Here is a 1,130,551-nt window from a genome sequence, read left to right as displayed (position 1 = left end):
CCAACACCATCTCTCTCACACTCACATTAGGCCCAGGCTGTGGCATGAAACTCCCTCTTTGTACTGACACTCTGGCGGTTTTGTGGTTATATTAAATGTTTTTCCGATTTCTTTTCTGTTCATCCTTGTTGTTACCAAACGGGTCATACTAAATTTGGTGTTCACTATGAGATGAAGCTGATTTACAGGTTTGGTGAGCAGACTGCTGCAATGCATGTGAGATTATTGAGCCCAGTGTTACATACTGAAAGAGATACTGTTCCCATCACAGAGAATATTGGATATGAGGAATCTAACAGATAATTCCTGTTTTTCTTTTCAAAGGCTACATGTTCACAACAGTAATTCAGCGCTGTTTGTTTAGCATCTTATACACTAAATGGAATTTTTGCATTCCTCTGATTCTAATTTTTTTTTTTTTGCATTCTTGCTTCACTCTTAGATCCAGTTACACAAACCAGTCTAGTATGTTAATCAAAGAGACCACGTGTGACACATATAGGCCTCCTGCTCATTTCCTATTGTTCTGTGACCACAAAGGGTCCATGAAAGGCTATCAATCTGGAGCAGCAGCAGTATGACGCCTCTGGATGATGACTTTGCCAAAAGTTGTTGAGCCGATCATAAAAATCCCCCCAGCGTGGTGGTTGTTCCAGTTTGTGTTAAAATATCTGAGCATTTATTTCGCTTAATGATTATATAATAGACACTGTCGCCGTCATTGGATTAGCATGCGCCATAATAACAGCAACAAGTGGCCAAAGATTTTCCCTGTAACTGATCAAATTAACTTTGTGCTGTGGTTTGACTTTATGCAAATGCGACTTCTCTGCCAAACTCATTGTCTCATTGTTTCTCCACAAAGCAAAACATATATGTATGCATTCAGCACCAAAGCCAAAGCACTGCATTCTAATTAAAGATAGAGAGGGGGAAAAAAAATACTTGAATGAATAATTATGTATTCAGCAGACAGACACTCGGATAGGAACTGGATCAACGGATGGAGAAAGGTTGTGGTGGCTTGTTTTTGTCTTGACGTGTCAGGAGCAGCTGACTGCATTGTTCTCCTCCAGATTCACAGCCTGGCTTCTTTCACAATCCTGGTGTCGCTCCTGAAAGATAATCTCCTCTCTCACCCAGAGCCGATAATGTTTATTCAAGGCAACCAGCTGTTGTGTTGTTGATCAGCAGATACCTTTTATGCTCATTTTGACAAAATTGAGAAAATGGAAGATGTACTTATTATTATGTATTATTATAAGTATTATTCTCTCCGTGTGACCTTTTACTTGACTTTTACACTTTGTCTTGCCTTTTCTTTATCCCAATTTGACTCCAGTGATGTGCACAGACATAGGTTACACACAGAAAAGAAAGTCTATTAGTATCAAAATATATTAAGTAAGTGGGCAACAATGTATGTAAAAGGCCAATATAAAACTAATGCCTTTCCTATCATGTTCCTGGTGTTGAATAATTTCCATTTTAATGTGTCTAGTTTAAGTCTGTACTAATGTTAACTCGTATATTATTTCATTGTGAAAACCAGAACAATGAAATACAAACTGAAATACAAATATGTTTTGTAATAAGTTTTCTGTCACAAAAACGAGATCCAAAGTCTTCAAAAGTCCTAGTGTCATCAGCAACACTATAATGCCAGTCCTGTGTTAGTGTTTTCTACTAAACTAAGGACTGTGTTGCAGTCCTGAAGTCTGTAATCAACCTAAAACCTTATGCCTAACATTGATATCTGCACCTTTCACATTTTTAACCTTATAAATATATATGATTTACTGTATTTTCTGGCATTTTCATACTATCCTTAGAGACAGAACACGTACAATTATGACTCTTTCGTGTCCCGTACAAATCTTTGTGTTACTATTTAATTGCACCAGGAACCAAACAAAGTCCAAACAACATTTGCCATAAAAATACAATGGAATTTTAGAGGTCAAGGGTTTATTATCTTTTGGATGATGAAAAAAACCATGATGAAATGCATTAATGCAAGTGTTTTTTCTATACTTGCAACTGATTTATTCATGAATAGCTCTATAGATGGTGTTTGTCCTTCCAGTAGAAAGTAAAAATCCCATAACAAACCACACCTAAAGGTCATCTGCATCAGAATACCTAACATGTGTAGGACCTGATGTTTCAAACCTTGATTTGAGCTGAAAAAAACCCCCCTGTCCTTTCCAGGCTTTAGACGACTGCTATTAATTTGCTCTGTGGTCAGAATGGAGCAGAACAGACTTGTTCCTACTGAGCAGTGCCGTGATGCACATTAGTTCTGACAGCAGGCCTCCTGTCAGGCCTCTCTGCCCATCGTTCCACCCCCTCCCAAGCCCAGGGCGTTCACACAGTTACATGCATTGTCCTGGGATGAACTGCAGCAGCGTGGTGCTCAAGCAGGTCTTGCAGTGTTTCCAGTCGTTGCATTCATTTCTACAGGTCGTTTAATAAGAATCCACCGAATTGCCTATAATTATACGTAGAAACATTTCACCAGTCCTTGTGAGATTTAATGTCAATGGCTTTATTTCACATAACAAGTCTTTGTTGTCATAGTCTCATAATTACAACTGTTACCTTTGAATGGAGAATGGGTGTCTTTTCATTACGAGTTCTATGAAAACATTAATTTCAAGACGATGTAGATAAGCATTTTGTCCCATTAGAACTTTGTGATCAACGGTATATGTTATGTTTAGGAATGAACACAAGCTCGTCATACCAGCAATACTTGTGGGGAAAATGTCCCACTGCAGCTTAATTTAAAACAATCCTCAGGAGGAAAAACACTGACAATGGACCACATGCTTTAACTGCACAGGCAACGCCTCCCCTTTTCACCTTTATTGTCACAGCAATATCTGTGATCACACTTATTAAAGAGGGTGAAACAAAAAGAGTGTGTCTCATTGATTACAAAGGAGCAGTGTGAGTTATGCCTCGGGGGGGCTGTGCCTCGTCACTTCACGGTGGGTGAATGGTGGGTCTGAGACTTTTAGCGAGTTGAGACACATCCTTCCAAAGACTGCACACAGTGCCATCGATCAAAGAAATGACACCATAAAAAATTTAAAGAAGGTTTGATGTCTAGCTTTTCCTGAAATGTACAATTCCTTAGATCACATTACACATCTTGAATCCCTAAACTCTTGTGGTCTCTAAAAATATAAATTAGGATTTCATTTTTGATGTCTGACAGAGTTACAAATGATGCCCAACACTATAAGGTCACTTTTCTTTGAACACGTAGATGAGTAAGGTTTACAGTATTTGCTTGCGCATGACCACACCCAACACAGTGAAGTGACATGTGTTAACACCTTCCCAGCTCACAAGTATAGCGCATGAAAACAAATTGGATGTCATTGTAAAAGAATGTCATATTCAGCTAACTCGACGGGCGACATACTTTTACAGTTGTTGCAGATGTGAAGCTCGATTGGGTCTTTATTTGTTTTTTCACGAGTCGACTGATGAGGGGGCAGACAAACATATTTATTGTCTTCAAGATAACTGAGGTTACACAGACAGGCACACATGTAGGCAAACAAAAGCATGATATCAATTGCACACATGCCAAACACGGATGACAAACGCCACACAACTTCATTTAAGTCACTTGACACAAAGTGCTGCTATCAAATTAAAAGCTATTTGGCTGCAAGTTATGAAGACAGTGACGTACGACCTGGACATATTTCCATAACAACGCCTCAGCTGCATTTGTTTGCGTGCTTACAACAAGTCATTCAGAGCACTATAAAGATTGTGATTTTCTGTATGGGCCCAAATGTGACTGATATGATACCAGAGGTGTGTTAGCGCTTTAATCCACACATGGGTTATGTAGATTTAATCTATTTCTAGTACAATTTGTTAAATTAACCCACTCCTGTCATTTGAAATGTATCCCTTTGGTCACTTTATTCCAGTATGATTTGATATCAACACAATCCTAATCATAGCACAATCAAAGAACCTATATGAGAATATGGTTTTAAATGTTTCAGACAAGTTAATAACTAAAAGCAAAGCGTGGGTCCGTGTATTGCATAAGCCCATTGTGTTAGATTGCGAGATCAGAAAAAAAAGGCATATCAAATGTCTATAGAAAAGGTCTCACACTCATATTGCAATACTTTCCAAGACATTTATATGACCAAAAAAATAAAATATATATACATGTATCTGAACAACCTCATTCCAAACTAGTTCTTCCACCTGCTCTGACAACAGTTTTCACCTGCTTTCACCCACTAAGGTTTCCATTCACATTTAAACATCTATGCTGTAACAAAAAAAAACAATAACGCAGTTAAAGTAATTCAAGGGAATGAAGGGGGTGATGAGAGAACGAGTGAGATAAAGTAAGAGTATCTCTCTGTACAGGGAAACTTCAGTGTTGTTTTATTTGGCCTTCTCTGCTGTAACAGTGATAGACTCTGTCTGGACTCCGGCATCTGTAGAATGGCGTTTTTGACCCTGAAATTGAAATGGAGAAAGTAGAAAAAAATGTCACGTGGGAAGCAGCTCCTAACTTGGAGTTTCCCATTTTCTCATTTATCATATCACTAAACTTCATTGCTTGCGATCCTGCATGAAATGTGTGTGTTTAGTGTGTTACTATTATCTTTACCCTCAGGGCAAAGTCAACTTTATTGACTGTAAAGCATTCAAATCAAACTGTGCTGGTTTTCAGGAAGTGTAACATGATAAACACTGCACTGTGAGATGGGGGACCTACGCCTTTAATCGATTGGTGAGTTGCTGCTGCCATCTTGTGGGGGATGATGCAACAACATCTAATTTCATTATTCAGTATTTTAAAAAAAATAAACCCCCAATAATGACTGTATTAATATACATAGAGCTGTGACCATTGATATCTGTGAAGAAAGTCATGCTAATCCTTACCAGGAATTTAAACAACTGATGGACTGAGTTCCTCTTCTCCTTTTTGGGAATGTTGGCTACATCCTCTCCAGCCTGGGATCCCACTGAGGCCTGTTTGTTTTCTACCTCTGATGACTTGGCCACTGGTTTGGGTTCCTCCTTGATTTTAACCGCCTGTGCAGCCTCTGTTGCCACAGGCGGGGCAGCTGCGGCCTCCTTCTTAGGCTCAGCGGCCTAGAAATATTGAGGTACAAAAGAGAGCATGCTGTATTACAATTCAGGAACAACAGAGAATCATAAAAATATCCTGCACGAGTCACTTCTGTCATCTCAGAGTCACATGACGTGAGTCTGAGGTGATATTTGATGAGACATTAAGGTGTTCATGGATCCTGAATCCGAAGGGTCCAGTGACTACAACATTATTAGTGATGATCACAGAGGCACTGATGTGTTTAAAGGTAAAAAACGAGCAGGTATTAATAATTAAGGGTTAGTAACATGTCTCTTCTTAAGTTTATTTATTACTCCAGTAGTTTTTCTGAGGCGCTTCACCGCCAGGATATTTGTGGTCATGAGGCATAACAGTACTTCAAATTCACCCCGCGTTACTTTTGTTTAGTAATCCGTCCTCATTCCATCCATGCTCGGAGATTTTCAAAGTCTTATAAAAAATTAATTGAGCAGGTTCTTACTTTTGGCTTGAAGAGAGAAAAGAAGGATACTGTTGGAGCTGTATTCTTTTCTTCCTGAACAGGTGGTGGTGGTTCGGGCTTTGCAGCAGCCTCCAGAGTGCCAGTTTTTGAGGGATCCACTTTCTTTTATCAAAAAAAAAAGTGAAAATAAAGATCATAAGTTATTGATAAATTAAAGGCGTGACCCTTCCTGAAGCTGACAGAGTGAGAGCAGGATCTGCCACCTGCAAGTGAAAGAAGAGGTAGAACGGGAGGAAATGTCTGAGATCAGAGCAGAGAGGAGACAGCAAAATCAGATAGCATCAGATCCAGTCCCTGTAAGAATAAAGAACCCCACAACATCATGCACACAAAAAAGAAAATATATAAAAAATGGTGGTTTCTATCTCTAGGTTTCAGAGATTGTCTTACTTCAAAGGAATAGTTTGACATTTGGGAAATACTTGCACAGTAAGAGAAGAGCTATGGTGCCACTCTCATTATCTATCTGAGGCTATATCCAGCTGCAGGTTAAATTATCTTAGCATAAAGACAGAAAGAAGGAAGGAATGGGATCTGAGCTCTGTCCATAGAGAGGAAACCCTACAAGCAAAAAATGGAAGGAAAACCAATAAGTATAATTCCCAACAAGTTGTTAATTTACCTCTGCAGACTGTGGTTCTCCATCTACCATCTGCAGGGAAGGAAAAGTTATTTGTTTCCCCCATCGATTCAAATGCTGTATGAAATTAATGTGATCTTACAAATGGAAAAATAATCATACTAATAATCAAGTCATCAAAAATAGTGCAAATGCCACATTTTTACTAAAATGAAAGGGAAGATCATTCTTGGTACAATTTATTCTGTGTCACATCTGTAACAACATCATGTCAGAGGTGCCTGCTGAGTGAAGACAATGAAATGTTAATATTCACGAGCACTTCTCACTGATTTACCTGTGCCTCATTCTCTGCTGTCTCTGGAGGTACAACCTTGTTTTCACCCCGAGCAAATGAAAATGAATTAAAATATGCAATGAAAAAAAAAATAATAAACATGGTGAGGTGATATATTCAGATGAACAGAAGATTATGCCTCCTAAAGAACTCTTCTCTGATTTACCTGGACGTCTACTGCCTCTGGTTCCACCACAGGCTCCTCCTGCAGAGTAAAACTGCCTGATTAATCTGAACCAGTGCAAATTTAAATAAATTCAAATGCTGTAATTTACCAGGCAGTACGTCTGTTGTGTAACACGCACATTATGTGTTGTTAATACCTATAATAATTCAGTTCATAGCACAGACCTGCAGGTGAGAGATTAATAATCCTACAGGTACATTCACACACACACACACACACACACACACAAACCAGAATTCATTACGTTCCCTGAATACAGATGAGAAGAGCAAGCAGACTCTCCAGTTTACCTCTCCTGGCTCTACCTCTGCTTCTTCTGCAGCCTGTGGTGTCTCCTTGGCTGACTGCAGGACAGCAGAGGAGTTGGTTTTGTTAGTAACAGTCAACAAGACAAAAAGATATTAATGCCCATGAAAATTCCACTGTCAAATTAATATTGATAAAAATAAATGGTATAGACTGTTGTGTTAATTATAGAGGTGATGGTTGGGGAAGGGGGCAAAGTGGTTGGTGTAGCGGTTAGCACTCTTGCCTTTGAAACAAGGGCATTGCATGTTCTCCTCATGTGTGGCTTTCTCCCACAGTCAATATGGGGATTAGGTAAATTGGAAGTTCTAAGTTGACCGTGAGAGTGGATGTTTGTTTGTCTCTATATGTGGCCCTGTAATGGACTGGCGATCTGTCCAGGTTGTACCCCGTCTATCGCCCTATGCCAGCTGAGATTGGTACAGCACCCTTGTGACCCCATGTGGAGGATAAAGCAGTAGAAAATGGATGGATGGATGGATGGAAGGATGGATGGATGGCTGGGGAAGTAGCTGTTTAAAATAAACGAGTCACCATGTGCCCCTTTGGTGATGGGAATATGATTTTCCCATGCAGAAAAGTGGACTGTGATAGAAACAGCAGTGTTAATTTGGGACAATTTCCTGGGGGAAACATTTTGTGAGTATATGAAACCTCATTCTCAAAGATTAAATTCAAAACAAGCCTGGTACGCTTTACACAATTGCTGTTCCAATTTATAAAGCACACATTGTTCAGTTTCTGCCACCTCCAGGGAAAAAAAACATGTTTAGTACCAGTATGAGCCACTGCTGCAGATTTGTCCAAGGCTTTGGCATCCCTTACTGAAGCAACCTAGCCATTAGATGCCTTGACACATATACAGTATGTCAAGCACCTCAAAATCACATACAGCATGGTTCACACTGTGTTATAATCTGTGGACACCACACTCTCTCAAAGCCTATATCAAACCCTTATTCAAAATAACAACATTATCTCCATGGTTTATTTACCTTCGAGCGAAAGAATCTGCTCAGAGAATCTTTGGCTGATTTTCCTTGCTTTGCAGCGGCTTTTGGTTCTTCTTTTGGAGAGGGTTTTACGGGTTTTACAGCTGGGTCTCCTTTGATTTCCATTTTTGGTGGCTCTGGAGGAGGTGGTGGTGGGATAGACATTCCTTTGGGCGCTGCAGGAGGTTCAGATATTTGTGCAACCTATTCAAGAGGTAGAGAGGATGGTGAAGTATGGGTTCGCTGAAGAAACTGCTCACACCATAATTTAAGTGCAAATGCATTTCATGCAGATTAGTGGTGGATTAAAATGTATGACTTTGAATCAAATCAGGATCTGTTATATGAATGAAAACAAATACTAGGCTTTATGCTCACAGTAGTGTCTGCTGCTGGTTGGGGCTCCTGGGATTATGTGGCAACAGAAAAAGCAAGCAGTTAGAGAGATGAAGTCAAACTGAAGAAAACAAAAACCTGCTCTGCCTCTTGTCGATAATAAACCCTAACATTATTGAAAAATGATTGGATTTGGAAAGAGAGATAAATCCCTTGAAGCATGATATTAATAAGCAACCAAATGTAATGTGTGGCATTGCTTCAGGAACATCTGTTTACCTGATCCTTTTTGGCATCTGGAGTTGCTGTTTCCTTTTTGGATGTTTTAGTAGGAGTCACCTGTGCAGAAAAGGGAAGCACATGTCACTGCCCGGGGTCATTTAATTTTGCTACACAAAAAAGAGGAAACATTTTATGTAAGTTAATGCTACTGGCAGTAAAATGTTGATGTTGATATAGTTGATGCGACTGAAACACAAAAAGAATTATTTAGATAAAACACAAGTCTTTTATGAATGCAGACACAGGCCTTAATGATCAGTTTTACTGCAGCACACTGAACGCACTCTGAGGTTTCTGACAGAGCACGTACAGTACATGCACTGTCATCGTGACTGCCATTGTGCTGCGGAGATGGCGTAGGCCTGCCCTCGCTCTTTCTTCACAAGTCTCGACTTCCATCCGCACAAGCTTCCCTTGTGAGCTCACAGTATGGGCTGAACAATAGGCCACATTCCCGCATGTTCAAAGACTTGATTAGCATGGGGCTAGGGCAATGGTAAACTCTTTAAAACGGCATGAATCCCAAAGCATGATGAAGACGATTACAATAGTTGCTTGTTGTAGGGTTTCTATAAGGCAGTGTCATCATGGCCGAGCGAGTTATGGATGCCTTCAAACATCCCTTTTCCATGCATCTCAACTCCCAATCGAGGGAATCACAAATAAACAAATAAACATGAAACACATCTTCACTGTTTAACTTATTTTCCAATTCATCAGGCTAATTACTAAATGTCTTGTCTTCAGTGGCTTTAAACCTTTAGAAGATAATTAGAGCAAGAGATTAATTTCATTTTTGTTGTATGAGCAGCTGTTTGCCTTCAGTGATAGCGGAGGATAACAAGTTTGGATTTTTTTTTTCTCCCTTTTTCTTTGAATACAGCTATTTAACAGTTTATTTTCCCAAGCTGTCTAAATTCACAAGATAATTAATTTAAAACATCAACAGCACAAAAACACACTCTTAATTTCTAGAACTGTGTCACTTACTAGTGTTTTGAAGAAGTTCATAACTGAATTATTTTCCTCCTCTGGGTTCTCCTCAGGTTGACTGTTCCCGTTGTCAGTTTCAAGGTTTTCCTCCGCTTGACCTGGTTCTGGAGTCACACTTTCTGGTTCCGTTAATGATTCTGAGTCTTGCTTTAGGTTAGCTGTTTCCTATACACCATCACAAAGAATCAGCCTTTGAGAAGTATGTTAGTGCAGCAGAGCTGATATGCAAGCAGTGAGTGTCTTAATCGCAGCATTGAGATGGGAGCACAATTCCAACCATGCCTCTGCCTACTCGGTGCATTGTCAACAATCACCCTTTTATTAATGTGTGTATCCAACCCCTCACTCATTGATATTCAACAATGTGTGAGAGTTATGCCCTGAGAAATATCAGCTATGTCCTTACGGTGAATATATTTGAACTATAGAACAGGCTTGGTTGTCTTTTATTTATTTATTTTTTTTTTTACTTAATAATTGAAATGTTATATTCAAAATCCATTTATTCAAAAACATTTTAAAATGTTTCAATAAAAGAAAGGATTATATACGACAATACAAATACAGAGAAAGTAAATTATTTTATTGAAAAAAATTGTCACTTTTTTTACAGTATGAACTGTGTGTTAATGACATACATACAGACAAAGGTACTTTGTATATTACAGGACACTTATTGTAAGTTTTTCTACAATCCAGTTTGTAATTGCTACCACAAACCAAAACAGCTCATGCGCTCACTAATGATGAAGACCAATATTTTTCAAAACAAAACAACATTTGGAAATTGGCCTTCAACATTTATTCACTGCTCTGTCTTTGGAGCCACATGGACAGTAACGGTAACACTGTATCCCAGTGGAAACATATCTAAATTATCAAGCCTAAATAAGGAGTTCTCAACAACTGATGTACAGGCTGACTGCAGCCTATCACATAAAGCTTCCACGGGCAGGTTTGTAACAGTAACACTATCTATGGTCTCATTCTCTACAGTCTCTTCTTTTTCACCGATCTGTGGTCCGACCTTCTCTGAAGTCACAAGGTGGCATTCAGCTTCTTCTGCAATGGGGTCTTCTACAATGGTCTCAAGAATAGCCTCAACAGACTCTCCCTCAGGCTCATCTAAGGTTACAGAGTTATCTTCAAGCAAAGCATCATCAGAATTGCCCGTTTGACACATGTTCTGTTCTGTAACTGCATCATCATTTGTCTCAAGGATTATCACTAGATTATAACTGTCCATTGTTGATTCGTCCTCTACAATCTGTTCATTTGCAGCGATCTCTGGTCCAACTTTGTCTGAGGTTGGAAGGTCACATTCAGCCTCTTCTTCAGTGAGTTCTTCAACAACAGCCTCGAGGATGACCTCAAGAGAATCTGACACCGGTCCATCGAAAGTTGAAGCAGGCTCATCTAAGGTTACAGAGTTCTCTTCAAGCGAAGCATCGTCATTATTGCCTGATTGACACATGTTCTGTTCTGTAACTGCATCATCCTTTGTCTCAAGGATTATCACTAGATTACAACTGTCCATTGTTGATTCGTCCTCTACAATCTGTTCATTTGCAGCGATCTCTGGTACAACTTTGTCTGAGGTTGCAAGGTCACATTCAGCCTCTTCTTCAGTGAGTTCTTCATCAACAGCCTCGAGGATGACCTCAAGAGAATCTGACACCGGTCTATCGAAAGTTGAAGCATCACTATCTTCTGATTCTTCATCAATTTCCGCTGTCAGTTCTTCAGTGGATTCTTCAGAAATGGCAACTCCTGTGACTTCTTCTGTGCATGTCTCTTTGGCAGCAGTATCTTCTTCAAGATTTTCTGGCACTGCTTCAAATTCATTTGATAAAACCTCTACCGCTTCTTCGACCATCTCTTCAGTGACTTCATCCACAGGATCTTCTGGAAGTGTAAGGGTTACTATTTGTCCCACACAGAGTGGCACAAAAAACGTTGAAGTGAAAACCTCTTCTTCCAGAGAGCTGTCATCATCTCCCACAGGCTCCTGTGAAGTGGCACCACAGCATTCAAGTTCTTGAGAAAGGACATCAATTGTTGCCTCGAATTTCACCTCATCACTTTCACTGACAACAGCAGGACTTAGATCTGATTCTTCGACTGTTTCTTGTCCTACATCAGAAATAGCTTCATCTTCAATCTCATTCTCGTTTGATGTGATAATATGATGAGTGGACCCAAGAGAATCATTTAAGCTCGTTGGAAGTTCATTAGAAGATACTTCTACAATCAAAATGTTCTCTTCTTCAGAGCAGACACCATACTTCTCTGAAGTCTCATCGTCATTCACAGTGCTGAGCGAGTCCTGTTCATCTATTTCTGGTGCATCATCAATTGGTACTGTGTCATCAGTGTTGAGCTCTTCATTGGCTGAATCCTCCGTAATTAAAATCTCTGTCTCAGTAAGGGTGGGATGTTCTTCTGCAGGAGTGTCCTGGTTTGTGGGTGTAGGACTTGGCTCCTTGCCTGCAAGCTCAGAGATTGTTTCTGTCACCAAAGTCATCAACTCTTCGTCGAGGGAAGAAACACCATTTTCTTCCTCAGACTCGTGGGAGACGACATCAGGCTCAGGTTCAGTGCTTTCAATCAATGCCACATCAGCTGACATGTCTCCAGCTTCCTCACAGTTGTCCTCCATAATTACTTCATCTATCCTTGGCTCTGACGTGTCTATAACAATGTAGTCATTGGATTCAGAAAAAGCAGCAAAAACAAGCTCAACACAATCTGTGACCACTTTAGGAAGGCTTGACACAATGTCCTTGGTGTTATTTTCTTCTGCGTCCATTTCCTCTGTAATGGATTTGATTTGGTTGGATTCTGGTCCCGTTGCTATTCCTGGCTCAGCCTCCACTGGACCCTCTTCCGTGGGATTGCAGTGGCTGATTTCAAAATGATCAGAAACCTCCGCCCACTTCTCTGGGATGACCACTTTGTACATAATCCCAGCTGTTTGGTTCTCTGAGGGTTCCACATTTGCAATCTCTTCTACAGCCTCCTCTGCAATTATGACAGCAGGTGTTTCCAGTGAATCCTCCTTTCCCACTGGGTCTTCAGAATTAACATTTGCATCCTCACAGTCACTTGTTTGCGTTGAAATATCGACCTCATTTTGTCTGTCTGTTTGAGTGGATGTTTCGGCTCTGTAATGTGGACATTCTATCTCCTCTTGCTGCTCAATGATGATCCCGGCGGCAGCTTCCTCTCCACTTGCGGTCAACTCCTTTATCATGAAAATCAACATTCACATTCATGTTTAGATAAAGGACATTTGGTTTGTTGTTTCCCGGATACATAGGACAACCATGCTCTTAATCACAACGAGTGCAATGCTGAAAAGTGACCCGAAAAAATACAAACATGTCTACACTGCAATACAACATGACCCCTTCTTTAAAAAACTGTGTCAGTGAGTTGTTGATTGAAATATATGGATTTTGATGGTTGTTGTGGGATGTGCTAAACTGCAATATATTATTATAAGTATTGGCCATTTTGTACTACTGCATCATAATCTAGTGTGTACAATATATTTTAATTGGACATGCTTTGTTGGATAAAATAAAAATAATCCCCACTAGTATCTGTTTCAGTCAAAATGTCTTGCATTGCATAGATGTTTGTATTTTGTGGTCTCTCAGTCATGAAAGTGTTTTGTGGTCTCATGTTAGATTGGTTAATGAAGCAGTTAAAAGAAAATTTGATTAAAAGAGAAATTAAAAGGAGATTATTGAGAAAATATAAATCTGAGTGAGTTCAAGATATTTGGGGAGATGATAACATAATGAGTGTTTTTTATGTTTTTGTCAACAAATCCCATGAAAAGTCTCTGGCACAATTTGAGTACATTGATAATATCAATGTGTTCTTATCAAAAAGGGAATGTTTAAATGTGTAAACTTTTAATTTTTAAATAATTTGCTAAAACCGCTGGGCTCTTTGACTCAGAGCAAAGGTATTTCACAGAGAAAGAGCTGTGTATTGGTTGGGGATTGACTGCAAATAAACGACAATATCACCAAGTGTCTTTGATGTTTTCATGGGATTAATGAAAAAATTGAGAATACCATCTTTGAACATTGACACAGAAAGTCTACTCACCGGCTGTGCTTCAACGGCAGGACTTACATCCGTTTCATCTTCATTCGTCGTCTCTTTTTGTTGTGGTGGAGTCACGTCTTTCTTTTTAAACATTTTGCCAAAAAGGGATTTACTTTTCTTGACCTCTTCCTTTGGGATGGTGAGTTCTGGTATTTCAGAAATAGGTTGGGCCTCAGTGGGTTCACTGTCTGATTCCACTACCACAAAATCAGGCTCAGGTGCCTCAACCTCTCCGTGGACTGTCTTCCCACCATTCACTGTAAAAAAGAAGAATTGGCGTTTAAAAAAATGTGTATGCCATATTTTAAAATACTGTATAGAAAACCATTAATTCTATTAATACACAAACTAAACTCTAGGAACCATTTCTAGTATTATAATTTTCCTTAAATGATTTTATCTTGTCAAAATGTGACTGCTCTGTAATTTAAAAGTGATGAAATAATTAATTGTTCACCAGTTCATTTGTAAGAAACCTCAAATAAGTTCAGCACAACATTAAGGTCAAGTATTATCTATTCGTGCAATGCCCTGTCTCCTCGGAGTAAACATGGGCTTGTCAAATCGGGGTAGTAACATCTTTAACTCCGGCACCAACATGAGCCCTTAGACAAACTCAAACACCAGTGGGAATGTTACAGTATTATTGTCACTAACACTAGCCACACTATGAGCGTTCAAATAGTTGTTCCTTGTTAATGTCTTGAGACTACGCCTATATTGGAAAACTGCAGACACAAATCCAGAAGGGAGTTACTGTGTTTGCAGAGTATTAGGAGTCCAAAGGACTAACTCAACATGAACATGCACGAATCGTCTGATTTCATCTGTCACAAACTGATTAAAGATATATATATATATATATATATATATATATATATATATATATAATATTTTTTTTTCCCATTAAGCAAGACACACTTAAACAGGATATTCTTTCCTGAAATACTGTACCATTTATAGAAAATATTTTTATTAAGACTCTACATTTCTGTTTTTATTTTTTTAAGAGATATGAAACTCTAATTTATAGATTTTGTTTGTTTGTTGTTGTTGTTGTTGTTGTTTTTACTATAAACTATAAAGACAAAGACAGAGAATATCCCTTACCATCAACCTCCAGTCCATTAAATGTCATGTTTGCTGAGACACCATTCACTGATCCATTTTCATGCTTCTCGGGAAGTTTTCCATTCTAAGAAGAAGAAGATGATGATGATACAGAAACTTAAGAAAGCAATAGTTGGGAATCACTGACTCAGCATTTCCCACAAATAGATGAAAAATAAATAAACACTAAACAACAAATGGTCTGCAGTTCACCAATGTATACAAACAAAGCACAGACTGACAACTGAACAATACACATGTCCGCAATTATTCAACCAGACAAGCCACAAATCTTTATCCTCATTACGTAAAACACCTAAAAGTCAGTTTTCAATAAAAATCATGGCGTGAGCTCGTAGAATCAAAACTAGTAGATTATTTCCTGCGTATAAAGGAAACTAAGAAAATGCTCTGGTCTAAAAATTAAAAATGTCTGTACAATATTGATCACTACCTCAGGAAACAATGGTGTATCTTTTGATCATAGTTTGTATTCCTGTTTTTTTTTTGTATTGCACAATCCCATCGTTGTGAATAAATACATTTAAAACTCAGTGGTTAAACATTTCCATTTTCCCCCATGTTTTCTTACCACAGCAAATGTATAGATATTACAGATGTAGCACCACTTTACCTGGGTTGGCTCTTTGTTATTTGATTGCTCGTTTCCCATTTCTTTTCCAGTTCAGTCCAAAAGCGTTCAGCTCAAATTCAGCTGAAACATATTATATATAACAAAGAGGAAAAATCAGAAACATAGCTTTGTTACAGTGACAAGCAAATAAATACAACATATCTTGACTATCCGCTTTTCTGTAACTGAATCAGATGTTAAGGTCTTAAACTCAGTATTATCAAAATGTCTTACCGTCTCTGCAAGTCAAGCAAGTGATATCCTCCTGAAGAAAAACTGGTGTGTCTCTTTTAGAGAGTTGCTCCTTCCCAACTGTGTATGTAGGCTTTTGTTAACAGGCTATTTTATGTGTGCTTTAAATGGGTGGGACGTTTTTAAGTAATCAATTGGATTTGGTTCAGTGGAAAGCCCATCATTTCACACCTGATGTGCTTTGATAAAATAACCTGATTAGTTCATAATATTCTTTTCTAGAATCACCTGACATTCCCCTGACAAGATCAGAGTGATGTATACTCAATAAAGCACAGCATATAATAAGTTGTTACTTCTATGCTTTGTTGACACATGTAGCTGGAAGTAGCAGGATGTGTAATAAGGATATTAGTCTGGCATACTTTCACACTGCCAAAACAAAAACAAATGTGTGAAATTACAACCCTATTTCCTTAACCTAATTATTATATAATATTGTTATTTAACTTTATTAATACTTTGGTTTGTTTTGAAATTCACATGTAGATGTATTTTTACTTAACCAAAAGGAAAACAAGTTACTTAAACTATTGGATTACTTTAGTATTATTGGATAAAAAAAAACATAAAAGAGGCCTTCTGAGTGGCAAAGACCAAGAATGTGCTCTATAATCATTAATCAAGACAGACAAAGATCTCTGTGATTAAATCATTCATTCTTAAAATGCTTCTACAGTCACATTTACATGTCTTTGAGGGCCTCTCAGTGCATCAGTCCACACTATTATCAAAGATTAACTGATCATTTGACTTGTTCCTCCTTTCATCTTCATGATTTATTACGTTAGTGAGTAAATATGCAGATTTCTAGGCTCACTGGAGCTCCACACTATTTTGCTGTTATAACCTCATGGTATAACTCCAAAAGAGTACAAGCCTGCTTATTTGCTTTACTGAATTGAACATGGCAAGGCTTGGAATCCTTGAGCACAATGTCCCAATTGTGCAGCCTATAGCTTGCATACTGAGGTGGGAGTTGGATTCCCCCTGTCTGGGTTGTGCCTGCAGCTGAGGGACCTCAAGCAACCTCTTCATGGTGCACCAACGCACAACAGCCCACTAGTTTTATTTGCAGCACGACAGTTTACAAAAAGACCATTCTTTTTAAGACGAGTTGGAAGAAACAACATATTAACCATATTAACCTTAATCCTCTACATGGGATTATTTTTTTCATGACAGTCCATGCTACAGATTAGGTGTAATAGCACTTACTTTAACATTGATGTGGTACACTTCACTATATTTATTGACATCTCCTGTAGTGAGTCTGAATTGGTCCAGCTTTGCAGATGTATTCTGTAAATATTTGAATTTGGGTGCAGTACAGTTTGCTGAAGAAATATTTACAGAGCAGCAGCTCCGGTTGATATAATAACATGTTTGTTCTATTCTAAGCAAGTATGCATATTTCTTTACATGGTAAATGGAAATGATTCATCAATGCGAAACCAATATTGTCCCTGATGGTGGGATTGATCAAATGTCTTTGAACTGTGAGTGCTCACCTGTGAATTACTGGCCATGTTTTCATGCCATGGCAAAGCTAAATTATATAAACAGTAGCTGTTCATATAATTCCCCTACACCGTGTTACAAAATGCAAATGCACAAAACTAACACAATTAATTTGTTGATGTTTGTTGGATTTGTTTTTTTTAAATGTAACCCTCCCGATTGTCTGTCCCGCTAGATGGCGGTGTATACATATGGTCGCGTTAAGTCCTGCTCCCTTGTTGCAGTCGAAGAAACGAAGATGGCAGCCACCGTGAAGGGACCTGTTGTAAGTTAAAATACATATATGTATCTATATCAAACCATCTTTTCATTACATACATTATGAACGTTATGTCAAAATAAATACGCGTATAACTGCATGTTGAAAAACAGCCGCGGATACTTGTGTCAGTGATGATTAACGCACCAGTCACGCCCTCGTGTAGCTTAGCACAATGATAGCAAGTAGCTAAATGTTAGCATGTGCGGTAGCTAAGTATCCCAATGTTAATGGTCAGTGCTGTCTGCCATTTCACCACGTTTTAGTAATAATGGCATCAAAATATGAAATATGATGGAAGCGGTGGTGGTCAGTGGTGCAAAACAACGGTCGGTGTCAGGACAGCACTTACTTTATCGACGACTAGACTCAGTCATGTTCATCAATGTCGGTCTACAACTAACTAGTCGTTATTAAGATATCTTTAACTATCTACATTGTGCTTATTAGATAGCTTGACAGTCAGAACGAGTTGTAGATATATTTAACTTGAATTGTGTCTATAATAACAAACCCCATCCACAAACTGAATTACGGATAACAGTGACATCACCTATATCTGTAATGGTAATTCCAGGAAGTCAAACTTGGCGATTTAATGAGTATAAATTACACCAGCACATTGCAGGACGAAGTCGATCGAGATTTCCATGATTATTTCCAAGCATGACTCCTTTTCCCTCCGTTCCACTTCATTTCAGAAAGTGATTTTCCCATTTATCACTGCACTACATTGTTTGATAAATCACTATTTAGTTTACAACTCAGTTTTCTACAAATGGGTTTTATTAAAAATCTGAACAACCCAACAGGACAGAGTGGTACTAAGTTATATTGTGTAATTTCACTTCCATTATAAATGTTTTGTCAGTAAGATGTGTTGTGCATATTGAAATAATACAATTAGTTGTAGCAAGGGTTCAGGCTGGTGTTATGTCCATTAATGAAACAGAACCAGACATGTTTCCTGCACTTTATATTTATAGTTTAGTATCTTTGAGGGAAGACCAAAGAAAATGAACAATGTTTTATTATCCTTTCTATATTTTTCATTTACCTGCTGCTTAAAATCCCCAATAACAGACTGCAGTGTAGATAGCCTTCACTCAAAAACACAAAGCTCTCTTGTGCAGCTTTATCCAGAGGAAGTAATTTAAAAAGCATATAAGATTATTAATAATCCCACTCAAATTCTCTATTTTAGCTGCTACATAAGCAATGGGCTTTATACTGTTCGTATATTTAAAAGCAACAGGAAGATGTTTGGGTTTATTGCAGAAGCCATCAGACTGGTGAACAGTAACAAGTCATGTTGTTCAATGTACTTTAACCTTATATATCATGAATAGATATCTTCCAAACTTTTAACCCAACATTTAGGTAATTGTAGGACCATATATCATCTTAGATTTTGGATATCATCATGTTGTGATTAGGTGTCTGTAATTACTTTTCCTGGTTGTAAGCGTTAGTGTTAGCATTGATAATTTCTGTTGATAATTATGATATTTATTGTATTTGTGAAATACACTAACTATTGTAAATGTATAGATCAAAAATACACTTCTCAAATTTTAAGGCCAACTATATGTGTTATGTTTTAATCTTAATTTAACATTAAAAAGCCAAAGAAATAAACCAGGTAATATATGAATTGAAAGGTAATAAATGTAATGCATGTCATGAACAGTAAATATTTTGTTTGAGTGTATTTACATTGTGTTGACCTGACAAGTGCAAACATCTCTAAAGAAAAGTTTCCATGAGTCCAGCAAAACAACCGCTTGTGCCGCTTTATATCCAGATATATCTTGCATCCTGGAATATAACATATCAATATATTATTTTTAAGGCATATTGCCCAGCCTTATCTTTAATCTTGGCAGAAATATTGATTTGATTAATCTGTGATGTATATATGTATATATATATATATGTACAGTATGTGTATATATGTATATATATATATGTGTGTGTATGTGTGTGTATATATATATATATATATATATATATATATATATATATATATCCCTTTTACTTAATCATATCCGTTTACGTAATTACGTGTGTAATTAACAACCAAACTTGATGAAAAACTATGATGCATGTAAATGATTAGGTTAATAAGCTAATAATGTGATGCTTTGTTGAGGCCTGCATCCAGTGACAAATGTTATGTTAATTCTTTACTCTAAATAGATTTTTATAGTTTTACTGAAGATATTTGAAACTGGACTTTTAGTTTCATTTTGTACTTTTATCTGAGCACATATTTCATCGCTGCTAATTTCCGGTTTTTTGCAGGCAGTCGAAGATGTGAATGTCACATTTGAAGACCAGCAGAAGATCAATAAATTTGCCAGGAGCACAAATCGGATGACAGAATTCAGAACTGAAATAGAGGCAAAGAAAGTAAGTCCTGTTTGTTTGTTTTTTGTTTGTTTGTTTTTCACCTTGTATGGCATACAGTAAGTGTTTTACATCACGGTCCTTTTTTTCTTGAGGGTTATAATGCTCATTGTTTGTTGAAGCTGTTAAATAGCGGCATTGATTCACCTTAATGTGGATTCAGGGTTCTCCTAAACTTGACTGCAATAATGTCTATTTAATATTTAATCAGCTCTCACTGATTTAAAATTAAAATACTGAAAACACCTTTCAGTGTAAAACAACATTTAATCAGTGCTGCAAATTACACCTTACCATAGAGGTGAGTTAACACTTACTGATTCTGTGAAACAATGTGTTCAGAAGTCACGTTTAACTTTGGTCTGAATTACTAAAATTTATTTGTTAATAGCCTTTAAATTGTCCCCTTTTGTCTCTTTTCAGAAATCGCTGCAGAACTTACAGGATGCCGCTGATGACTTAATGATGTTAGAAGACGACTCCCTGTTGATCCCTTATCAAATTGGTGACGTCTTTATCAGTCACACCCAGGAAGAAACGCAGGAGATGCTGGAGACCGCAAAGGTGAGTTTCAGGGTCTTTTCGTCCATTCAAAGTATTCATCATCTGTTAAAGACCTTAGACGCCTTAGGCCAAAGTCATCAATATAAAGGCCGGTGGGAGAGGATTTATTTAACATATAATGGTAGCTACGTTTACTAATTTAGGCAGACGTAAATGACTAAACTTTATGTTGCAGTGAATTAATTAAAAAAGACAGGAGAAGTTTTTAGCAAAATTAAAATAAATATTTGTTGACTTGTTTTTTACTATTAATATAAATATGTTTTCTCTCATCATATGTAATAGAAGAAAACTTAATTTCCTGCCAACTTAAGTCGGTTCCCCGGGTTGTGTATTTGCTAGCAATTTTTTTGATCTTGATCCTTTTAATCTGATGACTTTGAAGCATCATCACATCATCCATCCATCTGGTCATGATGCATTTAAATTGTATATAGTGGCAAAAAAATCCCTCTTACTCTGAGATTATTATCAGTGAAGTACAAACATTACAATAAGAATGATTGGTTGTGGATGAATATTCATGCAGTGTCTTTTCAACCAAATCGTTTTGAAATCAGTCCACTGAAGCTGAAGGACTGGATTCTACTTAAAAATCACCTTGTTCACACAAGTCTCGGCAGCCACAGAAGTTTTAGGAAAAACAGATGGGGTTTTCTTGCTTTACTTTTTGTTCACACAATATATTAATAATAAATATTTCCTCTATTCCCCCTCTTGTGCGCTTGTGTAGAGAGCTGTCATATTTGCCTAAAAGAAATTGTGATATATTTTTAAATAGGAAAAAAGCTCATTCTTCTCAAAGTCTTATGTTTAACAAATAATAATTATGTAAATCAGAAGAACACATTCTACTCAGTGCTAATTTATTTAGATTTTATCACATGACTATTTCCCTTGGGGAAATCGTGTTATCTGTGGAATTGAAAATAGGTAATACAAAACTAGAAATTTCCCTGAGCCCATATAATCTATCAATAGTCAGAACCATGTTATTATCCAGATCTGCACCAAATTGACCTCTTCAAATATACAGATATATGCCTCATTTTAGTTTCATCCTGATATTTCATTACTTTGTGGTGACAAAAACCATATAATATACAATATAATGCCAAAGGAAACCTGTATCCACCACGTTAAAATCACTGCAAAAGTCCTGAACCCCACACTTAATGTTTATAGAAAATCATTTTTTGCTCAAACATATGTACATGCTTTTATGAAGCAATTTTCCATTGTTAAACTATGTCAATAGAACTCTTTCTTCTCTTACCATACAGGTATACTAAGGTTTACATGTTTTCATTATATGACATTGGATGAAGCTCAGTCTTGAGAAATTCTAAATTTCTATTTATTTATTTATAAGTTCTATTGCTTATTTGTAACAAGAAGACAGGAGGCGTGTTGAAATAACTGTATTTTCATCTAAAACTCAAGCAAATAACCGTGTTTTCCAAAATTCCGTCATGCAGTTCAGATTGAAAATAAAAGAACAACATGACTCCCTCAGGCTGACTCAGGTGTCAACTGTTAGAAGATGATGTTTAGCCAGATGGCAGTTCACACAAAGGAGCACTTAAGAACATCCTCAGTGCACCTGTGGTAGTAGGTTTGGCCATTGTCAGTCGCCAGAGCTCTATGGCTGCTGAAGCACAGAGAAGGCAGGCTTTATACCAGAGGGGTTTGTAGACTGGCCTTGTCCTCCCTTCTGTCACTTCAACATCCTCGTGTGTACACCTTCATCATTCTGCAACAAAAGCACACTGCACAGGCCTGTGCTGCATGATGTGGGGCAGTCTTTGACACACTGTGAATAAAATATTTGATGACAAAAGTGTCACTCATTATGCCTGCACCTTTTGTGTATATACATAAAATGTTGAGCTAGATTGTAGCTCGACTATGCCGTTTAAATTGCCTGCTGTCGGTGTCCTAGTATATAAACACTTGAGGGAATCGCTTTATTGAATGAAGTGTGTCCACCTCTGCTATAGTAGGTGGTGATATACCTCCTTTCAGCTTGTTAGTATTAGGCATTTGTCTTTGTCATGGTCTTTTTACCATCCATTAACTCAAAAATATTTCATTCTTTCAGTCTCCTTATCAGTCCAGAAATTCCCCCCTCTGATTTTTGCCATGTTTTTTCTTGTTGTTTTCTTTGTGTAATGGCTACTTCTATTATTTTTGGGTCAAAGCCTGCGGGTGGGAACTGTGGAGCATTTGCGGAGTGGCCCAGCCAGATTGAGTCCAGTTGAACATATACAGTGCATGAAATTTGACTCCCAGTCAGACTTTGATGTAGTACAATTTCAATCGGATTAACATGTTGTATTATGACTAAAACAATTGGTTTTTTTCCCCAAGGTCATGTAAACATACTGATCTGTCAAATGTCTGTGACCCTGTTGTTGCTCACCTCCTTGGACGGGGGGGGGCGGATAAAGTTGCAATGGCCTTCATTTAATTGGAGTTTCCATGTTCTGTAACCAGGAGGCACTGGAGCAGGAGGTCAGGGGCCTTGAGGACCAAGTGTCAGCGATACAACAAGTGTTGGGTGATCTGAAGGTCCAGCTCTATGCCAAGTTTGGTAACAATATTAACCTGGAGGCAGATGAAAGCTGAGCAGTGAAACAGACATTGACAGCTGTGACAACATGGACTTTTTCATGCAGCTCTCGTATCACATCCGCAGCAGGACATTTGTCAAACAAAGCATGAGCATGAACTGCTTAGTTTTTTTTTTTTAGCTTTTGTCTGCACAGGTGAGGCATGTGTTTAGATTTGTGGCAAATTTAAATAATTTAAATAAATGTGCACAATTTGGAACATATTTTCTTTGTACCCTCATTCAATGTTCATTTTTCTTTTACTCAATTGATCAAGCTGAAGTAAAAAAAAAAAAAAAAAAAGTGGCTGTGTAGCAATTCAACTTGTAGTAAATTTAACATTCTGCACATGAGCCCATTTCATTTGTGACCCAGCTGCATATTTGATTACCCTGAAGGTTTGGATTAAATTAACAGAAGTTCTCTGTTTGACACAACAGTGCTCTGCATGGTGAATGGGTTATTTTAAAATGAAAGCGCTTAAGTTTCCAACCTGCTCGACCTTATTAAGGATTTTGTGGTGTTAAGACTTGAAATCAAGTCAGTGCTTATTAAATTAGCATACTCTCACACTGAAGGCTAGAGTGGGGTCCACAAGTCTGAGACCTGAGACTTGCTCTGTGTTTTTTTATGCCTGTAAAGACATGTAAATGTTAAAGCTAATCAATATTGAGTTGAAAACTGAGAGATATGTGTGATATAGCTACATTTCTTTGATAAATTATTCCATCGTAATCTGTGACCACAGTCTTTAATAAGACATGACAATCATGCTAATGAGGGAGCAGAATCTAAGCCGCCCTGAAAATCCTCTGAACCTTTTCATCAACGGGAAAGGTTAAATAAATCTCATACCGCACAGGAGCTTTGTAAAGTCGGATCGTGTCTCTTAATAAGTAGCTACACATCGTTTGAAGTCTGTGCAGCTGTGTGGTCACGAGTATATATCATGAAACAAAAAGTTAATTGATGAGTTGGACAGTGACATGCAAAAACAAGACATCAACACTGCTTTTGGTTGCATAGACACCAGACACTTGTTTGAGTCATGTAAAACTATTACTAATTGTAATTACAAATTTCATAACCAAAATGCTAAGATTACAGGTGTTACTTGTAACATAGTTTGTATTCAAAACAATTGATCAACAGGTTTTCCACCACATTTTCTGCTATCACTCAATCACAGGGGATCACACGACTCTCACACGAAAATCATGATAAATGTGTGATACAAAGAAAATAGTGGCCGCCTCATGACACATAAGATTTATCAAGGCTTTTGATTCTTATTAAAAATAGCACTGATTATTACTTGATAATTTGATGAAGAGAATATCTAATACTATTTTGATAAATAGCTAATATTTCTTGAGTCATTTATTAAGGAAAATAATGCCAGGTTTTGAATGACCGGATCAATAAATTGTACTAAATAAATAGCGCAAGACCTTTTGTTTTTGCTTTTCAAAGTTAAACTAATACATCCTGCATTACACATATCTCAAGTCATACAATAGTCCATGAATAAATCCATGAATCAAAAAACAATTCTTTGTTTTCCTCTCTCAGATACAACCATAATTAATTTTCTTTCCTGAATATCTGTCCTTTATTTTGCCACACAATTCTCCTGTATATTCTGTATGGCTGGTGGCTCTCACAAATATCAACAGTGCGCAATCCTCATTAAATTGTGCCCTCAAGGGTGGCCTGCATGAGCTAATAAAACATCTGAAAGAAAAGAAATGGAGACCTTGAAGTTGTGGAAAACACCTCTGGAGGATCAAGATCTCAATTAACAAGTTTCTCCTCCTGGTGAGTTTCCTGCTGAACATTCATAGCTAGGATTAAGAGGAACTCCACCCACACAGACTTGTCTTTATGCGTAGCTTGTTAAACCCCAGCTCAGAGGAACACACATGGAAATGACTGGACTTATTTCCCTGATGGCCTTGTTTTCTCTCTCTCTCTCTCTGTGATCATTACTTTCTGTCCTCTCACTCCCTCTGCTGCTGCGTGACACAGATGTTGATATATATTAACCTGCTGTGCTGTTTGGTTGAATATCCAGAGCACTGCAACAATGTTAAAATTGGTTTCATCCCCACTGAAGCAGCCAGTGTCACCCAATCATCAGAGGGGATGCTGTCTGGAATCGATTAGTTTTTTTTTTTTTTTACAGGTGACAATAATGTTTTCACTTGTTTAGAAGGAACCCTAATCACAATTTAAGTGAAAACAAAGTATATTTGATGTTTATGTCTACTCCCCCCCCCCTCCCCCCAACTCAAGCTGACTGCAGTAACCACAAGAAACCAGAGGGTGTCTCTGTCTCCAAAAATTTTACACTGACCTCAAATTGCTTTTGTGGCACGGAGGCAAGCTCGTCTGGTTATTTAGATATGTAGTAGCTGCACATTGTGTCTGTGTGTGTGTGTGTGTGTGTAAACTCTGTCATTTTCTTTACCGCTGACTCAAAGAAACATTGTGTTTGTTTGCTGTCTATGTCAGTTAACCTAAATGTCAGGAGAGTCAAACCAGATGCTTTAAGAAAAAAAAGTATCACAGCTACAGCCATTCTCAGACTGGGCTAGCTTTTATTCATTATAGTACAGGAGCAACCATAGCGCTCCATGGATGCACAGTGAAACACATGCATTCACTTACTTGTACTACTAGAACACAGCATAACGTACAGGTTTGGCAAGGCAAGTTGATTTGTATAGCATGTGCTTTAGAAAGGCACAAAAATACATTATAAGAAAAATCATTAACATTAAAACAGACGTTGGCATGCAGGTTTAGTTTGTCCTTATGTTTTGGCATGTTTATTAAATTACAGTATACTGTATTATATAGGACTTAGAACTGAAGTGATCTATTAATAAGGCTTGGCAATAATTAAATTACTATTTAAATTACTGAATGTATATATGTGTATCATGATATAATGATCTTCAGCAGCAATATAACAAAAACATTTTTTATACAGTATATCAGTATTTTGAAACGTTTGTGCCGTTTGCAAATATTGAGCTTCAACACATCCAATCATTTTGAATGCTTTACCTCAGACGTGGAAACTGTTCAATACTGTCTTTTTCTGTTCTTAAAGACGTTGAAACCACAATACACTCGCTTCTTCAATTTTCACTCGGGAGAAAAATCTGACTTTAATTATCTGGCATTCGTCTAGATCAGTCATTCCCAAGATTAAGAACACCGCAGCCCAATTTAAATTCTGCAAATCCTCCGTGGTCCACCAAAACATTAAATCACAACTTTAATCACCGCACACGTTTCCCTTTTCTCACCTGAAAGCCGGCACGCCCAACCCAGCCGCTCTTATCGTACATCCATCTTCCCAGCACGTTGCCTCACCAGTTATGAAAGACGTGTCAGTGGGAATTTGAGGCGTCAACAAATCCAGTTGTTCTACTAGGTCCACAGACTGTTTATAACCACTTGCAGATAAAAGAAGAATTATTAAAACCTTATGGTAATTTGTGTGATGATCAATTACAAATCAACTGAAATTTTGACTTAGACAACCTCTTTGGATACAATGTCCAGCCCTTCAAACTAAACAGCTTCGGAGAACTTTGCCTTCACAGTGGTTTATGTAACTGTCAATTGTTTAAAGATGTAACTTTTGGCTTTAGGAAACTGTGATGGACACTTTTTACTCTATTCAGATCGAATCATCAATTCATTGCAGCGTTCAAAATCACTCGTCAACAAAAATCATTGGTTTGCAGCCACAGTGTCACCTGAATGCCCCAGTCAACTACTGCAGATTTGAAAACCCAGTGGAGTCCTTTGCTTTGACTACTGCAGCACGGCACGTTATAACAAAATGTCAAGTAAGCTACAGTACATCACAGGGATTAAGAAAAGGAAACGAATGAGCACAAGTCAAGATTGAGTGTACTGAGAAGAACATGTGTCAGGGACTGTGAAAGGCGCAATGCATGCAGCAAAAGCACCTGTGTGAACAAGGAGGCGCGAAAAGGGAACAGAGCTTGAACTGAGGCTGGTCCAGAGGAGGATTAGTGGAAGTTTAGAGTAAGACTTTTAAGACTAATTAGTTTGTTGGTAATAAACCCCCTTTCCTTTACTTCCTGTGGACATGCACACTGCGTTGCTTTATGAGCAGAGGCTGAAAGTGAACACTATAATCCTCTGTCATTCATTTCATTACTGTCTGTCAAGTTGATCAGCCAAGACGATAAAAGCTCAATTCCACTGCGGCAGCACATGAATCATTTGAGTGATGAGGACAAGTCTTTGTGTGGACTGATTCCTCTTTGCAAGCGTGTTTGTGTGTGTGTGAGTGTGTGTGTGTGTGTGTGTGTCTGTGGCATCAATGTAGCAATCAAGACTTTTAAGTCTTTTGGAAACAAACTTGTGTTCCAGAACATCCAGTGTTTATTTAAAGATTTGTTTATCTTCCATTTGTGAATCACTGAATTGAGAGTGAAAAACTTTTAACTTGCGGTTCATCAAATCAGGCTAGAACACCTGAAATGTGTGGGAGTTTACCCTTGAAAATTTCCATCAGTTGCCTACTTCAGGCCTCTAACATGCTGAGAATATTACCTCAGACACACATTTCCATATCCTCCACGGAACAGAGGAACATATAAATTAAATGTATGAAAAACAACAGAACGCCCCTTAGTGTTTCAATGAATATAATTACCAAAGAAGACATCATTTATGTTGGTTACATACAAAGACCGTGAAAGAATGGACACATCCAAGCTGTAGGGAGACAGTTTGGGTTGCTCGAAAATCTTTTTGTGACACATGCCTTAAATCGGGGATGTCAAACTCAAATGACCTGGGGGCCAATGAGTGTCTAGTCTGGTCAAGAGGGGGACGGTCTAGAGGAAAAAAAAAGTGGGGAACTGTTCAGTAGTGGGTGGGCAATATAAACTTAAAGTTATAACACAATATTTCATCATGATATTTCACAGAATTTCAAAGTAAAAGTGTTTGTTTTGATATGGAATGTTGTATACTTTAAAAACATATTTATGATGCAAATATACATCCGTTATCATAAACAGAGAAATAAACAAAAAAAGAAGTAAATAATAACATGAACTACTATAATTAAAACACCAAAGAAGCTTTTATTTGAAGATGCTTTTACACTTGGTTTGTAATACTTGATGATGTCAAGACAGCTCCCTAAAAGTGAAGTCAGACCATCTAAATTGACCCCCCTGGTGACGGGCTGCATGAACTCCACCTATGTTGGCAAATGAGGCATTTGGACCAAACTATTAAAACTGTACTGTGTACATTTAAATATAAACAAATGTCTGTCAATGGGTTAGGTCTATGCTAATTGAGCCTATCAGTGTTTTTGTTTTCATACTTTGTGACTGAGCAGGCAAGGCAGAAGTAACACACAGGGTCAGGATCATTGGATGGATTTCCATGACATTTAGTTGCAAGTGTTTCCCCCCCATGATGACTTTTAAATATGCTCATGCTCTCCCTCTGTTTCTTTGGCAGTTTTCATTTTACTTGAATTTTATTTAGCCTATGGTCAAATACCTGTAAATAACTGGAGCCAGTTGCTCGCATTTAACTTAAGTAAGGGTAAACATTTTAGCTGCTAAAAACCAGCGTGTGAGCATTGCCAGTGTGAGTGTAGCCAGTATCATAGCTCAAAGTACTGCTGTGCCTGCGTACAGCCTCACACTACTGCTAGTGTTGTTACTAATAAGGTGTCTGGTTCATAGTTAAGTTCCACAACAAACACACATATCACAGAGCACCACAGTCATGGTGGTCCAAGTCCCCTCTTTTAATGCTGAGCCGATGACCCAGCATCTTCAGCAGGCAAATTAAAGGTTTCTATGTATCGAAACAACCTCCTTCTAATTGCATTTGCAGAAGGATGAATGCTTTTCAATCACTTCAGCAGGATTTTTCCCCAAGTAGAAATTCAAGCCAATGATCCTTCAGTCACATTAGTGTTGCACCGACTCAGCTCTGCTGTCCCCCAATTAGCTTCAATTTATGATGCAACTACAGCAAAGAATAGCGTGCACATTTTCATTTAGTTGTCCTGTAGGGTGACATTTTTCTGCTGTTTGTGTAATCACTCTAGTAGCCATACCCCCACACTTTGAAGCATGAACATAGTTTAACTAATGGTGTAAAAAAGAAGAAAATAAAAGAAAGTAAGGGAAAACCATGGGTAAGTTACAGCCTTTGCTGGTTTTCACCCAATTAAATTGGTGAACATGCAGCGCAAATTTAAGCGCAGACACAACCAGCGTCTGTGTTGTGGCGGAGCTGTAAAAGAGTTAATCAAATTATAGCATGACGCTGTATTCTCAGTGACACCAGGGACCGTAGTCAAAGCGTATTGCTGGGGCTGGTGTGTACATATGCAGGGATCAGTTTAACTATATGTCATCATTCCGCTGCAGGTTGTTGAGGTGGTGTCCAGCAAACAATGCAGCCTGTTTTAGATAATTTAGATCATTTTAGATAACTATGTTGGGGGAAACCTGATCTGATTCGAGGGAGAGGGCATTTCTTCCCATTTAGATAGAGTAGTGGGGGAGTCACACACCCAGAAACTGCGTCTGCCACTAGACCACTGACATTAATGAAAACCAAAGTAGAACAGCACAAAAGCCTAACAAAAATGAAGACAAGCATGGACATGGACAAGTATCTCATTACTGTTAGTGGATAATATGATTATTGATTTACTCCCCGATTGATATTAACTTTCTTATTCCTCGTACTGCAGGCAATGATTTTCCTCTCCTGCTTATTCATCAAACCTTGTCCCAATGAATACATAAATAAATAAATAAATAAAGAGTCAAGTTGTTTATAACGAGGTCATTGATCTCTAGCACTTAATAAATAATTAATATCAATTCTCATTCATTTCACTCCTGACATGTAAATGAACTCACTCACTGTTTCACTCACTTCCACAATCGTACACGTGGCAGAAAAGACAATAACAATTAAATATATACTCCCCCCGCCCCCCCACAACCCTTTCACTCTCTCACCATTTCAAAGGAGTTCAAATTGGATCACACAGAATTTTACAACCTGACCATGATGACACCAAAGGAATGAAATGGCATATATTAATACAGTGGACAGCTGTTTTACAGCTATCCTTACTCTCATGCATTGTAAGGTCTCAGCCTTAACTCTATGAAGTAATTTCATTTCATGTATATGTATATCATGTATATATGTGGTGGCATACAAATAAAACCGAGCTGAATCCGTGCTTGTGAATTCCATTATAATCACTCATCTGTGAGGTTTATGAATTCCATTATAGCAGCTGACACTGTGGTGTCTGTGGGTGTTGTTCACCTTCATCCTGCTCTTTTCTATTAACACCTCTGTAGGAGCTGTGCTCTGTTTTCACTGCAGAATTGGTTTCAATGCTTCATCTCCAACTTGCGACTTTGGTGTGTGCCAGTAAGCTAATGTCATCCTGCCAATAAATCGTCTGATCAACTCTTTCAATTAGGCCACTCACTCAGTTCAGAGGAGACAACCATTAAAAATTAAGATTGCAATGGGATACATAATATTGCAGCATTATTGCTGGTTTAATTGGACGGCGCTCAGAGGCTTAAAAACAGAAATCTGGATTGTATTGAGTCACCACTCACGTGTCCTGCATGTGTGATATTCCATGTAGTTAATATTATCAGCAAAACAAGATCAGGCACCAAATAAACTCCTTACTTAAAGGACCAATGTGTACAATTGAAGTTAATTTATTGTCATTTGGCAGAATAATAAGATATAACTAGTACAAATTGTAACGTTTTTTATGTTGGTACCATAAATACGCACAGATAAGTTCATTCATTTACGAAGCATGCAAATCACCAAGATGGACGCCAAATTCAAAATGGCCGACTTCCTGTTGCGTTGAGGTCAAGGGGCTAATTAACTTTTTTGTTCGTCTCGGGCCGTTACAAGTTCCCACCAAGTTTCGTGAAATCTGGTGCAACTTAATCTTGGCTTGCTCGATCCACTTTTCGCACAACTTCTGGAAAATGAATGGCACCCGTGCAGATATTCAAACTTTAAGATTTCCAACTTGACTGTGCACTAAATCCATGGAGATCAAGCAATATATCACAGAACCTGACAGACTGAATATACTGTATCTGATCCTTACGATACCCCCGCATGCTTTTCAGGAGAAACAGCCTGAGTGAACGTTATTCCAAACGTGGATTCCCCACAATCCACTCCAGAGAATGCTTACGCACCACATTAAAAGCATATAAAATAATCACTGCATTTAAGTTATTTAGCGTTGGAGTCTGTAACGATGCTGAAGTTAGCAACCAGATTCACAGCTTCCTGATCGGCAGTTAATTTACATCAATCTTGAGAGAATAAAGGATTTATAGTCATAGTGTTTCTTTACATTTTATTCCAACACACATTCACACCAGAAACACATACTTTCGTTGTGAGTTACATTTCCCATAAGTTTCCTCTTAATTCCTTCTCCACTTTCTCATTTTTGATTTGAATTGTGATCATATGTGGCAGTTTGGTGGTGCAAGGATTAATACTGTTGTTTCACATAAGAAATCAAATCCTGCTTTGGTCCAATACTTTACCTTCTTCCTCCTACAATCCAGAAACAAGCAGCCTGGGTGGAGGTTAATCATAGACTTGAATGTGAGTGGAAATGATTGTATCTGCATCCCACTCGTTGGCTCCATTCCTTTCTGGGTTAGAGATCTGTTACGATATCGCAATGGCAAGTCGCTTTGATTGTAAATGTTGAGGCCTTACTTGCATTATTTAAATAAAGTAACAGCTTCAAGGGAAAAACTGTGCTACTTTTGAAAAAAGCAAAAAAAAAAAAAAAAAAAAAAGCACAGACTTTCTTGCAGATGCAAACCACAGTAGAGATATAAAAACACATAACAATCACTGACACTTTTGTGAATTAATTAGTTGGAGAAGTTGCTTACCGAGGAAAATTAAAGCATGTGTAACTGATGCTGCCTTACAATGAACAACATGAGAGGCCTTATTGCGTGGGCTGAAGGGCTCTCAGGTGGGGTCATAAAGTAAGGAAGTACATTATTAAATATGATCTTAAATTCATTAAATGAAATGAGAGCACTGTGTGACGACCGACTTGCTTGGTAGAAATTCATCACAAAGACAGACCTCCAAAGAATTTTGAGAAGAGGTCAGTACTGATGAGAAAAGACTTTGTAGTTTATGATCTACCTGACTCGTTTTTCCTGTATCAGTTTTGGTCATTAATAAAGATGATTGCATCTTCCTTCTAGTTTGCGTAAACTACAAAGCAAATGCAGTTGGATTCTTCCATGGCAGTTTGTGTACAAATAATTTACAGTAACAAGAAAAAAAGTGCCAAATATTACAAAAAATAGAAGTAATTATATATATAACACATTAAATGTAAGTAACAGGGCAATATGTGCCAATTATCAATATGATAAATAACAACATGGGTAGCAGTTAATGTGCTGATAGGAGAGTGTGAGAGTGTTGAAGCAAACAGAAGCATATGAGTTTTTTTCTCATGGGTATTTTGTGCCATACTGTTTAAGTCATCAATAATGAGCCATATGTGTTATACTATGTGTGTATGTGTAGATTGAATAAGCATAATTAATGCACCGGCTTAATTAACATCTTCTAAAATATGACACTCCTGGTGCAGGAGTGTTTAGGGATTTAGTGATAGGTTTTAATTGTTGTTTAACCACAAGTTAGGTTTTTGATGTGAGGTTCATATTGTGCTTTGTATTATATGTATTTAGACATTTCTAAAACGCTGCAATCAGGTTAACGTTACGTATCTATTGTGACTGGTGCTTTACAACATTCATACAACAGCTGGGTCTCATTCAGAGATCTGGGTTAGAGCACTTGCTCTCTACAGAAGCGCTAAAAAGGGTTAGAAATGATGCAGGGAATCCCACTCTCCTTTTATGTTACAAATATATTTGTCTTGCTGTTGTGTGTTTTGAAACTGGACCGTATATGATGCTTTTTTTTTGGACGCCTATGAAGCAATGTGCGTTGGTGTAAACATGTTTGAAGGGCAGTTTGGACCGTGCATGAAAAGCATGTTTAAATCGTATTTGAATATGCGCTTAGATGTTGGGTGAAAAAGGTAATTGAAATAAAAAATAAATAATTATTTGCAAATGGAGACCAAACAAGTCTCCACCCTCTGAACCTGCTCCCTGACAGCAGAGGAGTGACACATATTTGTATCTCAAAACCATTTTTTCTTAATCAGTTCTCATTGCTGTAGTGAGGCTAAACTGCCGTTTTATCAGTCTGAGTATTTTTAAGTGTGATGGTTTCTCTTTGAGGTCTTTGAAGGATTTATTTTTTTTACTCTCTAAAATTTGAGGAAAAGAAGATGGGTGATAATGATGATTAGTGTGAGGTACTACTTCATGTTTTAGAGGCCTTTTTTTTTTCTTTTTCTTTTTTAATCCACCCCGTGTTTACCCTGCAAATGTGCAAAGAAGGAATAGTTGACATATTAACTTACATTATTGCTCGTCCAGCTGCTGATCACCATGTGGCCTTTTGTTTATATTGTGCCCAATTGGTATAAGTTCCGAAATAAATGGAATTAAACGATTTTGTATTCACACTTTAATACCTCAAATGCCTCAAAATGTCCGTCTGTATTTTTTCTTGTTTATTTTAACCATAAAAGGGCCAGAAAATGTACTGTGTGTAAGTTATTTACAATGTACCACATGTTAAATGAAATTGTGCTCTTGCACAAATGTGTCGTTTATGATACGCTTGGTGCTAAAGGTTTAATAAGAGTCTTAATCAAAACAAGGGCCTTTCTGCATGGAGTTTGCATGTTCTCCCCGTGTGTGCGTGGGTTCTCTCCGGGTACTCCGGCTTCCTCCCACAGTCCAAAAACATGCAATGTGGGGATAGGTAAATTGGACACTCCAAATTGACCATAGGAGTGAGTGTGAGAGTGAATGGTTGTTTGTCTCTATCTTTGTGTGGCCCTGCGATGGACTGGCGAACTGTCCAGGGTGTACCCCGCCTATCGCCCGATGTAGCTGAGATTGGCACAGCACCCCCCGCGACCCTCTGGTTGAGGATGAAGCGGTAGATGATGACTGACTGACTGACTTGAATTCTTTACACATCAAATGCAGATTCCATTAAAATAAAATCCTCTCAGACGAACAGCAGGCTGCTAATATTTAAATGAACACCACCAGGTAATGGGAAAATAAATAACAAGAAAAGCCAATAATAGATTCCACTCCTCTGTTGGAATGGCATTTCAAATTAATACCAACATTAGACAGGGCCTTCATTTAGTTGTACATTAACATAAATTGCGGAATAAATGAACAACCATTGTGTACATATATACATACATATATATTTGGAAAAAGGGTGTATTTTAACTTAGATGAAAAAAATGTGTTTGGAAAATCTCAGTCAAAAGTGGAGAGTAGAGCTTTGGAGGAAGGTTGCATTAAAGTGGTGAATCAACTGCAATGCATTTAAAATATGTAAAAATTATGAATCTTTCTTACTTTACCTTGACAGTTTTTTCCACACACACTCCAATAGGATTCAAGTTATTCTTGTATTTATTATTTTAGTGTTAACAAGGACCTCATTCGACCACACAGTGACTGAATTAAGTGAGTACAATATCAGGGCCGTTTTTCTTAAAATTGGCATCAGTACTGCATGCATTGTTCTTTACTGTTGTTGTTTTTTTTTGTTGTTGTTGTTTATTTGTTTTTAAAAAGATGCTGCTGTTCAGATGTGCCTTGTCTGAGACTAATCAGTTGTTTAATTTTGCCAACATCTTTGGAGCCATGTCCCCAAGTCAGTAATTAACCTTAAACAGTAGCAGCTTCCCCTGATAGAAAAAGCCTGTGGTTATTCACAGCATTATCTTGCTTCAAAATCCCTATATAATCCCCACAACACCTCCTGGCATATTGGTGGGCGGGTTTTTAAGTGTGATAGATGGAGTTTTCTTCCTGGCTGTTGCTGTTTGCTGCTGCTGCTGCTGCTGCTGCTGTGCAAACACACGCTCTATACTCATTGTTTGATTGATTGTTATTATATTTAGTATTTGGCACGTTTATTCATATGTGTTTTGATTCCGTTAGAAGTAGGAACTCCGCCATAGACACCGAATCACTTCTACAGTCGTATGTCACATTATTAGATCATTAAAGCGATCAATTCTGTGATTTGTGGCAGTTATGAAAGACTGATAAACAATCGGTCCATCAATCTATCTGTGCATCACATACATACTTATCTTTTGAGGGTCACAGCATGATATCTTTACACCAAAGAAAATGACCCTGATAAGATAAGATAAGATAAGATAGTCCTTCATTTGTCCCGCAGTGGGGAAATTTGCATTGCTACAGCAGCAAGACAGTAAAGATAAAGATAATAAGTAATAAACATGCATTACCAAAAAGAAAATTACAATATACTAAGATATTAACGCTTAGGCTATAAAAAATTTGTTAAAAATAGAATGTTGAATGTACATTATAGACAGCAGAATATACACAGTATGTACTTGAAATTTACAGTATAAATATGTATAGGTATACTGCACTTGTGAAAAATCTGATGGGCATCGACTTAATTAATCCAGCGCCAGAGGTGGAAAGTAATGAATTACATTAACACGCGTTACTGTAATTGAGTAGGTGTTTTGTGTACTAGTAAGTCATTTTTAAAATTTAATAAATAAAAAAATTAACGATGAGGACAGGTGAAATGGCGCTAATTAAGGAGAAAGTTGAAGCATTTGTGATCTTTGACCCATTTTGACTGATACATTATGTGTTTACATGATTTATTTTGTCAGCACTTTAATTTGTAAATGTTTTGCCTTTAATTAAAAACAATTCATGTTGAGGTGGGGTGGGGTGGGGTGTGGGGATACACACAAGGGTGTGTATCCCCAAGTAACTTTTAATCTGAGTAAAATTTAAACATGCTACTTTTTCACTTACTTTAACGTTACTTTACTTAAAATGTGATCAAAATAGTGGTACTTTTACTTGAGTAGAATATTTCAGTACTCTTTCCACCTCTGTCTAGCGCCTTTCTTGTCTTAATGACCACTCAGAGGGCCTTACAGTTGTGCCATTCACCCATTCACACCCACTGTATGTACATTCATTGCTGTTCCTATCATACATTCACACTCTGCCAGCACAGCCTTTAGGGACACATCAGCATGAAGACGATCCGAACCAAGGGTCCGACTCATGACTTTCCGGGTGGAAGATAACCCGCTCTGCCACTGATCCACCGCTGCCCTGACTATCTACAGTAACTCAATCTCCTAGTTAGTGACTACAACTATTGAGAGAGTGACCAACCTGACTGACCAGTCGTTTTGGAGCTGAGAGAATCACAGTTCAAATCCATTCACTAGGTCTTGTGCCTTGTTTTACCTGAGCCAAATGTGAAAGGTGCTGGCCAAAATCCTCTTTAAAAAAAGAAGAACACCCCCTAAAATGTTCCATAAAACCCCTGCTTAACACTTTCATGTCACCCCAGAGGGTAAAAACCATATGATTTACTCTAGGTAACAATGTGGCCTTTTCAAAGCCACAACCCTGAGGCCAAACATTAATCTACCTGTCTGCTATCTATACAGAAAATGACCTTACAGGGCTAACGTGGTAATTACAATCACATCGAATACCTTATAGGAGAGCCTCAGTAATGTCGTCTATTTAAATACGACAGTTGCATCTTACGGGTGTTTCCGCTCTGAAAGAAATGTTGTTCTTTTTCAGAGAGAAAATTACATTGGCTTCTCGCTTTGAAGTGAGACAATCACTTCCGTCTGGATACACAGGCTGATATGTCTCAGCAGTATCAGTGAACGAGACGTGACTTGGGTGGTTAAAAAAGTTAGTCATAAAACAAGACTCTGCTGTTGGATCTGTCCGTGAGTTGTGGTTATGGCGTTATACCAACCTACTTCCTTGCAAACTCTTTTACTAAATAATTACCTCTGAACATAATTAAAAAGATATGCCAAATTTGGTATATAAAAGCTAGAAGATAGGGTTGGTTTATTTGGACATTATGTGCAGAAACCTCCAGGTTTTTGCACATAATGAGAAGAAAGGAGTTCACTGTTTAATTTTTTTTACAGATCACAAAATAATGGTACAGAGAATTCAGATAGAGAGCATCATGGAGTCATTTAGACAAATAATATAATGCAAAAAAAATATTATTTATTATAAATAAATATTATTTTATTTATGACATTGAATTCATTTCTCTTAATAGACCTACATTTTTAAGTCAAACTATTTATACATTCTTCGTTAATTTATTTTCAAATTTTCACCGTTTTTTTCTGGGTCAGACTGGCAGTGGGAAACAATTTCTCATTTTACAGGATGGTTTATGTGTGTGCCAAAACAATGTCTTGGCAAGAACCCTACGGTCAGGCAAACCAACGGAGGTGCCAGGAAGATAGTGTCCTCTATAAAATGGCACACTGTCATTTTTACACTTATGTTTTTGAACAGTTTGTCCTGTTAATCCGTGTGCTTCAGATTAAGGCTTTTGTTACCTTTTCAGGCAGGTTGTCTCACACCCTAATATTAAACGAAATGGTGATAGCATCACTTTGTGCACAGACATGAGAATGAATCCTCCTGTCAGATTATTGGCAAAAAAAGTGAATAAGCATATAGATGCCAAAAATGTTGACCTTTTCCTTCATCAAAGAGTATTTTAAGTAAAAATTAAAGCACTAAAATGACTAAAATACTTTGGAGTGGAGGCATATTCGAAAATAATGTGTCCCCTATTTTGAAGTTAGAGTACAGTGTACAGTGGGGGGTGAGACATAAAAGCATACTATGTTCTCCCAAGATAAATGAAGCCAAAATAGCACAGATACTGGTGCAGTCATCTTACATTGGTGATGGCACTGGAAACTTGCACAGCATTAAGGTCCTGCCAATACACGCTGTTGACTAAGGACTGAAACCAGTCTGTCGATCATAATCAAATGAGCCAAACTTAGAAGTGGACACTCAAAACCACTGTATATTTTCAAATTTTAGGTCAAAACTTGTTTTGGGAGATTTTTGATTATCAGGTGAGACGACCAATGATGGAACCTCTGGAGTCAGTGATGAGTTAAGTTGAAAGATTTTCGCAGATTCTGGCGAGCAGCGTGCAAGGTCTGATACATTTAGTTAGTAAGACTTGAGATAGTGTATCCGGTCCAGATGATCTAGTGAGGGAACCTTGAAAGGCTCATAGTTAGTGTCTTATCCTAAGTTATGGCTGTTAATATTGTACATTAAGGTTAAAATTATATGTCAGTAATTCAACTTAAAGTTGGCTGAAGATTAGAATTTACACAATAAAACTCAAAAAACAGATTAAAACAATATATCTCCAATCTAAGATGCCCAGAAGAATTGTAAATCTTAACTTTTTTGTTTTTATTTGGTTATTAGTTATTTGGTTTAACCCACATGGCATCCACAAACATGAAGGTTAATGACTATGCTGCAACCAACCACCAGATGGCTATGCAGATCTTAAAGATTCATGTTTGGGGAGCTGGCATTTAACCCTTATTTTACAGTACAGCCTATTTGTTCACCCATCGACTCCTGCAGACTTTTATTGTGAACCATAAATAAAAGAACATCAACAGACTTTAAAGAAGCATATGTTTACAGAACCTCAGAGGAGAGTGTATGTACTTGCCGGGGATGCTCTCGACCTTATTTTCAGCCTTCCACATGGGGAACTGACCTGCTGTTTCCATTTGTTACTGATCATTACGAGTGTTTGTACGCCGTTGTCAAGAAAGCAGACTCTCTCCATTCACAAATTGAAAGATGACTTGAACTCTCTGAATAGAAATCTCTGTTTTAGTTTTTTTGTATGTGAGGTCTTGAGGCTCTGGAAGCCACAATGTACGACAGATTCAGTTCAGAGTTTCCTGAGGGTTGGAAATAAATTTGTCTGTTGTTTCTTTAAATGATCATTACCCACTAGATATGAGGAGGGGAGCTTAATATTGTAATGGTTTAATCCCTTAATGTCTTAATTCTGTGATGAGCATACTGAACACAACAGCATCTTTCCCTCAAAGTCAGTGTGCTAATGCATGTCTTTGTATAAAAATGCTGTTCAAAGGGACTTCATGGGCTTCGTGGTGCATGTTTGTGTGTAGTTAGCAACAATGGTTAGTTTCCAGGGCAACTTTAAGATGTTTCTTTCCGGCTTTTTATTTCAGGACAATATGTAATCAACCATGAAGCAGACAAAGCACATTTTATCGAGTGAAGTGAAATTAATATTGCCTGTGGTGATGAAGTGTTGTGTACTATGACTCAATCATGGTGTTCAGATGTGACTTGATTAACACTTTGGCCTTGAGAGTTTTGATTTTCAGTTTAGTTGTTAGAAAACGGCGGGTTTCTATAACAGGTGTGTTTCAACACATTGTTCAACGTGATATTGATGTGACGGAAGTCTTTTGACTCAATCAAGTCTAATCAGTTGTACCAAGCATTTTAATTTCCATATTTCCAGATGAATCAGTTCCTCCTTCCCTTTAATGTATCTGACTGTCAGATTATTTACCGTCCAGCAGAAAACCGCTGACCTGTTTAGAAGTGAGCAATAATCAGATGCCATCAACGAACGATACCAAACACGGGGAACTTTTGATGTGTGATTGTGCATTTAGGAGTCGATTAACTTCAAATCTAATACATTTCCTCCTGAGTCTCATTAGTTATTGAATACAAAGTGTGGAAATGCAGGCAGAGGATTTTAAGGATTTTCTTAATTGTTTTGTACCCCTTTTGTTATTCTCTATCGCTGGTGAAATCATCTAATTGTTTCTTGAACCAATTTAACTTCCTTTTACATGTTTGTGTATTCAACATTCCTCATTCGATTCACTGGCCTTTCTGCATGGCCTTCCGTGTGTGCGCGGGTTTTCTCTGGGTTCTCCAGCTTCCTCCCACAGTCCAAAAACATGCAAAATGGATGATTAGGTAAATTGGACACTCTAAATTGACCATAGGTGTGAATGTGAGAGTGGATGGCAGAGATAGTTACCCTCATGGGGAGGATAGAGCTGTAGAAGATGGATGGATTTTCTACCACTTCATCCTCCACATGTCGCTGGTGCCAATTCCAGTTTACATAGGGCAAAAGGCTGGGTACACCCTGGACAGGTCGCCAGTCCATCACAGGGCCACATAGAGACAAACAACCATCTAACTCTGATACCTACGGTCAATTTTGAGTGTCCAATTTGCCTTATCCCCAAATCTGTGTTTTTATCACACACACACACACACATACACACACCGGGAGAACATGCATGCAGAAAGGCATGCATGTTGATCCAACTGGGTCGAGAACCTGGGTCTTCTTGCTGCAAAGGCAAGAGTGCTTCATTCGATTCAGATGTCTGAAATTATACATGGAATACATACAATCCATTGCAACAACTTTTGAACAAAACTCCAACCTTAAAGTGCAGAACTTCTATCTGAGGAATTCTGGGTACTTACCAAAACACCTACCACTTCTCTTACGATTACTCTCTTTGTATTTCATTTAAATAATGAAATGTTTCATTGAATTGTGATAAACTAAAACAGATGGTGCAGCTTTTTTTTTGTAGCCGCAGAATCCACACCAAAACTTTCCGTGGGCACTCCTTGGTGTTTTCAGCCATAGTCCAACTGTTAAATGAGTCACTCTGTGTGCAGTGTGGGAATAGAAGATCTAAACGCTGTTATACTGAGAAGCACAGAGAGAAGTGTGTGTGACAATGTTTGACAATGTTGTTTATATTTAAAAGTTACCCCCTACAGTTTGAACCAAAACCAAGTCCTTTTCTATTTTTGTCCAAAGTGCCTCTGCTGTCCAAATCTAACCACAGTGACTCTGAATACATTATAGTGTAATACAGTTGTATTTGTGGTGCTTTGTTCATTCAAAAAAGAAAGAAAAAGATGTTTTTTTAAACAAAACTGACAATGAAATATACTCCAGCCAGTCGATGCAGTCACCACAACAATATGAATAGAAATGAACTTAATAGTGTTAAGAGTGTTGCATGCAGCCTTCAAAATCTCACCATATGTGATTGCAGAGCTCCTGGGAGCTTTCACTACCTGGCTGCAGAATTCTAAATTCACATGGTGTTTGTGAAATGGTTTGAGAAAGTTCCTGAGTTGCTTGACCCTCCTGCACTCACAGATTCATGAGGCAGCGCTATTGATTTAAACAGGTGTAAAGGCTTCTTCACCTGCAGAGGAGATTTAATCATGTCAGAGGGCGACCAGGTTATTGCACAGGACACCTTCAGTGACACCACAGGACCACAGGTTTTATTTTTGTCAGGGGGATGAGACAATATTAATTTCACTTTCACCTCATATTGTGGAGAAGGAGTGGAATACAGCATGTTTGTGGGAGAATGCTGAAAACTGAAGCTCCCAGAAAGAGGTTAATAACATTTTATTCTTGAATGGGCGCTGAATTTGTATTCTGCTCAGTTTTTGGACTTAATGTATTCAGAATCTGTGCTCATCCTCTTTGAGAAATCCAATGATATAGTTCTTTACTCTGGTGAGTAAGCAAATTAAGTTTTATTTTATTATTATTTAAATAATTACCAGCAAAAACAAAAGTTGAACCCTTTACAGGGCACTTTTTTCTTTTCACATTTTTCAAATCTTTTTATTTACATGTAGAAAATCAAGGTCCATGAAGGTAACTTGCTCATAGAGCTGAAACAATTAAACGATGAATCGATTATTAATCGATTACTAAATTAATCGACAACTATTTTGATAATCGATAATTGGCTTGAAGTTTTTTTCATGATTAAAACAAGAATTCTGATTGTTTAAGCTTCTTAAATGTGAATATTATCTTCATTTCTTTGCTCTGGATAACAAAGAAATCATTAAAAGTTAATAATTTTTGGCTCGTGGACAAAACAAGACATTTGAGAGCATCATCATTTCCAGGTGTGACGAAACGCCGATCAACATGTTTTAAGGTTATGAAAATAATCGTTAGTTGCAGCTCTACTTGCTCGTCTGTGGTCAGAGTGCATATAAGAATATACAATAAAAACAAACAAAGTGAAAGGAACATTTTCAAACATTTAAGAACCCCTGTCCTCCATGTTTTAGATGTTTCCCTGCTCCAACACACCTGAATGAACTTTCCATCATTATTTTTTGAGATATTACCATAGATGCAGGAGAAGACCGAGTCGTATGACAGTACTTTTTGCCTTCCGGAATGGCACTGAAGTTTCGAGTGTTGCAGGCCTCCGCTAATTGGTCATATTTCACACGATGCTTTCTTGTGACATGGCTGGATCTCCGCTGATTTGCTGGGTGAAATCCAAGTGTTTCTAAAATCTTGCGGTAACACGGTTTCAGATGTCTGCAGAAGTTACCAAGTAAAGTGCTTTGCCCGGTAAAGGGTTAACAATCACAGCGGCACTGTCCCTAATTTCAGTCAAACTTGAAGCATGCAACTGTATCTTAATCTAAATGTAGAAGTTCAAATATAAACCATTAGTCTTTTGAGTTGCAGTTGCTTCAATGTGGTTCCAGGTCTATAAGATCTTGCACTGTGTGTGTGTCAGTGGGAGGGTGTATTAATGGGTGAGCGTGTTCCAACTTATTTCAATCCCTATGTGAATGGCTGATTATCTCACTCGGTAGCTTAAGTTTGAGGGGAGCAGCACCATAAAGCCCTGCAGAGAGAGTGAAAGACGAGTGGAGTCAGCATGGCACAGAAAAGTAACTGTAAGTTTCTGTTCTAATTATGTTAATCTTTTCTGTAATTTTTTTTGTTAGGTACACTTGATTACAGACAATAGCACTAAGAAAACAGTTTGGGTGTAAATGACTTGCAGTATTAACGTGCTTTGGTTACACATAACTCAAAAAACACAAAAGAGCTTGTGATTTCTGCATTACAATTCTCACCTCCCTTTGATTTTTCTTCTTAGCACCTTTGTTTCATAATTATTTTACTTGTCACATTGAGACTCAGACTCTGGATATTGTTTGGAGAAACAATGCTTTCATCATTTTAAGTGCAATTTTCACCATAGGTTGTCATATGTAAATACTAGGTTTCATATTCTCGATGAATAGAGTTAAATTAAAAAAGGAAAAGGGGTGGCACTCTGTAAGACGTGTATTGATTAACTGGGTTTTTGAGCCACACTGAGCCTATTGTGAAATCCTGCAGGAATTTTTCAGTGCAACAAGCAGATTAGTCTCACTGAGCTCCCATTTTCTCCCTCTGTCTACCAAACCCCCCCCCCCCCCCATCTTGCAGTTCATTTCTCCATCCGGGAATACACACCGTCCGATCGACTTGTGCTCATGTCATTCTTTCGTGATGGGATCATGGAGCATGTATACCCGGCCTTCTTCAAAACCATGAGCCACCCCGACCACATAGGCATTGCTCTGAGTATTTCCATGGCTGGCTATGTGTTGGGTGGCAGCTCCTACTTCCAGGCTTTGCTCTTTGGCAGCGCATGGGCTGGCCTCCTTTACTACTGCTGCCACGAGATCTATGAAGGCTACATGATGCGGTGGCTGTGCACAGATATGGCTGACATTCAAACCAGCTATCTGGAAAACCCAGATAATGGTTTCTGGGTGGCAGAGGCAGATGTTAAAGGCCGGACCAAGGTAGTGGGGATGTTGGCAGTGATGGGGAGGAGGGGAATGGAAGAAGCTGAGAGGTTTGATGACTTGAATGGAGGATTGGCTGCAGGTGACTCAGAATTTTTCCAAGATGCTGGAGATGGGAGTCATGGCGAGATGTTCCACATGGTTGTGGCTTTCCCATGGCGCCGCAAAAACGTTGGCTCTCTGCTGATGCAGAAAGCCCTGGACTTCTGCAAAGAGCAAGGCTACACCCGGCTTGTCTTGGATGTCAGCTCACCACAGACAGCAGCCATTTCTCTGTGCCAGAAATTTGGCTTTGTCAAAACTGCGACCCACAGTAACACACATGCCAATCGCTGGTTCTCCAAACTGGCCAGAATAAATGTGATGCGAATGGAGAAGTGTGTTTCACCCTAAATGGACGTTATACCTCAACTGTACAGCACATTAACAATATTGCAGTTAATTTATGCTTCTTGTCTCATGTAATGTGCTCTGCTGAGTGACCTCTGGTCATATAGGGCTCCAGCTTGCTATCATGGCTGTGTGAAGAAAAAGAAGTCAAAATACATTAAATTTCATGTTTTTTCCACATAGCAGCAATAATGGTGTCGGCTTCCTTGTATTTCTTCATGCCTTGATGTATTATGCATTCACCTGCACCCTTGACAAGTCCATTGCCAACAACCACAGAGAACAATGCGATTAGTCTACTTCTTAGTAGTAAGGTCACACTTATTTATAAATTACGCATGGAAAGAAAATAATCCTGCTTCATTGAATTCAATATTTTATATTATACAGAACAAATTGTTTTCAAGTTAAATTACCTATTGTTCTCCTGTCTACTGAGGACTATAAACATATATGTGAGAATGGAAATATTTGGTCATTTGGAAGCGGGGGAACTTTCTTTTTAAGCCTCTTTCCAGCGAGAAGATGAATCCCTCTGCCTCAGAGGAATTAATGCCAGCTGACTTCTAAGACCTCACAACTTTTCGCTTAAAATGCCATAGTATGAGGACATTGGAGGGTTTTAAAATTCTTTTGAGATAAAGGGGTCGTGTGTGTGTGTGTGCGGGTGTGTGTGTGTGTGCTCGCGGTGTAAAAAGAGGATAGAGTTCAGTTTTCTGCCATGCCTTGAGGTCATTCTATGCCAGGCTAATACGGAGATTATCAGCTCCAAACAATAGAGGGGCAGCTAAAGAACTTCCATGTCACTGGTCGTATGATTTAAGTGTGAGGAGGGACATGGGAACAGACTCCGTTATTGTTGAGTACTGAAAAAAAGGAGCGTATATCTATTGTCAGCCACAAGTTTTGTGCAGCATCACTTAAAGCCCACATAGACCGGAAGCTCCAATTAACGCTGCGTTTGTGTGTGTATCTGCGTCATTACCTCGTTTATGAAACCCCAAAGTTTCAGAACAAACAGTTCAGCCACTGCTGAGAAAATAGGGTTGTATTGTTTTCCTGGGCTCTGCGAAGCGGATCGGCACTTCCTTAATGTGATGTCGTCATCAGAAATCCTCACCACTCCTCTCACCACCGTAGCGCCTCCCGGTGCGGGCACTAGTCCGGGCACATCCAGTTGCGTACATTCAACCGCAGAAGAAGAAAAACTACTCTCGTTTTAGCTGCTGAGATGCAGAGCATCCACCGTGCCAGAGGGGGAGCTGTGTATCTGAGAGCTGGCCTCTCTATTACGTCACTTCCAGGTACCTGGCCAATCACAGGACAGTGGGAAAGCTCTCGTTGGCTGGCCAATCACAACACAGTCCACGTTCTGGGGGTGTGGTTTTGGTCTGAAACAGCGCGGCTGACGAGAGCGTCAGTGAGGAGATATTTTGATCGGCTCGTTTGCAGCGATTGGGACGTTTTTAACCGTGAAAACAAGTTAATATATGTAAGCAGACCTCCATAACTAACATATATGTGTGATACAAGCATTCGATGTCACCTTTAAACAATATAAATATTCCCTTTTTCGTTACCTATATTACCCTAGAAGTCTAAATCTAAATAAGATTACAATTATCAAATTTTTATAAGCGCCACACAGCTTTGATTCATTTTTGATGAGTCTGTGCCCAGACAGTGAGCCTGCGAGGGGGAACATCAAGTAGCCAGTGTGTGCAGTGACAGGTGTGGCCTAAAATGAGTTTCAAGAGGGAGTAGACAGTACTGTAGCACTGCCTGGCAATGAAACACACACACACACACACAAACCATCAGAGGCCTTCAGGCATCAATCATTCCTGCTGAGGCTGTCGGCAAAAAATTAGGCTGGTGGCCAGCAGGCAGGTGCTGAACTAGCCAGAGGAATATGAGCATTAATGCCGGCCAACCTGTTGTCATCCTCGCACAATTACCACTACAATTGGCCTCAAGGTAATGACAGCTCAATTGTAATTCATCGCATACACATGCTGCATAAATGAGTCCATTGCTGATTTGAGGGTATATCAGACAAAGTACCTTCTCAAGCACTCACAAAAGTTGGATTTGCTGCAGCCACGGTTGCCAGAAGACATTCTGCAGATTACATTTTTTACAAAACTGAAACAAAAACTTGTAAAAATGGAATATTAACAGTTATCAGAGAAAACATATTTGCAGTACATTTGTTTGTCTCTGTATGTTGGCCACGTGATGGACTGGTGAAATCCAGGTTCCAGGTTCAGTTTGACTGGGGCATTTTTTTTTATGTTTGAATGTTCTTTCTATGTTTGTGTTAGTTTTGTGTGGCTTCCTTTCAAGGACACACAGAGTGAGTGATATCTGTATCTCACCAGACATCAGCTGGGATTGTGATTGTGTTCACTTTCCCCACACTGCCCTCAAAGGATAAGGTGGACCTTGGCCTGTGAATTGTCTGTGGTACTGTGATATATTTAGTGTTTTGATTTTCGGTTGTTTTTATGGACTTGGGGTTTGTAGTTGTTCTTTGTTCCTTGTTTTCTCTGTCTCAGTTTCTCGGTTTCCTTTTATTATTTTTGCAGTTTCCCATTATTTTATACATTGTCTTGTTCTACTTCCTGTTATTGACTAATTTCTGTTGAACTAGATTCTTGTTGATTTTCAGATCTGCTCTGATGAGTTTCACCTGTGTTCAATTACCCTAGTGTGTTACGTTTTTTTGTACTCCCCACTCTTCTGCTTCAGGGTTTGTCTCCCTGCTCTTTCAACTTGTGCTCCTGCTCCTAGTACGCATGGAGTATCATATTTTCTTGTTTTTACCGTGTATCCTTTGCTCTTTTTGTTTGGTTCTTTTCATTAAAGACTATAGCTCATATCAAACTCCAAATATTCAGTCCACGGATTAACCTCTGATGACTTGCTGTGAATTTTCAGTCAATTAAAACTCAGACTGAAAACACAAGTACAAAAATAACTAGTACCGCGCGCGGTTCTGAACGGGTTCGAGCCGACCCACGCGGGTCGCCGTGTGCCACGGCTCCCCGCGTGCCTCGCGCTCTCACCCGTTCATTCACCGCGCGCGGTACTAGTTATTTTCAGTACTAGTTATTTTCAGCGGCGTCCCTGCGCATTTCGTTCCAAATTTCGAGGGGGATCGGGCAACGTATGACAAAGTTATAGGGCACTTCCTGTTTAAAATGGCAGACTTCCTGTTCGGTCAAGTGCGTGTACGTAAACGTGTTCAGGGAACTTCCCTTGTCTTACATATCAAGTTTTGTGCAGATCGGATAATCTTAGAGTTTACTTCCTGTTTCGGGCATTCCACTTCCTGTTGGGAGGTCATCTCTTGCAGACATGCTCAGGACAGGTCCCAGGTGTCACATAAAAGGTTTCGTGCAAATCGGACAACGTACGGCAAAGTTAGAGGGCACTTCCTGTTTAAAATGGCCAACTTCCTGTTCGTCTCCGTAAACGTGTTCAGGGAAGTTCCCTTGTCTTACATATCAAGTTTTGTTCAGATCGGACAATGTTAGACTTTACTTCCTGTTTCGGGCGTTCCACTTCCTGTAGGGAGGTGACCTTTTACGGACATGCTCAGGACAGGTCCCTGGTGTCACATATAAGGTTTTGTGCAGATCGGACAACGTACGGCAAAGTTAGAGGGCACTTCCTGTTTAAAATGGCCGACTTCCTGTTCGGTCAACGGCGTCTCCGTAAACATGTTCAGGGAAGGTCCAGTAACTCACATATCTAGTTTCGTGTCAATCGGACAATGTAAGACTTTACTTCCTGTTTCGGGCGTTCCACTTCCTGTAGGGAGGTGACCTTTTACGGACATGTTGAGGAAGGGTCTGGGGTCCCACATACTAAGTTTCAAGTGGATACAACAATCCCTGTTGGAGCAGCATCAAAAACTATAAATGTAATTCTGTCTGCTGTCACCAGGGGGCGCTGTATTTGAAAATGAATATTTTCATATAGACGTGTTCAGGGCCGGACTGTCATCAATCCTTGCAAGTTTGGTTCAGATCGGACCAGGATTGGCAAAGTTGTAACAGTTTGTTTTTTTAGAATTTTCTACCACCACCAGGAGGCGCTGTTTTCAAAATGTACCGTTTCAGCAACATAGTCGTCTTCAGCAACTAACCATCATCAACTATAGCAAGTTTGGTTGGGATCAGACCTTCCATCGCGAAGTTATAAGAGTTTCATTGTCTGTTATGAAAAATTATTATTATCTCCAATTTTGGCGCCCCCTATCTCGTACGCCATACAATATTTTAAAAAGCTTTTGATAACTTTTGATGCTCAACTCGTCCACATTGATCTCACCAAGTTTGAAGGTGATCGCACAAAAGCTCTAGGAGGAGATAATTGAAATACAAGCTGTCATATTGTCTACTGTCACCAGGGGGCGCTGTTTTCGAAATTTAATATTTTCATATAGACGTCTTTAGGGCCGGACTATCATCAATCCTAGCAAGTTTGGTTCAGATCGGACCAGGATTCACGAAGTTGTAGCAGTTTGATTTTTTGTCCCAAAAATCCGACTTTGCGTCGTTGCCATGGCAACACCGTTAAACGATTTGTCGTCATATTGATCACGCATCATCTACCATGTGTTTTGACTGTTGTCACCAATTTTGAGTGCGGTACGATTACCTGTGTAAAAGTTATTCCCGAAATCGTAAAAAAACTCTTTTTTTGTGTATTTTCTTTCACCACAAGGAGGCGCTGTTTTCAAACTTCACTGTTTTTTCATAGACGTCTTCAGCCATGGCCCAGCATCAATCATAGCAAGTTTGGTTCGGATCGGACCTTCCATCGCAAAGTTATAAGAGTTTTTTTTTTCTGATGCGAAACATCAGAATCATCACGAACTTTGCCGCCCCCTATCTCGTGCGCCATGTGACATTTGAAAAAACTTTTGATACCGTGAGCTCCTCAACTGGTCCACAGGGACCTCACCAAGTTTGAAGGTGATCGCACGAAAACTCTAGGAGGAGTTAGTTCAAATACCATTGCTGCGAATTCGCCAAAATCGCCAAAAAATCGCCAATCAACGCAAGATGGCGGATTTCCTGTTGGGTTTGGATCATGGTCATAATGTAATTTTTTCTTCATCCTGACCCACTACACATGTGTACCGAATTTCGGGCATGTGCGATAATTGTGTTGGTCATGGTGAATTTTGACAGGTCGCTTCGCACGTTTTGGCCCCTCCCACATTCAATTTTTGACGCACATTCCCCGAACCTTTTTCAGACGTAAATTTACACCAGGATTGATGCGGTCACAAAAATTGGTGAGTTTTGGGGTATGGGAAAGGCCTCAAAAAGGCAATTCATTTGGGGGAATAATAAGAATAATAATAATAATCCTTCCAGTTTCAAGAGGGTTCTTGCAACCTTGTTGCTCGAACCCTAATTAAACATGACTTATTGAGTAATGCATCTGCAACTGCTCAGCTCAATTCCCTCTAACCGGAAACATTTGCCTTCTTGACGTATTCAGATGATGTCTTTGCTGGCTGACAGCTGCCATCCTGAGTCGTCCAATGATGTGAAAAAATCCCCATCATTTTCTTCCCTCCCACGTGTTTTGCATGCAACATCAGCCCATGGGTTTTTTCCAGATGCGGCGGTTTCCTCCCACAGTCCAAAAACATGTAGATTTGGGGATTAGGCAAATTGGACACTCTAAATTGATCATAGGAGTGAGTGTGAGTAGATGGTTGATTGTCTCTATAGATGACCCTGTGATGGACTGGCGACCTGTCCAGGGTGTACCCAGCCTTTTGCACTATGTCAGCTGGGATTTGCACCAGCGACCCCTGTGTCCCTCATGTGGAGGATAAAGTGATAGAAGACAAATGGAAGGATCAGCCCCTGTGCAGGGTGGATGACACTGCTGACCAGTTAAAAATATCACTGTAAAATCAGCTCCAGGCATCTTTCCTCCAGGGTTCCCCTTAAAATCCTTCAAAGTCTGTTAATTTGAAAAAGAATTTTCAAGGCCCTTTCAAGTTTTGTAAATTGCCTTAAATAGATATGGGTCATTGAAAGTGCTTGAATTTTGTGCAAGAAAGAATTTAAGTTGATATTTAGGTAAATGTCTCCCACCATTGATGTGCCCTTGTTTGTTAGGACACCACCCACTGTTTCATGCGCCGTGTATTGCTTGATGCACGTAGACTAGGCCTACACAAAACAAACGAGCCATAATTAGAGCTGCAACTAACAATTATTTTCTCGACTAATCAAGTAATCGTTTGGTCCATAAAATGTCAGAAAATGTTAAAAAAAATGTTGATCAGTGTTTGTCAAACCTGGAAATGATGATGTTCTCAAATGTCTTGTTTTGTCCACAAACCAAAATAATTCACTTTTAATGATTTCTTTGTTATATGGAGCAAAGAAACAAAGAAAATATTCACATTTAAGAAGCTAAAGCGATCAGAAATCTTGTTTTAGTTATGAAAAAAGCTTCAAACTGATTAATGGATTATCAAAATAGTTGACGATTAATTCAGTAATCGATTAATAATTGATTACTCGAGTAATTCATTCAGCTCTTGCCATTATTACTAGCGGTGTTGTGGACACTGTACACTGTCTCTCTCCGCTGTTGACGTGAAAGACAATGCAAAACAATGAGCGAGTAACGTTAAATGAGAGAGAGCAAATTACTTGATGCCTGGGAAATGCAAATTCCAAGAACTCTGGCTCACCTAAGAGAATTTCAAAAACTGTCTTGACCAAGATCCCAGGGACAATCACTTGTCCAAATGCAGAGTTTGCTGCAAATCAATAAAAGTGGACGCCATGGGTGAAGCGGTTCTTACAAGTTGCCCTCCCATCTCAAGCTGTTTCAGTACACACAGTCCTTGAATTTGAGAGACCTGGTCCTGGAATGTCCTTAAATTTGGTGTCTACCAAGGTGTGGGTTCCTCAGTTGCATTAAGATCTGGACTCATGCGCATAGACATTGTTGTTATCATATTATTACTGTGTGGCTTTGTTTTGAAAAGGTCGACTTTTCTAACTCTTCATACGGTAAAGCAGGCAAATACTTGTTCACATTACAAAGCAGTTGTTTTTTATTTGCTGTTTGAAATCTATTCAGCTCACTTACATGACATGTCATTTACAACACTTAACAAAGACTTTTTCACAAGAGTGTTTTAAATGTTTAACATTGCATTAACGCTGCATTCAATCTCCTTTTATTCAATATTATAACACATTGAGCAATAAAACATGGACACTTTAAAGTGATGTGAACTATAGTGTGAAATTATTAATTGCTGCTGCATGGAACAGCTGAGGGATCATAGAATTTATTAGAATTAATGAGAGTGCTGACTTCACAGAGGAACGTCCCACCATTTTATTTTTAATCTGTTTTTTTTTTTTAACCTTTAGTTTTGACGGTCTTACTTTGCCAAACCTGAAGGGGCTTTTCATGTGTCTGTAATTATCGGACCGTAGGCCTTCCCATTTTGAGATAGCATATGGAATCAATAAGAAAAAGGCAGACTCTCATCAAAGGATGAGCCCAAGTAATCCAATTTGAAAACATTTCTTTGTCCACTATATCGAGGGTGTGTGTGTGTGTTTATGTGTGTGTATGTGTGTGTGTGCACGCCCTCAGGGATTATCTTGAGCAATCCTACATGCATGCATTCCCACATTCTCTTCCCCCATAAATCAGCCTCACATCAGGATTGAAGCCATGTGACTTATCATGGGAAAAGCTACTAAGTTAATATAACTTCAGGCAAACTTTGGTGACACTTTTTAAAGCAATAACAAAGCAAGTAATCAACATTACTGGCAGCGCCTGTCTTTAAACCGGCTTGTCTCTTTTCCTATTGTTAGCACTCTTACTGAACGGGCAACATAGTGGAGATTAATGCGTCTGGATACGAGTTGCCTATGTGTTGTTGTCAGAGAACCAGAGGTCGATTTGTTTGGATCATATATCATCATACACTATTCACCACTGCCGTGCATAACCACTTTTCATATTCTGTGTTGCACCACAGGAAGTTACTTTTTGGCCGCACCAGTGAACCTCATTGCAGCAGACAACACCTGGCCAATTACTTAAGGTGTTAAATCACAAGTAACAAAGGCATGCCAGGCACTTCTGCACACACAGATCGCTTACCATGCTCGGCCAATATCCTCTATGTTAGGAGCCTGTCAACTTTATGCAGAAACTGCACTTCCTTTTGCTGAATAATTGGTCGTTTATTCGCTTGCCTGGTTCAAGAATGATAAATCTGTTTTTCTATAAGAGGAGAGCATTAGACCACAGCGCAGACTTGGAGACAATAACAGGTGAAGTATGTGAAACACGGGGGGGTGTGGGGGGGGGCGAACTGCATCTCTTAAATTGTAGCCTACAGTACAGCCATTGAGCATGTATGAAAACATGATTATTGTCTCATTATCGTTTGAGATTGGATGAAATTAAATTATGGGCATAAATGTGGGACACACTTTAGCCAGTGAGGTGGAATTAAATATGTTTGCGACGCATTTAACGTCTGTATTGTGTATAAATGTTCCAGACGATATTAGGCCGTGGCTTGTTTGCTCAGCTCCAGTTCCAGCTCCAAGTAGACTGTTGGGATTTGGGCAAAGACGTAATTGGACATAACAACAACCTAAAAAAACCTGATCTCAGCTGTTGTAATTAGAAGAAATATGGGACAATCAATTTCTCCATATTCCAGACTCAATGTTTCTCACAATAAATGCATTCAGCTTCTGTGTTCAACTTACAAAACTTATTATACAATAATTCTCCTATGCAATACTGTGCTTAAACCGCAATATTTTAGGATAATGAACCAAGAAACTCAAATATCTACTATAGTAAGAGTTGTGTACGTTGTTAAAGTATAACACATTTTATAGTCCACTTAAGCGGGCTGTAGTGTTGAGGCACAGTGGGATGTTAAATTAAAATAAAAAAATAAAAAAGACAACAATCAAGATTGTTTCACAACGTCAACTGTAAAATGTCCTGACTCCTTTGTCCCATAACAACCATCAGACAGTTAATGAGTGAAGCAGCAAAGGCATTGTCTCTGTGGCTGAGTCTTTTTTTATAACACTATATATCGTATATATTGAATAAGTCGTTTGATGATGGTCTGAAATTAAATTTAATCTGCCCCCTACCCACCTCCACCCCTGATACTTCTTAAAATAAAAAATCATTTGATAAGCCAACATCATTATCCAATATATTTTAGAAATTATAATGATATACAACACAATTTCATCATATCTTTGGGTTTCCACACATATTGAGGGAAGTGAATAAAAGAATAGCCATCACACATGTCCAGCAGAAACCATTAAAATCCAACTTGGATTGATCTCCATATTAACTGAAGACCTCTGAATTTATTTGGCAAGGCAGTCGGGAGACAGTACTTTGTCACACACATTCAATGAGTCATGCATGGATTAAACTGTGGTGCAGTGAGAGTATCTGGCACGTCACGCTACTGAAAGGATAATTTCCAAGTCTATGGCGGTGAGATTTGTAGGGAAATAGAACCGTTGTGTATGAATTCCTCTTAGAGGAAATGTCTGTGAGCACTGATGCCAGCGGCTGATTACAGGGCCCTTGTTGTCGTCTGTTATGTTACGTCACATGACAGCTGTCATATCAGGACACATTACATGATTTGTAAGTTGCTTTGATGACTCATATCTCTGTACAACTTCTGACTCTTCTGGAGTCAGTTTATATGAACACAACTCACACCTGAGTTATATTTTGAAAACAGTGTCAAAACAACCCACTTACCAGGATCTTACACTCCACAGCCACTTTATTAGGTACAGAGGACACCTGATTGGTGGCAGAGTAGAACCTGGTGTGTTCCAATTGCTTTAAGCTTTGACACATGTTGAGCATCCAGAGATTGTCTTTTACATACTTTGTTTGTAATAAGTGGTTATTTGAGTTACTCGTGCCTTTCTGTCATTCCAAGTCTGGCAGTTCTCCTCTGACCTCCAGCATCAACAAGGCATTTTCTCTCGGTCACTCGCTGGATATGTTCCCCTGTTTTGGACCATCTTTGTAAAACCATGAAATGGTTGTATGTCCAAATCCCAGTAGATCAGTAGTTTCTGAAATACAGAAACACATAGTGTTACAAACAATCATTCTGATGATCAGATCAAATTTCAGCAGGTCGTCTTGCCCATGTCTTTATGCCTAAATGCATAAGTTGCAATCATGTGATTGGCTGATTATTTGATATTTTTGTCAACAAATAGTTGAGCAGGTACGTCTACTAAATGAAGTACCTAAGGAGTATATGATACTTCAACTCACGCTCATATTTGTTAACCAGAATTAACCAGAGCTATTGACATGTTTACAAATGTGAATATCATGTCTTAACCACTTTTGTGATGATAACCATTTCCTGGTTATGTTGATTGGTTAGGTTTTGACAAAAAAAAAATACCTGTTTAGGGTTAGGAAAAGCTCACAGTTTCCACCCTTTAGCCACACATTGCATGGAGAAGAGTCTCAAACTATGGTCTGCTCCTTGGTGGATGTTTTCCTCTCCCGCACTTTATTGTATGTCATCATGTCCCCTCCTGCAGGCTAAAATACTGGATAACTACTTCACTTTAGAAAAAACTGATATGACACGTAAACTATTTGACACAATGTCACATTTTAACATTTATTCTGTGCAGAATAAACATAAGCAATGTTTCCATGGTTTGCAAAAAGTGAAGAGCAACTTTATGCAGAGAGACCTGGATGTAATATAGAGTCTGGCATGTTGACAGTTTGCAAATGATTGGCTGGATTAGAGCAGAGTGGGGATTTTAGTTTATACATTTTAAAATGTGTCTGTTGTGTTCTGCACCCAGGTATTACTGTCTGAGCTGAGCAACAAGACAAAACACGGTGCCACCTGAGATCGCACAAGTTGAGGTGCGATCTCTAAAGTGAATGGAATTGTTAAGATCCTGGTTATTGACTGCCTGTAGAAGGTTAATAGAGGATTTAATAGGCCAAAAGAGAGAAACATCGTACATTTTTCGTGATACTATTTCTCGGGTGTATTAATATTTTTACAAGCCTGTATGGCTTTTATAAACAATCTTTTGTGAACGCTGCAAGTCAAATGCCTCTGAGGATCATTTTGGGTTTGTTTCTTGAGCAAAGGGCCGACATGGATTGCTCTCTAAACGAAAACACAAATGTACCTGCTCAGAGAAGATGGGCTCGATGAAACAGTGGCTTCAACTCTGCGGAGAAACACCACTCTGAACATTTAATCATGTGGATCCTTCAAAGGTAAACTCAGACAAATAAGAAAAGATGAGATGTACTTAAGAGTGCATCATATATGAAGGCTGTTAAAGTAGCAAACTCCTCCAAAGAAATAGGCAAAAGAGATATACAAACGTCACAAACAAAGGTCTTACACTAGAAGGCTACGTACAAAAAAAGCTGGTGCTCGATGCAAGAAAACACTTCATGAACTGGCCCAGAATACTAGAGGAGAGAAACACAGGGCTGGTAATCATCGGGTAATCAAGGCAAGAGAGACCACATGGAGGGAAAACAAATCTACAAACTAAAAGTGGAATTTAACACATCCAATGCCTTCCAAGCATTAGCATGAGATAGATGAATGTAGCATGTGTCCACAGAATACAGTATAGTATAGAACAGCAATTGCTTTTTTTTCATTTCACTTTCGGATAAAAGAAGAAAAGAGCACAGGGAAGTGAATAAATGGCATAAAATTGCAAATAATTATGATGATGCTTAATTTCAAGCCTGGTGTGATTAAGTGAATAAATTATAAGGTCCAGAGGAAGAAAAAAAAACAGTTAAAACATCTATTCAGTATTAAGGATGTCTGTTTAAAAACCTGAGGAATAGTCCCAACTGTGTGTGTTTGCTTTTTGAATTGTTTTAATGTAACATCATTTACGGCACACATTGTAATTGGTTAGTTGTGTAGAAATAGAACAATAAAAGCCACAGTTAAAATTGTGTTGCCCATGTGAAAGTTAAAAATACTGTTATGTGCTAATAATTGCAAAGGGCTGTAGCGTTAAAAGATGTCAGGAAACCTTGTATTTATTTATAATAACGAGTACTGATGTCTTCAGCAGTGAAGGGTGTTCCATTCATCCAGAGTAAAAGAAGCCAGGGCTGGACCACAAACTCTTTTGAAGGCCATCTTTGTTTAATTTCAGACAGAAAACAACAACAAAAAACAGCAGTCAGACACACATGGAGCCCCTAAACAAATGAAATAATACTTTTTTTCTTTCTTTTTTTCCATATGTCAAGCAAACATAAGCACAAAACATAGGGAATGAGAAAGTCACTACCTCTTCACTGGTGTATCACAGCAGAAATGATATAGAAGCAGACAATTTGGAAACATACAATTAAAACCCGAAAGTTCCACAAGTCTGCTGGGTAAAACAGTGGGCCGTAAATATGAATTTTGTTGAATTAAACATGTCAAAATAATTGTCATTGTTACACGAGTAATCTGATGCATACATAATGTTTTTGTGTCCAAAATGCTGGCACTTATCTTTGCAATTTGCATGAATTACACAACTGAGGTTGCACTATAGCAGATGCATGACATTGTATTCCATGTATCCAATGGTGTATGTATGTGTATTAACCAATGGTCATCCCTTTTCTCTACTCCATCCTTGACAACCAACTTTCATTGAGCGTGTGTTTCATGTGGCGGCTGTGAGGCACAAAGCTCACTAGCATAACGCTTTCATGGATCACTTTCTGCTTTTAACAAACACAAGCTACTTAGCAGCATCAGTGTGTGAAAGGGAATATGTGCAAGGAAATATCAGGGACTGCAATGAATGACCTCCTTTACAAGGCCCGGTGCCTGAAGAAAGCTAAGGGTATTCTACCTAGTCTACGTGATCCGCCAGTATATGGTGTATTGCCACTACAAAAGGATTTCTGTCAAACCACTTAAACATGCGCATTGATTCTTATCTACTTTTTTTTATATTAATAAACACAAATTAAATATAATAAAGGCCATCATGTGCATACTTTTTTTGTAGGTTATTGCACGGCTGGTCTGGCAACCCATGCTGCTTTGAGTGTGTGTATTTATTTTTTTATGTGACCAGGGAAAAGTGGTTTTGACTCGACATGCCCGACCGTGGCACTTTACTGTCCCTGTATGCACTGATGCATCACAGTTTTAAACATAGAAGCAGAGGGAAATGAAAAGGAAGCAAGCAACACTATGTTGTGAGTGTTTTCAACAGCCTGTTCCCGAATCTACAGACACTTTAGAGCAAAATATGTCTGCAGGAAATATCACTGCTGCAGCTGCAGCTGCAAGTGCGAGACATGACCCTGGTCCTAACAATACTCCCACTGCTAAGCCTATATGTGATGATTATGTATGTGCCACAGTGGCAGTAGACCCACTACAGTAGACCACACTACACTGATTTTTTGATGGAGTCTCAACCATCTGATGCTTTTCTCCTGCAGGACTAGATTTACTTAGAATTGTACTTATCTGACTCTTACTCCTAAATTAGTTGGGGGTTTTTTTATGCTAAAATTAATAATAACAATAGAGAGTCATGGATCTTGGGAGATGAATCTACTCATTAAGAGACAGATTGTTCTTTATTGAAGCCAACACAGATTATCATCCCCCATTTAGAGGGCTATAGTCAAATCAAAGCACTAGTAAGGCAATTAAATGACACAATCCCACCAAGGTCTTCATTATCATTCATGATTGCATCACCGTAAGAGTCACTTTCATTCATGTCTCATGTCCTGATGACCTCTTGACGCACTAACCTTGATGTTTCCTGCTGCAATCTCACTCACAAATAAAAATGTGCTTTAGTAGTAACGAGAGTGTGCACTTACACAACAAGCAAACACTATATGCTGAGGTGATACAAAAAAGTAAATGTGATGATTTTTTAGAAATGTGACACTGCAGTCTGCAAGTAAAGCAATACTGGCCTGAAGAGAGGGAGTCGTCAAAACTACAGCAATAAGTCTTCCTCTCCAACCAAAGCCCACCCATCCATTCACTCACACACACACACACTCTCTCTCTCTCTCAGACACACACATACAGACCTTCATCCCTCATTTACTGAGGCTGATTTCATCTGTGTCTCACTACAGCTGAACCACCTCACCAATACACTAAATTTGCAACACATCAAGGCTGCCACCACCATCACTGCAAGGTGAAAACTCATGCTTATCACCCAGAGACAGCAGACTGTATATCCCGGCAGCTTGTGGACATCAGCTACAGGGGTCTAGACACAGATTCACTAAATCTGTGTGCTGCATAGAGCTTTGGATCTTTTGGTTAGTGCCATCTCTGGGTTTGGCAGCAGAGCTTGAGTCGAGACCCTTTGAATAAGCACATCCTCTCGCTCACTTCTCAGGAGACTTAATTGTTGCTGGACATTGTTTGTGATTCCTGCCAAGTTGCCAGAAACTTACCCTCCCTTGCAGCTTTTCTGCAGCCCCGACACAGCAGGGTCCCCGTGCACTTCTTCTCATCTCTTTGTCTGATTCATGACTATGGAAAAAAGCTGATGAGACCAAAATTGCTACCATCTGAGGGCCGTCATCGCTCACATCATCTCCTCTGGGTCAAACACACAAACCAAAATGGTCTCTTGCATCTTAAATTTGCTCCAATCTGCATGTCTGACTGATGTCTTGCACAGTTCACAAAGTGCCAGAAGTGGTGATATGCATTATATTTACAAATACCGTTTCCACAAAAGCGGGGGCACTTTCTCCATATGCAATGAAAACTAAAATCTGTCATTTGTTAAATCACTTGCACTTTTGCTGTTTCCCCTTTCAAATCTATTTGTATTTTGTTCCAGGGAACAACGATGACCTTCGCAGACCAGAGTGGGTGTAAACACTTTCACAACTCTTGCCAGTTTTCACTACCACACTTCCTCTTTCTGCTTTGTTGTTTGTTTAAGCATCAGGTTTAATCTGTCATTAGTCTTATAAGCTTCCACTTAAAACACAGTGTGCACATCCATTCAGGCTGCCATGGAAACATGACAGCAGATTCCGGTGAAGCAAAGCCCCTGCCTAATGTACATGGATAATGCATATTATAAGGCCACACAACAAACAATTACACACTTATAAAAACATACTTATTGGTAGAATATCCAATTACTGCCAATCAACCCTCGTAAATGTTATACACTGGACCTTTAACACTGTCCCTATCTGAGCTAAATGCTTATGTACTAACATGCCAAAAACATGCAAAGACAGTGTTTTGCAGCGATAATATCAACCATATTTGCTCATTTATTAGTGCCAAATAGGAAGAGGAGTAAAGCCCAAGAGCTGTTATGACTTATTTTCCACTGTTAAAATCTGAAAGTCTCACCTGATGATGCCGGATGTTTGTCTTTTTAAATTGCCCCAGCAGTAAATCCAGGAGCGCACGTCTCATATTGTGTTGTGCTGCAGAAAAAACAAGTTTACTTCTATTTTGGGATAAACAGATGTTCCATTTAATAAATTAACTTCAGCAAAGCACTTGAATGCATTTCAACTATTGGAATTTATCTTGATCTTTGTTTCACTGACAGTAGGGGGCTATGGTGGGTGTGGGAGTCGTCTTGATGGTTGTGGGTTCAATTCCCTGCCCCATTAGTCCGCTAGGCAAGATTCTTGGCCCCACATTGCTCCTGACCGCCGTGCTGATACAGGATTGTATGAATGTGTGAGTGTATGGAGGTGAATGGCAAAACTGTAGTGTAAAGCAGCTTGGAGTGGTCATTAAGACTTGAAAAGTGCCACATAAAAACAGACTATTAACAATGAAGAGTCATAGTACAATGTGACAACACTCACCTTTATGTCATGATAATCTTTAGGGCAGAAGCTCTGCAAAAAACAAAACTTACTCTTATCTCTGATCACCACCTTAAGGTGTTTCACCTGCTTCACATGCTTATTTATGTGCTGTGATTCTTCCTAACTCTCCTTTATTGAACATTTAAAATATCCCACCAAGAACACGATAACTCAATATGAGCTACACCCACTATCTTGTATTCAGTCGGAGGTAATAACAGTCCCAGGCACACAGCAAAAGCCGTAAAAGCTTTTCTTGTTATCTACTCTGTACCCAAGTCAAAATGTAGACTTATATACTGCCTCTCTATCAGTGACAGCCGAGCCTTCGCGGTAAAGCTATCCAACTGTTATTGACCTTATCATTTGCAGTGTATCAAAACAAACTACACTTGATTTTCTAATTATTATAATAATGACACAATAACGAGTTATTGATCTCTGCAGTAAGGCTCGCTCTGTGGTTGCAACTTTAGGATGCAGTGCGTTGCAGAAGGACACTTCAGCAAAACAAATCTATGTATGTAATAATGGAATCAGTCATTTTGTGAGATTACTGATTACTGAGCTCCCTACTTGCTTTTTGTGCTGTTTCCTTCATTTCCTTCATTGTATTCGTTTTTCCGGTTTAACATGGATTTTGTTTACTTGCCCTCGCACAAATTACGACAGATATCAACCAGTTGATGTCTCTGATAATCTTCCCAAGGGTGATTGGAAGTGAGATGCTGTCATGACTTTAGGGAGGAATTCATGGAGGAAAACTGCCATTGTGACGAATGAATCTGCAGTTGTACTATCCCCATCTCTGCAAAAATGTGCAGAAATAACACAGTTAAAGATGCAGTTCCTGATAATTAATTCCATTCCCATTTAACATTTATCCCGTGTCACACAATGAGCAAGAGGACCCACAGTATAATTGGATATGATGAAAGTTAAATGGAGATCCCCTTAAGTTTTAAGTCAACAGGAGGTGCTGTATAATTAGGCTGAATGTTACTATAGGCCTGGTTTTTAGCCTCCATTAGAAATCATGAGAGGTGAACACCACAGGAGGCAGTAAAAGCCTTTGGAAGCAGATGTTAGGGAATAAATGAGAATAAAAATGAATGGGGAAACTGTGTGCCATAAACGGTCACCTGTGGTGAAAGTGTTTCCTTACTTACCATTGAGAATAATGGCCCTGAGCATAAAGGTGATCGAAAGTTATGAATTCTAATTCGGTCTATAGTGGCAACCATTATATCTGTGTTAAAATGCAATGCAACTTCTAAGCAGCATTTATGTTAAAAATCTAACATTTAGATATCACAATTTGTTTAATGAAGAGCCAGTTTTTAAAAAAGTCCCTTTTTCATGAGGAAATTTTGACTTGGTAGCTGGAGTTGAAAGAAGTGCGTATATGCACACACATATGGGAAGCACAATTTTTCAAAAATACTACCCCTATTCTAGTAATACAAATCTAAATGCAAATCGGTGAAGTATTCCTTTAATCATACATGTCTTCACCTTAAAATGCATTCATTTAAATTATGGGGACTTGCTCATAAGGAAGACTAGTTCCCCATAATGTGACTGTGTAGACAGATTTAGGTTACACACACAAATAGGAAAAAGTGAAGGAAATCCCGACTCAAATCACCTATGTTGACATTTTTATGGTTGAAACATATAAGGATAAAGTATATAAAGGTGAACCAATGTTCTACACAGGATTATGACATTTTCAGTATTTAATTCCTGGTGTAAAACTATGGAAAAGTGTGGTAGCATTTTTTTTCTATTTTTTTTTTTAAATATTCTTTCTAATGCTATTATATCTTTGAATATAGTATTAGTGAGGTGTAAATGGTGCAGCCTCTGCATTGACATTGAAAAGTTCAATTAAAATATTATAAAGCCTGGCTGTTTTGGTAGGACACAACTTATGTGTCTCTCACACAGAACACAATTCTGCCTAATGAAGCGCTGAGATTTCCCCTGATAAATCAAAATCGTTTTTTTTTTTGTCTGTCCTTTTCAAAGAGGAAACACACGATGAAACAAAACAGGACTGAGGTGACTCCATGGAATTGCACAGTTCTTTTTCTTAACTCTAAATTAATTCTTAACCCCAGAATCACCCTGCAGAAGGCTGGTGACCTGTACCCAGCCGCTCACACAAAGTCGCCTGGAATTGGTCCCAGCTCTCCTGGTAGTGACCCTCAAAGGAAGTGTGGAATAGATAAAGGATGGATAACCCTCGATATCTGTTTGATTCTGAAGGACACAGAAGACAAACAATGATCTCACGGTGTCGGATTCGGGAGTTGTCAGCCTTGCCTTGCTAAAACCAATCAGAGTACAAATGTGAATCTGAAGTCTTACAAGTTGTGATCACTGCAATCAGCTGCAGCTGAACAAGTGTCATCAGTCTACACTCCAGGCATGTCAAGGACCTGCTGCAAACACAAGGCAGCACACTGCAATTAGATCTGTGACACCATGTCAGAATCCACTTAAAAAGAGAGCAATGAGATGGCACTTCCTCTGTAAGAGCTTCACATTGAAAAACAAGTACTCCTTAAATGGGAGATTTCATTTAATATATGTACTCGTTTGTTCTTGTCAGCTTGAATATTTATCAGCAATGTACTGCCTTGTATTCAGAAGAACTGCAAGAATATTGATAAACCACCACCTGGGTGACTGGCTTTATAAGGACACAATGTAGGATTTCAACCTAAAGGGCACTTTCACACCGGGGGGGGCCTTTCAACGTCACGCAGTTACAACAGCTCTGCGTCCGATTCAGCATGTTGAATCGGCATTGCCATCCATTGGTGAGAAACAGCACTTATTGGATGTTTAGTTCCAGCCAATCAGAAGACAAGGAGACACAGAGATGAAGAAGAAAGCCAAAGACTACTACAAAAACGACTTTCTTCCATAGTCGAGTGATTCCTTGCTGTCGGCTGATCATTGTAATGGTGTTTCCCAGGCTTAAGAAAAGCACATCAGACTCTGTTTCTCTGCATCCAAGATTAAGGAGCGTCGTAAAGGTCATTGCCTGATTGTTGTTACTATTGCTACTTGCTCCTGCATTCATCACTGTCAGCGGAACACTCTGTCTTCTCTCTTATCCACCTTCATAACTTCCATGCTTATAGTGCATGAAAGCCACTAATGCACTTTTGATTCAAGTCATTCTTGAGCTCCCGCGCCAGAAAGTGCCCCCCCCCCCCCCACCCCTCTCTCTTTTGCCTTGTTTCTGGGTTTCACATCAGACAATGTTGATAATGAGGCAAAGGCCATTTGTCTTCATCATGCCATCCGGATCACCATTAACATGATGCTGGGGTTTTTTTTGTACATAATGCAACTTGTCTCACTCTCACTCTACTCTCACTCTCGCATCTCGAGGGAGAGTACGGCATCCTGGGAGGTGGGCATGTCATCTGTGGTTAATGTCATCGAGACGCTGAAGAAGTGCTGAGAGGAAGGCAACCGGGATGGTTTTCCATGAATCCTTTGCGTCTGTTTTTATTGTGAGAACATCCCTAATATCTACTGGATCATGTTACAAAAACAGATTTAGAAATATGATTTCAAACTAGCATATTCAGTAAAGACTATAGTTTATTGCTCTGATATACAACTTCGAATAATGATTATTTCTGCAGAAAAGCCGTCTGTGACTGATACAAACCCACACATCTCCCATAAATATATATTTTTGCGGGATTTTCGACTTGTTTTTGTTGCCATTTGTTCACCTTTGTGAAACACAATAAAGCTGTACTATGAAAAATGGCAAAGGATAATATGATATAGTTCCAGTGTTCTCCCCGTGTGTGGGGGGGTTTTCTCTGGGTTTTCTCTGGGTTTTCTCTGGGTTTTCCGGTTTCCTCTTACAGTCCTATTTGGGGATTAGGCTAATTGGACACTCAATTGACCGTAGGTGTGGGTGTGAGAGTGAATGGTTGTTTGTCTCTATAGCCCTGTGATGGGCTGGCGAACTGTCCAGGGTGTACCTCCCCTTTTGCCCTATGTCAGCTGAGATTGACACAGCGCCCCCCCTGCGACTCTCATGTGGAGGATAAAGTGGTAGAAGATGGATGGATGGATTTTCACGTGGTCCACTTATGCCATGGTCCCAGACCAGGCACATCCACACACATTAGCATTGAACTGAAGAATCCTTTTGGATGAGGGGCGAAATGTCTTTGAGAACATAAGAAGTCCAGTTGCCTTCGTTTTTAGCTCCTAAAGGCCTAAGAAAATCCTTTCTATAAGCCCAACATGGACTGATGGACATATTGTGATTTAGCCTGTCTATCCTTTGCCAAAAATATCTACCATTCTCTCCACAGCGCTCAGTCCCTCCGGATACAGACAGCTGCCTGAATTACAAAGGTAGCACTGTGAGTAATGAACCAACTGAAATCCCATCATATAGACTGACTGCTAGTTACCCAGAGCAGACCTTCTGACCCTAACCCAGCCTCTGAGCCTCGCCAAATGAGCTTACTATTCAGAATGAGTCATGTTGCAGGCACTGAGATGCTCCAAAGAACCACATTGCATGCAAACCGGCAGTGTTTAGTAATCCTAAAGCCCAGCAAATCAGCAATTCTACTCCAAACCTATTTGCATACAACAGTGGCATATTCTGCTCATATCCATGGCGTGAAAAAGTACACATTTCAGAACAGCTAATAAAACTGTTCGGAACTTAGTTGTAAGTGATGCACGGTTTTATAAATATCTCTTCTGGAGGTCTGTGAAGCAAAACATGTTATTATTTAATGACCAATGACTTGATCTCTCTGATGTATAATGTAGCAGCATTAAAGACCAAGTTTACCAGAGCTGACTAAAGTGTGTCCATAATGAAACAGCAGTAAATGCAGGCTCTAACGGAGAAAAATCTCATGTCTTAATGTAGCAGGGACCTGAAAAGATTTCACATGATGAAATTCAGTTTGTAAGTACTTCAAATTAAAGCATTCCCTCCAGTTCTGAAAAGAACGTAATTACTGTAACCTATTCAGCTACTGTGGAAATGCAAGCAAACTATTATTTAAACCTGATACGGGTGATATACAGTACGTCATATGGACAAGGACATTGTTGGATTAACATATAAATTCTTTATTTATTTATTTTCAAAAAAACAGCTAACAAATGTGCAGTAATAATATATATACAAGAAAGAGCAGATCAATAATTGTAGGCCTGCATGTGATGTTTCTTTGGGATTTAGGTTTTTAAAACTGCAGTAATTGAATATTTGGCCACTTGGGTGTGGCATAAATAAGCTGTAAACAAATCATGGACATCATTTTGTCCACGATTATAGTAATTACTGTTGCCTATTTACAAATCCAGCAGATAGAGCACAGATGTGTTTCCAGCCACCTGGAAGTTTAATCTCAGCCGCTGCTTTAAATGCTAAGGTTTACCACATCCTCCACATGGGGGTCGCAGGGCTGCTGGTGCCAATCCCAGCTGACATAGGGCAAAAAGGCGGGCCGTCCATCGCAGGGCAAACATATGGAAACGAAACAACCATGAATGAAACTGCTATAATTCTGTCCTATGCTTTGTCTTTATGTTGCGTTGCGTACTGCGTAATGAGGCAACCGATAACGTAATAACGGCCAATAATAATAATAATGTAATGTGAAGTTATTACGTTATTGGCAAAAAGTTAGTACGTTATTGGCTCAACAACTTTATTACATTATTGGCAATTTATTATGTTATTGGTTTTATTACATTTAAATTATTACGTTATTGGCCGTTATTACGTTATCGGTTGCTACAAGGCGTCTTCTCGTGAGCCAGGTGTCTTACAGGTTGATGCCATAACACCAGCTGCTACTTTGTCAATGCGGAGTGCGTCATTTAAAGACACACACACCTCTTATCAGAAAAAGCACAGAGGCAGAGGCAGCGCACAGAAAGCAATCAACAGTGTACTGATACTGTAGAAGTGCTTTATACAACACCCTCCCTTTAATTTGTCCAAATGTACTCAGAATGTCTTTCTTGCTTAAAAGGGGATCAAATTCATTCTCACACCATGTCGTAGTGAAGCTTTCGTATTGGGTTTGCAGTATTGTTGCTGTTGCCTGATACTGTTGTGTAGCGATGAGTCAGAGTCACATTACTCACATCTGTATCTTACCTGAAGCACGTAGCAGCCTAATCTGAAAGTTGTTTACTTATTCAAGTCCAGAGTGCTGCTCCAAATCATACAAAGGAGTGAGATTATGAGGAATTAAAACTACCCTCTATGAGCAATAAGATAAGTCACTTAAAGACAGAGAACATAAGAATAAATAAATGTATTATAAAGCCAAACGACATGCTATACAACATTAAAAAAAAAGTACTGAACTAATCTTTTTAATGAACTGATTCTAATGATTCAGTTCACAGTAACAACTGCTTTCCTCGTCACGTGTCACGCATAAAACAGCGTTACGGCAGTTTCGTGCAGCCCTGCTATGATGACCCCGCCCACATACGTACTATGAAGTAATGTAAAAGACATACCGCACAGAGTCGAGCCGTGCCGAACCAAGTCGTGCTAGAACTGAACAGTGGGAATGCGCAATTAGGAAGTTAAATGGAATAATAATTTGATGACGTAACTGTGAATTTCACACAATAGTAAATAAGAGTAGGGTGGCAGTATTGGCAAAATTCTCCATCTTGATCTTTAATATTTGATGAAGACAAACCTTACATATGTCGGTCTTTTTATTACTTTCTTTGTCTTTTTTGCTCTATCCGCTTGACAAGATATCTTTTGAAAGAAAGGTGTAATTCAAAATGCAGTACAACATATGAAAAGCAATGTTTTTTGAGTGGGTACCACACCTGGGACATTTTTGTCTGTTTAGAAAAGCTTCATGGTTGTGTTTTTTTTCCTTGGATTGCAGAGTTATAATTCAATTCAGGGGTTATGTGTCCCACTGGATGCAATCAAAGTGAACAGTGCTCTGCACATCTCAAACCAAGTGCAGCAAGCAATCTATGTAAAGTGCTATGTTTAGAGACAACGTATTCAGTCACATCTTGCAATTGTCATCTAAAATGCCAGTAGAAAGGTCAGTATTAGTTTTGAAATTCTATACAGCACACCAACCACCATGTGGCTTTGAGGGCTGCAGGACCTCATGAAATCCTCCTCCGTTTTTGCTGCAGAGTTTTGTCCCACAGCTACACAACCATAAAACCACAGAGTGTAAACTTCTCCAGATAACCTTCTGTTTGCTGCCTAATGAAATTCATGTAAAGTCGAAAGATATGCAGTTTGCTTAAAATGACTTTCTGCCAGGATTTTTTCTTATCTTGTAAACCTTCGGTCTGACAGCCTAAACACATCCGGAAACAAATCAAACCACAGCGGCAGATAATCTCCCTGCAAATGATTTTGGGATCAGTCATTAAGAGAGGGTTATTGCTTTCCCCCAAAACATAACATGGCATCACAAAACACGGTTCAAAACATTTACTGCCTCTTTATTTCCCAAGGAATACGATATCTTCGAGAGTGAGGGCATTCAGACTGGTGTTATTTGGTAATGCAGTGGACAAAGTTGGCACGTTTGACATGGTGGTTATTCATGGGAATGTAGCACCATATTATATCCTGCACACATTCACATGCCATGATCTCTCTGAACTGTGGGGGCTCAATGTCATTGATAACATGCACATTTCTACAGAAAGAAGATGGAGGTGTTTATCACACTAGCAGTGCCTTAAGTCAGTGGTCACATCGTTTGGGAATAACAACATACATTTCATGTTCAGAGTATATTTACACCATTATTTATTTCGAACTTATGCAATAAAAGTTTAAGCAAAACATGCACAAGGGGAAAAAAACATTTTAGGTTTGTTCATAAGGCCTCACAATAAAATCAATTATCTCTGAAATGTAGTATAGTATACAGTTATCTCTGTGTACTTGCCTGTTCGCTGATTGATTATTATTCATGAAATAAACAATTTAATTAGCCTTTCCATTCTACAATTATCCAAAATATTTCTAACATCCGTGCATCTTAATTTCCTTCATTTGTTTAATTTAGCAGTTTTAATTGGTTTTGCCAATTTAAAAGGATAATTTCATTTGTGCTTTTCTAAAGATTAAATGACGCCCCTGTTACTAGTATAAAAAGCTTTGATTGGACGACTGAACGTTTAAATAGAGACTGAATAGAAAACCGTGATTTTAGTCATTGTCAATAGCTATAATTCTGTGATATGTTGATTCATTGGAGCTCTCAGTGTTCCACTTCAAACACTGAATCCATATATTTAAGATAAATTTACTAACAAAATGAAAACTGCACTGTTCGTCTGAGTCAATCTGAGAGAAGGTATTTCTTTGTTGTGATATTAATAGCAGTGTGCCAGTGTTGATCACTGTTTTCTTGTTGTTGGTGTGACGCGCGACGTAAGTGTAGCTGTAAATCAGATGAGTGAGAGTAGAAACCAGGAAGCTGATAAGGGTGGGGATGATTATTTCATGGGGGAACTGGTGTAAAAGAAGCTATGAAAAAAAGCCTCTGCAACAATGCAGCTGTGCACTGCACCAGCAGAACACACCGCTCGAAAACTAAGGCCGACAGACATGAGTGGGACAGCCATCACACGCTGTGAGCTCAGGAGCAACTGTTCAGGAACTTAATAATTCATTAGTTGCAGACTGTCCAGTGAAAGCCTGCTATGGACATCAACAGTGACAGGAATCTGTTTATTATCAGCACGTTATCCAATTAAGGCTCTCAGGTGCCTATTAAACTTTATTAAGATCCATAAACCATGAGGTGTCTTGGCAAGATTTATTATAAAATACACAGGTTGAAATGACATCTATATATAACACACATTTTCAACAGCAGATGTACATTTCAAGAGAAATGCAAAGTCATTCAAATGAACTACGTGATCCAGTGACAACATATTTTATTTGTTTTACCCATAATATCTGCTCTTTCATTAAAACAGCCAGTGTATGGCATTATAAACATTTGTATCGTTATTTCTAGGCACACGGTCAGGAAAGGATCATAATCTGTTAAATATTGACAAAGGCAACAGTGACTTCAAACATGATTTATTTTATTAACATTTGACCAAAACAGTTTTTTTTTCTCTAATCTTACACCTAAAATCACTGATTTTTTTTGGCCACTTGGGAGCAGCAATGAAATGTTGTTAAAGTAACACTGAAACATATTGTATTTAAGATTTTTTTTTATAATTTTTTGAAGTTAAAGGGGCTATATGTAAGACATGTAACTACAGTTTAAAACAGGTACTGCAATCCAAATGCAAACATATTGGAAAGCATTGTCCACCGCCCAAGAGACACAAGGTTGCCAAGTAGTTTGAGGAAATAGTCCGGCAAAAAGACAGATCTGCTCTTTTTCCACAACATAAATATTAAGTATTAAGTATAGTAGGCTATAAATGAAACGGTGAATCATCTGGCTCTGCCGTTGTTATCAGTGAAGCCGGTATTTAAATTTAGCATGATCGCTGCCATTTTATGACTTACATACAGCTCCTTTAATGTGGCAAATGTGTTAGCTATTATTTATCTGTATTTACACATCCAGCCGAAACATAACAATATTATAATACAATATAATATATATTTCGGAATTATATATTGATAATATATAATTCATTTGTACTCGTGTTTCCAGGCAACCGATAAATGTAAATCGAACAATCACATGACCTTTCACCTCTGTTTTTGGTCTCCACCCGCACATTACTCTTTAGCGACAAACACATTTGCTGTATTTGCCAGCAAATTAATAACACAACTAAAACACTGACAGCATGGACGCAGACCAACAAAACAAAACTAGTAGTTGAAAGATGCTAAACAATTGAGCTTAGTGGGAAAAATAAAATGGTGGAATATTAATGTAACTTTAAAGAGACAAAGAAGCATGTAAATATGATCAATGATAAACCAGGGGTGTTAAATGTGAATTTGAATTTGTGAAAATGTCCTAAATGCTATATTTTTCAGTTTCAGATACATGTGGCTAAATGTTTTGTGCCTTTGTAGATCCACTGTGATCTGTAAGTTTTAATGCAAATGTGTCCATAGTAAACTTAGGCATAATTGTTGAAAATAGCATTTATTTTTTCTCGTAAACCTTCATAATATGTTTTGTAAAAAGATGCAAAACTAAGGGAAAAATGTGTAGTCCTTGTTGTTTATAGGTTATTATGTCATTATTTTACTGGTCCGACCCACTTGAGATCAAATTGTGCCAAAATGTGGCCCCTGAATTAAAATGAGTTTGACACTCCTGCACTCAACACAGACATGTACAAGGCTTCCCAACCTTCCACTGTTGAAGCAAACGTTGCAGACTGAAAAAAAAGGTAATAATAAAAACTGATTTTGTTTCTTGTTTGGCATCTTGGTACAAATAATTAGGTTGCTTGCGTGTCTCTCAGGTCATTTGGCATCTCTTTGTAGTCATAGAGTCTGTCTTTGCATCACTTTGTGGTAGGTTTCTGTCTCTTTGCAGTCATTTGGTGTCTCTTTGTAGCCATTGTGTTCCCTTTGTAGTTCTCTTGCATTTCTTTGTGTCTATTTGATGTCTCACTGCAGCTGTTTGATGTACTGTGTGTATGTATGTAGGCCCATTCACCATTAGCTACACCCAGCAACTCCCACAAACATGGATCTCAGTATTATGTGACCTACACCACTCCAGTATCAGCTCTCTTTTATGGCTTCCATTTTTTCCTTATTTTCCATCCCCCAACATCCTGATCACTGGCAAAACTTTGGTGATGACAAGTAGCACATTTAATGCAGGTATATACAATTTACACTGACGAGGGCAGATATATAGCGAGAAACTGTTGTCGTGAAGGAAATCAGTATGCTAAACATATTCCAACAAGTTTGAAAAGTACATTAGGCATGTTATGAGATGTTGGTCTCAGAGGCTCTGTGAGTGACAGGAGTGTAGAGCAGGGATAGGGAACATTCCAAGTCTCTTTCATCTGGACCAGGACTCAGCACGTCAGAGACTGTCAGTGATTTTCCAACGTCTTATTTCCTCTCTCTGATGTTATCCATTTCCATCTCTCGTTTTTCACCCATTTGACGAGAGCCAATCGATGCAGCGGATGATGTTTTGATTATACAGTGACAACACATTATGAACAAGTCAGTCAGCTTACAATCGTCTGTCCTTTACAGGGGGAACACAAGAAAGCCAGAAAACGTCGAGTACTGCCATCCACCGACGAGGTTGCCCTTCTCCAGCTTTAAGTAAACTTTATCCTCCTTCTCCAGATAAAGCAGAACTCCGTTGGTGGCTGCCTCTCGAGTTACGTCTTTGTCACCTGCAAAGGCAGAGATGACTGGTTTCCCGTTCAACATTAGATTCACCTGAAACAAGCAATTAAAAAATGATAATTACACCAACAGTAGAAAAGGAATACTTAAGAAGATGTGTTTTCACAGTTTACTTTTAAATGCAGCTGCTGATGAGTGCTGATTGAAAACCGGGTTTCACACATCAGCGAGAAAAACGCCTCATAAAACATGTTCACAGAGTTTTTTTAAAGGATCAGTGTGTAACAATAAGTGACATTAACTATGTGCAGGACTAACAGACTGATGTTTTTTTTACCTCTAAGGTAAACCGTATTTAAAACGAGGCAGAAGCCCTGCAGCAGTCGCGCACAGAGCTGCGCCACATGCACCAGATCAGCATTTCAGCCATTATGCATTACACACGTGATGAATTTAGTATGAACCCAGCCTAAGGCTATGAAAACCAAACATTTCTTTTATTTTTAAAGCAATTATACACTTCTTCCAGAGTGGATTATTTACCTCCATTATACCCTATCCCTCGTGTCGTCTTCTGTTGTACCAACTGTCCTCATGTCCTCCTTAACAACATCCATGAACCTTCTCTGTGGTCTTCCTCTTTTCCTTCTGCCCGGCAGCTCTATCTTTCAACATCTTTTGTCCAATATAATCCCTATCCCTCCTCCGCATGTGACCAAGCCATGTCAGCCATGACTCCCTCACTTTAATTCCAAACCGTTCAACCTGAGCTGTCACTCTAATATGCTCACTTCTAATCCTGGTCACAAAATCTCAGCATCTAAAGCTCTGTCAGCTCTGGCTCTGCCTCTTGTCTTTAAGACACTGTCTCCAAGCCACACATCTGTCACACATCGCCCCTGACACTTGTCTTCACCCGCTCCGCCCTGCCTGCACTCTCTTCTTCACCTCTCCTATGCACTGTCCATTGCTTCGGAAAGGTTGACCCCAGGTATTTAAACTCCTCCACCACCTCCTCCTCTTGTCTCATTGTCCTCATACGTGTCCTACACCACCCTCTCATACTTCTCTGCCACTCCAGACTTCCTCATACAATACCACAGTTCCTCTCTTGGCACCAGAGCATACGCTTTCTCTAGATCCATAAAGAAACCGTCCTTCTGACCTTTTTTATACTTCTGCATCAACACTCGGAAAGCAAACACTGCATCTGTGGTACTCTCTCTTGGCATGAACCCAGACTGCTTTGAGCTGATCTTCACTTCTTTTTCTTAGTTGAGCTTCAACAGCTCTTTCCCACATCGTCATGGTGTGGCTGATCACGTGTAGTATATTCAGTGTCTGCCAATAAATTCCCCTAAATGTTACACACTGGACGTTTAAAAGAAGGGGGAAAGTATTACTGTCGGACTAGTTGAGGTATATCGAGGGACTTTGGGGCCCCAAGCAATCTTCTTGCAAATGTGTCATTGTTGTGGACTAAAGTATTCAGCCACCCTCGGGGGGGGGGCCTCTCAATTGAAGGCCCCAGGCAAATGCTTGATTTGCCTGCCCCTGTTGCAGCACCTGCCCAAATATAGACAGAAATAAATAACACACTTTTCTTGCAGTAATGTTTTTTTTTGTTATTATTATTACAATTAGTTTTGAGATCATTTTGTGATTATTTAAGCAATGCATGTGAATCACTTATACAGCCGAGGAAAATAAACAAAAACAGTACCTGTATGGTTTGACTCTGGTACACTTTTATGACATGGAAGTTAAAACTGTAGATTCCTTTTCTTGGGGACAAAAATACTGATTCAAATGTGAAGTAGTTTCCTATATTCACAAGAATCTATGAGAGAGAGAGAAGGAGAAAAAGGTGTGTAAATAATCTGCACTATAACAACAAATCTTTAGGATTATATACAGTATATATGTAAACAAATATGTCTCTCTGGACAGGAGGGAAAAGAGTGCGACACTGTTTCATTCTCAGTGAGCAAAAGGGCTGCAGCATTTCACAACTTTTCCATTCCACAAGGAAACAAAATTAGATAATACCAAACACTTGAAATGGAGTGTTTTTGTGCACAGACAAGACAGAACGAATCAGTCGGTTTCTTCATAGTGACACATGCAGAATAATCAAAAGCAAATCAAAAATATTCCCTCCATTTTATTTGCTATTAATGATGGATCCCTGAATGTCAGTCAGATTACACAGCACAGCACTTGATGCTGTCTCACAAGTGCCAGAGATGTTCTTCGATTCTCTTAAGTCAGATTGACTACATACGGTGCACAGCGGCTGCTGGAGCCAGCAGCTCTGTGGAGTCTCAAACACTTGATTCCCACCTGTTTGAGACAGCAGTGCCGCAGGCTCAGCCTGTGCACTAACCTTTGACAAATGTTGCTTACATAGCAACAGAATGCTCACGGGCCACACCAATCAGATTACCTGCAGTGTGCACTCACAGTCTGAGATCATGTTATGTAATTCACATGAGAGGGCAGAGGATCCGCTGAGTGATACTGTTGCAAACACCTAACACTGCCCACCTCTGTGTGACTAATCAGGTCCGCCTTGTTGTTTGCTTGATTTGTTTGGGTCTGCTATGTAGGTGATGGTGCGCGTGCGTGTGCGATGTTGGAGGTGTAGCAAGAGCCAGAGTGATGTGTGTGTGTGTGTGTGTGTGTGTGTGTGCAGCCTCCGCAGGATGCTCGCCCTCTCAGACATAATCCACTCTCAAGCATCTCCAACTAAACTCAGCAGCAACACTTTAAACTCTGCATTACAACTCAACATTGAGATAAAACACACAAAGGACTGAAACGAGACGAGTAGAGACAAAGTGTTTTTGCAAATTAATTGCAAAGTGATAATAACATTTTACCACTCTTCCCCCCCTCATTTGTATGGTTTGACAAAATAGTTTTAACCTGGTCGAAGTAGATTATTCTTGTTTTGTTGCTCATCTCCGAGGGCTCGTGGTTGTTGCTCCGGACTGCAGAGAAAGCCACCTTGGAGTTGGCTGCGCGCACCGAGATGCCAAGCGGAGAGGACGAAGCCTTCCAGTCCGTGGCCGGGTTTGAGTCGCAGACCACGAGGCATTTGCCCTCCAGGACGATCGGCTCCGTGTCATTCTGAGCTCTCGCCACCTCAAAAATCACAGTCAAGCTGAACGCCAGCACGAGGGAGTTCACCATGGCTCCCTCCCTCTTTCTCTGTGTGTGACAGCGCCGATGAGAAAAGAGACACAGTCCCCTGCGCCACGCAAGTTTCCAAACCTCCACTGGTCTCCCGCTGCAGACGCACCTGACGCTGAGGAATTATCTTCACTGAATCCAAAGATGAGCCATATATCCGACTGAGAAATGAACAGATAAAAAAATTCCTATCAAACCTTAAATCTGATCTTGGGGTCAGTCGGACATCTGAGAAAATCACCGTTTGTTGTCCGTGCGTGTCATTTTCAGATGAGACAAATATAGTCAATATGAAGTGTTATTTCAGAAGACTGCTCCAATCCGAGAGGCGGATCGGTCGATGAATCGTCCATAGCCCTCACTCCTACTCCGAATAATGCGTCTGACAGCAGTTGTTGCCCGCAGTGATGTGCTGCACGTGTGCGCGCCTTGCCATCCACTTTACGCACGCACGTGGCAAAAGTTAGAAGTACCCCCGCTTAATTTGCCAGAAGCCCAGATTGCACTAATCCACTATAAGATACCCTCCAACCTTGGTGTGTGTTCATTAATTGGCAGTAATGAAGATACATTGACACTGTACATGTGCTGCATCATTCTGACTCTGAGGCCCTGGAACGAATCCATGAAATAATGACCCCCCCCAAAAAACACTTTTGCGGTTTTTCTGCTTGCAATATCCTCTGTAGTCCACTAGTCAAAACCCTCAAGCAAGAGTTTTACTATTTTTTTTTTATACACTTCACCATTTGCTCCTTTTCCTCTATATGGCTGCAGGTTTCACTGTAATACAGTGACTCATGAAAAGAGGAGGGATGAAAATCTGTCAGCTTGGACTTACACTTTCACAACATGGTGGTGGTGGTGGTGGAGTAAGTGATGAGGACCTGCTTGTCTCTGTGACATCATGTCTTAAATCTAACTGAAGCCAAAGTCACTGTGGACAGTGTGCCACGGCTTCTCACTGACACCAAGAGGTATCCAGTATAAAGACACGAGAGACTCTCATGTCAGGTCCTTAAGTCTCACCATTCATTCCCCTGATGATTTCAACAAGAAAAAAAAGGATCCAATGTGCCAAAGTGATGTTACTGCTATGGTGGGGACGTTAAGGGTTCATGAGTTTCTCAACTGCTACAACGCAATTGTCTCTGTCCTTTTACGCTGCATTAAATCACATCATCCAAAGTGTCCTACGAGAATATTGACTGGAGATTAGAAATGTTAGCGCATCACCTTTATCCTTTTTTGTCACTGCAGGCTTCCCATAAAACAGTAGATCAATTTTAATGTCCTCCTTCCTCTGACACACACACCGATATGCTGTCTGGGTCCGGATGGATGGATGGATAGAGCTCAAGGGATAGATAGATAGATAGATAGATAGATAGATAGATAGATAGATAGATAGATAGATAGATCCACTTTGCCACTTTCATTCCTGTCCATACCATGTTCTCACTTGTAGCTTTCGACTGGACTGTTATGAAGCTGCACTGATGCTTTCCAGCACAGCAGAGTAAAACATCATGGCGACAGTGCTCGCGGCGCTCACTTAGGGAATACAGCTTTTCATCGACATATTTTAGGTTGTGTTATGTGCCTGAAAACAAACAGTATATCAGTGGAATTAGTGCCATTTGTATAGTCAGTGTGACTGTCAGCACCTGTGCAACGGAGGAAAAAGCAGCGCTGATTAAATTTTTCACAGTTCAGCTGGATTTTAAAACACAATACAAATCTTTCAAATTGTCCCACTGGATGTTTTAGCTCACCTTCGATGCACCTGCACACATCTGACTCGTTGTTTTTGAGAACCGATCCATCTAAATGGAAAACAGTCTGAGGATATTGCCACCCCATCCTCAACAGCTGCCATTTTGTGAGATGTGTGTAATCACCCGGCTCTGACAAACATACCTAATAATGTACACAATATTGCGCATGTCAATATATTTCCAGAGCGATAGAGATTGTTTGCCAAGAAACACTTTGGAAATGTTTAACAGCTCCCCTGTGACCCTCAGTGATACGCAGCACAGATCAGGGATGGATTGACGGATTGTTGATTTGTTAATTCATACAAAAACTGAAGTGCATTGCTCACAGGGGGAGAAAGAAACTGCTAACTGGTGGCAAACTCTCACACCCATAGTTTCTGTTTATTTTGTATTTCTTTCCCCATATACTTATTAAATCAAGAGTTTTATATAAAAATGCATTCAATTCAAATGAATGAATACTTGGTCATTTTCAAGCCTGTCATTATTTGAAACAATAATGTAACAATGACTTCACACAGTTGTTTCGACATCATCATCATCATCATCATCTCAATCTCAAAACCGGCTGCAGACGTTACCTACTTAATGCGGCTTCAACGAAGGAAACAGGGGTGCAATAAAAGCCGACAGTGACACACACACACTTACACATTTACACATTTAATAAGCTTACAGCAGCCTCGTCCACTTTGGACTCTGCAGATCTCTATTCCCACAAAGGTCAGCACTGTCACGATGGCTTGCAATTAGTCAAGAGTGCACATTTGTGAGTCACACATTCGCTAAAAGCTGACGTAAGACACAGAAATGTTGCCACTGTAAATATTGGTGCAACCAGGCGAGTGCTGCCGGCAGGTGTACGGTGCTGTACTGATCTTTGCCGAGCATTCAGAATTACTATATATACACAAGACATGTTTATCAAGCTGATATTGACTTTTTTTTTATCCAACACATGCTCTTCCAAAGTGTGTGTGTTTCAGGCAGTGTTGTAATGTAACTAAGTACAAATACTTACATTTCTTAAATAAACGGTGTCCTTTTACTCCTCTATATTTCCTCTAACTATCTTTGTTAGGCGATACTACCAAATAAAATCAGAAGAAGAAGAGCTGGTAATGGTCTGTATTTGTATAGAGCTTTTTTTCTTTACACTACAGTTATGCCATTCACACATCTTTCATACCCATTCACACGCTGCAACAAGGGGTTAAGTGTCTCACTCAAAGGCACATATAGAGTAGCAGAGCCAGGAATTGAACCCACAACCTTCCAGTTGAAAGACAACTGAGCTACCATGGCTCAATCCTAACTCCTCACTTTTTTAATACTTTTACTTCTCAAACTTAACATTTTATATCAGAGACTTTTACTTAGGTAATATTATTAAAAAGTGACTTCTACCAAAGTCATTAAGATACCCTTTTAGGTACTGGTTTCATGTGTTGCTCATGTTGCTCATGTATTGGTTAACCTACATTTTAAGGTTAAGGTGAGGCCAGTAGTAGTTAAGATTAGAGTAAGTCTCCAGGTAATACGTCAATGTAATGTCATATATTAGCCTCCCTGTGTGATGCTACTTCAGGGACTTGGATCATTCTACTGTCTCTCTAAAGGACAAATAAGAAGAATGGAAAAAAAGGGGGGAAAAAATCGTACAAATCTCTAAGGATTATTATTTAAACTCAGTGACTGTACACTACTTGTATTGCACTGGACAGCTCAGTTGCACATAATGAGGAGCTTTGGTAGGACTTGTATGTATTTTTAGACTAATTATACATACAGTTGTGTATGTGCCACAAATGTTGCTATAAACTGAAGACAGTCAGAGGAGCAGAGCCACCGGCTGTCCTTTAGAGATATTTTAACATCAACACGAGTCTCAAGTCTGGTAGATCTTAAAGGTAATGCTTCTCAGGCTCGTCTTTTGACGACATCCGTGTGGTTACAGCAACAGGACTTGTTTTCTAGAGCAAAGATAAAAATTATCAAAGCCTATACCCACATATCTGTATGCTGTTCAGTCACTTGTTTTTCACCAAAATATGAATAAATAAATGTACCGCCTCTGTCTCAGTCATCAAACACAACCTTGATGAACTCTCAAGCAGACGTTTGCTTAAATCTCTGCACATCAGAGAACCCGTCTCCTGCTCTAGCATGCTGCACTGGTGTGGTCCAAGAATTCTGGAAAGAAAACAGAACTGAAGCTTTTAGTATCACCTGAGTTTTAATCAGGGTCTGAAAATAATTTATTTAAAAATAAGAAAACAATGACACAAGACAAACAGACGTGATATTTTAGATCAGGTACAAATACTGCAGCCTTCAGGGGCAGTTATATGAGAAATCACAGGTTTATTTTTGCTCTCGCAGTAGGAATAACACAAATATGAACTCAAACACCTTCATACTAACAGCTTCCTGTTCCAGTTGCCTGCTAATGAACTTTCTCCACTGGAGCAGAGAAGTGATAAGTGGCTCAAGTACTCTAAATTCTGATTCCGTATATGGATTTTGGATCTGTAGGTAAAGCAGGAGTTAAAGAAGGGGAAGACAGTGGAAAACTCATAAAAAATCTCACATGTTATGTCTTTAATGTCGTCCATAAAGCCCACATTATGCTCATCTTCACATAAATAACGGTGGAGTAACATGATGTACAACAGAGGGAAAGAAAAGCTAAATCCTATGAATGAATGTGTTATTCTCTTTGAAGCAAAACAAATTTCAAAATAAGAAAAATGATACAACCGTATCTTGAATGTGACCTTTTATGTTGTTGCTGACGTGTCAACATTAGTCACTTTTCTGTTTTTAATTTTAAAAAAATGGTCCAAGAATAATTATGATAACCACAACAACAATAATAATGCAAGTAAACATCATATATAATTGACATTTTTGCATGATTAGAACCAGTGGCTTCTTCTGTCTTTTCTTTTTAAGTAGAACATATGCAGCTTCTGCTGCTCAGTCAGGGGTCTGGTTCATTATAACACCCTGGTTCAGTTACACTACAAATAGTGTTTTTTGCTGTGAGCCAATTAACATGTCAGCCATGTACAAAAGCTGTGTAACACATCAATCAGTTCTAACTGGCACCGCGATACCTTTTCTGCCTTTTGAAGGGGATTTTTTTTTTATGTTGCTCATCAAGTTAGTGCAGTTGTGGTCCTGAATCAGAAGCGGCCTTGGAGCGCCGCCGACAGCGCTGGCCGGGTGTGGAAACGTCCCTGACCGTCGCCTTATTACAAATTCAGAATAATCTCACACTCAAAAGTACACCAGCCTCATTTGGCCTCTGAAGTGTTGTGTGTTTTGTTCCTCTGCCAGCAGAGCATCCATGTACAAAGGAGGGGTCTCAAATCCTTCAAACGTCAAAATCCAAAAGCAAATGTAATGCAGTATTATATTTACAAAATTGCAGGTGCATGAGCATCACTGAACACTTTATATGTCTATACAACCAATCACATCCAGGAAAGAATATATTAATACAACACGACTAAGGATTAAATACAGAATATATCAATCCAAGCAACAGATGCCTTTAATATTACAGTTAATACAAAATAATTCACATTTCTTTTAAATGTTTGTCGGTTTAATGAGCACTGCAGTGTCAGTGGTCATACAGCATCACTCAAACAACTTCAGCATACGTCCTCTTGAAGTCATAGATGAACTGACAGATCAGCCCAAAGAGCTCCTGAGAGTCTTGATCTGCTGGTTCTCCAAACTTAACCTGGATGAGAGGAAAACAAGGGAAAAGTCTGAGAACAAACGCAAACGCTCTGTGTCTGACACATTTGAGCTCTTATAATTTATTTTTTCAATCACACTTCAAAAAGTGGGCCTAATGTATGAATACATATGCACTTCAATCAATCCATCAGTGAATTGGTGTCTGGGTTGTGCGTTTTCTACTCAACAACAGTCTTTTGTTATAATTACCTCATACACTGCCTCAGCATGGAATCCATTCTTCGAGACCACTCATTGAATGAGGTAGACCTGTGCTGCTGAATTAGCAATTAACTACTGGGTGGCGAAGGGTCACGGGCGTTAAAAATTACATTCATAGTTCTCAAGTCAGACTTTTTTCAGAAAGGGTCACAACGGCAAAGTGACACTAATTGGCTTCGTGCATGCTGCCGATTGTGCCACCTTAGATTTAAGGTTAAGCTGCCACAGTCACTTTTTCCTCATTTTCTTAACTCATTAATAACATCCTTGCACAAACACTCATTGAAATACAGTATTGATATTTTAAAGCCTTAAAGTTATAGTATGAGTTTTTGGTGATACACTTGAGTGTGAGCGTGAGAGTGAATGGTTCGTTTGTCTCTATGTGGCCCTGTGATGTCCAGGGTGTACCGTATGGTTTGTTTGCAGTATGTCAAAAGTTGTTAGAGCAGTAAAACATGCTCACGAGCAAATAATATTACTGCGTGCACGCAGATATTAACATTGCACGCAATATACAGTAGGTCCCTCGGGTGTGTATCAAACAACTGTGAGCAGTTCAGACAGCTGCTGCCCCTGTTTTACGCAAGTGAAGTGTGCTCTCGGGGCCACAGTTGGTGTAGTGGTTAGCGCTCTTGCCTTTGCAGCAAGAAGGCTTGGGTTCGTGACCCAGTCAGACTAAGGGCCTCTATGCAGTTGAGCCCCGGTTGGAACTAGGGCCTTTCTGCGTGGAGCTTGCATGTTCTCCCCATGTGTGCATGGGTTTTCCCTGGATTCCTCCCACAGTCCAAAAACATGCAAAATGAGGCAAGTTGGACACTCTAAATTGACTATGAGAGTGAATTGTTGCTTGTCTCTATCAACAGTTAAACCTGAAATTAAACTGTTTTGATCATATCGACCCAATAATTGTGATTACTATTTTAACTGACAGTCATTATTAATATGATTTTTACAGCCCAGGCTTCGGCCCAAGTGCAATACACCCAAGGTCCACCAGTGGGCTGCAGCCTACACTGTGTGAAGCATTACTAATAATACACTAATACATTATATATAATTGAATAATTATAAATTGAATCAGTCTATGATTATACTATGTGACACATTTACTGTACAACAGAGTTGGCTGTGAACCCCCACTTCAGATATCGGAGTAATTGCGTGCATACATGTTATGCTAACAGAAAAGTAATAGAAATAGTTTCCACTGTAATGAGCGGGGAGACGTGAGGAGAATAATGAGATAATGAGATTGCCGTTTGCAAGACGGGATAAAAAAATAAAGGCTTGTGATTATTCTATGCCCCTTTTTCTTTTCATGTTGACATCAGACGTGCATAATTGATACGCTGAATTGACTAAATGTCGGCAACGGGGGGTGTTAAAAAAATTTAAGCGTGTCATTACGTTCACTATAATCGTCCAATATTTAGTAAAAGCACTTTACAGTGTAAACATCCACTTGTTTATAGTACGCTTTAAAGGGGGGCACGAGCAAAATAGGCCTCATCAATGTTTTATAAAATAATTGTTAAACTACAATTCAACTTGACAAACTAAAGCGCAGCCGCAGTATATACATTAAGAAACAGAATATCATAATGTGCATTAAAACTACATCACCTTGTGCTATGAAGCCGTTTCTAAATAGAGGCATTCACAGTGATGCACATCTGCGGTTACTAATACCGACACAAAACAAAAGTTGCAAGACCATTTTGTATCACAGTTTCCAATTAGATTCCCATGTGTCAAAGTTGAATAAGTCTTCGCTGAGGTGTTTTCACGCTGTTATACAGTATGTTATTGATTAAATATATAACTGCTACGAACAGAAACTGACAGCTTTTGATGAAGAGCTAAACGACTTTTCTGACATGGATTGAAAAACTGTCATGTTAGGACAAATTAGGCGAGTTACTGCAAAAGAACATTATCTTCTTGAATGCAGTGCTTTGGATGATATTCAGAATCCTGCCTCGAGAGGAATAACTCGGGGAAAAAAAAAACATATCCTCTCTGTTCCCAACCTTCACAAATTTCATAAGCCTCATCTATGTTTTATACATTTGCATGTTGGCTATTCAAAGGCTTCATTAGGAATTCGTCCCTTGACAAGATGTGACAAAATATGATGCCTTTTCCCCAACCTGCTGCTCTCTTGAAGAACACCCCAACCCATTCCGCCTTAATCATTTTCTACATTGTTCCTAAAAGGCATATTGTGCATTCACTCACAATATTACAGGGCAGGGACAAGGTGGGTGGACATTAAACCAAAGATGAACTTTTGTTTGTCTTCTTTGTGTAATGCCTATATTTAAAGACAACTATCATTTCAAACAGTTCAAATCTTTTTCAAAAGACTACGAAAAATCACACAAACTAGTCAGGTTTCTTTTGGTTCAGCGTTGATTTAAATATGCAGGGATGATGGTGCATTTTGTCACCACTGCCTGGTGATTAAAAACATAAACCCTTGCCCTGAAGGGGACACTACAGTTAAAGGTCAAATAGTTAAACTTTAAAAGGCCACGGGCACTACACCACTTTTAATACCTAATAATTGGAGGAGTGATTTGTTTATGGCATTGATGCATTCAACTTATGAGGATATTCTACCTGGAAGGTTTGTTTGAAATTTGGTGGGTTACCAGGAGATATACGAGAGGATCAATATTATTTTTCATAGTATGTGTTGAAAATACATGACATGTTATTTTAATGGCCTGTGAAATTGTGGGGGAAATACATGTGAAGTAGTTTTCATTTGCATATTTATTCATACATTAGGCCCAATTTTGTTTGCCCTATTTCTTGCTCTACTCTACACCACTGAAAAGCACATCTACCACGGAGATGTTGCGACTAAGCCTCGCCCTCGAGTGACCCAGATTCCGTGCCTGAACACTGGGAGAAGCTTTAAAACAATGCTATGCTGTTATAACAACATTAATGCATTCCCCGATCAGATCAGACAACTGCACACATGAAACTGTCATCTTGCTAAAGTGTTAGTGACTTTAAAGCAACCTTGTGGCGCACTAGTAAATGTCTGAATTGACTTTGAGATCAAATGAAATGTCCCCATCCAAACGACGTTGTTACACATTAGTAAGCTGGGTGAAATACTTCATTTAAGTCCACCACAGAGAGAGCAAAGTACCTTGTCTTTTTAAATATGAAGCTGTACTGTGCAGCCAATTGGCACTTAACCACACCCACAGCTCAATAATGAATATGTTACATCGTATGTGTGTAATCACAAAAAGTATGGTTTACTCAGGGGCTGATTTCAGACTCGCCGTTCCTTTCCAGACTATCATCTGCACACTGCAACTCGATCATCTCATTTAGATCTTGGCAAGAAAGCTTTTGGCAGCAGAGAAATATAATAATCATACTGTAATAACGTTTTCAATATTATCCAAAAAAGGAAGAAACATGTTTTCATATGGCTAGGCGCACAGGGACTAGTAACGGTCAAATACTGTATCGTCGCTCTAAGTTTGCACCATCAGCTTTTTCTGTAAGAGGCTGTAAACTATACTAAATCAATTTTAGATATAAAATCCTCAATTCATGAAGGTTAAATGTTGGCTTAAGTCAGGCCAGAGTCATCCATTTTAGCTAAATCTGTATGTATTTTATTGTAGTATTATGTATTTGTAGTTTATTCTACATAATATGTAGAATATTTGAATTCTGGCACTGGAGTTGCAAATTAGCAATATCTACACACTCTTTGTGCTGCACATCAGTTTCATGCTATGTCTTAGAACTACTGAGTTGTCACTGTTGAATTTATTAATTCATTCTTTCATTCATTCATACATTTATTCATTCATCCATGTCATATACCTGGAGCAGGTCCTCTTCTACAGAGCCTACTGCACTACAATGTCATTTTTTCACACTTGGGTGAAGGATACTGAAATCTGAACCGTCACCACTGAGTGCCCCTTATACACAATTTTTGGCAATAAGATCTTAAAATATTGAGACTAATATTTAAGTATTGTACTACCATTTAAATGAATGACATCACTTGCAGAGCTGGCTTTATTCTTCACATAGGGCTTGCCTTTAAATGTCATCATAAATAACAAACCTGTAAATGCTTCTCAATAGAATGTCAAGACTCTTCAAACTGGTCTTGCAAATATTTGACATTAAAAGATTAAAAATGAATGGAATCGGGAAGCAGAAACCTTGGAGTACAACACGTCTGAACTGACAAGCTGTTCAGCAGAGCTAAGCTTCACCGGCTGTAGTGAGGTGTCTAAATCAAGCTCTTTAGGAGTGACCGGAGAGGGTGAGCCAGTCGGCCAGTGTCACACTTTTTCAACCACGCTGATTGTTATATAGTGTGTGCAACTTTAAAAACAAAAGCCGCAATACAAAGCAACTTTGGAAAAAATGACTGAGAGGATCATTCACTTAATCAGGAAGTGTCTTGAAGCTCCCACACTGTTTCTCAATGTCACCAAACTAGGTATTTGGGTATTGTTTTGACAGAGAGCAACTTCCCAAAATGGTACAATGTTCCTGTAGCTTGTTGGGTTAGCGTTAGTGTTAAGGTGAGTAGGTGAATGCAGCCCTTCTTACACTACCTCCTCATTATTACGCTGTCTATTGCAGTCAAAACGGATAAGATAAAGACGGTTATTTGTGACAAGCATGTGGACAAAATGCAATTCCTGGAATTGTGAAATCTTATTTTACACATTATATCCCTTTGCTCATGTGAAAGAACCCAGTTGTTGGCACAGAGTGCAACACAGTTCCATTCCGGGCCTCAAGCTCTCAGCTCACGCTATCGTATCAAATACAGCGAGAAGGATGAATTGACTCTCCATGATGATGGATTGCCCATAGAGATACAGGAAAGGTGAGAAAATGGGCACTACTTTTGTATTGATTGTTTTTGGTGTGGACTTCATAAAAAGTGACATAGCACCTGTTAAGATGTCAAATACAGGCTTGAGCTCAATAAAACTAATCTAACCAGGTTAGTGAGCAAGGAAAATGTTCTCCTGTACGCCCCCTGTGTTAAAGGTGCACACAGTAGGGACCAGTGCCTTCAGTAAATCTGATGATGTGTGAGAAGGAGGAGTTTTCTGTTTGACAGATCTGATCGCTCCCAAATGACTGGAAGCAAGTGCAAGATTGCAAATTGTGCCCCAAGTGAATTACAACTATTTCAGAGTAAGAGATTGTTGAGAGCATTATTACTTATTACATTATTGGGCTTTTTATTTATTGTTTATTTAACAAAGTCACCACTTTTGTGATTAAAAACGTGTTCTATTTGATTTGATTCGATTTTTCCTGTGTTCTATACCCTTTAAATTCATACAGAGAGGAAGCAACATATATCTTCAAGTCCTCAGCCTTGCATGAGAGATATTTTTCTTGTGTGTTTTAAGTCTTTTAACACAGTGAATTTAAAACAGGAGCATGACTTTTACATCCCCAATGAAATGGAAAGTAAGTAAGAATGAATGCAGTATAATAATGTCTTAATGTTTCCTGTCTTTACTCCACACTTGCAATTATTTCCACATGTTCGCGGCGTCTCTTTTGTTACAAAGATAATGTGCTTTAAAACTACTCCATCTTTTTCAATATTTGGTGAACCATTCATGGATGTAACGTCACACATTTAGAGGCAGGATGGATTTGTCTCTCACACCTCTTGGCTGCAGCAGAGAGTGGAAATTGTTCACTAATCCCAACAGATTTATCCAAAGTATCATAACATGTTTCAAAACTGCAAATGAGCTGTGCTTGCTGGTAAATGAGGCAGAGGACATGGCTATAAAAGCTGTATAAGATTCATTTTAACCTCATGTAAGTCCTCTAGGACACTTGGCACAAAGGAAAAGCCTTGGCAACTTCCCTTTAAAATAAATGTTCAGTAGTATCACTTCAGGTGGGAAAATGACAAGTAATTAAAGGGTGGCTTCTCAACACGACTGGAACTGAGGGCTATTCATTTGCAAGGCTGTTCAGAAGAGAAAATGCAATAGTAACTCAAGGATTACCAGAATGAGAGAGTAGAGTTTCTTCATCTCCTCACACGACTTTGTCAGAGCAGCGAGATCTGTGTTGTGTTTATCAATCAGGATCTGTGGTAAAAGAGAAAAGCAGTTTGATCATCTATTCATATATATTAATTCATGTAATCAGTCACAGCCCAGACTGAGCATGAGAAACACTGTAACAAGGGTTGTTTTTTTTTCTTATAGGATTAAAGACTTATTTGATTTAAGTAGTTGAAAATCACATATACTGTATATACAGTGCTGTCATTATGCTGTAGGTTCAGAAAGCATAGGTATAGAGCTGATATAAAGCTGCATACTAGGAAATACTGTTCATTACTATACATTGTGATATATTTGATAGGCCACTTTTCTCTACTGCTGAAGGGGTGAGGTAAAAGACAAGGAGTAATGGATACTAATGACACCCGGTGCATTTACATGCACAGTTTAATTGAGCTAAGGCCATAGTCCGACTAAGACAGGCAATCGGACAACTTGCCAAGTCTGAGAATACAAGCGGAGGACAAAATCCATTTATTTGATTTTGCGTCAAGTCCGACACAAGTCAGACTAAGCGTATATATGCAGGATTAATTGGACTATGAATCACACTATCCAGGTATGTTAGTCTGACTAAGACTAGCTAGATTTCATTCAGACTAACGTTATTGCTTTTGTCCGACGAAAATCAGACTTTTAACTTGCATGTAAACACACTGTTAGAAGCCCCTCTCATGTCTGTCCACTATTTGAAGCTATACAAACTGGAGGCAGGAGAAAACAGCCAATGTGAGAGTGGTATCAGACATTAAAACTGACCCAATAATACACCTCTCGTAGTATTACTTTTCATCAACAGAGTTGTACGTCAGAGTGTGATAATACAATCTAAGATGTAGCTGTAGAGTGACAAAATCATGCTCACGTTGTCAGAAGGGTCTTTTGTATTTACTTTTAAGTGTAGCAATAACTTCAGTACAATTTTGAGGTACTTGATACTTTATACTCTCACTTCTCTTTAAGAGAAACAGGGAGTAGATTGAATTTTTTTTTACTTGTAATATACTGTTTACATCGTGTGGTACTGCTAATTTTACTTATACCACTGCACGTCAAGCAGTGGGTAAAGTTAATGAAGGTCCTCAAACTAATATCACTGATCAGCAGCTGCTGGTGGTAAAAGGCACTGATGTGGAGCAAAAGGAGATCAGTAGCTTATAAATGGTTGATTTGAGTGAGAGAAACATAGTAGAAGAAATACAGGGTGATACAGTGAACCTTTAAATGGATGCAAAAATAAATGATAATTGCCGCACCTTTAGGTCTTTGGAGAAGTTGAGGTGATGAGTTCCACCATGTCTCTTCTTGAAAGTTTTTCTGTACTGAATAACTTTCTGCAGTTCATTCTTCAGGACTGAAATCACACACACACACACCTTTGTCATCTTCCATCATATCTGACCACTGAAGCAAATAGCTGCTTAAAACCAGATGCTGTCTCCTGTTTGATCCAGTCAAGTGTTACATTTATGCTTGTGGCAACTGTGTCATACAGACAATATTATCAGATTGGCCGCATTTCGCCCCTGGACAGTGAGATCAAGGTGTTAAAAAGAATATACTGAAAAGAGAAATATCTATCAACTAGTATCCCATTTCCACCCAAAGATCTTGCATTGGCACAAAAAAAGGAGGGTCGGTATAACACTGACCTCAGCAAATTCATAAACAACAGTCTTTGGAGACAGTAGTAAAATTTGATCTACTCACCATCTACTTCTGCGGTCAGGCCCTTGATGGAAGCTGTACACACACACACACACAGAAAGTACACATTTTACTCAGTGGTGAAGAACCCCACAGATTTTTTTTCTGCAGCTTTGATCAAATCTCAATTAGCAAATACCTCCAGGGACAGTTTCGAATTCTGCCAACTCTTGGGTAAAAGTGGCCACGCATGGTTCATGCAACATGATCTGTTCCACAAGGGCATGGAGCAAGGTGAATTTCCTGTCTCTCCCACGGAGCTGAGAGACCTGGGGATAGTAATAAGTGCATAACCTTCTGTCACACAGCTCAAGGACTTAAAACATAAAGGAGAGAAAACATACAGTATGTGTTATATGTGTTAGTGCAGGTAGAAGAAAAGCTTCCTGACTGAAGGTCAGTAAGAGTTTGTACAGACTTGTAATGATGGCACGACATCATTGACATGCAAAAGGGGCTCTCTGATCCTGTGATAGGCACTTGTGGTCTTTTTCTATTGTTTACCCTTTTAAAGCTCAGTAAAGCCTCTAAAGCCAACACATACAGGACACGCACCGGGTACTACAGCTCAAAATTAAAGCAAAAATATCTGAGATAACCTTAAAGCATTTCTCTTGGAAGCGGACACCCTTCAATCTGACGAAGGTCAGACTCGAGCAGCAACAGTTTACACTTCTCAATTAGACCTGCAAACATCTCTGAGGAAACATGAGGCCTCAGCTTCATTAAATAGAGCAGAGGACATGTTACCCCTGTGCCAGGAGCACTGCCCCTCAAACCCTCTCAGTGAATGGACTTGCACACAAAACAGTAGTTCAAACTAAAAATCAGAGGAAGGAAGAAAATGCGTTCACAAACCTCTGAAGACAGATTTAAAAAACATATGCATTCATCATACACTGAAACTTAAAGGGATCATTCTGGGAATGTTGCCACAGATTGTTTTTCAGCTTGTAACAAGCTGTATAGTTACATTTTTTATTGTAAGGGGATCCCTAGTGGCCGTAGTAATTATGGGAGGCACAAAGGAGGAAGTCAAGTGACTAAAGAGAGAAAACAAGTCACACAAGTTACGGAAAGGTCACAGGAGGACACAAACACAAGTCCTTAACATGGAAAACGGCTGTGTTTCCTGTTTGAATGTGTCTCCTGTTTGTTTTTCTTTTTGAATTATGAAGTACTCTAGGCTACATATTGGCCAGGCGGAGGCTGGCAGATCAATTTTGTGCACACCTTCATTTCACAATTTGTTTTGATACTAGATAATGTAAAAATGGCAAGTTGTGGTTTTACTTCTATGTGTAGGACCTGTTTCCTGACCACAGCAGTGACCATTTCCAGTCTTACCGTTACAGTGAGTGCATGGTGCTACGCCCACACTGAACAATTTGGTACTGTAATTGTAATTGGTACGAATGGCACAACCCCGTCTCTCAAAATTGTTTCCACACAGCTTAACTGCATTCTCCAATTATGTTTAATGAGGGAAAAAAATCTTGTATTATTCTTCTAGTATTTGACATATTACCAATAGTGACATAGTTAATAAGAGAACATTTTCTTGAGTGGTTGGTGTTTTGGTGTGTAACAAGCGGAGACATCCACCAAGTGACAAAAAAACAAAAAAAGTACAACTCAAAATATTGGACGATTTTCTGGTGACATTCCACTGGAAAATACACTCCTTATTAGATGTAATTGAGAATGCAGTTAAGTTGTGTTGGAACTAATATATTTAAAATATTTAAAAAAGGCAAGGTAGTATGGCAAGACAATAAGCATATTGTCCATGATGGTTTCCTTTTAAGAGCTTTAACCACTTGTAGCCACAATCACACAACTTTCACAATGACTATGCTAAAGACTCTGAGTGAATCTGGGACATCCAAAGAGGACGGGTGTGACGGAAAACTGAGAGAAGATGCACAGAAGCTCCGCTGTGTATATCAATGAGTAGTCTTATTAGCCCTGGGCTGCAATTCAATCAGAGGTCAGGCAACAGCAGTGGAGTCGTACTTTAGCTAAGGAGGAGAGGCGGAATCCCTTGGCCTTTCCCTTTCCAGCATTCTCATTGAGGTAATTGCCCATGGCGAGGAGGTACTCCAGCACGGACACAAATGACCTGCAGTTGTACAGCTGCATGCACATTCTGATCTTCTGGTTAATCAGCTGGAAGACAAACACAAAGGTCATTTTCATCTGTTACCCAACCACATTATTAATTTGTCCACACAACAACTTAAAAGACCTGTTCCAACCGGGAAGTAACATCCATCTAGCGACATTCCATCACTCACATTATACTGCTAATATTTCAAAATAAATTGTACACTTGTAAGTTTTTCTTGCACAGCATTAATCACCACCATAGTCCATGAAAAGAAAAGTGGATGTAGTCTTCTGGAATATAGTTCAAATGAGCCAGTCAGTAAACAGTTAACAGTCTCAATCACTAGTTTCAGGTCTTCTTCAACAAAACCTGATGAGAAATGAGCAAAATAATAAAGCATGACACATGTGAGTGGAAACCAGTGACTTCGACGGCTGGTATCATCCAACAGGACCCTGGTTGCAGGTGACATCCATGAATATCTGTAGACTCTGTTCTTGTCCACCTACATCCTCACATTCTAATACATTGCCAGGCCCATACACACCTAATAATGCATAGTTGTTGATATTAGGGGTTTGAAAACTCTGGAGTGGCTGCAGGGAGTAAATAAAACTAAAATGTGGATATAGTTTTATGTTCTGTATCTGCCAACACAAAGGACAGGCTGAAAACAAAATCACATTTAGCCTTTTCCAAACAGCATTCTACTGATGCAACAAGATCCGATCTGTGACACACATTAAAGCCTGGTGGGAAAGCTGCCTTGGTGAAATGTAAGTGGAATGAGGCTGAAGTTTGTTTGGTGGTTCTCTGTCTCTGTGCTGACAAGGTTTAGACAAAAATAACTCGGCGCTTTAGTGTTTTACATAAGAAAGGTAAACAGCCGTCTCACAGCACCTCATTTAACCTCATAAAATGAATAATTAGATTCTTGTTGTTTGGCAGGATTATTATTTCGTATGCAATTGTGTCATGAACAAAACCCCCTCCAGAATAACGCACAATTTCCCTCCTTAGCCAGCGCTGAAGAGATCCTGTTGAATATGGATAGGAAATCATACTGGGGGAAAAAAAGAAGAGAAAAGAAAGTGGATTGCTACTGTGGGAATCGTAGTCTTTGACAAAAAGTTAGTAAATCCAAATTAGCTCCACACCAGACGGCAGCAACACTCCCACCATATGCTCCTGTTTTAAGAGTATCTTCCCCAAACCAGCCTCATTTACACAGCGAAGAATCTGATATCCAGCTACTTTATATCTACTGGCTCAGCACAGGACCATCTGCACCGTCATGGCAAACTAATACAGTTTGTACAAAAGATAATTGAAACAGTCCAGTCAGGGATGTCATATCACCTGCTTTTAGATTTTGGGAAGTTACTTGTCCAAAAGGACTAAGTGAATTATTATGGGAAAAGCATGCGTAAGTATGGTGTTGTATGTTGTATGCCCTGCCCTTTATTGTTCAGTTATATCTTGGTATTCAACAAATAGTTATGTCTATGAATCCTCTTTGTTGTATCTTGGTGTATTTATTTTTTTTATCTTCCAGCTGATTCATGAATCATGATTTCTTTCTGAATCATCTTCATTTCCAGATGCAATATTTTATATACATTATTATATATATGCAGTATTTGTAGTTTAACTTAAAGGAATACTTCACCGATTTGAATTTAGCTTTGTATTACTAGAATAGGGGTAGCATTTTTGAAAAATGGTGACACTTGGTCCTGTTAGCGTAACTGTTAGCAAAGATGGAGGACACTGTTTACATTCTGGGAATGAGGTCCCGTCCCCCTACGAGTGGGTCTAAAAAGTGCGGAATTAGTGTTATAGTTTCAAGCCTACTCATGACCCATCCGTAGCGAAGCAGCATCACATTGATATCAGACGAGTGTGTGTTAACACTTCAGCTGTAGGAACCTGAACTGTACTTCCAAAAGAGCCTTTGCTGTTTGCTCTAATTAATTATTTTCTCACTTGTCCTCCATATCCTGATTATAGCAATGATTTATTTTTTTATTTTTTTAAATGCCAGATGCATTTCCATAGGCAAGAACTAAAGCTGCTCTTTATAAGTGGTGGAGAAGTTGCACTTCCAAAAAAAAGTTAGATTTTCCTCCTACATATATATATATATATATATATACATACATATATATACACGCACATATATATGTATACATATACATATTTATTTTTTTATTTTAATTTTTTTAAAGGCGAGAGCATCCATGGTTGCTACTATATTTTTTCTGTCCATTATCTCGGGCTCACAGAATGAACAATCTTGTTATAATGAAAATCATAGAGCAGCTATAGTCCAAACAATAACAGACTCTCAGGTCCCCTAATGACACTAGTTCACACATTAACTCAGGTGAAACTAACAACCTGAACAAACTTCATAGTTTAACTTTAACAACTCTCTAGAGTAAGTATCCAGCCTACAGAGGCTAAATACCTGAAGAAGGTATGAGAGGTGAAATGTCTTCAAAACCTATAACTCCATTTGCCTACAGCTAGATTAAAATCCCTTGTGTGACTCTAGCCTGACCATAAATTGTGCCACATTGCAGAGGCTTAACTTCGGTTTCAAAGTAACTATATTGGAAAATTCAAGTGAGATTAACAGAACTGCTTTTTTTTGTTGTGCCATCCAGTACATGAGCCTGAGGGGGTGCCTCACTGTCAAATGCTCTCCCTGTCTCCTGCATCACTGGCTGTGGTTCTGTGTCTTTGACTCTCTTATTCATAAATGGAAGCAGACAGAGCACAGCACAGGAAAAAGAAAAAAAAAAAACAGCTGAGAGAAAGAGCCAGCCACCTTCATAGTACAGATGGAAATCTGTCACCCTGGCAATGAAACGTTGCGCCAACAAGGACGCTGCAGGTGACAAACAATCCCCAGGTGGTGACTTCTCAGATTCTCTCCCTTCTTGCCCTGTCAGAATCAAAGCGTTGAAGTCTCCTGCGACAGATAGGACCATAACCTCTCAAACGTCTGAACATGCACAGTGATACAGTGGCACTCCAAGCTCTGGATTCTAGATCAGAGAGCAGCAGATTTATTGTCGCAGAGTACCTGCACAAAATCTGATTTAAAAAAAAACAAAAACATTTTTAATCAATCTAAAGCAGTAGACAGAAAACACCAGGAAAAAAAAAACCCAGCCAGGAGTAAATTGAAACTTAATGAAATTGCTAATCTTTCTTGTCGTGTCGTCTTTCCGACACACAATATGTTTGCCTCTGTGTTTTAGACAAAGAAAAATTACAGTCAGAGTCAATGGATTACAGTGCCATCATTCTTATCCTTTGTTTCTCTTCATTCGCAGACTGTCAGCAAACGAGAGATTAGGACTGAAGCACTGATGCCGAAAAAAGCCGGAGAGTATCAAATATAAAAAAAATGGCAGAGGAGCTGGGGGGTATTCATGCTTGACTGCAATATCTTCACACCCTGCAGTCCCCAATGCCAATAAATAACAATCTATACCATGAGAGTGTTAACAAATAGTCCAACAAATGGCCTTTTCTAAATGCACCAGTTGCAAATGTTGGCTGAGTGTGTGTGTGTGTGTGTGTTAAGAAACACAATGATACGCTCTACAAAATGTAGATTGGAATGTTTTGCTTCACCTGTACTTTGCAGGGTGCAAGAGGGAATTTAGTTCATGATTTTCTTTCCACGGTTCTTTTTCTTTGTGAAAAGCCCAAAGAGTTTTTCGAGGATAAGAACTTTGTATGTTTTAAATCATCTGCTGGAAAAATTGAGCTTGATTTGATTAAGATCCACCTTTTTCCTTTCCCCCGTCATTTAAGGAGAGGTGCCTTTAAGTGCCTCTAAAACCCTTCTCCTTTCACAACACTTAACCACCCAGCAGACAGAATAACAACGACTCCACTCACCACTTCAGATATGTAGAATTTAAACAGGGGAGGAAAAAGTCTTTGAGTGTAAATGTTTTCATTTACTGTATGTCTGCGTGGACACGACGTATCTGAACGCTGTGTTTCATTATGTGTCTTTGCTTCTCTTCTTTTTTGAGCTAGCGGGGATGGACTTGATTTTAAAGCAGCTCAACGTGCAATTCAACCCTTGAGTGAGGCGGTCGCGGAAACTCACGGGCTGCATGTCGTTCATGCTGTTCGGCAGCTCTCTCAGAACCAGCAGCAGGTCCAGTTGTGTGCTCAGGTAGGGGATGTTGCACATCTGCATCAGAAGGGAAAAGATTGTGAGTGAATACAAAGGAGATCGTCATTCCAAGGGCTCAATCAGAATCATCTAAAAAGCAGCGACGCAGGGAGACACGGTTGTTGGATGGCTGCAGCTTGTTCTCACAGACTCAAGCTCTTTGGCAGAATTACCTGAGGTGCTGTGGGCCTGTCAACAGGCTGATTTAACAGAGAAACCTAAGGCCTGACACTTTGAAACGATTGGCTGAGCTGCCTACTCAACCTTTGTGTCGGCGCTAACCTCTAATAAATCACTCCATGTTTGCAGACCGTCTCGCTCATGCACAGCTACCATCTCCGAAAAGCCAAAGAGCACATTGTGTGCTGGATAGTTAAAGAAAGGTGTTAAGGATGAGTGTCGTACCGTGTAATGATTTGGCTTTAAATAAAATAAGCACCACGCTCCTCCTCGCATTGTCACATTTTCTGATACCTTTTAAATTTCCGAAAGTATAATCGGTTTATTAACTCATAACAAATGTGTTCTGTAGTTTTCCTCTCACAATTAAGTGCATTTCAGCGTGAGAATTGGTGAAGTGACTGAAAAATGCAGAATTCTACCAGGGAAGAAAGAGTAAGTGTTCACCTCTTATCTTTGAAGTTTCAACTGATGGTCTTTCAGTATCTATTCACTGCAGTGTTTGAATACCTGCTGCTGTAGTTGACAGCATTAAAAAAAGAACTGTTAAAGTTGCCACAGGAGGCATATGCTTCCAGAATTAGGCCGATTTTTTGAGTTTTGAAGGCACCCTGACTCTTTAGGAAACATGTTGTTGTCAAATATTCCCGAGATGTAATGTGCTGTTACGTCTCTTGCAGTCTGGAGCCAAGCGGCACACAGGTCAGACGACTGCTGGGTATGCTGGAGGGTGATAACCAGATGAATGGTAAGAGCTTGTCATGACACCACTAGGGTGTAAATTAGAAGACGGGCGAATGGAAACTCAGCAAGCCCTCTAAAAAGAAAGTGCTGTATGAGCACGGGCTAAATTTGATTCTGCTGCGGCCGTGAGTCATCTCAAAAATAGAGTTACAAGGTTAACTCGGCAATCCCAGTCCTATTCTGATATGAGGAACTATACCTCCATCATGTACTGGTCCACAATATGCAGGTCTGCCACGGGGCCTTTGTGGGATTTGTACATTTCCACATCATCCAAGGTAGGGACATACCTAAAACATGAAAACACACAGTATCAGTGTATTTGTTAGTCATTCAAACAATAATGTGTTTGCTTTTCGAAAAATGCTTCACATGAACACCACTTTTTACTCAGAGTCACCACTTCACACTCTGGTGCCCTCAGTAGGTCACCTGCCAAGTTTGAAGCCTGGCAAGTGACGCTTTCCACGATGATGCCAGGAGAAGACAGACGAACAAACAGAATATCCTTTGGTGTGTGTGTGTGTGTGTGTAAACATTTTTTATTTTTCAGGGTTAAGAACTGGTTTTAGGGTTAAGGTTAGAATTAGGTTTAGGTTAGGCTTAGGCACTTGGGCTAGGGATTGCATTATGTCAATGAATGTCCTCACTGTGAATGCTATACAAACACGTGTGTGTGTGTGTGTGTGTGTGTGTGTGTTCTTGTATGGGTACCTTTGTGAGGAACAAAATAAGTATGAACCACTGAGAATGAGAACATTTTAGGAAAGGAAAATAGGGACATTTGGCTGGTCCTCACATTCTGTCACATCCTTAAAATTGCTTTTTGAGAGTTTTGGACTGGGTTTTAGGGTTAGAATTGGGTTAGGGTTAGGCATTTAGCTGTGATGGTTAAGCGGCTTAACTTAAGGTGAATTTGACAGTATCTCTTGCATTCCTCATCCTCAACACCACCAAAGTCAGCACTGCACACACTGGTGTCCCCTGTCAGTCACTTACAAAGTTGAAACCCGCCAAGTGACCCGTTGGACAGTTATGCACTTTAACAGAAGACAGATAGACAGACGTTCTTTGAATTTATAGATGGATAAATAAAGTAATAAATATCAAAGTGATGTGAAGTAAATATTAAGTCGATTTGTTCAGTATTTGCTCATAAAACTAGCACTTCAGTGAATGTGAGTTACACTTCACAGCTCCATTTCAGGTTCTTGTAAGTTGCTGGTGGTTGTTCATTGTATTTACACATCCAGCCTCTACAGTGCCTACAGAGGTGCGCTCTCATTCATTCAGACATTCATTCAATGTCGACCTTGTGAGTAAATACAATGGACCTTTTTTTTGGTTCACTGTGTTTTTTTGTCCCTCCACCAACTCCTGAGGGCTCTTTAGCTGCTAAATGTTTCACTACGTTCACCAGCTGCTTGATAATTGTGTCTGTGTGTTGTTCAGTGCTGGGCAGGTGGTGCATAGTTGGCGTTAAGAGCTTTTCGACTGTAAACAGCTGTGGTCGAAAACAGTGCTGATGACAGCAGCGAGTGAAGCAAAACTGTGAAGTTCAGGGCAATGAAATCAAAACTACAGTAGTGACGGAGATGAGGGGAGAATCACAGTCTGATGATGTATCATCCATTTACCCAGTCTTGTTTAAAGTACCTTAAAGGGATAATTGAGTAAAAGTATCTTACCAGGAAATGACTTTGGTAGAAGTTGAAGTCACTTTTTAATCATTATTACTTAAGTATATGACATTTATTGGACTTTAGTATCAAATGTAATTTTCTGATATAAAATGTACTTAAGTTTTAGAAGTAAAAGTATAAAAAAAAAGTGAGGAGTTAGGATTGTGCCATGGTGGCTCAGTGGTGGGGTGAGTTGTCTTTCAACTGGAAGGTTGTTGGAAAACTGGCAAAACTATAGTGAAAAGCAGCTCATCAAGACCATTACCAACTCTTCTTCTTCTGATTTTATTTGGTAGTAACGATGATAGTTAGAGGAAATGTAGTGGAGTAAAAGTCAAAGCTGCTAGAAATATAAATAACAAAAGTACAGATACTTGAATTTTGTACTTATGTAAAGTAATTTGTACTTTGTTACTTTACAACACTGCCTTTCACATTATCATAATTTCAGTCATATTTAATAAAAAAATATTTAAAGAAACACATACATCCAATAAAAAATAAATCACCAGAAAGGATTAATAAAATATGGCAGCAATCATAACAGTAAAGAAAAATTCCTTCCACAGCCTCTAAACATTTTATTGCTATAGGAAAAAGGATCATGCTGAAAGTGAGAATTTATGGCCTATGGAAAATCTTTAGGTGTATATTTTTGGTATTTGGTAAATAAGAACACCTTTATTTATTATTATCTCATTTATTATTTATGCAACAAATCATAAAAAAATATATAGACATGTCGTCCTGTTATTCCCTTTTATGTCATCACATGTTGACATAAGGCTCTCTGCCTAGGACTGAAGCCATGGCAGTGAATTCCAGTGACCTGAAGAAAGGCTAGTGATTAAAAGCCAAGTAGCGCTGATGGCCCTCGTCAGCTTCTATAAAACAGCGAGACACTGATGGGAACAGCCATTTACTCACTTGCACTGAATTTGAACCCCGTCATCTTAAACCCGACCTCCTCCCCCTCCTCCTCCCCCTCCTGTCATCTCCATGCATTTCTGACCTCAAACCAAAGACATTCACTTTTTCATGAACCAGGCAATGTGCCACTGGAGAACCACCGGTCATTAATATTGCAGCCGGGAGTAGTCCTTTCAAGATTGTATTCCTCAGGCTTATGCCACGGCACATTAAAATATATATTACGTTTTCATAAAATAAATAAAAACCCTCCACACAGTACATTAGATCACTCTCTCCTTCCAGGAGGTCAGCGTCCAGGGCCACTGAGTAAACTGCAGGTAAGAATCGGAAAGCATTTCACCTGCTTTGAGTGTTATATTCCTGAGGGCATGTCAATAGTTTCCATCTCCACAAATAACCCCAGATTAAAGTTTTATTCGTAAGCTGCTCTAGTAAAAGGTTCTGGCATCTGCTCTTTAGTATTAGAGCGCTGTGAGAACTTCTTTGCAAGCCTTACGTCTTCCCCACGAGAGCTGAAAGTGGTTCCCCCATTTAACATGGTCCTGACTGTCCCATGCATTCACGTCCCTCACTAATGATTTGTCTAAGCTGCCAGAATCCAAAGGTTCCGTCTCCGCCAATTTGTAAACAGACATGAAAAGACCGCACGACTCGGGCACACAAAAAGTTTTTCCACCTCAGCTGTGACACAGTGAGGGATTAATCAAATCAGTGTTTTTCTGGCACAAAGACTTACCTCCTCAGAGACGTGATGTGCTCATCAGACAGGCCTCCGTCTTTCTTGTGAACAATGAACAGTTTGTCCTTCAGCTCTCCCGGCTGCACGGAGAAACTTTTGAGAAAAATGTCTGGAAGAACAACAGATTAGAGGAGGAAAAGTCAGAACACTCAGTGGTACATGAAAGACAGATGCTCTTCTTATCCTGTGATGAAATTACTTTAAAAAATAATAATAATAAAAAAACGTTGTGACGACAAAGGGCCCTTTGCTTAATTACTTTTCCCTAAAATGTGTGTGGGAAATGTATTAATTTGCCTATCAAGTCCAAGCTTATGTGATGTTTGTTTGTTTTTAAAATGCGTCTGCATAATTCAGGAGCGGAAGGGAGTGTTCATTAAGAGCCTGCTTCAGGAAACTGATATGATGGATATTTAAAATACAATGTGAATTTTACAAAATATGGTTACTCTTTTTTATTTGCGTGGTTAACCCTTAGAACACAGAGCATTTAGGCTGGTTTTTTTTTAGGTTGAAACATATACAGAGGCTATAAGAATGTGCAACATAGAGTGTCCTACATCCTCTTTTTCAGCACAACCTATAGGCAATCTGATGACATGTGTTCACCAACTATAATAAACACATCTGAGCAAAAAGTACTAAAATCTTTTAAAATCAGATTGAATTTGTGAAATAAGGAAATACATCACATTTCAATGTTCGCTTGACTAATTTTTATGAACAAAAGTAAAAGAAAAACAGTCACTGTTTTTGTCATTTCTGCACAAGTATTGCTACACTTGTTTTTTTTGTTTTTTTCAAAGTAACCAAAACTTAATCATAACATTGACTCAGCAATACATAAGAACACGGGAAAACGCATTTTGTAAAGCCTGAATATGTGACCTATAAACACACACCACAGGATGTCCATATAAGGACTTGTGTATTATTCCCACCGCAATTTACCGAGGGTGCACCAGTGGCACAGCTCTGTGCCGCGAGTCTAACCCAATTGGGCAAATGCAAAATACAACGTTGTATTTGTGTCAGTATGTAAAACCAGGTGAAGCATTTTATAGGTATGAAGCTTTATCTAACACGTCTCTAAATCCTTGACATTAATGCCCTGCAAAACAAATAATTTATAATAGATTTGCAAATGAGGACAAATCACCTCAAGAGTTGTGTTGTGTTTCGTCTGGTCGACAGGAATAAGAAAGAAAAAACAAAAGTGCAAATCAAGCCCTTTGTTGACTGGCTCTCAGACAAACTGAGTGTTGCCCTGGCAAATTAGAGTATGGAGATGAAGAGTGAGTCCCATTGTGTGCAGGAAGCCACAAGTGTACTTTTAACATTTACAGTCATTAAATTAGCAGCATGCGCTGCCGCTCTCAAGGTAAATAACTGTATTAGAGAGAATAGGTATTCAGAACAGAAAATGCACAACAATCACAAGACTGTGACGGGAAGTTTTACACAACTTCTGTTTGTTTATCTCCTCTATTTTTGTACTTTTAAGAGGAAAAAAAAACTTTTAAATCCGCTCTCGGCCGTTGTGTGCCAAAAGAAATATTGAATTCATCTCAGTCTTAATGTATTTATCTACTGGCCTGTAATAGCTGCAGCCTCTCACCTTAACACCAAAATTATTCAGTGCTTTCCAAAAAATAAATATACTATTCAAACTGGAGTCTAAAATAGGACTAGATTAATCATTTCACAGCACCTCAGGCTTTTTCACCAGTTGGAGGCCAAAACTATCGAGTAAGGAACCTGCTGCACCTTGAACAGCCACTGCAGGAATGATAATGTATGACTCCTAGTGGCAGCTATTGCTTAAAATATGCTTTAAGTATATTATTGGTCAGTTAAAACTTCCATTCATATGTAGGAGTTTGGATACGGGACTTTTCCAACTTCCAATAGTGATATCATCAAATGAGTCTATTAAAAAAATAGAGTCAGTGTCACACAAGCCCATCTTTGTATCGCTCTTAAATGAAAGCATCAATGTGAGCTACAATCTTGTTGTTAAAGGTCTGTCGGTGATGGGGTCGAGCACTTACACAGCTGATGTTCGTGCTTATTACCAGAGGAAACCACTGCAACCATCTGTCTCAGCTTGTTCTGGATGAAGTGAGAGCGGCAGCGTTCTTCCTAATGCTTCTTAACAGGCCTGAGTTTGTTTGTTAGTTATTGATCATATACTTGATACGTACCCTATATATATGATTTTTATCTGACGAGAGTCTGACTAACTGCTGGGCTGGTGCTGAGCTGAAGAAGTGCCGTGCTTTAAAGGAGGTTTGAGGTGATAAACGTGCAAAAAAAGAAACGAAAAAAGAATTAGAAAGAGCACAGCAGGGGTGTGAGTGTGGATGTGGTTTCTTTGTGAGATGCCAAGAGAAGTGGCTTTTTTTAACCTGGCTGTAATGAGAGGTGCATCCTTGGGAAGTCCCTGTGTTGTTGTTTTTTTTGTGTGTAAACAAACAGAAGTCACATTATCTATTATGATTATTTCTCATGTATTTTACTCCAAAATAACCTTCCTATGGTTTGCATATTGGTACTCCACCACACTTTAGTGGTATTTCTTTTTTATTGCAGTGCAATTACTCTGAGCCATAGTTGTTATATTGCAGATCAAGATAACTTCAACATTCATTCAATTATTTGTATTTTAAACAAAAATTGCATCGGTGAGAAAACAAAAATATTACAATCTAGGATTTCTTGATTATTCATTTTCTGTACTTCCACTTTCTGATAATACTTAACTACTTTTACTTGAATGATACACTTTTCTTTTGTTTCTTTCAGTATTGCTTCTTTTACTTTGGTACATAATCCATTCTCCACTAGACCTGAAATGTCACTTTGGACAGACTTCAAACATCAATATTCTTCTAAAGTTTGCAGAAGGATGCATGAGTTGCCGCAGGCTATTGACACTCGGCATTTCTGATACAACCAACATTTCCTGGTCAGGGAGGAGCACACACTTTAAATGCTGGTTGTTGCTTAGATCTCAGTCCATATTTAATAAATGTGTAAAGTCTAATTATGCTGCCTGTCTGCACATTTATCTGATTATATATAGCAGACGGTCACCACCACTGGATCACCCCTGTGTCTGTGTCTCCCGTATAGGAGCCGTGACAGGGAGACTCTGAAATCCTCTCCCATGGCGTAAGTCTTGAAATATAAAAGCCATGTTTAGTTAATCAAAAGTGAAAAGTCATTAGATGAGAAATAGAACATGTTCCACTTCACAACAGCTCAGCATGCACAAATGTGACACTGCATTGGGGGCACACTGCCCCCTGCAGACACATGAGGAACATCCATCCCATCTACCAGTGTCATTAGATTTTCAAGCATTACTTTAAAGAGAGCTAAATATACAAGAATATTTCAACCACATTCATTAAAATGGACAATCTGATATCAATCATTTTTCTGGGAGGATCCTGCCTTCTCTTTCTATGTGGTGCTTCCCTCTAGTGGTTGAGCTTATTTCACACCACAACCTCTATTTCAGTGAAGTCTGTATTTAACTTAAACAAAAGGAATGGCTTTTCATTACAGCGTGGCAATACACACTAATTTTTAAGTGAAAGTTATTGTTCAGTCCTATCTTCTTTCTTTTCTAACTGCTAAAAAAAAAAAAAAGATTACAAGTTTGCTGCAGACAATATTTATAAGCATTTTTGTCGCATCACTTGTTTAACTACTTACTGAAATTGTGTGCGATCTTCTCGTTGAGCATGATATGCTGGGTATTACTCTGCTCTGACACAACAAATGTCCCGGGATCCTTAACAGCAAACTGCTCGTACAGGCGTGATGTGTTGAGTTCAATGTTCCGGGCTCTTTCTTGCATCCAGAATGATTTTGCAAACAACTAAGAAAATGAACGAATGCCCGTCGGCGTTGTTAACATTATAAAAGAACAATGCGGAAAAGACAAATACACAGTTAAGAATAATGAAAGCTGAAATTCACCTTTCTGTCTGTGATAAAAATAATGAAAAAAAAACAAAAACACACTAATGAGACCCTGTGATGTCTGAGGAAGTTTAGAAAGAAAAGTGGTTGTGTTACCTTGTTGTTGGTGGTAACTGGGTCCCAGTGAAAAGCCCTGGTGCGTGTTTTGCTTGAAATTGTGGTTTTGAGGAGTAAAGGTGGCGGGGCAGGAATGTATGGAGGTGCAGGCACTTTGACAGGTGACGAGCCTGATTTATTTTTTGGAGGCTCTGGGACTGTGGTGGAGGATGTGATGGGAGTGTGGGAGGGCGAGGGGTCAGGAGAGGCCACTGGCAATAAAGGAGCAGCACAGGGTGAGGATGGTGACTGGGCACGAGGTGAAGGTTCAGGAGGAGGTTTGGTATTATCACCTAATAACTGACCTCCACTGCTGGATGTGGGATCTGCATTTGCATAATCAACTGGAGGATAAATAGGAATTGTATTCACACTGGTTGAGCCACCACTTGACTCTTGATCCGAATTAGAATCCTCGATGTCTTCGCTTATGCTGATACTTCGTAGAAACGTTGTTTCCACAAACGCTTGTTCACCCCTGGACTTCCTCTTCCAGTCTGAACACAGCTTGTCAATGGCACTAAGCCAAGCGTCTCGCTCCTGCTGGATGGCCCTCTGGGTGGTGGTATGGTCTGATACAGGAACTTTGAATCTGGAATAAATCAAAAATATTAACTCAGCATCCCTTATTTTCTCAGCCTGGTAACTTTAAGTGAGAATTAGTGACATCTAATGGTGAGACAAATGGAAGCCTCCTCTTTCCTTGTCTCTTTCCTTTCCCTAAGGATGTCATTCTTTTTCATTTTTGTAATAATCTTCTGTTTTAAAATACAAAACAAATGCACTGGCAGGTTTATCCCTTTGGGCTGCTGTGGAATCATGGCACCGCAACATGGAAGCCTCCACTTACACTTAACATATTAATGAGTAGTATATTCAAAATCTCCCAGAAAGCGGACTTAATGTTGGAGGACCACAGGACCTTTAAACCTATATCCATCAACTGCATCAAGACGTAACTGCATTGAAGAGACTGAAGTTAAGGCAGTAAATAAACAGAAACATCTGATGTGACATCGTCTATGTGCTTAATCCTTATTCCTTAATCTTACTCACTGGTACTGATTTTTATGTGTGACCAGGGTGAATGCGTCTGGGCTGTGAGGTTTCTGTACGCTGGTATCTCCGTCTGACAGATGAATCACAGTCGACATGGGCACAGCAGACGTCAGCTCGCCATCCGCGGGGCCTCGACTCCTGAAGGGCACCAGTGTTAGTTGGCCCGGGTGAAGCTGGACCTCATACCTGGAACAAAAGTATGGAGAACTCTATCATGTAGCCTGCAACATCGGCACCTATACGCCTTGTTTCAATCCCACAAAGGTGCTTGATAGATATAGAATATGCAGTAGTTTACTTTAAAACATGCACTAGGTTTTATAGAAAAAACACCTATTTGCAACAAGAACACCAACGGGAATCAATCAAAATGTTAATGTCGCTGCAAAATCCCCATAATTAAGAAATAACAAGAGTAAAATAATGATTGTTATTGAGAAAGAAAGTCAATAACATTCTGCAAATGTATTTGGCCGTATTTAGCACAGTCCTGATTTATAAGAAGCTAAATGAGAGTTTGAACACTTAGCCACCAATCATCACAGCCGCACTGCTATAAGGAAACATCTGTACTTCACCCATCTGAAAGACGCCAGGCCTCCTCTGTGTAGTAACAAGATGCCTTCACGTAGGCTCTGTGATGCCTGAGGCTGCTGACGAGTGTCTGCATCTCCCTCTTCATTATCACAGTATATGTTCCCATAAATGATCTGATTAACAAGCTGCATCATCTGTACAAAACAAAAGAGATATATCATATAACATTTCATATATATATATATCATAAATATAAAATATTTATATAGAGAGAGAGTTGGGCAGGGTTAAAAGGTGTAGAATTCACCTTGTGTTTGTCCTCCAGTGACCTTGCCTCCAACTCATAATCGTGATGTCCTTTAAAGGAAATGGTGAACTTGGAGCCGACTCCATCATCACAACTCTTCACGATGGAGAAGGGAAGCTGTCGCTTGATGATTCCTTTCTCGATGCTGCACAGCATTTTAGTCTTCAAGTCGATCTGGGTGGTCACAGTGATGAAGTGTTGAAGTCAGTCACTTAGTTGCCAGTTTACTATAAATCAAAGTGGGCTATATATAACAGTAACAGCTCACCTAGGCAGCACCTCTCTTTACAGCGGCCAAATTAATCATAAAGGGAGGATTCGCTGAATGACTGCTATATTAGACTTTGGCCAGGTTATTATATTTAACTGAAACTAAAATAAAGAAAACATTTCTGTTAACTGAAATAAAAATAAAACACATTTGTGATGTAGATAGTAGATGTGTTTCATTATTATTATTACTATTATTACATTATAATAATTATTATACATTATTATACATTATTTATGTTGTTATGTTCATGTGTGTTTTTAGTCTATGCACATTTTGCACTTCAGGCTCATTTCTTTTAGACTGTAATATTTGATTCAGGGATGGTTGTTCACTTGTCCTAATACATTTTAACCCTAACCCTATGCCCACAATACTTATTATGAACACTAAAACAAACTTTATAAAAAAAAACACTAGCAAACCCGCTCTATTTAAACTATTTAAAACGTACCCATTCTAAAAACAAAAATTCAAAACCAAATAAAAACTAACTATAACCTTGGCTGCCCATAGTGCAAACCCTAAGGTCACATTTATTTTATCAATTATATTTTACCAGCCTCAGTTGTATTGTCACAAAGGCAAATGCTCAGGAAATGGTAAATATTATATCTGTAAAATGTTTGTATTGTCTTTGTGAGCGTGATCCACATAGCACCGTCCTCATGCCCAACCTTTGCAAACTTCCTTCTAACACTATTTATTTTGTTTTCTTTTGTTTGTGACTTACCTGAAAAACCCGCTTCTGCCACCTGTATCGACCATGCTTAAGAACACTGAAGTTGTACTGTGAGGATTGTTGTTCCTGCAGACAAAAAAAACAATCAGATATAAACACTCAACGGAAAAACACCTCAGCTAATTAAAGCTACCGTCTCCACAATTGCTTTATCTCATGGGCAAATCATGAAAGAGAATCATTTTAAAAACCCATCTAGCAGGCTGAGCAGCTCATTAAAGGGACAGAAGAGAACATGTGTAGGGAACAATCATTTAAAAGACGGGTTTTCTCAAGCTTCATTCCCAGGCAGGTAATTCACACAGCAATTAATGATCAAATTAAAGTCTTTAAATGGACTTCAGGGCAAAGATGCTTGAGTTGGAGTCATGAAAAGAGTTGATGGCAGGGAGAAACGTGCACCTACTGTGGCACTTTACAAAGTTAAATAAAAATCACACAACTCTATATGTTTATGACAAAAAAGCGTAATTTACAAAAAACTAGCATCATCATCCATTAAAGTGATAAGCAGATGCAGATGTCTGTTGGTGTTTGTCTGTCTGTGTTTTCTCCACTGGCAGCCATGTTTTCACTGAGAGCAAGCATGTCTGACTTTAGTTCCAGGTTCACGAGGCCAGCAGGGGGCACACAAGGTGGCAATGTGGGGATCAGCTGTAAAGACACTGAGGAATTATATGACTGGTTTAAAATGGATTGGTTTACCTCTTCAGACGGACACTGCTGCTTGAGCAGCTGACGCCGGTCCCTCCTTGCCAGGTTCAGAGCATCTTCAATGGACAACTCTCCGTTCTTCACCTTGTTCATGATGCTTAGCTGCATCTCATTGCTCAGCTGAAATGACAACATCCCAGTAAATAATATACAATAAAATGTCCGAGAATATACAGTACAACATCCTTGTGTTTTGGTAAAAAGATAGCACTACTACAAAAACCAAAAGTCTTTCATCTGGCTGTCGTGCTGTGTTCTGCTTCACACTGAGCGACTGCGGAGATGTCCTAACATATTTAATAATAAACCTGAAATCAAAATTCCCTCAGCTTCACAGAGTGAAAATCAGATCCTGGAATTGCATGAGTCAGTCTCAGGGAAATTGTCTCGCGAAACCACTGTGCGTAAAGTACAATCTACATGTCACACATGCTGCAACAGGAACACATTTCATTTCTGTGTAGATACAGTAAGTGATCCTGCTGTTGGAAATTACCAATAACTAGGAAGTCAAGAATTGAGGAAGTAAAAATGCTTGAGAGACTCCCACTGACTTTACCAAAACTGACTGAAAGTGAAAGGGCTGTTTTCTGTAGAACCGAGAAAGCTGTTGTTATCTAATGACGCATAAGCTCAGGCATAGATTTCATGTTTTCATAAACAGGTCAAATGAAGTGAAATGAATTATTTTTTGTGTAAGCATTTCAACACAAGTCCTACCTTTGGCAAGTCCTCTGCGAATCTGTCCATTCTGTAAACACTGTCTTTCTTCTTTGAGCCTAAATTTGACGTCATTGTGTTGTAGATTTTACACAAAAACCCATGCAACTGTTCAGCTAATTCAATCTCTTCATCGACTGCCTTAATGATTTAAGGATGGTGATGTTTCCTCCTTAGCTCAAGAAGAAACAGGAAAATCACTGTGGTTTATGTGAATTCCCAGTGCTACCGCCCTCTTTTAGTTCAGATTACATTCTTCCAGGTAAAGCAGTCAATGGCTCTTTGGCCACACCCATGAAAACACAGCTTTCTGCAGAGCAGCTAGCATTTCCAGTCTGTTTACAAGTCTCCACATGCAAGGCAATGTATGTTGTCCAGCCCCCTTTTATCCAGTAGAGAGAAAAAAGCCTGTGGCCTGTTCACAATATCTACAATACTTGATATAATTTATATATCTAAGGAAAAGGAAAACAACTTCATGGAAAGTGTTCATTTCACTTCAATTAGAGCGTGAGCACACATGAGTTGGTATTTACTCAAACATGCTGGGAAAATTACAAAAAGATGCACACATGGCACACATACTCTTATTTATTCATGTATTTAAAGCAACACAATCTTATAAATTCTGTTTTCCAAGGTATTTCTATTCAGTGTTTAACCCTTAGTGATCACACTGCACGGATCTGTGCCGCAGGTGCACCCATGGTAAATTGCAGTGGGAATAATACACAACTCCTTATATGGACATCCTGGGGGGGTGTTTACAGGTCACTTATTTTTTTATTTTCTTATGTGTTGTTGAGGCAAAGTTATGGCATTTTATATGGCATTTTTAGTATAGTGATATAAAGTAGTACTAATTGTGCCAAAGTCACAAAATAGACAAAATAGTAGTTGGTGAATTTTATATTTTTTTTTACATCAGATTGCCTAGGTTGTGCTGAAAAAACATAAGACACTCTGTATTGCACATTCTTATAGCATTACTGAATGTTTTAACAAAGCATACAAAATATAATCATTTTCTGAAAAACTGCAATGGTTCTATTCGTCATTTACAGATATTGTAACAGGTGAGAGACAATGGATTGTTTATGATCTCGAGTATGAAGTAAAATAACAGTATAATGAGTCATGCGAACACCAACGAATAAAAAAGTGGACATTTGTAGAAAAGTAAAAAGTGCACATTTTTAAAACCACAAATTGTGTGTTCTTATTCCATTTAACATTTATTTAAAATCATCACACAAAAGGCAGCAGCATTTTTATTGTGTATCATCAGTGTTTACAGTGTTGTAAACCACCATGATTGCCATAATAAATCACATAGTAATCAAAAGCAGATGAGACCATTTACAATCGGGTTGGAACTGCAGAAAAATGCACACAGGATCACAAAGAAAAAGGAAATTAAAAGGATTAACTGAACAAGAAAGAGGCAGTAAAGCAGCATTGTGAATGAACTGAGCTAACCTAAACTTTCTTCTTCTAATGATTATTTTCAGCAGGTTGTACACTGTGAGGTGTAATGCTGCCCCCCGCAGGAACAAACATCTTCTGTCACTTTATATTATACATATAGACCAGTTGACCAGTTGCTTGATGAAATGCTAAAACTCCATGAATGGCAAGGTAATGAGTCTTCTCAATATTGAAAATTGCTTTAAAGGAAAAAATATGAAAGGTTATTACTGGCTGAAAGATCTGCCAGAAATAAACAACTGATGCCATTCTCTGTTGAGTTGATAACATGGTCACTTTGGTCCCTTTTGGTCCCTTAATTGAAAGCCACTTATTTCTGACAGAGGGCCGCAGAGAGTAATAATCGTGACCATTCTGTCCCTTACTCCTCTTTCAACTCTATAACCACGTTTTCTTTAAAGATACTCTCACAGGCTTCCTTACCATGACAAACCTTTAGATCTAGATCTTTTTCCTGGCCAGTTTATCAAACGTCAACTCCTGACTGTCCAGGGACCCACATAAATATTATTTTACAGCCAATTTTCTCAGCCCTGAAAAGGCAACTTAAGATTCCAACAACCAGGTCTGTACCTCAATGCCATGAGACACAATTACACTGTTTCGGACTTGTACAAGTTGCCTTATGTGAGGTGAAGTAAATTGGATTTATTCCTATTATCCTCCAATTCAGCAACCTTCCAATAGGCATTTTACAGCAGGTTTCACAGATGTTATTCATCTTATGATATTTAATAATTACATTATCTGCATGGGTCTTCCATGTCAATGTTTCTTCCTTCCATCCATCCACAGAATCCTCATTCTAGACGACAACCACAAATTGATAAACTCCGTGCAGAGAATTCCCTTTTTAGATAAAAAAAAAATCACAAACTTCATGAAATCGTAAATCCACGCAGCACGTCTGCATTACCACTTCTTCTTCCTCCCCTGCCTTTGATCTAAACAGATCACAGGCAGTGGCAGAAACATTCAGCATTCACAGTGTTTTTATTTCATTCAGACGGACATTCTTTCACTAATCAAGAATAATCATAACTCTTGAGTCATGGGAGAATTTGAATGCTACTTTTTGATGTAAAAATCTGTCTGTGTAGGGTTAGAAACTGTGGAAACAAATAAAGGTTGTTTGGAGAATCTTTTGTGAAAATGTGGAAAAAAAGGTGGTTGTAGTATTTGCCATCAAACACCAAAAGAAGATCAAGGAAGACGAGTAGAAAAGAAAGAGAGAAAGAAACAAAACAGCTTTAAACAGAAATAAGGGGAGACCACTACAAAGTAACCAACCTATGATGTAATGTATAAGAGTTCAGCTGTAGAATCCTTTGATATGTGGTTAGGCAGTAATGCAGCATCGCAAATGTCAACTGTAAAACACAACCAACATTCATCCATGGGTGCTCTAAAATACCGAAGAAGATAAGAAACAAACACGCAGAGATGAAATCCCAAAAAAGTGTTTCACTTTTACATGAGGTCCTTATGGAGGGTTTGTATCACAATGCAGTCCTCAGAGTTAAGGAAGTGGAATTTAAAACCCACACGATCATCCTCCGTCGCTGCAGTCCTTACTTCCGGTGAGTTGCTTACTAATATGTGTTGTACACATGTGTGTTGATTTGGTGGTGAAATATAGTCCCCAACAAATGTACTATAATTTTTCCTCAAAACTACAGTGCCCAGCTGCTTTAGGAAATAGTATCGGGTTAATTTACTAGTGACAACAGTCAGATTAACAACAGAGCATTTCTAACAGAACTGCTCAAAGATAGAAAGACAAAATGGAAAAATCGAGGGTAGTTTAATGAATGACTATTTTTTTTATGCACAAATTATAGATAATGGTGACACAAACATGTTGTGAAAGGTCTATAAAATGGCAACAATAGATAGCACTAAATTTCATGTGCACTCCAACAGGTTGCATGTTTTGTGTGTCTTAATGGTTTCCTCTGTGGAAAATGCAAAATAGAGACCAACAAACATACTGTTGAGTTACAGCAAATGATGTGTGAACTGTATCCATCACACACAAGGTTTGTGGGGAACATTGCTTTTCATCAGCGTTTGTACACAGTATAGACAGTATAAGTGAATTTAACCTTTATTAAACCAGGAAAATCCCATTTAGATCCTAGATTAGAACCTCTTTTTCAAAGGGGTCCTGGCCACGACAGGCAGCAGCAAATGAGAAACTCAGTTAAAACACAAGTAGAAAACAAAGAAAACAAATTATTGGTGGTTTAGCTTCAGACCTGCACCCTCTCTTCCTCTTTCTCTATCAGCGGTACATTTAGACTCACAGCAGGAGTTCTGCTTATTTTTCTGACCTTCTTTTATTTCTGTACAACAGAGCTTTTGTGTGTGTGTGTGTGTGTGTGTGTTTTCATCGAGAGATGAAAAGGCACATTTGCGGAACACAGACATCTCAGTTAGCCATCAAACCGAAGGCAGTAATGTAGGAGGAAGTGCAGTTACTCATGAGTGAACAGGTAAATCGCTGTTATAGCGCTTTGAGAGTTTTTATATCGTTTCAGTCTTTAGGGTGGAATTATGGCTCCAGTGCATCATTGAGCCATATTTTTAGACACACAGACCCCCCAAAAAAATCCTGAACAGACTGAAGAGAAAATGTTTTCAGTCTTATTCCTTACTTCACTGTATTTTTTTTTTTTTCACATACAAGAGGACAAAGCTTTACTTTCCACACAGATTAATTGTTATGCACTACAGATTTAGGGTTTAGTAAATTGCAGTGCTTAAGTTAAATTAGCATATTTGGGTTTTCTTAAAAAAAAAAAAGGGCCCATATTTTATATTATTATTTATATTATTTATATTATTTTATATATTCAATATATTAAATGAACATAACTTATTATCTTGCACATTTCAAACATAATCCTCAGTACACCCTGTTAGATGACCAATTTTCAACATCTTTAAATGTATTTTTTACACAGCAAACCTTGAATCTGGCTCTTTGTACTGTATACGCTGTCACATCACTGTTCATGTCTTAAAGAAAAGCTTGAACTCTAATCTTGTTTTCCCCCCTGCTGTGCTTCTATCCTGACTGACAGCGCTCTCTTCAAGTACCAGTCGACTGCAGACAACATGGTTTTTGACATCTCCGACCTGTCTCCCAACTCAATGCAGCTCATCCTTGAGTTTGCATACACCGGCTCTGTAAACGTGAGGAAGGACAACGTGGAGGAGTTAATAATAGCTGCTGATATGCTTAACGTGATGGCTGTCGTTCAAGCCTGTGCAGATTTCATCAGTGAGCAGCTCTGCCCAGAAAACTGCATTGGCATCTGGAGGCTCACGAACGTCGTCAACTGTGACCTGCAGCAAAAGGCCCACCGCTACATCACGTGTCACTTTGAGCAGGTTTATCTCTGCGAAGAGTTCCTGCAGCTCTCTGTGCAGGAGCTTGTCGGGATCCTTGATAGAGACGAGCTCAACGTGAAGATGGAGTTCATTGTGTTTAAGGCCGTCAGTCACTGGATTTCCCACAGACCTGAAGAGCGAGAGAAGCACATTGCTTTGCTTTTGTCTAAGGTAATCTGCCCCAGTGTGTCGTCCATTCTGACCGTGCATCTCTATCATGCAGCAGCTGCTGTTATCCAGACTGTCTAGACCAAAACTATGTACACTGTCAACTTAAATTCAGGTTCACTTTGAGTGTAGACTAATAATAACTAATTTAACTTTGACATTCTAAACCTCTGAAAATATTCAATATACATAATCTAAAATGTTGTATATGTATATATGTATATGTATACAATAACAGTTAAAGTACTGAACGACTGGATTATCATGCAGCTTTTTCTGTGTGGGAAGCAAAGTCTCACAGCTGTTCAGCCTGTGTGGTGTTTGCATGTTCTCTCAGTAGTTGTTTGTCTCTGTATGTGATACAAAGTGACGACCTGTTCTGAATTTATTCCTCCTATCAACCAGTGTTATCTCTGACCCCACCACCTCCCTTCGTGTATATATGTTATAGCTTAAAGATGGATGGAAATTGTGGCAAATACCATTAAAAGATACATTTTGAGTAAAAATGATATTGTTGTCGGTATGGAAACTTGACGGCATAGTGATAACCATATTCTGTCCTCTTGTCTTTGTGTAGGTCAGGCTGGCCTTGACAAGCATGCGATGCATTTACGTTGACGTGATGTCCAATGAGCTGGTGATGAACAACACTGCGTGCCAGAAAATGGCCAGTGATGCCATCAAAACCATTCAGTACAAAATCAGACAAAAACCCTCTGTGTTTGGTTTCCGCAATGTTTTTGCTCGCCCTCGTCTGCCCAATGCCATCCTGTTGGCCATTGGAGGCTGGAGGGGCAGCAGTCCGGTGTCAGACATCGAAGCATTTGATGTCTGTGCCGGCCGCTGGTTCAAGGTGGTACACAACCTGGACCGTCCTCGGGCCTATCACGGCACTGCCTTTCTCGACGGCTACCTCTACTGTATTGGCGGCATTGACCAAATGGAACGTTTCAACACGGTGTGCAGGATGCACTTGAGGACACAGACCTGGCAGGAGGTGTCATCGATGTATTATGGCCGCTGCTACGTGTGCACAACAGTGTTGAACGGGTGCATCTATGCTCTGGGAGGCTTTGATGGCTACTTTCGACTCCACAGTGCCGAGTGCTACGCACCCAAAACCAACCAGTGGAAATGTATCGCAGAGATGCACTTTTCGAGGAGCGACGCCAGCTGCACAACACTTCATAATAAGGTATGTGAACTGAGGATGCCAAAGCCTGTGCTACGTTTGGTCACTCATCATTTCAGTTTTCTGATGCATATGACTGGAATCAACTGCAACCGATACTAAATCTAAGAAATCACTTGTATTTAACATTTATCCTTTTTCACTTCATACATGTAATTGCTATGAATGGTTTTGTATTGTTTTGTTGTTGATGAATCCCTTTTTGTTGTTTGTCTGCCCTGTTTCTATGCAGGTATGCATTGTAAATGAGAATTGGTTTTTATTTATTTTACCTGGTTAAATAAAGGTCAAATAAAAAAATTTAAAAATAAGAAATAGTAATGAAAGGGCCCTCGCGTCCCCACGCAAGTCGAGGAGTGTAGCAGTTCCTTGACCGCACTGTCTCGCTCACTCAACAGTCTTCACACTTTTTTGTATTATTTGTATTTTTATTTGTCAATCCCTAAAGAAAGAATAACGTTAAGTGTTGAGGGTCCGAATAGCACATATTTGCCAGACCTGACCTCCATGCAAAGTGTCAAGAGTTTTTATGCATGTTAACCCCTCAAAAATGACCACAGTGACATGTATCATGTGTATTATTACACTGTTTTATCACCTTTGTTGTAATATTAATACCTGCATATTGTCAGCTGATTTTATTTAAGACAGAAAACCCCAGTTCAAACCATGGGAAGTTGTAGCTTACCTACACTGCCTGCTCCTTCTCTCTGCAGATTTATGTCTGTGGTGGATATGATGGTCATGGCAGCCTGGAAACAGCTGAATGTTACAACTCAGAGACAAACCAGTGGACAATGATTGCCCCCATGAACAGCAAGCGCACTGGACTTGGAGTCATCGCACATGCAGACCTGGTCTATGCAGTACGTACATGAAATGCTACTGACAAGAAGGTGGTTAGACTTATTTGGTGCCTCGTATGTATAATTTAGATTACTGTCCCAAAAAATCTACGCAAACATTATGCAATATCAGTGATATTGACACAGGGGTGCTGAGAAATCTGTTCCATCATCCTTTTTCTACCACAGATTGGTGGCTGTCAATCCTCCATCCGTCACAGCAGCGCAGAGGCCTACAACCCCCAGACCAACACTTGGAATGTAATGTCCTCCATGTCGACACCACGGAGCAGCTTTGGCCTTGGGGTGATCAATGAACAGATCTATGTCGTTGGTGGTTTCACCGGCCCCAGAGTTAGCAACAAAGTTGAATGTTATGACAAAGACCTCGATCGATGGTCACTGGCGTGTGGTATAAAGAGATTCCGCACAGCGCTGAGTTGCTGTGTGGTTTACGGAATCCCAAACATAGCCGACTTTATAGTCCCTCGTGACTCCCTGCCACTTATACATTTGGACGACAGAGCAGTGGTGTCATGAGTCATTGTTTAGCGCTATAGTGCCCTGTGCCAAAGTTCACGCTGGCAAAACTTGTTGGCAAGTGCAAAAGAGCATTTTATGGGTTTTATTGGCAGAAATCAATTTTTGGCAGCCAGTCTGGGCAGAACACCTGTTTCAAGCCTGGATAAATGTGAGGGTTTAGGGAAGGTAATCCATTGTGGTGACGCCTAGAGAGGGAGAAGCCAAAAGCAAAAAAGTGGCTTAGCGATAACAACTTTGAAATGTGATTCTTTGGTCGTACGCAGCCAAAGTAGTGTTACACTGGACAGGAACTTGTCAAGAACAAAAGTGATATGAATGTGTTATTGAAATCACCTCATTTTGCACGGAATCACCTTCCTATCTCATCTCAACAAGTCCAGTCAAAGTGAAGTAGGCACCGAGCAGTCCAATCTGCAGCAGCACCGAGCGTTTCGAGTTCTTGTGATGACATCACGTTGTTTCAACGAGTGTATTTTACAGTATTTTAAAAACACATAAAATACAGAATTCTTTTTGATACAAAATATGAAGGCATTTTCATCATCTCAATAAAATACAAATGACAAAATATTATTTTTATTGTATTTAAAATGTGTATTTGAAATACATGTATCAGAAATACTGCCATCCTTTGGTTGTCATGGAAAGTTTTCCTAACGTTACGTTTGTCACAACCTTTAGGGAAGCATTTGTAGAACCTTCTTTTAGTTGCATCAGCATAACATATGACATCATTTGGTACATATGATACTCGTTTTATTATTTTTACACAGTGTGCACATTAGCACTCATACTTGCAGTCATTAATGAATGAACAGGCAAAGGTTTTATTTCAAACTAAATAAGATATATACAAAATGAAAATACAATCAAGTAGAATCAGAAAAGTTTACTTATGAAACACATTTGGAGAAAAAAAAATGCAACAAAAATAGAAAACATAAAAGGCTCTCTAGGTGTGTGGGGGGAAAAGTTGAACAAGAAACACAAGTTTGGGATGTTAACACATAAGTTGACAAAAGCAAGACCACAACCCCAGTTTTTGTAATCACAAAAAGTGCTAGATTTCTCTTAGATTTGATTATTAAAAACATGCATTCACCAACACAGACAAATAGAAGCTCAGTTTGTTACATATACATTATTTACACTAACAAGAAGTTGAACAGGTGTTCCTAATAAAGTGACGAGGGTATATTGTTATCAACATTTTTGTCTGAATCACTGCTTGTTTTTTTCTCTGGAGTGCGATGAAAGCACTGTTGTGTTTCACCTTCATCTCAAACTGGGTATTTTTGAGGTATGAATTTACAGGAAATGGTCAAGTAAGAAACAAAATCACGTGGGAAAACCCCGCCCGCGCGCGCAACTCCTCCCTGCAGATAAAAACAAGAGGAGAGCGTGGAACTGAAGAAGAAGAACTGCAGAAGCTGCGGATACGTAGTGTGACTGTCTGATCAACAAGCTGCTGAGATCGAGCTTCAAGATGCATCTGTTGATAATGACGGTGGTGATTATGATAATGGTGAGCAGCTGATTTATTTATGATGTTTTTACTGGTGTACAAAGAGTTGTTACTGACCTGACTGATCACATTGTAACAGCAGCTGTTATGGTGTTGTTATTATGTAGATGTTGTTGTACAGTGTCATTGATTCTTTTAGGTTATTGCTATGTCGTTGTCTTCGTGTAGTTTGTATAAGACACATTATTTGCTCGGTCATGGTTGGAAACACGTCTGTTCGATCTATTTCACACTTTCAGTTTCGTTCTCGTTGTGTGTGTGTGTGTGTGTGTGTTAGGTTTGGAATTGTGTCTTTGTCTCCTCATTGATAACAAATACTGCACATTAATTCCATTTTAGAATGAAAGACGTATTTGTACAGATATAGATAATGGATTAGACCCCCCATGGTTCTCAAACTGTGGTGCGTGTACCATCAGTGGTACGCGAGTGTCCTCTGGTGGTACCTGGAGGAAAATCAGAAATACTATTCTACATATACCAGGGTATGTGATCGGAGTGGAGCTGAGGAAAGTGAGCATTGAACTTTAGATCAGTTAAAAGTCTTAAAAAATCCTGAAAACATGCAATAATCTCCAACATCTAGCAAGGAAATTTCTAAATTCTCAATATTTAACAGAGGAGTCTGGCGTATTTAGCGACATCATTGAGCCAAATCTTTGACACGCTTTAACAGACCTGAACAGATGAGAAATGTAGAGAGAACTGTGTTCAGTCTTTACTCCATTATTCTTTTCTCCATTTTTGGATTGAATAAGTTCACAGCCACTATATTCAAACATAATGAGAACTGTTAAGAGGAGAAACTCTCATTTGCTTGACATGCACTTTAACCTTTTCAGCTGGGATCCTTAGCACACACACATACTCCCTATGTGACTTACTTCTTGTGCAATATTATCATTCTCATGCAATATCATTTGACTACACCAATCATGTAATAACAAAATTTAATTTTTTCTGATGCTATACAGTTTGCACTGCGCTGTGTTCCTATGCTGCTATGTAAATACTTTTAGTTATATTTTTATGACCTATTTTATTTCTATTTTTTTTTTATTTTTATTGTACTCTTTTCTCCATCTATATTGCACTTTCTGGAGCCACTAAAACAGAATGTTGTTCTGTTGTGCGCTGTTTAGTGAACAATACCAAATGACATCAAGATCAATCTAAGTCTAAGAAGGAATAATGAAGACAGCTGCACCTGCTGTCACTGAGTTTCAGAGTGAAGATCTGTTATGTTTGGTACTTTCCGCCACACCCCTCATTGTCAGGACTGAGGAAGTAAACTGTCGCAAAGAAACCCCCACCACTATACAGAAGACGTGAGACCAAAATACTTTGTAGTTACCAGAAGTTTCATGTTTCTTGTTTTGCAGGGGAAGACCGCTGCTCAGTCCCATTGTGACCCAATAACTCAGTATGAGAAAGCTGGCCAATGCTGCCGAATGTGTAGTCCAGGTATGCAAAATGATTCCCATTATAATGAAAATGTGTTTGAATTAACTCTGATGTATTGTCATCCCTTGATTGCTGGATTGTACTCACTTTTGAACACTTGTATGTTGAGAGGCTGGGTCTCATTCACGGTCAGACCCAGGCTCAGTTCTGTGGGAGCAGGGGCATTAAGAGATGCTGATGTGTCACTAATTGCCAGTAAGAGTTGGAAACAATGACTTTATTTAGACCTGGTATTAACATTTGTCCAGGTCAGTATGCGTAACTGTGTTTTGTAGTTTATATTTGATAAACACAGTGGGAGATTATCCAGGTCAGACATGTTGACAACAGCAAGAGAAAGTCTTGGACATCCAGGTGAGTGGTAGCTGGGTGACACCTGTAGGAGGCCGCTGTGTTCCCAGTCCCACATGGGCTCACATTGACATTATCTACATCCAATCAGGGAGCTAAAAGAAGATGTTCTGGGGTGACATTAGTGGATATTTACATTCTTACAGCCCTTCTAGAGAATTTCACTCTATGTCTGGAAGCAGGGTATGAGTGTTCTTTAGGACTGTGAGCTATAACATGCACCGTTGTATCCAAATAACTGTCAAATCTGGATTATATGGACTTAGATGGATGATGACATTTCTCAAATAGCATCTCCACTTGTACCAAAATCACACTTCCTTTTGCTTTCAGTTTGCTTTCCATCCTGTTGCTCACAGCACATCAGAGGACATTTATTTAAAGAGTTGCAAGTGTTTTCTCTTTTACTAACAAATGACAAGGTGCAGCTATAGCCAGAAGTAGAGCCAGAACAATTAGAAGATCCATTGACTTTTTTTTCCTCATCTAAGTTCAATTGTTTCACTTGATTTCCAAACAAATTTTGAGGAAATAAAATCAGACATTCTCTGAACACAGCTTCTTAAAAGACATCATTTGCTCCGTCTCACTCTTTGGTGTCAAATCGACGATTTGATGGCCACTGCTTTTTTGTCTTCTGACAAATCACTTCATCAAAACAATGTAGATTATGGAATAATGTAATACCAACCATTAACCAGGAGAAACAGACAATACAACAAGAAAATCAGGACGTTTGAAACAATCTGGCTCTTTATAGATGATGTTACGAGATGCTTTTAATAAAGCCGGACAACACGTCTTCACTCCCTCCTATAGTATAGGAATGAAACCAAGTTTACCAGGTGCTGTCATCTTGTGCTTGTGAGGTCATTTAGACTCTGCATCGTAATGATTATTTGGAGTGGTGATGGGATCACGTAGATATTCCTGCTCGAACAAACTGCAAATACATCCCAGCTGTCAATCATAACATCCAAAATGCCTGGACTCATGAACACAAAAACCTTTTAGCAAAGAAATGTAGGTTCGTCGTTGTCTCATTTACTAATATGACAGGCGGAGACCTGTACAGTAAAGGTCATCATCATGTCTGTGTTTTACAAACAATATACGGAGCCTTTTTAACTGCACAGAAAAGGCGTAATAGATTAACTGCACTATATGTTATAGGCCTGCAACTATTATACTATTATTATTTTCTTAATCGATTCATCTGTCCATTATTGTCTCATCAGTGTTTCTCAAACCTGGAAAAAGATGATATTCTCAAATTTCTTGTCTTGTTGTCTTGTCCAAAAACCAAAACATATTCAGTTTTAATGAATTTGTTGTTATGTGGAGCAAAGAAACCAGAAAATATTCACATTTAAGAAGCTGAAAAATCAGAAAACTTGCTTTTAATTCATAAAACACTCAGACCAATTCATTGATTTTTTTAAATAGTTGATGATTAATTTAGTAATTGATTAATAATCGAGTAATTGTTTCAGCCCGAATACATTGTGTATTAATATCAAGCATCACTGTGTATTTCAGGCACTAGCATGTCCATGCAGAGCACTTGTTTGGAGCCTCAGTGCATAGAATGCGGGGAGAAAGAATATCAGGATAAATACAACTCTGAACGCCAGTGTCACCGTCAGCCGTACTGTGACCCCAGTAAGTCACATAAATCACACAGAATCATTTTTTTCCACTTTGAGTCATGAATTTAAATCTTTTGTTAGTGTTGCAACTGGTTTCAAACTTTTTTTTTTTTTAGATAAAAACTTCCAGTCCTCTACTCAAGAGAGTAAGAAGAAACGAACCACCTGCCTGTGTGAGCTGGGGTTCCACTGCTCCAGTGAAGCTTGTTTAACCTGTGTGCCACACACAGCCTGCACACCAGGACAACAGGCTCAGTCCACGGGTACGACACACGTCTGTTCAGCGCCATGAAAACGCGTCTTGTGTTTTGTTGCCACATTATTATTTTTTTCATTATCATGGTTGAATTTCAGGCAACCAGACCCATGACACAGTGTGTCAGAAATGCCCGGAAGGCTCATTTTCTACTAGCAACTCATGGAACAGTGTCTGTACCAAATGGACAGAGTAAGTAATATAAACTACAACATTCAGAAAAAAAACATATATAGAAAATCTATTATTTTGGACTTGGTTAACAAGTCTTATTTATTTACCGTAAATTTCGGCCTATTCAGCGCACCTGACTATTGAGCGTCTAGTCTGGTATCATGATATCAAAATTAAGACAATGATCAGGATATTTCAAATAACTTAAAAGTGCTTGTTTTGATATGGAATGAAGTATACTTCACTATAAAGAGATATTTATGATGCAAAAAATCAAAAATTCATCAAAAATTAACTAAATACATTAAATGGACAACTGTAACTAGAACACCAAAGAAGCTTTTATTTAATGTAGAACGTGATACATTCAGTACGGCGATAATTACAATCGAATGTCTTATTATGACTATAATAACTAGAAAATTCCACGGCGAAATTTCGAGCATGCCTGCTTATTGCTGCTGATTTTGGGTGGATTGAACCTTTAAAACATGAAGCTTTTACACTTGGGGTATCCAAACAAGGGCCAGAATTGATTATGTGAAGATGTTCAGGGGCCAATGGTCTCTTCACACCTTTTTTTAACAGTAACTTTTACATACAAATACACTGTTTATTTAAAATTAGTCATCTAACCATGACATTTTTGTCAAATTTTGGAAGACATACTAAACTATGACATTTGTGTCAAATTTTGGTGACATACTAAACTGTGACATTTTTGTCAAATTTTGAACACTTTACTAAACTATGACATTTGTGTCTCACTTTGGACGACAAACTATACTAAGACTTTTTTGGGTGATTTTGGACAACATACTATACTATGACCTTTTTGAGTGATTTTGGATGATAAACTATACTATGACTTCTTTGAGTGATTTTGGACGACATACTCAAAAAAGTCATAGTATAGTATGACGTCCAAAATCCGTCAAAAAAGTCATAGTATAGTATGAGGTGCAAAATCGGTCAAAAAAGTCATAGAATAGTATGACGTTCAAAATCGGTCAAAAAAGTCATAGTATAGTATGTCGTCCAAAATCGGCCAAAAAAGTCATAGTATAGTATGACGTTCAAAATCGGTCAAAAAAGTCATAGTATAGCATGTCGTCCAAAATCGGCCAAAAAAGTCATAGTGTAGTATGATGTCCAAAATGTGACAAAAAAGTCATAGTATAGTATGAGGTGCAAAATCGGTCAAAAAAGTCATAGTATAGTATGAGGTGCAAATTCGGTCAAAAAAGTCATAGTATAGTATGACGTTCAAAATCGGTCAAAAAAGTCATAGTATAGTATGTCGTCCAAAATCAAAAAAAAAGTCATAGTATAGTATGACGTTCAAAATCAAAAAAAAAGTCATAGTATAGTATGTCGTCCAAAATCTGCCAAAAAAGTCATAGTATAGTATGACGTTCAAAATCGGTCAAAAAAGTCATAGTATAGTATGAGGTGCAAAATCGGTCAAAAAAGTCATAGTATAGTATGTCGTCCAAAATCGGCCAAAAAAGTCATAGTATAGTATGTCATCCAAAATGTGACAAAAAAGTCATAGTATAGTCAGTCAGTCAGTCATCATCTATGTCGTCCAAAATCAGTCAAAAAAGTCATAGTATAGTATGTCGTCCAAAATCAATCAAAAATGTCATAGTATAGTATGTCGTCCAAAATAAGTCAAAAAAGTCATTGTATAGTATGTCGTCCAAAATCAATCAAAAATGTCATAGTATAGTATGTCGTCCAAAATCTGTCAAAAAAGTCATAGTATAGTATGTCGTCCAAAATCTGTCAAAAAAGTCATAGTATAGTATGTCGTCCAAAATCAAAAAAAAAGTCATAGTATAGTGTGACGTTCAAAATCGGTCAAAAAAGTCATAGTATAGTATGTCGTCCAAAATCAAAAAAAAGGTCATAGTATAGTGTGACGTTCAAAATTGGTCAAAAAAGTCATAGTATAGTATGTCGTCCAAAATCGGCCAAAAAAGTCATAGTATAGTATGACGTTCAAAATCGGTCAAAAAAGTCATAGTATAGTATGAGGTGCAAAATCGGTCAAAAAAGTCATAGTATAGTATGTCGTCCAAAATCGGCCAAAAAAGTCATAGTATAGTATGTCATCCAAAATGTGACAAAAAAGTCATAGTATAGTATGTCGTCCAAAATCAGTCAAAAAAGTCATAGTATAGTATGTCGTCCAAACTCAGTCAAAAAAGTCATAGTATAGTATGTCGTCCAAAATCTGTGAAAAAAGTCATAGTATAGTATGTCGTCCAAAATCAGTTAAAAATGTCATAGTATAGTATGACGTTCAAAATCGGTCAAAAAAGTCATAGTATAGTATGAGGTGCAAAATCGGTCCAAAAAGTCATAGTATAGTATGTCGTCCAAAATCGGCCAAAAAAGTCATAGTATAGTATGTCATCCAAAATGTGACAAAAAAGTAATAGTATAGTATGTCGTCCAAAATCAGTCAAAAAAGTCATAGTATAGTATGTCGTCCAAAATCAATCAAAAATGTCATAGTATAGTATGTCGTCCAAAATAAGTCAAAAAAGTCATTGTATAGTATGTCGTCCAAAATCAATCAAAAATGTCATAGTATATAGTATGTCGTCCAAAATCTGTCAAATAAGTTATAGTACAGTATGTCGTGCAAAATCTGTCAAAAAAGTCATAGTATAGTATGTCGTCCAAAATCAGTTAAAAATGTCATAGTATAGTATGTCGTCCAAAATCGGCCAAAAAAGTCATAGTATAGTATGACGTTCAAAATCGGTCAAAAAAGTCATAGTATAGTATGCCGTCCAAAATCTGCCAAAAACGTCATAGGATAGTATGAGGTGCAAAATCGGTCAAAAAAGTCATAGTATAGTATGTCGTCCAAAATTGGCCAAAAAAGTCATAGTATAGTATGAGGTGCAAAATCGGTCAAAAAAGTCATAGTATAGTATGTCGTCCAAAATTGGCCAAAAAAGTCATAGTATAGTATGTCGTCCAAAATCGGCCAAAAAAGTCATAGTATAGTATGTCGTCCAAAATCGGCCAAAAAAGTCATAGTATAGTATGTCATCCAAAATGTGACGAAAAAGTCATAGTATAGTATGTCGTCCAAAATCAGTCAAAAAAGTCATAGTATAGTATGTCGTCCAAAATCAATCAAAAATGTCATAGTATAGTATGTCGTCCAAAATAAGTCAAAAAAGTCATAGTATAGTATGAGGTGCAAAATCGGTCAAAAAAAGTCATAGTATAGTATGTCGTCCGAAAAATATCCAGAAAACCACATGTTTCAACCGGGGATTGAACTTTAAACCTCTTGATTAGAAGGCAGGAGTGCTAACCACTACACTAACCACATAGATCCATTCCATCAGATGTCCTCCTAAATGACACCAAAACGTCATAGTATAGTATGTCATCCGAAATTGGTCAAAAAAGTCATAGTATAGTATGACGTTCAAAATTGGCCAAAAAAGTCATAGTATAGTATGTCGTCCAAAATCACGCAAAAACGTCATAGTATAGTATGTCGTCCAAAATCGGCCAAAAAAGTCATAGTATAGTATGTCGTCCAAAATCTGCCAAAAAAGTCATAGTATAGTATGTCGTCCAAAATCAAACAAAAAAGTCATAGTATAGTATGACGTTCAAAATCGGTCAAAAAAGTCATAGTATAGTATGTCGTCCAAAATCGGCCAAAAAAGTCATAGTATAGTATGTCGTCCAAAATCAAACAAAAAAGTCATAGTATAGTATGACGTTCAAAATCGGTCAAAAAAGTCATAGTATAGTATGAGGTGCAAAATCAGTCAAAAAAAGTCATAGTGTAGTATGTCGTCCGAGAAATATCTAGAAAACCACATGTTTCAACCGGGGATTGAACTTTAAACCTCTTGATTAGAAGGCAGGAGTGCTAACCACTACACTAACCACATAGATCCATTCCATCAGATGTCCTCCTAAATGACACCAAAACGTCATAGTATAGTATGTCATCCGAAATTGGTCAAAAAAGTCATAGTATAGTATGACGTTCAAAATTGGCCAAAAAAGTCATAGTATAGTATGTCGTCCAAAATCATGCAAAAACGTCATAGTATAGTATGTCGTCCAAAATCACGCAAAAACGTCATAGTATAGTATGTCGTCCAAAATCTGCCAAAAAAGTCATAGTATAGTATGTCGTCCAAAATCACGCAAAAACGTCATAGTATAGTATGTCGTCCAAAATCTGCCAAAAAAGTCATAGTATAGTATGACGTTCAAAATCGGTCAAAAAAGTCATAGTATAGTATGTCGTCCAAAATCGGCCAAAAAAGTCATAGTATAGTATGACATTCAAAATCGGTCAAAAAAGTCATAGTATAGTATGTCATCCAAAATCTGCCAAAAAAGTCATAGTATAGTATGACGTTCAAAATCGGCCAAAAAAGTCATAGTATAGTATGACGTTCAAAATCGGTCAAAAAAGTCATAGTATAGTATGTCCTCCAAAATCGGCCAAAAAAGTCATAGTATAGTATGACGTTCAAAATCGGTCTAAAAAGTCATAGTATAGTATGTCGTCCAAAATTGGTCAAAAAAGCCATAGTATAGTATCACGTTCAAAATTGGTCAAAAAAGTCATAGTATAGTATGACGTTCAAAATCGGTCAAAAAAGTCATAGTATAGTATGTCGTCCAAAATTGGCCAAAAAAGTCATAGTATAGTATGTCGTCCAAAATCATGCAAAAACGTCATAGTATAGTATGTCGTCCAAAATCGGCCAAAAAAGTCATAGTATAGTATGTCGTCCAAAATCAGTCAAAAATGTCATAGTATAGTATGTCCTCCAAAATCGGCCAAAAAAGTCATAGTATAGTATGACGTTCAAAATCGGTCAAAAAAGTCATAGTATAGTATGACGTTCAAAATCGGTCAAAAAAGTCATAGTATAGTATGTCGTCCAAAATCTGCCAAAAAAGTCATAGTATAGTATGACGTTCAAAATCGGTCAAAAAAGTCATAGTATAGTATGAGGTGCAAAATTGGTCAAAAAAGTCATAGTAAAGTATGAGGTACAAAATCGGTCAAAAAAGTCATAGTATAGTATGTCGTCCAAAATTGACCAAAAAAGTCATAGTATAGTATGACGTTCAAAATCGGTCAAAAAAGTCATAGTATAGTATGAGGTGCAAAATCGGTCAAAAAAGTCATAGTATAGTATGACGTCCAAAATAGGTCAAAAAAGTCATAGTATAGTATGACGTCCAAAATCGGTCAAAAAAGTCATAGTATAGTATGACGTCCAAAATCGGTCAAAAAAAGTCATAATATAGTATGTCGTCCGAAAGTTATCCAGAAAACCACATGTTTCAACCGAGGATTGAACTTTAAACCTCTTGATTAGAAGGCAGGAGTGCTAACCACTACACTAACCACATAGATCCATTTCATCAGATGTCCTCCTAAATGACACCAAAACGTCATAGTATAGTATGTCATCCGAAATTGGTCAAAAAAGTCATCGTATAGTATGACGTTCAAAATCAGTCATAAAAGTCATAGTATAGTATGTCGTCCAAAATCACGCAAAAACGTCATAGTATAGAATGACGTTCAAAATCGGTCAAAAAAGTCATAGTATAGTATGTCGTCCCAAATCAGTCAAAAAAGTCATAGTATAGTATGTCGTCCAAAATCGGCCAAAAAGTCATAGTATAGTATGACGTTCAAAATAGGTCAGAAAAGTCATAGTATAGTATGTCGTCCAAAATCGGCCAAAAAAGTCATAGTATAGTATGACGTTCAAAATCGGTCAAAAAAGTCATAGTATAGTATGTCGTCCAAAATCAAACAAAAAAGTCATAGTATAGTATGACGTTCAAAACCGGTCAAAAAAGTCATAGTATAGTATGTCGTCCAAAATAGGCCAAAAAAGTCATAGTATAGTATGACGTTCAAAATCGGTCAAAAAAGTCATAGTATAGTATGACGTTCAAAATCGGCCAAAAAAGTCATAGTATAGTATGACGTTCAAAATCGGCCAAAAAAGTCATAGTATAGTATGACGTTCAAAATCGGTCAAAAAAGTCATAGTATAGTATGTCGTCCAAAATCAAACAAAAAAGTCATAGTATAGTATGTCGTCCAAAATCGGCCAAAAAAGTCATAGTATAGTAGTATGTCGTCCAAAATCACGCAAAAACGTCATAATATAGTATGTCGTCCAAAATCTGCCAAAAAAGTCATAGTATAGTATGACGTTCAAAATCAGTTTAAAAAGTCATAGTATAGTATGTCGTCCAAAATCTGCCAAAGAAGTCATAGTATAGTATGTCGTCCAAAATCTGTCAAAAAAGTCATAGTATAGTATGACGTTCAAAATTGCCCAAAAAAGTCATAGTATAGTATGTCGTCCAAAACCGGCCAAAAAAGTCATAGTATAGTATGACGTTCAAAATCCGTCAAAAAAGTCATAGTATAGTATGTCGTCCAAAATCTGCCAAAAAAGTCATAGTATAGTATGACGTTCAAAATTGGCCAAAAAAGTCAAAGTATAGTATGTCATCCAAAATCTGCCAAAAAAGTCATAGTATAGTATGAGGTGCAAAATCGGTCAAAAAAGTCATAGTATAGTATGAGGTGCAAAATCGGTCAAAAAAGTCATAGTATATAGTATGTCAACCAAAATTGGCCAAAAAAGTCATAGTATAGTATGTCGTCCAAAATCAGTCAAAAATGTCATAGTATAGTATGTCGTCCAAAATTGGCCAAAAAAGTCATAGTATAGTATGACGTTCAAAATCGGTCAAAAAAGTCATAGTATAGTATGACGTTCAAAATCGGTCAAAAAAGTCATAGTATAGTATGAGGTGCAAAATCGGTCAAAAAAGTCATAGTATAGTATGTCGTCCAAAATTGGCCAAAAAAGTCATAGTATAGTATGATGTTCAAAATCGGTCAAAAAAGTCATAGTATAGTACAAGGTGCAAAATCGGTCAAAAAAGTCATAGTATAGTATGACGTCCAAAATCGGTCAAAAAAGTCATAGTATAGTATGAGGTGCAAAATCGGTCAAAAAAAGTCATAGTATAGTATGTCGTCCGAAAGTTATCCAGAAAACCACATGTTTCAACCGAGAATTGAACTTTAAACCTCTTGATTAGAAGGCAGGAGTGCTAACCACTACACTAACCACATAGATCCATTTCATCAGATGTCCTCCTAAATGACACCAAAACGTCATAGTATAGTATGTCATCCGAAATTGGTCAAAAAAGTCATCGTATAGTATGACGTTCAAAATCGGTCATAAAAGTCATAGTATAGTATGTCGTCCAAAATCACGCAAAAACGTCATAGTATAGAATGACGTTCAAAATCCGTCAAAAAAGTCATAGTATAGTATGTCGTCCAAAATCGGCCAAAAAAGTCATAGTATAGTATGACGTTCAAAATCGGTCAAAAAAGTCATATTATAGTATGTCGTCCAAAATCAAACAAAAAAGTCATAGTATAGTATGACGTTCAAAATCGGTCAAAAAAGTCATAGTATAGTATGTCGTCCAAAATCGGCCAAAAAAGTCATAGTATATTATGACGCTCAAAATCGGTCAAAAAAGTCATAGTATAGTATGTCATCCAAAATCTGCCAAAAAAGTCATAGTATAGTATGACGTTCAAAATCGGCCAAAAAAGTCATAGTATAGTATGACGTTCAAAATCGGTCAAAAAAGTCATAGTATAGTATGTCGTCCAAAATCAAACAAAAAAGTCATAGTATATAGTAGACGTTCAAAATCGGTCAAAAAAGTCATAGTATAGTATGTCGTCCAAAATCGGCCAAAAAAGTCATAGTATAGTTTGACGTTCAAAATCGGTCAAAAAAGTCATAGTATAGTATGAGGTTCAAAATCGGTCAAAAAAGTCATAGTATAGTATGAGGTGCAAAATCGGTCAAAAAAGTCATAGTATAGTATGTCGTCCAAAATTGACCAAAAAAGTCATAGTATAGTATGACGTTCAAAATCGGTCAAAAAAGTCATAGTATAGTATGAGGTGCAAAATCGGTCAAAAAAGTCATAGTATAGTATGACGTCCAAAATAGGTCAAAAAAGTCATAGTATAGTATGACGTCCAAAATCGGTCAAAAAAGTCATAGTATAGTATGACGTCCAAAATCGGTCAAAAAAAGTCATAATATAGTATGTCGTCTGAAAGTTATCCAGAAAACCACATGTTTCAACCGAGGATTGAACTTTAAACCTCTTGATTAGAAGGCAGGAGTGCTAACCACTACACTAACCACATAGATCCATTTCATCAGATGTCCTCCTAAATGACACCAAAACGTCATAGTATAGTATGTCATCCGAAATTGGTCAAAAAAGTCATCGTATAGTATGACGTTCAAAATCAGTCATAAAAGTCATAGTATAGTATGTCGTCCAAAATCACGCAAAAACGTCATAGTATAGAATGACGTTCAAAATCGGTCAAAAAAGTCATAGTATAGTATGTCGTCCCAAATCAGTCAAAAAAGTCATAGTATAGTATGTCGTCCAAAATCGGCCAAAAAGTCATAGTATAGTATGACGTTCAAAATAGGTCAGAAAAGTCATAGTATAGTATGTGGTCCAAAATCGGCCAAAAAAGTCATAGTATAGTATGACGTTCAAAATCGGTCAAAAAAGTCATAGTATAGTATGTCGTCCAAAATCAAACAAAAAAGTCATAGTATAGTATGACGTTCAAAACCGGTCAAAAAAGTCATAGTATAGTATGTCGTCCAAAATAGGCCAAAAAAGTCATAGTATAGTATGACGTTCAAAATCGGTCAAAAAAGTCATAGTATAGTATGACGTTCAAAATCGGCCAAAAAAGTCATAGTATAGTATGACGTTCAAAATCGGCCAAAAAAGTCATAGTATAGTATGACGTTCAAAATCGGTCAAAAAAGTCATAGTATAGTATGTCGTCCAAAATCAAACAAAAAAGTCATAGTATAGTATGTCGTCCAAAATCGGCCAAAAAAGTCATAGTATAGTAGTATGTCGTCCAAAATCACGCAAAAACGTCATAATATAGTATGTCGTCCAAAATCTGCCAAAAAAGTCATAGTATAGTATGACGTTCAAAATCAGTTTAAAAAGTCATAGTATAGTATGTCGTCCAAAATCTGCCAAAGAAGTCATAGTATAGTATGTCGTCCAAAATCTGTCAAAAAAGTCATAGTATAGTATGACGTTCAAAATTGCCCAAAAAAGTCATAGTATAGTATGTCGTCCAAAACCGGCCAAAAAAGTCATAGTATAGTATGACGTTCAAAATCCGTCAAAAAAGTCATAGTATAGTATGTCGTCCAAAATCTGCCAAAAAAGTCATAGTATAGTATGACGTTCAAAATCTGCCAAAAAAGTCATAGTATAGTATGAGGTGCAAAATCGGTCAAAAAAGTCATAGTATAGTATGAGGTGCAAAATCGGTCAAAAAAGTCATAGTATATAGTATGTCAACCAAAATTGGCCAAAAAAGTCATAGTATAGTATGTCGTCCAAAATCAGTCAAAAATGTCATAGTATAGTATGTCGTCCAAAATTGGCCAAAAAAGTCATAGTATAGTATGACGTTCAAAATCGGTCAAAAAAGTCATAGTATAGTATGACGTTCAAAATCGGTCAAAAAAGTCATAGTATAGTATGAGGTGCAAAATCGGTCAAAAAAGTCATAGTATAGTATGTCGTCCAAAATTGGCCAAAAAAGTCATAGTATAGTATGATGTTCAAAATCGGTCAAAAAAGTCATAGTATAGTACAAGGTGCAAAATCGGTCAAAAAAGTCATAGTATAGTATGACGTCCAAAATCGGTCAAAAAAGTCATAGTATAGTATGAGGTGCAAAATCGGTCAAAAAAAGTCATAGTATAGTATGTCGTCCGAAAGTTATCCAGAAAACCACATGTTTCAACCGAGAATTGAACTTTAAACCTCTTGATTAGAAGGCAGGAGTGCTAACCACTACACTAACCACATAGATCCATTTCATCAGATGTCCTCCTAAATGACACCAAAACGTCATAGTATAGTATGTCATCCGAAATTGGTCAAAAAAGTCATCGTATAGTATGACGTTCAAAATCGGTCATAAAAGTCATAGTATAGTATGTCGTCCAAAATCACGCAAAAACGTCATAGTATAGAATGACGTTCAAAATCCGTCAAAAAAGTCATAGTATAGTATGTCGTCCAAAATCGGCCAAAAAAGTCATAGTATAGTATGACGTTCAAAATCGGTCAAAAAAGTCATATTATAGTATGTCGTCCAAAATCAAACAAAAAAGTCATAGTATAGTATGACGTTCAAAATCGGTCAAAAAAGTCATAGTATAGTATGTCGTCCAAAATCGGCCAAAAAAGTCATAGTATATTATGACGCTCAAAATCGGTCAAAAAAGTCATAGTATAGTATGTCATCCAAAATCTGCCAAAAAAGTCATAGTATAGTATGACGTTCAAAATCGGCCAAAAAAGTCATAGTATAGTATGACGTTCAAAATCGGTCAAAAAAGTCATAGTATAGTATGTCGTCCAAAATCAAACAAAAAAGTCATAGTATATAGTAGACGTTCAAAATCGGTCAAAAAAGTCATAGTATAGTATGTCGTCCAAAATCGGCCAAAAAAGTCATAGTATAGTTTGACGTTCAAAATCGGTCAAAAAAGTCATAGTATAGTATGAGGTGCAAAATCGGTCAAAAAAGTCATAGTATAGTATGAGGTGCAAAATCGGTCAAAAAAGTCATAGTATAGTATGTCGTCCAAAATTGGCCAAAAAAGTCATAGTATAGTATGACGTTCAAAATCGGTCAAAAAAGTCATAGTATAGTACAAGGTGCAAAATCGGTCAAAAAAGTCATAGTATAGTATGAGGTGCAAAATCGGTCAAAAAAGTCATAGTATAGTATGTCGTCCAAAATTGGCCAAAAAAGTCATAGTATAGTATGACGTTCAAAATCGGTCAAAAAAGTCATAGTATAGTACAAGGTGCAAAATCGGTCAATAAAGTCATAGTATAGTATGACGTCCAAAATCGGTCAAAAAAGTCATAGTATAGTATGAGGTGCAAAATCGGTCAAAAAAAGTCATAGTATAGTATGTCGTCCGAAAGTTATCCAGAAAACCACATGTTTCAACCGAGGATTGAACTTTAAACCTCTTGATTAGAAGGCAGGAGTGCTAACCACTACACTAACCACATAGATCCATTTCATCAGATGTCCTCCTAAATGACACCAAAACGTCATAGTATAGTATGTCATCCGAAATTGGTCAAAAAAGTCATCGTATAGTATGATTTTCAAAATCGGTCATAAAAGTCATAGTATAGTATGTCGTCCAAAATCACGCAAAAACGTCATAGTATAGAATGACGTTCAAAATCGGTCAAAAAAGTCATAGTATAGTATGTCGTCCAAAATCGGCCAAAAAAGTCATAGTATAGTATGACGTTCAAAATCGGTCAAAAAAGTCATAGTATAGTATGTCGTCCAAAATCAAACAAAAAAGTCATAGTATAGTATGACGTTCAAAATCGGTCAAAAAAGTCATAGTATAGTATGTCGTCCAAAATCAAACAAAAAAGTCATAGTATAGTATGACGTTCAAAATCGGTCAAAAAAGTCATAGTATAGTATGTCGTCCAAAATCAGCCAAAAAAGTCATAGTATAGTTTGACGTTCAAAATCGATCAAAAAAGTCATAGTATAGTATGAGGTGCAAAATCGGTCAAAAAAGTCATAGTATAGTATGAGGTGCAAAATCGGTCAAAAAAGTCATAGTATAGTATGTCGTCCAAAATTGGCCAAAAAAGTCAAAGTATAGTATGACGTTCAAAATCGGTCAAAAAAGTCATAGTATACTACAAGGTGCAAAATCGGTCAAAAAAGTCATAGTATGACAGTTATCCAGAAAACGACATGTTTCAACCGAGGATTGAACTTCATACCTCTTGCTTAGAAGGCAGGAGTGCGAACCACTACACTAACCACATAGATCCATTTCATCAGATGTCCTCCTAAATGACACCAAAACGTCATAGTATAGTATGTCATCCGAAATCGGTCAAAAAAGTCATCGTAAAGTATGACGTCCAAAATCAAACAAAAAAGTCATAGTATAGTATGTCGTCCAAAATCACGCAAAAAAGTCATAGTATAGTATGACGTCCGAAATCGGTCAAAAAAGTCATAGTATAGTATGTCGTCCAAAATCGTCCAAAAAGTCATAGTATAGTATGACGTTCAAAATCGGTCAAAAAAGTCATAGTATAGTATGTCGTCCAAAATCAAACAAAAAAGTCATAGTATAGTATGACGTTCAAAATCGGTCAAAAAAGTCATAGTATAGTATGTCGTCCAAAATCAAACAAAAAAGTCATAGTATAGTATGACGTTCAAAATCAGTCAAAAAAGTCATAGTGTAGTATGTCGTCCAAAATCAATCAATAATGTCATACTGTAGTGTGTCGTCCAAAATCACCTAAAAAAGTCATAGTATAGAATGTTGTCCAAAATCACCCAAAAAAGTCATAGTATAGTTTGTTGTCCAAAATCACCCAAAAAAGTCATAGTATAGTATGTCGTCCAAAATCGGTCAAAAAAAGTCATAGTATAGTACGTCTTCCAGAATCGGTCAAAAAAGTCGTAGTATAGTATGTCGTTCAAAATCGGTCAAAAAAGTCGTAGTATAGTATGTTGTCCAAAATTGGTCAAAAAAGTCGTAGTATAGTATGTCATCCAAAATCAGTAAAAAAAAGTCATAGCATACTATACTAAGACATTTTTGTCAAATTTTGGACAACATACTAAACTATGACTTTTTGGTGACTTTTTGGACGACATACTAAACTTTGACATTTTTGCCACATTTTGGACAACATACTAAACTATGACTTTTTGGACGACATACTAAACTATGCCATTTTTGCCACATTTTGGACAACATACTAAACTATGACATTTTCATCACATTTTCTCACAAGCCCCTCCGGCATGTGGCCTGTGAGCCACCTGTTTGTCACCTCTGATTTACAGTATCTTTCTACTTTTTCCCTCCCAAGCTTTCAGAGAGCTAAACATGTACATGAAATATTATTTTCACAGTTTTTACTCCAATTCTGTTAACTGACATTGTATGCCTAAAAAGAACAGGATTGCAAGTCATTGCTAAAGGAAGTATTTCAAGATCTTATGAAGACATTTTTACTTCTTTTAGATAAGTGGATGGATGTACTCAAGAGTGTGACATTCTAGATTTCAGTTTTGCCTTATTTATGTTTAAGAGTATAAGGTTCACACAGGTGCCAACTGTCCTTACTAACATTATTAATATGTGCTCATTTATGTTATATTCTTACTAATTTATGTCTGAGTTGGGTTTTTTTTTTTCTTTCATTCAGAAACCAGGAATTCTTCTTTAACACTTGTGTGTTTCTGTATTGCAGGTGTGAGAGTGGCTACCATATTCAACTAAGTGGAACAGATGTCTCTGACAGTGTCTGTGGTGAGTGTTGTGTTGAACGTTACTGTATATTGTGAATGTTTCTCCCTTGTTGCTGTAAAGCCCTGTGCAGCTGTGTGGTTAGAGGTGGTGACTTTCTCAAAACGAAACTATCACGTCGACAGCTCAGTGCAGATCAAAAAGGTATTTTTGGTCTGTGGTTTTCGAGCGCGGTATTGTTACACCTACACAGAACTTAGATTTACATCTTGAGGATTAAAGAGTGTAGACAGTAAAACATCTTCCTCTTTTCTTTTTCTTTCCACCTTCTTGTGCTTCTTTTCGCTAAAATGCAAATATATAGTCGTTTAACCTATTTCCTGTGTGAAGCAAAACATTATACAAACTAACTGTATATTAGATATGACTGGATATTTGGTTCATTTCTTTTTCTCTCTCTTTTTTTGCAGATAAAACGTCCCGTCTGCATGTGGTTACAATCATATGTGTTTCTGTCATCGTGTGTTTAGTGATAATACTTGGCGTCGCATATTGTTTATGCAGAGGTATGCTGTGCTGAATTTTATTGTATCTTTTAGTGAATTCAAGTTTCATTCTCATCTACTCAGTGTACTCATCCTGTACCTTTACTTTTTGTGCTGTTTACACCAGGAGATGCAAAGTGGAGGAAAAAGGTAAATATATATTTATATAATCCTAGTTGACTCATGCACACATATTATGGTTATATTTTCATAAAAAGCCAATTTACTGACTGGGATTCATGTTGTTTTGCAAACCTTTAGAGGTTATTCAGCATTTTGAGGAAAAAACAACTTTTTACCACTTTAGCTAAACTGAATATGATCATTTTGTGGATGATCAGATTGGCATAATGGCTGGAAGCAGTTGGCCTGTGTGACTGTTTTCACCTATTTCTAATCTAGTGGCCGTTCATATTTGGCATTAAACTTCTTATGTTCTTTAAATATTGAACTATATATGAGGTTCAATGTTGTAATGTAACCAAGTACAAATACTTTGTAATTGAGTATAAAATTCATGTATCAATACTTACTGCAACATTGGATTAAGTGTCTTGCTCAAGGACACATATAGACCAGCAGAGACAGGAATTGAACCCACAACCAGAGCTTTACTCCTCACCTTTTTAATGCTTTTACTTCTAAAACTTAAGTATATCTTATATCAGAAAATTACTTACTTGATACTTAAATGTCATACACTTTAATTGAATTCAACTTCTACCAAAGTCATTTTCTGGTAAGATACTTGTACTTTTACTCAAGTATCCCTTTTAGGTACTTTATACAAGACTAATGACATTAAACTAAGAATAATTTAGAATTTTCATGCACAGATGAAAAACAAAAGCAGGTTTTGTGTGTCAGTTAAATATAAATGTACTTATTTAACCATAACAACCCTCATTTATTCAGTATTTCTTTGCACCTGTAGGCCTGTCCTAACTCATGCAATGGAGACCAACAGGAGCTACAGAGAGACAATCACCTACTGATTTTCACCCCGGTCGATGATTCTGAAAAAGGCCCACTGGATATTGAACATCCATTCTCACACGAGGAGTGTAGCCCGAGGGCACCGGAGGAAAACATCGAAGAGGAGTCAAAGGAGGACACGTTGTCAGGTGTTGTTACCACTGAAAATGGAAATTGTGTGACTCAGGAATCGGGAAAAGAAGAAATCCAGTCCCAAGAAGAGACACTGACACTGACGATACAACCTGAAAGTTGTCTTTAGTTATGAATTTATATAAAAATAAAAAATGATTTACAAGTTCTCCTGACCTAAACCTGTGCATGTTTCCTTTAATGTAATGTTATTTTAAATTGTGCTGTGTGTGCAGTGTTAAAATACGACATATTAAAGTACTCATTTTAAATTTAGTATTACAAACTGTGGGCCGTTTTCAGCATTTGTGTGTGTGTGTGTGTGTTCTCTACACTATATTTGCATGTTCATACATGGTACTAAACTGTTTGTGTTGCACTAATTTAAAATATTGTCCATAGAATTGTATTGCACTCCTGTTGGTCACTATGTAGACTGCAGGAAGTAATAAAGCCAATGCTGCCCAGCTGCAACGTGACTCCTTTAATTGAATCGTTTTATATAAGCTTCATTGGCTGCTGGTTCATTTTAGAATTGATTTTAAGATTTTACTCTTTGCTTTTAACAGAGATTGTAACGATGTGTGCAAATGACAGGGTTCTACACTCATCAGGTCAAAGGTTAATGGCTGTCCTCGGGTCAAGACACAGACTGTGAGGTGACCGATGTTGCTGCTCCTAACCTCTGGAACAGGTTACGCCCTGATTTGTATTCTATCACTGAAAAGGAAACGCAAAACATATTTATTTAGAATGGCTTTTAAAATTCAGTAGCACAGTGACACTTTGCTTCTGTTCTTAATTTTAACTTTACGTGTATTTTTTTTATTCTTTCTTTTTATGTCAAGCACTTTGAGTACATTGCAGATATTGTAAAGTGCTATATCAATAAACATTGATTAATTGACTGATTAATCCCACATTTCTGACGCTGCACCTCTTTATTCTGGAACCTGTGTGTATCTATGTGTACCTGTGCTTCTCTCTTCTTCATTTTTCATAGAAAACCCTCTTGACTGATAGGAGTTGTGCTATTCATCCTCAAGAGGGCGCTGCAGGTTCACTGTAAATTTGGGCTGGACTTGGAACTGTAAAGTTAAGTCCACATCAGAAGGAGACACAGATTTTTCAGCAACATAAATATTTTTTTTTTTTAATCTAGACTTTCTTTCGTAGCCTTTTCCTGTATCTGCTTAAATGGAATCTGTGCATTTCTGTCCAGCTGATTTGTAAGGAAATACAGCTACAAGTTTCAGAGACCTTCTAACTGGAGTTTGAGCTAAGGAATGAAGAGATAAACAGACTTGCAAAGTGCACCGTTTTTTGAGAAAATTCAAATTCAAAGTCTAACATTGACATATTTTATCTAGGAAATGTTCAACTTTGACCTGAAATAAAGCCATTTTTTTCCATAAATTCTGGACTAGATTGCCTGGGTTGTGTTCAGGACATCTATGACTACTAGAATACTGGAAATCAGACATTTTTTGTAGAAAAAAAAAACTACTACTAAAAAATGACTACTATGCATTGTTTTCTTTTTATTTATTTGTTAATGAAATCCAGGAAGACATTGAATTTTAATCTAAGTTAAGTAAAATGTGAATACTAATTGTTACACTGCCGAAGTCTTACACTAATTATTTTTTGGTCTGATTTTAAGTTAGTACTAGTTGTAGGTCAATGTTAGACTTTTAATTTGAAATTTCTCACTAACTTTTTTTGTGTGCTGCTACAGTGGTAGCTTGTACTCCCATGTGAATTTGCCTTTTTCTTGCAAAGTCTGCAAAGGACAAGAGGGTAGTCGCTAAAACTAATTGAAACTAAAGGAAAGTTGACCTATGCAAAGCAAAACAGATTCAAAAACAGATTCAGATTATCAGCAGAAGCTTGACTTTATTTAAGCAAAAATATTTCTTCATGATTCAACAAAAAAATGGGTAGAAACATAATTTACAGGTCGTTCTAGTGGAAAAAACAACAACATTTACATTTATTTACAGTACTCAACGTCTTTGGTCTCAGAAAGAACATTATTTTACTTTCATTGATAACTTCAGGAAAATCCCTGAGGTCTGAAAGATTAAAGTGCAACTGATGTGGGAAAATGTCTCTAGTTTCTGTCTAAATTCACAACTTAGACAATCTCATGCGTGTTGTAACACGAGGGAACAAACAGTCCGTTTCTCGAAGCCCAGTCTGCCCACAGTTTCCCTGCTGAGTGATAAATACTGTCCACAGGTTTCTTCACAGTGTCTGAGGTTGCGGTCTCCGCCAACGACCAAATTTTGGGTTTTTGACTGGAAATGTTCTCTTTACTCCCCAACCCGGATGGGTTCGGATCCGAACCGCTCTTGTCGACCTTTTTGACGAGTGTAAGATCTGCGTCTTCGAGCTTGCGTTTCGGCTGCTCCGGCATCTCCAGACGCGCGTCCACAGGTGCTGGACTCGAGGACACGTGCTCATCGGTATCTGGACGCTCCATTTGAGGCTCTGCATCATCATCGTCATCCTCCCGCTCATCCAAATGACATTTCTGCAGAGGACTGTCTTCATCCTCGCTCTCACACTCATGCTCTTCATCCTCCTCATCTGATTTCCCCTTGGACGCCCAGCTGACCCTGTTCTCCTTCTTCAGTCGCCGCCGTGCGTTGGCGAACCACGTGGAAACTTGCGTGAGACTCATTTTGGTGATGATTGCGAGCATGATTTTCTCTCCCTTGGTCGGATACGGGTTCTTCAGGTGCTCGTTCAGCCAGGCCTTCAGCGCCCCGGTGCTCTCTCGTGTGGCGACTTTGGAGACCCTGCCGGCATCCTCTGCTACTCCTGAACGATATGGCGGGTAGAAAGTTGTCCCACGAGCCAGGAGCGCGTGATGATAGTGTGAGGCGGCCTTCAGGTCGAAACCATTGGTCTGGAAAATTAAAAAAAGACAAATGTAAGAACATGCGAAGGAAGTTGGTTTGTGCGTAATTACGCACGGAGTTGACGTCTCTTGAGTGTGGATTGTTCACTGATATTTCATGACTTTAAATAAAGTTTGTTTGTGCTATGGCATGTCAACATAACATCGGTTTAACGCAGGGAGTGAAATCTTAATTAAAAGATGCTTTTCCCAGTTACTCACCATGTGTGCGAGGTGCCTGTGCTGCGGGTACGGGATGAAGTTATATGCCTGTAGTCCTGAGTATGTTATGGGAATCCCAGCTGCCATCGCCGCTAAATGCTGAGCTTGCTGCTGCTGTTGTCCACCATGTGCGCTCCCCAGCATCGGGATCTGATATCCAGTGGGCATGTTGATGTTCCGCTCCAAGAAGAAGTTGCCAAATCCAGTTTGCGATGCGGGCATCTTTCCTTGCGTCCCAACGTTTGATTTGAGTGGCAGACCAACCTCCTGGATCTATTTATATACAAGCAGCTGCCAGCGTGTGCGGGGGGAGGAGGATGGGGGGAGAGTGGGGGAGAGGCTGGTATTGACTGACAGCTACGTTCAAAAGACCCACAGCTTTCACTGGCAACAAATCCCATCAAAGGAGCCCTCTGCTGTTCCTTTTAGCGCTTTTCGTGGAACCTTAACATGCGCTGCTTATCCCAGTGATTTCTGATGAGAGCCGAATTTTCAGTTCAAATGTAACAATTAGGAAAATACTCGCAGAAGTTTCATTAGCGTTCACATTTTTACATGTTTGTCCATGTTTGATTGTTTCATTAAAGTAAATGTTGTTCATTTAAAAAGCAGCGCTGAATAGAACGCACTGCATCTCAAATGCCATGAGTGAAACTCATAATGCCAACTATCGTTTCTGTCATATGACTTTTAAATTGTTTATTTGGTGTCACTGCAACGACTCTTAAAACATCTTCATTTGAGATTTTCTTTCTTTCCTTTTCTCTGTTCTCTCTCGTACAATCCTCGCGTCTTGCACTAATGAGACGAAAATATTTCCGAACGAGACAAATTCAGTTAACGCGATCCTGTCAGACTCATCGGATCATTCGTCACCTACAGATCTCACTTTTGTGAATCGAATTAACAGTTTTAGTGGCATTACCCTAACAAAAACATGTATCTACGCTGCGCGCGTAAAAGTTATACGACCAGCTCCATTCTCATTAGTTCTTTCATGAAATAATTGCCTCATAAAAATGAATAAAGTATGAGTTGTCATTGGGCCCAAAGGCCTCAAAAACCAAACCTTTTTATTTGCTAATTTATTGACCGAACCATAACAAACTGTTCTTTTACGCGTCGGATGGCATTGTTTTGAGTGAAGGGCAGCGTTTCAATGGCTCTAATTAAATGAGGTTAAGTGAAACAGGTGTTGACTAATGTATATGATAATTGTCAGATAACAGATGCTAATGTATGTGTGTGTGAGAGAGTGTGCCGGGGGGTGTACGAGATAAGAGAGGAAGATTACACTTCTTATTCCAGTGTCCCGTCCCCCCCTTCATATCCTTCAAAAGAGCCACTGTTAAGCGCAGTGTTTGTGTTCAAAGGAGCACAACATTCTTATCTCACAACATTTTTCATGATTATATCCACAGCATGAAGTGGTGCAATTAGAAGTGGCATACAAGCATACAATCTTAATTTAAAATGATACAGTAGAGCACCTTTCTGCTTCAGTGTGTTCAGCCCTGATGACTGTTTTACTTTTTGTACGTATACTGTATTTTCCATTTTTTTGAATTTGCAGATATGAACGTGCAGATATAATAGGAAGAACAACATATGTTTGAATTGTGTTGAATCAACCTCATGCATGTGTGACACCCAGATACTGTATATAAACAGCTTAACAGATTCAAATGGAAATAGTTGAAGAAGTAATAATTGAATAAAATGAATTTGGTCAATTTATACAAAAAGTGTACAGATTTTAAAAATCAAGCTACATTACAAAGTACATTTGCTTCACTGAAGTGATGTACAGTTAAAGGGCAGTTTCACCCATTTTTTCCCCACTTGATCAAATGAAGAATACACTTAAACTCATTATGGTGCTGCTGTGTTTGTTTAATTTACAGATCAGTCTGATTACATTTTATCAGTTTTTTGTTTACTTTACTCAGATCTTTTACTAAAAAAACTTAGAAACACAGTTAAGAGCAGAGGGCTTTTATTTTCTTTGAGCAAAGTGACTTTGATATTGATTTTTGTCAATTTTAAATTTTATTTTTTTCATTCCTCTGTTGTTGTTGTGGGAATGAGACATGCATCTCAGATCCACTGTCTGATCAAATCACTGAGAAATGATTGTAAAAAAATAGTGGCCTTTTAACTGCATTTTAAAGGGTTTTTACAATCCCAGTATGACTTAGATCTTTATTTATATAGTTAATTTATAATTCTGGAACAACTTCATGAAACTCTAGTGATGAAAAGTAAAATGTTTAGTAATAATTTAGTTTGCTATGATACACTATTTACAATGTTGTATTGATACTGGAAGTAAAGAATATAAGTATTCCTGATATGATTTAAAGTGTTTTTTTCCCCTCAAATATCTTAATTGCACCAAAACCATTTTTCCTTTTTTGTGGATTCAGTGAGCAGAAACTTTAGGAGCTGATCTCCTTTGTTTGATGATTGTCATTTATATAACGGATTACCATCAGTTACAGCCATAAGTGGTTTTTGTTGGTGTGAATTCTGTCATGTATTTTAAATGCAGCAGCGTCATTAGTGTCTCTGGAGGAAATGGCTGCAGATGAAAGGATTTGTCATTTTTGTTGATTGTTTGAGAGTAATAAACTCCAGACGATGTTTTCAGCCGTTTTACAGGGAAATACGTGATGAAAATGATGCTTTTAGATTCTGTGGCATGCTTCTTTATAATATTCTAATAACGTCTACATCTCACAACACAACATTCTAATCTAATATTTGTGTTTTCCTCTTTTTGATCTAATAACCAACATTTGAAGATGACATTGTGAAGTTGTGGCTGAGATTAAGATATCGATTCATTAAATTGTTATGTTCCTCTTCATGTTGCCTGATGATTTATCCCTGTGATTTCACTGCAGATGGTGAATTATTATCAGATCAGATGCAAAGAGAGGGACATGCTGGGGGAGGCCACAGAAAAAAAAAACATGGTAAGGTAGGGGGAGAGGAGGAATTTATGTGGGTGGGGTCCACAGAGCCTCAAGCAAATTTGTACAAGAGCAACAATGGGCAAAGGAGAGTGCAAAGAGCTTATGGCATCAGTCGTCTACATCTCACAACACAAACAGCTCAGGGCAGCAGCTTTTGTCCACCTTGTAGAACTTCATTTTATTCCCTTCCTCTTTCGGCAGCTCCGACACAATGCAGGTGTTGGTCTTGCTACAACAGGTCGAGTTTGCGCTGTTTGCTATTAGGATGTCAGTCGTTTACAGGGGAGAGGAAAAAAGTGACCAAATGGAAGAAGATTGTCCCGAGCAGAGATAACCACACCAAGATAGCAAAGGAGGATGACACTATCTTTATCTCTCTGATAACACCTGAAACCACTGCACTTCATATCTCCTGCTACAAATCCTCTGAATGTCCCACATTATATAAACTCACCAAACAGTAGGTTAAAGCAAAGCCCTGGTTTGGTTTTAGGATAAAATGAAGAATGACAGAGTATGGGAGGGGGGGAATGAACAAGTCGGGACAATAGGTTTAGGTGTGACCTCAACTGCAGGCCGTCCCCTACCTGCAAGTTGACAAAGGGACTTAATATGCAATTAGAAAAGTTCATACACAGGTGTGAACAAGACAACAAAAGCCTGAAGAGAATCCACAAAAGCTTTAACACCTTTTACTTGTTAGTTTATTTTTTACAGCAATCAACACCGAAAGAGGAGAAAGCTGACAGAAACTCACGAGCAGGAGAGGGAGATAATTATATTCAGGTAGATCAACTTTTTAAAGGATTTGTTTCCCAGCATTTGAAATACTATAAAATGTTTTATAAAGATAACACAAAGCAGAAATATGTTAAAAAAAATAAATAAATAAATAAGTTGAGAATCACTGTTGATATCCAATATATAATGGTTTCCAAGCAGAACTTTGATTTTCCTCTCTAATGGGATTTTCCTTGGGCACTGGCACAAATGGAGAGATGCAAGCAAAATGTGAATGTTATCAAGCTCTCCCACCTCTCTACTATCAGACCCCCCTCTTGCCAGACCCCCTTCCACTCTTTGTCCTTTGTCATTACTCTTATCAGGACCACTCTATCATTCTTTCAAAATAGCAGTGGCAGTGGAACTGCTTGCAAATGAAAGTATGTCTTTGTTTAGGGCCGGGGCGACGGCCCGCCTCCCTGCTCCCCCCCTGGGTGCAGCCTGATTGACAGCCCTCCGCTGGATGAGTGACAGGTGGCGTTGGTTAGGCCATGATGGCCGGTGTGACAGCTGCTGCTGGTGCTGCTGGTGTGTTCCTGTGTCAGGACCCAGTGGGTGGGTGCTGGAACCCCAGGATCCCTCAGCTAGAGGCCACCAGCCCAGTTTGCTGAGCCCGGTCTGCTGCAGCTCCCCCGGTGTGCTCGTTTTTGCAGATGAGCTTGTTAGGTCGTCACTCAGCTGCAGGTTTCTCCTTCACTTGTGCAGGACCTTGCACCATAAAAGGCAGATATGCCACTGTTCCCTTGCGCCACACAGTGCCAGATACATCATTTCTACGGCTACAGTGTGTTTGTTTTCTTTTTGAATCAAGAACTGAGTCAAAACTGTAGTGCATAACTGTGGAGAATCGGGGAGATTCCACAAAAGTGTGCCCGAAAATGTTATTTTTGTCAAAAAAATTTCTCAAAATGCCACCCTCCCTCAGCATCACCACTCCCCTGTATTTGCACTCTTGTATTGTTGTCATCATCTGCTCATTTATGTGTTTGGAGATTGTTTGGTCAATGCTAGCTTTATTTTTCTCAAAATGCCACACTTATGATTTCATGTCTTTAAAACACGATGTAAGGAAAACAATGATGTCAGCGCCACCTCTCTCTTGCGTTTGCAATCTTTTATCGTTGTCATCATCTTCTTTTATACACAGCACACATGCTTTATGCACATGCTCCACATCTTCTTCTCCATTTTTTTGGGTGTATTTCTGTAGCAGTGGTACGGTGCCACATACAGGTCTGGCATATGTACTACAACATTCAGAGTTGTTTTGGGGGGTTTGGTGTGGTTGAAACAACTACTGTGTTTACTGAAAACTTTTAAAGAACAAAAAAGAACAAGGACCTGTTTCCATGTGTTTAGATCTTGTGTCATATTGCAACATTCCCCGCCCGCGGCAAACAGATTGGAGTATGACTGAAAACACAAAGAAGTGAAATGTATTGCTAAAAAAAATAATCAAGCAACAACCCCAGGTAAGTTTTTGTTCACACCAAACAAATGCAGAGTAATAACACCAGCTACAACAAAAGTTACATACTGCTGCTTTAACCATTTTCGACGTTTAACTTATTCAGGTTTATTCTCCAGACACATGGCATTTATTGCATGTCCATGACCCCTGGAAAAGGGATTAAGACAAAACTGCAGAGATACTTAATCCCTATGGGGCAAATGTGTGAGTTGTGAGATACTCGGGCCATTTGAGAAACACAGGCTTTGCTTAACATGTATCTTCCTAATGATATTCAAGCTCTTTTTTTATCTGATTGCAGGAACCTGTTTAGCATTGTTATCTCACTGCTCGCTTATCTCTTTCCTCATCTCGGTTACATGTTTTTTTCTGCTGAGGATTCTGGTGCATAGGTTTATTTCTAAGGCTCTTCATCTCGGGAAAGACACTTTTTTTTCTGACCAAGATTTTGCAACATGGATTAAAGAGTGACATATAATGTAATGAATTTATTAAATGCAATTCAGCTTCTTATTAGTAACTTTTTAAGTCACTCTATTTAGGTTTTAAAACTGACTTATTATAGCTATAAGGAGCAATAAGGACATTTTCAAGTATGACGTTATAACGTCTCCCGTGGATTCATTTTTGACTTTATTACAACAACATTTTTCTATTTTGTTGTTGTTGATGACAAGTATATTAATCAGGTTATATTTCTGTTTGCAAGCACATTATAGCGACATAAAGCATTTACTTTCCCCCCCCGATGCGTCAGAAGTGTACTGAATATGTTGAGTCAAAATAAGTGTAGCAGTCGCCTCTGTTGGCTCAGTCACCCATTTCTCCACTTAACAAGTTTATCCTAGACATTTTCATTTTGAAGTGTAAAAGTATAAAAAGGCAAGGAGGCTGGGAGGCTGGGATTTATTAAGCATGTTTATATTAGATGTAGAATCTGTGTTTATATTTTGTGCAAAAAAAAGTTTGCTTGTAGTCTGAGAACGTGTACTGTTTTTTGAAAGGAAGGTAGCGCTATCTTAATTAAATGCATTAAACTGGACAAACTGAAGTTCATGCATGTATTATTTTCCCTTTATAACCTCACAGAGAGCAGCTAATGAGGTTATTGGGCATCTGTGACGTGACATCTACATTTTGGCCTATTTGTGAAACAATGGTAACAAGGAAGCCGGGGACATTGGGCTCTGTGTTTTCCAACTCAAAATAACAAAGCCAAGCAGCCGCTGGTGGGAGGCTGTGCTCTCATGGAAATGAGCAACCAAACCAACAATGTAGCGCCTAATCTCTTCAGAGAGAGGAATCAGTTACACAGCAGTATGCACCCCTCAATGCTTTTCATTAGAGTCAGCGTGCTATTGAAACACTCGCTCCACCCACTATGACTCACACACAAACACACACACATACATGAGTGGGCACACACACACAAAACCCTCATGTGTAGCCACAGGCCTTACTCATACATGCACTAGATACAAGGTAGCCCCCCAACAACAGAGGGGTTGAAATAAGTGGGGCAGAGGGTGGTATGGGGGTGCAAGGCCTCAAAGCATTGGATTAGAGCTAATGTGCCCTCCCTGGGTTATAATCTCTTCAGAGGGGGACTTTGTTTGAGGGGCTTGAGGGCAGTAAGATAAGTATCTATTACAGAAACTCCCTCTTATCCCCCACCCAAACATCCCCGCTTCAAAAACGAAGCACAAAAACACTTGCCCCTGTTCCCCTCTGTGTTGTGTGATATCCAGGACCCAAAAGCAAGTGCTGCCCTTTTCTGCTAATCAGGAATTAAGGTTTAAAGCCGCATTGAGAGCTAGCAGGGCCCATATTTACTCCATCTGGAGCCCACAAAGTCAGGTAGTTAAAGAAAGATCAAAGGCGGCTTAAGAAACTCTGGTTATTCCAGAGAAAGAATGAAAAAGAAAAAGCGCTGTTTGGAGGACGGAGAAACTGGGGTCTGATTCCGTGGACGTGCAAAAGCTCATGACTGTAAAGAAAATGATCATCAAGTGCAGAAATTACAAGTGAACTTCATATAAAATACAATTTAATACTGAAAATACCTTTGCTGTGTAAATATTGTGCAAATAATGTAACGAAGGCTGGTTTCTTTAGATTTACAATTACACAGTTATCTTCCTTCACATCAAATGAAAAATGCTGAGCTATACAAAAAAAAAGCCCTTTCATCTAACTGGCAGAATCCACCAGAAAGTAGTTATTCACACTGTAGCAGCATCAACACTGACTGCAGGGGTGAAAATAACACTCAAATGTGTCGGGTTGTAACAGAGAATAAAGATAAAGATAAACAAAGATATTCTACTTAAACCTCAGCTTACTCTGTATAACTAGTCATAAATCATGACAGCTAATGGTACAAATCACTGCAGCTGTCACAACTTCACAACAACCATGTGCTAAATCTATACAGGGTTGACAAATAAGACAAATTGGCCTAAAGCACAACACAAACACGTGCGTGTAGTAACATTTGCAACAGTCATAAAAACAAAAAGATGAAAAATGTTCATGCAGCATTGCTTTGAATTTTCCTGAATCTAAAATATCTTTTTGGCTCAGATATAAAGAAATACCCGTCATTTAATTGTTCACTACAAATCACTAACACTGCACAAAGAGTCATGTGACTTAAAACTTAAATATTTACTCGTGGAAGACTTGCACAAGCGCAAAATCTACACTACACTACAAAGAGTTAATATTTGTTGTTGATTTATTTGTCTGTCAACGTTAACGTCTTGTATTTAAATTTGGTGTCATTCGCACTCAGACAAATAGACGAACTGACAATTGGGAAAAAAAAGAACAAATGCTTTCTGTGAAATGATAATGAATCCAAAGCTGAATGTCTTAACAAGTCCTTACTTAGCACTGCATAAGACTGTGTGTCTCTGGAGATGAATGTAAATCTGTCTTTTAGTGGCATCATTTTCATAAAATGGTTGTTTAAACCGGCCATTCCATACTAGTATGTATATTATACATGTAAATAAAAAAAGAAAAAAAAAAGCATTTAATTAATTCTTCTAACGCATGTCGCCAGAAACGTTAGGTTTATTTTGTTCCTTAGTTGAACTGAGGTTTTTTTTAGAGCAACACTGTACCAGGATTACACCTTAGGCTGAAACAGGCTTAAGCAAATAAACTTTTAACTCCTGCTTCAGTAATGTTTGCTAAAAAAAGAAAAAAAAATACAGTTCCCTGCAGTGATTTTACTGGATCTATAGATCATAACAAAATCTACAGTAACACCAGATTTACTGTCAGTTACTTTAAAAGGTGAGTTTAAAGACTTCCTGTGACCTGCGCTCACTAGAAACTGTGAAGGCAAACATGCGGATTTGAATTTAACTTTAAAGGCTTCAAGAAATACTTATATATTAATACCATTAATACATTTAAGAACATAGCACTTTCTACTCAGTTAAAGCTCCTGTGGTCATTTTTTGGATGAACTTTAGGGTAGGCTTTTTTTAAGGTATGGGCTTAGTTATGAAAGGTGCAGGTGAACCTCTTTGCGTAAAATACCATGAATAAAAATTGAACAGTATGACTGATTTACTTGTGAAACATCCATCCATCCATCATCTACCGCTCTATCCTTCACCGGAGGGTCGCGGGGGGAGCTGTGCCAATCTCAGCTGACATAGGGAGCGATAGGCGGGGTCACACCCTGGACAGCTCGCCAGGGTCACATAGAGACAAACAACCATTGACCCTCACTCTCACACCTACGGCCAATTTAGAGTGTCCAATTTACCTAATCCACACATTGCATGTTTTTGGACTGTGGGAGGAAGCCGGAGAGCCCGGGGGAAACCCACTTACATACAGGGAGAACAAGACTTCTTGCTTCTTGGTCTTCTTGCTGCAAAGGCAAGAGCGCTAACCACTACACCAGCCGTGTGGCCTACTGTGAAACAAATAAGAGAAATTCTTATTAACAGTATAAGTAGTAGTGTTTGTATGGGTGGCAGCCATCATGGCATCCTCTGTCAGGGTTGGTGAGTTTTCTCCAACTTTCTGTGTTGGAAATCCGACTCAGGAGGTCGTTCTTGTTGAAGGAACGCCTCGACAAGTCAACTGGAACAATGTTATACTTTCATGGTGGTGATGTTGAGGGTTTATATGATGTGTGTTAATGTGAAATTAAACCTTTAGAGAGTCAGAAATTGTCCATTTTCCCTCAGCGGGAGAATTTCCGGGGTCTGAACGGAGGAAGGACGAGCTGATGAGACGTCGTCCTCTCCTCCTCAATGGGAGCCAGATCCTCTGCCGAGCCCCACTTCTTCTTTGGCTGGAACAGGGACGCCAACTTCCTGTTCCTGTTCCGCTCCCTGGCCTGAGTGACTTGAAGCTCCGCTGCCACAACAAACGGGTATGAATTAATTAGGGAAATCTCATGATTACCACCTTAATCTATTGGATTAGGAAGATTTTGCCTGTGAACATGAACTCTTTTAGGGAAGCTGTTTTTTTATTGTTTTCAGTTTAGATAGAAAGGGTGAGAGACAAACTTTCAGACATGGCAGAAAATCTTTTGGAATAGTCTGACATTCTATGAAGAGCGATGATACACTTTCTTGTTTTCTCACCTAATTTAACTCTCTCTTATAATATTACTTATTTCTAAGGAATAATGCTTCTAGCCCCTGCACTGCCAGTGTTTACACATAAACGCTCCTTCCGCCAGGTTTTATAGCATTGCTTAAAAGAGCCCACGTTTAAATATATAAGTTAAAATATTATATTATATTATATTATAATGTTACGTTGTTTCTGTTCACGAAGGCCAAAAACCATAAAAGAAATCCCCAAACGTTATGCACTACAGCTTTTAAGGTGTGCAGAAAACACAACCATTGCAGAGGATGTCTTAACACTGAGGAATAAAATGAAAGAATAATGCAAAAGTAAAGAAATAAAATAAAAATAAAAAATTCAAATGAGGCACTCACGCAGCTCACACTCTTCCTCTGGAGCCTCTGGTTCTTTGATATTGAGATAATGGTTGGCAAGGTGGCCGCTGTAATCCCTCAAATTCTCTTTAGCACCTGATAGGAAAAAAGTAAAAGTAAAATAATTTTACATCAACAACCATGAAATCAGCATGAGACTTGTTTTGATTACTTATTAGGTCTTTCATGGGATTTGCTGCTGGTAATTACCCTGTAACCAACAGTCAGATTAAAAAAAACAAAGCACTTTGTACCGTATGACCCTATGAGCAGGTCAAGAATATGGCGGTGACCATGTAACGCTGCGATGTGAAGAGGCGTATAACCCTGAGGAGCAAAAACAACAGTAAGACAAAAAGAAATGTCTGTAATGACAATAAAATACAGTTACTCCTTATTGTTTGAAGTATTTAGTAAAAAACCTTCAATGTTTACTTTACTGACACATAAAGAACCGCAGAGTTTAAAGCTGACAGTTTTATTTTATGTTGCGTTCAGGGGCGTTACTGTGGCTGAAGTTCTGAAAGGCTTTAGTACCTACCCCCTTGAGTTTCCCACGACCAAAAGCAGCCAATGAAAACAGCATCGGGGGAAAAAAATAGACAAATTAGCAGAGGTTATGGAAACACCAGATAATGATAAAAACATAATTGCTTGGTAATTCACTGAAAATTGCATAGTTTTGGAGTTGTGCATGCTGACACATAGACACACTGTTTTGGGGAAACAATTAACGTGACATGACATGATTTATTAGCGGAGCCCCCGTCGTCCCACAACACGTGCTGCTGTGATACATTTGCACAGCTGGATCTTCACAGAGATCGTTTAAGGAGCATTACATCACCTACAGGGGGACACGACTGTAGAGAGCCGCGCTCTGTTGCACACCCATCACCACCACTCCATAAAAGCCTGGATACTCACATGCTGCAAGAGAGCAGAACAACATAATGTTAATTAGTGGACACTGTCCTTCAAGATTTGTCATAATCATATAGATCAAACCCTGAGTATGTCATCGGGATTATTTTAATTTCGGTTTCAGAATTCAGAAAACTATATTAGTTTCTATCTTGGCCTTATTATTATTATTATTATTATTATCTAATGGCTCTTTACATTATGATGTGAAGATAATTAATATAGTGATTTAGCTCTGGTTTACAAGACGAGCCGAGTTGAGGATAAAGATATTTACCAGGCAGACAAGATCCCACTTTTGCTGTAGGAAAACCAAACTAAAAATTAACTTCTAAGAGACCCAGTTATAACAAATAATAATAAATCTTAATCATAATGGTTTGTTTCCCTTATATCAAGTGATTTGTTTAATATTAAGTTGTCCCTGATCTCCTCTGCATCTGACAGGTTTCAGTTAACACAGGAAATATAAAGCAGCTACAAAAAAAATTAAAATGCAGAATATAATTAAAAAATGGCAATACATGTTTTCTTGCTCCACTTGAATGTGACCATTTATTTTAGAATCTGTAGGCTCTCAATGAAAGTTGGACTCTGGCACTTAACAATATGACTTTTTATCTGCATTGCACAAGTTTAATTTATTGCCATAAAACCGCATAAGTCAGTGACATGTGTTAAGTATCCTCACATCTAACCAATCAGATTATTTTTTACATAGGTTGTGTGCCCCTTTGAAACGTCTGTGTTATGATGAAAAACTCACTGATTTGGTGTTGACATCAGCACCGGCCTTAACCACCAGAGTGGCCATGTCCTCACTGCCATGTTTGGCAGCCCAGTGCAGAGCGGTCTGTGTGAAACAAAGAAAGAGTTATTCATAAAAAAAAAAGAGTCCGCTACAGACTTCTGTACTATTATCAGACAAGTTAATTTCTGGAGCATCATTACAAGTCGTCTAAGCCGCGCTGAGGGCAACTTCTCATTGGCTGCGCAAAGTCAGAGATCCAGCTGCGCACGGAGGGGAGTGAATGGATGGAGGGATGTGAGAAGGAGGGATGGAGAGATGGTTTCCTGCCATCTAACGGAGCCTAATTACAAAACAACACAGCACTGTGCCCACAGTTGGGGGCCCTGGCCGCCTGTCACCGCAGGGAAGATTGATGATGTTAGTGTGACCCGCAGAGGGGAGACCCACCCAGACATCACCGCACAACTGTCAGCACACGTCAAGGAGGGAAACAACCCCCCCCCCCCAACACACACACACACACCACTTTAGAGATACACGCACACGTGCTATTATACTCAAAGTGTACGCTGACGTTATAATAATAGACACATGTATGAAGCGGAGTCACATGCAAACCACATCCACCTGTCGGACTACAGCTGTGATCTTTTTTTCCCTTCACACTCTAAGCTGCATAATTATGTGTGTTATCTACAGGTGGAAGCGGAGCGTAAGTGCAGATGTTGTCTAAGTAACTACATACATCCACTCAGAGGCTCATGCTTCACACACAGCAGTACTTTTTTCACACATGTACAGTAAGTTTGGGGAATTTCATCAGGTTGTTTTGTTTTTTTTTTACATAATTTTTCGGTACTTTTTTGTTTTGAAGCTATGACGCTAATCGAAAAGAACAACAAGCTTGTCTAACAGCTGGTTGGAAAAAAAGATCTCTTGTATTCATGTAGGGCAGGACTATTCAATTACAAACTCAGTTGGGCCACATTTTGTTCCTGCAGCCAGTAAGCAGCAGGTGAGGACACATTTTAAAAGTACATTAAAAATTTGTTTAGTTTGGTCATACCTGTCCTTCCCACACTCAAAGTGTGTAAAAAAAAAAGTGCACAGTATTAGCTGTGACTATTTCAAATAAAAAATAAACGTGTTTTTGTCATCTCAGGTGCAGCTCAAAGTGCATGAAATCATACAGGAGCAATATTAGCATTGGTTTCTCTTTGAAATGAGACAAAAACATATGTCATATACGAACCGCGGACATCTCAAAGTGCCTTTAACGGAATACAAAAGAACTGTCAATGCTATCAGATCTATCAGACTACTGTAGGAATGTACGTAGGAATGTTTGAGGTGACAGTGAAAAGTGTCTCTCTGTTTTTTTTTTTCTCAGTGTTTCTGGTGGAATCACAGGCTGGGCCACTATGAAGTTGAAGTTTTTTTTTAACCATTTGTAAAGGCTGGACGCAGGGGAATAAGGATGCGATACAGTGCTGCATCTCCATGTCAGGCATCTGGAGGACTGATTGTGATCGATGCTGTCTGGCTGGAGTATCTCCATCTCCTTTGTCTGTCCCATGTCACACCTCAAGACAGATTGGCCAAAAAGGTCTTTGACAGACGGGCTGGCGGGTCTCCCTGTGGGCAGGAGTGATGGACGAGGCTGAACAGGATGCACCGTCTTCCCCTCTCTGCGCCTCTCGTTTCTGTTCCTACCTACCGGGGGTGACCCCCCACCTGTCTGATCACTCAGGGGTGACTGTGTCCCCGCCATGCTTCTCCCCAGTGAGGGAAGTGGTGGTTAAAGAGGGCTCCCTTCGACAGGAGACACAATGACCCGTGAGCCCGACACTGTCCTGGATATGGAGGAAGACAGAGAGGAGTGATGGGGTAATGATGTACTTACAAACTGTGTGGCAGAGGAAGTCCGTCACAGCAGGGATAGAGGTAGACGTCACGAGCAGGATGAGAAAGAAAAAAAAAAAAAGAGACTGAAACTGACACATCTTCTGGCGTACATGTGTCACTTTTAGGCAACTTCACATTTAAACCAGTGTTTGAAGTATAAAAAAAAACACCTGATCCCAACAAACATTTGGCGAGAACAGGAAACACTTAAGTCCTTCCCAGAATGAAGAGTAATCCCTTCAGTCCTGGCCAAACACCAAAAGACCTGAGAGCCAGGTACAGTATGTGGTTCACTTTGCTTCCTTCTTCTGTGCATGAAAATGCAGATCAGATATAAAAGCACTTGACTGCCTGTGTTTCCCAGGAGTCTCGTAACTTTCTTGATTGTAAGTTATCAGTGTACATGATCTGTGCAGTGGCATCCACCTCTGCTGCACAGGGAAAGGTTGAGGGCCGAAGGGAACATCAAAGAGGCCTGAAGGGGACTTAGCACCTTCCCATGGACACAACCAGCATTGTTCTACAATTAATCCCAGCCTGCTCTATTACTTTCAGATTATCTTTAAGTGGGTGAAGTCTTTGTGGAGCATTAAGACTCTTCTTAATCCCCACCACCACCCTCCATCTCCCTAAACTTCAATGGGGGCCGTGCTATCTTGTCCGGGTGGGGATGGCAGAGGCTTAGGGCTACTCTTAGAAGGTGGTCCACCACGGCCACAGGACAGTGTGAGAACTGTGACACAGGGGAGGGACAACAAACATGAGCTCAAATCTCTTAAGCGCACAGGGAGACAAATAAAAGGATTTGGGTTGTCAGGGGGGGCACAGGAGCTAAAAAGCTATCTTTCATAATCCTTTTGATAGTGGACCTTTTGAAATGCATGATCTGGATGTTTTAACACTGGGTTCTCAGAATACTATTAAAGGGGAAAAAAAAATCTCAGAGTGAGCTTGTGAAAGTTACACAAGCAAGCGGAGAGTCTGAGAGCGGAGGCATCAGCTGATGAATCGGGAATCAAAGAGCTGCACGTCGCTTTTTGTCGCGACAGAGGTGACCTCTACTTCAACAGTAAATGAACGGAACTCTTATGAATCTGTAAAGTGTCTTCACACACAAGTGACGGAACTTACCCCCTGAAAGAATGGACGTTCACGATCACAGCCAGAGAGGTCGGCATGAAAGACAGAGGAAATAATGGTATGAACGTCATCCTTCCAAATAAGATATGTACAAATACTGTAAATTTTTTCACTACTTACTGAGGTGAAGTCCTGGTTTGACAAACACCGCCGCAGAAAAGACAAGAACAAGAGCGATAAATTAACAGGACAACTATTTCATAATGAATTCAATCACTTATTTTGCATATGTGTGGGGAGATGTAAGTGTAACTTGAGTCATGACTGAAAGGACCTAGTCAGGAAGTGAGTGTCCATGTGCGTCATCATTTCTTAGTAAGTCATTAAAAAAAAAAAACACACACAACCTGAGATTTCGTTTGAAAAAGATTTTAGATTTGAAAAAAAAAAAAAAATGTGTCCGAAAGAGCAGAATGAGTCAGAAGTAATCTGATTAACACACCTGAAAACATAGATCACATGAACATTCCAGTACACTGACCATGCCATTCAAGGCACAACTGTTGCATTTTCAAATTTTAAAAGAAAACACAGCAGCGTGGACGAAGCCTCAGAATCTTGACGAGTCTAACGTAGTGCGGACGTGACTACAGGCATAAAAAATAAAACATATCAGTGTTGAAATAACCCACAGCAATGGTTGCATAAGCTCTGACATGTGGCTGTGGCTCACAGACAGAGAGCGGGGCGTCTTCTAACCAGAGCATGGGCAGTTTGATTCCCAGCTCCTTTAGCCTGCATGCTAAGGTGTTTTTGGACCAATGATGTCACTGTGCCAGCGTGCTTTGAAGTAGCACTGTAAAAATGTGCCTGGCCGTGAGTAGGTAGCGTACAGCTTGGACTGGTCATCTAGACCAGAAAAATATAGCTAATGACCTTTTACAATGTCAGGTCACATTCTGCTAATCAAAGTAGTTATAGCTGAAGTCTGTAACCATGCACAACATTGCGACAACAGAGACTGACGAGGATGGAAACTGCGCAGTGAGATGACAGTTTAGTTGACTGAATTGTTCCCAAGAACTTTACTAGAAGAGGAATTCAACTTAAAAGTCTGTTTGGTTTCAACCACAGCTGAGGAACAGCGGTGGTCAGGAAAACGACACATGGCACAGTTTTCCAACATTAAGTAACATCACCACAAAGTCCTGGTGTTCTTCATACTTACTGTGGCTGAAATGAACGAATAATGATGATTGGTGTTTTAAATAAAACAAAAAATGTGGATTTAACTGTGTGTTATTAAAATGTTGATCCTTACTACTTTGATTAAAAGGTCACGCTACCAAGAATAAGCCTCAGTACAAGCGTGACCTTTGTTTTGCAGGTCACAGCTGTCCCTCACACAGTTTCTAGAATAACTTAACCATTCAGCATCTTTAGTAAAGCCAAGCTGTGGTTTTCTGCTGCCGTTTTTCCACATTCTCACATGTTTTCAGAAGGGCAGATCAAAGGGCAACGTTACCTTCTTGTTCGCCAGCGATGGGTCCTGTCTGAGCAGCTGAGAGAGGTCAGGGACTCGAGCGCCCGCAGCAGAGTAGATCCACTCTTTTTCTATAGGATCCAGCTATACACAGAGAGGAGAGGGGCTCAGACTACACACACACACACAGAGAGGTTCACACATCTATTATTTTAAGGACACTGAACTGACTACCATTCATCTGGACAGCCTAAAGAAAGCATTATCCTTAAACTTAACCATTACCAGTTAATGCCTAAGCATAACCTGAACCTAATGCCAGTTAAAATCTTACCCAGCCTCATTAGGACCAGGTTGTGATCTCCAATTGGGGACACTCTTTTGTGTCCGATACGGTACCAAAAACTTGAGTATCGACCAATACCGTTACCGATATTAGTTATATATTATATATTAGTCCGATACAGTCATTTTAGACCATCTATGAACTATTTGTGCTGAGTCATTTCATAATAATTATTCTCAGCTAATTCTAAACAGCCCAAACATGACTCAGCTAAAATGCTTTTGCTGATTTTTATTTACATTTTTACAGTCTTTGCATAGTAAAGTATGCGATATATAGGACTTTTGGATTGTATTTTTATCTGTCCAATATACGATCCAGTTATTTTGACCAGTGTAGGTCCGATACCGATACCCATGCCTAGTCTCCATGAGGACTAATGGTCCTGACAGGGTCAGTGTTTATGCCAGAAAAGTTGATAGTGCTGATTCTGCAAATCTCTACTCTATTTTCTAAGGACAACAGTTGACACACTGTGGGAGATTGCACTGCTTTTGGTATTTCTTCATGTATTTTTACATATTTCTTTAAATATTTGTCTTCTGGAAAAGACACGAAAACACGACTCACAGCGACTACAGCGGAGCCCATGCTGCCCGTGCCCTCCTCGTCCTGCTCCGACTCGAACTGGAGGACAGAAGACAGACGATTACTCAGCGGGGACAAAAACACACAGCGTTAACTGTATCCGTCATAACGCTCACACAGCAGGATACGACATCACACACACTCACTCTCACACAATGGCCACACTGCTGTGATGTTTTCCAGCTGACGGGACACGACCAAAGGGTGTCAGACAGATAGGGAGGTAATGAGACAGCAAGGCTGAGGTGACAATTTCACACATAAGAGGTAATGAATAACAATCCAATTAACAATTAACCAAAAAACAACATGCCTACAGTCGGGCTTGGTGCTCTCCTAAGCATTTTAGTCTGACAGGGTCAAGAGGGAAACTCCAAAAATAATGAGCACAGCCGTCCAGCAGTGTCACTTAGGCTGATTTATGTTAGAGGGAAGGTGTTAGTTCTTCTCTCGCCTCTTGTGAGGAGAACAGAAAAGTGTTCTCAGATCACACATGAGACATGATGTGAAAACACTCCAGCCTTTTCATGTCTCTCTCACAAACTGTCACACATCAGCGGGCGGAACATGAAAACTACAGGGATATTATAATCCAGACTATTGCACGCTGACACATGTCCATTTTTTTTTTACCTCTGGTGGAGACCAAGTAAAACAAAGTCGGGCAAAAAGACTGAGAAGGAAAAATAACTCCTGCAACTAGCATCACAGTCATTGTGACTGCGTTGAGGGCTGTAGCTGTTATTTCTATATTTGAGTGATCCCTTCTCATATTACAGTTTTCCACAGCTAAAAGTCAAGCAATCTCCAAATACCCAGATGTACAAAAAAAGTAGAGCTGCAACTAACGATAATTTTCATAATCGATTAATCGGTCGATTATTTTCTCATTTAATCGATGAATTAATTGATGAATAAAATATCAGAAAACCATAAAAAATGTTGAGCGGTGTTTCGTCAAACCTGGAAATGATGATGTTCTCTAATGTCTTGTTTTGTCCACAAACCAAAATTATTCACTTTTAATGATTAATTTGTTATCCAGAGCAAAGAAATGAAGAAAATATTCATATTTAAGAAGCTTAAACAATCAGAAATCTTTTTTTAATCATGAAAAAAGCTTCAAACCAATTAATCGATTACAAAATAGTTGTCGAGTAATTTAGTAATCGATTAATTATCGATTCATCGATTAATCGATTCAGCTCTAAAAAAAAGACAAAGACTTTCTATTAACAAATGCCAGGCTTGAAAATGATAAATTAATTATTAAAATAAGTACTTTCCACTCGGTCTACACCTTCATTGGGTACTGTAAGTGGTAGAGTTAAATCAAGTTTACATTTAATAGTTAAATGTATCTTCCCCAAAATAATTATCCTTTATTTAACAGGGAAATATTCTACAGCCTGGTGATTAATAGTGTAACACTGATATAAATCAGCTAAGTAGCTTCTGTGATTTGAAACTAAATGTCAACACCGACTACAAAGTTTGATGGTGAAACTAATTCTCTAAACAAACACACTTGATGTCATTGTTGCGCTATAGTCTCACATTTCATCTGCCTGTTGTGAAGATTCACATATCTTCCTCTACAGTGATTATTATCTTTATAATGTGTTCCAACATGTTACTGCTTAACATAATAACACAGACCCCAATTTAAATACCTCCCCTTCTCCCCCAACTGGTCCTTCCCCCTCCCACTCAAATCCAAAGAACTGTAACAAATCCAGGTAATTTGCTTAGCACCACCTGGTGGCTAACAGAGGGAGCCACTGGAGCCTATGTACTGAACTGATCATCAGTTGCATTAATGTGAGAAGAGATTATTCAATTAGATTAATCTGGATGATATTTGACATTTGTTAATATATTTAATAATTGGACACTTATTACAAATAATGCATTTTTTGTTATCAGAAACTTCATACATGTTGCTAAGTCACTAAAACAATTTTTTTTGATTACCTGTTTCATGCATTTAATATTTACTTCATGCTTTATTTTGATTGAAAATATGAATGAATACATATTATTTCGGGTGGTTTTTTTCATGAAAAAAAGTTTCTCTAAATTATTAACCAAAAAGCAACAAACAAAACAAGAACAGTACACAATGACACTTAATTCCTCAAGAATTTTCCTGTGGCTGAAAATTTCCATAAACTCCCAACACACATAATTATGTTCTCTTACGTTTTCCTCTCTCTTTAGAAGAGAGGACCTTATTTGTAATTTCAAGGTACCAAGTCTTAATGATGATTCTAACAGCTATTCTCTGAAGTTTACTTGTAGGGTCTATTTCAATGTACAATGTTTTATTTCCCAATTTGGTCCAATACTACTTTTATTTTACTTATTTATGTCAAACCATTTTTTTTACTTTATCAACTCACTTTCTATGGTTTGTAATAATGAATGTATGTCCTCCCCAGAACAGTATACATTGTGTGGTCTGCAAATATGACCAAATTCAAAATATCAGAGAGTGAATAAATTTAATTTATATACATAAAAAAATGATTGTGGTCCCAAAACAAAACATACTGTACATAAGTAAACAACAGTCAGACCATTTATGTTGTTCAGTAACTATTTTAAGCATTTTTTTTAATTATTTGTTATCATTAAAGAGTGGATTTTATCAGATGAAGGGGGGAAAAGAAAATCATCTAAATATATCACAAAAAACTCACTTCCCTGATTCCTAAAAGTGATTGGTACTGCTATCAGCCATAGAAAATCTATTTTGGTCAACCGCTAATTAATAAACTGATTAATGAATTACTACTTTGTCTTTTTTACTTATTTTGCTTGAACAATTACTGATGGGATCAAATCATGATCAAATAAATTGGTAATTAAAGACACTCCAGTCTCCCTATTATAAAGTAAATCAGTGGACCAAGCTTTTATTTTAATATTAAATAGACATGTACTGAATAACACTTATGGTCTCTCCCCAATCTGCACTGCAGTGAACTAATGCATTTAAAATAATAATAAAAAAATAATAAATTCAAAATACCGAATATTTAACACATATTACAGGCTGTCTTTTGGATGAGAGAGTCCAGTTTTTGTGACAGGAATTAAATATAATTGGTCGACGCCAATCATAAAAAAATGGTCAAATCGGTCTACCTCTATTTTAAGATTTAAAAAAGTTCCATTGAGTCAAATGTGCATATATTATATGAACACACATTTGGTTGTAAGTGGTTGTAAGCAGCATTAACTGTATAAACAGAAACAGTGTTGTCACTATCTGCACAAAACCAGTATTTAAACACTTCCAAATCCTTGTCTAACTCATCGTTCCAGAAGTTGGTGCTGAAGAAACCTAGATGTACAGACACAACGTGCTTAAAAACCTTATCTCATCTGAATGTTTGCATCCTGAACATTTGTCTGTGGGTCAACAACCAGCGGCGGCGCCTTATCTGCTCTTTTCTTCCGACCACCAACTGAGTGTGGACACAGCATCATGTCCAGCAGAATCAAACATATTAATCTTTTAAAAAGTACTTCCAGCAGATTACTGTGCATTAAGCATATAGTCGTGTAGATAGTGTTGATTTTCACAGCAGTTGAGTGCTCCTGCAGTGTGCATTAGTTCCCGTTATACAAATTCTTAAGCCCTTTGACCTTCCCTTTCTTCTCAGAGCAGCAAACTTGAAATAAAAAAGCTTTTTTTTTCCCTCAGTGTAAATGTCTGTGCCACAGTGCCATCATTGATCGCTGAGTCATGCTATGAGAGAAGAGGCACCACAGTACGCCAACAAAGACCGACTTGTTCAGAGATAAATGTGTGTCAACATGGTGTGCTGTGGGTTTATGTATTCTAGAAAAAAAACACGAATAAACTGGTTTTATATATTCACCTCGGCATTGCTCTCAGTGTCTCCACACAACATGAGCTCGTCCTGTTGTTCCTTCTGAGGGGAAGAAGAGGCCGTGACGTTCGTTGCTTCCCACTGTGCAGTGGCTGCCGCTCTGGCCGAATTCGCGTGTTTCTGTCCATTCTCATCTGTGCCGTGATTTTTGGTGTCGCGTTCATGGAGCAGCTGCCGGTACTTCTTCTTCAGAACGAGGTACTTCTCACCCTGAGTCACAAGCAGGAAACAAGTCATGTCACAGTTAGGACTGAATGTGTTGGTTCATACTTTTGAGAGCAGTCCTGTGTGTCCTGTGAGTGCATGTATGAGACAGGCAACCCATGTGTTTCTTGTTGTACGGATAATAAAGTATCCTTGTGTCACATCAGGAGACAATGAGCTTGGTTTAGTATGAAGAGTAATATCAGATTGGAAGTCTGACTTTTCCAGGGCCCACGTCTGCTTACATTTATACAAAGAGAAATGGAAAAATAACAAATTGTACTTAAGGCCCCATTAAACCTCGGTTTGTTGTACTACATTTTAGTGCCTGTTTAAACACATCAAATGTGAGGAGCTGTTTGGTAGAAGCTTTATACGTGCAGAATTTCTCGAAATGCCAAAAGCATTACAATCACATGTTGTGTTCGTGTCAAAAGAGGGAGAATCTTTTTATCTGAAGTTCAAGAGCAGAACCACACCTCAATCATCTCCCTTCTGTCTACATATATATAGACTATAAATTCATTCAACGTGCAGGTTGCTAGAAAAGCCTCACATTTATCTCTGCTTCCCAGCATCCTCTCTTCGCTGACACCGAGTTGCCAGTTTCCCTTTTGCTTATCCCCCCTTCCCAGCATCCTTTCTCCATTGGCACAAGGATCCCGGTCTCTCTCCTCTCTATCCCTCCTCCTCAACAACCCTTCGTCTCCTCTAATGGCACCGGGTTGCCAGTTGTTCTCCCCAGCATCCTTCTCTTGCTCTCTCTCCCCACTTGTGCATTGGAGTTCTGCATAACCCAAGTAAACAACAACTGCACTAAGGTACATCGATCAATATCCCAGCCCTGAAATATGAACTCTGAAATCACCCGAACCCAGACTTTGTGGAACTTGTTGTGGGGTCATGAACGGTCAAGAAAATCCACCCTGATAATCTTCCCATCGTCACATTATCAACAAAGGTTGACACAATTCCCCCGACACTTATGCCCTTCATGCTTCCTCTCACGTGGCTGTCAGTCACCCATCTGTGCCCAACACGTCCCAGGTGGTCGTCAGAAACTTGGCTCCTCATGCAGAACTGAACCAGAGCACAATTCCACTATTTTCTGCCACAGTATTATAAACTTTCGCCCAATTCACAAGATCTGCTATGCGCAGGATTCTCTTCATCCTTAGGGTAACCTTTGGGGTTACCCACACCACAACTGATCAAGACCAGTTCGTTATTATCTTTTCTCAAATTAATATAAATAAAACATTTTACGTGCCGTCATTTCATGGTTGTGGTCCCTGCTCGTGAAAATGAGAAATTTATAATATAAAGTACAGTTGCCGTTCTTCCAGAGAAAACCAGTGCAAAAAAAGAAGTAAGACATTGTTGAACTCAGGTCATGATAGTCTAACGGTTTACTGTTGTGTTTCCTTTAGGGTATAAATAAATATCAATTCACATGGGAGCAAAGCTTCTTCCTCAAAAGGTAAAACTATTCCGATACTTACATTCTCTGACTTCACCACAGCGATCCGGTCAATGACGAGCTTGAATTCCTCTCTGTATTTAGCTGCAAGTGGAAAAAACATTTGATAAGTAAAATGTTTAATAACTCCCAGAATACAAGAATAGAAAGAAGTCATCCTAACCTTGAATGAATATAGATTTGACAGTATTGTATTACTGGCTGTATTGTAAATGCAGTGTGGTTTGTGAATGACTCAGCATGTATAATCTGTTTCCCAGTGTTTATTCTTCCTGTAAACGTTTTCTGATGTGCTGTACATATATGGACAAATATTAAAATTGATACTAATACTTCTAAGAAAGGATCATATCTGACATGTTTATTAACTCAGTTGTGGATTACAATGCGGCAGTAGGTTGGTAACAGTATCTTATATCACAAACTTGGCAGCCTGAGCTAAACGCAGCTCACATCTAAATAAAATAGTTGATCCTCAGTTATGAGCTAAAGTGAGAGGAATGAGGTTCTCCTCCATTATTGGCCCAGCAGATACAAACAGATCACAGCAAATCCCTGAAATCAAAAACCTCAGTCACGATTCACACAGTAACTCTTTCCTGTGGGAATCAAACAGACGTCAGCTGACGAGCTCAGTCGTCAGATAAAGTTATCTGTGTTTGTTTACACCAGGGAGCAGATATTCAGACGTTTTAGTTTCCGCGGGGGGGGGGGGGGGGGGGGGGGGGGCTCGAGCAGCCGGGTCATCTACACAAGCACAAATATTTTCCAGGTGATGGCATTCCATTCATGCCAACGTGCAGCTACGGACAATTGGAAGTGTTTCCCTTTCCTGATGTGGACGGAAAGCACATCTGTAGTCAAACAGTTAAACTGCTCGCGTTGACAACAACAGGAAACCCAAAGGAAGCCGCCACTTACATCTGTCTCAACAAAAGAATTCCTTGCTTAGCGCAGCAAGGAACATTCAATATGTGCTTGTTATTTATTAGCCAGCGATCTGCAAAAACAAGCAGCTTGCACAAAAACATGTGTAACAACTGTCAACCCCCCCCCCCACACACACACACACACACACACACACACACACACTCACACACACACACATCATGTATACTCATCATGCCCCAGTTCTCCTGCCTGTCCGATGAAAAAGTGAGCCCATTAGGAGGTCTACGTCCAGTCATGTGGACTTAATTATGATTAAAACTCGATCATCACAATTATGACACAAAAAGCTGCGGCGCAATGACAGACTTGAAGCACTTTTCTAATTGTGCGGGCTGTTGCTCTCTAAACCTCTGTTGTCACACGCCGGACACTGTATGCACTGTGTCCAAGGTCACTTTGGAACATCGAATCAAGAGGTCGAAATATGTTTGAGTGTCAAAGGTTAAGGTGCAGACTGCTGAGTGCAGTTCATTATTTCTTTTCTGGGCCACAAAAACAAATTTCATATCATAATTAGGGAATGAGACTTTACCGATTTTTGTGTCCGATACTGATATCACTACTGATACCGATATTAGTCCGATACAGTCATTTTAGACCATTTATGAACTACACATTTGTGCCGAGTCATTTCAAAGACTGAATTCTCCAACTGTGTAACAAATATTGCTCAACCAAAAAGAAGAAGAAACAAATTGCGCAAACATGACTCTAAAAATGCGAAATCTGTGCATAGTGAAGCATGAGACACACAGCATAGGATGTTTGGATTGTATCGGATTTTAAATTTTTCTCTGTCCGATATTATCATTATTAGTAATAGTAGTAGTATTTGTTGTTATTAGCTTTAGCATAAATACATGTGAATCCATCATTATTGGCCTCTAGAATAATAAAAAAGCCAGATTAATCAGAGAGCCAGATACACCAAAGTTTGATGTGTACTATAATCTGTGAAAACTGTAAGTAAAGGATTAGTCTTCACCTGAAAATGCTTCTTGCTAACACAGTCAAAGTCAGATTTTGTCACAACGAAATGCAAAACAACCCAAGTCTTGTTGCTGTGTGGCTTTAAAGGGCACACTCATGACCTCACTCTTATAACCACCTGTCATAGGAAATATGAGAAGATTCGGGCAGGATTACATAATCATCCGTGCAGATAGTGGGTGGAGAAGAAGAGCAGAGAGAGTCACACAGTAAACACAGATCCTGAGCGACCACAGTGAGAGTTACAGAACAACTCAGTGTGTAACATTTGTAACAGACATTTTACTGGCAAAAATGTAATAAACTACCTAAGAGTATCTTTGTATTGGTGTATATTCACTTAAAAAAAACAGTTTGGTTTTCCTAGCCTTATAAGGAATAAGGAATAAGACTTTGAAATGTACTGTACCTGAAAGGGCCTTTCTTTACAGAGGCCATCTTGTGCCATGTTGCTACAGCAGCCTGAATGGACAAACCAGCCAGAGCTTACTACACAAATGTACAATAATGACTTTCTTCCTGGAACCCAAAGGCCACTGTATTTCAAGGTCACACCTTGGAAAGGTGTAATAATCTATGGTCTCACTGCTAGATTAAACTAGACTTAAACTGGACCTTCAAAGTAGAAAACTGTATATTTTTCAGGGAGCTTGCACTCAAACTGCAGGGAGATGCCACTGCAGTAATGGCACCATGCCTACTTCCAAGGCCAGATTTGATTACTGCTGGTGGATTGTAATCAGATAGCGCCTGACCACTTGTCAGTTCAGGTGTAAATACACCTGAGGACGGATCATTATCTGATCTGCGAGACCACGTCAGGAGGTCATAGGAGAAGCATAGTGACCACATTAACCGAAGTGTAAATGCAACGAGTCTCTGATGCGTTTCTGCTCCACCCGCAACAACTAAGTGAGCGGAAATACATTGGAGGCTCCAAAAACGGCAACAAAACTATAAAGTCTCCCCCGCTTTTGGCAATTTTCCGCTTAGTGCGACTTCACTTACGACGAACACTGGTGTTGTTGATATGGCCGCGCACAGATGGGGAGGTGACGTAAGGGGAGGGATGACGTTGCTCGGATAGCAATCGGATCTAGACGTCGACACCGGAGACTCATGTTAATACCGGGTGTAAAAGGGGGGGGCCCTTGTGCTCGGGGCCCCACAAAGGCTTGGAGCAGCTCTGGTGTGAATGTGATTCATATGATGTGACAGATTGTGTGACTGGGCTGCTTCAGCTACAACAGGCCTGAGGCAGGAAATGACACAATTCCCTGCTGAAACTAAACTGTTGTTCACAGGAAAGAGGGGAGCATTTAATACAAACCAGATGTCTGCGGCACGACTGAGCGCAGACACACACACACACACACGAAGAGCGTTGTTGTGAAGCAACACTGTCAAACGGTTTGTGTAAATATTATAATCCAGTTATGAGTAAAACTGTGAGGACAGTCTTGTAAACACGAGGTCACTTGATATTTTAGCGCCATCCCACTGCACAACCCCAACACACTCACACACACACTCACTCTGATACACTCCCGTCCCGCGGAATCTATGACAATGACTCGCTACTTACCACGTAACTGCAGGTCAGTGTGGCCAATAAAAGGCTTAAATGTCTTCAGTATGTCTGCGTTTCTCACTCTGCCTGAATCCCCACCGGCGGAATAGAAATAATCCAGCAGCGCGTGCTCGCTCACATCACTCATCATCTCAGCTCAGTCAGTTTCTACCGTCTTTCTCCTCAACTGTGTGTATGTGTGTGTGTGTGTGTGTGTTTGTTTGAACGGATTCTTGGTGTAATCATTCTTGGCTAATTTGTTATAGAGGAGTCTGAACTTCACTCCACCCAGACTGAGCTGCGCCTCCGCCTCCTCCGCCTCCTCCGCCTGCGGTTGTTAACCCTTTAAGTGACAACGCTCAGCTCCAGCATCCGTCACTAAAGGACGAGAAGGATGTTTTCTTCAACACTTCACAGAGGCGTGCACAGACATTTGGAAGGCCAGGGGTGAAAATTAAAAGGGCACCTACTGCACACGAGTGGGACAGGCACCACAGTGACAGCTGCTGGGCTGTGAAACAGGGGAAGTTTATGGAATTAGATTTTACACTTTTCAGGAATCAAACAACACGTTTTTAAGAAGCAAAAAAATATATCGATTTAATCATTCAAAGATATTGTATTTTATTGTTTGAAATTACACTTTTTCTTCTTTGCACTCCCTCACTTGTTCATTGTGCGCCTTGGTTTGTTCTTTGTGCTGAGTTTTTTGTTGTGGGCGGGGCTTATGAAGCTGCCTGCTGATTGGCTGGAGTTTTGGAGCGACAGCTCAATAGAGTGGAAGTTGTCATGGGCTTGGAGTCGCTATCCGTCTGGAACTCGTTTTAGTTTTCCCCGTCAACATCTGACAAAATAATTGTAAATATCTAATGTTTGTCAGATTATAAACATTGGATACTTACAATCGGACGGGGAACGACTTCCAGACGGACAGCAACTCCAAGCCTGTGGCGACTTCTGTCGCTCAAACTCCAGCGGATAGTGAGGGAGCGCAAAGAACAAGTGTATTTTCAAACAATAAAATACATCATTTTTGAATGATTAAATCCATTGTTTTTGCTTCTAAAGTGTTGAAAATATTGACACATATCTAATTCCATAAAAGCTCATTTCAGTTTATTTTTACATTAATTGTGCAAACGTACATCTAGAACAAGGAAATGCAATAATTATAAAAAACTGAAAGGCTATAGTGTTTTTATTTACATATCACAATAACACACAACAACCAGCTATTATAGTCCTAGTTATAGCCTGATCATAGCGGGGTTAGGGTTAGACTTCTCTTGCAAAATCAGAAAAAAAGGCTCCGCTGTTGTGTATGTTTCTGCAATTGTAGCTCTAATCACAGTAGTGCAACCTCTTATCAAGAAACCTGGTCTAGACCCTGCAGTTCCTGCAAATTTCAGGCCCATCTCCAAACTGCCTTTTATCTCAAAAATCCTTGAGAAGCTAGTCCATGGTCAAGTAATGGCCTTTTTAGAGGAAAATAATATCCTTGAGGTTTTCCAGTCCGGTTTTAAATCACTGCACAGCACCGAATCAGCACTTTTAAGAGTTTTTAATGATATCTTTTTAGCTACTGACTCTGGTGACTGTGTAGTTCTTGTGCTTTTAGACTTAACTGCTGCATTTGATACAGTGGATCACGAGATCCTGATCTCACGTCTGGAGGAGCAGGTGGGCATCAGGGGCACAGCTTTGGAGTGGTTCAGGTCATACTTGGCTGATCGAACTTTCTGTGTCAGCCTCGGTGACTCGACATCCTCCTCGGCTCCTCTCACCTGCGGGGTCCCACAGGGCTCAGTTCTGGGCCCCCTTCTTTTCTCTCTATATCTGCTCCCACTTGGCTCCATTCTTAGAAAGTATGGCATCTCGTTCCATTGCTATGCAGATGACAGTCAAATCTACATGCCTATTAAAAAGAACGAAGTTAACTCCTTTAAAATTTTACTTCAGTGTCTTGATGACATAAAGGCCTGGATGACTCTGAACTTTTTAAGTTTTAATGACAAAAAGACTGAAGTGATGGTGTTTGGTGGCACCACTGGGACCCCCCAAGTAGATCTGGGCTGCCTGGCACTGCTTTTAAAACACACTACCACAAATCTGGGGGTTAAAATCGACTCTGATCTGAAGTTTGACAACCAGATCAGGTCTGTTGTTAAATCCAGCTTTTTTCAATTGAGGCAGCTGGCCAAAATAAAGCCAATTCTCTCGAGGCAACATTTTGAAATGGTAATTCACGCCTTTGTCACCACTCGGCTGGATTACTGCAATTCGCTTTATGTGGGGGTTAGTGCGTCCTCCGTTGCCCGTCTTCAGATGGTACAGAACGCTGCCGCACGTCTTTTAACTGGCACACGTAAATTTGAGCACATTTCCCCCATTTTAGCTTCACTCCACTGGCTGCCCATACATTTCAGGATCGATTTTAAAATGATTTTATTTGTTTTTAAATCCCTGAATGGTCTTGCCCCGCCCTACCTCTCTGAGCTTCTACATCCATACTCACCCGCTCGCTCTCTCAGGTCAGCTGATCAGCTGCTCCTGACTGTGCCTAAAACTAAGCGGAAGCTCAGAGGGGATCGTGCCTTCACTGTCGCAGCTCCAAAACTTTGGAACGATCTGCCACTGCGTATAAGACAGGCCTCGTCCTTGTCTGTTTTTAAATCCCTCCTTAAAACCCACCTTTTCTCTTTGGCCTTTGAAACCTCATGAGACGTTTGGTTTTTTATTTATTTTACATATTTTAATTTGAATAGAATTTATTGTTTTTTTCTTTTTTGTTTGTTTTTTATTGTATGGCTGCTAATTCTTATTGTGTTTTATGATTCTAATTTATTTTAAGATGTTTTATCTCATTTTGAACCTTTAATGTATAATGCCTTTTATTTATTCTGTACAGCACTTTGGTCCATTGTGGTTTGTTTAAAGTGCTTAACAAATAAAGTTGGATTGGATTGGATTGTATCAATTTGTGAACAAATATGGCCCTAAAGAGGTTACATATATACTTACAGATACATACTTTGTACATTGTCACTTGTGATATAAAATCACCGCGTCCACTTCTACGTTGACTCCCAGAGAAGCTGAGCTTCTATGGAAGTGACATTTTTGCTGCATTTGTCCAATCATCGTCATCAAATACAGTATGTCCTGAGTTGTACATACATTTCTTAGAGATTACCGACCCAACTGCAAACACACGTTGCCAACAGCCAATGAAAAAGAGTAGGTGGGACACAGGTAAATAGCACCAGAAGACGAAAGTAACTGTTGCTCCTGTAGAAACGGTCGCTCTTGCGAGAGTTTGATGATCTGCGTCTGTCATAAAAAAAATATTTTCCACTATACAGTTCCAGCACGACTTGGCGTGGCGCGGCTCAGCTCTACTCGGTTTGGTATCGTTTTCCTCAACGTACTAAAGAAGTACTATTGCTTATGGAAAAGAGAAAAACACAGAGTATGGTCGAGTCGTAGTGGAAAAACACCATTAGTGTGAACTCAAGTCTTTTCAAAATCTGTAACGGCTGTGAAAGTAGTGTGTCTCCAGATTTAAGTTTTCTCAGATGATTGGGCACCGTTGATCCGAGTTGCTGAAAGTAGGACTCCTGGATATGAACAAAGGGGCCAAAATATTATATTTTCCTCTTTTTGTATGCAGTTAGTTGAGTATATTTGGAACATTTGGGGCAGGTTGTGAACTATATAAAAATCTGATCTGGTTGAAAAGCATGTATTTCATGTCGTCCTCACACACACGCACGCACACACACACACACAGTCACACACACACTCACTCCTGTGTGCACCTCACTGATAACAATGAGGGCCCGTCAGTTCAGGTATTAAAACACATTGTCAGATTAATTGTGTGATTGTGTCGTAAATATTAAATGTGCTGGACTTACATGTTAATCCCTCTGTCCTCCTCCAGTGTTGCTTCTCTTTGAATGGGGTTTTGCATTTAATTTAGAAATGAGTGATTTGTATTTGGTGTTTCAGGCTGCAGCCCTCAGAAGACAATATTGGAATTACAGTAAGCTTCTTATAAGCTGATACAATTATTGAGGTGAGGAATTTATATTGTTGAGTGAAAGTGGGACCTTATGCTCTTTCAATTTAGAAAACAATACAAGTTTTACGAGGATGGAGACATTTGATCCCCCAGCATATGCCAGGTCTTTGTGGAATGAATTTATGCCAGAGAGCAGCTGGCAATACATTTATCACCTTATTGGGGGATTGTATGGCAGAAAAGGAGTAGGAGTTGTGATTCTTTTTTACATATACATATATAATATATATATATATATTTATATATAATATATATATAAAAAGCATGGATGATTTGTCAAAGTAAAAATATAAAAACATAAGTATAATTTATTAAGTATTTAAAAGTGGAAGCTTGTTTTTCGGGAAACAAATGCCACTGTAATCTAAATTTGATCAAAAAATCATATTTATATATGAATTAAATACTTAAAGCCTGTTGTGGTTTTCTGAGTTTTCTGTCTGTCCCATTCTTGTGAATATGATATGATACGGCACAGATATTCCCTCTGAAATGAATTATTCAAAGGTCATATAGTGACCTCATCAATCACAATCTGGGCCAAACAAATGCTAAATATGTCTCATGGGACACAAGGATGACAAGATGACATTCTATGTCCACAATGGCAACCTTACTGTGACTGTGAGTGTAGTCATTTCTTCCTTTAACCACCAACTCAACAGCAGATAGAAAGAATGCGACCATATTCCCTTAAAGGTCCGGTGTGTAAGAATTAGTGACACCTATTGGTGAGACTGCACATTGTAACAAGGGAAGGTCAGGAAACTACACTGGTGCACTCACACCAGCCCTTCTTAATCGAACCGTTTGCTCAGAAAGTCCGGTTGGTTTGGGGAGGTGTGAACATGCAACCAAACTCTGATGTGCACCAAAAAAGCCAACTCTGGTCCACCTAAAAATATAGGTCACAGTTCCCTTCAAATTAACCAAATGCGGGAACTGGGCACTGTGGGTACAATGCAGGGCATTGTGGGTAAACACAATCAAAACCCAAGACCGATAGGATTTGGTGCAGCTCCATGTTTTGCGATTATGTGGCGGAAACAGAAGTTGCCCTGCATTAACCAACAGATGTTCATTGTGTATCTTGTCTCCTCCTTCAGTAATTCTTGATGCAGCGCCGCCTCACTTAAGTGCAGCAGCGTGAAAGCAAACTCCGACCGGCTGAATGTTGCAACCCCCAATCGTACCGAGTCTGGCAAACTATTAGGTGTGAAAACGACCTGCGGTGTCCTTTACGTACCAGAAAGGATGTACCGTAAAAATGCTTTCACTCTCTCACTCTGTCTGCTGTGTCTTCTCTCTTCTGTGTTCATTTATAGATCGGGTTTATGTGGGCAGAGCCGTTCTTCACAGACCAGAAAGGATGTGGCTCTTGTTTGCATTAGTAAACGTCAACATCAAAACTTGAAACGCAGGCTTTGGCTGTTTCGAGCTGCTGTGGACACATGGCGCTGCAAGATGGAGGGCATCTGTAGAGCCCTGAAAGAAAAGCAAACCATTTTTATACACTTATCCAAACATACTTATAGATGTATTCGATTTCTGCCAATAAAACCTTACAGTTGGCAACCCGTGGGCAAGAGGGAAGGAATTGGGCTTGTAACTGAAGACAAACAAACAGTGTTGTATTTATCTTGAATTTCAAATGTAGCTGAATCATCAGAGGTGCTTTCAATCCCAAATTCACTTTTCACATGGTGGTAATTCTGCTCCGATCAGTCGGAGTGTTCTGTCCTTTAACACTTGCTGCAGGATTATCATGAACATGAAAACTGTCACATAAATGCATATGGACACGTCTGCAGCTGCACGTCGGCGTAGAGTAGAAATGGGGCCAGATGTTGCAGTGCACCATGTGAAGGTCACAGGCACCAGCCTAATGGCAGTCCACTGTCCTGATGGAGGGCAGATGTTCACATGGTTATCCAGTCCATATGGCGGCCACTCGTCCACAGGCCTTTTCACAGCACAGCGCTTGTAAACATGCTTCAGTTTGCTGTTCTCTGTTTTTTTCTGCGCCTGTAAAACATGTCCTAAATCCAATCACCTCGTCCCTCTAAGGGGGATGATGTTGATGAATGGAAATCTGTAGTGGTAGTGGTGACCTACTGAGATTACAGGCAGGCAAACAGCCAGCCAGGCAGGTCTGGCGAGGGCAACCAGGAAATGGCCAGAGCTTAGTGAGGGATTGTTTAGAAAAGATAGACAATGGTGTCTACCTGGTTTTAATCCCTGCTCAGAAAGAGTACAGGGGGGATTGGCAGGGTTTAATAAATGAAAGTGCTCCTATAATCAGGATTTGCCAAAGTGCCCCTTTGTGTTAATCTGACATTTTTTACAGCATGGTTTTTGACATCTGCCACAGCAAGTGGTGTTTACCCCTCCACTGCTCCAGTTGCATGCAGCGGTGCAGTTGAGAGCAGTGCAGAGGACACATGACAGGGTTCATGATGTAGCACACAATGATTAATCAGCATTGTTCCAACTCATTTGACAATAGTTTGAATGTATGTTAACATTTTATTATTAATTTAAACCATTATTGGTGCCAGGTGACAGCCCTTTTTTTGTCTGATCATACTAATTCCTCTTTGTTAAATAATCTGTATGGTGCAGCTCACCTGCAGCCATCATGTGGCTACAACTCACCGAGGACACAGACTTAACAGAGGCTAATAGAACGGGGATGTGTAATTACTTCGTTGCTAAAATAGAGAGCTGCATTTTAATAATTAATGTCCAGGGTATCAGCGGTAAAGCATGATAAAGTAGTTTTTAAAATCAGGGATTACAACAGTCAATCCCAGCAGGCCAGATGTGAGGATGGAAGGGCTGCTGCATCGTGGGACCAGATTAAACAGAAAATCCCACAGGGCCACACTACCATCTTTTCTCTGTATTCCGTGGGCTCGTGTGGATGCAACATGCTGTAATCCATCGATTAGCTGATGTAATCACCTGTAAACACACCTTCATCAGGTCCCGCCTCTTTCTGCTTTTCACGTCCCACATGTGATCCTGACCTACATTTGTTGCCGAGACTCATATGAACTTCCTGAGAATCAGAAACAGACAGTCGGACCAGGAGGACAGCTGCGCTCGACACGAGCATCTGACTCAGACAGAAAGTGAACTCAACTGAGTCCAAATTATGTTGAAGGCCAGGTTTAGCTTTTTTATAAGTGGTGCATCAATATTTAATACATGGTTTATAACACAACACACATGTAAAATTAGCATTTTATCAATTGTTTAAGAAATATGAAGAGGTTCCCTATATATTTTGTACATTCTCAGTGTCAAGTTTGTTTCTCAAATGTACACATGCTTATGAGGGTATTTTAAGTTAAGTATTTATTTACTCAAGTACGACATATGTTCGTTTTTGAGATACTTTTACTTTGAATATTATTTGTTATTTTGCAGATCCAGATTCACTCACTCACTCACTCACCTTCTACCACTTTATCCTCCACATGAGGGTCACGGTGGATGCCGATGCCAATCCCAGCTGACATGGGGCGAAAGGCAAGATCCAGATTATACAAACAAAACAAAACATATGGTCAGCCACTAAAATAATGATGCATTTACAACTATAACTAACATTTCATCCACGCACCGATCAGCCAATCTATAAAATTACAATCTTACAATCTTACAAACTGTAAACTTAGCTCTTGCAAAGCCAAATCATTTAAATGATGTGCAGCCCCTTGAATAAAAACTGTAAAATAGAACTTCTTACTACTTCTTAAAAATTATGAATGCAACACTTGTGTCTCTACATGTACAGACGTGTCCAACTCCTCCTGATTTACACTTAGCTGCTTTGTCCAAATGACTTTAAAAACAGGTTTGTGCTTTGTGATATATATTATAAAAGATGCTGTAATGATTTACCCCAGTTCACAGACAGTCGTGGCCTCTTGGGTGTAATTCTTTGTCTCCTCCATAACTCATTATATCGCCACCTGCTGCTGTCTGGAAAAAAATCAGGAGACAAGAGCTTCACGACCAGTTTATGTCGGTTTAATGCGATGGATACCTTTCAGATTCTCTCCCCACATCACTCTACTACAATGGAATAAACCATTAAAACGGGAATTGTAAAGTTGTTGTTTTTTTTTTTTTATTATTATTTTGTAAGACACCTTAAAGTCATTCCTAAAAAAAGGAAACACATGATTTTGGTTCATAGCACATTCATGCCTGGCAAAGAAAAACAAAGATTAAGACTATATCCAAAAGAAAAAAACACATGGAAGCAAACAATATAAACAATATCTTATATAAAACATAGCAGAGATAATAAATATTACACATAAACATGAACTAAAGTAAACAGTAACCTATTTGGTACGGGCAAAGTTTGGAATTAAGTTATAGTCACTGATCTGAAAATCTGAACGTCTGTGTTGAAGTGTGTGTGTGTGTGTGTGTTTCTAAATCTCCTGGAAAAAGCTTCTCAACATAAACCAGCTCTGCAGATTCACTCATTCTGTCAAATATTCAACCCAAAAGTTTTCAATCTCTCTAAGTGTAGATGACGACTTTTTATGTTTATCCATGTGCGTGTGTGTGTGGTACATATAGGCATCAGGGTGAGAGTTAACACTCAAAACATATTCAGTCATTGCTATTGAAGAAATGAACTCATCCTTATTAGTTCAACCAAAATGACATTAGTTCAACCGAAAGATTAAAAAAAAAAGTCAGTATCCATGGTAACGTAGCTTTTTTTGTGTGTGATTGGCTGTACTGCGTCTTTCGGTGAATCTGTGAGCTATTCAAGTTTTCCATCTTTGGGCGTGTTAGCGTTTAGTTTTTTTTAACAGCAGATGGAAATCCATTTTGGTTCAGTCAGGAAATGGAGGACAGTGCATCATTCAAACGCAGACACTCACTCGCTCACACACACACACACATTCAAACCCACACATGCACATTAGAATACAGGCAGACACAAACATCGATACAAACAATAAATTCAAAATCATCGTGACTGTAAATGTAATTTCACTCCTTTGTGATACTTCTACTCAACAAAGATAACTGTGCAAGTTTCATTTTTTTTTCTCTTTTCAAACCAGGAGTAGTACAAATATTAGGAGGACATCCTAGGTGCTGTGGTTTGTTTCATCCACAAGCAGAGAGTGTTTTTTTTTTTAAAGAGGATTCAGCCTCAACTCTTCTCCGTTGCCGATACATTTTGAAGGCTTACGTCCAGATGGCTCCTCACCCTGCAGGGGGCAGCACACCCAAAGGCCCTGCGCACTCTCCCAGTCCACCCTAAGGTCCCAGCCCCTATAACACTACTTCCGTTGCAAAGTGCAAGCAATTTAACGTCTCTCTGCCTCTCCTTCCCATTTCAGGAACGTTTGTGAACCAGTGCGTCAGCAAAGGAAAAACACAAGGATCTTAAAGTGGTCGAGTCACAGTCCAAAAAGCAACAGGAAAGGAGAGCACAGTATGAGAGAGAGAGAGAGAGAGAGAGTGCATCTGTGTCTCAAGAAATTCAGTCCATCCACGCAAAACACGTCCTTGTTCCTTATGACGTCCGCATTCCACTGGTCAGCTGTTTAGAACAGTGGTTATACCTCCCTGGAGAAGAAGAATAAATAGAGATATTAATACCAAAAGTATGACTCAAAGTTAAGGCAGTTTGCCTAAAATTAAATAAATACTTTTACACTGAGGGAGACTGATGATTCACTCTCTTGCTCAGCGTTCAAAGATCGCCACCATTTTTTATACCAAAATCTGTTTAACAGCAATGCTAATAATAACCTATCAACACATTTGATCTCATTTGTTTTATTAAGACAAAAACTTCCAAGAAGCTGTGACAAATGTAATCTTGTCTCATGTTTTTATATCACCGTTTAAAATTGTAATTTGTATATTGTATTGTCTCCTTTCTCTTTTTTATCATCCTTTCACTTTTTTTAACGTAAACTGCGTTAACATCTATTGATCCTGAGAATTCTTTCATCGTTTGTTAAAGACCAAAGCAAATTCCCTCGAATATCAACTAATAAAGTGTCTTTGGATCAATATACTTACGATGCAGTGAGTGTGGAATTGAGGACAAGAGTGGTGCGTATCCTGTACAGCTGCGCTAATGTCAGCTTCTTGTGCTGCTGGGCTGGAGATTTCCTCTTCTTGGGCGACGTTTCCCCTGATTCACTGTCGGCAGTTGTCTGGTTTTTCCTGTCTACGCAGGCAGACGGAGCGCTTTCCCCATCCGAAGTATTGCTTTGCGATACATTGTCTTGACATTGTCCGGCTGGCGCCCTGTGACTGTGCCTGGCCTCCGCCCTCCTCAGGCTGGCACAGATTTTGTCAGACGGCACGGTCATGCCCAAGCAGTCTTCAGACTGCTGGAGGTCACTGGGGAGCAGCTTGACGCAGTTCTGGCCCAGTTCTGACAGACTCTTACTGTGTGCCAGCGTCGACGTGTTCTTGTCCCTGCATTTTGACTGGCCCTGTTCTTCGGTGTCAAGTGAGAGTTTGTGTGTCAAGGGCGTTTTACAGTGGACGCGCTGGAGGAGATTGTCCTCAGAGCGGGATAAGGACAGAGTGGACAACCTCTGGAGGCAGTCCAGTCGTGACTGAACATGAGGCCACCGGCGAGGTTTAGAGGACTGGATTACTGACAGCTGAGACCCCAATGAGGCAGTGTCTTCCTCCTCCTCTGCTGCTTCTTCCTCTTCTTCTTCCTCCTCCTGCTCACCTTCTACCTCATCAACATCTCCTCCTCCCTGCTCTTCCTCCTCTCCTTCCTCCTCCTCAGTCTCCTCTCCTTCACTTTGGCCAGGCTGAGGGTGTAATTCTCTCAGCAGGGATTCAGGAGAGAGCGTGCCATAAGCGCTGTCCATGGAGAGAGAGCGACACTGAGGGTCCAGCTCCTCGCCGTCAGCCTGTGCTTCCTGATCGTGCTCAGAGTAAATAGTGGAGTGGGCACTGTGGACGCTCATGGACTGAGACTGCTGGACCTCAGGACCCTCAGACTGTAGAGACGCATCAGAGTCTGAGTCTGTTTTAGTGGTCCTCTCCAGGTTCATGTTGGAGGCAGGAGCCTCATTGTTTTCTCCTGGCTCGTCAATGTCCATCACTGACAGCGTCTCAGTGGAACCATCCGATTGACTGAAAGCATATTTGTGAGTTTTATTAACAACAATACAAACATAACATAACAAGTGGGGTTGCATTCATTAGCCATTTATAAGAAAAAATACAGCATTTTAGAGTAATGCATTTATCCATTTTATTTATATAAGACTACCAATCCGCCCATTCAACAAGACATTAAAGCCAGCAGACATTTATGTGCAATTTGTAAAGGAGTTGGACAGAATAATACCTTAAGCTTTGCTGTTTATTGTGCCGCAAGCACGGGGAACTTGCGGTAGAGTTGCTGCTCTCGTCTTCCTCCTCCTCCTCCTCCCCTTCACCTGTGCATGTCTTCAGCCTGTTCTGCTGTCGGACAACCTCCTCAGAGCGAAGCCTGTGGAGCTGGTTCTGTCACATAATTCAACCACATTTAATTAGTTTATAATAAACTATAGCAGCTGGTTTTTATTTTGAAATAGAAAACACTGTGGATCAAGAGTTATGCTTCGATCATATAGACCAACTCTCTCACCTGGACGTTGCAGATTGCATCGATCCAGCTGCGCCCCTGGATGGCGCTGTTGGCTTGTAAAGTGTAGGCTGCCACTGCACTCTTGAACTCATTGAGGTAGATGAGGATGAAGGATCCTGCAGATGCAAAAAAAAAAAATACACACAAATCAGCATTAACTTGAAAATACGGCACAAGAAATCAGTAATTAACATCATCACACCCCACGGTACATTAGCTGACAATGGTTACCTAATTCAATAGAACATCAGCAGTCGATTTCATTTCATTCACATTAACTTTCAATTGTTTTGTAGACTAGATGATTTAAAATGTGCTCAATAAATGTGCAACATCTGTGTTAATGACTCACCAGGGTCTTTGAGCTCCTTGCAGACAACATTGTGCATGAGGAGTGGCTGTCGGATGACTTTGACTTTTTCCACTCTTTTTACTGGCTTGGTAATTAACAGCAGGTCAGTGAACAGGAAACAGTAGACGTCCATCTACAGGAAAGTTAAGTTTTATTTTAGGCGTTGTTTTGTGAAACTACTGACAGTAACACATGACGTGTTTTCTCGTGTTGATCATTTTATGAGACATGTGAGGTTGACTGCAAAGTGATGAAAAAGCAGGCGTATAAAGATAAGAGCCCATCATGTGAGTCGCTCTTACCCGACTGTCTTTGCCCTCTTTCATCCTTAGCGCTCCCTCAAGATGCAGCTGCCGGGTTTCCTCTGGTGAGACCCCCCTCATGGGAGCCATGAGGTCAAAGTGGCTGTACTCCTTGAGGATCTGAAAAGACAAAAAAGACAAAAAGCATGAAGCGAAATCTTGCGCGATGTTTCACATCAGACTGAAGGAGCTTTGTGAAGAATTGCAAAGCCTTTCTGACCTTCTCCACCTCCTCACTGCTGCCCTCTACAGCCTCATAGGAGTCAATGCGGGCAGAGATGGTGGCAAGCTTCTGTTGCTCTTGACGCTGTCGCATCTGGGAGTCCACGCTGTTGATGAAGCCCTCGACTGTGGCCACCTTGAGGAGGAGGAGGAACACAATAATACATTAACGTTCGCACTAAACACAACAGGTGACTCAACATTACGTTTCTGCGTGCTATTAAAATCGTCACCATGTTACTGATGAGGTCACGGGCCGAGGGCTCGTCGGTCTTCTTGAGAATACTCTTCAGCAGGAGTTGATACTTGGTAAGTCTCTGGTGAGGCTTTGCCAACATGTCAGCCAGCTTCAGACGGTTACACTGCTTGTCAGTCTCTGCCCACTGAATTGAACCAAAACAAAGACAGGATATTAAACATTAATGTGCCAGAAAACTCAAGAAAAATACAGAACATGGTGTTCTCATAGATACTGGTTTTTAAGGTGAGAGAGCAGATGGAACTGACCGTGACGTAGGTCCTGAAGAGCTCGTTGTCCCTGAGAAGTGTGCGCATGTTCTCCATACAGCCTTCTTCCTCCATGCAGTACCTGATATAGGGCTGGAACCTGGAGCCAAACTGAAGACACACAAACAATCACGCATCACAGATATTACTACAGCAACAAAAGCATTGTATTTCTTAGTTAGTTTTTTAGAGAAATAGAGATTATCTAATGGTTAACCAAGAGAACGTCTGTCTTGCACATTTTCCTCATGCTCATACAGAGCAGTCGTGCAGACAAATCTGCAGACATCACTTACTGTCATGAAGCCATGGTGGAGGTCAGTGGGGTCGAGCAAAGTCCGCTCCTGCCTGGCCTTGTCCAGCACAGGCAGCATGACCTGGTTCCACAGGGACGTGTGGAGGCGGACAATCTCCTGGATGTTGCTGAACAGCTTGGCGGGCTCCACCTCCGTCAGCAGACCGCTCTCCTGCAGGTTCAGCAGGACGCACAGGAACAGCTGCAAACAGAGACCCGTAAGAAAATGCTCAGGCGACGCTCAGCTGATATGGAGCCCTCTGTAAGGTGAAGGTTATCAGCCTCATGGGTAAATCACAACAGCTGAGTGTGTTATCATAAAGATTATATGTTCTCTACTTGTCAGACTTTAACAACAGGTTCAGTGCGTGACAGTCACAGAACAGAAGCCAGTTCGTCTTATGCAACGGCGACCGCTGTACACTTACATCAGTGATGACACGAAGTTTCTTTATGTAGGTGGCCTCCGTGTGCAGCAGCTCCCATATTGCCTCCTGCTGGTGAAACTGGCGCCGTGTCAGTGTCTGTACACACAAATACACACACACACGTCATATTAATAAATATAACAACATATGCTGATGATGAGTTACAGAAACCCTGAAAGGTAATACTTGTTCACAGGAAACTAGACGCCAGAGCTGGATGAAAGTTCAAGAGAATTATTATTGTTTTAATAAATGAGGTGGGCTGTGTTATTTAATGACTTATTCCCGTCAGACCACGGCCTTGTCATATATAGCCATACTCATATAAACATAACCTTAAATAACTTGCTGCTGGCAGTGCTCTGGTATGTTCCAGTAGTTCACATCAACAATCTGATTAGAGGGAAAATGTTGGGAAATCATACGTGCTGCTGTCTGTAAAGGACTTGTGTAACAAACCTCCAGATATGAACGTGCAGTCTGAGGTGCTGCGTCGCAGCTGAGCAGTGGTATTGTTTCTCAAATCTAACTAGACTGATTGGTCGTTTACACATTAACAGCTGCATGACACTGGAACTGTGCAATAATTCAGTGATTTGTTCGCCACAGTCATCAGGGAGAGGGGAAGATAAACAAGAAGGAAGTAGAGTCCGATGTCAGGAAGCAAGATGTAAGTGTGTGTGTGTGCCGGTAATGAAGGACTAAAGTAAGTAGAGTAAAGGGGACCAGTTTCTTTTTACTTTACTACAAAACATTTTTACTTCTTAAACTTTTCTTTTACTTTCGTAACTTCTTTGTTTCTTACAATTCTGTTTGTGTTGTTTTTTTTAAATGTTTGTGTACAGCCCTGAGCATGACTCAAGTTGATGCTTTTTATTTACTGTTTTACAGGTGCTCAGTGAAGTATTTATATGAGGATTTTTTTTTTGTCCTTTTTTGGTCCTTCTGATATCAAGTAAAGTGACTCTGACCAGAATTGGACTGATACCTGAGAATCATCACTAATATACAGAATTCCTGTTAAATGTTAAGGATACATCATCTTTACTGTAACTTGTTTTGGTTATGAATGCTATATTGAGTTGTGTTAATTGCTGATTTGTTATTTTAGACAATAAATGGAATAAAACACCATACTTCTAAGATCTAAGCAGTGGTGGTCATTGCTATTTATCTCCACTTTTTAATTTATTTATCATTCAATGCTACACATTAGAGCTGCAACTAGCGATTATTTCCATAATCGTTTAATCTGTCAATTATTTTTTATAATTAATTGTTTCAGCACTACTACACATTTTAACAAAATGTTTCTACTAACTTACTAATGTAACTTCATTACATTTTTTTTTTTTTTTTATCTAATTTACTAACAGCAGGCATGTGTGTCTTTGTGTCATGATGTGCACCTCTGAGTTGTCCAGTAGTAACTGCCAGCTGTCCTCCAGGGCCAGGTTGGTCTCCTCCTCCCCCCCCTCCCAGGAGTCCTGGTGGAAGGAGAGCTGCCGCGGCGCCGTGGGCAGCCCGAACAACATGTACGAGTGGAGCTTGCTCTGGAGCTGATCCAGACGGTCCACCTCCTGTGATGAGACAAGAACAATTACAGACACAAGCCTAATTAGTGTCAACAAACCCGATAGGATGACAGTGAGAGGAGATGTGTAAGTAAATGTCACTTCTGTGTCTTGTTACATTAAAACTGTAAGGAAGCAAGAGTCCCCGCATTAGCATATAAACCCAGCACTTTCCAGCGCCTTAACTCTTGCATCCAACTGTGGCTCCTATTCAGGTCTTTGTTCCAGCTGACAGCTCTTATGTAATTATGAAAATGAGCTCTGCGGATTGAGACCTTTTTAACAAAAGAAGACAGAGTAGGGAATGGGGGTGAGGAGAGCTAAAACTTGGAGGAGATGGAGATTTGCAGCAATGGATCAGAATCACAGACATTTCTGTGTATTAAAAAAATCCACAGTAAAAAAAAAACCCACTAATATAAGCATTAGAAATATAAAAATAGAGGTAAAATCTATGAAATGCAAGCCTAAAGAATGTTGAAATCTTTTGCTTTTCAAAGATTTGTGACAGGAGGGTCTGGTAGTCGTTTAACCCTGACATACAGAGACGGGCAGAGGTCCAGGTCCCGGTGGAGGATCTCAGGACTTGAAGGGGTTAAAGGGAACATACAGGGTGAATAGAGATGAGCTCAGTACTGACAGGTGACTGACAGATACTGTCTCCATCTGACATCTGCTATTGTGCAGGATGTGACCTCAGGAGGACGAGCAGGATGGGAGTGTGTGTGTGTAGGTGTGACTCCATACAATAAAAAAAAACTGGGAAGAAAAACGCTGATAGAGAAGCAAAAGGTTTGACGTTTGGGGATATAAGCTTATTTGCGTTTGCATTCAACTGTGACCTTTACGGTGCTAGTGGGTGGATACATCTCAGAGTCTCCCTCTGTCTCCAGTTTTTGTGTTCAGCATAGCTGGGCAACTGCTGGAAGATGCAAGAGTGGTCTTGATTCTCTCATCTAACTCCAACTGTCAGGATCTATTCCTTTGAACCAAGTGTTGTTTTTCATCCAGAAAAATGATGGATGGAACTAAGTAAGCATAAAGCTTTTCCTCTACCTCGTCATTTCCAGAGCTGCTGGCAGGAAAGTATGTCAGCCAACCAGTCAGGGGACTTTGAGGGGAAATGACCTCAGTTGGACTCGGGGGATTTGGTCCTCTGACCTCCTCCCACTGCTGTGTGCTACTGTTTTGTTTATACTTTAAACGTTTTCTTAATGTGAGACATGTCTGGACAAATTGTAGTCAGTCTACCCAAAAGGAAGAGTACCACTTCACTTGAAATCACAGCCTGTCTGATTAGTGTTACCTTGCCAAAGGGCCCCGCTCCAGCACCGGAGCTAAAGAAGCCACTGAAGCGACTGGCAGCACGATTCTTCCAGCTGTCGGGCCCAGCACCGACACCAGGCAGCGAGCCACCGATCTGTCCCAGAGTATCTGGGGTCGGGATATTCGTCTCGCCCAGGTACTCTGTCATGTTCTTCCTTCGACGTGCTTGACCCTGACAGGACAGACACAGTGACATTATAATATTTATCCCTTGTGAAAAGGAACAATGAAAGGGCACAAAACAGAAAATGAAAGAACACAATGCATGAGTGGCAGTGGATCATTTTATCGTCTCAGTGGGAAATACTAAAGTTTCCAGTTAGACAGATGTAAAGAGACAATGAAGGCGAGAGAAATATGCAAGGATGGAACAAACAGGAAATCAGAGGGGAATTCTTTGTGAAGGATGACATCAGTGGGACTATTAAAGCTATCCTAATGGTCAGACACAAACAGGAGAGGGAAGGACTCCACTTCCTCGCGGTGAAGGCTCATTACATCACAAGAAGCAGGCAGGAGGTTGTTCCATAAGAACAGATGACCTGGGTCTGGCCACTGCTCCCCACCCCCTACCCCCCCCATCTATTGTTACCCTGTCAGCAGACCCTGCTGTGCGCCCTTACTCAGGCAATCTCTGCCCACTTTACGAGCGCCAGAAAAGCAAACAAACAAGAGTCACCTCAGTATCTGAGGAAGCAGTTGTTTTCGTCGTTAGTGTCATTTGTGAGGAGCCGCTCACATTCCAGGACACTGACACCGTTTCTGAAACTGACCGGCCATTCCAGCCAAATTCTTTTACTGACCCCCCCCCCCCCCCCGAAACACAAACATATGCACAATCTAATAACAACACTTTGCTAGACATCATGACATCACTTCGGCACATTTATCAGATTTTCTCGCAGCTTCCTCTGGAGGCCACAAAAGGCTTTGAACAGACTTTTATTTTCTCTCCTCCTCACTCCACATACATGGTAATATCACCTTTACTCAGGCTGCAAGTACGGGCCCCCACCAACCAGAAACTGAGCTCAAACGACTCTACATACATAGGCAGACTGTTTACACATCTTTGTGGGAGTAAATCAAACTCTGTGACGGAGCCTGGATATTGTTTGCCTTCCACATCCTTCAATAAAACGGCCTTTTCAAACACCAGAAACAAACAGCATGAACACGCAGACAGTGAAAAACAGAACCTTTGCGAACGTGTCTCACAGCTTTCAGATGTAAACTACCTTGATTGAAACTACTGATAAAGGCTTATCAAAATAAACAGTGTGTGACACTGAAAACGTAGGCAAAAAAAAAAAATGTAAATATTATGATGAGCACTAGTCAAACTGTTCTGCATTACACAGGCTCCCATTTTAGGACAAATGTCCCCAGAGCTTTCTGCAAATCCACTTAACTATAGTAAAAGCCCCTCAAGTGGCCTTTACTGAGCTGCATGACATGATAGTAAATCTGAATGGGGGGTCCTTTAAGGTTTGAAACGGCTTTTAGCTCTTTTTCCTTTGTGAATAATTACCAAAGGAGAGAGTAACGTAACTGCAAAACAAACATGTTGGATTTAAAACAAAAACTGTGGAGAAAGGAGATTTAGAGGAAGTTAAGAGAAAGGAGGTTGGACAGATTTAGAGATGTGTTAGTGGGGATATCCCAGAATTAAGAAAGAAAACACACAGGTGTCAGGAAGTCTTCAGTCCCCACTGACAAACAGGGAACACTTGGACCCTGTGCTTCTGCCAGCGCACTAATGAGTGAACCACTTTGTACGTGGCAGCACTCAACAAAGAGCTGCAGTTTGCTGGGAGAAACATCAGAGGACTGATAAAGAAAAGATGTTTTTTTTCTAATAAGGATGCTTTTGTTGTAAAAAAAAAAAAAAGCTCATACACATGTAGAAAAGTTGGAAAAATCCTAAAAAAAATGCATCTTTGAAGTCACACAGTGCTACACAAGTTGAGGTCAGGAGGTTGTAATTGTTATCACACAGAGGCTACCAACAGTTTCCCACCACATTAACAGTGCTCACCATTGAAACCAGAGGCATGTCAAAAGTAACAAAAACCATCGTAATCCTTCAATTGGATTCATGGATCACAGCCCATTCTGGAGCCAGCTGTTGCTCTCCCTCTCTCTTTCTGTCAACTTCACGTCTCCACTTTTTCGCCTTCGCCACAGTAAAACATACACATCCACGTCGTCTTCACCATCCACACTTACGATGGCTAGAGAGTCCAAGAAGCCGAGTGACGACTGTGACACTTATCCCGAGATCAAGAGACTGGTGTTGAACAAGACTGTATCTTGAGAAGTCCCGTTCCAGCTGACGGGGTCCTGGTTGCCCAAAGAGACCAGTGTCCGACTGCTGTGTCCTGTAGAGTCTGACTGCAGCTTCTTTTTGAACCGGGATGTATCTGTGTCCTGTCCTGCTGTGGTGAAACCTTCTCACTGAGGCACCCAGTCTGCTTGCATTTCATACAGGCACTGGCCTGAAGTCATAGCAACCAGGAAGATCCTGCCTCATTGTGTCGAGCAGGAAAGGAGAGGCAGGGCCAGGGCATAAAGAGGAGGTTGATGGGAATATTTGGAGGTGGAGTCAGAGTGACAGCTTGTAAGGAGCTCCCTGGTTCAAACATATACATCCTGGTGTTTGTAGAAATGCAAAATCCTCTGAGCTGGCTGCACAGAGTTAGAAATAAACTAACCACTCATGCCCATGCACACATACCACATACGTTTTTTCCACTGCAATATTCTGCTTCTTTACCGCCACCACCAGATTAGCCTTCATTTCAAGCAATTACCCGAATAAAAGCAAGAAAATTACAGAATGACTGGAAACGGATGGGGTGCTTAAATAGCTTAATTCTTTACTATTACTTTAAAGTTGGTCCATTATTCTTATCTCAAATCGCTCTCTTGCGTGGAGACCTTTGAACAATGGATTGTGAGTTGGTCAAAACAAGGAGCGAAATGGCCAGACAATGGCCGAACGGGAAATTCCCTTTGTTTACTTGCTTGTTTCAACACATGTAATAGGCTGCTTATGTGGAGTAGATAAGCTCCACCGCCTTCTCCTCCAGGAGCAGCAGAGAAGTCTGACAACACGGCAGACAAAACTCCTAATGTTGTGACAATACAGTAGAAACATTTGTTTTGGTTGTTTAATCTGTAGGTTTTTGTTTAACATCTGAATATTTTGGGGTTACAGCCTGTTGATCAATTTTTTAATACCGAATAGAACAAAAACCAGCAATTTAATAAAACAAATGTAGTCATAAATCTCCAGTAATTAGAGTTAGTTGTAATAAGGAGAATACTACAGCCCAAGCAAATATACCCTCAGAGTAAACACTAACCTGCTCTTGTGTTGTCGTCCAAACTAATTATGTTTACAAGGTTTTCCCTTGTGCCTCCTGTGTAAACCTGTCTGTCAGAACAGAGGTCAGCGAGATTCTGAGCTCGCTTTAGTTGCAAAGCCTCCAAATCTGGGAAAAACTGCGACTTGTGCACTGGGCCAGGAGGGGAGCAGTCAGGTTAATGATATCAAGCCCAGTGTGCACTCACAGCCTTATCTTATCACTGTGGTTTGTGGCGTTAACCTTGGACTGGACGGGAGAAAAACTTTTAACAGGTAGGGATTGTATTAAAATAAGCAGTGACAAAGGAAGCAGCATTGCACTCACCCGACCCGCTTCTCCCTATGCCCCAATGCTACTGCTTTTATGTTAACATACTGATAACAGCACCCCTTGATCAGGTAGGTTGATTAACGATTGGAAAACAGCGTGACACTGACCTTTCTGAAAGCCTGAACACACGCACAAAACACAGGACAAACACACACATCATGTGTGCTAATCCAGGAAAAAGAAACTAAAAGAAACCCCCCGGTGGTCAACACATGAGTTATGTTTCAAGGTCACTTTAGTTCCAATAATCGAGGTCCTGACAACCAGCACCACAAGCACAAACCTTTGGCCTGAGGTGAGAGAGGAGAGTTTTTACAAAACATGCTCCTTTTACTTGACCTACATCAATGTCTCAGCCAGCGTAATGGAATCTCAGTGATCATCACAAGTCACCCCAAACACAAACAAACAAACATTTTAGTCAAAGCTGAAAGGTCTCTGTAAAAGGACATTAAATGAATCAAGCAAAAAATAAAAATAAAATAAGAATTAATCCAACAGATTATTTAAAAAAAATATATTCCATTTGTATATATTCCAAGCAACTTATACTGATGATTACCTCCATCTAAAAATAATTAGTAGTGTTGATTCCAGTTTATAATCATTTTGGAGCAGTGTTTCAATAATTTAGCTTCCCCATATCAATGTTAATAGAGTGAGAAACTCGAAACTGCTCTGTTTCGCAAAAGCTATGATTTATCTCAGGACGCAATAAATTGCACTATTTCTTTAGTGTAATCAAGTGTAGCTAATACACTGGAAACTGAGTGTATTCTGCACATTATCCTTACGACAAAAAAAGCATACATGTTTGTTTGAAGATGCTGATTGCCACAGCCATCACTACATCATCATGTCAGTGAACCTCTCACCTGACAGTCACTTGGTCTTGTTTCAGTAGGAAGTGACTCAGGAATCGCAGAGTCCACATGCAGCAGGTCCCAACTGTGCCAGGACGACAGGCGACTAAAACGAACCATTTCCCCCACAAATGAAAATGAAAATGGGGGGAAAAAAAGGAAAAAAATTCCACTAATCAAAAAAGACAAAAGAAATAAAAACTCAGCTAGAATCCATTTCTAGGAAATCACCATCCAGAGCAGAAGTAAAACACTGCAGCTTCTTCTCTTATGAGTGCGAGTGCAGACCTGATCCTGCAGATAAACCTCGCGGCAGGCCAACGGTCACACAGCTAACAATCATAAAGGTGTGTGTTTAGACCGTAAGTAATCTCTACTTTAATGCAATAGAGGAAGTACTTTGTGTTTCCAACACACATTCACACAGCAACACACCTCCTCAGGCTGCTCAACTGGTAGCCCCTCCCACTCTTTATGGGAATACACATCAGTCTAAATTACATTACCTGAAACAACTACATAATTACTTTCTTCAACACACCCTCACACACACAAAAACATGCTAGTTTGGCATTCTTTGTTTAGATACTCATAATCATAATGCATTCCCATCACCACAACTAAATGCCTAACACTAAAACCAGGTCTTGATCCTAAAAAAACTTGTTAAAGTTGTGTGGACCAGCCAACATGTCCTCACAAGGTCAAAATGTCCTCACAAAGTTGGGTTTGCTTGACAATTGGTCCACACAGTCTCCTAAAGACATGTACACACAGGACGAACACGACTGAGTATTTAGAAGGTGAACGGATTCAGAAAAAAATCATATTATGTATTTTTAGTGATGAGACAGGAGAGAAAAATGTGACTTTAACTGTATCAATAATGTTATTTGACATTATATGTAAACGGAGTGGATAGGTAAGAATTGGTCAGAGAAAAACTGAAAAACTCAAAATCAAAAAAAATGTTTATGTTACAATAACACACAATTAATACAATTTCATCGATGACATCTGGATGACTGCATCATGTGTAGCCATAATGTATGTTGTGTCACTCCCGTCTAAACCTTTCATGTCAGTAGTGGAATGGGTGCAATTATTTTTGCCAAAGATCTTATCAAATCAGTCACTGACCCTTCTCACTCCATTGACCCACTGCACTGATGGTTGTATGTTTATAACACCTTTTTTTCAGTTCACCTTTCAAGATCAAACGTGGTGATGACGCCCCGTGTGACTGCCACTGATTCAACCATTGTCATTCAAAGTGGCTCTGTCTTAATTTGACAATTGTCTCCATTGTGACACTGCGAGATGCGTCAGATAGTGAGTGAAGACTTGGCTGTTGGAGGTGGCAACATACCACAGAACACCTACCTCAGTTTTATAATGAGGTAGAAACCAAATGTATGACCTACTTTGGAAAGGAAGTAAATAAATAAATAAAGACAATAGATTTTGCTAAAGTCTTCCGCCTTTCTATATAAAACAGTGTGACCTGAATACAGACCATAGTTGTGTTATGTGTTATTGTATTTTGGGTACAGTATGTAGACAGTGTGAAAACAAGACACTGTCACCACTCCTGTCTATGACTCATTCACTGAAATGCAGGCTCTCTGTGTAACCGTGTGTCTTTAGCCACAGGGCCTTGTCTATCATGAAACATCATTATCTACTGATTTAGTCTATTGATGAACACACTATTCCATCCCTGTGGCAGTGCCAGGAGCCTATGCTTTCTTTCTGGGTTTGTAAATAAGGGCCGACACTGACAACTCTTTTCATTCAGTTGATCTGCAGTGCGGTGTTTTTTTGGATTAATCTGTTTCATGTTTGTCATTGTTGTCAAATAGTGGTAGATAGTTAACTAGTTTGATGTGACCAAATATCTAAAACTCAGAGATTTGCAGAGATATACAACAGGGAAAAACACACAATCCTCATATTTGAAAAGCTGCGAATAGATATTTTTAAACTGTACATGCTGTATCTGTCTGGTCAGAGAATACATAAATAATTAAAAAACTTTTTCTGTATTGTTCAGTATTAAGTGTATATATATATATATATATATATATATATATATATATATATATCTATATATATATATATAGAGAGAGAGAGAGAGAGAGAGAGAGAGAGAGAGTTTAAAATGGGAGCAAGCAATGACACACATATGAGGGATCCATTACTAGACATGAACTCAGTGGGAAAACCAAACTCATCCAACTGAAAACTGAAATGCAGCTGTAATTTTTCCTTCCATGTTGTATTCACTCTGCTCTGGCAACTGATGGATGAGTGTGTGATAAAAAAAAAAAAAAGGTCAGACTGAGGCAAAGAAAAGATTGAGGCGCTGTTTTTGTGTAAATCACATGATGCCACACAGTCAGACATTATCTTTATGAGTGTACAGACTGTAAACGTCCATCTGTTGTACTTTCTCTTCTCAGAAATATGAATAAGAGGAAAAGCTAATGTTTTTTCCCCACTTCAGCCACACACATGTCAATATGTTATGTGTGTGTATCCCCTATGTGTGAAGTTTTGCTTTTGCTTCAATGCGACGTCATTTCTCAATGGAAAAAAATAAAACAGTGGAGCAAAAACATCCTGGAGCCATGGCTCAGGGGATGAATGACAACTCACCAAGCAGGTTAAATGTGTCACTTCCATGGCAGCTCATACAGAAGGGGAGTCCCAGCTGTAGCCATGACATACTTTCAGGTTTGTCGTGATAGTTTAGTCAAGTTATGCAACTGTAAAACACGTTGCAGCCATACATGAGTCCTGTATGATGTATTGGAACTCAATATAGACTTTTTCTTCAGTGTCATATTTTTTCAGTCACATGCTGAGTCGGGTTAAAAGCTGAACAGGTCATCAAAGGTCATTTGATACACTGCTGATACTGAACGGGTATAAAAGGATGCATTATTTGCTGATGGGGCAAAAGTGCGTGGCACAGGCGGGTAGCAATGCTTTATGGGAACTATCAGCAGGATCGGAATGTGCTTCAGACCAATCAGAGGCTTTAGCTGAGACTCCCCATTGTAAAATGATCAATCTGGATCATCAAAGCTTCTCTGCAGCCTATCACAATGCTGCCAGAGGCTATAAATTGTAACATGCATGCAATAATAAACTTGAAATACCCTGATTCAAACAAGAGAGTCACCAGATACAGAAAAAGAGTTTGCTGCGTTCCCTCTGAAGCCTGGCACAAACCACTGGCATGCCAAGCCTTGAATCCAGTCACCAGGCAAACATCAAAAATCCTTGATTCCATAAAAAGAAGACACGCATGCATTTAATGCTGAGTGCCAAAGCTGCTGCCATAGAGACTCAAACACCACACTCTGTGGCCTCATGTGCATGCAGCTCTTATAAAACAAAGACTGAAAGCCAGAAATGGAATTCTTGTTTTTCAAACTACTCAATTAACTTTCAGAGGAAAACACTGCTTTTCACTACACAACAGCCACAGAATCAGAGTTTCCCCAGCATTGAGCACTGCCTCCAAAATCTCACATAATCATTAAAATCAATGTGTCAGTCGTAACTTGCACAAATGAGCACCAATACATGCAAATTAAGATACAAAAGACAAAAAAATTATTGAATTTAAAAATGTTTTGACTTGGACAAATATGGGTACATTGTGGTGTCCTTATGGACACTGGTACAACAGCACCAGATTTTTGAAAAATCCAGAGGAAACACTATAATTAATACTGAATAAACATGTTAGCACTCCTATAACACTGCCAGAATAATAAACATCTAAAAGAATTATTGAAAACCAATGTGTGTGTCATTCAACAGATGGTGGTTCCTATATTACCCACAGTGCATCTTGACTAGCCATAGGTCAGTTAGAGGTTTGGGTTTAGCCCCAGGCCCAGATGGGGGTAGAGGTTACTGCCTCCGTCTCCTCCCTTTAAACAACAACAGACATTATTTTTCCATTTCCAACTTTGTAACCTTCAGACTCTATTGATGGTGGTTAGGGCTGAGCAATTAAACAAAATTGTATTGAATTTGCAATACGGCCTAGTGCAATTTTCAAATCGCAGGAGGCACGATATTTGCCAAAATGTGTGTCAAAATATCATTTTAGCTCTATACACATCTTATGTGTATCACCATGATGTTACATGTTTTGTCCAATAAAGTATCTTCCACCTTCAAGTAATGTCATCCTACAAAAGTCAAGAGGTTAGTGCTGGGCACTCTGCCTGAACTCACCAGCTCTGTGTCACAAACGGCTCATTACTGCCCTCTTGAGGATGAAACTATTGTCATAATTTGCATTGATGGCATTATTAAAACACACAGTAAAAACCTTTGGCCAAACGACTTGATGTCATGAACAAAACAAAACAAAACACAATGTGTCACTATAACTCAGTGGATGACTAAGCTTAAGGACTTTCAGTGGTGAAATACTTTCTGTGACTGTTTCCTTGCCCAGGGCAACAACGACGACGACACGTCTGTTTACAGTGTACGTAATACAAATCAGTGGCTCTAATTACATCATGTGTATTCAGTGACATGTCTGACACTTGTCCAAAAGGGTAGTGCACCACAGAGAAGTGTCTCGACTGAGCGAACGCCAAACCCAGAAATGAGAACACACTTTTCAGAGTCTACAGAAACAAAATGATGACGCAGTTTTTCACTTGGCTATAGAACAACACGGATGCTTTTTTCAAAGTGGTTTGATGTGGTTTGTCAAACTGTGGATGTAAGCGCTTCATTCTATTCAAAGAAATCATTATGAGGATTTCGAGTTGGACCAAACATCTGGTATCACTATGTAACAGCAAACAATACAGCTGTTCATGTGAATATTAGTGCCCCATCATCACTGGTCACACAGGAGGGAACTTTCGCAACTCGCCTTTATGACAACACTGTTACGAAGAGGAAAAGGTACTTTTTAAATCACATTTTTTTAGAACAAGCCAAAAAAAACTAAAAATTACTGCACAAGAGCAACAATTCAAACATATAATACGATTTTTATATCATTTATCAACTGAAATTACATAGCCAATTGCAAAGGGAACTTGGCTTGAGACCAAAGGGTTGCCAGTAGAGCTGAAACTATTACTCGAATAACCGATTATTAATCGATTACTAAATTAATCGTCAACTATTTTGATAATCGTTTTATGGGTTCTTTTCATTATTAAAACAAGATTTCTGATCGTTTTCGCTTGTTAAATATACTATAACAAAGAAATCATTAAAACTGAATGATTTTCGTTTGTGGACAAAACACAATATTTAAGAACATCATCATTCCAGGTTTGACAAACACTGATCAATATTTTTCTACATTTTATGGACCAAACGATTGCTCGGTGAATCCAGAAATAGTCGACAGATTAATGGATTATGAATATAATCGTTAGCTGCAGCTCCAGTTGCCAGTTTGAGTCCCCCCCAATCCACGCAAGTGTATAAACGTTGTGTCAGGAACGTCATCTGTAGTAATAATCTCTGCCAAATCACATATGGTGAATATCTGCTGTGGTGGGGGGGGGAAATAAAATCAGCCTGACTACAAACTGACCTAGAAGATGATTTTATCAGGTGGGTTCAGATATGATCAATCGGCATCAGACACAACAAATGATCATTTTATTTCAAGAACTGCGTAACAACGGATAATAAAAAAAAAGCCTCACTACATCCTAACAGAAATGTGAAATGCCTTTTTTTTTTTTTTTTAAACTTGCGTGACATTGACCAATTTGATTTCATATTTCTAATGATTCTGTGTGTCATAGGAACACAGCTGACAGCATTCTGCCGAAAGACATGATGCTGTTCACAAAGGTTTGCTGTTGTAAGGTGGAACAGGACAAAAACCATGTTCTAGCTTTCTGAACCCGAGGCTGCCAATGTCAAACACAACACTCTAAACGCCAGGTTTGTTCAAGACAAGTGGTGATTGACTGCGGAGCCATGAGTGTGGACTGACATGTCTGTTGACCATAAGATTGCAGGAGTTTACGACTCTATAATCACCCTAATTTGACACAGTGACACACTTAACAGCCATCTTGTAATCTGACCCCAGCTTTAGTTGCAGCCCTGATGCTGAAGCACAAGTCTTTACAGTTTGCCAGTACATGAACCTGATGACTGTCTGCCCTATTTCCAAGCTCTATGTTTGGCAGCCAAGTGGATCAGTATCCTGCAGGCCTCTGTCAGCCTCTCATAAGCCACTTCCTGTAGCGGCAGGAAGCTATGAAGTGGCACACCGTGTTCCTGAGTGAGCTCATCATCATCATGTGAAATTCAAGGGTTCAGTTGGCAGCACTGAGCATGCTGGCATGTATGAGCGTGCACACAAAGAGACACGACACAGCTTGGCAGAAGTGGAAATAAAAAAAAAAAAACCACCATTCTCTAGTTCGTGTTGGACAGATAAAGATAATTGCAGACAATGAGGTCATGATAGGCTTACCATGAGATAGTACACTAACCCAAGGCATCATGGGAATGAAGGAAGATAGAGTGAGGTTATGGAAAATGGAATTGGTGTGGCAAAAACAGTGAGAGTCACACACAGGGCGTGTCTTTGTGCAGAGAGTTTGTGGTTTATACTGGGAGCGTCACGTGAACTATGACAAAAAGCCAAGCATCAACTTACCAGCAGATCTATACTTTCTCTGCGTCCCAGAGATCCATGTTCCATCTTCTCACTGCCTGGGGTGAGGATGTAGGGGCTCTGACCTGGCTTCATGTTGGGCAGGCTGAGTGACCTCATGTCCTTCACGCCCTGCTCCACCTTCAGCTCATCACCTGGTCGTGCTAAAAGAAAGGAAAAAAAGTGTTTGAGAAACTGTCTGGGACAAGGAATCCTTTAAGTCCTAGTATTTTCTTTTTCCTACAGGAAAGAAATTATGGTCAAACTTTCCAGAAAAGTTCTGTCTTTTCAATGTTTGTTTGAGTCATCAGTACCAAAACCAAACTTTTACAGTCATGGTTGCTTTCTTCTTGAACTTTTTATATTTGTCTTGAAACCTGCAGTGAACAAACAGGGAAAAAAAGAACACCTTGAAAGGCTGCATATTTATTTACACATCCAACAGACCTGTAGCAACACTATTACTAATTTAAAGTTGTAAACTATCTGTGGTTTCAACAAGTCAGGTCACTTCTTTCACCTCAATGTGATTGGAACCACTGATACAGAGAAATATCAAATATCTATTCATTTTGACATGTGTCAAAGCTTGAATGAGTCAAAGTGTTTCGACATAAAAACAGATTCTCAGACGTCACACGACTCAACAGCTGTGGACTGTTTGCCCTTGACCTCAAAGTGTAATCAGATCGAGTGCAAATCCTGACTGGTCGAGAGGTGCCAGTCGGGTGGGTGACAATTTCAAAAGAATAGCAGTTAGTCATGGAATCAGATCTCTCTTAATGCTTGAATGGGCCTTTGATGCATCGACTGCGTAAAGGCAAATAAAAAACGCCCTTCCAAGTTATAAGTTTTATAAAAAGATTGAGCAAATCAGTGACAGAGTCCACTCCCTTTCGTCAGAAACTCGAGTCATAGAGGAAACACCATCTGCTCTGCTCAGTCATTGTTAAAAGCGGCAGGAAATAGTGGTGTAATGTCCAAAACACATCACCACTGCTTAGAACACGACTAAAAGCCTCACTCATGTTGTAGGCGGGAGGATCAGCACTTTCTGTAACTGATTTTTTTTAATATAATTTATTTGACATGTTTATGGTGCGGTAATATGCCCACAGCCTTGCATAAAAAGATCATGAGAACAGGGTTAGAAATAACAAATAAAGATCATCTGACACCTGAGATCTTCTTCACTCAATACATTTGACTTACGTAAAACTGAATGAGAGTTTCAGCAGAGAAAGACAGTGAGGGTTATTCAGACTTTGCATCGAATTTGCATACACTGCCTTTTAACAGTACCCAGAAAACAGGTTGTATGTATGTTGGATGTCTGGAAATCTCTCTGTTTTATAGAGTTTATTTTACAGGAGCTGACCTGGAACTGGAAAGCCATTAATCTGTATAAATCTGTAAAAATACATATTCATGCAGGAGACAACTGGGGAAAACAGAAAGCTGCTGCACATTGATGATCTCTGGGAGGAAATCCGTGCCACTAGGAACTGAAACTGAATTATTTATATCTGAACATGAATTACTCCATTTGAATAATTGCTTTCAAAATTTGAATCTGAAAAAATGTTATTTGAAATTTAATGTAATGATTTGAAAGTGCATTGCAATAAATTTGAAACGTAAGCATTATCCATGATATACATACTTTAATTTTGTGTGCCTCTTCTCAGGAAACCATTAAGTGTTAAGTTGAAACATTAACTTTTATTTTACCTGCATAAAACTTTTTTTGGTGAATAAGACTGAACACATATAAAGAGCAGGAAAACCTTTGCTGAATGCACCCTGATCCCTGAAAGAGGAGCTTTTAGTGCCAGGTGTTCTTACCTTTGACTTTGAGGTAGTGTCCTCCAAAGCGGTAAGCCTCGAAGTTGAGAGACAGAGGCGTGTTGGACTGATCCAGGAACAGGTCGACCCGGGACAGTTCAATTCCTTTCCTCTCAAACACTGGCCCTAGCACCTCTCTAGAGCAACACAACAGAGAAAACACAATACAGTCAAAAAGAAGAAGCCAATAGATATGTTTCTCATCGAACTCTTGTGATACATCTCCCGTCTTCTCTCACCTCAGCGTTTTCTTTTTCATCGCAGGTACAATTTCTGTGTTTATGTCCACGTTGAGATCAAACTTGAGGCTGAAGCACTCCTTACTGGGGTCCTGCAGGGGAACAGAGGCACAGTTAGTTTACACAGGTCGGGTTGCACCTCTGCTGGCTGACCCCAGACTTGTGCGGTATGTGTGAGCTCCCAGTAGAGCCACAGGGGGGCTCCTTCTCACTGCACAGCCCGGCTCAGACACGAAGCAGCCTGGGAGATAATATCACTGCTGCAGAGGATCACGGTGGCTGCTTTCATATTACACAACCCTCTGTTTGCATCACTCACTGTTTATGAAAAGATTTTACAAATAAATGTGAGTGACACAACATAGAAATCTTGTTAAATCTTTCAACCAGCAGAAATGAAGTGCGGTTTCATATGATGGGACTTTTTTTAATTTGTTTCCTTACATCAGTGTGTCGTCTCCGTGGCTTCTTTTTCACCAACTTCAATCCCCCTGTTTTGCGTTCCCTGCAGGACAGTTACATACATATTATTATATTTCAAAAGACATAAAAGAACCCAAGACACGCAAATCGGTCTGTTATGTAGAAAGAATTGATTAAAATCTCTACCAGGACGAAAACAATTCATGGCAGTGGGGAGACATGAGTATTACAGACGGGAATCAGAAACACATGAACACAAGCATGATATAATCTGAGGGTTACTGACCCACGGTCGTTGCTCCCCTCGTCTTCTTCCTCCAGGTCGGGGGGAGGGCTGGTGCGTGGGGGACAAGAGCGTGTGGACACGTTCCGAGCCAGGATGGAGGCTAAAGGTTAAGAAAACACAACAGTCATTCCTTCTGTTAGATAATACCTACAACAATTTTTAATATCAAGCTTAAAAAGGGTAAAGGGTTGGTTCACACAGATTTCCTCTCTTAACTCTGGTTATAGTTAGACCTTCTCCTGTTTTCGGCCTCCACACGGATACAACAGTGGTATATACATTTTATTCAAAGCGTGTTTTAGGAGTCAGAAATAATGAAGAGACGGATATCTCAAAACTTGAGCAAAATTGTTTTTACAAAACACTCTGCCAACCAATCGGAGAGGGACTGGATTGAGAATGATGTCAACATTTCCCAGCTACAGTTCTGGATAATAATGACAGAGAACGCGCTACGTACAAGGTGATAAGACATGAAAATAATGTCAAGCTGACAGAATAGAATTAAACGAAATGAATTTACTCGGACTAAAATAAACACCAACGGTAATTGAGAAGACATAATGTTAGATTAACAATCATTTAAAAAATAGCATCAGTGACAGTGTAACTATTTTATTATGAACTGGATGTCCACACAAATCACAAACTTTTAATGTCCATCAAACATATGGGAGATGAAAGTGTTTCGCCTTATTTAGACACCAATAAAAACTAAACTGTTCCTGATATTTACACAGCGAAAGTCTGTAATGAGGCTGTGGGTATGACATCACTGTCAGAGGAGGGAATACCAAATAGAGACAAAAGGAAAAAGTCTACCTTGAGGTTGTAAGTCAAATCGGGGGTGCCGGTCAAAGTGCATGTTGTCTGTGTTCTCCGAATGGCAGCGCGAGTCACATGACTCACACAGATGTAGGGGGCCTTTGCTATTCAGGTCTTGGCAGTCTGGGTGGTGGCAAACCTAGACACAGAAACAAACACAGAGAATGGAAGGAGGGGGGCAAGAGAAAGTCGGATCAACAAAAATATCAAATACACAAGGTCCCCTATTTGAATACAAAAACATGCTTAAAGACAGGGGCCACAGTGAAAAGGGCAAAACAGTCCCACACTTGAAATAAACAGCTCCCTGCCTCACTATTGTTTCTGCCACAATTAAATGGCCACAGAGGCTGCCGTGGGCATTCCGGTGGTTTGGTGACTCCCACCGTTCCACCATCTGTCCCCCTTTGTGGAGAGACAACCAATTGACTAGTAAGTAAGTTTTTCACCCAGCGTGCTGATCTGGGAACGGCTTATCCTTACATAATCCAAATTTTGTATTCCGAGGTGACAATGAAACTGACCACAGCTCAGCAACTGGGAGACTTCCAGACCAAATGCTTTGGAGATAAGGCGCCAAGTGGCAGAGGGATGCAGGATTAAGGATCTCTCACTGTCTCAGACAGAGATGCACGTGTGCACACGCACGAACACAAACACAAACAAACACACGCATTACATTTCCATGCACAGTTAAACTGAACTACAGTTGTAGCTCTATTGCGCCATTAAATTGGACTACTGCCCTCGTCTCACTGTACAACAACTAGCGAGGAATCCATATATTGAATGAAGTGGCGACACACTCCGCTTTAGACCAAAACAACTTTAGCTGGCAGCTAGTTGGTACCACGTCAAGCACCACTCAGAGTCTGAACTTTAATATGTTCAATTATTTGTGCTGGGAAAGAATAAACTCAGTCTCCTACTCAGCCTAAAAAAAATCTGGATTTCACCATGTTTTTTTCTTACTGCTATCTTCTTCATCGATGTATGTGCTTGTTCTTTATTTCTGGGTCAAAGCCCAGACTGGGAACCGTGGAACATGTGCAGTGCTTAGGCCAAGTTTGGGTCTGATTGAACATATACATGCACTAGTTTTTATCTGCATTATCTGGGTGTGTTAGTCTGATTTTGTGTAAAACAATTTAGTGCAGGCTCAGCCAGATCAACATGTTTACATGTATTCTATTCTTCATGTTTACACTAACTCTCCCCCTCACCTCACCAATGGGGCAGGATCTTTGATATCTCTTTACTCCACCCCGTGTCTCCCCTCGCCATCTCCCACACCCGGTTCAGGAAGTGGGGACGTATGGTGAGATACAATGGAAGTCCCTCTAATGTACTTCCTGTCATTGTTTCCATGTACTCAGGATGACATAACAGGGGAGTGCAAGCTAAGGAGTCTAGCTTTCATGTAAACACTATAGATAGTTGACATCTGAAAAAATGACATTATACAGGCCTTCCAAAAGCAACTATTGTTGTAGGACACAAATCTTGACGGCTCCGCCCACACAAAACACATGCAGTCAAGTGACTCAGATTTATGCAAATGGACCATCTCTGCCCACCACTTACATACTCTAACGTTGTCCTCTGCAGATCGGAGCAGGAGTCTCCACATCCATGCCAGAAGGCACCCAGGACCCCAGTAAATATCCAACTTGTTGCCCCACTATCTTGCTCTACAAGGTGCCCCTGTCAAGCCACAGTGCCTCATTAATCCAGTCCTTCCAATGTCTAGCCAGGTATAATCACAGATTTTAAGGAGCAGGTCGCAAGGCCTGACAGATGGGGGGAGGAGAGGAGGGAGGGATAAGGTTAAGGGAGGGTGAGGAGTCCCAGTAAAGATATAAACCCAAGGCAGGAAGGAAAAAAAGGTCCATCCAAAAGCTTTTCAGAAGAACAAAGCCCCCCTAATCTTGCAGCCTAATTGGTGCCTGTGCTCTGTCAAAGCCATCTGACGATCCTGCAGAGATTTAACAGCCTACACTGAGCTCCACCAGCCAGGGTCTTCTCCTATTTCTCCCTCTCGCTCTGTCCTCTCTGCCGCCACCACCACCTACTCCTCCCTTCCTGTCATACACCCAGGGTCACAATACCCAAGGCAAGCGGACACCCAACCACAGCGAGAGAAAGAAATGTTTTAAATAGAAAGAGACTGAAGCGAGAAGAGTTACAAATGAGCTCGAAGGCTGAACAGAATAAGATGGCCTTATTTACAGCGGTGGACATGACATAATCTCCACCAAAAAAAAACACAGTGGGGTTAAAGGATCATTCAAGTTTATTACAGCTTGGGCCTTATTTTCATTTTGTCGATTATTCCGTCATCTTATGATAACACTGCACTTACTAAAATAATTGCTGGGATCTGGGAACATGATGACACCACTACAACAAAATGAACAAGGTAAGAAGTATGAGCATTCGCACAAGCCTGATAATACCAAAACTATGGCAGTAAGACACAACTATCCTTTAATTCCACTATAAATCGATTTGTGTAAGTTGTCAGTGGACCACATGAACACAGGCTGCAGATCCATGTTCTGTGGAGCATTTTAGCATGTTTCAGGTCTTTGTTTTGGTTTTTACTGGCTACAACGGGCAGCTCTTACTGGCAAAAACACACTTGATAAATCAATATGTGTGTAATCTAATCATCAGCGGGGAATAAACACTTTCTGTGGAGTGGAGCTTTTAGCAGCTACAGATCAAGAAAGTTGACATTGTCTCAGTCATATAGAGCAACCGCTTAATAAAGTAATAAATATTTTTTACTCTACATGTATCTGGCAACCGGCAGAAATTATCTTGCGACCCCCATGTGGGTGAGACCCCAAGGTTGAGAAACACTGCAGGAAGATTGAGGAAAGTTATAGCAATTCCTCCTGATGAGGATGTGAATTTCATGTAAATCTATGCAGCAGCTGGGATATTTCATTCTGGGCCACAGTGGCCGAAAAATGGACGGACAGACCAGCTAAAGAACTGACTTAATCTCATCAGCCAAAAAAAAACCCTGAAATAAGTTTACAGGCAGGTCTTCCTCATTCTTTCAGCCAGAGTCAGAGTCAGATCCAGTTTATTCTTGTGCTAAATGTGTGGTAACTATCATTAATAAGCACAGTGGGAAGAGAAAACATTTCTCAATCAATGATGTTCAACACAGGATTTAGGTGTCTGCCCTGTGACTGACTCACTGACCTCAGCTTGCACAGGCAGCTTCCTGGGAGAACCACACAAGTCGGAGAATTCTGCAATAACATCACCCACTGAAGTCAACGACAATGCATGCACACACATTTTCGCGTAGCAGAGTTAAAAGTCCCATCACACACAGGTGGCATGTTCTCTATGAGGTGCGGAGACAGTCTGACAGGCCAGAGAATTATGAGTAAACCAGCTGCCATATTAAGACAATAGTCCAGATGGGCGGGCCTCCTTACTACCAAGTCGGGGTGTTCACAGTCCTGCTGTAAGTTAAGAAAATATCGGACACTTAACAAGAGCAACAAGTGCAGTGTAGGATGACGGAAAAGTTCTGTGCAAAACGGAAAAATAAAAGTTAGAAAAGCCTAATAGCCACACATGGCAGCTACCTTAAGAAAAATCTGTGTTTGTTTTTGCAAAACACAACATTCCTATCAAGATGACATCATGGATTTCATTATCCTGTATTTTGTGATATCTTGATCTGGATCAGTTTACCCCAACCAGAGGAGGCCGTATGTAAATGTAGCTGGCTGCAGAAGAGGCGACATTGTGGGACAGCTGATGGGAAGACATGTATGTCTCACACTATGAATTTATGAATTTGCAAGACAACATGTGTCATGTGAGTGTGTGCCGCATTTGTCCTCCCCGCATGCCTCCTTGCAGATTTGCCTGGATTAGTGGTGAGGTTGTGGGGAGCATGAGTCAGTGTAGATGAAACACTGCATGCATGCATGCATGCATGCCTGCTTTCGCGTGCACATATTCATTCACACACACACACACACACACACACCAACAGCTGAGAACACACACTGGCCCCACAGTGGCCCTCGTCTCAGCTTAGCACATCCAAAGCCACGTGGTACCTGCTTATAACTCCTTGCTTCCACACACACACTGCTAACACGCAAATACTAAACACACCACACTCACATACACATGGACTTGCAAACAAAGACATGCCCAGTCCAAGGCTGTATCATCAAACATTACACCAGTCTTTCAGCTGTAATAAAGCCGTTCTTGTTTGAAATAAGATGACTGAAGTCCTCCAAGGTAAAGCAGGATTATTATCTTAACACTTAATTCCTCAAACACTAGCACGCAACACATGAAGGCTATACCCATGCAATTTACAGCACATACTGTACCCATCATCATACACTGAGAGTCTGATCACATCTATCCTGTAAATAGCACAAGAAAGACTCCAGAAACCTGATGCTGAAGATATTGAACCATGGCAATTATATAAAGTTAAGATCTGATTGTTTTAAATCTGATTTTTAGGATGGAACCCGTGGGAGTCATTTTCTCACCATGATCACAATTTTAGCTGCAAAAGCAGATTTTAAATGAGGTTTGTCATCTTGCCACATCCTCACAAGCTGGGAAATCTGTGGCTGATCACTCATTGTGTAAGAAATTTCAAAATTTACAGAGCCGACTCAATGTGATACAAGACACATCCATCACCAGTGTGCTATCAGATTTGAGCAGTGAGAAGAACTGCTGACTAATGTTCTTCCTGGTTTTGCACAAGCCAGAAATACACAGGTTAAAAACTTCCTGACAGTTTACAACCTGACAGATTTCCCCTCTCTGACCTCACTTAGCCTGCCCCTCCTGAACAGTGTGTCCTGCCAAAGCACACCTAGGATTTACGTAATAGCATGCATCACCATGCACACATGTGTACTTGCATCAGGTCGGGGAGTGAAAAAGTGGGTATGTTAGCCTCAGGCTATGGTTTCTCTCACAATGCATCTTCTTACACTTCTTGTGTAAAAGGTGACTGGGTCAAAGTAAGACACAGCAGTATTTTAATCACACTCTTTATCGCATTAGGTTCAAGTGTATACAGCTAAAACTGTAAATAACAAATGCTTTAAAATAAGAAACACAAATTAAAAAGGTATGTTAATGGTGTTTGCCTATTTTTCACCACAGCTATAAATGCAAATCTACTTGGTTATATGTTATATTAATTACTACAAAAGTGTCCAAATGAACATGGCACAGTCTGTGGAAGAAAGTTTGTCAGAATTTTGCAAGGCACCACACTTAAAAACAGACCAGCTGTGCAAAGGGGATATTTACTTTTTAAAGGAAGTGATTTCAAACATCTTATGTTAGTTCCACAAGAGAAAAGTCTAAAATGATAAGGAGTAAGTGGTCGGTTTGGCAGATACACGACTGCACAACCTCCATAAACAGCAGTGGACATTTCCTTGTACTTGCTGATGCGAACCATCCAGGACTGTCTTTACTCCGCAGCACATTATCCAACAAATGCAAACAGCATCATTTTACTCAAGTGTTACTCAATATTAATTAGTTGTAGTTGATCTAATCTGCTACAAGGCACTGCCAGCAGCCAGCAAGGGCTAAACAATAGAACCTGCACCTAATTTGAGAATACAGATCAAATCAATTTATTTTGCCAACTGATGTCAACAGATTCAAAATGAACCCAGTAAACACAATCTAAACCTAAAGGTGAATAAATCAGAGACAAGATGGGACAAGAAGGTGTGACTAATTACAGATGACAAATAACATGTAGGGCCAATCAGACTGTAAATTTGTCTGTGTCAAGAGGTGGGGTGTTTGGGTTCAGGAGGTGAAGGTTAAGTTACAACACTTTGAGAGGTTTTACTGCATCAAATAGAAAAACATGCTAGAAAATAATACATTTCCTTGTTTTATTGAAACACTGAGGCTGGAGTTCTCCCATATATTTACCTACTACAACACATGTTAATGGTCATGGTAGAGCACAAAACCATGGAGTAAACTTAATGCCCTGTCATTGTTCCAAGAGGAACACACACAAACAAACCCAATAGAAACGTCCATTGACTTGAACATGAAATCGAAGCAAACCTGAATGTGCACAATACAGAGCGGCTCATCTAATGCAAATGTTTGGCTATGTTAATGACAAAACTTATTGTCTAGGCCAACCATCTGTCTGGACAATGAGAGGTTCCACTGTTCTTCAGCCTTTGTTGAGACTGTGGGCGACATCCAGATACAGTATGTTTAATCACGCGGACAAACGTTAATGCTTACTATCACTCCACTCCCACAGAAAAGACTGCTTTGAGGTCCTGTTCCAACATGCAAGTCCTCACTGACTTGGCAAATGGACGAGATTCTCTTCAGCAGTGAGTTATGTTAGCATTAACACAACTCCTCATCACTCATAAGGGGCCGGAAAAGTCAGCTCGGGGGAGCAGCAACAATCACTTCAACAACCGCTGGATTTACCTTGTATTTCTTTCAAACCACTACCACCCACACCCACCCGTCCCTGGCCTACACACACACACAAAATACTCAAATGCATCCCAATAAACACACCTATTCATGCAAATGACTGGTTAGCACTAGACGAGGCAGAATCATGCACAGTCTTGTTCAAATAGTATGACTGCAGTGAAGTCAGTCAAACACTCAGACAGGCTTTGGCCAGAGCAACTCGTACTGTCTGCAACACAAATCAAGGAGAAAACCCAAATGTCAGACGCAAATACGTGTCATCATTGGGTCATAGTCTATGACTGAAGGAGAGAAAACCACTGTCTGGTTTTCACAGTCAAATAATCCAACGCACTGACTTTTGATGTATTGCTTGACTGTAGACACTGACTCAGGATTAAGCTGTTCACCTTTAAATCAAAAGCTAATGATTTTCCTCATAGAGTTGATCCTACCATGTTAAAAAAAAAAACAGAATTTCATTTAATTATTATACAAGGACAAAGCTATTTTTTTTAACAATTTTTCCAAAATAACATTTCACAATTCCTTAAATCCAAAATATGGCAGTCTTAAGGATTACTATGATTAGCTGACAGACACCGATATAGGTCAAGGTCTGCTTCATATTACTTTTCACTACCTATTTCTTGCAAGACTGTTTGAGTGTCCTTGTGGGAAAAAGAGCACATGACCCCCACAGGGCCTCCCCATGTTTGCTGAAGAGGAGCCTGCTTTCTTAAACATTATGCAGAGTTGCAATTAGCTGTGGCCCAGGAGGGGAAATCTAAAAAAAAAATCAGTGCCCAGTAAGGCTGTAGGAGATCAAAGCGGGAGCCTGGGCAGGCCTCACCCAGGTCTGATTTATTTTTCAATAAATAAACGATACATCCATCTGTTGAGGAGTGGCATGGGAGAGTGCTGCTACCGCTCATTTGCTTTCTTCTGCCGCCATCTGTCCTCTGGCCGGGCAAGAGGTGGAGGAGGAGGAGAGCCAGGGCCTGGCTCTTTTTCTGCAGTCCTTATGCAACAAGACTGCCTGCCTGTCTGCATGTCTGTTCCCTATTAACAGACGCTCCCTCATTCTGGTACAGTGCAGCACTGATGCCTTGCACACATATGGATCCACTCAAACAGAGGCACTTGCCTTTTCATCCTCTTTCGAGAAAAGTGTGTGTGTGCGCATTTCCCAAACATGTTTATAACTATGTTAATACAAAGGACTAACAGAATATTAACTGTATGATGAGGAAAATTGTTTTTACAAGGAATGAAGTGTTTCAATATACAGTTAAGTAGCTCTAGCACACAAGCACTAACAGGACATCGATTTATTTAGTGAAGTGTGTCAGCCTCCGCTACACTAGGTGGCGATATGTCTGCTTTCAGCTTGTCAGTATTAAGCGTTTCACTTAGTACATCAGAGACAACAACTTTAGTTCACAGCTAGTTGTTAGCATGTCAAAAGCCATTCTGTTTCCTTCTACCATTCATTAAACTTAAAAATATTTAATTCTTTAAGCTGACAGAGCAACCAAAATCTGTTCTGCTATGGAAAGTGCCATTGTTTTCCTATTTGTTCTGGGTCAAATGGAGCATGTGAAGAGCGCCCAGGCCAGATCGAGTCTGAATGAATGTAAACAAGCAGTAATTTGACTCTCAACTGCATTACCTGGATGGGTTAGTCTGAGTTTCAGAAATTTGATTCAGTACAATTTCAGTTGCATTAACTTTTAAGTTTTAGGTTCATGTACATTGACTATCTACAAATGAAAATGAAATAATGTAAAAAAAAAAAAAAAAGAGCTAAATATTGATTATTCTGTCCTGGCATCACATTGTTTTCATACTAACAATAGAAAACTATACCTATAAACTGGTTGGATATATACTGCAGAACTTTCCCTATACAATATTTTTCTTTCTTGTTGTTTTTAAAAAGTTTTCCGTAAACACAGCATTGTTTCAAGAAATGTCTTCATCCACCCCAAAATGAATCTAAAATAGATTACCAAAATAGATAAAGCTTTATACGTATACATTACAATGTATACAATCACAGAAATGGAGACAGAATTGGGGGGGGGGTGTCATGACAGAAAATAATTGAGAACCACTGCTGTAAAGCAAATAGACCAAACAAACTCCAAACACAAGCTGAGGATGATAACATCGACAGCAAATGCAAACGCAAGAAAGAGGTGGGAATACGACAGAGTTTTTTCCAACGTAGTGTACTGGTGGTAGGCACGAAAATGCAAAGGCTGTTTTTTGAAATTTTCCCATGATAAAAACAACTTTAGTGGATTCTCCTGAACTCATTTTCATGCGGGGGCTGTACACATGAAAATGAGTTCTGGATTCTCCTGAACTCATTTTCATGTGTACGGCCCCCACTAAGTGTGCTGCTGGAATTAGTCTGTGAATTATGAGGGATGGTAAATAATAACACTACTTTAATTTTCAAATAAGTCTACACGATCAACCAGATGTTTCTACTACTGAGAGGAATTGTGGTCAAAAATCTGAGTTGTGATAAACAAGAAATACTCCAATAAAATATAGGCTATGAAGATGTAGTTGTTTACACTCCATCGAGAAGCAATATAAAATATAACACCCACTATCTGTGTCAGTTTGTGTGACTCATTTACTTGTTTAATAGTATTTGTGTACAAACAGACGTCAAGCTGTGAAATTGTCACTGCATTTCATGAAGTCACCCTCCTCCGCAAACTGACACATGAGAGAAGAGGAGTGGTTTTTCCCAGATTTCACATGAATGTCATTTATGAGAATAAGTCATTTTGCATTTACTAGAAAACACTAGTTGTTTAGATGGATCACAGGGAAAGGTGACAGGTCCACCCCTCCCACTGGACCTCCCAGGGTGAATGTGATATTAATGATTGCTTTGTGTTGTGATGTGTTGTTTTTAGTGGATTAAAATTTCATCATGTATGTTTTCTGGTCTGCCTTTCTGCCTCACTTTTTTAATCATTACTGAGCCCTTCCACTTTCAAACAAGAAAACTGAACATTTAATTTCAAACTGAGGTTCTGGCCCTGCCCCCCTTGATCCAACCCAGTGTGTATTCCACACATGTAGACAGCAACATTTTCATTTCCTCTGCTTATGATAAATGTACCATTTATCTGTGTGTTAATATAACTGTCCAGTGAATGTATGTCCTGAGGGGGCATCTCCGTTATCCCTTTCCCCTGCCGCTATCCCATCCGACACGGTCCCATACAAACAACGCAAAGGTGAAATCAGACACTGCCCAAAGGTCGATCTGACAGCGCACAGAAACTACAGGTTTGAGTATTTGCCACAAAGTAACAGACTCCGGAACAACCAAGTTCACAGGAAATACTCCTTTTTTGTGAAATAGACTATGCATTCCATTGAAAGGTTTCAACATGCAGCAAAGTTTGCCCAATAAAATATTACCTCCTCATTTTTCACAACTAATTTTACCATTGGAAAAGTACTGAATCAATCCCTAAATTGAACAGCAAATTATTTTGTAGAAAAGTGTTAATTTTCTAGCAGATTTAAATTTGTCTTTATTTAGTATTGTTTTGGTCTCTACTGCAGGTGACCTTAACCCCTGCAGCACAGTCCAATATTTATATGGCATACGACACAGGCCACTGTCACAGTACTGTCACAGAGGGAAAACAACAAACTCAAGTTGCCTCTGAAGGAGAAAAAACACCACTCAATCCTCTTAGACATAAAGAACTAAACACATCCAGGCAGGGTGATCAGCGCGACTGCACGGGAAAAGCAACACTCACCAGCAGCTGGTCTCTCCCACTCTGCTCTGTCAAGTGTACTGACTGCTGTCTCAGGCAACATTGGCTGTACTATGACGCAACCAGCCTTCCTAACCATAGCTCTGGGGCAGGAGAAGGAGAGATAGACAGGAAGGCAGTGAACAACACCAAAAAAGGAGGAAGAGAGAGGAAAAAAAAGAACTGGGTTCCCAAAGTTAAAATTGGACTTCCAGCGAATGTTGAATTACATAGCTCAAAATACAACAAATAAATTGAATATTTGTGAACCGCTTACAAATACGTGTAAGTTAAACTGAAGGGAACGAGCCCTAGTAGGTGCCAGGGGCACACTGCTCTGTTAATATGAGAAACAGATGTGAAATATGCAAACACAGGAGGAAAATCAGACTTGAAGTGTTGGTCCACACAGATGTCGATGTAAAAAATATCTTTCTTAGAAAACAAAACTAATCAATGATGATTTGTCCCTAATCTACCTCTGAATGTGTTGTTTGAGCTGTACTGATACATCAGAAACAATCTGCAAGTATTTTGATTTTTAATCATTTGTCAAGAAAATTTACCAAATATTTGACAGTTTATTGATTTTTTTTATTCTATAATTTAACTTAATTCAATATCTTTTGGGTTTTGGACTGTAACTATACATAATGACAAGACACTACATTATTATTATTAGTCATTGTCATGTTTCACTGTCCTGGTTCAGATAGTTAGTTCCATTGTACTTCCATAGCTTTTAGAGAATGAATAAATCTATCCATACATGCAAACACAGATTTTTTTTTCAACACACTCGCAGCACATCACATATTCATACATCAAAGTGACTCCATGTCAGTTCGATCCGCACATTGTTTACCTACCATAGAAACTCCACTTCCAAAAAAAGGCAACCGCTGTGAATTTCGGTAGCAGAACCAATCAATAGTTCCAAGGTCCAGTAGACGGCAGGTGGTTAGAGTTTGAGTCCTGGTCTGTGTGTGTACTGTTGTTTCTAAAACAGTCCCAAAGCTTCACGTTGAAAATACCGGACAGAGTTAATCTGACAGACGATGAGATGGAATGAACACTACAGGGGCTGAGAGCGGCTCACTCTGTTTACTACAAGAAAGGCACACGCATAGAAAAAAAAAAAGATCAACCCCGCCTATCTTCTCATTCACCCCCACGAACTCACACACATCCTGGCTGACTCATGTAAACTCCCACTGAAACTGATCTGCTCTCTAGTGGGAATTACCAAAGTTTTCCATGTGACAAACATTGATCCCGCTCTAAATCAAATTCAGGAGGCAATTGTTGGATTTTCTTGATCTCAGGTAAACTGTCCAGCTTCACTACGTTCTTCATGGCATCTGACCGTGTAGCTACAAGGGTCAAACAATAGAGCAAATATGCACAAATGCACCAAGTTATAGTAAGACCCTGCACAGACAAACACAGAAACTCAAAATGTATGTGTGCACTGACTGCCAGTTGGTGAAAAGTCAACGAAGAAACCTCTGATCATACTTGTTATAATCGCTCGCTGCAGTGCCCACATTTTTATGGATTTGACATTTCTTAAGTCCTGCTCCTGTATCCCTTGAAGCCAGCTATTCTGAAATCAGAGATAAATCAATGATTGATATAGTCGTTGGTCAGTTGATTGTGATGTCATGTAAGGGAAAGTATACTGTTGAGTAGGGCGTGCGTGTGCGTGCGTGTGTGTGTGTGCGTGTATGTGCGTGTATGTGCGTGTGTGTAGTGTAAGAGCTTGTATGATTCATTACAGTCTGCTGTGCTGACCACAAACAGTCAGTTCTCTGTTCTTTTGTCATTCGGGTTAATCCAAGATGAACTGTGTTTAAATCCCACTCAATTAACCAGTTCACAAAAGCTGTTGAGACTCCTGAGGCTGGGGGCCACATGTTGGGAATAAGGGAAAGGGGGAGATGAGTGAACCTGGTAAAGTAGTGGATGGGTCTTGGGGCAGGTTCACATGTCCTTTGTGTCAGTGGAGAGTCACTTCTGTGTACAAGCCTGGGGTTCCTCAATTCACTATAATCAAACATTCTGAGTTGTGCATATCTGGGTACTAGCAGACTTTCTCATATAACCTCAAGCAAGATTCAATGGTTACCATCTTTCTTCGAAAAAATAGCGTGCCACCAACTGGACTGGAAAGTGCTAAAGAGCAGTCGCCGTATGTGTTTACAGCCAATGTGGAAACAAACTAGACGGTGTTCCTCTACATTCTACAGTCTGTGCCGTCCAACACAAAAATGGGCGGATGGGGAAATTTAGATCATCTGCGCAAACACGGACACGGAAAGTATGAGCTGCCCCTTAATGCTTAAACTTGATCTCTCCTTGTCCTGTGACGTAAAAACAAGATCAACTCTTTAATTCATGTCTGTCTCACCAGGACCCCACTCTCACTCAAACTAAGAGAAGGTATATTTGAAAAGAAAAAGGACAGCAGTGAAGCAGTTACCCGCAAAGGTTAAGACTCCATGGCGGGACATCTGTTGGGGTCTGTACATGAGTGCGCTCGCTTGATTCATGATATCTTGGCGTTAAACCCCTACCATAACCATAAGTGCTAACCTCTTTCAAGTCTTCATCATAATGGTTTAATAAAGGGGAAAAACAAAGGGCAATGTGAGAAGGAAGATACAGATGAGCAAGTTGGGGTGAGAAAAAGATGTAAAATGAGAGAAAGGGCTAAATATTTCACCCATGATGCTGCTCAAAGTTCCAGTTTTGTGGCTGGCTTTACTTAGGAGTTATAAAGCAAACATTACACACTCCCTCGGTCATAAAGCATAGTCTGAAAAGGAGAATTTCCAAAGCTAAATATGTTTAACTAAGCACTACAGTCTGTGATTCTCAAAACACTACGTTTAGTGAGATTTGCCATGAGAACACTCTCTGAAATGGATTTTAAAGGGGGGGGGGGGGGCTTGTTTTCTCAGCCCATCTTCTCACTGGGGGCCTTCTCTTAAGTCTTTGAACCCTGGGTACACTGGTCAACCCATGCAAGGCCACTTCGACTGGAGCATCAGTCAGGTAGCCTCTTCCTGTTATTCCTCTGCTGCGATACTGTTTCCTGACAAAGATGCTCCTCGGGGGTTAAACTGGCGTCACTAGTGTTTGCTAGTGTTTCCTTGACAAGACATTCTATAGATGGACACTCGTAAGTCTGTCTCTGGCTTGTTTGTTATTGCTGGATGTCTGGCTGACAGACTGATTTTCTTTTCCCACCAACCCTGATGGACAGACATCAACTTTTTCCACATTCATACATTGTGATCAGTTGGCTATCACTGACTTTTGGATGATTAACCCACAGCAAATGACATATGGTCTCATATGGTGACCACAAACATGACTGATTTAAATTTTTCCAAATAAAAATATCTGTGTCCAGATGAGCCTTTTTTGCTCTGTTTCAGAAGTAACATGCGTCCATACTAAAAAACTAAGAAAATTAAGTGTCTTTACTCTTTTACTTGTGTGATAAAACGAGTGAAATATTCATCAGTGCTACATTGGTAAAATGTAGTATTTGAAGTGAGCAGCCAAGTTGCATAACTACAATCTATGTTTTTCATGCATTCAGATTCAGCCTAGACACTAAAACTGCAGTGAGAGGTGTGCGTTTTATGTCATCATACTGGTAGAGTGTCGATATCATTATCAACAGGTTTTCTTTTTCCTGGGAACCACGTGTGTCACCTGTGAAAAATAGGCAAGATGCCCGAGTTCAAAAGCAGACTACGTGTTTGAATACTCTCATTTGTTAACATGGGTGCTGAAATTACAATACTACCACGACACACATGTGACACATCCATTCTGAATCAGGCCTAAGGATGCATCACCCGACAAAGCTTTTTTTTTTTAAATCAAGTTTGAACAAATTTATAATGATATAATATTTATCAGCCAGCTTACATAAGAGTTACAGTTACTCTGTGCACCCCATGCCTGTTCACCAAAGTGGCGGCTTGCTATGGCCAAAGAGAAGAGTCTACCTCATGTAGGCTTGCATCTCTAAGATGCTGCCTTTGCCATAGTCACTCTTAAGCACAGTTACTGTCATATAGTATGTCAGACATAATTACAAACACCTTTTGCGGGATGATAAGGTAATACTTTAAATGCAATTTTGAACAGTTAATAACTGTTTGAACATCAAATTTGCATCCCACATTTGAAATAAGATAAAATTTTGAAGTTTGCCCTAGTTTGTCTTTTCTGTAAATTTTATTACAATTATGAGTATAGGTGAGTGTGTTCTGACTTAAAATGACAGGACTGGAAAAGTACAGCAAGACAGTCTGCACAAAAGGGAGCTCAGAGCCTGGAGCGGCCTGCTGAGGTGGCTAGGATCCATACACCATGATGACCTCCACACAATGGAGGAAAAAAGTCCACATAAACATGTGAATATCTCGTCAGTGAAGATGTTCCATCTCTTACAGGAAAAGAATGACACCATGCTGTGTCATGCAAGATGCACTCAAGAAAAATCCATGGTTATCATCAGTCGACAGTTAAAAGCAAGACTGACGATGAATTCTTTTGAAGTCTTTTTCATTAGTAGTAGTTATATTATTTACAAGATATCTCATTAATAACTCTTAACTCACATTGTTCATCATAAGAAATTGACTGGTACATTAAAAATAAGAGGTAAACACACAATTAACACCATGAATCCAAGACAATGCCCAGTATTTTTCCACCACATGAAAAACTCGATCTTTCACACACACTACCTTCTCCTAGGTCCACAAAGGCAGTAACAGGTTTTAATGATTATGTAAATGAATTCCATCTTGACTGGATGTTTCCTCTTCTTAAGCCTGATTCATGGTGTGATCCCTCACAACACAGAGATTGAACCTCTGGTATGTTTCCAAATGTTTAAATAATTGCACATTAAGATGAAAATCTCATATGTATAAAACGTCACAATATGTTGAGTGCAGTGTTTAAGTAACATTTCTCTCCTCAATGGTGACTGACTGTGTTCACGCATGTGCAGTTGGTTCAGCGTTAAATACACAGCTCACGTTTCAGCAAACACTTCACATACACATACATGTTCGTCTGTGAATGTGAAGCGGGGAATTATATGCTGCAAAACAGTATACAATCTCACCCTTCCTTTAATAACAAATTAACACCAGAGTTTCTCGACAGCCGGCTTCATGTTGAAAAGCGATTAGGTAACGTTTCCTCCGTTCCCCTCTTGTCCAAACGACTCTGCAGTCATCTGAGCTCTGCAGCCCACCATTTCCATTAGTGGGCTTGCATTACTTCATAAAGTAAACTTTCCAAGAAGTTCCCAGTTATAGCTGAGGTCACATCCTTGTACATTTTTTCCCCCAGTCATCCAATTTAAGGACTATAGTCTGCAGTTAGTCGAGTCACCTAAGAGCTATGGCTGTGTGAAATAGTCTCTATGTGGGTGGCAATCAAGCAGAACTGAAGAACATTATATATTATCCTGTTCTGCATTAAATCAACTGCTATGCCTTGACATGTTCAAACAAGAGAAAATGAGGAAAGAGGGACAATTCAAGAAGAACAAACTGTCTATAGACTGAGTCGCATGTTATGTGATTTTCTAACATGAGTCCGATTCCAGGTTTCTTCTATCGAAAAGGAACGTTTTACTCTCTCTCTACCATCACAAAAGCTTTGTTCATTCTACAAACTGTCTGGTTTCTCACTGTAATATTTTCAGGTCATGACCTTACTCTGTAAAGTGCCTTCATCTCCCCGTATGTTGTGATTTGGCTCTATATAAATAAAAGTAAATTGAGGAGGGGAGGGGGGGGCGGATAAGTAAAGAGGAAGCACACAGCTGTTTTAAATACATCTTCAGTCCACGCACGCAGAGTGAGTAAGTGCTCCCACCTTGCAGGAGAAGTGACTGCCTGCGAGCTGAAGGATGAACGACAATCAGCGTGTTAGTGTAACTGCATAACATCCAGGGCTTAACGCCATTCTCTGTCAGGAAATGGCACCTAAAAGCACCTTCTACTCTTCAGACCCTTGCAGAAAAAAATAGGCATCCAGCCCAATAAGTGTTTACTTAAGCAAGGTTGAATGAGTAGATGCAATGAAAGAAAAACAAAGCACACATGACGACTACAGAGAGTGAGTGCAGCTTAAAGTTGGATGATTCAAATGCTAGTAATAAGGTGAATCGGTGAGGTTCTGTATCACATGAGCATCTGCTTTTGTCTGACTAATAGACTAATATAATAATTTCCATAATACATAACATTAGCAAGGGATTAGTCATACTATGTGACTGAATAGGAGAAAGAGAGGGGGAAACACGGAGATTATAAAGCCAAAACCAAAACATAATTGAAGGATCAAGGAGAGAGTGACTGCATCATACACACAATCCGGTTTCGTCTTTTTTGATGGCAGAGAGTGACAATAAGTCACGCACTTCACGTCTGCCGTGATTTATTGACCGAGTAAGTTTCCATCACATTTTGTCACGTTTTATTTTTGGGAACACAACAACTTATTCAACAAAGCCACGAATATTTTACCATGTTAAGGCAAGTTCAGAGTTTATAGCACTTCTTTGGTTTTCGATGCACAATTTGAAAATGTGTATAAAAGTTAGTGGATGGACATGCATAGCTGAAGGTCAAAACCATTTCACTAGGACCATGGTTCTCAAACTGTGGTACGTGTACCACCATTGGTACACAAGCTTCCTCTGGAGGAAAATCCAGAAAAACTCTTCTACAGTATATACCAGGGTGTAGATAATAAAACAATTAACAATACTATTATAATAAATTAAATAATAATAATTTGAGTCAACTTATCTCTCACTTTCTCTCTCTCTTGGACCTGTATTGTAATGTTGGCAATAATACTTTCTCAGGTGGTATACAAAGTTTGAGAACCACTGCATTAGAACTTTCATCCCGTCTATTTCTGTTTAACACAACTGTCTTCAAGTTATCCCTGTGCCTCCAGCTGTTTGGGGCTGGGAGAGGCCCGTTGCCAAGGCGACCCACACCTTACAAGTCCTCTTGTCTGGTCCTGTCTTGTCAAAGCTGGGAGAGGGAGGGGAGAGCGTCACAGAGACAATGATATATGCAAAGGGAGGGTGGGTGTGGTGGCGGGAGGAGGGGGTTAGTTATCAGAATAATAAGCTGTTCTATGAGGGAGTCAAGATCCAGGGGGCAAGCCCAGACTAGCATTGAGTGTTAACCAGCGAAATCTGAATTGAATCCCTGGCAACTCAGCCAAGCTCTAACTCTGGATTGAACATCCTCTTCCAGTTGCACACATGCAGGCTTATTTTTAAATCCCACTGACTTCAGGAAAACCACAGCAAAGTATACAAAATACACTAGAAAGCCCTGTTGGATGCTTAAGTGTCGGGGTCAGCCGACGGCTTCAAGAAAACAATGGGTGCTGCTGTGTGATGTGGTGACAGCAAAGAGTCAGAGGGTGACAGCCTTGGTGTGTTTTCGGTGAATTTTAGTGCAGGTGAATTCATTCAGTTCAAGACCAGTCATGCTGCGAATTGAAGAGTAGCAGCCCGTGTCGGGAGCTGATGCTTTACTTGGCAGAAGAAGAACTAAGGCAGACCTGCCTGGGAAGAACTATAATGGTTTGCAGGACCCGGCCTAAGATTCTCTGTCTGTCTGTGCTCATGTCTGCTCTGTGTCCTGTTGCCAAGCCGCAGGGATATCAAAGAGATTATTTTGGCGGGGGGGGGGGGGGGGCTTTTAAAAATGAAATAAAAGTTTAATGTTTTTTCTTTTTGTATATAAAAATTCCTTCTTTGATGCGCCTAAATCTGGTAAGTGGGAGTGGGTGGAAGTAAAGGGCTGTATTTATATTCTTATTCCCCCTAGAAATGTGTGATTCACTCGTCCTACAAATGCAGAGTGAGTGAGCAGCAGAGTGAGCTGTGTACAGTGGGTTAGGAATGCCTCTGACATTGCCCCCTGCTGTTTGAAGCATGTCACAGTCAACCCATTGAAATCTTCTGAGCAACAGTCGACTGAGCTGGGTGAGAAATAAACAATGATTACAGTGAGTGCACAATAAATTAGATTTGTTTTTAAGCCTAGGAGAGCCAAAACTAGCATGAGACAGCATCTTCCGTTCTTACTTCACAACCCTAAATTGCTAAAATTACCACACATTTAAAGAATTGGGACATATGAGAATATCCCATGATGAAAAAGGATCATTGGCAGGTCAAGAGAAAAAAAAGCACTTGTTGGCTACATAGGCAAAAGCATTACATATGTTTGTTGCACAGCATGTCAAATTAATTTCAAAGACAGACAAATCACTACAAAGTGAAATTAATTAATTACAAACCCGTATTGTCCTTGAGATGAGCTGTTGACATCTGAATTTAATGCTTGAAAATATGTTAAAAAAAAGCTTAGCTGTGGAACAAAGATGTTCATGTTACAGATGAGTTGGGGGGGTCGATTATTAAGGCATCATTCAAGACAATGGTTAGATTTCTCGGTTGATCTTGAATGTTTTGGTTCAATCCCAGCACCCTCGTCAGTATGACAGGATGCACACGTTTTCAACTCTAAAAATCTAAGAGCCAAAGAAGACGGATGAGTTTACATTTCTGTCCCATTTGGCAGCTACAAGAGGGATTTTGGTAAAATGGCATGTTTGTAAATGACACAACTGTTATATATCAGCTGTTGGTCTCTTCCTTCTGTCTTTACCTTATATCCCCATTTCACTTTCTCTCCCCCACATCTTTTCTTTCACCCCAACCGGTCGAGGCAGATGGCCACGCATTTTTGAGTCTGGTTCTGTCAGAGAGTTTTCTCTCTCCACTGATGCCTTGTGCTTGCTCATTGTGTGAACCGTTGGGTTTTTCTATTCTTTCTATAATATATTACTATGTATACTGCCTTGAGATAATGTAAGTTGTGAGTTGGTGCTATACAAAATTTAAGTGGCACAGACATATCTAGCGACGAGCAAGTGAACATTTCCCTCAGAGGAAGTGCAACTGCAGACCAAGCAAAAACTTAATTGCGACTTGAGTTCACACACTGAAATATGGGTGCTGCAATATTGCACTAGTCATGTGATTTGGACGCTCGACCAACTGCAAGTCAGTCTGAGCTTTTAGTCATGACTTTATACCTAGTTTTAATTGCATGAAACTAAAGCAGATTTGGTTTGGTCCTCGGTTTATTTCGTGTCCTATTGGCTAACAAGGAAGAAGGAGAGTTTATGACCTATTCTAGGGGGTGGGGTGAAAAATCTAATCGATATTGTGTGTGGCGATATATATATTTTTGCACCTAATTTTTTAACTGACGTTACAAATCAACATTAAACTTTTTGTGGATTACCATAAAAAAATCAATTGATGTTTCAGTCCACTAGATGGTGCCAAGTGCTCACTCTTACGAGAGCTGTTGTGTTAGTATATCGCAATATACTATATGATTTCGCAACTACTTATCGTGATAATATCCTATGGTGGCTTAAATATCTTCTTCGGGTTCCTCCCACAGTCCAAAAACATGCAGATTTGGGGATTAGGCAAATTGAACACTCTAAATTGACTCTCATGTGAAGGACAAAGTGTTAGAAGACGGATGGAATTAAATATCAACGTAAGTATCTTTGGCAAATCCAACCCCTAGCCTATACTAAAGCCAGCCACCAGGTGGCATTGAAGATGTTTTAGATTCACTTTTGGGAGCTACCATGTTATCCATCTTTAAGTTCTGCCTGAGGTTTAGTCAGGACAATCTTGTTAGTGTGATAATAGTTGCTAAAGTAATGAAAACCAAACCATTTACCGATAATAGGCAAGAAGCCTCATGCATCTAGGGAGTGATGTGTGTGCTGCTAGTCTGTCCATCTATCCCAATCCACACTGGGATACACATATTCCCCTAATCCCCTTGCATAACATTATCTACGCTGACCCTGATCAAGGAGACAGGTGGCTTTAGATCCGCTTTGTCCCACACCACCTATCACTTGAGCCACAGCATATTTTAATATACTCCTATGAATACTTCTAAACATGACAAAACTTTTTTCTCTGGTTAAAACTAAAATTAAAACATGCATAGGCCATATAATCCAGAGTGTTTGTATATTTCAGGAAAACTTGGAATGGGAGACTCAATAAAGTGCAGACCAGAGAAAAAGGCAGAAAGGATAGTTCAGGTTAAGCTCTTTGGCTCTCTTTCCTTCCTTCACTTTATTATTCTTAGTTGCCATGGAGAAAAAACTATATATAACAGCTCCCTGTCTGTCTCTCTCTCCTTGCGTGCCGTCTGAATTCACTATCCTGTCTCTGTCTTCTTTATATTATTTCCACTAAGAAGACAGCAGGGGACAATCCGTCTACTGCCCAGCTCTACAGGCAGGACTGAGCCTACAAACCAAAACAATCTAGAAGCCAACCGACAGACCAGACACAATGTCATTTCCCCTGTGTCTTTTATTTTATTTTATTTTTTTTTTTTTTTTAGAAACAAGTAGCTTTAAAGTAATAATTAACTTTCACACTCTAGTGTCCAGACACTCGTGGCCCCTTTTAACAGCCCAAAGAAGAAAAGTAGAGTCACCACTATGCTTCACCTTCACTGTTAAGTAATGCAACACAAGAGAGTTGCAATGACCTGTGGGTCAAAAGCTTAAAGGGAACGATTGGGAGTTTCAGGGACATTTTAAAGGGGTGACTGCATCTTCATTTTAAAGCCACTTGAACTTAAGTTCTTAAGATTTTTATATTGAGAACTGGTGTGTTATCACAATATCACAATACCAAAAGCATCAAACTTTAGGATTTAGGATTAGGAACAAAAACAACTTGAGTAGAGTTCGGCAAACAGCATAGTCTGGTTTGAAATAAGTACTTATTAAAGTTAGAGAAACCTCATGGTGGTTAAAATAACTGCTTTGGTAATGCTAGGGGAGCTTTGTCATCATGGTCATCATGGTTAAAAGAAACCAACTCTGACTGTCAGTAGGAAGTGGGACATGAAGACGTCACAATGACCTACACTTAACAACCAGCGGGTAGGTGAGCTTACTGCAAACCAACCAATAAATGGTTTACGGTACGAATCATTACAGGCAATCATGTTACAGTCCTTCGTGTATGTTAATGTGTGGATTTTACTGCAAACAGGATACTTTTGTTCGCACACTTTTAAGGGCAGTTCCTTCCCAAGGGCAACGTAAGTACAGTGCCTAATTGTAAACAAACTAAACATCAGAATCCGTAGCTCCAAAAAATGCCAATTCATTGTAACCAAATGAGAACATTTCCAACAACAATTCCTCCAATGGCATCATCGGACCGGGAAGTAGAAAATATTAAAATGCTGAAAGATATGTTGTATAATTATTTATTATATTGCTCATTGTGTACTGCATTATGTCATTGTCTATGCTTACCTACTAAATCTTTAATCCTCATAATTTACTGGAAATGGACCCATGCAGCAATGGTCACTACTGTTGTAAGTAGATGTATTCTATCTGTTGGCAGATCAAAACTACAGAATTATTTAATTTCTTGTTGAAAGCAAGTCGAGAAAACTTATAAGAATGTCATACCCAGCTGTTACATTTGAAACTACATCTTAAAAAAAGACATTCACCAGAAACCTGCTCACTGAGAAATCGGTCCCTGCACAGAACTTTCTCCAGGTATTAGTAGATTTACCTTGGAGGCCCTCCGGCGCTCGGGACACTCAGGGTGCTGGCACACCACCCAGTCCTCCTCCTGGACAGGCTTGTCATCTGAAAACAGAACATACAGGTCAATTTGACATCTCTCTTTATCACTGACACATCAAACCAGCCGTTCAGCCAGACGCACATCCATTAACACACCTTTCTAGATAAAGCAGTAAAAACATAATGTAGGCACCAAGACTACAGTCACTGCCTGTGTTTACATAAGGATGAGCAAATGAAAGGGAGGACTGTGAGCACAAAAAAACACTCTCATACGAGTAATAGAGACCAAGCAGCCATGTCATAAAATGAAAAAAAAAAAAGTTGCTTTAAGAGATTTCTCGTTGGAAAGGTAAACAGAGGGAAGAGGGTGGAGTGTGTTGTTGGGGGGAGATCAGAGAGAAGTGAGTAATGACCAAAGAGACAGGAAGAAAATTGAGCAAACGAGAGGAAGCCCCCCCATTCTGTGTTTTTAAGGAAAGTGCTCTCACAGTGAGCAAGCCCACTGTACTCCACTCCGCAATAACAAATCACTGTTGTCAAATAAAAGTCTGAAATCTACTTGACTCGTCGGCCAAAGCTACTTTGAGGGTATGATAAAAGGCAGTGTTTACATTTACATCTTACACATGTACACACATGATAAAAGATATCATAACATAAAGCCAGAGCACACCAATATTGTCTGTCTAATGGGAAAAACAGAGAACACACGTGTAGGAAGGACAGAAAGTAAGAGTAGGAGAGGGAGGGCAGAACGAGCCAGAGGTGGGCTGGGGGTGGGGAACTTGTTGCAAAACGTCTCCAGTTTCCAGGCACGATGGGACTTTGTCGTAAACCCTCCCAGAAAGCTCGGATAACCTGTGCGGTGTAATGTCACCTCTCCCCATTTGGCCAAGCCATTATTGAAATATTATTATTAAATCATTAGTAATGGAGGCTGGCTGCTGCAGGAAAATGAGGTCATTCTGAGGCTGATATTTAAAGTATTTTTTAAACTCAGACAAAACTGAGGTAAACTGAGGTGGACTAAGGTTTTAAGTCTCTGTATTCAAAGTCAGACTTAAAACCTTCCTTTTTGATAAAACTTGTAGGTATGCTGCTATGGGCCTAGACCGCTGGTGGAACTTCTGTGGTGCGATCACACTCACCCCCTCACAATCAGGGTATGAATATGGCATTATTGTTCATTTTCTCCCCTAGTTTATGCCTTTCCTCCCTGCCCTCTCTCTCACTGTCCTCATCTTGCAGGCGACCCCTGGGGTGCAGGATCCAGATCTAGTTGCAAGGCTATTATTATTAGTAGTAGTAGTCGTAGTAGTTTGCGGTAAATTTCAAGAAACTTTCCACCGTAACTTTAGTTTTAGATATTTTTGGGTCATATACAAATACTAAATATTTTGTTTTATCATAAGCATACATGCATGCATGCAAAATTAAACAATTAATAAAATAATGATCGGAATAACAGATGAGGAATAGCATTGATATTTAACTGTATTTGCATCAAATCTGGTTGTTTTTGCATAAACATGAATAGTCACCTTAACTGATTGACTTATAATCAAGAGATTAGTTATGCACATCACTGGTTAAACAAATCAGGGAAAAAAACGTCTCGGGGAAAGGGCAACACACACAAACTCATTTAACATAAATTAACACCTTCTGGTTCAGTTGCTTTTGTATACAAAAGCAGAAATCAAGCCAAGCACTGTGTGGTTAGCACTATCTCTAGCTCAGATGTCATTAGTTTTCGAACTTGAATTCCTTGAAAATCAAGTGAAAATGATCGTCTAGACATTTCCCTGAAACCATAAATTCCAGGATGCTGGAGGAAAACTTAAGAGATCAACAAAGTTGAGCGGATTCATCTTGGAACCATGAATGTTTGCTCAAAAGTTTGTGTCATCTATCCAGAGGATGTTGGGATATTTCCCAGAATAAATGAAAACTTATAGTGGAATTGAAAACAGGCAAATGAAAGCCAATAACATAACCTTAAAGCAACACTACAGGCACAGTCAGAAAATCAGTGGGAGTCAGTGGGATTCATCCTTTGGCAACCATGAATGTCTATGAAAATTCTTGTTGATCCATCTGTTTGTTGAGATATTTCTGTCTGGACCAAAGCAGTGGATTGACCAATCAGCACTGCCAACCTCAGAACCATGGCCCTAATGAGGATAAAAAGCTCATTTGAATATCTTTCTACAATCCCACCATGGCAGAGTCATGTGTCTCTCCTGTGTCTTAGCTGTGCTTGGAGCAGGCTGAGACACGCTCTCAGGTCTGGATGTGGCCTCTGCCAGCAGGCCTCAGGCTAATGGCTCCCTTAGGGTTTACAAGCAGCAAGCTGCAGTGGTAGCCTCTAGCTTTTATGGAGCTTTTCCCAAACAGGCAGAACCTTCTTTACCACACCAAAACCTTTCAAAAGACAAATGTTACACTCTGCCTCATCGATGTGATCTCAGGTCCCTTCACAATAAAGTGTCCTAAATACCAAGACCAAGTCCAACCCTGGTTGTTTTGACTTAAGTGCTGTCCAACTACATGATGCAAATTAAGTTATTATCTTGTTAATGAGATAGCTCCCAGTGAACTCACAAATACTGTAATTATCACTCGGCTGATGTTCCTCTTAGGTCTTCAAAGCAATTTAACATCTTCCAGCTCATTGTAGAAATTTTCCAGCTCATAACTACTGATGTGCTCAGTCTTGCCACTGTAATCAACACACTTTCAGTAAAAATCTCAATATACCAAATACACTCGTAACTTCCCGGCACCAAACTTCAAATAAAGCAAAGTTAACACCTACGTGGTGAGCATCATGAAGAATTTCACATTTACCAGTTAAAGAGTCAGTTATTTTCCTCAGGATGGAAAGCAAAACAAAAAGTAACAAAATGGAGACTGAAAACTCAATGTTCATTCACTAAGTGGACAGAACATTATAACAATAAAGGGCAACATGAAAACATATTTAATCCCTAGTTAAGGGTCCAAATTCAAAATCAAGTGTACATGCACAAGTCTCAAAAATAATTGTGGTTATGTTACTTTCATTTTAACTTACTGAGCCAAAACCTAAAATACATTCCATCCCTGTCTGGCCTAAACTTAAGCCTATTCTGAGCTGCTTTACTTTGCTTTTACTTCTCAAGCATTGAACATTTTTCTGTAAAATGTATTCTCTCATCTGCTGAACCCTCATCTTCTCTCCTACTTGATCATATCTTGCTGACTCTCCCGGTTTCTCTCTCTCTGATGAACTGGAATTCCTCAACTCAGCACTGCTGATTAAGCCAAAAGCAAACACAAGCACGCACTATACACAAACACACGTGATAGCAGACAATGAGCTTGCACACTAAAGAGACACTGGAGCATCCCATCTAGTGCTGGCTCGCTCGCCACAGAGAGACATTGCCCGGGGCAAAGACCTGCTATGCTCCCATAAATAAGCCACAGCAATGGGGGCAAGTTGGAAATGATGCAGACCTGCACGTGCAAGATGAACAAAGTATTTCCACTCATCAGCCTTTACATCCTCATTTTTGTAACCACAGTGCAAGTACATGAACATGTCTCTGCCTGACGCGTTTCCACAGAGTAGAACAGTTCAGTATGGTATATATTATTTTGTGTTTCCATTTCCAAAATAACTGGCCCCATCCGTTCCATTTTTCAGTACCCTTTCCTTGGGGTACAAGAGTCAGCTGATTGGGCGACAGAAAGGCACCACTCCCTTGCTGGTGTTTCTTCCACGCCCGCAGTCTGTTCTCATCCAAAGCTTGATGTCTTGTTGAGACAAACAGCCGTAAGCCGAGCAGAAACAACGAGCTGCTCCGTTGTTGTCTGTTTTGTTGCGTTCAATGTCGTTGTTTGTTGTAAGTGCACCGGTACAACGTCATGCTAGGTATCTTGCTGAAACGGCCATCGGGCAGAGCCCACACCCTGCCTAGTGAGTAAAGGTATCATTCTAGGTCAAAACGCAAGCCTGTACTAAACTGTACCATGATGGAAACATGGCTTATGTGACCATGGTTTTCAAACGCCAAACCCTAATGTGCCTGCTGAAGACAGGCAACCTGTGGCCAAGAGGAAAGGAATTGGTCTTGTATCCGAAGGGTTGCTGCTTCAAATCCTGGGACTTTGGTGCCCCATCTGCGCCCAGCTTGTGTGTTCACTACTGGTGTGTAATAAGGATGATTGTTAATATGGAGGAAGTATATACAAGTGTTTGATTGTTTAAAAATAAAATGTGAACATAAGTTTTTGTTAATATTATTCTGGAAAGGTTGTTTAATGCCTTACACACACACAAAGTACAACACGGCATTTCAAACCCTTGCTTAAACTTCAAAAGTTGAGTTCACTGAATAACAAAGCATTCATCCATCCATCCATTTTCTACCGCTTTAGGGTCGTGGGGGGTGCTGTGCCAATCTCAGCTGACATGGGGCGATAGGCAGGGTCACAACCTGAACAGATCACCAGTCCATCTCAGGGCCACATATAGAGACAAACAATCATTCACTCTCTGAGTGACATCTAAAACTACAACTCAACCGTTTTCATCTACAGGTGAATAACAAGAGGGAGCTAGAGAGCAGACAAAAAAACACATACAGGTGTTTTTAATGCTGTGGCTTTAGGGGCAGCAGCCAGGACACAGCCCTCCTGCTTATAAAGTTGTTTTACTCCCACAGTGATTAAATCACATTCATGTGCGTCTCTCATATATACACATACACACACACACACCACTACCCCCTCTTCTCCTTTGTTCCCATTCCACCACATCTGAGTGAACCCAAAGCCTCCATGTATAGCACCGAAAACTACAGAACGACAAGTGTAAACTGTTCCAGAGGTGGGTAAAGGAGTAGTCAACTACTTACAATTTACATAAATTAAATCTGATTTAATTATGACTAATTATGTGATTGTATTAAAATTAGCTTTACAAAATACAGTTGTCTTTCTCTCTTCAGCCATATCGGAGATCTACATGACTGTTCAGACATTAGACTACAAGAATAGCTGAAAACTCAATACCTGGTCACCATATTTAACAGGGGTCATGAGGGGATTACTGCATAACTTGGATTTTTTGAGGCATTTATGTCAGAAATTACAGTAATTGGTTAAGTTATTATATTATAATATGTCCTTTTGTTTCAGGCTATTCTTTTTATGGGCTTTATTTAAGCTAAATTCTGAGTAAAATGTTTTGTTGTTGCTAGAAATAATGGATGAGTATAACCCAAGGAATGGCAGTGTACTTGTACAATACACTGGGGATAATTTAGACTGGCAAAGAGAAGGAAATGTACAGCAGGAATGTAGTTAATGATGCTGAGACTCAAATTAGAGCTGAAAAACAAACAGTTTATGTCATATGACAGTAGGGCCGGGCAATGTGGAAAAAAAATCTTATCACGATATCCTTTTTTCATATTGTATACCACACTTTAACTCGCGTCACTATTTATGCCAAGCTCAAAGTTTCCATTTTACTCTGAAGTGAACTGTAAAGATAGGCACAGGTTATTTTGGTTTAAATATTGTTTATATTTGTAAAGGCTGAACATGACAACTGCGCTGCAAATGGATATAAATTAATAAAACAGGCATATATTTACTAAAATAATAATTAATACTTACAGGTTCAGAGCTTCAAGCTGTACAGGAGAACAAAAATTGTTTGGTCAGTTCTAAAAAACGACCTTTTCAAATCAGATGAATTTGTCCATTATTATATACATTCTGTGTGGCCCTTTTTTTTATCTAGAGCAAGGATTATACCCACCAACCCTTCATTTTATACATTTAAGGAAAGATACCAGGATAGGAGCGCAAATAGGGCGTGTTGTGACTGGCAAAAGAAAGGGGTTCTGGGGACCAGTGCTGTATATAATTTAAAAAAAATCAAAGTGACGTCTTCGTCTTCTGTCCTATACAAAAAAAGACACTGTTCTTAAAGCTGGCAAGCACAAAGGTTAAGTGCTCCAACAGAGTTAGAAAATGTTTTTGTAACCTGGAGCTTAATCATAAAAATAGTGAAAAGTTAAGGACTAAAAGCCCCACTCTTCCTTCTGTGGCATTCCTCTTTCTGGATTGTGCCAAACAGGTCTGCATCTGCATGTACTGTCCTTAAGCTAACCAGAGAGTAGCCAGATTAGCTGGAAGAGAACAGAGGATGAAGAACATTCCTCCACAGCACCATGTTATCACCCCCCCTTCGGTAATGGCATAAATCGGGCATGCACAGCGGAAAGCAAGTGCCCCCCGTGCCACGTCAAAGCAAAAAGCACTGAGGACAGACAGGGAAGCATTTCAGTTCAACTATGCACTTCTTCAGTGGTAAATATTTCATCTGTGGAGCTGGTCTCATCCACTCTTTCCCTCTCTTCTCACTCATGTGAGGCTGCCTTCATGCCAGGTCACTGAGTGCTTTCCACGGAAGAACAGAGCAATGGAAACAAAAAACCTTTTCCATGATGAGGCTGAAATCCTCAACTCAAAATGCAAGTGAACCAGATCATAACAGCGAGAAATAACAATGTGAAGTAATGTCTGATCCATGTTGAATGTTTTTCACAGTATTACACAACATGCTTGACAAGGGAAGGCAGCTCTAGGTTTGAGGAGAAGATAGTGTCCGTAATGTTTCATGTCTCAAATCACACAAGCTATTTACATAATAAGAAGCAACATGAGCTAAAAGTAAAAATGTCCTCAAACAAAAAAGACTGAAGACAAAGTTTTGCGTGAATACATAAAAAATAGATGATAGCAGCTCACAGATACCACTGACAATCCGGCAGCCATTAGTAGTTCACACACCACATGAGTGAACAGTGACAGGGAATCACAGACTACATAATCTTTCACAGGGAGAAGCCGTTGACATGAGTTATAACATGTGAAAATAAAGTATGGTGTTAACTTTTAGTTCTTCCTCAGTGGTGAGTGAGGTTTATGTGGAGGCTATCTGCTAGCACAGTGTTTCACTTCAGCTCCATATTGTCCCACTAAACTATACCCACTATCAAGAGAACAAATGTTTACAGGCTGTCGAGAGTTCTAATTACTATATCACAGGTATAATAAATATATTGTAAAAATACATTTTACTGTACATTTAATGAGCATATTGGAAATGTCCATTTGTGGGTCTCTCCTACTTGCTTCTAGATAGCTAGCTGCTACTAGCCTGACACATTTAGAGATAGCTCTGATACAAAATATTAGGCGTGGGTATAAATATCGATTCGGTGATATATTGTCATCCTTCCTAAAATGAAGATGCTCTAAAGTAAACAGTTCCTGGTAGTTTAACTCGCCAGTGTTGCTAATTCATGTCTGCTCATTGTGGCACTACTCAAATGGTAACTTGGGCTGAAGTTACCTGGCCGAGAGCGGGATAAGAGATTAGAGATGCCCCATCCACATTCAATATATAGACTTTATGCACTCCTCTATGTTGTGAAGAAAGAAATCCTACACTTTTCACTTTTCAAAGACATTTTTTACTTAAATATTTACAAAATCTAGTTTTTCTATTTTTGTTTGGTTTTTAAATTAACCTTCAATCAACCTTCTGTGGCAGTGCAATTATACAAAATACAAACAACATCAGTGTGTGAGAAACCACACACAGAATCACAAATCCACTTAGTTAGGTGACTTGTTGACCAGCTTACCACACAGATCATGGATGACGTCCAAGGATGACGACCAGGAGTAGCGCTCTATTCCAGCTTGAGTAAGAGAGGACGGCGTTGCCTCCAGCTCATATGCTCCACGCTTCTTCCAGTACATGAACATTGTGGCTTCTTTATCCAGTCAATTAATAATCCATAAAGCTCGACTCATGTTCTGATCTGATATTACATGACATCTATTGAACCGACACACCCAACCAGTCCCTGACTTTCCAAACACTTCTGCAGACAATCAGTACACCTCCATCATCAACCATCACTGTAATGTAAACTTTGCCAGCTCAGCTCAAGATTAAACTCTGCCAACTGCCAATATGTTTATTCAAAATCTCCACTTGAAAAATTACCTCATCCAGCAAAACCCCGAAAGACTTTGAACCTTGTCCAAGTCTGATTCTACTTTAACTTTGGTTGAGTGGGGCAGAAATCTTTCCCTCAAGTACAATCCATTTCATCTCCAGAGGACCATGTTATTGACTCCAAACCTGGAACAAGAGTCACTGCTGCCAGCCAAGTTTTAACAGGCAAATCAGTGGCCATCAAGAAATGTTATTGACCACAAATCTGTCCAAAAAAGGAAAAGGCTAATGTCAACATGTCCCTTTCGATGCGTTTCCCTGTTGATTCTGAACGTTCAGTCCACCGTTAATCATCAACCAAAAGCCCACCAAGAGCTGTCAAGCACCAAATGTTCTTCTAACACATTACCAGAGCTACCCTGACTAAACTACAGATGTGCAATAGCTAAAACCTATCTCCAGCAACAAATGAAGTAAACTTTGCCCTCGCTTTAGTTCCTGAGCTTTGGCTTTATCCATCAGAAAGTTTCTCAAACTGTACAAAACTTTTGTGTGTGTGTGTGAGTCAAGCAGCTCATGTTAAAGCTGTGTGTAGGCTCTCTTGGCGATAGGGGGGCTTTCTGCCCACTCCATCAGACAAGTGTTGTATTCATGCAGAGGTGAGTTGCATGCTGGGATGGGCAATCTGGGCCAATGGCTTTTGGACTGGGTGACACAAAGATCTCTTTTAAGCCTCTACCCACATCCAGAATGAACTTTCTTTATGTTTTGCGCAAACTGTAAAAGGCTGACATTTTTCTGCATTGATTAGTGCCCGCGCCTTTTATGTCTCCTGAAAGATTTATTCCATTTTTATGAATGCACCGACTCTGTGTTGAATGAGCTGTTATTTTCTGCGGAGGTACAATGCACACATTGGCCCCTTGGCAATTAGAAATCCCAAAAGATCAAAATAAATATCCTTAAATGAGATAATGCCTTGCACTTCTCTACATTTGAAAAACAGCTGAAGGGTTAACACAACATGCAGTTAGATACCTCAACTCATGGCATAATATTTTCCCCAGTGTTGCCTAAATGCCGATGTACTACTATTATACATCTAAAATGGGAGAAGAAATACTGTGAGAATGTACTGTGCTTGCGAAGAGAAGGGAGGGACGTTGTCACACACAAAGACCCACATGTCCAATTTTGGGATAAGAAATTAGAGGGTAGGATAGGAGCCGGTTTGCTGCACAGCTCTGGGCTTTGCAGACATATGGTAATAATCTGAAGCAGCTTTGAATACGCGGCTTCCCTTTTAATGAAGAGAGCAGTCGTGCAGCATGAGAACTGGGCAGCAAATACAAGGGCCAATTTCCACCTACTGCAGACACAAAGAGGGCAGCAGAGGAGGTATAATGCAGCCAGGCTTTCATCATCATCCATCAGATCACCCTTTAATAAAAAAAAAAATGCTTCTTCTGCCAGATGTGGCAAGACCATAAACTACCTGCACTATTATGGTACTACAGTACTTGTATTCAAAAATACTTTGATGTGATGGCATATAAAAATACTGAAGCTATAAATGCAATCAGCTTTTTCTGGCATGGTTAGATCCAGTTCACTCTCAGAGAGCCAGTGTGATGTAGGCAGATGTAGGTTAAATTCATTTTTCCACCACTAATAGAATGATTTTTTTTCCGTTTAATAAAAAGAGGTCTCCCCCAATTCTGTGGTTGACTATCATAAAGTTGGGGCACTTGTGACAGAGATAATTTTTTTTTTTGAATGATGGTCAAAATGGAAGCAGTAGAGCCTGGCATTGGTGGACTAATTAACATTTGTGAATGAATGGATGCATGATACTGGAGTGGCTAGACCCATATGTGGGAGTGAATAAACATGAGCTTGGTGACTGATCTGGTTTCCAGGCCAGCAGTTGCCACCATATTCAGAATTGTATGGTCCAGGCACCAAATACACTGGATCCTACCAGGATTCTGCCCACAATGCAACTGGATGGCAACTGTGATCATTAAATTGAACATTTACTGTGACCCAACACCCTTAGCACTCCTTTTAACTCTATTCCTCCACAGTTTGAAATGCAAGTTACCTCTTAAAAGCCTCACATACATATAACACAGACAACAAGCTACGGAGAACAAAGCATGCTGAATGGGATAAAAGGAACGAAACACGTCTTTTTTTCATGAAGTATGATGTTATAGAAATGTTTAACTGAAATGTAAAACCACAATAAAATTTATGGAGTCTGGAAAGCTCGCAGTGATGACCAAAGCGGGTCGCCAAGAAAAAGTTAGTGCAGGACTTCTATAGCAATATTTTCCTGACATTTAACATGTGAATTGTCCAAAGGGGCTGTATGTGAGAACTCAAATGTCTGTAAAAGTCACTACAGACATTTTCCAGAACTTTTCCTGCCAGCTCCCTCGTCAAATTTGCAGATAATGTCTGAGTGAGCTCATACAAGAACACACAAGGAAAAACACCAGATAATTCACAAGCAAGTGGGTGAGCGTCCTGCCACCCCTCGCCTGGATGTTTTAGACATACTCCTCCTATTGTGTGAATATGTCTGACCCAGATAATCTCCCACTGCATTCATCACATCTAAACGGCAATCCTTGGAAAATCCAATCCGTACCAATTCTCTAGATATATTTTCAGAACCAATGTCTGAAAATGGCTTACTGAGCTTTAAAAGTGCTAGTGGGTGGAATTTCTTTTAACCATTAGTCTCAAAACCATTGTAGGGATTTTGCCAGGTCTACTGTTTAATGGCAACAAATATCTATTACGCCAGGTTTATCCGACATGCTTGAGCATTACATACACATGTTGTATGAGTTAAACTAAGCTAATAAAAAGACCAACTTTCAGTCGCACCATTCCAGTCCAAATGGCAATGATTACAGAATTAGACAGACATAAAAGCAAAAAGGCTGGTGGTACAATGAGACTTTTTCATAGTACTGCACCTCTAGTTAATTTTAGTTTTGACGGAAGCTGGAGGTAAAACCTCCAAGTGAGCCAAGCCAGAATAACAGCCTTCTCAATATAACCACAATCACTAAAGTATTAATGTTGTGTTGAGAAATGACTGTGTGAGAGGCTGCAGCTCGACAAGACTGTAAATGAGCCTGCCTGAGTGTGAGTGCGTTGGGGGAAAAAAAGTGTGTGAGCTTGAGTGTTGATGGAGGGAGAGCAGTTGAAGGCTTGTGCGTGCCCATGTGGAGGAGGTTTGGGTTATATTTAGTAAGGTGGCCCATCAAACGGGCCGAGGTTAACCCTTCACTGCTAAACAAGTCTACATTTAGAGCTTCTCTGTGTGGATGCAAATGAGTTACCCCATTTAAATTTTAGAGTCACTATATAAAACGTATCCACTAAGGCTGCCTGCCAGTGTGTTTACATGCATGTTAAAAGTCTGATTTTAGCCGGACTAAGACAATAATTTGGTTTTCTTATTGTCATGTAAACATGTTAGTCCGACTTAAATCGAGCTAGTCTTAGTTGGACTAACATACCTTGATAATGCAATTCATTCAATTACTCCTGCATGTATATGCTTAGTCCGACTGGAGTCCGACTTAGCATTCTGCACATGCACAAAAATCCCTCCCTGGTCTTTGACCCGGATGTAGGAGACAACGCATAAACGCAGTACTGTTGCCGGAAATGAAAAAACACAATGGGGTCAGTGAGAGCGAAAGCTACCACTTTTGAACCGACAAATACATAAGATTTATGCTTAAGCACCACAGAACGATCCACCTCGCCGTTCACTTTTTTGTGACATAAAGGTCAACAGGAAACTAATTCAATACACACTATCTTATAGAGAGATACAGCACCACTTACGGAGGCTTATATATGCAGACTCTGAAAGCTGTGCGATTGCCTGACCAAGTCGGACTACTACTACTACTACTACTACTACTATGGCCATAGTGCGATGGCAAAGCAGAGCTTACCATACATAAAGTGTTTCGACAAAAATAAACTAATATACTAAGAAAAAAACAAGTGGCAACTTTACACTGAGTGAAAACATTTAAACATGTCAGAGTTGGCTTTAGTGTAAAAAGGTGTGGTTTTACCCTATTCTTATATTTTATAGACCAACAACTGACTGAATATTCAACATGATTGGCAGTTTAATCAATATTAACACTTGCAACTCCACAACAATGTTTATCACCTGTTACATAGCGTGTCACTTTGGAAAATATTAAGTGAGAGGCTGATGAGAATACCATTACTCTTAAAACTGGGAAAAATTAAGTGTTGACATACTGATAAGGCCAGACAAATATTCCAATCATTTCTATGTTCTGCACTATAGTGGTAGGATCATCACATCAGGATGGTAAATCATCTTGAACCCTAGACAGATTTTATAGCATTCCATCAAACAGTTATGCAAGTATGCAAGTCTGGACCAACATATGTTATACAGTCAAATGTGTGAACTGAAAAAAAAACAACGTTTTTTTTCACTATTTTCTTTACAGCAGTATCTTATGATAACCTGAGCACTGATGTGAGGGTGTGAGATTATTACTATGAGACATTGTGTAATTTAAACAGCCAATCATTAAACCAGCAACAGCTCAGAGAGACACACAACCACTCTTCAAGTTGTTGATATGAATAATCCCATAATTGAAACAATCTGGTTAAAATTGCAATGGGGGCTGCATTTGAGAAGCCAATGACAGAGTCAGCTGGAAATTCAAAAACACTTATTCCATAAAAGTACAGTTATTGCAAAGTGGAAGGCTGCAAGATCCATAAACAGTAATTTAGCCAGGGTGGAGGTTATAAGTGTGGAAGGGCACTTTCAGAGATAAACGCTGAAATGAAGTTTAAGAAGGTCTGTGTGTGTGTTCTTGTATTTGTGGCTTTGTGAGGACCAACAATTGTATAAACTATGGTGAGTGAGGACATTTTGGCCAAATGGGGGTCCTTGTGTCTTTAAAGGGCTTTTGTGGGTTAAGACCTGGTTTTGGGGTCAGGGTTAGAATTGATTTTAGGTTAGAGTAGGGTAAAGGTTAGGGTTAGGCATTTAGTTGTGATGGTTAAGGTTGGGTTAAGGGGCTAGGGAATGCATTATGTCTATGAGGGTTGTCACTATGAATGAAGCACAAACATGTGTGGTGTGTGTTTCATCATATTAGCTGTTCAATTTTGTCTGAAAGTAGCTGAGTGACATGACTCACAAAAAAAAACATTGTGATTTTAAAGCCTATGCAGATTACCTAAATACATAAAACAGAAGGATACAGTTTTCCGTCTCAGTAACAGCAGCGCTGGATGAGGACAGAGGACAAGAATACCCCCCTTAGGGTGAAGAAAAGAACCAAAACACTACACACAGTGAAATATGAATACACTGTGAAGTAATGTCCCACAAAATGAGAACGACTGCTACACAAACGTGCTGAGAATGAGGGTCAGAACAGGCTGAGTATTAAGATTAATAGAACAGTATCCGCTTCTGTTCACTCTTAGCCATTTCCACGTGTCCTTGCGGTCTTTTGTCAGGGATGAGTGTGAAGGGGAAAAGATGCGTGAGAGAGGAGGAGAAGGAAAGTAAGCCTCCAGCTGTGAGCACGCCTATGACAATGACCTCATCCTTGACAGTAAATAGTGAAGTGCAGAGAGCCACAACACCTGTCATGTAATGTGATATTAACCTGTGCTTAGTGAGTCTTCAATTTGGGAAATTTGCTTATTTGGTTTTGCTTGCAGCTGTAATCAATACTTTGCAAAAAATATATATCACATGACTAAACAATCACCGGAGTCTGCAGCTTCCCTTCAGCTCTGTGGAGCATTTCTGAGTGGTTTGGGGGTTTATATATCATAAGTTAAGTGCTGTATTCTCTCCATTCTAATAGCATTGTGTTTTCAGTCTGAACTGAGGGATACGTTTTTACATTAAGTTTTTACATCCAGATTTTGATGAGCGCAACAAAATCTGTCATTCGAAACACTTTGCTCTTGCTACTGAATTTAAAAAGAAATTAGTCTGACAGCACATCTAATGCGCCGGTTAATAACGCAATTGTTTATTTTGGTTAAAATGATGAAGCAGTAAGTCTTTATTGTGCATGAGTTGGACTGTGTATCGAACTGCAATACTTTTGTGGTATTGAATATTTAAAAAAAAAGGAAAGGAAGTTATAACCAAAGACGCAGTTTATTCTTCAAAGGAGAGGAGGCACTAAACATGTCTGTGTTGTGTTTTAAGAGGCTGATGCTTGTTTAGATAATAAAGCTATTTTGAGACGACATAAAGTGACACGGCAAATTTAATGACACACTTGACTGTTGGTGGAATAAATAGCAGAAACGTTGCTCCATGTTAAACTGCAAGATGGCAATCGGGCCATTTAGAATTTACTGTAATGTGTCAATGTGTAAATGTGTAAATGTAATTTTTATTGTTAAAATAGATTTCATTAAATAAGAATATTATCGGAAAAAAGTATCAAAGTCCAAATCAATATTTTGAAGATTTTCAATCAATACCCAGCCTGATCCATGATTTAAATGTAGATGTTATCAACCAAAACCCATTAATATAGCGGGAACAGAGGGTTAACTTGTAGGTTGACTTATTATTACTGGGGAGGCAATCATTGTTATTGATGACAGATAATTCCCAAAATGAAAACATTTCATCAAGAATAAAAAGCATGTTCCTCAAACATGTCGATTGCTGCTCACGAGTAACAAAAAAAAACTTTAAATACAGCAACTGGCCATAGTCAAATGGGATAAGGATGCCCGATGGGACATGGCCAATGACAAGTTTATACCCACAGTCTTGATCTGGTGACTCAGAGTTGTCATCTATTAACGACAACAAAGCCCGTTTTTTCAAAGGGGAATCCCCCTGCAAGTGAAAGGGGAGACATCGGTGCTCAAATAAAAACGGCTCTAGGTTTCCGATCAAAGTAAAAATCCACATACAGGATAAAGAAATGACAGGATACAAGGAAGGAAATTATTTTCTATCAATAGTCATTGTCTGGGGGCTTAAAACTGAACTATGCAGGATGTTTTACTGTAATTTATCAGCTTCTGAGTCATTGTGATGGTTAAATGACTTGTTGCGGGGAGATTGGGGGGTTGTCTACACTCCCCATACTGTCTTTTAGCAGAAAACCAGACTTGCAAGACCAAGGCCACCAGCCTGAAATCAGGTCTCGTGAAGTCTCAAGAAACATGAATTGCATTACGGCACTACACACGCACACACACACCCGCCTCCTAGCCAGGTACCAGATTGAGGCAGCAATAGCATTATTTTAGATGTTCATCATGGCAGAGCCTGTGAAACAGAAAACTATTGTCTGAGGAAGCAAGTAAGAGGAAACGACCGTCTGACCGAGTAAGGGGCCACTAACATCGGACAAGCTTTTTCTGAAAAGCATGCAAAACAGATGCTGACCTGCCGTTTTAGCAGTTGCAATTATCTGTGGTATAATTCTCTCTCTGTTCTCTATGTATTTATGTGTATTTGCACATGGCTCCACGGCTTCTGTTGGCCAGCTCCAAGGGGGAGCTTGGTAGAGAGAACGGTATCCGTAACACCTATCGCATTTAACCAGAGAGCAAAACAGAATGCATTACAATGCTGAATGCAATGCAAACTACTGAGCTACACAACCATCTTAAGGGTTGACAGCACATGGTCTGAAAGAAAGAAAATATCCAGTTAGCAGCAGTTCTCTGTGCAAAAAGGCCTTGTTGATGCTAGGTGAAATGAAAAGGCAATAGTTAATGTTACAACTAAGGTATGCAGACGACCATATCGGAACCTTGAAGCAAATGGGCTACAATAGCAGAAGACCACACTGTGTGCTACTTGTGACACTTTATTAGGTGTCCTGTGTACCTAATAATGTGGCCAGTGCTGAGTGCTTTGACTTACTATGCACTTTTTTCAGACCAAAAGCAAAATTGCGACCAGATTCTGGCAGGTCTGGTGACCAGAACCATGAAAAAGTAACGACTGAGCCTGGCAAAGTCAGATGCAAAGCAGACTTTCATAAAAGAAACAGAGGTTGTCGTGCAAAAATATTAATGCAGAAGTAATTATTCCTGAAGCGGTTGAATACAAGAGACAAAAACAAAAAAAAGGAGCACACTGTGACCCGGCGCGCCATCAGGAAGAGGCAGAAATGCAAAGAGGGGAAAAGAGAAAGGAAATTACTGTCGGGGAAAAAATGGTAACAATGGAAAGACAGTATGAAGACGGAAGTTTGAACTGTAACAAGCCACAAGCCAGACCAAAATCCCTCACACACACAAACACATTACATGACATATGAACTGGGATTATATCTGCTGGCTGCACCAGAAAGACTAAACATTCAAATATTCCCTCAGAGATGTGCAGATGTTTTTGACTTTCAAACACACATTTCTGCTGACAAAAGCCATCTCAACAAAGTCCATCGACAGACATCATGTGACCTTCCCCGGCATACAATTTGTCATGTGAAGTGCTATTGAGCTTGTGATATGATCAAAAGCTCAATAACAGTTACTAAATGGGCACTTTTCTAAGCTATTGTTTCGACAGTCAGTAATAAATTCCCTATCTCCAGATTTTTATGCCAGTAAGCATTAATAGTCCTAAAATAGAAATTCAAGTGTCCACAATTTGGTGTGGATTGGGAAAATTCCCGTCTCATGATGAAGAGCATGTGCCCTGATCAAAAGCCTCAGAACAGCTGATCTGCGTGAGCTGAACAAACTCTTGAGCTTAACATTGAGGTCAACATGAATGAGAAATAACTGAAAATTTGATCACCTACAATTAAGTGACCGTGTTCTGTTTCCAGGCTCAAAACGGCGTGAACTTAAAACCTCTGGTCTGCAAAATAAAAAGTGGAAATTTGAACATCCATCAGTTTGCAACAAACTCCATCTGTCGATGAGGTGGATGACTTGACTGAAAGCTCCAGAAGAGCTAATAATAGGTTTTGTGGTAAGACTGTTTTCACTTGATGTCTCCATGGTCTGTAACTTTGAACCTCAGACTTAAAGCCAGTCAAAGTCAAGTAAAACCCTCCAAGTGCAAAGAAAATGTATCAAATGTGAGCAGTGAACAGTGAGCATCGACAACAACACTGCCTTCCAACAGTGGACCTTCATGCTATAAGGTCGTAAAATGTAAGGAATTTCAGGTTCTGCAGAAAATGTAAATTAAAAACTTTGTTCTGGGTATATTCATATCATAATTTATCATAATTCACACAGTCCTGTCGCTTTTTGCATTGCAGTTAATCGATTAAATGCCTGCAGACACTTGCAGTGTTGGGCTGTAAACCAGACAAATAAAAACATGCTCATGACAATATTAATTTAATCCACAGCATCGTATGTTCTTCAGACAAATGTCCCTTATTTATGACTGCCACTCTTAACATCAGTGTGTCTCTGTTTTTGTTTTTCGGTGGTGGACAGAGACCAGACGAGACATCTGGTCCCAGATTAGACCCGTGTGTTTAAGACAGGCTTAAAGACTCTGGTGGCCTGGAACAGTGAGGGGTTCCAGACTCAATCAATTAACCAATTAAGGTTGCTAGACTTTAAACTCCATTTTCACATCACTGTACTAAACTCATGAAATGCCAACGCATTTACAGCCAGCCTGTGAGAAATTATGAACTCAAAACATTTACTGTCAAAATGTATTTGATCTATCTATTCAAGGTGCATGAAACTGCAGATTCATCAATTTCTTGCAACCACAGACAAGACTAGATATTCCAGTTTTTACTTTGATCTTTGATTTTGAATTATGAGCTGGGAGGACACATATCAGGTCATGGGGAAAATACAAGAAATAGTGTTAGTTATTTACAGGAGGATATGTCTCTGATGTGAGTGTGCAGCTGCAGAGTTGTCCCTTCAACTTTCAGATCAGGGTGTACTTTCCTCCCCAGACTAAAATACCTCTGCTTCCAGCTGGGATAATTGCTTAGGTCACTTGCCAAATCCAGCCATTAACTGTGATGACTGGAGGAAAAGCATGAAACAATGATGTGGTGCCTGAGGATCAAAGAGAGTTGCTGTGTTCTTCTCTATATCTGCATGGAGCACAATCTCTTTTTGAGTTTGTCCCAGAACAAAAGCACTGAGGTGACTCATTATTGAGATGCTGCCTGATACAAACTAAAGATGGTGGGTTATTGAAAGGTTGATCATGAATTTTTTACTTACTCAGTCGTAATCTGAGACCAAGCCAGCTTCTTGGTGGCGACTTGTGCATAACTGAATTCATGCTCCACTTGTTTGGCACCATGTAGGCATGCGATGCTTGTTGGTACGGAAGAAAAAAAACCAGCACCGGCTCCTCGAAGGTCTGTGTCCGTGTGTCTCAGTCTCAATCACGTTTAATGAGCTCTTTCCAATAAGTCATTTTCAAATGTTTCTGCCGCTGTCGCCCTCCTCAGTGCGCACAGACTGCACAGTCTGGTCGGTGGCGAGCACAAAGCTGCACGGTGAACGCACGGGAAAGAGTGGCAAAAACGCATCCCTCGCTTCATGTGACGAGGAGTTAACGCCGTTCCAACAACCACAGGCGGTGAAGCTGCAAGTTTGGACGCAGCACAAACAAAGGCGCTAAATGACCTGTTGCTGAAAACAAGAAATTTCGACGACGTCCAGTGAACAACGTTAGTCAGCTCGGCTCGGCGCAAGAATGGGATTAAAACGAGGAGGAGAGTGTGTCCATTGACTTTAGACCAGCGAATCCACGTCTGGACGTGTCTCCGTCTCTTAGCTCCACACGACAAGCAGCCCAAGTTGTAAACACACCGTCCGCTGTTGATGCTTCTCCTCGCCGCCTTCAGTGATCAACCTTCGGCTTCCTCCATTCATTCACTCAACCTGGGGCCACAAAGACTCACTGCAGTTAGTTTCAGAGTGACGCAGTGTCGCAGCTAGAGGCGCCAGAGACACCAACATCACGTCCACACAACACACACACACACACACACACTCACCAGAGACGTACACGACTTCTTCATGACTTTCCACAGCGCATTCAAGCCTCTGGACTCTGTTCAGACCCGTGGACCCGAGGAGTCAAAACTGTGTCAGAGCCTCAGTTACTGTTCATGGATCCTGTGTGAAAGTTGTGTAACCAAGAAGACACAAAAACACCACAAACAACCAACAAAATGACCGTAAACAGGCGGAAAAAAAGAACAAATTGAACAGAACAAAATGACCGAAAGACAAAGATTCAAAACCGCCCACACACATTAATAATTATCACAAAAAATGAACACAAACGTCCATTAACAACAGTAAAGAGACACACAACAACCACAGACACGCTAACAGCAAATTAAAGGCACACAAATACCATAAACAGACGAAAAAATGAACAAAACGACCGAAGAGTGACAGAGACACAACCGCCCACACTCGTGAAAAAATATCACATACGTCCATTAACAAAAGAAAAGAGACACACAACACCACAAAACAGATGCAAACAACAAATTGAAGACACAAAATGGAACCATAAACAAACGAAAAAAATTAACAATGAACAAAATGACCAAAGAGTGACACAAGGATCAACACAAACGTCAATTAACAAAAGCAGAGCGACACAACAACCACAGAGACACATTTAACAACTATAAAATGTGAAAGAAAATACTATAAAAACACAAAATGAGACAAAACAACCATAAACCACAGACACATCAAACTACCATAAAGAGACACATAACTGGCACACGACGACAAAGAGACTCAGAACAACCACACAACCACATGTGCCTTCTACAAAGAATATTAAACATTTTCATAAAGAGACAAAATACAACAAAGACACAAAATTAAAAAGTTGCAACAAGTATAAAAAACATGAAAAAATTATTTAGATAGACAGAACAAGACATGACTTGGAATTCATTCTGCCTTTTTTGTCTTAATTAACTACCATGTTTAATCAGATTACCACACGCTGAACCCGGGGGTCAAACATTTACAAGTCCCAGGGGCAAAAGGCAGTTAAAAGGTGCCCTGCTGTTGCGTTTGGTCACAAGGGACTCCAGCAGTATTGATCCAAGCATGGCAACATTGTGTCATTTTGATTCAACACCAATATTCAAACTAAACCATTAAACATTCTAATAAATTCATGATTCACATTATTTTTAAGTCTTTAAAATGTTTAAAAAGTAATGAAATACAGTGACTGAAAGGTTAACAAAACTTGTTTAGTGCAATTTTCAGAAAAAAAATACTAAAACATCATTGAAATTTGTTACGAAATACTATTAGCGGTCAGTTTTGTTATTTATCATTAATCATTTAAAGATCAAATCATTATTTTAAATCAAATCATGGTTTTGAACAGTAATACAGCTACCACCTTCACTTTATTTGATTTCTCTTTCAACTGTAGAGCCAGAAACATAACATATTTTTGGAAGATTTTAAGTTGGCACATTCATGGCAGATAAATCTAAAGGGTGGACATGCAATCATATGTTTTTTTTTATTTTGTATGGTTATGAATCCACTAAATGTTGAATGTTGCATATTAGGAATACATTGGATAGATGTGTGTTGTTATTTCTGACCACTCAGGGACAGGCAGGCTTTTGTCTGGCGGCACCACTACAGAGGGATTTGTCTTTGGTTTGCATGAGGTCGTTGGTAAAACATCTGATGTGACAAAGCCAAAACAATGACTCTGCCAAAATGTTGCTGTGCTGTGTGTGTATGCACTCACCCTCAATAAAGAGGCGGGGAACGGTGAACAAAGAACAGCAAGGGGGAAGAGTGGGGACATTAAAACAGCCCACTTAACAAATTAGCAATTCTCCACAGCTTAAGTGTGTGTTTACGACCAAGTGCCATGCTTTTAATCCCTTCAGTCAGATAATGCAAATGTCAGTTTACAGCCTGATCTCGAATTACCATCATTTGATATTAAAACCACAATGATCTATTAAAATTCACCTAAAACAGAATTGTGTTTTTACACTTTTTATTGAATTTTCTTTCACCCTTTTGTGACCATCTGCTGTTGTTCAGAGCAAAATTTCAACACACATTTGCTGCCCCCCTGTGGCACAATCTGTAGCACCAGATTTGTACTTGATGTAATCCCACACAAGCCTACACATTAAACTGTAAACATTTACAAAAATTCTCCTTGAATGACCCATAAATGCAGTTACACTTAAGTGTTAAGTATTAAACAGCATAACAAAAGCACAACATTTAAAGCAGTGCTGGTCTGCAATAAAAATAGATCAATTTCAGGTGAACATCCGACTGACGTGAAAATGTAATACTGACAAAACAGGATTCTTTCATTTGATTTTATCCCACAAAACAAACTACTGTCTGAATCAGGGATTATAATGCATCCTGCATATACTAGTTAAATGGCCTAGTTGAAATCTACCTGGATGTGTACAACTGTGAAACAAAAAGCTGAGGTGATAGCTTTTTTCTTAAAATGTGTTTATATGAGATACAGACACTATCAGTGCTGACTGCAATGGAACCAGCTTAAACAGACTCTCACTGAAAAGGCTTTCACGACCAAAAGGCATTGGCTTGACTTTCGACAGCATGTATAACTGGCAACTAAGTTTTGAGACATTTTGTAAACCACACACTCCTCACAAATCTATGAAAAAAATCCCTTTTTGTATTGTGGCACACAGGAGTTGGTGTTGCACTGCTGCCTCCGACAACAACTATGCCTTTCATTTTAAAAGCCACTAGTAGCGACACTGGTTGATAAAAGCATTTGAAAGCAAAAAAAGAGAGCAGTCTGAACACATGTTGCTTTTCATTTAATTTCTGGCAGCTCTATGTGTTCATGTTTGGAATGTTACCTACAAACAAGAGCTTTAACTACAAGGTGTGATGTTATTGTCCATGTGATATGACATCTAACAACAGGGAAGTCTGTCTCCCTGGCGTCACCGTCACAATGAATCTTGAAATGAGAGCGAGAGAGAGAGAAAACAAATTCCTGTCTCAGTGTCAGGTCTGTACAATCTACAGCCAGTGCTGACAGGTTGACGTAAGACAACAGTCAAGAAGGTAATGAGAAATAAATCAGGTGGTGCTCTGTGGAGAAAGTCATTACATCCCTATTTGACTTGGTCTCATCAGTCCCTTAAAGACTCGCAGCTTTCCTGCACCGGTGACATCAAAACTGTAGTCTGTGGTCACATAGGGCATCTCCCCCTTATAGCCAGCCTGAAACACAGACAGAGGTTTTGTTAAGTTATGGTAAAACCAAGCCTTTTTGACATTGATTGACAGCATTGACGGGTGTTTTAGAGATAACAACTGTCATCTGACCTGTGCTGTGAGGATGCAGGAAGGCAGCGTTATGGCTCCAAGTAGGAGACAGTTGACCTTGCGTAGAATGGAGGGATCTACAGGAGTCAGCAGGAAATACAGACCTCGAGCCATGTCAACACCTCGGAGCACACCTGGAATTCACAACACAGAAAACATTTATAGAGGTTTTGACCTAAGGTCACTTAAACCTGGGATTTTATTTTATCCATTTTCAGTTCTCGGTTTACAAAATATACTGAAGGAAGAATTAGGTGTCTGCATGACCTTGCACATGGGCATTAAATGAGGTACATACCAAAGCCCACACATGGACAGATGGGTGCCTGGGACAAGAGGACTGGACCTCCTCTGCTTACGATTTTTTCTCCCAGGCAGCAGAGCCCCACCAGTGTGGCGTTGGCAGCATAAAGCATGTGATTTGGCACCACCTCGCAATGGATCACACCTAAAGCTACAGCTGTGTGTGGCACCTGTGGGATCAGAGTGAGATATTTTATGTTCTCAGTCAAGTATATTACTCAGTCTAACAAGAAATGCTACATTATCAGGAGTAGACAACTGGAAATATGATATATCTTGGTAACAAGCTTTGGCTGGTAAAATTGACAGGAACTGGTAAGTGAATCCTTGAAGCCAAACATGTTTCCCCTGCTTCCATTCTTTAATCTGAGTTTATCACCTCCTGAATGCAGCTTTGTGCTTTCCGTACACTACAGTCATCTTCCATCTTGTTGTATTGCACTCAGCAAGAGAGGTTTTAAGTATATTTCCCAAAATGATTAAGTGTTAATATGATGCCAACCCTTGTGGATTCTGAAGAGAAGAAAATCTAAACAAGATAACACAATTGCATTATCTTTTTCATCTACCTGGTATGGGGTGAGGCTGTGTAGCGGTCTAACTGGTCCAGGTTCAGGAGATTGTAGCTGACTCAGGTAAGCCAGCAACGACAGCTCTCTGTGCTCGTTACTGCGCTGGTGTTTCCTGTCATACACAACACAAACAGACAATAAAGCCAATGGATTTAATAATGAAAACGTTCATTATTATTATTTGAATCCAAACACAGGCTGATAGTGGTGCCACTTACGCAGCTCCTTGACGTGCCACTCCTTGAAACTCTGACTGTATAATAAGGTGAGTGTAGCTTCTTGGGGGACTGTGGTTCTCTGTAAACTCATCCATTGCTGTCTGAGCTGGCGGGTGGGTCTGACACCCATGTGCCGTCCTAAGAAAGTCTGGAGTAAGGGCGGGACACTGTGTGACACCACCATGGCCGAGCTGGACGACATGCGAGACTGGGAAGATGCGAATCATGTCCACTAGTAGCTGGAACCCAAATCCTGTGGAAGACGAGCACATATTCAGACACGGCTTACAACCATCGTAATTCTAGTTGTTTATATTATGTTATTACTGACCCTTGACCCAGCCCATGGTGTTGATGATGATGGGAGTCTCCCTGCTCTGCGAGCGTCTACGCCACAAGAACTTCAGTGATTCTAGGTATCTGTCCAAGTCCGACTCACTTGTTGTCTGACCATAGTAGATCATGTGGTCTGGTGTGCGCTGATGTGAGAATGGTGGTCCTGGAAAACAAACTCGGTGTAAGTGTACTAATTTTACGACACAGTTCAGGAATATCATATGAAACCGACGTATTAAAGGAAGAGCTCATCTTTTTGGGAAATACATCATCATGCCAACTTTCGCATTTTGTATATACATGCCAGTTCATGTGGTTCCTCTCATAATAAAATGAGGGGTACACGCCAGTCTCATTTGTATTTTCTTGTATTCTTTGCACACTGAGTTGTATATGTACGATTATCAGTATATGTTTATGTGATCCCACGTCCCCAAATGGACTGTAAAGCGCTGTGGGAGCTGAAGGGAGCATGTGCAGTTTGCGCATAGGTTCTGTGTGGACTCAAATCGGCGACATCCTCGCTTTCGTCCAAGTAGGGTCCGAGCAGACTACCGCGGAAATGGGAGTATGATGAAATTTATGTGACAGGGACTCTAGTGGATCTCTGGAGACACAAGGACAGACAGTATGTCCCGGCCCCAGAGCTCCCATGTTATATCTCATTTGGCTTGGACCACTTGGACTATATATATAAACTTGGATGACATGATAAGCTCCCACAAGTGAGGCCAAACCATCTAAATCACCTACTGGTGGCTGCATAGGTTTATTAGGTTATAAATCCATCCTCCTCCTTGTTAACAGATGGGACATGAGCCAAAGTAAATCATGCATGCCAGATTACCAAAGATGTTTTTTGTCATATAAAGGTAGTTCCTACACTGATGCATGTTCATGTGATTACTTTGCCTAAGTTGCTTTTTAATTAGTTATTTGATGCTATGAAAGTAGCATCAAGATCAAGATTTAAAGTACAGACTGACTGTTGATTCATTTATGTTTTTACGCTTATATTTACGGTACAGACATATAATTAGTATACCTAGTAAAGTCACTACTCCCTGGATTAATTAAACTAATAGTTTATCACAGACTACAACGACACAGTGCGTGTTCCTTGTACAACATAAAAGAGATTTTTAAGTCCGGAATACACAACAACAAAAAGGTAATGTGAAACAGCAAGATAATAAATACATACCCAGAAGTGGTTCTCTGACAACTGACAAGGACAGACAACCAGCAGGGGTGAATTCTGTTTGACCAAGGTCTGCTTCCAAGTAATCTACATAAGCAGTGCTGCGGACACAAAAACAAACAAACAATTATAATAATACCATTACTATTTCAACTATTTCATCTCTGTATGAATGTTAAGTCCTCAGCAAACTGAAACTGAGGTATAAATAATGATAGTTTAGTGCACAGGGATCATCATATCAACCCTAACCAAATCATGTTAAGGACACAATATGGATAATAATCTTAACACACAAACATAGTAGTATAAATAAATATCAGTTTACTGGGTAGAGAAATGAAGGAGGCATGTTATGTAAACTTACTGATTTAGTAAAGTGTTGATGAGGTGGCGAATAAATGTTGACTTGCCCACATTCTTGGTACCACACACAAGAATAACTGCACAACCATCCATGTCTCCTGTGAATGACAGACAAGACAAATGTCAGGTTATGTGTCACAGCACAAATGTGTTTGACATGTTTATTACACCAACAACAGTTAATGCTGCATCAGTGATGATTTCTTTAAATGTATTTTATTGCAAATGAAACCTTACATGATGAGGGATCTCATGGTGAATGTCCTTAATTTTTTCATAGTCATGTTTTCATATAGTGTAATGTGAAGTGGAAATAAACTCATTTGCAACTTAGAATTGGCTCATCCAGACTTATTCAACACAATTATTGTGTTTTTATGCTTAACAGACAATAACAGGGTGATCGACCATGTTCAAATCGACAGCTTCAATGTCAGATTGCAGTGTTGACAGTATTACAAAAATGTAACTAGGAAACAAAAGTAACAAAAACGGTTCATTATAAGTCATGAAAGTAACTAAAATACTTATTCAGATGTGATGCATAGAATGTAATTTCCATCGAGAAGTTCATGTCCTTACCTCTGCAGGCACCAACCACTGTGCTAAGAGCATCTCTGTAGCTCTTTGACATGTTCAGGCCTTCAATGCTGCTACTCAGAGGAATCACACCCAAACCATTGAGAGGAGTGTCAAGCACAGCTGACATTAGTTCACTCTACAAACAAGTAGTGGGGGAAAAGTGTCAGTTAGACAAGTCTGTCAACTCCAGTTCTAAACTTAAAGTAAATTAATTTAAACAGCATGTGATTTGGTGGATATCGTGAAGAAGGAAAATATACAAAATATCGTTAGATTACCATCATGGGGCTGAACAATTCACTGAGCTCCGAGAAGCTTGACAGAAACCGTGTCAGGGGTGTTTCCATTGGCTCCAGGAGGATGATGGAGGAATGTGATGTTACCTTTTTTAGCAACTTTTTGTGCGACGCTGCAAAAATACAAAGAAAAAAAGTGTAATCCTGTTCCGAAAACGTTCAAATGTATAAAACAGAGTGGGACTTTGATAGGTTATTTCTATCATTTACCTGACGATAATAAATACTTTTGGAGAATGGGTGAAGCTGCCGCTTTGTCGTCTCTGGCGCTGGCAGAGCTTTCTAGTGCTGTAATCACCAAAGGACAATGTGAAGCCGGGGAGAACAGTGGATATGACTGCTGGCCCTCTTCAATAGTGAACCCCATCACTTCTACCCGACCATACAGGCAGGTCAAAAGGCATTTCCCACGGAAACACAGGGTCTGCCAGGGAAAAATGTTAGACTCAGTTGAAGAAATTGATAACAGATCAAAAATATTTCATACAAATCTCACAGATTGACTTAAAATAAAATGACCAGAAATGTACCTGATTCTTCTGCATGACAACTACTGCATGGTTTCCCTGATGAACTCTCTCTGCACAGTGATGGAGATTATTCCCATCCATTCTACCTGGCAGTACATCCTCCGTGTCAGCAGAGGTCTCTACACCATTCCTCTGAATGGACTTGGAATACTCCTTCCACTCCTGGGAGTCATTAGACTCATTGTCCATAGTGAACCCTGAACTCCCATTAGCCTGACTGTGTGATTTCTTCAATTCAGACTGGGAAGTGTTTTTCTTGGTAGCAGAGACAGACTTTGCCTTATTTTGCAGCCTCTTGATAGTAGTTTTTTTCTTAACAGTTGCTTGGTGCTCTTTTATCATGCCGGCCATGACCAGAGGGGTGTTGAGCTCAGATGAACTGATGGGAGGTCTGCATCGTTTTCCCCTCACATCCTTCCACTTCTGAGATTTAGCATGACCTTTGACCTGTGTGGTTTTCTTCACCTTCATATTGTCAAATCAGTAACCATTCATGTGGGTGTTGGTGGAAAATAAAAGGGGGGTGTCTGCAAAGAGAGAAGCAGAATTAGCAGGAAAAAAAGACTCACATTTAGTGATGGGACAATATAGGATATTATTCCTCATCGTGATAAAAAGCACTAACAGTAAATTAATCATGGTGAATTTCTACTATTATCTTATTAAATTAATAATATTTAATATATTAATAATAACAGAATATGTATCCTATCTGTGATCCCACTTGTTTCTGACCACCATGGGTGAGTGAACCTACAGAACTGTACTCTAAGTTATAATTAACATCATCTTTATTTTATGATAGAGCCTTATATTGTTGTGCAAGGGCGTGGGAAATAATTGATTACAATTATTATTTAACAGATCAAGGCTAAACTAGCCATGCTACAATGGAATTCAAAAAGCAGCTCAGAGTTTATTCGACTTTTTCCTCAACACGTGGGGCAGAGAAACAGCATATTAACAGAAACCAGACACCAACCCAGAACGAAAAGTGTATTTTAAAGTTGTGCGAAGTTTCATAGAAGCACGTCACAGTCTCGCCAGGTAACTAGCGTTAGCTGCTATGCTAAGTATTGTTGTGGCACTTAATGTGGCGAGTACTTACCCCCTGCTTGTGTACAAAACAGCGTAAAGCTGGAGAAATTCAAAAGAGTGTGCAGCGTTTATGTTTGGCCAAATCGAATGCTTAGAGCAGTCCAGCTGTTAAAACATCATTGCTAAAAGGCTAATTCCATGTGTGAGCCACAAACAGACACCACGTTCGAGATGGTCAACTATGATTTTACCCGGCGTGGTATTATCTGCGATTTTGCCAATTGCGATGCAATTTTTAACATTATTTTAACTTTTAGTGAATAAATAGTGAGGAAAGAAATATCACACACCAGTACAACCATAAACATACATTTTCGGTGAAATAGTTTAATTAGGTTTTAATGTTAATGTTGGCGTTTTTAATGGACAACAAACAACTTTCCCGGAGTTCAAATGCGTCACTTCCTCTTCCTTGTGCAGTTTTTAGGGGCCTACAAGAAAACAAAACAAGGTGCATGTAGCTGCTGGGTTTCGCTCTTTTTTTATTTATTCTTTCTTTGTTCCATTAAAAGAGGATCCAGCTTATACACAGCGAAAAATTTATGATCGATTTTGACCAATAATGGGATTGTGAATGTCGAAATGTAGCCGTCGGGTGAGTATCAGCTAAGGGAGCGTCTTTAAAGACTTGTGCTAAGAAATAAACGTCGAGGTGCGGAGGTAGCCAGGGGTAGCGATACAATACTCATTAGAAAATAAACTATAATAAATATAATTGATATGCCAACTGCAATAAATGGAAATGCTATTTATTTAGTCGCTAAATAATAGTGGATAACTTAATTTGACGACGTGATATACACAGGTTATATGTTATGGGTATAGTAAAGGAGGGAGGGACTATTTTAATGTTTTTTTTCAACAAAAAAACACTTCATGAACTCAAGTTAAGCGCATATAATATATTTAACTACTGCAGGGCTGCAACTAATGGTCCATTAAATATTGTTGCAACATTTTGATTGTTAATTGTTGTTTCCCAAACCTCAAAATGAAGATGTTGATGTTGTTTTGTCCACAAACCATTTACAACATATTCATTTTTATAAATGTTTTGCTTTGTGGAGCTAAGAATCCTGAAAATACTCTGATTTAAAAAGAAAAATCCAAATGATTTTAATTATAAAAACACTAAAATTATCAAAATAGTTGACGATTAATTTTTGCAATTGATTAGAAGTTGCTTAATCCAATCCATTTAAAGCACTTAAAAACAACAATAGCTGAAACAAAGTGCTGTACATCAGAGATAAATAAAATACCTAAGACCTAAAGGACCTAAAATCAACAATGAAACAGACAATAAAATGACAAAATACTGTAGAAAATATAAAAATAACACAAATCATACAATAAAAACAGGTCAAATCAATGTCTCATACTGGGTGAAAGCCAAAGAGTAAAACTGAACTGTTTAGTTGGACATTCATTTTTTGACACTGATGAAATGTTCCTTAATCAATTAATTATTTGTAACTAACAATTAATTATTTTTGGCATATCATTTTAGTTCCAGAATGACATAGGGATCATCCTGTCCGATTTCTTTTGACAAACTATTTGATATTTATGTGTGTCATGCAGCAGCAGTGAACAGTGAAGATACAATGACGCATTTGAAGAGGAACCATGCACAGAGTGTTCTCTCCTCCCTAAACCAGCAGAGGGCAGCAGGGAAATTTTGTGATGCAACACTGAATGTGGGAGATGGGGTGGTACACTTGGCCCATCGCAACATCCTGGCCTGTTTCAGTGAACTGTTCCAGCAGCTCAACTCGCCTGCTGCAACATGCACAGAGATCTGCCTGCAGGAGTGTCCCAGCGATGGCCTGGAGCTGCTCCTAAACTTCCTCTACACTGGAGAGCTGAAGCTGGATCTAGATAACCTGGACAAGGTGCAGCATGCTGCAGCCAGCCTGTGTGTGCCAGAGGCACTTGTACTTTGTCAGCAGTTCCAGAAAACGCCTGCGGATCCTGTGCCCGTGAAGCGTAAAAGAGGCAGACCAAGAAAGACCCAATCGGATACAACCTCTCATTGTTCAGTCAAAGAAGAAGAGAAGGTGCATACAGACACAAAAAAGGAGTTTGGTATTAACACTGACTCAGCCACCATTAATGTAGCTGCCACTACTGCAACAACCACCACCCGCTCTGGCCGTGTAGTGAAGGGCCCCAGGAGACTTGTGACTGATGAGAGACCATCCACTGATTTAATAGCCTGTGAAAACACCAGCAAACAGGACGAGAACATTCCTGCGGAGACAGAAAGTTGTCATGTTGTGGATAGTCAGAGTCCACATCAGCCAGCGGGTAAAACTGAGGTATAAAACATGACTGGGTGCAAACACTTAAGTCAGTTATTTCAAAGATGATCACAATGGTTACCTTTACACTTCTCTTATGTCATGTTGCAGGTAGCTGATCTTCAGATTGCCATAAATGACAGTAGTGTTCGTCAGGAAAATGAGGCGGCAGAGGAAGATGATGATATTGGGGAGTTTGAGCCAATCACTGAAGGCTCAGATGAGGAATATGTGCCCATCGCCGAGCCTGCGTCTTCATCAACAGCTTCATCAACAGCACGAAGACGCAATGTTCAAAGTAAGACGATGAAAAATGAGAAGGAAGAAACCGTGGAAGAAGATTCCAAGAAGGATTCTGTGCAGTGTCCCGTCTGTGAAAAATCCTTCAAGAGCAAATACTACCTGAAAGTCCACAACAGGTAAAATCTGTCCCCTGCATTTCTCATTTGAGTCACTGTTGAGATAGCAACTAATGTTTTTCCTTTACAGACGACATACAGGGGAGAAGCCCTTTGGTTGCCTTAAATGTGGGAAGAAGTACTTCCGGAAGGAGAATCTTTTAATACACGAGATCAGAAATTGTGATAAAGTCGTGGTAAGTTATTGAAGAAGTGTTTCATTGCCACAGATGAGAAAGCAATATGTACAAAAAAAAAGAAAAGATGATAAGTGTTTGTGCTGTGTTTTAACTACAGACGTACAAATGCTCGATGTGCTCCTCCACCTTTAATACGAAAGAACAGCTACGTCTGCACATTGTGTCCCACACTGGATACATGCCTCACAAGGTACAGTCGTTATGTCTCTATAGCAATCATTGATGACTAGAAATGGTATCACAACCAAAAGAAAACATTGATGTATTGTTTTTTTTTTTTTATAGTGTTCATTGTGTCCTGAACAATTTATGTACAAGAAAAACTTGACGCTTCACATGATGAAGATCCACAGTTACCCAAAACCACACGCAGTAAGTTTTCTGGTAATGTGCGACAGTAAATAACTGAAACTGAAAGTTTTACACAGTTGTCTTTTGTGTTTTTCACCAGTCACTACTGATTCAATGTTGTAAATTAATGCTTTCATTAGGTTAAAATATATATATATATTTTTTTTTGCCTGAAGTGTCCCCAGTGCCCCAAAACCTTCTTAACTCGGACGGAGCTGCGTGTGCACGAAGCAGCCAAACATCGAGGTGAAAAGCCGTTTGTGTGCGAGGAGTGCGGCCATCGAGCGTCGAGTCGAAACGGCCTGCAGATGCATATCAAAGCCATTCACAGGTAGCAGCACATGTTTGTCTATGTGTCCGTGCACGGGAGTGAAAATGAATAACTGTAACTCCAATTGTGCAGATGAACAATTTTTTGGACATTTTCTCTCCAGAAACGAACGACCATTTGTTTGCACCTTATGTGGCCACGCGTTCTCCCAGAAGAACAACCTCAACATGCATATGCGTATACACAGTGGTGAGAAGCCGTATCAGTGTCATCTCTGTGGGAAAACCTTCAGGACACAAGGTAATGGCGCAAAACCTTCCTGGTGTGCTACTTCACTTCTTCTCCTGCTTTTTTCCCCCTCTGCCAGTGATGTTAACGAACTGATCACTGTGTTTTGAAAACCAGCCAGTCTAGATAAACACCACCGGACACACACCGGTGAGCGTCCCTTCAGCTGTGACGTCTGTGAGCAGCGGTTCACAGAGAAAGGCGCCCTCGTCCGCCACAAGGCCAGCAAGCACGAGGAAGGTCGTCCCCACTGCTGTCACATATGTGGCAAAACCTTCAAAGGTGAGATCTCTGATGGGCTTTGTTTGCCTCCATTAAAACATAATGTTTGATGAGCTTTGCATTCATGACTCAGTCATGTGATTCACTTTGTGGCTTTTCATCGTCACCAGCCAAGGAGCAGCTCAATGTTCACCTGCGACGCCACAAAGGCATGAGGAAGTTTGAATGCAGTGACTGCGGCTACAGGTTCACTCGACAGGTACGGTCACTCGTCGGACTGCGGCCTAAGGATAAATGTATCCAATGAAATTCAGTTTAATCTCTCAGTGGTTGATGGAAAAACAGCAAATATTTGTGTTGTAGCAGAAAGAACCAACAATTTCTGAAATTATTGCAGTTTAATGTGTAGATAATTTCAACCGATCATCACCATACAGTCATGATGACAAAAAGCATTTCACTTTATTGAATACAAAGAAGTGGCAGTTTGTGCTTTTTCGTGATTTTAGTTCACAGAGGTGCACACACACATATCCTTGTGTTTATATTAAAAGTGAACATGAGAATCGATAGAATTATTCATTTATATTGTAACATTATTATTACCAGAAGACCATTTATTCTTTGTGTTATATATTATTACCAGAGAAATAAATTGATTCAATCAGTGTATTTTTTCCACTCACTAGGCCTGATCAGAATCAGAAATACTTACTATTACTAATAATACTATTAATCCCGGGGGGAAATTGCATATCCTGACAGAACAAAGGTGTAAATAGACTAAATAGTATAAAAATAACTTTAAAAAAGTGTAGAAAAATATAAATATAACAGGCAGGAATGATTTCCTGGGAGAATGAGTCTTGGGCTGAAGGTGCTCCTGTGTCTGAGTCATGGAGTGGGTGAGAGTCGTTATCTAGGATGCCGCTTAACTTTGTTTGTGCAGTAATAAATGGATACTGCATTCGTGACCCTCTGTTAATTCCACCCAACCGTCACATTTCTGGTTGTTTTTCTCCCGAAGGCTCACCTCAGACGGCACGTTCAAATCCACAAGCGCACCGAGAACTACAATCCCCGGCAGAGGAAACTGAGGAACATGGTCGTGCGGGATATTAATGAAAGTTTAGGGGACAGTGACTCATCTGAAACGACAGGAGCCCCTCTGACCACTGAAGAGAAGGAGTATGTTCAAGACACCAGTGACAACAAGGAACCCGCAAACCAAGGGACTGACGACTCACCAGGCCTCAGTTCCAGCTGCATCGTGAGGGTGGAGATTGGCTCGAGTGATGAGGTGATGGAGGTGGTGGTGCCCGACCAGAACCTGGTATGTGCCGAGGCAGCAGAAAATTTCTCCGTGCCAGATGTCTTGCAGCAAACGCAGCTGGTCACCGAGGAATTTGAATCTACAGTGGACATGGAGGGAATCGAGAATATATCAGAGAGGAACGAGGACTAAGAGTGGAGACTGTGGAGGGTTTTTTTGTAAACAAGAAGCACTTACATGATGAAACATTTGGCCTTGAATGTCCAAAGATGAAAGTTACTAAAATGGCTACTGTTAAGTTTCCATACATGAGAATAATGACAAATTGAATCAAAAGGTGAAGTGCATGCTTTAAAAATGATTTATGAAATTATATTTTGCTCTGTTTAATTCAGACTAATGTTAAGGGTGTGTCAAACAGCGGAGCTTAAACCAGAAATAAAAAAAAGTTAATAATAAACATGATATGTTGTTCATTTGTGGGCAATTAATTACATTAATTTTCCAAAATGTCATAACAAGGGCCTACTGGTAACACTGCCGAGCACCTAAGGACGCAAGTGAATAATTTCTCCCTAGTTGGACGTAATGATGCTACGACACATGCAGTAATGCTAATGCAGAGATGGTGAAGAACGACCGCTTACATGCAAACACAGTGATAATAAATGGATTCCTTAGGTTAGGTTAAGCACAAGATGTTTTAGAGGCTAAACAAATCAAGATGATGTTTGTACACAATTCCACAGGACATCTGAAATATAAAAATGACAGTGTCTGCACATAGATATCAGGACATTCTCACCCTGAATTAAAATGGAAATCAGGTGTTTTGTTTTGTTTTAAAAGGTATATCTTTATGAGCAAACACAATTACTTACAATTCTTGTTTATAAAAAACCTTAATGCATTTGCTGTTGTCTCACACTCACCCACAGCTACCGTCTTGTCGATAGTGAACATTTGTCTCCTGCTAACAGTTCGTCACATGACTCTCAGACCTGCCTGCAGTTTCATTTATGCCAACTACTTTGTAAACATTAACACAAACACAGTATATATATAAGATTTAAAATATTCTCTTTTTACAAGACAAACAAAAACTTGTATGAACCCTATGAAAACAACAATGCATGACATTAAATCAAAATTCCCAACAAAGCAGTTACTTAACACATAAGAGGAAATTGAGATTGTATAGCGTTTCCAGTTGAGACCGCTGACCCTCCACTATTTGCCAATGTTGATGGGCAGGGAGATCTTTAGCAACCACAGCACAAATACGCCCATAAATAAACAAACAAACAAAGTAGTCACACATTCATAAATAATAATAAAAACAGCATGCACATTAGACTGGTGGTTATAAGGGCGTTTCAAGGACAGGGCTGACACAGGGGGGCGCTGTTCAGCCTAGATTACAAGCAATGTTACAAAAAAAAGTATCAACCAAAGATGGTAAAATGTGAAACCATCCTGATATTCTACCATGAAGAAAAGGCTTCTCAACACACGTTTAAGTCGAGGGTGTTTTTTTCTCTCAACACATCCGAAGTCATCTGTCCGTTTAGTGCTACACTGATTGTTGCCATTTTTGGAATGTAGACAGATTTACTGCCATTTCTGACCAAATATTTAGCTTTTGCTCAAGCCTAGAAATCGTCAGAGTGTGACGCTAATTTTAGTCTGACTCTGAACTTTTTTTAGTAGATAAAAATCTACACAGCAGAACCAGAGTTCACTTCTTCCTTTGACAATTTGTTCATTTTTTGGAGCATACATTACCAACAACGCCACTTTTCAGTTTGTGTTATTCCTGTGGCTGCTTATCGAGACTCATCTTCAGACCATCAGATCATCTGCTAACTCACAGATGTCTAAACACTAAAACACTCGTCTCTACCACTGCATGGTACAATGGCCTCAAGAGAAGCAGTCGTTTTTCTTTTTCTGAAAACAACCTAAATCTCACATTTAGCTTAATCCTGATTGTTTGATGGGGTGCAATTAGGTTTTATGCCCCCTATATAAGACATGTGTATTTTCAATCGATAATTCTGTTCTGTTTGGTCATAAATATTGACCATTTATTAATTATTACTTGCTATTACTGTTCAAATAAAAAGTTTGCCCATTTACAGAAACTATTCACTGTTTCAGGTCTAATCCATCAAAGGCAGCATACACCTACCTCCTAAGACTTTTCTATGGAGACATCTAGAACATTTCATAAATGAACAAAGTTAAGAAACATAACCTTCATTTATATTTCTCCAGTCACCAGACTTAAGTGATAGTCACTATGACACTTCAAGTGTCATAGTGAACTAAAAAAGTGAACTAAAAAAGAGCTCAGACAACGCAATGCTTCTCTCTCTTCCGCTTTAAAATTGTGACAGGGGTATTTCAAAGTAAACTGATGATGGGACAATGATGGGAGGACAGACTAAACACCTCCGAGAGGGACTTTGAAGTCTAAACTCAGTGAGCTGGGTTCACGTCCTGGTTCTGGTTGAGATTGTTGTTGAGATTGTGGAGCGCTTGGTGGCGCTGATGGCGGTGCAGGTGAATGGCGTTGGACTCCGGTATGAGAGTGGGTTCAAACGCACTGGACACCTGCGGCATGAACTGGCGGAATATGCTGACACTGCCGTGCCAGAAGGTCGGCTGTGGTAGTCGTCCAGCGAGAGTCCACTTGTGGGTGGTGGGGTCGTAGGCCTCCACCACATCCGACAGCTCAAATGTGCTGTCGTAACCACCGGACACAAATAATTTACCACCCAAGACTGCCACACTCCCTCCAACATGGACCTGGATAAAAGAAAAAAGGAAAAAATATACTTGGTATGTTTTAAAGGTGATACAATATAATATTATAATATTAATGGATGGATAGATGGGTAGATACAGTAGGGCTGAACAATTCATCGAAATCTTAAAGAGGCGCAATATTTTTTAAAGCCAAAATGTGTGTCAAAATATAATTTTAGATGAATTATTGTCTTAATCTATACACATCTTATTCTACAGACTGAAGAGAACATCTTTGTTTCTCAAACAGCTGCACAAATATCACACAATAATCATTTTAAATATGTTTTTCAAATGAAAATTATAATAATGATGTAAAAATGACTATTCCCTCCGATATCGCAATCGCAATTCCTGTCAAAATAATCACAATTAGACATTTATTCAAAATTGTTCAGCCCTAAGATACAGTAACATTGTTTTAATTTTTCGTAGTCCAATATCGTCACTTTCTGCTCTCATTATGTGATAATTCTCTCCTGCTGCCCTAAAGCAAACACACTTTAACTTTCAATTTCCATATGTTGCTGGCATCTACCAAAAATGTTCAATGTTGATCAAAATAAAACAGTTGGTGTGAAAGTGTTTGTGTATGAACACAGTGTACCTGCTGGGTTTAAGTGCAGCATCTTGCTTCCGTATTTGGGAAAATCTGCCGCCCTATGTGAACTACGCTCCTGCATTGTTTTGAAATGGACGGCAGCCGCCGTATTTACTCCATTCAGGGGTTATTTATGATTGTGTTCATCATCAACTTTGGATGAACAGCAGTGGGGCTCACACCTCTATTTATAGAGATCACAAAGGATTGCTAACAAAGCATGGCAAGAGAGGTACATACAATATGAAATACAAACCTGGTTCATTGGGGTAATTTTGTCCCACTTGTTCTTCTGGGGATTATAAACATCCACCTCTGCTGAGTCATCGCTAGGAATAGAGAAACATCCAAGTCAAGTCACTGCCAAAACAATACATGCTTCAAATGCATTCATGCATTAGTTACATAAAGTTGCCTCTGACCTTTTAAATAAGGTCAAAACATTTAATATTCTGTAAGGATTATATTAAAATAAGTGACTCATATAGTGGTTACAGGTGGGAATCGCCAGAAACACCACTATACCATATTATCAGGTATTATTGACATTAATAGAAATGTCAATTGATTTATTTTATGCTAATCCCTAAAAAGTAAATGTTTATTTGTAACATCAGTTCAAAAAAATCGATACTTGGTGTCTCAAAAACGATATAATATCGCCATGCAAAACGTTGCAATATTCCACTGAATCAAAGATTATTTAGTAAAAAAAAAATTATCAAAACAATAATTCAAAAAAACTGCATTACAAGTGTTATCATATAATTATTAACTACTCTGTAGAATATATACACAACAGCTATGTTGTTGCCATTGTGTACAGGTTACCATTTTCACAAATCTGTTGTCTCCTGACCTGACAAAGTAGATGAGGCCGTTGAGGGTCACAGTCTTCGGTGTGAAGGACCATGAAGGCAGCTGTCCACAGTTGACCATGGTCCAGCGGTTGGTGTCTGCATCGTAGCTCTGGACGGCCATCGTGTCTTCCCCGGCCAGGCAGCCTATTGCATACAAGCGTCCGCTGCATGTGGTGGTGCAGCAGTTGTCCATGGGGTGAAGCATGGCCGGTAAGGCTTCCCAGCAGTCCAGTGTGTGATCGTAGCGCTCAGTGCTGTCTGACGCCACCACGTAGAGCTGACCTTTCATAACACTTGAGCTGTGGTACTCGCGGGGCTTCAGCATGGGCGACACCTCTGTCCACTCATTGACACTGGACCTGTAGCGCCACACACCATCATAGAGGCGAGAGCCGTCAGAACCCCCTAAAGGATGCAAACACGAAGTCAGTTAGCATGGAAAATATCTAATGGTGTCTACTTTCACTGGTGTTCATGTGCAGGTATGTTTGTGGATGTATATATTGGCTTTAAAATAAGACTTTTCTTTGTACTAATAGACTTGTTTTATGAACACCAAAATCTTGGGCCCCCCATGTTTCTACAGCAACCCAAACAAACCAGACAGAGCATACTTTTCCACCTTTTGAAGAGGAACCACCATTTCTGGTGGGCCACTGTAGTTCTCAAATGCCCTTGGAAAGGGAGGGGTTAGTGGTGGATGAAATGAAATTAAAAAACCCTTTTTAATGGGAGAATAAATTAACATAAAGAATAAATTAACATCAAATGGACACTGAATAATAAATAATAAAAAAAATAAATGAGGACACTAACAGACAGAAGCCGAGGATTTTTAACCAACCAACAACACATTTATAATTTAAAGCCAATATATTATATGTCAAAACAAAACATTTTAGTAAAATAAAATGACACCAAATCCATCAAAGGTCATTTAAATTTAATCTACAAGTCAACACTATGCAATCAAATACTGCTGTTATTTCTGTCACCGTGTCAGTAAGTAATACTTCTAAATTTATGATTCATCATCAGTGTCTAGAAATGTCTGCATGAAGGGCTCAAAACATTTATCATAGAAGGCACTGGCATTCTTACAGGTTAGGTTAGAATGTCCTCGCTAACAATGACAGTGAAGATGATGGTGACCTGGCAGCACACCATGTCCCTTCTCACTCAGCCTTGAACACAGAGCTACTGGCCAAAGAGGCTGCAGTTTGTTTATAAGCCCTGACGGATGGCCACTCCTGCTGTTAATAAGATGAAACAGCAGGAGTGGAAATCTACTGACTGGAGCATTCACAGAGCATTGAATCTAATATACACAACAACTGTCACCACAGAACCATGAACACTGTGACTCAACTGTAGGGCTTGAACATCCACTGTAGGTCTGGGTTCAATAAATGTCTTGGTTTAGAAACAGAATCTCTAAATGAATCAATAAAACCGAATGTTTTTATCAAATCCCAAACCTAGTCCAGTGCAAAGGAACAATTAAAAATGAAGAAAGATGTTTTGAGTGTTGTTAATTGACTTACCTGTCACATACATATCGTTTCCAAGGGCAGCTATGCTGTATCCTCCTCCAAGGTGGTCAGGGAATTCAGCCAAGTAGCGCCACTGTCCGGTCTGGGGGTTGTAACAGTCCACGGTGACCAGCTCATCACAGTCCTGGTCGCAGCCTCCCACCACCACCAGGATTTCTGCCAGTCCTGTGGACGGCCGTGGCCGCATTCGATGGCAGGGCCTGTCATGGCGGTCGTACTCGCATGACTGAAAGCTACGGGCTTCGTTTACCATGCGGAGGCAGGTTGGCGAAAGATACACAAGTGGGTCACTCTCGACATGGGCCAACAGAAAGAACCTCCTGACAAAAGGGAGCCGGATCTGCTGCAGGAGCTCCGGCCAGTAGTGCAGTCTCCGCTTGAGATCAGTCTTCACCCAACGCACTGCAATTTGATAAACTGTCTCCTCCTTGTCCACACAGAGCTCGTTGTCCGATATAAACTCAAGCAGACGCTTCCAAGGCAGCCTCTCAAAGTCTGTCCCTTTAGCCAGCTCCATTATATTTTTTAGGACAAAGCGGCGAGCACTGGTTGCCAGCTCTCTGCACGCATAAGCCTCTGCAAAGTCCTGGATCTCTAAGCAGTTGGAAACATCCAGACGCTGTTCCAGAAATGCACAGCAAGCCTCTTTGACTGAGGGAAACTGAAACAGATCAGCCGTCTTCAGAAGGAGGTCCACGTTATCCTGAGTGACGGTCACACGTCCTGTGTAGCAGAAGTCCACCAGCAGACCTAGTAGCTCTGCTGACACCTCATGTAGAACTACCCGGTCCATAACACTCTCCCTCAGTGTTCCTGTAAACATAGCCCGGAAGTAGGTGCTGGCAGCGGCCAACACTGTGCGGTGACAGTGGAACTCGCGACCCTCAGCACACAGAGTCACATCAAAAAATTTACGCTCCGCTCTGAGTTCATGGATTCCCCGCAGCAGGTTAAAGGCATGGGCCGTGTCAAAAAACGGCAGAGTGGACGGTTGTGTTTGCAAAACTGGCCTTTCCATCTCTTCTCTCTCTGGGTGATCCATTTCCTGCATCGAATTATGTTTTCATCTGAAACAGAGAAAGACCAGAAACATATTTATATCTCGTCTGTTGATGATTTTCTTAAATAATAACTTTGGTTGGTCGATAAAATGTCAAACAATACACAAAAAGCATAGTTTCCTAAAGCACTAACAAACTTTTACAAATAGCTCGTTTTACTTATCAACAATAATCCCAAAGGGGTCAATATCTACAAAGAAAAGCAGCAAATTCTCACAGGAAACTTTTTTTCACACTGTCTAATATTATCTTAATCATTTAATGATTATCATAACAGATGTTGCTTGACTTTGTAGATGTGTGGAAACACGCGTATCAAATATACTACTGATCTATAAAGGTGAAGAAAGACTTCAATGCCAAATTAAGCCCTGAAAAGCAAATAAGCAAAATCAGCAGCTACACAGGCAAAGATTTAAGCAATGTTACAGATTAAAGGCTTTGAAATCCCAAACTGTTCTTTCTCCTACCTGACAAGTCCCTCTAGACACAAGCAGCGACAGCGTACCAGAGAATATGTAACAGCAAAACTCGGCACAACTCTTGTTGGAAGGACCAGATCCTTAGCCGTGTTTAAAAAAGAGAGCTCGCTTGTGCTCAGCAGCTATAAATACACCAGCAGTGTCCATTTCCAGGGAAGGGGGAGCTTTGGGAAGAACACCTAACATGTTGTGAACCGACACTGTGGGTAGAGTTTAAACTCCACCCCACCCCACTGGTATGTCTCTGTGGTCAGTCACTGTGAGTAAGTGGCCTTTCAGAGAGGAGCTCAGTGAGTCAGGGCCTCCTCACCATCATCAGCACAAAAGCAAAGTGAATACACAGTCATACCATTCTGCAATCAGCTTACCACAACAAATATGCACCAGTGCTGAGCCTCCCTGATCACAGCAGATGAACAGGAATAACGCCAATGTCATTCCTGGTTATGATGCTCTTGAACTGATGAGACAACCATCACAAAATTAACTGACAACTATTTTAATAACTGCTCTCGGGATATCAGCATTATCATTCTGTCGGTCAGTCGGTCCCTACTACTATTTGATCAATTTCTTCCAGATTACATGATTATATAAATCGTCCCAATCTTTCAGTTGATAGTTAATAATCAGTAAACCAAAGACAAAGTTTACACTACAAAATGATTCACAATTCTAAAGGTTGTGTTGATCCACGAGGTGTATTTGTGCAATTCATAAACATAATATCTAATGTATGTATTCTATTACTTTTGTTGTGCTCCTGAAGTAAAATCACACTGTAATAATTACCGTTATTGTTTATTTTCCAGGTCAAGTTCAAGAAACAACACATAATAATCCTGGATATTTACTCTACAACTCCCAATTCTAAAATACAATATTCAGTATATGATACTGAATTCCTGAAAGTAATTAATTGCAGCTAAATTGTTTGGGGGATTGAATGTCAGGTATGTACTCAGTATAATCAGCAGAAAAAAAGCACATACAAGGCAATAAATAACATCAGTTGACCTGAACTAATGTCAACATTTGTTCCCTCTCCCTGATAATTCACAGGTATCTCCTTACAGAGATTTGTATCAAGGTTGTCGTAAAGCCCGTGGTGCTCTGGCCAAAAGCCTTGGTACACATTCCACACCAGGATTCAACAATGCAGTGGTCCACACGGCTTTACAAGGGATCAAACTGACCTGTGAAGGATGGACCCAGACCTGCACTCAAAGCCCCCCCCACATCTTTCTCCCTTACTTGTGTGTAAATGATCATGTAAATGTAAAGTAATAGCATTTCCTTACACAGAACTCATACATAATGCACTGCACAAGCAGTAGAAATGCTTGAATCTTTCTTTTTTTCATGTCACACACCTTGTTGCAGACACCATCATATTTTGACACTGTTGTGACGGGACCAAAACAGGACTGCATCAAATCCTAACAATGTCCATGCACAAAGAAAGAGTCCATAAATCAGTTCTTCACCGCCAAGTTATAACTGTTTTCTGTTACACAAATTTATCACAAACATCAAAATAATTTGGGGTGCGAGCATAATCTAAACATAATCCAAAAGTATCATGATACAAAGATGAAGTAAAAGCTCTGTACCATACTGTGCCATGAGAGAAAGTTCACAGTTGAATCACAATGAGAAAAGAGTCTAGCATACTGAACAGAACAGCATGAATAAGTTAAAGCGTCACACCCCTAATAAGGACAGCTTGAAAGGGGTATTAAGCAGCTCACAATGAGTATGTTTACCAACCAGCTCCAGGAATAGCTGACAGAAAGTTATACTCTCAGAAGGGAGAGAGGGAGAAAAACAGCAGAGGTGTGCAAACAATCCGACCGCTGTGAGTGTGGAAGTGTAACATGTCCTCTAAACACCTGCACAGATCAGCTTTATAGGTGAAAGTGCCCCCTTTCATGAAGTACTACAACTGTAGACGTCTGTCTTCCCCTGGACCTGAACTCATGACCTGCAAATATACTAGGGGTAAAACAAATTAAGATGTTGTGCAGTTAGTCACAAAACTTTGTCACATTCTGGCTGAAAGATGGTTACGTGTATTTTTTTATTCCTTAAAAGGTTCATGAGAGGTTCAACGGTCTGCGTTTGGGAACCATGTTGCTACTGGAAACAGACAACTAATGAACATGGAAACTCTGAGAGTACAGTGGTTTGTTTGCCGAGTGGATTAAACAAATAAAGAAGAAACTTGAAGCCAAGTACGCCCTCACACAGGTGCTGCCACCTTGTGATAGTGACATAATTTGCATAATTTGTTTGATATATAGCAGGTATGAAGTTCAACACCATTTTAGTGTTTATGGTTAGCATGCTTTTCACAAACGATCCTACATTTACTGAACCATCCAACTTAAGCAACATTCTTAAATGCACAACACTCAATGGACGCAGAAGCAAAACTTGACAAAAACAAAGCACTATTTATGTCCATCTTTTATCATTCAATCAAAAAAAAAAGGGTGATTTATTCAGTGTTTCGTAACACTGCGGCTTCATGAGTCCCAAGCATTCAGTGATTTATGTTGTACATTGTGTTTATCTGGGAGCTGCTATGTGCATGTGAACAGGGTAAATAAAAAAACTGTTTACATGAAGAAGCTGCTTACAACTCTCTTTCTCTAAGGTTTAATGCAACTGCTGCCCCTTGCAAACTTGCAATTTACAAACACCCTTTTGAATTTTTGTCACCTCATTGTCAACAGCAAAACAGAGCCCAGACTTTCAAATGCTAGCAACTAAACAGACAGTTCTGCTGTCAATGCAGGCAGCTGAGGACAATGCAACCACCACAGTGGGGGTGACATAAACTCCTGCTTCTCCACCGCTGAGTGAGGCCTGGCAATAAAAAGACTCCCTAAACTGTGCACTCATCTCAGAGAGCAGATATAACCCTATAATATCTGTGTGAATTTGGTTGACGAGCTTCTTATGCAAACTTGTGGTAAGACTTTATTAATAATGTAATGTTTTCAATGACAGTCTTTAAAAGTCTGCCCACAAAATGCTTGAGGGTAACTACAAGAGTATTTAAATATTATATTAGTCAAAACTAGGACTGCACCTAATGGTTACTATATGTGAATCTGTTATCAATTAACGTGTTTACAAAATGTCATCATTGACTTCACTTGGTAGTTCTTGTCCTAAACATTTCATATGGAAATATTGTTTGAAATGTGATGCGTTACTCATTTCAACAAATATTTTACCACCAATGCTATTTTTTAAGCCTTTTTTCTTTCTTTCTTTAACTTACTACTTTTACTTAAATAATCACAACCATGCCCTTGTCAATTATCTTTAAGAAAATCCAGGAAAGGTAAAAGTACCTTTCCTGGATGTTCTTAAGTCTTTGTTTTTGAATTAAGCCTCTGGCTTTACAACCACGGATGATTTCAAATACCCAGTTTTTCTTGTATCAACTACCAATGCATTCCTGTAATTCCTGCTCATCAGTTGGAACTTTCCATAAACATCAGTGGAGAAACTATTCAGATGCTTCACCCAAATAAGAGTGTTAACACTCAACTAAATACAAGTACAACTCTTGTGATTTTTCCCAGTTATTCAAATGATTGTTTGGTTTAAAAAGAAATACAAGATAAATACATTAAAGGGGACATATTATGCAAAATCAACTTTTTAACCATTTTAATACTGATATTTGGGACTCTGGGGGCCCTACCAGTCGCCAAAGTGTGGAAAAACAATACTCAGTCATGTTTTCGTGGTTCCGCTTAGTGTAAGTATAGGCGATAAAACGCTCGATGTTGAATTCCCTGCGCTTATGACGTCAGCATGCGCATTTCACCGCGAATGTTACCGCCCCACCAGTACGTTTACTTCGCAAGCTCCACCTTAGCTCCACCTTGTCCCTGCCAGAGTGCAGGCGAGGGAGGAAGAGCGGTATTATGTCAACGTGGCGGGACAAGTGTGCTGTTGGTGGCTGCACAGTGGAGCACAGTGTTTTACAGAGGATTTTATATATGAAGCTAATGTGCCGGATAAAGTCAGCAATCGTGTGTTCGCACCACTTCACATCAGACTGCGGCCAGCGGTTGCCGTATTTAGTCAGGGGACGTATTTCACCGACGTACAAACACACAAATTGTTAAGAAAAGATCACATAGAGCTCATAACTGACCATTCTGACACGTCCTAATTAAACATATTTGTTCAGTACGTCCTCCATGACCGGAGCACAGACTCAGTCTGATACAATCACATAAAGCAGCTGTTTATGCAGCTCGCCGCTGACGATCAGCGGTGCTGCACTCTCTGTGCAGCGGTGCTACACTCTCTGTGTCACCGATAGCCTAAACTGCCGCTGGCGATCGCTGATCGGCAGCGGCGCGCTGAATAAACTGTATGTTGCTGTATCAGACCGGAGACTGTCTGATACAGCGGTGGCGCGTTACACGGTGATCGCCAGCTCGCCGGAGCACCGGAGGTGGTCAGCGGTGGTGAGGTCTCCGGAGCACAGTCTCCGGTCTGATACAGCAACATACAGTTTATTCAGCGCGCCGCTGGCGATCAGCGGTGGCGCGTTACACGGTGATCGCCACCGCTGATCGCCAGCTCGCCGGAGCACCGGAGCTGGTCAGCGGTGGTGAGGTCTCCGGTCTGATACAGCAACATACAGTTTATTCAGCGCGCCGCTGGCGATCAGCGGTGGCGATCAGCGATCGGTGACACAGAGAGTGCAGCACCGCTGATCGTCAGCGGCGAGCTGCATAAACAGCTGCTTTATGTGATTGTATCAGACTGAGTCTGTGCTCCGGTCATGGAGGACGTACTGAACAAATATGTTTAATTAGGACGTGTCAGAATGGTCAGTTATGAGCTCTATGTGATCTTTTCTTAACAATGTGTGTGTTTGTACGTCGGTGAAATACGTCCCCTGACTAAATGCGGCGACCGCTGTTTGCAGTCTGATGTGAAGTGGTGCGAACACACGATCTGATACAGCAACATACAGTTTATTCAGCGCGCCGCTGGCGATCAGCGGTAGCGCGTTACACGGTGATCGCCACCGCTGATCGCCAGCTTGCCGGAGCACCGGAGCTGGTCAGCGGTGGTGAGGTCTCCGGAGCACAGTCTCCGGTCTGATACAGCAACATACAGTTTATTCAGCGCGCCGCTGGCGATCAGCAGTGGCGATCAGCGGTGCTGCACTCTCTGTGCAGCGGTGCTGCACTCTCTGTGTCACCGCTGATCTTCTGTTCCTAAGTGTTTTTAACTGATTTACAGTTGGACAGTGTTCGGCTCGATCCTTATGTAGGACGTCTCTTCCTGTGACGGCACTCTCGCTGACATGTTGATATTGTCAGAGAGCTAGTGGAGGGAGGGGGAGACGAATAGAGCTGTAAAGAGGACAAATCAGAAACCCCCTGGAAGAAGTGGGTGTGTGTTTGCCTGTGTCTCATTTGCATATAAAGGGACCTTGCACGAAAACCGAGCGTTCTGAAAGGGGCGGGTTTAGCAGGGTTATTGAACTACTATGATTCTTCATCCTTATGGTATTTTGACCAAAGCATGTCACTGACATGTTCATTAGGACACCAGGGAACTATTTTAATGGGGGAAATAGGGTATAATATGTCCCCTTTAATGCCACGGTTACTAAGAGTCTAAAGAATTCTTTCAAAGGGTAGTTTCTCACTAATACAGATTGTGCAATTTCAGCAGTCTCATAAGACCATTACAAAGCACACTGTGTGACATGGATCTAATTAACAAGAGGAAAAGAAGATGAATAGCGCTCTGGTTATTTATCTTTTTATTAAGTCTGTGGTGAAAAATCCAAAGACAGGGCTGCATAAGGAGGAGAATGTGGTCCTGGGCATGGCTAGAGAGAGGGTGAGGCCAAGTTGAGATGCCAATTTGGAAAAGGAGCTTGAGGTAATTACTTTTACACATATATGGGTTTAATACAATACAAGTTAACATTGAAGATAAAATGTCATCAACATTCAACAAAAGCAGATAAATCATGCCCTGGCAACTGTTTTTCAAATGAAAGACTGCGGAAGAGGAGAATGTTGCATGTTGCAATTGTTTAGGTCACAGCAAGATGGTAGTCCTAAATTTCACACACAGTCAGAAACATTTTAGCAGGCGGTTGTTGAATTCTCCCTCATGACTAAAGAAATAACCACCACTGTTTCACAATGGTCGTTTTTTATGTGGGAAAGCCCAAAATTATTACAATGGAACAGTCAAAATATTACAATTATTGTAAATAACAAAAATATTGACTTGTGCACAACAAAAAGATCATTGTCACATTTGAGAAGCTGGTTATTTCAGGATATTTCATCAACTTTTCATACGTTTATTTATAAATTAACTACTACCAGATGATGTCTGACAACGTGGTGAATTAACTAAAGTGTGATGAAGAAGCAGGGAAAGAAAAATACTTTCGCAGAAGTATCTCAAAAATAGTGCAGACATTTTAGTGTGGGTACTTTAATTCCACCAGCGACAAACACTTTGTCATTGATGTCTTGCAGCCATACCATACATGTCCACAACAGTGAGCACAGAGAGGCCTCAGTCTTCAACTGGTCCCATGCAAAACCATAATATTCAAATGTCTTATGCAACGCTAAACACGAAGCCACAATATCCACAGCTAAATCCTTCAAAGCATATGCTATTATTACCACAACACGACAGGATGGAAACTGTTGAGCAACTTTCATCTCGCTAATTAACTCCCGCCACGCTTTACACGATGTGATACAACATGTCTGTCTGTGTCGTTTCATTAATCTACATGTTTCATACCAAACAAACAACAATACACACGTTTAAACGCTGTATCTTCAGGACACGATTTCAACACCGCATCGTCTGTAAACATCTAATTAGCGTCACGTTCACGCGAGGCTCCTTTCCTACGGGACATAGCGTCACTGCTTCTTCTGTCATTCTAACCCCACGAAAAATAACGCCACTAAAACCCCAGGACAACTCGAGACGACTTACCAGCGTTCGCCTTCACCTGGTGTTAACGCTTTAAACGAGCGTAAAGCGGCCACAACGTGCAAATGGAGGCGATATGAAAGTTTGACGCCGCGGGCTCCGAGATCCTCTGCGCCACGATACCGTAAACAGAAATACATGATGCGTTCAAGGACGGTCGGAAATATGACAATCCAGAGACACTCAGATCACGCCGCATTTGATGACCCTGTGCCCTGGAGGCAGTTTATATATCTGTGATTATAACACTGACAGAAGACAGTTTGATATTTTCTTTACTGTAGTTCTTTTCAAGCATATGTAGCTTCAAACAAAGCCCTGTTTAGTTGCATCAGTAGGGAAGCCTGTTTCCGCCACATGCAAAAGAAGAATGCATACCTAAGTCATTGATATGACATACTAAATCATTGTTATTATGTGATGCTAAGTCATCATCATTATTATTATTATGAGATACTTACTTATTTACTTACTTTTGAGATAATATCCCATACCTCTATGATGTCATAATTATGAGATAATATCAAATTTTTATGACTTAGTATCTCATTATGACTTAAAATTTCATAAATATGAAATAGCATCTAGACTTAGTATCTTATTATTATGACTTAGTATCTCATTATTATGACTTAGTATCTCATGATGATTAAATACCTTCTCATAATTATGATTTACTAATATTTTTTGTGGCAGAAAGGGCTTCCATACTTCTATAGATAAGCCCGTGTGTAAATATAAATTAGCCAAATATAATTAAAAAAAACTTCTCGTCATGTAACACGTAGAAACACATATTTATAAGATAATAAGAAGTATTCAGGTGGAATAAACCATAACAACTATGAGACAAGGATTCAGGTGGACTAAGCCAATAGAACTATACGGAGACAGTGAAATAGTGAATAGAAAACATCTTAGAAGAAGTAGCATGAGCCTGGAAAAAAATATTTTAAATTGTGTTCCGTTCATCCACTTCGTTAGACGGCGCTGTCGCAAAAAAGAAGCGTTGTTTAAAAAAGGGCGGGGCCATTGTGCTTGTTCTTTTTTTTCTCTCAAATCGCCGGGAGGAGCTACGCACTGCAGTAAAGGAGCCGCAGATACAGCACATCCACCTGCACCCTTATTTAGACTTGTCACATTACATTACATAATACCGACAAGCAAAAATGGTGAGTATAAAATCATATTAAATGTCTAATATGTTCTTCATCTGTTGTGTTAATGTTAAATTCGTATTAAACGTGAATGGTGGAGAAAAAAGCTCTTTCTATTATAAATTGATGTATATTGGAGTGCACCACTACTTGAAATTCATAACCAAGGCACAATTACAGACTACTACAAATATAATGGAGGTTGCAGAGCGTTTCCTTTTTAAATTCAGTCGAATATATTTATACATTACCAACAGTTAATCCTTTCCTCTCACACGACTCTCCTAAATCAGATTAAATCAAACGTTTTACCATTGGTTTCTAGCCATCTTTGCCGCCATTTTCTGAGCCTTTATACATATTAAAAAAAGATATAAGAAAAAGATGCAGCAGTGTTGTGTTAAAGATCACATTGAAGTTATACATTTCATTTTTTCTTTTTGTGTCCCATTAATCTAAGCCAAGCATAATATTTATGTCTGCCATTTATAAGGAAAAAGAAAGAAAACAAAGGAAAATGTGATGGGACATAAACTCAGTGAAGAATCTTAATGCGTCTTTTTTCAAGAGACAGCACAAAGCAACATGTCTGACCTAGATAATCCTCTCTCTGCAGTAATTCTATGTACTGAAGGAGACAATTCATGGTTGTTGTCTTGTGTTTGCATTTGTATTCATCATTTAAATTAGGAATGGTGTGGAAATCTTGTTTCTAATGCCAGAAATGCATCTTAATCCAAATTATATTTCTCTTCACCCCAGCGTGAGTGCATCTCCATCCACGTTGGTCAGGCTGGTGTCCAGATCGGCAATGCCTGCTGGGAGCTTTACTGTCTGGAGCATGGAATCCAGCCTGATGGACAGATGCCCAGTGACAAAACCATTGGGGGAGGAGACGACTCCTTCAACACCTTCTTCAGTGAGACTGGAGCTGGAAAGCACGTCCCCAGAGCCGTTTTTGTCGACCTGGAGCCCACTGTCATCGGTGAGTGTGATAGCTTTTCTCTAAACATTAATTAAGGCACAATTATGAATGTATATTATGTACAATGGTAATTATAATATAATAAGTAATATTTTTCTTTAGATGAGGTGCGCACTGGGACCTACCGTCAGCTGTTCCACCCTGAGCAGCTGATCACTGGGAAGGAAGATGCGGCCAACAACTACGCCCGTGGACACTACACTATTGGCAAGGAGATCATTGACCTGGTGCTGGACAGGATCCGCAAACTGGTGGGTAATTTAGTGGTGGACCGAGTTTCTTAATTTTTTATAACAAAAAGTCAAAGTATTTTACATCGTACTATTGTTTCACATGTTTTAATCACTGTCTCCCTCTCTGTCCTCAGGCTGACCAGTGCACTGGTCTGCAGGGCTTCCTGGTTTTCCACAGCTTTGGAGGTGGCACCGGCTCTGGCTTCACCTCCCTGCTGATGGAGCGTCTGTCTGTCGATTATGGCAAGAAGTCCAAGCTGGAGTTCTCCATCTACCCAGCTCCCCAGGTGTCCACTGCAGTGGTGGAACCCTACAATGCTATCCTGACCACCCACACCACCCTGGAGCACTCTGACTGTGCTTTCATGGTAGATAATGAGGCCATCTATGATATCTGCCGCAGGAACCTTGACATTGAGCGTCCTACCTACACAAACCTGAACAGGCTGATCAGTCAGATTGTGTCCTCCATCACCGCCTCCCTCCGTTTTGATGGTGCCCTCAATGTTGATCTGACCGAGTTCCAGACCAATCTGGTGCCATATCCCCGTATCCACTTCCCTCTGGCCACCTACGCCCCTGTCATCTCTGCTGAGAAGGCGTACCATGAGCAGCTCTCAGTGTCTGAGATCACAAACGCCTGCTTCGAACCAGCCAATCAGATGGTGAAATGTGACCCTCGTCATGGCAAGTACATGGCCTGCTGTCTCTTGTATCGTGGTGACGTGGTGCCCAAAGATGTCAACGCTGCCATCGCCACCATCAAGACCAAGCGCTCCATCCAGTTTGTGGACTGGTGTCCCACTGGTTTCAAGGTCGGCATCAACTACCAGCCACCCACTGTGGTTCCTGGTGGAGACCTGGCCAAGGTCCAGAGAGCTGTGTGCATGCTGAGCAACACCACTGCCATCGCTGAGGCCTGGGCTCGGCTCGACCACAAGTTTGACCTGATGTATGCCAAGCGCGCCTTTGTTCACTGGTATGTAGGTGAGGGTATGGAGGAAGGAGAGTTCTCTGAGGCCAGAGAGGACATGGCAGCGCTCGAGAAAGATTATGAGGAGGTGGGAGTCGACTCCATTGAGGGTGAGGGAGAGGAGGAAGGAGAGGAGTTTTAAAGGAAGCACAAGGGAGAGAGTTAAATTCCATAAATGAAAAATTGTAACTGGTATTCGACTTTTGCCAGTTTGTTCATGTTTAGAGCAAAGTCTTTTAAATGCCTGTTTGGCTCTGATCTGAATAAAGTTCACTGCAAAATGGATCTGTGTGTTATTTATTATTTTTTTGGTGGACACTGACATGAACCATTAGTTGCAGGTGGTAATGTCATGATCTTGAAACAATGAAATCCATCGGCTGTAGACAGGTTTTGAGAAACACTTTTACATTATTAAAACTGCACAACATTTACACTTAAATTTGGGTTATCACGAGGTTAACAAGCTGTGGACAGCACGTTTTCATGTGAATTCAAAAATGAATGAAACATCAGAGTAAGTTCTTTAGAAGATCATGTGTCTGCACCTAATTAGGCAGCTTTGCGGACGTCAGTGTGAACCCTGTACGGAAGATGACATCAACTCTGCGTGTGGCCAGTGAAGTGAAGGCAGAGAAAGTTCAGCAGCAGGTACTAATGTACATTCAAGACCCTTACCCTTATCTGCTCATTATTCCTCTGTGAGGTATGAGCTACAAATGTGCATACGCCAACATTTCATCTCCATAGACTGAATTTTAAGCAGTTTATTGAACTGAACATTGTGATCGGTTTGGTGGATTATTGTCTGTCAGTATTCTGCTGGTTAAAAGGGAGTGAGAATGATGGATGCACACAAGATTTTTAAACCAAGGTGGGCTTTCCCTACCAAAATAATATACATTTTTATGAAAAGTCAGTACTGAAAACTATAAACATATTTTACATTTTGTTATTCAAAACATACGTTATTAATTACACAGGACACCTAATGAAGTGGCAGGAGTAGTGCAATATGCCTCTGCCTGTTCAGTGGTTGTCTTCTACATACCTTACACCTATAAAGGTGGAGTTACTGTTGCTTTTCTATTATCTTGAACCAGTCTGGCCAATCTCCTCTGACATAAGACCTCAACGAGACATTTTCGTCCTGCCACTCACTGTGTAGCAGTGCCAAAAGGTATTACAACCCGAGACAAAGAGGATTGGATTTACTGTTTAATACTGAACAAACTAATTAGATCACCAAATCAATAGCAAATCCTATTACCACCCCAGACGCCCAGGACACCCCTTCTAGTATCGGATCACAGTGTATCTTACATTTTATATAAACACGTTTGCTTTGAGTGCCTTTTCAAAGTTTATGTGAATATAAATTCAAAAAGATCCCCATTTTTATCAATAGCTCCCATGTTATATGATCCACTGACCACTATTTTATGGGTTTTAGAGCTTTATGTGACTCTAATGACAAACCGTGTTTAACACATCTTTGCATTAGATCTTTGTACTTTCTTTAATGAATATTAATGCAAAACAGTTTTTTAAGTCCTAACTCTAGGGACTGTTTACACCTATTCAGTCACTAGAGGGAGACATGTTCTAGTTTTTATGTTATGTACGCACAGGGTTTGACCAGCAGTTTCATATCATTTATATTAATATATAATATCTCACTCAGTACACCCAGTTGTGGTCAGAAATAGTGTTCCTACTTCCTCCAGAGGAAAAATCTCAACCTCTGTAAAATAATATGTTTAATTTGTCTTAATTGTTTTGGAGTTATATCTGCAGCAGCCAATAATAACCTTTTGCATGTACAATCTCATAATGTACATTTTCCATAAGTGTGTTGGACCTGTTATCCTTAAATCCATTACCGTGTTTGTTTATCAAGATTCAAGTGTTGAATTTATTCTCAAATATTATTCAGTAATCTGTTAATTTAGTCTGTTTGCATTGATTTACATCAGCCTCACAACTGTCACATCTGGAATTGAGAAGATATATTTATCAACTACTGTTTTGATTATTACTTTGTTACACACAAGTTCTAATAAGTTCTGTGGAGGTTATGCAGTGAGTAGCTGAGGACGTCTGTTTTGTAAATACTTTTACTTTTCAATAATGTAATGTAATGTAATGTAAAAATAATGTACTTTGAGTTCTTTTACGTTTGTTTTTAATTTGATAAACACCAATGACATTCAATCAATTAAATACTCTGTGACCTTTTCTATATTATTTATATATTATTATTTTTTAAATTTCACTTCAACTCTTTTACTTGCCTTATTGTGTGATCTCATCGAAAAGCCAATTTGGCTAATATTTTGTTATTTTCCGTATCTGTAGTAGTAGCAGTAGAAGTACATCTAGGCTTTAGCTTATTGTGTGTTTCCATCCGCTCGATTCGCCTCGCCTTGGCACGGCACCGTTGCGTTGCCACTAGCATAGTACCTGGTACCAGGTACATTTTTAGTACCTGCTCTGGTGAGGTTCCAAGCGAGCTGAGTGCGTGACGTCGCCAGACCGCCGGCCACTGATTGGTCAGACTACTGTCACAGGAAGAGACGTCCGACACAAGAATCAAGCCGAACAATGCAGAAATGTAGATCAGTTAAAAAGACTTAACAATCCTAAAAATGTGGGTTAATCTCCAACAAATACCAGGGAAATATCTAACATCTCAATATTTAACAGAGGAGTCTGGTGTATTTAGTGACAGCACTGCTGATCGTGACCAGCGAGCAGCATCACAAACCCTGCCACTGTATTTCAGCCCAGTGACATGTGCCAGACGGAGTCTGTGCTCTGGTCATGGAGGAAATACTGATTCTAATGATTCAGTTACACTGAAAACAACTGCTTTACAAGTCACGAGTCACTCGTTTGTGCGTGTAAAACAAAGTCACGGCAGTTTCATGCAGCCGTGCAGTGACGACTCTGCCCGTGTCGTGCTGTGGCAAGGCCAGTCGAGGCGAGCTGGGACCATAGGTGGAAAAGGGCCATTTGCTTCATTACAATTAAGAATAGACAATAGCATTTGTCTGTAGCTGTGATGTTTTCGGGCACTTTAAATAGTCGTATTATTGAAGCCTGGACATCAACCAGTCAAATGATTTCCATTATTAATTTTTATTATGTTGTAAGACAAAGCAGAAATGCTGTTCAGCAAATAACTGACTGGCCAGTAGTTGCATCTGCAGTATAACAATGATGATACTGACACTTTTTATATGTCGTTGTAATGCTCTGCTGCATATTTAAGACCACAGCCCAGTCAATGAGTAAATTATTAATATGGGAAGCTGCAGTTTTGAATGTCAATATGTCTCCCCAGAGAGAGAAAGTGAAAGAAATGCCGATCTCAAGGTTTAATCAATAGAAACAGAGTGGTCATTCAGAGGCGGTGGAGCGGAATGACAGTGGTTGAAAAGTCATGAGATATTTAACTCAAAGTGTTTCTGATGGAGAAAGCTGTGAAATTGAGTTTGAGAAAACAAATCTGTAACTAATACGCAATGTGTCGCATGTTGTACCTGGAAACCGTTATATTATACATAATAATTATGTATTTTTCTGTGTTAAAGGTCATGGCATGTTTTGGTTAATTGAATTGGCTATTGTTGCACAGCAGTGCCACTCCATGATGCAACAGCTTTGAAGAGCGAGATAATAACACATTCTGGGCTTGTCGAATATTGTACTCTTTGTGGCACTGGGTGTCCGCGGGGAAAGAAAAACATTGGGTAGCTGCATAGCATATCGAAAAAACTCATCTTTATTGTTCTCCCTGAGAGGCAATATGCAGCATGTTCAGCAAACCATTTCCTAGATAAATTAATAAAATATGCATTATTTTAAAGTTATTCATATTCATGCATTCAAATGTGTGTTATTTTGCTCTAAATGTTTTTTTAAATGATGTTTGAACTAAATCTGTGTGTAGATTTCCGTACTCAGAATATTGGGAACACACCACCCATTTATTTACCCTCAATAATTAGTTAATTATTCACTTGAAGCAATAAGTGTTTACTTGCAACATTTAATTATTTGGATATAAATGATTCATTTTCTAAATTACCTTCCATGAGCTCTATTAAGGGACGTTCACAACATAAATTCTTTGTTTCATGGTGAAACACTTCCCGGTGTGTTCCACATCACACATGCACCACAGGGTCTGTGTTTTTATGATTTCATGTCTTATTGCTTCCACTCTGTTCAGCGTGTAATGAAGGAGACCTGGAAGAGAGAGTACCGGGCTCCCCTGTGTTCTGTGGCGATCCGCAAGAGCCACATTGTATTTGCAGTTTCATGTTGCATGAGCCCAGTTTACACAGCGTTACTGTGCTGTCAGCCGTGTCAGTTAGGCATCGCTGTGTCTGTGCGTGCCAAGGAGTCTCAGCCAGCACGGACTGAAAATCCCCCCCCCCGTCAAACCATTTGGATGTCACATGACTCGCATGTTATACAGGGGTTAATGCCAAATTACACATTGAGGCCACGCTGTGTTCTTGAAGCGTGCTCTCCTCTCACCAAGTCAGTGTTCACATGCAATGAGATTATCACACAATTGTAAAATCACACCATCACATTCACGGTCATTCATTCATGCATTTGCTGAGCTAGTGGATGGCAAAAAAAAATAATTGGTAAAGCATAATCATAAAAACTCTGTGACTTGATGACAGATGATTGAAAAGCCGATGAATGAAATGTGTTCTCTTGCCACAATTTTCACGTTATTGCTGAGGAACTTGGAAGCGTGCACATTTTCTGCACCCAGTCGTCATTCTCCGTTGTGCTGTGCTTGCACTTGCATACTATACTTTATTCTACAGTCAATGTCGTTTTTTTTTCTTTCTGTTGCTGATGTATTTAAGGGGGAAAAAGTGCTGTGTGAATAATAATTTGTGAGGGCGTGGAAATCTTTTCGCTCGCCACTCACACCTCACATGACAGTCTAAAGTCTAACACAATTATATGCTGCTGATGATTGGATATTACCTCTGTGGGCACATCTGCATTTGCTGAGTGCACACTAAGAGAAAATATGTCAGAATTTGCAAAATATTCTCTGCATATACAGTCAAATTCCCTTTCCAGTCTAGTAAACTGAATGTGACTGTGATACAGTAGCTTATGCTGCCATTACAGAGGCCATCAGAGCACCTAAGTGGAAGATTAGAACCCATTTATCCTTCGGAGAAATATATTGTTTAGTTTCCTGGACAGTGGTTTTCTGACATATCAGCAAAAATGTGGGTGCGGTTACATTTGTCATTATACCAGTTCCCCCTCCTTCAATATATACGGTTACTTCTCTCCCACTGCTGAAGATTCCTCACATATCCATCTGCTTGTTTAGTTTGCCTCCTGAACACAACACAATTAATCATGCTGTCATACAATCTATGCATGAGCGCTAGACGGCCCAGGGTGAGCAGCCACAGAGGAGCACGTTTAGACAAAATAGCAGAGGATGTCATCCACTGATATTCATTATTACTGCAGTCACACATGATTAAGTAAGGAAGCGTTGCAGTGAACATGTAGTCAGATCGCCCTTCCATAATTGCAAGGTTTTGTACGCTCACCGTCCATTTTAATAAGCCAATCAGCTGCCTTCAAAGATGGCAACAAAGAAAAGAGAGAAGGAATAAATTCTTCATCTAAACAACTCATTTTCACCGTGTTCATCGTGTGCGGTTAACATGGTCTCCAGGCTGCATGAAGAAAGTGTTGTATTTAATTGATAATAAAAGAAAAATGAAGCTGAGATAGAATAGGTCACCGGGACAGGGACAGAGGTGCAGATGTATGTGGTGACACTCCGGGACTGAGACGGCTGAAAGAAATAATTGGATAATTCTATATTTGGCTCCATGTTTATGTATTCCACTCCTCAGCCTTAATCAATTCATCCTGAGTACATGACTGGTCCCTCACCAGCACACTCCAAAATAGTCTTCAAATATGAAATGCCAGCTAAATGAACAGCTAATAACAAGTTTCATTCTGAGTTTCCCCCCTGAATTGTAAGCCTGTTCGCTCCATCACTGTGGATACAGGAGAAGTGACACCAGCACAACAGTGTTGCTATTGACAAAACTGTTCATTTTGGTGCCGTCTGTGGGAAATAATAAGACATTAAACCCTGGGAGGGCTGGAGAGCCTTATGTTCCCTACAGCCTGTCTTCAAAGAGCGGCTTTTCTCCTTCTCACCAAAGACATTTGGGGCTCCTGCCTCCTGCCACATCTCGGAAGCAGCTGTGTTATTATGGATGGAGATTACGGAGAGTTGGTGGGCAGAGGATAACCTCCACTGATTATTAGGGAAACAAAGAGCGCTGCTTTTCTGCCAGATTCCTGCTTGAACACATTTATACGACTCTGAATACTTCTATTACAAAAAAAAAACATTTCCCGCCAGTCTACCTCCTACATAAAATAAACTTTTGCCACAAGATCTGTACTGAAAATAAAGCACTTCATGGCACAGGTTGTTTTTAAATGCTGCCACGAGAGAGAGGGGAGCTGTGTCACTGTGCTCAGACGGTCTGTGGTAAGATATCCAGTTCAGTCTTGCGCTCTCAGGTGTTCAAACTGTGAATAATTAAACCTGGATGTTCAAACTCTTAAGGACACTTTGATATGGAGCAGCTGCATTCTTGTTCTATAAACTGTCCTGAAACAAGAATTATTTCAAGACAAATGAGCGTCGCTTACTGCAGGCACATAATAATAATGATAATAAAGATCAGACATGGTGATGATAACAGTGTGCTGACATTAACAAGAATCATAAGGAGATGACAAACACAACTGGAAAGAAGATAATTTAATAAAACTGTGAAATTTTCCTTTAGAATGGCGCCTTGGCGACAAAAACATGATTCAGACAAGAATATTCATATTTAGGTTAAATAAAATGTGGCATTCTCACAGTGAAACAAATTGATAATCTTCTTAACCCACAACACGAGAGCTGCCCACGGGATTACAACGTTTATTTAGTGCAAAGAAATTCAGTGCCAGTGATAACAAATTAATCCTTTCATATTGGTGGAGTGGCTCAGTGGTTAAGACCCTACCTTGTGTACCAAAGACATCATGGTCATCATGGTCGCAAGTTCGATTCCACCCCTGGCTAATTGTACTTGATTCCATTGTAAGTCGCTTTGGATAAAAGCGTCTGCTAAATGACATGTAATATTCATACTCTGTAAACTTAATGTTGTGTGTCATGTTTTCTACATCTGAGTTGAAAACCGACCCTCAGTTTTTTTTGCCCGGTCAAACGCTGTCACAGAAATAGAGAGATAATCAAGTTGTCACAAAGCAAAAAGAAAATCCCTGCACTTTGTAGTTTTATATATTTTACTTTGCACACACTGTAGTTTTATATTTTGTTGGGTTTTACATTTTACATTTGTTGTTTCTTATTAAGTGTTAAGTCTTTTGTTGTGTCTTATTTAAGTGTCAAGTCTGTTGTTGTGTCTTATTTAAGTGTCAAGTCTGTTGTTGTGTCTTATTTAAGGGTTAAGCCTTTCGTTATGTCTTATTTAAGTGTTAAGTCTTTCGTTATTTTTGCCATTTTATTGTGTACCTCAAGCCGGGAGTCTCTGCAAAAATGTCATCATGTCCTCATAATGACAATAAAAATTCTTGAATCTTGAATCTTGAATCTTGAATTGAATCTTGAAAAAAAACACTGCTTTTCTCATAAATTTTGATCTTCTGCATTACATTCTTTTAATCATTTTAGAGTAAATAAGTGTTGGGGATGAAAGGCTTTGTCATCATTTTGATTTAGAACATGTCACTGATTCAGTTTAAGACTCAGATCCTCAGGTTACAGCCATAGATACAAGAGGTTAACAAACTTACTTATAAGCAGTGTTGTACAAAGTACAAATGCTTAGTACTAAGTACATGTGTCTGTACTTTACTTTGTTATTTACATTTCTAGCAACTTTTACTTTTACTCACTACATTTCCTCTAACGATCTTTGTTACTACCACCAAATAAAATCAGAAGAAGAAGAGTTGCTGTATTTATATGAGCTTTACATTATAGTTTTGCCAGTCACCCGTTCACACATCTTTCACACGCTGCAACATGGGGTTAAATTTCTTGCTCAAGGACACATATAGACTTAAACTTAAGTACATTGTATATCAGAAAATTACTTTTTGATACTTTTACTTAAGTATTATTATAAAAAAGTGACTTCAACTTCTACCAAAGTAATTTTCTGGTAAGATACTTGATACAAGACTGCTTGTAAGTAACTAACAGTGAGCCCTGATAAGTATAGTATAGCGTTTTTACCCTTTCCTTTTCTGCAGTGTTCTGTCAAATTTATAACAATCATTTCCACCTCAAACAAAAACAATATTGCTCATAAGAAAACAGAAATCAGACAAAATGACTGAACCTGTCTGCTCCTTGTGTGATTATGCTGTGCCTTGCACAGATTGAAATTGAAATACAGCGTTCTCAATAGCAGACACAAGCTTCAAGGCTGTTGTTTATCCACACAGAAACAAATCTCACACTGCTGCCGCTCCGTCGCCAAACATCCCATCATTGTGACTAAAATGATTTCATGCATGGGGAAGCAGAGGTTTAGCAATATCAGGTGGGAAGGGGACGATGAGACCTCTGGTGTCTGGAGCACCAAACACTGACCAACTGATGTGCCCACATTTTTAGTGCAACTCTATTGTCCTTTTATTCATCCATTAGATCTCCAAATTGACTTTATGGCACTTTAGAATATGCTCTAAAGGATCCATTAGCTATTTGATTCGCTCACTTACACACAATTTTATTAGCAGAAAATAATGTTGGGTAAATCAGACAGGGGATGGAACCTCACTTAATATCTCCAGTCTCTGTGTGTGACATTTACTCTTCATAAGTGTGGTGGTGTGTGATAGAAAATACAGTAACACTTCATGTGACCGATTGCTCATCAAATGTTGACGCTTCATTAATTCTAGGAAACCTCTTAAGTCTGTGTGCACACCTTAATGCACCGGATCACTCTTCCTTCTGCTTGACTCCAAACAAGTTCATTAAAGGGATAGTTTGGATATTTGAACATGAAGTTGTATGACACGGACCCCAGGAGTAGAGTGGATGCAACGCTGTTAAATCATTTTACCAGTTGGAGCGGAGAAAAGTAGTTCCGGGAGAGAGCTGGGGGTCACAGAACAGTCACTCTCTCCTCTCTCTGGTAAAGTTCCTCGTCTGTGTACTCATAAAGTTGGATTTTCTCTACACAGTTCATCTTCCTCAGTTTCATAGTCAGACGTGTTTGTTTGTTTAATTTCCACTCCCTCCGACTAAAACAGCTGAAACACTGCGTCTTGTGACTTGCGCGGCTGCCCGGCGTAGTGATATGGGACCAGAAAGCAGTGCCAAATTGATGGCACGATCTGACATACTGAATTTAACATATATATGCATGTATGTGGTTTACAACCTGTTAGTTCTGTGACCCAAGCTCTCTCCCAGACCTATATTTCTCTCCACTCGGAACCAGAGACTCGTTAAAAGATTTAATAACATTGCACCCACACTACTCCTGAGGTCCGTGTCATACAATTTAATGTTCAAAAATCCTTTCACCTCTGTACTCCATGTTTCTACACCTGCTCAGTACAAGGTGTGGCTTGTCTTAACCATTTATCACCGAGCATATCGCAGACAGGGGGAAAAGTGGGGAAAACGCCTGGACGTAGTCTCCATTTTTTGGACATTGAGACGAAAACATATTTAAATCGTTATTCAAAATATGTTTATACGGTTCAAATTTCAAATTTAACGTTAAAAGTTATTCTGGAAAAATGAGCAAAAGCATTACACTGGCAAACACTACGTTTTCTGTCCATTTTATGATTAAAATAAGCAAAAAAATGTCCAGACAGACATTTTGAGGCTTAGGTATTAAAGGGTTGAATGACAAATAAACCTTCGTAAGACAATATAAGAAGCCCCGGGTAGCATATCGTCCTGTGGTGATGGGCAGAAGTTACCTTCATAATCACCAACATATTAATCCTTTCCCCAAGATGGAAGAAGTGGAGTTCATGTGCTAAAACCAGGCTAACACCCTGACAAAGACACTGAAACTGAAAATATGGGATAATAACATTGAATTTAGTTTCTGGAACAGTCAGTTGCTTAAAGGCAGATATTTCTTTGTGCCCCATGGAGTAACTGAACACATCAATGACTAACTAACAATATTATTGACAGAAATAAAGCCTGTGTCCAAAGTGACAAGGCTGTGACTATAAAAAGTATATACTATAAAACACTCTAGCGTTTTCCTTTCCCCCCAATTATAGCAGCTACAGTTCAGTTTTGAAAGTGATTAAAATTCATGGACAGGGAAGTCTTTAACAAACGTTGTGGCACAAAAATGTGACTCAAAATAGTGGCAGTTTAAATGTCAGCAGATCAAAATGATCGCGAAGGTGCCATGAATGCAAATATTTGTGCCAGGTCCCTGTTGTGATATTTCACTGGGTAATTAAAATGTGTGACCTACTGGTGAAGCTTAATGAAAAGTCAGAGAATCTGCAAAAGTAAAAAAAAAAAACAGTTCATCCTCCGAGCGCACAATAATGTTTTTAAAAAAGTTTGTTTCTTAAAATAAATGAACAATAAATAAATCTCACAGTCTTTCTAAAACAGCAGATAATCACAAACATCACAATGACTCATTATCTGTAGACTATGAACGTCACGTGGATTATTGTAATTTTGGCACCAAAATGGGCCCACGGGGCCGCCACAACTGTTTGTTAAACCATGCCACTTAAAGAACAGCTGCAGTCTTTTACCCGTCCACTAATTAATTCATCTATTCCTCCACTAAATCATTATTGCCTTCATTTGAGGAGTTGAAATAATTCCAGCTTCCTCCACCTGACTGTCACCAGCTGCATTTTGCTCCAAAATCAGTCTGGCAGCCTCCCCATCTTCTCCACTCACCAGCCGATAGTAAACAACGAGCCCAGTCCATCATCTGCACGCAGGAATGATTCACATGGGCGCTTCAGTCTTTCCTCCATTAATGAGTAGCTCTTATCTGACTGTGACTTGTAAACACACTGGGGTTATCAAGAGAGCAGCGAGCAGAAACTGCTGCCGCAGCTTGTAATCCTCAGACAGGAAGAATGAACACAAACAAGGTGAAATCTTTAAATGTCATAAAATATCATGGAAATGAAGGGCTGATTTGTTAAGAAACTTGATTTTTACTAAATCTGTCTATCAGGTTTACTTAATACAATGTTCTGTGCAATAACTGCACATTGTTAAGTGTTTTTATCCTTTATAGTGTTCTATTTTGCACATATTATGCTGCTGTTTTGCATTAAAAGTTTTTTTTAAAGTTCGGTTTTATTTAGATTTTTATAGATTTATACTGCTCTTTTGTACTATAATTGTGTTTCACACATCAGGGAGTGCCAAATAAATGTCGTTGTTTTGCTGTTCTGCATATACAATGACAATAAAGCCTTAAATCTTATCCTAAATGGTTTTTCTTACACATACTACAGACATAGAGAAAGCAGAGAGGGAAACCATGCACTAAGGTTGCTCAGTTTCCCAAAGTGTCAATACACCTCATTATCTGGCAAGGTTAACAATTATTTACATTTAAAGGTATGCTGCTCAACAAAAAAGAAAAGAATATAGAGATAGAGAGACTCCTGCATAATATGCACCAATACGGTTGGTGTAGTGGTTAGCACTCTTGGCCCGGGTTTGAGCCCCGGCTTTCTGCATGGAGTTGGCATGTTCTCCCTGTGTGTGCATGGGTTTTCTCCAGGTTCTCCGGCTTCTTCCCACAGTCCAGAAACATGCAATATCGGGATAAGGTGAATTGTTCACTCTAAATTGACCGTAGGTGTGAGTGTGAGTGTGGTTGAATGGTTGATCTCTATATGTGGCCCTGCAATGGACTGATGAACTGTCCAGGGTGTACCCCCTATGTCAGCTGAAATTGGCTCCTGTGGAGGATAAAGTGGTAGAAAATGGATGGATACTCTATGATTTGAGTTCTTCTTTCACCACTACTACAAACACGATAATATAACCACCATGCACACATCTTTCACACATCATTCAGAGCCCAAAATGTCAACCTGGTTATCACAAGAGTCGTGAGGTGTGATCCAACGACCAAAGACCATACGTTTTTCATGGTAATTCATCTTTAAGTTCTGGAGATGCTATAAATATATATATGTATATCTACATATATATACATATATATATGTAGATATAGATATAGATATATCTATATATATATATATATGCATATGGACCAAAGTAGTGGACCAACATTGCGTTCCTGTACATCCACACAGCCACCTCAGACACTTAAGCCAAAAAGTTTTCCGATTTGCAGCCTGCAGTTGTCTCCAGGCAACTGCACAGCAACGTCTTTCAGAGCCAAATGGTTGCACAGTGAGTTCAGTTTTATTGCATCCATTTGTATTCTGCCGAGTAAGAAAATAACCACAAAACTGTCAGTGAGAAATACAAGCAATTGAGTAACACTAGGACAAGATAAGGTGGACTCAGGGGGTTGAAAAACCCTAATGATGGGCCCTTCCTGAAATCCTTTTTAATGTGAGAAAACGTTTTGTAAGCAATGTCTTTTCAGTATCCAGTAAAATGTCGCTCCTTTATTTCATTACGGTTCATTCTTTTTAGCAGTGTTTTGGTTTCCCTGTCAATGCCTAAGAACAAAGCACCCTAAAACCGCAAAGAAATGATTTTGTACGTTATTGGTGGGAATGTGAAATGTGGATGCCTGAAACATCAGACACGGTGAGGAGTTCTGTGTTTATTGACACAGCTTCGCTTTTTTTTGCAGTCAAGACATCTTAATATAGAACATATAAATAGTTAATATGGTCTAAAACGATGCTTTCAGAGCAGACATGCACTGAAATTGGGATGTTTTCCTGTAATTGCACAGAGGCAGTTTTCCCCAAAGGATGCTGGACATTTCTAAAAACCTTTCTTGCCATCGCCATTCAAATAACCAGAAGTGTCTCAGTAAAGTCTCATGAGGTTACGCTGGGAAAGTAATGGGCGTGTAGCCAGTGGTCCTGTGTCCTCCTGCATGCTCAAGCCAGACGCTGTGCATGCCTAACTTACATATTTATGTTTCTGAACACAAGTGACTGAACTAACACACACAAGAGCTTTTTATTCCTGCCATCCTTACTGTTAAAAGATAAAAAAAAAAAAAAAGATGCTAATAAAACAGTAAAATACAACACAGGGTGGAATAAAATAGGAAAAGGCTATAGAGTCAAGAGGTTAAATCCCTGTTTTAACTTTCAAATAAACTATGAATGCAAATTAAAAAAAAGGAGCTGGTTGAAGGCCATAGAGTAAAAAGATATGTTTTAAGTCTTCTTTTAAAAGTATCTAGTGAGCAGGTTTCCCTGATATCTAAGGATAGTGTGTTCCATGAAAATAAAAACAACACCACACCAGAATCAGAATTGGCACTAGCTGAACTTTATTTATCCTGGGAAATTCTTGTAGCAGCACTTGCTCCGAGCACTGAATAAAAGAACGTAGACACAAGCGAGTAAAAGACAATAGAATATAAATATAAATATACCACTGAGTATAAGTGATATTGCATATGCAGCAATAACAAAAGGAAGTAAGGTATTATATGATATAATGAATACAATATGGTGCGTGATAATGAAAGTGTAATATTGCAAGAGGGGAAAAAGCTGATAACACCTCACACGCCTGCAACATTGAGATGCGTGACAGCGAGTGAGCGAGAACCGAGTCCCCTGGACTCTATCGCTCTTCTGGGGGCCACGTGTTGTCAACAGCTCAATTAAACATCTCGTCTCAAAGACATTCAGGACATGTTTGGACGAGATACTTCTCCGTGCACATTTCACCTGGACGCAGCATCATTACACCGATCCATATCTGTTCTGGGGCTAATAATGTCACTGTCGTTCGTCAGTGGGTTGTGTACGATGCGGCTTAACGTCTACACTTAAGCCCCTTTGAGCGTGTCACAGAAATAGCGTGTGCATGGCACCCTGCAGATCTTATAGACCGTTGTGTAACACTCATTGGCAGCTCTGTTTGTTCTCAGATCATCACTTCATCTGTTGTAATATAAATGCAGAGCGTCATCCGTCACATCCAGCTTACACCATGGAAGACTCTTACTAATGAGCTTAACTAGGAGTCAAAATAGATCATTTTTTTCTTATTTCCCCACAAGTGAGGCGGGAATCTTTGATGAACAAAACGCGACAATGACACACACACACACACACACACACAAGGCCCTGACACACACAAACTGTGGAAATGTGAGGGCCCCGTGGCCCTCGGGAAAGTGCTGATTTTGATTAGCATAGCTTTGAGTGAGCCGTCCTATTGTCATGTGTTTGCCACAATGAATCAAGTTCAACATCGGCCGCCACTGGGCTGTCACCATCAGAAAGATTTGCCAGAGATGAGCCTGATTTGCATATCAAACCAAGGGACATCAGCTTCCGCAAACCGCTGTGAGAAATCTGCACACACCTGCAACAAAATGATCGATATGACCGTCACAGCTCCCCCTCATTTATTCATAGCTGATGGGCAGAATTCCGAATAGCAACGGGAGGAGATGTTTTAAAGCTGTCGGATTATTAGTTTGTTTTACTTCTTGGAAACCTGCTCCCTCAGCAGTCGTCTTGATTATCACATTAATTCTCTGTTGGCGTATAGAGGGCTTAGGTCTGTTTTCTTTAAAGCACTTTTGTAGTTGTGGGTCTTTTAATTATTTACACCTGGAAATGCATTTATATCAGAGATACTGTTTGTGTTTTTCTTACCGTGTGTCCCGAATAATTAACCGAGGGGATCAAATGCACTGCGTTCTTAAATCTGAGCCGTTTGATCAGTGTTTTCGTCTGCTTAATTCATCGCGCGCAGCCATTTCCACATATTAACGATCAGCTGTGACCCGAATGAAGAGTGATGTCTTCTTTGATTCGGTTCTGCAGGGCTGTTTTTCAGCTGCACGCACCCGATTTGAAACTATCCTGTTGAGTTTAATTCATCTTTCTTCAAGATGTATAATTCACCTTGCACATGTGCTCCTCGGGATTTGATGTTTATCTCTAATGTTAGGGAATAGGAAATGGAAGGGGGAAAAAAGGGAAGAACTTGGATGCTCTTTGTGGTAATGGTGCATTTACCTTTTATGGCAGGTCATCTTCTCGCTGTCTCACAATGATGGAATGCAAGTTAACAAGGAACCATTTCATGCAGCTTTACTTGTTTGCTGCGGTGGACACCCTTGGACAACACCCTCTAAATAACATAATTGCACAAGGAAGAGCGGCAACACCCGAGGCCTATTCTCCTCCATCATTAATGCTATTGCACAGATCCGTGTTCGCAGCACTGGCAGATTATTGAGTTGTAACTGTTGTAACATCCAAGCTGGCAGCAGTGAACCAGTTTGCATTAACAAGGCTGCCGGACAAATGATGGGGGAGAGCCGGTATCAGCTGCAGCAGATGCACAGGAGTAATTGACTCTTTTGAAAACCCTCAGCCAAGAAAACAATTTGTTATTTGCCTGTTAATCAGGACTTCCCAAGAAGTGTAGATCCAATCTTGAGTAACCGTAGATCCAACCTTAGAGGGGAGAGAGGTTTGGGCTTTAATAAGCTCTCATATCAGAGCAGTCGCCCACCAGCGAAAACAGTGTAGTATTTATGTCTTAGTTTTATTAAATTAAATTGTGGAGTCAACCAAGATCTGGTTCAGCTCAACATCACTTTGTAATTAGATATGGATGAAATCTTTTTCCTGGTGCCTTATTCGTCATGGAGATTATTAAAAAAACATAATTTGATTAATGCTTCTGTTGGCAATTAAGAGATAAGGTCAAACATGTAAGTTAATATAATATAAAAACAAAGTCAATTAGTCCTTATTTCTGGGACTACTCCTCCCCCAGCTTCACAGATGTGTTGTTTTAAAATGAATTAATTAGTTTTTATTGATATAATATGGGAAATTAATTTAATTTGAATCCAGATAAAGTAATACAGACGTGTTTTTGGGGTTTTTTAAGCTTAATTTACTTTAATTTCCCAACATTTATATCAAGAGATACCAAGTCACTCTTATTTACATGTACACAGGTAGAACTTGTTAAATGATCAGTCTATTATCAATAAATCACTATTGTCTTTCATTAAGTGCAATTGTTCCACCTGTGACAAAAATATTACAAATGCTGACCATGAAATTCCAAAGAATTTCCAAATTAACGCAACAATTAAAAATGATATAAGTCTAAATAAAGATCATTTCAGTAAAAAGACAAATACAATAAAATATGTATATAAAAATGCAGTACAAATATAAAATCACGCAGCTCATTTTGTCCCCATAAGGAGGACCATTCCCCATAATGTGACTGTGTAAACAGTCTTAGGTCCCCACAACATCAGTAATACCCGGAACACACGAACAAACATGTTTTTATATCATAGACATAATACATTCCTTACCCTAAACTTAACCATCCCAACTAAGTGCCTAACCATAACCCTTACCTTAACCTAAACCCAATTTAACCCTGAAACCAGGTCCTAACCCTGAAAAAGCCTTTTAAAGTTGTGGGGCCCAGACAAAATGTCTCCACACAGATAGGTTTGTACATTTTGTGGACCTCACAAAAATACACACATACACTATCCTTACACTAACCTAAACCCAAAAACAATGTCTTGACCTCCAAAAAGCCCTCTAAAGTTGTGAGGACCAGCCAAAATGTCAAAGACAAAGATTGGTATGAAGCACAATGTGTCCTCAGAGCCCACTAGAGACATGTACACACACGCATGTGCCCGTGTTTCTGTCCCCACACCTGAATCTATATGACTATAATGGTGCTGCCACCATCACAACTCCCCCTCTGAATGTGCACACACTAAAAAAAAACCTATAATGACCACTGGGTTTGTTTTTCTCCTGTCAACTGAAATGGTCGGTCCCTGCAGTGCAGAGAGTCTCCAGTGAAAAGTTACTCCCCAGCTGAACCACCTGTGTGTGCCACGTCTCAGCGCTCCCTCTGACAATCCCCCTTTGTGCCAATTGTAATCCCTGTTTACAACCTGTAATGATGAGAGTTTAACGATCTGTGCGTGTGTGTGTGTGTGTGTGTGTGTGAAGTGGGACATGGTGGTCATCAGACCATATAGCACTTGTTGTGTCACCCATTATTGTTTTGTTTATGATGCAACAATTCTGTCCTTTTTATCACCTGGGGACAAATGTGTGTGAACAAATGTTATTACACACACACACAGTACATGGCATAGCATGCATGAAATAAGGTCATCCAGTTTGTGGGGGAAAAAAAACAAACTGTTTTTTTTTTTTACACACAAACAGCATGGAGCACACAAACACGCACAAACGTGCATCCAAGTGCGTAAAATGCACATCAGAGACTCTGGAAGGAGAAGAATCAGACGAAGGAAGAAGAATGAAGACAAGTTGCATTTATCTTCTTGATGCTAGGCTGCTGCTGCTGCTGCTGCTGCTTCTGCGTGTGTGTGTGTGTGCATGTGGGTGTGTTAGTCCCCTTGGATGAGCACATGCGGCTGAGGATGCAGCTGGGAGCATGAGTTCTGACCGAGAGGAGTATGACATGGTCTGTCAGAGAGCTGTGACCCTAATTGTTGACCTCTGCCTGCACAACAGCACACTGTTGGATCAGGACACCTGTGAGGATTTCCTCTTCCTGTTGTCCAGCCAAGGCTTTGTCCATAAGGAAAAGAGTAAGTACAATATGTAACTCCTGATCTATAAGATAGTAGATTCTGTGTTGTTGCTCTGTGAGTCTCAATGCTCTTGGTTTTTTTTTTTCTTTCTTTTAAATGATAGGAATTTAAATGTTCACATTTCCATGTTTTGTTCACCATCCCCTCTTTTGTTTACCATATCTAAGGTCATGTTTGGGCGCACATACACGGCTTTGAGAGCCAGCCTTAAGCTATTACTATATCTTTAATGAGTTCTTGTGACCCCGGGGCAGCAAGGAGCAAGAGGTGTGTATAAAAGAAATTCACACCGACTCCAGAGAGCAGAGTGTTAATAGTTAAGAGTTACGCCTGACTAATGCCAGCTCATGCTGTCCTGATCACTCAGGCTTACGAAGAGAAGATTTCTACATCTACATCTCACTGTGAACACTGTTTGTTTATAATGTACAACATGTTTTTTTTTTTAATTATTCATAAGGGGCGATGTACACATTTGTTGCAGCTTGTGCATCTGTTGCTTTGGCACTTGTAGAGGGAATAATCCAGCCTCTATTGAAATGCAATGTTTACAGAGCAGCTCTTCCACAGCCTCTGGCAGACTGTGTGTTTGTAAGTTTCTTTCTATACATTTTGCCTGATGCGGAGGAAACTTGTGAAATTAGTGCTGCGATGCAGATAACACTCGACAAGATTGGAATGCATGGCGTGTGGATAATTGTAGGTTTGTAGATGTTACAAACAACTCTATCTGGAAAATGCTGGATTTTGCATGCAGCCTTGATTTTTAATCCGTTGCAAATAACTGTAATCTATATTCATTAGCTTATCTATCCTAATTACATTTTATCTTGCAAAAAAAGATTTTTTATTGTGAGTTTATGTAAAATGTTTTGACATCTTTTGCTTGACAAACTTCAGCTGTGTCAGCTATCCATTTTGGCTTCTTTTTCAAGGGTGTGCCGCTGTTCACAGAGCACTTGTCAACCAATCCTGACCAAATCCACTGTCACCTCACATCAGCCTCAGTGGAGGAATTGAACGTACATCCCCCGGTGCCACTGGCATCTAAGACTGAGCTGTGGGGACATGAAATGCCATTGCACGTTATGTTGCCACTGATGTAAATTATTTCTGCCACATGGAAGCTAAAGACAAGCTGCTTCACATAATGGTGGAGGGTGTGTAGGTTGGGGGTTGTATGAAATGTCTCCTTGTATGCATCAACAAATCTTGCATATAGATGCGGTTATGTTCGCCAAACAGGACCCACAATGCAACGTGGTGATTACTAAGCTTACAACAAACAGCACTAACATAATAGAAGAACATATAGTTTTAGGTTTATTTTTACTTTAAAGTGATATTTATGATTGTTTTTTTTACAAACACAGCGAAGCTGAATGGAAAGTATAGACAAATGTATACTTTTTGCATGCAAATTTCCGATGCATTGCAGATGCACTGTATACACAGTAAAATGGAAAAAGAAATATGTTCGATGCAAATTTTTCCCAGGAGGCCAAGAATGAATTCAGGCAAAGAAGCATCCACAGGAGTAGAAAATGTGCTCAAAAAAATCCCCAAGGCTTCTGCTGTAGATGTAATGAGATGAGGGGGAGGGAGAGGACCAACTTGAGGGACATGACACAAAGAAAAGTTACTGGTGAGTTCAGTGATGAGTGAGAGGCTGACTGAGAACAAAGGCAAACACACAACGCTGACGCGTGTTGCAAGCTAATGCACAGCTTTTGCATTGGTTGTTCCAGGTGAATCGAGCTGGAAAAGTTACTGAAATGCAAATAATCATTACTCAGTTATAAAGTAATGTCATTACTTTACTAATCCCAAACGAATTTACTGTTCTGTCAGTCTGTGCAGTTCAGCTCACCACTGTGTGGTCTGTAATGGTTTTCGCCATAATCTGACTTTACACCACAGGGTGTGTGGACTAGATATGTAAATGACATATTTATGCAGCTGCGTCACCTGACAAACTTACACAAAGAAGGAAAAACGCGACACAGTAAACACAGCGCAACAATGCATCAGCATTGTATGTTCTCTCTTCTTGGCATGTGGTTGTTCGTCACAAGAAGAAGACAAGCTTTGTGAGAGACGAGGCTGCAGGCGGCCATTTCTCCCCTGTCGTTCATAACAGACCACTGTGCTTTGTACCTCAGCGGAAGGGTGCCAAAAAGTGGGATGGTACACATCAGTTATTTTGGTTCCATTCTCAATGTTTGGCAACAGAAAAGCAAACAATTGTGTGATGTACCAAGCGTGGTGGAAATGAGGATAAAGGTGTCTGTAAGCATCTTTTAACCTACACAACGTGTTCCATGCTGGAGCTCCAAATGCATCGTAACAGTGAAGCGTTCCCACTGATCTTTGGACTGCTGTTGCTATAACAAACACACCAAACTCATTTGGAGTTCTGGTTGGTGTCATTTTTTTCCCGGCTGAATATCAGAAAACATGTATAATACTACAGCTGGAGTAATGCATCACTACAAATGTTCTTACAAAGAAGTGATAAGTCACATTTTAGTTTGTAAACTGAAACCCAAATGCTTTTCCCCACATTTGTCAAGTGTTTGTTTCCAACGCCATCTGCTTCCGCATCTTTTTCAACTTTGCTGCAACAGAGGAGAATTGCAAATATATATATACATATATATATATATATATATACATATATATGTATGTATATATATATATATACATATATATGTATGTATATATATATATGTATAAAAAAAACGTTGTTGCTTCCATTTGCCTCCAGTATGAAGTGTGAGTGTCCCTACATTAGTTACAAATCGATTGTGATTAGCCCTGATGTTATTGTAAGATAATAACCCATTATCTCCGATGACTAATTTGTTAAATCTTGAGCTGGCTGTTTGTATTCCAATCAAGGCTAAAATGTCACCGCGCTGATCCCACCTGCATTCATGTGAAAGGCAACACGAGACTTTCCCAGTGCGATAAATGAGAGCTCAGATCAGCAGCTCACACTCTGCTGAGCACACACTTCCTGCTGATCAACTGCCTGCTTTAGATCTTGATATTCACTCCAGAGCATTGGCACAGGTTACAAAACATATCCCCTAAGCCTGTGTAGTTCCTGGATGCTCTTTTAAGCCACCTCTCCTTCAAACACACACACACACTCGCCCTCATTACACATTCCACTTTCATTGTCAGCTGCAGCTTCCGGTGTGTGGGCTTGAATTGACGAGGCTTATTTTTGATCACATCATTTCTCGCACGCCCATCTCATCTTGGGGTTTATTAAACAAGACCTTGGCCGGCGGAGGACATTATAGAACCCGTGGATCACTCATTCCGTCCCCACTGGTCTGCTCCGCTTCGTCCGCGGCGTTTGCAGGGGACAGATGGTGCATTGCAGGTTGAATCCAAAATAGAAAAACAAGAACATCAAATTAACTGCACTGTGGAGATTAGAACCCCATCTGAACCACTGTGCCTTTCAATAATTCATACCAACAGTCTACTGTCGCTGTGTTTTATTGATACAACATTTCACTGTAGACCACAAAGGAACACCGGAGACACATCTGTTTCTGTTGTGAGAGATAATATGCCAAAAAAGTGTCTGTCTCAGCTGCCACGAAAAGAGCAACCACCAGTCCTCAAAGGCTTCTGCCATTATTGCTGTAATTATTAGAATAATAAAACACATTTTTTTGCACCTTTTCCCTTCCAGGAAACAGCATTAGGGGGTGTTTATGTATTCACAGGTATCCACAAAAGCATTTAATCCTTGCTCTGCACCTTAACACAAGTGGGAAGGTGTAAGATTAGATAAAACAAAGGTATTTTGATGACACTTGAGCTTAAAACCAAATAGATATAGCCGAGTCAGGTCAGAAAACCAAGTTTGGAGGAGGAGGAGGAGGAGGACATAATGACTGGATGAAGTGGAGCACATTTTTCATGATAATTATTTCACTAAAGGCAAAAGTCACACCCAGAGGCTTGAATACCAATCATCTCCACTGTAGGAAGCCTGGGAAGAAAATTAGAAGAGACACTGCTTTCATCATCAGTGTTTCTCTGAACCCTGCTCTGGTGTAGCTTCCTCCACATTTAAACTTTGAAGTCCAATGGCAACCGGGACGTCCCAGAGGGCGCTGGTTTCTAGACATAACTGTAACTATAATCTCCTCAGTGGGACAGCTGTGGAGTTACTGTGAATGTGAATGAATCCATTGTTGTTTTTTTTGTCTTTCTCCCTCTCTTGAAGGTCACCACAGCGGATGATCTGCATATTTGGTTTGGCAGTGTTTTTTTTTTACACCGGATGCCCTTTTCTGGCACAACCCTCTCATTTGTCTGGGTTTGGGACCATGTAGTCTACTACGTGTGCCCCCTGTGGCTCAGGTCATTTGAGAGTGTCCAATTAACAATGAGCAATGGGGATTGGGATTGCTTAGCGGACCCCAGCCCTTGCCCTGGTGGGGACCAGAACCTGGCAATGCTTGGGTCACAAGCAAAGTTCTCTTTCCGCTTGGCTATGGGCAGCCCCGATGAATCTCCATAAATAAATAATAATCCTCCATTGCAGAGACCAAACCACAGTGTCTTGTACCACGTTTAAGTGCTTAACAGGACAGTGCTGCCGTCTTGGTTTTCTCCCACAAAATGCATCAGAGTCATTACTGGTGAAAGTGTTAGGGGGGATGAGTAATGCAGAAACCTGCCGTGTGTTACCCAGACCAGCGCACTGGGCAAAGGCCTGTGCTGTGCCATCAAGCAGAAACATTGGTTTATTGATTAAAGAATCAGGCCTCGAGTGAGCAGAGCCTCACAAGGCAAGGAGAAATGCAGTAGAGCGAGAGAAATGTCCCATTTTTTGCCATGTGCATTACATTATTCTGCAACGTAACATGTATATATGCAATAGTTGAGTTTTAGTTGACCCTTTAAACCCCCACGACTATTGCTGCGTGCCTACCTTTCCATTCTTGTACAGAGAATGACTTTCAATTTTAAGAATTCATCATTGACATTTGCAGTTATTTTAGGTTTCAGACAGTTGAATCCACAGTATGTCATTTTTTGGCTGCCAGGGGTTGCTCAGTCAAAACAATAAGCAGCAGTGATGACATCGGGAAGCAGCGTGGGGTCATGGGAGTTGCCGTCGTTTGTGGCAGTAAAAGGCAGCGGGTTAGTCGGGATTCATTAGTGACAGATGCACACGATAAAATGAAAAAAGAAGACAACACATTGGCTGACTAGTAGTAATGAATATTTCCTTCCTCACTCTGATGTTTCATTTCATTTAAAGCACATGAGGCCATGAGGAAGGACAATCGTTATCATCATTAACTCCTGCCATGAAGCTGTTTAAATCCAGCTCAGAAACTCACTGGATGTCACTAGATTATGTGACGAGTGAACATTTGCAGCTTCAAGCCACTTGTTTGACACCATTCCCCAAACCCTGGATGATATATATATATATATATATGTATATATACATATACACTGTATAGTATATGTGCGGTATGGTTGTCAAGCTTTGCTTTAAAGGAATACTTCACTGATTTGCGTTTAGCTTTGTATTACTAGAATAGGGGTAGTAGTTTTAAAAAATTGTGCTTCCCAACCTCAGTTTCCTCTGAGTCGAGAAATATCTTCTTTTTTTTTTTTTTTACGTGCCCACCAGTGACACGTGGTCCGAGGCTTGAAACTGCAACGCTTTTTAGACCCACTCGTAGGGGGACGGGACCTCATTCCCAGAAAGTAAACAGTGTCCGCCATCTTTGCTAACAGGACCAAGTGTCCAACAAAGAAAAGAATGAAGATATTTCTCAACTCTGAGGTTAGGAAGCACAATCTTTCAAAAATACTAGCGCTACTCTAGTAATACAAATGAAAATGGGTGAAGTATTCCTTTAATCACACAAATTGCTGGCAAAGTTTTATGTTATTGTTATTTTTCTTTCATATTTATGGAGATAAATCATTTCCTTCAGCTGTGATAAGTTAAACTGCATGTTAGGGTGGTTTAAAGTTTGATGAGAAACTTTCAGGAGGGGGTGAAAAAGCAATGACATATTCCTCATCCTTTTTTTTCCCCCTTTTCCTCATGAAGTGTTGTGCGCCTCCTCTGCCTCAGAGGTTCACTGCCTGCTTGTGTTCATGTAACAGTTTTGTCATAATGACTGTTGAGCTGTCTGTCACGGTGAAAGCTTCAGGTCTCTGGGGCTGACACTGCTGTCACGCTTGCAGGGTTGATGGGGTAGAATTAGATGTGGGGTCTGTGCACTTCATCACATGAATTACAGTAATGTGCAGTTTTAGAGGGCAATAGTGCAGTTCCCCTGCAAAAAAAAAGACACTACTGATTTGGTTCACTGCACTCTTTCTCTGATGATAATTTTAAAATAATATATAAAATAGCATTTCTTAACTTCACTTATCAGTTAGTTTATTGAAATAGTTTTGAGATTTTTGCAAATTGCCATCAACGTCCAAATGCCCATGAACTGAGGTATATAGTTTGCTTTATATCAACAGCTGGGTTTACAAATACTTCTAACTGATGTCTTGACTCATAAGAGTTTTCTGTTTTGACGTTAACAGTCACAGACACAGTATTTGATTCAACTTGGATGGATTGTGTATTTTGAATTGGTTCTACTTGACATACTATTACACCATATGACCACCAGGGGGCATGGTGCTGAAGCAACCTTATGCCACTAATTCACGATGAGGTGGAAGCTTCAGTTTTGAGGCTGCACTGACTTGAAGTTCACTCTCAACACAATAAGAATCCAAACTCCTATTTTGAAGCCTCCAGGTTAGTGATTTGGTCGATACCATGTCCAGGTTTTTTGCAACCAGACATCACCTGCTGCTATTGGATGATAACAGCAGTCTATTTTTCTCTAAATAGGAACATCATTTACATAAGTATGATCTATTGAAAAAGAGTGAGACGATGACCTCCTCAGGTAAATGTTTACTGCTGTTAAAAATCAAGAGAGAAGTCGGCTCATTTTCTCCCACCCCGCCCTGCAAACCAGAAGACTGTGTGACGGTCTGAGGCTTAAATTACTATAATCACATCTCTAGTAAAGCCGTGGATCAGCGGGGAAAACAAACTGGAAGCTCTGTTGAAACCGACATTCGACTCTTAATTTCAGTGAGGAAACAAAAAAAATGTAAATGCTTTTAAATGGAGTTTGGTGTTTTTGTTACAGCAACAGCACTTACAGTTCCTGTAGCCGAGCACCATTAGGATTACAACCTCTTGGGGTGTGTTTCAGTTCAGTGAGTGGGACTATACAGTTTGAGCTCCAGTCCAGATATTGATTTTGTACATAAACCCTGCAAAAATGAATTACCACTAGTGCCCACACAGGACTGGGTGACACTCAGAACATGCTTCGCTCGCCCAACTATTCGATAAATTAACAGTAATTAAAGGCCCTGATTAGAGCACAGGGGCAATATAGAACATACTGTAACTAAAACCCTGACTTCAGGCTTGATGACGCACGTGTCAGCAAACAAGTGCCTGATTACATATTCAATAGACGCGGAGGAAAACCAGCTGGCGTCGCCTCATGAATCTTACATTCTCTCCATCCTCTTCTGTGGGTCCATCACTACAACATTTACACCTCACGCGTTGTTAAATGATGTTTGCGCCTGAATAAGACATCAATTAGAGATTTAAATCAAGTATCTTGTAGCTATAAAATAAGTAAATGGGGCCTTGTTCGTCTGCTTTGGAAGCTTGTGCATTTTTAGATCTATTCCCTTAATGAATAGGTCAGTCAGTGCTGTAGGTCAATGCTGAGGTGCCACCTTTATTTAATTTGTGCCAGAGAGAAATGTGCACACCCTGCACTGCCTCCCTAACCACTGACCTTTTCATATGGATCTCGTCAGTAACAAGAAGGAAAAAAAAACAAACCCCAGAAGATCCCATACAATTTTGCTGCTGCATATACAGTTTATTCTGTATAACACATAACACGAAACCATCTCCAGTGGCTGATACCTGATAATAGGGTGCAGGAATCTGAAATACAGTCAAGTATTTCTCATAGAGATCTCGCAGTGCAAATTTCAATGATATCAAATTCCTGTGACACTATCAACGACACCTTTGTGCCATTTTAGAGCCCCTAGAGCATGGGTGGGGTATATAATAAACGTTTAATGGGCCGATTTTGGCAGCTTTGGGCAGTCCTGGTCTAAAGCTATAGGCACAAGAGCCTGAAGCACCATCCTAAAACACTTTCTTAAAAGTGTTTAACAAATAGTCATATTCAGATTTTTGTAATTGTCTGTCTGGGCTTTCACATATACACATGTAAAGCCATCCAATATCAAAATAAATCTAATCAAATGTGACCTTTACGGTCTAATAGTCCCAAAAATGCATTTTTGTTGCCAAAGAAAATCATATACGCCGCTGTAACTCACTTAGCATTCTGTGACTGCCTGGTAAAAATGAAATCTGCCCTTTAATTCGATCCTAAAACAATCAGCTGCATCAATAATTTTACTTTTAAATATTTTTTTTTTTTTAAAGGTATAAGAAATGTGAAAAATGACAAACATGTCTCTGTGTCTGAAAGATGTGAACAAGAACTTTTTGTCATTCTTGCCGTTTGTGGCATTTTAGTCTCTGAATGGATGGATGAGTGCATTTGTAAAAATGTCACAGTTGATAGAGCGAGACTCATGATAATACAAAATCAATGGAATGAAAAAAACTAATCAAATGTGTTTCTTCCTCATCCACAATTTTTTAAAAAACACACTTTTTGGTTTCATCACATAATTTTCTTACATTACATTACATCATACGTCCTCTTGAACGTCTATATCCTGTATGTGCATGTCCTACTGTGTCTTATAGGGACTTATTTTCACACGTATCTCAGGAGGTTCAGTCCGCAGCGGGGTGTCAGTTGTTTCATCTGTTCGCCGGTGGCTAGCAGACGTGAGATGTTTTCCTTCTAAAACTGGAACCCCTCCACAGGCTATGACAAGATAATGAGGAGGAGGAGGTCTATTACGTTTAAAAAAAGCATATCCACTAATTAGATGGAGAAGTCGCATGCATGGAAGGTTAAATTAAATACAAATGCCAAAAGCTCAAGGGACAAACCAAGGGTGTAATGTGTATGCAACACCACAGTGTTTTATACTCGCCTGCCAACAGAGTGAGAGAACTCTGCTGCCATGTTTAACAGAGTTTTCTTTCCTTTACTATTAAATGTAGCTCGGAATAATGAATCAATAATTCCATAAAATCAAGTGATGTGAAGAACAATTCTCCACCACCTCTTTGTTTACAGCCTCGCAACCACATTTGTCCCCGACCCAACCGACGATTCTGATTTTCCTCCCAGATCCGTGTCATGGAGCTTGTATTTGAAAGCATATCCGCTCAGAATCTGATCTTCCTGACATTCCTCACATTATATATATCAGTGATCAGATCCGATCTGCGCGTGTCCATGTTGACATTGTCTGGATTTCTATAGTTACAGGCTGCAAAACAAGTAGTCTAAACAAACTGAACGACAGAAACCTGCACCTGTTTCGGTCCCAAATGGTGCAAACTTTCTTTTGATTGCAAGGAAGCGTCAGAAAAGGAGGAGACGGCCGAGTTGTGTCGCCTTTGCCATCACCGCTGGAGTGACAGTGGAGCGAGGTGATGTCTGGTGACGTGGTCTGTCGTTGTCTTCCATGCTTTTATCCCATTTTTTAAACTATTGTCTTCCACTGTGTCGATCGTTTAACGTGCCTTTAATTAACTCCCGTCTCTCCGGACCTACGTTATTGTTGTCGAGTGACCGAGACATTTAGAATGGCATTGGAAATCACCTCCGATGTGGTTTGAATCAGCTTTAGAAAAATTGGATCTCATGTATATTTTAACTGTGCAGCCTGTCAGAAAAAATAAAATCAATCTGGATATGCTTAAAAATCCAATTTCAGCTGCAGTCCAAACAAGACCTATGTGGTCCTGGATAAGACATAATATCTGATACTTGGCCATGCAACATGATTGAGAAAACAAAGCTTTTTGCCAGCATGTACTCTACGGCTAAATCCCGCTCACACAAGCACACAGAGACAGAGATTGATGGCTTATATTGTCGATTTATTACAAGCAAATGTTTCACATTAAAAAAGTTGTGCAAGGGCAAACGGGTAAAGGTCTCTAATGGCTGGCAAAAAAGCAAACTAATTTGTTAATACTGATGGCCAACAGTCACTGGGTTAAAAGAGACAAATGGAGTTTCTCTTTAAAAACAAGGGCTTAGAAGTTTGGCATGACCCTGCGGTGGAAGTGCATAATCCTCAGCGGCTGCACGTTGTTTCCTCAAGAGGAGAGGAGTGTAAGGCCAGGCGCTTTCCACAGTGTCGAGATGAAGCGGCACCTCTGTGCCAAGTCCACAGTCCTGCAGATGCACCGACAAAAACCTAACAAACAGAAAGTGTCTAGAAAGGCAGACGCAATTAAACATGTGTCCATATCAGGACAGAGTTTCACAGATGGAGAGATAGTCTGGGATTATCCGTCACATGTGAAACAAGCGTGCTTGTCTGTGTTTATCTGATAGAAGAAGCTCAGGACAGAAAGCAGTGACTCCAAAAACATGAATATTTTGAGTTCTTCCAGCGATGCCGCCTACTGCAGCTTTAGGTTCAGACGACAGAACCGTTTCAATGAATAAGTCAATAAGATAGTTCATTATACACAATGAAGAATTAGGTATAGACAGTACTTTTGTGTGCCTGCCTATAAATCTTGCAATGAACTGCAAGAAAATGTGTTCATCAAAGTGCACCGAGGACATGCGGCGCCTTAGGCTCAACATTAATTCCGAGCGTTTCATTCCCATTTCCTGGAATCTCTGCCACTTCCTATATTTTGTGTTTTCACTTATACTGCCATTAACAATCCCCCGAGGAAACATGACACACAAGAAGTAGACATTGGGAGAGGACAAATTCAATAACAACCCCATGACAAAGGACTAAAGGGCATAGAAATGTTTGTGCATGCTCATGTAGTTTTGTGACCATGCCAAAAAAAATGTTTTTGCTGTGAAAGTATGAGCAGTAATCAACAGGAGATGTTTGAACACAGGGGGGGATCATATTTCATTAAAACCGAAGGCGGAATTAGATTTTTATTCTCCGTCTTTGCACAGAACGGGTGGAAATTGGAGGTTTGTTGTGACATTTCATCCTGTGATTATATTAGCGTCCCCTGTGCAAAGCAGACACTTCCCAGTCGGAAATAATGCTACCTGCGCTGACAAGAATTGATGGAATGACCTTACAGCTCGTCATTGGTGGGAAAATTGGTCCACGGGTTGACTGTGGGAACACGGAAGATGTGAAAATAGCCTGCTGAATTTGGATCGCTCACGTTTATGTCTGTGAAACAAATACGAGACTGAAAGACGGGGCATGAGAGGAGTAAAGGCTTCATGCTTTCCATGAAAGCAACTCTTGAAACCCAGCCAGAGAACGGCAAGTTATAATCCCACACTCTGGAAGCCAAGTTCCATTATTTAACTGTAGATGCATAGATTAAATGTGCATATTGCATTTTTCTGTAGAGGCGGTGGGCTAATATATCAAGATAAAGACTGCATTCTCCAAAAAGAAAAGAAAGAACCTACTTGAGAAATGATTGTGAAGCAGATAGTCAGGATTTGCCCAGAAAGTGAAACACTGAATGCAGTAGCTTCAGCTCATGTGTTACAACACACTGTTTGGCAGTTATCCAGCCCATTCTCACTGATATTAAAATGATAGACAACATAATGACAACAATGTTTTCCAAACTGTCGTAAAAGATTGCGTTATATTTAGCAGGGCTGACCTTGTTAAGTGCATTTTAATTCAACTTTATGTGGATTTTCAGTGTGAGAGCTTGCCCTGCACCGGTGCCACTCACACGCCACAACAACTTCACAGGCTTTATTTATGTCCATCGATCGTCCCGTTCCTCAACAGTTTAATGGCACATGACTGGAGAATTAGCCGTTTGTCTTAACCTGCTCAAGAGTGGTGGATGGAAATGCATTCGCCTGACTTTACTGTTACAGCGAGTAACATTCATCATTATCTGCTAATCATCACATGAGGCACAACAGTCAATGCCGCAAAAGGTCTCACTAATGATTCTCGAAAGGGCTCCAAATTACAAATAATGATCTGGACGGTTTGTTGAAAAACATTCTGAAATTTGGTACAAATTATATGGAAGACAGAAAAGACACTTTGAGCTAAAAATAGAAAAATACAGAATAAACGTGGCTAAACCTGGGGAAATGCAAATGTACATCTATGTGAGAGTTTTTTACTGAGGACTTTTTCCCGCCCGCTGTGCTCATCAAATATAAACAGCCCTAATCCATGTCTCTGAAAACAGCTCTACAGACTATTTCTAATCTCACGTTCAGTTCTAAAGCTGCATGTCTTTGCCAGCACAGGTACAAGCAAACCATGAAAACTGTGAACACAGTTGGCCAACAGGTTGGAATCCAGGGGCTCACTGCTGTGAAGCAACGGTCAAAACCACTGTCCACCGTGTGCACCTAAAACAGGGGTGTCACATTATGAGCAGACTGTAATCATAACGTGAAATTTGAACAAATTAATCCTGCGGGCCAGATTTGACCCTTGGGTGGGCCGGTTCTGCCCATGGGCCGTATGTTTGTAACCCCTGACGTAAAACAACTCAATGTACATCTGTCCATCTTCTATCACTTTATCCTCCATGTGAGAGTCACGGGGGGCACTGTGCCAATCTCAGTCACGGTCAATTTAGAGTGTCCAAATCCCCAAATCTGCATGTCTTTGGACTGTGGGAGGAAACCAGAGAAACTCAAGGTATAGTTTATTAAAAAATAAATATTAATACATGCAAAACTCATTTTATCTGGATTAAGTCAAGCTATTTTTTTTCCAGGAAAGAAAAGAGTTAAAACGTTAATTTTTACTGTACAAGTGGTAATTTTTTCAAACTTTAATGAAACAATATAGAATTAATTGACAACAACTGTGGTAAATTAAATAATGCTTTAGTGTCGGCTCTAAAGGTTTAACGGTAGAAGGCAGGTGATTTGCATACCTTAATATAATATGAATCATTTTCCCTTTTGTGACAATTGTAGCTATAACTGCTGCGATAAATCACACATGCAATGAGTTGTGTGAATTTTTTAGTGGGACATCATCATTACCACAGGTGAAAACGTGTCGAAGGAAGTAATGAGTTACTTGAGCTCTCATAATGACCTGCAGGTCACCTTTACCACTGGCTATATATCCCGTGATAGAACACTGCCCTCCCACTGTCTTTGACAAGCTAATCCCCAGCCATGCATGTAATTAAAAACAGGTATGCTGGTATTAACGTGCGTGACATGACAGTGAAGCAGCAGGCTTTCCAACCAGTGTGGTAACTAATCGCCTGTCGCTGGATGCTACCGACCAAAGCTGTGCACTTGACCAATTACAAAATGATAACTAGGGCATCTGCAACACATTTTAACATCAGACAGAAACACTCTGTCACACGCTCAGGATTTTCATGTGTGGAAAACAAACACAATGATCAGACACGGGTGGGTGTGACAGTGGATGAGCCTCAGATCAGCCTTTACAGTGCTGGATCCATATCATAGCTCCATGTATTACCATGCTGTAATCACCTCAGTGCAGTCACACCTCAGGAGACAGCAGTCCTCCCACTTTCCTGGGTAATAATGAGAATAATAATAATAATAATAATAATAATTTTACATACATGACGACTGTCTCATCTGCCTTTCTTTCATTTGCAAATGAACCAGATGCAGCAACAGGCGAGTAAAGCCGCTCAAGGGGTTTAATGAAATGTGACTGAGAGTGGTGATAAGTCTGGGGACAGAGGTGGGGGCTGGGCAGCACTGGCATGTTTGTAAAAGCTGGTGTGGCAGTGGGTCCAGTGGTCCAGTAGCAGTGGCATGGATGCACAATTCACCAGAGGGAGAAACAGGGCAAGAATACTCAGACTTAAGTCCTGTACATACTCCGCAAGAACAGAGAAATTAGTTCTCTCTTTGAGGGCTGCGGGAAAAGAGTGACACGTCATCTGGGCAGAACTTTGTTCTTGTGTGATTGGCCAGAAATTTGAAGTGGGCGTGGTTAACGCAGAAATGTTGTCATTCCTTATTTCTTTTTTTATTATTTGATTGTGTATTCTCTTTTATCAAGTCTATTTCGGATAGGGTTGATGGGTATAACTAGTTTATTGATTGTTGGAATCACTAAAGGGGAGGATTTTGAGAGAAAATTGTAATCTTCAACCAACTTTAAGTTTAATTATGCACATATTTCTTATAACCAGACCTGGTGTACAATATTAACAGCCATAACTTAGGATAAGACACAAACTATGTGCCTTTCAAGGTTCCCTCACTATATACCAAGGCGCCAGGCATCTGGACCGGATACACTATCTCAAGTCTTACTAACTATATGTGTAGAATCTGCGACGATGCCTCATTGTTCAGATGTCAGACATTGTCTCAGTTCTCCTCTGATCTGAGCCGTCTACAATAAAATCTTTCAACTTTACTCATCACCGACTCCATAGGTTCCATCATTGGTCGTCTCACCTGATAATCAAAAATCTCTGTAACAATATGAGGATTTCCCAGGAGTTCTGCACTTTTCAGTTTCTCGTCAAGTATGAAATGTCCTGGCCAGAGCTAACTCAGTTCTTGTTTCTGCCACCTCAAGAAAAAGAACAAACGTCTCCGTTCATGCAGAGTATGTAAAGACAATTAGCACTAGAACAAATAAACTGTTCAAAGAACTAAATGGTCTGATCATCAGTGCACCACAGTTGCAGGCAAATGAATGCAGGAAGATGCAAGGCTTAAATGCAGGAGTAGATGAGTTGATGAGCAGCAGGTGTGTTGTAATCATCCAATCATCATCCAAGGACCAGAGAGGGAGAGAAGCCAGAAGACACACCCGCACACATAGAGCGAGAGAGGGACAAATAAAACCCTCATCATAGTGTGATCATCACAGAGATGTGACAAAATCCTCTACAAGACACACAAGATATCTTTAAGAATGAGTCAAACGTCTAATCTGACCACATCAGTGCCATTTCTGCACCCATTTATTACAATAAATGCACTGTATTACTGATAATTGTTGTGTGTTGGTTAACATGGACTTGGAGTATTTAAGATGCCATATCTGCATTAATCAGAATAACAATAAAATCCTTTATGCAGACCTTCTCCACTTTTCAAACTTTTGATGACATTTTGTTTATCTATTTTTTTTTTTACCGGAAGTGTGTTTTCCTCTCCTTCTGTATTTATTGGCTCTTTTTTTTTTTTTTTGCCTCAATGTTGACAATGATGGACTGCCCTGTTAAGGATTCTCGTCACAGATTTTCTCTGTGGATCCTCTGCACTAAAACCCCCATCATGATGTGTAGGCTCTGCAACACACACAGTTTTGTATCCACCACTGTTGGATACCAACCAAGGTAAAAAAAATGTGCAGTAATTTAAATACAAAAAGAAGATAAAGGGGCTCAGCAGATTTTATATATAGTAATATGTTTTGATGAGGACGTGATTTCATGGCCACTGCTGCTGTGGCGTTTGGCCAAGAGTGAGGAGAATATGTCAGTGTTTGAGAGATGCCCTGCATTCAGAGAGGAAATGGAAACAGCTCACACCAGTGGAAAGACAAGTCCTGAAATATCCGGCCTCGGTCTTACTTAATCAGGAAATGATATCTCCCTCTGTGGCTCAGGAAAACACCTCAGTGCTCAACGTTCATCAGGACTCGGACAGTGAAAATGGAACCACATACTCATGAAGCAATGAAGCTGTATAAGGTTTATACAGTGTTATTAACGGTCAATTGTGCATGTTTAATGTTGCCTCTATATATAATCCGGCCCCAGATTATGCTTGCCACTACAATAAATGTGCAGCTACAGTAATACATAAATGTTACGGTCTCTGAGACAGAGGTTACATTTCCAGCAGAAAGTCTGTGTCCTCAGCGGCTGCTGTTTTACGAACAAGACATTAACAACAAAACAACAAAAACACTATTTGATTGAAGTGTGAATTTCACATTAAAACAAACTATAAATAGGAAATTCATTACATGTAACATAACATGTTTTTGCAGTTTAGTTCACACGGCGATTTGAGCTTGAGGTTTCATTGAATTGTAAAACATTTACAATTGTATAAGAGGCAGTGAGGACTAATTGATGTGTTTGGGAAACGTAATGCTATTTCCTGTAATGTAATTGGACTGGAGCTGCTGGAGTGAAAACTTCACTAAATCCAATGAGGCTGAATGAAGACACACACAGTTAAACCCCTTTCCTGACACTTTTGCTCATGTGTGTTTGATTTTAGAAAGGCTAAAAAAAGACAGAACCCTTAGTCTCATGTGCAGTGAAAGCTTGACAGGCCTGGTGTGGCTGCTATCGCCGGACAATTGGTGCTCAGTGAGAATAAGGTCAGCAGCGGCAACGCCATCACAGCCACTTAACGCATCACAGATAATGACAGAAATGTACCCCGAACAGGTGAAAAGTAACCACCTTAGGAATTAAATCACATCGCTGCATGTCCTCTAGACCTTTATTCTTAGCACAGTGTCATGACAAAGCGCTAGACAGCAGATCCTGGCTATGGCAAACGTGTGTGTTTTCATGTTGACCTTTTCAAATCCAGTTTCTAGCAGTAGAATCGCCAGATTTATGTTCACACACTCGAACACTGCATGGCCGCAGAAACAAAACCATATCTGTATCCGATTATCCGATGAAAGAAATGTTAATTTTGCAATTATGAGGGCAGGTGAATGTGGCTTTGGACGATAGGAATATTCGGGTTTGAGTTGAGTGTATTGACGTGTCATTTACACTACTATTGGGACTGCATCATGCTCAGAACAGGTTTGGTTACTGCTCTCTCGGACTTGGTCGTGTTAGGGAAAGAAAAATTGGACCCAAGCCACAATCTATTCCAGGGGTCTCAAACTCAAATGACCTGGGGGGCCACTGAGCATCTAGTCTGGACAGTACGGGGTGGTCAAGTGAAAGAAAAAGTCAAAATCTTTGGGAATTGTACCACGATACTCCATCATGATATTGCAATCTCAATATCTGTGTTCACAGAATGTCCCACTGTCCCGTAAATGCTTTCATCCCTGCACCTCTTGAGTCCAGTCATACTTAATTCTCTCCTTTCACCGTCTTCACATCTTTTCCAGGGTAATTCACAGTTTCAGTCCAGTCTCACAGATGGATGGAACGATTCCAGACAGTTGCATTAAAGCTCCTGAGGTGAATACCTGAGCACATACTGATTTCGATTTTTATTCTCAAGGCGCCGGTCCCTCAGGAACACAAAGCTCGAGCCTTAGCTCAGTTCTCTTTGAACTCTACTTAGTTTCTGAAGCTGGGCCAACAGACACAAGCAGATCCAATGTGTTTTTGAGGTTTTTGCAAGGACGGGAGGCTCTTGATGTATGGTTCATTTGAAAGATGAATTGTGGTGAGTGCATCCCTGGTGAGGACTGACCCGGTTGGACACACCACAGCACTTTTGAAGTCATGCATCTGCAGGATCAACACTTTGTCTACACGCACACAAGAAAATAAGGACCCCCCCAACTTTCCTAAACAGATATGTGTCAACATATATCATTAAAGGTAGGGTATCTCCATTTCCTGGAGCATTTTTGACTGTTTTGCCTAAAATCCTCTTCACATCCTGAATGTAACCAATTAATGAATGCATAGTCACAAAAACCTGTGGCAAGGACAGGCCTGTAAAAAAAACATTCATCCATTCATAATGAATAACCCAAACTAATTAATTGGATCGTGATGCATCACTCAAACCCCCTCCCTCTATGCGTGTGCCCCTCGTTGTGCACTAATCGTGCATGTTCAGAAGACAACGCCAGAGCTTATGGCTTAAGACAGTTGCAGCAACGTTATGGCAGCAAAGTTGCAAAAGAAAGACGTTTTTTGGGAAAGCTACTGCCAAGAAAAAAGGCTGATGCAGAGCGATCCAAGACCAGAGTGAACATCGGTGCTGCGTTTGAACGGTGGAACGACAACTGAAGCAAAGCAAAGAAGCAAAGAAGTGAGCAGTGCTCGTAAATCCATGCGAAACCAGCGCTCTTCGTGAACAAGCATTGCACGTTCCTGTGCTGTTCGAATTCAAAGTGTAGCCTGATCGAACTGTTTTTTTTTTTCTTTCAACCCTGCCTTTAACAAATACATCTATGACTTCAAGTGAAGTCCTGAGTGAACTACAATAAGTCAAAGTCACATGGTACAAAGCACAGACAGGGCTTCATAAGCACATTCAAGGCGCTGATTAATTTTCAAGTGGGATAAGGAATAGATTTTTGAAGGAGGTGACCAATCAGATCACCCTCTTTGTCCTTCTCTTTAAACAGCAGAGGACACTATGCCATGCCACAGCCACTCCCCAAGAGAATATTTTAGTTTATGCACATCCTTGTCCGTGTTGCAAAAATTGCAAAAAGTGACAATCTGAAATAAAATCTAGACTGGGAGTAGAGATAAGTGTCTCTCTTGAACATTATGAGCTGTAAATATTTAGCTGAAGGATAAACAGACTGAAACACCTGTTCTGGAAGTCGGGGTACAGGGTTCTGTCCTTCACTAAAATACACAGCACAATAATAAGACATGCAGTAATACTTGATATATTACTCACTTGAACCAAAGAAATGTCTTAAAAACAGCAGAACTAACAGGTTATCACACACCATTTGATAAGAAAGTGCCAAAAGAACATGTTGGTTTTGATTTAATAAAAACACACACACATAAACATGCTTTTATATCTTAGCGATAGACATAATGCATCCCCTAGTCCCTTAGCCTAACCTTAATCTAAACCCAAATCTAACCCTAGCCCTAAAAGCAGGTCTTAATCCTAAAAAAAACCCTTTAAAGTGGCCCAGACAAAATGTCCACACAGAGACAGGAGTGTGTGTTTTTGGACCTCACAAAGTCATAAACACAAATTACACTCTTCGATGTTTCTTGTCCCCATCCAAGAAAGTGACAAATATTCTAATTACTCTCACCTTTGCCCTTTGGTGGCATTCAGGTTGTTATGTGCCAGATTACTGAGAAATAAGAGCGACTCTTTCCTACACCATAGGCTCATGCAATTGACTTTGCTGATATAATATTGCAAACACTATATGGAGTCTGTGAAATGTGAGTTTGCTTACTCAAAATAAAAGTTGCCCTGTGTATAAGATAGATGCCAAATTAAAATATCACATTTTAAAAATACCTGACATTTCTTTGGGGCGGGGAAATGCTCTTTGCAGATAAAGGTTAGAACATGCACGTTGTTGTATGTTTGGAGGCCATCGCTGACCTAGAAAGCATGTCAAAGGAAACACCGACTGGAATCACCATGGGAGTAATTGTCCTAAACAGGCCATTGAGTTGCTTGTGGAGTGATTTTTTTCTGCTTACTTATTTGCAATCAGAGCAATTGTGGAAGAGGTCACTGGTAGATAAATGATGTTAACCTTCCTTATAGAAGACAGCATTTACTGTAAGATTGACTTCCTGTTCTGTGTTAAAAGCTCTTACACACAAGCCAACATTCACACAAAAAAACAAACTAATTGCCTTGACTTCTGTTGTTTAATGAACAGTCTGAGACATCTCACCCACATGAAATGGAAATCTGAGACGTAACTCATAAATGGTGAATGCAGTTTCAGAAACATGTAATGGACTCTTCAATAAAGTAAGATTAGTAAGTATACTTTCCAGTACTCTTGCTGGGCCTGTGCTTGTTGTGGCCTTGCAGAGTAGGTGGCGAAAACAGCTTCTCATGCTTCTTTTGTGGAGTTCTTGGCGTTCTTTTAAGACCGTAATTATGTGGCTTATCTTACACTGTGTACGGCAATGATTTTCCTTTTTGTTCCCCTGGGTAGAGGCTGAACCTGAATGATCTATAATCAGTGTTAATCCTCTTGTGTTAGTCAGCTACATGCTCAGGTTGCTGCTCCAGAAGGAATTGATTTATCCTTCTGTCCAAAGGCAAATTATATCCGCTGGCTTCTCGTGTATTTAGAGGCGAATTTTGGCTCCTCAACACCTGTGTGTGTTTTTATTGCCTACTTGACCCCGGGCTTGCAAAAGAGCCAGGTTATTATGGCTGACTTTACATTGTGTGTTTTTCCTTTTTACCCAACTGTGGCACTGGTTTTAATTATTAATCATGCTCGGATCCATTTTGTCACATGTATAATTCTGTGGTGGTGCTTTCAGCTGCTCTCCTGACAGTCTTCAGTACCACGTCCACCACCTCCATCGACCCAGAGGATAATTCACTGCATGCCGTGATGCAATCAATTGTATGAGCTTATTGGTTCACCTCAGCCCCCCTGCTCTTTTTTTAGGTGAAGCCCTAAACAAATCTCTGGTGCTGCTCTGTGCTTTGACTTGTGCACACGTGTACTCCTATTGCAAAACTGTTTCCACACACCTACTGTAACTGAGTCATGGCCCGGCCCTCATTAGTCTGGACCACATGGGGAGCGTCTTCTCTCATCTTATGTTCACCTCAAGAAGATTTCTTCCCGTCTGCTGAGGCAGACACCGTCGTAGTCTTTTGCATTCACAATGAGGAAGGTTTGGGGGGTTATCGTAATAGTCTGTGTGTCTTGATGTTTGAAAGTTATCTTACTCCTTAACATTGTCAGTGAACAAAGCTACTTCACCAGCGGCCGGGCACAACATGGCTACCATGGCTTCTACTAGGGCAGTATGACAGCAGATTGCTCTTCAAACCAACCCGGTCTAATTTCATCCCACAGCTAAACAGTTTGTTGCTTCAGAATTATTGAAAGTCTCTGCTGATGAGTAGTGTCATTCATCTTTTTTCTTCCTGTGTTGTACTTTGCTAATAACAAACCCCGTCTATGCTTACCTGACCCATTCCACACCACATACTGACATTAGGGACTAGGTGGTGAACACAGAACAGTGTTTAGCAGCTGAACAGTCAGATATTTCCCTCAGGAGTTGGTGAGGAGAGAACCAGAGTGAAGAGAAGACTTCACATTTGAGTTTGATGTATCAGGTTGTCAGAAATATGACTCTAAAAGAATGCAAATGTTGCCTCATGTCTTGTAGATGTGTAATTACAACTATGTTTGCTATATCAAGGTGGTCATGTGTAAATCTATTGCTCACAGTCAGCAACAAAGACAAACATTTAATTTCGTAATCCAGGAGAACAATGATTTATACACCTCTCCTGGGCTCTGTTTCCAGCCTCACACCTAAATCTGTTGCTAAGGGAACAAACTTTTTATGCTGCAAATAAAACTAAGAAAGCAAAACTTCTAATAGAGTCTGGCATTAACTGAAATAAAACATTTCAGCAGTAACAGTCGAGAGTTTCCGAGATTACTAGAGAGCCTCAGGTCGTCTGTCACATATGAAACTAACGTGTCTGTTTGAGCTCATCTGACGAGAGGAGCTCAGGACAGAGAGCAACAAAGCCAAAATGTGATTTTCGTTTTTAAATAACCTGTTCATAAAACTAATCTAATTTATAACACACTCCCAAATACACCATTTATCCAAGTTTAATCAAACTTAGGCCACACATGTCTCAGTCTCTGAGAAATGATGTTTCTCATTGTAACATTACGGGTAGTAAAGTTACACAAATGAGGGATTTTGTTTTCTTTAGCCCTATTCCGACAGGATTAGTTTTACATGAAGTGGTGGGGCAAATTAATTATTACCAGAGCTTCTCAGTGATTTTAGTCCCGTCCGAATTTGCCATGTCAGTAATCATTACCGGATGATTTCATTAAAGATTACAGTGACTTAACATGGGGTAAAAAACGGAACAATTACCCCAGGTAATACAAATCTAATGCAAATAGACCAGCAATAAATATGTGCATAAATAATCTTTCATCTCCTGTTTACAAGTCATTGTCCGTGTATTTTCAAGCATGGATGGAGGCATCATGTTGGTGTGTGTGTGTTTGCACTTGTGATATCAAGAAGCAGCGCAGTACGCACATGGCGACAGGAGGTGACTGCAGTGCATGCAGCCAGCGCCACTCGGTGTCCGGGAAGTTGGTGTGAAGTTGTTTGTGCTTAGCCGGGTTGGGGATCACCGGGTTCGCTACCCCCCTTGCCCTCCTGTGAGTTACTGGGTAGGGTGAGAGAACATGTGCCTTGAGTGCATGGAACTAGTTGTAGTGGCAGCTGTGCGACTGGGCTCAGTAAAGGGCTCCTGGGACAGATGGAGCAATTTACAATTCCTCCCAATTGTGGTTGTTTTACTGAGATTTCTTATCCCGTGCAAATTGGTCCTTAATTTTACAGATGTCCTGTGATAAGATTACATGACTCCACCTCCCCATGCAAATCTATTCCCGTCCTAACAGGGCTTTTGAGTGTGGCTGGCAGCGATGGAGTTGGTTGAACAGGTGTTTTGCTTCCCAGGAAACAGAAGTTCATGCTCAAACAAAAAAAGCTGTGGTTTTATTAACCAAAAATGGAACAGAAGAAAAAGCCCCAGTACCAGGCAAATAACAAACATTTTTACATAACACAGCCTCTCAGCAAACTGCCAGGTGGCTTCTTATTCCCCTCTTTGCTCCACCCTAATTGGACTGGACCATTGTGAAGGTAAAAGTAGATAAACTAAAACAGACATAACATATCAATAACCTTAATCCTGTAACAAAAACATGTAAAACATACGTAACTGTTAAAGAAAACCATTAATTGAATGTCACACTCTGAGGTTTTTTACACACTCAAATTTAGGTTCAAACTAAGTGACCATTAGTTACCATATCCATTTTAACACTAAAATGCGAGCATTTTTTACCACTGAAGGTTTCCACAACACGGTGGCTCAAATAGCCCGGTGTCACTCACAAATATACTAAAATACTCTCAATTTTCATATGGTGAGAGCAAATGATATATCCGCTAAATATTCACAGACATGTAAGAGACAGAGCGCTGAAGCTCAGCCACTTACCTGTCCCTCATAAAATGATCTGCCCCTGCATCATCAAATTCCAGAGTTTACAGAATAAACAACGTGTAATTGTGACTAAACTGGACGTGCTGTTGTTGTCAGTGAAGCCAGTATTTCAGTTTAACATGTTTCTTTAATTTCTAATGACATCATATGGTCCTTTTCCACTATGGTCCCAGGACTGGAGCACAGACTGCATCTGACACAGTCTTGTACCAAGCGGAAACGCAACCGTGCCGTGCCGAGGTGAGGTGAGCTGCACCGGTGGAAACACGCCAATAGTCATTTTATGACTCAGCTTCAATGTGTAACTTCTGTTGCCAAAACACTGCCAATGAAATTACCTCCTACATTAAACCACCATTCCTTATTCCAAATTCTCTCATATTTCAGAGAATCAGTGTAATTTCTTAATTCAGAAAATTCTCTTTGCACATTTATTTCACCTCAATCATGTTTCAGAGAACTGGGGCTAATTCCTTCGACCGAAGTTCACTGCTGTCCTGCGTACTAGCGTAGCTGTTGCGGCTCAGCCTTCCCTCCGTCAGTGGCACTGTAAAGTGCATCACTCTGTTGTAACCACAGCAACCACACGTAAACAAAACACTGCTACATTCAGGAACATGGAGAGAGTCGATGTTGTTGTCAAAGGTTTGAACGCAACGACCACTCGTTTATTCTGAGAAGTTACAAACTACAGCTTTAATACAATTAATATCTAATGTACCGCCCCTCACCCTGTCTGTGTGACCCCCTGGAAACAGAATACTAGGTAAATGAATATTTCAGACCGCAGTTTGTTTGTTTGTTCCCTCTGTATTATTACTGGTTAAATAGTGATTTAGCAAACACTCATCAGCACTCTACCTTCAGCTGAGGCATAACTGCCCCTGTGCTTACAGCCATCAGTACCTCATCAAGTGCTTGTCCATCCACTGTCGGCCGATTGTCACGCTGTTCGCTTCTTATGAACCAATCTGTCATGCATTGTTAATGTTCAAAGGATATTGTTGCCCGTGCCGTTTGCAGCGGCTGCGTTACAAGAACACCTAAAAGCTGTGATTCAGCCACAGGACCAGTGGATTATGGGTGAATATGATTTTTATCTTTGCTCAGCTCACACGTGACTCATTTGGTTTTAATTGTTAATGAAATTAAAAGGTTATAATTCTGCATATGCTTGGTTAGGTTTTTGGAAACATTGTGATTTGGGGTGAAATTACCGTTTTGGTAAAGGTTTGTTCAGCTTTTCCATCATCAAAAACTGCATCCTAATTATTATTATTACCTGAACTTTGCAGCTCTACCCAGATTTATGAAGCTTTAAAGCAAGTTTCATCTCTTTAAGCTGCAGTCGGGGTTTTTACATTTAGTTTGCCCTCATCTCCCTTGTGGTGTCATTTGTTTTCCTTTTTTCTTGCCGCAGCAGGCAGCTGTTGTTGGTCCAAAATGCTCACTACACTTACACCTCACCAAACAGGAGACAGACACAGTTGGAGACAAACCAGTGGAGCATTTAGCGGATAAATGGATTGATATCTCCCCCGGGATTTGTTGGAGGCAAATGGAATATTGGACTTATTGTCGCCAGGTGGACACAAACATGACCCGAATGAACAATGTTGTTCTGCAGCAACAGTTTGCCAAGTATCAGTTATCACATTTCACTGTGTGTTCACAACTGTTGAAAATATGTTGCCACTAAAACAAAGAATGACTTGCTCCTGTACAATTTACCATCCATCATCCATGACCTCTGTGTGGAATTAGCTTTTCTTCAAGTCTCAGCATCCCCTGATTTCCTCTGTTGCTCCCGTCATAATTACAAAATCTGCTTGAGGACACGCACGTCATTTTGAGGCATTGACGCTGTCATTCAGCCTGATAGAATTGGTCTCTAAACCTTGAAGCTGTCCTAATTTCTAACTCATTAAAAAATATAAATCAAAGACCGGCCATCGTATTGCACTATCATGCTAGAGTTCTTGCAGGAGCAGTTAGAAAAAAAAACACAAAAACAAGAAGAAGAAGAAGAAAGATCTGTGCTGTGCTTCTCCTCATCCAGGACACGCTCTCCATGATCATAATAGCGAACACTTGCCCACTGCGCCATTTCGTATATGTGCGTGTAAGCGCTTCAATACAATTAATTTGTATTTACTGTGCACATCCAATTGATTTCAAGGTGCTCCTGCAGTGGGAGCCTCTGGTCAGAGAAGCATCCTCTGCAGACCACAGGCTGCTGAAGAACTGATGATAATCTAGATAGAGGGAGGACAGGGGGGGTTGCACTTTCTTCCCCCACCCCCTTCTCTCCTTCCTCTCCTCCTCTCTCTCTCTCTCTCTGTGTGTTGAAGATTGTACTGATTGTGGTGCAATATGTCGCATGACCACGGTCAGAAGTGCAGACTGAGGTGCAGACTGAGGTGCAACCCCCCCGTGCTTATTAAATAAGTGGCGTGCGCCCCTTGAAGCATGTGTGGACGTACATGTGCTCATCACAGCAGCTTACCGCAAGCTCTCTTGACAGAGAACAAAGCAAATGCTTGCATGTGTTGCTCATCAAAAACAGCGTCCCTTTTCATCCCTCGTGGTGCATTTGCCTAATCTCATTCTATGTAGAAATAAAACAACTCTTTGTGTGTGTGTGTGTGTGTGTTATCTGGACATCTATTCAAAGAAAAGCTTTGATATTCATGAGGATCCCCTCATCCATATTCATGCGAGTAAACTTATGCATGTTGCCTTTCTTTTTTGCTGCATTGCCTGTGTTTGTAAGGGGCAAACAAACATTGCCTTACTTTGCTTTTCTCCCGTGGAACATGTTGTGGTCTCAACCACGCAACAGAAGTCGACGTGGCGAGTGGCTGTCTTAGCACAAGACTAAAGTGAGAGGCTGTTGAGTATGTTGTGACTGTACGCTGGGCTGAGTGAGGGATCTGCCCCTAGACATTTGCTATACAGTATCCTGCTGACTTGCTTGCTTGCTCACACTGCCATAGAAACAGGGTTCCTGAGTGCAGTGGAGGCTCATTCTGTTCAGGAGCAAGCAAGGGAGAGGATCGTACGAGAGAGTGAGGAGGGGGGGGAGCAGAGAAAAAGGATACACAGAGAGGAAAAGAGAAACAGAGAGAGGAGGAAGAGTGTGTGTGTGTGTGTAAGAGAGAGAGAGAGAGAGAGCGTGGTGAAGAGAGAGAGAGGGAGGAGAGATCAAGAGAGGAAAAAGTGAGAGACTCTGACACTGGTGAGTACATAGCTGTCACAGCACATTGAATCAGATGTTCAAAACTGCCTCTTTTTGCCTTCTTTGTTTGCTTTTGACGATTGATTTCTCTGGCTGGGTTCCAGTGGTGCCGAGGTGCTGTGAAACAGGTTGCAGGTTGTCAGTTTATTGGGGGGGGGGGGAGAGCTTTGTGAGAGGGTGAGAGACTCCCAGCGCTCAGCTCTCGGATGCGGAGACAGATGCAGAGCAGCACTAGTGGCTTATGACTTGTTTACCAGTCGTAACTGTTGTAACCTATCCATTTATAATCTTTATCTAACAGTAGTGTGTGTTCTGTGTAATCCATGCTGCTACAACTACTTCTCTTTTTTTTGGGCAGCCTCTTCATGCCATATCATAGTCCTCTCATTTATAGAGCAGTGTGTTAATATTTGATTAGAGTGGATGTCTGCAGCTGCACTTTCCGCCTCTTTCTTACACACCTCTGTCCACAACAGTGCTGGTGAATTCAGCTCTATATATACATATATATCGACTTGTCTTCTCCAGTTTTTAGAGAATATGGGAGAACCAAACTCGTGCACCTGTATGACAGAGGTGAAGAAACTTACTCGACTGCATGGCATAGAATGTTAAGTCAGGTCACTGCTTTGTGCGAATGTATGTTTTCTATTTATGTGTCCGTCTCCTCCTGTTTGCACATGCTTATGTGACTTCCCTTCCCACCTCCTCTTTGCTCGCGCTGGCTTTGATCAACGTCCATCATGACACTTTGATGTAGCGTCAGGGCCGTGGGGGTAATGGGGAGGATGCATCAGGAAAACCTGTGCCTCATGTCAGGCCGAGTGTGTGGAAATTGTGTTACTCCGATCATCGTCTGCCACACACACACTGTCCTTTAGGTTTTTTAAAGTACATGGGATGCGAGGACAGGGAACGACTCCTCACTCGAAATTTTGCAGAAACTATCCCTGTAAAATATCTTCCACAGGGATTAAGTGTTAATCCTTTTTATGTTTATCGCTACGGTTCATTTGGATCCCCTGGCTTCCTTCACCTGTTCCTACAGTGCAGTTTCTTTGACTAGCCCTCCAGCAGCAGCAGCAGCAGCAGCAGCAGCAGCAGCAGCAGCAGCAGCAGCAGCAGGAGCTTTGGGAGCAGGCTGGATTTGTAAAATTCAGCCTGCCTTATCAGCTTTGTACTTCCTTGTGCCATGACTGGACCATGGTGGCCCTTCCTGGCAGGCTGTGTGTGTGTGTGTGTGTGTGTGTGTGCGTGTGTGCGCGTGTGTGTATGTGAGAAGAGAAGGGCGGGTGGGGGGTGGGGGGGTGTAGTGGGTGGCGTTGACATGATTGTCTGTGATCGGGATCGCCAGAGGGTTGGTTTGCTTTTCTTTGTGAGTGGATTCAGGGGATTGTGGCATTTTGTCTTCTTTCTGCTCTCGTGTGACATGTTTTATGACTTCTTGTTAAAATGTCACTCACCAAAGCTGGTCTGTAAAATGTCCCCTGTGCAGGAGCTTAGTGTGTGAGCGATAATACACAGCGGTGTGATAAACCAGGTAGAGCGCACACACACTGCTCCGAATGCATGGCTGGAGGATGGGTAAAATAATGCTGAGCACTCTGGCGGGCGGCCCCTTGCAGGTATAATTTGTTTCAATATCAAATTGGGCTGTATTTTGACAGCTCTGTGGCCTGGATCAATACACCTGACTGTCCATTAAGGGAAACAATCTTGTTCTTGTAAACAAGGAGGATACTGCAAGGCTGACACTGATTGCACTCATTAACAAAAAAGGTACAGAACGATAGAGTGTGGAATAAAATACATGCCCGGAAGATGATCCTGTGTTTATGAGGAGGACAAATGTTGCATCATGAGGAAATTCTACTGCGTCTAGAGTGGTCCTGATATCCATTATGGAAAAAAACAAGATTTGTTTAGCTCTGCAGCAAACAAATCCCCTGTCAAATTCATAATTCACAATCTCTGTTAGAGTCTCTTTTGTCTCTTTCTTACACGCAATGCATCCATGAACTTAAAAAAACAGAAACAGAGTGACTGAACACTTTAACTTAAGTTCACTAAAGATGCATTTCACCAAATTTAATTGCAATATTTGTAAGATAAAGTGTAACACACCCCTTTCTTAAATAGTTATCTGTTCATGTTTAATCTGACACACTGAAAGAACAGCTGTAGCTACTAATTGGACACTCGTGACTCTTCACAAGCTACTTGGAAACAAACGCTGAAGGTTAAGAAACTATTGATAGAATATGAACGAGGACCTTTAACAGGGAGAATGTGGACGTCTGTGATGCGATCATCTCGCAGCTACCGTAGAGAGACGACACATGACTCTGTTGTAGTTGCTGGGACAACAGAAACAGGGCCAGAGGTTCTTCGAACACAAATGACCTTTGGCTGCAGACACTGACTCTTCAAGAGCCAACAGACGTTTCATTTTGGCTGGTTTCTTGTGGGTTTAACCTTATTTAAGGACAGCTGATTTGATCGACTGCTGCAGCTGGCATTTTAGCCAGTCAGAGTGCCGTGTACAGTGCTGCTTGAAAAGGTAAAAAGGTACCAGCAGAACATATAATGTGATGGACAGGGTGGGCTGATGCAAAGCAACGGCAGAAACGTGGTAGTTTGTGATGAACAAACATCACAAAAGTGATTATTCGTTCAGCGCTAATTATTAAGTCGATACAGTTTCAGTGCTTGCAAGTGAAGGTTTTCATATTTACGTCAAATTTTGAATTTAAAACAAGGCTGCGTCAATTTAAGGCTCCTCTTTTTGTTGACTGCTCAACATGTTGTCAGTTTTGGGGACAACGAGGTTTGAATAAAGCAAAGATTTGCAACCAAATTCACAGTTATGAGACAAATAGAAGCAGCAAAGTGTAACAATTGAAAAAAATCTTTAGTATATTTGGCATAGCTTTGCTGATTGAAGTTCTTAACACACGATCACAGTTTATGTTCCAAACTCAAAAGAAAATAAATATAATTATAAATATCAGGAAATCCAAGACCGTCTGTAATGGCCCCGAGTTTAAAAGCCTTTATTTCATTATGTGCGTTTTACTGTAAAGCACGTTGCAGCTACAGTGTGAAAGAGCTTTCTAACAGCCCAATGTTGTTGTTTTTGTTGTCGTCGTTGTTGTTGTTGATGAACTTGGTGATCTCTTCCCAAACACCACCAGCACAGCTAACACGAGAAACACCCCAGAGGCACTCCTTTACTTTAACTCTTTTTGTCAGGTAAACGGGAGAATATAAATTTAGGCCAACGTTTGAGGAAAAGTCGATAAGGACGGTTTCTGCTCGCGGAGGTTGAAAAACCAGGAGGTTTCAGAGGAGAGGAGAAGAGCGTTCGTGGTGCAGCTGAACTAAAAACATACAGAAAACATGACAAACACAGTAACCTGTTTTAATGTATGACTGGTTGCAAGTAGATTCTGATGCATCTGCATTACACTAATCAATAATCATTCTTCAGGCCCCGGTGGTTAGTTGCAGGTATTGTGGGTAACCAAGTCCCCTCTCCTCATGAGAGAACACTTTGTGTTTGTCATTTTTCTTGTTATCAGCTGAGCTATAATACATCATAATTATAGTGACGGGCCTCTGGGTTCAAACCTGTCAGGCCTTGGTTTATTCAGCAGAGTCAGTAATGAATGCGTCATTTCCTCATGCTGACTTCACGTTCTTTGCTGCCATCAGTCAGGGGCCCCAAGGCCAAAGGTCAGGCCAAACCAAGGTCCTGCCCCTTTAAGAAATCTGATGTGATGGCGTTTTTCAATGTGTATCATTTGATGTGGCCTTGAAAGTAATGAAAGAAGTGACTGAACATTGAGAAAGAGTTGACTGAGCCCATTTCACACAAATATCATGACAATTTTAAAGCATTTATTTGCCTTCGTTCACTTTTGCTCAGATGAGAACCTGATTATGTTTGTATGCACAGTTAAGGATGAAATATGTAAGATTTCTGCATTAAAATATCAAAAAATGAGGGTATAGTAAGTAGGGTATTTACATGAGCAAAAACCTTTCCAACACCGTTTAAGTCCGTAGAAATCTGTGTTTATGTTCAATGTAAGGGGCCATTTCACTTTGGTCGCCTTTTAATTATGTCATCCACTTTAAGATAAGATAAAAGTGTCCTTAATTAGTTCCACAGTGGGGAAATATAAAGCTTTTCAGGATTTTGAATTTGATGAGCATCAGAGCAGGCATGAACAGCTTACAGTACATACACTAGACTCTTCTCTATATCTCCTACAACTCTGTGTATTACTGTATGTGTCTACCGTAAAGCACATAACAAATGCACAACTAGATTTGTATACCACCGTATATGACAGCTATGACTTCCGCAGCAGACTCCCCATGAAGCATCAGACTCAGGAAGGAAATATTCAGCACCAGCACAGTGTGTTGTCTTCCTTTTTCATGTCATTTGTCACTGGTGCTCCACGATGTCAACAATCAATGTCTCCGGGTATCGCTTTGATGGAGAGAGAGCTCTATGTGCAGAAATTACATATTGTGCATTTTGAGACGAGCGAGCTATGGGTGAGGCTCGCTGATCTTGTTCCTGTATACAAGCATTAGTGTGGCGATCTATTTATTGAACAGTGTGTTGCTGCCTCACCTACACTAAGTGACAATTTGCCCCCCATTTCAGCTTGTTAGTATTAGGCGTTTTCCATGTGACCTAACGCGCCACAGACCAAAACAGCGTTGGCGGGCGGCCAGTTGTTAACATGAGGAGCATCATTGTGAGTCTTCCTACCATTCATGAGCCGACAGTCCATATAAAAAAATGGCCCGGACTGGACTTTGCCATGTTATTTTCTTCTGTGTATCAGCTTCCTCTTTTATTTTCAGGTCAAAGCTCCGGGGACAGTGGAGTAGCAGTTACTGATGTCCCGGCCGCATTATATGGGTGTGTTAGTACCACTTTGAGAAATTTAATTTAGAACAATTTCAGTCAAACTAACATGTCTTCTAAAAGTCTGGTTTGTCCATTGGTGAACAGCTTTGTTGATAATGACTACATCAACATATGTATCTCTCGTAAGAAGACATTAACTGTTACCCTAATGGACCGTGACCAGGAAGGCAGGTTGGTGAGTGACGGGTCGGTCCAAATCAGTCCATTTTGGTCACACTGAAATGATTTATCAGGTTACTAGTGAGGAGGACAAACATTGCATCATGAAGATCATAAGTGATTGTTGCTGATTTTTCTTTCCCCCAAACAACTTTATTAATAGATAATAGTGTGAAGAGGATTTCAACACATAACGCTTATTTAAAAAAAAACAGATGACAGACTATAGCTGTAATGTACACAGTAATAGTGATTTCTATCTTGCCGTAAGACTGCATCAAATGTTGAACTTTCTATTATTTATGCACCGTTTGTACAATCAATAGACAAACAAACAATTATTATTATGTAATGAGCACATATTTATCACCTCACTCTGTTTTAAACAAACTATTAAATATTCATTGGCCTCACAGCCTCTGCTAAACTATCGTCGTAATAGGCTCTTAAGAATGTGCCAAAACATATTAATGCCTCTATTATGTTTCCCCCAGATGTTATTTTTCCTAAACCGAGACAGAGACATTAAGAAGCTATAGCGTCTTCCCACTGCCACTCATCACTCACACCCTCTCTGTGCTCGTGTCAGGGCAGCTGCGACTCGTACTTATTCATCATGATTAACAATGCGGTATTTCAGCGCGATGAAACATTTATTTTTTTATTTGTTTTAATTGGAGGAAAGGCTTTTCGTCGCGCAATACCAGACACTCATAACATCCGCCCGTAGTGGATGTAACACAACCATTTTAAATCCCTGGTGGTGAGAATTAGTGAGACTGAAAATGAGCTTCAGCTATTTTTACTGGTGCAAGATTGCAGCTAGTTTTTTATTGTGATACCCCTGGAAATGAAAGCATCCTCACAGTGACCTGCAGGAAGCAGGAGGCGGATCAATGAAGGTCCTCCACCTTTGCGATGCTGTAAATTGTTGCGGTTTATCATATGATATCACCATATAGTCTATCTCCTTTAACTCCAGCTGGTTTTCAACACCAGAGCTCCTATAAAACAAATGAATCCACTTAATATTGGATATAATAATAAAAGTTCTCTGTACAGTAGAAAAATCACAAGTGGTGAAGAGACGAGGCTGGTGAGGATGATGGATCAGGCAGGATGCAGATGTACCACACAGGTCTAGTTACCTTAATCACTTGAGCTGCTGGAGGAGATTGAGGGCAACGACAAGGTGGTGCAAGATCAGAGGCTCGTAAACACCTGAACTATGGAGTAGAACCGCTATATGTCACTGCTCTCTCTGTTTAATATACACTTGAATGGACGTCTGAAGGCAGAATTGTGAGGACGCTTATGCCATTATGTGAAAGTATTCCACAAGACAAGCAAGCATTAAATGAATAACATGCTGTTTTAAATATAAAAATGTGTCTCACAGCCAAGGAAAATAAGTCTACTGGTGCCAGCTCAGAGTGCCAAAGCGGAGAGCGTTGGCAAAACACCGTTTTTCTCACTAAAACAAAAACTCAGGGCTCAGCTTTTGCTTCAATACAAACATGAACATCATCTGTCACTGCACAGGACAATCACATACATGCAGGAGAACGTTCCTGGTGCATGACTGTGTGATGTGGACACTGTGTTGCAGGTTCAATAGTTGCTTCTGTGACGGCTCTGTGTCCTTTAGAGACAAAATCTGTCACTCTGACTAGATTTGATAGATGGTATTTTATAAAGTCACACAGTCACCTCGATGCTCATCACGGCAACATAGCTCTGTGTTAGAGTAGTGCAAGTAAAAGGACAAACTTAGAGAAATAACATAAGCCAGGGCAGATTGTGCTTGGCACAAAAACACATTTTCTTTCTAATGTCAGATATGTGGAATATCACCAGACGTTCCCAGTGTCCACTCCTGCTGATATTGTGATGCTTTTATATCACGTCTACACTTGATGACTAAGCCTAAACATATATATGGACTGATGTTTACTTAGTGCTGCTACAGAGACAGCTCATAAATATGTAAGCTTCTTTTCCTTTTTATCTCCCCACAGTCACAAAGCTGACACGTTTTATCTCAATAAACGAGACAAATCTCCCGCATCTCGCGTGACAGCACTGCGGGCCGACATCTTGCTCGACTTAAAAGTCACTATTTTGTACCATATACACTTTGTTCTCTTCTGCTCTCTACAAGCTGGCCTGAAAAGTTTAATTTTTATCCTGAAAATCTGAAATAAGCCCTGAAATACAGACCGGAAATTAAAGTAGTATATTGATCGATCTGCTGATTATTTGCCTGATGAATGACTTCTTCTTCCTTTGTTTGTGCTTAAACACATTTGCCATTTAAATGTTATCAGTCTGTTCCCTTTGTTAAATACACCCACATTTATCAGATCTGGGTGGAAATGATTCTTTTGAGGTAAAATCAATGTTATTTCATGGTTTGCCTCAGAGAAGACACCGGGCAGTTTAACAGTAAAAGAGTAATTAGTGGATTTTTTTTTGCAGCACAAATGTATCACAAGTCCTGCTAATTGCAACAAAAGTGTGAATATGCAAACATCTTGTGGGCCAATTCAATTCTTCCTTTTCTCTTTGAATGCTTGTTTGTTTTTTATCTTGCACAGGCCTGCGGAGGTCTGCAATTTATTTCAATATTTGCTCTCTGCAAAAAGCCCCAGAGTATAAAGGCAACCTGGCATGCTGAAAGCTGTGTGACAGAGATAGGGCGCTTGGTCAACAAGCAGGTTAATTGTGTGATACGACCAGATGCTAATAGTGGACTGAACTCAACACCGCCCCGTGGGAGCATCCCCCCATGGCTCCTGAGTGGCTGCAGCACACAGCGCATTTCTTGACAAATTATATTGGACAGGAAGGGGAGTGTGCTTCCAGCCAAATGCACTGACTGTTGTAATGCGTTTAATATTTCGTTTTACTTTAGATGACAACATTTGGACCTTTTTGAGGATTTGAGGACGAAGTGGAGGGGGAAAGGAGAATCCACTCTGATTAAGTTCACACTTGTGGAGGAGATAACAGCTTTCTGAGAGTCTCTCCTAGGTGGATTATAGAGTGTGAGTGCTGGCACATTGTGTGAACCCTCTGAACCCATTAGCAAACTCAAGTCATTAAGTTGTGAGACGCAGACTGTATGAGGATTTAGGCCGAAAATGTATTTAAGTGAAGTTGGTGTTAAAACTTTGATATAAATCAATCTAAATGCTAATCATCAACATCAGCGCGGTGGAGAATCTGATTGAAGCTTAAAGATGTTCTTATCAAAAGAAAAGTCTTCCCAAAGTCCATGTTTAAACTTTGATATAAATCAATGGTCAGTGCTGTGGAAACTCTAAAAATGTTCTTACCTTCTGTCAGTGTGTTTTGATACTCTTCTCTCATCAAGCTTTGTGTATTTTTGTATACTCTGTATGCTCAATTATGGAAACAAATGTCACATTTAATCACTCATCTCCCACCGATTTATCCTCCACATGAGGGCCATGTGTAAGTAAGTAAGTAAGTAAATTTGATTTATATAGCACCTGTAGAGGTTGAGCCCACGCTTTAAACCACTGAGGTATGTCTCGACAGGAAACCGCTTACTTTTCTGTTACCCAGTGCCTGAAGAATGAATGTCCACTTCTATTTCCTTTGCGCCGCACAATATGAATTTATTTTACACTCACACTTGTGTATTGACATATATTCTCACAAACTCACATCAGCATGTTAGAACAGGGCATATCATACAGTGAGGCGTGGCGGTCAGAAACCTGGTGTACCAACAAAGGTTCCAAGACTAAATAGGGAAGCAGTCAACATCAATTATCTTGTATCGGCTGTATATATATGTATATATGTATATGTATGTATATATATATATATATATATATATATACATATATACACATATGTATGTATGTATATATATACATACATATATATGTGTATATATATATATATATACATATATATATATGTAGATACACATACATCTATATATATATTAATTTTGTCCACTGTAAATAAGCCACTGAAATATACAACAAAATTGTCTTGTTTTTAGCTCTTGTAAAGTAGAAAAGTTGTATATTATATCTTTAAAACTCGGGTAAGGTAACCCGTTTTCTACTAAGGACCCTGAAATAGAAACCTGTTTTGAAAACTGGTAGGTGTAAGGTATAAAAAAACGATGCTATAACAGAATCCAAGTCAAGGTTTGTTATTTTCTAAAACTTTGCAGATGGGAAACGTTCAGCAGACTTCAAAACGTATCCTCAAATTGTCAGCAGCCTTCAGCTGCCACAGAGTCTGAACATTTTCACCGTGACACTGTGCTGGACAAGACGCCCGTGTCACAAAAACAACCCCGCCCTGCTCAAACACGCTGCTCTAAAATATTCAAACATATTTCCCCCTTGACAGCATATCTTAGCCTTGCAGGTTGGAACTGTCAGCGAGACTGAGTGACTGAGCTGACAAACCAGGGCAAAATGGTTTTCAGGGGATATCGCAGAAAACGTGCATCCCCCAAATCTTTTGTCTGCACTGCTGCATTTGAAGTAGTATCCAATATTTAGCCTTTTTTTGCTTAAGGCTCATGACATCACATAATGGAAAAAAAGAGTATTTGTTGTGGGTCTTTTAAAGGTTCTGTCCCCTTTTATCTTTATTACTAAGACTGCTGGGTGCACTAAGTGGAGGCCGACTCTAATGTGCACTATTTCTGGTAATAGTTTAATACAAATTGAAACAACGGGTAATAGCTTCAAAGTATGTTGTCTAATTACTGAGGCACTTCATTAATGCTCATTTGGATAATTTAGCCATAAACACATGTTCTCATCGTGGTGAAGAGTAAAAGCAGAATTTTACACAGCTTCAAATTCCTCTTGATACCTCTGGCTGGTTTGCTGGGGGGGTTTAAACTCCTCTTCACATGCGGTGGGGATTACGGATGTGGGGATCTGGGGGGGATTTAAATGCTTTTCTGATTGTGCTGCAAAAGACACCATGCGATACAGAGATCCAAAAATGGCTGAGGTGCCCACATCAAGATTAGAGCGTATTATTTCCACCCTTGGGGCAAAAAAAGTCCTGAAACGACCACAGACAGATTTGTGCCAAGTGCATTCAGAAGACATTCACTATTTATGGAGATTTAAAAACTGTGAAGCGTATTTTGTGCTGAAATTGGCGGTGTAAAGTTGATGCACTTCTCCAATTTCCCCGAGACACTGTTCCCTGCTGATTAAAGTATACCGAACCCTTCTTGAACTAGTTCAATTTCATTTGAATATCATTACCACAAAAAACACTTAAACTGTATGCAATCCACTTACACACTTTTCCCACTGAAAGTACTTTTAAATTGGCTGCACTTCGTTCAATAGCAACATTGCAGTGATTTGCAAGAACTGGAAAATAAAGGGGGAGAGGGTAGTGAAATTTGAGAAAATTAGTTTTATGGAATATAAATATTAAGATGGAAGTTTTTCCTTCTAATGAGCTGTTATGCGACAACATATTTACCAAAAGCATGAAGAATTACAGGCACAGACAGGATCAGGGGCAACTTACTGTTATTAATCACAGAGTTGTAGAGACTATAAAAGTAAAACCTAATCACCCAGGTCTATTTTCTTCTCTTCAAGTGAGGAAATAAGATATCCACGTTAAAAGCACAAATCTGGTCTTCACTGAAATGTATGTCATGAAAAAGAGCAAGTAAAAATGACTGGAATCCTCAAATACTAAATCCTAAATGATTGACGTTAGCTCTGTGATAGAGCGAGTCATCTTTCAACTCGAAGGTTGTGGATTAATTTCCCGACTGGGTCCGTGGGTAAGACCCCACGTTGCTCCTTACAGCCGTCATGTTCTGTGACAGAAAACGCTCTGCACATAGATGCAGCTGTGTGAATGGCAAAACTCCAGTCATCAAGACCGGTTTAAGATGCAGTGAAAACAGCTTCAGCTCATGCATTTTGTATGATAAAGCAAACATTCCAGATTGAAATGAGTCAATGAGTAGAACAGTAAACTAAAGAAATTGTCTCTCTAATGTCAACTAGTAAAAATTCTAAATAGTCCTTTCTTTTTAGACCTTTCTCACAGCAGACATCTTGACATGTCGCTGCAGGAAAACCACACGGGTAGATAAAGAAACCGATGATGAATTTGATTTAACTGCGTGAGTTTCAGGGCGCCGGTATTGTTCGCGCTGGCTTGCCGTCACACAGGTGTCCCTCGCTGGGGATGCTAGAACTGAAAAGAGCCATTGTTAAAGTTATCAGTAATACCTGTTGTGCTTCTATGACATGTCAAAATGTCTGCTGTGAAAAAGGCCAATTTGTGATGCATTTGCAAAGAAAGATCACAAAGGCAGCGCATATAACTGCGCAGCATTCACTGTGAATACCTGCTGGGAATAAAAGCTGGTTTAGATTTGTTTTCTTTGTCCAACATGTTACATGAACTGTAATGTAACTTTTCAGCATGGATTATGCGGCGTGATTTGTTACCACTTGTGAAGTTGAACTGGCAGAGAAAAAGCCCCCAAAGCACGACGGAGGCAGAAATCAGTTCAAATGGAGATTGAGTTCAAGCAAGGCAAACAAATCCAATAAGAGGCAAACAGAAATCGTCAAAGGTCAAAACGTGAAACAGGTCAGGTAGAAAAATTAAACTAAGAACGCAGGAGAGCTTGGCCAAAAACACCAGACAATCTGGCAGATAGTGAGCTGGTAAATGAAATAAAGCAATGTTCAAATAATGAAGCAATATTCAATTGAAATAATGAAACCAACCACAGCTAATCCAAATAATTAAAATAACAGTCAGCGAACACTCGGCAATTAACAGAAACTAAGCAAACCAATGGCGTGCACAGACATTTGGAAGAGCAGGGGCGAAAATTAAAAGCGCACCGACTGTGCAACAGTGGGGCAGGCACTACGAGTACGCTTAACTCTACCGTTACGATCCTGTCATCGTCGACAGGATTTGGCATGCGTACTTTTCATTACCATTACTCCTACACCGTTTGCGATATCTAGAAAATTCAAAAACTATGGACTGGCACAGCCTCCCCCGTGACCCTCATGTGGACGATAAAGCGGTAGAAGGTGGATATCGAAAGTGAAATCATCTTGGAAAAAGGGGAAATGAGTGAGTGCTTCACTCATTGAACATTTTTTGACAAGTCTACAGCCTTATAATCCAAATAAATCCAGGCGGCCTGCATATCAGGATGGACATATTAGGGCAGGTATGTCCAAGGTGCGACCTGGGACCTCTATATGGACACTAAACAGACGCTAAGAGGGAATTAAATTGGTTTTAAATCAAAAAGGCACGTGCACAGAACCAGGAGTTTATCCCATTAGGGCACCTGCTGAACATCACACTTCCCACATTCACACACTGGTATACAGGGACATCCTTTACAGCACAGAATCACTTTCTATCACAGATATGGCCACTTTCTATACAGCACTAAATATCATTTCCTCTAAGGACACCCTTTGGGACACTGTCATGTAGGGGCATTAGAGAACTTCATAACGGCAGCATTTTTGATTGGAAGGGCACCCACAGGAGAAGAAGTTGCAAGGGCATCTTATAGGGCACTGCATCACTTTTCTCCACTAGAAAGACACTCCATTACAAATGATATTTTTTACTCTAGAGGGCACTTTAGTGGTCTTGTGACTCAAGAGGGCATATTAAAGCACAGCCTTCTTATCCATTAGGGCACCAGTGGGGCAATTGTGAAGCAAACTAATTTAAATTGACAACAAAAGAATATATAAAAGCCAAATTAATGGAAAACTGTAAAACAAGTCCCTTTAATATGATTTGCATACATGTATGAGGCCCACACTCCAACCGACACGAGGAGGAAAACTAAAGGCAGAAACCAGGAAAAAAAAACAAAGCAACCATCTCCAGGGTCACCACGGACAACCGGAGGATGCAGCGCAACCACACTGCAGCAGAGCTCCCACGGCAACAATTAACAAGGAGCTCAGTAACTGACAGACAGAAGGGCAGGAAAATGCAGACCTACCTTGCGGGCACCCAGGGGAACCTCCCACGGAGCCACCCAGCCACTGATCAGCCACGCTGCAACAAGTGGAGACCACGTTACCGATGCGCATTTTGCTCATGCAAAGGAGGTGATGAACGGGCGAGGTGCATTACCTGTGCGACGTAAAGTTCACGATGGACACCGCAAACACACGGCCACACCACACAAGAGTATCACCACACCTGTATATGTATAAGTGAGAGCAGGTTTCTCTTTAGCTACATGTTTTCTCTCATGTAATATTTGCAAAACAATGCAACTATACTCAAAATGTCAGTCTAACACTTGAAGTAACCTCGAAGAATAGTTTCCTAACCTTCCAAGCCACAGATTGCATGTAAAGATGAATCAATTGATGGCTCCCAAAACTAGCACTAAACCATCTCAATCGCCCCCTGATGGCTGACTGTGACTGTGGTGAATGTCATATCCTGAGCTTCTTCAATGTCAGAGAAAGGGACATCGGCCAAACCCCTTTTTTTTGTCTTTTTTTCAAAAACGCTGATGCACTGTATGTCCAAGTGTTAACCAGATTAGCCAGATGTTGATACTGCAGCTTCAATCCATGAACACTGTCCAGCCTCTGGTCAGCGAAAAAAGATGTCAGCATCAGCTTTATTTTCATGCAGTTTGGTGACTTATTATCATACTGTGTGTCATGTTTTCTCTGGTATTATTATCATTATTATTATTATTATTATTATTATTATTATTATTATTATTACAACAATTAATACATTAAACACATAGCGCTCTGGATACTTCAAGGTAGTAATGTTTCACTGTAGCGTCTTCAGTGTGAGTGGACTTTTTGTGCTCAGAACGAGTCCCTTCGTTACTTCATATAGATTGCATAGTTGCTCTCTAATGGCCTGGTTACTATGGAAACCAGGTTAGATTTGAAAGCACTTGATGGTGACACAAAAAAGGGCCCTTGGGTTTCACTTTGCACTCTAATTAAATGTATGCACCCTCAGAAACACCTGATGAAATCTAGACTTTGACTTCACGTCAGAATCAAACCAACTCGGCACAAAATCTGCAAATCCTGCAAGACACACGGGTCAGTGTGGTTCAGCTTGTGACTAACTTTCTTTCCGTGCGCTGACTGTGGAGCTGCTGTTGCACTCATAGAAGTTACCCACCTTAGAGTGCATTAGCTGGTAACTCAATTTTTTTTTCTTTCACACAGCGGTTCCTCTGCCCTGCCCTTTGGCCCTTCCCCTGAAAGACTCCTGAAAGAGCTCTACATCGAGATTGATTCAGCCTCTCAAGTATTGGCTGTGATTTTTTTTTTCTCAGCTTGGAAGAACCTGGGAAGAGGGTTTTGATTCACTGCAGGATAGTGATAGTCCACTCTTCCGCGGCATGGGTGTAATCATTGATGGGGCACTAAACCCTGAGGTCATTCAAGTCCCATGCTGTCAGGGGAGGTGGTGTCCGGAGGGCGTAATATGTTCACAAAGCTCTGCCCCATTACCCGTCTGTCTGGAGAGGAAGAGCGATGGTTTTTATATCACTCTCTCTTTCTTTAACGTTCACTCCCGGCCTTCTGTCAATGTCTCACTATCACTGCATCATTAGCTCTCTGCATACGCTGGAAGGCACTGAGAAATTAGAGGCATTGCAGCTTCAGCCCGTCTGCTTTTTCAGTCATTGTGATAGAAATAACTTCTTTTTTTCTGTAGGCAACATAGTGGCGGAGCTCTCTCATTAACCTTATCACATCGCAGCGAGGTGGATGACAGATGCGTGATTCACATCCAGCTGCTTTGACTATAATAGAAACACCACCAGTGAAAATAAAGAAACGACAAAAACATACCTCACAGCGTTTGTAATGTTCAAAAAGAGACGGAAAGAGTACTGAAATATTTAAGTAAAATTACCACTATTTTGATGATAAGAGTAAAGGTACTGGTCTAAAAAGGACTCAAGTTAAAGTAAAATAAGTAGCTTGTTTAAAATTTAATGAGTTACTTTTTTTTCTTTCTTGTGCCGTGCAAAGAGGACAAGGGGACACAAATCTCACATGAATTGTTTTTGATTAAAGGCAAAGCTTTACAAATTAAAGTGCTGATAAAATAAAATATGTAAACATATAATGTATCAGTCAAAATGGGTCAAAGGTCATATATGCTGCAACTTTCTCACTCACTCAGGGACCTTAATTAACACCAATTCACTTGTCCTCATCATTTATTCATCTGTCCTCGTCATACACCTCTTTCCACCTCTGCTAAAATACACCGGTTACCTTCCTGGTCTCTATCTCTGCTCTGTGCTCTCCTCTCCTCTCCATTCTTTTGTACACACTCCTCTCTCCTACCCCAACCAGTCGAAGCAGATGTTCGTACACTCTGACTCTGGTTCTCTCAGAACTCTCTTCCTCTTCCTCTTCAAATTTAGCTGTTTCCTCTCCACAATAATTGTAAGGTCTTCACCTGCCCATGTAAAGTGCTTTGAGATAATGTATATTATGAATCGGTGCTATACAAATAAAACTGAATTGAAGTGGAGCAGTGATGTGCTCCACCTTTGCAGCTGTGCTGTGAACAACATCATTTCAGTCCAACTCTCATTTCTAAGTGTAGGTTGTTTTACCTGTAAAGTACACTTAAATGGTTGTATCAAAAATACATAAAGCCTCACTCAGACCTGGTATTAACATCCACCCAGAGTGATCCAATCATATGCAGGCACAGTGAAGTACAACTGCTCACACCTGGCATTAAAATGTGACCTGGATGCGTCTCCTGTGACCACAGATGACCCCCACCCTGCATTCAAATACACAATGATGCATGATTGTAAAGATGTGTCTACTGTCGACGGAGAGCTCCAGTCAATCAAAGCTCTACTCGTGCTGATGTAACATGAAATATGATTTGGGGGTAGATACAAATACATTTACTTCTTAGCTCTGATTAGTGAAAAAGCAATGCAACAACAATGCATTGTGAGGACAAACTGCGGCCATGCAGGGTCAGGAAAGTGGCTGCATGTGTCCTAGGACCACCTTTGAATGTAGTTTGTGTGATCAGTTCAAATTCAAACTTCATTCTTAATATCCCAGATGGTCAGTTTGTTATACAGCAGCAGTAGAGACACCACAAACACAGTGGTATGTACTCATGTCTACTGAAAAGAGCTTGTGATCAGATCACTCAGGACTAATGTTAATACCAGGTGTGAACAGGGTCATAGTGTATGTAGTTTGGTTTTGATTTACTCTGTTAATCAGCAGGCTTCATGGTCAGCACGATAGAGGCTGTGAGATGTAGCTCACGGGGGCCATTAAAGCGTTTAAAAACATGTTTCACCTGATTAGCACAATTTACTTCAGCACCCTGTCAAATCTGAACACACAGACGGGATTCATGTGTTCTCTTACACTCTTCCTTTGCATGTTTTTCGGACCGTGGGAGGAAATCGGAGAAAACCACAAACAGATACTCGTAAATTCCAATTCAGCTTTGTTAAAACGGTCCTAATTTGACCAAATATACTGAAAATAGAGGCTAAACTGACCAGACTTAACTTCCTCTAACTTCATAAAATAGCAATATTATCCCTCCTGTGTTAATGCAATCATAGCTTCATAAATGTAAGGCACAATATTAGTGTCCATCAAATATAATTAAGTCCAATAATAATTAGCTTGGCATCACCCCATGAATATCTGTGGGGAGTCCATTCTGTCAGAGAGTGAAAACTCCTTTTTGAAGAGCGCTGCCTCTGCGGGAAAAGGGAATCCAGCCAGACAATGTGCCCAAATACAAACTTCTTACCTGTCAACTCACTTTGTTGTGACAGACTTTCACCACAGGGTGTTTGCTGGAGTATTTCAGTGCACAGAGCAGGGTTGGCGTCGGCTCGCCGTGACTGCCAGCAACAGTCCAGTCGAGATGAGGCTTTGTGGAGAGCTGTGTGAAATCTGAGATGACATGGAGAGGCTATAGGGCCGAGGACAGCTGAGAAATCCTCCTAAGGCATAAATCCTCGATACTGGAAATCCTGTCGAACCGCTTGGCTGAGCTATAAATTTCCCTTTTGTGGACGCTCCATTTACTTTTTTGATCATGAAATCCCATTTATTTGTGCAATTTCATGAGAAAATGTCTTGAATGGCAAAATCTGAATAATCACATGTGTACTCTACAAACCTAACCCTGAATAAATACATGCACTCTTGTAGGATTCAGTTTGTTGATGCTTGTGTTTTACACCAGAGACAAAAAAAAGGGAAATATTAGAAAAGTGCTAATTCAATGTGTATTGAAGCAGCTTCCTGTTATCTCTGGAGTGTTTTGTGGAGACCTGGGGTGGGGAGGGGTGCATGGATCCTCCGAGAGGCCACCCAGACGTTCCTCAGCACTGAGTTATTATAGATAAATCAAAGCAATCACAGTGGAAAAATAACTCTCTAGCGAAATTTACCGAATTGAATTCAATCCCTGTGTGAGAGAAACACTACCAAGTAGCCAACTGATGAAATATACTCAAGAATGGAGTGAGTCTGGCAAGCATCCCAAAGGCCAAAGAGATACAATGCTGTATGTTTCCTGTGTTTGTTCTTCTTCTTTTTTACCGCTGGTCCACATGAATCTTTGGAGAGTGCTCGTCAGCATTCCTGGTGCGTCTCCAGGTCTTTGTGTACCTCTTTTTTATCCCCAGTTTTCAAAACACAGGGAAATAAATGAGGTTGACTGTGCTGTGCTCTGTTTTTTATCTGTTCCATGTTAGAGAAATAACAGAGGAAACCTGCAGACACCTTTTTTTAAATTTAGATAGACAGAATTGATTTTCAAACATTTGTCAGACTATGATTACTTTTACCTCTACAGTGAGCAAATTATCTGTGTGTAAGTGTGTGCGTGTGTTTGAGACTGCACTTGAATTATGTTTGCATTACTATGCTCCTATGCTTTTCTTATCCCTTGGCTGAACTGAAAAGACTAATGGAGGTTACTTTAATATTTATGAAGCACATCTCCCCATGTTCTTGGCTAGCTGTCCCAGTCTTATATAAAAAGCACAAGACAATTTGAAAAATCATGCACTAATCGACTCTCTCTCTCTGTCTCTCTCTGTCCTCTCTCTGTCCTCTCTCTCACTCTTGTCATCACCATCTGTTTGTCCATATTGTGTGAACCTTTGTTTTCGGTCCCGTGGCTCACCAGACGCTACTTTTGGCCTCCTGCTTGGTGTGTTTGTGGTCTGTGGCCTGGCTCTGGTGGGCCTCCTTGCATTCATCTCCTGGAAGCTGTGCTGGGTGCCTTGGCGGACTAAGGCCCATTTCCCCAGTCCATCCCTCACCCCAGCCTGTGGCCCAGAGCACTGCCCGCTCCCGTCGCCCCTCCCACTGCCCAGTCCCCAGCATACGCCAGTCACCATGGCGACAGAGAAGGTGAAGGACCCCATGGGCTCGATGGGCTTCCTGGAGGCAGCAGTGAAGATAAGCCATACATCTCCTGACATCCCCACTGATGTGCAGCTCTCCATGAGGGAGCACTTCCTGCGCCGCACACAACGCATGCAGAGACAAACCACTGAGCCAGCTTCCTCCACTCGGTTAGTCACGTATACTCTCTGTGTATGTGTGATGTGGGCATCCATGTGGAAATAAATGCTCTGGGCGTGCAGGCACAGTAAAGCAGAATCCGAGACACAACATCATGTGGCATATTTGCTTGAAATCCTCTAAATGTATCACTAATGAGGGTAGATATTTTCTATCTCGGCAATTTGGCGTCTACAAAGTTAATTATAATAAACACTGTTGCTCTCTGCCTCAGAGGCGTCTCTTTGCAGCTCATTATGGCAAAGCTCATTATATGTGGCTTCTTCATGAGTATTAATGAAATATAAAGGAGAGAGTGCCTTTGCGTGAAAAAGTAGGATTGTATGTTTTGTTGTGCTAAAAGGGAAACAAGGGTAGTATGTATATATAGACTACAAGCAGAAAAAATGTAGGGTTCTGAAAAAGTATGGACACATGTCATAGTTTGTTTTTCCTTGGCTCTTCTCCCTTAGATTTCTCATGCATTGTTAGTCACAGGTACATGCATTGTCTTAATTCATATTCTGAGCACATGAGAACAGGTAGACTTCCCTGACTGATGGTTTTCATCAAAAACAATCTAAACAACTAAAAATCTCAAAAAAGGCATCAGGCCAAATGCTTGTTCGGTCTCTGATAAACTGCATCTTCAACAGATGTGAGAATGTGCGAGATGACACAACCGCCTCAGTCAGTGTTCATTAAATATAGAGTTTCCCTGGTCATTTGTACTTCAGAGCCTGAACACTAACCATCTGTTTTCTATGCCTCTTCTCCGTCTCTGTAGGCACAATTCATTTAAAAGGCACCTGCCCAGGCAGATGCAGGTAAGCAGTCTTGACCTGGGAAATGACTACATGGTAGACAAAGACGAAAAGCCCACCAGCATTGGTCGCATCCAGCCAGAGCTCTACCAACAGAAGACCCTGGAATCGGACGATTCATCCAAGAACGACAGCAAAAACTGTGGCAGGATTAACTTCTCTCTCAAGTACGACTACGAAAACGAGGCCCTCTTGGTCAACATCCTCAAGGCTCTAGATCTGCCCGCCAAAGACTTATGCGGCACGTCTGACCCATACGTGAAGGTCTACCTGCTGCCCGACCGCAAGAAGTTCCAGACTCGCGTCCACCGGAAGACTCTCAACCCTACATTCAGCGAGAGCTTCCAGTTCCCCGTGCCTTATGACGAGCTGCCCGCCAGGAAGCTCCACATGAGCGTCTTTGACTTTGACCGGTTTTCCCGGCACGATATGATCGGAGAGGTGGTGCTCGACAACTTGTTTGAGACGTCAGACCTCTCCAGGGAGACGGACATATGGAGGGACATCCAATATGCCACCAGTGTAAGTATCCATTTCCAAGATTCAGTATCACAGAACAAAGAGAGAGGCTAATGTCCTGTGTATTATCTGTATTTCTCACATAGACAGGATCTCAACTGTGTTACTTCATTTAGTTGGTACAGTAACTACCAATGAGCATACAGCTGAAGTGTCCTACATAATAATTTAGACTTTATTGTTGAATCAACACATTTTTTTTACGGTGATTTAAATCAAGTTGCACGGTTTGCTGACTTCCCTTCATTAGTGACTTAAGTCATGAAATAAGGACTTTCTCAAATTGACATCAGCTGTCCCCAAAGTGTCCAGGACAATTGTCCAAGTCATGTTGCTTGAGGTTGATCCCAATAGGAAACAATGTCCAGATCCAGTCACTTTGTATTCTTGTAGTCTCCCCAGTGTTTTAGATGTCAATCGATTTAAAAAAAAATTAATCTGGCGTAATGTTGCCACAACAACATTACCACAACTATTTATTTCTCGTATCGAATTACAATTTGAATAAAATAAAACTAGAAAGCACAACATGAGCAGTGATTAAATGTTAAAATCCACAAAATGCACAGATAGTATAATTTATTATTGGACAGAGAAATTAAAAACCAATCGACAAGACAAGGTCATTTATTTTGGGAAAGTTAATGTGAGAATTAAATGTTGAGGGAATTAAAATCCTTCCTTCCTTCATTAGGAAAGCATCACTCAGCAATGGCATTTAGATCCTTACTTTTTTTTTTTTATTGAAAAAAACACGACATAACTAGATGCAAATAAACAAAGATATTTCTGTCGCACAGCTCACTCATGTAATTGTTTTTTTGTTTTTTTCTTTTGGCGTTGTTACTTGTTGGAGCCCAGAGACCCGTTTTGGAACCTCAGCTTGCGGGTGTATTTGGCACCATGTTTGGCACCTCGCAGCGCTCATCACTTTATCGCCTCCTCAGTGCCCTCACATCAGACGGTTTTACCCCCTCCGGTTGTTGAACTTGAGCTCCTTCAAGGATTGTTCAATAATCTCAGCCTTATTGCTTAGGAGGCAGAAACGCCGGGTCGCTCTCTTTGGCACGCAAACTTTATTGAACCTCCAAATGATTTTATGACAAAATCCCTTGCTCACATTAAATTCAAGATTGGCAACATAAAGAAGGCACAGATGGTGGGATTTTAGTAACAAAAAGCAAACATGAATTAGTGCATAATGAAAGTCTCGGGTAATATACAGGCTCATCTTAAGAACACTGCAGCTTAATGAGCAGACAGGGGAGAGAAAACAGCCAGCAGTTTTCTTCAGCTCGTAGATCAAACAGAGATATTTGTCGATAACATTGACCTGAGATAATGATCCTGTAGGAGAGCGGCTAGTTCTCATGAGTGTGTTCAAGCTCAGCAAAACTATTTTGTCTTGACTGTGATATAGTGAGAGTGATCACTAAATAAGAGGAAATTATCTTATAAATACAAGAGAGTGGAATTTTGAAGTTGACTGCTCTTGTATATAATGATAATTAAAAGTCGCAGAGAGAAAAAAAAGGTGTTTCACGGAGCATTTAGGCTGTTTTTTTCCCATTACTATGTTAAAACGTAGATACAGAGGCTGTAAGAATGTGCAATATAGAGTGTCTTATATCCTTTTTTTTAGCACAACCTAGGCAATCTGAAACCAGCTATATAACACACCTGAGCAAAAGGTTGCAGTTCAAAGTTCACTTGTCTCGTTTTTATGAAAAAAAAATAAAATAAAAACTGTCTATTTCGTGACTTCTGCACAATTATTGTTACTACCGTTTTCTATGTTCTTTTTAAATGCGATATGAAATTAATCATAACTTCGACTCAACAACACATAAGAAGACAAAATAAAATGCATTCTGTAAAGCCTGAATATTTCACCTATAAACACACACCCCCATGATGTCCATACAAGGCGTTGTGTATTATTCCCATGGCAATTTCAATCCATCCATCGATCTTCTACCACTTTATCCTCCATATGAGGGTCGTGGGGGGTGCTGTGCCAAATCCAGCTCACATTGGGCGATAGACAGGGTCACACTCTGGACAGTTCACCAGTCCATCACAGGGTCACATATGGAGATAAACAACCCTCCACTCTCACGCTCACATCTACAGTCAATTTCGAGTGTCTAATTTACCTAATCCCCATTAATGCATGTTTTTGAACTGTGGGAGAACCTGGAGAAAACCCACGCACACACAGTGAGAACTCCATGCAGAAAGGCCCTTGTTCCGACCAGGTCACTGAAACAGCTGAAATTTATCTCTGTACATCAGAGATAAATAAAACAAAACATAAGACATAATAGACCTAAAAACAAACAATAAAACAATAAAATACTGTAGAAAAATATAAAACACATACAATACAAAAAGATAAAACAAAACATCTCATGCTGGGTCAAAATGGGTTTTAAGAGTTAATTATAGAATTGTGAAAATGTGACCTAAAGATTGTCACATGAGTGAATGTTTGTTCTAAATGTAATCAAAAAGTGTGTTACAAACGGTATTATTGACCTGATGATGATCAAAGTTGTCAGAATCCATTCTCCTGAATATATGAGCCTAATTTAATGCCAGAAAATTTAATATTTCACTGGAAGACAAAAATGATTATGTAATGGGTGTGCTATAAGTCAGAGGGACCATCGAGTCAGGAAAGATCCATACTGTGGGACAATGAATGTCTTCTAAATTTCCTGGTGATTAATTGTCATACCATATATTCAGGTCAACTCCCAAAAAAAACCCCGAAAAAACCACTGTTACAGCTGCAGCGCTGATGGCAACAAGCCAACTTGTGTTTCTACAAGGTTAATTAAAGTGTCACTTCATGCTTTAACAACAGCGGGCATTTCTGCTGTGCGCTCACATTATGGCTGTACCACAACACCCTTCAAGTGAAATCCCAGCCTTCCGAAAAGAAAAAGATGACAAATCGCAGCATTACATACAAGGAGACGTTAAGACCGCTGCACTCATGCGGGCAGTGTTGGGATTTGTGTATCAGCAAGACTCTCACCAAGCTCATTCAGAGTGATTAGAGGTTGCAGCAAACTTAATACTGTTTTGAGGTTGGGCCTCAGAATTCACATGGGACAGAAAAGAGGACTTTCATTCCACTGGAGAGTACTATCTCAGTGGAGACTCCTACACGACTGTCCCTATAGTACATATGGTCTCTCCTTTAAAGTCTTTTAGAATAATATACATTCTCTACACAAGGGATCGGAATAATGCAAGCCTCCGCACAAAACTGACTGAGGCTAATTCTCTTGTTGATTTTGTTAGTAAGTGGTTTACACTGAGCTTTTATCTGTTTTCTTAAGCGATAGTGATTATTTGGAAGAAACAAAACGCGCATTTTGATGATGTAATGAAAACGGCATTGAGAATAAGGACGTGTGGCAAATACATACAGTAGATTAGCCTTGACTTTAGAATAAACCCAATTCCTGCAGTAAAATGACTGATGTCTGGATAACATGAAGGGTTTTTCCTCACTTGAGAGGTTCTCTACAGAGATTTGTTTTTGCTGGGAGCAGCTGGGAAACAGCCACTTTAATAGATTCACATAAGAAACCTCAAACATACGGTGCTTAACAAATTTATTAGACGACCACCCAAAGCCACAACTGCCCTATATTAACAGCACTGGTAAACATTTTTTATGTTTCTGTAATGGTTAATACACCAGTATGTAGAAGCTCTTTCACCAAAAAAAGTATGATTGTTACCTATAAATGTCCAAATGTACTATACTGTACTGTACAGAAAAATCATAAAGCACATACACTACACAAACATAAACTTTTAGAGAGCAAAAGCTTCAGTGTTAAAGAGACAACAGACACATTTAGTTTCACTCGTGTTTCCTCTACAGACACCGTTTCTAAAGGCGTAGCAGTAGCATGGACACGGGTACTTTTCCTTGGAGCCAGTGTTGTATTGTGTAATAATATAAGTATTTTTAATGAAAAAAGTAACATTCAGACCAATATCAATAGAGATAGTACTGCACTTTAAGTTTAAGAAAAGGTGTACATTTCAGTTTGAAAATTGAACTGAACCCAATACAAAAAAGCATACACATCTCGGTAAACATATAATTCATCTCTTAAATATAGCAAATGAAAACTACTAAGGTTAAGACACGAGCATCAATGTTTGCCCTGTTTGTTCTCTTTATGTTAAACAAAGCTAATTCTCAGGAGGCTCTAACTCCCTGGTTTAAGCACAGACATCCATATAGTATGTGCAGGAAATAATAGTTTGCATAATGTCTAAACTTAACAGAACATTCTTTTCTATACAGCCCCTATAGTTCACAATAGAGACATACTGTATATGAATTGTAATATTATCTGGTGTAAATGGTTAGTTTGGAGTCTAAACTAACCCTTTCCACCAAACATTATCATTAAAATTCATTGCTGTACCTGAGGAGACTCATGATGCTATAATCGGATCATAAAAATGTAAATGTTTTGGCTTATTACTTATTGGCTCATTAATGCACGTTTCCAAATAAGCTACAATCAGCTAGCATATTAATCTCAATAGTGATTATTTGACATCACAAGAGGACACTGATGTTTTGACTGTTAATCATTCAAATCACACATCAATAATGTCACTCACTGAGCAGTACCGCCATCTTGGTTCACACTGTGGTCACATCACGCCCCGGACTATAGTAGCTCACTTCTGCTCGGTCCACCTGACAATTCCATCCATAAACTACAACTGGTACCAAAACTCCACAGCACTCATCATCACTAGAAACCCGTCCACAAACCGTATAACACCTGTTCACCAGCAATTCCACTGGCTCCCTGTTAAACATCGCATCACATACGTAAGATTCTGCTCCTCAATTTCAAGGCCATTGACAACCTCGCTGACCTCGTCCACATTAACACACCTACACTTCCATCCAACTATAACCTCCCACCTGCCCGTTTCACTCCTCGCCTCTGAAACAAATTTACCACATGATATCAGAAACTCTGATTCTCTCTCCATCTTCAAATCCCGGCTCAAAACTCTTCCTCCTCTTCAGACACTTGTTTGTTGTTTCTTGTTTTTTATTTGACATTTATACTTTGTACGGTGACCTTGAATGTCCTGTAAGGTGCCTATAAATGTATTGTTATTATTATTTTATGATTGAGAAAGTGGAACACATTTCAATAGTCCGTTCAGAGACAAACAAGACAAGATTTCCTCCCAGAAAGACCTTGAGCAAGCCACTGTACACCGATTGCACATCTTGACTGCTGTGCTGTGCTGAATATCAACGTGAAACTAAAACATAATTTTGTGTGTTTGTGTGTATGTGTGTGTACATATATATTCCTACAGGAAAGTGTTGACCTTGGAGAGATCATGTTTTCACTTTGCTACCTGCCAACTGCAGGTAGACTCACACTTACTGTCATCAAGTGCAGGAACCTCAAAGCCATGGACATCACCGGATACTCAGGTAAAATGTGTGTGTGTGTGTGTGTGTGCACACTTGTAGCCGTGTGTGTGTCTGTGTGATTCACTCCAATTTGCAGATGAGTCAAAAGAGATGACGCACAGCCTCCTCCCATGAAGATCCAATTGTAAATGTGACAGATAAAATGAACAAACAGTGGAGAGGCAGGCACCCCCCCCCCCCACTTCTCCTGCGTCCTGTTTATTTCAGCTGTTATTAACATTCAGCACTTGCAATATCACGAGACAGTAGCAAATAGTCGCCAGCGGTTTTGTTTAATTTTATACACTGCTGTTCCTCTCCTTTCCCCAAAAAAATACTGATATCACTTGTAAAATGTGACATTTATTGTTCATTAAATGCCAGGGTTCAGACGATGCTTTTCCTTCCCTGTTTAATGACATTTCATGTTTTTTTTTTTCTTTTAACGTGAGTCACAATATTAATCCACCGAGTTCTTAGGGGATTTAGCTGTATGCCATCAGTGTGTGCATCATAAAAATCGTACAGCTACCAAAATTGTGCCTTCAGGCACACTGGATTGTAAAAGCGACTTGCTCTTGTTTGCTGTTATAGATTCAGGGCAGCTTACATCCGACTGAAATGCGGCATAATGGATCATACCACGCGATTTGTCACTGACTGATGAAGATTGAAATCGGCATTCATCAGGAAGCTTTCACAGTCATGCTATTTATGCTATCTAAGGCCTCGGTTTTTTTCCACACTTGGTGTCGACTCATCCACATTTACTGCACATTACCAACACCAGGCTTCCTCTCATGCTTAAGTAAAAACAAAACACTTAGAGTAATACATCTGGCTGCTCCCTCTTGACAGACATCTTGGAACCGTGTTGGTAATAAATTTTCATATATTATACCAGAGGCGTTATTTTTACGCTAACTGTTGCCCAGGAAGATTTCTAAGGCACGAAGCGTAAACAATCTTCTTCTTTGCCGTATTCAAACAGTTCCTCCGTAAAGACGGCATCGCTTCAGGAAATAGCTCGAACCGCTGTAGTACATATGCCAGGACTGTAAGTGGCGCCGTAACGTTACACCAACAAGAGAGAAGAAGACGTTTTACACATTACAGAAAATGAAACTGAATTAACCGAGTCAGAGGAAAGAAAGGGAAACAATGCCGTTTACATGCATATTTAGCGATTTTATAGACCCCCGGCAACTTTTTTTTCTTTGAAAAAAAAAACGACTACCAACTTTCTGTCATAAACCTTAATACTTAAGGACAAGCACAATGCTGCCACATGAGTGAGATCCATCTAACTGTATTTACTGCACACATAAACAGACAAGTTGACAAGTTGTGGATGTACAGTGCAGCTGAATGTGTGTGGAACAATCACTGATCCGTTTTGTTTATTCAATTTTTTGTTTGTTTTGGTTTTGTTTTCTCCTCTCTTTTGTCATCTCTAAAGATATGATGTGTTCTAGTGATATCTAGTGTCTTTTCAGACTGACTTTAGTTATTTTTCATTGACAGTAGTTGGTAAAACTGTCAAACAATCTCCAAAGACAATGAATGACAGCGCAAGAGAGCTGGGGAATATGAAGTCATTGTGTTTTCCTAAAGTAGCATATTCACTGTCTACATGGAAACGCAAGGCCGGCGCTTTAAGATTTTCCCACCCTAGGGCGTTTTCATAAAATTGCATTTCAGGTCCCTTAGAACGCTGTCTCTTTGTTTTGCCTCGCAGACAAAAATAGTATGCATGTCCACCTAAACCCGTTTCCATATGGACAGGCCCTAAATAAGAAACCTGGGGAATGTCCAAACATGACAAGCGAGTGACCTTTTCTTCCTCTGTTCATCAGATCCTTATGTCAAAGTGTCCCTCATATGTGACGGGAGGCGTTTGAAAAAGAAGAAGACAAGTATAAAAAAGAACACGCTGAATCCAACCTACAATGAGGCCATCATCTTTGACATCCCACCAGATAGTATGGATCATGTCAGCCTGCACATCTCTGTCATGGATTACGATCTGTACGTACAAACTACAAATGAAATGATATGTCATAGAAAGTGGCAGCTCTGAGTGTTGGGCTTTCAGTTTGACAGCCAGTGTTTTTATTACACGGTTAAGTACGGTGGCGTATTAGGGCCACATGTAAACACGTTTTTTTTTTTTTAAAGAAATAAAAATTCTTTCAGAATTGTGAGATTAAAGCAGGATTTCTGAGAAAAAAAAGGAAGAATTTTGAGATTTGAATCTAGAAAAAGTCAGAATTCTGAGACGAAATTCTAGAAAATGTTATAATTCTGAGATTAAAGTAGGAATTCTGAGAATAAAGTCAGAATTCTGAGATTTTATATTAGAAAATGTCAGAATTCTGAGATTAAAGTAGGAATTCAGAGAAAAAAGTCACAATTCTGAGATTTGATTTAAAAAAATGTCAGAATTCTGAGATTAAATTCCAGAAAAACTAAATCTCAGAATTCTGTAGTTGTAGTAGTTGAAATCTAATGAAGTTAACAGATCACAATAAATAAAATATTAAAGCTTCTCTCTCTTTTATTCAAAAATATGTTAAACTTCGTAAGACTTGGATGTTAAAGCTTCTCTGCAGAATGAGTATCCGTGTAACACATGATTTTGATACATTGTAACCAATTTAGGGGCCAGGCATAGATCAATAAAAGAATCAATAACAGCTTAAGGTGAAGAGAAACATATTTGATCCATTTTTCACTGAGGGCACATTCTTTAACAAGGTATTTTAAGCAAAGTCTTGAGGAACATGTAAAAGTTGTAAGTTCATCTTAAATTTTACTGGATTTAAATGACTCCTAGTAGTCAAATTAGAGTCACTTTAAATGTCTACCTTTTTTATTGTGAGATATAAAACAGTAACAGGAGAGAGATAAAGTGGCTGTAGTGTAGAGAGCGAACAGAATTGAACATGCACGTTAAAGGTCAGACTTGAAAGGTCAGACTAAACTGTGTTCTATTAAAAAGAAAAGAAAAGTAGACACTCCCAAGAATAGAAACCTAGTTGATCTGCTCTTATCGTGAGAATAAATCAGTTTAAACTAATAATTTTGAGGTTTTCTTCAAGAGAAATTAAGTCTGCTTTCATTTCCACTTCAGACATTGTTAATAGCACACAGATCTGCTTTGTTGTCCTTCCAGAGATGAGTCAATTTGAGTGTCACAGGGAAAATCAGCCGTAGATTCAGCGTATCAATCAAGAGGACATCCAGACTCAGATCTGTGTCCCCTCCCATTACAAAATGTTCTTCATGCCATTACACAACAACAATGTGATGTATGGGATGTCACGTCAGGTTAAATCAGATGTATTTATATGCATATTTTTTTGTTGCATTTGTCCCCACAGGGTAGGTCATAATGAGATCATTGGTGTGATGAGGGTTGGATGCCATGCTGACGGACTTGGCAGGGATCACTGGAACGAAATGCTGGCGTATCCACGCAAGCCCATTGCACACTGGCACCCCCTGCTGGAGTCTAAGAAATCTGAGAAGGAGGTAGGTTTGAGGGATTTTTTTAATACACGTTTGCATGATTTTGTGACAAGGAAGTGAGGGCTTTTACGTATTACATAAGTAATGATGTAGGGCTTGACAAAATGGCCGAAAACATGATTAAAATAATGTATTGTCAAAGCAGTCAGTATCGATAATAATCACGATAAATATCAGAAAACCAAAAATCTGACAAAGACAAAACTGTGTGGTTTTTTTTAACATCTTAAACATCTGAGGCATAACATTCATAGAAATGATGTATGAATTATTGCCCAGCCTCACACTTGGCCAGAAATTTTTTATATTGGTTTATCCATCGCCTAAAATCAGTGAGCGAAAAAAAAAAAGGTATTTGCTGAAGCTCAAGGCTTATTTTGTGGGGCTTGCATGAACTGACGCAACAATCGTTTTTTCTGTTTACACTCTTCAAAGCATGTTGAAATTGTGGTTTCAAAGCATCGGGGTGAAACGATGATGACAAAACTAGCATTTTATATTGTTTATTGTATCAACGTGTCTAATAAACATGCTTCTTGTATGATTTAAAGTATACTACAATTGTGATTATTTTGCCACAATAGCGTAATAATACAAACAGAACTGTTGTGATATCAATTAGTTTGGGTTTTTATAGGTCGACACCACCTGTATCATTGCCCTTGTGTTTTAATCATTAAAAATCTATTTTAGTCTTGACATGTTTGTTTTTTGTAAGCATCCATTTGCATCTCAATTTCAATCATTTCTTGAGAGCAATTAAATAAATTGTTTGCCACTAAAATACCATATTGCTCTCATAACGTTGGAACACCAACGCTCTCCTACGTTCAGCTATTTCCTCTGTGTTGTGACCTGATGGTGACAGTGCTGTAAAAATAAGCAGCGTGTGCCCTATGAATCATTGCCGTGTGTCTCTGTGTCCTGCAGTGGAAGGCGAGGACAGCCAGCTTTGACAGCCAAGGCTCCTGCCCCTCACCCCGGCCCCCTGCCAGTCCCTGAGCAGAGCCACCTGCGACCCAGAAGCCCAGAAGGGGGTTTCCTCCCTCCTGCTGATCCACTTCCTGTCTGTCTGATTGAAGAGAAACCCAACCCTACTGTCTCTCTATCTTTCTATATCCTCCCCGTCCTCAAGTCTAGTCCTGAGAGAACCAAGAACCAATCTAGGACCACCACCAGTCCGCTAGTTGTGTGAAGCGCATCGTCTTTTCAGGTTAAAGTTTTAGACTCTCCGATTTGAAATGTGGACAGTGTGATGATCCAGAGCCGCCCCTTGTTGTCCTCAGAGGAGACCGGCTGGACAAATATTTAATGTTGGGTTGTCCAGGCCGAGGCAAACAGATATCTTTTTCCTGACAGGAGACTGCAGCTGTGTGCTACAGAGACTCTTTGATGTGGTGGGGGGAAAAAATAACTGAAAGCAGCAGAAGTTTCACATGGGGAAGTGGAGGACATGTTGGAAGTTGAAAAAGAGAAGAGAATCTGAAGAAATCTGCAGCTCTCGTTGAATTTTACAGCGGTGTGTTTGTATAAAACAACACTGAACAATACTTTGGCATTTTGAAAACTATTAGATGTAAAAAAAAAACAAAAAAAAAAACACTCCATCAGTCTTTGGTTGAGAATAACAAAGCTGAAATGAATTTCAAGGCTCCAGCTGAGCTCGATATACTTCCAGGTTTTTCAATGACTTGAGGAAACTAACTGAGTTCCGCGTTATTGAGGATCAGGCTGAAAATAAAATATTGTCATCTTGACAATTTTGAAACTTAAGAGGTTTCAGAAGCACCCGTGGCAAAGAGTTTAACGTAACGATGGAGCGGAAAGGAACGGCAGGATCATTGCGTCTGCAGCGGTGTTAACAATTTCAATCTTAACTCTCAATTCTCAGCACAAGGAGTAGATGGATAAACTGTCCGTTAAAGGCACAAATATGTGATGAAAAAAAAGATAACATACATTTTAATGTAAACAATAAAAAAAAAAGATAATTTTGTGAGCACACGTTACACACCCTTACCTTACTTTGAAAATGCAAATTCATACACACTCATGTTTTCCTTCTAAAGCAATTTGACTTTTTCTGAACAGGTTTTTGGTGAATGTGTATAGATAGTTTCATGTAGTTGTTTGCCTTATACTGTATGTGTGTTTCATTTGGTCCAAACAGAAAATATATGATGAAAGGTATAGATATAATATTTTAAAAAATGGGAAAAAAAAAAAAAAAAAAAAAGAAGATCTAGCCTTGTTGGTGGTAATAACTGAGAAAATCATTAACTCCTAAACTTAGACACATGGAACTTTCTTGATATTCATCCTGCCAATAGTCATACGGGGATCATGTGTACGTAAATATGCCATTCATACTTATGGTGAGAAAAAGACTGCAGCACTGCTGTTATTTGACTTTTCTTTGCATTAGCAGAATTACTATCTATTATGATAAAGTCAAACAAGACCTGGATTACTGTTGTATCACCGATTCCGACTTAATAATTTGATTTCTACTAATATATATATATATATATATATATATATATATATATATATATATATATATATATATATATATATATATATGAAATATTCAATATCCCACAGATGAAAATGTCAGATCATGAGAAAATATTTTAATATATATAAGTTTTATGAATTCTGTTATTTGTCAGGCAACATGATCAACACTGTAGCTGATGACTTTAAAGTGCATTAAGAGTTACTTTGTGGGACTTGGTGAGGGCTAATGCAGGAGAAATAACAGACTAATGTCTTTTGGATGGAAAATACATCATTATGTCACACTTATGATTCACCACAGAAAAGAAAAACAATCACAAGGCTGATATGTGGCTGATGAATCTTGTATCTTTTTCATTCATTTTTTATTACGAATGAAGCTTTGCCTGTACACCGCAGCTCATACGCAGACTTGCACTCGTGTAACACATCTGGCACATACTATATCCATGTATGGTATATTTTATTGTTAAAAAGGACAAGATTTCAATCTCTGTTGTTATTTTGTAATGGTTTTGTTGTTATTTTGTTACCAGTGATATTCCAAATACCATCTATCATAAGTTTATTTCTCTTTGTCTAGCAAGAGCCCATTGCTGTTGTATGAACTCTGAGTGATAAAAGACCACAAGTAAAACAATGAAAACCGTTTGTATCGAACGTATCACATTTATGTTATGATGTTTTGACGGCTGCATTTGTGATCTCCATGTTGTTTTGGGGTATATTCCAAAAAGTAAAATGGTACAGTGAGCCAATAAATAGACATAGTAAAATGATTTGGATGCAATACCATTCACATTTTTTGGAATATACTGCATTTGCAGATTGGTTTGGTTTGGCACTCCACTGAGAAGCCCACTGTGCAGCTTTGCATGTTTACTGTAAATCATGTACGTTATGTCAGGTTCCACTGCACTTTATGTTTTGATTTTTGTTAATACAACCTCCTCACTGAAAAATGAAATTGTTCCACAATGTTAAGATTTTCAATTCTACAGTGTTTCCACTTTGTTTCTTATTACAAATTGAAAATGCATGGTTGGAAACTCACTAATTTACAGTGCCCCTTAACACTTAACGCAATGCAAGCAAGTAGAAAACAAGTAGGAAATAAATAAGAGTAGGTACAACCAAACGGATAAATGCACCAGAAATACACACAGCACAAGATAAATTTCCCTCAGGATGATAAAAAAAAAAATACAGAAACAAAGCACAGCACAGATGGGAAAAAAAAGCAAGTGGGGAATGAAATGAGAGCCATTTCTGAAATAGAATTCAGTTTAGTTTTATCTCAGCAGCTGCCAACAACCATTTAAATCAGATATGTAACCACGTTCGTTGGCATTGACTCGTCCTGATTGCTGGTGCCTCATTCAGAAACCAAGGACAAGTAATACTACAATTCCTGAGTGTCTGCAGTTGGAGAACAGTGCAGTACAGTGAACACACTATATCATCGGGTTTTGTGAAAATGTCTTTGGCCAGACACCAAGACGAGAGCAGATGCACACAGCAGACCCAGCAGGGTCTGTTTTAGTCATTTCCTCTATTGGTAAGTTCACTCAGAGCGAGCTGTTTATTGCCGCCGTGTGGGTGCAAAGCTGAGACGACGAGGCGGGGGCAGCGGATGGGTGGACAGGTCAGCATCTACAGAGCAGTGGCATTTCTCTAATTGGCGCTTATTATAGGGAGAATGAGTCAGTTCATTATTGTTTGTGCTCGGCGTAATCCATCACGACATCAACACCCCCCCCCCCCCCCACCGTCATTGTCACGGTATATTTCCTCTCTAGACTAGTGGCATTATCCATAAATTCATAATACCTTATTTAAGTGTGAAATTTGAAACGTGGTTGAATACTAAATTACTTTCTGTTCCTTTTTGTTGGGGGAAAAAACTATGTGCTTTATGATGGTCATATATTTCTCTGATAATATGGTGTGTTTCCATAGTAGATGAAACCTGTTAAATCAATTGCCTCAGTTTATGGACTGTCTCAAATCCTCTAGCTTTGCCTACTATTGTACCGTTTCTTGTTATGATCTTGTATCCCTTCTAACTGTTATGATAGCACTGACTTTCCAATTTTTTAATCGAGCATTTTGTATTTGTAAGTACAGAAATGTTTGAGAAAATGTGCTGGTGACTGACACCAACAGTTGTTAGCTCAGACGAAAGTCTATCATGAGTCTATCCATTCATTCATTATCAGGACTCACGAGTGACCCAGTGTGTAATAAAGTAAACCTAAATTTCACACAGCCACAAATTGTCCTTCTTCTGTTTCAACATGTCTGATAATAAACATCAGAAAATAATTTGTTCTATCTTCTCCAATGGGGTGTGATGTGTTACCAGTTCTGTGACATGACTTTTTCTTTCCTTTGATTAAAAGACTTATGCAAAATGGCTTCAGTGTTGTTATTTTTGCAATAAACACACCACATAATAACAACAACACAGCCAGTGGCTTAACAAGCAGCGAGAGGGGGCAACACAACTGAAACAAGATTACTATTGAGTCAATACATGGATTAAATGAGAGTACACATAACACTCTAATAAAGTGAATGGCATTTGTCTGGTATTTTACACAAACAAAAGGAATAAAATGTACCAAGTATTTCAAAAGATAAATGTATACATACAGTTTTTTTAAGTATGCATGTTATCTGTGATCCATATAAAAAGTACTAGGTAAATACAGTGTAAAAGTGGTGACATAGATTGTTGTATCCACCTAATTACTGCTGCCTGACTATATAGTACCTTGCATCAATAATTAGTGGGACTTACTTTCACTGAGCCAGTGTCTACATGAGTTCTGTAGAGTTCAAGAGTTGCACTGTGGCTAATAAAAGAGAGGCATTCGAGCTGATTACATTTGTCTACAGCACTGACAATTTTGTAGGAATCATTTTGAAAGATTTTATGATCAGAGATGTATATGAGATTGCACTGACACCATGGTTGGAAACCACTTCAGTGGTTCAATGTAGGCATCCCAAAGGCCCGACATCTATTAAAATACAAAAGGCTGATAAAAATACAAATACAATTTAAGCTGTGTACGGGCCACCGAAGGTGCCACACTGCCAGCAGGTGGCACTTTGCTCTTGACTCAGTTTATGTGCTGATGTTTCAAGCAGATCGGTCAATGTACAGCAAAGTTAAAGGGCACTTCCTGTTACGGGTGGCTAACTTCCTGTTGGGAGGTCACAGCTTGCACACCTTGCACCTGTTGGCTCAAGGTCAAGTTTGTAGACGCGTTCAGGATCTCTTGTCCCATGTATGAAGTTTCAAGCAGATCGTTCAGTATGTCAAATTTAAAGGGCACTTCCTGTTTCGTGGCCACACGCTGGTTGAATTCAAAATGGCTGACTTCCGGTTGGGTTAAATTCATGTTCGTAAACATGTTCGATGTCAAATATAGAGTTTCAATCGGTCAATGTACAGCGAAGTTACAAGTCTCTTCTTGGGCTGTGAGATGATCCCATCAAATTTCGTGAAATTTGGTGCAACTTAGTTTTGGCTTAGTACTGAGCCATTTTGCATCACTTTTACGTATTTTATAAAATGTTGTGTGCCAATTTTTATTCATTTTCACCAATGTTTTTGTAGCTCAAAAATATGATCCTTTGGGGAATTTCAATAGTTCCTCCCACCACTGAGTGCTCAGGGCCTAAATACAAAAGTTCAGAACATGTGTAAGTAATTAAACAGTAGCATTTTAGATACTTTACTGACCTCATCCCTGATGATCACTTGCATTGGAATAAATTCAAGCATGCTTAAAAAAAAGTAGAGCAGGACTTTGTTTATCTCAAAGGATAAATAGACACAAAACACCATTGTTAAAACCACTGATCCAACAGTAAAATAAGACATGATCACATCATGCTGTTTTAAGTAAAAGCTTGACTTATTTCTGCCCCACGTTTGATTGACAACAATATCCTGTTCACGACCTGCAGCCAGCTAAGTTAGACATGCTTTGTATTGATGTCCGCAGATGCTTCTTCAGTGAAAGTGGAAGTCCCACAATTCAATGCAAGGGACTAAATCATGGGAGGGAGGATCACATGTACAAGTTTACCTTTGATTTGAAAACCCGACACCACTTCCCTGCTGTCAAACCAGGAGTTTCCTCTTCATGGTCAATCTGTAAATGATTTGGTAGCCATCGTCCCAGCCATATAGCTGTTTTTCCTCGGGATTGTATTTCAGACTGGCATGGGCTCCGTACCTTCTAGGGAAGTAGAGCAGTGGAGCCTCCTCGCTGATCACCATGTCGTTGACATCAAACACACACTGAACCCGTGACCGGCTGGGCAGGCGCGTGTTATAAACAACATAGACAGTGCCACAGACCACAAAAGCTGCCTCTGCATGTTCCCTTGGGCACCTGGTGTCCCATATTTCTTCTATATCAAGTGTGGCAGGGTCCATTTTTGCAAGGTTGATGTTCGGCTCGCTGTCACTATTGGCATACAGCAGCCAGAGGCCCTCATCATCTACTGCAAGGTCTGCAACAATCTCAGGGTTGAGGTTGTAAACGGTAGCATGGCTGTCCACGGGGAACATGGCAGTATCTGTCACTGAGCCGCTAAGCAGGTCGTATTTGACCACCTGTATGTCTGCACCAGCCTCCTGTTTTAAGTAGTACAAACAGCCGTTATAAACAGCACTGCCAGGACCAATCCATGAAAAGGGCAGCTGGATCTGTTTGCTGCCCTCTTCAACTCCTGAAGAGCGTGAAAAGTCCTGCACAGAGTCAAATTGATAGATAACATCTCCCGATGTCCCATTAAAGACATAAACTCTGGATGACCTGGGGTCTCTGGTCCACATCCCCTTGGGACTGCCCAGTCTTTTTAGAATCTTCACTGATCTGATGCCAGAAATGATTTCAACACAGTCTGCAGGGAAAAAAAAAGGGGGGGGGGGGTGTACACAAACTTTAAGCAGCAAACTTTAAGCAGCCTGCAGCAGTCAATATATGGCTTTTCAAATTAAAGCAAATTCAAACCCGTGGGGGAGAAGTTGAACACACAACTCATAAATAGAGGAAACATGAGTGCAGAACACGGACAGAATAAAGATGCTTTCTGTAAGAGAGGTAAGACTAATACCGTGCTGTCACTAAAATACACAAACAAAGGACCACGTCCCTGAAGTGTCCCAGAGCAAAATTATTATGATGCTCACGTGCCTGTGCAATGTGGTGCAGTACAGTGTCTTTTGGGTCACAAATTGGGCTTTCACAATGATTCACTGTGTTCAAATCTTACTCGTGCGAACACGAGCTTGGGAGTATAACGCAGATGACCTCAGGGCAGTTTCATTTCCTCTGCTCTCTGCAGATTTCACAGGAGGTCTGACCCAGAAAAAAGTAAATGAAACTTTTTATCCTGCATCATCATTATCTACTATCATCCAAGTATGAGTGACAGAAATGGAAATGCCCCTTAATTTTTATAATTCTGAACAAAGGTTTTTCTTTTACTGCATTATTGAATGTGTATGTCCTATATAAATGGTACCAGAAGAATTTGATGAAACATGGATTTAAAATCACAACATTTTACATCATGCTGAAATGTTTTTTTCTATTTCCGGAGTAACTGACTCACTGTGCTAGTTTTAAGTCTGTGTTGTTTGTAGCACCATGTATTTGGATGTGAGCTCATGAAGACAAACGCTGTGCTCAAACATCAAAACCTGCGGTGTAGCTCTGCTCAAATAAATGAGTCGTCTCCTGGAAAACATGACCGATTCCCTGAGATGACTTGCAACAACGCTGTGATTGTTTCATATTTTCCAGTGGCATGGCTTTTCCAAGACAGCAACTCGGTGTAAGCGTTGGTGCAGATGTGTAATGATAAATGTAACTCCACTCCTGTGTCATCCCAATAATAAAAATAAAGATCAAAAGCAGCTACTCTGCAGGGGAAATTTGGCAAAAGTGTGGTTTTATTTTACTACAACTCACCAGACACTTTGGAGTGCAGCTCCTCCCAGTCTTCTTCCTCTTCTTCCTCCTCTCCTCTGCTCTCCTCCAGCCCCCAGATTCCCTGCTCCACCACCTTGTCTGCCTTATTCGCACAGGCCCGAGGTGAAGTCTGGGTCTCCACATTGTCCATCGCTCGCTCCACCCGGTCCATCTGAACTGCAGCTCCTTCCAGATCCTTGAACAGCACGCTGTGCTCAGTCCTCAGCCCATCCATGGTCTCAGTAGTTAACTTTTTGAAATCTTTGAGCTCTGTGTGGTAGCGACGAGATTCTTCATGCCAAAACTGCATGCGGTCCTACAAGGCAAAAGGAGAACAAATAAAATAAATAAAATAATGTAATGCACTGTGTGTTTTGTTTTTCCATGTCATATCACCAGAAAAACTGTTTACTTTGGGAAAAAAAAACTATGTAATTTCCCTGATGAGCAACATTCTCTTAAAGATAGGGTTGGAGATCCTGGAAAAACTGTCCAAACCCCTTTCTTCATCCAAAGCCACACCTCCAGAGCACAGGAGTGTGCAACAAACAGATTCACAAGCACTAGTGCACAACATTGGGTACATTGGGTACAAAATCACAAAAACCTAAAGTCAATCTATCTGTCCAGTAGAAACCATCACTTTGCAGCCCTTTCTGGGCTTTCACCATTCAAATGCAGCACCGTCTTTTTCATGACAGTGGCATTCCCAAAAAACGTCTTTCGTTTTGGTTCTCAACAATGCATTAATTAATTGTTACAATCGGAGTGTGAAGAGGATTTTAAGCAATACAGTAAAACATGCTCCAGAGAATGATCTCACACCCTACCTCTAACAAGCAACTTCAAGGTGTCAACAGTGAGTTTGGGGGAACTGACCAACCAACAAGAGAATGAATGCACAAAACGGGCATCATTACATTATAATGTGATGTATATGACAACCACTAAGGTAGTTCAAAATGGGAAATACATGTTGCTCTCCATAAATGGCTTTTATTGACAAACAATACCTTACACATGTTCTACAATTTGCTGTTGTACTGCATCATATCGTGTATGATATAATGAAAAATTAAGAACAAAAACATAATGTATCCTCCAACTAGAATTCAAGAAGTTCAAAGAACACACACATCAACACTGCTTGCACTACTGTGGGGTGGAAGATGGGACTGATATTAATGTTTGGAAGATGTTTTCCCCCCGGTGTTTTATACTCCATTTATGTAATTCATTTATCATTGCAACTACATATACATGGAGGTGGAAAATAGCATGGTCTCCTTGTGCCTTAATGGGTTACATAAAGTATCTTGTTATATTTGGTAAATAAATGCTATATACGCAATCTCGCCTGTTTATCTAATGTAACAACTGTAGGATAACTTTAACGAACTTGGAGTAAATGAGTGCTTCTTTTTTTTCTTCCCATTATGCCAAAGTCGGCATCACTGCATCATTACGTGCACTAAATATCAACCTGCTAGCACTGTCATTAAGAGGATGTCAGCATGCAAACGTTTGCATTTTCTTTAAAGCACCTTTGTGCCTTGGCACAGCCTCAGATGTAAAAAGCTGCTGGTTTTGTTGCCTACCACAATTTTTCACATGGAAAAAAAACCACCTATTTCAATCAAAGCATCTTCACCAAATAGCAAACAGTGGTGTGTTTCCCAGTGCTGTGACTGACACAGTCAGAGTGAAGGGTGAATCATTCAGAGCCAGATGTAATAACTGACGGCTGCTTCACTGTCTCATCTGCCTCCATTTCATTTTCTTCCCTTTGCTTGGTTAAGGCCTCTGGTCAAATGGAAATAAAAGTTCAATAAGAACTCACTGATGAATTGCTGTGTTCATATCAGAGCTGAAGTTGAGCCAGCATGTTGAAATGGAGACTGGAGGGGAGCCACAGGGGGGCAAAGTGAGCAAGACTTAGCTGTAAAAAGATACTTCATTTCATTCAAATTACAGTTTTATGATTGTCATTTTTGCATCAGAGCCACACACTGTTGATGGAAAAGAAAATTAAGACTGAAACTGGAGTGTACTTAAAATAGAGTTCACTTAAATGACTCCCTGAGGCAACCAAACATGTAATCTCCTTGCTTTTCATAACAAATTCACCTTAAGCCAACATTAAAAAATGAGCGTGCTGTCTTGTCGTGAAACACACACGGCTTTGTACTGCTTTGCTTTTTCTTTTTCTTTTTTTCTTCAAAACACACAATACTGAACTCTTTCCCTGGGGCATTTAGCAGTGATACAGATTCACTCTACCTTTGCAAAAAAAACACCTTCCTATTAGTCTTGCAGGATGTTTGATGCCAAGGCAGCAAAGGTTAAGCTTGTACTCATTACTGGTGTGTCATTGTCTTACACGCTGAAGAAATAATATGTTGTTGAACACAAGTTGCATGTTGCATGAGGAGCAGAGCTCTGCATGCACCAGCTGATATTCTGCCACAGGCCTCTGCAGAGTTGATGAGCTGGACACATATTGCATTAATTTGACTGGATTATTTAAGAAATTAAATTAAAATCAAAAAGGAGGAGGCGGCAGACGTGAACTCAAAGGCATCAACTTGCATTTCTAATTAGTTACATCAGAGAGATGTGTGCTGCATGGGAAAGGTAGTATTTTGATCAGATAGTCATTTAAAGGAAGGTTTCTTCTTACCTCAATAGCTAATAACCTGTTCTCCAGATAATCCATCAGGCCCTGGTAGTAATACTGGGCTTCCGTGCAGGTCAAGGCTGTGGAAACAAGGAGGACTAACACCAGCTTCATTGTGAGCTGCTTAATGCAACAGCGGAGTTTCTTTGTGTATCCAGAATTTAAAGAACTCTCTAGAGAACCCTCCAGCAGTATTGTACCCAAAGCTTTACACAACCTACAAACACTGGTATACAGTGCAACTACATGTGCAAAGAGGTGAGAGGGATCGAGGAGTAAGTGGCCGCCCAGAGTTTCCAATTCTTTGACTGCTCTCAGTTTGCTGGAATGTTTTCACAAACTCTCAGGGAGGAGCCTCAAACCTCTTGCCACTTGCTTTCTAGAAAAAAAATGAATGAATGCACTCCCCAAAGTCTCCATGTAGGTTTGGTGAATGTTTGGTACACACTGCTTCAGTCACTTTAGCAGAGATTATGGCATAAACTAAATATAAGATAGAAGATATTATACTGAAGACTTTTATGAGAGGACACATTTGCTCAGCAATTCTGCCCCCAAGATTCAAACAAGGGTGCATGTTTGTATACATTTTATACAAACATGCACTACCCTTGTTTCTGTGTACACTGACATAGAATGACCAGCAGTAATCGTATACAGTAAGTCTTCATTACTCTATGTTACTTCAATTATTTTTATTTATTGAATGAACTGGGGCAGTGCACATTGACAACTACGACAACGTTTTCTCAGTTTCTATACAACTATGATTACAATGTCCTAATGAAAGTAGAATATAAGACTTAGATTTACATTAAAGTCATTGGCCATTTACATTATAAGCATGGAGATCAATAATGAAAAGAACAATACGTTATTCAAGATACTATAAAACTGCTACTCCCAGATAGTGGGTCTGGACCCAGAAACCTCACCAAGATTCATGTGAATATGTTTCAAATAACATGACACTTAAAATGAAGTTGTGATACATTTATTATGCGTTTCTTGAAAATATCTGATATACGCATTCAAAATAACATTAGGTGTTGTCGTAATGGCAGTAAAGCAATAGTTTAAATGTTGTGCAAACATGTTGGAGTTTGACTTGGTCGCTGCACAGTTTGACAGGACAAATATTTCTTGCCAAACCCTACCACCGTATACACACAAATGCTCCCTGAGACAGGTATTTTCCGCATACAAATTATGTTACAAATAATGTTACATCATTTTATGCTCCCATTGGTATACAACATCAACAATGATCAACAACATAAATTTGCAACTTTGAGGTGGGTCCAAATAAAAAAACATGTAGAACATACTGCGGTAAAACATGCAATACAGACCAACATATTACACAATAGACACACATGAATAATAATATACGTAATGTATTCCTCTACACGAACACACAGAGGAACATCCAAGTGAGAACAGGTCTGTTGATCTGAAGTATCTCAACAATAGTTGAACAGGTTCCCATGATTTGGCTCAGACACTCATGCCCCACTATGGATGAGTGATGGGTAAACGAAGCAATGCTTGCAATCTAGTTCCGAGAGTTAACTCTAAGCAGCTCTGCTGTACTCGTGTGACACACCTCGCACCATCCATGAGTCACCATCTGCTCAAGCTGTACAGATTTCCCTTCTTTCCCTGTGCTGTCATTGCCTCTGCTGCACTACACTGGCATCCACTTGTGGGCTTCGACAGGGATTTTAGATAGTACTCGTTTACTTCTATAAAGGGGGAGTGATGGCATCAGAGCCTCACAACCAAACGTACTATACTGTGCTGCTGCAATAAACTGCAAACTGGAAACAACTAGCGACTAGTCAGCTGTTCATCTTTCTTGAGCCAACGTCAAGATTTGAATTTTGCTTTATGATGAACACCTGCAGCCCTAATGACATGCACATTAGTCTCAGCTGTACATTGTCGTAATAGAGCTAATTAGTATTTTACAATTAACAAATATTCCAAAAAAGACACACAAAACTATTAAAAGCGAGAAAAAGCAAAAGCACACAAGAAGCACTGTCAAAAAAACAAATATAGGGGTACAAAAACAGGAGACCACAAAGAGATTAGGGTAGCAAAGGCAGTGTGACCTAGTGTAAGCAGATATCTCATGGAGCTAATGAGCTAATGAAGAACAGGTGAGCAGGTGGGAATGTGCGAATCCAGGTGACAAAGTCTTATGTTGATGGTTGAAGTTAAATAAAACACTGGGGGGAAAAAAACTATTTTGGGGCCAGTAAGCTCCATCTGACAATTTTGACATTAGCAGGGCAAATAGATGTAAGATAAAATAGATGTTGCAGTGTGAAACAAGAAATTGAATGTTTCTTTCTGTTTTGAAATGTGATTTAAAAACTAATGTTTACCAAGCTTTTAAAACAAAAAGCATGTGAGATTTGTTTACTGTTACTCAGGACGCAATTACAGCAGTAAGGTTGTGACATAAATGGACTTTAAAACCGCAAGGACAATAATAAAAGGGATCTGTAGAGTTCAAACAACACAGTAGGGGGAAAACAAGCTGCTCCATTTTACCAGAACAACATTACACAAGGTATGCAAGAGGCCAACAAATAAAACGAGTAAATGAAGATGCCAGAAGGTCTGGGCTAGTTTAGTTTTGTGTTTAAACAGAGACTGTTTCAGCAGAACTAATACGACACTATAAAGAAAAAGAAAAACTGCAGTTGTTTAGAAGTTAAGATGCAGTGTTTCATCTGCTTTATTTGCCACATCAAACAAGAGTCAGACAATTATGGCTTCACTAGTCCCCAACTCGTCACTTTACCACACTGACAACTAGAATTAGTCAATAACACTTTGTTGCTACTTGGACTGAGATCGCATTTCTCTAATAATGTTAGCAATCTGAGTGGAAGGGGAAGCGCGACACATGAGGGTTTTATTAAACTGGAAATAAATCACACTGACTGACAACTCATGACCTTTCATCTCAGAAAGCGATTTAGAAACCTTTGGTTCCTGACTGAGGTACAATCTAAAAGGTGAAGGGGGAACATTTCTAAATGTATCCAGTGTAATGACGGAACACCAAATAATAGCACATCTTAAAATACAAACTTCATATCTGCCGTTGCAGCAAACATAACATTGAAAAAACTATATAAACTCCTCTTAAAATGATTCTTCAGCTTCCAAACTTTACACACAAACAAAATGTATAGACCATAACTGCACACAACTGGGCTAAGTATAAACACAATATCTTTAACCTGGCCTACATGTTTTCTTTTATTCTCAATACAAGATTGCAGTTAAAATGAACATCCAAAATTGTCCTCCACCAAAAACTCCCGAAAATTAAACTCCTATTTATAGGTTAGCATTATTCATGGTGACCGAGCTCTGTGTAATCTGATTAGTCTTCACATGTGCATTCAATTCAGGTAATTGTGTAATCTGTGAATGATTTGTTTTTTGTTTTTTTAATGTGAAAGCAAGTCTTAAAAATTGCACTAACCTTTAAACTTTTAATTCTGATGGTTGTATTGTGTATATTTTTGTGCTTGTTTTGTGTAGTTGTATTTTTTGTGTGACTTTAGTTGCTGATTTGCATCACTTTTTACTCATTTGCATTGCTCTGGTCATATTGCATCTATTTATAGTGATTTTGCATTTTCTTTGTGGTTGTTTTATGTCCGTTTGTGGTTTATTGAATTACATGTTTACCTTTTTAGCACTGCTGTGGCCATATTGTGTTTCTTTATAGTAATTTTGTGTTTATTTTGTGGTTGTTCTGCCGCTGTTTGATTGTTTTGAATGTTTGTGTCTCTTTGACTCATTTGTGTCTGCTTTGCTTTTCAGAGGACACCTCTGTCCACTCTGTGGCAGCTGAAGACATGTGAAGCACCAACCATGAAGTTGGAAACACTCAAGTTGGAGCTGTGCAGCTTGCTGCTGTATCATCAGACTGATGCCAAATCCTCAAACAGGCTAATAGCCATGTAATCATGCTCTTTTTCTGATTGTCTCTTGCCCACTATCATCTCAGTGAGTCCTGAACTGACTCACAACCATTGTCTATTTTTATATCTGTAAACATTGAACCAGACTGTGAGTGTTGTCATGGTAACCAAGTGCCGTATGGCTGCTGTTGGAATTGAAATGGGCATCCTAGAGTTTGATCTAATCTGGAACACATTGCCTGTCTGGAACCAGAAGGCGAGGGCACCGACAGGCCAATGGCTGTAAATTCGCCCGTGTTCTTGTGAGTGTGTATTTTTATGCTCCAGAGGCAATCATATTCTGACTGCAGTGTGCAATTACCACTTCACCCCCATTTTATTCGTCAATTTTGCTAAATCAATTGTAAGCTTACGCTGCCTGCCACTCAATGTAGATTTTTAATCTATTATTAATCATTGGCTTGATTAGCACCATTGAGTGGTGCAATGTGATCACAAGACAAAGCAATATCCAGGATTCATCCATCTTCCTAGTGTTTAGCTGCAAGGCTGAAAGGGTATAACTGACGCTCTGATGTGTTTTTTGGAGGTGGGAATGAGTAATTCAACTTATTCAGGGGATAAAAGACTTCTGTGGCAAGCATGAGCCCAATTTTGTGCAGTTTCTCTATAGAGTTGTCCACAAGATGGCAGCATCTGTCTTCATGTAACTCTACCATGTTAGTAGCAGTACAACTGCACTCAATTTCAAGTTCTGCTGTACAGCATCTTCAAGTAAAATGTACTGGCCAAATGTACTTTCATACATTATATTACTAAATCGTTTTGTTTTTGTGCTGTTGCAGGGGCTACTTTTGACTATTTTATTTTCAGACCAGTATTTCTAAACCTCAAGGTGAAGCCAATTATATAGTCATAAGATGAAGATGAAGGGTGAGGCAAGTGATGAAAAGGAAAAAAATGAAGAAACATCAAAGTTCTGGTACACACTTTTGTAGTATGTTATGAGGAGTGCCTCTGATCTTTGATTCTTTGGTGAAATATTTCATATTTTTACCTCTTTGGACCACAAACAATCACTTAAATGAAAACAGCTGAGGTTTAGAAGGGAAATTTCTCTTTGTTGAAACTGCCAACAACATGAAAACTATACCCAAGATGTTGCGTTTTTGTCAAAAGGGTTGGGAGGCACTCTGGTTATTCTAAAAAGCAACAGCCGTAAAATCAGTGCAGTGGAGGAAAAGAGCAGAACTACATAGTATTTGTAAAGTGCAGTCTGGTGCACTTTTGGTTCTTGAGTCAATACCATTATTTTCCTTGATTGTGTGATCTTCATTGTGGTTTAAATCAGAAATGCTTCCCCTATATTACAGATTCTGCTTTGTTGAAAATGGTTTTACTTGATTGTGGTCAAACAACCCCACTGATATTAAAGTGAATTTATAGTGAAATTATATTTTGAATTTTTTTACTTCTTTTCCCCCCCATGTTCTCTTTTTGTTGACACAAACTGGGCTTAAACTTTATGTTACTTATGTTTAGGGTCAGTTAGACTATCTTGGAGTATTTATATAAAAATAGAATCAGAAAAAGAGACTTGCATCCCCCAGTGATGTATCAAACTACAGGTAGTTTTCTGTACATTGTGATAATTCAAGGAAGTGGCAAAAGATATAACAGGTCAAGACACTAGGTAACTACTGGTAGTGTTATTAATATTCATTAATGTCAAACACTACATATGTGATCTTGTCAGGACCAGTAGTCCTAATAAAGACCAAAATCTGGTCCTAATGAAGCAGAACCTAATTTCTAAGGACCTGCTTAAGTTAAGGATTAAGATTTGAGTTGAGGTTAGGTTACCGTTGGGGTTAGGCATTAACTGCTTATAGTTAAGTTTAGGAATAATCTTTTCTTTAGGCTGTCCAATTCATTAGGAATTTGTGTCCCAAGAAAAATGAAAGCTGTGTAAACCTGTGTGTGTAACCTTTTTGTGAGGACATTTTGCATTTTGATCTTGTGAGGGCTTTTTGAGGTGACCTGGTTTTTTAGTGTGAGGTTAGAGTTAGAATTGGGTTAAGGTTAGAGTTAGGGTAAGAATTATGATTAGGCATTTAGTTTTATCGGTTAACATTCAGGTACGGAGCCGGGGAATGCATTATATCTATGGGTGTCCTCACAAAGAGTGCTGCACAAACATGTGTTTGTGTGTGTGAATGAGAGAGTGCAGAGGATCTCATGTAATCTCAACTGTTTGCCTTCACACCAGGCATCGGGAGCCACCTATAAAAACTTCATTACCCTGCAACTAAACACAAAAGCCAAACACCCATAAAGGCAACATTGTTTATTACATCTTTGTATTGATTGAGAGGGTCAGAAAAATGCAGCAGCCCAGTGCCAGGTCACATAAAATTGCAGACCCAATGGGTGAAACAACGTAAATCCTTTAGTCCCTTGTAAATAGCTTTAATACACTTGAGGCGCCAAATCACTTGACCTGCGTTAGCCCTGCCATCTGGGGGGGTTTCTGGCTGAGTGAGCTGACTGAAGCCAGCCCCTCTCCATGACAGTGCAGGTAAAAGTCAAGGCCTTATTAGTGACGCACATGATCTAACTGACTCCAAAACTTTGCCGCATCTCTTGTATTCAATCAGACACCGAAGGCCATACTTGTGTATATATATATAACTTATTACTCCTGATGTAACAGTGTCAATCTACAAATCAGTGGATCAGCATATGTACAGCCAGTTATGAGCAGACCGAAAAAAAGAAAAAGTCCTCCAGTCTGTAAAATGGAGCTCAGGAAGTAGGACAGAAGCAGCAGTTAGCCACAAGACAGGGCTGACTTTGCTAGTTCCATAAAAAGGTTTGTTTGAATGTAAATCTATTGGCTAATATATAAACATAAGTAAATATGAGTTAATGGTCTCAATCACTAGTTTCAGGTCTTGATATAAATATGATACACATTTTGTCAATTATTTTCTCCATTTAAAAAGGAAAAGAGAAAATAGCACAGATGCATAGTGGACACCAGTGTGATTGACAGCTAGTATTGTTCAATAGGAGCCTGTTGCAGGCAACAGTTAGTTTCAAGTTTGTTTTGTAACTGCATTTTTTAACGTTAAGTGTATAGTTTAAACTGCTCATAATAATATATATAATCATAATACATAGTATTTTTCTACATTTTAAAGTGAGCCATTCAGAGTTAATCATCCCTAGTAGTGTTTGGTCTATCCAGTCTTCTGCCATCCAAGGAAATAAACACAAGTCTATTTGGAAGATCACTGTCAGAGTGTGAGGCATAAGAGATTGTGAGTCTATGACTGACATGCAGAGTAATTGTAGTTTATTATAATAGTTTACATTTTTACCATATTTAGGGTTAGGGTAAAAGAAGGGGCTTAAATGAAGACGACTCATCTTCTTGGAATACTGCAATTTCAGAAAATCTCTTTCATGTGTTCAAAAATTAAATGATCATCCTAATTCTGTAGTCAGATGACCGCAGCATCTCACTTCTTGTACTGTGCTTCACAGAGGCTGGTGTACAGGGTTTTAATGCCACTTCACACACAGCTCACACACCATACCATCGCAGTGGCCTAGAAGGAACACCAAAACAGCAGCCATGGAACCTAATACACAAAACCAACAATTTCTTTTAAGTTTCTGCACTGGAATTTGCAGTGAAATTTTATTTAATTTTACACTATTTTAGTTCAAACTAATGCTGGATCTCAGTTTGTGTTGTTGGCAACATAATGTCGGAAAGATAGCAGCTTAGTGTGACTACAAACCATCTTTGGAAACATCCACACAGCGTCAGTGAGTCATGCATCTACCAGGAATTGTGAAATTGTTTGAGGTGTGAATTCAATGATTTACACACATCAGAAAACCATGGTACATTTTAGAGTTAGAGCAAGCTGTTGCATATAGAATATCTTTTTGAGAAGAATATTTTTTCCAAAATAATGAGCTCCGTGATGAAAACTGTCCTGTTAAAATGGATGTGAGTTTCATGCTGCCCTGAGAGAGACTCGCTTGGATTGCTGTGCAGAAAGCTGCCCGAGGGGCTGCAGACAGCTGCTCAGAGGGGAAAAAAAACTCCTGACAAAGCTGCATTTATCCATGGTGGGTATACTGCAAGCAAGCTTGACCACTGGAAATAAAGACACAGTATGTGAGAGAATAACCAAGGAAATGCTGTCACAGCAAGTTGTCCCTGGACAGGACAGCCCAGCTGTTAGCCATACTCCAGCTCAGTCTAGACGCCACTCTCTGTCGGCCTGTTGCTGCTTGATATTAACACACAAATACATGACTTAGCATCCACAAAGAATCCCTGTCAGGTCTGCCTTAAAACCCAAGTCTGCCAAGTCTGTCTCCAAACAATACTCACATGCCCAGAGGTGCTTTAAAAAGGTTTGTTGAAATTATTCCTCCTGTTTGTACTGGGCATTAAAATAATGTTTTCAGAGACAAAATCCACACAAAATGTTTCAATGTTAATCTCAAAGTGGGTGCAATTAATATTTCTATAGTGACAGTGTAAATAAAATGTCAGTTTGAGAGTGGGGGTGAGATCACTTAATTTCCAGCCCTCACTACTTTCATAGCCCAATTTTCTTAAGTCAAAACAGGCAGTGGTTTCCAGCAAATAAGGCCTAAAACTAACTGTATACGAGACAGCAGAGGAGCATTTAGCTGCCATAAAATACCCTCAACTGAGGCTGAAGACTTAAAAACAAGCTATAAGAGTTCATTTTTACTTGATGGCACAAACACATGTTCAGTATAATGATCATGTTCTTCTGAAGTGCTGGATCTGCTAATTAGCAACCTACAAGGTGATGATTTGCATGCAAGGGTTTCATTTGCTAGTTACTTGTTTCCAATTTGTCAGGAAAATACTGCAACTTTGATTTGATACAAGTTTGTAAAAGTCAATGTGATTACAACTTCTATACTAAAAGGGAAATAATGAGTTTTCCCAGGTGACACTAACAAATTAGTTCTTAAGTGAAATAATAGACAAGGTTTGTGGCATTCGCTAATTTACCTCTAGGTACAAATTTAATTCAGTACTGATTATTGAATTGTTTATAGGTTATGGGCTCTCTAATTCTGACAACTTTTACACAAAAAGGTCAACAAATAGTTCTGTATTGCATTTTCGGCACCACAATTAAGTCCATGATGAAATCACACAGCACAACAAGTGATGCTATTCAGAAGTCAGAAACAAACATTCTAAGACAGAAGTGTGGTGAGTTAGACAGGAAACAAGAAGAGATAACACTTTGGGCCAGAAGATTTCTAGCTCAGTTACAGCAGACTATGTTCAATTGGACAATATTCACTTGATCCGTCTTACATAGACTGCTGAAGCACTAAAGTGTAGCCCAGCCACTCAATTCAGTGTTACCACAGCACAGTTGGGGCACATACCATTACTCTGCTAAACAACTTTTAACATGAGAGTTGAATTGGTTTGAACAAGGCCAAGTTAGCTGAATATAGCTCCCAATGCTTTAGATTCATTATCACATCCAATGTATTTATAAAGCACATGCTGTACATAACAGGTGAGAGGCAATAACATACAGACAGCACAAGCTCACACCAAGTCAAAAGGCAAAGCAAAGAGATAAGTACCATCAATAAATTCAAACTCTAATAAATGCCCGGCCTAATAATAATAAATATTGACATTTTCACAGTTTGCAGTGTCCATACTCACTCATAGACTTGGTAGAAAACGTGCTTCCCACATGCATGTACTCCAGTTAGTTCCTTTAGCAGGCTCCGCTAACAGGCTAACAATAAGCTAACATGTACTTCAAGTTCCTCAGAACGGAAAACAAGGCTCATTTAGACATCTTCGCGGTACACAAACTCATAAGACTCGCCGGTTAATAACTTTTAACGAATACAGCAACGGAAGAAACTATTTTAAACATAAGTAACCATTTCTCATTCTAACTCCTCTCCTGTCAAACTTTGCTGTGTTTTCGTCCCACTCCCCTAGAATCCGATTGGCTAAAAGATTGACTGCACCTGTGTTCTGATTGACTGCTAATGACAAGATTGATAACCTGGTTAGCCAATACACACGCACTTCAGACTGGGAAGTTCAAGGCCACTTTAAAACATAGGAAATGTCATCTACAGTTTGTGAATAAAGAACATAATGTGTAATATAAATTAGTAGGGTACTACAGTAGTATCTCAGGGTAATTTACGAGACTATATTTTTCATTCCGAATAATACATTCCTAAAAAAAAATGTGTAAATGCCATAAACCAGTGGTTCTCAAATTTTTTTTGACCAAGCACCACCTGAGAAAATATTGAGCTCTGAAGTAACACCATATATCCAAAGTTAAAATACAGTGGTGTAAACAAACAGGCCGAGCAGTCATTTACAGACTTTTCACAGGAGGCAGATTTATTCCCAATAACATTTTTTTTATTTTTTTCTGATTTGTTATGTTGTATATATATATATCTTACATTATGCATCACCTGCAACCAGGCACCTATTGCATGCCCATTCATATGTGCCATGTATTATTGTTTGTTTTCCTCTACATGGGAAACATAATTTACAAAAATGTTTACCAACGTTATAAGGTAGGTTTGTTTCCCAGACTTCCTTCAAACTGAGTTTTTTTTGCAACCAAACCACAAGTCCTGTTTGTCCCCTGGTGGTTAACTGCTACTTCCATCCTTCTTTGGTTTTAAAACTGTGAGACTATGTCAATTTCTTATGTACACTTTATGGCAAATACTGATACAAAATAGTTGTTAAAACCTTTAAACTACACATGTGACATAATATTTTTGTATAGGAGATTCAGAGCTGTCTTTAGTATTATTCATTGCCCCGTCGTCATCATGTAGAAATCAGATTATTTGGCCAGCACCTCCTGCCAACCACTCCTAAAGCTCAGCCTGCATATGCGTCCCGAGCTCGTCGACATGACATGTTTCAGCATTGTTCTTGTTGTTTCTGCTTGTGAAGCCAAGTGAGAAAACATAGCAGAGGGCGGGCTTGTGCATACCATTATCTCACAAAGCACTCATTACAGGAGTATCTCCCATATCCTCTATACCAGCGAAACATGTCACCTCATGCTCTCTGCCTCATTCTGAACACCGCAGCACTCAAACCCAACACCTCTCTGGCACACGGCTCCACTCTTAACCATGACTCACTTGAGTGAAATGCCTCAAAGATTTCAGTTGCCAAATTGAAGTTGCCATGAAGTGAACAGAAATGTATACATGGGGCTCTGCCTTCTCTTCCTGTAAGCAGAGGTGGGGAATCGGGGGGTGGGGTCAACCACTTGCAGCCCACCTGCAAACTGCCTTTTTCATCAAAACACTACCTCATATTTTTCCATCATATATCACAGAGGGCACATATCTCATTTACTGTAAACACCAGCGCAATAAAAGTGAGGTAACAGTCTGCGGTGAAGAAGATTAAATTACTGCTTCTGTAATTGCTCAAGTTCATTATGTAGGCACTGGCACAATATGCTTCACACTGATAAGTGCATAAACACCAGATCTGAGTAGTTATCCGTGTGAAAATAACCACATCATCTGCTCCGACATTTTGAAATGATCTGAGTGCATGTAAATGGCGCATGCTTCTTTTATAAGGTAATTACATGTTTAGAGGCTCCATGTCTGGATCAGTGAAAGTATGAATGCATCCTACCCTGCGATTTATTCATAGTTGCTCTGTAATTACAGTGTGTCTCGTTCAAAATCCCTCCAGTACATTACAGTGCATCATGTTAAGGTTAAAACCTGTGATCACACTGATAAGCAACTAGTCTACAATTAGCCACGGTATGGTAATGCAAGATGGAAACAATTTAACAGAGTTCCTGGACATGAATTAAAATGTGTTCCCTTTTTTATGTAACAAGTGTAACAAGTAATAAGTGTCCTTCCTGTTACTCCAATGTATGTTTTATTGCATGATGGGCAGGGTATTTTAGCTCTGATGCTTAGAGTAAGGGACTAGGAAATCCATTGTGTCTTGAAATGTGTTGTGTCATTTCTTCCAGGGTTACTTTGCTTAGAAAAAAATAGATATTTCTGAGACACGCTGTTGATACTTTAGGGGATGCACGTCAGTAAATCATTTAGAAGGAGGCAAAATAAAGGACTGAATGAAAATTATTAGGGAGGTTGAGGTCAGCGATTGAGGTCTGCATTTTTTGGGGTGAAGCCAGGGAGGTGTTTTTTTCTTTTCTTTGTTTTTTCATCTCAGATTTTCCATTGGCTTTTGTTACATACGTAAGCCATTCCACAGACATAATAATGCCAATAATAAATAACTAAACTTAATCTTTTTCAGCCTACTGTGGATTATATTATATATAATTTTTTTGTGATTTGTGGTAAAAGAGAGAAAGACCTAAGATGAGTAAATTCTGATTGTTTTATGCTAATTAATTGTTCTTTTTGATTGTTAGGCTCACAGCAAGACAGGATTTTGGCTCAGACGACAGTCTCTTTTTGACCTGTGGAGTCAGTTGGTAGCTACATCCATCATTTGGGGGGAGGACAAACAACAAGATTATGGATTTTATGAGCGTAAGTGAAGTGTTCACAGGTCAAGATCTGTGTGACTTTTATAAAGATATGAGACATGCACTTTGACAAGTTGGCAGCATTTAAAGAAATATAATTATAACCCTGTAAACAGCACTGTTCTCTTTAAAAAAAAAAAAAAAATCCAAAATCAACAAGTTCAGCTCCCTTCTTTCACACCCCTGTCTTGCAGTCATGAAGGCAAGAGGAAAAGTGGAAGATAGGGAGAAAGAAAGGGAGGAAAAGTGTCAGGAAGAGAGAGAGAGAGAGAGAGAGAGAGAGAGAGAGAGAGAGAGAGAGAGAGAGAGAGAGAGATGGCATCTCAGACAGACTGTCTGGCTGCAGCGGGATCTCCAGCACTCAGCGTCATATGATTCTGGGGTCAGAGGTTATCCCCACTGATGAATATCGGGCCAAGCCTCGTCTCCCTCACAAAAGAAAGGGAGTTGTTTTCACTACCCAGGTCTGGAAAGTTTATTTCAGGAATCCATCCTGCCAGCACGAGACTGTAAACCTGTCTCACGGCACAAGAGTTACGTCCACGAATATTACTCTCTTTTTTTGAAGGTTTTATCAGTGGGCCCGAAACATCCACTGATACTCATTCTCATTCAAATGCATTCATGGGTGTAATTACACAGCGGTGGGAGAACGAAGGAACATGCAGCAAGAGTGTACATTCAGGGAAACATACATCCCTAAGATTGAACAGGATTTGGAAGATTATAGTTTGCAGACTGTGTGAATGAACACCATTGTTTTGTGTTTGTTCTTTCACACTGAACATCTCATCCTATAGTCCATCTCATTATACCCCAGCATATTAAATAGTGCTTATACACATCTTTTTTTTAAAGAAATATAGAGGAGAAAACTATTCATCAATTTCTTATGAAGAAGAAAAAGTTCTATGTTCTACGTTTGTTCTGTGTATCTTCATCTACTGAGATCTTCCCACACATGTGTATGAGCTTTATAAAGAATAATAATGAGGCATTTCAAATAACACTGTTGACAGGAGTTCTACTAAAAGCTTCTGGGAGATTTTAGTTCCCCGGGAGTGACAAGTGCGATATATGAGATCACACATGTGAACAAATGGATGGCAGGAGCCTGAACATTTATGAGCCTCTAGGATCAGTCTCCACTGGGATATACACAATCGTTTGACAGTCGTGATTTGAGTAATGAAAAACCACACCGTCTCTCCCTGTGAGAGAGAGAGAGAGAGAGGGGCTGGTCTGACACTCACAAGGGTCAAGCTTCAGCAGAGACAGAGACAGCGGGTTGCAGAGAGAAAGCAGGGAAGGAAAGGAAAGGAAAGGAAAGGAAAGGAAAGGAAAGGAAAGGAGGCAGTAATGTCGACTGATGTCAAAACCAGCAAAGAAGAAAAAGATTATTTTTAATATTATCTGTTCAAGCTGGGCATGGTACCAGTGCAGCCAGACAACAATGGGGGACCCCAGTGCTTGAACTGTCCCAGGATTTGAACCAGAAACCCTCTAGTTACAAGCCCAATTCCTTTCCTCTTGGTACAGCACTGCAGAGAAATCTCGGGGATTCCTACAAGCACTGTTTAATCCTTTTAAATTGATTAAAATTAAAAAATAAATAAATAAATAAATACTTCCATGCACTGCTTTGTCTACAATCACTCTGAGGCCCTTCCGTCATCCATACATCAATCTTAGGACTCACTGTCATCGCTGCAAAGTCTTATCTTATCTACACTACCAACCTCAGACTCACCACACCATCAGATATCACCATACGACTATAGCCCTGGCCCAGAGCAGCTGATCTGCAGTTTTATTCCCAGGCACCTGAGACCAAGTCACCTCACCTACGCAGCCCCCCTCCCATCTGCTATCACTGCTATCACTGGAGGAAAAGATAATAAGGGATATTTACCCTTATTAGCATCAATAGGGCTATTTAAGGTCTAATCATCTGTGCTGTGGATGTCTGACATGTTTTTCATAGCGACTGAGCTTAGAGCGGCTGCTGAGGACTGGAGACAATGTTTAATGTAATTAAAATGTAATTTTGACATTTTTGGAAATAAGCTTATTAATTTTTTTACCAACAATATTGCTACTACTTTGTACTCTGCTGCCTAATACAACAGATATAAAGCATGAAGACATGAGAAACATTAAGCATGTCAAAAACAAAACAGAATCTGCATTATTCACTTCCTTACTGTGTTGCAGAGACATCGAGGTAACGTTTGCTGTTCTGGGCAAAAGTGGTAAATAGTTGAACAGGCTGCCATGTGAAACATTGGAAACAAACACATGAAAGAACACAGCAGGAAACAGGTTGAAATGTGGGAATCAGACATTGCTGGAACGTTAAGCTTCAATAAATGTAGTGGGATGATGGGGCAGGCAAAACTGTCAGACTTTTCCTTTAGCACACTCACAAACACAGGCACACAAGCAGTGTTGTAAGAAATGATTAAAGAAAAAACATACACACACACGCACACACACACAGAGAGACAGGTTCCAAATGAGCACAACAGACCTTGGATCTGTGTGTACAAATGTCCCTAATTATGACAATGATTCAATGGAGTCCACATTCCAGTGCCTCTTATGGTTTTGCTGCTATGTATCTTGGAGCCTGTGGAGCCATTAACACGATACCAATCTTTCCAATGGCTCCAGTTCGGGCCTCCCATGGGCTGCTGAATACAACTGTCCAACTCAAGGGGAGCTACTGCAGTCTCCTCTGACACACACACACACACACACACACACACACACCCTCGAGGAGGTGGGCATCAGGACAAACAATCAGTGCCAATGACAGATCCACGTCAGACTGAGGATAATTATGGGAATGTTGTTCTGAAAGATACTGTGTCATTAAAACCCACCGTCTCCACTCCAACTATGACAGACTTCTTTCCTGCTACCTGTGTGTGTGTGTGTGTGTGTGTGTGTGTGTGTGCGTGCATGCGTGCACTCGTTTTTATTACCTCTTTAGGACTGACTTTTTAGGACCAGTTGTTTCTCATGGAGACCAAAGTCTGGTCCCAATGAGGCAGAACCTCTCTTCTGAGGCTCTGGTTAAAGCAACACAATGAAGGATTTCAACCTTCAAATAACGTCTCCAAGATTATTTTGATGGTACATCAACTCACAACAGGGTGAATGGCTCCCTTGTCACAGCCTGAGTGGGTCCGCATCACCTGCATTGGCACGATATAACTTCTGGTTTCTGGTCCATGTCACATAAAGAGAACAAAAAACAAAGACGTTTGAGGAAAAGCGATAGAATAAGAGGCTGGATATGAGAGAATATTGGTCCGGTTTTAACTCGTAGTCCGGTTACTGTTGGACTAGTAAGAGTAAATAGTTTGCATGTCATCTATATGTAGAGTGTTTGAGCTTACTGTGTGTCAGGCTGTGTTATTAAAGTCATATCCTCCTCTTGTTCATAAATCAAGTGATTCAAACAATGAGCAATAGGTTATACGCAAAATACAGCACTATCATTTCTTCAGGGTTCATTTTCATTTCTAATACCTTAAAAGATGAAACTGTACCTCATTTGAAAACATGGTTGTTTGCACATTAGTCCTACTGGTGCCTTTGGCTTGGCAACAAGTGCACACGTTACATATTTTACCCTTTAACAACAAGCGTATCACTGAGCGGTTTCTGGAAGCTGAACGGTCAAAGCCAACATGTGTTTATTACGGTAATTTCAAGAAGCCGGAGAATCAGCGTCTTTGTCACCAGAGAGGAGAGAGTGGGAAGAACGCCTGCCTACATAGTGTCCATTTTTTGGCCTGCTTTTCCACATTGAGAGACAAAGAAACATTGAGAGACTCAAAAAAATTCTTATTGTAAATATGTTTCATACTGTTCAAATTTCAAATTTAACAAGCAAAATCTGTTGTCCGCAGTGTTTTTCTGAATAAACCTTCTTGTAACATGCAGTAAACTATAAATAAATAAAACATTGTAGTTGCAGGACATTTTCTGGTCCTTTTGTGGTTAAAATAAGCAATAAGCGGACATTTTGGGGGTTAAATTAGTTGTGACATCAATACTACATTGTGTTCTTTAAAGTTACAGGTAAGATGAGAATTGTGGTTACAGGGTCAGGGTCAGTGTTTTAGGCTTAGGTTAGAATGTCCAAATGAATGGAAGTCAATGCCGAGTCCTAAAAAGAATAGCTGCACCAACCTCTCCCTCGCTCTGTGTGTGTGTGTGTGCACGCGCGTGCATGTGCGTGTGTGTGTGTGTGTGTGCCTCCCTTGTCCTTATACAACTTTTTGTGTAATTGCACTATGGGCTGCTGAGTGAACCTGTAAAGGTGCAGACATGTAGACATGACAGATACATGAGACACAATCTGAGGGGCCATGCATGACTGAGGGAAGTCTAAACTGCACTTGACAGCCACAATTTGAGAACTAAATGGCTAAGAATACTTACACAGCGGCTGTCTGATTCTCGAACCATTCGCTGTGAATACAAGATTATTCAGATGCGTGACACCTTCCATTCGCCCGCGTTGCAGAAAAAGTGGTCATGGCATTTCATTTGCACAGGTATATTATGATATCCTGCAGGCACTGTATAAGGACACGATGTGTGCTTGTGCTTCTCTTCTCCTTCTAGCCAATAATTAAGTTGCTGAGAGACCATAAATCACACAGAGCTACAACAACATCCCAAAAGAAAAAGTACATGTGAATAAAATATGTCCTTTTCAGTTTGAAGCCCAGTAACAAGGAGTGAGACTTTCAGAGATCCGAACAATAACAAGTCATCTCTCTCACTGGCCACTTTATTATGTACAGAGGACGTCTAATAAAGTGTCAGGAGTTCTTCTGCTGCTGCAGCTGATCTGCTTCCAAGTTTCAATGTGATGTGCTTTTTCAAAGATGGATACCTTGTAACCAAATGAATGCCTTCTGTGTCTGTGTCTGGCCATTTCCCTCCTCAATCAAACTTACAAGGGAAACAAAAACATTGTATGTCTGTCATGCAGCATGAATAATGTATAAATCCAATTATCAATGTGTTAATATGTGTATAGCATGTGCTGATACCATGCTGTTTTCTGCTTTATCGAGTCTTCATGCCCTCTCTACGATCTATAATTATGACCAAAGCTTTTAATAAGTCAAACAAAAGTTGTTCTCATCATTATTTATGTCTCTTAGTGTATGATTATTAAAGCATATATGCTTTTTTGTCATAGGAATGTGACTTAAAAAAACAGGACAGTCCACAGCGTCTTCAGTGGCTTTATATTCACAGAAGATGGGTTGGATTTTCTGACATTTTGCATGCTCCCGTCAGCCTCGGGTAAACATCTGTGGCTGACTTTACACCCACTCTTACTAAAACAGTGAGAAGCGAGTGAGCTGTGGACGTTTGCGTAGTAATGGCGTGTGTTAACGTCAACAAACCAGCTCTCAGCAGCACAACACAGACTCTGACAGAAAGCCAACAAAGTACAGTCTGTTTGGCCAAAACAACGTGACTGATGGCGAAGACTAATAGAGTGCTGCATCAGTGACCTCATCAGTGTGCATCTTGTCCGTGAGGCAAAACACAGCAGTCACGATCACAGCGATGAGGCTGCAGTTCAGTTACAGCTACATGTGTCACCATAGTGAGCTTAAGTTTCTTTAAATGCAATAAAGCCTTTAGTTTCGCTTATTAAAACTTGATTTAAAAAGTGCCTTATTAGAAAGTGGTAGCCCACCAGGAGAGTGCTGCAATATTATCCGCATTTATCTTTCATCTGCTCAGAGGAGCGGGGGACAGGAGCAGTATCACAGCAACAGGTTTGTTTGGGGGCCGCCTTGGTATCAGCAGGACTTGGACGGCTCAACTCTGTTTGGAGTAACATGGGCTGCTGTGAAAACATCCAAGGCATGCTAAAAACATAATATACAGGAGCCTGGCATCCCTAAGAGCGAGTCTCGCTGTCTGTTCCTCTCCGCAGGTAGCCATGTTTGGAAGTGCTGACAAACAGAGAAGAAAGACAGAATGCATGGGGTCCAGGCTGGTGGCTGGCTCTTTGCCAAAATGTCATGTCCTCCTCATATTTGGGCTCCAACTATGGTCACCTTTCATAACCACGCCGGTTTGTATACATCTGGGGTAAATGTCAAATTTTTAACAAGCAATCTGGATTGATCTCCCCGTTTACATGAACTCTGCAGAGCATCTGGTATGAAAAAATGTGCGGTGGACACGTTATTTTTTTGTGTTGTTTTAAAAATGCCTGAACAAACGGGGGATTTGCTTAAAGCCATCACCCGGTGAGTCAGCCGATGAGGTGGAGGAGTCTCATAATCAAGGCCTCATTAAAGCCACACAGCTCAACTATGTTGGTTTACAGGCAGAGTGAAACCTCGCAAGATTCACAATGGGGCCATTCATAATACCTCATGTCTCTGAGGGAACAGAGGGAAAGCAGTTGCTCTTAGCATTTGGGCAGATGTAATTGCAATCACTCAGCTTGTCTGATGCTGATAATGGGGTGATGGGAAATTCCTGTCAGAGTCGCAGCGCAGGGTGGTTTCACAACAACTCTGGCAGACTCCGTGTTCCACTGCAGGGCAGTGAATGCGTTATGGCATGCTCACATAGCTGTCATTAGACACATTTTGAAAAAAAAAAAAACACAAGACAATCAAAACTCACAAGTATGTGCCATTCTCTTGCTTCTTGGGCAATGAAAAGGCAAATATTATTTGAAATGTGTCGTCTTTCATCCCTGCTGCGTTAAACATGTTGAAAGACACTTTAAAAAAACAAAAAAAAGAAACTTTAAACAACATAAAAGCTGGGCTTTTTTCATGATCCTTTTTTTCATGTCATTTTCTAAACACACAGGCGTGGGGTGAATACAAGATGTTACCTAAAATGTCGTTTAAAAATAAGTGTTTGTTGTGCTTTTCAGTAAGCAAGTCCTGTCTGTCTGAGAGAGTGGCGCTACAGTATACGCTGGGCAGCTGAAATAGCACATGGGTGCAACGTTCTTGTGGTTGTTCCTTGGGTACAGTATGTGACACTTGGCATCTCAGCAATGCTTCAGTGAGAAGCCTCTATTATATTATATCCATGCAATGATGTTGGCTGACAAGTTCATTTTACAGCCATTAGTGCCATAAAGTCTAAGACCTTATTAGAGCCTTGTTATTAAAGCCTTAGATACCACAAAACTAATATTGAAGAACAGCAAATAAGTTCTGCTTTCTCTGCTGCAGCTGATGGACCGCAGCTATCTAGCTTTAAAACAAAAATGTAACAGTGAATGATGTTTTCTGTTTTCAAACATTCAGTAATATTTTACAGGTAAATGAAGTCATGTTTTGACAAATCCAACGTAGGAATCACATGAATCTCAGTGCAGTTTTCATGAATAAGCATTGCTATTAGGTGCAGAGACCAAAATGGTGATGTTATTTAATAGTTTAATTTTTAAAGTACAGAATATTATGGGTAATAATAAGTAAAAACATATAATTTCATTCTTGCAATAATCTGTGGTTTCAGCAGTCCACAAGAGTGTTACACATAAATACCACATGGAATTTCAGTCCTTTTCCGAAGTTATTGGTAAATCAGCTACGATAAATTACAAACATTTAAATGTCAGGAAGAGAAGGACACACAGAAAAATAAACAAGATAATAAGTGAGAGCACAAAGGGACTGTAGAAATAAACTGGAGCCTCCCGCGAAAATCATTCTTTTAAAGCCACCGTACAGTGAAAAGGTGTATGCAGATGTGTTTAAGACATTTCAACGAGGCATATTCACATAAACATGGAATAACAGCTTTTGCACAAATGTCCACAGTGCAGTCTGTAGAGAGTGGGTTTACCAAAAGTCCAAACACGTCATGAGCTGCGTCATCTTTCTTTATATATATATGTATATATATGTATATATATATATATATATATATATATATATATATATATATATATATATGTATATATATATATATATATATATATATATATACGTATGTCGGTGGAGATGCAGCTATAGATTACAGTTACAAAAATAGGTTGAGTCTCTTCTACAAGCAACATTACCACTGTAACCATTGCACGACACACAATACTATACTGTAGACACGTTTATTCACTGTAGTGTGAGTACGCCATACACGTTCAACTCTGCTAGCAGCTCTGTGTGGCTGTACTTTGACCGTAATGTTGGTGGAGCATATTTCCATCGTCCAGTGTACTCACAGAGTCTATGTACCATATAATTTAAATGTAAGATTTAATAAAAACAATAACTACAAACCATGAGTGTGTATACAAGAGATCATGGAGACAGAAAACCGTGTCACTGAACACTCTTTCATGTTCCCCAGGTCTTACAACAGCTATACAGAGAACATAAAAAAATAATTGATATTTAGTCACGGCTACAGCCACAGCGCTCAGTGACCAAGAATCATGAGAAATATACAGTCAAACACATATTCAACTGTGTTTCATACAGGTTATTTTATTGGTGAAGCCACAGACGACCAGGTTCCTCAGGGGAAGTCGTGGTGCACTGTAGAAAACGTTAGTTTTTCACATTGTCCTTCACCATCTGACAAGCTGTCAAGTCAATGTCAGCCTTCCTTCCTTCAAATCCCCCCTGGGGTTTGGTTCTGTGTGATGGTGCTTACAAGCAGTCCGTGTGAAATGGAAAAGCAAAACGGCAGCAGTGAACTGTTTGAAGCCTCGCTCTCGTGAGGGGCTATACGCCAAGCAGCATGCCCATGAAATCTGAACCGTTCTGTATTGTTACGGAAGCACCGGCGGCGTTATCCACAAATATGGAGGTGTACTGCCCAGCCTGCGGAGAGAAATATGCAGAACTGAAGCACAGATTTTTACTCAGATCCAAGTATTTTTGGTTTGTGAGTCCCTCAGTGTGTTGCTCACCTGCAGCTCCAGCAGCCCGTGCACGCTGACCGTGAATATCTTACTGTTACTCTCTAATCCGACAATCATCTCCAGTGACCTGAAATCATAATAAAAGAAAGATATTTCTCCATAAATATAGTAGTTTTTTTCACCATTTGTGTGAATTTGTTTTGGGGGAAATCTCTCCAAATGAGCCAAAAACAGATACTTCATCATTATTGGAAAAAATCAATTTGCTCAGGTGAGAAAATTCATGATTCTATGCAGATAGTCTTTGACTGTGCTATTTAATTACATTCACTTATATGTGTTGGATGTCTAGGATGAAATAAAAGTACAACCAAACAGCACCATAAATACTGTATATCTCTGTGCAGCACTACACAGAAGATGAAGATCGAAAAAAAAAAAACAATATTTAACATCACCATAACAGAACCTTGGATACACAGAGGAAAATGGATGAATGGTCAGCAAAGCCAGCAAAGATTACAGCTGTAAAAATTACTTAAAAATGTAAGTTGGTCATTTTTATTTATTAAGTCCTCACACTTCTGCTCTTGTATGGAATTGTAAATTATTTTCTGTGATCACAATGCAAAGTTTGCTGAAACAAAGTTTCTGATACACCCATGTTCCCTTGTTCTGCTACACAGAATACAGAGATGAATGGTTTCTTATTTCATTAAATGTAAAACAACCAGGTATTTAAATTGTTTAACATTACAGTCTGACGGCAGACAGTGGGCAGTTAAGGTGAAACTTAAGGGTCCCTTACTTTACCAAATAAAAATAAAGTTCTACTAATGCCACAGTGTATCTCGAAATACAGTAAGGCTTTACATTTTAGTCCACTGCGCATTCACATCAGTTACACATACTTTTCTTGTAAGTTTCCCTTAAGTTTAACCTTAAACGCAGAACATGAAGCTGCAAATTGAAAACTTCAGTGCTGTACCTTAGTACCATCTTCTGATAAAACTGTTTGGGCATTCTGGCACACAACAGCTATCCATCATCTATCCACTGACACATTGCCTGGTATTATATGCTGTCGGACATATACTGTATACTGTATGTCTATGGATGTAAACAGCGGGTGCTGCTTCCTGCCAAAATGGCATTGTTTTTTGTTCTGATGAAGGGATTCTGTGACATCAGCTATAGAGATTTATTAGTGGGTGGATTTTGATGTATTGTTTTTCAAACTATGGACAGAACCAGTTTTCAGTATATGATTTATGCTAAATTACTGGCAGCAGCTCCATACTAAGTGTACATATTATGTGTAAATGGTATCAATCAAGTATGAATCTTTCCTCTACCAAGTCTGTGCCCTCAGAGGCTCAGTAAATGGTTGTAACATCACCGCAGCCTTTAACCGCACAGGGAGACCACTGGCTCCTGTTAAGTGGAAAAGCTAAATTTTTACGGCAAATCAGTCATGTTTGTCTTTGGTGGAACTGCCATCACAAAGGGCCTCGTTTCACATTCTCCGAATTTTCATGTGTCAGAGAGGGAGACTGGCTGAGGCTATGAAAAAAAGAAAAAAGAAAAGGCATTCTTGGTTAGGTAACCTATCAAAATAATATTATTTATATGTTCTCCTTATTGTACCATACTAGAAGGGAGGCTGTGAAGCACTGCACATTCTGGGGGAGACATTAGGGAGCAATTCATTTCAGCAATTTTCACTGACTTTATGAAAACAGAAATTTTGAAATGTTGGAAAGAATGCAGAACTGTTCCCAAATGGATCTTTTTTTTTTGTTGTTTGGTTTTTTTTTCACCATGTTGACCCATTTTATCTGTAGCCTAAATAAATGCCTTTCACCTCTGTGCTACTGAATATTACAAGCCAAGTAAAATGTCAAAGGTGATTCTATAAAGATTAGGTTGGCGACAGGGATGAGGACTCTAAATGAGAGGACAGTTCCTGCTTTCCTTTTATACAGGAAATGCCAAACTGGCTCCATACAAACTGTAACAGACAGCACCTTTGACAGCTCATAAATTCTGGTGAAAATTAAGGCAGAATTAGACACTGTTACATAGGAAAGGTCAACAACTGTCTAAACAAGAATGCAATAAAAGTGCGGTTGCTGTAATCACATTAGTTACTTTACTGGTGATAGGTGACCAACATGCATTATAGGCATAACAGAATTAAAGATGGCAACCAAGGTGTCAGGTGTATAGTTAATGTGGATTCAGGGAAATATGATACTGAATACCTACGTGTATCTGTGGCAGAGAGATTCGATGCAGATCAACACCCGCACATTGTCTCTGGCTTTCAGCTGACTCTTGTTCTTCTTCACTTCATTGTGGTCTGATGACAATCACAAAAACAAAAACAATGCAACATTATTACCATCCTACACTCCCAATTCTTAACACTATTATGTCATTTTGATCGGGATTGTTTTGTTTTAACCTATACAGCTAAAATAAGTTAAGTTAAGTTAAGGTAAATCAATCAGTTACCACTCACTCTGAAAACATTTAGTTGAAAGAAGCCAAGCAACCCAGTCACCAGGATCATAATGCCACTGCACGTTCCAGCAAACCACAGACACATGTGAGCTCACGTTTCTGAACCAAAATTGTGTTACTTATTTACACGTCTACAGACGTGCAAATCAGTGTGATGGTGTTTTAATTGCTTGTGGCGCTTTTGAAGAAACGAGTATGATGACAACAATTTCCTGAGTAAGTAACCTGTGAGTAACCTGTGGTTTAGGGGTAGGGTTAGGGATTTGTTGTTGATAACTGGCACTTAACTGGTTCCTCTCTGGTCGGGACAGAAGTACCAGTAAACATCACTTCCGCTATCTAATGATGACAAAGTTATCAACCATAACATTATCACTGAAGGCTACTGCAGTGGTTGGGTTTTGTTCCTCCCTGACTAAAAATCTCTGGTGTGCCCAATAATGTAGTGTGAAAAAGGCTTAACAAATACCACACAAATACAATGTGAGACAGCAGTGTTTGGTGTTTTTGCTGCTGCTAACAGAACTCCATCAGCTCCAATTCTGATAGCAACACCTCTTCTTTTGGTTTGTTGTGTAGCTACAGTCTTGGGATGCGGTTGGCATCACATTTAAGAACTTCTAATTCATGCAATAAGTAATACCAGGGACAATGTTATCAAGCAGCAGCCACAGAGGTCAGTCCAAATAAAGGGTACGTGACAAAGTTTAATATAAATGATCCCTGGTGAGGGAACAGCTCTCCACCACACACCTCTGTGCTCAGGCATCCTCAACAACAAATTATAGAGAGTACCAGTAAGAATAGTGTATTGGAATCAATAAACAGCACCGGTGTCAGTCAAATCCTAACGATTCTCATTCAAAGTTAGTTTTAGGTTCACAAATACCTCTCCATAGAAAACATCCCATGTTGCAAGTTTGCAGTAAAAACACAAAGGAATTTCCTTATTACACCACAACAATCTGCAACAAATCCTCTGACATTTGGCTCTACAACTGGCCTCGGGTTGTGGTCTGGTGCTTGGCGGACATCTCTCGGACATTATTGCAATGTTACAAGCTAACCCCTCCCCCATTTGCATTTGCCAAAACGTCACACTCAAACATTTCATTAACATTTCCCATGGTTTGCAGAAAAGTAAAACAGCAAAGAGTACTGCGACTACAGTTGTGTCGCAGCTCTATTGGCCTCATTACACTTTAATGGAACATTAATGCGATTTACCAATGTGGACATTAGCAGAGAACTGGTAGATTCCTGTGACAGGAGCTGTGAATCTCCCAGTAGACTGGTCCATTCCTGACCCTCTGAGGAAGGCTCCTTTAGCAGGCGGCTGAAAAGAAAAATGAAAGAAATCTGAATAAATGTTTAGAATTCCGTGCAACAATGCATTCATTTTCCATTAAAGAACACCTTTGGGAACTTAAAGTCATCAGGATCTGGCTCTATGCTTTCCGCATGATGACTGACGTTTGGAGTAACCAATAGCGCCACTGCGGATACAACACAGCATGACAACATTGTCAAACGTGAACAACCGACTCTGTTACGTTGAACTACCAAAAAGCAATCTGAGAGTGATGTTTCTCAGGAAAAAGGTGATGAGGAGGAACTTTTAAGAAACACAGGCTCATCCCCACAACGGAGTGGATGCATATGAATGTTGGGTTGAGGTGGCACAGTGACTCATTGGATAGAAATCAAGAACAAGATGAGTTATCATCATTATCATCATACATAAATATGCGGAAGCCGCGAGCGTTCAGACATCCATGCCATAAAGATCTTAATCAACCGCGGGACACTATGAGGTAATCAATGCAGGGGCACTGATAACCTCATAGTGTTCTCAAGAGTATTTCAGTAGAACACCTTCTCTCAAGACACCTTATGTTTTTGATGTTAACTTTAAAGAGTAAATTAAAATCCTGACAAATGTTTCATTTAAAGACACAAACTGAGATTTCTAAGGTGGTCCATAGTGGAGGGGGTTAATATAGGAGGGGAGAATAAGGTGTAATGCAATTTAGAAGTAGAAGCAGTTCACCAACTCCCCCATAGAACACACACAGACACACACACACACACACACATATACATATATATATATATATATATATATATATATATATATACATATATATATATATATATATATACACATATATACACACATATATATATATATACATACATACATACATACATACACACACATATACATACATACATACATACATACATATACATATACATATATATATATATATATATATATATATATATATATATATATATATATATATATATATACATATTATGCAGATGTGTGGATTCACTTTGCCGGCCCCACTTTCTGATACGTGCCAAGGCCATGGCTGCCGAGGGCCTAATTTTTAAGTGTCTGCCTCCTTGTTTCCTCCTTCTTATTACCCCTGACTCTGCTGAAATATATTCAAATTTAACTTCATAGTAACACGTCTTTACAACATAGTGCTTAGTCAACATGTTTAATAGTCCAGCAAAAAGCCTAATACTCCCCCTCCAGCCCTGTCAGCCCATCCCAACAGGGCATAGTTCTTCCACTACAGCATGCCGTTTCAAACAGTGTCTATTTCTGTCCTCTCCACACTTTATTCCAAGTCTGAGACAGAGTGCCTTTTGTATGCCGCCCAGAGAGTGATGTGTAGAAGTGAAGAAAAAGAAAAAAAAATAAGATATTTTTTGACCAAAGAGCTAGTCTGAGTCTCGGAGTGGCACTGCACACGTTGCCAGTGCCAGTTAACAGTGACGGGATGATCGTCCCATAATCTGCCCACATGCAAACTGAGCGATGGTTACCAAACATTTGCTCTTTCACACACAGTTAGTACAGAGAAGCAAATGGGTCAGAAACAAACAGACGAAGATGAGCCAAAACTTTACTTTTTCAGCTACGAGCAGGGAGCATAGCAGAACCAGTTCATAAACATTTACTTGGATTCAAACAAACATACTGTCTGAAAGTTCTGGAGCTCCACCAGAGTCTTCTTATCCACCACCACAGGCCCCTTGAGCTTGCAGTGGAAAGCCTCCTCTATTCGCCTGTAGGAGGTCATCCCCTCCAGGGTGAGCAGAGCTGTTGGTAGCTGGCTGGGACTGGCTTGTCTCTCCAGTGCTGCTGTTCTCCGCTCTGTAGCTTCTGAAAGAAACAAACCCAGGTTGTTACTGTGCAGATGGACTTTTTGGTCTCAAAATAAGCTCCAATAATGTGATAAAATACCCCCAAAAAAATAACATTACAATGTGGGTGTAAAGGTGTGCATAGTCTTTTTTTAAATTTTTTTTTAACCTTTGATCATCTCTTTGAACTCCTGTAGAAGAACGTCCTGAGTCACTTCAGCCCCAGGAGAGCCAGGAGGTCCCTGTGGGCCAGGAGGACCTGGAGGACCAGGTGGGCCCGGCTAGTGGACAAGAGACACACAGGACATCGTCATGCATCAATTTGGATAGAAAGGTAATTTAATTTCAAAGGTACCAATCATAGTATATATATATGTACTGTATATATAATAGATATACCAGGGGACGCTTGCGTTTGCGACACTTTCCAGGGAAATTGCCAACAGGTCTTTTGACAAAGTCCATCCATGATCCCAGCGGGTCGACTCGCTGGTTGTCAGAAACCTGCATCACAAAAACACAGTTTAATTAATTACCAAGCCAGCATCAATACCAAATACTATCAACACTCATCAGTGTTGATAAATAAATATGAACTAAATGTAATATTTCTCTCAGTCACATGATCATATTCTCAATCAGTAGTTACATCAAACCCATTAAAAGTGTTTTTTACTTGTTTAATCATACATTTTTAAACCTAACCACTGACCACTGATTGGTCAGAGAGTGTCGTCACTGGAAGAGTCATGAGCGCGACGTCCTACACAGGAATCAAACCAAACAATGCCAAACTGAAGATCAGTTAAAAAGACTTAAAAATCGCCAACATTTAGCAAGGAAATGTCTAAAATCTCAATATTTAAGAGGAGACTGGTGTATTTAGCGACAGCGCTGCTGAAAGCCGATGATCGCAACCAGTTCAGCCGTATTTTAGATGGTCAGATGGTCACGCAGGAAGTACTGAACTAACTTTTAATGAACTGATTCTCATGATTGTCGCACTAAAAACATCGGCTTTGCTCGTCATCAATTTAACATTGAGCCGATACTATAATAATGTAAAATGACCCAACTGTGCAGAGTCGAGCCGTGCCGTGCTACAACTGTATAGTGGAAAAGCGTCAACAGAGAGCTCACCTGTACAGAGGGAGATAAATACCAATGAGGAACTGAGCAACCTTTTAGCCCCCTCTCGTTCCAGCTCTGTCCTCATATAAATAAACTCATTAGTTTATTTATATATAAGTAAGTGTGACGATAGAGTAGCAGGAAAGACACTACATATTATCTGGCGGGCCAAAGTGCATGGCAGGCCGGATGCAGCCCGTAGGCCTTGAGTTGGACACATAAGACACATGAGTTAAATAGTGCCAGAGCCCAAGGAAGGACAAACAGGGAAACCTCTTTATTTTTAACTTTACTTCTCTACTTTTACTGCAGCGCAAATTGCTTCCCCCCCCCCCCAATTTTTCAACTTGCCATCATTTGGATACAGTAACCATTCAGCTTGAAAGGCTTTACTTCATACTTCTTTTCTTTTATCCACAATAATCCACTCAGGTGCCATGTCACTTCTCATTTGCCCGGTACACTTAAAAATCAATGTAAACAAACCATGTCATGGGATTTTTTTTTTCTTTTTTCTTCAGCACATGAAAATTTCCATGAGCATGCCGATGAAAAATGAGTGGTGTGATGTCGATTCTGTGGACTGCAGACCTCAATTACTGTAGTTTGTAACAACATGTCAAACTGGCCCAGAACTTTCCCCTCCATCCAAAAACACTCTGGTATTTTCTTTTATTAATAATATTAGTCTGAGCAATGTTATGATGGGAATTTTAATAAACAAGATAGCAGAAGTATACACAGTATGTACACAAGAGCGGGTTACGATTTAAGATTGTTTTGTCAAACTGTACTGTACGTACGTTCAATTTCCTTATCTGAGATAACTCATTTATAATAAATGACTGTATAAGAGACTGGGGTCTGTCAGAGAGATAAGAAACAAAACTCCGAGATAGACCCGCAGAAGCAACGTTCCAATGCATCCTGCCACAACTGACATGTACTCATTTTAGTAAAATGTGTGACTGAATGGATTCCGATTACAGTGAGCTCGAATTTTACTTCCCCTCAACGTCAAGTGCCTTCGGTTGAGATAGAAGAGAAGATAAAGATGGGCTATGGAGGTGAGCTGTCTGAAATGGAATTTGTTTACGTTTGGCAGTGGGACATGGATCACTTATCTTGCAAAACCAACATGGCCCTTTGTTCACTGTTAAAGACTTTTCCCCTCTTGTTCCACCATAGCAGAGTCACTCCTTGTTTGTCTTTTCAATATACTGGAATAAAAGACCGTGTTTTTCTTCTCCTGTGTGGAATTTGCAGAAATCTCACTCCGTCTGTGACTTTCTCATCTGTCTGACAGCAGGAAAAATAAACACGTTAACAAGCGTTGCGCCTACTGCATGTTGGATCACTCCTTTGTTTTTGTTGTGATTTTGAGGCTTGGAAACAGATAAAAGGAAGACAAGAAAACTGGTGCACTACTCTGTGCTGTTTCCACAAGACCGAGAGTCTGTTGGATAAACTGCTTTTTTTCCCCCATGTCCCATTTAAATGTTTCATCTTCATTAACACCGTTCAGCTCAACAACTTTGGCAACGTGGGGGCAGCGGAGAGAAGCTGTTAATACGATTTCAACACATTTAAGTTGACATGGTGTCACTGGCTATTTACACATCCAGTTCAATTAGCACTATTTTCATAACATTATTATTTGCTCATGGTTGTCTCCAATAATCCTAATGGAAATCTGTGAATCTTAAAAGCTACATTATGTGCATTTAAATGTGATCAATATCTTTATAATCTGACAGCTGTCACTGATGAACAGTGTTTGGTCACTGACTCTCAGTTTCATTGGTGTGCAAGTAAATCTGGGAGAAATGTGTTGAGTATCTCACAGCACTTTATCTCGTCAGGAGACACAACTCTTGTCAGTGAATACATATTCCTGCTTATCAAACACATTCATGGGGTGATGTAGGAAATGCCAGGTTCACACTGGATGCATGTGGCATTCTTTGCTGCATCATTGTTACTAATAATGATCAGGATTTATGTGTATATGGTGATATTGAAAGTGTTAATATGTTTAATTAATTATAAAATATATATATGAAATAGCCATATACATTATTGGTGCAGCGAGAAGAGGCGGGACCTGATGAGTTTCGATTTCTTCCCACTCCTTTTTGAACATGTATAATTTAGATTAATGATTAAGCGAATCCTTTTTTTGTCATTTATATTTTATATACATTCATCATCATCTCATGTGGCCCTGTTGTTCACACAGAAGTGTCTGTGCAGCGTCTGCTGTGTTTTACATATTCAAACATTCAAATCACATTCAAATATTCTTAATACTCCTCTGTTCTCCACTAAATGCTGATGCTGTAATCCTGCAAATATTCTACATTAAAGCTTTGTTGGAAAAAAAAAAAGAAACCGACAGCTGAAGAAAGCTCACGCTTGATGCAGATGCAACGCGCACATGCCTTAAAGGGAAGGTCGATTTGCTGCAGCAACAGGCAGGACAGGAATAACACAATTTGTGTGACAGTGACGTAAACAGATATGTCGTGTGAAAATGACATGTGATTTTATGTGGGCTTTGTGCCACCTGAGTTCTTATCATTCTTGTAGACTGCATTCCTGTCAACATGCAAAGTCAAAACTACAACACGGAAAAAAGAGTCTAGTGTGAGCCAAATATACATCGTTCAATGCAATTTAACCCTAAAACACACCTAGACACACTTATGTATTTTTGAGTATTTCAATTTTCTTCATGTTATTGTTTTTAGTCTGTTGTAAACAATGTGAACTTAAATACTCACACTAACACACCTACGCACAAAAATGTGCCCATTGAAAGTCGTTCAAATCACTATTTTGATGCATCATGACAAAAATTTGGCAATTTAAGGGTTGAAAACTTTAAAAATGCATTAATGTTTGAGGTTTTTGATTTTTTTATGAGCATATTTCGGTGATCTAGGTGTGTTAACGTGAGCATTTTATAATAAATAAATAAAAAATAAATAATGCATATAAACCAATGTTTGTGCTGATCTTTCACATATACCAGGCTGCAAATCAAAATTAATCCAGTTTGTATTAAGTATATTGAAAATAACTAATGTATTGTGTATTTTTAGACCATAAAATGAAGGTGCATCATGACAAAAACCTGGCAATTTAAGGGTTAATTGCATTAATATTTGATATGTATGTGAAGGACTGATGTTGTTTTTTTTATGAACACATTTTGGTGCTCTAGGTGTGTTAACGTAACTTTTTTGAAGGCGCATCTAAGGGTTAACTCAAAATTGATGCATACAGTGTTATACATAGGATGATCCATCTATCCTATTTGATGTGAAGGTGACAGAATCTAAACATGTTGTTTCTACATGCCAGTTTTTTGTATGGATTAAACAAACCAGATATGACATGTTAACTACTGAGTTTTTTCAGGTGTTGGCAGGTACATGGTGTACATTTTTTGACTAGATGAAATGTATTCTACAAACACACGTGTTGTGTCAATCTTCTCGATTAACTCTAAAAAAAAAAAAGCATATCTTTAGTGTCAGTTTTGAGCTATAAGTTCATAAGCTTGAAAAAAAGAAAAACCTCTGAAGTAGATGAAAGAGGTTTGTGTTTTGGGTTTTACTAGAGCTCCAAGCCTGTGGCATTTTGAATTTGAATTATTTCCACTGGGAATAAAAGCAACTGAAACAGCCGCTCTGACAGCTTACGATGATTTAGAAGAGATTGATTTTGACAGCCAGTGGCAAAAAGTTTAAAAAAAGAACTTAACATTTATCTCTTTGTTTATGTTGAAGATCATTGTACTAATGTTCCATGATATAAAGTGAGCAGTTCAGCCCACACATATGGCTTATAATTATACAGCACTGAGCTCTGCATAATAATAAAAAAAATATGGAATTTTCTTGCCAGTATATTCATTGACACTGTGAGCTCGTTATCCTCTATAACTCACAGCATTGTAATTAAAACCTTGCCCTCAAGGATCTTCTGTGCTCAAGAGAGAAAGGTTATAACCGAGGTAATTATTAACTTCATTTCAGAGCTAAGTAAAATAACAATAACAGCAATTGACGGCGTAAATAATTTTGTCATCAGCTTATAAAATGTTCAGCTCTTACACAGTGTGCTCTTTGTGCTGTCTGAGCAGAACATACTACACATAGCGACAGCAGGGATGGTTCACACAACATGCCAAAAAGAGATTCATTGTATGCAGGTGAGTCTCCGTCTCCACAGAGAACTTCAAAAGACTCATGCACATGCGCTCATGAAAACCATATTGCCTGATGACACAGATAACCTGTCAGGAGCGTTCAATCCCTCACTCGTTGCTGTCGACTGTGGCGTAAAGTAAACTTTGGATTCCCTTCGCGTAGCTGTGTATCAGCATGTACAAGCCATGGACAAAGTGGGGAGGGAGTGGATCCAGGTATCAGTCTGAGAGAGTTGATGAAGAACACCGGGTCTCTGGCTTTGATCGCTGCTGATGTACGAGTTCCTCACAAGTGGCCTCATCTGTCAGCGGGTGAGCACGTGTTGTTTCAGCGCGCTCTGTGTCGGAGTGTCTGTCAAAGGGCGAGAGACTTGGAAATCTTCGAGCCAGTGTTTATCTTTAGTGACAGCGCTCTAATCATGACACATCTGAAGCTTAGACCATACCACTGGTGGACAAGTGGAATCCTTTTCTTCAGTTAAAAGTACCGTATATAACATGATTTGTGGACACGAAAACATCCCGTGCTCAGAAAATTACTCAAGGGGGAAAAGTATGAAAAAGGGAAATAAACAGCATTGGTTTTTGGCAGAGAGATAATAAATATGAAGTTAAATTGAATCTAATAATTCCTTAATCAATAGTCTATACTGTTGCTAACTGTAGACATACTTTGCTTCCAGGCTGAAAGTGATAGATGGAAGTGTGGATGTTCGAGGTTTTGACTCATAGTCAATGCTGACCATGTGTGCACCCCGGAAACTGGCTGGTTTCTGGGGGGGGGGGGGGGGGGGGGGGGCACAAGTAAACACTCCGTCTGACACCCCGACACCCCTGCCCGACGGGCCTTTCAGCTGATGACCCACTCGAACCAGACATGTCTAAAGGAGCTGAAGCATCGTTCTCTTCTACTTTGGTAGGAATGCGTCGTATTCCCTGCGTCCGGAATTGTACCGCACCCGATGGTGAAGTCAGATACTACAGGACCCTGACGTGCGAGTATACCAGGGTCCGCACAATACGACGTGCGCGGAAGATTTCAAAAAAATGAACAAAAGGCAAAAACGTAAAGAGTAAAACATAAACCAAAAGAACACGGAGCAGAAGCACAAGGAGCTTACCAGGAACACATGAAACCAGCAACCAGAGCAGAGAAATGTGACATAAACTACCAACAACAACACTAAATCCACTAGGGAGGAAGGGTCAATCAAATAAAAACTAGACATGGTTCACAGGACGGAAAAACAGGAAACAATGAGCTGAAAACCAGACTAAGACCTAAAGACCTAGTGTAAAGGAAACAGACCAACAACTGTCCAAACAGAACAATAGTTCATCAAAAAGCGTCTGAAAGATCCAGGGTTTGTGACAACACTTAAGAATGTGTTCATCACCTTTTGTTGTGCTTTTTCCCCAACTGAAAAATTTGGGTTGTGTTGCTTTGTAAACCACACACTCCCTGCAGCATAAGTTCATGGAGATTGTCAGTCGATTTTACATCACAGGACACCGGAGTTGTTGATTCATTCTGGCCTCCATCAGTAAATTTAAATGTGTTAGTTACCACAGAAGTTACATGCAAAATATAGCAAAACTGTCTATATAGCCTAGGTATAAATGCTCAATTTGCCATTCGCCTTTAGAAGGCCTATATTACTTTATACTAGATTGTTGCACTGATGCATGAACAGACTTTTTTAGTTGCTTTTAATGCAATTTGGAGTGCAGGACTTAATTAGTGTTGGTTAAACTCATCATTGCCATGGTAAATCACTCTGTATCGGTAGTGACAAAGTAGGCTGCAGCAGCTATTAGGGTTACGGTGAAACCTACAGTACAGTGTAAAAGCCTGGGAAGACTCCAAGAAAGGGTTGTGACGTTCCAGAAAGAAACTCGGTATTCCCAGGAAGAATTACAGTTTAAAAATGAAAGCAAACACTGGCAAGGGCAAATGGGGATTACAATTGGTTTGGCTTTTCCCCACTGAAGAGCGGTGAAAGAAGAGAAGAGGCTGAAGACAGACATGGTATTTGCATGATATCTAAATAAAGAATTACTATATTGTACTGACTTTATTTGTGTAATTAAGAGGGAGACAAAAGTTCTGCACTGTAGCAAGATACAAGCTGTCAATCACAATGATGTCCACTCATATGTGCCACCCTAGATGTGTTAAGTAACTATAGTTATTATAATTGATCATCATGTCTTTTAAGCAGCATCTCATGTTGCTTAGCAGTCCTGAACCCTCTGCTTTGTGTAAAGAAAAGCAGAACTATAAAGTCATAGAATCGCTCAAAGTTGTACTAAGCACACTATTTGAGTAAATAGACTTCATTACATAGCACCATATGTGTATTATACCCATGGCACACACTGAAAGTGAATTGGGAATGTTTTATTAACCTACAGCACAGTATGTGTTTGGAGTGGTTGGATCAATTACTGGATCAGTCGTGATCCATTCCCCAGGAGTGCAGGAGATTTTATTACCCTCCAAAGATTGCTTTGGGTCTGGATAGCTGTTCCTTTTTTTTACTTTAACCGTGTTTGTCATGTAGTTTGGTGAAAATTAGGTTGAATTTATTTGAGGCAATAAAATGGGAAAATATTTCCCTGGGGCACCATGCCACCAAAAACACAAACACAACTGTTAAAACATGTCTCTGGGGCTGCAACCAGACACTGAAACTCTACTCCACTGCTGCCGGCTCCTGAATTCTTCCATACATACAGTTGAACTTATTTTCTTTTGCATGTCATCCGTTTTTCAAACATTGCACGCATAAAACGATAACATGAAACATTTTGCTCTAGATCAAACTGTTGCACAGACAGGTTTAAGGTTGGCCGGGATGACAGAAAGCCTCCTATAATCCCTTGTTTTTATATCCCCATGTACTGCTCCCTGTGCAGTCATCCATGCATGGGTGGACTGGCCCAATGTTGGGCCCATCCCACCCCTGCAGGGAGGCAGGATTCCCCAGGTTGTGTGGGCCAAGGGGATCCTGGTAATCTGCGTGCATCACATCTTCATGCAACCATAACTGTTTTTTCTGCACGTTTCTGCAGAAACTAAGTGCACCGAGGTAAAAACACAGTAAGGCGTGCAATGTTGACTCTGTTCTCAGTGTCATTCCTCAATTGGCAAGCAAAGTGTGCAAATCATAATTGCGCTGTCTTGCTATTAGTTCAGCACTTCGGTGGAAAGTGCAGAAGAAAATAACTTTGATATAATGATATAGTTGTTTTTTAGCGTTAAAGTGTTGCCCAAAGTTATCACATGTGAGAGAAATATAAGTTTGTTTTTCTGCCTGACAGAAATTGCACAAGACGATCTTGAGCCTCAGACAATAAAGCTGATTGCTTTGATGGCTGTGTCACATCTGTTTTGTGAACAAATTATAGCTTTAAAATTGGAGCGAGTGCTCATTTTCACCGTGGTAGGTAAAATGAGCTGTTGAAAAGCACCAGTTCCATCTCAGGTACAGGTTTGCCCCAGGACTTCAGGCACAATAACATTTGAGGAGGGAAAATAATTAGATCATTCACTTCTAATTCCATTAAAAGGGAGTGGTTCACCGTTTTGATTTCATTAAATATGAAGATGATCTGCTTAGCTTAGCATAGAGACCGGAAAATGGGGGGACTGCCTGAGCTTAATGTGTTTTGTTTGCCACAAAAAGAGCGAAGAAACAACACGTGCAGATAGACTGTTAAAACTGTAGTATGTTACTTTTACATATAGTCAAAGGTTCGTTAGAGTCATATACCAATGTCAAAATGGGTCAACGCCACATGATTGACGTGACGTTGCTGTGCTGCACACAGGAAGTGATGTGTGTGATGTCAAGAGAGACAGAGGCTGCAAACAGGTTGGAATCGGACTGGAAACACAAAAAAAGTGCCCACAAAAATGATAAATGTGATAAATATGTCAGCCAGGTCTGATAGCATTGCTGTTTTCAGACGGAGGACGTAGCTTACAAACAATGACATCATTTCAGATCATGAAGGCTAAACAACAGCAAAAAAGAATCACCCAAGCTTACATCCTGTAGCTTTAATTAGTGGCAGATATTGTTGCCAAGCTTTGTTCTTGGATAATCTAATCTGCTGCTGCAAGCCTCTTTCTACTGGTTAGAACTGAAACATTTTTTCCAGAAATATACTAATGCTACTGCTTTAATCGGACTGCTGCACTTGGAAGTTGTTTATACTGACCCCTTATTAAGCCTTGTTCTCACCATTATTGAATAGCACCAGGATGCAATTTTCACAGAAAAAGCAACGACTTCATTTACAGGGCAAAGAAACTGCATTATTCTTATGTCCAAAAGTACTGAAGAGAACGGAGTTCACTCGAAATCCATTGTGTTTTTCATCAGGGATGATTATTATGACAACACTCTGGTTCGGAGGAAAGCGTATTTTGTCTTGCTACTGCTGCCTCTTTTACAACAGACCAAATAATACTACACCTGGAGCCAGTAGGGATCAAAGTTGTCTGTTGGCGCTTTAACAATTTCAAGACTCGCACAAACATTACAACAATGATTACAACATTATTATTGTGACTTTACTACCGCTAAGCAAAAGGCCGATCACTTTTATTAGCAGGAGAGATCTGCAAATTGTAAATTTAAAATACATGAAACCACAATTCTGCGTTGACTGATTGTCCCTGTACAGTTGTTTTTACTTGAGGACCGGTTTATTGTAGCAATCATTCTGAAATTCTAGTTTCAGCAGCACATGAAGGGATTTCTGTAAATCTGGCATCAACGTAAGGCTATTATAAATTAAACATAATCCAAATGAAACGGTCTGTGAAGTGAAACTCACACACAGTGCCGTTTATTTTACTTGCAAATTCATGTTGTAATGACATAAGACCGCTGATTATTTAGTCTCTTCTTTGCTCTCTCTCCCTCAGATGACTTCATTAGGCCACGTTTGCGACGTTAAATAAGCGTAACCTTTTTAGGGGCGCAACATGCTGAAAGCCGAGTTCGTTATCATGCAGCACAAAGTGATGGTGGTTCACAGTAGTGCGTGGAAGGTGTGTGCTCTCACAGTGGCCCTCTTTCCTATGGGACTTGCTCTTGTCTCGTGTGTGTGGGTTGATCCAAAAGGTCCCACACACTGCTGCATTAATCATCACTGGGAATGAGAGAGAGGAAACAAAAACCCTCGCCTCGGGCTAAACCCAAGCATTACTCAACACGCCAGGCGTGATGTTTGACTTGACTCCCCCAATTACAGCCATCACAGATCCCTCGCTGCTCTCAACTATGACAGATTCCTCTCATCCTAAGAGTGGCGAGCAATAAGTCTTAGAAGCTTGTACCTCTGACATGTTGCTCCAGAATGTACAACATGACGGTTCAGTGAGATTGTTTCAAATGTCTCTCAGTTATCATCTCATTAAAAGAATTCCACTCGCAACACAACTCCATACCTCGCCATTGTGATCACTTTCAAATGGAAAATCTCCCAAGGAATGCAGTGTACGACTGCGAGCTGCCAGCAGCCCACACACAGGATTGGTCAGATAGAATGCCATCATAAGAACTGTTTCAACTGTTTCCACTGGGCACAAGGGGGGAAAAAAATGTAAATGTGGAGTGTAAATGTTTGGCTTGTTTGAGAACACAAATTTCATTGCCAGGACAGCTCCAACGGACGCGTTGTTTTCTCTGGGAGCTAACAGAGGTGTAATAGGATAAACTCAGACAACTATACGACTCACGTTTGCTAATTTCCAACAGTTTGTGTTTCATGTTCAAGCGGCACCAACAAAAGGATATAGTGAATACAACCACTTGCACGCATGTCAAGCTTAAATCTCAGGTTCTCGTCAGAGGTGACAATGTTTGGCAAAGACACTATCTGGCATAACACTGTGTCTTAAGAGTGATTATGTCATTACTCTCTGATTGTGGGAGATGAGATGAAAAGAATGTCAGAGAGGGAGGCGCTGGGGGCTAATCCTCACCGAGGTGTTCTCTTTCAGGACCCTTTCTATGGGGCTTTGTGAGGGGTTTATACGGCACGCTGCCCCAGTTTTTGGGGCCGCACCGCCCCTATCGGATGTCCCAGACACAGCGGAGTCAGACTAGGCCTGTGAATGACAGAATCAATAGGCTGGGAACAACATCACCGTAAGTCTTTAAATATCTGTCTACCTAACTTTCCCAGGAGTTACATCACAGCTCTTGGTCTATAAGGGTCTTTAAAGGGGGGGTGGGGGGGGGGCTGTGTTTGTGAAGACACAACGGGATGAGACAGAGAAGTGAAGTCCCAACGGGGTGCAATCCTCAGCAGGCTTCATAGTTGACACAAGGTCATTCTTCATAGCTTGTGCTTTTACAGGGCAAGGCAAGTCAAATAAACACAACCAGGTCACAACCACCTACAACGTGTTCTTTAAAAGATACAAAGGAGACCTCACTGCTTGGTTTCGGAGGGTGTGTGTGTGTGGGGGGGGGGGCGGTGGAAGTTACGGTTCGCAATCCAGAGACTCGCTACTGGTAGAGGCTGAGGTGAGGGCTGATGTAAAAAGGGCAGCGAGAGAGTTACATGAGAATGCCAACATAATGGGTGGGCCGAAAAGCAAAAAAACAAATAGCCTGTTGGAAAACCCTTGCAAATATACAAGACCCGCAATAAACCAATAAATAACAGAGTCCAGGGCCAAGTCCAGCTCCTGAAAATGATGCATCACTGAAATGTTTTGTTGCCTGTGGAATACTATTCTAATACAAAATAATGTTCATCTGTAAATAAAACGGAGACTTTCATCATTGATTATTCGGTTTCTACCTATATGGTGTACTATGGTGTACTCTACTATTGATAGATGAAACTTATTTGCATCTTGATTTGCTGTCACAGGCTGGAAAATTGGCAGCAGACACCCACAGTGCTCACGACTTGATGCACTGATCAGCCTTCAGATGTCCACATTCCTGACATACTTATGGAAGTCATCCATTCAGTGTTTCACACATTTTGGTCCATCTCACCGTCTCAGGCTTGACCCTAAAAGGGCACATCTGCCCTGTCCCGACCTTTACCTTCGCCACACTTAATTTCCTGCATATTGCGCTGGACACATCTCACACATCTGCGGGTTGACTTCAAACTTAAATTGACACTCTTGTAGAACAGTTAGAGAATAAATGCAGACATACCACAAGTCTAAATTATCAACAATATGTTACTTAAACAAACAAGTTAGAGCATTTTAAGTCACTACCTTGATGCCTTCACCAACTTCTTCGCTGTTGGAGAGAGTTGAATTGTACGTCTCCGTGTGTTGTGGGGTGGTCTCCTTTAGCCTCTTCCTCTCTTTCTTGGCATCCACCCCATCCAGTAGGACACACTGAGTCCAAAACACTGCAGCCACCACAGCCAGAGGCCCAGCCCCGCACCACATCTTCACACTCCTTTGATCCGCAACTGAATCCCCGGAATAAACTGGACCTTATGTGATGGACTAGCTGTGTGATTGGACAGGAGCTGAGGATGCTTACAAGGCTCTCTCACACACACACACACACACTGGAGTCCCAACAGGGGTGAAGGAGACCAGAGCAATGCAGCTTCAGGGACTCCCTGTCCAAGAGACTGTCAGACTGAGTGGTACCACCGTTGCTCCCCTCTTGATGAGCTCTCAGTCAGCACAACGTTGCAGGGGCACTGGTAAAACTCTAGACACAGTGCCAGGAGGCTTACTCAACTATGAAATTTGTCAAGCAGAACGGTCCAAGAGAATGACAGATCGGCACAGATCTGACAGCAAATAAACCCATTAGTGAGATTTTTCACGCTTTCTGCTCTGTTGGGGTGTGAGGTGTAGAGGAGAGGAGGGGGGAGACAAGTGGGCAAAAGAAGAGGCGCAGAGGAGGGGCGTCCAAAGCTGAGGGTGGGCTGTGGGAGTTTGAGAGATGGATGGCAATATTCTCCTTCTTCACCCCACCGTTCTCTCCCTGCTGTCTCTTACAGTGAGCTCTGGATCCAGTCTCCTGCAAAGTGCCGAAAAAGCTGAAACTTTCACAAAAGTTGGACACTCATCAGTAGATCAATCTGTCAATTGGAACGCCAACCCCCTGCAGGGATGCAGAGTGAACAAAGGCCTGGAGGAGATGGATGAGGTCCAGTTCAGATCCGTTTTCTTCTTCTTCTTCTTGAAGAACTGACACTTGTTACACAAAACACAGGCACACTTTTACAGCAGTGTGCTCTCCTGCTTCTGGAGGACTCGATTCAGGTGCTGCTTACTGATGGTCCCAACAAATCAACAAGTCCAAGGCCACGTGCTGAGATTTGATGTGTGGCAGGTCTCTTCTCGCCTGCTCCGTTGCTCCCAGTCTCTCTGGTCTCAGTTGCTCCCTTGCTGTCTGACTGAGCTTACAGGAGGGATCACAGTGGAGTTTTATCATCACCCTTTCTCCCTCCCGCTACTCTTTCTCCCCGTCTCCCACTCCCTCTCCCTGTTTCTGTTTCTTCTCTCTAGCTCTCTCTAGCTCTCACTCCCTTCCCTCTTACTATTGGCAGCCTCACAAGCTCTGGCAGACAATTTGAATGTGTGTGTGATATGTATAAAGTTGTGAATCTGTTTGAGAGAGTTTGTCAAGATAGCTCAATATTAACCTACTCTACCAAATCCCAGTGTTTAAATCAAAGCTAAGAAATGGAAACAAATCCCTGCAGTTTTTTTTCAGATAATCTTAAAGCATTATCTTGTGTTATCTACCCCTTGGAAACCAGCCACTCAAATTTCACATTGCTTACATTGCAAATAATTGTTATTTCTGTCTGTGTATCTCTGCAGTCAGCTCATTTGTCTGAAAACGAATCACTCTAGTAAGGATAACTAGCCATGTTCACTCATGAGGGCAAACCTCTAGACCTCTTAAATTTTGAGAGGACTGCTTCAAATGTGGAATTACATTTTATTATAGCGCCACCCAGAGGCAGCAGCCTGAAGTACACACAACTAACCAGCACCTTCCAAACTATTAAAATAATTTGGATTCCAGAAAATCTGTTATATTTGAATGTTCATCACATAACAATTTAAATTTGTACTACTTTACTTTTAGCTATCAATTTAACAAATGTAACAATAAGGTATAGTTACCTTGTAGCTACTGATTAGTATTTTACCCATTTAATAGTTGATCTATTAATCTACATAATCTCTTTGTCTGTTACCATTGTTTTTTATTTATATTTTGATTTTGATATTTAATTTGTCCGATTTGTGTGAACCGGAAGTTATTGTCTTCCTCGTGTGTTGCACTTGGACGTTTAACGTTAGCCTTCAAAACCATACTGAGGATCAATCATGGAGCGTTTCATCTTGATAAAAATAAGTCTCATGTATTCTGTAAAATTGCACTGACGTAACGTTAACTGTTTCCTATGTTATTTTATAGCAAACGTTAATTTTACTAACGTTGAACTGAACCCCTTCCTTCACTGTTTACATTTGAAAAGGTACATGGCCCCAGGCTCTACAACACACGAAGAAGACAATAACTTCCGGTTCACACAAATCGGACAAATTAAATATCAAAATCCTTTTTTTTTATCTGAGCAATAAATCGAAAGTACAAAACGTTTTGGGTTTTTTTTGGTATCAGATTCATAAACGAATAAGGAATTTGGAATCTCAACTGAATGAATGATACACGGATTCCTTACATTTGCTTATCCATTTCATACTTTTGTGGCAAGTGTGTACCAACAAGACATGCATGGTGATAGTAGTATATAAAACAGTACAAAATTAAACAAGAAACAAAAACAACAACAAAAAGGATTGTGATTAAAAAATAGTAGTGATGCGGACAAGAAAGATGGCAGAATGGTTTGGTTTAGTATTTTTTAATTATTATTTTCTATTAACAACTTCATGTTGTGTTGCCGTTTTTGTGGCATTTTGTGTTTAGATATTTGATGACGGACTTTTAGGACATATCTCCCAAAGTTGCTCACGTCAAATTCAAAATTATTCAGGTTTAACCTCAGCAGATCGTCTTGACCATGTGCCTGAATGCATTGAGTTGCTACCATGTGACTGACTGATTAGTTATCCATGTTAGCAAGCAGTTGAGCAGGTGTACCTAATGAAACGGCCGCTAATTGTATATTAGTGGGGAAAATATTTTATTCTGAAAGTGCTCAACGGAAGTGACGTGTATCATTGCGCTTACCTTCATGTAACTGATCGGTCGGTAGCTAAAGACTTGCAAGAAGCCTCCCTCCTCTGACAGCTTGAGTAAATAAGCGGTAACTGGACCGTTGGCACGGGGCTTCCAAATCTCTAAAGAGTCGTTTTAGCCCGAGTCGTCCCACATTTGAGGCGAAGGTGTTATTGGGGAGCCACGCATACAGGTACCGGACCCTGACAGCTCTGACTGACTGGATCCACCAGCGCAGGTCCGTCTAACATGCTACCTGGTCTTCACTCCGCAGCTAGCCAGCCGGTCCTCCCACCAACTTTAACTTTACCGCAGTGTCGCATTCAGTTTCCGAGTTTAACACTTCGTTTTTTTCTTTGACTGCTTCTGTTTGACGGTGGACTATTTATGATCAGACGTAAACGTTTAGAGTTCCCTGCCCGTGTTAGCCGTCTAGCTTAAATACGTTGTTAAATGATTGAAATGACGTGGCGAGGCTAATTCGTTAATGACGGATATCCGCCTTCAGTAAACCAGGTTTAATCAAGATAACCTAGTTAGATACCATGAGTTAAATATTATAGTGCCAGTGACTACGTCACTTTTTACAAACTGTTTTATTATTATTTACTATTTGTGGAGATGATACACATAATCCGTTTGAATGCAATTTAATGTTGTGAACATTAATGTTAATAGTAAGATCAAAGTAGACATATTTTACTTGTATGACTTGGAAAAAGTACACACACACAAACAAATATATATATATATATATATATATATATATATATATATATATATATATATATATATATATATATATATATATATATATATATATATATATATATTGACCAAAAAGATGTGCTTTTTTTTAAGATCTTGCATATCTATGTATTATTCTATGAGCTGGATGGAGATAATTTACACAGACATCATTATTAGTATTATTATTGATGATGATGATAATAATAACAATAATAATAATGAGAAGAAGAATAACCAAATGTTTGTTTTCAAACTACAAGAATCAGAAACATGTTCATTGCAGGGAATTTGCTGTGGTGAATTTGGTGCCCAAATACAATAAAAAGAAAAAAATACAAATTACACACAATATTAAACTAAGTTCAACAATAAACTATAAAACAATATTGCAATGCAATATTAAATACTGTTGTTGGGTAAAGTATAATATATCCTTTAGTAGATGAAGAACAGTTTAATCCGCAAAGTCCAGAGAAGCAGTCTGTTTTTCAACTAACGGCCAGCTAGTGTCTCTGGGAAAACTAAAATACGACAACTTTTCAAAATTAAAAGGAAAATGGTTTGGTCATGCATTGGATTTAAAGAAAGTCTCATGGAACAGGAATGCAGCAGGCTCTACCAGTCTGCACACCTCCCTAACTCCTTGCTTTTAAATGTGTCCTTCCACAGACAATCATGGCTGTCTGGAGGAACCTGTGGTGCATAAATGTCGTCACTGCAGCGCTGCTTTTCTGCATTCTGCTCCTTATCGTTGATGTGCGGGCACGGCCAGCCAACATGTCAGCCATCAAAGAAAAGCCACCAGTCAGTAAGGATGAGAATGAGATTCTTCCCCCAGACCACCTGAATGGAGTGAAGCTGGAAATGGATGGACACCTCAATAAGGACTTCCATCAGGAAGTTTTCCTGGGAAAAGATATGGAGGAGTTTGATGAGGACTCTGAGCCGAGGAGGAACAGAAAGAAACTTATTGACATTTTCAACAAGTAAGACATGCTTTTCATTGTTTGACTCTCACTCAGTGATTACACTTTTCTGGATGCACAGATGATGTTGCTCATTACATTCTTCAGGACTCGCCAGCATGAAGTCAGGAAACATTTGCAGAATGTGCAAACGCAGGCCAAGTCAGCACTGCACACACCAGTGTCCTTACTAAGTCACCTGCTAAGTTTGAAGCCTGTCAAGAGACCCATTAGACGGTTATGAGTTTAAAAGACAGATGATGATATCCTCATCTACATGATTTTATTTCAGCTTCAAGTTTTAAAGCTCAGAGTCTGATGAACAAATAAATCCAAATTCTCATCAATCTCTGTCCAGACGGGACAAAAGTCAGACAGATGATGAATCATAACGGTAATTACAGGTAACTAATGGTCAGTAACTGGATATTTCACCCTTCAAATTCACCCTTTTTTAACTGTACAGAGTTGATTTCAACCAAGATAGGAGTGTCAGCGCCAAAGAGATGCAGCGATGGATCATGGAGAAGACGGAGGAACACTTTCAAGAAGCCATGAACGAGAACAAGAACAGTTTCCATGCTGTTGACCCAGATAAAGATGGTAAAATAATCCACTTCTATCTCACCACACAGGTCAACCTTTCATGGTCTGTGAAGGTCATGTTGCATGTAACACTGTGTCCTAAAATAAGACACAAAATTAAGTATTTTCTGCTTACCCAAAACATGAATTCATGCTTCGTCCACAGGTACCGTGACATGGGATGAATACCGGATCAAATTCCTGGCCAGTAAAGGTTTTAATGAAAAAGAAGTTGCGGAGAAAATAAAAAATAATGAAGATTTGAAACTGGATGAGGAAAGTAAGTATTGGCATTGATTTTCCAGACTTACTAAATTTTTATTTCCTGATATAATGCTCTGGAAGAAACTCTCTACCCTGGTGCTTTATTTAAAAATTTAAGACACTTTATTTAATATGTCCAGATGGAGTAAAATAAAAAAATGCCACTCGTAAACATAGGCAATTATAGTCTCTAAATCTGTGAAGAGTTATTTGTTTATCTGACTGAATTTTAAATGTATATATTGTGTATATATTAACATATTTTTTTTTCATCATTATAGCTCAGGAGGTTCTGGAAAGCCTAAAGGACCGCTGGTTTCAGGCAGACAGCCCTCCAGCAGACCAGGTTCTGAATGAACAGGAGTTCCTGTCTTTCCTCCACCCAGAGCACAGCAGAGGAATGCTCCAATACATGGTCAAGGAGATTGTCAGGGACCTAGGTACGATGTACTCTAAATACCTGAATCCCGAGCTTTGGTGTCCAAAATATTTCCTTTGATGCAATGCAGATAGTGTTTTCTTTATTGATAGATTTATAGATTGAGTTGAACACTGCTGCCTGTTTTGTCTAAATGACATCGATTGAAAACAAAAATACTGAGCTGAGAAAAGCTACAACATGCCACAGAGCTCGTTTTTCTTTTCGACAGAACACGCAAATATAAAGAAATTAACAAGGTAAAGAAAAACGATTAAATCTTTTTTCTTTACCTGTCACTTTATATAAATATTATACATAGTTACCTTGTGTTTTTTTTTTTTTTATGGTGCGCTCCTTGCAGATCAAGATGGTGATAAGAAACTGACCCTGTCAGAGTTCATCTCTTTACCCGTGGGCACCGTGGAGAACCAGCATGCTCAGGAAATCGATGATGACTGGGTTAGAGAGAGGAAGAAGGAGTTTCAGGAAGTCATAGATTCAGACCGTAATGGCATCATTACCATGGAGGAACTTGAGGTTAGTAATATACATTCTGTATAAAGGAAATGGTTTTGATTTAAAATTATTACCTCCTGAAGGAGATGGATGTCTTCACTCGTGTATCTATTTGGGTTTAATTCTTTCTTCTCCCTGTGTCTTCCAGGAGTACATGGACCCCATGAATGAGCACAACGCCTTGAACGAGGCCAAGCAGATGATTGCCGTTGCAGACGAGAATCAGAATCATCATTTGGAGCTGGACGAGATCCTCAAGTACAGCGAGTACTTCACCGGGAGCAAGCTCATGGATTATGCCAGAAATGTTCACGAGGAGTTCTAAAGACACGTTCACTTTTTCCTTCCGTTTGCTCAGCAAGGCAGGGCGGCATCCTTCATCTGCTTCAGGGACAACCTAATGATAGGATGTTGTAGTGTGCAATTCTTGTGTTTTCACAGCCTTGGTTCAGCTGCCTCGTTCACTGCTGGCTCCTGTTATTACTCTCCTCCTCTCTCAGCTCTGCTCCGTCATCCATCAGAGTTAACATCGTCAGCCTTCTGTGTGCCACTGTGTGGACTCTTTGACCTTCAAATGTTGAGGCACAGCATCAACTCGAAATTGGTTTTGTGTTAATATTGTGAAATGTGTGTGTATATGAGAAAATTTAGCCCCCCCCCCTCCAGTAGCTTTTCAGGTTGGTGTAGTGGTGAGGGAGACTGTGCAGCCAAGTGAACTCTTTGTGCTGCAGTGTAAATATTCATTGTCATACTTAGGAACCAATGCAAAAGATATTTATATATAAAATGATGCTGAAAGTAACCACACATCTAGAGATTCCATTTTTGCTATAGGACACTTACACAAACTATATGCTGTCATTTAAAACCCAAAATTAAAAAATGGGGTAGCATGGGTTGTGCACTTTTCACTGGTTTCCATCATCTGTCCATCAGGACGTATTTACAGGGTATTGGTCATGTAAAAGAAATGTTAAAAAAAAATTGCTTTAATATATAGTGATTCTTTACAGCACAGGCTTTAGTCAATATTTAACTGTCTTTAGATAATGGAAAATAGATTAATATATTATACAGATGTGACTTTCACAGCAGACATTTTGGACTAATTGAGGGGAAAAGCATGTGTCGCCGATAACATGTGTCCTCAATGAGAGCTTTTGTTAGGTTCACGTTAGTTCAGTGTGAGTGGGTGTGTGTTCCTTACTACAAAGTTAAACTGTTAAAATCCTGCCTTGTTTAAATGTGGATGAAGACCAATCTGTTTATTTGGCTCGTGTCATTTAAATCACCCGCATCTTTGTTCTTTGATGCTAGTCTTCATGTTTGTCGTGGCACACACAGGATTAAGGGTTGACTCCTCAGTATACTTAACCATTATAATTCCACATGTCCCATGTTTATACATGCATGCATAAATAATGGAATTGTATTCCTCCGTTTTTGTTGATTTTTCAATAACCTGTGGATCCTACTACAGTCCCACTGTCGTCTGTCCTGTTTGGATTGTAAAGTAAGATTTAACAGAATATTCGCAGATTTATAAAAAATGTACCACAAACATACTGTTAAACAATAAACATTTCTTATGAAAAGTGCCTCATTGGTCTTTATGGAAAGTTAAACTCCTGGTTACAGGGGGTTTTCGCGGGTCTTGAAAGTCTTAAAGTAAGGAATTTTAAACTCTTCCTTGAAAGTCTGGAAATTTGTGTGAAGTTTTGGGAAAAAAATCTGGAATTTCTTTTTGTTCGAAACAGAATTTTAGAGTGCACAAATGTACAAAAGCATTTTAAAATTTGTAATATGAAGAAAAATAAATAAAACTTGCATAAATGCTATGGTGTGATATCCAATCAAAGGGGAGACCAGTCACGTGAAGCTAGGAAGTAAACATCTCCTTTGTTCAAAGGTTTTTATGAATTAAAATGATACAGATACAGAGAAGTTTTGTTCAGGCTGGGAAGAAAAACATTTTGGAATTCTATATACCCTGCTCTTGGTCATGACTTGTGAAAATGACTGTTGTGCTCTATTAAGCAGCTTCTTGGTATACGTAAGACGACATAAAAACATACAGCGAGGCCCAAAAAAGTAATTGTATAGTAAAACATAAAAACACCAAGGTATGTTAAGATTAAGTCACTGGTTAAATCAGACCATTTATTAGCTAAATCACATCCTATATTCCTTTAGTATATTTGAATCACCACTGAGTCTTATTGTTTGGACAAGATTTTATTGCGTATATACGGGTTAAGGTTCGTTGTGTGTTCTTTGTCATGTAGCACTTCACAACACAGCAGGATTTCACCAAATCAATGAAGCTGAACTATACTGAACACCAACTCATGTTTTCATAAATCTTCTTAGTACGATTTTGTTTGTTCGCAGTTCAAATGTAATCACGGAATTTTACAAGTTTAATCTAAATGGCCGTCCTGATTTTAGGTGCACGCTTCACTTCACAGACATCACTTCACAAGACAAAGAGCTTTTACTTTTTTTTTTTTTTTTTAACCATACATAACGTGACTAATCGTTCTGTGAGCAGCTCTCCCGAGCTACTTCATGTCAGACACATGCAACCTCATCAATAACTTAAAAAAAAACAAACACATTAGATAAATAAATATGATCAAGTCCATGGTCAGTATTAAAAGAGAACTCACATGGAAAACACTTAACGTTGACACATTATACATAACACAGGTACAATACATAACTTACCTTCTCCAATTCTTGATGTAGCACAGATTACAGTCACACACACAAACACACACACGCACACACAGGACATTCATAAAGAAGTTTCAGTTCCTTCCCAACACAGATTTCTCAAATAAAATGAATATTTTGGGTTTTACATAGGGTGACCAGTTGTCCCTCTTTGTGGGGGACTGCACAGCATTTGCACCCCGTGTCCTACACACCGAGACAATGTCCCACATCTATACCGATGCTTTTCTAAAAGTATTCATCTGATTCAATGGCTGTGTAACAAGTCCTCAATTTGAGTCAATCCCAACTTAGTTGACATAGTTTTGAAAAACTTTTGAGGAAAAATAAATACGTAAAGAAAAGAAGATGCAGCTACAACAAAACATGGAAACTACTTGCAACTGTGCTCAAGCCAGCAGAAGGAGTTTCTCCTCGTTTCATGTGGTCGTACAAAAGCTGCCGTCACAATTACAAATACTTATTTTAGTTATTTATCTCTTAAATGTTGTTATACTAGACTGGCAAACTGTCCGGGGTGTGACCCTGCCTATCACCCTAAGTCAGCTGAGATTGGCACAGCACCCCCCACGACCCTCCTGTGCAGGATAAAGGAGTAAAAAAATGGATGGATGGATGTTGTTATACTTGTAAATAATGCAAAGTGTGGGTAACATTTTAGTTTTCCTCCGTTTTTTGAAAAATTGCCTTTAACTGTTGGTATATCTTATAATCCATAGCTTTTATAAAGCACACGATACATACAGTCTATCCTGTGTTCATTTTTTTTTTTAAGGTAAATAGACAATCTATCAACATTTTACACTACTTTTACACTACGGGCGTCCCACGTTGTCTTTGTCCCTCATTTACTGTGTTGGTCACCCTAGTTTTAGAATAAAAATACAGTGCAACAATTCCTGTCTGGTTTATCTGATGTGGATTCATATGCTGTCCTGATCCACATTGTGTCATGACTAACTCCAAAGGAAGGAGTAGCTTAAAATTAAAACTGAACATGATTAAAATACAAATGCATTCCACGGTTATTTTATCCAAACTAACCAGCAAAAGCTCCTTAAAACGAAAGCTTGACAGTAAAGGAAATTAAAAACTGAAGCAGAGAACAAGTCAAATCCCACCTGCCTGTAACGAGGCTTGTGCTCCTCTCTAGTCTTGGTCTTCATTTGGTCTTCGCGCAGAGCATCCGTCAGTGTTTACAGGAAGGGATACTGGTTGAGTTTTCGTTGATAAGCCGCACTGGAGCGATGGAACGGCTGCTCCCCCAGATGCTGATGCTGCGGCTGCTGCTGATGATGATGGTGATGTTGGGGGTGGTTGGTGAACTGCCCCGGAGTAGAACCTCCCAGGGCCAAGTTGCTGTTCTTCTGCAGCAGCGCGAGTGAGGGGTACGCTCCACCCGCTCTGCTGTGGCGGGACGAACCGCCGTGCATTTGGTCCACAGCCTGAGACACGGACGCCAACGCGGCTGATGCCGGGTAGGCATACAGGTTGGGGGTCGAGGTGAAAAGGGTGCTCTCGTGGGGGCGGTAGGACGAGTGGGACGAGACCGGAGGGGGATACGTGGGCTGACGCCTCAGGGAGATACTGGTTACTGTTTGTTCATGGGATGATGACATTACCGACTGCTGTACCTGTAACAGCAGAGAGTCCACTTTAGCAGACAGATATAACAAATGTCTACTAACTTTCACTTTAAGTTACTGTCCTACATCGAACCCGACTGTTGATCTGGGCTTTTTATGTGAAACATACAGATTGTTTTTTGTGTGATCGTGGATGGGGTGATCAATAAAGTTGTCTAAATCTGAATGTGAAAAATATCTGCTGTTTTACCACATGAGGCACGAGTGTAGATGTTTATATGCTTTGCTGTGCTGCGTTTTCCAGAGAAACTTTAGGATTAGCATGGCAATACTGGAGGTGATTACCATTCCAGAATGTATTTCTGAATACATTTATTTGGGGAAAATAAGTTAATCAGCATGCATGTTAAAAGTCAGATTTTAATCTAAAATCGAACATACCTGGATAATGAGATTCATAGTCTGATTACTCCTGTATGTATACGCTTAAATAGACTGGAGTCGGCTTTCTGAACATTAACCAAAATTTTCTCCCTGGTAGAAGTAGAAGGATGGATTCGGCGTCTTTCTTCAGACAACACAGCAACCGCAAGAGCCACTGAACTCACTGTTCACACTGACCTCTACATTCTTGCAGTCTTAATGAGTGCTGTAGCAATTTACAGGAAACAGACCATAGTTGCAGCGGAGTAAAACTTGTTAGACATCGGCTACATTTGAAAAAAATGTTACCTGACTCAGGTTAAGAGGCTGAGATCTGCTGGAAGCCGCCCGCTGATGCCGATCCGTGTTGGAATCTCCGGGCCGACTGGACTGAACTGTCGATCCCTTCTTTGACTTTCCAAAGCCACTTACAGCTTGAACTACCAGATAAAACAAAAAAAAAAAAAATACAATGAGCACAAATAACAGTATCAATTCCAGCAGAGTCGATCATTATTGTTTTCTGGTACGTGAAGTGACAGTAGAGACGACACAAAATGAATAACGCTGATGACTGAGCAGGATGCAAATACATGTGTGACTGGATGGACCTGGAGCTGCTGGAGCTTTGTGGGTTGTGCTCTCTCCTGGCTGGCTCTTCACAGAGGGCAGGATGATAGCCAGAGACTTGCTGGGCTGTGAGCTGCTCTTGGGGCTGAGGGGGCTGCTGGTGGAGGAGTCAGAGTCATGAGAGTCATGTACTGTCACACAACTGATCACGTTGGTCCTCTGGCTCGTTCCAGAGCTGAGAACGAGAAGAGGAGGAGGAGGAGGAGAAGAAGAAGAGGAGTGCATTACCGTATCTGTTGATTTTACGCAAATATTTTCAACTAACTAGGAAAAGAGCTTACCATGCAGCAGGGAACTTCCTGTCGTCGTCATCCTCTGAGTCACTGTGAATGGTGATGATGCTGACGGCAGGACTGGGCGTGTCAGAGATGACAATGGGCTGAGTCTGGTCGCCAGCACATGTTGAGGTGTTGTTCACCACAGTGGTGGCTGAATGCACCGATGACACAGATCTGAAGGAAAACACAAGATCCATCACTGCCTTATTACAGACTCTGGTCAAATATGTTAGGTGAAAAGTTATAATGCATTGAAAGAGGGGAGGCACAATATTAGTAGTGGCAGATATCGCCTTTAAAATATCAGCAGACACACAGATCTACAACTATTGTTTTTCTCACATTTATCTATTTTACTCAATGAAGAAAATGTATATCTGCATCTGCTGTGGCATGAGGAGGCAAAAGGAAAAAATGTATGAGTCGTTGGTTATCGGCCCAAGCACTCTGCATGACAGGTTGACTGGATACCTGGCTCTGCGCTCAGCATGTCGAGCCTTTGACCTCTTGCCCTGTTGGGCTCTTGAGTGAGTGGCCCCTGAGTTGTGGTTTTGGAGACGGCCAGCACCAGAGTCCTGCTGGTTGACACCGTCATACTGGCTGCCACGACGACCCCTTTGACAAAGTAGAGAAAGGTTAACTTTAGCTTTATCTTCACTGTGTCACTTCTGATCCACACAGAGATTTTAAATTACACCATCCATCCATTTTCTATTGCTTTTTTCTCCACATAAGGGTTGCAGGGGGGTGCTGTGCCAATCTCAGCTGACATAGGGCGATAGGCGGGTTCACACTCTGGACAGTTCGACAGTCCATTGCAGGGACACATGGAGACACACAACCATTCACTCTTACACTCACACCTACGGTCAATTTAGAGTGACCAATTTACCTAATCCCCATATTGCATGTTTTTGGACTGTGGGAGGAAGCTGGAAAACCCGGAGAAAACCCACACACAAACATGCAAACTCCATGCTAAATTATACCGATAATAATAATAAGAATAATACATTTAATTTAAAAGCGCCTTTCAGGTCACTCAAGGACACTTTACAAGCAAGATGAATTTAAATTAAAATCACACAATTACGTAAAAAAACAAAACAAAAAAGGAGCACATAAAATATATTTTCAAACACGGTGTAGGATTTCCCAGTACTGTTGCTTATAATGCTGTGCTCATGTTTGTGTCTCCTTTCGACCTCAGGATATACGACTGTAAGACTAAACAGCACCCATCATTCTTTATTTTATTTGTCTCCACTGATAAACATGTGATTTATGTAGAGCTTTGATTCACTCAGCTCCTCATACACACAACAACAATGACATCTACAGTCAGACTCGGTAAAACTGGCGTTAGCTGGTGATGAAAGACGCAATGAACAATCACATCAACATTCACTGCATGTTATTGAAAGGCATACACATCTGCTAAAAAGGTGTTTTGATACCACTACATTTTGAAGCTATTTAACGTAGCATGAAAAACAAACTTACCTCCAGCCGGAAGCTTGTTGACTGTCAGAGACAGATGCTCCCATGGGTGAGTCGGGCACTACGGTCTGCCCAGTGTTGTGGATGGCCATGCCTGGCATCTGCTGCCAGGTTGAAGGGATGAGTATCTGCTGAGTGCCTGCTGGCCAGCCCTGCTGTATGCACACACACACACACACACATATGCATAAATAAGCAAGAGTTTGAAAGACTGCACTGATGTAGAACATCTGTAAAGACCCCAAACAGTGTGATGACTATAGAGGAGAAGAAGTCAGAAATATTTTATCTAGTCAAACTGAACAGACATGCAGCCTGCAGAGAGACACAGAGGATGCCACTGCTGTCCCACACCGAGCCACAGAGCAAACGTCTCAATAAAAGAAAACAGAAGGGAAGAGGGGGGTCGCCATCAGCAGACCTATTCCTGTGCAGAGAGAGAGCTACAGTACAGTACATCTGTTATTGTTGAGAAGAACATCAGGAGCAATAAATACCTAATACCTCACTTAAAGAGCAAAGACCAAAGAAAGACAGGGTCTAATGTGAAGCATGCACAAAGAGTCAAAGAGTGGAACGCAGCAAACATGGAACTGAAAGAAACGTGTTAGTGTGATAGGAGATAGAGAAGGTGTATGGTCTTGTTGCCATAGAGACAAATCCTGGCATTTTCAACAAAATTGTCCTCACTAACTTAACTAAACTAAAATCTGTGTTTGCCATTTGTCACCTGTTGCTATTTTTTTTTTTTTTTTTTTAAATCCTCACATATTGATGTTGAATATTGCACATTTCTACATTTGTATCAGCACGTCAGTAATATATCAAAAACAGCACTGACTGACTTTGCTCTTGCTCCACCGTATCATTACTCACAAGTTGACATGGAACACATGGAAATGTGATGGGGGGATTTCAGCGACAAAGAAATTCATATGCACTTTAAACACTGAGAACTAAGAGGAAAACCAGAAGCTGCAAGCTACAGCACAAGCTACAGCACTGGTGAGTTGCAAACGCGTCCCGTGCTTGGCCACACACCACCAACAAACATGTGCTGCGATGGAAAGACAGATTGAAAAAAGTTGAAGTTGGCAGATGTGATTATGGTGTTTTACCAGCATGGAGGCATTCTGATCCAGACAGCTGCAGAGGTTTCCACCTCTGCAGCCAACTGGCGGCTGGACCGAGCCTAAATGTGGCATTGCTGCCACTGAGGCGTACAGGCTGCCAAACAGCAGGGGGTCGAGGACGGAGGCCTGGACGGAGGTGTGAGGCGAGGGTGGAAGGAAGGGACGTATTTGAGACACCAAAACAAAAAAGACAGACAGAGAAGACACGTTTGGAACAGACGATGGAGATTTGCTTGCGTTATCTGTCACGACTGATGAGTTACAGTTCTGTGCATAAGTCCCAGGACGACCACCAGCATTGTTGTTCTTATTGTAATGATATGATTGAAAGTTGGTCTAAAGTATTAACAAGCTGTCAATGAGTTTAACTCGTGTGTATGCAACTCCTCCTCTAACAGACCTTTTTCACAGCAGATATTTTTCATCCTGAAAGTAGTAACAAACACAGGTTTTACCAAGATCAGTAGGGTTCCACTCCAAATCCTGCATCTGTGGTGTCTTTTTCTGGGTTTAAAGAGTGCTGCAGTACTAATATTTAGACATTAAGCCAAATTCTATATTAAATGTAATACCGATTAAAAAGAAAATATATATATATGGAATAAGCACAACATTGCAGATGTCTTTTATAAGTAACATTGTACTGATGAATCCGTCTGAGGTGTCACTACTTCACAAGTCTGTTAAGTTTCAGTGGCTTTAACCTAAGTGACATGCACTCGAGTGCAGCATTTATATTCCACGACTGCTGATGCTCGTTTGTTTGGTTCATTGGATTCGGAATCACTAAACTGTCGGGGTTTGTACCTGTGTCAGCATGCCAGGCTGGATGTGAAGAGACTGGGATGACTGGTTCTGAGGAACTAAGGGCAACGAGTTGTCCATCCTCACAGGATAACCAGAGGGCTTATTGGATGTTTGAAGACCTAGAACATGGCGGCAGGTTAGGTTTTTAATCATATAAAATGTAGACATGGAGATGAAAAGACGTTAGCAGCACTAAATAAACAAATGCTCTTCTTTATCTTTCCTTGATTGTGGTAAAATTGTAAAATAAATGAAGACAAATATTGTACTAGGCTATTACTGTTATTTTGTCAGTGGCTGCTTGGTCACATTATTGTAGTCTCTATATTTTGAGCACAAAGTGTCGACTAAGATGTCTTTTCTTCTTGTCTGTCATGGATATCTGTTACTCTCACCCTGGATGGTGGGGGGACACACTATGAGTGTCTGCTGGAAGGGTTCGGTCTGGGCACAGAGCTGGGTGGGTCTGGTCTGCAGGGGAACGCCCTGCTGGGTCAGGCCAGGGATGTTGATGGTGGCCTGCTGGTAGAGGCCAGGCTGGTAGTTCAGCAGTGGGACGTTACTGCTGAGAGACAGAGACTGGCCTCCTGTGGAGGACATCTGGAAGACACAGCACACAGAAAAAATCTGAGAAGAAGTTCTTTAAAAGAAACCCAAGGGCCTCGTTTGTCAGGACACGTGTAGAGCGATGAATAACGATACATCTCATCTGCTCCACATCTGTCTGCTCATACAAACTCACTTACATAGAGAAACGGCTCCAGAATGACAGACAAGCATCATTTTTTTGTTTTTGTAACAAAGATGTTACCACACTGTCCAGACAAAAGTGTGATTTCAAGCTTTTATTTGTGACGTGTGAGAGAAGGTGTGAAAAGGAGGGTCGACAAGACGGTAGTGAGACCTGCTATGACGCATGCCTTAGAGACAGCTGGAGGTGGCAGAGCTGAAGATGCTGAGATTTTAGTTTGGAGTGACCAGGACGGACAGGAAATAAAGCAAGAGAGGCAAGGTTGTGATTTTTTTGGTGACAAAGGATGTTCAAGATGGAGCTGCTAGGCAGGAGAAGAGAGGAAGACCACAGAGAAGACTCATGGATGTTAAAAAGGAGGACATGAGGACAGTTGGTGTAACAGAGGAAGAAACAAAGGATAGGGCAAGGTGGAGGCAGATGATGCGCTGTGGTGAACCCTAAAGGGAGAACCCGAAAGAAAAAGTAAAATGAACATATTCAGACAGGCCCTGTGTTGGGCACAATTCGGTCAATTCTGCCTAGTGTGCAAAAAGCCTTGTTTTATTGGAGCCATCTGTGCTTCAAACATCAGCGAATCTCCCCCGGCCATTAGAGCCGGGTCATATTTTCCACATCAGACGTCCTGAGGGTCTGCGTGACTTATATTTCATCATCCACCAATTTTCACGGTGGTCCACAAAGAACCTACGCAGACGACCGCATCTCCGGTTTAATTCCACAGAAACCATGCGCGCTGCAGTTCGCGTGCTCCTTGTAGCACAATATTTTCCAGTCCAGTTGATGGCATGCTCTTGTTTTGGTCAAAAGAGACAATAAAGAAAATGGGACCCATGGAAACTTGAGGTTGTATGAGATTTTCTGCCAGTACTCCCGGGTGTACAACTCATACAAGGACATACAAAAGTAGGTGCACTTCTGTTGCATGTAACACTAGACTGACATGGACTGTTGTAACTGTCTTTCATGCTTATTAATTTGAAATAGTATTATTTAAGTAATGGTTAAAAGGGGTGTCCCCTTTTTTTTTTTACCTCCGAGGAAGAACGGCCCCGGAAATTGTCGTTGCCTTGTGTTTTTAGCTTTTTCGTGTTAGCCAGCGAAACCCACACGCCAGAAGAAGTTGTTACATGTTTTAAAGTGAATCCTGCACCTTGTTCAATAAAAGCGAAGGACTTAACGATCGTCTCCGTACGCCTTATTTTCATAGACGCAGTTAAATCATATCATGGACACTCATGGACAGATTAATGATCATGTTCTCACCTGGTTGTGCTGGTTTAGTTGGCTACTAAAGGTGACAGTGAGGTTGGTGGCTGCACTTGGGGTGTTGTTGTTGGCAAACATATTTTTTCCATTCTCAAAGGCGCTGCATCGGCGTTTGCATATGTCCATGTTTTGGAAGCAGGACTTCACACTGTAATAAATAAATAAATACATAAAGACCAGGAACTAAAAGTGCAACGATACACAATAGACTCAGCAGTCTTACTGTGAGCTGTGAGGGAAGTGCAGCAGGTGTGTCATGGTAACAAACGGGTGGTTCAGGGTTTTCACGGGCGTGATGCGCTTGTCTGCGTCCAGCGTCAGCATCTTCTTCAACAGGTCTATGAACTCCCGTCTGTCGGCCTTCTCTGCCAAAATGTCTGTCCCCTCCAGGTTTGTCATGTTCACCTGCCAGAGGAGAAGAGGTAAGATGTTGCTTCCATTCATTTGCCAAAGCAACATTATATCCATTATATCAGGAGGAATAAATAAAACATTTATGTTCACTAGAAAAGCACATTTTTCTACATTTCACTTGAAAAGCTGCAGTTCGTAATACTTTAATACAAAACAAAATGTTTGTTCCATTCAAACCATTGTGAAATAAAACCACACGATGCTGATTAAACTTGTCAGCTCCACACAACTCATGTTTTTCAGTATACTGTGTTCAGATCTCGTGTCACCCGCTCCTGTACTGCCACTGTATACACACAAACTCCTCCTCAGTTATGTCTGATAGCATTACTTGACAGAGCCTATTTCCAGATGAAGGACGCAGTACACAAATAATGTTACTGTTGTCATGTTGTTAATATTTGTTTAGAATGTTTTAAAGGATCTGTGTCTTGTCTTGGTTTTCTGCTGACAGCTCTGTTTGCGCACTGATTGAATATTTACTGTAGCATCTTTATCCCCCAGACAACAAAATCTAATCCCTTCATTAATCTTCCTCACCTGCATCATGTCATCAAGGCAGTTGAAGATGTATTTACGCGCCTCCTTTGATTTGATCCCCATCTCTGCCTCGTGTTCCGCGGGCGTCTGCAGACAAATAATCAGAGTGAGAGATGAGTGCGTGCTCTGTCCGCACACTCACGCAGGGATAGGTTTGCCAGAAACGCCTACTTTCAGTCTCCAGAGTGGGTAGCTTGAGTCGGGCCCTCTGTTGAAAAAGCGGCAGGTCTTGGTTCCTGCACTCAGCAGGTACTCTGCTGGGAGACCCTGGGTCTGGGAAATGTAACGTATCTGGAAGAGAATTTCAGAAAACAACGTTAATACCACCTGAGGCCTGGGAAGGTTGTCTTTCTGAAACATGTTATCTCACATACAGAACAAACAGATTTTCCTCTCATGTCTAAAACACTGACAATGCTGCTGTGACTCCTTTTCTGGAAGCAATATCATAGTTTTAAATCAAAATGTTGTTGTAATAAACTGGATCATATCATCTAACCTCTACTTTGTACTCGTGTTTTGACATTTTTGGCCGGATTTGTGCTTTGTTTGTTTTATTACAATAATGATATTATCCCTTACCTTGAAACTACAGAGGATACACACGTGAATTAGAAGAGCAGACACCATACCACAAAATGGACAACCAGAGACAAAACAATCAGCAAATAGTAGAGTAGCTTTTTCTTGCATTTTGTGGCTGCAAATGTTAAAAAATTATGAATAAAAAAAAAAAATCTACCAATTTAGACAATTTTGTTTCAAAAGTGTTGCTTATTAACGGATTAAAATGTCTACTAACTAAATGTAATGTACAGTATGTTGTAGGGCTGAACAATTTTGAATGAATGTCTAATTATGTTTATTTTGACTGAAATTGATAATCAATTATTCTCATTTTCATTTGTATAACATATATTAAATGATTACTGTGTGATATTTGTGCAGATCTGTGAGGAGCAAACATGTTTTCTTCGGTCTGTAGAATACGATGTGGACAACATTTCATATAAAATTGGACAGACATTTTGGCCTTATTGTGATTTTCAATAATTCTCATTAATTGTTCAGCCCTAGTATGATACAGCACATCATAAAAATACATACACACCATGGCACAAAACCATACAAAAAACTGAGGTGAACTTTAAACAGAACAATGCTCGCTCCCTGTGTTTTCACTCTTTCTTTTTAACCGTAGCTAACAGGCCATCAGAAAGAAAGCTAGTAAGCGAGAATAAGAATCTTTTAAAACAACGTGCAGGCAAATGTGTTGGCTCACAACAGCTAAAGCATTGACATGAGAGAGCTGCAGCTGACCTGATCATACTCTGATGCACCAGGATAAAGGGGCCATCCCAAAAACAGCTCCGCAATGACGCATCCTAAAGACCACATGTCGATGGCTTCACAGAAAGGAAGTCCCAGGATTATCTCTGGAGCTCTGCAAGAGAGTCAAATATGACAAATGACAAAACCACAACTGGCCGTTGACATATGAATATGACACAATGAATGATACACTCACCTGTAGTACCGCGACTGCAGGTAGGTGGAGCAAACCGCTTTAGACACGTGGCTGGCGGAGCCAAAGTCGATCACTTTCACTCGGTACGGCTGCCGCAAAGGATCGACCAGCATGATGTTTTCGGGTTTCAGGTCGGCGTGGATCAGCCCCAGGCTCTTCAGCTTCATCAGCGCCGTGGCCACCTGCTGCAGAATGGGCCGAATGCATTTGAGCAGCAGCGGGCTGAACTTGCTGTGCTTCAGGAAGTCGTACAGGTTCTGCTCCAGCATCTCGAACACAAGGCACGTGTGGTTCTTGTGCTGGAAACACTCGTATGAGCGGACAAAGTTGAACTCGTCTGCGTTCTCTGTGCTCAGTCTGCTGAGGATGCTCACCTAAACAGAGGTGAGAGAGGGAGGGGGATTGATTTGTATTTGGACAAATTAAAAGGAAAAGCATGAGAGAATAATTATAAAAGGCAGGAAAAATCCATAATATACAAAACTCAAGCATTTGCAACATTGCAATTTTAAAGCTTTCCAACTTCTGTCACCACTCATATAAACTAATCGACAAACAAATACAAGAAAAGATTACCATCTGTTCCATCATTTATCCATTCAGTCTGTTGTTTCTGAAAATCGATTTGAATCTATTTAAAGGTGTACATGTTTTAGTGGATTATTGAGAGATTGTTCCATATTTTGACTCCTATAAAAAAGGACAAAAATCAAAAGAACTAGCCTTACAAATTAACAATGGAGTTGAATTCAAAATAACTACAGAAAGAAAATATAAGTAAAGTTGGAAAATATTGTTTTTCTTTTAGTGTCTCTATTCTTCATTTGTTTAAAATAATTTGCTTCACAGTTCCTGGCATAAAAACCTCTGTCGTGAACCGTTTTCTTTATCAAATTAGACGTTGACTTGGGAAACACCAGCTGACCATTTATGTCTTGACGTGTCACATGTACACGGCAAAAGTCAGTTTTCCACAGAATAAATGTGGCATGTTGCTCCATATAAATCTTGTCATGAATAGGAGAAGACTTTACTTTTAAGTTATTGTCCACTATTGTCCAGGATAGTTGTTTATGAATCTAATGAACTGAATGTCTTTTAAAACTAGTCTGCCTGCCCTATTCTGTACAGCTTAAAGGTTGTTATTTTTTTTTTTTAGATGTTTGTGTGTACTCGTATTGTATTGCAGGTGTGACAAAACAAGTCAAGAGAACACATCACCACGCTGTTTTCTCTTTGGCTTGTCTCACATTCACTCCCTTTTATTATGTCTCAGAAATTCCATTAATTAAATGTCATTAGTGCTATTCTGTAAATGTTACATTAGATTTAATGCTAATTGGAGTTATTTGCCTGGATGTCCACAGGATATCAACACAAATTAACTCATTTACTTAAAAAGAGGAGAAAGTCAGTGGCCCAGGAATGTTAATTAACAACCTTATTAGTGTGAAAACATGGATCCAACCTGGTGCTTCAGTCCTTCACAGCATCATACTCACTTCTATTTGTCCCTGCCGAGCGTAAGAGGGGTGATTCTTCAAGATTTTGATGGCCATGATCTCATTTGTGCCGCGCTTCCAGCATTTCGCCACCTGACCAAAAGTGCCGCGCCCTAGGAACTCGAGCACCTCGTAACTGTTTGACATCGAGCACAGGATCTCATGCTGGACCAGCTGGTAGTCGCCCTCGCTGTGGGAGTTGCTGCTCTTTGTCGTAGAAGTGGAATGTGCTATGGATTGAGCAGTGGTGGTCCCTCCTCCACCACCACCAGCGCGGTTTGAGACGACAGGTGCCGAGAGCTCCTCCAGTATCTGGACGCTGTCACTGCTGTCCACCTCCTCGCTTTTCCGCTTCAAGCTATACTGCTTGTGGTAGAGGTCGCACGGCTGCGAGGACGACGTGGCGTCCTTGATGCGGCGGCTGGAGGAGGTGGACGAGGTGGAGGAGGGAGGTCCACGAAGGCTGCCTGTGCTGTCCGCTGCCCGCACCACTGTCTGCTCCCGGGAACCTGCAGCAGGCAGATGAACCTGGTTGAGGTTGTACACTGGGTTGAAGTTAGAGCCAGAAGTGGAGGGTGCAACTCCCTGGCTGGGACTCTGCTGGTAGTAACCATTGTCTCCAAGCTGGCTGGACACATCCCAGGCAGGGTTCTCTACTTTGAGCCTCTTTGAGCGAGAATAGGCACTGGAGGACACAGAAGGTGAGGAGAACACCTGAAGCTGTGACGCCATGTCTGTGGATGAGAGTAACAATTGGATGTAATCAGCAACTGGACACGTCAACACCAGTGTAGTTTACACTCTTAAATAAAAGTAAAGCCAAACACAATTACAAATAGTCCACATGAAGTATAAACAAATTTGTGACAACTTGACTCCACACCACCAAACATAAGTTCTAACACATTGTGACAATCATATAGAGATACATCATGATATCTGTCTAACTGAAGAAAACTAAATATTTATTTATTTATAGTCTATGTATTGAACGTGGATTATCCGATACCCTTCCACCATAAACTTCCTCTTTTTCGGCCAGGTGACTTCCACCCAAGTTTCCCTCATTCATTTGAGCAGCGCAGCCACAAGGAGACACAACGCCAGGCAAGTGAAACTGACAAGGAACTGTTTACTTTAGAGCGCCTTCATTTATTAATTAAACTAGTGATATTTTCCCTGGCATTACTGGTGTATTAATTCTCATATTTTGCACGAGGAAGAACGACAATACTTCACCCAATAGATATTTTGAACCCACCCTTAACAGCAATAGCATAAAATCCAGACTTCAGTCAAACACTATTAACAGCTCATTACAAAGAGAATCACACAGAGTGAATCTCACTCACCACACGAGTGGACTTCACAAGCTACTCAGAGCTAAATCAGGACCACAATATCATAATAAAGAGACTTGTTACCATAGTATTACAGTATGGTGAGATGCTGATATTGTAACAAAATCTATATTTTTTTTTATTTAACCAGGTAAAATCCCATTGAGATCAAAATCTATTTTACAAAGCCGACCTGGCCAAGATGCAGCAACACACATGATCCAATCTATCCAATTTTATTTCTGAAGCACATTTTTATTTTAGAAATTCCAGTTTGGCAATCACAATTAAAAACACAGGCACAACGGATTCTCATTGTCTTAACGTTTAAGACGGAACTAAAAGCTTTGAGTGAAATGAGTTTGTTGCCACAAGAACGTAATGTTTGCATCAGATCAAGATCAAATCAAGAGAATATACTTTCATGTAGTCAAAGAAGACATTTCGACATTCTCATCACTCATTCATAAATATCACAGTATCACACATTCATGTGTCTATCATGGCGTTCCTCCTCATCCCACCTGGATGTTGTTGTTGTTTTTTTGTTTTACGCCCCTGTCGTAAAATCGCTAACCACCCTTACAGAAACAGCCATAAATCACATGCACCTGTATTTGATGACCGGACACTCCGTCGCTGATCAGACATTAAGGTCTCTTCCTCCTCTTCATCATCATCATCATCGTCGTCATCATCATCATCATCATGAGCAGCTCTGTGACTGAGCTAACAGTTAGCTTCACGAGTTGCGAGCATCCGATTCACATCGTATGTGTGTGGATTGTGTCGCTACATGACGAGTTCGTGATGACGCAGCAGGAGGCAATCGTCGCTGCGAGCGTCCGCAATCATCATAACGAGCGCAGTTTCTCAGGTGGACGCAGCTCCATCATCGCTCCTCGTCTCGACTCCGGTCGTAGCCGTACACGCACTTCCTGACGTAGCGATGTCACGTGGCTGACGTCAGAACTCGAGGATGTCGGCACGTGTAAGAAATGACTCCACCTGTGTCACCTAGACACAAAAGTGCTATAAAGACTGCCATAGAAGCATCTTTAGAAATGCCATAATTAACTACAGTCCATACATAACAAATATTAATAGCTTGTTATTAATAGCACTGACTTCTATCCATTAAAAAAAGAGACACAAAAATGCCACATTAAAGACTGCCATAGAAACATTATGTATCAATGGATTTTTCAGGAAAAAAAATATGAATGTTATCAATAACTTCAGTCCTTACCATATATAACAAGTTATGTATTTCATGATTTTCAACCCCTTAAATACTCCACCCGTGTTCCTAAGACACAAACAAAAATGCTCCATTAAAGACTGCCATATAAAAAAAAGGTCTTCATGAATGTAATAATTTTATCTTCAGTCCTCAATATTTATATTTCAAATATTCCTGTCAGTGGTAGATTTACATAAAACAATACATAAAAAAAATAACTTCACCTAGTGGAAAACAATAAAACACGACATTTTGAAGGGGTTTCAACACTAAATGTAAAAATAGAAATCAAATTGAAATGGCAGTGTGTTCAAAATGCAGTCATATAGCCTATAGTCGTAAAGATATCTACAACGTCATTATGACTAGTCATAATTCAATCAACAATGTCCTTTTTTTTAATTTATATCTTGAACTTTTATGGGAGGGTTTCAATCACCAGTCTCACATTTCCAACACAAGAGGGCGCTGATGTCTCAGCTACCAGAAAACATTTCATAGTAATATAGACTGAGTGCATGTAAGGTTTAGACACAAATCTTTCACTGCACATATAGTATGAAAACACAGATTTTTTTTTATTTCAATCCAACTTAAGATCAGGTTTCCTGTCCATTCAGATATATTATCATTTTTCACTTCAACAGCATTTACACTGTAACACAATCACTGCCTTTCATAGTGGTGCTGCCACATACACCTGAATACAATGTTACAAAGACTACACCAGCATAGTCCATGCAGAAATACAACATTACATTACAAAATGATTTGCTCAGAAACAGAGAAAGTAAGATGGTGGATTGGTTGCTGATAACCAATAATGGTCCGACAATCTATACCCTTCCAATGGCAGAATTCAAGTTTAGGTAATGATGAGATATATATAATTGGAGTAAATTGCATGCATTACATATAAAGAGAAAGTAGTGATGGATTTCCTTCAGTAAACGCAGAGGAAAACAAACAAAAAAAACAAGTGCTTGACATTTTATCAAAAAACAAATCTAACATTGTGTAAACCAAAAAATGCTTTATTTACTTATATAAAAGAGGAAAGGACCAGCAAATCCTCATGAAGCGACAACCTATCCACATAAAAGCCTGATCTCAGAACAGCAAAGGACACGTCTAATGCCGATCTAATGCAGCTTATTAAACACAAACAGCATCGTAACATCATTCTTATTTTTCACTTAAAATGTGACTGTGTACATTTTTCTGGGTGGTATATGATGATTTAATGAGATGCCTCATTCCGTGTTTCTCATGATGTTTAACATACAGTACATCCATAGTTGTATAATTAGAGTCGAGTCTGGAAAGTGGCTGTTGCACTTTTCAAGTATGTGACCTTGTTCCTGTCCCGGGTGGCGACATGGACTCGGCAGCAGACGGCCTACTACCTGAAGGAGTGTCGGAAGTGCACGCTCCTCCGTTTCAGCTTCTCCGGGTTGTGCGATGCCATGTGGGAAAATTCTCGGAAGATGTCGAGGTACGTGGCGTCGCCTGGTGAGGAAAACAATGGGGAAAATAATGATGAAAATGATGGTTTATCAAATAATGTATTTTACATTACAGTACAGTAACATAGTATGGTAATAATTATGTAGAATATGAGAGTAATATTATGGTAATTCTACCAATAACAACAGACAATGTGTGTGGGACTTAAGAGAGCATGACATTAGTTCAGTTTTAGTGTAGTTTAGTTTTAGTTCAGTTTAAGTTTAGTTTTAGTTCAGTTTTGGTTTAGTTTAGTATTAGCTCAGTTTAGTTTTAGTATAGTTTTAGTTTAGTTTATTATAGTTTAATAAGCAGACATACAAAAATGATTAATTCATTAATGCACTGAAGCAAATTTCTGAAGTTTAAAATATGATCATTTTAATTTCCATTTACATTTGAAGGTCTTGCACTGACAGTAAACAAAAGTAATTCTAATCAACTATTACCTGACTGTTACTTTTAAAGTAATATTATCTCATAACATTTTGTTTGTACTGTAACATAAAATATTAGTTTAGTATGTAAATGTACTGATACACATACTGTATGTGAGTCACTGGATACATGCAGATTATTATGGTTTTTACTTCTTTCTCAGTCAGTCCTGGAATGTTATTTTTGTAAATGTGTTTTTTGACAGAGACAAATCTCTAGACGTAGGCTGTGAATAGTCAAAACATCTATTACATCAAAGTTACAAATAAACGCCATGAGCAAAACAGAAAGCAAGAGGAGCCATGGGGAAGAAAAAAGCCTGAATGGAGAGGCACAAACAGACGGAGGCACCATGACGCTCCCCTCTTTCAACTTTCCAGATACTGAGCCTTTACTTTTCCTGTGGCCATGGCAACAGCTGAGTCTACAGGCATAACAAAAGCAGTTGAACTCTTTTGTGTCCCATGAGAGCTCCCAGACTCGGCTAATTAAAAAGAGGAATGAACATTCCTGGTTTCTCTCTCTTAGTGTGTGTGTGTTTGTGGGAAAAGGACCAGTGAGTTCAAACTAAATATGTGGTGTTTGTCCCACAAGTTATTTTAAACTCCAGTGTTTAGTTTTTACAAGAAGTATGGAGAAAAAAAGATCAATGATCCACTATTTGATTAGTTGAATTAAGTTAAGATTTGAAGCTAAAATGTTTTATCATCAATTTTCCATGTGTGTTATAATTTGTACGCCAATTTATGAGCTGGAATCAGTTCCTAAAATGTAAGAATTTGGTGTTTTTTCCAGTTTTACATTAACGTAACCTAGAAATCATTTAATATGAACTGCTAATAGGAAAAAAACACCTTATATTTCAATGTCACAGATTTCAAATTTCTAAGTATTTTATGACAGTTGGCTTTAGAAATAGGTCAAAATAGGTTATTGTAATTATAATATGGTGTTTATTAATAGTATTCAGTGAGGAGTGGAAACGTTTTATAAATCTATTTCCAGCTCAGCTCCTACAGTTTTTTTTTATCTCACTTCTATTAAAGCATAATGCATGCATTTTATTATACTGTATATGGTTTTTTTTGCCTTGGACTTGATCATTTTTACTACTCTCCACTAGATCAAGTCATTTTGGCTATCTTTGGCGTATGGAGAAAAAAAACATGCTATTTTCACTAGAGGGCACTGTCACAGCTAATCATTGACACATCACACACTGTAATAATTGCATGTAGTATATTGAAAATAAATATCTGGGGTTTTTCCATACGAAAACATGGCAGCATCATGAGAAAAACCTGGAATTTAAAGGGTTAAAATCTTTAAAAATGAATTGGTATTTGATCTCAATAATTAGGTCAGATGTAGATTAAAAAAAAAATCAGCTCAATGAAAGTAGAATATAATGATGTATAATACTTTTTTTATAGCTTTAGTCACACTCATACCACTACCACTACCAACATGTTAGTCATTCCACTTCACACAGTAAATACACTATAGTATTGTTAATACTAGTATTGTAAATACTTCCACCAGCAGTGCATGATGTTAGAAGTTTTTGTTTTTTTTCCGTTAGATGTAGTAAAAAGCCAGGAAAAATGGAAATAGAGCAAAGAAGCAAAGGTAGAGGTTAGTTTTTAGTCACGTTGTCCATTTATTTTCAGTATCATTTGAGAAAGACGCTGGTAGGACTGGTTAAACAAAGAAAAACAAACACAGGTAGCAGTTAAGTGTTAATATACACACACATACTGTTCACTTACAGACACACGTTCAGAGAAATTCTACAGAAAACAGTCAGAGACAGAAAAAACACAACAATGTTAAAAATTGCATTTTAAGAAGCAGGCAGTTAAAGTGTTAATAGTTTTTTGTTTGTTTTTTTTAGTTTATATACACAACAGTCAACTTGTTGAAGTACTATACGCTGCAGACGGTAACAGTAACCATTCAGTGGCACGATGTCAATGACTGGTTAAGTAAAAACTGCTCCCTGTGAACTTTAGTAAAAAATACTGCACAAAATAAGATAACGCTGGATGAAGAGAGAGTGTGTGAGTGTTTCAAGATGCATTGAATATATCACCGACAACCAAACCAACAAGGGAAAGGAGGAAATGAGATGAAATTAACTTTGCTGAACGTTTCAGTGCTAAATCACGTTAATGCACGTTAAGATGGTGTTTTCTAGAAAGAGTAATGACTAATCAACACAAACAGCCTAGTTCAGATAGCAGGAATCTTTTCTTTGACCACTGTGGTCATCTTTTTGCCTACTATATAAAAATTGGGGATCAATATGTTATGTGTCCGTTTTCAATATCAGTCCAAATTATCCTTTTAATGACTTTCAAGCAAAAATGACTTAACTGTGTGACATTTGTGCTGATAATCAAGTCCTGTGTGACTCTCTGTGCTTAATGATGCATTAATGTGTTATGTAAGATTTACAGATCGGATTTCACTTTTTCTTTTTTTTATTATACTACGGCCAAACTAAAAAAAAAAATGTAATCGTATGACAATTAACTCGTAATATTCCGCGAATAAAGTTGCAACATTATGAGAATAAAGTCGTAACATCGTGAGAATAAAGTCGTAAACTTACGAGAATAAATTCATAATATTATGAGAATAAAGTTGTAACATCACGAGAATAAAGTCATATTATGACGACTTTATTCTCCTATGATTCAGCCATTTTGACCTATCCCTAATAAAAATGTAGTGAATGTTAACGTTTCTCTTACTGAACACAGAACAGCTGCCTGAAGCTGTTTGCTTATTCAGAGACTGTGGTACAAACTAATTGTTAAAAGCACCATGCATGTAAATTTGGCAATAACTGATCACATTCCTCATCGCCAAAGAGGGGTATTTATTTAGAATTAACTGGTCAACTTAGTTAATAAGTGTGGAAGATTTAGAAGCTCCTAAAAACCTGTCTCTGGTCTTTGGTTTGAACTAAAAACTTAACAGTCCATATTTGTGACTAAACATCTTTGGAAAAATCTTTTATCATAGTTTTCCTTAGACAAACATTGCCTAAAAAACACGACAACATTGGTTGGTCAGTCCCAAACAAGGCTTTAACGAACAGTCATCTCCAGCACATTCTGGATTACTGTCCTTTATAGTGTCATACCAAAAGGGGGGGGGGGGGTCAAATAAATCATTGTAGACCATATAAACGGTCATTAAATACTTCATTGTCATCGAGCTTTTTGCACATACGTGAAACCGGCCGATGGAAGACAGTGGGACATTAGTGTTGAGTTCTAATGATTTCTGTATTGAATGTCATTTCATGCACTGTTGTCATGATTGAGCAGTAAATATCATGCCAATATTAACATTAATCAACAATACTAAATATCAAATAGTCACATACACTGGGTACAGAAGTAAACAAAAGCAACAAGGCTTAGGGAAACCTGAGCAACAGCCATCTACTGTATGCACTATAAAAACAAATGTAATATTGGCCAAATCATGAAACATTAGATTAGCATAACATTTTTACAAATACTGTATATACAGTAATACACATTTGTGCAATTTTACACTGCAATTACTCATGATTCTGTATAAAGAAAGTATACTGGCTCACTTTCTCATCATGAGAATATAATACTGGTGCAACAGTAAGAGAGAGTGCTCAGCAAAGTAAAATCTAACAAAATATATCCAGCCTAAAAAAATACCATCTGCATTGTTGTCAAACAGAATATAAAAAAAAAGAAAAAAATACAGAAAAAAAATATATCATTGCACTATTGCTCTGTGAATGTTACTGTCATACACTTAAAGAAAAAGGAAGCATTCAAACCTCTTCTGAGAGGGAAAAATCAAAACGTTAAAAAGGTTATTTATCCAAAAAGGAAACAAAACCCTGGTTAAGAAAAAAGTGCATATGTTCGCTTTTACTCAAACATAAAAGCTTCACTCGATGAATCGCTCAAAACGTTTGCTCTTCGTCACAGTTATCACAGCCTTGCAGTGTAAAATAAAGAGCTCTACAAGTTCCTTAAAATACCTTCATTTTCAGTCATACTACTGCCCATCTCACACCGGAGGATTTTCAAATCTGACTTGATTTTAAAAACCAGACCACAGATTCAACAAACTTTGTAACCGGTTATTTAGACAAGACGATCCAGTCAAGATGCAGGACCACACACTTGGTGTTTAATCAAACTATTTCAGGGAGGAGATTCCAGGGATTTGGGATCTCACAGAAACTCATGTGATTTAACGTGACTTGGAGAATATAAACAGACATGGAGGCAGACTGTTGGTGTCGTCAGTCAATAGCTGTTGTGTGTGCGATATTTTGTGCTGAGAAATGCAAACAATCATAACAAAATCAAAAAAGTCATGACTGGGAAGATGGAATCAACTTGGCTTTTACGTTTAATGATGGTAAAATTGCGTCTGTTAATCCCTCACACTACAGGATAATCTGTTGAAATCAGCCTAAAATTAGAAGGCCAATGGTTTTTGAATAAAATAAAGGTGTGTTTGTTAATATTTTCTATGTTACACACCACAGTTTTAGCTCATTTTATGTTCTGTGACTGAATTTGTTTTGTGTCAAAATGCACTTTGACAGTCCGGGTTAAAAAATATCCCAACATTTCTCCATGCGAAGACTTTTTCTCATGATTATAAAACTAACTTTTCCTTGTCATCCAAGCTCCAACTGTGAGTCACATAACACTGTCTGTGAGAAAATTGGTGCTTCCGCAACTAGGACGTCCAAAATATCTCAGCAAACGAGCTGCTGCAGGTCTTTGGTTCAGAGCTCACTGTACCCGCTAAAGCCTGAAATAAAAGGCTAAGTTGGTCCCGAGTATACAGCTGCTGACTTTACTGGCGGTCATCTGATTGCTAGACACTATAATCTCTCTTTTCCTTTAAAAAAAAACATAACAAAACATGGCTCACTCTCTCCTGGCAGTGAAAAGACTGACTGGACATCACCCACACTGATGTTTGTTTTGGCAAAGTCAGTCACTCACATCTGACATCATTTTAAGGAGGTTAACACTGATTTCTCGTGATCCTGAGAGGAGAGCTGACTGCTGGTGGACTCTGGCTTCTGGTCTTAAGAGGACAAGACAAGTGCTGGAGAGAAGAAGTGGTCTAGATATGTCTGATGTAGAGATGTTTGGAGTTAATCTTGTGGTGAAAAGTCCCACGTAACACTGCGTTTTAACCTGACTGTGGTTGGTTCTAACACTCTGCTATAGTGAGACAGATAAACTCCTGAATGCATTTCTTATACTGCTGCTCAGTGGGACTGCTGATTGGGTATTGACCTGGTTGTCCAAAGGGTCCCTCCGACTCCCGCATCTCCTCGTTCATCCTGGCCAAACGCAAACTAAAGAGAAGGAGGAAAAAATAGAGCAGCAGAGTGTTAAAAAACATCAAAGCTGGAGGAAGAAAAACTAAAAAATCTTTCAAAGAAAATACAACCACAGGATGTGGTTATGTTAACATACAGTGTGACTATATCTGCATTGGCTTGCTGCACTGCTATACTCAGAGGATCCTGACCATCCTCGTCCCCGTCGTTCTGTGTCGCTCCTCTTTTCAGGAATAAACACACTTGCCTGGGAATACAAAGCAAAATGAGGTCAGTCATAGCAAATATTTTTTTTCACTTTACTTACAAGTAAAGTCAAGTCAATTTTATTTAAATAGCCCAACATCACAAACACAATTAGCCTCGAGGGGTTTTACAGTCTGTACAGTCTTATCCTTAAGTGGTTCTTGTATGAGGCCCGTCGCGCTCTGCATACTGAGCATCCCATCAACAAAAAGGTGTTACTGAGAAAACAACTGTGAGTGTTTGAGTGAGTGTGAAGTGGTTACAAATTATACTAATGATGCAGCCTGGAGTAAACAGTTATTTTTTCCTCCTGTGACTCACCCCGTGTGCCCCAGATACGTGGCGTGATGCAGGGGGCACCTCCCTCTCGCGTCTCTTTGGTTGACGTCAGCAGCGTTCTGGAGCAGGAACTCGCATGCAATCAGTGAGCCCTGAAATAAAGGAGCAACAGGGATTTTTTAATGAATTTTAGATATTCACTCATTCCCAGATGATGCCTTGTGATAGTTTTTGTCAGCATGACTATGTCTGGTAATAATTAAAACAAGAGCAACTTTCATATATGCAGTCTGTCACTTAACAGTTATTCTAATGCTGTGTACTTAACTAACTTTACAAATAGGTATATTTTGAGTTTGTCCTGTCCTGATCCTGATACTAAAATGCTCCTTTAAGTCCTTAACCAAGAGCTGTTTCCCTGGGTCTGATGATGCCACTCACCCCGATCACTGCCTGTATGAGGGGCGTCTTCCCTTCATCCTCGTCATTCACCAAATTGACATCAGCACCATGAGCTAGAGCTTCAGCCATGACGGGCAGGTTGCGAGCCTTGGAGGCTTTGTACAGCAGTGCTCCTGGACGAAGGTTACATATGTCCTCCGGGTCTGACGTCTCCGGCTCCGCCTCCAGCTCGGCGTCACCGCTCGAGTCGTCAGACACTTCACACTCTGTGGACGAGGAAACGAGACAGATTATTTATATCACAGCAGCATAAGAAGATGCTATAAGAATGTGCAATATAGAGTGTCTTATATCCTTTTCTTTTCAGCATAACCTAATAACCAAGTATTATTTCCACGGCAGTTTACCAAGTGTGCTTACGCGGGAGCACTAAAGGTTAAGAGGGAAGTTATTGGATAAAATTGCTAACAAAAGTGTACTAGAATTGAAATGTTTTCTGGTCTTACCACCAAGTGTGTACTATCACTGAATATTTTAGTGGTTTGCAGAACCGGACTGACTGCCTTTCACCCCTACACCTCCTACCTACAGCGCATATGTGTGTCAAACAGGACCATCTGTTTAACATTCCCCATATGGACTCACCCTCCTCTGTGACGCTGTCCACCACCGAGCCAAACACCAGGATGTCCGTGCTGCCGTCTGTGCTTCCTCCCAACCCACTGTCACTGCTCAGACCTGCCGGACCAGGAGATGCCACAACATGGACACATTAGATACTTCTGCTCTCTGTCGGGCTGATTGGAATTATCTGCATTAGCTGCCTCCTCTACTTAAGATTCAAGCCTCTTATCCACATCCTGACTTTAATCTACACGAGACGGCTGTAAAATGTGCAGCAGTATGTGAAGGGTGAAGAGAATGAGCTGCTTACTTCGAGGCCCAGATCCTGTATCAAAGTAGGAGAAGAGCGTGTCCAGCTCATCGGGACAAAACAGGGATTCTCGTCTGAACTTAGCAGCAGCTGTGAGACAATCACAAGTGAAAGTGAGAGGTTAAGTATACGGTGGAAAGAAAATTTACATTAACATAAAAGAGGGAAAGCTTTGTTATTTGAGGACACAAAAAGACAGTTAAACAGTTAAAGTACCTGCGGAGAGTGTGGAAGGGGACATGCTTCCGGGCTCTTGTCGGTATCTTCGCCGGGTTTTGGGTACGGTGGTGGCACTGTTGTGTCTCCGACACTTCTTCACACTCCACCGCCGCTCCGGCTTCCTCTCCCCGTTGATGAGAATCTCTGTGCAGCCCAGCTTCTTCAGGAATTTCTTCTCCACATACTTTGCCTTAATCCAAGCCTCTTTTTCCTGCCTGCAAGAGACCGAACCACGTATGACATCGATTTTAGTGTTCCAAGAGTAACAAGTGTAAAATAATGAATGAGATGGTGTTCATGCAGTTTAGCTGTATTTACCTTGAACTGGAGGGTAAAGGTTTCTTCACCCCTTGTCCTTGGTACGAGCCTTCATAGATGTGGTTGATGACGCTGTTTCCAAGCTCACACATCAACTACAGGTAAAGACAAGAGACGCGACATTAATGTTGTCCTAACCCATAACAGCAACATTTGTTTTCTTGCTGAGAGTTTGCCAAGAAGATCAATACGAAATCTGTTCACAGAATCCAAAAAGCTGAGATGAGTGTGGTTCTCATATATTATTAATTAAGTTAATTAAATAAGGACCAAAGTGAGCCAAACTTTACCTTCAGTAATTCCGGTTCCCATGAGTCCAGTGTGAGTGAGCGAACCTTTGAACAGTGAACCCCAAGACTCCTGCAACAGAAATGTCTCAGGTTAAAATAACATGTTGTTTCTGTGAGGTGATGACATGATTTAAAGGCAGAGGTGGAAATATTTGACTTTGTTATGACTATGGGTCAGCAGATGGTGGCAAAACAAAAGCACTTTATATTTCACACTATAGAAACAAGATGTTTTTATAAATGAGTCATAAACTGTGGCGATAGATAGATTGCTGAATAGGCCAACGGGACCCGAATCAGTATTAAGTGAGTTCAATTACGAGACAATATGGACACAAAGAGATTCAAAAGATTTTGTTTTTTTCTGCCAATAAAGTAGTTTAAAACCACAATTGATTGGTTTCTTTAACTTTTTGCTGAAGGGTAATCATGAATATTATCCATATCAACTGATTTTATCATGTTGTCCATATTGCACAGCCCACAAAAAATAATAGAGATAGAGACACAAAACAAAGAACTAGCACATCATTTGGAACCATTTTCTGTTCCATTCAGTTTGGGTATAGTAGTTCAGTGGTCTATATTCAGAAGCCCATTTTCTCATAACCCACCCATGACTGTGGTGTTTGACGCTGACTGGTTTGTAAAGCTGCAAGAACCTAAAATTATCCTTGGGGAAATTAGAGAAGCCGCACCTAATGTCATGCAAATCACTGAGTTCCTGCAATGATGCTGTCTGGTATCCTGGCAACAGAGGCACAGTAGAAGTTAAAAAAAAAAAAGAAAAAAAAAAGCTGATAGTGTTTCTCCCCTTCGTTTACCCTGCTACACTAAGGCCAAGTCTGCTCTCACTATGTGAAACCAAAGCCAAAGAGGGAACATGAATATTCAACAGGCAGCAGGGTTTGTGATTACATAAACACTGATAATGCAATTTAAAATAATACACACACACAACTCAGGAGGGGATTGTTTCCTACAGAGAGCTTCAGTGAAGCAGCACTGTGATGTAACCTAAGTATGAGAGCAGTGCATTGATCTGGATGAGGAGGAAATGTTATTACCTGCAGCAGGAAACTTCATTCAACACCATTACGTCATGTTCAATGAGATCCCGCTGTGAAGTGAACTAAGGACTTTTATTTTCCGTCTTCCTTCCTTCCCTTCCCTTCTAAAAACTCTAAATCAAAGCCAAACTGATCCAATAGACGACTTTAGTCCCTTCAGAACTGTGTGCTGGAACACACTGAGCCCCCTTAGCAGCACAAGGAAAATCCCGGAAGGCTGGCACCGCTTCCTGTTATCAGAGCCATTAACCTCCCAGCACATGGCACATGTTCTCATCTAACAACGTTAGATGTTTGACCTTCAGTCCTGTATGCTCCAGGAAACTAGGATAACATCCAACTCACCCTGAGTGATACAAGTCTACAAAACAACTGACAGTGAGTCAAGTCAGGACATCTTAAAGAAGTCTTGTAATACTCTTGTGAATAATGTGAATACCTTTAAAGTACGCATATGACTACAAAGTTTAGACTTAAATCTACACACATATGCATTGTTCTTATGTTTGTGATGTTCACCTGGATTTTAAAGCAGCATGATGGGCGTTATGTGCACTTTTAAATTGTTTTCTTGAAAGTGTAACGTTTCTCCGTAAGGATGAGTTGTAGTAGAATCACAACCACGTTGGAAGCTAACGCTGAGCCACTAGTGTGATGCGGGGACTTTAAATGAAGGGTCAAAAAAGTGTCTAGTAGATTTTCCTTTCAGGACTCTACCTGTGGATGCCTGAGCACTCGATACACAGCAGGATGCCCAGGTTGATGGAGGCCCAGCGTGGGTCGGCCTGGCTGCAGTCACAGCATTGCTCGTTGCCTGGCAGACTCTGAATCCGCTGCAGGATGGTCTCGCTGCGGGCGCTGCGGTCCCGTGGCTCACTGGCTGAATCGATACTGCTGGTCGACGGGGACGCAGTCCTGTCCAGGTGCTGAATATCAACAGATCAGAGTGTGAAATGCCACATTGGTGCAGTCATTCTGACAAATGCACTGGCTTTGTCTGCTTTGTTGTACCAGGTTAGTCACATCTGCTGAGATGGGGATAATAAACCTATGATGCAGCCAGCCACAAGAGAGCGATCGAGACATTTGGGAGCTGTATCAACCTTTGAAGATGTCAGGTTGGGTCAATTTGTTTTTCCACTTGTTCTTTATTCGACACATTGTATTTGCCAAATAAATATAAAAGTAAATAAAGTTGAAAGAAGCCCATTCGTGACAAGATGTCGAAATTCGCCAAAATTCCAATGGTTGCCATGGCCACGCCCTTGAGAGATCTTTTGATAACTGTTCACCTTTGATGTGTTTGGTAAAAATTGACGGAACGACTAATTGCAAAGACTAACATGCTCAGTTTGTTGTTCATATTAAGAAACATGCAAATCGCCAAGGTGGACGTCAAATTCCAAATGGCCAGCTTCGTGTTAGACTAGACTTAGAATAGATTTTTTTTTGTTCGTCTTGGGCTGTGACTTGTTTCCACCAAGTTTCGCGAAATTTGGTGCAAATTAGTTTTAGCTCGGTCCTACCAGGTTTCACCTTTGGGTGGCGCCACTGAGTCATTTCCCGCCAGTTCTTATTTGTATGCCAATCGCCTGTTTTCAACAAGGGGCCCTAATTATTTCCCTTTGAAACAGTGGGGTGGATGTATAAAATAGCATAAATTGGAAAAACTCAATAAACCTCAGAAACAAGACATACCTCTATATAATAAGAATCTTACCTCTATATAATAAGAATCCGGGCTCTCTCTGTAGGCTGAAGCAATGCTCGCTTGAACTGCCTGAATCCATGCTTGTCTTAGCTTCTCAGATTCAGCCTGAAGCATACAACTCCTGCAAAACAAACCATCACAGTGGTTCAAATCACACGGTACTGCCTATATACTGTATACCATGGTATGTGATATACACAAAATGGAGATTGTACATGTTAGCATTAGAGCTCTTTAGAGAATTTGATTAGCAGTTTTTTTGGACATGAGACTAATGTCTAATGAGACAAATCATAATTTTGACCTTAGTTATTCGTAAGGGACACATGAATATGTCGACCACATTTCACAGAAATCCACTTTAATGTTGAGCTGTTTTAACTGTTTTGAGACACTGAGATATTCCATGTGGTAAAAGAAAACGTTGACATGCTGGTGAAAGCTTGATGAGAACAGTCATGAGGATACATCCACTGGAGAACATGAACGTTTTCATTAAATTCGATGATCGTCCATCGTATAGTAGTAACGTTTCAGTATAATGTGACTATTTTTATGGCAGTGAGATTGTCTCTTACTTGGACGGGGATACGACCTCGAAGCAGAACCTCCTCTCAATGTCCTCACATGGTTTAACGGAGCACAGCCGGAGGTCTTCCACCACCACTGTCAGAGAGTCCTGCTGACACAAAATCAACTTATCATTATGTAAAATCTACAAAAATAATTAGAACACGTATTGAGCCTCTGACTGAATCCACGGATAAAAGCAGAGAGCACTCGACTCACAAACACAGAGTCCGTGAGCACCTGAGTGAAAAACATGCCACATTCCCGCACTAACGCTGCACTTAACCTCTTTAGCCCTGGGGAAAACTGATCGGTGGAAGATATATGGACTTGCCTTGAGCTTCTTCTGATAGACCAGCTGACTGTTCTGTATGGAGAACCAGCGTCTGAAGAGAGGGAGGTAAATAAAACATGTATTAGATGGATATCCTTTGGATGTTTCCTCTGAGCATTTAAAGGCCCTGATAGACATCACTGTGGTCTGCAGAAAAATCACTTCTTGTGGTACCTAGATCAAGATCATTAAAACACCAGGGAGACTTGCTCTCACACTGCCAGTTTTGTGTTTTATATTTGCATTTCTCGATTGAATTGCTTGTATTGCCTGTCTGATTTATGTATTTATGTGATGTACAGCACTTTGGTCAACTCTGTCGTTTTTAAATGTGCTATAGAAATGAAGTTGGATTGGATTGGAAACGAAAGGACGTATGTCTGTTTAGCTGTCCAACCGGCTGCTTGACAGGCTTCAAACTTGGCAGTTGACCTACAAAGGGCACCAGTGTGTGCAGTGCTGACCTTGGAGGTTTTTGGATGAAAAAAGCAAGAGATATCAGTAGAAATGTGACAGATGTATCACTAAAAGAGCCGCTTTCACCCGTTCAAGTAACAGACTGAATGGATACTTTAATAGTAGGTAGAAATGATCACTCTGTAAACTATATATAAATCATATTTTTCTGTCCAGTAAGAACACACAGACATATACATCTACACGTCTGTGAGAAAGAAAATCGGTAGACCCAACTTTCTTCCTGACATCTTCCTATTTTAAGAACTCCAGCCAGCAACAAGCCCTCTTATTAAATTAAATATACAGTATGAGTAATATGTCACATGCATCACCCAAGATAATAACACGTTTTTAATATGTATTTATACATAATGCCTTTGTTATGTTTTGAGACTGCTGTAACAAAAACATACAGATTAAATCCAACATGAACCACGAACATGCAGAAATACCAAAAAAAATAAAGACACAAATGAATTATTATGAACAACGTATAAAACAAAACAATGCTTCACGTCATTCATGCCTTGAAACACATAACCATTGTTCTCACTGTTGGCGTTATACAAATGTACCTGTTCCAGGTCTTAAAGGCATTGCTGGCCCTCTTGAACAGGTAGCCCTCCATCACCACACCATTAGGAGCATCCACGTTGAACTCCACCTTAGAGTCGTCATATGCAAAGTCCTGAGAGACAGGAAAAAAGAGAGACACAGGAACCGAAAATGAATCCCAGCCATCAAAAAAAAAAGACAGGTCACCACGACAGCTGATCCTCGTCAGGATGCTGCTATGTCCTTCAACGGTATCAAACGGGAAACACACACTTTGTTCCTTTTCCGCAGTGAAGAGGCTTGCATGTGTGCTTTTTCCTGGAATCGCAGTAACGTTGGACGTGCATTTCACCGTACACAGAGTCCATAAACCAGACACATCAGCAGAAATCGTGCGATCATGCAGAAACACACCACGTGTGAGCGTATGTACGCACGGGAGTGGAGTCATGCCATCTTCCCGTGTGGCACACAGAGGGCATTTCATAACCCAACAGATGTGAGTGTGACGCAAGTTATTACATAAACAGGGGGTGATTCATGTGAAATTACCATGCGACCTTTTTTATGACTTACAGCTTCTTCATGACACCTAGCATTTTAATGAAACCCAACAGAGGTTCCTTAGGGCTGAGTCATTGCTAAATGAATGGAATTAAAGGAATCACAAAAATCACCAAGTAAACATCAGTGAATTTGATGTTTGTTGTAAATTAAGAGGAACACAGGATGTCCTCAGACTACTAAAAACCAGCAAAGATAGAATATTAATTATCCTATTCACTTTCAACTTTGCACACACAACAGTCAGTTTAGACTTTTTAACAGCACAGAAATATCAGTCATAGAAATGCCAAAATACAAAAAAAAACATTCCTGTTGCTTCATAAGAATGTGTGTACTCGAGGCAGCACTGAGCACATTCACTACTCACTACATGTCTGAATAACAGCAAGACTTACTGCTGTTTAAATGTGCAATCAAAGGGAAGAAAGGCCAAGTTCCCACAGAGAGCGAGAGAGCACATTTCTGTCAAACCCAATTCTTAACACTGAAACTGCAGGTTTTCATATACAGCCAAAAACTAGATAAACTAATCTAATCTAAAAAGTAATATCCCAAAGACAGTTACAAACATCTGAGACAGTTGAATACAAGTTAAGATAGAACATAATCATATTTTAGCCACAGTTTTGTGGCTAACAAAATAAGATAGCAGAGGCTATAACCTGTCAAAATTCCAACTTAAACATTCATTATACATTTCTATAGGTTTGAAATTGACTCAACTTAAAATTCATCACTAATAATTGCTGAGAAAAAGTCTGAGATAGCAATCTAATTACAATAAATAGAGCGATCAAGTCACAGCATCAAACTGCCTGTGTAATGCAAATTAACCCACCAAACCGCTGTTCCACCGGCAAAAGATCTTCATTTTCAGACGCTTAGTGTGCTCCAACAACATTGAAAAGCACAAAAAAAATAGAAAATAAAAACTATTAGATCCGAAAGGGTAACTCTCTCAGAGTAGAAACATGTCGTTCTTCACTCTCTGCAGGCTGTGGCTCTCACAGCGCACTGTGCTGCTGCTGCTGCATCGCGGTGAGTTATTCCAACACTGAGATGTGTGCCCTCGACTTCAGCCACCTGCCTGCTGCCCTGTGAGCCTCTGGATTAGCACTAATTACCATACAGCTGCCAATCTCTTCATAACAGGACACTGTGAGGAAGAATTGTGGGCAACGTCGCACTGTGCAGTACTTTAATGTAGCTGCTTTGGACCCAAAGACAAGCAGGCTGCTCTAACACTTCAGAGTCTGTGCTACTAAACACTGTGCCCTAAACACACCTCCCTCCCTGGAGAAGGTGGGAGTTACATTCCCCATGTTGATCTATCTGGCAGGCAGCTATGGTCACCAAACCAGGGAGCTACTACTGAGACTTTACACTGAATGTCTACACTGACAAAAAGCTCCATTCACAACTGAACCCTGCAATGCAACTGCAAAAAGAAGATGAAGGGAATCCATCTTACCTTCAGTTGTCACAACAAGCCTTTGTTTTCTTTGAATGAAGCACATGACAAACACTGAAAAGGATGTGCACTGGATGTTTCTCTGCAATCTCTCAAACTCACAACAAAGGTCATCTTTTTTTAATGACGCTACGTCACACGGACAAAATCCGTGAATTATTGATCAGGCGTGGAAACTGTGGCTTGGAAAGCAAAATAAGTTAAGTGTTGTGAAGCAGCAGGCAGATGAACAGAAGAACGGAGGATGCAGACAACATGTCCTGATGCTCCGTCCACCTGCTGCTGCTGCTGCTGCTGCTGCTGCTGCTGTATGTAGAGCAGCCTGCGGGCAAGACTGCAGACTTCTGACAGCGAATGGTGAGGTCAGTTGGTAGCAGTGATTACTCATTCTGATGTGTTTATTTACCGTCTCTGACATACTTCTGTGTCTCATTATCATATTATAATATGAGCTTTCATCTATTTGGACAAAGACACCTTTTGTCATTTTGCCTCTGTACACAACCACGATGAATTTGAAATGATTCTTTTGTTCAAACCCCTCAAATTAAAGCTGAGAGTCCCCATTTAAACACAGCTAATGAACCACAGCTCCCTGACAATCTGTTTGGTAATTTTGTTACTATCAAACAGAAAGACAGGTTTATGTATTGGTAAAAATGTGTTTAAATACGTGAGAAAATACAAATGGCATAGGTGGTGCCAAAATGTGCAGACGGAAACTAACAAAATATTGAAAACTAAAATTTAAAAAACAATTTCTTAACTGAAATAAAACAAAAATGAATACCAACTAAAATTGTAGCAGAAATGTGCTTAGTTTTCGTCCTTGTACATTTATTTCATACATAAGCCTTTCAAGTTCCTATGAAGTATGTTTATTTTTTACAATATAATATCTGTGCTGTGTGAGCACTGAGGATTAAAATGGCATCTTTTGTTGGGTTTTTATGACACAATACTTTATGATGACCTTTTTGCATCTTGTAAAAAGTCCATATTACAAAAAATTAACACTAAAACACAAATAAAAACAAAACTAAAACTAAGCATTTACAAAAACAAAAACTAATAAAACACTAGCTCTATACCCGCGAAACCAAGAAAATGTGAAAACAGATCAGTGGCTAATCAGGTTCCTTGCAGCACTATCCTGAAAGAAACTTCATCTCAAACTTCAAAAAACGCTGCTCTGAATCTGTAGAAAGTTCACCGACTCCTCTAATGAGCGTGGAATACAAAAGCGATGTTCGGGTTGAGAAAAATCAAAAAGCCAAAACACGAGATAAGAAAACCGCACGTCACTTGATGTTTCAGTCTTTGGGCCTTCGTCTGATGAATTCATCTAATGAAGATCCCCCTGGGCTGAAGCATCACGTGTTAATGAATGAACAGAGCTATATTTGTCCACATAGCAGCAGTAGCTGTTGTTCCTCTTATTCCCCGATGAATGACATTATTTACACTGAGAGGACAAACAACATTTGTAAAAACTTGTATTAAGTATTATTATTCTTTTTATCAGCCTCCAAAGGAAGTTTATAGGAGTAATTCAAATAAGCAACACCAGCAAACTCACTGAGAATCAGCAAAGTTTTGTTGAAAATTTGATAAAGACTAAATAACTAATAAAAATATAATACAAACGAGAACTGGCAAAGTCAGTGATGGTAAAAATAGCCATAGCTGTATTATTACAGCATATATATATATATTGTGACTTGACGTGTCACTCCCTGATGTGGGCAAACTAAATATCATTATTTCATTACGACATCTCTCTGCAGTATTAGGTAGTAAAAATAGATGCAGGAGACGCGGCATGTAGAGCCGTGCCACTGATGTAAACATAGAAATATGGAGCAGCGGCAGCAGCAGCAGCACATCCGCTGCATTTGACAGGACTTCTCCATTAAATCTGTGGTTAAAAATGAATGGCTCTGCATTCAGATGCGTTCGCTGATTCGTGTGCTCGCTGCCGGCAGTAGTGAGAGTCCACAGGTGGACCACTTAAACTCCCTTTCTGCTCCCCGTGGTTTTTTTTTTTTCTTGTACTGACCAACGGCCACCCCTTTGTCCTCGTGTTAGTTTACACAAGGCTTATTGCACACGCTTGACGTGGTGAGGAGGGAGAGAAGGAGCACAGAAGTAAAGGGAAAAGAAAAGAGAATCTCTTAAGTCTCCTTAAGGAGGAAGAAAAGAATTAAATGTATGTCACACTGCTGTGTTTGAATTCTACTTTTAGCATGAACACTGATTCTGATTCGGGAATGACACTTATGAGAGTAAAATAGCACATTTTAAGACAATTGCAGAGGGGAACGTAAAAGACGAAGAAGAAGTTTTCTGTACATTTCTTGGCAACAAAGTTCAACTCATTTCTCTTTGTAAATTATTCAGGATGTACATCAGCCTGACAGAGTCGAGACTAAAGCCCAAGGAAAACTTCAAAGAGGTTTTCTGATGTTCAGCACTAACGTTGCACTCTGCCAACACACTGAACCAAAGCTGTGTTTCATGGAAAATAAAACGGAGGATTCCTCACCTGCATCAGGGTCTGAGCGGCGACGGCAGCAGAGGAAACATGAAGACAGAGGAACAGAGAATACAGCATTAGAAACACACACAGAGGCAGAGGAGATAATACAATAATCTTTCTTAAAACTTCATCACCTACTTATTACAACACCTCAACATTTTTATGCAAATTTCAAAAGAGGCTCTTTTGATTTGTGACCTTTTTTCGGTTTTCTACTGCATGTCCCTTGGTGAAGAATAGTTCACGCGGCTTTAGAGTCTAACAGCTCTAACAGCAATAACAGATCAATAACTGGCTCCCCACATGACCCAGCCCTTCCCTGTGGCTCTGCTCACTACACAGAGTGCAGCGCCTGCAGGAAGAGCACCGACTGACTGACTGACTGAAGCTGTCTGACAGAAGGCCACTGATCCTGGGGGCACAGAGGAGCCAGACACTGGGCCCCCTGAAAATAAAGAGGTTTGTTTGAATTATTAACAGAGAGTGTACTCTACATGTGAGGAAGTGATTGTATAAAAAATAATAGATATGATTCTTTGAAAAAAAAAAAAATTACATAATGAATCAATGAAGAAGTAAAGGCATTACAGATCAAACAGAAATCTGACAGTGTTGTCAATTATATTACGATTACATACTCAAAAGAACCTGATAAGTTCTGAAAAAGTGAAACCTTTAAATTCTGTGTGCTGGTAGGATATGCAGTTATCCTACCTAAAGGCACCTGACACCCCATGTGTGCCTCAGGGATAGGGCTACACTCACACATGAGGAGCCACAGAAAGGAAATGACTGCCTGTCTCCTAATCCGTCAATGGACGGGACACTTCATCATCTCCAGGTGAATTTACATCCCTAAGATCAAAGTAAAATTACGATTTCACAGCCATGTCAGTGAGACTGCTGTTAAAGTCACAATAATGGTTTAAGTTACATCAGCTAACTCAGCCTCGTTCAAACTAATCCAATCCATTGCAATTGTAATTTTACTGATGTTTATATCTTCACAGTCATTGGATTTTCTGGAAATACACAGCAGATATTCAAGGTCCCAAGAGGATATATTCTACTGAATTTTTCTCCAGTAATTTGATTCATGAGCAAATAAATGCAGAGTTGAAGACTTCCCCATCAGCTTCAGCATTAGCACTGTGATGCTCCTTCTCTGTTTGACATTTCTCTGACTAATTTTCAAGGAACCTTAAATGCAATCACTCAAGTTTATTACAAATCATCTTAAGGTTAAATATGTCTTGTAGCAAACGTGAAGACAGTGCAAATAATATACAACAAATGCAAACCTCATGCGAGTGAACACAATGCGCTCCTGCTTAGAAATCAACCACCATGTACAGCAGGCAACAGTGGGAATAAAACACTTCATTTAAACTGCTTTGAAGCTTAAATCAATCCTCGACCTTGTTAGGGAGATTAATCAAACACTTCCCAGCTGCCCAGGTCTAATCCCTCCCCGGTCACAACAGGCACACTGGGGTCAAGTGGCAGCCTGGATCTTAAAAGGTGTGATGTGAACACATTGACATCCTGTTAGCGTTTGAGTACAGTTATCTGTCAACCTGCCAACCTTACACACGACAAAAGATGCTTCAAGGTCGATTTCAGCCCATCCCCAAAAAATGCCTCAATCATTTGTCTGTGTAGAAATATCAAAGCTGAGCAAACAGGACTGCTGAGTTCTTGGTGTGTGTTGCCAAGATTAAGTGTTTTGTTCATTACAGTTTATGTATTTTTTGTCATACATTTCGACCTTGACATCTAAAAACATGAATTAATGTGATGTAAACAAAGATAAGTTTGACTGTTTTGCACTGTATATCATATCATTTGCACTAATTTATAAGATACCTCAATAAAGTCACCACGGTTTAGTTCTTGCTTTGTTAGACTTTTTTTTTATATTCTGTTATTTGAATTTAGTTATTTAAATTTAGTTAGCTAATTCTTTTATCTTCACACACACTTTACCTTCAGAGTTTAATAAAATAAAATAAAATAAAATAAAATAAAATAAAATAAAATAAAATAAAATAAAATAAAATAAAATAAAATAAAATAAAATAAAATAAAATAAAATTAAATTAAATTAAATTAAATTAAATTTCATTTCATTTCATTTAGTATTACTGTTTTAATGTGTGTTGTAATGACAATAAGAATCTTGAATAAATTAACTAGAAATGTCAGGACTGTCCATGTGTGAATTTAATATACAGTACATACGATATTTGGTATGTTTACTATTTTTTGTTTGTTTGCTTCAAAAATAAACAATAATAATAGGAACTCACCCTCTGCTGAATGGTGGCATGTTTATGCTCCATTTCCCTCTTCTCCATGGCTGAATCAATCACCAGCTGATCCAGCTGAAGGTCAGTTCAACAGGAGCAAAAAAATAATAAAAAACAACAAACAAAAAAAAGTTCAGTCAAATTCATTCATTTAGCAGTAAAACAATTACAAAAGGACTAGATTAAGTCAGAGCTGCTGCGATTCAGAGTAGTTGACTATAACATTTTCCACTGGCAAACACAAATGACACGTTAGGTCAGTGGTTGTGGAAGGATGAAGCATCGATTCAGTTCTCCTGCAGCAATAAACCTGCTGTGACAAACAAGCTGGCTCATGAATAACGGCCTTTTTTCCACACATGTGCACTACAGAGGATTAAGATGCTCCGCTCACCTCAGCGGCCAGTTTCTTCATGTACGGGTCGATCTCGTCCAGCAGGTTGTAGCCCTGCTGAAACAGCGAGTACTGGGCGTGCATGAACGACAGCATCTGAGCAGGGGCAGAAGCAAGTGTTCAGTATTTGCCGCCGCTCGCACGACTCTCTGTGCATTCGTGGAACGTGTTATCAAGTTGGGCACTGACTTACCGCATCCAGAATCTCAAACTTCTTCTTCGCCTGCAGAACGTTAATCTACAGTGAGAAGAAAAGATAGATTTTAATCGTCTGGACTCCTGATCATTTTGTTGACAATGCCCACAATATTTGACTCAATTTCCTCTCGTTGACATCTATCGCGACAACATTAACTCTTATGCATGGGTGAGAAAAACTCCTTTTGTGCTGCATTTAAGAGGTCACATATACATATAACATATCTCCCTGCAGCTTTGACATTTTCTGCCGTGAGACATTTTCAGTGAAGACCCTCAAAAGGGTCAGATGTCTGAGAGACAACTGCTGAGAGACAAATTACAGAATGGAAAGAGGGCACAGCCGTCACAGCAGTGAAACTGAATCAGTCACTTTGTTCCCACGGGCACTCTCGAGAAGGAGGTTACAACTTGTGGGCAACATAACGCAGCTTATTAACAGAATGTGTCACAAAGGCACAAAGGAATGGACACAGATGTTGCTGCAGGATAGCACTCATACGTCTAGTGAAATGACCCTGTGGAGTATAAATAAACAAATAAACTGTAACACAGGGATGTTATGAAGTCTCCTATTAATCAGTGTTTACTACATGAAATATAAACTTCCCGTAGTGGCACGAAGACCTTGGAAACCAACGGGGATAAACATTTATGAATAAAAGATGACAGTCAACGTTGGGAAAATCATGTAACACTGGGAAACTTTTAAAATCACCTTTTACATTTTGAGGCCTATATACATGTATATATACACAATACTCTAATGTATATATACAACCTCTAACCCTAAATTGGTAATTATCATTTCTAATGTTTCTGTAATGGTTAATACACCAGTATGTAGAAAATTATATTTTTAACGCTTAAATATAATTAGAATTGTTGTCCATACATTTTTTAATTGTACTGTTTTACAAAATAAACTGGAACAATGATTATTATTTCTTGATTAAGATGTCAAATTATAGTTATTCACTTGCATTCTTGAACTGCAAATTTTGTTTTAGTGGTTGAATGTTATGCTCGATTCATTTCTGACTTCATTTTCACATTAATTTTTACTTTTAAACAAGCTTTTGAAAGATTTCTAAAATATTTATGTTCTCTCTGTGACAAGAGGTCTAATAAATGTGTTAAGCATTGTCATTTTTCAGACCCGTTGTGTTTAGAGCTCAAAGAATAGGACACAATAAGGATGTCAGATGTAGTTAAGGTGACATTTTTATGCTTTCAACCCATTGTGTTTTCCTCCTGGATTACTAAAGCTGCTTCTTTTGTTAAAATATGGGTTAAATAGCCCTATAATGCAAAGGTTAAAAGTTGCCATAAAGATGGCATCTATGCTGCCAGCAGCTGTAAACTCAGACATGGATAAAATACCACGTTCATGTACACAAATATGAAGAAAACATGCATATCACACAAACTAAACATCATCTATAACCACGTCAAAGTAAACTGCTACAGACAGAAGAGCTGACCTGTAGCACATAGTCCAGAGCGAGGTGTCGGAAGCACTTGCGGGTGATGCTGAGCGTGCTGGTGGCTTCTTCCACCTCGTGAGGCTTGTTCCTCGGTGCCTGAGCGTTCTTCACCTGCGCTATCTCCATATCCTCTCGCACCCTGTCAAAGTGCTTCTTGGTCTCCTTGAACTTGCGAACATCCCTGACAGACACAGACACCGAGTTCAACAAGCTCAAATAACGACATTGACAGGGAGATATGACGGTACATGGATATTTACCAGGACAAGGGGTCACCACAAAGTCAATGCGAGGTTTAAAGTTTGTTAAATTGTTCACATGCCTTTGACAAAATATCTAGGCTGCACTCTGTTTAATATTTAAAGAGACAAAAAGGGTTTTCAGGGGCAACAAGGGGACGTCTGCGCTATTAAAGTTGTGGTGTTTTTCTCTACCTGCGTTGAATTTTTCATGCGAATAAAGTTGCTTGGTAGGTTTACTCACTCTTTCACAAAGTTGTGCAACTGCTGCTTCACAGACCTCTGAGCTTGATCGAACAGAATCTGAAACACACAGAAAGAATAAACACATTATACAGCAGCAGCTGAAAGACACTGGCCAAACATTTTTGCATATTTCATATTTCGGGAGTGCAGAATTGTTATGTTGGTAACTCAACCCCAATACATCAATAATTTATCATTAAAACATGTATCTCTTTTATTTTGATAAGCGTCTTTAAATTTTTTAAGACTGAATTAATCATGTAAAACATTCTTTACAAGTTCCACCTACTCCGTTTGCATCTAGAATTGTGATTGAAACACTATTAAAGTCACAATTATACTGCTTTAACTCTTTTTAACCTTAATTAATAACACTATGTGTCATCTCTGCTATTTCAATTTGCTGTTTTCATGTTTTTTTGTGCAAAATAACCCACAAAGTGTATATTTATAACAGATTTAAGGAAAAAACTTGAAGCTTGTTGTGTTTAACAGTAACCCATAGCAACCGACATTATTGTACAGTAAAATATTGAAACCCATTGATATCATTATCTCAGTAGTAATCCTATAAGGAGCCAAACTGCATGAATTTCAACCCATTCATTTTATTATGAGAACATAAAGGCTGCTTATCTATTGATATACTGCTTCCGTCAAACCACCTGCATGTTTTTCCAACCAACAGAGGGCGACACAACACAACTTTTTGATGCATTCAAATGGTGCAAATCAGCTCTTCCCGCCTGTTGGAATGAATGGCAGAGGAACGCCACACTGACTCAAACACACCTGCTCTAATGTGATAACATGCTGCCTTCAATTAGGTGCTTTACATTCAAGGTCCCTCCCTCCTCTCTGATGACACTTGGAACACATTGTCTTTGATTTCCCCTGCTATCCCACTGCTGCTGCTGCTGCTGCTGCTGCTAAATAGGTCACTCAGGCAGAGACGAAGAGAGGGAGAAAGAGAGAGGATGGGATTTTGCTTCCATGTGACGTTACAGAATCTGCATCCAGTGCAGGGTGCAAACCAATTTAGACAAATTGTCGCACGGTAGCCTATACTCTTATAAACTAAGTGACCAGCTGGACTCATCAAAGTGTTCCTCATCCTGTCTGAATAATTGGATAAAGAACTCTGTGTGTGGATTAGGCCCTATACGACATCATATGGGTGCTTTAACACAGGGATTACAGAAGCCGATGATGAAAAAGGGAACTTCTCTATTGTCGTAACTGTAGATAAAGGCAGTGAACAGCGGGAGCCAGTAACCAGCAGAAAAAAAATAAATATAGATGGCTTTAATTTTACCCAGACTTGAAAACAAAAATGTGGCTCAGATGGAAGCGGTCAGCTTTATAGTGTTCTTGCCAGCGCCTCCAAAAGAGCAGTGTTTGTTTTGATCATGGGTTCAGGCCTCATTTTTACTGCTCCATAAACTCACCATGTCGAAATATGTGTGAAAGTGGATGAGCAAAGATGCTCAAGCATCCACTTCACTGTTTGTGATTAATGCACGACGGAACCACTCCAAAAACCAGAAACATGTCTCGTCGGATAAATGAACTCCCTGTAATTGCTTCATGCAAAGTGTCGCGTTAAAGACGGCATGTGTGGTCAGTCTGTCTCCCCTGGACACAGTTAAAAAAGTGCAAGTGAGAACTGGAAGGTTGTGTTATTGATCCACATCAGTGTGCCGCGCCACAAACACCTGAGTGTGGGCTTAGTTCGGGCATCATCCCTGAGATGGATGCTCATGTTTGCTCGATGTTAACCACCAGTCTCTATCTAGAGTCAACAAGTGCACCTCCACATGATGTTTGTGAGTGAGTGGTGGCAGGAAAGCTGTGACGGGACTTCCTGACTCTGAGGTTAGTGCAGCCTGTGGCATTCCTGAGCTGCTTTGTGGGAAGCTGACACCCTACTTTCATTGGACCCAGGTTTCACAAGTTGTCTCTGCGCGATGTGTACGAGTCTGACTGCAAGAGAGGAAAGATGAATAACCAGTGCACTGCCTAAAGATGCCTTGAAGGATTTTGTATTTTAATTAGCTCCTTTAAAAATGCAGCGTTTGATGATAAAAGTTGCCGTACGATGTCGTTTTTGGAACATCTGAAAAGCAGTGTAAAGACGCTGCTTCTGCTACAACCCAAATTTAGCAGAAAGGGGGAGAACAACATCAAGTGCCCGACCTCGTCTGACTGCTCACTCTCGCCACAGTCATCGGCTTGTAAAGAAGCCAACTCCGATAAGACAGGAAAAAAAAGTACAACCCACTGGCATGAAACTGGAGCCACACAGTAAAAAAAATTGCATATCACCACAATCCCAAATCACAACACGCAGACTATATACACACAACAGTGGTGTGCTGAAAGTAACGCGCCAGCAAACCATGAAGTTTTCTAAATATATGATGACCCTCCAAACACATGAGAAAGTCAAAACATTCAATTATTGCACCTCGGATACACAGAGTTTTTTTTTTTCTTTTTAATGGGAGCTATAATTTTGTTCCTGAGAAAAGTGCTCTGAGCGCCTTCAATGCAGCACAGAACATGGAAGTGGGACCTCTAGCTTGCACTTCTTCATAGTCTCAGAGAGCTATGACCCACAGGCTCACAGTCAGGTTTAAATGATTAACATGGTTGTTTCTAGATTACATTTGTATCAATAAATATTACAAACTTTTTATCCCAACAAGTACCACCTGAGAAAAAATTCCACTGATACATCAGAGCTGGAATGAGGCAAAAACAAGGAAAATGCTGCGTTGTAAGAAAGAAAGGGAAATCTGGCACATCTTCACCAACATGACATCACGGCTCGAGAATGAGACGGCTACAAACACACATCACAATGGAGCACTGTCCTGACTATTGCCTTGCTTTAATTCCCCCCTCATTTCACCGGCATGTCGGGACAGAGACGCTTCTAATGACATGGACGAGGCGGTTAACTTTAATCTGAAAAAGAGTAAACATGAAACTTACTATAAGCATCTCTGTTGAGTGTCAAGAAATACCGGCAGGGTTGACTGATCATAAATTCTGCTTCATGTTCCCAGGTCCTCAAGTAAAAATATCCCATACACAGCCAGTCTTCTGCTGGAACCTTGGTTAATGTTGCTCAATTTCAACGTACTGTAACATCCAACAGTATCCCTCCAACAAAAATGCTGCTCGACTTTTAAGATATAAGCTTATTCGATGTCATAAACTACAACATTTATTTTAATTGTTGCATTACTTTTTGGCCAAGACCTTCTCCAGCACATACTGAAGGTTTTCAGAAAATTCCAGCTAACGAATCTCTTACAAAAAAAAAGGACATGGAGACAATAAGTATATTAAGTCACGTTACATAAAGTAGATCATGAGTTTAGATCTGTGGCTCCCTTGACGCTGGTATGTTCTGTAAAAAAACACGACTGCAGTTGCAAACAAACAAAAGTATTTTCATTGTGTCCTTTGTTTTCCAGTTTGGCTTCTAAATATAAGAGACAATGAGAGACACATTGGCATCTCACAGGGGAACTCACTCAATCACTCGCTCACTCGTTCACTATGTAGAGCTGAGAAAGCACGAGGAGACTCATTCTAATCAAAGGCATTACAATAACCCAAATTCATCCACTCATAACATGTTGTCTCCCCGCACCGACTGTAAATCCCATCGGCCCCAATGTAATCATTTACTGTTTTCAGTGCATTGAGAGTTGGCAGCTCGTATGTTAGTCTCCCCTTTGCTTCTCTGTTTCAGCTTCCCCTCGTGTCTAATGGATGCTCAGAGAGTCAAACACAGGTCAATAATTTATTGAGTATTCATATGGAGTTTCACGCTTGAATTAAACACAGAACTGTTAAAGTGTTGGCCTGATTCTGCTGATGTTTCTGCCCGTCGGAAAAATAAACAACCTCTTTAACTGTGAAACCTGAGTGCAACGAGAGCGGGCTACGCTAGACTTAAATTGTGGCGTTCATTACATTAAAAACAACCAGACGCCGTTTGTTCCTTTGTTCTGATAACAGACAATAACAATCAAAGGGCCAAGGCACTCACACTTGGCGTGTTTGCTCGTCTCTGCTCACATCAACGTGCAGTAAATGCTTAAACACGTGTTTTTTCCTGGGTTTTAAACGCACTCTGACTAAGTCGCTGGGTGCGGAGAGAGGGCGCAGCGCCATCCCATTTCATATTCTTAAGAGTCTGACACATAGAGTGAGCACACATGTCAGCGGCACAGCAGAGCATGCACACAGAGGGGACATCTGTCAAAAGTGACAGATATGACCGTGGTCATTTCTTATTCATCATTCAGAGCGCTGCTTGAGTCACTCAGATACATGGAAGCCGCACAGCTAATCGCTTGTCTCTCCTCATTAAAAGACAAGCACGACGTCAACAGGAACACAAGATCATGAGGATCACGAGGCTCTGCTCGCCGTGTTAAGGTCACAACATCGCGAAGAACATTTCCATTTAATCCTTAACCTCAGGGGAATCTCTCTTATTGCCTCGGTCTTGCGCTGTTCTTACGCCGCCTTGCCTCCTCCTCCCCCTCCATACTGATTTTACATCAAAGCCACAAAGAAAACCTTTGAGGGCTGATCATATTGATGTCCAGTCAGAGTCTTGGCTCTAATGGACTGGAGGGAAGGAGAGAGAGGGGAAGCAGGAGGCTGAAACCCCAGCTGAGCTTACAGTGGAAGAGGCCAGCTGGTCACAGCCCAAAGCATGCTGTGTTGTGGTCTCTATAAAGACTGAAAAGGGAATCTGTCAATGTAGCTCTGATGAAGCTCAGAGACGCACCATGTAACCCCAAAACTACCAAAAAGTGCCCCACTTGCTATTTGCTAGAATGTCATTAAAACAAAAATCGATCAAGATTGTGACTGTGTTAGGACTGTGGCGTCTGCAACACGTTAGTCACAAAAATATAAAGGTAAGGTGATAAATAAAGGCTTGAGTTAATAAACAAATTAGAGATGCAAGTATTTAATTTTTAGTATTTGTATTTTTAGTAAGGAAAACTCATATAGATTTTAGTAAAAATGACTCACACCATCTGACACGTCTACATAGTCAAACAACGGGTCACAAACATCATTGGGTCACTGCCAACAGAAAGAATACATGTTTATTTGCATCCAGCAGCATTGCAGCTCAATATAATCAATGCAGACCACATGACAGTCAGTCAGTCAGTCCGACAATGAGCTAACTCCAACGAGACAGAGGTACAAGTTAACTGCAACATTTATCTGCCACTGCTAATAATAAAATAAAGAAAATGAAGTGTTTTTTTAACTGTGCTTAGTGTTCATTGAGCTTGTGCTGTAAGAAAATAAAATAAAACTGAATAGAGCCTCTCAAAACAGGACATGGCACGCATAACAGAAAAATGTCTTTTCTAAACCAGATAATTAACAGAACTCCCAATAAATATATCGACAACTGCTTCTGTTCATCGGGCAAGTAGAAATAACATGCATCTGTAAAATCATCTACAAAAATCACGATTTGTCGATTTCTTCCATTTCTTTTCCTCAACCCTAGTGTCAAAGGTTAATAGCTGTTATCCTGCCTGTCTGTGATCGTGTCTATAATGTCAGCTGTTACTCATCACGCCATGGCTCTCACAAGATATCCACTCAAGCTATCAACACATACATACTGTACATGTCAAGGGATACGGGCCACGACTGTCCAACAACTAAAGCTAATTCACACTTGCCCGATTGACCCGAGCCACGAACCTCCCACTTGTGGTGCTAAACTCCTTGTGCCAATAGACTGGAGAGTGAATGGGATGGAGGCAGAGGCTGATTTGTAAAGACACATCTTTGTTGCAGCTTCAGAAAGGAATGTGACCCCCACAACACACACACACACACACACACACACACTGCACTTAACTGCATCATCAGCATGCAAGGCGTTCAAGCTAATGGGCTTCAAAGGGTCTTGGAGGAGCACAATGGGGGCAGGGGGTGAGGAGCCTCGAAGGCGGGAAAGGAAATGGCACAGATGTGAAACACAAGCTCAGCTGAGTGTCTGGGATGAGAATTAGGACACTTTATAATATATTAACACCCAAACACGTGATCATTAAAATCCTAACAGTTGCCTCATTAGTGTGGTATCATCTTTACTGAAGTTGAGTTGACCTTTTTGTCCTTCTGTCTCAGGTGTGATCCAGCTCAGGCTTTGACAGCGATGAGGATTCAAGCAATTACTCGATTGACTATTTTTATAATCAATTCATCGGTTTTAGTGTGTTTTTTAAGAAATAAAACATGCTTACAGATTTTTCAGTTTCTTGAATGTGAATATTTTCGGGTTTCTTTGCTCCGTATAACAAAGAAATCCTTACAACTGAATCATTTTTGGTTTGTGGACAAAACAAGACATTTAAGAACATCATAATTTTCCGGTTTGAGAATCACTGATATTTTCTGACATTTTATTGACCAAAGGATTACCTGACAGATTAATTATTATTATTGAAATAATTGTCAGTTGCAGCTCTAACGGCTACAGTACCAGTGCCTTGTATCCATGTTGAATCAGTTCACCTGCAGCCCAATCTGACCCTCTGTATCACACTGTAAGGACCCTAGAGAGACTTTACATCCCATTTGCTGTTAGTGTTTCAGCAGTGGATGAGTCTAGTCATGTATGTGGAGCATATGAGGACAATGTGCAACGCAGGCTCACGTACCATGTGGTAGTTGATGATCTCCTGGAGGCTTTCACTGCACTTTTCCAGGAACACCTGCACAGAAAATAGCATAAAATGTTCTTTAACTACATAATAAAGTATTCTTATTATTACAGCTGCATTAACATTTGACAATAAAAAATGCAAAAACCAGTCACAAAGTAAAACCAAAATCGTAAAAACGGTAAAATGAAGTCAAAGCTGGTTAATGTCACTGAAGTGTACTGACGAGCCTTGGAGGGTTTCTTTTTTTTCCCCCTTCAAACTTGTACAGGAAAAGGAACTATAATTGCAGGGTTGACCTTTTTTCTTTTTTTTCCCCCAATGGAAACTACAAATATGAACAAGACTTTAATAAGAAACTCACAATTAGTCATGCCGCTCAAGCCAAGAAGGCTTTTAATAGTGTCAGCAGCAATGAAAATAGTCTGAGACACTGGTGCTGCGAAGCTGAGCCAGAAGCAAGTTTCCAGACTGCTGCTTCTCACTAACTAATGTGTTAGTAATCAGGTTTACTCACATCGTATACACTACACTACACTACACGGCTCCAAGTGCTAACACCCTGTAAAAAAAACACCCCCTCCAATAAATGCAATAAAGCCCACAGTAAAGACGACAATGGATCAAACAGAGACCGGGACCCGTTCCAGGCTCATCACAAACTCACCGAGATCACCTCGTCCTTCTTGCACTGCTGAGACAGATCCCGGATGCCATTGACAAAGAGTTTGTTGGCGCTCACATACGCCTTCCCCGCTTCAATCATCCCACTGCATAGCTTCACCAGCTGTGGAGAGAGAAAAAGAAGACATTTGCGGGTGATAAATGAAGGTAATGCAGTATACTGTGGATTTCCCCGCACATGTACTGATGAAAGCACAGAGTCATAGTTACCATTAAGGACTATGTCAATCATGACTGATCTATAGTTGTGGGAAGTTAAGTGTGAATTTTGCTCCTCTGATGAACTGAAACTAAAATATTTTGACACCTACTGTGTGTACAATGTTCAATATTTTAAAACTGGAGAGAAATACTTCAGTAAAAGTGCATCAGATGGTGCTGAAACATCACTTCCACCTATATTTGTTTACTGTTTATGCTGAATCAGATGTAAGCAGTTGGTGTTTATAATATCGCCACAGATGTGGGTTATTTTGGTTCTCGAGGAAACTTATGAACATGTTTTTCTCAAGCACATTCTGAAGAGCTTTTAATGATGTTTTTAGATGCAGTATTATTATTATTATTTTTTTTGTGGAGATGACAGTGATAATGATATTGTACCATTTCCTGTTGCGGCAACACTATTTTCTATCATTTCAGAATTCAAATTCACTTCCTGGTGTTTTCCCACCATTGAGATTACTTTCAGGTGGGTCCAATTGACTCATATCAGTATTAAACTACAGTCCTTCCATGTGTATGACTCTCTCTTCTATTGTTTCTAGGAATTCATTTTTTATTTTTTATTTTTTACCACAGTTTTAATTGCCTGCCTATTTGCACCCACTTATTTTCTTGTTTTTCCTTCTAAATTGCTTGTGTGGTGTTCCACATCTGAACCCTTGACAGCATTTATAATCTCCATATCTGTTTCATATTTGTGTGATAAGACTGACTCAGAGAGGGAGCTCAGATTCTCCTGTGGAAATGTGTGTTTTTTTTCTCTCTTTTGGCTTTGACCTGTGAAATGTCCAAGTCTATTACACACCACATCCTGCAATAACTCATAAGTGAAATGAGTTAAAGTGAAAGTGAATATCTAAATCTAGAATATACTGGAAATACTGCACACGTGGGCCTTTAGACAGAAAAGCACAGTAAAGTTATCTCTACAAAAGAGAAACAAAATAAAACATACTCAATAGACTCCTGGCTTCTGCCCTGAATGTTGATTCTGATCATATGTTTTTTTTTATTATTTCTCTTTCATCAAGCTTTGGTGATTAAAAAAATCTGCTCTCACTTAGCTTTTGTTTTCACATTTCTCATAACACATGGACAAGGATGCATGTTTGTTGTCTCGTTACCACCTTTGGGTGACATACAGTATTCTATGCTACAGTGTGCAGTTGTCAGCTGGAGTCCATATGTTGACAACGGCATGACAACCCGGCAAATGTTATTAATGTCACCCTGGACTGGACTGATAACACGTTGCTGCCGCGTTGACCACAAACACATTGAAGCAAGCACGCCACACTGCTCTACTGCCATTGTCAGCAAAATTTGCAATATCTGCCATGAAATCTTCTTTGTGTAGCTGCTTCTTTTCTCAGAGGAAAGAATGGATCTCTGGTTACTTTGCATCCTGTGTTCTGCTGCCAGGCTTTCTGTTTTTTAGTCCCACTTCCACCCATCTGCTAACCAGACATACTAGTAACAATAGACTCACAAGTACGTACGTAAAAGCTTCTCATTCACTTTGCATGGTGGATTGTTGCTTTGCGTTGTGTGCGGCAGGCGTCGAGAAATGGTCAGCTTTTCAAGCATCAGTGCATGAGTGTCAGCCAATCAAAGCACATTATGCAAATATACCAACAAATATACCAATCCAATCACATTTATGCCTTTAGCTCAAATACTATAGAGCTCTGAGCGATGATATCACATAACCCTGGCAGGAAACAAGCGCGGTTCATCGCATTGACAGTAAACGGCACATAAATCAGGCAGTGTGTCAGAAAACTGGTCTCTTCGCCAGCTGTTTTCATCATAAAAGTGAAGATGGTGGATAGATGTCGTGTCCCGGGATGCCGAAACAGTTGCAGACAGGGTAACGGGAGAGTATTTTAGAGAAGGTGGCGATGAATCACTGCTGTGAAACGCGCTCAGTAAGACATTTCTGTGTTAACATTGTTGTGCAGACTTGTATGTCAGTTAGACTGAGTCCAATATTTACCAAGCGTTAACCACAAAATAAGTTGCTTGTGTTTGTTGCCATCGCTCCGTCTTCTTCTGCTCGCTGTGAGAGCATTTCATAGCGGTGATTCACCTACGCCTTCTCTCTGTGGAGATCCGGTAAAATACTCTGATGAAAATAATCGGCGGCGAGATGAGTTGTCTGACATATTGCCTGATTTATGAGCCGTCTACTGTATAAACGTCTATGAGATGAACGCCGTTGTTTCCTGCCAAGGAGGGCGTGTCAGTCACATGACATCCAGAGCTCTATACTGCTCAAACAGAGCTCTCAGACAAGGTTACCAATGATGCCATCTCTAGCACCATCAGACCCACGCACCATCAACCTTTTATGTGTCGTGTCCCTGTAAATCGACATTAGACTGGGCTTCTCCATCCTTTAATCTAAAGGAACATTATAGGATAATAGGCTTATTAGCTTTACTCTGTAATGAGAACAGTGTGACATCTATATCATACGCTCCATTGAAATGTGTTTCTAACTACTTTCTTTTCTCCTTTTCCCATTTTCATGATCTAATGTTAACATGTGAAGCTGGATTTCATTATAATCATTCATGCAAAGTGATGCAAACCTTTGTTGAGTTGGCCTCGCTTCTGTGGTCCATGATGCTGCCTGAGAACTATTTGAATATGAATTTTGAATATTCCAATTAAAACTGACCAGGATCCTTATTTTAGAGCAGCATAATGATAGTGCAGGTTTCCAATGTTTCTGGTAGGAAAAGACGAAGAAGAAGTAACAGCCCGATTTATCCTGTCCCGCGCTGACACGTCAACACTTTTAAGTCGGAAGATGGACAGATGGAGATGTGTCATGAACATTAGAGGCAAAGCATCTGGCTGCTTCATTACACAGCGACTGGATGCTGTGGAGACCAGTGAATCCCATCTACTGCCACGTCACCTTTTAACAAACCAGAGCTGAACTGTTCAAACTGAGTGCCCATTAAATGGAGAGTAGACTAATACCATGCTGAGAGCTGCACTGAAGAAGGATGAGCATGGATGAAAAGGAGAAAATCATCGACTTACAGGAAAAACAAAAACAAAGGAGTTTTCTGGTATAATGAGGGTGTGGTTCATGTGTAGTTCATGTGCTAACGTCTGTTCTGAAACTATAATACAAAACGGCCAAAAACTGATAAATAAATCTTTAGGGCCAAAAATAAATAACCAATAATGAATGCAGACAAGTTCAAAACAAATGAGGTTGTGTCATTGCCAGAGCAGGGTCTATCTCTGTGTTAAAGACACATCTGTACCTTATACAGTAGGTCACACTGTGCAATTATGTTACATTACCATACAAACAAATCATTCCTGTGCTGCTGTCAGGTGTGTCAGACTTCTGGCCACAACTCTATCAATCAGTGATGTCACCAGATGCCTTCAGGCTGATGAAGCGATTGCAGATTGGACAGGATTTCCTGTCCATGTCAATCAAATGAGCACATTACACTTCAAGACTTGTAGAAGAAGAGATCAAGCATGCACCAACAGCTTGGGCTGGCAGAAAGCTGGCAGCACTTTTCACTTTTTGTTTTCTTCAGTGAGACAGAAATCACGATGCATCGTTTCTTTATATGATTGTCTTGCAATATATTGATAATATTGAATCATTGTATTGTGGACCATGTATCGCATATCGTATTGTGAGGTACTCTGTGATTCCCACCCTTACTAGAGTTGCTTAACTGCCCTTAGTTGTGTGAATATGACACAGACACAGAATAGAGACACTCTGGCTCTGCAAAGAGCCGTCTTACCTTATCTAGCTTTGCCTCGATCTCCACAACCTCGGTTTCCACCTCATCAATATTTGCCCTGGAAAAACAGAAACAAGAGGAAACGTTTAGTGTGGAACTGTGTGGTTTTGAGTTACTTAATGTCTGTAAAGACATTCCATTAAGGTTATCCATTTAACTGTAAAGCAGCCACTCTACAATCTGCTTGTGATTCCCCATGTTTTTGTTTGAGAAAGCATGACACGCGTGGTTTTCACAAAGCCAAAGGCAGATGAGTTAGTGCAGCGACAGACAGGAGTTTGTGTGTGTTCTGTAAGTGGTTGAGACGCCGTCACGGGAGCAGTTCAGCTCTGTCAAAACAATGCGACAGACGGAGTCTGCACACGCAGTGCAGACAACATCCAGCAAGCCCCAGTCCACCTACCCACTGACAACACCACCGCCGACATCACCACACCCAGCTGCATGTGGAGCCACTAACAAGGGCAGAGGTGTGATTTACACCCAGAGGCTTACAGCTGGATGATGTCACTGCTAAATAAACGCCCAGCAGCTTCGCGACAGTTGACTTTAGGAGGCAGTGTTTGGATCATGAACGCTCCCTTTATTTATTCCCAACAAGTATCACACATGTGTCTGCAGCTAAATATGCTACATGTTTGACAAACACATAAATAGATGACACACCCACTCACATTACAATCTCATTCTCAATGAAACTTATTTGTTTTTTGCAGTTTAGATTTATGTTAAGATAAAAACGTGACAAAAAAAAATGAAAAAAAGTAGATATAGAAGACACTATTTCCTTGGTAGCTCTCTTTAGGTAGGTGCCCTTTATAAACGTACAAATGTCGAATTTTATACAATTGGGTTAGGAAAGAGAATGTGTATTTATAACATTTAATAATAATTACAGCGTTGATTGCATTGGCTGAATAGTTGATCCACATAATATGATGTTGTTGATAAACATTAGCTGTAGAAATAGTGTTTTATTTATGATAATATAATTACTCTTGTACAAATTCTACTTTGTTGTTCCATATCATAAATCTGCACACAGATAAGTTATGCTTGTAAATTATATTGCAGGTTAGTAACATTTGTTTATAATGAAGAGATTTCAGGGGAAACATTTTTCTTGTCCATGGTTGGTGCATCTCCATTTCCTCCAGTATTAAATAATATATTTAAAAAATAATAAGACCTGGAGGGTCCATCAAATCTAATACAACTGGTATAACACAAAACTGGAACTGACTGAAAAGAATCAATAACTAGAAATCACTACTGTTAGTTATACAATTACATTGAAAATGAAATATATTTATTTTATATAAAATATACTCAAAAAATTTGAATTTTATCTCCTCCAATTTTGCAGCTTACCTATACACTTGGAGGTTACCTAAGGCAAAGTGCAATAGATACAAGTTTTCTTTTGTTCCAAGTGCCAAATTCTGAAATGTAGCACTTTCAGCAGCACTGTATAATTTTGCTTATTTGTTGATTTATAGTTGCTGACCTTTTTTGTTAGTTTTTTTTAACAAACATGTGGCTGAATTTTTGTCTTTTTAACCACTGCTGCAAACCAAATTTCCCCCTTGAGGGACAATAAAGGTCTGAAATGGTCTGATGCACACAGAGCTAGTTTTCCAATTGATATCAAATCACAGCTTTGCACACACAGGAGCTCTGTGATGAGAGTATCTGTGGCATATATCGGCCATGCCTGGCAGGATATAAAACTTGTAACTCATCTCTTCTCTTCCTCCCTGGCCTTGGGTGGATTAGCCGCCTGCCTGCCTGCTTGCCAGGCTGCAGAGAGCTCATGCTCCTCTCCACCACACCCCCACACTTTTTAACCCCACACCATCTGCTCTAACATGAGCGGGGAAAATACTCCAGAGAGGAAATGTCTGTCAAAAGCTCCAACTCATGCAGAATGGAAACATACATTACCTAAATAATCAATACCATATTATTCCACCTGTGTACTTGTGTTATTTTAACCTCAGCTGATCTCTGACCAAACAGCCTTCAGTTGACCACACCCACGGATAATCCTGCAGTGAGCAAAGCTGTTTTCATTGCTGAGGTCATTTTTTCAAACTGCCTTTTTAACGTGATAATGCAGAGCTTAGTGTGCGCTCGATTTCTTTTCTTCTGGAGGATGGATCCCCAAGCACCAATGATCATATTTCATGTCTTGAGAAAAAAATTACCTTTACATTTACCTAACAAGATAAGCAGAGGCTTTTTAGACTGTAGATATCTGCTTTATAAGACGATAACAAAGCTCAATGCAAGTTTGCCAATCATGTTAAACAAAACAAAACTTGTCCGAGTGTTTGCATGGTGGATGTTCTCGACTGTGTATTTACAAAGACAACGCAGCTCATGAATACATCAGCTCTGGCCAGCTGACTTTAAAAATAAAAAAAACGTTCAGTTACATGGTTTCCAAACTAGAGGTCAAGGTCACAGCAGAGGGGTCAGATAATTCATCCGAGGGGACATCGTTGACAATACAGGAATAAAGAAAACAAAACAAAAACAAAACTTGCAAATGATTTGGTTTTGTTTTATGGCATTTTCTCCAATTATTTCTCTGATAAAAGAGAAATTTGGGGTTTTCAGTTACTGTGTTCATAGACAAACTGTTAGAAGGGGTCACTAGTTATCACCTGGGTAAAGGATCATATGACCTCAAAGGAGCCAGCACTTTGCTGCATTACAGTATGCATTAAAACCATGTAAAGCACCTTTCTTTTCTGTCTGTCCCAAATTACTTCCAAAAAGCAGTTGTGATGTTTTGTCATGCCACAGTAAAACAATTACAGATATTAAGTTGCAATGACATCAAACACAGGAAATCATATACCTTTCAAATATTTAAATGAAGAAGACATTATTAAACAATAAAAACAGTAAGTGTGTTGCAGTGAAGCCTGGGGATGGCAGTGGGATTCTGTCATCCTTCTCCTGAACCAATGACGCTCAACATGGTGCCAGCCGAGCCAGATGATCCACATGTGCAAACTGTGGCTCATGTTACAGCTGCTCACGTTGAGCCCCACGCCCTAAAGCTTAACCCCCACTGCCCAGTTTCACTGCACATGCCTCCCATAATGGATGCACACAGTGCCCCAGGCCTGTAGTCACGGCAACCATCTCCTAAGTGGGCCACAGAGGTCCCCAGTGTGTTTGTGAGTTGACCCTCATTCACACCACAGGGAGCATAGAAGCTAAGTAGATAATGACACGATTCACAACAAGGCTACCAGGACAGCAGATGACCATTGCTGTCTCATTAAAACCTCATCAGGAGACTATTGAACAGCACTGAGTCTACATGAGCTTCACATGCAAGTCTATCACTGACTGAGTGAAACACACATGAAGTCACTGGTTGTTGTTGGAGTTTGAATAAAACTTATTTGAGCAGGTTGAGGTTATTCTGTGTGTGCCTGTTAGTGTGCAGGTTTAGTCTGGAAACATTTATCTGACATGGAACAGTGCAGTAAAACGCTGGTGTAAAAACATAATAAATACAGAGATTGTGCTGAGTAAGCTGCAGCTCCTGTGGTTTCTGGCTGCTGACGGTGCTACCAGAGCAACGGCTGAGGCGCAAGGAGAAGCCACTCGTTTTAAAAAACACATTTAAATGTATTTTTGTTACAGCACTGGCTGAAGCAGTGTTGTTTATTATTATTTCTTTATGCACCAAGTATGGATTAGTGGTGTGTTTTGGTTTTTTCAGTCTCCCTGCATGTATTCTCTCCTTCCTTTCACCTTCACCCTGCTCACCTGTTCGAGCCATCACCACTGCAGAAAAGGAAGCAACAGCTAGTTCAATGCCGAATTGCTGAACTCATGGAACTCATGAACTGGAGGATGACTCACACTGGAGTTTGTTTGGCAGTGTTTGCCAACTACTTTCAATAAAAAGTCAAATAAGTTGGCCTGAAAAGACGCTAGACAGTAAGTGAGTAGGTACAGTAAGTCTTGGCTCCTGAGTGTGGATCAGATGTCAGAAAGCGATGCAGCTGCACTCATGATAACCTGGAGGGAGAATGAGCAGGTGGAATGCTGAGGACAGAGCCAACACTAGGTCCAGGTACTGACCCCTAATGCACATCCACCAGCTGGGGTATGGAGACTAAACCATCAGACAGCAGACAGCTGGGTATAGGCGAATTAGCTGCTGAGTGATGCAGTGGTGTAAGTACGCTCTGGTCTTGGTGCCAGCATACGAATGAGCTCAGCTGTAGAGCAGACTGGATGCTAGCTTCAAGTGATCCTCAGTAATCAGCAAGCTGTTTGATATCAATCGGCCATTTTTCTACCACTCTCCCACACTCCTCAATATCTTTAATGTCATCTTAATTCAAAACCTTCCAAAGAATGTTTTACTTGTGTGGAGGCCTTGGGGAGGGGGGCAGGAGGCGGTTAGAGGAGGGGGAGGCGAAGTGTTGGAGAAAGGGTGGCCCAGTCTGTCTGAGGGCTCCATTGTGACAAAGCAGCTTCCTGTCTGAAGAAAAGGCTGCATTTTTGTCATATTATTGATTGCTTTAGTGTCCCAAATGAGGCTGCATTGCATGCTTGAACGGCTAATTTGAGGTGGGGGGTTGGGTGGGATCCCAAAGCATTTTCCTTTCAGCTATGTTGAGCTGAGCAGCAGCAGCTCGGGTTATTCTTAGCTGCATGGCACCTAGTGCATTCTGCCCTGCCCAGCTCTCCACATCACCCCCACCCCCCCACCCCTCTAGACCACTATGTGAACTGATGCAGGGTCAGGGAGGAAACCCCAGCTATACCATGCCAAATATACCCAGTCCATTTTAAGAGCACTAACGAAGTCAGACGACAAGAATCTACAACCAGAATTAAAAGCCAAGCATCTAAACAGGCAATGAAAAACATGGTGTAAAAACTTTGTGATATATACATTTTAAATTCAGCACATTCTTAACTTTATGACCTCCCACAAAAAGCCCCTATACTCTTCCAGTTGGCGTCACATTTACATTGTCATCCTAATAATTTTGGATTTACAACGCCCCACAATATGGAGTAACCCGATCCTAATGCATCTGAGGTGCAGCGTGAGTTCAAATGTCTGCAATAATACCCTCCCTAACATGTGTTCAGAGCTCTGCCTATTGTTCATAAGCCGAGGCTTTTATTTCCACTTGAGAGCTTAGATGTGTCCCTCTTACTTAAAGCAGAAATGCTTTCTGTTCTGACAGAGGAAAGAGACAGAGAGAGACGCACAGAGCTGCTCTATAAATATTTCTGCACCAGACTCCACTGATCTCTCCTCCTCGAAAACACACATCTGCACTAATGGCTTCACAGAAGTGACATGATGGCTGCAGCAGCAATAATTACTAATTTATGCTTCAGTTATAACATCCTGAAGGCCTGCACATTAAGCCAGAGGTGAATGCATAGATTTAGCAGCCTGGATAGCATCAATGACAAATGAGTCCTGGTACTTCTCTCATATATGAGGAAAGGATTATGAAGTGTTTCAGTAAATAAAAGATACCAGAAGATGTTACTGATGTTCACATCTATTTATTTGATTTTAATGTCCTGTCATGATGCTGTCCTCCTGACTGAAAGGTCAGTGAATAAGACTTAACATTCATGACAACACTTCTGCTCTTGTTTAACATTAAAAATAAAAACTCTAAACACTAGAAACAAACACTTGACTCTTGCAAGGACGGGTGAACGTCACGTAGCGCACTCTCGGAAATGATTATTCTAGGCCTTAATAATGCATTGGACAAATATATTGAGTATCTATTCATTTTGACCAGTTCAAAGGTCTGTGGAACTGGAAAAGAGAATTCCTCCACCATTTAATAGAAACAAAAATACAATCTGTTGCTATTATTCTTTGAATACCTCAGTGTGTGTCTGACGTTGTGACACCGACATCTGTCAGGATGAAAGGCAAACCCAGAGCTGTCCGGCAATGAGGCGGTGTCTAAATCAGCAGTGACCAGCCATTTGACTGAGCTTGCCCTTGTGGAAAAGACCAAAAAAATGGGTGTATTTTGGCAGAAGGGCATGTGTGAACCCTCACCACTCACAATGAGAGGCCGACAAAAGAAGGACAGAAGCTGGTACGAGCCAAAAGCAGGAGAGCTCTGGACAGTTATGTAGAAAAACAACCAAAAAAAACCAAGAATTATATGAGACTGCGACACGATTAATCAAACCCAAGACATAAATAGAATAATATAACACAGTGAAAAGAACACAATAGGTTTTGTTGTTGTTGTTCAGACTGGGAGAAGTCTCTGAAATGCAAATTGATTCTGGTGTCTCTAAAATAGATGAGAGTGCATGCTTTACTTCAGTCAACATTTTAGTCACTTAGGGGAGGCACTGAAAGTATTTGGATCCTGGATGTATTATTATGAGAGGTGACCATGGTGTTGACACGCAGCCCTGTTGCTAATTTCATCTAGTGGTTCCTTGCAGTTTTGCAACCAAAATCCACAGCACATAAAAACACGTATTTTCCTCAAATTATACTGAGTGAATGTTGACAAACACCTGAAACTGCAAGACCTTTTTACACCGTGTTGTCTCAGGGTCTATGGAGCTGAGCAGGATCAGAAGGATGGAGCCAGCAGGCTTATAACACTTATTCAAGTGAGCAAGTTCCATTTTTCCAGCTTCCAGTTATGTGACAGAATAAAGTCAGCAGCATCAGTTTCCCAAACCAACAAGCTTGAGTGAAAAACATACACCATGTGCTCCTGTGGCTTTACAGTAAGGAATCCCCCAAAGCCAGAGCTGGAAAAAGGATCTCAGAAAATGTCAGTATGTGCATGTGGAGCCAGCTGAGCCTTACTGTAACAGACCTGAATCAGAAGGCTGTCTGGAAACAATAGGATGGAAAATTATAAAAAAGTAGAGGAAAAAAAGACGGGGAAGGTAAAGGAGTCTGGCTGTGGAGAGAATTGGAACTTCTAATATATTCCTATCTCCTGAATGGAGTGCACACAACCGTTCCAAAAACAACACTCCTGATGTTTTCTTTAACTGACAGAGATATCTTGTCTGGCGACGGGTTGAGCTCCCTACCTCAGATGACCAGCTTGCCTGCTGTGGGTGAACTTTTGCCTGTCTGCTCCCTACACCTCCTCCTTCTCCTCCTCCTACACCTCCTCCTCTAACTCCCTTGCCACACCCCTGCAAACTCCCTCTCCTGCACTCTCATGGGTTGGCAGTGTGGTGCGTCTCTCCACACCACAGACCACAGCAAATAAATCCTGAGGGAATAAAAAACCTGATGTGTCTGCTCAGAAATCAGCCAGGAAACCAGAAAGTCAGAAGCCAATTTTTGGTGTTCATCATATACACTGAGGCCACATACAGAGGCAACAGTTAAAATAAAGGCTTAACTAAGGACTTTTTCAAGGCCCAACACCAGTAGGACTGGCTGATGTATGCCAGTGTCACATATCTGACTATTACTTTGCCAGTGATTATAAATGTTCAGTCTTTCAAATAACCTTTAATACTGAAATACTTTTCATGGGAAAACTAAGAGAGAAAAAAGTTCACAACAAGAAATCAAAAGATTAAATTGTATTGCTGATTTAACAATCCGTTTTATATAGCAGTGTTTAAAGAAATCATATACAGATGTGTTTATAATCACACATTCTAACTTAAAAAAAAACCTACTCTAGTGAAGCTCTGAGACCAATAACAATGAGACACCAACCCTTTGGTATGAGGACAAGTGGAGCTGGGGATCAAACCACCAACCCTGTGTTTAGTTGATCACCCACTCTACCTCCATAGATGGGGCTGCACAACATTTTCTTTTGGAATTCAGGATCCTGCAAAACATCTTTATATCATTTTATGATAGAAGTTTTCTGTTAAAACGTGAAACAATTTTGTTTAAATTTAACAAAGTTATACAAGTTTAGATACATATTCGTTTCAAAGCCAAGTAATACTAATCCTCATGAGTAAATTGATTTTCATGTGTAAAACTGGTGGAAGATTGCATGACAGTAAAGGAAGACATTATACTTTCAGTGTTCCTCACACATTTTAAATGAGGAAGTTTTGTAGAGAGGAAAAAAAAACATTCAAGTTTAAGCAAATAATCTCTGTGCTGAAACAAAATACTTATCCTGTATCAGCCCATTAGTGTCTTGTTGGACCTTGAACAACACGTGTGCATATTTTCTGACCCTCCCTTGGAGCGAGAAATTAGTTCTGGCAGAGTCAAACGACCAACGGTTCCCAGGCACGTCCCTGAGCACGTCACAGGAATAACATTCCCACTTAAGTTGATGAATACCATCTTCTCAATGTAAAAGACAGCAGGGAGACATTTTTCTGCAAAAACACTCAAATGAAACAAAACTACTGCAGCCAAGCTTGTTCCTGCACTAATTCCTGCCAGGGTTGTTCAACGAATCGTCCAAGGAAAAACACTCACACTTCACAAAATGAAGGTAACATTTGACATGCTGGGAAATTCCTGTGTGCCTTCTGGCTGATAGAGGATGAATGATTCTCTTCTCATGTCTACATTCACCATAAATACTCGGACACACGAATAGAGCCTTTCCTCCATACTTTGCGTTCATTCCGAGCTTACAATGAAATTGTGGGACAGCGGACATAAATAAATATTGGAAATGCCTCTTATCATGGATCTCTTCATTCATACTCGGCACTCCCCTCTAGAGGAAGTATTGTGTAAATGTCCATACCAACGCAAAAGACGCACAGAGGTATGTAGGGTAGTGAGGGAGATAACTTTTGGGGTGGACGGACATAAAAAACTGACAAAAACGGTATAACGATACTTTAAGCTAAAGGCTTACCCAAGCATGGTAACAATGACAATGCTAACATGCAGATGTTTGGTCTTTACTATCGTTCACCCAATGTTTTGAATTTTAACACTGAAATATTTATATATGATTTAGTTTTCTTAGAACAGATATGCTCTGGATTTTAAACTAAGCTAATTAAATGCTCGCTGTGTCCTTATATTCATTGAGAGATCTTTGCAGCCAACCTTCGGCAATCAAATTGAACAACTATATTTTACTAAAACATTAAAGAAAACCTTAATGCAACAAACTAAACCAAGACAGAAAGTGCAGCCATGCTGGCAACACTGAAGCTTAACTACAGCATAGCGTTACGCTTAGATGTTTAATTACAGTGATTAAACAAATGTTTAGCAGGTGTTAAACATCTTTTTTTTAGTATTAAAATACTGTGAAATTTGCGAAAACTGCAAATGGCTTCATGATGAGAACATTTTATCAAGAGAGGGCAATCATTTTTAGTCTCACCAATTTTAAAACAAATCACACAAAACCACCAGAGTTAACTTCAGGGTGGGCCTAAAGGGAATTACAGGGGGTCAAGTTAGATTTAGTGGAAGATAAAGTGGTAGAAGATGGATGGATGGAAGTTAGATTTATCCTCTGAGAACCATGCAAAAACACCTCATGATGATGCAACAGTGGACCAAACACAGCATTTTTTTTAAGCCAAAACTGTATGTTCTCACAGCTCTTTCACTCCTTGCTGTGTACACATACAAAAGACAGTAGCTGCAAAACCATGACTTCTGACCCTGCAGCGACCTTTCAAAAGTGTCCAAATCCTTTACGGAGTGAACAGCTGCACTGAGTGCCCCCCCCCACACACAGTCTGATCACACTCCAGGATCAGGCAGTACAGGGCTACATAAAGAGGTGGCTTCGCCTGCCAAAAGAAAAACACAACATATTTCTCCTCTTTGCCTCACACAGACTGCTGCTGTCCAACAACAACAGCTGAGGAGGCATCTCGTCTTTTCAAATTCAAAGCAGTCAGCCACAAAGAGACCCACAAGGCCTATGTGAAGACACCCTTGTTTACCGTATGAACAAATGCAGCCAGAAAGTAAAGCAAATAATATTTGCATTAATTTAAAAAAAGGGGAGGGGGGGGAACTGCAAATGATAAAAAGGCCCTTTCAACTACAAAGTATGCAAATATGACAAGCACTGCTGTTTCCTTCTCATTGAAGTCATGCACTGAGATTGTTCTAAAACCCCAAATAACACCGTTTCCATTTATAACTCGTCTGGCTTGGGGATTCATGAAGCAGACGAATAGCAAAACATCTGCATTATCCAATTTTAGCTTCTGCTCAGACTGTTTCAGGAGAACATGAATTATTAGCTAAATATTAAGGCAGAATTGTTCTGCTGACGTCAAAATATAAGGACAGACCAGTCAAAGCACATGCCTGAACTCCACAGTTGTAAGCCCTACTTCCTGTCATGTGGCAGTAACTACTAATCACGAGCTGGATTTGAGAGGGTTTTATTTCCTGTGTCAGCTTTTCCACTAATATTTCAAACCAGTCAGCTTTGAACAGACGTTTTCTGCACAATATCGTCTTTCATTATATAGTCAGGCAGCTGGATAGATGTCAAGGGCGAGGACACGTCAGAATAAAGTTTATTTAAAAATAATAACTTCTCAGAGCAGTACTGAACGCAGTAGGACCAAGACAACTGAGGTTTATCTGGGAATCTGTGGATGATATGTAATAGTTTGGCGAGAGGACGGGTATCCATGCTAAAATCCTGAGGAGGACAGGAGGGCGGGAGGGACTTAATATTGATTTATAACAATCGAGATTTTAGTTTATGAAGATAATCGTAATCAACCACAATAATCCTTTAATCATGACATTTGTGAATCACAAATAACATTGTTACTTTTCAGATTTGAGGATTTTACCTCCATGTCTTTAAGTTAAGACAATTGGTCAGACAAAAAAAGACTGATAAAGAGTTGGGCTGTTGAACTTTTCATCATACAGGATATTTTATACACTAAATGAACAGTAGTAATTAAGTTAAAATAACATTAAGCTTATCGGTATTGGAAACAGCTGATGCAGCTGTAGCAGCCCTGCTCTTAAAAAGACTAGAAGAAGAATCTAAGTTAATTAGGAGCAGATTTCAGAATTCCATTATATCCACTGTTTAAATACAATCAGATATTCAAGTACCTCTTATTTAGAATAGAATAGAATAGAATAGAATAGAAATACTTTATTCATCCCCAAGGGGAAATTGTTAGTTTGACGGACACTGTTAAGATATTTTGCATGCCAGTGCTCACTATGGACACTGAGTGACAGCTTGAGGAAAACTTTAGAGATGTGGCGTCCGACATTAGGCTGTAAAGACGAGGATGCACTTTCCTTAAACTGTGTTTTCCATTTAGTTTCAAAATATTAGACTTAATGTGGTTTGTTCCTTTAGCAGTTTTCCACACACCAGCCATGTTCTTAAGCCTCTGAAGCTTTGTGGCTTGAGCAGCATTAGCTACTAATAAATCCCCAGTCTGCACTGAATGCTACAACCATCAGCGCTGGAGATTAAAGAGATCTATTAGCATCAACTGATGACACTTAGTCCAGGCAAAGAGCTAAAATCGACTGCGTATAATGAGATGAAATAGTCAAATAGAGTGTAAGGGGATAAGACAGGTTTTTAAAAATGCAACCGTCAACTGCTGCATTCAGAATTTACAGTGAATTTTGAGTGCAGCTGCGTGCTGCTCACCTCCTGAACTTCCTGCTGACACCACTTTTCTTGGAAGCTGAGGTGGAATGTGGCTGCAAAAAAAGGAAGCGAGGCGACAATGAACGGGAAAGTGGCCCACGATTCCCGAGTGGCTTTAAGTTGTTGTGGGTTATCAAATGAAGTCATCAACCACGAATCCCACTTTAATACCGACACTGGAAGAAACAATGATGCTGCTTTCAAACTTTAAGCGATAAAACATCAGGGTGAGGGGAAAACCACCGCTGCACATAAACTGAAGGGGAGAGCAAAGCGGCCGGGGGTGATGCAACAGTCTGTAACGGGACTTAACATATTATTACATTTAAACAAACGACAGGATCTTTCTGGTCTTCTTGAGCAATGGTAGGGCAACGCCAGAGTGGAAAGCCTTAAACAAAACATGAACTGAAAAGCCGCTTGAGGAAACAGAAAGATTTAACATTTTATTAAACGACCACATAAAAAATATAAATTCATTAAGTTCATTCATCACAACTCTCCATGTGAGGGTAGCAGGGCTGCTGGTGTAGGGCAAATGGCGGGGCACAACCTGGACAGGTTGCCAGACCTTCGCAGGGCAAACATACGGAGACACACAACAATTCACTCACACACTTACACCTATGGGCAACTTGTGTGTGTCCAATTAACCTGAGCATGTTTTTGGACATGTGGGAGGAAACTGGAGAGCGTGGAGAAAACCCCACATGCAAACTAAAAACAAAAGGCGCAGACCAGCAACCAAAAAATTTACATTTATCTTGTTTTGTCTCTTAAAGAAACAATTGTCATCTTCAAATATTAAACTTCACTACAATTCAATGTACAATGTTACAGTTCTGTTAAAGATTTGTTCTATACTTTAATTTAGTAGTGCACTGAGACATTGACCTACATATAGTTCAGAAACAGTTGAGGAAAAATGTTGCTTTTGATCTGCAGTGCATTGGATCAAATCAGGTAATCTGAGGACTATGAACGTCAGAAATAAATTACGTAGTGAAGCATACATTTTGCAGGCAAATCTCACATAAAAGCCACAAATATCAACTTGTGATGATCTAGAAAAAGATCATCTGGTGACCTTTTCTTGGCTGCAAGTGAAGCTGATAACTCAGTGCTGACTTAAACTAACCTAAACCCCATGTGGAAATTTTTCTGACGTGCATAAGCTCTTTGACTAAGGGTCTGATCATGTATCATGCTTACTTTAAACTTCGAAGCAACAAGGACCGAGAAGATAATGTGCGCTGACAATGTGCCTCTGACCTTATGCCAGATTTTGAAATGTGGAACACTACAAGAGCAAGGCTTTAATATTAGCTCTATACTATACATATTTTGACAGACCAGCGGGAGTGCAGTGGCCCTGCATAATGCAATGACAGCCCCATCCATCCCTCATCAGCTATGGTGGTGGCTGGCTCACGTACTGTAATTAGTCCATCACAGCCTATGGGTAAATGACACTTCATACAGGGAGCCAACAACGACATGTCATGCAAAAGGGGAAATGTTACACAAACGAACCCTTTAAGCACAACAATGCTCTGGAGCGTTCACGCCACAGTCCTGGGGCAGCCTGTGTTTCCTTTGTATCATCACAAGGGAAACAGATCTGAATGGACAGTCTCAAATTCTGTGTTTATTATGTCTTTGGAACATAAACTGTACATAAAAACGTGGACAGTGTCTTCCCGTTTGCCAGTTAATGATAGACAGGAGGCAATAATATATTGAATAGCCACCAGGGGGCAATTCCGCTGGTTGCAAAAAAGACCTAAATTTGAATGGAAGACTATGGGAAAATGAGTCCATCTTTCATTTGATTTACAACGTTTACGAACTCAATCGCTCGTTTGAGGTCTTCTTAAATGTCAATATGATATGAAATTTGTAAATAATGCTCACGATAGTAGACACCAGTGTGACAGCTGGTGTTGTCTGATAGGCACCTGGGTAACGTTTACGTCTGTGAAATTCAGTTTGCAAAACATCAACAAGGCACTGGCCAAGTCACTAATCTCGAGGCCTCAGAATGGGAGTTCGGTTGGATGAGATCACTACCACTTTCATTTGCATAGGATGCAAGAGAACGTGCACAATGTAACTGTATTGTATGAGTGGGAGTGGGGGGTGGGCTGCTGTTGGTCATTGTGGGGGTGGGGAGGCTGACAGGGTAAAGAAAGGTCAGGATATGAGAGGTCTCATCTGGTGGCGCGCGTTTATATTAACTCAGGGTGGTCCGAGATTACTCTAGCACACAAATATGTCAATGAAGATATTCGGGATGAAGGAGATGAAAAAAAAGAAGAAAGAACACACACACACCAGAGCGAGAGAGAGGCCTGGAGTGTGAGAACTGGCCTGGACAATATTCCATTGAAGGGAGGAAGACAATAAAGCCTACAGACGCTGTGCTACCCAAAAACAAAAAAAAATCCCCAGCACAGAATACAGCAGTGCTCACAGTGAGCCAGTCCTACAGTGTAACACCCTGACATTTTGGTGCAATAACTCAGTGAAATCCCCACACAGGCGTGATGTGTCCAGCCGTGGCGGAGCTGAGCTGAGAGTCTTCCCGGCATTTTTGTGGGCTAAACATGCAGCTTGGCTTGCACAAGAAAGACATACCAGACCTGTGAGGCATGCAGCTCTTTCCTGTCTAGAAGCTTGAGAGATGAAGCTCGTAGGAACAACCATTCAACCGCTTGTTTCAAGTAAACTGACTTAAAACAAATGGGAAAAGTCTGCTCTTTTACATTCAAAGCACATACCAAACAAAACAATTTAATCTGCCTTGGAGACACACTCAACAGCAACAGATCCATGGTGTGTGTGTGTGTGTGTGTGTGTGGACCTGGTGGTCACCCGTCGATCATGTGACAGTGCCAGGTCAGCCTGAAAGACAATCAAAGGCAAGTGAAGAGGTGTTGGGTCCTGTCACTTCCGCCTGGGTTTCCCCCAGGTGTTTCCTCTGGTTTGAAGATCGCAGCATGTCCCTGACGTCAGTCTCTGGCTCACCATCATGATGCCCGACCTCTTCCCATTAGTCCATTGACCTTTGGGTACTGATGTCACTCCTGTGTCACCTAACTAGACCCTGACACCAACAACAAGGAAGTTTGAACTTGCTCCGCGATCTGAGATGGAACATTTAGATGTTGATAAGGGAAAAGCCAATAACAGCCATTCATTAGTGAACCTGTAAGCTGTGTGAGAAAACCTCAACAACACTCAGTGTGAGCATGTGCTGAGGTGAAGCTTGGGACAGCTGCATGTCCTTGATTGACTAAGCTGAAAGAAATGGCCCTCAAAATCACTCTCCAGAGTATTTAATCTACAGTGAGGAGAGCAAAAAAGGAAGGAAGGAAGAAAAGAGCAGAATTACTCAGTTCTGTGAGAAAACGTTCAGGCGAGTCATGGCTCATTGGCCCTTTCACAAAATACCACAGAAAACCACAACAAACATCAAAAGCAGTGAGACAACAACGAAAAACTCAGACTAGTATGATCCAAGCTCTTGTTTAGAGATGGAACCGAAGGTAAGGAAATGTTACAGGGGTAGATGTGACGTAGATGGTTTCCCAGGGAACCATTGGATGTTTCTGATTAATCTTTTTTTCCAAATGTTTTACATTAGGAAACACTGAAAACTATATATTTATACAACTGCATGTGAAATGATATCTTTCTCTTCAGGACAAACAATCCAAAACCCAAGTACAGTATGCAAGTAAAGACAAAAGTTAAGGAACTCATTCCCATATTTCAGGTCCAGAATCAAATATATCGAATCGTCGCTCATATAAAACAACGAGAGTCTTAAAATGTATTCTTCTTCTTTCAGCTTCCCCTTTGGGGATCACTACAGCACATCAATGTTGCCCTATCCCTTGTGTCTTCTTCTGTTACACCAACTGTCCTCTTCTCTCCTCTTCTCTCCTCTCCTCTTCACAACATCCATGAACCTTGTTTGTGGTCATCCTCCAGCCATCTTCATAAAAATGTCCAATAAAATAACCATCGCTCCTCTGCACATGACCAAACCATCTGAACCTAGACTCTCTTGCTTTCATTCCTGAAAAGACCTAATTCAACTGACTTAAACACATGTTTTCACTCTCTGTAGACATGTGAAATAAACAAAAGTTACAAGTAAATAATCAGTCATCTCCTTGTCAGCAGTGGAACAGTGTCTTTTAAGGGTCTTTAAGAGCTCTCTGGTGTGACTCAGGGCCTGGTGTCAGCAAGCTCGTCACACACACACACACACTCACGCCCTATCTCCTTGGGACTTTACCCTTTACTACAAGCCTGCTTTTAATCCCGGTAGACTGACGCATTTCCTGACCCATCCCTGGACCCAGTTCTGGCCCAGCCACGACTAAAAGTCTGCCCCCGCAAACAGAGGAAGGCAGGGAGGACGGAAAAGGGGAGCGAAAGGGGAGAGTATGAGGCAGAGAGTGAGAGGGATGAAAAAAAAATCAAAAACAGATGCTTGTCCATATGTGATTCAGCATTTCGAAACTGGGAAGAGAAGTCGGGCCCCGTCACTCCGTCTCCTTTTCACACTTTGAGGATAACGGCTTTGTATTTGTATTGGATGTGGGGTTACTTCATATTCCCCAGTTGACCACAAACAGCCACAGCTGTGCAGCTGGAATCCCCCAACTTCTCTCTATAACTTCATCCCATTTCCTGACCCATAGGGTGATAAACATTTAGCATAGGCTGATGTTGATACACCTGGATTCTATCCAGCCACTTTTCCCTTGAGACAGCGGATTTTCAAGCATTTTGGTCATCAGGCAAGAAGTTTCAGAGACGCAACATTAAACAGTGAAATGGTTAGTCATAACTCTCTTGTCAGCCTTACTACATTAAAGATTCAAACGTATAGTAATGGGGTGCAGCAATAAATGTATAACAAAATTAGCTGCTGACTAATTTAATTGTTGGTCATTGGGTGTCCTTTTCACACTTTTACAGAGTAAGTCATCTCACTCTCCACCGAGCTCTGCTGAGAGCGAGTACAGATGCTGGTGTATGATGCCGACTCCGTAAACTCCACTGGTCACTGTACTACTTAGCTGTTAGCTCAGCTAAGCCAAAAGCTGAGTCAGCAGATTTCTTTATTCAGCCGTGTTTCCATCATGGTAGAGTTCGGTTTGGTACAGTATGGTACGGCTCGGACCAGAAAAGCCCTGGGTCAGGCATGGGTTTCGACTGAGAACAGTACATTTACTTGGTAGGCGAGATACATAGCGTGATGCCGTACCGGTGCGGAAACGACATTGAATGCGACACAACAGAGGAGACAGAGCTCATTTTTTTCCTGCTTGGTGTGTTGCAGTTTGTCATCACAAGACATCAAACTTTGTATAAGAAAAGACTGCGGGCATTGAAGAAACTTTTCTGTCGCCCAATCAGCTCAGTTTCGTACGTGGAGCCGGTCTTGTTCCACCCGTAATTTACCCATAACCCATTACTCTGGTAGGGCGCTGGAGTAACAAAGTCAGAAGATAAATTTTTATCACTTTACAGGGAGTTTAAGATTATCAATGAATCGTTTCAATAATCCATGAATCACTGACTGTCGAAATAGCAGCTCTGTTTGTGAAGTGTATTTTCTTCATCAAAAGTGTAATGGCACAAAAAGGCCTAACACAAGTCATCATGTCTCACAGTCTGATGACAAATAAAGCACAGTCACTGTCTCATGCTGTTGTTGACTGGTGTGTTTTTTGTTTTTTCTTGAATGTAAAACCTGGGCCGGTGAAAAACACACCACCACACCACTAATGAGAAAACCTTATACAGATTAATGTGATTTTTTTTTTAAGACCTGGAGCTTGAACCTCTGTGTTGAGTTTCTAGGTCATGCACTCCAGAGAGTGGAGGTATTTTAAACAAACCAAGCTCACACAGTGGTTAAAGAAAAGATTTCGGGAAACAGCTTTATTCGCTTCCTGATAAAGTTGTGATCTTAGCTTAACATAAAGGCTGGAAACTCCTGTCTCCCAAGCACTGGTCAGGAGAGAGGACATTTGCGCTCCGCTAAGTGGCTGTAGTTTTATTTTCATTGGAACAGTAGCGATGTTCTCATATAATTCTCTACAACAAAAGGAAAGAAATGTAGTTCCCCAAAATGTCAAGCCGTTCCGACATGGAAGAAACTAAAAAAAAAACTAAAAGAGGAACAGTATAGAGGAGAAGTGCCTGTGCCTCTCCTGTGACAATGTGACATCTTTACAGTTACAGGAACATTAGTTAGACTTATTATATGAACTCAGAATTATCATCCTTCTCACAAGGCATGACCAGCTGCAATGCATGGAGTCACATTACAATCCAAGCTTAACTTGCTCCATGATACGAGAGATTCCAGTTGTTGACTTTGGGACATACATTTTCTACATTCCTCTCATGTCTGAGATGTTCACAGGTGAGACATGTGACCGGGTCTGTCCCAGGACAAATTGGAGCCCCTCTCTGACATATTAACGGGGGAAAGTGGATTTCCAAACAACATGAGTCATCCGATATGCACGGCCATACGGAATTGAGATCAGATGTTTGGTCAATTACCATAATCCAATCTGCAAGGGAAAACAAATGCTGAGTTGTGAGCGTGTTTTTTGTTCCTCCACTCTGTGAAGCAAGACCAAAGACTTGGATTATCAGTATTAAAAGTCTGCTCAGTGTGTTTCCGTGTGTGATGTTGCACTCACTGTCTGGAACAGCACTTGCTTTCTAACTCCCCTGCCTTGCATTAGCGATCACTGGTTTTATTCACCCGAGGCTGTGATAGGAATACTAATGCCAATTTACTACAACTCATCCATCATTTAGGGCTCAAGATGTTGCCATAGTGCTGATTCAATGTCTGAGGCTCAGCCAGGGCAACCTGTGGCAACAGCGGACGGTCGATTTGAAAGAGAGTGGAGGAACTGAGCCTCATCTATTAGATTTCATCGCACACTCTTGCCAGTTGTGCACCGACGGGTCCAGCTCTTTGTCACTTCTCAGGATGTCCGACAGAAGAAGATTAGCGCAGTGTTCAGCGTGCAGCCCCCCCTGCCTTCCACAGCTCTTTGTGAGTGAAACGTCTTGCTATTCATCAAAATGAAACAAGAAGGACAGCGGGGGCTCTCACGCGGTGAGTCTCCCCCCCTCCTTTCACAAAAGACTCAGGGATGACATCATCTCCGCACCCCAAAGCATTTCACCAGGGATTCATCTCCATTTATACAAAGCATTAATTCGCTTCCGGGATATAGAACAGATGGACATAGAAATGTATAAAAAAATATATATATAGGAAACTGATTCACCAAACAGTCTAAAGGACAAGTGTGAGCACTCTTACGTTAGCACCAAGAACACGAATATAAGTTCCAGAAGTATGCAAATTTCTGTCCATGCAGCCTTTAAGGCCCAATCACACTTCACCACTTGCCTCACAACTTAGCCTTACTTAGCCCTTTGTTATTTTACACATTCACATTATAGCATGTCGCAATACTTTTGGAGGTAGAGGGGCAGGGATGAAATGTAAGGACTAAGTATCACCTTCAGACCGAGGATTTTTAGAGGCACACTTCAAACGGAGGGTTATAAGATTTTTCCCAGCTAAACCACATCAAAGGAAACTTATGTTACCATCATTAAAGTTAACATGGTTGGCATGTTGCGTAACAAGGGTAACCACAACTAAATTTGATTGCAGTCTCTAGTACATACCAAACTGATCCACTAGTATTCCCAGGCATGGGGAATGTTTATAATATACTGTAGTTACATATCTTTACTATTGAATCTCCTAAAACAACATGTCTGCTTCAACATGACATATCACAATCTTGATGGGCTGCCCCATTCCATATGGGTCATTTTAACCAGGGAAGGGGTGGGGTAAAAATAATTTGCCACTGGGATGGGTTTTCACTTAAAAAAAAATATATTGATTTATGGAACAAAGGATCTGTGCTATTGCATGTCCAAAACAAACAAACAAAAAGGATTCAATTTTTAACATGTGCTGAATATTCACCAGAACATTCACCTTCACCAGAATATTTGCATGCCCACAACAAAGCCTTTTACTGACTCAATGAGCATGCTGATTTATAACCATGGCTGAAAGTTTGAAGAGGCACAAACAACTTCCCTCACACATCAACACCAGGACAAAAATGCAGACGTGCCTGCAAGCTGTTTCTGGAGGAGTTAAGGCTCTGACAAACAAACAGAAAATCTGAAGAGGAAAAACAATGGTTTGCATAATGCTCTTGTCATACAAACAACTTCCAATCCTATCGTATTTTGCTCCATGCAGAAGACGCTCTGCAGCAAATAGGTCATTTCAAAGCTCCGCAAATAGGATATTTCGTTTCCTCAAAACGGAAATACTCGATCTGCTACACATTGCCTTTTAGTTTGTGTTTGAAGAGAACACGTCTACGCCTTTGAACACTATAAAGTGGCACTCCGATCGTCTTTGTGAGGCGACCTTCCAATAGCTGCCCTACATGCTTTGAAACCTGGTGAGTTCTAAGGCTCCAACTGGCATAAGTCCTTCAGCTGGTCTCTTTTAAAAAAGATGAAAGCCTTTTCCCCCCCAACTAGTGGTGCACAGCTTTTTTAGTAGGAGGGCAACAACACTGTGATTAAGAAATTACACAGCAGCACTGTGTGTATCATTAGATCTATTTGCATTTCCTCACATCAGCATGTCACCAATTGGATGTTAAGCCTCCAGGTGTGACAATTTAACATCCAGGGATTGAGCTGAAGCGAATGTGGGCCAATCCCTGATTAAGACAAACTGCACACTGCTGACTTAATCCCTGTCACTTTCATTACCTGGAATTGTTAGCTGCGACACATAGAGCTCACAGATGCCCTAAACAAAATGGTGATAAGCCCACAGGCCAGCACCACTGAGCTAACCCGGTCATAAAATCGAGCACATGGATGAAAATTAAAATAGCAGATGAACTCACATAGCTGCGGGGGAGTAATAATAGAGCTGGAGTTTAATGTGTGTAAAGCTGACATCACAAGCAGAGGTCACAAACCAGAACACAGGCTTTGTTTCAGTATAAACATTAAACAGAAACAATGCTGTTTGTCAAGAAGTATTCAGACACAAACACCATCTTGGAAGTGCGATCCATATTCACCTAACACTTTTTCTCGCCACGTTAAAGTGAGAAAATATCCCATGCATCTTAAATCTGATTTTCTCCAAAATCTGCTGCGTTTTTCCTTGGCTTCCCCCCAACTAAACAACAACCAAAACATAACTTCATGATGGAGGTAAAAAGTAAAATTTAGAACTCATAACACTATAACTGCATTTAGGATATTGTATCAATCATCAATCAAGTATTTTATGTAGTGGAGTAAAAAAGCACAAAATCCACAAAATAGAGAATAGGCAGGAAGAACAAATACATCCAGACTACGGATTGGATGCTATGAAAATGAATGTCACCAAAATGATTGTAATTCATTGTGTTAATTGTAGAGGTATGCCTTACAATCTTAATTGACTCCTGAGCACATTGACATTTGTGAAATTTGTGAAACAGGAAAATAAATCACTAAGAATGCATGTTGGCGAGCTAGACAGCATTTTCAAGTCACTAAAGTGTAATTTTAATGAATTTCCCAATTCACAAATATCATAATTATGGAAATTCACCACAATCAACTCATCCTTTCCTTTCTCTAGATTGTACTCTAGTACAGGATTTGAAAAACAGGAGGCACTTAGTCAAAGATAGTCAAAAACTAACATAAGCTGCAGTTGGTGCTCAAGGCGATGGATGTGACAGAGGCCAATGCAAAGTGTTTATTCAATCATGATCATGGATCATGCCCTCCACCCTGAACCAGCCAAAGTCTTGGGTGGAGCATTTTTTGCTCAGATGGAAGAAGGTCAGTCTGAACTAGAGCAGAAGCAACAGGACCACACAGCAACATCCCAACCAGCTGCAGCTGGAGCTGGAGATGTAGATCCTCCAGAAACACAAGCACCGTCCCCCAAACTGTGATGTATCTCTCTCTCTCTCTCATACACACACACACATACGCCCATGGACTGAGATGAACTTGACGCTTGGCTGTTTAATAATTTAAAATCTATAGTAGCAATAATAAGGAACAGATGCCACTCTGAAATCCCAGCGATCTGCTTGGCAGTGAGTCCCTTTCTATAAATATGTATTTGATATGAACTCCGACCATACATGAAACAGATGGGTAGAGTATAGTACATCTTGAAAAGTTAAAACAAATAAATCAAGAATGTTCCAGTTCACTAAACACAGCACAGTTACATGGACGACTCTAAAGATGGACATGGTCGAAGTATAAGCACTGATGCATAACTGTTAGATGAAGTAAATTAAAAGGACATTTCACAGTTTAGTGAAGATATTCTGTTAGTCTTTTTGTGTTGTTTGTTTGCATTTTGGTGCTATTGATGGACCAAAGTAAACATTGGAGCGATGTTATCTTTGGACAATGTGGTGAGAATTTTTGCACAATTTTCTAAAGTTTTATGTTTTATGAGTCAAAATAATAAGTTTTCATCCCTCTTTTTTTCCCCTGGCAGCCCAAAGCCAAGAGTAAAGGGATTGGGTTCGTAACAAGGGGGTCGCTGGTTCAAATCCTGGGCCGCGCCAAGGTCTGAGGGTGTCCCTTAACAAGGCATCCAATCCCCCAGGTGCAGATCAGTGCTGCCCACTGCTCCTATGCTTGGCTTGTGTGTGTGTTCACTACTGGTGTGTAAAAAGGATGGGTTAAATGCAGAGGACAAATTCAATTTCACTCATTGGAATGTGTGGAAAACTAACTAATTCACTAACAAAATATATAATTATATACTATATATACGGCCACGGTCAGTTGTCAAAACAAGAGTATTGTTGCTGGTTCATTTTCAGTTGCTCAAGTAATTGTTTTACAACACCTTTTAAGAACTTCTATGCACTAAACATCCATTTGTTAATTTTTTTACCACTTAGCATCATGCAGTCTTCCTCTTTATTCCATTACATATGATGTCTACTTACTACATCTCTTACTTAACAGGCAGAGTAAATTTACCCCTACAAAGCAAGACATTACACCACATGTTCAGCATTCCTTCATACCAGACAATTGTACATGGACCCCACTCCAGCCCTGTCAACCAACTTTGTGTCACAAATCCATCCATCCACTCATTTTCTCACAGACACTGGATACACACAAGCTGCAAGCACCACAGGTCATTGGCCTTGAATTCCCCGCCTGTCGGCGCTCTCTGGTCTGCTCTGTGACTCAGTGACAAGCCCATTGCCATGACGGCGGCCTCGCCTCAGCTCTCCTCCCCCAACTGTTCACAGCGGAGGGAAGGATCATGGAGGTCTCTGCCCCAGGCCACTAAGAATCCGGCAAAAAGACTCTTGTCTCTCAGCCACAGCAGTAATCATACTGTGGACAAAAGTTCCATTCTGCTGCAGGACTGTTGGGACGCAAGAAAGAACCATCAATGCAGCCGGCTCAAGGAAACACTTTACATTACAGTACAGTAACAAAATGTAAACAGTATAGGATTAGTATGGTAATCATTTGTAATAGAATAACAATTATCATGGTCATAACATCTTATTTCTGTGTTAATCATCAGATAATAGTTGGTTATAACAATGGAAAGTGTATGTTGGACATAACGGAGGATGATGTTCAACTTTTTAATCACAAATATGTTCATGTGAAAGATTTATTGATGGTAAATCTCATTACAAAGCCACATTACTTATGAGATAACATGGTATTGTTGTCATTTTAACTCCTATTATCATACTATTACCATTGTTATTAAGTGAGGCTGACAAAAACAATTGTATTTAAATCACAAATTTCAAACAACCCACTTGCAATTGAATTCTTCCATTTGACTGCTCTATTTCCAATGCAAATTGGAATACGTGCAAGTTGGAGACAGTTTGTATCAATACCTAGATTTTGACAAATTATTCAGCCCGAGTTAAAATGGAAATTGCATTTCATATAAGATTGTATTGCTAGAATATCACCTGACCATTAAGGGGTTATTACCATACTATTACTATACTGTTAACATGTTGTTACTGTACTGTAGTGTAAAGTGTTTCCAAATGGACAATGAATTCTGGAGCCATGCATGAAGGTTCTGCAAGGAAGCCCAGCAGTCCTCTCTCCAGCCAGGGGGATCCCAAGGTGTTCCCAGGCCCCCGAGGTCTCCCCTCGGAAGGACATGTCTAAAACACCTCCACAGGAGGCATCCGAACCAGATGCCCAAACCACCTCGACTGGCTCCTCTCAACGTGGAGGAGCAGTGTTTCGCTCTGAGCTCCTCCCAGATGTCCAAGCTCCTCAGCCCATCTCTAAGGCTGAGCCTGGCCACCCTGCGGAGGAAACTCATTTCGTCCGCCTGTATTCACAATGTCGTTCTTTCGGTCATTACCCAAAACTCTTGACTATAGGTAAGGGTTGTAACGTAGATCGACCAATAAATCAAGAGCTTTGCCTTCCAGCTTAGCTCCCTCTTTAAAGATCAATGATCACGGTGGACTCTGGGAAAAGATGATGAACATTGTTTTCAAATTTTCTGGTACTTAAGTGCTCATGTAATCAATATCATTATTCATTATTTGCAAATGAGAATGATCATTAGTCGCAGCAATGATACATCTACATATAAACTACAACATAAGTGAATGGCTGCCATGTGTGCAAAGTCATTCGTATATTGTGCTCCAACAGTACGTAAGTGTGACCTCAAATTAACATGTCAGTGGGGAGAAAACAGCTCAAACGTTGCGTGTTGCCAATGTTGTGCCGGAGCAAACACAAACACATGAGTTCCTGTGGCCTTGTATTTGTTACAGACCACTTTCTCAAAGCAGATGTGCAGAGCATCGCTGGTTGCAGCCTCACATCGGTCTGAGTCAGAGTATCCATGGAGACTAACAGAAAAACACAAATAGTTTGTTCGAGCTCTGAACTGGACGGGTTATTTGTAATGTTGTTAGGAAAAGCTTACACAGCAGCTTTACAGGAGAGAAGTGCCCGTCTCCTGGTCTGTTCACCGTCTTTGTTCAAATACAGAGTAAATGATTGTTAAAAGCACAGAGCTCGAGCTAATAGAGAATATTTGAGAGGTAATAGCGCAGAACTGATTCCCTGCCTGATTTTACATGTGTGGGAAGCAGTGTGTCATGCCAATGCTCATTGTGAAAACCCTTGATTTTCCTGTATTCTGGGCCCGCTGCTTCCCTCCAGTCATCCACCTCCAGGCTTGTTACATAACGCTTCATACTGTAGCGTTGCTTTTAGCTTCACAAAAGAGCCATTTGGATGTTCTCTGAAAACTCTGTTACAGGCCTCACTGGCTGCAAGAACTCTTTCTGGTCACTTAAACATCCCGGGCAGCACATAAAAGACTCATAATATAAACGCAGCTGACAATATCTGGAGCAAATGGGAACATATTTCTCCACTCGTATACGAGGTTTGCATTCATTGATACAGCTGCAATGGAAAATTTTATATATTATTTATATATATTTATGTACAGTGACCTTTAGTCATCCTTTCAGTTGACCTAAAATGCCTCAAACCAAAAACAATCTAGCTGGTGGCTTGTTGGTAGCATGTCAAGCGCCATTCCACGTCTTTCTACCATCCATTAACTTCAATATAAAGCCGACAGAGCACTCTCCGTGTAAGACCAAAAATGCACATCATGTATTTTAAAAGTCTGGTTTTAGTCGGACTAACACAACAATTGATTTTCTTCTAACGTGTAACCGTGTAAATAATGAGGTAGGCGACTCTAAGCCTGTCTCGCTGCAGCTTCACTGTGCTGTTAAACACAGGAGGAGAAGGTTTGTGCAAACGCCCGTCACTCACTGAGCAAACCCTCCGTGCCTTTCTCCAGCTCCAGATGACAGTCATTTACGTGCTGCTGTCAAGTCTGGAAGCACAGATTCTATCTATGTGGGAGCGCACAATGAACAATCACAATGATGAACGTTTTTGCCTGATGCTTTGCCAAAAAACAAAGCTGTTTGTTACTTGGGTTAGGGTTAGCAAACTGTGATGCTGATGTAAACTGCTCACAAAGTTTTCCAACAGGTCAAATTATTATCCAATCATTCACAAATGTTAGTGAATTTGAAACATGTGATAATGCTTATGCATCAATCCCCTGCTCTGTGAACTACTTTGCAATAATACCAAACAGTTTGAAAGTATCAAACTAATCCAGCTACAGACCACCTAGATGAATCACTTCAGGTCAAGGGGTTCAGGTTTAATTCTTCATTTTCACTCTTTTAATTGAACCCCAACTCTAAAGGCCCATTTATACTATATTTTCGCCCATTTCTGTCTGTCCACCCATCTCTTAAATTCCTGCAGCACTGCAGTATTTCATCACAATACTGTCCTGTCACACATTTTATCTTTATCAGATGATTGCAGTATTTGGCCATTGGGAATTTTGGATTTAATTAGCAACTGACTGTTTTGGGATTAAAAGTGTAGCCCTAAAATGAGTCAAGAAGTCATTGCACCGACAAAAATCAAGCAGTGAAAATCAATCTTTGGTGACCATCACTGAAGACACGCACAGCTCACGTGTGCTTTTTATTGCCTGCCATTAGAAATCCATCAATCCATTGTCTACCGCTTCATCCTCCATATGAGGGTTGCAGGGGGAGCTGGAGCAAATCCCAGCTGACATAGAGTGAGAGGTGACCAGTCCATCACAGCAGACAAACAACATTTACTCTAACGCTGACACCTATAGTCCAATTAACTTAAGCCCCAATTTTGGGAGGAACCGGAAAAACTGGACAACATCCACACGTGATCATCTTGCTGTGAGACAAAGAATAATAAATCGAATATTTAGGAACAGCCTCAAATCAGCTAAATGTAAGTTATGTTATTATAAATAAGACCTATGCTGGTCTTTAAGACTTTTACTTATCACGGAGTATCTTCTCATATAATTTTATTGGTATTTCCGCTGCAGTGAAGGATCTTTCCTCCTCTGTAAGTGTGAAAGGATTCTGGCTCAGACTCGCGCTTAACAGTTTGGGAGCAGAGGACCAGGTTTAGATGTGGGTGTAGAAAATTCCTGTCTTATTTATGTAACCTCTGGTGCACAGCGGTCACAGGCTCCAGCACAGAGTCTGAGTGGAAACCTTCTCTGATCCAGTGATTAGTGACACTGTTTGAAGTGACACTGATTGAGCTGCTGCTGAAACAATACTTGAAGCATTAGTCAACAGGCAGTCACAAAGAACTTAGTAGAATTGACAGTACATGTTGAATTAGCCTTTTTTTCTGTTGCAGGTGAACAGATGTTTGACGGCATTAGGCTTTAAGAAAATGCACAGATGACCTTTTCACGCTTCTCTGACGAGATGATGGATTGACCATGAGAATAATCATTGGTTCCAACCTGACTTGGAGCCGGACCCTTGGACAGGAGCTTATTAATGATGGAAATCTAAACGTTATGACGGATTACCGCTGTAGCACATTGCAGTAAATCACTTCCCTTTCTTTCCTATATTTCTCCTGGATTGGAAATATGATATATTATTCCAGGCAAGTGGTGGTGGAAGTATTCACATCCTAAACTGAAGGAGAAGTACTAATATCGCAGTGTAAATGTCCTGCATTGAGCAAATGAAGCAAGAAGAGCTTATCCTGTCATACTGACAGTAAAATTCACTTCTTTTTGTGGGCGTATCTTTGTGTTTTCAGAAAAACTCTAACCTGTTTGCAGCTGTCTCACTTTACTAGCACAATTATGTTGCATTGGAACTTTGCAAACCTTTTTCTCCACGGAGCTGCCCCTTGTGTCTACTGAACAGAAGCTGTGCAGCCATGTGCAAATGCACATGAATACATAGAGAACAAAGAGTTTATTCCAAAGATTCTTACAAGTGCAACTGCGAAAAAAACGCCAGGTTCGGCGTCCATTTTGCATGCTTCTGTGTTTCTCAGTTCACACCATTCAGAAAAATAAGTTTTTCATTTGATTACTCGTGTGTGGCCCCTCTTTTCTCTGCTTCTTGTTTGCCGCATCTGCCATGATGAACGTCTAAAATAACGCTAACGCTGCCTCAATCTTACAACCGCTACCTGGCTGGGAGGCGCGTAGGTGTTGGTAGTGCCAAAAGCAATTTGTGTTTCTCACGAGACTTCATGAAACCTCTGATTTCGGGGCTGGTTTTCCGCTAAAAGACTGTAGGGGGAATGGAGACAGCCCCCAATCTCCTCACGAACAAGCCATTTAACCATCCCAATGACCCCGAAGCTGTTGAATCAGGGTAAAAATCCTGCATAGTTTGCACTTTAAACAAGACAAGTCAGCAAAGTCAACTTGATCTACTGTAAGAAGAAAGCAGACCCATATGAGTGTGAAAGTATTATATTGAAAAGGAAATCAGTTGTCGGACTTAATCAGTTCAGATGGAGCCAATTTGACACTGAGCTGATAAATCTCAAGACCATTATCTCCTATGGCTTTTTTCTCTTTTTTAAGTCTTCACAACATTTTATCTTCCCAATCTAAGAGTTTATAAAACTAGGTTGACATTTTACATTTCAAACATGGGGACAGTGATGTGTTTGGTCTTTTGCATTGAGTCATGAGTTTCCAATTCATTTCAGCTCATCTTGTAGCCTTAACTCTTTACTTTTCTCTTAACTTTTTTGAGAAAATGTGAATTTTAGTATGATATATGAACTATATTAAGTCAATGTGTTGCTTTCCACCAATTAACTGATCTCTTGACTGAATGGCTCAAGACTGTGAGAAGTCAAGAATGGAATGACTAACTGTTTATGAGTTTGTGCACATGTACGTGAATTTAACTGTATATACATGTGATGTATGATTTTATTTCAGCAGCTCCTAGTGAGGCCATGTGACACCACATCATTATCATGAAATTAAGTGAAATGAATGACAGAGGGATGGGCCTGAGGAAACCTCAACACTGTAATTGTAGTCCATCATTTCTCAGAGACTTTTCAGTGCAACATGTCGCAGTTCACACATGTAACCGACTCACGCTGCTCAAACCATTTCTTAATTTAAAAAAATAACCCGCAAACACAAGTTTACATGTTGAAATTCAACACTTGTAACGTTAAATTAACCAGAGAGTTTCGTGTTCTTACCTAAACCGGGGTGAATCTTTGATGCAGTCTTCAAAATCCACCGTCATTTTCTTGGTTAAAAAAAGACTTCAACGTGTTTAAAATGCGGAGTTCATCTCCCAGGTAGTTCTTTTTTTTAAAAAAGAGGGTATTTAGTTAGTATCCAGTTACAGTTTGTCTTGTCCCTCGCTGTCCTGCTGCTGCTGCCCACTCTTCCCTGACTCTGCTCGGTCTGATCTGGTCTGAGAAGCCGCTGCCGCTTTCAGCAGCTCTGCACATTGTGCTGCCTTCACGTGCTCCTTAGAAATGTCGGACATATAAACCTCCCACGTTCGACTTACAGTATGACCTGTTAAAGAACTTCTAGAATCAAAGTGTAAGTATTTTAAAGTAATCATATTGTGGAGTTAATGTTATATTTTCAGTTGTAAATGGAGAAACTGCAAAACTCGAATCAACAAAGACATTTTAAGTCAAGCAAATTGGATTTGGTTATTTGTTTTGTTTGTATTGCATTGTATTGCATTTTTTTTTTTACAAAATCTAATAAATATATAGAGAATATGCCTATTGCAGTGTATTTATAATGCATACACAGAAAACTATACCTTGTCAGGACCAGAGTCAGGACCAGAGTCCAAAACATGGTCCTAATGAGGCAGAACATACTTTCTGAGGAACTTAGGGGTAAACTGGTGATGGTTTAGTATGGTAAGGTTGGTGTGTGTGTGTGTGTGTGTGTAGTTTCAATTGTTTATGCCTATGAGTAAATATGATGAACCCACCACCAGCATTCATCATCCATACATTATCTACCTCGTCACAAATGGAATTTTCTGTTTGCACCTGAATGCAACACATGCTCATCCCTCATCATCATGAGTGCAAGAGTGCTGACGTCATGTTTAAATTCATTTGAACAAATGGAATAAATGTGAGTTACCTCTTCTTTTTGTTTTTGTACTTAATTATAAAAATTGAGGACTTACATTTCAGTCAACGCAGATGAAACATCAAAACACCCAACAAGATTATATGTGACTTGGACTATAATCCAGTTTTAATTATGAGGCCTCTCAATCTGTTGTGTTCATAATCAAGTTCTTTCATTTTTAAATTCCCCACAGTTTGTACAACAGAAAAATGTATCTTCAGATCATTAGCACTTATCCATTTTACTCCTTTGCGTATGGCATGTTTTCAGTCTTATCACTGACCATCGCACAAGCTGTGAAATCTATTTAATGTAAAAGCTATTTAATTCAGTCACTTACAGTAATTCCCAAACACTTAAATAAAACCTTTGAAAGGTTTAACACGTTCTATGGTTACCTACAGTGCACCACTTCCCCATGCAGCTGTTAAATAAGAGTAGCTTAAGTGCATCCACTGACCCAGAAAGGCTATTATTAATTCACAGGAAATAGGAAAGGCTGGAGAAGGAGCGCCTGCTTGGGATTTCACTGCAGGATTTCATAGAGCGCCATTGTTCCTTCCCATCCCGGCTTAAAAAAGCCTGCGGCTCAGGACATGAATGAAGATGATCTCATCGACTCTCAGCGGAGGTGACTTGACTAAATGCCACATTCAAGGAAATCTCAAAGGGAAGACAGTATTCTGTTTGTTTATCCACATTGTACGACTATGATGGTTGGATTCATGGACTGCAATGACATTTTTTACGTTATTTTCCTGCAACCTATTTTTTATCTTTGCATGAATGAGAACTGCAAAAAAAAACGTGAACTATGCAGGATCATCATAAGCCTGTGGTGCAATAAGGCCATAAAGAGTCCTCCTCTTCGTTTTGGACAAAAACAGCAGTTTGGTCAGTCATGTGACTCTGTCCACTAAGTGACCTTCCCGTCTCCTCCTCTGCCTCATCCCAGGTTTTTTTTACTAATATGGGATACAAGCTCCAAAAGCTTCTTGGTCAGTGAAACTGCTGAGTCAGTGGCTGGCTTCACTTAAAATGCTGGAGAAACTATTGTTAATTTGTATTGCAGCGACACATGATCGTGTTGTCTGGCATGATGGTGCAGTACGGTGGCCTGGTAGCTCCAAATCTGCTGTACTTGGATTTTCAGCAGATGCACACAAATGTTAAATACTCTAAATAATAGCAGATGCAAAATAACAATATATGCAACAAAAACAATCCACCTCTATAGAACCGACCTATTCTATAAAAGTGATGCATCACTGCACTTTATATTTATTGTTACTATATCTTTGAGTATGTCCTAATAATGTGTTGTGTACAGGGAACTGGCTGTTTGTGGTACTTTTTTCTTTGCTTTTCCTTTTGTCTGTTTTATAATTGTTTAATCTTGTGGAAAAACCTGAAATAAAATATTGAAAAAAAATAAGCTATAAGCTTATTGTGTCTTCAGGTAGCTTACATTTGTCCATTCTGGGCTACTGTACAAACATATTGGTATGACATGGCAGACTCTGAAGAGGACTCACTCCTGGTGTAAAATAAAGGTGATGGAAACACAACACCTCTTCTATTCCACAGAAAGACGCTCCTCCTATAGTACATCCAACACACTGGACCTTTAACAGACTTCGTTGTCCTCAGAGGACAAACGCCGATGTCTTTGCTGACCACCAACCACATCGTTCATTTCAGTTCATATTACAAGGGCAGTCAGTAAGCGCATGGGTATCATATCGTCTTGTGACTGTAAGTCAATTTGCCACACTGACAATCTTACCATCATATCAATAAGGTGATGCATTGACCTGACTCCTGTGGCATCAAAGGCGGTCAGAGATGACGACCTTCTGCCAAATCACACACTGGGGGAAGCTGTCGACTCCCATTTTGTTGTTCCCATCAGCAGCCACTCTCATGGCAGACACACGCACTGCGACTGCAGCGTTTAATCACAGGCAGAGATGTGTGGGTCTCAGGGAGGGTGACCTACTTTTGCTCCCCTCTTTGGTCTGTTGGAGAGAGAGAGAGAGAGAGTAGTGAGAAGCCATGCTGCTGAGCACACAATATGTAATGGTATCTCTTTTGACTGCAGGTATGAGGTGCAGATGCTCAATAATGTTGTGTATTATGTGTGCATATGTCTTCTCACTGACGCACAGACTTCACTACAGACTATTAATGGCACTGACTCGTAGAAACATATTATAAAAGAAAAATCCATTAAAACTGGAATTCTCAGGAGTTATAAGACGTTTTATTTTGTGCAGATTAAACAAATAAGACGTGGGACTTCTTAATCGGTGAGCTTTATGCACCAGGTGTTGGTTTGAACTGTTTTTCATTTTGGAGAGAGCCAGACCGTTTCCTCTTTTCATTCTTCTTCTTCTTCTGGGCTCAAGCTTTGTTTCCAGCATGCAGACATACACATGGTACTGATATTCTAATCCAGCTCTTGGCAAGATGGTTGAATAAAAGTATTTTCCAAAAAACCTGAACTATGTTTTTAAAAGCTTTAAAGGGTTTAAAGTTATATAACTTAAATATGTTACTGTATGTGCCTGTCCGCCTTATTGTCAATGAGCACATCAGTTGTCAAGAACATACTGTACTCATCATGAAGAGGCTCCTCCTGGAGCAGCGGGTCATTAGATGTTTTGACCCTGGCTCCAGTGTGTCAGAAGTGTTGTGGAGTCACAGGCTTTTACAGCCCAGAGCCCCCTCAGCACCACAGGCCCAGATCCTTATCCGCTGGAGAGTTCTTCAAAAGACTACAGAATCCTGCCAGGGAGACAAGTGACGGGATCTCATAAAGTGTGGACAGGGTCAGTGCTGGGTCAGAGCTGGAGGAGAAACAGAGGAAAGTCCTTCTCGATCAGCTCAAATCAGAGATGCGCTTTATGTTGTATTCACAAAAGAATTGCAGTTTGAGTGTTCGAGTACACAACCAGGACATTCTGCTCTGTTTAAACACATCAGGACAGAAAAAAATTGTTTTTCCCTGCACTTCATTTTAGGGAGGAAAGTATGAGATGAGCTGCAGGCATGTTATTTCTAATACAAGATTCTAATACAAACTGATAACTGACAACAAATACTTCAGAATAAATACATTTACTTGACCTTGTCAGGACCAGTAGTCCACATGGAGAAGAAAACCTGGTCCTAATGAGGCAGAACCCCATTTCTGAGGAACTGGTTAGGTTTAGGGATAAGATTTGGACTGCAGTTAGGTGAACGTTAGGGTTAAGGGTTAACTGGTTATGCTGAAGTTTCGGTATATTGCTTTGTTTAGGCTGTCCAGATGAATGGAAGTCAATGCCAGTCCTTAAAAGGATAGCTGCATAAACCTGTGTGTGTGTGTGTGTGAAACTCCCCCATCATGTGCTTCAGCTGCATCACATCCTGAGGAATCATTGAGGCTGGCGTTGCTAAGCGATGGCTCGGTGCTGCTGATAAAGGCTGGATTAGGGAATCCTGCAGATGATCACAGGAGCTGACTCCTATTTGAAGTGTGAGTCTTTGATAGTCCTGACACCCCATGACACCTCCTGTAATGTCCATCCACACCATGGTACCTGCACCAAAATAACAAAACTATGACACTGATTTTATGACACTGCATTATTTGTCTCCACATATGCTGTTGACTGTTCTCAAAATGGTGACTTTTTTCATTTCTGTGTCTGTACATCTACAACGTAACACTGTACATGGTTTTCTTTTAATTTACATTTAGATAATCTTCTAAAGTTCTAAAATAACTGTTGCTGTTCTTTCTGCCGCTGTCCAGTAACAGAGAGAATGAGGACATCATTAAGTATTGAGACACAAACCCATACACTGTTTTAAGGTTTTATTGTCAATAAAAAAAACATAAAAAATGTGAACACCTTTTTTTTTTTTTTTTTTACAGAGAAACAACAAAGAAGCACCTGCAGGAATGTTCTAACATGTAGTTTATCGTTGTTGGTCTGCCAAATACAAGGCTGCCACCTAGTGGTGATTACTAAAACATTTACCACACCGTGAAGAACGTCCTCTCACATGGACTGTGTGAAAGGCCTTTGTCTTTTCTGAGTATTTAACTCTGTGAAAAACACAAGAAAAAATGTTGTCAGGTTGAATATCAGAGACTGTATAGAGACGTTTGACACTGAAGTAACGTGACAGTTGAAAAAAAAACTCACGGAAGAACTGCTGGTATTGCTCTGATTATATGTGGTCACGTCATCTGCTCTGACTGCAGGCCTTGATGCTCGTAGCAGGTATTTAGGTACATGCTGGAAAAAAAATGATTTCATAAACTAAATCAATACAATGGAAGGTTATGATTCAGAGATCACAAACAACCCTTAACACATGCAGCTGATGACTATACAAGGTTGGTTTGAAGAAAGCTTTAATCTGGATTGTGCAGGCCAAGCTCTTGGGTAATACATTATTCCAACTACACACGGAGGATCCCAAACTGGTTAAAGGAGCGTAGGGTAAGCATAAACTGAAAGATGCATATAACCAAAAAAATGCCTTGTTTTATCACATTATTTTGTATTGTTATTAGTGTGTCTCCTTTAATTGGAGCCAATGCTGATTTTCCTTGACTGTTGATATTGTCATGTTTATATTATAAATATATTTTGTCACCTTTTAGTATTTTGCCTTATGCCACTGACCGGCCCCATGATTCAAGGGTCACTTGATTGTTGTTCATCATGTTAAGACATGGCAAATGAAAATTGTCACTCGGGACCAGCAGAGATAAATGCCTATAGGAGGCTGCTACAATATGGCATGTATGTTGATATTCATTACTGTAATAAAATAAATAAATAAACAAACATCTGTGTCTTCAAATGCTCAACGTGCTACCAAGAAAGTAGTTCAGAGTAAAAAGCTGTTTAGTACAGTATAGAATTAATACTCCACAATGTATCAAAAACTGCAACTGCAACTGCACATAAAATAAACCTACTTCTACTCCTCTTACTAATAATCATAACACTACACTATCCCGCCTACATGCTGCCAAAGAAAATGAGTGTGCAGATGGTTGCATGACTTGTAGTGCATCGCATGCACCCGTATATAGGTTGAGCCGCAAACGTGGTTATGCGCCACAGCAGTGTATTTACAGTGACTGGTTTGCCTCGCACACGATCCTCAGACGAGACTCCCTCTGCTCTGTTTACCCTGAGCAAGCAAACTTCAAACTACTTAATGAGAACAGAGGAAGTTCACAGCAAAGCTGATCTACAGCCTATTTTGTTTTATCCATTTATCCATCAGAGAACACAAACGATTGCACTCCACTAACAGAGCTGAGCATCCGTTTGTCCTGAAAAATAAACAATGGGTGATCTTTGATGAGTCCTAAACGTAATTTAATAGCTCTCTAATCATCTGAATGATTATGAAAAAAGAGGTAGGAAATTCTCACAACAAGAAAAACTGTGGAGAGAAAAGAAATCTGCATTAAATATTGACTAGTAATCAACGGGAATCTAATTATTGTTTAAAAGAACTATTAGGCTGTCATTAAAGGGGTCAGTATCAGATTAATGTACAGCAATGTAAACTCATATTAAAGTTAAACTGAACCTTTATATCAGTGACTTTGCGGACTCTGGTCCTCATTTATCATGTTCCGCTTCTTCAGTGACACAGCCTCCATCTCAGAGCAGTGAAAGTTGCTGAATTTTACACAATTTGAAAACTAATTTTCAAACACCGGGACTGGAAAAATATGGGAAACAGATTTGTTTTGTTTTTTTGTTTTTTTCACAGTCACATCATAAAAAACAGAGGCGTCTGTGAGGACACTGGAAATATCTCGAGTGGATCAACTGGTGTTTGCTGTTTGGATAAAGAAAGCTAAACTAGGCGTGATATTAACACATGACAAGAATGATATGGGCAAGAAGTAAAAATATGTGAAATTAAATAAACCTCTCAGAAATCACAGAAAGATGGTGCTTTTATTTGATCATAATGTTGAGCTGTAGTTGAAAGGTTTAACTTAAATGTACCACCATCTCCAATAAAGTGTTCACCTCACGCTGTCAGGGAAATAAAAATTGTTTGTGTAACGTTAAACTGACCAAGGATGTTTGTGGGCGAGGATTTGGTTCGTCTCTGGCTCTGTTCCTCAGCCTCGTGCTGCGTCGTCGTACTGTGAAGCCGCTTGTGTGATTCAAGGTCGAGGGCCGAAGGCGACTGCTGGTAGTTGCAGTGTCATCAACTTCAGCTAGAAGGTCTGTAAGTTCTCCATCACTGATCTCTTCCACCATGGAGGCGCCTGAACGGAGACAATTTCACAAAAAAAAGGAGACCTAAAGAAATAGTGTAATTGTGTCAATTTTGAAAACTCAGCTTATTAAAAACATCTGGATCATGTTTACACATAAATAGATTGGCCCTCTACATATGCCTGATAATCCCTTCATAACAATGTCTGCATTACTTATGGAGAATATCACAAAAATTCCATTTTAGCTGCAATCTTAAATAAAAAAACCAGTTTGTATTGAGTCTGAAAACAACATATGTCTGCTGCCTGTATGAGTTGTCCCTGACCTGTGGAAAAGTTTGTCCACTTGAACAGATCATACTAAGTTTATTTTTAATTTTTCAGAAGTCCAAGACATTACAAGTTAGAGTGTGCATTTAGATTTGTGGAGGGGGAGATTTGATGTGTGTTTAAGGCTGCCACTTGCTGCTTTTCACTTTTAAGTATTTAAACATGTACAATAACTTCAGTTTCACCTGTATGAGGAAGAATGGCTGCACAGTCTGGACAAACCCAGTCACCTTCAGGGGCTGCACTTAATGCTGGAGTCAAGCAGTCCATATGATACCTGTAAACATAAAGTACAACCACTGTTTTATGATTAAATAACTCAGGCAAACACATCATGAAAATGAAGTTATTTCATATTCTGTGGTTTTCGAAAGGCTTTGTAATCGGGAGCAAGTAGATTCTTGAGGAGCCTCCTCACAAGTTAAAAAATACATGAACAAGTGTGTGGTGAAATAAATCCATACCCTGAATCACAGTGTATGCACACTAGCAGCCGCTGCCTGCGGTCACTACGTCCACATTCCTCACAGATAACAGCATCACTTGCCTGCTCTTCATCATCACTGTCCCTTTTCACTGGTTTTACTTTGATCTGCAGAAGCAGCACAAACAGTTGAGCTACCAGCACTGTTCACACATTACCTAAAGACTCTGCAGATAAAGCTCCCCTCCCACACAGCGAGTGATTACCTCTGCTTGAATGTCCCCTCCACGACACCGCCTTTGGTGGATGACGGCAAAACTGATCCGGTCCACTGGGCATGTGTTGGCAGTCTGAGGACAGAGAGACAAAATGTAAAGGAAAAACTAAATAATTTCCATTACAGTTAATGAAGTTCAGCTCTGATAAAGTACTGCTGGAAGTAAGTATCCTTTCTTACATATTATGTAAGAAAAGGGGTATGGTACCAGTGCATCTAAACTAGGGCTGACAACAATGTTCTGATATCAACCCAATTAAAACAACAGACACTGCCATGTAAACAGCACATTTTAATTACCACAACCTGAATAAGGTTCTACACAGAATAAGCAATAATCAGATTAACGCATATGTCTTCACATTCGATTTTTCATAATTAAGTCATAATCAGATTATGTTTTGTAACATGTAAACAGATATATCAAATATTCTATTTGCAATTCATGTGATCATAATCAAACATCACAGTAACTTAAAGGGCTGCAGCTGAGGAAAACAGTGGGGCAGTAAAATCATTTAAAATTAGAATTTTCCATTGGTGATTATTGATTATATTCTCGATTAATCAATTCTTCCATAATATGGAAAAGACTGGTGTTAAGTGCTGATCAGTGTTACCTTAAACTCTAAACTACTTCATCTTGAAATGTTTTTATTTAGTTCAGAGACCAAAAATATTCAGTTTACTGTTATAGCAAAGCAAAGAAATCAGAAGATCAAAAGTTAAAGGCTTTCTTTATCAATTTATCACTGTAGCCCTTAACAATAGTGCGCCATGTTTACAGCGTGAGTGATTAATCTCCTGCACAACTGAAATGATTGAGTGATAAGTCACTAGGGACACAATTAAATCAAGTAATATACAATATTAATTGACATCGCGCAAAAACAACAAGTCTTATTTAATGCATGTTTATATAATTGTAAGATGAACCGTGTTTCCTGATATTTATGGACAACATTTTTCAGTTCAAACAGTCACACAGATTAAATGATTATGGAAAATAATCTTTTGTTGCAGTTATTGTCTGAAGAGGTTTTTTTTTAATTGTGATAAACATTACCTGGGACCATTGAAGAATACAGTCAAGACAGAAGACATGCTGGCACTTCTCCAGAGAGCCCACAGTCTGCTGCTCAAAGTCACTCAGACAGATGTGACATTTATCCGCTGTGTCCATGTTTCACTTCGTACTCAACAAACCAACTGTCAGTTTGGATTCAATGTTTTAAATGGTTTGGCCGTAATTAAATGTGGCACATTTGATATTGCATAACCGGGGCAAACGGCGAAGGCTCCGAAATAAGGACTGATTACTTACTTCTAAAAAAAAATACATTTAAATTAAGTCAGGTTTTTAGTTTGGAGACACCCGGTTAGCTAGCTTAGCTTAGCCGGTAGCTAACAACGTGAAGGTTGTTTTATGTGCTCCCTTAGATAAAGTCACTAGACTAGAGTGACACTGTTTACTGTTATTGGTTTACAACCCTCCAACTGTTTGTTTTTACATTGCATTAGTAATCATTCACGTTAAGTTGGCGAAAAGAACAAATATCGAGCACTTTTTTAATCCCACAGTTCTCTGTGATCCGCAGCTAACGTTGTACATACGTGTTACATACCGCCACCTACTGTTTCGGGGTGGGATCAATCGTTGCCTCAACCAACTATTTTTTATCACTGTAGGTCAAAAAAGATTGCTGCTATGGTTTGTATTTACCTAAATTACATACAATAAGAACAACTTAGACATATAACATGTGTCCTCTGTATAAAAAACAACTATGGTTTATTGTACTGTAGTTAAAAGACCAAAAGTTAAAAGACAGCATGTGAATGTGTGTATTTACCGCTATCTAAATGCCCAAGACATCAAAACCTGAATAATATTGTGAAGCATTTAGTTTGTATGACCTGTTCTCAGAAAATGCATGTATTATTTTCAGATTATAACATGTTGTAGGATAATGTGCATGCACAGTGAACATGCCTTGAAAATCCATAAATTCTGTTTAAACATGTATAGATTATATTATTAAGCAAACTTGTTTTTTTTTTTTTTTTAATAAAGAAAACAATACAGCTATTTTGAATACACTGGATTGGCTGTGCCTTTATTGCTATCAAAATTTTAATAGTAATTATATTATATTTTTTGAAGCACTGCTGTGCTTCAAAAAAGTAAAACTCACAAATTATATAGAACATAAAATGAAAGGAATACACGGCGACATGTCAAAGCATATCAATCCCTCCCCAAGCTTTTACCCTGTCATTTGATTATAGAGCAAATGCAATGCAGGCTTTGTGGTTGAGTCATCGTGTGGACGTGGTGGTGACTGGTGTGACGTCAAACCTCCATTGAGACGACCAAATGAAGGAATGCATGGACATCTCTGAGAGTCAGAGCTCCTCGCTGTACTTTGTGTTGGACATTTGGCACTTAGTTTGTATTGTGTGAGGTTTTCTGCTAAATAAAAAGGGTTATTTTAGACAGGGTTGTTTGTTTGTTTGAGTCATTGATTGTTAAGGTAGCTCTATCTTATTTTAGATTCCACTTTTAGAGGCATCTTGTTTTTGTTCAACAGGGTCCACTGCCCATTTTCTTTTGTTTACGCCACAATTTATTTTGTATACAAAGGACTCTTATGTATTTCACATTCGAGCTGATTTATTTTTATTTTTTTCTTGTGTGCATAAGATAAATTGTGTGCAATGCTTGAATGGGTGTGAAACTGAAATGGCATCATTCAATTTAGAAAACCTTTTGACAAATCCCACCTTAGAACAATTGGACAATTGTAGAAAAGCGGAATTGGCCGAAATAGCAAACCACTTCTAGATTCCATTTTTAAAGCCCATTCTTAATTAAAGCTCTCATCGTTGGTAAGTTGGTGAAATTCAAGTTGCTCATTTTGCCTCCAGAATTGTTTCTCTTGACCTTGGCACCCAGAGTGAAGTGCAGGGCAGCCCACGTGCAGATGGAGAGTCCTCAGAAACAGTGAGGTAGTGAGGTAGATGAACATATTAAAACCCTGTTGACATTTTCCCACACTCAGTTTCTCTATCTTCTTCTTGCTAGATTGCTAAAAAAAAATTGCTAAAAAAAAAAGTCAGACAGACTATATGCATAACCTTGCCTCATGGTGTGGTTTCCTGCCCAAGAACACAGACAGGAAATTAGAGTGAAGCACAGCATTGTTTCCAAAAGCAGCTGCTCAGTGACAGCAGAGCCACAACACTGTGTGCGCTCGTCTTGTTTACCTGTCTGCGTTTGGACATCAACCGGAGACCACAAATAAGTAGGTGAGTTATTTTATTTTTTTCAGTTCAGTCCAAATAGTCATTTGTAGAACCCTACATAGATGGATTTAGTTTGTGTTAAGCTTTACAAGACAAATATAAAGAATCTTCATCCATTTTCTACCGCTTTATCAATTTAGAGAAAGTTTTCCTCCACAAAAATTTGGTGAAAACCTTCCAACACTGAACATCTCCTTCATTACTCAGGAATCAAATATTTTGTTCAGCATGGTGGAAAAGAGCCAACAGTAAGATAAAATGCTGCCTTTACCTACACATGTTGCCCTTATTTCTGATCATTGTTGACTTAATTTGTGTAGATAATCTCCCAAATATGAACAGAGCATCAGGTTTTTTTTTTTATTATTGTTAGCAAAAGTGTAAGAAATCAATTGAAAAAATTACATTAGGGAAATGTTTTTTGTTTGTTTTAATCAGATGAGTAAAATATTACTTTCCATGGTTGAGTGAAAGTGGAAAAAGTCTGACTGGAAACATTTGTCTGTTGCTTCAGTTAGAGGATGTGATGCAGCAGCCTGTGTGAAGATCAACCTACGCTCTCTGGCTTTCATTTGACTTCATTCACAAAACACAAAAATTGGAATCTGCCATGATGAACGTCACTGACTCAGGCTGCAACATCCCTACAGCCGAGTTCCAGTACTACCTCTTTCCAGTGGTCTACATCCTGGCTTTAGTTGTAGGTCTGCCTGGAAATCTGGCTGCTTTCTTTGTCTTCACCTTCAAGATCACCCCTCGCACAGCCTTCAGTGTTTACATCAGTAACCTGGCTCTGGCAGACATCATCATCCTCTGCACTCTACCCTTTCGAATCCACTACCACCTCAACAGGAACAACTGGGTGTTTGGGGACGTTGCCTGTCGCATCACAGGGATTCTCTTCTTCGCCAACATCTACTTGAGCATCTGTTTCATGACTTGTATCTGTGTGGACCGCTACATGGCCACAGTCCATCCGCACACCTATCTGAGGATACGGTGGCCCTGGGTCTCTCTGGCTGTGAGCGCGGTGCTCTGGTGCGCCACCACAGTGGCAATGCTCATCTTTGTCCTCATGGGACCTCTGGAAACGAATGCAGACAAATCTGGAAGCCACAGCTGCTTTGAGAACTTCGCCAAGCATGAGTGGAACACACGTTTGGGGACGTACAGCCTGTTCAGCCTGATCTTCTGCTCCCTGCTGCCGTCCCTGATCATCCTGGTGTGTTACCCACTGGCTGTGAGGCGCATCTCCATGATCCGAACAACAACAGCCCAAAGGGCTGTGAGGGTCATTTACACCATCCTGGCGATCACGCTGCTCTGCTTCCTGCCCAACCATGTGGTCTACCTGCTGCACCTTCTGCATCGCATGGAAGTCATCAAGAGCTGCACCTCCGCCAGCCACATCTATGTTGCCAGGCGGGTCACCATGGCCCTCGTCACCCTCAACACATGCCTGGACCCCGTGCTTTACTATGTCACCACCCGCCACTGCGAGTGGAAGCATTTAAACATGAGGTGGCTGCGTAAACGGGTTCAGAAGAGAAGCGGTGTTTATACCATTGCATTGAGTTGAGGAGAAATAAAAGAACCTCATGTAAATATAAATGATTCTTTGTTCGCGATATGACGGGAGTGGTGCAAAAAACTGACTTTCATACAAAAGTGTTTATTAAATGTGTGTCAAAATAAAGGGACAAATGAAAACATGAGTATCTTCATTTTCTTCATCTTGAGCGGTTGTGAATGTGTCTAGGAAAGAGTCAAATGACCGCACCAGTCAGAGCATCTGTAGGTTTAACTATCTCAGCAAGAGAGGGGAGAAAACTGATACCTCGAAATGATAGAACAGATTGTCTTGTCTGGCAGCACTCATGTGTTCACGGTTTTGGGACAAAGAAAAAAAAAATGTTTTAGCACAGTCCAGATGGAAGCCCCTTTTTCAGCAGAGTTGAAAGGAAACTGCCCAAGTCTTCATCCTGACAGAAAACAACAGAATATCAAAGTCAAAAAGACAAACACAACAGGCAGACATGAAAGAAAAGCTATGATGTGTGACAAGAATCCATGAATAATTTATTTATTTTTTCCTCACACTATAAATCCTATTTTGGCCCCTAATGTTGATCTAACTGACTGATCACTCACTGATATATTACAGTTTACAGTGAACTAAAGCACAAACATTTGGTTATTTTCATCTTTTCAATGTAAAAGACTGAAAATAATTTATTTGAAGATTAAACACATTTATTAGACCACCTGTCATAAAAACAAGAAAACATCAAAAACTTGTTTAAAGATAAAAATGTCATTGTTATTTACTTGGCAAATAACAAACTGAATAAGCCTTTTTATACCCAAATTTGAGCCAGCTCTCTGCAAATTTTTCTAATTTGCCATCTTAATGGCAAATTAGAGTATTAGAGTATATATATATATACACACATACACACACATACATATATATACACATATATACACACTTATATACATATATACATACATACATACATATATATATACACACATATATAGCACTTTACATTTAACTTCATGTGCACTACATGCTGAACATGATTATTTATTTAAATGTAAAAGGTGTTTACTCTTGAAGATCACAAAGATCACAAACGAAAATAAATCCTCTTAAAACTGACACCACATTACTGAAGCTCTCACAAGACAGATCACCCAATTTGTGTCACTAAATGTACGTGTGGTTTGGGTTTAATTTTAGGGGTTATTCAATCTTCTGAGGAAACATTAGTTGAAGATGACAGATATAACGGAGAGGCAGAAATACAGATCGTATCTTGTTTGTCTTGCTCTTCATGCTTTGCATGGAACAGACAAAGCCACCGAAACTCCCACCTCGCATTGCTACACGGGCAGGTTTCCCCACCTTCTGCTTTCAATTTATTCTCCCTTTCATTGCCCCGACTCTCATACTGTCCACCCACACAAGTGTTTTCACTTCTCGAGCTGATTAGACCTTTACTAGGACTGTGTGGGCATCAAACAGCAAGCAGTTTAACTCATGGTGCAGTCGGGCCAGATTCCCCCACGTAAAAAGCACATTCGTGCTATGGCTACAAACGATCTTGAACAAAAAAAAAAATAGCTGTTCTGAACAGAGCAGATTTCTGCCTGAATAGAACGAATGAGCTCATGTGAAAAAGCAGCAGGAGAAAGTCTGAATATACCACAGCGTGAAAATGGGCTCAAAAAGTTCATATCTGAAAATGGCTTTAGTTGTGTTGCATGTGTTCCTGTTGATTGTTGCAAGCAGTGTTAAAGAATTCATCTATTTAACTTTTCCCTTGGAACAGTGTTGGGTTGCCAGAATAACAAAGAAGTAAAAAATTGAACCAACAGCAAAGAAAATATTGTCAAATGTGTGACTTCAGTCTTCAAGCTTAGATATAAGTAATTGATTTTAAAATGTCTCCTATTGTTATAAAGATATGTTTTATTTACTGGAAGTGGACACATTATTATTTGTTCCCTTTTTTACATCATTTATCTTCACACACACACAAACAGAGGATTGTGCAGCTATTTTTCTTAGGACACTGCATTGACTATTATTCATTTAGACTAAACTAAGTATTATCCCTGACCATAATAATGACCAGTTAATTCCTAACCCTAACCTAACCACAAATCAAATCTTAGCCCTGAACTTGACCAATCAGTTTCTGCCTCATTAGGAACAGGTTTTAGTCTCCATGAGGACTACTGGTCCACACACACAAAGCCCATTTCATTCTGAAACATTATTGTCATTGTTAGCTTATTGTCAGAAATGTAAGAGTTTTTGATAAACCTTAATAATTAAAACAAAAACAACAAGACTAAGTGCTCGCAAAATGAAACAGCAGATCAGCTGTCGAACACAGTTATCATGTCAAACAGTACAGCATTAGCGGGAATTCATCAAACATTATACTTTAAAACAATCATCAATACAATTTTTCAAATGGATTACATCGGGAAGTATTATAACTATAATCATAAAAACGGTTCATTTCATCCCATACTCCAAATAGTATACAATCTAATACTGTCATTATAACTGCTAAAACGCTCAAAGACTTTGATTTTCAAATCATTTCCACGACCACTCGGAAGCTACAGTGGCATTAATTCAGAGGCACACAGTGAAAATGTCATACCTGATAGCTCCAAGAAAGCAGCAGGACCTTGGTGTTGGGGTCCTCAGTGGAGGACGACACTTTGATGACGATAGACTCCACCATGACGGTGCCGTCGGGGAGGTGCTGGATAGTGTAACCTTTTAATACGCTGAAATACAGGGGGGGAAAAAAACAACAGAACTCTTGTTTATTGTGTGCGACAAGGTTATCCCTTAGTGCTCAGGTGCAGGTGCACTCTTGGTAAATTACCGCAGGAATAATAGACAACTCCTTATATGAAGATCCTGGGGGTGTGTGTTTATATCTTCAGGCTTTACAAAATGCTTCTTCTTAAACGTTGTTGAGTCAAAGTTGTGATTCATTTTATATTGCATGCATTTCCTTAAAAACTGAGAGTAGCGATAATTGTGTAGTCAGAAAATAGACTAATAATAATAATAAATAATTAATTTTTGTTCATAAAAACGAGCCAAGCGAATTTTGAACTATGACGTATTTCCAAATTTCACAAATTCAATCTGATTTTAAAATTTTTTAGTACTTTTTGCTCAGATGTGTTTATATAGTGAAAATTAAAAAAATAATTGCCTAAGTTGTGCTGAAAAAAGGGAATATAACACTACATAGTAATGGAAAAAAACAGCCTAAATGCTCTGTGTTCTAAAGGTTAAACAACATCCAATAATGAAAGAGTATAAACTCTTAAAAACCTTCAGAATATCACACATACATTATACTAAATGTCGACCAGAAAAGAAATGGCGGGTGATGTTGTTGGTTTGCAGACAGAAAGTACATAGTGTCCGCGATGCAGATGACGTGCCCTCTGACCTTTTCAGGTGTACATAGATCCTTTGGAGTGTGTCGGTATCAGTGTGCGGGTCTTGGAGCTGCACGCGGCAGGTGAAGCGCAGCTGGTGTTCGTTGAGGCCCAGGTCCTTCAGAGCCTGCTCCGAGGACACCAGCTTCAGGCTCTGTGCTCAGGAGGACAGATAACAAGAGTGTTATCAAGCATGTGTCCGTCACATGAGAACTCAAGCATGAAGTCACTGGACTGTGAGACGTTAACAAAATAAAAGCAGTGACACACTGACATTTAGTTAAATAAAAGTTAATGAGAACTCACGTTTTCTTTCATGATCAGTGTTCCATGCATGGTGCGAGGTTTTTTGGGATCAGGCAGAGGACCTGAATGAATTAGTTGGGAACATAAAAATAAAATTAACAAGCAAATAATTACAAAAATACATTCAAATATAATTATGACAGTAAACAGCTTTATGTAAAAGGAAAACAGAACAATAACTTTTTAACACCAACAACTCAAGAACTAGTAAATATTTATACAGTTTTCTTATAGCCAGCAGCCATTGTATTATGTACACATGTAAAATCTTTTGCAGTTCAATATCACAAGAATTCTATTCTCTCATGCTTGTATAATTCTGGAGCTTGGATGAAGGACCAATATGGATTATTTTGGGCTGATGGCAATACAGACATCAAGAAGTAAAAAAAAAAGAGATAACATTTGATATTACATATACATGAACTCTAATGGTAAAATATCATATCATAAAATATATCAAAAGAAGCTATAAATGAAAAGGAACATAAAAATAATCCAAACATATTTTAAATTTAAAGAAAACTAATAAATATGTATTATTAATTCTGTCAAATAAAAGTTTTCATATTGACAGACATAAATGGCTTAAACAACATGTCTGTGAAAGGCTCACACTGGCTGATTTATACAAACAGATCGTCTTCCAGGTTCATTAATTAACCAAGATGTTATTGCTGGTGGTTTTGTAATAGACAGCATTATCATGAAAAGTATTCCCGCAGTGAGAAAAACAATGCACGTGCCTCGTTATAATGTTGAGTCGTAGGACAGAACTACAGCTTCAATTACAAAAGGTTAAATTACTGACTAAACACTGACAGTAACCATTACATAAATGGCATTTATCATTTTGAAAACCAATCTGGGTTTCACTGTACAAAATTTCCAGCTGTATTTGGCACACTGAACAAACACCTCCGCCAAACTGTGTGGGCTACCTTTACACTATCTTTGCCACCAAGCCCAGTGTCCTTTTATGACCCAGTTTGCTGTAAAAACTCCTGAACTATAGTCACAACATACCCCCGAGAGCCATCTCCCTCTTGAGCAGGTTGAGCGAGATATCCACCGGAACACTGGGGTTTGTCGTCACAGTTGCCGTCTCGCCATTCGCTGGCATGTAACAGTCTATACCTGCCATTTAAAAACAGAATTTTTAAGAAAAGACTGGAAACCCCCTCACATGCTACTGTTTGTCTTTAATGAGACAAACATTATTAACAACACAATGAAAGCACACTTACTGAACTCCTGTTCGATCTTTCCCTTGAGGAACTCCATTTTGACAGCCTCCCCGTGTACCAGCAGCATGTTGCGAGGCTCTGCCATACGAATGAGCTGCATAATGCCTTTAGCATCTGCATGGGCACTGAAGGACATGTACTCCACCTGCAGCTTCACGTCCAACTGCAACAACCACAGAACAGGTTGATATTCTTTGATATTCGTTGAAATTCACAAACTACTCTTGATCGTATTAATCTGTTCCCCATACTGTACATCATTAAGGTTGATCTATCATCTAGATAGATAGATAGATAGATACTTTATTCATCTCAGAGAAATTCACAGTTCAGTAGCTCCAAGAATATGTTACAAAAAAGAAACATAAGAGGCTTATCTATTATCTATCATCACCTTTTAAACTATGAGGTTGTTAACAACACATTTGTGCTGTAGCCATTTCAAAAACCTGTGTAACAAATATTATTCTCTCATAAAGAGAGAATGAAAAGCCCTCAACTGCTAAAATGCTGTTGAGGATTTTTATTTATATTTTTACAGCCTGTGCATAGTAAAGTATGCAATATATAGGATTATAGGACTGGAATATATGAGAATTATCATTTTTATCTGTCTCAAGATTTCACACAGCTATCCTTTTAAGTACTCGCATTGATTTCCACTACTATCGACAGCACAATCAAAGTGTTATCCCTGACTTTAACCATCACCTCTCTCTCACACTCACTCATTTTCTCCTGCTTTATCCTCCACATTAGAGACGGTCAATTTAAAGTGTCCAAATAACCTCAGCATGTTGTTGGACTGTGGGAGGAAAGCAGAGTATCTGGAGAAAACCCTCACCCACAGGAGAACATGCAAACGGCACACAGAAAAGCCCTAGGTCGAACCAGGATTCGAACCGGTGATCTTCATGTGGCCCTAACCATAACCAGTTAATGTCTAACCGTGATCTTAACCTAACCACAATTCTAATTTTAGCCCTAAACTTAACCAGTTCCTCACAAACTGGGTTCAGAGTATATATACTGTACATGCATAAGCCTTTGTTTTAATAAAAGGCTTGAATGTTGAACAAATTAATTTTGTCTATGTGTGTCCTCACTAAGAACGCTGTATGAAAATGACATAGACATAATGGAGAGACTTCTCTCTTACCGTCGATCTCCCTTCCATCTCCAGTTTCCTCTGCCCATTTAAGATCTTATGACCAATTGTTCCTTGTACACAGTAACCAGGCATAATCACCTAAGAAAAGAGGAATTAGTAGTATATCAAGTATTGTTGTTGTTATTTAAAAAAGAAAAAAAACATTTAACATTCCCGTATAAGACTCACCATGTTCTTCTCATTGCCAGCCCATTTCTTAAAGATTTGCAGAGACTGACCAGCATGCAGCATACCTGGTGTGGCAAACACCACCTGTAAGTGCACACATTACTTTATCTCACCGCTATTTGAATTTTCAATCAAAAGCATTTTGCACTTGCACGCACACACAACAAAACTCACCATAGGTCCAGGATTATCGGCATAGGATCGATCGAAAGGTTTGATGTGCTTAAATTCAAACATGTTTCTCTGTACAAAGGTTTTCCGAATCTTTTGGTTGGTCCATGTTATGAAAAGCTTGTAGTAATGATTAGCTTTCTCTGTCAGCCCAGTGGAGAAGTAGATTGGGGCCTTTAAGTTCATTCTCTCCCTGTGCAGAAAATAAATATCCACCGTTATTCACAGAGAAGCTATTCATCTAATTTAGGTAACAGCTATTTATCATCTAGACTTATGACCTTCATTTTTTAAAAACCAGTTGCAGTTCATCCTGATTTTATTAAGTTACAAGCACAAAAATTGTCAGATATCCTCTGATATGACTGTGCCAGGGAACGGATCACATCACTGTCTTTGCTCTTTATTTCTAGCTCTGATGTAGACCTGATCACATTAACAAGCTTACACTAGAAATTTAAATATTAAAAGCTCCTATAAATTCACTTTGTGAGTACAACCCCTACCAAAATGTTTCCAGCAGGATACAGAGTTCTTGTGCTCGTCCAAGTGCAAAAACAGGAATGAGAACCTGAAAAGAGAATAAGAAAACTCTTTAATGAGTAAAACATTAGTTTTTTCCCCTCATAATATATAATAATGAAATAATTGATGATTTTCAACGATTTTCTTACTTTTCCTCCTCTTTCTATGCTTTCATGCACTTTCTTCAAAAAGTCTCTCTCTCGGCATCTCTTTGAGTCACGGATGGTGGTGGCGTACGTCGACTCTGAGATGAGGATGTCTGGACGGCACTTATCAATCCATGCAGCACTACAGATGTATTGACACAAGGATGAAAAGACTGTAGCATGTCACAGATAACTGATCATTTGTGTAGGAATGGGGCAACTGTAAAAATTGACATCACGATTATCCTGACCAAAATAATTGCAATTAACAATATTATTGTGATGAAAAAAATTTGTTTTAATATAACTTTTTTTTAGATTTTTAAACAGCCTTCCATTTGCACTTCTGGTGGTCAGAGACATTGCAGATAGTAATAAGATCATAGATGATAAATGAATGAATGAATGAATAATGAGAAATAGATCACAAGCACTGCATGCTTTAATTCACCACGATTAACTATGTTTATTTTCATATATTGTCCCATCACTAAATTTTTGTAAATGCTACTTACCCTAAATGCCTGTCAGGTGTCATGTTGTAATCTCCCTGTAAAAGAAAAGACGTAATTTGGTTTATCCACAAATAAATTATAAAACTATTTTCAGTTCATTGTGAAATTACAGGTCTTTAATGCACACTGTGGATGGATTTTCATTGATACATGCAGTTAGGGCTGAACAGGGCCACTGAGTTACATAGTGCAGATTTGTTAACACTCACAGTGTAGACCACAGACTCTGACCCCACTTTGATGAGCACCATGGCAGCTCCGAGGACATGGCCTGCATAGTACGCCTTGATCTCCAGCTCATCATCGACCTGCCAGCAGCAAAACAAAAACAGCTTGGTTTGCCACCAGACCAGTCGAGCAGCTTGTGCAGACACGATTAACAGATAAGACACACATTGACATTTAAGTCAGCAATGTACCTGGACCGTTTGGTGAAGATTCAAAGGAACCACTTTCTTCATGCAGTCCTTGATCATCTGTGAGGTGAAAAAGTTGGTCTCTCCCTTTTTGTCAACAGTAATCTTGCGGAAGTCTTCCAGTAAAATGGGACAGATGGCCTTGGTGGGATGGGTCATGTAGATGGGGCCGTCATAGCCAACCATCTCACTCATGTAGGGCAGCGCACCACAGTGATCCAGGTGGAAATGGCTGAAAAAAGGAACAAATGCAGCCATGTAAAAAGACACACGCTTATTCTTTTTAATATTATTATTATTTTGCAGATATGACTGGAATATAAGTGACACATCATTCAGACAACAAACCTGATGATCACACAGTCCAAAAACTCTGTCAGGCGTCCATTCTGGGTTATGTAGGAAAAATCTGGGAAACGTCTCTGGAATGACAATATAGACCGTACATTTATTTGGGTAACACTGGACGGTAGATCTTTTTCTTCACTATAGAGCTGGGCAAGATAATAGTGAGTGTTGTTTTAATGATTTAAATAAATTGTCATTATCGGATATTTACATGACTTCACAAAAACTAATGAAACATGCACTGAATGTCAGTTCATACACAGAACGTAACACCCAGAGATAATAAACTGCTTCACTTACATCATCATTATATCCCATGTGCATCCCACAGTCCAACATGATGTTTTTTCCTCCAATTGAGACGAGAATGCAGCTGCGGCCGACATCCTGTCCAGCACCTGGAGAGAAAGAGGAGTTCATAACTCAAATCTCAAGGTTGGAGACCTGGATCACACAAAAACATTAGATAGATAGATAGATAGATAGATAGATACTTTATTCATCTCACAGAGAAACATTATGTAAAATTCTTACATTTTTAGACCTGGTGGACTTCCAAAGTGCACAGATAATGTTTAGAGCAAAAACAACAACCTATAAACTATAACCTACAACAATACTTCAAAATATTCACTTTAAGGGAAGGGACTTTTTTAGGAAGTTTAAGGGGTTAATTTAATTATAAACACAGAAGAGTGCACACTACATTGATTGTATAGAGACATGATTTTCACAACTGGGTGTTTAATGTGTATTTATGTAGTCTGTTATTCGGTTTTGTCTTCTTTGGTTTAAAACATATGCAGTTAAAAGTAAAGATGGATGGTTAATTCGTTTAGGTTGAGTTTTGGAGAAGAGGTGGGAGGATTTAGGTTTTTACTTGAGCCTACTCCTTTTCGGAGAGGTGATCCATGGTTTGCAAAGCTTTCTTTGTTTTCTTTTCTTTTGTTTACTACTGTTTACATGTTCAAAATAAAGATATAATTCATCCATTCCTTCATTCAAATCTCTCTCTCTCTTTCACACACACACACACACACACTTGCAGAGCTTCTATTTTTACCTTAATCTTAGCCAACCTAAACCTGACCTGATCGAATTACTAACAGTGAGACTAACATTAAGTTGTGTGGGACCATGTTTTGTTCCACAAGAAGACGAATGGTCTTTATAACGTCATTGTTTATAGCAGGAACTGTTTAAAATGGGGCGGCATCTTCACAGATAGACTTTATCAAGCTACATCCAAGTGTGTTGACGGAACTAGCTTAGCGGGATGTTAGCTAGCCAGCAAGTACCTGTAACTTTACTCACCAAGTGGCGTTATGCTTATTTCAGGCATGTTTTCTCGTCAGTGCCGAGCACAGGTGAGGCGACACCTCCACGACCAGACTGTTTCCAACGATTTACCTTTGTCTATAAAGTAAAAGATACTAATTTGTTGAAAACGTGCATGTGATGTGAAGCGTATGTGGTGTCAAGCCACCTGCCATCAAATATGAGACTTCCATTTAACGGTTTCAAAATAAAAGGTTTTCTGTCACAGTTATCTTGGGTAGCTAGATGTAGGCGACTGAACTTGCTTGACTCCTACAGCGCTTTTATTTTGAAGGCATAGCATAGTGATTTCCGGTGTTTCCCGGCCCGAGTCTGCGCAGTACAGATAACAGCCCCAGATAAATGTTGTATTTTGTTTCACTTTGAGGTTGTTTAGCAGGTGGTGTGTGTTGTCTTTAATCTTACGCATAAGGACTATATTCTGCACTGACGTGAGGTTTGTCGGTGACGGTCATACAAACATATATACTTGTATCCCTAAGCCTGTTTGACGGTATTTCCTTGTTGAAAACCATGGCTGATTCGGCGGCATCACAGGACCAGAAATTCTGTTTACAGGAGGTGCTCGACACGTTCAAGCTCTGTCTGTCGGAAAAGAAGGAAGTTAACCTGCAACACTATGTCGATGGCTGGCGTGGGCTTGTCAAGTAAGAGATTTTGACAAAATTTGACTCATTAGGAATCACGTTAGGAACTCACGTTATTGCCTCTGAAGAACACACTACACGGAAATGATACAAGATATGTCATGTGGTCAGCAAATATTTAAAAGTGTATATAAACAAATGCACATAACAATGTTGTCTGCAAAACACAACAACATTATTTTATCTAACTTAAACTACAGTGAGAATAATTGTAGTATGTAGGAGTATTTAACGCATTTTTTTATATATATAAACAAATGTTCTGTGGAAGAGCACATTTAAAAGCGTAACAACAGGATAACTATGAAAAATAGGTTTGTAAAAGGTAATGTTACATCCAAATTGAGTAAAATAAGTTAACAGTATTGCATGTGAACTCAATTCTCAAGTAGACTGAGAGCACAAACCACCATCAAGGTCACTAATTATCCCGACAAGAATCTGGTTCACACCTAAAATCAGTTAATCAGTAGTTTTTGCTGCTCACAGACAAATAAACTAAAAACCTGACTGCATAATGTCATGGTAGTAACATGTTGTTTTTGTGCTTGATTTTATAGGCTTCTGAACAGCTTAGGCAACGTCTTTGGCTTCATTTCCAAGGATGCTGTCGGCAAGATCCAGATTCTGGTCAACCACCTGAGTGGGGAGAACGGGTCTCAGTACGTCACTGTCCAGTCGATGGTAAAATATGAGATGGACAATGGACTAGTGGACCTGACCAAGAGAGGCAGCCACCCCGAGTCGGGCTGCCGTACTCTGCTGAGGCTCCACCGTGCGCTGAGGTGGCTGGATCTTTTCCTGGAGAGACTCCGCACCAGCACTGAGGACGACAAGACGTCCGTCATGTGCGCAGAGGCGTACAATGAGTCTCTTGCCCGGCACCACCCATGGGTGGTCCGGACAGCAGCGGGCGTGGCATTCTGCGTGCTCCCTGGCCGTCCTGCTTTCTTTGAGGTGATGAATGTCGGCCCCCCAGAAAACGTTGTGGCCATACTGGGAGAAGCACTACCTCTAATCTCTGAGGTGTACCAAGTTACGGAGGAACTTTATGCTCAAAATAATCTGCTGGATATACCATAGAGAGCAAAAAAAGCTTTTATTTGCCTCTTTCTAAATTACATGGTTGAATATCAACATGTACCTGCTGACAGGCTGTTGAGCAAGCTGCTACTTCTGTAAAGAGAATTTGATAAAGGTTGTGTATTATCTATACGGTGTTGGGCAGAAATAATGAATCTTAATGTCGCTGACATTAGTATATACCTACTACATTATCAGGTTTTTAATATAAACCTGTTGTAATATTCCATGTTTGTCTTTTCTCTGTGAATCATCTGTTTCATTCAGTGTTTTATTTGTAGGTTGATTTGGTTTCATTTAAACAGATGAAGGGAATATAGGGGGAATCACATTGCTCTTTTTTTTTGCTGCCAACAGCCATTTGTTTTTATTGTTTATTCAAACAAAAACAAAAAAACAAAACTGATGTGTCTTTTTTGGGGGGAGGTCATTTCAAATACCAAGTTATTTCTTTTCATGTTCATCAAATTAAGACATTTGCTACTTTTCTTGTACTGACAATGTAATCTGTGATTCGATTTGCACTGATTTAATACTGAACCAATTAGGTGACAAAGAAAATAATTGTTGTTTGGTGCCCTGTTTGGATCTGATGCCGACCACGATTTGTACAAATCAGGGAAATGTAATAATAGGGTAACTGATTATATTTCATGTAATAATATTAACTCATTTATGCTCCCACTACAGAACGGAAATCTCTCAAATGTGATAACACAGATAATGTACAATGGTCATGAATTTAAAATACAGGGAAACTGCATTTTAATAGGCAACCACAGTTTTACTTATCCAGAGACTAAAAGAAAAACTACACAAATTTACTCACTAAATAAATTATAATATCACTAAAAGATTTGCTTAGAGCAAAAAATCAGTAAAATATCTGATGAATCACAGCCAGAACTTTATTTTCACTGTAAATTATATTATTGAAGCTATGAAGGACAAACATGCCGGTTTTATAGCTACTGTAAGGGTCAAATTGGATGGTGTATTGGTTTACAGGAATGTACTGTATGTTTTATATATATATATATGTATATATATATATATATACACACACATATATATATATATATATATATATAGCATGTAACTATTTAAAATTGTTGAAATAATAAAAAGAAGAATAAAACCTAACTAGTGCAGCTACTGGTTTATTTCTGTGGCATACTACACTGTAAAGTTGCACAAGCCGTGCAGCAAAGACATGCCTTTGTTTTGTATAATGGACTTGATTTATTTCAAATGATTGAACTAGAGAAAGCACTCACGGGAGCACAAACAAACCTGTTCCAAGGCTTCCCAGGTTCCCACAGTGTCAATACAAATCAAGATTGGATTGAGGTACTTATTATATGACAGTTCTTCAAAGCAATATTAACATTTTTAGTTAAATTATTAACGTAAGGGTTAAAAACTACCCTGTCCAGCAAGATTTTGACAAATTTTGGCCCATAACCTACGTCCCTAGAACATGTAATCCCAAATCCATCCTTATTTTTGAATTATGCTTCTCACAGTCAAACATGTCAAAAACATAATGTCCTTGGTAATTAAGGTCAATCAAAAACTGAAATCATATGGAATTTGATGCGATTGATCCGAGGAAAGCGCTGACTTCAGAAGTGTTTAGTTTAGAATTATCATGGGACATTTTATTTTACGTTTCTTCAGTTTAGTTTAAATAGCAGAAAGTAAACGTATAATTTAAGGCAGTGAGTGATTGCCAAAGTGTGGGTCGCGGTGGTACAGCAGGTGTACAATGAAAGGTCATTAAATATATATATATATATATAAACATATATATACTGTATATATATGTAAGTTTTAAATTGGTAGGTATCAGAGATTTTAAGAAATACTTTTAACGAATAATACAAAGACATGGTGTTTAAATCATATGCTATTTTATCTGACCTAGAATAGCAGGTAGTATGATATATATATATATATATATATATATATATATATATATACATATATATGTATATATACATATATATACTGTATATAGATTTTATTTGCAAGTATCCAGTTAGCCTGGCTGGTGAATGTAGCTGCAGTTGCGCACTTCCAACACCAGGGAGCTCTATGCCTCCAAGTACAGGACGTCGTCGTCATGGCAACCAGGCTTTCATGGTAACCAGTGACGCTGAAGGAGGAACTGATTACTGGGGAAACCGGGTGGAAAGCGACTGAAAAAGTAATGCGCACAATGTTGACATTTTAACGCGTCCTACACAGAACTTCAAAAACTGACATTAGCGGCAGACAGACATGCTTGTCTTCGAGGACTGGGGGCGATTTTTGACTGGGCGATGACTTTTCTTGACTTTTTTAAGCCGAGGACTGAATCTTCACTGAGCTGCAGACGCCAAACAGCTGGTTACCGATGCATTTAACGAGACCCACGTCCTCTAAGGGAAGGAGCAGGCCTGCTGCTGCTGCTGCTGCCAATAACGACTCCCCGCATGCAGGTGACCATATCCCCGGAAGTCCAGAGTCCGCTGTCCAACACAGCAGAAGGGACAGAAACCTCCGCTCACAGTCTCAGCCCAGTATGTACATGAGGGAGGACCACGTACTGCACCTGCTGCGGCAGCGCGCTCCCGCTGCTCCGCCACAGTCCTTAAACAAGTACAAGGTCCTGCCGTCCATCGAGAGGAGGCGGTCAGAGGTGAGTGCTGATGCTGCTGCTGATGCTGATGCTGCTGCTGCTGGTTCTGCAGGAGGAGGAAGTCTGGACCAACACATGTCTGCGCTCACGCTGTCCGGTCATGCTGTCCTGCAGCAGACTGACGGGTCTCACAGGATCCGGTCCAAGCCTCTAGAACCGGAGCCAGGAGGACCAACAACAAGCAGAGAAGCTGGTGCCAACGGCAGTTTGCTCTTAGCCATAAGAGCCCCGTGTGGCAGGAGGTTTGAGCAGCACTTTGAGTCCACGGACACTCTGCTGACGGTGAGAGCCAGTGCAGAGGTCAGGTTTGGACACAGGTATGGAGAGGCCTTCATTGAAACTATGGATGTGCCACGCAGGAGCTTCACAGACATGGATATGACTTTGGATCAGTGTGACATCGTGAACAGATCAGTGCTGTGCATCACACTCAACAGCAATGACAGTGTGGTGCAACATGAGTGAGTGAATTCATGCTTTATGTTTTGCTTTGCAGCTGGAATCTCACCCTTGACCTTTCACCTTGGAAACATGGTGGCCTTTTGGCCTAGTAAGCTTCCACCTCTGCAAATATGTTCACCTTCACAAAATGTTAAACACTGATCCTTTATAGTTCAACGTGTCCAGTAAACCTATGAATGTATGATTAGATAGTTAGATAATTACAATGAGGTACAAATATGAATTATGCAATATGGGTATACATATCAATAGTGCACAAGCTTTTGGTAAATTATTAAATCAACCTCAACTGTGGATTTTGAATAATTGTAGTCACTTGTATTATTGAACAGATAACTACACATGGAGCAGATGGAATATGACTATGTTTAAAATGCTAATTAAATCCACTTTTTTTTTTTAAATATATCACACTAGCAGAAAAATCCAAAACGAAGGACTTGGATCTGATCTCAGGTATTTATGTAGAAATGAGATGATGGAGCAGGGCTTTAATTTTGTCAATATTATCATTAGACCTGCTGACATTAAGAAGTTGCCATGTTCACACCTTTGCCTTGTGGTTGATATTTGCCAAGTTAAGTCTTTTATTAGGAGATCAAATGATAACTATTTACTTAGATGTAGCAACTACTGTACCGTTTTCTACATCTACTGTATTTCAAGGTCTTAAGTCTTGGTAAGAGACATCAAAGTGGGCATTCAGAGAGGAAAATGTTTCATAAAAAGAGGAATTTTGAAAAACATTTTCTACGTAGAACTGAATTCCAACATCACTGATCAAACGGACAGTTTAAACGAAGCTCCCTCTGAGCAAAGTAAAACAAACTTTGATGCTGGATGAAACTGTTCATCATGAATAGTGTACATTTATAGCTTTTCCAAAACACAGCTACTTACTTTAAACAGGAACACATTAGCCACATCCTGGCCTCCTTCCACTGACTTCCTGTCCATTTCAGAATTCATTTTAAGATTTTATTAGTTTTTTTAAATCAATAATTGGCTTTGTCCCTCAGTACATCTTGAACCCCTTAAAGATCATAGACAGCACTTCCGTATCACTAAGGAGATTGGAATGACAAACCAGTCTAATGTCTTTTGGACAAAAAACACAAGACTCAAAGACAAGATGCCAGAGAATTTATTGAAACAATCCCCAAGTGCAGAGAATTAGAGTTACAGGCTTACTTTCTTTTGACCTCATTGTAACCTCAGAAACGGATCAACTGTTATCAGACACAGTGCATGTTGTTTAGTATCAAACCAAAGCTGTCAAGACAGAAACCGCATTTCAATGTTGTTCACATGTGACGGTACATTTATTTATTCTTTTAAATCCACACAAACAAGATATAACAACCAAATAAGTCACTTAAGGATATTAAATCAGAACTCAGTCAGAGGCAAATCATGCAAAGATGCGTAGATGAAACATTATGTCCCATTGATCTACAGAAATATACACTTCTAATAAAAAGAAAACGAATCAAAACACAGCAAACAAGTACATTATTATCGTCACCTTTTTTAAATGCTGCTTTAACAGCTAGTGGTTGGTTTAGTCTCGAGGAGACTCAACTTAATGGCTTACTGAGACTTCAGGGGTAAATCAACTTCAGACATACCTGAAATCCAGGTGAAAACTTTTGCCCAAGAATTTTGTATGAACAACATTTGCATGCATCTTTTCTGTAAAACAATAAAATGTGAGCACAAATGTCTTGAAAGAACTTACAATTGAGGTAACGTGTTTGAACTGCTTCGGTGTTGTGTGCGTAGAAGAGGTTTTCAACTGAACAGCTTTTCCATTTCTTCAAGATTGCTGGTGTCAATTTCTATGATTTTCCTGTCTGTGGGGGGGGGGAAAAAATAAGTTATTAACAGTTTGACATAAACCTGGATGACAAGACCATTATGATTGTTTATATCAATAAACAGTATATAAAACAATTATGCTAAGATGCACCTGAGATACCGTAACTGTTTTGAAGTTTAGATTAACACAGAGTTGTGAAATATTCTGTTAAATAATTCTGTCATTTCCTGCTCATGAAGAAGTTTATAACATCGGGTTAAACTTTCACTCAGCACCCCATAGGAATTATTAACCACATTGTCAATTTGAACGATTCAAAAAGTCACCCAGTCTTTAAAAATCATGTAAAAGGGGACAAAAACACAGTTTTACAATTTGACGGCACATTGACCATAAACTCAGAGGTGGTTTAGCTTAAGTCCTCCCCTCTCTCTTTCCATCAGTGGTACCTGCAGCCACATCCATCTGTTCTTCTGTACTTCCCTTCCTCATTTTAAGTTATTTTAAAAGGAGTGGCAAAGCCTTTCTGTGTCTGTGCATCAAGGAAAGACAAGTTTTGGGGACAAAGCAAACCAAACCCACTTGTGTAAGAGCTGGGGATAACTGATGATTACCGCACTTTTATATTGATACAGCATTTCAGAAGGAGAATACCAATTATGGTTCCAGCACAAAAAAAAAATCCTTATTCTATAATTCTGTACACCACAGTTGTAATTTTTTCACATTCTCAACCAACATTTGTGTGAAAAGTGAAGAAACCCTGCATTTGCTTTAGCTATCTGACATCAGTCGCAATATCAGTATCTTATGATTTAAAAAGGTTTTGTTTCGATAAATACTGAAAGGAGGAGGAACATACTGAAATGCATCTCAATCTGGTGGATGATGTCCATGCTGTGTTCACTGTCAACCATGTTGACAGCAAATCCTTTTCTGCCAAAGCGTCCAGTCCGGCCAATCCGGTGAAGGTATGTCTCATTGTGGGCATTTCCATTAATGTCCACCGGCAGGTCAAAGTTGACCACAAGTGACACCTGCTCAACATCAATACCTATAACACGACCACGGGCAAGTTACTTACCATCATCTCTCATCTTAATTACATTTAAAATAATCTCCTTCACCTCTAGAGCACACATTCGTGGTAACGAGCACCTTCTCCTTGCCATCACGGAAGCGTTCAATGACAGCAGCTCTTTGCTCCACGGTCATTTCTCCACTCAGCAATGCCACCTGGTGGCCCTCTTGAGTCAGGTTTGCAGCTAGCCAAGCAGCCATCCTGCGAGTCTGAGGAAAAAAAGAAAAGGAAAAACAGCTACACAGAACAGCTCGTACTATACCCAGCGTGTACCAAGAATACAGATCGACATGCAGACTTTGTGGTCCAACAAAAGGTGAAAGACTTTATCACCTGCGGAGTTTTACAATAGCAAAGACTATTATCATGTCCTTACAGTTCATGCTGTAAAAAGCAGTAGCAAATTGTGAGTCAGGTAATTTTCTTCAAAGCTGTTGTCGTATATTATGCACTCAGGTGAAACATAAACCCTAGGTACTGAGTGAACGGTCTCAGGGAAGCAAGACTAATAGGAGATAAATATAAACTGATGCTGTTTTGTTTTTTTTAAACACAGTGCACTAAGTTTTACCATCACAATCACAAGTTTAAGCAAAAATGTTGTCAGCTTTAACTACTGAGGGGGTCACAGTGTGGACAAAATGGAGATAACATTAACAATTGTATTAGTTGTAAACTCAGATACTGTATCTATATACGGAAAAAAAACATCAGTAACAGTGAAAGAACACATTTTCTCTTTGGAAAAAGAACAGCTGACGTACGTGGCAGAAGATCATTGCCTGTGCAATGGTAAGACATCCGTAGAGATTGCAAAGAGCAATGAACTTGTCCTCCTCCTGCTTGCAGACCACGTAGAACTGTTTGATTGTGTCCAGCGTCTCCTCTTCACGTTTCAGCTTGATGATATTTGGGTCTGGAACCACTTTCTCTGCAAACTTCCACACAGAGTCCTCAAATGTTGCAGAGAACAAGAGCATTTGGCAGTCCTTTGGTAGCTGTCTGTATTGGTAAAGAGAAAGCAGGGAAAACAGACGCATTAAAGGACATGATAGGAAATATTTTATTGATTTGGTCCTAATGTCCAGAAGGAGCCCACCTATGGATTCGAAAGCTCTGGTCACGATGACCCTGCGTGGCAATCATCACATCCGCTTCGTCCAGCACAAACATGGTGATCTTCTTGGGGTCGATGTGCTTGAACTTGGTGCACCAGTCGAGGACTGTGCCTGGTGTTCCAATGACAATCTGCTGTTGTAGCTTGATGCCTCGCTCCACTGAATGCAACACAAATTCACAGCCAGTGACGTAACCAACTCTGGCTTTAAAATCATTTGTCACCATTGCCATCAGAGGTTATTACAATCGGCCATGTCCTTACTTCTGTTGCCACGAATGGCATATGCAAGTTGCACGTCTGGATAAAATTTTCCCATTTGCTCGATGACATGACCGATCTGCAGCGCGAGCTCATATGTTGGTGCAATGCACAGGCACTGAAAAACCCCAAAAGCTTTAAATGTTGAGTACATGTCAGGGACTGAATGAGGTGAATGATATATGATATATGATATATGATATGATAAGCTTACCTGAGTCCACTTATTGGCTGGGTCTACATGACTGAGCATGGCCAGAGAAAACGCAGCAGTTTTACCTGTGCCGGACTGAGCCTGTGCAATCAGATTCTGAGGTCTGCAACCACAGAAAACACATCGTACAATATTTAAATACATCACAGGCAAAACAGATGTTAGGAATGAGTACAATCACTTTTTAATTACAACAGCTGTGTCGCAGCCATCAAATCTAAGGGCAATAGTTAAATTGCTAATGTAGCTGACAAAACCTTAACCAGGAACCATTTTGATAATCAAATAATGTACTTTTTAAGCAAGAAACTTGACAGTTGCAGTTTTTTAATATATTAATGTACTGCTTTAAATGATTGCACGTAGTAGTTGATTAATAATTTGAGGGTTTTGAATTGTAGGCTGGCCAAACAAGTGTCCTCAGATGAACACAAGTAGTAGTTGTTGGCAGTTTGTCCTTTATTTTACATCAATTATAAAAAATAAAAAAAAGAGCATTTCAAGGACACAAGAAAAATGTAAAATGAATCAGTATGAGCAATTTCCCTCACACTCTAAAGTATATTTGCATAATACAACATGACCAAATATTTTCAATTGGCTTATACTAATCGAATACCTGTCTCAGGACAACTTTAAAAGAATGAAAATGAACTCACGGCTGTGCCAGCATCATGGGCAATGCATTCTCCTGGATTCTGGACGGTCTGTTAAAGCCCATGTTGTACACACCCTTCAACAGCTCAGGTTTCCTGTTGAATATTCAGTCAAAATATTAAGAAGGGGAAAAACAGCCTGTGCAGTTAGAATGAGAATTTCTTTACATATTAATGCACTGTATTATCATTAAAATGATCATGATACATCAGAGATTAAATTGAAATCTGACTTCACCGACAATAGTATAGTATATTCTCAATTTAAAACCAAATTTACAGCTGGCAAATTTGGTCTACGTTTATGTTGTGGACAAAGGATTTAAGTGTAGATCTGTCTTTTGCAGTCTGTGCAGGATTGTATCATCCAACTACCTGGCAACTGCATGTCTCTGGTGGAGGATGAGGGGGAGGAGGGCACAACACTCTCCAATTTTAAACCATGGTTGCATTACTTACAGATATTGCATTTCTAATCTTGATTTGGCAAGTACAACCCATTGTTGCTACATAGCACTGCAAATTCATCCATCCAGAGAGCTTCAGCTTATGTTTAGTGGTTCATGATGGATTTCAAGACACGCTCCGGATCACTGACCAGCTTGAGAAACCTGTCCCTTCTTAATTTCACATTTATGACCGACAGGATGCGTGCAACCACAATTTTCTAATATTTAGAAGAATCCAGTTCTCCCTCTACCCATGCAATGCTTCCAGTGTCATTCACTGGTCCACGCCCCATGACTAACAGAATGCATAATGGGAATTATGAGGGACTTCCTCAGGAGGACGAGGGATTATTTGATTTAAACATGAACAACAGCAGTGATCTTATTACACACATGGGACTCAGCCAAATGTGTTTTTAAATCTCTGCTACAGCAATAAGTAATTAGAAAAAAACCAAACAAACAAAAACACCCTATATTTTGGATGAACCATCTGTAATTTTAATTTTGTTCGGACAATACTTTGGTCAATATTTTGGTCAATATTTTGGTCCAAATTTAAGTCAAAAAGTAAGGATGGATTTAGATTAATGTAGTAATGTAATGATGTAGGTTATGGCACTTTTGCCTTTGCCGCAAGAAGACTGGGTCACAACAAGAGCCTTTCTGCATGGAGTTTGTCAGCTGGGATTGGCAGCACCCCATGCAACTCTCATGTGGAGGATAAAGCAGTAGCAGATGAGTGAGTGAGTGAGTAGGTTATGGTCCATGGAAGATGTGATGAGATTTTGCTGGTGATCCAGATACAAATACTTAATTTCTATTTGAAACAATTGTTAACTTTCTACCCTACTAACATTCAAAGATTAGCCCATGGTTCTTCTAAGGACAATTAGAGCCAAACTAAAAACTAACATTTAGAGAGGGTTAGGGTTATGGGTCACGGAAGCCCACGGTTCCCTAAACATTGAGGGAACCAAAAACTGTAATGTTGTCCAATTGGTCTCCACACAACGTTGTCCAGATGTTTGAATGTTTGTATTAGGTGGATGTATAGGCACCTTAGAATATTTAGTGGCCTTGGCGGAGGTTTACACTTGTGTGTTTTCTCAAGTATTGATGGGATCCTAGTGCATGACAGCTACAGATGTAGACTCACAGTCTCAGCTCCTCAAACGTCTTGACCGAGTAGAGAGGGGAGGTTGGGTCCCTCTGAAGGACCTCCACCTGGTTTCTGTTCCGCACCAGAGAGCGGCGGATCAGTTTGTATAGCAGGGATTGTTCAGCCGGGTCCACCGAATCGCTGTCTTTGGTCCTGCCTCCATTTTCTTTTTTCTCCAGGACAATGTTCGCTGCACAGATGAAGCCAACACACACACACACACACACACACACCATTAGTCAACGGTAAAAAATGATTAATTGAAATTCAATAAGAGAAAATGAAATTACCGTTTACGTCTCCTCTCTTGTAACGTCCTCCATACAAACCCTGTACTTTTTTGGAAGAGTCCAACTATTATCAAAGAAAGCATATTTCACCACATTATTAGCTAAATTATAATATGACAGTTAACTGCGCGTGTAAGCTAAGCAGCGGCGTAAGCTAACCCGCTAACGAGCTAGGGCGTGGTGGTTGCGTTACACCTGTAAAACTCACCTGCACTGATAGAGCTGTGGTCTCCTGGACATCGACAGCCTGCGCCCACGAGTTCTGGGACATTTTCAGACGTTAATTGTATATTTCGTTCGCGATGAACCACAAACTTTTGGTGAAAAGTTTGCTGACACACGTGACGGGAAAGTGACAACGACCCGCTGAACTGAGCTGAACCAACCGCTGGGTCACTGGGCAGCAGCACCAATGATGCCTTCGTGTGCGTCGGAAACGTCGACACTTTATGAGCTAATTCACCAGAGGCAGCAAAACAAGGTAACCGACTATAAATGTAAACCTCCAGGTTGTTTAACAATACTGGATAATTATAATTATAAATATATGTATAATGAATAGAATGTTGTGAAAACTAAATGATTTTGTCTTTGTTTGACGGTAAATTTCAGTTTTTTTTTTTTTTTTTAAATAATACGTTAATTGCCAAACGTGGCGCAATTTGCAATTGAATAAAACAAGAAACACTATTTTAATTTAGCGATATCCACGTTTACTTGGGCGCAACCTGAAGGCACCGTCGGACGTTGTCTGAACCATAGGTCTGAACACCTGCCTCGACCCCACCACTTTTATTTTACTAAAAAAAAAAATCAAGGAAAGAGACATTTCTCTGCCTATTCTGCATCTAGAGCAAAAACCTCTTCAAACCTGGATTTGATAATCCCAGAGAGGCTGCAGACTCTTTCAAACACAGATTATAATCGATCTGCACTGAACTGCAACTGGATGATGTATTTTTACCCAAAAATTACAAATAAGTGGTCTGTTTTTATGCTAACTCATTGTCAGTTGTATTGTAGCCTACATCCATCTTCTACCGCTTATTTAATACAAATGTCTTTTTTTTTTCCTTTCATTTTATCATTATACTGTATTTCTTTGTGAAGTTGTTATCAGAAGTCTGATGGTTCAGCTGCTTCACAATATGTATTGTCAGTGTTAATGTGTACAGATATTAAAGCGTTTACATAACATGCAGAATTAAGTTTTTGTATATGTTATTAGGCCCAAGTCTATATATTTGGTTTATGGTGTATCCACTGGCACCTAGTGAATATTATTAGCTCTGCAACTAGCATTTATTCTTATTATTTAAAAAATAGTATTAGTATTTTTGCATGAATAACAACTGATTTAATTACTTTTGGGGAAACATAGATTCATTTCCTCTTTATTGACTAATCAGAATTGATCAGAACTCTCATATAGCAGGTGAGAGTGGGCACATGGCTCCTTGTTCAAAGTAGAGCTGAGGAAATAAGGGGACTAATTGATGAGTGTTCTTTTTTTTCTACTTCAACTGCCTACTTCATTCAGTGTCTTTTCTTTTATGTTTTTGTGTGAGTTCTGACTGCTTGGTGATACAGCCTATTAACGACAATGAAATAATAGCAGGAACATTTTGTGAAAATGAAATGTGAAAATGAACTTCTCTCTAAATCACTCCATTTACTTTTTTTTTTGCCAATACAAACCCTTTAAAATTCAGTGGCGTCTGCCTTTATATCCTCCTGCTGTGTGGATGCTGTGAGAAAGAGACCCAGTGTGTGTGTGTGGTGGAGGGGTTGAGTAACAGTGGGGAGGTTGGAGGTGGTGGTGGGGTGTACAGGCCAAGTTTTATTGGCTGCAGGTAAATTCAATTTGGAAGCGGATGCTGCGTTTCAGCCAACACACACACACACACACACACACACACATCTACATGTCTGCGACTACGCCAAAAAGACTTCATAAACACATATTGTCATGGTAACACAGCATGAAAACAGATGGATCAAACCGAGTGTTCTCAAAACACGGAGACAGCCAAACACCCACGTTAGATTTAAAACATTAAGGGCTTTCCAGTCACACCAGAGCGAGTGGAAGAGGGAGACATAATGGGTATTAGTCGGGCGGGATGCAGTGCTCCCTCACCCACTCGTCTGTTTTATTTATTTATTTTTGCCTGGTGTTACAATACGCAAATCCCTTGATATTAGAACGTCCACCTGAATGGTTCCTGTTGTCATCAGTGTTAGAGGGGTCTGGGGTGAGTGGGTGGTGCTTTGAATGCATAGGGGAGGGGGAGGGGGATATTTATTGGAACGACTGGACCCTCTGTCTTAACCCCCCCCCCCCCCGTTCTCTCTCGCTCTCTCTATCTCTCTGTGCCCAAGCCCTCCAACTCCAGGATCAACAGGGAGGAGGAGGAGGAGGTATAGGTGGAAGAGGAGAGAATAAACTCCGTTCTGCTGCCACATGTTGCTGTGTCTCATTGAAGTGCTGCAGTAGCTGCTTCCTTCCCCTTGTTTTGCATTGGACGTCTTAACCAGCGAGATGTGGCCACTGCATCTGTAGTTCCACCTGTGGCAGCACTCCTATTCCCTCTACGCCACAGTGAGAGACAGAGAGAGAGAGAGAGAGTGAGTGAGAGAGAGCAAGTCTGGGAGGAAGAACAAAACAGGAGGACAGGGGAGAGCTGAAAGAGGTCTGGGTGGAGGAGGATATCTTTCATGATAAGTGGACTTCTGATTGAGAGGCATCCTCGTTGCACGTCCAGCTGACACAAATGAAAGGTAAGATGATGAGGCTGATACTGCAGTCATACCAGAAGCACTTTGATGTTGCAGTGTGTGTCTCTCTCACGGTACATTCATTAAACATCCTTGGTTATTGTTTGTTTGTTTTCAATCAGAAAAAAAAGGTCAATCAGTTGAATGATGATTTTTAACTGCCAGAAAATGCATCTTGATTTGCGTCCGTCTCTGCGTGCATGCAGCTGGTGTGTTTCAACAGGTGGTTTCCACAGCGTCTGCTCTCTGCTCTGACACTAATGAGTGCAGAAGAGTGTGACACGGCTGATAGAAAATGTTGAGAGTTGATGGTTTGCTGGTCTTTTAGTGAATCCCGGGAGGAATGATTCATGTGACTGAGACAACCAGAAGAAAAGCATCCTGGGGCTGCCACTTTTAACACTAATTACTATAACCCAAGAGAGCGTGAAGAAAAAGGATGCAGAAGAAAAAGACAAATCTGCCAAGCTCACTGAAATGCAGCTTTTTAAAGCATTATTCGAATTTCTGAATGTATAATCCCCTTTCATACGGTGTTTTTTTACATTATTAGTAATTAAGTGAAACAGTTATTCATTGTCACATGACTCATGTTGTCATATTTTCCCTGGGATATCAGGAAGATGTTTTCTAGTCCATGTGCAATTTTTCCCCTCATCTTGTTAAATCTTCATTTAAATTGATTGAAGATTGTTTCTCAACAAAGGGATGAATCTCTGTTTGTTTCTCAATCTGTGGCTGACTGGACACATGATGGCACTGTTGAGACACGCAACTAAATAATCCATAATTGCTTCTGTATGACCTTTTTCTCACCATTAGTAACCATGTGGTGCCAGAAATAATCCCAGTTTGGGTGCTGAAAAGACTAATCGTATGTGAAAAATGCCTCGGAAAGACTTAACGCATCCAGACTATCAGTGTGAAAAGTGTGTCTATGGAGGCCGGTTTGAATTTAAACATAGAATAATTAGATTGTGATCTGAGATCATCTGGTGTTTTTAGCTTGGGTCATTTACGGTACAGCAAATAAAGGTGTACTTTAACAGATGTTGCTGGTCAGTCTACAGGCGAGCAAGCAGAGCTGTCTCTATGGAAATTGCTTTCGTCATAACACTTGCTATCAAGCCTGCGCTGGGGCTCTGGTCGTGCAGCAGACGCAGACCTTTGACAGCACATAACCAGGATTGCTTGGTGAAGGAGATGACACTTGCAGTGAAGCACGGCACTCAGGCAACAGATCATTTTATTGTCGAATTTTTACTCGGTTAGAAATGTTATATTTCTCACCTAGGATTTTAAAGCCATTTTAAGTGTCCTGTTCCCTCTCACATGGCACAGCAGTGTGACTCATACACGCTGTGCTGTAATGATTTAATCCTCACTGTGTTTTATTGTCGTGACCTTTAGCTCAAATGTGCAAAGGACCCTGTTACCCTCCCGAGGACTCCGTCACGTCATAAACGATTACTGAGGTTGGAATTCCGATAAAACCCGCTACACTGAACTGAAAGATGGATTGAAGCTTTGATGAGACACTACCATATGTCTGATGTGATTAATTTATGGAAATGAGAAAAGCTTTGTTTGTTCTTAAGAATTTACTAAAGTAATTGTAAAATGAAGTGAATGAAAAATATGTCAAATTAGGGGGCATTTAATCTTGTTCTTCTTCAACATTCAACTTAATTTGATGCAAGATGTTGAGTTTATGAGAGAAGCAGGATGAGTACTGGCTGATATGTGTCCTTATAGACAACTCCTGCCACTCAGCTGCCATCTTGGTAATGCCCCCTGGCAGTTATAATGGCCTAATAAGCCTAAGCTCCTGTATAAATGAATTGCAAGCGATCCACCTGGTCAAATAAAGGCTGCATTAATTTTTCACTCAAATTTTTCCAAAAAAAAAGAAGAAAAAAAAGCTTATGCCAGTGATACCTTTACTGCCCATTTGAAGGGTTTCACTTGTGCCATACAATATGACTGACTGGACATGTTTCACATTTGACTCACACAAAGTCATTATTTCATCTTTGGTGTTACACAATTTTCGATTCAGCTTACAGCAAAAATCGGTACTTTGAAGACCCCCTTCTGTGGCACACATTTCTGCTAATTGGATAAAACTTCTGACACTCAACACATGTGAGAAGATGTACCTCAAAAGCAAACTTACTGTTTAACCTTTCAAACTCTTTCACACCATTTCCAAGCAACGTTTTTTTTAACATTGGTGGCAGCTTTTGTTCACAGTGCAACTTGTCCTGCCTGATGAAGACATTTGTGTTCTTTTTTTCCCCACATATGACAACAAACCAGAGTAAAACCAGCACCATGCCTGGACTCATTAACAAGGAGAATCAGAGTGCCCTGCCCCTCAGTGTCTCTGATATCACTTCCTGCGTCAGGGGTTATTCTCTGGCTCTGACAGCCTCTATGACCTATGAAAATATTGAGGACCATGCAATTGAGGGTGAGTGTGCACTTACTGCCGTAGTAGCTGCTTCCAACAGGAATATCTTTAAACCCACTTGAAGCACTCTTGTAAAACTGATTATTGACTGAAAGGATCATTGATTGTTTGTTGTTTCTGGTTCATTCACTTATTTGTTCCCCCCCCCCTCTTATCCGTTTAGGGATCTTCATTTATCCTCTGGAGGAAAACTCCATTGTTGTAGGGTTTGAGGCTATGATATCCCATCAGATCATAACATTGCAGATCAAAGACAAGGCAAAAATTGAGGACTGTTATTTGGATTGCTGCAACTCCGCTAATGGAGTCCTTCAGAGTGGCAGCGGTAAGATGAATCAATACTTTTCTTTTCTGCTTCAAATGTCTGTGTGGAATCTGAAAGGAGTCACACAAAGAGATGAAACCACACCGATAATAACCGGTGTGGTTTTCTTGTTGCTATCAGGAAAAACTAAATTAGACGCTAGTTAATGAACACATTTACAACATACAAAGGCAGGTATTTTCTAGTACACAGGCAAGGCACTGTATGTATTTGGCATATCAATTTCTTTTTGTTTACAGCCTGTTGCACTTTTCCCAACTTGTTTAAAGAATTTAATGCAAGTTTAAAGGAGTGTTCCAGCAATGTTTACACATGAAGATCAGGTTGTTTGTCAAGAGGAGTGAGACTTAACCTGAGCAATTTGCTTAACTTTGAGGTTTGCAAAGTATTTAACCAATGATTCGACCACGAGTATCTAAGGAAATATATTTCTTCTAGACCTTAAACTAGCAAAAAGTAATTTCAGTATTGTGGACTATAAGCGATATCTGCTGGAGAAGATAAAATGAAAAAAAATCCAGGAATCAGGCACCGTAGACAGCTTTTATGACCTGAAATGTGACATTCACTAATGTTGTCTGGTGTTACAGGACACATCGTGCTGGATGAGGATTTGGAGAGGACAGTGTTGGTAGTTAACCTCGGGATCATCCCTCCTATGGAGACTGTCCACATTCTGGTGAGCACCTCCTCAGAGCTTACCACCCTGCCCAGTGGGGGCATCATGGTCTCATCTCCACCGGTGTGTACGCCTCGAGTACAAAGGACCATCAATGAGGAGCAGGGACTGTCTCCAAACTTCTCCCGAGTGTAAGAAAAAAAAAACAACAACCACCATAAACGTATGCAAACAATAATGCAAATGGCTGAGCTTAATCTAAAGCATGTTGTGTTCCTATACTGTATATACAAAAATAAATAAATATTCTTGGATGAGAACTTGCTGTCACAAGTTGTTGTTCAAGTTAGCCCTCAAAGCAGTTACGCTTTTCCACTTTTAGGCGGGACAGGCAACCCTTAAGTCCTCACGATCAAACGCCCAGCTCTCCTCAGCTGTGGTTGACCTCGCTGCTGGAGGAGGAGGCCATCAACTCCATGGACTACAAGTTTAACTTCCAGCTGGAGATACACGCTCCCTACCTCCTGGCAGGTAAGACAAGTAACCCTTTTTCACCAAGGACAAAGATGTGGTTTTGCTACTGCGTATAATGTGTGTAACTATAGACTGTGTCGGGTCTGTTTACTTTAGCTGCTGTGTGTTCAGGCAGTGCAGTTCAGTAGTCTGACTGATCTCGTGTTTGTTATACGGAGCTCTAACTGTGATGAATCCCACAGTGAAGTCTCGAAAAGAAACTGAAGTGTCTTTTGGAAACAGAAGTCAGTAAAGGCCTTGAATCAAAGAATTGGTTGAGAAGGCATAACTGTCAAGTAAGCCAAGTCCACTATGACACAAGCTGTTTTTGCCAAATTAGAGGAACAAAACAACACCTGCCTCTACCTCTAATGCTCTCACATGATGAATACAAATTAAACTGCTGTGAAAACACAACCACTGAGTTAGAAGTGGAGACATCCCGCTCTCATTACCCAGCAACCTGTGTGAAGTGAACACTAGACACTCTCCTTGAAGTCTCCTTGCTTGTGTATGTTTTCATTCTTTTGCAAACGATGCAGGTTCTTCCCAACCTCATAGACATTGCTCTTAAAAGGTAAGGCTAAATTGTGCTAAACACAAAAACAGAAAACTGTTGAATACAAACTGTGTTACGATGCCACCACAGCAATGGCGTCTTTGCTGGACAACTCCCTTGTTTTTTCTCTGTCTTCTCAAACCGCTCCAGCATTTGAAAGCATCATTATGACAACGGTTATTTGTAATTAAGGGTTATTCCAGTGGCTGCCACTGGTTTAATGTTGGTCATTATTATAACTGGAGGTAAAGTCTGTGGTCACTTGACTGGCTTCAGTCCCTGCTCTGTGTAGGTGTGGAGAGCCCATCTCATGCCATCCGAGCTGATGCGGACCCTCTGGCCCGCTCCGCCACCAATGTCGTCATCACTTTGGCGGACAAATACACTTACGACTGTCCTGTCAGCATCCTCATTTATCCCAGCGGTGGGTATACGGCTTCAAAACTCACTCACAGCATGGCTTCTATGCTAAGCATCTCTCATGGCATTTTATTTCTCTGGCAAGGCGATTGACTGACTCACATTGTCTGTGTGAGCGTTCTTCTGTTTTCAATGCATGCCATGCCATTAGAGGCTGACTGTGGGTGTGCATTGTGGGGTTGTTTCTCTGTCCTCTCGTCTGTCCCTCACTGCTACCTTGACCTACGGTACAGTATGTGTGGGCCAGTTGTCTCCCAGAGGCAGGAATCAGCTCCGGCTTCACTGATCCAATAGGTCTCTTATGAAAGCACTGTTCACAAACAGACCTGCAGCAATTTCATTCAGCTCTGACTGGTGCTACAGTTTCAATCACAACACAGATGCTCAAGAGACATGTTGCTATATTGCAGCCATGACTGTGTGTGTGTGTAGATGTGAACAAAACCCCCAAGGTTTCTTTGTTTATTTTCATCATCGGCGTGCTTGTTTACCACAGACTGTGTGTTTTTATAAAGTCACCAATGTGATTTCTTAAGACATTTTAATACCACATACACCAAGATAATGTCATCATTGTCTAATGATAATTACTCAGAATATAATTTGCCAGATTCTCCAGCAGTTTATCTCAACAATCCAATTGATAATTCTTAAGCGCATCATTAAGTGTAGCTTAAAAAAAATTCAACTAAAAGATAATGAATAAAGATACACATTCATTTCTACACAAGGTCAAAGGTTGAGAACACTGGTTATCTTTATTTCATTATTTTCTTTTTAAGCTAAATCGACAGGCTAAAAACCATATTAAGAAATCCACGCTATATATTATTTTAAACTGTGACATGTTGAGATGATAAGGCTTCGTGTGCACATTTATTGACATTGGCACAAAAATCAACTGAAGAATAGAATGGTGCATTATTCAATTTCAAAAAACTGATTTAAGGCCCACATGCAGTTTTATACGAGGACAATGGATAATTTACTCATGTCGTTCATCACAGGACCTGCAACATTCTTTATTCTAAAAGAAATAGCAGTCTAAAACCCCTGGGCTTCACTCCATCCCTCTGAGCTTGTTTTGTTTTCTTCAGACCAAGCTCAAAACCTCTTAATTTTCACATCAATATGGACAACATTCTCTCACACCACAGATCCCCCCCCCCCCGGTCCACCACCCTCTGCTGCTGCAATTTGGTGTCATTTTCAGACATTTGTCCATCTGCTTTACAATCTGCCTGCTATATATATTCATCAATGCTGACTTTTTGTCTCATCGCTGTAGAGCCTCATCTGCCTCATGTGCTCATCGAGAATGGAGACATGACACTGGAAGAGTATGATGAGTATCTTCATGGCCGCAGTGATTTCATCAAGGCCACTAAAAAGGACCCCAGCAACGAGAGGAAAGTGAGTGTGTCATCATCATCTAGTACCACGCACCTGAATTGATAACAGTAGTATCGCACATTATTTTCAGAAGGTGGGAAAAGAATGCACTCATAGCAAACTAATGCCTCGCAAAAAAATACTACTATTGTGGAGCTGCAGTGATTTTCTCACATACTTTTTGCTGGTCTCGCTTTGCAGTACAAACTGAATCTAAATTAACTTTTGGAAAGATAAAGAGAACACTTTTATCTTTTAATCTTCACAGAACCAGTAACATCAGTGTTGCCAGATTGGATGGTTTTCTGACCACCTTGGCAACGTAGTGTTATTTATTGTTGGTCTTCTTATTTACAGTGCTCAGCGTAAATGAGTACACCCCCTTCAAAAGGTACCATTTTAAACAATATCTCAATGAAAACAAAAACAATTTCCAAAATGTTGACAAGACTAAGTTTTATTTAACATCTGTTTAACTTATAACATGAAAGTAAGGTTAATAATATAACTTAGAGAACAAAATTTATAGTTTTACTCAAATTGGGGTGATGCAAAAATGAGTACACCCCACTGAAAGTCTCTGGAGCAAGGCTAAATTTTAGACTACAAATGTCCAATTTCACAATAATCAACCACAGGTGAGTCTAATTATTCATCACACAGGTGTCCAGCAGACAGTTGACTATAAACCCCTTCCCATATCATGTTGTTAGCAATGGCACCACATGGAAGAGAAATGTCTCAAGACCTGAGAAAGAAAATAATTTCTTTACACCGCAAAGGTGAAGGCTACAAGAAGATCAGCAAAGCTTTACTTATCAGTCAGAATACTGTTGCAAAAGTGCTACAAAAATTTAAAAAAGATGGAACTGCAACCATCTCACAGAGACGTCCAGGTCGTCCACGGAAGTTAACACCTCGACAGGAGCGTCTCCTGATGAGAAGGGTCAAAGAAAATCATCATGCAAGTTCACTGCAGTTATCCAAGGAAGTAGAAAGCCAAACTGGGGTGACTATTTCCTGTGACACAATATGGCATACACTGCAGAGGAATGGCATGCATGGGTACCGTCCCAACGGAAGCCTCTCCTAAAGCCCAGGCACATAAAAGCCTGCCTAGAGTTTGCCAGGGCCCATGCTGACAAAGATGAACACTACTGGGACTCTGTACTTTGGAGTGATGAGACCAAGATAAATGTTTTTGGAACTGATGGCTTCAAAACTGTATGGCGTCGCAAAGGTGAGGAATTCAAAGAAAAATGCATGGTGCCTACAGTGAAACATGGTGGTGGCAGTGTCCTTATGTGGGGCTGCATGAGTGCTGCTGGTATCTGGGAGCTGATGGCATCATGAATTCACAGATGTTTTGCTCTATACTGAAAGAAAAGATGCTATCATCACTCAGTGCCTTTGGCATCGTCCACTTTTCCAACATGACAATGATCCTAAACGCACATCTAAGGCCACTGTTGGATTTCTGAAGAAGAACAGGGTAAAAGTGATTCAGTGGCCAAGTATGTCTCCTGATCTGAACCCAATTGAACACCTATGGGGAATTCTGAAGAGTTGAGGATCACTCTCCATCCAGCATCCAGTCTCTAAAAGAGATAATTCTTGAATGGAAAAAGATTGATGGAGCAAAATGTTTCCAACTTGTTAATTCCATGCCTAGAAGACTTGGTGCTGTTATTAAAAATCATGGAGGCCATACAAAGTACTAGATTTAGTAGTTTTTGTTGTGGGGTGTACTGATTTTTGCATCGCCCTTATTTCAGTAAAACTGAAAAATGTGTAATCTAAGTTATGTTATTGACCTTACTTTCATGTTATAAGTTTAACAGATGTTATATAAACTTATATATATTCAACATTTTGAAAATAGTTTTTGTGTTCATTGAGATATTGTTTAAAATGGTACTTTTCAAAGGGGGTGTACTCATTTACGCTGAGCACTGTATATCCATATATGTAACAGTAAATAATAATCTATTTTCATCAGATTGATTGATTAAGAAAATAAACTCTAATTTGATCAATTACAGCACACATTTTCATTTGTTATGTTGTTTTTTATGGGCAACAGCTTGGGACCTGGTTTTATGCACTATCTTTGGAAAATTAAGTTTGCTTAACTAGCCTGATTGCAATTCTACTGTATTGTGTTTCTGTTTTACTAGAGAAAACTTGAAACATGATGATGCTCAAGCAGGTTCTGCAGCTAAATAGTATTTATTTGCAATAGACAGTGGTAATCAAAGCATAAATCTAAGGTGCAAGTCAAACTGAATCTGGATTATGACAGACTTTGACACAAAGTGCTGCCATCAGGCCCTAACATCTACATGACAGATCTCCACGCCCTTTTATGTAGGACCTTGATATAAGTCTTCACAGAACTAGAAACCCCAGCTACAATCTGTCCAAATCTGTCTTCACCAAAGCAAGCGCAGCCAAACTGACATAATGTTATCATTTTGTGATTATTTGGCTTTTGTTCCTTCACTAATGACACTTGTGTGGCTCCATTCATATCTCAGCTGTGTTGAGGTCGTTGAGTGACCGGCAGACCTAAACAGGAGAATCTGGACAGCCATAAAAACTGGTTTCTATGGAAACACTCCAAAGGCTGACCACACTGCCTGGAATTTCATGCACATCTACAACAATAATTGATATGCAGTCTGTCTGTTGCCCTTGTTGCCCTGTCTCTATTTTTGTCGCCTTTATCTTTTTTAACTACCAGCTCTTTGTTAAATTAAAGCTTGCACAAATTGTAAAGGAGATTCTGTCACCTTGAGGATGTCACATTATGTACAAATCAGGCATTTTCTTTCGCTTCCTGTGTCTTTACAGGTAGATATTATTCACAGGCGACTCCATAAAGACATCCTTCACAACCCTGTGGTGATGCTGAACTTCTGTCCTGACCTCAAGTCAATCAGCTCAGACCTGAGGAAGGTTCACGGAGAATTCATCTTCCTCATCGACCGCAGCGGCAGCATGAGCGGCGTTAACATCAACCGTGTCAAGGTATTTTTATTCTCCGCAGTGAGTAAAAGTAAAAGTATATATGTATAGCAGATGCAAATAATGACATACATGGCATCACCAAATACTTGAAATATACAGGTTTCAAAAGAGATTACACAGAAAGCTAATGCTGATCTGATGCAGCAAGGCATGAGGGATGTGATATGCCATTAGAGGCTGCACAATTGCTTTCTTGGCTCATCGCCATACTGAATCCTCAGTATCGGGGGAAGATTATAGATGTGGTGTGAAGGGCATGTACTCTAGGATATTGTTCAGACAAATCATTCCCTGTTCACCAAACCAGTTGCTATGCTTCTCGTTTGTGCACACTGTGAAGTGATATTGAGAGGTTGATTTGTGAATAAGACTCTTTTATTATATGTTGTTAATCCTAACCCTAACCGATCTGAGCTTGAAGCCAAGATGAGTCAATTTACAACTCTATATTGTTTTTTTTTGTATTTGTTTTTTTTCCAATAATAACAATGTCACTTTGGATTGGCTGTCTGTGTCATCTTTATCCTTTTCTTACGAGTATGAGAAAGGTTGAGAGAAGTGTTATTCTTTCAGAAAGACAGTGATGAATGTATAATGATACCATGTAATCTCACTTTCCACACTCTGCTCTGCACTAATGGCAGCTGTAGAGAACCATGCTCCCATTCGGCCATGACATCAGCTCACGTAGTTGTACCGCAGTGGAAATGATCAAATATGGCAACAGGTCATTAAGCACCTAATCAGTGGTAGGGTTTTGCCTTTTTTCCCTCCTATCAGATTTCAGAGCTTCTTTTCTGGACATGATCTTAACCTGCACTTGATCTCTATATACTGTGTATATTCTGCAAACTGTTTCTATTTTTAACTTTTTTTTTATATAGTCTGTTAATATTTTCATATATTGTACTTTTTTTTGGTATTTATTATTTATTATCTTTATCTTTACTGTCTTGCTGCTGTAATAATGTAAATTTCCCCACTGCAGGACAAATAAAGGACTATCTTATCTTATCTTATCTCTTTCTAAGGATGCCATGGTGGTGATCCTGAAGAGCCTTGTGCCTGGCTGCCTATTTAACATCATAGGCTTCGGCTCCACGTTCAAATCACTGTTTACAACCAGTCAGAACTATGAGGAGGTAAAGGCTCATCAATTTGATTCCTATTGTGTTAGTTCAGTCACCACAAGTTATACAACTCTTTGAAAACAATTGTCTAAAATCCTAAGTATTTGAAAAAATAATCGTCAGTGATGAATACATTAATAATTCATTACTTTTATTCCTCATTTTATAGACGGTTTCACTTAATGTTGCTCTGTGACTGTTGCGTTTTCTATTATAGTTTCTCTTTTATGTTAAGTACTCTTACTGTTGTGATAATCCAGGAGGCCCTGGCTCTGGCCTGTGAGTATATCAGGAAGATCAGAGCCGACATGGGAGGAACCAACATCCTGGCGCCGCTCAACTGGATCCTGAGGCAGCCAATGTTCAGCGGACACCCTCGCCTGCTGTTCCTGCTCACAGATGGAGCCATCAGCAACACAGGCAGAGTTATTGAGCTGGTCCGCAGACATGCACGCTACATCAGGCAAGTATGACCATCACACTCAGGCACTGTACTGAATGTGAGCACAAGGGAAACAAATGTGCACACAAACACATTTAGAAAATAGCACATCTTCTAATTAATTAGTGTCATTTATTGGCGTGTACGCATACTGCATATCACACATATGAATGAAGAGTAAGCTTATTAGAAACAACTATACACTCGCAGAGAGTCTCCTGCATGTTCTGCCAAAGCGAGTGATAATAAATCCATCTTTGTTTATACTCATTATGCAAATAGCAAAAGCGGAGCTCTCGGATGACATGCATATTACATTGAGGGATTGTCAGGGATTTAAACGCAACACCTGGTTATGGAACCATCATTCTTTCTAAATAAAATCAAGCAGCCTCTGCTGTACCAAAATCAAATACATACCACCACACAGTGCTACTGCGATGCCAGCATTTGTGCAACAGAAAGGACATAACAACATTCCCTGTGGACAGCATCTGCCAGCTGAGAGCAAGTGCTGGTGGTGCAGCAGATCTGCAGTGCACAGACACGTCAATCCAATTTTTTGCCAATTGCATCTAAGTCTCACACTGTGAATCCTTCTCCTGAGTCCATCTGGAAATAATTGACTTGTGTCTTCCCCCATTTAATGGATTCATGTCCCCAGATGGTTGCATTAGGTACACATGGCTTAGCCAGTTCGTCAACACTTCCTAGGTCATTATCACGCCATGTTTACAAATCAGTGCAGCCAGTCAGAGACAATATCGAACAATCGCCTATCTCTGTTTTGCAGGAAAAATCACGTCTGGTGTTTAACTGTGTAGAAAGTGACGTCCTTTGTAATTTGCACTCATTAAAAATTCAGAGATGAAGCTGCTGCAATGAAATTAGCCAGCTCATCTCTCTGTGAAAGTGAAAAACTGTGAAGCATATCCCATACCTACCGAGAGACCTGTAACAAAGCAGCAGGCAGGATTCAACTTTTTGCCATGAAAGAAAATATGCTGTTTCCCCCCCCCCCCCCCCCCCCCCAAGCTACATCTGACGAATCAAATTGTGATTATCTTTTAATTTGAATGTGTGCACATCTTGTTATATTGCTCATATATGCCTTCATCCGTCCATGAGGCTGCCCTTTTTAATGTGTTTTCGCAGATGTTTTACATTCGGAATCGGACAAAACGCCTGCCGGAGGCTGGTGCAGGGATTGGCGTCAGTCTCTAAAGGAAGAGCAGAGTTCCTAGCTGAAGGGGAGAGGCTGCAACCCAAGGTACATATTTCCATCTCTGTGGACCACTCTAATGATGGAGAGCTATTCATGAGGCCACTGAAGAGCCATTATATAGTGGCTGCTGCCCATACCAATTAGGAGATGCTATCTCAAACAGCACTCGCTTTATTTACCGGTCAGACGGAAGCAGTGTTTTATATCGGAAAGTCTGTTTTCTTCAACAGATGATAAAGTCCCTGAAGAAAACCCTGTCTCCAGTGCTCAGTGACATTTCCATTGAATGGCTCTTTCCTGAGACTAAAGAAGTGCTACTCTCTCCAGTGGGCAACACCTTCTTGTTTCCAGGGGACCGTCTGATTGGCTACAGCGTGGTTTGTGACACCACCCGTTACCATGCCAACCCCAAATCTGTAAGTCGAAGACAAATGCTGGAAAGACCGATGAGTGTCCGTGAATGTGTTTGAAGTAAAATCCCAAGGGAGATCATAAGGCAAAGAGCAACTACAGAAGCTTATTAATTAAACCTTGTTTCATGGCTCTTAACTGAGGCAATTGTGTTGGATCTGAATCTTAAAAGGACAAGAGGAGGCGATACAGCATGATGCGCTCGACTGAATCAGCCAGTTCAGTGTTTTACCACTCTCAAGAGGAGGACCTGGTGAGGACGGGTGCCGAGTGTCCCTACAGAGAGCCGCTCTCTGGCCCTCTGTATGACTCCTACCAGGACTCCACGACAGACGGCAGCCCTGTCACCACAGAACAAGACACCACTGGTGAGAGGAACTTACACAGATACAGCAATATTGATAATCATTTGCTGTCTAGAGATGGATCATGTGCAAAATATTACACATGATCTGTTGATCCTCCAATCCCGGACATACAACTGTAGCACGTGACTTTTGAATAAAAACAAGTGTCTACAAGTTACATGCAAGTCATTGTCAAATGAACAGCTCCACACGACGACTCTCTGTGTTTCTCTGTAGAACAGAGCTGCAACTAACGATTAATCTGTCGATTATTTTCGACAGATTAATCGACACATCTTTTAAAGTCACTATAGTGCCAACCATCCGTTGTTGCTATGACAACGTCGATAAGTTGTTGCACCTCATTTATGCAGGGCTGGATAAGACATCGCCAAGAAGGCGGGCGTACAGCACCAACCAGATCACGGACTACAACCCAGTTAAGAAGGTCTACACTCCCAGTGACCCCAGCTCTGTGGTGGGCAAGAATCCTCTGAGGAGAGCCAAGGTCCAAGAGCTGATTGGTCAGATGAGTCCCGAGCATGAGGCGCAGTGGAAGATTGACTACCAGGTGTGAGCCCTCACTCTCGAGACTAACATCCACATTATGGTTTTTAAAATGAGCTGCTCTGGGCCAGTTTCTGAAGTAGGTCAGTGATCATTGTAATTTAGCACATAGATCTAAAAGGGGTGCTTCATTTGTTGAAATAACACTAATGCACATGGTGTAGAAGACTGGAGAATGTTAATTGGTATCAAGAAAAATGTAATTTGTTTTTAGTCTGTCCTTTGTCTGTACTGATGAGTAATCAAGAACAGACTCATGTGTACTTCCTCAGTAATGAAGGGGAAAAATCTACGAATTGTAATTTAGTTCGAACATTTGTTGCATCCTAATACAATTAAAATGAATTCAGCAGGGTGTGAACGAATCATATTTTCCCTTTTTTAAAACGCAGCTGAGCATGATTTGCCCCAATGTCATTTTAATCAGTGTAAATCTAATCACAATCATTTGTACTGGTAATAATTTTTATGTTAAATTTATACAAATGAAAGACATAAATTGTTGAATTAGACAGTTATTTTAGAAATGAAAGTTAATTTATTTCTTGTGACGCTGTGACATTTTCTTTAATACAAAAAATAGGCCCCTATTTATACAGTCTGTCATGGAAACTCTTGGCAGTGTGCTCCTTGTGATTGTTTGCCTCTACTAACCAAACAATTTGGGATTATGATGTCACAGTGACATTGACTTTTGAGCTTTTCAATAAATACTGTATATTGTAGCTTTTTATATAATTTTTTTTGTGTATTTAGGCAGAACAGTGTCTACTATTTAAGTAAATAATGCATTCCAGAAACAATAGAAATCAAATATCACAAATATCACACGTGTACAGTCCGAACTTTGAATGATGACATATTTAAAATGCAGCCATTTCTTTTGAAAGAATGCACCAGTTGAGGAGGGACGGAGCTTCCATCACTTAATAGTTTTATCCTATATAAAGACATCGTTTGAAATTCCCTCAGGTGTTCCAGTACATCACATTCACAAGAAATTGATGAGTCATGTTGACCTTTGCTCAAATCATCACTCACTCCAAATGTGAGGAAACAGAAAGGCCCTCAAGGTTTTTCAACATTACAATAAATAAATGAGGTCTCTCACGTTTTGTGCGCTTGTTTTTTGTCATCAGCCACAGCTGGCGAGCCTGTGTGCCACATCATCTCGGGGGCATCCTGCCAGCTGCCACAGGCTGCTTCCGCAGCAGGAGCCGCTGCAGCAGCAGGAGGCTGCCTCAGAGCCTCATCCCCAGGTCCAGGACAACCCTGTGCTGAGCAGCAGCAGCAGCAGTGGCACCAGCGGAGGCGGCGGTGGTGGTGTTGTGCTGCCTGCAGCTCGAAACACTGCTGTGGAACATGCATCCAGATCCTCCAGTGACAGTCCATCTGTCGGTAGCATCGGAGATACTGGTGAGACCATGCAGCATAAACGAACACAGAAATGATTGAATACATACTAATGTTAAAGAAATACAACATTTTGTAGATGGTGTGTGTATAGTCTTTTCAAAATTAATATAAGCTTTTTGCAAAATATGAAGACAAAATAACCAGTACATGTTATTTTAGTATTTTAGAACGGTCCAGATTAAGTATTTTCATACACAGTATTTCTAACATATTTTAATGATACTAACCACTCACCTTTAACCTTTAGCATTTAACAGAGCAAGCCTGTGAAAAGTAAAAGGTTGGAAGTTTTCTAAAATGTCTTTGTCCAAAATATATTGTCATATACTAACTACCAAAATATGACATGGTAGTGTTCTGTAAGTTAGTAAATGGGTCGTTTTCCAGGCTTTTGCAGAGCTTGCTGATGAGCTGACTATTTGAATCTAAAACATGTGGGGCAGTGGGTCCCGAGGACCAGGATTGAGTTATGTCAACAGTCATTATTTACTGGCTCAGGTTCTGTTACACATTATCATTTTATACGCACCTGATACGGAACATTCACTTACATAAAATATTATCAACCTGTGGAGTTAAAAAAAAAAAAGAAGGAAGAAATTAGTTAAAAAAAGTTGTAAAAATGGGTCAAACATGCTTCAAACTGTCAGATTTGAAACGGTCATTTCCCACCTCGTCAAAGTCACGTCAGAAGATGCAGAAAGAATTTAGGATGTAGTTTCTCAAGACAGAATGGTTCCTCATAAGCATCTGGAAAAGTTGTTCTATCCGTGTTGGTGGTGGTGATAATATTTGCCTGAAACTATTTGGTTCACTGAATCCCTAGTTTTTAAGAGAACTTAAATAAAACCATTAACTGTATTTGTGTGTAACATTGACACACACACCTCCACAAAAAATAAAAAAAAAATATTTGTTGTTGCCAGCTGAAGCCCTCTCTTTACTACTCACTCACAAAGACAGGCAATACTTATTTTTTAATCAGAATCTACTATGGGTATAATAATAATGTAACTGAGTCAACAGAATGACTAGACCTCTGCAATGTTTTAATATTTAGGGACACAGTACAAATGTTATTGGAGGCCTGTTTAAGCAAAATGAACAATTTTAACAATCCAGCAAGTGAGCAGTATAAGAAGCGACAGCAAGCTCCCATAACAGTGTTATGGATACATGCTAATCTAGGAATATAAATTGTTGTGCTTTTGTGACTTCTCAGATGGTTATGGACACCAGTTATGTCAAGCCGAAACGCCACAGGAGACCCATATTATTTCAGACCTGGAAACAAAACACAAAGCCGACTGCAAAGCTGTGGTGTCTGGACTACTGTGCGGAAAGCCGATGAAGTGGGAGGTGGTCTTTGATATCAAGCCGCACCTGATCGGACGAGAACGAGAGGAAAAGGTTCACGAGGAGCTTTGGAACGAGACCTTCCACCATCTGGCCGGTCACTCCATCATATACGATTTTGAGCACATGGCGGAGAAAGAGTGTGAGATTGAGCATGGTGAGCGCTGTGTCCATTCAAGTGTTTATAGAATGACAATTTTGAGATGATGTAGGTCAGATCAGCATTGGGTTATTTTTTTTTTTGCGTTACAAGAGCAAATCAATACCACTCTTATATGTGTATACTCTTATAAAGCACACTATGTATCCTGCTTATTTGGTACAAAAAGTATTAATGTTGTTTCATGGGGAATTCTGTGCAGCACAAGTATCATAAATTACATGTTACATTGTTGTTTTAAGCAATTAAGATAGGACATGTTAATAAGTGGGACGTAGAGATGCTCATAGGTCATTTTGTTACCACTTAACAGAGACAGACAAGCTGTTTCCGGCGTCTTTCCGCTCTTAATGCTAATAATACCAGCTGCTGGCCTGAGCTTCATAATAAATAGAAAAATAATGCTGTGGTAGAAATGCATTTCTCCAAATGTCAGACTATTCCTGTGGGATGCATTTGTTTATGCATGCATATGTTCTCTATAATTTGAATAATGTTATTAAATATGATGTAATGCGGCATGCCCTTGTCATTCACAGGCTGTGGCAGGAAGTACCAGATATATGCCATTCAGACCAGCAAAGCCTGCAATATACTGAGCAAATACACCGCGTTTGTGCCCATCGACCTGGACACTAATGAGTATTTGCAGACGTGCATTGAATACATGAACCCGGGTAAGTCGTCATGACTTGACGTGATGAAGTTCCATTTATCTGTCAGTCCTCTTCTTATTTGAACATATAAGATAAGTGAAGTTTAACAGTTATAAACCAGTGTGGTCTATGAATTATATTCTAGTTCTTCTAGTAAGGACTAGTTTATTTTTCTTAAGTCATAATATTGACTTGTTTCTCTTATTTAGAGCTTTATTCCCATCTTAAACTTAACTTTGTTGCCTCAGGACTTTTTTTTTCCAGCAGACAAAGCAGAAGAAAGAGAAGGAGCTGTGGAATATTGTGAAAGTAAAATTTGATTTAAACCATAACTGGTTTTGCTCCGGGCAGAATCTTTTTCATTTCGAGCATCAGGGAGACATCTGACATCACAAAAATAGATCTTACCTTGACCTTGCTGCCGCCTTGCTGAATAAGATTTCAACTTTTTCCTGCATGGTTGGCATCACAGTGGAGGGTTAACTAAACACACCCTCAATTTGAGAAAAACACTTTGAAAAATGGATTATTGTTTTCAGGCGAAGGCGTGAAGAAGGGCTCACACTCCAGCTCTCGTTCAGGAAGCAGGAAGAACAGAGGTTACTCTATTGGACTGGGTCGCTCACAATCTGGCGGCATGTCGGAGGAAGCTGAAGACAGCCACCCGCCCAACAGTAGGCTGCATTTTGTTTCCCAGTGTTAGTTTACATTATCAGTCTTTCCAAAAAAAATGCAAATCCTTCTCCACAATATTTCTGTACAATGTCTGTATCTTAAATAATGAGGTCGCGCTGCCAGAGACTTCGAGCAGTGTCAACAAGCTATAAAAATACTCCACCTTCAGCGAAAGGGCACTGCATTTGGAACTGGTTTTCAGCAGTGGCATAGCAACAGCATGCTTAAAGACTAGCATTGCTGCTTAAAAAAGGTGAACACATCACTATGTTTTTATAGTCTTTTTTCGTCTGTCTTTTTGGCTCCGAGGAGAAAGAGAAAATGTTTTTTCTTCTATAAAAAACACACATATAGGACAACTGACATCTGTATTGCTGTCTTAGGTGGAGAGGATGGTGTCTCTCCATGCAGCACTCCTTCCTCCTCTGGCTGGGAGAGATGTAACTTCACAGAGGGTAGGTGCAGCACATCAGCCACCGTAAACTGTCTGCAGTATTGTATTGTAGAAATGAATTGAAACGTGAGATTATTGACATTTTCATCACCCCTCTTGTAAGTGATGAGGGGAAATGGAGTATTTTGTGGCTCGTATTGACAAACACTGCCTGGACCTTTTCAACAAAGGACAAAAAAAATGAAAAGCAGTTAACACGTTGTGAAGTCACACATATGCAGAGATACAGCTGATGAAATAGGCCCCATGTCCTCCACTGACACTGTTACAGCTTTTTTATTTTTTGGAGAAAATGTGACAAATGTGATAAAAAGCCAAATGCTTCTTTGTCTGTCTTGTCTAACTCTGTCTCTCTTTCTCTAAGTCTCCCAAAGGAGTCCGTCTGTAACCTCTGACCAATCTCAAAAATCGGTGGAGAGCCTTTTTTCTGCCAGGTAGGTGATTGGAAACTGAATGGCACCATGTACTACAATCAAATCTTTCAAAGTGAATGTCAGATATTTTCAGAAAGTTACAACACTGGCGCATAACGAATGGTAAAACTAAGGGGGAAGATGGGCAAGAATTCAATTAAAGGTTCAATGTGTAAAATGTATCAACATTTGTTAGTGACATTGCACGTTGCAGAGAACCTATCAACAGCAATATTAGCATCAGTTGCCCACAACTAACTACTGAAGATGACTGAGAACCTCCACAGACATTTATGGCTTCTCTTCCCATTTGTGTAGATACAGACATGACCTTATTAAATAAAGATAACTAAAGATAAAGATACTTTTGCAGGTGTTTAGTCACTTCACTGATGGGTTGTTAGTAATGTTAGCAGGTCATATTCTACACAGTGTGTTTACATGTGTGTCTTCTGCTCCTCTGCAAGGTTGGCCCTCAGCAGAACTCGGCTCCTGACTCGAGCTGCCAAAGGCTTCATGAGCCGATCTCACAGCAAGTCCGGTGATTCCATCGGAGAGAGCGACAACGAGAACAAAGACTACATTCCTCTGGTGGGTAGCAGAAAACCTACATGTTTTTGATGGATGTATATCATTTAAACTGACTGTAGATCTGTCTGGAGAGACACATCTACAGTCAAAGCTCCATATCCAATTTACGTCTAACCCAGGACTTTTCTTTATTGATTGACTTACAAGTCTTCTCTCATTTTTTCAAATTGCCAGTAACAAAAGAGAAATCTGTTGATTCTGCTCGCTGTTATATTAAAAGACCAAAAGCTCTCTAGCCTGGGTGAACCCAGGGGGACTTCAGAATCACATATAAATGGGAACCATTCATTCATTCATCTTCTACCGCTTTATCCTCTAAATGAGGGTTGCGGCGGGCGCACTGGTGCCAATCTCGGCTCACATTGGGTGAAAGGCGGGGTACACCCTGGACAGGAAGTCAGTCCATCACAGGGACACATAGAGACAAACGACCACACCACTTTCACACCAGAGTTTCCAATTTGCCTAATCCCCAAAAAGAACCCGGAGAACCCGGAGAAAACCCACACACACACAGGAAGAACATGCAAACTACATGCAGAAAACCCTTATTCTAACCAGGTCGCTGGAACCTGGTCCCAAATTGGAACCAATCACAAATAATCTTTTCCCCTGGCGTGCTAGAGGCGGGCTTAACGACAGGGAAGCGACATCTAGCAGCCTTTGTGTACATCCAACATGGAGGCCAATGGAGAGCAGCTGTCCTTTGATTCAGCTGTTGCTTCCATTTTAAACAACTTGCTTTACGGAGCTCCCCTGGGCAAAAGTTGTTAAAGGGCCATTATTAGATAGTCATCACTCATAGAAAACTGCAAGCAAACTACAGGGTTGTATTGCGTTCTGATTCTTGGAAGCGGGAGGTGACTCTTGAGACTCGTACTCAGGATGTGTTAGCCAGGCTACCACATCTCCCCGACACTACCGAGAATTTGACACAGCTTTACCACTTTGTTCATAGATTGTCTGAGAGTAAAAAAAAACAGTTCAAAATGATCAGAATTATTACTATCTAATTTTATTAACCTACTTATAACCCTTTATCAAGAGACCCGATTTAGAGCTGCTGAGAAAACTGTAAGGGCCCCTGCATACTTAATGCATTCTGTGCTCTTGGAAAGTCGCTTGCATGTACATGGTAACGACGACATCCATATTGAAACGAGTCTAATGTTTTATGCATGCACGAGTACGCATCTCAAATTCCATTCCAGCAGCAGTGATTCTCATCTGGAGTTTGAGCCCCATTTGTATGTCCTATGTATTCTTTGAGATATGGGTTGTACAATATCTAGGGTTATCGTCTTCGTCATTGTCTACCTCGAGCAAGGTAGACAATAGCACTTGGATGCACTTAAATCATTTGATCAGGTGCTTTAGAAGGACTGAAGTTTGTATAGTTAAAACAAATAAGCTACATCTCATGTCAAACTGTAAAATATTTCCCCCTCTGCACAGCTGTTGTTGCAGTTGGCTTGTGGTGCATTCCCCCTGGACACAGCTCTGTGTGAAGCCATCAATGTGCCCATGGACAAGCTGAAATGGACATCCCCCTTTACCAGCCACCGCACCAGTCTGGGCCACTTGTCTCACTCTAGCGGCCGCCGTGCTGAGAGAGCCGATGATGGGCAGAGATTACCGTGTGGAGCAGAAACATATCAGCATCCAGCAGACCAGACTGTAAGCACCCGCAGTCCCTCTCACTCTCCCAGGAGCGCCTGCACAGAGTTTGCTCATTCCTCATTAGGAAGTCCGTCCCCGGCTGCCGAGCCCCCGCTCTCTCCAGTCTCCCTGGTGGACAGTGGACAGAGCTCCGGGTCAGGGGTGATGGAAACAGCATCACCTGGTGGTGTCATTAAGAGGATGCTGAATCTCGAGAGCATGGTGTGGGCCACAGCTGTGGCTCTGGCCTGGTTGGAGCACAGCACCGCCAGTTATTTCATAGAGTGGGAACTGGTAGCCGCCAAGGCCAGCATGTGGCTGAGCGCGCAGGACATCCCAGAAGGCCGAGATTTAGCGTCCGTCAAGGCCGCGGCTAACCAGCTGTTCATCATCCTCAGGCACTGGGATGAAAACCTGCAACTTAACATGCTCTGTTACAACCCTAATAGTGTTTGAGTCGTGATTAAGTCCAACGCTAAGAGTACTTAATCCAAAATGATACTATGCTAATAAGGCTGTGCTATTTTTCTTTTTTTCATTCAGCATTATGTTCTCTGGAGTCTGATTTTGCCATTGCAGTTGTGAACAATGTGTATCCTCTGTTCGTATGCTGTTTCTTCAAACATATCACAGGCTCCTCAGAGGCAAGTGCAAGCTGTTACCCTGCTGGTGCCATATACTGTAGCTGCATCCCTGTTCGCAAGGGATCTAACCAGAGTTATGCCGCAATTTAATTGAGTTTAATGGGGTGTAAAGAATGTGAATTAGTAGCATGCTGGACCACTGACCACCAACATTTGAGAAAAGCTCTTATTGTCATCATATTGATGTTATCGGAAGAATGGAGATGGGAGAAACCTGTTGTACTGATTGACATACACTGTTTTATATCTTTACAGCGTTTCTGTATTGATTGTATTGTGTGGAGAAAAAAAAAAAAGTTAGTTGCTAGCAGTACTGCCAGTCTTTTTTGATAGCTGTTATGATTACAGTGTTATTAATATTTGCCATTTTGCAGTTGATTATAGCAGACAGAAAAATATGCAAAATTGCTAAAGAAAATATTAAGTATGTGTCAAAGACTTGTTTTTTATTTTATTTTATTTTTTTTAAATGTGGCTTTGGTGGGAATTTATGAATGTGTTTCCCACTGGCATGTTATTTATTATTAATGATACATTAATGTATGTTTGTTTTTCATCTGTGTATCTAGAGGTTCTGGTGATGCATCATTTTTTTTATTTTTATTTTTTATTTAGAAAGAGTTCACAGACCTGGAGCTGGTTGCAACATTTGTTTGAAATTCAAAATTAGCCTAGTTATAAGACTTTTAAAATAAACAAAAACAAAACTAGTTTCTAGTTATGTAACATGTTTTTAAATAGTGAGCTATTTGATCCATGAGTATGTTATTGGACGTAGGCCTTACTAATTTCAAATATGTTACGTCAACAAGTATTTACACCCTGTAACTGCCGGATGTGTGGCAAACTGAACCATCTAACAAAGCCAAAGAGTGCAATATGGTCAACACTTGAATAAAAATGCTGCTCAAGAATGTAATTTGAGGTTATCATTTAAATTCCACTACTTGTCAGTAAGTGACAAACTGGATTTACAAACAGCTGTAGTAACCTCGTCCTAATCTGGGCAGCGTCAACAGCCCTTTTCCAGGAATGGGAGAGGAAAGGTCCCTGCTAGGTCAGTCCTTGTCACAGCTCATTTACCGCAAGTGCCTAACCAAGGTTTAAAGTCAGCAGAAAATGTAGTTGTGTTTGCTCCTGTTAAGTCAGTGTGGATAATGACTGTTTTTCCTAGATAGTACAGTTGGTAAAGTTTTTGTTCAAATATTTTGGTGGCCTACGTGGGCATTTTTCTGATTGATTTTTCTATTTGTTATTCCATCACAGTGTTGCTTTACTCAGGTATTTGGTTTTTTTCACCTCTCAGGCTGATTGTACAAGTACTTCTGCATGGACACGTGTTTGTTATGATGTGTAACGACTGAATTCATACTTTGGGGCCTGAAGTGCAGTATTTTCCCCCCTCTGAAATAAGAAATACAGTAGATGTCATATTATTCCTGTGCTGTAATTGCAGTAGTAAGTGCAACTGTGGTTGTAATAATCTGTATTTTTTTAATGTACTGGGTCAATTGTATAGTGCAGTATCTTTCGATTTGCTGTGTGTGCCTTTACAAATGATTGTTGACCGTTTGAGGCTGTTGAAAATCTTCTGTAGTGTCTTTTTAACTGTCGATGCTATGGCCAGCTCTGCAGGTGCATGTAATAAAATGATTCTACAATCAACAGATGCCGTTTCTGTAGCTGTTATTGTCAAGCCGGGGTACCTCATGGATTCATGTTTGGACCCCTCATCTTTGCAACATACACTCTCTCTCCCCTGGTGTGATCTGCTCACATCCACTGCTGTTGTTATGACACCGAGCTCTAACAGATTACACACTGACAACACCAAGGTGAAAAAAAAAAATATGACAGCTCCTTTAATTACTGTGGCACTAATAACCACCCCCACCTGTGCATCTGACATCAAACAAGACTCAAATAACAAGCAGATTCATTTCACCAGTTCTCTCAAGACAGACAAAGGAAAATTACCTCACAACTTTGAAAAATATTGTGTTGCTGTGGTACCCACAAGGCATAAATAATATGCGTATTCTCTTGATTACAGTATATTCTTTACTTGTGCTAAGTATACTAAAATTATAATGAGATTAAAGCAGCTGGAAGGCTGCAGCACAGCGGTTACTTTTACAAAATCAAGTGTTGTAATGAGGTTCCACTAATTCAAGCACTATCTTAATTTAGATTTCATTTGAAAAACAAAGCTATTATTTAGCTCCACGCACATAACCATTATATATTTTTTTTCCACTCAGGTTTATTGACTGAACACCTTGAGTGCTAATTATTCAGCCAAAAATTATTAGTTCATAATCTCCCCTGGCTGCCAAATGGAGGCGGATGTCTGATGTAATCCAGGCCTGTATATCACAACATTTTAATGTGCATATAAAGTGCTCACAGGGACAAACAAAATAAGTAATTGCACTGCGTGGCTGAAAGCAAGTCCAGTGGTAATTCACAGGGCACAACAAATGAATATTGTATCAACTTTGGGGGGTAGGAGTTAAGAAAATGAAAAGCAGTTCCTATGGAAACCCTTAGTGGTTTTTTTTCATGTGCTTCATGAGAACGTAACAGAACTTTCTTTTCTTTGTTGCCTTTTGTGAGCTCTATCATAACTATTTGGTACATTCATCCACCACAATACTCCATACTCAAAAGCACAACAAAGACACGTAAAATGACCACAAAAATACTCTAAACCACAACAAAGAGACATTCATCTACCACAAAAATACTTTAAACCACAACAAAGAGACATTCATCTACCACAAAAATACTCAAAACCACAACAAAGAGACACAAAACTACCACAAAAAGACCAATTGCCGCAACAAAGACACACCAAATCACAGAGAGACTTCAAACAACCATGAAAGACTAACAAATAGAATCTCAACACAGCAGGAAATCAAACCACCAGATTTAAAATACAACAGAGAAAACATAGAAACTTGAAACTACAACAGACATTTTAAATCAAAGAGCCTTAAAAAAAAACACACCCAACAATTCAAAATCACCACATAGTGTGGTAGATGCTTAGTGAGAGTGGAGCTCTTGTAGTTTAAGTGACCATTCAAAGCACTTAGTGCACACACACACACACACACACACACACACACACACACAAACATCAAGGAAACAACACAATGGAGCCTGGAGGAGCTGATAACCGAGTAAATTATGCTTTTTAAGACTTTCCGAATGCTAGATTACCCCGTAGATAGGCAGGTAGAGACAAGAGGAAAGTGATTGATAAATCACTTTCACTTGCCATTATCTTTACATCCTGACATTTTCTTATGGACATGAACGTCCTCTAACTGACACTATAGACTAAACACTCTCCGGAACCAGCACCAGCTGCACAGTGCAGATGATTTGATTGTGTAAAATGGAAGAAAAATAAGATCATGTACATCTAACAACTCACACACAATTTCACCCAGGGACACTTGATCAGCGCTGAAGACTCTTGCTGACACTGAACATCTGGTCTTTGTATGTATCGCATCCCTTCAGCTGTAAAGCAGCACTCAACAGCTGTGTGGAACAAGGGATCAGAACAAGAAGGGTTGGTGGCGTCATGTTAATGTCAAGATTCAGGTTCCACCTCCGCTGGTTGTCAGAGCAGATTAGACCGTAAATCTGTTGCGCTTTTCAGATGGGCATCTTGCATTTGCCTGGATGTGTGAGATTATCATAGTTTGAGGAAGAAGATTCTGGGAGATTTTAATCTGGGGAGGGGGGAAGGCTGTGCGTGTTTGGTGCATGTGAAGGAAATGTGATTAAATTGCAAATGGCCTTCATCCTGGAATAAACGGTGTACAGTATGCGTCTCACCTCCATCATTAAGCGTGTGCATGGCTCCAATCACGCAGTTCTTGTGCAAGGCCTCTTAAAAGGAGAATAATGGAGAGAATGTCTTTGATGGTTCACTCACAGTATGAGTACAGTGACAGCTCCTGCTACTAAATACAAGGGTTTCCATGGTGTCAGTGCAGAGCTGCTGCTTTTATGTTTAGTAGCCCTAATGACAAAGACTGATTTGCTCAAATGTGGCTGGACAAGTGATGTGTGATCCCAATAATGTTGCTCTTTTCCAGACGCATTTGAGAAATGAAAAGATAACACTCTGAATGGACGGCACAGATTCAGCAATCGAGATTTTAAAAGATGATGTGATGTCACCTCATAAGTCAGTGACATTAGGTGATATAAGATAACCTAACATTCAATATTTAGATCAGAAATAAGCCATTTACCTTGGGTTTTGTACAACCTGGACGTTTACTGACGTTATAACAGTAACATGGTAATAGTACAATAACAACTTTGTAATCGGGAGCTAATGCTTTTTTATTTTTAATTTTCATGTGAATCAAAACTCATAATTGCCATATGATTAAGTTACAATTGAAACCCCAAAAACACATTGTTTATTTATATTTCTAAGCTATTACTTGATGGTTACTTCAGAGATACTATAATAGCACTCCTAATATTACTAATAACTAATATTATTACTCAATATTAACTCAATTTAATGACTACTTTACCCTCTCTCCAACTATTTACACATTACACAGTTTAAACACTGTTCCTAATATTTCTGGCTTTAAACACTGCCATTACCGTTCTGGATTATCTTTTTTTTTTAAAGTTGCATTTTGTATATACTTTTAATACTAATTTATGTTTTTACTTTGCTTTAATTCATGTATTAGACATGTTCTGTAATTTAACCCCCCTGAGATTGACACACACACACACATACTTTTTAAAGTTGTTCTGACACTCTTGAATATGAAGATTATTTGTGCCGTTTTAAACTGAATCAAATTCGTAAATTGCTGATATTCCCAACAGGTCCCTCTTTTCAGAGAGATAATTATCACATCAATAAATGACGACGCCACAAAGTTATTCCAATGTGGGTCTATGTGCAAATCTGTTTATGTTACACACATACTGAGTGTTAATATTTACATTTTGCTGCTGTAACATGACTCATTTCCCCATTGTGGGAGGATCTTATCTATTTATAATAAATACATGCATAAATAAAAGAAACATGGTACCAAATCTTGCAACACGACAACAAAAGAAAATGGCCAGAGTAAATGCATATGCTGCTGAGGGTTAAGTGTCTTTTATCAGTGTCAGTACATCCTGCATGGTGGCAGGCATATTACTATTCCTGCTTGATTAACTGTATATCTGACATTTGGTTTGAGCAGCATCAGCTTACTCCTGGAAACTAGATATCGGTAGGTTAGTTGAATATTAATGTAATGTATTGCTGTGCCAAGGTCCCAGTGTAGTGTTTGATTATGCAGCCGAGGCTTTGGCGATTACGGTTTCCTTTCTTTCAATATAAATATCAAAGAATTACTTGGCAGCACAAAGAAGGGTCTGTGCTCAAACTGCGTATGTCGATCCCCTCTGGAGAGACTGGAGAGAGAATTGCCTCCCTGCTGGACTCAAACAGAGTCGTGGTGAAGAATTTCCCGGTGACCCTGCTGCTTCCACACTTTGCTTTGTAACTGCGGGACTAAAAATGAGGTTGAATGATGAAATAAGAGTCTATTAAAAAAGAAAATGAAAATGGTGAATGGTGGTATTAGATTCATATTATCTGGAAGTATACACTGTCCTAAATATTTCAATACACAGACGGTTTCAAACAACTGCTTGCACAGTGGACGTGTGGCAACGCAATCTTTGTTTCTACTCATGCTCTTGTGACTCCAGACTCATGGATCTTTGTTCTGTTCTTCAAAGGCACACACTCCCCTCTCCTGGCAGAAACAACCACCACCACTTTTGTCTTTCAGGTTTCAGTTACAAAGTAAAGTTAACTGTAGGAAAAGCAGGTTAACTCTTTCACTCATTCATCTTTTAATCCCAGCTGACATACAGTACAGTAGGGCGAAAGGCGGGGGTTCACCCTGGACAGGTCGCCAGTCCATCACAGGGACACATAGAGATAAACAACCATCCACTCTCACACCTACGGTCAATTGAGTGTGTCCAATTTGCCTTATCCCTAAATCTGCATGTTTTTGGACTGAGGAAGGAAACCGGAGAACCTGGAGAAAACCCACACACACACACACACAGGGTTTTTCTCCATGCAGAAAGGCTCTTGTTCCATCAGGTCATGACTACTAATTGTGTGGCCTGAAAAGCAGGTTAAGAGTCTGATAATGAATGTGATACTGTTTTTATTATCAGACAAAAGCAATAACACCACAGGAGTGGGTCAGCTTTCCCCATAATCCACAAACAAGGCTCATACAATTAGACCGGCCTCACCTCACCTCACCTGAAAGTCATGCTCAGAAATGTTCAAATGTGAAAAGAGAAAATCATTAACTCCAGTTCTTTTGTTCTCACTGCCACAAACATCTTTAACAAACAAGCTATTAAAATGAAGCACCATTGCCGCTTAATAGTGAGGGACTTTTGTGTTCATTTGTTTTTATTATGCTGTATATTTGATTATTTTCAGAAATAGATATATTGGAGTTTGCACCGTTTGACGCTGCCACAACAAAGACGTTTTTCTGTCACGACTCGTGACAGACAATTAAGCACAAGCAATTAAAGACAGAAACCTGTACCTAAAACAGACCTGCATGAAACAGTAAAAGCAGTAAAAGAAGAATAAAACATAAACACATAATAAAAGAATTATAAGGTTTTGAGGTAAAATTCATACACCATATCCTGTGAAAGTGATAAATGATGGAAAAGTGCTTGCCAAACAGATTTCCTGTGTCTGACTGAGGCCATGTGTCAGCACTTTCACCAAAGTATAACTTTCCCTGTGTGAGGAGGAGAGAAAAAATGTCTCTCCTATTTCCCCATTTATCAAAAACAGAAACAGAGAATATCACAAGAGATTTATTTAAATCACAACATTTTTTTCCATCTTCATCTTTTCCTCTCCAATCAATCCTGTAATAACTTTTCAAATTAATCTTGTGAAAGTGCACCTAAGTACTTCTGCCTCTCATGCACTGCCTGTCTCATAAAAAGCCTTAGAACTTCAACCAAGTTCTGTTAATGCTCCCACATGTATGAACTACAGCTGAACCACTTCTCTGTGAAGTTAAATTCAAGGTATTATTGATTTCATTACTGTTATTGAGCAACACCTTTGTGTAATAATATCTTCTATAGAAGCAAAAGAAGTGAGAAATTTCAAGTTGAAGGAAGTTTAATTTAATTTGACATTTATGCCTTGTAAATAATTAATTTACTATTTAATTTCTATTAAAATGAGAGAAAGGGATTCCGTATTTACTATCAAGGTGAATAACAGTCTCCAAATCTGATTTGAATGTTGGACCATGGGCTAAATACAAACACAAAAGAAACAAACCGCACCATGATTAAGCTCAACAAGCCTGATGTTTCAGCTTTTTAATGAAATATTTCCACTGTTACCACGGCGATGAAACACTGGACTGGATTCCGATGTCATGTGAGTCCATGTTAACTATTGTAAAGAGGCACCGCTCTGTCTATAGTTGCCCTGCAGATGGGGCATTTCTTTGGCTGTGGCAGGGCATCGTAGCACGGAGCACAGGCACACACGTGGCCACACTCCAGGAACACACAGGAGCGCTCGCGGCTCAGACAAACAGCACAGCTGGTGGGTGACACGCTGCTCTCCTCTATGTTAAGTTCACGCTTCCGTTTCTTCTGCTGCTCCTTGAACTCCTCGAGGATTCTTCGCTCCTTCTTACTCTGTCTGTGGTGCACAAGTTTCTTCCACAGGATGAAAATGAGCGTGGAACAGGCAGCGAAGCCTGAGAGAAGAGCCAAAATCCTCCACAGTCTGACACTTTGTCCCTGCTTCTTCAGCAGAGACTCATAGTCCAGGCGGGTAAGGAAGTAACACAGACCCTGCTTGGGAGGTTGGAGCTTGATGAGGTTGTTATCTAGGACCAGCTCTCCCACTCCCGTGACACTGTCTCCCAGCCGCAGCATCTCCTCAGTTTCATGGATGCCCTTGGGTCGTTCTCCACTGATGAAGTGGCCAATAACAGAGGACAGGGACTGGACCGTGGGGTGGAAGTTCTCGTACGTGGTCTCCAAGTCCAAGTCTGCAGCATCCAGAGGGCGTATAACCCGGACTGTGGTAGCAACATCATCGTCATGAGACCCGAGGGCAAATGGAACGGTGTTGGTGCGCTGGTGAATGACTTTCTCTGTGCTGTTCCTGTTCAAACACAAGTCAGTTGGTTTTGTTGGAGGCTGCAACTAATTATTATTCTCGTTATCAGTTAATCAGTCGGTTGGCTTTTTGGATTAATCAGTGGGTTTCTTGGTTGCAGTTTTGTAAGAGAAACTGCTTATCAGATAGTAAAACTGAATTAAAGGAACATGAAGGTCATTTGTGTTGTTTAAAATGAAAGCACGTCTATTATGTGTTAAAGATGTGTATTGTTCATAGTTTTCAATTACGGGAAGGAGAGTGTTTTATTCAGTATGTTCAGTTGGAGGGAAGTGTCACTGGGGATCACACCAGCATGGCAATGCACAGAGGTGATATTTGTACTTGCGTTTATGGAATGTTTAATGCAGCTAAGCTGCCACAGCACATTTATTTACAATCATAAACATCCATACATTTGGTAAAAGCTCTTGTCCAAAGAAATGAAGAAGCAATGTTCAATGTGAGCCACACAGTAGACCAAGAATAAATAAATATTTCTGCATATTATTTTTTAGATAGTTTCTTTCTCATTTCTTATTGTCATCTCTGACTGATATAAATGCTGCAAGGGACAAATTTGCTATTTCAGTTGTGCTTCAACATGACACCACTAAATTGTTCACATTGCCTTGTGAATGTTTTTACTATATTCAGAATTTAAACATTATTTTTTAAAAATCTGTCATAGACTTACCAGAGATGAGTGGTGCGGTTCCACACCATCTTTTCCTCCTTCAGTGTCAGTCTTTCGATGACACCTTTGCAGTTATCAACAAACTGACTGCTGAGAGTTTCCTTTACATTTCTCACCACGCCTACAGTGTGCAATTCAATGTTATAATTAGAGGAGGAAATGACCACTTTAACTGTATGTAACAGTATTCTATCATCTACATTCTATTGTTTACCTTTTTATTGTCTTGGTGTCGATATTTTTTTTCTATATTGTACATTCACAGATGCGAAAAGGTATGTTTATTATTTACTATCTTTATCTTAACTGTCTTTAATGCTGTGACACTGTAAATGTAATAAATGGACTATCTTATTCAACCAAACCTATACAACAGACACTAAAGGCAATCTCTAAATAAAATACAATAACAATTTAATCAATAACTTCATTCGGGCCTTCAACACACCTTCTATGACAGCATATGGGACACATCGTCCAGGGGTTTCAGACAGGAAATTTTTCAAATTGTGGTCAATGGCCACTTTCTTGGCTTCCTGTCAAGACAAACACAATTGGTCAATTATGTCACGCGCCCGCACCACTTGCCACTCACATGACAACGTTAAAAGAAGCAGAAATGTGTCTGACCTTTAATCTAGCAACTGTCGTGGCTCTGCTTTTGTACATGGAGTAGAAAAGGGCAGTCAGAGCTGAGCTGGTGGCTAACACCACAATCTGTGCAGTTGAGGGTTTTCCACTGGAGTCCATCCTGACATCCACAGCAGAGCTGTTTTTAAACAGAGTGAGAAAAGCAGATACAAGCTTTGTATTTTTGTATTCAACAGCTAAATTGATGGCTGCGGCTATACAATCAAAGTGCAATTTAGAAGTACTAGACATTTTCTTCTATTTTCTTCTGCACCACAACATTGAAGAAAAGGCTCTACCATCTGAATGTTTTTTATTTGACTCTTGGAACATTGAACTGCTTTTAATTGAAATTGTCTGCAGATGCAGACAATTTACAATATTCTGGGCTATTAATTTCATCTAAGCACCTTATAGCCACAGTGAGAAACAGGGGTCCAACACAAACAAAGACAATACATAAGCAGTGAACTGAACTGTTTTAATTTTTCTCCCCATCTGATAAAATCGACGGTTTAACAATAATAGCACAATACACAAAATGACTCAACTTGAATAAACGTTTGTTAAACAACACTAGGGTGGTGTGTCTCCACTTATACGTTTGAAAAATGTTGTCAAAAACTTAAATCAACTTACATCAAGTTCCTGATTACAGATGTGCTTACGCATTAATGTGTAATAATAGGCCAATAATTTAACATTATATGGTGTGCCTCTACAATGTCACAGTGATGGAAGGTAAATGACAAAAGAGGCTGATATTTACTGATATGTACATTTTCTGTATAAAGAATTACCTTACATATTAAGTTTTTCCCTTGAAACAGAGGGTTTTAAACTGCTGCACAAAACATTTCACACATGGTAGACGAGTTGTTAGCTGAACATAAACAGGACACTGTGATAACAGCATTGACAACATTTGCTGGCTTGATATTAGGCTTTCTCCATCGTAAGAACAGAATATTATGCCTCCAAAAGCGTAAGAAGTCGCTCGTTGTTCTTTAAATGTTGTACCGACATATTAGTCTGACTGGCTACGTAGCAACATTAGCAGCATGCTAGCGGCTGGCGCGGCTACAGCCCGATCTGACAAGACACCGTTTAAAAGACACTGCGGCTGTCAGCGTAAACCGAATAAGGTTTGTTTAAAACGTATGTCCAACCTGTGCTTACACACACAAACACACCAGTGTGTGTCCGTCGGTCTGTCAACAACAGCGGACGAGGATCACAACAGACACAAATACAACACCAGTGACAGACTGACACTGTTCAAGCGCAATACTCCTCCGCGCCAGATGATGTCGCTGTAGAATTAGTAATGATAGCGTGTGAGCCCTACACATCTATGCTACACATCGCCCTACATTGCCAATGCTGATAACTTCAGTCTGGTTTTGATAGCACACGAATGTCGTAAGAAGGACAGAAAAAAAACGAAGAAACTATGTTTGACTAGATTATAAAGTACTTGTTGGTCTTACTTTGTACACTTAATTATTTTATTTTTGAATGTAAGCACTGTATTGTTCAAGTAATGGAGTGGAGTACACTTGGGCTGCAATGATAATACAAAGCAGAATTAAACCAAAGTAAGCGTAACACCTGCTAAGGTATCAGCCAGGTCCTCAACGTCTGGTCAGTTGTGACTAATGTGAAACTTTGTAAGGTAAGTTTGGCAGTCTTGTATAAAGTACCTAAAAGGGATTGTACTTTTATTAGTAAAAGTCTTAAAAGTATATGACATTTACTGTTCGTAAGTATTGTTTGTGGATGTCACAATTCAAGTATGATATATGTACAACTTCATTCTGACTGAAACTCAATTCACAATATCTGAGTGAGGATAATTAAAAATAAATTGAATTGAATTATGACTAGTCATAATTATGTTGTTTTGACCAGTAAGAATGATGTTGCAGATATCAGATGTGAATATAATTTACTCTTTCTTCTTGTGTCACAGAGAAGGACATAAGCCAGCGCTCACGTCCAGCACCCACAGGACCGATGGAGGTCAGGAAGACTTGCTCACCCAGCGTTTGACCCTCTGAGGTAGGTGTTCTTCCCCAGCTGCATACAAATAAGGCTTTCAATGCTAGAATTATTGGTGGCCTCTGATATTGAGCATGGTTTTGGGTTCACGACGTACACTTCCCACCAGTGCATGCACAGAGTTATATTAAAGTAAATAAATAAAAGATGACACGCCAGACTCCCTACACAGTGTATGAACATGTTTCTTGAAGCATTCTCATTGCATCATATGTTCTCAACATTACAAACATTGGAAAAACTGTGAAACTGTGTTGTAAATCACACCTTTGGTACACAGATAAACACATAATATTTACTAAACTAAAATACCTCAGAGCTGATTTTTTCTTTAGTTAATTTGCTCTTGGGTTTGCCACCTGTTGTTGCTGCTGTTTCACCCTATATTAGCTGGGATTGGCACCTGTGCCTCCAATGACACTCAAGTGGAGAATAAATAATGCAGTAGAAGATGGGTGGATGGATGGATGGATGGATGGGTTTACCCCCATGGCAGCCCATTAAAATACAGGTGGTACACAGTGAGTGAAATGTGGTGCAAATGATCAGCAGCCAGTTCAATCATAACCGACTCATCCAGGCACGGATGCTGTGGGTTTAAAACAAGAACTCATACATTTCACTATTATTCTGCAGGTGCACCATATGTCTAAGCTGTTGAGTGAATTTGAAAGCATCATTTAAAAACTACCGTGTTCATTTCATGAGTGAATGCTCATTTCAAAACTGTTTCACGCCAACAGAGCCCATTTAAACACTTCAACTAACTCACATCATCATTTAGCTTACAGTATGTGTTGAGTTAATTTAGTTTAGGGTTAGTAAAATGATTAGTGCAGGATTACTTGTTGTAATTTGTGAACAATTAAAGTAGTTAACTGTTGGCCTTAAGCCTTTGATTAAATTCTTGCCATGAAAGGAATGTGGCTTTGTGGGCCTTTGATGTTTTGTTAGATAAAAGTTACCATGGACACTTTGGATATCTTTGACGGCCATAATAGATAGAGGGAGATATGTACTGAAACTATTTAGCAGTTTTGTAGGTTGATGTGTCTGTTAGAAGCTCTACAAGGTTTGGTGTAAAACGTTTTTTTTTACCTTTGCGTTATATTACTGTGAAATCAAGATCGTCATTCACGACCTGGAACATCAAGGGAATATTTCTGTGTGGTTGATCCTAAAGAAGCTTGGATATATGTGGATGGAAATGTAACTTGGATGTACAGCAAGTGGAAATAAATGTGCAAACCCTTCACATAACTCTTTCTTGCCTTGGTGTTTGACGAATTGAAATGGTACCTACGAGTCAAGCCTGTAGGAGCCTGCCTACAGCTAACGACTTTCAGTGGAATTAAGTGAACGTTCACCACTTCAGCCATCAATAAGTTAAGTTTTCTGGGGGGAAATACATCTAGTGTAGACCAAACATTTTCTTCAGCCCAAACAGATTGCTTCTCTAAACTAAGGCCGTAGTCCGACTAAGACAGGCAGTCGGACAACTTGCCGAGTCTGAGCAGTGTACATCTGACTCCACCTCCGTAGATGGCGTTGTATCTCTCTATAAGCCAGTGCGTATTGAATCAGATTCCTGTCGACTTTTACGTCACAGAAAAACAAACAGCGAACGGCGAGATAGACGGTGAGATGGTTCGTGCTGTGGTTCTGTATGTTTTTGTGAAAAGTCCAAAAGTGGGTCTTCTCTTTAGCTTTCGCTCTCTCGTCGACACCATCGGGATGTTTGTTCTTTTCCAGCAACAGTATTGCAGTTTATACGTTGTCTCCTTCTATTTCCGTGTGAATTTTGGTGCATGTACACACAGAACGCCAAGTCCGCCCCCAGTCCGACTAAGCGTACATATGCACTAGTAATCGGACCATGAATCGCATTATCCAGGTATGTTAGTCCGACTAAGCTTGATTTTAGTTGGACTAACGTGTTTACATGACATTAAGAAAACCATGCATGTAAACACAGTGACTGACCTGTGTGTCATTCCAGTGCAGACGACGGGAGTGGAATGTATTGTTGCAGTGCAGCCTGCCATTACTGTACCGCCTTTTCTAACAAAGTGTTTCAAAAACAAATTACAGACTCAAGTTTAATTTGCATAATAAGTACCTTGCATTTTCAATTAAAATACTTTATTTAGACAAAAAAATTAAAGGATGCAACAGTAAGAGCTGGAACAGTGAAAACAAAGGGAGGAGAAAAGCGTTTAATTTCAGACACCTCCACCGACATGTGAGTGATAAGCCTACAAGAATTCCCAGCTTGCTTCTGCTGGAATAAAAGGTGTTACCTAGTTTTCAACCCCAGCAAAAGAACAAAAATGTCCTCCAGGCATTAGTTCAATATTAGTCACCTTGTTTTTTGGACTGAGCCTACCTAGCAGACGCCACCCTCCCCTCTACTTCCGCTTTGTGTCTTTCACATAATGACTTTTGTTCAAATGCCTTACTGGCACACTTTCAAGTGGATTTCAAAGAGGCAAGAAAAGAAACAACAGAGGGAGGACACAGCTTTATGAAGGGCACAAGAGGGGAAAAGCACATATAGTGTGTGTATGGAGTATAGTGTTGAGAGGATGACAGCTGGAATTTACTGTGCTTAGATAAGGTTGGCACTGTGTCTGCTTGTCAACATCAGGACAAACTCCCTTGCTTGGTTCTACCCAATTACACACACAGCACCAGCACTTTTTGTAACTGTACGATTGACCTCAGAGACACCGAAGTTGAGAAAAACATGACAAGCTGCCTGACTGCTAGTTTAGTTTAAAAAAAACAAACGAATAAACCCCATTTAGTTTAAAATTTTAGCATTATTCAGAAAAGAATAACTGATACTGACGCGTTGTTTCAACACAATAAGCTGCTGCTTAATGTCTTGAACTTTCAGCACAATATTTACTTTTTATGTAATTCCCGATGTGACAAATACCATTGTTCGGAATATTATACAATCTTTCATACGCATGCCTCTAATGGAATTAAAAATCTTGGCTTTGGAAATGTAATTAAAAGTTCAAAAGAATATTATCTAATGGCAATAGCCTATTTTTCATAATTAGCAGATTATTTTTTTTGCTCTTTCACCGTGTTACAAGGCCTTCGGCTCCGCTCTGACTTGACAATCGGCTTATTCTTATTCTCCCGCTGAAAAACCACATTATTAGTCTCAGCTCCTCAGGATACTGAGATCAGTTGGCACTGTGGCGAAATAAAATGACCTCTGAGGAATATTTAAGAGGAGCTCTGGGCATATAATTAAGCAATTTGCTACAGACTCTATTGTGGTGCCTCTCATATTCAGAACAGATCCACCTGCACGGAACACTAATGGTGCTAATGATACAGAATATGAGGGACATGACAAGTGTGCAATTATTACAGTATGAATAAGAGATGACAGAAAATCATGATCATATGTGTGAAAAGAGTAAATGTCATGGAGCAACGAATCTGAGCATGGATCCAAAATATGCCTTTAAACAGCAGATGCAAAGAAATATATCACTATAGAGCACTTTTAATGTATTAACCATATTATTAAGTCACTGGCCTGAAGTGTATAGATGAAATAAATGTGGTACTTATGTGCTTTAAAAGGTTTAAAAGGAGCATTTCAGCTGCTTTTTTCCGTTACTATGTTAAAACGTGCAGTATATACAGAGGCTATAAGAATGTGCAATATAGAGTGTCTCAGACCCTTTTTATAACCTAACCTATAGCCAATCTGCTGAAACATGTTTCTCATTTTCACCAAATTTCACTGAGCAAAAAGTACTCATAATGTTTCAATTCGGATTGAAACTGGACATTTGGAAATGCGTCACAGTTCAAAGTTCACTTGGCTCGTTTTTCTGAACAAAAAGAAAAGAAAAACGATCTATTTTGTGACTTTTGCACAATTGTTGCTACTTTATATCACTACTAAAAATGCGATATAAAATTAATCCTAACTTTGACTCAACAACACGCAAGAAGACGAAACCTCCCCCCCACACATTTTTTAAAGGCTTAATATGTGACCTATAAACACACACATCCCCAGGAAGTCCATATAAGGAGTTGTGTATTATTCCCACGGCAATTTACCATGGGTGCACCTGCTGCACAGATCCATGCCTCATGAGCACAAAGGGTTAAGTTCAGCATAGCCACAGTAAGTGGCTCCTGGCTGTAGTTCCATATTTAACGTGCTGACATGTGAGTTGAGTGGATTTCCTCACCTTGGCAAGAAAGGAAAGGAAAAAAAACAAAACTCTTAAGTGTTTCTTCCTTTCACCGTTTCACATCTGAATCCTGAATAAAGACCCCATCTATGTCAAAGTCACATTAACATGCTGTCACCAGCTCTTATTTCTAATTTAATTTGTGTAATTAACTTTTTTTTTTCTTTAAATTTGACCTTACATGCTGACTAATAAATCACTTACTGTCACACAGCATTTTCACTTCGAGGGTAAATGAGAGCAGAACACTGCATGAGTTACTTGAACTTTATTTTGGAATCATTCATGCCTTTGATAATCTATAGCATTGGAATGAGATAATACTGATTTACATCCCTTGAGGGCTTGCACGTCTACTTTTTATACACAAATAAATTTACTTCGTCTTAACAAAAGGTTCCCCTTATCATTTTTGTGACACTTGCCTCTTTCATGTTTTCTTGGGTACAGGAGTGTTATCTGTAGCACTCTGATGAATTAAGATCGCAGCAGCCCTTTCTGTCATTATCCCCTCTCCCTTGTTCCTAAATGTGTGCACGACTGACTCGCCGCTGCCCTCACGTATACAGCCATAAATCAGCCATGTAAGAGCTGGGACCTGATTACACTGCACTTGGTAAGTGTGGCATGATGAATAGAGGGCCTAATTCAATTAGGCTGCCTTGCCGGACAGAAATACGTGGCGTACGCTGAGGAGTAAGAGGCTGTCTTCAAGAGCAAGACGAAACTAAGGGCAAGGATGAAGAGTTTTGAGAGAGGGATGTCACATAGATAAAAGTAATTCGATTGCTGCTGTTTTAACATTTACTTCCCCGGGATGAAGTCAGAGTTACGGGAAATGAGGATGACTCACAGGACTGAGCTGCAGATGGATTTGTAAGGTGAACAGTTTCTCTATAATTGTCTGGCTCAAGAGATGGTAGCGTTGATCAGTTTGATCCACACAAGTTTTCAGAGAATGAATCCATGACTTTGGTGATCCAGTGACTCTCTCGTTAGTGACAAAGGCAGGTCATAGTCGAAATGTTTGGTCATTTTGTTTAATGGATTGCCATGACATTTAGCACAGGCCATTCAAGTCATCCAAACGATGCATTCATAGGATTAAAATGAATAATTCCATAAAATTTTATTCATTATCACAAGCTGGCAAAATGTGTTACAGATGCAGTGAAATTTCTTTACATCGACCAGTTGAACAGGCTCCAACCCCCGCAGAGGGTGATTCATACCGACTTTGTGACTTGCCGGCTTTCCTTTAGAGCACTTGATTCACGGCGAAACTGTAGGATGCATTCATCCATTACACTGATTCAGACTTTCATTTCCCCACAGGATTAATTGCTTTAATATTGGCGTTAGCTTAAACATCCAATGTGTAAGAATCTCCTCTGCTCAAACCTCCCTTTGTCAAGTGCAACGGGGAAATAAAGTGGCCTTTGCATACTAGAAAATATGTTGCTGTTCTTTGTTTGAGTATAATAAACTTTCACTTACAGAGTTGCAATTATGAATTATTTTATTAATTGAGTATTTTGCCAATTATAGAATTAGTAATTGGATATATATATATATATATATATATATTATATATATATGTATTTTAAATTGAAGCACAGTTGTTCAACGTTTACAGTTGAACAAGTATACCTAATAAAGTGGTGTGTATATTGTGCCAAACTTGACTCCAGTAAGGAAACATACTGGAGTTAGAAAAACAGTTCCTAAGTGTTAAAGTATTCCAGGGTAGTCTTGTTGGAAGACTCCTGTTGACCCTGTAAAAGTGAGGGCGTGGCTTGATATGTTTATCAACGTAATGGGGAAAAGCATTTGGATTCCTGAGTCATGTTTTTCCAGGAATAAGGAGAAACTCCAAATAGCACACACACACACACACACACACACACGCAGACGCACACGCACAAGTAGTGTAATAGAATCACTTGGAGTGGCGTTGAGCACGCACGTGCCAGCAAGTATACAAAAGATGGTTCGATCAGAGGCCGCGAGAGGCTGAATTCGATCTGCATCCATGCTCCATTTCTGTTGACTTTGTAACTCCGTAAACTGAAAACGTCTTGTGTAGTAGCCAGTCTTAAAACATCTGTTGTTTTTGACCCTGGACGTTTTGTCTGGTACTTATCTGTCTGTTGCACTGACCCTGTTTGAACACGGAGTAAATCCATTTGTTTGTCTTGCTTTTGTGCTCTATACTCTGCCAGTGAAAGCAACACTGAGCTGGCAGATCACACTGCATACAGTATATCGAGGATATAAGGTGCTGTATAATTTTTTTTTAAATACTCTCACTCACCTTGAATGTAGACAGCTTTATTAGAATGCACCACACTCTTTCCCTGAGAACTAATTTACACTAAGCCATCTTTCCCCTGTCCTCACTGCAGTATGTACTCCATTTGAGTGCATGCTCACATCATTATTGCTTTAATCCTCAGCTACAACGCTCTCATACTTCCTCAGAGCAAAGAGAGCCCAGACTGGCAACCTGAATGGAAATTTAGACATGAGACTTGAGACATTTCCTAATTTCATCAAACATGCACTTGCAGGCTGATTTATCAGATGGCAGATAAGTCAATACTGAATTCTTTTCAGTAAAGGCCAATCCATGATGGATTTTTCAATTAAGCATATCTGGGCCTGCATTAATCTTCTGTGGTTAGAGATGAGTTATCTCGCATCACAGGTGATTTATGAGGCCACAGCTGTATGATTATGTTCGTTTGATCAGTCCTTGGTAAGTCATGAAGACTCCGGCCCGTCCCGATCATTGTTTACACTCACGTTTCCTTCCCTTTGATGGAATCAGAATAAATCACATCTATACACGGTGCTCAGAGCAATAACATTTTTCTATTAGGTGCTTATTTTTCAGTGTTGCCACAGTGACCTCAGCAGAAAGCTTTATCTACCACCTCCACATGACAATTCAGTCCTTGTTGCCTGGCACAGCTCAGTGGCAGAAACAGATGATTCATTTTCACAGAATGTTCCACTGAAAGTGCAGCTGCCTTATATCTGGTCTCGTTGTTGAGCGTTGATGAGTCTAGGACAGATATTTAACAATGTCTTTTTTTAATTTTTCACAGCACACAGCATTACTGAAGCCCAGTCACATTTTGTTTGCGCAGTAGACACATGAACAACATATCTTTTTTGGTTATCTTGAGTTAAATGAGCCATGATTGAAAAGATGTCGTCACTTACCTAAATGCTAACATTGGTATACTGATTGTTGGTTTCTGTGATTCTATTCTAGGTGTCTATAGGTTTGTATCACAATGGTGGATGTTCAAGTGTGTATTGTACTGATGCGCAAGATTTTGCTGAGCCATTAATGCTAAATGTGGGGTTAAACATCATGAATGACAGTTGAGCATCACTTTATCATGCGTTTTGTGGGACCTTGATACGATAGCTCTACTCTATATCCTTATTAAACACCACTTTTTAAAGTCCTTTTAGAGACCTGATGTTTATGACAACGATGAGATTACTATAACATTCTAACAAGAAAACAGACACATAGTTAATCATAATTAAAGGGATTTTGAATGCAGCAGTTCAGAGGGTTAAGAAATGTTACATTATTTTTGCTGCACTGTTTAATTTTGAGAAAGTGGATTGTGCAGAATATAAATTACATTTCCTATAACAAATAGACTGGGGACTACTTACAAATGCACAAATAAAGTTTCATCATTTGGCCCTCCAAATGTAGCAGCTGAAAACTATCTTTACTGTTTAGTAATATACAGTATATCACATAAATATTGGGCATCTTGAAGTCATTTAAGTTTAACATTTGAAGTTTGTGTTTTTCTTTTCTGCTGATGAAGAAAAACACTCACACTTCACAGGATTAAATGGCAGAACAGACTTCATACTTAGTTGCCAGTATCCACTAATAGTCCACGTATGAAATTACCCCAAGAATTATTTCCCAGTTGTACAAGGTTGCCGTCTAATCGTCCTTCTAACCACGACAAACTCATGAAACATGACACTAAACAAGAACACATTTCATAGTATTAAGTTGACAGACTTTTATATCAGAAGTACAGTCACATACTTTATGTCTCCGGAGAGAGAATGACTAGGCGATGTACTCTCTTCCTCGGGCTTTACAAGAAACATAAATACAGTGATACCTCAGTGCAAAGCTGGACCGATAAATAATGCTTTGGTACAGAGCCATTTGGAAGAAAAACAACAAAGCAGGGAGGGGGACGAGGGTGCCTTAGTGCTGGCCTGAGGCTCCAGCACAGATCAGCGCAGCATGATGCAAACAACAGAGGAAAAAGAAGAGGAGGAGGAGGAGGAGAGGAGGGAGGAGCGAGTGAGGGGAACAGATTGGCTGAGGCTCTGAGCTCTCAGTCTCTCCTCAGTGCTTCATGAAGCAGCTTCTCTTTGTTTTTTCTCCTTCTCTCGCGCACACACACCAGCTTTCTCGCTCTTTTTGTCTGAGCTGACAAGAGCAAACATTGAGGGAGCTCGATCGCTCCAACTCCTCCCACGCCATGCTGCCCTGGAAGAGGAATAAGTTTGTTCTGGTGGAGGAGGAAGCCAAGAATAAAACCAAGAGCCTAGGGACGGGGTTTACCTACCACTCCATCCTCTCCTCTCTGCTACGCTCCTGTCCTGACTTGCTGCCCGACTGCCCCTTCAACTGGGTGGGCAGTATCTTCCACACCAAACGGCAAAAGGTGGAACTGAACAAAGAGGAGCCTGTTTACAATGTGCGCTATCTGGGGAGTGTGGTTACCATTATGGCAAAGGGAGACGGCTGCACCCAGGACGCAGTTGCCAAAATCTGGGCTCGGAGCAACTATGGGGAGCAGAGTGTCAAGATGAGGTTAACAGTGGGGCCCCAAGGCATCAGAATGAGTCTGGACAAATCTGGGAAAAAGAAACCCCTTCATCTTTACTCTTTGAACAGAATCACTTATTGCACCGCTGACCCATGCCGGCCCAAGATCCTGGCCTGGATCTACAGGCACCAAGTCAAGAACATGGCAGTGGTGCTTCGGTGCCACGCCGTCCTGCTCAGCAAACCAGAGAAGGCACAAGCCATCTCCCACAGTCTCTACCAAATCGCCACCTCCGCCTTCAGTGAGTTCAAGCGGCTGAAGCGTCAAAGCGATTTCCGGCACTGCCAGCAGCAGCTGCTGGGCGAGGAGGCGGTGCCCCTGATGCCACTGAGGAGGCTGCTGAACGGGCAGTGCCACTACAGACCACCTGCTGACAACCCCGGCAGTGCCACCCGACTCTGTTCCATCACAGAGGAAGACGAGGAGGAGGAGCATTACAAGGACAGCAGAGATAAGAAGGTGGAGGTAGAGGAGCAGCAAGAGAAACAGCGGATTTTGACTACAAACACAGAACCAACTCAGTTATTATCAGAGTTGGACATTGGGGATATTGCCAGATTGGAGCAGTGCCAAATCAACTTTATCAGCGACAGCAACAACAACACGTTTACGTTTATAACCTCTCTGGTGTGACTATAACATCGTTTAAAGAGGGCAATTCTGTATCACAAAAGTAATGTATTCCTGTCTTTGCCCTGCACTGGTGCCCCCACTCAGGCCGTCCCCTGCTCAGTCCGTGTTCTGTGAAGTGTTTACCAGAAACCTCTTCTACCAGGAGGCAGGGAAAAGGAAGATCATCCACTCTGTAGGACTCATTTCTTTTTCTGGCCTGACGGCTCAGATGCTGGTTTGACTGTGGCAGTTTGTGGGAAACTGTTTACAAAGAGGGCTGATGATGCACAGACTGACAATAGCACAATGATGTACGAGGACGGTGGATTCAGCAAATATAAGAGCATAGCTGGGCTCACTGACATGCAGGTCCCAGAATTGATCACAGCACCATGTGTTTATTAGTCCTCAATATCTTATTTTTGTGAGTATTATTAATACCGTGTTTGCCAGCAGGGACGTTTTTTGGATTGACTTGTGATATTTTTCAGGGAGGCTCTTTGTAAATTTGTGTAATTTTTCTAAGATGACAATCATCGATGGTGTTGTTTGTAGACTGACCTTTTCGAGCGCCAAACCGCGAGATGAATTTATTACGGTTTTACTAATGATCATAGCTGACTAATGAACAAGGCTATAATTTAGGAAGCAAGCCATTGAAGTGTCGTATTTATTGCTGCCATTCGCTACAGTTATTATTATTATTAATGCATGACATGTCAGCGTTGACCTTTTCCTGCCAAGCTTTTGTCTTTTGTTCGTCATGTGACATATTTGATCCTTCCGCTTTTCCATAATGAACACTGTGATAAATGTGTCTCCAGGGACAAAGCTAACCATTACACATCAAAGTTTTCTTAGTAAAATTCATATTAATTACAGTGTCAAACTGGTTCGTCAAAACAAAGTCAGTTTTTCAAATACAAGTTTTTTTTCCCCCACATGAGCCCTTGCAAAAATGCACAAGGACCCATACAAGTTATAACAATGTGTCTTAAATAAGCTGATTTCCTGTTATTAATATCTGTGCTATACTATCTGGAGTTGCATTATTATTACTATGAAATGAAGCTATTTATTTTCCAAATATGGTGAATAAAAATTACTCTCACTTGGGGTTTTTTGTGCTTGGATCTTGGCGGAAGGGTGTTTAAAAAAAAAAAAGATTATTCAAATGAATCTAACTCCACCGTGTGCATTTGCATGTTTGTGATGTGAAGGTGTGTGTAACCGTCCCTTCAAAGACCAAAAAACATCCCATTTGCATGAGTATCGACTGCTTCTTGAGTTGCAGAGCAGTATAAAAAAATATTTTTGCCATAAGTAAAATGTCTTTAAAATGTCTGTCAGTCCCGTTAGACATTAATATGGTTTGACATATGCAAACCTTTTACTGGCTTCATAGACCTTTACCCTGAAGGTGTGTATGTGGGGGTGTGTGCGTGTGTGTGTGTGTGTGTTTGGGGGCTGTGCAATTAATCAGCAAATGGAATTGTTCGGGAAATGAACATAAAGCATCTGCCTCAGCAGTCGCTGACGGAACCAAGTGATCCAAAACGGAGACTGGGGACGTTGACCCACCCATCAACCATTTTACTGCTCACATCAGCTGTTTTGGTGATGAATCTTTTTAGCGCTGTGCCGAAACACAACATCAGCAAGTGAGAACAATGAGACAATTAAAGCCGCAGCAAGTTTGAGTCATGTTGTTTTGTAGTCAGGCAGTTTGGATAACCATGCATTCATTTTTCTTAAATGATCACAATATATCATTACAGCGCAATAAATAAATTAGCACTAAGTGACATTATTGATATCGTCTCATATAATGGCATAACAAGAAAAGTTGTCAGAGCGGTTAGGACTGACATTCCACATTAGGAATCCAAGCTTTTGAGAAGAATAGATAGAGAATGGGTGTTGCTCTGTTGACGTATCAGGAAATCATTTTGAGTCCCTTTGAATTACTGAGATGGATTGTACTGAAAGGACACTTTCAGCTGGAACCATGGAGATCAATATTTCTGTTTTTTCTGGAGTAAGCTACCTTTCAACAAAAACAGGAGCCGATGCCAAAAGGTAGATAATAAAGGATCCGCGTGTCCTTGCCCCAGCTCCTCTCATTTCATCGTACAGCTGCAGAATCAGAATACTAAGAGACCAATTTTGTTTCTGTTGCTGTGCATTTTTTTTTTCCTCCTGCATTTTAATCCTCGGCCCATTTGCCAGAACCCTGTTCTTCATAGATGAGTAGTCATATACACACACAGTGCATGACGTTATGAAGTCACATTTCTTTGCTCATTGACTTTAATGCAGAAATGCATCGTGTCTGACACAATGGCAGCATTTGAGTTAGCAGAGGAACCAGTGTGTTTTTAACTAAACATAACTTGTACCAGGAGGAGAGGGAGCAGATGGAAGCAGTGAGGCACACGCTGTGCTTTATCGCACTTATCTTCCACAATAACAAGGGCTCAAGCCCGGATCCAAAGACAGAAGCACACTGACAGGACAGGAATACCAGGCAAATGCTGTGGGGGCCCCGAAGAAGTTAACCAGCATCACACCATCAAAGTCAACCAGCACCGTTCATGCATATTTTAGTGTCTTTTGAGAGAAAGAGTTGCACACCTGGCGAATTGTAAATGAAGTGCGGTATTTTTGCTGTGCTGCAAGACTCATTGTAAAATCCCAGCATATGCATTCTACTGTTGGAACAAACAAAACTGCAGACCGACTCCGGGACTTATTTTGGTTTGACTAAAATACTTTGCGTTTGACATAAAAAAAAAATATGAAAAACTTTTGTGCCACTGAACATAATTATGCAGCTGATTTATGAGAATAAAGGATTAGTGACTGCAGTAAAACATTAATGCTTTTATCCTATTAAAACATAATGAGTAATGCCAAAAGTGTCTTAAAATATCCTGGATATAAGAGCGTGTGGCTTATGTCCCATGGAGGAGGTGCCATGTTGTCTATCTTTAAAGTTGTAGTGCATATTTTTTGTTGTCGTTGAGGTCATTATTCTGCTTTTGTTTGGTCTTCACGAGCAGAAAATGTCACATTATCTGAACACTGCCTCTGTCAAACAATAGACCTGACAGGAAGTGTTTGTGTGTATACAGCAGCAGTGCAGGGGCGGGTGACGGCAAGAAGGGTTTGTTCCGCAGTGTTGCAAGTATTGTACCAGCGGCTTAAAATGATCCTATTTTGAGGAAAGTGATCATAGGTACCTTATTTGCATCCTGACGTGGCTCAGGACCATCTGCATCAATAACACAGTAATTACAGTAACGATATGCAAAAAATAACGTCAAATACATGCTTCAATACGAATTCTCAACTGTGTAATTGTTTATTTGGAGTCGGAGTCATTTTTATGAACATTACAAATTCTTTGCTTCAGACTAACATTCCTCTCCTGGCTATAAAGAGGCATGTGAGACTTATGGGTATAAACAAGCGCAATATTTATATGGATCTGTATCCTGTTTGTGTTTGCTTGTGAATTAAAAATTAAATTATCATACATTGTGGGATTTTTGGAATGATTATCCTACGTCTGACAACACTGTTGTCCTGTCAAACTGCTGAATGATTTGGTTTTTTTCAGCAGGAGAATTTTTTTTGTGGGCACCGCTTTGTGTTTTCAATGTTTTCACTCGAACTCCTGTTTGCAACCGTCTCATTTTACGAGCACAGTGTTGCTGTTGCCTCCGTCTGTCTTGACATGAAACAAGCTACTCCTCCAGAGAGAGTCATGTGGACCTGATTGACTTAATCAGCATTGTGTGAACAATGTTGACGTAATGGACATTTAAACTTCACGCACTATAGTTTTAAATACTATAATAATCCAAATATAAAGTGATAAATATGACCAAATGCATAATAATAAACACCATTTCTATATGGCTCTAACATCCACTTTGCGAAATTGGATGAAATTGCATCCAGGATAAGCTTATTTTAGCTCAAAGCTGGTTCTAGCTCATTTGTGTTCCATGAACCTTTGTCTCCCATGCCTTTGTTTTAAACATCTGATGTTTGCAAGAGATGGAGAGAGTCGTGTCACTCGCCTCCTCGCTCAGAGCTGCACATATTTGGCTCTTGCAAAACACCGGGGGGCAGCAGGAGAGTAATTGGCTGCAATTATCATCACATTTGCCATAATAGTGGAGGTCTACTCATCATTAATACCTGTGCAGAAGTTTAGGCTCTTTGATGTCTTATCGCGTCATGGCCAAACAGAAACGCTTATTTGGAGAAAGTTTTTGTGTGGTGGAAAAAAACAAGTCTCTCGTCTCAAAAAGAAATGGAAAAACAATTTACCCCTGGAGCATTTTGTTGGACAGCAAAGAGGCAATCGGGCCACTATCCATTTGTTACTAAGGTTCCATTTACTCTGGGAACAAGGTACAGACAGCAATCACTTAGGCACATGCACACACACGCACACACACACACAGACACACACACAGAGGCCAAAACATGCGTGAGGGCTCAGGACATTTCACTTAAGCAGACTGAGTTGGAGGATAAGACAGTATTTTTCTCTCTTTGATGAGGTACAGAAAGTGGCAGGTGGATAAAGGGAGCAGTGAAATAAATGGGTAGTGGGTGGACTTGGCTGACACGTGAGTGGGTTGGCACATGCCACAGAGGACAGCATGTGCGATAAGAGCCATGGCTACTGCTCCTTAATAAATACAGGATACGCAGAAACAAAAACAGCCTGGCCCTCGCAGACCCTGAAGAGGGAACATTTCCTTGTTATGACAACCAAACTTTACACATCATTTCATGCACGAGCAGCATCAGATACAGAGGGATGAACTAATCATGGGATTATTGGCATATTGGAAACAAAATGACTTTATGTGTGAGTGGATTGTTGTCTTATGTGGCCCTGTGATGGACTGGTGATCTGTCCAGGGTGTACCACACCTTTCACCCCATGTCAGCTGAGATTGGCACCAGCAACCTCCACAACCCTCATGTGGAGGATAAAGCAGTTCTTTTTTTGGTCATTTGCTTTAGTCAGTTAATGATTTATTATTTACAGTCTTTATATAAAAATGTGGCAGAACAGTTGGAAAGTATATGTCGTGAAGCGTCATGAACTCTTCTTTTGGTGCCTGATGTTCATACAAGGCATTTCATACAAGTATGTCCTTAATGCTCATATATCTTAAGTACCCGTCCTCTCAGGTCTTACATAAAAATGTAATAGATCAACAAAGCTCTTACATTTAGTTTCAATATTCAATCACTCGGTCAACCGCATGATATGGTGCTGTAGAGAAAAGGTTCAGGGATCACTGAAGACCAACTTCTAAAAAAGATATTTCACTCAGGATTAAAGAGGGGAGACATAAAGGCGCTGCCATCCCAGGAGACATGGCTGCCTACATGGATATCGCAGCAGAGTTACATAAAGCTACTGAGGATTTTAAACTCACACCACCCACTTTGTATATCCACAAAATCTTAAATAATTAAAAAGGGTTGGAAGAAATGTATAATAAAATAAATGTATAAAACACTCTTAATTACAATGTATATTTAACAGCTCTTACTCGTGAAAGAGGTCTATTAAAGACTGAGGATGAGGTTGCGTGCTCAGACAAAGGACACGATCAATAAAAGATGCGGGACATTATTTTCATCACGTGATACTGGTCTTTTTTTTAACATGTGTGCATAACACAGAACTGCTTAAACATGTATGTGTACATAACAGTACCGTGTGTGCATTTAACCACTCTACAAGCTTAGGCACTTATTTATTCAGTTGAGGTGAATGTCATAGAGCAGGGTGTCAAACTGGCGGCCCGTGGGCCACATGCGACCACCACTTAATATCATGTTCTGATGAAAACATGGTCCATCGCCTCCTCTTCTTTACAAACTCAATGTGTGTGGCTGAGGCACAGCTGCCAGCTAAGCAGACAGAATATAATACTAAATATTTTTATACCAGTAATAATAAAGACATTTGGTTGTAATTATCACACTAGATGTATTACATTCAACATTAAATTGCTTATAAGCTCGTTGTCCACATAATTGTTTGCTTAATTTAAGATTTAATTCTCCATTTTTGATATTAATCGATCTATGTTGCATTTTAAATGTTATTGTTAAGTATATACATAATTCCATATCAAAACAAGCACTTATAAATTCTGTGAAATATCATCATGAATATCTGAATTAAGATATCATGAGGGAATATTGTGCCATCATTTTAATTTAAACTGCTACTGAACAGTTGATTCCCCCCCTCCCCCAATTTTCCTCTTGACTAGACACTCATTGGTCATTTGTGTATGACACTCCTCTCCTCAAGTATCAATTTGGTCTGTTATTATTTTAAAACATGACAAGCCAACTTTGAAAATGACACATGGACTGAGACGACAAGACGCACAACATGAAGAGAAAGTGGCTGAAATGGAAAACATACCAACATACATACCATTAACAGTGACGTGAAATGATAAATAATTATAAACATTGCACTGCTTGATGCAGAAGAGCTCCCTTTCTGTTTTTGCTATGTGTATGGCTTAGTTGTGCACGATTAAAAACGATAATAAAAATTTTAGTTAAAAAAAAAAAGAAAGAAAGACGACTCGCCCCCGAAAACTCATAACTGTCTGACTTATTTAAACAGACGGGCCTCATCGTACATCACCCTCAAGCTGCACCGTGAATATATGGCAGCCTCCTGCACACGCTGTGTCTAATTTCTGTCATCAAGAGCTGTCATTACTTTTCACAGTCAGCGACTGAATGTGTGAGGTTGTCTCCAGCTGAGGCACCAAGTAAAACTTTTAACAGAAATTCAAATCAGGTAAACATTAAATATGAGGACTGTCACAGTCTCGTCATGGGTTTTCTGTGTTCTTGTGAAAACTGCTTTCCCCCTGTCCGTTTAGATTCAGAGGGAAATGGGTGATTAGATGAATTTAGTAGGGGTGTGCAATACTGCAAAATTTGAAATCTATCCCATGCTGGAGCTGTCCGGATGCTCCCCATCAACATCCGGACAGCAGAAAGCCTCCACATCTTCCAACTTAAAACACTGTACCTCGACTAAGACGACGAGGCAAAAAAAAAAAGCACTTGTACATCGCACTTATGAATAGCACTTTATAGTTTGGCGTAGTTGAAGCACTTACTTCTGGCTTTTGTTTGTACCCAAATGTTGAAATGCACTTATTTCAAGTCGCTTTGGATAAAAGCGTCTGCTAAATGACATGTAATGATAATGTAATAATAATGATACTGGCCAGTATTGTTGATATAAACACTCATCAAAAAGTGGGCCCTGTCCGCGGGTCATTCTATAGTGTAGGCTTATATTGGAGAGGAGGAATATCAGTGTTTTCTTTGATATAACCCATTTCAAAACAATAAACAAAGCTATAACTTATGCTACCCACCCTATGGCACCTCACACTAATCCACTCTTCTAAAAGCATAGATATGAAATCTGCACACAACTGTTACCAGATAAGTTTCTTTCAAAACTTGCACTCAGAAAAACCCTGAAAAATACAAGTCAATTCTATGAAACATACGGATTCAGCACATAAATTTAAATGTGTTTAACTTTCCTTCCAGATTAATTTAACAAGCAGTTGCAGGTTTAGTTATCTGTACTATTAATTGCAAGTTTGTGAGATGACTTAACATCACACTGAATACAACTAAATAATTAAAAAAATATATATACACATTTATTTGGACAGCGATGTTACACTATGTGTTAAATGAATGTTGACCACTTATGAAACGGGTGTAGTATGGACCTAAATGCAGCACAGGACAGTTAGTAACAGTCTTAATTAGAACCACAGCAGAGGAAATGGCAAAGAGACAGGAGATGGGGAATCAGCACGTATGTGAAAGCACACGTTGACAGAGAAGCGGAGATGCACGTAGTTTCTTTGAGGGGGAAACGGCAAGCAGGTGTACGTAGATGCAGAGAGTTGAACCAAACGAAAAGCTCACATGACAGTCCAGGGAACAGGCAGACAGAAACCAGAGACACTGAGGCAGGAACGTGGTCAGGGACAGAAGGCTGAGGTGAGATCCAGGGTTAAGGCAGAGGCAGGGTTGGCAATCAGAAGTCCGTCTGGAAATAAACGCTGCATTAGGGCTGAGAACAATCTGGCAAAAGAGTGAGTGAATGAGGAGCTGGAGTATATAGGGAGGGCTGATTGCAGGAGATGAGGAGCAGATGTGATCACAGGTGAGAAGTGTTGGCTTGATGAGGAGGTGTGTCTTGACAGGTAGAGTGGGGGTGGAGTCAGGTGAGTGGAAAACTGCTGAATGAACTGTGACAACTGGGATCTTCTCTTTCCAGCTTCTCCACGGCGGATCTACTCCCTCCATCTTGTCCTCTTTCATCTGTCCTCTTCTGTTACGCTAACTGTCCTCATGTCCTCCTTTACAACATCCATGAACCTTCTTCCTTCCTTCATCATTGTCCAGTATAATCACTCTCCCTCCTCTGTACATGACCAAACTCTATTTCCAAACCGTTCAACCTGAGCTGTCCCTGGATTGTGCTCATTTCTGATCCCATCCATCCTGGTCACTCCCAATGAAAATCTCAGCATCTCCAGCTCTGCCTCAATAACTTATGTTTAATATCCAGAAATAAGTCACGATAAGTGGTAAGAAATGGGGCCTAATTCATTCCTAAGCATAGAAAAAACTGCAGAATGTTAACATCAAACACACACACACACACACACACCATCAAATATATATATATACATATAGATATGTATAAATGCAGCTGCCATTTTTGTGAGAAGTCTGCTTGTGAAGCCTCAAAATGACCTCAGTAGGGAAGTTTCATTTCACAAGTAAATGCCGACCGCATCAAAATAACATCTCAGAACCGCCGGCTTGATGTTTTAGTTTGAATATGATGAACGAGTGGAATGAATATGTCTTCTTGACATATTCAGAGCCGCTTCTCACATTTCAAAAGCAAGGGCTAGAATTAATATCTTTGCTTCTTCACTTTCAAGAGTGGAGAGCAGACTTATCATTTTTATCGACTTTGGAGACGTGAGAGGAATGTGTTGTGGATGTCATGCGAGGTAGTCAGTCAGTCTGGGGGGGGGGGCTCACAGAAGAACTTTGTTTTTAATCTAACTTCATAAAAATAGCAGAGAACAAAAAAGAGTAAATAATAAAAATGGAAGAAAGTTGCAGCTTATTTGTTTTTAATGAAAAGTGATTTATGTGACATCTGCCCCACACAGAACCCCCACTGATCTGCTGTGAAGGCAGTGCCTTATCTGAGGTCTGCAAGTGCTGAGTTACTGTGGCTCAAACAGTTTGATGAAGGCGACTGCATGGCAATTCAATGATTATGGCTAGAAAGAAAGAAAGTTCTGACACACGTACACGTATGCATTTATAACTCCACGCCTGTGTTCTGCAAACAGAGTCCAACATTTACTCGGCTTCGCACACGATCTGCGTCCAAAGAAACAAGATTTTTTACAAATAATTTCCTTCTACGGCAGAATTATATGAGACAAAATATATTGACATAATTGAAATTAAATTTCCCCTGGGGACTGTTAGCAGGATTATCAGTCAGCACACAAGCAGAGGCTTGTTTGGTTTGGTGAATAATTCATCACGTGTGTTTTAGTGGTTCGCATTTCAGACTTAAACAGCTCTCATGACTCATTTATAAATATTCCTCAGAGATATTCCTGACATGTTACCACTTTTGAACTTAATACGACAAATCCAACACAGTCATTTACTCATAGATAGATAGATAGATAGATAGATACCCCATTCCTATTTTCACAGTATTTAATACAAAGTTACTATGTATGTATGTATGTATTACGTATGATTTATGTTTTTACATATTAACATATTGATATTGATCACAGAATCGTTGTATGGTGATATTATTGGTATTGTGGGCCATGTATAGCATAGCGCATCGCATTGTATCGTATGATATGGTATCGTATCGTGAGTTACCCTGTGATTCCCACCCAACATTGCTCATATATCTTATAAACATCCTATTTCTATGTTATGTAATGATTTGATGATGAGTTTGGTTTTCCATTTCCTTTTGTGTCTCTTCCTCTGCTGATTCTGCTTCCAACAATCTGGCACAGTCCTTTTTTTATCAGCTTCCTGGCAGATACATGCCATCTGTGGGTATGAGGCATGTGGTGAACCCCGCAGGCTCCACAGTGTTGCCAGGGAGTTTAGCATGTCCAACGACACTCTTCACTTAGGCGTGAACCAGTGTGTCCTTTTTAACTCTTCGGGCTCACTGTCGCACAGCCGTGTGCCAGAGAACAATATAATTACCCAAAATGACAGCAGGACACATTCAACGTTTCATTTAAAGGCGACACAGTTTTGTAGGGAACAACAGTCGGGGCAACAGCTCTCTGAGGCTTAGACATAAAGGTACATTTACCAAAAAGCTGATGTCAGCATCGACTTAATTGTCTCATGGGAAATTTATGCTGGACACTACAACGTCTGCAGTTTAAAAACATGACACCCATTCCAACATATTAAATACACATGAATGATGTTTTGCAGCTCGACCAAAGAAGAGCTGTAGACTGTAGCACAAGGCTAAACCTCGGTCAGGAATAACCTCTGTCGAACATCATGCAGTTAGTTCCATGCTGTGTTGTAATGTAACAAAGTACAAATACTTTTGTACAAATGTGTACTTTACTTTATTTATATTTATAGCAACTTTTACTTTTACTCCACTACATTTCCTATTATCTATCTTTGTTACTCGTTACTATCTAATAAAATCAGAAGAAGAAAAGTTGGTTATGGTCTGTATTTATATAGCACTTTTCTAGTCTTGAGCTGCTTTACACTACAGTTTTGCCATTCACCCATTCACACGCTGCAACATGGGATTCAGGGCCAAGGACACATAAACACTAGCAGAGCCAGAAATTGAACCTACAACCTTCCAGTTGAAAGACAACTCGCTTTACCACCAAGCTGCCATTGCTCAATCCTTTATTACTCCTACTTTTATTTTTACTTTTTCAAAACTAGCCCTTAAGTACATTTTATGTCAGAAAATTACACAGTAAATACAGTCCAGTAAGTACAGTAAATGTCATAAACTTTAAGACTTTTCGACCAAAGTAATTTTCTGGTAAGTGTCCCTTTTAGATAAATTATACAAGACTGGTTCCATGATGTGTTTGAGAAAGGCGAGGTTAAGAAGAGGTTTCATCCCTTACACTTTGCAGTCTCACTCATTCTTTCATACTGGAACACTGATATTTAGTGAGATGCTTGGTTATGACACGATAATGTCAACCTTGTGATGGCACAAGAGGAGAAATCCGAGTGTGAGATGACTGTCAAACCTGTTTCCGATATTTGGATGCCACTTTATCAGCATGGTATGCTCTCCCTGTCTGCAGGACAAATGATCCCCTCCCGTATGCTGCCAGCATGCATGGCTATGAATTATATTAGATAGTTTTTCAGCTTTTCTTATTCTCTTGGTAGAAGTTCAGCATCTGAATCAAGAAAACTTTATTGTCTGCCATGACAGAAAACCTTAGGCGTGGCTTAACATACAACGACAAAACATGACGTCCTGCTTAGCTCCTTGAAATTAAGATCATCTGACTGAATGTGTTAAAAAGTCAAATATGTTAATTCTGAATGATGGGTAAATTCTGGCAGGAAAAACACACATAAATCACAAAGCTGCTTTGCAGAATTAATATTATTTTTTTTATTAGGGAATGAATGTGGAAATTTAATGAAAAAATACACCTCAGGGTCCTCAGTCTGCAGCTGAAAACAGTTCTCAGTTGAAAAATAAATAACTAAATAAATGTTCATGGTAACATCTGTTTGTGTGGTGTTGAGCAGCCTCTCTGCCTGGAGGAAAATCAAAATGCAACCACAGCTCCTTCCAGCCATAACAAAGATGGAAATCAGTCGTACGTGTTGCACAGTTCCATACAGTGTGTGTGTGTGTGTGTGTGTGTGTGTGAAAACACTCCATTAAAATGTAATCACAATGTACAATATACGGAAACAGGAAAAAACACCAACTGTGACATCAACCGCACTAATTGTTCAGAACAACAAATGTGACACAGAGAGAGATGCTACTGCCACCGTGTCTGGTTTTTTTCTGGTACTTTATTGCTTTCCAGGAGGATTTCAGTGAGGCATATCGAACACAATTACCTCCAATCATGCCAGAGAGGGAGAGAGTAGTAGGATGTGCTGCTAACAAGGCATTTAACAGCAGAAAATGGATGCTGCAGTGCACACAGCGGGCCACCTCAAGTCTTCATTACTCATTCATGTACACTGTTTGCTGAAAAATGATGGTAATATAGTGCCATGGTGCGGCCTTCGTATAATGAGCAAAATGAATTAGAGCACGAGGGTGAGGAACGCTGGTGTGAACTACATCCATGATCCTGAAACCCATAAATGAGTATGTACACACGTCTGAACGTGAAAAACCTGGACCTGCTCCACAAATAATTAATGACGATAGGTTTTTTTGTAGACTCAGACTTTAGCTGAATGTTAGTTATTATGTAATCCATTTCCTGCAACATCAGAAGCTTTGAGTTGAGCAAAGACAAAAATAGTTTTCACCCCAGGTTTTGATTCACAAAGATGGGGGAAAAAATCATGTTAAGTAAAGCCTCTTGCAAAGTTTTGATGAAGTTTGAATCAAAAACAAGAATCCCAAATAACATAAACAAGATTGTCTCCTAAAAAGGATTAAATTAAACTACATTCTAAACATGTTTCTCTCTCTTTATAGCTAGTATAAAATGTTACATTTCTGCATTCAAATATCTAAAAATGAAACTGAAAAATCAGAAAGCTTGTTTCATTATTAAAACACCGAATAATCGATTATCAACATAGTTGACGATTATTCAGTAATTGATTAATAATGGAATAATTGTTGCAGCCCCAACTGTGAGTTTAACAGAACACCTCAAATATCAGCAACAGATTTTCAGATGTTTGGCCTTGGAACTGGTCTCAAACTGAGGTGTATAATTTTTGTGAGACAGAATTAATACGCAACATAAAATTTTTGATTTAGTTTGTTACTATTAACGGACGAATTACAGCTTTCTCATTAGATGTGGCTCCAAGCTTCCGCCCCGTATGCTCAAGGCAGTGAGTTCTCTGAGCGTATGTTGTGAAATTTTATGGCTATAGCTGGTGAGTCTCTAATACGAGTTAGAGGTTTGGCCTTTACTGCAAGGAAGCGACAACAAAGGCAGTCCTTGAACTCGACTGGCAATAAATTACGTGAGGGGAAGGATCAGCCCATACCAGATCATGCAGTGACACAGCTTTTCCATCAGTCCTGAGAGACGAGTCCAGCAAAGAACCGGAACTCAGCAAGTTGCTGTAACTCTGGTGGTATCTCCCTGCACTTTCTCTGTCACATTAATGTGACTTTTTACTTCAGTGTCTATAAGAAGTGGGAACGGAGCAGTTCCTTTTTTCCACTGCTCCAACAATAGTGATAAGATTTAAGAGGCTGTCATCCAATGTACAGTACACAGGTTCAACAACATGTCCACCCTTTTTAAATTCACGTATCAGCTCTGTAATTTCTATCTTTATACGTGATGTTAGCAAGTTTATAAAGTCGTTTTCACACCTAATAGTCCGCCTGACTCTGTACGATTGGAGACTCAGTTCAATTGGGGGGTTGCAACATTCAGCCGGTCCGAGTTGGCTTTCACATGCTGCACTTTAGTGAAACTAACCGAACCTTTTGAATACCGTATTTCCCCTGCATCAAGAATTACTGGAGAAGTTTAAAACCTTCGGTGCTTGCTAGCAGTTGCGATACATTTTCGTCTGACAATATTTCAGAGCTTTTACCTCGTTCTCTCTCCACGTCTGACCAAGAGTAATTACTCCCGGCTTTCGTTCTACACGTGTGTATGTTTTGGTTGTGTTTACCCACAATGCTCTGCGTCGGCTTCCTGCATTTGGTTCGCTTGAAGTGAACCCGAGACCTATGTTTTTAGGTGGACTAGAGTCTGACTGGTCAATGGTGGGACACAAAAATGTGAAATAAAATAAGTTGCACAGCATTAAAAATAATGGAATATATTTATAGCCATACTTTTGATAATGGAAAAGGGATACACATTATATAAAAAAGAGATTTGTAATTTCATTTTAATTTTACAACCAGTGACATTTTTATAGATATTGGAAGTTGAAATATAACATAATATATAATTACACCCAGAGATACGATATGATGCTTTAGTGATGATGAGAGACTTTAATTAACAGTCCAGATATTGAACATAACACCAGGATAACGATAATCCATTTGATCAGCAGTTGCCTTGTCAGCTGCTGTAATCAGTGGATTAACCCAGAATGTGCAGTCCTGGAAAGCGATTAGTGGGTTTGGAGGCTTCGTGTCACCTACTCCAAAATAAATTGGATCCAGAGGATTTACGGCATACCTGATTGCAGTGGCTTGGTGGTAATGAGGACATTTTAAAATGAGATTGCCTGTGGGTGAGTGCATTGCTGGAGGGTCCTAACCTCTGCCCTCTGCTCCAACAGCACTGCAGATATATTTTTGTCAGTCACTGCTTCCTTTTCCCACCTGCCTGTCATTGTGTTCCCGAGAGACAGACCCAGCTTCCACTCAGCGGGTCTGATATACGCTCGGCTGCAGTCGTATCAGTGCCTGGCAGAGGCTGCGGCTCAACTCGTCTCCTAAAGCTTTGAACAATGTGGCTGTCAGAGGCAGGGCATGCCAAGCTATCAGCTAAGCTAAAGCTGGAAGAGGCAGATGATCCCCCAGCAACACTCGTCGATCTGCTCTGCTGCTCTGGAGCCACGCGGATGGATGCAGAGCAGAAACAGAGGCATCTCAAGAGCTTGGTGCAATTAATCTGTTACAAAACAACCTGAGTCCTTCACCGTTGAGTGGCAACAATTACGACTACATGTTGGTTTTTCCTTTTTATATTTAGACACTCATGGTCTCCAGAGGACGACTCATAATGACTGAGTTGATTGCTTGTCTTTCCTCTATTGCCACCATGAAATGAATGAATGTCCATAACTATTGAACGGATTGCCAGCACATTTGGTTTGGAGTTATTCATGTTCCTCAGGGGATAACGTGTACCGACTATGATAATCTCCTAATTTGCTTTTCAACCCCGATTAGACTTAGTGTAATTATCTGTTTTTAAATATTGGCAACTCTGATTATGTCTGCTTACACCTAGAATTAAAATGCATCCTGAACATGCCTCTTGTGATTAGATCTCATCTTCCACGTCTGTATGCAAATAAACACATATAACTATAGTCTGACTATAGTAATATGTAGGTAGTTAGGTCGATAGATGGATAGGTAGGTAGATCGGTCGGTCAGTAGGTTGCTAGGTCGGTAGATGGATAGGTAGGTCGGTTGGTAGATGGACACATACAGCAGTTTTACGCTATCAATAGAAAAATAGAAAACACTGCGTTCATATTAAAAATAATGTGTCCAGTCAGAAGTCAACAACAGAAGATAGGGCATCAGCTGAGGAGGTGGTCCATCACTGTAGTCATCATTTGCCCACTCACACAGTTAAGTATGTGGCCACATGTGTTCCAGTATACATTAATACATTTGGCCATTAGGTTAACAAAAGTAGGTGTTAATGGGGTCTTAGTGCCACAGAAACAAATAATTATCAAGTTGGTGATCAGATCCACTGCAAAATCACTGTGCCAAATACATTCAGAGGACCAGATTGGCTCTTGACTCACTTTCATTGTGATCCTTTTTTTTTTTTTTTTGCATATCATTAACCCACATTGTAACTCATATATTTCCGCCCCTCCTTCAATTTGAACTATATGTTTTTTTCCCCTCCCTCATTCTACATGTTACAACAGTGCAGTGAAGGACACCAGGGAGAACATGCTGCAGATGAGAGACCAAAGCCTTTATTAAATCAGATGAACTAAATCAGCGGAGAGGAAAGGTTCCGTGTACATTTTCCAATGTGTGAAAGCACTGCCTCCCACACTTGACACAGTTAATCATGAAGCTCTCACTGACGTCCATAAATAGCCAACACACTAGTCAGTTCACACTGCCTCAGTGCTCTGCTTGAGATGTGTGGATGACATTGCTGTGACTTCAGAACGAAAAATTAGGAGTGGTTATGTCAACACAGTGGGGGCCATACGCCGGCATAGCCTGTTTCTTTGAAGCAATTAGGTTTGTGCAATTTATGAACGCTGTTGTTGAGGACTACCTGCTCCACATCCTGAACCTCTGTGAAGGAGATGAAAACAGGGAAACTCTGTGTTCTGATACTTTATAAAGCACCTTTCTTGTCTTGATAACCACGCAAAGCATCTCAGCACTACCTTTTTGCATTTCTCACACACTCTCATACAGCACGTCTACATATAAAGAGCATTTTTTGTCACCCTGCATGCTGCTGTCAGGAGGGATAAGTGTCTTGCACAGGGGGACATGTGGATTCAAGCACATGGTAACTGGACCGACCCTACAGTTGGAAGATGGCCCACTCTACCACTTCTTCTTCACTCACTACACTACATTCATTTTACAACTATCTCCGGCTGATTAGACCTGCTGTCTGTTGGATAAAGCTGCTACATATAAACATAAATAATAAGCAAAGCAGAAGAGAAGCAGGTCACCTGGAGAGCAAAATCTGAAGGTCGTGGTCTTGCTCGATTGCCAAATAGATAAACTGAAAGACCTGAAATTGTCAGAGCTGATTCTTTGGCTAGATTTAAGTCACTTTTAAATGATTAATACATGATTTTTGGTCCTCTGTATGCATCATAAATGGATTTATGTCCTCAACCTAGAATTGCATTAAGTGGATAATGTGTTGATTAATTTATTGAGGTTTTAATCTAAATGACACGTCTAACTAGTTAAATAAATAGTGTTTTAATTAAAAACACGTTACTCCTCAAGCTGATCAGTTATGTATGACGTGTGATCACATCTGTTATCGAAAACATAGGTTTTACTGAAACAATGCAAACGTTTTGAAAGATACAATTAGCAGAGCTTTCATAATTGTGACAAGTTGAATAATGTTGGTGTGGTTAGGAGTAATTGCCAGGATTAGGACAGACAGGAGCTGTGTAAATGTCAGTTAGACATTTCCTTTCAGAGCTGAGTGAGTCCTCCTCCCCACAGAGGGGTTTTCACAGGTCTGGACTCAACCGGAAAAATAATAAGTAAGCAACGCTATTATTGCTGTTTGCACGGTTAGATTTTATGAACCCTTCGCACCTCTGAGTTGCTCAGAACCCAAAGTGAGCTGCTCATTAAAAGATCTGCCTCCACAAAATGATTCAGAAACCTTTCTCTGAGTCAAGATGCCAAGACACAGTACTTCAGACTCGGCAAGCACACACAGTGCACCAAAGCTTTGAATAATATTATCTCTGAACCTCATATATTACAATGAAGCGTTGTTTATATAACTGTGTTAAATTTAAGACTCTAACTCCTACGTTCTCCCTTGATTAATGATAGCACGATCTACAGGATGCTACATGAACACCAAACCTGTCAGAAGGTCTACCATTTTTGATGGTGCAATTGGCCTTGTTTTGGGGCAATTAGTGCATTTACATGCACGTTGAAAGTCCGATTTTAGTCGGACTAAGACAACAATTCGGTTTTCTTGATGTCATGTACACACGTTAGTCTGACTAAAATCAAGTTAATCTTAATCGGACTAACAAACCTGAATAATGCGATTCATAGTCTGATTACTCCTGCATGTACAGTATACGCTTATAGACTTCTGCATATGCACCAAATTTTCCTTAGAAGGAGACGGCGTATGAGGTGCAGTACTGTTGCTGGTGATCATGCGTCTTTCTTCAGACAACACAGCAACGACAACAATCAGAATCAGAATACTTTATTAATCCCCGGGGGGAAATTCTTGTGTTACAGCTGCACCCATTCAAAGAGCATAAAAAAGGATAAAACTATATAAGAATAATAAAAAAAAAACTAACTAAACTCTACAAGAAATAAGCATATATATATATATATATATATATATATATATAAAAATATATATAAATGTATAGAGCAAACTGAGTAGTGCGAGTGAGCCGTGCTCGATATAATTTGTATCACGAGTAACACACAAGCGTATAGAGAGATACAGCGCCACCTACCAATAAATCGATTTTCTTCACCACATTGCACATATTTGTTCTATGGATTAAAGAGATGGGGTTCACCAAAGTTCAAAAAACATCTTCACAAAAGTTAAACACAGTCTCCTGAAATGGTTTGAAGATGTAAAGTATGTTATTGGAATTGAAAGACAGACCAGTGTGTCACAGAAATTGCAGAAATATAAATATTTGGAAACCACAAAACTTAACTGTAAGCCTTTAAACTATGAGGTATACCCTATGCTTTTCTATATTAATCTACCTGCATTAACAGTGGCCAGCGCAAACAAGAGTAACCTAATAAATTCAAACCAATTCATTCATTTATATTAGCTACACAGCAAGTTTTATCTTCGCTTTAAACTTTGCAAACATTAGAGCAACTAGTCATAAAAAAATAATGCTATAGAAGCAAAACCCAGTGTGTGCATTTCACTTTAGGCTTTGGTGTTTTGTATTTGTAAGTCATAAAACTTTTGATTTGGAAGATTGTAAAATTGTGAGATAAACATCATAAACAAATAGGTCTACATTTACTCGGATAGGCTTCATCTCTCTCAATAGCCCTAGTTCACAAATTAGAGTGCTCTTATGGTTTTGGTAATATCTGACATTTATAATGTAAATTACAATTCACAGTTCAATATTCTATACATTTCCCTCACATTATGATGTGATCACGACTATTAAAAAGCCTGAGCCTTCATGATTGCTCTACAGGAACTATTAGTTCAGCTCTGTGAGAACGACTCAGCAGCAACTTGTCGTCTTTCTTAAAATTTTCACCACCAAATATTTATACAACTGCCAAGGTGCATGAGTCACAGATCTCTGCGGAATGGCTTCCCTGTTGGAAGAGAAAAGAATGAGAGAGCTGTAAAGGGGGGGAAGGCCTTCCTCATTTCCTCTGCATTTTGATTTAAAGGGATCTAAATGAAGGTCAGATGGTTGGTGTAGTGCAGCCTTTAGAATGAAAAGAGCCATTTTTGTCCCTTCTCCACCCAAATAAAATTAATCTGGAGCCGCAAAAAAAACTATTTGACCCTTAAAATGTATAAAGTTTTTTTTTTATACATATTCTGTCACAACTTCAGCTAAATCTTAATATTTTCATTATCTGTTTCCTGATTTGGTCACTAACTCTCATTTCAGACTCCATTCACCTGACCGGCCCCACCCCCATACTCACCTGCTCCTCATCAGCTAATCAGCTCTGCAGTCTGCATATATACCCGCCCATTCCCCCATTTCTCTGCCAGACTGTCTGGTGTGTTTCCTGTAGCTATCCAGTGTTCCATATCCTGATCCTGATCCTGATCCTGATCCTGATCCTGATCCTGATCCTGATCCTGATCCTGATCCTGATCCTGATCCTGCCTCTGCATCTTCTTTGTGTCGTGCTATTGGGTTCCTGCCTGCCATTTCCTGACGTACACTATATTTAAAGAAATTTGTGAAATTTAAGAAAACTGTTGCCATTTCACTGCTGTTTATACCCAATCTCTTATAAAGTGTAGAAAGAATAACTACTTTGAAATGTAGTAAAACAATATTTGGATTTTATTTAGTTCATGCTTGAGAAATGTGGATCCAAAGATGGACAGGACTCCAAATGTGTACTTCTTCACGTACACATTACTTCATTTAAGTGTTGCGAATGGCTTTCGGGAGAGGTTCTTTTAATATCGCATTTGTCGTAGACATTGGACATGACGCACAAATATCAAAACACTTTAATTTACGCCTTCATCTCTACAGAAAAGGTGACAAACGTGGGAATAAAATAAAAATAAATATGTTGTTTTTTTCTTCAAAGCTACAAGGAGCCAATGCAGAGGGGCATAAGAGCCACATGAAGCTCTAGAGCCGCAGGTTGCCCCCTGGTGTAGACCCCTGGTGTAGTGGTTAGCAGTCTAAAAACATGCAGATTTGAGTATTCGGCAAGCTGGACACTCTAAATTGTCTCTGTGTGGCCCTGTCATGGTACAGGGTGTACACCGCCTTTTTGGCACCAGTGACCCTCCTGTGGAGGATAAAGCAGTAGAAGATGGATGGATGGATGGTCTAAATTACACTGAAGGAATGTATAATAGCTCATTTTTGGAGTAATGATGGTGAGAGGGGAAAAGGACGTGGCGAACGAAATATGAGCTGATTTGGAACAGGACTCTTACAGCCACAATGTTACATAAAAAGGAAATAGGTCAGGAAAATGGGAATTGGTGTAGAGGGAGTCTCTCCTCAGAGCATGCAAACAGAAATATCAAAAAGAAAGAATCCCCGAGCAGAATTATGAATTTATGAATCTCTTACAGTTGTTTTTGACGAAGCAGAACAGAGCGGCTGACTGAAATGTTCCGCTGCTCAGTGGCACCACATGCACAGCTAATAACTGTGAGCCAGAGGCACAGAGCAGAGCTTTAATTGCATTAAAAATTCAAATGTACTTGCATCAGCTTTCCTCAACCAAGCCACAAAATAGTTCAAACAGTATATTGAGAAACCTGATCGCCAGATTGCATGCAAATAAATCCTATGCAGCCTTTTGTGTGTATCTCCCAGTCTTGCAGGTGATGAATGTAGAAAGTGATCCTTGTTGCCTTGTGTCTGGAGTATAAACTGTGCTCTGCTGAAAAAACCGAGGGAGTACATTTACATTTCAGTTTAGCAGCTGATAATTTAGTTCCTTTGTTAAGTCTGTCTGACTGAAGTTAATGGTGGTGGTGAGACAACACTCGCAATAAAAGAGCCCCACAGCTCCCATCATTCCATAGTTCACTAGTGTGCCAATAGCTGAGAAAACATCATTCTACTTTTGTTTCGTTACGTAAAGAAACTACAGTATATGAGCTACAAGCAGCTGAATAACTCTGCACCTCCACGCCTCGTGCTGGTTGATGATAAATGTATTCATTTATTTCTATGGCCCATGAAGGTGAAAGTAAACTACTCTTCAGCTAGAAACAGTGCGACATGTCACTGAAACGTGTCTGATCTCTGTCACTTGCTTTCCAAACTATGTTCAATTGCATTGGGAAAGATTTATAAAAGAATAAAGAAAAATATCGTGTATAAGCATACATTTACTATATGGCTGTAAGAAAATATTGACAGTTTATCACAGTATTTTGGGGATGGTTCTGTATTAAGTCTTGGTCTTGTGTCGTACTTAAGCCTCCGACCTCTACCTGGGAGCACGCATTTGACTCTTCTCCTCCTCCTTTTACCTATTTTCCACCCCTCTTACTAGACAAAGAAAACTATATATTGTTTATGGATATTACATTTTTAATAGACTACACTATGCTTGTGCAGTAGTATAGTACCCCTACTGTCTTAGGTCAAATCATGAAAAAAAGCATGTGTTTTTTTAGATGCTTCTAAGGCTTTTGATCATTTTAAAAATGATCTCAAAAACTGTCAAGCAGGTGTGACTATATAAATGCTTAGATAATTGTTGTATTGGTGTGCTCACCAGACTGTGAATGTCAAATGGCATAACTGTGTGTCTGCTCCTTTTTAGGTTTGCAATGGAGTCAGACAAGGGAGCATTTTCTGCCCCGTTTTGTTAGATTTTTGCATTAATGACGTCTCAAAACAACGCAGAACTGGCTGTAAGGTTGGAACTACAGCGGGGAACCATCTTGTGTACGTTGATGACTTGGTGATTTTTAAGTTCAGCTCCTTCATGTGTGTTCTGTGTACGGTGAACAACGTGACATTAAAGATAGTGCCACAACAAGCGTTATTATGGTCCGCCGAACAAAGGAAGATAAATGTCTTGTGTGTCTGCAGTGTAGTAGACATCTTATACCAGATTGACTGGCGGATGATGATGATGTTGCTCTCTGTGTTGTACGCTCAAGCAAATGTACTGTCATGGAAATGTGGTGCCTGCACTGATGCAGTGAAGCTCTCTTTGTTTTAAGTATATTATACCCCACTATACACTGCACATCGATGGTGTAATTATAAAAAAGGAGGCCTTTTGGCGTATGGTGATGCTCTAAGACTCCTGCTAAAAAGGCCCAGATGGACTCGTGCCAGTGAATTGTTTGTGTCTGCTCGAGTGTCTGCACCTTACAGATGGTTTTAAGAAACCTAATGTACAAATGTATTTGTCGACTCAATGAGTCTGAAAACAGAGTTATTTTAAAAGTGACAAGCATTACGTATAGTGACACCCGCTGCACGACTAAGCTTTGGAAACCCAGGTATAACTGCCTTCTGAAAACACATAGTTAGTTTTTGTTATTGTGTGTTTGCTTTTATCAGGGCCTGAGTGCGAATGGCAGCGTTAGGGTCATTGCGAACATTGGAATAGTGCCCCAACCTGTGTGTTGCACCAGGGCTCTATAACGCCCCCTAAGGGGAAACATGGATGGAGCAAGCAAACTTGTAACAGCCAAAGACGAACAACAAAAGTAAACTGGGACCACGGCCTCAACTCAACAGAATTTGGCGCCCATCTTTTGCAACTTGCACAAACCCGTCTGAGCGCGTTCATCGTACCGACATAAAAAACTCGACAATTTGTACTAGTTTCTTTTTGTGTCGTCTTGTCTGTTTGTAAATTATGGACCTAAGTCTGCAATAAAGTCTATCTACATATCAAGATATGTATCACAGATTTTTGCCACTACACAGCTCTAATTAAATGTAACTCACAGAGGACACAGTTCTTATAAGGTTTTGTGCACATAATAAGCTCATTCCCGTTTTAATCAAACTGGGCCAAACCAAAAAAATGCTCTTAATGTATGGTGCCACGTCTATGATGTACGAGCCCAAATGGAGTCATTTAACATCCTGTTGTTAAATGGCTCTATGTGGGTTTTCACCAGTTGTCCAGTTTCACAGGACAAACTTCCCATTAAAATGCAGCCACTGGAAAATGAGCAATTTGAGTGAGGGAGCCCAAGTGAGACATTAGTGTATGGAAAAGAGGAATGGTTTGCAATTTTCTCCTTCCTCCTAAGACGCGCACACACACACACACACACACACATGTACCAACACCTGCAAACACACAACAGCCCATCACTTCGATTTCAATCTGTGTTAGCTGAACCATGGAGATACCAACAACAGCAGGACTTATTAAAAAGGTACTAAGCATCCGGTGGGAGCCGAAAAAAAAAAGAAGCTTCCAGACAAATTGTCTGACGTGTTTGTTTTGTATTATCTGTTCCACTGAACATTGTTTAGAGACGTCAACAACACGAGAACATTAACGCAGCTTTATCATCGACATGGACGAGGATCAATTTCTGTGTTGGGATCACTGCAGAACGGAGACATATCCTTAGTTATTATAAGTGACGAGGGAGTATTTCTCCAGGGAGCTCATCATTTTTATCACTACAACTCTGCAGCAGCTCCCACCGTCATTACCTCTACCAAGTAAGGTAGTGTTTACAGTCTTTCTTTTAGCGGCATTGCCTAAAAACTGCTGAACTGATTTTCATAGAATTTAGGGAAAAGTTAGTGCGTGATCCACAAAAGATCCGACACAATTTTGGAACTGGATTAAGGTTTTATTTCTAACTTTAACATGAATATATCGGGCTTCTTTGCTTACTTTGCGTTTTTTTTATTTGCAGATATTAGAATTAAAAGAAGATTAAAAGATTAAAAGAACACACCAGAAACTGAAACTATTGAATTATGCTGATTTTGAGATCTTGTTTACTAACTTCAAAACTCTCTCTCTCCATCACTGTTTTAATCCATATTGTATGTACAATGTCTTTTATTGTCCCTGTTATATGTTTGGTATAGTTGTTATTGTTGGTGATTTTGAATCTGTTTAATCAGTAAAGTGGATTTTAGGTTCTGTGATATATTTAATGATAGAAAAAAAAAAAAAAATATATATATATATATATATATATGTTATATTATATATTATATTGGAGAATGAGTCCATAGCCAGACTCTTGGTTTTATCTTTTGCAGAGTAAATATTTCTGTAGATGTAAGGAAAGATCATGCACGGAGAAAGAAAAACTTGCTGAAGAGGAAAAGAAAAGGAACCTTTTTTTTTGGAATACAAACCTCCACTTTATTTCAGTGCTGAGGACATGAACTATTGTTACTAACCCCCGTCAATTTAATGAAATGAATCATCTTTGGGGCTTTCGGGCAACAGATCACATTTCTTGTACGACAGATTAAGGGGTTTTGAGGCCTATTGCACATATTCTCTGTGACAGCAAAAACGACATCACACCGACTTCATATACCAGCACAGTGTGCAGCATCCAATCCTACAGGTCCTATCACACATATGTTCAAATTAAAAAGACAGAGACCAGCATTAGTTGGTTGCTCGGGGGCTGTGATAAATTAAATTGTGCAGTTTGTAGGATTTACAAGACGTTTGCTTGCTGTAACAGATGCTGCTTCTCTCTCTCTCTCAGAAGACACATGATGATGTGAAGAAGAAGCATCTGAACTGGATTTGTGGATGTTCCCACAGGGGGGGCCCACAGTTTTCCACTTAATGATGATTTCATAGGAGCTGCCTTGGCATGACCTAAATTCCAATCAACACTGTACAATATACTGAGCTTTGTCAGGCAATAAAAACCTGTTAAGGAGGAAGCCCATACAGCGGCTTAAATATCAATTATGAGGCCTCCTTTTTGGTGTCCAAAGCTGAATTATTGGAATGTGATTGTAAAAATATGAACGCATTTATCTTCCTTCCTGCCTCCCTCTCCCTTCTGTCGATCTCAAAACATTGTCAGAGCTCCTCCTCACACCAGACTGCACCACAGAGCAGGCTACATTCCACACATGAGATTGTAACCACAGCAACAGAAGAGTTAGAGCAGCGTGTGTGCACAAGCAGTGACTCGGTCAGACGCTCCTCCAGGACCTGGATTCCAAATTTTAAATGACTTTACTAATTGTATGTGGAGCCAAAGGAGCTGGAGGTTTGTGATAGTTTTAATAAATAAACAAAAAGTATATTTAAAAAAAAAAAAACAATGTTTGTCAACGACTGCAGCATTTAAAGCAGCTTTAATTAGTCATTTTAAAATGAGAGAAACCTTCACCAAGATTTATTTTAGTTTTTTGTAATATGGAGTTTTTGCCAGGTGCAAGATTCAAAAAGGTCAATGTTGAATGTGAATCAACTTTGTATCACTGGGGAGATCTCCCTAGTTACATACCATAGCTGACATTGCTATCACCTGCACAACCAGCAGTGGAAATGCAAGCAGGGTCAAAGTTCACTATTCTTAACTATATACTTTGTTGAGCTAAACTGAAAGGGGTGATAGTATCATTATGAAGTCGATGATGTAGATTCCAGGGGTTCATAATCCTGATCCTGGGGACCTACACTGCCCTGCATGTTTTAGATGTTTCCCTGCTCCAACACACCTGATTCAAATATCAGCTCATCAGCAAACACTGCAGAAGCCTGATAACGATCCATTTATTTGAATCAGGTGTGTTGGAGCAGGGACACATCTAAAACATGGATCGAGAAACACTGATGTAGATGGTTGTGTACTTCCTGAAACATCCGATCCTCATCAACTCATCAGAATAGACGACATGTGAAGAACAGCAAAGCCGTCTCTAATATTACAAGCTTTGAGATTTGTAATTTGACCAGTTTTTGAAACCAGACATTCACATACATCACCACAACTGTGAATCACTCACTGCCCACATTGTATTATGTCCTCCTTGATTGTCTATTTTCCACTAAATAGAATCACAATTTAAAAAAAGTGACATCACATTCAACTGAGAGAGACCTGAAACTATAGTGATTGAGACCGTTCTCTCCTCAGGAAAATTGTTCACTGATGTTATTTTTCACGGGAGAATTCATTCATTTCCCCACTGACTTTCATTCAAACAGAGTTTGCAACCAGCAGTCGCCCCCTGGTGGTTAAGTGCTACTTGTGTCCTACTTTGGTTTCTCTTTTGTAACTGGAAAACTATATATGTATATATATGTACGTGTATATATATGTATACATGTATGTATGTATATATACATATATACATACATGTATGTATGTATATATACATATACATATATGTGTGTGTTTATACATTTATATATATATATATATATATATATATATACATATATATACATACTATTATGTCCTTTTACATTCTTAACATTGGGTTTTGTGTAATCCTCTGAAACACTTAACCCTCCTAGTCCTTATTAAGGGCACCAGGTGAAGTCTGGACATCATGGAACTTAGTGAATCCTGCGACAAATGGAGGTTTAAGTGCAAGGATGCCTGCTTGTTGTGCTGGAGACTCATTAATCCTAATTACTGACCTTTACTAAAGAAGACATTAGCCCTGTTTTGTACCTGGAGACACACTGAGCCACACCACACAGATGCTCCGTTTATATTTTCTTTTCTTTGCTTAGTGTTACCTTCCCACATGACCTCAGATTGACAGCAAAGCTCAGGATCGTGCACTGTGTGCAGTAATTAGGCAATAAGGTTGTTATTTTATGATATGTATCTTTAATCTTCCTGTAGCCACAAGGTTTGAGTTTCATTACAGATTGAACTCGTGCAGTGAGTGAATCATTTTCACAAAGTTTTATGCAAATGACAGAAGGTGATACATCAGAGTAGACGGTGCTTTATCTGTGGTTTGGAAGGACTTTAGCTTGTACAGGTGGCGAAAGCTGACAGTTGGCCTGAAGGCTGAATACTAATCTACGGATAAGACTAAATGCAAATCTTTGCAAATTTCAAGACTATGTTGGCAGTGAATGTGCTCTTGCTCTGCTGGAGAGTCGGTGGATGAAATATTTGTTAATCCAGCATTGTTGTAAAAATGAGCGACAGTGCTGGTAAATCAAAGTGACAACAGAGCACAAATTATTAATTTATCTGATGTAACCATATCGTTCATGAGGTCCCCACTGCTCGTCATTTAAACTTCTTCCAAAACCCCAATTTCCTCGCAAAGGTTACCAATGTTCTGTTTGGCCACAATGAGTAAGAAAGAGGAATGGATTAAAGAAAAATAATAAAAATGTATAGTGTTTTAAAAAGGGCCTTAAGATTTTAGAATAGAGAATAGAGAATAGACTTTAAAATAGAGATATTTTAAAGATTTATAGATTCAAAAGAGAGCAGCCTTTGTTAGTCTTTATTATATATTATGCTTTGTTTTTATTTTATGTGTTCTATAAATTGTTTCTTATTCTGTTTTTGTTCATATAATATGCACTCTACATATACAGTAAATGTGTGTATGATTTGATACATAAATAAAAGAAGGTGGAAAAAATGCAGTGGGGCAACAATAAACAATGTATATATTTATTTAGAGCTGCAACAATTAATCGATTAATCAGTTATTAATCAATTACTAAATTAATTATCATTACAATATTACATGTCATTTTCAACTCTCTTGATTATTGATTATTGAGTTTTTCAGTAATTAAAACAAGCTTAATGATGTTTTGGTTTCGTAAATGTGAATATTTGCTGGTTTCTTTGCTCCATTTGACAAAGAAATGTTGGTTTGTGGACAAAAACATTTGAGAACATCATCATTTTGAGGTTTGGGAAAAACATTTCTCAGCATTTTTTTTCACATTTTATGGACCAAACAAATACTCCTGCAACTCTATATTGATTTATTTTGCCGGGAAACACGGGATCAGATTACAGCCAGTATATTTCAGGATTTAGTGTCATGTTGTTCTATGCATTTGGTATTTCTAATGTTTTTGTTGTTGATTTTGTTCACATGTGTTTTCTGCCTGTCCCAGAACGCTGCATATACACAGTATCACTCATTTGTATTCTCTGTCAGACCCAATCACAGTTCGACAACTCCTCTTGACTTTATTTATGTCCTCCTCTCACAAGAAGTTTCATGACTTCCCACAAAGATTGCTGTCTTCCTGCCGTGGTTCTGACACCAGCTTCATTATATGGGAGCGTGTGCTTTGCCCCGAGGCTCGAGGCTCTGCAGCCTTCTAACACCTGTCTCTGTTTGGGATTGGCCGGGCAGTCATGTGGATCTATTAAGACCAGGCCTGTTTATTCCAATATCCCATCCGTCTTTCTCTCCTAATCGATTGCCACCCCTTCTTCTCCTCCACAAATTATCACTGCCTGGCAGCAAAGGGGAACTGGCAGTGGTTTTGCATTCTGCATATGGATGAGATGGAATCTGTCTGCCCTCTCCAGCTGGAAGTGCTACCCAGCAGCCAAGGTGCACAGCACTGAACTGGGCTTTTTTGGATAGAACTAAGGGCTAAAAGAATTTGCTTTCACATAAACACAAATAGGACAGTGGGGGTGGAGGTGGCGGCTGTCTCTCACGATGATCAGTATCCACTGTCCGCGCCCCTGCAACCACTGTGTCCAACTCTGGCAGTTTCAATTGTTTTAAGTTGCTGGATGACACTGTGGCTCCACAGAGACCAAACTCAACACCCTCACTCAGAGTGGTGACCTGGAGAGGTGCGTGATGAAAGCAGCTCAGGCTCAGTTGTGACACCGTGTGCTCTTTGACACGGGATCGAATGTTCTTCCCAGCGAGACTATAAAGAGAACGCTTGTTAAAGTGGCTTTTCTGTGGGGAGATCCATTGAAGATTCAGACTGTTTGCCAAGTACATTTACAATTCTATGCGGGTCAGCTTCAAAAAGGGAACTTGGAAGCCACTGCACACATAACACCAATCAGAGTGCCACAGCCTCCCTCATTGCTCTTTGCACGGCAGCTCTTCTCTTCTCTGTCTCTCTCCTAGATTCGGGTGGAAGTGTGATTATGGTCTCTTGTGAGTGGCAGCATCAGTTCACACAGCGGAGCGCATGAAGATTAATTGCTCCACTTTGTCCTCTCATTACCTTTACCTTAGACAATTTCAACGTTGTCTAGTTTCTTAAACGTCAAAGCAAAATGTCTCTTGGCACTGTTACACAGGGTCTGACGTTTCACTTTACGCCGGAGGCATGCAAGGCGCACGCCTAGAGCAAGAAGCCCAGCTCAGCAATGGGGTTGTCGCTGTGATTTGTTGTTACATAAACCTGCATCTCGCTGCTGGATTGGATTGGAGACTGTGGATGTGTGTTGTTAAAACTGGGAGTGTTACAGTGACAACAAGCCTCATGCTGATTCCCTTACTTTGTGCCCTCTGTCTCCAACACCTCTTTCATTCATCACACGGCTGTAATTGTCTTCCATCAGAAAGTGTCACTTTGGGTCTGTCAAGTTTTTAAGTAACGCAGTTGCTTAGAAATCTTCATTTACTCTCACGACCAGTGAAACATATAGTAGTTACAAAAATGGCTCTGGGCCTAAATAAGAAACTTACTTCATTGCACCAACTATGTGCTCATATAGAGTAAAAATGCACGTTACTTAGCAGTGTAAGTGTAAACACTACATGTTTTTAACCACTGTGTACTGTATGTGTTACAGAAGGATACCACTAGAGGGCATACCAGAGATCTCAGAGCATACCAGATTTACACGACACACATCTCAAAACTCTCAGTGGGCTGGTGACGAAGATCAGGTGACTCATGTCTGCTGAACAAAACAAAGTACACCATGTTTATTTTGCAATTTGTATAAGCACTGCAATCTCTTAAAGCTCTAGGGTGTAACTTCTATTACCAAAACACTGTCTCACATAGTCAAGATTCAAAGTGTTTATTGTCATATGCACAGTAAAGAAACACGGTTCCCTGTACAATGAAATATTCACACACACACACACATGCAGAGACAGCTGTTATCTTTCTACAGTGCTTCAGCGTGTTATGTGTGTTGTACAGTACATCTGTCATTTAACGTAGTGTCCATCCGGGGAAATTGGAGCTGCGTTATGCAGTGAACAGCACACATGAAAATAAAGCACCACTGTTCTGAGAAACTGATCTGATCGGCTTAATCAACATTGTGCATCTATCTATCCATCCATCCATCCACCCACTTTTCCGTTGTGAAAGTGTTTCATACACCAGTAAAGCACAGATACCTGTGCCTGATTTCACTGCTTGAGTGAATCCACCACTGGAGGCGATACCTAAGAAACCATGACCATAAACTTGTTATGATGTTTCCACAAGTGAGTTGATAAAACGGTGGGGGAATAGTGTCAGCAAACTCTGATCTCAGGCTCCAGGGGGTTATCAGCACTATCTTCACATAAGAACAAAGCACTGCCTGCTTGCCTTTGATGGCAGTCCTAAGTCAGGAAACATGATTAACGTGCTCCACTTCCTGCTAATACTCTGCGGGGGAAACTTGATAAATCCACAGAGAAAGAAATAAAAAGGACATTGAAGGCAGCAGCCTCAAAATAATCGTTAAAAAAAAAGGTTTGGAAGCAGCTTCTTCAAACTATGTCTCACCATTCATTCTCTACTTATTGAAGAGCAAAACCAAAGACAATCCACGCATTTGATGATTAATGAACAACTTCAGTGACATTTTTTGATTGTGAACGTAGAGACGTTCGTCTCACTCGACTGTGGAGGTGGATGAAAAGACGGATGATCTCACTCAGCCTCTGTGGTAAACGTCTTTCATGGAAACTGGAGTGCTGCTGTTTCCAATCATCATCTCCATCTTGCTTCTCAGTACTGATCATTTTCTGTTTTCCTGTTTCAGACTGTCACAACAAACATTTTTTATTTATTTTTGGTCTTGTAGCTGAGCAGATGTCTCTTGTATGAGAGTTATCAGTTATGTAAAGGTGCAACGCTGCCCCCAAACTGCAGGGGCTCTGCACTGTACATTAATTATTCAGAGGGAAAAAGTGCACTGGGAAGCCCATTTAAACAATATATAGTGTCTTTTTGCCAATCAAAAAAGGCCACACCAGTTGCTGCTGACAGGTTCTGACGTGTGTAAAAAAAAAAAGAAATCATTCTCCAAAGTGCCAAAATCAAAGTTTTTATTAATTCCATTGAATCAAACCCAAAACAATTATTCATTCAAAATATAATAAAACAAACCATTATACACAGTCAAACAACTGTATGCTTCTCCTCCTGTTTGAGCAACAACCAACACTCCCATTAACCTGAGGTATATCACCTTTGTCTCATGGAGAGCACATCCCCCTACGAAGTGGTGCGAGGTTCCAAAAACAAAAACACCAAAAATGGGCTCTTACATTATAGCTGTGATGTATCGCAGTATTTGTAAATGTGGCCCCTGTTCCAGCAGATGCTTCAAACATCAACTTCATGCAGCTCTGCCACTCAATATCAAGTTTTAATGAAGTACTTTTGTATGTGTGTTTTTTTTTAATTTGGTTATATAAGGAGTTGAAAACTTATCTTTTTAGACAGGCTTTGGCTTTGATTTGAATTTGTGTTTGACAACTTATTTTCTTATTTTATTTATAATTGAGTAGTGCAATATAAATAAACTTTACTTACTTACCTACTACCTACTTATATTAGTGTTTTGAGTGTACGTACACTTATTCATAAGTATTCATAATTATTTATCTTAGGAATGATCACCAATCTTTTTCAAAGACGGACAAGACACATGACACGATCTCTTCTAAATGGACAGGTGAAACAAACTCTGCAGAATTTGACATAATGGATGTTAGTGCAGAGAGAATCAGAAATCAGAAATCTTTATTGCCATTGTATGAGCTCATGCAACATAACCGAAGACAGCCACTCTAGACGTGTTCATTAAAAACGAGCCACAACATGATATAAAAGATGTTTCAAAAGATAAAATATTCCAATAACTATGCTTACAGCTTCATTATTTTGCAAATAGTTGTAAGAGTGTAAGTAAAAATGATGCGGTTGCTGTTAAATTGAAGGTCCTGTCTTCTACCACTAAAATCCATGACATGTTTTCTTTGTTAGTTAATGTTTTATTTAGTCTTAGGTTTGAAACTTGATGTGACAATGGACTCTGAGTTCTGAATTTAGCAGAGGGTCTGTGGCCACATCCATTTCTGGTGAGTAGTTCAGCCCTTAAGAATCCTTTCACTAGGCAAAGAATGCACAATAATAATACAACATAAGGTAAAGAATCATATAATGGAACTCTTCATCACCGCCTCTGTCCATTCCTCTTAAAAACTACGGCTACTAAAAATAATACTTCACAAAATTGGAAGAAAAAGAGAAAATACAAAATTGAGTCTTTGCCTCTGAGCCAAATTTTTGCACTCTCTGCATATTTAACACATGCTTGTCCCAGATTCATGAAAATCCCTTCAGGCTGAAGACATGTCACTTAAGTACGGACAGAAACAGTAAAAAATAAATAAATAAAGTGCATGAATCTCTGCAGGGTCGTATAAGAAAAAGGAGAAGAAGATTGCTGTTGAAATTGAATGGCTCTTTGGTTTTGAGGAGAATAATCCAGTCACATTTTCCTCTCAACCTCTGTCATGCCTCGGAGCTTCCTGACATCCAACTAAAGTTGGACAGTCGCCTGCTCTCCAGACCTCAGCTCTCAAATGTCTCTCCTCTCTTTGTCCCTTTGTCCTCCCTACCTTCTCAGTCTTCCTCAAATGAAGCATAAGCAGCAGGATTAAAACGCAACCGTCATGATTGTGTTTTAATTTTCATAGATTCATAATCATTTCTTTCCCAGTTTGATGTAATAATTTCATGCAGAGACACAGAACTTCAGAGGAAGGGCTTATTATAATCAAGGAGGAGGAGAGAAGAGAAGAGGAGGAAGTGCCCACAGGCCTGCACCTCTCTGTTGTTTTTCCATACCTCATGCTTTAATGATCACATGCCCCCTGGTGGTCTAAAGAAGTCACATGCATTTGAATCTGCTTTTATCAGCCACTACCTTTTGTTCAGACTTTCTTTTCAAAAGCAGTCAAAACATTGCCTGAATACTTCAAACATCAGCAACAGGTGAGATGTCAGCACATACATCTGAAGTAACGGCCGACGTTTTCTTGAAATATAATTTCTCTACTTTTGCTCTGCTGTATTTCAGAGGGAAATGTGGTCATTTATGCTGCCGTACATTTATCTCACAGCAACTGTGACAATTCGCCCCTCCTTTAAACTACTGACAACCGTTCACTCGGTCACTCAACATCCAACTTTGACAGGAGAAATGAAGAAATGACACAATAACCAAAGGTTACAGGAAGATTTGAGATTTTAATTCATTCTATTTGTAAAGTGTCCTTGAGTGACCTGACAGGCGCTTTTAAATTAAATTTATTATTATTATTATTATTATTAAGAGTGAACAGTGGTGTCAAACTGGCGGCCCATGGGCCACATGTGCCCACCATCCCACCCAATCGACTACATGCGGCCCACCATTTCATATCATGTTATATTGAAAACATGACCTGATTCCTTTAAACACAGCTGCTAGTGTGGTGATAGACTATAGACAGAATATAATACCAAATGTTTGCTAGCAGGTCATATATATCGAATCCGATATATATACAATCGATAATACCAGTTATCACCATGACAACAGCAATTGCATATTTCTTTCTCTATGTATTTTCTGTCTTTGATACTCCAATCAAGTGTGTAACATTTTGGGGATTTTGGGAGCAGAAATGATTACCCATAATTATGTTTGTGTACAATAAAAAGGGGTTAGAACAAAAATATCCATCCATCCACCTTCTACCGCTTTATCCTCCCCATGAGGGTCGTGGGGGGTGCTGATGCCAATCCCAGCTGACATAGGGTGAACAGAAGGGTACACCCTGGACAGTTCGCCAGTCCATCACAAGGCCACATAGAGCCAAACAACCATTCACTCCCCCACCTATGATCATTTTAGAGTGGCCAATTTGCCTAACACCCAAATCTGCATGTCTTTGGAAACCACAAATTCTTACCCACTGAATGCTTAAGCATCTGTACAATATCCTTTTAAACTTTAATAAACAAACTTTTATTAGTCGCCGAGTGCGTCATTAGAAGGTTCCCTGGGATTGGTGATTACAATCTGTACTCCCCAATCTATATGGACAATCCCCGCTAACACTCCTCAGAGAGGTCTTCTCTTGACAAAACAAAAAGTCACAGACCTTTCTGTAACTAAGAGGCTGAAATTCATCAATCACATCGGGCAGGGACACACCCATCACCACAGAGAAACAGGCCTGAGCAGGGAAACCGGAGACACCTTTAAGTAGGCCATCAACTATTGTTTTGTCATGATCGGCTACACATTTCAGGTGCGATGCGATCTTTACTGATTTCACCTGACCAGGCTTTTGTTCGTCCTTACAGGAATCACTGCTGGCTGAGGCAGTGGTTTCATGAAGGTGGCAGGAGTCCAGTCATCAGATCAGAGGGAAGATTGGTGCCATGCATTTTTCATGAGGGCATTACAGGGTTACAACGCAAACCGAGAAGCCAACAAGCAAACTGAGACTTACACTCTTCATCACATGAGATTGTGGTAGTTTTTAAAAATTCATTAGTGCACTGACTTAAGTGTTCCCCTGAAAGTGCTTTACTGACGTGTGACTGTGCGAGTTATCTATCCTACCTCCACTCCCACTTAGTCAGCGTTCACTCCCCAGCAATGCATGTGGGTTTGTTTTTTTTATCAGTTTTGTCTCGTTAGTGGGAACATAAGACGTGGGTGAACACTTTAATTTCTCCTCCGTCTATTCGTCAATCCTTACTTCTCAAAGCGTGAGACAGTGGTCATTCATTGCATAAAGCAGATCATCTAAACAATCGATTCAAAGATTGCAAAATAATACCATGAGCACTGATGACTATGGAGGTTGTTCAGTTTTATCTTCCCCCCAACTTGCTTTGTTTCTGGCACATCCACAACATCGCAGGTGTTGCAGTTTTAAACATAGCCACAATATTTGGATTTATGATTTCAAGTAAAAGAAGTCAACCAGGGAAAAAAATGTTAATAATCGGTCATTTATTAATTGTGTAAAACAAGAAATCAATCGTTACTGAAATTGTTTTACAACACACTTTAGTCCTCTGTTTTAGCCTAATCCAATGCATTTAGTCAACACTTGCACTTAAATGTGCTTTATTACGGCACGTGGGTAGGGTCAGGGAGAGCCAGGGAGCTCTGGGTAATACCGGGGAGGGAAAACTATTGCGAGGGAACGCAAACGTTCGGTCTAAAAATATTTCCCACCATGACCCTACCCAGGGTCCATACTTTATGCATTTTATAAGAGGGCAAGTCCATAAATAACCTTGGAATTGGCAGAAAGAAATATACCTGCTTCTTTAACTTAATGTCAACACAGTGGTCTTTAACTGATTAAGTTAGTCTGTCAGTCTAAATCCATGTGTGCATTGTTGATGCCTGTGTTCACTAGTATTGGAATTGACTGAAAGTCTGAAAGCAAAATTTGCTTTTGCAATCAGAACAAACCCATAAACAATGAGGGAGAAATTACCCTTTTTTCTCTTTTCATTCAAATTAGATTTTCTTTGATTTTTTGTTCAAATAACACCACAACAATCCAAAAGTAATAAAATCTGGTTAGAAAATGATAGTTAACGTTTTGGTAATTTATTTGTTTTGAAAACAGGTGACAATAATTTCAGCTCCAGCTCTATCCTGTACTTTTTACAACTGATTTTAAAGGTATTTTCCAATATTGTTCCAATATGTTGCTGATGATTTGCATTTCATTTTGCTAGTGCATTTTGGAAGCCCTGGTTTCAAGCACTTTATGCAGCAATATGGCACTGCATTCATTATGTTGTGGTAATGTGGTCAGAATGCCCGGTTTGTCAATTACCTGAGAAAAAATGTGTTTATTTACTGTCTTGCTAAGAATGAGATAAAATACAACTTTAATGTCTTTGGTTTCTTTACTTATGAAACTAATTTGATATGTTTTGTTAATTACATGTTAGAGGTGCAAGGACATTGTTAGTGGTGTCCTGATGCCTCCAGTCTTTATGCTAGCTGTAGGCTAGCTTCAGTTAGCATACTCAATAAGATTCTACTACTTTTGGCAAGAAAGTGAATAAAGCTGTAATTGCACATATGCACTGCTTTAATGGTTGGTGCTGGAGGTTGCTATCAGAATTTAGAATCATAGCAAGGCTTGCTAAAGCAGTAGCATAATTGGGTGGACTCTCAATGACACAGCACTGCTAACAGGGAAAATATTAGCGCTTCAGTTGCAGTGTACAGTTAAATTGGAATCATTGCTCAAGCTGCCACTTTGTAAAGTTAACCATTTCAAGCAATGGATCCATAATGAAGCGTGAATGAGCAGCCATGTATGTGTGGGTTCACTGTAGCTATTGGCTGTCCTTAAAGACGCTAAATGACACCATCCCCTAATTTGCGTAATTGGCCACGTGTATGTAATTGTAATGGACACTGTAGGAGAGTAAAATAACATTGTGGGGGAGACAAAAATTTAGTAAAAAACACCATAAATATGTTTAGAACATTCTTCTGGCTGTTCTTGTATTTTAAATCCACCCCTCCTCCTTTATCCGGGCTTGGGACTGGCAAAAGTGACCCAAAAGAGACACTCTGGTGGAGTTACTTAGTCTTTTTTTGTTTGTTTTTGAATGCAGTGATTTATTTAGTGAAAGAAGATTTTACATTTACAGATCAGCGCGTGGCGGCTTCGGTTTGTTGCTAGTCGCAGTCAAAGGTATACAGTATAAGTAGGCAACACTGTGTGTTTCCCAGAATGTTTGAAATCGTCCCTTAACACATGAACACATAATCAAATATGCACAAATGATAAAGAGAGCATACAGTCTACCATTACATCAAAGCAGGTGTTTTGTCTTTATTACAGAAACAAATTTTTGTCACACCTGTTATAGTGATTGAATACGGTGTTGTCTATCCACTTGCGGTATTTCGACACAGCAGTGTAGACACCAGGTAACTTGGCTTCAGCACATCCTTTCCCCCAGGACACCACACCGTAGAGCCGGCCTTCACATATCAGCGGACCCCCAGAGTCCCCCTGAGAGAGCAGGGAAGAAACATCACAGAGTGAGAAGAGTCACCGCCTCCGTAAAGTAAGCACCTTTTTTTGTACCTATAAAAGGCTGAATTACAGCAATCATCCAAAAAATATGGATGCATGCCATATTACATTTCAACAAATAACCTCTCAATGTTACATTCGGTTTGTGTGGCATATGCGTGGATGTATACCAGGGCCTTCAGGGCCACTCTGCGTTAAAATAATCATAATACTTATTATCGTACCATGCAAGCATCTTTTCCACCGGTGCTATAACCAGCACACAGCATGTTTTCTGTGATTTTGCCGTCAAAAGACTCGCTGCTGTTGCACTTTTTAGTGGAGAAGATGGGGAGCTTGACTGTGAGGAGGGTTGAGGGAATCTCTCCTCCACTGGGGTTGGTGAGTCCCCAGCCTGACACCCGGCACATTTGCCCCTCTGGTATGGAGGCATCTTGCCGGGGCATCAGGATGGTGGAAACATAGCTGGTTAAGTTGAAAGGGGTCCTGAACTGAAGAGACAGTGAACAGTGTAATAAGTAACGTAACAAACATTCCCAAAAAAAGGATTCAGACATATCGAGAAATATATTTGGAAGGAGATACTGTGCCTTTATGAGCATGATGTCGTTGTCTTTGGTGCTGCTGTCATGCTCAGGGTGGGGTATCAAGAGGTAGGGCATCATTGCTTGCTCTGTGCCCTCATAGATGGACAGAGAGTAGTCTCCTGCCACTACCACCATTCTTTCTGGGCTGTACAGATGAAGATTAAATTATTAAATTATTCATTTTAAAATGGTATGGTCTCAATGGCCTTTGTTTCACTTTGTGGCTATTACTGGAATCTCGTTATTGTTGTGTCTTTACGACAGCGATCAAACAAGAAGTGCTAGGGACACTAAAGTCGTCCGTTGCCTGTTTAACGGAGCTGTTGAGAACAGACAATAGGAAATACTGGAAGTGACAATTGCTGATGTACAGATGTAACATTACATTGTAAATTAAAGTGTGACACGCCATCAGTGAACTCCCAATAATGTGATAAAAAAATCTTCTTATAAGTCCATAAAACATGATCAAGGAATTTTTACATTAATGGGAGGCATTATTAGGTTAGCCTTATTTTTGCAGAGTGTGTTGAAATGAAATAAATTCAAAATTGTTGTATTTGGAGTCCACTGAGCTCGGAGCGCTGTTTGAGCAGCACCGTGTAATCCAGTTGATTATGTGTAAGCCACTAGACCCATGGGTATTATTCCACATAACTTGAAATACAAAAACAATCCATTCCCAAAACCTAGAGACAGCTGCAAGCAATGATGAGGGGTGGCCAGGTCGGCCAAAGTTAACGGCACCAGGGTTAGACATAAATCTTAGTAAAAAATAATCATACTCTCACCAGGTAAATGTCCCTACATTAATGCCAGTTAGTGTTAGTGTTTCTGTCACAAAGCTGCTACAACCAGTGTACCTGGGAGAGGGGAAAAAATATTCAACTTACTCCATATAACAGTGTGCTGCTGTGATGGCCCAGTAATTGTTTATCAGGGAGCCTGCACAGATGTGCTGGTGGTTTAGGGTCTGTATCGACAAAATATACTTGATTGAATTTGGAACCGGTGTGGTTCCTCCCACTATACGGTCGCCTGGGTCACTTTGACCTGTGACACACACATACATAGAAACAAAGACAAGTTTGAGGTACTCTGATTCACAGTGGCCGTCTTTATCTCATGTTGACACGAAATACATTTACTCAAGTGACATTTGGAACATCTCCCTTTCTTGCCACATTTCAGTGAGAATTACAAATTGACTAATATAGAAACACAAACTAGAGCTAAACAATTCATCAAAAATTTAAAAAAGAAAATGCAATTTTAAGCCAAAACGCCTATCAGATCCCATTAAATACCATTAATTACATTTTGCCCTGACAGAAGAAAACGTCATTGTTTCGCACAGATTTGCTCAGTATAAGAACAATTATGTAAAAATCACCAGTCCCTCTAATATCGCAAATCATACCGCAATCGCAATATCAGTCAAAATAATATTTATTCTCAATCGTTCAGCCCTAAACACAGCAAACGTTATCCCAAGGCACTTTTACGTAGTTACTGACAATATTATACCCTTATAAATGATAAGAAATTATATATTTGTGTCGCTGTGTACCTGTTCTTAGTGTCATTTGTTTGCTACAGATTTTCACCCAGTGAAACCACGCGCAAACCATTGAGTTGTTAAGAAATACGATGCACGTAAACGTAAGGGTGTGTTTTTACAACTCCACTGACTCAATTTTATGGCACCGTTGACGTATTGAATAAACTGTACAAATACATTTTAAAGGGATATCAACATAGTACGTTGCAGTCACAAGCTCATTTCCAAAATCTACGTCAGGACTGAAACAATACCTCTGCGCTGTTGTCGATACGGATCTCACGCTATAATTAGCAGCAATGTTGCGTGTCAACAGATAGAAATCGTAACGGTAACTCTATACGCTGCGATAAACTCACATACAGGTGCTTATGTGCGACCTTGGAAATGAACCTTTAACAGTGATGTTGTGTCACGTGTACTGGACTACACAGAATAAACATTTCCATTCTTTTTGGTTCTTGTGAACACTGCAAATCTTTATATGGAGTATTGTATATTTAGTACATGTAATTATCTCTTTACAGGTGGTATCGTAATCCACAATGAATTCAATGTTGTTTTGAATTTTCTCCTATAATTTCGTAAAAACAAGCTACAGGAAAGTAACGTTCATCAGTCTTCACCACTGTTGCGTGCGTAAATGAGCAGTCCCCACATCCGAAACCGGTTCAAGATGTTTATCAGAATCCCCTTTCATGTTGTATCCTTGTGACATAATTGCCAGGGACAAAACAGGGTGTGGACTATTGTTATTTTTGTTGTTCGCGTTCGTCTGTTTTCATTTGTCTTTCCTGACTAAACACACTTTTATTGACCCTTTCGTGTCAAAATATCGTGATCCACAAACTATATTCGGTGTACTGAACAACAACAAGGAAATGTAACAAAAACTATTATATGTACGTCCAGTAACTATCATGTGTGCTTACTGGACGTAGCCTGACTTAACAATGGTCTCGCCACACTGGAGCCAAACCCTTTCAGTTCTAATGAATATCATCTTGCATCATAGAAATATCACAAACAAAATAATGTGCCTAATCTATATTTATATTATCCTCATCTTGTCATTTCATTTCAAGTCACATGTTCCCCCATATTCCCCTTTCCACTTTACTCTGTCAGGCTGATGTACGATATTAAGCAAAGACACTCAGTCATGACCAGATAAAAATGGATCTGAGTAACACTTCCCTGCCAAAATGCCATCTCAAGGGAGAATCAGAAGTGGAAGTAGCTCTGCTAAAAGGGATATTTTAAAATTTTGATGGAAAGAATACTAATAGCATATTACACATAGTAAGTCTCACGCAACAAAGTAAGTTCTACATTCCCCTTGTCACTGTAACCCAGGGGTTCAACTTCACTTCACTTATAGCCCCTTCATAAATAACCTGCAAATTCAAGAAAAATAAGCTTACTCACAATTTACAGTCAGAATTTCCAGCAGTATACCAATCAACAAAGATGACAAATCCATCATGAGACAAATGGAACAGCAGTCTGCACACAATGAGGGGCTGTGTGCTGCCTTATCTTGTCATAGAGGCATTGCTTCTGCACTCTCGGGTTTCTTGTAGTTCTTATTTCCGTTTCCATGGTCACCTCCTTGTCCTGGATGGATATATAATTAAAGCTTCCATAGTGACACAGCCCCTTGTCTCACCTCTTCCATGGCCCATTCAGACTGTCCTATATTGTCCTACATTGTACCCAGTTTAATGTCACATAAAAAGTAAAGGATATACTTTGTTTATTGTGGTGTCATCAACCTGCACATCAGGTTCTCATTTAGGGTTTTAACATGTTATTGAACAGCTGCTCTGATGTCATTGGTGTGTCACCAATGGTCAATATAAGATACTTTCAGCTTCTGATTGAAGCTCCTAATATGGATCAAAAGGGCTGCCGTTATCCTCAATAAAAGCACGAGGGTCTCTGCCGTTCTTCATCTCCTTATTGATTGCCCCCCCGGAAGGATTAATGAGGAATTTGACTGATGACAACCAGCAAAGGCTTTCATATCAGTCCAGGTCAAGGCAGGACTGCCACCGCACATCTTTCCGAGAGACGTGTGTCATTAAAAATGGAGCACAGCCCTGCAGGTAGGTCTCACCACTGGTGCCAACTCTCTAGGGACTTCCCTGACCTCAGCTGGATTTACTGATACTGATCGCTAGAGCTGGGCTGTTACGATGTCTCTCATCCCTGCGAGTACTGACCATGACTTTTTTACATGACCCCACTGTTCAGTCACTGTCACTGGTCGCTTTTTTGGAAAAAAAAGAAGAAAAGAAAGAGGTCTGAAAAGTCGCTAAACATTGCGACACTAGGTCACTAAGTCTGCAACACTGCTTGCTTTATGATAATTGTCACTGTTTCTGTGATTGTAATGTGTACAACATCTTCTTAGCAGCGTTATAGCGCCACTTGCAGACCTGGCATATGTACTACAGCGCTTTAAGTCGCTTTGGGTGGTTTGGTGTGAATGGAGACATTTCCTGAGGCGATGCCGTGTTTACGGCAATTTTATTGTTTACGCTTTGTTCTGTTTCCGTGTGGATAGAGCCTTAGAGTAAGCCTTTTATATGTTCCTACGGCGACATTAACACACGCACATTTTGCCTTGTGAAGTGAAAACCTATGAAGATGCGTAAACCAAGAAAAAGAGAATGGGAGAATGGAACAAACAGTGGAAGAGTGGTGAGATCTGTGAAAGAGTGTACACTATGGGGAGAATTCTGTTCCGTTAGGAATTAAAATTGAAGTCCTTATGTCTGACTATGGGCCACACGGTTGTTGTAGTGGTTAGCGCGCTTGCCTTGCAGCGAGAAGACCAGGGTTCGAGACCCGGTTGGAACAAGGGCCTTTCTGCATGGAGTTTGCATGTTCTCCCCGTGTGTGCGTGGGTTTTCTCCGGCTTCCTCCCACAGTCCAAAAACATGCAATGTGGGGATTAGGTAAATTGGACACCCTAAATTGACTGTAGTTGAGAGTGTAAGAGGGAATGGTTGGTGATACCCCCCCGTGACCCTCATGTGGAGGATAAAGCGGTAGAAAATGGATGATGTCTGAATGTGAATCACTCAATTTGAACCCCAATTGAACAATGTTGATTCTGTGTGCAACTGCAAACATATGAAGACAAATCTCAGGTCTCTTGCGCTCGAGTCGGAAGTCTCTGTTTGTGCGACTTACAGTGAGTGTTGTGAATTTATTACACCTGAGAGTTAACTTGCTGGTCAGTGGACATCATGCTGACTTCTCTCGGCTCCAGTTGTTAATGCGCCGAGTCAAGAGACGGAAAACGGAGTTCTTTCTGTCTGTGCTCGATTGGTTTTGTCTTACCATCAGGAATTTGAATGGAGTTTCAAATTAGGTTTTTCAAATTCAGATTTTAAAAGCAATTATTCAAATTGTTCACATTCAGCTATAAAGAATTCAATTTCGGTTCCTGGTGGCTGTAATTCTCCCTCTGTCATTTCTGGTGTGGCTGTAGTTCCCTGATCCTTTTGGGAAAGGATTCTCAGTTTGTGATACTTCTCAGTGTCACCACGAGATATCACTAATCCTGTCAAACTCGTACACACTGTTACACACTTTAACAAATCGTTATTATCTTTAAATATCATTTCCACTGTGTTAATACAGGTTTGCACATGCCCTGAATATTATTAAGGGTATTTTTAAAAGTATACTACCCCCTTGAGGGAAAAAACAAAATGTTTCACTGGAAAGGCACCATGTGGATTCTGACATAATCTTGCTTCAGTGTTTAGAGTGGAATGACACCGCGGTTGTAATTGTATCACTGCTGTAGAAGGAGATCCAAAGCATTTATTATTTAGCATTTACTCTAAAAGCCTGATTGTTTTCTTAAAGTTGTTGACCTGGAAAAAACAATAGCAATTGTATACATTATGTGGCCTGTGATTTAATTATATCACATTTTATTTTTAGCTCATTTCCTAGAAATTGTCCTCGGTGTCTAATTACGATGTACTCATGCCTAAATGATGAAAAAAAGGAGCATGAAAGTATTTTTTGAGATTACTGTGGTTTCTTTTTTTAAACCCTTAGAACACAGAGCATTTAGGCGGTTTTTTTTATGAACGAAAAATAAAATAAAAACGGTCTATTTTGTCACTTCTGCACAAGTATCACTACTCTCGGTTTAAAAAAAAAAAGCAATATAGATTGAATCATAACTTTGACTCAACAACACATAAGAACACAGAAATACACATTTTGTAAAGCCTGAAGATGTGACCTATATGTGACCTATGTATCAGGACTTATTAATCCCACTGCAGTTTACCCAGGGTGCACCAGTGAGCACTAAGGGTTACGACAAAGAAACAACCCACTCTCCAAACTTAGTCACGCATTTTATGAGCCTTTTTTCTTCTTTCGTTTTTGTAAATGTTCTTGTAATTGTGATGGCTTTGACTTATCCCCTTTCAAATACCTCACATTTTTACACACCTCACACATTTGTAATAATATGACATTTTTAATATCAAAACTTTATTCTTGTAATTTTGTGACTTTTTAAATCTTGCGACTTTATTCTTGTGATATAATGACTTTTTTCTTGTAATGTGATTACTTTTTTCTTGTAATATGATTACCTTTTTTTATCTTCTGACTTTATTCTCGTAACATTATGGCTTTTTTAATATTATGACTTAATATGACTTATATTATGATTATTTTTTTTTTTTTCAATTTGGTCCTAATAAAAAAAATAATAATGTAATTTTGAATATCCATAAATGGAGATGTCACAAGCCTGACACTGAGCAAAAGAAGAAGAAGAAAACAGTTAGTAAAGTTACTAAAGAGTTATTAAAGCATTGATCGTATTGGTTGTGTTAGTGGCTAACTACTGCATAAATACTGCAAGTGTGTATGACAAAACAAGGGTGTGTTTGGTGTAGTACTTCATAGCCTATTGTCGTGTAGAGGACAAAGGATACTTTAAGAGTAACCTGAGAGCATTTAGGTCCAGTGGGTTATCTTTATGTGGAGACAATATAAAGATAGACTGTCTGTGATTCATAAATGAAGCTTTCAAACTCATAACTCTTTTAATGTGGTGTGTACTGTAAAAGAGTTTGTTTCCAATATCAAGTTAACCCTTAGTGCTCACACGGCACCGATCTGTGCTACTGGCACACCCTCGGTAAATTGCAGTGGGAATAATACACAAGTCCTGATATGGACATCCTGGGGTGTGTGTGTTTATAGGTCACATCTCTCAGGCTTTACAAAATGTGTTTTTCCGTGTTGTTGTGTGTTGTTGAGTCAAAGTTCTGATTCATTTTATACTGCCAAGCGAACTTTGAAATGTGACGTATTTCCAAATTTCACAAATTCAATCTGATTTTAAAAGATTTGGGTACTTTTTGCTCAGGTGTGTTTATCACAGTTGGTGAACATGTCAAACAAAAGAGCATGTAAGACACACTATATTGCACATTCTATATAGTCGTATTCTTATCTGTATATATTTTTAAACATAGTAATGGAAAAAGCTAAACCTAAATGCTCTGTGTTCTAAGGGTTAAATAAATCTCATCACTTCTGTATGAAGTAATTGTTTCAAATGAAGGTGTGTGCAAATGAAACATTTAATATTACTCCAGATCATGAAATTTATAGAAATGAACGTCGAACCGTGAAAGCTGTTTTCCATTTCAAACTGCCGAGGCAAAATTTAGGCAAAACTAAAATGCGCGCAAAATCTTCCCACTCAAGAGCAAGCAAACAAGGTTTCATACACAAGGCCAAATGGCATAATATCCCAAGATCCGAGCACAAAACCAAAAAAAACCAGAGAATACCTTTGCTTTGTCATCTAGTGGGTCAGTTTCACTGTTGCAGTGTGAGATGATCTCAACACACAACAAGACGAAAAGATAATTTAAACAAAAGATTTGGACACGGATACAGTTACCCATATAAAAGGCAACAGCATAATGCGGTCCTCGCCAGTTGAAGATCATCTAAAGATTGCTGTGTTTGGACTTCACAGGTAAGAGGATAATGATTCTGACCATTTCAAAATTCCATATACAATAGTCTGTACAGATTTCAGGGTATGATAATGCATTACATAAAAAAAAAAGCAATCAGAAACTTATAATAATATAATATTTTTACCCTGTCTTTAAATAAAATAACAGTGATATGAAAATCTATTTGTGATTGGTGATATTCTCGATGGGAGCTTAGCTGTTGTAACAAGCTCATTTGATAACATTTTTTTGCCATTAAATAGTTCCATATGTGCAATATAAATAAGTAAAAGTGAGGGACTAGGCCACAAACAACATGTGTTTACTTAGTGCGTGCAGTAACCCTCCTGCTGTTTATTTAAATCAAATTCAAACATCAAACGCTCTGCTGCTAAAAGCCATATCTCTCCTTTACAGGTGAAAAAATATGGGTTCCTTGTCAACATGTGTGTTGCTGTTGCTTTTGGCTGTCTCAACACCGGGTAAGTTCCTCAGTCTTTTACAAAAAGACTTTAATGCAGCACAGAACTGTGCTATGCAGTAAAATGATGGTTTAGTCCGTAATGTGTGACTTGCTTTCTCCTCTTAGTGTTCTCACGGACAGACAGGATCATCGGTGGTGAAATTGTTGAGCCGAACACCATCAAATATCAGGTTTCTTTGAGGACTGAGAATGGGGTACACTTCTGTGGAGGAGCCCTGATACGAGCTCAGTGGGTACTTTCTGTTGCCCACTGTGAAAGACGGTGAGTGCTGACACTAGCCTATAGGAAGAAATAGCAGAGATGTTAGTGTAATTGGCTGTGTTAAAGGGGAATTCCAGTATTTTTTTGACCTGGACGGGCCCTGTGTTTATACATGGTTGTGTACGTGAATAAAATTTACTGAAAGGTTGTACAATTGCTGTATTTTGCCATCCGAAAGTATAATCTATGGCATCTTTTTCTGCTAGGAACATGCAAGTGGTGTTAGGCGAACACGACCTGTACAGTGTGGGACCTGCAGAACAGACCTTCACCATCACAGAGATTTTTCTAAATAATTTTAACCCTTCTACATTTCAAAACGATATCATGCTCTTAAAGGTAAGCAGAGGAATAGCTGACAGTACTGACGGCACATTGACTGTGATTGCTGGCTTAGCAACTTACAGATGGTGATCGTCTTCCTAACTGCTTTTTGTTACAGTTAAACAGGAAGGCGGTGTTGAATGCCTATGTACAGCCAGTTGCACTACCTAATGGCAACCCTATGCCACTTTATAATACTGAGTGCACAGTCAGTGGCTGGGGTGTCACTCACTTATACTCTTACACACTCTCTCAATTTCTACGTGCTGCTAAAGTGGAAGTGGTTCAGTGCCCTTTCGTCTACGTCTACTACGGCTGGACCAACTCAAAAAATCTGTGTGCAGGATTCACAGATTCTCCCAAAGATTCCTGCCGGGTAAATTATTTCATTTTATTTTATACTAGTTTCATTAAATTAGTTACATTTTATGCATGTTATAGTATATGATCTGGCATCATATTATCTTATATAGTATGTACTACTTTTAAATTGATTCTGTATCATCATTCCCCAACCCCCCCTCCTAATTGAACATATTAAATAATTTATAAGCAAAGATTTTGACACCAAAATGTATCATCGTATGTCTTGGTGATCCACAGGGTGATTCCGGTGGCCCCCTTGTCTGCGACGGCTATTTGGAGGGCATTGTCTCCTGGGGTATCGGCTGTGGAATCAGAAGATTCCCTGGTGTTTACACCAACATAGAGAGCTTTATGAAATGGATAAGTGCTATCATTGATGATTAGCCGTTTGCTTTGCATAGACCTTGAATAAGAAAAATGCCAACTTTACAGTTTATTTGCAATATAATTTTGCGGTAAGCTATGTTTCTTGGAAATGTTTTTGTTCATTCATTGCTCTCAGCTGAGATACAGAAATAAACCTTGGCCTTTGATTCTAGTTATAATAGTAGCAGAACGAGCAAATACCGTATGTCACAGCTATGTTATTTAGCAGAATCATCCCCAATTATTTGGCCATGTGAATTATTTTCCTTGTAAGTTGGATGTCTGTTTCTGCTTTGGACACTGTTCTGTCTTTACAGCAGAAAAGAAAAAAGTTGTATCAGAAAAAAATATATATTTAACACCTGATGTGTCTGTGGACAGTATATCGTCAAGAATGTCAATCTGGACAAGCTCTAGTTCAGTTGCAGACATTGACCTCTCATACAAAGAGGCTCCTTCAGTTCTGAATATCATCCACCCAACATCCACATCCCTTTGCCTCCACACAGTCCGGGGTGTACCAAGGTTTGGTGCTTGAGTCACTTTGGGCTATACCACATGAAAATAAAGTCAGGCCCTTTCGTACACCATCTAAATTTTGGTAACCTTTCTAACCCTTAGAACACAGGGCGTTTAGGCTGCTTTTCCCCATGACTATGTTAAAACATATACAGATATAAGAATAAGATAGAACGTGCAACATAGAGTGTCTTACATCCTCTTTTTCAGCACAACCCATAGGCGATCTGATGATCTTTTTTTTAACATGTTCACCAATAAACACCCCTGAGCAAAAAGTACTAAAATCTGTTCAAATCTTATTGCATTTGTGAAATTTGTAAATATGTCACATTTCAAAGTTTGCTTGGCTCGTTTTTATGAACAAAAATAAAATAAAAACTGTCTATTTTGTCACTTTTTCACAATTATCATTACTCCATAAAAAAATGCAATACAAGATTACTCATAACTTTGACTCAACAACACATAAGAAGACGGAAAAACACATTTTGTAAAGCCTGAAGATGTGACCTATAAACACACACCCCAGCATAAGGACTTGTGTATCATTCCCACTGCAATTTACCAAGGGTGCGCCAGTGGCACAGATCTGTTCCACATGAGAACTAAGGGTAAATGTACAGTGAAGCCATTTCACAGATGGTCCAGAAAGTGGCTAATTAAACCAGATCAGATTAAAATTATTCAGAGCCACACAGTGTATTGTTTTTGTATCTGCAGTGACACAAGTGAAGCGCGTTACAGCACAACTGAAGCGGAGGCATAACAGCTACTTGAGTGACAGATGGCACTTTATCATCAGTTCTCTGAAACTCTGAATGTTGAACAATACATTTAGGTTATAGAATGAACCCCAATTCTCTGAAACATGAGTGAGATAGTGAATTATCGAAGGTTGTCCTTTCAGAAAGCTCTGAAAAGTCATTGGGTAAGTCCCTGTCCTCACGTTACACACTGCTCAAATGGATGCTGAATTATTATTATTTTTTTATCAGTGCCCCTTTACTGTCAGTCAGAAAAGGACTTGAACACATGGCACTTAACACATTGCTTTCTTCCTCATGTGATGTCTACTCAGCACACTTTATTGACTATTTAATTTGCTTTTTGTGACCACAGGCATATTTTTAGGGGGACAGACTTTTACTTAATAGGTCACAAGAAAATCTGTTTGTTTCCTAACCTGTTTCTCTCTCTGCGTCACCCATCGGATCCCTTCACTTTGAGTAATTTGAGATAAAAACACAAATTGAAGGACAGCCCGCCCAGAAAAATAGTGTTTAATTTCTATGTCAAATATAATATCCAATTCCATGTCAGCGACAGTCAGCACACTGCCCTTGACATATCAAATTTAGAATTATTACATGTCAGGCTTTCAGCAGGAAAATCATTTTTAACCATGATTTAGGTCAAAATAATAGTAGGCAGTTCTCATAGAATTAATACCTCCCAACTTCTGTTTGATGAGTGAACCTAGAATGCACAGGAAGAGGTGGAGTCACCATTTTGTTCATGAAAAGTAAAAGTAAAATTCATACAGAACTTTTAGCTCTTTTAAAAATGTTGCTGCTCAGATGAGATCATGTGTAGCCACATTATTAACTATGGACATAAATACATTGCACAGTGTTTTAATAACTTACTGTCTCACTCACTCACTCATTCATCTAATGCTTAAAATGTGAGGAAGGCAGTTTACATCTAATTTTAATATGGAAAATTATATATATGTTTTTTAGTTTGTAAGGTCTAATTTGTAAAGTGGCTCATGCTGAAAAAATAACATCAACATTTTGCTACATTTAGCTTTAAACAGTGTTTACAGCTATATTTGTTCATATTATTTAAAATATATATTAGATAGTTCAGTCTAAGTATTAAACTTTACACTGAAATGCTAAATGTTAAATCTAAATGCATAATCTAAATCTTAAATGTAAAAACTAAATATTTAGCTAGTGCCAGTGAGAGGAAGTACCAAAATGAAAGCCCCAGATGGTTAGACTGCTTTTATAGAATCAAATAAAGAATTAAACCCAATTTATTGGAGGAAATTAACACTTGGACATATATTAGCTTAATAATAATAATAATAATGCAATAAAAACAAAAAACAAATATGTACTTGAGTTTTTAGTGTCCCCTCTGTGGAGGGTAGGCCACTTATAACCTGTACTATGTATTTATATTTCTACTATAACTACTTCCTAAAACACGTTTGAATGTAAAAGAAAAAAAATATTTTTTTCATTCTGAGAGGTTAATCAAATAAACTACACGTTTTTATCTTTCGTTTTAGCAGTCATTCTACAACCGTCGTGAAAGAAATCGCACTCTCGCGCATGCGCAGCCTTTGAAGTCGGTCGGCTGTCATTTGTGCGCATGCTTAGTGGCAGTTGTTTACAAGTCGGCGTCCTTGTCTTCGGGGACACCCAGGCGGCACTGGCGTAGTTTGGCCCCGAGAGTAAATAATGTCTGTGAAACACGCCATTAGTCGCGGGCTCGAGCTGGGCCGCTCGGTCTTTCAGCTGGGTCTTCTCAAATCCGGTGTCCGAGTCGCAGCAAAGCTCCGAGTTGACCGTTTTCGTGTCGGCCCGTCGGTCCGCACCGCTCAGCCTCAGGCTTTCCTGCCGTCTCGGTACCGCTTCTACCGCTCTTCTCTGCGGGGCTTGGCTGCTCAGCTACAGTCCGCCGGCTTCAGGAGGCGGTTCACTTGCGGGTCACCGCGGAACAGGGCCCTGTGTTTGGCCTTTGGTCTCGGTATCGGACTCATTGAAGAACAGTTCGAGGATGACAGAAAGAGTGCGGCGACATGTCAGGAGATCCAGGTAAGGTATACCGTGTGTTGTGGTATCAACGGCGAATGATTGAATGTGATCCTTCAGTTGTAATTTAAGTTATATAATGACGTGTCTTTGTCCAGTTAAATGTATGAACTATGAAGCTAAAAAAACAAAACAAAACTATGAAGCTGTTAACAACACATTTGTGCCCACTGAGTCATTTCATATACACAATTCTCCAAATGTGTAACAAATGTTGTTCTCCCAAAAAGAATATACAACAATTTGCATTGTCACAGTCTGTGATTAGTACTGACCAAAAGCAATTCCCATTCCTAATGAAATATAAGAAAAACACAACAATATTTTAAAAGCAGAAATAAGTTATTAATGCTACTACTAGTAATGATAATAATAACATACAGCATCTAAAAATGTACCTGAATAATAAATAATGAGATTCTTTACCAATGTCTATACAGCTTAGTCTGATACAAACACCATCTAAGTCTCTTGTGTAAGACTCTCAGAGAATCATTGGCCACCTGTATTTTCATTAACAATTATACATATTAAACTTTTGCAACATCACAGGAAATAAACAGATCCAAACTAAAACAAAACTCAATAAATAAAACAATAACTCAATAAATAATTGATCTGTGTCTAAGATTGTTTTTTAAGCTCTCTGCTTTCATTACCATATTCACATCCAGTATATTATTCAACCAAATCAGCAAGAGAAGAATATTCAGAGTGAACTGACCCTCGTGTCACATTTCGTCATGTACTACTTATTAAATTCTATTGAAATAAAGTTCTGCCCAATAAGTTTGATATTGAAATGTTTCTGTTAATTGTTTTGTGTTGTTGATGTACAACTTTAAAAAACATATCATGTATAATAATATAATATAATGAAATCAATTTGAATTAAAAGCTCCCAAAACTGTATAGGTCTCAAAAAACAAGGAACTTTGTGTTATACTATCCTTTTCCCAGTGTGTCAATATTTTGTATTTTCCCTCCAGGCTGTATTTAGGAGGAAAAGGTTCCAAAGCCCTCTTAAGATGTTCACCTCTGGATATAAACTGGAGGATTACATCATTGGGAACCAGATTGGGAAAGGCTCCAATGCAGCAGTGTACGAGGCTGCAGCTCAATCTGCCTCTCCAAAGGAAAGTGACAGCAAGTGCTCCCTGGTGCAGCTGAGAGATGACGAGGAGGAGGAAGGAGTGAAGACTCGGTCTGTGATGTGCTGCTCGCTACGAAACTTCCCTCTGGCTATCAAGATGATGTGGAACTTGGGAGTAGGTTTTTACAGTTTGTATTGTAGGAAAAGAAAACAACCCTCTGTGGGAAAATAAATCACAGGTACACATCACAGAACTGACTGGTCTTTTTTGATGTTGCAGGCAGGTTCATCAAGCGAGGCAATATTGAAATCCATGTCACAGGAGTTGGTGCCTGCAGCAGCCCAGGCTGTAAAGCAGGGGAAAGAGCATATTATCCTAGATGGGTGAGTATTTTCACTGTACTTTACAAGATCTCCAACATAGTGTTGGCAAGACATTAACAAATGACTCTTTTGTCGTTGCTTTCCACATTCAGACAATTTGGAGTCCTGCCCAGAAGAGTGTCAGCACATCCAAATGTGATCAGAGTGTACCGGGCTTTCACAGCAGACGTTCCTTTGCTTCCAGGTGCACAGGAAGAGTATCCAGATGTGCTGCCAACCAGGCTTAACCCAGCTGGTCTGGGCAACAACCGCACTCTTTTCCTGGTCATGAAACAGTAAGACCTGACATTTTTCATCAAAACTCAATAAAGAGTTGTTTAATACTACAAGTGCCAGAATTCTAAAGGAGGAATATATTCCCAGTATGTTTGCAAATTGTATCCAATGGAGCTTTTCTATTATAGAGTTCTCGCATGATAATAATAAACTTTATTTGTATAGCACCTTTCAATCCTTCACAAGGATTGCAGCTAAACAAACACAACACAGGGTGGAATGAAAAGGAAGTCTAAAGACAAAAAGTAAAAACCCTGTTTTAACTTTGAGATAAAACAAAGGATGCAAATAAAACAGTAAAACACAACACAGGGTGGAATAAAAAGGAGCTAGTTGAAGGCTAGTGTAAAAAGATAATTTTTATTATCTTTAATTTAAAATTATCAGTACAGGGAAAGCACCTCTTTTGCGAGCTGAGCCAATAATAAAATGTGATGTTGACACATTGACCTCCACCCACTTGTTGTCGTCGAGCGTGTCGTCACTGGAAGAGTCATGAGTGCGACGTCCGACACAGGGATCAAACTGAACAATGCCGTACTGTAGATCAGTTAAAAAGACTTAAAAATCCCGAAACACGCCTTAATCTCCAACATTTAGCAAGGACATTTCTAAAATCTCAACACAGAGAGAGATTTGTGTGGAGCTGAAAGGCTTAATCGGCATTGTGTGAACTAATTTGACAATGGTTTAATTGTAAAGGATATTTTTTTATTTTTAGTTTAATAGTCACACACCTCAGCTTTGATACAGTAACACAAACACTGGTCTACACACTGTGTTATTACTACTTTTACACGACAGTAATGACTGAAGGCACATTCACTGACCTTTGCTGAAAAAGTTGATTGTTAATTGTATAAATGGCTGGATCTGAATTTATGATAATAGACACACATCGGTTCAGGTGCATTAGCAGCGTGTCTTCTTCTTTGCCTTAGCTATCCATACACACTGCGACAGTATCTGGAAGTGTCCACACCAGACTGCAGACAGGGCTCGCTGATGGTGCTGCAGCTGCTCGAGGGGGTCGACCATCTGTGCAGACAGGGTGTGGCTCACAGAGACCTCAAGTCAGACAATGTGCTGTTGGAGTTTGACTCAGGTGAAATAAACCTTAGAGGCAAAATCCCACAGCGATGCAGGTAACAATCCGTTTGGTGTTTGACTGGTTTTGCCGCTGTGCAGGTGGATGCCCTCGTCTAGTGATTTCTGACTTTGGCTGCTGCCTGGCCCAGCGTGACTCGAGTCTACAGCTGCCCTTCAACAGTATGTGGGTCAGCAAAGGAGGGAATGCCTCACTCATGGCACCAGAGGTAGGCTTAAAGGGATACGTCCAAAACAAAAATGTAGTCGTATGAGGTATTGACACATAGGGTATAATTAGCAATAATTACATAACGATATATAATTGCAATAGTATTTTCTAAAACACCACAAAAACAAAAGGCACATTATATATTGATGTAATGGTTATGCACTGTGTAAAGACACTTAGAGGCAGAACACATAATTACTATTAAGTGTTTCTCCAAATTTCCGGCGGGCATCTCTTAACTATTTGACAAAACTCACACATATTTGTGTGTTTATAAAGGATACTTGCCAGTAAAACTGTTCTTAAATCTATTGTGGTTGTCTGCCGTAGTGCTCAGTGAGTAGTTGTGATAGAAAAACAAGTTTAACAGTTGACTATAACGAGCCACATATTTATTCATCCCTCAGGTTGTGACTGCTGTCCCAGGATGTGGTGTGGTGATTGACTTCAGCAAATCGGATGCCTGGGCTGTGGGTGCCGTCTCCTATGAGATTTTCGGCAAACAGAACCCATTCTATAGAGCTGTGGGACTGGAGAGCAGCAAATACGAGGAGAAGCAGCTTCCTTTGCTGCCCTCTACTGTTCCTGCTGAAGTGCAGTCACTGATCAGATTACTCCTCAGGAGGAACCCGAGCAAGGTAATGTAGAGCAGGGGTGTGAAGGGTTTCAAATCAGTGATGATTTGAAATAATGATACACTGTCCTATATCTTCGTGTTTTAAACAAATGATTGCTTTGTAGGTTTTCTCTGGCCGTGACTGATAGAAGTGTGCAAACAGTCATTCTTCAATTCCACAATCCTCACTGATGATTTTCCTTTACTCCACAGCGCCCCAGTGCTCGTGTCGCTGCTAATATGCTACATCTCAGCATTTGGGGACGGAATGCCCTCGCCAGTCAGAACCCCATTGACATGAAGAAGCTGGCCGACTGGCTGCTGTGTCAGTGTGCTGTGGTTCTCCTGAGGGGCTGTTGTGGACCCAGTGGGAACAGTGTGGAGGCGGAGCTTCAGAGGAGCTTTTTGTCTAACCTGGAACTGGAGGACCTGCGCACTGCTGTGTGCTTCCTGCTGTATGGACGACAGCTGCAGCCGGCGGCCTCCATACTGTCTGCATAGATGCACTTAAACACATGAAATAAGAGTCAATTGTATGAATAGGCTGGGAAGCTAGAGTCAAAAGTTGCTTTCATATTTACAAAACATCTATATTTATACTATTTTACAATCTTTGCTGCATCTGATGGCTAAATAGATGAGAAAAGCATCAACTACTGTCAGTAACAAAGTACTTAAAGTTCCCATATTAATAATGTATTCAACGCAAAGTACTCAAAGTTATTATTTTTACAATTACAAGATGATCACAAGCTTTAGTGCAGTTTTAGGCATCAACTAGAGAAGATGGTGAAAGCAAATGCAGATCATTTAGATTAAAATAACTATGCTGCAAGTGTCAGATCTCACTGTTTTAGGGACAAGATGAATGAATGTGTTGTGGGTTTGCAGCATGTGTTTTGCACTTTATGTCCCTGATTGCACTCACTCAGAGCCATATGTGTATGGTTTACTGGTGTTGGTTTTGTTGCTAGATTATGTAGAGTACCAATTATATTCTGCTAAATGTATTTGAATGGTTTGAATAGAGTACATTTTTCACACTATCATTGGCCATCAACGGTGGGCTGTTTGGGTCTGAAGATGAGTGTATTGTATATTTTGGATATAATAAAGGTGTCTTTAAAATGGTCTCCTTGATTGTTCATCTTTGGGAAGAACAGAGGAGATGTTGATGGTTTGTCACTGGGCATCTGTCCATCAGGATGGTTCCCATGTTCCAGACAGTAAATATAAAGACGTGTAACTGTTTTACCACCAGATGGCGCTGCTCACATCCAAGCCTCCACTTGGTGGCGTCAATCATTCTGTAATGTGCAATCGAAACTTTTCAACCAGCATTCTGGTTCTTTTTTTAGTGAGCCAGATCATTTGGCTCAGCTCACCAAGATCTTTTCACTGGTTCCCAAACGGCTCTTCTTTTCACTTATACCTTTTATAATTCAGCCAAATATTGCGCTCTTTTCACTTATTTTGTACACATGATTCACAGCATTCAGTCGCTGCATGCATGGAGCACAGGCAGCTCAGAGATCATCATCATATCGTAGTGACTTTATATTACTTCACTTGAATTAAAAGAGCCGACTCTTTGTACCGGCTCGTTCGCGACCGACACATCACTATTATGAACTTTACCCAACCTTATCACTGCGGTCAAGCCAGCCGTGGTTCGCGTTTGCCTGATCAAATCAGCCGCACGTTTCTTTCTAGTGCGCGAATCTACTAACGTTTAAGGTAATCGTAATGAAACGGCACTGAAGAGCTGGGAGTGACTGTGAGGAATTCAAGATTCATACTGCTGGACTGAGTAGTATCCAGCGGCAGCCCCGGAGAGCAACAACCGGGAACAACACCCCGGCGTTATTTATTTATTTATTTATTTGTTTATTTACTTACTTATTTATTTATTTATTTTAAAAAAAATGTACACACCGAAACAGAGGATTCCGCCAGAAAACTCAACGACGAAGAAGAAACGAAGAGAAAACTAGAAAGTAGTGAACTTAGTACCTTAGTTCCCAGACTACCTGCATGAATAATATGAAGTACTTTTACTGTGTACTTTTTGAGTAATCCTCTGCCAAAATCCTTGACAGAGGACAAGGCAATCAGAAGGAAGGCAAAACAGTGTCGCTAGCAAGACTAGTAAAGAGCAGGCTGGTGCCTGTGGAGTTAATCTAGAATGCTCTATTGCACATACAAAATACTATTAACATTTTTGCACATTGTTAAATAAAAAATAAAAAATGTAAGTATACTTAAAAATTGCCTTTTTCAATGAAACAATATGAACACGTTCAATCATATACATGTAGTTATTTAAATTTTAAATCACACAAAAATAAAGTAAAACCAATAACTCAAAAATCAAACCAATAAAGTATTTCATATTATTCATGCTGGGAAGTACTAAGTGCAATAGTGTGTGAATCATGGACTTTTTATTCGAGGTCAAAGTTGGACAAAATAGACTTAATCATGTACTCTGTTAAGGATTTTGGCAGAGAATTACTCAAAAAGCACACAGTAAAAGTATTTCATATTATTCATGCAGGTAGTCTGGGAAGTACTAAGTTCAATAGTGTGTGAATCATGGACTACTTATGTAAAATAAGCTTTTTATTCCATGTCAAAGTTGGTCGAAATCTACTTAATCTTGTCCTCTGTCAAGGATTTTGGCAGAGGATTACTCAAAAAGCACACAGTAAAAGTACTTCATATTATTCATGCAGGTAGTCTGGGAAGTATTTAGTTCACTACTTTCTAGTTTTTTCTTCGTTTATTCTTCTTCTTTGAGTTTTCTGGCGGAGCCCTCTGTTTCGGTGTGTAAACAAAGTTAAAATAAATAAGTAAGTAAGTAAATAAATAAATAAATAAATAAATAAACAAACAAACAAACAAACAAATAAATAAATAAATAAATAACGCCGGGGTGTTGTTCCCGGTTGTTGCTCTCCGGGGCTGCCGCTGGATACTACTCAGTCCAGCAGTATGAATCTTGAATTCCTCACAGTCACTCCCAGCTCTTCAGTGCCGTTTCATTACGATTACCGTAAACGTTAGTAGATTCGCGCACTAGAAAGAAACGTGCGGCTGATTTGACCAGGCAAACGTGAACCACGGCTGGCTTGACCGCAGTACCTTATCGGGATATCGCGTCATACAAGCGACCATGTTCTCGCTGTGGAGAAACCTGAACAGAACCCGCGCTGTGTCAGCGGACTTTTCCTCACTGCGGACTTCTCGCAGCGACGCTTTATGCGTAAAAAACACCAGGACGTACTCAGGGAAACGCTACAATGTTCCACCCAGCGCCGAGTTTGTTGCACGCGTGTCGGGGATCCCCACCATGGCCAAACTGCCTTTCCAGGAGACGGCGGAGGGGCTTGACGCTGCGTTTGTCGGCGTACCCATCGACACCGGGACTTCGAACCGACCCGGAGCGAGGTGACGTAAAAGCAGTGCCGTGCACAGACATTTCAGGGCTCAAGGGCTCTAGTGAAATAGTGGCACCCCCTAACAGTGTACAGTCAATACGACCGAGTATTAGGGCCAAACTGAAGACTAAAGTCATAGTATTATGAAAATAAAGTTGTAGTTGTTATTCGAGCAAATTCTCAGATGTTCAGCTGCAACCAAGTGTCAAGATAAGGAAATAAAGGAGATAAAGATATACTTAATATTTTTGTCAAATCAGCACCATGTTATCTTTAGCATCAGGACTTTGAAAGGATTGTGCAAGAAACTGAGTCTGTTTGGAAGAAAGACTCACACAAACACATTTTGTGGAGGAGGAAATGGCTGGTAGTGTTCGACTGCAGGCTATCGCTGGTTACATCTGTGTTCTGTTGCTATTTAATAATAATACATTAGACTTAATTCACATAATATTACGACTTTATTCTCATAAAATTAGAATTTTTTTACCACTGTTTTTATTTAAATTTTATCACCATAAAATACAGCTTTTTTCAGTCATAGTTTGCATAAATTTCCACTTCCACAAGAAAAAAAAAAAAAAAAATATATATATATATATGTATACATTAACAAAAATACTCATACTAACACACCTACACACAAAGATGCTCATTGAAACTCATTCAAATCGCTATTTTTTATGCATCATGACAAAAACTTGGCAATTTATCAACAGGATGTATGGAAGGGACTGATACATAAACAAAGATATAAAAAAAAACAAAAAAAAACAATTTGTATAGTGTTTATGAACACATTTTGGTGCTCTAGGTGTGTTAACGTAACGTTTTTGAAGGCGCGTCTAAGGGTTAATAATAACAGCAGCCCAAATTGTCACAGTTTTAGATTCAAACATGACACAACATGCCTCCCGTACAGGTTTGGTCCCCGTCAAATCAGAGTTGAGTCTGCCATGCTGAGGTCGTACAACAGTGGCACCAGGGCGGCGCCGTACGAGTCCCTCATGGTAGCTGATATCGGGGACGTCAATGTGAATGTGTATGACCTGAAGGACACCTGCAAACGCATCAGGGAGGCCTACAGGAAGATCCTCGCGACGGGCTGTATCCCTCTGACTATGGGTGAGATGAGTCATTAAAAGAGCCATAGGAAATGAAATGCAAGCAGTTAGAGCGTCAAATGTTGAGGGAGTTGTGATGTCTGCAGGTGGTGACCACACAATTGCATATCCAATCCTGCAAGCCATTGCTGAAAAGTAAGTAGTAAGTAAGTAGTAGGAATAGTTTAGTATGTTTTTGCTGGCCAAAACCCATCAGATAAGCAATTTATCATAAAAATGTATTATTACAGTAATAAATCTGATGAAATAGGTCAACAGTGTAACATCTGCAGGAGTAGACGGTGTAATGTTTGTAGATAAATACCTTGAAAACACATTTGTGCCTCACACTGTCTTCTGTGTGACATCTAACCAGGCATGGACCAGTGGGCCTGGTCCACGTCGATGCTCATGCTGATACCAGTGATGTGGTCTTGGGGGAGAAGATTGGACATGGGACTCCTTTCAGACGCTGTGTGGAGGAAGGGCTTTTGGACTGCAAGAGAGTGGTCCAGATCGGCCTGCGGGGTACAGGCTACTCTGCAGATTCATACGAATGGAGCCGAGCCCAGGTATTCTGCTTAGAAACCGTAGATCTTCTTCATACACTTGCAGAGTAATGATGTCGTTCCAGTTTTCTTGCATAGCCAACATAAAAATTAGAAGTAAAAAGTGTAACTAAAAACATAAACTACGTTTTTTTTAAAGTGTATGTGGGTGTCGAGTATGTGGTGTGTTGAGCTCGATGGTGATTAGACAAATGCTGCAAAAAATTTCACTTCCGCAGAAGCTCAGCTTCTCTGGGAGTCAATGGAGCAGTGGGCGGGCGCAGACGCTGGGCTTCTGCATGATGATTGGAGGAAATGTCTGAAAGGCGGGAACCAGTTTTTGACTGAAAGCAGGGGCGCCTTTTCTTCTGTAGATTTTGCGACAGACGTCCGTCGACAAATAGCTGCTTGTTATTTGCTCAGCGATATGTAAATATTGCGTTTCCTTGTTCTAGTTGATTCTTTATGTAAGAATTTATATATAAATAACTGGGCCTGAAATGAGCTTCCCCTGTTTCAAAGACCTTCAACCGTTCTCTCACAGAACTTGCGCTCCACAACGAAAGTATACACACTATAGTAGTAAGTGTTTCTTGGACTTATGCCACAATGTAAAATGACATAGGCGTGTTCCCAGTCTTTATGTTTGTAATGATAACAGAATTGATTTTTCACCTTCATTATTGCTGCACAATGCAAAAGAGAAACAAAAGAGAACAGATATTCCTCATTTGTATACTGCAGGGTTTCCGTGTGGTCCAAGCAGAAGAGTGTTGGTTCAAATCTCTGGCGCCTCTGATGGCTGAGGTCAGAGGTCAGATGGGCAGTGGTCCAGTGTACCTCAGCTTCGACATTGACGCTCTTGACCCGGGGTTTGCTCCGGGAACAGGCACACCAGAGATAGCAGGGCTTACTCCCATCCAGGTAAATGTGAAGCAACAAGAGACTTCAAGTCTACCACTGTCATTAGTGATTACTTCATTGTAACATCTTACAACAGAATCACGCCCTGTATAGGTATGTTAAGAATTGACTTCACCACTTCCCCCGTGTGTTTTAATTACATTGGGGAAATCTAAATAGAGGAATAAGAGTGGTTTTTCGGGATGTTTTAACAATGTTGTCAAAATAGCACTCATCTTATGATAACAGTGAACAATTGAGAAAGTGAAAACCTCTGCCATGAGCACTCCATTATCTCACAATAATAAAACTTTATATCCAGATTTTTATCTGAATAACCATAGCTATGGACAATATCGGCAATACAAAACATGCATAACACAATACAGATAGCACAATGTCACTTTGAGTACCACAGCTGCTAAAACTACATCATTTCTCACTTGAATATCACTGCCACTGGTCATTTTAACTCAATACTATATATATACAGTATATATATATATATATATATACTGTATATACATATAGATAGATAGAAAGATAGATAGATAGATGGATAGATACTTACATATGTATAGTCTATATATATTAGTATACACAGTATTTTCTTAATATCTCCTTATTTTCTTTTTCCTTTATATTTCTTTATATTCTTTTTCTAAAAGAGTTAATGACTAAATTTGCTCTACTCATTTATCAAAGTTTACAGTATGAATATTAACATATTTTTGTCATCTTGCTGTGATTCAGGGAGTTGAGATTATCCGAGGCTGTCGTGGTCTGAGTCTTGTTGGGTGTGACCTGGTGGAGGTGTCTCCACCGTATGACACCACAGGTATTTGACACATTTCATTTTTCATCTGAACATATACACAGTATATACACTAAATCTATGTTACCAACCACCATTTATACTTGTTTTTTTCTTTAACAGGGAACACTGCATTGACCGGTGCCAACCTCCTCTTTGAAATGTTATGTGTGCTCCCAAATGTTAAATATCACTGATCTGAATAGACCACACATCACAGAACGATAATAATCACCGAAACCTTATTTCCAAATGCTGTACTGCTGAATAAAGGCCTGTACATACTATTTTCTCTCACAGGGCTGCGAGAAAAGAATGACGTCATTATTTTTTGCACAACTTGTTTGGGAGTTCTTGCAGCTTGTTCATCATCTGGGCAGAAGTTCTTGTCTGGTATTGTGTGATTGGCCAGAAATCTGAAGTGGTGAAGGCAGAAATGTTGTCATTCCCCATGAGAACTTCCCAGTTCAAATTCTGTATTCATAAAATAAATATTGCACAAATATACAGTGATTATAGTCTTTTGGTTTTCAACTAAAGATATTGTCTTTAGGTAACATTCAAACTCTTTCAGACAAACACAGAGTTTGTTTCTTTCTTCAATTTTTTAAAACTTTGCTTAACATATAATAAGGTTGCTTACAAAATGCTTATTTGTGTTTTGCATTGGTCTTTAGGAAACAAAAAAACTACATTTTCAAACAAGAGTTTAAAGTCACAGATGATATTATCCATAATAAATCAGAATAAAAGCAGTTTACGGTAGTGTGTACACTTCCAAAACAGATGAGTGTCAGTTTCAGCATGGGGAACACAGTAAAGCATTAATATCACTTTTAAATTTAACCAGTGAATTATTGTTAAGGAAACTTCCTTAACCGTATTGACTAAAATACATTTTGCGACAGAGTCGAAAATTATTATTATTATTATTTACAGCACAGGTTTTATATTTATGTGGTTGATACGGAATGTTACCACCACCACACGAATAGGAGTGACAGACGTGCCTGATGACGTGCCACGGTGAGCGTGTGATGTCATTTCCGGCTGTTCTGTGTACGTCCCATTGCTGTACCGTACTTCAACTCGGACAATTTACAGTTACTTTACTGAGTAAAGTTTACTCATAAGTGTGTCTCATCGCCAGCTGTGTATTTAAATACGCTACAGTTCCAACAGCTCTCTTTTTCTTCATCCGCAATTAATCTACGTGTCTCGGCTTCACATCAAATTAGCAGTTAGCTTTAGCGTAGCCGTTAGCGTTCGCACTATCGTGTGCTTAATTATTTCCGTGCCTCGTTTAGTTGTTGTATTTTGGTCGCCGAAAGCGTGGCTCGGTTTTATTGTTCTATTGTTTATTGTTCTAGTTGTTACTAACGTTCTGGAGTTGGTGCCGTTTAGCTGCTTAAGGTTCTCCAGCAAGAACACCTGTTGACCAGGGCGCTCACTGAGAGTGCCATGGGATAATGAATATTTGGTGAAATTCAATTTTTAAAGTGAAAGCAAATGTCGTCGGTTAAGATAATATCCTTATACCTCGTGAGGTAGTTTGAGTAACTTAATCTTATAATATGTACATGTAATTAATGGCACAGAAGGAGCTTTTTCAGTGTCAAATATTGTGATTAATGTATTACATGCTAAAGATTTTATGATCTAGAACCAAAAAATGTGTGTGAAATCATGTCATCCATATTTATTAGTATTTCGAAAGAAGAAACGTTTTGAATTACAATTTTATTTTTGGTCAATTCTTTGGTCAAAATGGAGATGAAGATATGAATACAGTAACTCAGGATTTATATCTGTAGTAGTCTATGCTAGGCATTAGTCTAAATATCGATTTGGTGATATAATGGTCCTTCCTCATGCAATGCGATAATCGATACTCCAGGGCAAATATGGATATTTCAATTAATACATTAAGGCGCTCTTGAGTAAACTGTCCCTGCCAGTTTCACTCAACGAACATCGCTACTTGATGTCTCCTCATGGTGGCGCTGTTAAAATGAATGATGGGAAACTTGGGCTGAAGTTAACTGGCCGAATGAGAGAAATCCTGCACTTTCCTGCAAATCCTGCACTTTGTCAGACAGATGTCGTGATTTATCACTATATGATTGTCTTGCAATATATCACAGATTCTGTGAAATGATTGATATCGTGGGCCATGTATCGTATCGTGAGTTACCCCGTCATTCCCACCCCTAGGCTACGCCTCTGAAAGAATGGCTGATATACCTATTCAGAATAATATTAAGTGTACAGAAATGTTAGTAAAACAGACATGTTTTGTCATGATTTAAATCGTGTTGGGTTGCAATGGTTTGCTGTCTTTAAAAAGTGGATGATCTTGTCGATTGATCTTAAACTGCAGCCTATTGAGATTAGTCTGCCAGTAGAGGGTATTAAAGGGTATTAAAAATGCCCGTAGAAACTGTAATTAAATTAAAGTTTATTATGATGTTTGAGGTATTACATACAGTATTTGGGTATTAAACACTGTAAACTGTATACTTTGCGAGACTCTTGACTCCAAACACTAGCGTGAGTGAGTCAAGTCACAGCAGATTTAGTTTATGTGAGCAATGCAAAGTATCCTGAACTGTTTGTTGAAGGATGCTTTGGTTTCTGGACCTATAATAATGGTTTGAGACAGTCTCCTACAGAACATGCTGGACACAATTTTTCCAGTCATTTTGCTGATGGTAGACAAGGGAGGAGTCCTTTAATCACACCACTGTGGTCAGTGAGATGCTTCCCATATTTATATACACTGGCAAAAAATGAAATGATCCTTGTCTTGTATTCTAGATGAGCCTGAACAGCGCTGGAGCAAATTTCTGCTCAGGAGCTGGTTTATTTTGTGACTGAGATTTAACATTCAGTAGATGATTGTTTTTTATTTCTATAGCAATGACCTTTTTCTGTGTGCTGTCTTTTAAATGATTATTATGTGCCATACACGTTATTCAGAATGATGTAGTAGCAGATTTGGACAGAGTGTGTTTTCACCTTCATCTGTTTGTATGGTCTCAGTTCAAAGTACAAATGTGAGGTCAGAAAAACTTTTAACTACAATTTTTTTAATGCACAAATCATGATCTAACTTGAGGGTGTTTCATAACACCACAGCATACCAACCAGTTTAATAAGCCTGTTCCGTTCATCTCCCTTTTAGCCTATTATGGTGAGAGCAGCTCCTCTCCATTTCTATTCAGGGTTCAGCTTTTAATTGGCAGCAGCTGTGTGATCGCTTTACATTATGGGCACACAAGCTACTGACTCCAGTTCTGACAAGTACAACCATGTATTTCTATCTTGTATTCAGGACATGGCTCTCATTTAATTTAATTTAATTTAATTTAATTTAATTTAATTTAGTCTCTCTCTCTTTTTTACTTGATGCTTGATTTGGTCATTTTGTATCCACTGCATAGAGAAGCCATTTCAGTCTCTGGTGTAATGCGTCCTCTCATGCCAGTAGAGGGCACTTAATGCTCATGTATACTGTGTTCTGATATTAATATCAGGTCAATGGTCAAGGTGCAATTGTATTTAAAATTTTCTTCCTGCCTTTTTCCTTCATTAAAAAAACCTGTAATTCATTAAAAAAAAAAAACCTTAAAGGAGGGGTGTGAATGTTTCTTCCATCACTTGAGAACATTTGAATGTGTAAACAATAGTTGAGGAAGAATTTAGAGCCTTTCCTTGATAACTAGTGGGGTACTGTAAAAATATAATTCTATACCACTGGAGTAGACTGTTACTTAGTACTTTTACTTGACTGCTGTACGATACTATATGTTTGACTGAATGTACAGTAGTTTACTTTTAGCCTTAACCTTTAATCCTCAGTGGTATGGAAACACATTATTTTAACAGGTTTAGATATTGCATTATTAGACGAAGCTTCCCAAACGTATTCATATTCAACAACAAGAATGTAGCATAAAATTAAAGAGATTTAAAATACAAATTAAATGAGACATCAGAACAAAGACTGTGCAATATTATGCACAAGTCTTAAACCACTTAAACCAAAGTGTCTGGTTGCATTCTAATACAGGGACAATATTTGCATTATTATCATTAACAGAAAAGCTTCGACAAGCTGAAGTGTATTTGTGAGCAGGACACAGTCCCTCTTAAACCCGGAATGGAAACCTTATTCATGTCATTAGTAACACATGTGTTTCTTCTACTATTTTATGTCGGAAGTTCCTGCTGTAAAAAAAAAAAAGGTCTCTTTCACCAGGTTAATTTGAGACATGCTTGCGCATTAAATACATTTTGGAAGGTGGCTAACATATTAAATTAAATCACATCATGTCATTAAAAATGTCAAAGATCACAGAATTCGTCCAAAATAGCATCATTATTTTTGCACCAGCAAGGCAAGCAACAAAGCCAGTGTTCACTTAAGACTATTGCACAGTACTCTATATATATTGCCTATTAACTCTGCACTTTTACTTTTACATTTTAAAGGTCTAATGTGTAATGTTTTAGAGGGTTTATTTGGAGGAATTGAATATACTACCCCCTGATTGGTTTCTGATTGGCAATATTTAACAAAGGATGCTGGCGTATTGATATTATATTATTATTAGTGTTCTATTTTGACTTGATTATATTTTTATTTCATATACACTTTTGTATATATTTTGGTTTGTTGAAAATAAAACCTTTAATTCTATCAAATGTGCCTATTCATTTATCCAAGACTGCAAGTGTGTCTACTAATGTGCACAGTTTAAAATAATATTAGTTATATGTAATGAATGTCGTCATGTTAGGTTGAACCAAAAGAATGTTTTATAAAAGTTGTATAAAAGTGCTGGGGGAACATTCTGGGAACCAAAAGACCGTTCTATAAAGGTCTAAAGTAACCAAATGTGCAACCGAAAACTAATGTTAGGGGAACGTTAGTAAAACTTTTCATGTCAACCACAGGAGAACCTAGGGGGGAACCTTCAGGGAACGTTCCCAGAATGTTCTGGGAACCAAAAATTGTTGGCTGGGTTGGGAATGAGATGAATGAGGGAGGAGTATGTGGAACTGATGTCTCACCATATCTTACACCCTGCGCCTTTGGATGTAGAGCATCAATTTTCTAATTGTATTTATTTTTGTTGTCACCATACCTACTTTTATTTTGAAAGACTTAATATCATCACCACTTGTGTCTCTGTTGCAGTACCCTCAGCACTATCCAGTGCTACAGGCAGACTTTGTTGTTGCATTACTCAGGAATCAACGACACATGTGAGAAGAGTGTGGTCATGTAAAAACTAACATGGGTCTGCAGGGTGGCGTATTGTACCCACACTGGGATTAGCCGTCTTCGCTTTCAGCACTCCCTGAATTCCACTCCGCCTTTTACATTTTTTCCCTTGTAGCTCTCTCTCTCTCTCTCTTTCTCCCCCTCACTCCCTCTCTCTCTCTCACACACACACACACACTCTGCACAGGACTTCCCTGTGACTTGGCAAAGCTGCATTTAGCCCAAGTACCTACAAGTTTCTGCGCGCACGGTGGAGGGAGAAGCGGAGTCGGGAGTCGCCACAAACAAAAACGCATAGAAGGATCTTCTTCTTCTTCTTCTTTTTCTTTTTTTTTAAATTTTTAAATAATTGAACCTGTTGATTAAGTGTGAGCGGCTGCGGGACGCAGAGGAGCAAGCCGCGTTTGTTCGCAGAGCAGAAAGCCTGAATAGGTGCAGGCAACACACCGCTGCTTCAGTGGGCAGGAGGAGTGAACGAGGCACGTCGGCTTTCTTCTTCGCCCAGCATTCGCAGCCTGTGCTGGGTTGGTGGAAACATGGGCACTTCGACCTGCAGTGGACTTATCCTGTCCTTGATGCTCACATGCCAGCTGGTTACTGTAAGTGACCTCAGACTTGCACTTCTTTTTCTTATCACCACTTTTCTGTCCTTCTCTTCTCCTGCACACGGTTTGTGTTAAACTTGCCCACAAAAGTGACTCATTCCTCCCCATAGGTCCAGTCAAACTCACGATCCACTCACTCCCCCTTTTTTTATCCCCAGAAATGCACATGTATACATGATCTGTGTTGATGTTGCTATTTGTGGTGAGTAAATAAATAGTATGGTGTGTGCTGGTGCAGGGGCTGCTCACTTGAGGAACAGATTCCAGTGCACACAGTCATGTACCTCAGCAGCATGTACTGTTACGATGCTTTTAAAAGTAATATGACAAACTAGAACCTCCTGTTGAGTGAAGGCGGGCTAAGTTTGACCACAGAAACAAGCTATTCATAGTCTCCCTGCAGTCCTCATCTCTTTAAACCTGGTCAAACTCGGGCTCCACGTCGGCATCAACACATGAGTTTTAACATAACGTTTGTGTGTTTGAACTTTGAACTTTATTCCATAGCAAATGTGCATTTGTATCTAGTTGTTGTTCCTCATTTGTGAATTATAATCCTGGAGAACTTGGAGCCAGCCAGAATAAAAGTTGCTGGTTAAAACATTGAATCCACTTGACCAGCGCCAGTCTCCTCCATCCAGTCTCTACTGAAAGTAGATCCATTTTGATGATGTCCCAATATGTTCCTATTTATTTATGCAGGTTCTAATTGTTTAGTATACCATAGAGCTGTAAATAACTCATATCCTTTTATTTATTTATTGTTTTTTTTTATTTGTAAATTAGAAGTTAAGGAAAAGAAAGGAAACGGTAACATGAGAGAAGCTTGAACCACAAGTGTTTACCGCTTATGCTTCATAAATGACTGCAATGATCATTGAAACGTTAGTTTGGGCTTCAGTACACAGCCTCGTGCACTGGAACTAAAGTGTAATTCACGATTAAAAGAGTCTGACACAAGTTTACTTTGCTACATCTGTGGGCTGAATGTGACGTAGCTTATGGGATTCAAGCCCCCCGTCCTCTCTCATCCGCTGTAGTAATTCCGTCTGGTCTCTCACCTTAATGCCCCCCAATAAAGAGAGCTGTCACGGTTCAGACGGCCTATTTTGTGACTGATCTGTGTTGATTTGATCTAAAGCCAAGTCTCTCTGAATGATGGGACACATCTCAGATGACAACATATCAATCTTTCACCTGCTGTATATAGATCAAGTTACACTGTCAGAGTTTTTATGACCTCAACAGTTTATTGTGTAAAATCCAGCAGTGGCATACTAGTGAGTACTGCGTTTTCTGTGGATTTCATCATGTGTCACTTAGTGCACCGAACTCCCACTATGTGCATCCTGAAAGGCGTCACAGTACCATTCATCTGTGAAAACTCTCCATTCCCTAAAGGTCTAGTATCATCTTTAGTTTGCTGACACTGGAAGGTAACAGGAGATGACCCCCCCCCCCCCCCCCCCTTGATCCACTACCTTAGTGCAGGCCAACAATACCAGTGTAATTGAATTATGTGGAACACAAGCATCTGTTTCTTGCATTATGACTTTTAACCACAACAGGCACACTGTATCTTGATTCAATTAAGTACACATAGTGGTTGTTACTACAGGCCCCCCTGTTATCGCTGCTGGAATGTCGAGGTCATGAGCATCAACTCAAACAATCAAGGACAATAATAAACTCTCGATGGGTCAGACGTCTCATCTCAAATGCACAAATGAGTACCCAGGCCCCGCTGTGAGCCACCAAGAGTATCTGCAGAGTGTGAGAAACGATCCATGGCCATGTTAGAGTGTAATATTGAAATAATGAATACTGCTGCTCTACTAGTGTTTTTTTTTGTTAAGATAAGTTGATGGTGTTTACGTCTAGTCATACCATTGCTTGTGTGACACCAGACCCACCAGTACTGACAGTTATTGGCATGGAGATCTCTCCCAGTATAGACTCTTACGAGTGTCCCTTGATTGCACTGGGGGTTGGATTGGGTTTTTTTTGGGGGGGGGGGGAAGGGCGGCCTGGATTCCTATGACTATATAGTCTGTAGACTGGTCCCATTTGCATAAACTCTTCTTGGTCTTCTTGTGTGTATTCCAGCGTCATCGTCCTTCATTAAATGGAGTGATAGTTGTGGGTGGTGTCGGTACGGAGCGTTGTTGCAGACCCCTCTACTTCGTGTTTAACATCCATTCAAAGTCAATGAAGACTCAATGGAGTTGCAAAGCACAGCCGTGCAAACATCAACTTCACTCCCCAGTTTGAACAGTGAGGAAAGTCTGCTCCCTCCATACCCATTCACATAATTGGTTGAAGACTGGGTTCAGTAAACATTGCTTTGTTGAATTATAGCCCCAGGGGAGAGGCTGTCTTGGCTTATAGGACAATGCTGAGCTGAGGCGGCTTGCCTCCTCCTCGAGCACATTGGTTCGGCATTTGTTGACTCTGCAGTGAGGTGTGACTTGGGCCGGTACAGTGGTCAGAGAGATGAGGACTATGGACTTTGGTTTAGTCACAGCCAAGATGAAGTCCCGCAGTACAGCTCCCTGGGTTTTTCCCCACTTTTACTTTTTTACTTTGTGTAATGCAACTCTTTATTTGGAGTCCTTTCACATGTAACATCTGTTTGTCCCCCTCAGAATGGAAGGGAGCCTCAGGCTGGGCCAAGTTTTGTCTGTGGCCTGTGAGAGGCACATCCTCCTGTGCCTGACTTAAAGGACAATTGCAGAATTTTGCACTCGGAATGATGTTGCAGTGTTTGATATCATCAAGTGATATCTAGTGGCTGTATTCGTTGCTGCGTTAGTTACCTAGTGTACAGTAATGCAGTTGAAACTTCATTATAACGTGTGGGTAATTCTGTTAACTTGGTTTTGGAAAATGAAATGTATTAAATATGCATGAGCTAAAATATTTGTTTTATCTTCCTCTTTGATGTTTGTGTCCAATATATGAGAATACAATCAAATCAGGGACTTTCTAGAAAACACGATTTTCTCTTATTAAAATGTACAGAGATGAAGCAAATCCCTGCAGATCAATAAAATATATTAATTTCCTTTACAAACCCTCATCTGCAACCACACACACACACACACACACACACACACACACACACACACACTTCTTCTCTAAATCTTCTCTAAATACACTATGGCTTTGTAGCCGGGATAGCATCGCTCTTTCATGCCCAACACCACATCTGCGTCGGACACAAGAGCCAACTCCAAACACAGCTGCACCTCAGCTGGTACAGCAGCAACGCGTTGCGTGTGCTGACATGAGCACACATTCTCTCTGAGTACTACCTATTGTAACAAGAGTCCAACTCTTTCCGTTAGCACCTCTTCACACATTTCCCTGCTCTCGTTAAGTGCTCATCTGTGCGTGTCATTCGTTTGAACCACCGTTTTGTCATACGTACAGTTACTGAATGTATCATCCTCTGGACAGTCATATTCTCTTGTGTTTTCTGGCTTCTTGTGTTATATTCAGGTTTAAGCTGAGGGTGGGAACAGTGTTGCATGCAAGTATTAGCTGAACTCCCAGTTGAATTATCTGGATGTGGTAGTCCGACAATTTTAGGTGGAGTAACATGTTTACATGTATATTTACGGTTTTAGTAGGAATAACATTAGGGGTGGGTGGTAAAACCGATTCAGTGAAATATCATGATATTTTGCGTGACAATGCTATATTGCTTTTGGGTCGCAAAGTATCGATATTTAGTTTTTAGCAGATTACTTTTTTTTTTAAGTCATGTTTGAAATTTTTGTGGATACTCAGTATTTTTACAATATTGTGATAATATCGCATCGTGGTGTCTCTGGTGATTCCCCCCGCTAGTAAACATACTGACTAATTTAAGTGGATATACTGTTACTAAACAGACTGTTTCAAGGACCAACATTGGCAAATAAAAATGACCCATTTGCTCTTTTATGAACCTACTAATTTACCTTTTTTTGCTTTAAAGAGACACTACTTATGTTGTATATCACTCTTAGTTTCTGCTTTATGGAGCTACAGGTGTTATCAACCCAGCAGAGTTCGTGGCGAGGTCAAACGAAGTCTCGAGGAAACAACTGTTTCCACCATAAACAATAAAAACAGTTCACGGTCAGAGGCTAATTGCAAAGAGAGTTGCAAATCACACATTTCTGGTCAGGACAGAGCAAACCTTCTTGCTCTTTGTAGTCTCTGTAGTATTTCCGTTAAAAAATGTGACAAGCAGGTTGCAGACGACTTTATATGGTCACTCTGCTCCTCTGGAAGCAGTGCGCTTTAAATCTAACACACGTCACCCAGCTTGACAAAAAGAATAAAAGACTGTAATGGACTGTTACAGTATCTGAATCACTGCCCTGATCTTAAGCACTTTTCAATCTTTTCACATTGTATTGATGCGCTTTTTGCCAGGTTGTGTCCAAGCTTATTAAAGATTCATTGAAACGCTAAGTTAACTGTAGTGGACTTTCCCCTTGAAGGTGCTCTATAGTTTGTGTCCTATTCAGTCTGCCTTTGTCTTTGCTAGCAGCGCTGATGTGAAGTCACACAGGCATTCTACGTTCTGCTTAAGGGAGCTGTTGTATTGTCTTGTAAGGATCCTCCCAAGTTATACAGCTCGTCTAACGGGGGTTACTGGCCTTTTCACAAAAGATGTTTCTGTGTATTGTGCGTCAAATCGCCTTTTTTTGTCTGAGTACTTAAGTTTGCTGAAGGAATGTGATCAGTCTTCCGTCTCCATTGTCTTTTAAAATCAAGTGTTTACAAAAAAAAAGTCCCACTCTGGTGCTGCTTTTATCAGAGCTGAACACAGACTCTCCCCACGTCTTATTAACCATCGTTACTGTAACCTCAAGACTATGCAAAATCAGCTAAGCGGTCTGTTAAATCCTTTAATGTTCACAGGTGGGGCATGTCAAGTGGGATTTTTGCAGGCGTGAGGGTGTTAAAGGTCAGTGAAAGGTAAACACAGGGCAAACGGTGGCTTCCACTTTTTGCTCACGTTTCTTGAATTCAAGAGGTTGTTTGCAGACGGCTTCGCTTCAGGAGCCTAATTAGCCAGTGGTTTCACAAATGAACAGTTTTGCTTGTTTATACAACAGTGCTGATATGACTAGAGCCGACTGAAAGCTGAAAAGGGGCCTCATTAAAAATCAAATGATCGCTTTGCTTAATGTAATAACATTACCATATTCAGTTGTGGAAGTCTGCTCTCACCAGTTAGGACTCATCGTCACAGGCTTGCATCTGCTTGCATTTAAATATCGCAAACGTATACAAATATGTCAATTAACCAAATCTCGGGAATGTTTCCGAGTGACGGTGAAAACTGTTGCACAACTTGTAACTATAAACAAATGTCCGTTACATTCGAACCGTTCTGAAGCCATTGACACAATGCTGAGGAAGCGCAACGTTACTCTTGTTGTTTCGTGTCAAGACCGACGGAGGCAACAGCACTGATAAAACAAAACGGCTGCAAACAGGTTGGAGTTAGACTGAAAGCACACAGAAGCACACATGGAAAGTTTCATAAGTGAATTCTACTGCACGAATAAAAAAAGGGATGAACGCCTCTGGACCCCGCCCGCCTCTGTTGTGCCGTGTTGAGTGACAGCGCTGGTTGAAAGAGCCTGTTTTCAGATGAAGGACATGGCATAGAAATAATGTTACACTATTTTTGTTCAGAAAACACAAAGAGAGGCAAAAAAAAATTCTCAAAAAAACTTTTGACTTTTGCACATGGTGAAGCAGCAGAACAGGTAAACTGGTGGTAGTGTTGAAATATGTGTCTTATCATGGTTTATGGAAGAATTCCGCGCTCATGTATTAAGGCTGCAGATCCAGGTCCTCAGGAGAGTCAGAGGGGCGCTGCACTGCTCTGGTCTGTGTTATCATGTCAGCTGCCGTCCCATGAGACATAACAACTCTTTTCTCTTGTGATTCACACATCTGCACACCTGTGTGAACACTTTTTTTATTTACTGCGCTTTACTACTTACTACTGTCGTCTTTCAAATCTCTCAAATCCACTATTTAAATCATAGTTGCCGCGGAAAGCGAATTTCTACCCACTTGCAAAGCTCTTTGTGTTGCAATGTTGTAAAGTGATTTGCTCCGTGATGAGAGACAGTATCTCCTGAGCCCTCTGAAAGCACATGCATTTGTGGTTTAGAAGGTTGCCAGCAGTCTATTGTTTTCGGTGCGGTGGCTTGCGATGGTCTGAAGCGTTGAGTCGCCATCCTGTTGGGGAAATGAAATAGTTGACTGGACAAGTGGATAGTGCCACAGTTTATTCAGGCCTTCCTATGCACAGTTCAAATGTCCTGCTCTACGTTTCCTCACCACCGTAACATAACCCAGTGTGTTTGCTGTTTTCACAAACCACATGTCCATTTAGAACTAAACATCTGTTTCTCTGATAGATTCTACAGTGAATTTGAAAATGTCCATAACCTCCGATGACAGAGCAACAAGCTCATATCGCTCTTTTATCCCAGTGAAGACAAACAGGCATCTTTCACAGCGTTTTATTTCTTGCCCAGTGAGATCAAGTGCAGTAACAAGTTTTTATAACTTGGCAAGCAACGCGCTATAACTAAAAGATTAATGAATTCGCTTGGACCTAATTATGCCAAAGTATAAGCCCTTGTTTTTTATTTTTCTCTCACAGCGTGAATGTGATATTTGGATTTCCATCACCATGTGTTTTGATTGAGTCAAACTGCTCAGTGTGAAATATTTTCCATCCAGGTTTGCTCCCTTTTGAAGATGCATGTTCTGTCGCCGTGACCCAAACCGTGTTGCAATGGAAAAAAGACTCACACCTTCACTCTCATGCAAGGTAAAATAAATAGTACTTGCAGCATAATCTCAGAAGACTTCAGCCTGGTCTCAGACTGTAAGAATTACAACAGAAGCGACACAATAAAACATCTGAACTGTTTATATATGACAGTGTTTTATTATTTTTTCTTTGCCATACGATTGGATCTGGCTAAGCCTTGCCTTCTTTGGTTACTGCACAGCACAGATGCGTTTTACATTAATACTGGAAAAAGATTTACCGTTCTGAAATCCTTAGTCCTTTTGTGAAACAGTGAGTACATCATTTCACATGAAGGCCATTTAAAATATTGCCTGCTTTCTTACATACTCAACTATTGTTCGTATTTGATCATTTAAAATAACAACACAGACTAATTTACCCAGATATAACACTGTACCGTACCATTTTACTCTGGTACCCCAAGGAAAGTGTGCCAAAAATGGAAAGGTTAGGGCTGATTATTTCAGTGACCTTTAACCCCGTCTTCTAATGTGGTTAACAAATGATGTGCTGCATGGGCTTTGAAGGTTATTTACTCCTGATATAAAACCAGTGAGCCAGAATAAAAGGCAATGGCGGCTTCTGTTTGGGCAGACTGTGGTTAGTCCTTTCTTTACTTGTTTGTGCTTGTGTTTTTGGTTTCAGAAAGGCCTAGGAAATGCATGCTTCCTTGGTGAGCAGAGTAATCCCAAGCGTGTCAGGCCTTCCACAGTTGCTGTGGCTGTGATTAAACTGTTCCTACCCAGGGATGTGCGTTCCGAGACCACCACACAACCTTTGCATTTATTTTTTCCCCCTCCAAACACTGGATGAGGAGTATTTCAGTGCCTAACATACGTGTGTTGGTTGTCTTAGACGGTGGTTGGTTTGAGAGAGTTGGAATGTGGACTCTGATTGTGGTTGAATGCTTCCCTAGATTAAAATCAAAGCTTTCAGCAATCATTACCATTCAGCCCCCAGATCATTTTCAAATGTACTTCTCTTGCAGCAGATCCAGATTGTCTTTAGAAAGAAGCCAGGTGAAGTATTTCAGATTATATCTGCAGTCATGCAGAGTGCCACCAAGTAAATACAAAGAAACCTTGAGCACCATGCTGACTGAAGTAGCTTAGCATCCACATTATGCCTGGAGGCTTGACAGTATGGGCGAACTACCCAGCACCTGGCAGGCCTGTTGATGCTGAAGGTTGGCCATGCAACAGTTGGTGAGGCAAAGGGAATTTCTGTGGTTTTTTGGACTAAAGTGGCTGTGTATAATTTCCTCTCCACCCAAACCATCTGTTGATTCCGTGGAATGAGGAGTCATCCTAATACTCCGCTTGAAGCCGTGTTTGCACCCGTGGATGGTGCAGCTTATGGTTTGATTAGAGATTGATGGACGCTCTTACGGTAAAAATAGTTTTTTTGCGGTCAGCCTGTTCCTGCCGCAGTTTTGCAGTTTATGTTCAAGCGTTCTCAGTTATACAGTTAACAATGAGTAGCTGGTGACCACCAACAGTGCTGCTACCCACCACATCACTCAGAGCCAAGTTATGGGAACAGCAGCTGTTAAGTGCCACAGATATTTTTTTCTTCTTAAATGAACGTGCAGCTGTTGTGAAAGCTGATTAAATGTGACTACTTGAATCTCACCGTTTAAGAGACATGTGTCGGATTTGCAGATCATAGTTACCCTTGATGTCGGGAGATCTCACTTTTCTGTTCATTTTCATGCCGGCAGCACTCCCAGCCGAGTCGGGCAATTATTACTTTAAAGGGAGTAATTAAATGGTTCTTTTACTGAACCGAGGGCCTGTGTGATTTATGTAGACTGTAAGCACATAGAGGATACTTTCGTTTGTGCCAGGATGAAGAGGCCCCGTCTTCCCAACCAGGCTCCACCTGCTGAGGCTGTATTATGACCCCATCATGGGTACAAGGGGTGGAGATAAAGAGGTACACCGAGGCTAGAAAAATCTGGCATGAACACCAGACTGCAGTCTACAGTAAGATTCTTTGGCACAGACAAACTGTCTTGCCCGTGGGCACATGGTTTACTTCTCTCTACTCTGTTGTTTCATCAGGGCTTTCTCCATGCAGGAATAACAAAAAACAAGATTTGAGCGGGACAACAAGGAGCACAATTTGGTTTTTTAGAACAACACAGCCAGAGACAAAGATCTGTTCATCCCCGGGGGCTGCATCTCTGTGGGCTGGTCAGCAATATTGCTGCAGTCCATCGGTGGAGCTTCTTCTTGTGATGTCATACGTCTACATATTACATAAGCCAAGTCTAAACAAAGAAAACCTCACTCAGCGTGTTTATATGCATGTTAAAAATGTTTTGCTGGACTAAGACAAAAATTCAGTCTCCGTGATGTCATGTCAACAAGTTAGTCTGAAATCGAGCTAGTCTTAATCTGACTAACATACCTGGATAATGCGGTTCATAGTCCGATTACTCCTGCATGTATACGCTTAGCCGGACTAGAGTTGGACTTGGTGTTCTACATATGCATCAAAATTTCCTCCCTGGTCTTTGACCTGGAAGTAGAAGGAGACGATGTATAAACTGCAGTACTGTTGCCGGAAATCATACGACGGCGGCGTCTTTCTTCGGCAAGTTGTCCAATTGCCTGTCTTAGTCAGACTATGGCCTTAACCTGATTAAAGTGAGGTTGAACATATAGCAATCAACCTTTGCAATAACTATTAAGATTTATTCAGAATCCTTTTTCCAAGAAGAATGTTTTCCAACATAACTCTTTTTATACTCTAATGGGATGCATTTCCAGTCAGGGCTCATCCTGCACACATTCTTGGAACTGAGTTGAGGAATGAGTGTTTGATAATTAGCATAACTTAAGAGCTATTTTGGAAATAAAAAGTGAATGATTTAATTTGATCATTTTTAAGTATGTAAACATTTTGATAATGGTAATTGTAATTGGCTGAGACAGCATTTTTTTTTTTACTGTAAATAGCAGTCAGGAAGGTCAGAAGGAGTGATGTAACCTCACTGGTGAAAGCTGAGTCTTACATTATCCACTTTCTGGTCTTATTCTTTGAAAGGTCATGAACTGGCTTGTGCTGGCTTGTCCATTAGCACGGTGATAAATCACATACAGAGCAGACTGCTGTTAGTTTCACTGCCCTCTGTAGTATACCTAACGGGTTCACTTTGTTGATTAACCACCGGAGCTCGGTGTATTTTCACACGGACACACAGGGCCCCTTTGCCTATAATTACCTCTTATTATAGTAGGAAATGGATCCCTCACATCTGCTTCCAATGAATGGGCAGGTTAGGCCTCCTGCTTTCTCAAATTATTGCATAAACTCCTGGCAAACAGATGTCGCTGTAGGTGTGCGCACACCTTCAAATTACAGCCTGTTGCTGAATTATGAGGACTGGTGAAATTTGTCTGTCAACTGTTGGGAGGAAGATACTGCCAGACTTAGTTTTTGATTATCAGATGTTTCAAATTGCCAGTTCTTGGGTTCATTGCTTGGCACAAAGCCATCCCGCTAAATGTTCTACAACTTATACAGGGAGTCATATATGGTAACCTCTGCTACGTGTTAACAGTTGCTCAGTGAAATAATTGGCTCAATGGTAGAGTCTACATGCTCCTTATTGCTATTGTAACAGTTTTGGGATTTCCATGTTTGTGTTTTACAAATTTGGGGTGCTACTTCCAGTTACAGTAAAATAAACAATTCAAGGGAATTCTATACAGCCTCTCATATCATATGTATATACCAAACAAAATGGGATAAAAGCTTCTATTTAATTGACCCACCTTTTTGGGTTAACTGTTGGCTTTTATATCCTGCTTCTGGCAAACAGTAATGAGGGTTTTTTTTTTTAGTTTTTTTTAACAAAACATCAGTAGCGGAATCATTAAAAAGCCTCTGCTTCCAGGGTTGTCTGCAATGAATGGCCTCAATAAGAGTTTGTGGTTCCAATTAACTACACAATGCTGGGATTATTGCTCATTAGCTCAGACACAAACATAAATTGTATTATGACGGGATGTCACATTGAGAGTTTTTACAGTTTTTTTACAAACATTGTCACAGGATTCTCTGTCCCGAGCCTTTTCCACTCGATGAACACAGACGCATGAGGTTTGCACGCGACCAACGCGTCAAGGCTATCTGTCCATTTCTGAAACTCTCCAGCAACACTGACATGTTTTGTTCTGGGTATTGTCTCGACTCTTTTTCCAGTTGTTACTCATGCAGAACAGCTAGTGATTCGGGGGGAACTCACTCTTTTAACTGTCCTGTGATTGGTCGAAGTCTCAAAGCTGGAAACGGAGGCTAGATGAGATGCAGAAGTCTGGATCTCTCTCACATCACGTCATTTCAATTATGCCAGAAGTTTATTATGGAATAACTGTTCACTGATGCCAAAAGTCATTTAATTCTACCTCAGCTTTAAGGCCTTGTCACCATTTAAATGTCATCAACAAAATCACAGTTTGTGAAGTTGCAATTAAGGTGGTATAGAGATTCACTGCAGTATAGAAACGCTTGAAGGACTAGCTGCTGAGATAATATCAATGTCTGCACAGTTACCTTTTCTCCTGTTGTTTAACTGTCCTCACATAATTCTTGCTGCAGTAAAATCACAGTGACACCACCACTGGGACTCGTTTTGTCTGTTTACACTGTTGTTAATGCTGTTAAAACATTTAGGTATTGTCTGCTCTGTGCAGACAGTATATTTTTGGGACTATCTTGTGGCGGAAGGGTAAGTGAAGTAAAGGAAGTGTTTAATTTAGCTTAGGGATTTTATCTGGCACACAAAGCGCAAGATCCAGCAGGCGTGGTCTTGTCTGGGGGAATTCCTTCCCCTATATTCATCAAGGAAAATGGGACAGCTGTCAGCCACACTGAAAAACTCTTTTGTCTTTTTCTTAACATTCCAGATTGACTTTACTGTTTCTAACACACAGATCTGAGTTTATACGTTGCTCTGTATCATGAATTCAAACCAGATGTGCTTTAAATTGCGATATTTATTGACTTATTGTTTGTTTCAGAGGGGGATCATTTGTTTCCTTCTCTCAAACTGTGACTCACTACAATATCACTACAATATCACAACCTGTTATTCATTTAACCTGATAGACAGGTGAATAATCCCTTCAGGCAATCAGTCTAGACAGGGAGATGCTTTGTCTTAGTGACTTAACGTACAGTAATGTAGGTAATAAAGCTGCTACACTGAATCACTAATTGCCAGCTTTCAACTATGAATCATACTGAAATATTGCATCTAATATTAAACAGGACAAGTAGTCCTGAGTAGTTCCAAGAAAAAAACATTTAAAGTAGAACCATATTTATTCTGTACAATACAAATACAAAGCATTGATGATTTTCTTTAAAACATTTGAATATTTGAACATATTCAACAATGTTCGGTAAGACACTGGGAACAAAATCAGTCATTTAACAATGTAAATGATGCAAGAAAAGTTAATTACGTCTCAAGAGGCTCACGTAAAGCCTCTTGTTGACCTTGAAAGTACGTCATGACGGTACTAATGTTTATCTTCCATGCAGCAGCTCTTCCCCCGACCCTCATTCATAACCATATCTTCATCCTGCACTCTCTGTTTGCTTATCCAAAGTCTGCTCTGAGACTAACTTAGTTTTGGCACACTTCGATTTCCACACTTGCTTCAAAAAGTAGGAGACAAAAACTTCTTATGTAAGCCTTCATCTGTTTTTGGCTGACCAAGTTAGGAGGAAATTTAGAAGCTTATAATGTGTATAAAAATACAGATGAAAGATGGGGAAGGTGGGTTAAATAAATCTATTTATAGGGATGGGGGTTTGTCTGACCAAATCTTTCTCCTTGAACTTGCCTTCAGAAGATAATCTGTGTCCTGCCCCTTGATCCTTTGTCATGGGGGTGACGGAGGGAGTCTGAATTAAGAATGAAGGGACAAGATGAGAGACAATCATTTCATGCTGACAAAGTGGGTACCTGATCCCCTCTCACATGTCACAAACCCAATAAGCGGCTTCAGGAATGTGCACATTTCTGTGCTTTAGGTCATCGTTTAAGAAAGAAAGCTTGCTGGCTTTTTGGCGGGTGGTTAACAGCAGAAATAAATGACTTCCCTCACCAAACATAGAAGACAAACTACAGGAAAGTCCCTTGTTAGGCCCGAAGTTTAGGGTCACGTCTCTGCTAACCAGAGTGTGGGTAGATGTGTTTCAAAACATTCTTGTCTATTTTTGGTCATTAAGAATCTCTCTGTTCAATCAATGAAGTGTGTGGTTCCTATGTTCCAACTAAATACCATTCTCATAAGCTCAGAGCGACATGCTCTTACTGTATTGTCTGGAGCTTACAAATTTGGGTCACTTTTCATGTGCTGTAAAGAAGTGGGTGTGCCAGTAGACCCAGCAACATTTGGCCGTGCCTGCTACCGCTCTGAAACACGGCTTTCTTCAGTGTTTATTGGTTCTTGTCCAAGACTAACCTCAAACGGGGAGGTGAGGGTTTTACCAGCAGCAGCCGCAGCAGCAGCAGCAGCAGCAGCAGCAGCAGACTGCCCACTGTACTGAAACCCCAGAGAAAAAGATCTGGAAAATGCATGTATAGAGTTTTACATTGCTGATAGTCGTATACAAAAGCATGCTGTGCAAGAATAAATCAGATTAATGCACAACTACTCGTGTGAGTTTATAACATAACTGTCAGACCACAATAGCTCCAGATTCTAGCCATCTTTAAAACATTGTTCAGGTGTTAGGTAACTCCAATCTTTAGTTTTCCAAGTATCTGTTTTGATGCTGGAGATGTCTCCTCTCTAGACCTTGCCCCTAATTCCGTACAGCACCCTCTCTGGCTGCAGGGCCTCTGGAGAAGTGTGTAATAACACCTGCAGCTACTCAGCTCCTGCGGTATTTTTATCTGCACAAGGAATTCCACCTCTGTTCTCCCTGTTCAGCTCCTGTCTGAATGAATGTTAGTGAGTTTGACATTGTTTGCACGAGTCTCTTTACATTTCATTCATTCTTGCTGGCGTTGCTGCATTAAATCACTATTGGTTACTTGTGTCAACAAGCACACACACACACACAAACGCACACAATGTTCCTCAATAGAAATTCAAATTAGCCTTGCGTATACCCGCAGCAGCAACCTGCCCCACAGAAGTGAATTTCCAGCCTTTTACTAGTACTCCCAACAGTCAGTGTCACTGTGCTCTTCCCAGCCACAGATATGGCAAATTGGAAAATGACTGTGTTTTTGTTGCTGTGGAATTGGTTTATGCCATTTCTTCTGCTAAGACATAGCGTATAATGCGAAAACAGCCGAGGGCATTCATAATGGTGTTATCTAGCATAACCATAACTGTGACGACTTTAAATGAGGGCCTTCCTTTTTTTTTTGCAGAAAAAGAAGCCAGTGTGCAGGTGGTACATACTCTATATGGCACGTTTCCACTAGGCTGCACGGTTATTTTGTGTTTACACATTTTTAATTAACTGATTCTAATGATTCAGTTACACTGAAAACAACTGCTTTACAACTTGTTTGTGTGTGTGTGTGTGTTGCATGCAAAACGAATTCACGGCAGTTTCATGCAGCCGTGCATGGAGGGATGACTCCTAAACCACGCCTTGCCGAGGTGAGTCGAGGCCAGCTGGGATCATAGGTGGTAAAGAGGCTTTAGTCAAGATGCTCCATTTATAAGACGTTGTTGTACATAAGTACATAAGCTTTTGTAGAACTTTCATACTTATTGTGTGTCTCTGTAAACTGTCTATTGTGTGGCTCACTGATGCATTATCAGGATCATCCTCACAAATATTAGGGTACAGCAACAGTGAATCACGTTAATGCCCGACAACAACGTCAGACGATCCTCCAGTGCAAAGTGCTCATTGTCGGCGGTTTTGTGTCGTGTAAATGTGTTTCAGATTTCATTTCTTCCGTGTTGAATGAGGGGACCTAGCCCACGATACCCAAGTGGATTTTTTTTAAACTGGTTATTTGAGCTCGTCCCTGCATTCATCCCTTTCTCATTGGTTCAGGTTGTGACGAAAGTTGACCTTTTCTCATTGCCTATGGATATGTTGTGCTCTTCAGAGGCTGGGTCGGATTTCGTTTAGCCTGTTCTGTTGTCTACTCCCACTTTTGACTTTTTTGGTTTTTTTGCACAGATTAGCAAGAACAGCTGGCAGGTAATTTCCTTTGCAGAGGGTAGAGGCGGGTTCATGAAAGACGAGGATAACCTCTGAATACCCCCCTCTCTATCTTCCCCTTTGATGATTTTGTCAACATCAAACTACAGTGTCTTGTTTGCTGTTCAGTGCCAAACATCTGGAGAAGGGTACAGCCACTTCTTTTTTTTGTTGTTGCTGCTGCTCTCTTATGTTTATATTAATGCATGAACAGCTGAGAGAGAATATTTTTCCTCACTAAGTCCATCACTTCTGTGGACTTTTTCTTTTTTTTTTGTTTTGTTTTGGCAGCACTAGCAGAGATTATTATTGGAAAAGGTTGTGGGAAAACACAAGAAAGTCTTTGATGTGCAGATGGCGCCCAGCAAAGTGTTCTCTTCAGTTAACAGCAGGTTTTGTTGTGCTCCAAGTGCATCTTGGGTTACCAACAAGACTGCTTGGAACTCAGGGTTTGAGACCCTCTAGATGTTCCCCCCAAATCTCCATGACGGTACCATGCCAAACTCCAGTTCACCATCCTAGATAGTATGACCATGGGAACTGGTGTTAAGTGGCTACACCAACATGAAGTTATTATGTCCAGCCAGAATGTCTGGCTGAGTCTCATTTTGGCCAAAGGGCCAAGTTGCTATTAGGTTCTCACTAACTCAGACCTCCTCTGTTTTTGTAAAGATCTTCTTCTTCCTTCAGCTTCTCACTGTAGGGGTGGCCACAGCTGCTCATCTGCCTCCACCTTGCCCTATGCTATTGTATCCTCTGTTACACCAACTGTCCTCATGTCCTCCTTCACAACATCCGTGTACCTTCCCTGTGGTCTTCCTCTTTCCTCTGCCCGGCAGCTCCATTTTCCATCATCCTTTGCCCAAAATAATCACTATCCCTCCTCTGTTCACGACCAAACCTTCTCAACCTTGACTCGTTTACTCCATTTCCAAACCGTTCAACCCGAACTGTCCCTTGAATATGCTCATTTCTAACCCTGTCCATCCTGGTCACTCCCGACGGAGATCTCATCATCTTCATCTCTGCCACCTTCAGCTCTGCATCCTTTCTTTTAGACTGTGCCACTGTCTCCAAGCCATACATCATAGCTGGCCTCACTACCGTCGTGTAGACCTTCCCTTTTCCTTTTTGCTGCTATCCTTCTTTCACACGTCGTCCTTGACATACAAACTTTAAAATCGTGCACCTCTTTGGAAAGCTTTCCATACTGTGTGTTGCTACTAATGTCCAGTTTGTTCCACAAATGGTTACATAAGCCGCATACTTGGAAATATTTCGACCACTCCGAACTACTTTTTTTCGTTAATTGACTGGTCTAGTTCTGGCCTGTGATTATGTGAGACAATGCAAGTGTGGCCAAGTGAACAGATGGTGTCTGATGAGCTGGTCCTGAGGCAAAAGGAACAAGAGAATAAATCAAACACTTATGTCAGAGACATTTAGTGAGCCACCACACAGCGTCTACTGTTGCCTTTCCAAAATTGAATTATGTTTTAATAAATACAAAAACTTGCATTCCATTGGCATGTCATTTATTAACATGCTTGAAGCATGCCTCTGGGGATTTTTCAAGGTAATTTTCAAATGAAAACAGAGTCAGCAGCATTTTTAAATTTCTCCTCCTTTGGGCAATGAACTGCCAATCTAGTGTGGACGGCATGCGTGTCCGGAGCAGAATTTATGTATAATTTTTTTATAAACTAAACTACAGTAATGTGGAAGTAGCCGTAGGGCTTGTTTACACTGGACGGGCCTACATTTTCATTTTGGCGCCCATGTAAACAAATGAGCGTGTTCACGCTGCGTAAGTGTGATGCAGAGAAATATGAATATGATATTTTTTAAATTCAGCTGTACATATTCTTTCCCTCTCCCTCCCTGTTTGGCCCTATCCACATGGAAACGTAACTCAATGTAAAGAAAAAGGGTTTTCTGTAAACACTCTAAACACTGCAGGACATATGCCAGGCCTGTACGTGAACACTTTGAGCCTGCACATATGGCACGTGCACTGTGTACAGCTTTATTTGGAGTACACATTACAATGTATACGATCACAGAAACAGACAGAATGAAGAAAGCCAGGGAGGATGACGACAACAACACAGACAAGCGACAGCTCTCTCTCTCTCTCTCACACACTCTCTCTCTCTGACTGAACAAAATACACATGACGTTTTCTGTCAGAGATGAAGTCATAATCATACATGCACATGCGACTCAGACATGCACACCCACTCAGTCAAGCCAAGACGCAGCTCGGCCCACGTCACCAGGCCTTAGCGTCGTGTCCGTAGCAATGCTGACACGACTCTGCTGAAGCTAAAGACGGTCCTTGTCCTGAGGCGCGTCTTCAATCAAACTTAATGTTCGGATATCGCAGAGCCCCGATCCCTTTCGGTCCCCTATTGGGAAGGAAAGCAGACATCTTAAATGACACAGCAGCGCACTTTCACAGGGACCATGTCTGTTATAAATAACCCGGCCAGGCCAGGGCTGGTCAAGCTGGAGCTGCTCGTCCCCTCTGGACTGCAACCAGCCTCGACACCTCGCCCATCAGCTGTCGTCTGGGGGAACTGGAGCTGGCCCCTATGTCCCCTCCATCCCGGCAGGCCACTCTCTCAAAAATGTTACCGGAAACACACACTATTTATAGACCCTATGAGTTACTCTCTTAAGTGTTTATGTTTGATACAACATGCAGTGCAAGACATGATATGTGTTGTTTTTTTCCCTTCCACTCGCACTTGCACCATTTCTTATCCCCCTGGTTAAATTTGAAGTTAAACAATTTAGCTTTGCCTTGACTTTTCGTCAGTTGCGTCTAAACATTTATTTACGGATATTTTTCTCACTAAAAGAGCACCAGTAGTTTTAAGAGCTAAACATCCAGTAAATCACCTTTCCCACAAACCGCACAGCCCCATTAAAACCAAACAGTCCCAACTCAAGCATTTGGGCTGATAATCATGTGCCTGTTAACAAAGTGTGTCTCCAGTGTTTGTGTGCATGTATGCATCTGTCCATATGCGCTTATGGAAACTATTTTAATACCTGCTTACGTAAATAAAGGAGGTGTTAGTTAATTCATGTTGGGGGGGAGGGGCTCAAGGTGCAACCGCTAGATGAAGTGACCACGATTCTAGGTGGTCTGTTGATGCGTGGCCCTGCTGGGGCCCCTGTTGGGATGATAATTGAAAAGACTGGGCTTCTGAGGGTGTCAGCTGGATCTTCACACCAAACGATGTTTGGGTGGAATGTGTTCACGCTCACTTATCCCACCCACAGTGGAAAGGCAGTGCAGTCCATCCTTTTTAAGAAACACTCTCTGCTACTGTTAAAGTCACTTGAAGAATGTTTAGTTTAGGAGTATCACCAGGAGGAAAACATGCCTTTGGCACTGTAACAGAGACTCCTCTGCCGCCTTTTCCCTTTACACACATAAAATCACCAAAGAAACAGAATTGGACCCGTTGGCCTTGCTCTGTTTATACACATTTAAAGCCATGTGATTCTGTCATCACGAAGCTGAAAAAAGCCTGTCAGAGATAGCGTTTTGGTCAGTGTAAAGCCAGGGTGTCTGGTTTCACACCGCGTTCACGATCTCTGCTCCCTGTCTGGTCATGGTGCCGCCAGGCTGTGACCTTTGGCCTAAAATATATCACGATGACTCACCCACAGTGTGTAAATGCTTCTATTTGGAGATGATTCAGACGGATGTAGACTTCAGAGCCAGGGTTAATGGGTGTTTTTAACCAGTGTGGAGTATTTAAACAAGGTTTAATCTGGTGTAGCAGTATAATCAGTATAGTTGGAGTCAGCCTGATAAATGTGTAATGAAAATTGAACTACATCTCTCTTTTTTTTAAGTTGCAAACATCTACCATTTCATGCAGTAAGTGTTGCTAGTGAAGTAAAGTAAAGCTAAGGCTTGTCTGAAAGGTGTGGTAGGTTGCAAGCATGTACAAGTGTACATGTAGGGATGTGTTTGTTCACCCCCCCATTCCTTTGATCTCAGCAAATTGAGGAGGAAAAAAAAGGCTGACTTATTACCTTTTTTTTTGCAGTTCATTTATATAGCTCTTTAGGCAGCTTTTTTCACCCTGTGTTGCTACAACAACACATACACAAGTCCATACAGGCTGTAATGTAATGCCTCAGTGAAATGTTGGTGTAAAAGGAGATGGAAATGTGTTTGACACCGACTTGCTGGAGACGGAGAACTTTTGAATCGAGTCACACAAAGGGATTCACTAGACTATGCCATCTTTTCTTTAATGAGTTTGATCATATCAGTACGGAGACGCCATGGTTCTTACATACGAGTCCTAAACGGTGACAGAAGTGAGTTACGTTGCCATTTTCCAACCTTTACTGCTGTATGTAAAGAAAGAGGAAGCTCAGTGATTTTTCAATCAAAGTCTGTTCACAGGTCTCGGGGAGTATGGCTGCAAATGTGGAAAAAAAGAAAGAAAGATGAATGAAGCCTTGTGTGGCTCCAGAAGGAGCATTCTGATGATGTCATATGAGGTAGTGTTGGTTGGTTTGAGGGTTACAAGTTATCCAATCAAATCCCCTTTTTTTATATAGCACATTTAAAAAAACACATGGGTGCCAAAGTGCTGTACACCGCTTGAAGACGAAGAATATGCTTAAAATCCCTATATACGCAAAAGACTCAAATACAGTGAAACACTAAAACACATGAAAAGACTAAAATACAAACAGAGAGCACACAATTTTCATGTTGGGTTAAAAGCCAAAGAGTCAAAGTGAGTTTTAAGACAAGATTTTAAGGTTTCCAAGGTTAGAAAAGTTAAAAAAATTAATTTTATCAGACCTTTTTAACCTGCATATGCACATCAGCCACTACCAGCATCGCACAAGCAAAACTCTGACCAAACGGTTGGTGGTGTGTAACTCAGTCATTCATAGAGTCTGGTGAGCGACCCATAAATGGGTTGCAGGAGATTATTTAATGTTGCCAAATACATTTGCAATCGTTGATCTAGCTATTTGATGTATGTGAATATGTTATAGCGTGCATATAGTCCGATTGTGATGAATTTATCATACTCATGTGTCTTATCTCCTGGAAATGTTGGATTTTCTTACTTTAGAAAAAGTCGCAACATTGCTCTCTTCTTGATTTGTTCTGTGAATTGGGTTATGATAGTTTATCAGCTTTAAAAACTGGGTCCCCATATAAAAAGTTTCAGAAACGGGTGTAACGCCTTTGTTCAGTTTAGAGTCTTTGTCTTTTTATGTGGAGTCACATTCCATGTATGTGAACACATTTTTGACCAATAGAGCAAATACTGAATCTGGAGAAAGCGCCGTACGTAGTATAGGTATCGGGTTCTGGCAAAAGAAAAAAAGAAAAATCAGGATCGGCTACAGTGATTTTGGTTAATTTTGTAAAACTCTGTCATGAATCTGACTATGATTTACTGCTATGCTAAATTGGCGTTGTACTCCTTTCACACTTTGTCCTCAGTCCATTGCACTCTGCTGAATCACCTTGCAGAGCCTGAATACATCAGAAAAGTCATCACAAATGTTGAAAAAGTGTGAGCTCCACTGCCCATTTCCAGAGGGGGACTAAGCTTATTGTAAAATGTATGGCATGACTGTTGTGTGGGAGAGAGAATAAATGACTTGGGGGAAGATGGCTAGGCAGGCACTCCAAGCATTTGTTCAAAAATGTGGACTTATCCTTCCCCTTTTTACTCCCTGGCCCCCCTCCCTCCTCTCCACAAGTCCATTTTTCAGAGAAAATCCAGTGTGATTGTTGCACCCATGTATTAGTCATGGAACACTTTGAGGAGACAATCTTTGCGCGCTGTCAAAGAGTGTTTGTCTTTTGAATGAGAGCCTCCTCGCACTTCCTCCTGGTCCAGTCACTTCGGATTAAACCCTGTGGAAATGTCAAAGAGCTACAGAGAGCAGGAGGGCCTCACTCATCGGGCCCTTTATGCAGCAGGGGCCCAGGTGGAGGTTTAGTGTCAGAAGTGGCAGGTTGTCAGTCTAATCCAAGGCAAGGCACATGCAAAAAACCCCATCATTTTGTCATTGTTGTTAGAAATCTTAAAAAAATGTAGTTTATTGTCCCTGCAAAATGTGTGGAAACGGATCCTTTTCTACTAGCTCGCCTTCTTTCTATTTCTGAACACCGGTCATGTCAGAATACACGTCACCAGTTTTCATTTGGAGTAAGCTTTTACCCTTGACACATAGACCACAGATAGCACTGGGTCGTGTTAAAGGCAGGTAATGCTTCACTGGTGCCTGGTAGTGCTTGGTGAGCTCCTTCTTCTCAGCCCCGCTCTTCCTAAAGGGAAGAGTATGTGTCAAGCTTCCATCCACTTAAAGCTCTCTGCAGTTTACATTCCATTCCTGTTTAGAACATGCTGCTACTTCAAGTCCAAGCAGATACTGTTAGTCTGAAAGAGGCTGAGAAAAAGGGAGATGAGGGAGGTTAGGGAGGGATGTAAGGTCAAGGAGGTTGGGAATTTGTCTTGTGAAGATTTTTTCTCTCGAGGTGCCTGTCCACGGCTTTCATGAAAGGTCACGACTTGTCGTTGGAATCAATTGATTGGTATGAGCGATGCGGTGTGCCGTCATATCGGGTTTCGTCTTCCTATGTTTGCCTATCACGCAAATGCAGAAAGGTTGTGTGAGCTCAAGAGATGCTTTAAATCTTCAATCTGAGCGCCAGTCCTGTGAGATTCGTGTTTAATATGAACTTGGTCCAGTTTTTAGTTTCTGTAACAAACTGGTCATGCCTTTTAGGATGTTTCTCACAGATTGTCCTGCAGCTGCATCTGTGGGCTTATTAGCAGAGTGGAGGAAATCAAGGCTCCCTGCTGAATTCTTCCCATGCTGCCTCTGACAGGCCTTGGCTGTCGTAGTGTGGGAGTAGGTTTACATGTGCTGCCACATGTCAGCGCATCTGTGTGCACTCAGAGTCTATATGTGTACGTCTGGAAGAAATTTGTTTCATAAATGTCTTAATACACGTTGGCAATTTTGAAGGCAAAATTGTCCTTACTTCAACGTCTTTGGGTTAAACAACTTAAAGAGACGTCACACATACATGGTCATGTTATGTTTTGTCAATGAAAGAAAGAGCCATTTTACAGAAAACACCAACCGGTGAGAAACTGATCTCTGGAGATTCTCTAACAATCCACACTGCACCTCTCAAAAAAACTTGTGTGTTTATTTCTTCACTTTTGGGTATGATTCCTTGATGGTGTGAAGCTAAATGTTTTGATGCCAGAAATATGTCAGTGGACGTTCTCAGTCATCCAGGTCATAGTCATGGTCAGTAGTTAGCTGTATTAACGTTGTAAGTCTGGCAATATTCTATCATTTCAGTTGAAAAAAAAATCAAAGCCACTAATGAGATATACAGATTCTAAAATGCACTGCCAGGTATGACCTGTGTCTGTGTACTAAAAGATTCTGGAGTCCTCCAGTCGTCATTAAAGCACATAAGACTTCTCTGACAGGCATATTCCTTCATTCCAATAAAAATGACCAGAATACTAAACCTTCTCTAGCTAGTCTATAAAGAAGAAAAAAGAGCTGCCCTGACTCTGGCTCCATAACACTACAAAACAGCTTATGTTTGTTGGATGTTAGTTCAGATTTAAGCTCAATGAAGATGCACAATGTTTTAAAATGTCTGATTGATTTCCAGATTATTTGTGAGTCAATCCTGTCCATCCTTTTTTTGTCTGCTACGCACAGAGGGAAAATGTCTTCCCTTCCTCCCCTATTTTCTAATATTTTTAACATTTGCATTACTAGAATAGGGGTAGTTGTGCTTCCCAACCTCAGTTTCACCTGATTTGAGAAATAACTTCATTCTTTTCTTTGTTACGTGCCCACCAGTGACACTTGGTCCTGTTAGCGCAACTGTTAGCAAAGATGGCGGACACTGTTTACATTCTGGGAATGAGGTGCATAAACTGGTGGGCACGTAACAAAAAAAAAAAGAATGAAGATATTTCTCCACTGAGGTTGGGAGGCACAATTTTAAAAAAAATACTCCCCTTATTCTAGTGATACAAAGCTAAATGCAAATCAGTGACGTATTCCTATCAGTTCTCCATCGATGCAGAACGTAGTTACCAAAAGTAAATGCCACATTAGCCACCACACCATTAGGGAAAAAAATTGACATTGTTTATTATGGTCTTACAAATACAAGCTGTGGAGAATCTGGAAAGTTTGAGTGTCGTATCCACTGTGGTAAACAAAGAAGCTTGAGCCTGGTTGAACCAGTAAGAATAAAATGTGTTGAGAAGCCAGCATTTGTTTGGAGTCCACAGTCGGTCTCCAGTTGCAAAACGCAACAATAGCTGACAATGGTGCCATATCGAAAGGGTATTGGCTCAGTTATTTAAACCCTGTCAGTCTTTTTTTCCACCAAAATATTCTGCTTCCATCATGGACAAAAATACAGTCATTTTTCTTGGTTGCAGCTGCAGCTGAGCAAACATAAGGCGCGTCCTCTTCTGTAAAGTGTTGCCTGTCTCTCATTGTAGATGGATTCTCTTGTTTTCTATTTGTAGAGCCACCAAATACTTCATCTTACAGGATAAGCATTGCACAATGTGGACAGAATAATTCTGAAGTAAGGATTGGAATTCCCTTTGACATGTGTGTACAATACTTATATATACTACGACTTCTTCAATATACCAGGCTACCACTTGTCCCACTGGATATTGCAACAAGTTACTAGAGAGAAAGAGAATGTTAGAGGCTGGTGTCCATTGGGCGCGGTGAAGTACAAAGAATTGCAGAGTCGGTCAAGACCTTTATCTCATAGCATTGTACAGTGAGAAAGCAAATCCAGATTAAACTTGTTAGCATCAAGATCAGGTGCAAATATGAACTTGTTGTCCAAAGGCTAGTTTCAATTGTAGGAGGCTTTTGCTCAGATTGCATCCAGTAGTGAGATGATACTTCATCCTAAAGGAGTGGGAGGCAGGAGATGATCACAGCAATGGTTGGCTGGTCTGTACCACTGAAAAGAATCTGGTCAGTCAGCAGTTCCCTTTTGAAAATGGCCCGGGATTGTTTTTGTAGGGGGTGTTCAGTGAGGGTAGAGAGGATTTGGAGGGATAGATTGTTTTTTTGTTTTTTTATTAGCTGAAGCCATTTAAATGGCAAAACTACCACAACATGGTTTGGAAGAAAAAAGGATTTGGCAGGCCATGCCAACTGGAAATGCCAGGAGTGGCATCATGCCATAATCATAACTAAATTTCTAGCTTCTGGACAACGTGGGTGTGGAGATGGTGAGAGCAGAGCAGTGATGGTAAACCCATAAAATTCCACTTGGTCTGGCAGCGTGGACTTCATCAAGATGATCAGATACGAGAGTGGCTAGCTTCTCTTTTTATTTATGTGACTGAGAATGCTGTAAGAGATTTATTCTTTCCAGTTGTGTACCACAGTTTTGGTGTTTGAATCAAAACACTTGACTGGAGACTGGAGCACTACACTTAAATTATTGATGTAGTAAAGGCATTGTTGCGTGGGTGTCTAAAAACAGGCAACACGACAAGATCCCCTTTCTAACTGAAACTGTTAAAAATGTATTATTAAATTAACTTTAACCCATCTGTAGTGTTCAGTCTAATAACAATTAACAATGTCAAGTAGTACAAATACATTTTGTTATCAAGGTGTGGCCCATTATTCAGATTTTCTCTCTATATACATCCCTTTTAATTCCCTTTCATATAACCTGCTGAATGAAGATCATAGTTGCCTTTCTAGTTGCAGTGATTTCATGATGTTTTCATGATTTAATCCTTCCCGAACTACGAGTCGGTCGTAAATAACTGGTCATAATTTGCTGGAGTATTCAAAGTCTACTTAAAGAGATTTGTGTTGTTCTGATCTGAATGCAGCTGCTCTCCTTGGATTGCAGAGATTTCTTGTTGTTGCGTGCACTTGTGTGTGTTGTCATATGTGGGTCATTTCAGTCAGCTGGGAATATCTGTTGCCAAATTCCAGTGTTCATTTATATTACAAATACAAACAGAAGCGAATGGCAGTGATTTCTTTTGATTTTTCTCTGTTTGAAAAAACACTTGAAGCCCGAAATGGGGAAGTCTTTAGAAGCCGTCTCAGAGATAATAAATGGTAAATGTAAACACTTCACAATGCCCCGTTTCCTGTCTCAGCTTTTGTTTTCTCTCCACCCTTCCACGATCCATGTATAGCACTTGGGTGTAACCTTTCTCTGGAGAGTCTTCAACCCCTATAAATCTGTCTGTGTTTGTTGCAGGTGACTCAGGCCTCCAAGGTGTGGGGTGGGGTCTCTGTGCCAGAAGATTTGGAGGCGGCTAAAGAAGTCCGGGCGTCTCACAGCTTACTTGACGACGACGAGGACTTTGCTGCCGATGAAGCCTCAGGAGGTGGGGTTGGCAGAGGACGTGCAACCACATACTACAGCAACAGCTGTCCTAAATTTGTGGGAACTCTGTCTTTTTTTTCCCTCATAGTGCATTCCTTAGATCGTTAACCCATCCCCAACACTGACAACAGGGGAATTGTTCCTTTTTTCGATGATTTCATTCACACGAACACTAAACTGCATTATTCACACTTTTCAAGGGGGGGTTTTCTCCCTTGCGGGTTTGTGTCTTAAACACTGAATGTAAAGAGTGAAAAAGCAGATGGACCCCTGAACCCCACACATCAACTGAACCATTATGCCTCTGCCTCTTTCTCCCAAGATCTGCCCAGTGGCGAGGATGATGGAAGCACACCATGGCCGCCAGTCGCAGAGAGCACAAGTAAGGGACCGGCAAATCTATTTCATCCAACAGTTCTATAGGACAGATTTCATTTATGTGTGGATGAAGGCCGCACAATGCGTGTGTGTGTGTGTGTGTGTCTGTGTGCATGATATCCATCTGAACGATGATGCCTCCACATCCTGCTTCTGCTGCATTGTCCCAGTTTGCCCAAGTCTGGTCATAACACAGGGCCTCAGCTTTGTCTTTGAGACATAAACAGCTTCTCCCATCTTTTATCCTTTTTTTCTAGCAGTGGCAGAGATGGCAGCACTATAAGACACAGTAAAGGACAACGAACAATAAAACAGCTGCAACAGCTGCTATATCACATCACACCATGGCAGCAGAGAGTAGATAATGTATTAAACTTTGCATGATGGATCTAAATATGCGTGACCTCAGCCACCAACGATGCCTTAAAGGTGTCAACTGGAAATAGTTCATTTGGAAAGACCAATGCTGACAGTCTGGGTGTGTGCTCGACACGAGAGGTCAAAGTTTACATATTTCGTTGATGGACCAATATGCACGTGGCACGAGGGAGCTCTTCCCCTCGTGTAATTTATGGTATTACTTCCCACCATGTTCAACGGAGTCACACATGCAAAGAGTCCGAATTTCACCATCCCCCCTGCAGATTAGCTTGAACCGTTGGCGTCCTTATTAAACACACATGCCTTCTGCTTCTCTTCTTAGCCCGTCCTTGGTTTGTCACACGCTGGCACTCGACAGTTTAGTGGAGATGATTACATCACGACAGAGTAATTGTTTTGGTTGCGCCGTTGCGAGCTGACATCAGAGCCGAGGCATATAGCATGTGCCTTGCTCACAGAAATAGCTCCGCTGCGGGGCCTTGCTGGATTTGGGTAGTGGAAGGATCAGAGGAGACCTGAGCGCAGTTGACATGAATGTGCTCTAATGTGTCTGGGTGATGTGTTTGACTTGAACGTGATTGTGATGAATTTGGTCAGGAAGATTTAATCAAAGACTTGCACCAGTGAAGATTATATTAAATTGGATCAATATCAGATTAGAAAAAAGGAAAAATAGTATTGGTATGATTTGAACCTACAAAAATCCCCAATTATTTTAGTTGTATTGCTTAAATTCAATGTTGTGGAGAGGATACTGAGAATATTATGTTCTGTGGCTACACCTTTGCAGTCGTCCCTGTATGATCATGGTGCTATGACTGGAGACAAGGGACTATTCCCGTATATAGATCTGAACAGTCAAGGGATGGGAAGGAAATTTGGTTTCCTGCGCTAAATGCTGAATACTGATAATGCTGAGTGTCTCTGTCCGGTTAGTTGTCCAGACCATTCACCCAAATGTCTGGTTTCCTTCCCTCCTCTACCACTATAAAGTGGGAGATGAAGGTGCCAGCGTTGTCTCTGTTAAGTCTTGCATCCTGTTGTGTAACTATTTGCCAAAGGTGAAGGAACTTCCACTTCTTTCTGTCTCGGTCTCGAACACCAATGATGTGAGAAAAAAAAACATCTGGAGTCAAAACTGTTTTTCAGATTAGGCTATTTTCAACCTCTTTAGTCTATTGTTGCAGTTAACCCCGCCCTTATCATAGTCTGGAATCTTCTCTGGAGATATGAAGGTTGCGTCCCATGTTCTTTTAACCTCTGGTCTTGACCTCCACACTGAGAGCTCCAAAGAGATTGCTGGGGGACTAAATCTAGTTTATCTGCACTGTGAGAGACTTTCCTTGTTCCACAGTCTCAGTGATACACATTCCCAATGCACTAAGGATATTAGCCACTTTTATTTGGAAGCAGAGGAAACAAAGACCAGCTTTTCCATGTGATAATAATAATAATAATTTTTCTTTTTTTTGAGGGGCTACTGGGGTTACATTTCTCCCAGCGCTAATTTTGGATTAGAAGCTTGAGAATTCAAATCTCAAGATGCAACACATATCCCAACAAAAAAATATGGTTCAAATGGTTTTAAAGCCACATTAAGTATGCATTGGTTAGAAGAAATCGGCTAAATGTTTCAATTGTGATGCTATGTAGTAGGAAAAAGGCTCGTACCTGTACTTCTTGAAGTCACATAGAGTAAATTCAATTTAAAAAAACCAATGCTGTAAACCATGACTGATTCACTCAGTTCTGTGTATCTGAGATCAAACAAGTAGCGCTGTCATTTGATTAAAGTAAAGGATGAGAAGTCAAATGCGGTTTGTGTTTAGTCTTCACTTAAACATAAGTGTCACATTGCCCTCGACCCTTGCGGACTCGCATACAGTAGAAGTTGACTCACAGGCAGGTCATGTAGTCTCAGCTGCTTTTTTTTATGTAATAAATACATCACTTCTGAGTGTATTCTTGCTGAAAAAACACAGATTCTCCAGTGTTGCAGCACATCAGAGTAATGTATCCTGTCCATCACTTTAGCCTCAGGGCAGTGGACAGGATGTGGCAAGGCCACCCACTCAGGGTTTCTGCCTTTTGTGTCAGGATTTGGTGACGTGTGTGTCTCGGTAGCACTGTCCTGGTGTGTGTGTGTGTGTGTGTGTCTCCCTGTGTGTCGCACAGAGGGACGAATGCTGGCAGCTGCAGTTATTTTGGTGAGGTCTTTGTTGTTGCACTCCTGGGGGCCTTTAAGGTGCTCACACACTCGTACGTTTCCATGCACGGCGAAGCTGTTCAACTGGACTACTGCCCTTGTCCCAGTATACAAGCAGTAAACAAGTAGGGAAGTGATTTATTGAATGAAGTGTGTCCGCCCCCACTCTGCTAGGGCGGTGAAATACCCCCTTTCAGCTTGTTAGACAGTGCGTGTACATGCATGTTTGAAGTCCGATTTTAGTCGGACTATGACAATAATTTGGTTTTCTCAATGCCATGCAAGCATGTTAGTCGGACTTAAATCGAGCTAGTGTTAGACTGACTAATATACCTGGATAATGCGTTTCATCGTCCGATTACGCGAGAGCGAAAGCTATGGAGAAGTTATTTTTTTTTTATCATATTTATATTTACATTACATATCATTTAGCAGACGCTTTTATCCAAAGCGGAATTGAGTAGAACCTGCCAGGGGTGGAGTTGAACTTGCGACCATGAAGTCTTTTGCACACAGGCTACCGGTCTTAACCACTGAGCCACTCCACCCCATATTTATTTTCTTATCAGGAATGTGGCAATCCTAGAGTACACGGGGAATTAGCCTCACATGCTTTAACTGTTTTCTCAATTGTTGGTGTCAGTCAGAGATATAAAAAAAAAAAAAGCCTTTACCCCACACTGAAACAGTTAATCTGTAGTAAGACTGTGCTCATTTCACTCAGGGTGGGTGTTCCTCTAAAGGACTACAGCGGAATGGCCTTAGTTACTGATCTTGAGCCTTATTACTAAACCTTACCCCGTGATGCTGCACTCTGTTGTGCCAATAACAAATGTGTTGCCCTGGAGAAACTGGCTTCTACTGCTGCTCTTTAGGAAAGAGCGCTTGTGGGTGTTGTATGAAGAGGCCTTGTACATCTGTTTGAATGAACTCTGCTTCATCTTCACAGCAGTGTCAAGGACAGGACTTGTAACTGATATGTCAATTCATTTTGATGACCTTTAAGAGAATACATTAACAGTAGAAACAGTATCTGTTGTTTTTCAAAACAAATATTGAGTTTGAACTTGTGGTTATTGGCTGGGTATTCGGTAGTTCCTCTAGATATAAGCGTATCAGTGGTTTCCTGTTTGAACACTAGTGAGTATCCATATCACACAATACCGTTCTTCTAATGCCTAATGTAGTATGTGTATGCATGCTGTCTGTTAATGTTTTTTCCTCTCTCCTCCCTGATCGTGATTGCTTCATCACAGGCTGTGATCATGGTCCACTGCATGGCTCTCTCATTGTGACTCCTACGTGGACCACAACATATCTGCAGCCTTTGAAGTAGTGAACGCTTCATTAGCTTTAATTAGTTTGGGTCACTATTCCTGAGCGAGCCCTCAAGTTGTTAGGTTAGGGGAAGTTTCCTGTCGGCCGTTTCCTGGCTGGACTTTGCCGACTTTAACTTGTTTTACAGAAGCTCTTGCCTCGTCTGCAGTTCTCTGTTCTCTAACCTAATGTACCTGCTCTTCACTTGACTGGAACACCAGACAGCGGCTGCCACAGTCACTCTGAAGGCGAATGCACCGACTTTTTTTTTTTGTCTACACCTACTCACTACAGTAAATGGGAGTATCAGAAAACCATATGCTTTTTGTATGTGCAGCTGTGAAACAGCTGGTTTCAGCTCCTTGATTATGAAAGAGCTCTTGTTTGCCACTGGCTGTTGAATTTCACGGAGTACAGGAACTGCCTTACCAGCACCAATCCAGCATAAATGATGTATTTATAATCTGCTGTGAAATAAGACAAGTGTCGATAGACGATGAACAAATAAATATATTGTTAATGCCTATTGCACAAGGGCGCCCCACATCTCTCTTAAAACCCACTCGAGTTTCCGAATGACCAAGGGGCCTCCGTTGACATTTCAGAATATGTCCCATGGTGTAACTGCATCCAAGGCAGGTCAAGAATGAATGAGTCACCACAAAACAGAATATGGTCATTGTTGTCAGTGCCAGTGCAGAGGGCTCAACTTTTGGAAAAAAAAAAAAAAAAAGTGGGGGGAAAAACCTGACAAAGATGGTGCTCAGTTTTTTCCATTTAGGAGGGAAAACAGGAAGCAGCTCCTCCCCTTGTCACTGCAAAGTCCCAGGGTGAATGTGTGTGTCGGACAGCAGGGATGTGAAGAGGAGTGCATGGAAGTGTGCGTTTGGTTCAAGGGAAATCCTCTTTGCTCTGTAGAGCTGGAGAAGAGTACATTCTAAAGAGATGCCCTCTGACCTCTTCTCCTGGACTCTTTCATGCAAGCAGACGTCCTTGTGTGTTTGCAGACAGATGCCGGACGTAAACGGTTGAAAAGCGCAGCCAGTGTCTCATTAAACATGACTACAGATAATGCTGAATGGGACTGTTGATACAGTGGAAAAGACGCTGACATATCGAGCTCCTTAATAAAATCATCATGGCAACGCTCCTTTCGTTTCTTGGCTGTTTGATGGTGTTTATTATTGATTCCAGTGACATGTCCTGATTTCTTGCTTCTCTTTTGGTACTTCACTTTCTGGTTTCTCACTTTCCAGTTTCTCTCCCTGTTTGCAGTCATAGCCTTCCTAAAACGTGAACCTCTCTGTACCTGCCTGCTTAACTCAATTGTGTCAGTGTTCTTGATTGATACTTGACCCCTGGCTCCTGGTTGTGCCCTCTGCGACCTCTGCTTCCTTTCTCCTCCCCTTTTGTCTCCTGCTTTCGCTCCTTGCCCACGTTGCTCTCTGCACTCAGACAGCCAGGATGACGGGACTGGACTGATCTTCCTGTTGTTGAGATCTCGTCTTGTCAGGGTTTGGACTGAGAAGTCGAATCGTCAATTCCACTGTCCAGATAAGATCTCCACATGTGGTCCTAGAACAGATGTGGCCATAAGTGACTACAGTCATATGACAACATGCACCAGCAGGATAAGCCAAACAGTGATGGAGGAGTTCACGGCACAGTTATGGTTGTGAAGTGTCAAATGTGATTTTTGAGTTCATTGGATTGGAGGAGTGCTATCTGGTAATGTGCATGTGTACATGGGACACATTTAGAGCCCAGTTGTATCCGATGACAGGAAGTCACCGCCGGAAGACCTCAGTCACGCCTGTTTTATTTATTTATTTATTTTTAATGCTGCGGGCTCGTTCCTCTCTTGTCTTTGGCACACTCTCCTGTCACCTGCTCCACTCAGTTATGCGCTCCCATTTCCAAACACGCTCTCAGATAACATTCCAAGGAAGACGCAGCTTGGGCATGTAGTGTTCGAGTCCAACAAGTCTGTTTTTCCAAGCCTCTTGCAGGCTTCTCCCAGGGTTTTTTTCCCCCCTCTCTCTCTCTCGATGCTATTGGAAAATGACAGGGTTGTTCCATCACTCTTGAGTGGCAGCGCGTGTGTTTCCAGCCGAAAACATCTCTGTCAAGATGTCTTGATGTTACGTCATAACGTAATCTCCATGGACGAGTGAATTTGTTCTGCTATTTATAATTGCAGAAGGACTTTATTCGTGAGTTTCTACCTCATGCAGATTCCAGTGATCATCCCAGTGATATGAAGCAGCTGTGTCACAGAATCACTACAATATGGGAAACACGCCTGACACACAATGCTGGATTTCTGTTGCTTGTGCTGCACACTGTGGGAGAGCAAAATGGGGTTAGCAAAATAGTGAAACCAGAACTTATTCCCAAGAGTTCAACAGAGGGCAGTGAATGGACCCGGAGTTGCTGGCTGGTCACCAGCAGAGGGGTTAAGTGGCAGGGGGCCTGTCCATATGAGTTAAGCTGAGAACGAGGCTGCTGGCGAATGAATAGATTAAAGTGAGAGAGACATGAAGATTAAGAAAATGACGAAGAAGAGAAAAAAAAAAAGAAGGTCCATGGACCTGAAAAACACGTATGATTAATGGAGTTTGGTTTGTTTCTCACGGATTCCGGCTCGGCCTCGCTCCTTCTGACAATAGCTCAGATGGTGCTGGGACGGTGCAGTGGGCGCTGCCTTGGGGCCTGAAGGTCATACCCAATGCGGCTCGGCTTTAAAGGCCAGGCAGGGCTCACTTCTCAATCAAGTCTTTGTCTTCTGCAGAGGCCTTCATGTGTTCAGAGGGGGCCCATTTCACAAAGCCACCACAGTTCTACTGAACAGCTTTAATGGCTAAATAAGTTTGTGAATTAAAAGTGAGGAATGCAATTTCTTCACAACTTCTATATATTTTTTTCCTGCACTCGTCGGCTTTGCGCTCTGACAGTTTCATCACCCTTGATGGTAGTGATGCTTGACAAGCCCCCCCCCCCCCCCCCCACACACACACACACACTGGATGATGTATAGCAGTGTGGGTAAAGGAGCAGCTCATTAGGAGCAGGGCACAACCCGACCCTCTAATCAAAGGATCTCAAGCGGCGGCAGCCCCACACTCGCCACGTTTTAACGTCAAAGCGGCAAGCTCAGAGAGAGAGAGAGAGTTGGGTCTAACAGTCTGCTTCTGACCTGGCGGCGAGTACCCACTTAAAAGATGAGATTATATGCGGGTCAAATGAAGTGCTTTGATGAGTAACTTTGATGTTGTCTGTCTTTTCATTCAACTCTCAGACCTAACAATTATTCCTAAGAGTCTGACAGTAACAATCTGTGCTGCGAGCCCTCAGAAACCCTTCCAGGCTGCGCGAGCGCCTGCAGTTCGCCTGCTCGTTACATTTTCACGGACAGTGTTTGGGTTTACTTTGTCATAAATGAAGCTTTTCCCTCACCAGAGATGTCTTGTATTGCCAAAGTAAGTTGTGTGCAGGCAAAGTGGGGATTTAAGAGAGGACAGCTGTTAACCAGGCAGCAGAGCATAAGGCAGCAACGCTTCCCACAGGCATGTAACACAATGAACACACAGCCCTGAGTGTGAGACACACAATCTTTATCTTTTAATTAAATAGCCCCCGGTAAGCATGATAAATGTATGTTGTCGGTGACAACGTGTCTGGTGCTGTATAATTATCCAAGCAGCACCAAATAGAAACCTGATGCGCGCACACACACACAAGTTTCTCCGTGTTACACGTGTATGTGTGTTTGCAGGTGTGGATTTGTTGTTGAGCACAAACAGATGAATGATACACATTAGTGAGCAGAGGCTCAGCAGATCCTTACTTAAAACACAACTCAAGTAGCGCCTCGGTGCAAGAAACGGGACAAATATTGACTTCCTCCCTAAACCCACACTGGCCAGTCTGGAATCAGAGGCTAGCAGGCTCCTTCTAACAAAGTGTTGGCACTGCACAGCGGTGTGAGAACTGGGCACCCTGCAGGCCTGGGCTATTTTAAGTTTCATGGGCTATAAGCCTGTGACATTGGACTTAAAATAATACAGCTGGCATTTTTGTCGATAATGAGTTCCTCATATAGCTCTCAGAGGTTAGAGATGAGTGACATTGCCACACAATGCACTCAAAAAAACAACAAACCCCAAAACATATTTGTTGAAATCACTATTTCAGTTTTGTTTTCCCAGACCCTACATTTCAAGACAGATGTTGTTCTTCTGACTCTGCATACTGTATACACACTTATAGCTTTATAATTTGAATACATTTACATTTATATTGCAGTAATCAGTATCATCTTATCCCCCAGTCTCAAATGAAATGTTTCTCAAAGCGGGCTGAAAAATTGAGAAATAAGTCTCACCCAGCAACACATCCACACATGGAGATCACTGCAAAAGCACACACTGGGTGTATAAAAAGCAAGTTGTAAGTAGATATTGTCTTCATTGTTGAGGTTTTTATGTTGCTTAGAGGAATAAAAGAAATCCAACATGAGCTGTATATACGCACTAAACACGTAGAACAGTACAAAGGCACCTAAACAGGGAAAATACTTCCAAATATAAAGTTACAAATTTCAATCGATTTGTACTTTAAATGTGAGATGTATGTCATGGGACAGCACAATAAAAAGAACAAATCCGGAAATAAGCGTATCTCACCCTAATACGCACAAACCACAAACACATCCACTCATGGAAATCACTGCAAAATCACACACCGAGTGTATAAAAGCAAATTTTATTAACTTGACAATATTGATATGGTTCCAAAACTGGAATGAAAATTTTTTATTTTTTCTCGATTTCCATGGAATGTAAAAATTGTCTGACTTCACTATTTTGTGACGTGACAGAGGAACGATATTTTCTTACTCCGTGAAAAGAAAGTGAATCATTTCCCTCCTTGCTACATTTCTTCACATCCTCCTCTTTCTTCTTTCTTCATTTTTCTGGGTTCAGTGCTTCAGTCAAGGACACTTCAATGGACTTCAATTCCGGATTATACTGACAGGATTACTCAGTTTTATCTGGAGCTCCAGGCAAATATAAAAAAAATGCAAACAAACTGCAGTATTTGTATGATTCACGTCTGAATACGCAGACGAGGGCCCTGTGTCCAACTGATTGATGTTCAATGACCATTCAGGTAACATAGCCTCTCTGTAGGCCATTGATATAATCCCTGGTGCTGCCCCCTCAGCTGCTCTCCTGCCTGCCTGATGTATTTGACTAAGCACTTGTGGAGGGAATGTGGAGGCCCCTCTCCAGAGTCATTCACAGAGGATTTTCTTCTTCTTCCTCTGCAGCCACTCAGCACAGCAGTGATCCTGACTAAAATCTGCACTTGGAGTGCCCTCAGACTCTAATATTATCAGCCTTCAGTCAGGAGACCACATGCAAACTTGTGGTATCCATGTAGTTATATCATTTCTGCTGCTAGGCATCTCCCAATCAAACAATAACAAAAAAAAGTTCTAAGACGTGGGGCAGCAGCGTGGAGTCATGGGAAAAGTTGTCTCGTTTTGGTTTCCCTGTGCCTTACTGGCAAAATAACACACTAGTAGCATTGCACATTTCCCTCCTCACTCTGTTGTTTCATGGGGGTTTACCCTGGAAGTTATAACAGAGATATGTAATAGAAACGTCTATGGATTTAGAGGGACTGGAGAATGCTTTGGCCACCATGCGTCTCAATGTATATCATCAACAGGAAGTTGATGTGCAGAGGAAGGCGGGGCCTTGATGCTGTCATGTCATGGTCATATCTGAGTGCCTGTGTCAGCGTGTTGTGCCAGTGGTTGGCGTTTGGTGCCGATCCAACCACAATTGAGATATGGAAATAGACGCCATAATTTGTACGTGGCCCTCAAGCCACAGTCATGCTGCTCGGTTCTCAGTGACTTAAATATTTAACCAAAGGTTTTTGTAAGAGAAGAATCTCCCTTAACTTTCCCATATCACATTTTCTTAAATAGACTTAGCTGCTTGAATCCTGCTTATAATATCTGTACAACACATGGACATGAATGCTGAGCCCGCGGTCATCCTCTGTTATTGTGTGGTTTAGCTGACGGATCCTCTCCCTCCCTGTGTTTCTAGTTTATTACAGAGCGCTTGTCAACTTCACCGACTCCCTGGTCTACAGCCTTGAGCTGGAGGACATCTTCTCTTCAGCTTTTAATGAGATCTCTGAAGCAGTGGTGGACACGGTATGTACTTCCCTTTTAGGAGACACTTGACCAATGTGTGGCCGTGTAATCTAGTCCAAGGCTACCTTATAAGGTCCAGAAATATAATTTAGGACTTTGCTGATTTAGCTCTCAGCTTGTTTATTTCTAGTTAACCGAGTCTGGTTTTCCCTCCGCAGCTAGAGTCGGAGTACAACAGGATTCCAGGTACTCAGGCAGTCAACGTGGTCCTCATCAAGTAAGTGCACAAGTCCTTAAATCACACAATTTGACACCAAAAGCAGATACCCTGCAGCTGTGTGCTGTCTGCCTCTTACTCTGGCCAGGTGACATTACTCTCTGTGTATCCAAGTGACATCCAAAGAGAAACCTCACCTCTTAAGGGCTCCTCTGTTTAAACCTCTGCAGTGAATGTGATACAGTGAGTAGCTTAACTGGGCCTGTCTTGCTTCTTCTTTTTTTTGCTTTTTTTTTTTTTTACAGGAAAGTGGTGAGAGACGACGGAGTGGATGTATTTGTGGAGTTGGACGTGGGTTCAGACAACAACAGCAATGAGGAACAGATCCGCAGGGTGCTGTACAACGTGGTGAAGGAGGGGGCCATCGCTTCCTATGTCACATCCGTCCAGGGCTTTCAGTTCAAACGGCTTGGACAAGGTAAGACTTCAGCCAAACAAGAAACAAGAAACGAGTGAACACAGTGAAGTGACTCACTGTGATACACAGCGGTTTGGACACATATGAATCGCCGCGGCAGTAGGCGGCGCCCCTAACTTTTTCCTCTGGTTCCTAGCTTGGCCTCACGTGGAGACTTTAGCAGCGCCAGGTTTGTACTGCATGGCAACTGAGCCGGCTGTACTGTACAAACTGTAGGATGACTGCAGTGGAGAAACAGCCGAGCATCTTCCCCTGTCCTGACGTTGAACATTTGCTCTTATTATTTACATGCAACGGTCATGTGCAGTGGTTTTGCATGGAAGCACCAAATTTGACTTTGACTTTGTCCGTAAAAGACTTGCCGTGCACAGAAGACCTTTGCATGGCGTGAGTCTGATCGGGAATGCTGCCATTTAAACAAATCTCACCATCATTTTTATTTACATGGTAGATACAGTATGTCCCATATGTCTGTCTTGTGTATCGAGTGTTGTTTATGCAGTCTTGTCTTGTGTGTCTTGATGTCCATCCATCCATCTACACAGTCTGTTTACGTTCTATGCGTCTATGATGTTCATCAAGTGTGTCCGTCTCTCTAGTCTTGTGTGTCTAGTCAGTGGGTTTAGGCCGTTTTTGTCCATTCTAGTCTGAATTTGCAATGCAAATCAAACATTTATCTCATCTAGTGTCTGGAGGCACTGCTGCAGTGATGGTGGTTTTCACAACATGCCTGAGCTGCACTTACTGTCGTGATCTGCTGGTTGATTTTTGCCGTGATGTGACATCCGTGTGATTTTTGTTGACCGTGCTGTAGCCTTGGCTCGCATGTATTTGACAACCCCGCCCCTCCCCCCTCTCCTTGCGTCTCCCATAGTAACCCCCAGCATCAGGCCCTGCATGCCAGATGAGCACAGGTGTGGTGATGGGACATGCATCCTAATGGAATACCTGTGTGACAATAGACCCGACTGCAGAGACATGAGTGATGAGATCAACTGTGGTGAGTTGCTTTACTTCTAACACGGCCGGCGATAGCGTGGAGCATCGACTAAACCAATGATGGAGTCATTTACTTATATCTGTACTGTTTGCTGAGCGTTAATCAGAGATTTGTTTTAGAACTGCCAGCCCCTCCAGTCTTCACCACCCCTCCCACCACAACCACCATCGCCAAGAAGCCCGTGCGGCCCCCAAGCCCGCCTGGACCCTGCAGAGCCGATCAGGCCACATGCCAGAGTGGAGAGTGTATCCCGCGTGACTACGTCTGTGACGGAGAGAGGGACTGCTCGGACGGAAGCGACGAGAACAGATGTGGTTAGTGCTACGGCCTTTCTCGCGTGCAAGCACGAGGTGCCGTTCACATGCAGTGTCTGAAAATGCTTGAATTGAAGTAGCCAGAAGTGCTTCTAACCAAGGTAATTGTGGGGTTGTGCTTCTGCCGCGTCCCTTGTTACTAAGCAACCAAAACTGTGAGCTACAGAGATGACTTAAGTTGAATTCAATGGATTAAGTTACACCTTAAACTAAGGGCTACTAAGAAAGCAGCAGGAGAAACTCCACAGCGAGCGAGTGTCCTGCCTCAAGTCAGGCACCACCCCCTGACATGGATCCTCCTGAGATTCTGCAGCTGCTGTGAACGTCTCCTCCTCAAAAACCCAAATCTCATATTACCTAGTTTAAGTCGGAAAATGACTCAATAATCCTTTGTCTGCCCTCAGGCACTCCATCTCCCTGTGAACCCAACGAGTTCAAGTGTAAAAATGGCCGTTGTGCTCTTAAGCTTTGGCGATGTGATGGAGACAATGACTGTGAGGATAACTCGGATGAAACAGACTGCCGTAAGTCCTCATTTCTTTGAAACAGCATTTTAATGATTTATTGGGCCCCCTTTTGTTTACTAGTGACTAAAACATGCTGGAAATCCTTCCATTTTCTTCTCATTATAGCCACCAGGGGTCCTGGTGACAGGTGTGCTCCTGAGCAGTTTGAATGCCTGAGCGATCGCACCTGCATCCCAGCGAGTTACCAGTGTGATGAGGAGCCAGACTGTCCTGACCGCTCTGATGAGTATGGCTGCAGTAAGTCACACTAACGTCACAACTTTTCATTTTCATTTTCATCGCCCCATGTTTGCCCATGGCGGCAAATTCCGTTTCCTCTCACTGTCGGGGATTGCCAAATTCCAGTCACGCGCCATCTTCTGTGCACATTAATTATGTGGCTTGTCATCTTCTTGACAATTTACAGCCCCTCCTTCTGTGACAAGCCCACCAGAAGAGTCCATTCAGGCAGCACGGGGGGCGACAGTGATGTTCACCTGTCAAGCTGTTGGAGTGCCAATGCCCATCATCACCTGGAGACTCAACTGGGGACACATTCCTGTCAGTGGCAGGTTGGTTTGATGACACATTTTTAATCATCAGCACTTTATGTGAAGCCACAAATCTTGTCGGCACTAGAGTCCATAGAATTGACTGTCCACCGATTTAAGGAAAGAAGTTGTTGTGTTTGAGCAGAAAAAGATGAGAATCATCAACAATCTGCAAGATGATCATAGATAATCTGCATCAAACCGGGAACATTTGAAAATGTATCACTGATTTAGAGCTGAAACGATTAATCGATTACTAAATTAACCAACAACTATTTTGATAATCGATTCATCGGTTTTGAAGCTTTTTTCACGATTACAACAACATTTCCGATTGTTTAAGCTTCTTAAATGTGAGTATTTTCTTCATTTCTTTGCTCTGGATAACAAATAAATCATTAAAAGTGAATCATTTTGTTTTGTGGACAAAACAAGACATTTGAGAACATCATCATTTCCACGTTTGACGAACACCGATCAACATTTTTTAAGGTTTTCTGATATTTTATGGACCAAACGATTAATCGATTATGAAAATAATCGTTAGTCGCAGCTCTACACTGATTAATGCGTTTTTGTCTTTTCACCTGACAGATTCTGTGCTTTTGTAAACCGACAGTGTAAACCTCATCGTTTACTTGAGTTAATTTTAGGATTTGTACGGTGCTAAATCACAGCACACATTATCTCAAGACTTGGCTCAGGTTACACATCGAGCAGCCGGGCAGATAAAAACGAGCGCCAGGAAAAGTCGTCTAACTGTTGTACTTAAGCACAAACAGTAACATTTGTCTGGTGTCTGACTTACATTACCAAGATATTTGTGGTGTACCTCAACTCCACAACTTTCAGATTGTTCATTCTGGGTGTGGCCTGCTGTGTATGCTGGATTAGGCAATTGCAGCTGAAGTTTATAGATTTGTGTGTGTGTGTGTGTGTGTTTTCCAGTATTTCCACAAAACAATACAGCAAGAAACTTTCCAAATGGGTCATTAATGTCGTATGTGTGTGTGTGTGTGTGTGTTTGCAGGATCTCCATGATCAGTGAGAACGGCCGTGGCACCCTCACCATCCGTGATGTAAAGGAGGCGGATCAGGGCGCCTACACCTGCGAGGCCATAAATGCTAAAGGCCTGGTGTTTGGTATTCCCGATGGCGTGTTAACTCTGACATCAAATTCCAACCCAGGTACTGTAGTGCGTAACTTTTGAATGTAAACAAACTTCCACTACGTTCAAACCATTGTCAGGTGCGTTCACACACAACGGTGATTAAGTCTCTCAGCTTCAAACAACTCTCTCTGTGTGGTCTCTCTCTCTATCTCTCTGTATAGCAGTGTTTTTATTGTTGTGTCTGTGGAGACATCCTGCACCGCACACAGAGTGAAGCCTTTTAGGTCACGACTGAGCAGGCGAGGTGGAAGAAGGGTAGTCCCCTGTCTGCCTAATGGAAGCAGCACCTAGTAAATTTACAGACTTTCAACAGATCATTTATTCAAAACACTGTGGAAAACGTCGAACGACAGCGCAGCTTCTTTCTCTTCTTTCTTTCTTAGCACTGTTGAAATGTCTACTGTTGGTTTTACATCCGAAACGCGCACACATATGAATGGATTTCAACTTTTCCGAATTTCCAAGTGAATATGTGAAACGAACTATCCTTCTCTCCAGGCAACTGTCCTGGCGGTCACTTCAGTGTGGACGGTCGCTGCATGCCCTGCTTCTGCGCTGGAATGACCAAGAACTGCAAGAGCACCGGCCGCTACCGCAACCGGATCACCCTGCGCTTCACTGAGGAGGAAGACTTTAAAGGCACGGAGACACCGTTGCCTATAACGGACCAAAATTGACTTGTTTGCTCCACATTTTGACTGCGTGTACAATAAGAAAACCCTCCCTGATCGTACGTGTTGTTATTGCTTCCAGGAGTGAACGTCACGTATCCAACCAGGCCGGGCACTCCTCCTCTCTCCTCCACTCAGCTCATGGTTAACCCTGACATGGAGGAGTTCCAGCTTGTCGACCTGTCTCGCCGTTTCCTCAACATTGACTCCTTCTGGGTTTTGCCTCGACAGTTTCTGGGCAACAAGGTAGTGATAATAACTAACTAACTAACCAACCAACCAACCCTTTTTTTCTTTTTTTTATGATCACACATACTAATGAAAATCATCATGTTTACAGATTGACTCTTATGGGGGGTCACTGAAGTACAAGGTGCGGTACACTTTGGCCCGAGGTCTGTCTGAGCCTGTGGAGAAACCAGATGTGATCTTGGTTGGAAACGGACGCAGGCTTGTGTACCGCAGAGGCAGCGCCACCCCTGCTCGTGTGGTCAACCAGAAAGAGATCAAATTCACAGAAGTAGGTCTTTGAATAAGAAGAAAAAAATGTTCCAACAATAAACAGTAGCAAATTTGGGTTGGTGACACAGAAGTGTCAAAGCTCAAGTTAATTCAACACCACATTTAGTTACAAAAATGGACCAAACCATATCCGTACATGCTCTATCCAAAATGAATGCCTGAGGTATAAATATCTAAGTGTGAGTAAACTGTCGTAAACTGTCGTTGTTTTAGGATCACTGGCAGCACTCCAATGGTCGCCCTGTGACCCGGGAGGAGCTGCTGATGACGCTGGCCAACGTGGACAGCATCAGCATTCGCACCATCTATGACGACCACATGGTCAGTGTGGCGCTCAGTGACCTCATCATGGACACTACCGCGGTGGAGTTCAGCATTTTAGGTCACGCGAAGGATGTTGAAGAGTGCAGGTAAGAACAAAAACCTAAACTGTGAATGTTAGGGGGGAGGAAAGGAAGGGAGGGAGGGAGGGCTCGCGGTCTTAAATCCTCTCAAGCCTGTTGGGACCTGTCTAATGTGTGCATATTTCCGAGTTAAGATTATTCACATATGAGAGGACTGTTTTTGAAAGGTTGTTGTGAATCCTACAGACTTATTTTGGGCACACAAAGCCAGAATCGTATGTCAGTGGTTTAATTTCAGCCTTTGTTGTGGGTAATGTTTTGTTTTTGGCTTTGGTGACTTTTTTTTTGTGAATTTTGCACTTGCTTTGTCATCGTCAGGTGTCCTCCAGGACACTCGGGCCTGTCCTGTGAGATGTGTGCCGCTGGTTTCGAGCGCGTCCCCGGTGGCTCGTATCTCGGCACCTGTGCTGGTTGCAACTGTAACGGACACGCCAGCGCCTGTGATCCAATCAGTGGACACTGTCTGGTAATGTCTCCTTTTGGTGCACGAATGGCTGACCATCACGTAGGAATTCATAGATGAAGCACACCTCGCCTCTAAAGAATGCAACGTTTAATGAACGCAATTCTGAGTGAAGGAAACAAGTCTTTCTTTAAAGGGTTTAGTGGTAGAAATTGAATATATAAACAAGAAGTAGGTTGTTTTTATAGAATCAGAATCTGAATTATTTTTATTGTCATTATGCCAAGTACAATTTTTCCCAATCACTAAACAATTTTTAGGGTTTTGGAGCTTTAGAATAAGTGATAAGTAGAATAACTTTTCAATAACGAGTCCTCTGTTTGCTACAGTCCACAGTCTCACCATTAGATTAAAGTGAGAGGACGTATTAGTGTTTTAACCAAAACTCTCAACTTAATGTTACTTATTACTTTGAGGATGATCCATGTAGAAGATGACCAGTGTTTTTCTTCTCACAGAGCTGCCAGCACAACACAGAAGGCCCTCAGTGTGACAAGTGCCGCTCTGGCTACTTTGGCGACCCAAGCCGAGGTCGCCCTGATGACTGCAAGCCCTGCCCCTGTCCATACTATGAAACAACGCGCCGGTAAATTCACAGAAATACTAATACAGAATAAAATGCACACGCTTGGAAGGAATCCTGAGGACTGTTTTTTCCATGCTGACCTCATTGAGAAATGTGAATGCCATTTTATTCATTCAACATGCTTCTCATTTACCCACGCCTGTACACTCTGAAGGTTCTCCGACACCTGCTTCCTCGACGTTGACCAACAGCCAACGTGTGACGCCTGCAGGCTCGGCTACACAGGAAGACGCTGTGAAAAGTGAGGAAACTCGTATTTAACGATCTCTACCCTTTTTGATTGTGTTTTTAAATAGTTTGCAGATGAGGTGGAGGTGAAGTGGTTCAGAGCAAATGGCATGACTGGGGGTAATAAAGTGGTACTATATAACACATGGATAGGATCTCATTATTAGATGTTATCTTAAGGTGCAACATAGCTGTGAAGGATTATGCTAACTTAGAATTTCTTATATTTTTGCACACACACACCAATCAGTGAATATTTAACCCATCCTTATGAGACAATTGTCGTGAACACACAAACTGGGTGCAAGAGCATCTGCACTCGGGGAGTAATGGGAGGTTGGGTCCCAGAATTCAACCTGAAAATCCTCAGGTTACAAGTCCACTTTGATTTGTGGCCACTCCTCTCTCATTATTTATGTCTTATTTCAGATGTGCTCCTGGTTACCAGGGTAACCCCCTCCTGCCTAATGGAAAATGCATTCCCAACCGTGAGTATATGTTCAACAACTGCACTGATATTTTTCGATGTTCCTAGTTTCAGCCCCACTATATTGACATAAGGATTGTTTTACCTGTTGTACAATGCAGTCATCCAGCAAAAGGTCATTAGGGGTGGGGGTTTAACCTTGTATAATGATTACCAGCGGTAATCATTGTAGTATGTGGTCATGGCTCAGGTATGCGGAATGGCTGAACACTCCCAGGTTTGCTTTCCTCCCGCAATATCATCTTCTTTTCACTGCTCTCCCCCTGCAGAAAGCTCCAAGTGTGATAACAGAGGAACAGTCAGCTCCAGCAGCAGGCCGTGCAGCTGCAAGGTATAAATGCAGCGGGACAAACTGTTAAAACGATGTTATAACTGTCTATTGTTAAATCCACAGCTCATGTCTGCTTGAAGTGTCTTTGCTGTGTTCTATAAACTGCCATGTTTTGATCCAAAAGTGAAGTGTGACAAGCAGATGGTTTGCATGTGTGTGTGTGTGTGTGTGTGTTTCAGAACAACGTGGCAGGCGCTCAGTGTGACGAGTGTAAACCTGGATTCTTCCATCTATCAGAAGCCAACCCCGAGGGCTGTCTTCGCTGTTTCTGCATGGGCGTCTCGAAACAGTGCAGCAGCTCCACTTGGAATAGAGACCAGGTAGTTTGTTTGACTGTGAATGGCAACAAGGAGTGGTGAATATCTCTCTGGCATCAGTTTGATGAGTGATTGTGCGCATTGGTGAGATGCCGTGTACAAAGAAGTGACGGCGATAATCTGTACACTGTACATCTCAGTTCACGTCTCAGCCCGGCAAATTGTTTGTCTCTCAGGTGCGGGGAGGCGTGAACGGGCAGCTTTTCTCCCTTGCCAACAGCGGAAACACTAGAACTATCTCTGAAGGCATCTCCCAGAGGGGTTCCTCTGAAGTGGTCTACCGCTCCTTCACCAGCGTCCCCAACGACATCTACTACTGGGTCCTGCCTGAGAGTTTCAGAGGAGATAAGGTGAGTGAAATCAACAAAGAGAAGACTAGGGGATAAGAGGGGGGAAAAAAAAACCCACCCAAGTGTGAGATTTCTCTCTTTTTCTGTCCCCCTCAGTCATGCCTCAACATGTTAAGTGTAAAGTCTGCACTTACTCACACACTGAGCTTCCTTTGAACCTTTTATTTGATTCACAGCCAAGACAAACACGGGTGTTTTTGTGATTTCCTCCACTTCCTTTCCACTCTTCAGTTTTGTTAAGACAAGCTGCTCTCTCACCTTGTTCTTCCAGGTGACAGCCTATGGCGGGGAGCTTCGCTACACTGTGCGCTACGCACCGTCTCAGCGCTCTCTTGTGATTGATGGTGAGCCAAATGTGGTCCTCCAGGGCAATGGTATCTTCCTGGAGCACCACGCCCAGACCAAGCCCCTCCCACGAGTCCCACAGACCGTCACTGTTATCTTTAGAGAGGTGAGTTTCATCCATGTTGGGAGAGGATCGTCTTCTAGCTAAAGCCAAATCCTCACACAGTGTTATTTGACTAACTTTTCTTTCTTACTTTTTTTCCCCTGTATGATAGTCTGCGTGGCGTCGCGCTGATGGGCAGCCGTGCACTCGCGAGCATCTCCTGATGGCTCTTGCTGATGTTTCTGTCTTCATGATCAGGGCCTCTTATGCGGACAACATGGAGGAGAGCAGGTATGGTGGGAGCTTTCCTCTGACCGCGCTCCGTCCAGTCGAGCGCCTCGACATGAATCCAAGAATATTAACGGTCCTTTTGTTGTGTTAAATAGTATCTCAGACATTAAGATGGACTTCGCTGTCCCTCACTCCACTGGTAATGAACGTGCCCTGGAGGTAGAAGAGTGTGCTTGCCCTCAGGGATACAGAGGACCATCCTGCCAGGTACAGAAGTCGTTTTTAAAATAAAGTTCACGCTTACATAGATTTCACAAAGTTGAAGCATTGCTGCAAGTGTCTGATGACATAGGGCCACACTGCATGACCTTTGACCAGGACAAGCCACTGACTCATATAGACTGCCTCATCACAAAAACACACATGGTGGAAAAACATACATGAAAGGTGACAGAGGGAATGAGACCAGGCTTTTTTTTTTTTTTTTTTTTAAAAAGCACATTTAAAAACAACAGAGTTGACCAAAGTGCTGTACAGTTAGACAACACATGAAAACACCAAGACCAACTTAAAACCAACAGAAACATTAAAATAATAAATAGTTTGCGGCAGTTAAGGGAGGTGTTGATGGGACTCTGCCATGTCAGGCTTTTTCATACAGCAACTGCCACTCACATGCCGATTTGGCACTATTATCTGCCACTTTTAAAACTCATTATTATTATTATCATCATCAGGTTGAAAATTGTTTAGTATGAACTGGGATTTTCCGTTCATGGATTTCATCCATTTCATCCATGTCGCACTCTCTTTGCTCAGTTGCCATATATCTGCTGTGAGATGTTTTTTTTTTTTTTAGAAGCCCAGATAAAATCTTAGTAAATGGAACTTGAGTCAAGGTCAAGTATGAACTGGTATACCCGAGTTTGACTTTTTTTAAAAAGTCTTTTTTCCCATTACAGTCTGTAATAAGTGAATCCTTCCTTGTTATTACACGTCTCTCACCTGGGGTGTTTTTCCATGTTGTTGCAGGAGTGCGATGAAGGTTACACACGTACCAGTTCTGGCCTTTACCTGGGTACATGTGAGAGGTGTGACTGTAATGGTCATGCCAGTAGCTGTGATCAAGAGACCGGCAGGTGTTTGGTAGGTTTCACACTGCTTTTTTTTTTTATCACTTCTGGAACATGCTTTGATCGCTGTACTGAAACACAGTGTCAGTCAGAATTTCTCACCTCTTTTCTTTTTGTGCGTGATCCGACCAAAAGCAATGTCTCCACAACACGGACGGGCCAAGGTGTGAACGCTGTCAGACTGGTTTCTATGGAAACCCTGTAACAGGCGGAGCCCAGGCCTGCCAGCCCTGCCCCTGCCCTGGAACTGCGTCCAGCAACCAGTGAGTTCATATCTAAAAATAATGTCAAGTCAATTAGAGTCAGTACAAAAAAATTCCATTTAAATAAAACATAATAAACAGAGATCAAATGTCTGTTGCCACAGATTCTCAGCAACCTGTTATCTGGACTCTGACGGTCAGCCGACGTGCGACAGCTGTCCCCCAGGTTACACTGGTCGCCGCTGTGAAAGGTAAATCCCTCTTGTTTTCTTTCTTTTTTCTTTTTCTCTTTCTGCTTTTTCCTTTTTTCTTTGCTGTCCTCTCTTCAGGGTTTTAGACACTGCTTAGTGTTTGGGATTACTGGGTGGGTCAGCAGCACGGTTAGCAGGGACTGGCACTGGCACCAGCTGTTTTCCCCTGTTTTCACAAGGAAAGTGATAGAAGCATGTGTGTAGTTTTGCACTTGTCTTGTGTTTGACTGAGCGGTGTCACAGGAGGGAAAGGGGATACATATCGGTGATGTACGTGGAGCTTGAACGTTTGGAACCATGAACCTCTTTTTTTCCTGATCTGCTGTTGGACGTTGTTTTACTACTGTGTAAGGATAAGGACGAGGGACAAGCCATTGCTCAGATTTTACGGTTGTGGAAAGAAGTACGAATTTGTGAGGCGTTTCTCTCCGGGAAACTTTGATTATCATTGGCTTTTGTGTGTCTTTGCTTTCTTCTTTCTTCTGCTTTCACCTCTAAAGCCTTCTCAGTGATTGCTTTGTTTCTTCAGCTTTGCGCTTTGCTGGCAGTGAATTGTGAAGGTGTTGGCTCGTGTGATTTCTGTCTGTGTACAGAGCCAATTTATTTCCTTGGTCTCTACGACATAAATGTAGATGTGGCATTTATGAGGACTCCTGTCTCGCTAATGAATCTTTGTCGCTCCGAGGGCAAAGATGTTCGAGGTGACTTGGGTGAAAGACACAACTCATGAATAGATTCATATTTGAAGGTCTCTGCCTGCACCGTACCTGATTCTGCTGTTTTGACATTAAGAGAGGAGATTCCCTCTGCGGACAGTTGTGGCGACCCCTTCCTGGAGACGCTGATTGAGGGCTTCCTGCCTGTGGGATGTGGAACTCAAGCAGTTTTCAATTACAGTTGGGAAAAACAGATCATACCGATTGGCAGTGGAGATGACGGTGGTGGTGATGATGACTTTGACTTCACATCGCCTGTCACCACTGGCAAAACAACTGTTATTCCCACCAGGTCTTTATTGTCTACTGCAGCTTCCCGTCACACTACACTAACCACTAAAGCAAGCGAGACCTCCCAAGTCTCAGTCACTCCCAGTAGATCGACATCCAGACTCCCACCACGTTTCACTCCCAGCCCAGAGAGCAGACACTCCAGCTTCCAGCACTTGCTCCGGATTCACCTGAACACCTTCAACCAGCGCCTGAGCATGCTGGAAAGCAACACGCTTGATATGAAGGAGAGCATTAGTGGTATACAAGACCAGCAGAGTCATCTCAGCTCCCAGCTGAAGGAGCTCATCTCCATCCATTCAGCTGGAGAGAAGAACACGAAGGTTACAGAGTTAGAGAAGGGCTACACAGACGTGGAGTCCCGCTTGAATAGACTGGAGGGAAGGCTTGAAATCCTGATCGACGGCTTCACTGCCCTGGCTCAGGAGATGAACAAGATGAAACGCACACGGCACATCTCCCGTTCGACAAAGGAAAAGAGACTTCTGCCCGCTTTCACCAGAGTCCCCGCGCTTCCGATGTACTCGACGCCCGCTCATCCAGTCAGAATTATACCGACAGAGACACCGCTCACGAGTAGAGCCACTGTGTCCAAAAGCAAACCGACCCCAAGCAAAAGTCAAGTCTCAACGAGTTCTGCAAAAAGGTTCACAACCACCACGCGTAAACCGAGGACTGTGTCTACAATTAAACCTCAAACTAAACCAGAGCCTGATACAAAAAGGCCAGGTGCAACTAAACCTGAGTCACTGCCAAGACGAACGAGACCAAAGCAAGTCAAAGGAGAGGCAACGATCACCAAATTTCAACTTGAGCCACCGCCTCAGAAATCAAAGTCTCAGAGTAAACAATCGGACCAGGCCAACAAAAAGGATTCTGTACTACATATCAAAACCAACGGACATAAGAAGGTGTTCAGATCAGACGCACCGGTTCTAAAGGAAGCTCTGGAGCCTGGAAAGTCTTCAGACGGTGACTCAAAGAGTCAAAATAAGAAGAAGCCTGGGCGTGACTCATTTAAGTTGGACACAGTCACAACAAGGCCGACCGTCTCTCCTACTACAAAGAAACCCAAGACAACCACAAAGAGAACAACTCCTACTATAACCAAGGTTACTGCTGGTAAGAAGAAGCTCACCACAACAGCGAAAAGAACGTCAGCTCTGTCTAAGCGCAAGTCCACTACTTCAAGGAAAATAACTGAAAAGAAAAAGAAGACAAACTCTCCCTCTGGTGTTTTGGACCTACTGAGGCTGTTGAGTGGTGATCAGAGGTCTGCGAAGCACAAAAAGAATCAAGATTTTTCTCTTCATGTTGTCCTGGGAAGGCTGGCGATTCCTATCAAAATTATTCCTGACGACTAGGAAATAACTTGTCGTATTTAATCTTTTTTTTTTTTAAATTTTTGGTTTATATTGCAAGACTCTGATCCTTTTCGATATTCATGTGTTTCTCTGCTTCCCCCAATGTAACTGAATGAAGGGACTCATTTTATACAGGTTTTATACAGACGGACCTTTCATAGATTTTTATTTTTGTTCATTTGACTTTTGGACGTTGATGACTTTAAGTGTGTGTTATGACTCTTTGTAAGAACGGTTGCACAAAGCCCTGTAATGAAGACATAGCTTCACAGTCGTACCTCTCATGTGTATACTTGTGTTCATGTTATTGTGGCTACACTACCTCAGGTTTGAACCCATTGCTTTGATAGATCTTATTTAAAATGATATTTATGCATTCACATGGGTATGTTCGGTGTCAAAGGATGCTTTGTCGCGGTGTCCTGGGAAAAGTGTCACACCTCCGTGTTGCCCTGTCCTTTGCATACTCTTTGTAACACATGCACTGGTTTTTGTATGCAGGATAAGGGAGACTCAAAATGTCCAACCTGTTTTGGGGGACCTTTCAGTGTGGAGGTATAACTGGAGACGTACGGTTTTCCTAGAATACCAGTGTCGAGTCTGGGTGTGTTTTTATTGGCTTATCAAGAATAAGGTGTCAAGCCAAGTTTCAAGGATAAAGAATTGAGAATTAACTTTATATCAGTTTGTCCAACCCTTTGCTCCAGACAGCACTATATAATCAGTTATTGAATGGATCCTTTTGACATTGTAGACAACTATTGTCCCCAGAGAATGACACCCATTGACTTTGGTGATCACCTGGTTTGTCATTTCCAATCTGAGCATGTTGTAGCATGCTGGCTTTCAGCTAAATTTTACAAGCATGGCTGTACACAAAAGCTTCAGCCAAAATGAAATAGGGACTCCACAGAGATTGGCTTCTGCACCTGAGGTGAAGTGCACACAACACAGACGGAACTCATTGCCAGTGGGTTCCCATCTCTCCACCTTCTGTGATCCCCCTGTGTTTTTGTATCCTGGGGCCAAACAGAGAGAGACAAATGACCTGACGTATTGTATATGTGTGTGTATATATATATATATATATATATATATATATATATATATATATATATATATATATATATATATACATATATAAAAATGTGTATATATATATATATACATATATATATATATGTAGCCTGGTTAGTACGTCTTTGAACAGCAGGGCTACCTGCCAAAATGGCTCTGTTTTGATTCTATGTCAGAATGGATGTGCCTAACTTTATCCACCACCAAAAGCAATAGGAATGAGCTGGGGTGACACGTTGCAACCAATAGATTTCACATAAATCCAATAGCATGACACTGCCAGAAAGCGACATCGCATACCTGAAAGGATTTGAATCATCCTCTGAGGGGCATGAATATTTGCTGCATGTAATAAGCTTTTGATATTTATTGCGTGAGTAATGATAATGTTCGTGATAATGTCACTGTATAATCAATAGTACTGGAATAGCACTGGGAAAAGGTGATATACTGTATATGCACCTGAAAACATTTGCCTTTTTCCACTGGGGGACCATGAATACTCACAGCCACCTTCATCACAATCTAGATGGAAGTATTGGATTCATGACTGCTCTTATTTGCCCTGCTATTGCTGGCCATGGTTCGGACTATCATACATGATGTTATCATCACCAGAGAACTGCTAGAAATTCATAGAGGCAGTTTCCAAATGATACCTGTAAAACGTCTTGAAATTATACATAATGTGTGTTTTGTTGAAGTGTAATTTCAAGTTGTATGTGCTTTCTTATAAACACGTTTGACATGTTCACATCTGAATGTATTTTGATGTATTTTGTAATTCCCTGTATTATGAGCAATTATGCCGATCTGTAAATATATGAAACAGCACTAAGTGGAGTGACGGACAAAGCTTAACCCGCAACATAAGCCTGACTGTTCACCTTAGAAGTTAGATGGAATAGGATTTTCCCAAAAGAGTGTTCATAGCATGGAAGTCCTCTTTGTTGGCTGTTGACCTGCGGACCTCGACAGGTGAGGTAAGAATGACCGCAGCTGTCCTTTGGTGGGAAACCTGCACAGATGTGCTGTGGAGATTAGCCCTTGCTCTGGTGGCAGTGGCGTTGTTTGCTTGGGTTGAAGGCACATCGCTTGGCTGTGTCCCAGTATCAAGAAAACCTTTCCTCCTCAGCAGCTTAATCATCTTGATCTGTGGCTTTTTATATCAGCTTTTCTTGCTTTCCTTTTTTCCCCAAAAATCTGGTGATTCTTTGATTCCTTTGTTAATGTTCGTGCTTCTTTTCCTGTGTGAAGGTGTTTCAGCTGTGAAGCTTTTTTTTTTAATGGAGAGATGGAATCAACATCTGAGTTACTGTATGTTGAATGATTTGGCAGCAGCAGCAGCAGCTGTGCTTCATCCATCTCCAGTACGAGCACTGACTCATCATCTTAATCTCATGGAAAACTGTTTGTATATAAAACAAAAGCTGGGCTATGTGTGTACTTAACGGAGAGTACGACAGAACTTATAGATAGATGACTCAGTCTTTTGTTTTTTCTCATCAAATGTATCACCTCCTGCAGACTTCCCAGCTTCCTGCCACATTGTCCTTTGTGTAAACCTTGTATCCTCCTTGACTGGAAATATTTGCTAACACACTTGTCTATTTCTATTTCAGATGCGCTGCAGGATACACTGGCAACCCACAGCTTGGACAGAGATGTACTAATGGCAACAATGAAGTCAATGGTACATTTATTTTCATTACAATCTGGGGAAGTGACTAGGGAAGTTTCCAGTTTCTGTGTCATTCTTTGTCTTAACCTATTGAACTTGTGCGTCAGGTAACTGCTACAACTGTGACCCAAGAGGGCGTGAGTTCTGCAGTGGTCTGGAGTGCCGCTGCAAGGTGATCATCCGAGACACGTTCTAAATGGACACTGACTCTGTGTATACCGGCACGGTCGGATCGCCTTACACCTCATTCTCCTGTCACTGTGTTCCAGATGCACGTAGAGGGTCCGTCTTGCTCCAGCTGTAAGTCTGGAGCATTCCACCTCAGCCAGGACAACAAAGACGGCTGCCTGTCCTGTTTCTGCATGGGCGTCACTCAGCAGTGCTCCAGCTCCACGCACTACAGAGACCTGGTAAGGCCTGAACGTACCGCGACAAGCAAATGATACAGGAGTACCATTCAATTGGACCGATTAACGGACAGACATTTACAGATATTGTCTAATATCCTCTTCTAGTGAGTTATTGCATGGACAACAAGGTCTTTTGTTGCAAAACGCTAACATAAGTTTAATCAAGAAAGTACAAGTTAGAGCTCCAGTCCTGAACTTCTGTCTGAAGAAGTCTGAGTAATTACCCAAACAGAGTGATTATCCCACATCTTCTCTGCCTCGAGGAGAGCGATCGAGAGACTTATATGCTGAGTGCACAGAACGAGCAGCGAAACAAAGACACTTACTGTATTTTACTTCTCAGCAGTTACGATCTGTATCTCAGACACACAGAGGCTGTCTGCAGGAGGAGCAAACAAAAGGCATTTGTTTGTGTAGATTCATCATTCATCCAGATCACAGTTACCCAAAAGTCATGGAATCTGTTGCAGATTTCTTGATCACATTCCAACTCTCATCCGAGGGGCTTCTTTAAAAGTTTGTGGTAAAACCCAGGAATTTAACTTTTTGTGAAATGTGAGCTGAGCTCACTGGAACTCTGAGTGTGCCCGCATGACGGCTGCAGTCGTTGCAGAGCTTCAGGTTGTCAATGATGGTTCATGAGTGTTAAAGTAACAAGAGGTCACATAGAATGCAGTTGCCATTACTATGCCTGTACTACATGTGTCAGGCCTGTACATAGTGCGCCGTAACGCCGCTACAGAAATACACCCAAAACGGACAATTTACGATTTGTACAATCACAAAAACAGAGACAGAATGAACCAAGCCAGTGGGACTAAGGTAAGAAAATAAAAGTTAACACAAAGCGAATAGACCAAACAATCTTCAAACCCGACAACAACGATGAAAATAAGCCGCAGCGAATGCAAGCGCAAGAGAAAGCAGGGGCGATGATGTATTTTTTAGCAGATTCATCTAAACTCTGTGTACTGTCCCTAGATCAGACAAGTTTAGTCTCCCAGGGAGAGATGAAAGGAGAGCATTGTACGTGGGAGAAAGGTGGTGTCTAAGACCTCCTCTTCTTCCTCCTCCTCTTCCTCGGTTGAGAGATGGTTTCTCAGTTTTGACATAGATGGCTTCATTCAGTACTCTTTCAAACCAATCTGTGTTCTCTGGCCCACATGTGCACATCTGGTTCCTCAAGATTGTGCCGAATGTGACCTCAATGATATGACATCTGCTAGTTACGCACAACAGCACTAATCTGCCATTAACCTTTTTTTTTTTTATCCGTTTATAGTCATTAATTGACGTTGTCTCTACACCTGCAACAGATTCACTGTCATATATCGTTCAGTGGACCTTGATTGTATTCCTGATGTGCTCTTGCAGGTGTCCTCAGTCTTTTCTCCCGGGAACTTCCAGGACATTGCGCTGGTGAACCGTCAGCGCACAAACCGCATCACTACTGGTTTCACCGTGGAGGTTTCCACTGAGGGCACTCAGCTGTCCTACAGCAACTTTGACTATCTAGGACAGGAGCCTCACTACTGGCAGCTTCCACGGGTCTACCAGGGAGACAAGGTCAGTATCCAAGAGCACATACAGCAGCTAAATCAGTGGAAGCAGCCAAAGCAAGAGCACAGATCCCGAAGTGCTGAATGCAAAAGGTTGAGCAGCACTCATCATAAACTTGTAGACCTTTCTTTCTCGTTTGCTTCTTCCGTTTTGCTTTACTTCAAAAGCACTGCCAATCTTTCCTTCCATTTCAGCTCATCTTTTACACATTTCCTTATGTGTCTGTGTGGAACATCTGTGTTTTCACGAGTCAGGAAAGTTGTCTATGCTCATATATAACATGGCATTTCTTTGTGTGCTTGCCCCTTTCACTCTTTGTAGAAAGATTCTTTCTTTACTCGTACGAAACGAGCAGAACAGGTACAGTAATGGCAGTCAGTGGTTGTCGTGTTGAAATCGAATGGGGTTTTTTGTACCGTGTTGTCTGGCATGTTTATTTCTTTGAAGTGCAGTGTCTTTACAGAAGCATGTTTTGTTTTTTGCGTCTGTTGCAGTGAATATAGCAAACATACAGTAAATTGCTTTTCTGTTTCCCATCAAATGAGCCATGTTAAACGAACACTGTATTACGACAATAGGGGTAGTACTTTTGAAACATTGTGCTTCCCAACCTCAGTTTTCCCTGAGTTGAGAAATATATTCATTCTTTTCTTTGTTACGTGCTCACCAGTGACACTTTAGCTCCTGTTAGCGTAACTGTTAGCAAAGATGGCGGACACTGTTTACATTATGGGAATGAGGTCCCGTCCCACTACGAGTTAGTCTAAAAAGTGTAGAATTAGCGTTGCAGTTTGAAGATAATTTTCCACTCAAACTGAGGTTGGGAAACACATTTTTTCAAAAATACTGCCCCTATTCTACTGATACAAAGCTAAGTGCAAATCGGTGAAGTATTCTTTTAACTATTGGTCATTAATGGTCCATTGAAGAGCTTCATGCAGTTTAACTCTGCTCGAATAACACCGCCATAACACTCCCAAATACCATCAGCTCAGTGATAAGGAAAGTGATCAAAGAGCAGGCTTTATCCACATCAGTGGAGTGTCTTGTACTTGCCTGTGGAGCAGCTCAGGAAAGATGCTTCCATTTGGAACCAGATGCCACAGATCTTAAAGAGCTAGCCGGATATTTGGCATGAACTTGCGTTGTTGTGTGCTCAGTTTGTGTAGTTGAACAATTCACCAGAACCTAATTATTTATTCTTACAATGATATAGTGACTCATTTGCATGTAAACATATTTCCAGTTGACCTGTGTGGCCTGGATTCTTTGTTTCTAACCTGGTTACTTCGGTGCAGTCAGACCTGTAGATTGCTGTACTACTCATTCAGGAATGATGGCCTTAAAAGCATGATCTCATTCTTACATTTATGTAAATCACAGAGAACAAAAACATATTTTCCTGTCATTGTGACTGCTCCCATGGTTATTGTGTATTCGGTACCCCCAGGGTCATGTCCCACAGCTGGATGATGAGGTCTGGGCCCTCCTCTCTAACTTCTCCAATGGACAAGCGGGTCCCCCTCCGTTCTTTTCCTCTTCCTCTTCTAAATCCTCTGTCTCTTCCTCCTCATCTTCTTCCTCTTCACGGATCCCAACTTTGTCTTCTTCCTCCTCCTTCCCTCGATGGTCTTTGCGTAACCTGAGCCCCCCTTCTCCTCCCTCTGGTGTCCTCTCTTCAGTTAGGCCAACCAGACCTCAACCCTATTCTCCAGGGCGTTACCCTCATCTTCAGGTACACCGTGTCAGAGATTTTGATTTTGAGAGAAGGATATGGATTGTTTCAGATTTTTTTGTTGTTGTTGTTGTTGTTGTGATTTCTGGCTCATTTTGGTGACTTGTCCTGTTTCTGTTTGGGCTCCGGCTTTGCTGCGGATCAGCAGAGCAAGAACAAAGTGAACAAGATTTCTCCTAGCACTTCTACAGGCAACAGCAAGGTAGACAGTGACAGTGACATTGGCATGCCCGAGAGACTGACTTACATACACACAGAATACAGTGATAGAAACAAACTCTACAAGTTCATTAACTACAGATTCCCCTCAGTTTGTCAGTGTTTTATTTAGAAACTTCAATCACCACACATGCATGTTAGTGGATAGGTCACATATTGTCGTTGATCGACTGGGTGGTATCTCACAAGCAAACTCCCATTCCCGCTGTGCTGTTACTGTAATTGACCACTTGAGAGAAACGGCGGTTTACAGTCGACTGTCATTATGCAATTATCTGCTTTCAAACTGTCATTTTCACTCTCTTGACAGTGGGAGTTTTTATTTTTATTTGTCAGATGAAAGCGCAGTGCATCCTCCAGCCTGCTATCAAACTGTCATCAGAGTCTTTAATCGCACTCCGTCCTTGAAGACTTCAGCTGTGTGCCTCACACATTTGTCCCCAGAGTCTTATCGTGTTGTCCTCTCTCCGTCGTGCTCTCCTGCTTGCACTGCACTGCACTCTCATTCCCACTGTGGCTTATTCTGTTGGCCTCTCCTTCCTCCTTTGCCTCTCTCTCTCAGTACGCTCTGGTCTACAAAGGTTTCAGCTTGCACCAGGATGATCTGCTCTTCTGGCAGCTCCCAACACAGTTCACAGGGGATAAGGTAACTCTGAAAAACGTGTGCTGATGTCCCCTCCTGACCCCCCTGGTCAGAGAAATACTGCACCTCTGGACATGCCCCCAATTGTCCCAGTCTTTTTGACTGTGTGCACTGTGATACATGACAGAAAATGGTCCTAGTTTTGTTTTTAATTCATGTTCTGTCCCTGAATACATTTTGGGTTTCTTTTACTTGTCTCTAATTGAATACAGTTTTATTGTTTTCAGTTTTTATTGGTTTTTATAACGTTTGCTGGGATATGTGTTTCCAAAGAAAAGAAAGCCATTTCATCTATTTAAAATATACAGTTAGAAAAAGATCAAGAACCAGAACCGGAGTCTATTTTTAAAACGGTTATTAAAACTTAATAAAACAACACTCATGAGTAAAGAGGATATGATGCCAGTGAAAGGCAGCCAGTCAAGGGAACCGTTACCTTGATTAAAATGATCGATTTCTTTACGTTTGAAAACTGCTAGAAACGTTCATGGTACCGCAACTTTACAACTCGGCAGTTTTAGACTTTTTCATGTGGAAACCAAAACATTTTAAAAAAAAAAAAATGGGACATACACCTGTTCAAACGAGAAGTTAACCTCTTGCATAAGACATTTTTGTTTCTTCATGTTTGACCGGGCAGGAGATCTAATCCCTCTCTTTTCCAAACCCTACTGTAGGTGGGTTCTTATGGTGGCAAACTTAAATACACCATCTCCTATGTGGCCGGTCCCAGGGGAACACTACTCGACGATGCCAACGTCCAGATTATTGTGAGTATGCGCTCATTCCCTGACTCACTCTTCTCTCTGATGGTGACGTGAGTCTGTCGTGCGTTTGCTAACCCCGCGAGTGCCGATGTGTGCAGGGTAATGACATCACTCTGGTAGCTCATCAGCCTTGGAAGAGGAGGCAGCAAGGCAGCAGAGAGACTAACCAGTTTGAGATCGTCTTCAGAGAGGTGAGATGCTCTGCGAGAGCGCAGTGACGTGTTGAGTGTGCCGAGGTGACAGTGACATGTTTGTTGAAATAGCCCGTTTTCCTTGTTTTATAGGAAAACTGGCAACGTCCTGATGGCATGCCTGCAACCCGCGAGCACCTGTTGATGGTGTTGGCTGATCTGGACGACATCCTTATCCGAGCGTCGTACTCTTCTGAGATGCGATCCTCCAGTATCTCTGATGTCAGCATGGAAGTAGCTGTGCCCAACTACAGTGGTTTGGCGCAGGCCCTCGAGGTAGAGCAGTGTCGCTGCCCGCCTGGATACAAGGGTCTCTCTTGCGAGGTACTTTTTTATTTTTATTTTTTAAATGAAACTGTGTGAAGGATTAGTGAGTACTAGAGGATTACTTTATAAGTGCGTCAGAAACATTTGGTGGCCTTAAAATGCAAAACACACACACTGGCTGATTTGTCCTGAAGTACGTCTAAAAAGCTTAACTTGAGGCAACAAAAACAATAGATTTCTACTGTAACTCACTTATAAACCTATAGAAATGGCACAGATAGTGAAATGACATGATAGTGAGAAACAGAATGAGTTCTCCCTGCTTTTTATTTGTGTGATGAGTTGAGCTTTGTGTACACACTTGTGTGCTGTGAGAATGAGGATGATGCTGCTGCTGCTGCTGCTGCTGCTTCAGGTTCCCAGGTGACCTTCTTCTGTCCACCTGTGAGGGACTAGTGAGAGAAATGTGATGTACTCACGTGTTGCCTGGCTGAGTCCGAAAACAGCGTCATTGACGCTTTAACCTGCCCAAGGAAGAGATGTTTTAATTACTCTTTCAGGGTCAGAAAGCACTGTCGATATAGCCTGTATGTGAATTGTATTTAATTAATCATGTGGTATAGTATATCCATCTCCTATTTATTTATTTTTTTATCTGACATGGACCCTCTTGTGAGTCAAATAAAGACTGAATACAATTGAAACATATTATGTAGCTTCTCCCCTTCTAAATGTTGCACACTGGACCTTTAATTGATGATTCAATTGACTGATTTCCTTCATTCATAGTGTATCTGACTTGTGTCTGTTTTAGGACTGTGCCCCTGGTTATACTCGCACCGGTGGAGGTTTATACCTGGGTCATTGTGAGCTCTGTGAGTGTAACGGCCACTCTGACGCTTGTCACCCAGAGACCGGCGTCTGCGGGGTATGAAACTACGAGATTACTGTACAAACGTGTAACCCAGGTGAGATGGATGCATCTCTAAAAGAAAATAAAAATACAACTGTTTCTTCCTCCAGGGCTGCATGCATAACACACAGGGGGAGCTGTGTGAACAGTGCGCCTCTGGCTTCTTTGGTGACCCCACTGTTGGCACTCCGGAGGACTGCCAGCCCTGCGCCTGCCCTCACACTGACCCCGACAACCAGTGAGTACTGGCACAGATAACGAGACCTCGGATTCCAACACCAACACCACATTAATAGCTCAAGACAAGTCTGCGTCTGACTCACTTGCTCTTGTTCACAGCAAATGTCCCTGTCTTGTATATTCTGAAGGTCCATTATTAACCTGAAGCGCCAACTAGTGCAAGTTCAGTTTCCTGCAGACGTCTTCTCGTGTTGTTTCCTCACATTTCAACAAAGCAGGATTTTGTTAACCTTATAAAAGTACAAGTAAAACATTTGATCATGTTTCCTGTGCAAATTAGTTTTTTGTCAATTTTGTCAATAAAAAGGATTAGACGTCAGTTGATATATGGAACCTTCTTTTTGTCTCTGTATAATTGTCTGTCTGTGTTTTTCACTCATGTGACAGGTTCTCCCCTACTTGTGAGAGCCTTGGGAATGGTGGTTACCAGTGCACTGCCTGTCAGCCTGGCTACACCGGCCAGTACTGTGAGCGGTAAGAAATCCCAGCACAGGATCCAAAACAGTCACTGAAATGATGGTTCATCAATTGGTCAACTTCTTTCCACGTCTGTGTCATCAGTTGTGCTCCTGGATATGTGGGCAACCCGCCAGAGAGAGTGAAGTGTCGTCCATATGATGGTGAGGCTACATTTTGGTTTTAATAGAAATATGTTGCCTCACGGCAAAGCACATTAAATGAACACACTTTCCAGGGTCTGGGATTGGCTCCACGACCTCGCATCCCTCATGTGGAGGATAAAGCGGTAGACAATGACTGAATGACTAAGATGGACTTAAACATGTAGTTATGTTCCAAGGAGAAAATGAATAGACAGAGCTGAGATCAAAAAGACGTCAAAGTTTCCCTTTTGCCTATAATTTTTGACATGGGCGCTGTGCTGATGTCTCTCTCTATGATATACTACTTAATCATTTATCTAATCGAAGCAAACTCCATACTCGAGAGCCACGCACAGACACGCTCTACAACACTGTATCACTCAACACGTTTATCTGCAACTCACAAGTGATGGTAGTTAATCAAATATGACACCACACAAAGCACCATTGAGAAATACTTCCCTGCTGAGCTTGTTAGTGCCTTTTTTGCAGCTGCAGCGTCGCTGGTGGTGAAAGTCTATCCAGCGAGGGTCTTGGTGTCCCCCGGTGGCCCCGTCACTCTGCGCTGTCAGGTGTCGGGCTCTCCTCCACACTATTTCTACTGGTCCAGAGAGGACGGGCGGTCCATATCTGGCGCTGCTGAGAGACGCAGACAAGGCAGGGACACATGTTTTTTTTTTTTAAAAACTGATCTTAACACATCATTTGCTTTCCATTGAACATGTGCATTAGAATGTGTGTGTGTGTGTGCAGGTGCAGAGCTCTACTTCCACAGTGTCAAGCCAAGTGATGCCGGCATTTACGTCTGTACCTGCAGAGACCAGCGGAGCACCAACAGGAGTCATGCTGAAATCGTTGTCACAAGTATGTGTGCTTCTCTTTTTTTCGCTGAGATTTTCCCTCGAGGTGCTTTTTGCAGCACGGAAACTAGACCCGCAGTGTTTCAGCACATCGGTTTACTCAAGACTTTTCAGTTACTAGTGAGGTTTGCTTTCACTAGTATAAACAGTTACTATAAAATAAATGTCTCTACATTTCACCAGGTGCCCCCTCCAAAGCCATTGAGGTGACAATCGAGGAGCCGAAAGCCCAGACTGTCAGAGTGGGATCTACCGTCAGCTTCATCTGTACTGCAAAGAGCAAGGTAACGTTGGTCAATCATATCACCGTGCATTATTTAATGTGCTTACATTTTTCTTCCTTCTTTTTATACATCGCAATAGTTGTAAAGTACTCAGCAGTCCCAGGTCCATTATCTCACAAAATGTAGTAGAGAGCATTTAAAATAAAACACAATCTTCTTCTATTTTGCAAATAAGCAAATACATAAAAGGCATTTTAAAAAAAAAAAAAAGTCTCATCAATGCCAATGCAAGCGTCTCGTAATCTCTGTGTGTTTGTGTGCTCGCCCCTCTGCAGTCGCCAGCTTACACACTGGTGTGGACCCGGATCGGCAACGGGAAGCTTCCCAACCGGGCCATGGACTTCAACGGCATTCTTACGATTCAGAACGTCCAGCCCGAGGACGCTGGCGTCTACGTTTGTACGGGCTCCAACATGTTTGCCATGGACGAGGGCAATGCGATCCTCTACGTGCAAGGTTCGTGATCCTTGGCACTGTATTTCATTACCCATCACTCCCTGCCACCCCTACGGCTCCGACTCCAGCCACACCCCCACACCCCCACACCCCCCTCCCCTCCTCTCCCCTCATGCTTGGAATGGTGCATGCGTTTCTGTTTGACTGCATTCATCAGTGTGCACTGGAAACACTTGGCTCTGGGTAACAGCGTAATAAGCTTGCAGCTCTAACTCCTCATGCTTCTGCCCTTTGCTCTCAGATAACAACATAGAACGCCGCGTCTTATCAGTGCAGTGGGCGATCAGAGAGATAAATAAATCACGTTTGTTTATATCCTCAAAAAAATGTAAAAAATCCACGCTCTGAACTATGATTTCTTTTTTTCACTCCCAATTTTGGAATGTACTCTCGAGATTTCAGACTTCAAAACCAGCCCACATTATTTTCTGCAATTATGAAACAAAATTGCATTAAAAAGAATTGGCAAATCCTACAGGGTCACGTTGAATGACACCAAAACCTGTGTGATCACCAAAGTCACCTGTGTCCATCACCATTTTTCTCCACACACTTCCTTCTAGTCGTATTATCACTTATGTAAGTGCTGATTACTAATTAACACATTTGACAGATAACGTTGCACACACAACGGGCGGATAAGGACACGCGATACAATGTGTCCAAATCACATTGTCTATGATTTGCTTGAAAAGTAGATTCTGCCTCGATCAGTCACAATCCTCAGGTTTAATCCCCCCCCCCCGTCTAATCCTGCTGCTCTTCTTACTGCCTTTTTTGTGTGTGTGTTTTTTTAAACTCGCCGTCTTGTTGTTTGTCTCTGGTCAGTGGACTTTCCTGTGCTTTATATGAAGAAATACAGCTTGTGGGTCTCAGCGTTGAATAAAAACAGTGGATAACACGTGGTGCTATGAATGCAGATTGACACACACGCTCACAGACAAACAAACACACTTTCGGATCAGTGATTTCCACCATCTCTCTACTGAATTTCCTTTCCTCTGGTTTTTGTTTCGTTTTTTTTTTCCCCTGTCTGTTGGTTGAATTAATCGGTGGTGGTTTGGTTGCTTCTCGATGACTGGCAGAGTCGCTGATTGCCGCTGTTAGAGGTTTTACCAGCAGGGTGCTGGGTTCTGGTGTCTGTCTTTAACTCTGGTTCTGAGGGGGCCCCCTCCCTGTCAGAGCTGTTTGTGGAGCAGGGTGAGATGCCAGGATGGGTGTGTAGTGACTCTGCGGACTGACCTTCCAAAGAGGACGACATTGTTTCTGGAAGGAGAGGAGGGTTTTTTTGTTTTTGTTTTTTTTGGACGTTTGTCTCCGTGTGTGTTTTTGTACCACTCGATACAGTGTTCCTTCCTGCTGTGTTACTCTCTCAGTCACCCTGAACGAACAAAAACGGTGCTATAAACCATTCGCTTGGTTAAACCTTTGTTTCAATTGAGTTTTGAAAAGTGCTTTTGTACGACTGTGTCTCTCCTTCATTCCTTTAGCGTGTCGGCAGACGTCTGCCCCGCTTGTGCTGATTGTTACTCGTCAGTTAGTTATTTAAAAACTGACCCTTAAAGGAGTTTATTTTTTATCTTAATCATGTCAGTTATCAAGAATTGTATAATATGTTATTTTTATTTACATTCTGTCAATGTTGTTGGCACATTTTCTTTGTTTTCTTTTGATTGACTGAAATTATGTTACTCTGAATTGTTTCCATGAAATCAGATATATCAGAAATGTTTTTTTAAGGGATTTGCCATGTCATTGTGTGTTTACGTTTAGACCATTTCAAATGTTCAAAAAAATCTCAGAGAATTATCTCACACCTCAACTATGTTTTTTTTGTTTGTCTTTTTTTACGTACATTTGGTTTTTTATTGCTTCCTTTCTGTTCACACAAAAGCAAAACTACTGCAAATATTATACCCAGAGATACTAAAGGACACGTAACTGATGTAATGTACACATGTCACCTTTAATGTATTTATCTTAACTGTGAAAAGATTCTGTGGGGAAAAAAAAGAGAAAACTGATTAAAGAAACCGCTATAGCTCAAACTGATTTATGGACAGTTATCATCATCATGAGTTTGAGGAAAAACCACAAGCTGTATGTTAGTGTTTTAACAGCTGAAATAAAAACCCGTGTTTCAATGTTTAAAAACTGCTTCTTGCTACTAACCTGCATGTCTCATGTGTGGCTACTCTGCATATTTTCATCTCTCCTTTTTGGCTGCTGTACAGTTCATTTTGAGTCGACGTATGTGTGCGTGTGTGTGTTTTCATAATTCTGTATGCAAGGAGCACTGTTTTTGTTTGACGCCGAGTGTCTCATGTCCATTATCAACACACCTCGATGCGCGGTGCGTACGGTTCTCATAATGTGTCAGGTAAGTGTTCAAAATATGTCATTCCTGTGAGCAGAAATAAAATGGCACCAACGATAATGAGCAAAAAGAGCTAGGATGATTTAAAACATGCATGTTGACATCATGTGAGACACTTTTGTGGACTCAAATTGGACGAAAGCGCCATGGCAGCTGACGTCTGCAGATGAATAAGTGTATCTTGTGGAGGTGTGGGAAACTGCTGCTGTCCTGGAGAACTGACCTGTTAGTTTACCTGTTCCCTCCTCCCCTTCCTCCCCTTCCTCCCACATCCCCAGAGGCTTCACAGGCTCAGATGTTTTACACAGCCTATGAAATGTTTGAAGGACACAGAAAGCGTAAGTCCACATGGGCACAGTTTCCTCTCTGCTGGGCTCCCGGGAGGACCGGCCTCTCCCTTAACCCCTCCCTCTCTCTCTCTCATGTCATATGTCATGCATGCACTCATCTTCCACAGCATGGATATACTTGGTGGCCCGGTAGCGCCCATGTACAATCAGCCAAGCATTTCTGAGACACAAAAACTCTGTGCTCTCACTTACGTTGCCCCAGAGCATCCGTGTTTTTCGAGCATATTATTAATCTTTATTTTCTTCTTTTTTTTTTTAAATATATATATTTTTTTATATATATATTATTAAGTAATTTTTCTGCGAGTCACAGCTTATATGATTGTACATGAGCATTACTGGCTCTGATCTGGCTCTTTGGGTTCATTGGGGTCCATCACTGCAGGAAAAAGTGCACGTATCTTCTTGTGGGGCAACTTCTCATGAATGTTGAGGCTACAGGACAAGTCAGTAAAAACTATCAAATATTTTTTACAGTTCTGCTATTGTAGATTCAGCTCTGTTCAAGTGCTTGAGTACTGATAAAAAAAAAATATATATATTATAGAGCATATTTTTTCCCAATTATGTACAGAAATCCACAGATATTTTGGTTCTTTTTTTCTGTCTCCACATTCAGAGACAAAAGATGCCCCTTCTTTTTTTTTTCTCTCCACCCTTTGCTCTTTTCCCCCTTTTTTTCTCCCCAGGAAACATGATGTACTGGGGCAGTATCTGTCATCTGGGCTTCAAACATCATACTGTGCTTAATACATCCCATCACACCCTTATTGCATCATAGCTAAATGTGGGTAGCAGTCTGGTTTCCAGTGTGACAGGCAGATTTCACTGCGCGCGTCATGCAGGCGGGCGTTTTTCAGCGTGATATTAATAGACGACGAGTTAAAACCGCCGTTCATATGTAATTAAAATCTTATGGATTTAATATACAAGGAAACCTCTGCCATATAAATACTGCCACACTAACATGGCAGGTGCGCCAAGCTATTTTCTACTAAATAGTTTGTCCCTATAAAACTGTTGACAGCATGACTCGCGTGTTATCCAGAGTAACAATGACACCGTCCAGACTCTGAGCCGGACTAAAAATAATAACAGTTCAGTTTTGCACTGACTTTTATAGACCACAGGGTGAGATTAACAACAGCACCGACTTGTATCTTCTTTGTTATATATGAAACAGATCAACCTCTGTTCAACTTCATGATGAATAACCGTGACAGGGTTGTTTTTTTTTCCAAATGTTCAATTTTTTTTCAGTACGACAACTGTATTTCGAGATTGTTGTTAAATAATGTGTTAAACTTAAAACTATAAAAACATGAAAACATTCCTGTTATTTTACCACTATACTATTGTAGGCTCGCAGACTTACCCGCGTAATTGTTTGTTTTCAGCAGTACAAATAAAATCACCAAAAAAAAAGTTGTGCACTTCCAATCGGTATTGAGTCAATCTCATCAGTTCTATCATAGTCTGTTTCAAATTGTATTTTGAATTGAATTTTTTTCTTTCTCTAAACAAAGCGGCCGCTAACAACAGCTCTTTGCCTCTGTAGCATTGGTGCCACTAAGGTCGCAGAGGTTTTCAGTCTGCTGAGATAGCCGCATACTCCTCCCTGCCTTATGAAAGAGGCTTTTCTTTTGCCCTGTCACACTGGGGATCATACGGGACTGAAAATGAAGTCAAACTGGCGCAGGCAGCATATGCCCAGAGGCTATGCCAAGGTCTGCCTGCCACATCTCATCTGTTCTGTCTGAGAGCAGACATGTGGACTGCCAAGGGTGACAGTGAGGGCGGGAGAGGGGGTTTGCAGGCAGAGGCCATCACAGTCCAGTCAATTCATAGCACACAGCTGATGTACTATAAAGCATCGATTATAGTTTCATTCCTCTCTGTCTCTGCATCAGTAGACAAGTCTGTATCATCACACGTTTTCACCTCTGATAAGTCTCTGTTTTGAGTCCTGTTTGACTGGTGTGTCCACCTCTGTAGCTGGAGAAGGGGTCCATCCTGTGGCCACTGCTACTCCCTCAGTGCTGAATGTCCAGCAAGGCCAGCGGGCAGAGTTTCGCTGCACGGTGACAGGAAATCCAACTCCCGCAGTCGAATGGATCGGTACGACCAGTTACAACTCCTGTATTGTGGCTTTTGTCACCGTCCTTGTTGGGCTAATTATTCACATTTGAGAAATTTGGGTTTATTCGAAAGTCTCCGTTCCTGACCAGTGTTGAATCGGTGATGAGATGTAACTGTGGGATTTGTTCCAGGAGTTCCAGGAAAGAGAATGAGTCCCAGAGCAGTGGTTCGCGGTGGCGTACTTATCTTTTCAGCCGTGGATCCAGCTGATGAGGGAGAGTACACCTGCAAGGCCCTGAACACTCACGGCGAGCACACAGCACGGGTTTCCCTCTTTGTCCAAAGTATGCTCCTTTTTTATGTGTGTGCTGTTCCCTCATGCAAGTCCCTACAATGTACATAATAAGGTTTTAGGGTTAAGACTTAATTACATTTTTGGATTTGGCTAAAATTAGGATACAGTTTAGTAAGTATTAGTCGCGGTTAAAGCACTAGTACGCAACTTAATTACCAAATCACATCGAGCACCTTTTTTGTACATATGTGAATATTGTATTTTATTTATTTATTTATTTGTTAGCTGCATAATTCACTTTTATTCAGAACCTCTATACTTAGAAACACAGAGAGGACCTAAAGTTTATGTAGTTCACTTACGGTTTTTATGAAAACAAGTCAATAAAAACTAGACTTTTTGAAAGACAACTATTATTAAATCAGTATTTTTGAACCCTGTAAAAGAATCAAGCATTATAAAACACTCTTCTTACCAAATCATGCTTCAGTGTGGACTGTCCAACTGTCATCAAAAATCAGTCAAATTCATCGCGTGACAGTAGCTTTGGATGGTCTTCTGTGTTTGTGATGCACTGTTTTCATACGTCACAGAGATTTCAGTGTCTACACTTTGTCTTTGAATGATGACGATGCATTTTTTTGGTCAGAATCCAACCCAAGTGGCCTGGGCACTCAGCCCCAAGTCCAGGTCAGTCCCCAAAATATTGAAGTCCACGAGGGTGACACCTTGAGGTTGTACTGCCGTGCATCAGGATCGCCCACCCCGATGCTCACCTGGTTGAAAAATGGAGGCGTAATCCCTGCACAGGTGAGACTCCCCCCCCCCCCCCCCCCTGCTGTTGCAGTACCTCAAAGGCAACTTTAACGTGGTTTGATTAAAACTGTGCCGTGTGTCTATCTCGCACCTCAAGGTGCGTCCGGTTGCCGCTGGTATTTCATCATTCTGTGCCAGTTTTTTTATGACTGTTCTAGCATTTGTGACCATTTACCTTTATTTTTTCCCTCCCTTCTGTTTGTCTCCTCCCCCTTTTTTTTGATCCCACCCCGTTCTGACATGTGCTCAGGCCATTCCCTCTCACGGTTTCCATCAGTTTAAAAGCAACAGTCTCGATGTGTTACACAGACGTATTGAGGAGCTGCAGGTCTGTCCATCTGTCTGATGTCTGTCTGTCCTGTCTCGTAGTTCACATTCGTTGTCCACTACTGACCTTGTCCTCACATTATTCGTCAACTAAGTGCATGACCAACCATGTCTTTGATTCACGCCTTATAAACGCTGTTCATTTATATAATAGCTGCTCACTAAGTCCATGTAGAGCTGGTGCCAAATACACTGAAATCAACCCGCTGGGTCTGGTTGACTTCGTGGTGTACTTTGCATGCAGTATTTTATGAAGTTGTTCCATAGTGTTCGTTTTGTCCGTGTTTCTGTCCACATCATATCATCCCTCACGTGTTTGAGCTTCCGGCAGATCATCGTGGTCCCGCGTGTGTTAATAGGACTAGTATACAGTAGGCACCGCAGGTATTTCAGACACATTTTTTTGCCAGACGCAGACTCTTCTGCCCCAGGGGGGTTTTGATGCGAGTCTGGTTTCTCCACTGTCCTCCTGATTTCGGCTAAAGCTCCAGAGACCTGTTTAATTCTGCATTAGAGCCAGTGCCTTATGTCAGCCTTTCCCAGGGGCCGCTGAGCTTTGCCGTGCGATCACGCAGAAATTCTGTGTGCTTTAGCAAATGGTTTTGCTTTGAAAACCCGTCAGTGGGTTCAGACACACATTGAGCAAGGGCCCCGCCTCAGCCACTGCTTGGTTTTGCCTCGCTCATGGTTGAGTGGGCCAGAGCTAAGCGGCTTTGTCCATGGATGCCCCAACGCCCCCCCCCCGGATACAGTAATCCATCCCTGGACCCTCCCCGCCCTGTTTCTCCCTCCCCTCTGCAGTGTTTCCAAACATGAATAAAGTTCATTCTTCAGCTTATTCAGAGTAAATAAGTCAAGTTGTTGACTCATGAGATATAAAGTTGCGAGAGCTCTTAAAAGTAAGTGGTGAAGTTGTTTCGGAGTGGTTTGTTTTCACTGTCAGTTTGCTCCAAGGTATTTTAAAGGTGAATATTTTGACTACAGTGATATTTCTCAGATTTGGTAAGGTGTTACACTTATATTTACTTGCTTTGCAATGCTCAAAACAACGTGTCTAATTTTTTCCATAATTTGTCCAATCACTAATTCTTTCAGAATAAAATAATAGTATAGTAAATGTAACTACCACCAATCATGTTATAATTAACAAAAAAAAATCACCCTGTCAATCATAGTATTGTGGCACTATGGTACTTTGTGCAGCGCATCACATGATGAAGTCCTGTGCCATAGAAATTCTAAACGATTCTAAAAGAAATCCATGTATAGAAAAACTGTAGCAATAACAGCTTCTGTCTTGTCTTTAAGATCTTCACCGTAGTGCTTTTGTGTTGCTGTTAGCTAGTGATGTCACAATGTCAGTAATGTCATGTGTTGTTTCAAGGGACGCGAGGCAGGTAAGTGATACCTTTGAGATGTGATGCTTGTATATTTAAAGCTCCAGTGTGTAACTTCTGCCCCAAACCTCACATTTCTGAAAGAACAACTCCAGTTCCACATTCTGACCGTTCTCTTTCAAAATGTATTTTGGTATCTCACTCATGTTTCTGAGAACTGAGGCTAATTCCTGAGCTTAAAGTTGTCTTTCAACATTGATTTCACCTCACTAATGGCGTATTTACGCTATACAGTTCTAGCATGGCTTGACTCTGCTGCTGATGCTTTTCCATTAGAGAAAGTACCTGATACCTGGTGCTTTTTTTAGTACCTGCTCTGGTGCGGTTCAAAGTGAGCGTAGCAGATACTAAAACGTGACGTCGACAGACTGTGATTGGTCAGAGAGTGTCGTCACTGGAGGAGTCATGAGCGCCACTCCCGATATCAAACCGTTAAAAGACTAAAGAAAATCCTGAAAACATGTGTTCATCTCCCACATTTAGCAAGGACATTTATAAAATCTCAACATTCTCACTACTGAGAAACACAGGATTGACTCATGTAGCAATGGTGTGAATCTAGCAGACATTTTTTTTTTAAATTCAAGGTTACACACTACAGCTTTAATGGCAGGGAATAGGCAAATATGCAATGAAGACTGGTGTTTAATAAGATTTCTTATCGATCTGTTCTCTCCAGGCGCGCATGGACCGCACGGACATTGGCACTCTGCTCATCCCCAACATCAAGATGTCTGATGCTGGCACTTACATGTGTGTTGGCAGCAACAGCATTGGCTCCAATAGTGCTCCGATTAAAGTCACGGTGCTCAAAGGTGAGATTTGCGAGACAGTGCACCTGACTGAACTCGTCCTGGTTGTAATATTACATCATATTTTCATGACTAGGGCTGCAACGATTAATCAATGATTAGTTCATTACTAAATTGATTCACAACTATTTTGATAACTGAGTAATATGGACTGTATTTCAGTTTTTTATGTCCTTTTGCATCTTTATGACAGTAAACTGTTTGTCTTGGGTTTGTGGACAAAACAACACATTTACACATAGGACAAGGTCATTTAAAGGTTTGGGAAACAGTGATGGACAGTTTTGGCAATGTTCTCTGTGCTTTTTAAAGCGAGAACGTAATCTAATGCATTTGTTTTGAACAGCGGACCACAGCTCCTCCGTGGTCAGCATCCAGCCTTCGATTGCTGATGTCCAGGAGGGCCAGAGTCTGGAGCTCAACTGCTTCGCACCTGGAAATCCTCCTCCCCAGGTCACCTGGACGAGAGCCAGTGGACGCCTCTCCTCCAACCACCAGGTAGTTTCACGAATGTACAAAAAAAATGCATATAAGCTGCATATGAGTGACTGTGTGTCATTGTACCGTTTCATTGGAACTGTACAATTTCCCACTTTTAATGTGGTGTAATGTAACTTAACACTGCTCTTCCCTTAGTGTTGATTTATGTGTGTTTCACTTACTTATTCTATTTTAATATTAGTCTATGCTACTATCACAGATTATGATATTACATGCAAACAAGGTGAGAGCAAATCTGAATTGAGCTATACCTAAACCAACTGTGATATTGTGATATACGACCAATTTGTCAGCGTCTCAAGACATGTGTAGTGGGAATAATTCAATTCAATCGTATTCTGTGGTATTATAAGCAGAACTGAAGCGTCTCCTTCCGTCAGGTTCTGGGCAATCAGCTGCGTATCCTGTCGGCCTCTCCTGAAGACTCAGGAGAATATATCTGTCGGGTGCAGAAGAACCCTGCAGACCCAGGATCTCGTGTCCATCAGTCCTCGGTCTCCGTGTCCGTCACTTCGTCTACTTCACGTAGGTCAAATTTGTGCAAAGCAATAAATACAAGGGCTCATTTATACACATTTAGCACATTTATTCTCACCGAGTTACTTCTGAATTGACAGTCATGTCTTGCTCACTTAGGAAATTACACTTGATGGCAGCATTAGCCAAAGGCTGGGATAAACACATTAAGGGCAGGGCAGTACATAGCAGAGTGTTGTTCTCAGACCAACACTGTCTCACTTCACAGATTAACTTTCCATTTCAGCTTTCCAGTGACCTCAGAATCAAAGATTTTCCTTGCTATTACTATCCCATGATCTCATCCTCATTCGCTCTCTCCTGGACTGACCTCTAAAACTGCCGCCAACAATAATCCAGGGCCACATTGAATAGTAATTTGTTACTTTGAGTGTCTGTGAATCGTAAATCAGATTAATAAAGAGATATTGAGGACAGTAATGTTCTGAAAGAACAAACTGCTGGTTTCTGCTGCAGGTCCCCAGAGTCCAATCATCGCCATTGAGCCCCACAGTGCTGCAGTGCGTGTGGGGGAGACGGCCAGCTTCAGGTGCAAGGTGTACAGCGGCACCCAGCCTGTCAGACTGGAGTGGAAGCTGGCCGGGTTGAACAACAACCAGCCACTGCCAGGTAATCATCACACACACACAAATACACAAACCTCTGCCAAGGCTGCACACTTTCCCACCTGTTAGTTCATTCAATCTTGAAGGGTTAACAATTGTATTAAAAAAAAAAAAAAAAAAAAAATCCTGAATCTGCATCCATATCCAGCAATCATTTCTTCCATCCCCAGAAAATTTCATCCAAATCCGTCCTCTACTTTTTTATACAAACCTGGCTAAAACGTATGCGTCGTGGCCAGGGGTCTCTAGAGCCACATGTGGCTTCAAAAGAGAAAAAAAATGTAATTTAAAATATTTCTCTTTCAAAGTGAACACCTTTTATTTAGAGATCAAGGCGAGGAATAAGTGTTTTAACATTGGGGCTACGTAAAATACGTCCGAATGTCTACTTCAAATGCAATAGGGGCAGACAAACTTTAGTTGGAAGTGTTTGAAATATGGAAAGCCATTTCCAACACTGAAATGAAGTCATGTCCACATGAAGAAATAGTCTTTCGGATCCACATACTTGTGCCAGGTTTTCTCAAGCATGTGCTACATAAAACCCAAATATTGGGGTCACTTTTTATTTAATACATTTTCCACAGACAATGTAAGGACACAAATAGGTTCTGATTCATGTTTTCTCTTGTTAACAGTTAAAAACAGCTATGAAATGTCAATAGTTTTCTTTTTGTAGTTCTTGAATTATGGTTCTTTGAGATATATATATATATACATATATACATATATATAGTATATAAAACGTATTATTTGTGGTGAGGAGAGGGGTCAAAAATGGCTCTTCTGCTTCTAGAGCTTGCAGACCCCTGGTCTTGGCTGTGGTAATAAAACAACATAATGAGTGCTGAGTTTGTGATGATTCCATTATTTACCTCAGACATCTGTTTTGACTCAATCTAATAAATGACAAGTGAATTGATCTGTCCCTTTAAGGAGTCTCTAACAAGTCATTTGTCCCTCTCTCCTCCAGATAATGTCAAAGTCGGCCCAGATGGCTCTGTCATGACCATTGCCCCTGTTCGCTCCATCAACCACGGCGCCTACCGTTGTGTGGCGAGCAACCTGTACGGCATCACACACACCATCGTGTCTTTGATTGTCAAAGGTGAGTCACATGTCTCCCGCACTCTGCAGACAAGGGTTCCCTCTAGTGACTGATGGGAGACATAGCCATGTGATCCTTGTGTGCCTGTGCTCGCCAGAGTCTCCAGTGGCCACTGTCACCCCTCTTGGACCTGTGCGTGTCAGAGTGGGCGAACCCATTAACCTGGAATGCCAGGCATCAGGAGAGCCGCGACCTTCTGTCTCGTGGCACAGGCTGGACAGCAACCGCAAGATAATGCTGAACAGCCCCGTTCCCATGGAGTCCAATGCGGTCATGCAGGTACTGCTACAGCTGACATGAAGAGCAGAAAAGCTTCAAATCACTGATTTCTTCAAAAGTTGTGGCTGGAATCCATTTTCCTTTTCTGCAGATACTCGTAGCACGCCCAGAAGACAGTGGCACTTATGTGTGCACGGCTCGCAACAATGAGGGCTCTACAGAGACCAAGGTGGAGGTTATTGTTGAGGGAGGCTCTCAGCTTCCATCAGTGCCTCGGGCATCTGTTCCTGAGCCACGGAGGGTTGTGGTGGAGGGAGAGACAGTAACACTGCTCTGTGAGGCCCATGGTAATGACTGCTAAAACATCTTAACTGGCTTCTTATGTCACTTTTTTTAAATGACAATACAAAAAAAAAAAATGTTTTTGTTAATAAAGCAACACTAGAGTCTGATTTTTTTCTAGGTTTCCCCTCACCAACAATCACTTGGTCCAAGCTGAGGTCTCCTCTACCATGGGGACACAAGATTGTCAAGAACAGCTTGGTTCTGCTCGGTGTGGGCCGGCAGGACTCTGGAGAATACATCTGCAGCGCCACCAACCACATGGGAACCAGTGAAATCACCATCATGCTCGATGTCGAAAGTGAGTCTCAAGCTTTTTTCATCAGCTTTTGTCATTTACTGTCATTTTTGTCCTCATTTCTAAAGGAAAGTATTGTATATTGACGTTATACATTAATCATAACCCAAGTCTGTATATGCTTTGTTTTTCCTCCTATCTCTAGCTCCTCCTTATGCCTCTGTGTCTGATGTGGCTGTGCGGGTAGGGGAGGTGATCAGGTTGCAATGCCTGGCACACGGAACTCCTCCTTTGACCTACGCTTGGACCAGAACGGACGGACCCTTGTCACCGAGGGCTCAGATTAACGGAGGGGATCTGCAGATTAACCTGGCCACCGCTGAGGATGCTGGGAGCTACAAGTGTGTGGCCACTAATAAAGTGGGCGACAGTCACGTTGAGGCTAAAGTCACAGTCAGATGTAAGTGTGAAAATATCATGATTGGATACATACAGATGTCGTTGGTTAGCAATTATTTAAGAGCAGCTAAAAACTTTAAATGGATGCAACAGAGTTTCCATGGCACGACTCGACCTTCAGTAAATGATGTCTCTATTGTTTCCCTCTGTAGCACCTCTGGCAGTGCGTGTATCACCCCAGGTTGAGGTAAAGGCCCAGGGCAGTGCTGTGGAGTTCACCTGCTCAGCAGCAGGAGGTACTGACACCAAAATAGAGTGGCTTAAGGAAGGAGGCGCTCTGCCGCCAAACCACCACGTCAAGGACGGCGTGCTCAGGTGACTCATCGCGCCTTATATTGGTTTTGGTAAAAACAGGACACTGAACAAGACAAAAACAGCTCCGAATATTTGTATATGTAGACCAAACACGCAGTCAATCACACATTTGATCATCATATCATCATTTTTACCAGACTTACACTTTAAATAAATAATAATTAGACCTCATGCACTGTTTCTCACGTTCATCCACATACCATCAAACCTGTCTTTCTGTGCTTATAACAGATGATAACTCTAATCTATTACCTTTTATTATCTGCTGTGCTGCAAATGTTCTTATTGTGGGACTAAAAATCCATCTTTTCTACTGAAATAGTCCCTTAAATGTGTAACGTGTGTAATTGCATCTCTGTCTGCAGGATCGAGAACCTCGAGCAGAGCAATGAAGGAGTTTATATCTGCAGAGCCAGCAGTGTGTACGGTTTGGCCCAGGATACTGCCAGACTGACAATTCAGGGTCTGTAACATTTACTGCAAATATACCAACGTGAACACCACTTCCCGTGTTTTTTTCATTTCATTTACTGTTGTTCCGCTCCATTGCGTTGCCACAGCCCTGCCGAAGGTCATGATCAACGTGCGCACCTCAGTGCAGACTGTGATGATCGGCAACTCTGTGGAGTTCGAATGCCAGGCCGTCGGTGACCCAGAGCCCACCGTCCAGTGGAGTAAAGTGGGCGGGGCTTTGCCAGCTCACATCATGGTGAAGGGAGGAATGCTGAAGATCGAGCAAGTGACCGAGGCTGACGCGGGGCAGTACCGCTGCACCGCCACCAACGACGTCGGCTCAGTGCAGTCCCAGGTGGTGCTTCATGTGCAGTGTGAGTAATCCTTGAATGAACTCCTTATAATCTAATAGTCAGACTGCAGACGATAAAGTGGACTCCTCTGCTCACCCCTCCTTTTCCCAAGCACGTCAAGGAACTATGATGGTCTTCATTTACTGAAAGGATGTTCTTCTTCTTTGTTTGCTTAATAAGCCTCAAAATGAGAAATGCATTTGGGCTGCTGTAAGAAACATGGTAGAACAAGATGGCCCTTGCTTAAAATACGAAATAAAAAAAGGTGTATTCTAAGGCTTTGGGGGGAAAAAATGCGCTCATACAAACACTGAATAGTTTATTCCATTTCAGCCAGTACAGCCTTGCAAATATCTCATGCTTGACCTTTAAGCCTGCAGTTCTTCCATCTCTTATTAAAATTATTTTCTGTTTTTTTTTTTCCTCAGCTCTTCCTCAAATTGCTGCGCTGCCAGAAACTAAAGAGGTGACAGTCGGGTCTGATGCTGTCTTACCCTGTGTGGCTTCAGGATATCCTGTACCTGAGATCAAATGGTCCAAGGTAACTAAGATCTTTATGTAAACTAAAAATGTAACTTGGGGAATTGGGGAATTCAAATGCATTATTTTCTTTTTTTTAAAACTGTATGCTGTTTATGGTCTAAATATATTGTCACAGCAGCAATTTTGACACAGGTGATACTGATCACTGATACTGAGCTCTATTCACTCCATGTAAGTCTGGATAGTGTGTGATATTGTTTTACTGACGCGTGTCTCTGTCTCTATGTAGATGGATGGAGAGCTTCTTCCCAAGTGTTTCCAGGAAGCCAACGCGCTGACAGTTCCTCGCGTGACCCACGAGGATTCTGGGACATACGTGTGCACCGCCTCCAACAAACAGGGCAAAGTGGAGGCCTTCACTACACTTCAAGTTCATGGTGTGTCTGCGGAGTGGAGACTACAATAGTGATGATGAATCAAGCATAGTTGTGTGTATCTAACTGTGAAGTTGTGTGCTTTCTTTTTTTTTTTTTTGCAGAGAGAGTGATGCCATACTTTGCCCAGGAACCACTGTCCTACCTCACACTACCCACCATCAAAAATGCCTATAAGGTTTTTAGCATCAAGATCAACTTTAGACCTGATAATGTTGATGGTAAGCAAGCACGGCGTAAAATATCAGTTGAAATGTGTACTGTATGACTTCATACTTTTGTCGCAGTAATGTCATTGTACTGTGTGTACTGCTATGTGTTGTGTCCTGTGTTTTTGTCATATTTTCCTCATGTGGTATTTTACTGAGTCGTCGTCTTCTTTCTTTTCCTCGTCACCTTGCTCTTCCTCTCACCCACGCGGTGGGAAGGTCTCATATTGTACGCCGGTGAGTCTCGGTGCTTGAGAACCACAGGAGCTCAAGGCTGATGTTGTGAAGTGCTGCTTTTGTTTTTGGCTGCATCGGACTTTCACATAATGCACCCAGCTCAGAGCTGATTCATGGGGCTTTGAAAGAGATGTAATATTGTTGCATGGCCTTTCTTTTTAAACATTACAGTCATTAAAAACTTGGCTGGAAATCTACTTCTACGTCATAATATAATGTACCAGCTTCTGCGTTGCCTTTAAAGTAGCACTGCTGCCTAAAAATCACAGCAATTGTTCAAAAGCAATGTTATACTCATATTTCTTGATATTTAAAAGGAGTAACTGGCTTTTTTTTTTTACCTGCCAATAGTTTGTGGAGACATGACAGCAAATGTAAAAGACAGTATATTATTTAGAATGTCAAAGAGCCATACTTTGTCATATGTCTTCATATTGAAAATTGAAGATTTTCCTTCATTTGCAACCAGTGTGTGAGTGTATGGATTTTGTTTGTCCAGTTTCACCCACCACCAATTTATAAGCTGCATTAAACATATCATACACATACTCCATATGTACATATATGTAGACATGTGTGGCTCATAAAAGCATGTAAATATCCAGCATGTGAAAAAAAGAAGTAGTTTATTTATGTAACTGGTTGCACTTGGCAGCCCATCCTGAGGAGGCTTTGGTTGGCTTTGAATTTGCCTCACCATAGCATGCTGCTTTACAATCAGCTTCGAGAGATCATCTTCTGTGTGATGACTCTAATACAAACAATATCCATCCCAACAAGTCACTTCTACTACTGCTTGTACTAGTATCACTGCAGGCTCAAGGAAATTCCAGCAAATACTTGAAATACTGGAAGATTTGACTTGTTTGAATTCAAATCAAACTTTATTGACTTGTTAAGATGGATATTATATATATATATATATATATAGGATCGTGTTTGTACTATCTGTCCATTCATTAGCTATACCTCTTTTTCAAGTGTTCACTAACCCTGTTTTTTGTGGTGCAGGCATGATCCTCTTCAATGGCCAGAGGAAAACTACAGGAGCCGACTTTATCTCTCTGGGACTTGTGGGCGGTCGCTTGGAGTTCAGGTCAGTTTGTTCTCGAAAGTAAAAACAACGCGATTGAGCTTTATTGTATTTTTTAATCTATTGATTCTTATGTACCAGGTTTGACGTGGGCTCCGGCATGGCCACTATACGTGACCCCAACCCCATCAAACTGGGAGAGTTTCACACCGTCGAGCTGTATCGCAACCACACCCTGGGTTATATCATCGTGGACGGAGGGGAGCCGATCAACGGCAGCTCACAGGTACTCACGTCAGTGTGAATGTAACTCCCGCTGTCACTTACTGTATGTGCAGTTAATGTGTTCAGTGATTCATTATCCATATCTGCTCATATCCTCTCCTCAGGGCAAGTTCCAGGGTCTGGATCTGAATGAGGAGCTGCATGTGGGCGGTTACCCTAACTACACACTGCTTGCCAAAACCGCCGGCATTAAGACCGGGTTTGTTGGTAAGAACCGAAAAAACGGGGGTGGACTAAACATTTTTCATTTGTGTGATGACTTGTCATCGTTGAATGTTGAATGCTGTGCAGGTTGTATCCGTCAGCTGCTCATCCAGGGTGAGGAAGTCATCTTCAAAGACCTTGACCGCAGCTCCACTGGTGTCACAAACTGTCCCACCTGCAAAGATAGCCCATGCCAGGTCAGTGACACCTGTCCTTTGTGTACATTAGTGGCTCATCTTTTAAGTCCATCATTTCATGAAGCTATCCCTCATGTGATATTTAGAATAGCGGCAGATGTGCGGACTCAGATGCCAGCTTGTATAAGTGCACTTGCCCAAGAGGATTCACCGGTAGTAACTGCCAGCACCACTCATCCCTGCACTGTCACTCAGGTACATATCAAACTCCACCTGACCACCTGGTCAAAAACCAAGAATTAAGAACATATAAGAGAATTGATCCCTGTTGGTTCTTTTACCTGAATTCCCACAGAGGCTTGTGGACCAGATGCCACGTGTATCAACCACCCAAACGGACTGGGTTATGACTGCCGATGCCATCTTGGTAAATTTGGAAACAAATGCATGGAAGGTAAGAGAGGAAACACATCGCAGAACACATCCAATCTTCTTAACATAGTCTCATGTTTACCATACAAAAGATATAACAAGAGACAAACGATACGTCTTTCATAATTTCCTCAAAAATGTCGCATTTTCCTCAAGGGGAACTAGTGACCACTCCGCTGTTTGACGGTGAGGAGACGTTTATCGCGTATCCTCCTCTGACCAACATCCATGATGACCTGCGTGTTGAGGTGGAGTTCAAACCCCTGCATAGAGACGGCCTGATGTTCTTCTGTGGTGGGAAGAAAATGAAAGTGGAGGACTTTGTAGCCATTTCCATGGTGGAGGGTCACGTGGAATTCAGATATGAGCTGGGCACAGGTAAAGAACCCCAACATCACTCAATCACGACATGAAACGAGTTACTGGTTTTCATTTATTATACATCTGTTGGTTTTAAAACCAGCACGTGCTGTTATGTAAAGATAAAGATCAAAATATCGCATAAGAAGATAACATTGGTATAACGGTCATTTACCACCACTTACAACTATATTCCTGTGTATAAAGGTAATTGTCAGAGGAGGTAAAAACTCTATTAACATGTCTTGATGTTCAGGCCAAGCTATCCTCCGTAGCCCCGAGCCTGTGTCTCTGGGTCAGTGGCACAGAGTCGTGGCCGAGCGGAACAAAAAGTCCGGCTACCTAAAGGTCGACCAAGGCCAAGTGGAGAGTAAGACGTCGCCAGGAAAAGCCCAGGGCCTCAACATCCACACACCCATGTACTTGGGTGGAGTCCCCAAAATGGACATCCTCCCTAAATCCGCCAATGTCAGCGAAATGTTTGATGGATGCATAGGAGAGGTGAGATGGGTCTGCAGTAACAGAAGTAAAACACTACATTTGTGGCATTTCCTTTATCTGGTACAGCTTACACCTGTCACTTCACACACACTTCCTGTTAGGTTTCCATCAACAACAAGAAGGTGGACCTGTCCTACAGCTTTATAGAAAGTAGATCTGTCCGAAGGTGTGTGGACAACAGTCCCTGCGACCGCCGGCCCTGTCTGAATGGTGGTCACTGTATGTCGAGTGTCGAGTACGAGTACCAGTGTCTCTGTAAGGATGGATTCGAAGGTCAGTGCTCCACGTTTTCTCAACACTAATATTAAGCTAGAGAGGATGTAGCATCATTTGTATGCTGCATCCTTCATCTGGGGGAGCGTCTGTGTTTATACAGCAGCAGCGCAGGGGTGGCTGACACACTGCTAAACCACCATGTATGTTGTGATTCGGCGCTCTACAAATACAAATACAATTGAATTGAATTGAATTGAAACAAAGAAATCATTCATGATTAGAATGTAAAAGATGTTGAAAGACCCCCCCCCCCCCCCTGCCTCTGTTGTGTCTTTGACCTTTCACCTCTTGCAGGTGAGCACTGTGAGGTGGTGAAAGACGCTTGCCAGAGCAGCCGTCAGTGCCAGAATGGCGGCAGCTGTGTGGACGGTCAGTGTGTGTGTACACCCAGCTACACAGGCCTCAACTGCGAAGAAAGTAAGTATCCGCCGTCGCTCTTACCACGTACACATCAACAGAGTTCAATTGAATCATATTCAGAAAACAGAATTGTTTTCTTTTTTTGTCATTGTGTTTTTCTATGACGATGCATTTGCAGTAGAAGACTGAAATCAAAGCATATGGCATCAGCACATGTAATCCACGGCACGCACCTGCATCCTATACATATAATAAAGAAAAGAATACACATACAGCCAGAAACAATCCCATATGACCCACATTCTTCACAATATGAAGTCCCTCTAACATCAGACGGTTCGCTCCCAGCCTTCAAATCAAATTCATGCTGGGAGGGTTACCCATAAGTGATTAAATGTGTCTTACCCCTGCGCTCTTATGGCTATATCCTGCACACACAGGCCAGGTCTTCAGCTTCCCCGCGGGCCTGTGGAATGTGGAAGCTAGCGAGGCAAATGGTACAGTATTTCAACATTCAGTCTGCCTGAAGTGACCGTGACTAACAGAGCGAGCCCGTCTGAGCTCGAGGGGGCCCCGCGACCCTCAAACCTCAACCCAAACTGTCTGTCGCTTAACACATGTCCGCGCATAAACTTAAAACCAAACACGCATCTCTACTTTACTGGTAACTGAGGCTCTTATCCCCATCAGAATGTTGGGAGAGGGGAATTCTGCATCTATGATAAAAGGTATTAGGATGATAAACTGCAGCTGGGAGATCAAATGCTTTCTACTCTCTTCATTTCAAAAAGTAAACACCATGATGTGGAATTCCCCTTAATTTCCTTTTTTTCCTGTTATCATGTGGAGGAATGGAAGGTGGTTACTCACTCATAAAATCTCTTGTTTCCCTCCTTCACAAAACTCTCTCTCTTACAACAACCAAGGGGGAAAAATACATGGTTTTCTCATTGGAAATCTCGGAACATGAAAACTAATCCATGTCCACACGTTTTCTTTCGTGACTAACAACTTCAATTGTTGAAAGCACAGTGTGATCGCTGTGTGCAATGTGTGTCAAAATTCTTTCCTTAATGTTTTTTTATGCATGGATTCATTGTTTGTTTGAGTTCTGTGGACGGTCAGAGATGCTGTGACGTGTTAGGAATGGCAAATAATGTCTATCTGTTGTCGGGGGGGAGTGGCAAATGTGTCTGTATCGTGCCGTTAAAAATATGCATCTGAGTGTTATTCCCACACCAAGACAATGTATCTAACCAAGCCTGTCTTACCAGGACATCTTCCACGCTTCTGCCTCTGGAGGGCATCATAACAATGTGGATGAAGGTGCACAATAGCCCTTGCAAAACAGTTCATTTTATGTTTTATGATGTTCTTTGTGTAGATTCACCCTACCAATATGCAGCTCATTTCCACAATGATGGATACATCGCTCTGCCTAAATCCGTTTTCCCAAGAAGGTCAGTTTGCCTTTGAAGTATACAGTAGTTTGTAAATGAAGAATGAAAGAATCAAGGCTTTTTCTTTCTTTCTTTCTTTCTTTCTTTCTTTCTTTTTTTAGTGCCCATGACTCACCAGAAACCATCGAATTAGAGATCAACACGAGCTCCTTAGAAGGACTGATCCTGTGGCAGGGTGTGGTAAGTACTTGTTCCTGCTCATGTCTTTAAACTACATGCACTGAGCCATATGGTTTTAACCCACATCTTAAACCTTAACTTTCTTAATCCTCGCCCAAATATGACTCCTTCACATCAGCACTGTTAATCCCCACTATCACCCCCATCTGTTAAAGAGTGACACTTATTAACATTCATTTTGGACTTAAACGTCAGCACCAACACATCACAGACGCAGTGTTTGTGTCTGATTGGCTGTTGAGCGGCGGTCATCGCCACACACTGTCTATAACTCATACTGTCACTGACTTGGGCATGTTGGCTGCGAGTGTCTGACACCACTAAATAAATGCATGTTGCTTCTCTAACTCATCCTCCATTTTCCTCAGGAGACCCGCGGCGCACGTAATTTGCGAAAGGTGCATGCTAGTAAAAAGGTATCGACTCATTGTTTCATAATAACGTGCATTATCCAAAAAAGAAATATATGTATGCCATGATAAGGAAATGTCTGGAGAACCACATGATTTTAAACATAAAGGTATTGTACGGTATTTGTACGGCACAACATGATTGTATGGAATATGGAAGCCCATTTCTGCCAAAAATTATGAGATACTAAGTCAAAATTATGAGATACTAAGTCAAAATTATGAGATACTAAGTCAAAATTATGAAATACTAAGTCAAAATTATGAGCTACTAAGTCAAAATTATGAGATACCTAAGTCAAAATTATGAGATACTAAGTCAAAATTATGAGATAAAAAAAGTCAAAATTATGAGATAAAAAGTCAAAATGATGAGTCTCATAATTCTGACTTTTTATCTCATAATTTCAATTTACTTAGAGGATATTTTTAAGTTTTATCTCTCTTTATTTTTTTTAGGACAACATGGGCTTCCATATTATGGAGGTTATACAGTATGTCATACTAGAAATAATAGAACATTTCCTGTTGGTGGAAACTACGGTTTGCTTCCTCCGCTTACTAAACATTTGAATGTACAGGAACCTGGAGAACACGGCAAAGGCAAAGACTTCATTACCCTCGGCTTAAAGAATGGACACCTTGTTTTCAGGTGACTACAGCCTGCAATCATGTAGCCCTGTTGATAACCAGATGTGTTATTTATCTGTCACTAATGAGCACATGCTGTAGTAAAGCTTATGATACGTGCAATGTCTAGTTACCAGCTGGGCAGTGGCGAGGCAGAGATCATGTCCCACAAGTCTGTCAATGATGGGAAATGGCACAAGATCACTGCAGTCAGGTAGGATTCATACGATATTCTCCAGTCTTTTCACTTGACATACTGTACATATTTATGTAGTGCTATTTCTGTAGGAACAGTGTGTTATACACATACAGGAATCCTGACGTTTTTGTTGGTAATATAATAAAATGTAAAATATAACCTGATCACTTAGAAAAGTAGTGTACATTTACACTATATCTATATTATCCTGTGGTTTAAAAAACAAAAACAAATAAAAAACAATGCAACAAAAGCTGACATGGTCAGTGTATTTAATTAAAAAAGATTGGGAAAAACACATCGACGCTTCTAAGATATCTTGTCAAACTTTGAAACACTGTCAGTCGAAAGTGTAGTTTTCCTATTGTTTTATTGTCTTTAATTTTTTTTTTACTTATTATGTGTTTGTATTGTATGTAAGATGACCTTGTCAAGAAAAGGTGCCAGCAAATACAATGTATTATTATTATTATTATTATTATATCCCAGAAAACATTTTTTTTGTGCTTGTCAGCCATAACCTGTCAAAAATATCTGTCACGAGTGTTTGCGTTTGTCCGAACATTTTAATGTCTTGCTTGCGCTTTGTGTAGAACTGGAAAAGATGGCTACATCCAGATTGATGGAGGACATCAACTACATGGACAGTCAAAGGGCAAAAGCCTCATGGTCAACACCAAAGGCAGCATATACCTGGGTGAGTGGAGGGAACTGATTTAGTCAAATATTTTCAAACAAGTTGAAAATACTTATGTATATATAGTAATGAAGCAGTTATATAGAATGTAATGAACCTTGACTAATTTCACTGACCATATTTGATGTTTTCCTGCCATTTTCTGTCGTCATAATACATCATTATCAAGTGTAGTTAGCTGCTGTATGCAATGTATTACATTATACTGTATTTTTACTGTATTTAATCAGTTGAAAAGCTCCTGATAATATGAAAATATTTCTATTTCTCTTATTAGTTTGAATCATTCATTCAAGTATTCTCCCAAATCGTCCAGTAAATCTTATCTGACAGTGACTGACCGGATGCTTATTCTGTGTTCTCATGTGACAGGTGGAGCCCCGGACATGGTCGCCATGACAGGAGGGAAGTTTTCGTCAGGAGTGACGGGATGCGTGCGGAACCTGGCTCTGATGAACGCACGGCCCGGACAGCAGCCCGCTCAGGCCATCGACCTGCAAGGCCACGCAGCCCGCGGCGTCAACGTGCAGCCGTGCTCCTTGTAGACCGCGGGCGGCTGGCTCACACAAACACACACATACACACATACCACACACAGAGAGACTATGGAGTGATGTCATGCATGAAGCAGACTCACGCAGAGCCTGGGCAAACTTGGTGCTTTCGCCGCTACCAAAAACAAAAACAAAGATGACACCACTCTGTGTGCAGTAAAAAACCAAAAAGAAAAAAGAAAAAAAAAGAAGAAGAGAAGAAATTCTCTTCCTCAGTGTTGTATCAATGACACACTATTAACACAGGAGAACCAGTACAGTTTACATACTTCCAGCAGTAGTTTTAGTCATGAGAACAGTAAGAGTAAAAAATATTAGGCCTTTCTACGATGGGTCAGATCCTATGGAGTTGGAGATGTTTTTACAGCACTGAATTTTTATTTATATATATATATGAATATATATATTATATTTGTGGGGAAGACATGCAAACTAACCATAACTGCTCTTCAACTTTCCTAGGGTTTATTCTGGGTTCTAATACTGTGTGTCCCAGGCTTTTTTTAATGGGCCTAACTGTATTAATACTTGAAGACATTTAGGCCTTCTTTCTTCACTTCTGTAGAGGAACCGCCCCCAACCCCTTCCTCCCCACCCCCCCAGCCTTGTGCGAGCATGTATTCAACGTCTTGGGAGAGGAGCGCACACTGTCACAGTCACACAACTCACGTGGTCGAAAACACACACACATCAATAACTGCAAACGTTACAAGTCCTGCTCCTTTGCGCACTCACGCTGTTGCTGTGTCTTCCGAATACGTCTGTATTTTTTCTTTTTTTGCTATGAGAAAGAAAGAAACCCTGGTGCTACTGTCCAGACAGGAAGACACAGCACATGGTCGTACAGAAGTCTGGCTGTCACGTGTCGAGGGAGCGAAAACATTTACCATTTTCAAGTTGATTTTGTGACGATACGGCGCGATTGTTTGTCCACCTCAGACTTTGTGTGATTGAGTGGATCTTTAAAAAAAAGAAGAAGGAGTTTTTAAAAACTGAGTGTGTGTAAATCTGCCGGACAAGTCTGAATCTGAAAATGAAGTACAGTTGTTGATTATGTCTGTTGTCTCAGCCTTTTCCATTTCTCACAGTTTTACACGACTTTAAGCCCCCGATCAGCTGTGTGTATTTGCGTGTGCGTACATCGTTGTTGTCCATATCCTCTGGAGGATCCACTCAAAAACGGCCTAATTCTCCGATTTCAGTGAGCGATAAAAGTCTCTGTAGATTGTTTCCTCTGAGAATGCAGTGGCAGACTCACTTGCAGCCAAAAAGCAACTGGGACACAGTTATGATAGAAGTGTTATGAGAATGCAGTGGAAGCCTCCTGTATGTGCTGCGACCAGTAGTGTAGCTCCGATAAAGCATGCTGTCCCGCACCACAAAACAACACGCAAACCTTTTTCGGATTTTTGTACGCTTCCGATTTCGTATTAACATCCTAAGATTGAGCACTATCCTATCACTTAGAGTTGCCTCGTTTTTATTTATTTTGGGTCTTTTCCTCTTTTTCAGTGCTTATGTTTTTTTTGATTCAGCCATTTTAGAGATGCTTGCTATTTTTCTTTCTTTTGTTTGGTTATTATGTATTTCCTCCCACACCCTGTTGCCTCCCCCATGTTTTTAAAAAAATACCCTTTCCAGTAAAGGTGACAGAAATCAAGCCCAGTGAATGTATGTGAAAGGTTCAAATATGTCATAACCTGCTCAGATGGTTTGAAACTGGTCTTATTATTCCCTCATTGAAAAAAAGTCTTAGGCTCCAAATGCGATGAAAGGATTATTTATTTGCGCAGAACGGTGTCATCATGAACGTGCTATGAACTGAAAGGAGCCAAACCTGTGGTCCACGATGAAGACACTAAAGCAGAGTAGGCTAGTGTGTTTCCCCCTGTTGGACATCTATGATTTATCTGTTTCTGAACTGGATATTCATACTTTAGACACTGTACACTGATGAAACCGCCACTGCTTTCTGATTTCACCCCCCCATCACAAAATATGAAAGATGCACTTTTGATAAAGATGATTTTTTTTTTCTTTTTTTAGGCAGAAAAAAGTAAACAACACAGTTAAATGAATGAAACTGTACCAGATGGAATATTGTCCATGACAGGACGACCAAACTATTCAATTTCCATTGTGGAAAGACGCTCCCCTTGCCTTTGGTGTTTCTTAAATAAAAAGAAAATTCATGTGCTATTTTTAATCTTTTGAGTTTTCTTTTCTCATATTCCTGTGACCAGCTCTACTCTGGGTAAGCCGCCTCACCGTTTGCTGCTCACTCCCCTGCACCGAAGTCCATAGAGAAAATCAACATTTTTAGGTTAACGGTGCTTCAACAGGATTCCAAATACTGAAGTCACAAGATCACACATTTGAATTGATTGATTGATGGATGCTTAGAATTATTTTTATTTGTTTTCATATTGTAGCAATTGTATCGTATGTCCCTTCCTAAGTCAGTTTGCATTGGTGCCAGATCCCTGCGGCCCTCATGTGGAAAGATAAAACAGTAGATGATGAGTGAGTCTTTTCCTAATACACATTATGGGTTGGTGTAACAAGTTGGATACAGACCCAGAATAAAAGGACATTTGTTTATTACTGTCCAGAAATAGTTGTGTTTGCGTTAAGTAAAGACTGAACTTTGAATTCATTGATTTATTATCTGGCTGACTGATTCACTAAAGTCTCACTTAGAATAAAATGAAGGAAAAACTCCGGTCACTCAGACTTTTTGACTGTCTGTAAATGGATTTTCTTTGAGATCATTGTTTCCATCAGTGGACCACAGCCAGATGGATCTTTCACATGTGATGATTACCACAAGAGTCTTTTATGACTCTGTGTCATAAAACTCATGTCATGTTTTTGGTTTGTTTTTTCAGTGAAATTGTTCATTTTCTACAACAAATTTAAGCTAAAGAAAGGTTGAGCTGCTCTCATCCAACCTCATACGATTCTGTTTCTTGTAGTTATGACGCCACCTGTGGGTTTGCCTGTGTAAATGCAGCTTAAACAAGGTCAGTTGTGCATCTTCATTTCAGTTATGTCAAGACTTGACGTTAGGTCTTGTTTTCTTCTTGACTTGAACTCACTAATGTGAAATATTGTCTTAATTTTTAGTAGTTTTACAAGTATACACACATGTCATGGGTTAGACTTAAGTGGTCGAGTTAACCTTTTTACTTACATTTGAACACAAAACAGAATTCCCAGAAAACAGAGTATGAACTTGCAGAAGGCCGAGCAGCAGAGGTAGTGGAAATCCAAAAATAAGGGTAAGGAGACAGAATCCAAAAAGATACAAATAAATTTATATACTAAGTCCAAAATACTGATAACTTAGGGACACAAGGGTAAAGACAAGCGTACACACAATGAAGAACAGGACATAGAAAGGATGATCCAACGACATAGACAAGGGAGCACAGAGGCTAAATACTAAGGAGTCAGGGACAACTGAACTGTGGTGACAGGATTAAGATGTCTGATGAGGTTATAAAAGCATGAGTATCACATAGCTGTTTATTTCTTTGCAAAGAGAGAGTCAAGATGAGCAACACCTCAGAGGCAGGTCAAAATGGCTCTGAGGCACAGAGAAAGGTACATTGTTTTTATTGCCATTTGTCACGTCATTAGCTTATCTGTGCAGCACACAAAGAGAAGCCTGTAGAAGGAGAAATGTGGCCTTGGGCCTTGAAACAGAAAGATGAATGTCTAAACCAAGCTATGCAAGCATTTATGGTGAGACAAGCAGAATAAGGAGTAAGTATTACTTTCTATTACGCCCACCCAGAGTCATTAGTGGTGAAATGTGGTTGATTACATTTCACACATGCAAATAGACATGTTGGAGAGTCACATTCTTGTCCATGTATCACTTGAGTATTGGCAAATATTATTATATTATAATATTGGCTTCCACTCGGTGTAGTAACAGCATCAAACACAGTGGCTGAAGAGTGAAATAACCTTGTGAGCATTAAGGCCAAGACAACAAGAGGACTCTCACGTTAGCCACACCTACTATCCCTCATGAGCACATTGTTTTCATATCAAACACACAGGTTCAGATGCGACTTTTATGTCAAGCGGCCCTTTTATAGTGAAATCTTCATCAAAGCTCTGTTACTCCGTTTGTTTCAACATTTCTCCCCATTTTCATATTTTGACCCTATAAAAAGTGACACCGACTTTACCTTCACGCGTATGTCAAGGTGAGTTTTCATTCGGGTCGGATTCATTTGACAAGGCAAGGCTATTTTGTTTACATATAAGATCCTATACCAAGAGATCACAAATTCAAAAGATAAAGATAAAGTCAGTTCTTACATCGCATACATTATATTTAAAGACAGATAAATAATATACAATCGACCCCCCTCCATGGTGCAAATCCTCTCTTCCAGCAAGGTCTTCACCCAGCTTATGATCATTGAAACATGACACTGTTTGTTGTGCCCATGCACAAGACGAGTGACTGTCATGACCTCTCACCACTGGACCTTAACCCATTGAATTTTACTTATTTATTCAGTTGGAACTTTGGTTCTGGTGTATTTGGCTTTTGGCTTTCGGAATTTCGGGTGATCTTTGTTCCTATTTTCCTCTATTTCCCTGTGCCTTCTTAGTTTCCTGATTTAGTCTGTAGCTCCTCCTAATGTCTTGTCTGTAAGCCCCATTGTATATTCTCTGCCCAGTTTCGGAGTAGAAAAATTGTCAACCCCTTGGCACCACCACAAAGAAAATCTTCACCTCTTCCTTGAGCAGTGCGATGCTTTGGAACTGCTGACTCTTGCTGTTTTGGGATCAGGTTGACCCCCGCTCTTCGCCACTCAACTGGGAGACACTGTTGTTTCCAGATCACTTCAGTTCTTTCAGTTCTTTCAGCACTTGCAGGCATCTTCTGTAGAGCTTGTGTGGAATTCCATTTGGCCCAGGGGCAGAGCTTGACCTGGCAGTGTCGCTCACTTCTCTCAGCTTGGATGGCGCCATTCTGAACTCATGGGATGGTGCAGCTGGTTGGGGCACATAACTGGGATCTGACATCTGCCTCCTTACCTCCTTACATGGTCCTCCAGGTCTTCCTTTGCCACGATCAATGTATCACTCTTTTTCTCCTCTAACAAACTTCTGGCCATCTTGAAAGGATCTTGAATGGATTTTGTATGCCTTTTTTCAGACGGGCCAAAACTGCTGAGGTATTCATCCTAGATTATGCCACTGAAGATGTTCATCCTGTCTTCCGCACTGCCCTTGAGAGAGTTGAGTATAAATGCCAGGTCATCGTTTAGTCTTCTCTACACTTTAGTCTCCAGGTTCTTTGTCCTTCATGACTTGCTTTGTGCAATGTGGTGGTTCTCCTGAGGAGCTGGTGTCAGGGGGTTCTGATGGAACGTGACCAACTGCAACAGGTGGCTCAGCAGTGCTGTGGTGCTCATCCTGACTCCCTGCGCTTCTTGTCTCATCTTCCTCAGCAGTGCAAGGTTGCTGAGTGAAAGGGCTGACTTACAGACTTGTATATGTGAGTCGAAAGACAAATCTGGGTTGAAAATAACTCCAAGGATCCTGACAGTAGAACTGGAGGCTATGGTAATGCCATCCAGGGTGAATAAGTGTTCATATATTGCTTCCCTAAGGTGTTTAGGGCGAGACTTCAGTTTTGTCTGCCTTAAGAACTAAAACGTTGGGTCATCCAATTCATGAGTCATTCCTGGAGCTTTACAACTTGATCATGATTGAACTATCATCTGACTTCATGGATACAACTGTGTATCATCTGCATAACAATGAAAAGTAATCTTTATGTTAAAATAATCTGTTGTTGGCATTTGAGGGACTCATGACATATAAAATAAAGGTCTACATCAAAGCAGCAACAGTTGCAGTGTCGTGATTTAAGTTAAACTCCAAAGATACTACAACCTATTGTCTGGTAAACTTCCTTATCTCTCAAAGACAACATCTCCCCCTGAAAATGATGTGAACATGATTTGATTTTAGTGCTTGTTGTAATGTGTATAACAATGTAATAAACATAACTGAATCTATTTTTATTCTCAAATGTCTTTCTGTATTTATAGCAATTGGTAACAATCACATTCAGTACTGTCACATGTGAATAGATGGTGCTGTCCTGCCATGGGACTGAGTGACTCAAGTGAGTGACACCAGGCGTGTTTTGTCTAACTATAGCAGGGAGGGAGGATGTGTTGTTGTTGTTGTTCAGATGTCTGTTCTGTCATTGTCTAGTATACATTGTCTCCCTGATATTTGCCACTTAAACTTACTTAAGGATAACTTTTGATTAATGTATTAAATGTAGTGCATATTTTATAGACCTGTAATTAGAAGTGTAGTACTGCTTTTTAAATAACACTAGTTATTTATTAAGTGACTAATAAATATCAGTCCTACTTTGGACTATTGTGGCAGTGGATTATTGCTAACTCAACTGAGTTAGTATTATTTTTAGTGTTGGTTTGTTTTCATTGTTGCACTGAAAATAGATGCTGGTAAATTGTGTTTTTAAACAGTCTATGCTGATTTCTGTTGATCATATTCAATGGGTTACATGTTAAGTTCCTCCAACTTCAGTAACTCCAATATTAGTTTTAACAACAAGGTTTTTGTTGTTAAAACTAATATTGGAATTTGGTCAATTTAGGGTGTCCAATTTACCTTATCCCCCATTGCATGTTTTTGGACTGTGGGAGGAAGCTGGAGAACCCGGAGAAAACCCACGCACACACGGTGGAGAACATGCAAACTCCATGCAGAAAAGCCCTTGTTCCAACCAGGGCTCGAATCTGGGTCTTCTTGCAGCAAGGCAAGAGCACTAACCACTAAACCACTGTGTACCCCTTTTTATTTTTTTGTTTAATTAATGTTTTGGGTTTTGGGAATTTGTGTTGCTGGTAGAGCTAAATAAACATTTATTTACTAATCTATAGAGGGTTGTTGTTTTCCTTGTTATTATTATATTTTTTTTATCAGTTTAACTAGCCTTGAGTGGCTCAACTTAAGGTGCTTCATTTTAATGAGAAGTTGTCATGTGTGCAGCCTGTATTGCTCATGAAATGCAATAGATTGTGGCTCTTCTTCATGGATCATAATCTCTCCATCGAAGTTTGGCAAGCTAGGGGCCCCCAAACAGCATCTTGCACAGGGCCCCCACAAAGCTAGGAACGGCTCTGTCTTTGAGATGTGCAAGTTTTGTATTAAAATGATTGATTGTTATGAATTGCCTTATTGCTGTCACAATCCTAACATCCATATGACGATGTTAATTAATAATTAAGTGATACCAGTGTGCTTTTTCTCCGCATATTACCGAAAATACAACACAAACTTTTCCGACAATGTTATGGAAAAAGCTCGAACGAATGGTATAGCGTCATTTCCGGTGGAATATTCCAGCGGCGTTATACTTGGTCTTTAAAAGGACAGGCAGAGAGAAGCGGCTGCGAAGTGCACAGGTAAAGACCATCCATGTTTCGTCCAGTCAGTAAACAAAGAGAAATCAGCCAGTAAGAGCCAGAAAGAGAGAGAGAGGGAGAGAGAGAGAGAGCCAGATAGAGCCAGAGAGAGATTGAGAGAGAGAAGACAGAGAGACTGTTAGGTTAGCTGTACGTCCGCATTTAGACGCCTCCATTATTTTCATTGTGTTCTGTAATCTGTGGAAATCATTTCAGGTAAGATGTGACGCGCTGTGTGTCTGTGACTCTGTCAGTAAATAAATGGTATTCGTTTTAAATCAGAGTAGATTTTGTCTGCGGCGCATTTGTTTTGCTTAGGATGTAGGCTAGCTGTGACGCAGTTGCTCCTATAATGTTTCCGCAAAGATGAAGGGATGTTAGTGTGCGCCTCCTCACAGATGCCACTGGAGACCAGCCTGTTGTGTTGTCCTTCTTGTGCTGCTGCCGCCGCTGCTGCTTTTGCACGGTGACTGCAGTAAAGTATAGAAGATGGCGCGTGGTGGTGATGGTGGACAATGTTAAAAATCTATTGCATTTAATTACGTTCAAAATGACATAAATGCTGCAATTCCGGTTCTGTCTCCTTTTAAACTTCTGCTAGCCGGGAACTTTAATGAACGAAAGATAGGTCATGCATGTAATCTTATAACAATTGACATTTAATGTCAAGCAGTTAAATTATTATTTTTTTAAAAATGTATTTTATTTTTTATTTTTTTTATTTTACACATTAAATCTTTTACTCTTTGACTTTGACTTCTTGTCAATTTTTTTTTTTTTCAACTTCCTCTGTTGTTGGGAATGAGACACATAACACATTTATCTCTGGAAATGAATAAAAAAAAACCGGTATATTTTTTGCATGAAGTAGCCCTTTAAGTTTTTAGTAATCTTGGTTTATTGTGAAGATGCGTGTTCAAATGTGTTCTCGTGTATTTTACTTTATTTTCATTAGCCTGCATTAAAACGTGGAGATTTGGTTTCCATGAGGACCTTTGGTCCTGACAGTGTTTATGTCAAAATAGGTCATAACGAGGTAGTAAATACCATTACACACACACACACACACACACACACTGTCGTGCTCATGGCACACCTGTCTGGTCTATTTAAGACTAATCATGATACTAAAATACAATGTGTAGTTTGGTCGCTACCAAAGAGGATCAGCAAAAGTCTTAGTAAGTAATTCTGAGGGTATTGTTGTACAGTTTAATTCTATTTTAACGTTGACATAGTAAAACAGTGGCTTATTTACTGCTCTGCAAATGTTTTCTATGCGGTTTAATGTAATGCACTGTCATTTGATTATTTTTACTCTTTCAGCTTTTGGCCAGACACAATCATGATCCTCCTGACTCCCTCCTCTGGTAGGTGCTTGTTACTCATTCTCATCTCTAATCTGGATTACTGTATGTACATGGGCACGGGTGCCAGAGAATAAAGTCAAAGATTCCTTGGATTTAAATTGGGTAACAAAACAGTCACTAGGTTTTCAAGACATTCAGACTGAATAGAGTAAAATCACTGAGTACAACGAGTGCATGTAGTCCAGTTTAAAGCTTGTAAATCTGGAGACTGAGACAATTACATGAGTTCTTTATCACTACTGGTACACATACATTAAAGCTCCAGTGTGTAACTTCTATTACAGAAACATTAATGTACCAGGAACTTATTTACCTGGGCAAATGCGCTCAAAAGAGCCTGGACCTCGTCGTCCGTCCACTTGTCATACGTCCTTTTCTTTTGCTCCATATTTTCGAAATGACCGATAAATGGATAAGTTCTTCTTTCTTTGTCTGCTTTTAAAGGTCTTGTTTAAAGGTGGGTTGCAGCTGCATTGGTTTAAACACATGCAACATGTGTTCCACCAATCAGCCCCGCCCCTCTAGAGTTCCTGGTAATCTGAAAAATCTGTAGTCGCGAGCAGGTAATTACTTAGGTGAAAGTTTGGGATCCAGGGAAAGTTTTACCCCCCAACTTGGAGCTGCATGGTGCAAGAACAGCAGCAGCTGTGCTGTGGCACATGCAGGCATTGATCTCATTCACCATCGCGACAAAAGTCAAAATCCTGATTTATGATGAGAATTTGTTTGTGAAATCTTACTGAACATCCAGGCTTATTTTCTGCAGTAGAATCCTCTTCTGAACCTTGTCTCTTGGAACTGTATGAAGCTGTGTTGCTTTACTCTCGCGGTGCGCGTCTTCCGCCTCCTCGCCTGCTTATTCATGTCGAAAAATGGATCACTCTGTGTGCAGCTATACGGAGAGATGGAGTCGTGATATGCTTAACATGTGAACTCATTTAACAGTGGTTTGAGTGTAACAAACGTTGTTTGTTTTTTTTTATTTAAAAGTTACACACTACAGCTTTAATGCTATGTACAGTAGTTTAAGTATTGTGTTATTAGGTGGGAAACGTTGAAATTACCTTACACCTTCATAAAGCACAGTGTTTGATATATCGGATCAAATCTCATATATGTGTGCATTATTTATACTGATGAGAATCTCGTTGCCATTTCATTTTTCACTACATGTGGTTATAAAAAAAAAAACACAGCTAACACTTTAAATGTACAGAGAATGCAAGTGATTTGCTCTGCTTGTTGTTTTTTCCCCTCCCTCCATTAAGTCCTTTTAGTTGTTTCCAGGTAACATAGCAGGGTCTTGCATAAGAAGTGCTTTGCACAGACAGGACCTCGACATGTGGCTGTAACGGCAGCTATTTACTATGGTTTGAATGAATAATCCTAAAATTATTCATGTAGCAAACTTGGCAAACCTAATGTTGTCACAACAATGCAGAATATTGTGCTGCATTCACTGAGGAGCTGCGTCTAGCAGTATAGTGGAGTGGGTATTTAAATGATCAGGTTGTAAATAGATTCAAAAGTCCCAAATGAGAAGTAAAAAGCATGCTGTCATTGTAAAAGTGTAAGTTATTGTTGGCTTTCTGCTGTGTCTCATACACTGTTTTCTTTCAGATGAAGAGTCTCTTGAACTCGTCTGGCTTTGGAATCACAGGAAGTTCAGGATGAGAAACACTTGAACGGTTGCTACTGCAACTTTTAAATTATCTAAAAGCTTTGAAGGTCATTGTCTGTGCATACTGTATTGGGCAGTACTACGACTTGAGAGAAAATCAAAAGCTCACACAAGAGGAGGGCAGACAGAAAACAGAGATTTCTTTGTCACAGTTGGGGGGGGGGGGCAGTTTTTGGCAAGAATGAGGCAAAAGTCATTCCATCTTGCTGACTAAAATAGTGAATTTAAGTTTAACTATCACTGACACAGCAAAAAAAATAATATTGTTATCATCGGTGTAACTAAACATATTGAGTCTTAGCACTTGTGTTCATTTATTACTGTGGATGATAGAACTCCATGTGTTTGGGCACAAACTGCATGTTAGAGAAGCTTGGAAGGAGATGTAGCAGTTTTATCTTCATACCACAATCTCCATTGAAGCCAAAGGCTGCTGTGGTATTAATAGACTTGAAGTTAAGCTATGTGAGTGCTTTGCCATGTCCTTGTCTGAGGTCACTAGGCTTGCTCAGTGTTAATGGGCTAATTGATCTCATGTCTGGTATGTGTCAACGCAGTAGGTCCAGTATAGACTCACTGTAGCCAGTGGTTTAGTCCCTCTACGTGTTCATAGCTTGTTCCCCACACCAGTTTTTTCTGTGTATTTGAACGCTTGATAAAAACCATGTTTGAGTGCCATAACACTTCACATGCATCATGTTCATATATTTCCAAACATTACCTAGATATTGAATTTTAATGCATGAAATTTGGCCATTTTTTCCCTACTAGTTCAAATGTGTAGAATATTGTAAACTGGCTCTCTGTGATGTTGCATGCTGGAGACTGCGCACCCATTATTGAATGAATATACAGTAACACAATGCATTTTAGTGATCTGAAAAATGGATGAATGAATCGTAAGGTTGGTCTGCGTCCAATAAACATACATCTTGGTAAGTGAAGCTTTTTTCTACATAAGACTGGAATTCAGTTTTATTGTAATAGCTTAAGTAAAATAGAAAACATGGAATCCCGTTAGAAGGTATACAACATATAGTTCTACAATTACTGTGTGACTGGTGAATCGTCATTTTCCCTTTATATTATTTACACCCTTTTCCTCTTACCTGCACAGATGTTTTGACTCTAACTGGGATATAATTAGTAGACTATTCCCATCCGTTCTACTAAAGGTCAGCGGGTATGGTCACCCAATCATAGAAGGGGATTTAGCTTTTCTCTTAAACCACAGAAGAGTTATCGACCCAACACGGGCAGCGACTAACTGCTGCTGTTGTGTGGTCTCAGGTTTTTTCCAGTGCACCAACAAGCTCTTTCTGAACCATCAGTCCGCTGGGATCCACCTCAAGGAGTTTGCACGTAAAAATGCGGCAAATGCTCTGTCGGTTGCCAACATGGTCATGGGCATGTCCTCCATTCTCAGCTGTCTTAGCGGGTAAGTGAACGCGTCGTCATTTGACAACAGTAGAGTTTACAATCGCACAGCTGTGGATTAACATGGATTTTAGCTATAATAATTATAATAATAATGTAATCATACTTTAAGGTTGGGGCTATATTCATGTAAATTATTTGGCACTGAGGGAAACAAAATCAATAATCAAGTTGAAAACTTGAATATTATGGCTGAAAGATTTGTGGAACGTATCCATTACCAATTTGTTATTGTGATTTGATTTTAAATACATATATTTTTTTAATAATTTACAATAATTTAAAGTCAATCACGTCTTTTTAAATTTGCATAGAAGACAGAACAATATACGTAGAATAATTCAATTGCAGCCTTCGCGATTTGCTCGTCACATTGTTCCCACTTGCATTTGCAATTTGAAAGCATTTGAACTGAGAACACATATACAGTTGCCAATGCCAAATGATCATTTTGTGGAAAAAGTTTTTGTGTTCTGCTTTTTAAAGTGCCATTTCGTGTTAATAATTCCCACCGTACAGTAAATAATGCTCATAGTGATGACAGTGTAGTAAAGAGGCACAGGCAAGTGCAGGTTTGAAAACAGTTATTCAACTATCTCAGCCTTTTTCCACTGGCGAGGACCATGCAGATATTTTACCCCTTTGAATGGGCTGCTGTCATCATGTAGCCAAATCTAACACTCACTTGTTTTGTTCAGGCACCGTCATGCTGCATGTTGGCTGGTTCTGATTGGCTACCTGCTGGATTTTGCAGATGGAGCAGTTGCCAGGCGACTCAATGCCTGCTCTGCACTGGGTAAGTGTTGTGGTCAAATGGCTCGGACCAAAGATGGACTTTTAACGGGGGTGTTGGCAGGGTGTCTTGCACAGTCCTTTGTCTGGACGCACTAATTTGGCCACACAAAGTTTTCAACAAAGGCAACCAGTGAAAAGAGACTGTGCCATTTAAATACTGCGGGTAGACTTACAAAGTCTCCATGAGGAGAACTGTACATATTTTATGAAATGAAATTCAGGCTTTAATGACCCTGCAACTTACAGAGTTGTGGTAATGGATTCAGTGTTTTTGTATGACTGCAAAGTGTACCAGTAATGTTGGAAGCTTTGATATTGCCTTACGAGGATGAGAACGAGAAAGATTCAAGCTGTTTCCAACTTGTATTATTCCATTTTTCTTACTGCAGGGGTGTCCAAACTTTATTTATCAAGGGCCAGATTTGATAATGTGAAGATTTCTGGGGGCCAATGGTCCTTTCAGACCTTTTTTTTTTTTTAACAACAAATACACTCTTTTATAAAAGTTTTATTTTCATTGTCACAATTATCATTTTTGAATGGCAATCTAACCAAATCTAAGACACGCAGGAGTGAAAAAATGAAAGAATTCTGCCTTTCTATCACATCTGGAGTTAGATATCATGATAAAGCATCGATGTCTGTCACAGCTAAGTTTCAAACACGGGACCAGATGAGATAATGTGGATGACACATAATTGACTCCGTCCCGAGCCATATATATACAACCAAAGCTGCGGGCCGTACAAAATCTGACCGAGGGCCATGATTGGCCCGCGAGCCAGATTTTGGACATGTCTGGCTTACAGCATAGAGCCAAAAAAAAGATTAAATTGAAGCCTCTGCAATTTCCCTGTTGTTTTGTCTCAAATTGCAACGACTGTGTGTGTTCCAAACATCTCAGCACATATATTCTAATACACAAACAGCTGCATCAGTTGTGCAAGTTCACATTTTTCAGAATCCCAAAATAGCTCCCAGGTGCATCACAATGCACCGTTGGCTGCACATTTCAGCGGGGGCTTTGTGTCCCACCAGGGTTTTTCTGCATGACTTTGCAGGTGGATGTTGTTGTGGCCCCACCACCCCCCCATGTATTTTGTTAAACGAACAGTCACTTTCTGATTAAGCAGCCTAACTCCACGGGATCACGCTCCAATTGTCTTTTTTATCCCCGATGCTTGGGGTTCTCTGCATATCTGAAATTGCTAAAATTGTTGACCCTGTGCTGTGAAATTCCACCTCGTTCATTATGGCTGGGGCCTGGATTCACCTCATCCTCATCGGCTGAAAACATGCCCCGTGCTCCTAAAGGATAAAGAGGCACAGCAGTGAAGAATGTTGGTCATACGATGCCTGCTATTTTGGCTGACACTGAAAATTTCCACTTGTAGGTATTTGCACATACACATTTACCCTTAGATTGTATATATGTGTATATATATACATATATATCTATATGTGTATATATACATATATATATATATATATATATATATATATATATATATATATAGATTGAGAGTACTTTACTGGCGTTGTAAATCCATTGAGAAGTGGGCTCATTTTCCCATAGACTTCCATTCAAACAGAGGTGACTACGAGACTACGACTACCAGGAGACTACGTCTATTTTTATATACAGTCGATGCATCAACCTATTAAAGTAACACAATGTATGATTCACCACAATGTTGTAGTTCTTTCTGTGGCACGTACCCAAAACCGGAGGTTCCATAGTGCCAATGAAGTGACATTCGCCCTTTTGTGAGTTTCTGTATCATCAAAATAATCTTGGGAGACATTATTTTGAAGGCTCAAGTCCCGTCTAAGACATTAAAGAGGAGCAGTCATTGTTTTGTGTACACACGTGTGTCATCTCTTGAATTCACAGTTTTCCTTTTAATGCTCAGGTGCAAAGCTGGATGATTTTGCTGACTTCACAACTTTTGGCATCGCCACGTCGCTGCTCCTGAGGACACCGGACCTGCTGGACAACATCCTGTGCATGTGCTACGTCCTATCCGTGTTTGTCCGCCTCTGCTTCTTCTCAACTGGTTAAGTACCGATATATTGTGTTGTGAACATTTTCATCACCCTCACTCATACTGGAATTTTGAAAGGACTCACTGGGGATGTGTTTCTCTTTTTGGTGATTAGGGATCCCGTTCATGTACCGCGGCCTGCCCTGCATCTACCCCTCAGCCATTCTGGCCAGTGCCTCTCTGCTGTCTGGGGGAAACATGGCCCTGCTGCGTGTGACTGCAGTGGCCATGATCCTCTTCATGATCAGTCAGAGCTTCTACCCACATGACAAAATGCTGGAGTCCCAGGCCTGGAAGAAAGTCGTTTTTGCCGGAGGTAAAAATGGATGGATGGATGGATGCCAGAACTGAATGTACTGTACTAAACTGAAAATGAGACTCAAGTATGACATTTAGCATCTGCACATGGGATCTCAGCATATAGATGCTCTTATGTTTTCATATATAACATTTGCCTCATAATGAAGTTTAAACAACTCAATGATGTAGCTGCCAACTGGTCGTAATGTCACTGACATTTTGAAGCCTTCACAGTTGTGATTTGCTCGCATCATAAAAAAGGATTTGCAGCCCAATATTCAAAAGGTGTCACCTGCAACTACACAATATGAGATGCAATAACTTTTGATACTTTTGAAACTGGTCAGTCTTTTTTGCATTTAGCATTTAGACCAAGAGAGACTGTACATAGACTGGATATAATAATGGATGTTAGATGTCAGACGATGACTCTGCTTCTTACTTGAATTATCATGTCAGTAAACTTTACTGAAGAGTTAAATGTCTCAGTCGCTAGTTTCAGGTCTTCTGCAGTAGCTCATGATGTCAGTTCTGTAATTATGTTTTTATTTAGAAGAAAAATACTCCATAAATCACAGTACATGTGAGTGGACACCAACAATTAACATCTGGTACTGACCATGTTGGACATTAAGGCCTGGTTTCAGGTGATGTCTGAATTTCCTGTTTCAAAAATTGGCAAATGGCAGATTTTGAGGCTTCACAACAACTAAGTGTCCATTTAAATATACAGTCTATGGAGTGTATGCACAGTCACCCAAATTATTTTGAGTAATCCAATTATTTTTTCTTGCATTTTTCATATGCTATTCATTTTATTGTATGCTGCTCACTAATCTTCTCTCTCTCTCCATTTTGTTTGCATTTTCAGGCGTTGTCATGGTCTTCTGCTCTTGCTTCCCCTCCGCCTGCGTGTACTACCTGCTGTGGTCCGTCTCTTACATTTTGTTCCCGACATCCCTCTGGAGCAGTAAAGTGTAAAAAGGAGTTGCTGGATTTGTGTAAAACTCCCAGTAGCTTTACTTCTGGCCCATCTGGCCCACATAGGCTTCCAGACTGCTGCTGCTCCCACGCTGTTGCCACGGAGGATTCAAGCTGAACATGCTCATGCTCCAAAGATGAACTCTGTTTTAATGTTTATTTTGATGAGACAGGGAAGGCGTGTCTTTGCTGCATTTTCGCTCAGGCCCGAACGTCGGTCGTCTTGTTCCACCAACTGATTTTTCATCAGGATTATCTCGCGTGTAATCTCCCTACTTTGGTATCGATTCATATTTGAACACTGTGGGCAGGTGGCAGCAGGGCATGACATCTTCACGCACGATAATTGTAAGCGGATTTCGCACAAAAACAACTAACCGTACAGCATCCTCTTCTGCATAATCTTAGCATTGTGCGTAGTATAACTGGGCTACAGTATTTAGGTATAGGCTCTTTAATCCATGGGCCGATTACGTAAATTCTGTTTGTGTCCGGGTTGTTTTTTATTTTATTCGGGTGTAATTCATCAGGGTCAGGATTTTAACATAGCTAGAGAGAATTTAGTTTTGTTGTTGTTTATGTGTTAGTCTCCTCCCACCACTCGGGGGGGAAAGGATGCACTGTCAATTTACACAGCGATTTACAATGTGAGGAAATTGACAGAAGAGGACATTTTTCACTGTGTGGTTATGATTTTAGAGAATTGTTTAGGTTCTATCGAATACAGCCAGCACAAGAAGATATTATTTTAAACTTAAAAAAATCTTAAAACCCACAAGACTGCGAGAAACTAAAACACCTCCTGTTCAGAAACATTGAATAGAAAAATGGGTCACTACACTTTGCTGTTTGTACGTATCAAAGGGGTTGAAGTGTTATCCTATAAATAATACATAATAATAATAATAATAATTTTGTGTTTCTGTTACGTGTGTTTTTTCTTTTGGGCCATTGCATGATTTACTTCTGTTTTAAGAGGCTGTGCAGTCAAAAACATTGAATCCATCATTCACAACTGAGTCAGTGATTCTTTATTAACAAGTTATAAAAAAAAAAAAAAAGAAAAAAAAAATGTGAATCATTGAATAGCCCAGTTGTCTTCCACATGTGAGTCATATACATTTAGAATTAAAAGGGCAACAGCATACTGGGCTGTTAATCTTGCGTTTCCTGCCATCTAGTGGGCACAAGTCTCATTTTACTGCTTCCAAGAATGCAGTGCGGCAGAACTGACTCTTCCAAATCCACCGACTTTGCTATAGCACTCATTTTTGTAGTCCTTCTTTTCTTTTTTTTTTCTTTCTTTTTAGCAAACATAACATTTTGACATCACTCTGGTGAAGATGACATCATTTTATGTTATCTATTGTTATCCATCCCATGCGTTCTTATAGGATCAGGATAAAGGGAATGACATTTTTCACCATTTGAAATTGTGTGGTTTTTAACTGTTTGAACCGTATAACCCATAACTCACTGGCTTGAACCCATAAGGTTCCTGACATGGTTCATGTTGATTAATGTTGTGTCAAGTGCATACACAGACTGAACTCTATACTACTATGCAATCAGCTTCCCGGTGTGATGTATGCAAGCTGAGAGCATTATAGATACAGAAACTGTCCTTTGCCCAGTGATAGAAAAGAAGACCTTGCGGGATAATAAGATCTGTGCTTTTAAAATCTGTACATTTTGACAATATAGAGGAGAATAAAATAACTTAAGAATTTCACTTTTTTTCTTAATCAGTGTAATCAGACTTCACATGGGCGTTCATGAGAACAGTCCTGCTTTTCTGTTGTACTCAAAAATGTCCACGACTTCAGGAATATGAAGAGGTTTAGTCGCTGCAAGGTGCAGCGAGGAGTCGAGCAGCTTTATGATGGCTGAGAATGCAGGTCTGTCTTTGAAACTCCACATCCAACAGTACTTCATCAGATCATACCTTTATAAGAAGAAAAAAAGAGTTTAAAACACATCAGGTTTAAGGTTTAAGGTTTGACATTCTGAAACACACTCTTACTCATCAAGTATTTGGACACTTTTGAATTTAAAAACGAATCCATCAGCATTTTTTACGTTTTCTTTACGCCTTTAAAGAACATATATGCTGTTAATTAGTTATTCTAAGCTGTGCCGGTTGACAGATGTTTGATTTTGCAAAGTCAGACAACAGTTTCCCCCGCAGTTTTTCCAGTCTTTATGCTGAGCAGAGCTCACAGCTCTCAGCTTCTATCTTCATTTTTAATCACACAGCCACGACAGTGCAATCCATCTTGCACATTTTGCAAAATCCTAAAATAATGTCTTAACCCATCTTTGTGCAGCGTCCTCCTACTGAGTGCATCATCAATCAACAGGAGTTAAAGGTTAAGACTTAGGTGAAATGATTTAAATAAGGCAGAATTTAGACACAGCTGTTTTAAAAAGTGTACAATCACACGAATATATCAACTCTTGTTTTCATTGCCCTAGAATGAGCCATTAGGACCAGGTCTTCTCTACAGAGGCCGCCATGTGTTGTTACAGTAAGCCCCGATGGACAAAATAAAGACTTCTGTGTTTTAATGAAAAGTGAGGGCTACAATAGGTTCATCTACATCACATGTGTCAAACTGGTGGCCCGGGGGCCACATGTGGCCCTCCAATCGATTACATGCGGCCCCCCGGCCCACCCACCACTGTGCAAGGTGATGGAATAGAGACAGAATATAAGACTAAATGTATTTGACAGCAACAATTTTCTATTTAATTCTTGGTTGTTGTGCATCATAAATATGTTTTTATTGTGAATCATTTTATATCAAAACAAGCACTTTTCTTTGTAATTCTGTCTAATATCATAATGAATATCTTATATTGCCCACCGGCTACTAAATAGTTGTTTTTTTCCACTTTTTTTTCCCTCTATGTCGGCCCCCGCTTGGCCAGACTAGATGCTCATTGGCCCCCAGGTCATTTGAGTTTGACCCCCCTGATCTACATGCTTGGAAGGGAAGGGTGAGACAGACAAACTCATTTGTATAATTAGCCTTGGACGCTCACATGACACGTTTTAGTTTTAGTGATTTACTCACAAAGGTCTTCCACAGTTCTCTGGTCTCTTCATCCGATAAGACGCCTGCAGCTTTGGGAGGACGGATGCAGGATCCAGCTCAGGATATGGAGGAGAGCCTGAGAGAAATGATGACTTAATAACAAAGTATCTAAACAAAAAAATTAAAAGGTGCTAATGGGGGCATGGTGCTTTACCTAATGTAATCAGTTCATATATTAAGATTCCAAACGACCACCTGGGGAAATGAAAATGTCAAACAAGGAACTATTTTCTTTGTGCTTTGTTTTCGTAGCCAGAACTCGGTCCTTACACGTCGCTCCTGTCGATACTGAGCTGCATCAAGATCCTCTCTGGAGCCTGCCATTTCAGAGGCACCTCCATCGCCCTCTTCCTACAGACTGAATGCATGATTGTGCGTGCTTCAAACGCTACACCCAGTCCTGACACCCGGACTGCGAGGCCTGGGCCAATTAGGATGTTCCTGGCAGCAACATCACCGTGCACCAGTCTGTGCTCTGACATCAGGTAATCCTGAGGGAGGAGTCAATGAGGACCACAAATAAGAGTCTTTTTTTTTTTTTAATTCATGAACAGTTTGATGTGGAAAGACAGTAAAACATACGGCAACTGAATTGACCTGACTTTATTCCATCTGTTAATAACTGCTTAATAACGAGTGACTCACCAGGCCAGCTGCAACCTGCTTTGCCACCAGAAACACGGACCTCTCCGAGACGTTGATCACAGCCTCGGGTGTGTTTGAATTGTCCTAGATGGATGAAAGACCGTCTGTCATTGCACTAAATGAATTAGTCAAGGGTCAGTCAGGCGTAGGAACTACACGCTGCGCACCACCTTTACATTTCTGAGCGTCCAGAGGAAATGAAGCAGGTTCCCTGGGCTGTAGGCATCTAAGACCAGATACATGGGCAAACGCCTGGTCTGACAGTACAACATCTGCACCACATTGTCATGTTTACACACGGTGGCATAGAACAGGAGCCACTCCACAAACTCCTTAGCTTCAGGGTGATCGGGGCCATCTATTATGGGAAATGAGGGTTACACGTTTCAAACATAATGCCAATGATCACTTCACGTACATTCATGTACTTTTGTACCGGCCTTGTGATTTATTCTGTACCTCGAAGAGACTTAATCACCACAGCAGACGAGACACCGTCTCCTTTCCTCAGCAGGCCTTTACAAATTGGGCCATAGCGACCAGTCTGCCAAAACTCTACTCCCTCAAGAACACACTCATCAGAGACTTCCCATGGACGCAAAGCCTGCTGGACTTTTGAAGTGCTCACAGAAGCGGTCGTGAGGGTGAGGCTCTGCTGGGCTGCCAAAAACACAACAGTAGGTCCTGGTTAATTTAATAAATAAGAGGTCGGCATCACTCAAAGACACCAAAAGTTCCCCAAAAAAATACATTACATACATTACATTTCGTACCATTTGTAAAATGAGATGAGGGGCTCAGTCGTCTCCGTCTGTTCTGGCGAAGACTGCAGAGAATCAGAGTCACCACTAAAACTGTGCTGAGAGCCAACAGAGCAGGGATGACGAAGACAGCGAGTGGACCTGACGACTCCTCATCTAAACAACAGGTGGAAAAGGAGCAGGTCAAACACATTTTAAGAGCTTTGCAGGAGAAGAGGAACATTTGGTGCATTCAAAAATCACATTTGTGGGAACTCTGGGTTGCAATGCAATATTTCAAACTTACAGGACGTGGGGAGTGAGGTGTCATTGCTGCACTTTGTGTCCATGTCCACGAGGAGCATCTGACATTTCTCACACGAGATAAAAACGAGTCCCCGCTAACAGAAGAACTTTGAAAGTTTCCTGCTGTGGTGAGAAAGAAACTGTGAAAAAGTGACAGTCAAACAAGGCGTGAAGAGGAAAATGACTTAAGTTCTTCCTACCTGACACCTGATGAGAGTACACTCAGCTCACATTCTGAAAAAATATTCTAAAAAAAACAAAACAACAGCAACAGGGAAGTTGAAAACTGACAAAAACACAGCTGTCATGAGGTGCTTCGAGAAAATAAATGAGCTCAGCTTTTGTCAGTGTTGTCTTTGAGGCCACTGACCACTGTGGCCAGCTGGAATGTTGACTGACTGTTAATCATTTACAAATCAACAGAATCTGGACCGCTGTCACGTGCCATGGTCGTACCTTAGGTAGCAAGTTGAAGTTGTCTTACGTTCGAATTTTGTCAAGGAACAAAATAACAGCAAAAATCATTACTTGAGGAAACAAGCGTGATCATGATCCACTGATTTGCCTTTCAAGACAACCGAAGAAACTTCACAGATGAAGCAATTCATACAAAGTATAAACAGGTCACACATAAAAGAATGATAATGACAACAACAATAATAAAAAAGCAACAATAGCACCAGGTTAAATTTACGGAGGATCAGGCAAAGTGAAGTGCAAAAAAGAGTTTAGGACCAGCACCAGAGCTGCTAAAAGTAAATTAAATATTGTCACAACAAAGACGTGAAAAAAATAAATCAATGTATTTAAAATGAATAAAGTACAAGAGGGTAAGATGTGTGTCAAAGTGCAGATACTGGTCTTAGATGTAGGGGGACCGAGTGTGAAAAGCAAAGGTGTGATAGCTCTGTTTATGTCACATGTGTCAAACTGGTGGCCCCTCCAATCGATTACATGCGCCCCCCCCGGCCCGCCCATCACTGTGCAAGGTGATGGAATAGAGACAGAATATAAGACTAAATGTATTTGATGGCAATATTTTTAAAATAGTAATAAGACATTCGGTTGTAATCATTGCTTTATTAAATGTATTACACTCAACATGAAATTACATATATTTAACCTGTTTTAATCACAATTATCATCGTCATTATTTGCTAAATTTTCAATTTAATTCTCCGTTGTTTTGCATCATAAATATGTTTTTATTGTGAATCATTTTATATCAAAACAAGCACTATTACTTTGCAATTCTGTCTAATATCATAATGAATATCTTATATTAACCACCGGCTACTAAATAGTTGTTTTTTCCACTTTTTTTTCCCTCTATGTCGGCCCCCGCTTGACCAGACTAGATGCTCATTGGCCCCCAGGTCATTTGAGTTTGACACCCATAAACTTTATGTGATTCAGGACAACATGATAGTGAATCAGCAAGCACACTGGGAGGTTGCTGGTTCATTCTTGGGATGGACCAAGGGCTTAGATGCCCCTGAGCAAGGCACCCAATCCACTATTGCTCCCACGGCACAGATTGTGCTGCCCCACTGCTCCTGTGCCTGGTGCAAAAGAGGAATTCACTATCACTACATTGGTGTATGTGCAAATAAAAATCTAAATTCTCAAAATGTACTATACCAGGGCCATTTTACTCAGTTTGTGTATTACAAAACGTTACATTTAACACTATTACAGTAGAACGAATGTTGCTCCAACGTGCTTGTCTGCTTTACCGCCACGAGAGGGCAGGATTGCGCAACAAACCCCGCCTCCTGTGTGCTGGGAACCAGATCAGGCTGCAGCTCTGTGTTGCATGGATTTGCGATTTTAAAGTAAAGCTCAACAGTTGCCCGGAAGCTCCAGGCTGTTGTTGCATTAGAAGCCACGGAAACGCAGAAACCACACGGACACAGAGGTCGACTTCTCTTAACGAGCAACGGGCCATTTCCCACGTGAAAATATGCGCACTTAACTCCGCCTTTCTAAACACACCATGGAAACAAATATGCAGCGCTCCCTCAAACCTCCAGAGACCCGCCTCTTCTTGCCCACCATTGGTCCAGCTCGGAGCGTTTAGGCTCGTCCTCTGCGGCTCTGATTGGACGGAATCCCTTTCTTTCAGGAAACCAACACGGAAAAGGGAGAGAAAAAAAAAAGTTATGGAAAGAAGCCTAAACGGAGCTGTTGTACGCTGCACGCTGCTGTGGAGCTTTTACACGGCAACAAAATCACCACCGCGTTCACGCAGAAGCAGCGCAGAGCGCGCGACTCCACGCAAGTCGTGAAGAGTCGTGAAGAAAACGGAGAAGAAGAACCCGGTTCGGAGGTGGAAAAAAAGACCAGAGAGACACTCAGAGACACAGAGAGGGAGACAGAGAGACAGAGAGACAGAGAGACAGAGCCAGGTATGTTTTTCCGTTTCCAAGGATTGATGTCAGCGCTGAGGAGGGAAGGAAAGGAGGACAGGTGCGCTGCAGAGTGAACTTAGGTCTCCCCGCAGCAGCAGCTTCGCGATACGGGATTGGAGACACAGAGACACTCCGCAGATCTGGAAACCAGCTTTCCAAGTTATTCAGTATTTGTTTATACTTGTTTTCTGTGAAGCGTTAAAAACTTGGATCTTTTTTTTTTTCTTTTGACGCCGAAGTGGAACACATTTCACTGCAGCCTTCACGCGACCCTTTGCTGCCTTGTAATGTTGACATTTTGACGACGTGGAGTAAGCCGTGAGACCCACTCGCGCGCCCGTGTGTGCGCATGTGTGTGTGTGTGTGTGTGTGTGAGAGAGAGAGAGAGACGCGCCAGCATCAGAACCAGCACTTTTCGCTTCAATGCGACACTGACGCAGCGGATCTGGCATCATCGCAGACAAACAGGTGATGGTCGGGTGATTCAGTGCAAGTATCGATCGTCAACTGAGGGACTTTGATTAGAAATATTCATTCAAAAAAAGGACTCTTCTCAAGCTGGAATGGGATATAACACAAGAAAACGCCCCCAACTTCTGTAATCTGCAATGATTTTTTCCCCGTGCGTCATTGCGTCTTAGGATCAGATTGCGCTGAAGGACGACCGGTCTTGGACTTGCTTTCGGGTTTACAGGAGCTACGCGGACAATGTCCAAGACACTGAAGAAGAAGAAGCACTGGTCCACCAAAGTGCAGGAGTGCACCGTGTCGTGGGGGGGTTCCGGGGAATTGATCGCGGTGGTTGAGGTGCGCGGCGGCGCCGAGCTGGGAGAGTTCCCGCACCTCGGACACATAGTTTCGGAGGCGATGGTTTGTCTCAGCGGGAGGTTGCCCGGCAGCGGGGACGTGCTGCTGGAGGTGAACGGCACTCCGGTGAGCGGACTCACCAACCGAGACACGCTGGCTGTCATCCGACACTTTCGAGAGCCTGTCCGACTGAAGACTGTGAAACCAGGTGTGTATATATACGTGTGTGTGAGAGTGTGTGTGTGTGTGTGTGTGTGTGCGTGTGTGTCCATCCTCATTTTGAATAACAAAACATCTTCTTTACCTCACACACACACACACACACACACACACACACACACACACACACTGTTTTAAATCGTTTGTAACCTGAGTATTTACATGATTGTGTGGTTGGAGCCACGAATAAATTAGAGTAAGTTGGTGTTGCAGCATCACAGCTGAGTCCCTGTGTGTGTGTGGGGAGTGTTATTCATGTTTTCAGTACAACTCTGAGGGTCATTTTTCATCTGTCAACATCTGCCTGCCCCGTCTCCCTTCTCATTCATGTGGAGAAATACAATTTTCCACCACAGCTCTTGCTGCAGCACAATCCTGCCAAACAACACAAGTGAGGAGGATGAACCGGTGCCCAGATGTGCATGTGATACAACATAAACCATGAATGACTTGCAGCCCTTGGTGTGAACTCGGCCTGTAACCTTCGCTGCATTCATGCACAATGTTGTCATCACATGTACTCATGGACACACACATGCTTTTTTACATTCATTGTGATTCTGTGTCTGTAAGCTCAGCTAAAGGCTTATTGATTCTCTGTGTGTGTGTGTGTGTGTGTGTGCGTGTGTGTGTTATTGCCTGGTTTTCAAAGCTGTTGTGGTTCACAGGCCTGATTTAATGGGTGTGTTAGATTTGCCAAATCAAACAGACGAACTACTACTCTCACGGTGAGGTGAGTGAGATGTGTGTGGCACTTTGCAAACACTGTGCAGGGATTTGTTAACGACAGAGTCGGTCTGCTTGCAGCCCTGAGATGAATCCTAGTCTTGTTTAGCCTCCTATCCTTTACGGTTGTGTATCTGCTCTACCTGTTGATTAGTATTAATATGAATGTGGCTGGAATTAAGATCACAGGGAGCTATTAAGATTCATTATTTCCAGTGTTAATGTGTGATCCAGTTTTAATTTGTCACTGGAGACTTTTTATAGGCTTGAGACGGAAGCTTTGCAGCGTACTTACTGTTTCATGTGTGTTTGCTCATGTTTGGTTAGTAGACTTAAGTGTGGTAAAGGTGCATTATGTCAGTGTGACTGTGTGTTGTTTGTTTAGTGCTGCTTACCTTGATTCGTGCAGGCTGCTGTGAGCCGCGGGCTCCTCTCTCGGCCTCACTGTGTGTTTATATCTTTGTCCCCTCTCTCATGATTAATTCATGCTTCATCCATCATTGATGGCTGCATCGTGCCAAGATGAGGTGGCGGATGGGGCGGATCAGATGTTTGCCGACTGCTGTGGATGTAAACTTGTAGTCTCATGGATTGCAAAGTTGGGAGTGGGGATAAATACGACAACTGGATAGTGGAATTTGGCGTTAGTTCCAAGTGGATGTTTGACATTATGATTTATGAGCCAAAAAAACATTTTAATATAGCTTGAAGCAAAGATTAATTTCCCTTCTTCCCCCTGTTCACGTCTTTTCATCACATCTGGTAATTTCACACAGGGAGGGAAACCAAACAAGACAAGACAGCAATTCCCATGATCCCATGTTGCTTCCTGACGTCAGCAAACTACGTCTTTTGCTATTGTTTTAACTGCGAGGCAAAAAGGGGATGAACTGTGCGTTTTAAATATGCCGTGACAACAACTCCTGCCCCAAATATCAAAATCAAACCTAATTCTGTTCCATCTTCATTTTGTTGACACTTGCCCTGCACAGTCGCAGCAAAAACAAACAAATAAAAAACCCCAGAAGATTTTCCCGAGTCGTCCTCTGCCTCCAGACCGACCATTGCTCTCACTAAACAGCTCCCGCCACGTGAGAAGGCAGTAGGCAGTAACCTTGAGGGGACAATTGAGAGAAGAGGCGTAGTGATCGCAGATATCTATGGCAGCTTGGAGACTGCAGAGTGGGCAGCTCATTGATTAATACCGTGAACATACATAGAGCGGCTTGTTTTTGCCTTGTGGAACGTAATGGACGGACCCTTTTAGCTCTCAGTTCAGAGGTAGGAAAGGGTCTGTTGTGCTTCGTGAAAGTCTTCAGAGATGATGAAAACAGTACTGAGGTTTACATGGTACAGTGCGACCACAGGGGGTTACATCACGATGCATCACATGGATGCATTTCTGAAGGACAAGGCAATTTATGTCACTTTAGCTTGTTTGCTGCAATATTAAATATTTTTGCATTCATACACATTCAAATATCTCATTTTACATATTTTGTTGAGTAGTGTAATAGCCAAAATGTTTCCAACCCACTATGTGTGTTACTGTGTCTTTAGCTGGGCGTTCTAGATTCAAGGGACAATCGATTTCTTCACGGAAATCCAAGTGTTTATAGGTATTTTGGATATGAACACTTAGTGGAGTATGATCATAGTCCTGCAGTCCCACTCAATTATCGCTGAAGGAGAGGCTTTTACATGTGAGCATCCTCCTCCTTTTACAATTTCCATTCAGAAAAGAGAGAAATATGCATAACTAAAGTCACTCAATTAATAACTAAGCTACCACTTGGGGCTTTTATTGTGAAATACAGACTAAATTATAAAATGTTCCCGATGTGCCGACAGCCATTCACTCTTCTGTCTCTGAGGCATTTGTTAATTTACATCGTGTTACACGTTCCCTTAATTCCCTTTGACAAATAGTGAGAGGTTGAGCTTGAACCTGTTGCACTGTGCTGTGGTTCACGCTTGTGGTTAAACTGAGCAGGTGAGGAAAGTGACAGTCACACACCTTGTCAGCATTTTTGCAGCTGCAACCAATAATTGTTTTTATTCTATAACAATGTGTGTGTTATTGCATAATTCAATTATTTTATGGCAGAAATGGCAATAGTTCAACATGTTTATTCGTTTATTTTATTGTCCAAGCATTCAGTCGTTGAAATGATTATTTTTCAGCACATATCAGTTTCTTTTTGCCTCTGTGGTGGTGGTGCATTGATGTGAACGCTTCATTCTTTTGCCATCAGCAGCGCAGCAGAGCAATAAGCACTCTGCCTGTGTTAATGTGGCTCCCCCCATGGTGCAGTCAGGGCTTCTGTGACAAAACTGCTCTGCACCAGCTGAGACGTGTTGTCTGGCTCCGTGGCTCCTTCCCTCCATGCTTAATGTAACTTTTGTTGCTCTAACCGCTTTTGTCGTAACTGCATTAACAGTGAGGTTTGTTTAGGATTGCAGTTTTCTCCTTTATGCTGCTGCGAGTGCACAGAAAACGGGCAGGATATCCATTCGCAAAACTTCATAGTTGCTAAAACGGATACAGGAGGTCCACTACATCTTGGATTATAAAATCATCTTCCTCCTCTTACGTCACACTCTTCCTGAAGCTGTAAACATGGAGGACATTTCTAATTTTAAGTACATGTGAGACTGCTTTTAAGTTTATGTGCCACTCTGCTGCACACCTGTGATATCCAGCCATCACCCTCTCCCACTGGCTACTCTCCCAGCTCATTCCCCAAACCTGTCACACGTCTCCGCCCTCCGCCCTCCGCCGTGCCAGCCTGTCAGCAGTGAGGGACAATAGTGTGAGCGGATGGGCATATTGAAACCCCCCCAGCTGGCAGTGGCTGCTCTGAATACCAAAACACACCTTGTGTCCTTTTCATCCCCTCCAGTCCTTCCAGGAGCCGCTGTCTTCAACGCACAACCCTCACATTCTCCGCGTTCCCGCCCTCTGTCGAACAGAGTTTGCACATCGTCCTCCTCCTTTGCCTTTTCCTGAAGTGCAAACTTGTCTAGGGATGGAATGACACATGGTTGAGGTCTTCGAAGCACCAGCGATTGCCAGTGGTCCTCAAACCTCCCCCTAGATGTTCAGTGACGTGTGCCTCTTTTTTCACTCTCACTGTCTAAGGAGCCACGGTGCAGTAATGAACAGGCCAGATAGCATTTGTATATGAACCATGCCTCTCACTGGCAGGCACAATGACTTGGCAGGCGTGTTTTAAAAGCAGTGGTGCTGATTCACCACGAAGGCTTCTCTCAACTCGCTGAGTGGTTGTGCTGCAGTGTCAGCAGCTGCAGCAGCTGCAGCAGCAGCAGTGTCTCCAGTTTGTTGTTGGTGGAAATGGATGGTGTAGTACACAATCGCACGCACACACACAGATCGGATTTTTGCCCTCATATTTTAGCTTGACTCCTAATTGGTCTCTCTCCAACAGCAGGCCTTTCCTGCAGCTGTTTATCTCCTCTGAGATAAGATGAAGTCGGCGTCTAAATCGTGCATATACTGAGCACAACGGAGGCCAATAGAACTTGGCACCTGCTATGTCATGAGGAATAATGCTGGCTGTGCTGTGAGAAGAGAGCTCATCCTTTTTGTGTGTCCTCTTATTTTACTGAAGAAAACACCGTTCACACAGATTTTAAGTGTCTTTACAGTACCATAGGTGGTTAGCACTGGTGCCTCATGGCAACTACGTTTCCAGCTGGGGCTTTTCTCTCGGGGAGTGTGCACGCTCTCCTGTGTACGCCAGATTACTTTTTTTAAATTGGAGATTCTAATTGCATGTGATCATAAATATTTGTTTGTCCTCATATATTGGACCTGTAAAAGGCTGTGAACCACAGCTCTCATGCCTAATGTGGAATGAGCCTGAAAGGACATGTAGTGTAAATAAGGCAATGCTTACCACTCTTATTAGCAAATAGATATTTTTCTAATCTTGCTACCACAAAGATCTGGAAGGTTATTTAAAAACATGTGGTGCAAGGATTATCCTAGTGATAATCGCCCTTTTAAGTACCTTGTGTATGAATAAAAAGCACAAAGCTACATTCAACTAAAGTATACTAGTGTGAATCAAGTGGAGTTGTTCTCGTTAATGTTACCTCGGGTTTCTTTCCCCTTCTTGTCATCCATTAACTTTCTCACCGCTTTGGCACCGATACCCACATCCTGATAAGGGATGTTTGCGTCTCCATCCTGGCAAACAGACGGAGAGTAGCCTGGCTGTGGCTTGTGTCGCTATCACACAACAAGTGGTTTTTGAGGATGCTGTGCTTTTTGAAGAAACGCTCCCAACACCTGGCCCCGGATGTGTCTGTGGACAGATTGGCCACAGGTTGAGTGGCAGACCTGGCAGACGGGGACTTGGCTCGAAAAAAGGAAATCGAGATTGGAGTGATGGAAATGGACTGTTATGAATCAATAAACAGGTGCACATGTGGATAGAGGGATACGGGGGATAGATTATTTGGTAGTTGATTGAAGTGAGCTTCCTCCAGATGTACACTCACTGCCCTCAGAGGAGAGCCTATTTGGTGACTTTGTTTCTGGCTGAGTTGGTGTGTGAAGTGTCCCCGCGGTGTTGCTGCAGAGGCAATAATGGGAACAGACGAGAAGAGGCAGCTGGCATATCTTTGTCTCGGAAATTTTCCTAAGAAGGATTATTTTATGAAGGATGATTTAAAAAAAAAACAAGACTTAGAGAAAGAAAAGTGGGGTCAAAGAGGAAGGGATGCAGACAAGAGGAGGGAGGAGAAAAATGTCAGAAAAAGAAGCAGAGGAGAGTTATAATAATCTCAGGGCTGTTGTTAACATTCATCACGATGATATTATTGATTCCCTGATGTGACTGTCTGAAATGATCCTTCCCACTGTTCATCAAGCTAACGCCTACCATTTCAGAGTTACAGCAGTGTCAGTATTTCCAATCATGTCTGCAAATAACCAGTTTGTGTGAGCTGACTGCATATATATATGTGAGCATGCATGATAATGACAAATTACGGCTCATCTCCATTGCACTTCTTTTGCATTTTAAAGCCAAACACACTATCGGAGTGAGTTTCCTTATCTGCTCTTCTTAAATCTGTCCTCTCAGTATATGCTGCTGATATTCCTTCCTTTTATCGACAGTGAACAAAGACACAGATGTATTTCTTATATGCCTTTTATATTTTTTTTTTGGATTTGTTCACCCATTGATCACAATAGGTTATTTTGCAGGTGCTATGATGAGATTAAGACAGATTGTCTGTTTGTGTAGTGTGGATTTGTGCATACCCTTGTTCATGCAGTTAGGAACATCCTTTACAGTCCGGGCAGTGAATCGAGTTGTGAGGACTCAATCTCAGACTTCACTCTCCTGGTTGGTTGGCTGTAGTACAAGTCTTCATCAATACCCGTCCTGCCAGTGCAGCCCACTCAGCTGTTTAGATGTGATACCCGACCTTGAAGAATCGATTAGATCTCTTATCAAACAGATATAAAGCCCTCCACCCTCCTAACTCACCCTCACTAACACCACCAAGGCAGCTGCTGCTGTTGCCCTTTCTGCCCCCAAAGCTACAGCACCGCTGGGTTTTCTGCCAAACCTCTCTATGAGAATGGCGTGAAGAGTGTGAGCATTAAAGGTCTGACCATTGAGACTTCTTCCTTTTTTGAAGATTAGCCTGTTTGGTCATGTTAAGCTGAAGATGTTAGTAATGGCCAGATCCCACCGTGATGTCAACCACTTTTTTGAAGTGTTGAGGTTTGCAGTTTAGCAAGTAACATCTTCACCAGAAGAAGCATGAGGTTTGTCTTTGTCTGAGAGTGTTGGGACGGACAGGTCAGCATACACCATAGTCACACTAGGGGTGGAATCACAGGGTACCTCACGATATATGACCAAATCGATATTATTGACTCACCCCGAAGTCAAAACTTTACCTCCTTTGCTGTCTGTTTTCTTCTAAATGGGACCATCATTTAAAAGAAAGATGTGCTCTATTGAATTGAATTGAATTGAATTGAATTGAATATAAAGAAAGTGAGAAGTGGGGCTTACACTGACTTCTGTTTGCAAGCAGTGAAGTCGCCCCCTTATGGCCCTCAAAGAGAACGCAGGATTCAGGCACTACAAGGTTTCACTTTCTGGACCTGGTCGTCTAGGGTCTTGGTCAAAATGGAGAAAAGTGGAGAAACTGGAAAAAGCCAAAACAGCTGCATAGATGGGGAAAAATAGTCATTGTGAAGACGCATTCGTTCCTGATGTGGGACATGAGAGGCAGCCATTTTTCCCGCTGTTATTAATGCACCGTGTGTACGCCTTCCACATGGTGAGATGTCGTGCTCTGTGGAGACGAGGAGCCCTGAGTGTCCTCATTAGAATTCATGGATGTCAGGATCTAAGCCCAGCCAATTTAGCTTGCTTTGCTCCTTACCCTCTGTAACATGTTATTGATTGGGTCCAATCTCATCGCTGTGAAGTCAGCAGACACACCCAGAGCTGCTGTATGTGTCCAAGGGCCGGATTGTTATGAATAGACAAGGACACTAGGAGGACGTCTTGCTTTCAGTGTATTTGACACATAATTCTTATTCACAACGTTCTGCCGGTGTAATCGGCGACCGCTAATTGGATTTGTTTTGACAGGCTCTCTTGTCAGTATTCAGTTCATGAAGGTTTTTTTTTACTTATTTTCTGCTAATAAACCAATCCCAGGACGCAATTTGCCGACCGTTTCTGAAATCCGAACAGGGCTCCTTGCACTAGTGAGCGTGTTTGGTCATCAGAGGGTTTTGGCTTGTTTTTTTTTTTTAAAGGTCTGAATACTCACAGCAGGGACACGGTCGCCCCAGGCTTTTGTAGCAGACCTGTCGCCAACACTGTCAGGTCTCCTGAGCAAATTGACTGGAGATCACATGCACATTACTCACTGTTTAAAGTAAGTAGGAGGGTGTTTATTACTTAAGCCTTGTGTCTGTAATGATGCAGTAATCTGGGTGTCAACAGTCATTGAATCATGCCAGAAATGGCTGAGGCAGATTGTTTACATACCTTCAGATAAGATGCATTGCTTCAAATACACTCCCCAGCCAAAAGAAAGTCACACACTTGAATTTTTTGTTCCTACTTTGCTTTGATGACGACAGGCATTTGCTGTGGCATCGCGTTGATAAGCCTATAATGCCACAGTTTGCGTTAATTTTCACCAAGACGATTGAGTCGGACCACCGTGGTCAATCTTCTTCAGCACATTCCAGAATTTGTAACTGACTCTGTGGTGGCCAATCATGAGTGAAAAATGATGACTCGTGCTTCCTGAACTATTTGAGCCGAGAGAATCCTGGCATTGTCATCTTAGAATATTCTTGTAAAACCTGATGATTCAGTGTATATATTGGTAGTCGGCTGAAACTAGACCTGACTAAGGAATGAAGGAACTCCAGAACACTGCCCCATCAGGCTTGTACAGTAGCTACTAAGCTAAATGTTATGGCGTGTTTCCACCGGCTCTACTCACCTTGGCTCGGCACGGTAAAGTTGCGTTTCCACAAGCATAGTACCTGGTACCACGTACTTTTTTTAATACCTGCAGGAAGAGACTTCAAGCCGAACAGTGCCGAACTGTAGATCAGTTAAAAAGACTCAATAATCCTAGAAACGTGGGTTAATCTCCAACAACTACCTGGGAAATGTCTAAATTCTCAATATTTAACAGAGGAGTCTGGTGTATTTTGATGTCAGACAGAGTCTGTGCTCCAGTCATGGAGGAAGTGAACAAATATTTTTAAACGATGTCACCGCAGTTTCACGCAGCCATGCAGTGATGACTCCGCCCACGTTGAGTAGGTACTTGTTTTAACCTAAACTGTGCCGTGCCGTGCCGAGCCGAGGTGAGGTGGGACCATAGTGGAAAGGGGTTTTACCTTCTTGTTGCAGAAGATCTTTCTGTGTGTCCTGGTTTGCAGAGTGTGGAGTATCCTTACCTGCGCCGGGGGGGTGTGACCCAGTCATGTTGTGTATGTTTAGGGGCAGCAGTTCTTTCTCACCAACACTTGTATCCTAATGCTCACTGGAGTTAAAATTAAAATTGTGAATACGCTCTGAGAGCTTGTATTTCCTCTCCCCGTGATCGCCGTTGGCAGTGTTTTGCTGTCACAGTATTTTCTAGCACATGATGTTTGCTGAATAAAGATTGACATTGGTTTTTGGCTCCGTCGGCTGTCGTCTGTCACTTTTCCTGGACACACTTCGACAACTGCCCCAGGGAAAAATAATGCAGTTAATTACACAATGAGTTGAAAAATGGCAGTAAAGGTAGCAAACGTTTGAAAACATTCCCTGAATCGTGTTTCACAAATTAGCGTCATGGTTGTCGGTGCACATCCTGCAGGAGGGCTTGAGTGTTTATCTAGGAATGGTGATCATGCGTGGAATGCAGTTATTTCAGTTTTGTTGCGTACTGTGTGTGAACCACCGTTGAGTTCCACCAGTGTGTTGTTACCAACAGGTGTTTGTTCAGGCAGAAATTGAACATTCTTTACATGGCGCCTCTCCCTGCGATGAGATCATGGTGAAACCTTCCACTTCATGCAGACAGCTGCTCCTCTCATCAAGTCTTTTTTCCTCTTTTCTTTTTTTATATTAAATCACAGGCCTTTATGTTGCCTGAGGTGAATCAGTATCATCACAACATCAAATGTGTGTTCAGAGAATTTCTATTTACTCTTGAGGTCGTTAATCTAATTCTGAGAGTTGCCCTTTCGTGCCTCAGATACAGCTGTCCTTTGTCCTTGCTTGTGTGTTTGTGTGTGTCTGTCTTTAATACAATGCATCAAAACCCCATCAAGCATCACTCAAGGCACATCATTTGTATGCCAGTCGTCCACCGCGTCTCTCGCACATGTCCTGGAAATAAAAAAGTGGTTTCAAGGTGGTGCGGCATTATGGTCTCCTAACCTGTTATGATTCCAGCGAAGCTGTCACACTGAGACAAACACAGAGTCAGTCTGGAGTGTTTCTAGCTACAGGACTTCCTCCACATTCCTGGTGCATTCACTCAGAGGAATGTTGTCCAACTGGTGTTCGTTTACTATAGATGTACGACCAGTTCCTTTCCCTCCTGTGTGTAAACTATCTTAAGAAACAATGTCAAATGTCCTAGTGTTGAGATCATTCTAGAGTTGAAGTTGTTTTATTTAAGTTGTTTTTTTTAACTATTCCTAACCTTTTCCTCTGATTATTCTGACTGTGGGAGTGTTTGGGTGAGTGTATACAGTGGGGACAAGAAGGGAAATTGCTGAATGACTGGGTGCTTCCTTTTGTTTTCAGTCGTACTCTGTTGCCTCCGTTTAGACATGAAAAACAACTTCCTGTGTGCAGCCTCGGAGTGCGACACACGATCTAAATACTGCAAAGAATACAAAGGGAGTCCTATGAAGCTTATAGGATTAATCAGCATTGTCTGTACCAGTTTGATATTGGTTTGAATGGAACTTAATTAAGTTATGTACTGAAGTTTTAATTTTAAAATGTCCAGCGATCATCCATTTCAATTTTTGCGGATCTGATTCCTGAGCTCACCTTGGCTGAGGAAAACGTAAACAAAACGTGAGAAGAAGAAAGTCTTGACTCTAAAGATGGAAAACTTGGCTTTGGCTCAGGGAGTTGCTTCAAGCTTGTTAAAGGGACGGCCAACCACCAGACTCTTCCTTCTTTAAAGATATCACTCTTCCATTTAAATTGGTCCAGAGCTGTGATGGGATGAAGCTGCTGCTGTCTGCGTGCCCAGGCTGTCTAAGCGCCCGCCTGTCAGGGCGCTCCTTTAGAAGCTGGCAGAGTAGCACAGCTCACACTCATTCAACACTTCTGTTGACAGACGCCACTGCCGGGCCGAGAAGTAAACAGACACACACGCAGACTCAGCCATGCGTGTTCAGCGCATGTGCACGCAAGGACACGTTTGCACAAGTGATGAATAAACTTCAGACCCTTTTTGACAGCCACCCGCCCGTCTGTTGACCCGCGTGACCCCTCACAGCACTTCAGCCTGAGATGGCTTCAGACTGGACATATGGGACCGAGAACAAATAGATGTGCTTGTCATGAAGCACCCAGAGAATCTCGGTTGTCAGTGCTGGGAACACAATGTGTGGCCAGTGTGTGTCTCAGGCCCTTGTAAATATAACACACTTTTGTCTGTAAAAGTTTTTACCTCTTTGAATTGATTGAAAAATGAAATGTTTATTTTTTTCGAATATAGATATAAAAACACAAATGTATAAGATAACAAAGGAAGTAACACAAGGAAATGGCAAAAAACAAATGAATGAAAAAATGAAATTCGCTTATTAGCTCCCACCCCTTCTCCAGAGAAATAGTGTGCTTCCTTTCAATTTCTATTTGTCAAGTCTAACATGTTATCTAAAAGCTCTGATACCACCTGCTAACATTCACTTCATCTCTATATTTCCTTTTAAACAATTTCAAATAAGGCAGAACATCAACATCTGTGTCTTTACTGGGTTATTTCACAGTATAGCTATACAATGGTTGATGAAAACCCCGCTTATAAGATGGTCTCTTGGCAACAGGGCTGCACAGTTAATTGCAAATAATCAAAAGTCACGTGCAATATCCAAATCGACATACCAAGTTATCAAGAAATGATCACATGTACCAAATTATCAGTCAAATCACAAGTGCAACATCTATCATTATTTTCTTTACTATATTGTACAGCTCAAATGTCAATTTTAGGTTTAACTATGTTATTTGTTTGTTGTTTGCATCAGCGTCTCGCGATGTTGTAGGTATTTATCTTTGTTGATTCGTCCTGTTGTTTGCCTCATGTCAGCTGGAGGAAGGAACGCGTCGTCTTCACCGCACAGCGACAAAAGCGTGCAACAACACTGCAGACAACGGGAACATTGGGAAATGAATTAAAACGGCAGGAAAGCAATCGAGGAGAATGAATGTCACGCGCACCATCTACCCCTTTCCGAGTGTGTGCTGATGCTTTTCAGTGATTCACTTTCTGCAGTGCCGTCAGTGACGTGACTCAGACAGCCACTGAATGGCAGCTGGAGACCACCCGAATTTACTGGAACTTGACATCACTCGCTGACGCCGTCGTGTTGTAGCTGCAGATGGTTTCATTACTTACTGGGCTACCACATGAAAACAGAAACACAATAAAGGCCCAGCACATGGCACACAGACACATCAGGAGTTAAAGTACGACACAGTGATTTCTGCCTGTTTTGCGACAATAAGCGCGACTAACTAAGGTCATTTTTTTAACCAGTAACTTTAGTAAGTTGATGCTTTAGTTTTTGTTTCTCTGTTAAATATTCATGACATGGTGCGGGAACTCTAACCAGAAAATGAAGTGATAAGCAGTCATGGACATTCTGAAGAGGATGATATCGATTTGTTTGTTTCTTGCACTAAATAGTTTTCTAACCGCACGTCGTGTTTACCGAAACAAGTCAAATACAGACCAGTGGTTGTCTAAAAGGAGGGAACATGAACTTCCAGAGGGCCATGTTTTGCAGAGTAGCTGGCATACATACAAAAATATATGATTATGGTGGTTTTTGAATGATGTATGCAGTTGTAAGTTAACGGTGCACGCTTCAGCCTTTGCAGGTTCTTGATACCGGTGTTATCTCTCCCACCGCCTCCCTCCTCATCACACGGTGCTCTCTTCATTCCTGCCATCTGTTTGTTTACTCGGATTTATTTATTGTTCTTTCTTTTTTTTTTTTATCTCTATGCTGCAGCGAGCACTGCCGCGACAATATGCAAATATATGACCAGCTTTGTCTGCGGTAAACAGCAGCATCATGGTCCCAAGTTTTGAATCGGCGACGACCGGGAGTCGTGACGGGGCTGAAAAGGGGAAGCGCGTTGGTGTTTGGTCAAAACAAACTGCTGGTTTTTACAGATTGGTGTTTACTTGGCTGTTTTGACTCAGGCCTTGATGGAATAGAAACACATTTATCACGCGTCCCCTCTCCATTTGCCGCTGAGCCGTTTGACAAACGTATAAACGTACACTGTGAGACGCACATACCATCCACTGTTTTCCCAGAAAACCTGCTTTTCCTCAACTAATGATCCTGCTCAGTGCTTAAGTCGTTTCTATTATGGTGATGTGCTTCTATTCATCCATCATTGGCTGCTTGGTGATGCAGGGTGGCAGGGCGTGTAAGTGGCCCTGCATTCCCCTTCTCATAGCCCTCTGTCAACCTCCCTTCCCATCCTTTCTTTCCCTCCCTCTTTTTTTTTTATCTCTTCTGTCCTTCTGTTTTCCTCTTGCTCATTTGTGGACAGTTTCTGGGAGAGAATGGCTAAAGTGGACTGGGCTAAATTGTCCTCCTGTGTGGGTTATTGTAGTTTTCCTCAAAGGAAAGGGGGCTGCACATAGGAAGGGGAACAATGCCCCTAATGGAGTGCATGTAAACATCATCAAAAGATGTCATGTTCACTGAACCTGTACTGGTTACTCAGGCGCAGTTTTTGATGTGAAAATAGATGAGGAGAAAAGAGAGCTGCACACTTCGTATGCCTTTGCTTTGATGACATTTCAACCCTTAGGCGTCAGATAACAACCTTTTTTACATATCATATGGGAAAATAATTGAAATCTATTTCATTTGACTAATTATGTTTTAATATTAAGGCTTAAAGATTTGGGGTAAAATGATATTTGCATTATTAACTTTTATATACTGATAACGAGATGGCGCATTAATCCACGAGGTGCCATTGACGTATTACTACTTTGATTTAAGGAAGAGAACTACAAAAATAGGAACATGGAACAGTATAAAAAAGATCAGTTCAGTATCAACCTTACTGCAAAGAATTGACTATTTTTTAAATGTAATTTTGATTTGAAAATGATTAATTGTTCAGCCCTATTGGGTATGGTCATTTTTTTTTTAAGTTGTTTATAGTATATTCAACTATTTGTGTGCAGAAATGCTTCATCGTTTCATCAATACCAGGCACAGCAGGTTGTCACTTGAGACCATGGTTCTGCGCTCTGTTTTGCCCATAAGACATGCAGTCTGGAAGCAAACCCATGTGGGTCCAAACATCGTCCAAAATAAAAGACAAATGCATATGGTGTCGGTGTGTGCGTCACTTTTCTTTCACCGAGTTTTCAGTAAACACCTTCATTGAGATCCTTTTGTGTGCGCTTCCTTTTTCTGCTACATTTTGATGTCAACCAAAACAGCACTCGGCAACAATCGAAGTTCAAGCTGAAATCCACACGTTTTTGCAAAATGACATGAACTGACTCATAAACTACACCTTTTTTATTTTTTTTATTTGTATTATTACAACAATATGAGCCTCGTTTTCCCTATTATTATTTTTTCAGTCACCACTGTGATGCAGTTCTTCTATTTCATACCCAAAACAACGACGTTCACCTGGCGTTTATTGTGTTTTTTTAATACAGGAACACTTTTCAACAGAGCCGATGCTGCATCTGTGTCCTTTCCAGCATCTGTGGCCAAACAATAATATAACAGGAAGGATGAGGGATATGAAAGTTTGTTGTTGTCTCCTTGAGGACATTGTTCTGGCACGTAGGGAGCAGGTGTGGGTTAGGGTAATGCAGTTAACTATACATTAGCTCACATAAAAAGCTCATCACTGCTCTGCTTTTGTCTCCAGAAGAGAGAGAGAGAGAGAGAGAGCCGTGCCTATAAAACTTGCCTCACTTGTTTGTTGGTTTCAGGTGAGTTTCTAGGTCGCATTGTATGTCCAACCCGAGCCTGTTTTTCCAGACTGAAGCATGGTGATGTTTGTCCTTGCATTTAAACGGCGTTGCCGCGCTAGCAGATTGACAGTGGAGATAACAAACTTTGAGCGTCAGTTTCCGACGCTTAACTGCCAAGAGTTTGTTGCTGTTGTTTTTTTTTTGACAGCCAGCATATACTGTACTGTAGCTGATGACGCTATCAAGGATGAAAGTCCTGAGCCACTGTGTCTCATGACCAACCGGTATCAGTTACACTGTTGACATCCAATGCCTGGGAAATGGTGTACAATGTATTCTCTGTCTCCCCTTTTTAAAGATTTAAAGGGACAGGTTGGCAGTGTAGGGTTTAAAGGAACACAGAAGAGTGCATCCACTCACCTGAGAACAGGTGAACCCAATCCTCTTAGACTCAGAGTAAATTCTTTATTATTTCAAAACTATGAAGGCCACTGTGCACATTTGTGTTGTAGAATAAAATAGAGGAGGAGGAGGACGACAGTGCAGTGAGACCAATTAGCTTGCTCCTTGATCCCAGCCCACCTGGGGAGCTCTCTGTGAGCATGGTCTGACTTCCTTCACGCCACTGCAGCACTGCAGCTGCACGCAGAGATACACTTCCTGCAGTACTGTCAAACACGGGCACCCTGAAGTTTCTGCTCTGTGGCATTTTGTTGTCAAGCTTGCAAGTGTATTCTCTCTGCTTCTCTTTCATGTGCTTCACATCCAGATCTCACTCCTATATTTTGTTTTGCTTTATTAAACCTGCTCCAAGGTGTCTATTTCGAGCCTTCCTTGCTGATCCGGTGGAATCAAAGACCATTTGATGTCACATTAATAATGGATTTATTCCTTTGTCGTAGCACTGCTAGTTGCTGTACTTGAGTTTGTGTGATTCATCTGCTCTGGCAAAAAAAAAGGAAAGCCGGGAGAGCAACAAGCTTATGTTGGGAAAAGACTATGTAAATGTGAGATGATGATAATAATAATAATAATAACTGTGCTCTTATGTTTGCCTTTGTATTTGGGAGGTAACAACAGCGGTGAACACTGTGGAAGTACATTAGAAACAAATGCATTTTGTAGGAAAGGGAAGCCTCGGGGAACTCTGTAATGAGCACGAGGAGACGTTTGACATTCTGTCACAGGCTACAGGCTGTTTCAATGCACTGCAGAGGTGGAATAGTGGAGAGAGAGAGAAGATGAGGGGAGTGAGAAAGGAGGAGGAGGAAGGACTATGGTTGAGGGAAAAAAAAAAAAGGAAAATTAGGAAGCGATGAGGTCTGAGCTAACCCCATCTGAGAGGAGATGAGGCACACTGTCTGTAAGTTGCAGGGAGGGCTACATGAAGTCATCAGCGGCAGTAGAGAATTACGGTCAATTGCAGAAAATGGCTAGTTAGAAATGTCACCACAATCATGTGTTGATCAGCTGCTCTCCTGTCAGCAAGCGGCATGTAGCCGATATCTCACCAGGTCATGCAACAGGACTTAAACATATAGGTGTTTGTGTGTGTGTGTTTACTGTATCAGTTTTACAAGATAGAAGACGATAATAGGCAATTTATTGTGTGTTGGTGTAGGAGTTTCTGTGTGCATTCCCGTTTTTGTCTTTTTGTATCACTTATCAAAGTCAAAGTGTTCTCTTTTATCCAACTCATGTACTGTTGATATATTTCATGTAACATTTCAATGTTCTGACCTTCTTTCTTTCTTTCCCACTGTTCACTAAGCCGATTTGTTTATTATGAAGCGCGATTGTCGGGAAAAGATTACAAGCTTAATTGCTTTGAAAGGAAATAGGTGACATGTGTATACCCTCAAATTACCCTCGAATATAGACCGACTCATACACACACACACACACACACACACACACACACACACACACACACACACACACACAGGTTTGCACAGCTGTTCCTCTGAGAACACGGCATTGACTTTCATTTATTTGAACAAAGTGTTACCACAATTCAAATCGTAGCACTAAACTTAACCAGGTCTTCAGCAATGAGGTTCTGCCTCATCAGGACCAGATAAGGTCAGTGTTTATACCCAGGACCACACACACACACACACACACACACACACAACTTCATTGGAGGACATTGCATTGACTTATGTATATTTCCTGGAGACTTACTCTAAACTTAACCATAGTTACTGCTGGCCTAATCCTAACCCTGACCCTAAACTTAACCTTAACCTAACCCTGACCTCAGCTTAAATCAAGTCCCCATGATGTCACTATGTGAACAGATTTAGGTCCCCACAACATGAGGAATACTAGGTACACACACACACATGCACATTCTTTGGGTTTTCTGCAGCTTAATGACACAGTCTATGTAAATATGCGAGTACAAATCCAAACTGAAACCAAATGTTTGCTTACTGGTGATCGCCTGCAGCTACATGTTTATTTCAGCCTCTCCATAACTGAACTGTGGGTAAGGTACTTTTTTTTTTTTTAAATCTTATTTCCTATATTAATGCTTTACATAATTGTAATATTATGCGTCTACATTCCTTTATACCAAATATTTCACACCACTAACTGGGTGGAAAGTCTTTCTTGCCCTGGAGTCTCAGCCAGCATCATTTCTGATATGAACACCAGTGATCTGAGATTAACCGACACTAGCTGTCTGGTAGAGGATAAATTCAGCATGCGATGGCTTGAGTCTGCTGCTCCCATTTCACTCTGCTGGTCACAAGCTGGGACTTACTGGACTGGAGCTGCTGCCCATGTGATGCAAAGAACCAGTGGAATTATTCTGAAACATCACTGGCCTGCGGCCATATTCAGTCTGGATTCTCTTTGAAGAGGTTGTACAAAGTCCCCTGGTGCAACGAACCTGTTTGTTTGGAGTACTTTGAAAGAGAGAATTTGACCGGAGAGCTGGTTTTATCAGAAACGTGAAGGTGAAGAGTTGAAAAGCAGGGGAAAGTTTTTTTTAATGGCATTTTTTACAACAGTCTACTTATTAAGTTGGCAGGACATGACACACGTGGAGCGACTGGCACCACAGTGAAGTTTTGTCAGACCTTTCAACTTTATGAATATTCTCCTATAACAACGCTCCTTAACGGTGTATAGGCCTGACCACAGGTTTGTCTCCAGCCCTTTTTAAGTATGCAATTAATCAAATGTGAAGAAACAAGAGAGTGAAATAAGATTCTTGCATTTTAAACGATTGTCTTCACTCTGCTCACTGTGTGAGCCAAGAAGAGTGGCTGAAGCCAGACAGTCTGCTGCTGCTGCCTCTGGGCCAAGATCTCCTCTCTCAGACAAGGTTACACAGTTTTTTTTTTTAACGTGTAAGGGTGTTATCATTCATTCAGAAGTTATGTCCCCAGTACAGAAAATTGGTTCCCGAGAAAGAGAGGGAGATATGGGAGAGCTAACGGAGACTACTGCTCTCTTGATCAATGTTCAGACGTGTGTGTGTGTGTGTGTGGGGTTGAGTGGGGTGCTGCTGTGTGTGTGTGTCTGGCAAAGCTTCGTCTTGAGGTTCAGGAAGAACAGCAGGAGTGTGAAACCCTGCTGGGATATTACTCAACCACCCAACTTATGCTTATTATTATTGCGTGAATTGTTGTTTTTAATTATGGTTAGGGGTTAGCCTTAGGGTTAGCCTTTAATCTGTATATCAAGCTCTATTGAGGCTGCCATTTTGGACCACCATGTTTTCACAGGAGCCCACAATGGACAAACTAAACATCTTCTCAGTTTAGAACCCAATGGCGTGTTTCCACCAAGTGGAACAGTTCGGTTTGATACGGTACATATTTTTTTCGTGTGTTACCATTAGCACCGAAATAACCAGCCCCAACCATTGCCATTTTTCGGTTCCCTTTCCTTGGTGTACCAGAGTAATGGTACACCATTGGTACACCCCCCCGTGGCCGGTGCTTCTTCAATGCCCGCTAAATATCCATCAGAGAGGGAAGGCTGATGGATATTGAGCTGCAACATACAAATGTACCCATAAATGTTGCAAACAATTTGACACACTGTTCCTTTAATGTTGTGTGTATGGACTTGGCTTCACTCATATACAGTAAGCGCTTGACCTTCCTCCTTACATTTCACCCAATAAACCCCATAGAGAGTCCACTCCCCGACAATGACAGTAATTAAACGGGCTGAGACATTTTCACTGTAATCATACAACTGTTGGTGTGCGTGCAGGTGCATTTGTGTCGGTTAAATCTGTATGATTATGTCGCATATTTGTGTTCAGTGGCAGCAGCTGCAGACAAAGAAAGGTTTCTAGCGTCCAAGTAATGTGTTTTTTTTTTTTTTTTTTTTTTAACCTCCCAGATTTTCTGTGTCCCAGTCAAAAGCACAGTGATTTCAAGGCCTTTTTCCACGCATGCCTCAGTGCTGCCTCATGCCTCTGTTCCATGACTTGTGTCTCTCCGGAGAGGAGTTACAAGTGAATGTGAAGCTGTGACTTTAAGATACAGTTTTGGTGATATCCTTAAAACTGCAGTATGTGTCTAGGCGTGCACCTTGTACTTGGTTTCTACCTCTATTTGGTCTCTTGTGAACAGAAATGATGTTACATTATTTGTCCTTCATGTGAAAAACAGGCTCTGTCAAGCAATACTATCAAACCAGACTGTTTGTGTGTATGCAGGGGGCAAGAAGGGTTTATTCCCCGTCTGTCTGACATGAATCTAATCGCTTTCTATGTAATGATGCGATTACATTACACAACAGCCAAAGACCGCCATAACCATCATCTATTTTTCCACTTTCTCTTCTTTTGCCCCCAGCTCGGCCAGATAGTAACGATCAAATCCGATGCCTTTCACTTGAGCTCCTTTTGCTTTTCAAACAGTTTCGGAGAGTGACTTTCTGAAGCTGTGGTCACTTTTGTGTCGTGTGGAATCTGAGCACTGAGGGAAACAATCAGTGGGAGAGGCACTGAGCGTTCCTGTAAGTGCATGCCTGTGAACAATAGTCCTTTATGTTTTCCCAGGCTCATTGTGAAGTCCAAGTGTCAATAGAAGAAGAAAAAAGAAAAAGAAGTCTGCTGCTGGAGAACATTAAAATCAATCAGAGGCCTTGAGGCAGGACACTTGGTGTTTTTTTTCTAAGTAGCACGGTGCTGTGCCCTGGTTGAATCTCCTGAAGTTGCTAAGTGACCATTAAAGCATGTGTAACAGTTAAAAGTTGCATTGTTTTGAAGTTTATCTTCAAGAGCTGTAAAGAATCAGCAGCAGGTACTGAGGATGAGGAAAAAAGCAACAGCTTTGCTGAGTGTAACATGACTACTTAATGCTGAAATAATACATTTCAGCATAAAGTTTGTAAGTACGTATCAGGAAAACCCAATATTAAGTGTCTTTAGTTTTGGCCCTGCATTTTAAACGGAACAACAAAGTATTTACTTCAAACCTTTACTTACTTAAAGGCTCATTTCTCTTGCATTCAAAACTAGAGCTGCAACTAACGATTATTTTCATAATCAAGTAATCCGACGATTATTTTCTCGATTAATCGTTTGTTCCATAAAATATCAGAATCGGTGTTCGTCAAAACAGGAAATGGCGATGCTCTCAAATGTCTTGTTTTGTCCACAAACCAAAATGATTAACTTTTAATGATTTCTTTGTTATCCAGAGGAAAGAAATTAAGAAAATATTCTCATTTAAGAAGCTTAAACAATCGGAAATCTTGTTTTAATCATGAAAAAAGCTTCAAACCGATGAATAGATTATCAAAATAGTTGTCGATTAATTTAGTAATCGATTAATTGTATCAATTTATTGTTTGATCTGGAAAAACAAAGAGCAAAGACTATTGGGCAGGCAGCGTGTCACAAGCCTAGACCATGCCAAGATAAATTGGGCCCCAGACATAGTGAACAGAATAAATTGATGAAACCTGCCAGCAGATGCTTATTATCAATTATTCTTCCCTTCCTGACTCGATGTGAGGAGGAAATTTACAGACAGTGTTTCCAAGAGAACTAAATGCGTCACATCGACAATTTTAAAAGTGATTGTGTGAGATAAACAAAGGAGGACAGATATCTTTGCTATACAATTGCTACTACTCCTTTTTTTTTTTTTTTTTAAATCTCCTTTGCTCACTCAACTGATACCAGCGAAGTCAGATAATGCTGCAGCCCTTCGAATCCTCAGCCTCTGGCACAGACTGGCTTATCTTAACCTGTGGTGACCCTGCTCTCCTCAGCTGTTTCTCCTGCTCTGTCGTTCTCCTGAATCGGCCCACTCACCTGCTGAGCTGCAGCAGTGCCCTCGGGGGTTTTGACCACAGAAGATATCTCATCCGGGATTTGTGCGACCTTGAGCAGGTGGAAAATAAGTATTTAATACTTGTGTCCATGGGAGCTCTGTTTTCATGTAACGTGTAGACGTATAATACACTTCACCTGTGCCTTGAAATTGAACTCACTCACTGCAGCAAGTGTTTAGAAGATTGTTCAGATGCAAGAAAACAACGATTTTTATTATTTATTTATTTGCAAACCTGTTATAAAGATGTTAAATCGATAATACGAGCAGTCGTCTTAAGAGAGTTTATCAAGTGTGAAACAAGAGACCCATTAGGTACACATCCGTCATCTCCTGCCCCTCCTGACACAGAGAGATATATCATACTTCCAGCTCCACCGTCAAGGTCAAGGTTGCCATGCTCCAACTTCTGGACTTTTAGGTGGCAGGTCTCTAAACGCATCATCCCCACTTGCTGCTCTCTCCTGGGAAAAAACCCCACAACAGATATTAGAGTGGAAGAGGGTGTGAAATGATGGACGAGAATAGTGAACTTGGCAGCCGAGGGAGGAGAAGAGGGGGATGTAGCAGATGGGGAAAGAAAGAGGAGTAGATGGAGGATGTGATGATGTTTTCTGCTGCATAAAGAAACACAACAGATGATGAGAAACGCCACACTGAGAGGATGTAATTCACTTTTTATTTTTACACAACAGTAGCTCAGAGAAAAGCTGAAGCTGGTGGTTTCATTTAATGCTCCCATTACATTTTTCTTTTTCTTTACAGTTTTTTTTTCCCCCCCTCATTTCCTCATTGCTTTTTTTCTCCTCCTCCTCATCATCATCTGTCATTTCCCCGGCTTCGGTTGCAGAGGCGTGGGAGACGCAGGCATATGTCCTACTTGTTATCTCTTCATGTAAGGAGTTGGGAAGGGAGGGGAAGCGCTTGGTTTTGGGGTTTGGTCATAAGCCAAGGCTAATTGGCTAACCTGGACCCTGTGGAGACAAGAGGAGAGGAGCCGCTGGTAGAGGGCAGCAGGCCACTGTACTGTTCTGGGACGGCTCGGACAACATCAAGGATAAAATAGAATAAAATAAAATAAAACATGGCCCGGCAAAATCTGCTCCTGTTTATAGAAGGAAGAGGACGAGAAGGAGGGAGTTTAGGTGCAGCACCAAGTGTAGCGTGGATTAAAGGAGCTGGGAGAGGGGAGGGGGAGCAGAGTTGACAAAGGTTGCCATGACACAGTGGTTAAAAACACTGCCAGCCTGTTGCTTTGTTGTTGTTGCTGTGTGCGTGTGCGTGTGCGTGTGCGTGTGCGTGTGCGTGTGCGTGTGTTTGTCTGGCTTAAACACTGACCTTATCAGGACCAGTAGGCCTTGCAGAGACCAAAACCTGGCCCTAGTGAGGCAGAACTTCATTTGTGAGGAACTGGTTAAGTTGTGGTTAGGTTAAGGTTAGGGGTTAGGCATTAATTGGTTATAGTTAAGGTTAGGGATACGGCCTTTGGTAGGCAGCCCAAATGAATGGAAGTCAGTGCAAGTCTTCAAAAGGATAGAACGACGAGAACGTGTGTGTGTGTGTGTGTGTGTGTGTGTGTGCAGCCCAGTAAATGATTGATGGAACATAAGGTGAATGGTGGATCCATAACAAGAAAAACAAGGTTAAAACCCGATATTCTGACATCAGGTGTAACACCTGTTGTACAGTGTGCATAAAGCTTTTTTCGAATGTGAAACATCTCATCTAAATTAATTGTTACTCATGAATGATTATGGCTGATGGCTTTTAAATGAGATTTTCTGCAATTTAGAGTAAATTGTGTTTTCTGCTGGCAGGTGTAATTTCAAAAATGTAATAACATTCATCTAAGCATACCATACTGTATATGCATTTGATCATTAATGTGCAAGGGATTACTTGTCTTGCATCTCTAATGCAGCGCTTGTGTAATCAAGAGGATTCCCCAGCTGGATAATGACGCCTGATAGACTGAAAGCAAACAACAAAAGATCTGTTAAACATGTCTCTGTGTGTGTGTGTGGTTAAAAGTACAGTGTACTGAGTCATCATGAGCGATGAATTTGCGAGAAAATATCCCAGCGGATTTGTTGTGGATTAGGCCAATTCCCTGTGAGATGTCCATAATCCCCGCAGGACTTCAGGTTTTGAGTCCCTTCCACGCTGCAGAGACACAGTGTGGTCAGCATTATTCCCCATCTGTGGCTCTTTATCATCAATAATCGTCTGCTTCAGGTTGATGCATAAACCACAGGCGTTGCTTTATCCTGCTTTTTAAAAAAATGTCTTTTATGTAAGAAAAATATACTACATGGCAACTGGCACCAAACCGCTCTATGGCTCCAAGGGTTGCGTATGAGGGATTAAGTGGCTCGGCCTAGTGATTCTCTTTGTCTTCACATTGGCTGGATTATGACTGGGCTGGACTTCAAACCTTGCCATCTGTCCCATTTATTACAACTCACTGGATTATAATTCCACTTGGCGTTAAAATTGGTTGAACATAACATCTTGTCCACCGTTTTTTGATTTGATTTCATCTTCCTTTCACTCGTCTCTGATTCGTTTATCCACTCTGTCTTTATCCTTAAGCCTCCCTGTCTAACCATCCATGCCTTTCTCGCATCCATTTTTCCCTCAAACCAACAACCATAATCCCGCGCTTTGTATGGAACCAGGCGTCGGATCGATTGAGCATCCATCACCCCGTAGCATCCTACATTCCGGGATTGTTTTCACAACTTGGATCGATTCTACGTCATAATAATCTCTTCCCCATTTCCCCTTCTTTGCTTCCCTGATGCAGCAGCAACACTTCCCACATCTCAGTCCTCTCGTCTCGGTCTGCATCTTGCACCACTGAGCGTTTGACGCGAGTAAAATACCAAGCAACGTTGACAGAATTCAACTCATTGTGATGTGATTATATGCGAAATGCAGCTATAGGAAATTGTCATGAAGAAATGCTTTACTGTACATGAGCGCCACGGGGAGATGGTGTGCTGTGTGAGGTCCTGCTGTGAAGAGATGTTGATATTTCACAGAAGTGATGTCACCTGAGAAACTGCTCAGTCCAACGTTGGAAGGAAATCACTCTTAAAAACACACAGATCAAGGAAAGAATGGCCTACTTGTAACCTAGAAATGACGTGTAAGCCTGAGGACTAACCTTTTCTTGCACTAAGTGTCGTTGCTTGTTTCCACATTAATTTTTTCCCTATTTCTGCGTCAGCTTTCTTACTTCACACTCCTCTTCTGCAACCTTTGACCTGTTCCCATCGCTGGCTATTATCACCGGGTCTTTTTCTTCTGGCTGTCTTCATCTCTGTTTCAACGGCACACACCCTCCTCCTTCACCTTCCTGTCACCGCCACTTGCTCTCTTCTTCCTCTTCCTCTTCCTCTTCCTCTTCTTCCTGCCTTTTCTGTTGTTCATGATTTGTTGGAAGAAAATGCCAGAGGGAGGAATCTGTTTTCTCATTACCGCTGTCATGTCACTACCACCCTCATTAATTTAATTTGTGTGCATCTGTGGGCACACATGTAGTGTATGTTCTTAAAGGAATACTTCACTGCTTTGCATTTAGCTTTGTATCACTAGAATAAAGGGAAGTAGGGGACGGGACCTCATTCCCACAACGTAAAGAAAAGAATGAAGATATTTCTCAACTCAGGGGAAACTGAGGTTGGGAAGCACAATTTTTAAAAATACTAACTCTATTCTCGTAATACAAAACTAAATACAAAACTAAAGTATTCCTTTAAGTATGCTTTTCTGTCCTCCTCCTCTTCTCTCTGTATGTATGTGTGATGAGTGGTGTAGTAGTGTCGTGTGATGGATGTCTTATAGCTGGAAAATCATTGCTAACATTTAAGGCATTAGAGAATATCAATGTTTCTTAATCCTACAACTGTGGGCATCTGTAACTACAATATCAAACAAATCAGACATGAAAGCCTTCCCCCACAGAAGCTCTATTGCATTCTCGCCACACTTGCAAATTCTTCAACGGATGAACAGCACATGTTTTATCGTGGACGTGCGTTGTCAAATCAATATCTTGCTTGATTGTGATTCTCCATTCATTTTTGTTCAAACTCTTTTGGTTTGTAAAGTGCATCAGAGAAAATGTTTGAACTAGGGATATTGGACTTTTTTGCTCACAACCGATATGATACCGATTTCACTTTCAGTCATATCGGCAGATCTTGTGTGTTTATATCATACCGATAATATCGTGCATCTTGCTGCCTTGCATGCTTCGCTGCTCAGAGCTCATATTCAGGTTTTGAAGAAATGAGTTAAGAATTACAGAGAGAGATGACACCTAAATTGAATCTCAAACTTGTATTATGGGCTGTTGTAGACTGACTGGATATAATGAGCATAGTGAGCTCTGTGATTCACATGTGGTTGCAGCTGCTCGCCAGACAATACAGAAGTGGACTTGTAAGTCATTGTAATAAACATTATGAAGGACAGAACTTTTGCATATCTTGTTTTTCACTTGTTATTGTTCCAAAAAAAAAAAAAAATGGAGATCACAGAAAAAAATATTTCTAGTTTTCTTGCAGGTGAATGAAGTGTGTAAATTACATTCCCGAGGGACACTTGATCGTATCTCCTTAGTGTTGTTCAACTATTGTTTTCATGGCGCTTAATCCAGGTGCCTCCCCACTTTTTTTCCTTCCTGGCTTTGTAAGGAGCTGTTTTGTTGTGGCAGGAGTTTTGTCTTAGGGAACATGACCAGTTCCTGAGGAGGAGGAGGAGGAGGAGGAGGAGGGAGTGGATGGCCCTGCTGCTCTACCTCTCTGGTTGTGACCGATAATTTCATGCTTACTTTGTGACTGAAAGAGCATCAGAAGTTGATGCACATATGTGGAAATGTCAAGGCCTTGCGTCACCGGAGGCACCCACACACACTTGCATATCAGTTTTGTTTCACCTTTGTACATGTGCAAGTCAGCATTCAGGTTGTTGGGTTTACTCCAAGCGGTGGACTGAAAAAAATACAGAGAAACCAATATTCCTCCAATTTTCTGTGTGATTTCAAAGAAACTTGCACCCTAGTAAGCAAAATAATCACACCAGAACTGACACTGTAATCTAACAGTGTAGCGTACGTGTAATGCTTTCAAGGTTCAACTTTTCCCACCTTAGACACTTGCACAATGAGACCATACTCCGCTTCCTGTCTCCCTCTGCTCCGCCGTACACAGGCCGCCGCTCTCAGCCCTCACTTCAGAGCTGCTCGTCTGAACCCTTGTGATCACAGGGCAGGACGAAGGCTCAGCTGGTTCATTCACCCTCATGCTGCAGGGTTTAAAAGGGCTTTTCTTCTGTTTCACAAAGCAAACACGCTGAATCTCTGCTGTGAGAAACAGCTTGTCGGCACTTTTTAAGACGGCGTCCGGATCAAAAACTGCACGGGCTACACGGGCGCAGTGTTGTGCAAACTGTTATTGTGAGCTAAGCTGGAGCCACCCCTTGTAAGACGTATACGCCGTGTTTCCATCATGGTACATGGTTCTTTTCTGCTCAATTTGTGGCTGTTTGTCTCAACAAGACGTGAAGGTTTGTATGAGAATGGACTGCGGGCGCTGAAGAAACACTGTCGCAAGGGAGGGACGCTTTTCTGTCGCCCAATCAGCTGACCTTAGTCGTGGGTCTAGCTCCACCCGTACCGTACCATGACTCTGGTACTGGAAAAATGGAACGGTAGGGGCTGGTTATTTTTGGAACTTTTCCTAATGGAAAATGCATGAAAATACGGACCATACCGTATCGATCGGTTTCACTCGGTGCAAACACGCCGATCGCCAGCTAGCTCAGTGGTCAAAGGCCTGTAACCGTCAGTCAATAACACATTTAAGAAACGATGAAATAACCACAACGTCACTCGCTCGGCTACATACATTAACTCAAATGTCAAGAAACCAGATACAGATGTGAACCAACTATGAATAATTCCAGCCCATAGTCCACTGCACTGACGCTGAAAGACACGGGTGAAGTCATTACCTCTTTGGCAGAGGTAATAACCTGTGAACATTACTCCCTCTGCTCCAACTATCAATCAACTATCAACGTAAATGCCCCCCCCCCCCCCCCCCCCCCATCCTGCTGCATGTGTACATGTATAAATCTCTCACACTCCACACAACCACGTTTGCTTCATTGTTACGATTGGTGGCCCTCATTAAGAATACACCCCACTCCTGAGCAGCCTTGATTTCCAGCTGAGAGCAACATTGTTGTGTCTTGTCTTGCTGTAGCACCAGGGTTCGTCAGACAGTTGTGACTTTTTGGGGAAGGTCGTTTCTCAAAGAGCAAAAAACAAGCGAGTGACGTCCCGTGAAAGGCCAATGCAAAGTCAGAAGTCATTGTACCCTAATTACATGCAGGTCGTTGGTGCTCTGTGTGGTGCATGCTGATCTCAGCAAGGCCATGGCTGCACGTATGTCGCGCACCAAGAGGCAGCGGAGCTCTGTATGCTTGACCTCCACGTCTGCTGTCCATACGTGCCTGGCCGACTGAGCGGAACACGTATGCTTATCCATCACATGCGCGCCCAACACTTCCAACACGTGTGCATTTGCATCAAAATGATGTGTGAGAGTGGGCTGAATGGTTGTCGACGGGCTGATTAGATGAAGTGTGTGTGTGTCTGCTCTGCAGGCAGCCAGTGAGGGATATATTTATACAAACACGTCTGGAGGTGCATGAGCTCCAGCTTTATTCATACGACAAGTGGGAGAATGGTTTTGTAAAGTTGTTGTTGTTGTTGTTGTTATGCCAGAGAGAACTGCTCACCAGGGGACCTCGGTTTTTGTAACAGTGAGTAATTGATCAAGTGGCAGGTGCAGCAAAATATCCAGGTTCTCGCATGCTCTCTGAGTCTGAGACCCAGGTTTTCCCAGTTTTATCATTTTACCACTGCTCTAAATTCGCCCCATTGCCCTGGTGTTGTTTTTAAATTACTGAAAGGTTTCCCTTGACAGTCACATTTCCAGCCTTTCCTGTGTGTGTGTATACTGTAGATTATCAACCAGAGAAGTCTGACAAAGTGACGGGCAGGCGATGCACTGCAAAATCTAAAATAAATACTTCATTTATGTATTTTTTGGCTCTTACTACATCCCACCAGTATTATTCACCATTTGTGTCAAGGTGAATTTCATCATCAACCTTATTGTGGGTCGTTTGACCAAGGTGTCAGGGAGATTGATTATATTTGCTAAAAGAAAAAGATTGAAAGAAGTCCTTAGAGACCCTGGAGGCGGGAATTCTCTTCAGTTCATAAATGCATATTCTTCATTCAGTGAATCACGATTATACCTTAGAGGGGTTAGAGGTATCACAGACGGCCACATTTGGACTTTGACATCTATTTCAGTGCTGAAATGCTCAATATTAATTGCAGGAGTTCATAGCCATTCAAGCAGTTGTCAACAAAGTGTATCTCTCTTCAATAAAAACCTGTCGAGCTACAAGTCTTGTATTAACTACTGAGCAGCGTAGAAGATTGTTATCAGGCAGTTTTTGGGTCAAAGTTTCCCTCCCTGTTTGTTTTCAGCACGGTGAATCGAGGCTGTTAGTCAAATACACCCATTTTGAAACCAGATGGGGAACAATAATATCATTGTGCAGTCGTGGAGTTGCAGTGGCTCGGCAGCTGAGATTACTTATACATCTAATGGCAAGTGGCCTGTTTGAGGAAGTGCAGATTAAGAGGGGGGAAGGCAAGTGCAAAGGCACTGGCATGTGTCCATGTCTCCTCCCTTTGGTGGGTTTGTGTTTTACCTTTGCCCTTAGAGTTTGACTCATACTTTCCCAGGGAAAGGCCGCCCTGCCAGCGTGCATCACTTCCGGGAATTAGGGAATTAAATTTAGTCGTTGTACCCTTGAAAACACCATTCAACTTTCTCTGACCTGACTGTTTGCCGCTCTCTTCTCATTTTGCCTCTTGTTTCTTTAACACTGGCAACGCCGGTGGAAGCATCGGCAATGGCGAAAATACAGAATGCACTTGGACGAAGTGCAAAGCCTCCATATGTCCATGAGTGGGGTGAAAGCATTGGGAGCCCCATGCCAGGCAATCTCCACGTTAATGGAATGTGGCCGCTCAACAACATTCATAAATATTCAGATGAGTCGAAATGGGGCTGCCCGAGAGATTGTTTGGCGTGCTGGAGCCGCTGGAGAAGAAACGGCAGCAACAATGCCGGGTTGGTGTGTGCTTTAGGGAAGAGGCCAGGAGCTTGTTCAGCATGTGGAGAGTGTCAGGAATGCTTGTTTGACGAGCTTTGTTTGATTGGAAATATGAACCGTGTTGAGCTGATCTCTGAATGGGTAAAAACAAACATCCCACAGGCTCCGAGATGTGCTGTACGCGGACAAATTGAGGCCTCTCTTTACCTCAACAATTAGCATATGCTGCAGTTTCCCCTCTGAGTACTGTATATGCCAGAGCTGCAATTAACATGCCAGTGGCTGGCCACATTTGGAAACGCTGTCCTTGTGGGTCATGGTTAAACACTGATATCCTAATGACTGAAAGGGCTGCAGGATAAGAGCTGCTGCTGTTAATAGAAGCAGTCATACCGACTTAATATTTGTGCTAATATGTGTAGTCTGAGCCCAGTGTGAAGGAGCTCAGTTCTGTGTTGCTGAGCAAACAGGATCTTTATTAAATATGAGAAGCTCGGTTAGCTCTGGCATGGAACTTGTGCCGATCGGCTCCTTTTTATATCGCCGATCGGCTGTCGTCTTTCCTTTTGGAACAACTGCGGAAAGCAAAGGACACTGCTGTCAAAGCATCTGACATCTTACATAACGTCTGTTTCTGTCAGACATCCGTTGGTATTTGGCATTTCTCTTTATATATCTTCGTTTTTGCTTAGTGCGAAGGACAAACTATTGAGATATTCACTTGAATTTTAAAAATCTTTTTAGTACCTCAATGGATGGAAACACTTTTAATGTCATGGGCATTATTTTGAAACACACTGATTACATTAAGGGATGTCTGGGTGTTTGTTATTCCCTCGGTTCAAATAAACCTCGCGTCAACCGCGAACTCTCAATGGACTTTTAATTGGGGTATTGTTTTAAACCACAATGGTGGCAGGATAGCCATTACCTCCGTTTTTGTTTCTGAAAGAAATATCTTATTAAGTACTACATGTCAGCAAGTCAATGGTTTAACTTCCTGTCAGTTCTCAACATCTACAGGATGAATTTGGGTGTGAAGGTACACTGTGCCCCGATGGTGCATTCTCTAAACTCACTCGGTTGCTTTACAAGAACAAAAAAGGCACTTTTTTCTCTAAGTACTGAAATTGCCTCCAAAATAACTGCAGATTTTGGTTAATTTGAGACGCTGCATGTTGTTAATAATCTGGCCAGTGGATGGAATGATAACTAACCTGCAATGTTACTTATAATGAGTTGATTTTGTCATGCTGACACAAAAATAAAATGTAATGCATGAAAAACACGTTGCACCTACTTAACATCAGCATGTTACTTTTATTACAGTTTTGTTCTTTTTAGCATATGTGAAGCGTCTCATAACTGCTGCTGTGACTGTAGACTCTCAGTATTTGTTCCAGAGCCGTCACGTCAGACGCGGCTTTTTGTTTAGTGATATGCTGCCATTTTATTGCCTGGCAGAGTGAAGCCTTGTGATCAGAGCTTCAAAGCACGTTGGCGTGTTTACCTCGTCTGCATGCAGAAATAAACAAGTTGCACATTGTGGTTGTAAATTTAAATGGGAACTGTGGGGCACATCGGTGGTTTTCCACAGTTTCTGTTTAGGTTGGCAAGGTTTATTCATCACACTTTGTCCAGAAATTGAGTGCAGGGGCTCTGCGGATACGTCTAATGTGCAGCAGCGGCACAGAAAGCTGATATATGGAGGGTTGACTGAGTCAAGATTACACGTGGGACTGACTGAAATAGGGGGAACAAAACCTGTCACAAAACAAGAAAAGAGTCTGTGTTATTCATTCAGGGACGCGCAGTGACCCAGAGGCACTGGATTTTTTAAAACACTATTTCAAATTCAGTTGTCATCTGGAATCAGACGTGGGCCATTTACATGTTCTAAATAAAAGGAAAGTGCCTTTGCTGCAAGTTTTATGAAAAAGTTCAGCTATGATCTTGACCCTCATCATCATGTGAGGAGGGGGACATTTTTGATAACATCTTTATACAACACTGTGGTGTGGCCGTTCCCCTGAACCTTTCTTTATTATATGTTTAGTCAAACAGCTCTGAAACTACAATATCCCACATTCCCTCCAAGGCAAACCACTGCTGCTTAATCTCTGACCTAGCAACGATTTAATGAAGTAGCTTAAAACATTTCCGACAGGGCAATATTAAAACATTTTCTTCTTTGTCGTAAAGCCTCCGTCTATGCATGCACCACAATTAAGTGGATCACAATTGTTTTGATATTAAGGACGGCATCTACTCCATCTACTGTAGGAAGATCAAAGGAATAAGGAGTGTGCCTCACGTGTCACTCTCTCAAGGACATTGGCTCCTTTGACTGAGGACACTGTCGGTCAGATTAAAATGTGTGTGTGTGTGTGTCCAAGCACAGGGCAGAAGGCATTGGAGCCTTTCGGTTCGTCCTCTGTGTTTATTTTTAGTTCCTAGCCACTATAACTGGGCAAATCCATAATACTGAAACCAACAGGGGGCTTCAATTAAGAGAGGATGGGGGGGGAGGAAAGAAAAAAAGAAGCCAAGCAGCTCTTTGGCCAGATGTAGCCGTAGCTTCCGTTGCATAATGATGGGTCAGTAGTCACTTATTAATGATGGTTTCCAAACCAGGAATTAAAAAATGAACAAGCCAAAATATGCTCTTCTGACCCGCATGTTTCTGTCTCCCCTGCAAAATACACTGATGTGCTAGCTCACAATTCACAAATTGGTCTCAGTCGCGAGCCATTTAAAATGCACAGCATGTCGGGGTCTCTCAATCGAGTTTGATGATGTCGAGAAGCAGCATGGGGTTATGAAGGGAATTGTTGTCTTGTTTGGTTTCCCAGTGCGTTTGCCCTTTTATACGCAGTGCTTTAGTGACAGAAAACACAGAAAATGGCAAGAAAACACAAGACTACACATAATTGACTAGTGGTACAGCACCAAATTGTTTCTTTCCTACCTCTGATTTTTCACAGGGGGGCTTGACCCCAGAAGTTCCAGCAGAGATGGATGACAATAATTAAAAGGCGACCAAAATGAAACAATCCATTACCTTGAATAGAAATACAGATTTCTGTGGATTCAACGAGTGTTGGAAACAAGTGCACTGCTTCAGTGTCATTGTTTTCTCGATATCCTACGGCAGAAATGTGTCTTTAGAGAGGAGATATTAAATGTGTCACGCCTCGGCTGATGAACTCGGAGTTGTTCCCCTGATCAGATTAACTTCCCAAACAAAACCTCACATAGGAAACAACAAGTAATTCAAACCAAGGCTTTTATTCTGCTGTGTTATGACATATTAAGATTTTTTTTTTACATTGCACATAAAGGCTTTATCTTTGGAAGAGAAGTGGGCAAAGGGAAAAGGGCATGGAAGAAAAAAAGAAGGGAACTGGGTAATAACAATGCTGGCGACAGAGAGAAGGGCAAAAGCAAGACGGACACATCATCGAGGTGGTGAAAGCACTCGGTGCAGCACCAGCCGGAGCCAAATGACAGCCGATCAGATAGCAGCAGAATCATCACGTCCTCGCCGAGCTCGTGTGCAAGGGCCGTCAGTCTCAAGTGGAGAGTAAAAGACACACGTGCACACAAATGCAAGGCCTGCATTTCTGTAACCTCCACCGAGTGTCCTTTTTAAATAAGATCACAAACACACTCTTCACATTCGGCTTAAGCTGTCATATTATATTTGACAGCTTTAGAATAAACCTCCACCTCCTTCATGATTATGTAGAACAAAGGGAAACAAGCGTACTGTGTAAGCACAACAGGAGAAGCAGAGATTGTGCCTTGTGTTTTGATTCCACTCAAGATTTGAAGGACTTTAAAGATAATGATGAATAAAGTCCCTGTAATTCCCCTCTGCTTCACATCCTCACCACCACAACTGCTTGGTACTCTAGTGACAGCGCCGAGGAAACAGTCTAATTGTGTCTATAATTCCAAAATGGTTTCCGTAATTAAATAGCGTTGTGACACTAATTAGTTCTAGCTGTTGGTTACACAACCAGCCCACATTTGTTCGCAATGCTTTCAATTTAATTAACCAATGGAGCTGATAAATAAGGAGTCGGCTGCTGTCAGTCTCGCTGTGCGTTCCTTAACCAACGTGCTCTCTCCCTACCTTCGGCTAATGACTGGCTAAAAAGGGGGCACTTAGCTCATTATGGGTGCTGCTGGAAAGTATGTTGCACACAATTATAGGCCCAGCAGTTTCTTTAGTTCGCTCACTTACACTGATGCACGGTGAACTCATAAACCGCTGAGCCGTGACGTTTCACAAACCTTTTTTAAGTTGTGCTGGAGGCCTGTCGTTATGAATGGAAATGTAATGTCATCACTTTCACGTCTTCACTCGTGTCCCTCACAGGATTCACTGTCAAAAAGCTTCCTCATTATCAGGTTTTTGAATGGAAACAAATGGAGTCAAGTGCAGATTGTCCCCTCTAACATCACAAGCCTTTTCTCTCTATCCCTGCTCCTTTTTCAGTTTCCATATGTGCTCCCTCTCTCTCCCTCTCTCTCTCGCTCTCTCTCATTACTCTCTTGCTCTCCCTTTCTCTCTGTCTCATTCTGTCTTCTGCCTCCCCTCTTAGAGATTCAGCTCACTGTGTGTGACCTTTAAACCATTTGTCTCTGGAGTCGCTCTGTCTCCAGGCCCTCTCCACTTACACATCACCCAGCAAACAGGGCTCTCCTTTCTCTTTTCAGCTAAGCATTAACCCTTCATGCTTACGTGGCACGGATCTGTGCCGCAGGTGCACCTGTGGTAAATTGCCGTGGGAATAATACACAACTCCATATAGGGACATCCTGTGAGTGTGTGTTTATAGGTCACATATTCAGGGTTAAAAAATGTGGGGGGGGGGTTTGGATCTTCTTACGTGTTGTTGAGACAAAGTTATGATTCACTTTATCGCATTTGCAGTATGAATCATAACTACTTGTGCAAGAGTCACAAAATAGACTAGATTTATTTTATTTTTCTTCATAAAAACGAGCCGAGTGAACTTTGAACTGTGACGTATTTCCGAAAATTTCACAAATTCAATCCGATTTTAAACATTATGAGTACTTTTAGCTCAGGTGTGTTTATATAGTCGGTGAAAAATGAAATAAAAGTGTCATCAGATTGCCTGTAGATTGTGCTGAAAAAAAGGATAGACACTATAGTGCACATTTGTATAGCCTCTGTATATACTGTACGTTTTGGCATAGTCATGGAAAAAAGCAGTCTAAATGCTCTGTTTTATAAGCATTAAACATTGCAACACTGCACCTGGTGGCGGGTTTACACATCGCACTAGTTTGGACTGAAATAATAAAAAAAATCTTCCTCTGTGTGTGGGGATGAATAATTTCTCCCCTCTTTCAGTTAATAAACCAGGGTAACAATTTTACACCAGCCCCTGTTGAATTAAAATGAAGTCATTTGTGCTATTTTTCCCTGTGCAGCATAATTAGACATGGAGAACTGCTCCGCGCTGCCCATTCTTTCTTTGGACCACAGGCAAAGCAGCAGGGGTCCCAGCGGATGCTGCTGAATACAAGTACGCCCCGCTGAATGGGGCTAAAATATGACTGCATTACTGAGGCATCACCCACAGCTCTTCTCTCTGAAAAATCCTTCATGTTCCTCCTCGCCTCTCGGAACCTTTTTGCAGCCTGCTGGCCTTGGAAGATAACCGAGTCGCGACAACTGGGAACAGTACACAAACAATCACTTAAACGACCCAGCGCAGAGGTGGTTGTATTCGCTCCAAGTTTAGTTTCGGACTGAGTCTTTCACCCACATGATGAGTGTTGAGAGGTATGGGTGAAGGATGTGCTTTTGTTGCCACATACTCGTCTTGTTACTAAAAGCGTAGCTATTGTATCTTACATACATGGCGTGTCATTTGTGGCGCGAGGGTCATCAGTGTGATTGACAGCTGGTGTCATCCAGTAGGAACGTCTGAGAATCTGCATTTGCAAAACCTCAGCGCGGCCATGTTTAAATTTCAGATACTTATAGTCAGATGACGTCAGCGGTTTGCTCTTTACGGGGAGAGCTTTTGGTGTTAGAACATTTAGCAAATGGCAAAGTGTAGTTGTGATCCTTGAGAATTGGTTAATTACACACCAATTAGCGATAGTGAATTTGACCTCTGCATTTACCCCAGCCTTATTATACACCAAAACCCAGTGCAGGAGCAGTGGGCAGCACTTATCTGCGCTCCGGGGAATTAAGTGCCCTGCTCAGGGGCACCGCAGCCCTTGGACGGGATTGAACCAGTCTTTCCATGGGCTGATAATAAAATAAAATATAATAAATACAGCACACAAGTAGTGCCAAGTTGTGCAGTTTTTCGATATATTAATGCAGAGGTATAATAAATTATATTTTTAAAGGCTGTGCCTTTTATAATTAAACACTTCAGTGGCTGATGACTGAAGTCCACGTGAGCCTGTTTAGTCCCATCAGCCCAGGACTGAGGTGTGTTTAATGGTGTAAGCTAATGGCTGATATTCATCAGCTCCTAGTTAACATGCGGTAGTTAAGATGAGGACAATCACTGAGGATATTAGCCCTGTCGGTCACCTTTCGAAGTAATAGCCGTAGTGGCTATTACTTGGAAACGCACACATCCTGTAACCACATTTTCCCCATGTGATCTGTCAGGGAAAAAAAAAAACATGTTATATTGAAGTATTTTTAAAGGTGTAAAACACGTGTGAATTTGAACTCCTACATCGTACTGAGTGATTTACAGCAGCGTGTTTCTTACACTGGCTAAGACTTTACCACAGGCATGTGCTCTAAATCATAAAAGGTCATGTTTCTTGAATGAGAGCGAGAGCCTTTGCAGGAGATGTTTTTCAGAACTCGTCTAACACCTCGTTATTTGGACAGCCCTTCAAATCCCTGCTTCTTTTCAACATTTATTTTAATGCCATGTATAAGATACTGCTAATACAGCTGTGTGTGTGTGTGTGTGTGTGCAGTTGTGAAAAATGAACTCTGCTGTGCTTGGGGCAATCAAACTCTTCCTTTCTTCCATTATGTGGGGGCTGATATTCATTTCCCACTGAAATATTTGGAATGTGTGAAGACTTTCAGAATGTGGAGAGGCTGCCTTTTCCCCTTTTTTTCTTGCTGCAGTTTCTTGAATGCCTTACCCCACTTTATGTCTCAGGTTAGTGTGAGAGAGAGCGAGAGAGGGAGGCACCGGGGGGCACATACCTCATGTCCTCAGGTTCTTGTTGATGAGGGCGGCCTGGTGAGAGAGGTCAAGGTTTGGTGCAACAGTGCATTAATGAAACATGGGTCGGCTCCGATTTCAGCGGGGAAATCTAGCAAAGAAGAAGCAATGCACGACAGGACTGTGATAAATTCCAATCCCAAGTAAATGTATGTGTCCTGTTAGGTTTTTGTACAAATACAATGAAATCTTACCAATAGTCTATGTTCTCATGTGGAGATCATGAAGCATTGTCCTACTGGAGATTGTACATATGTACTGTCTGCCCCCTGCTGTACACCTACTGCCATACCACACATCTTTCCTTTACTGTAACAAACGTTAGCTGTTTTTTTTTTTTATTATAATTTATTCTCCTTTTAAAATATGTTGAAAAGACTTGGATTCAGTTGAATCCCCCATGGAGAAGCACAGTGAGTGTTCAGATAGTGTGAATTCTGATCGAGTGTAATGAAAGAATGGTGAAGTTCATCAGATTCACAGACAAGTGCTGCAGCAGTCCATTTCTCCAGCTTCCATGATCTTGTTTTAGCAGAAATGCTGCTAAATTCACCGTGTTTGTGTGCCGCTCCACATAGCTTCCGTAAGTGATTGACCGAGAGAGATAACAGGTCGAGTAGGGCTGTCACTCGAGATGGCAACATGCTATTCCCTCAGAGATATTCGGATATTCCCCATCATGACAACATCTAGAACATCTAGAGTTGAAACAATTAATCGTTTAATCGATTATTAATCGATTACTATTTTGATAATCGATTAATCGGTTTGAAACTTTTTTTCATGATTAAAACAATATTTCCGATTTGTTTTAGCTTCTTAAATGTGAGTATTTTCTTCATTTCTTTGCTCTGGATAACAAAGAAATCATTCAAAGTGAATCAACACATTTGAGAACTTTATCATTTCCAGATTTGGCAAACACCGATCAACATTTTTTCAGGTTTTCTGAGATTTTCTGGACCAAACGATTCATAAGACGATAACCTCCGCTCTGACAGCATCATCACCTCGCTGTCGTATTTCCACTGTCACTTTGCAAATCTCCTCTGGAATCCCCAGCAGCACTGCAGAGGAATGGGAAAGGGATCCTTTCAGCTCCGACAATCAAGTAGATCCTAAACTGCGAATAGGCAGGTGGATGTCGGGTTGATCCCCGGAGCTCTCAGTGGTATGACTTCACAGTACTCTGCAGTGATGACAGCACATAACCATGCACATCCACACCCTTGTGGGCCGTATAGATGTTCAAACATAGCCGTTTTTAGTGTGCACTGCAGAATTGTGAGCTTTAGGGACATTTTTTTTTTTTTTTAATATTACTAGTAGAATGTTCTTCCTTTAAAAGCGCTTGCGTGTTTATATGTAGTCTTCCCATGATGCCTTTAAACTCTGAACATGCCTTGATATTTGACAGTCAGGCTCCAAACTAACTAGTACATGTCAAGCAAGTCTGTCGTGGTGTTTTGCCAAAATCTGGCATCAAACTTCCGTGTAAATGCAGCTTCACATGCGAGAAGCAACACAGGACCAGGTGTGTATTGGTGGAGTGGACCTATAAAAGCTGAAAGGATGATGTCAGTCCTGTAGGAGGAGGAGGAGGAGGAGGAGAAGGAGAAGGAGGTCAGCCTATACAGATATCAAGAATACACAATGCTGCTTTAGAGAGCGAACAAGAAGAACAGGTGGGATATGGATTTGGTACAATGTCAAACTGTGTTTAGGGACAGGTTGTTGAAGTCACAGATATACATACCGTTATTAATCTTTTCCAGCAGATGCTGTAGTCACAGTTCCATCTGTGTTTAATGCTGCTTCCATAGCCATGATGCGCTGGTGGGGATTGTGTTGAAATTAGTCAAAAAAAAAAGACAAAGGAAGTCCTTTTCATCCTGGTTTTGTTTCATCAGTGCAGAAATGCTTAGTGAAACACAAACATTCATTTTCTTCATTCCATTGAGCCTCTGCCGTCTGCTTCTCCAGACAATGATCAGATCCATTAACAGCACGCCAAACATCATCCTTTTTTCCCCCTTGTGTAGCTTTGTGAAACCCCCTATGCACAAAATCCAACAGGACAGATGGACCGGCCGCCTTGATAGCATTCTCAGCACATCCACTTCAAAAAGGGCAGCGCAGTCTCTGCCCATTCTGACCCTGCCAGGATTGTAGGGCTCAGCCGCGCTCCAGACAGATCATCAATATGATGAGTCACTTCAAAGATCCACAGTTGACAGGAGAGCCTCGAGCAGAGCAGCCCAAAGAGAGACGAGGACAAAGGTTGGAGAGACACTCGATAATAGTTTTCATAGAGAAACTCGCGGATAGCTCAGAGGAGCATAGGTTCCCAACAGAATGGACAAATATGACAGGCGGTGAGCATCAACATCTGGAACAGTTAGTGCACATTTGTCCATGTCTGTCCACAATCAGAAGAGCCAAACGGGGAACCAGAACCCATGAACCCTTGGGCCTTTAATTGGTTTCCATAATTCATAAAGGACAATGTCATAATTTAGGATGGAGATCAATATTTATAATATATATATTATAAACATTTAAAAAGACTGAAGGTTTAGTCATCATGCTTTCGCAACCAGGAACACCCAAGTCTCCTGCAACCTCCCAATGCTCTGTAATGGTGATGACTGATGCCCCTTGAGCCTGGTATTGAGGTTAAATAGGGATCATATCCATCTAAGTAACTTGTCATTGGCTATTTCTGTTACAGTGCCTGATCATTTTTTAGTGCCTCAGTTCATGTTTGCTTTAGAAACAAAAACAGTTTGTCATTGGTTCTGAGCCCTCAGAGACAAACCGTCCCTCACACCTCGTGATCAGAAAGATCTGTCGGCGTTTTCCGTGTAATTCGGCATCAACTCTCTCCTTGGTCTCCTCTGAGGAGCCCGAGCTTCTATTTATTCCTGGTGGTTCATTTGAGCATAATCACATCGCACCAACTAGCAGCCACATGAGGATGGTCAGAATTAATGAGTGTGAGAGACAGGCGGCAGATGGATGGGGGACTGAGGGCCCTGCTAGCTGTGTCCAGAGAACGCATGTTGGTTGGGAAAAGAAATCTCTCTTTCCTGAGTCGTTCTCCGTGAGAGTAATGACAAGGAGAGGCTGTCTGCAGGCTGACTGATTGTTCCGAGCTGTCCACACCTTCGAAAGAATCTGCAGAAACCCTTAGGGCTCTCGGAAAGCTTGGCATCTAATATCTATCTCACTAGTGGGACCCTCGAAAAACCCCACTGCACAGTGAAGCATGACAGATATTAGGATTAAATGCTGTTTGATACAGGAAGGGGTCACCACCCATGGGCTGAACAAGTTGGAGACGGTAACTTATTTTAGTTAGTGATTCTGCGTGGATGTACCTGGAAAACAAGATCATTGTTTTTTTTTTTTTTTCTTCTATTAGTCTAATTTATATACTATACACAAACTTGCTCCAATCATATAATCTGATGCTGGGGAATTGTGACTCAGGCAGTCCTTTGCTTCCAAAGATGTAATTAATATCATTTTCAAAACAAGATGCATCACTTACTCACACACACACACACACAAACACACGCGCTTTGTTACTGTGTGGATTTATGTGCGCACATGTCCTGTTGGAACACATTTTGGTCGCTTCTCACAACTTTGAGGGATTTTAGAATTAGAGTAAGGGTTGGGATTAGACCAGAGGTCTCAAACTTATATGTCCTGGGGGCCAATGAGCATCTATAGTCTGGTCAGGAGGGGGCCGGTCAAGTGAGAGAGAAAAAAAAGAAAGAAACATTTTGGGGAAAAAGCAACTAAGCTTCGAATTATATGGCGATTCTCCATCATGACAAAGCCCTAACTATATTGGTTATTTCACAGCATTTCTGAATTGAAAGCATTTGTGTGGCTATGGAATGATAAATAGTTCACAATAAAAATGTACTGGTGATGCAAAATGAATCTTAGTTAAAAGAAAACTACAAATAACATATAAATAACTCAAAGACTCCAACAGAATGTTATTTTAAATATGTTTAATACTGTTTGTTTTTTTCATTTTAAATCGTTAATACTGCCACACAAAGTTATTCTGGTAAAGTGGGCACAAGTACTTACCAAGTGCCAGATCATTTTCTGGCACTTGAGGTTAAAATTATTGGTGTAGTCCAACCCTTAAGTATTGGGTATTTGTGACAAATAAAGTGGCTGCTTGCATCAAAGATGGTTTAATCAAACATTAATAAAACAGGCCGGATGTTTCTCCACTTTGTTACCATTAGGATGAAGTGGCAACTTCCGTTGACTCAGCTAAAAGCTGAGCATCTCAAGGTGACTGTGAAGGCTCAGCCTGATGCCATAAAATGTTTTATTTACAAACACACACTCTGAATTGATTGTGTTGCAGCAGATTATAGATTCTGCCTTTTTTTTAATCTGTACCTACACACTCCAATGTAGTTGATGGCAGCCTGTGACTGGAGTGTGTGTTTTGTGTGGTTACTTGAGTCATCGTTGCAGTTTCTGTGCATTTACATGGAAATGAAATGGCAGCTACAGTAGCAGTGTACATACATACATGCGCCATACGTTGCTCTCTTGTGGCGAATGGAGCAATATTTGCCAGAATGAAGAGATTTCCAAGCATTATATTGACATTGATGGATGAACGTATGTCTATGTTGTCTTTGCCCTTTTGCACCGTCACCCCTGTATTCTGAATTTCTTATTTTCTAATGTCAAATAATGCATTTAAATATAATAATGTGTTAAAACAAAGAAGTCAGGATCTGCAGCATAATTTACTTTTCTTCTTCTGTTTTTTTTTTCCCTCTATGTGGATCCTCGTCCTTCCATCAAATCTAATCGAATGTGATCACATCAGGTAAGAGCAATGTTTTCTTTTATTAGCCTGCAGTAAGTCTTTATCGATACCAGTAGCATTTTTTTTTCTTTATTCTTCTAGATACAACTAGTTGTTTTCTGTGTTATTCTTATACACTTGACCAATGCAGTGATGCAAATATAAACCCGAATTCATCAGTAATAAACAGTGTTTTGTCCTTTTCACTGTACAGGCAGAATCTCTGCTCTTTTGTAGCACACTATTTTTTCCTACTCTGGATGCCTCCTGCGTCCCTAAAAGCTTTTTCCAAGTAGGTTAACATGGTGTACACGGCTTCTCTGGGCTGCTGTTATGTGTTAGAAATAGCTATTTCCCTCTAATAATGTCCTATTAGTTTACTAATGTCTAAAGCAGAACATTGGAGACCAGTCCACAGCTCCCCCCCCCCCCCCCGGGTCACCTTGACCCTTTGGGTCACCGGGGGATGTCTGTCTAGTCTGAACTGTCCATAACGCATCAGAGTCCGCCAGGCTGCAAACCCCAGAGGCCGGGTTGTGTTTTATAGCCTGCTGCTGTCTTGCAGCCAGCTTTTACGGCACCGTGGAATCGCCAGGTGCCAGCTTTCAAGGACAGTCAGAAGTGAACCCGGCCTCTCTGCATGGAGACAGGCTGTCTGACTGGCCTCAAGTGCTACAACCTACACGACTCACCGTCGTGTATTAAGTGCAGCCACTCCAGCATCAATCATTCTGTGATATTAGGCAGAGCGAATTAGGCCAATAAGTCCTCACTAATCATACATATTAATAGCACAAGTTGTATTTACCATTTATGCTTTTTGACAGTGGCCGAGCCTTGTGTGGGTTCTGTGTCATAGCCAGCCAAATGTAATCGTAGGAAGGTTTATACACTGCCATGTTCTGGGGATGTTTTTCTGCACATTGCAGAGGAAGTTCCTTTCCCCACCGTACAACCTCTTTTACTGAATTCCATTGAACTGCTTTGGTTTCAGGTTGCTTGTATTGTACACATTTGCTCCCTGGGACGTGTTATGGTAACATGTGCTTTTCCTGCTGTAGCGAGTCATGATGTCTGATGTGAAAAGGCTCATCACACGCGCTCTGTGCAGGCAGTGATGGAGAGGTGAAGGGAGGAAAGTGCAACTGATTGTGGGATCACATTTTGAGCAAGAGCCAGAAGAGACACAAACCCCACCCACTAGACATGCACGATATAGGACTTTTTTTTGCCGATATCCGATATGCAGATATAAATTGGCAGGTCTTGGGCCTCTTCTAGTCTCAGAATCTCTTTGACTCCATTCATAATTTGTCAGTATAAAAGCCCTGAATTCATTATGAAATTGTCAGTTTTGTAAAATCAGATTTTTTTCACCTAAAGTGTGAACTTTTGATAAAGCAACACAACATAAAACTAAAAAGTTGCACACACAGAAATACACATTTTTCATTGATAATGTTCATTTTGAACATAAAACTTTGAAATTGGATGACACTGCCCATCCTGGAGTAGCACTGTGTATTCCCTGTAGAACAAAGAACTATGCACAACTGCTTTTAATTCTAGGGAAAACAACTTGCACAGTTGCCCGGATTGACATCTCTTGAGGGCGTCACGATGACTGATGCATTTACCCTTTTACCCTGATTGACTCTCTTTTATACGAACTCTGAGCCCTGATAAGAGAAGACATCCCACTGAAAACCATTTATCTGACGTCACAGCTCACGTTGTACAAACACAAGGTTTTTCCTTTTACCAGTGAAAGACATTTTTAAAAGAAGGAATTCAGTTCAACTGCTGCTCAAGTTTGACTTAGACACAGATGCAAACATAGCTATGAGTGTCTATATCACTATATTTAAAATTAAGATGGTACAGCAAAGCGGGTGTTGTCAGGAAGTTGAATTTTGACACATCGATAGAGCAGAGACGTCTCTTTACTATTCTTCTTTGTTATTGTTCTCATTCAAAAGGACCCTACAGCAAACTGCATCCAATATGTGCCGGTGTTCCAACATTTATCCTCGCAGAATTCAATTATTGTTTTAACTTTCGCTCTCATTCTTCTGGAACCTTGAAACTGCTTTTATCATTTTTCATAGCAATGTCCCAATATCATAAATCTGAACCCCAGGTTCATGTCACACCATGCGCAGCGTGATTTTACCAGCGGCGAGAAGGAAGGACAGATGTGGCATCAATCAAACGCTGGTTCATCACTTGACTCGCCCTCAGAAAAATAAAAAACAGCGTTTAGAGAAGAGCGTAGCTACTGCTCCCTGAGTGGTTAGTGTTTACAACCTGTGTCTGTTTTTCTTTTCTTTTTTTCTGCCTTTTATCACCTTTGTGCTTCATCAATGTGAAGGACCCTACGTTGTGTTGCTTTCTTATCTGACCCAGGGGTCATAAAAGAAACTGTTATCTCTTTTGACAATAAGACAGCATCTTTGCACTGTAGAACTTAATAGATCTGGGTCCTTTCGTATTTCCTCTTTTGGTGTTATTATTGCCATCACTGAAGTACATGCAGGAGCTAAACCTTTATTTACGTGATTTGCCAGATTTTTATTTCCACAAAACAAACAAATATATGTACTGTATGTATACATGTCTTCCTGATACCAGTTCAGGAAGATAAAATGTCAGCTGCTGTCAACTCTTGCTATTGCTTAATTACAGAAATGATCAATTAGTGTTATCGGAGTCAAACTAAAAACTCTAAAGAGGTGTTTTCTGATGCGTATACAGGTTTGTTTGTTCGCCAGTGTCCAATCCATGTTTTCCCTTGAGATATTCCTGGTCATCTAAAAGCATCATTATTCCAGTAGCACAGCCTCAAAGACCGCAACAGAGACCTTTCTGATCAAGGACTGTGTGAAAATCTCCTGCGAGAATTTGGTGCTCACTAGTCTCCATCTTGTGTTATTCCTATAATGACACTAACTTAAGTACTTAACTTGAGAACTCTATAAAAAGAGAATGTCAAGGGCTGAAATTTCTTATGGAAGTAATCATAATAATTTGGTATTGGCAGATATTGGTTTTAAGATGAATTATTGGAAATCGGCAAACACGCCAAGATCTGCCAATATGACTAATCACTAAAATGGTGGGCTGAAAAAGCCGCTACCTCCTTGACTTAACGCCCATTTCAGCTATTATTTTTTTGACGATTATTTATTTTGTGCAATAAAGATATTGTATAGTCACATCTACTGCGACATGAGTATAAAAATGATTATGTTTATTTCATTACAGAAGAGACTCTGCAGTTGGGCAAAAGGAAATGCGTATATATCGGTATCGTTAATCGGACCAAGCACTCCAGAGAGTTCCGATATATCGACAAAAATTCCAATTTTGTGCACCCCTAACATCAATAATAATAATAATAATAATAATAATAATAATAATAATAATACTAATGATAAATAAATGTGAAATATCCCACACATTCCATAGATCCCCTGTTATCCCTGGAAAGCTTCACAATGACATAATTCAACTGGCCTGCAAAGAATCATTACCTTTGTGTTTCCTGTGTTTCTCTAGTATATCTGATTTTAAGACGGCGTGCAAAGTCAAAGCACGCCCCGAGGACCCGAGACAATTAGTTAAAAGTCGTTCAAACAGTGAGCGGAGCCTAAATCTGAGCCAGAGCTTCGTGTCGAAAATTGCACTGCTGCATTATTACGCTTCCGCCACTGCCGCTGCTTGCTAATTGAAAATGTATGTATTCCCCTGAAATAACCGACGCCCGCTCTCATCTTTCTCGCCTTCCACATTGAGAAAATTGGCTGTGAGCATTTAACTTTGTGTGTCCACTTAACGAGAAGAAGAAAAGAAAAAAAAAAGTCCTCATTGCCACGGACTGGTGTTGACTTGATTAAGTGTCGTCTTTGAAGTGCCAAAATTTGATTTCTGCACACGTGCCAACATTTCCCAAGAGGGGGCTTTACTGGGGCACAGCAGACCTAAGTGATGTATGATGTCGGTCCAATTTAACAGAACAAATTTAGTTTATAATTGCCTCACTCTGTTCTTCCCCTCGTCTCTGTTGATACAGATTCAAATGAAGGGTGGTGTTGCAGTTACAGATGTCCTTGTGTGGCCTGGTGTGTTTTTTAGGACACATTTAGGGCATTTTCTCAATAACGAATGTCCCCTCCTCCTCATCCTCTTCAGCCCAGTCCTTCTTGCTTGCCCCAGTATGTGAACCAGGTCGAGCTGGCACGAGGTGTGGAGTGGAACAGATGTCATTATGCATGCTTCTGTAGATAAGTTAATCACAGGCACCACCTGGGTGTGCTGATTGCTATTAATCCACTATTGTAATTGAAAATTAGGGCTTGCACCACGAAAGGATACCGTCTCTCCGTCCGCCCCATTAGATTCCTTATGCCTGCTTGCTGACATCCTCTCACTGAGGGTGGTGATATAACATCAGCCCAGAAGCGTTAAGATATAGAATTACTAATTTACGAATGAAATAAATGTGATGATGATGATTATCTTCTTGCTACTTGGGTGCTTTTTAATCCCCAGGATCAACTTATCTTTAACCCTTTTAACGCCTAACCGTCAAAATGTCTGTCTGGACTTTTTTGGTGCTTAATTTAACCATAAAAGGACCCGAGAACCATTGAACCATTCAAAATAATAAGAAAAACACTGCTGTTGTACATTAACAACAGATTTTGAACCGTACACACAAAACACATTTACAATAACATTTGTTTGAGTCTTTGTCTCAATGGGCAAAAACGGTCCAAAAAATTTAAACTGTGTACAGGTGTTCTTCCCACTCTCTCCTCTCTGGCGATAAAGACGCTGATTCTCCGGATTCTTGAAACTGCGCGAGTGAAATTACCATAATAACCACATGTTGGCTTTGACGTGCAACTTCTCAGCTTTCAGAAACCGTTGGAATTTTTGCGATAGCACAAACCATCACGTAACTACGGTAATACGCTCTGTGTTAAAGGGTCAAATGTAAATGCTTTGACAGTGATGCAACAGCGTTAACTCCCTCCACTGTAACCACAGTACAATTCCCCTCAGAGTCTTTCATATAAGTGAGTAAAAGTGAGGCTGTTTTTTTGAGGACAACAGCGATTTTTTTTTTTTTTTTATGATTGATAAAACTGGCAGTTGTCGATCATCTCAGACAGAAGTGCAACAACCCCTTTTATGACGTGAAATCCTGCGTTCACTCTGCCACAGAAGCCAGTCCCCGTCCTGCTGCCAGCTGTTTAATCCTTCCTCCATTGATAATACTGTTCAGAAATAGTCTACCCCGTAAAGTGGCATGAATTTCCCTGCAGCTATATCTCACACTTAATTAAATTTATCATTGTCTTTAGGAAAAAAAAAAAGAAGCAAGCATTCTCCTCACTCTCACTGGGATGTGTTTGTGTGCGCGCTCTAAAATACGGACGTCCTGTTTAAGTAATTAAGCTTAATGGATTCCCCTCACCGAGGGATTCATGTTCTTAATCTGCTCATCCACCACGTGTGTGTTTTTGTCTGCTTTTGGGAGCGCACGGTACATTTTTGTACCGTCCTGTTACACAAACGCACGCGTTTCTTTTTTTTTTATGAATGACAGCCCTCCTCCACACTGCTGCTGCTGCTGCGTGACATTTCTATAGAGACATAAATGGACTCGACATGCCAACAAAACATTTACAGCACTGCGTGTCATAATGCGAGGACATAAGTTACTGCTAGTGTAGATATTCCTTTTACCTGGAGATGGACTTGAACCTGTGACTTCTGTTTTCTATTTTGCACTCCTGTAGAGGTGTTTAAGGGAAGAAACAAACCAACATCTCAATAAGTTGGTTGAGTACCTGCTTTAGGTCTCAATGTAGACCCTTTTATTTTATACAAACATTCCAAGCCTAGCGAGAATGCTAAACAGGTAAGCGAACAGCATGTATGTCCGCGGTCCTCCACCAAATAACTCTGAATATATTCTTTCGTTGTCGATTAAAGACTGCGAACACTACCTAAATAAATGAGTACTAGCCCACGACAATAGTCTGCCTGACCTAGCTTCCATAAAAGATTGGGTAGATGATATTAGCAAGTGGCCAGCTATTCACTCTTACCTTATAGATAAACCTAGCCAGTACACGCGAGAAAGTCTAAGCACATACAACAACATCTTACAAGGAACATTTTTAGCACACCATGTTGACTTGTCGACACGCTAGCCGGCCGGCAGCTAACTACAAGCTAGCTGCGTCCAAGACCACAACATCACTTGAGGCAGCATAGGTTTCATATATATGTGCACGTGTGCATTGACACACACACAGAAAGAGCTGATAAATGATAACTTATGACTATATATATGACATGAAGTGAGCACTACAAACACAAGCCTCTTTGACTGCAGTAGCAACAGCCAACAGCCACTTTCACAGCCAGCTACGCTACAAGTAGGCATCTTATGTGTTGGGCTGTTGACTTGGTTAAGTTAATGGTACGAGTGTGTGTGTTTTCTGACCCCAAACTGCACGCGTATATTTCTGTGACATAGCTCTTGAAATGATCTCTAGAGGACTGTTGGAGTGAAGTGAGTGAGAATGCTGAAATATAACTCCTGCCCTTCAGTCTCCTGTGCATATCGACCGTGTTTGTTTGTGTGTTTGCGACTGTCACTCTGTGCTGCTGTGACAGGGGTTCCTCTCGCGTCGCCCTCAGTGCCGCGAGTGCCAAACTTGTTTTGCTACAGCGTTTACACACATGGAAGCAGAGTTGTTTCATTGCAGAGCGAGACACACTTCTCCAGGCTAAGAAATGGCAAATCTTTTAGCTGTCAGGAGAAACCTTGAGGAGCTTGTGAGGAGAGCACAAAAAGAGGCAAGCAATGCTTGTCTCTGAATTCAGTGCGGCGTGCCTCCAACACACTGTGAATAGGGGGGCGTTGAAAATGGAAACAAGAAAACACCTACTACTTATGTAGCTGCATTGAATCTCCACCTTTTTTTTTTCTTACTCTCCGTGCTTTTCTTCCTCCCTCCTACATTGACCTTGTTTTAACTGCATGTCCACATGGCACTGTGTTTTACATTTACAGTATATCTCAAGTGAATCAAAAGCATCTGTGGCAAACAAACCTAAATAATTATCATGGAGTGAATTGGTGGGAGTGAGCCAATATGTTTGTGGTCAGGGTTGATAATGTTTTCAAGCATTTATTGACATTTCACTATGTCTCTGCAACGCTGTTTTTGTGGTTTTGTGCTTTTTTTGGTAATGTGTTAGATGTGTTAGATAATGTGGTATTTGAGTGGCGTTCATGCACATCTGCTGAGTTAGATCTGGCAGATCAAAACCATCCTGCATCTTTCTAAAGCCTCTTCCACACTGAAATTAGAGGTATTTTTGCTTTGTTTACTCTTGTCTCTCTTAGTTGAGCCTAAGCCTTGTTTCCATCATGGTGCGGTACGGTTTGGAATGATAAAGCCCTTGGTCAGACATTCGTTTCAGCTGAGAACAGTACTTTTACTTGGGGCGTGGCCTGCGCCCGTTTTCAGCACGACATGTAGTGTTACGTTGTACCGGGGCGAACGACAACAAACGGCAACGACATCAAATGCGACACAACAAACAACAAAGGAGGAGATCCAGCAGCTCTTTTTTTTCCTAGTCCATTTGTGGCGGTTTGTCTCAACATGACGTCAAGCTTTGTATAAGAACAGACTGCAGGCTTTGAAAAAACACCAGTGGAAAGGGAGTTACGTTTTTCTGTCGCCCAATCAGCTGACTGTTGTGGGTGGAGACGCTCTAGCTCCACCTGGACCGTACCATTTTAAAGGTACCAAAAATTGAAGAGTTCAGGCCGGATATTTTGATACTATTTTGATATTCCTAATGGAAAAGCAAAAAAAATGACGCACCATACTGTATCGAAACAGAACTGTTCCACTTGGTGGACATGTTCCAAAAAAAAAAACTAAGGGTCACTATAAATATTAATGCTATGTTAACAGCTGTACACTTCGTAGCTTTGTGCCAGAAATGGCAGATTGTTGGCAAGAATAATAATGGGTCTACGGTTCATCTCTGAAGGCGGTGAGTTATCCATTTGTTTGTGTGTGTGCACATGTGTAACTGAGAGCAAGTCTCCAGTGAGACAGCTAGAACCATCACACATGGAACAAATCAGTCCAGAGAATCTCAACCCGCCCTACAATGGAAAGGCTCCAGCGAGCTATCTCTCTGACATCATACTAATAACAAAGACCTATGGATCAGCAGGGAGAAGCCTCGCCTCCATTAAATCACTTCTGACTGGATCAGTCCCAGAGCAGCACAATACCATGACTCACCTACTCAGGACTGCCACGCTCTCTGTGTGCATGGCTCAGTCTCTTAATATTTTCAAGATGCTAATAAGAGTAAGATGTATGTCAGGCCATGTCTGGATCATCGTGACATTTGGCTTTGCATCTAGAAAAATGCAAAGTGTATGTTTTTCTTCAAGCAAATAGTCACAGTCTCTCACTGGAGCGCTGCACTCTGTGGGGTGCAGTTTGAATTCTAATTTGCTGTTACCTCTGCCTGACACTTACACAGGCGCACTAGGGATGGCAAAATAGCACTTGTTTATGTCCAACACTGTTGGTGATATCACAGGCTTAAGTATCTGCAAATATCTTTTATTATCTTATGGCAGGACTGTAGATTGTCACAAACGGAGGATTCCTCCACTCACCCTTCCCTTTCCACAGTATGTCAGGAAACTACGGTGGCCTACACATATCATCTCTGTTTTTTAAGTTAAGATTAATTTTGCATCATAAATATGTTTTTGTTTTTCTTATTCTGAACTAAGTATTGTTGTATATTAAATCCAACACTTTAATTTAGAAATTCTCCAATCCAATTTGTAAAGCTCCTTAAAACAACCACAGTGGGCTAAGGTGCTGTACAGAGTAATAAATAAAAGATAAAAGGTAAAAAAAATTTGTTGCACTATCATGATGGCATATTGTAATATAACTTGAAGCTCATATTGCCCATCTCTTCTGAACAGTTGCTTTTTTGTTGCTCCCAAAAACTGGTCATTTGAGTTTGAGACCTCTGCTTTAGAAACGTGGTGCCAAAATACATATAAAAGATCTGTTTCCAGGCTTTAAAACCAAACAGTTTTTATTTTGAAATGCTTATAGACCTATACAAGCATTCTTATGGACAGCATAATCAGTTTCTGCCAGTAAACCCTCCAGATGTTACACATTGGACCTTCAATAACACATCTGTGGTGCCAAATAATCTACTCCCATATAGGGAGAAATTAACAGCCCACGACATGACATGCTATTGTTGCTTCCTATTGAAACATTTAAAAAAAGAAAGGCTTTATTTGTGCCCATAATATTCATCCACACATGTACACCCCTCCCTCACATTCTGGTCTCATGATGTTGATGACGCACGTCTCTCTTTACAGCCTGTGCTTAATGAAGCTTTTTTTTTTTTGACCATAGATAGATAGATAGATACTTTATTCATCTCACAGAGAAATTCACATCACAGAGAAATTCACATCACAGAGAAATTCACACCACAGAGAAATTCACACCACAGAGAAATTCACCACAGAGAAATTCACTGACCATGTCAGATTTCACACTCTAATTTTTTTTTTACGATGTCCAATCCAGCGATTTTTTTTTTGTTTTTTTTATTAGTCGGACACCAGCGTCGAGTGTCACATCACCTCATCCCCAATACACACACACACACACACACACACGCTACAACCTCTTTCATGGTCTGCAGTGTTTACATAGTACGGTGTTGTTGGCTCACTCAGACAAACCTCATTCTGTCGGTCTCATAATTACAGCAAGCACACAGATGTTCATTTATTTCCCTCCAATTCACCCCCCCAAAAAACCATCAGTCAGTCAAGAATTATTTAATGAACATAACTCATTTCTGCTTTGTGCAGCCGAAAGAATACAAATTTCAGTCATCAGAGAGAGCAACCTCTGGAAACAGCTTGAAGTAAATATTCATTTGGTGTTGAGCGGTTGTAAGGAGGTTTTGCCTCTTTTCTCTTTATATCTGCTCTCTCATGGCATCTGGCTACTAAAGCCTTTTCATCTGCTGTGAATGACTGATGTGGCTGCCCTCTCCTCCCTGGGCATCTGCCCAGCTTATTGAGGACTGCCTTGTATGTGTGTGTATGTGTGTGCCTTCACAGAGCAAGCGATAAATCATGGACTAAATGTCAGTATCCAGTGGCCAAACAACGTCCATATAGGCTGCAATATGACAGAGTCATATACAGTACCTGTATATCCTAGTGTGTATCTCATGCACACACACACATGGACACGCATGCATCTGACCCACAGATACCCCACTCATACATCTCTCAGTCAGGGGGATGTTATGTGGACATGGGGCTGAAAGGACTAAGGCCCGACCAGGCGACTCATTTCACTGACAGAAGTGTTTCCAAGCCCAAAGCTCCTACACATGATGGATGCAATGTAGGAGAGTGGTTTCTTTTTTTCATGCAACTGCCCAAACTCCATATCGTGGAGTTATTTTGTTCAATAATTATTCATTATTCATTAAGACGCTAGAACTTGATGAAATGACAGATGCTACGCCATGGGGAGTTTCTGATCTGTATGACCAGTCAGAATTAAAGAAAGCAGAGAACAGTCAGCAAAACTTTGCTCTTGAAAGGAATGCTTACTGCACAATGTAACAGGTGGTGTTTCACTGCTTAGATGGCTGTAATAATTAATCAACTGATCTATTATTAAACCAACAGTTTCAGCATTAATGTATGTAGATTCAGCCCTGGTGTGTGCCCATGTCAGCAGGATGCTATTTGGCAGCATCTGGGTCAGCCCAGCAACAAGAGATGCACATTTGGAATCAGCAAGTGCAGGTTCCTCGTGCTGCAGCACTTTGCAAAAACGAAGTCTATTGCTCAGTTGTGTATTTATTGTCAGATGTGTCCAAACCCTCACTGTGTAAGAAGGATGTACATGGGGCAGAACATGAAGTTGCCAAACGTAGACATGTGCTGTTTTCAGTTCATAAGCCTGGCCTGGAATGTGAGTGTGTGTGTGTGAGTGAGTGTATGTAAAAGGTTAGTGAGACTTTGATGTCCCCCGAGGTTCTCCATGATGCATCGGGCAGCATATTGTCAGTGACAGGCCGAGTTATTGAGGTTAAGGTGCTTTACATTACTGGCTCTGCAGAACCATAATCCACAGGGCTGCAGATGTTGCTGGTCTTCAGGAATATTCCACAACTTGGAGGAAAACAGGACATTGTTCATTTTCTGTTACCGTCTTTCACCTATTTAAATGCGTTCACCTTTTCTCCGTGTGGTTTCTCCCTCTGAGATCCTTCAGTAATACCCTGATTTACTGTATCTCATACCATGCCACGTCTTCCATCCCCTCTGATTGTCTCCTGACAATGGAATTATGACTTTTCCTTCTTTTCTATATGATGGCAAGTACGGATCACTAAAGGAGGCAAAGTTTTTCAATCCCACTGTTTAATTCAGTCTCTGGCATCTGTTGTGCGTGAGTGAACGTGTTTGCTCATGTGCAGTGTGACATACAGAGGTTTCAAACTGCAGTGATGGCAAACTGAGGCAGTTTCTTGATGACGCACAGTGCAGATGGGAGAGCCTTATGGTTCTGCTTCTCTGCATCCCATCCATCCACACATCAGATCAGCCAGATAAAAGAAGGGCTGAGGAAAAGAAAAAAAAGGCTGTGAAACTGAAGTACACACACATGTACACACACTCGGGTAATCATACCCCTCCCACTCTAATCTCTGCTGCATTTTGTTATCCAATCATCTTACATGTGTCTTGTCTGTATGCCTCACCAGGGTTCTAACGCCCCTGCTGCAGGTTTAGAGCTCTGCATTTCAGAGTGGATCGGCGCTGCTGGGGCACTGGTACCAAAAAGACAGGTGGAAAACCCCTGAAGATACCTTGTTACAATGTGTTGCCCTTTTCAACCTATGCTTTCTCGCTGTCTTTCTTACATCTGGAAGTGCATGTTTTAAACAGTGCGGTCAGCAATAGTGGACAAGTCTGTCTTGCAGTAATAAGCAGGTTTTTTGCAGTGCGTCTCTGAATAGCAGCCTCGGCGTTGTTGGACTAGTTCATGGTTCTGTATTGAAGTATGGAGACGGAACACACCAAAGGGTGAATTAATTAAATGATTACTCTCTGCCATATTGTACATTTTTTGGTTAACAGCAGAAATAGATGTTACAAGGGAAAACCTATTATGGCACAAGAACAAAAATCAAGGGTATTGGCGATCACTCAAAGCGGCTTTACACTATGGTTTTGCTACTCACCCATTCACACCCATTAACTCACACATTCATACAAGGCATCTATGTGCAGAACCCATTCACACGTTGCCGGCACAGCCCTCGGGAGCAACTTGGGGTTAAGTGTTTTGACCAGGGACAAAATCAACCATAGTTAGTATGCTTTCGTCTCTGGGGCCACCAAACTACTGTGAGAGAGGTGGGGGTGAGGACACAGCAGACAGAGGAGGGAAGATGGCAATGCTCCGGGACATGGTTTGACATGGATACTGGGTGAGAGATTGGCCGTTGTCGTGATCTGTCAATCTGCTCCACGGGAGAGAGAGGAGAGGAGAGGAGAGGAGAGGAAAGAGGAGGTCAGCTCCAGCTATGAATGAATCCAAAAGAAACAGACCAGACAAAGAAGCACTGATCTTAGTTCTCTCTCAGATTCTTTTTTTTATTGTTATTATGAACTGTCCTCTGAACTACAATAGGATGAGACGGTAGACAATTTCAAGTTCATGTCTCAAAATGTTTGAGACCTGAATTCTTGATAATAACATGATCATCTTATAATGAGAGTCTTTTTTGCAGTAATTCACATAGGCTCATTGCTCTGAAGCTGTGAGCCTATATACACACATCAACACATGTCAACAGGGTACTGTTAATTAACCCAAGATCAAGGACTAAGCCAGTTTGATCTCAAACCTAGAACTAATGGATATTTAGTTGGCTAACAGTAGCAGGGAACACACCCAGAGCCAAGAATACACTATTTCTGAATGCTCAGTGCATTGGGACACCATCTTTGTCTAGTGCCAAATACATTGATGATGATTCTCACATTGACTATAATAAGACCGCAATATTATGTCGCAACACAATGTGTCGCAACACAATTCCTTTTGAACTATCGACTAAAAGAGTGGATGGAGTTCTCCTCTGCCAAGGGTGAAAGGATAATACTGTTGTTCTTGTGGCACAGTGAGCTTAAAATAGGGTCAGAAAGAGACAATTTTCCTTTGGATCTTCATTTCTTTGTTAACGTGAGGAATTTGGTCTTTCTGGCTTATGAATTTTGCAAATGCTCCAAACTTGATTCAAATTGACTAAAGAGAAAAAAATTTCTGTGAAATCGTATTGCATAATTACAATTGCTACAGGGTAAGAGGTTTCCAGCCTGGCCATTAGCCTTTTTTTTTTTTTTTTTTTTTTTTTTTTTGAAAAACTCCCAGCGAGTGCAGTGTGACCTTTTATTGAGAAATGGTCTCTCTAATTAAAATGTGGGATGTATCTAACCTGTAGGGGAACTGGTGATTGGGTACATTGATTTTCTTTATCATGTACTTCATTTTCACTTCCATCCTTAATTCATCTCGGAGACTCTGCATCCCTTAATTGACTTCACACTGACTCCTTTTTTTGCCAAGTATTACGTCTCACAATATGAACAATGGTCGTAATTACAGCACAACTTGTCTCAGATTGGAAAACACTCCACACCTCTCCCGTTTTGAGGGCGGTTGTTAAAGGGAAAGTTGTGATGTCCACCGTTACTTGGACATGAGCCTGGGGTTTGTGGCGTGAGACTGATTGCAGTGGAACTGTGTCTGCTGCCCTTTTGGAGCGAAAAGCAAATCATGCCAGAGTTTTATTTGTTTCTCTGTTATTATGTGGTGAAATCGGGTGTCCCATGGACACCAATTTCCTCTACCTGTCACTCAAACCACAACGTTCAGTTGTCAGATTAACCTAACAAGGTGGTAATTAGCACATGACGGAAGCTTTCTTGCTGTTTCCAGAGCTGCGCTATTCTGTCAGAGAATTTTCTCATTAGACGCCCACTGACACCCCTGCTGCTAGCATGTTAGCATTGCCTCTGCCCTCATTTAGGGAAGGGAAACAAGTCCATTGTTATTTAACTGCCTGTTTAGTGGCTGTAAGTGAGTAAATATCTGCTTTTGCTTTGGTGAGGTAAGGACATGTCTGCCCTGTCCAGAAATGAGCTGAGCTGCAGGGATTGGGCCATTTTAGTTTATGGCTTGTGCCAAATTCGTGCTGCATGACTTCACCTGAGTGTTCATTATTTAGTGTGTGAGCTCATTTATAGTTGCTACATTAGACAGTGACAGATGTGCTTTTGATAGTTTTGTCTATGGAGACTTTCTGTCATAACCAACTTTTGGATGGCACTGATACCTTGAATTATGGTCTTTTAAATTTGAATTGCCTGATTAACGATTTGATGGATTATCATGAAACTCAGTACATGATGGACTGCAGTATTTTGGGGACAGGTTGACAGGTTTGGGCACATCTGAAAGGTTTTCCTACCACACCACCATTGGGGTGTAGATCAATATTTAGTTTCTTCCAGTTCTTCCTTTAACCCTCTTATGACCATCATGATATTCAGGCTGCCTGGATTTATTGAGATTTTATGGCTGTAGAATTCCCCTTTCTGCCCCTTTAACCAAAAGAACTTTCACTTTCAATATCTGGCAGTTAGGAATCGCGGTACTGAGAAGCCGACGTCACAAAGGCACCGGTGAATCTTGCCTGTGATTGGACACTCCTGAGTCCTGAGGGCTACCATAATGACAAGTATGCGTGTGCAAAGCTCTATTTCTCTGCTTCCGCTGTGTCCTTCATGAGGGTACCCCGACCCAAAGGTGGGGTACACCATGGACACGTTGCCAGTCCATAGTTTGTTTTTGTTTTTTTCTAGATATCGCAAACGGTCTAGGAGTTATGCTAAAGATAAGTACACATGCCAAATCCTACCTGGTAACAGAAGGGTTAATGACTAAATTCATGCAAAAACACCCAAAACACATGGTGTTTAACATGGTAAATATAATACCTGCGTGATACAAACATGTTAGCATTGTCACTCGTGCCTGTTAGCATGCTAATATTTGCATTTAGCTCAAAGAATCACCCACGTTTGTTTGCTTTTTACTTAACCCAAGTGACTGACATGTTTGGCTCAAACAAGCCAAACACGCCAAATGATATTGGACATTGCAAAGGCCTTTGTGTGAAATGCAGTTCCACTGTTTATTTGATAGCAGAGATACTTTGGTAAAAAATAAGATGCTCCATGCTGCTTGTTTGAGGGCAGAAGGTCTCACGTGGCCTTTTGGCTGATAAACATCTTGTCTCTCAGTGAAATACTCTTTTGTGTAGCACTTGAGTAGTTTTGACATCAGTAGCTGAGAATGACAGATGGTGAGATGAGCTGAGATTAGCAGTTTCCCATGGCAGATGCCAAAATGTGAGTGTCCGTGGAGAACACGGTGATGGGCAGCAGTGTGGATTTTTGTTTTCATTTCATATAGCATGTGGGATAGAGAGAGATCCTTTACTATTGGGCTACATAAGCCCTCTCTTCATGTGGAGTTACTGAATACTAATAGCTAGGTTTACTCAGAGCAAGTGTTTATTTAAGACGATACGGAAGACCGGGCAGGTAGGCGCTGCAATGGAGTCAGCGACATGTTGACGCTCACGTAGACGGCAATCCAGAGTTGTGAGTACTCCTGTGATGAGTCTCCACAGAGGCACAATCAGAGATGGTGCGATTGAATAATGATTAAAGGCCAGGAAGAGAGAGCAGGTAGAGAGAGTTTCCATGTGTGTTCCCATGCATCATCATCATTATACCCCCACTGCCTCCACCCTGTTGCCCTCTGTTTTTAATGATTCTCCATCTTTGAACTGCAGGCCCCCACTCCCCCCACGTATGAGAGAGTGTCTAATAGTTAGATGACAACACACAAAGGCTTCCTTTGTGCACAACATGCCTCATACTACCAGCCTGGCTGGTCATTGATGCGCTGCGCTGGAGTGTTGTCGCTCCCTCCCGTTCTCACTGTTCTCTCGGTCTCTGGAGATATAATATAACATTCTAACACAACCTGACAGGCAGGCCACAAAGACTGTCCTGTTGGAAACACTTGAGTGCATGTGTGAGTGTGTGTGTGTCTGTGTGTGTGTTTATGACACAAAAGAGAAGGAGAGGGAGATTTTGTTGACCCAGTAGTGTACCTAACTTTCTCTGCAACCTGTGGTAACAATTAGTAGCCTTCATTGTCCTGAGTGAAACATCAAGGCAGCATGTGAAAATGGATCCAGGATGGCATTCCCAAGCATGAAGAAAACCCGGCTGGAGGCAGAATCACTCCCATTTCCGAACGATCCTGACGTATTTGGAGAGAATGGGATGTACGGTGTGTGCTGTTTGTGTGTGTGTGTCATAACTTCTGGGAACATGGACCACAGGCTTGTGGCTTTTAAGTTGTGAAATGTAGCCACTAGCCCAGACCTAAACCCAGCTTTTATAACATGAATTCCTCACATTCACTGTTTCGGTTAAACAGTTACATAATGAATAGATGTTTTTCCTCTTGGCTTGGCACTCACTCGTGCCTCTGCCTTGCTTGAAGTTTCTGGACTCTTTCAACCTAAGAAAAGGAGCTGGCTCATGCAGGAGTTGTTAGAGTCTTTGAGATCCCCCCCCCCCCCCCATCATTCACTCAGGTCTGTGCCTGAAGAGCAAAAGTCCAAAGTAGCTTTGGAGCACTTGATAAGCAAGAAGCATGTTTGAACCGAAACAGATTTCCAGCAGCACTTTTTGGCAAATTTCAATGGGGAATCAATCTCTTTTATTCAGCTTCAGTGATGCTGCTGATCCAGTCCCAGTGGTGGTCGATGTATCCCTTTAGGTGCTGAAAACGACAACTTGATTTCATTTAAAAGATTTATGAATCAAGTTGGCAATAGCTTTTCGATTACCCGGCAGCCAAGTCTATCCCACTATCTGTAACTCATAAAAACTATTGTTCAAGTAGAAGTACAGAGTGTTGTGTAAACTTCTAAAACTTTCATTACTTTCACCATAGGAATAATAATCGTTCTTTCTATGAACTGTGATTGTTTTTTATTGTTCTGTCCACTAGTTTGAACCCTGTGACTTATTTTAAAGAGGGAATATTTTCTCATGTTTGTAATAAACAGAGAGTCAGGCGAGGGTTACATGTGTAGATGATCGGCGAAGTGTCTTCAATGCTGGCTCTAATCTGTGTTGCGTGATTCACTGCTCATTAGCTTTCAGTATTAGTATCATACTGTGAAAAATGCTGTATTTATAATCTCCGTAGGTGTCGTTCTCTGAGCTTCCTCGTACAGTTGGACATCACTCACAGCTTGGCTTCTGCTTGAGTTTGATTTGTCAGCATTCTCTGATCTAGAGGGAACTGTGACTGAGGGAAAAAAAAAACAAAATAGAGAAGAAGCGCACATAAGGCTGAATACTAGATTTTGACGAGGTCACATGACCAATAAGTCCCGATCACTGTCAAAACAACCAAAGTAGAGAGCAGCTCCTCTGACCATTGTTGCCCAGTGTGACATATTTTACTCTCATCCTTCATGTTCCAGAGGCAGAGGATATCTCTCTGTTCCTTCTCTCTCTCTCGCTGTGTATGACTGTCTCTCACCTTCCTCTGTATAGTGTTCTGCTGGTCCAAGAGAATCAGAAATGATCCTCTCTCCTTGCAGTGATGCTGCACATCCTACTCTTCTTTTAGTCTTTGTGCTTTGTGTTTAGTCAATATGCTCTGAAACACGAGGTAGTGCAGAAAGAAATTAAACTGTGTAAACAGGAAGTTAGATGGTGGTTCTGTAAGGTTCTATTTTTGTCTCTTTTTATAACGTCTCATTTTGTTTCCGCTCGTATTTAACAGGCTACATTCAAGTATCAAAAGAGACGTCTTCTTCCCCCGTGTTACTTTGTCAGTTATTCCACAAAATAATCTCCCAAAAACAACCACTTTCCCCCACAAATGCATTGCACATGTGATGCGCCCGTAGATACCAAGATTTGGAGTTGTGTGCAACAGACAGGCTGACAACTATTGGACGACATAACATGCCAGTGGCGATAACTTCATTCTGGCACTCACACAAACCGGACCATCCTTCCCACACTGCAGAAACCGACTTTCAAGAAAGTTTAAATAAGTCTCATTTCCAGTTTTTGCCTGAAAAGGAAAATAATCTTGGCACGCAAGTTTTGCACGAGAAAAATAATGCAATATTAGGAAAAAAACATGTAACTTGCAAAATGCTGGCAGATTGTTTGTAAATGAATTTAAGAATATTTGGCTTATTTCTAATAGGGCTGTTTTTGCACCTTTCTCAGAAGGATCATATTACCATGTGTTCGTTGTCAGTCTGGCAATTTGCGGTGTAGGTTGTTAAGAATTTAAATGTTAATAATCTCAGTATGGGTTTAGGGTGTTTTCTGATCAAGTGCCATGAACCTTTCCTTCCATCTGATTTCATTGTTGAACTGACCCCAACTTCTCTTTAACTCTTTCAGGTAAGGTGTTGAATCCTGATTTGCGTCACTACCTCAGTCTGCAGTTTCAGAAAGGCTCCCTGGACCACAAGCTCCAGCAGGTGATCAGGGACAACCTATACCTGCGCACCATTCCATGTGAGTATCTTCCACAGCCGTCGACACCTCAGTCTCGTCTCTGTCTGGCCTCTGATGTCCGACTTCTGACTCCTAAAAAAACCCTGTTAACTAATTTCCCACTCAGTTCCTTTCTTTGCTTCTTGTGTCACTTAATAACATGAATTTTGTGATTCATGCAGGCTGCGAAACTTAACTATTCAGTTCTTAATCTTTACCTAATTAATACAAGCACAGAGTTTTAGGCTTGATGCATGGCTGTAATGTGCCAGGAAAACCGAAGAAGACTGATATGGAAGGCTAACATCATGAGTCATGAGTAAAATATGCTTTAGTACTTCAGTGCTTGATATATAGAATAAAGTGGAATTATCCTTTATGTTTTACGCCACTATTCTCAATTTAATGTTACACTTTGTGTAGTCAGACCTTGGTTATCTTACAGAGGGAGACGTTTTCTTCACTTTCATTTCAGTCTTTTGTCCGTTTGGGTCCTCTCCTCCAGTGTGGTTTCTTCAGAGCAATGAATAACCAGGACTGAATGATTTATTTATTTATTTTTTAACATGGACGCCAAGGTGAACAAGTCTCAGGGCTCCACAGCGGAGTTAAAACACATTTTTTTTCTTATTTCTAATGACATATTTTGAAGTTGTACTCAAATGTAAACCAAACGGCACCGATTCACTGGAGACTTGAACAGAATCAGGAGGATTTTACAGTTTGCTGAATAAAGCTGCCCATTTACTGCCAGTAAAATGCATGTGATTTACAACACGACATAAACCAACCGTGCTGCAATATGGAGACATAGCACCACAGCCTCTCCTGTAATCAGGCGTTGTGCTCCTTTAGCTCCCATCATCCCAGAGTTGGACACAAAATCATTACACTGTACATCATGTTTCAATTTCACCGTTTCTTTTTCCCGTTTAAAGCCATTTTTGCAAGAATTGGTCAGCATATGCCCACTGTCCACCCTGCTCATGCAAGGCCGTGCCACTGGCTTAGCTGCAGTGACCCTGCAAGGAGCCTAAATAGCTACTACAGCATGATGCTTGTGCTCATTACGGCAGCGCGAGTGACATCTCAAGAGAAGCATGACTGCCCTTTTCTACTTCACGTAGTGAGGCTTCATTAAGTGCCACTCTTGCCTCCTGCAGAAGATGACAGGAGCTCAAGATAGTGCCAGAGATCCGGGGCGCCACAGAAATCCTCAAAACTTGGTTTAATCCCAACTCAACCTGGGCTGCCACTGCAAATCTGTCACAGCGGACCGTGAACCAAGATGTTATGGAAATATTAGAAAGACAATAAAATGACCCACCTTTCAGTCCTTCTTCAGTGCAGTTGGTGAGATGATTGAACCTTTGAAAGCCACTGAGACAAAAGACAGAATGTATACAAAAATGAGTCATCAAGAGCATCAAAAGATGTTTCACGGTCACAATATTTGATCCGACATATGCATTAAATGTGGTGTCAGGCCTTTTGCCCACTCGTGTGTTTCCATACTTGTGATACAAATGAATATTGTTGTTCTGTTTAACCTAAAGCTCAGATTTGAAGGTGACATAGACCGGAAGCTCCAATTAACGCTGCGTTTGTGTGTGTATCTGCGTCATTACCTCGTTTATGAAACCCTAAAGTTTCAGAACAAACAGTTCAGCCACTGCTGAGAAAATAGTGTTGTATTGTTTTCCTGGGCTCTGCGAAGCGGATCGACACTTCCTTAATTTGATGTCGTCATCAGAAATCCTCACCACCGTAGCGCCTCCCGGTGCGGGCACTAGTCCGGGCACATCCGGTTGCGTACATTCAACCGCAGAAGAAGAAGAAGAACTACTCTGGTTGTAGCTGCTGAGATGCAGAGCATCCACCGTGCCAGAGGGGGAGCTGTGTATCTGAAAGCTGGCCTATCTATAACGTCACTTCCAGGTACCTGGCCAATCACAGTACAGTAGGAAAGCTCTCGTTGGCTGGCCAATCACAGCAACTGTTTGGTCTGAAACAGCGCGGCTGACGAGAGCGTCAGTGAGGAGATATTTTGATCGGCTCGTTTGCAGCGATTAGGAGGTTTTTAATCATGAAAACAAGTTAATATATGTAAGTAGACCTCCATAACTAACATATATGTGTGATACAAGCATTCTATGTCGCCTTTAATATTCACTGATTGATCTTGACATCGCTGAAAAAAAAACTTGAGCGCTCCACTTTGAGCTAAAGTCACCAAAAAATAATAGGTTTTTTAGTACTCTAAAGGACGCTTGTCCTCCCCTCCACAGCTGTCCAGGTGTCATGATTGAGGAGGTGTATTTTCCCTAGAACACAGATTCATAGGCCCTTTTTAAAAAAAAACAACAAAAACAAACAAAAAACATTCCCTTATCCAGATATTCCCCTTCAGAAATGTAACTTACCAGCATTAAACAGGCTACTTGTTTCCTTGTTTCTAAACTGTCTTTACCAAGCTGTGACCTTTTTGTCTTTTAAAGTTCAGATGCTAAAATAACATTTCAATGCAATGAGTTGCAATGAGAATAAAGAAACTAGATCTGGGATGCTGGAATGATTCAACTTTTCTCGAGAAACATCAGGCAAGGTAGCGTAATGCACAGTGAAAAGATGAATAAAAACATTTCCCCCTCTTATGTGGCTTCACTGGTCTCCTGTGCCTGCTCTGTTTGACGCAACAAAAGACAGTCTTTGCTGACTAAGCCGAGCTGTGTCAGATGTAGTGGCTCATAGTCGGGATGGATGTTGACACAGGGAGAAAAAGAAGATAGGTTCGGGCACGGGTATCGCTTCTTAATAAAATCCCCTGTGCCTGCAGAGCAGCCACTTCACCGGGCATTTCAGCTGAGGCACTGTAAAAGCTCTGATTACGCCTAAGGTGACGGTAAGTGGAGCCGGCATGTTTAAAGTGTCTCACAGAGAGCGTCAACAATGCTAAACACGAGTCCTTTTTAAACCAGTTTCAGCGGTTATGGCAGCAGAGTATTATTTTATGTCTGTAACTTGGCTGGGACTGCAAATCCACTTTTGGAACTGCACCGCGCGTAAGGAGGAAAGAGATTAAATTCCTATTTTAAGAGAAAATATAAAACCAGAACCCCCTGCCGCTTATATTACATCTGCCACTTTATCATCATCTCAGATGTAGAGACTGACCTTGACCAAAGAAACTGCATGAAGGAACCACTAGACTGTAAAAACAAAAACTTTATTCCTGTGACCTGTGGGTGATTTTATGACGTTTCAGAGTTCCTGTATTCCCACTTTCCTCCTTACATCCCTTCATTGACATATTTGGTGAGTTTGTTTACAGACAAACCGCTTAACCTCATTAGCAGAGAGGACGGCCTGATTTTTATTCATTTCAAATGTTTCTCCTACGTTTGCTGTCAGACATTTGTGAGAGACCCACGTTACAGATCAGTATGGGTCCATTGTGATCGCAGGGTCACGAAAAGGAGGTGTAAACAATCAAATGATTCATGGCCGAGTTCCATTTACCTTCCTCGGCTTTAGGGCGCATGCTGGTTCACTGTCACACTGGCCTGGCTTACATCATTTTGAAAAGCGCCAACATTACATTACTGTAACACCTGTGCTTTCCCTTTGCAGGAAAAAAAAGGTGTGTACATTAATCTTTATTAATGAATGTGTGTTTTATTGCCGTGGAAACATAATTATGCAGAGAGGCAAAGGGGAGTCACAAAAAATGGTGCAGTAATTCAACACTGTGCGGAAGGTCAACAGTTCTATGTAATCCATTCATCTAAAGTCATTAAAAAAAAAGTACATGTGTGCAATTAAAATTCTGATATCATCAGTTTCACTCCCTCTGTGTTCTGGCAGCTGTGCTGCTCTGTAGAGTTTGTGTTGTTGTTTCCTGATATTTGAATAATGAATTTGCAGCTTCGTGGTCCCAGCTCTGTTGACTCAATTCTGTTGATTCATGATGCAGATACAGATTCTCCCCCTTTGATTGCTGTGTTTGGTCTCGAATCACATCCCCCGCCGGGCATGTTGGAAACGGTGTCACTGTCGGCTCCTCCCCTTCCACCTGTCTGGATGTTCCCTCCGTCTTAAACTGTGTCATTTATTGGCAGGTACCACTCGGCAGCCCAGAGAGGGGGAAGTTCCTGGTGTGGACTACAATTTCATTGGTGTGGGAGAATTCCGTGAGCTGGAAGAAAGTGGACTGCTGCTGGAGAGTGGCACCTATGATGGTATGTGTCTAACACAATGTATTACAAGTGAACGTGAAATGTCAGAGTCTTGAATTAAAGGATTGTCTTTCATAGTAGCATCCTCTTCTAGTAAACAGGCTGTTGACCACTCTTTTATGTTCAATATTTGTGAGGAAATTTTCTTAGTAATTTGCAGCGTTATCGTGCATCATGGAGCCATATTTGTCAGTGTGAGCGCACTTATGTTCTCTCTGTAGCATGTGTGAACACGGGCATATGCCCATTTAGACACATCAAGGCTCATCATTCAGTTATGGTCTGTTCATTTTTCCACACTGGTTTTTTATACGTGAACCAAGAGTAAAACATATTAAGTGAAAAATATGATTATTGCTCTCTTTTTTTTTACTGCCATTGAAAAACTTAAATCAAGGTCAAATACGACTATCCATCTATCCGTCCATCCAAATCAATGTATGATACATGATGCAACACTAGTGTTCCCATTCTGTTCCTGAACTGTCAACCTTTGCATGCATGTGTTGAGGCACACACATGTCACCATGGTTACCAATGACCTCTCATGAGCACTTTGCTCTGCAGTTTTTGTTTATTTCGATTCACCCAATCTCACGCACGTGTTCATACAGCACATCTATATGCAGCGCTATTCTCTATCACGTAACCGTCACACACATCCACGCGCATCCTGAGCCAAGGACACTTCGACACACATGTTTTTGCTTTATATAAGTTTAAAGAGACGTCACATGTAGGTTTAGTTTCACCTTCAGTATTGGTGCTAATGTCTCTGTATCAGCTGTCATCAAGTCCTGTTGTTGGTGGCCCCGGATTTCAGATTTCATCTGACACTGTTGACACCAGTTTAAACTCAAGCTCACTTAAAATAGACGGATACCCCAGAGCTTGCGTGAGCGGTGCAGGTTCGGTGACAGTAAGACAATAATAAAAAATAAATAAAAAGCTAGAATCACTTTGAAAAACAGAACAGCATCAGCACAGTGCATTTTCCCACGACACACCCGAAGGACACGGCTTGCGGCTAAGGGTGAAACCCCCACTTGATGCCCTGGCTATTAGCTCTCGTTGTGATTTTTCTGAACTGTGCACCATTAGGTCATCAGGTCAATTCAACATATCGTCCATGTCATCAAACTGCCACATAATATGCAGATAATATATCCCCAGGTGATTTTCTTGCGGAAAAAAGAACTGCACCATGGTCCTTCACATGCAGCCTCTGAAATGTGTTTGTGTTCTGTGAGCCCCCGTCACCTGCCCTCTGTCCCCTGTCCCCCACGTCCAGTGATGAGAGACTGTCCCCGCAGCCCTGAGCCCATGAAGCAGTCTGTGGGATGAATTATGGATCTGCTCTGCCCTTAGCTGCTTAATGCAGCACAGAGTGTGTTACAAAGGTACAGATTCATAAATCCCCAGCGAGTTAATCATTAATGTCCTGACGTTAGAATCTTTGACTCTCCACAGATTAAGAGACATCACACACAAGCACGTAGATGTTTAATAAACCCTAGGTATATTTGTCTGACTGTAGATCGGTTGCCATTTGTTTGCATTCACATGGGATAAGAATGCTTGGAATTTATGGGTGTAGTTTTCTGTTTTTAGGTCTCCCATTGTTTTTGTTGTGTTTTTATTCTTTCCATTCTGCCCTGCTGCAAGAAGAATTTCCCTCTTTCCCTCAAGCTCTGAACTAAACCAAACTTTAAGGAACAAAACCACTTTTCATTCTTGCCTATTCATATTCAGTTGGTAATAGAAACTGATTTCTGATTAAAAAAAAGCGTAGTTTAAACTCATTATTATTCCAATTAGTGTTCATGTGAACAATTATTCTGATCATGACTTCTTGGTTTGAGTTATCATTTATCTAATATTATAATCACGTTAACATAAACGTGTCCTATCACTCACCAATTTCAAATGATGAAGCATCAAAGGGGGAAAAAGTCAGTGTTTATGAGATCACTCATCAGTCTTCATCATGTCTTAACAGCAAAGCTTGACTTGACCACTGATGGATTGGATGGGGATGTGAAGAATGGCCAGCATGTTTGTTTTGTTTTTTTAGAATAATGAAAGTGTCAGGGTGTGAGTAATACATGTTAGCTTTGGCCGTCAAAACTCTAAAAGGACTCGAGTCCAAGATTGTGTGCATGTACAGTATGTGAATTGGGGCATATCCAATTTTATACCCCTCTCTGTTTATGGTGCAGAGAAAACAGTGGCATGAATCATTCATGACTGACACAGGGAGCTGAAATGAGCATGTGAGGTTCTCTCTGAGGTTCTTACAGTTGTTGAATCTCATTAGAATGGACAGATGCAATGGCTCCATCAGTGTTTTGTATGCTGCAATTTTCCTTCTTTCGCTCTATTCAGTTACACTAAAGCTGCTTTCAGACATACACTGAACTCTGACGCTGCACTAGAGGAGAGGGTGGAGGCCAGGGCTGTGCCTGTGAATGCAGATGTCCGCAGAAGTCCAGAGATTCTCCTGCTTACAATACACAATATCATTTCTGGGTTAATATTTGAGTGAGCTCATGTGAGAATGCAGCAGGAGTGGATCCACAGTGTCCTGGTTCCTGTATGCTCAAGACAGGCTCCGCCCTCCTCATCCGTAGCCTCTGCAGATTCTCCTGCTGTTGAGAAGCGACTCACCCAGACAGCGAGTGTGTTTACATGCATGTTAAAAGACTGTAATTTGGTTTTCTTAACGTCCTGTAAACACGTTAGTCTGACTAAAATCAAGCTAGTGTTAGTCGGACTAACTATACCTGGATAATGTGATTCATAGTCCAATTACTCCTGTTTGTGCTTAGTCAGACTGGAGTTGGACTTGCACAATATTTCTTCCCCCGGTCGTTGACCCGGAAGTAGAGACGACGTATAAAGTGCAGTACTCAGCTGTAACAAACAGTCCGCGCGTCACGGTCAGTTACTTTATTTTAGTTTGATAGGGCTAATCTGGATTAACTAGTCTCTTTAATGCACCGAGCAACAAACCAGTGCTTCTGCTCAAGACATCTGGGCCTCCCACACTTTACAAGCTTTTGGAACCTTGATCGTCAAGGTCAGGCGGCCTGTTGTAAAGACGAAGCAACACGACTGTGGCACAAGGCAAGCAAACAAGAAAAAGGTGCTTTCATCACTCCTGACAGTCTCTGCTTGTAGTGTTATGTCTTCTAGAGATTACTTTAAAATGGGATTGAATATAATAAAAATCCTCTCGAGTGTAACAGAAACTCATTCCCTCGCTTCGTCAATCCTGGATTTTATAACGATGAAGATGGACCAGTTTTGTTTTTTTTCCAATATCATAAAGTGTCTGTGAAGTTCTGCGGTAAAGCTGCATCCTTGTTGATTAGATAGAAACCGGTCAATAGGCCAGCAATCACAGAACAGAAAGGGTGCAAAGGTGCTGTGTTAGTAAGAGTGTTTTAGGCGATTAAGAAGAATTAAGTCGCTTTAAAAACGGCAGTGATGATAGCTGGAGTCAGACTCCTGTTGTTTACTTTACACAGATTCACACTCAAAGGTAACGTAAAGATGGAGGGATAGCGTCAAAGGGGATTACGTTCAATGCGCAGCTCGCCATGAAAAACATTTGAATGAAAGTAAAGGTTGGGTTGTGTGTGATTTATAGAAGGTGTCACCACACAGACTGAGGAGATGAACATAAACTGGAGAGGAACTTTATTGATGTGAGGCAGGTCATCCAACAGTGGACTGTGAACACACACACACACACACACACACACACACACACACAGGGTTGACAAGGTTGGTCGTGAAGTGTGAACATCCATTCCAAGCAGCGCCTGAGCTACGTGCCAAGGCTGCGGTCCACAAGATGGTCTTCACCCACCTGTGGCCCTACCAGTCAGGGATGGGGTCTGGGCAAGACTGGGCACTGCTGCATTTTAGGTTGTGAATGAGTTACAAAGGTATTCTCAAAGGTCTGGCATTGCAAGGAATCATTATTTCCAAAGTGATCTTAGAAATATATTCACAGATTCAAAGAGCAATAACATTTTAACACAACATTATAAAATAATATAAAATGATATTATATAAAAGCATATTTTGTTACAGCACATTTAATGACACTACAGTCATTAAAAATTATAAAGAAGCATATTTTATACACTGAGTGGTGTAGTATAATCCAAAGGAAACCTGTTTTAATGGCGGTACGCTGTAGACCAGAGCTGTCAAACTGGCGGCTCGTGGGCCACATGCAGCCCACTTATCATAATATCATATTACAGCCCTTTAAACACAGAATAATTAACATCAGAATAAAGAAAATCATACTAAATATATTTACTTTATATATTATTTATATATATATATATATTTTTATAACCGTAACAATAAGACATTTGTTTATAATTATAGCATTATTAAATGTTGTACATTCAACAGTAACATAAGATATTTTGCTGTTTTAGCTACAGTTGTAAGTTACAGATGGTTATTATTGACTTCAATATAGATTTAATTAATAATTATGATTTCTTTTATTTCAGAGATATGTTTTTATTGTGAAATACAGACAAAACAAACACTTTTACTTTGAAATTCTGGGAAATGTGATGAATATCTCTTGTGGTTTAATTTTAAGATGCTGAACAGTTGTTGTTTTTTTACCCCCACTTGTTGCTCTACATCGCCCCCTCTTGACCAGACTAGACATCTCTTATTGATTGTTATTGATCGCAGAACTTCAATTCTGTTCAAAAGTGAGGGTGCACCCCCCCCCCCCCCCCCCCCCCCCACCATGTCACGCCTGGGGCTCTGTACATTTCACATCACTTAATTACCATAAATGTTTTCCACCACATCTCAGAACTGAAGCATATTGTCAAAATGACAAATGTCATGCCTCATTGCAGATAAAACTCTACATCGTCACAGTTCTACTCACATTCAGATTCTCAGGAATTAGAGATGAAACATGCTGGCAGCTGCTGACTAAAACAGATGGCCTGACACACACACACACACACACAACCATAAATACACATAGCCCTAGTGCCTATTTAAGCTCGGGGTCTCTCTGGGCACATAAGCCTTTTAACGGGAAGTAAGTTTAAAAAAAAAAAAAAAAAAAAAAAAATCCCTCTTTGACATGAAAAATACTTCTTACTGGCAACAAACATTATACAGCATGTATAAAATGAGTGACTGGCTGTGTAATTCACCGACAGTGCCAAGCAAATGTTGGCCCGGGCTGTGGAAATGAAAATGTCTTTGCTTTACAGTGCCCATGCACCACTTTGATAAATCCCCAAAAGGAGCTTTAATGTAATAACTCTGTGCTGAAATGACTAGCAGTCTGTGCACACTGTTTCTGCCGCTTTCACCCTCAACACCACTGCTACTTGTAATTTTGCCACTGTGTGACTAAAGGAGTTCAATTACATGAGAGTCTTGAAGGGGGCTATCCTCTATGTATCCTCCTCAGAGACTTGAGGCCCTGGTATACTCGCGCGTCAGGGTCCTGTAGTATCCCACTTCACCACCGGGTGGTGGTACAAGTCTGGACGCAGGGAATAGAACACATTCCTACCAAAGAAGAAGAGAACAATGCTAACAAGGCTTGGCGACTGGTTCTTCTGTTGTCTAAATGTTTGTTCTGCTTGGTGGGCGGGGCTTAATACTAGGCCTGTCGCAATATGCAACAAATCAATTCATCGTATGATAAATAAAAATGAGCTTGATGGCCACAATAATTTCCATTTGCATGCTTGTTTGTGCATCGGTGACCTCTCTCGGTTCCTTAGCGTAACAAGGAGTGAACCCTCGGGACTCCTGGCGTAGCTCACCATGGAGCCGCGTGAGGAGTAGCCAGAGCAAACGCTAGTTGAGAGTTGGAGGAATTACAAAAAAAAGATGGAATTGGTTTCAAAGCCAAGCGCGACAGCTGCAGTGTGGGAGCACTGAATGAATGACCGTGGTGAACCACTTAGCCTGAGCGAGTCGGTATGTCACATTTGTTGTTAAACAGTAGCAACCAAACACGGCAACACGACACAAACACGTTTTTTAATAGCACATTTTTTAATAACAGAGACTGAGAGTCCATTTTATTTATTGTTTTTGGTTGTTTTATTGTGGATAAAATGTCTTCCAATTCAGTTCCAGTGTTAAATACTCTTTAGAAATTAAAGTGTATTGATCTTTGAAAGGGTGTACCTGCAATATTATGCCATTACCATTGTATTAGATGAAAATGGTCTCAGAACGACACTATTATCGGTATTTGCCATCGTGACAGTCCCCACTTAATACTCCACCTACCAGTGGTGCGGAAGCTCAGTATGCGCGTGTGCTGTCCACGTGTTGCCAGGGCCTTTTGGGTTGCCAGGTAGTTACAATGCATTTTCGTACATACCGCTCCTTTAATGATGCACTTTATTATTTTCATCCTCTGACGTTCCACTAATTTCATCACCCATCTTGCCTCAATTTGATGTTGACGTGGTGACAGATTTATAAACTCTTTGAAAAGCCTCCTTGTTTGTGTTTACAATGTTGTGTGTATGTGGTCTCTGTGAGGTGGTGACCCACAGCGTATCATGGAATCTCACCATCAGAAGACTCGATCCATCTGCCGGGAACAGCTTGAATTATATCTTCCAAGATCTTATGGTAATATTTACTGTAAGCTGCTTATTTTTCCTGCTCGCCGTGGCATTTAGGATAGAGCCGCACAGCATGTTGATTTGTTGATTCAGTGCCCGTACCAACAGGTGTCTATTTTTGTCACGCACAGTCACACAAACACACCGTCATGGGGAGCTATTAGTGCCGTTGTGTCTCTCAGGCCTCTTTTTTTTTTTCTTCTTCCTTTTCTTCCGATATTGAACAGCCCTTTATCCCCAGTTGTCCTGATAATTAACCATCAAGCTTGTAACTGTATCTGTCAGGTCCTAAACATCATATTTTCTCTTCTTTCTGTTTAAGAGCAGATTATACGGTGATTGTTAGGGAATTCAGTGGGACAGAGTTGGATCCGGTTTTGGACGTGGTTGAAAAAGAGCTAGGAAAAACTTAAAACTGGTTTAATAAAGGCAAATTATCCATGAATTTTGATAAAACATATTTTATGATATTAAGCAACAGAGAGGAAAGCACAGACGTAAAAAAGGAAAACATTTCAAGATCACATCTAAAAGGCAAAATATGTCGAATGACAAAGCTATGTGCGCTTTATATCAATCATTCATTGTTCCATAGCTGACACAAGTGTGTGCAACACATACACACTCACAGAAGAAAGCCACAAGAAACATTTGTCCAAGCAGCTTGTAGAAAATATTTGAAAAAAAGAGAAAGTCTTTACGATCTGAAGGGAACAAAGATCTTTTAAAAAAAACAAGAATAAGATTCAGTTCCGCTAAATAATATGACTTAATTTAGCGGAACTTTGGTTATGTAATATTCATGTAATTTTTTTGAAGATTTTTCTTCTTTCCGACGCTTCTTTTTGGTATCGTTGTTTCCATTAGAAAGATTTGTTTTATTATGTTTCATTTCTGAAAAGAATGAAATACACTTTAATACACAAATGAACACAAACAAGGAAACGACACAAAAATAAATATGGTGAAACATATTTATTTTAATGCAATTTAATATTTAATAAAAACATATGATCATTTCATGTCCCTGCAAATACAAGGTTCATGTATAACTTGTTATTTCATGAGGCAACATTACCTGATTGCTGACTGATCTACCACAAACTACTGTTCTGTTCTCTTTGGCTTTGACGTCATTTTTATGAAACAGCTTATTCACTAAAAAGAAAAAGAGACTACAGTTAAAATGACTATTTTTGTATCAATAGATATTTCAAGGTCCTTGAAATGACAATGATGTGGGATACATGGTGAACCAGTCAAACACTTTTACTTAGAAATTGTTTACTGATACTGAAGCGGCTGTTAACCCCTGTTAACCAGACCTAACGCTAATTATCCCCCAGGTCATGTGAGTTTGACAGCCCTGCTCTATACGGTTTCCCTAAAGTAAAGTCAGCAGGGATCGATGTGGAGGATAAAGTCGCTCCAGCAGACTCTGCTCACAGGAGGAGAAATGTTCCCACTTGCGATCTCTCACTCATCACTGTTCGGTTGGAATTATTTGTCGGCACAGAGACTAAAACATTGGCAAATATATATTTGCAAGGCTATTCTCGGTCTTCTTCCCTCCTACCTGTTGACTTTTAGCAGTCAGAGCTGCTCTCTGGATCCTATTCGTTCCAAGAATATTCTCTCGCTGTCTGTCCCAAGGGTCGGAACTGAATTGAGGGGGAAAGGCTTTTATGTTTGCTGCTCCCTTTGCCTGGAATGAACTACAGAAAGATTTTAAACTTGGCCTCACTGGGTGTTTTTAGGAGAATCTTCTCTCTGATTGTGTGTATGATTATGATTGTGATTCTCAAGTTTGCTATTTGATTATTATTATTATTTTTATGCCTGTCTTGGCATCTTTATTTATTTATTTATTTATTTTTAATCTAAATGTGTTTTCTGGTTAAATAAAAATGAAATAATAGTGCAATGTATGGAAGAAAATATACATATATGTATATATATATATATGTATATGTATGTATGTATATATACAGACATTTATTTACTATGAAAGGACTGAAACAAATTATCAAGGTTGTATTTTTTTTTCACTTAATCTGACAATGTTTCAACTCCAAAGCCTCGGGTGTTTTCATTTCGTGGTGTCTGTCACACGTTAATGATCATTTGATCTGGTATTCTTCAGTTGTTCATTTGTTATTTATTTATTATGGGTCCATTAAAATTGCAAATGCTCACCTGTTTGATATACAACCCATGTTTCCACTCATTTGAATAATTCAATCGTGATCCAATTTGTACAAGCATTGAAATCTTTAATATGATGCGCATGCAGTGTAGATTTGACACATCAAAAGGCAGACGGGACTCTCTTTTTCTTTTTCTTTTTCCTGGTCACATTAAAATATGAATCATTTTTCTATATTGCAAGATAATGATACATTACTCAAGAATAATAGGGCTGTGTTCACATGTACAGTAAATGATGAGCGAAGCGACACGTCACGCATGAGATTCAAGCAAACAGTGGACATTTAATGAACTTAACAAATGTCCAAATTGAAAACCACAGCATGTGATTTTCACATCTGCACTGATGACGTTGGAAATTCTTCTCAAACGCCGCGTTTATACTGTGGCTCATTACGACACTATAATTACAACACTGCTATCCATCTCAGTGCAGTTCCATATTGTGGCCTCTGTCCTGAGTGTGTGTGTGTGTGTGTGTGTGTGTGTGTGTGTGCGCGTGCACTTCAGAAGCCAGGAGAGTGCATGCAGCAAATTACAGCTTCTAATTGAACTCCCTCAATTTGCATCCTGTCACTAAGTGTCCTATTAATTACAAACCTAGTCAGGGATTTAATGGTTTGAATAAGGTACTGATATTAGGGCGTCTTGAATTAAAACATGGATTCATTAAAAGTCATTAACTTCCCCAGTATGACACATTGTTTATTCAGAACTTTGTGTTTATGTTTGTACTCGTTTTGTCTTTTCTTTCAATAATGGCTTTTAAGAATATTTAATCCACTGAGACATTTTGAAATGTAAGCAGGCCAGATTATTTCTCCTCATCCCTGGCTCTCTCACTCTCTGCTGCTTCCACTCCCTTCATCTTTTATTACCATTCTCTTGTTTCTCTCACTGCCTCCCTGTAGGCTCTTTCACCACCGTATCTATCTTCTCCCTGATGAGCCGTTTAACTGTTACAGTACAATTTTCAGCTCCTTGGACACAGCTTAGGCTCAGCCACACTGCAATCCCACACAAACACTGGACGACTGTGGATCCCTACGTGCCGATCAATATTGTGTCATACCTTTCCGGCTAATCCTTCTTGTGCTTCTTGTTTTTGTTGTTCCATATTCTCCTGTGCGGAGAGAGACGGTTCTGATCAGTAAAGTGGGTCACCCGTCTCCTATAGCTGAAGGAAATCTCGCTTTGTGGAGTCGGAATGTTTTTGCCTGAGGCGCCAGCATGACAGCAAAGGCAAACTGAGAGACTTTAAGGGGCGATCAAGTGCTTTATAGGAACTACCTTGGCAGAAATGTTGTTTTCCAGGAATAAAGCAGTAAATGCAATATTTCCAATAGTCCATGATGCTTTTGCTGTGTTTTGAAGGCTGGCATTAGTAACTCATAATACGAATAAGATAAAAATCTATTTGAAAACATTAGTGCTGTCAGTTAAACGTGTACTTCTTTATTACTAACATTCTGATTTTGGGTTATTTCATGCCGTAGAAAGAGTCACGTAAGGAATCTAGTCACAGAGCGCCTTCATGTGAAACATATTCTGAAGTATATTTTAAATTCTAGGAAACTACTATGGAACCCCCAAGCCCCCGGCAGAGCCGAGCCCCGTGCAGCCGGACTTGGTGGACCAGGTTCTGTTTGACGAGGACTTTGACACAGAGGTCCAGCGAAAACGCACGACCTCTGTCAGTAAAATGGACAGAAAGGACAGTGCTGCACCCGAGGAGGAAGAGGAAGAAGAGAGGTCTCCGATGGTCAACGGCCTGACTGGTGAGAGATGCCACTGTTTTTTTTATTATCTTTCTTACAGCAAGTTGTAAGGCAGCTCCAAATAAAGTCACAGAATTTTCTTTCCTTTCCTTTATTTGCATTACACTCATAGATTTATTAATTAGTAACACCAAAAAAATCCTATTTTACCTTTAAATGATTAGTCTGCAGCAGTTCTACAAACACACTTACGTATTCAATATCTGCCAATCAACCACTCTGGACCTGTAAAAGAATATAATGCAGGCTGACGTCTATTTCTGTTACTACCATGTTATTGTAGTCATTACTGCATAATTGTATTGTATGTACCAAACCCTGTGTTATACATACAGTAAAGGCTAAATTATGACTCGATATTGTATCAATAAGACAAGCCACTTCAAATGAGTAAAGCATCTTTACATTGTATAACCTTAGGAAGTCACAGGGGAAAAATAACAAACATTTTACAGAATAAATTGCTCAATCTCACCTCCAAAGAAGAGAAACACTATCTACACAAACATTCTCAAGCTGTAAGGATGAGGTGTGGCGTCCAGCCAAGAAAACCCACATGTTGTTGACGGATGTCTCTCCTAATTCATAGATTTCTAAGTTTATTAAAGAGGTTTATTGTACCTCTGCCATCATGGCCATGGATTGGATTGCTTAAGTGGTGTGTGGATGTACAAGGAAAGGAGAAGTCAAATATTCGTTTCCCTGCCTCTAAGGTAGTATAGTCATGGTCATGTCTTACTGTGAACAGCCATTATCCTTTTGGCATTCTTGTCAGTTTGTAAAGCTTACGTGCCCGCTTGTGCAGCAGCCCCAGTTTACGCTGTCTCTCCAAGAGCTGAGAGCAGCTATGGCCTAGAGCAAATGTCTGTATGTCGTCACTTGTTCTGACTTCACAGGCGATGCATCAGCTCAGGGAGAATAAAAAATGGCGAGGGGCCCTAATTTTTGCATAAAAAGCTATAGAATTGTTCACTTTGCTTCTCTACATTTCAGCCTAACAGACTGAGCATTCAGTGGCACGATGAAGCAGACACACACACACATCAAGATTAGGCAACACGTGTGGTGCTAAAAAAGTTGTGATGCGGTCCTCATGGCTGGGCATTGGCCAGCTCTGCTCGTGCCTGGGAGGCAGTTCCAAGTACATCGCTCCTGACATGCAAATCCTATGGCAATTGCTGCACTTCCATCCTCTCTCTGTGTGTCCGCTGTCTGTTCGTCTCTCCTGTGCTCTCTCTCTCCCTCCCTTTCTCTCTTGTGGATGTAACCATTCACCCTGTGTACAGAGGAAGAGCAGCTCAAGCAGTGGCAGCAGCAGCAGCAGGGAGAGATGCAAGGAGCTCAGAGGGGCTCCAATGGAGCCACAGTCTCACCTCCTGTCTCTTTCTCCTTCTACCATCTCCCGTACCCCTACTCACAACCCATTCCTCTCTCTGTCTCCATCCCCATGTCCCTCTCTCCATGTCGGGCCCCAGAGCACAAGGACAAGGCGGAGTGGAGGAAGACGGTGCCCAGCTACAACCAGTCTGCTGGGGCCATGGATTTGCGTGTGTGGAACACACAGGATGAAAGTCAGGAGCCCTTGCCTAAAAACTGGGAGATGGCCTACACGGAGACTGGCATGGTGTATTTCATAGAGTAAGTGGCCACTCTGCATGATTTTTGCCTTCCTGTTATTCTCAGCATTACATTGCGCTAATCGGGCTTCCAGTAGTCTTTCCAGTTCATGTATTTTTCTGGCGTTGTAAGCCGGGCAGTGAGTCCTCTCTCCTCCCCACCCCTCGGATTCCACTGTGCTCCTTTAAATACCAGGTGCATGCAAACTATCTGTAGGCTCTGTCATCGGAGCTTCGCTTTCATATCACCTGTGTCTGACGCCAGGTTCGTTGGTTGTTCACCAGTCGATGCTGAAATGCCACAACAGGCCAAATGGAGTTCACCACTCCTAACCTGCTCTCTCAGTTCATGCCTGATGATCTCTACATCCACTCGCCCTTTTCTGTGTCCCTCATTTGCCTTCTTCTTCTTCTTCTTCTTCTTCTTCTTCTTCACTCTGTCCGACAATCTTTCTGTTTCTGTCTCCCTCTCTCTCTCTCTCTCTCTTTGTGAAAATATAATGTAGTGTGTAACTTTTAATGAATCTAAATCTCCATTAGCTTCAAACCGCTGTCCTATGAGTTCACACAATACTGATTGAGCCTGTCGGCTGCACGTGACTCTCTGTGTGTTTCTCAGGTTGGTTTTATGTCTAGATAGAGGCGACAGCATCATCGGGCTAATGAAGCGAGACGGCTGCAAACAGGCTGGTCAATGGCCGGCGACATTAAGAAGTGCCGGTGAAATTGTACTGCTCAGAAAAAATAAAACACCAGCCAGCTATGTCGCTTCTGTTTCTATTCACAAAGAACAATAACATCAACAACAACAAAAGTCATTCAATAAGCCGTAAGATTAGAAGTTAGTCCTATTTTTCTGTCTTCAAGAAGCTTTTAGCTCTGCTTTTCTGTTGTAGGTGCTTTTCTTGGAATAGCTCCCGGCTAAAGTGGCCCCAGTACTAATTACTTAATGTCACGGCATCTTAAATACTTTTTTGGCTAATTTATGTACTGCACCTAAAGCCTTGTCTCCACCTTCTTTTGTGTGCTCCAGTCACAACAGCAAGACCACCACCTGGCTGGACCCCCGCCTCGCCAAGAAAGCCAAGCCTCCTGAGAAATGCGAGGAAGGAGGTGAGCCAAAAATCTGCAGCCCAGCTCTGTGATTGTGACATTTGCACGGGCAATCGTACACCTCTGTCTCAAGCATAATGTACTCTCCTCCCGACCCCACGCACAGAAGCTCCCTCTTCATCATCCCCGGCTCCCTGTTGCATTGAGCGGTGGGTGTGTGCATGAGCTGCATACCTGCATCTCTGGCAGGGGGCCCTGGCTAACAGATGGAAGCCGAGCAACTGAGTGGGCCTGGTTACGGTCATGCTGGTGACGCGGCACAAACCTTTCGGTCTCCAGTCTGCCTCTTCATCCTCCTAATGGCTTCTGGTAGACATGCAGGGAGCCAGCGAGTCTCAAAAGGCAGCTTTCTATTGCCCCTCTTGCGTAAAGATATTCTCTGCACTGCGTGTGTTTGTCGCACAGTGGTGGAAGCTGGAGAGAAAGTGCATTATTATCCTGCAAGTCTGTGTAGCATCTCAGCCCCACCCCCCCACCTCCTCTATGCTGTGTGTTAAACCCTAAACATGTTGTGTCAATATAAGAGCAGACCTGCTGTTCTGTAGCTGTAGGTATGGCTGCTGTGAAGCTGCCAGTCAAATCAGTGCCTGATTGTTCACGTTGTGTCTCAGCGGTACCTGAAGTGATCTGAGTCTGAGTTTTCCCTGTGTGTTCTCTCCCCAGAGCTGCCCTATGGCTGGGAGAAGATTGAGGACCCACAGTATGGAACCTACTATGTAGAGTGAGTAAACCTTCTGCCTTTTACTGGACGAACCCTGGGGGCTTAATAACTGTGGTGTGCATAGTAGATGTTGTTTACTTAAAGGCACAGTCAGTAGGATTTATTTCTTTTTTTATTTTTCACAACTCACAACTATACCGGTCCAGTCATGGGATTTCAATAAAGCGGCTTTCAGACACGCCCTGAAGTCCAGACATTTTCCTGCAAATGTCTTAAAGGGACATTATTTTTCAAAATGTAAACAATTTCACGGGTATACAACCATATTTTTCTATGCATGAGCATGAGTTGGTGCTGGTGTGTGTCAGTAAACGTAACTACATATATTCTTGATACTCAAACACATGTTTTCTGCTAAGGTGGTGGAGTAAGGTGGTGCTCAGTGCTGCCATTCCTACGACAGTTTAGTCGGACTAAAGGCCGTAGTCGGACTAAGATGGACAATCGGAGAACTTGCCATGTCCGAGAATACACGCGGAGGAGAAATCATCGCGATACAAATAAGAAAGACGCCATCGCCGTATGATTTCTGGCAACATTACTCCAGCTCAAGTCGACTCGAGTCCGACTAAGTGTACCCATGATAGTAATCGGACTATCAATCACATTATCCATTCATAACTTACAGCCTTACCAACTCGCACCAAATGTATTAAAGTCTTAAATGCGATTGGTGCATATTGTGCTGTCGTGCAAACGGTAGTTTCCCACAGTCCTGGAAAGCAATCATGTCAGTGCAGATAACACTTATAGGCTACAGCTTTGTGTGTATTTGAAAGAGGGCAGACAGTGAGGACGGCAGACAATGAAGGTTTAGGGTTCCTGAGAGGGAAACGGGGGTGAGATTCCACTCTGATCGGGAGTGTAAACAAGAATACAATGTTTCATTTTAGTCTCATTAATGTGGACAAAGGGGAGGGGCCTGCAGGGGTGGGGGGGGCCTGGTATCAACCTTCCTGTTTATGCAAGAGGGTCATTGAGAGGCTGCCTCTCCTCCGTCTCTGTCTCTTTGTCTGGCAAATTTTGTTGTGAGTGAACAACCAAATGTGACAATGTGAGTCTCATTATTTCCCCAACTGCCGCCCAAGACATGAGGTGTGGCAATTAAGGAGTGAGAAAGTGAAACGGGGACCAGCAGCGCGTGAATGTGAAGAGCGGAAACAAAAGTGAGGGCAATGTTTATCTCCTCACACCGACTGGGGAGGGTTTTCTCCGTGCATGAGTCATACACAGCAAGAGGGCTCTTTTATTCCCTCTCTCTCTCTCTCACACACACACACACACACACACATGCACTCATGTAGTATACGCCATCAGACTCTCTGCATGTGGCTGATTCGCTGTGCAGCATCAGTGCATTCTGTCTTCCCACTGTGTTGTCATAGCCAGGATTTACAACAGTTAAAGCTCATTGCTCAGACGAGCTACCTTCTCCTCATTAGCATACGACCGTGGCGGGACGTTTGTCTCTGTGGGGACAAAACATTTGAGCACACGGGTGCAACTTTTGCAAAACTGTTAATCGTTTTAAATTGAGTTTTGAGTTAATGTGACAACGCGCTCATTTCCATATACATGTGTTTACAGTTTAGTCAATAGGTTTGATCCTGGCTTTACAGTGTATCGATCTGATTTTTATCCCATCATGAATACAAATGACTGTACTAATACGCTGTGTTGTATGTACAGGTATAGATTCAGCTGCCTCAAGTACACAATTTTACAGTGTTTATCATTTACTTTACAACACATCCCTTCTCCTACCAATTGTAAACACTGTGTGTATGTATAATATATATATATATATATATATATATATATATATATATATATATATATACATAATCTGCTATTTTACAGTCCAGCCCGAACCGTTTTCCTCACAAATTGAACTCCTGCAACGTTATTATTCTAACTTCTGTTTAAGTTATTTTCGAGATAAGACAAGAATGAAGAAGGATAAGGTTGCTCTGAGTGCTCTCTGTCCAGTTCTCTTTGAAACCAATGCATTTTTTTTTATGATTATTATTATCAAGGCCTGGTTTCAGTAGTGTTTTTATATTCTCATTCTGTCTGTGTTTGAGTATACACTATATATATATGTATATATATATATATATATATATATATATATATATATATATATATATTTAAAACCAGGCTAAGAGACCACAGATTAATACAGAAAGCAACGGACAAAAACAGAGGGATGTGGGATGAGCAGTTTTCCAAGAGAAACCAGAAAAGCAGGAACATATTTGCTATGCAAAACCAAGACCTGTGTAACAGCGCGTACTCCTACCACTTGCTCGTCTAATGTTATTATTTCACCTATTTCACTTGCAGCCACATCAACCAGAAGACCCAGTTCGAGAATCCCGTTCTGGAAGCAAAGAGGAAGTTGAGCGTGGACACACCCACTGCCCTACCGCAGCCACCAGCACCAGCCACAGGTAACTGCACACGCACAACCAAGTAATGTGAAGCCAACTGCTGATGAGGAAGTGTCTAAAATTGAATGAGATCATTCCTGTCATTATTTTACATCTATGCAGATAATAGGTAAAATGTGAGAACAGTGTGAAGTATTGCAGTTTTAACACAACTTGTGTCAAATTTAGAACGTTTGAATGAAACAAAATTGTTTAGGTTGAGGGCCAGGCAGGTTTTCCTCTTGTTTGTCATCAGAAATGGAGAGGAAGTGAGATCATTTGCTCTAAAACGAATCCTGGAATGAAAGAGGTCATCAGCTTAAAGTAGCACATGCTGCTGTTTATTTCAGTTTGGACTGAAATCGCACTGCCTTCCCTAGCTCCAGGGAAGGGCAGTGTTGACCATTTGATTTGTGTTATCAAAACACAGGTTCTGGCTTTGTAGCTTTTTGTTGACTGAAGAAAAAAAACATATAACAAGGTATTAGATTTGTCCAAACACTGGAGGACAATATCATTTTCCTTCAAGCTGAGATGACAGACAAGGAGGAGGAAGAAGACATGACCGTGTGACTCATTGTCACAAATTGCATTTTATCTGTTGATCATTTACCACTCGGTGGTGAATGCCGATGGTTAATCGCCCTCATCTCGGTCTCTGTAAGCGTCTGAGAAACAGAAGCCCCGCGCTGAGTCAGAATTATGCTCAAATACAAACAGCTAACCACATTAGTATTCAAACTCGCCTCTGTGTTTCACACAACCCATGTACAGAACTGTCTGCCACACTCTGCTGCGTGCAGACCCCAGCTCCGTGCAGTCTGTGGATGGTATTGCTGGAGTGAACCACCGCCTGCAGTGCCAACTGCCTCCCCTGAGCCCTTACGGCACCTTCCCACCCTTGTTAATGAGAATGAATGGCTGGTGGTCCTGTGCAAGTACGTGGACGTGCGTGAGGTAGCTTTCTAAACAGTGTTATGACAAGACCGGCCAGCCTGACCTCACAGACAATGCCGCAGAGAGCAGAGAAGCAAAGCGCAGCACTATGCTCATCCGTAATTACGACGCTGACGATCCTGTCTGGCATTTTCATATAATCACCACACGACCCCCCCAAGAAAAAAAACACTGTCCCTTTGTGGCGCGCAGCTTAATCAAGACCATGTTAACACTGTTTAGGTGTGTAGCGCTCTCCCCATCCTCCCCTTCTATCTCTCCCTGCTCTTCTGTCAGTGCTGCTTTCATGGCGATGATGTAAGGAACAGACACTTTCCTGATGTGGTGTGTGAACATGGAATGGCCGGGCAGTCTGAAGGGGCTTAATCATGTCAAGCAGCATCCATGTTGCACACCTGCTCACACCATTAGTCATCATAAGGAAACTCATGTTGTTTTTTTTGCATTAGCATGCACAAGATGAATTTACAATCTTGAAAACCTCTCTCTGGCACAGCTCCAACACAGGAACGCCAACTTAATCATGCTTAGTGTCATCTTCATTTTTCCTCCCTTTCTTCAGAGTGGTCACGTTCATTTGCCAATTGCAATGCAGTTATGCAAATCACATTCCCATGACAAACAGAGAGTGGTGTAAGAGGCAAGGAAAGGGGGGGGGGGGGGGGGCAGTGGCAGCTCTAGTTCTGCCCTCCCTAATGAGATTGATGTCCCACCATGTATCTGTGTGGGAACTGTTGGAGATGAAGCATGATGGGACACTGCACATAACTCACAGTCTCATAGGCTTACACCACAGGGAGGAGAGAGTTAGGATTTAGGTAGAATTTCCCTCTCTGTCAAATCGAACTATTTGTCTTTTTCCATCTCATCGCTCTTCTCATCTCTCTCGCTCTCTCTCTTCCTCTCTGTTTCTGACACACACACACACACACAGACACTATAATTCCTTTTCTGTCATTTAGGAAGTTGCCCCATTTACACATCCTGCAGGCACCAAAGAGGAAATTTGCAATGAAAGTTACTTTGTAAATGTCAGGTGCACTTTAGTTCCGATTTATCACTCAGATTAAAGAAATCTGTCGCTAGACAGATTTGAAACTAGGACAAAATACTGACATTTTGTAATAACTACAGTCTGCTCTTAAATTGCAATTTATTAACGTTAGTGTAATTACTGGCAATGAGCGATGCACTGTCAAACACGCCACTCTGCAAATGTTGTTACGATGGAGACGGACGGTAATTTATTTTCTGTTTCCCTTCATTTCCCATGTTCTTTTTCAAAAATATGTCTGTACCACATAAAATAAACCTAAGAAGTGTGGTGCTGCATTCATTCATTCATAAAACTGCCTTTATGTCTCACATTTTATTGACATTAGGAAACGTATTCAATTTATGGTAATTGCAGTAATGTGGCTATTCAAGCAATTTATTCCATTTATTTCTCCATTACCTTTTGTCAAAAGCCTCTCACCTTCTTCTCCTTCATCTCTACAACAGAGGAGCCTGGTGTGGGAGTGCGGGGCTTCACACGGGATCCATCTCAGCTGCAGGGCTCTATCCTGCAGACGTCGCTCAGAAAAAGCCCCCAGGGATTTGGGTTCACCATCATCGGAGGAGACCGACCTGACGAGTTCCTTCAAGTCAAAAATGTCCTCCCGGATGGACCTGCTGCACATGACAACAAGATCACCTCAGGTAATCCTCCCCTTACTGACCTTTATGTTCCTTAAAGTGCACCGTGGTATCTGGGTTTCATTTCAGCTGAGGCTCCTCCTTACTTACTACATTACATCCTTAAGTTGCTATGTTTCTGTTCATACTAAAGTACTCGATCTTACCTTCCAATCTAGTAGTGGCAGTTTTGTATGTCCATGTATTCTTTAAGCGATGGGTTGTAGCATGTAGCATCTGGTTATGGAAAGTGTTGCAGGGAGCATGGTGAGACCACCACAGACATGAGCAGACTTAGTAGTTGGAGGCCATCTTGCTTTATATGGCACCACTGCAAAGCAACAAAGGGTGAACTGCTATAAAGATCAGTTAAGGAGGGATTAATACTTTGTCTAGATGGATGGGTGGACAGACAGACAGACAGACAGATTGATTTATTGATTCCTGGAGGGAAATCATGACTGTTAGACTGTAATGTGAGCTCAAGCATGCATACATGGAACATTTAGACAGAACCAGGGGCTCGTGCACACCTGCAGTAATACAAAGCAGCTCTCTATGGATGCCACAAACACTAACAGTAAGTAATGTATTAAACAAAAAAAAACATTGAAAAAACCCCAAAAAACTGTGGGTTTATGAAAAAAAGAAGTAAAAATGCATCATAGGATTAAAAACCATTGCTGTTTTTTTAATAAATAATGAAACAAAACATAATCCAGTGTCACACACATGTGCGTGTAGGGTATGCTTTTGCACAGAGGCACACTCTGACATCAGAGTGCTTACCATGCATAATACAGGTCTATGTATCCTGAGTACACACATAAATATGTTAATAAATAAATAAAAAAAACGTTCAGCCGTGAATGTCACATTGCTTGATCAAGCAAAGGCAAAGTGTTTATAGGCAGCGCTCAGCGGAGCGGATCTTAAAAGAAAAAAACATCTGTCAATAAAGCACATGTTCACTTTAATAGCTGACACGCAGATTTCATATATTAAAGGTTTAACGGGACCGGGTGACGTCTCATGGCTGGACTGTGACAGGAATGCTTATCTGAGACATTTGCCCCGTCTCCTGCAGAAACAGCACCCTCGTGTTAGTAGCTCAGTAAATCCCCTTTTATCGTACACACACTGTAAATACTGTGACCACGTGCACAAAGGCTTTTATTGGTTTGAATGACTGTTGCCCCGGGTTTCACAGAACAGTGCCATTGATTGCGTTTAGCATTTTTACAGCCACGTCAGAGATGCTGCTGTGACTGAACATGCAAGTGGGAGAGTAATTATTTTCAATATTTCATTTCCCTTGAGAAGGAGGCTAATTGATTGAACCAAAAAAACGGAACTGCAATTTATTAAATTGGGTTATAATAGCAGACCGTGGGCAGGGTAGTGAAACGTTGGTTTTGACTTCCTGTCAGTAAGTGTAGAACATTCTGAGACCCTGTGTTTTACTTACCTTACCTCTTATCATGTGGGCGCTTAGTTACTCGACAATTCATTAGAGCAAGCACTTCATCGGGGGCATGGAGCTCGAGTGTAACATTTGCTGTGTTTGCTAGGAGATGGTATTGATTGTGTAGGTGGGCTTTTGAATCTGAGCCAACGTAGCAAGTCAGCAATTCAGCTGACCGTCCAGGCATATATCTCAGCCAGGCCAAGGGTGACAAGAGTCTCTTCCCTCTCAAGGAGATCTTGTTCTCTTTTACTGCCTCTCTCCATCACATGTACATCTGTACATTTGAGAGTTGTACAAACGGTTAATACTCACTGTGATAATACCATCAGTTGTATGATTGTATAATGTCTATGTCGTCACTCCTCCCAGAGTTCTCATTGTGCTTTGGCTGTTTCACAGAAAAACTCATGATTGTTTCAGGTGATGTGATCGTTGACATCAATCGGACGTGTGTGCTGGGGAAGACTCACGCTGACGTGGTGCAGATGTTCCAGTCCATCCCTATCAACCAGTATGTCGACATGGTCCTGTGTCGGGGCTACCCCCTGCCTGAGGACTCCGGCAACAGTGAAGAGGTCTTAGGAGGCCCTGGCACCTCCAAGGACGCTTCCCCTTCCCCTTCCCCCTCCAGCTCCACTCCACAGGAGCCTCAATACACAGTCCCAGATGGAGGAACTCTCTCCAGGCAGACTGCTGCCGTAGCACCCATGACCAATGGCGGCCGTCACCATCACCATTCTCATCCCCAACAACACCACCACCACCACCACCTCCCTCACGTCCCCAATCAAGAAGGCCCCGACCCTACTCTGTTACAGCCAGAGCTGGTGAGCGTCCCACTGGTGAAAGGCCCCACTGGGTTCGGCTTTGCCATCGCGGATTGCCCCCTGGGCCAGAAGGTGAAGATGATCCTGGACGCGCAGTGGTGCCGTGGCTTGCTGAAGGGCGATGTCATCAAGGAGATCAACAGGCAGAATGTCCAGACGTTGAGCCACTCCCAGGTGGTGGACATCCTGAAGGACCTGCCTGTGGGCAGCGAGGTCAATGTGCTGGTGCTTAGAGGAGGTGAGTTGGCAGTAATTAGAGTTCACATTGTTAAGAGAGTATGCATCACAGCCACAGGTAAGCCCCAAGCATCGGACTAATCCTCATAAGTACGGTGCAGCTGGCAGGGTGACAGTGCCAATGCTGAGTCGTCTCTATTGCAAAATCGCTGCCGTCTGTAATAATCCACTCAGGTTACTAGAGATACTCGAGCCATTAATAGTCCCAAGCCCCTGACATCATTTTAATCCCCTCACATCTTTGCATGTTTGTCTTTTGCGCTCTTACATATATATATATACTGTATATATATATATATATATATATATATATATATATATATACATATACATACATATATATATATATATATATATATATATATATATATATATAAATATTAGTGGCGTGAAGACCACCCACTGAATTTGAAATTAATTATTGAAAACAGTGAGAACATTCTACTTAATTGAGGTCTAATTTAACATTGCCAATGTTTTAATCTATCGATGACAGGATTGTGCTGTTCCATTTGTTTGAGATGTTGTTGTAAAGCAGCTTTGAGTTAGAAAAGTGCTATATCAGTTATAATCTACCATAAGTCACTGATAGAGACGGCGGTGGATTAATAGTCAGTCAAAACGATCCCTATTTTAAATAAAACAGTTTCATGCTTTGGGCCGCACTAATGCTGAATCATCCACCCAACATGCACCAAATGCCAAATAGGGAGCAAGTCATGCTTAGTCACTCGCTGAGCTTTGCTGGGAAGATACAGAAATGGCACTTTGAGTGATTCACTCGCTAGAAGTAGCAAGAAGTAGAAAAAGGAAGACGGGGAAGATGGTGCAGGCTTGGCCCATCCCTGCTTTTCTTGATCTTGATACTTCAGTCTTTCTCTGGTTTGAAGGCCTTCCTCCCTTTTGCCTTTACTGCAGTGCAGTAGCCTAGATTCAAGAGATCAGTGTTGCACCCATATATCAGCTCTACTTAGCCAGGCTCTGCCCTGAGCTCAAGGGACTTGTCCTGTGTTTGTGCTTTTATTAACTTTGTAGTCTGTTGTGTACCAGCCTCATATGCCTTTTATTGTGTGTGTGTGTGTGTGTGAGTATCGCTGTTTAAAAAGGAGCAGTAGATCACAGCTTTCCAGGACTTAAGGAGCAGCGCTGCAGGGCATCCCTCAGGTCACCAACAGACTAAGATTAGGTTAAGCTTTTCTCCAAGCCAAAGGGCTAGAACTCTCCTGTGATTACAGCTGCAGAGAGAAATGAAACAGAAAACGATTGGGTCCTGCTTCCTGTTCTGGATTTAAATCTGGAAATGAGCCCAAGTTTCCTTTCCTGTGGGATGAGGACTCTGCCTTGTGCCTAAGATATGATTTGATCAGTAGGAGATGCTACTAGTACATTCACCATACAGTGATGTAAAAAGGAAATAATACATTTGAAGTGTTTTTTCACTTGTTTTTTTCATCAGAAAACTTCATTCATATATTAATGTTTGTTAATGCCGTCTGAAATGTTTAAAATCTACAGCCAGGGGGAGCATTTACAATGTTAGAAAACAGCTGGCAGTTTTAACCCAGATAAGTGAATGTTCCTCCATGGTTTTGGGTCACATCTGTGTCTCACATGCAACAGTGACATGCAAAGTGTACTGAGGTATACTGCCCCCTACTGACAGGCTATAACTCAAAGGGGGGGGGGGGGGGGGGACCAAGAGTGAGGAAAGAAAATACTGCATTTCCTTAGAAAACATACATATTGGCAAAAACGTTGCATGAGAAAAGAGTGAAGATGTTCCATGACGCTCTTATTCTGAAGGTCAACGTGTCAGTAGAGTGGGTGAAAACACGGTAGAAAGGCACAACTTGAACCTATGTTTAATTGGGACCCACTTTTCAGAGAAGACAAAGTCAAATGTTTCTGACTGCTATTTCTGTAACACCTTATTATACTATTTTGAAAAGGTAAACCAGGCATTTCAATGAGACGTGTGTTTGATAAATGAATCCCTGCTTCCTTTTATGCATGAGTCATTTAATGTGTAAGTAAAAGGCAGGGAAATCTCTGCAATTGAATTAGTGACCCAAATAAATCCTGCTTTTAAACATGTGTGATAATGGATACACGCTACAAGGTATTGTGCACAAGTCTTTGGCCATCATTATATTTCCTTTTTTAACAATGCTATAATTATTATATATTTGTTATTTCTCAATCATTTTATTGGAACACCCCCTGAACATATGGGAAACATGAAGACAGTTTTAAAGTTCCAGGAAAGGGAAAAAAATACAGGTTAAAATGACTCTGGCTGTCTTCAACCTGTAGTGCAAGCCTAATGTTATTATTGTTTGTCCTCCTATTTCATGTAAACAACATCGACAGCTTCCGAATATAAAAGATAAACTACATGTCAATAATCACAGAATTTGACAGTCTTAAAAAACAACTAAGCTCGTGGTATCCTGAGACTTTGGCACAGTACACAGTGTGCAGTTACAGTACTGTCATTTAAAAATTGAATGTCTCTCCATCTTTGCCTGCAGGTCAGACATCTCCTGTGAAATCACTGAAACCGGTAAGTTAAAGTTAAAGGGTCTTTTGGGTGAAACAAAAAAAAATACACGTTTGATAAAAAAATAATGTGGCTTAATTATTGATGCTTTTTTTTTTTTTTTTTTACTTCATCCTGGTTCTGCACAAGCACCACTCATGTGCTGTGGTCGCTGTTGTAAGCTACATTATTCAGGGTGCCCACATTAGCCAGGCTGTTATTTCTGGAACTCTATGTGGGTAAATATGCTGGCTCCTGGCACACGGCAACTAAACATCCCTCTGTGTATGGGTGTTTAAAGACGATACGCCATGTTCAACAGCATGTTTCTGTGCCGCTGCTCCTCCATGTTGCACTTTTAAAATAGAGAGAAGCTGGGGCAGCAACAGGCTTACTCGTGTTCTGTCTCGTTCGTTTAGCTCAGAATGATTTGGCGTGATTGGTGCACCGCTTTAAAAACCTGAGACCAGTGTAGCAGCATGGGCAGGTTATTTGGGATACACAGAAATCACTAACAAATGTTTCCATTACATTCCGACCATTGCCAAATGAGGTCACACATTGCGGATTAAGTTGATCAGCTCCACATGATTCTCTCTGTGTTTCTCCGTACTGCAATGTTTAGATCTCGTATAGCGCGCCGCAGCATTCCTGCGCTGCACACAGGAGATGATTTGTTGTATGTCATGACAGACAAGCAGTGTTGCGCTGTAACGCGAGACGACTGCGAACACAATGAAGCGCCAAGTGAATTTTACTGCTCAGAACAACCAGCCCCGTTCGGCAGTTTCACAGGATGAACGTGGGAAAACAAAGTGACAAGCGCTCCCTCAGTCGGGTCTGATAGTTTTGTTTGACAAAGCTTGTTTTCCGATGAAGAATACCACATCCAAATAATTTCACATCGTTTCTGTTTCAGAAGATTATACTTATCGGTAGAAAGTCACTCACTGCAGCTTTAAATAAAGAGTATTATTAGGAATTAGGAATATATTTATAGACTTGTAGAGAATATTAACCGAGTCAATGTACTTGTGTCTGTGTTTCAGTGCACAGCTCCCGTGTCCCAGGCTCTATCCCAGCCAACTCCTCAACAGGCACCTCATGCTGTTCCCCATCAAGGCCCCCAGCCACAGCGACAGGAGGTGATCAACAGCACAGAGGCTCTCAGTCAGCCGGAGACAACCCCCAGTCCCAATCCCAATCCCAATCCCATCTCCTTCCCTGCCAACACCCTGCATTCGTCCTCGCCCAAACCAGATGGATCTGAGCTCTACCTCAAGTCCAAGGCGTTGTTGGACAGCAAGCGTAAGTGGTCTTTAGCAAATGCTCTTAAGAGTCGAAACTGGTGTCTTCAAAACAAGGAAACATATAAAAGTAGAATGAAGATATAAAATAATGATAAGAAACATCTTGACATTTAAGAATAGAATAATGAACAATGAGTTATCGGTTTTGTTTATACTAAATTAAAACCTGTGTCAGTGTCAGTTTATATTCTGTTCATTATTTTGTCACTTAATCAGTTTCAACTGTTTTATTTAAGGACATTATATCTGTTCAAGAAATGCAAAATGTTATTTTCTCATTACCTGATTATATGATTTGAAAACTCAGGCTTAGAACTGCTTCCTCATATAATATACACATTGCCCACTTTGACCAGCAACACACAGAACATTGGTTGCTGACTCCTGTGTCCTCTCTGCAGCTGCTAATACCAAGGACTTGGATGTGTTCATCAAAAGGAACCAGGAATTGGGCTTTGGCTTCAGAGTCCTTGGAGGCGAGGGGCCAGATCAGCCGGTAAGAGGCAGCACGGGCCCGTCCAACCGTGTACAACCAGGCTCAGCATGCTGCCAGAATGCTAAGCCCTTGGATACCGGAGACTGCCAGCCAGACACCAAGCAAATCAATATTTGAGCTGCATTCATTTACTGAAATAGCCCAAATTTCTGCTTATATTGGGTGACAATGACAACATTTAAAACAAAACAAAACAAAGAAACAGTAGACCTCTAAATTTCGGATAAAGAAAACGTCTTAAATGCTCAAAGCAACTGAGATGATTTATCTACAACCTTCACGCTCTTTCCACAGGTTTACATCGGCGCAATCGTGCCGCTCGGTGCAGCTGAGAAAGACGGGCGCCTGCGGGCAGGAGACGAGCTTCTCTGTATAGACGGTGTGCCAGTCAAGGGCAAATCCCACAAGCAAGTGTTGGAGCTGATGACCAACGCTGCCCGCAACGGCCAAGTCATGCTCACAGTCCGCAGAAAGCTGGTGCACTCAGGTTGGTCTGCTGCTGAGTTATCGTCTCTACTTTCCTTTCACAGTCTTTCTTTTGATCAGTATGCTGGAAGAGAACCTCTGAGCAGAAGCTTTGATGTGGGATTTATGTATACATATACATATATATATATATATATATATATATATATACGTACGTATATAATATGAGTAAAGGAAAGCCAACCAACTTATTATTCTATGCAGACTTCCTCTTGGAAAGAAGAATCAAGTCCTGGAATAGAGAAGGAAACGTATTTACTCAAATCAAAGGAATGTGAATGAAAATCTTTTTCATGCCCCTGATATAGGACAAAAGTAAACAAGGAAAAAGTGGGTCACTGCAAACACATGAAGTCACTGTTTTTTTTCCAGCAGCACAAGCTGCGTTCAGACTCGCTTACCCCCAAAACCTTTTGCAAAACTTTGCATTTGTTGTGCTGCTGCTGCTACATCAGCTTTGATCATGCTGTAACAAATGAAGCATCATGTATGTGCAGGGGCTCAGAAGGATCAGAAAGGTCAGCTTATTGTATGAATTAAAGGTGATTCATGTCAACTTGTATAATTTGAATAATTGTACACTGATTAAAATGTACTTAAGCTTATATAACATATACGGTTAAGAAGATCTGAACAAGATACAGGGATGTCGGCTTTTCCTCATGTTCCTGTGCAATGTCATCCTTCAGATGGGGGTGAAGAGGAGGAGAGTGGTCAGCAGCCCCACCACGTTGCATCTGCCCAGGTCAACAGCTCTCCCAAGATGCCCGGTACCGAGCTGCCAAGTGCTGTCCAGCAAGCCCATTCGTCTCGACCTGAGTGCTTTGACATCACTCTGCAGCGCAAAGATAACGAGGGCTTTGGTTTTGTCATCCTGACCTCAAAGAACAAGCCCCCACCTGGAGGTCAGACATAAACAAAAACATATCCTGTATGAAATGGTTTTTTATTAATAATAACAATCAAAATGATAATAATAATAATAATAACTCAAAATTAAAAGGAGTTAGATTTAAGTGGATGTAGGAAAGAAAATAATTCCCAGACTGTTTTTATTGTTTGTTTTTCTCTTGTGGGTTATAATGGAATAAATCTTGTGATCCCTTCACTGTTTTTTTTACTAGAGCCCCGACCAATTTATTGGTTGGCCAATAAAAACTGGCCGACGTGAGCCTTTGTTATGGGCTTACATATGGGTTTGGTGTTTTCATTTGCTGATATTTGAGTTATGACAATATATATATGATGCAAACAACATTTTTCACTACAGTTTTTTTTTCTGGAAAATAAGACAAACAAACAAACAAATAAGACGTGCAAGAAACTCTTCACCTTTATGGCAGACGTACAGCAACTCGACTGACACACTTACACACAAAATACAAGCGCATCTGCAAACTAGTCCAAAATAGTAATTATTATAAATAACAATAATAATAATCCTTACAGTTTCTAATTATTTGTCTTCAAGGTGTTAACATTAATCATGAAATGTTTAAAAAAAAAAGTCTTGTTTTCTTTTGATTTTCTTTATCAGTTATTTATAATGGAATTTTAAGGTTAAAAATGAATAAATCTTAGGATTTAATAACAGCATCTCAGGAATAATTGGCACTTTGAAATATATACTGTATATCTGTTGTTGTATCGGTATTGAAAAGTTTGACCCCCATAATATAGGTTCTAGTATCGTCTTCAGCCTCATATTGTTCAGGCTCTACTTTTTACCTTGCACCTTATAGTGCCCTTTTTGGCTTTATTCCCAAAAACCTGCATTTTTGATTAATCACTCGCGTTGTTTTTCATCAAATTCATCAGAGGGATTCAGAAACTGTATCAGGCTACCAGCAACAGCTATACTTCCACTGCAAAAGCTGTTATTTTCAAGCAATATCTTGACGTGTGGTTTGTTGAATCCGATATTCACACAGTCGTCTCTCTGTATTGCTCTGTTTCAGTTATACCTCACAAGATTGGCCGCATCATTGAGGGCAGCCCCACGGACCGTTTAGGTCAGATGAAGGTGGGAGACCGTATCTCTGCTGTCAATGGTCAGTCCATTATGGAGCTGTCTCACAACGATATCGTCCAGCTCATCAAGGATGCCGGCAATTCGGTCACGCTCACTGTTGTGCCTGAAGATGGTGGGTTGGCAATTCTGTAACACACTCTGCAACACACTCTGTAACACACTCTGCACAGCAGCGATGTTGACGCGTTGCAGCTGGAAAAACGCAGGTGTTACTCGTCACATGTAAACAGCGGCTTTGTTTAGCTCCTTAAGGTCAGAGCAGTGTGTCAGTGAAACAGCATGCGCCCCAAAACCGAGGAAGCTTAATGGAACTCGGCCATCACATCATTCATTTGATGACTTCCGCCCTGTTTTCCTACTGTGACCTGTCAAAATGTCTTCCGTGCAAATTTGAGATGAGGACGGGAGGGGTTTTTTGTTTAGTTTTTTTTTTTTTAGACAGTGGTCTTTCTCTTGTGTCATAGTGAATGGATGTGCTTCAAGAGCTTTGTTTTTACAGACAGCGCTCCTCCATCTGGAACAAATTCAGCCAAGCAGAGCCCCTCAGCACAACACAGAGCTGTGGGCCAGCAGCCTCCCAGCTATCCAGAAAGGTACACAAGAACAAACAAGCACAATCTCCTCTGCATTTACACAGGCTTGTTGGCTCTCTCCTGAATCCATTTGGGAAAGTCTCATAAAGGTTCTACCACTTGAACTGTAAATTAGCCCTAATCCTCTCTATGCAGACTCTGTCTTGTGCTTCACTGTGGCCCATTACCATTTCTCGTGGCTCACGCTTTTCTTGTTATCCAAAAAAGACAAACAATTCCCTCTGTGGGTTCCTGTTTCGTTGGTGAAGCAAAGACTTGGAGACAAACTAATAGGGTGTCTCACTTTTTCTTTGATCTCTCTTTTTTTAAACAAGATTACCCTCTGTCAGCCTTTTTAATCCATTGCTGGTGCTGCGGCAATTCCGCATCGTCATTTCTCTCCTTCACGATCTCACATTCGCTGCCTATCAGCATGTGTTCCTCTTCTCAATTAGCCTTGGATCCATCCCTCGGCACAGCCCTTCCTCCTCTCTTTATAATCTCCAACGCATGCCTTGGGTTAACCCAGACTATGAGCTGACGCTGCCGTCTTGACTGCACAAAGTGTGTAAACACCTGTACATGAAAGGGAATTTGCTAAGACGGCGCAGACTCTAGTGTGTTAGCAGTTTGTGTGTTCCCACAAAGGCATTGTAATGAGCTGTGTTAAGCACTGAAGTGTGCCCCCCCCCCGTTATCCGGCAATAAACAGTAAAAGCAACATGGTGTGTGGATCGCACTGGACTCAGCAGTGGAGGGAAATAATGACTCCCTTTTCTCTGTCTCCATAATATATACAGTAATGTCTCTGTTTTTAATATGCTGTAGCTTATGTACTCCACAGTGTACAAATACGGGAAAATGCGTAGTTATGCCTATATTTCCCCATGCCAGATATTAGAGTTTGTTTTATAATGTCTATAGAACATATAAGTAATTGAAATTGTTGTTTTATTTATATTGCTTTCCACAGTTTGAAGTAGACATTGAGTTTTCATCTGGGGTTCAGTGTTATTGTGCTGTATTAAAATAGAATGAAATAAACACTGTAATGTGTTTTTGGTTGTTTTTGTTGCAGGAATGGTGACGGTGAAGTGAATAACTTTTTTCCACAGAGAGAGATGGGTACACTCATGACATCTGGCCCTAAGCAGGTAAGGCCAAAGCCAGATAACGGATAAGCACAGTATATACTGTGGTACTTCATTTACTGTTAAAGTCATTAACTTGGCACTACGTGGATTTCAATCATGCAACGGTGATTCCTCTGGTGTTAAATTCTCATATTCTGTGTAACACAGGGCTCTTTCGTGGTGGAGCTGGAGCGCAGCCAGCGAGGCTTTGGCTTCAGTTTGAGGGGGGGGAAAGAGTATAACATGGGACTGTTCATACTGCGCCTCGCTGAGGATGGACCTGCTCTTAATGATGGCAGGATACATGTGAGTGGTCTTGCTCGGCTGCCTCTATTCTCAGAATTGACTGGATAGTCACTCCCGCATTTGTTCTTTGTCTTATTGTGAGGGATATTGATCATTCTTAATTCAGAGGAATGTATAAAGGAAGTATAGAGTATTTCAAAAGTTGTCCTTTTGCATTTACTTGTGATGGAAGTTGTTTCTGAGACGGGCAGCATCCAGTGTGTCTTGTGTCATGTAGTGTACAACTGGCATGAAGCAAACCAGTATATATGCTGTATTTCCACTGTATCTGTGCCTCATATCTCCCCCTATTTACATGTGCTCCGTTTTGAAAATGTATTTTATATTTGAAAGACCTGTAACTGAACGTATTAGTGTTTGGTAAGTTCTGACACACCTGCTGCTTGTGATATGTGCATGACAGGTTGGAGATCAGATAGTGGAGATCAACGGCGAGGCCACACAGGGCATCACACACACTCGGGCAATCGAGCTAATCCAAGCAGGAGGCAATAAAGTTCATCTTCTGCTCCGACCTGGGCAGGGCTTGGTCCCGGATCACAGTGAGTGGCTGCTGAGAACCACATGCATGCACGCACACACACACACACACACACACACACACTCATTTGGTGTGTGTTATATAGAAGCTTCTGTATGGATATGCTTGATAGCAGGGTGCTGAGTTTCTTTCTTCTCTTGCATGTGTTGCAGCTTCTCTCTTGACCTTTTCCCTCCTCTCATTCTTTCTCACAACCTCTATCTTGGTCTACTTGTTGTGTTCTTTACCTACCTTGCATTCTCTGTTTTCTGCACCAGCACGGCTGTCGACTTCTACCGATGTATCTCTTCCTCCTATAGGTCTGAACTCTTCTTCCACCCTGTGCTTCTACATGAAACCAGAGCATCACTAAAGGCCTCACTGCTTTTCTTGGTCTGTTCCTAATAACGTTGGTAAACCTTGTACTCCTCTTACTTTTTGCCTTTGATCTATCCTTTTGAAGTAATTCATCTTCCAGATTTCAGTCATTCTCTGTCCCTTACTTCTCCTTCATCCCCATGATCAGATCTGAACTAGATCCGTTTCGTGTGACTTAGTAAAGTATACTCTTCTCTGAAGGGGCGAAACTAAAGCAGTGAGTCCTAGAGGAATGAACAGACCAGCAGGAGCATTGAAGGCTTCGTAATGGTATTGTAAAACGAGTGATGCCACTGAACACACACCACATCCTGAGTGTGAATGAATATGGTGACCTGGAGAAAAGCCTTTAAATAGATATTGATCAGTGAATGACAGGTGTTAAAAGGATCTGTGTGCATTCACTGGCATCCGAAACCTTTCCGAATCCAAAGACTTAATTTAGAATGAATTTCTATGAGTTGCTGCTCCTAGAAATCCAAGAGCTCATTTCAGCGCCACTAAGACCATCACTCTTTTGTTTCCTCTCTCTAGTTTTTTGCTGCATATATCTGCTCTCAATCACGGCCGTGAAATTCTTATCAGCTCGGCTGAAAATTGAAACGTCAGTGCTGGCTGAGCACTAGCACCTTCGTCATTGATGGCCATGTCTTCAGCTGATGTATATCTCAAACAAGGCATATATTCAGAGGGATATCACAGGGGGGTTATTACAGATAACGAGATAGGTTTTCACAATATGACAATAATATTTTTCTTTTGCCTGATGTGCAATTATCTTTCAGTTTTGATGAATGTGCAAACTAAGAAACAGGAATATGTCAGTTCTTGCTCTTTTTACATGGTTTTTAGCTCAGCGTGAACTGTGTCTTACTCTCCAATGCTTGATTCTCAGGTTCAAAGGACAAAGTCACCATTCAGTCATCTCCAGCCTCTCCATCCTCCGTCTCCTTCTCTACCTCAGAACTGTCCCCATCTTCTCCCAAAATATCTGCCTCTGACGAGTTCACTGAGGGGGACCCGAGGGCATCTGCATCCCCTGGTGCTGGGCAGGAGCACGGTAGGCAGGCTAACAGATCACGAGGTCAGCAGCTCCCACACCACAACCATAAGCGCACCACTAGCCCCAGCACTCAGACCAGAAAAACAAGCAGGGGAGACTCCAAGTCTAGTAGTCCAAAAAGAGCAGCTGAAGGCTGGGCAGATCAAGCAGAGCACTCCCAGAGCCCTAGAAGAACAGGGCAAGGCCACAGCGGATCCTTGGAAGATATGAGCAATGAGAGAAAAATTCAAGGACAGAGAGACCACTACTCCTCTAGCCCCAGGAAGGGCTCCAAGAAGGAGTATGACACTGTTGTGCCTTTGAAAAACCTGGAGGAGCCCCAGAGTCCTAGGCGTCCAGCAGGCCAACAGCCCAGCATTCCCACTAGAGAAGGGAAGGACTGGAGGTACAAGGAGGAGGACACAGCTTACTGGCAGCAGAGGGGTACAACAGAGAGTGGAGACAAAAGCAGGGTTTCCACTGAACTGCACAAGAAGGGCAAAAGGGCTGAGCACGAGGCAGTGGCGCAAAAATCTCTCTCCCAAACACAGAGGGAAAGGCTGGGGTCAGATGCTGATAGTGGCACCCTAAACCGAAGGAGTGCAAGAGAGAAGGGGGATAAAGAATATTGGGAGAGTAAGTACCATGGCCCAGTTGATGAAGTGAATAGAAAGGACCCCAGAGGTTCAAGCAGTAGCATTCAGGACCCTAGCTGCAATGGGACCACTACTAGCAAGAAGACTCCAATCACCCCAGGCCCGTGGAAAGTTCCTAGCTCTGCCAAGATCCAGTCTCGAGTGGACATAACATATGCAGACGTGTGATATCTGTCTCTGCATTTATCAACAGAAAGCTGAGCCTCTAAAGTGTGGACATCCACAATGGAATTATATTCTTTTTTTTCTTGAACAAAGCAAATCACTGTGTAACCAGCAACATAGCTTCTCATTGCTTGTGATTTTTTTATTTTTTTTTCTTCACCCAGTTTGCCTTGGTTAGTTTGCATCAACCTGCTGATGTACATGCTCGTACTTACATGAGTGAGATGGATGATGTGTGTGTTTTAGATTGTCTGCTTTGTGCCAATCACAGACTCTGGGAAAAGAAGCTGCTCTGTGTTGCACTCACTGTGAGACTGTTTGTGGGTAAGTGAGTGAACTGCTCCTTCCGGCTACTCACATCACAATGAAGGATCCAACTTTTTTTTTCTTCTTCGTCACTTTAAAGGTTTAAGGCACATCCCTACAATCACTCATTTCCTCTTCCTGGCAAGACTAAGTCACTGTTGCTGTCACTGATGCATGTAAAAAAAAGAGGTTGGTGAAGTTCTAAGGTGGCTTCACTCTCTTCTGATTTATTTACAGTCTGTTCTTTGAGAGCCTGACTAGACTTGTGGATTGCTATAAATCGTGTGTGTATGTGTGTGCGACTGTATTCACACACACTGAGACACCCTGATTTAATTGGCTTATCAGAGGGTTGGCATACACTATCCAGGAGCTTCATATGCATCAATCAGCAGACCAGATACTTGTGGTTATAATTCTAATGTTTGTTACATGTGTGATGATAATAAAGCATAATGTAATTTATTGAAATTATACGTAAACAGAACCGTTTGTGCACATACCCGTGCTGTCATTTCACTTATGATGTGGATTTTCAATATAGAAATAGAATGTGTAAATGACCGTCACCATGCGAAACAACAACACTGCAAACCTATGCATTCTATTTCTAATATTACATGTTCTGTAAACATCAGCCTGATCCATATGTTATCTACTGTTAGCAGCTCTGTATTTTTGGTCCTCTGGCTGTGTGTGTGTGTGTGTGCGTGTGTATACAACTGGTAGACCGACTGGTAGACCTGTGTATTTTCAATATTACTGTAGCATCAACTATATTCAGAAACATATTATTTAACAAAAATGACTACACATATTGACACATAATTTAGATGAGTTGAATTGTCAGGGTTTGATTGTAATAAGTGAGACCTTTGCCTTCAACTTACTTAAAAGTTTAAGAGATATTGGTATTTTTATCATCATTAATGTAGGCACAAAAACATAATTCTCCTCACTCTAACCTCCAAATCTATTTTTGATCTATTTTTTTATTTACAACATGACCAATAATGTGAGAAACAAGTGCATGTATATTTTTGCTTAGCTGTTAATTATTAACAACATCATGGCTGTCACTATGGTGACATAAACTAAAGCTAGACTCACAAAGAACGCAATTCATTTCCCCACATATGGAAGGAAGGAATGTGTGGTTGCACATATTGCAACATGTGAAGAATGGCTTGACTTCTTTTGTGGGAGTTCTATTTGAAATTCCTCTGTGAAGTTTATCAAATTGAATTAAACAGGAGCTCATAGGCTTCTTAAAAAACTATATATATTTATTGGAATCAGTTGTACCCTGCTCTGAAGATGAAATATGTTGTCTCGATGTTGTTAACGTGGAGTACAGAGACATCTAGTGGTTGGTTGCTCATCAGCCTGCCAGTGAAAGGATGTACAGGAATAACACGTGCATCTTCTGGTCTGTGAGGCCACTTATTAATTTATTGTCCACTTTATTGTTGAATAATTATTTACTGTTCATTATTATGTATGATACCGTGGCCTTGCATTGCTCCAAGATAGAACAACATTATCTTAATTTTAACATCATTGTAGTTTTAAATGTTTATAAATTGTACAGCACCTGTAAAAAAAAAAAACATTTGCCTTCATGCAGAAAAGAAAAATCCTCTGTAAATTGTTTCATTATTTTTTTAAGGGAACTGAGAGGAAATGATATAACAATAATGGTTGAAAACAAATAATCTGGTCATGGCATTCCGTTCATGCACTGATAAATAAAGGTTTACTGAGAAATACACAACTGGGGTTGTTTGATTTATTTGTAATTAAAAAAAACAACTAGTATCTTGTACTTCACAAATGTATTAGACCACTGTCATAAAATGAGAAAACATAAATATTTTGGAAATATTTCAAAAACTTGTTTAAAACTAAAAAGCCAAACATTGCAGTAAATTTCTTTAAAAAAATAAAAAAATAAATAGACCTATTTGGTGAAAAATAATTTTACTTGGAGACATTTTATTTAACATGTGCAGTGTGTGACCACTGGTTTATATAATAAAAAGCTATAACCCTATTATGTGCAGTAACAAAAAGACAAACAAGTGCAATCTGAACCTGATTCTAAATGAAGTAATATAACAATATTAGCTTATATTACTTCATGTGGAGTCCCAAACATGTCAAATAGCCTCCAAATAAAGGTTTAAGTTGAGGTTTTGATAACTACTGCCTCTAGTGGCAAGTGGCTCTTAATAACAAAGATGACGTCAGCAGAGCAGAAGTGAGTGCGTGCTTGGCCGCACGCAGTCAATGTACTTTAAACTACGACTCCCATGTAGCATTGCGACGTCAAGAAACTACACGATCCAGCGTCCCATGCGTTGCGCGTGCGCCGCGGCCCCGAAACGCCGAAATAAACTACAAAATTACGGCAACAGGACTACAAACTGCCGCGGACCTGCGCTGTGTGACTGCTGAGCCCTTTAAATGTACTGTACGTGCAAAGATGGCAGCTGAAGTCGACCTGCTGCGAGCGAAAGTAGCCGAAGAGAAGGTGAGGGACAGCCTGGAGCGACTCATCAAAGAGAGGAAGAGGAAGAAGAAGAAGAGGGAGCTGTCACCGGACAGACGGGACAAGTATGAAAAAGAAGCGAAGAAAGTGAAGCTCCATCACCATCAACACCAACACCATGCTGAGCACCGGACCCACCAGCCGCATCAGCTGCACCAAACCCACAAACCCCTCAACTTCACCGCGGGGAAGCATGTCCTGCACCACCACCACCACCATCACCACCACAACAACCACAGTCTCACCAACGGAACGAAGAAGAGCCCGCAGCCGGCTCTGCCTCCCGCTCCTCCGCGGAAAGGACCGGAGCAGCAGCCGCCGCAGAAGAAGCGAGCGCTGCCTCCCGAGCCGCTGCCACCTGCGCTCTTCACTTTCACGCCTCTCAAAGTGGTCAAGGCCAAGCCCCGGGATTTTAAAGAAAAACACCGTGACCAAGACGTGAAAGTGAAGCTCAAGAAGGAAAACACCGAGGCCAACGTGAAACCCGCCGAGCTGAAGAAAAAGAAGGGTGAGTAGTTGTATTATTTTGTTCATGTGTCCAGTTAAAATACTCGTGTTTCGGACAGTCCAGATGTAGGTCACTCATTTCTCAGATCTCTCTTGTAACTGTTACCTGTCCTCTCATTTACATATGCTCCATTATAGTGTGCATATGCAGTATACTGCCAACATTGTTTTAACTGGTGCATAACAATGGGTATGTTTGCTTTTTGCATCCTCTTGTATCTGATTAATTATCCTCTTGTATTTTAGGCATGTTTGAGACACGTATGAACCAAGACACAGTAGCAATAATAACTGTTAATGAGAAGCAGGCATTCTTTTGCAAAATATCTTTGATAAAAGTGCACGGAAAGGAGAGGAAAGACTTGTAAAGACCCAACCCACTCACAATATAAACAAAGTGTGTTCTGTTATCTGCAGTACTAAAAATCATCATGTATTTTTAGGCTTGGTTGGTATAGTCCAACTGTAGATTAGGATGATTCATGTATTTTCATTGAAATAAAATTAGGATTTTTTTGTCTAAAAACATTAACCTTTTTTTTTTAACTGACAAGATGGAACAAACATGTAACATAACAACAACAACAACAGTGTAGCCCACAGGAGTAATAGTAATAATAACAATGGAGCAATTAGAGCTGGGTGATTGCCAAAACTGTAACCTAACAAGAAGAACATCTCACGTCAGTCAATATTAATAACTTGTGGAAATTGTAGTACACTCACTACAAACTATTTCAAATCATTTAAGATTGATTTTTGCTCCTGAGTGAAAGTTGAAGACAAAAATTACGGTGAAACGGAGAAACATTTCTCTGTTTCTAGCTTTGCATAAATATCATATTGATACACATAAAATATATCATGATAAATGTTAATGAATTATTGCCCAGCCCTGGTGGCAATAATTACTGACAGTTCGAGTTAAATTCAAATACAAGTCTTTATGCATCATTCCTCTAACCATTGCTCGTTCCTGTGCTTGCAGAACCAAGGCCTCACAACGAGAACATCAAGTCCCTGACACTGGAGGACTATCTCCTGAAGAAGAAAAAGAAGAAGAAGAAGCAGCAGCATCGCGAGGATGAGCACAGAGGCAAGAAGGTCCGCTACGTGCACAACAAAGCAGTTCAGACTGTGTGTTCAGGGCTTGGAGCTGAAATATCTCCATCTGGAACAGTAAAGTGCGAAAGGAATCGCCAGCCTAGCAGTGACACTACGGACAACTACCAACCCTACCTCCATGCTCTCAAACTGGGGCAAGTCCCCTTCCTCTCCCACCAAGACCATTACATCCGCAGCTCCTGCCTCCAGACGGGCACCTGGTATGGACGCTTCATGCATGAGGAAAGACAGGCCAATGGTGGGGGATTAATCCTCCATGCCTATGCTGATGAGTTGGCCTGTCTCAGTCCGGCTGAGATGGAGTGCTTTGCCCAGGAGTTTCTGGAGTTGACCTTTGCTGAGAACCCCCGAGGTGCAGGCTCTTATGCCTTGGCAGTGGTCCACAAGGCAGCCGCCTACCTACCCGACTTCCTGGACTACTTTGCCTTCAACTTCCCCAACACACACGTCAAAATGGAGATAATGGGAAAGAAAGACATTGAGACGACAACTATCTCCAACTTTCACTCTCAGGTATGTGAAAAGACAATCAATAAATCCCACACTTTGATAAAATCACAGCCTCCCAAAGAGCAGTGCTGCAGTTTCCTTGTTTGTGGGAGTTCAACGCTAGGGAGACATGATCGTTCAATTTTTTCATTTTTGTGGGTTTTTTTAATGAAAAATGCTAATATTCATTAATATTCAATATTGTTATGGAATCTGTGATCTGATATGCATTTCCACCACAGGGTGTGTAGGCCGGCTACGTAAATCACTTCACAATTAACGCGACATGTGCCATTTGAATAGTGCACCATTATACCAGTGTAGACACAGTGTAGCTCACCAATGTATTCCACAAGGAAGAAAGAAGGGAATGGGGGCCTTTGACTCGTGGGACACCATCTTTAACTACAGAATTGTCTGGCTGACATATCTAATATCTCCTGAGGAAGCTTTAGCCAAGTTTACCTAACTCTCTCTCTCTCTCTTTCTCTCTCTCTCTCTAAACAAAGTTATCCATAAGCAAATTTAAACTAAAGACTCTACTAATACTAAGATGTAGATGTAAACACGAGGATCTTGAATGTAATGTATAAAATATCAAGTTACATTCAAGATACTCATGTTTATATCTATATCTTAGTATGATCTGGCTTCTGCATAGATTACTATACTTTTTTCCATTTAGCCTATATTGTAAGCCGTCCAGTAAATAATAAATTGTATTACATTGTAAACAATGTAATACAAATAACAACGTCATTGTTGACAGTTATTATCAGACCTTTTTATGTGCCCTGACAACACTGACTGTGGAAGGTGAGAGGAAGTAGAAAGCATGGGACAAGCCAGAGTCATGAATGAGCTCACGTACGTGTTCACTCCCAGTTGATGGCTCAGTCCAAAGTACAATGAAGAGAGGGGAGAAACAGGGTTGCTGTTTCTTCCATGACGAGGTCGTGTTCTCACCGCTGGCCAAAGATGGCAGAGAGGAGAGTGAGTGCTGATGTGACACTCTGCGTGTGTTTGATCTGCAGGAGGACAGCGGGGAGCTCAGCATTTCTCTGTGTATGCAGAGACGGTAGATATAGTTTGACCATTGCATTTTACTGACTCGGTACATAAAACTGCAGCCTTTGAGGTGAAAATGCAATAGAGCATAGAGTCCATAGCATGTGGGGTCTACAGTGAACTACATATGCTGTACATTAACTAACATCGTATGTATGCATTTCTGTGATTTGGTATTCAAACAGAGAAAAACAGCCCCGCCCACTTACACCAAATGCATAAATCAACAAACACAACAAACCACAAACTAGTGGTGGAGTTGAGAGAGTTGCGAAAGAGTGTTGATATCCTTTCTGGTCTGCAACAGCCACCATACTTCCCTGATGTGCTTTGGAAAGGGAGAGGTGATGGAGGAGTCCTCCATTCATTGCTCCACTCACTTGCTAATTCTCACACTCTGGAACTTTTAAATATAATAAGTATGAAGGTATGGGGGCACACTAACTGATATAAGTTGTTTCTCCTGCTCCAGGTGAGTCAGTCTTACTCTTCAGGAACATATAGGGCAGGACCCATGAGGCAAATCAGCCTGGTGGGAGCTGTGGATGAGGAGGTTGGAGACTATTTCCCAGAATTCCTGGACATGTTGGAAGAATCACCCTTTCTCAAGGTCAGAGGAAGATTTATGTTAAGCAGTTTTATCAGTAAGGGATGTATGTATATACTCTATATACTCTATACTCTATATACATAAATACATGTTATTGTTGTTGTAGTGGGCGTTTACCTGATTTCAATGTCCCTACTAGGCCATTTAACCTGCAGAAGGTTGTGTATCCCAAGTTTGACTTGGTTTCATTCACATAGTCCTTTTAAAGTCCGGTGGAGACGGGAAATACGTTAAAAAACAAACAATTTGGTGCTGTGCAAGACTTGTCCAATACCAAACATGTCTAGTGTGATTCCAGCTCTGTGCATTATCTCCAAAACCTTAACATTAACGCTCACAGCTGTGTTTGTGTGTCGTCGTCCCCTATCAACAGATGACCCTACCATGGGGAACCCTCTCCAGTCTGAAGCTGGACTGTCGCTCTCAGAGCGACGATGGGCCCATCATGTGGGTGCGACCGGGAGAACAAATGGTACCCACTGCTGATATGCCCAAGTCCCCTTTCAAACGACGCAGGTACAACACCCCACATTTTGGAGCAAATTTATGCAATGACCTTGATTTCCATAAGACGAAATGATGGTAGTCATGCAAATATAAAGAGCTCCTGTCTTATTCTTATCCTTCTACCACTCACTTCTTTTCATCCAGGTCTATGAACGAGATAAAGAATCTTCACTATCTGCCAAGAGCCAGTGAGCCTAGAGAAGTCTTGTTTGAGGACCGGACTAAGGCCCATGCTGATCATGTCGGTCAGAGTTTTGACTGGCAGAGCACTGCTGCTGTAGGGGTACTGAAGGCAGTGCACTTCGGTGAATGGTGAGGGTCTTGTGTCAAATATACAGGTTAGGGCTGAGTGATATGGACTAAAAGTCATATCTCGATAGTTTTTAGCTGAATGGCGATACTCGATGTATATCGATATTTTTTCTGTGACGTAATTGGGGTTTCCCCCAAAGCATTATAGATACATTTTTTTCCAGAGTCAAACCTTTTAAAAGATAAACAAATAGTCCGTTATAAGTTTAAGCCACATGCCAAACATCAGAGGTCACTGAAATAAAAATGCTCCTTGAAAAAAATAAAACAAATCTCTTTCCTGCGTGCCAAAATTTAACAGTAACAATAAACACTTTTCCACTGATGTATTTACTGCTACTGCAAACTGTTATTTCAAAAAGAAAAGAAGCAGATTATGGAAATATGACTACGCTAGTGTAAGGACAAGAAATGATAACAGAACAAGCCACACCCCCTTCCTTTATATTTTTCAAGTTATTTCATTTGAATGTTAAGAAGTTTTTTTTATGTATTGCATATGAATTGTTAATATATTGTTAATAGCTTCTGTGATGAGCAGTAGCACATACAGAGGTGTACTTTCTCCTTTTGGCCATAAGGTGGAGTATCTGCTACTGCTCAGGAGGTAAGCACTTGTGTATGAGATCAGTTTCCATAGCGCCGCACCATTGAAGTTTATATAATAATTTGAATGAATTTTAAGACCAAAAAGCGTGAGTGTCACGCTCAATGTGCGAGATTTGAGAACCCTGCAAAAGGTTTTCGACATTCTATACACGAAACATTTTGCAACTGGTCATGTGACACTTGAAAACCAAACCAGCTCCAAATGATCGAGCCATTGTTCTTACGTTTACTCCACTTCTCCTCTTCTGTGGCGCACTCCGTCTCCATGTTGTCGCTGAGTGTAGGTGAGAGTGGAGGCCCATTTATTGTCATTTGAACGCAAAATGAACTATATCGGCACAAGCGATATTGTCCCGTGTTATATCTCGTTTAGAAATATATCGATATCGAGATATCGACCAGGCCTAGTACAGGTCAACGGAAAAGTGTCACTGTTTTTAATTACATCCTGGTACGTGCGGGAGGAGATGTAACTACGGGTTTTTTGCTCCTTTTCAATCTCTTACAGGAATAACCGACCTCGGATAACCAAAGATGTTGTATGTTTCCAAGCTGGTGACTTCAATGAAGTTGTCCAGAGACTGCAGCTTGATCTGTATGAACCTCCTGTGTCTCAGGTAAGAACTCCAATTTCTATGCAATCATATTATAAAGGTGGCATATTAGGGCTGGGATCACATGCTTTATTTAGTATCGGTAATCGCCGATTCCCTCCTTTTGTGGGGGAATGATACGTTTCAATGACAACATCACATGTCAGTCAGTCATCCCAACAGCTAATGTAAAGCTTTTACTTTATATTAAAGTAAAAGCTTTTAAATCTAAACAAATGTCAAAACCACACAATGCTGATAAAGCTCCACACAACTCTCTGTGCGACTCTCTCAGTGTAGCAGTGTTTTGTTTCCAGTGGCTTATTTTTGTGTGTCGCACAGCGCTACATAGCACTAGTAAAACAGTTGGACTATGGCTGAAAATGCCCACAGGGGCCCACAGGGGGCAATAGATGTTCCACACTTTAATGGAGCTTTAACTGCCACATGTTGCTGCCCCTGCTCACAATAACAAGCAACAAACAAAGTGTCCTCTAGCTTTGCCTACTCGGTGTTCCCTGGGCTAGTTCTGGAAGAAAAGAGAGTGCTTGGCCACAATAAACAGAACCTCCTAAAACAGGACACATGGACAAATGTGAGCCTTAAAATGAAAAAACTGAACTGCTGCTTTTAGCTGTTCTTGTTCAAGTTAGTAATGTCATGATTCGGGCCACAACAGTTAAATTATCACGACAAAAAAAAAATACATGACATATTGCGATTAGTTTTTCCTCCCCACCCCCGTAGCATATACTGCTAAGATTTTAACCACACACCCACTGTATCTTCATGCAGTGTGTACAGTGGGTGGATGATGCCAAGCTCAACCAGCTCAGGAGGGAAGGCATCCGCTATGTCCGTGCCCAGCTCTGTGACGACGACATTTACTTCATCCCGAGGAACGTCATCCATCAGTTCAAGACGGTGTCTGCGGTCTGTAGCCTGGCGTGGCACATTCGTCTCAAACAGTACCATCCAGAGAAGGTCAAAGTGGAGGGGGAGCAGCAGCAGCAGCAGCAGCCCAGTGATCTCAGCCCCACCTCAGGCAGAGTCTCATTTTCCTCCCCTGCCAGGCCCGACGCCACCGTTACCCCCTGTGCCAGACCACAGAGTGACAACATCCAAGGTGGAGTGGCTAAGACTGAAGAACTTGAGTTCCAGAGGCCAGCAACACCTCCCCGAGAGCCTCAGCCGGCTCCCCCACAGCCCACCAAGTCCACTCACTTGTCCCAAACATACCAGGATCCCCACTTTCCCTCGGCACCAGTCCACTCTGGTTGTACACCTTCTAAAGAACCTTCACTTCCAAAAGCTTTTGGCCACACTGCGATGTTCCCGAAATGATCTTGTCCTTCCTACACAACCATTCTCTCTTTCCATTGTGGGAGGAGCGTGAACGAATTTTAAGACTAAAACTGACAATTGACTGTCAATCAGGAAAACCTTTCAAGTGAAATAATTCATCACATATTTTTTAATCTTTAAATGTTGCTTGAAATGCCTTCTGTGCTTCTTTTCTTTCTTTGTTTCATCAGCTAAAGTATATAGTCAATCTTTATGTGGTCACACCTAAACTAGCACTCTCCGCCGTCTCAGTGAATAGGTGTGAATGTTGTGAAGAGGCATTTATTTTTAGACTGACAATGTAAGTTGTTACACTTACGACAAGAGACTCATTTTAAATTTGTGCACTCAGCTGTTTGACTGGAGAATGGAAGTCAGACATGCAGGTGGACTGATTTGTTTACATATTCTGGAAGCACGATGCCGAGCTTGTACTCCTTTATTAGTTTAAGCAAAAAGAGGCATGTTGGCTAACTTTAAGTAAAGCCAGGAGAATTAAAAGTCTGGCACATGTTGGGAATAATGGATCGGCTACAGCAGTAAAAAAAAATAGAAAAATCGACATTTTGACTGTTCATTTATCTCATCATTAAAAAAGCACTTTTTGTCCACTTTTTAAGTTGTAGTTTTTGCATGAAATTCCTTTATTTAAATACCATTTTATATTGTGCCCTTTTTTACTGTTGATACTGTTTTTTTTTATATACACATATATATATATATATATATATATCATATGTATGTATATATATATGTATGTATGTATGTATATATATGTATACACATATATATATATGTATGTATGTATGTATATATGTATATATATATATATATATATATATATATATATATATATATTATTTATTTTCTCAAGATTGAACACCAACATATTAACCACTGATGGATATTTAAAATAACGGTCTAATATTAGCGGCTCCACTCGATGACAAAAGATTAACAGCTGTCGCTGTCAGGAATAATTGTCTCAACCTTTTTGTCCTGGTCTTCAGATTTTGCAATGTAAATATGTCGCTGCACTCATTTTTCATTCATTCACAGTTTTTACTTTTAACTGATAATATCTCTAGTTTGATGAAGACACTCTTGTAAATGGTCACCTGTGTGGTATCGTGGTTTTTTATTTATATATATATATATATATATATATATATTAAGAAGTTTTGACAGAATTTGGCCTCCAAAGAATTTCTATCCTGAAATGATTTTGACTTCCTAATAATTTAAATTGAAGTGCAGGGTGTGGCCTTCATTCTGCAGTCTTCTTAAATTAGTAAAGGAAGGTGTGATGGGACACTGCCTCTGCTCTAGCGCTCACTTTGTCTAGTGCCTTGTACTGTATAGGATTAGCCTCATGTAAACCTGCAAACTTAGTGTTTTTGAGTAGGATGTAAAATATCAATTGGCAGCCACAGTGTGTCATGTTTTCATTTTATTTATGTATTTTATTATTATTATTATTATTATTATTATTTTTTTTTTTTTAAACCAACATTATTCTCATTATGCTTTTTGGTTTCCTCATCTTCCTGCCACCTGGAAGCCAGGTGTGGAAAATTGTATGAGCAGAGTGGATATTTTTCTTTAGTCAGAAATATGGCTGTCATAGGTTCTTGACTTACTGAATCAATGTAGAAATAAACAGACACTGTAAAAACACTGTCACATCAGCTTTTTTTGTCATTTGTTGTGTTTTAGACCCATGGATTGCTATTGTTGATGCTCATATTAGGACGTTCATTGTCAAGTAGAAAACAAAACAAAACAGTGAGAATACTGTGACTTTCTGTATATATATATATATATACATATATATATATTTTATTTTATTTTTATATATAAATACCCCTTTGTTTTACCAGTTTGTGTTACAAAGTTTACAGTTCAATTACATGCAATTTTATTATGCATTACAATCATTGTAACATAAACAACATAAACATTTTTTCTTCTTTTTCTTTTTAAAAGACGCTGCTTTATAAAACCACAGAGGAGTTTGTGAACACAACAAAACAGAAAAGTCATACTGTTCAATCTGTGCTCTTACTTCATGTGTGGTGCGCGCACACACACACAGACCTGAATGTACTGTATATACTAGTTTATTCAACATAGAAAATCTTCAAGTTTTAATTCAATTATTTCTTCTCGTTGTTCGGTGAGGCATTGATTGTGAACGTTTAGTTTGTGAAACAGTACGAAAGACATGAGGCAACAAAATGACAACAAGGCACTTCCGGGTTTGCTTTCTGCTGAGGGAGCTGCTGTGCAAGACAAAGAGAAGCCACCACTGGTGCTTTTCATGTCTGTGGATCATTAGGGGAGATTTACTGTAAATGTTCAAAGTCCTGAAGTGTCTGGAGACCGAGCTCCACCTTTGATAGTTGGAGAGGTGACGCTGCCTCACGCTGTCCACGACTCAGGGTAACCCCTGGGGCCCTTTGGCTTCCCAAAGCGGTTTCCAAATCCTGGAAAAAACGCATATGGTGTCAGAAAGGTTGAGATCTGCCGACGATGCGAGCGTAAAAAGGAAGAAAGTGTGGCCTTACCTAAATTAAACACTGAAAAAAAGGCTGGAGCTGAAGCAGCAGGTTGATCAGGGGGTGGTGGAGGGTCAAGTTTAGCTGGTAATATATATATATATATATTATTTTTTGTCACATTCTTTTATAATAAACAACATTTTGCTTGTTGAGCTAAATTTTAAAATAGCTTTACTTACGTTTTTGTTTGTGTCGAAAGAACTTCAGACTCTGGATTATAAAAACGACAAAAAAAAAAGAAAAGTTATTTAGTTTATTAGTTTACTATTTACATCTTTACATGTAGCCATTATTAACTAGGGGTTCGCTCTAGCATTACCTTTGTTCTAGTAATCCCCTTGTCGTTGCTTCTGTCTGATTTGCTTCCTGGTGACTCGAAAGTCAGGGAGGGCGTACGGTTCAAACCTTGCTGTGCCACTTGTGCTGATGAACACAAAAAGCGACTGAAATGTAACGAGTTTGCTCGCCGTGCTTGTCACATCATGGTTTAACGAGAAAGAGGAACTGTGTGTATTCTTGTCCTGTCAGGTGTCACTATAGATATACGGTGATTAATGTTGCCGAACGTTAAAATGCACTGAGCATTCACGTGTCTATTATTATTCAAAGCGTGTGTGCTTGTGTGAGAGGACACTTTGTAATGTGCAGCACCTTCAGTTATTGTAACAACTCACCGCTTCCTGCTCCAGCCACGACCACAGGGGGTGGAACAAGCTGACGAACTGCAGTAAGGGGCTCTGTGGTGGAAACACAGTCATTCATTTCACCCCCAGTATAGACACGGCCATTTACATACAGTGATAAAGGCGCCCATATCCACCATTGATTCTTGTTAATTGGGCGCTCTAAATCAGACGTGTCAAACGCGTGCCACATGCGGGCCCCCTCACTCGATTCCATGCAGCCCACCACTTAATGTTGGATTTATTTATTTATTTTGCATCATAAATATGTTTTTGTTTCATTGTGAAGTACACATCATTTTACTATCAAATCAAACACTTTTACCTTGAAAGTCTGTGAAATATCATCCTGAATATCTTAATTGTGATTGACCCACTCGTGACCAGACTAGACGCTTATTGGCCCCCAGGTCATTTGACTTTGACACCCCTGCTCTAAATTGAGGGCTACATCCAGTGTACTCTCATGTGTGTGTGTGTGTGTGGGGGGGGGGGGGGGGGGGGGTCATCCACTGGTGACCCCTAGACAGGGAGAAGCCATAAAACAAATTCATCCACTGACAACAAGCCTTGCATTTTAACAATCAAACATTAAGTCTTCATGCTTTGGTAAATATGAGGAAATACGTATACAACAGTGCACAGATTGTTATGATTTATAGATTTTCAGCAAAATAAACTAAAAAGTCCATGAAAAAGGAATTAAACTAGTGGATTTTGAGCTAAACAACCCCATTAAATCTAATGAGAAGACCAAAGACAAAGTTCATTGTCATTGTTTTTCAGTATTCAGTCCTGGGGGAAATGTGGTGTTAAAAAAGGGAACTGCATACTTGTGACTCATTTGTAAACATTATCATCCACAGTGAGTATTAAGAGCTGGACTAGTTTATTGTTATTGTTTTGTTTTTTCATGGGACAATAAGAGACTCACTAAAAACCACCGGCCTAATTCCTTTCCATCAAATAACAGGAGAGTCCTCATTCCTGAGGAGCTTACCTTGTCTTGAACTTCTAGCTCGAACACTCTGGAGGGAAAAGCATAATTAAATGAATACTCGTAAATCGTATCTTATCATGTAAATCACAACAGATGTCTTTGTAGATTTTCATTCATTCAGTTCATAGTTTTTTTTCCAAGGCACTAAATAAGGAGCAACTGGACTCTTGGACTCGACAAACAAGTCCACTTGCTCCTTGTTTTATACGCTTTATGAGATTATTAGTTGGACACAATGTAAGAACTGTTTTCTGGACACCGTAGTCATGGACACCATGCCATTACCTTACTTCTGCTCATGACAACATCAGGGAATTTCTTAGACTGAGAGTTTCCGTTCCACTCAGACGACATGCCAACCCTCGGTGTTGTTTGTACAGGCTGCAGGCAGGGGGGCGTTTTCTCTTGAACTGAGCGAAGAAAGCAGAGATAAATGAAATAACATCGAGACAAGTTCTGCAACACTGTCTGTGTTTCTCATAACATTCTACTCACTCTCAACTGTTCTGAGGAGGAAGGCCTCTGGGTTTCTGGCAGGTAGGGATGGAGTTGGGCTGTCTTCAGCTGCACAGGTGTAATCACACATGTTTTTATTATTATTATTATTATTATTATTATTATTATTGTTATTATTTTTTGTTGTTGTTGTTATCATTTAATTAATTGATTTCTGTATATATGTGTATTGTGCATGTCTTGAAATGATTTGTTTGTGAATTTGAATTTGGCATAACCATAATGTCTGGTCAAACATACTGTGAGAAAGCAGCAGAGGAGCCGGTGGATCCACAGGTAGACACACAGGATGGAGGTTTGCGGTTGAATTTGATGCAAGATCAAGGCGTATAACTGGAACTATAAATATCACAAGAAAATATCAAACGTATTCATTTTACCCCGTAAATGATTTGGTTACATTCAAATTTTATTTCACCATTAGAAATGTCAACATTATTTAGTGACTTAAAGTGAATAAAATTTAGGTTGAATTACTTGAATGTATTGTATGTAATATAATGTATTCTTAACCCTGTCTGTGTCAGTCTTTTTTTTCTATTTTCTTGTTTTTATGTCTATCTGTTATCTTAATTTAACTGTATATTGTTTTTAATGACACTCGCTGTCTCCTTTTATGATTTTATACTGGTGAGCCAAAGGCAAATTTCTATTCTATTCTATTCTATTCTATTCTATTCTAATTGAAGGCTACATAGGTTCTCCAACACACTTGGGGATGATGAGATGAGGGGTATTCATCTGCAACATGCAACTGCGTCCATAAATCTTACATGCTGTACCTATAATATATAATATTATATATAATATAACCTTTAATTGTTACATAGTGCATTCACAAAGAGATTTGGAATATTGTGTAATTATAAAATTACCTGAGACCGTCATGTTTGCTTTCAGACTCTGTAAGAAAGAGAAGTATGTTACTGTTGCATCATGCCTTTCTACTTTCATGTGCGTATGTGTGCATATTTCAGTCAATAACTATACAATCGTATACATTTGAGTTAAATAAAATACTACATTCTTACCTTACTCCTCACCCAAGATTCCGCCTCATTGTGCGATGCGCTGGCAGTTGGTTTGGAGTCACCCGACCATTCAGAAGACATTCCTGTTGTGTCCAGGTTCACGGCCGGCATGACCTCTAAGTGCTGCCCCACAGGAGCTGAATGGCAAACAAGGGTAATGCATTTCATTGTTACACATGAATGTAGTAGTATTATTTCTTTGTGTGTGTAATGTATGTATTTATGATTTACCTTGAGCTATAGCCAGCTCGTATGATTCTGGGGTTCTCTGTGGAAGTGGGGGGCCAGGTGAGGGAGGGCTGCCTGGGAACATGGAAACAATCATTGATACTGGATATTTGACTCACTGCTGTCTTCACCTTTACACATAAATCCCCTTTTTTTTTTCTCACGAGTTTCAGACATTCTCTCACCTCTCAACTCCCTGACGGCTTCGGCAGCAGCATTTGACGGAATGACGACCGAGAGGCGTTCACAGCAATCGGATTGCTCTAAAAGACAAACAATCTTTATGTGACTCAAATGGGATTCCCTCTACAGTGACTCTACAAACTTATCAAACAGGAATATGTATGAAATAAATCTGATTCTGATTCTCACCTGTGTCCACAGCCAGTATGTAGGACTCAGGGGTGCGTTCGGGTAGAGGAGGAGGTGTGTCTTCATCTGTGTGGATTTCAAAAGGACCCATAAAATCAGCCCATGAGTGAATACCTAATGTCTAGAAAATTCAGTTATGCTACTCTGTTTGAGAGCTTCACATACAAATATTAGGGATGACCTGTTACAACATGATAGGACATGATACATTCGACACAATGCGGGCAAAAAAGTTCAATCCAATATGATCCATAAACCATAAAAATGACACATTTTTCTAAGTTTAATATTGAGTTTTTAAGTCGTTTTTATATTGTTATTGGAAGGAATTCAAACAAATATGGCAATATACCTGAGACAGGTGTGATGAGCTCTGGAATGTGTTGATTCGCAGGCACTAAGGGAGTGACGAGGACGGGCCTGACTGTCCATTGTTTGGTGTCTCCAGTAGAGTGCACGGGTACCTCCTTGAAGTAAGGGTCCTCCACCATGTGACAAATGGCTTCTGGTGCTGTTGATAAAGGTGGATGTTTCAGCAGTGCTATGCTGTCCCTCTCATTTGCAGGTGTACTCTTCTCTGCGGTGGGGGCTCTCTGGCTGGCTCCCTCCTGCAGGTTCCGGCTGTTGACGAGTGAATCAGGTAAGACCTGGAGTGGAGGTCTTTGTTGCCGGTCTGTCTGCTTGTCTTTGCCTCTCAGATTTTCTGAAATGGACAGCGAGGGTGCGTGGTGCGCCTCATCCGGCTGATGCTCCGACTGTGGCAGCAAAACCAGCTCCTGACACAGGTCCGAGTTCTCCCAGTCGGTGTCAGTACATGAGGTCATTGTTACCTGTGCAGATTAAAAGAGACGTTTGAGTTGGTAAACTGAGGATATTAAATGGTCATGGGAATTTAATTGTAATTGTTGTTAAAGGCCACTGTGTTTTTATTGGACAAACTAAACACACTTTTTTGATATATAATGCTTGGAAGGGAAGGGTGAGTTTCAGCTGCAAAATTAAACTTCACCAATAGATGTTGCTCATGTACATACTTAGTAAATATGAGTTCTGCCTGATTCACATTTAGTATTTTGAACACTTGTGTACATAAAAAACAGACCAACCACATTTGTGTGTTAAGCTACAGGTAAAGACAGCTTCTACTGAAATACCCATCATTGTAATCGCATATGAATCCTAAATATTATGATTCCACAGGAAAAGCCTGCTACACCAGCTGTTTTTTTTGTCACATTATCATTTATTGATAGTGATCTCTGTACTTGTGTAACAACATATTCCCATTGCTTCTGCAAAGTCTGTCTCATTCACACAGATGTGTTGCTGGTTGCTCACCTCATTTTTGCATGGCGGTGCTTCCAGGGACTCCAGATATCTCTGAAACAGTAACTTGATGGTTCTGCACACCAGCTTGTACTGTTCCTGGTGTGAAAACAACAAAAACCTGCTCTGTTAGTCGACATGAGCGTGACGCACAGAGCACAATGCATCAAAGGGTCATTGAAAGAGGGAAGCAACTGACACCAAACATTGCCTGAAATGTGGTTGTACTTGTAGGAACATATTCCTGATCTAAAAAAAGAAACTACCTTGGTTTGAACCACTGACGGCCTCTGGGTTCTCATATGTTGCACCAAGTCGTATATATTGAAATCTGGAGTAATCATCTAAAAACAAACACACAGAACACACGTCGGCTGAAATCTTCCACTGTTAAACTGACGGTGTGCAGTTGAAATGGTAGGGCAGGAATATCTCACCTGTTTCCTCAGCAGGTTCCAAGTGTAATCAATGGCACACAGAGCTCCAGTTCTACCACAGCCAGCACTACAATAAGTCACAGTTTAGTCACTCAGCTTACAAGGACACTGCATATCACATCATCAGCCCTAAAAAAGTGTTAAAAAATGCTCAAAATATTAAAGTCAAACACCTCAGGGTTGGGGTTTTATTTATACAGCTTTTAAAAATAACAACATTCTGTGGTGACCAAAAAGGCCCAAGAAAAACAATAAAATGACTTTAAAATGTATTCTAAAACTCACACGTAGCCATCAAAGCATTTTTTGTCTGGTGTGTTGGATCAACCACTGACTCAACCAGACACATATTTCTTCAACAGGTGTGGTCAAACCAGGGTGTACTTTCATATCACATGTATGTTTCCATGTAACTTATTTTCATTCTATTTACAGAGTTACTATAAAACGATCGAGTTGACACATAAAACAATGCAAGAGACGACAAATTTAACATTAACTAATAATGTAACCATTTCTTAAAGATTGAAACTGCACATGGAATTTCTTTCTTTCTTTCTTTCTTTCTTTCTTACTTTCTTTCTTTCTTTCTTTCTTTCTTTCTTTCTTTCTTTCTTTTTCACACTGTTGTATGTGTGGATTGATACAATCATAAGCGCATGGGAAAACTGAGAGGATGACCACTTGAATAGAAATCAAAATGTAGTAGTTCATTGGCTCACCACCTACACACGTTTCCTGTCTGCCAGATGAGAGGAAGTGCCTTACCTCTAACACCTAAAGCAGAGGTTCTTATCTGCCTACAGACAGTATGTGGACGATAAAGTCATTCAGTTTTGCTCGATTTTTTCACATTATGTCTGCTATTCTGAACGAACCCTGTCCACAGAGTAATTATAAAAGTAGTAATACTGTAATAAACATAATTGAAAATACTATAAAGGGGAAATTCATGGTGTATCTGACCATTAGCAATGTATGTTTTTGTTTTCTACCACGTTATCCTTAACCTAACCCATCATGTGCACTGAATATTTATCATACAGTCTGGCTATTTTGTAAAAGTCTGTGTTTTTAGTTATGTCTTTGTATTTTTTAACTTTGTTTTTAGCCCAGTTCGGATCTACACTGTTGCACTTTGCTTATACTACGTTCTCTCCCAAATGCCACGTAGTGTTTCCTCGTGCACGCTGGATTGTGGAAACTGAATTGAATCAAGGACACAAATATAGTTATCTGTATCTGTAGTGCCTGTAGAGAACCCACACAGCCATTAACATCACGCAAACTCATGCACACAGAAAAAAAACAACCCTGGTTGAACAGTTAGAACGGGTTTTTAGGGATAGTTCCCCATGTTTGCCACACGGCTAATGCACGGTCAGCAATTAGTGTTGGTCACTTTGCAATACACCAACAAAAATAAGAAGAAATAGGATTACTGTAAGTTTGCTATTTTGGTCTGGCTGACCTGCAGTGGATGCAGATTGGGATGTCATCGTGGGCCTGATAGGACCGCATCTCATGCAACATCTCCAGAATGGGATGAATGGTGTCCGGCACTCCATGATCTGGCCAGTTGACATAGTGCAACTGCTTTAAAGTTCGGCTACACTGGAAAAGAAAAAGAAGAAGAAGCATGTTGTTTGTTTTCATAATTACGAAGTCACATGTGTACGTCACTTAAGGGCAAACTCGTTTTTTTTTTTTTAGATGATGTTTTACATTTCTCAGGAGAATTACAGTGGCGGTTATTCTTTACTTACATTACAGTAGGTCACCCTTAACATCCTGACCAAGTAATCTCCTTTGTTTTCCTCAGAGTCCTTTAAAAAAATAAAAACAACAAACAGCATGGCATGTTTTTATTGCATGGAGCAGCCCAGTGTTGTACGATGCAGATGTCATGTGTCCATAAAGCAACATTAAGACCCAGGTAGCTTACACAGTGAACTGTGAAGGAGTCACAAACGAACGGCTGCTCTTGTTTCTGTGGCCAGTAGCGCTCACTCTTTTTCTATGAAGTGAAAAAAACAAAAAACAAAAGAGCACACATGATGCAACTTCACATAAACGGACGTACGCACAATGTGTGTGTGTGTGTGACACAAAATGCAGAACACTGTATGTTGACAGAAGTAAAAAAAAAAAGAAGTCATCGTTACCTTTCCCATCTCAAACTCTCGACAGACCATCACTACAACCTTTATTCAAACAAGACAATAAGATATTTAAATGTAAATAATACGAATAATAATATAGATATTTTAGTCACTGAGGGTTTTTCTCCACTCTCGTCCATATCTAATATTTTAAACGTGATCTGACAGCAACAAATCATTAGTATTAATGTTGTTTGTATATGACACTAAAATCTTGAATCGTGACGACAGTTGGAGCGTACTGTACCTGTATGTTGTACTCCCAAATCATCCTGAAGAAGTCCACCAATGTGTGAGGCAGAGGACCCTGAGTAGCAACGTATGCCCTTGAATCTGACACTCCCTTTCGAGGGAAAAAACACAGCGTATCGTAAATATACATAAATATACATAAATATACAGTATGTAAAGCGGCAATGAAATGACACACCGTTCCATTTACCTTGATGAAATTAGCGTTGATGTAGTCTGTGTCATGTTTAGCTGTGTTGAAAGTGAGCTTTACTCTGCTGTGGTCAACTAGTCAGAGAGGATGGTGCAGTTTATTGAACGTTGTTTTCTGTACTGGACCTTAGCACAGCTAAAAACATAGACATACTATAGAAAGCTAGAGGAAAACATATAAAAGAAGACATTTTCGAGTATTTGTATCTATTTGGATCTAAGGGACATGTGCTCCAGAATTCTCTAACACCCCTATAATCTATTCTTATCTATTCGTATGGTAGAGCATTTGTAACACAGATGTGTGGGCAGAATACAGAATAGAAATCCATCATTGTCGCAAATTGTGGATCTTACAGGGAACAATGTCCTTGTATCGGTTCTTCTTGGTGTTTTCTTGTTTTTCTCCAGTGTTGGTGGGGAAGGTCTTGTCAGTACGGTACTTGAATGACTGGCTTTTCAGTCTCTGAAAGACACGAAAGAAAATCGAATCCATCTGCGTTACATTTTGCTGACAACATTTATATCGATGATATATGTGGAGGATAATAACACAGTTTCTTTTTGACCCTCAAAATGTTGTTCAAAATGATCTCATACGTGATTTACATGTTTCGGCTTATGTATGAGCATGAGTAGACGTTATATAAAGTCCATTTTTCTTTAACTCAAGTTTACAATTTCCTTGTCATAAAGAATTGGTTATGTAGTGCCTTAGGGTCTGTTCTTGGCTCCATTTTATTTGTATGGTGGGTATTTTGTACTAGTGTTTCAATGTAATGCTTTTAATAGATGCTATGATGATATGTTTATTTATATAGCACTTTACTGGAGCTGGAGGCACGAAAGGGAAGACTGACAACGAGCAACGTAAAGTGCATTACTGTAGTCAGGCCTTGAGCTGATGAAAGTGTGGATTTTGGCGTACTAGGACCAAACAAGATGCAAAACGTTTCAACAATAAAAAGACGAATTGTGCTTCCTTATTGTAGCATGCACAGAGAAAAGAGAGTTGGGCTCTGTATGACACACATGCCAGCTTCACAAAACATCGGACATGAGAAACTGCCTGTTTCAAAACTTCCTTAATTTAAATTAAGCTATAAGAGTTAAAGTGGAAGAGTTCTTATAACTGGTTCAGAGCAGAGGACTCTATGTCAGGCTTTTCTACCTATATGTACAGTAAACCAGCAATTTTAAAACCCAATGACTTTTCTCTGTCCAACATTTTACAATCATCTATTTCAGCTCATAAACATTTTCCAACTACAATATATTCAATGTTTCATAAATATTGAAAAATGAATTATTGCTTTTATACACAGCCAATAAAAGACCTGATTTTGGTTATCACTCGTAAGGGTCTATATTGGGAGGCTACACTTTTGGAAAGCTTGGAAAATATACAAAATTTCCCAAGCTCTTTGCTGTGTTTTGTTGTTGTTTTTATGGTTTTAGTGTGAAGTTTGTGACTTTTCTTTTGAAATGTAGTGTGCACAAAAAGCCTCTAGTTACTTACAAGAGAATCAAGGAAAAATTGTGAGTAAACGGCTGGGAAAATGTACGTGAAACCAGTGGCTCAGTGTCACACAGGGTCAATTTTGTAGATGATTCACCCGCTGATGATCAGAATCTGTGAATCACTTCACTAGTAACTGAAACGATGGCTCATGAGCTGAGAGGATTTCCATCCCTAAATTAACCGTGTGGAGGGTTTGACATTCACAGCACGTCACACAGCAACAGGATTTGTTGAGACACTGGGCTTTTTGTTCACATGCCATTTCTCGCAGTTCGAAAAACTTTCCCGTCTGTTTAAGGCCTCGCAGGCCATCTGTGCTGCTGACACCACAAAGTGGTTTTTGTTCTTTCAGGAAGTGACGCAAGGGCCCCGCTTTCCTTGAGTGGTCGGGGTGCAAGCAACATGACAGCGGCGTGAGATGTCCTCTGGCACTGGCATGTCACCCATCGCCATGGCAGCAGCCCACTGATGATGTCATCCCGGGGCGCAACACTTCTGATGCAGAATCGTTTGTGTCTCTACACACACTTGTGTCTGTGTGAATTTGCAGGAAATGTTACGTTCACGCAACTAATGACACATGAAGAAATTCTGGTCTTTTATGGCTTTAGAGTGTAACACAGTTGCCTGCATTGTCTCACTTGTCGTGTGCCTTTAACGACAAGAACAATTGCAAAGAGGAAGCACGTATATGGTGTTGAAGCTGTTGATGCAAGAGCAGTGTTTTACTTCCCCGAAGCATCACGTTTGTGGCGAAAATTTAGAATATTCACTCACACCGTGCTCACAGGCAATAAACAACACAGCAGTAATGGTATGGTTTATGAATATGTAGTAATTACAATCATAGGAGGAAATGATTCTACTGCACAGACGCTTCATTTGCACTACTACTCACAATTGCAGTTCATCAAAGAGAGCATAAATCTTGACTCACAGCAAACTCCTCAGCAAAGCCATTGGGCTCCTCATCATCCACAGCTTCCTGTCTCTCCAGCTGGACCAGGAAGCTCCTCAGTATCCAGGCCCGCTGCTCCATGGCTGGCTGTACACTGCCTGGGATATGGCACCATTCATGTCAGGTCACAAAGGTCCTCGTCCACAAGTCGTGGAGTGAGGTCGACAAGGCTTGGGTTCTGGGTTGTGACACGCCTGTTGCTGCTGTACAGAGCACTTCTCTATTACTACTATTGTGGAGGAACAAGCTGTCTGAGAGGAAGCAAGAGTAAACTAACAGGTTCTGTGGTCATGTTAAAAAATGTTTTTTTTTTTTTGCCGCACCTCCTATGTGTCTCTCACCGGGTCCTAACGTCACCCGAGCGTTTGATTGCATGACAGTGTCAAAGTGAAAATGGGAGGGGAAACATCCACAAACAAGCGAGGGCCTCATGTATGCAAACAGACAGATCAGCTGTTCCTAACCCAAAGGAAATTTGTTCACAACACTCGAGGGGAGTCGAAAAGGGACGTGGCTATAGGGATAGAGGCAGAATCAGAGGGAGTGGTGAGGAGAGTGGGAAAGCCTGTGAATCTTGAAACTCCTGATGTTCTGAACCTGAAATGAGCACCAACTGTGATTAAGTGTAGTGGCGGCTCAGTTTCTAACTTCCCTTTGAAGAGCCAAGGGATATTTTAGCCATGATGTCATATGCCCAAAACTTCCTTTTACTATCAGGAGCCAAGTTAACTATAAAAATGATAATAATAATAATAACAATAATAATAATAATAATAATTATGATAATAATAATATGATTGTAAATTAAATAATAATACATAAATGTATAAATGTATATATGTATATATGTATATGTATATATATATATATATATATATATATATATATATATATATATATAAATACATGTACAATGACAGAAAAAGACTTACCAGGTTAGCCGACATGTGAGAGCTGGCCTTTTCTGAGTCACACCTGTAGACTTTACACCTTTTTTGTTCACATTTGATGACGCAGACACTGACTCTGCCTTCAGCAGGTGCACACTGTGGGGAGCACGGTGACATCTAGTGGCTGTCTTGTGGCCATACAGGGCCGCAAATCTTGTACTTGCTTACGCACAGGTATAACATTTCACTCATGCAGATGTTAAATGCAGGTTTCTACAAAATGACTGTACAAAGAAATGGCCACATGCTGTCATCAAATTTATTTTGGATAGTTATAACTCCATTTGAATTGAAAATCAATGCTATAAAATAAGATACAGTAAATATAGAATTTAAAAAATGCCTTTGAAAGTGAAATCTTACCTGGACAGGAGGGCAAAATGGCAGAGGCTTGAGTGCCACCTGGGTCAAAACAACATGCAGATGCTGATATGATATTGTGAATACTGTAGTATAGTAGTATGTACATTATAGTAGTATAGTCATTTGTAAAATAATGGTCTCAGATACTCAATCTAGGCTCAGCTGCCAAAGCAAAACTGCGTTTTCCTCAGATAGAACACCAAATCTTATATTTTCGATGGGCTTTAGACATATGAACTATTTGGAAAGCACCACAGATGCACAAGACAGCAGCTCATACAAATGATGTCACATGCAATGCACCTTGCAGGAAGTCATGATTACCACAGTCCACCGCTAAATTTCCACAGTGTTGATTATGTTTGTTCACCTTTTCAAACGGACATTTGCCATCAACATGAAGATAGTGTATCTGATTCTGCTTTTTTGTGGTGAGTGCTATACTACTGTACTATATTAGGCACCTTTTGTTTACTGTTTTATGACATTTGTGACATTTAAAGACATTCCTATTCCCTTTTATCGAAATTAAGAAAATGATTTGAATGATACAATTTAATCCTTGTAACCATCAATAATGCCCCTGATTGACTTAATGTTGTGGAATGCACTTTAGCAAATACATTTATTATTGTTATTTTTATCATTATTATTATTGTTTTTATTAATATATATTATAATAATTAATATTGTTTTGTATATACGTATAACATTTTTATGAATACCTTTCACAAATCAACATACGTATGATCTGACACATGAAATAACAAGCATGACATTCTAATAAATAATATAGGAATAACTAGCTTGAGACCCTCACCCATGATAGCAAAGTGTACATGTTTTTGCCAAGCTTCCAAGGATAATGAGAGAAATAACAAGAACTTCAGGCACTCTTCCATCGGGCAGAACGAAACAATTACAAGACAATTAAACACTGAGTGGTTTTCACCTTGAAAGTCTTGATGATGATGATCAAACAACACACTTGGCAAGCACAATGTTAAAAGGTGTTAAATCCTGTATTTTTGAAAGCTGGCTATTAAAACGAGAGGATGAACTTTTTGTGTTCAGCAAAATTCTGTGCTACAAACACTTTCAGTCTGATCGGAGTCTATCTTTTCAGAAACTCTTCAGCTCCAGTGTGATAAAGCAAAGATCACGGCGCATGTTGGAGAGGAATTCACTATCTTCTGCAAATATGACACAATGTACGTTTACAGTAAAAAGTACTGGTGCCGAGGTCAGTCCAGAGGCACCTGTGAAATTGTGGCGGATTCAGAGCATGTGAAGAAGCACAAATCATTTGTGATAGATGGTGGACGAAGAGGGCTGCTTGTGAGAGTCACAGATCTCCAGATTGATGATACTGGAGTGTACTGGGTTGGGTTAGACAAAATATATGCTGACCTCATGACTCCAGTTAATGTACATGTCACTGAAGGTAAGAGAAAACACTTGGGAAATGACTATCAAAGCATTATTTTTTTGTTTGTGCTTAAACATAGTCGAGCCAAATACATTCAAATAAATTCATTGTGTCTTTGTGCCAGTTCCAGTATCTAAGCCCAGACTTTGGCCCTTGAGATCTCTGGTAGACAGGCCAACATGTTGGGGGCAACCAGTGACTGTGCGCTGTGGCTGTGACGAGCGGGCGGGCATTCATTGCGCCTGGTATCAACGGACACAGCACAAGGACTTTCTTCTTCCCCTGTCACCTGACTTGTATCTAAACTGCGGCACAGTGGAAGAGGACAGTGATTATTACTGTGTTGCCAGGAATGACATTAGCACTCAGGAGAGTGAACCCCTCTCTGTGCAGGTTCTCACGCCTGCACAGAGAGACTGTATCTATGTCGTGAATATGCAGGGTAAGAATGTATTGTATATTGTATCTGTCTTTTCAAAATTCATCAACTCATTTGAAATAATAACACACGTCCTGTACACCATTGTATTATAACTGCACATGTTTATGATAATTTTAGAACAGTATTAGGGCCAAATGTAAAAAGAAAAAAAATCAACAGCATGAATTGTGAGATTAAAGTCAGTTTTTCTTTCTTTTCACTCTTTACATGTGGCCCCAATACTCTTCCGTATACTGTGGATACTAACAGGCATGAAGGTACTTTCTGTTTCCACTGGGTGCGTGTGGTTGCAGCATGGCATGACAGCAATGTCACTGGAAGTTATTGTAAAATAGATTTGTGCGAACATTATACTGTAGGTCTCTTTATATTGTGCTTACAGAAACAATGTGTATATTTTTTTAAAGAATATCTGTGTCATTATGAATTGCTGCTCCATTGAAAACATTTTTCCAGCTTACTTTGTTGCAGAGTTATGTAGGTCAAGGTTAAATTACACAATCTCCCTTGACTGTTTTAATGTGGCACAGAATGAGGAAGTGAAGTGGAGGACAAGACACAGGTTGTTCAAATGTGATGTTGCTGTGTCCTCGTGAATGGAAAAACTTGCCAGGCAGCTTTTCTCCCTTCCTAGTAAGACTAGGTGTTTCCCCTTTTTGCCAACAAAAAAAATGATGCGTCTCTCTCTCCCTCTCCCCCCCCCCCCCCCCCCCCCCCCCCCCCAGATCAGTGGTTCCTTCCCCATTGCATCCCAACTTCTCATATTGTAAAAATAGCTAAATAACTAAATAAATAACTAAATGAATAACTAAATGAATAAATAAATAAATAAATAAATAAATAAATAAAAATAGAATAGAAAGAATGTGTCCAAGAATAGAAATAGAAATATCTTTTATAGCAAAATGAGTGACTGTGACATTATAATGACTAGTGATTATCTTGTATCATATTTAGACAATGGAGATGACCACTTGTTGTTGAGGTTTTGATTTTCAGGTGAGATGACCAATGATGGAGTCTCTGGGTCAGTAATGAGCTTATCGGAGACACCTCAGTACCAAGTAGAAGTAAGACAATGCCGAACATGAACAACAAGATGTTAACAGTTCGGAATGCTCAATACTCTACTGTGTTATCAGTCCTTTCCCTTTGAAGGAGCAACAATGATAAAAGAAAGAACACTCTGTAGAGAATTTACGGGAGCCAAGGTTGCATAGAGTCCTTATTGTAAGACAATGTGACCTGTGAGTTACAGCTATAATGAATTTTTAGGTTTTTAATCTACGAATGTGTAAGTTGCTAATGTAATGCTGTTGTAAAGTGTGTATTTTACAAAGTGCAAGCTCATAAAAGAGTATATTTTCATATCTTTCATGTGAATCATCAGACCAACCCATTTATGACTGCATAGACAGAATGAGCACCACCATGGCCTCAACGTCACCGGTGGCACCTTATGAAGTGACAATCCACTCCACCACAAGAAACCAGTCTTTACAAATCAACCAAACTACTCAAGATCCACTTGTAAACAGGTCAGGCTCTCATCACTTTGATGGTCAAGTATTATGTGACTTTAAACCAGACTCTAAACAGTTGTTCTTCGTTTTATTCTTTCAGCGCAAGTCGATGGCTGCCACTGTGGTATACGTTACTACGCTGGGGCTCTTTAACATCTGTGCTGATATTTCTGTGTATAGTTCTTACATATACAAAAACAAGAAAACCCAAGAGGAGGAAAACGGTACATTTCAAGCAAATGGCCCACTTGGCTCAGTGACCTGCATTTCACAATGGCAGGTTTTTGAAAGCAATATCAGCCAGGGTCATTGGTTCTTGTTTACCAAGATGCTTTGCTATTAAGTAAACAGCCTGTGAAGGGCCCTAATGTCAGCAAGTTAATTTGGGTTTCTTATTCCAGCATTTAACAATACCGATTTCTTGAGTTGGTTTGTTGGTGTTGTTGTTTTATGGTAGTTGGCCCCCTTATTGTTACGTTATTGCCTCCTCCTTTTATCCTTCCCCTTATTTATTTATTTCATGTCACAACTATAACATAGAAATAATTCAGCTGCCAGGTGTTAAAGTAGAGCAAAGAGACATAATCACATTACTCCTGTTTTAGCATCTTTATACAAGCTCTGAGTATGTCTCAGAAGTAATGTACATTTTTTTTACAAATCACTTTTAAAGCTCTTCAAAACCTAGCTCTTGTTATATGTTATAGTGTCTGAGCTTATCCTCCTGACTTACACCTTTTGTTTAAACTTAAGCTTTCTTATTTGGGAATTTGAATATTTACAGTAGTGTAGAACTTTCTAGCAGTCTTTCATTCTATTTATCTGTTCATTGTTGGAATTGGTATCAAAGCACCGTTGCCTTTAAAGTGCCTTTAAGGTGCATTGTCAAAGCCATCTTATGTTATATATGACCTTCGTATGTGCCTTTGTAAGTGGCTTCGTAAATCTATCTATCATCAGAACCTGTACGACTTGTCGGTTTTACAACCTGACTAATGTCTAACTAACTAGTTAGTAGCTAACAAGATGCTGTCTAACTGACTAATGTCTAACTAACTTCTAACTAATAACTGTCTAACTAACTAACTAACTACTGACCCTCTAACTACTAACTAACTGCTATTTAACTGTGAATGTGGAATAAACCTTCAGAAAGACAGTCGAGTTGTGCCCGCCGTACTTGTTCTGGTTACCCTTTCCAGAAGGGAGTATTGAGCTGAAAGGATCAACCAGCAGAAATCTGGACAAGTAGTATTTTTATTTTTATTTCAATTGTTCGACTTATAATCCCCATTGTGTTCTGGATTTTAAAAGATGCTGACCCTATATGATGATATTATACTATTATTGTTGTTGTTGTTGTTATTGTTTGATGCACTGTGAAGATAATTGGATTTCACAAACAAATGTACTCCTTTTTCATTCCATTCTTCAGTTAGACCATATCATGTTACACTATTGTACTTTCAAAAACAGAAATGCAAAAAACCACACACTCTCCATTATAATCAACCCCAATAATGGTTGTGAGGAAGTAGACGCTGGGAAACAATTAAGTGGGCTTTATTCTGGATAAATACGTGAACATGATTGGGGCAAGGTCCATCATCATAAAGCTATGTGATACAGGATGAATAATGAATGAGTGTAAACCAGTTACAGGTATAAAACAGGGTGTGTGGAATTACATCATGAGTCATGCAGGCCAACATGAATGAGGATTGTTTCAACATAATGCAACAATGCAAATACGTCACCCACTTTTTGTCAACTCATCTCTTGTACAAACAATGGAATTTTTTCATGAAATATTAATATGCTGTATTGTTATTTAGATAAAAGACAATTTGACTTACAGAGAAATATTTCAGGAGTTGACAAATAGGGGTTTTGTCCTGTTATAAAGCGGTGGTATTGTAATAAATGAATATTCTTAATTTATTTTTTGTTCTTAAATTTGAGATTGTGTTTAGGTATATGTCCAGATCAGAAGTGTTATATTATGGGTAATGTGTTTGCTTTATGTATATAAGATTTGCCAAAAACAATGAGCATGTTAATTAAATATTGTTCACTGTTGGAAAAAAAAAAAAAGTTATATGTCAGATTATTTGAATGTGACATTTTTTTCCAAAATGTCTTGAAGGTCTCTGAATGTTGTTCACATGTTCACAGTGGAAACCCCCCCCCCCCCCCCCCCCAGATGTTCTAATGTTTCTGTCAAATTTTTGCAGACGATACAATCGGCAGTGCATTTACCACAGTGTCGTATTCACTTTGGAGACAGGAATGTCATATCTCTCTTTAAAAGCCATATATGGATACAAATCTCTTACTGTCGAATAGCTTTTTTTTTTTACAAGAAGAATACTGTTATTGAGCCATTGTTTAAAGAACATGGACTTCCTTCCTTCTATTCTATAATGTTGGCAGTGTTAAAGTGTAAAACAGCCATGATGTGAATAGTTGTGTTTATACAAAAGGGACCAACATAGAGAGTTTCACAAGGAGTTGACTGCAACAGCTCAGTTTCAACAAGAAAACTAGAAAACCAGAAAAGTACTGTAAACAGTTTGGTTTAAGCCACGACCAATTACCAGCACTTGTTGTTTTTTTTACATGTGACCCTAATCCTCTTCCGTATCCTCGCCCACGTTCACTTTAAAAACGCACCCACCCTGCGATGACGTTAGCATTACAACCAGTCTCGCAACAGAACCCTTTCGTTTGACGCTCATATAAGATCCCTTTCTTTAGACGTCGGTGACTTCTCCTTTCCACTAAGGTAAGTTTTGAGTTTATTCACATGCGTTCAGTAATTGTGTTTACTAACTGAAAACGGTAAAACCACATCACATTCACACGTGGTAAAACACTGTGTTTTTCCACCTCGTTAGTCTTTACGCTAGCTAATGTAGCTGCTCCGGCTTCCTCACCAAATCAGATGCATTTTCTTTTATTTGATACTGAATTTAGCACTCCGCGCTCTCATGCGTGAGTGAACACAATCTAGCACGTTTTCATAACCCCAAGGGTGTGCTGCTAACTTAGACATCGATTATATTTAAATTACGAAGGAAGTTGTCAGCGGCAACACCCATGCTTTTAAGGAAGGAGAACGCAGCTAGCCACATGCTAGTTTGAAGCGCTTAATGTGTTTACATTGGGCCTCTATGTGTTTCTCATTTGCAGACATACGCCGAATTTCCCGGTCTGACTGACATTACAAACAACTTGTGAGGTATTCGAATAAGAATACAAATAGCAGTGCCTAAGTGTTCAGCTTATATTGGAAAACGGATAGCATTTGGCTTGATAGTGTAGTGATGTGTGTGATGTGTGTGTGAATTTCTCTGTGAGGTGAATAAAGTATCTATCTTGATGCGCTTAAAATAATTAAATAAGTAAATAACTCAGTGGTTAGTAGCCTATGAATGATGAACAATTAATACATTTTTTTTCTATCGAAATCGCAATACGGACTAGTGCAATTTTCAAATCGCAGGAGGATATCAAAATGTGTATCAGACTATCATTGTAGATGAATTATTGATTATTGTCTTGACCTTTACACATATTTTTCTACGGACTGAAGACAACATCTTTGTTTCTCACAGATCTGCACAAATATCAAGGCTCATAGACGTTCGGCTTGGCTCTCCAGATCATGATTGCCGTTTGTAGGACCACAGTCCTTGTCCTTCTTGGACTTGTTGTCATTGCTCAAAGTCAAAGTCAGTGGATTTGTTATTTGTTTAATATGACACATTGATAATCAGACCTAGCGTTGCATCTTATGATGAGTGTCTTTCTCTTTCTTTATCCCATTATAGGTGAAAACTGTACCAAACCTGTGCCAGGGCCCAACATGGATTTGAAGGACAACTTCATTCTATTAGAAACATTTCCACATAATTCGAAGGTTTACTTTGCCTGTTCTGTTGGTTACGTGACTGCTGGAGGGTCTGCTGCCATTACCTGTACATCTGGCACCTGGAGTCCTGTGATGTTGAAATGCGAGAGTGAATATTTGCACTTGATTTCCATTCACATAAGTCACAGCATCTTCATCTTTTCCCTTTTGCTGTTTTGTCCAGCACACCTTTGCAACTTCTCCTCTTCTTATCCATTTTCTTCCTCCTCTTTGCAGCTTTATTTCAGTTGGCATCAGTAATGTTGCACAACTGCCTTATGCTATCCCTCTAATTCTTTTTAATTTCATGTTTTACATCAGTTGGCATCTGTAATGTTGCCTTACCTCCCTCCTTGTCTTTCCTCATTTTTTAATGGCACTCTCTGACATAAAAGAACACTAGATAATGTTTTCCCTATTCATAAATAATTTCTTTCATGAGTGACTGGTAATATATAGTGATTTGTCTGATGAGTCATCAGTGCAGTATGTTATTTAATAATTTTAAAATGGAGAATGTAATATTTTATCCCTTTTTTTTCTTCAGGATCTAACTGTGGTAATGCTGGAGAGATTACAAATGGAGTAGTTGATTATCCTGAAGGGACTCAGTTTGGCGATATACTTGTGGCATCCTGCAACACAGGGTAAGTAATAAACCAATAACAGGGGTGTTAACTTTTTTTATGACTCTGATTTAGTGAGTCATTTTTTCCAAAAAATTAAGTTCAAATGAATGTGTAATGACCTGTTATTCGTCCTGACAGCTTTTAACTAAAATAACATAACATTGGTTCTCTAAAACATACAACTCATTCTCAGTTAACGGATGAGAACTGAGTATTAATTTCACTTCAATGTGGGTATTTGGTAGGACTTAGTTACTCTTCAGTTGTATCACATGAATTGCAAACTCATTTTCTTCTTCTTCTTCTCCTCATTAGTTATAATATGATTGGCAGATCTAGAATCACTTGTGGAGCCAAAGGGTGGATGGACCGGTTGCCTGAATGTCAAGGTTGGTAATTTTTGTGTTTAACAAAAAAAAGAAGAAGGTGATTAAACAAAAATGAAAAAGCACAGTGTGTCAAATGTAGCAACATTTAATGGTGAAGTTGCACGCATGTTGCAGCAGATAATTTCACATCTAACCCTTTCCTATATAGCATCAAAACTCAGATGTTTACTTTGTCCTTTGTGGACCATTGTTAAAATCATGGCATCCGTTGATCTGGTTCCTTTCTTGTATTGCAGTGCAGGCTTGTGATCCACCTCCAGCATTGGCAAATGGAGATTACAGTCCTAAAGTGGATGAAGTCTATTTTTATCACAATCTTATAACATACAGCTGCAATAAGGGTTTCGTACTTGATGGAAGTCAAACGGCAATTTGTTCAGAAGGTGGGCTTTTCGATCCGAGGGATCCTCCAAAATGTACCTGTAAGTGTTTTTTTTTTTATTGTTGCTTATTTTTGTTTCTCAATATTTTTTAATTATTATCTGTGTCCAAATACTCTGACATATCAAGGTTATATTTGACATCGGTCTTTATTTATATTGTAGTTGTTGGAGATGTTCGGTGTAAAGATCCTGGACCTTTGGAAAATGGTGAGCGGACTGCAGGTTTTCAACCCTCCCATGGATACTTGTCCACTATAGTATTCCAGTGCAAGTCTGGATACATCATGAATGGATTCAACACCATCACATGTGGCTTGGATGGCAACTGGTCACCTGGACCACAATGTAGATGTAAGTTAAAGATTAAAATGGCTGCTTTTACTTTCTATTTTTAGAGTATTAAGATAGGATCACCATCACCAACCAAATTACTAATTTGTAAATATTCCCACGGTCTTTTAAGCTTTTTGGTTTTTTTTGGAAAACTAGAGGATAATATCTGTACAGGGTGTGACGTATGGATTTAGGGTTATTTTCATACAAGGATGGAGTACATGAAAAAATTATTTCCAAGTTTATGTGTTACTGCATGGTGGCAAATAAAAAGAATAAAAAGTACCATTATTGGAATGTTATAATATTTTGGCCCTGGAAATAATATTTAGACCTCACATAAACATTTATTGTAATGCTTGACCAGGTCAGTACCACTAAATTAGCATTAGCAATTGATGGCAAATTATTTACTGTAACAGGTGTGTCCATTTGTTAATATTGTACAGCCTCTTAAATATGATTCAATAACACAGCAGTGACAATAGTGAATAGTTTTTTGTATGTGATCTTGTCCTGATAGCGGTGGACCAGGTTTGTTTAAAATGGAATAAGGAAGTGAGCTTTATTCTCCACTGTTGCCAAGTGCTTGCTCATTGTGTTCATGCATATTTGCTGAATATATATCTTGACTAATGTATCTCGGATCAAACTGCTGTCATTGTGTGGTATTCTAAATTAGCATATTCATCTTAGATTGGGCGATTCATAATTAAAGAAAGAGGGTCATGGTTGAGATTATTTGGCCACGTGCAGAGGAGAGATGATGAATATATTGGACAAAGGATGTTGAAGATAGAGCTACCGTGCTGGAGTAAAAGAGGAAAAACAGAAGGTTCATGGAAGGAGGTAGAGCTGTAACTAACAATTATTTTCATAATAGATTCAACTGTCGGATTATTTTCTCGATTAATCATTTGGTCCATAAAATATCAGAAAAACTTAAATGTTGATCGTGTTCGTCAAACCTGGAAATGATGAGTCTTGTTTTGTCCACAAACCAAAATGATTATCTTTTAATGATTTCTTTGTTATGCAAAGCAAATAAATTTAGAAAATACTCATATTTAAGAAGCTCAAACAATCAGAAATCTTGTTTTAATCATGAAAAAAGTTTCAAACCCATCAATCGATTATCAAAGTAGTTGTCGATTCATCGATTAATTGTTTCAGCTCTAGAAGGAGGATAGGAGGACAGTTGGTATAACAGGACACGGGTTAGGTTGAGATGGAGGCAGATGATCCACTGTGGTGACCGCTAACGGGAGAAGCCAAAAGAAGATCTTGTCCTGAACTTACTTACCCCTAACATACTGTATCTTTTTTGTTTTTTTTAGTAAAGTCCACCCCAACCACAACCACAACCACAACCACAACCAAGGCCACTCCCCCTATCGTCCCTTCAAAGGAAACAACTGGTAGATATAAATCTATAATGATTATTCTAATATTAATAATAGTGATTGGTAATTTATTCTAATTATTACGGTTCACTATACATTTGTTTGAACTTAATCTTAAAAAATCTTTAACAATGTGACAGCCCTACAACAAATACTGTGTAAACATACCTCAGCTTTTTTATTGTGATTTGGGCCATTTAACAACAGTGCTATGTTTTTGTGTTGTATGATTCTAAGTTGTAACTGCACTGTACCATCATTGGTGAGATACTGGATTCATTGGAAAACTTAATTTGTAATCATTTTTACAATCGATACCAGTAATCAGATTTCTTAATTCTAATAAGACAATGATTCCATTACTTATCTTGTATACATGTTACAGAGCATAGTTTGATTATGGCTCACCACTTTATTACACCCATACCACCTAAAATGTGAATAATACTTTGTGCCAAAAACATTTACATATTTATTATTTACAGTTGAACCCAGGGCATCCACCATTGAGCAGTTGGTAACTGCAATGCATCTCAGCGTCACCAAATGCCACCATTTTATAATGACAATAAAAGTATAATGTGATTAGAAATGGAATACTCCACATCTCAGACTATTGCTTGTTCCGAGCATGACCTTATTCGGTTGAGGTAATCAGAAAAAAGACATGGTGTGCAAGTGTTTAATTCAGACTATTAACCCGTCTGTTCATAGGTGGACTGAGCCTTGTTTCGTGTATTTAACACCTTGAAATGAACATTTGAATGATCAGAAAACACATTTCTTCAGATCTTATCGTACAAAGTTTGGCTTTAATACATCCAATATGGAGCACAGAATTCTTTCTCAATAAAGTAATGGAAATAAGTAGACCTTACACATGATCATATCATCATACCCTTTATCTCAACATTATCAAGCTGATGTGATTGTAAACATTTAATATATGTGGACTTGATTTGTAATGATGTGACTATCTCTGCTTTCAGTGCCTTCTCCTGACACAACTCCACCACCTGGTAAGTCATCAAAAAAAATCAGTTGTGAAATTGCGATGCGCTGGATTCCTTTCTCTCCTCGTCCATGTCCTCATCATTGCGTTTTTATTTTTATTTTACAGGCCATGCAAACCACTTAAAGTGGGCTATTCCAACTGTTCTAGGTAAGTTTAAGCTCTAGCAGCCATACACACTGAATTGTATCGTATCTGCTCTTTTTTTGGGGGGGGGGCGCGGGAAAATGTTTCCCAGAGTGAAAAAAATGCCACTATTGCGTTTTTGTTATGCAACCATTTTGGTGTGTTTCTGTAGCAGCTTTACAGCGCCACATACAGGCCTGGTGCATGCACTACAGGTTTTACAGTTGTTTCGGGGGTTTCCTGTGGAAGGAATGTCGCATTACTCTTACAAAGCTGAGGTTTTTTATAGTTTTATAAAATGAAGAGAAATGAGATTGGGCCTACATCTTTTCATGTGATGATGGAGGCATTGAAGTTGCAGTTTGTGTTGACCTGGCAGCGAATTATCACTTCATCCTCTTCAAATAATCTTGTTTTTTTTTCCCATATTAAAGGTGTCATCCTTGTTGCAGTCATCTGTTTAGTAGTTTACAAGAAAAAAAGAGGGTAAATCATTTAATGGTTTCAATCTTTCTTTTATGTCTCTGCTTTATGTCGAGTCCGTATTTTTCTACAGTCTACAGCAGGGGTCTCAAACTCAAAATAACCTGGGGGGCCATTGAGTGTATAGTCTGGTCAGGAGGGGCCAAAAAACCTTTTGTGAAAAAAACAACATAATATATAGTTATAATGGTTTTATTTGTGATGATATTTCATAGAATTTCAAAATAAAATGTATTGTTTTATGATATGGTACGATAAATGGTAAATAAATAATAATAACTATTATGACCTTTATATTAAGTGGAGGGCCATATGAAATTGATTGGGGGCTGCAAGTGACCCACAGGCTGTGAATTTGAGACCTCTGGTCTACAGTTAGGCTGTTTTGTGTTACTAACTGTTTTGTGTTACTTACTGTTGCGTGTTACTTACCGTTGCATGCTGAAGTTGTTTTTTCGCCATTTGTGTTCAGTGTGAATGCAGCATAGGGGGGCGGGGTTTCTACCACAGTGTCACCACTGTCATAAGGGGGCACCGGTAAGCCCTCAAAAGTACTCTCCTATGCTGTTGGTCACTCTGTAGAAGATGCTCTATATTGCTCTGTATGTATTCCAATGTGGATAAAACATTGTTAACTATTTACAATCGGGTATACAGGCACGACAATACAAGATTTGTTATGTTTATCTATACTGTTATTGATGTTTATACATTGTATAGAAGATCTTAAAGGTGATGTAGGTAAGATATGTACAATATAAGTGTGCAAAACAATCACTGCACTTTGACACATTTCAACACATTGAATCTGGTTGATAAATGTTCATGTCGGCAACAGGCGGACATTAAAAGCGGATAATTATTACCTGATGAGAGGAGACGAGGGGACAATAACAGACTGTAAAAACATTATAATATCCACAGATTGTATGAGAGAGGGGGAGAGAGTAATTGTTAGCTTTTTCTTCCGTGTTCTATTCACATCGGCATGGCTGTTTGCAACTTCTATCAGCTTTTAGCCATCTCCACTGCAGACTTTCACTTTGCTTTTCTAGTTAAGAGCGTTGGCAACCTCTTATAGTGCTGCAAGCTGTGTTATTGTGTGTGGGTGGTACAAAATTGTGAATGTACTGGCTACACAATTGTTGTCAGTGAGGCCAGTGTTTAATCTTCGATAACATTTCATTATCGATCATTTTATGACTTAATACAAAAATCTGACATTCTAGGTCTATTTTCGGATAATAAGTTCATATTTTGTCAGTATCACAATCACTTAAACCGAGGACTTTTTGACTAAAGACCAACTTGTTGTATGGGAGGGTTTTTTAATAAAACAGATGTGTATCTTAATTATGCATCTGAACTTCAAGACATGACCCGCATGGTCATCAGTCATTGAAGAAAGATTTTATAAAGTGACATTGGTGACATTGTACCTATGTTTATTTTACCTATTGTAAAGGTCCAGTGTGTAACATTTAGGAGATTTCAGTGTCCGACATTGAATCTACTACCCACAAGTAAGTTTGTGTATGGTGGCTTTAAGGTGCGTGTAAAGTGGTTTAAAAACAAACAAGTGTTCTGTTCTGGTTTTGACACGCCACAGGAGAATGTGTTACTAGCCACCTTGCCTAATTTTAATGATCAATAACTGAAACATTCAGCAAAATGATTGTGTTCTGGTAAACATTGCTGCTCATCTATAAAATATTAAAGCATTTAGCCCAGTGCTCCTTTAGTCAACGCATGCATGTGCGATTGTACAGAATATCAATTTACACACACTGGTATCAAACCTCTTGTTCAGCAAAGTGCAGTTTTGGTCACAGTTTTAACAACATATTGTATATAAACACAGTAGTAGTTTAGTTGCAATCCTCTCCCTCCCACCGTCTCTCCTCTCCAAGACAGTTATCTTTCTGTTCTTTTGCGCCTGTTTTTGCATTCCGGGAAGATGTTTTGTTTGTTTTGGGACAAAGACATCTTATGGCGCATTTCCAAAGAGTGTAGCGGCACGGCTGGCAAAAACAAGGGCAGTAGTGTAGGAGCAGGTGCAGTTACTCACACGTGAATAGTTAAAGCGCTGAAAAAGCACGGCAGGGGTTTTGTATATTGTTACTATGGCTTTGGTGCATCCTTGAGCCGTATTTTTAGACGCACCTTAAAAAAATCCTGAAGATGACACCGGAGAGAAACTGTTCTCAGTCTCTACTCCACAGCTGTTCTCATCCACTATTTGCTAACACATATGTGTGAAGAGGAGAATCTCTATTTGCTTTACACACACATTAAAATTAAGAATTTAAAAATGAGAATATGCCTTTAATTTAGGCGAAAGCCTTGCGTTATCGAGGCTACTATCAGGAAACTGAACATGTCTCTAATTCTTACATGCTGGATCTTTTAAATGTCTCTTCACATTTATTATAATTATGTTTTCAAATCAATTCTGTTTTATTTTTCTTAGCCCAAATTTCTCCACCCGAAAAAAGCCCCACAGCTGCTTAATAAAACTCCTATTTGGACATTTGTTGGAGTGTGACAATGATCTCCAATTGCAATAATGACCTGAACCAGATGATGCTGTGGTGACTTTTTTTTGAATACTATCTGTTCAGAAAAGAACAGGTAGTCTCAAAGTCGTCTAATCTCAAAAAATGGCACCCATAACGTTGGTAGGGTGGCAGTAAACTGGGCTGCTGTGTAATTGTGTGTGTTTGTGGTCTTGTGGGTAAGAAGGGGCACTTTCTCTCGATGTGCTTAAACATGAGCAGTAATGTTGACCAGTCATGATTGGATTACAGTTCACAGAGAGGCTACTCTGACAAGAATACGTCAAAAGATGAAGGAGTTGCACTCTCGGTAAGAAGATGGACCTTTAAGCACACACACGATACCATAATATATGTTCATACACGTTGCCTCGGTGGTAACCTCGGTGGTACAGTAGTAACCATGCTTTGTTGTTTTTTTTTAATCCTGCCTTTCTTCCTGTTTGCTGCACAGCTTTTCTTCTTGTACACCTCCTCTTCCTCCCACAGTCCAAAGACATGCAGATTGTAGTTTGGGACAGTTGAAGACTCTTCAGACCTTAGTCCCAGTGTCAACTCTCACAGGCTCAGACTTTGAGGCGTGTTCCCTTTAAGTCAGTGAGGAACGACTCTGTGTTCCACTGTGAAATCAAGGTCATTCAGGCTCTCTCATTGACCTTCTGAGTGTATTTAGGTGATTTAAACAAAAATCACCTACCTACACGCATGGAAGGAACCAACCCTGGTGCTGACCAAAAGCACGCTTCTAACCCATTGATAACTGATAAACAACACTTTATGAATTGAGCAAACACTTTTTGTTTGCAATAATCAGAATTTAGTCTTTGCGTTTGTGCTCCCTCACTCCATTAAGTTTATGGATGTCCGTGCTCCGTTTTATTACTGCATTAATGTTCCCATGTTTATCCTCCTTGTTCTACGACATCCTGAGCTGTTGGTTGGAGAGTTACTTCCTTTTGAGTCCCATTACGAAAATATATATATATATATATATATATATATATATATATATATATATAATCTAATAAAATCCCTCCACTACAGGACTGTAGGTTTTTAACTTTTTGTCTAACATGTCACCATTTCTTTGCTTCACAGTAAGCGTCACAGTCCTGTTGGTCCAAGTTTGCTGGCTGTAAGAATGACTTGAGAGGAACGTCATGGAGCAAGTCTTCACATGCGCCCATACTCTCCGTGAGCTATATGCATGTGGGCAAACGCCACTGAGATTCAGAAACCTCCCAAATTCGACTCATTACTCTGCTTATGCTTCTAGTAGACAGTTGTTTATACTAGACATTTTCAAAAACCTTTAATTTCTCTACACTTCCGGTCAGCACCTTAACAGTTGTCTAATCATCATGGAATGAAATTTCATGTTTGTACAAGAAACTATAGTTCATCCAGTATAAATAGCATCTGCTACTTCTACTGGTTTGAGTCGAATATGTAAATACGTTTTGTGTTTGACCTTAAAGGCAGCATTTCTGATTAGTTCAAAACTGAACTCTAAAATCACACTGGATATAATGGGCTAGTGTTTCATATCAATTATCACAGTTTGTGTACCTTATTTAACTCTAAACAAATCTGGAGGACTGCGTTATTTTAAATTAATCCTGTTCACCCTTAACCCTTCAGCCTGTGAAGGAAGTGAGATCCAATCTTGTGCCTAAAAATGATTCATGTTTGAGTATTATGAGTATTTGAAGTTAAATTGTTTGCCTGAATGTTTGTATGAAATGTAACTCGCTTTGTCGCATTAGAGACATTGTCTGTGGTTACAGTAAAGATTTTCTGAATGTGAATTTTTTGCACATGCTCTATTTATTGAAATCCCAAATTTCTTCTGATTAGTACATTGATTTGAAAATGTATTTTTTTTCGAAGGAATCTTAATGCTTTTGCAGTTGCACTATCTTTTCAAAATAAAGAAAATTAACATTGGGAACTTTATTTTGCATATTATTTCATCAAATGCAAGTATGTACACTATGCCAATTGTTAAGCAAAGGGGTTCATTACTCGAAGCTTCAGTTACAGTGACCTCTCCTGGCGAAGTGCAAGGCTGCAGTCACTTCAGGCAGACTAAACGATGGAGAGGAGGCTTTTAATTATACACACACGCCTCAATGAGCATTGTTGGATAAATATACTTTTCTAGAAAAGACCTTTTGATCGGAAGCATCTCTGCTTTGATCACGATTGTTTTCATACACACACAGAAGTTCCGTTTACAAATAAGAATGGTTGAATCTGTGTATTAGGTTATTGAAGAGAGTGCTGGGAAAATATGGCATAGGTTGGGTGTGCTTGTGTAACTATGGTAGGGGGTGATTATGTGGAATGGGGAACTCTTGTTTTGTTCCGGTACCTTATTTTAAGTTATGTACTGGTGTATGTTTTTTTTTTTTTTTTTTTTACTTTTACTTATTTTGTCTATCGGTTGATTAACTATAACATTACCTGTGGATGATGGATTTTGGACATTCGCAAGTGCCGGTCGAGCTGATGTGTAGGGCTGTTCTTCTGTCGCTGTGTCAGGTGGTGTGTATCTGATCAACTGTGAACATTGCCAACCGTGATACCAGTCAGATGATTCATTCAGTTGTCACATGATGTCTTCCGCACCAAAGCATGCTTCGAAGCAGTGGTCCTATGGTACGGGAATGTAGTTCAGGCTTTGAAGCACGAATCGAAGCTTCAGTGTCGCACTGCCTCTACCGACTTTAACAGAATAATGTAGAAAGCATTTAACGTAGTCATTGTCTATTCAAGACACCTGAGAGTAACATCTTATTTTTTATTTAATACATTGTGACCAACATTTCACTACAATCAGAAAAATGAAGGGCATAGGTTAGTTGAAAAATCCACGTGGACGTAAAGACGAGATCTGTCCTTCACTGTAACCGATTTCAAATGGTGCTAGAAACAAAAGCAGACTCTGAACACCAAAAGAGATCGGTCAACCTTGGAGATAGGACAAAGAGCTTGAGTGGTAGAATCACTGTAGATCGCTGGTTGTTGTCCACTAGGGAGGCGATGCTATTCAGCCTGGTCACTGGACTCCTCTCGTGGCACTTCATGACCGCCTGTTTTAGCCCAGTGAAACACTTCCCACCCCAAGAACACTGATTTCAAATGGTGCTAGATAGGTGACAATACTCTAAGCCACCATCTGAAACCAGCTTCCAAGGAGGGCACGTCTGAGAAAAGGCTTCCGTCTGTGCCGTGAGACACCCTAAAATGAAGGCAAAGGAAGTCAACGTCACTGAGACATTTTTTAGGACAAATTAACATCAACTGGCACAAAGACTTGAGAAAAGAAGAAACAAATAGTTCAGACACAGCAGCCGATAAAACATGTGCCGTACAATGAATAACAAAGGCTCGAAGCAGCGACTGATTCAGCAGAGCAGTCACCCAAGGGACAGCCCAGACTTCCTAGATGTCTGCAACGCTAATGTTTAGCATTAGAATCTTCACAAAGGCTAAATGTTTTATGGAATTTGGGGCAAACATTAAAATTCATCTCAGCAGATCATGCACACGCAGCATTCTCCCCCGAAAGTGAAATTCAGTGGTGGCTCATGAAATGGGGGCAGTCGGATGGTGAAGAACAATCGCAGGTTTTCATTGATTGTATATTTATCTGTTTTTCAAATGAGCAAATAAATATTACCAAGTTGGAGAGTAAAACGCTGATTCGTTTAAAATGTTAAAAACGTCTTAAGTTGCTGGGAGGTGATGCACTTCCTGTTCCAGGGTGCAGAAAACGTTGACCTTTTGCTGAGAGGAGAGAAGAGAAGGAGAGTCACAGTGAAAAGAAAGAAACTGGAGAACGAAAACGCAGTTATGTCTTAAAACACTTACTTGCTGTTTCCAACGTCTTATATTTGATGGTTTTGTTTTTGCTGTTTTCATTGTCATTCGGGCATAACCAGACACTGGGTCAGAACCCACAGATGAGTTGCCAAAATCATTAGCATTTTACCTAATTGATTGAATAACATGCAAAGAATGGAGGAGTCTGTAACATGTCAGTAACTTACAGAAATGGTATTAAAAAAAGTATTTTTGAAAATTAAAAGTTTTAGAAACACTATATATGATATGATATGATAGTGCTAATATGGACTGTTGGATGTATGGAAGTTATACTTTTTGGTGGAAAAGCAATATCAGATAAACAACAGCAGAATAAGTAAATGCATGCTGGTGATCTATGGTTACTGCACATTTAAAAACGGACTTCTTCAGACTGTGGACCTTACATGCAATATAGAATTGGATTTAGGCTCATGCTCAAGCCACAATGGTCAAAAAACAAGAAGTGGAAGGAGGAGAAGGAGGTGAGGGGAAAGAGTGAGCTCCAGAGATGAAATGGAAAACCACAGAGAACGCACCAGAACACACCCCCTTTCTCACTCCCTCCTCAATCCATTTCTCTGTAGCACGCCTACACGCCGCTGATACTTGATCCAGGCTTCACAGACGTGCGAAGGGCCAAACAGGAACAGACCCACGAAACACCGTCACTGTACAACACACAAGCTCACCTTCAGCTAAAGACCGTCACACGCACCTCTATGAGTCGTCTCCTCCCTGTTGCTCGGTAGAACAGCCAGCGTGACAGTGTGTTGCTCTCCAATCGACTACAAGGGAAAGAGGAAGTGGTAGTCAATTGTTGGCAATGAGAGCCATGATGCAGACGCACAACGAGGGTGCGGCAAGGACAGGTAGTGGCCAGTTTATGGACTTGTTGCCAGCATGCGTTACCAAAGTACAAAACTACAAAATCCTTTCGAATGACTCCCTTCTGTCCACCTCCTGCACTGTTTTTACTCTTTATATGCGAGTGAAATGGCCGTCGACACTTTATTGTCTTGCTTCAAACCCACATCACATGCGCCTACACACAGTCTGCACACTCCATTTCCATTTCTCCACGTTCATGTTAACTCCCACAAATATGTCGTCCCTATTACTAAAGCCAAATCAAGGACAAATAACTCCAGCGTCAAAAATTAAGACGGTGGTTTACTTCGTTTTTTCCAAGGAAACGAGAGGAATGACCAAACCCTCGCTTCCTTTTCAGGTCCATTTTTCGTTGAGGCTGTTTGTATAGCAGGGTGTGTAAGGCAGTGTGTGTGTGTGTGTGTGTGTGTGTTTTTGCATGGTAGCCACAGTGACAGCTGTGATCGGAGAGCTGCGCTATCTGTAGGTGCGTGTTTTCTCTTCGCCTCGCTGGCTCAACCCAACCCTGTCAATTTTCTTTTTTTCGGGCTGTTTGTTGCTTGTGTGCCACTGGACCTCTTGTGTAACGCTTATGAAAGATTTAAAGGGACAGGACGCCTTCAGGGAAGTGGAACTGTGAAGCACCCCGAGAAAACTCACTCACTCAGAGTAACATCTTCACGCACAAGTCCTAAAAACAGAAATGTGCGTAGTTATTAACTGAGTGCAGTAACATATGTATAATAATTCGTCTCATGGATGAAATACTACCGACTTTACTTATTAAATGAATCAACTGCCTGCACGGAAGTTAGAATAGTCGCTCTCTTAACTGCATCTACTTCGTGTCTTGTGTGGATGTGTGGCCCACACAGACTAACCATAGACTTCATTCATTTATAAGCAATGACCCCCACTCCCCTGACTGGGAAAGTACCTGCTTCAGCATTGATGCTAAAAATCTTCTTTACAATCATCTTTGAAAAGGAGGAAATAAATGCGCAGCCTCGGTACACAGTTTGTTATACCCTCAGCACATTTAGAGAGAGAGAGAGAGAGACTTTCTGTAGAAGCCGGAGCTGCAATGCAGACCACAGGCGGCCACACACGCACACACACACAGTCTTGCATCATCTCAGTAAGGTGGCTCAGTATTTTGGACGCTGGACTCCAGATTAAGTGAAGGAGAAAACCTCTGCCATGTCCAGGGATTCAAGCTCTTCCTGTGGTTGCCACCATCAACAAACACACAGAAACCAAAAAAGGTGTCAGGGAGTGTCAGGCAACCATGCTACGCAGCTGAGTCCACAGTGAACAGGAAGGCCTTGGCAACACTTTTACTCGTCTCGTAGTTTTCTGTGGTCTCTGAGGAAGAGTTGCTGTGAAAGAAGTGGAAAAGGTTTCTATCTATCTATCTATCTATCTATCTATCTCGAAACCAACATATTCTTGACACAAAGTAATTAAGTGGCATAATGTCTTAGATTATGTCTTAAAAAACAAACAAACATTCATGGAAGTTATTAGAACATTATGGCAGCTTTAAAACGTTGTGTTGCCAAGGCCTCAGGCTCACCCACTGCATCATGGGAAGCAGGTACAGATAGAAATGTCAAGCCTGAGCTGGAAGACAAACGCATGACAATAAAATAAAAACATGGCTCCAAACGTCACACAACTGGGCAAAGAAAACACGTAGCATCAATGCCATAATATCCACAGTAATGCATCTGATGTCATGTATCCAAGGAACGGCATTTTTGCCGAACCTTTGTATTAGAAGAACGGCTGTTCTTAACCAATCAGATATTAGCCTCCAGCTGCTCACTTGCACTAAGCCAATAAAGTAGTGCTGTGCAGCTTGTAGAGCCAGGAAAGCTCCTCCCACCCAATGAGAATCCAGCTTTGGCACGATTGGCCTGTGATGCTGCAGCTTTAGGAAGTCCAGTGCATGTGAACTGGAGAGACGCCAAAGCAAAGTCACCAAGAGAGCAAGGTAAACAACTTCTCTATTTCTCTCCCTCCTTTTTTTCCCCCTTCTACCTCGGTTTGTATCTCCTTCTTTTCTCTCTCTGATCCTTTGCCATGACATTTTGCCCCTTTTCCACGTCCCCCTTTCTCTTGGAGAGTAATGGATAGATAAACAGACAAGAGAAAGAGAGAACCACAAGCTGAAAGGACGGGAGGGGGGGGGGACAGATAATAGATGGATGTCCGTGCTCCGTTTTATTACTGCATTAACGTTCCCATGTTTATCCTCCTTGTTCTATGACATCCTGATAGGATACGATAGATAGAGTATTGATGGATGGATAAACAGACAAGAGAAAGAGAGAAACACAAGCTGCTGCATACTGGCCGAAGAGAAACCCGGCCCAGACTGCGTCACCATCTCCATCTCTCTTTACTACGCAGAAACAAATATGTCTTGGGAAGGGGTTTTGCCGAATCCCAGTGGCCCTAGAGGGTGAAAACAAATCCCAAGACAAAAGTGCCACTAGCCATAGATCCAGAGCCGATCTATTCCCCATCCCCAACCAGAATTTGCCTTCATACACTCACGCCTCTCCCTCCCCGTGCTCACTTTCATCAGTTTCATCATCCTATGAAGAGTTTACCACAACAAGTAGTCGTTGACAGTTTGAACACATACACCGAATGTCAAAATCAGCCTTTGTTTCAATAAAAAAACAAAAACAAAAAACAAATCCAGTCATTTCCTTCCTCACGGCTGCCGTGCCCACCTGGCTGCATCAATACACGCGTCCATATAATGGCGTATTAAAGGTATAATACGAGTGTCATCATACGTCATCATGCACGGTTGTATTCACCTGTTTACACCGATCCGTATTCCATGTGGCGACGGCGGCGAGCGAGGCGACGTCTGAATACCTCGATAATTCTCGAGGCATAAACATTCCTGATTGAGCTTCGCTGTGGTTATTAAGAATCCTCCAGAATATTCTTTCCGGTTAACCCCTCTGTCGCACCGCACCCCGAGCAACACTGACACCTTCATATACTATCACAACAACATCTAGGGGAAACTGTGTCATCTCCAGCATCCATGTTGAAACCAGCTCACAGGAACAACACACACACACACACACACACACACACACAAAGAAGAGTAGCGACAGCAGGCAGCACAGATCAAAACTACCAACGAGGATGAGGAAGAGGAGGAGAAAGCCGAGCCTGTCCGAAACCATTGTGTCCACTTCAGGTGGAAAACTCGATGACTCTAGGCTTCTGCTATCTCAGCTTCTGTTTCTGCCAACGTGAAAAAGTGACGTAGCAACTAATCCAAAATCTCTCTCACTTGCTCTCACTCTCCCCACCTCGCGCTGTCTCCCTCCCGCTCTCTCTCTCTCTCTCTCTCTCTCCATTTCTGCTTACCTCTCAAACACACGCACCCTTTATTTTCATCGTGTTGCAAGAGCAGAGCTGCTGTGAAGACAGCCACCTCAAATACACACATGTACACAGGAGCAGAACAGAGCCCACAGAACAGAGATTGCACATGTGCGTGCGCGCGCACGCACGCACACGGCCCGCGCACGCATGATCACGCTGCCCCTCTTCCTGAGTGTGACGCAGCACTTAATTCTCTGCGCTTTTATACGACTGTTGTGGCCACACAGCGCTGCTCCTTGATCAAGCTGAGCCAGAGAGCACACTTGCTCGCTGCCACACAAGGCAAGTCAGCAGGAGCAGCCTGCAGTTAAAGGGACCCTGCCACCTCGGCTCCCTTTCCGCCCCTATTCTATGACGTTGCCGTGTCCCCATTTCCCCCCCATGTCCCCTTCAAAATTGGGTCTCTCTCTCGCTCTCCACTGCCCTCCTCGCTGCTCGAGACTCACTCTGGTTTCACCGACTGTGAGGCTGAGCTGACTGAGCTCCTCGATCACCTGACAACCCACTGGTTTTAAAGGCACATCACCAGCTTGTGTATCAGTTGCATAAGCACTCTGATGGTGTTCTGGTTTTTTAAAAAATTCAAATCAAGGGATTCCACTCGTCTCTGAATCTCCAGTAAAGAAACACATTTACGCGACGCTCTTCCGTTTTTTTCTCTTTGCAGCTTTGTGTTACACATGCTGGTTATACTATTGCGATTCAGACAGAGAGTGCATTCACTTCTTCATTCCTCGCCTAGAATAGAGCTAGCACTGAAAAAAAAACAAAAAAACAGAGTGTGAGGTGATTTACCATGAATCGGTCTACCACATGTACTTCCTCTTTTAGTCCTGGGTGTTTATGACATAGAGACAACAAGCTATTGTACAAACTGCACATGTATTTAGAATAATAATGCCAAGCAGTTTTAAAACATAGGCAACTTCAGCCCAACGCAGTCAAATCAATCAAAGAAAAGGAACAAAGAGTGTGTGTCATGTCAAATGGATGTGGCTGTATCTTTAAAAGCCCCATGTTCCTGTCTTATAAATAGTCTGTTTTGTTTCAAACATTAGCAGAGTTTATTTTAAGAACATGGGCCTCTGCAGTTTCATTTATTTCTTCACATACCTTGATCAGAAGATTCTTCACGTCTAATGTAAACTGGACAACGGAGCTGCAGAAAGATAAAGGAGAGACAACACATTTGTGAACAAAAGCCAGCAGAAGAGGTTTAACAGTGCATTTTTAGTGCATTCATTAGTATTTGTGTGGATGAGAAAGCTACAGCTGCCCAAAAAAACCCAGGAAAGGGACAGTTACTTGTTAACAAAGGGGCCAAATGATAAGTGAAAATAAAAATACACACGCAAATGATCTCTCACCATCAACGAGTTTGGGGAAAGATCAAAAATAATCAAATTCAACAATGTGTTCCAGAAACAATGAGCAGTGTACGGCTATAAGAGGACCTGCTGTCAAGACTGTTTACTTTACAAAGAAAGCTTTGTCTCCGTTAACAAAAGGTAAACAGATCAAACCAATTACTATACAGATAACATTCAACAAGTGCCTTCATAAATAATTCATTTATTTGTAAGAGTACTTTCTGTTTATTACAAAAATCCTAAGTGCTGACTCGCAGTCAACAACATTCTGAGACTATTTCCTTTGCTGCAGTGCGGTCTCACCGACGTCTTGAACCTCAGTTGTACACGAGATAACTTAACCATCGCCATGTTGTGACGCCTCGATGTCTCCAGTTACACGTGTAGGATTTCGTCCTTTATTTTATGTGGCTGTAAAATTTTCTCAACCAGAGCAGTTGTAGCTCCTGACATTCTAATTCCCCACCGGAGTCAGACGACACAAAGCCCAAAGCTTCACCTTACACGTCTCAGAAAGGAGAGTCGTGTGAGGAGAATCGGCTTTCACCCCTGAGCTCGATGGGAAATGTAAAAGATCTCGCGGATCAAGGCACGTTTGCTCTGAGCTTAACGCGTGGATGCTGAGAGTATTGATCTGAGGATTTGAGGTCTATCGTTTTGGTAAAAGTCTCGACATACATCAGATAATTGCACGAACACGGACACTTTGCATTTGAAATTGTGCTCCGACAGCACACAATATCAGGCCTGCGCTAGTTTGTTTATACCAGCACCCAATCGTTCCATGCAATCCACTCTGCAGCCTCTTATGAGAACAGGAAGTTTTACAAAGACAGTGGTTTGTGTTGCTGACAGAGACACGCTACGGCTTTAAAGATACGTCCAAAATGCTCATCCTTCCTGTCTGCTATTTATGCTCCTCATCCAGGGGGCAGCGTGTTAATTTTAGCCGTGTCATCTATCAACCGTGCCTGTTCCACTTCCTAAACCTTAATCTCTCCATTGGGAAGTTGCCCAGTCAGCTTCATTGATACACTTTTGAGGCTGTATTGGGAATGTGTGGTCATGGGAAAAGTAAATGCCGTAATTGTTTTATCTATTACCTGATTTGCAGTGACACGCTGATAATCTCTCTGGCACTGTCAGAGAGAGAAGCCTCGCAGCTTCAGCAGGGCCTGAGAAAAGCCCAGGAAAAATATCATATTGTGGCCGTGTGTGTGTGTGTGTGTGTGTGTGTGTGTGACTGCAGACCACCCTGCACTTAAATGCTGTCAACACGCAGCTGGTCAAGTGTTAATCAGCGACTATTTGACAGTAACCCTTATCAACAGTAAGATGCTGTGTTGACTCTGAAGTTCACTAAAGCAAAGCCATTGTCCTCTGTAAAAACCATAATAATGTGGACGTGGGGAGCTGAAACACCGAAGCATTACTTCTTCTCTCACACCTTTATGTCCTTAAGTCACAATCTGTCATGAAACTGCTGACGTTTTCCCACCCTGTGCTTATCAAACAGTCAATCCGTTGCAGTCAGTTTGGGGGATTTTTACGTCAAGAGATGTCAGACGCAACAAATGAATGTGTCGGTCCTTGTGTCAGCAAAAAAAAAAAAAAAAAAGAAAAGATAATGTACACCATCCACTGGAGCTGCTGTTACAATCTCAATACTGCCCGGTAAGATATCCTGACTCATTCCAAGAACAATGTTTCTGATACTTCATGTCCTAATGTACGAGCTGTGAAACACTCACTGCACAAATACGCCACCCTGTGTTGAATGAGAGTATTACATCTGGGGGGGGGTTTGTTTACATCAGGAATAAAAAGTGCGTATGACATAGAAACCTCTAGATGGATGGAGCTGAGTCAAGGTGCAGGCACAGGAGACGCACATAAATGAATATTTATAAAGAATTAACAGTACTTTTCCATTTTTTTAACCTCACTGTGCAGTGAGGAAAGTGAGGATGGAGGAAAAACAATGTTACATAATTTCAACTTCAAGTCTTTACGCAACTACAGATTACTGAATGAAGTGTGGATTATTTTACATTTCATCAAGATATTTTATACTTTATGTCCAGAGCTGGGACTGGACATTATACGCAGCATGATACACACTGACAAGTGCAACAACGACACAATTCAAAGTACGCAGCCAATAAATAAAAAAAAAACACATCCTGCCATATAAAGCAGAAAAGTCTTATTTGTCCCAGTCAATCTTTACTTTTACTTACCACGCCTTTTCTGTAACTCATTCCGTGTTTGTTAGAGATATGACGAGCTCAATCAAATATATGTAAATATTCACCACCACCCTACAAACAAACAAACACGAGCTAATGAAGACACTGACAATTAAAAAAACATCTACCTTATGGATGATTCCATTGCGCAATGGTGCATGGATAAATACACCACTCACTCCTTTGGTAAAATGAAGTGCGCAACATCCTCAAGCAGCAGCAGCGAACATCCAGGCAGCACCTCTCCATCCACCTCTCTCTCTCTCTCTCCCTCCCTCCCTCTCTCTGTCTCTCTCTTTATCTCTGTCTCTCTCTCACGACTCTGACAAAAATGAGCCACAGAATATAATTATATATATATATATCTATATACACATGTATATATATATGGAAACAGCTGAGAGCAAATACATCGCTTATTTCCGGGTAACGTTGGACACTACGCACGTCACCGTAATAGTCAAATCACAGTCGTGCGTAATCCTCATTGGCCTGAGATAAGACAGGAGCCTTTGTTAATTTTGTTTTTTGTTTTTCTTTAAAAGAAGAAGAAATTCATTTAATAAATGACGCTTTTAAATAGTAACATTGGATAGATTTACACGCAACGAACTAAGGAGTCATAAGTGCGTCACAGCGCAACGCCGCGCTCACCGCAGACGCACTGTGACCTCAACCTGCGAAGATGAAGGTAAATGATGATGGTTTACGATTCACAGCAGCAGAAAGTGGATGTAAACAGTTTCTCCTGAAAGAAGCGAGTGGAGTGGAGTGGAGTGGAGGGCAAAGGTAACTTACCGACAGCGCCTGTTTCGCAACACATCCGGTCTCTGCGCTGCTATTACCGCTGCGTCACCGCCGTGCCATAACCTCCCATCAACCTCCTGCTTATAATTCAGTCCAGAGTGGTCCCCCCTCGTGAAAAAACCCCTGGTCCATCGACATTTTCACAGCAACACAATCCGACCACGCCCACTCGCACACACCCCCGTTTCCTGATTGGACGCTGCCCTGAAGTGCGTCGACAGAATCACATGCTTTTGACGCATGTTTACAAACAGGCACGGAGCGGACAAGCGCGTAACACATGCGCGCGTGCACGCACACACGCACACACTCTCGACATAAAGTACTGTGCAAAAGTCTCAGGCCACTACCGCCTTTGTTCTTTTACTGTAACACACCCAGAAAATAGAAAACAGCCTCTACAGGCGCCAAACTCGTGGCCCGCGGGCCACGTATGGCCCCCATTTGATTACATGCGGCCCACCACTTAATATCATGTTGTAATGAAAACATGACCTCCTCTTCCTTTAAACAAATCTAACAAAAACAAAAAAGAAACTAAAATAATAAACATTTGGTTGTAATTATCACATTATTAAATGTACTACATTCAACATTAAATTTATACATGAGCTTGTTCGGTGTTATAGTTGTGCATGTTACTATTTACTTAATTTTAGATTTATTTCTGTCTTTTTTGATATTAATAGAATAGACTAGAATAGAAATACTTTATTCATCCCCAAGGGGAAATTGTTTCGACATAGCAGCAATACAAGAAAATATTATAAACATAAAATGTAAAATGTGCAACAGTGGGAAAAAAATTGTGCAATAATAAAGGAATGGCATGGATGGATTTATTTTTTTTATATCACCTGATCCCCACTGAAAACCTCAGGAAGCTCATGAAGAGAAAGACGGAAGGTCATTAAAAAAGTACAACTGCTTGAACTTTTGTGCCACGGGTGTCACCATGTCAGTCAGCATGGAATGCAGAGCATACCAAGATGCATTAAATGTGAAAACTAAACATTGGGTTTATTCCACTAAATATCAATCTCTGAACTTTTAGTCTATAATAACTCTCTGATACTATGATTACACAATCACTGTTGACAATGATATAAACCTTATCTCAAAGTCCTCCACAAGCTTCTTCAAGAAAAATGTCTCTTGCTTGTAAATAGTTGGGAGATCGACATGTATATTTTCCCTGTGGCACCCAAAAATTAAGTAAGACAATATGCTAATGTGGCTATTGTCCTGGAGCCCTGCTCACAGACTGTTATGACTGTAGTCATTATTTTTCAGTCAAACTGCTGTGTGTGCTTTGTGTGTGTGTGCCCTGTGTTCTTTCTTTCTTTCTTCAATCTCCAAGGCAAATAGGTGTGTGCCATAGCCGTGCAAGGATTGGTGGAGTGGTTCTGAGCCCTGGCTCTCGATTGGCTGTACTCCACCACCACCTGACACATAAGGAGCCAATATGGTGGACATCAGATGGCAGCAGGCCCTTTTCCCTCCTCATCCTCATCCTCATCTCCCAACCGGCCACTACCGGCGAGTAGTAGGGGTGGACTGCCAGTTTTGTTGCAGTTGGTCCCTGTTTATTTAGATAGGGAGGTAAGTTTCCTGTCATTTGGTTTCCTTAAAGTTGATTAGGTAAGGTTTATTATTTTCTAGACAGGGACCTTTTTGTTTGTTATTTCGGCCTTAGTCCACCCTGAAGCCTATACCTCTGTTAAGATATATTGTCATCTAATTTTGTCATTTAAACTACTTATGTAAATAAATTATTCTTTTTCTTAATATACAACTAAAAATCGTTTGTGGTCACTTGGGACTTGGGGAAAATGAGGCCTTTTCTTATGTCCTAGGCCCCCTAGACTGGGGGCATAACAAAACTAACAAAACATACTAACCTATGTCTTTTTTGTCACATTTTGGACGACATACTAAGCTATGACTTTTTTGTCACATTTTGGACGACATACTAACCTAAGACTTTTTTGTCACATTTTGGACAACATACTATACTATGACTTTTTTGGTCGACTTTGGACGACATACTATACTATGACGTTTTGGTGTGATTTAGGAGGACATCTGAAGAAAACGATCTATGTGGTTAGAGTAGTGGTTAGCACTCCTGCCTTCTAACCAACAGATTTAGAGTTCAATCCCCGGTTGAAACATGTGACTTTCTAGATAAATTTTGTACGACACACTATACTATGACTTTTTTGTCACATTTTGGACGACATACTAACCTATGACTTTTTTGTCACATTTTGGACGACATACTAACCTATGACGTTTTTGTCACATTTTGGACGACATACTATACTTTGATTTTTTTGTTTAATTTTGAACGTCATACTATACTATGACTTTTTTGGCCAATTTTGGATGACATACTATACTATGACTTTTTTATCACATTTTGGACGACATACTAACCTATGACTTTTTTGTCACATTTTGGACGACATACTAACCTATGACTTTTTTGTCACATTTTGGACGACATACTAACCTATGACTTTTTTGTCATATTTTGGACGACATACTAACCCATAACGATTTTGTCACATTTTGGACGACATACTAACCTATGATGTTTTTGTCACATTTTGGACGACATACTAACCTATGATGTTTTTGTCACATTTTGGACGACATACTATACTATGACTTTTTTGGCCAATTTTGGACGACATACTATGACTTTTTTTTATCACATTTTGGACGACATACTAACCTATGACTTTTTTGAACCGATTTCGGACGACATACTATACTATGACTTTTTTGACCGATTTCGGAAGACATACTAACCTATGACGTTTTTGTCACATTTTGGACGACATACTATACTGTGACTTTTTTGACCGATTTCGGACGACATACTAAGCTATGACTTTTTTGTCACATTTTGGACGACATACTAACCTATGACGTTTTTGTCACATTTTGGACGACATACTATACTATGACTTTTTTGACCGATTTCGGACGACATACTAACCTATGACGTTTTTGTCACATTTTGACCGATATACTATACTATGACTTTTTTGACCGATTTCGGACGACATACTAACCTATGACTTTTTTGTCACATTTTGGACGACATTCTAACCTATGATGTTTTTGTCACATTTTGGACGACATACTAACCTATGACTTTTTTGCGTGATTTTTGACGTCATACTATACTATGACTTTTTTGACCGATTTTGGACGACATACTATACTTTGACGTTTTTGTCACATTTTGGACGACATACTAACCTATGACGTTTTTGTCACATTTTGGACGACATACTAACCTATGACTTTTTTGTCACATTTTGGACGACATACTAACCTAGGATGTTTTAAGTCACATTTTGGACGACATACTAACCTATGACGTTTTTGTCACATTTTGGACGACATACTATACTATGACTTTTTTGACCGATTTCGGACGACATACTAACCTATGACTTTTTTGTCACATTTTGGACGACATACTAACCTAGGATGTTTTTGTCACATTTTGGACGACATACTAACCTATGACGTTTTTGTCACATTTTGGACGACAAACTATACTATGACTTTTTTGACCGATTTCGGACGACATACTAACCTATGACTTTTTTGTCACATTTTGGACAACATACTAACCTATGACGTTTTTGTCACATTTTGGACGACGTACTAAACTATGACTTTTTTGTCACATTTTGGACGACATACTAACCTATGATGTTTTTGTCACATTTTGGACGACATACTAACCTATGACGTTTTTGTCACATTTTGGACAACATACTAACCTATGACGTTTTTGTCACATTTTGGACGACATACTGTACTATGACTTTTTTGTCACATTTTGGACGACATACTATACTATGACTTTTTTGACCGATTTTGAACGTCATACTATACTATGACTTTTTGGTTGACTTTGGACGACATACTATACTATGACATTTTGGTGTGATTTAGGAGGACATCTGAAGAAAATGCTCTATGTGGTTAGGGTAGTGGTTAGCACTCCTGCCTTCTAACCAATAGATTTAGTGTTCAATCCCGGTTGAAACATGTGACTTTCTAGATAAATTTTGTACGACACACTATACTATGACTTTTTTGTCACATTTTGGACGACATACTAACCTATGATGTTTTTGTCACATTTTGGACGACATACTAACCTATGACTTTTTTGTCACATTTTGGACGACATACTAACCTATGATGTTTTTGTCACATTTTGGACGACATACTAACCTATGACATTTTTTTGTCACATTTTGGACGACATACTAACCTATGACTTTTTTGTCACATTTTGGACGACATACTAACCTATGACTTTTTTGTCACATTTTGGACGACATACTATACTATGACTTTTTTGACCGATTTCGGACGACATACTAACCTATGACTTTTTTGTCACATTTTGGACGACATACTAACCTATGACTTTTTTGTCACATTTTGGACGACATACTAACCTATGACGTTTTTGTCACATTTTGGACGACATACTAACCTATGACGTTTTTGTCACATTTTGGACGACATACTAACCTATGACGTTTTTGTCACATTTTGGACGACATACTAACCTATGACTTTTTTGTCACATTTTGGACCACATACTGACCTATGATGTTTTTGTCACATTTTGGACGACATACTAACCTATGACTTTTTTGTCACATTTTGGACCACATACTGACCTATGATGTTTATGTCACATTTTGGACGACATACTAACCTATGACTTTTTTTTTAACATTTTGGACGACATACTATACTATGACTTTTTTGACCGATTTCGGGCGACATACTAACCTATGACGTTTTTGTCACATTTTGGACGACATACTAACCTATGACGTTTTTGTCACATTTTGGACGACATACTAACCTATGATGTTTTTGTCACATTTTGGACGACATACTAACCTATGACTTTTTTGTCACATTTTCGACGACATACTAACCTATGACGTTTTTGTCACATTTTGGACGCTATACTAACCTATGACTTTTTTGTCACATTTTGGACGACATACTAACCTATGACGTTTTTGTCACATTTTGGACGACATACTAACCTATGACTTTTTTGCGTGATTTTGGACGACATACTATACTATGACTTTTTTGACCGATTTTGGACGACACACTATACTATGACTTTTTTGTCACATTTTGGACGACATACTAACCTATGACTTTTTTGTCACATTTTGGACGACATACTAACCTATGACTTTTTTGTCACATTTTGGACGACATACTATACTATGACTTTTTTGACCGATTTCGGACGACATACTAACCTATGACTTTTTTGTCACATTTTGGACGACATACTAACCTATGACTTTTTTGTCACATTTTGGACGACATACTAACCTATGACGTTTTTGTCACATTTTGGACGACATACTAACCTATGACGTTTTTGTCACATTTTGGACGACATACTAACCTATGATGTTTTTGTCACATTTTGGACGACATACTAACCTATGACTTTTTTGTCACATTTTCGACGACATACTAACCTATGACGTTTTTGTCACATTTTCGACGCTATACTAACCTATGACTTTTTTGTCACATTTTGGACGACATACTAACCTATGACGTTTTTGTCACATTTTGGACGACATACTAACCTATGACTTTTTTGCGTGATTTTGGACGACATACTATACTATGACTTTTTTGACCGATTTTGGACGACACACTATACTATGACTTTTTTGTCACATTTTGGACGACATACTAACCTATGACATTTTTGACCGATTTCGGACGACATACTAACCTATGACTTTTTTGTCACATTTTGGACGACATACTAACCTATGATGTTTTTGTCACATTTTGGACGACATACTAACCTATGACTTTTTTGTCACATTCTGGATGACATACTACACTATGACTTTTTTGTCACATTCTGGATGACATACTAACCTATGACTTTTTTGTCACATTTTGGACGACATACTAACCTATGACGTTTTTGTCACATTTTGGAAGACATACTAACCTATGTCTTTTTTGTCACATTTTGGACGACATACTATACTTTGACTTTTTTGTCACATTCTGGACGACATACTTACCTATGACGTTTTTGTCACATTTTGGACGACATACTATTCTATGACTTTTTTGTCACATTTTGGACGACATACTAACCTATGACTTTTTTTTTGCGTGATTTTGGACGACATACTATACTATGACATTTTGGTGTGATTTAGGAGGACATCTGAAGAAAACGCTCTATGTGGTTAGGGTAGTGGTTAGCACTCCTGCCTTCTAACCAATAGATTTAGTGTTCAATCCCCGGTTGAAACATGTGACTTTCTAGATAAATTTTGTACGACACACTATACTATGACTTTTTTGTCACAGTTTGGACGACATACTAACCTATGCCTTTTTTGTCACATTTTGGACGACATACTAACCTATGACGTTTTTGTCACATTTTGGACGACATACTAACCTATGACTTTTTTGTCACATTTTGGACGACATACTAACCTATGACTTTTTTGTCACATTTTGGACGACATACTATACTATGACTTTTTTGACCGATTTCGGACGACATACTAACCTATGACTTTTTTGTCACATTTTGGACGACATACTAACCTATGACGTTTTTGTCACATTTTGGACGACATACTAACCTATGACGTTTCTGTCACATTTTGGACGACATACTAACCTATGATGTTTTTGTCACATTTTGGACGACATACTAACCTATGACGTTTTTGTCACATTTTGGACGACATACTAACCTATGACGTTTTTGTCACATTTTGGACGACATACTATACTATGACTTTTTTGTCACATTTTGGACGACATACTATACTATGACTTTTTTGACCGATTTTGAACGTCATACTATACTATGACTTTTTTGGTTGACTTTGGACGACATACTATACTATGACATTTTGGTGTGATTTAGGAGGACATCTGAAGAAAACGATCTATGTGGTTAGGGTAGTGGTTAGCACTCCTGCCTTCTAACCAATAGATTTAGTGTTCAATCCCCGGTTGAAACATGTGACTTTCTAGATAAATTTTGTACGACACACTATACTCTGACTTTTTTGTCACATTTTGGACGACATACTAACCTATGACTTTTTTGTCACATTTTGGACGACATACTAACCTATGACGTTTTTGTCACATTTTGGACGACATACTAACCTATGACTTTTTTGTCACATTTTGGACGACATACTAACCTATGACGTTTTTGTCACATTTTGGACGACATACTAACCTATGATGTTTTTGTCACATTTTGGACGACATACTAACCTATGACTTTTTTGTCACATTTTGGACGACATACTAACCTATGACTTTTTTGTCACATTTTGGACGACATACTAACCTATGACTTTTTTGTCACATTTTGGACGACATACTATACTATGACTTTTTTGTCACATTTTGGACGACATACTATACTATGACTTTTTTGACCGATTTCGGACGACATACTAACCTATGACTTTTTTGTCACATTTTGGACGACATACTAACCTATGACTTTTTTGTCACATTTTGGACGACATACTAACCTATGACGTTTTTGTCACATTTTGGACGACATACTAACCTATGACGTTTTTGTCACATTTTGGACGACATACTAACCTATGACTTTTTTGTCACATTTTGGACCACATACTGACCTATGATGTTTTTGTCACATTTTGGACGACATACTAACCTATGATGTTTATGTCACATTTTGGACGACATACTAACCTATGACTTTTTTTTTAACATTTTGGACGACATACTATACTATGACTTTTTTGACCGATTTCGGGCGACATACTAACCTATGACGTTTTTGTCACATTTTGGACGACATACTAACCTATGACGTTTTTGTCACATTTTGGACGACATACTAACCTATGACTTTTTTGTCACATTTTCGACGACATACTAACCTATGACGTTTTTGTCACATTTTGGACGCTATACTAACCTATGACTTTTTTGTCACATTTTGGACGACATACTAACCTATGACGTTTTTGTCACATTTTGGACGACATACTAACCTTTGACTTTTTTGCGTGATTTTGGACGACATACTATACTATGACTTTTTTGACCGATTTTGGACGACACACTATACTATGACTTTTTTGTCACATTTTGGACGACATACTAACCTATGACTTTTTTGTCACATTTTGGACGACATACTAACCTATGTCTTTTTTGTCACATTTTGGACGACATACTAACCTATGACGTTTTTGTCACATTTTGGACGACATACTAACCTATGACTTTTTTGCGTGATTTTGGACGACATACTATACTATGACTTTTTTGACCGATTTTGGACGACACACTATACTATGACTTTTTTGTCACATTTTGGACGACATACTAACCTATGACATTTTTGACCGATTTCGGACGACATACTAACCTATGACTTTTTTGTCACATTTTGGACGACATACTAACCTATGATGTTTTTGTCACATTTTGGACGACATACTAACCTATGACTTTTTTGTCACATTCTGGATGACATACTACACTATGACTTTTTTGTCACATTCTGGATGACATACTACACTATGACTTTTTTGTCACATTTTGGACGACATACTAACCTATGACTTTTTTGTCACATTTTGGACGACATACTAACCTATGTCTTTTTTGTCACATTTTGGACGACATACTAACCTATGACGTTTTTGTCACATTTTGGAAGACATACTAACCTATGTCTTTTTTGTCACATTTTGGACGACATACTATACTTTGACTTTTTTGTCACATTCTGGACGACATACTAACCTATGACGTTTTTGTCACATTTTGGACGACATACTATTCTATGACTTTTTTGTCACATTTTGGACGACATACTAACCTATGACTTTTTTTTTGCGTGATTTTGGACGACATATTAACCTATGATGTTTTTGTCACATTTTGGACGACATACTAACCTATGACGTTTTTGTCACATTTTGGGCGACATACTAACCTATGACTTTTTTGTCACATTTTGGACGACATACTATACTTTGACTTTTTTGTCACATTCTGGACGACATACTAACCTATGACGTTTTTGTCACATTTTGGACGACATACTATTCTATGACTTTTTTGTCACATTTTGGACGACATACTAACCTATGACTTTTTTGTCACATTTTGGACGACATACTATACTTTGACTTTTTTGTCACATTCTGGACGACATACTAACCTATGACGTTTTTGTCACATTTTGGACGACATACTATTCTATGACTTTTTTGTCACATTTTGGACGACATACTAACCTATGACTTTTTTGTCACATTTTGGACGACATACTATACTTTGACTTTTTTGTCACATTCTGGACGACATACTAACCTATGACGTTTTTGTCACATTTTGGGCGACATACTAACCTATGACTTTTTTGTCACATTTTGGACGACATACTAACCTATGACTTTTTTGTCACATTTTGGACGACATACTAACCTATGACTTTTTTGTCACATTTTGGACGACATACTAACCTATGACTTTTTTGTCACATTTTGGACGACATACTAACCTATGACTTTTTTGTCACATTTTGGACGACATACTAACCTATGACGTTTTTGTCACATTTTGGACGACATACTAACCTATGACTTTTTTGTCACATTTTGGACGACAAACTATACTATGACTTTTTTGACCGATTTCGGACGACATACTAACCTATGACTTTTTTGTCACATTTTGGACAACATACTAACCTATGACGTTTTTGTCACATTTTGGACGACGTACTAAACTATGACTTTTTTGTCACATTTTGGACGACAAACTAACCTATGATGTTTTTGTCACATTTTGGACGACATACTAACCTATGATGTTTTTGTCACATTTTGGACGACATACTATACTATGACTTTTTTGTCACATTTTGGACGACATACTATACTATGACTTTTTTGTCACATTTTGGACGACATACTATACTATGACTTTTTTGTCACATTTTGGACGACATACTAACCTATGACGTTTTTGTCACATTTTGGACGACATACTAACCTATGACGTTTTTGTCACATTTTGGACGACATACTAACCTATGACTTTTTTGTCACATTTTGGACGACATACTAACCTATGACGTTTCTGTCACATTTTGGACGACATACTAACCTATGACGTTTTTGTCACATTTTGGACGACATACTAACCTATGACGTTTTTGTCACATTTTGGACGACATACTAACCTATGACTTTTTTGTCACATTTTGGACGACATACTAACCTATGACGTTTTTGTCCCATTTTGGACGACATACTAACCTATGATGTTTTTGTCACATTTTGGACAACATACTAACCTATGACTTTTTTGTCACATTTTGGACGACATACTAACCTATGACGTTTTTGTCCCATTTTGGACGACATACTAACCTATGATGTTTTTGTCACATTTTGGACAACATACTAACCTATGACGTTTTTGTCACATTTTGGACGACATACTATACTATGACTTTTTTGTCACATTTTGGACGACATACTATACTATGACTTTTTTGACCGATTTTGAACGTCATACTATACTATGACTTTTTTGGTTGACTTTGGACGACATACTAACCTATGACATTTTGGTGTGATTTAGGAGGACATCTGAAGAAAATGATCTATGTGGTTAGGGTAGTGGTTAGCACTCCTGCCTTCTAACCAATAGATTTAGTGTTCAATCCCCGGTTGAAACATGTGACTTTCTAGATAAATTTTGTACGACACACTATACTATGACTTTTTTGTCACATTTTGGACGACATACTAACCTATGACTTTTTTGTCACATTTTGGACGACATACTAACCTATGACGTTTTTGTCACATTTTGGACGACATACTAACCTATGACGTTTTTGTCACATTTTGGACGACATACTAACCTATGACTTTTTCGTCACATTTTGGACGACATACGAACCTATGATGTTTTTGTCACATTTTGGACGACATACTAACCTATGACTTTTTTGTCACATTTTGGACGACATACTAACCTATGACTTTTTTGTCACATTTTGGACGACATACTAACCTATGACTTTCTTGTCACATTTTGGACGACATACTATACTATGACTTTTTTGACCGATTTCGGACGACATACTAACCTATGACTTTTTTGTCACATTTTGGACGACATACTAACCTATGACTTTTTTGTCACATTTTGGACGACATACTAACCTATGACGTTTTTGTCACATTTTGGACGACATACTAACCTATGACGTTTCTGTCACATTTTGGACGACATACTAACCTATGACGTTTTTGTCACATTTTGGACGACATACTAACCTATGATGTTTTTGTCACATTTTGGACGACATACTAACCTATGACTTTTTTGTCACATTTTGGACGACATACTAACCTATGACGTTTTTGTCACATTTTGGACGACATACTAACCTATGATGTTTTTGTCACATTTTGGACAACATACTAACCTATGACATTTTTGTCACATTTTGGACGACATACTATACTATGACTTTTTTGTCACATTTTGGACGACATACTATACTATGACTTTTTTGACCGATTTTGAACGTCATACTATACTATGACTTTTTTGGTTGACTTTGGACGACATACTATACTATGACATTTTGGTGTGATTTAGGAGGACATCTGAAGAAAACGATCTATGTGGTTAGGGTAGTGGTTAGCACTCCTGCCTTCTAACCAATAGATTTAGTGTTCAATCCCCGGTTGAAACATGTGACTTTCTAGATAAATTTTGTACGACACACTATACTATGACTTTTTTGTCACATTTTGGACGACATACTAACCTATGACGTTTTTGTCACATTTTGGACGACATACTAACCTATGACGTTTTTGTCACATTTTGGACGACATACTAACCTATGACGTTTTTGTCACATTTTGGACGACATACTAACCTATGACTTTTTTGTCACATTTTGGACGACATACTAACCTATGACGTTTTTGTCACATTTTGGACGACATACTAACCTATGACGTTTCTGTCACATTTTGGACGACATACTAACCTATGACGTTTTTGTCACATTTTGGACGACATACTAACCTATGATGTTTTTGTCACATTTTGGACGACATACTAACATGACTTTTTTGTCACATTTTGGACGACATACTAACCTATGACGTTTTTGTCACATTTTGGACGACATACTAACCTATGATGTTTTTGTCACATTTTGGACAACATACTAACCTATGACATTTTTGTCACATTTTGGACGACATACTATACTATGACTTTTTTGTCACATTTTGGACGACATACTATACTATGACTTTTTTGACCGATTTTGAACGTCATACTATACTATGACTTTTTTGGTTGACTTTGGACGACATACTATACTATGACATTTTGGTGTGATTTAGGAGGACATCTGAAGAAAACGATCTATGTGGTTAGGGTAGTGGTTAGCACTCCTGCCTTCTAACCAATAGATTTAGTGTTCAATCCCCGGTTGAAACATGTGACTTTCTAGATAAATTTTGTACGACACACTATACTATGACGTTTTTGTCACATTTTGGACGACATACTAACCTATGACGTTTTTGTCACATTTTGGACGACATACTAACCTATGACTTTTTTGTCACATTTTGGACGACATACTAACCTATGATGTTTCTGTCACATTTTGGACGACATACTAACCTATGACTTTTTTGTCACATTTTGGACGACATACTAACCTATGACTTTTTTGTCACATTTTGGACGACATACTAACCTATGACGTTTTTGTCACATTTTGGACGACATACTAACCTATGACTTTTTTGTCACATTTTGGACCACATACTGACCTATGATGTTTTTGTCACATTTTGGACGACATACTAACCTATGACTTTTTTGTCACATTTTGGACCACATACTGACTTATGATGTTTATGTCACATTTTGGACGACATACTAACCTATGACTTTTTTTTTAACATTTTGGACGACATACTATACTATGACTTTTTTGACCGATTTCGGGCGATATACTAAGCTATGACGTTTTTGTCACATTTTGGACGACATACTAACCTATGACGTTTTTGTCACATTTTGGACGACATACTAACCTATGATGTTTTTGTCACATTTTGGACGACATACTAACCTATGACTTTTTTGTCACATTTTCGACGACATATTAACCTATGACGTTTTTGTCACATTTTGGACGACATACTAACCTATGACGTTTTTGTCACATTTTGGACGACATACTAACCTATGACTTTTTTGCGTGATTTTGGACGACATACTATACTATGACTTTTTTGACCGATTTTGGACGACACACTATACTATGACTTTTTTGTCACATTTTGGACGACATACTAACCTATGACATTTTTGACCGATTTCGGACGACATACTAACCTATGACTTTTTTGTCACATTTTGGACGACATACTAACCTATGATGTTTTTGTCACATTTTGGACGACATACTAACCTATGACTTTTTTGTCACATTCTGGATGACATACTACACTATGACTTTTTTGTCACATTCTGGATGACATACTACACTATGACTTTTTTGTCACATTTTGGACGACATACTAACCTATGACTTTTTTGTCACATTTTGGACGACATACTAACCTATGTCTTTTTTGTCACATTTTGGACGACATACTAACCTATGACGTTTTTGTCACATTTTGGAAGACATACTAACCTATGTCTTTTTTGTCACATTTTGGACGACATACTAACCTATGACTTTTTTGTCACATTTTGGACGACATACTATACTATGACTTTTTTGACCGATTTCGGACGACATACTAACCTTTGACTTTTTTGTCACATTTTGGACGACATACTAACCTATGATGTTTTTGTCACATTTTGACGACATACTAACCTATGACGTTTTTGTCACATTTTGGGCGACATACTAACCTATGACTTTTTTGTCACATTTTGGACGACATACTATACTTTGACTTTTTTGTCACATTCTGGACGACATACTAACCTATGACGTTTTTGTCACATTTTGGACGACATACTATTCTATGACTTTTTTGTCACATTTTGGACGACATACTAACCTATGACTTTTTTTTTGCGTGATTTTGGACGACATATTAACCTATGACGTTTTTGTCACATTTTGGACGACATACTAACCTATGACTTTTTTGTCACATTTTGGACGACATACAAACCTATGACGTTTTTGTCACATTTTGGGCGACATACTAACCTATGACTTTTTTGTCACATTTTGGACGACATACTAACCTATGATGTTTTTGTCACATTTTGGACGACATACTAACCTATGACATTTTTGTCACATTTTGGACCACATACTGACCTATGATGTTTATGTCACATTTTGGACGACATACTAACCTATGACTTTTTTTTTAACATTTTGGACGACATACTATACTATGACTTTTTTGACCGATTTTGGACGACACACTATACTATGACTTTTTTGTCACATTTTGGACGACATACTAACCTATGACATTTTTGACCGATTTCGGACGACATACTAACCTATGACTTTTTTGTCACATTTTGGACGACATACTAACCTATGATGTTTTTGTCACATTTTGGACGACATACTAACCTATGACTTTTTTGTCACATTCTGGATGACATACTACACTATGACTTTTTTGTCACATTCTGGATGACATACTACACTATGACTTTTTTGTCACATTTTGGACGACATACTAACCTATGACTTTTTTGTCACATTTTGGACGACATACTAACCTATGTCTTTTTTGTCACATTTTGGACGACATACTAACCTATGACGTTTTTGTCACATTTTGGAAGACATACTAACCTATGTCTTTTTTGTCACATTTTGGACGACATACTAACCTATGACTTTTTTGTCACATTTTGGACGACATACTATACTATGACTTTTTTGACCGATTTCGGACGACATACTAACCTTTGACTTTTTTGTCACATTTTGGACGACATACTAACCTATGATGTTTTTGTCACATTTTGGACGACATACTAACCTATGACGTTTTTGTCACATTTTGGGCGACATACTAACCTATGACTTTTTTGTCACATTTTGGACGACATACTATACTTTGACTTTCTTGTCACATTCTGGACGACATACTAACCTATGACGTTTTTGTCACATTTTGGACGACATACTATTCTATGACTTTTTTGTCACATTTTGGACGACATACTAACCTATGACTTTTTTTTTGCGTGATTTTGGACGACATATTAACCTATGACGTTTTTGTCACATTTTGGACGACATACTAACCTATGATGTTTTTGTCACATTTTGGACGACATACTAACCTATGACGTTTTTGTCACATTTTGGGCGACATACTAACCTATGACTTTTTTGTCACATTTTGGACGACATACTAACCTATGATGTTTTTGTCACATTTTGGACGACATACTAACCTATGACATTTTTGTCACATTTTGGACCACATACTGACCTATGATGTTTATGTCACATTTTGGACGACATACTAACCTATGACTTTTTTTTTAACATTTTGGACGACATACTATACTATGACTTTTTTGACCGATTTTGGACGACACACTATACTATGACTTTTTTGTCACATTTTGGACGACATACTAACCTATGACATTTTTGACCGATTTCGGACGACATACTAACCTATGACTTTTTTGTCACATTTTGGACGACATACTAACCTATGATGTTTTTGTCACATTTTGGACGACATACTAACCTATGACTTTTTTGTCACATTCTGGATGACATACTACACTATGACTTTTTTGTCACATTCTGGATGACATACTACACTATGACTTTTTTGTCACATTTTGGACGACATACTAACCTATGACTTTTTTGTCACATTTTGGACGACATACTAACCTATGTCTTTTTTGTCACATTTTGGACGACATACTAACCTATGACGTTTTTGTCACATTTTGGAAGACATACTAACCTATGTCTTTTTTGTCACATTTTGGACGACATACTAACCTATGACTTTTTTGTCACATTTTGGACGACATACTATACTATGACTTTTTTGACCGATTTCGGACGACATACTAACCTTTGACTTTTTTGTCACATTTTGGACGACATACTAACCTATGATGTTTTTGTCACATTTTGGACGACATACTAACCTATGACGTTTTTGTCACATTTTGGGCGACATACTAACCTATGACTTTTTTGTCACATTTTGGACGACATACTATACTTTGACTTTCTTGTCACATTCTGGACGACATACTAACCTATGACGTTTTTGTCACATTTTGGACGACATACTATTCTATGACTTTTTTGTCACATTTTGGACGACATACTAACCTATGACTTTTTTTTTGCGTGATTTTGGACGACATATTAACCTATGACGTTTTTGTCACATTTTGGACGACATACTAACCTATGATGTTTTTGTCACATTTTGGACGACATACTAACCTATGACGTTTTTGTCACATTTTGGGCGACATACTAACCTATGACTTTTTTGTCACATTTTGGACGACATACTAACCTATGATGTTTTTGTCACATTTTGGACGACATACTAACCTATGACATTTTTGTCACATTTTGGACGACATACTAACCTATGATGTTTTTGTCACATTTTGGACGACATACTAACCTATGACGTTTTTGTCACATTTTGGACAACATACTAACCTATGATGTTTTTGTCACATTTTGGACGACATACTAACCTATGACGTTTTTGTCACATTTTGGGCGACATACTAACCTATGACTTTTTTGTCACATTTTGGACGACATACTAACCTATGACGTTTTTGTCACATTTTGGACGACATACTAACCTATGACATTTTTGTCACATTTTGGACGACATACTAACCTATGACTTTTTTTTTGCGTGATTTTGGACGACATATTAACCTATGACGTTTTTGTCACATTTTGGACGACATACTAACCTATGATGTTTTTGTCACATTTTGGACGACATACTAACCTATGACGTTTTTGTCACATTTTGGGCGACATACTAACCTATGACTTTTTTGTCACATTTTGGACGACATACTAACCTATGATGTTTTTGTCACATTTTGGACGACATACTAACCTATGACATTTTTGTCACATTTTGGACGACATACTAACCTATGATGTTTTTGTCACATTTTGGACGACATACTAACCTATGACGTTTTTGTCACATTTTGGACAACATACTAACCTATGACGTTTTTGTCACATTTTGGACGACATACTAACCTATGACTTTTTTGTCACATTTTGGACGACATACTAACCTATGACGTTTTTGTCACAATTTGGAAGACATACTAACCTATGTCTTTTTTGTCACATTTTGGACGACATACTAAACTTTGACTTTTTTGTCACATTCTGGACGACATACTAACCTATGACGTTTTTGTCACATTTTGGACTACATACTAACCTATGTCTTTTTTGTCACATTTTGGACGACATACTAACCTATGACTTTTTTTTTTGCGTGATTTTGGACGACATATTAACCTATGACGTTTTTGTCACATTTTGGACGACATACTAACCTATGATGTTTTTGTCACATTTTGGACGACATACTAACCTATGACGTTTTTGTCACATTTTGGGCGACATACTAACCTATGACTTTTTTGTCACATTTTGGACGACATACTAACCTATGACGTTTTTGTCACATTTTGGGCGACATACTAACCTATGACTTTTTTGTCACATTTTGGACGACATACTATACTTTGACTTTCTTGTCACATTCTGGACGACATACTAACCTATGACGTTTTTGTCACATTTTGGACGACATACTATTCTATGACTTTTTTGTCACATTTTGGACGACATACTAACCTATGACTTTTTTTTTGCGTGATTTTGGACGACATATTAACCTATGACGTTTTTGTCACATTTTGGACGACATACTAACCTATGATGTTTTTGTCACATTTTGGACGACATACTAACCTATGACGTTTTTGTCACATTTTGGGCGACATACTAACCTATGACTTTTTTGTCACATTTTGGACGACATACTAACCTATGATGTTTTTGTCACATTTTGGACGACATACTAACCTATGACATTTTTGTCACATTTTGGACGACATACTAACCTATGATGTTTTTGTCACATTTTGGACGACATACTAACCTATGACGTTTTTGTCACATTTTGGACAACATACTAACCTATGATGTTTTTGTCACATTTTGGACGACATACTAACCTATGACGTTTTTGTCACATTTTGGGCGACATACTAACCTATGACTTTTTTGTCACATTTTGGACGACATACTAACCTATGACGTTTTTGTCACATTTTGGACGACATACTAACCTATGACATTTTTGTCACATTTTGGACGACATACTAACCTATGACTTTTTTTTTGCGTGATTTTGGACGACATACTAACCTATGATGTTTTTGTCACATTTTGGACGACATACTAACCTATGACGTTTTTGTCACATTTTGGGCGACATACTAACCTATGACTTTTTTGTCACATTTTGGACGACATACTAACCTATGATGTTTTTGTCACATTTTGGACGACATACTAACCTATGACATTTTTGTCACATTTTGGACGACATACTAACCTATGATGTTTTTGTCACATTTTGGACGACATACTAACCTATGACGTTTTTGTCACATTTTGGACAACATACTAACCTATGACGTTTTTGTCACATTTTGGACGACATACTAACCTATGACTTTTTTGTCACATTTTGGACGACATACTAACCTATGACGTTTTTGTCACAATTTGGAAGACATACTAACCTATGTCTTTTTTGTCACATTTTGGACGACATACTAAACTTTGACTTTTTTGTCACATTCTGGACGACATACTAACCTATGACGTTTTTGTCACATTTTGGACTACATACTAACCTATGTCTTTTTTGTCACATTTTGGACGACATACTAACCTATGACTTTTTTTTTTGCGTGATTTTGGACGACATATTAACCTATGACGTTTTTGTCACATTTTGGACGACTATTAACCTATGTCTTTTTTGTCACATTTTGGACGACATACTAACCTATGACGTTTTTGTCACATTTTGGACGACATACTAACCTATGACTTTTTTATCACATTTTGGACGACATACTAACCTATGACTTTTTTGTCACATTTTGGATGACATACTACACTATGACTTTTTTGACCGATTTCGGACGACATACTAACCTATGTCTTTTTTGTCACATTTTGGACGACATACTAACCTATGACTTTTTTATCACATTTTGGACGACATACTAACCTATGACTTTTTTGTCACATTTTGGATGACATACTACACTATGACTTTTTTGACCGATTTCGGACGACATACTAACCTATGTCTTTTTTGTCACATTTTGGACGACATACTAACCTATGAAGTTTTTGTCACATTTTGGACGACATACTATACTTTGACTTTTTTGTCACATTCTGGACGACATACTAACCTATGATGTTTTTGTCACATTTTGGACGACATACTATTCTATGACTTTTTTGTCACATTTTGGACGACATACTAACCTATGTCTTTTTTGTCACATTTTGGACGACATACTAACCTATGACTTTTTTGTCACATTCTGGACGACATACTAACCTATGATGTTTTTGTCACATTTTGGACGACATACTAACCTATGACTTTTTTGTCACATTTTGGATGACATACTACACTATGACTTTTTTGACCGATTTCGGACGACATACTAACCTATGTCTTTTTTGTCACATTTTGGACGACATACTAACCTATGACTTTTTTATCACATTTTGGACGACATACTAACCTATGACTTTTTTGTCACATTTTGGATGACATACTACACTATGACTTTTTTGACCGATTTCGGACGACATACTAACCTATGTCTTTTTTGTCACATTTTGGACGACATACTAACCAATGAAGTTTTTGTCACATTTTGGACGACATACTATACTTTGACTTTTTTGTCACATTCTGGACGACATACTAACCTATGATGTTTTTGTCACATTTTGGACGACATACTATTCTATGACTTTTTTGTCACATTTTGGACGACATACTAACCTATGTCTTTTTTGTCACATTTTGGACGACATACTAACCTATGACTTTTTCTCACATTCTGGACGACATACTAACCTATGATGTTTTTGTCACATTTTGGACGACATACTATTCTATGTCTTTTTTGTCACATTTTGGACAACATACTAACCTATGATGTTTCTGTCACATTTTGGACGACATACCATACTATGACCTCTTTGACTGATTTCGGACGACATACTGACCTATGACTTTTTTGTCACATTTTGGACGACATACTAACCTATGACTTTTTGTCACATTTTGGACGACATACTAACCTATGATGTTTTTGTCACATTTTGGACGACATACTAACCTATGACGTTTTTGTCACATTTTGGACGACATACTAACCTATGACGTTTTTGTCACATTTTGGACGACATACTAACCTATGACTTTTTTGTCACATTTTGGATGACATACTACACTATGACTTTTTTGTCACATTTTGGACGACATACTAACCTATGACTTTTTTGTCACATTTTGGACGACATACTAACCTATGTCTTTTTTGTCACATTTTGGACGACATACTAACCTATGACGTTTTTGTCACATTTTGGAAGACATACTAACCTATGTCGGGCCACACGGTGGTGTAGTGGTTAGCACTCTCGCCTTGCAGCGAGAAGACCCAGGTTCGAGCCCCGGTTGGAACAAGGGCCTTTCTGCATGGAGTTTGCATGTTCTCCCCGTGTGTGCGTGGGTTCTCTCCGGGTACTCCGGCTTCCTCCCACAGTCCAAAAACATGCAATGTGGGGATAGGTAAATTGGACACTCCAGATTGACCATAGGAGTGAGTGTGAGAGTGAATGGTTGTTTGTCTCTATCTGTGTGTGTGGCCCTGCGATGGACTGGCGAACTGTCCAGGGTGTACCCCGCCTATCGCCCGATGTAGCTGAGATTGGCACAGCACCCCCCGCGACCCTCTGGTTGAGGATAAAGCGGTAGATGATGACTGACTGACTGACTAACCTATGTCTTTTTTGTCACATTTTGGACGACATACTATTCTATGACTTTTTTGTCACATTTTGGACGACATACTAACCTATGACTTTTTTTTTTGCGTGATTTTGGACGACATACTAACCTATGACGTTTTTGTCACATTTTGGACGACATACTAACCTATGTCTTTTTTGTCACATTTTGGACGACATACTAACCTATGACGTTTTTGTCACATTTTGGAAGACATACTAACCTATGTCTTTTTTGTCACATTCTGGACGACATACTAACCTATGACTTTTTTTTTTGCGTGATTTTGGACGACATACTATTCTATGACTTTTTTTTACATTTTGGACGACATACTAACCTATGACTTTTTTTTTACATTTTGGACGACATACTAACCTATGACTCTTTTTTACATTTTGGACGACATACTAACCTATGACTTTTTTGCGTGATTTTGGACGACGTACTATACTATGACTTTTTTTTTACATTTTGGACAACATACTATACCATGACTTTTTTTTTTACATTTTGGACGACATACTATTCTATGACTTTTTTGCGTGATTTTGGACGACATACTAACCTATGACGTTTTTGTCACATTTTGGACGACATACTAACCTATGTCTTTTTAGTCACATTTTGGACGACATACTAACCTATGACGTTTTTGTCACATTTTGGAAGACATACTAACCTATGTCTTTTTTGTCACATTCTGGACGACATACTAACCTATGACTTTTTTTTTTGTGTGATTTTGGACGACATACTATTCTATGACTTTTTTTTCACATTTTGGACGACATACTAACCTATGACTTTTTTTTACATTTTGGACGACATACTAACCTATGACTTTTTTTTTTGCGTGATTTTGGACGACATACTATTCTATGACTTTTTTTTACATTTTGGACGACATACTAACCTATGACTTTTTTTTTACATTTTGGACGTCATACTAACCTATGACTTTTTTTTACATTTTGGACGACATACTAACCTATGACTTTTTTTTTTGCGTGATTTTGGACGACATACTATTCTATGACTTTTTTTTACATTTTGGACGACATACTAACCTATGACTTTTTTTTTACATTTTGGAAGACATACTATACTATGACTCTTTTTTACATTTTGGACGACATACTAACCTATGACTTTTTTGCGTGATTTTAGACGACGTACTATACTATGACTTTTTTTTTACATTTTGGACGACATACTATACCATGACTTTTTTTTTTACATTTTGGACGACATACTATTCTATGACTTTTTTTTACATTTTGGACGACATACTAACCTATGACTTTTTTTTACATTTTGGACGACATACTAACCTATGACTTTTTTGCGTGATTTTGGACTTCATACTAACCTATGACTTTTTTGACCAATTTCGGACGACATACTAACCTATGGCGTTTTTGAGATACTAAACTGTGACGTTTTGGCTATTTGAGAATGAGATAAAAAAGTCATAGTTTAGTGTGTTGTCCAAAAAGTCACTGAAAGGTCTTTTTTAGTATGTTGCTGTTATGACCAGGCCTAGGGGGTAACCAGATCACAACAGGAGACTCCCTCTTCCCAACTCCCAAGAAAACACAAACAACAGTATAACAACCCATTTTAAAGGTTTATTGAAATCAAACACAAAATGTCAGTAAAAATTTGGAATTTACAGTATATTAGTAGTCATAGATTTCCTGAACATGATCTAGTCAGTTCTGTTCTGAACTAATAGAGATTTGTGTTTTTATTTCATCTCAAAGTTGATAATTTTTCATTAAAAAGTACAAATATGAGACTTTTAACTTGAAATTAACAATACAATTAACGTCTGACTATCATCAAACTAGTAGTTATAGATGTCCTGAACACAACTGCGCCAGTTCTGGTTAGAACGTTTTGTAAAATTTGTGTTTTTACTGCATCTCAAAAGGTGCAAATATGAATTTTTGATTTTGATGAATATTGAAAAAAATGTGTTACACTATATACTGTGTTTAACATGCCACCTGTATTTTGCTAATCTCTTCCCATAGTTGCTGTAGCATGGTCAGCACATATTGGCAACATAATAACTTGCTACACTTGCGAGTTATTATGTCACGATGAGTCAAACAGTAATGTGATTGTTAACCCGTGAGACTGTGGCCGATGACTCATTTTTTTCTGACTATGGAATGACTCCATTTGGCACAACTTTTATTTTCAAATTGAGTTTTGTTCATTTACTTATAATAAAATACAATTTTATTTTATACTTTATAAAATGTTCATTTAATAAAATAAACAAGGTTTATTTAATTTTCATTTAAACAATAACGTTTTGCAGCAGAAAGAAAAAATTCAAAAAGAAAGGAAAGATAATAATTTTAAAAACAAAAAAACACCCACCGTTTCCACTAGATCCTTTGGTTGGCCTATTGGATATATATTTGAAAATGTGTATATATAAAAAAAATTAAAATTAAAAAATAAACGTGTATAGATAAACACACACACACATACATTAAATAAGAAACATAATAATTTACAATAAAAGGCAATAAGTAAAAGAATAGAAAGTATGGCACTGTCTATATTTATAAACTTCAGTCAACAACTGGGTGTCCAGCTCCACTACATAGTCTCCATATGGACATAGATTCTCTATTTTGTTCTACTTTTAAAGATTCTCAAGAATCTTATACCAGCTTCATGTCGGCAATACATCTGATGATAGGAGAACAATGATTTACTCCATCACTTCTGACTACTTCTTGTCAGCATTTCATGTTAGTATGCCCTGCACTCTAGTGGCCTGAGGGGTGCACAACACTCACTCATTCACTCACTCACTTACTCATCTTCTACCACTTTATCCTCCAAATGAGGGTCCGGGCTGATGCCAATCTCAATAGGCGGAGTACACCCTGGACAGCTCATCAGTCCATCACAGGGACACATAGGGAGACAACAACCGTCCACTCTCACACTTCAGTTTAGAGTGTCCAATTTGGGTGCACAACACCTTAACAAAAAAATTCACAAGGAGGTGCAGATTTGGTGTAAAGGTAAAATAACATCCAATAAAATATTTCACCAATAAGTTGGTGCACTGTAATATTAAAAAGTCATAATATTACGAATAGAATAAAGTTGGAATATTACGAGAAAAAAATCATAATTTTACAAAAATAAATATGTAATATTATGAGAATAAAGTCATAATTTTACAAGAAAAAGTCAAAATTTTACAAGAATAAAGTCGTAATATTATGACTTTATATATGTATATATATATACACTTTTATATGTATAAAACAGTGGCAGGTGTTTTCCTACTATAATGTAATATTAGGAGTGAGGACTAACACCCAACAGCGTCAGAGCTCTTCATATTATAATTCATACATTGGGCATAGAGGGCAAAATACCTCCCCCCCCTTAAGTTTGTTGCCTTTATTTTGCCCTTTGTTTGCCACAGCAGGGGGCATCCTAACCCAACAAGTTCACATTCAGGCTTCGCTTGCATCCATGGGCGTCACTGTGTTTATGTCAATGTGGGCTCATGTAACTCACTCTCAGTTACGTACACGTTATTATTCATGCCGTGCATGGGTGTAAAGTAAAGGTGCAGTATGTACATTTTAGGTGAACACGTCACGTCAAAGACACAATTTGAATGAAATGTCAGACATTTCGTCAGCCCCGATAAATGCAGTGGTACTGCTGTGCAACACCGAGGTCCGCTTTTGTAAGTGATTACGACACTGCAATGGACATGGACTTTCACTCTGCTTTACTACAGGGTGTGATGCATCTTTGCACAGTTGCATCACTGGAAAATAGAGGTGATTTTTTCCAGATTGTGTCCTACAGCAGATGCTGGTGAGAGACAACGACAGCAAAGAGCAGGACACAGGAAAGACGCACCGATTTAACTTTCTGTTGTTATTTGTTGTTCAGGTGTCTATGGAGACGAGATGACTGAATTCCAAGTTTTTGTTAATTCTCGTGTGTTGTTCAGTTCTATTTCTTACTTAGATAATGCTGAGCTGTCCCTTCAAAAAAACAAAAACAAAAAAACAGTCACTAAGGCGATTTCATGAATTCCAGAAACTCAGTGTAAATCCTCAGAAATTCCATAGTAACTGTTTAAAATGAATATAAAATGCAGCCTCACACCACAAACACACACACACACACACACGCAAACAAAAAAAAAATAAATAAAAATTATATGGCCTTTGGCTTTGCTGTGTAATGGGAGGATAACATGTGTCTGGTCACTCCCTCATGTGTGCACATTAGTCAGCGGGGCCCCATTTTCGTCTTACAGAACACCCCTCCCTTAATGTGGATCCCAGCTTTGAAACGGCAAAGAACATTTCTTTCTAAAGAATGTGAAAGTATATTACATTTCTCCAAAGTTATCATGCACTCTGGATTTTGAGAGAATGCCTGTGTGAGTGGACACAAATCCTCGCGTTAATGGAACGAAGGGCGTCGCGTGAGAGACAAACACCCTTTCACTTTCAAACCATTTCATGAAGTCACTGTTTCAACTCCATCCATGCGTCATTTGTCAAATGGGACGACGAGCTGATTTATTGGTGAAACAAATGAAACTGCTTCCATTAAATAGTCTTTAATGTAATTAAAGTATCACATTTTCAAATATTTATCATTGACCAACTCTTGTGTTTTGATACAAGGAGATTCAGCTGGAATTAAAGTCTTATTTTGCAGAATCATGGTGTTAAATCTCTCTCTCTATACACATATATACATGTAAGTCACACTTGACAATAACAACATTTACTTTTACCATTTAATGCTTGAAATGATGCAGGATGGCTTTCTCTGGGTTCTCCAAAAACATACAGATTTGGGGATTAGGCAACTGGACACTCACAATTCACTATAGGTGTGAGTGTGAGAGTGGATGGTTGTTTTGTACCACACCTTTTGCCCCATGTCAGCTGGGATTGGCACCAGCGCCTCCCCCACGACCCTCATGTGGAGGATAAAGCGGTAGAAGGTGGATGGATGATGTAGGATGAAGTAATCACGTTGTTTGTCTGAATTTAAATGCGTAACATAACCACGCGTGTTGTCTTCAACGACGGAACAGTTCCTCAAATATTAATGCTGGCATTAATGTTGCAGTTGTTTCCCCACACATCTGTGACCTCAAACCTTTTCTTGTGCAGGATCTTTTCCTAATCCCCTCTTCACCTTTTAAACTTTTCACAAACCTGACACTTGATCATCGCTACATTTCCATCACGGGCTAAATATGCAGACCACTCCCCCCTGACCTCAGAATCCTGCTGGCTCTCTTTTACCTCCCACCCAATATTATCTTACCATCAATGAGCTGAGAAGGGTCGTACTTTGGCACGGAGAGGGAAAACATGATGTATTTGGCAGCTGCGGCTACGTTGAGGGGGAGCCTCCCCACAATAAAAACAACCAGCTGAGTTTTGTTCATGATCCCGCATTCCAGCGCACAAACACTAATCTTGGCTGGACGGAGGAGCCGAGGGGTGGAGAACCTCAGAGCTGGATAGGAGGAGAGCAGGCTGGGGACTTATACGACACTGAAGAGAAGCTGTGAAGATCTGAAACGATACACTGTCTGGGTAACAGGAGCAGGCGGGTGGAAAACACAAATGGGTCGATAGAATTGAATAGAAAACTAGGAGGGATTTTATATTACTCAGAGCTGCTTTTACACTACAGTTTAGCCTTTCACCCATTCACTCACGCTTTCATACAGGCCATTTTCCGTACCCATCTACACAGCCATCACAAGTAACGTGGGGTTAAGTGTATCGGTATGTAGACTATTTTGATCAACTATCAATGGATCAACGACCTTGTTCCCCCTCTACATGATCTGCTCTTTGAGAAGGAGGGAAAAATGATTCAAGATCTTGGCTATCACTATTTACACTATCTAACTCTGGTATTGACCTGGTTCTGTACCTGGTCCCTGTCAACTAAACTAATAAACTAAACTATCTTATCCCTTGGCCTTCTTTCTGCCACTATACCTCCTTTTTAAGTTTTCTATGCCTTTATGCTTAATCTACATGACTGAATCTATGATATGGATTTTTGTTTGTCAGTCATGTGACCTCATCAGTAAAAGCAGCAGTGAACTGGATGTTCTCATATGGGCGGAGTTTGTCGCATTCACTTGGGACACTGAGTAAAATGATCACAGCGGGGATTTACACCCTTTAAATTTGACCTGTGCAGCAGTGGGTTAGTCTCAGTCGATACACGATGACATTTTATTCTGTATATTTTTGTTTTATGTGCTTCCTGGGTTGTCTTTACAGCTGTGGTATAATGTGACAACGGGACAGACGCACATTGCTGCTGAGCGGCCTTGAGGGAATATTTTCCTTACAGGGTGTGGAAGGGGGGGACAGGGCAGGGTGGGAATTCTCACAGCGCCTGAACTTGTGATGGGGGAAAAAAAAGAAGGGTGTGAATAGATGAGAAATAAACTTACTCTCACTGGCGTGTGCAGCGGATGGCGACAGAAACCGAATTACATATGATGGATGGAGAGCAGACGCTGGACATGACATGCGCGTGGCCCGAGAACGCGTGCGCTTTAGAAAAGACAGCTGTGGGATCTTTGTCGCTGCCCCACCCTGAAACTGTGAAAGACAAAACAGCGTCAAGTGATGTCATTACTACTGCTTATGGAAACCAGCTGTGTGACCTTATGAGCCCAGTGGGATTTAAATCTCATGTATGTTAGAACACAGATGTGTGTATGGGTATATAAGTGCAGCACATGTGCACCACTCTGTTCACTCACATGAAAAAAGAATGACGATCCATCTCAGGTTGTTTCCTCTTTTTTTATTTTTTTTTCATGTTAGATCCAATTTAAACTGCAGAGCGCTAATAGAATGAAACACTGGAATGTTAGAAATGAAAATATACAAAAATGGAAGAGAAAGGAAAAAAAAAAAAAAATCTGATTCTTCTCTTATCATTAATTTTTCTTTGTTCAAGTTCAACAAAAGTCAAAAGCGTGTTCCTTGTTCGCGTCGCCTCCGCCATGTCAGTAAAAAAAAAAACGACTCCACGTGGACTCACAAACCAAAGTGAAGAAGAAAAATCACAGATTTCAATTTCGCCTGATGCTCATTTCTAACAGTCACTGTCCTTGAGCGTCTTTCCGTGTCTTTTGTGAACATGATTTTAGTACGGCTTAAGCGAAGAAGGTGAACACTGCAAGTGTCTGCGCACAAAATACAAAACAATTTTAAAAATAAAAATAAAAAGCCACCATATTATACACACTGCTCATAAGAATACTGATAGTAAAGAGCTTATACAGAATATTGAAAAGAGAATAACACTGACAAACGGATGGAGTTTGTGTTGACTTTGTGATTAATCTCACTTCAGTTCACAGCAGCAACATCTGGTGAAAAATGATTCAAACTTCAGTATTCCTTCATGCTCGTCGTGGGGAACTGACTGTAACTCAGTGAGACGTCACTTGGTCAACGTAACATACAAAAATCCATGGCTAATGTCACATGCACATTCAGACTCTCACTCCTAACCAAACATGCATACAGCACAAACAAAAAAAAGCTTTATACAGTCCATGCACAGTATGCCAGTACACACACATGCAGGATCTGACAGCTACACACACACACACACACACACACACACACACACACACACGCACGCACACACAATCAATAACTCAATCAGACACACAAGATGAGAGCCCAGTGGAGTTTCTCTCTGAGAAAGTGTGTAAACAGATTTCAAGGCAGAGTGATTGGTTTCCCGTCTACCCGTCTGTCATGTCTTATCAATAAACCGAGGAACAATTTCATTTTTGCTGTGTTTTTCTAATCAAAGCTTTGGCTGAGACTTTAAACCTGACTCGCGGAGCAAACACTCTGCCGGGTGTTGACAGCACGCACAGCTGTGACTCCACAAGCTGCAGTCGCCATGGGAGCCAGTGAGTGCTCATCCCCTCCCTGTCGTCTCCAGCCTGACTGCCGTCAACGCCATCACCACCACCACCACCACCGTCATCAAACTAGCTTTCCTGGTGTTTGCTGAGGCACATCGTCAAAGGAGGAGGCAAAGGGAACCATGACAAGAGGAGTGTTGATGTAGGAGACACGTTTAGCCCCTGATGTCCACTGTGCTGTGTGGTTGGGCAGCGGGGGATTCAAAAAGCCAGGCGGGTTTTCGTAAGTGTGTGTGTGTGTGTGTGTGTGTGAAAGGGGGGGGTGGGGTGTTTGTGGGGGTAGTTCCTGGTCTGAAATTCAATGGTAGACTATTTTCACAGCTCTGTGTCTGCTGTCTTGGCAGTGGAGTGGCCATTGTTGGGAGGAGGTGGCTCGGTCTTGGCTGCCTCGGGGGACTCTCCATTTACGCTGGGTTTCTCCTGGGTTTCAGGAGGGGGGTTGAGGGGGGCCTCAGACGCAAGGGTGTTCCCCTGGTTCTCCTGGTCTACGGGGTAGGCCTCCTCTGCCTACAAAACACAGCAATTGAAGTCATTATTTTAATAGCAAGATAAAAAACCTGCTCATCAAGACACTTCAAATGTGTGTTGGAATGTAACACAGCGGTTTAGACCATGTGATGCAAGTGTACACGATCCACACTGATTGAGTTTATTAAGGTGAGACAGAGACACTACATACATTTGTGTATGCAGGACGTCTTTGACATGGGTCGAAAGCAAAGGTTTGTTGTGCTCATGTTCGTACAAACAACTGTAGATTTCCCTCAGTTAACCTTAAGGTCAATATTCTCAGTATGAAGTTTTTAAAAGCTTGTTATTGTCCAGTTATTGATAACAAAACTCTCTCCTACACAACATTGTTGAACACTTTCCTTTGTACATCCCGTGATATATAAATACAAATTGTGGAAAAGGTTTCTCATGTTCTCCGCCTCTGAAGCTCGTACGTTACAATACAAAACATGGGATCCATTAAAAACGTGATTAGAAAAACTAAAATGATTCCTTTAGTCACAAAGGTTTTGTAAAATAATTCGATGATCGTCTACATAAAACACATACACACATATGTCTCCGTCAACGCCCGCACCTTTCCGCTGTTGATACTGTGAATGGCACAGAGGAACAGCTGTGTGTCTGGCGACGACATGAAACGGCAGATGAATCCAGCGGCAGAGAGAAGGGCGTGGGTCTTTGGATAAAGCACACTCTCTTTTTCCCTGCGTCTTCCCTCTGATAGCTGTCCAATAACTTTCCCTGATTAAAATGCTGGCAGCGGCTGCTTCAAAAGTCAGGAAATGTTTTGATTTAGAGGCAATAAGACGTCCAGCGTGGCCAAGAATATCTAAAGCACACGGTTGCTCAATCTACAATCCCAGCTGTGATTGCGGACGCCCGCGACATAAGGCGTAAATACACCGTATTGAATATTTATGGCATTTCAATAAAACACACCTGCAGATCATGTGAAGGGTCAAAGAAATTGCAGTTTTTGTAGATTTAAGAAGAAAAAAAGAAAGAGGAAGAAGCTAAATCCATGTAATAGTTTTCAATGCACTGGCTCTGTGCTGCTGAATGATACCAACTCATTCAAACGTGTGAGCCAGAGGGTCGTAAATCGGCACACACTGTAAGTGGCAACAGAGCAGCAGCACATTGAGATTTGATTCACAACAAATATCAAGACGTGAAAATATGCTCACCAGCCTCACGCCCTTGCTTTCGGGCTTGCGTTGGCATTTGAAGTAACCTATTGTGATTGCAAGGGCGGCGAGGAGACCGGTGACCAGAATCCCAGCAAACACCGAGGAACCTGAAGATGACCCGACCTTTGTGACGCCCAGCTGAAAACAAACAGAGAACACAAACCATGTCATAGCGCTCAAAGGATTTCAGTTGAGCCTCAGTGGAGTCATGTCCATCATTAAAGTTAGGGCAGGGGCGCAAAGGGAAACATTTGGAGTTCTATAGGTTATTAAGTTATTATTTTACTGGTCCGGCCCACTTGAGATAAAACTGCACTGTATGTGGCCCCTGAACTACACTGCATTTGACACCCCTGAGTATCACAGCTCCTCCCACACAACAATGGAGGGGAATCTTTAGTACTTTGGCGATCATCATCATTAATCCTCGACTCCCCTGCACATTTCTAGCTACTTCCTCTGCTTCAGTGGTATACGGGGCTGTTTACATACAGGCATTAAAAAATGTGAGGAGGAAGCTTAGGAGAAAACCTAGGCTGCTGCGATGGCCAGCCTCACTGAATTAATGAAAGCATTCACATGAGAAAATAATAAAAAACAAAACAACAAAGACAAGTCATTTTCAGCACAGCATTTCTCTCCCAGCAGCTTTACTGCTTGATGTGTGGAAAAAAAACATCCTTGTTGTATCTGTGCACATCCCCTCCTTTCCTTTTCCTTCCTCCTTCCTAGTTGTTTAAACTTTCGAGGTTATTTCACCATCACATTCATGTTGGTTGCATTTCGTGCTTTCTTACCTTGTCTTTCAAACTGTCACTCTGGAGTGCCTCATTCAAAATAGCCAACGAAGCTGGAAGGGAAATGCATATTTGAAATTGTATTACGGCATAAGATTTGTATTATCACCCTTTAAGTGATGCAAGTTATTATACAATATTCCACGAATACCCACAATCTTCACTGGCCACAAGCATTGTCTTGCCATCTTGGAAGATTTGTAGATTACAGTTGTCTGAGCTGCACCAGCCTGCAGGATTCTTCTGAATGATGCTTTTAGTTTGCTCCTGTAAGAAAGGATGGGACGTCTTCAATACAGTACTTTTACTACACATTTACAATCAGTAACAGTTGGAATAAAATGGATGATGTGAGCTGTGGATTATGATAAAGTTACATTTCCTTATTTTAAGGGCGATGCATTCTCTGAATTTTACTGTATAGTGCACAACAGGTTTAGGATCAATAATTAAAATGAGATTTTTTTTAACTTTCTCAGCGTACCATCAAATCCACATATGCCTCTGTGTGCGCAATGGGGACAAAAAGTTGGAGGGAAATTTTGGTGACCGCGCCTTCTTTTCCCACCTTAACCCTGAGCTATGACATCACCTCCTTGCACAACATTACGCTTTGTGCTTTGGGAACACTGTACTGTGGTGCAGACAGCTCTCAGTGCTCCCAGAAGGCCACTGTAAGCAAGCCCTAAATCCTCAGTTAGGTGGGAGTTGGTCCACAGCTGGACTCTGCTGTAGCCTCCAGTCCAGAATGAGAAAAGGCTGGAAAACCTCTTCGCCTCTACACCTGTCTGTTTCACTTATGACCCTTAACACTGTATGCTACTCATGTTTCTCCGAGGAATCCTACATCCTCTTGTACTTGTTTGACCTTACTCAGCATCCAAGCCGGAAGGGTTCAGTTGACTGAGGATTTGCATTAAAATGAGGACATTTTAACAACACAGAGGTCACATTTGATCCTGAAAAGTTTCATAAGAGCGACAATGTGTCTTTTACATTTTGAATGTATTGAAAAGGCACTGTTGCTTCATATAAGATATACATTTGTAACATTAAAGTATCTAAAATGAACAAGACTAATTTTGCTTATATTAGTCAAAACATTTCCAAAACCATGTTCCAACGTCTTGCCTTTAATGATATTATTAATGAGTTAATCGCTTCTGCAATAACCTTTAAGACAAACCCCCTATATTTCGTTTTATCGCGTCTATTCATCATTAATGGATCACGACTACTTATTGCAGGCTCCTGCGTGTTGTGCCACCAAAGCTCTCCTCGTGAGGAGCAAATGCACGGGGGGGGGGGACCCAAATGAGACAACAGAACAACAATTCCAATGACCCCACGCTTCTTCCTGAAATTATCAAATTAAAGGTCTTTTGTTATTGTTTTGATTGAGAGTCCCCTTTCTCGCAGACATTACATACTGTGCATTTAAATTTGTTTCATCGATGCAGGCCGTTTACTTCATTCACTCACTCTTGCCCGCATTTGAAATGAATCAACAGTTGGCTAAAGCCTCTAGCTCCGGAGTCCATGTTTAGATTCAGGCTGAGTTGGACAGATGGCTTCTGCAGCTGGTCTTAGCTCTGATGTTACAGTAACAACCCAAATGGAGGCTAATGTAAGTATGTGGGCTGCGATCTGACCTGCTGCTTCAGCTACATGCAGCAGGACTTACATACTTGTACGCTGCAATAATGAGCCGTGTTTGAACATCACACCTTTAACACATTAGCAACGGACAACTGGACACATAAATGTTAACAATGTGAGAACTATTATTGTACAGCAACACGCCTCCATGTTCCTCTCTTGAGAAAACCTGAAAAGCACCTCTCTGCGTAATAAAATCTCTTTTTTTGCAATAAACCCCCAACAAAACGAAGCCACACACTCGCAATTCCTCATCTTGCCCCGAGGACCTAAGAGCAAGAGAGGAAACATTAGCCCGGTCCCCATCATTTATCTCCTGCCAGGAACACAGTCTCAAGATTTACAACACCTGAGGAATGTCTGAGAAAAGATCAGCCTTTATCGGGGCTGCCTTTCCAACTGTAGCACTTAAAAACACATTCATCTTTTCCTTCTACATAAAGTAACCTGTTTGCTCTTGATGCAAGGTGCAGGAGGGATAAAGGTCCTCGTAAAAAGAAGTGTCAGTCGATGAAGTTGGATTATTTTGGATCAGTGGATCACTTTGATATCAAAGATTGCAACATTGCAACTGTGGAAAATCTTAGCTGCTTGTAGTTTAATATCTGTTTGGCACGGAGGAGATGAGAGCTACTTTAAAGGCTGGATCATACTTTCCATGTCCGTGTGTGCACAGAGGTCCACTAGGGTCCATGTGACGTACAATTCTTTATCCACCCATTTTCGTGGACGTCCGTACGGACCCTACATGGACGACTGTGAGCACACTAAGGTGATAATAGTGCTGGATTTTTTTATTGGTTTTAGTTTTTTATTTAGTTTTGAGGTTTTGTTTTTAAAATGAGATGTAATTCGTTTTAAGAGTACATTTTCGAGTTTTTATTTTTTGTAAATACTTAGTTTCAGTTTAGTTTTTATTAGTTTTAGTGTTAGTTTTTTATAATATGGAGTATTTGCCAGGTGCAAGATGCAAAAAGGTCATAATAAGTACTGTGTCATAAAAACCCAACAAAAGAGGCCATTTTAAAAATGTATTAGGACAGATGAACAAAACCCACACTGAATCAAATATAACAGTCTTCAAGAAATTAGCCTGAAGTGCAAAATGTGCACAATAATGCTGAGGATGGATGCAGTTAGTGTGAAAGGTAAAAATCGAATAGCCGACAGACTAAAGACACACATGAACATAACATAAATAATAATAAATAAGAACTTAAGGAATGTTTAACTTGCATAGCCTTATGTATCACATTGTAAACAAAAACAAAACCAAAAGGATTATTTATGAATGAAATAAATTTACAAAGACAATTTTAGTGAGTTTTGTAAACACAAAATTCTGTTTAGTTAGTTATCTGTGTTTTTTAAACCATTTTATTTTATTTAATGAAAATGTTTTTTTCCATTTTAGTTTTTGTTATGTTGTTAGTTTTCGGTTAGGTTAACTATAATAACCTTGGAGCACACCCCCAGTTTGAGTCCATGCTGACTGTTGTCGACAGTACAACACTTTACAGTTCAGTTGGCGACGTCCTCTCGCTTTGATCAAACATGCGTCTGAGATGGAGTATGGTGGTGTGGAATACTAGACTGACGCAGACCCTCGTTTTAGTATGAATGAATGTGGGGGAAAGAATGCACATGCAGAAAGGCCAAACGGCTCTCCATGAGCACGGAACATGTTAAGTATGACCCTGTCCTTATAATGACGTGTTTCCACCAGCTCTACTCGCCTCACCTCGCCTCGCCACGGCATGGTTAAGTTGTGTTTCCACTACCATAGTACCTGGTACCAGATCATTTTTTCTAATACCTGCTCCGGCTAGGTTCCAAGCGTGCTGAGTAGGCACTATGCGTGACGTTGTCAGACTGCCGGCCACTGACTGGCCAGAGTGCCGACACAGAGAGAGACGTCCGACACAAAAATCAAGGAAAACAGTGCCAAAATATAAAAAAGACTTAATAATCCTAAAAACGTGTCTTAATCTCTAAAGTCTAAAATCTCTATAATTAACAGAGGAGTCTGGTGTACCGGCATCACAAACCCTGCTGCTCTCCAGCAACTGTGTCAGATGGAGTCTGTGCTCCGGTTATGGAGGAAGTACTGAACAAATACAAACAACAAACAACTGCTTTACAAGTCACTAGTCACTCGTTTGTGCGTCGCGTGTAAAACAAAGTCACCGCAGCCGTGCAGTGATGACTCCGCCCATGTTAAGTAGGTACTTTTTTTGTAGTGGAGATGCAACCTAAACCGTGCCGTGCCCAGCCCGTAGTAAGATGATAGTAGTATCTACCAAAGCCCTTGCTGAAGTGGCATTAGGCGGATATGTTATGAGACAAATGTGCTGTTTTGTATGACAATGACTTGTACTTACACAATCATCCGTTTTCACCACGGCCTTTACAGCACTGCTTTCTGAGATGTCTTCTTTTCCAACACATGCCACTTCAGGCTGTGGAGACAGTAAGCCAGGTCAGATAGATACTGTACAGAGAAGACTGATACTACTGTTGTAACCACAGCATCAGTCATCCACTGTAAAAAAAACATTACCCTTCTAAACAAATCCACAAAAATAACTGAAAAGTTGAAAGAATAGTGACACAAAAGATGCACAAATAAAAATGGTACAGGCTGGTACTTACCACCACCACTTTAATGTCAGGAGAGTTATCTGCAACAAGGGGGTTAACAGTGGTCCCTTTACTGAGTATTAAATGAATAAAAGTTGCTGGGAACTGGGTAGTTCCTGGAGTTGTGGAAGCAGCAGCTGCTGCAACACTGGGAGGTGCAGAGGCAGAGGCACCTCTAGTGGGGGAACCTGTAACAACTGCAGCCGCAGGGTCTGTTGCTAAGGGCACAGCGCAAGGAGAATGCCGTTATACACACATGCTGGTAGTATATATATTGTATAGGTCAATATCGCAAATATGAATGTGACAAAATTTGGAATTGTAATTAGAACCAGGATTCCTACCTGCATTGATGTCAGCTGCAGCTGTAGTAGCCGCGGGAACTACTGTTGTATCATCTTGACATATCACCTCATCTGCAAAGAATGGAGAGCAAGTGAGTGTGAGAAAGTAATAAGAGAAAGGAGGGACAGAGGGAAACACTGATGAATCATCTGATTAATCAATGCTCTTTGATGCTGGAAGGAAAGAAATCATCTGCTCTGTATACAGTATTATATTACAGATGAATTCTGACTCTGCCGGCCTTCAATTAAACATAGCTGAGACAAAAGTGGTCGAAAACATTACAATTATTACTATTTCTTGTTTTCCTTCCAATTTGAGGATAACCACGTTTCATACTTCCTATAACTTTGGCTACAACATGGACGCCGCATGTTTTATCCTTTATTTGTTGACAATTTGGCACTTTTAGAAGTATCCTGAGAAGGCTATTATGTGTACTTATGAGGAAAGAAAACTATCAGTGACTTTGTCTGATACTTAAAAGAATGTCTGACGTCTGAAGTGTCTTTATTCCACGATTTTCTGAGATACTGACATTTACTCTCAATGGACATTGGTGATAAAACAGTCACACGGTAGGTCACACGAGGTCAAAGATGTGTCATCTTTATGGGTTTCCTGATGTGACTGAATTATGAATGAGTATATCAACCTTAAGATAAGTTGCAGCAACTTGCCCAAGTGTCTCAGTTCAAATCACATTTTTATTTCTCCACTGCTCTAATGTTAAAATGTTAATGTTGAAGTTTCAAGCACACACTGAGTCAATGAGGTCAGGGCAGAGGGTTGGTTTGAACAGCTTGGCCATGCCCATCCCAAAAATGCCAAATCTATTTGTGCTCTGGGCTCCAACTAATTAGCAGTCACACATGGGCTAATACTCACTGTCTGAACCTTATGCAAATAAACTGCTCAGTCAAAAGGTCACGGCCTCTTGACTACACATCCGTCCTCTGGGAGAAGAAAAATCAGATTTCTGCAATAACATAGGGATTGAACTGGGTGGTGCTTAAACCAAAATAGGAAGTCATTTTCTAAACCGGCGTGAGGTTTCCTGAGATAAATGGAGTGCTAAATTGCCTTGGTTGAATCGGATCATTCTCGAAATACTATATGCTGATTCATCTAACTGGATAACGTGATTGAACTGTTGCAAGAACGAGTCTTATTACACTTCAACACAGATATGGACAACTCACAACTGAGCCCATCAGCCTCGATTCCACAGCCATGAACGTGAGATGTATCCGTGTGTGTGTGTTCAGATCCCATCAGGGATTATCATACACACTACCAATCCAAACGAAAGAGTTGAACCTTTCATCAATTTTGAGGCAAACAAGGAAAACAGCGTTGTAAACTACTGCATCCTGCTCCCTCCTCTCTAAACATTCCCCTCGGCATAACAGGAAACCAAAACAGCATGTAAACAGTTTAACATTTCACCAAAACTATGCTGAAATCAGAGGGGGGATGTGTTTAGTGCACCACTATCAACCAGATACAGTGAATTTAAATGTTTTACTGTCTCATGTCCTCCTGCTATGATGTTTGGACTGAATATCGGCATTGGCTGGCTTCATTGTCATATTCTGCATTTTAACTGGTTTAACTGGACATAAATCCTAATCCTAAATACCTCAGTATTTTATTCAGCATTTGCTTTAGTAGGAAGACCATTTGAAATTAAAATCTCTTTAACAAGTTAGACCTACACGTGGCAGGGTCAGTTAATTGGAAAATAATAAATACATATATCACAGACGAATAAGAAGAAGGCACACTTTGTCAGTTAATTTAAACAACTGCAGCTGTAAGTTAGGAACTTGTTATTCTACATGTACATGTTTTCTCGGGCTACAATGTATCTTGTCATAGAGTCTGCACACTTCACCACTACATACACCAATCTAACCTGACACAAGCTTGTGCACTCTGCGAATAAAACCTTCATCCACACTAACACTCAACCACTGTGGACACAGTCTCTTCAGACAGCTGTGTCAGAAATCTCACTGTGTTTCCAGCCAGCATCATCTCCGAAAGCCTCTGCACCTCTTGTCTCAACACAAACACAGACGAACAACCTTGGTCTCTCCCTCTGGAGAGTATTTGATGGGTTCAGAAAGCACATGGCTACATGTACAACCTCTGGGTTCAAGTGAATCCTCATTCTTCACTTTTTCTCTCCACTACTGTGCTACATCAAGTGGATTTCCTTCCCAGGCTGTCCTCCTCAAATAACTACACCTGGGTGTTCCCGTCTTTGACGTGTTGTGCGGTGCGAAGGCATGCCAGACGCAAAGAGCTAAATCATAGGTTAAGGAGGAGGTATGATATGGGCTCAGGAGCCGCTCAAATGCTGCATTCTTTTACTTGGAGTTCAACAATGCTGCAACAATTATGAGGCAGGACAAAGGCAAATATTTCACCACTAAATAACAACTGTACGTGTTTCCACACAGCTCATGGAAAAAAGCCTTTTCCTGTCCAGGAAAATTCCACAACAGGTATTAATGAAGTGTTGCTGGAATGTTTTGGAGCTTCTGAGTTGCTGACCCAACTATAGTTCATGTACACACTTTAATCGCTTGTCAAGAATGTTACAACCGACTGTGGAAGACAATATGTGGAGGAACGCATTATAAGGCACCACTGAATTAACAATGCTGTACTGCAGATTGTCACGCTCTGCTTGAATTCCAGAGTATCATAATATGTGGTCCACACTAAGAATAAATCAAATTTCAAGGCAACGTTAGACACATTCAGATGTGAGGTTTCCTGCTTCCTCTGCCTCAGGTGGTAAACCATATATTTCCAGACCATTCAGACTAAAGTGGACACAGAGGAGAGCAGGAAACAGAGATGATAAGGTGAAGGGGAAAACTGGTTCTCATCAGCAATTTACATACTGAACTTGTTATGAAAACGAGAACCTACATTTTACATTCCGTTTCCTTCGAGACAATTTTGCTCTTAACTCAACTGTCTTCCCCACTGGGGAAAAGCGCGCCAACTCCCTTTATTCACTATCAGACACACCCACACAAGTTCATGAACGCACATACACACACAACCCTACCACAGAGCTAGAAAATGTGGAGTACAGAAATCGCTCTGGAGAGAGTATATTAGTGAAAGAAGCCGATGCTGAGACAGGGTTTAACCGAGCACACATTTTTGAATAGATATCATAGTGAGGACGCTCGTAGACATAATGCACTCCCTAGGCCCTTACTCTAACCTTAATCATCACAACTTAAGCGCACACACACACACACACACACACACACACACACATAGTAGGCACAGCCAATAAAAGGCAAATAAAACCAAGCGTTCTTGGAAAATTCCTGAAAAAGGAAAATTTCATTTTGCTGATGTGACAGAGTTCAAGTTTGTAGTTTGATTTCTGCATCTTACACTGACACATCTCTACTGCTCGACAGCTGCTTTCCTTTTCTTGGCACATGGAGCACTAGACGTTGCTTAGTGGTCGCTGGAGATCACAAAAACAAAGCTGTGATTCTTACGATCATCAGACTGCTTTTGTTTTGTGACCTATTGGACTTGAACTAAAATGTTATCATAACCAACTGAGCAAATGGACAAAGCTACAAAAATATAACTTTTTTTTCTTTATGTACAGCCGTTAAAAGGACTTGAAGAGCCAGATTCAAGAACTTCTTATTTGTGTGACAGTGTATTGACGCACTTAATGTCAGTAAGCATACCTCCATTTACAGCAGAGGCCTCAGCATGCCATATGAGCAGAACTTTAACTGCACACAATACTGTGGCTGTCTTTATCACAACCAAACAGGCTGTGTCGGTGTGTTTGTGTGTGTGTGTGTACTTCAGATACTATTGATGTCATTCATGACATTCATGACTGTAATAGCGTATTCCAGCACTCAGATTTATGGTATGGAAGGGTGAGAAAAGTGCCGTAAAAACAAATACTGTCACACCTGATTAAACGGTTGCAGTCAGCGAGTATGAGCAGGGGACAACCGTCCTTTACTTGTGGAATTTAAAAAGATGAGACCTGCTTCCTCTCAGGGGACACAGGGGCGGAGCCTGAAGAGCTGGAGAGTGGTGCAGCTGCAGCACGTCTCCCTTCGGGGAACTCCGTCCCTCCCCGCATGTGTGCTCTACTGTCAGGGAGCTGTGAGATCGCTGACATCATGCATAAGTGGAAAAGCATCCACGATGAATCTTGAGACTTGCATGTGACTTCCACCCAGTCCACCGAGACAACAACTTGGCTGTCCTAATGAGTCACACCCTGCTGTCGTCACTTCCTCTGCTAGCAGATGTGCAAGGACAACTCTAAGGTCTCATCTTGTTCCCTTCAAGGAAAATGTCACCTCAGCTCCAATAAAGTCAGTAATTCTTCTGACCCACAGATCCTTGATGGAAATCCGGGAAAAAGAAATGGACGTAGTAGTCAACAAAGATGAACAGCTGAGGTTTAGACCGCGACAAACATTTTCGATTATTTATTCTTCTATGAAAATGTCAGTGCATAACTTGTGGTGATTTTTTGGTTGTTGGTTCTTTGGGGCTAGTTTGGGCTAATGTATCAGACTGGGGGGGAAATGTGTGTGTATACAGCAGCAGCAGAGGAGCAGGTGGAGGAAAGAAATGTTCATTTTCTTATGCACTTCTTTGTGTTTGCAGCCGTCTCACTTTACTAGCACAACATGGCTGTTGTCCTCATCTGTCTCAACATAAGAGAAATAACTTCCTGGGAGTAGCACAGAAATGTGACATACAATCTAAACTGATAAAGCTGATAGAATTAATCAACATGGTCCGAATGTAACAAGAAGCTCTTTATAAATTTAACAAGCATTACATTTGTTATGCAGTATAGTGGTAAAATGCTGGGAGCACTACAAGTTTGGCATTTTGACTACTTAATGATTCATCCTTTAAATTAATTTACTGTCGAGCAACTAATCTGACAGATGAGACATGGTCTCCCCTAAAACAAGAAAACCTGTACCCAGTACATGCAATTACAGGAATGTCTATAAGACCTGGTCTCAGAACATAAAAGAACAAGATCATAAACATTATGTCGTCTAACTTCAGAGGATATATATATATATATATATATGAAAAATAACATTACTATAATAAACTGAACCACCAAGTCAAGCCACGAAAAACAAATACAGGCCACTTTACTACTACTTACTACTCCAGGGACAATCTGGGAAAAGTAAATCCCCACAAATACACTGCTCGGGTCCCCGAACGTGAGAACTATTTTTGTTTCTGTGCAGACGGGTGGTAAAAGTTGACTTATTCCACCCTGCCCACACCCTTGGTGTTTTTTAACAAAACACATGATACTTTTGAGAAACAAAAAAAAAAAAAACATAAAAAGGAATTAACAACAGATTTGGAACGTTATCCATGCACATCCTATAACAGGATGTGGCTGTCAAAGCACACGACATGCAGTGACCTCTGCTAGCTGCAGAGGTGAACATGCTGGGCGTTGCAGATAACAGGCACCAGTATGGGAGATGCAATAAAGAAACTGTCCACCGTTTTTTGATGTTTTAATGTCCCACAAGGTCAAGCATAGTTCTATTCTTCGGTTGCCTTTAGATACTCTGATATTGGATCACTTTCAAAATCTGTGATTGATAGCAGCTACTGACCATTGTTTTTGAACCACTAATTTACTCATTCAGATAAGTTTCAGTGAAACCTAAAACCTGTTTCCAAAACAGTCCATCCATTTGGTTCGTGGATAAAAACTGGAGCTGCTCCCCTCCCTGTGTCAGAACCAGGACTGGACTTTAGCAGCAGATGTGCATGGACTCATCCCAACTGCTGTTTTAACACGAGTCCTTGTGGGGAGAGGTCGTGAAAAGACGTCCAGACCAAGAGCCCAAAACAATCTGGTTCTGATATGACTGAGGCTCAGCAGAGTGGGAGAGGAATATTGAGAAATCAAATCAAACCAGTCATCGTAGAAAGTAATCTCCAACTCACATCCTCACACTTTATTTTTTTCAAAAAAGCACCCACATCATACAGTGCCAATGAATGTAGTGTCAAAACATTCTTGTTTTTAATTAAAAAGCCTGGCTTCAATGACATGGTTTATTCTAAACATAATTACCAGGAGCAATTATTGTAGCAGTCAAAGGGCCTCAGTCAAGGCTCATTAAGTGCTTTTATTCCACAAAGTGAGCACTATTCCCTTCCATCAAGAAAGCCCTGCCTGGTTATACAACATGCACTTGGTATGTGCTTTTTGCATCAAATTCTTTCTAAAACAAAAAAATCCTTGGATCAATCAAGGATTGCTGAGCTGTTGTGGAAGTTTCAGTTCTCAACCAAGTGTGAAAACTTAACGATGAGGTGAGAAGCAAAGGCTCAACAGAAGGAGAGAGTTGGATCTGAGCAGGGGCATTTGTAGTTTCTCTGCCTCTGAGAGAGCTGATTATGACGCCAAATTTGCTGAAAATAAAGGAGAAAGGAGAAGCCCCCCCGACCACACTCAACCTCTGCTGGTAAAACCCAGCAGCTGTAAAATTGCAGCAGGGTGCCAGGGGAACAAGGAACAATAAGCTCTGCAGAACAGCAGTAATTGGAAAAGAGATTTGAATGCTAGCACAGTGTCTGCTTTTCATTAAGACTGTTTCGCTAGGTAAATATTGTTGCTAGACGATCTATTTCTCCAAGTTAACTCCTTTTCCTGGATGATTTAGTAAGCAGTGACATTGGTGGTGTTTTCTTATCTTTAATATGTTTTCCTTGGAATAGAGTCGGTTTCAGAGGAAGATAATTCAGACAGAACAAAAAACAACACTTTAAAATGTACTCAATTTAATCACAGTGTTTATGCTAATGAGGGCTGGCAGACGAGGTAACAGTACAATTACATATGACAGTCTTTGTTTTTTAGGACTGATTTCAGTTATCGACCAATCTGGATCTCTTCTATGTGTTAGACAGAAAACAGGGTCCAGGTTCAATTAGAGTGAGATCTCAAGAGGCACCTCAGCCATAACCTTGGGCCTCAGCGGACACACACCCAAGCTGACATAAGACCACTATCTGCCAAGGCTTACATAAAAGACCCACACCCTCTAGCTGATGACGTGAGTCAGAATTCATCACAACTTGGGACAGAAAGAATGCTGGTCAATAGCTGAAGGCCTTGAGAGAAAGATTTGCAATATTCTGCTCATGTTTATGTTGGCAGGAGCAAATCGGTCTGAGAATCAAAGCTCTTTACATTTGTCTGCAGGGAGACCTGCTCTCTGAAGACTGTGTTGTCCTTTAGCGCATTTTGTCACATCCCTGAAGGAATCCAAGATTCTCTCACTTCAGGGGCAGTTGCTGGTCTTTGAAACAGGGAACAGGGGAAGCTCATTGTAGGCCCAGTTATGTATACATAAATTCTGCAAATGAACAACTAGAATAAGGAAAGGCGATGATTATGTAAAACTGAAACACTATGATAGTGTTTTTATTTACATATCACTGAGCAAATAACACACAACGACCAGCTATTTGTCTACAGATTTCCCTCACAAACCCCACACAGGACTGATGCATGTATGTTTCTGCAACGCTGTCAATCAAAAACTGCTTCCTCCTTTCATACATTTCATCCAATCATCATTCAGAAGCCCTGCCCATTGCTCCTCTGACTCCGAGAGAAGCTGAGCTTCGCTGGGAGTGATGTTTTTGACGCTATGTTCAATCGTCGTCAAGCTCACCGCAGTGAAAAAAAACCCCTACTCTGTTCCTCCTCATCCTTTCATTGAGCCTTCAGGATTTGTACTGTATAAGTAAGGCCACTTACAGATATAATATGTAACATTTTTGCATTTAAAATATCCAAAAATGACAAAATTAATGTTATATATTTTGTTGAGTAGTGTACTAACATTAGTTTAACTTTTCCAACACTCTTTAAACCCATATAAATCAGTTTTTTGGTCACCTTTTAATGATGTTATTGCCTTTGCAGCAAAAAGACCCAGGTTTGAGCCCCAGTTGGAACAAGAGTGGCCCTGCAATGGACTGGCAAACTGTCCAGGGTGTATCCCGCCTAACACCCTGTCAGCTGACTTTGGCACAGCACCCCTCGTGACCCTCGCGAGGATAGTGTGGTAGAAAGTGGATGGATGGCTGGATCACAACTATTCATTGCCATTGCCCATAAAGTGTGAGACTTTCAACTGAAGAACAACGTGGTCCCACGCTGCATCCCAACTTAATAAGACTACTTAATTTGCCTTGATTGTGAAACCCCTAGCAGCAGAAATGACATACAATGTGTTTAAATGCCTTAGCACATGCACACCAAATTTGGAATCTCAATCATGAGCAGATCTAGATTTAAGGTAGTTTATTCTAACAGAGATTGTTCACAGCTCATTCTGCAGAGGAACAGAGAAAAGTCATTGTAGATGACAAGCTGAAGTGAGAGACCAGAGAGGTTTTCCCCCTTTCTACAGAGAAGATTTAAAGCTTGGGTTTTCCCCTCTGAAATCTTGAGAAAAAGAGAGCGTCTACCATACTCCAAAAAATATTGGATGACATCATCTAACACTGCAGTGCATGCCCATTTCAGCGCTACATTTTTGTGTGATTGCATAACTACTGAAAGACAGCCATGGGAAGTGGGGCCTTAAACTAAATATGTGTATGACTTACAACTACAACTGCAAATGTTGCAGATGTGATTAACAGCATTTTATACTTTAAAGTCACATCACCTTTGACTGAGCATAATTCTTGATTATTTTTTCATTTGTTCACCAAAAGCAACGCTTATTTTATTGTCCTCCACATTATATAGACGACACAAAACAAAGGAAGTGAGTGAAAGTGACAGGAAAAATGAGGACTCAAATAAGCCAAGACAAAATGAGAAGCTCATATCTAAAAGATGGGACTAATTCTGTCACTTTGTCAAGTTTGGATCTAAAAAGTCTGACCAGAATACTGTACTTATGCTGCAGGACGCTCCCGACAACAGAACCAAAAACACAAACCTCTTTCAAAAATAATCAAACAAAAGCCCCCAAATTGTTTGGAATTGTTTGCCCAAACTTTTATTTCCCTTTATTGAAAAGGCTTGTTTTCTGGGAAATGTACATGTTTGTTTTTTAACCTTGTTTACTTTTGTACCATTAACGTAAAACCCATTTAATCAAGACCGGCTTGACAAAGAGTCTTCTTTATTTTAGCATTCCAGTCATAATGGAGCATGAAACATGACAACTGTTTGTGTCCTTGTTTGAGAATATTGACGTCACCACAGACAGACCTCTGACCCATATACCACCGCAGCCGCATAGCTCTATATTGTAAAAAGGGTCAATGACGAGACCAAATGTCTCTTGTGACTTGGCTGGAGGTGCAAAATAACCAAAAACAGAAAAAGCCATGGTATGCAGGCCAGCAACTCAGACTGATAAAACTGGCATAATCTAGATGAAAGCCATAGTGTGGCTTTTTTCAGAGAAAAATGTGACCATGTCCCTGTAAAATTCATGCTGTGATGCTAGTTGGACACAAGTGATGACAGTGTTGGAGGATTGAGTGGTAAAGAATTGAGAATGGGTCAGCAGACTTGAGACAACATACATGACATTCTTCATGTATGAATCAGAAGCTGCCTGCTAAAATCCAAAATGGGTGTGACGCCGGAGCCAATGAAAGATACCACTTCAAACAGATATGTGAATGAAGGTAAGCATAAGAATTGATGCAATAATGTAGTAAATGTCTTAAAAACACTCCTACATGTACACATGTCAAGCAACAAAACTAATGAACAAAACAAACATATATATGCAACTACTACAAGTTGTCCCTGAATTCATGCATTCATCTCTCGGTTGGGACCACTAATACAAGGAAATCTAATTACTTTTAAGCTGCTGATGCACACAGTATGCACTGTGCATTTGTGTTGTGCATACTACAATCCTCTTCTCATGGTCTTTTCCAACTTTGTAGCAAAGCTTTGGTTATTTTCATCAGCGTGGAACACTCCTCCGAATACTCCCAAGGTCACCCCTAACATTCACCACACCTCTGCCCACAGACGGAGCCTGGTGGCTCTGCAGAAGTCGTCACACTGGCCGGAAGAGGAATCAGTCCGGCTTTACAACCAGCAAGGCAGCAACACTATCCAAGCCATACATTGTCACCCTGCAATTAGCATCAGGCCTCAATCTGATTTGAAGTGGACTGCCCCGTGAATCCACACACATCCATATGGTTTTCGACACACACGGACACACCCACACACAGATACATACGCACTATGTTTTCTATGTGCAAACGGTAGAGACAAGTTTTGCTGTTGAATTCATGCATTCTGCGGTTACTTTGCAATATGTAGCACACGTGCAGCTCACACACACACACACACACACAGTCACATGTGCTTGAAGTATCTTTATAACTGGCTGAGACAAACTCATGCACATAATTCTGTGTTATTTATGAATTATGAGATCTTGAGGTCTTAATAAATATGAAGTTTAAAACAATGGTTTTTGTGTGTGGTCTTATTATTATTACCCTCTTAGGTCTTTTACATGCATTCTACCACATATTAGCTCCACTCTGTTGCACTACAGGATGTAAGTTTGCTCCACTGCAACTTTCCCCTCCTGAACACGGTCTTTGTGTCTGCAGCCTCACCACTGCTAACCATACATGCATCCTCAAAGCAAACCGCCCACAACCAGTGTGTTTCAAGGCACAGTGGCTGTTACAAATACTGTGAAACTTGAATTTGGGAATGATCAACTTCAAGATTTTTTTAAACAATTACAAAGGAACTAAAAAGTTCAATTACACATGCAGTTGAAGACTCCATGAAGTGAATATAACAATAATGCAAATTTAACATAGCAAAAGAAGAAATTTGAGAGAGTACTCACTGCTGAGCAACAGGGTGCAGAGCACCAGAACTGCAGCCACCCTTCTCCAGAGCCCATTCATTCTCCACATGGACACAGCCATCATCTTCTCTGGTCACTCTCTGGTGTGTGGAAACAAAAAGTGCGGTAAGTAATGGTGAGTGAGTGTCAGGGCAGAGAGTGTTGGTAGTTTGAGCGGGACAGACACACAGGATAAAGCCTGGCATGTGTTCTATTGCTCTTTATATGGCCCCACTCCTTCAGCCTCTCTCTCTCTCTCTCTGTCCACACCCCTTTTCTAACAGCCTGCTGTAAACCCATTTCCCCCCAAAGCTTCCTCCCTTGTCCTTGTGTGCGGACACATCTGGGCACCAGAATGAGATAATGAGGTGGTGGTGGGTGAAACGACACATCTGGCTGAGCCTTATCTTCATTGCAGTTTTGCTTCCTGGTGAAACAGTTGGCAGACGTTTTCACAGTTTGTGCTCAACTGCCTCTACATTGTGGGCAATGTGGGTGCACGTTGAAGGAAGTTTCAAGTGATGCCGTTTCAGAGGAGGTACAGATATAAGGTGTTTCTCCACTATGTTCAAATGCTTAATATGTGAACTCAAATTAAAGAAAGACTAATGTTACGTAAAGTCTTTTTTAGTGTATCTACATGAGCCAAAAATGTTTCCAAAACTCTTTAAATCCACATTAATCCAAATTAAAAGGAGGTGGAACATTTATTATAGGTCACCTTTTTAACTATTTGTTGTTATGTAACTATTTGTTACATGTTCTGTCATACTGTAGATTTCACTTTCATTTGTAAAGAGGTGTTGAAAGTATAACCTATTTGTCATTTCTGTACTCGGTAAGCAAGACGCACTGCTCCTGCCTCCTTCATGCTGTGTACATAGTGGATATGGCTTGTAAAAGCACATGGTGTAACGCACAAAATGTGGAAACTGTGTTTGTGTGTCCCTGCTGGACAAATGACTAACATATTGGACTGACTCATCCACTGAACCACACATGTACACATGCGAACTTAATGAGCAGTACACGCCTTTTTGAAATGCTTTAACAGACACACAAACGCACACAATTACGTCATAGTCAAAACACATGTGCTATTTCGTGATTGCACCACATCAGCAGAAAAGAGACAAACCTTTGCCCCTGATGTTAATGCATTCACGTGTGCTATAAGAGTGTGATGCTGGGTGTTTCCCCAATTCATGTTTGCACAGAGATATACTCTTCCAGAGATGCAGGCAGACCACATCTGGAAACACTGCAGTCCCACTGCTGGGTTTTCAAGGACTGCCTGGAGGGTTACTTGTCAAACAATGCAACCATATGAACGTGAGCTGAGCCAAGAGCTCACTGGTGTCTGGGAACAGGATGCCCCTGCTGGTCACTTTGTTTTAAAGTTTGTCGAGGGCCACCTGAAGTCAACTTCACAATAAACAAAGCAGAAATTATAATTTAACAGGTTTGCAGTAAGTTGTGGATGCTCAAACTGTTACAACTTGAAAGTTTAAATCCACTCGTTGAACAATTTGAATCTTCCATATGAACTAGAGATACTGCAGGTGTTAGTAAAGCAGTACATATTATTATTTAAAGGTCCAGTGTGTAGTAATTACTGACTCTTAATGGTGAGACTGCAATTTGTAACAAACAGCTCACCCATAGTGCAGAGAAGGTCTTAAGAGTGACAAACATCCATTTGGACTGCAGATGCTGGTAAATGCTTCCAGATCTGAATGGAGATCATTATTGTCCACATTATGCTCCTGGATTGTCTGTCACCCTGAGTCGGCATTTCTGGCAACACACTTCACTGGTTCCAGTCTAATTTTACATTCTTATTTCATGTGGTGTTCCACAGGGTTCCATTTTGAGTCTGCTTCTTTTCTCTCTTTACATGCTGCCATCAAGCCCATGTAACTCGATTACACACATTGTCCAAGATATGTTGTTAGCTCGCGATTTTCTTCATTTAAATGAAGACTCTTTCCTTGTATGAACTTGCCATCTACATAAGACGATACTCTCAGAACATGAGTGTCACGAGTGTCACATTTGAAGACAATCAAACCTTCAGCAGGCAGATCATTTCAGTTTTAAGATCAAATCTCTTCCAACTTCAAACCATCTCCAAGATGAAGCATTTCATATCTTCCGCTGATGTCATTCACGTTCTAATATCATCCAGGCCGGCTGGACTGCAACTCCCTCAACGTGGCATTACTCAGGCTATGATATGTTTATAACTAATTCAAATCTTAACCCTCTGTCAGGGACAGAGCTACTTTTCTTTAGTGGCTTCTCAGGTTTAAAATTTCACACCTCAACATCTGTTTTCTTGTCTTTGTGAAGCACTTTGGTGCTAACGCTGTCCAAATTCATTTTTTGTTGATATCTATTTTAACTTATGTCGTGTATGATTTGATTTGTTAGTTCACAAATGTGAAGCATGTGTCAGTTTAATCTGAAGAATCCTGATTAGCTAAGCTTGGTGGGGGACATTAGTGAAGGGTTTTACTTGTAACTCTTTTGCTTGCTCTTCCTAGTCCCTCTTTTATTTGCCCTCTCTATTTCAACATTTCACCTATTTTGGATTAGAAGCAAGAACGTTGTCGCAGTGGGGGGGGGGGGGGGGGGGGTGCACCGTCAGAGGACATCACGAGGATCAGCACATGGCAAGCAGTGAATCTGACCCTCGGGGACTTGGGAGGTTTATCAGTTTTGCGAGTCTTGGAGCCAACTGGATGGACTCATCATATGAGCATGACTGATGTGTGACTGTGTTGGCTTAGAGGCATTAATATGCAGGGTAATATTGGTTATGCTATAAAAGCTCATGTTTTCCTAAAGTGCCTGAATTTGAGAAGACCCAGTGGCTCAGTTGTCACAGATCCCAATATTAGTCTTACTTGTGGCCTTATTTTCCCTCTCCTATCACTCTCCCCAAGGTGCTATCTTTCTTCTATTCTGAGGCACGTCATAATAAAAATTTGATAGAAATAAGATTGGTTTTCCAATAAACTGCTGTGAAATAAAGTTTTTGTGGATGTACTCTTTATAATTTATAGGCATTCTGCTATTAATCTAAAACCTTTTGTGAGCAAAGCTTTTTACTATCTCACCCAGCTAAGGAGGTTATGTATTTACTGCTCTCTATGTGTTGTTTTGGTCATTTGTTTATTGAGAAAAGTGGGTCGTCCATCGAGGTTGAGGGTTCGATCTTCAGCTCAGCTAGTCTACATGCTGATGTGTACCTGGGCAAGACACTCAACCCCAAGTTGCTCCTGATAGCTGGACAGGCAGAATATGAGAAAATGCGTTGCACGTAGTGGTGCTGTATGAAGGTGTGACTGAATGGGTGTGAAATGGAAGTGTAAAGCTGTGAGTGGTCATCAAGCATCGAGATGAGCAAAACGCTATATATAAATACAGACCTTTTATCATTCGAGCAAAAAGCATTGAACTGATTCGTACCAGATTTTTCAGTCAATAAGGTCTGAAAGCTGAAAAAACAGACATATTTATGAGTGTTCTGTGCTCAATTTCATGCCTTCCTAATTATTGACAATTGAGAGGAAGCTGAAAATGCAATGACACACTGTGAATACAGTTCAATTTGGGACAATATAATCAAAGATAATTCAATCTGTTTCAGATAAAAAGGCTCTCTGTTTTCTCTTTCATTAATGGGGCTGTAGAAAGTGCAGGTTTTCCTGACATTGGAGTCTGTGATGATTCAATTCATAAGAGGTGGTGGAAACAGTGAAAAATTCCTGTCTCTGTGCAACAACACTGCTGCTCAGCTCAGTCTGGTGGGCTCTTCTCCTCTCTTGCCATCCTGTTGACCTACCCATCTATCGCCACTCCTGCATCTAATTTCCTCTTCTGTTTCCTGCCATTTTCCACGTGCATGACGTGTCCTTAGAGGGAGGCTGTCTCTCTGCCCTGTGTGTCCAGGAGTATGCCGACAGACCCAGTGATGACCCTTAAGTATAAACATGGAAATGTATTCATATTCAACCTTAACCCCGCAGCCTGCACTATTTCAATGCCCTGCCGTACATGTGTGTTACACAAGACCGTGTGAAACGGGACAGACCTGGCCGAGTGTTTCCGCATTCTAATGGCGGAGCAGAACCAGAATCCACTTTCTCACCAAAGGGACACTCTGTGGAAAGAGAAACACAGGAAGACATGTGTGTAACACAACAGCCAGACATCTAGTATACTCTGGAGAGCTGAACCCTGTGAAGAGCACACTGGTCTGGGGTAGCTCAGATGTGAGAATAATCTGTGTGCAGACAAAAATTCCAGGAACTTGATCCTCAACCACCAAGAAACCTAAAGAAAATACACCAAGAAAAACAAACAAACAAACAGACAACTGTCAGGACATGATGTCATCAATGTTATCTTGACACCAGCAGTGACAGGTCCCGCTGCAGGGAACAGACTGCCAGTGGAGTCGGAAGCAAACAGGAAATTTAACAGAGGCCTCAATAATGTCTTTTGTTATTACATCATGTTCTGAGAGAGTCAAAGAATGCTTCTGTATGACCACAATCTTCAAAATATTGTTGGACATGTGCTGCAGGAGTAAACAGAACATTTGAATATCGTGTAGATAATCTTGTGTGGAGTCACCGAAATTTCCCCCTCTGATTCGTTTAGTTCTGATATGCATGACGTGCTTAGTTAAATGAGAGGGCTGCGTTGTTAAACTCCATTGCCAAAGTCCTGCCTCCCCCCGCTCTAAATCTCCTTCATTCTCTCCTTTGACTTGATCCCTTACAGATGTTCTTCTTTAGCACTCCCCTTTGGTGGAAGCCTACTCCTATTGTTCATAAAATCAGTCCCATGTCACATAGCCGCCACAGCCCAATGTGCACAACAGGCATGAACTGTGTTTCAGACTTTCATGAACACTCAGTCTTGAAGGCATGAGATCAAATACATGCAGCGACACGATGAAAACGATCAACATAGCAACCAAAATCCAAGCTTGTGTTAACAAAATAGATGTTGTCTTCTCAAACACATAACCACCCCCTTTTCCCCCTGACTCTCCTCTTCTGTCTCATCTCTGTCCCCAGCTTTCTCGTGTCCTTTTCCTTAGGACGCTTTTCTTTTTTGAAAAGGGCAAACTCTACAGGCCTGTAACTATCCCTAATTGGCTCTGATTGGGTGACGCTGTAGACATCTTGAAGTGATTTATGCTCAAGGTTGAGAGGGTGGTGTAGGCTGGTTCATGCTTTAAGCCTCTGAGGTATTCACTCACAACTCCTGGAGGATTTGAATCTACGATCAGGCTTTCTTTGATTGCATCTATTCTCTTCTGGGCACGTGGTAGCCGTTTTCAAGATATTTTTTTTATAGATCCTGTTTTTTACAATTTCACAGTATTAAGCAATCCTTTATTAGGCCTTACTGTCCAAGTTATGCAACTACTCTGTGTTGTTTTGGCCTCAATGGAGGCTTACAGCAATAAAGTAACATACAAACATAAGCTTTTAATTTGCTCGGGTATGTATTAGAACTGTAATTTTTTTGTATAAAGTGACACCGGAGCTTCGGCATCCTGAAAGTACAACTGCGTGTGTTCTGGCAGCACATGGCCAGATAAGGTCTGCAGGATTAATTAATTAGCGTGCAGGCTGCCCAGATGGCTCTCATTACATGCATCTCTTCAATTCATCTCTGGAGTACGTTCACATACAGACAAACTGTCAGCAGTAACAGTGGTCTTTCAGTACAACACTTAATACTTAGTAATTCAAGCCATTTGCAACCTTCGTTTCCAGAGACTGTATCGACTAATGTTACAGTTTCTTGGGAATCTAATAAAATCTACAAAAGGATCAAGCAAATTGTTAAACATATTTTATAACTATTTTTCCACAGATATAAGGTTTCAAGGACTATAGGACAATAATTAATAGCCTTCTAATACAGCTGTATAAAGTGGGTCTGGGCTTTATTTTGGGCGGTGTGTTGATTTTACAAGGAAAATCTGTCCACAACATGATTTCACATGTAGACCATGAGATGGCAGTGTAAGACCAGAATTTGAAACAACATTCCAAGCCCATCACAAAAGGAGAATTGTTTTCTGAATGACTCAACTCTGCTCTCTTGTGGCAACACTAAAGACTACAAATCTGATTTTATAATTTCTCAATTCTTGCCGTAGAAAACATGGCGTTGATTAATGCCACGCTGCAAAACTAGAAACATGTCATATCTTAAAGTCAAAATGAGAGCCTCGGCGAAAACATAAGAGCAGCACAGATGTCTGTGTAAAAGAGGAAGAACCTTAAAAAGAAGAGTAAACTAAGGTGTTGCAAAAAACGACAGACAGCAGTCTCATACAAAATAGGATCAGACAACCTCCAGTCTTTATGATAGAGACCTTTTCATCAGTAACGCACGGACATAAAACCTTTTTTTTTCGGGGTATGGCGGTGAGTGGATGAGAGCTTGTGTATGTTTTGAAGCAAGGAGCTGCACACCTCACCCCACTCCTTCTCTGAAGTCTTGCTCTGGGCTCGTCAGGAGACACTCAGGTCCTGCACATCAAATATTAATTTCACAGAAACTCCTAAGCCTTGAATAATTCTCAAAGAAGTGTGCCGAAAGCGAAGCCTTGCTATCCCAGGCACGTTCCTATCTGGACAATGGATTCAAGGGAGCACGAGGAGGAAGAAAGAAACATGGGGGGGGCAAGAGAGAGCGAGGCAGCAAGACCGTGAGAGGGAATTGGATCTATTCTATTGGCCTTATAACAGATGGGTTGCTTTAAGAGGTGTCATGTGATGTATCGTGTGTAACAGGCAATATTTATTGACAGCAGATTATTATTTAAAAGTGAAAATGTAAATGGTAAATTTAAAAAAAAGTTTCTTTGACAAATAAAGATCAGAAAGTCGGTGTTAAAGCAGCTGCAGCAACAATGAAGGTTAAAAAGTAACAACATTTTGACAATGACTGATGTATATTCTCTACTGATTTTGTCTATTGGGCTCTCATTCAAATTTTATATATATATATATATAAAAACCTACTTTCATTCGTGCTGAACTGGCCAGGCACGTTTGTCACTCCATGTGATAACTACCATCACCTGATCTCATCTGGTCCGACCCTGCTCTCATCCAGGCCTTTATTACAACCACAATTACACGATACTGGATGGATGATCTCACACTCATTACCCCTCCATATCCAAGGCCCTGACTGAATGACTCTGTCCCCTCTGGTGAGCATGTGGCAGGTGCTGTGTTGACTTGGCCCCCGCCCTGGTCCTCAGCCCTGGTGTGCCGATAAGAGCTCAGCGTGGAAAATCAGGCAGCGGTGCTCTGGCCTTTCAGAGGCAAGCCGGAGAAAATGAGCCATGAAGGAAATCGGTGGTGATTATCTTTATTATCAGCCGGGGGAGTAACCGTGGAAACGGCGACCTGTGGGGGTAAGAGAGCAATGCACAACCTGTTCCAGCAGCCTGCCGATTGGCCCATACAAGTTCCACTGGTAATTAACATCTGCATATGCAAATGAATGCTCTAGCTGGGGAATTTTGGCAGGCATTTCTCACCTGCACCCATGCGCCTGAAAACAGCGTAGTCAAGTTTGTGTCACTCTGTGTGTGTGTGTGTACACAGGATGCACACAATCACACCAAATCAAATGATGTGTGTTCTAGAGGTTGACTGATGGTGGTTTTTCAGTGGCCAATGCAGATCTTTGAAAAAAAATTGGGGGAGCCGGCATCTCGTCTTAAATCAGCAATTCTTCTGTTCGGTTTATCCTATCTTTATTTTCTGTTTGCACTGCAGTGCTCATATATATTAAATAACAATAACGTATATAGCAGGGCCGTGTTGGAAAAAAAAATTAGAAATCGATACAGCAGAATGTTGTGAGGAACACTTCGCCAATGCGTGTATTGATTCAGATTTTACTCAATCGATTCAGCAGCAAAAGCTTTGATGGTCGACCTGAGTTGTAAACGCCACCTAAAGTGCAATGTAGAATGCAGCCAGTGGGTGGCAGCCAGCAGAGGTCAGTTGACACATACACTGACAGCTCTTGCTATAAATTCTGTGAAGGTAGGATATGGTCATTATCAAAAAAGAAGTAAGTATCGCAATATGCATTGTACCGTGGCCTCTCCATCGTGATATGTATCATATCATGAGGATGTAAAAAAAAGAAAAATCAACTAATTAATTAAATAATAATGAACCAGTTTATCGGTCTTCATCTACTTTGTTCTATTGCTTCACATTCATAATAGAACCCTGTTCATTGACGCACTTGAAAAATACTTACACCTGCACTTTTTTTTTTTTTAGGAAGCACAGTTGGTAGGGGTGGACTTGGGGCAACTGGGTCGAATGGATGCCACCCACCCTCTACGTTCTTTGTTGCGCTCTGCTAAAAGAGATAAGGTCACACAACAGGACGCTGACAGCGGTCCTGCTGGGAGTGCATTATTAGCATCTCAGGGAGCAGGGACGAGTCTCATCCACAGAAAGACACTGATCGTCAGCCTCTCCTGTTAATGGAGACTCTGGCAGTGTCGCCACAAATGTCAGTGGGAAAGTGACTCATACATCTACGCATGGTTAGACACTACAGACACTGTTTTACATGCACAGATTATCTAGATTATCAGCGATGAGTCTTTTCTATCATGTCTTCTTTTAGACTAGTGCAAAGTAAACAAAAATACAGACATGGGTGTTTATTGTAATACACTCACTCTTTACTTCTTCTTTCTGCTTCTCGCTTTAAGGGGTCGCAACAGAGGATCATCTGCCCCCATCCTGCCCAAGTGTTCATCTATAGATTTCAATTATAACACAGGCATTTTGTTCGTATCTGTGTAAACACTGGCTGTTTTCACAAAACATTTTTTTTTGCTAGAAATCTTCACTTCAGTAGCAAAAACCATGGCAGATATTGATTTTCCTTTAACACTGTTCAGTCTTCAGTGATATATCAAGTGGTAGAGATATTAAAAAAAACATATTTTACTCTGTAAAAAGGCTCTGTGTCAACAAAATTGAATACATATTTTGATCCTGCTTCATCCAATGTTCAGATTCTTTTTGGAAAACTTAAAATATTGTGTCATTAAAATATTTTCTTCAAAACGTTCCTGTCCTGTATTGCCTTATTTTCACTTTCATACGACATGTGCGGCATGTACTATAGCTTTCCATAATGGCCATGAGTTTATTAATGTTAAATGTGTGTGTGAGTTTCCGTGCATGTGTGTGCATGTGCATATGTGTGACGTGTGAGCATGTGTGACATGTCTCTGTGAGTGTGCGATTAACACATGCTCCTGAATGAGTCTCTAACCTGTGAATTATGCAGAGCACCCACAGACGTAGCCAGCGTGAGTTGTGCTGTGGAGTTCTAATGAGAGAGCGGCTAGCAGGCGCCAGGCGAGAGAGGCTGCAGAGCACGCTGTGAATGACAGCTCCAACAGCAGGGAGCCACACTATAAATAGAGCCTGTTCCGAGCGCTCATGACACCTGGATTCACATTCATTTGCAATTTTGTCCAGCCACCATCCACCATCTTTTACTTGAGTTTTGTTTAGCTTCAGTACCGTGTCTTGTATCTTATCTTGCATCTCTAAAAAAAGCAGCATTTCTCTTTTCATTCACACCCTACTGCTCAGATCGTCACCTGTGTTAAATTACATCACCCCTGCTTTCTTAATCATTTCATCCACCTCCCAAGAATTCAATTTAAACACCAAGTGAAAGCTCCATTGTGTAGCTAGTATTCCCCAACCTCTTTCACACACACTCTCTCTCTCTCTCTGTGTTTTTGGTAAGTTATATGTTATCCGTCTGTCTTTTAACCTAGTGTTAGTCACCCAGACTGCATACAGGAACCTTGGAGCTACAAGGTGCCGGATCAGCAGCAGCTGTGCTGCGTTTGGCACAGACAGGCCAAATATAACAGTTGTTATGGAAGTGCTTGATTTGCTTTGTGTGTGTGAATCATCGTATATTCACTTTTCGCAGCCAAAAACTGTGATCAAGATTAAAATATAGTGGAAGTCCTGCTGAAATTCCCTGCTTATTTTAAGCAGTAGAATCAACTTCTTCTTCCTGTGAGGGCTATTTGGTACCAACTGTATGAAGCCATCCTGCTCTACTCGTGCTGTATGCTTCTTCCGACTCACTTCCTCAGTCTTGACAATAAATGTGTCACTTGTTGTGCAGCAAGGAAACATCACCACGGCTATAGAGAAATAGAGTCAGTAAGGGAGAGTGGTAAGGAACCACAGATGGGTTTCACTTCGCCAAATATGTCAGCAGAATATTTCTAAAACATTAGCAATATGAAGGTATGATTTAATTATCAAACCGTAAGCTAAAAAAAATAGTTATATTCTGCAAAAAAAGACTTTTAACATGATCCAGGCTGCGTTGGATACAGAAAGCCCGCTTTGAGACAGAGAAGCGCAAAGTGCAGGAGCGGTGTGCTGTGCGCTGTGTGTCTGTCTACACCAGATGGGGGGGGCATGCACCCACGTTGTCGGATATGTTCGATGAGACCTTAATATTTTCATAGTTTCTTAATTGACTTATTCTTTGAAGCATGAATATTAATATATACAATTGCAATGCCTTGACTTCAGTGACGTAAGTACACACAGTCCCAGCCATGACAACGGTACAGAATTGGCCTAATAATTACTTTGCGTGTTTCGGTTTCGGCCAACAATTTTCATTTCGGTGCATCCTTAGTAATCATTATTATCATTATGAAAATATCAGTCAATATGACAAAATTAGCTATTTTAGTATAAAAACTGATGTTTAGTGGCATATGTTTTTTAATGAGTCTTAAACAGGAATGACGACAGGAGATCTAAATTAATGGAGGATGACAGTTTGTTGTTTTTGTTCGAGAACAATTTGATCTGTAAATATAATGAGCCCTTGTCAGCTACAAATGAACAACTCTCCAAATGCAGCATTAGTAAAAATAGCTGACTAAAAAAAGAAGTTAATAACCACTGACACGGTTAAATTTGAGTCACAAATCCCCGATACTGTTAAGTTAATACCACAAGTTAATTGTGGGTTTTAAACTTCTCACATCACATCTCGAGGAAAACATTTACAGCAATATGTTTCTTCTTGCACCATGGATAGACATCATGTAAATCTATATTGTACCTTTATTATATTGATATTGCGGAAATTTGTATTGCAATATATATATATATTGTTATTGGATTATTGCCCAGCCATTTTGCTTTAAGATGATCTCACACTGGTGCAAATGAAAAACAAAAGTCATCATGAGTGAGACGCACTGTCCAACATTTTGAAATAACTATGACTATTCTCTGAAATGGGGATGAAATCACCCCTGGTATCCTTCTTTAGCCAACACACATTAATTATTTCAGAATCTGTCTCGTAATCCAGGCTGAGAATCCTACCCAGAACGAATGGGATGTCAGCTTTACTACTTGTAAAGGCATTACAGGGTGTTAAGTCCCACGTGAATTTGAATTGGTCCCAGCAGTACAGGATTAGAAGCAGCGGGGATTAGACCTTCCCCAAAGGAAATACAGCGGGGGGGGCAACCAAGGGATTCAAGCTATAGAATACCGCTTAATGTACTGACAGCACCAGGAAGTTGAGCAGCAATGTTTCCATCAGTACTCAATCTCAGTAAAACTGTGTCACACTTGTCCTCCATGTGAGGGTTGAGTTATCTATGATATGTCACCTTCTGCGAAAATTAGATATGACACGAGATAATATAATATAATCCGATTGTAAACATGTCTAAGATTGGAATGCTCCACCTGCCCTATTGTTTGGTAGTGTTGCAGTGTTTCTACTGTGCTTCTTTCCACTGTTTAATCTCTGACAGAAATATAAACAGGTGGATCCAAGTGGTGGACAGTTATAAGAAAGTATGGGTACATCTACTTGTGCACCAGTGGTCATCCACACTCATCCCCAGTGGAATCACTGACCTCAGGGCCATTTCATTCCAGCTAAACTAACTGAGCCAAACCTCCATTGGCACTAATGTGATTGCAGCCCCCGAGGTAGTGTAGAGAAGCAGAGTCCAGTCTGAACTAATGGACTTGCATGAAGACAAATGAGCACAATTCAGCATGTTACAACAGTGTGTGATTGCATTAGCTGCTGGCCAGGAAGTGAGTGGGAAACAGAGGCTCTCAGGATGAACTCTGAGCTACAGTATACAGTTGATGGGAGGACAGTCACGAACCAGTAATTTCAAGAGGAACCTGGAAGATTTTTTCAATCCTTTTACTTATTCATTCATTCATTTTCTCCCCATTTATCCTCCACATGAGGGTCACTGGTGCCAATCCGAGCTGACATAGGGTGAAAGGCGGGGTACACGCTGGACAGGGCGCCAGTCCATCACAGAACCACATAGAGACAAATAACCATCCACACTCCCAGACAAACATACGGTCAATGTATATTATCTGCAGTATACCTCTGAGCCACATGAGGGAACTCATTTATTTTCCACCATAGTCATAGTTTCTGCCATAGTAATCCATATGATTCAGCAGCCAGCAACAAGAAATAGATGTTAGAAAATACTACAGCTGTGTATAATCTGTGAGGTAGACCAATAGGAGGATACAGGGGAACTACAGCTGGACAATACAGATCAAAACTTCATCAGTCCATTTTTATTTATATTATTATTATTATTATTACCATTAGTATTATTATTATTGTTATTATTATCATTATTATTACAATGATTACCACAAAAAAGTAATTTACAGACAGAGAAATATTACACAAATCTGGGGAAAAAGGTGATTTTGTGTTCTCAAACTCAGTGTGTTTGTGACATGCATTATGACATTATGTCCATACATACTCAACCTTTGCTATATTGCTGTTAAATGGAAAACATGACATTAGCTTAAGTTAGTGAAACTACTGTCCAGGCTGTGAGGCATAAGAGTGCTACAGTCAAGTGCAAAGTGGGATTTTCTGTTTTTTTAAAAATCGTATAAAAAGTAAAAACACAAAAATGTGTCTTCTGTTGTCCACCAGACTGGGATGCAATACTTAAATGCTAGCAGGTCCACATAAGACAACTGCAGGGTGTAAGTAATATTAATATGCACAATGCCTCAAAAAACAAATATCTTGTTCACCTACATGCATTTAATTGTTTCATTTAGGTGTGTATCAGTTTTACATAATACAAGCTTAAAATTATCTTTTGAAAAAGTCTGGATATATCAAGATAATATTAGGAGAGAAATTTCCATAACAATTTCAAAACAATATATTATGCACAAATTTCCTTGTGATTTATATTAATAATTGGGCACAATGGTTTTTTTTCTTCATTATTTAAAATGTGGATCCCCATTTAAAAAAGTTTGGGAAGCCCTGTGATATGAGTTTGAGAATGTGCAAGACATTCACTTTGGGATAGAGGTTTTTAAACTGTAATGTACTCCTCCATGAACATTTTACTGAGGCCCAAACAAACCTTAAATCATAAGGATTAAATATTTCAAGTTTAATTTGAACTTTGAAATGAACCTCTGTAAGTAATCAGGCAGTTATTTAAAGGCACATTAGTTTAGTTTTCTATTAACAGAGCACACATCGTCAGTATCAGATCATCATTCTTATGAGTAGCCAAAATCATGACCTTGATTATTAGAGTCCAATTATGAATTCCAACTGAACTTCAATGTTTATTTTTAGCAGTAGAACCCACTCCCTACTCCCTAACACAGCCATCTTGCTTTTTTCGCACTACATAGCTAAAAATAAATAGTGTAAAATGCATAATTTTACTAATACCCATTTTTGCAGCCAACTGGTAAATAAAACACTGCTATACTGGGCTAAAATCATGATTGTGTGACCTCATTTGACAGTGTTTTGAATGTAGCAGATATTTGTATATATTAAAAAAAAAAAGTGATGCACAAGTGCTTTAATTACCAAACTAAAAATTGAGAAACCTTTCTATTACTTTATTTTTATGACCTACCACAGCTTTGTGTGTTCACTGATATGAAGTGAGAGTGATGGGCATAAAACCTAAACATATAAACATAGTAGACTTATCAACACAGAGTTTACTCACAGCTGCATCAAAATACAAAATCAATTCTGCACATACATACACAAAACATGCATTTAGAGCTGAAACAATTACTCGACTAATCGATTATTAATCGGTTTGAAGCTTTTGTCATGGTTAAAACGAGATTTCCTCATTATTTCCAGGTTTGACAAACACTGATCAACATTTTTTGTAACGTTTTATGACATTTTATGGACCAAACAATTACTCGAGAAAACAATCTACTGTACAGATTGATCGATTATGAAAGTAATCGTTAGTTGCAGCTCTACACGCATTACAATATTCAGTGTGACTTACATGTGCCATTGGTAGCTTCCTTTCTGATGTCCGCCGCGATGTTAATGTCCGATGTTAAATCTGGAAAAGGCAAGTTCCCAACAGCTCCACGTCTTGCCTGAATATTCCGTTTTTAAAGGTTTTCTTCAGTGACGAAGTGGTCCAGTGACAGTAGTCGTTAAATTCACGAAAGGTTAGCAAACAGGAAGTGCGAATTCGGCGCCATTTTCATCGCTTGCTAGCTAGCTTGCTAAAAAGATCCAGAGGTTTAGGATACAAACGATAAGGTTACAGACAAAACGGCCTGGTTCTGGTTAGACTTTCAAATCGAGGGGAATGACAATTTGATTTGTAGCCACTTGTCATGTTATGTAAATGCTAACAAATGTTTTTATATTGATGTTTGCATTTCCTTGAGTATACCACATACACACTGGATTGGCCATGAATCTATCCCACAATTCCTTGCAGCAGGAATGTAAATAAACAGTGTGGCTCATAGCTTCCTTATTTATCTTTTATCCTTCTATCCTTATAATTGTTTCCAGTCATCTCTATCTACATGTTTTATTTGTGTCCCTTTTTGATAATCATTTTCTACATGAATTATTTTACTACAAGATAGCAGATACATTGTTATTTCTCTTATTTCTGTATAATGGAATTACATATTTATATCATTGTAATCCACATCCATAACTAGACTAAAATAAAACTAAATCTACAAACTTTGGTTGCCGTGGGTTTGTGTCTGTGATACTGATAGGTTGTGTACTACTGGACCTGTGTAAGTGCTTTGTTCATGCTACACCAGCTACAATATATACATTTATATAATTTATATTTGTATACATACATGTATATAATATGTATGCATGTATTTTATATATGTATATATATACATACATACATACATAAATATATATAGTACAGTCTAGTTGTCCGGTTAGATCTGAGGGGTATTCCAGAAAGCGGGTTATGTGAGAACTCTGAGTTTGTTAACCCTGAGATGAGGGAAACTCTGAGTTATCCGTTCCAGAAAGAGAGGTAACTTAAACTCTGGGTCTGTTACTGCGGTAACTTACTCTGTGAACATAACCTGCTCGCTGGCAGGTTTACTATAAGAAACCCAGAGTTTCTACCTGTCTCCTCCCACACGAAGAAAGCAGTTAGACATGGATTGCCCATTCATTAGAAATCCAATCGACATCGAAGCCGTATTGATTAGAAATGCATTACGTCGTGAGAGAATCTTCCGACCCAGATTAGACGTTTTGATTAAAAATAAAAGACAAATTCACATGTGATTTGGTTCTTCTTTATTCTCTAAAAGTACAAAAGCCAACAGTCAGGATTTGTAATATAGTTCCAACTATTAACATATTTTACATATTCACCTGTTTCACCATGACAATGCACCCACCTCAACTGGCGTTCAAGTAATAGAATTTCCAAGTCTGTTTTTCTGATTTGCAGGTCCAGGTACACCATTTCTTTCTCGGTTTTTTGAATGGTTTTCATTAGGTGCACCCTGTACAACTCTTTTACCGGCAACTCGGAAACATATGGACGACATTTAATTCCTGCAGTTCTACATACAGATTTAACATGGTAGTGACCGAAAATCTCACTGTGTCAAGCTGTGCTCTAGAAGTTGATGGACCCTCCTCATGGTGATGCCCAGCCATGTTCTGTGGAAGGACAAGAATGTGCTAGTTTGTCCATTATCTATGCTCATCACTTCAGTGTACATGTCAAACTCCAAATTCCACTCAAGAATGTAAATGAATATGAATGGGTAGAGCAGTGCCAGTAGCTATACATAATATTAAGACACACTTCAGTAGGCCCCTCCGGATCTCTCCCTGTGGCAGCAGACAGCGTCTCCTCCTCCTCTATATAATTCAGATTGTATATATACATACATACATATATATATATATATATATATATATATATATATATATATATATATATATATATATATATATATATATATATATATATATATATATATATGTATATATATATATATATATATATATATATATATATATATGTATATATATATATACATATACATATATATATATATATATATATATATATATATATATATATATATATATATAAAAGTTTTATTTAAAAAAAAAGACATAAGTGTATACTTGCATCTGATGTATGCACTTGTGTCCTGGGGGGTGACAGGCTCAGATGAGCTTCCCCCGGGGATGCCTTCAGACACAGGGCGACCCCTGTATTGGCTGAGAGCCAGCTCCTCAGCCTCTGACAGAGGTGGTGGAGGTGGCCCTCCACCCGTTTTTCGGGCCTCTGCCTTCTTTCTGTTGGCTGAAACTCAATGTTTGCAATCTGAATTAATATTTACGTTACGTTTAATAGCCTTAGTCAATTAAAAATAAAAAAATAAATCAAAGTGAGGTGCAATCATAGCCTAGCAAAATATGCCTTACCTTTTTGAATGATGTTTTTATGTTTCATTTTGAGCTGCTTCCAAGTCCTCCTTTCTCCTGTTGGATTGCACCTAAATGAAAAACTCAGATTTCATTCCTACTTATATTCAAAACTATAGGCTATGCTACGATCTTACGGTTAAATGTTACGTCAATGGAATAGTACATTCAAACTTACGCGTTGACTCGGCAGCAATTTTCTCCCATGCGGTCTCTCTCTCCTTCGCTGCTGCAGCTGTGTTGCATGTGCGGCGAAATATGTGCTCATATTCTCCGTAGCCCAGCAAAAGGATCTCCAACTCCTTCGCACTGAAATAAGTTGATTTTTTTTTTTTCTCGGTTGTCATGGTGACTCGTGGTATCGGGGCTCCATTGATGATGGCTTTTTAAAGTGGTTGTGCACGGGCATACCTCGAGGTTAACATACTCAGAGTTGATTGAACTAACTCAGATCAGCTGTTCTGGAACCGGATACTCAGAGTTTCCCGACTCAGAGTAAGTCAACTCAGAGTTCAGGGATAGACTCAGAGTGTGTTGAACCTGCTTTCTGGAATACCCCTCAGAACATTGATTTTGTGTTCATTTCTTCTAAACATATCAATTATGTTTGTTGTGTTTGATGATTTTTTTCAACAATATGCATTTTGTTTATTTGAGAATGTGTGTTTTTATTTGAATAACATGTATTGAAAAGGTTTGATTACAGGCCGACAGCACATGGTTTGTCAACACTCATATCCTCCATCTTCCAAGCACCAGAATTGAATTTTCCAAAGTCCTGATTAATTACCCATGTGTTCAACAGCTAATTTTTCTTAATAACAGTGACAGTAACTTCTGTCTTAGTCAAGAAACGGCAACATAAATCAATAGGTCTCAACAAAAAGACGTGAATACAGTTTTCATCATTATGCAATTTTTAACCAGCAAAGTTTATTTATATATAACAACAGTACAAAGTGAATCCTTGGCTTGCAAAATAGGTGTGCTTCATATTTACAATAGGTACACAATAATATATTATCATAACAAAACCAAAGCAAATAAAAAGCAAGAGAACAAACCTTTTTTTTAAATACTTTAAGTTTCTTACAATTTTCACAACACTTTTATAAAACAAGAACAGACAGCCATTATTATTATCATCATCATCATCATCATCATCTTGCCATTAATTACTATTTTACAGAACTCCAGTGTCTACAAAGGGTTTGCTTACAATGTGGATTTAAAATGTAAGGATAGTCATTTTATACTTGGTGATATTTTGAGATTATTACATTGATCTGGATTTCAGTTCCTCTGGCTGATGTCATGAATAAAAGAAGCTAATTAAATGTTTTGTTTTATATATGGAATGATGACGTCATTCCATCATATGAATGATGGTGTGCCAGTCAGAACCACAACACCATCATTCTGGCAACACATCACACCAAAAGCAAAAAAAGTGCACATAGCATCTTCCATCTGCAATCAGCTTGAACTGAAATGAGGTTGTGTTTAGGAGCATCTATCCGTATCACAACTGGTAGTCAAACAGCATTTCTGCGCTGCAGAAAGAGTAAACAAACAAATTCCCTTTTCTCAGTTCAAACTGAGTTCAAAAGGTTTACAGAAACAAGCTATGAATAACCAAAACAAAACTGAACACACACAAAAAAATCTCTTTCACAAAAAAAGGTGCTTTCTGCTGCGATTTTAAGACATTTACACATGGACTTTCAGGAAGCATTGCAGTCAGACTCATGATGGCACAGCTCGACATGGATATATCACACACAACTAAACCATGAAGTAAAATGCATGCAAAACAATCTCACAAAAGACAAAAAGGAAATGTCCTGATAAAAATGATCTTTGAGAGAAAGACCAAAAGACACTCTAGAGGAGGAGCTCATCTAAGAGTTGGGAAGGACTCTAATGAACCTACAATTCATCCCTTGGAATAGGAAAAGGCATTTAGGTCCTGTTAAAATGATTTTAAAAAAAGCATTACTCCAAACAAGCAATGTGAGGTATGAGGAGGATACAATTCTATTTGCTGACATTGGGAAGACACCTTAATCAAAAGGAAGAAGCTTTATGTTTTTGTGTGTGGACTGTGTGTGTGCCCTTGTGTACCTAGATGTTCATTAGGGAGTGAAAAGGTGCTTTTTCATATGAGGGAGTAAAGTCTGGCTACTCTTACCCCCTTCCGCCCCCACTGGCCAGACTCAGTAATAGCATGTCAAAAATCACCCCATCTTACATTTCTCCTTGCCTTGAAATGTTTTTTTTTCTTCTTTCTTTCCATCTCCTGATCACACTGCGTGCACACAACCGACTCAGATCAAAGAGGAGCTTCAAAGCTGGAGCGGGAAACTAGAGCTGAAGGGGCTCTCTCTCTTTCTACCTCTTCGTTTCTCAACACTTCTCTTCAAACGGTACCGGCAAACTGAGTGCTGAGCCAGGCGGTGTCTGCCTGAGTCAGGCCATACACCTCTTCACCTTTTGCTCATACTTATCTCACTGCAGAGAGCCTGCAACAGGCATTGCCGAATTAAAAAAACAACAACTGGGCTGTGAAGCACTGAAAGAATTGTGCCCCAGTTGAGGACTAATAAGATCAGCAACAGTGAGCAGGTGGGTATGTAAGGCCACAGAGAAAAGAAGCACCTTTCACCCACTCATGGTGTTTATCATGTCTCAACACACACACACACACACACTCTCGCAGTATTCTGTACAAACCGTTAATACGACATATTTTCAAGTACTTGGTGTAAACAACAAGCAAATATATATATATATATATCTCAGAGGAAAATGAAATCACCTATTCAGAGGATGGAATCTACTGAAAATTTGGAGTGGGGGGGTGGGGATGGGGGTCCACATCAGCTTTTTAGCTGTGAGACTGTTTGGTCACGAGATGCATTCAAGTAACACGAGACAAACCATTTTTCCTTTGCTCTTGAATTCGCTATCCAAATATCCCATTTTTTTCATTTGCTATTGTTTCGTACCTTTTTGTGATTTCTTTTAAACTCCTTCCAGTTATACAAGGTTCCACTTAAGCAGCTCTACACCTCGACACTCTAAATACGACACCTTTGCTCTCTCTGTAAAGCATAAACCGTTTTTTTTTTGTTTTTTTTGACACATTGGCAAAGAATCTGACATGACAGGATTTTTTTGGCACTAGGTCGAAGTAGACCGACGCAGATTGGCTTCTTATTGTCTGCGTAAACAAGACATGGGTGGCAGTCAGGTAAAATCTTCCATCAGCTGACTCATTGGCACTTGATAAAATCAAAGATAGGACCTTAAACATGTGTGACGTTCGAGTGCATGCATGGACACATAAAGGTGATCAAGTTTCCAACAGAGATACAAACGGCCGGTATATCACTGAGAGTGTTAGTGTATGGAAACCGTTTGTTCTCGCCCACAACGCAGGTGACACACACTCTCCTCTAGTAGGAGAGTGATTCAGGGGAACATGGTGTTTGGGGAAGTAGCTGGATGGGCCAGGTGAAGTCAGGACACACAAATGCAACTGTTCACTTGACGAAGTGCTGAAAATATCAAAGGAGCTCAGCTCAACTGAGCCCCTTTTGTGTTTGCAAAACTCAAATAGACATACATATAAAAAAAAAACCAACATTTTGTACATTCACATACACTGATTGGCAAGTATTGACCAGTACATACACAGATGACTTAACTGCCGAAGAAAGCCTTGGACACCAGAGCGATGCTGATTTCAGGTCTTCTTCTAAATACACGGTGGACTTCATCTCTGTCACCCTCAGTTTCAGGTGCAAGCATGCTGGCTGAACTGCGACCATCACGAGCGGAGTCCGTCCGACTCGTTTGATGATGAGCACAGGCGTCGTGATGTTCCTGTACACGTCTGATTGGATAAAAGAGCAGACTCTCAGTCTGTGTCATGTGAAGCATTGGTCCGAGGAGGCAAGAAGTGAGAGAAGACATGGACCATGGCTCGTTTAACCACCGCACCACTCTGCTGTAGCCTAACAACCCCTCGTGTCTTTTATACAACAGCACCTACAGCACAGTGGGCAGTTATTTCAACCGGAACTGATGATATTCAAATGTACAAGTACAAAAATAAAATCTGAGGGATCTGAACGCAAACTCAGTAGTCCAACGTGAGATTTGCTCCTGTGCTTCTCGCTTTTCTTTTTTTTCTTGCCATCTCCATCTCACACTTGGATGTGAGTTTCCGAGCAATTGGAGGAAGAATCCGTTTCCTCATTTGCTCTCTCAAGTCTTTCACAGGAGTCTTCATTTAATACGACAAAAAAAAAACACTCTCATGCTCGCACACGCACACACACACTCACACAAACACACGCAATTTAAAGAAACCAAAAGAAAAATAAATACAAGCCATGTCGCTGTCTTCTCTGCTGATGTTCCTTCCTTATGCTATTGTCTGCTCCAGCTGCAGGGCCTGTGTCTCTGTGTGTGGACCCTCAGCTGATGTTTTCATGAAAGGAAAGAGGGAGTTTTACAAAAGAATTGTAGGTGTATGGATGTCTGGCTGTGGACACATATATCCCAGGTCTGGTTTGGGGGCCTGTAACCCCCACAATGAGAGGTAAGTGATGCAGGACCATTTCGGGAGGTCCAGTACAGACTGTGGTCCTTTCTCTCTCTCTCTCTCTCTCTCTCTCTGTCAGCAGGGGTCAGTCTCAGCTCTCGAGGGACATTGCAGAAATGAGTTGGTCCACCTTGTAGGCCAGCCTCTGCTTCCTTGCCTGTTCGTCCTGATCCAGAGCTGCTGTGATCTGTGCAGAAACAGAAACAAAATGGTCAAATACAAATAGATTCTTTCTGTGTGGAGTGGAGGTATTTTTAGCTTTTCATACAGACATCACATGAAAGAAAAAGCGAAGAATTACATCACTGCTTTGGTCTTCGGAAACATGGGGAAATATTTGTTTATTAGCCTTTGCCGTTTTATCTTCCGAGCCCTATCTTGTAAATTTGGCATTTGTCAAATAGAGCTGAAAAGGGATTCAGACGTGTGTCTCCTCTTATCTCTGTCGCGGAGCGTCTGCCTCATCAGGGCAAATCTGTGTCAGAGTGACGCCGACATGCATGGCTAAGCAAGGGTCTTTAATGTCTATATCCTTTTGTAGCAGTCATTATCTAAAATAGACGGTTTATGACTTTATCTGAGGGCAATGGAATTCGACACGGCAGTGTTTGACTCAACATTTCATCATTTGAACAAACTGATTTAATGGTTGTGCTCATGCACTATTTAAATTATTACGAGGTGGAAACAAAATTGATGAATATGTAGCACTTTGCTTGTTGGGTAGATTTTTTAGATTACAAAAATGATTTTTCTTACACTTCTTTAGTCCCATAAGCCTCTTTTCTACCAGGCAGTACAGTGCAGTTAAGCTTGCCACAGTGTGGTTTAGAACAGTACACCCTGATCACACATATGCAGTCCACAAAGACGAACTTGACAAAAGTAAACAAAGGGTGACAACAGGGGACATCCTTCAATTTGTGTTCTTTCTTTTTGGCATGTGGGAGCTTACGATGACACTCTGTTGACCAATCAAGGAGCTGGAATACTTTACTTTACTGTACCCCGATGGAAAAGTGTCAAAAAATGGATGTTATTTTGCTTTCCTTCCCATAATTTGACAATGCGGATGTAAATAACGGCGTGACGTACCGAACTGAACCAAACTGCACCATTTGCTGTAAAAGTCAAACGAACAATCTGATGATTTGTCAGCAAAGGTAGGAAAAATAATGGCTGCATTAACATCAATGACACATGTTTTGTCAACTTATTGTAATTCATACATCATCTACTGTTAATAATAATAACACATTATTTTTGTGCTTTCTGACATTTTATAAGGTGTAGTTGATTTTAATGTCTTTCTGTCCTGAAGCGAGTCAGTATCAAAATAGAAAGTTAGTTCTGCCAGGCTGTGATGGCCACTAGCTTTTATGCTGTAATTAACAAAGAACTTTTTGTCTGTAAAACATATCAGCGATGTTCTTGTTGTCTTTTTCTTTTCACGCATGAGCCTTTGTTTGCTGCCTGTCCTCTTGCAGAACATCGTATCTGCCTACCCACCTCCCATCTTCCACTCATCTGCTTAAGTGCTCTTAAAGGCTGGCAGCTACAAGCAGAGCATTTCCTCCGCCTCCTCATCGGGGCCAGATAGCAATCTATTATTAATCTGTAGCATTGTATGCAGGTGCAGCTCCCACTTCCATCTCCAAAATCCATCTAAGTCGGCGGCAGCTACGGCCCGGTTAGCCCCGACACACCGCCCCCTTTGCGAAGGGCGGAGTAAGATTGAACAACTGTTAACGGCACAAGATGAAGTTTTACACATTGCACTCAAACAACGCAGGAGTGAGGAGATCTACATGGAGATTGTATATTTGCGCATATTTCTATGTGTAAAAGTCACAGAAGCAAGTGCATGAAAGCACAAACAAGCTGAGTGGATAATGGGGGGGAGACAAGGCAGAGAGAAAGAAAGAGTGAGAGAGAGAGGGAGAGCTACTGAGGTCCAATATAAAGGTCAGGCTAATGCTTCTCAAAGGAGGAGCTGACATTCAAAACAGAACGTCTCCATGAATGCTCTCTTTATTTCTTTCTTTCTTTCCTTCCCTAGCTCCCTCCCTCCATTTTGATGTTTCTTGTGATCTCTCAGTGTATATTCTTATGTGTGTTGCTTATGATTCTGCTCATGGGAGGGAGCCCTACAGTATATACCAGGTAGATCGCTCTAACTCAGCGCAGGTGAAAGGACAGAGCGGCATGCTGAGCGCTTGTAGACATCCACTCTCTACTCCACAGATCAGACACGCTGCCTTGTTAAGCTCAGGTCTCACTAGACCTCTGGGCTTTGGGGAAGTCTACGCTGAAAACCTCGCTAGCCTTTGCCAGATATTAATCGTCTCCAAAATATACAGTACATACATTAAAGGGTGAGGCTAAATCTGCAGCATGCCGTTTTTACCCTCCAGGTAAAATCTGCATGCAGTATGTAGTTCAGACGAGGAACATGTCTGAGATCACCATACTCAGAAAATAAATGAGATGGCATAGTACTGTGTAATGTGGATACGGTTCCACAGAACCAGTAATAAAAACGGTTTCACAATAAATAATAATAATATAAAATAACCCATCTGCAGGAATATATGTTTGTTAGGCACCAGGACTTATTACACGGAGAGGAAGACAGTCAATAACAAATTGAGAACAATAAAGGAGAATGGAGCACAAACAGATATCGGAGGAGCGGGTGGCAGATGGAGACGGAAACAAAAACACCACATTTTCTCTTTGTTTAGTAATTCAAACACATTCATTCATTCATTCAATTCAAAGCACTCTATCCCCCAGTGAGATAGATCCAATTTCAGCCGACACAGGGCAAAAGGCAGAGTACACCCTGGACGGGTCGCCAGTCCATCACAGGGCCAACACACAAGGACCAACAAACACTCCCACATTTACACCTATGGTCATTTGTAAGTGTCCACTTCATTTAATCCCCAGTCTGCATTGGAGAGAACACACACACACACACACACACACACACACACACACGGTAGGAACATGCAAACTCCACACAGAAAGGCCCTCAGACAACAGGGCTAGCCATCGCACCCCCATGTGGACCATGATTCAATAACATGTGTTTTCAAATAACAACAGTCAGACATTTATGTTTTAATGACACTATTTCTTCTACTTCTGCTTTTGTGCCTGCTCAGAATTTGTCTTTGTAGATTGTGTGAACCATCATGATTCCCTGCAGAATGCAACAAGGCTTAAAAACCCTGGCATATTAAAGCCCCGAATATGGAGAAACTTAAAAACCGCTGCCGTCTGGAGCAGTTTTGTTTGAAAAATCCAGGGCTGCGTTTTAGTATGGACGGGCAGATAGGGAGACCTCTGAAAACTTTGATTGCTTTCTATAAGCCATGACTCAACTATCAACAAAAGTGAAAGCAAAGCTCTGTTAAAAACACTTACTGCAGAGGAGAGAATCAACTATGCATGTGCATTCCCATATCACTAAACATTTGTGGGGTATTAGGTTGCATTCACACCAGCACCTCTTAATTGAACCCTAGTTTGTTTGCTCGGATGGACCCCCAGCTGAATTGTACTGAGTCTAGCGGACTCCTAGGTGTGAAAACGACCTTGGTATGGAAGCAGATCACTTCTGAAACGAGCTAAATTGCTCGTCTGCATAAAGGCAAATGAATAGCACGGACGGAGCCTCAGACTGCTCAATAAAACAACGGTGTTCATGTGAGCAAATAATACCACTCACCTCCTCACTGTACTTTCTGACATAAGAGTAGATCTCATTGAGCGCGCTGAGCATGTTGAACTCTGTGGAGTGGAGTCTGGCCTGTTCTGCCAAATAGGCGTTCATGTCCTGGTCACTAATAGACGGCAGCCGGTTGATGTCAGCATAGTACCTAAGAAGAGAGACAAAAGGCAACGTGTGTCATCACTGATAAAAATTCCGTATAGTCAGTCACCTTCACTAACAATGCAGGGCTGCCAACAGTCACTCACAAAAAAGATGTTTTACAGAATCTGTTTCAAAAGTGAAGGCAAGAATTATTAATACCTTTACCCCAAAGATCACAGGTTTTTATTTTAAAAGGCTTCAAAAAGATGTGACAGACGGGATCAGATTGGTGCATAGAGTCAATGCATCATGTCCTACCTTTCTACCCAGCTCTTGTAATTTGGGATGTCTTTAGCGTAGAGCAGCTTATTGGACGGGGAGTCCTTGCCGAGACGGTGCTCTGACGTGGAGCAAGAGTCCATAAAAGTCTGAGCGACTACAGACAGACAGGCGTCTGTGATGCTGCTCTTATGGATGTCGAACACAAACTGCGGGTTTTTGATCACGTTCACCCAGAAACGCAGTGGAAGGCTGGAGGACGGAGACAAAGAGAATAAGTAAGTAAGACGCAAAGAAGGAGTACGTGTGTGTGTGTGTGTGTGTGTGAAATCACTTTTGTCTCCTCACCAGTTGCTTTTCCACGTGTGACGCACGTCTGTGTCGTGAATGGCATGTTTGTCCGCCTGCTCGTCCAGGAAGTCAAACATGTATTTGATGGCCAAGGGGAGAGAGCTCCCCCTGTGAACTGTGCTGAACAACGTCTCGAATAGATCGTCAACAAACTTTTGCAGTGTACCCTAGGAGGAGAAGGAGCACACACAGGAAATGAGCAAGGAACGGGTAATAACAGTCAAAACATGCTTCCCAAAACAAAGCCGGAATAAAATAATGTCATAAAAAATGTAAGATAAGTGAGCATTTGCTAATTTAACTTTAAATGTGTCTGATAGCCCATTTGCACTATTTTAAAAAACAAACAAAGAAAAAAACTATTTAAAGTGGTTTTTGAAAGTGAAAATGTTGATTTTTTTTAATAAACAACGAATAGCAGTGAGAATGCGAGACCCGGGTTAACACGCAAAGACCTCCTTTATCTGATTTAATTTGGGCAGCAATGAAAATGACAGCATTCAGCAGAGCCTTCAGCCCTGAATGTTTTTAGTGGCTCTTACTTTTTTACAACTTCTAACAGCACTTTTTTTTATTTCACCTGACTTCATTTTATTAGCCACTTAAAATTGTTCACTTGTCACTGAGTTTGAAACAACGGACTGAAGTAAGAGACACAAACCAGTGATGATTGTCACTGAACTTCATTGTATTGTTCCAATTGTCTTATTTACCCCCCAGGTATACCTGCTCATTTTAGTGCGAAAACAGGTCTGAGAATAGTGATGTACCTTCGTTGCGAGTAGCCTGGTCAGATAAATCTCAGAGACCATTTTGCTACCACGGTCCCCTTCCTTCTGGTCCCCATGTTCGTGGTTTTTCACCAGGTGCCACACCTTCACGCCACTTTCTAGATCAGGGGTGATCATGGGAGCACGAGAACGAAGGCTGTCTGGACTGCCCGTGTAGCGGAATGAAGAGTCTGTTCAGAACAAAAGAAAAAAAAAACAAAAAAAACCATGAGAGAGATAGAGAAATGTCGGTAAGCCTAAATGGCTGTGATTTTAAAGAGCTGCTCTTTGTGTAAATTGAGCATATACACCTAAAACAGCACACCCACATAGACTCGCAGCAGCATGCCTCTCCCATTTCCATCTCTCCTTTGTTACTCATTACAAAGCTGAATTGCGCTCCAAGCCAGGCTGTGAGGGAAATTGCAGTGGTGGATAATTTCATAGAACAGCAAAGTAATGAAAGGGAGGGGAAGCGGAGGCCCCTGGCAGTGCATTGATTAGTGATGTCCCTCTTGAAATTGCAAACCTAGGTAACACACAAGATGGATGAAATCCTACATTAAACAGTGAGTCCAGGACAGAGGCGTGAATAAAATGCCGCATATTTGTTTTTCTGTCATGAATTATCTGACTTCCCCCCCCCCCCCCCCCCCCTCCATTCCTTTAATGTGTTTCACTACTTATAAACGCCTTTTTCACTGTCACAGACACTGACTGTGTCTGGCTCCTCCTAAAAGCATTCATAATTGGCTCTTCCGTGCAACAATGTGCCAACACCATGTTGAAAATGTCCCCATCACACTCTAAATGATGCATCAAAAGATTGTTAATTTGTGAGGCACTGAAGCTGCCCTCCTTCATCCATGTGTACTCCTAGTCTCCACTCTTGTTTTTCCAGCCTCTCTGCTCTTCACACTGGTTTTTTAGTTTTCCTAATTAGCCTGTATCTACTCCAGGCAGCAGCAGGTTCTCCAGAGATTCAGGATCTAAGGATCTCAACAAGATTTCTCACCTGGCTTCAAAAGCTGAGCTGCACAACAAAGCTTTTTGCTGCCATTACAGCTACATACACCTTTTCAAATAAGACCAACTTGCCCCTCTGGAGTGGCACCTTGGGATCAAGCCCTGAGTGGGGGGCTTTAAATATATGGGGCTGTACGCAGCGTGGATTAAGGTCCAAAATCCCATCCTAATCCAGTCACTGGTTTTTTTTCTTCACCCACTCCATCTTTCCTGCACCTCTAGCCGTTTCCCAATTTCACTAACACATTGGCCTGCAGCCCTCTCTCCCTCTCTCTCTCGCTGCAGTCCCCAGCTCCTGGGCACAGACAGGCAGCAGGGGTTTGTGTGTGTGTGTGTGTGTGTGTGTGTTTTTGCTGATTTTAAAGCTAGAGAGAGGGGGTTGGGTTGCCGGTGGCGTAAATTGAGTCAAGATGCTAAGTGTTGAACGTTAAATTGGTATGAATCCATCAGCAGGTGTCGAGGTGCAGCTGTGCCTGCTGTGTCAGCCTATGATTGATGAGGGACGGCTCATGCCAGCAGAGCTTCTGCTTTCTCTGCCATGCATAACCAACTGCACTGCCTGAGCAACTGCTAAAAAACAAACAAGACAAAAAAAAACAAAAACTTAAAAAGTGGAAAAACAAAAAAGTCAAACATAAGAGAAAAGTGCAGGAGATTGCAACTTCTCAGTGGCTCAGCTCACCCAAACGTCCCTCATGTCTGAGATATTTAAGATAATTCCACATAACCTCCAGATTAACGCAAACGTGACATTTTAAAGCAAATTTGACATCGTAATTGAACGATTCCCCCCATTTTGTGGCAGTTATTGCTGTAGCCATCAATAATCTTCATGTGTCTTTCCACAACATTATGGTGTTTTATTTCAGAGAGTAATGACTGAGAGCTGTGTGATATTTGAAAGGTCACTGTAGATATTCTTCATCAGCTCCATTGCAAATGTCACTCCACATTATTTGACAGAACATAAAAATCTTTTACAACATTTTTAAATAAGACTTCTGACTGCTTAGGGAAAGAGTAAAGGATGCAGTTTACGCTTCTTTTTTTCCTACTCTGCGGCAGGCACTTGAAGTCCGAATCGTGATAATTGGCCTTGCCCACTTATCGTTCTGTGTTTGTGTGAAGTATCATTCATAGAGAATAATTGGCAATCACAACTTGCCTGGTACTGCTGTGTCTGTCTGTCTGGCTTAAGACCAAAGTTGGCACTCAGCAGCGCAGACAACAAGCTCATCTGATGTACAGCTCTATTTCAGTGACTGCCTATAAAGATGGACAATGCATCTTCGTTTTCTACCAAACAATATCCCTGATTTGGGCACTGATGACATTTGGAGCTCAATCAATAGGCTCCAGCCAATCATGAGTTCCCTGTTTTTTTATAGCTTCCAATAACCTGGCCACAATTGGACAATACTAGCAGTCAGTCACATGGTGTCCACTCATATTTGCTATGCTTTATCATAATATTTATATATAATATTTTGTAAACTAAGATAGTTTACAAAATTGTTCTCAGGAGAATGCTGACTGACCATATTAATCACATGAAAATGTGTTTTTTTATCCCATAGAAAAACAACAATACTACATCCATTTGAACCCTTTAACACCTAAGCCTTTTTTTTTTTTTTTGCTTATTTTAACCATAAAAGGGCCAAGTCACATGTCCTGTGAGTAAGTGCTTTTCCCCCAATTCAGAACAACTTTCAATATCTGGCAGTTATACTGCATGTTAAAATAGTGTATTAACAAATTTAAAATGATAATGTTAAGTCTTTGTCTAAATGTTCAAAAAAAAAGGCCAAAAAACTAGGTACAGGTGTTTTTACAACTCTCTCCTCTCTGGTGACAAAGGTGCTGATTTGCCGGCTTCCTGCAACAGCGTGAGTAAAATTACTTTTAAAATCAAAAGGGTTTTAATATACAGTCTATGCCTGTAATACAGCAAGGCAAGGCAAGGCATTTTTGCTTCAATTTTCAGAGCTGTCATGACAACCATCTTTACAGTCACTGGTGTAATGGCTGTACGAACTGTGTCTCCCACAGAATGAGCATTCAATTCAAATTATTATTTTGTGTCTTTCCAACAGAGTTTAGACCTGGAGTGTAAAGCAAACTGTGGAACGCACAGTCGGAGAAGCGAAAACCGCCCACCACCCTCTGCAGTGAAAAAGAAGAAGAGCACCTCCTGACCCTTGCCTTGAGAAGAGAGGATTTGGCTTTCATCATAACTGGAAAAAAAACCAGCTGATATAAAAAGCACGATTATGGTGTTTTTTTTGCAGCAAAAGAGCAACACGTCTACATTTGCAGTGAATTAACTGTCGATTCACCATCCTTAATTATGTACCTAATGCATTTTGCATTTTTAACACAAAAACAATCGGGCATTTAAAGAGCAATCAGGTTCTCCAGCTCACCATATCTGCTGATGGAAGTGCGCGATATGCTGGCCGAGGAGGGGATGTTGTACGACGAGGTCTGTTTCGGCACCAAAGCCACAACGCAGCGGTCCGACACCTGCAAGACAAGAAACACACACACACACACGACAAATGAATCAGCTAGGGTCGCATTAAAGGACAGAAAGCCACATCCTAGGTGAATTATAAACCAAACATATCCCAAACCCTTCCTGTCAGAGCTGGAAACGTATCCTGATTTTATTTGTTGCTGCAGTAACCATTTTAAGCACTAAAGGTCACTGTTGTACACATTTTACATATATCTCGATTAATTAATCATGAAATTGGTACTTGCACTGTTATTGCACCAGTGCATCACATTTTTACAAAAATAAACTTTTTTGACAGCCAAAACAGCAAACAGCTTGTTGGCTGGCATTTACAACCGGTGAAGAAAAACCGACGGGCCTCCGGTGCCGAAATAAACCAAAGTAAAATGCCAGACTCCAAAAAGAAAACCACAAAAAAATCTTGAGAACAATAAGAACATTCATTATTTTCATATGCTTTTGTAAGAATATTCTTTGTTGGAAAATAAGCCGCTGGATGTTTCCTCCTTCTTGTCGTCACCCCGTACTACCACTCTTCCCAAACTAATCTCAAAACTGGCCATAGTGGAGAGAAACAAGAAGCCGAGGACAAAATCTGGACGAATCCTGTAAAGCATGCAGTTCTGGCTCCAAGACCTATTGGAGAGAAATGAAAAATGGTCCTTCTTACCACAGCCCCCACCCATAACTAAGGTCATTGACCCTTCTCTCTCCTTGCCAATTTTCTTTGCTTTCCAAAACCTAATTTCTATGGCCTCTCCATCATATAGCCCCCTCTTGGCTGACAATACACAGACCTACTCTAATACACCAACAATGAGGACTTCCGTGAAGTTTCTATGATACATTTTTCCTGGAGAGCATGAAATAGCTTCTCTGCTCCTCGTCCCTTTCACACCTCCTCCCTCTCTCTCTCTCTCTCTCTCTCTCTCTCTCTGCTCTTTATGGCTGCCAGTGAGGCTACAGCAGAGATGGGTCCTTGTGATAGAGTCAATGATTGAAGGCGTGCAGATTCGCCCTTCGGGGGATAATCCAGTGTGAGGCTGATAGTAGGCAGGTATGATAACAGCTGTGTGCCCTGTCTGTGATAAACCCTTCCATTAGAAAGTATAGAGCTGACCAGACAGCAGAGTGTGGTCAGTAGTCTCCATCTTTCCTTTCTCAGCCTTACCAACACAAGCTACAGCCCAATTCCACTTGGTGTCCCATGATCTCCTCTGAACCCAAATCCTGATGCTTATTATACCTTATGTCAACCCAGTAACTCGGACACTCAACCACTGTCAACAAATGTTTTTTATAATAAGCAATTGGATGTGAATTTGACTCTCTCTGGTGTCAGTATTCCTTGGCAGCTACTGAATAAACTACCCATAAGTATGTTTATGTACAAGTGTATAATCACTTTAACAGTTGGCAATCGGAGCCTGAGAATAAGTGTTTTATATGTACTTTTGGCAAGAGTCTTGCTTTACGGACGCTTCCATTTTGCGCCACATTCGTCTCTAGATATCAGTTCCCTGACAGGCTGGGAAAAGGGGACGGGTAAGTGGAGGAGAACTCTGCTTGTTACAGTCTGCCAACTTTAGGTGTCAACAAGCATTACACACTGGACCTCTAAACAACAGACGTGCAAATGAAGAATCTATACGAGTTCTACAAATACAACAGCGTTTGCTATTGGAATTATGAGGCAGGGTGCAGCAACAGTGCAGTAATAATCAAATACCTCAATTTCTTACTTTGTATGTACTTTCTGTATATCTGTGCTCAGGTTTTTTTTGAAGTTTAACCAAAATGGTGTAATCCTTTCTGCTATTTTAACGAGATATTTTAAAAGTAATGTCTGCAAGGTGGCTAACAGGATCCAGCTGGCAGGCTCTCCTGTTGTAGTCATCGGTGTCTGCTCTGCCTTTTGTTTCTAAAACTGCCATATTTTCATGCATTCTCGGCGAAAGCGGAAGCAGCCTGACATTTACTGTGACTAATTTACAAATTAGACATAATCCTGTAGACACACACAGACACACAAACATGCAGCAAGGGAGTGTCAACAAATTAAAACAGCCACATTACGCCTATTATTTACCAAGCTTCATCAGGGAATGCACTGCGGCTATTACATTTGCAGGTTGAACCGTCGTCATACATATCCAAAACAGTCCGAAAACGTCAGTTCATGAAAGGGCCAAAGTCTGCTCTCTCTGTCTCTCTCTCTCTCGCTTATCTATATAGGAAAGAGCAGGGCGGGAGGATGGGAGTTTAGTCCCCAGACTATGAATTAAGATTTTGAATTAAGATTATGAACTTATTTTAAATGTGTGTATTTATGATCTTAATTTTAGGAGGTGGGAAGGTATTTTCATATTCAGCTTATGTAAACCAATTATTTCCCATGTGGCAGGGTAAATAGCCACTGGGGTTTCTTGCTGTGATGGTGTGAGCCACATGAATTTTAATGCCTCTGTCTGAGCGCCGTGCCTCTGTTGCAAAAGAATTAGCAAAGACTTCAGGTGACACACAGCCGGATTCTGCAAATACCAGAACCTTCTTTCAGTATTTTTGTAACAACTTCATGTTTTTCTCCCACTTTGGGCCCTAATGAGCTGTGCTCCCTTGCTGTGATAGACAGCCAGATGTGCTGCTTGTGCTGTCAATGCAATGACATGATGTGTGATGCAAACACAGAGGCCAGTGCCAGCTCACCAAAAACAGTAATGATGCTCAACGCACATGTGACTAGGTTGTTCCAGCCCACTCTCAAGCTCTCGCTGAACACCAGACGCCTAATTCCCCTCATGCTTCTCCTCTTATTCCCCCTCTCTCTTCTACACAGTGCCCTTAAGTTCACCAGCATCTCCTCTGAAGTTGCACTGTCGGCCTTCTGTTCTTTGCAGGAACCCCTTAGATCTGTGCTCAATCGGAGTCACATGCACGGTGACACATGCACGTCACCGTGTGCCCAGACTGTAGTGCTTCCCTTGGCTAACGAAGGCAGACATATTATGACACAGCAAAGATAAAAAAAAAAAAGAACCCAGACGCCTGATCTGGAAGCAAACATACTCAGGGCAGGGGGGAGGAAGTACGGAGAGAAAGGAAGAAAATCAGGGCAAGGAGGAAAAATATAAAGAGAAAATAAGAGACAGATGAAACAATGAACGTGACAGGTGAGAAGATCACAAGGGAGGCAAAAATGAAACGTGCTGCAGGGTGCCGACTCCCCTGTGAAGGACACTATGATGAGTTCCTTTCCTCTAATGACTCCTACATCTGTGAAATAGTGCGGGTGCAGGTGTTCAGACCAACGTCAGGACTTGAGCCCTGCTCAGCCTCATTCCCCCATTTCTGCATTTAAATAGAGCAGCATCTCTTTGCCCCTTGATTCAAGTGTTGAACCCCAACCACGGCCACAATTCTTGAGTCAGTAACCCAGCATTGAACCTTGTGCAGTTCCGTAAGCAGATGGCTGACTAATGAGAGCCCGGTGAGCATGAGCTGCCGAAAGATTCCTGACCTGTGCCTTCTCATTCCTTCTTGCCCATGTCTTACAGTTATCCTTTTCTTTCTGGCTACCTCTCACTGCGTTTTAGTCTTCTTACGATTTGAACAGCCGTAAAGTATCTTTGACAATTCAGAGCACCCATTGTTCTCAGTTACCCGTCTCTTTGGATCTGCACTTTTCTCTCCGTTTAACAAGGGGCAACGGGCGAAACCCACGGGCCCTTAAATTGTGAGGTGTGAATTGACCAGACAGATGCAGACAGTCACTGTGGGACTTACTGTTATCAGTGTATGAGTCAACGGGGCAGAGAGGAGAGAATGAGAGAGAGAGAGAGAGAGAGAGATTCTGTCCTCCTGACTCGAGCAGCTTCTTCTCTCCAGGGAGGAGAGAGAAGTGACGGCAAAGATGTTGAGAGTTCATCTCTCCTGCCACCTGCACAGTAATTGTCCTCTATTCTGGGAGTCATTTGGATTATACCAGACATGGACATGCAAATGAGGAGCTGAAAATTGGCTGCCTAAAAGTCAACAGCAGGAAACATCAAAGTTTGGCAGGGTACAGTGTGTCGTGCAAATTTCCATAATAAAAGCCACAGAAATTGAACTAAAATGAGCCTCTTTTTAGTAGAGAAAAGAAAAAAAAAAAAGGTTGACAGTTCATTTAGAACAACATTTACTAATGTCTTTGTGTGTATTTACCTGGTAGTGCATGAGAGTGTTGAGCCGCTTCCAGTCATTTTCTATCTTGGTGGTGATGTCTTCATCCTGCAACACCACGCGAGCCATTCGCCCCTGGCGCCACTCTGAGGACACATTATAGAGAGGACACATTATAGAGAGACACAGAGACGTCCATCTGTCTTGGTCTTAAAGTTTCTAATATATAAATACACAGTGTCTGAAGTGCACGTACGGGTAAATAATAATGCTACTACATTATGGTTTATGTGACTTTGCAGGGCATTAATCAACTGCGATGGTATGAGAGAGGCTTTCTTGGTGCTAAACGTTGTTTTCTTTGGTGGAGCGTCACCATATGGGTCGCACAAATGAGTCGAAAACAACAGTAAACGTTGTTGTTACTGCTCTCTGCATGACTGCTGCTCTTAACGCACGGAGACCTTCAAGCTGTGCACTGCAGTTGGTACTTGTCTCCTATAGACGCCATCCCATTATACACAGCGGTTGGTCGTCAGGGTCAGGAAGGAAATCAAGAAGAAAAATGATCTATGAGGAAAATCACTTCCTTTCAAAAGGAAGAAGGGGGGGGGGGAAACTCGTGAAGGCAATAAGCAGTGCTGGTGGATGTCGGAGGCTGATGGCTTGTTGATTGGTAATGAAATGATAATAAGGACGCTGATGAGGGAGTGGACAGCCATTGTGGCTCTCATGCTGGGAGTGATCATTGATTTTCTCCTCTGCTGACTGGGTTTTATTACTTCGTGCCTATGCCAGGTGACCATGTGATGTCCCCGTTTGGCACAACATCCTCACACGCCGCTCTGCAGTTACGACAGAAAAGTGACAAAGAAACACACACACAAAAGAACTCACACGCGCAGACTCTTACACAGAATTCTTTTCAAGGCCGCAGTGGCAGGGTGAAAAATGCAAAGAAGGGAACGAGAGAGAGGACAGTAGATGGACAGAGTGCCATATTGTGGAGTGATAGACGATGTGCTGATTTCCAATTAGCAGATGGGTGCTTTTGTTTTTTCCACCCATGTGTGGTGGGAGAAATTAGAGGAAGAGGGCAAAGGGAGGCGAGGTATGGGAAGGCAGGGATGGAGGCAGCAGACTGCGTGGGAGTGGAGCCCAGCATGAGGCTGGAGATCCCGTCTGTCAACTCTTACCTGGGCCAGCCAGCCAGTCATATCACACACACACACACACACACACACACAGAAAGCATGTACACATGGACACTTCTCTGTCTCAGTCTGTTGTGTCTTACTGGCCCTTACTGTGCAGTGTAAGCAGCCAGGCAGAGGGATGCACCACATAATAGTGTCAGTCGGCTTGATAGAAGGCCTGGAAGCAGCACAGTGAGGCTGAGTGGAACACAACTTTTATCTCTCTGATGCACTGATAATCTGTACACACTGCTGTTCTCTTACTGATGCATTAACCTGTGGGTATGAAGGACCTTACATCTGCCAACTGTGTCTGTGCTTTTGCGAGCATGCATGTCTGTGTGTGGTAGAAGCGCACGCGTGGGCCATACCGAGGTCCATGTCGACAGCGCGCGGCCGCTGAGAGTAGGGCATGTTCTTGTACACGGCATCCAGTATCTTCTCCTTCACTTGGGTGATAGTGTCACAGTTCAGAACCTTCACGGGAATCTCTGGACTGTTTTCGTTGTCCGGGTTCACACAGTTCAGGATCTGGATTGTGCAGACGGGTAAACAAGAGAGAGAAAAAAAATCAAATGAGTGAGCAGAGGAAGAGGATGAAGGTGTCATGTTACTGCCCGGTTTTTGTGGAGCTTGAGGCTTCGCCCTCATTAGAGTCTCCAAAGAGCATGGCATGAGCTTTGAGAAACCATTTCCGCTTTCACTGGCATCCCAAAATCTAATTTCACACCTTCGGTGGGATACCAATTTCCAGCTCTGCCAGGGTATTAGTACCTAATTAGCCACATTCCCTGTCAGCGCAATCACAGCATTTTCATGTCACATGCTGGCTATGTGACATTTTTCTCTGTGTGTATGTGAGTGAATGTGTGGAAGGGTCTGTTTGGTGTGTTTCAGTCTCCACAGCCACCTACCCTGATGTTGGGCCAACACTTTATTAGTTCACTTCATTAGTTAATTTTCTTCCCCCACAGGATGAAAGAAATCCAGCATAGCAGCCTCGGCTTTATCTTAATAATGGTTTATGGGGGGAAAAAAAAAGGAACAAACAAAGCAACTTCTTCTTCTTCTTTGGAAAATGTAGTTTTCTCTCGTCCACCGCTGTGGCAAAATAAATAAATAAATAAAGAGAGAGAGGGGACGACTTCGGTGTCTATGTGAGGATCTCAGCTTGGCATCGATCCGACTACAAACGAGCAGCTTTTGAGTCTGGAGCTTTCTGCGCTCTCCGTGTGACACTTGTCGCGTGTACGTCTGTGAAACCGTTGTCTCGTGCGCCTCATCGAGAGTGACATACCAGGGTTTTGTACTCGATCTGCTGGCGAATGAGTTTGTCTTCACTGAGGGAGTAGCGGGCCTCTCCCGTGATGGCATCGATGGGCCCCTTCTCCATCTGCTGCTTGATGGCGCAGTACAGCATGAACAGAGGCTCACCAGCACACTCCTGTTTACAACAGATTGACACACATGAGAGGACGTCACGGCCTAAACAGACTCAAAAGGTTTACAATCCCTATAAATCAAACAAATGTGGTATATTTTCTTTAATCCTCCTTCAATAAAGATACACAGGGTGCATTTATATTGTAGATTATAGATTAGCTTGGCGCACTAACCTTGAGGAATTTGTGAAGGAGGAAGGCAAACCAGTTTGTGAGCATCTTCTCTGCGACTGACTCTGTCCTGAAATGACATGAAAAAAGAGGGAAACATTAATTCATTCTTTTATTTATTGTCTACAGCTTTATCCTCCACATGAGGGTCGCTGGTGCCAATCCCAGCTGACATAGGGCGAAAATCGGGGGTTACACCCTGGACAGGTCGTCCCTCCATCGCACGAGAGTCCAGTCTGAAATTTGACAATTTTTTCCGCCCCAAATAATAAAAAAGTTTTAGATAATACTGTAAGACTTCATGAAAGTTGGAACATCTTGTGAGTGGTAGCACAGTGGTCACAAGTGAGTGAGCAGCGCGAGGGCATCTGTGTGTGTGAGCGCGTGACTGATTATGTATGACTGTGTAAGCGGTGTGCGCGTGTGTTTGTATTCATGTGTGGTTGAACACAGCGGGACTCCGTCAGCTGTGACAGGCCTCAGCTGTTGAGAGAGATGAGTGCTGTCGCAGCCAGGTAACGCCTGATCACAGCCAAAACGATCTCCTCTCATTTCCTCACCTCCTTCCCTCCGTTACCTCCTCTCCCTTCCCAGTCAGTCACACATGGAGGTACAGCCTGCTGCTGGGCTTGATTGGGCATGAAAACACACACACACACACACACTTGCAATGACCTCATCGTGATTTCCAACACGGCACATATGAGGACCGCGTATACCTCTTATTTGTAAGATTGCTGCTCATATCTTTCTCCGAATGGCAGACAAAATATCCCCCATCTGCCCCATTAGCACAATCATGGAACGCTGGCGTAACCGAAGTTCAATTCAGAAAAAAAAGAAAGAAAAAAGACAGAACACCAGACTGCCAGGTGGGAATGGTTAACGAGCATGAAGGATATATGAAAGGGTTAGTTCTGTGTAACCCGTGTGGACAAGCACCTGAGGTGAATACAAAACAACGCAGACAGCTCTGCTCTTTCGCCTTCTGAGTTTGACGCCATTAAAAATGCTACCTGAATGCCGCTGGACTGGACGTGGGAGTCGTCTACCCGTCAGCTTTGGGTCCACGCCATCATCACTATCATTACTCCCACTATAGCTCCAACATAATCACAAGTTAACGTGCTAATGGTAAAGTGCACCATAGTCTGTGTGAGTGTTGGAGCTTTGGTGATTGTCACCTGGCAAATGATTACTCTCCATCAACTTGTACATTTAAACAGCGACGCATTGAGAAGAAGAAAGAAGGCCCCCTTTAATGTGGCAGGAAATGACTGTGATTACTCTGGTGGATATGATGGAGAGGCCTTACACTGTGGTGAACCACGGATTAGTCGGAATTGAAGCTGCCAGGTATTAAAGACAAGCTGGAAGGCTTTCGTCTCCTCAGAGCTAAATAGTGCTGGGGATGATTATACCTATTCAGTCTCTGAATGGACCCAAAGGGAGATTATGACTATTATGGAGATAATTGCGTTAAGTCATGTTTGAGGGCTATAAGCAAGAGCCAGGGGCCCGAGGCGGCAGTCCTGGAAGGATTGTGTGAGCCAGAGGAGGTAACAACAGATCGTTTAATCACTGAGGCTGCAAAGAGTGTTGGTCATCCTTAATTGACTCCTTTTCTCTTCACACCTGAATACTGAACTCCACTTGAAGAGGAAGACAGTGGAAGCTGTATTTATGTCACAAACGGGCGCATGATGCAAGCACAAACGTCACGAGGCATTGTCCTACAAATACATGCGTACAACCCGAAATTAGGTTTTTTTTAAATCAATGCGGATAAACACTTTTCCCTGGTCGACTTTTTATGACCAATCGAATAACCAAAGGAAGAAGACCCGGGTTCGCGACCCGGTCGTAACAAGAGCTGTTTTGCATGGAGTTTGAATGTTTACCCTGTGTGTGTGTGTGTGTGTGGGTTTTCTCCGGGTTCGTCCCACAGTTCAAAAACATGCAATATAGGGATTAGGTAAATTGGACACTCTCAATTGACCGTAGGTGTGATTGTGAGAGTGGGTGGTTGTTTGTCTATGTATGTGGCCCTGTGATGGACTGGTGATCTGTCCAGGGTGTGACCCCACCTATCGCCCCATGTCAGCTGAGATTGGCACAGCTCCCCCTGGAGGATAAAGCGGTAGAAGATAGATGGATGGATGGATGGATGGAATAACCAAATATTCTTGTCAATTTTGCGGCTGAGTCGTGATGTTGACTCGGACTCCCAGGCTGCTGGCCAGTCTATCGGCAGCTCGCTGAGAGCATGGAGAGCTTGGTGACACAGTCTATGTCAATATGATCTATGTTCAAATGTGATGTGCCAGAAGGGAGAGAAAGATGACGCACACTCCTGAGCATGTGTCACTGGCTACATCCTCTTAAGGTGGCACACAAACACAAACTCTATGCCTCTCTGCTGCTTTGTTACTCCAACATATACAAAAAAACACTACAAGTAAGGAAGATACACTCTGAGACCCTGAGGCTGTATTTTCAGCCACAATCTCTCTGTAACTGCCCTCTCCACTGCCTACCATGTTCCCCTGCCAGCTTGTTTTAGTCATAAGTGTGTTAGAAGTTAATGGAACCTATTAAGCATTTTAATAAGCTCTGCAAGTCCCAAAGAAGGAAGTCAAATAAAGGCCTTTGTGCGGGGGCTATACTAACTCCCCCATAATATCTCTCCTTTTCAATGTCAGGAGGGGAGGTGCACTTTGTCCTCCTTCTCCTTTCAGTCTTGTCCTCCTCTTCATCTACCTCCACTTCCTTTTTTCCAATTAATTGAGTTCCATTAATGAACATCAGGATTTCATTATACCACATAGCATTAAATGGGGGCGTCACATCCTCCCCCCGTTTCTGGTCGCCTAATGGCAGCTAGGGTGGAGGGGAGGCTATATTAGCAGGCAGTGGAATGTCTTTCAATGAGGCTAATGCCAAACACAATTCTCACTCCCTTATTAATGCTGTACTCTATTGCTCTGCATGGGCGGAAATCTCATTAGAAAAAAAACGCTGAGGAGAAAAATAATAGAAGATTGAAAAGTCTCAAGGTGGTAGAAGCAATGTTGTGTGATTCCATTAAAAGGATATTATGAGACGGAGGAAAAAGAAAGAAACAGAGGAAAGACGATGGCTGTGGCTAAACGCGAGAAGATAATGAAGAGAACGGAGAACAGTTTCATGGCAAAAAAGTAATAGTGGGCAGGGAGGCATGAGAGGACAATGCTGTGAAGTGACCAGACGTGAATGTGAGCGAGAACATATTTCGCTAATGGCAGAAAAACACAATCGGAAAAAACGGTGAGGTACGGCGTCAGTTCCACTTTGCAGACGGGAGGGTGAGGAAATCGAACGCGTTGCCGGAGCTTACACACTGCTTTCACAAAGCTGGAAGCTAAAATCTTCTTATATCAAGAGAAAGAAAGGTCCGTGCATCTTTAAACTGCAAGTAGACCAGAGCTACTTTGAACAAAGAGAGTGCACCTTGTACATGTAATTCCAGGAACTTAAGTGATAATACAATACTACTTAAACTTCACTGGGATATTTTTTATTGCATGTCTGCTACAGAAAAGTCAATACACTATCAAAACTGTAATTTGTTTTCAAATGGACTTTTATGCTGAGCGTAATAGCACAAAGTGCCTCAATATACACACAGCCCTGTGCTATTCAAATACAGCCAACCTACTATTAAACTGAGTGTGTTGTATTCCCAGCAACCATTACACAGTTAACTAGTTCTTCTACGCTCAGTCATTTTCATTCTTCAGCCAAATCGACTTCTTTGAGGGAAGGAGCAGAAATGAAAATGAATGGAAACTGGAAGTGCTAGACGGGAAAGTTTCCCTTTTTAAGGCACAATATGAAGTTATTGCCGTCGTATCCTCATTTAGGGCTCTAAATTAAGAGTTTAGTGACTAATATAAGCTAATGTGATACTAGGACATCAGCAATTTAACAGAAAAAAAAATACGGTTGGGAAATAAGGTGCCGCGTGAGAGACAAGGTGTGTGTGAAAGGATTATAGAAGAGGATGCTGCAGACATACAGGGACGGTAAGAGGCTGGCAAAGATCCAGTGTAATGTAATAAGTTTACATGCAGCATTGTTAACATGCTGCCCGTGTAGCTTGGACGTTTCTCTGCAAAGAGTTTTCAGAATTTCTGTTCCATTTGCTAAAAATATATATTTATTCCTTGTTTTTCTTTTAATTGCCGTTTTTCACGGCTCCACAAAACTCTCAATCTGTCCACTCGTTTTCCCTCCTGTCTTCCCTTTCCCTCTGTGCTCCGGGTTCGTGAAGGCACGGTAGTTCATCTTCTGACTGGAACTGAACTCGACAATTAAGGGAGGCCTCGCTTTTCGCTGGAACATTGCACTACTCGTTTGTCAGTTCCCCTTTTTGCGACATGGACATCGCACTCACTACATAGAGCACTTACACCCTACTACACTCTGTACAACATTTGGAGGCACCCTTTATATGGTAAACTTGGGCAGTTCAATTGTTGTTAAATGCCAGTCCTTGTATTTAAGTACATTTAAAATGACCAGGTTTGAATTATTTTTGAATCCTTTTATATTTAAATAATAGACTGTGTTTTTTAAAGTTTTAATATTCTACATGTTTATACTAATAAAGGCCCACAAGACGTTTACAATTAAAACAAGTGTTATCTGAGTAGCCTATAGGCTTAAACAAACAATTCCATGTTCTCCCGTTTGAGAGATGCTTGCATACATACATATTTGGGGTGTAGAATTTTGAGAAGGACTGCAAGACTAGCTACTGCCTCATAGGTTTGGGACTTTTGTTTTGACCATATAAAATATAAAACATGACAGATGGAATTATTTTTGTCTCTCTGTGATGCTTGAGACTGGCTTGTGGACATACCCCCCCGCCACCTAGAAAAAAGCGTCAGTGACAGCTGAACGGTGGGAAAAGCAAAGCTCAAATATGTCTCGAGATGCACTTTCACCCCACTGTAATATAAATGAGGACAGGAAGTAGGTTGCGGTGACCTGCAGGTCTATCCCATACCTGTGTAAACCTCACCCGGAGGCTGTGAGCTCACAAATAATGCATTCACACGACAACAACATTCAGAGTGACAACTCCTTCTTCTGCAGTTCTATTACGTGCACACTGGATTCAGCTTCATTAGTGTTACGGATTCTAACAAACACAAAAAAAAGTCACACCAACAATTGACAACAGTGGAGGTCTTTACACCACAAGGGACAAACTGCAACAGAGCACAGCCCAACAGTCTCACTCTGTACTGTGCAGAGATGTGCTCAATTTGACTGTCATCACTGACACTTGTGAGTGTGAAAAACACACAAATAGAAACAATCCAACTCAATAATTCCATAAAAAAAATAGTGAAATTAAAAAAAAACAATACTACAGGACATTTAGCCCTCCAGGCTGCAACGACAGGACCCAGGATTATGTACCACAGCTCCTAATGAGAGAGGATAATGAAAGCTTAGAGGTGACTTGGTGCCTGCTGGATTTAAGTCCAAGTGTTGCTCTACAGTCCACATCTCTGTCTTTCAACCTCTTCCTTCCGTTTGCTTCTGCCTTTTCTGTCTAACTGGTATTTACTCTAACGATTAAATGCTGATGGGAAACTTTTCATTTGTAGCAGCTGCCTTCTCTAACTGACTCTGCTGATTAGTCCGGTAAACAAAGTCAAAGTGAAGCACAGAGCAGAAACAACCCTGTTCACAGCCACTGGGAACCACTTTGAACCTTTTCGCTTGTCTTGTTTCTAAGTCCTTTAAACTTTTTTTTCTATTTATAAACAGAGACCAAAGCAGCGGAGGAAACCCGGTGTTTAAAGTTTTAACACATTATCCCGATTTCCCTGGAAAACAATGTACACTGGAGGGAGGGGGGGGGGGAGTTAAGTTGAACCACTTCTGCATGTTTTATAAGGTGCCTGAGCCCGGAGGATAAGTGAGACTGACATTGGCAATGAGAGAGAGCACGAGGGAAAGACACAGTGCGAGAGAGAATGTGGAATTACGGAGAGGATTTTTTTTTTACCCTGACATGAATTGAGTGCACAGCATTTACTGTCCATGTTACTGTAGCACTCACTACAAGCCTGAAGTGTGCAGAGGAACACACAGGGAAATCAGAATGCATCCACCCACAAGAAGAAAAAAAGGAAAAAAAACACTCCTCATCCATCTGTCTCTATGAATCAAAATCCTCCTACAGCCGCGTGCTTATTTACATGTTTTTAAATGAGGGCTGAGTTTTCTGTGTCTCGATAAATATCCTCCGGTCACAGATCACATATTAACAGGATATACAGTATCCTGTTATTGCTTATGATTAAACTTTGTAACATCTTTTTCTCTCTCTTTTATTTTTTAGAAACAATTTAAAAGTGAAAATAGGAACATTCATTTGCGCTCAAAGCCTAATGTATTAAATCATTAACTCGTTTGTTAAACGAGATTTTTTCTGTTGAATTTGGTCAAAGCTGTTAAAAGAATCTGAATCACAGTGTTGGATGGAACCATTGAAACGTAGCGGTGATATTCAGAGTCGTGGCATTGCTACGGGACATCATCATCAGCACGTTTTGTCGTCATGCAGCGTGCTGTTTTACCTGCGCAGCAGTAACTTGGGGTGGTTTTTGCTCTCCAGGTTGCGGTCAATGAGGTCTGACAGCAGGTGCTTGAGGACATCGGTGGCGTACTCCAGTCGTCCCTGCAGCGCCGTCATGATAAGTGAGGCCACGTTGCCGCGGTCCCTCATGGAGAAAGAGCGCTGCATTTCCAGTGTGCGGATGAAGGTGAGCAGGAAGACTTTGTTGTTGATGAGCTGGCCAAACAGCTTCAAGGCCTTCTCCACGTTCTGCTGGCCATTACCTGACACCTGGAGAAAAATGCATGTTTGGAATGAGAAGCTTCCAGCACTAATCTTAATAAAAAATAAAAAAAATGCAGTAATAATTTGAATAGCGATGAGCTAAACTAGGAGTGCTGTACTTGTCTTCAGCTTCCACCCTGACCTTGTCTCACACAAAACAAACATTTTTTTTTTTCCCCGAATGGACGAAAACCCTCGCTCATGTTTCACTTCAGGGAGACAGACGTTCCCACTCATGGTGAGTAATTGAGAAGATCTTAATCAATTATTGACCCAGGTCTTCTAAAAAGCACAGTGCTCTGAGTTAGCCGCCATTTAACATCCAAGTCGAATGTCGAACTACTTCTCAGTGTAAGACGATCCCTAAGTTACAAATCTGTTTTTTTTATGTTCATATAAACACAAAAGTTTTCAAAGGTTTGAATGACTAATCCTGGTTTTTGACTCTAGAGGATGTAAAGGTCAGGGACATTTTGAGTCCTTAGATAAATCTGACTTAGCTTGACCTAACTTTATATTAAGTGTCAATTTCTTTGGACTCATTTACATTAAATACAATAAGTGTGTAACTAACAAATGCAAACCTTCAATAACTGACTGGACTCTGGCGTAGAAGTGGGGGAGACGTTGCCTTTAGATTATATACAGTTTGATTAGAGACGCCTTATTCATCCACACTTACCAAATGATGCATACAGACAACAGTGTAAACAATGTATCTATGTTGTGATAGCTTTTACTTTTGTCTCTCTTTGTTTTTACTTGGTATTGTAAGCAATGGTCACACCTTGGTACAGTCATTTCTCAAGTATAAATAAAGGCTGTATGTATGTATGTATGTATGTATACATGGATAAATAAATAAATGAATGAATAAATAAAATGCGCTAGAAACATGAGCGAACAGCAAGCACGCAATGAATCAAAGTCACAACTACTGTGATCTGATATGAGCCACAATCTTTCTGCCCAATAAAGCAATTCCATCCTCCCTCACAGTCGGTCTTAAAATAGAAAGGCAAACCTCTATCATGATGAATCGCTTTATCCGTGATAGTGGACACCACTCTGTGCATTCCACATAAAATAACCTCATTTTCCAGCTCCACTCTGCTCCCGTAAAGATGAGTGAAATGTGTTAAGCAGACAGTTTTTTTTCCTCCCTGCAGTCCTGACTGAGGACTGGAAAATAATTGTATTCATTACTCGTCATACTGCAGCCACTGGTGGATGAAAAACCCAGTACGGGAACCCTGTTTTTCACAAGGGAGTGTACAAGTGAGGTGTAAATGTGTGCATGAGAGCATACTGCCTGGCATGACCAACCATATGTGTGCATGTGTGTGAGGCCAGAGGGTAGGAAGGATAAGTGGCACACTGGTATCATTTGCCCCTCAAGCACTCTGCTGCTTATGGAGGTTGCCTGAGGCAAAGTGTTAAGGGCAAACATACTCTACTACTTGCCCCATCTCTCTTTGTTTTGTTGTTTTTTACTTCTTTTACTTTTTACCCGTTCTTATTGCGTTAACTTCCTTACATGTGTCATTTCTATTTTAATTGTCTTTTTCAATGTCTGTCTTTCTTAGCCTCGGAATTTACCTCCAGTTCTCTGAGGACAGGATGATCCTCTATGCCGGGGAAGAGGACTCTCATTGCATAAGTCCGGTAGTCCAGATAGGGGATACCAGCTCTGTCCAGGTCACTGGTCAGCTCGTTGATGTCTGTCTGTAGCTCAGCAAAGGCTGGGATGGAAGAAAAACAAAGACAGAAACCAGATTGAGGTTACACTGAGTAGCACATTCAGTAAATCTGTATAAGGCTGTTCTTTAATCCCCCAAGAACCAAACATGTGAATCCTTCTTATCTTCATGGTCTTCACTACCATTATGATGAAGCTGGCAGCTAAAGCTCAAGATAAGTCTTTATGTCAGAGACAGCACACACACACCCACACGCACACAAACACCTCTTGTCACTCATTATTTTATCTTCCAGCCAGTAAATGAGTTGCTACTCCTGCCCCAAAGTGTGTGTGTCATCTCAGTGTGAGGCTGCAGATGAACGCTAGTTAATTGGCTCCATCCTGACTGAGTCCTGCTCAGGCTCACACATCAGTTGCTTTGCTTCGCCGCCCTTGGGGAGGCTCCCCATCTGCAGCCTATCACAGGAGCAGCAGCAGTCCCCTAACACCCGCCCAAAAGCTTCACCATCTCCAAACAGTCCTCAGCCCTCACCTACTGGCCCCACTGTGACCACTGGGATTATTGGGATTACACAGGCACACAAGGTGTATACGTACACATGTGCTCATAAGGAAGGACACAGGTAGCATCTAAATCCACCCTGCAGGCCGGTACACTCCTGGTCACTGCTAATGGTTAAAAAATGAATCTCCTCCTCTCCAGAGGCTGCCTGTGTATGACTCATTCCCCTCCACATGTTTTCCTGCTCGGTCTGCCTGTCTGTCACTTGACCACTCTGGAAGTTATCTGCAATAAGTTGTTTTCCCTGTATGGTAATGCCAGATGAGCCACTCCGGGGTAGCTGGGATAAGTAATAAGCCTCTATGGCTGACAAAATCCCCTGAACTAGAGGCTGACCAATAAGGGATTATTAAAGGCCGACAGAAATAGGATAGCCACCGGAAAGACAAAAAAATAAATCATGACACTATAAAAAAACCAAAAAAAAAAAACCTAAGCACTGTCTTATAAATGATAGCACTGGTTCATTTTTTAAAGTGATTCCACAGTTAATTAGAAGGGCATCTATTACCAACAAGTGGCAGCGGAAGGTGTTTGTTTGGTGGACTGCAGAAATGATTCAATTTTCAAGGTTCCTTGAATGCATCAGCAGCACCTGTCTTTTTGGCTGGTGGACTGCATGAGTGTTTACAGAAGAAATGACACTTACGAGGTTCAGTGAACGCACGTCTAACCTAAAGACACTGTGAAATACTTGTGCTAGGCTTGCTACTAGCCACAAGCAACCATGGCTGTGGGGCCTCCATGCGGAGAGGAGAACCAGGGCTTGCCGATGCCAATAGGTCGCAAAATGCAGTACTGGAGCCGATTGGTATACTTGGCTAATTGGCTTCAATGAATCTGTACACTGACTACTGTCAAAAATAAACCTCACATTTGCTGCCTCAATGATCAGCAATAATGATCCCCCATTACGACATGAAGGGCTAATCATCTGTTTTTATTTGAAAGTAGTAATACACATATTAAATGTCGCAGTCTCAGAGAACTGCTGTGTGAAGGAGTAAGTTGAGGTCAGCCAGAGGTTACCAGTGGTCCTCCCACTGGGCAGAGGTCCAAAGGTCAAATCGACTACAGTGCTCTCTGTTAAGCCTGAGCCACGAGGGAGGAGGAGTGTGCTTCAGAGTAGTTGTGTCAGATTCTGCTGTAGTGTCGTTGGGAACTTGGTGTGTAATGGCCTGATAACATTTGCTGACCATTTCTACAGGGCTAAAACACAGTATATCTCCAGTTAAGGCTAGCTGCAACCTTAGCTACTGTCTCATGTCTGCTCTGCTACCCTAGGTGGCGATATGCCCCCCCCTGTTGCTGATTGTTAGTATGTTAGGCAGTTTCTAGTTGATTTCTGAGTCAAAACCTGGTAGCGGTTACTGTGGAGCAGTTGTAATTTGACTTCCAACTGCATTATAATTTCAGTCACACTTGCTGTTCATGTTTATATACTGTATATATTTTAAAAACACAATAATTATACTTTTTCTCAGTCATGTAAACACACAAAAACACACACAGTGACAGTGGCACATAACGCAGCTCATGACAACACACGCATGGAAGGACCACACCAGTTAAGACGTGAATAAAATGTACTAATGTGGTTTACTCTAATGAGAAACTCTGTATTCATCCTTCAGCTTTTCTGCAAGTTTGTGTGGAGCATGCAAACTAGAAAGCAGCAACAACCGTGAGGATTCACTACGCGACCAGACGGGTCACATACTGGGCTAATGGACTAAATCTGTGTGTTGTGGCATACAAGCGAGTTGACTCACTGCCCCAGATTTGGAGGAATTTTCTATGAATTATTAAACACACACAGGCAACCAATAATTTACTGTACAATATGCACAAAAACACATTTTTCCCTTTTTGTATGATTGCAGCCTGCATGAGTGAAATGCATTCCCCAGCACCGTTTAGCTGCATCAGTGTCTGAAATTACTGGTTGTAAATGTATATTCTAAGCAAAAACAGACCTGTAATCATCCTCACGCTACAATCTGAAAACAGTAGTTTGATCTGCAGCTCTATACTGACTTTACTGTTCCGACACTAACCTTCTTTGCACTCGAGGGCGACGCGCGACTCCAGGTTGTCCATCTGCATCTGCAGGCGTTTGAGGGTGAGATCGTTCTCACGTGACTTCCGCTTGTAGGCGATGAGAACCAGGATGACAATGATGAGGAGGAGGCCGCCACCTGCGGCGATGCTGACGATGGCGGGAAGGGTCAGAAGGCTGTCGGACATAATGTTGACCGTGCCGGGAGACACATGGAGGCCACCCACTTGAACCTGTGGAAATACGCAAACACACAATTATAATATATATGTTGTTTACATTATCCAGCGTTGCTAAGGAAATCATACACTACACATTTTAGAGTCCGATTTCAAGTAAATATAATAGAGGTTGCGACATCCATTACATGACAACGGATATACAGCAACGCAAAAGTCTTGTCGGCTGAAATTGATTCTGAGTGCAAACACATGTGGCCACCTACGCTCTGAGGTGGAGAGGAAAATGAATCTGTGGCTTGCACTAAATACAAGAGCAGGCCAGTAAATAAAGTAGTGAAGTAGATTGTGGCAGAACAGTTTGTTAGCTGTGGCACGCTCATGCCGTTCCCCCTTTTGACCCCCTTCCTTTGGCTGAATGAGCAACAGTGAAGGCGTGACTAATGGAGTTCAGGGGTCAACTGTTACCGGGGAATAAATCAGAAATAAATGGAGAGAATGAAACAGGGACGTGGGGAGACATTTATAAAAGATGGACAATAATGAACATATACTGACCATGACTTTGTATTGTCCGGTGAGGTTGGGTGGCTCACACAGCAGCTGGCTCTCAGACACAGTGACGGAACAGGGGGTCTCTCCAATCAGTACCGTGTAGTTAAGCTTTACCCCTCCTGATGCTGGGGGAACCAGGTTTCTGCCCTATGGGCATGTGGAGATGGACAGAGGGGTGTGAAACACTCACACTCACATCATTGTTATTAACAAAGCCACAAAGCAAATATATCACACAGTCATTCATCTTCTACCACTTCATCCTCCACATGAGGGTTGTGGGGGCGCTGGTGCCAATCCTAGTTGACATAAAGTCATACCATACCATATAAATTAGATCCTATAGGTTTGATTTTATACTGAGATCAAACAAGGCGATATACTGTATTTCTAAAGAGGCAGGAAATAGGAACAGCAGCTAATAAACAAATGAATAGGTTAAAATATTTATTTTATCTGTTCTAAATGTAATTTAAATGGATACATTTCAAGTTTTTAATAGTCCTACCAGCATGGGAGTGGACAAATATGCTTTATGCAAAGTATTTCTGCTGCCATGGCTGGGTAAGAGGAACAAATCATTCCCCCTGCCCAACAAACTGTCAAATACATAACACATTTTCACTGTCTAATGATCTCCTCTGCTCCATTTCACTCGCGTGGCTGCAGCATTAACATGGCGCAGGCAGAGTGATTCAGTGACGCAGAGAACCAGCCAGAATTATTCCTCACACTCCCTCGGCAGAGCTACAGCTGCCTTTGTTCATTTCATCCTTCTGTATGAAAACGTTTAAGTTATATAAGCATCTAGCAATAGATTCAGCTGTTTTTTAAGAGTGACACTGACTGACTGAATGGCTTGCAGCAGTCATTATACCATTAAGCAACAGTACATGGTGGAGAAATATAAATTCTAAAATGTGGGGATTGAACACAATCAACTCAAAATCTCTGATCACTGACTTTATATATACATGGCATCTCTGAGCCATGAGTCAGCGTCTTGCGCTAGGACATTGTGATAAGTCTTTTGTGAGGGTTAAACCAATATCATCAATATCATCAATCCATATACCTTGAGAATGATGGGTGAACCTGGTTTTTGCTCCAGGACTCCAGAGTTGCTGAGAGGCTCAAAGTAAGGGTTGGGGTAGTAGAGGAGGTTGGTGTTGTTGTAGACCAGCAGTGCCTGGACGTTGTTGAAGATGAACCCGAACTCGTCTGCGTGTTTCACTGTGTCCAAGCCTGGGTTATACTCTGCCATCAGGGAGGGGGCGAAGCAGCTCATGCTCGTGGTGTTTAACACTTTACACACCTAAAGAAAGAGAGAGAAATGTGTGAGATTATCCCCTAAAAGTGGTAAACGTGGTCCCCACACAAGCTGTCTATGATGGTCTCTGCATCCTGAAGTGAAACAAGGATTACGACTCAGTTATCCAAGATAAACTCAGACAGCTAAGCAATGCTACAAATTGGTTTTCTTTCTCTCTGGCTGTAAAATAAGACACAAAGTTTCCGGCTGATCTGCAGTTAAACCCCTTTGTTTGTGATTTTAAAATGAGCCAATGACGGGAGCTCAACAGCCTAGAACCACATGATCAACTCTTCACTCATTTCAGAGAAAAGGATTCATTGTCCGTCATTATTATTATTATTATTGCCATTTTTATTCGAGAGGAAGCCTCCGTAAAATCAAAAAGAATTTGCTTTTACTGCTTCACTGAAAAACACTAGAGGACTCGGAGAATGGAGGCATTGCTCCTCTGTTTCCGCAGGTGGAGATTGAGCTACGGTTCTTTTATTACTTCTCTCCAGTTTGCCCAGATGAGAGACCTGTCTTCCATCCATCCTCCCCAGCTCAGCTCTGGAAAGAAGGGGAGTAAGGATTGATTGCTGCACAGATACTCTGCTCAGAGAGGTTTTTATCTCCTTTCACTCCCTCTCGGCTTCTCTCTCGCTCTCTCTCACGCTCCTTGGGGAAGAAACTTAATTAGAGGTAAATATCATCAAAGCTGCTGATCGCTACACAACCACACCTCCTACCTGTTGTCTGCTGCTGCTGCTGCTGCTGCAGAGAAAGCCAAGAGAGATCGATGTCACCTTATGCTGCACAGGCTACACCAAGTGTGGTGCAAGGCGGTGGGTCGCCTCCTAATACTAAAATAAATAAAATCTACATGTGAAGGTATATTCTGATGAAAGAACAACCATATCAATTGTGCACGTGATTTTCTGGTTCCAGATTATTATCCAATTATATTAATACAAAGTTAATTGATTCTTCAATTTTCCCCAATGATCTTTTTTTACAACGATATAAAACAGAGAGGCAGTTGAGAATCTGGAGACATGAACCTTCTTATATTTGTGCTTGAAAAATGACTCCACAACAGTATTTCAGTCAAAAGAGATGGTGAGTCATTTCCCAGTAGTTCCGACGGAGCGATTCATCAACAAATCACTTCTGCTGTGTATATGTGACTATCAGTAGACTGGAAGACAGCCAAAGATCCAGATTTATAGGCATCTGTCACAGCACAACACAGAAATACCACTGTACTGTACACCAGGCTGCAGCTTTACGACGAGGCCCGAATGCTCAGCAGCAGCTTTGCCTTTTAACACGAGTGACACGATAAGCCCTTTACAAAAATAACATAACTATGTCGGGCTCCTGACACACTTTTACCAAGTGTAGTTTGTGTGAAATCACATTAACCCTTAGTGCTCACGCGGCACGGATCTGTGCCGCAGGTGCATCCATGGTAAATGGACAACTCCCTATATGGACATTCTGGTGGGGGGGGGGGGGGGGGTTTATAGGTCACATATTCAGGCATAAGTTATGATTCATATAGTAGTGATGTAAAGTAGCAATAATTGTGCAGAAGTCACAGAAGAGACTGTTTCTCTTTTCTTTTTGTTCCTTAAAAACGAGCCAAGTGAAAGCCGAGCTGTGACGTGTTTTCCAAAAATCCGATTTTAAACATTTTGAGTACTTTTTTTACTCAGGCGTGTTTATATAGTTAGTGAAAATGGAAAAAAAAGGTTTCAGCAGATTGTCTAGGTGCTGAAAAAAAGGATAGAAGGCACTATATTGTATTTCTTATACGTTTGAACATAGTCATGGAAAAAAAGCAGCCAAACTGCTCTGTGTTCTAAGGGTTAAACCTCTGAAAAGTGAGTTTCTGAAAAAACTGACAAAAAGTGACAAATCAAATCTAAAAAAAACACACGTAATGTTTTGTATACATATATATATATATATAATAATTTTATTTTTTATTTTTTTATAATTTCACACCACACCTCATTTGTTTTTCCATTGGGAATAAAGAAAAGACTCATGAATATATATACTGTGCTATAATACTGAGTTCCCAAGTAAAGCTTTAAAATGGCTGCTCTCTTTCCTGTTGGCATGATGACACAGTGTAAAGACAGGTCCAGATGCTCCTGCAGCTTCATGACTGTCACGAAGAAACAGCAAACAGCATTTGCAAGTCAAGTACAGTTCGGACCATCTGCTCTGCCTAAAATGGATACTGTGGGGTGTTTTTTTTCCTCCTTCGCTGTCCTTACTTTCTCTCTCTCTCTCTTTCTTATATAAGTCCTCTCTTTCGTTGAATCCTGTCAGCACAGATGACGCAAAAAGTGATGGGTATGTGAGACGCTGTTGGATTTACAAAAGAAAATGGGGGTATTTGGGTTCCTCTGTGAGTGGAGCAACAAATGGTAAATGGATATAAAATATTCTTGGTTATTCTATAGGCCAGTTTAATGCAACTCCATTCGTTTATGCAGAATGCCACAATAAACACAGAGACTCCAAACAATATTGTGTATTTTTGTCTTTTTCTAGTACATTAGACAGCTATACTGTAAATGATTTCCAGGGAATCTGTAAACACCTCAATGAATGAAATCATTTTCATTTTGCAGGTTTTAACTGTGACAATTCACAATATAATGACATGTTTTAGTGTGCGTTTTATTGTGAAATTACTGTAGATGAAACCCCTCTACTATTGTGAAGTGGCAGTATTTATACAGGAAATACAAATCAACAGTAATTCACTATTAAATGGTACAATAAGCTACAGAGAAAGTACAGTAGGACACAGTAACCGACATTATATATACACGGTAATGCGCTGTTAAAGGAAGTCATTTACTGTGTAGTGCATCCATTTCTTCAGGGCATGTGGAGAAAAGAAGCCGCACATTGTTCAGCATTGATAAAGTGAACTGAAGTCAACAGAGAGAGAAAATAATTGGAATCGTGGCCTCATCTGTCTTCTTTCTCTCGTGTTTGTACAGAACCAGGGTGTTTTAAGGCAGTAGCACTCAAACCCCACTGGCTGAATACATTACCATGATCTACTGTGCTGCTACAGCCCACTCAACCATCCAAAGGTCTCTGGCCAGGGTAGAGTGTGTGAGGGAGAATGTCGGAGAGGAATAAAGGAGAGGATGCACCCGTCAGTGGAGATGTGTGTGGGAGAAATGGGAGGAGGTCACAGAGTCACAGAGGTCTAACATTCACTGGCGTTGGCTACTGTCCTTGCTTCTCCTACACTTTGTCTATTTTCCCGCCCGCCTGCCTGTCATTCATCGTTATTTCTTATCCATCCATACACGCAAAGTCAGAATTTTAATGTTTTTTTTTCCTGTTGTGACTCATTTGGAACACGCTCCCTGAGCACTGCTTGTTCTGCTTGTTTTAAAGTCAAAACCATGATTACATAACGGAGATGTCAAAGGGGAAATTTTCTTCTGCCATCTGTACTGTGGACTCTCAAGATGCCATGATGATTCATACTAATGATGCTGATACTACTGAGATAAGATGTAATTGTCGGTCAGATAAATACAGTATACACACAATTAAAGGGCGGTTTCAACTTTTTTCCCCCCACCTGGTCAAATGAAGAATAAAGTTAAAATCATTATGATGCTGCTGTGTTTGTTTAATTCACATTCTCATTCATCATTAAATTTGACGTTGAAGTTTTTTTTTTTAATTCATTAGGTTTTTTGATCTTTTTGATTTTTGTTTTCTTTAAAGGAAGTGACTTTGTGACTTTTTGTCAGTTGTATTTATTTTGTTTTTGTTTTTGTGGTCCTTCAATGAGTAGTGACGGCTCATTAGTACTTTTTTAACGTCTGAGATCAGATATCGAAAATATGAGTATCTACCAATACTGATATCAGCCCACTGCAGTCTTTTTTACAAAATGAAACTCATCTGTTTTGCATTTTAAAGTACATCACAGTGGCACATTTCTCTCTTTGCGGTCTTAGAGAAGCATTTATGTGATATTTACCGGTTTTTGGATTTTATATTGTTCTTGCACTGATGTCCAATCCAGTCATTTTGACCAGAATCAGACGGGCCCGATTGATTGTCCATTATCATCGCTCATTGCCTTGATCAGCAGTGTCCTCTTATGCTCAGACAATCAGCCGGAATTGTCCTTGAATTGATCGGAGGCTGGCACACTGCTGCGGAACACCTTGTACGATAAGCAGCACAGCTGTGAATGTGCCTGAAGTGCCAAGCCTGACACTCCAGACCTACGTGCAGTAAATGCACTAAATGAAATCTGTCAGGGACAGGGAATGTTATGGAGCGCTAAAATATCCCTTTTAGCTCTAAAGATTATGATAAATGTTTCAATTTCAACGTGATGACAGATACAGAGCAAATCACAAAGAAAATTGTCTCTTTTCCCCTGTCCCGGGTTTCTTTGTGAATCAGTGCCGGTGACACAAGGGAAGGAAAGAAGAGAAGCAATTCGGTTTGAGACAGGTGATCATTTGAAGGTTGGCTGACAGACAACAGCTCTTATTGCTATAGGTTGCTCTGCTGCTCGCCTTCCTCCAGTGACAAAGAGGGAAAAACGGTAAAATAAATGAAGGATGGGTAATTGTAACTTTAGCATTTAACTGAAATTCATTCTCCGTGGCTGGCGAGAGCAATCAAGACAGTGACACGAGCGTCTTTGGCGAGTTAGAAGAAATTACGGCTCAGTAGAGATGAACAAGTCTCTGTCTAGAAGCTGCGAATGCTGACAAATTAGACAGCACAGCTCCCACACACGAGTCAAATGGCATTTCACCCGGTCTCCAGCAATCTCTCACTCATGAAGTATTCTCTTTCTCCTCTGCAGAGATTATTACTTTACCAGACTTTCATAACTCACAAAGGTCCTTTGGGGAAACCGTGTCCCAATGTAGGGAACAGTGTAGCATGAAAGAAGCCCACAAACAAGTTATATATTTTTTAGTAAAGGGACGTTCCCTAAACAGGTCAGACACAGATTCCTAAAGTGGGGAGTTTTATTTCAGAAGGAAAGGAAGAACATTTTTTGAGATTCTATGAATGAGATGGGGAATTTAATTGGCTATAGTGTATATAGTTAAACCCACTTGCATAATAAAAAAACAAAAATGCACATTAATGGTGAGTGCATATACTATATACAGAGGGTATACATATGTATAGTTATTACCCCCATACAAAGTCCTGGGTTGGAGCCAAGAAAATCTAATTTGTTTTTTTATTTCTATATTGTTTATATTGAATTTCTATTCTTTTACTTAATGGCCCTCTAATGCATAACAATACAATACATAGTTTTTTATCACAATATGATATTCTCAGCAGAAAGTAATGTATTTTTTAACACCATTCCTCTTTAGTTATTCATCTGCCTTCCCCACCTTTCCCCAGATCAGTGAGAGGAAATCCAATCGTCTTAATTAAACAAGGATCCCCAGGACATGGGCTCAAAACCAATTTGTAACGATTTCCCCAGCCAGTGCTCTGATTATACAAGAACTCTTTATGCTGACCCAAGACTTTTGAATGCAGTAAATCTTCCACTGAAAGCCATTATTTGCCTCCTTGCCCCCGATCATGAACACCCCTGACATTTGTCAAAAGCCCTTCCTCACACTCCATTGTCCTCCAGTAAGCTCCTTCACACCTACATATGTTTAAAACCCTATTTTCTGTCATATTGTTGTTCTAGATGTGTCTAGATGCTCAGCAGGTGGTGCCTGACCACTTTACTTGAGAGTAAACTCTTCATTTACATACTACATGCAGACCACGCTCATCACCGGCTGCATTATTCAGATGCTACTTGGAGCGTTTAAGACGACTGGGTTCATGCTGAGTCATGCAGAGCTGGAGGGGGCGGGCTGTTAGGGGAGGTAGCCCTTAAGAAAACACACAGCTGAACATTACTTAGCTTCCGTCTTTAGCCATATATTTAGTGAGTTCAGGGGATCATACAGTGTGTACAAGGGACATTTTCTGGCGCACAATTATCCGAAATTTGAATATCCATTCAAAGTTAAGGAAAGAGATCATTTTACTGGAGCAATTTTACTGTATTCCTCTTCACTCCCTGATTGTAACCAATGAATTAATGCATAGTCACAAAAATTAACGTGGAACTGACAGGCCTCAAAATGTAGCCTATTTGTCCTGGATCTCCAACCCTACCTTTAAAGCAACATCACATAAAAATCTGTGGACTCATTCAACTGTTCGCTCAACTGTCACCGACAGTGAGACTGATAATGTCACATCTGTGTGCCGTGCAGGTGGAGGACACTTTTGAATATCTCTGAGGGAAAAGCATGACATGCAATATTAGTTGCAACTGGATTTCGGGAAAAAGTGACAGCCCTGGTGCACGTACAACACTGCTTCTACTGTAAAGACAACATTACGCTTCTTACGTTGACGGACTCTCGGCCGGCATATTTGACTCGGATCCTGGGCTCCTGGACCACATCCAGATTGGTTCCTGTGACCATCAGAGGGGTGTGGCCACTGCAGGGGGAAAAACAAATGGAAAAGATGGTTAAATGGATTGTAATTATTTTTGTCTAATCCTTTTGGAAACTCAAGAGGAAAGGAAAAAGGAATAGATGAGCAATTGTCAACTAAACCTCCAAACCCGATGTACCTCTTTTGCAAATTTGCAACATCAATCCAAAAAGGAACACGTCAAACTAACTCTCATCCTCCCTTTCTTTTGGGAGAGAATAGCCTTTGTGGAGGAGAATGATTAGAGACAATTTTAACTTACTTCACTGGCTGCAATCAATTGGCATTTGAAAAACCAAGGCAGCTCAAGCACACGAGGATGCAGCGGTGGTTCTTTGGGCTTTATAACGCAGCAGCACAAACAAAGGACACAAACAATGTGGGAGGGGAACTGCGGGATGTGTGGCTCTCGGTGAAGCCGCTTGGGTTGATGTTGATGTTTATTGTTTTTCATTGTTGCGCCAGTCAATGCGGTGTGCTGAATTTAGAGACAAGGCTGGAACTGTTGGATGTTCATGCACGTTCATGTCGTGGAGAATGTGGCGAGTGAGCCACTGTAGATGGAGCGTGCACCGTCTATGGGCCTATGCTGCAGGCTCATTAAATTATATAATCAGCTACTGTGGAGAGAAGACTTAAACAGTGACTGCTCTTCCTTTTATTCTCTTTTGTTAAACATGTTCTCTTCAATCTTTATGGATCTGTTTAAAACCAGTTGAATCCAAAGCTTTGAGTCGCAGCAGAACATGTAAAAATCAACAATCTGGCACATATTTCAGACATATAAGAAGATAAAGATAAACGACGGTAGCATAACATAAATATAATGCACAGAGAATAAAAGTGAAATAAGCAGGAGCATTTATCCCAGAGAATATCATTTAACATAGTCGGATAAAAGTAGCACAATAGTCAACTTAACTTTTTCCCACTTTTGTTCATATATTGGGTTTTTCAGCATCATACTCCTAGAGTCTTAACCTAACTGATAGTTCATTAAGGTTGGCAAATTAAAGGAAACAGTGTTTTCTTTACGTGGTAATTGACATCCACCTATACGTTCCCACAGAGAACACAATGCTGGGTCCTGAAGCAGTCACAAGTGATAAATGTCACGCAGCATCACTGAGTCAACCACCGAGACAAATGATGCTTGTACAACCTGAAATCTAATTTTAAACTTACTCCTTCAACATTCAACACATTATTTTAATTTCATTTAACCAGATACTGACGTGGCCACTCTTTCTGTATCATCGATATTGTACCATGTTTTATGGTCTTTTTTTCTCTATACACTATGAGAAGATAATTAGAAAAATGTTCCATTGAAGATCTAAATCTAGTGATTGAGACTGGAAAATGGTTACTGACATTATAAATCAAGTGAGAAATAGGCTCATTTTCTTCAATTCTAATGTTCTTTTTGCCCCCGGGTGGCTAACTGCCATTCCGTCCTACTTCCTTGGCTTCACTCTTTACACCAAAAGGCAACATCAATTTCCTATATACAGTTTATGAAGCTGACAAATAAAAAACTGTGCCATCATAAAAAAAATAATTAAAGTCATTTGATGCTATGAGCACAGGCCCATCTATTTTCAAGGGGGGGGCGCTGGTGCCAGTCCCAGCTGACATGGGGCTAAAGGTGGGGTACACCCTGGATAATCAACCATCCACTCTCACGATCCATTTAAAAATGCCCAACTTGCCAAATCTCAAAAACATTTTTGGAATGTGGAAGGCAGCCAGAGAACCCTGAGCACGCACACGTGGGGAGAACATGCAAACTCGACGCAGAACGGCCCATGAGACCCCTGATCTTCTAAAAATGGGACCGTGATAACACGTAGAGTTATATTTTTAACTTCAAGGAAACCAGACTGATGACCCTCTGCAACAGTGGGATAACTGTGAAACTGGTTACACACTAATGTGGATTTATCTTCTATGTAAGAAGAGCAGGTGTAAAAAGAAAGAGGAAAAATCACGGGCGGATGACTAATATGATATGTCCTTTCGTATCCGCCCCCCCTTCATTTCCATCCTCTTATTCCTCTGTGCAATCCCACTTCTGCAGCAGTGTCCCCTGCACTCCGTCTCTAAAGCCCACGCCATCTGCTGTGGACTCACACCTCTGATAGCACATTGTTCTACTAAGCCGCTATTTCATTTTCCTCCCTCTCCTGCTTTTAATTAGTCGTGAGTGGTGTATTTGTGTCTGTCTGCCAAAGATGTTCAACAGATGGATCAGCGCCGCCGCGTATGATAGGCGAGCGAAAAAATCGTAATCTCAACGGTGACCGTCCTCTCCGCTCTTTGTAGCTGTGGCAGTTCTATCAGATACAGCCTAATTAGAAGTGCGCTGAGCAGTAATTGAAAGTGCAATATTGACCCGTGTTTGGTTATTTCCACTGGCCTGGACAGTCTGGTTTTAATGCTCTGGATGGTGGGAGGGGAGGGGAGGGGGATGTGGGGATAAGGTCTGTGACCTTACATGTTCCAGTCGGTGAGTGGCTTTGTGTTTGGTGCCGTGTGCTTCCAGCACAACAACAGGTGTCATGACTTTACCTTGCAATGCTCCAGTCTGGCTCAATACGCTGGACAGTGGGGTCCTCGATGTACTCAAAGGTGAGGCTCTCCCTGATTTGGGCGCGATCCACGCTCACGCTGATCTGCACGGGGCCAACGCCGGACAGGGAAGGAGCGGAGTAGCACACGATCTCCGCCATGGTCCGTCTGGAATAGAAGCAGAATGGCAATTTTAAATCGGGAACTCTTTGATGGAACCAATGATGGAACCTCTGGAGTCAGGGACGAGCCGAGCTGAACGATTTTACTCAGTTCTGAGGAGAACTGAGACAATGCCTGACATGTGAACAGTTGGTATCTAGTGAGGGAACCTTGAAAGGCACTTAGTTTGTGTCTTATCCAAAGTTGTGGCTGTTAATATTGTACACCAGGTGTGGTTATATATAAGAATATGTGCATAATTACACCTAAAGTTGGCTGGTGATTAGAATCTCCTCTCGCAGTATCGACATGAATTAGTAATTGCATGTGTTTTCTGGACGTGTCACAGTGTAGAGATGTTCGTCAGAGCATCAAACACCACCTACTGCATCATGGACAACAGTCACATGTTGTACTTCCTTCAAGTCCTGTTCTTCATCCTCAGCAGCACAAATAAAAACCCGCTGTTCCCATAATTAACGCACGGCATTTGCACTTAATTCTGAAGACATTTCAAAGAACTGAAGTGATTTCGCACAGGTGCGTGCTACATTCTGCGCACACGGACGCACGTGAATATTTGCATCAGCTCCCTTCCTTCTGCATGGCCTCATGTTCTAACCCCCCCCCCTCCAATACCAGGAATGCAGTGGAGAAACACAAGCCAGTAATTAGCCCCATATCTCATTAAAACTGGCTTGACTCCTCAGCCTCACAACATTAGCGCGGCAGGGCTTAAAAAAGATGCCGACGCGAGCGGAGAGAAGATGGACGGTAAGAAGTAAGAAGGGACGGTGAAATTAAATAATGGAAAACTGCGGGGGGGGGGGGGGGGGGATAATATGAAAACAAAAACAAGCGGCTTTGAATAGATAAACTGATTGATGGAGAGAACGTGGATGGAAAAAGATGAAAGATTCATAGAAGGTTTTTCTGCAAGCTATTATTACATGATTTGATGCAGTAGGTCATCAAAACCTTATTAAGATTTACACACGCTTTTCTGACGAGGGAGAGAGAGCGAGGCTTTCCCCCCCGAGGGAGTTTTTTTCAGTAATGTCAGGGGAAAAAACATAAGAAAGCCATGAAATATAGCAGCTTATTTAATGGGAATAATTCACACCCTCATGGGACTTGTTTTTTTTTTTCCTCACATGCTCACAGCTTGCCATATATCTAACATTTTCTGACAGTGATGTATGTAGCAGCTAAAAAAAACTTTGTGATGTAGAGGCACACGTGCCTAAACACATTTTGGCATTGCCAAAGAAGATAATCTAATATACAAGGACATGACAAAAGGAAAGAAGTGACAAAAACGAATTGACTGTGAAATATCTCTTTTTTTGGGGGGGGGGGGGTTTCACACTTGTTTAATCACTTAATGTAGGTGGCAACTTTCAACCTTCATAGGAAGCAGATGAGTTTATCTCTCTCTAATACCCACATTGCGCGGTAATATTCAAACTGTAAAACTGTGAACTTCAAATTTGTCCCCATTCGCACTTCATTGAGTTTATATGATCGTTTCACTTTCCACTTCACATTAGCGTGCAAGTACAATAAAAAATACTTTTTTTTTTTTTTTGTTCATGAATGAGCTGCATTAAACAAAATGTGTCCAACCATCCGTGGCGTTTTAGGGAATTAGAAATGTACAGGCTCATATTTCACACTAAGCACATCCTTCTTGTCATATATTTCAGGATAATTGTATATATCTATCTGTTGGTCATATTTTGTTTTGATCATCTTTTCTAATCCAGCGTGTGACTTCGTTTCAGAGGGAGCAAATGTAATGCATCCTTAGATTAATATAGTATTCTGATTAGGATTCTGACTGAAGGGCGACTAACACTAACACTAGAAGAGGGTGAAAGAGGGAAAATCTCACCCAAAGAACTCGCAGGTCTGGTTCCCAAACTGAACACTAACACTGCTGCCGGCGCCCAGATTGTCTCCCATGATGGTCACTTTGGTGCCTCCGGACTCTGGACCTCTGCTTGGAGACAGACCTGTGACTGTGGGAGTCTGCGAAACAGAGGGAGGCAGAGAAGGACATGTTGAGAGCAGATTAGAGGCGAGATGTAGGAGCAGGAAACCATAGATCCAAAAACCCAGGACTAAAACATAGCTATTTTCTGGCGGTAGATGGCACAGTATCTTTCTAGTGTCTCTTGAAAGCCTCACGTATAATCACAGATCCCCAGAAAATTACAGTCATTCGCAACCGCAAGGCCGATGGCAGAGGAGTGCAACACTGGTGGGTGAGAATAGGATAAAGATTGGGAGCTCTTAGAGTCCCAGAAGAATCCTCCTCCTGTGTGCTGTGTGGTGCTGGGTTGCGTGTGAGCGAAGCATTTTAATGATAGACAGACAGATGGACGAGGATCCAAACTGACAGCCCATCATACACACATTCATGTGCACAGAAAATAAAACAACGGAAATGCACACTTTACAACTATCCCATTTGCCAAGAGCGTCACTGTCGCTGGCTCACAGCATGTGTGTCTGGTTTGGATTTTTTTTTCTTTTTTTTTTGGGGGGCCTGCAAAACAAGGGAATAGCAAGTGGTGCCAATTCTAGGCTCTGTGAAGATTTCTCAGAGGAATTCCACTGCTTCTCAGAGTAGCAGCTGTACCGCTGCTGTATGTGTGTGTGTGTGTGTGTGTGTGTGGGGGGGAGGGGGGCTAGCAAGGGATTCACTGCAGAGCCCCCCCCCGAGCATCACTCTGACAAAACTCCAACCTCTCAACCAAGCGTGACTTCCGGGACGCAGGCTAAAGCAGGTACTCGGAGAACAAGAGAAGTAATTACCGCGTGCTGTTAATTGTTGCGGGATCACTAATTGTGAAGGTGTGAGAGAGTGCAAATGGAAAAGGAAATGATCTGTGAGCTGCAGGCTGCGCACGCGGCAACTGACGGAGACAAGGACATGTATGCGTTCATGTGTGGGAACAGGAGCACGTACTGTATGTTTTACCTGCCATCCATTCTCTTTTTCCTCTCTTTTTACGACTCCAATTATGAAGCATCCAATCTTTTCTGGGTGTTTATTTTACGTATGCAGCTTTGTGAGCGCTATTGTTTACCCAATTTAAAATGCTTAAAACGACATAAGGGCTCTCACAAATGCTAAAGCACATTCTTTAATTATTGTAATCTTAACGAGGGAAAACACTCACGAGCAAAACATTAACTTACCATCATTATGTTTTTGAGTATTTGTTTTTGGATTTTGGATCGTTTACAGTGAAGGAGAGACAAGAAGCTCTTATGAAGGGTTACGTGTTGCTGAAATAATATTTCAGCAAGATGATGCAAAATTCAAATGATATATGTACTATATTATAGTCAAACACACAAACAAACAAATAAAAAGTAAACATAGGCAGAGCCTAATTCTACTGCAGGCATGGTAACTGGCATATCATTATTTACCTCTGGCGCATTCAAATTGTTAATTGTTAATAGCTTTTATTTGACGCAGTACGCTTTATAAGCTCTGGTGCACATTATATGAGCATATATATATATATATGAATGAAAGCAGTCGTACCACAAAGGAGTAGAGTTGTGAGGAGCGAGCTCTGAGTTCTGGTCTGCACTCTGCTACGCACAGCTGGACTGGACCGGGTCTGCTGTCAGTGGGGGCTGCATCCATCTCACACACAATCCTGTAAAAGACAAAAAGAAATTCAATTATTTATATACATGAATGTATATATGTATATATATATATATATATATATATATATAAAGTTGGCATAATTGAGCCAACGTAGGAGAAAGTAATCAGAACACTTGGCTACCTGACATTGATTTATCGTCCACACTAAATGCAATCTTTCTCTTGTTGTCTCGTTCATTTCATTACAGAGACACATTGAGACATCGACCAGGACCCCCTCAATGACAAGTCTTTAAATGAGACCAGTGCCTCTTCTGCCCTTGGCACCCCGGCACTAAATTTCCCACCAACAACCAGGCTCCCGACAGCGCTGGTGCAATGCCAGGTGTGGTGCGTCTGATGTAAATCAGGCGTCGGGATCAATGGAGCTCTATCATACGGGGTGATCAGGTGTCGGCCGGCGCTGCAGGTGACTACATGAAATTCCATAATAAAAGAAGGGACGCCTATCGATCGGTGGTGCTGGAGAGTAATAAAGCACAAGACGCGATCACAGAGAGGAACGAAGGGACCGAATATGTGGTGAGGCAGATGACAAGAGGCAGACAGGAGTGGAGCAGATGAAGAGAAGCAGGCGTGTTGCTTCTCCAGTGTTGATCACCTGAATTACAATTATTTGGAGGAGCTTTTGCTGGAGGATTTACATAATATCTACTGACAGAGCTAATATGTTCTTCCCACTATAGTGCTCCAAGACACAAACAACACTTAGAGAAGGACCCACTTAACCACCTGACGTCCTACGGTGCTCGTAATTCTGTCAGGCTGAAAACTTGTGGAAATACGGTTGCCTTTTTAAAAGTTAACAGTGACTTCTTTCTCACTTTGTCCGAAAAACCTAACAAAAGAACAGGAATTGAGTAGGTTTTTTTCCATCACAGTAAATTAAAACATTAATTAAAACAAATATAAACAGATAGTCAGATTGGGTCACATATAATGAACCTTAAGCCAATAGGCTCTAAATGAAACTTTTGAAGATTTCAACCTATTAATTCCCTCAAAGGTCATCATTTTATTATTCATATAAATGAATTCTCTGGCTCGTCCCCAAATAGATTGAACTGCTGTCACTTGTCCCCTACAGCCAAGTGGCACATAGTGAATATTAATTAGCTGCATTAACTGCTGAGTAAAGAAAAACTTACTGTACTCGGTGTCACCATCACAATTTGTAAAGTATTTACTTTTTAAAGTGACTACTTTATTATGAAAACACCTTGTAAGAAGACTTTGTAAGTATGCGAGCTGCAACGGCGGTGCTCTGCTGAGCTGTTCTCTTTCTGGGGGCAAAAGTAGGCCAAGGCAAGAATTAGGGTTAAAGGCTCCTCTGAGAGCCATGACTTTGACAGCCTGTGCAGGCGTGTATATGTGTCAGCTGTGCCTCAGTCATGATACAGCTATACATTTAAAACTTTACTGTATCCTCTAACGGACTAGGTCAGGGGCAGTTGAGCACACTAAGCTCAGCACCGAGCATTTCGGTTTGATCAGTGCTTCTCAAATGACTCCAGTCTTGGGAGTCATATTTATTCAGTCGTTTTATACTGGGTGAAGTGGCCCACAACTCATATGCAGTTACTTTTTAGGGCTGAGTGATGATATACAATATACACTATAATGGTATTTTAAAGTAAATGTGCATTAAGTTTTAAGTCAATATAAGTTGTCTCAGGAGGTTTTGCTGATATACACGGAACAAACCCCTTTACAGGTTTCCCTTTCCCGCTTAAGAAAGCACATCGTGAGTCACAGTTGCATTTGTACATTATGAAGCACTTGGAGTTACATCGATTTGTATGAAATGTGCGATACTAATGAAGTTTGACCGAGAATTAGCGTGGAATTAGAACACAGACAAAACTCTCTAGCCCTGCAACCCCCTTTTGGGTCCAGGCCCACCATTTTGAGAAACACCATCTAAGATATTGGATATTATTGGATATATAAATATTACAATAATGTTTCTGTTTCTGTAGTTACCTGGGGTACTGTGGCGTTGTTTACTACAATTCTATACTTTCATTATAACATTTTTAATTTGACATGTATAGCTGCATAATGAGTATCTTTCCACTGGCATCAATCTTTGAATTTCAATAAAGAATTTGTTTTTCCTCCACCAGCGAACCTCAGTGCCCAAAGGCCATCCAAATTAATCCTAATCCAAAAATACATTTTGTTTGGCGCTAAATATGTTAAGTAGCATGTGTGTGTGTGTGTGTGTGTGTGTGTGTGAGCACACCCCTCCCTTTCTCTTGTGGGCCCTGCATCACCTGAGGAGGTAAGAGAACCGTAGAAAACCAGGTTTTATTTTTTGACACAAGTCGTGCGTGACTAGCCGAGGGGGAGACTGGGCAAGTAGTGAAGCATGGGCTGCATTTCATTAGTTCAGGGTGAAAAGGACAGCATTTAACGTAATGTATGCACAGCGTGGGACAATTAGGGAGGTAAACACTAGTAAACACACACAGCTGTTGTGGGATTGTTGCTGACTAGATGAGCTGCATGGGGAGAAGTGTGCTAGTGTGCTGCAGGGGGAGAACAGCAATGTCACGGCCAGACTTTCTGGACCTGCTCCAGTCTTCATTAAGGCAGAGGTAGAGCGTCTTTTATCTCACAATCCATAGAATGTGATGTAATAATATACGAGACTCGCATGTTTTGGACACAGACTGCACAACGCTATTGGTAAGTTACACTATGTAAACCTAACATTTCATATTCAGAAAATTTGTCACGTCCTTTTCTGTTTGTATTTTCTGTTTAGCCGTGATTCCTCTGGGGACCGGATCAGAAAGGAAAAAAAACTACAAATATCAGATTAGAATATTATTAAAAAATATGTACTCCTCCCAAAACCTACCAAAAAAAGTAATACCGTGATAGTATACCATCACCGTTCAAAAGATGAAAAATACCGTGATATTAATTTTAGGTCATATCGACCACCCCTAGTTCAACTGCAGTAAAAATGCTATAGAGTTTCCTATTTGTGTGACTTACTGTTCGGCTATGATGTAGCCCTCCTCTACAGGCGTACACCTCACTCCCGCCACCTCCACATTGCCCACCATGTCCGAAAAGGCCAGCCCGAGGTTTGTGCCATGGATGGTCACCCGTGTGCCTCCTTCTGGGGGTCCAGCCACTGGGGTCACCTATAGTGTTTAAACAAATAGCCAAAGTCAGGGAGAAAGTTGAAGCCGGTGTGTGAAAAGTGACGTCAAAGGATTTTTTTTTTTCCCCCTTCAGTTATGAACCTGTCGTACTGAGATTATAAATGCACACAGTTTTCTGTGGATGCTCAAGGGTAAATGTGCTCTTTCAGTCAAGGTGGCTGTAAAAGCAATTAAGAACACTCCCCATGTCTGCATCCAAGGATGTTAGAACACGCCACGCGTAACTGTGCCAAGAGCATGCTTTACTCACAACAGTAGCCGGTGGCATGTCTTTTATGGCTCTTTCAGCAGAAAATATGGCATCACATTCAAACACACTCAATCAAACATGAAGATCAGACTCATCTTCCTAAAACTCCTTCCTCTCGTCTATTCAACTGTAAATGGGATGAAAGAATCGTCTCAATAAAAACTACGGAAGCTTTATTAACGTTCTAATTTTGCCTGCCCCAAATCTACTGCTGTTGCCATGGATAATAAATCTAACAAGGGGCCACATTAATGCTAAGTGCAGACCCCCTATTCATAAAATACAATATGGCTGCCCAGCATGACCTTGGCACAGGGTGGCACACTGCCTTCTGTGCTGCAGAACCCTGTTGAGCCTCCTAACTTGGCCATCATCCAGCCCTTTAACAGAGGAGAAGAGCAGTAGGATGAGGAGGAGGAGGAGGAGGAGGAGGAGGAAAACAGAGTGAGAGCAGAAAGTTTGGGGCAAAATATGAGGAGGGAGATAAAGATCAAGAGTGTGGTGTTTGGTGGACAGGGACACGGAGGAGGCTAGGGGAAGAGGAGGGTAAAAAGGGAGGCGAGGACTGTCGCTTTGCTTTGTGGGGCTGCAATGTAAACAATCGATACACTATTACTGGCCAATGCAAGGCGGAGGGGACAACACCAACAGTTAGTTGTGCCCACTTACTGAGCTGCAAAGTGCCATGTGATAGTAACCCTTTGATAGGTGCTGCACACTGCAGCGTCCCTGTGGGACACTGACATCGTAATCTAGATTCAGTGGACATTAATTGCTCTGGATGTAAAGTAAGTGTGTCACTGCACCGCCTGAAGGATCTGAATACATGAATCTTTTAGCACTGCTTGGGCATGCATGGTATGGGGACGGTTGTGGGCAAAAAACATAATGGCTAAATATATCCATGTCAGGCATTGGCAGCAGCTATCTGAGTAGACTTGGTCATGGTTACATAAGCAATGAGAGAGAACAGGAGAGGGGAGGAGGAGGAGGAGGAGGAGGAGGAGGAGGGGATTGGGGACTATAACTATGTGAGTGAAAAAATAGAGAGAAGATAAAAAGTAAAGGGCCAGGAGAAAAGAGGGCAGAAAAAAGATTGGGATGAGCAGCAGAGGGGATGTGGATGCCACTCTGATAATTCCTATCAGCCATGATGGATGACAGGTGAGGCAGCAGTGGGGACAGGACGGTGAAGCGGTATCACAGATGGGTCCGCTAAAAGCTTGGGAGACCTCCTCTTTCTGCCCTTGAGGCTGAGACGGAACCCTCCCCACAGTGGACCGAGCACAGCAAGACAGTCTAATCCATGCATGAAACACATTTGACTGAGCTCCCCACTGGCAGTTGATTCATGAGTGGACCACAGAAAGAAAAAAAAAAGAAAAGATGGCACTTCAAAGGCTCACACCACTGAAGTCTGTAGGCTGAGGAAACAGAGAAGGTGTAAGAGAAGTGCTGCTCTTTGTCTCTGTGACTGTATGTCTTACACAAACAAAAGGCACAAATCTACAACTGTGTGTAAACCAGAGCCTAATGACTTTACAACGCAGAGGGAAGCTACTGCAGTCATGTACTGCAAATAACCTCTAAAGGGGTGGAGCATGCCTTTATATTTCAGTGCAACATCCTCCTCTTTGCATCTCTTTTCCTTCTTTAGATGTCTGTCTTTTCTTGGGCTAGTTGATACACCCTCTTCTTTTGAGTATCCCACTTGCTTGTTTGACCATACAGACCATTCAGAGGCAGAAGGAAGAGGGAGCATCATTGGATATACATGCACACCCTGCCATCCTCACTCACCCATTCCCACCCAGTACTGCCATGCCATGCTCCCAGTGTAATCCTGTTAGGAGCAGTGCTGCTACCCGCCTGGCATTGTCACACTGTCAATAGAGAGTAATCTCCAGCAAACAGCCAGTCAGCTTCTATGTCGCACTCTCTGCTCCCACTTCCCAACTCCCTCTGGTGTAATCTATCACTCTGCAGCTCTCGGGATCTGAGTATTGGCCATTTACCAGCACATTTTCCTTACACATTCTATAGGATTAGGCCACAACACTGAAATATATATAAAAAAAGGGAGAGATGACTTAATTTGATGACGAGAGACAGGAAGTTCCAGGAATAAAAAAGAGAAGATGATAATAATGTGCAAGTCTGACCAAAAGAAAAATGGTGGAGCCTGGGGAAGTCTCAGTGTGGTGTTGACTTATTCCACTGGAGGAAGGTATGTTAATGCAGCCATGGCTAAACTCTATAAACTATACAACAGAGCGCAATACTGTTGCCCTCAGGCTGTGTCACTGTAACTACAGTAGCTGACTGAGCTGAATGGCATTATTTGAGACAATTGAGCAATAAATAAACCGTACAGTATATACATGTTTACAGTCTATTCTTCCTCCTAAAACTATAATATACTCATTTATTACAGGAGGAGTTTATCACTGGGACACTCCCGGAATTACTCTCCACAGCCAGATAGTTTGCTTTTGAAATTAAACAGCCCTTGATACAAATTATGAGCTTGCCGCTAATCTCTTTGTCTCTGGACTCTGCTCAGACTAATTTGAGCATGTCACATTCAATTGTGAGCAGCAATTAATGGACTTGATAAAAGCCCCCAATGATCACTTGTTCCTGAACAAACCACATCCTAAATACTTTATGGAGTCTTAAACGCCTTGTAGCTGGGAAAGAGATATGGGGTGTGATGAGAAGGAGGTTTAGCGCATAAAACGGGGGCGGAAAAAGACGTAAAGATGGGGTATATTTGCGGGGTATGGATTCTCACATGGGTATACATGATGCTCTGCGTTTGAATGGGCCATTTCTAGGTAAAAACACTGTGTTGTGTATTCGAGCCATCATGAGAATCTCAGGCTTTAAACAGAAGTCCCTAGCCTCTGGTGGTGACAGAAGTATACTCTTCCTCTTCTTCTTCATCCTCTGTGTTAATTCATTCATTCATTAACCTTCTACCGCTTTATCCTCCACATGAGGGTCATGGGGGGGGCGGTGGTGCCAATCCCAGCTGACATCTGGTGGTGCACACCCCGGACAGGTCAGCAGTCCATGAGACAAACAACCACCCACTCTCACGTCTATAGTCAATTTAGAGTGTCCACTTTGCCTAATCCCTAAATCTGCATGTTTATGGACTGCGGGAGGAAACTGGAGAACTCGGAGAAAACCCACGCACACACGGGGAGAACATGCAAACTCCACGTAGAAAGTTCTGACCGGGTCCCAAACTCAGTTAAACTACACCAACCATATGGCCCACTTTGCGGTGTTCTCCGCACCAAATTATAGAAAAGTATTGCTTAGTGTTGATAAGTATCAGTAATAATAAGTAGTATCAATATTAGTATCGGTAACATTCATTGATACCCATCCCTAGTAAAATACAGACCGGCATACACAATCCCCATAGTGAGAATCCCACATTTTCTCTTCCCTTGAGCAGCAGCGAGATCGTTGTATTAACTGTCAACGTCACTCTTTGCTGTACTGCAAACTCATACACAAGCCACAGCCAAAGCCTATTGAGGAGATTCCTTTCATGTGCTCATCCAACTCCCAGCTTCATTTGATGTTGTTCCCTCTGCTGTTAGCAGGGGCTTACATCTCTTCAATATTAATGGCCAATGGTGGGAGGCACCCTGGTACTTAATAGAAAAACATTCATTATTCAACAGGCCTATCTTTGGGAAGGCACAACTACTAATGTGCTAGTATGTATACAAATCAACTCGTGATGGGGGGGCTTTTGGTGATACAATCAAATCCAAATTTATTAATAAATTCAGCCCACCACTGGGAAGTCTGCTTCTTAAAGAAAATGTAATCACCGAGAAAAGAAGGAGGGGTAGGGTGCGGCACAAAGAACCGCTCACTTAACTGGGAATGAAGAGGAGAAACATTTATGTGTCATTGTGTGGTGTTAGTACTCATGTGGAGGGTCTAAATAAATCTCCAGCTGTAAACAGGCCCGAGTGCAGACAGTCCAAAGGGGCTCCATTTCTCTTTTCTTCTCCTTCCCATCTTTCGTTCTTTCCACCGCTTCATGGTTCAGGTTCCTCCCTGCTCTGTTCTTACCTCACTTCACCTGACTCAAACTCTCCACCGCTACTTATTTTAAACTGTCAGACTTAAAGAAAAGATGAACCCTGCGACACTGGCTCTTTCTAATATCATTAGTCACTGCTGTTTGAAGCATTTTATGATCATTTAAAGCCTGTGTGTAACTGTGTTGTGGCTCACAATGTCTACTGCTACATCAGTACAAGCTTTTCTGCATTTCCCAGAACCCTCAGCTCAACCCTGGTTGTAATGGAACAGTTACTCAAATAAAACACCAAATAATGACCAGCACTTTCACATACTCTACGCATTATGTTGAATTTAAGTGTTTTCCTGAATACCTCGATAATGGGATAATGGGACCTGGTGGGCTGCTGGTAGCCTTGGCAATCACATACAGTGATCATATGAAAGATTGGAAGAGGTTTGTCCTTGTGGATGGCCCATTTCATGTGCCATAAAATGACAAACTGACAGTATAATGGACTTGATCAGTCAGACAGTGATATATATATATATATATATATACATATGTATATACATATAAATATATATATATATATACATATATTAGAAGATAGAGAACTATTGAGTTCTATACTATAGAGGCAAACGTGAAAGAGCTGCATCTTATTGCAGCTTATTTGAGGACAGTATGGCAAAACAATTAACCAAGTTGTTAACTTCACTTTTTAATTGGCTGGAGTCAGATGTGTGTGGTAGAGGAGGAGAAGGGTCTGGTTGGTTAGCCACAATGCACTGGTGCGTTGCCAAGCCTAATTAAATAGTATGTCCCCCTGCGACAGCAAGTGTACCAGGCCAGAACAAGAAAAAGCCGGAATAAGCAAAGGTCCACTTAAGGAACAGCAAATAAGCATTTCCAGGTCATGAACCCTATGCTGCTGAGGACATCATGCTTTGGGGTGTGTTGCTGAAATGACCAAGAAGACTCCAAGAGTGGGATGAAGCGCAAAGGACACACTACACAAACACATACACACAACTCTCCTTTGGGCAGACGCAAAGGAGATGTCTTTGAAGCCAAATATGTGGGTATTTTGGGGCACTTGCCATTAAATAAATAAATATGACAATAATTCAGATTAATGTGAGCTTCTTAGCTCAAAACATACAGCCATACAAGTATATAAACAATCACACTGTGGAACTGTTATTTAAATTAGGGGACATGTAGAATGAAGGACTGATGGTGAAATACTTAAGATTTAATAGTGAGCTTAGGACCCCTTAGGAGCTTCCGGGGCAGGTTCTCATGTTAGTAGCCCTCAATGCAAATTCAATAGTTCACTGCTTCTGTAGGACCTTTGTGTGTTTTTAAATGACATTAAGCAAGATTGAGACTAGTGCTATAAAGAAAACACTTCATGTCTTCAACAATGTCATTTACTGTATGTAATGAACTGCCGACACCACCACCCATGGTGACTTATCAACCTGTTAGCTTCCTTCAGACTAGAATCGACTGGATGTCCCACAATCCAGAAACCTGATCCCTGAAAAACCAGGATGAAAAAGCTGCAGCAAGGTAGCTCATTATTGCACATTGATTGGAACTGTGTGGGCAGGCAGGCAGGAAGGAAGGAAGAAAAAAAACAAAAAACCCAGAGGATTATGGGTACTGACCTCTGTTATGCGTGGGTTGGTGCACTTGACATTCTTGCTGGACAGGTTCAGCCAGCGGGTGGTGTAAGGGTTGATGAGAGGGCAGTGGTGCCGTAACGTACACCTTCCCTCTCCACTGCACCAGCCACACTGGAACTTCCTCTGTGCCTTCAGACACATGCCACAGCTGTCTCGCTGCGCCGCACACTTATAAAGGTGCACTGTGGGCATACAGGAAGTGCTTTGAATACATTTGAATCACAAACTACTGAAAAAACCCTACCTACGTGCAGTATATGGTGAGAACTTTTATTTAATTAAAACCGATTGTGGGTCTACAGTGAGTAAAATATCCCCTCAGGCTATTACGTCTTTTAATATTCAAATAAAATATTTTTAGACACCCGTAATTAACGCACAATATATAAATAGATACAGGCACACTGTCTCAAACTCTGCTGCGGGGGAAAAAAAAAACAATATCTAAGTGTGAAAATAGTTGAGAAAGTGATACATTTTTCCATCTGTATCCTGTTTCCCAGCACATGTGAGCAGCATCTCTTGTTTTTACCTTGAATATTCTCTGGGTTATCAATAATGAAGTTGCCATTCCAGACCACTGAGAAATCCACTGGCAGCTCACTGATCTTCATTCCCTCGTACAGATACTGGAGGGGGAGAGGAAGAGCGATAGAGAGAGAGAGAGAAGGGAAAAGATGGAGAGATGGTGGTGAAGGTGGAAATGAGAGCAAAAGAGAGGACAGATTTAATGGGAGGTCTGGGGATTATAATCCCCATAAGACCTTGTAGATACAGTACTGTGCCCTTCCAGTGTTACTCCAAACTTACATCATCTTATCATCAGAGAGCTGACAAAGTGGGAAACCACAAGAAATCGGAGAGATGGGCAGAGGCTTGAACTTCCCTTATAGTCTGTAGAGATTCTATCCTTAGTTGCCTCCTGTGCCCTTAATTCCAGCCTCACTTTCATTGTGCGAGTTTGTGACTGTGTGTGTGTGTGTGTGTGTACGTGTGACGGACAGAGAGACAGAGAGAGAGAGAGAGAAAAAGAGAGTAAAATGTGAAAATGTGTTTGTGGGTTCCACTGAGAATATACTACAGAAGTCAGTGCATGCTTGACTGGAGGGCAGAGCTCTGCTGCAGTCTTCTCCAGTGTAATTACCTAAACTGCATCTGCTGTGTCTCCACCGACTAAATGACACATACACATACACAAGCACACAATTACAAACACTGAGTGGCAACGTGTAGCATATAAGTATGATGCTTTTACCCTTCAGACTATAATAGAACCAATTGAATTACAAACATGGAGCTTTTCCTAAGTGTGCAATGGCTACTCAAATAATAAACGACTAAAATAAAACTTTATATATATGTGTGTACACAAAGAAGCCAATTACAACAAACCTACCGAGCTGTTTTGACACTGCACACTCGAGCTGTTGAAGCGCAGGGCAGTAACTCTGTGACTGACCCCCTGGATGTGGAGGACACACTCGTAGCCTCTCTGGCCAGACTGAGGCTGTGGCAGGTTCTTGGCCTTCAGGGTGATAGGCTTCACCTCTCCTGCTGGGATCAGAATCTCCTCAGATCGCACCAGCTGGGGACAATCCTGGAGGACACAAGAACGGGACAGAGAGCACATGTCAGTGCCAACAACTCTGGCAAATACCCAGAGCTTTAAGGCGACAAACAAGATAAAGAGGAGCCACAATTCCACGGTGAGAGTGATGAGCGAGAATGGCAGAAGTAGAGATGAAACACGATAAGTGATATGTAGTCATTTACAAGTGACTCTTGTGACCTTGCAATGCTCTGAGCTGTTGGAACAACTCACTAGACTCAGAATGATTAAAAATTAATTTGATTCAACTCGATTCTAATTCCGTAACGCTAAACCGGATCGCACTATAAGTGACCTCAGTGCGCTAAAAACCAAGACCGTACAATATTACGGGGAGACATAACTGGTCTCACAATGAGCAATCACTGAAAAAAACTCAGCCGGGTTGAAAAGAAATAGGTCAATTCTCTTTGCAATGTAATGTGAAAGCAATATTGGCATCAAGAGAGCTATTACAGCAGCATCACCCCGAATGGCCTTTTTACATCAATAAGTCCTGTCAGATGGATTATTTTAAGTGCTTATTGACATGGAGATACATACATACTGTATGTTGAAGTAAATCTAATTATCAAATTGTATGTAAGGAACTGACTGATGGTCATTGGATTAGTTCTTGTAATTCTGTTTGGAAGTAAACGTGCAATCAAATATCCAAGTAATGTCTGTGTTTGTATGTCAAACCTACACACAGGCGTATCTCCAGCCATTTGTATTTAGTGCACTTGATGGACTCGGTCAGAGTGACCCTGTAATATGCCACTGTTAAAACACAGTGAGCCCAGTGATTCTAGACATAACAGACTGCTAATTGCTATGGCAGACAACAAGAGCTCTGAATGAGGAACGCCACTATGGAAACACAGTTTAGATGCCTGAGGCTTTACACCGTGCTGGAACACAGAGCAGGATGCACGGTGGAGTATATTAAAAAAAAGGAAGAGGAAATATGAGGAGATGGAAAAAGAAAGTTTTGCTGGTAAACTTGTTGACAGGCATGTGTGTGTGTGTGTGTGTGTGTGTTCTTCCCACCTCTGAAGCGTTGACCCGTCCCTCCTGGAAGGAACAGCTGGAAGGGTCGTGGGTGCACAAGTTGCGGTACTTGCACCAGTGGCATCGGAAGGCGCTGTTCACACATGACAGACACCTGCGTGGACACACGTGCATAGTGAGCGAGAGTAATGGAAAGGCAGCACGGTCAAGGAGGGGACAGCAAGATTGCCAGGGGGGGGTGAAGTGCCACGAAGGAAATAAGCTCAGCTCCCAAGAGGGAACCTGCTGTTGTTGTGCCCTTGCAGTTGGCAAAACCTCTAACAGTTCGCGGGCCAAATTCTCCCTGCGAATATTTTGTACCGCTCTATATTAACACTGTGTGCAGTGTGTGAACAAGAATCTGAATCAGATAGAGGACAAGACTGAGGAAAACTCGGAGAGGACGAACTTCATGATTCATAAGGACAAACAGGACATTGGCACAGTTTGAACCTGCAATTACCATTCGCGCTGCGTTGTTCGTGTGTCACCGTGACGACCATCTGTTAGGTGTTGTGCGTGTGTTTGTGTGAATGTATTCATGTATTTACGTATTTGTTACCTCTTTGGGGACCTTTCCTAGCATGGACACTTGACCAGTAGTCATCATGGAGACCAAGAACCTGGTCCTAAAGAGGCAGAACCTCAATTCTTGTTGTTTGGTTGAGGTTAGGGTTATAGTAAATGTTTGTGATAACACTTTGTTTAAGCTTTTTAAAATGAATGAAAGTCAACGCAGTGTCCCGCGAAGAATAGCTGAACAAACCTGTGTGTGTGTGTGTTTGTAAGCATTCATGAACAGTTGTTATGGGATTGTTTCTTCGTCTCACTTGTCTCCTCCTTGCCCTTCCTCTCTTTTGGTCATGCACACTCGCTCAAGTTAAATATTCATCGGTGCAAAAGCCTGGGCGGGGTCTATGACAAGGATTCAGAAGAGTGCGACTGATTCACCTTCAGCAAAACACTGCATACACCAAATTGGGGGTACAGAGGAGAAGTGGGGGTAAAAGTGAGGATAGTTGTGATTGTCGTGATATTTTTTATAGTGTAGAAGTGTTGTGAGTAAAGAAACATGAGGAGAAAAAGAACACAAGTTATTTTCAAGTGTGTGTTTTTCGTGTAATTTCTGAGGAACTGGTTTAGGCTTAGATTTGAATTGCGGTTCGGTTAAGGTTATGGTTCGACATTAACTGGTTATGATAAAGGTTTAGGGATACAGCTTTGTTGCAATACTGCGAGATGCAATATTGCCTGCTTGTTTCTGACAAAATGAAACAATAGATGTTTTCATATCGCGGGGGATAGTGACCGAATAGCACGGCACGCAACCGTTTCTGCACCCCCCTGCTAATGTCCCTGCTGTGCTGCCGTTTCACTCCCGCTCTCCATTCAGTTATTTCCTAAATCGACAAGGTCTTTGGATCTCAGACAAACAGAATTTGCCTCGGTGGAATGATGAAAGCGGGAGCAAAAGCAACGGCTGTCACTGAAATCTCCAATCCAGGGATTCAGTTCAACATCACTCAATCAGGGGCAAACATGTGAGGAGAAAAGGAGCATTAAATCCCAGATGATGACCTATGATGGTAGAAGGAGATGCTGCTTTGTGCTGCAGAATGTTTGAGAAGCAGGAACTTCCTGGGAGCCGTCAGTGATCCCATTACATTACTCTTCACAGAGGATATTTTTAGGGGACGAGGGCCAGATGAGGTTAAGGGCAAACAATAACTCATTCCCGGAACATTGATTTGGTGGTTTTGTGCAGCAGGTCTGGCGGCATTGTTTTTGTTAATTAAAACAGAATGGATGGACTCAGAGAGAGCGAGATACTTACAGTTGGTGGACGCTGCAGTTGTAAAACTTGACCTCTGTGCTGATAAGCATCTGACCAGTCTCCTTAGAATTGAGTCTTAATTCAACACCTGACCAATCTGAAAGAGATTTATTAGACACTTATTCATTATTACAGCAATTGTTCCTTTCTTGCCGTTATTTGTCAACCACAATCAAATCGAACACGAGTGAGCTTGTTATGTTTATACTTAACATTACTGTGCTGCTGATGTCATGTATACTAGCATGTATTGCACCATGTTACACTGAGTACAGTGCATGCAAACCAAATTACAACGAGCATTACTTGTGAAAGTATGTGTGAACAAAAATTTGCAATTTCCAGCCTCACAAACAATGATTACATCTGATCAAATTTAGTTTTCCCTGCATTTTGCAGAACAGATCTGGCTGCTGCTTCTGTTCTCTGCGAAAACAACCTCTTATCTCCTCCCCAAGGGAATACAGACTCCATAAATATGTGTGGTGTAGTGTGTGCATGTGTGTGTGTGTGTGTGTGTGTGTGTGTGTGTGTAGAGCAGCCTGGATTTTAGTTGACATTCAGTGTGTAGGAGGCTTGAATGACCCTCCGTGACCCGTTCTCTCAACAGCACCTGTTGGGAATCAGGCTCTGTTTCAACAAAAGTCTGTATATGCAGCTCATGGCTGACTTCTACCACTGTGCATTTGTCTCACAAGAGCTGGCAAACAAAGTGGTGCAGAGTTCCTTTCCACACAAAACCCAGGATTTCAGAGAAGAGTGTCAGCTATTTTCTTTAATTTCAAACTCTACGTCAGTCTAGTGCCCTCAGAGTTTTATCCAAACCTCAACTACCTCTCCTCTCCTCTCCTCTCCTCTCCGCTGTACAATAAGTGTTGATGTGCAACAGATAGAATGGCTTTGCCAGGGGACGGAAGACGGAGTAGGATTGTCGGGAGGTCAGGAGGAAGTGGCCCCGAGGGAATGGACACTGAGCAAAATTGGAGGTATAAAAAGCACGGAGAGGCAACAAAAGAGGATGGAGGAACAAGGAAGATGGCCAATTGTCGGGAGGAGGGGAAGAGAGATAGATAGATGGATGGATGGACGGAGGGATGGGCAGCTAGATGGATGGAGGAAAGGCTTACAGGGGGGATTGGTTGACATTTGCCTGGGGGAGAACATTCATATTAGTGCCTGATGCACCACTCCCCATGGGAGCTCTGGGCAAACAGGACTGTCATTTACTCAGAGGCTGGAGGATTTACCAAACCCCCAAAACACACAGTCATTTCCACACATGGCACATAATATATTATTCAGGATGTTTGTCTTTGTCACCCTGCAGCCATCTTGGCTGGCAAACAACAGGTATTTATTGTCAAGCGAATGGCGTTAGTATTCATAATGATGTTTATGATTGCAAATAAATGAATGCCAGGATCATTGTGGTATATAATAATGGAAATAGATGGAGGAATGCTTGAAAGGTCATGGGATTTTTATGAATACTATATTTGAGGTGATTAGCATAGCTATGTTTTCTTTTCAAGCACTCAGCTGAAAAGTTTTGCTCAACGTTGGATATGCAGAGTTATACTCTAGATCAGTAATTACTGCCCCTGGTGGGCTGTGTAGTGAGTATACTGACAATTTATATAGTATTTTTTTGTACCATACAGCCAGATAAACCAAACTTGGTTTTCAACTTAATTTAAAAAATAAGGTTAATTGAATTAAATCTTGAGTAAACAACCATCTACTCTCACACTCACACCTATGGTCAATTTAGAGTGACCAATTTACCTAATCCCCTTATTGCATGTTTTTGGACCGTGGGAGGAAACCTGGCGAAAACCCACGCACACACGGGGAGAACATGCAAACTCCATGCAGAAAGGCCCTTGTTCCTACTGGGTCGCGAACCCTGAGAGTTTGTTACTGCAAAGGCAAGAGTGCTAACCGCAACACCGTGTGTACACCGTGTGGCCCACCTTGAGTAAACGCAACAAATGGACATTAAGTAAACAACGAGTATTACTTTAATTACTTAGATATGCAGAGGTCCAATTCAAATTGTTAGGCCTGTTGAATAAATAAATAAATAGATAGATATATAGATAGATAGATAGAGAGATAGAGAGATAGATAGATAAATAATTGAGGGTCTATAATGTTATTTTTTCCCCCAAGTATTTATCACGCGGCACATTATCAAACTGAAAACCACTTCCCTGCGCCTCGACCACGCACAGACACTAACCCAGCTGATTGAACCTGCATGTTAGACCATCACCTGGTCCAATATCAGGGCAGCAATGTACTGAACTGCAGCTCAGCCACAGGCCGGGGCACCACAATCTAATCATCCATCAGCTCTAATGGGGCCCGGCCTTGTGTGCAGCACACTTTGCAGCCACAGCTGATTCTGCATCAGTGGGGGCTTGTTGTGTAGATGGCGGCTGCTTAAATTAGAAGTGCTGAATCAATAAAGATGTTTTAGAGTGTGCACGAACAGCTAGCTCAGAGTAAAGGTCCATTCTAGCTGCCGCCGTCAGATTACAAATAATTACACTACAAATAATTCTTTTTGTGTACGTGACAGTCTGTTGGCTGTAGATACCTTGGTCGGTGGGGATGAGGGGGACGTCCTTGGCAGCAGGAGACACACAGAGAATCTGGTTGCCATTGACCTGCCCATCTACCTCCGTCAGGTTGCCAAAGGAGCAGGTGATGCCCGCAGAAAGGTCCGGAACATCGCTCACCTTCACCAGCAGCTGGACATGGGGTGAGGAACATAGCCATAGTTTGTTAAACACAGCAGTTGGAGTGTGGATTAAAATGGAACGTAGGGATTAACACATGCCTAATTTAAAAAGACACATTACTGGTTAATGCATGGGATGATGCAACAGCAGTGTTGGCCACTAACGTGTTACTCTGTGATATATTACTGTAATATTATTACTTTACCCAGTAGCAAGTAGTGTAATGGATTACAATTAAAAACAGTATTACGTATGTAAAGTAAATATAAGATAAATTATTACTTTCTAAAGGAGTAATATGAAGTAAGTTAAAGGAATACTTCACCAATTTGCATTTAGCTTTGTATTACTAGAATAGAGGTAGTATTCTTGAGAAATTGTCACTGGTGGACACGTAACAAAGAAAAGAATGAAGATATTTCTCAACTAAGGGTAAACTGAGGTTGGGAAGCACAATTTTTCAAAAATACTACCTCTATTCTAGTAATACAAAGCTAAATGCAAATTGGTGAAGCCCAGAGCACACAGTGAAACGACAGTGTAACTATTTACAAACCAAGTAAAATACACAGCATAAAAACATAAAAGGACATAAGCATTCAGTGTCACAGTGCATGTATGAGTGTTCTTAATTCATAATTGATTGTCTCAAGTGGTTATGGTAGCGGGAATGAAGGAGTTGCAGTACGTGTTTTTCTTAGCAAAAAAGTGACGCTTTACTTTACATCAGCGACAAAACTATTGGAAAAATCTTAAGGTAAAAATGTAGCACTTGCAGCAGAGAGAGAGAAAAAGGCTCAAACTAGAAAGAAGAAAAGAACATAGCTGCAGGCAAGGCTGTCTATCTAAATGTTGCTGTGCCTTAAAATTGTTATCAGCAGCATAATAAGACCATGCTTGGATCTTAATATTTTATTTGAGCGTAGAATATACCATTACAATGTTAAAGACTGACAATGATTCAGTCAGTGGTTAATATATGGTGCAAAGCCACATAAAAGGAAAAAAACAGACCACTTGGGAAATTCTATTACATATAGAAACACAAAGCACTCCTGCTCGCTCACTAATTCACACACGACGTGCAGAATATATGCATTATACCACACACACGCAGACAACACAGAAAGAGGCGTTTGAAGTCATTCTCTGGAGAGCAGTGACACCGGGGCTGAAGCATTCAGCTGTTCTGCCTATAAATAAATGCATTCAGCGCACACAGGGTGTGTGATGTGGCTCTCCAGCCAAGTGAGGCAGCCTGGATAATTATCACCATGGCATTTCACAGCCTTGTTCCATTAGCTGTTATTTTTGGGCCATGCCGTTTGAAGTTTCTCTTTGTTTTATCTGCCTCTCACTAAACACCGCAGGGCTACTGGGACAGGCGAGGCAGCTGAGTAGCTTAAATGTAGGCCCTTTGCAAGAGACGCTGACTGTCTCAGTAGATGACTACACTGCCTCCCTCGTTAGTTGATGGTATATCCATTGAGAGGACGGATGATTTAGTTCCTCTCCTCTCTGCTGAGGACCTCTCGGCTTTCGCTTTTTTAGGTTGTTGATGACAACAATCACTGCAATCAATGTCTTTTGTTCCCGGAAATTCCCAGAGTAAACTGTCATATTAATTACACACAGACACTCGTCTATTTAGGACACTTCCACTCATTTGGACAGCCTTAACAGCGTGTCATCCCTCTTCTTAACTGAACCACAGTTCAAATCCTGGCCCTACACCTCCCCAGAAATGAAGTTCTGCATCATCAGGACCAGGTTTTGCTCTCAATGAGGGCTACTGGCCCTGACAAGGTCAATGTTTATGACAGAAAAGTACACAGTGATGATGATGATGATGCTGAGGATGACAGTAGTGACTGTATTGGCTGGTCTAATTAGTGGCAGAGGAGTTTTAACAGAGTGGATTTGATTCTTTTCTCTGCATTTCTGCGTCTCACGTTGCCCATATGAAAAGGCTGCGTTGTCATGGCGATAGCGGTTTGCCTCTGTGGAATTTGAGGACGGTTCAATGAGATGACCCTGTTGCTTTTAGGGCTGACATGGAAATAAACTATCTGCAAACATGTCGTCCGATAAGGTGCTGTTTTGTACATCTGACAATAGGGCAAGGTTTACCGGGAGGAGGGGGGGGCTAGTTTGAGGGTGTGATATCATGTGGTGAGTCACTGCCACAGCTTCAGGCACACATACAGTCTTACTCATTTTTTTTTTTTCATGATCAACAATTAGTGCTGTCAAACACAAATCACCCCGCAAAGAATGAAAAGCACATTTTATCGTTCGCGTTTCGGACCAACCAAGTGAGTCCACACATGCACATAATGCAGCATCTACCAGACCTTGGACAGGCAGGGTCCTTTCACTTGTGCTCTGTCTGCCCGTTCTCACTCAGTCTAATGTGGAAATACAGCGCCGTACTCAGCTGCACTTGGACAACTTTAACACCTACACCTCCACCCACTCAAACATGTCTTGGCACACATATTAACTGCTCTGCATCAAGTGAGCATATGCACACTGAAACGCCCACGTGAAGCTCTTATGAACCTTCCCATCCAATGTTTATGCATCAACCACAATCAAGGCTAACAAACTGCTGTGAGATCATTTAGAATGTTCTGCCTCTGTGCGTGGGTTGGGAATATGCAGATTTTTCGGCCTGTTATGGAGATCATCTTTCACTGTGATTTGTGCGAGTGGCGGGTGAGTTTGCAGGAGTTGCAGGCATTTTGTGTGTGTGTCTGTGCAAACTTACAGGTACGCTGGGTTCTGACACCGCAATGCTGTCTGGGTACACCGTGGCCTTCACACACTGGTTGAGAGACGCGGCGAAGCGATACGGCTCATCTGCACGCTCACACCGGTTCCTCTGAGAGCAGCTGAGCAGAAAGGAGAGGGAGGGAGCAGAGACAGAAAGAGGGTTAGTGATATTTGTTTTCCACCTAAAAATAAAACAGAGGCTACCAAAGCTTTTACAGCACTTAGGGGAAAAAAAGCTTTTAAAAGGAAGTTATAATAAAGTGTAACAGGAGAAAACTGCATGGGTGAATATGAAGATAAAAGTTATAACGTTATAATGGAACATATGTTTTTAGATCCAACTACTGGACAGTGTATGGATACGACTCAATAATGTCTTCACAGATCTTTTCCTTCTTTGTTCCTCTTGTTTCAGTTTGTCTGTCATGGTCACATAGACCATTATTTTTTTGTTGATTTGGCCATAAATGTGACTTGCGCTATTGTTAGCAGACGTTTCTTACTGAATAACATAAAACATAACGTGGAACAGTTTTACTCTATTGTTGGATTGCTCAAAAACATCAATTATGAAATTGACACTCTCTCCAGCTGCTTTCCACTAAATATAAGTTACATAAACATGTTAGGAATTATGGCCTCCGGGAAACTGTACTCCCAGAAACCACAGAAAAGTAAAGTGGTGAGCAAATGGAGTGGAAGCATTGCCTCCGGTGGGCGACGCACCGTGTTCACCATGAAGCCACAGGACTGAGCCTCACATGCCCCTAATCGACATATAATCGACATAACTGGTACAAATTATAAACCATATACTCATAAGAGACGCTAATAGTCGGATGGCGCATCAAGTGCCCTGCAACACCCCCACAATCCACATCATCCCTCATTACAACTCATCTGCTTATTAAAACTGTGTGTTTCCGCCATCCCATTACACCACAGGCACTCTGCCCTTACCCAGCCCAGAAGTGCCAGCTAACTAGCTGTCTGGTCATAGCAGCTCTAATTGGACACTGATGGGTCAGTTGCTCTCCATGGTGCTGATGTGCCACTGCAAGCTCTGCTGCCATTCTCCCTTGGCTGCTGCTAACTGTGTGTGTGTGTGTGTGTGTGTGTGTGTGTTTGTTTTTCAGCATACACAATGTCCTCAGTCCAAAACCTAGTCCTAATAAGGCAGAACCTCATGTCTGAGGAACTGGTTAGGATTAGGCAGGTTCTGGCTAAGGTTAGGGACAACACTTTGTTTAGGCTGTCCAAATAATTGGAAGAAGAATGGCTGTGCAAACCAGTGTGTGTCTGTGTGTGTGTGTGTGTGTGTGTGTGTGTGTATTTGGGCCCATATCATGTCTCTTTGCCACACACTCTCACACATACTGACTTGAAGTTACATCTTCATCCACAGCCTCTCTGTGTGTAATTATGCTGTCTGAAGTTAAAGCCATATCTGACAGCCTCACATGAAGAGGCGCACGCACACACACACACACAGGCAAGTGCTCCCTGGGGATTTTTAAGAGCAGGAAGGTGTGGAATTAATGTAGTAGTATGAGTCTCCCACTGGGAGAAGCGGGTGGGTGGGCAGTGCAAAGGGACTCTTTTTTTCCATTTCTTAAAATTATAACCTGGTTCCCTCATTCAACACTCTGGGAGCTGTGCTAAATGTGACATGTACAATTTCTACTCCCGATATCAATTCTTTTCATTTTCTGTATTTGACTCCATCACTTGGGCATATGCCACATTTTTTTCCCCCTCATTCTTCTCTTTCTGTTCATGTCTTTTCTACTTTTGTCGCCGTTTTTTCACAAGTTAAAATTAGTACACCCTTATGAGCCGAGGTGTAACGCCACTTTGGCTAAGAAACTCGGAGCTTCCTTTCACGTCCACATATGTAGGCGCAAAATTATACTTAATGTGCTTTCAGGTGTGGGCTACTGTGACACAATGTTTTATGCATGTCTCTGAACCGCACAGGCACAGATACAAAAACCCAGCCCGGTCATTAACTGACAAAAAGCCCTGCATTGATTTTCTTCACTGGGATTTTTTTTTTTTTCCTAAATAAAATTAATTTCAGCGGGGGAAGTAAAATGAAGGCGCAGCAATTGGGTGAGGCAGCGGGTTGGGAGGAGGAGTGTAGGATGGCTGCTGTTGCCATGGTTCCAAGAGATGGCCATTATCTCTGTGTAGTTAGAAGCTGACCCCTTGCTTCTCTCATTAGCTGAAGTGCATGCCACTGGCTGTTGACTAGAATCCTGCCTTCCTCATATTCCCCCTTCTAATCTCCTCCTCTGTGCAGCCCCCCCCCCCCCATCCTCCTGTCTGGCCTCGACCTGTCACTCAATGGCTTCACATGCTTAGAGCTCCATCATTGAAATTCCTGTGTGGAGGGAGCAGGGGGCGGGGGGAATAACACGGAAAAATAAGGTGTTAAAGGAAGTGATAGGCAGAATGAATTTCTTTGTAACAAAAGAGAAACACACACACAAGCTTGCATGCATATGCACAGACTGACAGTACAAATACATTCAGTCATTTCTGCCCGTCTCCTGTAATAAGCAGCTCATATCTGTTTCCCCTCGAGCGGCTGCTGCAGGCAGTCGGCCTGGGTGTTGTGCTCTTTAAGCCCTGTCCATGGTGCTGAAATATCTGCATGCGCCTCCATCATTACTCCTCACTGACATGTGCAGCTCCACTGCAGGGTAAGGAAGTGGCAGTCACATTTTAATGCCCTCGTAAAAAAGGTGAGAGGGTAAACAAAAAAAAAAAACATGCACATAAAAAGAAAAGCAAAGGCGTTTTGCCCTCGACAGGCAAGTTCACTGTTAGTCTCTGCTGTGCCAAGCTTTTGATAGACACTGAGCCATATGAATACACACATTTACTCACACACTGCTACACAAAGACACATTGTCCCCTGTAGACATGGACCACAGCCATGGAAAAAAAAAAAATTGTGTCTCCACACAAATGAGTACAAAGACATATAATAAATATACACAATAAAATACAATCCCTCACATTTAATCCTTCACACATTTTTACACACACTTATACAAATCCTGGCCTTGACAGTAGAGGAAGAGAGGCAGGCGACAGGGGAGGATTTCTTCTTTTCTCTCTCTCCTCCCGTCGCCTCACCGCATCTTAGGACTTTAGAGAAAGTGCAAAGGTCTGTCTGATTGCAGCTCTTGCTGTGAGCACTGTGTTTAAACACAGGAGGGAGAGACATTTTAAAATCACCTCCCTTCTTTCACTACACTGCCAGACCATGAAACGCCACACAAGAAAGGAAAATGAGAGCAGAGCAGAGATCCTTTTGGTGACACAGTGGTGGGTTGTGCTTAGGGGGGGTGAAGACGAGCAGGGTGGAAAGATGTAGGTACAGAACTAAACGAGATATACAGTATATAGTGAATATTTGATGGAACCCTGGTCTTAATTGGTAACCAGTTATGTTGGGGAATCACTGGCATGTGGCTCTGCATTCCTTATACCACACACGTTAATGTAAACATGTATGAAGAGTGACTGCACTGGGACTTTGGGCTCCCCAACATGAAAAGAGGAATGATTACGTGAGCAGTGATGTGCAGGAGCTACACACACACACACACACGCACACACACACACACACACGCAAAAGCTGCCTCCACCCATCAGTGTTTTATCCTAGTGAGTGATTCAGGGCATTTGTTTCTTGCTGCTGTATCCATAAAGTGTTAGAGTATGCAGACCACAGGAGGCAAAAAAAATTGGAAGAGGAATAAATAAAAGGGGGAAAAAAACAAACCACCACAGAGATTGTAATCTTAAAAAACCTAAGTTGCAGTGAGGGCTTAACACAATCTGAAACCAAGGGTCAAATCCACAATAAAGTCAAATGACAGTATTTACAGAGCCAGAGCATCTGTGGAGTGTCTTGGCATTTTATTTACTGAGGAGCATTTATGGCGGTTTTTAAAGGCAAACCCTGTGTGAAACATTGCAAAGATGCAACTAAAACGCATAGATGTGTTATCTTCAATTGAAAATACGTATTTGTAAGGATTCAAATAGTGCTGGAAACATTTTGGCTCATGTAAGTACACCACCAAGCCAAAGTATTAAAGACAGCATTGCTCGGTGCTCTGCAACTTCACTTGTGTGGGCTGAGCAGAGAAAAAGCAGGGGTTTGTGATCATTAACTGCGTTATATATGCAGCCTGCTCTTTTCTACTGTACATACTGTATTTCAGCCACCGTGTTTCCAACCTGTACTAGATTTAAGAATCCATCGAAATATTGATAGACCTGCATGTACGCGATCGATATCTCATTAGGCACAATTGGTGAAGATGGATGTAGCCTCCCTGTGACTGCTAACTGGAGCTGTGGCTGATGAGTATGCCATTAGACACACAGTCTGACATCCACAATAGACCTAAGCAGCCACTTTCATTGCTGGCCTAATTGTTGTTGACACTGGTACATTAGTGGAGATTTTATGGGCAGTGTTTCGACATCCTTGCACATCACACACACTAACAGCCTAAACAAGAGAGTGAGTCCACGTTTCATTTGAGAGAGTACTTCAACACGCAAGACACGCAGCGTCCCATCTTGAAATTCCTACCAATCCCATGCCCCAACTACCCCTGACTTTTCTGAAGTGTGCGCTCATTGTGCTCGCCACGACCGATGCCAAACAAACTCTTTTGACTAATCTGTGAAAAGCGAAAAAGACTGCTGTGCCATTCAGGCTGCCGTGTGTCGTTATTGCAACAGGGCTGAGCAGTTCACAGCGATAGTACAACAATGCACTATCAAAGTGTAGCAGTGATAGGGTTTTTCTGCTAAACCTGAGCTGTCATCCCCACGAAACTAGCACTTCATTCCTGAGTTCTGCTGCATATGTACTGTATAAGAAAACGTACCGTCACCTCATAATATACTGTGGTGAGCTGATGTCCTCGTTACTCAACTCTCGGACAAAAGTCAGACTTGTGACTAAATCCTGATTCATCTCAGCAAAACCCGCCAGTCCTCTCCTGGAATGTATGAACAAGCCGAGCGGATGGAGGGCGGGAGAACAAAGCGGTGTGGGACATTTTAAGACGGGAAAGCCTCTTTTGTACGTGATCAGAGAGCTAATCTGACGGCGAGTTGAAGACGAGGTGAGAGAGCGGGAGAGGATAGACAAAGTATCAGCATAGATCCGTGTTTCTGGATTGTGGTCAGATGAGGGCTGAGCTCCTCTTTCACAGGACGGCGACTGAAAAGCACTCAAGATGATGAGCCTCCTTTTGAGCTGCAATCAAAACGCTGCTTGGTTTTTGTGGGCCTGCGAATGTGCGGCATCAAACACTCTCTGTCCCTCTCTCTCATTCTCTTCCCTTCATTCTTATCCCCTCTCTCTTCCCCCCCCCCCTTCCTTTCTCATTCTTCACGCATTCAGTGGATACCTAGCAGCTGCTGGTAATTACAGGACTTTAGAATCTCACAACACATTGAATCAGAGGGAGAAGAAAGAGGCTAGAAAGACAGAGACGGCACTCCTGGACAGCTCAGCACCTCTCTCCCTGTGTCGCATTCTCTCGCGCTCCTCATCATCACAAACCCAGCTGATGCACCACTATGTTGCTAATTAGCCGCCTGCACTTCAATGTGCGTATACAGTACGTACAAATATAAAGAAAAAGAGAAGGGGGACACTATATTTGAAGGAGGGTAAAAAAACTTGGATGGATATTGTAGATGGCAGCTGGATAAGAAGGGAGGGGGGGTGATCAAAGTGGAGAGTGTTTATGTGTGGCAAGGCAACCACCTCTGGAGTGTGGCAGAGCTGATTCCAGAGGGGAGAGTGTCTAAATGGGAGCCGGCACAGTAGTGAAGTGTGATGAGCAGAGAGGAGATGAGTGGTAAAGCTTAGTTGCTGTGAGGCGAGTGGGGGAGGTGCACACAAACACAGGGAAGGGAAAAAAAGATAATTTTCACTAAATCAACAATGGCTTAGGGATGGATGATAGAGAACTGGAGATAGAGATGGGAAAAGGCGGCTGAAGGAAGCAGGAGTAATCACAGCTGTGGATGGCACCGCGGCTGGCACCAAATTTAATTCTGGCTGTGTGGGATGAGTGGAGCTCTTCACCAGAAGGGTGCAGCTGCTTTTTCTCCAGCACATACTTCTTTCCACTCGTGGCTCTATTATATATTCATAGTCTTCAAGATAACAAAAACCCCCACGTCACAAATGCATTCAGGTTTTCATTTATTAAGATGCAGATTTATTTTGTTGTGTCACGACTCGTGTTTATAACTAATCAAGAGTCAAGGTTTGATCAGATCTCAAAATTAATTGAGCACCTCTTGGTTAATCATCACATTTCACTGCTCCTTCTCACAGGAGACGGCGGTTATTTTTATCGTTCTGGCCATCAAGTCTCTTCTGATCTTCATTATGTACTGAAGTGTTTTTATCGGCCACTTTGGCGACAGAGAGGTTGGTGTCAAGCACCATAGGCCACTGTCTGGATCTGAACCAGGGATTTCTTTCACCGAGACATGAGACTTTAATGTTTTTTGTACAGTGGAAGAAGCTGAGTCAGGCACTATGGAGTGAAGGTGCATTCAAATGATCAGTTTCGATCAGGCTTCACTGCATCTTTTCAACTTTTCCAGTTAAGCAAAATGTAGATTTTAATTTTGCAACCTTTCAGGTGTTTTGGCATTTCTACTGTTACTGATAATTCACACAGGCGTCGACACAAGTGGGCAAGAATAGAGATCAGTATCCGTCCAGGAACGTCTTTTATTCTTGGGATTATCTCGGTGAGATCTGACAAGGGTCTTGCCACACTCACTGCGGGGTCATGACAGAAAAAGGGCGATTAGGACCAGGCACAGGTGGTACGAAGGTGCTCAGCGTTGGGAGAACAGATGGCTGATATGACATAAATCGAGGCGCTGACCTTTTCTCCCCACAGTACAGTACAGAGGTCCACAGAGAAATGAAATGCAGGTGCTCACTGACATACTATATAGTATTTACACACCAAACAGCTGTTTCCTCCTCACATCTGCTTTAAAACACCGCTAACCTTTTAACATCGCAATCTCTTACATGTTATGGAGTCGAATTCTTAACAGTCTAAATTATTCCATTGCCCACAACACCTACACAAAAGCACATGATTAACTGTCGAGCACGAAGGCTAATGTTGTGGTAAATGATCTCTGTGTGAAGGCACGCAGACTGCAGAGAATACACCGCTTTAGTCCGCCCCTCCCATGCTGCCACAAGCACATGCAGAATTACCTTGTCGCTAGGCAATTATTTGTCCTGTCCCAGCTTTGGAGTGATGTAAATTACTTAAAGTGCAATTTGCAGGGGCCGCCATCAAGATAATGATGATGGCGGCAGTGCTCTGATACACATAAATATGCAGCTATACCTTTAAGGAGAGGGTGCGCGTTTCAGTAAGGGCCTTAAGTGGAGTCTCAAGATGTAGCAGCAAAGACGAAGCCCAGACTGATGCGCTTAAGAAAAAAAAAGTGAGACAGAGCGGAGTCTCTTCTTGCCCTTTTTCGTATTGTGCTGTGTTCATCTTCTGTCTCCACAATCCTCCAACCATCATTTCTTCAAACTACTGTCACCTCAGCTCCATTTACAGATGACTGCTGTCATGAAAGACGATTACCCTGTAAGTTTTTGTTCCCCCCAACTCTTCTGTCAGGGTCCGTTCTGCTGCAGTAACTATTCAGATCCAGCAGGTGTCACTCTGGAGTCTGGGCTGAGTTGTTACAACGGGAGGTAAGTGTGAACTAACTTACACACAAAACACACAACAAATACACTGTTGCGCCATTAAACGTGTAATTCAGGACTAATGAGTCTCTCTTTACAGTCTTTTGACTGAATGGTCTCGTTTCCTGTTAAGATCAAGTCACATGTCAGAACAGAGCAGCAGTCACCGTGACTGGCTCTGAGTCAGCTCCGCACCTCAGAGGCACAACTATCCGTTTCCAGTCAGACACTGTCTCCTCTCTTCAAATTCTATTTGATCTTTGCGATAAACATAATGGAAAATGAAAGCTCCGTGTGCACAGTGAAACTGAGGGTCACATTGGGGAGAGGGATACTCACATGTTATGCAGGACACACCAGCCACAGTGTGGATCCCCGGAGCTCAGGCATTCTCCACATGTCCCGTACTGCTCACATGACTCGATGGGAACTTGGGTCACCTGGAAGTATATGAAAAAGGGTTCGGGGTCAAGGTCACGGCGTCGCCAGAAAACATCACAAGATGCACGAAAGAGAAACCTCTCATTCACACGCACACACACACACAAATACCAACAGTGAAAAGTAGAAGAAAAACTGACACAAAAAACTTCCAAATAACATCCAAATATGGCCGTTTAAAAATGTTACAAGCTCAACGTTACACCTTCCTTCTTAGATATTAAAACGTGTCTCATGTATAACACTGACGCATGTCTGTGGCGCATTACACCCCTGTACAGTACGTCAACGGGTGAGACGTCAGCTGCGCGGGCAACTGTGAGGCCAGAGAAACAGTAGTGAGCAGCTGGGATCAGCTGGCCAGAGAGGGTTGTTTCTCTGCCATCAATGGGCTCTTGTATGAACCATGGCATCTGTCCATGGAGGTAGAGCCTGTAAAAACACACCTGCACGTGAGCAGCGGCGACAGACGCTTTTCTCAAGAGCATTCGCTAACGCCAACTTTTATCACAAAAACTGTAAAAATGCGGTCGGTAAAAAGTAATTAGTCCGTCGTACAGGGCAATTTTTAACCGGCTCATATAATCAATTTACAGATGAACAATGAAAAACTACTGAATTGCTTGGGTGCAAAGATCAGAACTATGAAACAATCATTCATTTAAAAGAGTTGGATAAAGTTAAAAAGGGGACTGCAGCATATGTGTACGGGATTTTTATTTGCCACGTGCCGCGCACAGAGATACAGAATAACACATGCAGTGAAATGAGGAGGATGCACTGCATCTTACAAACATACTATCCCTTTAACCCCTTAACACCTAAGCCTCAAAATGTCCGTCTACTTTTTCTTTTACTTATTTTAACCATAAAAGGGCCAGAAAATGCCCTGTGAGTAAGAGCTTTCATCCATTTTTCCAGAATAGCTTTCAATATCTAGCAGTTATTTACAATTGACTACATGTTAAAATAGTGTATTTAAAACAAAAAAAACACTGTAGTTGTACATGAACACCAGGTTTTGTGTGTTAAATTTGAAATTTGAACGGTATAAAACATATTTAAAATAACATTTCTTGGCTTTTTTACAGGCGTTTTTCCATCTCTTTCCTCTCTGGTGACTAAGACTCTGCTTCGCCGGCTTCCTGATACTGTGCGAGTGAAATTACGGTAACGAAAAGTGCGCTTGTGCAAAGGTGTCACCTGCGACGCGCTCGGTGTTAAAGGGTTAAAGCTGCGCTCTAAGTCACTCTTGGAAATATGAATGACCCGACAATGATGTCAACGCAAAACGAGTTTGAAATGTCAACAGCAGAGACTTTCAAAAACCACTTCCAGTGGAAAACAAACAACACTCCACACCCAGGAATCCACACTGAGCCACACACCATATAACTTACAGTCCCCTGAAGAAAGACACAACATTTGTCGAAGCTGCGACAAATATAGGGGTTGCAAATGTACATTGTGACGGACAGAATAGACCAGAGAAGCACAAGAATCAAACATCTCCTCTTAGATAACTTCTGAGATTGTGAGTCAGCTGAGCTGTGTGACACACACACAGACTGGGCCTGTTCTCAGCTGCTAGAAAACATGCACTCATCCCTCTGTCAGCAGTGTGTGTGTGTGTGTGTGTGTGTGTGTGCGTGTGTGTGTGTGTGAATCTAGCCACTTGTCTGTCTGTCTGTGTCTGTCTGCCAAGCAAGGTTCTGTTCAGCCACATGGCCCTCAGTCTGTTTGTGCAGCACAGCAGTCTGTATGATCCGGAGGTCAGTGCACACCAGTGTGTGTGTGTGTGTGTGTGTAGGCGTGTGTAGGCGTGTGTGTGTGTGTGTGTGTGTGTGTGTGTGTCTTTAAGTGTCCCATGGGGCTGCCTTGCTTTCATACCTGCAGCTCACCATGTCGGTGGGAGTAAATATTACACACTGACAGAAACGGCAACACAAACACCATGATTGCACGGCAAATGAAACGGAGCGAGAAGAAAAACAAAGGGCAGGAGGAAAAAAAAGCGAATTTCAATCCCTGACATGGATTCATTTTCTGTTCTGTCCGTCTATCAATTTCCCGGCAATTGCCTGGTTGGGTAATGACAGCGGACTCTGACAGTGAGCGTGTTCTCTGTCCAGCTCTGAACCCCAGGCTCAGATCAATGCCTAATAAGTGGCTCCTCTGCAGAATGTGTGGGAGTGAATATAGGGTGCAAATAACACCTTTTGCATGTTTTTCAACTCGGGGAAATTAATCGTCGTTTCGCAACATGGGCTGGAACTAACTGTCAGCGAGGAAGAGATAACAGCTGGGTGTCCATCAGTGGATTTTCTACATTTTAATGTATATACTGTAGTACAAAAAACATTATAATTTATCTCTGCAATTGCAGCTACTGTGAAAACGGTAAGAGCTATGTGTTCCAGCCTATGTTTTTTTTTTTTTCCTCCTTTGTTTTGTCTCGTTCTCAAAAGCTCAATAACCCTACAACTGTCGGCCTGGTCCTAAACCCTGCGGCAAAAGAAAGGCCGACTCGGGGGACAAAGAAAGCCATTGACACGGCGGGACGTTGATAGTCCCTGCTCTGTGTGGCAGCTCCGCCACGGACACTCCTGTTAGATTAACCCCCTGTCACCTTAACACACTCTATCCGTGTGTATGTGTGTCTCGCCTTGCTTCAGGACAAACAGGTGGCACGCTGTAATGAGCTGCGGTTGGGGTCACATCAACAGCAGAAGCTGCGGCCGACGACAGACAAGCCCACCAGGAACGAGTCCGCGGCTCACTCTGTATATGCACATGTGTGTCCAGGTCTGCGAGTCCCTCTTAACCCCCTGAAATCCGTCAGATCTCGCGCACAAAACGTGCCAGGCCGAGGGGGAAACTTTACAGTATCACGTTCACAAAGCTCCATGAAAGGGTTACAGTGTGGAGACAGCTGTCAGCAGTGGTAAAGTCAGGGAGTAGTGTGTGTGTGTGTGTGTGGAGGGGGGGGCTGTCCCTTGTGGAGCTGTGTCTACAGACAGACAAACACAGCCTGCTGTGCTGTCAGCTGATACAGACAGGGATAATAAAAAGGTACGACGGGTAATATGGAAGGAGAGCGAGGCAAGTAGGAAAACAATAACCCCAGGAGGAAGAGCAGGTCAGAAAATGCACAGAATAAGAAAAAAAAAGAAGTTTATTTATTTATTTATTGCTTAGGATCCCCATTAAGTTTGCCCTTAAAGGTACAGCTGCATATCCCTTACCTCAACTTTCCCTTCCACGCATAAAGGGGAACATATATGGTAGTTTTTAGTGATCATTAAAACTAAAGTAAACTAAAGGGTGTATAGTTTACATATTTGAGATCATTCATGCAATTCATACATTTAGGTGATTGCATATGTATTACAGTTTATTTATGTTCACTTTCTGCCAAATGGAAACAATATCATCCTAATCCAACACAACCGAAGGGCAAATAGTCTTCCTGGGAAGTCTTTTAAATCATGCAGTACAGAGAGTAAATAAAAACTGATATCTGAAATCATACATGCGTGACAGACCAAAGAGGAATAATAACAAAGACACTAAGTCAAAGCCAAGATAATAAGTACAGATGCTCTATTGTAGTGACTTCTATCTAAGGTACTGTGTTACCAACTCACCAGTACTGAATTCCTGCATATTTCTCCATGTTAAATAATTGCAGGAATAATCTGGCTCTCCATATAGTGTTTACATGCACTGTACATATGTCTGTGCTTGTTTGACTGTATTGACGTTTGCACCTATGTGGGCCAGTAGTGGAGATGAGGAGGAGGAGGATGATGAAGGGGTGAAAGAGGGTATGTGGGGGATCACAGCAGCTGTTGCCCAGCACACGCTACAGTCACTCAACACAGCAGGGCTGCACAATGAAGCCCCTTCTCCCACTGTGTGCATGTGCACACACATGTGTGTGTGTGTGTGTGTGTGTGTGTGTGCCATAACGGATGTGCAGGCTGTAGTTCCTATGTTTTCCATGGAAGACAAAGAAGCGCTGCATGTGATCTGATATTGCCTCCAACTTTCTCTCTCTCCAAAGAACACACTCCCCCCCCACAGCTGACCTGAGGTAGACTGAGTGATGTCAGGGAGAAGAGCTGCTCTCTGGTAAATGAATGCTAATACAATTCCAGCTTAAGATGACCTTAGCAGGGGGTTTTCAGCAAGAGCGGCAAGAGTGGAGTTCCATGCAGCAGCAACCTGGGTGACTGACTCACAGCTGAGGGTTAAAACAACAGCTTCCTCTCCTTCACAAGCTCATCCTGAATAGCCTTCAGCTTCTATTGTTATTGCTGTTATTATTGCCTCCTCTTATGCAGTAGTGTCAAGTCTGTTATCGAAACCTACAGCTCCGGATTTGGGTTTTTCTAATAAGTCAGTATAAGCTGCAACATCATTTTTGGTGCTTTTTGTTGTTGTTGTCGATGATGTTATAATTCTGTGAACCCGTCAAACTGCTCAACCGCTGGGTTGATGGTGAACATCGCGTAAACTAATTTGGCACTGTTTTGATTGTAGCAGACATACGTTTGTATTTAGCTTTAATACACTATCAACAGTTGGAACAAGGGCCTTTCTGCATAGAGTTTGCATGTTCTCCCCGTGTGTGCGTGGGTTCTCTCCGGGTTCTCCGGCTTCCTCCCACAGTCCAAAAACATGCAATGTGGGGATTAGGTAAATTGGACACTCTAAATTGACCATAGGAGTGAGTGTGAGAGTGAATGGTTGTTTGTCTCTATCTGTGTGTGGCCCTGCGATGGACTGGCGAACTGTCCAGGGTGTACCCCGCCTATTGCCCGATGTAGCTGAGATTGGCACAGCACCCCCCGCGACCCTCTGGTGGAGGATAAAGCGGTAGATGATGACTGACTGACACTATCAACGCTTAAACATATCAAGGCAAAACATTTATATAGATATGTATATAAAACCAAATTTCTCTTGCCACTTAACATGTTACCTGTCATTGTGCAACTTTTGCAATTAATGGATTTGGCTTATTCATGTTGCAGTCCTGAGGAAAGATAATACACCAAAACAAAAGCAGACGTGACAACATATTTTTTGCCACCTGTGAAGACAGTGTCTGCTTCTCATTTCCAATGTCATTGTAAATGCAGAGGCACGTAACAGAGGATTGAAGCATTCGGCTCTGGCAGCCGCAAGAGGCTGACAATATATATGTACATTTGAGAGCATCAGGACTTTCATCTGGTAGTATGTCTTCGTAGCTGAGAATAAATGGTAGCTCCCTTTACAGCTCGTCCGCCCTGCTGCCCAGAGACCGAGCCAATGATCGCTGCCTCTGTGTGATGGATGGGGGCACAGGGGCAGAATAGGAAGAAAAGACGGAAAGGAAGAACTGAAAAAAAAAAATGGGACAGAGGAGAAGAGAAAATGGCCCATTGCTTTGTGTTCTGATGAGATCTGGTCTCTGCGGTACCAGATGTGCTTCACCATGCTGAGTGAGAGAGGACGCAACAAAAAGAGGAAAAATCCCACCGTTACCGTTAATGCAGAGGAAGCTCTTTTGCAAGTTGTTGCCAAGGCAACAGGCTTGGCTCTGACCCCAGGAACAGCCCCACATCCACCACAATCATCACAACTTCCCCCAACTTCGAGCAACGCACGGTAAACAGCTGGCACCTCTGGGACTTCCTGCCAACTATACCGCTTTTTAAAAAACGAATACACGTACGTGCACGCGCACACACACACACACACACACACACACAGGCGATTCCTCTAAACACTATCCATTTTTAATGAGAATTAGCCAGGCGACCACGTCACTGGAATGCGACACATCGATCATGAACACAATACCTATTCCTGCAGAGGGAGAGGGGTGGGTTTGGGGACACACACACACACACACACACACACACACACACACAAAGGCTGAGCAAATACTTGCTGCTGAATGAATGAAAAGCAATAAAAATCTACAGGCCCCAGATTCTCTTCAGCTACACCCACACACTAACATGTTTTAGTTTTAAAACACATCACCTTTGCCGATGTGCTGCCTGTTTAAGACGCCGAGGTTGCATTTTTAGCCCTAACAGACAGAAACCAAGATGTTTGGGAAAAGATTACACGGCCTGGGATGCTTGGAATCAGCAAGACCAGGACCCTGACCCGGCCTGCTGCCAGGCTTAATTCACATCCCTGATGCCTGGTCCTGCAGGTGGTGGGTCCACAGGGTGACGGTTCCATGTAATTTCTTCAGGCTGTGCAAGTATGAGGCCGAATTCTTTCACACGAACAAAAACACTGAAAATAATCGATATAAAAGATATAAATTGAGAAAAAAAGATATAAATTGAGAATTTATTCCATTTACAGGTGGGTTTCTTTTACGGCATGAGTGTGAGGGTCAGGCAGTGGTTCAACCAAATCATCAATAATCACGGTAAGCTTGGCTGACTCTGAGAACAAAGGTGAGGGGTTCTGTCGAAGTGTTGTGTCTAGTCTGAGGATAATCAGGCCCCGGGACTCGCACCAATTACACCCAGCTTGATTAAGGACAGAAAAGGGCCATGTGCATGGTCGTTGGGGGGGGGTTGGTGCGGGGCGCTGATCCCTTGGAGGCCTTAAGTTGATGGTGTTAAGACACCACAACAGCTGGGCGGCTTAAACCCACATTGCGAACACAAACTGGAACAAGTAATTAATGACAGCCACATGCATTCATTATGACAACACATAAAAAATCCTCCCATCATGGACATTAAAAACAACTGCAGCCTCCGTCCCGAGCTGTGGGGTTGTTATCAGCTGCTCACTTCTCCACTGACAGGCTCTGCTTTGTGATTCTTGTTTTATTTTAGTTGCTGTTGCTGTTACATCTCAGAGGGCGCCTGACAAGTTGTTTGAGAACATTGTTTTTCTTCAACTGTATACCATTTATTAAAGAACAGAGCCGGTAGTTTCTGAATAAATAGAAGACGGACACAGAATTAACTGCAAGATACAGTGCCATTTCATATGGTTGCTCAGAATAACAGATTTGAAAGTAGAGGAGATAGCATTCAGGGTTGATATTACTCATTGATTTTAAAAGGCCAAACCATTAATGGGAGAAAAGGCGAAGGCAGGATGAAATGATGAGCCCGGCCTCATCTACAAACAGCCGTCCTCTCTACTCCAAAAATGAATTTGCGTGAAAATGGGGGCATTTAACCTTTACTGTCACAGCACCGCTTTCTCCGCCTATTTTTGTTTCTCCTTGTTTCTCCCACTCAAAGACAGAATGTACATGCAGACACCTGCACAAAAAAATGTTTTGTTTTTTCATTATTGGATTTGGACTAAGCTCCTAGATTTGGTCAACTGAAAACATCAAAATGCCATGTGGCACTGCAAGGCTGATTGTGAAGGGGGCGAAAAAAAGCAAAGGGATAATCAAAGAGAGGCATGGCAAAGCCAACACAACAACCGCGACGGCTTCACTAACACTCTGAAATGATACTAGACTGCAGTGGAAATCGAACCATCACAGTTTAACAAAGCAAAGATGCTGCCTCCAAATTCCCGTGCCAAACAGCATCTTAAACCTCTGTCACCGCTCTTTTTCAACCTGTATTCTGGCTTCAACCCCCCCCACCACCACCACCACCTCTTTAGAACTGATCCCTGGCACCTCATCAGAAGCAACAGACTGGTAGGAGACACACTGCCAGGCAGGAGAGAAAGGGAGTAACAGGTCAGACATGTGCCTTCTGACCGCAGGATGAACTCTGAAGCTGAGTGGCCATTATGTGTTAATGCCGACCCAAGAATGATAACCATGTACTTAAATTGGAAATAATAGAGTTCAGTGAGTCCTTTATGACATATCTGGTGATGAACTATGATTGTTGTGGACTGTGACGGCATTAATGTGGCCATGGTGTTGGCCTCTTTTACTACACACTCTCTGTGGACTGGGGGATTCAGTGGATGGCAATCATATGTCTGTGGCTGCTGTCGCTTCCACTGCTATGTCTTGCCTACCTCTGTTGTTTTCACAGAAAGCGAGTCTGCTGCAGAGCTCCTGCTAGAGTTAACGATAGAGTTTGCCTTTGGAAATCATATGAATATCCTCTATACCCTAACATCTAAATCCCAGGACTCGAAAATTCTGTGACCTGAAAAGCTTTTATTTCGACACATGGAACTGGACGTGTTGTGTTTGTGACGTAAGCTACAGCTATAGATTGACATCGTGGTGAAAGATGATCTTTCCCCGTCTATTTGAAAATGAAAATGTGCTAAAAAAAAAAAAAAAAAAAATAGGTGAGACTTGCATTTCCAAAAAAGAAAATGCATGAGGCGCTCCTAAGACGGCAATGTGGCTGCTCATATATGCCTAATTAAAGGGAGGACGTTCTGGGACACAGATGCGCTGCACAGTGTGGTATTTTCAGCCTACAGTATTTCTGCCACTGCTACCTGAACGTGAGGTATACATGTGATTATACTTATTCATGTACATAATGTCATGGATAGGGTATTCGGTTCAATTCATCAGTGTGGCAAAGAGAAAAACGCACAATTCCCTTGAAGGATGCAGGTTTTTTTTCCCCCCTCAGCCTCAGATTCTCATTCTGTCAATAAAGACAGATGAAATATTCATCCTTTATCTTGTGTTTTGACATATACTTAAACCTGCACTGGTCCTCTCTTAACACCATGGTAAGTTACCCCTCGCTCTCATGCATAACACACTGAACACACACACACACACACACACACTGCACATATGCACCACCACGGCATTGAATTTCAGTTAACAGTTGCCCCTTGGACTGGTGGGCAACTGTATGGATTACGGACAAAATGCAACGGTCTCTACGGAAGGTGGAGGAGGGAGACGGGATTGTCTCCTAATCTCTGTTTGTGTGCGTGTGTTTGGATATTGCAGACGAGAGGACTGGAGGGAGAAATCACAGGGGGGGCAAAGAGGCAGCAAAGGGAGTGCGACCATAGAAATAATGGAGTAACGAAATCGACCTGTGAGGAGGATGAAAAATCCAACCAGTCAATACAGCTAGGAGTGTATCAATTATGTATGGCTTCAATCCTCTTTTTTTGGGCAAGGAGAGGAGGGGAATACTAAGACTGAGTATAGAGGGTGTGTTTGTGTGTTTTGATTGTCTTTCCACCAGCTGTGCTTTTTTTTTTAAAATACACTGCAGACAACGGACGCTCTGGGTTTTAAAATGCCCACCAAACTGTTCAATAACTCATATCAAATATTACAATATTCATTATGATAAGCTTGAGCGAGGAATTTGACTTTCAGCTGCTTCTCGACATTTTTTTTTGAAATTCTCTATTCATGACGGCATTCGCGTCATTCTTTTCGACTTATCGCCCCATCTCTCACCCCAAACCCCCCCCCTCCAGCTTCACTCTCCTTCTCTGCTCCCAGTCAAGGTGGCCTCTTTGCTCAGTAATTCAGTCAGGAGGCTAAAAGGAGGAAATTACATCCATGCTGCCTGGCCACTTTGAACTCTCAGCCTCCCTCCATCCTTCCCTGCTCGCTGGCAACAGCTTTAAAAAAGGCCCACACTGACATTTAAGAGATGGAAACAGGGAGCTGTGAAACTGCCTGAGAGTGTTTGTGAACTTGTATGTGTGAGCGTGCGCTCTCGTGCAACGGCAGCTATAAAAAGAGACACAGTCACATTCCATGATGAAACGTGCCGCTATACCTATGCTTTAATTAGATTATTTTAGCAAGTCAACATTTTACGACACCACTTTCGGCCTCTTTCTGGTAGCTAACGCGACGCCCGTCTGTGTGTATTAGTGCGTTACATATGCATATTACGGGTGCTCAAGTACTTCTATAAAAACTGCAAATGGCACCCGGCTTCCACTCAGCCACCGTCATGATGAACTGTGCACTTCTTTTGAAGGCACAGGTTGTCTAAGCAACAGCCACTCTAACGCCTAATATGACTCATTAATACATTAGCAGTGGGTTGGAAATATTTAGTCCCTTCTGGTAAAATGGTTAAAGATGGAAATCACTGTATATACAGTGGAGTCCACATAAGTTGGTCCCGTTACGTCCTGTCCATGTCCATGAGTCACAATGTGAGGCCTCTCTGCTAGATTCATCAGCCTTTGCTTTTCTCCGTGAATTTAATTGAGCTGTTTTTTTGACTTCTTTTCTTTCCCGTCAGTTGCCCACATGTCTACGCGATGTTCTCGCTGTTTGTCGCTTCACTGTACCTGCTCATCTTTCTGCGTGCGTCTCGTCTTGTCTGTCTCAGGCTGGCGTTCCTGCGTGTCTCTCAGCGGGGAAACCCAGACTGTCAATGCAGCCAGTAATGAGGTGTTCGCTCCAGTCAGCATGTGAGGAGTTAATAAGGAAGCGGCACAGGCCATCACACATCAACAGGCATGAGTGTGCACGTGTGCACGTGTGTTTGGGGAGGGTGTGAATGGCAGGGAGCCTCCCTGGCACACTTAGGGCTGTCTGTCGACCATTGGGGGTATTGATTCGGAGGTGGAGGCAGACAGAAATGAATTCAGTTCCACAGAGGGACTCCACACTACGTCGGTCTGTCTGTCCGTGTGTGAGCGCGTGTGCACGTGAGCATGTTTGTTCTCTTTGTCTCAGTGTCTCTTTTCCGGTGCACATGATGTACATACAAATGAAGGGTTCGGTTACACCCCACTGCTCTCAGGGTTGTTGCTTGTGCAGCGAGTGTAAGCGCGCTTGTGTGTGTGCGTCCGTGTGTTTGTGTGTGAGCCCAGACAAATGTTAATTTGTGTACATGCGAAAGAGAGACAGACAGGGAGGAGGAGCGTCGATAACTAGACTCAGGTGGTGAGGGACGCATCTAATTCCAAACTGGGTGTGTTTTCAAGTGAGCATGTGTGTGTGTGTCTCTTTATGGGCATATGCAAATGTTTATGTTTGTATGTGTATCACACACAACCCACTCCTCAGCTGGACCGAGTGGCGATATGTTAATGAGAGTGTACGAGTAGGACTGAGGCTGAAAGACCTCTTCAGACCCCGTAACAGTGCCAGTGATTTGATCCAATTTGATTTCTTAAAAAAAAACTATACGGAGACAAAGGCTATGGGCAAACATGCTCCTGCAGTGGAGGGACAGTTATTAGATTTAACCACAAAGAAACTCTGTGGGGTGAGAACAGAAAGGAAAGCAGTGACTGATCTCCAGCGGTGTGTCTAAAAGTGCCTGGCTGTCTTTGTTTGGCAGGAGAGGAAAAAAAAATCAACATAATGAGCCAAAACTGCCTTTGTGTCTCACTCTCTTCGTCTCTCTTCTCTCTCCACCCTCTGTCTCTTTTTCCCTCTCATCCCTAGACTCTGAGACAGCTGCTTCTGAGCGGCCAAATTAACTGCTCCCCAGTTGCTTTTGGAAAGTGTGAAATAATTAAGTGTTTTGCCTCTGAGGTGGTACAGTTTGTGGCACTTCTTGGTTCCACACATGAACTTTAAAAAAAACAGCTCAGGATGCTGCCTCCACTGTGGATAAAGAGAATTTGACTACCACAAATCTGTTGTGTACATTTTACATCCCAAATCCCCCACCCAGCTCCTTCAGTCCCTCTGTGGCCCTATCTATTACCACCATGTGATCCTTGTGGCTCCAAATATCCGACTTACAAGTCTCCATGAAGGGTAACATTTCAACAGGCTGTCAGCAGATGCACTGTTTGAATCACTGGTCTCTTTCTAACACTTTTCCTCAAATATTGCATTCGAACATGTGCTATTAATTCCTGCACATTCATCTTCATTCAGTGTCAGAGAGCGTGCCCATGTGAGTTCTAGCACTTCTGAGGACAGAGTGACAGCAAGCATTTTCTCTCATATCTGTCACGCGCAATCCTTTTATGAGAACGTTATATTTCAGTTAGGAACACTTATGTCATAATTAAACTATTTATTGCAGCAGCTGGCACCGACGGCTCCGTGGATTGGTCAAACAACAGGGAGTGCAATGCAGGAAAGCCCCCCACACAAGAACAAGCTCAAGCAAGACATAGAATAACTTTTACATTGAATAACAAACATTCCAGCCTGTCAAAACTCTGATCTGGAAAGATGAAGGCAGCAAAGCTTTGCAAGCAGCAGCGGTGTGTGGTTAGTATAGCAAGAAAGGACTGAGGGGAGGAGTGTTATGGAAATGGTCCGCCTTTAAGTGAAAGTGGCTGTGATTGGAGCGGAACTAATAGATTGTGGTCAGCTGGCATAAGACTATCATGTCCTACAAGAAGGCTTCATTTCAACCAAATGGAACATATGGGGCACACGAACTGTATGCCTAAATAATGTATAATAACATAATTTAAGTTTAATTTTTTAAATTTATATAAATCTAATTTTGTTACGTGAGAGCTATTTTCTAAATGTATACTCTGTGTTGCAAATGTGATGCAGACAAGGGAACGTTGACCAGTGACTGATGGCATTTGAAATAATTAATTTTGATTGACTACGAGATTGAGATAAAAGAGTAAGCACCGGCTTTTGAGCTACACTGTATTCAGTTAGCTTTTTATAGAAAGTTCAAGATTTTAGGTTCCATACTTTTGTATTATTTTTAAGTATACAGATAACTCTTCACCTTAGCAAGAGCGCAAGGATACCAGTGAAGTCAAACAAAAACAAAGATGCACACACAAACAATACTACATCACTAGAGCTCAAGCTGATAGCTTTGTTGAAGTGAGCCACAGGAGAGAGGAGAATGGCATTGTGGGGAATGAGTCCTCCCATTGGACGGCGCATTGACCGAAGAGAAGAAAGGGAAAAAGTGAGGAAAATCAGAGAAAGTGTTGCACAACTAGAGCGAGAAAGTGAGAGAGAGAGAGAGAGTGTTTCTTCTTCCACTGGGAAGACGAAAGGGTTGAACTGCCATGGGTATCACATCAAAACGAGTATCTCTCCTGCTGGAGCCTATTTACAGAGACTGGCCTTGTGAAGGACAGACAAAGAGTATATTGCAGCCCTGGAAGCATGACTGCATCACACAGTCAAATAAACACACACGTAGACCACCTGAGGGTCTGCCAAACTGCAGCAAATGAACCAAGGCTCTGGTTAGAGCACACAACAGGCAACAGTGACAAACACGAGAAAAATGCACGCGTGCAAGCACACACACACACACACGCTTTTATTTATCACTTTAGAAGACAGCTGGTGGTTTTAGTGGAGTGAGCTGTCAGCTCCCCCAAAACAGGAAACATCAGTCTGCAGAGTCAGACTGAGACTTCTATATAAACACCTGCGCTGCAGGGTTGGGGACCAAGCCTGCAATGCTGCTCTCCACTGATGTGTGGGTTCAGCTTCACAACCAACTGAATTACACTCCATTTGAAGATTGTAGCCCCATCTCAGAGCTACAGTGGTAGACAACTGGCACACACACACACACACGCAGACACACAAAGAGAGTGAGAGAGGGAGGGACACATTTACTTTACTCTTCGTCTGGTTCCTGACAAACCCTGTCGTGATTCCTTCAACCAGCACTCATGTTTCTCTCTGACACTCTCTAGGCTCTAATTAGGCTTGTAAATAATTATTGCAATTAAAGCCTACAATTAGGAGGAGTGAAGCACTGCCATTAGTTTCACAATAAATGTCATGAGCATTCTGCATAGGCACAGGGAGGAAATAGACAAATGCTGTGCCATTAGAGGCAGACAGACAGAAAGAAGGGGGGGGGGGGGGGCATACAGTATTCACAGCTCTTAATTATAGAGCTGATTATTCTGGCAGGATAGCTCTTGGACTACTCTTTTTGGCACACAACCACAGTGATAATGTGGACATGCAAACGCATAGACATGTACTATGCATACATGTGAACATCATACACTCCTAAATCATCAGTGTTCATATCCTTATATCGAAGGTATTCTGAATTCAGCACACAGGCAGCAGCAGTACTGCAGCAGGATGAAGCCGGAAACTGGAGCTTAACCAGAGATTAATAGCATTGTCATAATGAGAGGCTTTAAAATAGGTTCAAGGACGTGTTTATTTCTCGCTTAGAAAGAGAGAAAGGAACCTGCGATTGACCACCAGCATGTCAGGTTTACAGTGTGTTAAATTTATCAAAAACAGATTTGTTTTATTTATTTACAAATTCTGCCATTCAAAAAAATTCATTGATCCTGTCCAGAAAGAAAATTGTTTTCTTTTTCAATACAGAAGCAATGGCCAAATGGAAAACTCTGTAAAGAAAGAGGTGTCAGGAAGTCGGAAGATCAGGTATCCTTCTCCTCATTATCTCATATTATGTCACAGGGCCAGTGAGGGAAGTAGGGGGAGTGGGGGGGAGAGCGGGAGACAGCCAGTAAGGTCTGAACTGGTATTAAGGGATGTGCCGATGCACATTATTATAAAGCCAAACCCACCATCGGGTCTCTCACAAGAGTCTTGAAACCAATTCATGGTGGACTTGACATTATTGAGTCTATGTGTCGACCATTTTACCTGAAGCAGATGTCAAACAATTGGGCACTTGTTTTCTGACAGCTGCACACTTTGCTTATATGCAGACTGCTGGCCTCGTCAATGGATGGATGGATGGATGGATGGATGGATGGATGGAAGGTAATTGGGGGTTCAAGCAGGGTACTGGAGGCACTGGCTTCTATTAATTAACAGCATGATGGGGACTGACAGGATGTGTGAAGCTATCAAATAATGAGGTTAGTATTGGCCAATGGTTCCAGGGCACAAAACCCGATTAACACTAATCCTGGCTTAAGTCAATTAACAATGCCTGCATGGGGACTCATGCAAATGAGATGCATTTGTTAGGTAGGCCAGCGCAGAGGGGGCAAACGGGCCTCAACATTCAGGCTTGGAAAACATAGCCAGAACATTGCAAAACGGGAGGAAGGACACTTATATCAGTCATCATGAGAAAGATATTGTCGCAATTTGTTGTTAAGCAAACTGATGCGATAAAAAAAACATGATTCAATGAAGGGGCGTGTCTAACTGACCTGCTGAGTGACCCCTTCAGTTTGATGAACAGTTTCAGTGAACCCTTGAACTTCCCACAACCTCTGACTTTGCGATGCTGAGAGACGGGTCATGAGCAGATGAAGCACACATGCTTTAACCAAACATATGGAGCATGTGTGTCAACATACGAGCACATGAACCCTCCCAACATGTCTGATTCAGGCAAAAAATAGGCCGCAACCACTGACAAGCCCGTAAAATGGGAAATAACCTTGTTACGTTTGTAAACTTTTATTGAAAAAGTAGCTCAAACCACAGTGTTCCGCTCCACAGCTACAACGTCGTTTCATACAGAACCATGTGCCAAAGACTAAACCTTTTAAATGGCCAAGAGATTGCTGTAATGGGAAATGTGACTGGTAAATGTGTTAATTTGTGATCCTGGCAAACAGATTAAAAATTAAAATACTAAATAAAACCTTAAAAGAATAATTCTGAAATGATTATTATTTTTTTTTTTAAATACTGGAAAAATACAAGGCGATCTAGCATGAACAATGGATAATTACACTACTTTATTTTCTTACAAATAAAAATAAAACATACAAACATGCAAACTCAAAGCTCCTTTATTTGACTAAGCTTTACAAATGGGACGAGCGATGAAAGAGGTTTCTTCAGAATGAAAACCTAAATTGCATCATCAATAAAACTGCATGTTGGTATTGATGGGGGAATTCATCCTAATTTGTCCAGGTGTCGATATCAAGTGAAGCTGTCAAGGAAGGAACAAAGAATCAAAGCCCATGAAGTTTCCGAGCTCCAGGCCTCCGTCTGTACAAAGGCAGAGCACCTGGCTCAGGAAGCCACTGAAGCCAATTGATCACCCCTATGGCTTCCACACTGACCCTGCTGCTGCACTTACATCTGAGATAAAACACACAACCGCTGATCTATCAAGGCCAATGTTTGTTGTCCGACTGGTGGGGAAGCTCTTTTGGAGATGTTTATCTATTGTTCAAAGAGAAAGTGTGCAGCATTTTCCTATACACAAAGTATGGATTCATTCAAATGTAATCCCTGTCAATCATCCTTAATGAGCCACCAGAGGCGTGTGGCGGTGTTTGTATCTGCAGAGACGCTGCTCACTGTCAGCATTTACTAGGAAGGGGGGGGGACAGTGTGTTTAAATCCTCCACGCAGAAGCTGAGGTAATGACAGACACGGTACCCAGGATTTGATTCTGCATTAGCCGTAGTCACATTGGTCACACTGGACTGAGGCAGCGTGACCAACCTAATCTGTTTACATGCCTGCCTGTGAAAAAGGCATTCCAGGCACAATTCTAGTTAGTAAGCTAATTCAGCCCAAGAAATCCTGCATACTCTACCTTTAAAGGTAGGTGGTGGCCATGATCAGATGCAGATGTGTGGTTCACGTGTGGCTTATCACAGAGTCTCGTGCACGTCAGGTCAGCTCCTTCATATAAACTCTGGTGCTGACTTTACGGCTGGAACTGTAGTACACCGTATATAGCACCTCCTGTAAAGCAAACCTCACTGAAGGCCTATGATTGGTACAATATATCTGCAAGGCCCAGCCACAGATACTACAGGGGACCGAGGGTATTTTTAGGAACTTGTGAGAGAACTATATCTCTCATATCTTTTGGGATGCAGGAATACATTTCACAAACAGAGCGAACGGAGGATGATATTCATCATTCTGGTTTTTGAACCTCAGAAAAAAAAAAAAAAGTCTGTTGCAAACTCACTTCAGCATATCCCCTTGCTCTTTGATTGAGGCAGCCGACTTTCAAAGATCCTCCGTGCTCTAATGGTGGGAAGTCAATTTACTGGGACGCTTTGAACAAGTGACACTGATGGACAGATTGGTCAGACACACGAGAGATAAGGGTCGGCGGTCAAACCCTTGGTCTTGTTCATTCTTTGGCAGCTGCAGGCTCACCAGTCTTTTCTTACTCAGCTATAAGAGCAAACTAACAAGTGGATGAGAGGAAGATGGGGCTCAGGAGAAGTGGACACAATTTCCCAACCCTCTGTCCATGTTTGTTTTTGTTTGCCCTACAGTTGTGTTCATTGTTGCTTGATTAATTGACAGACTTCACCCCTCCCCAATGGATTATTCCTCTATCTTCAATTAGTTAAGGAAGCAAACACCTTCTGGTACGTTCTGGAGAATTGGGCTTTCAAAAAAAACAACAAAGAAAGAAAGAATATCACACAACAACGCACACACATATGATTAGCCTGGATATGGGCCAGTCCAATCTTTTTTTGTTTTGGATGGTGTCAACAGAAAACCCAGGAGACAAATGTCTCTCCACCAACACTGCTGTTAGACGCTTCTTTTTTGTCTGCTTGAGCCGTCACACCTACAGTGCACAGTCAAAGCCCTGGCTATGAGCCATCATGTGTTCCACGCCCATTAGCACATAAAATCAGCATGTCCTACACTCTGAAATCCTGCATAATGATGAGCCAGTAGCATGTCAGCTCATCTAAGCCAGGACAAGGTGTGAATGAATCCTATTTCCTCCTGTCTTGATAAGCACTGAACCCATTTCCTCCCAATCTAACCACACCAACCAAACAAAGGGTCTGGTTGGAATAAGGGGAAGGGGGACGGAGATCGGGGAACAGGTTGAGTCGAGGCCTCATGTGGGGGGAAAAAAGAGTTAAAAGAAGAGGAGAGAATTCATGCATGTATTTCAAATTTCACAGATGAGCACCTGGAAGAAATTGCCAGATTTTGAAAAAAAAAAAAAGGAGGTCTTTTCTTTTGTGATAATCTTTGAGCTGTAATGTTGCTGTTCAATACATGGAACCGGCTACGGGAGGAAGGACGTGTTTGAGGATTGGAGACTGAGGGAGTTTAATGCTTTTAAGAGGAAAAAAGCGCACTGGAGAGTGACAGCAGCACATGGCTGAACTCTTCTATAGGGGAGAGACTGTGTGTCTGTCCATGACAGATGAGTCTGCTTTACAAGCTCGCTCCGTATCCCTATGTTGGTCATGCTAACAGGAATTTCACACTTATAAAGAGTTGGAGAATTAGGAATACTAAATCTGTTAAGGTCTATTATGTCTATGTCTATTCATTTGTGCCATAGCTATAAAACTTTACAAAAATCCGTTAAGCTTGATTACAAAGTCAACAGCTGCCCTCTTTTCTTTTGATTTAATCCTGACATGATAAAAAAAAACTGGTATTAGTAGAAAAGGTGTTTTTCAAAAAACCTTTTGAGGCAAGAACTAAGGCTCCGCCACAGGTATCACTTCAAAACCCTTTCAGATGTTAAAATCTTGATTGTTCACCATGAATAATACATTATAGCCCGGGCTCTGCATACTAGCCACTGACCAAAGCAACCAACACAATACAGTTACTGCTTCTCAGCCATGTGTGGTGAGTGCTCGCCCTACTGCTGGGTGCCAGCGGCCATAACAGCACAATACACCACAAAGGGAATGAAAAGGTCTTATAAAAACATTGATAATCCAGGTCTCAAAAGAGCCCATTCACTGCTGGAGTAGTTGTCACCATTTAGCCCTTTGTTTTCATAAACTGATAATAAAAGGAGCCAGCGCCGTATGTGCACAGTGTCATGGATGCTTGTGCTATATGTCCCTTCACCGGTCCAAATCTCGGTCCAAAGTTTACACACATGCAGGGCTGATCCCAGTGTGAAAAGAACCAGGTGAGGTCTATTTGTGTTTTTGAAGGAAGAAAGAGAGCAGTGATTGAGGATGAGGCCAGGCAAAACACTCATGCAAATCAAATGGAATGAATTTGCATGAGCTGGCAGCAGGATCGGTGGTGTAGCTATGCTCCAGCTGCCACTCACATATGAGTATTTATTCTACCTGTTTGATTAGAGCCCCTGCTGTGCTGGAGCCGTCCTGGCTTTACTGTAGGCACAGGGATTCTGGCTCTACGTACTTATATTGCAGATCCATCTAAAGCCCTCTGTGATTTACCATATGGAACTCAGGCAATGTTATGTAGTCCTTACCCATGTGTACGTTGTATGAGCAGTGGAACATGTGGCATTCGGTTTGAAATCTACAGCTTGTGATGTAATATTAAATTCAGCGAGGCGTTTCGGGAATGTAAGACATTTCAGGGGGCATTTCACGATGCACACAAGAAAAAAGGAAAGGGGAAGGAAAGGAGGGAGAAAAAAGACGAGGGCATGTCTTGGAGGCAGCACAGCTGAAGCTCCGCAAACAACTGTGACCTTTTTCTCTCAGTTTCTGCATTTGCCAATGGCGTTGGTACCCCAGCCAAGTACCAAAAATCCCTTTCATATTGGTCTAAACACAGCATGCACGCTGCACAACACGGCTCGCACATGTGATCTGGCAGACATCCATACCATGAATCTGCACAATCAGGGGATGCACCGAGACAGTTGGACGACACAAATCCTGGAGCTCGTGAACATCCAACAATGATGCTTGCTTTTCAATACAGGCACAATAACGGATATACACAGATGTCTGAAGATAAATCTTGAGATGAAAACCTGCTGTTATGTATTTCACGACTGTCAGTAATGATACAGCACCCTACAGGAAGCCACACACACACACACACAAACTCATATACTGCTCCTGCAGAGGAGAAAGTCAGTGAGCCAGGTCTTTTCATCAGTTCCACTGCACTGCCTCACATTGGGCCAATTTCACCACATCATTAATATGGTGGATGCCATTGTCATTACATTTACAAAACAGAGGCACAGTTTAACATGGCAGCACGACAGAACAAATATGAAACGGGGGGCTATTCAATGTGTTTCTGGGCAAGTGAATGATGGCGTGGAAAGGAAACAAATAATAGTGAGACAGAGAGAGAGAGAGTGTAAAGTTCACATCGTGAAACATTTCCTGTATTAGAGTCAGCCAAGAAAGATGTATGCCTATAAAGTAAGTGTGAGCTGTACGTATGTGATTGGGAGAGAAAGGGCTGCATGAAAAGCCTCTAAAAGCCTTACAGAGATCACATTTGAATACTGATTGGAAGACGAGTGTCGAGTAATTACAGTGTTTTTTGTGCTGAGTGTAATGTGATTGCAAGAGCCAGTGCATTATGCCAGCACCTATGCAAATAAAAAACCGAGGGAGAAATGTGTGTGTGCGTGTGTGAGTGTCTGTCTGCATGTTTGTATTTACCTAGCTTTGCACGTCCCATGAGTGTCAGCCTCACCACAACACACACAGACAGGTGTGAGGACTGGAGGGAGCAGGAGCCTGCGTTCTGGAGAACGGCCTTGCTAAGCAAATACTACTTTCTCCCAATTTCCGTCTCCCTCTCTCACTGTGTCATTCAGCGTCTGCCTTCTGTATTCTCTCTTTCCCACTGTGCCAAACACAGAGGGCCTCTTTGTTATTCAGAGTAGGAAATGCAACCGGAGCCAAATCTGCCCCGGTTTCTATTTGATATCATCCCTCCTTTGTTCTAGCCGTCTCCCATCACATGTGCTTGGCCTCCGACTGTTTCAGCGAGACATATGGGAACGAGCGGCGCTTTAGACTGTACATGGATCTCGTGATGTACTGGATGTCTACACTTCAAGTGTAGCTTGTGGTGACATCTAGGTTAACAGCAAAATAAAGGTCAGGTGTGAATTACTGTACATTCTAAATTCATCCTCGTGTCATCACAGAGAATACACAAGGATGCTGCACATTCATATAATCCTTTCCATCTAAACTTATAATATACATAATATTGGATGAGGTCCATGCCTGGAGGCTGGAAAAATCAAAGCATTCAAGATGAAATTGACACAGCAATGAAAAAGAAAAAGTATGTGTTTGTGTCTGTCTGTCTCTCTGTCTGTCTGTCTGCTGCAATCCTCTCCGACCCCCAGAGAGACGACAGAGAAGTCAACACACTGAATACTAATAAGTTTCACCATCATCACTTCTCATTCAGATGACTAGCAGTTATGAGCTCGACATCAAAAAGCCCGTTTCATCCACAGAATAAGAGAGAATAAAGGGTTTAGTCAAATACGGGAAACAGACTTTAGACAAAGTACAAAGTCCTAAACTTTATATGTGGAATTCATGTCATGCCTCGCAGCAGAGTCATCATCTCGCCACCATGTGCAAGTTCAAGGTTTGTGGATAAGATAAGCAAATTTGAATTGAAATACCCTTGAGATATTTATGAAAATGCACATTGCACAAAGATATACATAAGATATATTTTGGTAGTGATTCAAAAATGTGAGGGTATTTAGTCTGCCAAACAAATCAACAATAACCCTCGCAGAACTACTGAGCTACTAATGTAATATTTTTACTCTGGCGAGTCTCTGACTGAAACTGAGCAATGCTGGGTTTTCTTTCTTTAAAGTGAAATGAAACCAATCATATGCAGCATCACAGCAATGTCTTGATGGCGAAAAGGATAAAAAGCATGGACACTTTCATCTAAATAACTCCTTTACACCACGTCCACCCACCACAGTCCCTAACCTGTAAACTCCGGCCAGCCAGTTGTTGAGTGTGTTAAAAGCACAGATAAGGAGCGAGGATGGCAATCTATCACCTCATGCTGACAGCCTCACATGTTGGCTGTCTTTGGGGATGCTGTCCTGCCTTGCTCCCCTGTATCCACTCTTTTTCGTTTTTCTCTCCTCTCCTCACTCCTTCACTCTCGCCGCTTTCCCTTCCACCAAGTTTTCGGCCTACTTAGTATGTCAGGTGCGTTGATTGCTATCGCGCTCTTTCCACCTGCTTCACTATGCGGTGTCACTTCATTCGATATGAACGGAAAGGATGACCTTGCGCTCTGCCTCTCTTTTTCTCGTAGTGTCTCTCTTTTGTCTAAGTCACGCGCTCCTCCAGCTGTCCCCTCTTTCCCTCATCACTCCTCCTCCCATCCGCTGCCTCTCAGTCAGTCAGTCAACCAAACAGGCGACAAGTGCCCTTCATCTTTCTTTCTCTCTCTCTCTCTCTCTCTCTCATTTGTGCCTTCTCTATTCCTTGACTCTCAATTTCTTTCTTCCTCCCTGCCCTCATTGTTCTTCTTCATTATCAAACGCTGTCACATCGTCCCCTGCTGTGCCACCCTGGTTATTTATAGCTAACAGAGGGTGGTGGTGCTGGTGATGTTGAGAGGTGGGCCATCTTGGGCCCCGCAGGAGCACACACACACACTTTGGTGACATTTAAAACATATGCACACACACACACACACACACACACTTAAACCATTCTTTCTCCTCTGCGTGCAGGTGCTTTTTCAAACGCCTACCTGTCTCTCGGACATGACGTAGAGGTAGTTGCGGTCAAGGGAGAAGGCCATGTCTCTCAGGATGGGGCTGCCGTCTTTGACGACTGTAATTGTCTCATACTGGACGCCGCCGTTAGGAGGCCCGTCGGCGCGGATCTGTGGAAAACACAGAGAAAAACAAACAAACAAGTGTCAACGGTTGCTATTTCTATCAGTATGACAGCAGGAGTAGCACGACAGATACAGACTGATTGACAGGGATGACAAGCGCAGGTCAAATAATATTTGCAAAACAACTTATCATTATCACTGAGCTACATGGAGAAGGTAGGATATACTACATGAGGCTTGTATGAATATGGAATTCAAGAACTGGGAATAACAGCGGGACACAATCTTACTCTCTAAAAAAAATGCACAACTCATTGTGTTATTGTGTGTATACAGCACACCCCATAGTATGTGTATGCTATGGGGTAAATGTCAGCCCTCTGTGATTCAGTGCAGGACAAGGTTACAACAACTGTTAAGAATTATTTGCTGATATTACTAGACCTTTGTGAAACCTTAGCTCTGTTTTCTTTTCCTCTTTCTCCCGATGACTGATGTATTATCACAGCAAAGCTTTGAACTTAAAGCCAAGACCACCTCTGTGCAAAAGCAGCAAAGGGGGGGGGGGATCTAATGACTTATATGACGTACGTGACCCTCACTGACCCAGTGAGCTAAAGCCAGCCTTGCTTCTTCTTTATTCATCAGACTCGGACTGCTGAATATGGAACCGCAGCCGTAAATCTACTGGGTTTTGTGATGCGGGGGGGCGTGCGAGACGCCTCTGTGATGTCACATCGTGTCCCTAGACCTTCGTCTACCAGAGGAAGCTGATGGCTCTATCATCTGTCCATCACCGCCCGCCTCACTCCGCCCAAACATTCATCTATCTATTCAGATGCTGACAGCATCAAAGAGCAGCCGAGCCCTCTATAAAACATCAGAGAGGGGAAAGTCAAGGTCACATGTCTGTCAAAGGAAGATGTACAGGGCACGTGGGAGGGAATGTGGCCCGAATGCACGCACACATGCCGTTGTGTACATATGCAAGTGTGCATGAGAGTGTGTCAAACTGCTGGATAGTCAAGTATTAGAAATGTGATGCAAGTTCACACGAGGCCCCTCGAGCTTTGCCTTCAAAGCTTGAGGGTGAGCTGAGTGCACGACAGCAGGCGGCACAGCTACGGAGCAGAGCTCAAAGTGGTTGAGCTTTCCACGGATGACCCACGTCTGACCTTGGCAGGCTAATCCAAACACTGAAAAGAGCACATACGCGAAAACCATATGTAGGAGGAGAAAGCAGGATGTGGGGTCCGTGCCAGTCTTCATCTGGTCACTGACAGTGCAGTGTGAAGGGAGAACCTTAGCAAGTATGCTTGCCGGTGCATGGCCAGGCCAGCGTTGTGTCGTCTGTTGTGTGCGCACCCAAAGGACCGCGTCTGTCATGCCGTGATATGTGTCTTAGCAGGCTGCCACCAGGGATCACAAGATAGCCCGACCTCCACATCCACCCCCACCGTATGCTTGCAATTCATCTGAATCAGATCACTATCACACAGCCTCTCACCACTGGCTGTAGCCCTCTTATTTCACATTTGGCCAGACACACACACACACACAGAGTGAGAGAAACAAAGCCCGTACTGCCCAGACAGGGGTGTAACACTCTGTTTAACAGCATAACAAGTTTAAGAACAAACTGGGCTGAATGCTAAACATTTAACTGTCCTAACACATTTAATCAGGGGGGCAAAAAGTGTTTAGAGACGAACGGCTGGGCTACATGGTGATGTAGTGGCCAGCATTGTTGCCTCACAGCAAGAAGGTCACCGGTTCAGATCTCAAGACCCCTTTCTATGTGGAGTTTGCATGTTCGCCCCATGTGCACGAGGGTTTTCTCCAGTTTCGTCCCACAGTCCACATAAGAATAGAGTGTGAGTGTAAGAGTAAACGGTTGTTTATCACCTGCCCAGGATGTTTCCCCCCCTGTCTTTTGCCCTATGTCTCCAGCCACCCCGTGACCCTCATGTGAAGGATAAAGCAGTAGAAACTGGAGCAATTAATGATGAATAGCTTTCCGTTTTCCCACCAACGCTGTCCATGCTCCTCAGTCTCTGCTGCCGTCATATATTCTTCTTTTTCGACAGCTTAGGCTTTCAGCTCTGACAAAATTGAATCAAAATTAGTGACAGCCAAGGACTCCACGAGTGCTCACGCCACTCCACCATGTGCACACAAACTGCCAGTCGCTTTTCACATCAAGAAGCTGCTTTTCTGCGGTAGCTGTGGATCTTGCACGACGTGTCACATTCACACATATTGCAGATACAAACACTCACCCACATAATTGCAAGGAGGCAAAGAAATCTGTGTGTGTGTGTGTGTGTGTGTGTGAAGTTGCTGAGTTGAATGGAAGGTTCTTTGCAGGGCCGACTCACTTTTGGATGTTTGAATGAGACAAAAAAATAAAGAGAAAGTTGAAGAAAAATCCCATGCAAATATATTAGGGAACCAAAAATAATAGTCAACAACAGCCTCTTTATCTCACTCCCTATAAGCCCACAGTATCTGGCACCTAAGTAAATGCCTCTCATGTCCAAAACATCCATAATCTCAGCATCTCTTTCCTTCAACCTTTAGCCTACTCTCTCAGGTACTTAAACCTATCCTCTCGCTGCCCCATTTGACCCTGCATTATTTATCAGGCTGGAGGAGAAGGCTGTTAACAGGTTGGATTCATACCCTCAAGCCTATGTGACAATATTACTACCACTCTATTTCAGGAGGACCGATCCATAGCCGGTGCCCCAGAGATCTGTTCATGCTTTGGCCTGGTCTAACAGTGCTCTCCATTTCAACACCACAGCCATTAGCTAACTTCTTTATATCACCAGAGCTGCAACCGAGGAAAGGGAGGAACAGGAGGGCAAAAGGGGCGAAGACGGATGAGTGTTGAGAAACGTACTACAGGTATACACGAGGGGCACCATGGGACCGTGTGCTTCATATTTGTGAAAAGAAACGTCAGTTTTACTTTGAATATGAAATAAAAAAGAAAAAAAAAAAGCTTTCTCATACTCAAAATACTCACATCAGACAATGACGCTGTCTTCTGTGCACATTTATGTACCGCCATGTTTTCTATCACAGACCTTCAGTTCCCCCCTGGAATTTGTTTCTCTTTAGCACAATATTTTGTGACAATTACATCAGCTTTTTGGTTTTTATTAAAACTCAGACACATTCAGTTATTGTTTAATTATATAAGCTTCAGGTGTTTTTGTAGTGTTAACTGAAACAAGTTTTCTTTTCAGTGTTTTGGGTGTGAAAAATTGGGCTTCTAGAGAGATACAGTGGCAAATAATGATGGAATTATTGTTACTATTATTATGAAAATAATAATTATTTAATTTCCTGGATGTACAATTTAAATAATAGCATTTATAATTTGGTTGAAAAGTGTAAATATAAACCTTTTTTTGTCTGCACTGACTGAGAAAGACAGTTTGTTAAACCAATGATAAGTATGTGTTATTTCATAGCTCACAGATAGATAGATAGATAGATAGATAGATAGATAGATAGATAGATAGAAGACAGACAGACAGGTATAAGTGGGAGGGACGGGTGTAGGTGAGGGGGGATTTAGCCTCCAGGGAAGCCATGGCAGAGGCATCAGAGGCCTCCCCTTGTGGCAACAAGGGCCTGTGCCAGTGGGGTGCTTTTGATCAGACCATGTAAGCACCCCGGAATAACGTTTGAAGACTGACCAAAGTCCGATTCAAATTGCCCTTCTCCCTCTTTCTCTCACTTGGTCTTGCTGGTTTTGAACACAGTGCCAGGCACCGGATCCCCGAACCACGCAAGTCTGTGTGAAGCAATTTGCTGAGTGAGAAGTGCAGAATAAATCCAGGGTAAAAGTGCATTAAATATGTTTTCAGTGTGTCGTGGTTGCTGTTCAGAGATAGAGGGAAAGGGAAAAGGCTCGAATGAACCATTGTTTTTAATGTCGTGTACTAGTGTATGCAGGCAAAATGTTCCGCAGCGTTTCGTTTTCAAAGGAAAACATTCTAATATAAATAGAAAGCATTGTAAGGGATGATTTGCTGATTTACTCACTTGGCCTCTGTTTTACAGCTTATCTGCAAATGTTTGCTCAACATTAGCCGCAACATTTTTAAAGCATGTTATTCCTTTAATGGTCACAGCTGCTAACTATTACCTAAGAGCTGCTTTCTGTTCAGATTTGTAAAAAAAAAAAAAAGGGGGGGGGGGGGGTCTATTTTCAAACCTTTGCCTTGAGGGAGGTTAGTGTTTCTGAAACAGGACACACGTGTACAGGTGGCTGCCAAAGCCAATACACATTCATGCGAGGGGTTAACAGTTTTTAACCACCATATTTTTGGTAGGAGAGCAGACTTGTATCCATGCACACCTTTACTCAACCACATTGTCAGGCGCACAAGCACCTCGGACTGCGATAGGATTATGTAAAATTGTGGGGTTCCCACCTACACCATTCCAAGAATAGAATAATGCGGGTGGATTGTAGGGAGATTGTGGTCTTGAGGCCAAATCTCAGCTGTGCTTGAAGGGAAAGAGAGAACAGGCAAGTGGAGAGTGAAAGCTGAAGTCTCTAAGTAGCCTATCTTGCAGCTACAGTATCTATCGCATCTGTGTTAATCCAGTTCAACAGTCTTGGGTGTCGAAGTGATAGACGCTGCCTTTATCTGCCTGATCCCATGCACTGGATTAAATTCTACAACAGCACACCACAACACAGCCAGACTTCTTGCTTTTTCCTCAACACACTGACCCTTCCTTGTTGATACCACTGGGGAGGCTCTGCTGGAGCTTTAGTGAGGTCAGGCTGACTGAGAAAGACACAGGTCAGAGGGATCTGCTGAGAGTGACCGTGATAAACGCTGTCCATTCCAATCCAATTCACCTGACGTGACCAACCCCGGCCTCCATTAATGGCCTTGGATTTTATGTTGAGGGATTGGAGATTGGTTGGCACCTTGGTCCAGTTGACACGTGACAGATTAATGGCAGCATTTTGAGAGGCAGTGAGGCTTGTTGGCATTCTACCCCGGCTTTTGTCAGAGGGGTTGCTTTTATTGCAACTTTCATCACAAAAAAGGACACTCTCTAAATACAGTACTAGTGCTTTTGTCCTTTTAACTGAAATTTAACTGAATTTAACTGAAAACACAGTATGACACAACAAAATTAGCAAATGGGAAAGGCTATAATTAAGGATATACATTACGTCAGAGTGAATGGGTGTTTGTTTCTATATGTTTGAGCTGTGATGGACTGGCGACCTGTCCAGCGTGTTCCCCTGCCTTCTGCCCTATATGTCACCTGGAATCGGCTTCAGCAGCCACGTGACCCTCATGTGGAGGATAAAGCGGTCGACAATGAACGGTCATATTTGACAGTTGGCAGAATATTGTGTAGCAACCAGGCTTACTATATCTATCTATTCGCATCTGTGTCTCAAAAACCCTGCATGAAATGTGGCATTGTATTTCTTAACTTCAGGTGGAATGGATACAGGCTATTCAGTGTGTGTGTGTGTGTGTGTGTGTGTGTGCATTTGTCTCTCTCTTTCTCCCTCTCGCTCTGTTTCTCCCTCTCCTTTCTCTTGCTTTTTTCCACACACATAGGGAAAAAACACAGAGACTCTCTTCGCCTCGATAATGCATCTAATCCATCACCGGTGTCATGCTGAAGAATTCTGGTGTCAGTAGCAAGAGGCTTGTAGAAATGTGCTGTGTATGTGTATGTGATGGCTCCCACCAGCCCCGGCACACCGTTTCTTTTGTTCCCGCTCGTGTTGCACAATATAAGCTCCCATAAAGCGCGTGTTAGCCCGCTTGCCTATGTGTCACTTCCCATCGGACAGACCGAAGCTGGAGGAGTCTGTCTGTGATGACGGAGGAGAGGAACATGAGCTAAGGGGAAAAAATAGATGCAGAATTTGGAGGATTGGTAAACAACAACAAAAAAGAGGCAGAGGCAACACTGGGGGTCGGGGAAGGAGAGAAGCACATGAAAGAAACAGACACAGGCATCAAAAGAGAAGACTGCACTCCTCACATGTGTAATTCTCTCCCTAACCTGCTCCCGTGGTGGCACTACTGTATATCTGCTAAAATGACCCGAGCCAGTCAATACAAGGGGCAATTATTTTCATATTTTTGGCCAGGCACCATAAAGCCTATTGATTTGCCTCTTCGCTCCATGTACAAAGCAGTTAACCCTCTCCTCTACAACACATTTTCTCAGGTGTTTGGAGACTGGGTCCAAAAATAACATGTAATAACACTTTTTAAATGACCAGCTTTTCCATGATATTACGTTGATAGTGAATTTTGAAAAGGCAAAGCAGTTAAACTGGTTCCCTGTGTATTAAACACAGCCATGTCTATTATGGTTCTATCCTGGATTCATTTTCACTCCGTAATATTTCCATCTCTCGGTCACATAATTCTTAAACCTTAAAATCGTGATTGTGTCAGCACTTTCTCTTGTTTGCCCAAAATCCAAATAGAAACCAGAGACCATGGCATGCATTAGGGGTCTGTGGTGGGATGAGATCAGGGCATCAACTCTAATCAGCCCGAACACACATATTAAACACAGCAGCACAATGCAAGGCCTATATTTAGCTTCACATTAAGAAACTGAACAGTGGCCAGCGCGCTGGTGATGGATGCAGGCCAACAAGGTTCAGAGAAAGCAAAAAAAACGGGATGTGGGATGTGGTAGCGGGGATTTTCTGCTTAGTCCTCTAAAGTCGTGTTCTCCAGTATGCAGAAGCCACAGTTTCTACTTCACTGAGACTTGAACAACGAGGAAAAAACGGCTCTGTTGGTATAAAGTACAAGGCTGACACCACATTATGTTTTCCTTCATTAGCTGAACCAGGCTGAAGAAAGAGATTTTTGGATTGGGGATGTCATCAAGGGTGGCAAAATGCAAAGTCTGTGGCTACAAAGACATAAAAGCAGCATTCACACCTCAACACTGGTGAGGACAACTATTTAGTCCTGTTGGGGACAGAGAACATATTACAGAACAGAACTAACTAAGGAGGCATGCTTCCATGATTGTTCACACTCACACTCTCGCCGTTATGTTTAACAAATCTATTTTATTAACACATAGTGAGATATATCTCTTCAAAAAAGGCCTTGACTTCTAATAATGGCGTCTTCTCTCCAGGGAAAATGATGTTTCAAAGGTACAGCACTCACTGTTATGACACATGCAGCACACATTTTGTTTTGTTTTTTATGTGAGTAGATACTGAGCCCACCCAGCCAATACAATAATTGTTTGACAACAAGGTATTACAGGAAAGTCAAACAGTCTGAACCAAATGAAAATATCACACCTCCTGTTTTCTCTCTCCTTCAAAGTAGATCTCAAAGATAAGCGAATCAAAAAGTATCTGAGAAAAGGTTCAGGTGAGGGGGCAAATTAGATGAAATTGTTTTAGTTTCTCCCGCTGGATTTGTGAGGTTTAAATGTGGGACAAGATTGGCTGGTAGAGGTGAGATATGATGAGATTATAGCCAGCGGGATCTGCACAGCAAATGGGATAATAAGAGCACTTCAATCACCACATTTTGCGGCTGTAATGTATCTGAGTGCTTGAGCAACCTTTCTATATGTCTCACGCTGTGGCTGAAATTGCTGGGATGTATTTGCCATAGGTGAATGGAGTGTGTTTTTGACGAATGTCTATAAGTGCTCATCAAGGTCAGATTTATGTGGGTCCTCTTTGACATGAGCTCGGCCAATTACAGACAGAAGCATGTGGCCTGTAATGAGTCATCACAAAGGACACGAGACACAAGAGAGCAGGGAAAAGTTGAGGTAGGATAAGAGGAGATCAAGAGAGGAGTTATAAACATATACTAACCCGGCACTTAATTATGGTCCCTTGCACATAAGCTTATTCCTGCAATTTCAGCCAAGCATGTGGATGCAGGGTGCAAACGTCACCCAGAAAAGGGCCAGTTTTGATTAATCTTGACAGGAAACATTAGGGCAAAAAATTAGGGCAAAAAAAAACGTTCAATGTGCAACAGTTGTGCAGAGAAATTTGAGCATAACATATACATATATATATATATATACCGTATATATATATCTATATATATATACCGTATATATATATATATATATCTATATATATATACCATATATAGGAAATCAACCAGATTGACAGCTGACGCTGCAGAGGACACCAGCTCAAAACCATACAGCTGATCTCGCAATTCTGGATTTGTGCTATGACACAAAATCATTTGAATTGTGTAGACAGATGGAGATTGAGATTGTGCAGGAAATTCATTTTGACATGGAAATGTCACCAAAAAGGCAGGGACAAAAAAAAAAAAACCACAGGGAGTTCAGAGTTCTGGCATCCCTGGTCGGCTGGATCTGTTAGAATTGGCAGCATAAACGTGTGAGTGAAAAAACGAACTGATGTAATCATGTGAACGTCGAGCAGAGGAGCATTTCCAAAATCTCATCTGAGAGCAAAAATAGTAACAGAATGGTGGGAGGACACAGGAACATAAGCCGTGATTCCACCGAGTGGAACGGTCCATATTTTTTTTTGCGTTTTCATTAGGAATAGCACCAAAAAAAAAAAAAAAAGTTCCATTCTTTGGCACCCTTCCCTTGGGGTACCAGAGAAAAAGCTAATTACTGCTGCTCATCTCAAAAATGTACTGCATAGTGCAGGTACACTATTTATTTCCTCCCAAATTCACAATTGTTTCTTGCTGCTGTAATTATTATCATTATCATTATTATTATAACAATAATAAATGTCAGCTGAGTTGAGTGTAGCAGCGAGGCAGATTATTAAGGTAATAAAACAGCACAGATAGGTCTCGGTGGTCAGTTGAGGACACACGTCTATCTCTCCATGGAGTCACACCGCAACCATAAAACCAGCCCATACCAGATATAGCACCACAGAGACGGATGTCACAACCTTTCACCTCCTCGTACCGCGGACCTACCAAGTTTCCAGCAGCTCCTGGATAATTAGAGCTCCTCCTAGTTTTCCACAAGGAGACAATAGAGAGAAGGACACCACACCACAAACCTTTAACCTCTACTGGTCAACAGAAAGAAAGTTAGAGGTGGGGGTGGGGTCTAGAACGCAGGACAGGGGTTATCCAATCAGCCGTTGTGTGTGTGTGTGTGTGTGTGTGTGTGTGTGTGTGTGTGTGCGTGTGAGGGAGGGAGGGGGTGCACTGGTGCTGTCTGACCCCATTCAACATGCTCACGAGTAAAGCAGGCCAAAACCCCTGAGCTGGACAAGGGTTGCCATGGTAACTCATCTCCCCTTGGGCACAGGATCAGCAGGGAATCAACTGAAAGTGTGTGTCATGTGAATATGTCTGTGTGTGTGTGTGTGTGTGTAAAATTGCACAGTGCGATATTAAAAAAAAAAAATGTGATGACATCGCCACTGTTTGGGCCATCTATGCCTCAGGATGAGCAGAATGGGAGATTGCGCTGATCGTTTTTTCGCATCTGTCTTTTTGGTTGTTCCTGTGCTGGCTGGTTTTCCCCAGTGAGAAAATGTGGTAACATCAACTTGCCAGGAAACAACAGCATTCCAGCACAAACTCTCTCCCAGACTGAAAACAGGATATGTCGGGTCATGGCTCCAGCTAAACCTGATTTATCTTTGCCGTTTAACAGCTTTTGGTGCAGTTAAAACACCGATGTTGATCCTTTGGGATCAGCGTTTGCTTTGTGTTCCTTCTCTGTTGCATTGTCTGTTTTGAAATGACATGTGGTTGATTTCATATTTGAAGGGAGACACTTCACATTACAGTACAGTAACAACATGGTAGAGGTGGGATAATCCTCTTTGAATAGAGGAGTAATATTAGGGTAATACCATGTCATTTCTAAAGTCATAATGAGGTAATATCACAGTAATACAATGTAGTTATATCTTGGCAATAACTTGGTAATGAATATCACTATGGGCTGCCATTAGTTTAAAACCTTGCTATCATCTTGTCACAGATTAGAGGCAAATCTGTTACAGAAAGTGACAAATAATCATGAACAATCCTAATACACTGTGAAGAAATTGGCTCCGAAATAATGGAAAACAATATTGACAGGGTTTGAAATACCACCATCAGACAAGTAAATGTATTTTTCTTCATGGAATAAAAATGACTAGTACTGAAATACTATGTATATCAATGTCAGTGTGGCCCCGTTTTTCTCTCAAATGAGATCAATGCACTTACGTATTAAATATCTTTGCAAATATCTAATTCAATTAAAAGGATAGATTGACTCTACGTAAAGGAATTCTGCTGTGCCAGGGGTCTCGCAGACAATTACGCGTCCAGTCTGGAAGGCACTGTATGTCCAAGCAAGCATGTATTATGCCGTCTGCACATAAAAGACGCTAATGATTTTTTTCAGGCATATTTGCTCTTTGTGAGAGCGGCTAACAAGGCCTTGATTCATTGGTCTGCTAATTGGAAAACACTTTGAAGTAACGACGTACGGTCTTGTGTTCTCCATATTTCTATAAGTCACATATTGTGACATTTACTACCAACAACAGCAGCACATGAAACAGACACAGCGTCTGATCGGGAGCCCGTGTACACACAGGGAACTGTACCGAGCTGTGTATCTCCACTTCCACATTACACCTAACATGCAAAGCAGCAACAGGCCTGCGTCTTCCTGTAGACCAGGGGGATCAGAGATACTCATCAGTAGAGACATGTGTTGGTGACAGAGAATCTTCCTTCATCCCCCAAACACTCAGACACACACACACGCCAGCTTCCCTATTCCCTCGCATCCCCTCATAACTCACACACATGCTCTGAAGCAGCAGCAGGAGCAGGAGGGGGAAACTGCTGTGTATGCAGAATAGAGGAGCAGCATACACTCAGGTCAGGGTAAGCTGAAAAAGGAGGCGTGTGACAGAGACAGAGAAGCTGGAGAAGAACGTGCCTGTGTGTGTGTGTGTGTGTGTGTACACACTGTGTGTGTGTACACACTGTGTGTGTATTTGTGTGTGATGCCAGCACATTTTTTAGTCTATGAATCTTCACTAAAGCTCTTTAAAATTGCCCACCAATCTTGTGTCAGGATTTAATGTCTGCCTCTCTCCAAAAGGAATAGACCAACCAGTTAAAGTATGCTAATTCAGTGGCACTAAATACACCGCTTTAAATGTCAACCTTCCATTATTACACAGATTCTGCCTGCCTAAGGAGCAGCAACCGAATCATAAACAGACACACACACACACGCACAAATCAGGCATCCTGCAAGGACACACAGAATATAAAGACGTATAGATCACAACCACTTTATAAAATCAATAGCTGAACGAACAAAGGACGTTTGCCACCGAGGTGCATTATTAAAGCAGCTTTTAGCTATTTGAAGGGAGAATGTGGGAGGAATAGAAAAATGCAGTGTAGGGAAAGGGAGGGAGAATGACGAGTTTAAGGGAACGATGTCGACACAATGAGATCTGGAGACAGCCACGCAGTCCGAGTCAGAGTCAGAGTGTAGCTACCGCAAGCAGAAAGCAATCTGCTTGCAAACAGCAAGCAAGATGCCTGACACTCCTTCCCAACCAAGGGTGGCAGCGCCATTAATTCTATTAACCCTATTAGTATTCCATCCTCATCACCTTGCTGGGTCAATACACACCTCCATCACACTGCAAAGTCTCTGCTTCCCTCTCACATATGCAAACGGGGTGCGGAGCAGGGATGAATGGTTAAACAGAAGCACCGTGTTGGCACTTTTCCTGCTCATTTGCTGGACCATGATGACCAGCCAGACATGTCAGGACACCGAAACACACAGTGCCATGTGGCAAATAGGGTGGGGACATCGGAGGAGCGGCGATATTTTAAATATTTTATATTAAAAACAACACGGGAATTTTCACGTACAACTAAAATTTGAATTTACACACCCATCCTAAACAGGCCACAATCCACAGTCCATTTACCATGTAGAAGTGCAGCTCATACCCCAGTCAATGGTAACATGACACTTTCCAGCTCCGTCCACACAGTTGTGTTCATTAGACACTTTGCTTCCCCATTTGTCTCGTACGGTTATACCATGAAGGTTGTGCATCATGGTCAAACTACTATTATACTATTACTACTAATAACTCAGCAGCATACATTACTGAGTGTCACATTAACATAAGCAGAGATAATTCATAGTTCCATTTAAGACACTTTTGGGAAATAGAATAGATTATTATGCTCCAATCGCTGTAGTTCCCTGTCTCCTGTCACAAAGAACACAGCTACAGTATACTCTGATGAACGTCACTTAAATGACGTCCAACACTACATTTAACTTTACTGTAGGTGCGTGGTCCAGCAAAACATCTTTTCTTTCCATCATGATAATGTTTATGATGACGATGCTTATAACTGAGACCATGAGGGTCAAATAAAGACGAAAAATATCACAATCAACCACGTCTTCTTTGTGCAAACAGGGTGGTCCAAGTTAGTTGAGGTGTGCGTGGTAAACGGACCTCTCCCCATCCGCCTACAGCTCAGAGTGGTGAGTGAGGTTTCCAACAGACACTAGACATTAGTGTCGGTCAGCAGCCGAGCAGAGAGTGTGTGTGGTGAAGAAACTGGGCATGAACAATTTCATAATCGTGGAGGAGACAATATGATGCTGTGGTTGATCGGTACATATTTCAAGGAGTTTCACGGGAGGCAGCAAAAGAGTGCGAGTATCCCTGCTCCTTTATGCAAAGTTTGTACAAACAGGCGTCTCGCTCTCTCTTTATTTGCAGAAGCGCACAACCGCAAGGACTTAAACGAACAACCCGAGAGCCTTTATTCTTCCGTGCTCAAACAACACAGCTGCCACACTCATACACACGCCCTTCTCGCCTTGAGCTGCAGTGAGAGTCGGAGAACACAGGGACAGCTCTTCCCCTTTCTCCTTTCTGTTCCACAATCTCAGTACAGCTACAGAAGTGAGAGGCTACTACCTCCGCTGTGTCTGCAGCTGTGAGAGGGAGCAAACGTGATCTTTCCTGCTGTCTGGGCCTGACGGATTCATGCCCATATTACCTGAGGGATTAGCTATTTCCCCCTGTAAAAATCCACTTTTCTGAGGTAATGTCTGGCATTTTTCAGCGGGGGCCGTAGAAGGTTTTGTTACACCAAAAATCAACTGCCAAAAAAGCGTAGAAAATGACAGTGAAATCCCCAAAGGAAGCGTGTTATAGTATACTATCATTTTCTCTCAATTTTTGCTCAATCACCACCAGGCCGTATTCCGGATGAGATCACTACCCTAACAGGAAATGTTTATACTTTCACACATTTATGCTTTCAAATTGTAATTGTTTGCCTTACCGTGATTGACACCTTGATTTTAACCCTAACACAAGTTGGCAGATCAGGAACAGTGTTCTTTTTTTTTTTGTCTTAAACTAGCAAAAGAAACTAAGCTGTAAGACCCACATCACACATCACAATGCATGCCTTCCCCATATTCTCTTTTTTCATGAGCTGACCACAGACTCCGGCCAGACGGCTCCATGTTTTGGTTCCTCAGTCCAGATCCCCCATAACTCTCTGGCTTCCTGTTATCCCACAACTAGGCTTTCTGTCTCTTTGTGGAAAAACACGTCTTTTTTCTTTTTTCTTTCTCCCTTTCTCTCCACGTCTCCCCTCCTTGTTCTTCTTACTGTAAAAGCCACATAAATGTTTGGGTCAACAAAAACGTGGTGGCTTGTTTTTTTCCATTATTGAATGCAAAGGGGGCGGGGCATAGAGGCCTTGTGGGAAGGATTCATAGCATGTTGATATATTGCGTCTACATTTCTAACCCCCCCCCCCTCCCTGACCACTGCTCACACTCTTTGTTTCCCTTACAATGAGGAGACTAAAAAACTGTGTCCATATGTGGGAAGTAACTACAAGGAGAAAGAGGAGGAGGGGGGGAGGAGAACAGTTGGGTGTTTGGTTAGTTAACGGTTTTTTGTCAGACACAAGGAGGTATTTTCTCTGTAGAGGGGGCGACCAGTGAATGTACCCTTGAAGCACACACAGACACACACCCTCCCTGAAGGGACAGTTGCAACGGAAAGGTTGCAGTGTACTAAAAATGAGCCATGAGGACAACAGTTTTGCACTTGATTCACAGTTACATCTGGAAGAGGAAAGTATGAGACAAGAGAACAAAAAAAAAGAAAAAAAACAGCAGATGGCAAGAGGAACAGTGTGTACATAGCTCACACGGTCGTGCAACAATATAGGGGCCAGGCAGAACAATGTTCAGAGGATCACTTTCTGCTGGGTACAGAAAATCCCACTGTACCTGAAAGAGGTAAGGGAAACTAATGGGTGCCAGTGTGCTTCCTGCACAACTAAAATTACAGAACAACATAGGATTGGTCTATTAATGTGGGTTATTGTACAAAACAAACAGAGAAAATGGTATTGTTTGTGTGTATACAGAGATGTCATATGCTCTTTCATGCAGGTGTAAAGCCACAGGGGAAATGGGTGAGTGGGGTGGGGGCATTTGAGGTCATAGGTGACCAATACTCTTCAGAGGATATAGATGTTACAGGGGCAGAAAAGGTATCATGGACTATTTCCTGGTTGATAAAGTTAATCCCTAAGATTTAGCCAACAGTTTGCCTTTAACCAGATTACCTCACAGTAATCGGCTCAACGTCATTGCTCGGAAAACAGTCTGATGTCTGAGCCGTAATAGTTTCATGACATCAACCAGTTCTCCTGATTCATCATAAAATGACACCGTCTAATCTGCAGTGCATGTGTATATGAGGTCTCACACATTGGCAAAGCCAGGGATCACCTACTGTAATCCTGAGGGTGCAGCACAATAGGGAATCATAATCTGAAATAATCTCACACACAACATGTCGGTGTGCGTGCATGTGTGTGTGTAAACACTCATACATGCGTAAATGGTTTTCAGTCTCTTGGGTGTCTCCGGGTCTGTGCCCCACCACTGAACACATGTGTTTACATTCTGAGGTGGAGGGGCGTTGAGGCCAGACAGAGGCGCAGGCGTTAAGAGAATGGCTGTGAGGAATGCAGAGTCCAGAGGGCAATAATGATGGGATGGACTGGGGTGAACAGACAGGCGGCAGTATGGCAACGTAAGAGCCCCTCCCACTCAGAACTCCCCACATCTGACCCTCTTTAAACACTCATCTGTCTGCCTCACACTTTCCATTTATTTATACAAACTCTCTTAATGCTTGGGTAATGCCAGCCTAAAGGCAAACAACTATAAATGGTGCATTCCTTTTCCATTTTAATGTGTGAGCCTGCCCGCGTCTACAATTGTGTCTGTGTGCATGTGTAAGGGATCCAAACGGCGTGTATCTTATCTTGGGGCTGGCGCTGATGCCACGGAGCTGGAGCAGAGTTGGAGGATGGGAGGGGACGGTGGTCACACATCAGCAGTCATGTGAAGGCCTGCTGTCCCTACTTCCTGCCAAAGATTGGTCTAAAGGGAGGCCCTCTGTAATTCAATAACAATAATCCCCAATGAAAGCCCAATAAAGCAGACCTGCTGTGGGGTGGAACTAACTGGCCATGTGCCTCCTCCTCCTTCTCAAAACTATCCGTCCATCACTGATTTAGGGAGAGAGACTGGGATGGCAAGATGGGGGTGGTGAGATGGGGGTCTGGGGAACAGGCCCAGCTGACACGTCGCCTGCAGCCAGCAGACAGACATGGACGGAGATCCTGTCTATCCCTTCCTCCCTCCTCTGTTGCCTACCCACTCATCCTCCTCTTGAGCCTCGGCCTACCTCACCCCAGGCCGCCCCCCCTGCAGGGTGCAGCTGCCTCCCACAGTTCCCCGGATGACTGAGCGCCCGTGACCGCTAGCTTGCCCTGTAACCCACCACACGCGCAGACGGTTGACACCTAAAGAGACTGGGGTATAGAGAGGCGTGTCTCGGTGGGGAGCAGCTATCGATAATGTTTTGGTCAAATCAATCACCTGTCCTTTAATGCAGCGCGACAGCTGATTGACCTCTGGAATACATAACATTATCATTTACGGCAGCAATGCTCCACACGTTCATGACAGCCTTTCACGATGAGATCAGTGTGAAATGAACAAGAATTACATTAAGACCTAGTTTAACATCATGATGTTATTAGGCCACAAAGTTGTATGTTGTGTTGTGAGCTCGCCCTTTAGAGTTACTCAACTATGTCGCCACCAATTCATGCACACAACGGAAGCATCAGCTCAAACACTATGACTGGAGTGGCGTCAACCTTTGCAACAATGCATTGTGGGTCCCATTATTAAACCTCCCAAAGTGTAACTACTCTGAATTTGATACTGTTGTTGCGTGGAGCGTTGCCAAGACATAGAGCTTCCAGACTACGATGCATCTGTAAATTGCATTTCATGTCTTAATGTGGTTTGGATCAGATTTGACAAAAGGAAATGCAACCATTTCACAAGTATTTTTGCCATCCAGAGCTAATAAAAGCAATCTGGATCCAATTTAAGCCTAAAAACAAACTTGGATTAGTGTCCGAACAAGGCCTTAGACGGGACTAAATGATCCCCAGGGATTTAATAAGGCCTATAGATGTAATACAGCGGCCAACAAATAGTAACTAAGGTATAAAAATGTACCAATTAAAGTTAATTAAAGCATGGAATTTTCGCATTTGCATTATGCCTTTGATCATCCAGCAGCTAATTTGTTGATTCATGCAGAGAGAGAGACGCAAGACACAGAGTGTAACTGGGAAATGTTCGGCCCCTCAGTATTTTATTAGACAACAGAAATTACTAGAATCACTACAGTTAACTAGATCACATGTGGATGGGCAGTTTTTAAAGGCGTTAAATGTATGTTTGTGTTTCTTGGATCTGGTTCAGTCTAGTTTATTGGGAAGACGTCACAGACATACAGATGAAGCATATTAAATGTCAGACTTTGTCACAGGGTGTTTGTTCACGTCAGTCTGCCCTGGACAGCTGTCGTTCTCGAATTAAACAACAACTTTGGTATTTGCCTAAGTCTGAGCTGGTTGTCTGAGGAAATGAAGGCAAACATTTTAATGTCCAACATATTTCAAAGTTCATGAGATGAAACAAAGACCAGACACCTCTGAAATAAAGTCTCTATCAACCGGTGTAGTACGTGTATGTGACTGTATATTTCCTGCGTACAAATATCTTTTAAACATACTTTATATTTCCGTTTTATTTTTATATAGTATTGGCATTCTTGCATTTGTATTTAACCCTTTGTGGTGAAGTGAAGTTCAATTAAGTCTAATCACAATCTTCTGAGTGTTTACTACAGCCAGATATTTGCATACGTGTGTGTGTGTACATGCGTGTCTGTTCCTGTGTGCATAGGCTGCTGTCTGTTGACAGACGAGAGCTACGCTGTGAGGGGTTTCAGAGAGGCCTGACAGGTCTGTGACAGAGTGTGCCCGAGGAGAGAGGCCTCCGTGTGAATCCACGCTCATACATGTTAACTATACTTAGCCGAGTTGCCCTAACGTAGGTTGGTAGTCCCTAAAATATGAGCCCGCTGGAGTCAAGACAGCCTTCTTCCGCAGTAAAATTGGGGGAAACAAAGACATGTGCACGCTAGCTCACAAACGTGCGCACGCACAATCACTTGCAGGGAAAGCGAGGCTGTCATTAAGCGAGCAGACTGCAGACACAGAGCTAACAAAGCAGTGAAGGAAAAAAAAGAGAAGACAGCTTACTTAACTTGCCTGAAATAAACAGTGGTTTTAATGAAGGAGAGGACATGAGCTAAGACTGTGAGAGGAAAAAAAAAACCCAGCATGCACCCTGTTCTTGTTTTGACTCATAAAAGCTCATAAAAGGACTGAAGCTATTCTGGCCAGCACTTATCTAGGGATTCACACCAGTATATAGTGGATATGAGTAGAGGCGGCTACAAGAGCCCTGTGATTGGTCACAGCTGACATATTTGGTTGGTGAGGACACTTTTGTCTGCGTTTTTGTAGAAAACGGAAAAGGTACTGGCCAAGTAGGCACCTCCTTTGGCACGATAACCAACCCTGTTTATACATATAATGGTGCCAAACATAGAAATATCTTTATTCAACCAGTCCCTGTGCCGGGTTTTAGGGTCACTGCATGACTTCATTACTGAGAGTAAATAAGGAGCAAGCCAACAATGATTTATTTCTCTTTACTGCACAGCAGGGTCAAAAGAACAGACCGGAGTGAGTTACTTCTTAAACTGAACCGACAGCACATGAGTGTTTCATATTCCCAGTGATCCTCGACAAATTCTGAAGTGGAGCACAGTGGACTGATGCTGACACGGATAGAAGGGAAAGATGTGTTTACCTTGAGGAGATGAGTGTGGGCTGTCTAATCCACTTCTTGTGGGAACCTGTAATGCTGTCTGATACCTGTTAAGAGTGCAGACACGCAGAGGCCTCTGTGCTTTGCCCGCGGTCATGCTTCTTAATGGCTCTTCTAGGAGCGGTACAATAAGTCATTATGAGTCACAGACAGTCTCAAGTCTGAGCCGCTACATTAAAGCTATAAACACAGGATATGGTGGATGTGGTGAGGCAATGCACATGACATGCATGAGCATGGACGTTTCTCTTACACAGTCAATCAGTGAAAGGAAGACAAAGGAGGGTCAGACTGTAGGGACGGGACTTGGGCTGTTTTTAGTCAAACAGGCAATGCTGACCGGCGCTGGCCAGCTGACGACACTGACTGTACCAAGGAGACCAAACACGGAGAGAAAAATAATACTGTCCACATAATGGGCATGTAATTTAAAAATGTCAGTCAGCTCTACAGCTAGTCTGTGCATGTACTGTAGTGTGCTGTATTTAAAAAAAACTGCCTTATCAATAAGAAAACATAGCCAGAACAAAGGCTCTGGGATGTGCCTGCGCCTGGGGATATTCCACCAGCCTGACTGGACACACTCATCATTTATATGTGTGTGTTTGTGGAGCCCCATTCATGCCTGGCATTGATGTGCATCACGGGTGATCCAATCAAAGGTGAAGGTGGTTTTATACCAGTTCACACACACACACAGCACTAGACTGTCTCAAGTCTCATTTCTCTGCTGTATGGACATGCCAAATACTCAGTAAACAATAACATGCAATGTAGACAGACATCCACACATGTTTTCATTTAAAAACAGTGTTTTCAGATATAAATAATCTGTGAGCATTTTAGCACAGCCTAAGCACCTCTAACATGTGACCATTCATATACAATGGGAATGTACATGCCAGCATTAACAGGAAGATGATTCCCTAAAGTAAGTGTGGAGTTTTTAATTCACAGAGAATTCAAGTAGCGGCTGATAAGAACCAGTAACTGCGTCATTCTTTCCAAAGGTCTGTTTTGCCTATCGAAACTAAAAAGCAATAGTTTTCAAACAAAAAAATATCCAGCGTCGTAACCTTCTCGGTTTTTGGGACTAGGTAATGTGGATGACAGGCATATCCAGAACAAAACAAAAACTCTTTATATGTGGGAATCTTTTACAAATGTTAGATTAGTTCAATTTGTTCAACTGGATTTCAGTGAGTAATCAGTGCATTCACACCTCTTCATAAAGCTGTTCTTTTGTTGGATCATTCAACGTAAACAAGTATGAACAGGGCCTGTATGTCAAGTATGTTTGTGTGTGTATTGCTGTACGTCCATTGTGTTCACAGGCCCCACTAAACCAACATCTCATGTCAGTCAAAAGCAGCCAAGAAGTGAATGCAGCCACCAGAGTAACAGAGGCCTTGCGTGTAAAGTGGTTGAGTTTTTAATAAAATGCAATTTAAGTGCTATTGTTTCTATGCTGCTGTCTTTCAATCCCTCCATCTCTAATGTAGAACAGAGAAATGTCGGGCAGCTGCAGAGTACAGCACGAACTATGTTGCCTCTGTCCCACGTCGACATCACACAACTCCCCAATCAACAGAAGAAGTGGTGTAATGAACCTGTGAGTTTGTGTAACAGTGTGCACCGCTGTGTGTGCACAGGTGTCTGCGTAAATACAGAAGACAGACTTCAATAGCCTACACGCTGAACAATAGGGCCAATCAGTCAGCTAGATCAGGCTTGATTAAAAGATGAGTTCAGTGCCATCTCACCAAGAGCACAATGAAGCGCAGTCATTTCCAGACTCATCGGCTATTTCTCAAAGGCAGACTGAATGAACAATTGTGATAAAATAGCAGCGAGAGCGCGAGAACATGGAGGTATTTCCCAAAACAAACTACGTGCTCCATCTCGAGAGCTTGGAAGGACACGAGCAGTGTGAAAACAGTGTGTTCTCATTGCCCTCTGTGAAGTGAAGAGAGAGAAATGATGTGAGGCAGGCTAATGAGCTAGTTAAGGTGGCATTTCTCCTCCAGCAGGCCCCGGGCCATGGTACTGCTACAGGCCATTACCTGGACACGGACACATAGAGCTTACATCAGCATTTACAGTACGGGGATTTTCCATTATACAGTTATAGCACTACTAGGCTTTTTTTGCTTAGTACCTGGTACCTCGTGCTGGTTTTTGGTACCGGCTCTGGCAAGGTTCCAAGCGAGCTAAGCCGATACTAACTGAATAGAATCGGGTCAAGCAGAGCCGAGTAGTGCTAGAACTGTATAATGGAAGAGTGCCATTACTGTATTGGCTTGCTGGCATGGACATACGCAGAGAAAGAGAGAGAGAAAAGAAAGGGGGAGCAAGAACAGTAACACCACAACCTCCTCTGTATAACATGCATTACATTAAAGGCCTAAGTGAATCATGTTGAGGAAAGAGTGCACAAGCTGAGGAGACACAGTGTTTTGTCGTTTTTAATCTTCTTTCCATCGACAGAAAGTGTAATGAGGAAAGAGCTTTTCTGGCTGCTCTCCACTCAGGTGTTCACCGTGGTGTGCTGGCTTGTTAGCTGCTTGGCCACTTAGTTTGACCTTTACTCATTTATTCTTCAGTCCACAATTGGATTTCTCAAACTGGATCACTGTGAGTTTCCCTAAGAGTGAATATGGGCAGAGTCTGGAGGTGGTTAAAGTTTTTGTGAAATAAGTTTCTATATACTTAAATAAGCCAATTAAGTGTCCCTTTAAGACAGACAAAACACACAAACACATTTTCCACGGTGGATTATTTGTCTGCAGACTCATTTGCCACTGATGAAATTTAGAGGATAAATAGAAGCAACAGGAGGTGAGTGGACAGTGTCAGGAGATAAACTGCAGCTACTTCTGAATTTACTTGAGCCACATTTATCTGAACCGACAGCAGGCCATAAACCTTTAACACCTTCCTCTTAAGGACAAGCTGAGTGCATAAATATAAATGCAATATGTAACAATAAATCCCTGCGAGTTCAAACTTGATCTCAGCCTGTTATGTGTCGTGTTTATTTCACTTTAGTCCACAGCAGCAGTTCAAAAGATTGAACTGATTTTGGCTCATTTGGTGGCCTCGAGTATTTAAACTCAGAAGTTGTACATATTTTCTCTAGAACAGGAGGTAATTAACCGAACGTATGCTCACACCCATACACTTGAAACCTTAGTGGACAATTACTTCACCTCTTAAAAGGACGATAGTCCCCCCCCTGCACTCACTCCAGTCCCCAAGGCTGTTAAACAAATAAACTTTCTTCGGGGTTTTAAATAAAGCCATGAGCTCCTCTTTAAATACATTCTGGCTCTGCCTCCCCACTGGTTTCAATACACCTCTGGGTCCAGCATAAGTAGCTTGGCTGCTACCTATATATCCCACTGGATTAGGTTAAGAAGCCCGAACACATAATGGCGAGGCCCGGGGAACCATTAAAAACCCATTAATTGTGAAGCTAGAAGCTCCTTATGGCAATGATATGCTAATATTTCTTAGCAGTGGAGAGACGGACAGAAGAATGAGAAGCAGCAGAAAGGACACGACCTGAGTAAAGAGGAAAGGAAAATGTGAAAATGATGAAAAGACATTTTGCAGACTGTTCCAGGTCACTGTAACTCCCCAGCAGCCACCTGTCTGCCATACACACACACACATGCACAGGGTGAGATTGAGTACTGGGGGATAAAGAAGAGCAGAGAGCAGAGGAAATAGAAATTGCAGGGAGCAGAAGACAAAGAGGTCAGTGTTGTGGAAAACATGAAGTCTGACGTTATTAAAGTGTTGTCGTTCATCTTACTCGCTTTAGCGCCATAACCAAAAGATCTACAAGCACACCGAGCACAATGAGAGCATATACTGTGAAGAGGGGGGGAAAGCAAGAAAGGGAACCACCAGAAAAACGTGATAATCAAGCAAAAGAAAAATCACAAAACCTTCTACCTGCATATTTTTTATCCCCACATTACGATAAATGCACTTTTGTGTTTCATAACCAGGTGGTAAAGTGCTTATTTTTGCATTCTTTAGCTTTGCAGACTGGACGGGACGAACATTAGACAGAATAAGTCCTCACCAAGCAGATTAACCACAGCCAGTCAGCGGACCCAAACAGATTTGGGATGCATCACCCAAATAAGATTTAAGCTTTTCACTGGCAATTACTCAGTGTACATTTCAGTGTGTAACCCTGCATGCAGCTGATGCTGCCCTGGCTTTGAAAAGGACTAATCTGAGACTTGCTACTGTACCAGGAGCTTACAGTGTGTATCCAGCTGAACAAAGCAGCTTGTTTGTGAAGGGCTGGAGCTGTGTTGTTCACATCCAACACACTCCTCTTCCCACAATACCCTTTAAAGCAATAAGGAAGGCCCCTTGTAAATGTGGACATCATTGTTTCCACGCGCTGCATACACACTATATGTCACACTACAGCATCAGCTGACACGACGGCGAAAGAGACACCATCAATAACCTTGGAAGCCAAAATGAAGGACGTAGAACAAGTGTGCCTTCAAAGGCCAAGCGGTGTTGAGGAATGTCGTTCTTCTGTGTAATGAGTCTTTTCCCTCTGTGTGTCTAGGATGCCGATGAAGGGAAAGCAGACCGGACTTGTCATTTCCCTGTTGGACCCTCGGGAGCCAGGTGTCTCTCTTTACTGGAGACATGCGGAGACTAACGTAGGTTAATGAGCTATGCAGGCCCCAGAGGAGATGAGCATTATGGGCTATATGAGATCCCCTCTCATCTCTTCATCCCTCCATTTGTGTCAGACCCTGGGAGAGGAAGAAGGAACAAAGGAGAGTGTGGTGGAATGGAAGTGAATGAGGGGAAAGGAGACGGAGAGTGAAGGATAAAAACACACGGCAGACTAAGTCAGGTCTACCAGGCTTTTAAAACAATACAGGCCTGAATGAGATTCACTCGAAAGGTACGACTGTCAGGCATTGCCCAAGTGTGGCAATGAAGAAAAAGCTCAGAGAGAGCCAGCTTAATCAGAAACACATTCTCTACGACAACAAACCAAACCACACACACACTTTACATTCAACATGAGGGGAAAAAAGCCTCTGGAAACATCAAATTGTAATTGTGAGTGCACAATGGATAAAAAAGACAAGGCAGAAAGTCACAGAGATCAAACAAAACATAAAAAAAAAATGTTTTTAATAGTGGCTGTATAAAATATATCTGATTGCAGGAGAATACATTTGGAAAAAGGGTTTGAAGGAAGCTATTTGTGAGACTGAACACAGACCGTGTGCACTTATGTACAGATCCAGTATTTTGATACATTCTAAGTATTTAATTTGTGCCTAGTTTACTTTCTAATCAGAAAAAGACACAAAAACCACAATATCTACAATGGGAGACCTTTAAGAGTGTTTGTTGTGGCTTTGCTAAGTTCCTCCTTTTGTCTCGCTCTCAGATGTGGTTCAGTCTTTTGTTTTGCTGTCTGCGGCTGCGAACTGAGAGCAAGCAACAATCGGAGCGCACTGTGTCTCTGTTTCCAAACGTGAATGTGTACTCTGCTATGATGCAGGGATGTGAGGAGGGGGAGAAGTTATCCCTGTTGTACCAAGGGCCTTTCTGTATTAGTTTGCGTGTTCTCCCCGTGTGCATATGGTTCTCTCTGGGAACTCTGGCTTCCTCCCACAGTCCCAAAACATGCAGATTAGGTTCATTGGACACTCTAAATTGACCGTAGGTGTGAATGCGAGAGTGAATGGTTGGCCCTGCAATAGACTGATGACCCGACTGACTCCAGCCACCCGCGAACACTCGTGTGGAGGATAGAGTGGTAGACAGTGAGTGAGTGAATGAGACAAGGAGGTGTAACCAGGGTTGTGCCCAACAGCAGAGAGCATAGCAAGGTCTGTGGCACAGCTGATGGTGAGGCAGCATCACATTCCTGGCTTGATCCTGTGTAAACCCTGTCTGTAACTGGAGATCTGATATGGAAATAAGAGGCCAGATGGGGGTTTTCTTTGGCCTTATAAGGGATTGTGGCTTGGCCTGGATGGATCACGGGTAAAAAGCCATGGAGGTTGAGAGACACAGACAGAGGGGCAGGATGAGGGATTGGGCATTTGAGGAAAAAAACAACACAAGACAAAAGGACAAAGATTTAGGGAACATTAATACCGAAGAAACAAGAGGAAAAATACATAGTGAAATAGTGGGAGGCTGAAAGAGAAAATAAATAGAGAATTAAGTGAAGACTGTGAATTTCTGATGATGTTCTTGTTTTTCTCCTCCTCTGATGTTAAGTTTCAATGATCTCTCGTCTTTGAAGGAGGGATTCATTCAACCCGAGAACAGAAACAATTTCTTTCGCACAATAGCAAACTTAACAATAGACCACAGCACTCCTCGATTGGTACAATTTATCCTGCTACCATTGTTTCCGACTAGACCCAAAGGTAGACGTTAGAATTTCTCTCATACTGCCAAAAAGATTAAGTTCACCCTTGCGAAAGACGGCAGATGGAGAAAAGCAAAGCTCCGCGAACAAAAAGATGGATGTTTACCATGTTAACAGCCTGAGCTGCTCTGATCACAACTTAATTCAGTAAAATCAATGTCCCATCATCATCTATTTTCCAACTAAAGCTTAGCAATAACTGTGGGTATAATCCCCTCATTCTACTCCCTTTGTTTTTCAGTGTGTTTAGTACTGGCAGCATTTCCTCCTCAACATGTTCAGACATTGGCAGCCAATAACCTGCTGAGAAATCTGATCAGCCAGGCTAATCTGATCAGTTGCACTTTGTTCAAGTGTGTCTTATATAAAGAGGACAGTACTCCCAACATGGAGTAACCCAAACACTGTCCTATCCTCTTTCAGCCAACGATCCTGGGGAGCCGACACAGTCATCTGATCTTCCACACCTTCTCATCCAATCATCCCCCACCCTCCAATTGGGCTTCCAGCACAGCATACCTGCACTCCAATGTTCAGCCAGCCACATAAAAAAGGTGGGCTTATTAGAGTTAAACAAAACCATGATACATTTTTTTTTTCATTTCCTAATGAGTAGGAAGGCATGAGACCCTCACCTACCACCCCAGCGAGTGCATGTGCATGTGTGTGATGAAACACTCTTGAAACAGAGTGAAATACAGACTTTTGAATGTATAATCAAGGCTGTTTTCTCCCCCCCCCCCCTTTTTTTGCACACCTCTCTCATACAAATGCTTGAAAAAGTGTCCAAATAAGGAAATGCACATAAACCTTCAGTGACACATTGTGGCACAATGCATTAGGATGATCCAGATAAAGGATGATAGGATGGGATTAGGATGATAGAGATGATCTTTGTCCTCTAATCACACTGTTTGACTGGCACAAGGCTAACCATGTGTGACACACCTGCCCTATTCATATACCCCCACTGAGGCGACAGCTGCTGCTTCTAGCAGCACCAAACTGTGGTTAACAAATGTACCAACACTTGACTATTACTGACGATAACACCTTATTCCCCACAGAGAAGTTCCCCCCTCCCTTTTAGCAAAGTACACAAGGAAAACGTTGACCGTATGCTCACATCACCACTTCTCCGCTGCAACTGCTAATCCAATCTGACACAGCACATACATGCCACAGAGTGTGTGTGTGTGGGGGGGGGGGGTGATGGGGGGGTGTTCTCACCCCTAACTGTGGCCCTGACCCTTACATTAAGACAAGTTACCAGCGGCCCGCATGTTTTCCCAACCCGCTACCCATTAGCATTTAATGAATAACAGCGGTGGCTGAGCTGACCTGTGACTGGAGGAGGCCTCTGGATCCTGCTCCATTCTTTGATAACATGACCTTGTTCGTGCCCTTTCAATGGTCTGGTATAACCCATGCCAGACCATCTTCATAATCACACATATATAAGCTCCCTCCTTAAGGTCTCCATTTTTTACGATGAATCTGTCCATAAATCTATCACATAAACACACACATTCTTACACACTCAGTTGTTCTACATTTAACTTTATTTTGTCTCCGTTCTCCTTTCAAACAGTATCTAATGTCTTTGACCTCTCACTCGTCTTCCTCTTTCTGTTGTTATTCCGATCTTCCCAATCACAGTGTGGTGTCTGACGGCATTCATAATGAACGGTCCAAATTCATTAATTGCATCGTACCCTTCTTCGTACACTAATCGGGCATGCTTAGAAGGCAACGCCAGAGCTTATGATCCAACGTGACTGTTGCAGCAAAGTTATGGCAGAAAAGTTGCCAACAACAGGTGCTGGTTCGCAAACTAAACACGTTTTTTGGGAAAGCTCCAGCCAAGAAAAAGGCTGATGCAGAGCGAGCCAAGACCAGAGTGAACATCGGTGCTGCGTTTGAACGGTGGCGACAGAAAGGGCTGCAAGTGGATGCCATGGTGAGGCTGTTGCTATTTATCTTCATGATCTTTTGAGAGGATTTGTTGTTTTTCAGCATCACATTTTCATTTGAACAAGTATCCAAAAAAGTTAGCGTCCCCCAAAAATGTACCCAAGGCTCGTGAATCCGTGTTCGTTGCGTGAGTGTAGCTTCAGAGGTCTGAAGAACGGGGACTTGGAACTTTTGAATTCAAAATGTAAATATAATATTTTAATAATAATAATATAATATAAAGCTATAAAAAAAGAAGCTAATTTCAAGCTGAAAGATTTTTTATTATTATTATTTTGCCACAAATGACTTAAAAAATATATTCAAGCACCAGCAGATGGATTTTGTAATCAAAGGTGACCAAGAAGCTCATGTCAGTGAACACAACATGCTGTACAGTGTGATACGCTCAATGCAGAAGCAACTGTCCAATCACATTAAGATGGCGGACACTCTTTGCTGGATGGCCGGACTATTAAGTATAGTCTGGGCTAACGGCTCCATTTCACGACAGCGTGAGGCCAAGACCTGACATTCAGCTGTCGGGGAGGAAAAAAAAAGACGTGTGTGTATATGTGTGTGCATAAAGGTGCAGAAAGGTAAGTAAGTGAAGATCATCAGAGGCTAGAAATATTATCACGTGTGATTAGCACTGTATCACTGTTCATTAGGCTGATGACTAGATGGAGTTACATGACAGCCTTGTGGTAGGAGTGAGACAGACTGAGAAAGAAAATGAAAAAATAAGCAGATAACACAGTGCAAGGAGCGAGCGAGCGTTACGAAAATAGAGCAAGAGGCAAATCAGAGAAAGTGAGTATCTCACGGGGAAAAGGGACAGCAAGATAAACATCTTCCTACGATCCCTAATTCTTATAGTGAGAACATACATAATAAATGATAACCAGATGATTATACAATGTTGAAACCCGTATATCAAAGGACAGATTTGTGTGGCGCTCATGAAAGCTTCCTGTAAACACGGGCGTGATCATAGAAAGGCAATAAAAAATGCTGTCACCCAGACGAGCTTAACAGTAAGGGCTGCTGGTAACTGCTGCTGTCTTGTATAAAGTGGGAGACAGAGAAGCCGTAAAGCTGCCACAGTATCAGACAGAAACATTAGTTGCTGTCACACTCACTTTGCCTGTGCACAGACAACAGTTTAGTGTATCATCAAAGCCAAAACAGGGCTCATTTCTACCATCTATTAGAGCCGGGCAACTTGAAAAGGCACTTGAAATGGCAGTGCACATTTGCAAAGTAGATGAGAGGACTGCTGTTGTGGTTGCCTGAGTAATGAAGTCATTATGCATGCCATCAGACACATAAACAATGCATGCTTTCCATTTCGTAATAAGGGCGATCATTACGCTGCATGTAAAGTAGAGATGAAATTAATCAGGGACTTCACAAACATTCCCTTTGTTGTGGGTCACAGCTTCTGCACAAGTTTACAAAGTTACAGTCCCCCTCACCCCCCTCCCCTTTTATCTAATTCTGGACCACTCCAATAGCCAGCGGTAATGAATTGGCTAATCACAGTTATCTGGCCCATTCAAGAGCTTTGTGAAGCGAATCAATAAAGCGTGGCACTGAGCCAGCCATCCATTCTGATAGATGTTCTACTCTGATCTATTTCAGTTTTGTTTTGTTTGTTCCTGTCCTAAAGATGTTTATTCTTTCTCTGTTTGTCCTCCTTCTCTGTGTACTGCAGCAAGGTCAGCAGGGAAACTAAAGTTAAAAAACAAACAAACAAAAAAAAAATCCCATTTCATGCCAGCTTGTAACTCAAGAGGACAAAAGTCAAGAACTCAATTTGACAGAGGGAGACATTTCTCTTTTATTGACCTGTTGGAAGTCAATTGATCTCATGCCTAAGGCAAGAAAGGAAATAACAAGGCTTACACCTATACTGTTTCCACCTTAACAGATCAATAACCACGTGACGCAACCACTGACAAGAATTTCTACAGATTGCCAATGTTCTCCCTGTAGTGTCGTCATTGGCTGCAGACAAAACAGGAATATAGTTGGCTGTGGGGGGTCCTGCCTTTCAACAATGTTTCGGACCAGGGCTCCGGACTAACTTTTTGCATTGCTTTTTCATTTAGGTGCACCAGCACAAAAATTCACAGCGCGACGATTTCCCACATAACTATGTAAATGATTGTAAACAAGAATAAGGTGTAGGTGAATGTTTGTCTTCATTAGAAGCACAAATACAGTGCGTGTACACACCCTAGAGCATGGATACAGGCCCTGAACCTGTCCCATTTGGACATAAATTCAGAAATGATGACATGACATGGTAACAAACACACAAACAATATGATGTACTTTGCTGGTTAGATCAACGGGGAAAATCCTGACTGTGTTGTGGTGGTTGTATGGTGTTTATAGGGCAGCATACAATAAACAAAATGACTGGCAGACTTTATTTAATTATTACTAATCAACTCCATTGCAACTCCAAAAATTAAAGGACTATACTCTATAATGAATACTACTACTGTGGTGTAAGGCTGCAACTAACGATTATTTTCATAATTAATCCATCTGTCAATTATTGTCGATGATTCAAGTACTTGTTTTGTCTATAAAACAACATTCTTAAATCTAATGATATATTTGGTATATGGAGCAAAGAAACCAGAAAGTATCCACATTTAAGACGCTGAAAAATCAGGAAGCTTACTAAAATAGTTGACGATTAATTTAGTAATCGACTAATAATCAATTCATTGAAGAACCGTTGCAGTCCCATTGTGGTGTAGTATGGCGTACTGTAGAACACAGAAAAGACCACCTCTCATTAGAACATTTAGGACACTTTAATTTGTTTGATTTTGATGCCTTACCAAGACGACATGGCTCTGGGCAGCGTGTAGTGTTTGATGTGGCTCCCCGATTCCTAAAGAAACTACTGCTGCCGACATTAAGCACACAATCCACTGCCACAGGCCCAGCGTGACTCCCACGCTCTGTGTTTGTGTGAGCCAAGGCCTACTGTACGCCTTTTTTCCCACTTACATCCACACATGAGAAAATCCACGCAAGCAAAGTAAATTACGCCGCCATCAACTTAATTGTATCCCAATTAATAAGAGAATATGCTTTAGAAACTGGATTACAGCAACTCTATATTTCTACAAACAGTCTCTGGTGAAAAGAGACTCTCACTGACAATGGATTAATTAATCTCGGTCATGAAGTTATTGGAGGTCCAATTATGGGATGCACTTAACAGGGTAATTTGCTTGCTAAAATTAATGAATGAATAAATAAATAAATAAATAAATAAATAAAAGGATTTGCCATGAATAATCTAATAAAACGAAGCACTCTGCTCAGACAAAATAACAGATCTCTGTAATAAATGAATACATGAGGAGTGCACATGATATTCATGGGTATATATATGATTCTGTTTGTGTGTCTATAGGGATTAAGCTATATTTGCGTGGCTGTGTCCTCGTGCAAATCTGTTTTCGCTAAATTAAGCGTACATGTATAAAATCCATCTGTAATGAAAAAAAAAAAAAAAAAAGCATTTGTCTCTTGTTGTTAGATAATGAAAAACGCTTCCTTCGAGACACGGGCAGAGAAAAGAGCAAGCAATTAGACGGAGAGAAAGGCGAGGGAGACAGAGAGAAGGAGAGAAAGCAATGGAGTGCTGTTTGAATGTGATAAATGAGATCACTGCAGGGTAGGCTGTGTCATTAGACGAGTCTCAGCCCGAGAAGAGAAGGAGAGAACGACAACGAGAGACTGAGACACATAAGGAGACGGGGGGGGGAAAAAGAGAGGAATGAGGGGCAAGAAGAAGAAGGAAGGAAGGAAAATGAAAGGGGACAGCCGGGTGACTGACCAGGCTACATTTAACTCACTACGGAGGGAACGAGAGTGAGAGAGAGAAAATCACCGAGACTGAGAGGGAAAAAGCAGAGAGGTTGGAATGAATGGAACGGCAGGGGCTCTCAGTCTTCCGCTGGCCTTTTAACAGCGAAGTGTTTGGACCAGGTCTGGCAGACAGAGACGCTTGTACTCTAAAGACAGCCATGGAAGACAGGCAGAGCCTGCTGCTGCTGCTGGCCACAGCTTTGTCTGGCTCAGGTTTAAGAACCGAGCGAGAGGGGGTCAAGTGGAGGCCAGGTCACAGAATTTACAGGCCACAACCCAATGAGTGCACTCGTCAAAAAAAAAAAACACATTCCTGGAAACAAACTTTGTTTTTTGAAACATTCTGTGGAATAAAATAAAACACTTCAGGCTCCACGAGAGTTCCACATGGATGAATTGTTGCGCTCAGACCACCTGGTGATCCGAGGGTATTCCCCTCAGAGTACAACGCAGATGTTCACTGAGCATTTTCCAGTGCTAGAGGAGAGCATTTATTGCCTGTTTGCGAGCTACTGTCCACATAAACACCTCCGAATAAAACAGAAATTCGCGGTTGTCCAAATAGTGCTGGTTTTACTGTCAGCATAGTTTACCTGGTTGCTATAGATTTTCTCATGTTTGGAAAAGTGAAGAAAATGTTAATTTACTCACAAAACAAAACACTTCTGCAGGCTATGTTAGGCTTGCAGCTGCTGCCGATGGGCAAATTGAGGTTAAACGTAGTTTAATATGATTTAAGAAGAGCAATCTAGAAGAGACAGTCCTGATGATGACTGGCAGACACATATTGGCAGCTATCATTTCAGCGAAAGCACTCCTTATGCCTCGGTGCCGCTTGTCATCATGTCTAATTTTAAAATGTTAGTCTTCTGCTTCATAAACAGGTGCATCGAGTCGGGCGGCTTTCATTTCATTCAGAACATCACCGACGAAACAAAGCAGATGTTCAAAGTAAAATAATTGGACGCGATCATTTGTTCTGTGTAGGATTAATTAAACGGCAGCAATCGGGAAAAACAAGTTGTGCAATGTTTATTATGATTCAGCGAGAGATAACAGCTTGATGATTGGAAACAAATTCTACCTGGTTGCCGTCCCACGAGAGCGCAGTATTGACCAACTGTAAACGAGAGCGGAATGTTGTTTATGAAGCGAACAGGGTTCATATTTCACATGTGAAGAGAGTGAATGAATGTTTTATGTGTGTGGTTTAGGAGATGCAGTCGACAGACACCTCACTTTTGTTCAGAGTAATTTGTACCCCTGGGGAGACACGTTTGGCTTCCATTCAGTTGTTGCCATGGGACCTAGCTGTTGTTAAGGGCATCATCCTGAATGCTAGTTTGAACTTCTTTTGTCTTTGCCTGTCTGTCTGTCTGTCACTTTGTCTTCATCTCTGTCCTTTCCCACCTGCCATGTTCTGGATGTTTTGGGAGCCACAGCTGCGGATGACTTTTCTGTGTCTGATACCTTTGCTTTTTTATATTTAACTGTATACAGAATGGGATTTCTATTCTTCTGTAAGGAATGCGTCCGATACCAACATCACAAAGTATCTACCGATACCGATAATAGTACCAAGTACCGATACCAATAATGCAAATATGGTAGGCCTGAACAATTAATGATTTTAAAAATTAAAATGACAATTTGGAACCATGCAAATAGCAAATAATAGCAAAAGCTGCTTGTTTTGCTGGCAAATGCTGGCAAAGCTTTATTCGCCACCAACCCAGCCTCAAACTTTGCATGGACAATCCAGGGAACATCATAAGAGCAAAGCCACCAGCACCAGCAAGTTTATCTATATTTCCAGTTGTCACGATAAATAGTTTAATTAGGTCAAGAGTGTTCCTGACTGAAGTTCTATTTTTAGTTGAGCATTTGCATGGTGAAAACATGTCTAATCTCTATGTTCACATTTTTGAATTGCTGATTGCTGTTTTGAACCTGTTAGATATTTAACTGAAGATTGTAATATCCGTCAGAATAATCACAATTATATTTTCCTCAAACAGCTCACTGCTCCATAAATAACCAGACCAGACCTGGCCACACCAAAGCAGCACCTGGCCAAGGCAGGCAGGTGAGCAGCCTCTGGGCTGACAGGCAACAGATCTCCGATCGCATGTCCTCTAAGGGGCACGAATCTAAGGACCAACTCCCCGAGGCTCATTATGGGGAAAACACAGCATAGAAGGTTGAGAGAAGGGATGGAGGGGGGGGGGGGTGTGTGGGGGGGATGACCACTTGTCCACCACAGCCCTATAGGAGCAGCTGCCTGCAGTTACAGCCCTTTCAAGTCCCTGACACTTTCTGCCCATTAATCAGCTGCTACACTCCAGCACTGTCTGCCCAACACAAACCCTTACTGCTATTCAGGCCAGCTTGGGAACCACATGAGAGAGCCATGCACCCTCTGCTGACAATAACCAGTTCAACGTATTTGTCCAGTTAAACACCTGAACCTCCCTTTCAAGTTGTCCTCCATCAGCTGCCACAGGGGCATCATCCACACCATTGCCTGATTATTTATCAGGGCATGATGGGGAGATTTAATTAGGCTGAAGGCAGCACATCAGCGTTACAGGCTTGAAGGATAAAGAGCCGGAAGACATTTTCTTTCATGAATGGTTTGCTGCTGATACAGCCCACCACTAATCAACCCCTTACTCCCATTCAACACACACATAAACCACCGTAATTTGTAGCATTTGAAAGAAAACAATGCTTACAGTGCAAGTTATTGTATTGAGGAAATGGTAATCTTAAACTACTGGAAGATTGCTATTTGCATATAAAATGCATTTTATTAATGTATGTCACAGCTTAATTACTTAATTGCATATTATATAATTCGGAGGGATGCATCTTCTTGGTCAGCACTTAACGCCTGCCGTTCTATATGAGAACTACGGGATGGAGGATGTTCATCATGAGACTCTGAATAACAAGGGAATCCTGAACAACTCCCAGCTGAGCTTCCACTAACCCCCTCCCCTGTTCATCTACTGCTGGGATGGGTCTTTCAACATCCAATTTTACATGTGCAGCCATGCCCTCCATCTATCAGTCTATATCAAAGGCAGTGATATAGCCCCCCCCCCGCCCCCCTCCACATGTGGGATATGTCTGTGCTTAAGCACATACTGAACAGCCCATAGCCAATTCCACTTCATATGATGCAAATCTTTAGTAATGTGTATCAGGAAGAAACTGCATAGCAGGACACTATTTTTATAATTTGACCCACAGAGACCTGCTGAAGTCTCCGCAGGTTCATAAGGGGGATGATGTAGATGATGTAGAGGAGTCTGGTGAGGTAAACATACAGCCTGGGGAGTATTAATGTAAAACGGACAGATCTGGAATAGCTTAGCTTAGAAAGGACCAAATGTCTAGTTTTTGTCATGACTGTAACTGGTTTCAGTGAAAGAAGAAAAAGTACATGGAGACCTGGTATATCGATTGCCCTCTAGCAGCTTTCTGCTGAGGTGAACATCTACTGCCCCTCCACAATCAATCATTGCCTCCAGGGGGCCACCCAGAAGTCCACAACCAATTTTTGAAAACCTCTTGACACTGATACTGGACATTCAACACATAACTGCTATATGATAGTACTACATTTCACTCTAGGTCAAGAATGAGAATGCCCCACCATCACAAACTGTATCCTACATCACAAACTGTGATCACTTTACACCCCGTGCAAAAGACTAAATGGGGCTCACAACTAGGGCAATTCATTGTATTGAAATTGAAAATGCAACTTGAAACAACACAATTAGAAAAGCATAAAGCATAAACACTGCCATTCCAATATTTCTGTGTTCTATGCAAGCTAAAAAAAAATGGTGTTTTGTGGTAATGCTCTTTCACAGTTAGGATCTATTTAAGAGTGGATATTGAACTGATACTGACTCAAGAAAATGATATCGCGAATCCAAACGCAAACCATGAAACCATCAGAAGAATCTCAATAAGATGTATCTCGAAAATTCTTCAGCCCTATTCACCACTGCAGTATCATTGTTCCCTGCACTCTATCACTCCGTATATGCATTCCCCTCACCTTTGTGCCTACTTATTTCCCCACCCTCTTAACCCCTCTCTCTCAATCAATCCCCTGCGAAAGCCTGCCACAGGCAGCGATATTCACCAAAGCTATTCCCCTGCTTGTGTATGCTCTAGCAAAGCCCAGGAAACAGCGGAATATACCGGGTCTGTCTACAGGGAGAGCAAGAGGGAGGGAGGGAGGGAAGGAGGGAGGAGTGGGATTGAATGAGAAAGCAAGAAATGGAGGGCGGGGGGGATTCTTTGGGAAGGAAGCCAATCCAATTACAGGCAGCGGTGCAGCCCTGGTTTCTTTGGCAGCACTAAATTCACATTTCAACAGTCTCTTCCTCCCTCCTCTACTGCCTTCTTCCTTCTTTGTCTATCTTGCCTCCTTCTTGCTACCTCTTCCATTATTTTTTTGTTCTCATCATGGGTCACACTCACAGCGTGCATTCTTTTGCGACACACACCTCTCTCCCTCCACCTGTCCGTCTCTCTCTTGGATGCGAGAGAAATAGTGATGGTATATATGCAACTTTGTCACCAGCAAAGCATCAAACCCTCACCGTCCGCTTGTGTTTTGTCAGCCCTCTGCAGAAGCACTGCAGCTGGGCCTCAGCAGGGCCCCCATCCCTATGCCCTCCCTGTGAACCAGAGGGGCAGAATGACTGACAACCTCCATGTAAACACTTGCATATTTCAGATGCACTGAAACACACACGCATATACACATAGAGAGTCGTGTATTCATAAGTAAAGACGACATTATATCGACTTACAATAATAGTTATTCTTCTGCATGCATCGGTTATAAGGAGTTGTTATGTGACTAACTGCAAGTTACTGTTACCTTTCTATCATCTGGCCATTCACCTCTGACCTCTGGCGTCAACAAGGCATTTTCTCCCAGAGAACATCTACTCACAGGATTATTTTATCTTTTTCTGACCCTTCTATATAAACCCTAGGAATGGCTGTGTGTGGAATTTCAAGGAGATCAACATTCTTATCTGTAAAATACTCAGACCAGCCCATCTGGCACCAACAACCCCATCATGTTAAAAGTCACTTAAATCACCTTTCTTCCCCATTCTGATGCTCGCTTTGAACTACAGTAGGTCCTCTTGACCACGTCTAAATGTATTGAGTAGATATTTGAGTTATAACCTTATTTGAACAATCAATGATATGTTTGTAGTCTGTGTGTCAGCGCCCACGCCATGAGTAATACCTGGACGACAACTAAGCAGCCTTCTTCCCGACATTACAGACAGGCAGCATTATTGATTATTCATTACCGAATAGTAATGCTCTCCCTTTTCCACGCTGTTGCAGACTGCCACAGTGGCCAGCTATTTGTGGTCATACTACCTTCCATGCACATTAGGCGGACAGTCGCTTGCTCACTGAATCATGCAAATCAGTACTCGTCCCCGTCCAAATGCGCACTCGCAGGCAAATGTTTTGCACGGTGCCGGCAGCGCCTTGTGTTATCACGTGATTTCAAACAACAGAATGTGCAGCACATGAAGTCCACAGATTCGTTTGTATGCCCCGCACTGAGAGAGATGCTCAACGTTTCATTACTCTTCACACGAGTGCCTCCTCCATGAGGTTGAGAGTCAGTATTCATGTCATATTTTGCAAGATATAAGAAAAAAAAAAAGGTAGTCAGGGTATTTTAACAGAAAATAAAGTCCTTGCATCTTCTCATCAAGGCTACCTCAAAGATGAGGAGAAACTTGATATAATAGTGAGGGCGGTTTTAGCCTTATCTTCCTGACATCAGTGTCTGTATTTGAGTGCCCACACCAGGGTTTTCTGTTGAAGTAGCTATTCTCTAGGTGCCTTGCTCATAGTCTGGTTAAGCCCAATGTTAGTCTTTCTGTGGTTACACTCATGCCCATGTGATGACTACACAGCAGCATACAAGGCTGATGTTGCACGGATTCTCAACCAGGGAACAGAAGAGAGAGGCAGAGGACTTGACAGCTGCAGACAAGAGTGTAGAAAGAAGATAATAAAAAAAGAATGTACAAGCTTCAGCAACAGCAGAGAAAAACACTTTCCCCTGTATCTTTAATGTTACCAAGTAGAAAAGGATGCTAAATTATTAAACAGCCCAAACAGGGGAATGAATATTCTCTCAGTCAGATCAGTCTATTGATTTAATTATGAATAGATGGAGACCAAAATAACTCAGGCCAACACTTGTGTTGCACTGCCAGGAATTAAATAATAAAGACCTTGCCAAACCCGTACCAAATGGTTTTATCAACTCTCCTCTCTTTCCTGTTTCTTTCTCATTTCATGCAGCTGTTGGTAGTGGGAGTGGCGGCTGAGCCAGTAATGGCCAAGTGACAAACTCCAGCTGTCATTTAAAAAAGCCGCCCCGTGGGAGGAGGAGCCAAGAGAACGGTGACAAATCCTTCGACCAGCTGTCTGTAGTCGACGGAGCCTCGTCCAAATGTTAGATTAGCAGCTAGTGTGACACAATGTACTGACACAAACACATATTATCTACACTGAAGCGCAGCGTTCTCATTTTAACACGTGACATACAGACCAAGCAACGGCTGTTTGAAATGAATCAGCAAGGCAAGGCATTGTTGACTGAAATCTCACTTCACATCTGAGCATAGCACTCACGACCTTCACTATCCGATGCTGTCAGTGAGAGATCACATGTGATCCCTTGTTTCCTGTGAAATCTGTGACAATCAAGTGGCCAGAGTACTCTAAGTCACTGTGGTGTCTGTACTCTCTCAACACGACCGGGAGGTTTAGTGCCTGGACTTTCTCTCTCTTTTGCCTCGCGGTGTGCCACAGGCAGAAAAGTGCCTATTAAAATTAATGGGCCACTGCAGGTTATTCAACACTGCAACACCGGAGCTCACATAACAAGGAACTGGTAATGACCAGTACAGTGAGCCAGCCATCGCCATTACCCTTCTCTGACGCTTTGACAGCAGGCATTAAATATTAAGAAGATAAGTTTCCCTACGACAATGATCCATCTGCACGGAAAAAGGACCACTTCACAGAGTCTGTGCCCCACGGACCAGTGGACGGCCCGAGTTCTTACGAATCACAGTGATAAAGTGGACAGAAATCACCTACTAGCTCCGTTAACTGAGGGGTAGGAAAAGGAGAGGGGGTGGTACTCACCTTTTTCAGCCTACCACTCTTGGTGCCCACAAAGGCTACACAGTAGCCATTGTAGACATAGGAGGTGACAGAAGTCATGCGGTCCCGGGTCTCGGTGTAGAGAGTGTGACCGGTCACCAGCTGAGAGCCTCCAAGTGGCTGGTTGATGTCCAGACCACAGAAAGAGTCATCAATGGGCACCGGCTACAGGAAAGAAGAATAACTAGGGTTATACAATGAAATGTCAACGACAATGATAATGACAATGACAAGAGTATCTTAGATTTGGACCTACAGAATAATAAAATTTGAGGCTGAGGAACCGAGAACTATAAAATACAGCTCAGTGACGAGGAAGGATGAAGGTGACAGAGTGAGACAGGAAAGAGCAATGCGGGCCAAAGTTGTGGGAGTAGCATTTTAGAGGTGAGAGAGAGAGAGAGACAGAGAAAAAGAGTTCATGATGCGATAGTGGTGCACAAGTAAGTGTCTCTCAGCCATGTTGGTCTTTCTGTTCTACTTGGCAAAGACATGTTTCAGCCAGGCCTGGCCGAGCCGCACCTTGTTCTCACCGTGGCTGATTAACGCTGCCTGTCCTCACATCACTGAAAGATGCATATTACATGATAACTACTGTACATGCACTGGTAAACACTGCGAAATGTGAATGAGTGTGACGTGTCTGTAATAAACTGTATTTCACTGGGAAATAATCTTTGGCAGAAAGGTTTGACTTTATTTCTTAGGGGGAAAAAAAGGGTTTGAAATGGGTAGAATTGTTCAGAGTGAAGATCCCAAGACAATAGATGACTCCACGGGAAAAGAGGGGATGAATGAAGAGCAATAGAGGGGTCTTTGTAATGTTGAATCAGGCCAACTGAGACAGTCTGGGTAGCAGTGGCCTCAAAGTGCCATGAGGTGTAAAGTGAGACGGTCTGGCAAGTCTCCTATGTATACAATATATATCCCATAACCCCTTGCTCAAAAACTCTATATATATATTGCCCCTTCTCCAACCCCAACTCGTTAATTTATTTTTCTGCCTGTATGCTGCATCTTTCCCTTGTCTTTGTCCCTGTCAAAATGGCATACACTGTCAATGCTGAGTGACGGGAGGCAGCACAGTCGCTCACCCTACACCATAGCTGAAGAACCATTCAGTTCCATGAACATTTTCATCAGCAGAGCAAAAACAATATTGCTGACAGCGAATAATCGCCTCCACTCGTACATTCACCCTCCCCACATTATGGCATTTCCTTTTATTTCAGTTGTTTAAAATAGCACAGAGCCACAGAATTGTGCAGCACTGCAGTATTCAAATGTGAAATAATGAAAAAAAGAAAAAAGAAAGAAAATAACCTACACTATCCTTTATTCCTACAGTGATTAAATGAAAGGTAGTTCATACAATTACATATAATATTACATATTTACATACATAATTAATAATTTGGGAAAGCAAGCCGCCATCGTGACAGACAGCCGTGAGCTCCAGACTTTGGCTTATCAAAAAGCTACTCCCTCAAATGCATGCAGCTATTCCACATATGGTCTGTTGGGCTCCAGACCATTTGGTTCTGATTATATCTCGACTGTTTAGATGATGTACACTTAACAGACTTGGCAGTCGAACAAAATCCCTATGGATTCCGTGTGGTTTTGTTTTTTTGTTCACCTTCTTGAAGACATGTCGATGTTTTATTCTGCTTCATCACAAATCTCCCATGCAGAGAAGAAATGGACGGATTTACTACGTCGCTGTTCCATACAATATAATAACATTGATTATCTTTAGCGTGGCTCTGGTGAGACTATAAAAAGAGACTGTAATTCTGTGTGATCAGTCCATATTGAATAACTCAAGATACAGCATAATATTTAATCAATACTGAGCAAACTGTCACCGTCCGAGTTTGTTTCAACCGTGAAATATAAGATCGAGAGCTGTAGCTGGCTTGCGATTCGTATGAAGGATGAATTAAATGTGTTGGGATACCATCCAAGGGTTTATCTGTGTTATTGATACCAGCTTTCCCTTCTCCCACAAGTGGTTAATTAGTTGATGGGGCATTAGCAAAAAAAGGCAGGATGATAGTGTTACTCAGATAGAGAGAGAAAGACACACAAACAGCCTGATAAAGAAAGAATTCAATCATCTCTCTCCTCTTTGGACGTGGCAACAGAGATGGTGTACATCTCCAGATGGCAGAAGGTTGGACGGCTGCGTGATAAATCTTTGATTGGCTGCTGTGTCTGAATCCCCCTGGCTCAGTCTTAGTTCCAGCCTCAGCCTTGGCCTGTGTGTACATGTGCACTGAATGTGCAGTGAAATGTCTGCGAGACGGGAATGGGAGCTAAGGGTATACTTAAGAGTCTCTGCTTTGAGCTCAGAGGCTACCTTCACTTAGCAAGGGCCAGCGAAAAGGCACTCAGACTGTATGTGTAAGTTACTTTTAAATCAAGGTCAGACCTTGACTCACCTCATACTTTGCTGGATCTCAGACAAGAGTATTCTAAGAATACCACACACATACCTGTTGGACCATTTATTTATTTATTTATTTAAACAAGACAAGATGTGAAGCATATGTGCTCTTCAGAGCAGCCGCTCTGCTTGAGTGGAGGATTTAAAAGACAAGCAGGCTTTGTGAGCATGGTTGGCATATTCAGTTGTGAAACGTTAATTTGTATAGGCTTTAAGAGTTTCTAATCCACCGACACCTATCTGCATGATCCATATTATACTATGGATTTACTAGCTGTTCATTGAGCACAAGGACATGGTGTTAAGGACCGTATTTTACATCTTCTTATCTCTGGCTACACGCGCACACAAAGCATGCGTATCCATGGTGTATGATGTAAAAGGAGAGCAGGATATATTTTTACAAGTGTATGTCTACAAAATTGAGAGTAAGATGCAGCTTTGCAGGTAGCAGTTGTAACCTTTCTGAACAGACTGAGATGACTGGGGATTCTTCTAGGACACAGGAGAAAGGTTCCAATTTGCGATCCCTCAGTGTTGTCATCTCGACACTGTAAGGCACCATTTCTCTTTCGTCCACCTACTCTGCTTCTTCCATTATCCTCTTCTGCTAAGCTAATAAAACCCAACAGAGCTAGTTTGTGATAACGTCTCCCTCACGCTGACAGTCACCTCTGACATTGTGCTAATTGGGAACTTAAGTGATTTTAATAGGACCAGTCAATTATATTCCCCGGAGAATGAGGGAGATCGTCGACAAAGAAAGACGATCAGAGGCTGTCATCATAATGGGAATATAAGGAGATTGTTAAATGCTAAACACACCCATACAAATACAATAAGCAATCACAAACCTTTACCGCATACATACAGACAATGCTCGCATGCCAAGACACCCTCAATTGATTAGTCATGCACTTACCTAGTCATTAATTCCCTATTTTTTAATTCTTAATTGCAAATACTGAATGAAAGCACAGAGCCCAGTAGCCTCCTGGGGATGAGGAGAAATCAAGGAACTTAATGACAACATGTGAAAGACACTCGGCCTTGTGCTGCCGGCTAATTGGGGATACAGAAGGAATAGACTGGTGTGTGGGAGATCTACAGCAGCATCAGTGAGTAACTTCAGCTGCTTTCCCTTATTCCAGGAGAAAAATGTGTGTTTGTTTATATTATGCTCAAAGAGAATATTACCATTTGGATGATAAAAAAGAGAAATGAAAACACATCCTCCCCCTTCTTTGTAATTTGACATGAGTACGCCATGCAGGGCATTCAAAAGCATTTCCTGATGACTGTTTTCATTACAGCATACGCCCTACAACACTGTGGTTTCTAGGTTCACTGAGAAGCTCTGGTCGGTCTCCTACTGTTTACTCATTTGTTTTGGGACAGTAACTCGAAGCAGATGCCATTGGTCCATTCAACAATTAGGACCACTGAGATGTGCACAAGATTAAATGGCTTTTTTTCTCATTGTTAGTCTAGGAATTAGAGCAAATGTTGGGTCTACAATAATAGGTAAATCACCATCTGAATCAGTAGATAAAAGCAAATGTGTGTTTGTCTGTATGATATTGCTGTAACTCACCGCTTTGGTGCACTGCACATCTTTCCCAAGCAGCCAGTTTAGCTCAAGATTTCCTTCTCCCTGGTAGCAAGACTGCAGGCGCTCCTTGATTCGTGCATTGATGTCTCGGATGGTGAAAACACAGAGTGCTGAGTCATCTGGAGGGCGATGGAACTGCTTCTGCCCCTTGGAGAAGATGGTGAAGAGCACGTCATCTTGAGCGCCAATGTTGAGCGAGGCTGCGAGTACGCGTCCTGGCTTGCCGAGGTAGGCGGCCTGCAGTAGTCGGTACTCAATGCCGTTCTTCACACAGCCGATGGGGAGAGAGACATAGGAGTGAAACTTGCGGTCATCTTTGCAGAGGCGGACAATGCGAGAGGTGTAAAAAAGGTCGCTGGTGGATCCACTCGATGACATGCTGTTCTCTGGGGTCTCGGGCTGCACAGTCAGGAAGTACACAAAGCTGCCGCTGGCAAAACCGTAAACGTAGTAAATATCAAAGTGGGAGACCAGTGCCAGTGTGTCTGACGGTATCTTGATGAGGGAGGAAACGAAGTCAGTGTGCAATTCGTAGTCTAGCATAGCGGAAGACTCTGGGTCACGGGGCAGTTTTCGACTCGAGATGGTGGGGAAGTAGTCCTGTTTTCCATCTACTGCCGTGCCAATAAACAGGGTCCCATCCTGGCCCTGTGAAGGCACAATGACCCCATACATGGTCCCAGTCTGGTTGACACTAGAGAGGTAGTGCTCTTTCTTATGAGATGGCTCCACTAAGATAAAAAGGTCATCCAGTCTGAGAAGTTTGCAAACACCCTGGTAGAGGCTGCCACAAGCCAGCAAACGATTTTGGGAATAATCAATGAGGAGAAGCTTGTTGACATTGTTGGTAGAGACAAGGGGCTCAGAACATGGCTGGACAATCAGAGGCGGGTAGCAGGCCTTGTTGTCATCCTCTGGGCCTGTATCATGGGAAACAAGCAGGGTGAGATTGCCCGAGAGCTTGTACACACGGTTGACCGCCCCAATATACAGTGCCCCTGTGGTTTGGTGGACTGTCAGGTGATTGAAGACCCAGTCCCGACGTTCAGGGTGGAAACTACTGAGTGTCTGCCCGCTGCACAAGACAGGGAGCGCTAAGAGACAGGAGACTAGCAAAGTAGCAAAAGCTCCTACACTGGGGTCAGGTGACAAAGTCCTGCTTGTAGCCCGTCGGCCCTCCATGGTTTAATGGGACTGCGAGGGGAAGTGCAGAGGATTCAGAGAGAATGGATGAGGGGCAGAGACCTTTGCCTTTTTATTGTTGAAGGCTAACTTTCAGGTCAGAGCTTCGCAAGGGTCTTCACATGTTTCTGAAAAAGAAAAACAGAAAGAAAGAGAAGTCATTAGATATCAAAGCATGACTCACATTCCATAAAAAGGAAACATGTGTGACTAACTGGAAATTGCACATCATTAGATAAAAGGTCAAAGTTGGACTTCAGTGAGGCAATGAGCTGAGGAGTAAGATGGTGGAGGTTTATTCAGACAATTGCCGGAAACCATTACGATGTACATTCCAAAGGAGTTGCTGGATAGGGCAGGACAATGCAGGAAAGAGAGGCAGGTTACAGAAACGGAAATTAGCCTGACCTGACTCACACACCAATCGCAGCTGTCACACACTGAGCGAGAGGTTTCTAAGAACAACTCTGCCCACACACTCACATTTTACAAAAACCTTTAATAAACTGTCATCTTTACAGTGCTGTGCAGAAGTCTCAGGGCACCACCATCTTGGTTGTTTTTATGTCTTGTCAAATTCTGTAAACGCTGGCATTTGGATTGGTATGAAGCGGCCCTTTGTTCAGTATTAGCAAACTGTCAATGAGTTCAGCTCTTACATAAACCTGGCATATTGTGCTTTTTCAGAGCAGATATTTTTCCACATGCCATACTGTGACAAACACAGGTTTTACCAGTAACATTAAAGAGGTTTAAGAGAGCCAAAGTCATGCAGTTGTTTAAATGTAAGGGTGATTCACACTAAATACTTGACACTTGAACCTGTAGAAGCTGTGTTATTGTAAAACTGCCTACGTACTGTATGTCCCGTATTTTAAGGGTGTGACTGAGAAATAATTGTACTGTGTGGTCATTATAGCATTTGCTAAACCAACAAATGTAACGGTGGCAGTACTGTAAAGTTGAAAATTTGTCTTGAAATCCGAAACAGAATTGTACCAACATCATTTAATTTGAATTACTATGGGTTCTGTTTTCGTGACATCAAATACACTTTCATTTTGCTTTTTGACTGCGCAGCTATAAAAGGGCTGCAAGTAAATCGTGCCACAAAAAATACAATAGCAATAACAAGAAAAAAATACAACTTTTGTCAAGATAACCCAAAATAACTACAAGATGACATGGCGTACAATATACATTAGTCCACAGCTGTGTCCTCTTTCCCCTTAAAACATTCACCTCCTTATTGCTTTACTTCATTCATCTCCCACTCTCATATTTTAGTCTGACCACATGCCATCTACCAACACTATCAGTATCATTTTATTCATTTTTCATATCTATCTGTTAAAACATGCAATTTACACAACCATTCTCACCCAGTACAGATCTCTCTCAATGCGCCATAAACCATGAGACGGATGAGTCTGTCCCCAGGACTTAATTATCTTGTCCAACAGAAAGAAAGACCTCGATCTTACAACTGGAACAAAGTGAGAACAAATTTTCTGCCTGCTCTTAAAGAGCGTGTTTCACAGAATCATAATCTATTAATTATTCTTTTATAAATATTGTTGTTTTTTTTCTGTCCTTTCATTATATTAATTAATCACCGGCGAACCAACATTCATCTTGGTGTTGCATCTGTAAAAATGCTTGCTCATGAATGTACCAGCCACCATAATATGCAATACATGTGTGTCTGTGTGTTTGTGTGAGGGAGCGTTTCCTTTCCCTGGTAGTATCAGTGTATTCTATCAGAACCAAGATGTGCAAGGGACTAACAAGTGGAGACAAAGGCAGTGCATCCCAAAATCAAGCACGATTAGGCGTAGCGATCCAACAAGGGTAATTACTGGGGAGCTGAAGGAGGTAAGCTGGGGGGAGACACGGGGTCGCCAGGGGCTTGAACATGTCAGAGACGGCCTTACATCATTTGTCACGCTCCTGATATGCATTACGAACATAGTGAGGGCAGAGCGAGAATCGAAGGTGAAAGACGTGGATGGAATAGTCAGTGATCCTACCTTAAATGAACAAGGACGCATATGCAGAGATACGGAAACACCACAGCTACTACAGCAAATGTGTCTGAGGCGAGTTTGATTTGCAGAGCCGATTTGGGATTCCCCGTGAACCGTGCCTGCCCTTTTACGGCCCCTCAATCCCTATCTCATAATGGTCATCTCAGGATGCCCTCCCCGCCCCCTCCCGTGATCAACGAGTTTGCTACTCGGCTCAGACTTAAATATAGACCCTTAGGGAGAGTATTGATCCATGTGTCCATAAACACAGGTCCTAAGGCCCAGTCAAGCTGTTCATGGCGTGTGTGCAGGCAGAGGTGTGGGAGGTGCTCTGTCCCAAGAGTAGTATATTAGCATTGCCATAAAAGTGCCACGGCTTCTTAAAAAAGCAGCGAGGGACAGACCCCCACCCTCACTTTCTGCTGCCTGTGCTCTGCCATGCTCCTTTGTTTGAGTTTGTACTTGCTAGATGTGCAAAGTGGATCCCTTTGGTGGTATAATCAGTCGCCTGCTGAGCCAGCTTTTTGCTCAAGTCCCACAGCCTTTTGCCCTTTAGAGCTTGTGCTACACCCCCACCCCTTAATCGTATATGTGTATAGAACATTTATTCCCATCCATCTTTTCCTTCTCTCTCCTTTTAATTTCTCTGCTCTTCCCCAGTCACTGGAGGAACTATATGAATCACTCCCTCATGTTGTGGCAACAGCTGCAAAAGCAGAGAAAGACAAGGAGCTGGATGATGTAAATGAAAGGCTCCACAAAGGTTATCCATTCATATTGCTTGCGGTAACACAGGGAATAGGGTCTTTGTTTAAGCTGATTGCATGACCACCTCTTTGTTGCACTTGACATAGTCTACAATGCTGCTGTGGAGCAGACCTAAAAGGAAAAAAAGGAACAACACTGCATCACCTCGTGCTCTTCAGTTCAAAGCTCTGCTTTTCTTTTGTTTATGAGGAGTCAGAATTACCAAAAAGGAAATTAACATATAAATACCACCAGGAATGATTCATACTTAGACATAGTGACTTACTGACCTGGAAAAGGTCAGTAAGAGCTGATCCTTCAGCTTTTGATATACTATCTTTAAAGGCAATGCTTTGGCTCTAGAGACAATGTGATCAATATCAATACACTAAATCAGCTTTTCCTTGTTTATGTTTCTCTTTGCCTCTTTGAACTGAGTTCCGTTTTGTTTACACAACACAACTGCGGTCATTGCATTGAGTGGCAAGATGACAAACCGTCAGCTGCGTTACAGGGGTTACATCACACAAGAATATAAAATGCTGTGTGAGAGAAAAAAAAAATACAAAACAAAAATGGAAAATATCACGGCCATTGTCAGTAGATTTCCATTTGAGCGCTCATCTGACAGTCTCTTTGGCAGACCTGAGAGGCAAAGAAAGATGAGCATCGAGTCGAGAGAGAGACGGGAAATCACTCGCTTTCCAGCACACGTACACAAGCTGTGATCACGGCTGGGAGGGAAGACAGTTTTTGCAAAACTGCCCCATTCATAATGAATAGTTAGGCACACTAAACACTGTATTGGCACACACAGCGAGACTTTTTAAACCAACTGTTCCCAGCGGCCGCCTCTGCTCTGTTACCATGGTCGGCTGTGGCTCCCTATGATGAAATGCTGGTGATTTTCTCCAGCCATTGGGCAAAATGCAATGCCCATGCCAACCATGTGTAAAAAGGGGGCTGTTGCTGCATTGTGCTGATTATCTCAATGAAAGATGCGGAGGAGATGCGGCGGGAATAGGCAAAGCAAGACAAGAGAAAATGTGAAATGATAAGCTGTGCAAACTATCACTGCGGCTTGTGGACACAGCAGCCTGAGGGCAGTGCGGCAGCCAGCAAGCTGAATCAGGAAAGAACAGGCTGTTGGAAGTGGCCTGAGGAGCGGGAGCAGCTAAACCTCTGTCACTCTGAAACAGGCAGCAGGTCTTTTTTTTTTCATTTTTGTCCACACTAAGCTTCTTAACAATGCAGCCAAATGTGGTTGATCTCATAAATTCATATTAACAGCCGTTGTATTGCAGCAGATAAAGAACATAAACCATAATCCATTTAGGGTGCTAAATCCATTGTTGTCAAATAGGAAGAGGAAACGGGAGATCAAACTGTAATTTCATGCCTTGGATTAATGTGTTATTCCCTCAATGATTAATATAAAGCATGACATCTTAACGCTTATGAAAAAGTGATATGCTACAAATCAGAGAGACAATTTGGAACAAAAGAATGAACGAACCAGCAAGTAAAAGGTTTAAATATTTTTGCTTATTGCACAGTGAGATTTTCAGTTGATGTGGCCATTTGCACTGTAAAAATAGATAGTTTAATCTTCCCTAAAGGGAGATCTTCTTGTATAGGACACTATAAAAAAAGCGATTAACAGCAGAGGTTAGTCCATTAGTCTTCTCTCTAAGCTGCTATCAAGAGCAGAGATAATGAGAGGACTCGCTGGCATCTCGAGTTGCTGAGCTAGAGTTATATTTATACATTTGTTTGTCTCAGTTTGAAATGAAATTCTCTGCTCCAGTGCCAGCTGTGTCTGTCAGCTTCCCGAAAACCTCGGCACATCTATTCTGCATCCATCTCTCCTACCACAAGGAAATGACACGGGAGTAAAGGAGAGGGAAAACACCCGCAGAAACCACAAGCCCTCCAGTAGCTGCGATGGCTCACTCTGTCTGGTTTCCTGCGCTGCGGTGCTGAAGGCAGCTGATTATGCCTAATATTTCCGCCTGAGATAGAAATCCATCACACTGATGAAGGAAACTGTGATGTCCGTGTCCTGCTCATAACATCAGTGCAAACCCCGCTGTTGCTCAATTAAAGCCAACACATTTTTGCACAGATGTTTTTTTTTATTTTTTTTTACATATATATGTATTTAGCTCCAATGTTTTTGTTTTTCCTTACATGACAAGATCTGAGCGCTGACTAAAAGAGCCTTAATTTATTGGATCATAGTAAATGAATGCACAGTTGTCCATAATTAAACGTGTGCTCCAAGGCCACTCTAAAAGAGCACTCTGCGTCCAGTGTTTAATAGCACTCTTTGTTAGTGACCCATATCAGTGCAATTGTTCCTGACCATCAATTGGCCTTCACTGTATTGCACCTATGAAAGCAAAGCACTTCGTTGCACCTCAACCTCTTAAGAGTTATTACTCCACTGACTGCAATTAGATTATTAAAACACAGCCACCATGCGCACTTTACAACAAAAAAAAAATGGCAACATGTCATCATGATACAGGAATGATCAAGTCTCACCACAGTCCCTGATCCCTGATTGCAAACCAGGGCACACACTGTATATCTAATCTTCCCTTTAACCTCCGCCTCTGCTCAGTCACCCCTCCAGCTTTGCACGCTTTAAACTCTGTTTGAGCAGAAATACACTGGTATTATGCCTAAAATCTCTGACATCCACTGAGAGAGATTACAGTGTTATTGTTATGCCAATGATTTGTGTTTCTCCTCCCTCCGTCACCACCTCCTCCAAACACAGAGAGCCACAGACATTTACTTTCACTGTCTTGTACATGCTCAGACAGGCACATATCCACATCCTCAATCAGAGGTGTGCACAATACAGACACAGACACACATACAGCGTTAGACCTTTACCCCAATCTTCATTTCCAATGACACAAGCAACTTGCAACTACGCGCTTTTCCTACTACATTGTTAGTTGATTCCTGAGGCGTGATCTTCTCCAGCATTCCCACTACCCATATCAATGTGGTGGATGTCTCATCATTTCTGTCTGTCATCTGGTGAAAGCGGCTTTCCATTAGGAGGCATTTCCATAAATCTAAATCGTAAAGCCCCTCAGTGAGAGGGAATCCTCAGCAGGCGAAGAAAACAAACACGGCAGGATGTCACTGGAGGCCACAAGATCAGATCGCTCACTACAACTCACACATAGATTGGAAATGAATCCAGCTCTTTGATTGACACTATACACATTCTATCAAATCGGACAATCTTAACTATTCCTGATGCATGCTGCATATCTTGTCACTTTGAAACTCAATATAAAGATATGATGACAGCCGCACGTGGAGATATGCAGTTGTGCAGCAAAGGCGAGGAAGGCAGAGCACCTGTAGTGCGGTTGTGGTGGTGAATCTGAAAATGGATTACATATGCATGAATTATTAATGAGATACAGAGGCACGGCTTTAGACTCTACCCCGGCGAGCCTTCTACTATCCTCCAGTCCAAGGAAAAATTTGTTTTTTATAGCAAGTTGTCACTGTGCTAACGTCAGAGCCGTGTTAATGATATGGGCAAATAGCAGCGGAAACTGGTACGTTCTGAAGCTGTGATCTTGTTTAATTAGATTGTGCTACAATGTAAATATGTCCTCAAATCTATAGTGAGGGGTGATAATGAAATCTACATATTCAACTGATTTTGAATTGTGAAATAAACCTCAAAAAATACACATTTCATTCCTCATAAATAAAGGAGGTTGCTTCAGTGTTTTACAGCACATTAAAGGAGACAAAAGGACCTGACAAACTGAAATAGTGCTGCACCACGTAGCAGGTGCAAAGAACATCCTGAGGGGTATTGGTCTGAGTCACCAGGCAGTTGTGCATCCTGTATGGAGTAGACTGGGTTTAAATGATGTGGCTCATTTTGTCAGGCATTACGGCAATCACATCTTATTTATTACTGAAGTAGTTGCAAACAGTGAGGACGAGTGACTCTGAGGACAGCCAAGCCAGGAGGACACAGATGACACTAACCCAAACAATACCAGCCCCAAAACATGATCTGTGTGTGCATGTGTGTGTGTTCAAGCAGCCGCCCTACCATAGTGCATCTGTTTGCGCTGCCTTTTGTTGAGTATTTGCTTTCTTTATCAACAGGCTCTCCCTATAGAAATGTTATCTGCCTATCGCTGCACTCCAAGCAAAACAAAGCTCGGACTCTGACCTTTGGCGTGCGGTTACCCAATCAAAAATGAGGCATCAATGGACTGAACCTTCTATCAAATAGCCATGCTCACAGCAAGTGAGGTGTAAAACGTGAGATTAAACACTCGGTGTGTGTGTGTGTGTGTGGGTTCACAGAGACAGATTAATAAAGAAGATTGCATTAAAAAATGCCTTCCACAAGCATTCAGTCACTCTCCCACTCCCTGCTTCATCATTTGTCTCACTCTCAGGATCAGTGGTGCTGGAGCATGGCTCAGTGGCCAAGGCAACTACTGCTGGAAGGATTGGGAGAAGGGATATGGAGGAAATAGGAAAAAGGATAAGGCAAGCAATAAAATACATGAAGAGAGGAACTGAGATAAGGGGCGGGCAGAAACATTGAATGATGGCCTGTGAAAGCGAGTGAGAAGGGCAAAACAAAACAGTGCCCTCAGTTTGAGTGTTTGAGAGGGAGACGGAGAGATGAAAGAAAGTCAGGGAGAGTGGGACAGATAGATGAAGAGTGGAAGGAAGGGGGGGAAAGGTAGGAAGGAAAGGGAAGGAGCCGTGTAATCATTGCCCTGGCTGAGTAACAAGCCGTTACAGCCACAGTGGCAGCCAAAACTCCAGAAGCTGGCATGGAACATTCACTATTATCAGGAACAAATTTACACAGGCCGGCTGACACTCAAGAGGGAGGAGAAGGGTGGGGTCAAAATGGAGAGGGAAAAGGAGAGGAAAAATGAACACAGCATATTTATGGTCTAAATGTATCTACATACCTGAAAACATAAGACATTCATTCAGCACTCGTCAGCCAGAATCCAAAAAGGGTATGTAAGGTATTTGAATCGGGAGGTAAAATGATGGAAATTGTGTCAGTCAAAGAAATCCCTTCAATTTCTGCTGCTACTGTTTCCTCTAAGACGTGTGTGATCGTGAATGGGAGAGCTCTGTAATCACTCGCAGGCTGAGAGGATGAGGCCGCTCTGCGTTTGGCTGAAACCCAAGCACTGGAAAAGCAGCATGAAAGACACTCTTCTGCTGAGCTCCTCCATCAAAAACACTGGGACAAGATCGCCATCGATATCTCTGTGGCTTAAAGAGGGATAAGCTGGACAGGTGAGTCAGTACTGTTTTCGAGTACGGTAACATAAAGTCTGATACCCACGCACCAGGGCTGTGATGTAACTCTGAACAGTGAGACCTATGATGTAATGCACGGATGCTCTCACGGGCAACTGGGGCTCTATTTTCCGACTGAAATCAATGATCTGTTAATACAATTAACATGACAGAGCAGTTTGTGTGAGTGCTACTCCACCCATCACTCCAGTAAGCTGGTACTATTCGTTCATCTCGGCTCTCATGTGATTGATGACGTTCACGCACGTATGAGGCTCACAGCGAGTCAAGCTCATTAAATGACATTCTGACAAACACGGGGCCATCATCGGGTGTGTCCCTGTTCTTACCTGGGATTAACCTGGGATTGGTATTAAAGCACTGTTACCGTTAGCAGTATCTACATAAATCTTGGCCCACACTTAGGGACTTTCTGTTATAGTGAAACAGAAACTGTTATTACATCTCTCAGTCAATTTCATAGCAGTGGTCGACCACATTATCCACAGTGACTGCCATATATTGACTCTGTTTAGCAAAATCTTATTTCATCGTAGGGCATGTTTGTGAGGCATTGATTCGCTCAGCGCCTCCTGGCCTATAATTTTCTCTTCCAGTCCACGTTTCATGCGGGTCATATTCCACTCAAATTCCCAGTCTGTTCAGGGTCAGCACTACCTCCAGAAACACATACAGTGCTTGGGCTATCTCACACGCATGACTGTGATTTATTGCAATAGAATCACTTGTGAAGAGTTCAACCTCCAACCCAGATCCCACTGACCTGCTCACCTTCCTCCCAGACTGAGTGCAAGAGAATAAACATGGGGCCTTGTCGTAACACTAGCTCCTTTACAGACAGATATTTCCATATTGCCATTAAAAATACACCTACTACGAGCAAAAAGGTGGAAACATAAGGTCATCCGTTCTGTATTTGTGCGTCTTATCCAGAATGTCAATGTGGAATAAAGGCGCAACATTCACTGCCATGAAAAAACTGTAAAATGTCAAAGCAAAAACACACCAAACAGGAGTTTTGTGAAATAATAGCACAGATAAGTCTTCAACTGGAAAGTGTTCACAGTAAGAATAGTAACAAGACCTGCAAGCGGCATACTGATAATATCTAATGAACAACACTGAGTTTTCTTCAGTGATGTAACAGTTAATATAGCGCTTCCATTATTTGTCATGAAAACTTTTAAAAGAGGAGGGAAAGTTCACAGAATAAATACACACCACTGTCTCTCTACAGAGGTTTTCTGCGCTGCCAAACAAGGATTATAGTACAGTATGCTTCTGAGCTTTTAACCATACTGGACATTTCAATGACAACAGGGTTAGAAAGTATTGACACACTAGTACTGACAGGGCATTTAAGTCAATAGTCGGACTAACACACACAGATAATGTGATTGGAAAGTGGTTAAATAGTAAAAAGAAAATACACAGATAAAGAACAAATCCGTACAGACACCAAGTCCATGCTCTGCCAGGCCAAAGGTCATGAATTTTCGGAAAACTTGGGAGTGGCGCTAACAACTAGCTGGACGCTAAATCAGACATTAGCGAATACCAACGAGTTATAATAGTGTGCATATCGCCAGCGATGCATAATAAAGGCATACACTCTTCATCCAATAAACCGCTCATGCTTGTGCCCTGGGAGCACAGTAGTCCTAAGAAACATTAACTATGCATGAAAACTTAGTTTTTCTAGAATTTGTAAGTAGATCGCTGTTATTGGTAACCATAGCTATGTACAGAGGCAATTGTAGAAACGTACACCTCTTTTAGGCACATTTTCAGGCTTTCTAATGAGGCGCATATAACAAGCACTATTAAACACGCCAAAAAATCAAATTCAAGCTCTCTCTTTTAGCTCTCCCTTCTTTCTTTCTCTCGTTCCTTGCTCTCTCTCTCCACCTTGGCCTCGTAGAGCCCCTCTAATTTCATCAGAGGTGATAAAACACCACCAAATCAAGTCTGCGGCTGGATACTTAGACCAATCTCCCTTTGGATGAGAGGCAATAACAGCATGTGGTGAGGAAATTGGGTGCTTACTCACACAGAGGGATACATGCCCAGCAAGCAGAATGCAGTGTTTTCTTTTAAGACCCAACACACCACAAAACCCATCAACAGCATTCATCTCTCTATGTGCGTCCACCAGACCATAGCCATTTTAACAAGCGGCAAGGGGCTACATGTGCCAAATTGTCAGCGGCCATATTAACTCATCCATCAAGATCATCCGTCAAGAATCGCAAGTGTATGAAGTTACTGATGAATTAAGTGTTGTTGTTTTTTTACATGCTCTGTAAAAACACCAAAAATGAGCGATTGGGTGCAGTTTTAACAACTTCAGGAAAAGCAGTGACTGGTTTGAAATGCTAACTATACAATTCTTGGACAAGTTGAAGGCCATTTCTCCGTGGAAACGGAACAAAACGATTATTTAAAAACCTAATTCGTCATTTCAGGAAATGTCTTCATCCCCACGAAACTCCCAAGACGCTGTTGTACATATGGCCTGTATGTGGCGCTCTAACGCTGCTACACCAACAACAGAGAAGGGATTGGGCATGTGCATAAAGCATGCACAATATTATTCTTATTTTTTTTTTTTTTTTTTAATTAAGCTTTATTTGAATGAGTATAAATTGCAATGTGCACAATCCCAGAAACAGAGACAGAATAAACCAAGCCAGGGGAAATAAATAAAATAAAATAAAAGTTATCATAAAATGAGCAGACCAAATATAAGGATAACAACAACAACAACAGCAATGGATATAGCCACATCCCCTAAATCTAGCAACTGCTGCAGAGACTACAGCTATGAGATTGCATGTATATGCAAATCCAACAAGCGATGAATATGCATGACACATAATGAATACAGTAGTGAGTGTTTTGGTAAGCATTAGGGCAGACTTGCTCTTGCTTGGTTGAATGAAAATCAACCTGTTTGTCCTCTGGAGTGTAACAGATCTTGCTGACAGGCCATGTCGTGCCATGCCAGGACAGGACAGGACTGGACGGGACTGGACAGACCACGCTGGGACTGACAGCCGGGAGTGACTTGCTGGATTAACACTGTAGCACACATGCACGTCTTCTGGCCTGTTCCGTGTGAACCCCATACAGGATGCAGTGCTGGCTGGGATATGGTGGAAAATCAGCACTGGCCGGTTTCCTGTGAGTCAGTGTGCTGAGTGCGGTGCAGCCATGTTACCCTCAGCAAACACCTCTCTATCTATCAAAACACTTCACTTTCAGGAACTTTACCAAACAATACCTTCATTAAATCACACAACTGTACTTTATTACTACTTTACGAGGCGGCGCAAAAGAACTTGACAAGGATGCTCTTAGTGACCTACATTTTTTTTTTCCACCTCGTAAAAAGTGAAAAGAACATTTTTCAAACTCAGCAAAAAAACATATAGAGAGGGATAGTGTGATAGTGGGATATTGCATATGCCCTGGAGTATAACAAATAGTGTGAAGCACATTTATTACACATGTGACAAAACTGCTGCCCAATTATGGCAGAATGGGTGAGCAGTGGGGGAGTAAGGAAGGAATGTCATGGTGACCTCGAAGGCCTACAATGAAAAATAATGTGTTGGCAGAGTAATAGCAATGCGAGGTATTATTCACTACAGCTGTGAAGGCCGAGTATTGTCCCGCATAACACACTGGAGACAGAGGCAGCGCTTGTGTGAACATTATAGTCCAGAAATGTGATGAAGCACAGAGAACAGCAAAGGATCACAGTTGGAGGAGGTCCAACATCCAATATGCTCAAAGTCACAGGAAGAAAAAGAGCTATGGACTTGATTATATTTTGTCTCAGTTAGCAGCAAGGTAATACAGAAAAAAAAACACTATTACTCGCCAGCTGGGTGTGCTTTTTTTTTTCCTTACCCCCATTTCTCCTCCCCCACTTCTTCCTCACACCTGCAGTAACTCTTGGCTAGGACTGCCCTTTTTTGGTGAACCCAGAAAAGTGAAACAGCCTGAAATGAGATTGAGGCGACGGTGGTAAAGCACACACGTAGGCCGCTTGCACCATCCATAGTCCCCTGCTGTCAGACCCTGTCTGAGGCTGTCAGAGCTGTATGAAGAGCTACTACTGCCTGTCCACTACATCAGCGAACCTGGGAATAAGAGCTTCACACTCATTTTCACAGGCCAGAGGCTCCTGAGTCGCCCCCCCGCTCTGCTTCTGATATAACAAGAAGATAGTGTGGCCATCCATATTCTTCTGACAGACACCAGAGAGCAGCTTTTATGTGTGGCCACTGAGCCTCATACAACTGTCCATCAGTATTCTACTTGTACTACATCTTGATAAAGTCACCCAGCGGAGTGGCTTGGATCTCTGGAAAGCACGTCATTGATGTAATAGCACTCACTTGCATGCACATAAGTAGGTCTTGAGGCGGGGGAACTGTGACATGCAGAGCAGGAACTATCTCATTCCAGATCTTGTGTAAAACAGACTGCAATTCATAGTGTTGGGCAAGAGAAATGCATGTATAAAATGGTTAAGTGCAACAGCTCTCTCGCTGGATATCTTGCACTGACTTAGTCACCAGATCCCATTGGTAATCACAGCCTCTTTCTGCAGCCGCTGCTTTCTGAGCATGAGGTTTGATCAAAGATCCATCTCTTTAAGTAAGATGATTCAAATTGGCGTCCGTTTCATTGTCAAGGAAGTGAGGCAGGCTGGGTACCAGATCTCACATAGTGCAACAAAACGACAGGCAGGCAGAGAGAGGTGGAGGAAAGGACAATAAAGAGGGGTGAGAGGGCAATCTTGAGGAAAAATAGAGTCATAAAAAACATGAACAGACAGAGCAATAACTGAAAATAAATCAAAGAAAGCATTCCCATGCTCGGTCAGTGTGTCCAATGCCAAACCCAGGGGATCTGAATTCCACTGTGGCAGATTTCACCTCACACTAACTTTTTCCTTAGACCGCACACATAGATGATGAAGCTGAGGGAAGGATGTTGCGGCTTGACTGCTTTAAAAGCGATCATACTGGGCCACAGGTTTAGTGAAGCGGTAAAACGGGTCTTCGACAGGCAAGCTGGCCTCTCTCCATCCAATTGAGAGATGCAAGTGAAAGCCCTCCATGATAACTATGTGACAGCAGAGGATATAATGAAGTTGATGCCCACGACAGAGTCAGCATAAAATTCCTCCTTTCACTTTTGTCTATTCTTTCTTGGAGGGAAAACAGAAAAGGCTAAATATGGGGTAGGGTACTTGGCAGTCCAACCTGTAAGCCAAACAAAACAGCCTTGCTGCTCCTCATAAACTGCATCAGCAGAAGGGAAAACATATAATCATAATCGAGGAAACGGAGGAAAAAAAAAAACCCAGCAATAATAGGAAGGAGAAAAACGATAGAAATCGACAGTTTGTTACCCGGGAGAAAATGTAACGAAGGGGGAAAAAAAAACCCATTCAGCACTTCATCAGGAACATAAATAGGAGCAGCTGGAGCAGACTAACATGCACAAGTGGGCTAATTAGGACACTTGGTGGTTGGTTCACTGCTGTTTCAGTCTGACTGGGACCGACTAGGAGTCAATGAGAGAATTTCCCCATTAGTCTGGAGTATTACATTTTCACATGCACCTAGAGCATCCTCGGCTGTACTGCACATCCTGGTTCGTCAGCTGTTCCCGAGCCCTCGGTTTTCTTTAACGAACTCTGTGTAAACAGTGCCACTTCTGCCTGGCACACAGTGCCTCTTGCCTTCCACAAAAAAAAAACAAGATTTTTCTTCCTGTTCTGTTCCTCCCTTGCAGCTTCCTCTTCCCTTCCGGTCTGACCCAGAGTAAAAATCCCATACCTCCCTGTTTCTTCCTCTGTGCTGCACAGGTTAGACATGGTCAAGGAATAGATGGGCCAGCAGGAGCAACCAATTACCATTTAATCAGAACTTGAATGAAAGTTGCTGTCATATGGTTTTTCTTATCGTCTGAATCACAAAAGCAGTTTTGTCTTCATAAGACCATCATCGTTAGAATAGTTGTCTCCATTTCCATTTTCCTAGTAAAGACCCATATTGTTTAATATCAAATGGTCAGCCAATTACACCAAATGACATTGTGAAGCAGACAATAAAATGAAAAAAAAAAACAAAAGACAGCACACTGGATAATTAGATGTACTAAATGTTTCCTTCCTCATGCTCATGTTTTCAAAGGGGGTTTACTAACGTAAGTACACTAACGTCAGTCATGTCATTTTTAGATATTTTCATGCAAAACGTTACAAATATCTTAGAAGGTTGAATGTTTTAAATTTTACATGAAATTATGTTCCTTTGTCAGAAATCGATAATAGACTTTTGAATCATTTTTATCAATATGAGGAGCTGCGTCAGCTCTACAGGGGCAATTTGGACCACCATGTTTTTAAAGTAGCTCACATGGACAAACTAATCATCATTTGAGTTTAAATGTTTACTAAAAGTAAAAGTTTCTACAATTAACCTGGAACAGAAAGGCGACTGCATCGTGCAACTAAACCAAAAACTGTTGCTAAACTTTACACACTGAAGGCAAAATGAGAGAAACAAGGTCCTACTTGTACTAAAACAATGGCTCCAACGGTCAAATCATACAGACTGTCCTTCTGTCAACGTTTTGTCTAATCACTTGCTTCAGTGTGTACATAGAAAGGCTGGGTTGTTTACCTTGTCACGGAGGATACTGTACATGTTCTCGAGGAAACCGACAGGCAGACCAACTTTCTTTTAGTTCAGACCCCGACGTGCCATTGAAACTACGAATGCTTTGAATGACACAAACCGTGAAGACAGAAGCCTTGGCTGAATAAACAAAGGCGGGGTTTTCTTTATCAGCCATGTCAATGTACTGTATGCACACAAGCAATCTATGAAGGGTGTACACACTGTGGTGAGAAGAGGTGTGTGCGTGTGCTCAGATCAGTCGGAATGTGCTTGTGTGTACTCGTATACAATACTAACATGTTGCCCAGCAGGCGCTCTCTCTTAAAAAACACTATTTTCCTCTCTTCTTCTTCTTCTGTTTATTCCAAGGATGCATGGCAGAAGAGCAAGCAAAGGTCCAAAAAAAGCAGGTGAATACAAATATGCCCTGACATTTCCCAGCATCTAAGCCACATGCCAGTCCCCTCTGGCTTGCCTCCACCCAGGTTACTCTCACTCTTTCTCACTCCCACACTCTGAAAGAGATAGGGGAGACAAAGGACGCAGAGGGAATGATAATGTTAATCACCAGCTTTGGAAAAAAATAAAATAAAATACCAGAATGCTCCATTTATTCCCCATCCAAAAGAAGAAAAACAAATCACGTGTAACACTGATTTAACACTCTACAATAACACGCTGAGTTTGTAAATGAAACAACAACCACTGCAGCTCTAAAAGCCCTGCAAGTGCCAATTTGTTAATATTCAGCAAATGTGCGTCATTTGTAATAAAATGCAAATTCACCTCACCTATTCACCCTTTGTCAGGTTGAACATGTCTGCAAATGGAGTGGGCATGCAGCAGCAACAGCAATGAGGCTTGTGCAAAGTACTTATCAGTAAACATTGTAGCTACAAGCGCGGAGATGCCGTCTGCCATAAGAACAATTTGTCAATTCCCATCATCTTTTCTTGTGGGAATGAATATATGTGTTCAGCAGTGGTAGCAAGGCAAATATATATAAAAAAAAATGAATAAAAACAGCCTGTTAACGCCGTTAGCTTCCATCATGTAAACCCCCTACCTGTGGCAGATTAAGACAAGGAACGATGCTTTTTTTCCTCATTTCAAGTTCAAACCTGCCCTGTGTTGTGCTGTCTCACTCTCTCCAGTCTCCTCTCTCCCCTCTCTTTACATTTGCCTCCCATACGTAGACAAATGCAACAGAGCAGTCATATTTAATTAGCATCTTCACACACACACACACAACACAGGGATTTCTCGTCCTCTGCTTGAGGAGGCTTGGCTGTCACACTCGGGGATAACTGACTTCAGAAACCCCCGATTCATCCTCCTTAAAAGAGCACAGAAAAGACAATGCATCTGACCTACATAGCAGCTAATGTGTGAAGATGTAGTGATGTTCGATAACGTGTTTTGCATGATATCGCGTCATGTCATTTACTCCACATGAATGATTCCACCCCCCACTGCAGCCTACATGAAGATGCCACTGTCATGTTTCACATTTCATTGATCATGACAGAGGCAGAATAATGTATCTGTCTGCGCGAGCTACTGCGGTTCCACTGGGTACGTGCGGTGTTTCCCTTTGATAGCGAGGGGCACTCGGAAGTAAGAGTAATGAAACAGCATCTAACTTCCCCTATGATAGATTCATCTTGATAACATTTGTCTGGCAGGAACAAAGAGCAGTCATTCAGCAGGCACACTGTAGATGTAGCTCAATTTAGTGTATGCAGCATGATTCACAATGGCCATTAGATAAGACAGGCTACCAGAAATGCATCACAGGAAAACAGGCTACATGGTCCAAGAGTATAGCAGACATTCCACACACAGCCCTGTGCTTCTTGTGTGCAATGCTATAATCTTTAAGGTCGGACTCACATCAAAAATCAACAGCAAAAGCAGTTCCATTCATAAAGTGTTATGGTTTTGCCCCTGAGCATAAGCACAGACTTTGTGTGGGCTTTATGACAAGCTGCCTCCCCTTTTAAGTACCTTTCATCCCTTTTCTAACCACTGGCTCCAGAGTGTGGATCAGAGTCATGTATTCATGCATAAACATGACTGCTTTCCCAGGAGAGAATTCATTTCCCCTGGCCTGGACACTATAAATCACCTTGGGCCAAAGTAAAGAGTCTGGAGTTGCAGAACTGGCGGCAGTAAGCTTCGGTCCGAACTTTGTGTTTTCACGATACGACTAAAATGCGTCCACTGCATCACTCTCACGATGTGACCAGGCATTCACACAGATTCGGGGCTTTCATGTTTTTTTAAACCACATACTGCGGGGAAATTAGACAGTGGCCCACAAGATACTGTATGCGAGTTTCAAGATCTTTCATCATCAATTCAGCACAATTTACTTTGGTCAAACAAAAAAAAGTTTATGAGCAGTGTGTGTGTGTGTGTGTGAATGTTGAAGATGTTGAAGCACTTTTCCAGACAAAGTTTTCTGTTTGCTATCTCAGTCAGGAATGAATTTGGAAGGCCCTATTTCCCCCTTTCTTTCCTTCCCGTTTCTGCGAAATGCTGAGGACGAAGCTCCCACCTCAAGTGAGCAGCTATGCACCAAGATAAGGCCATGGCTGAATGCAAAATAGTAACAATGAAGAGAGGGAGCATAGGTGCAGGTATATACATGTCACCCAGTGTTGAAGCACAACATGAGAATCTCAACGTTTGAGTGTTTCCTGCAGTCGCGCAGGAAGATCATTTAATATTATAAGCAGAGGGGGAATAAAGAGCTAACGTATGGACTAATGGATTTTGCAGTTTTTGGGTAAATATTAACATCAATCAATTATGAGTTGAAAGTCATCGTTGTCATTGATCCCTTGTATTTAGAGTGGATGGAGCTGCTGATGGCCGCACTTTTCTGTGGCACATGAACAGACTAGACAAGCACAACTGGAGTGCTTTTACTGCAGTAACCATAGCGACAGAGGTAGGCTGAGGCATCCTCATCACCAGGGGGCAGTGTGGGCAGCACAGCATTGTGTTGCCCTGTGAGTGCCTATACCCTGATGCTTGAGCCTAGCTCTCTGTCTCTCTATCTGTTTCTCTCCCTCTCACACACACACACACACACACACACACACACACACACACGACACATGCGCCACACAGTCAAAAAACAATAAATTAAAATGGACACAAACACATGCAGCCAAGCACAAAATGCTCACCCCCTCCTTTCCCCTGCTTGCACACACACACACACACACACAGAGTCATCTGCTCCTGACAGCTGCCCCCCCTCCTTCCCACTCTGCTTCTCTCTCTCTCTCTCTCCCGCTTCTTTTTGTTGCTCATTTATTGTCAAGTTTCCACCACACAAAAACACACATCCTCCCATGACACCAGCTAATTGATTATTGATGGTGCCAGGCTAAACTGACTTATATTCAAATGGATCGTGAAAAGGGAAAATGGTCGAGACAATGCATCCAGTGCGTTTCATGAGAATGAAGTCAGGGCGTTTGTATGTAAAGCTCAATGGGGTTTTTCTTCTTCTCAATTTTTTGTTTGTTGTTTGATAAACCACTCAGGATGTACTCAGTGGCCTTGGGAGCAGTCTGAGGACCAGGGCGACCGAGAGGAAGGTAGTGTTCTGGAAAAACAAGCAACCAGCTGGATGTTTTTGGAGATAAAAAACAAAAAAAAATCATATCAGCCCTCATGGCTCGGAAGGGTAACAGTCTAACTTCCAACCAGTGTGAAGATCAGTCAGAAAACAAACAGCCAGACTTGTTATTCTACGGGTCCGTGCAACAGGATCGCTGCCCTTATCACGGGCATCGCGTAATTTTGTTACACGTGGGAAAATATAGCACGGCTTCTGACAGCAGAGATCAGATAAAGAGTAAGAGCGCTTGGGCAGAAAAATGTGAAGATGGGGCTGAATGCCTAAGCAGACTGTTGTGCGAGGGAGAGAGGGAGAGGGAGACAGAGAGAGAGAGAGGGAGACACAGAGAGAGAGAGAGAGAGAGCCTGATGACTGTGGCAGGCAGATTGAGGCACTAAAGAACAGCAGAGGCGAGGGCTCCTGTCCCATGGAAATGTGTCATGAAGGCAGTTCCATTAACATCTTAATAAAGGCTTCCCTGGCCCTGGAGAGACCCTGTAAGCAGACTGCCTTCTCTACTCACACAGGGGCCCAAATCCGATCTTGCAGCATGTCAATGAGAGAACATTTAGGCTGTGCCAGTATTACATTGTGAGGGTGTTAGTCTTCCCAAAGGAGTAGCCTAAATGCCTACCCTCAAACATGCTCCACTAAATTCCTTTATTCCCCCGTCCCTCTACTTTCATTTACTGTCCATTTCTCCATCTGTTGGATTTAGTAGCCCTACAAAAGGCTTTGTTTCAGCAAGCTGGCCTGGTTTTGGGACAGCAGAGTGCACACTGGGGTTCATTGCTAACTTGCTGCCATCAATAGGGAGAGAGGGGTCTGAACTGGACACAGTTGCTCCTGGCAGAGGGACATTTTGTGAAGTGTTCTCTGTCCTTCTGATGAAACTGACTGGAGCCTCTCTGTGACCTGCAACACACACACACACACACACACACAGAGAAACTTCTCCGTGCATCCTAAGGCCTATCCCGGAAAAAAACAATCCCAGCACAGTGGAACACCACTGTTTCTATTAAATCCTCACACATTAGAAATAAATAAATAAATAAATAAATAAATAACTGTGAATTGTGGAAAATGAAATGCAAAAGGAGAGGCATTGATTTTTGCACTCTGTGCTATGTGTTGCTCATACTGGGCAAGCTGCTACTTAACAATGTAGTGGCCTGTAGTCATCAATTCAAAATGGCTTCAACGATTCAATAAGTCACCGAGAGCTACACGCACAACTACTCAAGATGATGAAAACGGCTGCAGCAGCGTGGCTACACCACTAAACGTAGCCCTGTGGTGTTTCCTAACATCTGCTATTGTGCGGGAATTATCAGAGATGTCTTTAAAAACATGAGAGGATGTCCAAAATTTGCTTTTATACTGTTGGGAACAATGCGGAGCGGCTTCGACAGGCATCAAAATAGTCTGACCCAGATGTATTCTAATTAACGCGCAGGGTGTAAGCTGGGACTTCTTAGGACCGTGTCAATAAAACCACTGGAAGAGATTCATCATCATCATCATCTACATATTGGAGAGTCTTTAAATACTTTGATTGCTTTCTTACATACGCTCTCTTGGTATCATGGAAGTTCAGCTCCCATTTTAGCACAAAAGCCACCTAGTAAAGTGCCAGCATCAGTGTATTAAAGTTACAAAATGCAAATAGAGCCTTCTCTGTTCCCACACTCCTGAATTAAGATATTCAAGCAGTGTCTTGACAAACGACAACTTACATTTCTGTTTCGGACAATCGTCGGTTACAGAGACCGATTTGGCAGAATCTGGAGCTTGAAAAGTCAGATTTACAGGTAGAAAGACCTGGGTTTACAATTATCAGGGAGAGAGACAGCAAATAAGGAATAAACGTATAATCCCGCATGAAAACATAGAAAACAGATCGTTGACACCGCGTCCTTCTCAGACTAAGTGTTCCCCGTGGCTGCACTCCACTTGATCAGTGTCACCACAGATCCAGATCTCCCTTATGTCAATCCTCACACATACAAACTTGCCCCACACACACACACACACGCCTCCTCCAGACACAAACATGCACATAACAAGTCGACGGGGGCAGAACGCGTGTGGGTCGAGGGGATTGAGATCTCTGTTGTGACAGCTGGACAGTTGAGAGGTTCAGATAAACAGCCCACAGAGAGGGAAGACGGGAGGCCAATTGCATTAAAACAAACACTCGCTCACTATTTGCACTCTCCAGCAGATAGGGAAAGGAGGACCAATATATCTGTGGGAGAAGGAGTCAGTGAACTCACAAAAGCACCATTATCTACATGTGTTTGCATGCATGTGTAAGCAAAGCACAGACAGTTGGGACGGTGGGGGTTGCTGCTGTTGTTCATTCAGAATACACAGCCGACAAGCGCATTTGCAGTAGTCACTCATTAAGAAATAGGTCAAGGATTCTGCCTATACATGCGGAGCGACTTGTCAAAATCTCTCAAGCCAAACTGCGGTGAGTCCGGCTGCCTTAAGGGGGAATCTGAAGAGGAGCGAGCACTGTGCTGAGAGGACGCTGGTGGTGACACGGCAGCGCATAGAAGAGCAGAAACATCTCATTTAGGAGCAACTCATGCAGTTAAGAATCAAAAAAAAAACATGCAAAAACATCATAATCGTCCAACAGCAGGAAATGGACGAAGACACGTCGCATGCTTGCACTGTGGTCTGATAATTAACCGGGCTTGTCATCTACAGAGATCACTGCTCTTCATCAACAGAGGACGCTCTTGAGCCATGTGCGCCTATCAACAGTTTGTCGCAGACACTAATAGATGTTGATTTTATCTGTTCTGGAAGATAAATCTTTTTTTTTTAATTGGTTGTACTGTAGCTCTACATGATCTGAATCCCTTTTCCGCTTAAAGGACTCAAATCACGCCATTAGAAACTAAGGTCACACCTCATTGACCCAACTGTGAATCCAGTGAAAAAAACAGCAGCCCCCTGCAGAGAGATGAAGTGGAGAGGCAGCAGCAGAGAAACAACTCACTCTCCTCAAAGCTCCAGCAAACTTTGTCCAGTCGGAGCAATCTCTCTCCCGCTCGGCAAGGTTAACCTTATTGATCCGATGAATGTGTGATGTTGTTGTTTCTCGAAAGGCTCCCTTCAAAAGCATCACTTGAAAGCGATTAATTGAGCGGAATTCTTAATGTCGTTACTCAAAACCTCCATTATTTAGGAGAAGAACCAACTTGACTGCGATTCATTGCTTTCAGAATTAATTGAGGACTCTCAAAAACAGCTTTGGAAAAAAAAAAAATCCCAACACAAATTGTCTCATATGATCTTGTCTTCAAAGAAATGTGTCAGCAGCAATAGACTCGAGTCAGATGAGATTAATGTGGGTTCACGAATGAAAAAAATAATTGGAGCCGAAGCAGAACTATTAGAAGTGTATAAAGTAGTCATATAGCTCCAGAGAGGAACTGATTGTCAAGTGATACCAGCGCACTATCATTATCAGTATTTTTTCATTAGACTGAAGTTAATTAGGGTGAGTATAATCAGTGTGATAATCAAACCAGTGCCGAGTTCTGATTTGTCCCTCCAAAGGAAACTGCTTCTACCCTGGTGGTTGTTCTGGGGGTCAAACTCTTGTTTCACTTTGAGATGGATATAAGAATAATGATGTTAGTGGGTCACGCTTCAGACGCGGAAAACCTGTGATTTTCACCGAGAGGGAACGAGTTTTGATTGCACAAGCAGGGCATTAAAATGCTGCCCATCAGCCACGGCAGATGTAAGTTATTTACATGCAAATGTGGAGCAATTTTCTACTCAAGACAACATTTATTTTCTTTAGAGTCATTGTCACGGGGGCTTGCCAGAGCGCTGGCCGTCTGACAGAGAAAGAAGATTTGTAGGTGCATCTGCTGAACTGGACCAGATGAGGTCTAGAGTCAATCTGGAATCTAATCCAATCTCAAGCGCCAAATTGATGCTATAGTTGCAATAACAGTTTTGTTTGTTTGTCTTTTATCATTTTTTTCCTTTGTTTATTTGTCCATTTTGTCCTATTTTTTTTTATTTTTGAACAAAATCTGCTTGTATGTGAAATTTAGATGGCGTGACCTTGTGGAAGTAATTCACTATCTATTATTAATCAGGAGATCTGATTGATAATCGACAGATTTCAGGTTCACTTGTTGCAGTGACACATGCAGATCCAGGTCTGTAACCTTCTACCGGTCTGAACATTACTCCTAATTTATTTTATTGTCAAAAACATTTTAATTCTTCACATATTGTTTAATTTTGAGCTGGAGCATCAAGGTCAACACATCAACAGACAGTCCAGTAGTGGAGGTCATGAAGACTCCAAAAATAACACCACAGGTCGAGGAACTTCATTAAATACTGTGGAACAAGGTTTCACTGACACAGAGCAGAAGCAGCGCATCAGCATCACTGAGGCGAGCTGAAGTGTCATCTCTGCAGAGCAGATTGTAACAGATTGTTCTGTTGGTGCATTAGGAAGGAGCCAAAAAAAGAGGAGGAAAATAGAGCAGGATGATGATCAAGATCTTATTAAACCACACATTTAATGGTCACACGTCATCACGCATCTCAGCTGTGGCAAAGCCACAATGAAATATTAAAGCAGGCAGCGACTTTATATCAGAGCCTGCAGCCTAAAATGAAAAATGTCTCTCCGCAGTGAACAGTGCCGGCTGTATGTCTGCGTGTGACAGGCATGTGCAATTCAAACAGACACTGAAAATCCTTAAACACGGTTCACTCACCTCCGCATTTGAAGCGGATCTCGCGATTATCCAGTCCCCCTCTGGTGATGTCTTGGCTTTTTAATTGATGCGCTGGACTCACGTCAAAAAAAAAAAAATGTCTCCGAAAACGGTCTGTCTGGACAAAGTCTCCTTTCTACGAGGAGAATTCGATCATTTCACACGCGCAGCTGAATATCTCGTGACGGGTCTCGGCAGCGGCGTCATTGATTCATTCACGTAGAAAAACCTTCTCGCACCGCGAGTGACGGCGAATTCAGTGCGTAAACTTGGCAGCGAAAGCCTCCAGCGTCTCCAGTTGACCTCCCGCTGTTACTTTACTACGCCGTGTCAGTGCAGCGACGCATTCCTTCAGTTTCGAAAGTCCACGGGACGCGATCTGCAGTGCGCACAGGTTTATGGATCAGCTGTGGCCGGGGCTTGCCATCGTCCGACGGTTAATGGTTTGGCAGCGTCGGCGCGGAGCCGCAGCGTGTCTCTGTCACGGAGCTGTGGAGCCGGGACTGCTACAGATGAGCGGCTCCATCAGTGTACAGTAGAGTGGAGTACGCGCGCGCGCATGTGTGTGTGTGTGTGTGTGTGCGGCGCTGCTGCTCGTGCTGGCACACTGCGTATTTAAACCCAGCCCCCTCACACTCAGGCTTATTATGATGTTAACCGTTTCGGCTCAGAAGGGGGAAAAAAAACTTTCACAATAAACACACGAAGGAAAAATGTGACTGTGACTGTCAGTATAACACCGCTATTACATTTTTATTTTATTTGTTTCTATCAAACGCTGCGCACTTCAAAAAACGTGTGCTGTGTGATCATTTCCTCTGCTAATAAAAAAAGTGAAGTTTCTAACATTATTTCAGAGTTATTTACTTTTTGGAGAAGTGTCACCAAAAAAGGAATTGCTCAAACTAAACCTAATAAACATCAATACAAATCTTATACTGACTGAATGAGGACAGACCCGGACAGACCATCACAGTTATGAGAAAGAAAATGTTTTCCCCTTGTTCTTGTAGAGTTGCCCAGCACACATTGTTTGTACCCAGTCGGTGCCTCCTATAGGTAACTCTGTTTCTGTTAGAACACTGCCATCTATAGAACAAACAGAGAACTGCTTCTCCTCACATAGACTTTTGTCCATCCATCCATCCATCTCTATGTGCATGCATGTACCACTCACGGCCACTTCTTGTGTGTGTACCTGATGTGGTCAGAAATGGTCTCCTTCATCCCTTGGTTGTAACAAGTGGTCATTTGAGCGACTATAACTGTTGCCTTTCTATCATTTTTGAACCTGTCTGAACCATTCTCCACTGACCTCTGGCATCAACAAGACGTTTTCACCAAGAGAACTAGCACTCGCTGGATGTTTGCTCCTTTTTTTTTACACATATTTTGGATCATTCTCTTAAAACACAACAAAATACAAGCACATCAGCAGTTTCTGGAACACTCAGATCGGCCCATTTGGCACCAACAACAACCACACCACATTCAAAGTCACCAAAATGACTTTTCTTCCCCATTCTATATCTGAGGTTTGACAGGTAACCATGTCTGCATGCCATGTGATTGACTGATGAGCTATTTTGTGTCCCTAAAGAAATGGTCAGTGAGGGTATTTGTGTATTTATTGCACCACCCACCCACTCAGAGGGACCAAACATTGCTGAAGATACTTCCCCCCTCCCGTAAAATGTACTATGGCAGGGCCATTCAATTAAATAAATACTGTAAATGAATAAATAAATAAAAACCAGCACAAATGCATGAAAGGCCTATACAAAAATTGCATAAAATAATAAAATAACTGTATGTGTACAGAATCTGAGGCAGTAGCAATAATGTTTTTCACATTGAAATAAAAATATTTTGCTCCAAAACAAAAAAAACATGCACTGCAGAGTAGCTGTCACAGTTGTTTCTCATTAAAATTAATTTCAATAAATTAGTTTGTCATATTTAACACCAGGTCCAACTCAAAGTGCCTAAAATCAAAAAAATGTGCACAATATCAGCAACAGCAGTAGTTTCTCTGAATTAAGATAAATATTTGTCACACAAGACGGTCAGTGCTAGTCTCTGTGGAATTTATGTCGGAATATTGGAGGGACGGTGAAACGTGTTTATTCTGGATTTTTTGTACTTTCTTAATCCCCTTGGGGAAATTCCTCCCTGCTTTTAACCCATCCTCTCCTAGAAACCTTCCTAGAACTGGGAGCAGTGGGCAGTCACTGAGCAGCGCCCAGGGAGCAATGGGGGGGGTTTGGTACCTTGCTCAGGGGGACCCCGCCCCTTGGACGTGGTGGCGACTCGAACCGGAAACCCTCCGGTTACAAGCCAAGTTCCCTTTCCGCTTGGTCATGGGCTGCCCCATGCTAGTTTTTCCATGTTCAATCAGAGGGCAACTATATATACTGTAGTAAGCGTGTGCTGGTTGCGTGTCTACGGAGTTTTGGTGGGAAGCATACATGAACATATAAATTCATGACTGTGTAGTGTTCCTCCTTCATGCTGCTATAAAGTCTGTGAAGTCTATGAAGATTGATGTTACTGCAGACACCATTGCATTTTATTTATTCAAATGTAAAGGCACCCAATAAGCACTTGCCTGTCAAGTGATAAATCTTTGATCAGTGATCTCAATATAGGCTGCCGGCTGTTGACTTTTAGCTTTCTTAGCGTTGCTTAGCGTTTCTTTCTTTGAGACTCCTAAAAACATGATATTTCTTTCTTGCCGGCTACAATGATAGAATGACATTAAAGTAGTTACACAACCCCTTATCGTCTTGCATCCACTCCCTCAGTGGGTTATGACAAAAAGTAGGCTATCCGCATTCTCTGATGCATCAATAATGCAGAGTAGGGGAAAGGGAGCCAGTGTCTGCCATCAAAAGTATTGCAAAACTGCCAGGAGGAAGAAGATGTGGAACAACCAGTGTAAGTACACTAAAAGCACAGCACCCACTTAAAGACAGGGTCAATAGCTGGAGGGTGTCCATATTGGTATTCCACCGCACTACCTCTCAAATGGATCTTAGTCAACCCGGGCAGGCAGGGGTAATCAAATACAGACTTTTTCAATCCATTACTCAGGGTCCTGTTTGGAGCAGACCTGTTTTGAACAAGCCGTGATTTGTTTGATTGGAACATAACTCACTTCATTGCAAGAGCATATTGTAGAGAACTGTCTCAAAGAGGTTTGGCCTGTTTTGTGCAGCAAACAATGATGGACCGATTTGGCAAGGTGAACTGTGGTTACAATGCAACAACATGATCAGTCCTGTCGCACTTGACGACAAATCAGGCTGGTTGTAGATTCTGTCAGGGTAACAATAGTGCACTGTTTTAAATAGGAAAACAATATCTTAGATGAACATATTTATTTAACCCTTTAGTGCACACGCGGCATGGATCTGTGCTGCAGGTGCGCCCATGTTTAATTGCCGTGGGAATAATACACAAATCCTTATATGGACATTCTGGGGGTGTGTTTTTATAGGTCGCATATGCAGGCTTTAAAAAACAGGTTTTAAAAATTATGATTCAATTTATATTGCATTTTTTGGAGTGATGTAAAGTAGCAGTAATTGTGCAGAAGTCACACAATTAGACCGTTTTCCTTTTCTTTTCGTTCATAAAAGCGAGCCAAGTGAATTTTGAACTGTGACGATTTTCCAAATTTCACAAATTCAATCCGATTTTAAACATTTTGAGTACTTTTTGCTCAGGTGTGTTTATATAGTTGGTGAAAATCATAAAAAAAACCCTGTTTCATCAGATTGCCTATAGATTGAGCTGAAAAAAGGATATAAGACTGTTTGCATATACTGCACTTTTTAACATGGTAATGGAAAAAAGCAGCCGAAATGCTCTGTGTTAATGTACAGTTGCAGCAGAAGCTTATTAATGTGTGTAACTCACAGATTTGCCTCTCGTCAGTTAAACTTTGGGTCGTCTGTGGCGCAGGGAGACGTGTCAAGAGAGGCCATGTCCTCAGTAGTGTAACTTTCAGGCCGCGGTGTATCTGAAATCAAGAGCACATCATTGGTCATTAGGGTGTTGTCAGGTTGCTAAGCCACGGGCCACTTTGAATTTATTTTTACATTTGGAATCGAGCCTGGCAGACAGAGGCGGCTCCTTAGTGAAGAGGTGAGATGAGAAACTTGAGGGATTCAAAGCCCCACAGTGGGTGCAGAGGTTAATAGCTGGAATTGTGACTGTGTGATGTGCAGTACCTATTGTTTATCTCTGGACATGCAGGGCAGCCGGGTGCACACGAAGAGGGTGGCTGGTGATGCTGCAAGGCGTGTGTGATGGGAGATAGTGATGGAGGTAATTTGTGGCGAAGCACAAAGCTTATTTGTAGGAAGATCAGTTCAGCGAGAAAATCAAACAGTGGTCAGGTGGAAGGGTGTGCACCGTGCTGGGGATGAGGCTCCCAGCGGTAATGTGGAGAGATGGCCGACTGCAGGGCCGCCGCTTGACCGTTTGCTGATCAAAGTGCTCGTGCGCAGCGATTTCATACTTTGTTGGACGGTTTCAAAGGGGCCCCTTAATTCTCTCTCCCTCCAGCCATATTTGAAGATATCACGAGGGAATGTGGCAACCTGTCGACTCTGCTGAAACTCCATTCCCTCTCTTCTCTCACCCATGAAAGCAATCAGCCTGACTGTGGAGGAAAACAAATGACAGCAAACATTTTTGATAAAAAAAAAAAAAAGTCGCTAATAAACGTGCCCAGGGCAAAAGACATGATTATCAATTTTCACAGGTCACAGTCTAGTGGCTACTCGTAGAATAATTCAGGAGCGGGATGTTGAGATTATTACTATAAATCCTGTGAACCATGATATGATAATAGGCTACATTATGTGTTACTGTCTTAGTTTTATTAGTGTTTTACTTAATCCATTCTTACACTTTCACACTATAGCTTGGTATGTCAGTCTTTCAGTGACCAGTAAAAAACAGATTCACAAAAACTGGTCAGAGTTGTGAGTAGAGTTATAGGGGTGCAGCAACACCAGCTACCAGGAAGGCAATACAATAAACTAAATGTCTTGACCAGCCACTTTTCAAAGAGTTTATTCTCCTTCGACCAGGCTTCTGTTTGAAAATGCCCAGAACCAGAGCTTCTTGTATTGCTGTAGTCACTGAAAAGCTTAACCTATTTGGCTAACCTGCTGTTTTTATTTCACAATGATTGTTTATCCTGTTAATCTATTGATTTAAACATAAATGTACCAAACAATGAATTGATAAAATAACCGACAGATACATTGCTGCTGCCATACTACTTAAAATGTGTCACCTGTTGCCACTGGATAGCACTTGACATGATGTGAATTGACAGTGTTTTTTCCTATTATGCTTTTTAAAGTGCTTTCCCAGTTCTGGTTCAGTGTGGTAGAAGTATCTTTGTGTGCCTTGTTGCCTGCTGGAGATTGCAATTTCCTTTGGGATGATAATACATTTGAAGTTGAAGACTGAGTGTCACTCATAGTGACAATTGTTTATGTTAGAACAGGTGTGTCAAACTCAAATAACCTGGGGGGGGCCAATGAGTGTCTTGTCTGGTGAAGAGGGGGCCGGCCTTGATATGGAATGACGTTATACTACAACATATTTATGATGTGAAATGAATCTGGTAAAATCATAAAGGTTGTGGGCCATGTTTTCATTATAACATGGTATTACGCGGTAGTCACCAAATTGATAAACAGATAACATCTTAGTTCTACTAGTTCATTGCTAACCATAGCCAGTGCATGCAACATGAATGTATAATAGATTAGTTTACACATAAATGTTACATATTACAATGCATAGTTTTAATATATGCTGTTGTATTTCACTTCATATTCTCAATTTCACTTTGCAGAGCTGTAAGCTGAGGAGACCACAGTGTGCTTTGATGTGAGTGACATTTGAACTAGGACCATTATGAAATTCCATCACCACTCTTTTACTTCCCACAATGCACCTGTTATTGTGGGTAGCTACCATATACATACTCAAGAGGCTCCAGGCACTATGGCTCCACCAAACAGAAACCACATTTCTACAGGGAGCCCATTAACAAGCGAGGGAAAATTTAGCCTAACACTATTTCACACATGTCTACTTTTAGTCTACAACAAACTGAGTGTTGATCAGAGTGAGAGTATAAGGACGAGGTTTCTGTGATTCTGCCCAATTTGTGGCCCAATTGTATTTGAAAAAAACCTCTAAATGAAATAAATTAAAACAACAATTAATTTCCACAGAGATGCAGTCACAGGAGATGTGCTGCTCCAGTGTGTTTGCAGAGTGAAGCATTGTAGTATTTAAAAAAAAAAAACAACAACAACTATTATTATTTTGTCCTTGCTTGGAGGCACTGCATGAGCCGCAGCTCCGCGCTGTAATCTCACAAATCGGACTTGTGGCAACAAATCACAGACTCAGATTTCATCAGTATGGAAACATGGCACCTTTAAAAAAGAGCAAACGCAGAGGGAGGGGGAGAGAAAGTGGCAAAAAAAACCACCGATGGTCCAACTTTCAACACATCAGTGCCACAATTAAGCTGTCAGAGAAGATGAATAATGATGATATAGAAAAACAATTAAGTACTTTGGGCCCAGAGCACAAAGTCATTTACTCTCCCGCTTAACTGCAAGGTAAGCAGAATCCAAACTTACTTACAAAAAAAGGTAGAGACTTCCAATTTGTTTTGCTGTTCTTCTTTCATGCATGCCAACAGCCTCTTACATACACAGAGATGCAAAACTAGTCCAGGCAGCGTGAAGACTAGGAAGAGGAGGCCAGAAAAAAACTAGAAGAGGAGAAGATTAGCAACGGTCCTCTTAAAATGCAAAGCATTTTCAATAGACGGTGGACCGCTTAAATAAGATGCTTATCTGAATATGAATTTCAGGAAATTGCCAGCTATTTATTTCAGTGGGGGGGGGGTGGGGGGGGGGGGGGGGGGGGGGGGGGGGGGGGGGGGGGGGGGGGGGGGGGGGGGGGGGCGTCTCTCATTGCCTCAGCTCTTGATAAAGCATTTTGTTTCAATTAGAAACATTTCCACACTCCACAAGGGCTGACCTCTTATTATAATGGTGAAGTGGACCAGGAACGAGCTCCTCCACGCATCTCAATCATTCCTCATCCATGCTCATCTCAGGGCCTGGAACCAAATCAAAGGAGTCACTATTAAGCAGAACCAAATTGTTTAACTCACTAATCTCCCGCACATTTTTTCATTCCTTCCCTATTTGCAGTTGGAAATGAGACATGGTGACAAAGTATTGTGATGCGACGTTTTGCATACTAACAAGGGACCTTGGATATCCTCATCCTTCATGCTTATGAAGGATATGAATATGTTCCGTGACAATGAGGAAACGCGCTTTCTCACTCATGAGAGGAAATAAGACAATCGCTTTATCCAGAGTATCTGTAAAGGAGGTTCTACCTCCCTGTACCCAGTGTATGATACTGGCTATTTGCAGTCCCAATAAGCAAACTTGCAAAAACTGACATAGGATCTTGGGGCTTGTGGGCCCTGTTAAACAGAAAGAACAGCACATTCAGTTACTAAGTTGCATCAATATAAAAACAGATGACTTGTACTGAACTGCGGGGAGCATATGGGTGAGAGAAGTGCATTACATCATGCACTAAAATACTGTCAGACTGCAGCCCGTCTGGCATTTCGCTCGTAGACGTGAGACAGAAATTATCGAGCTCTTGCTCTTCTCACGTGTCACCTCGTTTCTTCTAGTTACTTCCACCTCAGAGGGGAAAGAGATAGATAGAGGACAAAGCAATTATATCCATCATTACATGGCATCATGCTTGATCTCCTAGGTATGAGAGGGAGAGCACCTTAAGGCAGAGGGCGAGACTGATGAGAGCTTACTATCGGCTTGAGACCTGCTCTGCTCCAGACAGGGATTTAGGTCTTCTGCCTGCCTGCCTGTCCACAAGGAAGCATACAATCACAATGATACCTTAATCCAACCTGGCCTTTCATGTGGGGCCCCAGCCAGTGGCTTGCCCAGATATGGAATGTAAATGAGGGATTGGAGATATCAATAGAGAAATGCCAGCAACACAAAGTGACATCAACTCTATTATTTTTGTTCTTAGTGCCACAAGCTGAAAAAAAATATATGAAAGATTATGAGTTGAATCGAAAAAGTCAGTCAAACCCACATTCAAAAGGCTCGTGTGCTCACGTGTCCAATTAGCAAATAAAGTAACAGAGCGAAACAGCGAAAAGACAAATCTGTGTTATGATAATCTCTTCATTCACGTGGTCTATTTTCATAATCTGTAATCATTTGAGATATTCCCATGAAGAGTAACGGATGTTTTCACAGTTGGAGGTTTTTCTGCCTAATGTGAAGGTTGCTCCTGTAACTGCCATCTTCCTGTAGGCAAAAAAGACAACCATCAACATCTATGATAGCATCTGGATGCTTCACTCATTCCTCACCGAAGATTAAAATTCAAATTACATTAATTTAAGGTTTCATTTCTAAACCATGAATTATTCACCAATAAAGCACCACCAGATGTATCCAGTAGGAGTTCCAGGCTATCAGTATCTATAAAAATGACATTAAAAATGTACATCTAGCCTGAGGAATGTCTTTAAAATTCACTCCGTGTTCTCCCAAAGATGGCTCAGAAATGTTTGCAATTTTTACTGTGACTCCAAATGCAATGAAATCCACATCAATTTGATATAAAAAAAGACATTCAGGTAAGCAATTTGATGAATACTGCAAAATCCATGCATGCTTTCGAAACATGATGCTGCAAAGAAAACACACGTGAATTCTCCGCATTTGGATTGAGCATCTCCGTTTCTTTCAAACTGATTTAGTCACTGAGGAGGAAACAATAGCGTAGATTGCATATTCTCTGATTCAGTGATCCAATGTTCAGGAAGGATGCAAGAGCCAGTCTCTTGTCCAGCCCCTTCCCACGCTTGTGTGCAGGTATGAGCTACTTGAACAACAGCGTCATACATACGGGTCAATCTGACACTATACTGCCACACACGCTGCTTTTGCAGAATTAGTTTAAATAATTGCTGGTATTTACCGTTCTGCTGAGTTTGCCTTATTGAGTTCTATATCCCGGCCCGTGTTTTACTGCTGATGCAATTACTCTGAAATGTTGAATATTAATGCACATTTTGCTGGCTTATTTTAATCCATAATTACATCGTTGCATATCTTACTTTCTAATACTGTACTGTAACCATGACAATACGATTTAAAATACTAGTTTATTAAATAAAGATCACCACAGACTGTGTGGTTTGTCCGTATCTTATTCCAGTTACATTCATGTGCGATATCTATACAGGCTTGTTGATATGATTGATGTTGATACTCTGACTTTTAAATATCTTTCTTTAGGTGTAACAAAAATGCACAAACACACACACACACACAGAAATCCATGCTACATCAGGGTATAGAAAACTAATCATACACTATCCTGTCTCTGTTTCTTTTCTCTCCACCACTACAACAGAGGAGTTTGCTCTTTTTCAGCCTGTGTGTGTGTGTGTGTGTGTGAAAGAACGTCTCTGAGCTCCCATCAAGATGTCCTCCCCGGGGAGTCATGACCAGCCAAACCCTATACTATAAGATCCTCAGTGATGCTACTATTTCTGTGTTTCCTGGCCTGGCATGAGCCCCTGTGCTGCACACGGAACATTGCTGATGGCAGGGAGTCTACAACAAGCACACACATTCTCATTCTTGCCTCCACCTCTTTTTTTTTCTTTCTTTTTTTTCTGTGAGGCAAACATGTCAGCGCAAGATTTTTGTGGTCACAGGAAATGTCAGGTAATTATATATATATATATACACTGTATATGATGTCACAGCCACTGGAGGTGGTGGAGGAGGGGGGAGAAAAGGCCTTTTTACATTTCACTTTCGCTGAAGATGGAAGCAAACATGACAGTTAATGCTGATTTTAATGCTGATTTGATCTCCTTTTTTGTCTTTTTCTCTTGTTCATATTTCAGATTACAACCATGTAAATGTCTCTTTGTCTTTGGTGTTGGAGTGACACCAAAACATGACAAAATATTTTGAAAAGGATCTTATACTAAAAGGCTTTTTTCGACATTAACTAACAACGTGACCCCATACGAGGCTGCGAATACTACAACAGTGTCCCCAGAATGCGCAGTGATACTTCTTACTACGTTGGTTTATGACACGTGTTTAAGCCATAGATGCTGAAATGATGAATGTCTCACATTTAGGGACCATGTTGCGCTGCACCCCAACCCTCTCAGCCAAGTGCCAATGTGAATGATGGCTGAGCCGCGACTAGTGTATGTTAAATCACACCTGGATTCGGCTGCTTCCATCATGCACCTCTGAGCCCTGAAGGCTAATGAAGTTTGAATGAGTTCCTCTGCAGAAATATGAAATGTAATTCATAGTTGTTTTAACGATGTGTACGACTGTAACCCTGCAGAGCTCAGTAAGTTGAGGTATTACAGCTCCCGAACATGTACAGTGTTTGGAAAACATATCACTCTTTCTCTGCGGTTGCAACACTGATTTTGTGCTTTGTAATTTCTTTGTTGACACTTGTGCATAATTATCATCTGCATTTTCACTGATACATTACAGACTCTGTATTTATTTATTTATTTTAAGGGCGCAGGAGTTGAATCTGCTGCAGCTTGCGAGACAATGGCCGTTACTTCAGCTGGATTGGGGCGCAGCTATTCTCCACAGCCCCACAACATGTATTATTTAGTGCCATTATCAGGAAACAGACAGAATGGGCATTTAATTAGCCTTTTAATTGCAGTGTAAATCAAAGTGGTGAATTCACCCGCGGTCCGTCTGAGGCACGACTTGGTGTCAGATTCTGCCTTGAACGGAACAGCTGGAAAAATATGTTGGAGCAGATTCAACATCTCAGTATTCTTCTTTCCAGAACAAACAAACAAGCGAAAACTGAACATTCTGTCAGTTTCAGTGAGTCGCCGACCCATTGAGGCAGTTTCAACTCATAACACTGGTCTGTAAAAAAACCACTGAAATTGTGCCTTTGGTCAGTTCACTTCTGACTGGTGGCTGATTTCTTCGGTGTCTTGTCGAGAATCAAGTTTCCAATAAACACGTTTGTGATTTATTTATTTTTTGCTCTGATAACAAAGGCACGGAGGGAGATCAAGCTTTCTCATTTTGGAAAGGGATTATTTGTGTGCGTGAGTGTGTGTGTGTGCGTGTCTATTTTTGGCACTATTTTTTCTATCTATTTTTTGCACATAACACTTACTATATACACATATATATATATATATATATATGTGTATGTGTGTATATAGTAAGTGTTATGTGCATGTAATTGTTCATCCATCTCTACAAATGTCAATTTGTGTTAGAGAACAATGTAAAGGACATTTGTACCTCTTCTTAATACTTTTTTGGGGGTTAAAATCAAAATCAATCAAAGTTCAGGTTAGAAAAAGGATTATGTTGTGTTTTAGTGTATTATCAAGTATAGTTATGGCAAGTTTGATCATACTTTATTGTACAGGTTATGTTTTATATTTATCTTTTGACACTTTTTATTGTGTGTAATGTAGTTTAGCTTGTAGTTGTGACATATATGCATTTACATTTGAGTGTGTTGTGTAATTTCAGTGTCTCATTTCTAAGGAAGTGTCTAGATTTAGGGCTACGATTTTAGAGCTAACTGGATATGGTTAGGGTTAGGGATGACGCTTTGCTGTTGTTGGTTGTCCAAATGAATAAAAAGTCAGTGTAATGAAGAATAGCTGCACTAACCTTTCCTATGTGTGTGTGTGTGCAGTGACAGGTAGTTATTCTGAGTCTAAGTCATAGAATCTCTTCTGGCCAGTTTGCAGCAAGGCAGCATTGGATTTCTCCTCATTTTCGCCACGGGGAGACAGAACAGAATAAGCTGCCGGGCAGCCAGTCCATCCTGTCCACCTGCAGAAGTGTTGATTTGCCTGTAAGCCTCCCAAGGCTGATTGATTCCAGAGTGAAAGCTTCAGGCAACTGATTGACAACAGATGATTACTGTGTTCAGACATGACTGTTCTGCTGAAAGTGATAAAATTGCACTTGCTTAAATGTCCCGTGTGTTAGTTTTAGTGACATCTACTGGGGAGACGGCAGGTTGTTGCAAACTGAAGACTCCTCTGTTGACTCTTCCCTTCTCCACAACACAAAGGATGGAGTTCTTATTCATATACTGTATGTAGTAAGCTTTTCTTTCAACATGTGGAACATAAAGTACGGCTTGTTTGGGCTGTAGAAACATGGCTAAAGCCAGCCCCTTGAATAAGGACCAAATGAAAGGTTATGAAACTAAATGAGTTTTTTTAAAAAGTGATTATTCCCTTATGTAACCACACGTATAGGTGAGATGTGGCGTTTTTACACATAAGCCATCCTAAAAGTTACACAATCTCTGAGTGTATGAGCAACAATATGTATTAACTTTGTGATTTGCTTAAAAAAAATCATTTAATGTGAAATCCATGAGGCCATATTCCTAATGTAGCATGAAGCTAGCTCTCCTCTGAGAGTATAGAGTTAATGGAGCCGTGACCCAATGAGACATCACAGAAGGGGAAGAAAGTGGGGGAAATAAAACTTTTTTCTTTTGCAGCATGAGACTTGTTTGGGATTACCGCACTGAGTTAATGGGTCCATAACATCATGTGTGTTTTGTCACAGATAAAAGAAGAAGCACTGTACATCTCTCGACAGCGAAGTAAATTATCCATTCCTAATGTCCCTTTGCACCTCCTGCCCCATGCGGAGTAGATAGAATTGGATCATAATTGAATCACTCGCAGTAATTATGATGGCGTGCCCTTGGCTATACAGCAGGACGGTGTCAGCTTCACGCACACTCACCGAGCCACTCACTGTCTCTCTCACCAACACACCAAAATATCACTACACTTTCAAAGTAGAACATTTACACCTTCTTGAGTGGGACTTGTTCTATCCATCCATCCATCCATCCTTCCATCTTCTACTGCTTTATCCTCCACATGAGGTTACATCATCAAATGTCATGAAACGGCATGAAAAGGAGTAACTGGTCAGCTTTCGAGAAACGCTGCAGCTTCAGCTCAAGCCGTCCACCTTTTCGTTTGCCCTACCCATCCTGCACGCAGCTAGACATTCCCCCAATCACCTTAGCGTTTTAAGGTTGCCAAGCAACAGCGGCTCTCGAGTGCCGCGCACAGCCTGTGCGGTTGTGCCTGTTCTGTTTGCTCACACAGATGTGGCCAGCTGGGAAGAGCAGAGGCCAAAGGCAAATGCATTTCCAAGGGATGGAAAACTGCGTGTGGCCCTGAGTGTGTTAGAGGTATTTGTGTTGTTCAAATGACACGGAGGGCAAAATCTGCCCCGAGTGTGACTGACTATCCTGTGTCAGAACATTTCCAGGAGAGAGGTACTTACAGGCAATTATAATATAGACACGCAATATATCTAAGCGTTTTTAATCTTAAATGAAAGACCACTTGCTTTCAAATTAGCACAGGACTTTGCATTAGTGTACGAGCAGGCCCTGCTCATGTGTGCAGAACCTTTACATTTACATAATTGTGCTGGCAATTACACTAAAAGTGTTGCGAGAGTCTTTTTCAAAGCAAGCATGATCTCATGATCCTTGTTTTAGAAGATTGGATTTGCTAATCCAGTTAGAGACCACTGTGTTCAGCAGTGGCATTGACCTGGTGAAATATCAAGCCAAGCCAAGCCAAGCCCATTTCACCACGAAAGAAAAAACTGGAGGGTTGACCATTATACCCCATATTTCAGTGCCCTCTCCGATTTGACACTATGCCACACACTAAATTGCAAGTGTGTTAAATTATAACATTTCATTTCAAATGATACCACCGCTTGAAAGCATGCTCAAGAGCCCAATACTGTCCCACATGTTCAAGGAATTTCACACCTAGTCAGTTTAATTGACATATGTGGCAATCACAGTGAATTTAGTGCACATAAATAATTACTAAAGCACCTCGCTTAGCATGTTGTTGCAGCCTCACGGTGGTATATACAAGACGGCAGTTTAATAAGAAATGATGCCACACTGAAAACACGGTGAGGTGTAAGATGACGCGATGTATGTTTTGGTTTCTCCGGCGGTGTGAGCGTAAATGTGCATGAGTTCATGGGTGAGAGAGTGGGCTGACAGGTATATTAGTTTGCTTTGGCCCCTGGCCGTGACCTTGGCTCACACTTTGGTTTGTTCAGCATGAAACAGGATCCCTTAATCAATCTTTTAAACTGCCCCTACGTTTTTTCCCCCACCTCTTAAGAAATTACACTTTATTGGTCACCATGTTTCCATACCTGATAATAACAGTGGGTGTGCTGAACCCTAACTATGTCGTTAACCCTAACCTCTTTGGACACAATGAGCAAAAAAATATTCAAAATGTAAAAAAAAATGAGTTTCTGGTCACTTCGAGACTAAAAACAGCATGAAAACCCTAATCCAATTTTATTCTAAAAGTAATTGTTTCATAAAGATACAGCTTAGAGTAAATGGTCATTGGACTGTTGTAAAATACCTCTTCCCTTTTCTTTTCTCTCCTGCAGTAAAATCCACCAGAGCAGTCGAAGCTAAGTGGTGTTGATACCGGAGACTTGTGGAGCATTGCCTGAAGTCCTCAGGTTGGTTACAAAACTGCACAGGAAATAGCCGACCTGTTTTAGACATTTGCTTTTCGGCTTTTATTTATATTTATATATATAGATATATACATATATATATATATATATATATATACATATGTGTGTACATTTGAATTCAAACTTGAATAATAAGTGGAGAAAATATAGTTTTGCATGTGTCACTGACAACAATAATTTGTAAGAAAGTGGGAGATATGTAAGTATATATATATATGTATATTTAGAGAATTTACTGTTAACCATTGCAGCAGATTTGCGGGTGAGATTTTAGCTCGAGAGGACAGCACTCTTCTCCATCGTTGTTTGAGTTTGCTCAAAAAAAAAGCCGCACTGATACTGTTATGACAGTTCTCTTTGTTGTCACATGGTCAGATACGGCATACATGTGATTTTGAACCACATGCTGTGGAACAAATCCGATTTAAAATTCAAACTGAAATTGTTTTTTCTGTAGCCACACAGCCCTGAAAAATCAGATATGCATCACTCCAGCTTTTAGTTGCTTCTTATCGCTTTTCAGATCACATCGTACAGATGAGAACGGATGCCTGACCATCAACAGTAAGATGATTGCACAGCAAAAACACAGATGTGGTGTCTGTGCTTCAAATATATATATTAATTTCACATCCTGATTCCCGTTTAGCATTTTGAAATCTTGTTTCACTGTTACGCAGCTGATGTGCCCCTGCTGACCTCTGCCCTTCTCGGTTCATGTGTCTGATATTGACTCTGAGGATGACTGCCCCAGTTAACTGCACATCAGTGTGTCCGCTCACACAAAGCCCAGCCTGTTATCAAAAGTCAGATCTGGCTCGGACTATAATCCATTTCCCTGTGTGCCCTGTGTCTCCTCTGACACCTCATGACAGCAGCTTTTCCAGCTCATTTCACTTGAGACAGCCACGTCACGTCGAAGACGGGGGACGTCTCTGCTGTGACCCCACCTCAATCAGCTGCGCCTTATTTGATTGAGTTCTGTAGCAGTGCAAACAAGGCAGAGCAGAGGACATTGTATCCTTGTAAACAGAAACCGAGGAGGCACTACTCTGAGGCACTGAGGTCTAAAGGGCACAGCAAGGATGAATGTTTTGCTTGATGAGCTTTTAAAATCAGTCCAAATCTCTTGAAAGGTTCATTTAACCCCCCGATCCTCCCACTCAAATGGCAATTTGATTTAGCCACTGGTTAATGTACTAGAGGACCTTTAATATAATTTGAAGTCGGGGGTGGGGGCAAGGGCAGAAATTATTTAAAACAAAACTCCACAAAAGCCTTTTGTGGAGTTTTGCTTTTATAGTTAAATCCCAGTTGACCAAAGGAGGCACTGAGGGCATCTCGCACAGATCAGTTAAAGCCTCTGATGGGACAAACAAAAGCCACCACTCTTTGGCTTTATCTCGCCAGGC

General features: G+C 40.8%; 42 protein-coding genes and 3 long non-coding RNA genes across 96 annotated transcripts; 23 read left to right on the top strand and 22 right to left on the bottom strand.

Annotated features, from left to right (window-relative positions):
- Window positions 1–3,453: 3,453 nt before the first annotated feature.
- bcas1 (brain enriched myelin associated protein 1) lies at window positions 3,454–16,047 on the bottom strand. 8 transcript variants are annotated; one of them, XM_058644222.1, is made up of 15 exons: window positions 15,747–16,030; window positions 15,513–15,593; window positions 14,879–14,963; window positions 13,769–14,025; window positions 9,644–9,811; window positions 8,651–8,710; window positions 8,414–8,440; window positions 8,039–8,239; window positions 7,028–7,081; window positions 6,717–6,755; window positions 6,551–6,586; window positions 6,256–6,285; window positions 5,613–5,735; window positions 4,939–5,151; window positions 3,454–4,506 (listed from the first exon to the last, which is right to left on the bottom strand). In XM_058644222.1, the coding sequence occupies exons 2-15, from the start codon at window positions 15,549–15,551 to the stop codon at window positions 4,432–4,434; spliced, it is 1,407 nt and encodes a 468-aa protein (XP_058500205.1). In that variant the 5' UTR covers window positions 15,552–15,593; window positions 15,747–16,030; the 3' UTR covers window positions 3,454–4,431. The 8 variants fall into 8 exon arrangements, with proteins under 8 accessions (XP_058500205.1, XP_058500206.1, XP_058500207.1 ...); XM_058644223.1 differs by lacking the exon at window positions 8,414–8,440 and having other exon boundaries at window positions 15,747–16,047; XM_058644224.1 differs by lacking the exon at window positions 6,551–6,586 and having other exon boundaries at window positions 15,747–16,023.
- A 1,389-nt stretch (window positions 16,048–17,436) lies between these two features.
- pfdn4 (prefoldin subunit 4) lies at window positions 17,437–23,568 on the top strand. Its single transcript, XM_058644231.1, has 4 exons — window positions 17,437–17,550; window positions 19,849–19,956; window positions 20,377–20,517; window positions 23,014–23,568. Exons 1-4 carry the CDS (start codon window positions 17,461–17,463, stop codon window positions 23,143–23,145), a joined length of 471 nt encoding a protein of 156 aa, XP_058500214.1. The 5' UTR covers window positions 17,437–17,460; the 3' UTR covers window positions 23,146–23,568.
- A 19,384-nt stretch (window positions 23,569–42,952) lies between these two features.
- Window positions 42,953–44,409, top strand: LOC131468890 (N-acetyltransferase 8). The gene is made up of 2 exons (XM_058643577.1): window positions 42,953–43,042; window positions 43,584–44,409. The coding sequence occupies exons 1-2, from the start codon at window positions 43,024–43,026 to the stop codon at window positions 44,339–44,341; spliced, it is 777 nt and encodes a 258-aa protein (XP_058499560.1). The 5' UTR covers window positions 42,953–43,023; the 3' UTR covers window positions 44,342–44,409.
- Window positions 44,410–69,256: 24,847 nt separating this feature from the next.
- Window positions 69,257–75,886, bottom strand: cbln4 (cerebellin 4 precursor). The gene is made up of 3 exons (XM_058641929.1): window positions 74,574–75,886; window positions 73,369–73,485; window positions 69,257–71,738 (listed from the first exon to the last, which is right to left on the bottom strand). The coding sequence occupies exons 1-3, from the start codon at window positions 74,838–74,840 to the stop codon at window positions 71,541–71,543; spliced, it is 582 nt and encodes a 193-aa protein (XP_058497912.1). The 5' UTR covers window positions 74,841–75,886; the 3' UTR covers window positions 69,257–71,540.
- Window positions 75,887–80,156: 4,270 nt separating this feature from the next.
- LOC131468658 (protein diaphanous homolog 1) lies at window positions 80,157–107,680 on the bottom strand. Of its 2 annotated transcripts, XM_058643159.1 has the most exons (17): window positions 107,448–107,680; window positions 106,719–106,847; window positions 106,005–106,079; window positions 105,001–105,174; window positions 104,730–104,887; window positions 104,154–104,342; window positions 103,098–103,689; window positions 102,732–102,897; window positions 99,006–99,117; window positions 95,854–95,944; window positions 94,662–94,748; window positions 90,433–90,585; window positions 88,556–88,685; window positions 88,420–88,452; window positions 87,966–88,063; window positions 86,647–86,730; window positions 80,157–80,375 (listed from the first exon to the last, which is right to left on the bottom strand). In XM_058643159.1, exons 1-17 carry the CDS (start codon window positions 107,520–107,522, stop codon window positions 80,274–80,276), a joined length of 2,448 nt encoding a protein of 815 aa, XP_058499142.1. In that variant the 5' UTR covers window positions 107,523–107,680; the 3' UTR covers window positions 80,157–80,273. The 2 variants fall into 2 exon arrangements, with proteins under 2 accessions (XP_058499142.1, XP_058499144.1); XM_058643161.1 differs by lacking the exon at window positions 90,433–90,585.
- Window positions 107,681–109,919: 2,239 nt separating this feature from the next.
- Window positions 109,920–115,631, top strand: LOC131468061 (kelch-like protein 10). Of its 2 annotated transcripts, none has more exons than XM_058641920.1 (5): window positions 109,920–110,515; window positions 112,022–112,502; window positions 113,080–113,697; window positions 114,411–114,590; window positions 114,729–114,868. In XM_058641920.1, exons 1-4 carry the CDS (start codon window positions 110,379–110,381, stop codon window positions 114,570–114,572), a joined length of 1,398 nt encoding a protein of 465 aa, XP_058497903.1. In that variant the 5' UTR covers window positions 109,920–110,378; the 3' UTR covers window positions 114,573–114,590; window positions 114,729–114,868. The 2 variants fall into 2 exon arrangements, with proteins under 2 accessions (XP_058497903.1, XP_058497902.1); XM_058641919.1 differs by having other exon boundaries at window positions 109,922–110,515; window positions 114,411–114,560; window positions 114,729–115,631.
- An 841-nt stretch (window positions 115,632–116,472) lies between these two features.
- cd40 (CD40 molecule, TNF receptor superfamily member 5) lies at window positions 116,473–136,492 on the top strand. Its single transcript, XM_058641921.1, has 9 exons — window positions 116,473–116,607; window positions 117,990–118,071; window positions 119,962–120,084; window positions 120,188–120,334; window positions 120,426–120,519; window positions 133,984–134,042; window positions 134,450–134,545; window positions 134,652–134,674; window positions 135,459–136,492. The coding sequence occupies exons 1-9, from the start codon at window positions 116,569–116,571 to the stop codon at window positions 135,759–135,761; spliced, it is 966 nt and encodes a 321-aa protein (XP_058497904.1). The 5' UTR covers window positions 116,473–116,568; the 3' UTR covers window positions 135,762–136,492.
- A 1,009-nt stretch (window positions 136,493–137,501) lies between these two features.
- Window positions 137,502–139,016, bottom strand: irx7 (iroquois homeobox 7). The gene is made up of 2 exons (XM_058643338.1): window positions 138,759–139,016; window positions 137,502–138,545 (listed from the first exon to the last, which is right to left on the bottom strand). The coding sequence occupies exons 1-2, from the start codon at window positions 138,978–138,980 to the stop codon at window positions 137,769–137,771; spliced, it is 999 nt and encodes a 332-aa protein (XP_058499321.1). The 5' UTR covers window positions 138,981–139,016; the 3' UTR covers window positions 137,502–137,768.
- Window positions 139,017–146,020: 7,004 nt separating this feature from the next.
- On the bottom strand, window positions 146,021–165,385 carry LOC131468632 (ankyrin repeat domain-containing protein SOWAHA). The gene is made up of 10 exons (XM_058643117.1): window positions 165,162–165,385; window positions 161,658–161,719; window positions 159,940–160,161; window positions 156,032–156,088; window positions 155,158–155,259; window positions 153,684–153,824; window positions 150,663–150,749; window positions 149,227–149,299; window positions 148,973–149,068; window positions 146,021–148,376 (listed from the first exon to the last, which is right to left on the bottom strand). The coding sequence occupies exons 1-10, from the start codon at window positions 165,295–165,297 to the stop codon at window positions 148,201–148,203; spliced, it is 1,152 nt and encodes a 383-aa protein (XP_058499100.1). The 5' UTR covers window positions 165,298–165,385; the 3' UTR covers window positions 146,021–148,200.
- Window positions 165,386–174,369: 8,984 nt separating this feature from the next.
- On the bottom strand, window positions 174,370–238,312 carry plekhg5b (pleckstrin homology domain containing, family G (with RhoGef domain) member 5b). Of its 5 annotated transcripts, XM_058643001.1 has the most exons (22): window positions 237,863–238,312; window positions 237,078–237,746; window positions 218,772–218,848; window positions 196,746–196,887; window positions 195,924–196,023; window positions 195,659–195,719; window positions 195,215–195,306; window positions 194,976–195,112; window positions 193,134–193,294; window positions 181,871–182,062; window positions 180,400–180,570; window positions 178,991–179,086; window positions 178,564–178,764; window positions 178,268–178,378; window positions 177,994–178,143; window positions 177,759–177,896; window positions 177,539–177,658; window positions 177,237–177,369; window positions 176,885–177,000; window positions 176,603–176,760; window positions 175,303–176,385; window positions 174,370–174,840 (listed from the first exon to the last, which is right to left on the bottom strand). In XM_058643001.1, exons 2-22 carry the CDS (start codon window positions 237,157–237,159, stop codon window positions 174,831–174,833), a joined length of 3,531 nt encoding a protein of 1,176 aa, XP_058498984.1. In that variant the 5' UTR covers window positions 237,160–237,746; window positions 237,863–238,312; the 3' UTR covers window positions 174,370–174,830. The 5 variants fall into 5 exon arrangements, with proteins under 5 accessions (XP_058498984.1, XP_058498985.1, XP_058498983.1 ...); XM_058643002.1 differs by lacking the exon at window positions 237,863–238,312 and having other exon boundaries at window positions 237,078–237,765; XM_058643000.1 differs by lacking the exons at window positions 237,078–237,746; window positions 237,863–238,312 and adding an exon at window positions 226,501–227,327.
- A 2,364-nt stretch (window positions 238,313–240,676) lies between these two features.
- Window positions 240,677–246,914, bottom strand: nol9 (nucleolar protein 9). Its single transcript, XM_058642294.1, has 13 exons — window positions 246,721–246,914; window positions 245,613–246,139; window positions 245,293–245,506; window positions 245,065–245,195; window positions 244,787–244,922; window positions 244,206–244,302; window positions 243,842–243,939; window positions 242,633–242,800; window positions 242,302–242,554; window positions 242,081–242,195; window positions 241,507–241,681; window positions 241,209–241,342; window positions 240,677–241,103 (listed from the first exon to the last, which is right to left on the bottom strand). Exons 2-13 carry the CDS (start codon window positions 246,081–246,083, stop codon window positions 240,987–240,989), a joined length of 2,109 nt encoding a protein of 702 aa, XP_058498277.1. The 5' UTR covers window positions 246,084–246,139; window positions 246,721–246,914; the 3' UTR covers window positions 240,677–240,986.
- A 204-nt stretch (window positions 246,915–247,118) lies between these two features.
- Window positions 247,119–252,551, top strand: zbtb48 (zinc finger and BTB domain containing 48). Of its 2 annotated transcripts, none has more exons than XM_058642293.1 (11): window positions 247,119–247,305; window positions 248,298–249,031; window positions 249,125–249,432; window positions 249,503–249,608; window positions 249,709–249,801; window positions 249,897–249,983; window positions 250,139–250,293; window positions 250,397–250,533; window positions 250,639–250,803; window positions 250,914–251,002; window positions 251,771–252,551. In XM_058642293.1, the coding sequence occupies exons 2-11, from the start codon at window positions 248,318–248,320 to the stop codon at window positions 252,206–252,208; spliced, it is 2,292 nt and encodes a 763-aa protein (XP_058498276.1). In that variant the 5' UTR covers window positions 247,119–247,305; window positions 248,298–248,317; the 3' UTR covers window positions 252,209–252,551. The 2 variants fall into 2 exon arrangements, with proteins under 2 accessions (XP_058498276.1, XP_058498275.1); XM_058642292.1 differs by having other exon boundaries at window positions 248,295–249,031; window positions 251,771–252,550.
- A 1,804-nt stretch (window positions 252,552–254,355) lies between these two features.
- klhl21 (kelch-like family member 21) lies at window positions 254,356–266,539 on the bottom strand. 2 transcript variants are annotated; one of them, XM_058642290.1, is made up of 5 exons: window positions 266,414–266,539; window positions 257,833–258,908; window positions 256,288–256,693; window positions 255,685–255,757; window positions 254,356–254,827 (listed from the first exon to the last, which is right to left on the bottom strand). In XM_058642290.1, exons 2-5 carry the CDS (start codon window positions 258,890–258,892, stop codon window positions 254,498–254,500), a joined length of 1,869 nt encoding a protein of 622 aa, XP_058498273.1. In that variant the 5' UTR covers window positions 258,893–258,908; window positions 266,414–266,539; the 3' UTR covers window positions 254,356–254,497. The 2 variants fall into 2 exon arrangements, with proteins under 2 accessions (XP_058498273.1, XP_058498274.1); XM_058642291.1 differs by lacking the exon at window positions 266,414–266,539 and adding an exon at window positions 259,373–259,515.
- Window positions 266,540–267,459: 920 nt separating this feature from the next.
- Window positions 267,460–270,041, top strand: LOC131468803 (tubulin alpha chain). Its single transcript, XM_058643409.1, has 4 exons — window positions 267,460–267,582; window positions 268,330–268,552; window positions 268,655–268,803; window positions 268,920–270,041. The coding sequence occupies exons 1-4, from the start codon at window positions 267,580–267,582 to the stop codon at window positions 269,898–269,900; spliced, it is 1,356 nt and encodes a 451-aa protein (XP_058499392.1). The 5' UTR covers window positions 267,460–267,579; the 3' UTR covers window positions 269,901–270,041.
- Window positions 270,042–287,466: 17,425 nt separating this feature from the next.
- On the top strand, window positions 287,467–344,718 carry syt6a (synaptotagmin VIa). Its single transcript, XM_058644297.1, has 7 exons — window positions 287,467–287,649; window positions 332,393–332,783; window positions 333,560–334,118; window positions 339,501–339,621; window positions 341,457–341,628; window positions 342,984–343,134; window positions 344,062–344,718. Exons 1-7 carry the CDS (start codon window positions 287,493–287,495, stop codon window positions 344,131–344,133), a joined length of 1,623 nt encoding a protein of 540 aa, XP_058500280.1. The 5' UTR covers window positions 287,467–287,492; the 3' UTR covers window positions 344,134–344,718.
- A 2,705-nt stretch (window positions 344,719–347,423) lies between these two features.
- olfml3a (olfactomedin-like 3a) lies at window positions 347,424–364,325 on the bottom strand. Of its 2 annotated transcripts, none has more exons than XM_058644277.1 (3): window positions 364,036–364,325; window positions 351,651–351,966; window positions 347,424–350,577 (listed from the first exon to the last, which is right to left on the bottom strand). In XM_058644277.1, exons 2-3 carry the CDS (start codon window positions 351,958–351,960, stop codon window positions 349,790–349,792), a joined length of 1,098 nt encoding a protein of 365 aa, XP_058500260.1. In that variant the 5' UTR covers window positions 351,961–351,966; window positions 364,036–364,325; the 3' UTR covers window positions 347,424–349,789. The 2 variants fall into 2 exon arrangements, with proteins under 2 accessions (XP_058500260.1, XP_058500259.1); XM_058644276.1 differs by lacking the exon at window positions 364,036–364,325 and adding an exon at window positions 354,331–354,611.
- A 9,262-nt stretch (window positions 364,326–373,587) lies between these two features.
- Window positions 373,588–397,199, bottom strand: c1qtnf12 (C1q and TNF related 12). 2 transcript variants are annotated; one of them, XM_058641990.1, is made up of 8 exons: window positions 397,065–397,199; window positions 381,888–381,992; window positions 381,658–381,769; window positions 381,323–381,507; window positions 379,551–379,659; window positions 378,066–378,159; window positions 375,846–375,924; window positions 373,588–375,756 (listed from the first exon to the last, which is right to left on the bottom strand). In XM_058641990.1, exons 1-8 carry the CDS (start codon window positions 397,068–397,070, stop codon window positions 375,658–375,660), a joined length of 789 nt encoding a protein of 262 aa, XP_058497973.1. In that variant the 5' UTR covers window positions 397,071–397,199; the 3' UTR covers window positions 373,588–375,657. The 2 variants fall into 2 exon arrangements, with proteins under 2 accessions (XP_058497973.1, XP_058497972.1); XM_058641989.1 differs by lacking the exon at window positions 397,065–397,199 and adding an exon at window positions 394,100–396,358.
- Window positions 397,081–402,151, top strand: sdf4 (stromal cell derived factor 4). Its single transcript, XM_058641988.1, has 7 exons — window positions 397,081–397,290; window positions 398,472–398,788; window positions 399,234–399,370; window positions 399,519–399,632; window positions 399,898–400,056; window positions 400,399–400,574; window positions 400,702–402,151. Exons 2-7 carry the CDS (start codon window positions 398,478–398,480, stop codon window positions 400,876–400,878), a joined length of 1,074 nt encoding a protein of 357 aa, XP_058497971.1. The 5' UTR covers window positions 397,081–397,290; window positions 398,472–398,477; the 3' UTR covers window positions 400,879–402,151.
- A 1,959-nt stretch (window positions 402,152–404,110) lies between these two features.
- Window positions 404,111–417,942, bottom strand: hipk1a (homeodomain interacting protein kinase 1a). 3 transcript variants are annotated; one of them, XM_058641984.1, is made up of 17 exons: window positions 417,602–417,942; window positions 415,651–416,384; window positions 414,149–414,522; window positions 413,941–414,064; window positions 412,792–412,911; window positions 412,621–412,707; window positions 411,890–412,071; window positions 411,664–411,814; window positions 410,042–410,246; window positions 409,647–409,765; window positions 408,825–408,965; window positions 407,710–407,861; window positions 406,678–406,821; window positions 406,210–406,380; window positions 405,910–406,103; window positions 405,608–405,738; window positions 404,111–404,923 (listed from the first exon to the last, which is right to left on the bottom strand). In XM_058641984.1, the coding sequence occupies exons 1-17, from the start codon at window positions 417,639–417,641 to the stop codon at window positions 404,486–404,488; spliced, it is 3,507 nt and encodes a 1,168-aa protein (XP_058497967.1). In that variant the 5' UTR covers window positions 417,642–417,942; the 3' UTR covers window positions 404,111–404,485. The 3 variants fall into 3 exon arrangements, with proteins under 3 accessions (XP_058497967.1, XP_058497968.1, XP_058497969.1); XM_058641985.1 differs by lacking the exon at window positions 408,825–408,965 and having other exon boundaries at window positions 417,602–417,941; XM_058641986.1 differs by lacking the exon at window positions 408,825–408,965 and having other exon boundaries at window positions 407,710–407,858; window positions 417,602–417,941.
- Window positions 417,943–418,668: 726 nt separating this feature from the next.
- LOC131468735 (arf-GAP with coiled-coil, ANK repeat and PH domain-containing protein 3-like) lies at window positions 418,669–482,898 on the bottom strand. Of its 4 annotated transcripts, none has more exons than XM_058643274.1 (25): window positions 482,688–482,898; window positions 453,817–453,874; window positions 449,787–449,906; window positions 449,117–449,170; window positions 442,387–442,445; window positions 441,901–442,084; window positions 440,412–440,456; window positions 440,219–440,314; window positions 439,825–439,899; window positions 437,522–437,533; window positions 432,959–433,071; window positions 431,925–431,976; window positions 431,599–431,699; window positions 431,030–431,141; window positions 430,027–430,235; window positions 428,240–428,309; window positions 427,950–428,044; window positions 427,629–427,846; window positions 427,413–427,502; window positions 427,124–427,225; window positions 426,518–426,744; window positions 426,119–426,228; window positions 425,688–425,798; window positions 425,505–425,566; window positions 418,669–419,742 (listed from the first exon to the last, which is right to left on the bottom strand). In XM_058643274.1, the coding sequence occupies exons 1-25, from the start codon at window positions 482,732–482,734 to the stop codon at window positions 419,636–419,638; spliced, it is 2,529 nt and encodes an 842-aa protein (XP_058499257.1). In that variant the 5' UTR covers window positions 482,735–482,898; the 3' UTR covers window positions 418,669–419,635. The 4 variants fall into 4 exon arrangements, with proteins under 4 accessions (XP_058499257.1, XP_058499258.1, XP_058499259.1 ...); XM_058643275.1 differs by having other exon boundaries at window positions 418,670–419,742; window positions 427,124–427,216; XM_058643276.1 differs by lacking the exon at window positions 418,669–419,742 and having other exon boundaries at window positions 421,281–425,566.
- Window positions 482,899–487,476: 4,578 nt separating this feature from the next.
- Window positions 487,477–492,523, bottom strand: LOC131468758 (PHD and RING finger domain-containing protein 1-like). Its single transcript, XM_058643332.1, has 7 exons — window positions 491,954–492,523; window positions 490,877–490,960; window positions 490,651–490,778; window positions 490,372–490,463; window positions 489,708–489,904; window positions 487,797–487,889; window positions 487,477–487,696 (listed from the first exon to the last, which is right to left on the bottom strand). Exons 1-7 carry the CDS (start codon window positions 492,068–492,070, stop codon window positions 487,691–487,693), a joined length of 717 nt encoding a protein of 238 aa, XP_058499315.1. The 5' UTR covers window positions 492,071–492,523; the 3' UTR covers window positions 487,477–487,690.
- Window positions 492,524–494,025: 1,502 nt separating this feature from the next.
- LOC131468550 (lysophosphatidic acid receptor 4) lies at window positions 494,026–495,888 on the top strand. Of its 2 annotated transcripts, none has more exons than XM_058642935.1 (2): window positions 494,026–494,192; window positions 494,708–495,888. In XM_058642935.1, the coding sequence occupies exon 2, from the start codon at window positions 494,804–494,806 to the stop codon at window positions 495,770–495,772; it is 969 nt and encodes a 322-aa protein (XP_058498918.1). In that variant the 5' UTR covers window positions 494,026–494,192; window positions 494,708–494,803; the 3' UTR covers window positions 495,773–495,888. The 2 variants fall into 2 exon arrangements, with proteins under 2 accessions (XP_058498918.1, XP_058498917.1); XM_058642934.1 differs by having other exon boundaries at window positions 494,124–494,196.
- Window positions 495,889–496,068: 180 nt separating this feature from the next.
- On the bottom strand, window positions 496,069–505,711 carry ints11 (integrator complex subunit 11). The gene is made up of 17 exons (XM_058642930.1): window positions 505,504–505,711; window positions 504,490–504,587; window positions 504,190–504,263; window positions 503,845–504,073; window positions 503,635–503,733; window positions 503,426–503,460; window positions 502,914–503,052; window positions 502,746–502,810; window positions 502,243–502,432; window positions 502,069–502,152; window positions 501,889–501,978; window positions 500,730–500,892; window positions 500,509–500,619; window positions 499,483–499,544; window positions 499,188–499,330; window positions 498,375–498,504; window positions 496,069–496,175 (listed from the first exon to the last, which is right to left on the bottom strand). The coding sequence occupies exons 1-17, from the start codon at window positions 505,529–505,531 to the stop codon at window positions 496,110–496,112; spliced, it is 1,806 nt and encodes a 601-aa protein (XP_058498913.1). The 5' UTR covers window positions 505,532–505,711; the 3' UTR covers window positions 496,069–496,109.
- A 122-nt stretch (window positions 505,712–505,833) lies between these two features.
- cptp (ceramide-1-phosphate transfer protein) lies at window positions 505,834–507,850 on the top strand. The gene is made up of 2 exons (XM_058642933.1): window positions 505,834–506,174; window positions 506,735–507,850. Exons 1-2 carry the CDS (start codon window positions 506,041–506,043, stop codon window positions 507,255–507,257), a joined length of 657 nt encoding a protein of 218 aa, XP_058498916.1. The 5' UTR covers window positions 505,834–506,040; the 3' UTR covers window positions 507,258–507,850.
- A 1,634-nt stretch (window positions 507,851–509,484) lies between these two features.
- Window positions 509,485–510,799, top strand: ubxn10 (UBX domain protein 10). The gene has a single exon (XM_058642932.1). The coding sequence runs from the start codon at window positions 509,656–509,658 to the stop codon at window positions 510,403–510,405; it is 750 nt and encodes a 249-aa protein (XP_058498915.1). The 5' UTR covers window positions 509,485–509,655; the 3' UTR covers window positions 510,406–510,799.
- A 731-nt stretch (window positions 510,800–511,530) lies between these two features.
- On the bottom strand, window positions 511,531–517,881 carry ddx19a (DEAD-box helicase 19a). The gene is made up of 11 exons (XM_058642931.1): window positions 517,660–517,881; window positions 517,452–517,515; window positions 517,159–517,351; window positions 515,554–515,646; window positions 514,895–514,997; window positions 514,684–514,798; window positions 514,402–514,579; window positions 514,067–514,304; window positions 513,349–513,511; window positions 513,084–513,275; window positions 511,531–512,255 (listed from the first exon to the last, which is right to left on the bottom strand). The coding sequence occupies exons 1-11, from the start codon at window positions 517,720–517,722 to the stop codon at window positions 512,194–512,196; spliced, it is 1,464 nt and encodes a 487-aa protein (XP_058498914.1). The 5' UTR covers window positions 517,723–517,881; the 3' UTR covers window positions 511,531–512,193.
- A 1,954-nt stretch (window positions 517,882–519,835) lies between these two features.
- Window positions 519,836–543,367, top strand: vwa5b1 (von Willebrand factor A domain containing 5B1). Its single transcript, XM_058644156.1, has 22 exons — window positions 519,836–520,232; window positions 522,549–522,702; window positions 522,866–523,027; window positions 523,618–523,837; window positions 524,029–524,177; window positions 525,011–525,142; window positions 526,427–526,551; window positions 529,384–529,560; window positions 530,592–530,702; window positions 530,951–531,153; window positions 532,288–532,402; window positions 532,588–532,773; window positions 532,941–533,136; window positions 533,490–533,686; window positions 534,822–535,098; window positions 536,321–536,611; window positions 537,154–537,291; window positions 537,810–537,944; window positions 538,329–538,400; window positions 538,764–538,833; window positions 539,280–539,403; window positions 540,859–543,367. The coding sequence occupies exons 2-22, from the start codon at window positions 522,564–522,566 to the stop codon at window positions 541,516–541,518; spliced, it is 3,879 nt and encodes a 1,292-aa protein (XP_058500139.1). The 5' UTR covers window positions 519,836–520,232; window positions 522,549–522,563; the 3' UTR covers window positions 541,519–543,367.
- A 4,561-nt stretch (window positions 543,368–547,928) lies between these two features.
- On the bottom strand, window positions 547,929–571,205 carry mul1b (mitochondrial E3 ubiquitin protein ligase 1b). Of its 3 annotated transcripts, none has more exons than XM_058643067.1 (5): window positions 571,104–571,205; window positions 551,273–551,411; window positions 551,091–551,178; window positions 550,643–550,763; window positions 547,929–549,951 (listed from the first exon to the last, which is right to left on the bottom strand). In XM_058643067.1, exons 2-5 carry the CDS (start codon window positions 551,390–551,392, stop codon window positions 549,222–549,224), a joined length of 1,059 nt encoding a protein of 352 aa, XP_058499050.1. In that variant the 5' UTR covers window positions 551,393–551,411; window positions 571,104–571,205; the 3' UTR covers window positions 547,929–549,221. The 3 variants fall into 3 exon arrangements, with proteins under 3 accessions (XP_058499050.1, XP_058499049.1, XP_058499048.1); XM_058643066.1 differs by lacking the exon at window positions 571,104–571,205 and adding an exon at window positions 552,442–552,570; XM_058643065.1 differs by lacking the exon at window positions 571,104–571,205 and adding an exon at window positions 552,466–552,545.
- Window positions 552,665–598,969, top strand: LOC131468614 (uncharacterized). Of its 2 annotated transcripts, XR_009241730.1 has the most exons (4): window positions 552,665–552,947; window positions 553,245–553,333; window positions 592,817–592,913; window positions 597,616–598,969. It is a non-coding gene; the product is annotated as an uncharacterized LOC131468614 (long non-coding RNA). The 2 variants fall into 2 exon arrangements; XR_009241729.1 differs by lacking the exon at window positions 592,817–592,913.
- On the top strand, window positions 561,857–564,189 carry fam43b (family with sequence similarity 43 member B). The gene has a single exon (XM_058643068.1). The coding sequence runs from the start codon at window positions 562,110–562,112 to the stop codon at window positions 563,091–563,093; it is 984 nt and encodes a 327-aa protein (XP_058499051.1). The 5' UTR covers window positions 561,857–562,109; the 3' UTR covers window positions 563,094–564,189.
- A 1,140-nt stretch (window positions 598,970–600,109) lies between the features above and the next one.
- Window positions 600,110–604,047, bottom strand: zmp:0000001088 (trypsin). Its single transcript, XM_058643062.1, has 5 exons — window positions 603,918–604,047; window positions 601,822–601,981; window positions 600,932–601,073; window positions 600,566–600,832; window positions 600,110–600,317 (listed from the first exon to the last, which is right to left on the bottom strand). Exons 1-5 carry the CDS (start codon window positions 603,973–603,975, stop codon window positions 600,138–600,140), a joined length of 807 nt encoding a protein of 268 aa, XP_058499045.1. The 5' UTR covers window positions 603,976–604,047; the 3' UTR covers window positions 600,110–600,137.
- A 3,033-nt stretch (window positions 604,048–607,080) lies between these two features.
- On the top strand, window positions 607,081–610,382 carry LOC131468611 (trypsin). Its single transcript, XM_058643064.1, has 6 exons — window positions 607,081–608,529; window positions 608,930–608,994; window positions 609,102–609,258; window positions 609,465–609,597; window positions 609,701–609,958; window positions 610,186–610,382. Exons 2-6 carry the CDS (start codon window positions 608,940–608,942, stop codon window positions 610,330–610,332), a joined length of 750 nt encoding a protein of 249 aa, XP_058499047.1. The 5' UTR covers window positions 607,081–608,529; window positions 608,930–608,939; the 3' UTR covers window positions 610,333–610,382.
- Window positions 610,383–613,222: 2,840 nt separating this feature from the next.
- Window positions 613,223–618,482, top strand: pink1 (PTEN induced kinase 1). The gene is made up of 8 exons (XM_058644136.1): window positions 613,223–613,667; window positions 614,654–614,932; window positions 615,038–615,141; window positions 615,234–615,416; window positions 616,359–616,522; window positions 616,606–616,733; window positions 617,143–617,373; window positions 617,565–618,482. Exons 1-8 carry the CDS (start codon window positions 613,311–613,313, stop codon window positions 617,850–617,852), a joined length of 1,734 nt encoding a protein of 577 aa, XP_058500119.1. The 5' UTR covers window positions 613,223–613,310; the 3' UTR covers window positions 617,853–618,482.
- A 1,917-nt stretch (window positions 618,483–620,399) lies between these two features.
- Window positions 620,400–624,672, top strand: agmat (agmatine ureohydrolase (agmatinase)). The gene is made up of 7 exons (XM_058643233.1): window positions 620,400–620,801; window positions 621,714–621,916; window positions 622,002–622,050; window positions 622,271–622,466; window positions 623,187–623,366; window positions 624,099–624,183; window positions 624,283–624,672. Exons 1-7 carry the CDS (start codon window positions 620,527–620,529, stop codon window positions 624,354–624,356), a joined length of 1,062 nt encoding a protein of 353 aa, XP_058499216.1. The 5' UTR covers window positions 620,400–620,526; the 3' UTR covers window positions 624,357–624,672.
- A 4,932-nt stretch (window positions 624,673–629,604) lies between these two features.
- Window positions 629,605–715,934, top strand: hspg2 (heparan sulfate proteoglycan 2). 9 transcript variants are annotated; one of them, XM_058643037.1, is made up of 87 exons: window positions 629,605–630,048; window positions 655,407–655,536; window positions 655,858–655,917; window positions 665,943–666,052; window positions 666,211–666,269; window positions 666,515–666,687; window positions 667,562–667,687; window positions 667,807–668,001; window positions 668,406–668,525; window positions 668,634–668,765; window positions 668,935–669,079; window positions 670,089–670,246; window positions 670,729–670,869; window positions 670,984–671,147; window positions 671,242–671,421; window positions 671,637–671,833; window positions 672,146–672,293; window positions 672,749–672,876; window positions 673,031–673,117; window positions 673,534–673,592; window positions 673,861–673,922; window positions 674,102–674,242; window positions 674,416–674,589; window positions 674,861–675,040; window positions 675,150–675,268; window positions 675,364–675,475; window positions 676,241–676,354; window positions 676,477–676,604; window positions 676,709–676,795; window positions 681,866–681,936; window positions 682,032–682,096; window positions 682,194–682,334; window positions 683,709–683,900; window positions 684,216–684,254; window positions 685,345–685,629; window positions 685,778–685,831; window positions 686,411–686,494; window positions 687,169–687,261; window positions 687,357–687,449; window positions 687,543–687,773; window positions 688,531–688,644; window positions 688,740–688,867; window positions 689,257–689,343; window positions 689,431–689,489; window positions 689,964–690,128; window positions 690,225–690,335; window positions 690,515–690,615; window positions 690,891–691,071; window positions 693,727–693,786; window positions 695,794–695,916; window positions 696,069–696,221; window positions 696,822–696,982; window positions 697,239–697,316; window positions 699,392–699,527; window positions 699,871–700,022; window positions 700,406–700,550; window positions 701,019–701,171; window positions 702,141–702,275; window positions 702,373–702,554; window positions 702,646–702,841; window positions 702,958–703,137; window positions 703,280–703,534; window positions 703,686–703,848; window positions 704,214–704,311; window positions 704,409–704,675; window positions 705,083–705,195; window positions 705,427–705,574; window positions 705,676–705,792; window positions 706,000–706,017; window positions 707,029–707,113; window positions 707,192–707,336; window positions 707,440–707,542; window positions 707,627–707,736; window positions 707,823–707,931; window positions 708,032–708,130; window positions 708,265–708,486; window positions 708,725–708,969; window positions 709,071–709,242; window positions 709,540–709,662; window positions 710,046–710,102; window positions 710,990–711,065; window positions 711,167–711,245; window positions 711,614–711,661; window positions 712,237–712,307; window positions 712,416–712,499; window positions 713,078–713,181; window positions 713,554–715,934. In XM_058643037.1, exons 1-87 carry the CDS (start codon window positions 629,986–629,988, stop codon window positions 713,724–713,726), a joined length of 11,124 nt encoding a protein of 3,707 aa, XP_058499020.1. In that variant the 5' UTR covers window positions 629,605–629,985; the 3' UTR covers window positions 713,727–715,934. The 9 variants fall into 9 exon arrangements, with proteins under 9 accessions (XP_058499020.1, XP_058499026.1, XP_058499021.1 ...); XM_058643043.1 differs by lacking the exon at window positions 667,562–667,687 and adding an exon at window positions 666,824–666,856; XM_058643038.1 differs by lacking the exon at window positions 706,000–706,017.
- Window positions 715,935–721,161: 5,227 nt separating this feature from the next.
- tmem269 (transmembrane protein 269) lies at window positions 721,162–731,557 on the top strand. 5 transcript variants are annotated; one of them, XM_058642868.1, is made up of 8 exons: window positions 721,162–721,216; window positions 722,543–722,586; window positions 724,207–725,450; window positions 725,558–725,705; window positions 726,403–726,500; window positions 728,413–728,556; window positions 728,660–728,860; window positions 729,716–731,557. In XM_058642868.1, the coding sequence occupies exons 4-8, from the start codon at window positions 725,665–725,667 to the stop codon at window positions 729,823–729,825; spliced, it is 594 nt and encodes a 197-aa protein (XP_058498851.1). In that variant the 5' UTR covers window positions 721,162–721,216; window positions 722,543–722,586; window positions 724,207–725,450; window positions 725,558–725,664; the 3' UTR covers window positions 729,826–731,557. The 5 variants fall into 5 exon arrangements, with proteins under 5 accessions (XP_058498851.1, XP_058498850.1, XP_058498849.1 ...); XM_058642870.1 differs by lacking the exon at window positions 721,162–721,216 and adding an exon at window positions 721,273–721,432; XM_058642867.1 differs by lacking the exon at window positions 724,207–725,450 and having other exon boundaries at window positions 721,192–721,216.
- A 41-nt stretch (window positions 731,558–731,598) lies between these two features.
- si:ch73-206d17.1 (tyrosine-protein kinase STYK1) lies at window positions 731,599–735,501 on the bottom strand. 2 transcript variants are annotated; one of them, XM_058642863.1, is made up of 10 exons: window positions 734,815–735,501; window positions 734,616–734,737; window positions 734,342–734,485; window positions 734,028–734,228; window positions 733,739–733,926; window positions 733,569–733,652; window positions 733,194–733,414; window positions 733,078–733,118; window positions 732,903–732,999; window positions 731,599–731,770 (listed from the first exon to the last, which is right to left on the bottom strand). In XM_058642863.1, exons 2-10 carry the CDS (start codon window positions 734,671–734,673, stop codon window positions 731,599–731,601), a joined length of 1,206 nt encoding a protein of 401 aa, XP_058498846.1. In that variant the 5' UTR covers window positions 734,674–734,737; window positions 734,815–735,501. The 2 variants fall into 2 exon arrangements, with proteins under 2 accessions (XP_058498846.1, XP_058498847.1); XM_058642864.1 differs by having other exon boundaries at window positions 733,745–733,926.
- Window positions 735,502–735,931: 430 nt separating this feature from the next.
- On the top strand, window positions 735,932–836,310 carry magi3a (membrane associated guanylate kinase, WW and PDZ domain containing 3a). Of its 5 annotated transcripts, none has more exons than XM_058644212.1 (22): window positions 735,932–738,040; window positions 797,878–797,994; window positions 802,092–802,211; window positions 812,644–812,850; window positions 814,326–814,488; window positions 815,500–815,579; window positions 816,243–816,300; window positions 818,647–818,753; window positions 821,193–821,390; window positions 823,234–823,899; window positions 826,430–826,461; window positions 827,487–827,745; window positions 828,149–828,243; window positions 828,538–828,730; window positions 829,419–829,634; window positions 830,688–830,873; window positions 831,261–831,354; window positions 832,412–832,487; window positions 832,635–832,772; window positions 833,176–833,314; window positions 833,613–833,685; window positions 834,566–834,654. In XM_058644212.1, the coding sequence occupies exons 1-21, from the start codon at window positions 737,734–737,736 to the stop codon at window positions 833,663–833,665; spliced, it is 3,504 nt and encodes a 1,167-aa protein (XP_058500195.1). In that variant the 5' UTR covers window positions 735,932–737,733; the 3' UTR covers window positions 833,666–833,685; window positions 834,566–834,654. The 5 variants fall into 5 exon arrangements, with proteins under 5 accessions (XP_058500195.1, XP_058500193.1, XP_058500196.1 ...); XM_058644210.1 differs by having other exon boundaries at window positions 833,613–833,705; XM_058644213.1 differs by having other exon boundaries at window positions 735,934–738,040; window positions 823,255–823,899; window positions 833,613–833,705.
- A 1,971-nt stretch (window positions 836,311–838,281) lies between these two features.
- LOC131469247 (lysine-specific demethylase 9) lies at window positions 838,282–846,258 on the top strand. The gene is made up of 7 exons (XM_058644214.1): window positions 838,282–838,898; window positions 839,886–840,535; window positions 842,052–842,189; window positions 842,563–842,705; window positions 842,841–843,008; window positions 844,126–844,234; window positions 845,006–846,258. Exons 1-7 carry the CDS (start codon window positions 838,325–838,327, stop codon window positions 845,552–845,554), a joined length of 2,331 nt encoding a protein of 776 aa, XP_058500197.1. The 5' UTR covers window positions 838,282–838,324; the 3' UTR covers window positions 845,555–846,258.
- A 1,190-nt stretch (window positions 846,259–847,448) lies between these two features.
- ptpn22 (protein tyrosine phosphatase non-receptor type 22) lies at window positions 847,449–860,117 on the bottom strand. 4 transcript variants are annotated; one of them, XM_058644109.1, is made up of 27 exons: window positions 859,727–860,117; window positions 858,774–858,997; window positions 856,672–856,780; window positions 856,313–856,389; window positions 856,118–856,213; window positions 855,874–855,912; window positions 855,654–855,725; window positions 855,475–855,534; window positions 855,180–855,322; window positions 853,709–853,775; window positions 853,538–853,615; window positions 853,284–853,370; window positions 852,298–852,775; window positions 851,946–852,011; window positions 851,759–851,836; window positions 851,577–851,648; window positions 851,346–851,482; window positions 851,190–851,217; window positions 850,555–850,653; window positions 850,294–850,362; window positions 850,084–850,208; window positions 849,799–849,826; window positions 848,790–848,852; window positions 848,435–848,538; window positions 848,295–848,325; window positions 848,122–848,196; window positions 847,449–848,040 (listed from the first exon to the last, which is right to left on the bottom strand). In XM_058644109.1, exons 2-27 carry the CDS (start codon window positions 858,873–858,875, stop codon window positions 847,976–847,978), a joined length of 2,448 nt encoding a protein of 815 aa, XP_058500092.1. In that variant the 5' UTR covers window positions 858,876–858,997; window positions 859,727–860,117; the 3' UTR covers window positions 847,449–847,975. The 4 variants fall into 4 exon arrangements, 3 of the variants coding, with proteins under 3 accessions (XP_058500092.1, XP_058500091.1, XP_058500093.1); XM_058644108.1 differs by lacking the exon at window positions 859,727–860,117 and having other exon boundaries at window positions 858,774–859,530; XM_058644110.1 differs by lacking the exons at window positions 858,774–858,997; window positions 859,727–860,117 and having other exon boundaries at window positions 856,313–856,450; window positions 856,672–856,730.
- A 1,732-nt stretch (window positions 860,118–861,849) lies between these two features.
- On the top strand, window positions 861,850–865,368 carry LOC131468416 (uncharacterized). Its single transcript, XR_009241705.1, has 3 exons — window positions 861,850–861,978; window positions 863,369–863,516; window positions 863,602–865,368. It is a non-coding gene; the product is annotated as an uncharacterized LOC131468416 (long non-coding RNA).
- Window positions 865,369–865,761: 393 nt separating this feature from the next.
- LOC131468407 (membrane cofactor protein-like) lies at window positions 865,762–876,674 on the top strand. 4 transcript variants are annotated; one of them, XM_058642610.1, is made up of 14 exons: window positions 865,762–866,286; window positions 866,694–866,742; window positions 867,119–867,235; window positions 867,335–867,523; window positions 867,962–868,061; window positions 868,359–868,432; window positions 868,669–868,854; window positions 868,978–869,166; window positions 870,486–870,566; window positions 871,541–871,570; window positions 871,672–871,713; window positions 872,124–872,175; window positions 874,980–875,037; window positions 875,826–876,674. In XM_058642610.1, exons 3-14 carry the CDS (start codon window positions 867,169–867,171, stop codon window positions 875,826–875,828), a joined length of 1,071 nt encoding a protein of 356 aa, XP_058498593.1. In that variant the 5' UTR covers window positions 865,762–866,286; window positions 866,694–866,742; window positions 867,119–867,168; the 3' UTR covers window positions 875,829–876,674. The 4 variants fall into 4 exon arrangements, with proteins under 4 accessions (XP_058498593.1, XP_058498592.1, XP_058498594.1 ...); XM_058642609.1 differs by lacking the exon at window positions 866,694–866,742 and having other exon boundaries at window positions 865,766–866,286; XM_058642611.1 differs by lacking the exons at window positions 866,694–866,742; window positions 874,980–875,037 and having other exon boundaries at window positions 865,766–866,286.
- Window positions 876,675–915,465: 38,791 nt separating this feature from the next.
- Window positions 915,466–934,935, bottom strand: cd34 (CD34 molecule). The gene is made up of 8 exons (XM_058642613.1): window positions 934,726–934,935; window positions 923,776–923,847; window positions 923,444–923,649; window positions 923,173–923,250; window positions 919,288–919,399; window positions 919,133–919,185; window positions 918,333–918,473; window positions 915,466–917,136 (listed from the first exon to the last, which is right to left on the bottom strand). Exons 1-8 carry the CDS (start codon window positions 934,808–934,810, stop codon window positions 916,945–916,947), a joined length of 939 nt encoding a protein of 312 aa, XP_058498596.1. The 5' UTR covers window positions 934,811–934,935; the 3' UTR covers window positions 915,466–916,944.
- A 3,520-nt stretch (window positions 934,936–938,455) lies between these two features.
- LOC131468414 (uncharacterized) lies at window positions 938,456–949,662 on the bottom strand. Its single transcript, XR_009241703.1, has 3 exons — window positions 949,178–949,662; window positions 938,825–938,893; window positions 938,456–938,710 (listed from the first exon to the last, which is right to left on the bottom strand). It is a non-coding gene; the product is annotated as an uncharacterized LOC131468414 (long non-coding RNA).
- A 5,111-nt stretch (window positions 949,663–954,773) lies between these two features.
- Window positions 954,774–1,118,431, bottom strand: plxna2 (plexin A2). Of its 3 annotated transcripts, none has more exons than XM_058642577.1 (32): window positions 1,118,329–1,118,431; window positions 1,089,972–1,091,299; window positions 1,085,911–1,086,093; window positions 1,047,900–1,048,034; window positions 1,025,516–1,025,616; window positions 1,017,383–1,017,506; window positions 1,014,468–1,014,621; window positions 1,011,866–1,011,962; window positions 1,010,032–1,010,146; window positions 1,008,787–1,008,987; window positions 1,007,923–1,008,019; window positions 1,007,373–1,007,572; window positions 1,001,220–1,001,371; window positions 998,082–998,199; window positions 996,414–996,550; window positions 994,358–994,525; window positions 991,696–991,789; window positions 985,016–985,255; window positions 983,944–984,087; window positions 983,205–983,439; window positions 980,483–980,625; window positions 978,621–978,889; window positions 971,983–972,049; window positions 971,664–971,810; window positions 970,738–970,897; window positions 969,213–969,316; window positions 964,915–965,014; window positions 961,463–961,653; window positions 960,690–960,859; window positions 960,381–960,593; window positions 959,976–960,126; window positions 954,774–956,426 (listed from the first exon to the last, which is right to left on the bottom strand). In XM_058642577.1, the coding sequence occupies exons 2-32, from the start codon at window positions 1,091,169–1,091,171 to the stop codon at window positions 956,331–956,333; spliced, it is 5,706 nt and encodes a 1,901-aa protein (XP_058498560.1). In that variant the 5' UTR covers window positions 1,091,172–1,091,299; window positions 1,118,329–1,118,431; the 3' UTR covers window positions 954,774–956,330. The 3 variants fall into 3 exon arrangements, with proteins under 3 accessions (XP_058498560.1, XP_058498559.1, XP_058498561.1); XM_058642576.1 differs by lacking the exon at window positions 1,118,329–1,118,431 and adding an exon at window positions 1,114,408–1,114,983; XM_058642578.1 differs by lacking the exon at window positions 1,118,329–1,118,431 and adding an exon at window positions 1,106,005–1,106,071.
- Between the last annotated feature and the right edge of the window lie 12,120 nt (window positions 1,118,432–1,130,551).

Source organism: Solea solea, chromosome 11 (assembly GCF_958295425.1).
Source record: "Solea solea chromosome 11, fSolSol10.1, whole genome shotgun sequence".
In the NCBI taxonomy this organism is placed as follows: Eukaryota; Metazoa; Chordata; class Actinopteri; order Pleuronectiformes; family Soleidae; genus Solea; species Solea solea.
The sequence above is the reverse complement of the archived record's forward strand: the minus strand, read 5'-3'. Positions and strand labels throughout refer to the sequence as shown.

Bases quoted from the DNA above. Each gene is read 5' to 3' on its own strand.
- LOC131468061 (XM_058641919.1), top strand. From the start codon at position 110,379: ATGAAATCCCAAAAAAGTGTTTCACTTTTACATGAGGTCCTTATGGAG. The intron at 112,503-113,079 runs GTAATCTGCCCC...GTCTTTGTGTAG, and splicing joins TTGCTTTGCTTTTGTCTAAG to GTCAGGCTGGCCTTGACAAG. The intron at 114,561-114,728 runs GTACGTACATGA...TTTCTACCACAG, and splicing joins ATGCAGACCTGGTCTATGCA to ATTGGTGGCTGTCAATCCTC.
- LOC131468803 (XM_058643409.1), top strand. The intron at 268,553-268,654 runs GTGAGTGTGATA...ATTTTTCTTTAG, and splicing joins CCTGGAGCCCACTGTCATCG to ATGAGGTGCGCACTGGGACC. The intron at 268,804-268,919 runs GTGGGTAATTTA...CTCTGTCCTCAG, and splicing joins TGGACAGGATCCGCAAACTG to GCTGACCAGTGCACTGGTCT.
- LOC131468735 (XM_058643274.1), bottom strand. From the start codon at position 482,734: ATGACGGTGGATTTTGAAGACTGCATCAAAGATTCACCCCGGTTTAG. The intron at 440,457-441,900 runs GTCAGCTCTTCT...TTCTCACTGTAG, and splicing joins CTCTGGACTATGTGCTACAG to ATTAACGTTCTGCAGGCGAA. The intron at 439,900-440,218 runs GTGAGCGGAGCA...ACTGACCTTCAG, and splicing joins TGAAGAAACTGGCCGCTGAG to CTGGATCAGCTGGTGATTGA.
- LOC131468407 (XM_058642610.1), top strand. From the start codon at position 867,169: ATGATTGCCGTTTGTAGGACCACAGTCCTTGTCCTTCTTGGACTTGTT. The intron at 868,062-868,358 runs GTAAGTAATAAA...TCTCCTCATTAG, and splicing joins GTGGCATCCTGCAACACAGG to TTATAATATGATTGGCAGAT. The intron at 872,176-874,979 runs GTAAATCATTTA...ATTGGATTACAG, and splicing joins GTTTACAAGAAAAAAAGAGG to TTCACAGAGAGGCTACTCTG.
- LOC131468658 (XM_058643159.1), bottom strand. From the start codon at position 107,522: ATGACGTCAAATTTAGGCTCAAAGAAGAAAGACAGTGTTTACAGAATG. The intron at 104,343-104,729 runs GTACAGATGTTT...CTTTTGTTCCAG, and splicing joins GCGTCTTTCAGATGGGTGAA to GTATGAGGTCCAGCTTCACC. The intron at 88,453-88,555 runs GTATTTGCTAAT...GTGTGTGTACAG, and splicing joins ATTCGAAACTGTCCCTGGAG to CTTCCATCAAGGGCCTGACC.
- ddx19a (XM_058642931.1), bottom strand. From the start codon at position 517,722: ATGTCCCAGAACTCGTGGGCGCAGGCTGTCGATGTCCAGGAGACCACA. The intron at 517,516-517,659 runs GTGAGTTTTACA...CTTTGATAATAG, and splicing joins CCACAGCTCTATCAGTGCAG to TTGGACTCTTCCAAAAAAGT. The intron at 514,305-514,401 runs GTGGGCTCCTTC...TTACCAATACAG, and splicing joins CAGAGCTTTCGAATCCATAG to ACAGCTACCAAAGGACTGCC.
- pfdn4 (XM_058644231.1), top strand. From the start codon at position 17,461: ATGGCGGTGTATACATATGGTCGCGTTAAGTCCTGCTCCCTTGTTGCA. The intron at 17,551-19,848 runs GTAAGTTAAAAT...GGTTTTTTGCAG, and splicing joins CCACCGTGAAGGGACCTGTT to GCAGTCGAAGATGTGAATGT. The intron at 20,518-23,013 runs GTGAGTTTCAGG...TTCTGTAACCAG, and splicing joins AGATGCTGGAGACCGCAAAG to GAGGCACTGGAGCAGGAGGT.
- magi3a (XM_058644208.1), top strand. From the start codon at position 737,734: ATGTCCAAGACACTGAAGAAGAAGAAGCACTGGTCCACCAAAGTGCAG. The intron at 738,041-797,877 runs GTGTGTATATAT...TAACTCTTTCAG, and splicing joins ACTGAAGACTGTGAAACCAG to GTAAGGTGTTGAATCCTGAT. The intron at 832,488-832,634 runs GTAAGGCCAAAG...TGTGTAACACAG, and splicing joins TGACATCTGGCCCTAAGCAG to GGCTCTTTCGTGGTGGAGCT.
- olfml3a (XM_058644276.1), bottom strand. From the start codon at position 354,441: ATGAAGCTGGTGTTAGTCCTCCTTGTTTCCACAGCCTTGACCTGCACG. The intron at 351,967-354,330 runs GTAAGAAGAAAC...TTTGCCTTGTAG, and splicing joins ACAGGTTATTAGCTATTGAG to GACCGCATGCAGTTTTGGCA. The intron at 350,578-351,650 runs GTGAGTTGTAGT...TTTTCCCTGCAG, and splicing joins GCTGCACTCCAAAGTGTCTG to ACTGTGTTGAAATCATTTCT.
- LOC131468758 (XM_058643332.1), bottom strand. From the start codon at position 492,070: ATGGACACAGCGGATAAATGTCACATCTGTCTGAGTGACTTTGAGCAG. The intron at 490,464-490,650 runs GTATGGATTTAT...TTATGTTTACAG, and splicing joins TGCATACACTGTGATTCAGG to GTATCATATGGACTGCTTGA. The intron at 487,890-489,707 runs GTCAGTTTAACG...TTTTTTTTCCAG, and splicing joins CTCGCCCACAAACATCCTTG to CATGTACCTAAATACCTGCT.
- cd34 (XM_058642613.1), bottom strand. From the start codon at position 934,810: ATGATGGCTGTGTCCATGTGGAGAATGAATGGGCTCTGGAGAAGGGTG. The intron at 919,186-919,287 runs GTGGGTATTCGT...TTTCCCTTCCAG, and splicing joins GCTTGTGGCCAGTGAAGATT to CTTCGTTGGCTATTTTGAAT. The intron at 917,137-918,332 runs GTGAGCATATTT...TGTGTTTTGTAG, and splicing joins AAAGCAAGGGCGTGAGGCTG to GCAGAGGAGGCCTACCCCGT.
- irx7 (XM_058643338.1), bottom strand. From the start codon at position 138,980: ATGCCCGCATCGCAAACTGGATTTGGCAACTTCTTCTTGGAGCGGAAC. The intron at 138,546-138,758 runs GTGAGTAACTGG...TTAATTTTCCAG, and splicing joins ACAGGCACCTCGCACACATG to ACCAATGGTTTCGACCTGAA.
- ints11 (XM_058642930.1), bottom strand. From the start codon at position 505,531: ATGCCTGAAATAAGCATAACGCCACTTG. The intron at 504,264-504,489 runs GTAAGTGAAGCA...TTGTCATTCCAG, and splicing joins ACATGGGATATAATGATGAT to AGACGTTTCCCAGATTTTTC. The intron at 502,153-502,242 runs GTGAGTTTTGTT...GTGCACTTACAG, and splicing joins CCGATAATCCTGGACCTATG to GTGGTGTTTGCCACACCAGG.
- pink1 (XM_058644136.1), top strand. From the start codon at position 613,311: ATGTCTGTGAAACACGCCATTAGTCGCGGGCTCGAGCTGGGCCGCTCG. The intron at 615,417-616,358 runs GTAAGACCTGAC...TCTTTGCCTTAG, and splicing joins CTTTTCCTGGTCATGAAACA to CTATCCATACACACTGCGAC. The intron at 616,523-616,605 runs GTGAAATAAACC...GCCGCTGTGCAG, and splicing joins GCTGTTGGAGTTTGACTCAG to GTGGATGCCCTCGTCTAGTG.
- mul1b (XM_058643067.1), bottom strand. From the start codon at position 551,392: ATGGACTCCAGTGGAAAACCCTCAACTGCACAGATTGTGGTGTTAGCC. The intron at 551,179-551,272 runs GTCAGACACATT...TTGTCTTGACAG, and splicing joins CGACAGTTGCTAGATTAAAG to GAAGCCAAGAAAGTGGCCAT. The intron at 549,952-550,642 runs GTAAGTCTATGA...GTGTTTGAACAG, and splicing joins AACCGCACCACTCATCTCTG to GAACAGCACAGAGAAAGTCA.
- cptp (XM_058642933.1), top strand. From the start codon at position 506,041: ATGGCTGATTCGGCGGCATCACAGGACCAGAAATTCTGTTTACAGGAG. The intron at 506,175-506,734 runs GTAAGAGATTTT...TTGATTTTATAG, and splicing joins GGCTGGCGTGGGCTTGTCAA to GCTTCTGAACAGCTTAGGCA.
- ptpn22 (XM_058644109.1), bottom strand. From the start codon at position 858,875: ATGGAGCAGCGGGCCTGGATACTGAGGAGCTTCCTGGTCCAGCTGGAG. The intron at 851,649-851,758 runs GTGAGAGAATGT...CCATGTTCCCAG, and splicing joins AGCCGTCAGGGAGTTGAGAG to GCAGCCCTCCCTCACCTGGC. The intron at 848,539-848,789 runs GTGAGTTGTTAC...TGTGTTCATCAG, and splicing joins CGTGGCTGGAGCAGGAAGCG to CACAAGTGGCACAGCAAGGT.
- LOC131468550 (XM_058642935.1), top strand. From the start codon at position 494,804: ATGATGAACGTCACTGACTCAGGCTGCAACATCCCTACAGCCGAGTTC.
- c1qtnf12 (XM_058641989.1), bottom strand. From the start codon at position 394,279: ATGTGGTGCGGGGCTGGGCCTCTGGCTGTGGTGGCTGCAGTGTTTTGG. The intron at 381,770-381,887 runs GTATATCTATTA...CTTGTCCACTAG, and splicing joins GCAAACGCAAGCGTCCCCTG to CCGGGCCCACCTGGTCCTCC. The intron at 375,757-375,845 runs GTGAGCAACACA...TTCTCTCCGCAG, and splicing joins ACGGGCTGCTGGAGCTGCAG to GCTGGGCAGTACACCTCCAT.
- hspg2 (XM_058643037.1), top strand. From the start codon at position 629,986: ATGGGCACTTCGACCTGCAGTGGACTTATCCTGTCCTTGATGCTCACA. The intron at 676,355-676,476 runs GTAGGTTTCACA...TCCGACCAAAAG, and splicing joins AAGAGACCGGCAGGTGTTTG to CAATGTCTCCACAACACGGA. The intron at 700,023-700,405 runs GTAGTTTCACGA...TCCTTCCGTCAG, and splicing joins GCCTCTCCTCCAACCACCAG to GTTCTGGGCAATCAGCTGCG.
- LOC131468632 (XM_058643117.1), bottom strand. From the start codon at position 165,297: ATGATGAGTGATGTGAGCGAGCACGCGCTGCTGGATTATTTCTATTCC. The intron at 161,720-165,161 runs GTAAGTAGCGAG...TTCCACTTGCAG, and splicing joins CACTGACCTGCAGTTACGTG to CTAAATACAGAGAGGAATTC. The intron at 149,300-150,662 runs GTGAGTTTTTCA...TTTGCTCCTCAG, and splicing joins CTGATGTCAACACCAAATCA to GGTTATACGCCTCTTCACAT.
- plxna2 (XM_058642577.1), bottom strand. From the start codon at position 1,091,171: ATGGAGGGCCGACGGGCTACAAGCAGGACTTTGTCACCTGACCCCAGT. The intron at 978,890-980,482 runs GTAAATTCCGAG...ATTTTTCTCCAG, and splicing joins CTGTCCTCAGAGAACTGGAG to GTGTCAGGTAATGGCCAGCA. The intron at 965,015-969,212 runs GTAAATACACAC...CTTGTCTTGCAG, and splicing joins ACACTCTCATGCACTACCAG to GTGTCGGACCGCTGCGTTGT.
- zbtb48 (XM_058642293.1), top strand. From the start codon at position 248,318: ATGACGCATTTGAAGAGGAACCATGCACAGAGTGTTCTCTCCTCCCTA. The intron at 249,609-249,708 runs GTAAGTTATTGA...TTTTAACTACAG, and splicing joins GAAATTGTGATAAAGTCGTG to ACGTACAAATGCTCGATGTG. The intron at 249,984-250,138 runs GTAAGTTTTCTG...TTTTGCCTGAAG, and splicing joins GTTACCCAAAACCACACGCA to TGTCCCCAGTGCCCCAAAAC.
- tmem269 (XM_058642867.1), top strand. From the start codon at position 722,562: ATGATCCTCCTGACTCCCTCCTCTG. The intron at 726,501-728,412 runs GTAAGTGTTGTG...TTTAATGCTCAG, and splicing joins CAATGCCTGCTCTGCACTGG to GTGCAAAGCTGGATGATTTT. The intron at 728,557-728,659 runs GTTAAGTACCGA...TTTGGTGATTAG, and splicing joins CCTCTGCTTCTTCTCAACTG to GGATCCCGTTCATGTACCGC.
- cd40 (XM_058641921.1), top strand. From the start codon at position 116,569: ATGCATCTGTTGATAATGACGGTGGTGATTATGATAATG. The intron at 120,335-120,425 runs GTACGACACACG...GTTGAATTTCAG, and splicing joins ACAACAGGCTCAGTCCACGG to GCAACCAGACCCATGACACA. The intron at 134,546-134,651 runs GTATGCTGTGCT...TGTTTACACCAG, and splicing joins CGCATATTGTTTATGCAGAG to GAGATGCAAAGTGGAGGAAA.
- fam43b (XM_058643068.1), top strand. From the start codon at position 562,110: ATGCTGCCCTGGAAGAGGAATAAGTTTGTTCTGGTGGAGGAGGAAGCC.
- agmat (XM_058643233.1), top strand. From the start codon at position 620,527: ATGTTCTCGCTGTGGAGAAACCTGAACAGAACCCGCGCTGTGTCAGCG. The intron at 620,802-621,713 runs GTGACGTAAAAG...CCTCCCGTACAG, and splicing joins TCGAACCGACCCGGAGCGAG to GTTTGGTCCCCGTCAAATCA. The intron at 621,917-622,001 runs GTGAGATGAGTC...TGATGTCTGCAG, and splicing joins CTGTATCCCTCTGACTATGG to GTGGTGACCACACAATTGCA.
- bcas1 (XM_058644222.1), bottom strand. From the start codon at position 15,551: ATGGGAAACGAGCAATCAAATAACAAAGAGCCAACCCAG. The intron at 8,441-8,650 runs GTAAACAGATGT...ACATAATCCCAG, and splicing joins CAGATGCCAAAAAGGATCAG to GAGCCCCAACCAGCAGCAGA. The intron at 6,286-6,550 runs GTAAATCAGTGA...CCTTCCCTGCAG, and splicing joins CAGCAGAGAATGAGGCACAG to ATGGTAGATGGAGAACCACA.
- vwa5b1 (XM_058644156.1), top strand. From the start codon at position 522,564: ATGCCTGGACTCATTAACAAGGAGAATCAGAGTGCCCTGCCCCTCAGT. The intron at 523,028-523,617 runs GTAAGATGAATC...CTGGTGTTACAG, and splicing joins AGTCCTTCAGAGTGGCAGCG to GACACATCGTGCTGGATGAG. The intron at 525,143-526,426 runs GTGGGTATACGG...TCATCGCTGTAG, and splicing joins CATCCTCATTTATCCCAGCG to AGCCTCATCTGCCTCATGTG.
- klhl21 (XM_058642290.1), bottom strand. From the start codon at position 258,892: ATGCAGGAAATGGATCACCCAGAGAGAGAAGAGATGGAAAGGCCAGTT. The intron at 256,694-257,832 runs GTAAGTCAATTA...TGCATCCTTTAG, and splicing joins AAACGATATGTATGTGACAG to GGGGTTCTGACGGCTCTCGC. The intron at 254,828-255,684 runs GTTTGTATTTCA...TCTTTTATCCAG, and splicing joins AAATTACCCCAATGAACCAG to GTCCATGTTGGAGGGAGTGT.
- hipk1a (XM_058641984.1), bottom strand. From the start codon at position 417,641: ATGTCTGATCAGCGACGGAGTGTCCGGTCATCAAATACAG. The intron at 414,523-415,650 runs GTGAGTATGATG...ACCTCTGTTTAG, and splicing joins CTCGGCAGGGACAAATAGAA to GTGAGCATCCTCAGCAGACT. The intron at 406,104-406,209 runs GTAAGCTCTTTT...TCTCGTTCTCAG, and splicing joins AGGAAGTTCCCTGCTGCATG to CTCTGGAACGAGCCAGAGGA.
- LOC131468611 (XM_058643064.1), top strand. From the start codon at position 608,940: ATGGGTTCCTTGTCAACATGTGTGTTGCTGTTGCTTTTGGCTGTCTCA. The intron at 609,259-609,464 runs GTGAGTGCTGAC...TTTTTCTGCTAG, and splicing joins GTTGCCCACTGTGAAAGACG to GAACATGCAAGTGGTGTTAG. The intron at 609,959-610,185 runs GTAAATTATTTC...GGTGATCCACAG, and splicing joins CTCCCAAAGATTCCTGCCGG to GGTGATTCCGGTGGCCCCCT.
- LOC131469247 (XM_058644214.1), top strand. From the start codon at position 838,325: ATGGCAGCTGAAGTCGACCTGCTGCGAGCGAAAGTAGCCGAAGAGAAG. The intron at 840,536-842,051 runs GTATGTGAAAAG...CTCCTGCTCCAG, and splicing joins TCTCCAACTTTCACTCTCAG to GTGAGTCAGTCTTACTCTTC. The intron at 842,706-842,840 runs GTACAACACCCC...CTTTTCATCCAG, and splicing joins TCCCCTTTCAAACGACGCAG to GTCTATGAACGAGATAAAGA.
- nol9 (XM_058642294.1), bottom strand. From the start codon at position 246,083: ATGAAGGTGAAGAAAACCACACAGGTCAAAGGTCATGCTAAATCTCAG. The intron at 244,923-245,064 runs GTAATCTAACGA...ACTTGTTTGTAG, and splicing joins AATTGTTCAGCCCCATGATG to AGTGAACTAATGTCAGCTGT. The intron at 242,555-242,632 runs GTCAGTAATAAC...CGTCTTCCACAG, and splicing joins CACCATGGGCTGGGTCAAGG to GATTTGGGTTCCAGCTACTA.
- si:ch73-206d17.1 (XM_058642863.1), bottom strand. From the start codon at position 734,673: ATGCTCCTCGTGGACATGGACACAAAGTGCAGCAATGACACCTCACTC. The intron at 734,229-734,341 runs GTACGAAATGTA...TGTTTTTGGCAG, and splicing joins CTCATCTCATTTTACAAATG to CCCAGCAGAGCCTCACCCTC. The intron at 733,415-733,568 runs GTGAGTCACTCG...CTCCTCCCTCAG, and splicing joins AGCAGGTTGCAGCTGGCCTG to GATTACCTGATGTCAGAGCA.
- plekhg5b (XM_058643000.1), bottom strand. From the start codon at position 226,624: ATGTTCATGTACTGGAAGAAGCGTGGAGCATATGAGCTGGAGGCAACG. The intron at 193,295-194,975 runs GTAAGAACACCT...CCTTTCTTTTAG, and splicing joins ACACTACCTCAAAGTCAAAG to CACGACCAGGTGATGAGCTG. The intron at 177,897-177,993 runs GTGACGATTTTA...CTCCTCCTCAAG, and splicing joins GTGACCTCATCAGTAACATG to GTGGCCACAGTCGAGGGCTT.
- cbln4 (XM_058641929.1), bottom strand. From the start codon at position 74,840: ATGGTGAACTCCCTCGTGCTGGCGTTCAGCTTGACTGTGATTTTTGAG. The intron at 73,486-74,573 runs GTTAAAACTATT...TCTCTCTCATAG, and splicing joins GAATAATCTACTTCGACCAG to ATTCTTGTGAATATAGGAAA. The intron at 71,739-73,368 runs GTACTGTTTTTG...TGCTTGTTTCAG, and splicing joins ACCAGAGTCAAACCATACAG to GTGAATCTAATGTTGAACGG.
- sdf4 (XM_058641988.1), top strand. From the start codon at position 398,478: ATGGCTGTCTGGAGGAACCTGTGGTGCATAAATGTCGTCACTGCAGCG. The intron at 398,789-399,233 runs GTAAGACATGCT...TTAACTGTACAG, and splicing joins CTTATTGACATTTTCAACAA to AGTTGATTTCAACCAAGATA. The intron at 399,371-399,518 runs GTAAAATAATCC...CTTCGTCCACAG, and splicing joins TGTTGACCCAGATAAAGATG to GTACCGTGACATGGGATGAA.
- ubxn10 (XM_058642932.1), top strand. From the start codon at position 509,656: ATGCATTTAACGAGACCCACGTCCTCTAAGGGAAGGAGCAGGCCTGCT.
- zmp:0000001088 (XM_058643062.1), bottom strand. From the start codon at position 603,975: ATGATGGATTTGTCATCTTTGTTGATTGGTATACTGCTGGAAATTCTG. The intron at 601,982-603,917 runs GTGAGTAAGCTT...TGTGTGTCACAG, and splicing joins GGAAATTCTGACTGTAAATT to GTCAAAGTGACCCAGGCGAC. The intron at 600,833-600,931 runs GCACAGTATCTC...CTGTCTCTTCAG, and splicing joins ACGACATCATGCTCATAAAG to TTCAGGACCCCTTTCAACTT.
- syt6a (XM_058644297.1), top strand. From the start codon at position 287,493: ATGAGTTCTGACCGAGAGGAGTATGACATGGTCTGTCAGAGAGCTGTG. The intron at 332,784-333,559 runs GTTAGTCACGTA...CCGTCTCTGTAG, and splicing joins GAGCCAGCTTCCTCCACTCG to GCACAATTCATTTAAAAGGC. The intron at 339,622-341,456 runs GTAAAATGTGTG...TCTGTTCATCAG, and splicing joins GGACATCACCGGATACTCAG to ATCCTTATGTCAAAGTGTCC.